Here is a 1,153,433-nt window from a genome sequence, read left to right as displayed (position 1 = left end):
AAATCATACTTGGCTGCATCCAGAGCTCCACTTATCTCTCCCTTTCTCAGACAGCTTCTTTCACTGTGATCATAACGATGACATCCCACAGCCCAAGACTCCCATCTTGCTGGTTTGGCAATCCCAGTGGAAAGAGGTTTCCTGCAGCTCTGGCAAAAAAAAAAAAAAAAAAAAAAGTACCAGGGAAGTTGCTGATTGGCCGCCCCCCCCCCCCAGGTTGTATCCCTGAACCAATCGCTGCAGGCCTGAGATGGGGGGGCGGGGCAAGGGGCAGAGTATTCAGTGGTGAGAGGCAGGGGTAGCCTATCCTAGCCACAAGGAAAAAGTCTCCCCCAGAAAAGAAGAATTCTACAAGCAGAAGGAGAAAAGGTGATGTTCGGTGGGGGGAAACCCAGCAGCTGTCCACGACCGCCCATTTGTTTTTCTAGCTTTTCTCCTTCTCCTGGTGGCCAGACCTTTAATTCTGAGAGGTGGGGAGATTTCACCCCTTCGTTCGCTCTCTTCCCTCTAGTTCGGGAGTACTATCAAACTGCCCTCACCATAGCTGCCGTCCTTAAGAAGCCAAGGGACCGACGTGAAATAATACTTGCGGCTCCACTTAGTTCATCTCAATTCTGCTCTGTGCACAGAAGTCTAGGGGGAACAGAGGGCTTGTGCAAGGTCAGACGAGAAGGGAAAATTTTCTTGACCCCGTGGTAAGACGATAAATTCTGCAGCTATGAGGTCTTGAATCAGGATGTTATGACCTTTTCATTCTTCAAGTTGTGTGGTCTGCCAACCTGGTTATTCGCACAAGTGGCAAGGAGCCCAGAGGCTTTCATGAAATATAGAAGATGCCATTCCAGAAAAGAACACACGGCTCACTTCTTCCACAGTGGATTATATTTTTCCCATTCACATGAATATTTCTCAGCTCAGAATCCCTAAGCTGCTTTTAGCAAAGGATCATTATTCCTTGTATTGCAATTAGATTCTGATTTAGACTTTAAACACTGAACCGGCGGGAAATCCTGCACCTCCAAACCTACCTCTATCTCAAGTCTGGACCTTAGGGGACATATAGGAAAACATAAAAAGTGAGTCTTAATAAAGTCTTGGAAGTTGTACGCTGGGGAAAGAGTTAATATTGAAAATCAAAATGACAGGGAAATCTCAGATGCAGAGAGATGACAGTTTCTAGCTGGGAAGGCAGGAAGCCCACCAAGGAGATTTGAACCATAGAAACACCAGTGTGAGCCTTTGACTACCTGCATCGGGGATCGCTGGGGAAGTTTATTAAAAAGGTAGAGGGGCACATGGGTGGCTCAGTCGGTTAAGCATCCGACTTCGGTTTGAGTCATGATGTCTCGGTCCCTGAGTTCGAGCCCCACGTGGGACTCTGTGCTGACAGCTGAGAACCTGGAGCCTGCTTGGGATTCTGTGTCTCCCTCTCTCTCTGTGCTCCTCCCCCACTCTCACTCTGTCTGTCTGTCTCTCTCTCTCTCTCAAAAATAAATAAGGATTAAAAACATTTTTTTTTAAAAGGTAGATGAGGAGGTCCCACCCAAACCTAATGTGAATCACAGTATCTGGGCATGGGGCCAGATATTTATTCATACATGTTTCAGAAGCCTCCTGGGTGATTCTGGTGCACATCAGTGCTTAAACTGCCACCCCAAACAGAAAGCCACTAGAGGTAGGACTCTGTCTCTGGCACTGACAGCACCTGGCACTTCAATTTTAAGGCTGCTCTGGAGAAGTAAACCTTTGTAAGGACAGATAAAGAAATTAACAATGCACTTGCAATGTTATTCTTCATTATACCACCACTTTGTAGAAAGAGGCCAAGAAATGCTTAGCATGAGATAGGTATTTTTAAAGAGAATGTACTATTTGATCGGGAAACCCCTACCTCATTTTTCAAAGGATAAAAGCAATGAAAGGATTGAGGGGACTTAAAAACGTATTGCTTTGAAAAGCATGTTTAAAGTATCACTTGAAGATTCCAACCTTCTGCTAGCCAGCATCACAAGATTTTGTGTATAACCCTGTTAGAGCTATTATGGGATAGCTCCATCTCAGAGTTGTGCCAAATCAAAGACACATTCACAAGGAAAATGCTACCCGTGGCCCCAGGGTTACCCTGTCAGGTCCTGCAGAGGTGAGCTCCTAGTGGTGAGGCCAGAGGCCAAGGCCAGGAGGACACAGGAGTAGGCAGTACGCCCCTGACCTCCAGCATGAGCGTCTGTGGGCTGTTGTAGAGGGAAGTGTGTTTTGTTTGCGTTTCACGCAGGTCTGTAGTTTCTAACTCCATCTTGCACACTTCTCCAGTCTGAGTTCCCTTTGGATAAATTCCAGCTAGCATGAAAAGAGAGCTTCTGTGGGGCGCCTGGGTGGCGCAGTCGGTTAAGCGTCCGACTTCAGCCAGGTCACGATCTCGCGGTCCGTGGGTTCGAGCCCCGCGTCAGGCTCTGTGCCGACGGCTCAGAGCCTGGAGCCTCTTTCAGACTCTGTGTCTCCCTCTCTCTCTGACCCTCCCCCATTCATTCTCTGTCTCTCTCTGTCTCAAAAATAAATAAACGTTAAAAAAAAAATTAAAGGGGCGCCTGGGTGGCGCAGTCGGTTAAGCGTCCGACTTCAGCCAGGTCACGATCTCGCGCTCCGTGAGTTCGAGCCCCGCGTCGGGCTCTGGGCTGATGGCTCAGAGCCTGGAGCCTGTTTCCGATTCTGTGTCTCCCTCTCTCTCTGCCCCTCGCCCGTTCATGCTCTCTCTCTGTCCCAAAAATAAATAAACGTTGAAAAAAAAAAATTAAAAAAAAAAATTAAAAAAAAAAAGAGAGCTTCTGGTCAACTTTATATTTCTTTTTTTTTTTAAGTTTATTTATTTATTTATTCATAGAGTGAGGGAGAGAGCACACATGAGTTAGGGAGGGGCAGAGAGAGAGAGAGAGAGAGAGAACCCCAAGCAGGCTCCGTGCTGTCAGCACGGAGCCCAACTTGGGGCTTGATCTCGTGAACTGTGAGATCATGACCTGAGCCGAAATCACGAGTCAGACGCTTAACTGACTGAGCCATCCAGGTGTCCCCACATATGTATTTATTGATATCTGTACTTTTTACGGAGCTTCTTGAGTTGAGGAAACAACCTGTATTTTCTAATTCTTTTTCTACTTCTGATGACACACATGAACAAGTATTTGAAAATTTGTCCACAAAAACTGGTGACTCTAAGTGCAAATTACATAGGACTTTCTAGAGAGGTTGCAGGGTTGTCAGTGACCAAAATGTGGCACATGGGAATATGTACAGCATTATCCAGCAATAAACCTTTTCAAAAAATTAGGTGGATCTTTTTAGAATTCTACATAAACCATGATAGGGTTTCAGCTATTCTAGCTGTTCCTGGTAAAGAGGAACAATTATATAGAAAGATATTATATTATTTTTAATAATTGTCTTATTAGTTGGGAAAAGAGGTGGCAAGAGAACATCTTTATTGTTCCTATTCTTTCAGAGAAAAGTACTTTTTGTCTCAAAGATACCAAAATATGATTTTGCACTTTGTTCTTTCTATTTTTTGAACTATCCAAATATTTTCCAGTGACCATGTTTTGCCTTTTCATTGTGTCGTGAGAGAAGGATCAAAGTATAAATTTCAGGCCCTCGGGGGCCTGAAATTCTACGCGAGGCAGAGTTCAGCTGGAGCCTGCACAGCCCCTAGGCCTCAGCGAGATTGCTCTGAATTCCCAGTTCCACCACCTCAGGGGGTTCCCCAGCCTCCTGCTGCCGTTTCCTCCAGGCTGACATTGACCTCTGTCTCCAGCTCTGGTGTCCTCCCTGTGGGCTTTCTCTGCCCCACCTCAGCCCTGATCCAAACTCCAGCATCATCCCTACTTTCCACAGCCAAGTAGTGTTTAGTCGGTGTGGGGGCACTTCTCGGAAGCTGTGCAGTTCACAGAGCAGGGGCACACGGAAGGCCTTGCGGCTTTCCTCCATCCCTGACAACACGCTGTCTCCACCCAGGTCCCACCCCCCCTTTTCTCTCTCCTTTCACTTCCTTCTCCCCTCTCCATTAGGGAGCGGAAAATGTCCGTCTTTGTCTTACACAAAATATGTTTTCAGCCTTCTCTGAAGCCTTGACACTGGCCAATGTTCTTGCCTGTATCGTGTGGTGGAATTTTTCCAATGACAGAGACTTTTTCCCTCAGAATACATTTGCTGCCAGCAACCGAGAGCATGTATTTTTATTTATTTTGTTAAATACAGATAGACTGCCAAATCCTAGGTAAGAATCAAAAGATTAGATAGCAACTTCCAACTTCTGTCCCTCCAAGAACTTTTGTTTTGATCAGAACTCCTAGAGTAATACCAGCTGTTGACCCACAATTACCCCAGATCACTCTCTGGTATTAAACCAGCGGTTATTGGGGTGCCTGGGTGGCTCAGTTGGTTAGGCAGCCGACTTCGGCTCAGGTCATGATCTCTCGGTCCATGAGTTCGAGCCCCGCGTTGGGCTCTGTGCTGACAGCTCAGAGCCTGGAGCCTGTTTCAGATTCTGTGTCTCCCTCTCTGACCCTCCCCTGTTCATGCTCTGTCTCTTCCTGTCTCAAAAATAAATAAAACGTTAAAAAAAATTAAAAAAAAAAACCCCAGCGGTTACTGAAGGATGAGCTACTTGAGATACCTGGTGCTGGAGAGGAGGAACCCCTGGGGACCTGGTAAGAGAATGTTCCTGTGCACTGGGAAGCTTGCCCATCTGCAAAGCCCATTCCTGAGGTATCACCACCTGGCAAGAAACATCCCTGGGTACGGCATGCCCGATCCTGTCCCAAGCAAGCCGGTCTTGCCAGGATTAGGGTCGGGGACCAGGGCTGCCATCACACACAAAGGGCTGGGGAAGGTGTATTAGGGTGACAGGGCTGGACTTGTAGAGGTGGGTCTCTATCCCACAGCAAACACGGACCAGAACAGAGCAGAGAAGCTCAGTTCCTGGGCCACCAGGCAGAATACAGGGCCAAACTGCCCTTCTGAGGGAGATGGGGTGACTGGACAAGGGAAGGGGTTAGAAGGGAGGAGGATGGAAGGGTGCGGGAGCCCAACCTTTTAGACTAAGCCCACATTAACAGTCACAGGGAGGCCACCTTAGGGAACCGAGGCATGGGATGGGCCTGGACGAGACTGACTCAGCAAGCGACGAGTCTGGTGGTCTTTCCAAGCCCTGGATTCCAGATCTAGAAGAGTAATTATTCCAGTTACTGTGGCTGTTGCAATAGAATTACCCTATAACTTTATGGCTTGAAACAATGCAATGCTCATTGTGCTTGCAGATCTGATTTGAACAGGGCTCAACAGTGACAGCTCGTCTCTGTTCACACAGCATAAGCTGGGATCATCTGAAGCCTTACTTCACTCCCATGTCTGGCGGTGATGCTAGCTGAAAGTGGGGACCTTAGCTGGTACCATCCGCTGGAACGCACGGCCTCTCCATGTGACCTGGGCTTCCTCACAGCATGGTGGCTGGTTTGCACAGGTCAGCATCTTGAAAAAGAGAGAGCCAAGCAGAAGCTAGAGTGCTTTTGATGACCTAGCCTCAGAAGTCATGCAGTGTCTGTGTGCCTCATTCTATTCATTGAGGCTGTCGCAAAGTCCCAACCAGGCTCAAGGGGGCGGGGTTGGGGTTGGGGGTGGGGGTGGGGGTGGGGGTGGGGAATAGACCCCACTTCTTCACAGGGAGTGGCAACGCTCTTGGAAAAAAGCACTTGGGATTAGAAAGATTGGAAATATCAGTGGCTATTTTTGGAAAATTCAGTTTGTCAGAGTCATAATATAAAATCAGGGCCGTGACATTGATACAAGTCCTCTCCCAGTCAGACGGGCTCTGGTACTGGGGCCCACTTCAGCCTGGGAGGGGGTGCTGCCTAGGGGGTGGCAGAGGGTGAGGCCTGAGTATGAGTACCCCATCCCATTTCTGAAAGGCTGGGGAAGTTGGAGCAGAAATGAACTGAAGGAGGAGAGAGGAGGTTGCTAGGAATTCTTCCTTCTGCTGTTCACAGCTCCATTAACCATTTAATATTCTGGTAGAAGGCTGGCATTTCTTGCAAGGATTTTGTTTATAATTGAATCGCTGTCTTGGAACACACAGGCAGTAGAGTCATGAAGACGGTGCCGATATGAGATTGATAAGGTTCATCGCAGCTCCAGATTAACTATAAATTCCTAATGTGTTTAGGTAAGACACATCTCTACCTCACAGCAGACAAAAAGGCAAACACAATGATCCATGAAAGAAAGAAACAGAGATGCTGCCCAAGTGAAATGAGCCTTTATATGTCACCTTCCTTACCTTGTGTTTTTGTAGCTGTACCTTCAGACTTCCAGATTGCTGCCTGAGGTTTACTGATGGTTTCTTTCAGGGATCATTAAAAGTGATTTGTGGGCTGGCAAGGCTCGCATTTTCCATGCTCAGGATTCGGTTTACAGCACGTAACTTGGGAAGGGGTATCTAGAGGACTGCTTTCCCATCCAGGAAATCTCCTACTCTGGGAAGTCAAAGAGGGCTTCAACAGTCCATTGGCGATTGATGATGCGGGGCTTGAGCCGGAGGAAATGGTTCCCTGGGACTCAGGGTGAGGGTGGGGTGAGGACACAGGAGGTTGCTGCCTCTCTTCCCTCCTGTCACGCTGCCCTGGTGAATGGGGCCTTGGGAGCACAGGGCTTTGAGCAGCCTCCATTCGGGGCCCTAGAGAACAGAGCTAATGCTCTGTGCAGGAGAGCTCACGTGACTAGGCTGTTCAAGAAGCCTTTTGCAGATTTTCCTTTGCTTGCTTCTCAGTGGCCCTCTGGCCCCCAATTTCTTCTCAGAGGTTGTTTCTATTTCCATGTGAATAGCACCTTTGGACTTTGCAGATGCACGCACTGGATAAGTTATGGTGGATGAGGATGTGCATGTCAGACATCAAGATGTTCTCTTCGAAGACTCTGTCCTTTCTCTGGGCCAGCTCTTCATCCTGGGATGTATGCATCCAGCTTGCTCGCCCTCAGAGGAAAGGCCCTTCCTCAGGAATTCTCCAAAGGCAGAGCCACAATGCCCACCTGTCCCATTATTTTCTCTTTCCCCCCATACCCCAATTTTAATCAGCAAAAATGCTTTGCACAGCACCCGCTTAGTCTGCAGACTGTCACTGGTCTTTGTGTCTGTGCATGTCTGATACTCTTTAACAGAAATAAATCCCATTGTACTGTATGGATGAGCCTCGGGTCAGGGTCTCACCCAAAGAAACTGTCCAATGACAAAAATGTAAAGCAGATCTAATCTATGCTGGTGTGAGGGTCAGTTTTCTGTGCCAACATGGCTAGCCTATGACTTGGGCAGTTATTCAGTCACACACTGATTGAGGTGTCACTTTATTTATTTATTTATTTATTTATTTATATTTTTGAGAGAAAGCATGAACGGGGTAGGGGTAGAGAGAAGGGGGCAGAGGATCTGAAGCGGACTCTGCCCTGACAGCAGAGAGCCTGATGCTGGCTCGAACTACAAACCATGAGCTCATGACCTGAGCCGAAGTTGGATGCTTCACTGACTGAGCCACCCAGGTGCCCCTCAAGGTGTTGCTTTGGATCTGGCTAACATCTAAAATCGGTTGGTTAAATAAGGGAAATTATTCTTGATTATGCGGGTGATAATTTCAACCAATCAGTTGAATGCCCTTAATCGTAAAACTGAGTTTTCCCCGAGGAAGAAGAAATTCTGCTCAAGGCTACCATATCAGCTTCTGCCCCGGGGTTTCCAGCTTGCTGGCCTGCCCTACAGATTGCAGACTTGCCAGCCTCCACATAAACAAATTCCTTGAAATATCTGTACCTATGAACCATCTATCTATCAATCATCCATAATGTCTATCTATCTATCTATCTATCTATCTATCTATCATCTATCATCACTATCTTCAATCTGGTATCAAATCTCCTACTATTTCTGTTTCTCTGGAGAGACAGCTGGCATCTACTGAGAGCCAATATAATGGAGCCAATTCTTTGTCCACTGAATTTCCCCGTCTCCCTCATCACTAGGATTTGCAATCCCTGACACCCTTGTGTTCTGCAGTCACCCCATGCCTCTGCCTCCACCATAGCCTCATCTGCCTAGGGCTGGAGATGGAGAAAAAGTAAAGGGGAACTGCTGAGTAGACGAGCCACATGTGTATCTTACTGGGCAAGAGCGAGACCATCTTAGTCGTTTTAAATTTAAATAATTAAAAAATTCTCCTGAAATCTTCATAATAACCAAACAGCTATTCTTTATGTTACTCATATTTAAAAAATATACATTTGTTTATTTTTGAGAGAGAGAGAGAACACGAGCAGGGGAGGGGCAGAGAGAGAGCCAGCCAGAGGATCCAAAGTGGCATCTGCACTGTCAGCACAGAGCCCGATGCGGGGCTTGAACTCATGAACTGCGAGATCATGACCTGAGCTGAAGTCAGATGCTTAACCGACTGAGCCACCCAGGTGCCCCTATGTTACTCATATCAGTTAGATGAGGTAGGTGTTATTTGTTTTTAGAAATGAGAAAACAAAAAGTTCGAGAAATTAAAAGTTATGTGCAGGTCCCATTCTAGATAGCAATTTACTGACCACAAAGTTTGGGTTACAACCTAAGAATTCTGACTCCACTGCATTACAATGCTGGCACTTTATAAACGAGAATGTGCTTGGTTCACATTAATTAATCATTTAACAGACATACATCAAAGACTAGGGACTCGAGATGGGCAGAATAGAAAGTTGAGTGGGACACAGTCCCCACAAGGGTACAAGGGAGGAGGGCGGTGTTGTGATACAGATGGGTGCTCCCTGGTTTCTCACCACGCTCAGGAGAAGGACGGTTTGTGTAGGAGCCCTCCTTGGGTGAGATCTCCTGCCTACCTTCTTCACTTTCCTCATGGAATGTGCGTAGCACAGCGTGTCCCAAATCTAGCTGCTGTAGTGTTTCAGGAATCCCATATACGAACTCGTAACCTCTGATGCAAGGTCCAGATGCAGAGTGGCCAGAGGTAATAGGGTTCCTACAGAAGCACACACAGGCTGTGTCTGCTGTGTCTGTCATAAGGAGACAGACCCACAAGGGGTAGGAACCCAGCCTGAGAAGGTAAGGAAGTCCAGGAGAAGAGTAACCTCAGGGCAGATGGGGAAAGATGTCTTGAATGTCAAGGACTCTCCCCGCCCAGAACCACTGCTGTCTCTGCTTCTCTTCCTATTAGTTTTGTAATTATTAAAAATGTAATTAAAAGCAGAGAAAATGATTTTCTAAAGAAATGAGGAGAGAATAAAAAGAAGATTATATAAGGCAAAAAATGGTTTGAAGAAAGAATTTAGAAAGACTCAGTAAGATGACATCAATTATAAAAAATTGGGAACAAATTTGAGAGATGGACAATTAAAAATAGATACAAAATAATTTAAAGTAAAAATCATAATTAATAATATAAAAACAAAATCATGATTAACATTATAAGGCAAAGTTAAGTTAATTATACTTTTAAAAGACTTATAATTAAAAAGCAGAGATAAATATTATTAAGTTAAAAACTCTAATTAGTTAACATAATATTTTAGAAATGATGAGTACACTAACAGGACAATGGACTAAGAACATGAATTCACATATGAAGAAATTCAAATAATAATATATACATGCCAAAATGTTCAATCTCACTAGTAATAAAATAAATGCAAATTAAAACTATGAGCAGTTGATTTTTTATTTATTAAGTTGGGAACGGCTTGAAAAAATGATGCTGCTCAGTGTAGTCAAGGATATAGAAAACAACCATTTCATGCCTGACAGGTGGAATTGTGAGTTGTTTCAGATACAGAGGTTGAGAAGACATACAAGAACCTTGAACCTTTTTTTCTTTCAATTTTCTTTATTGTGGCAAAGTATATATAAATTGTACTATCTTAATCATTTTAAATGTCCAGTTCAGTGGATGCAATTAAGTACATTCACATAGTTGTGCAAACATCCCCATTATGCATCTCCAGTAGTACTCTTTTTATCTTGCAAAACTGAAACCCTATACCCATTAAGTAATAACTCGCCATTTCCCCCTCCCTCCAGCCCCCAGTAACTGCTGTTCTCCTTCCTGTCTCTGTGGGTTTGACTACTCTGGGAACCTCCTCTAAATGGAATCAGACAGTATTTGTTTTTCAGGATATATATTCTTTTGCCCAATGATTTCGATGCTAGGGCTTTATGGTAGAGAGATAATCACAAATATGCACAATGAGTTACTTTCATCAAAGCATTGATGGTGGCGTTTTTGAAATTAAGAGGGAGAAAGTCCCTCTGGCCTGATAGTAGGAAATTTAATAAAGATTTATTACAAAAGAAATACTATACAATCATTAAAACATTGTTTAAAAGAGTATTTAATGACATGGAAAAGAGAATCTCATACATCAAGCAAAAACTCCAGCAGGCTAAATAACAATGCATACTATATGATTCCATTAGTTTTGGGGGGGAAATAGGTGTATATATGCTTAATATATTAGCCCAAGTTATTTATGGGTAATGAGTAGTTATGGGTGATTTAAATTTCAACTTATTGTTTATCTACTTTACTACAATAAACACATTATGTTTTCATAATGTGAAAGAGAGAGAGCAAGAGAGAGAGCACATGCGCATTTGCACAGACAAGCAGGGAAGAGGTAAAGAGAGCAAGAGAGAATCCCAAGTAGGCTCTGCACTGTCAGCTTGGAGCCCGATGCAGGGCTCGACTCATAAACCATGAGATCTTGAACTGAGCTGAAACCCCGAGTCAGTTGCTTAACCAGCTAAGCCACCCACGTGCCCCAACGTGTTGTTAATAAGTGAAAGTAACTCAAGGAAGATTAAGGAAAATAAGAAAGCAGGTTACAAATAAGAATTCTAAATTAAGAATTTAAAAATAGAGTCAATCTAAGTAATTTAAATATCTAAAACATATACAAACAAAATACAATATTAAGGGCTTGGAAATATAATTAATAAGAAATTTTATATCAGGCAGAATGAAATTAACCCCACCAGAACATAAAATCACCATTTATTGAGCTCTCAGTGGATGTCAGATGCTGTTTGTGCTAGGTGGTTTAAATACATTAGCTAAAATGAGGAGAAAGGGTAAAAAGTTCCTTTATTTAAACAAATCAATAGATAATAGAGGGAAAAGGTAGAAACATCTGAGAAGGGCCAGCTTCAGGCCTTAGAGCAGGCTCTAGCTGAGACATCCACTCCTCCTTGAGAAACTCCTTCCTCACAACCTAGTCTTGGGAGCAAATGACTCTTCCTTTCTGCCAGTCAGCAGGTGTCAAAAAACAATACGTTCAAATTGTTTCTCAGGCTCCGACCTACTCTAGGTAGTTTCTGCCCCTGGTCAGGGCCCCAAGAGATCTCCCTAGTTCCTGATCCAGTCCCTACCTTCTACCCTAGTGAACAAAAGGACTGTGTGAACTTGTGCGTGACCACTCGTGCTACCCTAAAAGTTGGTGGAATGAATGTAACTTGACATACAGAAGATGAAGCAATTTATCAGTTGGTGTGTTTTTTTGTGGCAACTTACAGAAAACAAGACTCAGATTTCTTTGCTCATTTAACTTACAAGTCCAGGAAGACCTCTGGCTTCAGGTAAGGCTTGATTCAGAGCCAGGAGATGTGACCAGGGCTCACTTTCTCTCTCTCCAGTTCTTCTTGGCTCTGTTCTTTCTGGGTTAGCTCCATTTTCAGGCAGCTTTCTCTCAGGGTGAAAAAAAGGACCCACTCTAGGCTATAGCCTCCTTCCCATATGGTGGAAGTCTATTCCAGAAGCTTCCTCAGAAGAACATTTTTTTCCCTCCTAGAATCACCAGATCTGCTGATAGGCTTAAGCCACTGAGGAACCTCATTCCTACCCCTTGCTGGAGCTGAGGTTGGGGGACAGTGTAATTCAAAACTGATGTCTGAGAAAGGCAAAGAGGGAGTTTGTGAATAGAAGACAACAATATTAATGGCAGGAGAGAAGAGAAGCAAGTGTCAGGGAAGAACCAACAAATGTCCATCCTGGCAATTCTTTGATTTTAGGCATCTCGGGAAGACTTTAGACTGTGAAGATGACATTTGAACTGGGGTTTTCAGGAAATTCACGATCTGAAGAAAAGGAAGAGTGTTTCTAGATTTAGGTAACAACTTGCTGAATGGTCTGGAGTTATGAAATGTACTGGACTACTTGGAAGTTTAGTGAGATGGTGACCACAGGTAGATAGTGAGAAAGATTGACTGGGATCAGATCCTCCCTGATTAGTAGCCAACAGAGCACAGACACATTTTACTTAGACATACTTACTCTCAGGTGTCTGGTTCTAACAGTAGATGCCAGTACACCATCCCATGGGGATTGCACCTTAAATCCATTTCAATAACCTGATGTGTAACAAACAGCTGGAAGAAAAAAATAAAAGAGCTCTGATTTGTAGTGTTTGCCTTCCATTGTGGTGGAAACTATTCCCACCCCAGCCAAATGCAAGCCACGGAGGTGATGTTACTGAAGAGAGAGTTGGGATGTCACCTAATGTGGCACAGCTCTCACGAGTCAGTGGAAGTTTACTTCAGCACATCACTGCTTTAAATTCCTCAATTTGGGACTGCCTTGGACACATTGGTTCCACTGCTTCCTCTTTTTTTCTGTCTTTCGATTTTCTCAATTTCACCGATGAAGGCTATACTAGATTCAGAATGTTCTTGTTAATTATGAAGTATTCTGGATCCCAGCTTCCCTGTAAAGGATTCACTCATCCCATAAGACATATTGTATCAAACAAATCTCTCTCTTTAAATTTACTTTCTAAAGTTTATTTATGTCCTACACAGAGTGGAGTGCAAAAATTGTAATCATCCATCTCTGTGAATTTTTATTTTTTAATTTTTAATTACTATTATTTCTTTTTGAGAGAGCGAGTGTGAGAGAGAGAGAGAGAGAGAGAGAGAGAGAGTGTGTGTGTGAGAGAGAGCATGAGTGCAAGCAGGGGAGGTGCAGAGGGAAAAGGAGGGAAAGAAAATCCCAAGCAGGCTCCACACTCAGCATGGAGGAGCTGAGTCAGGTCTCCATCTCACAACCATGAGGTCATGACCTGAGCCCAAACTGAGAGTTGGATGCTTACCCGACTAACCCATGCCGGCACCCCTCAGTGAATTTTCTAGACACCTATATAATAACTACACCATAAAACATTCCCAGCCTACCAGAAGACACCATCATGCCCCCTCCCAGTCAACCACACTCAAAAAGGTAACACCTATTCTGATATCTACCACCATACATTAGTTTTGCCTGTTCTTGGACACCATGTAAATCAAGCAGTATATATTCTTCTACATTAGGCTTCTTTTGCTCAATTTCATGTCTATGATATTCAGCCATGTTGTTGAATGTAGCAATAGTTTATTATTTTTCATGGCAGTACAGCATTCCATTGTGTAAATATACCACCATTGATTTCTCCATTCTAAAGTTGATGGACATTTGGGGCTCTTGGGAATAAAGCTGCAGTGAATATTCCTGTAGGTGTCTTTTGGTAGACACCAGCCTTCATTTCTGTTGCATATATTCACAGGCGTGGAATTTCTGGGTCATTAGCTAGTGGATGGTTAGCAAATGAATTGATGAAGCCTCTTATATTCCTATGGGGAAGGCATACTGATTCTTGCTACCTGAGCCACCTCTGTGCTGGATGCTTCTGTTGCCACCTCACAGCTGTGCACTGTCCCTCCCCATCTCTGCTTGATAATCTTGTTCGTCATGGTTCCAGTAGCCACTGCAGTATCTCAGATCAGGCTTCAAAGCCCTGACATATAGGGCTCACGAGGGCAGTTTCTCATGGTAGAGCAGCATGGGGGTGCTGATAAAGTCCTAGACTAAATTGCTAGAGATCCGGGATCTCCCCAGGTTCTGATAAAGTAAGACTGTGTGGTCTTGGGCAACTCATAGCCTTTCTGGTTGTCAGCTCCTTCATCTACGAAATAAAGAGAAGATTCAATAGTTGTCAAGGTCACCTCCATTTGGAAGTCTTGTGATTACTAATCAAAGAGTTGTATTGTCCAGATTCTTGTTGCAGGGTGAAGGTTGGGATTCACTGTGGTTTGGAACATCTGAGTAGAACAGAATCTCAGTGGAGTTTAGATTCTCATACAGTGCCCTCCTTGGTGCTTCTTTAAGCTGGGGCAAAAGTGGAACCAAGCAGGGAAACACACTTAGGTGAGGACCAGTTGTGTGGAATGTATACTTAGGGACATTTCTACTCTATTAGCATCAATAAACAGGCATTTCTCTGCCTGTCCAACACTGAAGCAGAAGTGCTCATATAACCTTGATGCATTTCAAGCATTTGTTATCTGGAAGTAAAGAAGCTAACAGCCTGTATTTCAGAAATCTCTCAAGATCCATGACAGGTCGATATTGTTAAAGGGTGAGGAGAATGTCCCTGTGCTCTCAGATAAAAATGGCTTGAAAATTCATCAAGGCCAGAGGAGCCATTCAGGAGAGATGACAGATGGAATGTTTGAGCCTATTTGAGGTTCAGAGAGGAGAAATGAGCCTCTTCTGACCTGGGCTCTGTTTGTCAGAGATGATCACTCCAGATCAGACACAGAGGAAATCCAAGGCCCTGAGACCTTTTCAGGGCTTGAGGGTGGATGAGACAGGAGCTGGGCTGGGTGGGCCTCTTACTCTCTGGGCAGACTTTCCCCTACTCTCTGGCATCCTTCCTTCCATGTCCTGATGCCAACACTCTGTATTTCGGCTACTGTATTCTGATGAATGTAGGATGAGGAGAAAAGAAATAAGATGTCAAGGAAAAAACATAAAAATGAAAAAAATATATATATCAGAAGGATGTCCAGGAAATGGCAGAGAATGGCCTTTTAGAAACTGGCTATAAATTTGTTGAAGCTTTACTCTATGATAATCTTTATGCCAGAGGTACCAGGAAATCTTCTTGGTGCTTTGCCAAGTGATAACCCATGTGTAAAATTTATTTTAGCTATGTGGTGTTAAGTGATGTCTGTTAAGCAGAATGGCCACCAGAGCCCATACTGTGATGACGATGTAGCACAGCTTATACAATTTATTGTGAACAAGAAATCAGTAGCAAAGGCTACTATGAGGTGAAAGTCAAAGATAGATGGAGAGGTCCTTGAAACATGGAGAACACTGCCTCATGATTTTACTAGATGCGTGGGCAGTGCAGGGGTCTGTTTTACTTGACCAGTGATGATATACTAAAGGGACACCATGTGATTTGTGCCATTACTGTGGATATTTTCCAAGACATAGAGAGATATTGTCCTACTGTACTTATGAATACCTTGTAATTATTGCTGACTTGTTTCATGCTATTTTGGCTTTCTAATCTCTTCAAGTATGCTGCTCAAAATTCTTGTATTTGAAATATGCCACATAAGCACACTTGTGCAGGCACACACACGCACACACGCACACACAGACACACACACACACACACACACACACACTTCATTGTTTTTATGATTCTACATACAGTAATTGGTGGGGAAAGCTTTAAGGCTGCTCTCCTGTTCTGGCTTGTTGAATAAGTCTCAGTCTATATTTCCAGAATGTTTTTATATTGATTGTCTGCACTACATAAGAAGCCCTTTTCAGTGATTTTAATTGGTTTGCTATAACTATGGCAACTATACGTCCTAGATTTTCTAGGATGATCCTGATTTCAAGGACTGATTTAATTGTCTCTATAAGTACACAAATAATAGTCAGAGCATGTGTTCCAATTTTTAGCTCAGAAAACATGATCGTTATATCTATCTTCTATTTCAGCACAGGTCATAGAATCTGCGTGATCTCCTGTGCAGCTGAAATGCTACTCAGAAATGCGGGGGAGAGGCTATGATGAACAACACATTCATTAGTGTTTCTGGTTCAGGACCAGGAACAGGTCTCTCTCCTTCCTGATATCTCATCATGCCAGATCATCTTCTTTCTTTCTTTTTACCTCTCCTTCTCACACACTTCTTCCTACATCCCAAGTAGTATATCAGGGACAGTCAAGTGATGTGTGAAGAAACGTGGTAGAAGAGGGATCACCAGGATTTTGCTTCTGCAACTTTGTGTTTAAAGTTGGAATTGAAAAATCAAGAGTATGTAGTGCAAACCTTCCTCACGTGAGACTTCTGGAATTTTATGTGAGTGATTTGGAAGTCTAGGTGTGTTTTTATTTTTCCAGGGGATAGAGGGAATTAGGGATGATTGGAATTTTGACACCAAAAGCATTTATTTATTTGTTTTCTTTATTTGGAGCATTAATTCTAAAGGTTTGAGATGGCGGGAAAGTAAGAAGTCACTCAGGAGGAAGGAATTGGAAGGTAATGTTGCTTGCTGGCCAAGCTAAGCATTGTGAACAATCAAAGTACTGCCCAGTTCTCTGTTTGGCATCAATGTAAACTGTTGACAGCCAATGATTTTACTTGGAGTGCTGGTCTCCTTGTGAAGACTGAAGAGAATGCTATGTTGTATTATTATTATTGTAGATATTTAGGTAGGCCTCCTAGGATTACAAAGATTCTTTGGTAAGGGCATGTGTACCCCAGAGCCTAGGAAACACGGAACAGCTGGGCATTAGGAAGAGTAGGAGCCTTCAAAGATCCAGTCCTTGTAAAAAACTGCAGTTTGAAGGCCTTTATGAATCCTAGGGAACTCCGGAAGCTTCTGGAGCTGTGGGTCTCCACCCCCAACACCCCCATGCTATGTGTAGGACTGAGCTAATTCTGAAAGGTCCAATTTATTCTAGTATCTCTTTTGACTGGCTTATTTTTCAGTACCTTGAAGCTTCTCAGAGTTTCTTTTTTTTTTTCTTTCCCTTTTTTCTTTAAAAATCCTATTTTAGACTTTAGTGAATGATAAATAAATTTCTGTCATATTGGTATGGAGCTTTCATACTGTATAGTTCACCCATTTGGGGTATACAATTCTATGAGAGTATATGCAAAGAGTTCTGCAAACATCACCATAATCTAATTTTAGGACATTTTTATCACTGCTCCTCCCTCCCCCCCAAAGAAACTTTGTTCCAACTAGAAGTCACTCTCCATCTTACCCCCTCCTAGCCCCTGGCAAGCCTAATCTACTTTTTTTTTCCCCCTATGAATTTGCCTATTTTGGACATTATATTCAAATGGATCATACAAGAAGTGGTCTTTAATGTCTGAATTCTTTCACTTGGCATAATGTTCTTGGGGTCCATCCACATTGTTGCAGATGTCAGCACTTTATTACTTTTTATTGCTGAATAATATTCCATTTTCTGGAAATGCTACATTTTGTTTACCAATTCATTAGCTCACAGCATGTGAATTGTTTTTTGCTGCTGTTATAAATGAAATTGTCTTCTTAGTTTCATTCCCAGCTTGTTAATTGCTAGTGTATAGAAATACAATTGGTTTTTGTATGTTGATCTTATATCCTGCAAACTTGCTGAATTTTTAAAATTATTTCTAATAGTTTTTTTAAGTGGATTTCTTAGGAGTTTTGTATTTATAAGATCATGTCATGTCATCTGTGAATAGAGATGGTTTTACTTTTTTTCCAGTCTGGATACCTTTTATTGTTCTTATAATTTCTGTTCCCCTATCTTTAGCTTACTGTGAAGCCTTATAGTTCTGCCTCAGAATTAGAGCTTTTCTCTGCTATCTTTTTGCATGCTCTGAAATTTCAAGTTTAAATTGGAGAAAGAAAAAGAGAGATAGAGAAAAGGGAAAAAGACATATAGAGTCTGAGTGGCTCAAGCGTTAGCTGTTATTTTTGTTTGGATAAAGCTTTGCATTCTAGCTCATAGGTGTCTGGGTAATTAAATGACACCTTTGGGTTAGATGATCACTAATAAGCTGTGGCCAGAGAGAAAGGGAGATCACAGGTCCTGGGTAGCTCAGGAAATTATCTTTAGAAGGGACTGTAGGCATGGCTTGGCCTTGAAATTGATACAGATAGACCAATGTTGTTACAGTAGGCATTTTTCGAAGAATGAGACGTATTTTTTTTCAAGTCAAGGTTTTTTTTTCCTTTGTAATGTTGGTTGGAATGGATTATGAATTCCAAAGTATTTTTAGATTCCTTAATAAGATCAGTTACATGTTTTTCTGTCATAAAATATATATTATGGCAATATATTACCTCTCATACTTCAGCCTCCTCATCTTTATTTTGCTGAAAGAACTCATTTAGTAGCTTAAGGGCATAGATTCAAGATAACTAGTGATTCCTTCGTATCTCTACTCTTTCCTTAAACTCCTGTAATTAGTTATTTTGATAAGAATTTACTTAACATCTGCTTTATGTAGAACTTCCAATAGGTAGTATATGTTGGGGTAATAAGTGAGGAGAGTGTGTATGTGGAGGGAAGGTGCCAATGAAAGGAAAGACATAATCCCTGGTATTTTTTAGCTCCCTGAAAAAGCAAAGTTTAAACACAGTATACAATTTGGGGAAAAGTACAAAGTAACATGTAGTCTCAAAACTGCAAAGTTGCATAATAGAATTTGGAAACATATATAGTGAAAATTAAAAAAAATGATGACATAGGATAAATTCACTACTCTGCTACAGGGATACAGAGATGAAAAAGACATAGTCTTGGTTCTAAAGATTCCTACAGTAATAAATCAGCACATAATTGAAACTCAAAAATGTTATTGCAGTTTAAGGGGTGCCTGGCTGGTTCAGTAGGAGAAGCATGCAACTCTTGACTTTGGGGCTGTGAATTTGAACCCCATGTTGGGTGTAGAGATGAGAAAAAAAGAAAGTGTTGCTGAAATTTTGTGAAGGCCTATGTAATAAGAGGATGCTGTGTTGTGGTTGGTTGTTTGTAATGTTGAAAGGGATCCCAGGATCGTACTGTCATTAGCCTTATTTCCAAATCGACCTCCGTAAGACTAAGGTCATATGACTAAACTTACATGTCACAGAGTAGCAAATAATAATTTTTAAGGGGGGCGGGACAGAGAGAGAAGGGGAGGGAGAATCTTAAGCAGGTTCCATGCTCAGTGCAAGCCCATCGCGAGCTCAATCCCATGAACCATGAGATCGTGACCTGAGCCAAAATCAAGAGTCCCACCCTCAGCCGACTGAGCCACGTAGGCACCACAAAAATAATACTTTTAAATGTGTGTGTACATTACTTAAAAATTATTTACTTGTCTTGTAGAGGTGAAAGTCTGAACTAGAAACTTTCCAAAATAGATTATCTCAACTTTGTCTGAAGTAGTTTCAATTCTTCCACTAATTCATGCCACTTTTAGAAATCACTTAACTTTTTCTTTGCCTCATTGTATTATGGCCTAACTAGCTTATATGACTGAAGTTGAAGGAGACACAAGAAAGTGAATGATCTGCATGTTTGGTGCAAATAATTTATGGTCTTTGTTTTCACATATGCAGATTTGAAAACCATTATATTTAAAGTTTTACTTTACAAAAGTAAACAAAACAGTACATAGTATATAGTCCTCATGAGGTAAGGCCATTGGCCAAGTTTTTAATTTTTATTTTTACTTTTTTATGGTTAAGACTAAACTAAATGTTAAATTTTGCCTCAGATTTTATAGTTAGGAATCTAGGAATGGCTTCATTTGCCGAGTGCATCTCCGTAATTAAACTGTGAGTTCCTTTAGGAGAGACATTGTATCTTTTAACGCACCTACCTAAATTTCTAGAATATTTTCAAAGTACGCTTTGTTAGATAAACGAACTTCCTTGAAAGTTGTCAGGCTAGAAGCCTTTCGGGCAGTCAGGACCACATCTCCCAGAATGCCATGCTCCCCTTGCGCCCCAGGTCTGAGGGCGGGAACGTCCCAGCGACCATCGCGCCTGATGGAGACTACAATTCCCAGTGCCACCCAGGGGCTCCGGAAACCTTGTCAAACAGAACCTGTTGCCATAGCATCCGGGTCTGGACCAACCAATCAAGGCGCCCCTACCGAGTAGAGGCGGGCCATTCGTATCTCCGACCAACCGGAGGCCTTTTTGTTGTGGAGCGTGACCGGAGGAGGCGGGAGTTCGGGACCGGCGCCTTCTCCTTGCTTCTCGGGGTCGTGGCCTTGCTCCCGCCGTGCAAGGGAAGAGTTCGGGCGTGTCCACGCGCGAGTGTGCGCGTGGGGCCTGAAGTGCTCGTGCGTCCAGCTAGGTCTCTGTGGGGGCAGAAGCAGGAGCCATGGGCGGGACCTCCAGCACCCGCCGGGTCACCTTCGAGGCGGACGAGAATGAGAACATCACCGTGGTGAAGGGCATCCGGGTGAGTGACAGTGGGCGGGCAGAGGGCCAGCACCCGGACTCGGACCCCAAACCTCCGATCTTCCCGGGACTCGCTCAGCCTGGTTTCCCCCGTCCCGGCCCCCAGTGTTGTCCGGCCCGAAGCCGAGTTCTCTGCAAAGAAGCTTGAAGTTTCAAGACTTGGGACATTCATTCAGAGATATTTCCTGGTTGTGTGCTAAGTGCTGAGCACTGTGCTGGAGGGGGTTGCGGGGGTGGGGGGGAATGCCACGTTGAATTAAACCGTCCAGGGGCTCACAGGCTAGATTTGACTCTTGCTCACGAGTAGTGGGACTTTATTTGAAACCCCTGTCTTCCCTTCTGTGAAATGGGGCTTGTCTTACACCCCGTGGGTTCAGGACCCCAACTGTCGTTTTGCACTGCCCCCGTTACCTTTCTCAAGCTGAATCGGCTTTGAGGAGACCTTTACCTGCTCTCGGTCGTTTGGTGCCCTCCCTGTGATACCACCCGTTGCCGCACGCTCGCACACCCCATAGACTTCTGACCTGCCTGGGGTGACTTCGCCCTTCTTCGCTTTCACTTGGTACCTCCTCTTTCCCTCTGTGGCCAGCCGCCTAAGTTTTGGGCTAGACCCAGTTGCTTCAGCACAAGTGTCTGCCAGCCTGACAGGGCCTGAGACAGGTTTGCAATTTTTCAGACCGCTGGGAGTCATACAATCAGTTCTCAACCAGACGTCGCAGAGGAATTTTTAATGTTCCCGCACGTGCTTGACACATAAACTGACAGCTTGAGTTTTCTCTAGGGTGTCAGCACACCAGCACTAACTTCATTAACACACTCGCTGCTGCACCTGAATTTGGAGCCTCTTTTTTTTTTTTTTTTTGAAACTATGCCTGAACCTAGTAAATAAAGCGATTTCACTTCTGAACGTTTTATAATATCTTTTATTTTTCTTCCTCTGTAATTACACCGCCAGCACAAGTAAATGAAATGTATCAATTATTTTTAGCATGTTATCAGGAAATAAAATTTCTTAAATATTTACAATGTTTACAAACTTTTTACTGTGAGACTGTTACCTTGAGAAGAATTTATTAAAGTTTTCTTTATAGAAACTCAGACTGTTGAACTCAGTTTTTGGTCTGTGACCACCATTTCTTTATATTAATTAATGATAGTGCCACATTTTGTAATAGAATGTCTGAGGCTGCCTTGCATTGTTGTGGTTTAGTTGGTAAAATAAAAACTACTATAAACTCTGAGTTTTATGCAGAGATTTGTTTAATCTTGCTTGAGGCTTTGATTGTTCCATACCAGAGAGTGAAAAAGAAGAGTAAGAGGAAACAAAATAAATTTTGGGTGAGAAAACATTGGCCAGAAGAATGTATAAATCATTATTCTCATGCTCTAGTACAGACACAGTGATGAGAGCAAACTAAATTAAAAGAAAATTTGGCCACAGCACAGAGGTTAATATCAAATATTAGGTAAGGTTAAATAGGGTAAGTATGATGATAGGGGTATATAATAGACTAAAATGGAGAGATTGTTTAAAAAACTTTTTCTAGACTTTTTAAATAAAAGAAGCTGTGTCTTTTGGCTGCTCAGCTTGACAGCTGTATTCTATTTTTTTTTTTCCTTTCTCACAGAGCGCACTTTATTTATAATAATCCAAGCACACACCATGCTCCTTTTGACCTCTACGCTTTACTTTTCTTCAGGATCTACCCTTCACCCGGAATGCCCTTGCAGTGTTCTCCCAGTTGCTTCAAATCCTTCTTTTTCAAGGCCAGTTTGCATCATTCCGAGCTTTGGTTTTCTCATCTGCAAAATGATGGGGCTTGAGTACATGTCTAAGATCTCTGAGCTTTTCGAGTTCTGAAATTCTGTGAGTCTAGTGGCACTATAAATTTCTTGTAGCCATAGTCAACCCATCGCATCTTCCTCTAAAAATGGCACGCTCTTGAATTGTTGAGCATTCGGGGGTCAGTCTGAGTTCTTTGAGGTCACGGTCAAAAGAGCATCAGTCAGAGTTAAACAGACCTCGGTTTTAAGTCTCAGACTAGGCATTTATTAGTCTGTGGCTTTGGACAAGTCACTTTTTTATATTTGGTAAGAAGTTGAGGTAAGGTATTTAAAATATGGGGCACATTGTAGATTTTCTAAAAGCAGCCATTTTTGTAAGGTTCCATCACATCTAATATTTGAAGATTCTTTGCAGGTGCTGTGTAGTATAGTGGAGAGATCACTCGCTTTGGAACCAGGCAGACCTGGGTTTAGTCCTAGCTCTGCCTCTCACTAGGCTCTGTGGCCCTGGACAAGTCACTTTTGACTGTGTTTCCTTGTTTAGTATGTCTGCATACTGTAGCCTGCTTGAAATACTTCTGTATCAAGCACTACTGGTGAGGAAGTTGACAATGTATATAGGCATTTAGTATTTTGACAGTGTTTACTACTTATATGAGTAATAGCTATTATTAGAGCTGTTCAAGGGAATGGATATATAAAGTTATATTGAACTTAAAAATTAGAGCATGTTGTGTTCTCACGGCATACCTAAAGATGTGGACGGGGAAATAGGAGTCCTGAGTTCTGCAGCTGATCGTCTATGTGATTTTTTTCTTTAGGCATTTTGTATATTTTTTCAGCTGATTTCTGTATTTTTCTTAGCTCGAAAGAGTCATCTTGTTTCCCTGTGAGGCACCGGGAAGGATAAGCAACAATCTCAGTATCATAAGTGAGTTACTGGTTTTAGCTCAGTTGATTCAAACGTGGTGCCGATGAGGTCCACGCTTCAGTGTTGAACTGCAGATAGGTAGTTCAACTTGGCTGAAGAAAACATTCCAAATTTGCCCAATGTCTAATATTTATGTCCTCACTCGTAAGAAATGAGAGCATAGGAGCGATTCATGGACTCAGTCACTGCTGGAAAACCAATTCTGCATTCCACTGATAAGGATAGTAATTTCATCTTCATTTATCTTAATATAGGAAGTGTTGCACTTAGCAAACAATATCAGGCTTTCAGTAACTAGGCTGTGTTTATTGATAATGTTTGTCTAGATTTTTCTTGCTGAGGTCCTCAGTGGCTAGCAATTAAAGGACCTACTTACAATTTTAAGTTTAAAGTTTATTCTCACCTACGACATGTTATTTTCATGGTATTTATAGGGTCTTGTTTATTTCCTTTATCCTTAGCAATTGATAGCTTTCCCCCCACTTGCATAAAATCACCCATAATCTTACACCTTATTTCAACTTCTAATCTGAAACAACTCATGGTTGGATGAAAGGCCACCTTCTTTCCTTGCCTTCCTCTCCAAGTCTAAAATAATTTCTAGGGATAGAAAGACCAAGCATTTTCATTACTCATATTACATGTGCTTAATAGGATTTTTCTGAGCACCTGCTGTGCCTGCTCGGAAGGCATGCTTACCACTCAGTCTTCCACTGGTTTATCTGAAACATCAAAGCTTTGAGTGAACTCTTCCAGAGCAAATGTCAACTTCAATGAGTATCATTTTCAAAGTAATATTTATCGTGCTTTCCAGGCATAAATGAGTCTCTGCAACTGGCCTTGAAGTTGCAAGCTGAAATTCATGGGAGCCATACATGTGGTAGTGTGGATACTCACATGGAACACAACTAATGCTTTGGGGAAGTATTGGCAGTTGGGAGCCTCTAACTGAAAAGATTATTTAACGTGAGATGTTGTTGAGGATTCCGGAGAGTGTATATTAGCAGAGGCAACAAGTCCAGTCAGTCATGGGGAGTGTGGAGGGATGTTGTCTAGGTAATTCAGCTAACTGGTGGATGATTGGTACCTTTGCAGTTTAGCATCTGTGACTCTCTTGGGCAGAGTACCCTGTTAAACTTTCTAGGACTTTTTTTTTTAAAGCTTTCTAAGATTTTATGCAGGTAGTAGAAGTTCATTTCCACTAGTGACAAATGCAAAGAAATGTTTGTGGCAAATTACAAACATAAGCTAAAAATTACTGTATTTATCTGTGTATCTCTCCCTCCCTTACCATGCCCTTAAGTGTTTAGGAGTAACAGCTTCTAAATAATAATGGCAGTTTTTGGAGCCCGTGTCTTAAAATGGTAATTTAACAAAAAGCAAACCAGTACTCTCACAGAAAATGACCTACGTGGAAGGAAGACCGAGCGAGAAAAATGGGTCTGGCTCCTTTAATCTTTTGGATAAGATGCATCTGGAAGAGATGAGAAAAACTATTATGGAGGTGAGGGTGTGATTTATTTGTCTCATGTGGTTGCAAACTTTACCTCTTGGAGAAAGTAACTTAGGAGCTCCCCTCCTTTTACTCTGTTCCTTGGAAGTGGAAATACTTTGTCCATCTCACGCAGCCTCCTGTTTCTGAAAATACTGGATTCTAGATTGGTGAGTGGTGTATTTGTGCTCATTTTATTTTATTATTATTACTTTTTAATGTTTATTTATTTTTGAGAGAGAGAGCCAGAGAGAGAGAGAGAGAGAGAGAGAGAGAGAGAGAGAGAGGCAGAGTGTGAGCAGGGGAGGGGCAGAGAGAGAGGGAGACACAGAATCTGAAGCAGGCTCCAGGCTCCAAGCTGTCAGCACAGAGCCCGATGCGGGGCTCGAACTCAGGAACCGTGAGGTCATGACCCGAACCGAAGTCGGATGCTTAGCTGTCTGAGCCACCGAGGAGCCCCTATCTGTGCTCATTTTAGATAAGACCAGTCAAGGTGGGTGGGAAGATTTGAGTTCCACAGCGAACCCTGTAGGATATGATACACCTCTTTTCCTCCTCTCTGGAGCACATGTTGGTGTGGTGAGTGGTTCAGAGCTTCGGAAGCCCCATTTACACAAATTTGTCTTTAGCATCAGTAGAGAATAGGGCAGATAATCAAAGTCAGTGGGTGGAATTCTGCGATGTTGGCAGGCCCTTCTCTAAGTCATCTGTCATGTTAGAACAGTGGTTCTTTTAGTTCACAGATTATTGTAAATCTGTGAGCTATAGATTCTGCCTAGAACACTGCAACAAGCAGAGAGTTGCATACAGCTGAGGAATTAATCCATGGGCCCCTGAGTCCAGGGACCTCCGGGCATGATTCCAGAGTGTGTGTGTGTGTGTGTGTGTGTGTGTGTGTGTGTGTGTGTGTGTCAGAGAGAGTTTGCCATTGTTTGCTGCAAATACTTTTTGTAGATTGCACATGGTATTTGCCTTGCTGGTGAGTAAGTACAGAGAGGTCTAGAAAGCAGGTATAGTAGCTATAGATCTTTAAATAGGACAGAAGCTTTTCTAAAAGAAGTACCCTGTTTAAGGGAAGATGTTTCCTGAAGTAGCTGCTTCTCTTACAGAGGGCTGCTTATCCAGCTCTTGCAGAAGCTTATTATGTTCTACCTCTGATCCCTTTTGGGTCTGTTCACATCACAAAGAAGAGTTGTTCTAAAGCTACAGATTGCGGGTGTAAGCCTGACGTGTCAACTGCTTCACGAGTACCCCGGTTCCCAGAGGAGATGAGGGGAGGGTGCAGGTATGAGCCCATTTCTGCACCTGGAAGGTCAGCTCAGCTTGTGTTCACTGGAAATACATAGGATAACACAGCACGGCAATTGCCTCGTATCAGCGTAGCTGAGAACGGCCTGGGGTAGGGTGAATCATGCTTGGAGTACGCAGAGTTGCAACCATAGGCTGCCGTGGATGTGCCTTTGGAAGGGCCTAAGGATCCACTGACAAAGATTTTAAGAACAAAACAGGGAGGTTGATGGCCAACACAACTTTACGATCAACTCAAAAGATGAATTGTGCTGCTTTGGACATGACATGGCTTATACACTTACTGAAATACAATCAAAGACCACATTGGGAAATGTTTGGGATTGAATTTGACATTAAGAATTTGACATTAAGTAGCAAGTTTTGAGGCATCAGATAAGCCACAAAAATAAATAAAAAGACTTAGTGATCAGGCTGAAAGAGACAGTACACTTTACCCAAAGACCATGCATGGATAGGGACAAATGAGAACTTTATGTAATCGTTTTAGGACTTAGCTGCCACTGGCAATAGCTGTAGCCCTGGTCTTCATGCACCGGGTAGCCGAGGAGCTCAGCCCAAGCTCTGATGAGCTGCTGGACGAACATGATGACAGGATCAGTCCAAGTCCCCATGGCTGGAGCCTTATTGCTGGTAAAGTTTTACCAAGTATGTGTGTAGGTAATCCTCCCTAAAACCCTGGGTGTAGGCCTTCTTCAGTTTCAGATGAGGAAAATGAGGCCCCTGGAGAGGACTTCCTTAGGATTGTATAGCCAGGAGGTGGCCCGTGCTTTTTCCTCTGTTTGGGTCAGCCTTTAGTTTTACTCTAAAGGGATAATACTTTTGAAGCTGCTTTAGTCACTGGAAGAACTTTCTGTCGTATTCATTTTGAAAGTAGCAATAGGTAATGGTAATGTATGAATTTGGGTGAGAAATGGACGAAGTGATATTTAGAAGAAAGGGTAGCCTGTGCCCAATACAGGTGCAGGTTTATAGCTAACACTTGGTTTTTAGCAAACACATTTACTTTCTGATTGTGTAGGATATATATTTAGTGTAGTTGCAGTTCTTTGACTGGCCTGAGCAATAGAAATATAAATTAACATATAAAATTACGTGTGTATATAATTTATGTCAAAATAACCTTAGGTGATTGGCTTTAAACACAAATTATGTTAAATATGTAACATACCATATATGATGTATAATAGTGTATGATATGTGATATATATGTAATATATTATGGCATACTACTTTAGTCTATAAATATACATGTGTAGTATATTACATTATATATTGAATGAGCTTTATATACATTATGTATCAGTTAAAATAGTTTTAAGATTCCAAAACTTAGGCTCATTTTACCTCCTTAAGAGGAAGTGAATTTATTTTGTCACATAGGATTGTAGGGGTGTATTGTTTAACAGAGAAAGCACTGGCCTAGAGATTGGGGGGTTACCGCTTATCCTGATGCTACCAGAAACTGGATGTTACTCAGGATTATAGTCAGTCAGTCTTAAAGGGTTTCTTCCTAAGATGTATCTCAGCTTTGCAGATGAGTTTCAACAGCAACGTCAGTGGCTGTCAGTTGTTACAAAAGATGCAAGTGGCCCTGACATCTTCAAATAGAAAGTCCCTTGACATTGTCCTTTCTAACTTCGATTTCTCTTCCAAGAGCCTTGGGATTTTCCTCCAAAGATGCCAGCTTTTGAGCTGTAGTCTTTCCCTTACCTGTCTCCTCCTGCATTCCGGTTTGGGTCCTGAGATACAAGTAACTGCTCAGGTACAAACTGTTTTGTTCACTGATGTCTTGCAGGGAACATTTGGTGAATGATTCAGTAGTATACGGGAGCACACAGTTTTGTTGAAAGGAAAATACTTGTTTTGTCTTTGGAGATTTGTGCAAGGTATTGTGGGGCACAAATAAGGGTAGCCCTTGGGTAAGCAGAGTTGGAATGGAGTGGGGAACTGATTTGGTCAGAGAAGGCTGTGGGATGTTTGAACTGGATTTTGAAAGGTGATTCCCTCCCCCAGGGCCAGGGGAGAAGGCAATAGAGCCATGTGTTTTAAAGGCGAAGCAATGGCATCAAATAAGTAGCCAGTATGGAGGTGGGGAAACAAGGCATGAAGTATTAAGGGAAAGGCTGTGGAAATTGAGGTTGGAGAGTTAGGCCATGACCAAATGATGAGGAAGTCTTGGGTGCTGTGCAGAAGAATTTGGACTTTTCTGTCAACAGAAGGTATGAAGGAGTTGAAGCAGGGAGTTACCATAATCAGATTTGTGTTTTAGGAAGGTTATTGATGGTGCCATGAATTAGGGCAGGGGAATTGGGACGGGAGAAGGAATGTTGCAATAAGTAGATATTTAGAGGTTGAAGAATTCATGGCTCAGAGGACGGAGGGAGAACGAAGAGTCAGGACAAGTCCTTTGTTCTGATTCAGAAAGTTGGATGGAGGTGGTGTCATTAATGAGATTCGGAAAGCAAGAAGATGGAGAGATTTTGGCAAATATGAATTCAATATAGGAGATGTTGGGTTTGAGGGGCTTGTGGTCTGTCCAAGAGGAGGTGTCCATTAGGCAGTTCAATGTATAGGTTTAGGTTTTGGGACATGAAGGATTTAGAATTTATTAATTCATCAACACAGTTATCAAGGGAGTGGATGAGATAGCCAACAAGAGCTTTGAGAGTGAGAAGTGAATAAAGGCAAGGGAGGGTATGTGGACCTCTGGCATCTAAGGGTAGACGAGAAGGGGAAGCCTGCCAAACAGATAAGATGTGGCCACAGCCCTAGGACTGTCAGGATGGTGGGTGGTCAGAAAGGCCACTGGAGACATTTCCAGAAGAGGAGAGTGACCGCAGGTGTTAGAAGCTAAAGGGAAGCCGTGTAAGTTAGTTGTATAAATATAAACAGAAAAGATTATTTGGTCATTGGTGAATTTTACAAGAGCACCACTGTACTGGGTTATAAGCTACATGGTGGTGAGTCAAGGACGTGGAAGTTGGAAGGAGGTCTTTGCGGATAGAGGAGGGGGATCACCCAGTTACACAACTCACAAACCTGGCTCTTCTGATGACTTCTGCTTCACTTCCATGGCTACTCAGACACCAGGTCTGGCAATAAAGCGGGGTACCTGAGTGGGACCTTGAGACTCAGACTTCCTGGGTTTGATTCTGGCTCCATTACTGATAAAATATAAAATGCAGGCAAGTTATTTAGTCTGGCTGGGCTTCACATTCTCACCTATACAGTGGAGAAGTGTCTGTCTCATATGATAGGTGAGGATTAAATGAGGAAAGTGTTTTTAGTGTAACGCCTGGCACATAGTAAGCACTCAGTGAATGTTAGCTATTTTAATCCTAAATATCTTTGAATGTGTTCCTTTTGGATGGCTAATAATTTTTTTTAAACAACTTTATTGTGTATTTCACGTATTATAAAATTCACCTGTTTTCTGTATACAGCACTTTCTAGTAAATTTACCAAGTTGTGCAACTATCAGCGCAAACCAGTTTTTTTTTTAATTTTTAATTTTTTAAAAATTTTATTTATTTTGAAAGAGAGGGAGAGAGAGAATCCCCAGCAGGCTCTGCAGTGCAGAGCCTGATGCGGGTCTTGATCTCCCAAACCGTGATATCATGACCTGAGTTGAAGTTGGATGTTTAACCGACTGAGCCACCCAAGTGCCCCAGCATGATCCAATTTAAAAGAATTTCTTTTTTGTTTTGTTTTTATTTATTTTTGAGACAGAGAGAAACAGAGCATGAGCAGGGGAGGGGCAGAGAGAGAGAGGGAGACACAGAATCCGAAGCAGGCTGCAGGCTCCAGGCTCCGAGCTGTCAGCACAGAGCCCGATGCGGGGCTTGAACTCACAGACTGTGAGACCATGACTTGAGCTGAAGTCGGACATTTAACCAACTGAGCCACCCGGGCGCCCCAGCACAATCCAGGTTTAAAACATTTTCATCACCCCAGTAAGATCCGTCGTGTTCATTTATAGTTAATCCCCATTCCTACTCTAGCCGTAAGCATCTATTTCTCTACTTTCTATCTATGCAGAGTTGCCTTTTTCTGGGCATTTCATATAAATGAAATTATATAATATGTGGCCTTTTGTATCTGGCTTTCTTCCCTTAGTTGTTGTTTTGATCTATCCATATTGTAGCATGTGGCAGAACTTCGCTTCTTTTTACTGCTGAATTGAATTCCATCGTATGGATACATAATGTTTTGTTTATCCGTTTGCCTGCAGACGGACATTTGCGTGGTTCCGCTCTTGCTATATTATGACTGATGCTGCTGTGAACATCCCTGCACAAATCTTTGTGTGGACATATGCTTAATAGCTTCTTAATTGGTCCTTTAGCTTCCTTCAGGGGACTTCCTGCTTCTGTTCTTGTCCCCCTCCAATCTGTTCTCTACGCAGTGGCTAGAGTGATCTTTCTAAAATGTAAGTCTGATCTTGTCATTATCCTGCTTAAAACCCTTCGATTGTGCCCAGTTGCCCTCAGGATCAAGTTCAAACTGTTTCACTTCATGGGTTTGCTAGGACTCTTCAGAATTCAAAATCTTATTTCCCTGTCCACCTTCTCTCACTGTGCCCTCTCCCCAGTTTCGTGCTTCAGCCATTCTTCATTCATTCACATATTGTTTCAGTCATTTCTTTAGCCATTCACTCAATTAACCAGGCTTATTGAGGCTCTGGGGATATAATAGGACATCCAAATGCTAGCTTTCATGGAACTTCCTTTCTAGTGTAAAAGGCAGGCAAACAATGCATCAGATAGTGGTAAGTGCAATAAAGAAAATACAAAGAATGGTACAATAGTAATTCAGGGACTGATGACTCTCAGACCTTCCAGGCCTGAGTGTTCCTCAGAGCCTCTGCCTTACTGCCAACTGTCTACTTGTTATCTGCACTTAACGTCTGATGGTGGCAAGCCCTGTTTCTCATCTATACCGCCATGTGTTTCCCTCTTCTTGGAGTACTGTTATCCCCTTCTCTTCCTAACACCTGCTTATCTTTCCCAGTCCCGGCCCCATGCCCAAAGCCTGGCTAGATGTCCTGTCCATTATGCCTTCTGTGTACTTCCATTCTAGGCCAGCTGACATAGGCAATGCTCTTCCTGTTATATTTAAATGCCTGATGATTGTTTCCTCTAACCCACTTTATGCAACTTGATGACTATTGAATACCCCAAGTCTAGCCTGGTTCCTGGCACAGGATAGCTGCATAATAGACTCTGTTGAAAGAGCAGTTGTTTGTGATTAGCCTGAACAGGAGGGATGGAGGGACACCATTTCCTTTGAGACTGGAAGGAAGGAAGGAACTAAGACCTGTTGCTTGCATAAATTAATTTGTAGGATTAGGGGAGGAAAGTCAAAGGCGTTTTCTCGGCTTACGTTTTCTCAGAGATGAATTTAGTGCACTGTATAAAATGAGGACAGGAGGTATTTATAATGCGCAATTAGCAGTGCATTAGAAGAAATAAAGTAGCGCTGTAGGGTGCATCTTGATATCTTAAAACTTTTCTTCCTTGCTTTCAGTTTTATAGCTATTAGCTTTCTTTAGGCCATTTGTTACACATATTGATATGGATGACTAAATTGCTTGGGTGCTATTGTACTGTTTTCTTTCTTTCCTTTTTTTTTTTATAATTGATTTTATTTTGATGTTGCCTTTTCAGCTTTCAGAAAATGTGATTGATCGTATGAAGGAAACCTCCCCATCTGGTTCGAAGTCTCAGCGGTATTCTGGCGCTTATGGTGCCTCAGGTATTTCAGAATTTTAATTTTAGAATTTTTAGTAGAAAAATCATAAGCGATAAAAGTTTACTTGGTAGTCAACTTCTTCTACACTCCTCTGTGTCTATTGTTATTTGGGTGTTCGGCTTTTTATATGCAATGTTAGAAATCAGTACCAGGGTTTCTTTTAAGACATTTTGCACTAAAAGGAGAATGAATCTACTTGCAAAACAGTCTTGGGAACAATTTTTTTTTCTCAGCCAGCTTCTGAACCCTTTATTAAGTTTTGGCAGGTTACTTCATAATATCTGTATAAAGTGAATTACTTGTAGGAATATTAGAGATTTAGGAATAAACATTTATAATAAAATATTGAACTTAGAACATATCGACTTACTGTTTCCAAATTGTGAATGTCCCTAATGCTTTCATTTTCCAGTAGACTTCTTCTAAGTTTATAAACAGTTTCTTTCTTCTCAGTCTTAATTATTGATGAAAACAAGATGTTAAATGAAATCTACAGATGATTATTAAGCCTCAATGTATTTGTGGATCCTGTGGAATAAGAGACTCTTTCTCTTTTCTTTGCTCTCCCCTATCCCATCCGTTTCTTCATCCAACAGATAGTTTATTGAGCACCTGCTATGTGTGTGGTACTGTTCTTGTGCTACTCAGTGTGATGGATGGACACTCTGTTTATTCGGAAAATGGCAATGGGAAAATAATCGAGATGGTTAATCTTGGACTAAGTAGTTTCTGTATTTATTAGAAAGGGTATCGTGTGGCAAATCTGCCTCCAGACTGAGATGCACTGAGAAAGATGAAATCCTGCCCAGATGCTATTCACTTGGGCATAGTCTTGACCTTCTTAGCAATCATTAGTTATACCATGAATTGAGCTTCTGATAACGTTTTTTAAAGCAGAGGGTAAGAGATGAGTAAGAAATAGTTGAGTAAGAAATAATGAATAAGTAATAGTTCTTGCTGTTAATGAATCTTCTTGTTTAGTGGGAGCATTAAGAGGGGTTCACAGTTCATTAACATTAGGAAGTGACCACTCCCTCCTTGCCAGAAACCCTTTCTTTGGCTTCTGGACCACGCACTCTCCTGGTTTTCTTCCCACCTCTTCAGCCTAGTTGTCTTTGCTGATTTCCGCTAAGTAATTTCCCCCAATTCAGTGGCTTTTGAATCATAATACAGGTGCCCGTGACTCCCATAATTGTATCACTAGCTCTGACTTCTCTCCTTGAAACAAAACTTAGACAATGCCTACTTGAAGTCTCTGCTTACAGATCTTCAACGTAACATATCCAAAGTAAGCCTCTTTGATCTTCCCCAGCCTTGCTTTTCTCCATCTTTCCCAGTAAATGGCACAGGTGGTCAAGCCCTAAACCTGGGCCCCATGCTATCCTTACTCCTTACTTTGGGCCATTAGCCAGTCTCGTCCCATCCATCTCTGCAACACATGGGAATGTGACCCTTTCACATCTGTCTCTTCTGCTGTAGCACCGACCTAGACAACCAGTGCCCCTCACCTTGCCATCTGAGAGCCTCTTAACTGGTTCCCTATTTCCTCTCTTGTCCCTTTACATTTTGCCATGCACACAGAAGCCTTAGCAATCTCAAAAAAAATTGATCAGTCCAGGTCACATCCCAGTGGTGGCTCTCCATGGTGCATGGAATATAAATGGAACTGCTTTCCTTGGCCTCTGAGGCACACCATGACTGGACCCTTTCTGTTTTTCATCTCATCATTTATCATTTCCTACCAACCTTCTTTTACTTGTGTCTGGTGACTGCCATCTCCTCCAGAAGGTAAGCTCCAGGGACATGGTCCCTTGTCTTTTCACAACTGAATTCCCAGCTTCTAGGATAGTTCCTAGTGCTTAAGCGTTGAATTAATTTAGGGTGATCCCATTATCCATTTTGAAAGTAGCTACTCGTGACCGTTTTGGAATATAATTCTATAAATTTAATTCAGGTGGCATTTACTTTATTGACTGTCCACTATTGTGCAAATAATTAAGCTAGTTGTTTTGAGAGGACACACACACACACACAAAACTCCTCTCCTTTCAAAAAGTTTTGGGTTTTTGGGCAGAAACAACGAAGTATATAAGAAGATGATAAGAAAGATAGAAGCATAGTATAAGAGAAACCTAGAAAGATACTAAAATTAAGTATATCAAATATTTTGGCTTAAGAATAACTTTTGACATGTGGATTTTTTTTTAAAGTTTATTTATTTTGAGAGAGCGAGAGAATCAGCAGGGGAAGGGCAGAGATGGATGGGGACAGAGGATCCGAAGTGGGCTACAGGCTGACAGCAGAGAGTCCTATGTGGGACTCACAAACCCGAGATCATGACCTGAGCTAAAGCTGATGTTTGACTGAGCCACCCAGGTGCCCCGATGTGTGGATATTTTTTAAATTGGAATTTGTTCTACAACATGATTTTTTTCTGGGTAGATTTCTTTCCTTCCTACAGTGTTAGGGAGAGAGGATGATAATGGTGATGATGAAGACAATGAAGTAATGATGGAATAGTGATAAATAATCCTTAAATGTCATTTGCATGCTTGATACTCTGCTAAATCCTTTCTATGTCTTATCTCATTTAATCCTTATAACCCTGTAAGGGAGGGACTGTTTTTAACCTGTTTTATATAGAAGGAAATGGAGACTTGACATGATTAGTTATCTTGCCCAGAGTCCCAAAGCTGGTAAGCAATGGAGGTGACAGTTGAATTCAAGTCTGTTTGACTCCAGAGCAGATGCTGTTAACCACCCTGTTTATTATAATTTGAATGGCACCTGGCTTCATTTGTAGACAGGATGTGACAGAAACTAGTTGGAGGGAAAGAGCTCCCTTTTAGTGATGTGCTGCTTGAGTTTAGGAAAGAACCTTCTATCTGTAAGTGATGGTTGCATCTTCTAGCTTTTCCCCACATTAGTTCTCATTCAGTAGTGCATTGGAGGAGAGAAAGTGTTTTCCTGCTTGGGTTGGTTTCTTGAACTGGTACTTTTGAGAGAGTGGATGTGGGTAGGGAGGCTTTCTGTGAATGCTCATGGTCTGACCTGCAGAGCATGACCTGACATCGTGATGCACCCTCGCTGTGCTGAGGCGTCTGTCCCTTCCCATTTCTGAGTTTGACATGACTGATGAACTCGGGTCCATGGCCAGCCTGGGCACTGAAAACTCTTTGAATGCCACCGTGTGTTTTGGTGGTCAGGCTAGAACTACACTCTGAATGGTAGCCCCCAGTCACACGTGGCTGTGAAGATTTAAATTAAAATTAATGAAAATGAGATAAAACTGATGTTTCAGCTCCTCAGTTGCGTGAGTCACATTTCAGTGCTCAGTAACCACATGCAGCTAGTGGCTATCTTATTGGACAGTGCAGATACAGGGCATTTTCATCACTGCAGAAAGTTCTGTTGCGTAGTCTAGAATATATCAGTGCTTGGCATTGTGAGCTCCATCAGATGATTTCAATGATGTGACTGAAGTTACTGAGCTCAGTGGTGCTGTGTGTTTGAATCTTGTTGCCTGCCTTTCCCACATCCCAGCTCCCCCAGGATTGTGGGTAAGTGGACACTTCCGGGAATATTTCCCTGGGGTATACTATCTTCACCTCAGTCTTTTTTTTTTTTTTTTTAATTTTTTTTTTTTTTAATGTTTATTTATTTTTGAGACAGAGAGAGACAGAGCATGAACGGGGGAGGGACAGAGAGAGAGGGAGACACAGAATCGGAAGCAGGCTCCAGGCTCTGAGCCATCAGCCCAGAGCCTGACGCGGGGCTCGAACTCACGGACCGCGAGATGGTGACCTGAGCTGAAGTCGGATGCTTAACCGACTGAACCACCCAGGCGCCCCACCTCAGTCTTTATAATAGCTTCCTGAACGGTGTGTTACAAGTGTCCTGGAGGTATTGATTCCTTAGATTCCGAGTAGCTGGGGAACACCTGTATCTTCACATTCTGCATAAATACTTGCTTTTTCTGTCTGTACCATGATGTGGTACAGGATGTGGCCCTCTGAGTAAGAATATTTCCCTAATCTATTCCAACCCATCTCAAGAAAAGAACTAAGATCTGACATGCTGTTTTGAAATGGTCTTGCCCTTAGGTTAAGAATGCAGTTAGACTATGACTGTGCCAATTAACAAAAATTTATTTTTCTTAAAAATAAGAAATGTTTATAAAAGGAGAAAGCCTCAAAGTTTATGTTCTTCTCTGAGTTTGTCTCATTTGGGGGTTTTAGTTAATACTCAGTAATCGAGTTTTTAAAGGTTTATCATATAGATGTATTACGAAATAATTTTTCAAGTCTACATATTGATAAAAATGTCACCAGCCTTTTCTACATTTTTCGGTGTCATGTAAGTTATATATTAAATGTGAGTTGAATTAAAAAAAAATTTGTTTTTAACGTTTATTTATTTTTGAGAGAGAGACAGAGCATGAACGGGGGAGGGTCAGAGAGAGGGAGACACAGAATCTGAAACAGGCTCCAGGCTCTGAGCTGTCAGCACAGAGCCCGACGCGGGGCTCGAACTCACGGACCGCGAGATCATGACCTGAGCCTAAGTCAGCCGCTTAACCGACTGAGCCATCCAGGCGCCCGAGTTGAATTTTTTAATATTCATTAAAATGCCTTCTTCCTCTGAGGAGTCTCATTCATACCAGCCCTAGACTATTCATATGTGTGAATATAGGACAGCGTATTTGGTGGACTGAGAGCCCTAGGGTTTCTGTATATAGGAGCTAAGTTTTGTCATATATATTGTTTGAGAATATAATTTATGCTATAAGAAAGTGAGTTCCTCTAAAGACTTTACTGAAACTTTTTTTTTTTGCCAAACCTTGAACCAGATCAATGACTCGTTGCAATAAGTATTTGCATGTAAAGCTGTTCAGGCAAAATAATATAATATGTGACACACAGCAGATTGTAATGCCACTTTAATAAATGAATGTGCTCTAAGGAACTTAACTGTGTCCTTGCTGCCTCAAATTCTTTGCTGTGTTATGTGTTATCCCAATTATGTTGGTTTGCTTTTACACCAGTTGATTTTTTTTTTTTTAGGCTGTTGTAAGGCGATATTAACATTGTGCATCTGTTTTGATTTTAAAACCACTGTTGGATATCGATTTTCTTCATTTCCACCCTGATCCTTTAGTTTTTCTGGCTTATAGTGAGGTCAGACCGCTCATGTTTGACCCTACCTGATGTTGAGGGAACTCCGTCCCCAAATCAATAGAAAAAAACAGGCAGGAAATGACATTAGGAGGCTATTTGTTGGTTTCCTAAGCCACTAGGAACCAGATGAAAATGATGAATCTGGGAAAAAAGACAAATAACTCACTTTAATTGTTATCCTCACTGGGCAAGTTTCTCTGTACATTTCTTGCCATTGTGAAAAATAAGAAAGATTTGCTGATTTGTGTTAAGTGTATCACTGAGATCACTAAGTATTTGGCAGCCTTAACAAATTGCAGGAAACCAATTTAAGCCGGAAATAGCACAGCCCAAACTCAACAGCCAATTTAGGGAAATAGATTCATCTATATGTTCTGTGTGTTTTTCTCCCCAAATCTAGCCCTCTTAAACAGCTCTTTAAGGCCTATTTAGACATAACACAGTAGCGAGAGCTCACAGTAAACACGTTGCACTTGTTCCTTTGACTTGAGTTACAAGAATGGAAGGGAAGTTATAGAATCTAGGTTTCCAACTTTTAATACACGAAACTTTGTTGATGTCAGTGTCTCAAGTGTGCACTTTTTGTGCTGTAATAGATAATTTGTCTGACGGTTCCTAAAAGGAAGTTATGTGTATGCTATTTATTTATTTATGAGGTAGGGCACAAGTGAGCGAGGGGCAAAGAGAGAAGGAGAGAGAGAATTCCACGAGGAGTAGAGAGAGAGAGACAGAGAGAATAGTAGGGCTTACCTGAAGTGGGGGGTCATGTTCACCTGAAGTGGGGCTTGAATTCACAAAACGTGAGATCATGACCTGAGCTGAAGTCAGATGTTTAACTGACTGAGCCACCCAGGCACCCTGCACACTATTGATTTAAAGGCTTTATTTATTTATTTATTTATTTACTTACTAATTTTAACTTTTTAAAAAAGTTTATCTCTTGGGGCGCCTGGGTGGCGCAGTCGGTTAAGCGTCCGACTTCAGCCAGGTCACAATCTCACGGTCCGTGAGTTCGAGCCCCGCGTCGGGCTCTGGGCTGATGGCTCAGAGCCTGGAGCCTGCTTCCGATTCTGTGTCTCCCTCTCTCTCTGCCCCTCCCCCGTTCATGCTCTGTCTCTCTCTGTCCCAAAAATAAATTAAAAAAAAAAAAATAAATAAAAATAAATAAAAAAGTTTATCTCTTTTGGGGGCACCTGGGTGGCTCAGTAGGTTAAGCTTCTGACTTCAGCTCAGATTACAGTCTCGCAGTTCATGAGTTCGAGCCCTGCAAGGGGCTGTGTGCTGACAGCCCAGAGCCTAGAGCCTGCCTCACATTCTGTGTCTCATTCTCTCTCTGCCTCTCACCCGGCACGTGCGAGTGCATGCGCACGCGCGCTCTCTCTCTCTCTCTCTCTCTCAAGAATAAACATGAAAAAAAAAAGTTTATTTTGAGAGAGAGCACACAAGAGTGAGAGCAGGGCGGGGCAGAGAGAGAGAGAGAGAGAGAGAGAGAGAGAGAGAGAGGTGGAGGGAGAGAGAATCCCAAGTAGGGTCCATGCCATTAGCATGGAGTCCCACATGATCCGAGCAGAAACCAAGAGTCGGAGGCTTAACTGACTGAGCCACACAGGCACCTCTCAAGGTTTTAAATCAAATTCTCTAGTTAGTACATGCTGTTCTTAAAATAGATCCACAGTCTATGTTTAATGGATGGTTGAACTCATATTGTTAATTCAGTCAACAAGTATTATTAGCATGGCAGTGGTTTTTGGCTTCAAGGAATTATTAGTTTGGTCAAAACCTATTTAACATTATAATGTAGTGGAGAAATACTAGTTTATTACCCTTTACCTGCTCAGTTAATATATTTTTTTTTTAAATTTTTTTTTTTTAACGTTTATTTTGTTTTTGGGACAGAGAGAGACAGAGCATGAACGGGGGAGGGGCAGAGAGAGAGAGGGAGACACAGAATCAGAAGCAGGCTCCAGGCTCTGAACCGTCAGCCCAGAGCCTGACGCAGGGCTCGAACTCACGGACCGCGAGATCGTGACCTGAGCTGAAGTCGGAGGCTTAACCGACTGAGCCACCCAGGCGCCCCTCAGTTAATATTTTTGAGTTGGTGAATGAATATGTAAGGAAGATAGAATATGCTAGAGGGATAGAAAGTGTTTTAGGAATTCAGAGAAAACAGTCAAGGGCTCGGGCAGGCAGGTAACCAGGGGAGGTGGAGGTGTTGGTGTGAAAGGTGTTCCATAGACTCAGTACACAGGGGTGAATACTTTAGATGAAGGGTACACGTAGGGGTCTCATGGGACAGAAGGTTGAGGAAGTTAAGGAATTGGCTTTTGTCCTATAGGGCCTAGTGGCTACTGAGCATTCCCATTTAATTTTAGGGTGCAAGTTTAGAGAGTTGCATTTGGTGCTACTGTTCAAATGTACTCAGATATTAATAACACTGTTATGGCTAAAAATGCAGTGCTGATTTTTCTCATTGATATTTTTACATTTAACAAATGTAAATGGTAAGAATATATGTTTTCCACTGGAGTACTAAATAAAACCATTTTCATTTTCATGAAAAGATAAGCAGCCCCATGAGCATTTTTATTTGTCCTTAACTGGCCCTATAGCAAAAAAGAAAAAGAATAAACAAAGTTGCCCTCAGCTTTTTGAGACAGTATAGGGCACAGCAGATGATTTCTGAGCACGGAGAATGAAATGATACAAAAGGGTGCCTGGAAAGATAATAGACAGGATGTGCTGGAAATCAGAGACAGGGACGGCCACTCTGCGTGGTGCGGATCCAAGAGGCGGTGGCAAAGAAGGACTTGGTGGACTTGGTGCCTCAGGCCACAGGGCTGGTTAGTGGCAGTCCCCCCTCATCTAGGGCACTTTCCTCCGTATCTGTTGATCCGTCACTGTTGTGTTTCATTTATTTTTGAGGAACCAGCACAAATTTAAAGTCACTTTGTTTTAAAATTGAGAGCAATAGTTCCCTCCTAAAAATGGAACAAAAAAAATCATTGACAATACAGCTTATATCCCATGGTATTTTGGGATGGTGAGAGGGGAGGCATGCAGAAAAGAACAACCTCCAGCAGTAGAGGCAAGGAATTACAGAGAGATGCTGAGTAGGTTCTGACCTGTCACTGAGTCACACCTTCCAGTCGTTTTCTGTGACTTAGAACTTCTGCCCTTTGATTTCTGAGTTAACTGACCACTGGCTGAGCTGCTTTTTATTCCGTCTTCGGAGGCCCCTGCCCTGTGATTGGTGCAGCATGGCTGCCTTAGCGCTTCGAGGGGTTTGACATCAAGTGGGCCAGAGATTCCTGACTTGTTCCTCAGTTCCTGGAAAGAAGAGGTGCTTTGTTAGGTGCATCACGTCCTGTAGATTCGCGGTGTAGTGGTGCCGTGGAGCCAGCGCTCAGGAGCTGAGCTGAAAGGCAGGAACGGCAGTGACCACGGGGGAAGAAAGAGAAGGGGAGTATTAGCGAAGTGCTCCACTTTTCACCGTGGTAGATTTTGACACTGAAGTGAATTGTGGGATAGTGGATTGTATTTTCTCATAGAACAAGTGTTGTTCTTGGGCATTAACAAGTAAATCATGGTCAGCGCCAATGATGGCTCGTAAACCACAAAGAGAAAACGACTCTAAAGTCAAAATGTTATAATCATGCTTCAGGATTTATAAAATAAAATATCCGACGTTGGTTATGGAGGCAGCTCTCCTGGCTTATAAAGTGTACACAAAAATACCATCTTTGATTTAAATTTAATATACCAGTTATAAAAATAAACACTTGATTAGCAATATTTTTGTCTTTCTTAGAATTTGATAGACTTGGAGGGCGTCATCTGGATGGCCCAGATCTCTGAAAATAAGTTGCCCAAGAGAGCGTTAAAGGTATATTTTTCCTTTAACTGAGGAATTCAAGCTGAGGTATTCAAAATCAATCCATTGACCCTTCCGGCTATTGACCAAATTGTGGGTTATTGTTGTCGATGATGATGTTTCCTTGTAAAAAAACATTGTAAAGAGTAAAGTCTGACCCAGCATTTCATTTCTTCTCTCTACCCTTTCCTGTCTCCCTGGTTTATTCAGAATCACAGGTACAGTGCTCTGTATTAGGCCAAATCAGTGCTACCGGGGGACACTAAGTGCTTTTAAGTCCCTTTTTAAACCTGTTCTGCCCCCAGGGCTACTTGACACTTTGTTGACAGCTGTCACTGGACTTGAGTGTTCCTTGAAAAGCGTTGGGCGCCCATGTGGGTCATTACAGTGAGGCTCTTCAAACTTTTTCACAGAATTGCCGTGGCATGCTTAAGACAGTGTTCTGGGTCTGCACGCCCTGGTCCCCCTGACTGAGCGGTTAATCGGAATATGGGTTTTAATTAACCAGACCGAATGATTGGAGCTTGGAATTGCTTTACAGGGTAATAATGGTAACTGTCTCCTCACTTCAAGGCTATGATATCTTGCAGATTATGTGGTGGGGAGGTAGAGGCCGCAGAAGGCCCTTGTGTATTGACTTTGGTGGCAGGACTCATTTACTTTGGCTGGTAAGCGAGTGCTGCCGCTCCATTCCTCACTTCATCCCCCGTACTCTTTTTTTAATTCATTTTGCTGGTCCGCCCCCCTTGTGCCTATAGTCCTACGGGGGACACAAGCCTCCCTGTGTGTTTGAGGAGTAGGGGCAGAGCCATGGTTTCACGTTTTACGGTTTCTCCCGCCCGTGGGGTCGTTGGCCCAGCAGCTTCCATCATCTCTCCCCTGCCGTGTTCCAACAGTGTCTTGCTCGGCTCCTGGCCTTCAGTCTTGCAGTTTCCAGTCTGTTTTCACTGCCAGAGTGTGAAACCAATCGTGCCTTTCCTCTGTTTAAGGAAGCCTGAGAGGCTTCTCTTCCCCTTACGATGATCTAGATTTTTCCTACGTTGCCAGCAGGTCCTGCACAATCCCTTTGCTGCTTTATCTCCTACCTCATCTCCCAGACCCACCTGTCTCATGGTGAACTCTAGTCATATTGACGTTCTAGAGTGTTCCTTTTGGGTTTTTGACCATGTGTGAACACTGTTCCCCCAGCTGTCTTCCCCAGCCCCAGCCCCACCCCCACCTCACTCCTGCTTGTCTTTTATCTGGCTGGCCCTTCCGGATTGTTCAGATGGCTGGAAATCATGTACCCCAGCAAGTTTTTCCTGACTCCAAGTCTGAGCTAGGTGCCCCTCCCAGCACCCTGTGTGTGCCTCCCCTTATCCCATAGTGCTGCAGGTGCCCATGTACTCAGCCCTGTCTCTCAGGTGCCACAACTTTTCTTCACTTGTGTGTCCTCTCAGGACACCTTATGTGGTGCGTCTTGCTGTGGTGCCGACCTGTCTTGGCTGAGGTGAAAAGCGGTTACAGGTCTGTCTTTGCTGTAGGTAAGCATTGGCCTGTTGAGGTGAGATGATTAGGCAAACTCACATTAAAAAAAAAAAAGTCTCAGAGGGCTGAGGAGATTTCTCTTTCTTCAGGAGCCATTTTCCCATAATCTGGGTACAGACTTTCCAAATTGATACCTTTTTGAAGACTCTCCTGTGCTTTCATCACTATGTCTATAGTACTGATCCTTGTTAGAGTATGGGCTTCATTGCATTGTAGTTGCTGGCTTAGTTGTCTGTCTCTCTTCCTAGATTATGAGCCTTTGGGGTCAGGGAATGTTTGTTTACTCCTCTTGTATACCCACAGCAGGCCCCAGTGACTATGTTATCATGTTAGGTGCCCAATACATATTTGTGGAATGAACGAGCTAAAGCCATTTGGGTCATGGAGCCTGATGTGTATACGTGCCTGTGTCAGCTAGACACAAGGTGGAAAAGGGATCTTTCTCTTATACTTGTTCCACTGGGCATGGGTATGAGGGTCTTCACCAGGCCCAGGATGGTGTCCATGTAATGCTTTGCCAGTTTTAGTTCTTAACCATAGCGAATCCCAGGAAACCCTGTTGCAAGAGATCCTTTCTTGAACACTATCTTGTGAAAAGCACAGTCTGTGGAGCTAGTGGCTAGGGAGTAGGGCCCTGATTGATTCAGAAATGCTGATGTGGCGATCCATGTCCCATTCCTAGTTACTAATTTAGTTTGGAGAGAAATAATGTGCCTAGATTTTGCCACGTTTTGGGGAGGGCTGAAGACAGTTGAGATTTTCCCTCTAGGACCCTCCACTCTTTTTTTTTTTTTTAATTTATTTTTGAGACAGAGAGAGACAGAGCATGGGCAGGGGAGGGGCAGAGAGAGGAGACACAGGATCCGAAGCAGGCCCCAGGCTCTGAGCTGTCAGCCCAGAGCCCGACGCGGGGCTCGAACTCACAGACTGTGAGATCATGACCTGAGCTGAGGTCGCGTGGGGCTCGAACTCACAGACTGTGAGATCATGACCTGAGCTGAGGTCGGACGCCGAACCGACTGAGCCATCCAGGCGCCCCAAGGACCCTCCACTCTTAATTCCTGGTACCATCCTCACTTTCCTTCTCTGTTGCATCAGAGTTAATCTGACATTAGTCCCTTTGTGCCCTGGAATTTGAGGAGTTTTAGGACGGTTAGATTCGGCCTCTGACCTTGAAAAGCAGCTCCTCAGCCCTGGCAGCCTCCTCCAGGAGGACCTTCTACTGTGTTCCTGATGTCAGTGCTCTGGAACCCTTGGGAGTAGAAGCCCTCTTCATCTCTTCTTCCTGGGCAGCTGTTCCCTTGCTGGATCTCCATTTCTGACGCAACTGTTATCACTCTTGTCTTCCAGAAAGGCTGGTCTCTGCTCTCATTGACTTCCTCAAGTGCCTGGGGCCAGCTCTGCGGTTTTGGTGTCTGGAAGCTCAGGAACTTAGAGGTGTTAGGGATTGGAAGGAAGATCCGCTGCTTGTGTCCTCTTATGCCGGTGTGGAGAAGACTGGGAGACCAGGGAGCTGGCTCCTCAGCGTGTTCAAACACACATAGATAGCTAAGCATTAACTAACAGTGATCAAAGAAAAACCTCTGGGGCACCTGGGTGGTCCAGTCCATTAAGTGTCCAGCTCTTGATTTCGGCTCAGGTCATGATGTTGGGATTCGAGAGTCGGAGCCCCGCCAGGCTCTGCTCTGGCAGTGTGGAGCCTGCGTGGGATTCTCTCTCTCTCCTTCTCTTCTCTGGCCCTCCTTCACTTGCGTGTATGTGCTTTCTCTCTCTCTCACTCAAAAATAAATACACTTAAACTTTTTAAGAATTTGGTTTAGCCCATATGGGAATTTAGCCAAGGCATCCCATTTTCACCTTATTGCTGTATACTGCAGTAGTGATAATGCATATAATTATATCAGATTGGCTTTGCCCTACCATTTTGTTTGGTAGTTAGGCTAAATTCTTCAGATGTAATTAGTCTTGCTATCGATGTAACGGGCATCTCATTGCTTTAAAAAATAAGATAAATATTGATTGCTGTATGTCATTTTTGAGGATTGACCTGAGGAATGATAAGAAAATCAATTACCATAATGAGGATAGATTTGATCTAAATAAAAAATATAAAGCCGCATTAAAGATTGACAACTCCCCCAACACATTTTTATTGTTTCATGAATTCAGCCAGCTAGGTTATGGATTCTGAATGTTGTCCTTGTAATTATGTAAACAAATTATTTTAACAAAACACTTCCAACAGCTCTCATTCATTTCCCTTCTTAAAACTTGTGCTTTTAGCGAGAAGAGACGGCTTCGATCCACAGTGTGCATGCACACTTGCAGACGTCATAGGGCCCATCATCTCTGTCTTGTTCTCTACTGGCAGGAGGAACGAGACTAGCTAAGCAGCTGTTGTTTAATGCTGTGGGGCATCCTGGACGCCCATTGGGCACAATGTGTTTCTTCAACTTTTTAAAGTGACGTGTTGACTTCTGGGAATCTCATGAGATTGAACCCATGAACTGCCTTTGTGACACCTTTATAAAACTTTTCTGAAAAGGTTGTTTTACTGTTTTTTCTCAGAAGCTTTTTAGAGTGATTATTACAAGAATATGGGAAATTCTAATCCTCTTTTCATGATTATTTGGCCTTTGGCAAATTTTATTAGTTTTTTAATAAAAAACTTTTGAGAAAACATGGATTGTATAATTAAAAAATAATTTTTTATCAAGCCTGATAAACATACAAATGATAAATTGCTCCCTCTAATTTTTTTTCTGTCCTATTAAACATTATAGCTCTACGGGCATAGGCATTGTTTCATAAACCCATGCTCACCTTTTTGCAAAATGATGATTGCAGAAATGACAATCAAATTTAAAACCAGTGATTTTTTAAAAAAATTGCTCATTTTTATTGCTCATTATTGCTTATAGGACTTGGAACTGAAACTTTTTAAGGCTATGTTATGTTTTGATTGAGAGTACCCTCTTCTCCATCCAAGTAAACTTCTTTTAGCTGAACTGTCATAGAGGCCTCTGTAGTACTCAGGTCTGCAGCATTATTTCTGATGTACTGCAGGAGGTAAGACTTGTACCAGGCTAACCAGACTCAGGATGGAGGCTGCAAAAGCTGACTGCAGTCACCACCTCTGTTTCCCTGGCAGTGGTACAGTGCGATGGTGTGGTTTTGGGAACAGGATTCCAGAGGAAACAAGCCCGTTTCTTCAAATAGGTAATGGGAAGGTTGTAGTTGAATTACCTTGGATAGAAGAGAGAGAGAGCGTGTGTGTGCGTGTGTTTGCGCGTGCACACACGTGCATGCACAGTGTACGTTTAGTGTTCAAAGAGCTTTTGCCATTTATTTTATTTATTTATTTATTTGTTTTTTTTTTTTAGAGCTTTTGCCATTTGATAGTTGTGTGATCTTGTGTTATCTCCGTTTTCTCCAGGATAAAATGGAGAGACTGATTTCACATGGTTGCCATGGAGACTAAATGAGATAATGTACGGGTGCTGACATATAGCAGGTGATCAATAAATGTCCCTTCGTTAACATAGCATCCAGGGCTCTGACTTCAATGCCACCTTTCACACACCAGGTTGGCTCTGCCAATCTTTCTGTCTCCCTCTCTGCCTTTGTCTTGTGTTCCCTAGTCTCAACAATCATTTATTTAGTCCTGGCTGTGTGCCAGACACTATTAAGTGCTGGGCTTTCATAGATGCATAAAGCAGAGCAATGCAGTGTATGCTGTAATGGAGATACACCTGTAGCATGAAGAATTAAGGACTAACTCTGCCTGGGGAGGTCAGGGCAGACATCATGAACGAGGTGGTGATATTTGAGCTGAATATTGGAGGATGAATAGAGTTTACCTATCACATACAATGGATTTGATGGTGGGGGATGATGAAGGAGGTGGGGCGCAATTCTTTCTTGGGAGAAGAAATGGTGGTTGCGGCATCAGAATCATAAAGGACTTAGTGCTGTCTGGGAATTACAACTGGTTATATTTATTTAGAATGCAGAAACTGAGTGGGAGATTAGAGTACGAGTAAATATGGATGGAATAACAGAGCTAAGGAGTGTGGATTTACTTCTGTAGCAAATGCCTCCATCCCCATGTTTCTGTACTTGATTTTAACTATTTGTGTGTGTATATATGATCAACTCAAAGGTCACCTTATCAGAACTTCTCTTGATTCTGTTTACTTTGCCTTTCTCTGAACATACATGATACTTTGTCTGTATTTTTCCCTTGGTGTTCACTATTTCTACCAATAAAATAAGTGGGTTATTGATAGCTGTGTTAGCATCTTTACTCTTCAGTAAGCTCCTGGAAGGCAGAATTCACACCTGAAAGCCCCCCCGGGCCCCACTGTGACCCATCTGGCATCTGCCTCACCTGTAGAGGATGCTTAAGAATGGAAGGGCCCATGAGCATCCCCAGCTTCTTCAAAATACTGTTGACCTCAAGAACATTGTGTTCAATGAGAGAAGCCAGTCACAGAAGACCATATCTTATATGATCCCGTTTTTATGAAAAATGTCCTGCACAAGCACAGAGAAACAAAGTAAATTAGTGGTTGCCTACTGTCGGGGCGGTGGGGTGCAGGTGGGTAGAGAGTGCCTGCTGATGGTTGCACGACTGTGTAAGTCACTAAAAACTGCCGAACCTGTACACTTTAGATGGGCAAATTTTATGGTATAGGAATTTTATCCCAATAAAGCTGTTAAAATACTTTTGAATCTTGTCAGATTTTTGAAAAGTATCATCAAATGCATCTTTTTGCCTGTTCTCATGTTGACAGTACCCACTTAGGGACTTGCATTATAATATTTATTATTCTGTTTTAAAATTGTGACTTGGAACTCAGTAGAATGTAGGTGAAGTAGAGCTTTGGGAATTCAGTACCCCCTCAGAGATGCCAGGGAGTGTGAGAGGGACCTTCTGACGAGGCCACGCAGTGACATCATTCTCTGTGTTAATTTTAGTATCAATGAAGTGGCATCGTTGGATATAGTTGAACAGTGTATTTTTACCTTTCAGGTTTTTGAAGAAGTTTGTCTTAGACAGTAAGGCATTGCTTTGTCTTAATAAAAAGCTATACGAGGTTCACAGAAGTAGAAGGAATGGTGTTATTTCTCTGTCACCTTCAGGATAAGAGAGGTAGATGTAGTTTGTTGATGTTGTGTTTCTCGTTAACAGGCACTTTATTTCTACAGTCTGTTTTATACTAGAGCTTTTATGAAGCCACACATATTAATAAAACATGTGCCCTTAGATAAGTTGTTTAATGTGGTTTTCTTTTTCCTCCCTTACTGTAGGAACTAGTAGTTTCTGTGTTGATGAAACAGTGGGGAGCCTCTATTCTGGTGTGCTCATTCATGCAAAATCTAGCCGTCTTGAAAAGTGAACAAGATCATTGCCAAAAGGTATTCATCATGCAATCTACCCACAAGAAATTTTGAATGGAATCGTTATCAACTGACTTAAATAAAACAGTTATTTTCTGACACTATATCACCCAATGCAATCACTTAGGACATTTACCATTATTATGCGTACAGTTTCGTTTTTCGTATGATTGCCAACTATCTAAAAAAATGGGATGTTTCAGATTAATGTTTTGGGGAGGCTGATATGATCTACTTAACCCTGATTTAACATGAACAGTGGCAGTGGGTGGTTCTTCACCATGGATCTGATTGTTATGAGGGCTTCTTCAGAGACTCTGTAATAGCAAAAGCATTGCATTTCATTTCTCTTCACTTACCCTGCATCTAGCTGAGTGTTATCCTGTTATTCAACCCAGGGCTGGATCAGTAGGTCTTTCCAAGGATGAGTAGGAGGACTTATTCAACCAGTAAGAGCCACAGTCCTCAGGTTTTGGTGGGAGATTTTCCCACTTGTTCCAGATAGGCCCCTCCGGCCCTCCTGTGTGTGACCCCAAGAAGTTGCTCAGACACCTATTGAATAAATGCCCAGCACCTGGGGTTTGGTGGAAGGAACACTGGATAATTGATAGATGTTAAAGTCCTGACGTGAGTGAACCTGGACTTCTGCTCTGCCCCCTCTTGTGTGTGTGACCTGGGGGCAGTGTGCTCAGCCTCTCTGAACCTCAGCTTTCTCTGATTTGTGAGGCCCATGAGTGGCAGGAGCTGCATCCTGAAGTCACTGTTTCTTGGGCGGTCCCCCATTATTGGGAAAGGAATGCATTTTCTTAAATAATGGATGACGTTGAAAATAATGTTCTTAGAGTAATTCTTCAGGCTTGTAATGGGTTTTGGGGTTAACTTGGAAACCCAGATGCCATTTCACTTTTTAGTGAAGAAATTACATTGAGCTTTGGCACCACTAAGGTGTGGGTACCTTCCTGTAGCTTGCAGTCAGGGTTGGCTCCTTTGTACAAGGTTTCTTCTGTCTTGTGAGAGGGCTTATAATGCTTCACTTTGGGGTCGGGTATTGTCTCTATGCAGTTCTGTTCAAATAAACACATATATATACACACAAACGTGTGTGTGTGTGTGTTCATCACCTATGGAAATGACGTGTCAACCACAGATGTGTTTGTGCGGACATTGAAACATTTTAATCAGTAGTTACTGAAGGAAGCTCTTGTCAAAGGCAAATGGTCTCCTGTTTGCTGTTGTGCCCAGGTCCAGTGTGACCAGACAGGGAAGCGAAGCGGTTGCAATAATTTATACTAGTTTAAATAATTTTGGTTGACTTTTGTTTATTCATTTTCCCAAGTGTGATAGTGGTGGCTTTTTGTTCTTGTTTTCCTCTATTTCAAGAGTATTAACTCTTGCATTTCTCCCCAATACACTTTAGAAGGGAGAATTTAGCACATGTACATGGAAATAATTTCATGACACATCAAGCCATTTTTCAGGGAGGGTCAGAGCCTGTTCAGATCTGTTGCTGCAACAACACTAGGGCTTTGGGATCAGTTCTGAATCTCTGTGGGCCAGTCACAGTGGTTTCCTCACCTAGAAAATTGGTACTGATTGGGGAGTCTGGGTGGCTCAGTTGGTTAAGCGTCCTACTTTGACTCAGGTCGTGATCTCGCGGTTTGTGAGTTGGAGCCCGTGTCTGGCTCTGTGCTGACAGGTCAGAACCTGGAGCCTGCTTCAGATTCTGTGTGTGTGTGTGTGTGTGTCTCTCTCTCTGTCCCTTCCCCGCACATGCTCTGTCTCTCTCTCTCTCTCAAAAATAAACAAACATTAAAAAAAAAAGAAAACCTAATACCTACAATATTGTTTAATAAATAGACTATTGAAATTAATGGGGCTATTGAAAGTGAGAAGAGCTGACTTTTATCTTGACCTTATTACCAACTAGTCTTTTTTACCTTGGATAAGTTTATTTCTCTGGGAGTTCTAATCTGTCAAATGTGGAATGGACTCTTCTCTCTGAGATTTCCTGGGATAAATAAGAACCATTTTCATTCATGTTTGTGTGTGTGTGTGTGTCGACAGTGTTACTCAAGCAAAACAGGTTTTCAGCAAATGATGGAGTCATCGTTATGTGATTAGATACTGTATAGTATAGTTATGAGCTTATTTGTTTATATCCGTGAACATTTATAAATGGAAATTGTCTTTCTTCGAAGTTTGTTCCCAAGTGGTCTGAAATATATGTTTACCTACAAATTCATTCATATTAAGGAGGACACTTGTTGGGATGAGCACTGGGCGTTATATGTAAGTGATGAATCACTAAATTCTACTCCTGAAACAAATATTACACTGGATGTTGACTAACTGGAATTTAAATAAAAACTTGAAACAAACAAACCCAAAACCCCAAAACAAAACACAATTCCTTCATGCATATATGTGTGTGTATGCCTAGATCTAATATATAAAATTTAAAAATTAGATAAAATACATCAAAATGATCAAGGCACAAGAACATGTATTTTGAAAGATCTCTTATTTTAAAATTATTTATTAATATACTTCATTATTTGGATATGATGCTCAGAATAACGTAGCCAATAACAGCAAAAATGCTGTTGGCAGCTTTTAGGTTTAAAGAAAGTCACTCTAGAGAATTGGGAAAAAATAGTAATTAGAAGGGTACTATCAAGGTTGGCATGTCTAAATTTAACACAGCAGCTGTGTTTTGGTTTGTGAGGGGTGTGTGTGCCCTGTTACGAGCTGGGAGCATGTTATAATGGAGGTAGAGATAACTGCCTTCTGAAATGCAGTCTCAAGAAGTAGCTGCTGCATGTTGCAGTGCCCTCCCTGCTGGCCCGCAAGAACCTCATCAGTTCCTGGAGAAGTTTATAACCGGTAGGTGGACTGTGGTTTGACTTTCCAGCTTGGCTTTGGTCTGTTTCTGAAGGAGGTCTCCAAGAACGTAGCAGACATAGCCTTTTTTCCTCCTCTGTGTTTGAGATACTGATTTCTTTTCTTCTTTTTAATTTTTTCTAATGTCTGTTTATTTTTGAGAGAAAGAGAGAGAACGAGAGCGAGAGAGTGAGTGGGGGAAGGGCAGAGAGAGAGAGGGGGAAGAGAATCCTTAGCAGGCTCAGGCTCAGGGCCGTCAGCACAGAGCCCAATGCGGGGCTTGAACTCCCTAGCCTTGAGATCATGACCTGAGCTGAAGTCAGCTTAACCGACTGAGCCACCCAGGCATCCCAAAATACTGTGATTTCTTGAATCTAAAGATGCCATTTTAATGATAAGAAACACCATTATTTTATGTTCCACAGAGAAATAACCTTGACACTTAAGCTTAATAAAATTCTTTTTTATCCATCAGGATGTTGATTTTCTATTTGTTGGAAGAACACAGATTAAAAAGGAAAACTGAAATGAATTGGGCATGATATTTTTGAAACTTATTCACTATCTAAGTCTGACTCACTTTCTGACTCTGAGTTCTCCATGTCTGCGTATTCCCCCACGCTCTTCTTACCTTCTGTGCCATTAAAATGTGGCATTTCTTACAACAGTGCTTTTCTTTCGATGCTGGAGTTTTCTCTCAAGCTGCCAGTACTCGTTCTGCGTGTTTCGATGGTATTGCTTTCTCTATTGTACATAGACAGTTTCATGAACTATGTTCTGTGAGCCACTCTGCTCACAGCTATAGTCAGATGCTGTTGCTGTCAGAGCAGTTAAAATGTGGACAAGTATGTGTCCTCAGAATCCACGGAATATGGCAGCAATGTACTAGCTTGTGAAAGAGACTTGCACCAAGGAGTCACTGTCCAGAGGCTAACAGAGGAGGAGTGGAAGGTGGAATAGTTTTCTTTGTTCTAAGTGGTTAATGCTGCAGTTAAGGATATTGTTTCATGTTCAGACACTGTTAATCTCTAATCATTTTAATGTACAATTTCCTTTTCTCTTTCATGGAGATTCTTAATGGAGAGTTTTACTTGAAAAGATAGCCCTGTTCTCTCTGTACTGTTGAAACACCTTCCAAACGTCAAAGTTATGTATCTAAGAGATACAAAGATGAGTGAGGCTTTTGTTCTCAAGGTACCGATGGTTAAATGAGAAATGGTAATAAATACAGCTAACAAGAGTACAACATAGTCTGTGGACCTCATTATGGGTGAGAAAGCAGTTACTGTACTTCATATGCTTAAATAGTATAGGTAAGCCTCTTCCTTTTTTTTTTTTTTTTTTTGTAAACGTGGAAGACCACCATAATAGTGTATGTAAGTAGAACTGAAAAATTAAGTAGGATAAGATTGCTGGGCACTCTTTCTCCTGGATTTATTAAGTTTAATTTAGTCTTCAATAAATTAACAAAATCATGTATCTAAGGAAATATGGTAACTGAAATGTGTATGATCCAGGATTGGATCTGAATCAGGTTTTTTTTTTTTTGGACATTTGTGGACAATTGGTGAAATAGAATAAGATTACAGTATTGTATGACTGTTAATTTCTTAATTTTGATCATTGTCCTGTGGTTATGTAACAGATTGTCCTTGCATTTCAGAAACCACTGGAATATTGAGGTGTGAGGGGCATTACGTCTGCAACTTACTGTCACGTGTTTCAGAAGGGTGTGTGGTGTGTGTGTTTATGTAGAGAGAGAAAATGATCAAATGTATCTAGTGAATATTTTTTTAAAGTTTTATTTATTTTGAGAGAGAGTGAGAACATGAACAGGGGAAGGGCAGAGAGAGAGGAAGAGAGAGAATACCAAACAGGCTCTGTGCTGGTGACAAAGAGCCCGATGTGGGGCTTGAACTCACGAACTGTGAGATCGTGGCCTGAATGAAACCAAGAGTCAGACGCTTAACTGACTGAGCCACCTATCTGGTAAATGTTAATTGGGAAATCTGGGTGAAGGGAACATGGGGATTTTTTGTAGAGTTGCTATTTTTCTGCAAGTTGAAATGATTTCAAAATAAAAAGTTACAAAATTGAAAAAATTTGCTAAAATACAGGGGTCTAGTACTTTAAATTAGCACATTCTATGTGGCTGTAGAGCAGATACATTACCCTGGTTCTTTGTCTTCAGAAATCTGAAACCTCTCGCTTTGTGAATGTATATGTATTTTGAGGCTTGCTTGGGGAGTATTTGCACATATGTTTTTATATTGTTTCCATTCTCTAAATATTATATCATTGTGTCTGAGAGGTTTTAAATTATTTTTGGGGGGACAATTCTTACCTTTACCTTTTGATAGTGAATGGAAAATGAGTAACTGTTTTGTTGATTTAATTCAGAAAGGAGGTCTCCTCTTGTTACTTTCTAAACTGGCCCTATGATCCCTGTTCCCACCCTGCCTCTTTGGCTTTACCTTCGCTGTCGTCCTCTCCCCATTAGGCCAGATTCGTCTTTAAAATCAGTAAAATCCTGCCTTTTTCAAAACGCCTTCCCTGATCATCCTTATGCGACTCTGATCTCTTCTTAACTCTTACCACACTAAGTTTCGCCTAGTTATTTTATTGTTTTAGGTTGTTTTCAGTGATGGATTAGAATTGTTGCTTTGTGGTCCTTTAAAGTTATGTGTGCATATTATTTTCCCAGCCTAGTGTTACAATACTGGCAGGTACAAATTGTTTTCTTTTCTTCCCTCCTGAATTTATACCCGCAACTCATGACTGCTGTGTCTGTAAGGTAGTTGTTCACTAATTGATTCTGACTGTATAACTCTTACTGGATCCAAAACTAAAGCAACTGTGTTTGACTTTTTGGATTATCTATATCTGTCTTCTTTTCCTTCTGTCCCCCAGTCTTTAAAGATTAAAGATTTCTTTTTTGGGCCTGCATTAGTTGAGATAATGTTTTCAAAACTTAGCTATTTTAAATTCAGGCATCATAGGTGGGTTTTTTTTCCACCTGTCATTAGATCTATGATTGTTAAAATGTATAAATCATATTTGAACAAAAAAGCATTGCACAGTAATTTATAAATATGTTGTACTCTGTGGTAAGGGTAAAGTGATGAGACTGATTTTTGCTTGAGACAAACCACATTTGCATCTTAAATATAACTTAATACTTCTCTTGTCGATTCAACTCAGGTAAGGTATCTTCTTGAGTGACGAAAATTTAGATGATTGTATAAAATAATGAGCTGTGGCTCTGAGTTTAGTTCATATCTTGTTTTGAATTTTCTGGATTATCTATTTATTTTAATATATTTTTTAATACTTATTTTTGAGAGAGGGAGCGAGTGAGAGAGAGAGAGAGAGAGAGCCAGAGCGCGAGTAGAGGAAGGGCAGAGAGAGAGGGAGATACAGAATCCGAAGCAGACTCCAGGCTCTGAGCTGTCAGCACAGAGCCCCATGTGGGGCTCAATCAAACTCACAAACCGTGAGATCACGACCTGAGCCAAAGTCAGACACTTAACTGACTGAGCCACACAGGTGCCCCCTGGATTACTTTTTTAAAATGACCTGAGGATAAGACATTTTATAGAGTTAGGATTATAAGACTGTAAAATACCCTCTTTCTGTCTTTAGTCTGAAACTTTTGGTTAAGTCTTTTCGAGAAGTCATATTGATGCTAATAACTCTGGTATCTCTACCATAATTTGGCATCATCTAAAATTTGATTCCTGTTCTTTCATACCTTATCACAATCCAGCAACTTCGAGAAATATTTGCAAATGAGGGAACTGAGGCTTTGAGAGGTGAAATGACTTGCTTAGGTCACAGGCAACAACATCCGGATTTGAGCTTGGTTGGGTCTTTACTGCAAACCTGTGCATTCTACTGGATTAGACAGTGTTAACTGTTTTGTGCCATGGTCTCCTTTGGCATTCCGGTGAAGCATATGGATCTATTTTCAGAATAATGTTTTTATTAATACATAAAATCTATAGCATTACAAAGGAAACCAATTATAACATTTTCGAGATACTAAAGGACCCAAATTTGTAATATTGAAGTATACTTACTAGTTATAAGCACACTAAATACAAAGATCTGATGTTTTACTGTTACTTCAAAGTAGTGATGAGCATGAATTATTGATGTTTTGAGATATCTGAAGCTATTATTATATGTTATGAGAATATGATTCCTTTTGGTGACAAAATCACAGGTACTGTGTCTAATACTAATTTATTTTAGGCTATCATTCAAAATTGAAGGAAATGTTCACTTTAATTTAGAAGTTAGCAAAAATAAAGATATATTCGTTTTTTCTACCCAAGTTTATGAACCTCAAAATCTCTAGGTTATGAGCTGCATTAGGGCCATATTGTCCATCATGCCGGTACACATTATGTTACCTGCTGGTCTTGGCACATACTAGGTACTTAATAAAGGTTGAATAAACAAATTGCAAAATCAAAATATATGCTAATGATATAAGGATTCATTAAAAAAGGAAAAATAATTAAGGTGCCCATATGTTGTTAGATTCTTGAGGGTAAACATTAAAGTTCACTTTAATTTAAAATGGTTGGAACCTATACTTGTAAATTATGTGTTTCCTCAGATTCTAGTCAGTTCTCTCCTCTCCTGTGCTCTAAAGGTATTATATTGGGGTTTGGTATTTTCGTTCTTAAAAAGCATTAGTCTTATGTGTTTTAGCTCCTTTTGGGCAGTTTGCTTTAATGAGGATGATTGACTGTCAGCATTTCAGGTCTCCATCAGTAATGACTGGTACGTGGGGCACAGACAGGACGTGAAGTGGAATGTTAGAGTGTTGAAATGGCTTTGTTTGCATTAGGTGAGCCTGAAAAGGTTTGTTGTAACGCTTTCTACCTGGTGAGTCTGAACCTCTTCATCACTTGTCAGACCGGACAGCTTGAGTGTATTGTACTTGCTTCTACGGGTACCTAAAGCCTAATTCTACCAGTTCTTTTGTGAGTTAAATAGGAGGTAACCACTCAAAAACCTTTTATTTCTTCCCTCAGGCAGGGAATAGGTAGGCTGTTTTCTTCTACGGCCCCTGTCTGACTTAGTTGTAGCTTCAGAGATACTAAATAACTTGGATGGTGTTGCAGGAAGAGCTTTAGGTAGAGGGAACAAACTCCCTTGGCTCATTTGCCACTCAACAGCCCCCCCCCCCCCCCCCCCCCCCCGCCCTCCCCGTACACAAGAAGTTTGTGTCTCCGCTTGACCCAGGCCAACTTCCTAGGTCCCAGCTGAGGAATGTGTGGGGCACGTGTGGGGCACCTGACATAGCCCTCCTCTTCAGCCTCGTCTTCCCTCCCATGAAGGGGGCTTGCAGACCTGCACACGCTTCCTTCCCCACGTCGGCCCTGCAGAAACATCTGGCAAACTTCTCTTCTGCCACACACGTTCTTTCCCTCTACTCTTTCTAACCTCTTTAATTTGTTATTTTTCTAGAGCAGCTTGCAACAGCTTTTGGCCCAAGTTTTTATAACAAGACTTTTGCTTAGGATAGGGCTGGAGGATGCTGTTAACTCCTTATCATCTGAGGACAAATCTTTAAATTTGGCATTGACAGTATACACTTTTTTTCTTTTAGTGCCTCTTTTTTTATAATGACGTGTGTGTGTGTGTAACTGTCCTGTGCCCCCATTAACTTTTATTTTTCTATTTGATTCCCATTAGGAAACTTCTGGAGCCCTAAAGCATGAGTATTTATACAATTCATAGGAAAGAACTTTGAAAGAATCCATGTCTGCTTAGGTTGGTATTTTGTACCATTTGAAAGCACTGTTTCCCATCTGGGGACTTGAATGGCAGTGTTCTGGAGAGCACGTTGCTGTTAAAAGCTCTAATGGAGGATATTTTAATTTCTGTGAACAAATCAACCAGTAAAACAGTTATTTAAATATTTTCTTTGCCTGTCTAATGAGTTTTGTGATTGTTAGTGGAGATCAGGCAAATAGGCTTTAGTCCCTTGTTTGCTTTCTCACATAGTTGGTTTATTACACATACTCCCACCTGCCTTGGCGAGTAGACATTTAAGTAGTTTAAAATTTTTATTCATAGTCATGTAGTATTTGATTTATGTCCATAATGGATTATTGGTTAAAGTCTGGAAACATATGGGACACTAAAGATGAAAAGCAGGTTAATGAACATCATAAAAATGATGATAGTTTTGAAAATTAACTTTAGGATGCTTTTCACTAGATTAGTAAGCTGTATTCATTTGATAAAAATTCTCATATAGCCCATTGAGGTGTGTCTAATATTTTAATACTAAATGTTAAAAAGAAAAATACAGTGATTATTATATTCAGTTTTGCTTTTAATTTATTGGGAATAAAAGCTATCCTCCATCAAATTTGTTTGCATTTACAAATAGCACCCTGAAATCGCTCGTATCTTGTCATTAAACATTTTTTAAAAAATGTTTATTTATTTTTGAGAGAGAGAGAGAGAGAGAGAGCGAGCGAGCATGAGCAGGGGAGGGTCAAAGAGAGAGGGAGACACAGAATCTGAAGCAGCCTCCAGGCTCTGAGCCATCATCAGCACAGAGCCCCACACAGGGCTCAAACTCATGAACCACAAGATCATGACCTGAGCCAAAGTCAGATGCTTAACTGACTGAGCCACCCAGGTACCTCTCTCTTATCTTGCCATTTAGAAATAAAACACAGAAGGGGCTAAAATGAAACCACTTAATTTACTTTAACCACTTTAGACAGTTGAAGTGCAAAATGTAAGAATTCTGAATATTAGGTCATGGAAGCACTTTTCGTCTGTTTTTGATACCATATTTAAAAATACTCTTGGCCCCCAACATATATATATGGTTTACTTTTTTTTTTTTTCAATGTTTATTTATTATTTTTGAGAGAGAGCACACGCAGGGAAGGGACAGAAAGAGAGGGGGAGACAGTATCCGAAGCGGGCTCTAGATACAGCTGATACAGTATCAGCACAGAGCCTGACGTGGGGCTTGAACTCACTAGTTGCAAGGTCATGACCTGAGCCGAGGTCGGATGCTTAACCGACTGAGGCACCCAGGTGCCCCTGGTTTTACTTTTGAAAATTTTTTTTTTGCATAAGTAAAGACTAGAACAAGTTTTATCACGGTATATTGTAAACACTATATAGAAAGGTTATATAATACACTTTGTCATGATCTCAATAATATTAGTAATTTAAAATCAAATGTTTTAAACTTATAATTACTTCATCATGTAACATATAAAGTACAGATTCTTTTAAAAATTACAGAACAGTTTCTTAAGATTGTATTAGTGAGAGGATTTGTACTTTTAGAAGCATTGAGCAAAGCATTTGGCTATTGGAATGTATAGCAGGGAGAAGAGCTTTGGGAAGGGAAATGAAACATCTCCGCAGTTTCTGCACCAGGGAGCGACTTTGTGGAAACGTGTACACATTGGCACAGACCGGAGCCAGTTTGGAATGACTTCAGCAGTGTATTGGCCCTGCTTGGTCCCTGTGTTATTGCAGAGTTGACTGTGGTGATGAGTGTCACCTGGCAAGGATGCCAAGCTCTCTACCTCTTTCGGGGGTAAGGATGGTTGGCAGGAGGTAGGAAGTCATTTATGACTCCTTCAGAGGCCGTTCTCTTGGTGTGCTATCTCCCGTGTGGCCATGAGGTTAAAAAACAGTCATTTAGGTGCTCAAAGGAAAGACCTAAGATAGTTCAAAAGGATCTTAGGGAAATGCAGAAATATTACTGCAGCGTGAGTAAGAGAAGCATTCTTAAGATGGCAAAAGTACAAGTATTGCTCATTAAAAAGGGAAAAAAACGATGTGTTTCAACAAAGCTTCCTGTTAAGCGAATATGTTTAAGTGGATTATGGTTCTCCATTTACATCTTTTATGAAATTGGACATGCTGTACTAGGAAAAAAAGGGCCTCTGGATATGATTTGCATTTCTTAAGAATGCAGCAAATCAGTCACCGCATGCTTAAAATAATTATTTTCTTACAGAATTTTAACATGAATGCTAAGAACATTACCAGCAGCTTTAATGTATTAATATTTTACCTAACTTATGCCCACGCAGGCTGTTTTAGACCTAAACTAATGTTTATTTTGTAGCTGATGGTTGAAGTTCTCTTAGGAACTGTTAGCATATCAAAGAGAGCATTGAAGTTGTGCTGTTGTTTGTTTTGGGCTTTAGGAATTCCTGAAAGTTAGTAGTGGAACAGAGAATAGTGGAAGTGGGGTTCCTAGATGGTACATCCAGAATGGAATGTGAGTTTTTTGTGGATGATGGCAGGGCAAGGGAGATGGGGAAAATGAACTTGTGACATCATCATTCTATTTGAAATTCTGCTCGGTGAATTTGCAATTAAAAAAAAATCTATAGAAAGGGAGGACATAGGATTTGTTTAAACCCTTGGCTGCTATATAGAATGCTGCATAAGAAGAGAGAAGGAAAAAAATTGAGAGCATTCCTTCCGGTAGTCAGATTCTGAACAAACTTTGGGATAGCCGGAACATTTTCTCACAAAGGTTTCACTTTCCAGAAAGGGGGTGGAAAGTTAGTGAATTACTGGTTTGCAGGCAGTATGATGATGTTAGGCTCTATTAAACAGGAAGTAGATGACAAGATGAAGCCTTGAAGAATTGCCAGGGTAGAAAAGGTAATTTGTGATTAAAAAAAAATTTATTTTTAATGTTTATTTTTGAAGGAGAGCGAGACAGAGTGTGAGCGGGGGAGGGGCAGAGAGCCAGGGAGGCACAGAATCCCAAGCAGGCTCCAGATTCTGAGCTATCTGCACAGAGCCCGATGCGGGGCTTGAACTCATGAGCTATGAGATCATGACCTGAGCCTAAGTCAGAATCTTAATTGACAGTCACTTGCTATTTATTTGAAATATGAGGACCGCATATATAGGTCTTTAGGTAAAGTAGGTTTATGAGTGCTAAAATGTAATCTGATGAGGTATGGACATCCATTAGGAGGAGATATAATTTCCACAAATTCTTGTGACATGGTTACTCTTTTTTTCTTTAAATTTAAAATTTTTTAAATTTTATTTTTTATGTTTTAAAATTTACATCCAAATTAGCATATAGTGAAACAGTGATTTCAGGAGTAGATTCCTTAATGCCCCTTCCCCATTTAGCCCATCCCCCCTCCCACAACCCCTCCAGTAACCCTCAGTTTGTTCTCCATATTTATGAGTCTCTTCTGTTTTGTCCCCCTCCCTGGTTTTATATTGTTTTTGTTTCCCTTCCCTTATGTTCATCTGTTTTGTCTCTTAAAGTCCTCATATGAGTGAAGTCATAAGATTTTTGTCTTTCTCTGACTGACTAATTTCACTTAGCATAATACCCTCCAGTTCCATCTATGCAGTTGCAAATGGTCAGATTTCATTCTTTTTGATTGCCAAGTAATACTCCATTGTGTGTGTGTGTGTGTGTGTGTGTGTGTGTGTGTGTGTGTGTGTGTATATATATATATATATATATATATATATATATATATATATATACCACATCTTCTTTATCCATTCATCCATCGATGGACATTTGGGCTCTTTCCATACTTTGGCTATTGTTGATAGTGCTGCTATAAACACAGGGGTGTGTGTGTCCCTTCAAAACAGCACACTGGTTCCCGTGGATAAATGCCTAGTAGTGCAACTGCTGGGTCGTAGGGTAGTTCTGTTTTTAGTTTTTTGAGGAATCTCCGTACTGTTTTCCTGGGTGGCTGCACCAGCTTGCATTCCCAATGGTTACTCTTATTATATTTATTTTACAGGTGAGGAAACTGAGTCACAGGGAAGCTAATGACCAAAGATTTACATATAACAATGGTAGAGCTGGGTTTTGGCACTAGGCAATCTGATTCCAGAGCTGACTTCTTAGCTGCTCTGAGCACAGGTTCAGAATTAGGTTAACTGAAAGGAACATTAAGGTGATCTGATCCATGCCCCTCATTTTAGAAATAATGAAACTGAGGCTCTTCTAAAGAAATTAAATAGCTTGCTTAAATTACTTACCCTGGAATGGACCAAACACCTGGGTTATCTCCCAGTTTCCTTTTCTCATGCACATCTGGAGGGAGGGGCTTTTCCCTAGGACAAACATAGGCCTCTGCCCTCAGAACTCTTCCGCTTCTTTTCAGGGATGCTCAACAGAGCTAGTTTTGAAGTGTCTTTTCCCTTCCCCACCCTTCCCCACCCTTCCCCACCCTTCCCCACCCTCCCCTCTCCTTCCCTCCCTGTCCTTTCTCAAGTGTGCATGTTTTTGAGATTGTCTTTGAGGTCTGAGAAAGGGTAGATTGGAACTTTGAATTTTTGCCATATTTTAGGAAGGTGTATAGGATAGAAGAGAGGTTCCGCTGTCGAATGGCGACCCCAAGTAACAGTGGCTTAAAAAGTTAGAATTTTATTTTTCTCTCCTATACATTTTGGGTAATTTGATGATTCCTTTTTATTGGGACCCAGACTCCTTCTGTCTTATTGCCCTTCATCTCTGGGGTGTTTCCTTTCTGTATATATGGTCCAAAGTGGCTCCCAGCTGTCCTCCAGCCTCTGCTGTGGGGAATGACTCAGAAGCTTCACCCACCTTGTCTGCTTACACATAATTAGCCAGAAGATGGCCATGAGGGTATGAAACTGCGAGTGAGGCTGGAAAAGGTAGTCTTTATTCTTTAAAAATTTTTTTTTAATGTTTATTTATTTTTGAAGGAGAGACACAGTGAATGGGGGAGGGGCAGAGAGAGAGGAAGAGAATCCGAAGCAGGTTTCAGGCTCTGAGCTGTCAGCACAGAGCCCGACGCAGGGCTCGAACTCAAACTGCGAGATCACGACCTGAGTCAGAGTCAGACGCATAACCAACTGAGCCACGCAGACACCCAAGGTAGTCTTTATTCTGATCGGCCATGTGCCCAACCAAAAATTACCCCTTGTGGTATCCTGTGCTGTGTTAGTTGAAGTTCGTAGTTCTCTTTGGATTCCTAGGTAAGGCTGGATGAGGATATAGCCAAGATTGTAAGTGCTGAAAATTTGGGCATCCCTGAGACACAGGTTCTTTTCAGAATAGAGCTGAGTAGCGCTGGAGTATTTTTGTTGCCAATACTTCACTTTGTCACATGTCTGAATTCCTGTTTGGATTTTAGTTATTCCTGATTTAGTAGCATGGGTGAAAAATTGAAAAGATTTGATATTTTCAGTTTGTATTCAAACTGCATAAACAGTATCTGAAGATTTCTCTGCTACTGTAAGGAATGAATAATTTAGTTTGATTTTCCTTTAAACTCAAATAAATAAGATGAAGATTAAACTCACGATAAAGCTATAGTATCTGTTACAGTATCCTGTCATTTGTCATTGCTAGTCTGTCCTGAAAGCTTTGTGAAAAGCGATGATTTTGATATTTGTTATTGAGATACAGTTCTTACAAATAGATATTTAAAACCTTTTTGTCTTAGCCAGTGATTGTAGTGTATACATGTACTAAGCAACTTTAAAAAAATGAGAGTTTGGTACATTGAATAATAGCTTTCACTAGAGATGCTTCAGGCCATGAAACCCCAGTGAGAAGTTGTCAGATTCCATTTTAAGGAAGCAAGGCTAAATTTTGATATGTATTTCCTACTAAGTATAAATCTAATCAGAAAGCAAAGAACATTAAATGTTTTATTTTGCTAGTGGCAGCAAAGAATATAATGATAGATATAATATAGTTTAAATTTATAGTTGAAGTTATATTTTCTTTTAGCCTGTGCCTCTGTGGAATAAAATAAATAGGACTCTATGTCTGTTTTGCAGCCAAAATGGACAATTTATAGATTTTCTAGAACATCCCCAAATGTAGTGACTCCGTAGCGTTGACTGCTGCATGTAGGAAATGGATCTCCATAGAGCCTTACTATCATTATGTTGCGGGTTATTTGTTGCGTGATGTAGAAAATCCTATCAGTGGTTATCTTTCATTCCTTTTATCTGACTTGCTTAACCTCAGTTGATTGCTTAAGTCAGTGACTAAGAATTTTTCATCAACTGTCCTTGATAACATATTATCATTCATCATACTAGGACCATTGGTATTATCAATTGAAAAATCTAAATGGAAGACAAAAAATTAAACGCTTCTTGAAACAATGAAGTGCAAAGAGAATATTTTGACTCTAAGGCTCCCCCTACCCCATTTTCTACCTGTATTTAATATGGCCATCAAGTATTATTTTTCTGACACTTTGAATCTCATCATTTTCACTACAAAAGAATTCTTTATCAAATAGCCATCATGTGGCATGCTTCTAGGTAGCACATAAGAAACCATGGTATAAATTCTGCTCCCGCAAACATTATTACAATAATGGTCTCTGATTATACTTTCTTTGAGTAATTTGCCTTTTAAGAATACATAGTCTATTATAATGATGTGTAGGCAGGATGGTTTGTGGGGTAAAAGGAAAAAAACAAACAAGTTTTGTTTTCTTGAATCTTGTGGTGGTACTCACTTTTAGACTCTTTAGTCCCATCTGGGTCCTTTTTGGTGTCAGTGGGGTTTTTTTTTTTTTTTTTTTTTTTTTTTTTTTTTTTTTTTTTTTTTTTTGGTGGTGTAAGTGAGGTTTGAATGTCTTGTCAGCTAATCTGATATATTTTGTGTATTTGATGTTCATGATTGACTTGTTAAAGGTGTTTTTTAAAAACTGGAATTCAAGCATTTTTAAAAAATAACCTTTTAAATGATTAGGGATGTAAAAGTATGTTTTTCGTAAAAAGTACCATTAAGTATTAAGAAAAAGAAAAATCCATTCCCCACCAAATTTAAAGATATCATTAATATCACTTTCTCTCTCTCTCTCTCTCTCTCTATATATATATCATTCTAGACCCTATGTATAGATATATGTATGTATTTCTTTGTGATGGTTTCCTATGCTCTTTTCAGTTCTAGATGTTTAACTTACAAAACAAAATGATCAAACAGTATGACCAAAAAATATGGTAAGTTTAGGTTCTTAGCTTTCTTGTGAGAATCCTTTCATGGATTAATATTCTTTAAAGCCCATTTCTTAATAATAGCACCATATTTCATAATCTGGCTCTCCTGTTTTACTATTTTGACGATTTTCCTGTTTCTGGATATTGAGTTTGCTTCCTATTTGTCATTGCTTTATATATACAATGTATGCTTTCTCCTTTGTTGTCTAAATCTTTCGCTTTGCTATCAGCCTTCATGTTTCTAATAGTCATTTAAATGGGCCATGAAAATGAATATTTAGACAATACTGGGTCAGCATCAGTTTTACTTTACCCTTCAGTCTCCTCATCATTCATCATCTATGACTTTAGCAGTATTCAAAGAAAAGGAAAGAGATTAAAATTAATTCTTGTTACTGTCAGATTAAATTCACTGATAATAAATATGTGAACCTTGGAGATCAGAAGCTAAAATACTTATGTAGTTGGACCCCGACATCAGGCAAAATCCTAAATTCTCATGAGAGGCACATCACAATTTTTTTTTCTTTTTCCTATTTTTCTTTTTTCTTTCTGTTTCAGGCTCCTGTTAAAACTCCAGTTAGTTAACATACAGTGTGATATTAGTTTCAGGAGTAGAATTCAGTGATTCACCACCTACATAGAACTCCCAGTGCTCATCACAACAAGTGAATTCCTTACTCCTTCCTTATCACCCATCTGGCCTACCCCCCACCCACCTTCCCTCCAGCAACCCTCAGTTCCAGGTTTGTTAAATTAAAAAAATTTTTCTTATTATATCTTTTCCGTCCATTGAAAAAAATTGTAAATCATAGCATGTTGACATTCTGAAGAATATATGGCTTAAAATAGTCTCTTGTGAAATACAGTATTGGCTCAAAGAAATGTTATACAATAGTCAAGATTTTAAAAGTCAAATGCTGGTGGTTCTTCAGTTGAGTAGAGCTTCATTCTGTTTTTGTAATGATGTTCATCATTGGCCTTAAAATACCTCCATAATTTACTTCATCTTCAAGAAAAACCTCCTTGGTAATTTATTGATAAGAATTTAAGTCACGGAGGGTAAAGCCAGAAAGAGAACACAGGTGTCTTTAAACATGATTCTTTAATTAAATTTTTTTTTTCAACGTTTTTTATTTATTTTTGGGATAGAGAGAGACAGAGCATGAACGGGGGAGGGGCAGAGAGAGAGGGAGACACAGAATCGGAAACAGGCTCCAGGCTCCCAGCCATCAGCCCAGAGCCTGACGCGGGGCTCGAACTCACGGACCGCGAGATCGTGACCTGGCTGAAGTCAGACGCTCAACCGACTGCGCCACCCAGGCGCCCCACATGATTCTTTAATTAAAATAGCGTTGCCTTGCTTCTCATTGAGCTCTGTTTTACTGTCCATTTCAGAGAAATTCAGTATGATATGCTTCTCTATTTCACAGTTGTATGTGATACACACACACACACACACACACAATGGTGACTGTACAATGAAAGTCTTTTTGTGTGTGGCACGTTATACTATTCCTGTTATCTTGCCATGTTTCAGGTGCATATAGATTTAAGTCTGAATGTTTCATACAATTCTCTTAAAGATATTTTTTTTAATTTTATTTTTTTTTTCAACGTTTATTTATTTTTGGGACAGAGAGAGACAGAGCATGAACGGGGGAGGGGCAGAGAGAGAGGGAGACACAGAATCGGAAACAGGCTCCAGGCTCTGAGCCATCAGCCCAGAGCCTGACGCGGGGCTCAAACTCACGGACCGCGAGATCGTGACCTGGCTGAAGTCGGACGCTTAACCGACTGCGCCACCCAGGTGCCCCTCTTAAAGATATTTTTATATTATGTGTGTATAATGTCTTATTTTTTACTGTGAAATCCTCTAGGAACTCTATTACAGATAAAATATGTTAAAGCCACTTAAAATGTTAAAACACAGTAAAATTAATTTGGATTCATTTAATTTACAATTTGTCATGAAATTAGAGAAGATTTATATTTACTTCACTAACAGGGTGGTGGGTGGGGTGAAAGAGAGGGAGAATTTGGTAAGAAAATTCCCTGCGAGGACATCTCCAATTACTCAGCAAATTATGTTATGAAACTGTCATGTACATTAGAAATTGCTATTTACAGAGAATAAGTTGATATTCTAATTATTGGTCTTATTAGAATATTTCTAGGGACCTTTACCTGATAACATTTTTTTAAAAGACTGGATCCAGTTGCTGAAGGTACTTAAAAATGACATAAATACATTTTTTAAAAGTATCGTGTGTGTTTAGATTATACTCATTCTTGCTGCCTTCCTATAATTTGTGCTAGTTTTTCTATTATATGCTATAGTGAAAGCTAATTTATTTTGGTGTTTATAGAGAAATTATTCCTTACTAAACCTTTCATTTCCTTAATTTCAAGAAAGACTCTCTGTGAATTGTTGTAAGTTAATTTAGACTGAGTAACTTGAAATACCTTCTCATTTTCCTGGAATATAAAAATGATATGGCCCGTTGAACTGTTTGTTCAGTGTTAATTCTGATATTGTCACTTATGAAACACATAGTTTTAATTGGCCAAGAACCATCAGATGTAGATAGTTTTGATGGGAAGTGTGTTATGTTTGGGAAATTGTTTTCTTAAAGGCATTAATTAACCTGAAAACGTCTGTGGGTTCTTAATGAAAACATTAGAATAGTTTGTGGGTAGATGGATATCACCCTGTATCTCCATGTATTCTTGAGGTATCATGACAGTGAGCTGGAGTCTTCAGGCTGTAATTTGAACCCACCTTTCCATTTTTACTAAATTCCTGATGGAATCCTCAACCTTGTAGAACTCATCTTGAGGCATCAGAGGAGAAAAAAATAGACAAGTTGATGATTAGCAGAAAGTGGTTTTGGAAACCTTAAGGAAAATGAAGATGATCTGTATGACTGGGACCTGGCAAATGTGATTTTGGTGAGTATGGGGAGAGAGGAAGCTAGTAATAGCTAGTAATAGCTTCCTGCTCTGGGCACCTGGGAGCAGAGATCACATTGGTGGAAGGCATTTTGCAGTTCTCACCAGATTTGTATCTGTGTTTGAAAAATCCATATTGTAGCACACCTGCATAGCTCAGTCAGGAAGTGTCTGACTCTTGATTTCAGCTCAGGTAATGATCTCATGGTTTGTGGGTTCGAGCCTCACATCTGGCTCCATGCTGACAGTGCTTGTGACTCTCAGTCTCTCTGTGCTCCTCCCCTGCTCGCTCGCTCGCTCGCTCTCTCTCTCTCTCTCTCTCTCTCAATAAATAAATAAATAAATAAACTAAAAAACCAAACAAAAAAAAACAAAAAAAGAAAAATCCATATTACTATCAGTGCATTATTTGCGACTATCATTGGTCATATGGACCATAAAGTAGCTAGGTTTCCCGTGTTTTTCTTGTTTCAGAGTGAATGTTTAATTTAGTCTAAAGCAGTGGTGGCCAGGGATGAGGCAGTACTGTTTCCAGGTGGGCATTTTAGACATTTGTAAGGGAATCCTGGTGTTCAGTGGTGTGGGCAAGGATCTAGATGTCTTGCAAGGCCTGGGATAGTTCTGTACCTTGAAGAATTGTCCTGTGCCCTCAATTTTCTGGATGACTCATCAGAAATTTATGCAGTTGAAAACCTGCCTACTCAGCCCAGAACTTGTTTAACATACAAGCAGAAAGTCTGTTTTGCATGGCTTTAAGATATACTGAATTTTCTAAGAATGCAGCTGCTGTGTAACAATAGTTATATCTATTGCATTTGTGGTGATTTAATATATAAGCTCAAGATTCAGACTATTTTGTTAAGTCTTTTATTTATTTATTTTGAGAGAGAGAGAGTGAGAGCAGGGGAGGAGCAAGAGCAGGAGAGAGAGAAAATCCCAAGCGGGCTCTGTGCTGACAGCTTGATCTCGTGAACTGTGAGATCGTGACCTGGTTGAAATCAAGAATCGGATGCTTAACCGACTGAGCCACCCAGATGCATCTTTTAGTGTGGTTAGGTTTGAGCATTGACTTAGCGAAAGGTCATTATTTTATTATAAAGTAGTGTCTTTTTATTCTTTTATAAATATAACACGTAGGGTATTATATTGATTACAACTTTTTTTTGTGTGTCAGATTATCATTTATTTTCAGGATAGTAAAGGGACCATTACAAAATGTTTGCTAAAAGAAAGTAGCATTGTTTCTGATAGGGAGAAAAACACTGGTTTGAAGGAAGCACCTGTTTTCATTACTATCTTGGATAGCCCCAGGTATTCCAAAGGGTTTACATCCTGAAACCTGGTGTTAAGCTAACAAAAATGACACGCTACTGAATGAGAAGAAAGGGTTCTACTGCCTTTCTCCGTATAGCACTGGTATTGAGGAAGTTTGTGGATCATTAGGAATATAATCATAATAAATGTTTTTACTATTCTGTTCGGCCTAACTTTACTGTGGGTAATTTATTTTACTTCTCGAAAAAAGGTTAAGTGCATTCTTGGATTTAAATTAAAGACAGGACAAGGGCTTTGGTCTTGAATTCCCTGTGCACGGTCTTGTGTTTTAAAGGTGGTGCAATCAACCTTGATCTGCCGATGTGCAGCTTCCGCAATGCCTCAGAGTATTATTTTTGCTTTACTAGAGATTATGACTACATTGAAATTCTTTTTTTCTGAATGATAAGTGGAAATTTGTTACTTTAGATGAAGGAAAAAAATAAACAGGGGTATTGATACAATTTTACTTCAAAAAAAGAGGCCGATCTAATTATCACAATGTGAATTAAATAAAAAAAAGCTCAGGATATTGCACTATAGCTTAATGAAAAATATAATACCAGTGTGTATTATGCTGTCTCACAGTTTTAATATATTTGAAGTACCATAAATAAAATATGAATTAAGCATGGGTGTTAAACCTGACTTGCTTTTTCAAAAACTTCCCAGAAGAGGCCATTGTTCTGTAGTGGTTAGCTAGTGTTAAATACGTCCTTTTTGGCATCTCACACTTAATGGGCTATAAATGAAGTCACTGAAGCCCAAAGGTCTATCTGTGATCCTCTTCTGTTTCTACTGTCTAATAGTGGGCCAGTGTCTAGAAATAGGACTCTGTAGTTTTCTTCCTTCTCAAAAGGGCCATAATTGGGTCACAATTTTTATTTTCATTCAAAAGAAGAAAAGTCTTCAGATTGGGGTCAGTTGACATTTCCCAGAGCTATAGAAAGTTAGGTGAATTAGAAGGTAGAATTTATTTTCAGACTTTTGAGACTTCTGCTTTTCTTGGGGTTTGATTTCATGCAAAGATAAATTAGAAAGTAATGTTGGTCACAGTTTAAAGAACTAAACATCCTATTTAGTAATTAATTTATTTGTGTATTATTTAATCACTTCTTTTATTAGTGATTAATGAATTTTTGGATAAAATACAGTCTTTATTGCCAAAAAGCACACACTTGTTTATAACAGTAGGAAGAGGGAAGATTGATTTATGACTCTAAGTGTCAGAGTGGTATTTGACTTTGTATTTACCAAAGCAAATTATTTAGGGAAGGACATTAGTCTTGGTTAAAGCTTTTTAGCACATGAAGTGGGCTTGTCCACTCTGTTTCACTGTTATAAATATACTTTAAAAATTGTGCTGTGAACGTTGCAACAGGGTGGTAATGAGAAAAGTGGACTGGAAGATCATATATAAATTTTAGTTGGTCTTCATTATGATACATTAAACAATCAGATCCTTATGAGTAATGTGTACATTGTATTCTCCAAATTACTTCTGAGAAACAACAAGCAGCATTCATCAGTCTTTTAACAATTTACAGATTATTCCTTATGGCTGCCCTTCAAACATGCACAGATTGCCACTTTTTGTGAAAATCGTCTTTTATTTATAAAATTTCTATCTCGTTCTTGTTTTATTCCTAAACTTTTGAAGAGAGGCCTGCACCTGCTGCCCACCATTGCTCTCTTCCCACTGATTCCCGATGCCGACACAATCTGAATTCCGTGCACTCCACGGAATGATAGGTAATTGTTAGCCATGCTTCCAGATCTTCCTCCAGTGCTCACGGTAGACTATAATTCACTGAACCTGGACTGGCCGTGGAGTCTTTCTACACACAGCACTCCAAGCGGCTGCTGCCAGTTGATTGAAATTGGTGCATGACATGAAGTCTCTTCCTCATTTGTGCACATGGTATCTTGGTTCATTTCTTCCTTTCCATTCCATTTCTTCTTTGTCTCTAACGGTATTCCTCTTTTATTCCCCTCCTTCCTCTGATGTATTTTTAAGGCCTGTTCCTTAGTCTTCTACTTTTTTCTCTCTACACAGTTTTTTCTAGAATTCACTGAGCTCAGATCTGTAATTGTCATTCCCAAATCAGCATTTCTAGCCAAGTTGCAAATCAAATCTGAATTCCATGTGGTGATTCTACCATTACTTTCAAATGAATTTGTCTGAAATGGAACTCATTATCTTTCTTGCCCAAACAGCTTCTCCTTAATTGACCATCATGGGTATTAGTTTCCTGGCATCTGGTTGCACCTTTGACTTCTTTCTTTCTTCTCTCAGTTACAGAGGATCAGTTTTTTCCGCAAAAGTTCTTGTATCTTCCAGCACATCGTTTCTGTCAGTATCCTGAGTTCAGGTCTTCATCACCTCCTGCCCCCCTCCCACCCCCCCCACCCCCAAATTTGAGGGACCATCAGGATCACGTGGAGGGCTTGTTAACACACGGATTGCTGGGCCCCACCCCCAGGGTTTTGTGATTTATAGGTCTGGGGTGGGGCTGAAATATTTGCATCTCTGTCTGGTGCTGCTGCTGCTTGGGAGGGGAAAGAATTGGGGATGAGGGGATGAAGCTATACTCTGAGAACTACTTATGGCCTTATGATTTTCCCATCCTGTTTATCTGCAAACCTTTGCCAGAATAAACTCCCTGTCACACTCTGTTTTGTTGTGTTATTCCCCTATTTTAACAACTGTTCATGGTGCCCTGTTTCTTAACATTTCGTAACATTTCTTATCCAAACTTCTGCTTGGTTTCCAAGCCTCCTCACAATTAAACATAATTTACCTTCTATTTTTTCTTCTTACAAATAAGCTTTATCGCGTTTCCTTTCCATCTCTAGTGTAGGTACTTGCTCCTGTCCCACCTGGTTCATGAACGTGGGACTCCACGAAGCACTCCATGACTACAGCCAACCTTGGTATGGTTCCTTAATATTAAACCTCAGTAGCACAATTTTACTAACTTAGACTATAATGTATAATAGTAGGGATCGTATGCCTTCATCTCTTCTAAGGCCTAGCATAGGATTAAGTCAATGAGAATTTTTTTTTTTAAAGATTTTTTTTCATGTTTATTTACTTTTTTTTTTTTTTTAATTTTTTTTTTTTCCGACGTTTATTTATTTTTGGGACAGAGAGAGACAGAGCATGAACGGGGGAGGGGCAGAGAGAGAGGGAGACACAGAATCGGAAACAGGCTCCAGGCTCTGAGCCATCAGCCCAGAGCCTGACGCGGGGCTCGAACTCACGGACCGCGAGATCGCGACCTGGCTGAAGTCGGACGCTTAACCAACTGCGCCACCCAGGAGCCCCCATGTTTATTTACTTTTGAGAGAGAGACAGAGAGACAGAGAGAGACAGAGCACAAGCAGGGGAGGGGCAGAGAGAGAGGGAGACGGAATCTGAAACAGGCTCCAGGCTCTGAGCTGTCAGCACAGAGCCCGATGTGGGGCTCAAACCCATGGACCGTGAGATCATGACCTGAGCTGAAGTCAGACCCCCAACCGACTGAGCCACCCAGGCGTGCCTAGTCAATGAGAATTTACTACTTAATGAATTGATTGATTCCCCTAGTTTGTGTTATTCCTACAGGTTGCTTGATTTGGAAGAAAATAATTAAACAAAAATAAGTTCATATGGTTAGCCATAGAATGGAATACTAAGGTTAAATATTGAAACTGAAATCCCCAGCCAGCACAGGAAGCTTCCTCTCCTTTATAAGTAATAGAGTGTCAGTAGTGGTGACTCCAGATTTCTGTAAAGGAGCGTCCAGGAGCAGAAACCTGGTGATGGTGGCAGTGCTGTGGGGAAGTGAGGGGGAAGGGTGGGGAGCTTGTCTTGAATTTCTCTTTTTGAGTAGCAGGTACACTTTTTACTTACATTGTATGTGATTTTACAGTGTGTCTGTTTCTTCTTCTTTTTTTTAATGTTTGTTTACTTTTGAGAAGGAGAGAGAGATCATGAGCAGAGGAGGGGCAGAGAGAGAGGGAGAGAGAGAGAATCCCAAGCAGGCTCTGTACTGTCAGCACAGAGCCCGATGTGGGGTTCGATCTCATGAACTGATTTTGAGCAAAATCTACAAAAACTAATTGTGGCAAAGCCTGGACTAAACGGGAACCCCCTTCATTTCCAGTTTGGCCCTCTTTGCATTTCACAGGACTCCCTGGAGAAATGTTTGAGTATGTCCATGCTCAGGACTACCAAAGTGAAATGGAAGCAGGTTTGGGAAGTTTGGGTACTTTATTTGGGGCTGGAGATTTAACGCTGTTTCATTTATAGTTTTATCCCCATGATAAAACACATCCATTTCTGAAACAGAAAAAAATTAAGCTATGCATCAAAAAGCAATACCCAGAGGTAATTATTATTTTTTAATTTAAATTATAGATCTTATTTTCCTTGAGGCTTTGTGAGGTCTTGCAACTATCATTCAGGATATTAAGACATGAAATACTAGATCTATCTGATTCTCAATACTGGTTTTATGAATTATCTACTTAAAAATGTGGAAACTGTAGACTATGACTGATGAGCTTGTCTGTTGCTATACAGCTTCTGTGGCCTGGTATTGATGTGTGTTTTCCCATAGAAAGGAACACGGAGCTGGTTTCCCTGAGTGCTGATTGTGAAGTGAACAATAAAGTGGACATTATTTACATATTATCCATTCAAATTAGAAATTCACAAAGGTATATATAAATCCTGATGGAGCAGTAATACTACGAAAGAAGCCATTAACTTGGTGCTCCTGACGTTTAGGCTGCCAAACTCTTTGTAGCACTGTGCTTTCTCATTCAGTATTTGTGGTTGTAAATGTGAATTAGAGATTTTTCATTCTAACATTGTCATTAACTTTAACATATAGGTAGCCTCAGTTACTCCGCCAGGTACTTCGACAGCATGTTTTTGAAGGCAGTCTTAAAGTACATTATCCTTGGGTGATAGTTAACATAACTGTCAGCTGAACATCATACTTAGTATACGTGTGTGCGCGCGCGCGTGTGTTTAAATCCGGTTTGTCTGCCAAGTAAATGGTGCTACAGAAGGATAATGGCAAACTGTTACATGTTTCTTTCTAACCTCAGAGATTTATCCTTGTCATCTTTTGACTCTTCTCCCAATCAAACCCTGTACTTTTTATAAGGAGTGGGACAGGATATATTCTGCAACCCATGCTGTGAGCCATTTAGTTCTAATGTACTGTGTGCTGTATTTCATTCATCACATGGATGCTTTCATTATTATATTTAAAACAATCGGTGCTCTTTTTTTGTTTATTAATGAATTTGTTGAAATTATAAGATTAGTGGATATTTCTCCAGAGCTGAAAATTTAATTTGGTTATGTCTTCTGGTGTAAACCGTGGCTCAACTATCTCAATCCTGGCAGAGTTTCATTGTTTCTGTAAAATCTGCTTGTGTTATGCGAATATATACATTTATTTCCTTCTGTCAGTAGATCTTCATAGTTTCTTTTCAGTGTTTTTAAACCAGCATATGAAAATAATAGGCTTTGTAAAATCGGACATGACGTGTGTGTGCAGATGGTAAAACTGGAAAGAGAAATAGAGGAAAGAAAGAGTCCCGAAGGACCTGACATTTTGCCAGGAGGCAAGCCATCATTTTCATTAAGTAACTTCTAGAGATTGTTTAAGAAATATGGTAACTGGGGAGGGAATTATAGTGTAAGGATGTTGCAAAGAAGATGAAGGGAAAAGGAAAGTCATAGGCGGAAAATGTTACGGGGGACATTGATACGTCCCTTGAGGTTCAGGGAATCCATGTAAATCTTGAATCATAGTAGTAGTTTCAAGTTTTTGTGTTTTCATAGATGTGTGAGGCATTCATAAAATTCTTCCATCTTTTGGAGTCATTTCTGTTTTCCACTCAAGGAACTGTCTTGAGTATAGTGAGTCTCTCTCTTCACCCCTTCCTTCCCGGTCTCCTAGTTTAACCAGTTTCTGAAAACAGGATTTAAAAATTTTTTTTTTCAACGTTTATTTATTTTTTTTGGGACAGAGAGAGACAGAGCATGAACGGGGGAGGGGCACAGAGAGAGGGAGACACAGAATCGGAAACAGGCTCCAGGCTCTGAGCCATCAGCCCAGAGCCCGACGCGGGGCTTGAACTCACAGACCTCGAGATCGTGACCTGGCTGAAGTCGGACGCTTAACCGACTGTGCCACCCAGGCGCCCCTGAAAACAGGATTTAGACACAAGTCATATCACATAGAAGCAAGTGAGGCATAATGAATTTATGCTACACTTCCTCTGAGTATTAAGACCATGGTATTCTATTCCTAAGGACACTAGGATCTAGAACAAGGTAGGAATCTTGGAGTTTCTTATTTGATCCTGAACCCAAATGAGAAACTTAGATTCTCAGAATTTCTTTAGACTTTAAATTCTCAGGGGTGCCTGGGTGGCTCCTCTGGTTAAGCGTCTGACTCTTGATTTTGACTCAGGTCATGATCTCACAGTTTGTGAGAATCAAGCCCCACATTGGGCTCTGCGCTGAGTGTGGAGCCTGCTTGGGATTCTCTGTCTTCTCTCTCTCTGCCCCTCCCTGCAACCCCTCAAAATAAATAAATAAGATTTAAGACAAAAAGAATTTAAATTCTTAGAAATTTAGAATGTGGCCAAGAGGAGTAAAAGATTGCTAGGCAGTCAGTAAAGAATTAGTGGACTAATGAAAACATGTGTTTAGAATGTTGTTTACTCAAAACAAGTACAGATTTGTTAGGAATTGTGAGCAGCTTTCAACCATACAAGTATTTATTATTTTCTTTTTCTTTTTTTTAATTTAAAGTCTTAAAAAATTTTTTTTAACATTTTTATTTATTTTTGAGAGAGAGAGACAGAGCATGAGTGGGGGAGGGACAGAGAGAGAGAGAGAGAGAGGGAGACACAGAATCCAAAGCAGGCTCCAGGTTCCGAGCTCTGAGCTGTCAGCACAGAGCCTGATGTGGGGCTCGAACCCACAAACTGTGAGATCATGACCTGAGCTGAAGTCAGATGCTCAACTAACTGAGCCACCCAGGCGCCCCTATTATTTTCAATAATAGTTTTAAATAAAGGATTTAGGGCCAGATTTGCTATATCCAAGCCATTGCAATACTTGACTTTTTCTCACATGTTCTTTGGTCAGTGTTGTATCATCTATAACTAATTGAGAAAATGCCAGTATTTGTGTTCATTAAGACACAATTTGCCACTGAGGAAGACATTAACATGTTTTTTTGAGAAGATTTTTTTTTTTTTTCAACGTTTATTTATTTTTGGGACAGAGAGAGACAGAGCATGAACGCGGGAGGGGCAGAGAGAGAGGGAGACACAGAATCGGAAACAGGCTCCAGGCTCTGAACCATCAGCCCAGAGCCTGACGCGGCGCTCGAACCCACGGACCGCGAGATCGTGACCTGGCTGAAGTCGGACGCTTAGCCGACTGCGCCACCCAGGCGCACCGAGAACATTTTTAAAAGCAAAGCATTCAAGTATGTGAAGAAAATACCCTTTTGTCTTAACACATTTTAAAAGGAAAGTGTCGTGTGTATGTAAAAGCTGTGGAACCCTACTTACTGAGCTTGAAATAGGTTTGCAGATTTCCATGGCAAATCTGATTTATATGGCTCGAGCATTTCTCTTTTTCACTTTTTCTCATTTCACAAACTTTTCCCGTCCCTGAAGATCTGCTTGGAAACTCACTGTGCTAATAGGCAAGGTTGGCCTTTCTTGTGCTTCTCTTAAAGTAGTCCATCCCGAAACTCTGACCTTTTAATTTAATAACAGTTTTATTTGAGAAAATGTTCAGATCCTGAGAGCTGAAAAGAGTGTTTTCAGAAAGGCCATTTTAAATAGTGGTCTCCAAATGGTATATCTTTTTCCCTTCTGTGCTTTGGACCAGACCCATCAGAAGAAATATATTGTTGCTTTCTGTATTCTATTGATTTAAAAACAAATAACATGAAACTTAGATTTGCTCAAAACCCATTACTACACTGGTTTATTTTCCTGCCTGGCTTAGATTTGCTATTTTAGATTTTAAACTCTTTATGCTAGGTCATGTTTTATCTTTTGTTATTTTAAATTCTCACTTGTAGCTAAGGTAATTACTTTTTCAGCTGTGACCTTGGATGTGAGACCCAACATTGCATTTTGTTGTTTTTTTTTTTTTAAGAACTGGCTGGGGCATTAGAAAGACAGCTGTGCGTTGGTGTCTTTACTGACCATAAGTGATGTCAGCTAGTTGGTCCCTTGGGCATGTCTTCTTCAGTGACCTCTAGGAGATCCTGGCCCTTTGCATTGCTGGTAATTTCTCACTCCCACCTCTTTCCCTTGTGGCCTGCCTGGATGACATCACCAGTTACCTCCATCTGTTTCTCACCTCACCCCTGGCCGGTGGTGGGGTTGACCTGATAGGCAGGATAGTATAGAGAAAGAGGACAAGCCTTGAGGCTACATTTCTTTCTCTGCAATCTCTTCTCATGGCTGCCTTCCCAGCCACCCAGCTCGTTGCCATTTGGTAATGGAGTCCTTACTGTTCCAGTTTAGGTTTATCACACGATTGTAAGAAGCTCTCTGCAGACTTTGGCTTTTCCCGTGGTAGGAAGCCCCTATATGTAAGAGGCATACAGCACACTGTGGAAGATATGGAGACTTAGGAAATAGATCCCATTGCTGTATCCTCAGACCTGGGATGCTGAGGTCTCACTGAAGCTTAGTTTTAATTGGTTGAATGAAATTCAGTTGAATTGTAGTTGAGAATTTGATTGCATTTTGCCTGAGAGAAACGTTGCTGTGGTAATTTGAAAAAATCCAGGGGAAGCGGTGTGACTACACATCAGCCTGTGTGTGGATTCTAACTGGTATGTGAAACTTAAGGGTATAGTCTGGGCAGCACTAATCGGATTAAATACTTGTTTCAATTTTTGCTACTAATTAGAGCTACCAGCTGTGAACAACTTGAAACAATGTAGTGTGATGTTGTTTTGCTTGTTTATGAGAAGTAGCTGACAATGTGAAAATCATCGCCTTGTGGAGTGCACAGCCTAGAACTTCATAGACAGACAGTTGACACCCGTGTAACCCAGCGGGTCCTGTTTTTGGTTGAGGAAGTCGAACCTCGGGTAGGTTATTTGACTGATACAAAGTCTAGCTAATGGAAAAACAGGGACTATTCTGTTTAGACTCTTCGTTGACCTATTATTGTCTAATTTCTCTTGTTGGTGTTTGTATTGTTTAAAACCTTTAATACTAAAAGAATTTTAAGATTTGCCTGAATATAGACAGAATTCTCTGTTCTAGTTCTTTTCTTGATTTTATGTGACCTTTTCAAAGTCTAGACTTGTATCTTTCTCATCTTATGGACGGTGAAGGAGAAGAGAAGCCAAAGGGCAGCATAGTATATAGTTCAAAGGGACCCTGGAGAACATCCATTTGAGAACAACCTTTTGAGGGAAACCATCCAGAGAGGCTGGTAACTTCCCCTAGGTCCTCCAGATTGTTGATGGCCAAGCTGGGATTAGACTCAACTAGTGTTTACCCTTTCCCTAATTCGTTGTCCATTCTTCTTTTTTTGTATTATATTCTTTTTTCTTTGTAAGGCTTTATTGAGATGGATATACATTTTATTTATACATTCATCAGTGGATAGGCATTTGGGTTGTTTTCACTTTTGGGATATTGTCAATAATACTGCCGTAAATTTCTTCATGTTCTCAGCAACACTTGTTAATGTTTGTCTTTTTGATTATACTGTGTTTGAATTGGTGTATCATTGTTTTGATTTGCCTTTCCCTGATGATGAATGCCCTTCAGTCACGTTTCATATGCTTATTGGCCATTTGTATGATCTGTTTTAGAGAAATGCCTATTTCTATCCCTTGCCCATTTTTAATTTTGTTGTCTTTTTGTTTGTGTATTCTGGATACAAGTCTCTTATCAGCTATATGATTTGTCAGTATTTTTTCTCATTCTGTCAGTTGTCTTTTCACCTTCTTGATGATGTCCTCTGATGCTCTTGTTGTTTCCTGATAATCTACAACTTAGAGAACACAGGGGCGCCTGGGTGGCTCAGTCAGTTAAGCGTCTGACTTCGGCTCAGGTCATGATCTCATGGCTCCTAGGTTCAAGCCCCACATCGGGCTCTGTGCTGACCGCTCAGATTCTGTGTCTCCCTTTCTCTCTGACTCTCCCCTGCTCACACTCTTATCTCCCTTTCAAAAAATAAATAAACATTAAAAAATTAAAAAAAAAAAGAACACATCCTTATGACCTTTCCCATATCTTCTTTGTTATTGTCCAGTGTCAGCTAAATTTTAAAAAGGCTTTCTATGTCCTGTTGTAATTCACTTTTTTGCATATACTCTGAGGCAAGGTGCTGATAAGCGTGGAGATCATCAAAGTGTTGTTGCACAGGAGAGACGGTCCCACCTCATTTCCCACCTAATAGCCTCTACCATTTGAAATACTTCTTAGCTCCTGTAGGTATCCCTAGATTCCCCCCAATTTTTGTGGTGCTTTCTTGATCATGATTTTGGGTAGTGGATTTCTAGTAAAGAGGAAATGCTCTCTACATATTTCTTATGAAGGCTCTTAAGAAGTATGTCAGATTTGTCTATTTGATTTGCTATCATAGCTGTAAGAATCTTTACAAAACATATCGTACAACATCTTCCAACTGGAAACACCAGATGTTCCAAATCAAGTCACCAGGTATTTAGAAAGCTCCAGCTGTATTCTCAGCATTTTTTTTTTTTTTTACATCTCTCTCCAATTGTTGGCGCTTGACGTGGATGACATAGTTTCCAAAAATACGGCTTTAACATTTTTGCTCTCTCCCCCCTTCCCTCAGAGGATGTCCTCCTTCCAGCTCAACCTCAACCTGCTCAAGCAGCTACTCAGCTTCATCAAGGTCCTCGAGTGGATTGCTTCTATCTTTGCTTTTGCCACCTGTGGAGATTTTAAGGGCAAAACAGAAATTCAAGTGACTTGTCCTAAAGTTAATGAAAATAAAACGATTACAGCTGCTTTTTTGCCTATCCATTCAGGTTGAATGAAGCATTCATTATTTGAGGCGATTCCAGATGCAAACGTGTGTGATGTAAATTGGAAAAATTATGTCCTTACTGGAGATTGCTCTTCTTCTGCACAATTCTACGTTACATTTGCAGTCTTTGTCTTCCTGTACTGCTCAGCTGCCCTTCTGCTCTATGTTGGTTATATGAACCTGTGTCGGGATAGTCGAAACCTTCCCATGATTGGCTTCATTGTTACTCTTGTTGCCACTTTTCTGTGGTTGGTGAGCACTTCGGCCTGGGCTAAAGCTCTTACAGATATTAAAGTAGCTACTGGTCACAGTATTGTCAAGGAACTTCAGCCTTGTGACCATCAAGAAGTGACATGTTATTTTGGCTCTGTGACTAGTAGCGGATCCCTGAATGTGTCTGTGATCTTTGGCTTTCTGAATATGATACTTTGGGGAGGAAATGCATGGTTTGTGTACAAGGAGACCAGTTCACACAATCCATCAAATACTTCTGCTTCCCACCCCAAGGAGGTATTCCTCCTCCTTCTGGAAAATAATAAAAGGGAGAAATACACTGTATGAAACATGTCTATACTTTGACCTGTTGCCACCATTTTGAGAAGCATTATTTGTTTCTAATAAAAGTAATAGCTTTTTCAATAAATTGGTGGGTTTAAAATGTTGCTGCTTTTTTATATAAAGCCTATGCTTTCCTAGAAATTTAAGATGTAAATGTATTCTCACATGTAAATTTGAAAATTCAGGGGCCTATTATGAGATGATACACATTTTTAGATGACTGGTTATTTCTTTACTCAGTTGTTTGCCTTCCAGAGTTGTTTACACCTTAAGCCTTAACATATGTCTTCACTCAGAAAAGAGTTACATTGTCATATCATAATAGGAGGAAAATCTCTATTTGGAATATACACTACTGTTAAGTTTGTACAGATCATACATCTAAGACCTATCTTTGTTTAAGAAAGCCTTGATTGCATAAATCATATTTAGAAAAAACATTTAGTTCAGAATTTGTATCCGAACATTGTTTATATGTTATGAAAAACTTTTAATTGCAAAGACTGGTTGTATGTTTTATTTCTGGTTTTCTAAGTGACCTACAGTACTTAATAGGTGTACTAAAATTGTTTTGGAAATGGGGTTTGGAAATTTCTGATAGATGTATAGTTAGTGATTCTGTCGCATGAGGCAGAAGCTTCTATTACGCTGGTTGTTTAATAGACTTGCTATAGAAGTAGAAAGAACGTGGTTCAAGTTGAGATTTTGATACGTCTGGGCATTACTCTCAGTGGTATTTGTCTGTTGTCCTTTGTTGCTCATGCCACTTAGTGCAGGCTGAGACCTACTCTCCTTGCAAGCAGAAAAATAAGCCACCTGTTGTCGCAGACCCTTTCATAGGGTTAAAAAATTTAAGATTGCCTTTCACTTTGAAACATTTAACCTTTAGATTCAATGAAGTTACTATTTTGAGTATAGCATTGATATTGTGAAAATAAATGCAATTTGGATTTCATGTTTCTTCATGTTCATTCTTCTTGCACAAGTGGATGATTAAGGAATTATGCATCATAAACAGGAATTTAAGTGAGCTGTATTATGGGTGCACTGTGTTTGTGCACACATTTGGGTATATTCTGAATGCAGGGGTTATTCACATTTTGCTTCCTAATCTTTTTGTTGTACAGGGCCAGATTTCTCATTCTTACCACATGACTGTTTATATGTGAAGCACATCTTGCTGTTGCCTTATTTGTGTTGCTTTTGTTCATGGCAAGACTTGTCAGTATGAGAATGTATATCTTTTATGCAACAAACTTAATAAAGAAGTTAAAAGAAAAATAAAATTTTCATAAATTGTACATGTCCTTTTTCACAAATCATGGAAAAATGGTTGTAAATACAAATGATTTTCTTCCTGTCGTAAGTGGTTCTTTAAAGTGATTAATTATCAAAGTGAGAATGTTTTGATGTCCTCTTCCTCTTCCTCTCTGAAGTCCCTTCCTTCCAGCCTCTCCTCCTCTTCTACGTGATGGTCACACTTTAATGATAGGACATCATCCTAAAGAATTTGTACTTAGTGGTTCGGTCCCCACTGGGCAGTAAGCAGCTACTTGAGTTTATTATACGTTTTGGCAGGTGTGGAAGTTTCTAGGTCACCAGGGAACTTTTGATTAAATTACTCCTGAAGTGCACTAATTGGTCTTTTCTACAGTGCTTAGGTAGTTCCAAGGAGATGCTGACCAGCTGGCAGAACTTTGCCCATTAAGATCTAGTCTTCGCTTTGTTTTTCTGGAGTATTGTCTTGCTTTTGTTTTTAAGAAATCATTGATTTTCTCTCCTTCCACTCTATTGATCCTAGTTTCTGATGAAGAATTGAAAAGAAGAGTGGCTGAGGAGCTGGCGTTGGAGCAAGCCAAGAAAGAGTCTGAAAATCAGAAACGGTGAGTTCTGCGATATCTGAGAGAGATTTTGGTGGACTCTTGTCATAATTATGAAATATTTTTGGAGAGGAGTGATTGTAATAAGACTCATATTTGTGTTTGAGCTGCAGAATGTGTTGAACATATGAACGTGGCCATTTTCAGTTTTGGATGGTGCTTGTTCAAACCCTCCCTTACTCTCTTCCCACACTTGATTGTGACAGCTGTATCTCTCGTGTGGTTCTTAGCTGCGTGATTATTGTACAGTTTCTCGGTATGTGAGAAGTATTTCTTGAGGATTCTCCAGGCATTTCTGAGGCTAGTTTCTCTCAACAAATGGTTTGTGATTGTAAATTGTGTAGTCTACGGTGGGTGTTAAGGTTTACGGTGTTGTAGCTACTAGTGAATGTTACATGTTTTACATAGTGCTCATATTAACAGATAGCACTAATTAGTAATGTGCTCACTTAAAAGAGCTGAGACATTGCAGAAATATATAAGGTTGAAGAATCAAAATCCTCCATAACTCTGTTCTATGGAGATAACCACTCTTGAACATTTTATTCTTTTGTACATCTGTACAATTATTGTCATTGTTACTACTGCTAACAGCTGAAAGAATGTTCACTGAAGTGTTTTTGTAATAGTAGAGAACAGGAAGCAATCCACATGCCCATTATGGGGACAGGATGAATGACTTAGGATACATGCCCACAATGGAGTACTAGACAGTCAAGTAGATCCTCCTGTGCTGATTCAGATAGATGTGGAAAAGCCATAAATTGATAAAAAGCAACGCTCAAGACAGCATAATTTTTTGTGGTAAAAAATACTACTTTTAAAGATTTAAAGTATGCACTTATTCATAAAAATATATGACTACATTTTAATCCAAAATAGAGTCAAGTGTTCCATCTGTGCTCCTTCTGAAATTTGCATGTAGCACAGTGTATTATATAATCATGTGAATATCTTTTTACTGTGAATACTAGGCACATGCCTACCATGTGTAGATGCCTAGTATGTATTTGTTCTTATTTTGGACTGCTTAACTATTTTGTTTGAGAGTGCTCAATGTAAAGAATCTTTGAATTGGATTCTAGTCCTCACTGACCACAGGACCTTCAACATATAATTTAACCTCACTGGGCCTTAAAGATTTTTATCTCTAAACTGAGGAGTTTGAAAAATGTTCCCTAATATTTCTTTCCCTTTGACAATGTGCTGAGCTACCTCTAAGTTACTTGAAATGTATGGAATAGGACATAAGTTTTAAGATTAAGACCACCATTTTCTCAGGAAATAGGGAAGGCTCAGGGCTTAGGGTTTAAAAAAAATCAAGATGTAATTAGTACTGCTAAAAGGGTTTTCTGTGTATTTCAATAGTTTCCTACGCAACACTTTATAATTACTTAATTGGGTTAGGTTGGTGGAGTATATAATTAGAGAGTGGAGTTTAAATATTCAAAAAATTTCAGACCATTTTCATTAAGAAGCAAAGAAAATCGATATGTTATGGTAGAATTTCTTGTCTTTGAAATTTTATTATTTTTAATTGAATTTTATTTTAATAAGGCTTTTTTTTTTGGTTAGACTCTCATATTTACTTTGCTTATTATATTTCACATAGGACTTTCGTCTTTTCTCCACATATGGTACAGGCTTTCAGTTACAATAACTCTCACTGTGGTGTCTTGTTTTTGTTTTTGTGTGTTTTTTCCCCCCCTTCCTTATTCAACTCCCATTTGCTCTGCCTTGGTCTGTGAAAGGGTAAAGGGCAAATGGGATGAGTAAAAGGTACCAGTGAGAGCCAACTTCTTATCTCTTGTGGACTGGGGTTGGCAGCTTTGCTGTAACTGGACAAATGACTATTGATAAAGAATTTATTTTCTGTCACCTTTAAGGAGAGCGGAGGGTAGTACAACCTTTTTATTATTTTTTCTTTACAAAAATATTTTGTCTGAAGCCTTCTTCAGAATGAAAATTTCCAGCTGTCAGATCTCGGCAAAAAGTGTGTGTTCATCTGTATGGTAGTTCTTGGAAGAATCAATAGCTATTTTTTTTTCTTTCTTTTTTCTACTGGAGAAGAAACTTTAGAAGAAGCATTAAGAAAGTTTTATGCATAGTCTTTTAAAAGCAACGTTTTGGAGTCACGAGGCATTTATACATTATTGTATCTGTTGCCTTAATTGAGTAAACCCTGGTAAGCAGTTCCAGAGAATGGTTCCTTGTGCCATTGTCCCGTCACTTGTAATGCTGCTTCATTGTTTTCCCTTGCTGTCCAGATGCACACATAACTGCAGGTGGTTTCCCAAGCACTTAAGGTTGGCACGTAGGTACACGTATGTGTAAGGAATCAAATTTGTGCAAAAAGGACTTTGGAAATCATTTAGATTTTGTTATTTTTCTCTATAGAGTATTTGTTATCCTTGTGTTACCTTCTTATTATGGACATTTTAAAGCACACTGAAAATCACAGATAAGTACAATGAATCCCTAAAGCCCATCACACTGTTCCAACAATTCTGGCTTCATCTGTAATCCATTCATGCTGCCTATGTGGCGAATGGTAAGGGAAGCAGTAGTATTTTTTTCTTTTTTAAATTTTTTTCTTAATGTTTCTTTTTGAGAGAGAGAGAGAGTGAGAGACAGAGTGCGAGCGGGGGGAGGGGCAGAGAGAGAGAGAGGGAGACACAGGATCCGAAGCAGGCTCCAGGCTCTGAGCTGTCAGCACAGAGCCTGACATGGAGCTTGAACTCAGGAACCGCGAGATCATGACCTGAGCCAAAGTTGGACATTCAACCCGTTGAGCCACCCAGGCGCCCCACCAGTAACATTTTTAATAAGCTGATGAACTTTGTGGCAGCGAGCTAATCCAAAATGTCTTCCATCAGGCTAGCTTGAAGAAGGACTTTTGTTTCAGTTAGGTTTTTTGGTTGAAAGACTGAAACTGAACTCTGGGTAACTTAGGAAGCGAGGAAATTTTTAGAAGCATATTGGATAGCTCAAGAGAATCAAAAGGAAGATGAGAGAACTACTAGGTAGGGAAGAACTGAGTACTACTGAAACTGTACACAGCAGGGTAGAAGTAATTCTCCCAAAGGAAATCAGGATGAAGGTTTCACAACAAAGGGGAAAGAATGGTGGGCGGCTAAATTTCATTGAATTGAAGATGTCATCGATTTAAGAAGCATTTGATGTACCACTAAGAAAAAAATTGCTGCAAATTATAGCACAGTAGTTTATCTCTTAGAAACTTTATTGAAAGAGCTCATTAAGATTTACTTTGAATTTTTAAAAAACCTATTACTTTGTGTATTCATGAAAAAGGAAAATGTAAGCAAAATAAATAGGTTAAGGTAGTGTTCTCAACTGAGGGAGGTTTTGGTCCCCAGGGGCCATAAGACAATGTCTGGAGACATTTTTGGCTGTCACAGCTTGTCATTATTGCCATCTAGCAGGTGAAGCCAGAGGTGCTGCTAAAAATCCTGTAATGCATAGGGTAACCCCCCCCCCCCCCCCCCCCCACACACACACACAAAGAATGATCTGGCCCAATATGTCCCTGTTCATGTTGGGTCTGATTCTTCTGACTCGCTCTTTGACTCAGGGTCTTGATGTTCTTGCTTTTCTATATGGGATCCCATATTCTGTGCTATCGACACCTTGGCAACGCAGCATTCCTTCCTTACAAGGTTGCTCCCTTGTTATTCCTGGGTTTTTTCTAGGCTGTTGCTGCCAGTTGTGCAAGTTTTGATGCTACGCACAGGCCGTGACAACCGTGCAGAACTGCCGTGTGGCAGACAGCAGTTGTGAGATGCTTTCAGGCGGGAGAAAACACGGCACATCACAGTCCTGGAGCTGTATTCTCCGGTACACTCCACACGCTCCAGGCCGTGACATCTGTCAGGTCCGAAAGGACTTCCTGAGGGTCTGCCTCCTGTCCCACCTGCTCAGAATGCCTTGGACGGCATCTCTGCCTGGCAGTGCCACACGCCGTTAGATCCGGTTCAGAAATGTTTGGACTGGCCATTGAAAATTCACCTGAACTCTTTTCCTTTAAATCTCCACTCTCTGAAATCTAACCATCAGACGTAGCCTAATTAAAAGTTGCTTTGTAGGAAAAGGTCTTCATTAAGACCAGTGACAATGCAGCTGATTGTAAGCCCCATGACTGTATGTGTTGTATTCTCATCGTATCTCAGAAAACATTTACATGTGGAAGCTCAATTCAGTTAATTTTAGGTCCGATTCTCTTTTATGAAAATCTTTAGTTATTTGCTTAGTTGACAAGATGACACCCCCCAAATCACTGACCTAGTAGTAGTACACTATAATTGATGGGTCTAATTTGGAATCCTAGTTTTGCTTACCACCACATCTCATGGATGGAACGGTTGTTTGGTGCATTGGGAGTCAAGAGTAAATTGAATGCCCGTGTCAGCAGTCTGCTTTTGCTGTTATTCTTTATTGCCTGTTTTGGATTATGGCCGACCGTACTGTGTTGTAACCGTAGCAGGCCAATGTAGCAGGGACACAATATGCCACAATATGTGGTCTTTTGCACCCCACCTCCAAGAGTCAGTCTCTGACAGCAAGAAAAATGGAACTACTTCTGACCTCTGACCTTTGGCATTTGAATTTCACCTCTTTACCTGTAAAGGCAAGCGCAGGTGTTTCAGTTTTAATAACCTTTCTTCAAGAAACCAGGAAGGGAATAGCTACGCGATGTTGTAACTAACCGAGCATTAACCAAGATGACTTACCTGCTGTTTTTGATGGACATCAGTTGAAATTTCACCTCATTTTTAATTACTTGGAAAATTACCTTAGATTTGTGAGACTTAAAATAATTAGTTTGGGTAATAAATTAGTCATCAATTTTATCAGTATCTGGGTAAGTTAGAGTAGAGCACAGTCCATCCAGTTTTCAATTTAGAGCATCAAGTAAGGGCTTATGTCAGCAAACAAGGGCTTAAATAAGCTTATTTGTGCATTTAGTTTCTTATCGTAAAAGTGAAATTCACAGTGATGGTATCTTCTGTTTAAACTCATTATGTATCATAATTCATTTCGGCTTTATTATTAGATGTTTTCTGCCCTTGCAGGAAAAAACTGGGAAAGGAAGGAGGAAAGAGTCCACTGGAGGAAAACAGGGTATTGTGAGTTAGCGTGCCGCTGAAAAGACCTGTCAGAACTTACGTAGCGTGATGCCTTTCAGGTAGTGAGCTCTCACAGAAATTGTTGAGTTGAATCACTGGGCCTGGAAAATCCTGACAGTCTTCTAGCAAGGACGGCCTATTCTATAACATAAAAACAAATTATGCCTTTAAAAACCAGACGTTGGGGCCCCTGGGTGGCTCAGTTGGTTAAGCATCTAACTCTTGACCATGAGTCAGGACGCCATGGTTCGTGGGTTTGGGCCCTGCATCAGGCTTTGGCGCGGACCCTGCTTGGGATTCTCTGTCTCCCTCCCTCTCTCTGCCTTTACCCCGCTCACTCTCGACCTCTCTCTCTCAAAATAAATAAATAAACATTAAAAAAATTAATAAAAAATAAAAATCAGACTTTAACTAGAGACTATAGATACTTGTCTTATAAATCTTTAAGTTAGTGCAGTGTGAGACACCATTTTCCAATTGTAGACACAAATCACACAGTTATGAAATTACATACCTTCAGCCTGTGTGTAATCTCTAGGTGTATAGTACTTAAAAAAAAAAAAACAGTTTTCAGGCAAGAAGTACCATGGATAACCGTACTCATCATAAAAGCGCAGTTTTTTATTTTGCTGTTTTTAATGTTTATTTTTGAGAGACAGAGAGTGAGCGAGAGCACATCCGCGAGTAGGTGAGGGACTGAGAGACAGGGAGATCCAGAATCTGAAGCAGGCTTCAGGCTCTGGGCTGTCAGCACAGAGCCCGAGGCGGGGCTCACACCCATGAACTGTGAGATCATGACCTGAGCCGAAGTCGGACCCTCAGCCGGCTGAGCCGTGCAGGCGCCCCTTAAAAGTGTAGTTTTTAAGTGACTTTAAAAGATCACTTAGCAGTCAGTATTTTCTCAAGGCACTCAACTGTCACAGGCAAATGAATTTTAACTTCTGATTTATAAATATTTGCAAATAAGGTGATTGATGAAATTTGAGTTATCATTCTTCAGTGACACTCCTCCGATATCCGGGTGTAATGTGTATCAGTCTGCTGTGATGCGAATGTATTTCTGTGTCTGGCTTGCTAATGGTAGTGGACAGTTTGTTGGCATTATCTGCAAACTACTCCTTTATACTCGCTGACATTTAAGAGCTCCTTCTGTGGTATTAAAAGCCCTAATATAATAGATTTATTTTCTTATTGAAGCCTTTTTTTTTTTAAATGCATACTGCATTGCTGTTGTTTTATACCCATCCCTTTTCTATTCCATTTGTTTAAAAGTAGATCAAGACCTAACCCGTTCTCAGTGCAGTAGGAAGATCACGTGTAGCCACCCAGTACTTTAACGGGGAACATGACTGGAAGTGCTTTGTATGCACTGGTTATTGGAATCTCTCACCATCTGCTGCTTTCATCTTTTTCTCTTCAAGTGACACTTTTCTCTTTTTAATAGAATCCACTCCATTCTATAACCAGTCATTATAGAAGGTTGGATTATTGAGTCTGTGTTTTATTTAAATCTCTTCTTTTTCCAAAGCCATTTTTCTTTCCTTTCAATGCTACGTTGTTGGAGAAGCCCACCCTGAATCCTGTTTAAGAAGCTCTTTCTACATGGTAGGAATATTAAGCCTGGAAAACCAGAATCAGTCAAGCATGCCGTAGAAATCTGTAACTTTTTCACTGGTTGTATTAACAGCAGTGATGTTCAACCACTTCTTGTTCACGTGTATCTTCTGATGGTAATTACAGAGTTTCCTCTCGTGAAGCATAGTGTTTGAAGTTATTTGTGCCAAAACTGGTTTCTGCATTTGGAAGTTTCTACGAATTGGTCTCTGTGTGTTCTGTGGTTGTAGTGGTTCTTGTTGCTGTTTCTGCATTGCCCAGTACAATCTGGGGACGGGAGGGGGTGGTAATGTGCTCTGTGAATCATTTATCATCCCTTCCATAACACTGACAGTAGCATTAATAGTTTATCACTGTTTCATAGAAACATATGACTGAAGTAGACATACGTGAGGCTTCTTAGTCAGCAGCCGAACCAGGACTTGAATTGGACAGCCCCTCAGCCCCACACTGCCGATTGCTGAGGTGATAGAATCATATTGACTCTCATCATCCTGTAAAACATTGATTCAAAGGAAGCTCGACACGGGACTCCAATATAAAGTGCCATCTGGTTAGGGCTAGGACTAGGGATGTAGAGCTCTGTCAGCCTTTTCCCCCCTCTTTTCCCTTCCTAGAGACCTGGGAATCCTCTTCATAGGCCCTGATACTAATTAGGGCTTAGTTTGAGAAACCTGGGGTCAGGATAATTTTCTCTCCAATTTGGACACTTTCTGTGTGAGGAGTGTACTTGTCTTGTCCAAACGGCATTTGTTGGATGGATGTGGTTTTGTTTCTGTTCTAGAAGGTGAGTGGGCAGTGGCCTGATGTCCATTTCCTTGAGTCCAGAAGTTAGTATTTATGGACGGTGGTCCACGTAGGCTGGGCCTTACCCTGGCTGAGCACGCAGTCCTGGCCCTTCTGGAAGACATCTGCTGATCCTGCTGGTAATGAATGCTGTGTTGGGAAGAGTGTAGAAGAATGTGAGATCCTTCTATGGCAGTTCCCTTTGGAAACTGGAAAAATACACAGACAGGGTCCCTTCTTTCTTCTTCTGACTTTTAACAGCTTTGCCAGTAGAGTCTCAAGCTGAAAAGGAGTGTGGGCAACACGGTTGTAAATCAGATGTAAAGTTTTTTCTCAGCATTATAATATTTCTAAACATTGACACATTTTGATGTTTAAGTAATAACCCCTCCCCCTTCCTTTCCTGGTTGGTGAAAACTGTTAAAAAGCTAGTGGCTCATGTTAAGTTTCTAGTAAGTATTTTGCTGAGAGAACCCATATTCTTTCATATCCCATTCTTATCCAGAAGTGGATATGGTTTGTCTTTGGAAACTTTCTTCACAGTTTATACGTGACAGACACACATAGGATATACACTCTGGGGTGACATATTATCTGTTATGAAAACCATTTCCAGTTCAGGACCCATTTGCCCAACTAAAATGAGAAAATTAAAAAAACAAAATTGTAGGTGGTGTTGCCTTGTATTTGTTGTGTGTTCAGTGCTGTTCTGAGCACTTTCTGTATTTTAAGTCATTCATCCTCTCAGCACCTCTGTTACCCCCACTTTATAAATAAGGAACATGAGAGGTAAAGGAGCTTGCCCAGGCTTGTGTCTAGTAAGCAGTGGGTCTGGGATTCAAACCCGAGTCGATGGAGTCCATGCACTTTACCGTCCCACAGTACTACCTTTCCGTGTGTACAGGGAGTCCTTCCCTTAAAGTTTTTCATTTATCATTGTGGGGAGGGGTAGCAAGCATTTACTTGGATTTTCACCTCTGAATCATAGTAGATAAAAGATCGCTTCAAAAAGGACCTCCGTAGTGTGCTCCTGGTTATTAGATCTGGGCAACTTTTTTTTTTTTTTTAACAACTTCCTTTATTTTAGGACCAAAATCTTTTGAGAATTTGTGTTTAAAGTTAATATTCTTTATTTATGTAGGCTGTAACTTAATTATTAAATGCTCATTTATGTACATGTTTTAAGTGATGGAGGCAATGTAAATTCCTTGTTAGCTTAAGATTGGGACATTTTTCTTAACTGCTCGGTGTGGTGGCTCCGCATGTGGCAGCAGGTGGGTCCTCTGCCTCCTGAACTTTAGAGATGAGTGTCAGCTTCTGGTCACTGAGGCACACGTGTGCTCAGCAGTGTTCTGTTGAGTTCAGTGGAGCCACCTGGGCCCTGCCATTGTTCGAGAAGTAATAAAGAGGTGTAGGATTTACTTAAGTAAATGACTGTGGAGTGGAAATCATTTTGCATTTCTACTTTTATATTCATTCTTGGGCTTTTTCTTTGTTTTTTTTTTTTAGGAGACTTACAGTCATTCTAGTATTTTTTATCGGTTGTGTTGCTTCATGTGTTGGATTTTTGGTTTGTAGCGTTTGTTATTATTTGTCTTTTCTGTAATAGTCAAAGTAATCTGATAAGGCATCACATTTAGTTGACAAACTAATGTGTTTTTAAATCAGTTAAGAAAATTAGCTGTTAGGGCAATGTGCCTTTGGAACTAGAATATAGAATTCCTGCATTGAATAATGTGCAGGTACGATGTGTGGAGCAATTTATCATATACTGTTTACAGCTGCTTCCCTACACATATACTGTGTAGGGAACTCAAACTATTTCACACTCAAACTATTTCACTTGTACTGGTTTTCGAAGTTATCCCATTAAAATGATTTTAGTGTGCTTTTTGACATCAAGTATAAAGTATAAAAATAGTTTATTAACCATTAATGTTTCAATTAATGATTTAAATTTAAGTTCCTTCACAGCTTCTTAGAATGGATTGCTTAAATTCCTTATCTCCCGGTGCCATTTGACGAATGGTGATTAGATTAGAACAAGAATTCCTTAAAAACCCATAAATTACAATTTTGCTATAAGTACAATAGGATGATGGATTAAAAGCAAACCAAATCAAAACAAAACCAAAAAAAAAAAGGCAACTGAGACCACTAATTTAATATGGGAAATGTCAATTAATTTAAAGACCATTGCCCATACTCTGGTTTCTCTTCATATAAATCTTTCGCCTTTTAAAAACCATTACCCAGCAGTGTCTGCAATCTTTATTATTGCTACAGAGCCTGGTAGGTTTGACTTAGAAAGGTCATTCCTCAAACTACTGAAAACACGGATGTTTATTTGTAAAAAAAAATACACACACACGCACACACACACACACACACACACATACACACACACACACAAGAAATACCTATTGAAGAAATTCAGATAATATAGAAGAACAAAAAGTTAATCATCTTTCCCCCTCTCTCCCTTACTCTGCTGTTTCCCCGTAGAAAACCATTCACACATTCATACCCCGGGGGGGAAATATATTCTTAACAGTGTTTTACATGGTTTGTGTTTGAAACAAAATGAGATTGAAGTAATAATGTTGTATAACTTGCTTTTTTTCCCTTCCCAATCTTATGTTGTGGGCCTCTTCCCATGTGTGCCATTTATACAGATCTTACAGGTAGACTTTAGATCTGATAATACACGCCATTTAAGAAGACTCTACCTAGGAAAAGTAATAGTCACAGTAATAATATGTAATAATAAGTAATAATAGTAACAGCGGATAGTTTTTGAACCCTTCCTTTGTGCCGAGCACTGGTGCAAGCACTTTGCACGGATTGATCATTTAATCCTTCACAGCAGTGCTGTGAAGGAAGTTCTCTTCTGCTGGTACACTCACTTTGCAGATGAAGTATCTGAACCACACAGAGATTCACTTGCTTACAGTCACATGCCCAGAAAATAGAGAAATTGGGATTTGAACACAAACAGTCTGGAATCTGAAATCATACTGATCACCACTCTACTTGACTGTGTCTCAGAGGCTAAATTATTTTCTGGTCCAACAGTGATGTTACCGATTATATTAGTCTGAATGTTCTCTCTGAGGCTCTTTTGGTGTGGTTTACTGAAGTTTTATGTTTTTCAGATTTCAGTACAATTTTTGCCTTGATTGTGGAGCTCAATAAATAAGGAATTTAGTTTTGAAAAGAATTCATAAGTAAAGGGATTTTTTTTTGTTTTTTTTTTTAATTCACATGACTGTATTTTGAAATAAAACTGTCAAAATACTGTCAAATAGTGGATGAAAATTAATATTTCAGTAAATTTTGCTATAAAATGTTGGGAATTATGTATTTCTTTATGAATATACCTGTCAACCATACAATTCGGTTTTTATAGACTTAAAGAAAAAGAGCCCAAACTATTGTCCAAGTGAGTTTCTGTAACATAAGTTATTTGTACAGCTCCAGGTAGGTTTGACATAGAAAGCACTTTCCTGAAACTACTGAAAACTTACATGTTAGCCTAACAAAAATTGAGGGTAATATTAGAATTTTGATTACTGATTATTCTTGCTCCCTTCTTCTTGCCTTTATGTCTCTCCTTTCCCCCTTCTAATTAATTAGCCCTGTTGTCCCTGCTTTTCAAATGTATTGCAAATCCATTGTCCCTCACCATTTCTATCCCTACTCAGTCTAAGCTAGCAATTTTCAGTTGGGGGATAGTTTCCTCTCGCCCCCACCCCTGGGGCATTTGGCCATGGCTGGAGACCTTTACAGTTGTCACAACAAAGAGGGTGGTCCTGGTGTCTAGGGAGTGGGTGGTGGCCAGGGATGCTGGTAAATATCCTATGATGCATAGAACAGCCTCCAACAACATAGAATTATTCAGTCCAAATGTCATCAGTGCTAAGGTTGAGAAACCCTGGTCTAAGCCTTTATCATTTCTCATTTGTACAATTACAAAGTCTCCTCCAGAGAGCCACCCTGGTCTCCATGTTCTCTTCACAAAGCAGTATTAGTGTGCTTTAAGAATTTATTTTTTTAAGTAATGTCTGTACCCATCGTGGGGCTTGAACTCATGACCTTGGATCAAGAGTCAGATGCTCTACTCACCCAGCTAGCCGAGTGCCCCTAAAGATGTATTTTGAATCATGGGAGTTTATTTCCTTAAAATTTTCGACTGGATTTTCATTAGATTTAGCATAAAGTCCGGATCTTTCCATGACCTTCTAGTCCTCTGATTCCTTTTGTATATGAATATGCTCATGCCTCATCTCTTCCCACCTTCTCATTGGACATTTCAGTGGCATCAACTGCAAACCTGTTTGTGCCTACAGCTCCTTGCCTACAATACTTGTATTCCATTTTTGCATGGCTGGCTTCCTCTTTACTGTTTGGTGTTCTTTCCAGCCCCACAGAGAGGCTTTCCCTGATTATTTTATCTAAATATTTTTTCTTTCCTGTCCTCTCACTCTGGTTATCTTTTTCTCTACTTTGTTTCTTCATTGCACTTTGGCTGTTGATTGACGGTCTCTTCCACTGGAATAGGAGGGCAGAACTCATATATATATAGTAAGTGTCAACAAGAATGCATTACCAAATTAAAATGATATTTTATGGTTATGGCTAAATAGGATTAGAATGGGATAGAATTTGTCCAGAAGGGAAAAGAGGCAGGAGAATTATCATGTGACAACAGCAGCTCTCACTTAATGATTGCTTCCTGTTTACCGGGTGCCGTGCTGCTGTATTTGTGCACCTTAGCTCTGCACTCCCGCAGGAGCCTTCTGACCACCCTTCCTTAGCCTGTATGGCAGCCTGTAGGATGATACCCCTCACAGTTCCTCAGGATTCAAGGCTGGGCGCTACCCCCCCCCCCCCCCCCCCCCCCCCCCCGTCAAACTGGGAGCAAATGGATGGGTAGCTCTGCCCCTCACAGGTTTGATTTACAGTTGGAACGCCACTCGGAGAGGCTGAGTCCCTTGCCCTAGGCTGTGTTACTGACAAAAGGCAGCGTCAGGATTCGAATCCAGCTCTCTTTCCCCTTACACCTCTTTCCCAGCTGTTCCTCTTCAGCTTTCTTGGGCCTCAGGAAACAACTATGGTTCATGTCTTCCCCTCTAGTAGGTGTAACTAGCTCGCAGGTTTAACTGCAGAGGCAGCATTTTTTTTGGTTTCATGTGACTTAGGCAAAAAATGATGTATTTTTCTATCCTGTCCTGAGACAGTTGCTTAGTCAGCATTGTCTAGAAGTGAAAGACTGACAGTTAGGAGACTATGGTTTGGACTCTGGACTATTTTTGTTGGCAACTAAAAACCTACAAAAAATTTGAACTACATCTAAAATACACACTGTGTCACACACTCATACTTTTATGACTGAGTGTGTTTTATCTCAGTCTGTGAACCTTGAATCTTGGGACAGAAATCAGGAAGTCTGTGGCTCCAGCCGCATGCCTCTCATTAGTCCCCTCGAATCCTGTTGAAGGTGTTCCAGTTTTCCTTTGAACGTTTGGTGCTTTAAGTTCAAGAGGAGCCTGGGGTCACATGGATTTGTATTTTGAAAATTTGTGTCCTTTACCTGGTTTTTTGAGATCGTTTTTTCTTCTTGTTCTTGTTGTTGAATCCCAAGAGACCAGGAAGGTTTCCTCAGCCTTCCTGGCTTCAAGGATTCGGTGTCCATGCAAGGCCCCCGGGGAGATAAAAGCCCAGGAGGGTCCACGAGGGCAAATTGTTCTGAGTTTCAGCATTTCTGTACTCTTTGCTATTTGAATGTTGTCTTGTGCTTCATGCTCTCTTGTCTATCCTCCCACTACCTTTAATTTTTTTTTTTTTTGGTTGACTTTTTAGTTTTTTGTTTTTTCATTTCCAGCAGCTTGTCATAGGAATGACACACACTCAGCAAACCCAGCTTTAGACAGCTTTTTGCAGACAAGAGCAACAAATTCACCAGTCAGGGAGCAAAGTGAGAGAAAAATGAAGAACAATATTAGAAAAGAACCCTTTGGGAAGCTGCACAAAAAATGTTATATTAAAATCGATACCAGGGCTTGACCTTTTGTGGTACTGTATATTTTAAAGCCTTCTATTGATTCTCTTTTAATAACATGTTTATTCTAGTTTACTGACATAAGCCTAGGGAGAATACAAAAAAAGAAAAGATCAAATTCTTTATTATGGTGGTCATTTAAATTTGTCTTAGGCATTTTTCATGACTGACCAGCATTATCTTGATGTATTTAACATACATCATTCTAACACAGTATAAAATTGAGAGGTTATAAAAGTGGCAAAGTGATTTTTTAATTTACTTTTATTGACAACATGCCTGGCCTTGCTGTTATATAATTACCCCCCCCCCCCCCCCCTCCCATAGAATTTCTTGCTTTTCTTCATGTGTGTATAGATAACAGAGAAGTATCGTTTTGAATTTTCCTCTCCTAAAAATCATTGGTAGTATGATCTGCTGTTTCTGGTACCATATGGTGACAATTCTGTGCACAGAGACATAACCCCTTTGACTGCATAACGAATGGCAAAATGCTGAAGAATAGGAAATTGTCCTAACTGACCCTTTTCATCACTCACTCTTCTCATTTCAGAGAAATACCCTTTGCTTTTCTCTGTGAGCAGCTGGCTATTCAGTCTTCAGTCAGGAAGGCAGCCCTCTTCAGGGTGTTGCCCAGTCTTGACTTGATTGCACTGTGTGCTCATCCTCTCCAGTTTTTCCCATTAGGAGAAAAACAGGATTAATTTTCTTACCTCATTCTGATGATTTTCCCCAACATACAGATATTAAGAGATATCCAGAACAGCAGGAAGGACTTGAAAGATACACCTGGAAAGGTTATCCTGTAAATGGCAAATTAAATGAGATTCAACCTGTAGAACATCAAGTTAATAGGCTTAGGGAGAAATAGGATGCTCGGATCTAATTCACGGTTTTAATATAATAGTCCTGTTGTTTATGGGACATCTGATATCACATGTTGAGAAGCCAGACAGCAATTCCAGGAAGGCTGTAATGAATTAGAGGACATTTTGAAAGGGCAAATAAATTAATCAAAAGCTAAGAGAATCAGAAGATTGGGAGACATGTATCGTAGCGTGGTGGGGAGAGGGCTCAGCAGTATGCAGCTTGGGGGTCCCTGAGGAGGTCCAGAGAGTTGCCAGTTTCCCCTACCCGTGAAACTTTAAATGCTGCAGGGATCTGGAGTCAGCAGCAGCCATGACACGGGCCACCTTCTCTGCCCACTTCTAGTGGCCCCTCAGGCCCTCGACAAGGGGAATGGGTTCCTGAGCACCAGCCTGTCCCTGAGCCTCTCTAGAGCCTGCCTCTGCTTGTTTCTCTTCCTTTGTCTGTAGTCGATTCTTTCTCGTAGCCTGCTCTGCTTTTCTATGTCCTATCATCCCCTCACCCGTACCGTCTTCCTACTATTTGACAATATCTGTGGATAAAAGGATAGTCAGAGGCACACAGTAGTAATAAATGTTTTACTCTAATTTCAAAAGTAATGTGCACTGTATGCAAAATTAGAGAAAAGCAGCTAAACAAAATGAAGAAGATGAAAATTGCCAAAATCCCACTGCTCCCAAAAAACCGTTGTAACTATTTTGGTACATGGGGGAAGGTAACAGAAGTGATGTCATATTGTAACTCCTGTTTTTCTAAGCTGCTTTACGTTTCTTCTTAAACGTATCATGGACGTTTTGTCATTGGATACTTTCATGGTAGTTCACCATCTGAGACTTTGCCTTCCAAATAAATAGCTCAGAATGTTTCACTACTGTGGACAATGCTTTGAATATCCTTGTTACCAAATTAACACATATCCAGTGTTATTTCCTTTCCGATTACAGTATTATCCAGCATTGCTTCCTTGGGGTAAATTTCTCTAAGTAGAATTGCTCAGGCAAAAATTATGCAAGATATTATTGCCAATATACCTTCAAGAAATTGTGTTGGTTAACTCACTACCCATGAGTCGCTGCTTTTGCCTCACTGTTGCAAATTTTGGGAATATAGTAGTAAAACTAGTGTTGTGTTACATTATGCCCGTGTGATCATACCTTATCAGATTTGTTTGGCTAGCATTTTCATTAATTTTAGATGGGTGGTTCTTTGTGGGATGGAGGTGTCTTTTTGTTGGTCTTATTACCGAAGGAGTGCTGTGAGAGTTTAAGCACCTGTTAAATACTTGCCAGATAATTTTGGGTTATTTAACAATAACCCAAATAGATTAAATAATGAATTAAATAATAGACAAAAAAAACCACTCCATCTAAACTGTTACTCAGTTCTGATCTTGTGTTAGCTGTCTCTAGATATAAAAACCTGTCAGTGAGATCTGTATGCACCTGAAGAGATATGATAGACTTAGAGCAGTGAGAGACAGTGTGTGGCTGGCGGGCTCCAGAACTTGATGTTCCTAAAATTGCCACCCTAGATCTGGCCTAAATGTGGTTTGGTTAACTGATCAGCACCTTGTCACATCTGTGAATGTATGATTGTGTTCTAAGATCAGTAGAAGAAATAAACCAGCTTTGAGATGTTTCCAGTTTTATAAACCACGCCTCGCACACAGTTTGTACTAAATAAATATTTGTTGAATGTTGAATTTGGCCTTACTTTCATCTTTTAAAGGATAACACAGTGTTTGCTTTTGGCTTGATACAAAAAATGAAATGAAAGGAAAATCAAATAAATTTGAAGATTGAAATGAAAAACCTGTGAAAGGGAAGTGGGTGACTGAAGTCTAGGCTTAAAAAAATTGCATGGCAGAGGGGCGCCTGGGTGGCTTAGTCAGTTGAACGTCTGACTCTTGATTTTGGTTCAGGTTGTGATCTCAGGGTTGTGGGATCAAGCCCTCAGCTGGGCTCTGCGTTGAATGTGGAGCCTGCTTAAGACTCTCTCCCTCTCTCTCTGCTCTTCTTCCTCACTTGCGTGTGCTCTCTGTCTCTCAAATTAAAAAAAAAAAAAAAAGCTGTGTAGTTTACACTTTTGTTTATTTTCTTGTTTCTTGATTTTCTATAATTACCTGATTTTAAATTTGTAATTAGCACAGTTATTTTCATCAATGTTCGTCTTATTCTAAAAAGTGTAAGTACATGCTTTTGCTGGAACGTCTCTTGATTCTGGACTACTAGCAGACGCAGACGACAAGTTAGACATTCACTTCACCCTGGTGTGAGGGATAGCCTGGGGATGTGCACGTGCTTCTCCCTGATGCCACGTGTGCTGACGAGTATAATAAACATAGAAGTGGCATTGTAGAGATGGAAGAGATTTGGGTGCGTATGCACGTGTGTTTTTAGACAAAAAGCACCCAGAATTGGGAGTCAGAAGACAGGGGGATCTAGTCCTTCCATATCCACTTATTAACTGTTTGAGGATGGGTGAATCACAGAATTTCTTTATCTCCGAAAACATGGAAACAGTTATGAGAGAGTGAGGTCCTACTGCTTTCCTAGTGTTTTGAAGATCAAATAATATATTGCAGTCACGTTGGCCCTATAAACTTTTATAGTAATACTATTTTAAATAATAAAAGTAATGACTGTTATTACCACAGCTACTTCTACTACAACTATTAATCTCTTGGTTAAACTCCCTTCTGTTTGCAAATATGGTGGTGGAGATAGAATGCAGATGTTTAACCAGTAGAACCCAGACTTTCTTCAGTTTGCTGTATCATGGGGATTATATTCCATAGATCACTGAACCAAAATAAAAAGTATCTGCATTTGGAAATTTTCCTGATTGCAAAGTGTTGTGCTCTTTTAAAGAAGTTTCTTTTGCCCTTTTCCCTTTCCTACCCCTGGCCTAGAAACTGTTCGCCCTTCACATCGCTTTTTCACTCATATGTATATATATTATATATATATAAAATTATATATTTTATTTTATTTTATTATTATTTTTTTTGTCTGCTACTTAATTATCCCAGTGTCTTAAATTGCTGCTTTCCTTCGCTTTTTGGACATATATCATAATTCGTGCTGTACTGAGAGGTACCTTAACCTGACCTCTATGCTGACAAGCATTATAAATCTTGGTTCCATTTGAGTTTTATCTTTATTTATAAGCTAGCTTTTCTGAAACTTTCGTTTTGCTTTCACGGCCCACCTTTGCAATGCAATCAGTCTTGTTTTCTAGAACTCTGAAGCTCCTCTGGTATTCTTTCTCAGGAGACGGCGTATTAGTTTGCTATGGCCACCATGACAGAATACCACCAACTGGGTAGCTGAAAACAACAGAAATTTATTCTCCCAGTTCTGGAGGCTGGAAGTCCAAATTAAAGTGTTGTTAGATTTGGTTCCTCCAGGGGCGCCTAGGTGGCTCGGTCAGTTGAGCGAGCATTCAGCTCTTGATTTTGGCTCAGGACATGATCTCATGGTCATGGGATTGAGCCCCATGTCAAACTCCATATTGGGCTCTGCTGAGTGTGGAGCCTGCTTAGGATTCTTTCTCTTCTCCTCTCTGCCTCCCCCCTGTTCCTATGTGCGCAATCTCTCTCTAAAATTCAAAAAAGAAAAAAAAAAAGCCAGAGATTTGGTTTCTCCTGAGACTTGTCTCCTTGTCTTGCTGATGGCTGACTTCTCTCTGTGTCTTTATCTGGCTCTGCCCTCCCTGCCCCATCCCCCATTTTGAGAGCATCCTTGGTATGTCTTCCTCTTCTTAGAAGGACAGGAGTCCTATTGGATTAGGGTCCATGTTTATTTATTTTTGAGAGAGACAGAGTGTGAGTGGGGGAGGGGCTGGAAGAGAGGGAGAGACAGAATCCGAAGCAAGCCCCAGGCTTCTAGCTGTCAGCACGGAGCCAGATGCAGGGCTCAAACCCAGGGACTGCGAGATCATGACCTGAGCTGAAGTTGGATGCTTAACTGACTTAGCCACCCAGATGCTCCACCTTGCATTTAAATAAATACATTAAAAAATCAGAAACAAACAGGAGACTATGTAAATTTGAACTTGACAGCTAACTATAAATGGTAGAGTATTGTCATAGTGAGGAAGGAAATACAATTGGTCTTTACAGCCATATTTTACTTTTTCACTGTCACATATGACGGACAGCAACAAAATTATCGTTTCTTCAATTATCACATTTTTGAGTCATTGAAGATATTTATAGCCAATTGTACGTATCTCACCCAGTTAAAAATAAAAGCTCAGTGGTTGTATTTGTTATTTTTAACTTTGCTTTAAAAAAATAATGGTTTATTCTGTCTTCCCATGGGACCTGACCTGAACCCAGAGAGGTTAATTTACCATTTCAAGCCCATGTTTAAAGCATACAAGTCCCCAGGCATTTTTAAGATCATGTTTGCCAATTCTGTACTTTTTTAGTCCTATAAACAGGTCTTAAGGAAATTTTTAAGAATTGGCCGTAGTGGGAGTTTCACGTTCTAGCAATCTTGCACAAATTTGGTTGAATGTTGTCTTTGAAACATTTATCTTACCTGATAAACTGTTTTCTGAGGTTCATCTTGATTCATTTTAATACATAGATAGATCCTTAATTATTTTATTTTATTTTATTTTATTTCATTTTATTTTATTTTATTTATTTTTTTTAAATTTTTTTTAACGTTTATTTATTTTTGAGACAGAGAGAGACAAAGCATGAACGGGGGAGGGTCAGAGAGAGGGAGACACAGAATCTGAAACAGGCTCCAGGCTCTGAGCTGTCAGCACAGGGCCCGACGCGGGGCTCGAACTCACGGACCGCGAGATCATGACCTGAGCCGAAGTTGGCCGCTTAACCGACTGAGCCACCCAGGCGCCCCGATCCTTAATAATTTTAGGATTTATTTTTTAAATATCCTAATAGACCTCATTAGTTACTTGCATCTTTTCACCCTATTTCCATACATATATAGATAGATAGATATACAGACACACACACACACACTAATACACTTATTTATTTATATAAAATATACGTAATATATAAAAATATATATAGATAACAAATATATAAATATATATAGCAACCCCTAGAAATTCAAATACACATTTTATTTTTCAATGTCTTAGCATTTTATTTCACCCTGGAATCTGTAATGAAACTGTACAATAATGCCCCTTAATTTCATTTTTATTCTTGTTTGATTTCTACTTAAATGAATGGTAGGTTAATATCATTGCAACATTTGCTGCCCATGTGAGTGTATTGTGTATGAAGATTTCAGGAGGCGTCATTATTGTGTGACATTAAATGGGAGAGCAATTTTAGTAAGGGTTCTGTAGATATTTGAAAAGAAAAAATTTGAAAATGTGTCCCTATTTAAATAGTACGCCCATTCTGAGTTAATTCTATTAAAGCAAGCTAAAAGTGAATTAGAAATTGAAACGGTGTTAGCCTCTAATAGTTTTGTAATGAGTGGTCTTTTTTGGTAGTGCTTAACTTCATGCAGGGTATCTCTCTGTATAACATGCTCGTTTTGAACTGTTAGGCATTACAAGTAAAATTATTTTAGTCATAGGAAAGCCTAATTACATGGATTTCTTCCATTATACTAATTACAAATCTACCTACATTGAGGGAGGGGCAGAGAATAGGCTGAAGGTTAAGAGATGGAGGTTTGATTTGACTGTTAGCTTTGTGTTTTAGTAATTTGTGATCTCGAGTAGCTGATTTACCTTCTCAGTTCCCTCAGTTGTGAAATTAGGTTAGTGAGAATACCTACCTGATAATCTTGTTTTTAAGTGAAGGTTAAATAAGATACTTTATATAAATTGCCTGGCACACATTAAACTTTCAATGCAAAATGCTCATTTTTTACAGAGAACTTTTGTCTCTTTGAAAAGCAGTAGCATGTGATGGGTAAGAGTGTGACCCCTCAGGGGTCAGACTGCTTGGGTTTGAATTCCATCTTTATGAGTTACTAGTTCAGAGACCACAGAGTAAATTACTCAATTTTAGGGGTCAGTTTCCCCCTATGTAAGATGGAACACAATAATAACACCCACATTGGCATATCCTCAGGGCTACTTTGAGAGCTAAGTGATATATTCCATATAAAGTTCTTAGAGCAGCACAGTGACTCACAGAATCATAGTACATGTTCTGTATATGTGATTGTCCATTTTGTCCATCGGTCCATCTACCCATGCGTTTCAGAGAATTATTCCCTAGTTGTATAGAGAGAACAACCTACCTGCCACCTTCTGCATGTGCCCTTTCTCATTTCCTCTTGCTGTCATCATTTCTAAGGAGTGTAGAAAATCTCTTTGTTGGTGAAAATGCACGAAAAACAAGCTAAGTGAAGCTAGGTGTACTTTTTTTCTTTTTCATGAGCCATTGACTTTGTTTCTTAAGGATAGGCCATGTCTAGTTTCAAAAGTGCTAAGTGGGAGAGGTGAGACAGGGCATTTTTTTCTTATCGGATTAACAAGTGATTGAAAAAAATCGACTTTTAGTTTGAAAAAATTATCCTTTTAGTTAATATAAGTGTTAAAATTGATAATGATGCTAAATGATTGATTCTTAAGTACTGGCACCTTCACTTTTTTTTTTTTTTTTGCTTGCTCAGAAAATAATTTTCAATCGCTGGGAGACCCTCTGTAAAGTCTGGAACTGTGTTCTTCAATTATGTTTGGCCTTAACAAAATTTTTTTTTTAATGTTTATTTATTTTTGAGAGAGGAGGGGCATAGAGAGAGACACACAGAATCTGAAGCAGGCTTCAGGCTCTGAGCTGTCAGCACGGAGCCTGATGCGGAACACGAACCCACGAACCCACGAACCCTGAGATCATGACCTGAGCTGAAGGTGCCTGACTTAACTGACTGGACCACCCAGGCACCCCTGTGTTTGGCTTTTAAAAAAAATTTTTTTTTCACTTTTATTTACTTTTGAGACAGAGAGAGAGACAGAGCATGAATGGGGGAGGGTCAGAGAGAGGGAGACACAGAATCTGAAACAGGCTCCAGGCTCTGAGCTGTCAGCCCAGAGCCCGACACGGGGCTCGAACTCACAGACCACGAGATCATGACCTGAGCCGAAGTTGGCCGCTCAACCAACTGAGCCACCCAGGCGCCCCTGTGTTTGGCTTTTTAAAGACCTTCTGAAAGGAGAGCCAGGTGATCAGCAGTAGCCAACTTTGCTTAGGTAGTTAAAGCCCTGAATGAAGATAGTGGCATTGCACACAAATAACATGATTTTTAAAATTCCAGTTAGTTAACATACAGTGTATTGTTAGTTTCACATGGACAATATAGTGATTCAACACTTCCATGCAATACCCAGTGCTCATCACAAGTGCTCTCCTTAATCCCTATTACCTACCTAACCGATACCCCCCACTCACCTCCCCTCTGGTAACCATCAGTTTGTTCTGTGTAGTTAAGAGTCTGTCTCTCGGGTTGCCTCCCTCTCGCTGTCTCTTTTTTTCTGTTTGCTGGTTTGTTTGTTTCTTAAATTCCACCTATGAGTGAAATCATATGGTATTTATCTTTGTCTGACTGACTTGTTTCGCTTAGCGTAATACTGTTTAGCCCCATCCATGACTTTGCAAATGCGCAGTGTAATTTTAAGAATTCTCATTTACATACCAAGGAGGTAAATGACATACACGGATTGAGGGCATTGACGGGTAGGCTAAATAAAGCCTTGCAGAAAGAAATTAAATCATTCCTTGTTGTGGAAGATGCCATCAGAAGCAAAATCTTGATAAAGATCTTCAAAATCAGTAGTGAAACAGTAGTATTACTGCCATTAGCTGAGAACTGATGAGAGAGAGAGGTTTGCACGGATACCTCCTTATTGCTTTGAAATCTAGGAAGAAAAATAACTTGTACCTAGATGTGTCTTTGAGACTTAATATAGGTCTGTGTTGTCCTATGGCTACAAGTAATTATTAAGCACTTGAAGTATGGTTGATCCAAATTGAGATCTACTCTAAGTATAAAATACAGATTTCAAAGACCCAGTGTGAAAAAGAATATAGAACATCTCCTTTACTTATAAAAGTCTCTCTCTAATTGTATTGATTATATGTGGAAATAATTATTTTGGATGTATTTGGCTAAATAAAATACATTGTCAAAATTAATTTAATGTCGCTCTTTTTACCTTTTTAATGTGGTTTTTAGAAAATTTAAATTTTTTTTAACGTTTATTTATTTTTGAGACAGAGACAGAGCATGAATGGGGGAGGGGCAGAGAGAGAGGGAGACACAGAATCTGAAACAGGCTCCAGGCTCTGAGCAGTCAGCACAGAGCCCGACGCGGGGCTCGAACTCACGGACCGTGAGATCATGACCTGAGCCAAAGTTGGATGCTCAACCTACTGAGCCACCCAGGCGCCCCGGAAATTTTAAATTACATTTGTAACTTGCATTATATTTCTTCTAGTCAGTGTTGCTCTAACATTTTATGTAAATAATACATTTGCATAAAAATGGTGATACCACAAAATTGAAAAAAACTCTGCCCAGTACCCTATCTCTTTCCCCAGTGGTAACCATTATTAACAAGTTCTTGTGTATTCTTCTGTTTTTCTGAGCATACTATTCTCCTAAATACGGTAAAAAAAATTTTTTTAAGTTTATTTATTTATTTTGAGAGCAAGAACTCAGGGAAGGGGCAGAGGGAGAGAGAGGGGGAGAGAATCCCAAGCAGGCTCCACACCATCAGCTTGGAGCCTGACGTGTTGCTTGAAGCCACAAACTGTGAGATCAGTATCTGAGCCAAAGCCAAGAGTCGGGCGCTTAACCCACTGAGCCACCTAGGTGCTCCATTTGCTTTTAAGTACATTTTAAAAGAGAATAGTTATAAAAGCTACTGTATCTTAATATAGATTTTTTGGGTTAGGGTGGGTAAAGAGTACCAAGTGAATTTCTGTCTGCCTTTTTGTCTCAGTTATTCACACTTGAGGGAAGTCTAATTACCGATTCTCTGTTCCCTTAAAGAGACACCATCATTACCTGCAGGACCATCAGGACCAGTGCTGAGGAGGAATTAATTAATTTTCATTGAATTTGTAGCATCAATTCTTTTAAATGGTTTAACCAAAAAAAATTGACTCTTACTGATTGTGCTAGTAATTAACATTTTGTAGTGAAAGAAGACTATTATTACTTGTTGGCAAACTTTTGAGATTTTCTACAGTAGACATTTTAAAGCGGTTTTGTTTCTGTTCGTCTCATTTTGAAATTAATGTTGATATAATTGCTGATCTGGTAAAAATGGGATAGAATTAACTTAATAGCATTATAGAAAAGTCATGATATAAAGGAAGGAATGATACTGTAGTTGATGATAGAGTCACTGATTTTTTTAAACATGTTTTGTACACTATTCTAAGCACATAATAAGTGCTCAATAAATAATGATTAAAACATGTATCAAATTGAATAGTAGAGCATTGATGATCACTTGATAATTTGTCTTTTTTCCAAATTGAGAAGATAACTTTGTCAACTATCAAAATATGATGTTGATGGAAATACAGATACTAGAAACTTTTTCACCCATATATTTGCGTTCCTTCTGTTGTTATTATTTTTTTTAATGGCTCAGTACATCACTATTTAGTATACACTTGAAAAGAATATGCATTCTCTATTTGTTGTGTGGAGGGTTCTATACATGTCCATTAGGTAAAAATTGTGTTCAAATCTATAGTCTTACTTTTTTTTTTTTTTTTTTACCTGCTGCATCATCTACTAGTTACTGTAAGAGCTGTGTACCTGTATTTTTGACAGTTTTTGCTTTATATAGTTTGTGGCTGTGTTATTAAATGCATACAGGTTGAACATTGTATCTATTCCCGTTGACTGAATCTTTTGTTATTATCATGTAGTTATCTTTAATGATACTCTTTAACATAAATTCTGTTTTGTCAATATTCATATAGCTGCACCAGCTTTCTTTTGGTAAGTGTTCGCTTAATTGCATTTTTTCCCATCTTTTTATTTTTGGTCTTTCTGTATTTTAGTGATTTTGCTGTATCTCCTGTAGACAGTATGTAGGTGGGATTTTAAAATTCTGTCTATCAATAATGTGACTTAAACTAGCAAGTTCAGTTCCAAATTACACATATTATGATCACTTCCATATTTAGAATTATTTCTGCCATTTTGCATTTTGTGCTTTTTGTCTCCCCCCACCATTCTCCTGTTATTTTCATTTTCCTCCTTTTTTTTTAGAACCTAAATGAAGTGGCCTAGACTTTGCCATTGTCTTCTCTTTTTATTCTGACAACTACAGTGGTAATGCAAATGAAGGGTTTTGTGCAGGCCCTTTGTCGCGCATTGTAGTTGCTCAGTAAATGTTACATCAGTTTTTCTGTGTTTACTCACATTGGTATAATGCCTTGAGTATGACCTAGTGCTTAACAGTGTTATTTAATTTGATTCTATAACAATCATTTGGCATAAGGTGTTACTATTTCCATCTGCCTGTGAGAAAAATCAACAGCTCAGCGAGGTTATATTGATAAATTCAGTATGCCAGAGTAGAGTTTTACACGCAGATGTTCTGATTCTAGGTAGTGTTGTAGTGGTTATTGACATGGCTGTTGTGAACTATTAAGTGCAGATAAATATTAGAGACTGGGCCTTATTTGCATCCTTTGAATAGTGTTTTATTTTAAGAGCACGAGAATATTAACATTCCAGTTAAGAGTACTTTACAGTGCTTTCTTCACAGTTTTATGGTTTTGGGTATTACTTTACTGATTTTGAGAAATCTCATTCTTATTGCTCTTCATGTGCTTAGTTTTAAGACATAGAAATGTTTGCAGGTAAGTCAAGTTCAGTAATGTGTGCATTAGACTAACAAACAGGTTGAACCAACATCACTGTGATCCTTTTGATTAGATCCTTCTTGTGTGATCCTTTAGGTTAGGTACTTGACCTTTACAGAAGATATGGAGATAAGTTATTTGATCTGAAGTTAATACTGTATTATAGTTTCACACATTTTTAAAAAGAGAAATAATCAAATTGACATATTAATGCAATTGGCGGGTTTGATTCTTAAATGTGTTTGAATGTAGAATACCCAGTGTTATTTTTACACTAACCCTCCTTTTCCCACCTCTTGGCATAGACATCTGAGCTCCTAGTAATTTAAAAATTCTGATAAATGACACTTGATAAATGTTGTGATGCTGTGAATACTGATAAGCACTAGAAATTCAGTTGGCGAAGCATCAATTTCACACCTGAGACCTCAGCTCAAAGTTTAGGTTAAAGGTTTGCCTCGAATCCGTAGTCTTTTTCTCAGGTCCCCTGAAAAATGCAGTGATTTCTAACCACATTTTTCTTCTGCATCAAATCCAGGCAGCACTCTGAATCATTAAATATTAAACCTTATATTCAAGAACATTATTCACTCATTAATATTGCATTGCGGCCTAAACTGCATTGTTCAAAACATTTTAGGATGTTATGCAAGTCTGTCAAAATATATTAACAAACTTAGTCATGTTGAACTAAGCAAAAAAATGACAAACTGTTTGCACCACAAACGTGTTGCAGTTAAATTTTTGTACAATGTAAGCATTTTGAGTTGGGATATTTGGAAATCACTGTAAAGATAAAATGAATTGCAGCGGAAGCCAGATGGAATGAATATTCATCTTCCATGTAACATCTGCTATATATCTTAATGAAATTTATAGTTATCCCTGAAATTTTTCTTTCTTGACAGTATTTATTTATCTTTAAAATTATTTTAACTAGGGGTTCAGTATGAGTTAGTACAATTCTAGCTGCTTATAAAACTGAAATATCTGATTCGGGGACCATTTTTCAAATCTCCATGATGGCTACCATTGCTGCAAAATCGGAGCTAGATGGGCCTCCTGTGAACTGTGGGGTAACTGGACACTTCTGATATTCGGCAGAGTGTAAGAGAGTGATCGAGTTCAAGCCTTGGTCTCTGTGACCAAATTTGTTCTGGATTGCTGTGAACGCATCTGGTTTCTTGCTGCTTTTCACAACCCTGTTAGTTACAGTGAGAAGCCATAAAATTCTTCCCATGAAGGAAAATGATAGAAGCGTTTTTGTGTCAAAAATCGTTCCTTCTTAAAAAAAAAAAAAAACAAAAAACCCTTTTTCTGGTACAGTAAAGAAAAGTAAAGTAGTAAAAGGTGTGAAAATTCACAATTGAGGAGATGCGTTGTTTTTTGTGCCAGTACCATAGCGTATCAGCTTTATCTGAAGTATGCTTACATTGATTATATGTTGGTGGTTATTGACATTTAATGGATTAGAATTTAATGAGGGAGATCAGTAAGAGCGTGTAGGTTGATTTTAAAACATCCTTGATTACTTAAATATTTTTGAACAGAGGATGAATTAATTTTCCTGTGATAGGTGGGTCCGAAACTATGTAAGTAGCCCATGGGCTCATCGCTAAGATGATGAACATCTATAGCTGTTATTTCAAAAAATGATAGAAATGGGCATTGTGAAGTAAATAATGAAGGTGGCGTAGCGAATTCCTGCTGGCTGAGAGTTAAATTATTCATTTTGTTGGTTTAGCTAACACGGTTCGTGCTGCGTGGGATTGAAGCACGGTGTCAGTGACTAATATTGCATAATTAAAAAGTCTTAGTTCCTCAGGCCTATAATAGAGTTGAAATTTAGAAATGGTTGTTAACATCGTGGAAATACAGTTTTATTTGTATAAGTAGATGCAGTTTACCTAATCATTTTGAAGTTTTTACGTTATTAAACATCTGTGTATCACGAAGGCAGTACGCCCAAGACGTTTTTAACTGTGGTTGATGTTGGAGTTCCTTGCCCCTGCTTTGCGTGCCGCCCGCTGTGTTGTTCTTCTGGACAGGCTGCCCGGGAGTCAATGGTGCTGTTCCAAAGCCCGAGGAGCACACTCCCTCCTCACTGCAACACTGCAGCCGCTTTTCTCACTTAGAATTATGTTGCAGATCACTGAAGGGGTTCAGGAGGATCCCCACCCCTATAACTACTAAATCTGAGGGACCGCATAGCTATTTGCATTAACTGAGACGTTAATGTTAAGTTATTACCTCTGCGGCCTTAGTAACTCTAAAGAGAAAAAGACCTAACGCAGAGCCCTTTGAATTTCTCTGTTCTTTTATCCATGGTATTTTGTAGTCCTAATCAATGCGCCTGTAATCTTTAGTTTATGCTTCTCTTAATGGAATTTTATATGCAGATTATACCTTTGGAATAGTGCCGTAGCAGTATTTCCCAACCTCAGGAGTCTGTGAGTGGGGGGAAAAAAGAGTGGAAGCACATTCTGGACCATCTGTTAACCACTTGTTGCCACGTGATATCACTACCCGTGTTTGCTTTTGCAGTTGCATTATGGCCGAATGACAAAAGATGGAGGGGTCTGATGGGGAGGGAAGAAAGACTAGCTGTGTATGTTAACATTTGAATCAGACACTGGGCATTTTGCTCAGAGGGGCTTTTTTAGCTAAGCATTTTGCTTCACACAATCAAGGTCACGTAGTGTAGTTGACTGGCATGTGGTTTTGAGAGTCAGAAATCTAGAATACAAATCTTGTATTTTCTTATGTGACTTTGAGCAGTGTATTTAACTTCTCTCAGCTTTGGTTTCTTTAGCTCTGAAAGGTGAATAACTACTACTCTGTGGGATTTTTGTGAGGATTAAATGAAATAATGTACGTAAAACACCTGTTAAAATACCTGGAACAAGGAGGTACTCCCTAAATGGCAGCTATTATAATATTATTAGTTGAAGATTATGCATATTTTTTCACTTAAAAGGCATAAGTTGTGCGTGAAACTCTTCAGTATTCAAAGTAACAAATGAAATGGAATAGAGAATGGAAGGAGCACATGGGTCTGAATGCCTTTTGTTAGAATGAATTGGAATTGTGTCGCCGTTGACTCCTTAAGTGCAAGGCCTAGATGTCATGCTCTGCCTCCTGTGGGTTGATTCCTTGTTCCTACACTATGGTCTACATATTAAATTTGCAAAAAAGCACTTTTTAATGCGTTTTCATTTCAGGCGATTCCATTTGTTTCTTTCATTTTTATCTCTGATGTGACTCCTGAATGGTAATAATTCTTATTCCTGAAGGTGCGTGTGTGATTTTACTTTCGCGTCAGAGATGGGAAATATCAAGTGAGGGAACGAACATGAATCCGAGAATGACAGTAGGTGAAACCATACAGAAATTCACAGTTTTGGATCTTGTGCTACATCTTTCTGCCATCTCATTTTCTGTTTAAGGTGAAAATTAAAATGAAATCCAGTATATGTACTGCTTAGTGTGGCTTTCAGATCAGTGTGTTTTTATTAGAGTTTGTTTTGTTCTTTAGCATGGTTTCTAGCGTGAATGCTAGAAATAGAACATCTGCCAGAGAATGAGTTTTTAGCTGATGAATAGTATCAGAGAGGCATGTAAAATAAAATGGTTGCTGTTACCTAGGGAGAGTGCATTGTGGAGCAGGCGTGGTGGGTGCTGAGGTTGTCTGTTGTACTTGCATAGACCAAGGTGATTTGTAACGGAAGACCAGCTTGGTCTAAGGGTCAAGACCCCTTCCACTCTTGGTATTTCTTTTGAGGTTACAGAGCAGTTGAGGTGAAAAAATATAGGGCCATCTTTATTCATCTGTGAGGCTGATGGATATTCTTTCCTTTTTTTTTAATTAAAAAATGTTTTTGAATGTTTATTTATTTTTGAGAGAGATAGAGACAGAACGCAAGTGGGGAGGGACATAGAGGGAAACACAGAATCCGAAACAGGCTCCAGGCTCTGAGCTGTCAGTACAGAGCCCGACGTGGGGCGTGAACCCACAATCCGTGAGATCATGACCTGAGCCGAAGTCAGTCATCAGACCGACTGAGCCACCTGGGTGCCCCATGGATATTTTTTCCTAAGGCCTGTATTTAACTAGCTCATAGTAAGAATGATGGCTGTGCTCAATGATGTAAAATTTTATTCGTTTTTTATTTTAGCTTGAAGTTTATTTATTTTGAGACTGAGAGAGGGAGAGAGAATGAGTGAGCTTGGGGGAGGGGAGGGGTAGAGAGAGGGGGAGAGAGAGAATTCCAAGCAGACTTTGCACTGTCAGTGAGGAGCCCCCATGTGGAGTTCAGACTGATGAACCATGAGATCATGACCTGAGCCAAAATGAAAAGTCGGACGCTTAACCAACTGAGCCATCCAGGTGCCCTGTAAAATTTGATTCTTTTTCTTTTTTAAAAATATTTTAATGTTAACCTATTTTTGTGAGAGAGAGAGAGAGAGAGAGAGAGAGAGAGAGAGAGAGAGAGAGAGAGAGAGAGAGAGAAAGAGTGTAGGCAGGGGAGGGGCAGAAAGAGAGAGGGAGACATAGAATTCAAAGCAGGCTCCAGGCTCTGAGGTGTCAACACGGAGCCCCAGGTGGGGCTCGTACCCACGAATTGTGAGCTCATGACCTGAGCCAAAGTTGGACGCTTAACTGAGCCACCCAGGTGCCCCTAAAATTTGATTCTTAAGAGTGTAGTAGATTTTCTTGTAGTGAATTTCCATAGTTTTTTGAGAACAGAATTTGTCTTTGCAGCATATACTTCTTTGGTCGAGGGGGAGTGGTTGTCTTGTACAACTTCATTAGACTCTTAAGCTTTCCAAAGAGGATGTCACTCTTCTCTCAGGCTGACCTTTGTGTCAATTGACTGTTTCACCAGGATTATGGAATAGGTGCTTGCCATGGAATTTAATCTTGAACTTACTACTGTGCAATATTTAATCAAAGCAGTGCTCTGCAAGATAGGCATTCTGCCTATTCTTTGATTCCCTAAGACCTGTCCTTCAATTGTGCTTGATTATTTTTAGCTGCAAAACTGGGCCACGCTATTCTGTCCTTAGGTGAAATTGCTCTTATTTGATTGTTTAGGTGTTAATGGTTTTCACCATGTATATATTACATATGTATGTATAAAGTATACGTAACGACTTCATGGTATTTATAGTGCGGGGAGCTATGTTCTACCTCAAGTTTTCTTTTTAGGAAAACGCAGCTTATAGTGAAGAGGTGATATAGGGAAATTTTTTCTATAAGACTTAATTTCCAGTGCCCTAGATTGCTTCATCCAGCACTTTTTAGTGTTTAAAGAGTGTTTAACACTCTTTAGTGTTAAAAAAGAATAAAAATACAAGAGAAATTTTAGAAGTGGAGAAGATTTTAAGGAGTTGGAGGCTTGATAGCATTGAAAGCGTCTCCACTGACCTCTCATTTCAAGTTCGGTCTCATTCCCTGCCGTCCCTGGTGAGAAGAGCATGTGATGGACAGATGTGAGCCAGTGGGCTAGCTTTGGCATAGCACAAGGATCACCAGGATTGTCCCCAGTCTCTCTGAATGCTTCTCAGAGAACCTTTTGGCTTCCATGTCCTGGTCAACTGGTCTGGGAGGGAGATGGGAACAGAGAGATTCTCACCCGGTTCCCTTGACAGGGGGCTGAAAACTTTTCGGCTGGTGATATACCACTAGGCCCCAGGGGTGGAGACTGCCTTGTCTCCTACCATTGAACGGGTACCTCCACTTAACGTAGTCCTGCAGCTGGGCCTGTACCCTGGTGAGCGGGCAGATGAGAAGGGGGCACTTGCTGGACACTGCAGCCAGGCAGACAAATGAAAGGAGCCCTCAGAAAAGGTGCTTCCATCAAGAACTGTTGCAATATTTCAGTGGAGCTTTTGCTGTTTGTAGCATTGGCAGCGATTGCCACTCGATTGTGGGACACGTCGGTCTTAAGGTGCATCTTGATTTTATACATATTGAAGGATGGGGAAGATAACCCATGCAGGTTATATTTGATGAAATAAACTAAATTGTAGATGGAGATAAATGGAAGAGACCGAGGAACAGTTGTAATTAAATGGTGTAACACATTTCACTGAGTTGAAGACAGCCTGGAGTCTGCACTTTGAAAGGCCTCTCTATTTAGGAGGGTTGATGAGAGCAGATGCACCCCTATTCATAGACGCTAACATTTCTCAACTCTAAGGATAAAGAGAAAATCCGATAAGCTTCCTAACAGAAAGAACCACTAATTTATAAAGGCAATGGAATCAGTCTGGTATAGCCTTTTCTTCTGCCAAACTGTAAGCTAGAAGGTAGAATAACTCTCGGGATTCCTGAGAAAAAGAACTGTAAGTCCAGAATTCTGTGTTGAGCTCTCATTTACCTGTCAGGTGAAAAAAAGGACCTATGGGCATGCAAGGGTTTCGAGCATTTATTAACGGTAACAGCTAGCAGCCAGAATCCATTAAGGAGACAGAACTCATCAGTTGCTTTTACAGAGAGAATTTAATAGAAGAATTGTTAATGAAGTATTTAAGAGCTGAAAAGGCAGGGAAAAAACAACTCACAACAAAAAAGAGCCCTAAGACAGTGCTGTAGACATAGATGGTTCACATTATATTTCTGTTAATTAGAATTTATCTAGTAGCCATGTCCAAAAAGTACAAAGCAATACGTGAAAATAATTCTAAGGTGTTTTATTCCCCCAGTATATCCCAAATATGATTTTAACATTTAAGTTATTAACGATATATACCACATTCTTGTTTTCATACTAACTATTAAAAATCCAATGTGTACTTTATACTGAAAGTGCATCTCAGTTTGTAACAGCCACATTTGTGTGGCTATTATTGACTGTATCAGACAGCACAGCTTGAAGGTGCCCCAGACTTACCCCTGGTGGGAAGCGGTGGCAGTTGTTAAACATGGAAGTTTGCAGGAGGGGTTCTTACTGCTGCTCAGCCTCCGAGGAGGAGGTGCCCCCTGGCTGGTGGTGATCCTATCTCTGAGCTTAGAGGAGAGGCCAGTGTTGCTGGGACTCAGATTTTGAGAAGTGCCCTGGTAGGCAGGGCTGGTGTCTCCAGACTGGGGTACAGTGAGGTTGATTTTGCAAGTGTGGGCAAACTGGATTAAATAGTGAGGCCTGAGTGGTGCTGAAAGGCATAGACAAGCAAACAGGAGAGTGCCTTTTTCTTCCCCTAGCTTTGCAGTCTCCCTCTGGCACCCTCTATTGGCAGAACCCAAGAGGGACCCAACCGCAGAGCAGTAATGTGGTGTAGAGACTTCCAGCTCTCAACATCACAAAAGTAGATAGAAGAGGGATGTGAAGCTAATAGTTGTAGAGAAATATCTGATGCAGTAGACTATCTTAGAAAAATACTTAAACAAAAGAAGTCTAACGAAATTTCAAATTACAACAGAGATCTCAATATAGGGAAAGGTGGAGAGGAGAAGTTCCCATGAGGAACATTTTTATAATGTGTACATGAATGATAGAAACGTCTAATAAGGATACTGTTAACACAGATGCTTGAAACTGGGGAGGATCCTTGAAGAGAAAACCCACAAATTGTATGAATTTGAAAACACTGAACCCTTAGCTAAGAGTTGGGTTGAGGGGAAAAGTCACTGTATTCAAATGATTTCATCTGACTGAGTTTGCAGAAGGTAGTGGTTGAGAAAATAGTAGGAGTTGTGTTTTTAAACTGTAGTAGGGGGAAAAAGTGTCTGAACAGGAAAAGGAATGGCCACTAATTGCATACAAAAATACTGTAGATCTTTTTGAGAGGGGAAGAGAATATATAGTATATAACTGGGAAAACAAGGAAGGGGGAAAAAAGGAGATAATGACAAGGTAAAAATAATAGTAAATAAAATGGAAGAAATAAAGGTAAGTGTATCACTTGTTATACTGTTAATAATTGTGGCTGGCCACATTGCCCATTTAAAGATCAAGGCTGCCAGATTGTGTTAACACACAGACACATTCACCTACCCAGATTGTGTTAACACACAGACACATTCACCTACCCAGAAGCTATGTATTATATGATGTATGCTTAAAACAAAGTAATTTGTTTTAACCTTAATAAGTTAAGGTTGAAAATTAATGGTTGGACAAAGTTGTCTCACACAAACAGAAATATGAGAAAGGTACAATTCAAGGTTGTAACCGCTAACCAGAATAAAGAAGCACGATTATGTGACGATAACAAGCACGGTGTACAAAAACAAGTCATTATTAACCTTTATGCATCAGTCAAATTAGCAGCTCAATATATGAATCAAAAACAATGGGAAATTCAAAGACTACTTGATTAAAAAAAATAAAAGACTTTGTGTAATCATTCTCTCCTTAAAAATGTTTACCCTGGGCTTGATGGAGGAATCCACTAAGCTTTAACATTAAAGCATCTCCCATAAAAGAGATGGATTGAGTCAGGTGGAGTGTGCATCTGTATGTTCCAGAGGCATAATGCCAGTGGAGGGTGAGAGGTTGTAGTTTGGTTCAAGCTTGAAAGTTCTTTGAAATAGAAAAGAAGTATTGATTATTTTCCTCTGCAAGTCTTAGAATGGAGAATGGTAATGTCTTCTCTCTCACTCTTATCTGGCCAAAATTTCCCCAGACTTCCCACCTTAACAAGGGCATTAATTTCAAAATATGTGTCCTGGCACAGTGTGTCTTTTATGAAGAAGAAATCTAAATGCCAATCACCGTAAAAGGCTTGATGTGTGTTCTGTATACTTGAGGATACGAAGATGCTGTCATTTCTTCATAGTTCAGAGACTTCTTTATACAGATACCCCTGTATCTTAGGTCACTGAATCAGGAGTGTTGTGGTTTTCTGTTTTCAGCAGGAAGCCATCTCACACTGCCATCTCTCCCTGGCTCAAGCTGCTCATGTGGGCTGATGAGAGGGATTTATTTGTCCCCGAGATACCTGCGTTTGTATCCAGCAGACTCTGTGGTTGCCCTCTTAGCATCTTAGTACGTAAACCCCTGCAGCACCCACAAAAACAGTGCTAGCAAGGGGAGAGGTGTAGACACTTTCTAGACAAGAAACTGGTCACGCAAGGTGATTTCTTCCTCCTACTTCTATGAAACAGTTGGTTTTCAAGCCCTACTGATAAGCCTAAATTTAATGGTGTCTCTACCTCCTTACTCTTACCACTGTTCATTTGTATTTTGAATATTGTGACAAGTGATGTAACCTTTAAAATAAATAGTTGATTTTGGTGTAAGATGTCTCTAAATATTCAGCCTAAGCCCATAAAGAAGTGGCCATAGGTCTTTCTGGGAGAGGGAAGACAGGGGTGCCTCAGGGTGTTGTGTAAGTTCCTCCCAGGGAGTTTAATTGTGAATTTCCAAGGGACAGAGACATTTATGAGCCATGGATATGGTGACATTAACTTGGGAATAAAATCAGAATTCTTTTCAAGTGTAAGTGTATTTTTCTGTGCAGTAGGAGAATGCATTTGGTAAGAAAATGGTATCAGAAAGCCACACAGGTAGAACTTGTTCCCAAGTAAGAACTGAAATAGGGACTCTAGGTACAAAATAATATATGATGTGTGACGGGAGGCAGTCATTGGGTGGGGGCAGGGGTGAAAACCGATTAGGATTATGGCTACAGGTAATCCCCAGTAAAAGTTGTGGGTTTCCAGTTATGGGCTGAGTTTCACCTCCATCATCATTTTGAAGTTATGCAGGAAAATGTCCAGACTACAAGTAAATTTGAGTGTATACTAAAATCACTTAAAAAAAATGTTCTTCTGCAAAGAAAGGAGACCTTGATTGTTAAATTCTGAATGGCATTTTAAATGATATTTATGTAGAAACATAGATGACAAAAATGAATGTCCTCTCAGTTATATTCAGAGCCAGGTCATAATGCTGGTTAAATAATACTAATTTACTATATGATTTGTGAGATTGCGGTCATTCAGCTTTCCAAGACGGTGCCATTTATTGCTAAATCACCATTATATAAAGAATACCTATGTTCTGTAATACTAAACTATGCTTATAATCTGTATTCATTCTTTCAAAAATATTTGTTGAATACCTGCCAAGAGCTAGGCACTATTTAACTTACATAAGCTTTGGTGTTACATAACTTCTCTCTGTCTCTGCTTCCTCATTCAAGATACAATAATCGATTCCATAAGGTTTGTTGTGAGTTATGCCTGACAAGTGCCTAGACCTGTGCCTGGCACAGAAGTCAGCATTATTCAATGCTAACTCTTTATCTGTTGCACATCTGTATATTACATATAGGTATATATAAATGTCACATAGGACACATAGCTATTATATAACACTATAACATGGTATATTAATGTGCGTTTACCTTCACGCGTGTATTTTGGAACCTCAGTGCACAGATATCTCTTCCAGTATTTGAAGTAATTTGAGCAGAGAAGTATTAAGCTTGCTCTGTACTTTTATAAAGTCTCACTAATAAAAAGTTGTATACTTGTTCCATCATTATTTTTAATAGTCTAATAATCAGTTCGTTGAATTACCAGCTCAGCTTTTCTGTTTAAAAAATGAATAGTAAACAGTCTTTTGAATGCTGGTTCAGCATGTTCTGACAAAGTATGATACATTAAAATAAAATTCATCATTAGCATTAGAAATGACCTTTGAGGTTGTAGTCGCTCATTTTTCTCTTGCAGTGTTTGAAACAGTCTGAGTCAAGTGCATTGCAATACTTTGCAGATATTGTCTGTGTATAATGGTCACAGTTCAGTTGTAGATCAATCATTTCATCAAGTTACTGTATCTCTAACAATCTTCATTTCCCGTTTATTGTTGCCCATTATCTGAGGGTCTTGTTATTGTTCCTCAGTAATATAATGGCCTTATACATTAAATTATAAAGTAATTTTCTAAGCTAGAATTGTATAGAATTACTTACGTGTCAGCCCAGATGAAGATAAATCTAAGTGTCGTGAATGGCCACATGAGCAGTGTGCAGGTTCAGAGAAACGTATAGGGCCACTGAAAGCCACACCACTTTGGGGAAAGGCTGGTAATAATTTTGACTTTGGCAGAATCTGACTTGATGTAGTGGAAACAAATAAAAAATGAGGTTTTAAAAAATAATTATGAATAGTACCAGATTTAAAAACTGTCCGTGTATGGCCACAAAGTGAGTGATGTAATAGAAACGAATTCCGGCAGAGGGGTTGACTCTTCAGGACATTTAAGAGCATAGCTTTGGAAATCCAATCAGGTTGTTCTCTGTCTCCCTCCCATGTGCTTTTCCACACCCCAGTCTTTCTCATGTAAAGAAGGGGGATGACAGTGCCTCCTTCATGGAGGATAATGAGGTTTACTGTACAAAAAATGGGTAGCCAAAGCTATCTTTAAAATGTCCTTCCCACTTTCTTGAAATCTTTAGGTTCTTTGGAATAAAATAATAAAGGCTGGTTTTTACATAGAAACTGAAATAGGTAGGACTAGATTATAGATAGCTATGAAAGCTGAATATATGAGTAGTTTATTTTTTTTCCACTTAAAAGGAAAAATATAATATTCATTATAGGAGATTTGGCTGGTTTTTAGAAATTCATTTTGCTGGTGTACTTAAGTCTCTCACCTGATGGAGAATATACTGAGAAAAAGAGCGAAGTTGCTAGGGCTTGAGGTATAAGGGCAGAGCTGACTGGTATTTGTTTCATTAAGCTTAGGCAAGCTATCCAATTACTTAATGCAAATAAGAAAAGTTTACACTAAACTCCTACTTCTTTGCTTAAAACTCTAGAGAATTTAAATGAGGAGAGATATGTATTTAAAAGAAGGAGATTTAAATGAAACTTAAATCAGGGGCTTAATGTAGAATAATATTAGACCAGGAGATCTGAAATAATAAGTGGGGAATGCCAGTAAATAAAAAGGGAATGTATTCTCCAAAATATTTGGTTTGGCTAGTTTTATCTTGAGATAATTCTTAAAGCTTTGGAAACCCAAGTTAATAATGCAAGACCTGTTTTATCTCATACCCTCTTTTCACCTAAGAGGGACCTTAAAAGTAAAGTGCTGCCTTCTGTGGTCCATGAGCACTTCACTCTTGTTTCCCTAGTGGAGTGTTTACCGAACCACCTGGCTTCTGGTGTGCAACTCCACCATTGGGCCCGTAGCATTCAGTGAGGTCCAGAAAACAGGCTCATCTCACTTGGTGCAAGATACGAGGAAAATCAGACGATCATACAGCCGTCTACCTTTCATAGACGGCCATTGAACAGAGTAGCTTGGTGGAATAATAATAATACAAGGGCCCCCGAGAGGAAGCTCAGAAAAGAATTGGGAGCTTCTGAGAATACAGGCAGTTTTTCTTTGCAAAGCAGTTGTAAAATGTTTTGAATGAATCAGTGAAAGAGGAAACTTAATTAGAAGAAAGTATTGGCTATAAATGAATTTCGTGGAGGAGAGATTTGGGGAAATTAGGAAGATTACAATATAGAAATTTTTAATCTGTTGCTTTTACTTCCGAAGTAAAAAGGAAACCTCATTTAGTGACACCATCTATCTGAAATCTGCCCTCCAAAAGAGTATGTCAGTAAGGAAAACTTGTAAAATTTTCTAAAATCCTTTTCTAAAATTGCAAAGGCCATTCATTTGAAATCCCCTTTCAAGCCTTGCACTGATTTTTATTGACAATTGTGTGTGTGTTTGTGTGTGTCTGTATGTTTTAAAAGCGTTCCCTCAGTGACCCTAAATATGCCAGCCATTGGTGTCTGAGACAGCAGTCACAGAGCTCTAAAGAAAATGCTTTCTCAGATGTTTCCTCTAAAACTCATTCTCCTTCCCGAGGTTCCTCAGTTAATATCCTTTAGATTTCAATTCACATTTTGGCTCCCATCCATATAGTTTCATAGCAACCTCACTTAAAAAAAAAACCAAAAAACCATCAGAGTTTAAGCTTCATGAGGATAAGGACTGTGTGTCTCTTGTGCTCACCATTTTGTTCTCAGTAATCACAATAGTGTCTGATACTCAGTAATTATGTATCGGATGAATTTGTGAATCCCATTTTTTCTTTTCTCTTTCTCTTTCTTTCTTTCTTTCTTTCTTTCTTTCTTTCTTTCTTTCTTTCTTTCTTTCTTTCTTTCTTTCTTTCTTTCTTTCTTTCTTTCTTTCTTTCTTTCTTTCTTTCTTTCTTTCTTTCTTTCTTTCTTTCTTTCTTTCTTTCTTAATTTTGAGAGAGAGGAAGAGAGAACCCATGCAAACAGGGGAGGAGGATGGGGGGGTAGAGAGAGAGACAAGGAAAATCCCAAGCAGGCTCCGAGCTGTTAGCTCTGAGCCTGACGTAGGGCCTGAACCCATGAACCATGAGACCATGACCTGAACTGCAGTCGAATTGGACTGAGCCACCCAGGCGCCCCTAGTACATGGTTTTTATTAAGTAGTGGGAAAGTCTAAGGATGACACAAGAAATAGAAGTGCCCACTGAGTGAAAATTTGGAAATGATACTTCTTAGTTTCATTTGTCCCCTACCACCACCTTTCTTAAGGGTTTGTACAGGATGAGGAATATTGTATTTAATGTATGATGTTTGTAAAACTTGTACCTGCAAGTGCCCTTAAGATGGTACAGTTCAACCTTCACATTTTAAAGCTGAGCCAACAGGTTTATTAGATTGTACAGATAGATTAGTTGCTGACAGGTAATAAGAATTTGTTCTGGCCCTACCACCAGACTTTCTGAAGATGCAGGTCTATTTGTAATGGTGAATAAAGGTGGCTAAGAATTTATTAAGAAGGGGAAATAATTTTCTTTTTAGTCACTTTGTGCCCATCTAGTCTCTCTGCAGCCAAGAGTCCAGCACAATTAGGTGCTGATATTCCAGAGGCTCTGAAGTATTGTGGAGTATAGAATTTCCATCTACAATAAAAGTATTGTAACGTCCTTCTGTTTTAGGGTATTTCGTGTAGTCTGGGATTATATCACACTTGTGACACTGGCAACCCGGTGGCTTGGCCCTTGTGGGTTCAGCTGGTCTCACCAGTTGTTTTGTAAATCCCTCAGTCTTCTATGTTCTGCAGCTGGTTTCTCTCCATCCCTCCCTCCCCCCGTTTCTTTCCTTCTTTTCTTTTCTTTCTCTTTCTTTCTTTCTTTCTTTCTTTCTTTCTTTCTTTCTTTCTTTTCTTTCTTTCTCTCTCTCTCTCTCTCTTTCTTTCTTTCTTTGTGGTTGGAAACATGCTACTCATTCATTCTTGCATGCATACATTCAACAAGTATTTGTTGAGCACTTACTCTGTGGCAGGCACTGGTAAAAGCACCGGGAATATAGCAGTGAACAAAAACAGACCACCTTCTTGGCCTTACAGAACTTATAGGCAAGTGGGGAGGAAACAAAGGAGCAGGTGAAGGGATAGGGCTGCAAGGGCATTGTCATTTTCAATTTTGGAAGTTCTTGAAGGTCGTAACAATAAAGCAGAACTTCTTATTGGTGAAAACTTGGAAACAAAGATGGAGAAGACCAAGCTATGTATAGTCATGGTATATTTAGTGAACTTGGAGATTTTCTTCTTCTTTTCAGAATACTATTGCTTTCTCTGTGTTCCTGACCCCATAGTGAGTACTGTTACTAATACTGCTACTTACCCTAATAGTGGTGAGTGCTTATTGTATTACAGGCATCATGCTAAGTGCTTTGTGTATGTAGAACCCTTTAAGGTAGGTATTACACCAGTTCATTTTACTCATGAGAATAACAAGACCCAGGGAGGTTGGCTCAAGCATTGACTCGGCTAGTAAATGCTAGAGCCTTGTTCTGGACCCAGGACTCCCAACTCCAAAGTCTGTGCCTCTGTACCAAATATTACAAACTGATAACCTTTATTTTTATTATAACATTGAAGTTGTGTATATGTTTTTGCTTTTTTTTTTTTTAAGTTTATTTTGAGAGAGACAGTGAGTGGGGGGAGAGACAGGAGAAGGAGAATCCCAAGTAGGTTCTGTGCTGTCAGCTCAGAGCCCAATGTGGGACTCGATCCCATGAACCATGAGATTCATGAACCAAAATCAACAGTTGGACACTTAACTGACTGAGCCACCTGGGCACCCCAAACATAGTAGTTTGCTTCTTTTTCATTACCTTGTCAAAACTTTTAAGCTTGAGCCCCTTTTAATTACATTTGTAGTTAAAATTGGTATATGTGAGTAAACTAAATTTTAAAAAGTAGGCAGTTATTATTAAATAAATACTACTTTAAAATATGATATATACCACATGTGGTAGAAGATAGAAAATCTAGTTGTACAGAATTCATTTTATGTTAATGAACTAATAATGTAATTTTTGTAATAGTTGTATATATGTATGTAAAGTCCCTAGCACAGTGCTCGGCATATAGTAAGTGATCTATACATGATGGTGATTTTTATTATTTTTAGTTTCCACCTGACTTGTAACATAGGTAATATCTTTTACATGCAGGTGCCATGCCATTAAATGCTTTATTTAACTGCACCATCTTGTTACTTTATATGGTAACCTCAGCAGTGACCAGCACACTAGCTTGATGAGGACCACTTCATTTTTGATGTTCTCCTTTTATATATAGGGCCTCCAGGATTTATGTGAGTAGAAGTATATTTTGCTAGTTGAGGGCTGTGGCTCTTGGTTTAGTAAGCATTAGAATCACCTGGAGGGCTTATTAAAAGGCAGTTTGGAGACACTACCCCCAGACTTTCTAATTCAGTAGATGTGAGTGGTGTCCAAGTATTTGCATTTCTCACAATTTCCCATGGATGCTGCCACTGCTGCTCATTTATGGATACTTTTGGAACTGCTGCTTGGAAGTGACAAGACTTCGCATTATTGGTGTTCTTTTTCGATTATGCAGGTCCACTGAGTTACTGTATTGGTATCATTGATGTTGCTGAACTCACTGTGAAATAGTATGGAGAAATTTGATTTGTGTCAGTGTAATTGTACTTACTGTTTCAGGAGAAGTTCCTAATTTTTTTTTAATGTTTATTTATTTATTTTTTAAGTGAGAGAGAGAGAGCACAAGTGGGGGAAGGAGCAGAGAGAGAGGGAGACACAGAATCCGAAGCAGGCTCCAGGCTCCAAGCTTTCAGCTCAGAGCCCGAGGTGAGGCTTGAACCCACAAATTGTGAGATCATGACCTGAGCCAAACTTGGACGCTTAACCAACTGAGCCACCCAGGCATCCCTTAAGGAAAAGTTTCTAGAGGCTACTTTTGCATTAGAGATTTTCAAAGTGTAGGTTTTAATGTGTTTCTGTTATTCGTCTTTATTCAAGACCTAAAAACACACAGGTTTAATTTTTTTGGAATATATTTTACAAGGTAATTTCTAATTATATTTTTAATTATAATTGATTATAATCAAGTTTGTTTATAATTGATTTCTGAGAATTTCAGAGTATCTGGATGATGTGGGAGTTTAAAAATAGTAGCAAAGATTTTTATTTTCTTTAGTTCTTTTCAAAAATCATTTTAAGACTAAATTTGATAGAGTAGTATTGAATTCAATTTGGTGCTCATCATTCCCACTCACAAAGTAGATTTCATTCAGAATTTCACTTATACCAACATAACAATTTTACCTTTTCTTTTTAAAGCAGTGCTTGTACCTTTAGGGATATGATGATATGCAGGGGTTATTCTCTCAAAGAAGAAAAGGCAATCAGAAAGTCTTTGTTCATGAGATTAGACTGAAATATCTTCTCATTCACTGATTACTGAATACCTTTATGTGCCAGGCATTATGGTGGAAATAGGTACCAAAGTAATTTATCTTTTTCATGCACAATGAGGGGTTTTAGTGGATGGTAACTGACTATGATGTAATTGTGTGATGAGGTTACTGATAAACCCAGTGTTGTCGGATGCTTCATTAACACAATCAGTATTCTGTACAGATCTTAGAGGGTGAAGTTCTGCTTTCTTATTTTGCTAGACTTATTTCTTATTTTGTGTCCATAGTGTTACATTTAGTTTGGAGCTAAGGGACAAATTGGAGTCCTTCCGGAAGTGAGGACCTCTGCTGTTGAAAGGTCTTGCCATTTTTGCATATGAGGATCCTTGGAAAATGGGAGTAATTCATCTGGAGGGAAGACATCTTAATTATGTTTTTAGTTCCCTGCTGTAATGTAAGATCCATGAGGACAGGGACCCATCCTTCTTGTTCAGCACTGTGTCATCATGCTTCTTTCCATGGCTGGTGTGTATTCAACAAACAGTTGAATGAGTCAGTTTTGAGGGGAAGATGATGGTTACTTTCAAATATTTGTCTTGTAGATGGCCTGTTAATTAGACTTACTGCCTATATTCCAGAGGACAAAGGAGGCAGGCACCAGGGATGGAATTTTTAGGTGGGCACATTTCAGTTTTACATAGGAAGAACTTTGTAAAACTAGTTTAATAGTCCTATCAATTAATTAACTTTTTCCGGGATTTGAATTCTGCTATTTTAAATGTTTGGGTAGGGGCTGCATGGGGGCTTAATAGAAAATATATGCACTTTTTTTTTTTAATATTTATTTTTGAGAGACAGATAGAGAGAGAGAGTGAGTGAGGGAGGGGCAGAGAGAGATGGAGACCTAGAATCCGAAGCAGGCTCCAGGCTCTGAGTTGTCAGCACAGAACCCGACGTGGGGCTCGAACCTACAAACCATGGGATCATGATCTGAGCCGAAGTCAGATGCTTATTAACTGAGCCACTCAGGCGCCCCAGAAAATATACGTGCTTTTAATAAATTATAGGCCAGAGTGATTTTTGGCTGCTTCTCTATTAAAGTATTTTGTTAACTAATAAGCAGTAAAATAGTTTTTCCTAAGTTAGTCCTTTCCTGTCTTTTCAGACTTAAGCAAAGCAAAGAACTGGACCGAGAGAGGGCTTTTGCCAATGAGCAGTTAACCAGAGCTATTCTTCGAGAAAGGATATCAAGTGAAGAAGAACGAGCCAAGGCAAAGCACCTGGTGAGTATTAAAGATTTAGTAGAAATGTCTTGTCTACAAGGAAATCTCTGATGTTCGGGAAAAGCTAAGTACTTCTGGCCAGCTTTCAGTGTTGACAAAATGCATGTTCTCTTTCCTTAGATTTTTTTTTTCTGTTTTTTTTTTTTGTTTGTTTGTTTTGTTTTTTTTCCTCTTACAAGTTGTTGACAATTTGCTAAGATTAACCTTGAAGGACTTTTTAAGGCAGGTAACTTGAGAATTATTGCAGTGATGATCAACACTGAGACACTGGCACATGCATCTTCCCTGAAGGGATATTGCTTGTTTGCTCTGCTTGCCTCCCTCCCCACCCCCACCCCTTCCCCTTGATTTTGATTTCATTGTCTTTGAAACCTCTGGGGCAAGCAGCCTATCTTGTTTCTATCCCTGCTTGCAACCACCAGATGTTAGTCTGGGAAGTCTCCAGCAAAGGTGAGTAAGTTTTGATCAATCACTTTCTGGGCTTTAGAAAGGGAAAGATGCATAGCCAAGGCTTTGGGGAACTATATTTTTAAAGAAAAGGGATACTTTTTTAAAAAGAAACATTTTGAAACAGTTTAAGAGGAAAGATTATATAAACGTTTAAAATTGATTATTAATAGGGGAAAATTTTAACGGCACCCATAAATCTGTCTGTCATTCTTACATAACTGTGATTTACACTGGGGTGTGTTTCCTCTAGACAATTTTTTTTTAAGAGAGGGGTTGGAGAGAGGGGCAGAGAGAGAGAGAGGAAGAGAATCTTAAGCAGGCTCCGTGCTCAGCACAGGGCCTGACCCGGGGCTCCATCTCACAACCCTGAGATCATGACCTGAGCTGAAATGAAGTCAGACACTTAAGCAATGGAGCCACCCAGGCACCTCTAGACAATGTTGATTCTTAGATCAATTACATACTTTAAGAATTTGTGTATACATAAGAATATATAAGAATTTGTAGGGGCGCCTGGGTGGCGCAGTCGGTTAAGCGTCCGACTTCAGCCAGGTCACCATCTTGCGGTCCGTGGGTTCGTGCCCCGCGTCAGGCTCTGGGCTGATGGCTCAGAGCCTGGAGCCTGTTTCCGATTCTGTGTCTCCCTCTCTCTCTGCCCCTCCCCCGTTCATGCTCTGTCTCTCTCTGTCCCACAAATAAATAAACGTTGAAAAAAAAAAATTAAAAAAAAAAAGAATTTGTATAATGCTGTATACAGCATTTACCATCATGAACGTTTTCTTATGTCAGTGAATGTTCTTGTGATATGTACTTTTGGATGGCTAAATAACATCCTGTCTTCTCTGTGCGACATAACTTATCAAAGGATTTTCCATTGTTAGGGAAAAATGGGGCTGCTCTGGTTGAAGTTTGGTGTCCCGACAGCTTACTGCCCACTTCAGTCTTCCTAGAAACCCACATGTAACTTCTCAGGACCACTAGTGTTCATTGGAGTACAGTTGGGAAATCAGTGGAGAAGTAAAATGAGACTATATATTGGAGAACTTTGATTGCAGAACTGAAGGGGATGTCCCTTGTTCAGCAGGCCATTGAGAATTGTTGAAAAATTGTTAAGAAAAGGGTCACTTTGTGTTCTCTCGTATTTTTTCCCTTGGTCCTTTCTTTGAGAGGCCAACTGCTATGACCACATGCCATTAGAGAAAATAAAAGGAAGCCGATGTGTAATGAATCCATTTCTCTAAAGACTAACCCAGGGTCCAGGCTAAATGGGTAGACAGTGAAGCCAGAACAGAAGTGATGGCCTAAGAAAGAAATGTCCAGGGTCAGACTGTTTTGTAGGTCTCTTCTTTCTTGATTCTGGGGTTATAGGGTATAGATAACTTCCAGATTTTGGCACCTATCATAATATTAGCCAAAACAGAGCCCTCACAGCACTTAGGGACTAAAAGTGGAATTTATGCAATAGGATTATAGTTGATCTGTCCTGGCTTGAGTGTTCTTAGAGATTTGAGTGGTAGTTCGTGGCCACAGCAACATGGCTGCCCATAGCAATTTAGCTACCTGATACGAGGTTAACCCCCCTGTATTGTTGTTATTCATTTTAGAAGGCATGCATATTCATTGGATAAAAGTCAGAAAGTAAATAGAAAAATATTGAGATCACTTGGATTAACACTATCCAGAGACAATTACTGTTAATATTCTGGTTTATTATTTTTGTATTCCTTTCCACATTCCACTAAGTCTGTATAAAACATTTATATTAATATATTTATATGTAGTTCCCCAAGCATAGGTGATGGCATACATAGTCTCATATAACTCTTACAGTAACCTGCACATTAAAACAATTTAGACTATATGTAAAGATCATTCTGTATTCATAAATATGTATTTGTGTGATCACTTTTAATGATTGATGACTGCATTTCACAGCATTTTCTTCTAATAAGATAATACAGGGACATTATAGAAAATTTGGAAAATGTACAAATTACTAAGGAACTGTCTGTCTCATACTCGTTAGGATGGCTGCTATCAAAAAAACCTACAATAACAAGTATTGGCAAGGATGTTGTGGGAATGTAAAATGATATAGCCACTATGGAAAACATTATGGCAGTTACTCAAAAAATTAAAAATAGAATTACCATATGATTCAGCCATCCCACATCTGGGTATTTATCTAAAAGATTTGAAAGCAGGGTCTCAAAGAGATATTTGTACATAGCAACATTATTCATAACAGGCAAAAAGTGAAACAACCCAAGTGTATATGAGTAGATGAATGCATAAACAAAATGTGGTATGGACTTACAGTGGCATGTTATTCAGCTTTAAAAAGGAAGGAAATTCTGACACAGTGCAACATAGATGAACCTTGAGGATATTATGGTGAGTGAAATAATCCAGTCACAAAAAGACAAATACTGTGCGACTCCACTTACATGAAGTGTCCAGAGGAGTCAGATCTATAGAGAGAAATTCTGGAAGGGTGGTTGTCCTGGGTTGTGGGGAGGGAGAAATGGAGCACTTTTTCATGGGTATGGAGTTTCCGTTTTGCAAGATGAAAACAGTTCTGGAGATTGGTTGAATAACAATGTTAATGTCCTTTTCCTGAACTCTTCACTTCTAAATGGTTAAGAGGGCAGATTTTATGTTATGTGTATATTACCACAAATAAAGATTTAAAAAGATTCTAAAGAAAATACACATCACTGCACGTGTAATATTTAGAGGGTATAAAGTTTATTCTTCCTTTTCCCCCATACGTCTACAGTCGAGGTTTCTAGATTCTACAATCTAGCAACTTATAAAACAGAATTTAAGTGATTTAAGTCTAATGTTGTCCTTTAGTACTTTGATTCTCAGCTGGAGAAGTAGGCATCCCCAACACCCGTTATTCCTGTGAGAGTCACTTCGAGAATGTTAGCATGTTTCTGCTGTGAGTGCTGGGCCCCAGTTGCGGCCATTCTTAACCCTAACATGTGAGACTCGTGGAATGGTGATCAAACAATGATTTTGTTTCTCTTTATTTAGAGCCCAGATGTTGCAGCCAGTAAGAAAGTAAAGGTTGGGTTTCACATGTTTGAAGGAATTGGAAAGCTGTCTTTCAGGAGAGCTAGGAAAAAAGAAACAAAACTGATGTGATATTGGTACTGTGAAATAAAACGAACGCCTTCCCCAGTCCCCGTTTTCCTCCACCCGCTGACAGTTGACATTTAGATTGCTGTCTCCGTCCAGGCTTCTCTTCCCACAGTTGTAGCAGCTGGCTTTACTGAAGCTCTTTGAAGGGCAAAGACGGTAGTCCTGTTGTTGAAGTTTTAAAATCGGATCAGATCAGACTTTGCCTTTAGGAAGAAATGCTTTAACTGGAGAAGCGGTTCAGTGCTGCTCTAGATCCGAGAAGTCCATACTAGCCCCTCACTCTCCTTCTCACTGACTGGTACTGATCTCTTAGCTGATTTTTACCCAGAAGTTTTAGAGAGGCAGTTCACTGATAGGAATGAGTGTTTCTTAAGTGCAGGGAAGCCCCTCCATAAAGAATGAAGATTAAATAAAAGGACAGCACCAGGCAACCTGTAAAGTTCAACTTGACATTCTGTGTATCTTTAAGACCTTGTACGTATATAAATCTAATATTTTCTGTGTCATTAGATTTTTTTAAAAAAATTAAAGAGTAGGGAGTTGTGTCTTTTTTAACTTTGGAATTACATTTAATTTCTTTTTAAAATGTGAATTAAAATTTTGGTTTACTCTTTTTTCTGTCTTATTAAATTTTGTTGACTTAACATTAGTCATTTTTTGTTACCACACAGAACTATGCAGTATTTTCTTTTTTCTTTTCTTAACCTAAACTTTAAAAGAGTCCACAGTTTACTTAAGGAAATAGTCAAATAAATATACCTCTAATTATGCAGTAGTGTTCTTCACCCATTGGATGGATGTTTTAGTGAGTGCTTACTGTGTGAAAAACACTGGGCTAGATACATACCAAGTGTATATAAATGAAAAAGACAAAATCTTATTCTTAAGAAATTCACAGTATAGTGAGGGAGACTGATACATTAAAAATAATGGTAAGAAGCACTAACTCTGTTAGCCATGCTACTTACATTCTTGAGAGAATTCTGACTTTTGTGAAAGCAGGGACTTTTAACTCATTGCCACATGTGCATTCGTTTGTTCAACACACATTGAGTGCCTAATATATAAGTGCCTAGCAAAGGGGAATTAGTCAATTAATACTTGTTGGTTGATTAAAGGAAGAATTGAATCTACTCAAGCCCTGAAAATGAGAGAGGGCGTGGGAAAGAATAGAAAAGACTTCTTAGGGAAGTGGTGCCTGAGCTGTGTGTTGAGGAATGAGCAGGGATCGTGCATATGGTTGAGGAGTAGGGATGCTTTCATGTTGCAGGTGAGAGCATGGAGGCGTGGGGCCAGTGATATACCGCAGGGAGTTGCCGAGCGGGAAGTCCAGGGCAGGGAGTGTTGAGTGATGAGACAAGAGGTTGGCGGGGCTAAGATCATGAGTTCTGTGTATGCGATCCAGGGAACCCTGCACCATATACACATAAGGGGAGAAATGAAATGGTAAGGTAGGCATTTTGATACCTTAACCTAGTGAAGTGGGCAGGACAGAGTAGAGGAGGAAGTAAGTGGAAAGAGACAAGTTCAAAGTCTTCATTAATCCTGTTTGAGGGCGGGTGGTGCTGGAATTTGGACAGTGCTAGTGGGGATGGAGAGAAAAGAGGACAAGTAAGAGATATTTAGATGATAGTACTTAGAAGATTTTAGATTTGAACAGTTGAAAGAAATGGCAGGGGTGACTCCAAGGTTTCTGTTATTAGAAATCTTATTTTAAATAGAAAAAGTAGCTATCAATGAAAAACATTCTTGGTTAAGTGCATATTGTGCAGTGTGACTTCTGTGTGGAATTGGGGAGGATTCTGGACTCAGATACTGCACTAATTATTTTGTTTGACTCTAGATGAGATCATTAGTCAGATTTGGTCCCTTTCTGCACTTCCCTCTTTCGCAAATTTATTGAACACCTACAATGTGTTACACACTGTTAGTTGCTGGGGATGCAAAGATGAATTATATATATCTGCTTACTTTTCTTTGAAGACTCTCCTACAAGGTGTAGGGTTTGTGGGAGGGTCATTCTTCAACTCTTCTACTTATGTCATATTTCTTTGAATCTGTAAAACCTTGTAGTGTTTAGAAAAAATAACACTAAAAAAATGGGGTAGGTGAATGCATAAATTTAGTTTTTCTAAATTTAAGTGACTGTTTCACCAAAATGTCACTTTTTATCCCCAGTTTCCTTTTTGTCTGAAATGCACCAGTGAAGCAATCAAGAAGAAGAATTGATTAATTTTGTGCTGTGTGCTTTTCAGTTCTATGTTTTGTTTGTGCTTCAAACTGTGACAGTTGAAATTTCATGGTCAAAGAGAAAAAGGTTTTGAAATTTGGGGTATGGAGGAAAATGACTAAATTAAAAGAAGTAGATAAGAATACCAACGCTGCCCAAATATAAGTGAGGTTCTGCCCAAGGCCAGAGGATGCAGCTGGGATTGTCATTTTGAAATGATCAAAATGATCAGCATGGCTCTTGCTCAAATTCTCTGTAGAAGAACAGTAAGGCTGATCACTCAGGGCTTTTAGTGTCGTTAAGATTAACCAGGTGAGCCACCTTGCCGTGTTGCAGCAGCTTTCCTGGGTTCTTGGGCTCTTAAATATACTTTAAAAAAAACTGTTGCAGTTTTTTGGGTGCAATTTAGCGCTTTGATTATAATCTCTATTGATGTGTTCCCTCTGGTTATATATACTGTGTGCTGGTTTTCTTGCAAAAGACGCCAAGCCCAAAATGTTTTGACATGCGTGGCGTATTAATTTGCTTTCAATGCCAAAAATGAAGTTAATGATTTTGAGCTTTTGCTTTTGAAGACGATTTAAATATAGAATTTCTACTTGATGTTTGAGGGATCTAAGCCATGTCGGTAGAAGATATTTTCCTCAGCCTTATTGGTAAGAATGGGACCAGGGATCCATCTACAAGTCTCAGTTACTCTCCTAACAGGAAGTTTAAAGGGCATTATCCCTCAAGACTGGTGGAGCCAAGGTGCACTGCACACATTTGCCTCCTGTGTGTTTGGAATCAGCAGGCCATTATCGTTGCCAGGACAAAGCATGCGGATGCCATCTCCCTTTGTTCTTTGTTACCATATGGTCCTTACTTTCTGTGTGTAAAGCAGCATTATTATTGTCAGCGGGAGTGCACAGAGCCCTGTGAAGAGATTGTTCGTGAAATATCCCATGGAAAGGTAGGGCAGCTTCAGGTGTGTTTATTTGCTCCTGCGGTGGAAAAGGAGAAAGACGTTTTGTCTCAGTTTGCCAGCCTAGCCTTATGTTAAGAGCCCAGAGAGAGAATAGGACCGTTATTACAGATTTCAGTGTTAACTTACGTACTGAAAGCTTAACCAGATGAATATACTTCTCAAATGTACATAGTCAAACCCTGTCCTCATCCAGCTTTACGGGAATACCTGGGATCTCAGCATTACCAAGTAGCCTTAGAGAGGCATGCATGCTCAGCAGATACCGTGGGGCCTGGAGCAGAGAATGGCTGAGTGTTCTTCGCACAGTGGAGATTAAATCTCACTGTCAGGGACGGCGAGGCTGTCCAGTGGACACATTGTACAGGTGACCACAGTTTGCTCGTGTTGCTTTTGTCCGAGGAACTACCTGTGTGACCTTGTTGACAAAGTGATTAGAGAAGAAATAGCACAGTTGAGAATAATGCTGTTGATGTTCTTGCTTACAACTAGTTGTATTAAAAGACCACCGTGAGGAGCAACTCTGCTTAGAATGTGCTGTCATATTTCCATTCGAAACGTCCTGAAAAAAGTGCGTCAAGTTGCTTGCAAGCTGGCTGGCTGAGGGCAGCTCGTGTCGAGTGGTATCCTATGTGGTGGCCCTGCTGTAAATAGCTTATTGACGTCCCATCAGGTGGGTCATTATGGGTGTCAAGGTGAGGTATGGAGAGCACTGAGTAAAAATCCATAGGTAACTAAGGTGCAAAGGGCTGGTTATGATTCCATCTCTTTATAATGATCTGGCATTTATGGTTAACTTATTTGCTTCACTGCCTGGTCTGAAATGAACTGTCATTAGGGCCTTGGAATTTTATCGAACTGACATCATAATCTCATTTCTTGCTGAAGAGGCTAAGAAATACGGCCCTCGGTGTGAGGTTTAACCTTTAACAAATTAAAAGTTTAACATTAAGTATAACGAAGTCTGTCAGTCCTTACAAATCCCAAGTAAGATTTTTGCACATTATGTTGTGAATGAGACTGTAAGACAAATGTGCTCCTTTTTGTTTACCAACAGTCTTTTCAGTTTGTCTTCATGGCAAGTCCCAAAGCTGCCAGTTCTGATGTCGGTTTTGGAGAATTGCTTTCAACCCATTGTGAGCAGACCTGTGACTTAGTGAATTCAACAGTGAATCGAATAGCAGTGATGCTTACTCTGTGACATACGGTGTGCAGTGAGATCTGCTTCATTTTTGGGTTTTGGACATTGAAATTTTCACAATGTTACGCATTCTCGAACCACTCTATATTTATTTCTTTTATGTATCCCTGATTTTATTGCTTAGATGTGATTCCTAAATGGGACTGAATTATGTTCTTTCTGAGTTTCTTGATGTTTTAAACTATGCCCTGCTTTTGGGTGTGGGAAGGTTTATTTCCACGTAGCCTGGGGTTATTCCGTTAACCAGAAAGACATTCAACATTTTGTTCCAATGTGACTCTCTCCACTCTTTTCTTTACTAACTATATTTTAAGGATGACTTCTCCTGAAAATACCGAGGGGCAGAATTACCAAATGAAGTAAGGCCTCCATTCTCCAGAGAGCGGGAATCTGTTTACAAACCTGCAGTATTTATTACATACCTCATTTAGCCCATTCATCATTTTAATAGAAAAATGAGTCATTTTAGATGATTCTGAAATAATTCGAGGTAAGCTACATAGCCCTGGGCAGAATATGATTTACTCAGACGGCACCAGGCTATTTTCAAGAAAATGTAATGGAATGATCAGCACCAATAATTCATGATTACTTGTGGCAAACTCATCAGATGTTTTCATTGTCATAGAAATTTGTTGATGAGATTAAAAGTTTAGAGGAGTTTTCTAGCTAACTTCTCATTTGCCCATCTTTTATGATAAATGACTACAAAGTTACATACTTAACTCTGTGTTTAAATATCTTCTGCCTGTTTAAAACACTGACTATAAATTTAATTCTAGATTGTGTTTGGTATTCTCTTGAGACACCGGTCAGTGTCTCAGGGCTAGTTTTATTGGCGATTACAGACCTATTTGTATACATTTTCTGCTTGCGCACTAAATATAATCCTTTAACGTTTCTTTAGGCTGATTCTCAGAAACGTAGCTAACTAAATGCCTGGAACTATAGCTCCAAACCCAAAACACTTGGAAACCCACAGAACGTTTCTAGGTAGTGCTGTATCCCTCATGAGTTTTGTTGATAACCAGCATCACAATGAAAATAGTTGATAACTTGTTTTTAGCGCTTTTCATTTAACCAAGAGTTTCCAAGTCCAGTGTCTTATTTGGTGTTGATAATTGGTTGAAATGGGCAGGACTTCTATCATTCCTGTTACAAATGATAAGAGAACTGTTCAAAGAGACTGTCAACTTAAAGGTTGCACAGGGAGTGAGCTGCAAATTAGGTCCCCACTGCCTGGGTGATCTTAGTTGGGGCACAATTGAGCAAATTTTGTTATTATCGAGTTTTTAACCTATAGTGCTTTTACCAACAATATTTGAAAGAGTAAGGGGACTTTTAGGGCTAGGTGAATGGACAAAGGAGAAATTACTGGAGGCATAAAAAAGACATGAAAACGTCATACATATGGTGAGTACATGCAGGAAGTAAAAATACCACAGCATGATGGGCATACTATACTCATGGAGAAGGAACATGAAGGCAGGCAGCCCTGGCCACTCTAGCAGGCCTTGTGTGGTATTGCTTAATGAAATAATGTATTCATTATTGCAACACTACCAGAGATTAAGAATAATCTATTTAAGGACAAGGAATGGGCGAATGCATATTAGAACTAAAGTTTCCTTCTAAGTTATTTTGAATTGAAAAGTTTCTGCCTGTCAGGTTATAAATTGCAGTATTCCAAAAAAATTTCTCACCTGTGAATGTCAACAGTGCAAAGGATACTGGTTAAATGAAATATTATTGTATATTTTCATAAAGTTATTTTCAAGTGTACTTGTTAAAAAATGTTTGCTCTATTATGTTGTATTTTGAGAGAGGTGATTGATATGGATAGAAAAGGACCAGGTTTGTAGCAATTATCCATTTCCTTGCCCTCAGAAGATCACCAATATATAAAGGAAGAAACTTTCTTTTTTTGTGTGCAAGGTAAACTATTTGCAGGGGAGGTAAGAGATGAATTGATTATTTTTCTACTTTGGACAATGAAGATGTGTTAATGTAGCAGGATTCTTGTTGAGAATAGAGATAGGCTTGCTGCAGATTTTTTTTAATGTTTATTTATTTATTTTGAGGGAGGGAGAGAGAGAGAGGGAGGGAGGGAGAGAGAGAGGGAAGGAGGGAGGGAGGAAGGAAGGGAGAAAGAATGAATCCCAAGCAGCGTCTGTGCTATCAGCACAGAGCCCGACGTGGGGCTTGTGCCCACGAACCATGAGTTCATGACCTGAGATGAAATCATGGGTTGGATGCCCAACTGACTGAGCCCCCCAGGTACCCCTAGATTATATTTAAGATTAAATGTAATATATTCACAATAATATATGTATGTATTCACAGTAATATATGTCCACTTTACTCCTGCAGTGGATTTAGTGAATTGCATGTTTTATGTTTTACTGAACTTTATGAGAAATTTAAAGTGAAGGTATTCCACAGGTTTTCCCTGTAAAAGTCAGACTCTGAATAGAGTTGAAAGAAACTATGTCATTGACCATTTTGGAGATTTGTAAAATTAAAAAACCAAAAAAGAAGGAAACAAATTGGGGATGTAGTTACATAACCATTAATGCAGTTTTCAACTTAATTAATGATCCCAAGAATATTTCTTGTTCACAGCAGGTTAATTAATGTAATAGAAAAATTAGTCTTTTTCCTAAAAGTAGGCTTTTCCCTCACAGCTATGGTAGAAGGACAGGAAAGAGCCAGTAACTGATTTTTACTGTGTGTTGTAAAATTAAAACTTGAACATAAGCAGAGCTAGATGATGTTCTTGCATGTAGGTGTGTATACTTTGTGTTGCACACGGTAAAGGTATTTTGTAGAGACTACAAGAAATTTTAATTTCAAAATTATTTTCTTAAATTTTTTATTTAAAATTTTTAAGTTTCAGAAATTTCCTAAGAACAAAGAACTTTACTCAGATCCATCTAGCACACATGGGTTACCATTCTGTCTCTTTCTATGCGTGCCCGCACACATACACATTCCTTCTCCGAACCATTTAGCATGGGTTGCATACGTCATGCCATTTTGCCCCTTAACACTTCCGCCCTTTAAAAATTAGCGTGTTTCTTTGGGTGCCTGGGTGGCTCAGCTGGTTAAGTGTCTGACTTTTGCTCCAGTCATTATCCCGCTGGTCATGGGTTCGAGCCCCACGTCGGGCTCTGTGCTGACAGCTCGGAGCCTGGAGCCTGCTTTGGATTCTGTGTTTCTCTCTCTGCCCCTCCCCTACTTGCACTGTCTCTCCTTCAAAAATAAATTATTTTTATGTATTGTTTCTTACATAACCAAGAACAGTTGTCAAAATCAGGACATCTAGCATTAATGCAGTAGTTTAATCTTAAAAAAAATTTTTTTTTAAACGTTTATTCATTTTTGAGAGACAAAGACAGAGCACAAATGGGGGTGGGGAGGAGAGAGAGGGAGACATAATCCACAGCAAGTTCCAGGCTCTGAGCTGTCAGCATGGAGCCTGAGGCAGTGCTCGAACTTAACAAACTGTTGAGATCATGACCTGAGCCAAAGTAGAACACTTAACTAACTGAACCACCTAGAGGCCCCTTCAGTAGTTTACTCTTTAATCCAGATGCCAATAGTGTTCATAGTAATGTTTCCTCCTGGAACAGGATACATCCCAGGATCATGTATTGCATTTTGTTGTCATATCTTAAGACATTTTAAGCATGATTTACGAACAACGGGATCTACATGAATACTGTGTTAATTTCAATTTATGAATTCTTGCTGTTATTGTTAGAGTTTTACAAAGATGGTGGTAGAATGGGCAGAAAATGATAGGCGAGGGGTTTTATTCAGACATATGGATTAATATTCTATGTTGTGGGTAAAGATTCAATTGTTTTCGGTATTTTCTTTTCATGAACCAACATGAAAACAACTTAAATGCTTTCACCAGCATCTGTATTGATTCTGTGTCTTTGAAATGTAGCAGGCATCCATGTTGTATCATTAAAAACTGTTAGAGAGTAAACTCTTATTCTTCTACAGAGTTTTTTGAACAATATTTTTGTCTGGAATAGACTTCTCTCTGTCCCCCCTTCCACTCCCTCAAGTACTGCTCCAGGTAGTTTTAGGCAAATTGCTTTGTTTCTTTGTGCCCTTTGTTTCTATCTGTTTAAAATGAGGACAAGGTCGTTAATGCACTTTTCTTTCAAGTCTTGTACCTTGATGAATAAATATATAAATACACGAGTTCTAAGAGAATGCAAAGTTCTGTAGGCTTATAAATTGACTTTTCATAAAGTAATTTTGCTTATGAATAGGTTACCAATTCCAAGAGTCACATCTATTTTAATTTTCTTTAGTTATTAAAAAAAAAACCCATTTTAAAAAAAGAAAAATAGTTAAAGTTGAAAGCCTCTATTTTCTTGGTTAAATTGGATTTTTGTTATTGAAAACTTAACTCTGATTAGTAGAAGTGGTTTAGTCATAGGCAGTGGTGTAAATGCTGTTAGCAGTCACTGTATTGTAAGGGTCAATGGGTGGCCAGGTGGCTCAGTCGGTTAAGTGTCAGACTCTTGATTTTGGCTCAGGTCATGATCTCAGGGTTGTGAGATTGAGCCCTGCATCTGGTCTGCGCTGACAGCGGAGAGCCTGATGTAGGGTTTGAACTCACCACCTGCGAGACCATGACTGGAGCCTAAGCAGGTGCTCATGCTCAACCCACTGAGCCACCCATGCACCCCTAAAGATTCATCTTTTTAAATGCTTACTGTATTTTCCATGTATTTCCCACTTATTTCTTCAGCTCACTAAAAATCATTTGTTAATTTTCTAGTATGAGCATTGTATCTCTGCCTTGCCCATTTGAGGCATAGTTTTTCTTTTCCAACTCCTCCCCGCCTTTCCATGTTATCTCTAGAATGTTCCCGTCATTCTCTGTTATACATAGGTGACAGGAGAATGTATGGATGCTTCAAATTTTTTTTTTTAACTCCTTGAGGAACTCAGTATATTGTAAAGAAATTTGCTGAGTTCCAACCCTGAAGGCATCCATCAAAAAGAACAAGATCTAAATACCATCCTCCTTTTGGGGCGCCTGGGTGGCTCAGGCGGTTAAGTGTCTGACTTCGGCTCAGGTCACGATCTCGCGGTCCGGTCCGTGAGTTCTAGCCCCGCGTCGGGCTCTGTGCTGACAGCTCGGAGCCTGGAGCCTGCTTCAGATTCTGTGTCTCCCACCCCTGCTCATGCTCTGTCTCCGTCTCAAAAATAAATAAACGTTAAAAAAAAAATTAAATTCCATCCTCCTTTAGAATGCAGCATATTTTAACCATGTATCTCCATCTTGTAGATCACCATTTCCAAGATGTATGTATAGCTGTACATATGCTCTGCATGTATATTACACTGTTGCTTCCCCCACCCTCTCTTCCCCTCTCCTCTCTTTATATATACTTCACACACACACACACACACACACACACACACACACACACATTTTTTTTTCTTCTGTGAGCCTTGGGAACGTGTACACCGGGCTTGTGGAGTGACACAACAAAGGCAGGCTCATGAAGTAGTCAGGTTTTGTCTTTGTAAATGACATGGCACAAATGCATGTGGTGGATTAAAATATGTTCACCCTGACAGAAGTCTTTTACTTGAAGTGAAAAAGCCTGCCGTCACTTCCAGTCGCAGCAAAGGTTGCGGCAGTAAGGGTAACTTGCCAAGCCGGCGAGTTTTCTCCAGCTCTATTCTGGAGGTATGTTTGTTACTTGATTCTCAGCTTTGAGTTGGTTATAATTTTGTCTTGGCATGCGCTCTTTCCAGAATACATCAGTTTTCATGTTTCTTTGTTTTTTTTCCTCAAGATTTATAAAGGGGTGGGGTTAGCTTTTTGTCTGGCAAGTAGCAAGGCCTCTTTGAGTTCCCCAGTCAATAATTGTAAAATAACTAGAAATTGATCCATGCCAGCTGTAAATCCATCCATGCATTTCTGTTAATGTCTGTCATCCTAGAGAAGCTGCACAAAAGACATTTCTGTCCCCATGTCCCTGAAAATGGGACACAAGCAAGTAACAGCCAACTGTGCACGAGGGAATGTTCTTATGGTGGCCACAGTTTGGGACAAGTCTCCTGGAGCTTTTCTTCTGCTTTGTATTGTGTAATTGCAGGAGGTTGAAAAGGTTTTGTCGTGTGAGCCTGACTTAATTGGGGCCTTCATTAAGCCTAACTTAATTAAGCCTAACTTAATTGGGGGCTTAGAGCTTCGTCCTGCATGTAGGTGGAGTAATGATGTCATTTGATGCTATTGCCAGCTTATATGTCTACAAAATATACTTTTCATTGACTTGGCATGGCCTTACCCTCTTCTCTGTTTCTCCGTCTTATTTCTCTCTCTCTCCAGATAGAAGCAAGGGAGGAAAGTGCGGGGGTGTTTACTTTGGCAAGACTACCGTTGATATGCACGTGTGATGCCTGGGAAAAAGGATGCTAGTTGATATCTGGGATAGGGGCACTCCTCCTCCTCTCCCAGCTGTCATGATGAGGTGTTTGTCATATCGCCACCTTGTCAGTCTGGAGATCTTATAAAGCTTAAAGTTTCTAAGGATGGGGTGCTTTCATGTTGGGAGGTCTTTTCTATAGTTAGGGACTGCAGTATAGTAGCTTAGAAATAAAGGAGGAATAGTTAGTTGTCTTATAATAAAGTTCAGAACATCTTTTGAGTGACTGTAGAGTAAAACTTGCTTGTCACTGATGGAATACATTAACATGTCTAAAGAAAGAATGTGTCAATTTTTATTTTTCAGTCTTCAAAATAAAGTTTCAAAAGATCTTTAATATCATGGGACATGTTTACAATATGATATTTAATACCATACAAGTCCTCATGCTCTTTCTAATCTGTATCTGCGCAGACAGATTGCTATAGGATATTTTCTTTTTGATTTTTTCTATTTTTAAAACACTTTTTGTGTTTATCTGATTCTCTGAATTGAATATGTGTTTATTATATACAGTTTTTTAAAAAAGATCTCTTCAGTCATTAATGAACTGCTTTTTTTTTTTAATGTTTGTTTATTTTTGAGACAGAGAGAGACAGAGCATGAACGGGGGAGGGGCAGAGAGAGCGGGAGACACAGAATCAGAAGCAGGTTCCAGGCTCCGAGCCGTCAGCACAGAGCCCGATGCGGGGCTCGAACTCAATGGACCGTGAGATCGTGACCTGAGCCAAAGTCAGATGCTTAACCGACTGAGCCACCCAGGCTCCCCTAACGAATTGCTTTTGAAAGAGTTCTATAAATGGAAGGAAAGAGAAGACTCAAAAAGACAAGAAAAGCTGTGTCCTTCCCACCCCAGCCCTGGTCTGCATTTGTCTGGTGCTGGTGGATGCCTGCCTTTTGTGGAGATACTTCGAGCAAGCTGTCGTAGCGTCATGCCAGCACACTTCCAGGTCATAAAGCTTTTCAGGTAACTTTCCAGTGTCCACATAGATGGCCTGCAGAAAGAGCATGCCTTGGCCAGAGGTCCCACATGTGTGTTCTTTTTGGCAGACGTAATTCTTACTTGAAAGCAATAATTTGGCCTTTTAGTTCATTTGTAAGTCTCTGTAAACTTCTGAGGAGGTCAGCAAACTGGATTTTGAAACGTGCAATAATAAGTTCACCCAGGTAATTAATTCCTCACCTGCGGCCTTTGACAGGTATCCTGATGCCGGTCCTGTTAATAGCCCTTGTGCCATGTCCCTGAAGAAAGGAAATTGAGAGATGTGCTCTGCAAGGCGTGCCCTGTGATGGGAGAGCCTCATCAATTCAGAGCTGCAGCCCACTGCACACTTTTGCCCAGAACCTGCTGTATGGCGCTCTGTCTCCTTCCTTCCCCTGGTCTTAGTGGCCAGTCAGCCTTGGTGCAGATAGAGGTGAAATTGTCTCGCACGATCACTGTACTTCTTGTTACAACTTAAAGAAACTATAGAAATCACCCTACCTAACCTCCTATTTGTGAAGAAAGAGGCCCAGGCCTCTTAGGGATAAAGTGACAGTGAGCTCAGTTTCCACTATCTCTAGTTTTCCTGTCTGGGATGTTTTTCATCATCTTCAGTGGTAATTTCCAGGTAGGCTGTGAAGATTGCAGGCCAGAGAATAAGGAGGCCAGGGTAGATCACTCTTCAACAGAGCTAGGGAATGCACGTTTATCTTTGTATCACCTCTTCTGTCTCTCCTTTATTTTATTTATTTTTTAAAAATTTTTATTTATTTTGAGAGAGAGAGAGCAAGTGAGCATGTGCATGCAAGTCAGGGAGGGATAGAGTAATAAAGAGAGAGAGAGAGAGAAAGAGAGAGAGAGAGAGTGAGAGAGAGAATCAGAATCCCTAGCATACTCCGAGCTGTCATTGCAGAGCTCGATTGGGGCTTGATCTCACGAACTGTGAGATCATGACCTAAGCCGAAATCAAGAGCTAGATGCTTAACCACCTGAGCCACCCAGGAACCTCTGTCTCTCCTCCTTATGTGGTGGTTTTCTAAGTGGCCCATTTGCCTACCTCCTCATTTAAGAGACGTAAGTAGCTGGACAAAGATGAATATAACTTCTTAGACTATGAAACTGGTACCTTATGCCCTAGTCACTCTTAAATAATGGGGGAAAGTTCCATATTATTTGTCAGTTATATAAGGCCACCGTTAGAATGACTTTGGTAGTGAATAAATGTCACTGGCTTCTGTTTTACCTTGAACGGAGGCAGATATATGGTAATTGAATAATGATCATTGATAGACCTCATTCCATGATTATAACGACATTTTATTGTACTCATGTGGAATTTTTATAAAGCTCTTATAATTTAAAACATAACTTGCCTATCACAACCAATGCTCATGGGTTGATCAAGAGTGAACGTTTTCTTTATCTCATATGTAGATCTGTCTGTAGGTATGTGTGTTCCATCTGCATTTCTCTTTATTCAAGAATTATTTATTGAGAGCATACTCTGTGCTCCGCACTGTAGTTTATATACTGGGGATATATCAAAACATACAAAAAGAGAAATCCCTTCCCTAATGGCCTTTACATGTTGGTAGGAATAATTGGTATATATCATGCTTAATGCTGAGGCCTGAAATACTTGCAGATTAGGGAAAGAGAGGAGTTAACCAAAAAGGAATAAAAATAGTGAACTCCGTATTTCATGCTGTAATTCAGCCTCTTGATCGTGTGTGCACGTGCGTGCCACCTTATATCTATGGAGTATTTTGTCATTATTCAGGGAATTTTTACTTTTATGTTTGAGTTTGAACAACTTTGATAATTGGGTCAGATGACATTGTTTTTGAAAACATGTTTAAAAACTGCACCACACTTAAAATACCTGGAAATAAATTTAACCAAAAGAGGTGAAAGACCTGTACTCTGGAAACTAAAACATGGATGAAAGAAATTGAAGATGGCATAAACGGAAAGACATTGCATGATCATGGATCGGAAGAACAAATATTGTTAAAATGTCTATACTACCCAAAGCAATCTACAGATTTAATGCAGTCCCTGTGAAAATAACACCACAATTTTTCACAGAACTAGAGAAAACAACGCTAAAATTTGTATGGAACCACAAAGGTTGCTGAATAGCCAAAACAATCCTGAAAAAGAACAACAAAGCTGGAGGCATCACAATTCTAGACTTCAAGTTGTATTACAAAGCTGTAGTCCTCAAAACAATATGGTACTGGCACAAAAATAGACACATAGATCAATGGAACAGAATAGAAAGCCCAGAAATCAAACCACGATTACGTGGTCAATTAATCTTTAACAGAGGAGGTGAGAATATGCAATGAGAGGAAGACAGGCTCTTCAACAAATGGTGCTGGGAGAACTGGACAGCCACAGACAAAATAATGAAACTGGACCACTTCCTTATAACCATACACAAAAATAAACTCAAAATGGATTACAGACCTAAATGTGAGACCTGAAACCATAAAATCCTGTATGAGAACACAGGCAGTAATTTCTCTGACATCATCTGTAACAACATCTGTCTAGATATATGTCTCCTGAGGCAAAGGGAAAATAAGCAAAAATAAAGTATTGGGACTACATCAAAAAGCTTCTGCACAGCAGAACCAACAAAACTAAAAGATAACTTACTGAATGGGGTAAGATATTTGCAAATGACTAATCTGATAAAGGGTGAGTATCCAAAATATATAATCAACTTATACCACTCAACACCAAAAAAAAAAAAAAAAAAAAAAAAAAATGCAAGTAAGAAATGGACTAAAGGCCTAAATAGACATTCTCCCAAGAAGGCATCCAGATGGCCAACAGACACATGAAAAGATGCTTAACATTACTCATCATCAGGGAAATGCAAATCAAAACCACAATGAGATATCCCCTCACACCCGTCAGAATGGCTAAATTTAAAAATTCAAGAAACAAGTGTTGTTAAGGATGTGGAGAAAAAGAACCCTCATGCACTGTTGGTGGGAATGCAAACTGGTGCAGCCATTGTGGAAAACAGTATGGAGGTCCCTCAAAAAATTAAAAATAGAACTACCTTATAGTCCAGTAATCTCACTTCTGTATTTATTTATATATATGGTGGAATATTATCCAGCCACAAAAAAGAATGATATTTTGCCATTTGTTATGACATGGATGGATCTAGAGAGTATAATGCTGGCAAAACAAGTTAGAGAAGACAAATACCATATGATTTCACTCATATGTGGAATTTAAGAAATAAAACAAAGGAAAAAGGTATAAACCAGAATCTTCAGGGCGGGGGAGGCAGACTGGAGACCAAGGGGAGTGTTGATGTGGCAGTCTGGAGGCAGAAATCCTTCTCCCCGGGGGATCTCATTCTTTGGTCTTAAGGGCTGCTGCTAGCCTTTTGGCCTTTCTGGGCAGGACTTCATGGACTGTTGAGAACTCTACCTGATATGCAGTTGGGCCTGCAGGTGAAGGCTCCTCTTGTTTCTGAGCATGGCAGAGTCCCTATTTTGCTGAGATGCAAAAGGTGGCACAAGGGAGGGCTAAGGTGACATCATGTTGGCACTGTCATTTGCTTTCACCTTTCAGCCATTTCTCAGTAATTTGTCCCTGGATGTTGCCTCACGATAACCTCTGACCCTGTCTCCACAGAGGTACGGGTTCTCTAGGCCCCGCAGTCTCCTGTATGTTCTCCTAAACTGCAGGGCCAGCCAAAAGTGCTAGGGTTGTAGCCAGAGCTGTGTAATATGGCAGGGTAACGTGATGGTGCGTGCCCCACTTCATTCAGTTGAATCGTAACATGTAATTATTAACCGGTAGGTTTTGTATACCTCCTCTGTGTAGGTGCTGTGTCCGGAGCTGGAGGAGCACAGATTGAGCAGGATCCTTGCTCTCAGGACACTTAGAGTAGCCATAATATGGACTGCCATTTACAAAATAAGGTAGTTCAACTAGTAAGTGGTTCAGAAGCAGCAGATGTGCCTTGCTTCTTGTATGGTACTCAGGCTGGTCCTTCTGCCTGCAATGTTGTCCTCTGCTCTTCCGCCTATCTCTGAGTCCCCTCGTTTAAATTTTGCCTTTCATTTCAAAGTACAGCATAAATACCTCTTTTATAAAGCCTTCCTGATTTCCTAATTCAGAAATGATTCACAGTCTTTCTGTATTTCTAAAACCTTTTGTTCATAGTTCTTTTATTAATAGGGCCACCCTATAATTTATCATCTAAACAGGGAAAGCGGAAGGAGGCACTATTAATTAATTATATGAGGACAGTACACTTGAACTGGGACATCCCAGGGAAACCAGAACATGTGGTCTCCCTACTCATAACCTTTACTCCCTGTTGGAGTAAAGTATGGGCTGGTCAAGTGTGTGTTCATCTCTCGTTTTAGAATGTCAGTTCCATTGTAGAGGTGGGAAGGGCCGATGAGAACCCTGCCCTTTATGCTTGCATTTTCACACAGAGTTTTACACTCAGTAGGAGCCCAGTTACGCTCACTGAATGGAGTTTCTCCTATCCACAATAGGTATCAGTAGCTGAGCAGCCCTGTTGCAACCTTCCAGCCGGGTAGCTAGCTATCAGAAGGAAATCAATCTGAATAGGCAGAGTTGGGCCAGGGAGAGTCAGCCGTGATGGGGCTCCTTTGGGTCGTTCAGTGGTCCAAATCTTGGTATAATGGCAATTCATGCCCATTCTGGGCTGCTATGGTCAGCAAAATGACTGTTCTGTTAGGTGGGGGATGACCATGGGTGATGCTCCTTGCTGCATTCATCTAAGAGGACATGGGAACCTAGCTGGGGGGGGGGGGGGCACTACCCCTGAGGCCAGTAGGTGACAGGGCCCTGTTCCTACATGCTGTGGTTGGTATCTTTAGAGTCTCCATTAAACTTGAACACCTCCTGGCAATATATTAAACTCAAAGCACTTGAGAAGGTTATAATCACTTAGTAAGTTTGCTAAAAGTTACATAGAGTAGAAGACTCTATAAGGTTCTTTTATAGACTAGGTGTCACTGACAGATGTCCTTGATGAACGGTCCAGATGACATTAATTCATGGGCTTTTACATATAAATGAAGCACTTGCTATTTAAACAGTCCTTTTCACTGGGTAGACTATGTAGCTATTGGTATTATTAATTCAGGTATTGAATAATATTGAATTTATTACCATGTGGTTCTAGAATAAGTAAATAATGGACACATTGACTTCTACTTTATAGATGACCGTAAGTTAAGACCTCTTTAGAACACTTCAAAGGTCTTTAGGTGCGGTATTTTATTGCCACCTCCCTGGTTATCATTATTCTTGAATGCCAGGGGGCAACTCCCATGAAAAGGGAGACACTTAGCATCTTTCTTCAGGTAATGAGCATTTGGTTTTACTACAGTCTATAATTTGGACTTCAATGGCAAATCGTTAATACAGACTTGAGCTTGGGGTGTCATAACACCTTTTGTCAAGCACCTTTGCTCAGCAAACACTATATGGTTTGAGCTTATTGTAGTCTGTCTCTGTTAAAGTGAACTTCTCATCCATCCATTTAGGGCTGTCTTGAGTGCTTTCCTTTTCTGTAGTTAAAAATCTCTCAGGCTTGGTATTACCTTCCTGGACAGGATTGTTTATTGTTTAATTCTTTACTACATTTCCTGCCCTTCACTTAACTCTTATAAAATCTGTAGCTTACTTTTAAAGCTGTGAATTTTGTTCCGACCTCTTTTTCTCTACCAAGTGTGTGTGGAGGTACAGTAGAAAGGGCTGTGACTCTAGGATTCCCAAGCCTGGCTGGTCACTCATGTCCCCTGTCAAGCTAGTAGAAAACATAAATGCCTGAGTGGACTGGTGGTTACAGGGTGGGACCTGGGCAAGTGCATTTTTAAAACACAGGATTTTATTTTATTTTATTTTATTTTATTTTATTTTATTTTATTTTATTTTATTTTATTTTATTTTATTTTATTTTATTTTATTTTATTTTTTAAAAAATAAATAAATTTTTAAAATATGAAATTAAATATGAAATTTATTGTCAAATTGGTTTCCATACAACACCCAGTGCTCATCCCAAAAGGTGCCCTCCTCAATACTCATCACCCACCCTCCCCTCCCTCCCACCCCCCATCAACCCTCAGTTCTCAGTTTTTTAAGAGTCTCTTATGTTTTGGCTCCCTCCCTAACTTTTTTTTTTTTCCTTCCCCTCCCCCATGGTCTTCTGTTAAGTTTCTCAGGATCCACATAAGAGTGAAAACATGGTATCTGTCTTTCTCTGTATGACTTATTTTGCTTAGCATAACACTCTCCAGTTCCAGCCACATTGCTACAAAAGGCCATATTTCATTCTTTCTCATTGCCACGTAGTACTCCATTGTGTATATAAACCACAATTTCTTTATCCATTCATTGATTGATAGACATTTAGGCTCTTTCCATAATTTGGCTAGTGTTGAAAGTGCTGCTATAAACATTGGGGTTCAAGTGCCCCTATGCATCAGTACTCCTGTATCCCTTGGATAAATTCCTAGCAGTGCTATTCCTGGGTCATAGGGTAGGTCTATTTTTAATTTTTTGAGGAACCTCCACACTTTTCCAGAGCAGTTGCACCAGTTTGCATTCCCACCAACAGTGCAAGCAGGTTCCCGTTTCTCCACATCCTCTCCAGCATCTATAGTCTCCTGATTTGTTCATTTTGGCCACTCCGACTGGCGTGAGGTGGTACCTGAGTGTGGTTTTGATTTGTATTTCCCTGATGAGGAGCGACGTTGAGCATCTTTTCATGTGCCTGTTGGCCATCCGGATGTCTTCTTTAGAGAAGTGTCTATTCCTGTGTTCTGCCCATTTCTTCATTGGATTATTTGTTTTTCGAGTGTGGAGTTTGGTGAGCTCTTTATAGATTTTGGGTACTAGCCCTTTGTCCGATATGTCATTTGCAATATCTTTTCCCATTCCGTTGGTTGCCTTTTAGTTTTGTTGATTGTTTCCTTGGCAGTGCAGAATCTTTTTATCTTCACGAGGTCTAAAACACAGTATTTTATATGTCCAGCCTTCATTGTGAACAACTGATGGAGGTGAGAGAAACGAGGCCCTCTCCTCCTCTTGTTGGTACCTGGCAGCCCTGTGGTCAGATAGCCTTTTGTGTAAGCTGAACAAGGCTGTTCGTTGGGTGCGCCAAGGCCTGGGTGCCCATATCCGTTTTCAAGCGTCTTCCATGTAATGTGACTGTAACAGCTATCTGAAACATGTTATACAGTAGTCATAGTCTTCATATTTTTGTAGAGATTTGAAGAAGCTATCCCCACCCTTCCTACCTCTCGTCCCTCCCCGCTTCACATCACTTCTTTCGTATTTGGTCTTTGAGAAAAGAGTACTGGCCTTAAAGACAGAAGACCTGACCTCTGGGCGCTTCAGCTAATGAGCCTGAGATATACTGAGTCAGTCCCCTCGCTTATAGCTGCGCTTCAGTTTCCTCTCTTCCAAAAGCAGGATGGTATTTTCTTTATAGCCTTCTTGGTAGGATCCAGTGAGCTAACATGCATGCATTCACTTTGTAAAAACGCACTGGTCTACTTCTTGATTCCCACAGTGGCTGGGTCAGTGTTTCTTCTCAAAATGGGTGATCAACAAATATTCTTAACAGGTTGTAATGGAAGGTTCTCTGAATAAGGATGTGTTGTTTCCACTCCTCCTCCTTAATTCTTGTCTTCTCCCCCGCCCCCGCACCTCCCTGTGAGGCTTGCAATTCCACACCTTGATTCACTTCTAGGAAATAGGATATGTTTTGCCGGCAGTGGGTGTTTAGTGTTGGAGACTCACCAGTTAGTAAGTACATGGAACTTTCTCCTTGGCCTTTTTAATGGTTTAATTCCAATCACGTTGTTAAAGCAATATTTCATTACTTCTGATTTTCCTAATTATCATGCAGACAAACAGTGGGGATCATGACATTAGAATAAGTGAGTGGCTTATGATTTTTGCCTCAGAAAGAGAAACTCTTGCTGTTTTTCTCCCCCCTTGAGCAACGCAGCAGTAATAAATGAGCAAGTCCAGAGTACTTTATGATAGATAGTTAATGGTGCTGTGCCTCAGCCAACAGGCCTGTTTCCACAGCATCTGTCACAATTCAGAGTCATTAGCATACCTTTAATGGTTTCTTTTCAAAATAATTTCTACTAGGGCATTTAGAATGCATCAAGGAAAAATATTGAGTTGTAGAGATGAGGAATTTTAAATGTAGACAAATGGTTTTCATTCTCTCAAATGTAATTTTGATAAAATGGAGAAACCACATAGCAACATATTATACAGTGTAACACAATTGACAGCATTTAATGTACTATCTGGGAATTATTTTTTCAGACATTGGAAAATAATTAACAAAACAAATTTTTAAATAAAAATCTAAACTTAAAAAATTGTGGGGTTTCTTAGCCCCCTTACTGCCACCCTAGGCTTTGTGATCTGTGTTTAGATGGTCCTTTGGTTGTCTTTCACATTCTGTTTTATGATCTATCATGGAATCAATGTTTTTCTCATCTTATAAGATGAGAAATGTTTTGTTGGTTGTATGTCATTTTTACATAATACTGGTAAGTATTAGCCTTGTTATTTATTTAGTTGTGAGGGGGAAATCTTCAGAGCAGCAAATTAAGCCATCTTTTTCCTAAAATGCCAAGTGCAGGTGAGAGGAGATCTTTATTAGATTTTTAAATATGAATGCATTTACAGTGACGTGTTTTTTTTTTTAAACAAATGACTTTCTTTACTTTTTAAAAATGAAACCCAGTGTGTATTTTAGCATGTACACATAGCTATTTGAATAATAGTTCCTTATATTTGCAAAGGATCGTTTTTTGGATCCATTTATAAAATGTTCTTTCCATACTTAATGTCTACAACAGCACTGTGAAGTAGACTGGGCACCTGTTACCTATTTCTCAAAGCAAAATTGAGACCCTCCAGGAGGAACTCAGATATGGCCATGTTTGTGCAGGTGCCAATTGGAAGGGCTGGGGCTTCTGAGTTGGATCTGTCTTTTAAGTCCTTTTATTGAATATTGTTTTAATTCTTCTCTGCCTCCTGGGGTGATTTTTGTAGTCTTACCTATACTGAAATCTTACACCTTTTTGGGGAGACCCTGTTGTTTCTGTATCCTTTTCTTGGTCCTTCAGAATCAAAGAATTTGATTTTCAAAGGTCTTAAGACTTATTTGAATTACTCTAAGATATGAGTTCTTAAAAATTTATTTGAAATATTGATACTTTTTGAGGTCATTTGTACATTGTTCTAGATTTTTTTTTTTTTTAAATGAGACTACTTAAAATTTAAAGCCATTTGACTGAATTGGGAAAAGGTATTATCCATTTCTGGAGGATATCACATACATTTTTACATTCTGCAACAATTACTGTTACACTACTTAGGCAAATAAGTATAGGCTCACTAAAATATGGAACTTGCAATTTTAAATTTTATATTAGTATATGTTTATGGTTAGTCTTCATCCATAGGGTCTAAGAAAGCACATTTTCACGTTCCATACAATGGGACAGTGTCAGGGGCAGAGGGGAAGTAGGGATATATCCCTTCTCGACTAGGATGAGTCCTGCAAGGTACAGATACTGCTTTGGTCAGAACTTACTTACTAGTCCCCATCCAGCATCAAAGGAAGCTAGGAAATACTCCCTCTCCCTATGTGCCAATCCCCCATGATAATGAGCCGAGCTAAACATCAGAGGCCCAACTATCGATAAAGGTGAGATGGATATTATGAGGAGTTATCAGTCTGCCAAAATTACAAGGTCTTCAAGACTGATACTTGCTTGAGCTTTCTGATGTGAAGCCAATTTAAAAAGTATTTAACATTCTTTGACAACTCCTTTGCGATTATAAATCACATTGACTTTTTGATTACATATATTCTTTTGAAAACACCAAATACTATTATTTTCCTAGATATTATAGTGATAAAAAGTTGTCAGTAAAATTTAGATTCTTTAAAGAAATTTTGAAAAGGGGTGATGGACGAAATGGAATTCTAATCACTTGATTTCAACTCATTTCTCTTTCATTTGAGTCTTTGAGGGGAAAAGTGAAAAGCAACATTATTCTTGAAAAATTCTCTCTCAGCATCTAAGCAGCCGTTTTTAATTACAGAAAATGTCTTCAAAATTTGTTTTGCCATTTTAAAGTTTTAGCTGTGAGAAAGTCAATTGTCAGTTGTGAAATGGAGGAAAAAAATCTTGAAGTAAAAAAGCCACTTATACATTATGTTGAGTAGACGTATGTTTTTTGAACGTTAGTGACTGATTTCCCATAGAAAATTTTTCTTCTTGAATTTGGTATCATTGTTGGTCATGTAAATACAGAAGAGTCTCCACTGTCAACCAATTCATGCCTGTAGAAGTATGACTGGCATGTAATGAGAATTGTTTAAAAATAAACTGAAATCACACAGTAAGTGTTCTTCCTTCTACAGAGCCTCCCTGAAGCTATTGTATTGATTCTGTTACAACTGCCCTGCTCAAAGTCTTGCCCCAACCTCCCCTGCCCTGCCCCGCCACCTTCTTTCTTTTCTTCCTTTTTTTCCCTTCTTCCAAGAATTGCCTTTAAAAGCACATCCTTTGAATATCCTCCAAAGTGATAAATCTTCATCAGCTGAGAATAGATTTGATATTTTGGGAACGGGCTGAAGTCATTTAGAATCAAGGCTTTTGGGTGATAGAACTGTAATAATATTTTCAATTTGATACAAGGAGTAACTGTAAAGTAATTAGACCAATTTTCTTGAGTTTTTGGAAGGCTAGGAAGGAAGTTCCAAAATAGGATCTCTCAGCCTGATGTGTATGTTGGTTTAAAATATTAGTTTTATTATTTGATAATGACATTACAAAATTTGTGTATTTATTTATCCTCTTACCTTTGGATTTGCCCCTAAGTCTTTTTCCTAAGGGCTGTGTTTTGTGACTGTTTGGGGGATCACTGTCACAGTTTTATTTTATGATGATAGTCCTTTTGGAGTTTTTACTGATAATCTGTATGTCATATTTGAAATATAGTAATTAAACTGACACACACCAGAAGAAATCAAACTTTACTCAATGTTTAATTATATAAATTGGGTACCTGATAGATTTTTTTCTTTTACAGTTTAACATTTGAAAATTGGCCGTCAGGTTTTGTGCTTATCTTAAACATAATCATCATGTCGTTCCATATTATCAAATGCAATGATATTATTTTAACACCGTCAAATAAATGATATACTTAGTGCACTATCAATTTACTTTGCTTGGAAAATACAAGTTTCAAAAATAAATTGAAGTGCTCAGCAGTTACACTAAACATTTGAGTCTTTCTATATCTATTAAATGTAAAACTTAATGGTCTTTATTTAAACTTAAAACTATGGTTCTCATTTCCCTATTTCTTTTGAACTTGATATCTCAAGTTTTTAAGGCTCTACTTTTGGAAACTTTTGCATTCTTTTAAACATTTTTTAATATTTATTTTTATTTTTGAGGGACTCAGAGTGCGAGTGGGGGAGGGGCAGAGAGAGAGGGAGACACAGAATCCGAAGCAGGCTCCAGGCTCTGAGCTGTAAGCACAGAGACTAACATGGGGCTCGAACTCCTCATGACCTGAGCTGAAGTTTAGATGCTCAACTGACTGAGCCACCCAGGCGCCCAAAACTATTTTGCATTCTTAATGCCATCAGAGATTTTTCGTTTGTTTTTCTTTTCTTTCCCCGAACTTCTTGTGTAAAGTTTTAAAATAAAGCGAAAATACTATTGAATTTGCTTTGGTAAGGAAGCAGGAAGGAAAATAAATTAGTACAAAAGCCAAATAGGCGTGCTTAGATATTGAGATAACAAACCCTTTGTTTCTGGTTATTTGTGCTACATGGTTTGTTTCATTTAATTTTTGATTAATAAAATTATGCCTTCAACTATGATACTACATAATAAATTTAAAGCACTAATAGTAGTGAAGTAAGAAAGTTATTTTATTAAGTTATTTTTTGTCAGCTTGTTTTAAAACATTAATTTTATATAAAAAGCAACAGTGTTCATTAGATTTTCTAGTATTTTAATAGAGTGGTCTATCTTACAAATACTCAGTAGCTCATGTCTCAAGAATGGGTAAAAGTGGTTCTTGTTTGGCAAAAAGAATGCTGATTCATGTACATTCTTTTGTAGAATAGACAACTGATACAACGTAGCTTGGTAAAAGTTTTAAGATGGTGGTATAAAGTTTATTGTGGGTTTGAACATTCAGAAACAAAAGAACATACAATTCAGACATTTCTTCTCATTAAAGACATTATCTAAACAGATTATAATGTTAATTTGTTCATTTATTCACTCATCCATTTATACAGTAAAATATATGTATCAGGCTATAAGCACACTAATAAGAGAGATAAGTTTGCACTGAAATAGAATCCTATCACTTTTATTTATTAAAAAAATTTTTTTAATGGTTATTTATTTTTGAGAGAGACAGAGACAGAAAGAGAGACAGAGTGCCAGCAGGGGAGGGGCACAGAGGGAGGGAGACACAGAATCCGAAGCAAGCTCCAGGCTCTGAGCTGTCAGCACAGAGACTGACGCGGGGCTTGAACTCCTGAGCAGTTAGATCATGACCTGAGCCAAAGTCAGATGCTCAACCAACTGAGTCACCCAGGCACCCCAGAATCCTCTCACTTTAGACCTTAGCTTGATATATACAAATTTTTACTCTGCCTGTATATTTATAAAATTAGAATATGGAATCAGTCATTAAATTTTTGGAGTTAATTCTGACCTGTTGGAATAAATTTAGCCTTTGGCATTTCCAAAAGAGTGAAGCCTTAAATGACATGAAAGTCCAGTATGAACTCAGCCTCTCAGCCAAACTGACCAAGGTCACAAGAAGAGTTTTAAGTGATGTTCCAATCATAAGGCTCTAAAATGGGCTGATTTTTATTCCAAAAAACATTTAATGAGTGGCTACCCTGTTCCAGGCCCTCTTTGGTGCTGATTTTCAGCAAATCAGGTACATTCCAAAAATATTGAGATACTCTTGAATTTCTCATTGTTTTCTTTCCCCAAAAGAGGCCAACCAAGGTTTTTAGTCAAATTATTCTCCTATGGGTAACTGAACATATCTTATCAAGACCAAATATAGTAATCATCAGTATAACTTATCAGTGTTGGATGTAATAACTATTTTTACCCATTTTATAATTCCTGGTGGCTCTTTGGATAGTGGGTGTATACAGATGGTTCTGTTTATCATTTTCCATAAAAATGTTTATGTGACCTTTGTAAGTCTGCCCTCTGAAGATTATGCATCATAGAATCTCCTGTGCTTAGTTATTAGTATAGTTGCTGACTGGTATAGACTGTGGTTTCAAATTTAATTCAGAAGATATTGTGAGCACTTTTTGTGTGCCTAGTGTCAGTGGTCTGCATTTTAGTGCATCTTCAGTAGTTATCTAAACAGCTTAATTTTTCTTTTTAAAAGTTCTTTTGAAACAAATTTTATTAATGCAGCTTGAATTTACATCTTTGAGTGTTAGACGAATGATTGCTTAGTCTTCATGTTAACAGTATGTGTCCAGCTTGCTCTTGCATGTTTTCTTTCAGTCGCTTCCCTTTTCTTCATTTACATCACTTTTAAAGAAAAGAAGTTTGAGGTCATTTACTAACATGTATTATTTTAACTTTCAGTAAAATACAGGAATTCATTTAGGGGCTTGACAACCCCTTTGGGGTGTGTGTGTGTGTGTGTGTGTGTGTCTGTGTGTGTGTGTCTGTGTGTGTGTTTGCGTTTGTGTAGAGACAGATGTGTATGTGTGTGTTAATATACACACAGTATTGAAGAAATTTAATCTACTGTGTTATATTCCTTTGACACAAAATACAGAGTTCTGGAATACCATGCCTTATTTGAAAAGTGTTATTTCAGGCTAATTTTACATTATTGTGCATATTTAATTAATTCCTTTTAGTTTGAGGCAACAGTGTATGCTCTTAAGATGAGCCTTTTTAAAAATTGATTTTGAAAGAAACCCCTAAAATCCAAGATGCCATTGTGATTCCTAATGGTGATTTAAAAGAAGCATTCCCATTAAAGTCAGGAGCAGCATAGGATGTCCATTATTTATTTTGTTCTGGAAGTACTAACCAGTACTGTTAGGTAAGAGCAAAAAATGGAAGAGAAAACATAGAAGAAATAAAATGTCCCTTTTTTGCAGGCTTTGTACTTAGAAAACCAAGGAAATCAACTGACAAATTTTCATAAGCTAAGAGAATTAAGTTACAGGAACTGTCTATAAAGTTAATGAAGAAATTCTCTGTCTTGATAAGGAGTGAGTTCAACAAAAGAATGTTTAGAGTAGGCTTCCATTTTGGAAGACAATTATGTAATATATAGATGATTACATCAACATAAAACAAAACCAAATGTTTATTGTAAAAAATTTGTACCGATGATATTGAAAAAGCAAGATATCCATACCCTACCACTCCTGAAGACTAACCACTGTTAATATTTTATGTATGGTTCCTGTTTTTTGCCATTATATATGTAGACATACATATGCATACATACACACACAAACTTTTGGGGAGTGTGCATGTGGGGCAGGAGGGTACAGGTTAGGGCTCATATTGTATTACTATTTTAAAATCTTTTTTAATGCAGAAATAGGTTGTGCATGTTTTTTCTACATTATTACTTTTCTGTGGGAGTCTTTTCATGGATGTATAGTTTGGATACTTGACTATTTCCTTATTTTCGGATGTTGTTCCTGTTTTATTAAATTTTATCAACAAAGATAGGAGAATGTACCCGTGGGCTAAATCTTTGCAGATATCCATGATGTATTTTCTGGTTTTTTTGATAAATTTCTAGAAGCAAATTTGTTGGGTCAAAGGGTATATTTGAATGTTTTTGTTTTTATACACACACTGCTAATTTGAATTGCCCGTTCATAACCTTTTTTACAGGATTTACAAATATTTTTATGTTTATGGGGTGCCTGGGTGGCTCAGTCGGTTAAGTGTCTGGTTCAGCTCAGGTCATGATCTCACAGTTTGGGAGTTTGAACCCCGCTTCCAGCTCTGTGCTGACAGCTCAGAGCCTGGAGCCTGCTTTGGATTCTGGGTCTCCCTCTCTCTGCTCCCCACCCTCCCTCAAAATAATAAACATTAAAAAAAATTTGTTTCAGTTTTTAGAAAGTCAAATCTATCACTTTTTATAGTGAGTATATGCTTAGAAAGGTTTGTCCGTCTGTAAGATTTAATTAGTTTTATTTTATTTTTTACTTTGTTCTGAGTTTTTTACAGTGAAGTTTTTATTCATTCTTGTATTTATTTTGGCATATGGTATGAAGTTTTTCTAGACAGTTTTGCCAGTAGCAGTTTTTAAAATAAATAATGTATCCATTCTCCTCAGAGATATCTTGGCTATTTCATACCCAAGTTCTAATGTAGAATTAAGGCTGTTTCTGGTGTTGAATTCTGTTTGTCTGCTATATTTGCCAATTCTTGAACTAATATCACATTATCTAAATTATTGTAGATTTACACTTTAAAAAATTTATCAAGGCAATTCCCTAGTCATGGCCATCATTTTTTAAAGTTTCTTTATTGATACAATTCATCTCTTCTTCACAATGAATATTAGTCTCTTTTCATTAAGTATTTTCATACTTGAGACCCTTGGTTATTCTTTGTGCCTTGAAATACCTTCATGTAGTATTTGGAATGTATATGTAAATAGAAATTTTTGTGCTCCTAATATTACTTTAGATATTTGGTAGTTTATTCTTTAAGGATCTATTCATGCTTATTCCTTATCCTTTCTCTTTTCTTCTCTTATCGTTTGCTAGAGTCTCTTCTCGCTATTTGCTACTAAACCGTTTATCACTCTTGCATGTCTGGAAGTTTTGTGACCCTTTCAGCCAATCAGATGCCTGGCAGTAGACATCATACGTAATGTGGGTTTTGTTATTAATAAATAACATCAGTTTGTTATTTATTGAGGTTCACCTGTGAACTTCATTTAGCTAACTCTTCCTGTTGTCATTATGAACAAAGAGAAGTACTTGTTTGCTTTTTCAGAGGACATTTGTGTGATGTGTTTTGCTCTCTTCATGTTTTATGGATGTTGTCGTACAGCACTTTCAAGTCTGTAATACTAGTCTGGATCCCATCATATCATTTTTAGCTCTTCAATGTATTTCATATAGATATCTTCTTTTAATATTAAAAGCACACAGGAGAAACTGTCTGAAAATTCTTCTGATGTATAAAGCCACAGGATTCAACGATGTGAAATTATAGTGGGTTCTTTAGTATCTTCAGAGAATTGCAATTATTAACACCGAGAGTGATTTTCTTTCTTGTAGTTGTTAGAGAACAATTTAGAAAATTGATGCTTCTGTCAAAAGTCTGGATGAGTAGGATACAGGCTCAGTCTGGATATGGCAACATTAAGAACCCCACTAACTGTAAAAAAGAGAGTCTACTTTATACTCCATTAAACTGTTATACATCATAAATAAATTATTTCAACACTTGTTCTCATCTTTATCAAGGACGATAAACAAGTCACTGTAAGGATTTTTTTAATGAATGTAATAGTGTTCCCCTCTTCTGCCTTGTGTGACTTTCTGCCTTCCCTTCTCCAAGCATCTCTTGACCTCATTAGAAACAAGTGTATGCCTCCTGGGTGGTCCCTGTCAACAAATATAGGCCTAGAATTGTTATGGGGGTGACACTGGAGGAGGTCAGATGACTCAGGGTGACTTGCTCCCGAGCTCTTCTCATTAAATAAATGATTTCGGCCACTATCCGGTGTCCCTGAATCTGTTTCCTCATCTTTCAAATGACCATAGTTACTTCAGAGGTTTGTTCTGGAAGTTCATAGAGATGAGACATGTGCTTTGTAACCTTTCGTCACTGTAGTCCTGTTACGTTTCTGTAGGTAACGATTCCCGTAGTTGTGTTTGGCAGTGTTAACAAGGATTGGGAGATCTATATTGAGATTCCACAGTTGGACATGGGAATCCATGTGCTGTTGTTAGTGCTTTCCCACATTGCCCTGTTGTCTTCATAAACACCTCATGCTCCCTGACTAGATCCCTGCCCTGTCTGACCATCCATCTATCCCAGTGGTTTGCCAGAAACGCAATCAGAAAAGCAGAGGAGATGATGCCATTAAGGAGAACAGGATTGAATTCCTAATTTTTGGTGTCTCCAGCAATGTGGAGAACCCGGCGTCCCTAGGAGGTGGGCAATTGGTTGGTGAAGGCGGAAGGTTTGAGAGAGTTTGTTAAGGAGGATAAAAAGAGAAACATGAGGCTGTGGTTGAAGAGATGGAATCTCCAGTTACAAATCTATGTAGACAAGCAGCGCACCTGTAGAAAGAACCCCAGTCTAGGAGTAGCTGTTCCAATGAGTGGCTGATGGTCTCAGAGGGGATGTTTTGAAGAGGACAAGGAAAGGCATTGATGTGAGCTGAAGTGTGGTTGTGCTGAGCAGCAGGGAGTCTTAGCAGAGGGAGCATAGCTGAGGATGGCCTCTGGAGTGGTGCATAGATAGGGATGCCTAAGCAGTAACTGCAGCTAGTCCCCCACCCTCACTCCCACCGTATGAAGTTGTAAGGAATCCAGTGCCTTCTTTTAAGTACTGTCGTCGAGGATGACTACAAAGGTAAGAACTGGTGTTGTAAGTAGTGACATTGGCCACTTCTTATGTTGGATATAGTCACAAATTTGAGGAAAGAATCCAAAGAATTGCTGCCCCATTATAATCTTTTCGGTTTGAACACACAGAGCATGATACCTTTAGCAGATGGAATCATGTAAGAATGGATGAAAATGGGCCCGCCTAAAAGTAAGGCCCACCTTTATGATTGGGAAGCATCAGCTTTAAATTATTTTGAGAGGATATTCGTCATTGAGAAATTGGCTTCTCTGGTTGTGTTTGAACTGGATCTTACCTGTGGAGTCTGGGGTCCTTAAGAGTTCCCCTGTTGTCTTCTCTAAAAATGGAAACTGACAGGGTAAATGCAAAATACTTTGCTCATTGAATTTGAGTACTAATAAGAATAATAAAACCGTATGTTTTTTTCCTTATGCCCCCATTTCTAGCCCTATTGATGCCTATTGAGTGTGTGTGTGTGTGTGTGTGTGTGTGTGTATTTTTTTTTTTTTTTTTGACCTAAATTGTTTCTTAGGTAAGAATTTTACAAGCATTACTTATATTAGTGGTAACGGCGGAGCTGGAGAGTATTGCTTCTTCTCCATGCCACTTGGCGAGAACCAGCAATAGTCTAGTGGAACTTGTGACCCTTTCCAAGGCCATGGCTTTTGTGGCTTGCAGGTGTCAGCCCTCACATCTCCCTGAGCTGATAGACTGGTTTGGTGATCTACTGGCTGTCAGGATTTCTTCTGATAGCTTTATGGAATGGATCAATGAGTATAACCTCAAAGAATTTGCATGTGGAATCTTCTTCAACACAGCAAGAATTCAAGACTCTCAGAACCCCACAGTGGTGTCCAGCTTACTCCTCTGCAACAGATAGAAGGCTTTGGGGAAACTTTAGCTGGTTAACACCATGATGGACAAACTGGCCATAGGTTGCACCCTTAGGCACTGAGCGTTTGCAGCCACCACATCGCACATGAATCTTGGCCTTGTACCCCAGTCTTCATTCTTTATTGGGCCAGGCTGGGCGGGGGGCCTCTGTGGGAGGCACCACACAGAGCCGATGGTATTAGCAGCTGAGCACTCTGAGAAGAAAATGCATTACACTGGATGGCTTCTTCCTCCATAGCTTCTGGATGTACATGTAGGTGCCCATCTTGGCTTTCGTATGAGCTGATGGCTCTGCCAGATGGAAAGGCTTGAATATATTTCTTAACATGTTTGGTTATTTGCTCCACCAGTCCATGGAAGATGCAACAAATCCCAAGACTGGAGTGAATAATGGAATCTGTAGATTGGAAGCCATCACTGTGATCCTGGGAGAAATGACTGCTAACTGCTTGATATTGAAGGAAAAGACACAATATAGAAAGTAAGAACTGTATGAAAGTGCTTCAGTGGTGAATATTCCTTAAAATTTTTTTTTATCGTTTATTTATTTTTGAGAGGCAGAGAGAGACAGAGCACAAGTCGAGAAGGGACAAAGAGAGAGGGAGACACAGAATCCAAAGCAGGTCCAGGTTCTGAGCTGTCAGCACAGAGCCTGACGCAGGGCTGGAACTCATGAACTGTTAGATCACGACCTGAGCTGAAGTCAGACGCTTAACTGACTGAACCACCCACATGCCCCTGGTGAATATTCCTAATGATGGCCTTGATTCATCCATAAAGCAAAACAACTTGGAAGCACTTCACTACTTTCTGTCCAATTGCCTGTAAGGAGACAGGGAAATGAAATACTCCGAGGAAAGATTTCCTTTACAGATGGCCACAGATTTAATCAGGGATTTAGGATGCATGAAGATAGAAGCTTCAGTTATATAGAAAATGCACTTAAATGGAGCACTTTATTTCCCAGGGATGCCAGATAATTGAGTTATACCTAAAATCTTGAACTGTCTGAATAACACACATTCATACACACATCTAGCTTCTGTGTGCCAAGAGGTGTTAAATGGTTTGAAAACTGTAATTAAATAGCTGAAATTCTGCTGCAAAACCACTGTAAGCATTGCCTCTTGTAGTATTTCAGTATTAAGTGCTAAAATTTAATCTGGGTAGCTGTGACTAATCTACTCTCTATTTGTAACACATTCAAATTAAGAGGTGTATGTTCTTGTTCATGTACTTTCTCATTAGCACTAATAATGCTAATGGGAGTGACAAATGTATTCTGTTTCTGCTTTCTATCACTCACACCTTTTAGATAGCTAGCTCCTTAGAGGAAGTAATTTTCCATGTGATACATTTGTGGAGCTGTGTGTTTACTTAATAGTTTACCTCAAAAGAGAATATGTCCATAGGGACTATTTATTAGTTGATGGGCTCCTGGGAAAAGAAATTTGAATTAATCAATTTGAACCGTGGAAGAAATTATGATGATAATTAATATAAATGAGAATACCACAAACTCATTTGTTCCAATACGTCTTTCAGGGTTATTTGTTTTGTTTTGTTTTGTTTTGTTTTGTTTTGTTTTTTAATTTATTACGAGACTTCAAGGGTTTTTTTTTTAATCCCCCAGACTCTTGACTTTGATGCTTGAGTATACCCTATTCATTTCTCCTCTCCAAACCTTCCTGTTTGTTCAAAAGACTCTTTAATGTTTAAGCGAGTGAGTGACAGTTCTCAGTATTTGAAACAGTGCAAAGCCCTCTTCTTTTTGTGAGTACTCATCTCATTAAGGGTTAGTATGCTTTGTTATTATATTCCCTCCACCATCTTAGCAAATCCTTTCTTTCTCTCTTTCTTTTTTTTTTTTTAATGTTTATTTTTGAGAGAGAGTGAGAGCGTGCACGCATGAGCAGGGGAGGGACGGGGTTGGGGGAGACAGAGGATCTGAAGCAGGCTTTGGGCTGACAGCAAGAGAGCCTGATGCGAGGCTCAGACTCACGAACCGCTAGATTGTGACCTGAGCTGAAGTCAGATGCTTAAACGACTGAGCCACCCAGGCGCCCCAAGTCCTTTCTTTTTTGAGAGATCCAGAATGGGATCTGTGCAGGGATAGCCTGCTGTTACCAGGTTTCCTCCTGCTTTCCCCAGCCCCCAACTCTCACACACTCATTCATGTTCACTGCACCCCATGCCTCATGGGAATGGTGGCTGTGCAATCCACAGCTCCGGCTCCTCTTTCAGAGGAGATTCATTGATCTTCCCAAACCAAATTCCAAGTGGAACAGCCCATTTTCAAGTTGTGTACAGTCTGTATTTCTGTCTTGTCTTGATGGGTGACTCAGATTGTTTTCTTAAGCTCTGGAAATAGACGTAACAAGTGTGCAATGTCACATGGGGGAAAGCGTGTGAATCCTTACCATTATTAACTTTATGTCCTTGGGCAAGTCATTTAACATCCACAAGCCTCAGTATTTCCATCTGTTAAGTAGAAATAATTAATAGCCATGATACCTACTTCACAGAATGATTGGAAACATCATAGGAGATAATGTACATGAAAGTGCCTTGTAAGTTTTTTAGAAAGGGATATAAACCAAAGATAATTATTTACTATTTAACAGTTAGAAAGAGAGAAGAACTGTGTTGGCGGGTCTCTAAAATGCTATGAATTTTCTTAACTTGTTGAAGGTATTTGCTAGGAATTCTTTTTTCTGTCATTTTATAAAACCACTGATATATTGTTTTTAAGTAACAGATTTTTAAGGAATTAATTTCCTTAATGGCAGTATGCTGTGTAAGTAAAACACTTGACAATAATAAGGTACTTCGAAAAGGCAATGCCCTTTGACAGATGAAAGATCAGCCAGTCTCTTTATGCAGTACAGTGAAGAAATACTAGCCACCAGATTAAATCTTAAAGACTAATAGTGTTTCACTAATTATAAGAGCTCGTTTATGTTTTGGATAAACTGCTGTTGGTAAACATTGGATTATATTATATTAGCTCACGGAGCTGATTGCCAGCCCCAGAATCAGCATAAGACTTACTAAAAGCTTTCATCAGTGGCTTGAAGTCGGTAGGCACCACCGCCTAATATTTCAGTTAAGCGTGGAAAGGCAGGTAATGACATTATGAATACATTTATAATGCAGGCCAATTTCTTCTAAAATGCATGTAAGTATTATTACTTTACCAGGAGTCTGTGAAATATGATTTATTTAATGCATTTCAGCCCCCATAATATTAAGATATAATTGAGATGCGAAGTAAAAAAAAAAAAAGCTGCATGCAGTTGGTATGGTACATGAATCATAGACTAAATTGCTTGTAATTTTAAAGGCACTTAGAGAAATTGTGAAATTCATATAATGCATTCTTATATTTGGAAAAGGTTATAAGAACAATAGTCTGGTTATTTTAGTATTTCAGTCCTAAAAATAGGACTTTTGAATTATTATTAAACCTGAGATAGCCATATTCGTGAACAAATTCAGAAGTCTTTGTGTCCACTTCTCATTAAATAATTTTTGTGAATTTTTCCTTTAAACATCTCCTATTTAGCAGAGTAGTTGAGCAGCACATGATTTCTATAAAGGCCACAATCTAGTTTTTATAAACTATACAACTGATGAATGACAACATAAACGTTGCCAGCATGTTTAGAAGGGAATCAGTTAAATGGTACTTGGAATTTCGATGATTATTGCTTTGAAAAGACTGAAAATCACAGGTCTTGGCTTATAGTTTAATTACTTGCTTAACAATTGCTAGTGATTCACTAAATCACAAGGCTTCCAAACAAATAACATCAGTAACTGCCGCCATGCCTGAGCAACTCCAATTTTCTTGACAATGGCTACCAAACTGTGTTTAGCCTAATAGAAACTGTTAGTTTAACAGCAAGCAATAGGAGTTTCAAGTGTACCATTGATGAGATGCCAGCGAATTGAGTGCTTTACCAGTGGTAACCCTTGTGTCAAGAATAACGTCAGCATGTTTCATCAAGACCAGTTGGAGAAGCGAATACAGTAATTATCCACCTACCTTTTTGATACTGGATTTAATAATTGCGAGCACTGTCCAGCTTTTCAGGGCTTCTAATTAATAACTGGTTCTTAAGAACGCAGCTTGCGGTTCCTCACCGTGTGAATAAGACTGGGCAACAGGGCGAGCTTAAGGTCCTTCGTACCTTTGTGGGCCAGGGTCAGAACTGGTGGCAGTTGAAAAGAAGAGCAAGATTCAGGTGTCCTGGTGAGAGAATTTAATTTGTGCCTTTATTGACCTGTGCTCTCTTTCTTTGCCGTGTCTTAACTTGGTGGCATTTCTGTGAGTTAGTGACTCTTCCGTCGTGCCCTTTTGCAGTGGCAAGCTCTTTATTTCAAGTAGATTCTCCCAGAATTGAAAGAGTTCCTCATTTTTCACTTATTTAGAGCCACAGTCTTGCTCGCATGAGTTACCTTAACCCCCGTTCCTTAGTTTTTTACCACTGAAATCATGGAAAAAAACATATCAGACCTACCTTTAAGCAGTGATGATAATGGTACTTTATCGAGCGCTCAGTCATACCAGGCTCTGTGCCAAGAACTCCACATATATTTTATATAATTGTTATAGCATGAGGTGATAGTATTCCTGCTCCTATAAGATTGGAGTAACTGAGGCTTAGAGAAGTGAAGTAATTTGCGCATAGTCACCAGGCAATCACTTTGGCCCTAGACCCATGCTTGGAGCTACTATGCCATACCATCCTTGTAGTATAAATGTGCCCTCTTAATTTGTGAACAGGACTTATTTAGGTGTGATGCTATGTAAAATATGACCCTCCTTGGTGTAGATGGGTTTTTAATTGTGTCCTACAATAATACATTTTATTTTTTTATTTTATTTTATTTTTTTAATTTTATTTTTTTTAACGCTTATTTATTTTTGAGACAGAGAGAGACAGAGTATGAACAGGGGAGGGGCAGAGAGAGAGGGAGACACAGAATCTGAAACAGGCTCGAGGCTCTGAGCTGTCAGCACAGAGCCCGACGCGGGGCTCGAACTCACGGACCGTGAGATCATGACCTGAGCCGAAGTCGGACGCTCAACCGACCAAGCCACCCAGGCGCCCCTACAATAACACATTTTAAATTATGACCCACCGCCCACAGATAAATTAATTGAAACACAAGAAAGAATACCATATTTTATTTATTCCCTTTTCTGCTTTCATCTTTTCTACTTTCTTCTGTTTCCATTTTCAAAAACAGTGGGTTTTGACCCACTAATACGATTTCACAGTCCACTAATGGGTAGCAACCTACAATTTGAAAATCATTGCAAATCAGTGCTGGCGTTTTGGGCTCATGCTAGTGAGTGAAATCTGGGTTTCACTGGTTTCACACTTGCTTATATGCTGCCTCAGGTACTTGCACTTCTAATTTTGTTAGTTTTCTAATTTTGTGAGACCTTCAGTAGTTTTGCTAGGAGGCATTTATGAGTGATTGAATTCTGAGGATGGATTAATACCTTTCCTGAGGCTCAGAGTTTCTCCTTTGCCATTTCATCATGGTCCTTTGGGGATCCTATGGAGTTTAGATTCAGGGTTATGCTTAGGTTGTACTTTCCAGAGGCTGCCTCCTTTTCTTTCTCAAGTTCTCTTATGCCAGGCAAGTTCATTATGGCAATTGAAGGAAACTGAAGAGGAAAAAAATGGTCTCCCTCCAGTTATACCTCTTCTGTTTTGTCTCCTGTTGTGCTGGACACTGTATACCCCCTGTGTTATTATAAATAGAAGTGAGAAGGTGCAGAAATTAATCATCTTGTACCCTTTGCCAGGCAGACCTACCTAAGTACTGGCCAGAATTCAAGACTAAGGTTATTGCCCCACTTGTCTTTGCCTGGAATGAACTGGTAGCACAGACTAGGGAAACCCAGCACTAGCGTGACACGTGGTGCTCCCATCCTCTCATCCAGTCCCTCCTTGAATCAGCAAATTTGGGTGCCTCCTCCGTGCCAGAAGGCTCCAGGGCTATGATGGGGAGTGTGACGCACATGGTGCTCCTTTCTTTGAGTTTACATTCTAGTGGGAGACAGACCATACATAAGACATGCAGTCAATATTGGAGGAGCTATAATAGGGAGTAAGATGATGGAGGCTTGCAGCCTGCAGCATTTCTCCACTTCTCTGTGCCCCATCCCCAGGATAGTCAGTTTTGCCAGTACCCACAGATCCTCGAAAGAGACGCAGAACATGTAAGTCAAAGGCCACCGTGGGCTTTTCATTTGTGAGAGGCCTATAACTCAAGGGGAGACTGTTGAGGGGAATGGGGCCAGAGTGGTCCCTGGAGCAGCAGCATCATTTTTTCTTGTTAAACGCAGACTCTCTGACCCAGCTGAGACCTACTGAGGCAGAATCTGCATTTTAACAAGATCCCCAGGTGAATATGCACATTAAAATTTGAGAAGTACTCTTAGAGTCGTGGTATTTCTCTACTTGGCTATGTAGAGAAATAAGAGTTGGGCACGAGAAGTCATGGCCAGCAGAATGATATTTTGTCACACCTTTAAGCATCAACAAGGATGTCAGATGCTGCTGCTTTTACTCACTTCTCTTACTCCCAGCAAGACCGAGCAGTGCACCCTATCCTGTCCTTTTGATATCTCCCTCCCCACAACTGGAATGGACTACCTGAAGTTAGTCCTCAGCCAGCATCATTCAGAAATCCCACTGGTATGCTGTAGTTCCATGTATATATGCCCAGCACCTGCCCTCTTTTGTCTCCTTGCACCCACAGGAGGGCCCTTTTGCCTGTGGCCCCCTTGCCCATAGACTCTCTTGCCATATGTATGCCTGTGTGCCATAAACCTTTGAAATACTTGTGATCTTTGGCTCAGCTGTGTGGTGTTTTGACCTCTGGTATCTTTTGAGGGAAGGAAATCCAGATGTGGACCAAGTTAGACTGGGCTTTACATTAAAAAAAAAAAAAAAAAAAAAAAAAGGAATCTTGATTCTCAGATATCACTCCAAACCAATGAAATCCATGTTTCTGCAGGATGGGACCTAGGATGTGGCAGTTTTTCAAAGCTTCCAGGTGATTCCAATGGGCAACCAAGGTTGACAACCTCCTCTCTAGAGGAAAAATATCTTTTATGTAGGGCCCTAGAACAATTTAGAAGCTACCTATGATAAATTCTGACTGATGCTTTCAGTGTCCATCATTGAAGTACACCCTTGTTGTGTAGATACAGATGTGTGTAGCATGCTGAGTGCACACCTGTAGAATTGCTTGGGCTCATTCTTGTAAAAACGTGGCAGAATTGATGGCAGCAGAACGGAAAGCTACCAGAGTTGAATTTGAGTCAGCACAATGAGACTGACATCAGATCCTGTGGAAAATATAACACTTGTGACTCAGTTGATAGATGAATAATAGCACTTTTGCATTTGAAAAATCACAGTTCTTTTGAACGTTTAGGATGTTCTTGCCTACCGTTGTTGTCTGTCTGTTTCACGCTTGTGAAACTCATCAAGGCCCAGGGTTATATCTGATTCTGAAAAGGACAGCTGTAAGTCCCAAACTTCCACATTCTGGAAGGTTTTCATGTCAGAAAACCTTGCTTTTGCCTTTTGCTTTTTCAGATGACACAGAGCAGAAAGGATCAGCTGGGAGTCCCTCAAAGCCAGAAGATTAAATGGAATTAAGAGAAGGTATTCTGAGGCAGGACACAGTGGCTAGATGAAGGGACTCCAGGGGGAAGATTTTGAGGTCCTTAGATTTTATGACGTTTTCATAAGCCAGGGTGATAAGCTGTGGCTTGGAAGAGAAACTCAGGTGGAAAAATTGAAAGGAGGTCCTTAAAATTTTGTAGGATGTAAAAAAGAGAAATTTTAGCGGGTAAGTTTTGCGTGCCAGTAATGAGCCTGATCTGAAATAGTGTCCTTCCAGCACTTTGATATGGGTCTATCAGTGGTCTGCCTTTGACGTTCAGACCCTGCATGAGCCGCCTTAACTTGTGAATCCTGACTAAAAGGGAACAGTTGGAGATGGCAGGTTCTGTGCTCATGTACGAGAGTGATGGGCTCCCGAGTTGTGCTGGCCAATAAGCAGTTCCTTCCAGGGTAGAGACCAAGGGAAGTGCCTTGCTTTTGCTTTGTCTTAGTGCCTGCATGTCTTTGACAAGTGAACAATAAAATGTACTGTTTGATTTCAGACTGTCTTGCTTCTTTCCTGTGTCCCTCCTGCAATCTTTCTTTTTCATGTCACATTACACAAGGTGCTTTTCACCTCTCTTTCTTGACCCTGGGTTCCAGCGTTCATTGGTCGCTCTCACCCAGGATGTGCTCTAATTGGCAAAACTGTAACCTGGTGGCAGCAGTTCGCTATTTCAGTTTCCTAATTGGTGTCAGGGGCTGCTGGTGGAGCCCAGCCATGTGGGATTGATTGATAGATCGGCCGCTGTGACCGCCAAGCTTCTGTCTGACCAACAGGTTTATTGCTTTTGAAACCAAAAATTAAAATGTTAAATATATCCTACAGTGTTCATAGTGGGTCTGAAATGAAATCAGCTATTCATCATTAAGGAACACTTTCAATGTTACCTAAAGGTCCCTTGGGTTTGCAACTCGAAATTTTGTTCTATTTCTAACTCACAGCTGGCTGTTTTCTTGCTTTCATAATGCAGTGTAAAGCTGCATTATATTTCACACTGCCTGCTGCACAGTGGGTTTCTTCTTTTCAGAAGTAAGGCAGACATGGTGTTAAATGTGTGTGTGTGTGTGTTGGGGGTTGGGGTGGCATTGAAGATACTCTTCTTATAAAACTTGAAATGTACAAGCTCGTTTACATTGGTCAGTGAGAATGTAGATTGTTAACTGTGAATCATAAGAAAAAATGAAAGCTGCTTTTTCAAAAGCTATTTCATGTAATTGACATTTACGTTGAAAGTATAACTGAGCATTTAGGTATAGGAGTGTAATATAATGACTGTTTACCCAAATTAATGCCTGAAGTTACAGAAGGCTACAAAATACTGCATTTAAAAAATTTTGTTTCTTAAATGTTTTACTTATTTTTGAGAGAGACAGACAGAATGAGAGTGGGTTAGGGGCAGAGAGAGAGGGAGACACAGAATCCAAAGCAGGTTCCAGGCTCTGAGCTGTCAGCACAGAGCCCGACGCAGGGCTCGAACCCGCAAGCTGTGAGATCATGACCCGAGCTGAAGTCAGATACTTAACCGGCTGAGCCACCCAGGTGCCCCTACAAAATACTGTATTTTAAAATCTAGTTTAATATTTTGTGATTAACGTGTTATATTTCAGCATGATAAAGCAATGCATAATCTTAAAGAGATAAAATATTACCAGTGAGCAGACCTCTTTGATGTTTTTGTCTCATCCAGTTTCTGTTGCCAGTACTTAATCATTTATAGCAGCATTTCTTTTGGAGAAAAAATTTAATCTTTATCAATATACATTGTGTTTTAAAACATTCTAGTAATGCTGTCTTATGTTTGTTTGCATAATACTGGTTTTCCAAAGAACTTTCATATATATTATCTCTGTCGGTCCTTTGGATACCCTCAAATTAAAGAATTCTTATTTTACATTTTATTGAGGAGGGGACTGATAATCAAAACATTAGGTGACTTGGTGGAAATCGCTACTACCACAGAAGTGACTGAGTCGTGGCTTGAACCAGCCCTTGACATTCCTTGTCTAGTGTTTTCCCACATTAATATAGTGCTTTCTATGTGCTGAGCGTTACATTAGTGCTCTTGGCATTACAAAGATGACTCACACTGTCTTGTTTTTTGAGGAGTCTCCATATTGTTTTCTAATGTGGCTGCACCACTTTGCATTGGGAGATTTTCTTTAAAGAGGTTGATGTATTTGGGAGTTAAGGGAAGGAGCCCCAATGGCAAGAGAAGGATCAAAAATGCAAGAAAAGTGGTGATAAATTGATAGAGCAAAATCTCAGAAATTTGGGAGCACATCCAAGTTTAGAGTTGAGGGTCTTCCTCTCCAGAGTGAGAGAAGGAGGAAAGGAAGGATCGTGTGAGGAAATGTAAGCTGAAGGGAGAGAAGTTTGCAGCCTGATGGCCTCCGTTTTCTCAGTTACAGGATTTACTGAGATTCTACATTCTTCTGTGTGAATGCCGAGTCGATTTATTCTTTAGAGTAGGGCTCTGAAGCAGCTAAGGTGAACATGGTCAGGTGAGAGGCGATGGAATTCCCAGTCCAGTGTCCTGAGCAGGTGCATCTTCATTGCTAAGCAGATGTTGATGCCTCTTACCTGACTCGCCTGCCCCCTTCCTGGTACCTCTGTCCCAACTTCAGCTTTCGCTCATGTCTCCCAAACTTCTTTCTGTTTTTCTTCCTTATCCTTGATTTATTTCTCTTCCATGTTCTAGTTCTTCCTTCTTGCCTGGGCCTGCCCTCCTCCCTTAGGATACCTTCCTCGTCAGGCCTCCAGCTAAAGATCCTAGTCTAGTCTTTCTGTGGGACTCTTCTGCAAGTTCTGTGCTTCTTAGAGATAAAAAGGCTGAAATGGCTTCATGGGTCCTTTTCTCAACTGTATCAATCAATAGATTTGCTATATGAATACTTAAATATGTTAGAAGATCCTTCAGGATATGGATATCGTTGACTTTAGGGGTACATTAAGATACTTCTTGTGAAGGATGAAACCTTTTAAAAAAGTTAAAATGAAGTCTAAAATGTATCTGACAGATTGGTTTTCTATCAGATGGACTGGGTTTTTCTTGCCAAAACATACTTTTGAGTCTTACTGAAGGGTGAGTTCTTCCAGTGCTTCTGAAATCTGTTCTGACATTGGAAATGGACATCCAATTCCAAGAAGAGCCTTACATTAAAGATTGCCAATTTCAAACAATTTAATAGATACATAAGTGATAGAGCTATTTTAACAGTGTCTTTCAGCCTTTGAAAAATACCACTTGTTTTAGAAATTCAAGCTGTTTTAAACCAGTTGCTTCCACGCAGCTTGGCGGTAGCTGTTAGACCCTATTATAAATGCTTCAGCAAGGTTCAGTGTTGTAATCTTGGAAGGGGCTGAAGTTGGTTACATATTTGATCAAATTACCAGGCACCTATCTGATTAGAAGCAGAGTTCGTTGATGGCTGGTGAGAGGTTAGAAATGAATAGAGAGTTTCCAGGGACTTGGTGTGTATCTTAAGAGTAAAGGAGATTTCCCATTTCACTTCATTGTGGCTAATAAAGGCAGCTGGGGAAGGGGCCAGAAGCATCAGCAGTTTGGAGAAAATTTATTATTTTCCATGAAACTACTGTTCATACTACATTTTGGGGAAACAGGCTAACATCTGTTTCATTGTTGTAGTGGGCTCTTTACTGTCTGAGGTTCTAATCTGGGGGTCGTGGGCTTCTGTGTAATCTGTGGGAATGTATGTTTTAATAAACTGTACTCCCTAAATTTCTGTCATACTTCAGATTCTAATCATTAAGTCCGTATCCCATAATACATAGAACTGTTCATAAAAAGACGAATCAGTAGAGATGATTGATAAAAGAGTACGGGCACTGACATTTTATTACCTGATGTTATTTATTATACTGATATTTTGTACCCGTGTCTCAAAGGCACAGCTTGCAATGCATTCACACACATCATCTCATTTGCTCGTCACAGCTTCCTGTGAGTACTTCCTGTTCAACCTCTGTACTCTCTCTTTACAGTCTCATCACACCCATGGCTCCAGCCATCAGCCATAGACCAATAACTTCAGAATGTATATTCTCAGGCTGTATTTTTCAACATGTAACATTTAACCAGTGTTCTCTTCTCACCTGCTAACTTCAGCAGAAACTGCTGTTCTCTTTCTCAGTGAGTGAGACCGCCATCTATATCCGAAATCTGGTTGTCCTCCTTGCCATTCCCGTCTCCTCTTCCACAGTCCACTGATTCCGCTTCCTTAAACCTCTGGAATCCAAACCTGCCGCCACAGACCTTGTCTGGGCCTTCATGACATTTAGCCTGTATCTCTGAAAGCATATCCCAGGTAGTCTGCCTCCGTGTTCCATGTGGCCTCTGGAGTGGTTTGGTTTGTCTCACATGAAACTCTGATGTGTTACTCCCATGCAAGAAGTCCTGCAGCAGCTCATCTTGGTCTCCAGGTAAAGCTGGAGGCTCAGCATGGTAGCAAGGCGTATCTTCATAGTCTGCCCCTGCACGGTTTTGCCACGTCATGTTGGCCATATTTCTGAGTGTGGCATAGACACCACTGCCCTGAACCATTGGTAGGTTGCTGACCCTGCTGTGTACTTTCATGCTACCACCCCTCCATGCTTTAATGCCTTTGCTTGCAAATACGCACGTACGTCTTTTCCATATTGACACTTTCTTGAGCCCCATCTTTTGGAACCATTTTTTGTTAATGTTTCTCCATCCACTGTGAAATTTATTATCCTTCTTCTGTGTTCCTACTCCACTTTCCCAGCAGATGTGAGCTTTTAGAGGACAGGGGCAATGAGGTGAACATCTGTTTCTCCAGCACCTTGTGTCATCTGGGACACTTAGGAATGTCATGGATGTTTGCAGAGCATTGCACAGGTCTGAGCCTACACACATATCATATCAACTAATTCCAAAAGTTCTTCTAGTCTAGAACTTCTATTCCACTTCTGTATACACCGATTCCTAAAAATGTAAGTTGTGATTCAACTGACAAAATCATTGACTTGGTTGAGTTATTCTCTTGGTTAAAAATAAAGTATCCTTTTGGCTAAAAAACATTTAGGGGTGCCCGGGTGGCTCAGTCGGTTGAGCATCCAACTTCAGCCCAGGTCATGATCTCACAGTTCGTGAGTTCGAGCCCCGCGTTGGACTCTGTGCTGACAGCTCAGAGCCTGGAGCCTGCTTCGGATTCTGTGTCTCCCTCTCACTCTACCCCATCCCCATTCATGCTCTGTGTCTCTCTCTGTCTTAAAAATAAAACATTAATAAAAAAATTTAGAATGAGAGGGCGCCTGGGTGCCTCATTTGGTTGAACGTCTGACTCTTGATTTCAGCTCAGGTCATGATCCCAGGGTTGTGGGATCGAGCCCCATGTCGGGCTCTGTGCTGAGCATGGAGCCTGCTTAAGACTGACTCTCTCTCTCTCTCTCTCTCTCTCTCTCTCTCTCTCTCTCTCCCCCCCCTCCCTCCCTCCCCCTCTCCTTCTGCCTCTCCCTCTCCCTATCTCTCCTTCTTCCCTTCCCCACTCATTCTCTCTTTCTCCCCTCTCCCTCTCCCTCTCCCTCTCCCTCTCCCTCTCCCTCTCCCTCTCCCTCTCCCTCTCCCTATCTCTCCTTCTTCCCTTCCCCACTCATTCTCTCTTTCTCTCTCTCAAAATATGAAAAAAGTATTGATGATAAAACAGTTTGTTAGTACGGCATTAGTATGGCTGGGTGCTGATAGGCTGTGCCATAGGTGAAAAATGTCAGCCACAGATGTTTTTAGAGATTTCTATAAATAACACAAACTCAGTAAAAAACTTCACTTTACTAAACTGAGGGGCTAGCTAGGGGAACTGTGTCCCCTGTGAATAATGCATTTAATTAAGTTCAATTTTAATGTTTAAAGGCAGCAACTAGACAAATTTATTACTCCCAATATTTATATCTTACAAAGTAGTGAATTGTAGCTGGAAAGCCGTAATAAAATGCAGTCATTTTGAAATGAATTCCAGAGTCACAGTGGTGCAGGGTTGATCCATGATGTGCCGTGGTTTCTGCTTGCACCTTTGCAGCATGATCGGCTTCTTTTAAAATTAATCTCACTTAAATGAGAAATTGTCTCCCACCCATTTGTTAGATTAGAATCTCTCCCCTTTCTAGTGGAGGCTGAAGTGATTTTCCTTACATCCTTTCTTTCTGCTTGGCTCCTCGCTCCACTCCATTATTGGTATTATTATCTCATAAGGGTTGTTTTGTGTTTTGAGAATTTATTTTTCCCCTCCAAAACTCCCCCACCCTGTTCCCTTCCGAACAGATAAATTCAAAGAAAGAATAGTCCTTCTTTCATCCATTATAAATGATTTTTCATTTGAGCATATGTCATCTTGCTTTTTTGTTACAATGAAGATCAAAGGGGTACAGGTTCACCACTAGTATTCAGCAGTTCTTTTCAGTTCTGGGCCTTAAAGAAATAGGATCTAGTTTAATTTGTTGCAGCCTTAGATCTCTGTCAAGGCATGTGGCACTCAGATGGCTGGGCATGACTGCATGCTGTGTGTGTGTATGTGTGTGTTAAAGTGAGCGAGCTGGACATTTGGTATTTCATATGCTTTGCAATGCATATCCCAGAGATAACACATCTCAAAGGAATGCATTTGTGTTGAAATATTACTTGCTTCTATCTAACCCAAGTTGGGAGTCCTTTAAAGATCCTCATTTAAAAATATCCACTCCACAGTTTGAAGTCTGGTGTCATAGGAATTTTGGATATTCGACACTTGCTTGGCCTTTTCTTTTTTTTTTTTCTTTTTCTTTTTTAAAGAGGTGAGAAAAACGAAAAAAAAAAACAAAATTCAATTCCTTACTCTGACCAAAGTCAGTATGTCCCTTTTACATGATGACCTCTCAGTTGTTTGTTGTCTCAATTTGGAGTATTGGTGGGTGAGATGAGAAGTTAATCATTACCTATATTTCAAACCAGGAATAATAAATTGCACTTAAATAACTGTGAGACAGTGACAGATTTATAAATTGAAAACAATTGAGCTGTTTTTAAAGTTTATTTATTTTCAAGAGAGAGTTTATTTATTTCAAAAGTTTATTTATTTTCACGTGCGAGCAGAGGAGGGGCAGAGAGAGAGGGAGGAGAATCCCAAGCAGGCTCTGGGCTGTCAGTGCAGTGGCCGATGTGGGGGTTGATGTCACGAACTGTGAAATCGTGACCCGAGTGGAGATCAAGAGTCAGACACTTAACCGATTGAGCCACCCAAGTGCTCCAACAACTGAGCTATTTTTAAACACTCTACTTTTTACTTCATTCTGCCTTTATGCCATGTATTGTGAGACTATAATTGGATAATATTAGAGTAAAACCTTCCCCCAAAGCCTATTGAGGCTTATTGTCTGATCATTCTTAGTTTTCGAAATTTCCACACAATGTATTCCATATTTCACTAAAACAAGGCCTCTTTTTCCAAGTCTCATTATTGTCACCTAATCTCACCCTTGTCAGTCATCTGAATGCTGATAGTACTTGGGGCACCTGGGTGGCTCAGTTGGTTAAGTGTCTGACTTCGGCCCACATCATGATCTCGTGGTTCATGGGTTTGAGTCCCACGTTGGGCTCTGTGCTGACAGCTCAGAGCCTGGAGCCTGCTTTGGATTCTGTGTCTCCCTCTCTGTCTCTGCACCTCGCCTGCTCATACTCTGTCTCTGTCTCTCAAAAATAAATAAACATTAAAAAAAATTTTCGTTTTTAAATGATGACAGTTCTTTTCTTCTCATCCCTTATTTCTCCATTTGTGGTCAAAGTTCCATTCTTCTAGTTACCTTGACTATTTACTCCAAGGTTTGTAAGCCAAATGTTATTCTTTTGGTTCTAATGAATTGCATAGTTTATCCGTGTTGTCTGCAAAGGATTACAGGATTCTTCAGAAGTCTGATACTCATTCATTTATTGCATACAACTAACAAATACTTCAACACTTCAGCTATGTACCTTGTGCTTAATTATTCCTGCTCATTCCCTAAGTCAAATTGAACTTTCCATGTATCTGTTTCTTTTTTGTCTTTGGGTGAAAAAAGTGTGTAAACACTTCTTCCAAAGTCTGAAGATCAAAAATTTTTCTGGTTGTTGAGGGAGGGCTATCTCCTGTTGACAAGTTATACTTGAAAAGGTGTGTTTATCTGGATGTAAAACTTGGGTTCTGATTTTTTATCTTATTTTACATGCGATTTTATGAATAAGGATCTGAAGGCACATAAAACTCATGTATAATCAGGTTTAGAGACCCTGACACCCCTGTTGCTAAGAATTAAAAAATAAATCTTGGGGCGCCTGGGTGGTGCAGTCGGTTGAGCGTCTGACTTCAGCTCAGGTCACGATCTCGCGGTCCGTGAGTTCGAGCCCCGCGTTGGGCTCTGGGCTGATGGCTCAGAGCCTGGAGCCTGTTTCCGATTCTGTGTCTCCCTCTCTCTCTGCCCCTCCCCCGTTCATGCTGTGTCTCTCTCTGTCCCAAAAATAAATAAACGTTACAAAAAAAATTTAAAAAATAAATCTTACTTGAAATCAATACTTTGTTTTAACTGGTTACATTTGCCAGAAATCTGGCCACTGCATAAATGGAATAATTAAAAAAATTTTCTCTCTGAATATTTTACATATTTATTTCTATCTATGTCTAGTCTTATCTATTCTATCCATATGGAAAAAGCAGGTTTGGAGTGTCCAGTCACATACAAATCTGCCTATAAATGGGTAACCACATTCCAACTGTGTTGAAACATAGACATTTAAAACCCACCAGAATATCAAATAAACTTTTGAAAAGGATTATTATAAGTTTTCTTGGTAACTGGAGAAAAGAAAATTATTAGAAGATTCTCTTGATGCATTTGAACTTTGAATGTCTGTTATGGCATGTGTTTGAAAGCTCTTTGTTTTGTTCTCCTTTAAGTGAGACATCATTCCGATTATTTTGAATTCACATTGTAAATGGCTCTTTGATTTTGGTTTTCCTTCTTGACCATTTTAGATTCTGCCTCATGTGGGAATAAATAAGTTTTCACATGAAGGTTTGTGTGTAAATTCTTTTTACGATATACCTTAATATGTTTATCCAACAACATTTAGCACGTTATGGGTGGCATGGGCTTGATACAGCATGACTATTTGAAATGATGTTTCCTCATTATCGGTTGAGGGATATGATTTTTAAAAACAGATAGTTGCTTTTCTGGTAGCTTCCCCATACTTAAAATACAGCGTAGCAGTTTATAAGGTTGAGAGTCTCAGTTGTGGCTAAAATCCTGAAAATGAACGAAACTCCCTGAAAATTGGTCAAGCGACTTAGATGCCAAACTCAAATAATTAGAATAATTTTAGGCCCGAGTGAAAAATGGGGGTTAGGCCTTTCAAATCAATAATGGACATTTGCTCAAAGTTCAAATGTATCATTAGTACCTGCTCGTACATTGGCCATTCCCCCCCCCCCCCTTTTTAGTATTGAGAGGAAAAGAAACAGTGATAGTATTGAAACTTCTTTCAGTGAGTAAGCAGAATATGGGGGACAGACCCGGCATGGGCTCACAGTCATTGAGTGGCACTGCAGTGGGGTATTGGACAGTTTTCTAAATCCTTGTGGCATTTTCTTTGGTTACGGGCTTTGGGGGACATGAACCAGTGACTGTTGATTAATTAGCAGAGGTGCTTAGTGGTGATGTTAGTAGTTTTGCTTGGAAGAGGTCACATTAAATGTCTGCAAACAGATTTTGAGTCAGGAGAGATTTGCTCAACCCCTTTCATCCTTCTTAGGGTATATTGGGTGCGCCCTATGAGCCCTTTTTGTACATCTCGAGCAGCTTCACTTACCTCCCTGCACTCCCCGTAAGCTGTTTCTTCTTTTCCCTCTGTCCTAACTCTTGCCCGCCACGTTGACAAAAGGTTTTTCCCTTTCCTTTCTGCGTCCTCTTTGTGAACTTATGAAAACCAATCTAGTCAACCTCAGTTGTATGCACCCAGAAAAAGATGCAGGAGTTGAGACGGTGCCTCTTCACCCTTCTGGCAACTCTTTCTAGCTGTGGGTCCTTGGGTGGTCATTTACTCTTGCTGAACCTTTGTTTCTCCTCTCAACAGAGATGTGGCTTGAAGGGATGGATTTCTCCACTCCATTGAAACTAAAATTCTGTGTCTCTGCAAGTTCCCTCTCTTCTGTAGGGAAAGGAGACTTCTCACTAACCATCAGCCTCTGAAACTTGGTACTAAGAAGTCCCCTTTAGGCTTTGCAGCTAGCTGCCTTTGGACCATTTTCTAATGGAAAAATACATTCGGAATTCCAAGCAATTGCCTTTGAATTTAGTCTTTGGAAGATGACTTATATAAGTGCTTTTTGTTGCTATGTGTCATATTTTTCTGTTTTGTATTTAGTAAAAGTCTTAAGCTCTTCTTAATTTCAGTTTGTTTATCTATAAATTGAGAGTTTTGACACCTCCTTCAAGCACGTTTTAGGTTTATTTACTGTTTACTTGTAGGGTGAGCTTAATATGCAGAGACTTGTAGATTATTAATCTCATTACTTTGCAAAGGAACTGTTTCAAGGGGTGAGTAGTGAAACTTGTGCTAGTACTTGGGATTTACTTGCTTTTATTACATTTCTTAAATGAAATTTCAAAGCCTGGAGGAAAGTAGTGGTGTAAGTGTATTTCAGGGATATATAATTGGCTTGAATTCTTTGGTAGAGAAGAATTTTATAAAATTAGAGTATCATTATGAGTAGTTTGGCTTTTTGCTTGTATGTATTTATACACTCTCAAATCTTCTCAAAATTGGAGTCATAATTTCCTCAAGTATTATAATATTAAAACTAAAATATTGTTCCCTTTACACAAGACCTTTTCCTTTCCCTTGTTCTGCATCTGATTATATTCTATGAGTTTTGTTTCTGCGTGGTGGTGATTTGTCATGAGGAAGCCATCAGTGATAGGTGGGAAACAGCCTCTTTCCGAGGAGCCCAGGGGAGGGTATGACACGTGGTTGCCATTGTAACCCAAGCAGTGTCTGTTACTGTGGTTCTTGCTCAGCCGGTAAGTGTTGGTAAGTGGGCAGAAAAGAAATGATGTTTGGAATTCTCTTTCTTATTCGCATTCAGCAAAGAACATGAGCTGTATTGGGATGTATAGTTTAAAAAGCTGCTTTCATGGTAAACTGCAGGGCCAGATTTAATCTGTAAATCACTTTTTAAAATGTCAAACCTGAGAACATTAAAAAAATATTGATGCCTAAAGTAAAAGAATTAAGTGAACAATGATTATATTCTTATTTTGGGACATAACAAGCCTGTAATTCTAAGTGAACTTGAACTTGGGTCAGATGAGCCACTTGTCAGGTAGCCATATTGACCATGAAACAACTTGCTTCTAAAATGTACAAGAGCATGCTGTCACCATCCTGGAACTCCATAACAATTTTTGGTTCTCTTTTTCATGGCAACAAGTAAACAAATAAACAACAAATAAAACACAAGTTAGGAAACTATCCTCTCTATGACTCAGTTTTCTGGTGCTTAAGAATAATAATTGGAGAGAACTTGTTGATCTTCACTGTATGTGTTTGGTCATTCAGAAAACTAGTTTTTTGTTTGTTTTTAAAAGAGAGTGTGAGAGAGGGGTAAGATGGAAGGGAGAGGGGGAGAGAGAGAGAGAATGAATGAATGAATCTTAAGCAGGCTCCACACTCAGCATGGAACATGACCGGGGGCTCGATTCCATGACCCTGGGATCATGACCTGAGCCAAAAGTCATACTCTCAACTGACTAAACCACCCATGCTACCCTCAGAAAACTAGGTCTGTATCTAAATCATATTTGTCTGCCTTTTGGGAGGACTTGCATGTCAGATAAACATCTTTTTTGTATATTTTCTTTTTCTGTCCCAGAGTGTCAAAGGACTGGGTTTTCTAGGTCTTTTGGTTAAGGTACCACATTTTCTGTTGGAGCAAGGATCAGCAAACTGTATCTGTAAAGGGCCAGATAGTAAATATTTTTTAAGCATTTCATGCCTTACAGTTTCTCTTGCAATGACTTAACTGTCATTGCAGCCTGAAAGCAGCATGAACAAGTACATAAATGAATGGATGGGGCTATGTTTCAGTAAGGCTTTATTTCCAAAACAAGTGGTGGGCAAGATTTGGCCCTTGGGCCACAGTTTACTGACCTCCGTGATAGAACGATTTTTGCTCTTTGTATATTCTTCTATACAACATTGCTGCATGGGTTACCTGTGTTATAAATAAAGGGATAGATAAAGGCATGATGATGAAATGCATTTACAGTGTGCTAGCTAAAGCTCTACCCCTTTCTCACTGAAAACACCCAGAAACCCAAGGAATGAGAGCAACTTATCACAGGGATAATCTTGAATCTTCTGTGATTTGTGTAAGAGGGAAACCAGTCACAACCTTTAGTACTTTTTTGGTAGGGTCAGATTACTTGTCATACTCCTCATAGATGTGTGACACATCAGCCTGTGGCTATACATCTGTGAGAAGTGCCAGTTTTAGAAGGCTAATTCTTTGGAGTTAATGGGTTGGGTTGCATTTAGAACACAACTTGTTAAAACTGGAGCAAGACATGTCTGCTCATCCAATAGTGTGCACGTGGGCCACAGAGATCTTAGGGTGCAAAAAGTGCTCTCATTATCAGTTGAGCCAAATAGTAATATGCCATGTGTTTAATATTACTGGATTGTTCCCTGTCTTTGCTTTCTGCAAGCTAGAATTACTGCAGACTAATCACGAAAACTTGTGACTGGATTTGGGCGACTTGAAAGTTGATTTTATTGCTTCCTGGGAGGGGGTTAGATCAGTTGTCTTAGGGGATCATTTGGTCAAAGAAGGGTAAACAGCTTATGTGGAATCTTCCAGGAACAAATGGAAATATATGGGATTAGAGTGAAAGCAAACGTGTTGGTGATGATTCAGCTATAGTATAACCCTTCTCTGACCTCTTCAGGTTTCACCTGGTAGGTGAAACAACTTCTATTCCCTCAGATACATACTCTGTGATGTCCATGGCTCATTGGTGCTCTTGTTACTAGTAGACTTTCTAACATTCCTGTGCATTTCTTACCTGATGCTTACCAAGTTGGATGCTTACCGAGGGTATGTAATGTTTGTTTGCAAGCCTATTTATGTTAGTTGTCACTTCTGCATAAATTAATTAAGTGTCGTGTCATCTGTTGCTATTATATGAAAAATAAGGTGAATGCTTTGGAAAGACTCATAAATGTGATTTACTGAAAATTTGCTGTTGAGTTAGGTATGGGTATGGGTGAGAGAACTGTGGGAAAGATTAGGGAAGAAATCCAAGAAGGATCCTGCATGCTGATTGCTCTATGAGGGTCTTTTAGTCCTCACTCACCATTAAGGAAACCAGTTGAGATTATTGATAATCCATTATGAAGATTATGGGGAACTCTCAGCAGAACCATACCCAAGGAAAAGGACTCATTCTTATTTCAGACAATTGGCAAGGAATTTGTATTTAGGTATTTTATTACAACTTAATGTATAAAGTACGTAGGTATTTTTTTGTTTTTCAGTCTGTGTTTTAGGCCTGTCATTTACTAGTCCTGATGGTATTGTTTCCCACATGTGTGCCGCACCGTGCCAGAACTTTATATATGGTCTTATTTAATCCTTACAGAGCCCATTTAAGGAGTGTCTGATTGTTGTCCTCATTTTGGTGATGGAGAATCTAAGGCTTAGATAGTCTGTGTAATTTTCCCAAGGTCAAAAACTAGTAAAGGCTAGATTTGGGATTTTCCCAAGGTCAAAAACTAGTAAAGGCTAGATTTGAGATTCAGTGTCTTGGTGTCCCTAACTATACCACCGCCATCCAGCAGCCAACTCAGCACTTTTGTAGTAGGTCTTTTTGAATATAGCAATAGGTAAGATCTTAATTTGTTGTCAGTTGCTAAGCTATTCCTTATTAGAATCAAAACTAGAAGTTGTCACAGAGTGAATTAGTTTCTGTAGTGAAACAGAAAATAAAGACCAAGCTTGAACTTAAATTTTAACTATGTTAAATTTCCTGTGTTTTCTTCATTCTGGTCATCATTTCTCATTTGTTTGCTCATATACCTACTTGTAATGAATATATTGTTTTTAAATTCTTAATGCTTTCACAGGTATGATTTAATTTGGTTCTTAAAAGAGAAGTAATAGGGCAGGTGTCACTAGCTTTGTTTTTTAGATGACGAAACCAAAGCTCACAGAATCTAAATAAACTGAGAGGGATGTTGAGTTTGAGTAACACACAGAAAAGGCCCACATTGCAGTTAAAGAGCTGGATAAAAAAACATTTAGCTGTATAGCCCAGATATTTAGTTAAAAGAGGAGACATTTGAGGGGATTACCTTCTGCTAGTATGTGTAGAAGTATGATATGGAGGATTACGACTGGCTCTTTTCTAGCTACATCTGAGTATGGGATTAATTTTTTTAAGGATTCAATTTCAGCAGGAGGGATTTAGTTTAAAGACAGGAACTAGTTCTGGTAGAAGGAAAGTCTATTGGTTAATCTTCTCTGTGGGATTGTGTATAGAACACTTTTAGATTCAGTCCAGATTCAGCATAATAAACTAGCCAACCCAGTGCAGAGTTCTACCGTTAGATATATTGATTTTACTTTTTTTTATTTTAAACAACAGCAGAATCATAAACGTGGGTGCAGCCCGTACCATTTGAATGCACTCATTATATACTTAGAGACTGTATTATAAATAATTTCCTACCACATTCTTTTCATTCTAGGGAAAATAAAGAATAGTGATATGAAGCTATCTATTTAGGGCAAAAGAGGCTGCTCAACAAAGTGTCACATTTATCAGTTTCTATCTTTTCCTGCTGAATGATTTAGTTATTATTTCTAATTCTCTGAAAGAGCACTTGAAGGGTAGTCCCAGACCACAATAAACTGGTGAGGATGAAGAGTAGAGGAAGAGAGAATGGATTTAAAAATGAGAAGTATGTGAAATCAAGGGATGAGAAGTATTATTTAACTAGATCACTGGGAAATATAGAAAAATAGGTCATGAGTAAGCAAGAGACATTGGGAGAGCTAGCTTCAGGCGGGGGCTCAAGAATTCACTGGCCTGTCCCCCATATGTGTTAATTCTGTAGTGTGAGATTCTACAACGACAGTGCTAATTTTGACTTACCAGAGAAAAACATTTTGCTTTCTGTGAAAAATTAGTTTTATATATATCTCACACAAAGCATCACAATTTTACGTGTGCCAGGGATAATTGTGGCTTAATACCCTTTGTTCCCCCTGCTCACAAAGTCAGAAATTAGAGAAGTAATGAAAAGATCGGTGAGGCATCAGTACGAGCAAAGATGCAGAGAACTAAGAATGTATTTGCTAAATCAGGAATAGGGAATTTTTTTTTCTCTGTAGTTCTACTAATTATCTGGAGGAAAGGAAGGAAGGAAGGAAGGAAGGAAGGAAGGAAGGAAGGAAGGAAGGAAGGAAGGAAGGAAGGAACCCAGCCACAAGTAAGGGGCTGAGGGTGGGACTAATGCTTCTGGGTTTTTAGAGTCAAAAGTACAACATATTCAACTTGATTTCCTTTGAACTTCAAAACAATAACAACAACTTAATGTGTTGCATACATTTTCACCCACTTAAGGGCAAGAACAAAAGTGAGGAAGAAAAATGAACAAAGAAAAGAGACCAGAATAGAAAGAAATTACTGATAAGTGGAAAAATGGATAAATAAGGGAGGGAAAGATGATGGCAAAGAGTCCAAAAGAAAACACCAGAGGAAAGAGAATGTGGGAACAATAGAGGTTGTCCACATCTGCCCTCAACAAGCCTGTTCCAGCACTTTCTCAGGCTTGCTGGCCTATGCTTTTGCCCTCTAAATGTGACTCACTCACAGTAAAGCTTTGTCAGAATTGTCCCTTTCCTCACCCCATGTTTCCCAGAAGCTCCATCGCTGCTCTCCACCTCTGTCTTGCCTGAATGCATTCCTGCTTACCTCAGCTTTGGTTCCTTGCTCCGCTCTCCCAGTGGATGTCCTCGAAGCTTGTGGTATCCATAGGACTCAGTGTGTCCTTGTTGGATTTATCTTCCTCTTCTCTATTTTAGCTTCATTAGTAAAGTTTTCCTCCTGTTGTTTCTAAGTTGATGTATTTAAGTAATCTGATTACATAGCATTTTAGGGTCCCTGTTCCCCTCACTGAGCACATTCTCAATGCTCACACATCTCTGTCAGGTAGGGGGTGCTGCTTTGGCATAGCTGCACCCCTTTTCCCCACTTTCAAGCTCAGCGGTTGAGAACATTTGAAAGCTGTTGCCTGGAAAAGAAAAGTGTGTTTGTATTTCATTGACATTTAGGATGTATCTATCACAACACATAGATAAACCAGACCATCTTTTTTTCCCATTCTGTGGTGAAATATATTTCTTATTGATTACATGCATAATGATACTAATTTAGATGAACACAATTGTATGCCCAGGCCTAGATGGTTGACATTATAATGTCATTTCTGCATGTTTGAGTCCTAAGTAGAGATCACTGTTCAAGAAAACTGATGTGCAGACCCCCTTTCTTTGGTTGGATTTTATATCCCAAATGAATCGGATGTTAGAGAGCTTTAGGTATTTATAGCCCTGATTTTCAGCCAGATGTCATTCTTAATACATTGTTCACCATCACCTTTTGGGCTTGGTTTGCTGCTCATCAGTGTGATCTCGCCTTGTAGTTGCTTCCAAGTAGGTTACAGTGATGTCACTTCATTTTCAGCTATCTTTCAGGCCATCTTTAAAGACTTTCTTCCCTTCCTGGTGCTGCTGGCCACAGCCCACTGTGCCAGTGATTCTTCACGTTTGTTCAGTCTGGGCATGACGTGGCAAGAAAGCATTGTGTTATAGATGTCCCTTGTTTTCAAGGTCTTGTGTGTTTGGGTTTTGTTGGTGTAGACAATGTAGAGGAAGCTGTTCAGGTTCTCACATGTGTTGCCAGTCCTTGAATGCAGCCTGCTTTCCCACCTTTAGGCATCATACATTCGTCTTTCTCATTATATTACGTTGTGATTTTTAAAAATCAACTGTCCCTCTTTAGATTTCTAGATCCTTGAAGCAGGGTTTTGTCATCATTGACGTGCCTATTACAGTTACCTGAGGTTGTTGAACTTGGGGAGAAGCCAAATCTCTGGTCTGCTTCAAACAGAGGAAATGCAGGGCTCATTTCCTTCACTTCGGTTGAAATCTCTACATTCTCTTTGGTCTCTCTTGGCATGTGTCGTTGACATACCTAGTGTCTTGATTTATTCATGTTCTTGAATGTTCATCATGATAGTGTTATTTGTTGTGACTTGTGAGTAGTTGCTGTGCCTGTGTGCTTTTCAGCAGAACCTAGTTTTGTCATTGTGGTGGTTATATTCTGTTTAACAAACCTGTAGTGAAGATTTAGTGTTTGCAAATGCTAATCTGTTTAACCTCATAACTACCACATGAGGGAGGTACTGTTAATAGTCCCATTTTAAAGATGAAGAAACTAATGCACAGAGGGGTTAAAATAACTTGCCTAATATCACATAGCTAGTAGGTGGAGGAATTAAAATTCCAACCCAGGCGTTCTGGCTATGGATTACATATCATTAACTCCTACAATTTACTGCCAACGTCATCGGTGATACTTTGTCTTTAAACGCTAGCATGGTTAATCTACCTTTTTAATAAAGAGAATGGGGCATGTCAGAGGGCAAGCTCAGAATCTTGGGTTGGGCAATAATTTCTAACCAGAAATTGTTTTCATTGTATTTTTCTCTATTGTCTTCTATTTGTGACAGTTGAATCTGGTTTTCTAATTATGGTAGTTATATAAAGTTTTATAATTATTCGGCTTTTAAAAATGAGTTACTTTAAAGAAAAATATCGAGCCAATAGCAGTAGGTCTTAATGGTGGTTAAATTAATATCATAAAAGTCCTAAGAGTGGTACATGAACTACTAATTGATAGGATATTGTGATAGTTGCATGGAGAAAGTGAAGAAGAGTTATGGGTATGACAGGTTCCTAGTTTGGCTGATATAATTGACTTTTATTCTGTTACCAAAGAAAATATTAGCACTAACTGAGGGAAGAAGAGGGAATAAAAAGGACGTGGGAGGACACATTAATGTTCAATTATTAGTTTACTCATATTGCATATATATTGAATTCTTTTGTCAGATTGGATTTATAAGTAAAAACTCACTCATGCCAAAAGTGTTCTCCTGCATAGTTTATGGCTTTAAATATTTAACCTGCTTGGGAAGTGGTTTAGAAAAGTTTATAAAAGAAGGGTATGGAAAACCAAACATCAGTCCTGTGAGGTCAGTTCAAAGGCACTAAATCAGGAGTCAGGAGAGCAAGGCAAGGAGCCAGTCGGCTGAGCCAAGATAAGTTTTGTATCCAGTAGTGCACCCGAGTTTTATTTTCCCGTATCACTTTCTGTGCACCTCTGCAACAAACTTTTGGTTTCTCACAGGATGTGTATGGGAAGAAGGAAAATGAAAATAATTTGAGCTGTCCACACCTTTGGGTTCTCTGGGCCCTTTTATGGGTCTCTTGTCAGTGTCTGCCATGACTCATTTGCATTCTGGTGGTTTCTGGGCACAATAGGGCGCCATATAAACAGCCCGTCCTTTCTACCCATGTGAGCTGAAAATAGGCTCTGGCTGCTCTCTGCCCGAAGGTGGTGTCACCCTGGTGATGCTCTGTGAAACAAAACTGGTGGCCCTAGTTTTGTTTGGGTAGGAGTGGTAAGTCATCTTTTGGTCACTTCCTGGCTGGAACCTCTTTCTATATTGTCCCCATCAGTCCCTGATTCCCAGAGTGTGGCCTGCTTTCTTTCTACCGGTTTCTACTTAGATGTGTGCATTTAGGGACTGGGCATGCTCCTGGGGCCACTGGGTCACTGTTTTGTATTTGTGCAACTCCCATCTCCTCCAGCTTTTCTGTCCACTGTCTTCGTGCCCTTTAACTCCTTTTATGGTTCAGCACGGTCTGTGCTTCTTTTGGGACCTGATCTATGATTGCACCTCCCGCACCCTAATTATTCTCTGTTACTCCTCTTAGTATTCTGTACATTTTTCTTCGCTCTTTCTTTGACCCAAAGCATGTCTGACAGCCAGGACAGTGCTCTGGCAAACTGTCAGCCAGCTCCAGTTGATTGGGACTGCCTGCCTGGAGCACTGAGTTGAGGAAGTTCTGCGGCCCCCTTTAGAGTCTGTGAGTAAAGGGCAGCGGTGGCCGAGTGCTGTCTGCCATGGGCGTGGGAGAAAGAGGTGTTGACATACTTGCTTCTGTCTGCCATCCTGGACGCGTGTCTTGGAAGCATGTAATTGCCAGCTCTTTACCGATCAGAATGCACTGCTATGTTCCGTGTGATAAAGTAGAGGGGGTCAGATTGGATCAAGGGAAATGGAAATCTTAAGCTGACTGCTTAGGCCTATCTCTTGGAAGAAGAGAGATGGAGGAAATGACACATGTAAAAATGCACAGTATCAAATTGGGCGAGAGATCTACAAAGGGCCATTTCAGAAATACACTTTTTCTTACTCATCTTCCTCTTTCAAAAATATACTCTTTGAAATGCCAATAGTCAATAAGAAAGTTGAGGAATAAAGAGTGTGCATTTAGTTAAACCACTCTGTGGCCGTCTGGAACCTGAGCAATGTAGGTAAGCGTATGAGGAAATCTCGTCATTCATCCTCCAAACTACATGGCGCTTCTCTTAGGTACCTGCTAGGCTCTGTTCATGCAGTGATCAAAAGGCATCCACCCTGCGCCTGAGGAGTTCACAGTCTACAAATTTTACTTTTGTTTTTATAGTTATTTGTATGCTTGTATCCTCCATTCCTCCCTTTCCCTCTTTCCCTCTTCCTTCCTTCCTTCCTTCCTTCCTTCCTTCCTTCCTTCCTTCCTTCCTTCCTTCCTTCTTCTCTCTCTCTCTCTCTCTCTCTGTCTCTCTGTCTCTCTCTGTCACTCTCTCTTTTGGTGATTTTATTAAAGCATGGAGAGTTTTTCAGAGGAAAACCCATACCTGATTAGTTTCTCATTCTTGTTGCAGCCTCTGTTGGTTAACTTTATGTGTCCTCCGCTTGTCTGGTCCAAAGGATACCCAGATAACTAACTGGTAACACATCATTTCTAAGTGTGTCTGTGAGGGTATTTCTGAAAGAGATGAACATATCTGATTCAGTACACTGAGTAAAGAGATCTGCCCTCACCGATGTGGGTAGGCGTCATCCATTCTGTTGGGGTCCTGAATGGAACAAAAAGGCAAAGGACGGGTGAATTCTGTCTCTTCTTCCGGGATGAAGTCCTTTTCTCTTGCCCTTGAACATTGAAGCTCCTGGTTCTTGGGCCTTTGGACTCCAGGAGTCAAACCAGTGGCCTCAGCTCCTCTGATTCTTAGGCCTTCAGATCCGGGCTGAATTAACCAACCAGCGTTCTGGTTCTCCAGTTTGCAGACAGCAGTTTGTAGGACTTCTCAGCTTCCGTAACTCTGCAAGCCAATTCCTATAATGAATGTCCTCTTATATATCTCTCCACATATCCTATTGGTTCTGTGTCTCTGGAGAAATCTGACTAATACACCCTTAAGCAGCAATCCTCTGTACGATGCCTCATACAAGAAGTTTTCTCATAACTTTTGCTGAATGCACTGGGTGCTGCAGGCTGCAAGTGCCATGGGAGTTCGTACCAGGGAATGGTTAGTGGAGCCTGGGCATGGCTTTGGGCAGAAGGTGAGAAAGGTACTGTACACATCTTGACTTTATTGGCTTTGTAACTTGACCATTTCTTTTCACTTCTGTGACCTTGGTGTGTTCTGGTATAAAATTGGGGTGATCATTTTCTCAGGGTTTATTTTACTATTTTTGTGCTATGCTGTCCTCTAGGCGTTGTGTAGAGAATTTAATTTAGTCCTAGCATTGTTTTGAGAATTAAATGATGTAATAAATATGAAAGAACTTTATAAACTCCTAAGTGCTGTACAACTATTAGTTTTTATTAATCTTTGTTATTAAGAGTGGTTTTCCTTTTGGTTCGTTTTCTGTTTTGTTGAAGTGTCCACGGATGCCTAAGGGATCCAGCCTGTTCTGGACCCAGCATGCAGGACAAGGGCTTTCACTTCTGACCTACTTCTTGGGGCATCTTAGCCATCTATTGAAATTCATTGGAGGAGGGTCTGGAGTTTAAAACTCTTTGACCATACCTTAGAAACCATTAAAAAATGGTTTTAAGATCAGAAAGCTGGTTAAATCACAAATTAATCATGGAATACAGGTTTCCTTGACTAACATTTTTAAAGTGGCATACAAAACAACATCTTGGTGAAATATCTGAGCAAATATTAAAATTAGGGTATTAAAAACTTTATCTAGAGCCATCATGATTTTTCTAAGGTAATGGATTTTATACAGTAATCTTTTGTTCAGGATAAAGGACTTGAAATTTAGCGTTAGACTGTAGTGAATTTGAACATCTTGATGGAAGGACATTGGTACTTGTGTGGAGCTGGATCTGGAGAATGCTGTCTGTTGTATTTTCCCAGATTTTTAACCTTCGACTGCCACTGGTGGTTAAAGAAAACAATGCCTGAGATCTCATGGTAACCTGTCCCAATTTTCGTCCTCTTTCATTAATTATATTTTCCTCGCTAGTGAATTTTATTTTAGAATGGTGTGCTTGACATCAAATATATCCATGGCCTATCTCCAAATCACATGGTTTCAATGGTCATTTCTGTCTGGAGATCCTCTGTGGCGTGGCTGACGGGACGCACTGTGTTCACGCTCGCACGTCTCCCCTGCATTTTGGAGAATGGTTTGTTCTTTCAGTTTTGCAGTCCCCTGTCCTCTCACTGGGATTTATACATTTACTTCAGATGGTATTTAGAAAGTGCTGGTGGAAACATAAATGCCGTTCAGCACACGTAGGCCGCTATTATCTCACACCTGGATCCTTTCAACAGCCCCCTTAATGGTTTCCCCACTGGCATTCTCCCCTCTTTCTAATCCATCCTATGCACCAAGATTAATCTTCCTAAAATACCGTTTTCATCCCACTCCAAAACCTTTAGAGGCCCCCCATGGCCTGCAGGATGAAGTCCGGACCTCTTAGCCAGGCAGTTATGTCTTCCTGCAGACTAGTTCCCACTTACTTTCTGACCCTCCTACTGTAAATTCCCTCTTAACTGCTGTATGCGCCGAGGCCTCTTGTCTTCTCTCCTGTGTACCTTTGATTACTGCCCCCTCTCTTGCAGTGGCCTTTGACTCTGCCTCTGCCCATCTAAATCCTACTCATGGAGCTTTCAAGTTCTGGTGCAGCTGATCGAATCCTTTATTTTTTGTGCACCATTCACTGTCCTTATCATATATTATCTTTTATTATGGTTGGTTGTTTATACAACCCATGCACTGCTCTTCACGCCAGTTTGTGAATTCTTGAAGAACACAGTTAGTAGACAAGAATGGATTGTTGCTGGTTTTATAGCTCTGTGCAAATCGGAGGTTGAGGGTTGTGGTTTATGGTCACTGAGATGTATTTGGCTATTGTGTTCTCCCATGTCTAGCACAGTGTTGGAGGATCTTCATGAAATAGGTTTCACTGAGTGCTTGTTGAATAAATGAATACATATGTTAGGTTGATTTTGTTGTCCAGAGGGGCAAATTATTTTAGCATTTAACTTAACATGTTTGCAGGTGTGTAGGGTCTGGTTTAGGAACAGACATGTTCACAGTGGCCCCAGAGTCATTTATGGGCTGTCGTGTGTTGTGTATTCTGCTTAGATAATGGTTGTATGCTTACTTAGAACTGAGTAAGTTGGTGGCCCATTTTTTCTACCAGCCAAATTGGAAGAGTTCTCCCAAGTGTTCCAGAAATCATTTGGAGAATACGTCAAGTAACTGCTTTATGTTACATTTCAGCTCTTGAGGACGCAGGCTGCCTCAGGAGCCAGAAAGCACGAGTAGGACAAAATACAGCTTGTTGCAAAGATCAGTTAAGCAGTCTTTTTTACAAATATTCCGCCAGTTGTCAACTCTTCCTTGATCATGTCATCATTACTGCTTGTATTCATTCATCTGACACCAGACAAAAAGAATAAAGGAAAAAGAGAGGGGGACTTGGGAGGGAATTCCTTCAGCGCTTAAACCAGGCTTGTCACACCACAGGGACACAGTATCTGGTTTTCATAATCTCATATATCATTTGCAGTTTATTATTAGTAAAATACAAATCCTATCTCAGAACTTTTTGCAAAATTTTTGAGATTATGAAATGTCACTTTTGCTCTTCTTTGAGGAAAGTAGGGGAGGGAGTGTTAACTTGCTAATGTCATTACACTGCTTGTTTTCGGGCTCAGATTAATAGCAGGTGGTAGCCATTTTTCAGAGCAAACAGGCTGCCTTTTTAGTTCAGTTAGAAAAAAGCACTAATTCTTTCCTGGAGTCTGGAATATTCTGTGCTAGGTGACATGGCAAGGATCACAAAACATCCAGCATTTTAAAATAGAAGAGCTGGCTAATATTGTTAAAATTTTAAAGAATCAAGCCAGAGCTTTCAGCAATAAATTTCTTTTGCTGTACTGAATGACTTACACATGTTGGTATTTATGCTTAACATATATACCTGTTACTTCCAGTGAATATGTTTTCATGCACCTCTTTTGATTTGTGGTCTGTAGTATCTTTGTCCACTTCTTCAGTGCTCATCCCAGATTGTGAACACCCTTAGCAGCTCTGTAGATGATCACCCATGCAAATGCATGCTTTTTTATTGTGTATGTGCCTGGTGGGCGGTCGAGGGGGGAAGCAGTGATGTTATGTTTGATATAGCAAGAATTTTTATTTTTGGGTTCTTTTTTCTTATTCACAGGCAGGTTTTTTTGAGATATTGTTTAGTATGTCAACTCTAAATGTGAGTCAAGATAACCTGTATTCTTTTTTTTAACTCATGACTAACTAGCTTTATGATCTTATGTGAGTAGAGCTGTCCCAGAATTAGTTCTTTAACATCTGAAGACCTTGGTTTCTAAGGCACATTCCTGCTTCAAATGTGTATGATCCTTTCTCTTTTTGCCTGAGTGTTTTTGATAGCTGATAAATATGGCATCACGTGTCACTCATGCTATGTCATTAAGATCATCTTTTTACTTGCATTGTACTTGCACTTGGTTTAAGAGGCTTGAGGGTGGGGGTCACTTTCTTTGGGGCTGGGATCTTATCACTTAGCTCCTCAGTCAGAACAGTTGCTAGGGGCTTTCTGGCATCTGATCAAATGATGGATGAATGAAAATCATACTCACAGGAGGATGATTTTTAAGCCAGAAAGATAACATATAATAAGATGGCCATAACTATGAGGCAGGCAGGATATCATGTCAAATAGTTAATAATATTCTGACTTCCCAGCAGGCAAAACCAAGTCAAAATCAAAAAAGTTGCTTTTCATTCTTGGATCCAAACCTATAGAAGTGTCTGCCTGGTGAGCTGTAGTAGTAGGGAGAGTTAGAAATTCTGTTTTCACGAGACAGTTCTTCCAGCTGTAGATTTCAGGCAAGTCTCTTGTCTGGAACCGTTTCCTTAACTATTAAAAAAAAGGGGGGGTTATAAAACTGTACTCTTTACTTCATATTGCTGTGGAGTGAGGCTTTCTAACATGATTATGTAGTTTTAGGTCTTAAAAAGTGATAAAGGTTGTTAAGAATTGTAAGTGGACATTTTGGTTATGTCCATTCCTGAGTTCCTTATTCAGCAAACCTTGGATGAAAAGCGCCCCTCCCTCCCCTCAGTGTACCAAGGGATTCTGGAATTTGAGAATCTCTGTACCATTATGGGGTTTCCACACCAGTGTGTAAACAGGGATGAGAACAGTGCTAAATCTAAGCTAGCCGAGCTCAGAGAATGAGAAGAGGTGTGATTCAGTGTGGTTCCACCATGGGCAGATAATGGCTGCCTTCTCATCCTTCTTCAACCAGCTTGATCCAGGAATAGAAGTGGCTTATTTACATTCTATCTGGTCTGCTCTCTTGCTTTCTGTTTGGATGATTGATGGTTTGGGTGCATTCTCTTCTTTCCATTCCTCCTCTCTAAGACTTCTTTCCATTTTTGCTTTGTTGAAGCTTGAGTTTATCATTTGTTGTTCCCATGGTCTCATATCTTAACCGCTTTTCCTTGGTCAGGTAAGCTGGAGGCCTTGTACAGAGGGCCAGGTACCCCTTCATAGTTTCATTACCAGTGGCCATTGCTGAGGAAAGTTTTAAAAATAACTTTTATCCTTGTAATACTTTCCCAATTCCAGTTTTTCTGGGAATACAGTGGAGTCACATCTTAAGGGTTTAGTTTTAAAATCAGCATGAGAATTTTATGTCAATTACATCTCAGTAAGACTAAAAACAAAAACAAAGAAACCTGAAGCCCAGAAACAAAACCCGTGTATGAGGCAAAGATTTCTTTTGTTCAAATTTATTCTTAAGAGCCCAGCCATGCTATTTTTCTTCTGTTATTGAGTCACTGTGTTTCTTTAGTTGAGCACTAGATAAAATATTGGCTTTTACTTAAGGATTTGTGAATGGAAACTCTATTATCTTAAAGCACTAGAATTCCATTCATTGGGCAGGAAACGAGGGAGGCCAAGAGTGCGGCAGGCCGTCTGTCCCAGGCTTCCCGATGGGGTAGTAGAATCCTGTGCGTTACTTAAAATTCCTCTGTCCAGGGGCGCCTGGGTGGCTCAGTCGGTTAAGCATCTGACTTCGGCTCAGGTCATGGCCTCGCGGTTTGTGAGTTCAAGCCCCGCGTCAGGCTCTGTGCTGATGGCTCCGAGCCTGGAGCCTGTTTCAGATTCTGTGTCTCCCTCTCTCTCTGACCCTCCCCCGTTCATGCTCTGTCTCTCTCTGTCTCAAAAATAAATAAACGTTAAAAAAAAAAAATTCCTCTGTCCCCTCCTTCAGGGACTAGTTTTGTATTTGCATAAATTAAATGTGCCTGTGACGTAATTCCACCGTGCCATCCTGTTTAAAGCATTATAAATGAGAGAAGAATGCCCAGTTATTTTCTGCACTTAGTCATTTTTTTTTGGTAGAAAATGAGAGCCAGTGTGATTTGGTTAGCAGCAGTGAGCTGAATTTGTTTTAGAAAGCGGCCCATTTTATAGTCAGTCTTACCTGTTTGAATCTGACAGGTAGCATTAGGTTCAAGAAGCAGGCCTGTGACTATTGCTGAGAGCCTGAGAGCCGGGAAAGGCCACATCACTTCTCCAGTAACTGGACACCCACCACCAGTGCCACGTCAGGCAGAGAGGGAGCATCACGGCTGCCATGCAGCGTCTGCCCCTGGCAACCAGGTGTCACATACACACTCCAAACGTTTAATGTGTACTTGTAGCATCCTAACAATTGGGCAGCAAAACATACGCATTCAGTGAATTTCTTCTGGCCTAGCTGGAGAGTAGATTCAAATTGAATAACAGCAGAATTGTTGTGGTAGATGTAATGCATAAAACGTGAATGTTAGAGGGATCTTAGGTATTATTTAGACCATCCCCTTAATTTAAAGGAAAGGAAACAAGCCCCAAGAGGTTAAGGAACTTATTACCAGGATCATGAGTTAGCAGCCAAACTGGAATTGAAACTTTAATTGTCTGATGACTGTTTTGTTGCTTTTCTTGCTACGCAGGACTTCTGGATCAAGTTGTGTTCCTTAGGTCCGATTGGAAATATGCAGCCTGGCCTGCATAACTGGGGCAGTTCCCAAGGAACTGATATGTACAAACAGATATGAACTCACTTGTGGTGGCTGGTTTATTTCGAACTGGAAGCTGAAGTTTAAGATCTGCTCAGAGTTGGTTTTTGTCATTTGCAAATCAGGTTATGTGGCAGCCATGGGGGTGTGCCTTTCGGCTCTCACTCTTGGAGAGAATGTGCTGCCAAGGGTGCACTTGGCCGTAAGCCTCAAGCTGCTGCAAGTCTGGAACCCACCGCAGGTGTTCGTCCCCAGGCCATGCCCCTGCCTGGCTGATAGTACACGGTAGAGGCTCTGGAGCTGTGCCATCTTGCCTGACACAGGATTCCTCTAATGGTCAGTCTTCGCCCTGGGGCTCCTCTTTGTCCTGGCCTTTTCGGAGCTTTTTTCAGGGATACGCGGTTGTCTCCTTCCAACCTCACCTCGCGCCACAGGTATCAGGCCTACAGCGTAGTCAGAGGCTCACTCTGCCGCTCCTGTTCCCTCTCTCCTTTATCCTTCCCCCCCAGTACATCCCTCCTACTTCTGATCTGCCTCCGCGTCTGCATCCGAGTGGGCCTGAGCTGACATGGCATATCGGTGGTTTTGAAGACATGTTTAGAATATTCTGCATTAGCTTCACAGCAAATTTTAAAAATCTCTTTATGTTGGGTAGGGTTGAAAATAACTACAAATCGTTGACTAGTCACTTTTACATTGTCTTCCCTTCATGTCGAGCCAAAATGGAAAGAAATCCAGTCAGTGAGTGATGTCTGCTGTCAAGAGCAAGGGTCCCAGAGCCAGCTTGCTCCCAGACCTTGGCAATTCCCTCCGTCAACAAGGAATAAGGTTATAAGAGGAGAGGTTGACTGCGGCCAATGGGTCCCAGTAATATACGCATTGAATCTAAATGTAAATTGAACAAACGCAAGTTAATACAAAGAAAAGGAAGTCAGAAGTTGGGCGGTAATTGCTTCCATGTTGTTGTCCAACTTAGGTGTCAGATCAGGGCCACCAAGTGTCTTGGCACAAATAGTGTGGCTCACGCAGCATCTCTGTGCTAGAGTGCTTCTGAGAGTTTTTAATCTCCGTGGTAAAACAGGATTATACATAAGTGCCTGGAAATGGAAGTACTATTCCCCACAATGTGGAACAAGGAGATCGAGACATTGTAGTGGAACTGCACTTTGCTCCTTTCTACTCTGGACCCCGTCAGATGTGGTCTGGAGTTAAGACCATGCTGCTCTTATATGCGATGGTAACACTCAGTGGTTTATAATGCCCATCTATTCTGCAGCTGGATTTGATAATAAAAGCCCCTTCCTGCTCTGAGCCCAGTAGTTTTCTTGAATATGGTCCCTTTCAAAAACTGCCTTTTCCTCTTTTGATGATCATTCTGATCCTTAAAGTTTCTAAGCTTACTAATGATTCTGTGACATGAGGTTCTTATTTATTCATAGAACTTGGTCTTCTGGAACATCGTTTTCTATTCCATTGCCAAATTTGATTCAGGTGGTCTTTTAGACTTGATGCATGTTTGCATTCACTTGTGTCTTTCGTAAACATGGGGTAGGTAAAGTTAGTGTCATTAGAAAAGATAAAGCTGCTTATTTAAGAATTTTGAAATCCTAACAGTTCATTTACTTTTGATTCAGCATTTAGTTAGTGTTTCTTACGTGCTGGGTATCGTGATGAATGTTCTTTTTTCAAATGGGTGTTCGGGACCAGCATGGAATATACAGAACTGAACTGAGCAGGTGATATATTTCAGTACTTTTCATGTTGAACTGTCATGTTGCTTTGTAACATTGAAAGTTGTAAATTATAATGGAATCATTATATACCTATTCTCAGGAATGATCTATAAAATATTTAACATCAGGTCTAGTGTTGTCATTGCCCAAGCGGAACACATGTTAAACAACTAGTACCAGTTCATGTCAACTGGATATCCATTCTGCCTGAACTGAACATCAGTTGCATGGATTCAAAAATTTTAGGTTATACGGGCATTGATTCTGTTTATATAGGGAGCTATAGAAAAGACAGAACTTACATACTTATTTTATAAATTGCATACTTCAGAAATAAAGAATTCATAAATAAAAAATTACATTCCCAGTTTCCTTTCTCACTGAGATATTATTCATTACATGCATGTGAGCCATTCTTGTTGCTTTTATACATTATACCTTTGTGGTGCAACCCTGCCACGTTATAATGGGAGCAAGTCTCCACCTCAGTTTTATAATACAAACAGGTGTTTATTGAAGAAAAATGTATTAGCAATAATTGATACAAGCCATTCAGTAAAACTCAGTGGTCCCAGTTGTCTATTCTTTTAAGTTGTTTTATTTTCAGGACAAGGGTTACCTGGGGCAGACTAGGCTGCTTATGGTTGACTTTAGGCAGCCAACAATCCTCTTAAACCAGCGGTTCTCAACTGGGGCAGTTTTGGCAATGTCTGCAAACGTGTTCGGTTGTCCCAGCTCAGAGTTGGAGTGGTACTGTTGGCACCATAGAGGGCAGGTATGCTACTAAACACATTCTGCGATGCATAGGGCAGCTCTCCACTACAAAGAAGGGTCTGGCCCAAAATGTCAGTAATGCCAAAGGTGAGAATCTCTGTCTTCAACCAATGCCTGGATACAAGACTGTTAAGCGATTAAGCCTAAGGCACCATCCTTAAAGTTAGAGCTGTGTGCTTTGTTCTCATAAGCTCTCACTGTCTGATAACTGGTTACACCGCAGATGTAGGAGTGTCCTTCCATTAGCTAACCCTTGTATCTTTTTGAGCGTTCATTTTACTAACTAAAAAGAACTTATATCTGACATCATGCTAGTTAATGAACCATTTTCACTAATAAAATCTCATTTGCACCAGTCATTGTGCCAATTAGCAAACCATCATTATTGATCAAGGCATGCATGAGTGAAGCCCTTGTAGTACCCACCTCTACTTTTTCAGCTTCCGATTTCACACTTCCAGTAAGAATACTTGCTAACTGCTCCTGCGTTGTGTGTTCTTGAGTAGCATACTGGCAGCACCTGGTTCAGAGCTTAACCTAAGGAACACAGACACATGATGTCATACTGCACATCTTGAAGTAAATCACAGATGCTGTGACAGAATTGCTCCCCAGAAGCTGTGTCTACTTACTTCCTCCAGTCTCTTCACCTCAGTGTACTTTTTTTCCATTTGAGCTACCATGTCCTGAGTGTTTCCTTTGTGGAAGCTCCAGACCTAGGTTGAGCCAGAGATCCAGAGAGGAGTAAATCTCTTCCTAGACAGGGAGGAGGGTTTACAGTTGAGAGAGGGACAGTGGCTAAGTAAACATACATGATCCAAGACAAACTCAAAAACAGGGGCTATAAGGGGCAGCTGGCTAGTTCAGTCAGTGGAACATGTGACTCTTAATCTCGGGGTTGTGAGTTCAAGCCCCACATTGGGTGTAGAGATTACTTAAAAGTAAAATCTTAAAAAAAAAAAAAAGGCAAACAGGTGCCGTAAGAGACCTGCTGAAAGTTTTATTAGGTGCAAAAGTAGCAGAGGCATCAGGGGGTGGGGAGGTGGGTATGACTTGGGAAAAGCTACATGAAGGAAGTAATATTAGAGAAGGATTTTAGAACATGGACGAGGCCTGAGGTGGCCATCGTGATTTAACAGAGTTGGAATGGGTATATGGATTTCCTGACTCCCCACCAGGTGGACTACCTACTATGTCATAGTGGTAGTAAGTTCTGAAACTAGAAACATGGAGAAGTAAGTGTATAAATAAAAAATTATTTTTCCTCTCTAAAGCTGTAGAAGAAAGCTTGTAAAATTGTTTCTGACTTCATCTAGCTCTTAATTTTGCTTCTTTTGTTAACTACCATGTTCTGCACAACTACTAGGAGAGAACTGGAAGAATTTAAAGCAAAGCAACACTAGGTTGTTTTCTATTCTAAATTTATGTACCTAATAACGTCCTCTCTTCACTCATTGTTGGCTTTACTTTTTAATTTCAAAAGCCACTTTGCCGGCATTTTGAAGAAAATAAGCAGATATGCCCAAAAGTGGAAGAGGACTTATTCATTAGGCTGTTTCCAGTATGTCCTTAGCATGAAAAAGCTGAAATGTAGACCAGAGTTCTTGAAACTCTTCTGGGGAAGGCAAAACAGAAACAAATGGACTGATCAAGTCCTGGGGCCTGGATATGAGTTCCAGATTTAGGATTAAGGAGTCTCTTGGAAGTCCTGGTCCGTATTCAGTTTATGTTAGCGGACATAAGTGTAGTTTAACATTTCAAGCTGGGGTTTGGTCATAGCTCGTGCCTCTAAGTAGTCATTGAAAAGTGCTAAAGTTGATAATAGGTTGGGCATCATTCAAGTTAACCTAGATGAGTTACCCTTTTTGAAGGTCATCTTCTAATGTGGTTCGGAAAACAGCACTTTGTGTAATTCTTTGTTTATTAATGCCACTTGATAAAAGCTCAGTGAACCCTATGTAATTTCTCATTTATAACGGAAGTCTAGTATTCAGCTAATTGAACACATGGCTACTTTAATTATTTTGTTACGGCCAATTGGTATTCTCAATGATCATGTTCCATAGCTTCTAAATGTATTATTACCTTACAGGTTTAGGTTCATCCCTGTTGGATATTTCAGTTCTCTCTTTGTTTTATGTCAGCATATAATTTTATTAGGTTCCTATATATTTTGTGTTCTGTGTAGGTTTGATGAGGAATAAAGCTCTTTTTTTCTGCTCTTATTTGCCTATGTGAGTTATTACATAGATGGAGATTGATCTATGCCACAGATGATCCATATCATTGTGAAAGACTAAATCTTTCTCCATCCATTATATGTGTGTTTCAGATTTGTTACAAGATTTAGAATGATAGGAAATATAATTATAGGGATATCCTGGGTGCATTGATTTACAGTTGTTGCCTTTTCTCAATCCTGGTAATCTCTGGCTTCTTAGTATCAAATTGAGCAGGTACCTGCTTTGTTTTCTCCCTTGAGCAATTAAAATTGAACACTAGCGTTTCCAAGTACTTTGTCATTCAAAATATACGAGCTTTCCCGTAGTCCCAAGCCTTTCCTTAACGTGCCTTGTCCTTGATGTCCAAAGAAGAAGTACAACCTCTGAGCTAAGTGATTGTGATGTCACTGGGTTCTCAATGCACCCACGTACCCTGTGTCACATCTCAGTCCTCAGCAGCAACCAGGCCTAAGAAGGCTCAACTACTATGCCCAAAAGTTTTCGGTACAAAGAGTTACCTAGGAATGTACGGGGGAAGGTAAAGTTCCCACCACCACAATATGTTGTATCCAAAATCCCAGTTTTTACTTCTGTTGATCTGATTATATTCTTAGTCATAGTACCTTCAAATCCTTTCTGAAAAGAATCAAGTCTTAAGGAAGATAATATATGGGTACTTTATTTTGAAACTAGCTACCACCGAGTTTAAAACATTGAAATATTTATGTGTTGGGTTTCTTAAAGGAAACTTGATTTCCTTATTTTCTTTGTTTCTCTTGCATATGGGGTGCTCTAGTTTTCCATAATGATCCACTTAAGTTCTGTCATGTTTTCCCAAGTTCTGATCATGTTGTCCCAAATCCAACAGGATCTGAAAACTAATCAGCGTACATTTCTTGTAGTGAGAGGAGTAATAGCAAACAAGAGATGAGGGGAAATTTTTTATATTCCTTTTTTTCTAAGAAATAATTCTGTAATAATGTTGTAATCCTCTTTGTTTTTATTTGTTCATTTACAATGATTCTCTGTTAGAGAGTTATACATAGAAGTTTTATTTCCTTGCACTTGGTTTACTGCTTTTTTTTTGTAAGTTGAGTGTGATTCTCCATCCTTGGCAGCTATTAGCTTAGTCAATGTATTCTAGGCTTGTTTGAGTTTCAGGATTCATATTGTGTGACTTTCCCTCCCAGCATCACATTAACTGTTTCAAAGCAATGTGTTGTTCAGGTGTTGCAGCCATGTTTCTTGCTTTGTTGTTCTCCCCAGTGGCTCGCAAACTATTGATTCTGTTGGCTGTCTAGGGAAAGATTTGTGATGTTAGACTATAGTTTGGTGTTTTCGGGTCTTTGGAGGTAGTTCCTTTTTAGTGTGCATATCTGACCTTTTCACATGTTGCTTTAAATTTTTTCAAAGATTACATCTTAGAAAAGTGAATGAGGATATTGCTATACATCCTTTATTTATGTTGCTTCTCAAAATTAAATTTGTTGGTGTATGTGGTCCTCAGTAGGTTCAAGCAATATATTTATAGTATTGAATTCTTTAGTGTTTTCTGAATAACCATAATGGAATAGCTATTACTTTTTTGTGTGTGTTTTTTAAAAAAGTCTCACCGTGCACTATATGTGAACAAAAGAAACATTTAGTGCAAGTGTTCTAAGAACCATGGTGGGTACTGTCAAAAATTGAATGGGAGAGAGAATCAAGTGCTAGTACATTACGGATTTTGTAGGTAAAATAATTTCCATGCTATAAATAATCGTTCCAGTTGTTAAAACAATTTGGTTGTTAATATAATTACTTAATACCTCACTCTTTGAGCTTCTCTATCATATTTTTCCATATCCTAGTCAGGGATACATTTATGTGATATTAATGTTTAAGAAGCATTTTTCTGATCACAGAAGTAATAATTGTTCATAACAGAAATTTTGGAAAGTATAGAACAGTCCAAATAAGAAAAAATATCCCACTATGCATATCATATTCACTGTTAACATCTTAGCATACTAAGATGGGTAGTTTTTTCCAAGTCTGTGTAACAAGGCACTCAACTTTCCCTGTTCCTTCCTTACCCAAAATTAGGAATTTCCCATATGTGCTATTTTATGACCTGCTTTTTCCCCCCACATAAAATTTTGAGTTAAAGAAAATTAACTATTCTACTAAAACATTGATTTTTAGTGGTCTCCATGTTTGGTCATTATAGCTGGACAAAATCTTTATAATCAATATCTTTGTGTTGGACCAAATCTTATTTACACAAACTTCTGTCGTTCCCAATTATTTGTTGCTTTAAATAATGTTGGCTGTATTTTCTTAGGTATAAATCCTTGTGTGCTTTTCTTAATATTTCCTGGGATTAAATATCTAGAATAAAATCAGCCAAGTGATAAACAGATTAATAATAGTAAAGACTTATGTATGCATCCATCCATCCATATGTTTATATGTAGCTATTTTCATAAGTTTTAGTGTACTTAATTTATGTACACTTTCTAATATTTATGTAGTTAAATTCATTCTTTGTGATATATAGTTCTATGAGTTTTGACGAACGCATGCAATTGTGTAACCACCACCATAAGCAAGAAGAGAAGTTCTCTCACCTCAGACAATTCTCTCGTATGTCCTTTGACTATAAAGTATGTTTTTTTTTTTAATTTGGAAAATATAAAAAAGCAAGAACAACTAGAAACCACTCATAAGTCTACCATATAAGTTTTGTTGACATTTTGTTGAGTATCCCAGTTTTTTTCTTCCCTACCAAAAAAGAGATTATACTGTCCTTTCTGTTTATTATCTGTTTCTTTTTTTACTTAGTATATTTTGAGGATATTTTTATTTAACCATTAAAATGTTGTGGGTTTTTTTTTTTTTTTGCTTTTTTGTAGTTCTATACAACCCTATCATGAACATCTTCATATATTGTCATAATTACTTAAATCCTAAAAATAGAGTTTAGATCTCAGTGAATATGTATATTTTAAAAACATTAGATTTTGTCAAATTGATTTATAAAGGGGTTATACCAGATTACATTCTGATCAGTAGTGTCTGGAAGAACCTATTTTCCTGTATCCTTGACATTTTTATTAGTACTTTATATTTTTGTCTGTTCAGTAGATGAATAATGGTATTTCATTATTTTAATTTTCATTGATTTCTCTTAGGCTTTGATTTTTACCCCATGTGTTTATTATTTGTATTTTTGTGTGTGAATTACCAGTGTAGGTCATTTGTTTGTGGTGGGAGGGGTGGGGAGGTACTTTTTAAACGTGTTCTGTGTTGTATTATCTTTAACTCTCAGTTACATGTTGAAATTTCTTTTCTTCTTTTTGTCATTTGCTTATTCATTTGGTTTAGTGATTTTTTTTTTTATGGTGGGTCTCATAAATCCATTCTTTTACATTTCCTGTATTCATTGTGTGTGTGTGTGTGTGTGTGTGTGTGTGTGTGTGTGTGTGTGTGTGTGTTGAATTTAGGAAGATCTTTTCTTTTTAGGTCATATAGTCATGCATGTTTTCTTCATACTTAGCTTTGTTAAAAATTCTTTTCCTTGTTTACCTTTTCTTTTATATTCCTGACAGACTAGTCAGCTTTTTACTATGTTGTAACAAGGAGCCATAGATTATATACTTTCATATTAGTATGTTGTGGCGCAATCTTAATGTTTGTTTTTATTTATTCATATGCTATCAAGTAGCAGGAACTTTTCATTGAAATCTTCTATTCAAACTGTAACAGCACAGTGACATTCAAATGCATTCCAAGTTAAGCAAGTCCTCTGATTTTTTCCCCCCATTGCTTTCTTTGGTTTGCATCTCAGATATTATCTATCAGATTTCTTTGTGACATTAGGAAAAAATACTACTTGTATTGTTAAAAAGCTGTTGTTTGTTTGTTTTAAACATGCTGCAGGACATTGAAGACAAGGTAAGTAGTGAAGCAATGACCTATAAATGTGCAAAATGGGTACACTGAATCTAAGCCTCTAGGGGAAGTCAGTCACCCTTACCCAGGCTGAGCTAGGGGACACTTGATCGCCCTGCAAAATAATGTGCTGCACGGCACAAGGATGGGAGTGCCAGAATACATACTTGCTTAATATCTTAAAATTCCTAGTCAAGTGTGTTTCAGCATTCTACTGAACAAAAATATTAAAAACTTTTATCATTTGGGGTGATTTAGGGAGGTCTGTTATCAGAGATAAAGATCACTTAAAATGTAATGATCAAGATACAAACAACAGTTTGAAAAATGCATTTCTTAACCTTGAAAAACATCCACAAGTAACTATCTTTATTTTTTCAAGTATCAAAAAATATTTTATTACATTTTTTTAATTTTGAAAAAAAATCTTGTAAATTAGAAATGGGACGACCAAGTTTTAAAATTACCTTCACTATTTTTTATTTATTACTTTTAATTTTCAGTTATTCAAATAAACATTTACAGTAGTTTTTGCCCCTCCCTCCAAAGACAGTTGCTTCATAAGAAAGAAGATAGACCAATACATGTATTTATGTGCAGGTCTCAGTGTGTAATTTAAGCGTTCTCAAACATAAGATTTATGTAGAAAATGTCATACAGGCATTTTTGTTGTTCAGAAAAAAAAAAGAAAAAAGGTTAATAACCATGTAGCTTATGATCGGAATAAAATCTAAGTTTTATTGTAGAAAATATTTAAGAAAAATTTATTTTGAAATTACTCTTCGAAAGAAGTTAAATAAAACTGTCTGCTGTATTCTGATACTTTTGGACAAAGTAGGACACAGCTGTCACAGTAAAAAAAAAAATACAATGTAGACTCCTTTACATTTAAATACAGCAATCATCATCTTATTAATATTGTTCTGTGGCAGAGACCTAATAGATTGCAAAAATCTTCAGCTTTGTGTACTTATTTCTAATGTAATTTATACTTGACTTTTGCTTTGCTGTTGCTGCTTTTTCTTGATATAGTATATTCTTCATTTCTTTTTTTAGGCTAAGCAGCTGGAAGAGAAAGATCGAGTGATAAAGAAGCAGGATGCATTCTACAAAGAGCAGCTGGCTAGACTGGAGGAGAGGGTATGACTATTTCTTGTCATTGATTCTCTTCTTGTACCACATCTGCAGCTTTCCCATATGATTTATTTAAACATCAATAATTACAAATATAACTGTTTTCCTAGTTAACAAGTGGCCAGGAAGTGAAGACGCCAAGCAGGTAGATCATTCCCACAGGAAATATCATTTCTTCTTTGGTTGCCTTGGGTGTGGCCATGTTATTGGCTCAATGAGGCATTTAGCACTCTGCAAACGCCCTCACCTTTTTTCCTTAAATGTTTAAAAAAAATTTTTTTTTTTATTTTTTTCAACGTTTTTATTTATTTTTTTGGGACAGAGAGAGACAGAGCATGAACGGGGGAGGGGCAGAGAGAGAGGGAGACACAGAATCGGAAACAGGCTCTAGGCTCTGAGCCATCAGCCCAGAGCCTGACGTGGGGCTTGAACTCATGGACCGCGAGATCGTGACCTGGCTGAAGTCGGACGCTTAACCGACTGCGCCACCCAGGCGCCCGAAAAAAAAAAATTTTTTTAACGTTTATTTATTTTTGAGACAGAGAAAGACAGATCATGAACGGGGGAGGGTCAGAGAGAGGGTGACACAGAATCTGAAACAGGCTCCAGGCTCCGAGCTGTCAGCACAGAGCCCGACGCGGGGCTTGAACTCACGGACTGTGAGATCATGACCTGAGCCGAAGTCGGCTGCTTAACCGACTGAGCCACCCAGGCGCCCCTTTCCTTAAATGTATAGAAATTGCACTGCCTCCAGGTCAGATAGTAAAGTGCTACTCTTGTCTTTCTCAAACATTGTGCAAAGTTGAGTAGGTTCTTAGAAATGGTAGTGTTTTAAGGGGATATTATTGTCTTTATGAAATCTCGGTTTCCCTGCGTTTGTGGCTAAGAAATGAATATCTCTTTTCAGAGTGGTGGCCAGGATGGGGCGCCTGGGTGGCTCAGTCAGTTGGGTGTTCCACTTGGGCTTGGGTCATGGTCTTGCAGTTCATGGGTTCGGGCCCCACATCAGGCTGTATGCTGACAGCTCAAAGCCTGGAGCCTGCTTCGGATTCTGTGTCTCCCTTTCCGCCCATTTCCCGCTCACACTCCATCCCTGGCTCTTTCTGAAAAATAGGTAAACATTTAGAGGAGAAAAAAAAAGTGGCGGGCAGGAGTTGAATAGTAGGACTTGGGGAGAAGAGTTAAGTGGAGTAGCTGAGGCAGTACCTCTAGTCAACATGGCCCCAGAGTTTGACAGAGATGTAGAGGAGGGAATTAAGGCTAAAACAGAATGAGACCGTGGGCTTAAGAATGAGAGTTTGAGTACCTTATGGGTGCCCTTGTTCAGGAGAGTAGATTTATCTAGAATAATTTCATACATAGGTCATACAAAGCTAGCTTTCTCTTCCCCTTGATTGAGACTTCTAAAATTTGATTTGTTAAGAAAGGTGTTTAATAAGAAAGTAGATAAAATAAGAAATCTACTATTAAGCCCCATTCAGTACAATTATTTACATGTTAAGTATGTTCACCCATCTCTGTGTGTCACTAATCTGAGTGCTGCTTGCACACAGGGTTCATTTCCTCATTCATTGAGCAGCTATCTTCTTAAGCACCTAATAAATGTCAGGCCCTGGTCCAGTGCCAGAGATATACTAGTAAAAAAAATGAACTAAACTTCTGCCTCAGGGAGCTTAAATTCAATTAGAATCCAATATATCTATTGAATGGCAGGTTGCAATAATACGGATGAGCAATAAAGCAGAGAAAAAAGGAGTCCCAGGGGCTAGGAGTGTTGGTGGGGATCTCGTGGAGAGGGAGGGCCTGTCTCATAGGTGGGTCTGCAGTAATGGGGAGCAAACCAGTACCAAGTAGGGGTATGCATGGCATGTTTGAAAAGCTAGAGGGTTTGTGAGTATGGGAGCCTTCTGGCTGCTGTCTTGGGCAAGAACTGATACAAGAGAGACCTAGTAAGATGTAATGACAATAATTCAGAAAAGGGATAGTGATGGCTTGGGCCAGGCCACTACCAGTAGAGGGAATGAAATGGGGTTGGATATTTCACAGGCAAATCTGGTCACGTTTGCTGATGGTTTTGAACATGAGTGAAAGAACTCAAGGATACTCTAGATCTATGGCTTTTATACCTAGAGGGATGGATTTTCCATAGGGGAAGACTAACCAAATATGGACCTGCATGTAGATGGTGGAGAAAATCAGGACTTTGATTTTAAATACTTAAAGTTTGGGGTATTTGTTAAGACATCCAAGTAGAGATGTGAAATAAGCATAGAGTGGAATGGCTTACAGCAGGAGGCAGCAGATTTTTCTCAGAAGGGCCAGGTAGGAAATATTTTAGGCTTTGCTGGCCATGTAATGGTTTCTGTCACGACTACCCCACTCTCGGTTCATTGCAGCGTGACAGCAGCCATAGCCAGTATGTCGCTGAACAAGTGTGATTGTATTCCACTTTATGGACACTGAAGTTTGAATTTCATGTAACTTTTGTATGTCATGAAATACTCTTTTTTTGATTGCGCCCACCCCCAATCATTTAAAAACCTAAAACCACTCTTAGGGCTATATAAAACAGAGAGCAGGCTGGATTTGACCCATGAGTTATAGTCTACGGAACCCTGGTTCAGAGCACAGCCTGTGATGTCAGATGGCTTGGATTGAATTCACTGAGCGGACATTTACCTGCTGAGTTTTTGGGGGCATGCTACTTAGGATTTCAGTTTCTTTAGCAGTGAAATGAGGATGTAACAGTACTTATCTCACTGATTTGCTAGGTGAGCTAATTCTCATAAAGCACCTATTGTAGTATCCAGCATAGAATACCTACTCAGCCAGTGGTAGTTCTTATTTTACTTCCATATTTCCAGAGCACCATACTTGATAGTCGATGTTATTAGCAGGGTAAAATGCACCAGTGGTAGTTTTTGAGGTGATTTATGTAGCATCTCCTTTTTCCCCACCCTGTGACAGTTGTCTTTGCCTTCAGGTTTTACTGTGCTAGGTACCTTTTGAATTTGTCATTGATCACTGTTGGGTACAAGAAAAGGCACTGAAAAATATTCACCCATTTCTCATAAGTCCACCAATTTGCTGAAGATAATTCAGTGATTAGTGTGAAGTACCAAGAGGATTTGCTCTTCGTGCGTGAAACTGATCTGCTTAGCATGTAACTGTTGTTTTTGGCCTCAGGTTAGAACAAGCAGTGGTGCATCAGATGGATATGGTACGGTGGGGTCAAATCATTGCGATCAGCATCTTCTTATATAGGAAAAAAATATGTATGTTTCCTTTTTGAAGATAAGGCTGGAAAGTAGTTATTTAGGAATTTTACCTGAAAACTGGGAAGTATTGGTGAGCTTAGAAAAATCCTGGGGTGGAATAATCACATTACTATTAGTTAATACCTAATAACTCCAGACTAGACCAGGAGCCAGAAGGCACGGTGCTGTCATCTTGTTATTTGACAAGTCACCTAATTCTTCGGGTCTCTGGTTCTTCATCGATGAAGTGGGGATAATACTCCGTTACTTGCTCACGTTTGTGAGTTATTGAGGGAACCAGATAAGATGATGTATATAAAAGCTCTTTGAAAACTGGAAAATGATTAGCAAAAGCTGTTGCCATTAAAGAAAGCTACTTACTTTCTGTTGTGTACAATACTAAAAATCATGAAATTACTTTAGTATTATTCAACTTTCTGCTGTCTTCTCCCATCTCTGTAAAATCCTGTTTACTATTGCCATTCCTCAAGTACCTACATTAATTTCATTCAACTAGATTTCTTCCAGGAATATTTGAGAGACATTTAGGTCTCCAATGATGAAGCATTTTCTAGGTTTAGTGCAGAAGACTGTGAAAAGAGTTCCCCTTGTATTGGGATGACAGTGAAAAGTGCAATGTCTAACCATTTCTTATTAGAAGGTCTACATACACTTCGGGTTAGAAGATATAAAAGTGCTGAATCCAATAATGCATAATGTCAGAAAAATGATTATGATATTATGATCACTTGCAGAATCATCTAACTTACTGTATGAAATCCAGACTGCCTGTGGTTTAAAAGTGGTTTAAGCACATGTCTTTATTCTAACCAAATGAGATGATGAAACCATAGACTAGATACTAGGTGGTGTATCATTACTGAAGAGGGAACATTGACCAGTCTTTCATAGAATCATTCCAAAAATGATCCCCTAACATCACTTTACCACCTACCCGTCAACTAGGTGAACACCATAACTGTCTACATTATCACTTTTTGATGACTCAGCATCTTATTACTTGAACTGTTCATTTTCATGGACTTGATACAAATTTCTTTTGAGAATATGAACCCAAGCCCCCTGAGCATGTGGAGCACATTTACTTCTATAATACGGCTTGCCTCTTTGATCTATTTCAATAAATTCTGTCAATTAGATAATTCCCAGGTGTGAATGGAGCTTTTTCCTCGCGCATGTCCATAGTGGTTAGTTCACTAGGAGTCTGAGATAACTTTCTCCTACCACTAACTCATGGGGAGGAATAAGTAAAAAAATAAAATAAGAATTTTTTAAAAATGTTTACTTTTTGAGCAGGGGGCAGAGAGAGAGGGAGAGGGAGAGAGAGAGAGAGAGAGAGAGAGAGAGAGAGAATGAGAATGAATCTCAAGCAGGCCCTACACTGTCAGTGCAGAGTCAGATGCCAGGCTCGATCCCAGGAACTGTGAGATCATGACCTGAGCTAAAATCAAGTCAGACACTTAACCACCTGAGCCACCCAGGAGCCTCAGAATAAGTATAATTTAACTGGACACCAGTTCACCCTTCTTAGAACCAGTATTCCAAAACCAGCAACTCTTTATTGAGAAAGAAACTCACAGCCATTTGAAAAGTCTTTCAAGTCCTTATTTCATTGGAAAGGTTGCTGGCTTTGTCAAACAACATTGAACATAGTGGTGAATTGAACTTCTATGTGTAAAGAACATGAAAGGGGTCACATTTAGGTATGTCACGTCATTGAAAGAGACTTGAACACTAACTCTGGTTGTTGATGCCAGAGACTTGAAGAATATTGATTCCTGATTGGTGATTTGATGAGAGGAAACCTAGGGCAGCTTTCAAAGTGAAGGTTCTTAAGTGTTTTTAGGAAGCTTTCAACAAATTGGTAAGGGAATTCTCCATAGTGTTTTATATACGTCTCTTCAAGGTGCCATGTTCATGATAACTGTGGTAAGTTATCTATTTTTATCTTGTACATTCCTTCAGAGCAGAGGTAATTTTCTTGTCCCTGTATGTTCCACAACTCACGTAGGAGTTGAGTGAATGAATCCTAGATTTACTAAGCTTATACCATAAAATTATCTCTAAGCAATTAATGTATACTTTTTAACTATCCACCAAGTAAGTGGTAATCTTCTTCATTAGTCATTTAAATTAATAGTATATATCTGTCCTCTGAGAATCATATTTAAGTTTGACTACCTTAATACTATTTGTAGCATCATCATCATTATAGTAACTCAGAATAATGTTTTTCGAGTATTTACGTGTGCCAGACCCATTGCATGGACTATGTCATTTTATTCACACACACAGCACTATGAGGCTATCAATCCTGTTGTTTAGATGAAGGCCCTAAGGCTTCAAGTAATTTGCTGAAGAACATACAGCCAAAGCTTCTCAATCTGGGGCAGGTCCAGCACCTTACCTTTTAGCTATTAGCCAGTATTAGCTTTAATATTTGTTAGTTCTACACTCATGAGTTAAATCCTGCTGGTTGGTTGTTCTTGGGGGGGTAAATTCATTCTTTTTGGCTTCTAATACAGTGCTTTTTGGTCCTGATGTTAAAATGTGGTTAATGCTGCCTTATAAACTGCAAGGGTATTAAGCATTCAAAATGCAGAATCTTCCCCCCAGGATTTGGTACTTCCCGGGGACATTTGGCCAAAAGGAAATACATAAAGTCAGTACTATTACCTACCAATTACAGCGTGATACCTCTAAGAGTTATTTTAATATGTAGTTGTGCTCCTTCTACTTCAGAGTAAGGAGTTCATAGTCATTCAAACAGTTTAAAAATGTTTTTGAACCATGCATCTGTATGTTCGTGTGTTGCTATAGGAGAGTCATCTCATTCCATCTCTAGAAAGAAAACAGACTCTGTTACTGTTGATAAGCCGCTTTGATGGCCATTTCATTAGAATCTGGATCGCTTGTCTTCATGTTCTTCAGGGAAATGTGTATTTTCCAGTAGTCTGTTACCCCTATGTGGGGAGGGAAGCGAGAAGCAAGGCCAGGCCATAGTATGAGAGGGCAGAGTCCAGATTCCCCCAGAGATCTTCCAGCATGAAGGACCCCCTTCTGCCCAAGACATCTTGGAGATGTGAGTTCTTTGATGATTAGTGTGTCTTGCGTGTCTAACTTCTCAATTATGAACTTGAATTGATTTGCTCTACTGAATCCACTTTGCTCCTGGCACTCGTAAGAATGGCGGGGTTTGGCACAGTGTGAAGAGAGCTATAAAAGCCCTGGTGAGCTGAGGAGCTGAGGGAGATCAGAGGGCTTAGTTAGCTACAGTTATAATGTTCAGAGCAACAGGGTAGGGGGATCTGTATTGCTCTCAGTTTATAGGCTCCTCCGGATTTCAGCAGCTATTTGCATACACACTGCAGTCAATCCCATACAATTAAGGAGAGGGAATTGTACAAGCTGGGCAAAAGAGAGCAATGCAAAGAGAATGGTGAAAAATAAATTGTCATTAAGAAGAAAAGTACTTCGCTAGTTTGTCACCTGTGGAGAGAGTTACTAATTAAATTCTAAGGTCGTGCTTACTTACATCAAATGAGCAATTTTTAAAAGCCTTTTACTTATAGTGGGTGGCATATCTTCCATTGCATCATAAAGAGTTGGGCTCATCTGTATGATTAATTGGATTTTTTGATTGCTTGACTTCTTTGTCAATTAGTACCTCGGTTTCTCTTTTCCTTTGTGCAAAGCTTGGGGGAGAATAATGCCAACAATGACATTAAAGAGAAACGACAACAGAGCGGATTATTGTCAGCCCAGTGTGCTCCTTATGGGAAGAAATTATTATGTGTTTTTATTACCAGATGAAGTCTGTCATTATAAAAATACTTCATTGAGTGAAACTTGGTCAGCCTTTTGAAGGGATTAATATAGGATAGAATCAGAGATCAGCGCCATCTGAAATACTAAAACATAAACATTCTTTTTGGGTAGGAAGATAATTTAATAAAGTCAATTTATGGGATAAAAAAATTCTTTGGTAATTTCACCCTCAAATGCTCTCTAAACAGTCATCATTACCCATTCTAGGTCATATGGGTAGCTCATTCACATATACTAAATTTTATTGTGTGGGCTGCTTTGGCCATACGGTGTGACATAGCAAATTTAACACAATAGTTAAAAGCGAGTACAACTTTGTGGTACATAACTAACTAGTTTGCGTTTGTCAACCTAGAGATCTATTATTCCCTTGGCACCCTGAATTGTTGTACTGCCTTCCTCATTCATCTTGAAATCAGGACAGATTCCCTGTCGTCTGAAGTTACCCAGCGTTGCAGAAACAGAGTTCTCTGGTCCGCGAGTTGGACACTGAAGGCAGTGGAAGCCAGTGAGTGACTCTTTTAATTGTAATGCCATCACACACGACAGAGGTTTTAGTAGTGGTTTACCTTGAGTTCCTCTTTTTTTTCTCATTAGCAAGTAATGATAATTCAACTAAATATACTTAGATTTTAATTATTAGGTAGAGAAATTAATAAGGGTCAGTATCATTACAACTTTTGCTAATATAATTGACATAGTTCTTTATAATGTGGGTTCAAAGACCAAACCCTTTTATACTCTAAACTACCTCCCTAAAGGAAGCTTGTTGTTGCAAATACTCCAAAAGCAGCAAGCAGGAATGGAGGTTTTTGTTTTTGTTTTTTTTTCCTTCTGTTTTGTTCTCCTTGGGGGGAAGAGAGTGATCCACGCAAGATAGTGGGTATGGGGGTCTTATCCTTAATTCATTATTCAACAAGTCCTTCAAACACTTTGGCTTTTCTGTTAACCTCTCTGAATTTCCTAATGGGAAATGTGATTTGGATAACCTTGAAATGCTTTTTAAATCTGGCTTTACGGTTATGCGACTTACATTCTTTTCTGGGGTGAGCCTGTTAAAAGTGCATCCCGTGAATATTATCCTTTTAACTGGAGCCAATTTTTCTGTGCCTAACTTTAGAGGAAAGATTTGCAAATCACAGGATCAGCACTTAATTTGGGGCTCTATTTACCATGTAGGCTGTCAAGAAGTATTAACCTGAAGGTAAGATGAGAGCATGGAGTACAAAGCTATGAGCTGATGGCACACAGTACACCAGGTATTAAATAGCATTATCCATCCTGCTTGCTACAGTAAATAGGATTTCACCATTATGATGTGTCAGGGCTTTCAGTGAAATCAAATTTACAAGACACTAAACTGCCATCCTCTCTGCTGAGCAGCTTTATTCTGGGATCTTGCTTTCATATTAATCCTGTTGGTAGGAAATACTTGTACCAATTGTGCATGGAAATTATAATTTAATGATCTCTTCCTTTTCTCTATTCAGAGCTTAGAATGGACCACTGTGCTTTGCAGTGATAGCCCCAGGGCTCTGAGAAAGAGATAATACAGAGTTCAGCTTTAAAGCCCAGTATTGCCTTTTTGTGAGTGCTTGTAATGATCATAAGTGCTACGACGCCAACCATATGGGATGCATACTTTCTCAACTCCTCACATTTCCTTTACCTTGTAAAAGACTATACCGTAAAATAATTAAATTCTATTTACCATAACAGTTTTTTTAAAACGATATGCCACTTGAACGTGTAAAGACAAGGTAAGAAGTAAAGTGTTAGGAAATCCAGGGAAAATTAATTTCACTTTTAAAGATTTCTGTTTTGTGTGAGGAGGCTCAGCCAGGCTGTTTTATTTGTCAAACAATGAATACCCCTTTTCCTTTCTTTGGGATCTTTTCTTGCTATTGGTGAGAACCCTGCAGCCAGGAAGTCATCTTGTGTTTCCGGTGTATGTGATTGAAAATGGGCTGGACCTCTGAATCTTCTTTGCATCCAATTTCATAATTAGTGATTGTTTTGTTCCTTGGTATCTTGTTTATTTATAAATTTCAAACATACTCCATTTAGTTATACATAGTTATACCAGCCAATGTTTATTTTCCTGTTTCACTGACTGAGGAATTGAAATACACGAATATTAATTTTTTTTTAAAAGAAAATTGCAGGGCTGGTGTTAGAAAATGCTCTTGAATCCCAGTTTTATGTTCAGACCATGAGACAGCTGTGCCTCTATGAGGGATTACATTTCAACACATTAGCTCCAGTTAGAAAGATCTATTTGGTCATTAAAACATTTGCAAATAATATTAGCTCATAACATCATCAATAAAGAAGTGCCCACATCTGAACTTGGCATATAAAGCAGGTTGGCACAGTAAGGGCAGCATTCAATAAAGGGAACCTAAATCCAATTTGGCCACAGAGACTAAGATAGGATTTTGATCTGGGTCATTCTTAGTCTGAATTTTCAGGGGCTAGAAGGAGTCCTTGTCATTTACCGTTGATTCAAAAACACCTTTGTTAAACCCCGCCAGTGAGCCAGGCAACGTATGTAGGTATAGTGAGGAATACAAATGGCACAAACACCCTTTGGCATCTGGTACAGAGCTTTTAATTGCCACAGCGGATCCAGGGAGACTATGCCAGACTATTATTTTCCAGAGCAGAGATGTTTTGTGAGGAGTAGCTGCCACTTTTGTCTCAGAGAGCTAAAGATCATGGGATTTAGAGGGGAATTTAGTGAGTTGGAGTGATCTATCAGGTTAAAGGCTCAGATAAAGACCCAGTGAACTGGTTACCTTCAATAGCTGTCTTTGAAAATAAATATTAAATATGTAAGTTACATGAAGACCAGAAATATTTCCCCTTTGATCACCATGGCACATAGTAGGCACTAGCGAACTCTTAAAAATTAATGTGTTTGTCAAGAAGTGGGCTGGGTTCCACGGCCAAATAATTTTGAAGAATGTTAAGTTTAACTAGCTGAACAGATTTCTTTACTGTAGGCCTTGTCAGAGTTTATATACATCCAGAGCTTCCAAGATGAGGATGCTGCATGCCATGTTTCAGCATTACACTCAAGCCAGGGAATCTTTTTTTCAGGAAACACTAGCTTATCCCAGCACACCATCTGAGATCTGCTGTGCCCTGCACAGTGCCGTTTCCTACAGTTTTGAGTCCTTCCTGATTTCCATCATAGGACCCCAAAGTCAAGAGCCATAGTTTCATTAGTAGAGTTTCTAATTTGAAGACTTCTGAGGGCCTGCAGCCATCCTAGAATGGTCTGCCATTGCACTGTTGCAAAAGAGGAGACAGACGAGAAAGAGGCTGGAGGATTCTTAAGGTCCTCTGGAGTGGGAGTTGTTCACACTTTTAGTTCTCTTTATAATCATTAGTCTTCCTAAGAATCTTTAGCAAACTGTGCCTATAATTCTCAGTGTTGTGTTTATATTCACATTCTTTATTCAGGCTTGCGTTATTCCAGTTCTGCAGACTTGGGAGTGAGGGGTAGTAGGGTTTCATTAGAGCGCTTCCATCTCTGGACCCAGAATTATGCCCATTAACCCAGGACTTGTATGTACATCCTTGAGTGACGAATCAGGCAGGGGGTGCTGATGCCACCAAGAATCAAGGACCAAATAGGAATTTTCTTCTCTTTCATAAAATGAAGTAGGATGGTAATCAAATTAGATAAATATTTAATTACCATTGCAGGCCTTTACAAATCTTCCCACAAGTGTTTACACAGTTCTAGAGCTAGAAGACTAAGGACAAGATGTGTTAACACCTTCCTTTCCTTCAGAGCCTTGAGTTTTCTGTGACCCTTCAGGAAGAGTTTATAGGACTGGCTAGTATTTGATGAGGAAGCTCTAGGTTTTGCTTGCCTAGGTTGGAAAATGTGGTCTTTGTATCCAGTGAGCTAAGCGGAATAAAGGTCAGTAGTCATGTGCTCTTAATTTCAGTTGCCTTCAGAGACAGTTGAAAACACGAGGTCCGGGGAGAATAATGTGGCCACGGTACTGTGCCCTTGTTATTTGTAAGTCTCACTTAAGATCTATAAGAGCAGGAACCTTGTCTGTTCACTGTTGTATCCCCAGTCCCTGGAACAGTGCCTAACACATAGTAAGTGCTTTGTAAATCTTTGTTGAATAAATGAATGAATGAGTTTTCAGGAGATAAAAGTCTTTAATATAAAAAACGATCATGTAGTTAAGATATTCATCTTCCAACTTACTTAGTGTCCACCTTACCTCAGGTTACACCTTATCCTGCATGTTTTCTTAGAGATTTGGGTGAGGGTCCTTCTGGTCCAGTCACACTAGCTACTGATATTAATACAACGGCACATCTTATTTGTATAAAATTAAACATTGGTGTAGATACTACTTTTTGAGCAAAGTTTTGAAGTAAATTAAATCATATTGCCTAAACAGTGTTCTTAGCCATTACTTTTTACATAGTTTTGAAGAGGAGGTAAACAATTTTATCTACAAGCCCTGTCTTAAATAGAATGCCCAGCTTCATGTATTATCCCCAGACTTGGCTTTGGGTGAAAATGCTCTTTGGCCTATTGCACTGTGGACAGTGTTGGCCAAGAAATATGGTATCCATGTTGGTATCATCAGCAGCGTCATTGAAACAGCTGCCATCTACTGAGGAGTTATTATTAGCCAGTCAGTGTATGAAAGGACTTAACACCATCCTTTTAATGCCAGCACAGACCCTTCGGGGAAGGTATTTTCTGTCTTCACCACCCGGTCTGTTGTTGATTTTGTTGTTGAGGCTCAGAGACCTCAAGTAACTTGCCTTGAGTTTCCCAGCTGTTGTAGCCAGGCCCTTCTCTTATCCTCATTAATAGTCTTTTCTCTTGTGTGACCTGTGCTTTCTGGCCTTATATTCGTTATGCAGTTCCAGTCCCCTGCCCCTTGTTTTGAGAAGATTTTTGGTGGAAGTGGGCATGACACTTTTAGAGCCATTAGAGTTAAGGAGCAGGTTCTCAGCTGAGTCTCCCCTAGCATCTTTTGTTCTTGGCTTCTTTTATAAACTCTGCACCAGTAGGCCTACTTAATAGTGGATCATGTTCCACAGTAAAGAGAGATTGCGCCAGTTTCTTTTATAGGGCCTGATCAGATGCTGGATACAATTCGTCTGACGAAGTACACAGACTAAATTGATAGGAGAGATGGCAAAAGGTCTGCAGATTGGGCCTTATTCCTCGGAGGATGGAGAGAAAGAAGGTGGTCTGAGAAATACTATGGGGAGAAGCATCCAGAAATCAAAGTTACATGCCAAGCTAGATCAGCCATGTAATGGCAAGTCTTAGTGTGCTGGCAGCAAGGAGAGAACGGGATGTGGTGTCCCCTTCCAGCTCGCACTGCTACTTGGACACATTTTCCCCCGCCGTCTTCCTTTGCCGCAGCTCATTTTGCAGAATCATTTCTTTCTAGTACATCTCTGGTGAAGTAGCCCTTGAACCCTGTCTCCACAACAGCCCGGCTTTGTTATTTGCCCGCTGGTTAGATTGTATACATGTAGAATCCTGGGGCATAAACTTCCTGTAGATTTGGATCATGGTCACACAAATAGAAGTTTACTATCAATTTCCTTTCTCTAATTTAAGGCCAGAAATAGTCCTCCTATTGTAGAGCTATCTGAACTTCCAACTCAGTGGCTTCCTTAGACTCTTCTTCAGAATTGATCTGAGTAATTTCAATATTATAAATCGTAGAAATACACCATTCAGTCAACTACCCAGAAGCCATTTCTCCATTTCATCTCTCGTGATGGTCTCCATCTGCCGCTCCAGCGTTGCTCACTAGAAAATCTCCAAGCTTGCTGTCTCTCTGTACATTCTTCTACCCTGTGTTAGACATCCCCCTTTTAGGGGATGTCGAGCACCTACTATGTGTCCAGGGGCCATGCATTGTAGGCACCTGAGATACACAGAGTGGCTGAATCCGACACAGTTCATCTCTTGTCTTTCCTCCTTGCCTGTTATCAGTGTTTCTAGAGCTTAATCTCAGTGTGCTTCTGCCTTGCCCAGATGGACAGTATGTGATGTGGCACAGAGAGTGCAGACACAGGCAGGAGAAGGGTAGTTTAAGGTGGAGAATTGAGATCCTCAGGTTATCTCCTCCGGTAGGTAATCTGCGTGTTGAGATCTGTTTTTCTGCTTATCTCAGTGTCATTCACATAAAAATGTAACTAGAACTACAGTGAGTGTTTCTGTAGTTCAAAAAAAATAATACATAATAAATTGTGAATGGTCTATTCTTTCATGATATATTTGCTGTAAATTGTAGAAGTTTGGCAGACATTCCTAGAACTCTTTGTCAAAATTAAATAGCATGCATTTAAAGACAGATTGGCATTTCTCTTTTGGGTACATTAAAAAATTATGTATCATTTGGATGTGACCCTGAACTCGGTGCCCAAAAGAATAGTGCCAGAAAGACAAAAGAGTGTTTTAGTCTAAATAAAGGCACAAGTTATATCGAGTAACTACATTTACAGAAATATCAGTTATACTCTAGCTACTTAAGAGTAATTACGCAAAAGATAGTTTTTTGAATGAATATTACTTTAGGAGTAGCCAAATGGAAACAGTGATTACGATGGAATCCTGGATTTCAAGCCTTGCCAGGCAACAAAACAAGATTGCCTGTATTTGAAGCCTATGCTCACTGACAGTTAAAACCATTATTGATACAGCAACCTGGATTCTGCATGAATGAAATGGAGTATTTTATAGACATGAAAGTTTACTGCTCCCTGGAACTTTAGCATTTGTCTAGTATGGAAGTATACTTTTTCAGACAAAGAAGCAGAAGCCTGGAGGTTTAAAAATTGGTTTTATATAGTTGGCAGAGTGCTGGCAGTATTTAGTCCTTATTATCTTTTCAAATAGGTTCTAAGTAAGTAAATGAATATTTATTTTGGCTCTTAGAACTGATTGGTGTTAGGGTGGTCATCCCAAGTACTGCAAAGGTGACTGAAATATATTGGATACTTGGATACCATTCCTTGTGTTTTATGAAACTCAAACAAAACTTCACTGGGTTTATTGATACCATGGCACAAAGCAGGCACAAGGTAGTTTTTTTAATTAATTGCTGTACTGAATGAAAGAAAGTTCCAGTAGAACTTGCCTGATTTGTTCTAACAGAGGAAAGGACAGCTAACTTGCTGATTTGTTCCATTTGCTAATTTTCACATACTCACTGTGTTGTAAAGCAGTAATTTCCAAATGCTTGTCTCTCAGTTATTTCATAATTACTTGAGATGTTTAATAACCCCAGGCCTCAGCAAGTTAGGGAGATGGGCTTAGACGATTCTAGTATTCCTCAAAGGCTTGAGACCTCTCCCTCACAGGACCACAAAGTAAACATAATGACATCAAAGATCAGTCATGTCAGACCTACTTTTTGACTCTTCGTCCTTAGAAACACCATGCAACCTGTTTCACCCCAAGAGCCTCATCAGTAAAGTGGTTTTCATAACGTCTTGAGGGTATAGAGATGAAACCAAATATTTTATGTGAATTTATATGGATATTAAATTCGGATAGCAGCTATTGCCAAGCCTCAGTCTCCAGCGTCTAGGAGGATGATAATTACGCACAATTTGAGGTAACTTGTTGGGGACAAAAACTCTAGGAAAAAAATATCCATTATTTCGTTATGTTGAAATGTTATATTGAATTTTGCCAGAAACAACGATTAGCTCAATTGTATAACCATTTTGTAATGCAGGAAAAAAGAAAACTGCAATTAGGTGTGCCTAATCTTTTAGGTTTTCAGAGCTCTGTAAATACCTTTTTATTTGATAAAATGAGATGTCTCTTTGTTTTTATTTAAAAAAAATTTTTTTAAATGTTTATTTTTGAGAGAGAGAGAGAGAGTGTGAGCAGGGGAGGAGCAGAGCAAGAGGGAGACGCATTCCAAAGCAGGCTCCAGGCTCTGAGCTGTCAGCACATAGCCCAACACAGGGCTCAAACCCACGAACCGTGAGATCATGACCTGAGCCGAAGTCGGACACTTAACCGACTGAGCCACCCAGGCACCTCAAATAAGATTTCTCTTGTATGTATATCCCTTCAAATTTGAATGACTCTGTGTGTGTGTGTGTGTGTGTGTGTGTGTGTGTGTGTGTGTGTATTACAGAGAGGGAGAGAGATCAAATCTGGACACTTCAGTGTATTTAAGCTGAGGTCTTTTCTTTCATTCTCCATTTTTTGAGGAGAGGCTGGTTAGAATCTTTGTTCATTTATGACTGTAAGGCCGGCCAGTAGGTGGGAGATTAAAAAGAACAACAACAAAATGGAGCTGGTCGAACTCACTTCTCCAGGTTAGGAATGGTTTGTTTATGAAACATTGAGATATTGTGATTCTGGAGGGTGGCTCCCCAAGCCCCGGGACTGACACATAAGGAGACTGGGTTCTAGAGACGTGTGGTTGCAAAGTTCAGGGGAAGCAGCTTTAAGGAGGTAGCTGGGGTGTGAGGAGCACAGGGATGGAGGAAACTGAAGAATCTGTAGAATTATTAAATGTGCTATGATTACATGTCTTTTACTTGAATATTTTTTATTTTAATCTTCCATCGGAAGTCTCTGATCTGGGATATCAGTGCAGAATAAGGATTGACTTTTCTTTGTGATTTTTTCGGTCAGTCTTGCAGAGTTTTTATTTAACAAGTAGTACAGAATGAGTTATGTTTTCATCTTCTGTATTATCCATTAAAGAAGGAGAAAGCATGAAAGCCTGGGTGAAAACAGGTCATAGGGTTGTGTTGGGGCAAGAGCAAGGAGATACGTGGTAAAACAAAACCCAAAAACAAAAGCACGGTAGGGTGATTCCTTGACACAGACTGTGCTTTAATGATGGATTTCATGGATCAGAATATTATTCCTGGTTACAAGGGTCTTTTTTTTTTTTTCTTTTAAATGAGGCTTTTATTTTGGATTGTATTCCTGAGAAGCAGAAAACATTTCTGGTGTGGTCATGACTTCGGGAAAATAACAGTGGGATGTTGATATCAAATCGTAAATTTCATTTCTACAGAAAAGTGTATTAGGTCAGACTTAATTCTGGCATGTCTCATCATTTTGTGCGGTTTATGCAAGAGTCTGTTAAAAGTGCCACCAAAGAGCAAAATCACTGAAGTCCTTTTAATTATAAAACTTACACCTCAGCATATTGCTGGCCTGCTCAGAAAAAAAAAAAAAAAAAAAAAAAAAATCACAGTAGGTTGTGTTAACTTTCTTAAGAAAATACCTTTTTTTTTTTTAATTTTATTTATTTTTGAGAGAGAGAAAGACAGAATGCAAGCGGGGGAGGCACAAAGAGAGAGGGAGACACACAATCCAAAGCAGCCTCCAGGCTCTTAGCTGTCAGCACAGAGCCCGACATGGGGCTCAAACTTATGAACTGCGAGATCATGACCTGAGCTGAAGTCTTAACCGACAGAGCCACCCAGGCGCCCCAAGAATATACCTCTTTTGACTAGAATTCTCCAGAGGCATTCTGAGATTAGAGAATTTGCATAGAAATAAATGACTAAATACTACATCTAAAAAAACAAAATCAGCAAACAGTAATATTTTCAAAAGATCTCTGTGAACCTCTGTGTTTCTCTCCTGTAATTTAAATTCATTTTTATGTCTCTCCCACAGCTTCCTGTTGTCTTTATTGCTTGGGCCTCAAAAAACCCAAATACAACGAATATTGGTTTGGCCCCTTAAATTATCTTTTATATATGCAGATCTTGTATTTTCAGTCCCTGGAAACCAAGTATATTTTAATGACTGAAGTATGCAGTTATTGTAGTATAAATTATGGGCATTATAAGGATTAAACCTAGTTTCTCAATCGTGGGTGAATGTCTTTTTTTTATTTGAATATGCTATAATTTAAAGATAAAAGCATAAGTAACTGTGATAAATTGTATTTTTCTTTCCCATTTTCTCTGTGGTACAAAATACGGCAACTTGCCACCTTGCACACCCACACTGCAGTTTAAAAAATTTCCCAGAGCTTATTTTATATAATGTACTTTCTGGATCTTCCCATTATCGGAAGAAAATCATTTTTCCTTTGAGAAAATTACTGCTGTTAAAGTTTATCCACATAGAAAAATGGGTATAGGTAGGTTCTCTCTTTGCTTTGTAGTTTTCATTATTCATTTATCCAAAAATCAGTAATGGCAATAAAATACTGTATGTTCTTGGTAAGTATTTTAAGGAACAGAAATATTGACTTTTACTTAACATACATCTACTCACTTTCTTTATCTGTGGACATTTTATGGGAGAAAGGAATGTGTGCTGATTTTACTTAACAAGTGAAATAAACTTTCTAAACTATACATTCTCATAAACCTACCTTGTGTGTTCCTCATTCATTTTTGTTGGATTCAAGAATGACTGTCCTCCAATTTCTTGGTCCCATCTGTGATTTAGAATGCTTTTTAGATAGTTTGCTGGGTTTGCATGAACATGAAAAGTCATTATTGCTTTAACTGGCAATATTAATATTTTTTAAACAAGCAGTTTAGTACCCCATTACAGTTTAGAAATTTTTATTTTCAGTGTCTTTTTCTTTTCTTTGTCACCGTGAGCTCTTCACCGGGCTGGATCATTCATTTAATATTTATTTAGCGCAAACTATATGGCAGACTCCATTTTAGGCTCCGGGAATATACCAGAGAGCAAAATTGACAAAAATTCCTGGTTTTGTAGAGTTAACACTCTGTCGATATTGACAGTATATAACAAATATATTTTATGTCAAGCAGTAATGAGTCCTGTGAAGAGAAATAACTCATGATAAGGGAAGAGAAAATGACAAGCTTGTGTGTGTTGGGGTGAGAATAGATAGGTGCAGATGTTGTTTTATACGGACAGGCCTCTGATTAGGTGCCACTTGAGCAGGGACCTGAGCGCCAGGCGTGAACCACGCATATGGGGGAAGAGCCTTCTGGCAGGCCCCGTTGCACACCAGTTGCCCACATCTCTTGCCTTGATTCCATGCCATTTATTGCTCTAGCGCATTCTTCACTATCTTTTCAGCAAGTGCCAGGTTTGCTTTTCAAGTACAGTATCTGTCTTGCCAAGCCTGGCAGACGTTGCTTATTTCGGTCTGTACTTTGTTAGCAGATCAGTTCTGTTGAGTTCAAATGGCACTCCGGTTTCAAGGGTGATTCTAATCCTCATTCTCCTAGAGGAATAGAAAATAGGTACTCGGGGTCTGGTAAGTGAATACTCCAGTATTTAAAAGAAAATTCCTCATCAATGGAAATGTGCCCACAGGTCTCCCTGCGACCTCACATTCCTTTCCTCAGGCCCCCATCACCCTCCCCCACATCCAAGTCAGCAGGAATAATCCTGCCTAGCTATTTGAAAGGAAGAACCACAGCATTTATTGTGAGCTTACCATTTGCCAGCACTGGGCTGCGTACGTCATATACATTCACGTGCAGGCCTGTATCCTCCTTTTACCTTGGAGCAGAGAGTGGCAGAGTAACAATGTTCTCAATTCTCGATGTCCACATTCTCAATCTCTGTGCTGCGTAGACTCTTGGGAGGCCAGAGTTGGGATGGGATTGGATTAGACGCAAAGAATCACGCAGGCCTCTTTCACTCGGTGTCCCTAACCAAAGCTGAACACTATGGGGATTACCCACATACGTTGCAATATTAGTCGCACAAAGATTTCTCCTCTAATCGTGTCCACAGATTGGACATGGTTAGCCTGTTTTCGTGATCCCTCTCTTCCCTTTCTGGCTTTCATTGATCCTATCAGAACAGAAAAGGCTTGGTAGCTACTCTTTGCACCTCCATTTTGTGCCCCCTTTTTGAGGGAATTCCCTTCCCTACTTTCAGGCTTATAATGCCCCTCCTGCCCTCTACCTCTTTTCCATCCTTAAAACAAACAAACAAAAAGAGATTAGACCCCTGCTGGTTTCTGTACTGTGGACGGTAAATGTTAGAGTGGCCGTGCTGGAGCCTGGGGACACGTATTTGTGCGTCATCCTTACCCCCCTCCCATTAATTTTTTTTCAAGGCACTCAGTTACAGGAGATTGCTTTACAATTTACATTTGGCACAATTTTATTAGATATTTAAAGGCATCTTCCTACCATAACCTTTTTTATCTGATAAATTAAAATTCATTTTAATGGTCTGTCTTACCATTTTTAACTATAGAAAATGCAGTTTTAATGACAGAGGTATATGGTTGGAGGTCAGTTTTGTATTTAATAGAGATATTGCTGACCTTGTCTTTGAAAATAGTGTTTGTTCTGAACAGGTTGACCTACAGGATAATAGGAGAGTTCTTAGAACTTTTTACATTTTTTTAAGGGTCTTTCAGTTAAAGTCATTATTGTAGTTTGGAATTGAGGTTTATTGTATGGCCACTCATCTTTTGAAATTGCTGTATTTCTCATCATGGCCAGATAGTACCAGAATCAAGAGAAAATAAGCGTTGTCTTTGTTTCAGAGTTGGGATACATTTCTGCAATTCTCTTCCTCCTTTCTTTCTTGCCTCTCTTGTGATAAGAAAACAAACAAACAAACAAAAAACATTAAGTATTTGGTGAGAAGATTCATAGACCTGGTTTCCTTTTCTTAAGGAACCAGTAGGCTAGTGGAAGGGTAACAGGTATGTGAATACAAGGATTATTCTACAGTGTAAATTCTTCAGTGGAAGTTAACACTGATCACCTAGACTACCATTTCCTCATTCTCCTTTCCTTGACACTAGATGTGTGAATTTTGGATAGACCAGGGGTCAGCAAACTGCGGCCCACAGGCTAAGAATGCTTATTACATTTTTAAATGGTTGAAAAGAAATCAAAAGAATAATTTCATGACACACAAAAATTGTATGAAATTCAAATTTCAGCCTCTATAAATATAGTTTTAGTGGAACACAGCCACACTCATTTGTTTGCATATTCTCTGTGGCTACTTTAATGCTCCAGCTGAGTTGAGTAGCTGCAAGAGACTGTGTAGCTCTCGAAACTTAAAAATATTTACTATCTGGCCCTTTTTGGAAACAGTTTGCTAAGCTGTCTTTTAGGCATGTTTTTTTCCCCTCTCCCTAGAAATTCCTGAGGATAATTGATTGAGCAAATGTTTATCCAGTAGCAGTTATGGGCCGGGACCTGTGCTTGGCACCCAGGAGTTAGGAATAGATGTGAAGGACATACTTGCCCTAATGGAGCTCATAATCTAGTGAGTGTGTGACCATTAAGAAGGCAAGAAAGCCAGAAAGTCAGATGATGAATAAAGTATGAATAAGGACACATGGATACTGTGAGAGAAAATAGATTGGAGAGGTGCTGTTTCAGATGTTGTGGTCTGACAATGAAGCAGTTAAGAGGAAGGGCACAGCAGTCTGTAGAGAAGGTTGAGCGTGGGGGCCACATAGAATCTCACGTGTGCGCACATATATGCACACCCTCCCTCACTCAGAATAGCAGACATAGAGGTTATGAGATGTTCTGGACACCAGACTTCCTCCAGCTTTCTTCCTTCCTCAGGAAGTGGTACCATTTTCTGTTCAAGGGTTGAAGCTAAAAAACTCACGACACAGTATTGATTCTTCTTTTTCCTCACATGCCCTCTTTTTTCCTTTTAAATATGAGAAAGTTCTTTTGAGACTTGTTCCAAAACACAGCTCAATTTTGTCTGCTTTCTAATTCTATTACCAACAAAGACCAGCAAGCCTCCATCATTTCTCACCTAAATTCTTGCAATCACTTGTCACCTTAACTCTGTTATCTGCCCCACCCACCACCAGCCTATTCCCCAACTAAGAGCTACAGTGATCTTTTAAGAGCTTGAGTTATATTACATCATTCTTTGCTTACAAAATTGTTCCTGCTTCCCCACTGCTCTTAAAATAAAACCCAAACCCGTTACCTGCCTGTTAAAGAAGAAGAAACAAGGCAGTCTGGCCTGAAAGTAGGGAGTGAGAACACATGATGTGGTGCACTGAATATAATATGAGGAAGGAGAAAAGAAAGAAGGGGGGATTCCTGTGTTGGAGCGTCATCATCTGGGTGAAAGGAAGAACCGTTTATTGAGACTGGGAAGACCAGGAGGATGAGTTGGCTCTTTGAAACAAGAAAATGTCTGTGGGGCACAAACCAGCAATTGTGTTTTTATCCATTTAATTTTGAGGTGTCTCGGTGATAGCCAGTTGAGATGTCAGCAAAATATTTGGACCGATGAGCATGTCGTCAGAGGCAAGATATGAGCTGGATATATAAATTTGTCAACTGAACTGGGGAAAATTTTAGAGCCACTAGACAGGAGGAGCTCCCTTAGAGACCCAGAAGGAGGGAGGACCATGAACCAAGCCTTGAGGCCTGAATTGGTGGTTAACTCTTTGGAGAGGACAAAGTCTGGCATAGGGAGTCTTCCACTGGGACTTGTTGATGCAGGACTATTTTGGATGGTGTGGGATAGTGTAAGACTTGTGCTGATTTGTACAGGGAAGTGGTTCTCTATCATCATGGAGGGAATGCGAATTTGGACTAGAAAAGAGCAAAAGATTATTAAGAGCATTTTCTATTAGAAAAGTCTGACTAGTCAAAATTTAATTCAAGGCCTTGTAATATACAGTTTAGCAGTTCATTTTAGTTTAATTTGTATAGAGTGAAAATAAGTTTTGACCTTTATAATTGCTATGTCAGAGAAAGCGCATGTTCATTGACTTGTTAACCAGTTTCCCTCTGATTATTTGTGTGTGTGTGTGTGTGTGTGTGTGTGTGTTTTGTTTTGTTTTGTTTTTTGGCTTCAGTTTGTGGTGTAGAGATTTAAAAACAAGTGTTTGGATATCCATAAAATCATCACAGCCTCTTAGCACCTGTATCTGCTTTTGTTTGTAATTACAATTGATTTATCACCCTTCCTCCCTTTTTAAAGCTAAGTGAAATACATAATTTTTTAATATAATAAATTAAATATCTAATAATAGATTGAGGCAAGGAATAGGATTTAATTAGAGGCTACCTGCTACCTTCTACGTGAAGCCTCCTGATCCTTCTGTACAGATGTGATTTCTTTTTTTTTTTTTTTTTTCAACGTTTATTTATTTTTGGGACAGAGAGAGACAGAGCATGAACGGGGGAGGGGCAGAGAGAGAGGGAGACACAGAATCGGAAACAGGCTCCAGGCTCTGAGCCGTCAGCCCAGAGCCCGACGCGGGGCTCGAACTCCTGGACCGCGAGATCGTGACCTGGCTGAAGTCGGACGCTTAACCGACTGCGCCACCCAGGCGCCCCCAGATGTGATTTCTTTACATAAGGCATTTAAGTTTTTATACGGCTATTTAGAAATCACTATAGCAGAGCTGTTAAGAATATCATCTCTGGAGCCAGCGGGCTTGGATTCTTTTCTGGTAGTGCCACTGACAAGCTCAAACAATCTGTTAACTATTCAACTTCTTTGGGCCTCAGTTTCCACCTCTGGAAAACAGAAATAATAATACCAACCTGATGGTAGTGTTGTATGGTTTAAATCAGATAACCATGTAAAGCACACTATAGTGCCTGGCACATAGGATTTTATCAGTGAATATTAAATATTAACATATATAAACTCTCTGGCAGATTGGTTAGTTGAGGACAGAGATGGTGTGGTGTTGATTTTTGTGTTCCTCCTATAGTTCCTTACATATAGTGAAGCATTTGGAAGAATTTAGTTTTATTTGATTTTGTTTTCATTCCAGTGTAGTTAACATAGTGTTGTATTAGTTTCAGGTCTACAGTATAGTGAATCAACAGTTCCATACATTACTCAGTGCTCATCAGGCTAAGTGTACTCTTTAATCTTATCCCCTGTTTCACCCATACCCCATCCACCTCCCCTCTGGTAACTATCAATTTGTTCTCTATAGTTAAGAGTCTGTTTTTTGGTTTGTCCTTTTTTTTTGTCCTTTGTTCGTTTGTTTCTTAAATTCCACATATGGGTGAAATCATACGGTATTTGTCTTTCTCTGACTGACTTATTTCAGTTAGCATAATACTCTCTAGTTCCATCCACGTCGTGGCAAATGGCAAGATTTCTTTCTTTTTTTGGCTTAGTAATATTCCACTTGTATATATACCACATCTTCTTTATCTATTCATCAGTCGACGGACACTTGGGTTACTTTCATATCTTGACTATTGTAAATAATAATGTAGGAAACATAGGAGTGCATGTATCCCTTTGAATTAGTGTTTTTGTAAGGAATTTAGGAGTTAAGGACTTCTTCAGGAATACTCTTACTTGGATAAAATAAATGCTGAAACTAAATTGAAAAATCTTAATCATCCTGTGTCACGTAATGGCATATGGACGTCTCATTAAACTGTGAACCCCCCTAAAGAACCTCTGTTGCTTTTTTATCCAAGCTGATCATATGAAAGATACCACAAGTGGGGGAGACTCTAGAAGCTAGGTCATTATCGCGCAGGTGTAATTTTGTCATTTTAATGAAGTATCCTCTAGCTTTATGTTGACGTTAACTCTTTTGGGAGGAAGGACACGAATCTTTGCAGCGTTATGTACTGCCGTGTTCCACAGGCTTCTAAGCCATGGTTGAACATGTAAGGGGGCTTTTAATGAAGTTATCATCAAGTACATGCTGCATCACTTCCTTCCAGGGAGTTCACGGACTGTAGCTAAGGCTTTCATAGTCATGAGTGGGAATCTCTTCCAGCCGGTAAACTGAGGCTGTGCGGCACGAGTGGAGCTGCTCATCAGTGCTGCAGTAGCACGCAGAGCAGTGTAGTTACCCAGGCTGCTCTTCTCATTGGATTTAAGAGCCGTGTAGGAAAAATGGCTATATGAACACCTGGCTAAAAGATGTTACTGATTTATGAAGTTAATATTCTTACTAGCATTTCTACTCTTTCTTATCCCCAAAATGATTCGGTGGGACTTGAGCAATATTTTGAGCTATACTGTGTAAGAAAGGTTGGTATTCTCTAATACGCAAACCCTTAACTGGGAAAAACCCTAAAAATCAATTTTTTGTGTATAATCAGTGCTGGCACAATACTAGACCATTCATGCTTTGTTCAGTGGAGAGCTAAACCCCAGAAAGTTGTTACCAGAGAAGCAGGAAGATCAGAGCACGGTTGGCATAGACCGGCTGCTTGCGGGGTTGTGTTAGTGATCGCCGGCCTCAACAGAACTTTCCATTGTGTTGTGGTTTCTGCTTTTTGTCAAGAATGAAAGGTGTATAACCAAGTTGGTTCAGGGGAAGTGAAGCCAAAAAGGAAGAAGGCAACAAGAATTGAAGAAGGAATTGACAAAGAGTTGAAGACAGCTGTACCCTAAATGAGCTCCCATGTCCTGGTTGAAATGGCCAGGACTCAGCACAGTTAGACACCAGCCTGGTGGCTCTGCTTATGCTGGGACACTGTCTCCCAGGACAGCGTGGTATCCCATGACCTGCTGAATTCAATAGTCTTGGCTGGGATGCAGCAGTTGCGTCTCTAAATGACTTCCCCTCCTCACCTCTGGTTCTTACAACATAAGGGTAACCTAATTTTTGAAGCAAGGACCCCGAGGCCAGGAGAGGTCAAATGACTTGCCCAAGGTCACACGCATTCATTCAGGCCACCTTTAGGAGGTGGCCTCCTGTCAACCAGAGGTCTTCAGCTCTAACATAAGCTGCCTTGTGGGGTATGACAGTCTCCCTCACACCACCAGTGTTTCAGGCAGAATGAGAACGATCACTTGTCAGGGATGGATGCCATAAAGAAGATTCTTGGGATAGGATTCCATACCTTGAAAGGTCCCTTACAGCTTTAAGTCCTGTGATTTTTGCTCTAGTTTCATTGGTTTGAGAAGTGCTCGCTCCCTAGCTCCTTATGGAAATGGATCTTTGAAAGCATTTTGCACATTTTCTGTTTAAAATACCAATTAGCTTTGCATCTCAGATACTTTACTGGGTACCATGTGTATCATTCATTCAGAGTATTAGTTTGCTAGCCAGTGGCCCACAGTTTTAGTTCCATATGAAGCAGTAGTTTGGAGAAATAACATGGCCGTTCCTCACTAAACCCAAAGCTCAAGAAAGCTGCTTATTGCAGAGAGACCCTCATTTTCCTAGCTGTCAACCTGACTGATATTTTAATTTTTCTGCCCTGTAGAAAACTTCAGTCTCTTATCCAATAGATAAATGAGTGAACCCCCCAGGAAATGCAGCAGAATGTTTCTGTTTGCCAATGCAATAAATGCAGAAGCTAATAAATGTCTCCTTACATCAGGAGGAGGCGTGTAATGAGTAAATGATGAGAAAAAGAATCCAGGGAAACAAATGATCTATCCAATCTAAGATGACAACCGGGTTCTTAATAACTTGTCCTCTAGTTGGAAGAGAGGGCTTTCAGCAGGCAGAGAATAAGCCTATAGGACATAGCCGTTTACATCTGGCTGCTGAGGGATTTAGTTACATTTAGGCCACACTCATGATGCCAGCGGAGCCAGCTTATTACAGACTTTCTTTGCTGTGTGATTTCTGTGAATGTGGGCCAAAAAGAGCAATGATTTCAGGGCCCCATTCACATTACTTACCCCAGATTACATTTATATTTCACATTTGTCTTTTTAATAAAGACCTTTTGTCAGAAGTAAAGAACCAGTCTCTTTCCCGTGAGATGTGTTCAGACCACAGGGGTTTCACAAGAAACTCTTTCCTATGGGTGAGTACGTTCTTCTTTAAAGTGCTTTTGTAGACCTCAACTCTAAATCCCCAGGGTCCGCCTTTGTGGAAACTAACGGAATACAGTATGCTTTGTCCCTGGTGGATGGCTGCATTCTTGCTTGCGGTGTTTGGAAGGACTTGCACTAGGCAGAAGGCACAGTGTGATTAAGACGGAGTGAATAGGATAGGCCCTGGAAGAAGCCGCAATCCACACAGAGGATGTGCGAGAGAGACTCCATGCCAGACCAAAAGATCATTTGATGACACGCATTTTGTTATCACCCCTCTCTGTGATCTTTCTAAGAACATTTCTCAGTAAAAGCATGTGGAAAAGATTGGCTACTAAATACTAGCAGTTTTCAAGAACAGATTTTCATGAATATTTCTAGAAGAAGACTTATCAAATTTGCTTACTGGGTCTTCCATAATTATCTTTTCTTCTCCGCCCCCCTCATCCCCCACCTCCCCCTGTACCGCTTGCTTTTTTTTTTTTCCTTCTTTTCTTTTCTTTTCTTTTCTTTTCTTTTCTTTTCTTTTCTTTTTTCCTTTTCTTTTCTTTTTTAACATTCTGGCATGTTTCAGTACCACACGAATGAATGCATTTCTGCAGTTGGGGAGTGAAACTTTTAAGTAGTAGTAGGATTTAGGCCTGTAATGAAGGGAAATGTTAATGAGTCATCAGATAAAAGCTGGACAGAAGCCACACTGCAGGGCCCTTGTGTACTCAGCAGCATGTGAAATGCGCCTTTGCCTTCCAGATGGAGGAATCTTGCACAGTGCTTTCTGAGGGAGAGCCATTATACCTGAAAGCTAAGATTTTTCAATGTGCTTCTATTCACATGCATATTTCTGTGCCAGATCTTTCAAAAGGCCTTTCCTTTGAAATACAAAAAGATAAACATGTCTTTGAAATGGATAGGTGATCCCTTTGCCACTTTCGAAATCTTTCTCCGTTTCATAGCCTAGAGTTTTAACCCTTAAAATTAAGTCTTGAGTTTTCTGTTCACCTGAGAAGCTTTATATGCGTTCTAGCACTTGAGAGAACCATGCCACTGTTATTAACAACTGAGTTGGGGCTCAAAATCGATGAAAGGCAATTAAAACTTGAGATAGGTGTTTCACCTGCACTGGATCTTATTTTGCTTGGGTATTGCAGTTCATTCTTACATGACTGTTAAATAAATATAATACCTTCTATGGGCAAAAAAAATCGTAAATCTGTCAAGTATTTATAGGATACCATCTACTGCTTTGTGTTGAAGAGGCTGTATTATTTTTAAATCTCAAGACCTAAGTTACAGCCCTGTACTTAGAGCATCAGACCTGGGCTGATTTGGTTATAGCGCATACTACCTATGGGATATCCAACAAGCGTGTAACTTTGGTTAAGCATACTACTCGTAGGTAAAATGAAGGCACAGCCTCTGACTTTGCTGATTCTTTAGCTGGTTTTTATCATAGAATCCATTGAGATAAATGATTGCTTCCTCACCGTATTTGCCTTTTGCGGGGGCAGGGGGTGGCGGGCAGGTCTCCACCAGCTTTCCGGCAGTTTCAGGTGTTGGTCTGATGGGATTGTGACAGTTGTAGAGATGGGATTCCCAGACCCTCTGCTCTTTTCAGGACTTCTTCATATGAATATCACATTCCTGTAGGTTATAAACATTGGAATCACATAACTACCTTTAAAAAAAAATTTTTTTAATGTTTGTTCATGAGAGAGAAAGAGACAGAGTATGAGTGGGGAAGGGGCAGGGAGAGACAGGGAGGGAGACACTGAATCTGAAACAGGCTCCAGGCTCTGAGCTGTTAGCACCGAGCCTGATGTGGGGCTTGAGCTCATGAACCGTGAGATCATGACCTGCGCCAAAGTAGGACACTTAACCAACTGAGCCACCCAGGCACCCCTCACATAACTACCTTTAAAAAAAAAAAAAAAAAAAAAAAGGAAGAAGAAGAAGGAGGAGGAGGAAGAAAGAAAAATATTTTCCTCAGCTTCTAGCACTTTGCTCTTAGGAGATGTTTGTCAGTAAATATTTGAGTGAATAAAAAATGGACATTTCACCCACTTAGCAAACAGGAGAAGAATTTCACAGACACCACGAATAAATAGGGTTTTGACCTTTGTAATTTAAAATTGGCTTCCCCCCTCTTTTAAAATTAATCTCTACTGTCTCATCTGTATTGGCGTCTTGGATGGATACGTACTTCGTAGCTTGTGAAAATGCCAGCTATTTGTTTTTATTTCTTCTCCTCTGGAGGAGAGCTGATACTGTCTGGGAACATGGTAAGAAATTGTAAAACTGTCCTTACTCTTCAGTATAATCACGAAAGGAACTTAAATATTTCTTCTCTCATTTTCCATCTTCAGGAGTGAAGCAGGCTGAAACAACTCTATCCTTCCATTGTTTGGGTGATCTCTTACTTACTTTAGCTGCCCTCTGTGCTTGAATGTTTAAGTTGCTTTTCATTTTCCCGTGTTGTAAACTCTATGATGAAAAATACTTTAGCTAAATTTTTATACACACCCATGATTTTTTCAGATATTTGTAGAAATGAAGCTGAGTCAAAGTCATTTGAGACCTGTTGCTCTAAATTGTACCAGTTTATACTTCCATTAGCAAATTAAGAGGGGAGCCCACTTCTTCATATACTCATCAATGTCATCCATCTGTATAAACAACAAAAAGCAAACAAAAAACCCAGCCGATTTGATAAGGATAAAGGGAAATGATTTTACCAATCTTTGACAAATTTTCCTGTAACCTATTGAATGCTACTTCTAGGGAAATGGATGTGGCAAATACTTGTACTCTGGACCTTTCTTTTTTTTAACCTGGAGATTTTGAAAAATGGCATTTTCTTTCAGGTGAAAAGTTTACTTAGAAAATAATAAAGTTATTTCTAAAATGTTGGCTTTGGTTGGGTTTTGCATAGTTTTTCTCTAACCCTCTGATCGTATAGAATGCCAGGGACAAAAGTAGATGCTCTAATGAGAAACTGCCGTGGATGATAGTTCCATACCCCTTACCCGCATCTCACCAAGACTACTGAACATGGGTGTGAAATGTATGCATTAGAGGGTGAGCACCCTAGCTCCTTAATGAGTAAATCTCAAGGTGACAAATAGCTTTCTAAGCAGATTGATGAAACTGTCTTTTAAGCTTTGGAGTGCTTTGCCATATCTGCATCTCGGGGGCACCCTCGTTAAGGGTTTTAGTCCTAATGGTGCTGAGGTCCGCCAGAATCCTAGCTTACTCACGTGAAGAGATGTGCTCAGTCTGGGATTCAGAGCTTGTCTGTGGCCCTCTCCCTTTTATGTGAGCTGCTCCTTTTCACGTAGTGTTGGAAAGGTATGACCTCTGAACAAATGCTTGATTCACTTTTCGGTTGCCGCTTAGCTGGTGCCAGAGAAGCAGAGAAACTGTTACGGAACCAGGCTGGAACGCTGGCGGAAAAGCCAGGCGGCACTCGGAGACCTCGGTGGGTCGGAGATTTATTTAACACCAGCGGGCTCAGAGGAGACCGTTTCTCCAAAGATCTGAGCGCCGAATGCAAGTGGGGAGGGTAATTTATAGTTGTCAGCTTCCATATCTGTGGGGGTTTTCGGGCGCGCAGCAAACAGGGCAAGAAGAACCCGGAAGACGGGTCTCCAAGCTAGAGACCAGAGCTTGTTGTGGTCCAGTCGGCCATCTTTGGCACGGTACTTTATTCATTTCTCCAACAAAACCAAGTGTCGTGTCTGTGAAAGCAAGCTCAAAGGTTTGCTCAATTTTCACGAAAGTTTTTCTTGGATAGATTTTTTGGATACGAATGAGTTATTGGTGTTGGCCTCCACCATAGTTTAAAAATTCTGGTTCTAGGCAAAAGTAGGAAGAAGACAGGCTCTGTGTTGACCTCTCCAACCTGCTGTCAGGACCCCTTTTTTTCCCCTGACACTTCTCCTTCCTCCCGGGGATGCAGTTTTTACTCTACACAATTCTCTTCTGCCTTGGGAAGCATTAGTCTTTCCCTACCTGTTTGGTTAGGAGGCCCTCTGAGGAAATCACCTTATTATAAGCTACAGGGCAGTAAATGGATTAGTTTAGAGTTTCTCAATCTGGATTCCAAGGAAATAATCTCAGAAGGTCTTCTAATCTCTGTGAGAGTCTTTAACATTTGTGTTTTCTGTTCTGTATTTATGTGATTAGTAGAATCATATTTGCTGTCAGTAGGATGGACCTTACAGGTTTGAGGAGCAGGGGTGGATGACAGTTTACCTCCGCTCAAGGCATTTTCAGTGTCAAAAGGGGCTCTTGGAGGCTGAAAGGCTATAAAACTGAAAGCAACTACCTGTGTTTCCTGTAATGGGTTAGTTTAGGTTTTTCTCCCCGTAAGCCTTTAAAGAGGCCCTCACCCTCCCATACAAGGGGTCACCCCTGTGGGTGTGGCCCTTTTAAATGCCTGAATCTCAGGTTGGCCTAAGGGCTAGACCTGAAGACTTGAAGGTAAATGGGACAGCCAGTAATGGTCAAGGGGAGCTTGTGTTATAGATTCTTCAGATTATTAGTATAAAATTGTGAACAAATGAAGAACTCAGCAGAGTTGATGATGAAGAAGCTAATGTTTGCCTCCTTCTTTACTGTAAGGATTATCGTTTCCAGCTTTCTTTTTGGCCCATGGTTTTCAAGAGGACACTGAGCATGTGTGGGCACCAGTGCATGTGCTGAGCAAGTATAAGAGAGTTAGAGTTCCCTTCTATGGGAGACGATAATGAGACCAGTTAGGGTAAAATGGAGTGCAGGCCTGAGATGTGTTGGCAATAGAAAAGTGACGCCTTCTGTGTGGAGCCATCCGGTGGGGGTGCTGTTAAATGTGCATGTAGCGTCACCCCAATGAGCCCTTCACAAGACTTATAACCTTGAGAATTGACGGTGTCATGTTACACAGTCCTCAAGAGAACTAGATTCCTGTGCAGTCATTTAAAAGGTTCTGTATAGGTCTTGCAAGATATCATGGTAAATTCTCATGATAACCCTTGTGATAACTGTGAAATTGCTTTGTCTCACCGTTGTTGAGGGAACAGTGAGACACACAAGCATGTCAAAAGTAGAAAGGTGTCAGGTGTATAATGTAGAAGTCTAAACGGTGAGTGTAGGAGGGGCGGGTGGTTTTATCTCAGAAGAGCTACAAGCAATATAACGACTGAAGACCTTTTATCGACATTATTATAGAAAAGGATAATAGAAAAGTTCATACCTTATACTTCGGGTAAATGAGAAGTCTTACTGTAAGCATGGTAAAAGGGAGCTGTGGGCAGGAAGGGGTCGGGGAGCCACTTGCCCAATAATATCTAGATAAGTTACTTTTCTGGCATGATACAAATATAGGTGTAATGCCTGTTAGAAATTGCAGCATGGGGGCGCCTGGGTGGCTCGGTCGCTTAAGCGTCCGACTTCAGCTCAGGTCATGATCTCACACAGTTCGTGAGTTCGAGCCCCGCATTGGGCTCTGTGCTGACAGCTTGGAGCCTGTTTCGGATTCTGTGTCTCCCTCTCTCTCTGCCCCTCCCCTGTTCATGCTCTGTCTCTCTCTGTCTCAAAAATAAATAAACGTTAAAAAAATTTTTTTTAAAGAAATTGCAGCATGGTTAATTTTCTTTTAAAAAATAATACGATCCCATGGTAAAAAACTTAAATTGTCACAGGCGGCTATAAAAAAAAAAAAAAGGAAAGTATTTCTTCCTCATGTCCCTTTTCCAGGGATGACAACTATTGCTTACAGGGTATTTCAGGGTGTACGTGTATGTGCACGCGGACCCAACAGTTTAGAAAATATACTCTTCATGATTTTACATCTTTCTGTTTTTCTTACTACTTGGACCTCTTTCCATCCATATGAGTTCAAGTAGATCCCCCTTATTTCTAACAGGATTAGAAGAGAGGTTTACAGTTGGAGAGGATTCTGCTATGAAGCTTGACTTATATGACAGAAACAGCTAGAGAAATTGAAAGGAAATAAAAGCATAAGTAACTTAAGAGCTGAATATGAAATATAGAAAATATAGGGCTTTAGAGACTCATTAGACAAACTACTTCCTAGAAATACAAAATTCTGTATAGTGATCCTGTGGCACTGTAACTCTTTGTTCATTATAATTTGTGTGGTTTTTGAATTTGTGTCTGTCTCCCCCTGTATGCCATGAGCTCTGTAGAAGTAGGGCCAAGCCTCTGTTTTCTCTCCATTTTATTCCAAGTTCCTGGCCTAGGGTCTGGCACAGACCTTCAGACCTCCAGTATCTGTAGAATGAAGAAATGAGCAGGTGAAGGAAACTTAGAATGCCAAGTGAATGTTTGGTACAGTTTATTTAAATTGCCCAGATGAAGAAACTGAGGCATGAGACAGTATAACTCATATATAATTAATATACCTCATGCAGTGGCGAGGCTGTCAATGAATCTATGATTTCTATTCTAATTAGAAAACTAAATCAAGAAAGGAAAAACCCGGGACTCTAATTAGTGAAGTTTCGAAAGTGCCTGGAATAAAACTAGAGATGCCAGAAGCAGCTCTGAATAGTTCTGTTGCTTTTTATGAGAAATAGTAGAGATGGAAGGAAAACGTAGGTACAAGAGCAGTTCATTACCTTTGCCAGAGTGCCTAGGAGACCCTGGTGTTTTCATGAAATGTGGTTTCTTATGACTGGTAAGACTGGATGCTAGAGTTAACCATGGCTCTAAAATTTTTCAATTCTTCCTGTCCTTTGTCAGGAAAGGAGAGAGGCAGATGGAAACAGATTTCTGACGAGTGGAAGCAAAGCATTACTGCAAAGGACACAAGTTTACTCCTAGTGCGTCATTTCATTTGATTTTATTAAAGTCATTCCTGAGGTGCACAAAAAGCAAACCTATCAGGCTTAAGGAAGAAGGTCTGTTCCGGATTATTGTGACTCAGTGTGTCATAAAGATGGAATGGCTTAAATTACAAGTTTATTTTTCTCTTATTTGATAAGAGTCTAGAGGTGGGCAATTCAGGGCTGGCATGTTGGCTTCAAGGTTGTTAGAGCCCCAGGCACCTACTGTTTCTCTCCAGCCTCCTGGCACAGGGTCTTCTCTCTTTAAGGTCAGCTTGTATTCAGGATGGCTGCTGGGGCTCAAACACTTGCAGACTGGAAAAATGAGGAAAAGACTGGAAAGATTTCTTTGCCAGTCGAGGTCAGCTGTCTTTAAGCAGCCTACCTGGAAGTCCCCATACAGTTCTGCTTACAGTGCAGCCTAACCTGAAACAAGCCGGAAATTTTAGTTTGGTTGACCATATATCTAGCTTAAAACTGGGATTTATCTAACTAGGAGAGAGAGATGTTGGAGTAATTTGCTGATAGGCTTTTTCCATAGGGAAATCTTCATTTGTCTTTATCACAGAACTTAATGGTCAGAACTTCTGATTTGTGAGAAGCTGCCAAATTAGTAATTTATTGTCCATCACTAGTGATATAAATTTGAAAAAAAATAAGGCTGAGCATAATTAAAATACACTTATATATGTACCCAAGTGGTTATTAGCAGAAATGTGGGGCTACTCAGGATAGCTACTTTGCATCTACTCGATTTGATGATAATGCTTCAGGTTGTGGAGACATGCAGGCAAATTAATGGAGACCCAGGCTCTGGTGGATCAGCTAGGGAGCTAGGGGTTGTTGGCGGGAGTGGTGTTCTGCTGGAGAACAAGGAGAAGCCAGGATCTGTGGCATTTGGTGAGCCTACAGTGGCCTATTGATAGAATCACTCTCAAAGATAAGGTCCTCGTATTTAGATGTTAAAAAGTGAGACTCAGCTTGAATAACCAAATCCATTCCTTGATGTGCATCTTAGAAACAGAATACTGAATCTGATACACCATGCATCTGAAGCAGTGTTGGCAGTTTGCAAACTACTTAAATAGGCAGTGTATTTATTTACACAGCTTTCTCTGGGGCAGGAGGTTAGAGGGAGGGAAAGAGATAAAAGGAGAGAGTAGAGAGACAATGGACTCAAGGCCGTGGGTTTAAGAAGTGCCAAAAATGAAAGAGTCTTTACTATGCCAACTACTTTATTCAAGGGCCACTTTTCTGACTGAATATGATCGAGTTCCTCCCATTGGCTCTTCTGCCCACCTGTTTCAGACTTGAGGATATACAGGAACACACAGAAGGCTGAATTCAAACCAGCCGTTAGATGTTCTGATGGAAGGTTTATCAGGAGAAATAACTGAAACCACTAGATAAACTAAACTGAGACCATTCGTGGTTTTTTTTTTTTTTTAATTTCTAAAAATTGTATAGTTCTTTTAAGATTCTTATGCAAAAAATTTAGTTATATTGCAGGGAGTCTCTTGATTCTGTGTAAGTCTACAAAAAGGTTGAGGAAGCATGAACTCTTTTCGGCCACCTGATGCCATTCAGTAAATGACTGTTTCAGGGATTCTGTGCCTGGAATTGTAACCATGCTGCATGTGCAGGATTAAATCAGGTCCTCATATGCCTAGCTCGCATCTTGGGGGAAACGTACTTACCTGCATCTAGCTGATTACATATTATAACATAGCTCCTGGGCAAGTGTTATAACAAGAAATAGAAGCCTGTTTTGAATCCAGCTACTTAACATTGGAATGCTCACATTGACATTGTCGATAGGAAGGCTTTCATTGGTACTTGTACACACTAGGCCTTTGTTTAAAAAAACAAGCCAGGAACAGTAACATTTACATTTGGGTGGGTTGTAGGAGGGATAGAGACCTGTAATTGTTAATGGTAATTATAGATCAGTTTGGAAAGAGGAGAGCCACACCTTCAAGCTAGACCGCTCACACTATGGTCCTTTTCCCATTCACTGTTGCTAAATGCCTGCTGAGCTGCCATAATCTTTGAATGGACAGTGAGCAGGAGTGTTACTCACCTCTGAGAAAAAGTGTAAGATTACCAGAATTTACATTATACTTCAGTATGATGTGTTAGGTAGTTGTGCCCAAATCACCATACGAAGCATTTGGTAAAAGAACTGACAAAAGCTCGTTAGCAAATTTTTCTTGTGACCTTTTTGTTTTGTTCGTTTCTTACATACTGGAGGTATGATCATATTAGTTAGAACAGAACAGAAATGAGATTCAGAACCTGAGAAAATACTGCAAGAATACTGTGTGTGCGTGTTTTCTTTTGATCTAATTTAGAATTGAAAACAGATACTTTTCAAATCTAGCAATAATGTGTGTCTGTGCATGTGCATTTAAAAATACACTTTTAAAGGGAAACTTTCTGAAAATGGAAAATGGCAGTGTCACACATTCAAACACATGGGCCGCGGCCAGCCCCAAAAGAGTGGGAATGATGCCCACTCTTGTTGATTCCCACTTCCTTCCTATACTGTCTAAAAACTTTGTTCTTGAGCATTAGGATACCAGATGTGTAAATCCATCCCCCCATACCCCAAATTTGAAGTTTAAGAGCAGCTGGAAGGAAATACTGGGAATACCCGCATCTAAAATCAGCCACACAGTTTTGTGCATGATTTTGTGCTGTCACTTCAGCTGTCTGTGGCAGGTATGATAAATTGGCTCAATAAATAGCAATTCCAAACTCCTGCCTTCTCTTTCTTACTGTAGAAGTGAGAAAACAAAAATTCTTGCAGCCAGGGTTGTGCATGATCTATAATTCTGGCCAGAGAGATGTAAGCACAGATCTCTGGAGAGGGCCTTTCTCCCCTTTTTTTCACTTCCCTCCTCTTCCTTCCTTAGACCATGGGCATGATAACTGGAGGTACACTAGCTATCTTGAGGCTATGGGAATAAAAGGCAAATGCTAAGCATGGCTGCAGAGGAATTGAGAGAAAAGGGCCTAGTCATTTGATAAAATCCTTGGCACCTACATCAGCTCTGGGTTTCCAGCATCCGGACTTGTTATTTCATGAGAAAAATAAACCCCTTACCTGTTCAAGCTGCTGTTTGTCCCTTGAACTGTTAATTGTACTGGGACGGTAATTGAACACAATCTCCGGCAATAGCCATTTCTTTTTTTCATTTCCACAGCAGACTGCAGTGTTGGTCGGTTTGTAAGAGATGTACGATAAACGTAGGGTTCCACTTTTCCATGTTACAGTATTTCAGTTACCTTAAACTTCTGTCTGTTCCAGCCTGTTGTAAATAAAAGTACACTTTGGAATGCAGCTTACAATTAATGGTGTCACTCTAACACTATTTCAGTAAGTTTTGTGTGTCACGTACTTTGCCGAACGCTTTACGGACGTTGATGAATGGGATGAAATACTCGCCTTTAGGGATCTTATGGACTAGTTGGAGAGACCACATGTAAAAACACGTGGTTGGTAAGTGCGTTAAGTGCTTTGCTAGAAGTGCCTGGTGCTGTGAGAACACAGACAGAGGTATAAATCAGTTAGCTTTTACTGTATAACCAACTACCCCAAACTTCGTGGATTAAAACAACCACCATTTATTTACTTCATGATTCTGCAGATCACCCATCTGGGCACTTCTTCTGGATTTGACCACCCTCACTTACACTGAGTTGGCTAAGGTTTGGCTGGTCTAAGACGACTTCAGCTGGGGTGACTTACAGTCTCTCCCTCTTCAGCCTGGACTTCCATATGTGGCACTAGGCCGGGATTCCAAGAGAGAGGCTTATGTTTGCAACTGGCCCATTGTCACTCCTGTCATTCTGTTGGACAGAGCAAGTCACAGGCATCGCCCAAATTGAAGGGGTGGAGAAACAGACTCCACCCTTTCTTGATGAGAGAAGCTTGCAAGGTCATGTCACCAAGAGCCCTATACACAGAAAAGAGGGAAAAACGTGGCCACAGGGCACTGAGGGAACAGCAGGGAGGTACAGCAACAGTTTTTTTTAAAGAATTCATCTCAACTTTTTAAAGTTCAAGATAATAGACTGCTCCTTTTTATTAGCACTTCATAAAGAGGGATGCCATCAGTCCTGGAATCATTTTCCAGTATTGCTGATTTCTACCCTTTGAACATGAGTTGTAAGAGTAACCCGTAAGAAAATGTTGCTCTGGGAAGAGAAAAGTTGCACGCAGAGAAGTGCAGGATTGAAATAGTGGTTGTGAACTTGTCTTTAACCCAGCGTTTCTCCTGGAACATTTGAGGAGTTCTGTTCTCTCAAGATGCTCCAGAATTAAAAGGTTCCATGGGAAATCAGTTTGGGGCTCATCACGGGCAATATTTCTCATCTTGGAGATTTATAATGCATACTAAGAATTAAGGCCCTGGGAATCCTGGCAGTAAAAAGTACTTTTACTGTGTAATTTGGTTCATTGGATTTCATTGATGATAAGGTCAAAAATTATTGGTTTATTTTTTATTTTTTGTAAATATGGTCTAGTGTCACTATCTATGTATTTATAGTTTTTTCATAGCCATTAACATTCTCAGTACAGCCCAGCCATTGTCTTCACATTTCCCATTTATCTTAAAGAACAGAAAAATAGAACAGATGAGCCATGTAAACAAAATTCAGTGATTGGTCCAACAGAAGAAAAGATATTTGTGTTTTAAAGATTTAAATGTTTATTAAAATGGCTTTTGCAAAAAGTTACCCAACACTCTATACTTTTTTTTTTTGTACTCTTCAAATGATTTGTAATAGTAATAGGTAATATTCCAAAATGCTTACCATATATAGTCCCAGGTATTGTTCAAAGAACTTTACATGAATTATCATATTTAATCTCCCAGAGATTTTTATTAGGCCATTTTTGTTACTGTCCCAGTTTTACAGAGGTGAGAGAACTGTTAGGGTACCGTGACATGTCCTGTTTTATAAGGAAGGAGCTGTATTGGCAGTATGGCTCCAAAGGAAAGTACGTTGCTCACCGGAGTACAGAGTGCTGTGGACAACATATTCTGTTTTAAATATATTAAACATTTTGTACAGTGGAGCATTCAGTCTCTCCAGCTCAGTCTGCTGCCTGTGTTTTTAGTAACTGGTACCTAGTGCCTTAGATTGGAAAATGTTTTAATACAGAAAACGAAAATGCCTGTCGTTTCCAGTGGTGCCTTGACCTCTACTATAGGGGACAGGCACATCTCCCATATCTAGTATTATGTTGTTATTTTGGAGATAGGTCACCTCCTAGGAACTTCGTTTCACTTAATCTTTGACAAAGACAAGCCTTTATCAGATTTTTGATAGCACTGAAACATCAAAAAGATACCATTATTCTAGTTTGAATTTACAAGATCTACCTTTCTCAAAGGAAATCTTGATAGAAAACATTGTTTTAATGCTCATGTCAAACAAGAAAATTTTGTTTTAAAGTAAGAAAATAACAGACTTAATATTTGATTTAAATAAGATTTACTTGCTACAAATTTATGCTTCCACTGGACAAATCATGTCAACTATTCTACCTCCGTTGATGGAGCAGGAAACTACAGAATGAATATGAATGAAAGAGAGTTTTAAATTTTAGGTTGTAAATATTTTTAAATTTTAAATTTAATTACAATTTAAATGTTTTTACATTTTTAGGTTGTAAATCTTCTTAAATTTTAGGTTGTAAAGGACCTTACAGTCATAAAAACAATATGACCATGCTCAAAGCAATGAATGGTCCTTTCGTTGAAAGACCACCATGTTAGATTATGGGCAGCCTTCTCTGCCTGTTCCTTTTGGTTCTTTTTTTAGGGTCATCTGACCAGATTATTTTCCCCTACCCCATATGGTGTGAGGACTTAGAAAGCATCTTAGCGGGGGCGCCTGGGTGGCTTAGTTGGTTAAGCATCCGACTTGAGCTCAGATCATGATCTCACGGTTTGTGGGTTCGAGTCCCACATCGGGCTCTGCGCTCACAGCTGAGAGCCTGGAGTCTACTTCGGATTCTGTGTCTCCCTCTCTCTCTGCCTCTCCTGCATGCACTCTTGACTCTCTCTCTCTCAAAAATAAATAAACATTAAAAAGCAATTTTTTTTTAAAGAAAGTATTTTAACAAAGTTTGGAGGGGAGAGATATAGACACATATAGATAGGTAGGTAGGTATATTTAGACAGGTATATATGGCCATTTTATATATGTACATATATAACATCTACCGTTTTTGAAAATTGGAATGTGGATATTACTTATTTGAAGCACAGACCATATTGTTCTCAAAATGTGGCTATTAAAAAAGGATCAGGGGTGCCCGGGTGGCTCAGTCAGTTAAGCATCCGACTTTGGCTCAGGTCATGATCTCACAGTTCGTGAGTTCAAGCCCCGCATCGAGCTTTGTGCTGACAGGTAGGATCCTAGAGCCTGGTTCAGATTCTGTATCTCCCCCTCTCTCTGCCCCTCCCCTGCTCAGTTTCTGTCTCTCTCTCCCTCAAAACTAAATAAACATTAAAACAAATTTTTTTAAAGGATCAGACAAAAACACAATTGATGTGTGTACTTACTACAAGCTGTAGGGTTGACCAAATAACAACAAACTTAGCTACCATAATAACATTAAAGTAACGGTGATTTATAATTGATAAGAAAAGAGGCATATACACACCTACTACCATCTCAAGACAACATAGATAATACAAACAGCCTTTCTGAAAATTAGGGTCCTTTTTAAAAAAAAAACTTTAATTTTATTTTTGAGAGAGAGAGAGAGCGCGCGTGCGCAAGCAGGGGAGGGGCAGAGAGAGGGAGACACAGAATCTGAAGCAGCTCCAGGCTGTCAGTACAGAGCCCGACATGGGGTTCAAACTCACAAACCATGAAATTATGACCTGAGCCGAAGTGGGACGCTTAAAGGACTGAGCCACCCAGGGACCCCAATTAGGGTATTTCTACCACCTGTGAGTACCTGTTCAGAGTAGAAGCATTGCAGGATCAGTAGGCAATTGTGAAGCTAGAATTTTGGGAGTAGTTTGGGGTCCAGTTTGGAGAAGAGCCGATTGCCACTATGATATTTGTCCCAGTGATGCATAATAACGTCAGTCTAATGAGAAAACATCGGACAAGTCCATATTGCCAGCCATTCTACAAAATATCCAACTGGTGTATTTCTCAGGAGTGTCAAGGGGTCTTAAGAGACAAGAGGATACTGAGAAGCCGTGACAATTAAATGCAAAATGACCTTTGGAATTGGGCCCTGACATAGAAAAAGAGCATTCGTAGAGAAAGTGTAGCAAAATAAAGTCTGCAATTTAGTTAATAGTAGTTACTAGTAATGTTGCATTGTTAACTTACTCGTTTTGATGATTGTGCTGGGATTATCTAAGACATTGACGTGAAAGGAAGGGGGGTGACAGTATATACAAACTTTCCACCATTTTTGCCCCTTTTCTATAAGTCCATACTTATTTGACAACAGAAATTGCTTTTATTTAGTAATTTGTGGACATTTGGCAATAGGTTAGCATTCAAGAAAATATACAAAATCTTGACTTAGCCAACCTGTTCAGCATGTATCCCTCTACCCCTATTTTTATGTTCTGGCTATATTATTAAATTATTTGTTGTTAATTAGTTCCTTTGAGGAGGGGGAGAGGAACACAATTTTTGTATATGTTCCTGGCATTTATAACCAGCATAACAATTAGCTATGTACACCTCATTTTAAGAAACATAACAAGTCAGTGAGGTCCCACTGTGTTTCCTTTCTTGATGGTGTTCTGCCCCTAACCCCCCGGCTACCACCACCAAACTGCTGCTACTTGGGGATAATCCGTGGAATTTGCTATTTACTAATCCTATTTGATTATTTTGCATTTCTTCCAAACTTGACATAAATTACACTCTACAATATTATATCTAGAACTTGCTTGTGTTTGCTCCACATGTATGTGTAATTCATTCTTTTTCATCATTGTGTAGATTTCCACTGTGTGAATACCTGGTATTTATTCATTCTCCTGCTGGCAAGCTTATTGGCAAGCTTTTTGTTTTTGTTTTTTAATGGTTTATTTTTAAAAATATTTTCTGCCACCAAAAGAGAAACTCTACTCTTTCTGTACTCCAGTAACACTATCCACAACTTTAACTCAATATTTATGACCTCTCATTTGACTCTTTTTCTTTTCTCTTATATCGGATGGAAAACTTCTCAGGAAGTTTTCAGATCATCAAGATCTATTTCCCCAAGTTGGACATTATTTGGATAATAAGTATCTAATTTGGTTGAATGAATAAGTATATACTTACATGAATTAAACGCTGTCTGCATACAGATCTTGGGCATATTTGTGTTTATTCCCTTAGTTGTTATATGGCATTGCCTCCTGGGGACTTTTCCTCATTATAAAGATTTATACAGTGTGGGAATCTGGCCACTGAGGTGGAAATACAGGACATAAATAAAGCCTAAAACTTTAACTTGGGAAGTTAAGAGCTAAGATTGCAGACAGCACAGGTACATGTCTTTTGTCTGTTTAACGTCCTAGGGAAACTTTGACAAAATCAGTAGTAATTTTACCTGTCTTTGGCATTATAAAGCAGAGGGGAGCTTGCTAACTTATGTTATGGCAGAAGTCACTTTTGTGCATCATTCTTGTTAGAAAGCTTAATATTTGCCTTTGATCATTTTGTACCCAGAATTAGTTTTGCCCAAATTAGCTTTTTCCTCCAAAATTATTTTATTTGTATGTTGACTTTACTCTGCAAAAATAGGTGGCACAGCTCCTGTGCCAATCTCATTTGATTTCTGTAACTGCTTTGGCAGAGATAAGCAAGGCTACTTCATCCGTATTTTACAGGTTACAAAAGAAAGCCAAGGGGACTTTGAAGGACTTGCTCAAGGTCACAGAGCAGAACCAGAAACCAAATCTGTCAGCCTCGTCCTGGCTCTGTCTGGACATTACTGTTTCAATGTTTAAATTAATTGAAAGTATTAATCAAGATGTTTAGCTTTGCCAGCATTTTGAAACTTTAGTATCATAACGCCCCCTTGACAGTTTATTATAGTAGTATGGGGCGTTTCTCATCAGTGTTAGTGGCAGGTTAGTAACTGCCTTTTTACTGCCCTCTTTGTTAGAAGGGTTCACACAAAAAAAGCTTAAGCCAAACATTGCAAAAGAGCATGTAGTGACCGGTGTGTATTTTAAAGGAAAGAAAAATCTTATAAAATAAAACTGAAAGGGAGGTGTGATACGACATAAGGTTATAATATCTGAGAAGACAAAAGGCCTTTTGGTAGCTTGCGACCTACAGATGAATTAAAACCTCTTGGCATATAGACCGATGAAGTTGGTCATTCGCAGTGTGATTTTAAAACATGCAGAAGCACTGCATGAATATTGTCTTCATGTCAGAAATGCACCTTCGTGCTTGAAAATGATAAAAAATTACAATCGATCCTTACAACTGTTCTGTTCATCTTTATTGATCAGGTGCAAGAAAGATAAATCGCAGCCCAAATAAGATTATAGTAAATGTTAGCATCGTAGGGGACTCTGGGTTGATAGAGAGCCATTCATCATCTCAAATGGTGACCTGTCCATTGCTCCAGCCACCCCGAGTCTGCTGTCTAATCACATATCTATTGATTTTATCTACATCCAACAAACCTGGATGTGACTGTCATTGGGCAACCCAGATTGTTAAATGCAGAGGGGTCACTGGTGTGAAGAGGATTTCATTTTCATTTTCTCACCAACCAACAATGATTTATTAAAAAATAAACTACCCCAAGTCATGTATGTGTAACCTGAGTGATTAGGGATTGAAGGTGCACAATAGACCACTGTATCATGTAGTATTCTTTTGTCCTGGGACAGGTTTTGCAGGGTATTTCATTGAGTCTGAAGGCTCTTGGGGTCATTTAGGCCACCCCCTGAAGTAAGATAGGTTTCAACGTAGCCAGCCAGAATGGATAGTTTAAAATTTTTCTGCCTCAGGAAAGGCATTCCTTTCCTATTGCAGCTTGATTTATGTTGCTTATGTGTTCATTTATGTAATACTGGAAACATTTTTTTTAGGGGGTAAAAAAATTACCTAAACCCATACCCTGTTCTTACTAATTAATTTGTTATAAATATTGATGCTCTTGTGGTCATGTGAAGGTAATAGAACACATTCTACTCTGTAAAGAATCCATCTTGAGGACAAAAATACTGTATAAAAAGAAGTGAACCTTTAATATCCCAGGTAGAACATTGGAATAGTAGGCAAATATGTGAAGAATTTTCTCACAAGGATCAAATAATGATGAATTATAACAATGAAGGTTTACTCTAATTACAACTTGTATACCAGCAGATGTGCTATTATTTAAATGGATACCTTTCTTTACGTGCACTTTTATAAGTATCTATGTCACTTATGCAAGAAATCTTTGTCCTACTGCTTGAATGGCTGAAAAAAAAGATTTTATGTATCATTTTGTAACTGTAAGTCTTACTCACATTTTGCCCTCTTGAGTAGTGAAAACTCTACTGTCAATCTCTGTCCACAGAGCTCAGAATTCTACAAAGTCACCACCGAACAATATCAGAAAGCAGCTGAAGAGGTGGAAGCAAAGTTCAAGTAAGTTTTTAACACATAATGTTACAGTATTTCCCGTCCTTGACAAGATCAAAGTACAATGTTCTTGCTTCTTGAATAGTGGATGGCTTGTTGTGGGCCCTCTGGAATACTTGGAAGTGTATTTGGGTATTTGGGTAGGGAGGTGCATCCATGTTCTCCAAATTCAAGGAAAGGGCATTTGATGAAAGCTTGTTGCAACTCAATTTCATGAAGTAAGGGGAAGTTGAAAGCAATGCTAATAGAGTTTTCGTTTGGAATAATATTATATAAGATGGGATGCCCTTGATTATGAAGGTGATGTGAAATTGCTATCTCTGTTAATAGAATCATAGAGACCATTCAGTTTTATAGAATAAAATGACAGGCATGTCCAAATTTGAGTAACCACTTTTCTCATGTTCAAGCTGTTTTCATTTCTTCCCATGTACCTTGAAAGCATTTAAATCACAGACTTTACCTTGCCCTTGATTATGAAGGTGATGTTAAATTGCTGCCTCTATTAATCCTTGGGATGTTTAAATGAATGTTCTAATTGATGGATCAAAGTGTCCGTGACCCGTAGCCCTGTACTTTCCCTTTGCTGCCAGTTCTCACATTAGGTAAGAAGACATCATTCAGAATTTTCCTGAGAGTATAAATAGTTTTATTGTGTAACCCCTGTTAGTAGCACATGTGCAAATCAGTGAAGCAAAAAAAGGTATTGTGACAGGTTTAGTTGAAAGATCGTATTGGGCTCTGACCTTCTTCCTGGTGCATGTTTATAAGCTTTTGATAAAATGATTAAACCCTAAAGTGTAACATTATTTATTACTTTCTGCTGTGGCACAATTTGTATGGTAAATGGATATTAGTGTGTTCTTTAATGTAATAAAAAAAAATCTTTTTTTTTTTTTTAAAGGTAGTTTGAGGTATATTTAGACAAACCTCTTTGTCTTTGTTAGTGAATTATCTTTTTAGGTCAGCAGGGAGAGACCTTCAAAGCATGGGCCACAAATCTCACTCTTAAAGGTTAATGTGCTTTCTTAAGTATTTAGATATAAAAATGGATCTGGACTTGATTTTAAAAGGTACTCTACATAATGTATTTTTCAAGTTATGGTTTATCTTTTCCCCTAATGATAATGTAACAATTGTTATCCTTTCTGTCTCTATGCCATGAGAATCTTTGACTTGGCACCCTGGGTATTCCTCTACTGTCAGAGGGTAGCTATTCAAATAAGTAAAATTTATGATAAATCAAAGGGGATCAATTCTGACTAGAGTGATCTATGACGTTATCATAAGGAAAACAGTTACTCAGTTGAGGCTTGAAGGGGAATATTGAACAGGTGGAAAGGAAAGGATTCAGAAGGAAAATCATGTTCTTGAGTTGGGTGACAAATCCCTTAAGATCAGTGGTTTGACTCAGGGGGACTCTCGTGCAAGATGAAGTTGGAAAAGCCAGTACGGTCCTTTGATAACTGCTGGGCTAAGAAGTTGGTCTTCATGTAGCAAGAAGTCTTTGGAAGGTCTTTGACCAGGTAAGCGCTTGATTTCCATGCTCCTTTGGTAATACTAACCAGACAGTGGATGCGAGGCTTGATCAGGGGGTGAGGAACAAGAAGCAGTGGTAGGAAACGGGGGGACTATGTAAGTGAAAGAGAAAAGACAGGGGGTGCAAGCAAGTCACTGAAAGATTAGACCTGGACTAGTGAGTGACTGGTGTATTCGTTTGCTAGGGCTGCCATAACAGAGAACCACAGACTGAGTGGTTCCACAGAAGTTGATTTGCTCACAGTCTGGAGGCTCCAAGTGTGAGATCGGGGTGCCCGCACGGTTGGCCTGTCTTCCCTCCCCACATCCGTGTCTCAGTCTCCTTTTCTTATAAATCACATTGCATTAGGGCTCACCGTAATGATTTCAGTTTAATTTAATTACCTCTTTGAAAACCCTTTGTCCAAATACACTTTCTGATACCGGTCATTAGATCTTCAACATACGAATTTGGTTGGGGAGGGGTCCCTTCAGCCCGTGACACCTGGATTTAGGCACTAGGGAAAACCAGAAATAGAGGTTTAGCAGATAGGAAAACTGGTGGAGGCTCGATTTTTATAGAGAGAGGTAAATCTGGTTTTAGAGGAACAGAATCACTCTCCTAAAAGCCCTGTGCAGCTGCCACGTCATTCAGCCTGGACTAGCCTGCTGGCAAATGAGAGGCTGCAGGGAACACAAAAATAAATGTCTTGCTGACTTATTTTCTCCAAGACAACATGGAGCTGTAGGTTAGGCTTAGTGTTTTTGTTTTTGTTTCTTTAAGTTTATTTATTTATTTTGAGAGAGACAGAAAGAGTACAAGTGGGGGAGGGACAGAGAGAGAAGGAGAGAGAGGATCCTAAGCAAGCTCCACACACACTCAGCATGCAGAGCCTGACACGGGGCTTGAACCCATGAAACCATGAGATCACGACCTGAGCCAAATTAAGAGTTGTCACTCAACCGACTGAGCCACCTGGGAGCCCCTAGACTTAGTTTTAATCAGAGCCTCAGCAGCTTCATTCTCTGTTACCTTTATAAGATATTATTCTTTATTAAATTCTACTCTCATTTGGCGTGGTAAAGAATTTGGCTTTTCCCAAAGAGAGGTCTGGCCTATATACTCATCTTCTGGGAGAGGGAATTTGGAATCCTTTGGAATTTCCCAAGTGATGGAAGCGTTTCATCAGTCTCAATGGGCCCTTTGGGCCATGTGTTGTCAAACCAATCTCTGGGGAAGTGGTGCTGGAGACTGAATTCAGCCACATGAGCAATCAGTCAAGCAAACCTATGCGATGAGGCCCCAGTGAAACTCTGGACACTGAAATTTGGGTGAGCTTCTCTGGTTGATTCTCTGTGCATATTGTCACAGGTTGATGCCAGGGGAGTAGAGCATCTTGAGGAGAGTGGAAACTTTGCATTTAGAACTCTCCCAGAGTCCATCCTGTGTATCTCTTCCTTTGGCTAACTCTCTGTGTCATTTCCCATGATAAGCCATAACTGTGAGTTTAATAGCTTTCTGTGAGTTCTGTGAATACTTTTAGTGAATTATTAAGGCTGGAGCAGTTTTGGGAACCCCTTGAACTTGCGGATGATGCCAGGGTGGGGACAGTCTTGGAGACTCTGCCCTTGGACTTGGCAGTTTGGCCAACTCTGGTGCAAACAAAACCCCAGGTTTTTACATACTGTGAAGGAATTTTAAGAGCTAGTTTTTCAGAGAGTGGCTTCCATTATATTAGTACCCCCCCCCCCCCCCGCCCCCTGCCCAATACTACCTGCTAGATGGAGCTTCTTAGAAAGTTTGTATTTTGATTTGTGGTGAGTTTGTTAGCTTCATGCGTAGGAAGTGATAGTGCCTTGGCTATAAGAGATGCTTACCATCTTTGAAGGCACGGAAGTTACTCAGTGGAACTTTGTTTCTCCTTAGAGACCCGAGCATCTCAGGTAATCCTGGCAGCTTCAGTCTTTTGCAAGGCAGTATACTGTATCCTTTTCATTGCATGACATTGTTGATTTCAGCATTGTTGATCTCAACAGGCTCTGAAGAACTTTGGGGAGGATTTAGTTAATTTTATTTGACGGGAGTGTTCATTTGGCTGCATCTTGGTTACAGGAGATGGAAGCTTTCTAAAGTGCAATTTCAAGGGTGTTATTACTCACCTGATAGAGGGGCACACAAAATCATTATAAAGTTGTTTTGTTTTGTTTTGTTTTGTTTTAACGGTTATTTATTTTTGAGAGACAGAGAGAGACAGAGAAGGAGCAGGGGAGGAACAGAGATAGAGGGAGACACAGAATCCGAAGCAGGCTCCAGGCCCTGGGCTGTCAGCACAGAGCCCAACGCGGGGCTCGAACCCACGAACTGTGAGATCATGACCTGAGCCGAAGTCAGTTGCTCAACCGACTGAGCCACCCGGGCGCCCCCACACAAAATCATTGTAAAGAGAAAGAAAGCTAAGAGCATTTGAGGTGGCACGTGATAAACACCAGTCACATCCATGCGTCCCACCAGGATAGCTAATGGAATTATTTAAGGATGCTTAAATATTAACTCGCCCTTCAGTCTTTCAGTTTATAGTTTTGGCAGGAACCCATTGAAACACTTTAGATTTAATGGGATTTTTCCTCCTATTTTATTGCCGCGTCATTCATTCAGAGAGCTCCTGTGTGACATGCCCTCCGAGTTCTGAGTACATAGCTCTGAGGAGACAGGTAGGACCTCGCCAGTGTGGAGCTCAGAGTCCACCAGAGAGAGCAGGAGGAAGACAGAACTTAACAATAGAGAGCATCTGAAAAACCCCAAATTAGTTCTACTGTAATGGAATAATTGTGTCCCTAATAAGTTATTAAAAATACTGTTTACCATTTTTTTTCAGTAAGAATCAATTTGGAGATTAAGAATGTGGGCTGTTTATTTTCCTGCAAGAACTCTTCCCGACCACAATCGCTTTAAGATTTTATCTGTAAAACCCAAATCACTTAGCAAACCCAGCAGTTTTTTTTTTCTTTTTTTTTTTTACATCTAGCTTTTATTCAAAAGGTAACCGTTACTCACCCAGTCCAACTAAAAAGTCACTGTTGGCAGTTCCAGTCACCTTTTATCACCCTTTGTTAATATGTGTTAAATAGAGCCATTTATGGTGCTAATTCTTAGTTACGTGCTGCTAGGACCCTAGTACTGTGTCACATAGCTCAGCATACCGAGAATTACGTTCCATATTAATCCTTATTTTCCACCTGATAGGTCATTAATTAAACAAACTAATACATCAAGTAATGTTACACTGACGGTGCTTTGCATTGGTCTAGCACAAGGTAAATGCCCAGGGCATATTTGATTTTACTAGTTTTCATTGTTAAATATATTGTGATGATATAATTTTATTATTATGTCCAGTTCAAGTTACGCAGCTGTGCACCACAGGAGAAGTTTCTGTATGCTTCCAGACAAAATCTACATGATGTTAAACAAAAAAGGTAACAGAAAGCGTTCTTATCCTCAGGAAGCCCCCAGCCCAGCGGGAGACCCGGTGACCTAGTGTGAAGCCCTGGGGACCTAGGGCGCCCTGAGGGGTGTGGCAGAGCAGTAGGGGAAGAGTGCTGCAGGGGCCCTGCTTCACGATCCCTGTCACAGTCAGACCTCTTTGGGGTTCAGTAGGGCCTGAATGCCACACCTGCAAAGCTGGACCATTGTTACCAGTGTATTTTGTACATATGCGGGTTTTTTTTTTAATGTTTCTTTATTTGAGAGAGAGAGAGCGAGAGAGAGCGCATGCCCAAGCAGGGGAGGGACAGATAGATAGAGGGAGAGAGAGTCTCAAGCAGGCTTCACACTGTTGGTGCAGAGCCGGACGTGGGGCTCCATCCCACAAACTGGAGATCATGACCTGAGCTGAAATCAAGAGTCAGATGCTTAACCGACTGAGCCACCCAGGCGCTCCACGCGTTTTTGTTTGTTTGTTTGTTTGTTTGTCTGTCTGTTTGTTTGTTTGTTTGTTCTTTAAATATAAAAGCTAATATCAAGCAAATGTAAAAGCACATATCAAAGAAATAGGAATATGTTGAAGGCAGTGGAAAACCTCGTGAAGACATGCGCTATCAACCAAATGAAAAGCATTTTAAAGACGACTGATGTTTCTTTCCCATCCTGTCTTAGATAATGAAGTGGCCCGTTTCTGCCTTCTGGAAAGGAGAAAATGTGTATGTGGGAAGTGATGTAGGTCTGTGGAAAACAGTTCTAGAATCCTTTTGTTAGAGGTGTAACTTTTCAGCGTGGCTTCTGTTTCTTTGAAAGATGAAGGAGTGTGATTCTGAGATTGGATGTGAGCACTACTAATACTCCTTTGTGTGCCTGACTTCAGAAGGGGTTTTCACTTTTATCCTTGAATGAAGTTGTGGAAGCCCGACTTATAAATTTAGGCTCGTGGAAGAAGCCTGGGCTATCCTTACAACGTATTAAAAGATTAGTCACCCTGTGGAAGAAGTTGAGGTGATTTTAGAGTATCTGAGGAGTGCTGTGCAAAACTCCTCGAGATAAAATGGGTTTTGTAAGTATTACCATATATTCAAAGTTTTCTTCAATGTAAAATCCTTTAACTTTAAACTGTTTTGCTTTTATTAGGTTTCACTTTGACTGATGTAGGGGTGGAAAAGTTTTCCCTTCCTCTGGGTTCTTTGGCTGGTTGAATAATTAAATTTGTGTAAAACCAATTAACAGGAGAACACAACTCAAAGAGTAGCGACATGTATATGTGAAAGAGACCTGGAAAAACTGAGTAACTCTCCAAAATGGCCCAAAGCATCAACTTAAATACCGTCCGTCTTCAGCTAAAGACAAAAGATGTTAGAGGTACAGAATCAGTTACAGGAGCACAGTCAACAAGGGTGAGGTGGTTATGCAGACTTAAGTCATTGTCTTCTCCATTGAGAGAGGACTTTCTACAGACTGAGTCATCCCCCCTCTTCCTGGTACAGCAAGGGAGACCTCCCCCCACCCATGGAGGTTTCCCTTATGCATGGATACGTCTCTTGCGAGAGGGTAATTTCTCCTTGGTTTCCAGAGCTTCTCGTGCGTTGGCGTGTGTTTTTTTCCGAATGATCAACCAAAACTAATCCTGTGCCAGAGGGACATATTTTGGGGTGGCAAGTTCTGCGCCTCTACACTGGCAGTACTGTTTTGTTTCTCTTTTGGGTGTATGATTTTAATAGCTATACTGCAAGTGAAATAGAGAAGCTGAGGATGACAGGCCAGTGGTATCGTATCAGCAGGTGTTTCTCGTGTTCTCTATAATTACACATGGGATCATGGACAGTTTTAAGCAACAGTGTTTAAAGATCCTGCTTAATTGGCCGTAAAATAATTAAATAAGGTTTTGACTGGCAAATTTATAATTCTGTTAGATGCGTAAGCCAGTGTGCCTGAACGTCAACTTGACTTCAACTTGGAAATATTAGATTAATAGAACTAATTGTACCGCAGGTACAAAGTTTGCTCTGATTAATAGTCTCAAAACTCGTCTAGAAGTTTAGCCAAGTAAATTTATGTTACTTACCTTTTACTTTTAATTAAAACTTATTTCAGAAAGTTTGAGCTGTTTACTTTCGCTGTGCTGCTCTTTGTGGTTTCTCCAAAGTTGAGCGCCAGTAATTTTTCAGTGACTCCAGCTGCCTTATTGAATAACTTGCCTTATCAAAAGGCTTAAAATTATATACTGTTGGACATGTATTTGTATCTGCAGCTGACAGGTCCCCTGCACATCGTCTCTAACACTTATTGATGTCTACTTATAACGTACTTTAGTGCTGCGTGAATGGCTCTGATAGACCAAATGTACATGATAAATGTTTTATCTCTGATTCTCATTGATCAATTTCTAAATGATCAAATGGTTTATCTCAGTGAGACACTAATTCACATTGATCAAATTCTAAATGACCAAGTTGACTTGGTTTCTGCTGAACACAAATTGTATTAAAACAACATTACTTGAACATGCTGTCTTTTCTAATGCAGGAGTTATGTTACCAGAAGTTACATTATAACTAGAGTTATTGTATTATAAAGATGTCTCCTTCATAATGAAAAGTTTACACAAGAAGAAAAGAATGCGATATTGCAGGAAGAACAGGGCTTTGAGCAAGGATTTGGGCTTTTACTAACTAATTAAATTCTGCATTTGTATTGGGCCCTCCTTTCCCTTTTTTTAATTTGAAAGGCTGTGAGCAGGAAATATAGCAGCTGCAGTGGTGACATTTTATTCCCTAAGGACCTTGAAGCCAAGTAACATCTTGATTATTCAGTAAGAGACTTAGTAATTGAAGAGGCAAAATTCTAGATAAAATAAATATACCTGTACCCTTTGTGTATAAACTTGGTTACAATAGCCTATTTAGAAGTTTAGGGTTATTTGTTGTTTTTTAAAAAACATCGGCTCACTTTTGTCAACTTGCACAGTATTTCACGTACCGTCTAGAGTTTGTCGATGTGTTACTGGTAGAGGATTTCAATTCGGAATTTGAAAAACAAGGTTTATGAGCTTAAGAATATACTTTGTATATGAAGCTAATGGCAAGTACACATTTGGCTGAAACATGGGCTTGGTTTTTTCCAACAACCAGTTCCCCAGGCAGGTTATTTATTACATCTTTGGCTTGTCTCTTGCATCTGTAAAATGGAAACTATAACCACCACTCTCTTGAGGGCATCCAAGCTGAGAAGGTTTAAAAGTTAAGAAAGAAGGAAAAGAATGTTGTCATTGAGCCTCATCTAAAGAGGGTTGTAAGTAGTTGTTGTATTCAGTTCTGAGACACTGGCTGCCATTTGAATTATCTTCTAGATGGTGCGGCTGCCCTTCTGTCCTTCATCAGGGGGTACGTACAAAGTAGTTTGCCACCTCTCCGGCTAGGAGTCTGTCTCCCTTTCCACCCCCCTCCCCCCAAAATCCCAACTGCGTCCAACCACAAATTAGTTCCAATTAAAGTGAGGTCTGCTTGGGAACACACCAGTTTTTGACAAACATTTCATGTCATAGGCATTTAGGATTGGTTAGATTTGCAAAGAAACCTTAGGTGATTAATGCTTTTTAAAATTCCTTTAAGATTGAGACCCTTCTAATCAGATCTAAGTTATTTAGTTTCCTTTTGTTCCTTGGTTCGGATCTCTGTAGTTAGTCTCTGCACTGTTTTTTAAGGGAACAGAAGTAAGTGGTAAGAAACATTAACACTACTTGGGGGTTAGGTTTTTAATCTGCATTTTTTTCCCTCTGCTTCCTAAACTGTCCCTCACAGCATTCCACTCAGTCCAGGGTGTCTGTATTTGAAAGGGGCAGGGCAGAGTGGCCAAGGCGATTGGGACGTAGGGCAGGTGCAGGGATGTAAACCATAGACAGGATAGTCTGTTTCACAAAAAAGAACCCAGACTGCAGCCATCACTTGAGCATCTGCAGTTGGTCACAAGGTCACGAGAGGGTCATTGCAGCAACTGCCTCATCATGTCAATGTGGGATGTACAGGAGCCTCAAGTGGTGACAGAAGCCACCAAAGGTCCAGTCACATTTGCCACATCCTATCCATGACCTGGAACTCTCTTCTGGGTCCCAGCTGTGGCAATCACGGTTGGTTTGGGTTGCTCTGGGCATCTTCTTGACTTTAATGGAACCTGTTTGTGTGTTAAATGTAAATGATCCTAACCAGTCTCGCTGTAGCCCTTAGGTTTGTGGCCATAAGCTCCTGAATCCATGATTTGTTCCACGCGAGATAACAAATGGTTTCTGTTTTCCCCTACAAGAACATTAGCATTGAGCTTTCTTCCTTAATCAATACAATCCATTTAGAATCTAGCATACCCTACATGGTTATATGAAATATTAATTGCACACTCAGATAAATGAAGATTCTGCCAAAATGATAGCTTGTTTCTTTCCTTGTATTGTAATATTTAAATGAGAACATTTTGAGTTCTAGAGTGCATGGTATTTTGGAATGTGTTCCTTGATCCTTGCGTTTTTGGGTAATTAGACAACCATACAGCTTACAGCTCCCAAAAGATATTTCTAACTGGGACTTGGAAGTTTGTTCCTCTTGTTGACTAGAGGTCCTTTATGTTTTAAAGGATCCAGTAGAAAATAATTTTTGATTTTCCTTTGATGTTTTCAAAGTAAGAAAAAGTTATTTTGCTTTTTGAGTGCCACTCAGCTCCAGGTAGAAAGGAGAGAAGCTTGTAGGAGGGCCAATTAGAGTTAATTATTGTCTTACTGACCTGCCATGTTTTAAAATGTCCGGGAAAGTTCTAGGATGTAGGTTTTCAATTCTCTCCTTTTGTCAAGGTTGCAGAGTTAACCATCTTATGTCTTGAGCATGGTTAAAAATTACATCAAAGCCGTTATCTACACATAAAAATGATAGCTCTCGGGACAATCTTTGAGAAGTTGTGTAGGTTCAGCCATATTGTGAGATCCAATTATGTTTTATCATCTCATAGTTTGGGAAGTCTGTTCCAAATACTGTCAGGCCTCCTTGCCTTCAACCAGATAATTATAGATGTCTGTGGTTGCCCTTTCACCATGCCTGGGGTTCAAACCCTGGTAGTAAAATCGAAACCAGAACTTCTAGGATAATTCTACTTAGGCATACATTTCTATAGGTCTTTTGAAATGATAATTTATAGTGAGATGTCTCATGGTTTCAGTCTATCAAGGATTCTCATTGTTGCCTCTTTTGACTTTTCTTAAGACATAAGCATACAAAATACAAAAGTTGATAATTTGGACCTTATCATGATTTAAAAGTTCTGTTCATCTTAAGACACCATTAAGAAAAAAAATTTTAATAGGCAAAAGATTTGAACAGACACTTCAAAGGAAGGTATAAGGATGGCCATTAGCACGTGAAAGGTGCTAATAACATCGTTAGTTATCGGACCCTGTGAGTTATAACATTGGAATGCTGCAAACCAAAAGGACTGATAATATTGTTTGTAAGGATGTGGAGAAACCAAAACTTTTATCCTTTGCTGGTGGAGGTATAAAATGGCAGCCACTTTTGAAAAAGTTTGGCAGTTTCTTATAAATTTAAATATACACTTGCTCTATGACCCTGCAATTCCAGTCCTAGGTATTTACCCAAGAGGAAAGAAAATATACATCCATGAAAAGATTTGTGCACATATGTTCGTATCAGGCTTATTCATAGTAGTCAAAAAATAGTAACAACCGAAATGGTCCTCTGTGAGAGAATGGATAAACAAATTGTGGTATATTCATACAGTAGAATAGAATACTATCAGCAGTTAAAAACACACACACACACACACACACACACACACACACACACACACAAAAACAGAAAGGCAAACTGTTGATGTATGGATAACATGGGTGAATCTGAGAAACATGTTAGGCAAAACAGAAGCCAAGAGCCAGGAACAATGATGTGTCTGTCCTTCCATTTGTGTGATTCCATATATATGAAATTCAAAAATAGGAAAAATTAGTCTATATTGACCGAAGTCACACTGGTTGATGGGGGTAGAGGGTATTTGCTTGGAAAGGGACACAAACTTTCCAAACCGCCGGGAGTATTCTTTTCTGGGTAATGGTTATACAGATACATATGATTTTTACTACAATATGAACACTTAAGATCAGTGCAGTTTTTTTGTAATGGTAATTATACTTAAAGCACCCTAAAGTCATTGTTAATTAATTTTAATGAGGGGAAAAAAATTGCCCCAAATATTAGGAGTGCCCAACTTCTAACTGTAATTTGCCCTAGGTAAAATAAGTTAAGTTTCTTGAATTTAGTCAGCCTTAAGAAACTTATGATTTCTAATTGTGTCCATAATCATATTGTTTTCATTAGAATTAGAGTCCCTTATCTCAGGACCGTTCATTCAGTATGTTTCAATGCTGTAGAAATAGGAGTAAACCGTGCTTTGCTTTATTTATTTATTTTCTTAACAATTAGTCTTCTCCCCATTATTAAATTACTTTTGCCTATTATACTTTCTTCCTCATTAGCTAAGAGTCTTGCTTGTAGATAGACCTGGTCGCATTTTGAAAGTTATTTTTGATAAAGGGATTTTGAAGGCACTATTTATAAATGAAACATTTATACAGTAACACTGGTACTTGGTAATATAATAACCCGAGGCAGCAAGTTGTTCATACTATGTATTGCATCCTGGCAAAATGCTTCAGAACTTGTAAAAGCCTGCATCTTGGCCCTTTTCTACATGTTGAAACGGAAGCACACATGTTCCCATGTTCAAGTGTCGCCAAGCATCCCCAACTTGCTCACATGGCTGCCTTAAGCTGTTTTATGTGTTTTCTCATTCAGTGGCCAACAGTTAAATTGCCGTGTTCCTTTTGTGAGCTTATACGTCTAAATGCTGGTAATCAACTGCGTCCCTTGAAAATTGATAGATGCGCTCATTAAGGGGCGTTTTTGCTCTTGGCTCCTCTCAAAAGTCACCTCAGCTACTGTTTCTGGATGAAGCTGGCAAGAAATACTGTGCAAGTGATACATCTGGCTTTGTACTCCTTTGTGAGGGCTCAAACCTCCGTTTTCAGTATGTTACACATGCTTTGTAGGGATCTTAAGTATAAAGAAGTCAGCTATTTGCCAATTACAGTATTAACACAACAAAGACTAAGGGCTGCTGTTGTGTGGTGGGATTTTACTTTTTTTAATTTGCTGCCATTTGCTCTTCGTTTTATTCTCTTATGCTTCTGGGATTACACACATACCTGTTTGTGAGACATCCACATCCCTGGAGACTCTGAAGTCCACCAGCCTGCCACTGGTAGAGAACTCAACAAAGCTGCCTGTGTGAGAGGCACATTCAGCGTGGTTTATGATTGGGATTTTGAAGGTAGCATACACCTGTTTCTGCCTTCAGGATGAAAAATGAATTGCCAATTACCGTAGACATGTTCAGACATGACACTTCATATGGCAGAAGCTTGCTCAGCCTGCTTTATGCTGGGCCCCCAACTATGAACCATCAGTTCTGAAAAAGGGGTGTGTTGGCAAGGAGCAGAAGAGAGAAGGGCCTCGATCCTTGATCCTTTCCTATTTTGTGTGCTCGTGCAAGCTGTGGGAAGGAGGTCAATGCCTCTCACCTTTGTTTCCCCAGCAGAGCTCTTGAGCAAGATGAAGCGCTCAAAGCCCGGTGCCAGCGCATCATCACAGTCTCATTACTTTGCAAGCTGCACGCCCAGATGCTGCTGTTTTCTGCACCAGGCTTCACTGCTACACATTCATAACACCTCCATCACAGCTCATTCGGTGCTACTCACAATTAACTGGCTCTTTTCACGATAGTGTTTCTCTGATACAAAAGACGCTGATGTAAAGAAGAAAATGACATCGTCGGGTGTCGAATCCATCTTTCAGACATCCTTCGTTAGTTGAGGGGAAGCAGGAATCAAGTGTTTTGTCACTACTTAAATAATATGTGGTTTTGGTTTGGTTAGTTGAGTGTTGGTTTGGGCGTATTTTTGAGGTCTTTGAAGTTGAGATAGTGGATTTCGCTGGCAGACCAATTTCATTGATGCCCCTGTCCTGGAGGTCCTTTCAATTGGTGGATTCTGCCACCAGAATCCAATTGGTGGATTCTTCCATCCTCATTTATTGGGATTCTTCCCCCAGTGAAGAGCTCAGTGACGTCTATTTATTTTGAAAGATTATTAATATGACATTTTTGCTTTAGAGAATTTAAATCATCATTAAAGTCAACAGATCCATCCATCAAAGGTCTTTGATGCTCCTCCAAACGCTGTTGGCACCGGAAATGCAGAAATGTAACTTTGAGTCCCTGTCCTCAGGGGTCTTGCACTTGTTGAGATCATTAGCTCTGCTACAGAGATGTTAAAACCTCACACAGAAACTATAACATTTGTTCAAGAAAAACTGTTGAGTATCTCATATCTCATACATTCCTGGTGGTTTTTATAAACGGGACATATAGATATGACGAGGTTATGATCCTTAACTTCAAAACACTTGTAGAATACATGGGGGAGGCAGATTAATACACAAGTGACTAAAGTGGGGTAAATGCTGATAGAAAGGTACAGGCAAAATGCTATAGGAGTAAGGAAGGGAATCTGGGTTGCAGGAGGAGGTGACTGGTGTAGGCTGGGTCTTTCCACTTTGAGATATTCAAAAGGTAGGAAGAGGGGGAATAGCTTTCCACGAAGAGGGAATCGGATGCTGGAAATGGTTATGGTGAATATGGAGGGAGATGTGATGGAATATGAAGCTATAAAGGAAATTAGAGTCAGACTTCACACACCATGTTGTGAAAAGCAGAGGGAGTAAGATGTGAGGATTCAGCCAAGAATCCTACCTACTTGAAAATATTTTTTAAAGTGTAGTTATTTATTTTGAGAAGGAGATTGAAAGAGCATGAGCAGGGGTTGCAGGGGGTGGGCAGAGAGAGACATAGAGAGATAGAGAGAGAGAGAGATAGAGAGAGAGAGAATCCCAAGCAGGCTCCATGCTGTCAGAGAGCCTGATTTGGCACTCGATCCCATGAACCGTAAGATCATGACCTGAACTGAAATCAAGAGTCCAGACACTCAACCAACTGAGCTACCCAGGTGCCCCCAAAATACATATATATTTTATATCTCCTATACCTCGTGCCCATAATTCTCACCATGGGATTATGCCTTCTGAGTTGGTCATTATTCTTAGACATCTTCTATCAAATATACAAGGGTAATGTTTGGTGCATATGTGTGTGTGTGTGTGTGTGTGTGTGTGTGTGTGTGCTTCTTATAATCACAAGTTATTATATACTATTAGTTACTGTTATTTTAACATTATTAATACCCATTCAAAAATAAGCACATATTAATTCATTAACTGTCTCTTTGCAAAGTTCAGGGCTTTAAGAGACTGGCCACAGGAAAGAGCAGTTTTGATTGAAAAGAAACAAAGGGAAGAGAGAGTTCAAGAAACGTTTGGTTCATAGGATGCTGTGTGGGGAAATCCTAGGGCATTTTAGCAGAGAAAGAACCTTTTCAGATAAAGGAACACCAAAAGCCAGTATGCCAGTTCCATATTTAGCACTGTCCCTGCAGACCAAGTTATGGGATCATCTTTTAACTGAAATGGTATAATGGTGAACTTTTAAAAATATTCCTAGGCGTGATCTCTTTGAATGGTATACTAAGAATTCACATGATACCAGATTCTGCATGTTGCAAAGAGTGTGTTAAAGGCAAATTTTATGTGGTTTATTCAGATACGGTCTGTCTGGGTATGTGGTTTTTGATTGATGTCTAACGGTGATTGCATGGACCCAAGACATATAAAATTAGCTCCTATGTTGCCATAAGATCCTAGTATTATTATTAAATAAATAAGAACTCTTTTTCCTTCCCATTGCATTTTGTAATCAACCTTTGCCTCTTGATATCCATCCTAGAGGCTTAGTGTGAAAAGAATATGAAATTAATAAATGCTGTTGGATTTTTAAAAATTATCAAGGTAGTACTTTTTTTTTATAACAAGGCAAATGTAATTTTTTTCTTCATTTTTCTTCCAGGTTAACCCCTTAAAAGCAAATCATGTGACATTGTAGTTTGATAGTAATCCTTCCACATTTATGTCTACCCATAGAAACAATAAATATAGATGTTCGTTTTATTTTTCACACACACACACACACACACACACACACACACACACACACACACAACCACATGAGATTGTGCCATATGTATTTTCTTTGACTTTAATTTATTATGGATATATCCTCCTTGGTCAACACCTGTAATTCCAACTCATTCTTTTAATATTATTCTATGCCATTGACCCATCAGAATTCATGGAGCCCATCCCCTACAGACAGGCACTCAGTTTTGTTTCAGATTATTTATTGTTTTTTTTTTTTTTTGAGTGGTGTAAACACCAAAACAAAACTACTGCAGTGAAACGAATTTGTACATAAATCTTTTGGAATTGGTACTTTTGTTCCTATAACATGGGTACAGTTTGAACCCTGACAGTCCTTACTATGTGGCATTGGGCTGCTCTTTGCTGATGTAGGAAATGTGTATCCTGTAATAACCCATGGGGTTTGTAATAAGGGGTGATGAATAACATAGGTAACATTCTGGGCATATAGTAGACACTCAGCCCTATACAGGATCAATTTCTGTACAGATCTAGTGGGGTTAGAGTTGGCAGAGCCTAGGTTACTTAACTTTAGAGGTTTTATTACAATGTGAATCTAAATCTGGCCTCCCAAGTGTGTGTGTCTCTCTCTCCTTTAAGAAAAGCAAAACCCATTTTGTGAAAATTTTCAGCTTTTTTGACTTGTGTAATTTAAAAATATTACATTTTGGCACAACCTTTAGAGTTTTTGCTGCTGGTTTATAATTCCCTAGAGGTGAATTGAAAAGATTAGTGGTAGAACTTTTTCCATTAACTCTGGGAAAAACTACAGAGCAAAAAATTGTCCTTTGGCAGAAATGTCAATCCATACCTCTTTTGGAGCATTTGGAGACTGAAGCACTGAGAAGCTGATTTAATAGGAGAATTGAAAACCAAAATGTATACACATCTTCACCTTTCCGAACTGATGACAAGACAAATGAAAAATACACTCTCGGAACTTGGTGATGCAAAGAAAATAGGATCATTGCTCCAGAGAGTGCATTAAGGCCAGATCTTTCAAAGATCCCAGAGCTAGGCTTTTGGCCATGTTCTTCAAAAAGCTGACCTGTTCTTATTAATGATACATCTATTTGTACCTCATGCCATAAAATTCCCCTTTTGTATGATGCAGTTTCTAGAGAGTAGATTTAAGAAAAAGAGAATGTTTAATATGCTACAGATTCTGCTATAGCAACTACCAAGAAAATAGGCTCATTTTCTCTTGTTTGTGGGTCTTGGTCTCCCTGGGTTTTTCCCCCCACTTAGGACGTCTCGTAATTGTTACATTCCATAATGTCAATATAGCTATAATGGAATAGTAAATATCCATGTCAGCAGAAATTTTACTGGGTATAATCTTTATCCTTCACATTTTGCAATTGAGTTGTTTTAGCAAGTTACCTCTCCTCCTCCCCCACCTCCAGGTATGTCTTCTGTATCTATGGAAGGTGAAAATCATAGAGATGCTAAATAGGAATTAACTGAAGGCCATTCTTGTTTTTGGCATACGCCATGATGGCTATCAATAGTTAGCAAATTGGGATGGTCATCAGTAGTTCAGGTTTCTGTTGAGTGAACTCCGTGTGTTTTTAAGTTGATGTCCATCATATAATTCAGTGTATGGTTTCTTTGGAGATAATCCCTGGACATATAAAATTGCAATTGAGAATGTACCATGCCTCTAAAAACATGTTTAAAGACACATGTTTTCTGTCAAATCATTAGCTAACAGCAACACTGCTCAAAATAATAATTGTATTTTAACATTCCAGGTTGTACACATAATTTAGTTAGGAACGCACATGGGAGGTTGTGCTTGGATAAATGCAGCTATTGTTTATGGTATAGTTTTCATCTAATAACTTGTTTTGCCTTTAGAATATTAATATTACCTTGAGATTGTGGGCAGTTATAGGTTGGTAGTCTATAATGCATTAACGAAATTCTTCCTGAAGTTTCTTCTGAAGTCATTTGCTTGGCATTTGGACTATAATTTTTCCAGAAATAAAAATGATACCTGTGATTATGTTAGTCCTCAAAAACCTATTTAACCCCTGTATGTTTGCAGTTAAGAATAAAAGACTGGAGATTAGGGGGTGTGGGAAGGAAAAGAAGCAAAAAGAAAAAAAAATTGTGTGTGTGTGCGCATGTGTGTGTTTAAATTACATTCTGGATTTTCGTGGTGCCTTGATGGCTCAGTTAGGCTCAGATCATGGCTCTGTGCTGGTAGTACAGAGCCTGCTTGGGATTCTCTCTCTCTTCTGTCTGCCCCTACCCTGCTCATGTGCTCTGTTTCTCTCTCTCCCAAATTAAATAAATAAACTTAAAAAAAATAAACTACATCCTGGATTTTAAAAGCTAAGCCAATCATGAGTATAACCTTGTTTCTGTGAAAAAATGTAGATCCACATAGTGACGTGGGAACACAGAAACCTTGGAAAGAACAGCTTCCTCCCAGGCCCTTTAGTAGCTTTCGCACTTCTGGGGACCAGTGAGTGGGATTGTTTTCAAATGAAATCCTGGGTGGAATCATCAGACTTACAAATGATAAAGGGTATTTTTAAAAATATAAATGTAGTTTCTAAGCTTATTTACCATCTTTGCTTATTATCAGGAAGACAGAGACACTTGTTTTCATGAACACAACATTTGAAAATAGGGGCTAAGGGTGGTGGCCTCAGTCTCCAGTCATCCTCAGCACCCAAATTTTATTTGGTTGCACAGTGTTGTGGTGATTTTGGTTTGCAGTGATAAGTAGCGGCAACTGATAATAGTTTTTTTTTTTTTTTAACAGCTTGCCCTGCAATCTCCAGATACTCATCCATCAGTCTGATCCATATGATTAAAAGTGAAATAAGTTTCTGCTTTAAAGCTGAATAATTGACAGTATCTAATAAATCATTATATAGAAGTTGGGACAAACACCCAAAACTTACAATATTAAAGCACAATATAAAAATAACTTTTGACATGACCTCAACCTCATCTTTTGCCGCAGTCTGTCATGGACCTCAGAGTTCTTCCTTAAAGAGAGAACATGCCTCACACCTTCCTGCTTCTGCAGGCGTGCTCACACTGCCCCCATAGCACAGCACACCTTCACCATCTGCTCCTGGTAAACTCCATTGTCAAGACCTGTCTTAGATGTTAGTGTCTCTGAAGCCCTTCCTTGACACTTCCTCCCCCATCCCCCCCTTCCCAAAAGAGAACACAATTAATTGCTCCCTCTGTGTTTGTACAACTCCAGCCCTTGTTACATTGCAGTCTGTATCGCGGTTGCCTGTGCCCGTCTCCCGCTTAAGGCATGAGCTGTGTCTTAGCCACCTTTATAGCCGTAGCACTCTTAACAGGTGTTCAATTAATATCAATATCGTTATTTACTAAATTGATTTTAAAGTCTTCTAAAACTTTTTCCTGCTTTTAGCTTCTACTCACAGGATGTTTTTGCTTGAGAAGGGACTTTGAATTTTCATTAAAGGAAACCCTTGTGGGGGCGCCTGGGTGGCTTGGTAGGTTAAGTGTCCGACTCTTGATTTTGGCTCAGGTCATGATCTCATGGTTCGTGGGTTTGAGCCCCACGTCAGGCTCTGCACTGACAACCTGGAGCCTGCTTGGAATTCTCTTTTTCTTGCTCTCTCTCTGCCTCTCCCCTACTCATGTTCTCTCTCTCTCTCTCTCTCTCTCTCTCTCTCTCTCTCTCTCTCTCTCTCTCACAAACAAACAAACTTTAAAGGAAACCCTTTAGTAAAAAGCTAAGTAAGAATTACAGACTCTTGGGAGTTTGAAGGTTCATACCAAGGTTGTATAATCTAGTTACAGTGTGTGAATCTCATCCCCAGTGGAAATGAAAGCTTCTTGAGGGCAAGAATTGTGTTTTATTCTGTTTATAGATCTCCCCCAGCACCTAGCACTTATACTGTACTTAGTAAATAACATGCTGAAATAAGTTCCTTCAGCAAATTAGAGGACTGTGGCTATGTGACATCTCTCTTGTCTAGCCTAATGGTTTGATTTCTCTGGTTGTTGGTGTTCTTTATTACAGGCTGTTAATATAGGGCTGATTTTTGTGGGACACTAGCTAATTGTCAGAATTCATCTCCAAGACGTGCCAGAGAGAAGATGAGCTTTCCTCTTGACAGTATCAGTAGGGTAGTTAAGATTATAGCCAAATCCAAAATACAGTGGAGTGTTATTTGTTAGTTTAAGGTTTGTCCTTAATTGGGAATTCCTTCAGTTTCGATTTCTGTACAGTGTGAGTTTTTGTTAAAGAAGATATTTGAAAACTTCCTGACCTTTGCTGTTTTTCAGGACTATTTTTCACCTCTGTGAATGTAGATAGATTTATATATTTTCCGTAACTAAAGTGTGCCTTATTAACATTTTCTAGTTGAACTTGGAAACATGACATCTTCAAGTCAGGTAGCTCTCTACCAAGAAAGCCAATTAAATACTTCATAAGAAGTTGTCTTATGCAAGCTGACTTACCTGCATTCCCCGTGAGGTCTCTATTGTCTGCCATACAAGTCTGTATCAAACTTGATTATAGGCATTTTATGATCAAGGCACTGATGGAACCAAGGCACAGTGGAGAAAACTCCTGTATACTTTAAGAAAAGGATAAAAGAGCCATTTCTTTTTCTGGCTCAATTAAAACCATACTGATTGTCAAGTCCCATTGACCTAGTGGGTTGCCACTTTGCACATATTACCATTACTGGCAGTCCCACTGTAATGTGGAACAGTCTTGCCACATCATCGACACATTTACTAAGATAGATAACAGCTAAGGTTCAGTGTTAACCTTTATTATCAGGCTGTATAAGAAACTGGCACCAAAATAGTATGGTATTGGCATAAAAACAGACAAATAGACCAATAGAATAGTATCAGTAGCCCAGAAATAAACCAAATCGTATATGGTCAGCTAATATTTGACAGGAGAGCCAAGAATATTCCATGAAGAAAAGACAGTCTCTTTAATAAATGGTGCTGGGATAATTGGATATTCATATGTAAAAGAAAAAACTAATATCTTACGCCACTCACAAAAATTGACCCAAAATGGATTAAAGACTTAAATGCAAGATGTGCATTCATGAAAATCCTAGAAGAAAACATGGGAGCAAATCTCTTTGACACGGGTCTTGATAATGACAGCACAAGCAACAAAATGAAAGCCAAGTGGACCTCCTTCAAACTCAGCTTCTGCACAGCAAAAGAAACCATCAACAAAGTGAAAAGACAATCTATGGAATGGGAAAAACACTTGCAAACCATATATCTGATAAGGGCTTAATATCCAAAATATATAAAGAACTCATACACTCAATAGCAAAAAAACAACCCAAATAAAAAAATTGGCAAAGGACCTGAATAGACATTATTTTCAAAGAAGATAGATGAGGCTCCACATCATCAGGGACATGCTAATTGAAAGCACAATGAAATACCATCTCATGCCTGTTTAAATGGTCATCACCAAAAAAGACAAGAGGTTACAGATGCAGGTGAGGATGTGGAGGAAAGAGACCTTGTGTCCCCTTGGTGGGATGGCAAATGGTGCAGCCACTGTGGAAAACAGTATGGAGGTTCCTTAAAAAATTAAATATAGAATAACCGTATGATCCAGCAACTCCACTTCTGGGAATACATACAAAGGAAATAAAAACACTATCTCAGAAAGATATATACATCCCCATGTTCATAGCAGCATTCTTTATGATAGCCAAGACATGGAAACAGCCTAAGTATTCATCAATGGATGAATGGATACAGAAGTTGTAATGTGATATGTATAGTATTCAGCCATAAAAAGAAGTCCTACCATTTGTGGCAACGTGGATAGGCCCTCTGAAGGCATAATGCCAGTAAGTGAGATAAGTCAGAGAAAGACAAATGCTGAAAGATCTTCCGTATATGTGAACTCTTTAAAAAACCCCAAATTTGTAGAAAAAGAGATCAGACTTGTGGTTACCAGGGGTAGGGGAAGGGGAAACTAGAGGAAGGTGGTCAAAGCTACAAACTTCTGGTTACAAGATAAATACAATGTGATGACTACAGCTAACACTGCTTTGTGATAGCTGTTAAGAGGGTGGATCCTAAGAGTCCTCATCACAAGGAGAAAACGTTTTTCCCCCTTCTTCTTTCCATTTATTGTATCAATACAAGAAGATGCATGTTGGCTGAAGCTATTGAACTAATTATTGCACAACATATGTAAATCAAACCATCATGCTGTATGCCTTAACCTTCTTCAGTGATATGTCAGTTATTTCTCAAGGAAACTGGGGGAATAAAAGAAACTGGTTTGGTTTTTGCTTTGATTTATGAAAAGGTTGCCACATGAAGAAGATGTCACAAAAAACAGCACCGTGGCGGCAGTGTTATTAGATGCAGTTGTCAGTATAGCAAATAATAACTAACTAATTAGGGTCATTATCTTCTTGCCACATTCTGTACTTTTGATGGGGGTGGGCCCTCTTAGCAGTACAGTATCTTCCCTGCTTTCACTTGGATTAGCATGTTTCTCCAAAGGTTTCCTGTTAACAGTAGTAGCAAGCAGTGTGATGCTGGTCGTCTGAGGGGATCATTAAGTAGTCGGCTTGATGGTTCAGTTATCCCACAGTGACAGCATCCAGTAATTACCTATTGGTTTTGCCTCAGGGTGCACGTGCGTGCATACTCTCCTACACAAATAGATGGAAGGACTCAAATTCTAGCTCCTGAATATTTGCAATAGCTCCAAGTAGTAGCAGGTGGCTCTTCTAGAAAATGGCACCTATAGCTTCTTGCTCAAAAGGACTTTTGTCCCCAAGGAGCATAGTCATTACTTTGCCTTGGTTTTTTAGATTCAATGCACTTTGGTATGGCGGAGTATCTTTTATGCTGTAAACTCTCCTTCCCTTTGAAATCTTTGGTCTTTCCAGTTCCAGTTGCGTCTTAATATGCAAGAAAGGCAGCTGTGTTTTCCTTTAAGCAAATATAATTGTGGGGGAAGGCGTCTCTGTTTATCCCATGGACAAATACATTATGGGTAATGCCAAATTAAAAAAAAAAAAAAAGCTTGGGACCCCAGAAAAAATACGTAAATCTTTTCAATTCTCTATAAAGCAGATAAGTGCTGCCCTTTATATGACTGCCTCCTGCAACTCACATTTTCTTTAGAGCCAGCAGCTGTGGGGGACTAGGGACAAACACACGCACAGGAGAAGTGGCCACCTTTCCTTCAGTTCCCACGTATAGACAGAGACGCACTGTGTCTCTTCTGGCTTCTGTCCATTTTTCAGGCAGCCACATTTCTAGTCATTGGAACCTACCTCCATTTGGGTATTCCAGATTATTTTCGAGGTCTTTATGTGCCATTTACCAAGTGAACTTTTGGCAAGGTTTTGCCATTCTCTGATCTTCTGTTGACTTCCTTATCCAGAGAGATCCTTCATGCAAGTGTGGGAGATGATCCTCTCTTAATCTGTGGAACGAAAGAATACAGGCAGAAGCATATATGAGTTACTCTTGGGAGCGGAATGTGGCCCTGGCCCAAGCAGGCTGCATCTAATAGCTTCTTGTTGCCTGGAAGGCTTCTGTTCCTGGATGGCCTGGAGCGATCGGGCAGGCCCCTGTCATAAAGCAGGAAGCACAGCAGCAGCTGGGGAGAATCACATTTGGCCCACAACGGCAGGCAGGAAGACTGTGCCCAGGAAGTCCTGCTCTCTGAGGTGGAGGGAGCCAAATTATGAAGGTTGGATGTGAGGTGGTGTCATTAAGGGCTTTCTGGAGAGAGAGAGACCAATTATATTAGAAGCCAAATGAACGAGTGTGTTAATGTATGGGGAAGGTATTCCTAAAATGATCGTGCAGGGTGATCTAGTGACTGTTAGGAAACTTTCTTTTAAATGCACACTTTTAAAAAGTGTAAATGCTGATTCTGAACCTCATATCAACCTTAAAAATAAGCACAGTTAAGATCCAGCTTAAACATTAATAGGGGCCTGCCAAGCCCAGGTGATTTTTCCTGGCTTTGCTCACCTTTTAGAGGGATGTGGAATGAGTCAGAAAGGGGTATTATCTGGTCTCTTGCTTACTTTCAGATGCCTTGGATTCTGTATGGCAAAGTGTTCACTGGAAGAAAGCTGGGGCTCTTGTGAATTTCAACATCACGAACTATTCAGCCTTAACTTCAGGTCCTAGGAGAGTGCAACACCAAGAGAGTCAAGCCCAGTGCTAGAGCTAGAGCGCTGGGGCAAACTTCCATGTCAGGGAACACAACTAAAGTTGGTTTCAGGCACCAGCCCCAGCTGATTGTAGTGAACTCCCTACAGCATTTTGTTGAGAAGGACTCTGAGGCTGCGACAAGGCTCAGCCTCGAGTGCTGTGATTGATTAGTGATGTCTGTCTTTGGCATAAGCATTGAGAGAGTTTTTCCTCACTCCCACCCCACCCCTTTAGAAGCATATATGTAAATCTGTTTGCTGCCTGATTGACAGCGCCTAAACTAGAAATAGGAAAAATGAGGGGAGGGAAAGGGGGAGGAAGGAGAAAAGACTGCAGTTTTAATATCTTTTCTCAAAAAAAAAAAATTGTTTCCCCCTTTGTTCTTTTTTCACCTTTTCTCCTACCAGCAGGTTTAGTGAAATGAAATACCACACGACAGGACTCTCTTTTGCTGTCTCTTGTCCTGATGTGGCTTCTAGTAGGAGAGCCCATTTCTTTTGCCCCACTTCAGCTACCTGAGCACCAGCGGAGCTGTGACAAGCATTTGCAGGGACCTAAGAAATAAGCAGGGTAGAAACAACTTTGGTAAAATGTCCGTCACGTGGAGTCGTATCAGCCGTTTTCTTCATAATGAATAAGATAATATGTTAACACTCCACTTTGATTAGCATTTGTAATGCATGCGAAGATATTAGCCTTCAGTGCATTTCTGAAAATAGTGTCTCATGGGCAAAAGCCTTAATTTTCAAGTAGGGAAATAAGACTTCAATCAAGTGACCTCTTTCCTAAATATTGGAAGTAGTGAAGCTCTATCTGTTAAATGATTCTTCCCTCAGTCTAAATATTGACACTTATTGCCAGTACTGGAGATCTCAAACTGGTAAAAATCTATGGTATTCGGTAGAAATTAATATTATACTTGATTTATCATCGTGTCAATAAAAGACCTCAGTGCTTTCTTTCACTGTGACTGTGAATAACTTATCTAATTGTTTTATCCAGTTTGGATAGCCAAACCAGCCATTCAGACCTGAAACTGAAGTTCTAATCCAGAGCAGTACTTAAGATTTTCCTCTTTCAGGACTCTTCAGTCCTAACTCCAGCTGGAGTTGCTGGCCACAGTCAGACGGCTTTTGACAGTTTACATTGACCAATTAGGCAGATATGTCCAAAATTTCTACTTCATGGCATGCTGTATCACCATAGCCATTATATTCTTACCATGATATGAAATGATATATATAGCATATCAGTTTTATAAGCTTTTAACATCCTAAGTTAGTCGTGTGCAATTAATTTCTGAGCGTTAATCAATCCACAGTTGTCTGTTGTGTTTTTTGTTTTTTGTTTTTTTTAACGTGTAGGGATCCAGGTGTCTCATTTATCCTTCACAAGGGCTACACATTCCGGCACGGGGAAGACCATTTCTGATTTCTGATCTGGGCTTTCTTTGCATCCAGTATTATAGAAAAGAGAACTTATCTGTCCATCCTTTCCCCTATCCCTGCTTATTGGACTGTGCTGTCACTGCCTGTCAATTTCAAAGCGTTTGAAAATGAAATCATCGTTAGTACCCTCCTATTTCTCCCTGTTCCCGAGTGCCCTTTGGTAGTTAAAGTTTTTGAGGGTGGGGTGGAGGAACAGATCTCACAGCATGAATAAACTGAAAAGTTATCCAACATTTTTAATTAACACTGGCACTTCTCAGCTTCCCGCTGAGGACTGCCAGCTTGACTTTACAAAATGACATTTATGACACTAAAGATACGGAAACTCACTGAAAGAGGCTGAAAACCAGTTTCTGGCCTCTTTGAATACTGGTTTCATGGTAATAGAACTGTAGCTGTGTGGCGTTGATTATTCTTGAAATGCCCCACTTGTTTTAGACACGCTTTTGCTACTATTAAAGCAAATTAAAGCAGTGTGCCATCGATTCCGTTGAGTTCCCCCTCACTGCCTAGTCACAAGTAGCAGCCCCACCACCAGCAGTGGGCAAATCTGTGCCAAGTGTAATTACTTCAAATACAATTCCATTTATTCAAAGGGAGGGCTGTTGCTCCCTGTGAGAACTTAGTTGAGAAAAGAAAAGATATATAGGTTTATGTTAATTATATACCCCATGCTGGAGGTTTGATTTTAACACAAGTGCAGCTTTTTAATCCCTTTATCAAAATACGTGCAGGAACCTTATTTTACCACCACCTGAACACTTTGTGCTCACCTTCAAGTTGTGTGAACAGTTAGCAGCTCTCCCATGGATTATATTCTAAAACTTGTTTTTAAGTTAGTCTTTTGAAAGTGGAAACTTGTTTTCCTTTGGAAATAAGGTGGCCACTAAGAGGTTCCCAGAATAACTTACCGATGTTTAAATGATTATACTTAATCATTTCGAAGTCAAATGATAATTTGACATTCATATTATTATGAGGTATCATAATGATACTTCATATTTACTAAAAGCGTACTATGTGCCAGGCTTTGCACTGAGTGCTTAAACATTATCTTACTCATCTCTACAGTAATCTTAAATAGGGGAAACAATGAAAAAGTCACATCTTAGAGAGATTAAGCACTTTACCCAAGCTTCATAGCAAGTAGAAGGTGGTGCCCGGATATGGACGTAATGTGTCTTAGATACCAGATCCTGTATTAACCATCACCACAAACAGCTAAAATCTAAGCAGTAACTGTAATATGGAACCTAACTTTGGGTATACTACTTTATTGGAAAGCTCATTCTTAATTCCAGTTTGGATGTTGGGAACATTGGTCTCCCCGGCACAGTTTGGCCACTCTTCCTCACATGTCCACCTTATCCCCCCCCACACACACATGGGCTAACACGGTGGCAGTGAGGAGCAGGGAGGGTGCCCAGTGGCTGCACGGTGGTTGGCAGTGCTGTGCTAGGCACGGGACCACGGTGGTAGACTAAACCGATGTGATCCCTGCTCTCTTGCAGCTTGTAGTCTAATGGGAGGAATCACTAGTCACTCAGATAACTTGATGACTGCCAAGCACTGAGAGAGCACATTGTGTGGGGATGGACTGTGAGAGATCAGGCTCAGACCTGAAAGCTAAAGTAGCAGGCTTTAGGGGGAACACAAAGGAAGGGCATTTAGGCAGCAAGACCAGCCTGTATTAAGACCCTGAGCAAGGAGCTTGGCTCACTGGGGTCCTGAAAGCATGTAGGAAAGCATAGTGGACAGAGTTGAGGCTGGAGATAGAGGCACCTACAAGGTCATAAGTAGTAGTTTAAAGTTTATCCCAAGAGCTGGAAGATGTATTTGAAGGATTAGAGTTGTAACCTGGAAGTCAAGAGTTTAAAAGGGGCACTCCGGTTGTGTTGTTGATAATGAACGGCAGTAGAGATGGGGGGGGGCGCAGAATGGAAACCAAGTGACTACTTAAGAGATTTTTGAGATTCATTATTCTTGAACTAGAATAATGACAGTGAAAATGGACAGAAAAGTAGGTCGATTCTAGATCCTATTTTAGAAGTTGAATTGACAAGACCTGGGGACAGATTGTATATCGGGAGACTCCTCCCTGAATTTGGACGGTCCATTTGCTGAGATGGGGAAGAAAGAACAAACTGGGTGTAGAGCAGGGAATTAAAAGTTCAACTTTAATCATGCAACGCTTGCAAAACCTTCAGTGTAGATAGTAGTAGGCAGTTGCCTGTAAGTAGGGAGGGCTAGAGTTACAAATTTGATTGCTGTCAGCACACAAGTGGCATTAAAGCCATGAGAATGGTTGAGATAATGGTGGAGAGAGTATAAAGAGAGAAGAGCAGAGAGAAACATCCAAAATATCCTGAGGAACTCCTATATTTTAGAGATTAGTTAGAAGAAAATGGCCAGTGAGCTAGGAGGAAAAGCAGGAAAGCACAGTGTTTCTAGAAGCCAAGAAACTCCTTTCAAGAAAAGGGAGTAATTCATATGAACAAGTCCGAGCGAGTGTTCTTATGTGATGTGTACAAAGAATCATTGGTTTGGCCATTTTGGTGTGAATCAGAAAGAATGAACAGAAGGTAGGGCAGTGGAGGTGGTTGTTGTAAGCATAGTATTTCCCAGAACTATGCTTTCAACAATAGGATAGTCATTAGCCACGTGTAACTGTTTAGATTTAAGTTTATTAAAATTAAGTAAAATTTAATGCATTACCTGTGCATTAGTCACATTTCAGGTACACATGAGCACCATGTAGCTGTGACCACTGTGTTGGACCGTATAGGTATAAGACATTTCCATCATCACAAAAAGTTCTGTTGGATAGCACTGTTGTAGAGACTGTTGGATTTCTAGTGACAATGATATAGTCAAGAAAGAGATTGAAGATAGGAGGTGGAAGAAATCCCACTAGAAAAGAGGGTAGGGGAAAAGTAAGAACTGGATCCATGTGTAGGAATTGCCTTTGTTTTTCTAGAAGAAGGATCTCTTCCTCCAAAGTAACACCTGAAAAGGTACAGATCCAACTTTTACCCTGGGAAGATAAAGGAGTTCTCCCTTGGTTTCAGTTTTTCACAGCAAAACAGAAAAATGGCCAAGTGTGAAAGAGGAAGGAAAGGGGTGAGATTTGGGGGAGAGGTTGGAGATGGGATGAAATGATCATTGTAAAGGGGACAAAAGTGAATTTACCTCAGAAGTGTGAAAACATGGCAGGCAGAATTTAGTGTCTGCTTATGAATTTATAATGACTCGAGTTTCCCTGGTTTGTGTGATTTTTCTCCAAAACACTCAACTGGAGAGCTGTATTAAGGGACATTCGTAAGGCAGACGTTCATAGATTGAGGCTGTGTGTAATGGCTTAGATTAATACTGCTGAATTGGAACCCTTAGGGAGATGTAAAACTAATGGAGCTCAGCATGGTGAATCCAATCCAGGACATGAATTGAGAAATGCATTGTTTAGTCCTGCAGTAATACATCATTATCCCTTTATATAGGAATCATTGAGATTCCACCTCTGAAATGCTCATGTATGAGGCTCATCAGAATCATTTGGAGAATTTGTATAGCAAGCTGTTGTTTTTCTGTACTTCATGGTTGGTCTTGTTAATTTAGGTCTCAGCAGCAGCCTAGAATGTTAAGCCAATTTGCTCAATCTTGCCTGCCCTCTGAAAAATGCTTAAATCCATTTATGTAACACAAGGAGTTGAGGTTATATGATGTATTAGAATTTAATGCCTTCTTATGGCATCAGAACTGAATATTTTAGTTAATCAGAACCAAAAAAAGAAACATGTTAGAATTTTTAAATTAAAGAGTAATTGTGTTGGTGTTTCATAGGTGTGCGTGTAGTTCAGTGTAATTATACGTACCATATAAACTTTTCACTTTCATTAGCTATAAAATGCTTTGGAGGTGTGTCCCTCATTTATGAACTATTAAGTAGGGAAATATTAGTTACTTGAATTTATAATGTATTTTTCTTCTAAAACTTGGAAGTCATGTTACCATGTGTGATTAGTTGTGCTTAATGCTAGAGATGAAATGGATTATCAGCAACTTGACTTGCAAGTTCTTTCTTTTCCCTACCAGTTACCTTAAATAATTCGTTTCCCAAATACCTATTTTTTTCTCATTTCTGGGACTTTCACAGAATTAAGAGGTTAATATTTATAGTACTGAGTTTCAGAGATGTAAGGCACTGTGTATAAAATCTTGAGCACTTGTTTTTGAGCCTCTGTGTTCCAACCCTTTGAAATGGATTTAGTTCCTATGGAAGCTTATCACTGTGGTAGATAGTGCCCTTACCCACAAGTGAGAAATTGAATCAAGTCAGAATAATTGTATAATTTTATAACATGGCTTGGAAAGTGCACATTAGGAACATGTATGTTTGTGCTCTTTAGCTGTTGTACTGGTTCCTATTCGATTGTGTTTGGAAACAACCTTGTATGTGTCACCATCTGTCCTTCACGTTGAGGCCAGAATAGGTAAATAGTGGTTTAGTAGAGGTTTCAGTGGGTTCTTTTTCTCCCAGTACCACAAGTAGTAGCTTATTGAGGAGGCAAGGAACATGAGAAGTATTTTCGAAGTAAAATTAGTTACGGGAGATGGAGAAGAAGGAAGAGTCCTGATTGTCTCCTCTGAAAGGTTTGTGTATGCAAGTATGCATGTGGTGGAATTCATGATGTTGAGCTTGAAGAGAAGGCAGCTGAGGGCAGAGAGACTATTCAGAGGATAGTGATCATAGTCTGTGCATGAACTGTTAGCCTAGGGTGCTGTTAGGGCGAACTAAGCAATGGTTGAAAGTGAAAGACTTTTCAAAGGAAGAACCAACAACCTCAGTGACTTCTTGACTATAAAATATTAAGAGCACAAAAGAGCAACAATTTAATGCCTACTAAAAAGTTAATGGTATTGCTATTGGTGAAAAAATGGAAGGAAAATCTCGTTTGGATGAGAAACTGGAAATTGAATAAATTGGACATACCCACTTCATGCTTCGTCTAAAGGTTTTCAAGTTGGAAGGACTGTAAGAGGACCACCAGATCTAGTCCCTGGCTTCAGGTGGGGAAGATTACTGTCTGTGTATTTTATAAAGAACTGATGCCCAAAGAAACCAAAGCTCACACAGCTACTAACTGAAGGAGAGCAACTAGAAAACCCTTTCTGTCACACACACAGCAGTAGCACTCCCAGAGGGGGAAGGGTAACTTGCCCTGGAATTAGAAGAACAACAGGGCAAAGACCTGAGCTTTGGGGATTATGCACAATTAAGAGAAGAAGGAGATGGGGAAAGAGCAGTGAAAAAGATAAAGAAGGGAGCAGCCTCCCTGACAAGGATTTCATGGATGGAGACAGCTTCCAGGCTTTCCAAACACTCATGTTACATTTTACTGCCAGCACTTTGCCCTGTGACTTAATTGGGCAGTTTCTCTGTCCTTTTTTCTCACAAAGTTGCTGAGATATTAAACCAGAAGGGCTGTGCTGCAGGCTGACATGTGTGAAGGCATTTTTGAATTATTTTCCAGTTTACATTTTTGTCTTTGTGTAGGGTTGGCATGTGCGGTTTCACATCCGATGTCTTGGTGTTGTCTTTAAGTTTCCAGTCACTTCTATGTTAAGTGCTACAGATCTCACAGAAACAGGTTTGGGTGCTTAGGCATCTGGAAGGAAAGCAACCTTCCTTTTAGCAATTTCCAGGGCATTCAAAGTATCTTTAGATAATATGGCATTGTAATCTTTTAAATCAATTATTTATTGATAAGCAACAACATATGCCTGTTGTAGAAGATTTAAATGTCAGATGCGAAAGTAGCCCTCTTCCTTAAGTCCATAACCTCCTATCCCAGTCCTCTCCTTTGAAGCAACTCCTGTTGCCAATTGTATGTATATTTTTTCATACACCTTATGCATATATCAGCATATACACGTTACGTGATTTTAAATTGAACCTGAGTACATCATGAGTTAATGGAGAATTATAGTTGACCAACATCCATAAACTCCTGTTTTTCAAATATATTTTATGCCAAGCTTTCTCCATCTTCCATTAATCATCCATTAACTTCAGTGTATGTCTATTCTGGAGAGCAAGAAGGGACTCATAATGAACATACTAGACACGGCGTGAGCGTGAAGACAAGACCAGTAAATGCACTAATATATCCCTGACTTCAATGCATTTACTTTATGCATAAAAGAATGAGCTGTGGTGGGAAGTACAGTGTGGAGTGGGGGTACAAGAGGGTCTCCGGCCTGTCCCTTGTTCTTGTCAGCGTCTCTTTGGATGGAATCCCTGGAGCTTCTAAGATAACACTGCATGCCTGGCAACTCGGTGCTCTCCAGGCTTGCAGTCCCATCTCCGCCCTTCTGCCACCAGCACTTAGTGACACTTTGAGGAGGAGAAGCCCTCTCATGTCCTGCTCTCTTTTGTACAAGATTTCCCGTTCCTGCCACATGATTCTGTTAGCTTTTGAGGTTTCTCAGCAAACAGATGATTGCTTTCTCCTCCTGCATCTCACCAACCTCATGTTTTGTATTCTTTACAGTGGACTTCATGCTTTAACCAGGAAATCTGTGTTTCTCCTTGATCATACCATGTCTGCGGGGACCATGCCCTCCATTCTTCCCTTCTTGCTTTTCTCTAAAGGACTGTTGAAAACCTCTTTCTTCACACTGCCTTCCCTATTTACTAACTTCTGAGCACACGTTCACTCATTACTGTACTTGGTGGGAATTCCTTCATCTGCTTACAGAACATGTTCCTGTTGAAAGTGCTGGGCTTTCTGATCTGTTTGTAAATTTCCGTATGACTCTTTGGAAGAAACAGTTGATTAGTGACATCACTGCCTTTCCTTCTTCCACTTTTCTGTCTGGAGTTCCTTTCCATTCCTTCTTCTACCTGCCTAAGGCTTCCCTACTGTTTAAGGCCCTACTGAAATCCTTTCATCTCATCTAAGACCTTCTCCAGATCTCCAGCCCGGTGGAATCCTCCCCTTTCATATTTTTCCCTTTTTCCTGTTGCCAATTGTACCCTATTGAAGTAGCTCCTGTGGGATGGATGTCTCTCCCCCCGCCATACACACACATAGTTTCTGCTGTGTATGTAACATGCACCCAGTAAGGGATATTGAACTGACCTAACCCCACTGCCTCCATTTCTCTAACTGCCTGTTAGCCTGTTACTGAAATTGTTTCTCCAAATTGCTAGGGATCAAATGCCATGACCTTTAATTGGTCTTATTCTTGTTGACTGCCTTCTCTCTCATGAAACTCTGTCCTCCCTGGCCTGGGACACTGAGCTCCACTGGCTCTTCCCTCTACTCTCAGCTTTGTGGCCAGCCCACCCCCTTCCCTGTCACTTCCCCAGGCCACTGCCCCGCAGCGCCCCCTGTGGGTTGCTCAGGGATTTCCCATCTGTGCATGCAGCCCTGCCCCGTGCTGAGCTCCAGCTCCACGCTGTAGATCATGGTGGCTCCTTTCCAGCTGTGTGGTTCCTGATGCCCTTGAGCAATTTCATTCTTTAAAGACTCAGGCCTAAACCCTGTGTGTGCCACTCCGTCTTTCCTCCTCTTAAATCCATGTCTGGTACGTTATCTCATCCTCCCATTCCTGCTTTCCAGGGCTGCTGTTCTTGCCTGTTTTATACCTGGGGACTGCTCTGCTGGCGTCCCAGCCTAGACTGCTCCCTCTGCTGCCCATGTGGTTTATTCAGATCGGTTCAGCCTCTCCACGATGGCACCTTTATAACTTCACTCTCTCATCTGGACAGGCTGGTGGCTTGCCGTCGCCTGTGGAGTAGACTGTAAGCATGCTGTCTTTTATAGGAAGTCTGTCCCAGCCCCTGCCCCTTCCTTTGCAGCATTGCCTCCAGCCTAAGTCCCCTGAACATGCCTGGTTCCGCTGAACCTGAGCCGGGACCCACACGCACCCTCTCAACTGGCCTCTGTCTTCTTGCAGTCCCAGCCTTCACTCAGGGGTCTTTTACCCCCTCTCCTTTTCTCTGGAAAAGGCACCCAGACTCTCCTCCTGCCTCCCTCAACTGGGAGCAATCACTGCCTCCTGAGGACAGTGTGGCACCTACCGCTGTACTGTTTCCTTGGCACCTTTATTGCCTTGTGCTGCCTATGACTTCTGCAAGTGTGTGTCTTTCATGTGTGTGTGTTTTTCTCTCTCCTTTTGTTTCTGCACAGCCTTTAGGACTCTCTTCACAATGTATACATGGTGGCCACCAGTATGATGCCCATGTGGCTTTTTTCTGCCTGGCTGCCTGGTGTCCCTGGAGATTTGCTGGCATGCCTGTTGCACCCATTTAGGGATTTCCTCCTTCTGGTGGCAGTGCTTAAGCATCCAGCCCTTCAAGTCTTCAAAGGAGTGGAGACCTAACAACAGGCTAATCTCTGCCTCCTTCATCCCTGCTATTCCCTCCACTCCTCATTTCTAGCACCCTGACACTTAGAGGACAAGTCAGTAGGGATGACTTTTTTCTTCACTTGTCACTAAAATAATAAACACATCTGCAATTCTTTCAGTTAAGAGAGCCAGACACATTCCTTCCTGGGTGTATCTGCCAGTTGGATCTTGCTTTCAAAACGGGGTGGAAGAAGGAGCATCACCTCAAGTAATGTGGTGCACCGTGTCACTACAGACCTCTTGGTCTTAACCTACTTGTCTTAGGATGTGCACAGTCCTCACTGAGCTGTGTGACAGTTGTGAAATTTTTAGAACGAAGCTGTTCCTGACTTATCTTAGTATTAAACGTTCACCTGTGATCACAGCTGGGAAGATGTGGGATAGTGGAACGTATTTTTATGCTTAGGTGACTCAAATGGGATTTCACCAAACTTCTCACTGCCTAAGCAGCTCCTCAGCTGAGGAGCCTAAGAAATCCATCCCAATGGGTAATTATTTTTGAAAACTTGTAAGTGCCTAAAAATAGGAGCTTAACATGAATATGTGTGCTCAACCATATTTCTGTATAGGCTCCTGGTACCATACTACTCAATTGGAAGATTCTGTGATTCTGTGCTATTATAATAGATTTCATTGATGAAAATGATATTATAAGGCCTCTGAAATCTATATTTCTCCAAATATGGAAGGATTATCTCTGGGAGGTTGTATGCAGTGTTTCATTACATTTGCTTGGAAAGGCCTAGGTTCATTGCAAGTATACTCTGTCTTGCCAGGACTGGTGCCCTGCTCCTTGGCTGTACTGGGGATGGCCACACTGGCTATATCCATTCCTTCCTCTTCTGGACTTGAGGACTCTCTACAGGAAGGATGGGTAATGAAGGGAAGTGTAATATTCCTTCCACAATTTGCAATGAAAGTTGTCTTGGAAAACAACTGCCACAGTTGGCTTCAGCCCCATGGCCTAGAATGTGCAGCCTTCCCTTTCCCATGGGCTGGTTGGGATGCTCAGTCAGACCCTCTGTTTTTTTCTCCACTGAAACTCATCTGGCCCATAATGTCTTCCCTTTCTCCTCCATGATTTCCCTGTAATTCTGGTGTGTTCTTTTGCTTCCTCATATCTTTTTACTTTCCCCATATTATCCCCGCCCCTCCTCTCTTACTCCTAACTCCAAATTTGGGGATTGATCCAGGACCCAGTTGTTCAGTTTGCTCCTCCTTGGCCCTATCAAGTAGTAAAGCAACAGAGTGATTACAAAAAGCATTCTCAAGTAGCGAAAACATTGAAGGCTGAAGAGTAATTTTGGCATCAGTTGAGAGTTACCACCAGAGCCCTCCTACTAAGACAGCAACTGGGAGCTTTTCTCAACATTTGTTTATTGTTGGTAGGTCTAAAACTCTGTCCTGGCCTCTGATTATTTCCTTGTGGATTCCTACTTGACTCAAAGAGTTTATAAGCTCTAACTATACACAACTACTCCCACCTCTCCAAACCAAGCCCGTGTTAGCAGATGTCATGAACGCAAGTATCAAGCTTTCCTCTCTGGAAAGCAGAGGAGTTCAAAAGGCTTGGAGTCACCAGGTTATGGGTGTATTCATATCCCCAAGTTCAGAGGAGGTCTCTCCTCTCCATTTCTGTCTCTATAGTCTACATACACTGTGCAGATCTTCCAGCAGGCTTGAAAGTTACTTTGAGGAAATCATAAAGTCTATTCTTGTTTCCTGTTCACTAGTGATAGATGTCCTCATGTCTCCAATACTGTATGTCCCATTTCTGTCATATCCAAAACTAAATCTCTGGATTTGCTTAGCACTAAGTTTATAAATGTATTATCTCTTGATCTCATTATAAGACCTTATACACACTTTTGTCTCTCCCCCCCCCCCCCATTCGAGCCATCTGAAGGCAAAGATCGTATCTTATTCAGCGCCTGTCATAGTGAATGGCATGTGATGAATGCTTAATAATATTTGTTGTTAGAGTAAAAGAATGGATGAAAGAATGAATGAATTAACCAGCCAACCTTCATATCTTCCATTCTTAGACCAATTTTAGTGAACATTTCAAAATAACAGGATAGGAGAAATACAAACCATTCACAAAGTCTGGGTCGGGTGGGGCAAAATAAGCTAACTTGTGTTGGCGTAAGTTCGATATATTATATATATATACACACACATATTTAAAGTAAAAGAAATGCAAGGGTGATGTATTGTGTATGCTCAAGATTGACATTTTGTAAGTTGTCTAATTAAACAGCTGTTTTATCAAGTCAGGTGAGAGTAAATGCCATGCTTTTCTTTAGTAGTACTCATAGTAGTATTGCTTATTAATACTAATACTTTCCTTCACCTTGACGCCTTATGAAAATATTTCAAATAAAAGTAATTTGGTGTATTAAGGTGGCCTTGGTCTCACTCACATTGATGTATCCTTGGGAGATTGAAATTTAATGTTGGGCCCTGGACAGCTCTGCATTCCATGGCTTGTAGGTCTTTTGAAGGGACTAAGAATGTTTCTGCAGATATTATAGTTCTTATAACCAAGGGCCACTTCTATGAGCTGGGATTCTGTTTTGTTAGTGCTGTGTGCATGCAGCCGGTGATGTTTCTACTCAGGATACTTGTATAAACTGCTGCTGTCTTGGGCATATTAAAGCACAGAGCTGCATGGTTAACCCACTAGAGTCCCTGTTTTTATTACCGCATTATTAGTGGGCATTTATTAAGCAATAACAATATACCAAGCATCGTTGAGAAAGAAAGGGAGAGAGGGAAGGGATGGCTTATAGGTCTTTAAATTAAGGGTCACTCAGACTAAAGTGCAGTATTTAGCTGTAGAATTTCACCTAATGAGAAGAACTGTGTGAGTATGAGAAAACAACATCTCCTGAGTACATGATTGTTCTAAAGAAAGTGTGACCGGAAGTTGATTTGGGGTCCTTCCAGGTTGAGTTAATGTTGGCATCATTTATGTTCTTTGTCCCTATAATTATTGTCTCATGTTTCAGGTATCTTTTATGTAAGTAAGAAGTGTTTTATCTTTTTAGAGATGTAAGCCTTGCTGCACATAGCCCAGATGTATCAAGGGTACCATGCTATGGTAGAAAATTCAAATTAGCCAACTGATTGTTTTTCTCTGCCTCATACCTGATACCTGACTTCACAAATCTCTTGAACTGAATAAATGACTATTTCTTGTCCAAGGCATTATTACCTGGAGAAATTTTCTGGAAAAGTTTTTTTTACTAACATTAAGTTGCCATTGGTCTCTCTAGATCACCAGATTTTAAGAAACTATTTATAAAACAAAAGGGTTCAGGCCCTTATTCTTTGGAGATGCAGCAGAAGATGGCCCCATTTTTCTAACTCCAGACCCTCGTGGGGTGAATCTCTGTAGTAGGATCTCACTCAGCGAATGGTGAAGTTGGCAAGATGCCATGTCGTTCTCCCTGCAGAGTAGAGTAGTAGCAACCTGCTCAGGAAAACAAAACCAGACATCTGGGAGTCCCATACTGTCAGAGTGGTTTTTGTCCACTGAGCACCATGAGAAGAGAGAGCAGCCAGCCCCCACCAGCTTTCATGTGGTCACATGGGAAGTTCCCACTCTCCTCCTCGGTTTGCCCTTGTGTCCCCATCATTTCCAAGTACTCAGTATTACTGGATGAGGAAGCAAAATATATTGCAAAATTGGAAACCTTTTCACTCACCTAATATTCTGCTGTGTTTGTGTCCATCTGCTTAGGGTTTGTGGGGCCTGTTGGTCAAAGAACAGTGAACCTGTGTATGTAGAACATTGTATTATCTTACCTCGGATAGGTGACCACAGGTCCTATCTGTGTATTTTTCCTAGCATTAGGCCTTTTACTTGGGATGCTGAAATCTGGGGGTAAGACCGGCAATATTTTGCCCTCTCTCCTTGCAGACAGGTCACCTTCCTCCTATGGATCCAGATTAGTGAGTTGTGATACTGGCATCTTTCCCCCAAATCAACCATAGATTAAAATTAAGAATTAAGTATTAAAATATTTTCAGATAGATGTTGCTCTTTCAAGCCTTTGGGTGTATAGGATGGAATTCTGTAAATTCTGTTGTAGCTCTAGCCATGCTGGGCTTTTCTTTCACAACACCCAGTTAAATCTGTTGGTTGAATGGTATGGCACTCATTGTGGGCAATGAGCACTGTCAGCTTGATTGGTTCATTGAACCTCTGGTTGAACACAGGTTGACCTGGGGTAGTCAAGGTCAGTGGTCCCTCCTCTGATAACAGAGGAGGCCTCTTGGCATTTTTTGTGTTGCGAGGATAGACAACATCATAGCTAATAACATTCATCATTTTAGAAACTAAATGTAAAAAAAGTTTTCTGCTTTTATTTCATTTTATTTTTCAAATTTTATAGCAAAGTGTATATGGAGACAAATTGAAACAAAGAAAACAGACAGCTTTGGGAGATGTTTGGCCTCTAAAGTGTAATTGTGGAAATTTGATTACAGCCCAGGTAGAAGCTTCATTAATAAAGATGGTTAGCAGCTAGTAAGAATGGAGAGCTTAGGGGCGCCTGGGTGGGCTCAGTTGGTTAAGCATCTGACTTTGGCTCAGGTCATGATCTCACAGTTTGTGGGTTTGAGCCCTGCGTCGGGCTCTGTGCTGACAGCTCGGAGCCTGGAGCCTGCTTCAGATTCTGTGTCTCCCTCTCTCTCTCTGCCCCTTCCCCGCTCATGCTGTGTCTCTCTCTGTCTCAAAAATAAATACAAACATTAAAAAAAAAAAAAGAATGGAAAGCTTGGAGTTGTCTTTCAGATTTTGCATAGTTAGAGGCTGTTTACATTTTATTCTAAAAACTATTATTAGGATATTGTAATTTAAGGTAAAATTAAAATGAAAAAGATCTATTTGATAACACATTTGAGTTAATACTTTCTTCTTTGCTGCTGCATTTTATGATAGCTTTATTATAAATGATAAGTGGATTATTTCATGTTTTAAACTATTGGCAATGTACTTGATAGCTTTAGTTTTGTGTCATAAAACCAGAAATCCTGACTCCTGGGCTTAACATCTAATGAAATGTTTAATACAGAATAAAATTACCATTTTTGCATTATGCCATAGGAATTAGAGCTAAAGATTTGATTCCATGGCTGTATTGTGTGCCTGCTTTTAATGTGGTAGATACTGTTTTATTAGACCACTAGATCCCTTGAAGGATGCAGTCACAACCTGTTAAAAAAAAAATCAGAATTCTTTTAGCACCATCCATTTCATACCCATCCATCTACCCATCCATTCCTTCCCTTCCTTCCTTCCTTCTCTCTCTCCGTTCCCTCTCTCTCTGTACTTACTGGTCCAGATACAGGGAAAGGATCCTTTTTCATGCACCTGCACTCATAACGAACAATTTCTGTGCTCCTGAGAGCTTTAGGAATTTGTGGCTGCTGATTGTCATGACATGACTCCTTTAGCCTTTGGTAGAGTGGTATGAGGAGAACTATCTCCATATTTTCCTCCGTCTCTGAAGTTACCTTCTTATCCTTGCCATTTATATTAGCAGAACTAAAAAGATGGGTAAGTAGTTTCCTCGAAATGTAAAGCTCAGACCCACATCAAAGAAGTTTCTCAGACATGAAAGTAGACACAGCAGCAGTGAAGTCTGCAGATAGCTCTAAAACAGGTGGCCAGGCGTCAGCGTGTCACAGACGAAGAGGAGAGCTGAGTACCGCTTATCTCAGCTTCATTTTTACCAAAATGTTTTTATTTGTCTTTGACCCTTAATGCAGCTTACAAGAAATTATGCCCAGGAAATAATCAGAGAGAAGAGTAACAACATATAACATATCCATCTCTGTTACTTTAAGCACTGAAAAATTAGGAACAGCCTTGATGTGTTTCTGTATTCTTCTCTGTTTTATTCCCCTCCACCCCTCACACAAAGTTTCTACAATGGCCTTGTTAGTGTAATGAGAAAATACTTAGATATATTTTCTTAGCTGCCTTTTAAGTGAATATTAGCATTAAACATTAACAAAAATGGTTTCATTGGCTACATAATGCCTACCAGGAGTGATTTTATTCTCTGTTCAAGCCTTTGGCTCTCCAGTTCTGTCGCTGAATATGGTCATCAACCCTCTTGGTCCTCAGTGCCACTGTGGGGTGGGGTTAGGAAGGGTGAGGGCAGCTGCTGATACTTGAAGAAGTGAGGGAGGTGGCAGGGAACAGACAATGAAGAGTCCAGGAAGGAAAAGGAAAGTGAAGAGGGAGGATGGATATGAGGTGGGACCCATCAAAATCCCCAGTCCTTTCAAGTGACCATGAAACTTTTTTTTTTTTTAACTTGTTTTTGATCAATATATGTTTTCAAGTATCAACTTTATTCCACCAACTCCTTTTTACTCAATGTTTCTGGGTTACTGTCCTCTCTTTTCTTTATTACTGTTTTGAGTTCTCCATATTTATATTTCATCTTTCTCTTAACATTTGTCGTTCACCATTTCCTTTTTAAAATCTTATTTCCCTACAAAGAAATTAAATTATTTAAATGTCCCTTGCAACCAAGATTTAATTTTCCTTCTTAGGTATCTTGAAATTCTGCCCTTTTGTTATTTTTGCCTAGTAGTGACTTTTTCCATCAGCAGGAAGGAAAGCAGTCAATAAAAATCAATTGCTGACTCAATGGCTATATGGAGGGTTGACCATAATGCATATTGGAAATGCCTTTAAACCTTTTCCTGAATGGAAGGTGCCATGGCTTGTGTTTTATGGCCTTCTAATGGTGGACGGTAATCTCATTTCACATTTTCCCAAAGTGAAAACAGTACATTAGGGCAGCATAACAAGCACTGCAGATCAATATGGAGGCAGAGCTTTGCCCTCACAGATTAATCCAGGAAAAATGTACCAGAGGCTCCTCCAGGAAGTGGGAGACAATTATGCTGATTTCCACCCCTCTTTCCCCCTTTCTACTATCTAATCATCAATAAACGTTGAAATGTATACAAAAAGGATTTCAGAAGGGGTGTGTGTGTGTGTGTGTGTGTGTGTGTGTGTGTGTGTGTGTGTTTGTATACACGCATGCGTGTGCATGCGCACGCATCCACACAGGCCTACTGGACTCCCAGACAGGAAATCACAGGCCCTGGAAGTGAACAGTATTGATTTGTGGTGATAAAAGTATGTTTTGACACATTTCAAATCATAAATAACTCATGGACATTAACTTGCATGACTAATAGCTCAGTTCACTAAACGTTTATATACAACTTAAATTACCTCTTTCTAAGGAGTTCATAGTATTGAATGAATTATTCCATCGCCAATAGTTTCTTAAAAGAAAAAAAAACACACACTATCTTCTTTATGATGTACAGTATGTGGAAGCTCATTCTTTACAATCTTTTCCTGTATGTTAATAAGGAAGAGCTGAATATATGATTAGGATTGTTCTAGGCTTCTTTCCCTATCCTGCTTCCCCTGCTTTTAAATCTAAGATATATTAGAAGAATGATGGTCCGCAACACTAAGACAGACTATAAGCCTGTTTTCCCTTGAACTGTTATAGGCATTAGTCATATATTTGCTAGGTTCAGCTGACCTAGTGCTTGATTATATTTTATTCAATATTTATCCAGATATGTCTTGCTGTAGTCAGTCAGTTCATGGTATCTTCTCTTCAAAGCACATCTTTTTAGATGCTGATGTTCATGGTAGGGGATTAGGGAAATCCACGTCCAAAAAAAATTCTCATAGACATGTGAACTTTGAAATCTTAAAGAGAATGGAAACTCCAGGGATTGGATTTAAATTCTGTTCTTAGGTATTTGGCAGAGTAGGAAGGTAATGAATGAAAAAGTAAAAGCAATGTTATGTAAAATTTGTGGGATTATTTTTTTCCTGTGTGTCTACTTTCTTTAGAAGGTAGTAAGAAGTAAATTCCCTCAGGGACCAGTAACGTGGTTTGCATGTCAGTTTTCTGTTCTAGCAAAATCTGTGTTAGCTTAGTGTCTTGGATAAAAGTAATGAGACAAATCGTCACCCAGGGGTTTCCTTATTGATGAAAAATATTCCCCCTCTATTCTGTAGGGTTTTTTTTTAGAACCCATTTAATTTAAAATAATGCTATTTCAAGATTACTAGAGAAATAAAAAATTTAAATTTCAAAAAAAGAACTGATACGAAAGACTGGAAGCCTTTTGTACTAAACAAAACTAATTTGAAAAAATATAAATTCCTAGATTAAAAGTGATAATATTATGTATTTTTTCTGCGTGTATTTAGCCCTTATAATTCAAGTTCCTCTATGATCTTAACAAGAGTATTTTATTTTCATTTGTATAATTCATTCGGTTTATTTTGTTACGGTTTTTCAAGTGTGTATTTTAAGATTTTTGGAGGCATTTGTGTTTAGTACTGCATATTCACTGAAAGCAAAGATTTGTAAGTATAATTAGTAAAATTTTAGCCCAGAATTTAAAAATGTTTTTTTTCTCTACCCATTTATATTCTAAGCAATTTATCGCATGACTGCTAAAAGAGGTATCCATATCAATAGCTTAGGTCACAAAGAAAATAAGACAGTCCTTACTTCTTGGGATTTGCCTCCTAGTAGATGTAGGCTAGTAAATTACACCAGGCTACAGTGTCATCGGTGTTAAGTGGAAGGTGAAAGAAGCAGTAGAAGCAGCCAGTATGGGGTCAGTGGGGTCACCAAAAAGGGAGTGGTAGATAGATTCCACCCTGAATGGAGCGTTAGTGAAGCTGTCTAGAGAAGGTTACACTTCAATACTTAGCTCAACTATTGAAAGATGAGTAAGTATTTTCCAGATATATAGGGATGGGTGGGACTTTGGGAACAGAGCATGTCCAAACTCAAGAGCAGCATGAGCAAAGACATGAAGGGGCGTGTCTGGATCAAACCCTGAAAGTGGCTTGGTCAGGCTGTGGCAATCTGAGGATTGAAGGCTAAACGGCAGGCAGAAACCTGACCCAGAAGGACTTGCCTGTTGACCTTGCATTTTATTCAGAAAGCAGGAGGGAGAAATATGGTCTCAGATTTATATATTAGAAAGAACCTTCTGGAAGGCAGTAGTAGAGGGGCAAAGGCTAAGAGACAGACTAGCTTGAATCCAGGATATGAGTGATTACAAATTAATGTGATGACAGTGAGTACAGAGAAAGAGGACTAGACTGCTGGGTCTCGAACTGTGAGACTGACTAGATATGGGCATGGAAGAGAGAAGTTAGGGCTCTCAGGTTTCTGATTCGGCCTACTGGGCTGAAGAGTATCGGTGCCATCCACCTGGTTTAGGTGTGGGTTTGGGTGGGAATGTTACAACGTCCAGAGAGGCTCGTGGTGGTACCAATCACTGCAGCTCATTTCATAGAAGTCATTTACGTTACGTGTATTTTTATCATGGGAACTATTTTGGTATCTTTTTTTAAGGGTTGAAGAAAATTCCTTCTCAAACTTCGCTTCTACATTTGCAACATTTACATCTTATTGAATGTTTTATCCACTCTTTAGCCTTGATCTTTATTCTGATTGAAGAGCATTTGTCTCACGGGTTCCTGTTTTTGTTTTCAGGCGGTATGAGTTTCATCCTGTCTGTGCTGATCTGCAAGCCAAAATTCTTCAGTGTTACCGCCAGAACACCCAGCAGACCCTCAGCTGCTCTGATCTGGCCAACCAGTACATGCGCTGTGTCAATGAGGCCAAACAGGTGGGTGTGCAGGCCAAGCTAACTGGGGCACCAGAAGGAAGCAAGCCCAGCATCGTGGGGCAGTGGTAAGGACTGAGTGGGCTAATGTGTGTGGAAAAGCTTTATAAACCAAACTAGTCCTCATCATCAAGATTTGCTCTAACACGTCCATTAGGTGCTAATTAACCTCCATCCAGGTGGTTGTGGGAAGAGTCCATATTCTCCTTATATTTAACTCATTTATTTGCAGGAAAGAAAAAGATTCTTACTAAAATAATACTTTCTCCAGTTGCTTTGAACTTTTGTCGTCCACTGTATGGTAATTGTGTCCACAAGGTCATTGCCCCATATTTCTGGGCCACTACTCAAAAACAACAAAGAGGAAAGATACAAGTTAAAGGGTCTGTAAGCAGCAAGTACTCATGCAGAGAAACACGAAACATAAAGGATCGACAAAAAAACCTAAAAACAGAAAGCCATCTTTCAAGCCCTGTTCAGTCTTCTACCAATTGGTAGAGCCCGCTGGATTGAGCAGGGAAAGGGAGGCCAGAGATAGGATTTAGGCAACACTTTCCATCTCTTTTATATTCCTGCAGTCATTCTCTTCTCTTGAGCCCTCATTCCAGAATAATACGATGTCCACAGGACATGTGTTTTCTCTAATTCATGTGCTTTACAGAGCTAATGATAAACACTGAAGCAAATGATCATTTCTGGCCGGTCACATAATTGCCCATCATTTAACTGGTATCATAGTTGGATATAGGTTGTTCTGACAGATAGAAATTGTTGGAAACCGTGATTCTTTGTGCTGACAAACTCCCTAGAGTTGACCTTCTGACCCAACTAAATCTAGTGTTTGAGTTACACAGCATGCCTTTCTCCAGTCTAATTTGCTGTAGTTATAATAATGCCACTTACTGTATATTTCTAACACTATAAATATCTGATATTTATGGGAGGGTTAGTATTATCTGGGTAGCTAGAAAATAACATCAACACTAGTGGAAGAAAATACAATCAAGACTTATTAAAAGCCTCCGTTTTCTTTAAAAGCCTAGTGGCTTGAGGCTTTTGCTGTTTCTTGCTTGAAGCACCACCTGTGTGGCTCCTAGTAGCATTGCCAGCGATTCTTTTCTTTAAAGGTCTTTGGTAGAAGCAACGTCACTAATGTTATGTTAGTACATTTCATTTGTCAAAAACAGCTTCCTGATATGCTCTTAACAAGCCCCAGCCTTCACTACCAATACTAACTGAAGCACCTGGGACCTGCAAGCTTGACTCATGGATTTTTCTAACTTGATATTAGTGCCATATCGAGGTGGGGGTGGCGGTCAGTGCAAAGAATGGCTGTGACAAAGTGTATGTCTCTACCCCGGCATCCAGCAAGCATGCCTGTGTGCGCAGTGTGATTTGTAACATTACTGAAGTGGCGACTGAAAGGGTGTATGCAGTTGCCACTCCATCATGCCCGTCTGCACCTGGTCCCATGCTGTCAATGGCATATATTTATAGAATAAAACACTTTGTGAAAACGTCACATATGCCACACAGTACAGTAGGGAGTTCACACTGGGCAGATCTGGGTGTGTATACAAGCTTTGTCTTTTACTAACCCTGTGACCTTGGGCATTGATTCTTCTCATCTGCGAACTGGGGTGATGTTATCCCCAGTGTTGTGAGGATTAGGTTTGTATGAAGTATCCAGTAAATCTTATTTTTTCCTTTCCTCAGTTGTATTATTGCACGTTGAAACCACTGAACAGATCATCTCAAAGCACCAAATTATTACTAGTGATTCCTAGAGACCCCCCCCTCCCCCAATCTGCAATATAATTTAATATCCTTTTCAGCAGGTGTGTTTTGAGGTACGTGTTGTTTTCACAGCTCTTATATTCAAATATTAGGGAGTGTATAGCAGGTAATAATAATGAAAAATAAAAATCTAATAAAAAGATAGCTGTTCACATGACATTTTTATCCTAAAATGGGCAACACTGTAATGGGCAAGAAACAAGAAGCAGTGGTACCTTGTATTTCTGTAGGACTTTAGGTTTCAAGGTGATTTCACATCTATTCTCTTACTTCTTTTTATGACAACCGGAGATGTAAATAGAGATGCTTTTATTTTCACTGTTTTACAGTTGAAAGAACCAAAACCCAGGGAAGTTGTGACCGTAAATGTAACAACTAGACCAAGATATGCCTTGCCATAAAAACAAAAAGTTTTAAAATGGCGTTTGGTTTTTGAGTTGGGTGTGAGAAAGGACCTCCGTTATCCACTAATACAGAAATAAGGCAGTGAGAGAAAATGTGAACGATAATCACGAAGGGAAGAGAAAAAACAGGAATAACAAATTAAGTAGTAATAGAGACTTAAGATAACAAATAAGGTGGGATTATAAAGGCCATGAGCAAAGGTATAGCTCAGCACCGCCCTAGCTTTAGAGCATGCTCAAATGGCCACAGGGCATTAATAATCAGTATTTCATGAGCACTTTTCCTCTAATACTACCTTTCCCTTTCTCTCAATGTGAAATTAGTCTAACCTTGTGACCCCGACTCTGCCCATTGGTAGAAGGGGCTTCAGCAGTATAGGGTCCTAAGTGTCAATTGTAGCAGATCCTGACTCGTTACCTCCCCTTCTTATGTTCCCTTGTTAAATCCAAAGAACAGGCTAGGCGTGCTAATGTGGAAAATGGTCAACATGACAGCAACCCATTAGGTTGTGCTGTCCATTTCCGGCACAGTGCAAGACTTTTCCCCTTGGAATAATTCCAATAGCCAAATCCACTCCATTTTTAAATGACTCATAAGATTGGGCTTTCACTGGTTCCCTCGAGACATTGTTCTATAGACTAATAGATTTTACTGATTGGAAAATTTCCGGATATTCCTTGGCCTTACTTTTCCTTTCTCCAGCCACTTATTCACATCAGTCTTTCTTCAGCTATTCTTAAACAATTCCTCATGGGTTCATATGAGACATTTAGATTCTTATTTCCAGTATATTAAGTTACATGTTCTTCATAAGGGTAGAGAGATAATAAATTGCTATAATTATTATTTCTAAGACTTAAAAGCTACGGGCCAGCTATATGAGGTATATCTTTTAAAAATGTAGGAGGACATTGATTGATAGACTATTGTATCTTTTATTTCTCATACCTGCTTAGCTTCAGAGCTTTCTAGAAACTCTCCAAGATTGTATGACCTGATCTTACCATTAAAACCTGATTCCTATTCAATCTTGGTTCACCTACCTTACAGGAGACTACAGAAGATGGGAGAGAGATGGGGAGCCAGTGATACTTGCCACTAGTGGACCAAAATGGACCCAAGTTCTCTTTATCAAAAGGCGAGGAAGGGTATAGAGAGGGCCCCTCTCAGATCTGCATTGCTGTGTTCCTTGGGATCCCCCACCACCTTGCTGTTTTCTTGCAACATCTGGCTGCTTGGGGGATAGCATTCTTAAGGGGCAATTCAGAAAGTGTTTTCCCACCCCTGCTGCTGACAGAATGGTACAGAAGCTGGCTAGCCTCAGGGTGAACATTCTGTATTCACTGGAAGGCAGGGTTTATGGGAAAGTCTAGCTAATCTAGTAGCTAAGTAGCTGATCTAGTCATGGTGACCTGGGTTTCAGTTTCTTCTTTGGTAAATTGTGGGTTTGAACCAGGTGACCCATGAGGACCTTCTAGCTGTGATACTGTGGCACTAATTCTACTTCCCTGCATGAGAACAAGAGGCCACGTGCCCAGGAGCACACGTTTATGAGCACATTTCAGTCAAGAGACCTGTTCTGTTTGGGCAGCACCGCTGCTTTGGGGACCTCCAGCACTTGTGCCTCTGCCTCTTAGATTTTTTTGTCAGCCTTAAACTTTCACTCTAGAAGAGCAGCTGCCCTTCTCATTGGCCTGCCTGTTGCCTGGCCTCCCACAGCCATATACCCTTTCCTTGAAGCTCATACTCCTGACAGCCCCAGGGAAGCCAGGGTGGCAGAATGAACTAGGAGGGGGTAAAAACAGTTTCTCTAAGGCAGTGTACTGAAAAACAGCTATCTCAGCACTGCCTGGCAGAATGTAGCCTTCCAGATAATAAACTGCATTAGAAAATGCAGGCTCTCTCCCTCTAGCTGGCCTAGGCTCCCATGTGCAATGGCTTTAACCTTGTCCACCATGGATCATGGGTGGTAAAGGGAGTGTGGAGACAGAGCCAGGAAGCCAGGTCAGAAGAGCCGAGGAAAGACGGGGACTAAAAGCAAGGGCTGGACCCAGGAGATGCCAAGGGACAGAGGTCAGTGTGGAGCCTGGAGTCAGATGATGGAGGCCAGTCAGAGGGTAAACCATAGCAGAAGTGTAAATCAATAAGTGGGCAGTGGGTCAATAGCCAAGTAAGCAACTTAGTTGAAGGAAGGATCAAAATGAGGACATCTTGTAAGTGAGGCGATCCCCACCTTAAGCCAGTGCTTCCTTCTGGCATCATTGGGAACGTCAGAGAGCCACCCAGCTGTAGGGGGGGAGCGTGAGGTCAAGACCCTGATAAATGAGGCTGGGTCTTAATATGAAGTTACTTAAGCCCAATGCTAATGCACCCAGTTCTTCATTTCTAAAATACAAATGACGCCTCCTATCCATGGTTAGCCTCCAAAATTAAAAACTTAAAGATCGGTGCATATGATGGAATTTTTCATGGCAGGAAGCATCAGCCTTCTTTTAATAATTTTCTTTCTTTCTTTCTTCCTTTTTTTTTTTTTTTACATAATTTTTTTTAACATTTATTCATTTTGAAAGGCAGAGAGAGACAGTGCGAACGGGGGAGGGGCAGAGAGAGAGGGAGACACAGAAACAGAAGCAGGCTCCAGACTCCAAGCTGTCAGTACAGAGCCCGGCACAGAGCTCAAACTCACAGACCACGAGATCACGACCTGAGCCGAAGTCGGCCACTTAACCGACTGAGCCACCCAGGCGCCCCTTTTTTTTTTTTTTACATAATTTGTAAGTTTATTTATTTTGAGAGAGAGCGCAAGCAGGGGAGAAGCAGAGAGACAGAGAATCCCAAGCAGGCTTCACAATGACAGCCTGGAGTCCAGTGAAGGACTTGAACTCACAAACTATGAGATCAAGACCTGAGCTGAAATCAAGAATCAGATGCTTAACTGACTGAGCCACCAGGTGCCCTGGAAGTGTCAGCCTTCTTAAGGACATCGTGTTTTATCTCCCCCCGTAGTGGGTTTATGTTAGACCAGGGCTCAAATACTTCCGTTATTGGAGTGTGAAGAAGGCCTGAAACCCAGTAGTCACTGTTGCTTTTGAAATCATAGTTCAAAAAAACCCAGCGCTAGAGTAAGCTGTATTCTCTCATTGTTTTCAGACAGACTGTAAATAACATCCGAATGACTTAATAGAGCTGGATAGAGCTTAGTGATCATGTGACCTAATCCCATCTTTTCACTTGGAAAAAATATGCACTCAGAGTTTCGGTGATCATCTGCACATGGGGCAGAGTTCAGACCAGCACAGCCCATTCCTGATGCCTAACCCAGGGTGCTGTTTTCTATAATACCAGGTCTCAGACATGGGGGAACATCAAAATCAGCTGGGGAGTATATTTGAATGCACTTGCCTGGCCCCATCCCTGGAGATGATGGTTCAGAAGGTCTGAGGTTGGACCTGGACATCTGAAGTTTGAACAAATTCCCCAAGTAACTCTGTGCACCACAGTTTGACAAACATAGCTCTAGAGCACATTGGCCTAAACTGCATTCGAGGCCTTTGGCCTTCAGAGGTCCTGCTAATAAGAATAAGTCTTTGTTTTCCCTCTTGAGAGTTGAGGGGCTGCCACTTCCCATCACTGCCTGTCGGGTCCGAGCCATGTGGTAGAGCTCTAATCAGACCAACCCTGGGAACTGGTTCCTGGTTCAGCCTCAGGAACAAATTGGAAGAGGTCTTGGACAGAGGGCAGGAGCCTCTTAAAATGAAGTTATTTTCTCCCCTCCTGTTTTCTCCTTTGAAACTGTAGGTAGCCCTGGGTGAGGAGCTGGCAGGAGGGAGGAAAGAGGCACTGAACCAAGGCAACACGGTCCCCTGACCAGCTCGGGGTTGTAGCTAGATCCTCTTTCGGCCCTGCTGCTCAGTCACCCTGCTCTCTCCTGACCCACAGCAGGGGCCCCTCGCCTGATGTGGTTCTTCTGATGTCCACACACACCCACCTTCAGGGAGCACAAAGATAAATCAAGAAGGTTCATTCCCTGGGAAGACCTATGGGAGCATGTTTTTATTGTGTTTGAAGGCTTCTTTATCATCATCACCTAATGACATGTATTAATTGCCGAGCTGGGTTGCTCATATTCAGGATGACACGTGGGTGTTCCACAATAGATTTCCCGTCCTTCGGTGGGGCGGCCCTTCGGATTTGGAGTCACATCAAAGCAAACTAAATTCCAAACTTTAAGTGTGTTAACCCAGTCTCTTCTATCATAGGAACCCTTCTATCCTAGGAAAGTGGTTTCAAAACCACTTTCTGAGACTAATAGACACTTTACGATGTTTTCTTTTTTTTTTAATCTGGGTTTAATAGAAGAAATATTACCATGGTAATAGACTCCTTCTTCCTAATAGGCATTTCTTTTCTAGTGCTTATCCTTCAAGAGCTAGAACCGCAGTATGTTAGTGTTTTGTCTATTATTACAGCAAGTTGTGTAAACAGTTAATTACCTGTAACTTAATTTGCATATTACACAGAACATTTGTCACGGAAGGAATGAAACCAGATCCATGCGTGAAGCAGGATAAAGAACAGCCCTTGCTGGTCAGGGACAGACAGAGAGTGAGAACACAGTAAGTTAGCTAATCAGATTTTCAGGTGGTCAGGAGTGTGTGCTCGGTGCACGGGCAAGGCTCTCTGTGCTCCTCATAAATTGAATTTATTGATTACTTTTGCTTCTATCTCAGAGTCTCCTCGCTGTGTCTTCACCACTCTCTTTCTTTTACTCCCACTTTTCATGTCCCTCCTTGGTAAAAACTCAGGCATACCCAGACACATTCCCATTTTAGTTCTCCCCTGTAAGCCTTCCCGCTTCCATATCCAGCTTCAGGGGGGCTGTTGAAATCTTGGCGAGATGTTGGGTGAGCTCAAGAGACAAGCACTCTGAATGGTATCTTTAAAACACACACACACACACACACACACACACACACACACACACACATTTTTATTCTCTTCATGGGTATTGTTCAGCAATCCAGGGTTGCCATAATTCTTCTTAAATATATTGAGACATCCAGTAGCTGACACACGGCTGTGATAGTCAGCCCCTTCAAGAAAGCTATGATTCAGAAAACAGTTGATGAGATGACTGTGTAACAAAAATATTTGAGGAAAACAGTTAAGATCATATTAATAAATGGAAATGACAAGCAATCTTTGGTCTCCAAGGGCACTGCTCTTGTCTGATGGTGCGAGCTGCCAGCTGTTCCTTCCTCGGTGGCTGGGATCAGGAAAAGACTTGGGGAGAGAGCAGTCTTGATGCCTGAGCCGTCCCCTCCTTTTGGTAGTTTACCCAGCTGTTTTTAAAAGGGGTTTCTGCAGGCCCATATACGTGAATGATGAGCAAATGCGAGGAATTTCTTTCTCCACATTAAGATGAAGTGTTAGCAGTTCCTTAAATGAAGGAAGCAATTTTTTTTATAACTTGCAGATCTTCTCCCTGATTCTTCGGGGAATTTCCTATGTTAATTTATGCAGTGTTAAATTTATGCAGCGTTGAAATTCAGCCCAACAGCAGCTACTTACAGAACCGATACAGAGATTGTGGGAGAACCTATAAGGTGACACTAAATGACACAGACCTTTCCAGGCCTTGGGATCCCTCCAGCCAGAGGTCCTCAGGCCTGGGTTTTGAGCAGGTTTTATTGCATAGTTACAATACAGTAATAACAGAGTGTTTTGCCAGTCTAGTTTTTAAAAAATTTCAACTTGACATTGTATTTATTGCTGTCTCTGACCAAAGTGAGCAGGTTTTGTACCGACCTCTGCCACCGTTTGGTGGCATCTGAGTGCCACTACAGTTTACAGCCTGTGTGTAGACCAGCCCTAGACCTTCCCTTGTTCTTGTGTCTTCAAGGAGCCACCCGTGAATTAGCTGAACTGCTGTGCTATCTTTGAAAATTAGAATTTTAATACATGTAGCAGGCCATTCTGTGAATGTGGTGATTTCTCTGTTTTGTACTTGCTCCAAAATGTTCCTGTTCGTATTTTTGTCAGACTGGCCCCACTGATCCTCAAACCAGCCATGGCCTCTCTTGTCTCTCTTAAATTTAAGAGAGTCCAGGGGCGCCTGGGTGGTTCAGTTAGTTGAGCATCCAGCTTCAGCTCAGTTCATGATCTCACAGTTCATGAATTCAAGCCCTGCGTCAGGGTCTGTGCTGATAGCTCGGAGCCTGGAACCTGCTTCGGATTCTGTGTCTCCCTCTCTCTCTGCTCCTCCCCTGCTCACACTGTGTGTGTCTCTCTCTCAAATATAAGTAAAGATTAAAAAATACATATTTAAAAAAAATTTTTTTTTTCAACGTTTTTATTTATTTTGGGGACAGAGAGAGACAGAGCATGAACGGGGGAGGGGCAGAGAGAGAGGGAGACACAGAATCGGAAACAGGCTCCAGGCTCCAAGCCATCAGCCCAGAGCCTGACGCGGGGCTCGGACTGCGAGACGTGACCTGGCTGAAGTCGGACGCTTAACCGACTGCGCTACCCAGGCGCCCCAAAAAATACATATTTTTAAAAAATTTTAAGAGAGTCTGAAATTCTTACATAATCTGGCTAAAAAATTACCCTTATGTGTTTGGATGGCGTTGCAGGAAGAATAGTAAGATTCCCTAGACTCTGGAAGAACTCTTTAGCTATTGCTTTAATTACATTGTGGTCAGTGCGGATTATTTTGCAACATTTGAAGAGAGTAACACGTTGTCATATAGTGATCGTAACCATAAGACCTAAACTGTAGTATGAGGCACAGCCATGTAATCTTGACCAGGAAGATAATTGCTTAAAGTTCCCATTGGTATGTTGAAGAAAGTAGTGAGTGTATAACTCCAAAGTGCAAAATGGCATCACTCATAAAGTGATCATTTTCTTCGGCAATTAAATGCCTTTCGATGGGCTCGGTATAAATCTGCTTCATACTGACTTCTACTTTATATTAACGTGTGATGTTGTGGTGAGGTCATCTATATATCTGGAATCCATGGTTTCCTGTCCAAGTAGTTGGACATGTGGTTGTTGTCTCATACAGATCAAGCCTCAAGTGGGTGAGGATAAATGAGATGCTGTGATACTGGGACATTGTCTGGTCTGACTCTTACATCGTAGGTGCTCAACTTTTAATTTTTCCAAAGGAAGCAGAGCTTATGTGAATGCTGGGTTTAAGAGAGAACTCATGGTTCAGTGCTTGTTTTCCAGACAGCTCTGCTGAGCAATCCTCTGCTTTATCTGTGTTGTCTTTCCTGTTTTCTCTAGATGCATCTGGCTTTTCTAATTTACTTCCTCCTTGAATGTATCATCTTTATGACCATTTCTATGTGTTCTCTCTAAACTCGTTTGCCTGCTTTCATATCTGTTCTTTTGTGCTCTGTGGCCATCGCCTTAGAAATGTGTAATCCAGGATGAGTTAGGATAATCCTTAGGATAATCTATCCATCCTGTGCTTTTGTGAGCCAACATGCTCTCTTATTTGTCCTTCCACTCTTTTTGTTCTGCTCCTCTATTTCAGTCATCATTCTTCATCTTTGGCCTTAAATCTTTATCTCTAAAGACTGTTGACATCTCTTTTCAAGTTTGCAACTTCCTTCTAGACATTTCCATCTGGGATTTTTTACAAACCCCAAATTTAAGTCACCTTCCTCATTCCCAAACTGGCTCCTCCTACTGTTTTCTCTTTCTGTTGGTGGCACCACCATTGTCTCTGTCACTGAGGATCACCATACCTTTGGTATCACCACCTCTCTTTTCCTTCCCCTGTCTTTTTATGAGTTCTCTCCATTTCTCATCCCCACCCTTGCTTGATTCCTAATCTGCCTCCACCCTGGTCTTCTTCACTCCAGACTCTTATCTCTTGGATCCATTAGGCCATGGACATCAGGGGAACCTTCCTAAATGGCATTTTCCTATTTAAAGACATGTTGGATTCTCAGGTTTTTTCCCAGAGGCCAATAGGAAGTATCTTTGCCAGGCTTTTCCTCTAGCTCTGCTCATCTGTCTCCTCTGCCCCCCACACATACTGGGCTTTCTCCTACCTCCGAATTGTTGCCGCTGCTTCCTGCCCTCACCCCTCCTCAACCTACTCCTGGACCTTCTGTCTAGCTTCTGAAAGACTCTGAAAGATGGTCTGAAAGGTCTCATAGAAGCCTCCTCTGACCACTCCAGCTCTAGAGAGTTCTCTTCTTCTGAATGAGGCAGAACCACTCACTCCTCTTTTAAACTGTTACCTTCTCTGGAAGGATACCCAAGAAACTGGGAAACAGGCGGGAGGCAAAAATTATTTTTTCTCTGTATTCTTTTATCTTGAATAAATACTTGAATCTTGAATTTTATACTGTGTGTATGTATTACTTATTCAATAAAATCAACTTTTAGCATGTATTTAGCAAGTAAGTTTTTTAAAATAGCCAATTATTACATTATATTACACCTTAATTTTCCATGGGCGTGTCTATTGGTTTCCCTGTAACACCTCACTCAGTCTAGTGATTACCTAGTGGGAACTCAGTTAAGAGCTAAGTGAGTAAATGGCTGGAAGCATGAGGGATCTGGGGAAGAAAGTGTGAACAGATGAGCTAGAGGCAACCTAGCCTCTTCTTCCTAAGTAATTTCAAAACTATATGGGAAAGCATCACTTTTGTCTTTTAAAGCTTCCTAAGAATGGAGAGAGTATATATCTTCTGTCCTGGCTAGTTAGAGAGTTTTAATCTGATACTTGAGAATTCTTCCCATTTACCACCCCGTACCCCCATTCACAAAAATAAATAAATAGAATATAGGGGCCATTTTTGCAATTTGGGAATAGATACTTATCTTTGTAGCTCCATCCAGCCTTATGGACTCAGGAACATCTGCATTCTGCCTGGAGTGAGCAGAGATTTCTGGGAGAGATTCTTACCCTCTCAGAACCTTTGGGGTTTAACCTCCACTCCACCCCAGTCCCTGTGGCCACCAGAAATACTCCCACACATTTCCAGATGTCCCTAGTAGTGAGAGAACACACATGTCTGGCACTCCCAACCCCCGACCCCGCAGTCCAGACCATGCTCACTCTTAAGGTTCAGCTTGGTATGGTGGTGCGGGTGGGGTCATTTGGAGATTATACATGATTAAGCAGTGGTGTTCTTTAAAGGTAATAATATTTTGAGACCATGGAGCATACACCTTGTTTTTTCTGTTTTTGAGTATATCTTTGTAAAGTAATACAAATAGTACTAAATAGTTACTGCCATTTTTCGGTCCCTCCTGCTAAAACCCATGTTTTCTCTTTCTCTTGCAGAGCATGCTTGAGAAGGGAGGATAAACTCAACTTTTAGAACAAGCAAAACTCCTCAACGTTAATTCCAGAGGCGGAACATTTTTTTTTTTTTCCTAGTGAGAAAGTAACCCATTTAAAGAGAAGACGATTAAAGAGAAGCACCAGAGAACAGATTCAGCTGAAGCACATCCCAGTTTGAGTAGCTGCAGTGTGAAAAGCCGAGGCCTAGATCAGGTATCTGCCAGCAAGGACACTGCAGTGTTAGTCAACCCATTTATGACCATTAAAAGAGAAAGGCACCCCCTCCACCTTTTTAACTTTCTATTCTTACCAGGCTCCGTGGTTTGGTGAACGTTCACCAAACAAAGCTGGGGTCTGGGATGGTGGGGGGCAGAAGGGGGGACAAAGGTAATTAGAGTGGGGAGGTGGGAGGGGCACCAAACCTCCCTCTCCGCCCAGCGGTGCTGGGTAGAATTGTCTAGGCTGTGGCACGTTGTTTTTCTCTTGTTCCTTTCTCCCCTTACTATATAAGAGCTACTTCATTTTAACTTATTATAGTGATCATGTAAGTAAGACAAAAAGGAGAGAAAAATGTACCTCTTTTACTGGAATGATGTTTATGATTACAAGTGAAATAAGGCATTTTTTATCCTCATAAAGGCAACCTTGGCTTATACAACCTCTTCTCGATCATGAATACTGACATCTTTACTTCACTCACTATCAATAATAAATATATTTTCCGACGAAGACTGGCATTGTAGCCTGGGGCCTCGCGTATTCCTTTCGTTGGGTTAGATGCTTATGCATAAGGGAATTGAGTTGATTTATATTGTTATTAATTTGCATTTGTGCTGTACCTTTCCTCTAAAAAGCTCCAAAGCACTTTGCAGAGCCTCAGTCAAGAGATTCCTCTAACTTGCCTCTCAGCTAGGTAGGATTCAGTAAGATCTTTACAAATTGCATGAACCTTCCTGTCTATGGGATGACTTAAGTCACCCCGCCTGGGGCAAGAACTAGATAAGCTCGGTTACTAATGTCTGACCCTGCAATACTATGAAAATGTTAAAACAAACAAACAAACAAAAAACCCCAAAAAACAACCTTGCAGTTTTTCCTCTTTCCAGTTTCATTGAAACTTCTTGATTATAACTCCTTTTTCTACCAGAGGATTGGTGCTTCCGTCGTGGATTTTGGTAAGTTGGAAGTTAGTGTTCACACAGAAGCATTCTAATGGAAAGGTCCTTGCGGGATACACATGGAAAAGAAACTGCCAGTGCTCCGCGGGGTCACCTAAGTATCTTTTGTCATGTAGAAGTTTTATTCCGTTTTTATTTTGGTACAGAAAGCGAATTTAGCAAAATGAGTAAGAATACAGGCTCTGGAATAAGGAGCATGTGCATTCGGATGGTGGCGCTGCTTCTTACGACCTTGGGACTAACAAGTCACATAAGCGTACAGATCCTCTGATTCTTCAACTGGAAGCAGATGGAAATTGAAGACCCTGCCTCGTAGGCTCCTGGTGAACAGTCCGAATGCTTGCCACATTCATTCAGTCCGGCCCAGTATATGCTGTCGTCGGTTTGTGTGATTACTTAGTAAACAGGTATTTGGAGTTGGGAGCGTGGAAAGAATATCCACATTCCCAGATTGCCTTTTACTTAGAGGCAGTCAGGATGAACTCGTGTTGGGAAATTTCAACCAACCCCCATATATGTAAGTGTGGCGTCTTCGTTCCTCTTAATTCCCGAGTTGGCTCCATTTGAATGGCATCTTCGTGTACCCTTATGGACACACACTGTGGACCTGATGTTGATTCTGAGTGATGTTGGTGACTCTCCTACCATAATCACTGAGAGGCTCTGTGATTACTGTTTAATGAAGGTTTGGGGGCTTTGTTTGTTTGTTTGTTTTTGTTTTGGTTTGGTTTTTTTTTTTTTTTTTGCTTTCTTAATGATGCAAAATAAGTTGAACTCACTTAAGTGTGAATGGAGGAAGCATGGGTAACTTGAGCAGCACATTTGGCCGCTGTCAGGATGGGATCCAGGTAACTGCCTGGGAAAAAGATAGGTACACAAAAACAAGTGTTTATGCAGTGACTTGCTGTCGTGTTTGCAAATCAGCTAACTCACAAACTCCCTCCTATACTGTTTTGTTTTGCAATTAAGAGCCAAGAACTTGGCACATCCCAGGCTGCCAGTATTGTCGCTGGCAGAGAAATGCAGCACTGAAGAATCCAGCATTTCAAGCTGGTTAAATACAATGAGAACGGGAGGGTGGTTTGTCAGATTATTAATTTATTATTCTGATAAACATGACAGTACAAGGGGGAAAGATACCACTTTGGGGGAGATAAAAGAGATGATGCCTTTTCTGCACCTTTGGAGAGCTCCCTGCTGACTGCATCACAGCTCTGTTCAGGTCACTGTTGACTTTAGGACAGGTGCCTGGGAAGAATGTTGTGATTTATGAGCATCACGGGAGTGACCTGCTCCAATCAGTTTCTCCATGAGGTAGAGCACACCTTGAATCACAGTAGATGAGCTCTCAAAATCAAGAAGAATAGAGTATCCTAAAAGTTGGTCACAGTAGCAAATGTCTTCTAGAAGACAGCTGGGTCAGACCAGTACAAAGTCCTCTCTTTGAAGAGTTGGTAATTTATTACAGAAAACTTGCCAACATGTGATAGCTAAAAAAAATTATTGGCTAATTGTCATTAATAGCAAATGTGGACTGCTAAAAGCCAGATGCTTGTGGCCTGCTGGTCAACCAATGAGACTCTGTAGCAGCTCTGAGTTGTATTCTGCTTAGAACTGAGCAAGCAGCCAGATGGCTTTAGTTTCTCTGGCTTAGGAGCTGGGAACCTGTGGTTCTTAGCTTGATGTCTTTTAACCCACGTATATAATTGCTTTTGCCAGAAACTCACAGGATAATTCTCTTTTCCCCATTTCGGTGAGCTGTTGGAGCTGACCCTTTCAAGATTTAAGAATTAGAGCAGGTGAAGAACAATCGAAAGGGTAGCAGTAACTTACTGTGATTCAGACCAAGTGAACTGAAAACCAGGAGTTTGTTTTGAGTTAATATTCTTGAAAAGCTAACACTTTTCTTTTAGAGAGAGAGCGTGTGAGTTGGGGAAAGGGGCAGAGGGAGAGGGAGAGAGAGACAGAGAGAGAGAGAGAGAGAGAGAGAGAGAGAGAGAGAGAATCTCAAGCAGGCTCTGCCCTCAGCATGTAGCCCGACGTGGGGCTCAATCCCACAACCCTGGGATCATGACCTGAGCCAAAACCAAGAATCGGACGCTCAACTGACTAAGCCACCCAGGCGCCCCAAAAAGCCAATACTTTGAATGAATGAATTCATAATCCATTCTGTCACTGAGCCCCTACTTGGGGCTTCATGCCCTTCTCATCCATTTCTCTGCTTGCCCCCTCTGTCTTTTCCATATGTGTTTCCTCTTCTAGCTTCTTCTGTCTCTTTAAACTTCTCTCACCCTACTTGGCCTTTCAGGTCCAGCTCCTGGGAGGTGTTATTATGAGAGTGCCGAGGGCATTATCTTGGCGGCAGAGTCTTGGGCTCTTACTCTGCTTCTGCTGCTCTTGCCATTTGGGGCAAGTCATTTCTCAGGTTTTTCACTGTACCGTCTCTCTGTCTCTCTCTCTCTCTCTCTCTAGACATAGACATAGATAGATATTTCTTGTTGTATTCTCTCTCTCTCTCTCTCTCTCTCTCTCTCTGTCTCTCTCCAGGTATTTCTAGCCTCAGTATTGCTGGAAGAACCACACCCCTCCTCCCCACTCCCCTCCCCCCCAAGTTGAATTACTTTAGGAAAGTTGTCATCTGAATCAAGTCTTCCACTTTTCCTATCAGTTGTCTTGAACCTTCCAAATAGACCTGCAGCCTTATTCTTGTTTTTAGCTAAGCTCCGTGCCCAATGTGGGGCTCAGACTCATGACTCTGAAGGTCAAGAGTTGCACGCTCTACTGTCTGAGCCAGCCAGGTGCCCTAGACCTGCAGCCTTCTTTGGACCATGATTATATGCCCTGTATTTATGGAATAATCCAGTATTAAGCCCAGTTTATTTATTTATTTTTAATGTTTGTTTATTTTGAGAGAGTGTGCATGCACGTGAATGGAGGAGGGGCAGAGAGAGAGAGAGAGAGAGAGAGAGAGAGAGAGAATCCCAAGCAGGCCCTGAGCTGTCAGTCCAGAGCACGACACGGGGCTCAAACTCACAAACTGTGAGATCATGACCTGAGCCAAAATCAAGACCCGGACATTTAACCAACTTAGCCACCCAGGTCACCCAAGCCCAGTTTAGATTCAAAACATATGGTCACCATATTTATGGCTTTTCATTTAAGTTAACTGAAACTGTTAAGTTCCCAAAACTCCCTCAAAGCAAGTCCACATTAATGGAATGCCTCAAACCTCTTGAAGTGAGTGTGATTGGGCAAGGCCTCCATACACCAGAGAGTTTCCAATGCAGACAAGCTGGACTTCCCTCACCTATTTATTCCTACATGATCTCCCGGCTCCCTCTCCTGGGAGGATCCCTACTGAGCTGTGGTCACTGTCCCTTGGCCGAGAAAGCAGTGTGCTTTGAATATAACTGTCTTCAAAGTAAGTTACCTTTCCATAATGGCTTTTAAATGCAAATGTGGGAACCAGAGGTCAGTGGCCAGTTGGCAGGGTTCCTACCGCTGCTCTGCTCTTGCTATGCCTCTCCTTCCTGGGCTTCGTCCTGGCATACAGAACAGCCTTCCCTGGGCCTAGAGCCTCCTGCAGTGCCCTTCCTGTCAGGCCTGCCCACTGACCAGGCTGCTGCTAGGCTCTCCTCAGTGGCCGCAGCACAGGTTGCTAGCCTGTGCTCACTCTGTCTGGCAAATATATGAAATCGGGGTTGAGGGCCAGGTGACTGGGGCCAGCTGCTCATTATCCGCCTGTGCAGCCCAAGGTAAAACCATTTTCTTCATTTCGTAGCCACAGGCTGCTTCCCTCAGTCAGCATCAAACCAGAAACCGAATGCCAGCCAGCCTGCAGATTTCAGCTTTGCTTTGTCTCTCTTCCTGAGGCAATGTACACCCTAGCCTCAGAAATTCGTCCACAGAGTCATTGAAAATACTCTTCAACATAGGGTCAAAGTGTCCGTGTCGTCTTATTTCCAGCTTGGAAGACAGGCTGCAGAGCAAGCACCCGTGACTCTGCTTTAGCTGAGGGTGAATGGGACGGCCGCTCACCTGCTGGTGAGAGTTTATTTTGAATTACCTTGGTGTTCTTAAAATGCCTTTGCAGCAGCCGCATGTTCAGTGTGAACCCCAAATAAAAGAGCCCACACTCATCACTCTCGGGTGTATAACACAGCACTTGGAAATCTCAGTAGCTAAGGCAAAAGGTGATTTTCTTCTATTAGAAATGAATTTACCAGTGAAGTTAGAGAGATGTTAGTGTGTAGAAGCAGAAGAGGAATTACGGATCCCCATTGCGTGATGCTCTTTCAGGAACATCAGAAGTTACTGTCCTGAGTTTGTATACCCACTTACAGCTTCCTCCTCAGTGTAGGAGTGGCTTGTTCATCACCTTGTGGATCTACCCGCACCACTCTGCTCACCACTGCTGCATTCTCTTCCACCCCGGGGGAGGTGGTTTTCAGCCACAGTGCCATGCCACACTGGCATTGACTAAATCATCCACACATTGATGCAGCAGAGCCTACCTTTGTGCCCTAGGCACTGTCCCCCGAGTCAGGGATACAGGGATCAACGTGATAGAGAGGGTCCTGGCCTCTCGGAGTTTACACTGGGTGGGGGGTAGGGGAACTGAACAATAAACCCAATGGCAGGGCAAGGACTAGAGAGTTCAGGGAGAGGGAAGAGGGCTTTGGAAGGCGGGGTGATTGGTACTATGTAAGCTTGAGTGGTGAAGATAGCTAGAAAGAGGTGACAGCTGAGCAGATTCTTGAATATAGTGAGTGGTGCATTCCAGGCTGGGGAGAATACTAAGCACAAAAGACCCGAGGTAAGAAAAAGTTTGGTGTGTTAGGGGAACAGAAAAGGGGTCCTTGTGGCTTGAGTGGAGTGAAAAAGGCAAATGGTATTGGGAGACGAGTTCAGGTAGGCAGGGTCCAAACAGGTGGGACTTCTTTGTCCATCGACAGAATTAAGTCTTACTCTTAGTGATTAAAAGCATTGGAAGATTTGGTGCAGGGCCATTAATTGATCTGATTTACATTTCTAAAGGATCACTCTGGCTGCTATGGGAAGAACTATCTGAAGTTTGGGTTAAGTGGAAGCTGAGAGAACATTAGGAGGTGATTGCACTAATGATGTGCTGACTTGGTGCTAGGGTGGTAGCAGTGGACAAAGTGAGAAGTCCTCAGATTTTGAACATCTATAGATAAAAGTAGACCCAGTAAGACTGACTGTGGCTTTAGATGGAGGGTGTGAAGGCAAGAGGAAAAGTGTAAGAACCCCGAGATTTGCCTGAGCAACAAGCTGAGTGGTGGTACCATTTACTGGGATGGAGACACAATACTAGCAAGATGGAGACAGGGGCAGGAATTGAGGGGTCGATTTTGATCATGTTACATTTAGTATGTAAATTACAATTCCTAGTAGAAATGCTGAGTAGGCTCTTTGGTAAGCGCTGGGACTAGATAGAAGATGGAGGAATCCGTGTGGACATGAGACAGAGCCTTGGCACTGATTATGCTCACCAAGGGGGTGAACAGAGGACTTAGCCCTATGGCTCTCAGGAGAGAAGTAAGCAGAGAGAAATATGTGATTGGCCACTGAGGAAGGGGACAAACCAAGGCCAACTTAAAGACCAAGGGAAGAAAGTGTTCAGAGGAGGAGGGAAGGCCCAGCTGTGTTAAAAGCTGCTGATGGGTTGAATTAGCCAATGGATTCAGCAATATGAAGGTTACTTGACAAGAGCCATTTTGGTGACTGTGGTAATGAAAGCCTGGTCCAGGGGGTTGAGGAAAGAACGGGTTTGGGAAGTGGAGGCAGGAGAGGCAGCACTTCTGAGAAGTTTTACTAAAAGGAGGAGAAGTAGGTGGAAGAGCTATGAGGCTCTAGGGAGCTTTCTTTTTAAGATGAGATATTTTAGCCCTTTTTGTATGCCAGTGGAAATAACCAGAAAGAGAAGAGAAATTCAGTGAAATGTTTCTGAGCAAGCAGGCCAAGAGGTGGGGATACAGTCTTGGATGGGCACAGTTTGTCCATTGTGATAGGAGGGAAGGTCGAGTTCATGAATATAGATGTAGACAGTCTATGGGTTTGGTCATGAGAGGATTAGGTCATTTCCTTCTGATGGCTTCTATTTTCTGATGAGCCACGAGGAGTGTCTCAAGTTAATGTTCACCAGTGCTAATTAAGGTAGCTGAGCACTTTCCTACTTGCTTCCTTTTCTTCCTTACTGAACAACTCAGTCCAAAATCCATTAGGTGGGATCTCTCAAGGAAGGCCTCCAGGCTAGAGGTTGCGGTGATGGTGGCCCACATCAGGATGCCTGAGCAGAGTGAGGAAGGACGTCCATTCCCGGTAGGGGAACTTTACAATGTTGTGTCAGAGCCTGAGTGATTGGAGGAGGGTGGCTGTATTGGTAGGGAAAGAATAGAGTCAGTAGCAACGAGAAAGTGGTTACATACAGTGGATACTGATCTAATAAATATATTGAATGAAGATGATGAGAGCCAACTTCTTGCTGTCAGATGAGGGAGTTACGAATATGGAAAAGGAAAAAAATTAAGATGAAGTCTGTGGTTATGGTTTGGAATTGGAGGTATGGGTGTGATTATGGTTTTAAATATATATGGGTACAGAAATAAGTGTAGATATAAATGTGTGTGCATATTTATATGTACATATACCACTGTATATACTAAGTACATATATGTGTATTTATATTTGTGTGTATATTCATACATATATTCTTTAGCTGTGTCACTGAGAGGACTGGGAAGCAACAGCATCCTAATAGCAATGAGCATCCCAGATGCCCAGATCTTGGTTTCTAAATACCATCCGCCATGAAAAGGAACCATATCTTCTTGAAGAAGTGACTAACTCCAGGGTTGGGGCAGGGAAAATACAAGATGGGAACATATCAAAAGGACAGAGCCAACTTGAAGGGGATATCATTGTTCATAACTGGAACACTTTAAGTATCAAATATTGAGGGTAATCCATGGAACAGGTACCTGCCATGGGTAGGTAGGGTTCATACTGATAAATAAATGGATGAATAGATAGGGAGAAGGGAATACTTCTTCCTTAAGATAGAATGTAAATATAGGAAAAGAAATAATTGCATTATAAAATCATCACTAGAAACCATTTCAGTAATAATTCACCCAAGAAACATCAATGGACATTAATACTAGGGGTGAAAGTTTTTTTAAGAAACATAGTTTCAAACTGATGTCCAACTTACGAACTATAAAAGTAAAAAGAGTAACCTTGCAGTAAAGAAACCTGACATAAACCTTAATCAAGTGAGCAACATTCCCATTCCAGTAATGTGTCAAATCAAGATCTGATGAGACGCAGTGAGAAGAACACAACAGCGTCACCTCTGTGATATTCCTACCAAAAAGTCCAAAAATGTACAGCCTGATCTAATCACGCAGAGACAGCAGACAGACCCAGAGTGAGGGACATTATACCAAAAGCCTCCAAAGTGTCAAAATTCCGAAAACCAAGAAAAAAAACTGAAGAACTATTCCAAATTGAAGGAAACAAAAGAGACACAATAATAACAGTACAGTATGTGATCCTAGACTGGATCTTTTGCTGTAAAAGCCATCTTTGGGATACTTGGCAGACCTTGAACAGGGACCGGACTATGGATTGGATGATAGTAAGGTGACTTTTTTTTTTTTTTTTTTGGATGATCATATGATGGTTATGTAGGAGATTATTCTTGTTTGAGGTACTTGGGGTGATGGGCCACATCTCAGCAACTCACTCTTAAATGGTTCAGGAAAAAAAAAGTTACTTGTACTATTGTTGAAACTTTTCTAGAAGTTTGAAATTTATTTCAGAATCAAAAAAGAATTATAAAGTAGCCATGGGTAAAGAGATTCACTTTAAAAAAATTTTTTAAAAAGGGATGGCTAAGAACTTTTTTGAAGAACTAGATGAGAGGACCTCCTGTTCTAGAGTCATTATCAAGTTACACTATTGAGGAGTGAATGACCTTGGACAGATAGTGGAATAGCATAGGGTGTCCACAAACGAAATGGTGCATAGGTGAAAGGTTGGTTTATATCCAAGGTGATACTGCAGGCCAGAGAGGAAGGACTGGTCTTTAAAACACATGTCACCTCACACCTATTTGAGTGGCTATTTAAAAAAAAAAAGACAACAAGTATTGGCGAGGATGTGGAGAAAAGAATACCCTTGTGCACCTTTGGTGGGGATGTAAGCTGGTGCGGCCACTATTGAAAATAGTATGGAAAGTCCTCAAAAAATTAAAAATAGAACTGCCATATGATCCAGAAATTCCACTTTTGGGTATTAACTGAAGAAAATGAAAACACTAACTCAAAAAAATATATACACCCATGTTCATTGCAGCATTATTTACTACGGTTATTAACCATAATGACCAAGATAGGGAAGCGACCTGTGTCCATCAACAGATGAATGGGTGAAGAAAGGATCTATGTATAGACACACATCTGGGATATTATTCAACCATAAAAAAGAAGGAAATCCTGCCATTTGGGACAACATGAATGGCCCTTGAGAGCATTATGCCAATCAGAGAAAGACAAATACTGTATGATCTCTCTTACATGTGGAATCTTAAATAAACCCAAGCTCATGGATACGGAGAACAGATTGGTGGTTGCAAGAGGTGTGGGAGGAGGGATGGGCAAAATGGGTGAAGGTCGTCAAGGTACGAACTTCCCAGCTATAAAATAAATCATGAGAATGTAACATACAGCATAGTGATTATAGTTAATAATACTGTATTGTCTATTTGAGAGTTACTAAGACAGTAGGTCTCAAAAGTTCTCATTACAAAAAAAATGTGTAACTGTGTGTGGTGATGGATATTAGACTTATTGTGGTGAATTCTTCACAATATATACAAATATTAAGTCATGTTATACACCTGAACTATTATAATTGTATATATCAGTCATATCTCAATAAAAGTATATATAGTGCTGTGTCGATTTGATATCTACATGGAACACGGAAGGGAAATTGGACCCTACTTCATTCCATACTCAGGGGTCAATTTTAATTGGAGCGCGTTTAAATGAGTAAGTAAAACACTAACACTTCCAGAATACAATGTAGAAGAACAGCTTCGTGACCTCAGCATAAGGGAATATTTCTTAAACAGGATATTGAAAAGACATCATAAGGGAAAAGGTTGATAAATTGGATCAATTCAGAATTAAGAATTTCTGTTCATCAAGACACCATGAAGAGAGTGAAAAGGCAGGCCTTAAGAGAGAAGATACTTGTGAAGCATAAGCCAACAGAGGGCTCATATCCAGAGTATATAAAGAACTACAAATCAGTAAGAAAAAGGCAACTGAACAGAAAAATGAGCAAGAGACCGAAATAAGCACTTCACCTAAAGTAAATATCTAAATGGCCCATAAGCATATGAAATGTACTCAACAGCATTACTAATTAGGGAAATGCAAATTAAATTCACAATGAGATGTCACCATTTACCACCAGAATGGCAGAATTTTAAAAACATGGAAACTATGGAGTGTTGACAAGGATGTGAAGCAACTAGCTTCTAATACATTGCTGGTAAGACTGCAAATTGGTGTAGCCAGTTTGAGGAATAAGTTGGCATTATCTGTTAAAGCTGAACATACTGCCTTAGTTATAGCAAAACTACTCTACAGGACTGGCTTTTAACATCAGAACAAAACAACAGAAATTTCTCTCTCACAGTTGCAGGGCTGTGAATTCCAAGATCAAGGTGCCTGTCTGGTGCAGATGTGCTCCTGGTTCTTAGATGGCCATTTTTCTCCCTGTACCCTCTGGTGGCGAAAGGGGCAAGGGGTCTCCATGAGGTCTCTTGTATAAGGGCACTAATCCCATGCATAGGTGATCCACCCCCATGACCTAATCACCTCCCCTAGGTCCCACTTACAAATACCATCACACTGGGGATTAGGTTTCAACACTTGATTTGGGGAGGACGCACACTCATTCTATAGCACATACCCAGAACTGATGACCCAGCAATACCATTCCTAAGTACAGCCCAGAGAACATCCAATAGCATTCATAATAGCTACAAAGTGGAAACAACCAAATGTGCCTTGTAGTAAAAATGTATATATGGAGGCATGTGGACTTCTGTACATTAATACAGATGAATGAATCACGGCTACATGTAAAAATGGGCGATTCTCACAAATGTGAGGAAAAGAAGCATTAAAAAATACATGTTGAATAATTCCATTCGTTAAAACTTCTCAAAAAGACAAAGTATGTGATAGCGTTTATGAATGGATACTTATGTGGTAAAACTATGCAGAAAAATGAAATATTATCATTTCATAAATGGATAGGAGTTAACTTTCTGGGGGTCACAGGGGGTATTGATGAGAAGGGACACAAATGGGTCTTCAAGCGTCCTGGTAGTATTCTTTCTTTGCCTGAGCGATTAATGGATCTATTTCTGATAATTCATTGGGCTGTACATTTATGTACTTACTGTGTCTTATACTTCACAATAAAAAGTGCTCAAAATGAATGTAAAGAGGTTTAAGGTTATCCCTATGACAAAGTCATTTCTGCTCCCTTGACAATACTTACTAATTAGCCCCTGATATTCAAGGGTATTTTGAGCCAAGCTCTGTATTAAGCATTTTATATACATCATCTTTTATTGCAGTAATCCTCTAAGTTAGGTGCTTTTATTATTCCCATTTTACAGAAAGGGAAACCAAGGCTCAGAGGGGTTAAGTAACTTGCTAGGGGTCACACAGCTAGGAAACTCAACCCAGTCGTGTTCTCCCCAGAAGTCTGCCTTTTAATTGCTACAGGTTCTCCTTTCTGTACATGCCCCATCCTGCTACCAAGACGTTTAGGGCATCCCTGTTTATTGTAAACTGCCATACCCCCCCGCCCCGGCCTCTAGCCCAGTGCATTGTACAATATAGGCCTTCAAGAAATGATGAGTTGAATGAATAATGACTGAAAGCTCCGTTCGTTTCATCCACTTCCTCCCACGTACTGGCTGCACTAGTGCAAGGTTTCCTTGACTGCAAAGTCACTGAGGTTTCAAGCAGAGGAAAAATCACGGAAAGCTTCCTGCCTGTGGCTGATGCTACTTTTGCTTGCTGGGGTTTGTCAGACGAATTCCCTACCTCCTTTTTTGCCTTCCCTGAGCTCCAAGACATCTGCCTCACTTCCTCGTGTTCCCTCCCTTGGCCTGCCACCCAGGAAGCGATAGATGGAGAAGCAGCCAGGCTGCGTGCATGCCTGCTGCTTCTGCCTTCGGAGGGTGTCCCAGGTGCCACCATTCCGCAGGCCTTAGGCGGGCCAGGAGGGTGCAGGGCAGAGAGCCCAGCCATTCTAAATAAAGCTCCTAGTTCCACGTTGCGACTGGTTTCGGAAGGTCGTCTGAGGCAAGACGACTTCCAAAGAAAAGTAACTTGGTTTGGAACTTTCAGGCCGTATTCGGTGGCGATTTGTCACTGCCTTTGAAGCCGTAGCTGCTCAGTAATGCAAGTACAGAGGCAGGTGCGTGGGACTCCATGAAATATCACCAGCTCAGTCTTTGCCATTTGCCTTCACTGTATGCCCTTTGCCTATTGATAGAAGATTACAGAAAATAAACGACGGAGGTGCCTGGGTGGCTCAGTTGGTCGAGGGTCCGACTCTTGACTTAGGCTCAGGTAATGATCCCAGGGTCATGGAATTGAGTCCCATGTGGGGCTCCACACTGAGCATGGAGCCTGCTTAAGATCCTCTGTGTGTGTGTGTGTGTGTGTGTGTGTGTGTGTGTGTGTGTGTCTCCCTCTGCCCCTCTCTCCCAGCTTGTGTACTCTAAGAAAATAAACAAAAAGAAGAAATCAAATCCTGAGAACTCTGCATATTTTCTTGGACCATTTTTACCACAATCTCAAGTTGTTCAAAGCAGCTAATTACTTACAGTTCCCTCACCTCCGCTGAACTGGCTCCTCCTCCTGATTTTGATCCCTCAGCCACCTACCTCAGGTGTCTGAAGTCCATAACACTCCCTCCATTCCCTCCCACTCACCTACTCTTGCCTGCCTTTAAGGTACCATCCATTTGGACCTGACAATCCTTTAGGTCCAGGAAAACTTGGGCCAATGCTTTGTTTTATAGACAGCTTCAAGTCACATGAATAATGTCCTTAGAGTGAGGATTACTAGGCACTAAAAAGGTTATGGGCGGTCTATAACATCCTTCAGGAAAATCTCTGTAAATCTGTGTAGGGTGATATAAAAGGGTCAGAGTCTCTTCAGTGCTTTTTTCCATAATCTCTCACACAGACTGTAATAAATGATGTTCACTGTGTCCTACCTAAGAGTATCCTTCCTTGAGTTTGTTCAAGTGTCAGGTGGCCAGGTCTTTCAACAGGAAACTTGCCTTCCCAGCTGCAGGGATGAATCTTGATTAATCTATGCCAATCATAGTAATTCATTTTCCTTGCCAGTGATTTGCTTAGGAGTGGACATGTGTAATCCTGGCCAATGAGGTGTGGGGAATTTTCTGGGTGCTTCTGGGAGGGTCAAATACGTACATTAGTGAGGCTGGGTTCTGTGTCCTCTGATGGCATTTATGTTGCTGTGTGAGTGCACAAGACTGGAGCTCTGGTGCCCACCTGTGACCATGGAACAACAGGCCTGAGGATGGAGACCAAGACAGGGGGGTAGCAGAGATAAAATGTGGGAAGAACCCAAGTGTCAGCCAAAACTGTTCTACCATTGGACATGGGGCTTATTGTTATGAGAGGTGATACATTGCTACTTGTCATTTATGTGATTGAACCGGGCTTACTGTTACTTGGGCTGAAACCTGATACATCTGCATTTAACAAAAATACAGCCTTCTCTCCCACCTCCCTCATTAGGGTACCAGCTTCAGGCTAGATTTTGTCCTAGCAGGGGGTTGGGTTTTTAATGATATCCTCATATTCAGTCATCTCAGCCTCTTACCAAATGCTTGCTCAAGGTTAGACTTTTATTTATTTGTTTAAAGTTCATTTATTTGGAGAGAGAGAGAGCATGCGCACATGTGAGTGGGGGAGGGGCAGAGAAAGAGAGAGAGAGAGAGAGAGAGAGAGAGAGAGAGAGAGAGAGAGAGAGGGAGTCCCAAGCAGGCTCCACACTGTCAGCACAGAGCCAGATGCAGGGCTCAATCCCACAAACCATGAGATCATGACCTGAGCCGAAATCAAGAGCCCAACGCTCAACCAACTGAACCACCCAGGCACCACCTCAAGGTTAGGATTTTAATCTCTAGAATACAACAGTATGAAATGAAGTCCCCCAAACAGGTACATCAGAGTCACATGGGAAATGGGCAGAAGATCCAGAGCAGTTAAAAAAAATAAGACTATGAGAAGACTTTCAGCATCACTTATCATTAGGAAATGCAAATCAAAACCACAGTGAGATATCTATCACTTTCCACCCACTAGGATGGCTGTGATCAAAAAGGACAACAGAAGTGTTGGTGAGTATGTGGAAAGATTAGAACTCTTCATATGCTGCTGGGAATATGAAATGGTGCAGCTGCTTTGGGAGAGTCTGGAAGTTTTCTCAAACGGTTAAACATAGAGTTATTATATGACCCAGCGTTTCCACCTCTAGAAACATACCTAAGAGAACTGAAAACATAGGCACACATGAACACTTGTGCCTGATTGCTCGTAGCAGCACTATTCATAATAGCCCAAAAGTGGAAACAGTCCAGATCTCCACCAGCTGAGGAATGGATAAACAAAATGTGGCATATCCGTACAGTGGAATATTATTTGATCCTTGTAAAAGAGAATGAAGTTCTGATACCTGCTACAGTACAGAAGAGCCTTGGAAACATGCGAAATGAAAGAAGCACATGTTGTGTGAATCCATTTACGTAAAGTGTCCCAAAGAGGCAAATCCACAGAGACAAAGTAGATAGTGGGTGCCGGGGTAGGTGTTAGGCGCGATGGGGAATGACTGCTAAAAGGTACAGGGTTTCTTTTTGGTGTGAAGAAAATATTCTAAAATTAGATTGTGGTAATGGTTGTACAACTCTGAATATACTAAAAACTGTTGGATTTGTACACATTAGATGGGTTATATGATAGGTAAATTATATCTTAAAGATGTTTAAGAAAGGTCCAATTCAACCATTTTTGCTTTCTGAATTTATAAGAATTGGAATCACTCCCATTCGTTTGTTAAGTAACAATATGGGCAAAAACATTTGCTATATAGAACAATAATTAATGGCCTTTATGCATCTAAAAAAATCTGGGAAGTTTTTTTGTTTTTTTGTTTTTTTGAGAGAGAGAATGAAGGAGGGAGAGAGAGAATCTTAAGCAGGCTCCATACTCAGCCTGGATCCTGACATGGAGCTCTATCTCATGACCCTGAGATCATGACCTGAGCCGAAATCAAGAGTCAGACACTCAACTGACTGAGCCACCCAGGTGCCCCACCCCAACTTGGGGAGCTTAAATTATAAATTCCTGGGCATCTCCTCATACCTACAGATCAGACCCTCTGGGAGTGAGGTCAGGGAATACACAGCTCTCCAGAGAACCTCATGCTAAGGTTTGCCAACTGAGAGATCAGAGAGAGTTCTGGCCTTCAGAATAATGGTTCCTGCCTAGTGGGAAGTGTTTATTTGCAGAAAGGATGCTGAGGGTTGCATACATAACCATAGCATGGTGTATCATGAATACACAGTTATGGCAGAGTTTTAGCGTCGCAGACCTTCCTTGAGTCCTGGTTCTGTTAACCCAAAAGCTGTGTGAAGTCTGGGAACTTACTTAAACTTCAAGTCTGTTTCATAATCTGTAAGTGAGGATAAGAACATTGCTCTCAGTGGCAACTGATGTAATAACAGTTAAAAATCTGAGGTGCTTCATACAGTGTCTGGTCCCCAATAAGCTTTCATCTGAGTGGCATGCCGAATTCAGTATATCCTAAAGTATATCCTTACATCAATTTAAGTCTTAGGAAGAGTCTATTTGAAGGGCATTAGCTCAAGAGCACACAGAAATGTCTTTATTGAATTGCTAGCCATGTGGTGAAGTCCATAGAATATAAACCCTGTGAGAGCAGGGCTCTGGTTTTGGCTCCATGCTGTGTTATCAGCACCTGGAGAGTAGTTGATTCTTAAATATTTGTTGAGAGCAGGAGGGATATGGGGTTTTTCTGCAGTTGTGAGTTAATGTTCCCTGAGTCCCTTGCCATAATGTGAGTAGCTCCATTTGCCTGATTGTGGACACCTGGTGTCTTAGTTGGTTTGGGGCTCCATGACAAAATACCACTGCCTGGGTGGCTTCAACAACAGACAGTTATTGCTCACAGTTCTGGAGACTTAGAAGTCCAAGATCATGGCGCTGATTTGTTGCCTAATGAGGAATCTCTTCCTGGCTTGAAGATAGCTTCTTTCTCTCTGTGTCCCCACAGCTGTGTCTCTTTTTCTTACAAAACCACTAACCCCGTCGTGAGGGCCCCACCTCCTATAACCCTCATTGCGTCTTAAAAGCCTTAAAAGCCTTCAGTTACCATCACGTTGGGGGTTAGGGCTTCAACGTATGAATTTGAGGGACAGAGTTCAGTCCATAGCACCTGGTTCCTCCTCCAGCCCCAACTCATCAGCTAATATCTGTGCTTCTTTCAGTACCCCCCAGCTAGGTCTGACAGAGATCTGCCCTTCTGCTTCTGCCCACTCCTGCACTCAGCTCCTGGCCAGCTTTTATTCACATTACGGGAACTGCTCACTGCCCTGCTCGGCTGACCCAGATCTAACCTATAAACTTGCAGTAGGCAACAATTTGTAGAGCCTTCTGTCCTGATAAATCTTTGTTCTCAAAAGTTCCTGTGAGTGCCACCTGCCATAGAAATATCTGAAAAGGTGTCATTCTATCATGGTAGGACCAAGATCTTTGCTACAAGAGTTGGCAGGTGCTGTTTGGACTGGCTGAGCTAATGACTCCACGTTGCATGGCTATTTCCATTGGCACATTCTCATCTCAGTTGCCGTAGATTATCATCAGGAACTGACATCAACAGTTGTGCCTCCTGGGCCTAAAGGAACCAGCTTCTGCTCCTCTCTGCCAGGAGTGTTGGTTGACAGACATTGTTTTCCAACACACCTCGCTTGGTGATCATTTGCCTTGGGTTTCTAACCTCTCCCTCCACAGATAGTTTGCTTTCTCTGTTCGGGTCGGTGTTTCCTGCACCTCCCAAAATAGTATCATCTGTGAATTTCATCACCCACTGTTTGCCCCCACTTCTCCCGGCTCATTAATAGGCATCAAAGTGTAAAACCCTCTCCATCATGGCAGGAGAGACCGCCAAGCTGCCATAAGCTCTGGGGGTGGTTGGGAATGTGACTGTCTCCAGTGCTAAGAGCTATATATAGGCCTCTGCTGAGGAGGTGACACCTGTCTAGAGAAAGGAAACCTTGGAGCATTCTAGAAGCCAGTTGGGAGCTTGGAGACTCAACAGTGGATCGATAAGAGAGGGCCCCTGCAGGCTCGGGTGGCCTGGCCCTTCCTCTCTACTTGAGAAGCTCTCCTGAGCCATGAGCTGGGGGCTCAGAGACATCATATCATCCCCTGCTCCTGTCAGTGGCTCCTGTCCTGGCTCTTGTCTTGGCTCAGAGGCTCCTACCCAGCAGACCCGTTGCTACCCACTGTGTCTTCATCCTGACCCTGGGTGTTAGCACAAGGTCTGGCAGAAGGTAAATAGCCCAATGTTTGAGTGAAAAGTATCTAGGTCTACTAATCAACCTATATTCCATCAGTATTGATGACCATCAGTATTGCCAAGCTGAGGAAATCCCAGTGAAAAGCAAAACTGTACATTTAAGTTGACCTACTTGGTTTCATAACAGGGTTACACCATATTCTTAGTGTTCAAGAACAGCTTGTTGAGATCTGTACACCATACAGTTCCCCCTTTTCAAGTATACACTTCAGTGTCTTTTAGCATAATCACAAGATTCTGCAACCATCGCCACAGTCTAATTTTGGAACATTTTCGTCATCCCAAAAAGAAACCCTACGGCCATCAGCCATCACTCCCCATTTCCCACACCAATCCTCAGTCCCCGGCAACCACAAATCTACTTTCTATCTATCTAGAGTTCCTTATTCTAGACGTTTCGTAAAAATGGAATCCTACAAAGTGGGGTCTTTTGTGACTGGCTTCTTTCACTCAGCACAATGTTTGCAAGGTTCACTCATGTTGTAGTCATGTGTCACAACTTCATTTCTTTTTATAATCAAATAATATGCCATTGCACGAATACAGGAGATTAGGATTTCCACTTTTTGACTATTATGAATAATACGCTGTGAACATTGGTGTACACACTTTTGTGTCAACTTTTGTTTTCATTGCTCTTGGGTATATACTTAGGAGTGGAATTGCTAGGTCATATGGTATGTATGCTTAAAATTTTGAGGAACTGACAAACTGTCTTCCAAAGTCTCTACCATTTTGCATATCCACCAACAGTACCTGGGGGTTGTAATTTGTCCATATCCTCATCAGTACTTACTGCCGTGTCTTTGATCATAGCCATCCTAGTTGGTGCGAAGTGATGTTACACTGGGATGCTGATTTACATTTCCTTGATGACAAATGATGCGTCTTGTGTGCTTATTAGTCATTTGTATATCTTCTTTAGAGAAATGTCTGTTCAGATTATTTGCCCATTTTTAAACTTGGGCTACTTTTTAGTATTGTAAGATTTCTTTACATATTCTGGAAACAAATTCCTTATCAGATATATGATTTACAAATATTTTTCCCATTCTGTGAGTTGTCTTTTCACTTACTTGATGGTACCTTTGCAGCAGAAAGATTTTACTTTTTAATGAAGTCTAGTGTATCCGTTTTTCTTCTGTTTCTTGTGGTTTTGGCATCCTATCTAAGAAACCATTGCCTAAATTAAGGTTATAGCAGTTTACTTCTATGTTTTCTTCTAAAAGTTTTATAGTTGCATTTTGAGTTGATTTTTGTATATGGAGTGAGGCAGGGGTCCAATTTCATTCTTTTACATGTACAGTCGTTTCAGAAGAGTGAAAATAACTCCACCCCCTTTTAGCATGTGCAGTCAGGTTGTAACCCACGCCCTGGCCCATACCATCTCCCAGGGCATATAGCAGTAAGTGTGGTGATGCCTGAGATGCCGTTTGGGGAAAGATTAGCATAGAGAGTATGCAGTAAAGAAACAACAGACCAAGGGACCAGCTTTGGATTTCAACTGGCAGCATCTCTTTTGCAGCTGCCCACTCCTCTCCTGGTTATTAAATTGGGAGCAGTGTTACACTGGAGGTCAACTTGGACTTTTAAAAAATACTGGATGTTAAGTGGTGCCTCGATGTTCATGCCCTTAGCAGAACACTGCCTGGGGGAAACCGCTAAGGCACAGTGTTTACTAAGTCTCAGACACCATTCTGGGCACTTTACCCGCTTTTACTTACTGATCAGGGTTCCTGTGAGCTCTGCTTTTCAGGCCTGTGTATCTCCCCTTGAGGGAGGAGGGTGGAAGTGGTGGCGGGGGCTGGAGGGGGAGGGAGGGAGAGCAGAGTGATGTTAGGGGAAGGAATCCAGTAGAGGAAGAAGGTGGCATGTGTGGAAGAGAATGTGGGGGTAAGGGAGGATCTTAGAGCAAGCCTACCAGAGCCACTTGAAGGTTGGATGCGAGTGCATACGTGTGGAGGGGCACCTCAGTGTCTTTGTCTTTCTCGTCTCTCTGCCTCCCCTTCCTCCCAGTGCCCCTGTGTCTCTGCTTCTCTGCACTGCTGCTGCTCAGGGTGGGCCTCACACCGTGGGCACCCACCCTGCTCTGCCCCTGTCCCTCGGGGAGCACCTCCCCAGACACAGTCACTTATTATCTTAGCGAATCATCTAAACCTCAGCTCTAGGTTAACCAAACCTGATGATTTATTTGCATTTTGGCTTATCAGGCTTTAAAATACTTTAGCTTTGAAGGGGCCAATGTCAGGGTCCAGTACCTCATTGGGTTGGGAAGGGAGAAGGAGAAGACCTGGGGGAGGAGAGGATTTTTTTCCTTGGTGCTCAAACCCACAGTGGCCTTTCTGTCTTAGCCCCTCACTCGTGACCCCGTGGTGGGCTAAAGCCAAGCTCCCTGACCCAGGGCAGTGAATCTTCCTGGTGTGCCCCCCCCCACACCCCAATCTCTGCCTGCCCTGGGCCAGCCCCAACCTACAGTTGACATGAGAGGTGAGAAATGGAAGGAGCTCTGAACAAGGGGCCAGCCTATGTGGGCTTCAGCCATGCTGAATCTCAAACTACTTGTGTGCCCCTGGGAATTAGGTCCTCACCTGGCCTCCTCTGGCCAGGCCCTCACCCCCCATTTCTGGTTTTCCATATCATCCTCCTAGGCACAGCTGGCCACTCTGGGTCCTGCACTGGGCTTCCATAGCCAGTCTCCTCCATTGGAAATAGATGCCTGTGCCTTTCTCTTCCTCCATTTTCAGGGCACGTGGGGCCTGCCCTCCCAGGCAGATACACCTTGTCTGTCTGTCAGGGGAAGCAGCCGTGGAACAGCCACTTACTAGCTCTGTGACCTTGGAGATTCTCTGTAGCCTCTTTTGCCACAGTTTCTATATATATATATATGTGTGTATATATGTGTATATATGTGTATATATATATACACATACAGGGATGGGTTGTGAGGATTGAGTGAGTCAATCATAAAGCTCTCAGAACAGTGCCTCTTGTAGAGGTTAACCGAGGGCTCCCGTTACCACAACCACCACTTTTCTGCCTGGTTCCAACTGATCCTGCACATCCGCTCACCCTGTCTACCCTGGAAAGGCTGCCGAGTGTCACCATGCTGCTGTCCTGGTCACCATTCCCCACTTTGTGAGCTGAGTCCTACTCCCTGTCACATCTCCCTTCAAGTTCCCCAGCCTCTGTTCTCCTTCCTTGTGGAGTCTAGGGCACATGGGGATACATGTAAGTCGGACTTGGGGCATCCGCAAGTCTCAGGTCCGGAAATCTGCGTATCTAGAACCTACGTTTTCATACCTACAGAATCAAGGTTTTCAATACCTTCTAGTATGTTCTATGTGTACCCTGTAGGCCACACATTGAGGTTTTTCCTTCTGTTTCCTTGGTCCTCCATGGTCTCCTCTTGGTCCTATATCTTTAGCTGTTGGGTGGCAGATTATTTTAAATTACTTGCTTTGTATTAGTTTATAAGTGATACCTATTTGTAAACTTGGGAAATTCAAGAAAGTGAGATAAAATAACAACAAAAGCAATTAATGTTTTCTTTATTAATCCTATAGGTAAAAATATACATGAACAATGACATGATTTAATCCTTTAAAGAGATTTAGCTGAAGTACTTTTAGTGACAAGTTTTAAGAGAGGAGTTAAACATGCTTACTTGACAATGATAATGGTTTTAATTCCTTTTAATTCAATAATCCTTTATTTCTGTCATGGTGAACAAATGCCCACTATAGTCTTAGCCACTGATGTTTCTACATCCTGCAGCACTTTCTCTCTGAACCAAGATGTTGATAGAAACATTACTTGTGTTGTCAAATGCTGAACTAAACAAATTTATAACCAGCTTCTTCATTGCAAGACTTTTCAGAGCCTTTAATTGCTAATTTCCCAGGAATGACAAGCTGTACATAGTATTGCCCAAACTTGACTACGAAACAATACCACACTAGTTTTAAAATGTACATTGTAACATCTTGCTAGGAGTTAGGATTCCCTGGAACTCCATTCGAGAAACACCACTTTATATTAAACCGTCCAAGTTTTCCCCTGGTTCACTTCACACCCCAAAACCAATAGCACAGGATTATGTGTAGGTGAGTGGAAGAGCAGCCTATAGCCATTACTGATTTCTAAGTGAAGCAAATCTTGGATGAAGTAGGACGTTGGACGTGGAATAGAACACAGGGCTTCATGTCTCGGCATTGTTGCTCAAAAACTAGGTGAATTTGGTTAATCACAGCTGAGGCTGTTTCCTTGCCGACACACTGGGAATAAGATCTGCCTCCCAGGGTTGTTGTAAAGAATAACTGACATTGTTTATGAAAGTGCTTAGTTAAATAAAAATGCTCTAGACAAGTAATTTTTAGGTGTTTATTAGTATAGGAACAAACCCAAAAATTGTAACCTTGTTGGTATTGTGTTTTATCAACTTGGCTCCTGCCTGGTGCTCCAGAATCCACAGGCCTTTCTAACCTGACAAACAGCATCCTCACTCTCTAGGACTTCCTGGAGAGAAACACAGAAGCACCTGCTCTGCTGTGCCAGCCCCACCCCAGCCTGCCATGGGACCCACTCCATCCACATCGGAAGCCCCTCTGTGCAAGGATGCCCAACTGCTGGGCCACGAGAACGGCTGCTCCGTCTGTCCTGGAGGGTAAGAAGTAGCCAGAGCACCAGGAAGCCCTCAGTTCCCTTCCCACTCACTCTGTCAACACGTCTTCACTGAGCTGAGGCCCCGAAGGGAAATAGCACAATAGCAAACACTCAGAAGTAGAAACCATCCTCTCTCCATGGGTGGGGCAGGGCAGGAACCACCAACTTCAGCGTCTCCATTTCTTCATCTACCCAAATGTCTGATAATGCAGACAAAAGAGAAAATGTCAAACTTCTAGCCCTCAAGGGGCTTCATTTTAGTGTGGGAGGAAAGTCTCGTACTCTAAGAGCAAGTGAGGGGTGCCTGGGTGGCTCAGTCGGTTAAGCGTCTGACTTCGGCTCAGGTCATGATCTCACAGTTCATGAGTTTGAGCCCCACATTGGGCTCTGTGTTGTCAGCTCAGAGCCTGGAGCCTGCTTCGGCTTCTGTGTCTCCCTCTCTCTCTTCCCCTTCCCCACAAGCACTCTCTCTCTCTCTCTCTTAAAAATAAACATTTAAAAAAAATTTAAAAAAGTCAATAAGTAAGAGCAAGTGACTTTTTATGATGAAGTAGCTGCCATAAGGCCCAATGTGGCATCCACGCATAGATGCATGGCTACCTCAGCTGACCGTGGCCGAAGAACCTAACATCACAGCGTGGTGGTGGCTCAGCTCGGGATGCCATGACACAATAACCATAGACTGGGTGGCATAAACAACAGACAGTTATTTACTCACAGTTCTAGAGGCTGGAAGTCTGAGATTAGGATGCCAGCATGATCAGGTTCTGGTGAGGGCTCCTTTCCTGGCTTACAGACAGCTGCATGCTCACTGGGTCCTCACATGGTCTTTCCTCAGTGCACATGTGAAGAGAGAGAGAGAGAGAGAGAGAGAGAGAGAGAGAGAGAGAGAGAGAGAGGGAGAGAGAGAACTCTCTGGTGTCCCTGCTTATAAGGCCACCAACCCAACCAGATGAGAACCCTACCCTTATGACTTCATCTAACCTTAATTCTTAGTACGGTCACATTGGGGTTAGGACTTCAAACATATGAAGGGAGGAAGGGGCCCACCTCAGTCCATAGCAGATGGTAGTGAGGTCAAGGCTGTGCCTCATGTTCCCAGGGGATCAACTGAATCACCTTGGTTCTAGCCACAGGTAGCATTCTACCTAGGTCTGCTCACAGCATGGTGGGGGGGGTGAGGGGGGGCGGCGGTATGGATTAGATGTAGACCATCCTAACCACTGGAATGGCAAAATGTTAGACCCCTAACTCTTTTAAATCCCTCACTTTGAAGGATGAGGAAATCAAAACTCCCAGAAATTAAGTGGCACTCTTGAGGTCCCACAATCCAAATCCTTGACCCCCCCACAGGGATTACCACTTTAAAAATACGATTTCTAAAATCCCATGCCCATTTAGGGCACTGCAAACTACTCCCAGGGCTGTGCATTTCAGGCATCCCAGGAAGATACTCCCAATTGATCTTGCTTAATGTCAGGCCATTGTAAATATATTTTTAGCAGCCCCCATGATTAACTCTTAAGGCGGGGAACACCAAGCCCAAACTATTCTCTTCCTACTCCCTTCCCCTTTGAAGCTTCTGGAACCTCCAAGGAAACCCTGGGGCTTCTAGGACATAAGCAGGAATTCACTTATTCAAGTCCAACATCCTTATTTGAGACATAGGCCCAGAAGAAAGTCACTTGCCCAGTGTTACATAGGAAATTAGTGCCATACCTGGAACAGAACCAAGGTCTCCATTCAAAATCATGAATTCTTCCAGTCCAGAAGACTCCAAACTTAAACAAGTGTCAGAATCACTTTAACATAGATGTCTTCAAAGAATTCAGTTCAGTAGGTCTAATGTGTGGCCCTAGTGTGGAGATGTTTAAGAAACACCAAGTTACTGATGTGGCTGCTCTCACTATAACCAGGTGTTTGTGTTCACGATGTGCAAGCAGCTTTATTGAAGGCAGGAATAGGAATCTCTGAGGCTTTCAGGCCAAGTTGTCATTGGCTTTTTATGTGCCTATAAGCACCATGGGCTCTATTCCTGCTTCCACCAACTGAAGGGTGATTCCTTGCAATAGTTTGTGTCTGATCCCTCAGCATCACTTGTTAGACTCATCCAGAAAGTTCCCAACACGTTCCTATAGGTGAAATGTGTACATAAACAACAACAGGTGCAGCCGGGCGATCCCACTAATTATCACCATCTGGATGAATACACTAAAAAAGAAATCCCCTAAAAATATGTGATGGAATTTTCCCCTTTTTGTTTTCTTATTTCTGGTGGCTTAAATGTTGTGTTTGGTTTAAATACAGGCATGATCCGACCACAAATATTATGGGCAGAAAAGCCAACACAGCAGACTCTGTGGAAAGACTTGCTTTCAGGTAGGATGTAAAAATAGTGCTCGCTGCGTCTGCAGGTGTTCCTGGCTCTTGTTGGAATGTGTCACTTTGCTCCTCCATAGGAGATCTCTGCAGTTAGTTTACTCCTGTTTTAGGGAGAAGTAATTGGGGAGGAAGAGGTTAGATGGCTTAAGGTCACAGAAAGTTGGTAATGGCATGTGAACATGTGGACGGCATGTCTTAGCTACAACCAGGTCTAGGCTTGGCATCTGGACCCCTGAGGTGGGGCTGACAGGGCTGAGTTGTTGGCCCCTGGAATAAAGGAGCCAGGAAAGGAACTCCAGTCAAGTGGGCTTGTTTTTGTTTTGATGATTAATAAGGAGCCTTTGAAAGGTAATCATCTGTGTAAAGTACAGTCCAGTCCTGTGCAACGTCCTCTCAGCCCCCAGATAGTTGTTGCTACCTGTACGGTAACGGGGTGGGGAGTGTTGAGCTCAGTTGCCAGGGAACCCCCAGGGAGAGGTGTCTCTGATCAGCTGGTGCCCTCACTATTTGGGAAATGAGATGTTAATCCTGAAGATTCAGTCTTGGCAGATCGTCACGGTTTACATTTTGTTTCTGGGGACTCTGCGCCTGACCTTTTCCTACGTCCCACTGTCCTTGCAGAGAGGAGAACTGGGACTGACGTAGTCAGGAAATGAGGACAAAGTTGCCCGCTTTCCTCTCTTCCTGTAGCTCGGGAATCAGAACCAGGGCTGGTGTAGCTGGGGCGGGGGGGGGGGGGGTTGGGGTTGCTGCAGATTCCATTTTGACCTGCTAAGCACCATGGGACTCAGAGATATAAAAGATGAGGTCCCTGCCCAGCCCCATCCCAAACGTCACAGGATAATGTCAGTCAATGGGACACGGGACTGGATCTGCTCAAGCACAGTTCTGTGGGACCGCCAGGGTAGGAAAGACCTTGTTGCAGAGGGATGAAGCTGGGGTAAGGCAGGGGTGAGCTGGCTTGTCCAGGTTTCTGGAATCAGACTCTGAAACATGGCAAACCCAGGTTACTTACAGAATCTCTTTATTTTATATCCATACAATATTGGTATGAAGACACTGAGCTTGCCTGTTTCTTTGAGTCTCCTTGCTTCTGCGGATGGGGTTCACGCCAGGCGAAGCCCATTACCTATGAAAGTGAAAACATCCCTTGGGCCACTGGTCTCTCTTGAATGAGGCATTAGAGCCCTTGTTAAAGGCAAAACATTATCTGACCACGTTATTAGTTGTAACACCTTAGTTCCATTCAGCGAAGCAGATTTGCTACTTCCCAGCCAGGGCCCTGGAAGGACAAGACTTGGGACAGTTCTTGTGTTAGTTGTGAGATAGAGGGAGGGAACCAGGAGGGTGAACTGACCCAAGTGCCCCGTTCCTGAGGTAGAAGGAAGTTTGCTGGAGGATGCTGGGCAGATGCTTAGCTGGGGTGGGAGGAGCCCTCCCACCTTGCCAGTGATGCCCAGAGTCTGCCCTTGGGATGCAGCGTTTGTACTGTTTATCCTCGCACCTGTGGTCTGTCTGGCTGAGCCCCCACACAGGTGGCCCACCTGTGTGCCTCCCTTGCATCCTCCCTCACCGCCCTTATCAGTCATCAGTACTGGCTTCTCTCATGTGACTCAAGTCCTGCCTGCTGCCGTGTTCTCTTCAGTCTGGATCCTCTGCCTTCCAGCATGGGAAAACCGGCTCATGGCTAGAGCCCGTAAGGAGTCTTCTTTTGTAAAGCTTAAGCAGTCTCACCACTTAATGCAAATCTGGTGAATTCTTTCTGACACAACTGTGGTAAGCTAGGCAGTTGAAAGCAGAGGCATTTTAAAATAAGCGAATATGCCACCGTCCGATGAGCTGAGGTTGCAATAAGCAGAAAGGAGTGCGTTGGCTAGTTCACTGGGGCTGGAAGGTTCGGGCTACCCCCAGAATTGGTGCTAACCCCTGTAAGAGTGTACCAAGGAAGAAGGCCAAGGGACAAACCACAGCACCCCCTTGTGGGCCTCACACTGACCTGCCATCTCATTAAATGTCAGCAGTGGGTCTGGGGAGCAAGGAGTCCTCCCCAGTCCCTCTCCTGGACCCCTGAGACAAGAAGCTTTCATTTTCAAAAGTACCAGTCAGAGTTAAGAACATGGCAGGTGGCTATAGAATACTGCAGAGTTGAGTTGCTCCCTCTGATACGCCATGGGGTGGGTCTACAGTAAAGAAACTGAGTTTACACATGGAAAGGTCTAGCCTTTGCTCTCAGCTACTGGGAGCTGATCTCTACTGGGAGGTGATCTCTAGGCCCTTGGAATATTCCCCTTGATAGGAGTGGAAGCCTTGAGCCACACTGGACAATGTGATTTCTGATAGGGGCTTTTGGCCATGTGGTATCCACTCTACTTCCAGAGGGGTCAGCCATGTTGGCAGTTCCACGGAGCCCCAGTGCAAACTCTACACACCGAAGCTCAGGCGGGCTTTCTCGGTTGGCAGTGCTCCGTGCATATGTCATACATCATTGCTGGGAGGAGTTAACGCGGTCCACGGCTCCATGGAAGCTCTGCACGTGGAAGCTTCCTGGACTCTGCCTTATGTGCCTTTTCCCTTGGCTGATTTTAAGCTACATCCTTTAGTTGTAATAAACTGTAACTGAATATAACAGCTTTCAGTGAGTTCTGTAGGTCCTAGTAAATTAGGCAACCTCAGGGGAGTCTCAAGAACACCCCCTCCCCCCAACACTAACCAATTGCAGTTGGTAATTATGGAGGGGAGTAAAATCCTTTACCATCTGAAGGTCTTTTTAATGCTGGCTTTGTGACTCAGCTAACTGACTGCAGACAGACAGACAGGTTGAACCTAAGAAAAATCCAAGAAAAAAGTGGTGGAGACACAGGCTCTTAGAGGCAGATGTCACAGCAGTGATACTGGGCTTTGGGCCAAGCTCACTGCATGACGGGCCGTGTGAGCTTCAAGTGCAAATACAAACTGAGCTAGCTGGGCTGTCACTGAAACACTTTCTGCTGCCAGGATGGAGAAATCCCAAGTAAATATGCAAGGTTAGAGTGTAATCATGGCCCAAATGACTATAGTGCCTCCTTGCTGGAGGGGAACTCTGATTCCTAGGGTTCAGCGGGCATAGCAGCTGGGTGGATTGGGGGTGGAAAGGTGGGTTGGTAACAGGAAGAAAAAGAATAAACAGGTGATGAGTCGGAAGCTGAGGATTTGGGTCCTAAGATTGTTATGGACTGGTCATGACCTTGGGCAGGTCATTGCTATTGCTGGATCTTTGCCCATTTGGCATCTTGCAAGCAGGTATTCACATGTTTTATAGGAAGATGAGATCGATCCAGGGAAGATAATGGAAGAGAATGAACATTTGGGTACTTTCTCTGTCAGGGGCCGTGTGGGGGCTGGACTTACTATCTTAATCAAGGTTCTTCATGGAAACAGAACCAATAGCACACACACACATACACAGAGAGATTGAGAGGCTTGTTGTAAGGAACTGGCTACGGAATCGTGGGGATTGGCAAATCTGAAATCTGTGGGGCAAGCCAGCAGGCTGGAAACTCAGGGAAGAGTCGATGCTGTAGTCTTGAATCTGAATTTCTCAGCAGGCTAAAAAACTCACATAAGTTTTCTATGTTGTAGTCTTGAGGAGAATCCTTCCTTTAGAAAAGGAATCTCAGTCTTTGTTCTTAAGGCCTTCAACTGATTGGATGAGGTCCACCCACATATGGAGAGTGATCTGCTCCATGCAAAGTCTACTGAGTTAAATGTTAATCACATCTTAAAAACAGCTTCACAGCAATACCTAGACTGATGTTTGACTAGACAACTGGGTGCAATAGCCTAGCCAAGTCAACACATACAAATAACCATCACACTTTTCCATTTAATGCTCACAGCAATAACACAATGTAGACAGAAGTAGTAAAGCATAGCAGTGAGGCTGTCTAAGGTGTTTCTGGCTCCATTTTCACATGATACCATGCTGTATCTTGTACATAATCCCTAAGATCTTCCAACTGGATCATTTAAACTCTTTGTAAATCCTAACAGACCATTTTTCTTTCTGTCCCCACCCCCAAAAGAATTGTAAGTATTACTATCCCCTTCCTTCCTTCCTTCCTTCCTTCCTTCCTTCCTTCCTTCCTTCCTTCCTTCCTTCCTTCCTTCTTCCTTCCTCCCTCCCTCTCTCTCCCTTCCTTCCTTCCTTCCTTCCTTCCTTTCTTTCTTTCTTTCTTTCTTTCTTTCTTTCTTTCTTTCCTTCCTTCCTTCCTTCCTTCCTTCCTTCCTTCCTTCCTTCCTTCCTTCTTTCCTTTTCTTTTCTTTTCTTTTCTTTTCTTTTCTTTTCTTTTCTTTTCTTTTCTTTCTTTTCTTTTTTCTTTCTATCCCCCACAAGGTAATGATTTAGTAGGATCCGGGAAAGCTTATTAGTAGCCAAAGGCTTGTCCTCGTGTCCAGCCTCTGATACTTACTAGCTTCCTTTAATCTCTAAATTTGAATCTCCACTGAATGGTTCAGGGAATGCATTTGTTCATTCAACAAAGTCTATTAAATATTTATGATGTTCCAGGCATTATGATGAAGCTTGGGGATGGAATATGGCTAAGACATATGGCTCAGTCTAGCCAGTCTTGAGAAGATTATGATAAGATGAGCAAATGTTTGGAAAGTACTTTTGCTATTGTAAAATGCCGGCTCTAAATTTCTACATGCTCATTGTAGCCACTGAATGCACAGGCTTCCACGATCCTGCAGTCAAATGATGTAGTTGTACCTGCAGTCAGCATGGTTGTGACTCAACACTGCATGTATTCTGAGCATTTATTTGCCTAAAAGTTTATCAATTGCTTAACCACCTGTAAAATCTCTGGAATCCCAGAAGAAATGCTAAAGAAAGATCTTAGCTGAAAGTCAACCATGAGCTTCACCAAAGAGAGGAGAGAGTGAATAGAAATGAAGAGTGTCATTATGCAGGACCAATTTCTTAAAATGCCGGATGTTAATAATCAAACTTTCCCTAATGGAGAAGAACACAGCAGAAGAGATGTTACATTTGTGAAGTTAAAAACTCTTCTCATGCCTAAATGACTCACATTCCATTTGGGAAAATGCCCCTTTCTAAGGAGATGAATTAACTAGGTAAATTGCCTCATGACTGGAGAGACACAGAGCACCCTTGTCATGTATTCACCTGTAATGTCATGGATGAGTCATTTTCTTCGCAGTGCAAACTTTGGGCTCAAGGGTTGTAACTGGAATGATATTTTTACCCTGAAACGTATGAATAAGTAAAATATATATTTTACCAGTGAAGACCAGTGCAGTTCCTTCATAAGTGATTTTGAAGATATTCCAATGGAGAGAAAAATCAGTTTTATCAGCTCATGTGGGCTCTGAAATAAAAGTGACCAGGAAGAGAGAAAGAACTCAGATGGGCCTGCAGAAGCCTAAGCTGTTTGTTTGTTTTTTTATATACCTGCAAAATTATAGGTTTTAAGAGGTGTGAATTTCATTGCTTCCTCTTCGCCCCAACTTCCTGAGACCCCAGGGTGCTCACACTGTGCTCTACTCCTGGTACTACTCCATTGTTCAGGTGATGGGAAACCGGGACAGTCATTGCTGAAGGATTATCTCCAGCTTGACCTGGAGCTGAAGCTTTGTGCCCACCCTCATCCTAGCAGGTCCTGGCCATGGCTGGACTGGTGAGGGCAGGGAAGGGAGGCAGTTTCCCTGGAGCTGGGCAAGGTCCAAGGGCTTACTACATCTCTCAGAAGCGTCTTGGGACAAACATTTGCTGAGGCTGCAGAGGGGGGCGTGAAAAGGGCATTGCCATGGCAACCCCCAAATGTGTGCACTCCAGATCTGTTGATGTCTCCCTCTCTGGCTTTGTGACTTTTCTGAAGGGAGGGGACAGATAATCGGGAATGACCTGGGGATATGAGTGAGTTTCCACAAGTCATCTCGTAGCCCACAGCCTAAACACAGTTCCCGGAGGAGGGTCTAGCACCAGGACACCATGCAGCACATGTAAGCAGTGCTGCATCCCAGAAACAGTTTCCTGGTGCCTCTCAGTCTGTCTTCAAGGCCTGACCCAAAGCCCACCTGCTCTGAGGGTCCCGTGGCAGTCAACCCCCCATGGTTCTGTCCCTTCTCTGAATTCACTCAGCATGTATGTTGGTACTGATGTGCATTATACCTGTGTGAGTAAGTATCCTTAAGGTTTCTCAGCTGTCAAAGGTTTCAAAGCTGTCAATATAATAGTTAGCCTTAGTCTAAACTGTTTCTACGGTAAATCATGTATGCAACCATGTACCGGTAGCATAGGAAGAAATGGGCGGAGTGAGCGGAGATCTGTGCTCAGGTGTAAGGAATAAATAAACAAGGAAAGGGAAGATCAGAGAGGGAGTCACCCGGAGAAGCCAGGTAGCTGAAGGAGAGGAGAAGGGGGTGGAGGAGGAGAGAGAGAGAAAAAGAGAGAGAGAAAGAGTGAGTGTCAAGGGATAATGGATCCCATGTGATTCTGGAAGGGAGGTAGGAAAATTAGAGGCAAGAATAGATACAATTTAATTAGGCAAGAGCTAAGTGTAAATAACATTGTTAGTTGCATCAAGGAACCGGTTTTGGTTTCGGTTCCCGAGCGTCAGGGCCTGCGGGGTGGGTGGCCACTGAGAGCCTGCTGTGTGGGCCGCAAGACACGAAGATCACTTCTGCTTTTCTTTCTCATGGCCCCCCTTCCAGCCCTGGAGCTGCTGCCCACCAGCCCCTTGCTGGTGCCCACGGAGGCTGGAGGGACTGACCACAGCGTTTCGGAGCCTCCGCTCCAGTCACCGCTGTTTTTAACTTAGAAGAAGTTGGCAACCAGACCCTCAGAATGGCCTCAGCTGCCCCCCACTTGTCCCCCACAAGCCTGTCCATGCTGAAAAGACTTCTGTTGTCCTGGCTGCTCCCGGGCCACTGAGTTGTCAAAGCAGGCAGCTGTTGGGCGGTGTATTCGTCACGCACGTGAGTTCACTGGAGTCTGGTGTGCGTGGCCGAGCTTCCACTCTGTTCTCTCAGCTTTTTCCTCAGACTCCGTGGCTTGGACGAGAGCTCTGGCTTTCATATCTGTATGATATGAAAACAAGATTCTGTGTGTGCTATATATAGTTGTGCACAGGTGTTAGATAAGAAGTGCATGTGTTATGAGTGTAAAATATGGTCTTAAGACACAGATGCATGTATCTATTTATTTCCAGCCAAGTGCATCTGTTTACAGATGACCCGGTGGTCCCTGCCCTGGTCCAGAGAATTAGTTAGGGCCATTCAAAATGAACCATACTTGTCAACATGTTCTTAAAGCCAGTTAATAAAAAAAGAAAATGTCAAGTTGCTTCCACATTGATCTAAGTAGGATTTTTTTTTTAAATGTACCCAATGAAAGTTATTTATGAGACAGTTTCTATCATTTTACACTCAAAGAATTCCAATGACATCTCATTGCCTACAGTGAACAACCCAGATTCTGGCTGGTCATCCAAGGCCTTCTACAGTCTAAACCTAGCATTATTTATCTTTTAAGATATGGCCTCCACTGCTCATACCCCAGAGATTATTTTTGGTTGTATCCTTTTGACCATGTGAAAAATTCAGTTTCTTGGACAAATAAATAATTGACACACACATCCATTTTGCAGATGGCTCAAAGCTAGAAGGGAGAGTGCATTCATTTATCAACTAATATTGACACCTAGGCTGGGCTGGGCTTGGTTCCAGCACTGGGGATGTAGCAGTGAACAAAACAAAGCCTCTGCTGTCATGGAGCTTACATGCTGGAGGGGGAGACAGACTGACATGTCAGGTGGGGTAAGAATGGATACCAAGCGGCTTGTGACGGGGGTTATTGCTGGCCTCAGAAAGACAGCTTCTCTGATAAGATGACCTTTGAGCGGAGACTTGTGTAATGTGAAGAAGAGGGCCATGTTCTTCTTCAGGAGAACGGTGTCTTTAGGTGGTGGGAAGAACAAATGCAGACTCTGAGGCAGGGGGATGCTTGGGAGGTTTGTGCCACAAGAAGACACAAGAAGGCCAGTTGTGGCTGTGATGCGGTGAGTGGAGGTGAGAATAGGAAGAGGTGAGATTGAGGGGCAGCTAAGGCCAGATCGTACAGAGCATTCTGGCCATGGTAATGACTTTGGATTTTACTCTGGGTGACATGGGAAGCCACTGAGATGAGAGGTACAGATGACTTATGTCTTAAATGATTACTTTGGCTGCCATATGCGGAAAGGGCTAATGTGGGCTTTAAGAGTAGAAGCTGGGAGACCAATTAGGAGAATATTCTAACAGTCTGGGTTTGGGACTAGGTGGTTTGGACTAGGGTGTGCATGGGAGTGGTGGTGAAAATGGTAAGACTCTGTAGATACTTTGAAGGCAGAGTTATAAGGATCTGCCGATAAGTCAGATGTGGAATGTGAGAAGGGAGTCGGTTTTTCCAAGGGTTTTGGACTGAGCAGTCAGGAAAATTGAGAATAGAGTCACCATGGAGATGGGGAGGAGAAGTTGGGGGGGAGAAGTAAGGGTGGAGAGTTAGGGGTTCTATTTTAGATAGATTACATTCTTTTCTTTTTCTATTATTTTTTATTTTTTTAAAGTGTTTATTTAAATTCAAGTTAGTTAACATACAATAGAATATTATTTTCAGGTGCACAGTATATTGATTCAACACTTCAGTACAACACACATTGTTCCTCACAAGTGTACTCCTTATCCCCATTACTTGTTTAACCCACCTCCCCACCTCCCTCCCCTCTGATTCCATCAGTATGTTCTCTATAGTTAAGAGTTCGCCTTGGTTTCTTGGTTTGCCTCTCTTTCTTATTTTCCCTTCATATGTTTTGTTTCTTAAATTTTACAAATGAGTGAAATCATATTTGTATTTTTCTGACTGACTTATTTCACTTATAATACTCTCTAACTGTATCCATGTTGCAAATGGCAAGGTTTCATTCTTTTTTATGGGTGAGTAATATATTATATATATTATATATATCACCTCTTCTTTTTCTTTTTTTTTTATTTCAAGTTTTTATTTCAATTCTAGTCAGTTAACATACATGGCAAAATTGGTTTCAGGTAGAATTTAGTGATTCATCACTTATGTATAATACCCAGTGCCCTTCCCAACAAGTACCCTCCTTAATGTGCATTACCCATTTAGCCCATCCCCCATCCACCTCCCTCCATCAACCCTCAGTTTGTTCTCTATGGTTAAGAATCTCTCATGGTTTGCTTTCCTTTTTTTCCCCCTTCCCCAATGTTAATGTGTTTTGTTTCACATATAAGTGAAGTCATATGATATTTGTCTTTGACTGACTTATTTTGCTTTGCATAATACTCTCTAGCTCCATCCATGTTATTCTAAATGGCAAGATTTAATTCTTTTTGATGGCTGAGTAATATTCTGTTGTGTATATATTCTACATCTTCTTTATCTGTTCATCAGTTGATGGACATTTGAGCTTTTTCCATTGTTTGACTTTTGTTGATAATGTTGTTATAAACATCGGGGTGCATGTGCCCTTTCAAATCAGTGTTATCCAATTATCCTTCGGATAAATACCTAGCAGTGCAATTACTAGGTTGTAGGATAGTTCTAGTTTTAATTTTTTGAGGAACATCCATACTGTTTTCCAGAGTGGCTGCATCAGTTTGCATTCCCACCAACAGAATAAGAAGGTTCCTCTTTCTCTGCAGGATAGGTTACATTTTAAGATGCCCATTCTGTAGTTAAAAATCTTCAGCAGACAATGGGATAATATGATTCTGAGATTCAGAGGAGATATTAGGATGGGAGAAATAGTGTTGGGAGTTGTTCAGTCTATAGATGGCTTTAGGGAGCTAGGTAGATAAAGAAGGAAGAGGTCCAAAGACCCAGCAAAGACCCAGAAGGAACAGCCAATGGGATAGGATGGAAACTGAGACAGATTTTTGTGAGTAAAGAAAGCATCCCCAAGAGGAGAGAGTGATCAGTCAACTAGGTCAGAGATTGCTGAAGACAGAGACTTCACCATTGAATTTAATGTTGTAGAGGTCCATTGCTATATAGAGTTTGGGTTTTGAAAGTCCCCTACAGGCCAAAACTGTTATGACCAATTTAATAGGTACCTACACATGGGTTCAAATGGTCAGGTTTTCATGTACAGGATTTGGAAGATGTGGCTTCACAGCTGTTCATGGGAAAGGGTCTATGATTTAAGATCCCAAGTGCCTTATGAACCACTATGTGATGGGGATGTCAAAAATGCCACACTAACACTGACTTTGCCACATGACCAGAAGCACAGTGTCTAGACCAATGCGATTTGCAGTCTCTCTGAGAGGTCCATGGCCAGAACACAGGTGCATGTGTTTCTTTACTGAGCCCCACACTTGTAAAAAAGAGGGACAAACCAGAGCACCTTTCGCCTACTGCGAAAATTTGTTGAAGAACTAAAGGTGTTCAGAAGAGTATTTAGCCATTTGAAGGCCTGACCTGTGGAAGAAGGATCATTCTTCCTTTTATAGATGGAAGGTAGAAGTTAAAGGGGGAAGTATTTCAGCTCTCTATTTCTGTATAATGAGCCATCCCCAAAATGTATTAATTTAATACACTGGTTTATTATTTCTCACAATGCTGTGAGTTGATTGGGTGGTTCTTCTGCTGGTTTTGCCAGGGCTGATACAACTATAGTCTGATTGTAGATTGGCAAGGCTCTGGGCTCACCTGGCTCCCTCAGACCACTTGGTCTTGAATCTTCAAGGAGGTAAAATTGGACTTCCTCCAATGGTGATGGCAGTGATCCAAGAGGGTGAGCCCAAGGCACAAAGACTTGCATCATGTGTATCCCGTTGACCAAAATGAATTGTAGGGGCAACCCCAAGGTCAAGGTGGGGAGACAATATCAGTATATGAATACCAGAGCTATGATTCACTGGGGGCCATTAGTGTAAGATCTCCACTGGCAGATTTTGACTTGATATGAGAAAGAAGCTTTAAATAACTATAACCATGCAGTTAGCTGCCTTATGAAATAGTTGGCTTAGTGATGGTAGAGATATTCCAATTCTAATTCATATGTTTGTTCTTGCACTCATAACATTTTATTAAATATCTATGATGTGCAAGATCATGGGTTAGATAGTATAGGGGATAAAAGATGGATAGAATGAAGTCTTTGGAATGACTTTTACAGACCACTGGGAGAAATGAAAAACAAAACAAAAAAAAGGAGAGACTTACAGATAAAGTACAGTAAGCAAGCAGAGAAGAGAGAGAAGTGGCTGAAGTCAGGATGTGGAGGGTAGAGGAGGCCTCTAGAGCCTTTACAGGAAAGGTAACATTTTAGTAGAGGGCTGGGAGCTAAGCTAATGACTATCAAGTTCTTTTTGCAAGGCAAAGCACTAGGTTCTGTGTGAATGTTTTACCCTTTAATCTTTATGGCAACTGCATCATTCTCATTCAACAAATGAGAACTGGATATCAGAGTGTTTGCAGATGAATTAACAGGCCAAGAATGTTGGTCTGGGTGGTTCAAAGTCTGTATTCTTTACAGGAAGCTAGGCTGCCTCTGTAAAATTATCATGGACATTACAATTCAAAGATTAAAAAATTTTTTTTTTCAATGATTATTTGTTTTTGAGAGACAGAGAGACAGAGCACGAGCAGGGAAGAGCAGAGAGAGAGGGAGACACAGAATCTGAAACAGGCTCCAGGCTCTGAGCCATCAGCACAGAGCCCGATGTGGGGCTCGAATCCACAAACCATGAGATCGTGACATGAGCTGAAGTCAGACACTTAACTGACTGAGCCACCCAGGCGCCCCACAATTCAAAGATTTTTAAAGTACTTCACATACAAAATTTCATTTGAACCTCACAACAAATTTGAGGAAAATACTATCCCCATTTTATAGATGAAAAAACTGAGGCTCAGAGAAGTTAGGTCAGACAGATATGGGAGTTTTGCATTAACTCTTCCCTATGTCTGCATTGCTGTTTTCCATGACTTTATGTACCTGGCTCCCTCTGTCATTCAGATTTCAGCTTAAATGGCACCTTCCCTCATCACCAAGTCTGATGTCGCTCCCAAGTCCTAGGCTCTCACATCATCCTATTAAATTCTTTATATAGCACATGTCATTTTTGGAATGATTTGTGTACAACATTTTTTTCCCCTCTTTTTTCAGTTCTGAACTTGACTTCTGTAGTTTCATTATGACGTGCCCTGCTTGGAATTGGTTGGGTTTCCTGAAACTAGGAAGTGTTGTCAACTCTGGAAAATTCTAACCCATTAACTTTCAAGTATTTTTTCTTTCTCTTTTTAGTTACATCCTTTGTAACCCCAATTATACTTAAGTTGTATCTTTTCATTCTTTCATTTATGTATCTTAATTTTATTTTTATCATTTTTTTTCTTTTTTCCTGATGCATTCTGGATAAGTTTTTAGCTATATCTTCCAATATAGGTATATATTTTTCCTGTGCCTAATCTGCACTTTAACCCACTCCAATGAGTTTTAAATTTCATGTTATAATTTTTGTTTCATGAAGTTATATTTGGTTTCTTTAAAGTAAGTTTGTTCAACTTTGATAATCTTTTGCTCCTTCATAATACTGTGAATTCCCTCTTATTTTTTAACCACGTTAAAAATCTTTCTCTGATAATTCAATACCTGTAGGTTCAGTGGGTCTGATTCTGCAATTTATTGTTTCTGTTGACTCTGACACGTATTGGCTTGTACTCCCCATGTGTTTTGTGATTTTGTTCTTCATTTGTGAAAATATCAAGATGTCTGAGTTGAGGGTCCATTATTTCAGAGAAAATTTGTATTTGGGATGACGATAACCCTCGCTATAGATCACTAGGAAGTACACAGTTTTCCACAAGGAAAATGTCTCTGTAGCTTACTCATTCCCATCAAATTGCACTTTTTTATTTTTATTGTGTCTGATTGGTTCCCTTATTTTGCTGCTAGCTAAGCCATACTTTGAAATGTGTTCTTTGTTTTACCCAGCATTTTTAGGTATTCTCTTTTTTTTTTTTTTTTATTTTTTTTTTCAACGTTTTTATTTATTTTTGGGACAGAGAGAGACAGAGCATGAACGGGGGAGGGGCAGAGAGAGAGGGAGACACAGAATCGGAAACAGGCTGCAGGCTCCGAGCCATCAGCCCAGAGCCTGACGCGGGGCTCGAACTCACAAGACTGCGAGATCGTGACCTGGCTGAAGTCGGACGCTTAACCGACTGCGCCACCCAGGCGCCCCTAGGTATTCTCTACTGGGAAGATATTCTCTCTTCATTTATTCTAACATATTGCCAGAAGCAAAAGCACCTCTCCTTTTCCCACAATACAGTGTGTGGCCTCCAAGCTTGACAAATACTTGCCAGAGATGTAGCAGAAAGTCATTTCTATTTTGAACAATGTTACCAGGATCCTATTCTCCTGATATTAAAAGTATCCCTCTTTCCTTCAGCTTCTCTTGCCATAAAAGAAACCAAAGGTCTTAATATAAAATGAAGGGATAATGCTGCTAGAACACAATAAGAAATGGGAAGAGAGGTACAAGAACAAGTTGGAGATAAAGATTGGAATCAGATCAGGAAGGGCTGTTGTGGGGAACTGGGTTTTATTCTAAGTCCGATGGGAAGTTATTGAAGGGTGTTAAATAGGGAAGGGATGTGAACTAATTTTATTTAAAGAATATAATTGAGAGTAACAAGTTGTTGGAGAGCAGAAGTGGGAAAACGGAAACTATCACAGTAGTCCAGATAAGAAACGGAGGTAGGTTGGAGGGGCATGATAGCCATGAAGTGGCTGAGGTGTCAGCCATGAGGTGACAAAAATGCAGATGAGTGTAGTATCTATTGTCGTATAACCAATTACCCCCAAATTTAGCAACTTAAAACAATAAATACTTGTATTATAGAGTTTCTGTGGGTTAGGGATCTAAGATCAAGTTACTTGGCTATTTCTGGCTTAGGGTCTCTCATGAGATAACAGTCAAACTGCTAGCTAGGGCTATAGTCATCTCAAAGCTTGACTGGGCTAGATACTCCACTTTAAATCTTATGTGGTTTTTGGGATGCTTAGTTCCTTTTTTGGCTATTGGCCAGAGGCTTCTGTTCCCTACCACTTGGGCCTCTCCAAGGGCTGTTTACAACATGGCAGCTTGCAGCTTGATTCCCCCAGAATAGGGGTGGTAATGGGGAGAACAAGATGGAAGTCACAGTCTTCATAACCTAATCTCTGAAGTAACATACTATCAATTCTGTCATCTACTATTGGTCATGGAGACCAACCAAGTACAATGTGGGAAGGGACTATACAAGGATGTGAATACCATGACAATGGAATCATTGGGACTCTTCCTGGAAGCTGCCTAGCTTAACAGTTATGAGGTCTACTTTGTAGAACAAACAGAACATTGCTGATGAATTTGGTGAGACATATGACAAAAAGAGAGAATATCAGGATGGTTCCTAGGCTTTTGGTTTGAGCTGCTTACTACAATGAGAACTATTGGAAGAGAAACATATTAAAGGTGAGGAGAAATTAAGAGTTGTACTTTCAACTTGTGAAGTTTGCAAAGCCTTTTAGATATCCAAGTGGACATGTCAAGTAGGCAGTTTGAATGAATGATTCTGGAACTCTGGGTAGAGCCCAAAACAAGAGATTAAATTTGCTAGTATAGCCTATGGCTAGGATTTAAAACCTAGGCACTAGATAAGATCGCTTAGTTGCAGTTCTTGACCTTAGTGGATTAGGATCATCTGAGAAGCTTCAAAAAAGTTTTTACACCAGGCTATTCTCCAAATCAACTAAATCCAGGGGTGCCACCCAGCCATTGGGATTTTTAAAACTCCCAAATGATCCCAATATGCAGCCATGGTTGAGAATCCTTGACAAGGGAGAAAATGCCAATGGAGGAAAGAAGGAAACCCAGGACTCTTGCATGTGTGTAAGGGTAGAGGATGATGTGGTGCTCCAGAGAGAATTATGGCAAAAGACACAGCTCATTTTGCCGTGCCTGAGAATTGGTTAATTTTGTGGTTACTGTGCCACTGAGCCAGTAACCAGCTGGGGACAATAGTTTGTGTACTTCACGTGCAAAGGGCTATCATCTGTGGCCAGTGGAGAGCCTAGGATCACTTTGGAATTTCAAAATGTAAAAAGTTGAATACACTTATTCCATTTCGTCATGCAATCAGACTTAATTAGACCCAAAGTATTTACCAAGTATTTCTCTGGCCTTCTTAATTAGGGATAAAAGTTAAGCAAATTTGAACCTGACACTCTTTAAAGGGTGGATGATTCTGTGCAGAGATGTGGCTTGATTCCAGCTGGAAGCTTCTGAAGCCAGGCTGCAAGGGAAAAGAATTAAGTGTCCAGCCCAGTTCAACTTCAAATTAACAATTATGCCACTCTTTGCATGCAGAAAGAATTTGGCACAATCCAGTGTTGAGTAGGTGTTTGGAGGTATTTTTCCATCTGTGGAGATTTGTGCATTGAGAGATCTCTTTTCTTTTTTTTTTAAATTTTTTAAAAATGTTTTTATTTATTTTTCAGACAGAGAGAGACAGAGCATGAACAGGGGAAGGGCAGAGAGAGAGGGAGACACAGAATCCGAAGCAGGCTCCAGGCTCTGAGCTGTCAGCACAGAGCCTGACGCGGGGCTCGAACTCACGAACCGTGAGATCATGACCTGAGCCGAAGTCGGATGCTTAACTGACTGAGCCACCCAGGCGCCCCGAGAGATCTCTTTTCTAAAATTGAGGGCTCTATGTGTTACTTGCCCCCTATGTGTTACTAGTATACCAGAGTGAGCTAAGAGAACAATGGCTTGCAGGTATGTTCTCAATCCTGCTCCCTGAGACACTGAAACTGTGACTTTGATATCATTAATTAAGATTCTAGGACCTTTTTTTGTTTTTGTTTTTAGTAGGCTCCACTCCAAGTCCAATGTGGGGCTTGAGCTCACAACCCTGAGATCATGATTGCCCCACGGTGGCCCAAGGACTCTTGACCAACAAATCAAACAGGTCAAGTTTATAACTGTTGAGTACTTTGGAAGTACATAGCATATTACCTTACCCTATACAAAGCTGTCACTTTGTCTATGTTCCTATTTTTATTAAGGTCATTAAGGGAGCCCTAAAAGACTCTATAGTTGGAGTACAAAATCCTTAGTTCAAGATTAGCTCTACCACTTGTTGGCTGTGACCCCTAGGGCAAGCCACTTAGTCTACAAATCCTTCTCCCCCTCTGTAAAATGGAGAGGATCCCTGCCTTACCTCTTTCCTGAAGTCATTGTGTAAAGAGAAGTGAACGAATATAAATAGTCTTATCGTCCTGATGTAAAGACTGGCTGCTCTTACCATAACCCCTCCTTCTGGGCACATGTAAAAGCCACTCATCTGCCTTGTACGTCTGCTTTGTCTTCTCACCGTCAAGCCTTTTTTTCCTTCCAAGTCTCAAGGCACAAACCTCACATTTCTTCATGAAGTCCTTGATTTACCCTATCTCACTTGGATCATTTTGTTTGTTTGTTCTTCTATAGATGTCTCTATAATTTGTCCCAAGTGTTCATTCCGAATCTCATTAGATCGTAAGTTTTGGGGGTGGTTAAGGACTGGAGATTTCTTCCAGCTTTGCATCAACTGATGTATATAAAAGTTCTGTCCATCACTGTGGACTTCTTCCTACATCTGATTTATATTTCTCACTGATCTTCACAAATCATGATCACCCAGAATGCAATCCAGTTTGAAATGTCTGTAGACATTTTCCTTCATCAGTCCTTCCTTTGTTAAAACAATTCTTGGTACCCGAGTCTTAGTGATAATTGGCTGTCAGCCAGTGAGGGAGGGGATGGAAACATTCCCTTTTGCCTTTTGTAAGCAGGAGCATGTCTTTATCAGCATACTCTGCTGAGATTTCAACATCACTCTCCTTCCTTCTCTTTCAAGTTGTTCCAAGCCCAGTGACATTCGAAATGATGAGTCATTGTCTAAATGTGGAGACCATCATTCTGCATGCACGTCCCAGGCTGTGATGGGAAGCATGACTCTGACCTCATGGGGGAGGGCATTCTGAAAATGATCCTCTGTGAACTTGAAAGTGGCATAAACCATGATCTGATATTTTTGGAACCTCCACAGGGACGAGAGGACTCAAGCTGATGTTTTATGGATTTTACATAATAAACCTATATCGTAGGCTTCTGTGGTATAGTAGAAACCACATCATCCTGGAAGACAGGAGACCTGAGTTGGGGTCTTGCCCTTTCACTAAGTAGTTGTGTGATCTTGGGTGTGCCATGTCACCTCTCTGGACCTCAGAGAGGAAGCAAGTGGAACTGGATCATCTTCATTTCCTTAAAGCTCTAAATTTCTACCAAGTGCTATGAGATCATGAGACCCAATCAACCAGGACTTTGCAATTTTTTTCCTGACTCATAATGTTTCTGTTGATATAGAGAGGTAGGAGGGGGACTATTCTGGGGTAGCTTTCTGGTTGTCTCACAGATACATATGCAACAGTGAAGGGATCAGATAGTGAAGGGATCAGAAACCAGAAGGTGGTAATGGGGAAAGAGAGGAAAGAAAAACAGAAAAGAGGATGTTCTGGTGTTTCCCTCCATAGTGCCATTTTTTCTGGTGTCTTAGTAGATTTCTGGCCATTTCCAAATGGTCAAGGGTGGTTGCTGATGGCACTGACTGCCTGTGCTCTCCCCAAATTCTTCTTTGTTTTTTAAGTTTATTTATTTATTTTGAGAGAGAGAGAGAGAGAGCGAGCACGAGCAAGGGAGGGGCAGAGACCGAGAGAGAGAGAGAGAGAGAGAGAGAGAGAGAGAGAGAGAGAGAATCCCAAGCAGGCTACAGAGCCATCCCCAAATTCTTATGTTGAAGTCCTACTGCGATGGTATTTGGAGGTGAGGACTTTGGGAGGTGATTAGGCCATGAGAGTCAAGCTCCCGCAATGGGATGAATGTCCTTACAGGAAAAGGAGGAGGCTAGCCCATTCTCTCTCTGCCACGTGAGGCCACAGTGAGAAGATGACTTGTGTCAGCCAGAAAGAGGAACTTTTACTAAGAACCCAACCGTTCTGGCACCCAGCCAGCCCCCAGAACCATAAGAAATAAATGTTTGCTATTGAAGCCACCCATTCAATGGTATTTGCTGTAGCAGTCTAAGACACTGATAACATCCAAAACATAGGGTGGGAACCTGTTTCAGCCCCAAATCAGGGCTGGAGTGACCCCCCCCCCCCCCGCCCCCACCACATCACTCTGTTTCAAGGAAAAATGTCTGCTTGGAGAGGCTGAATCTACTGCCCTTGGACCCCCATGTTGCACCCTATTCCTCACATGCTTTTAAAATTAAAACTTTATATAAAGGTACCATTCGGCATAGCTTTCTGCAGCTTGCTTTCTGTGTGTGTGCATGTGTTATGCATCCATGTTGGTTCAAGTGGCTCAAGCTAGTTCATTTTAACTACTACATACTTTTCCATTGTTAGAATGTGACTGTGTATACATTCTTTTGATGGACATATATGTTGTTTCCAGTCCCTTTCTATTAAAAGCAAAGCTATGGTACACATTTTTAGTCCTATCTCCTTGAGCACATGGAGTTACTGGATCAAAGAATATGTAGACCTTCAATTTTTTATTGCCAAAATGCTCTTAAAGGGGTCACACGAATTTATACTCTCACCGCCGCTACAGGAAAGTTCTTATTATTCCAATCCTTGTATCCATGCAGTATTTTCCAGACCTTTTAGGTTCTGCCAATCTCTGATATAAAGGGCATTTAATCTGCTTCCAGATTTTTAAGGGAATGATTTAAACATTTCAGCATTAAGTAGGATATTTACCATAGGTTCTCGACAGATGTTGTATATTAGATTGAGGAAGTTACTCGTCTTACTTTTCTATGATTTTTTTTAAAAACACAAATGGCTATTGAGTTTTATCAAGTATTTTTGTTCTGCGTATCTAGAGGTGATCATCTAACATTTTATATAATCTTCCTAATGATATTAGATCCAGGTGACTGGTTTGATGGGAAATTGAGATGAGGTAAAGATTCTTATTAAGACAGATTCCTTCCAGGTTTTCAAAGCATCAACCTGCCATAGAGCATCTCAAAAGTCACCTCCCACAGTCAGAAGGTTGGAAAGGAAGGCAGATATTGTCATGTACCACAAATAATCCATCATGTGGCAAAGTGGGGGATGTGCTAGGGTGTTGTTGTAACTGGAGACTATTACAGCATGCTTCACAATGGGTTGTTTGAACAATATACGATTATTATGGGCCGATGCCTCTGGCTTGGATATATTTTTGTTAAGGTGAAATTTTCTTTGTAATAGAGTTGGTTATAATAGGATTTGATCTCCATCCATCTCACTTACCCATTCTCCCTCTGGCGGCTGTGATAGCCTTGCTCCCTGTGCAGCAGCCAGCCCAGCTGTGTCTAAGGAGCCAAACGTGCCTCTAATTTGTGACCAAACGCTCTCCAATGGGGCTTTCCTCGTAAGCCCCAGATCTCTTTGATTTAGCAAATGTTCATCCATCATGGGTAACTCTCCTCAATCTGCTTTCCCAAGGTGTTTATGATCTCACTTAGCTCATCTCCCTCTGAACCCTCCCAGCCTATTTAGACACAATTCGAGCTTGTCACACATTGTGGATGATGAGCGGTTAGGTCCTGGAGGGTTCTGAGTTTTTGCCCCTGGCTGGGGTGAGCGCCCTGTCTGCCTGGGTGGAATAGTAGTCAGTTCTAGGATGATGCTAACAAGCTTCATGTCACAGGTTTTGAGTAGAGGCACCTCTGCCAGCTACCTCACGACAATATTTGGAGTTTAGTAAGTTTGGCCTAGAAGAAGGGTGTTCATGATGCTACAAGGCACCAAATCACCACTCCAGCCTGCAAGATTCACAGGACATCCCCCCATGGGCATTGGTTTGGTTGAACAATCTATACGCAAATTAGGAATTCCTCTTCTCCTGGAGTGCTGTATTTTTTTTTTATTTTTTTTTTTCAATGTTTATTTATTTTTGGGACAGAGAGAGACAGAGCATGAACGGGGGAGGGGCAGAGAGAGAGGGAGACACAGAATCGGAAACAGGCTCCAGGCTCTGAGCCATCAGCCCAGAGCCCGATGCGGGGCTCGAACTCACGGACCGCGAGATCGTGACCTGGCTGAAGTCGGACGCTTAACCGACTGCGCCACCCAGGCGCCCCTGGAGTGCTGTATTAAGTATATTAACCTCATCGTGCTTTTCTTTTTCTTATTCTGTACATGGACTGGTTCTGCAAGAAGTTACAGTATGGGCCATTGTTTATGGCATTCCACTGGAGGGGTGTTAAAAGGCCCCCTCACCAGATATATTTCCTCTGCCGAAGTGCCTGGGAAAATGTGACTGTCATGGTTGGGGGACATAAATCATTGTCACTCTCAGGCTATGATTACTTAACTAATAAGCTTAGCTAGAGAGTCGGGGCTCATAGGAAGTATAATGCAACGTTTATTCATTCATTCATTCATTCATTCAGGAAACTCTTAATAAATAGTGAGCATGTGCCCATGCTCTGTGAGGTTCCAGTGAGCCAAAGATGTGCTGGTGTCCTGCTGTTGCATCCTGCCCCAGAGGAGCACATGGCCCAGCATGTCTCTGAAAGAGCATGAAAAGAGTGAGGGCCTTGGAATCTTGTACCAATCCTCTACCAGATCTGAGAGCCGGGTGAACCAGGGAACCTCTTTGGGTCACGATTTCCACATTTAAAATTGTAAAGCGGAGAAAGAGTAGAACAGCTCCCTGAAGTCCCTCGCAGTCCTGGCCTGCTAAGTGTAGAACGGGACTTACATTCACCTGGTTCCCACATCAGCAAAAAATCTCCCTTTCCCCTTCCTTGTGTGTCGTCTGTCCGGTTCTGTCTTCCTATTCAAGGAGGTCACCATTGGTGTTAGTACTTGCTTATCCTTTCAGAGATTAAAAAAAAAAAAGGTATGTACTAGCCAGTTGAAATCTGTATTCTTTATCCCTTTTTCATGTAAGGCAAAATATAACATGCTGTCAACATGGTCTTGGCATTGCCTTTTTTTCCAGTTAACAACATATCTTGGATTTTTTTGTTTATGAAGAGATTCTTCAATCTTTTTTGTTTTTGTTTTTATCATTCGATAGAATTCCATTGTATGCATGCCAGCAGATGCAAACAGGGGAGGGGCAGAGAGAGAGAGGGAGAGGGAGAGGGAGAAGGAGAGAGAGAGAGAGAGAGAGAGAGAGAGAGAGAGAGAGAGAGAGAGAATCCCAAGCAGGCTCCACGACACAAGGCTTGAACTCACGAACTGTGAGATCATGACCTGAGCCAAAATCACGTGTCAGACACTTAGCCAACTGAGCCACCCAGGTGCCCCGTTCTTTTGCTATTTTAAACAAGGCCCAAATGTACAGGGTTGTATTTACGTCATTTTGCATGCTGGTGAGTGTATCAGCAAGGTAATTCCTAGAGGTGGAGTTTCTGGGTGGGTCAAAGATATACATACACATTGGTAATTTTGAAAATGTGATGTCTTTTTTCTGACACCAAATGTGTGGTATCTTTTCCAACACCAATTCCCTGATTTCTCTGACACCAACTGGGTATCCAACAATGCAATTCAAGTCTGACACTGTATTTGTGGAGTTAGCATCGTACTCCACAGTTCTACAACACTGAGCTCACTTTAGATGCACTGAGGTTGCAAATGGGGTGCCTGCCAACTACAAACCTGGGGGCTCTCGTGGCGACTGGCGCCCCCCTCCCCTGCTCAAGAATTCTCTAGAATGACTCATAGAACTCAGGAAAGCGCTTTAAACACTACTACCAGTTTATTATAAAGGATGCAACTCTGAAACAGTCCAATAGAAAGGCCAGGTATAAGGCGGGTGGTGGAAACTTGCGTGCCCTCTCCAGGGGCTACCTTCCCAGCAAGTGCATCAGGGTGGTCAGTGACCTGGAAGTTCTCTGGACCTCCTTCAGGGACCAGGGCTGATAGTTTCCACCCTTAAATCACCGCCAAGTTTGGTGCTTTTGCTGACCTGGCCCCATCCTGAGTCACCTCATTAGCATAAACTTAGGTGTGGTTTACAGGGCCTCCCTGTGAATCACAAAAGACACTCTTACCACTTAGGAAGTTCCAAGCTTTTCGGGAGCTCTGCGCCAGAAACTGGAGACAAAGACCAAACGTATTTTTTTATTACATTACAGAAAGATACAGTCAACATATCCTAATACATCAATTTACACTCCTGCTCCTGCCATTAGTGAATGAGCCTGCCTGTGTCCCCACGGCGTGGCCAGCACTGTGTGTTACTGAGCATTTGGCCTTCTGCCGCCTTGATGGCGGTAAATGGAATTTCTCAGTAGTTTTAATTTGTCTTTCTTTTATTCTGAATGAAGCTGAGCACCCTTTCATATATTAGAGAGCCATCTCTATTATGAGTGGATACGTTTTGAGGGGGTAGGTGAGAAAGGAGAAGTCCAGAACTTGGTTCTCTTTAGGAAAGGGGAGAGAAGGGGCTGAGGGGTCCTGTACATGGGGCACATGCAGGGTCAGAAATGGACTGAAGGTCACTGGCTTTTTTTCTTACCATTTTTGTTAGAGTCGTCAGCCCCCTTCCCTCATGTCACTGTTGATGCTGGAGGGTAGAGCAGTTGTGGAGGGCTGGAACCTGGAGAAAGGAAACAGTAGGAAGAAAAGAACAGAAAGGGAGAGAGAGTGGGTAATGCTGTTCCAGTGGCTGATAGTCACCGTCAGCTCTGGTTGGTCCAGACCCATGTATGTCCAGGGTCCCCTCATCCCAGGATGTGGGACGGCTGACAGCATCAGGGGAAGCATGCTGTGTGTGTTGGGGATCTTGGCGGGGGGCTTGCCGGTTTGGTCTCTCTCTGGCAGCCAGGGCTGGGAGAGTGAGCTGTCCGTTGGGGGGGGAACCCCACTTATCCACCTGGGGTGTCAACCCACGTGTTCCTGGAGGACAAGAGACTGGCCTCTTCAGCGGCATGGATGAAGGGTAGGAGCCAGTCCCTTTGAGGGAGTAAGATGCTGCTGGCAGGGTGATGGGCCTCGTGTGCAATTCCCATGTCCCTCCACCGAAGCTGTACCCAAAAGCAGCCTTAAGCATAGATGCTTGGCAAGTAAAAGGAGAAGCGCCTGTTGCTCAATGGTTGTTTCCACTGTGCCCATTTCAAAACACGGTTAAGATGCAGCTGGGGTTTATGTTGGTTTCTATCCCATGATGCACGACTCAGTTTCCACGTGTGTGAAATACTTGTGAGCGTTCCCAGAACATTCTCATTTCCAGCAACGTTAAGAGTCCCAAAGACCAGTTGCTCAGATCTCCTCCAAGGAGCAACGTGGGCAAGTGTGGAGTGTCGTCCCCCAGCAGCCGTGGCCTCTACCTGAGTTTTTGTGTACCTGAGGCAGAGCGTTCCTGGTGCTATGATGGATGGAGGTCCCGGGCAGCAGGATCTTTTGGCAGCCGCCTGCCTGGAGTCTGACGAGCAGCCAACTCAGAATGAAGATAAAGCACCAGTGAGCTTTGATGGACGATGGGCAAAGCTTGTCTTGAAATTGGTGTCTCAAAACAATATACAAACTAATACACAAATCAATGCAAAGTGTTTAAACCACCAGGAAAACTCGGCCCATCTATCACACTTAAGGGGAAGAGGGGGCCATGGAGTTTGGCAATTGCCTGAGTCCCCAAGGCCCTGGGGAAGGAAACTCTATCTGTGGGAACTGACAGCTTGATTCAGCATCTCCCTCCTGAGCATGGACCCCAATACGGCTTGAAGGGGTAAAAGGGAAAGAAATCCTGACCTCAGCCATGCACCTGTGCTTCATAGGAAGAACTGCGACTCTGGTCTCTTCAGTGCCCCCAGTGACCACTCACAGAGGGCCCACGGTTTGGGGGTGGCCATTGTATCAGGGGGCCTGAGGTAGGTGGTAGCTCCCAGGCCTGTGCTGGCGATGATACACAAGAATGGGTCTCAACTCGGGGTGATTGAGAGCCCAGCAGCACGGGCACCTGTGATCATGGGCACCTGTGATACACATGGACATATATTTTTATTTTTAATAAAAGTTATAAATATTTAAGGTGCAAAGCATAGTGTTTTGGTATACACACACAAAGTGAAATGCTGACTTCAATCAGGCTGTTTAACATAAACATCACCTCACATAGTTACTCTGTGTGTGTGTGTGTGTGTGTGTGTGTGTGTGTGTGTGTGTGTGAGTGAGATGAGAGTCCCTGAGATCTACTCTCTTAGCAAATGTCCAGTATTCAGTACAGAATTGTGGACAATAATCATCATGCTTGTACGTTAGATCTCAAGATTTACTCATCCTACATAACTGCAACTTTGCACCCTTGACCCTCTCCCTCCCCAATTTCCCTGCCCCAGGTGACCGCCCTTCTAATCTCTGCTTCTATGTATTTGATTTTTTTAGATTCCACATATAAGTGAGATCATGCAGTATTTTTCTTTCTGAAAGTGGCTTATTTCACTAAGTATAATGCCCTCCAGGTTCATAGATGTCTGTTGCAAATGTGGGATTTCCTTCTTTCCAAGGCAGAATAATATTTCACTGTGTATTGTGTGTCTCTATCTATCTATGGACACACACACACATACACTTAACAATTTCTTTATTCATTCATCCATCGGCAGACTCTTGGGCTGTTCCCATGTCTTGGCTATTGTGAGTAATGCCACAGTGGACATGGCTGACTGTTCTCCAGCTATGACTCCAGCCCCACTCCCCCTACCCTCTGCCCACATATGCGGTGACTCACTTCTTTCTTCGTTCACTGAATAATTACACTGTCTACCTTGGACTGTTTCTTTCATTGAAATTAAGGTCTCACAACTTTGTATCAGCCTTATTCATTCTAGATATTGCTTAGCTGGAATAGGAAGTGAATAAACATAGCCATTTACAGCACGCCTTGGAGTTCACAGTCTTTTCATGTATATGGCTGATAGCATTGGTTCCGTTTAATGGGAGAAGAGAGTGAAGCTCAAAGAGGTTTAATGCTGTGACCAGGCTGCTAGAAGAAAAAACCTTGTAGGAATATGGAGTTGCCTTAGTGTTGTATTTCTCAAACACTTGACCACAGTCTCTGGCAAGCACACTATTATCCCAGCTTCCGCAGAGGTTCTGGGGAAGGGTTAGCAACTTCCTCCTTTCCTTCTGTTGTTATGGTTTCTGACCTCATCTTGGTGGGTGCATGTGGGAGCAGAGCCAGCAGGCAGAGGCATCAAACCCCCTGTACCTTAGTAGCCTAGGCATTTGGCCAGAGTAAAGGATGGTTACATTTTAAGGATTTTGTTCCATGACCAAAAACTGAAAGAACAATCCCATGTTCAGCAATAAAAACAAAGGTTTGGAGAACGCCCAGCAAAGGGGCCATGTAAGTCATCAGGGCAGAAAAGCTCCTGGAGGCTTCTTGCTCATCTGCTTCCAGGCTGCAGCCAGGCCATCCCAGCCAGGTATGCTTCTGACTTACCTTCAGAGGGAAGGAGATGAGATGTCCTTCTTCTGGAACTTATCCTAGTGCTTTGCAAAGCCCATGCTTGGCAGTTCATCCTAAATCCCTCTTCTGTGATATTGATCCATGGTCCTGGGTTGGTCTGTGTCCTGTTATAATGTCTCAAAACTGCAAAATCATTCCTGTAGTCTACGGGTTATTCTCTGTGCCATTAGGATCACCCCTGAAACATGTGGTCAGTCGTGCATATCCTTCTCTCTAAAGGATGTGGACAAACTGGAGGCCTCCAGAAGAGAGTGAGCAGGACATGGAGTGGACAGGCCATGCTGCCACATTGAGAATAGTCCAAGAGTCTGAATTGTATGGAAAAAAGGCTTTGGCTTATTGGCTGGAATTTCAAAGGAGTACATTTGGGGAAGTGCAGGGATGCATGGGGGATTGGAAGGATGGAGATAGGGCGCTATGGGGAATGTGGCTAGAGAGATGGACAGGAATCAGGGCATGGGTGTGGAGTGTCATGATAGGGAATATTGTTCTGAGAGTGGTAGGGAGCCAGTGAAGGTTAGTGCATGGCAATGACCTACTTAGATGTATGTTCAGAGGTCTTTACAAGGCTGTGTGGAGGAGAGCTTGGAGGGGACAAGACTGGAGGCAAGAAGGGCCATAGGAGGCTGGCAGAGTGTCCGTCTGCCCGTACCTGAAGAAGGAACTTCTGGCTCTTTCATGGGGCTCGTGAATGGCCCTGGGGGTTGCACGGGCTTCCCTCCACCTCAGGAGCCCTGATCTCAGAGGACATGTGGGGCATGGATGTGGAATGTAGATGGCATTGCCCGTGGAAGGTACTCTGCTTCTGCAATGGATCACATGGGGGCTGGTCATCAGTCGAACTACTGTCCTGAGAACAGCAACCATGTAAGAACCCACATCTCCCACCTCCCAACTTGGGCTCTCTGGTTGCTCCTGTTGTTCCAGCATCTGGGCCCCAGAGGATTCTGGGAAGGCCAGCTGGAACAGTTCACAGAGGAACACACAGCAGGTTGTTTCTTGCTCCCTGGTTTCTGTTCGCAGGAAGAAAATAATCAAAACTCCTATTTTCATAGATACATACTTAGGAGAGGCTGAAATTCATCCCAGAAAGCTGTTGGGGCAGTGGCTGTAATCTGTACACTGTCTTTACCTGTTGGGGCCCATGAAGGCCCAGGCCTGTCCCACCACAGACCTTTTTTTTTTTTTTTTAATTGTAGTAAAGTACACATAAGATAAAGCCTGAGTGGCTCGGTCGGTTGAGTGCCCAACTCTTGATCTCAGCTCAGGTCACGATCTCATGGTTTGTGGGATCAAGCCCTGTGCTGGGCTCTGTGCTGACAGTACAGAGCCTGCTTGGGATTCTCTCTCTCCCTCTCTCTCTCTGTCCCTCTCCTGCTCATACTTTCTCAAAAATAGATAAATATTTTCTTAAAATTAAAAAAAATACAAAGATAAAATTTACCATCTTAACCATTTCTTTTTTTTTTTTTTAAGTTTTTATTTAAATTCCAGTTAGTTAACAAATAGTGTTATATTAGTTTCAGGTGTACCATATAGTGATTCAACACTTCCATACATCACCCGGTGCTCATCAAGACAAGTGCCCTCCTTAATCCCCATCATCTATTATACCCATTCCCCCCATACACCTCCCCTCTGGTAACCATCAGTTTGTTCTCTATAGTTAAGAGTCTATTTCTTGGTTTCTCTCTCCTGTCTCTCTCTCTCTCTCCCTTTGCTCATTTGTTTTGTTTCTTAAATTCCACACATGAGTGAAATCATATGGTATTTATCTTTCCCTCTTTTTTTTAGTTATTTATTTTTATTTTTATTATTTATTATTTTTTTAATATGAAACTTATTGTCAAATTGGTTTCCATACAGCACCCAGTGCTCATCCCAACAGGTGCCCTCCTCAATGCCCATCGCCCACTTTCCCCTCCCTCCCACTCCCCATCAACCCTCAGTTTATTCTCAGTTGTTAAGAGTCTCTTAATGATTTGCCTGCTTCCCTCTCTGTAACTTTTTTTTCCCCCTTCCCTTCTCCCATGGTCTTCTCTTAACCATTTCTAAGTGCACATCAGTGTTACGCACATTCGCATTGTTGTGCAACTAATCTCCAGAGCTCTTTTTATCTGGCAGAACTTAAACTATACCCATGAGCCACTCCCCGTTCCTCCTTTCCCTTGCTCCTGGCAACCACCATTCTACTTTCTGTCTCTATCAATTTGTCTACTCCAGGTGCCTTTTATAAGTGGCATAATACAGTATTTGTCTCTTCATGACTGGCTTATTTCACTTAGCAGAATGTCCTCCAGGTTCATCCATGTTGTAGCAATTGTCAGAATTTCCCCACTTTTCAAGGGTGAATAATAGTTTATTTACGTATGTACCGTATTTCATTTGTCTATTTTCATGGACACGGGTTACTTCCACACTTTGGCTATTGTGAATAATGCTGCTGTAAACATGGGTGTTCAAATGCCTTTTTGAGAACTGCTTTCAGTTCTTTAGGTCATATTCCCAAAAGTGAAATTGCTAGCTCATACGGTAATTCGACTTTTACATTTTTGAGGAACCGCCGTCCAGCTTTTCCACGGCAGCTACACCAAGCCACTGCAGACTTTTTATGACATGCCTGTAAACTACAGGGCTACCATGGGAGTCGAAGACACGGGCTGAGTTACAGCCACACTGGGCATATAATTCAGTCCTCAACCACACCACTACACATTCATGAGCCCTGGAGGTGAGGGGCAGGGAGCAGTGGAATCTCTAAGCCACCCAGCCTAAAATTACTCTTGTTCAATGTCAGAGCCTTGGGTTTAAATGCAAAAATTTTCTCTAAAAGACTATTTAAGAAACAAAAAAAAATTTTTTGAATAAGCTTTCTGAGTTACTGAACTATAGGTTGTTTAGGGGGCTAATTGCCTCACATCCCTTATTTCCTTTTTTTTTTTTTTTTTACTGTGGGAAACTTCAAAGTGTCTCATTCTAAATAGGACTTTGTTTCTGAGAACCTCAAGAGACTGCAAGAACTTTCTTGCTACTCAATTCCATGGGATTATCTTGAAGTCAGAAGACATAAGGGGTGATACTCCCAATTTATGGTTGCTGTAATGAGAAGCAACGTAGTGGACCCTTTGTGGGGTGGCTCCTCAGACTCTCTCCTCTGAGAAGCCTCACCTCCAGGTTTTGGCTCCCCACAGCTGTGCTTCTGCTGTGTGTCCCTGACTATCTGGTTACTGACTAATGGACTGACTACTTAACCCATGCTGAACCATTCAGATTCTTCTGAAAATTTGGAGTTGTGTCTAAGGCAGGGATCAGCAAATTGGCCAAACCTTGTTCACTGCCTGCCTGTTTTCGTAAATAAAGTTTTATTGGAACACAGTCATATGCCCATTTATTACATATTATCTGGGACTGCTTTTGCATGACAATGGTAGAGTTGAGCAGTTGCACAGGGACTGTGTGGCCCACAAAGCCGAAAGTATTTTCTATCTGGCCTTTACAGAAGAAGTTTGCCAACCATCAGTCTAAGGGAAAGTCAGTCTCTCTGAATGGTCAGACCAGTAGATGTGAATACCTAATCTGTGGAAGAGTCACATTCTGCCATGTAGACCGAGGAGAAGAGAAACTCAGTCTGCAGAAAGAGAGAAACAGGAGACAGAGAGGACGGGGGATGGGAGATAAGAGAAGGAGAGCAAATCCTTTTCAGGATAGCCCCCAAGGCCTTTGTTCTGCCCCTTTCTTAAGGCTACTGGTTTTCAGTAGTTACTCCCAGACCCTTATGGTAAAATCACCTTTTTTGATTTTTTGTTTTGCTTAAGTTAGCTCAAATCTGTTTCTGGTTTTGGCAATTAGACCCCTGAAAAATACTCTGGAGAAGCTCTGTGCCTCCTGTTACTCACAGATCAGTGGTGGACCAGCACATCAAAGCTAAGTCATGAGATCCAGCCTTCCCTCTGTCTTATCTTCTGAGCTGGTGAGTCTCTCCTGTCCCTGCTGGGGGAAGCAGGTATGCACAAAGGTTGGCAGCTAAGCTGACGCAGAGAAAAAGTTGCTGGTGAGGAGCCCAGGATCAGAGCTCCCGTGCATGGCCTCTTGCCCTCGACTGACAGCCACTGTATCCTCCTGGCAGGAGCTAGAGTGGCCTCCAAACCTTGTGCACTATAGCAGCTGCAACTGGGGGAAATGCCAGAAGCTGCCAACCCTGGCCTTTCTGCCCTTGAACCTTTGAAACATTTCTCTCAAGTCTACTTTGAATTTCCTTTGTAACTTTTTAGTAAAAATGGACTCAAATATAATCTATAGTCAAACACTGTTTTTTAAAGTAGGCTCCATCTGCAACAATGGGGCTTGAACTCATGACCCCAAGATTAAGAGTCACATGCTCTATGCCAGCCAGGTACCCCTCAAACACTTCTTATACCAGCAGCCTAGTAACATCAAACACAATGTTTGGCATGTAGCAGAACAGCATTCATGGTTTAAATTCATAGTGGAAGTCCAACAAATTTTTAATGAGAATTTCTGGTTCAAGACGGTGACTTGAGCTCATGCTTTCATCTTTGGCACTGAGATTTTACTGGAATAAAGCTATAATAATGTCTATTATGGCAAGGGATTGGAGATGAAGATTGCCACAGGATAAGAAAGCTCAGTACTTTTCTGGAAGATGGAATGAATGCAATTTGTGATGCATGCAACCATCAAAAAAAGGCACAACCTGGAATAGAAGGAGGCTGCAATGGATGTGGGAGCCTATAAACCTGTTAGAGTCCAAGAAGGGTTCTGGTCTCAGACTTAGCAGGTGCAGTGGAAGGTAGGAGTAAGAGATGGGGCTCATAGAGGAGGGATGGTTAAATTTGTATGTGTTTGCAGAGGTAACCTGGTGTCTGCTCCAAGACCACATACAAGAGGTGTATCTTTAAATTTAAACCAGCCCTCTGACCTTTTGGGATGAGCACTGGGTGTTGTATGGAAACCAATTTAACAATAAATTTCATATATTGCAAAAATAAATAAATAAATAAATAAATAAATAAATAAATAAATAAATAAACAAACAAACAAACCAGCCCTCTGGAGAAGGCTGAAGCATCTAGTGCAGATTTGGGTGCACATTCTGCCCTTCAGGGAGTCTATAGCTTGACTGTCAAGGAAGCTTCTTATCTACTCACCCTAACACCAAACCTACCAGCCAGCATGCCACCAGGCAGCAATCCACACCCCATGGAGAGCTAATCAGACTTCTAGGGTAGAGACCTGGTGGCAAAATAGATCTCTTACATTCCAACACAGTGCAGAAGAAAACCACATCAGCTGCCTAGTCCTTTTAAACTATGGAATGACAGGGGCATCTGGGTGGCTCAGTTGGTTAAGCAGCCAACTTCAACTCAGATCATGATCTCATGGTTCATGAGTTTGAGCCCTGCATCAGGCTCGTATCCTGGAGCCTGCCTTGGATTCTGTGTCTCCCTCTCTGCCTGTCCCTTGCTTGTGCTCTGTCTCTCTCTCTCTCAAAAATAAATGAACATTAAAAACAACAACTAGGGAATGACAAACAGAGGCCACAAGAATTGGAGAATAACCAGAATCTGAAAGAGACAGACCAAGATAAATACACTGACCCCAGTGGAAATTGAATTAATTCAGAAAAAAATCTTATTTATACACTCAGATTCAAGGATACATTTATACCCATTGAAGCAAGATAAGTCACAATAAAAAAGGAGCAGAAAGCAAATGAGACAGTTGTTAGAGATTATAAAATCTTGATTATCAAAATAAATTCAAAACAAGTTTGGGGTATAAAGTCAAGGGGATCTCTCAAAATGCAGAACAGAAATATTAAGAGAAGAGAAATATTGGAGCAAAGACAAGAAACATGAGAACTCATCCTGAGGTCAAACATAAAAGGAAAAAGAATTACAGAAAGAGAGAATAGAGAAGATAGAAGTTAGCAAAGAGATAGTAAAAGGAAATTTCTCAGGGCTGAAGAGGACTTTAATTTTAAAGGGCTCAGAATATCCAGCAAAATAAGTGCAAGCAACAATAGCATAACAACCCAACACTTAGATTCTTCTTTTGCAAAATCCTAAACCACCAAGGATAATTGGTAGATCCTAAAATCTCCCCAAGAGGTCAATAGGTCACCTCAATGGAATGCAACTGACTCTTCCTCTGTAACTCTCAGTGCTAGAAGACAATGATGCCTTCAAAGAAGGCAGAAGACCTAACCTTTTTTTTTTTTTTTTTTTTTTTTTTTTACCCAGCCCAAATTATCAAGTATCAGGGCAAAATAGGACATTTAGTTTTCATATGCCCTTTCTTAGGAAATTATTTGAGGATATATCCCAGCAGCATGGGGAAGTAAACAAAGGAAGAGAAAGACATGGGATCTAGGAGACAGGAGAACAGCCCAATCAAGGAGAATAATTACAGTTAAGAGAATCCCAAAGTAACAACTAGGCAGCAAGTCTTCAGGACAACCAATCTCGAGGATAACCATCCAGACGGGAGCAGAAGAATGGAGTGCTCTGCCAGGAAGAGTGTCTGACCAAAAAGGCAGCTCCTTGGATAGATGGTATGTATCCTTGGGAGAATGGAAAATGCTGAAGATCTGAAAAATGCCCATTGTTCGTGGAAAAAAAGAATGTATTTGGGAACTCCTAGAAAAACAAGAATCTGTACCAGAGAGTCATTATCCAGGTGGCAAGAAAAATATATCATGATTTTAAGGAGTTGATGGAATATCAGAAAAAAAATTCATTGAATTTTATGCTGAGCATTCTTCCTTCAGTGGCCTGGGGATTGTAATCTCAGATTTTTAGAAGAGGAATTGATTCAGGAGCCTTACTGAATTTGGGCAGTGAGCAATATGTCTATAGTGATACTAATGTAAACACTATTTAAAAAAAGAAAAAATTTGGAGTAACACTGTAGAAGCTTAGAAGGTGGGCTTGTGCTTGTGGAATGTAAATGTTAGCCTTTTCAATTCAATATAAAAATATATCTGAGAGGGGTGCCTAGGTGACTCAGTCAGTTGAGCCTCTGACCACTGATTTTGGCTCAGGTCATGATCTCACAGTCATGAGATCAAGCCCTGCATCATTTTCAGCACAGAGTGCAGAGCCTACTTGGGATTCTCTCTCTCTATCCCCCACTCTCTGCCCCATCCTACTCGTTCTCTCTCTCTCAAAATAAATAAATTAATTTAAAATATATGTATCTGAGAGTAGGTTAAAGATTGAAGGGAGAAGAAAGTGTAGGGGCACAAATGTTACCATCTTTACGTGAAAGAGAATAAAAATACTGATTCGAATTGATGGCATAATAAATGGAAACACAGTATACATGTGCCAAATATATTTGTAAAAAATAATAAGAAACCACAAACTTTGAGCTAGGTCTTAAAGGCAGGCAGTTTAAAAGGGTTTAAATCCTTACATTTTTACAGAGGGAAATCAATGGGTGTTGTTTAAAGTTGACAAACCAAGAGGTGGAGTTCTACGTGCCATTTTAGATACATACCATTTAGATGAAGACATACCATTTAGATTAAGATATATACCATTTAGATTGACTCCATTAGTGGAATTATACAAACAATTAAGATTAAGACCATTTAGATTAAGTGTACTGGTAGGGCATTACCTTGATTGTCTGGGTTTGCTGTGGGGCCACATGGGTAGCTGAGCTCGAGGCTAGCCTATGGCTGCTGTTGGCTCTTTCCATTTGCCCAGATGTACTGTGTAAGTAATATCACTTTATTTCTTTTTTTTTCATATTTTTAATATTTACTTTTGAGAGAGAGTCAGAGTGTGAGCAGGGGAGAGGCAGAGAGAAAGGCAGACACAGAATCTGAGGCAGGCTCCAGGCTCCCAACTGTCAGCACAGAGTCCCACGCAGGGCTCAAACCCACAAACTGCAAGATCATGACCTGAGCGGAAGTTGGACGCTTAACTTGACTGAGCCACCCAGATGCCCAGTAATATTGCTTTCTGTTTGTGCACTCAACAGAGCAAAGTTAGGGAGCCTTGTTTTATAGAAGCTGGGATGCCTTGCTCTTTCCCATCTCAACTGATGGTCTATCTTGGTTGCTGGCCCCGTTTGCATTACAGATGCAGCTCTCCACAGGTCATATGTGGTCAGTTGTGGCCTACAGGATTCTGGCAATCCGAGGCAGACCTGCACTGCCCTTGGGAGCCACGGAGGGCCTGCTGAGTGCCACAGAAATGTCCTCCCACCTAGTCCTGGAGCTGCCGTGCAGTGTTCCGGCGACATCTGTGTGCTCAAGACAGGCCCAGGGCTCTGTGGGTTTCTGAGATCCTAGTGTGTCCTACAATGGTGGTTTTCATAGTAAAGAGCCAGCATACTTTAAGGAGGGAAGAAGAGGAAAAGCTAGCCAAAGTGCTTTCTGCCCCTGTGAGAGTGTATCGAAGAGCCAGTGGGTAGACTGGGCTAATGACAAGCCTGTGAACCCTCCAGTTGCCTGTGGTGGGGCCAGTCCTTTGCAGCTACAGATGCTGTGTTTGGCAGCACTTAATAAAATGCAGAACTGGACTTCACTTGAGGACACAGTAGACTTTCTTGGAAAAGGACAGAAAAGAGAGGCCTCTAGCTGGTGTAGTGACTCACCCAGGCTAGCGGTGTGCTTGCAGTGTTCAGAGGGGCTCAGTGTGCTTCCAGAAGAAAGGGGAAAATAGCTGCTGGTGAGATAACAGAACCCGCTGCACAGTGTCACTTTCCTGAGAACAGAATTCAGAACTGATGGCTAAAAGGGAAGCCGCACCAGCCTCCCAACTAATGCAAGATTCTCTTCTACACTAACCTAGCTTCCACCTGCTTGCAGTTCAAGCTGGGAAACTCACTCCTCCCTCAGTCGACCCGTCGTGCGCTAATCATTTAAAAAATAAATTTGCTTCCCTGTTATCAAAAAGAAAAAAAAAGTGAGCCCTCTCAACCTGACTTCACGGACTGAGGACAACTCACCTTCAAAGATGGACGCGGCCACTCGAAGATGCACCCAAGTCCCTCCCAACCCCAAGTGGCTGAAGCAAAAACAAAAAGGAAAACACACCTTAAAAGCATCTCACAACAGTGCAGAAGAGCTTCCGAAGAACATAACGGATGGCTTGAATGAAAACACTAATCTTTGGGAGAGTCTAGAAACCGAGGGATGGAAGCAAAGGACATGAAGGAGCAGAAAGAAGGTTTGGAAACCCAAACGCACGGATGAAACAAGTCACGGGTGAAAAACTGAGCCGGCTGCAGTCTCGGGCTGACACCATGATGAGCATCAGAGGTTCGTCTGCTCTCTCTGTGGAGAACATCTCTACATGGATGGTGGCCACTTGCAATTAGAGGAAAGAGGGCAGGGGACAGTGGAGGCCACCCAGTGCCCCAGTCCAGATTGATTTGAAGGGAATCAGGGGCCTATTCGTTTAGATGTGGAGAAAACCAAAATAGATCCGAAAAATGATGTGAAGAAAATGGAACGAAGAGCTTACAAATAAAATAAAATAAAATAAAATAAAATAAAATAAAATAGCCTCCAAACTGAGCAAGTATCTCTGCAGCCTGAGGTTCCGGCTTGAACATGAGGTTGAAAGCGAGATTCGGAAGCCCCAGCCGAATCTTGAAGTCCATCAAGAACATGTAATGCAAATTCAGGGGCAACATGTTGAAAATGAACCAGCCTGCTCAGAAATAGAGATGAATGACTGGTCCCACAGACATGGACGCATGAACCACACACATCAGAAGAGCAACCTCTATGGGAAGGTGGCTGAAGACCCAGACAGAGAATTGGAAAGAACCATTTCCTTTTATCAAAAAACCAGATTCTCTTCTATGAGAAAGTGCTCCAGGAAGTTGGACGATAGCTCTGTCCATAGACAGAAAGCTGTGGGCTGGGAAGACACAATGCTCACAGCCAGTAGTGAATAACATCGAGTTTCAGTTCCAGCCTTTCCCAAATGGCCCTTTGCTCCTGTTTCTCCCCATGCAGCCCACAGGGTCCCCGGTGTCACAAGTTCCCCCCCGGGTCATCAGGTCCCAGAGGAGAAAGGAGATTCAAGTCATGGGGGCTAGGGGATCTGGGTCCTGAGGCAGATTTGCTTCAACTGACCACAGCATGACATTTGCCCGTGTTTCCTCTTTATAGAAGTAATTTTGATTGATCTCTTTTTAGTTTAACTGGTGTTATTTAATTGATGCCACACTTGCTCTTATTAAAGTTTGATAGCATTTAAAAAAAAAAGATAATGGTCATCAGAAGAGCTAGAAATGGATCCATTTTAGAAATTGTCTCTGGGAGGGGAGATGAGGATGAATGGAAGGTCAGGTCATCAAATGTGAATGGCCCTGGAGCTCATTCCCGCCCCAGGAGCGTAGAGTCTAGCCAGCCCCAGAGCTGACCACCTCTTTGTGGATGATGGGAACCCAGGGGACTGTGCACTCTGCTACTGCTCAGACTTGTGAATGTTCCCTCAGTAACCCCTATGTTATGGTCACAGCACCTAGCATTAGCTGTTCATGTCTTCACACCCCCTTTTCACATAAGAGCACTCCTGCAAGATTTGATTTGTTGTTGTCTGCATGTTATTTTGAGAAAAGTGAAAACTATAAAACCCTTTATTGAGAGCTCCATGAAGCTCTGTGTTTCATGGAGCTTAACTAACATGAAATCTGTGAATTTGACAGAAATAGCTGCCTGCCCCCTGCACTCGCACCCTTTGCCCTGCTGTGGAGAGAGTTCTTTGCTCAGGACACAGAGTGAGGGCTTCTAACATGACCAAACTTTCCATTTAGGCACATCTTTGATGAGCCTTAAGGAGGTCCTGAAAATGGCCATAGATTTGAGGCAATCTGAGGTTCAAGGTGACAGTTTGTAAGGGTTGAAGGAGGGGCATGCAAATTGGTACCTTTTGTATCTGAATGGCTTGCTGTCCCTGTAAGCTTGAACACCCTTTTCAAAACAAAACCAAAACCAAAATAAACAAATACAATCCCAACCATTTTTGTTCTGGAATGGTTGAGTTGGTTGGGGTCAGTGTGGCCAACATGATAAATTTGCCCCCTGTGTTCTGTGTCTGGACGTTAGTGTCCTAGAGGGCAAGGACTTGATGTTATTTATTCTTGAACCCTTTGTACTGAGGATAGTGCCAAACACATAGTAAGTGCTCAAAAAACTGTTAAATGAAAAGTAGTTTTTACTATATACTAAAACAAAAGTTGCCAACAAATCATTCCCTAATAAATTTATCTCTCAGTTATAAGATTTGGTCCTGAATCCATAAAACATGTGGCCCATCCCCTCCCCTCCCCCAAAAGCTGAGTGAATGAATGGATAGAAGAATGGATGCCCTTGTTCTGACGTGGAAGTTTGCTGTGACAGTGCACAGTTATAGCTCGAAGTCCTCTCTGCTGTGAGTAAAACTACAGAGGAGTTGAGACACCATATACATAGGAGAAAGACAGTATATTTTATTGTCAATACCGCTTCAACAGAATTTCTTTTGGGTTTTTTTTTTCTGTATTTTAATGGTCTAACGTAGTGCCTGGCACACCACATAAATAGTAGTTTTCTTCCTTCTCATTTTTTTCTTTTTGTTTTTTCAATAAGCCACTGATCAAATGTCTTACTCCATATTGCCCTTTATTTCTCCCCCACGCCTCCCCACCTCTCCATCTTAATTTTATTAGGCAGGGAGCTGGCATGAACCAAAGCAAAGAACACTCTCTCTCAGCCCCAGGCGCAGGGCAAAAGTGTTTCAGGGTCACTCATGGCCAGCTCCAAAGTATCTGCCACTGATAGGACCTGGTCCCGAGTTGTCAGAGAGAGGAGGGGGGAGAGTCAAGCAGCCCGTGCATCAGGGTGAGACTGCAGGCCCAGAAAGGGCTTTGGGTGGGAGAGAGAGCCCAGCTCTTGTCCTCCTGACTTGGGTGCAGCTGTCACCATGAAGTGATGCAGTTCTCTGCTCAGGGTCTCCTGCTCTGATCCTACCCACCAAGTTGTAGAGAGGCATGGGCAATATTTTATTATAGTTGAAGATGAAGAGTTTTTTTTTTTTCCCTCGTGGGCTGGAGGAAAAGATCTACCCTCTGGGTCCTCTGTTTTCTTTCCCATCTATAAAATGGAACTCCTAATATGTGCTTGCAGAGAAAGGCAAGAGGTGTTCTGGCAAACACCAGCCTAATGAAACTGATCTCATTATCCACTATGCAAAGAAACTAAAAGCCACAGGCAAGGCTGGCTTCCCTCCTGACAGAGATCTGAGCCCCTCGGGAAGGAGCTGCTTCCTGCTCAAAGGAGAGCCCTTCAGAGGGATGTTTTATGGGCATTGCTGAAAACATAGGGGATACAGTAAAACACAAAGACACAAGAGCATTGAGCGGGAGTTGTCATCCATTCTGCTTGACAGACATAAATTACTGACCAGACACAGGCATTTCCCCTCTTGGTCATCACCCGACGAAGGGGAGAGCTTTTATTTTCCAAATGATATATTGATCCGATAAAATTATTATTACATCATCTCTATTGCCCATCACCACGCACAATGGGAGAGCATTATAGGGAAAATGAATGCTCCCACTGGAATAGGATATAGAAATGTGTGTGTGTGTGTGTGTGTGTGTGTGTGTGTGTGTGTGTGAAAGAGAGAGAGAGAGAGAGGGAATGAAAGTGTGAGTGTCCATGTGTGTAAAGATTTCTGACAGAGGAAGATAGGGAGTTTCATTAATATTAGTTGATGGCATTCCAGCACTCACATGCCAAGCCAAGCATGTCTCCCCAGGCCTTCCTCAGGGGTCATGGTGGAAATTAGATGCTGTTAGGGAAAGGCCTTCAGGGCTTAAGAAGGGGACTAAAGGGCTTTTGTCAGACTCAATATGTCTTCCTTAAAGTAGGGAGGAAGGGAGGGAGGATCTACAAAGTAGAACTTCAGACATCTGGGTACGCCATGCAGGGGAAAGGGGTGGCTGAGGAATGGGGTGACTTAGTGCAGGCTCTCAGACTCTTAAAGCACCCTTTATGGCAATCTTGGGGGGAGAGCCTCCTTCACTTAAGAACTAAGGTAGCTCCAAAGATCATGGGAATCTATTTCCTCCTAGGAAAGTTGTTGGTTGGTGGGTTAATGACCTTAAGTCAAGTTGTCTGAGAGGAGCTTGGCCCTCTGTATTGACAGAGGTCTAGGAAGGGACAGAGTGGTGGTGTTGTGAGTGCAACCCCAAACCAGGACTAGCTTTAACCACCTGACCCCTGAAGGCTGAGCCCTCCATTACTTCTCTGGTCTTAGAAAGCTGAGGATATGATTTCTTCCTTAACTTCTGTGGGTCTCAGGCAACAGCTACATCTGGGGAATGTTTCTCTCTTGAGTAAATGGACTGGTTGCCAAAGAGTCACAACAATCTATAGGAAATACAGCCACAAAACCAAGCCTCAGCTTCGGGGGGACAGCTTTTGGTCCTGGGTAATCCCTAAGGCTAAGTATGTGCACAAATATGTGCATGGCCATGTACACACACACACACACACACACACACACACACACACAGACTCTTCCAAAAGATGTGGGTATTTGATAGTTTAAAGTGTCTATCCTGGAAAAATATCTGAACTGGGTTGGGCTTTCTTTTCCTTATGGTTTAGTTCTATTTTAATTTTGAGTTATATAAGAGGGGGTTCAGAGTGTTTTTATTGTTGGGAGCCTGGACCAATTTGGATGCTTTGTACCTGGAGTTCTCTGAGTGGGGGGTGGGAGTGGGGGTGGGACATCCTCTTAGGGGACCCTTGGGCCTGGTAGACTCGAGTGCAGCTTGATGAGTCATAGCCCTTATGGAGATTTTTGGGGTCTCTTGTCTCCTAAATTCTCATTAGCTGTATATTCAAGTTCATCCTTTTGGAATACAACTTGGTGGAGAAAGACATAGCAATACTAGTTGAGATGGGTAAACCAAGGGCACTCGACTCCTCCTGTAGGTCAGTTCAACTTTGTGAGACTTACACCACTATCAGGTCCACATGGCTTTTCCACTTCAGGACACTTCCTGCCCCTTAGAGGGGAGCCAACAAGCCAGGAACCCCTGACCTTCAAGGATGTGTTTCTCTAGGAAGAATGGGGGCCAACAGGCCCTGCTAGGAGGACTCTGTATAAAGACAGGATGGTGGGGGCACCTGGGAGCCTCAGTTGGTTAAGCGTTTGACTCTTGATTTCCACTCAGGTCATGATCTTGCAGTTTGTGAGTTCAAGCCCCGTGTTGGGCTCTGCACTGATAGCATGGAGTCTACTTGGGGTTCTTTCCTTCTCTCTCTGTTCTTCCCCTCTCCCTCAAAATAAACAAATAAACTAAAAAAAAAAAAAAAAGGGATGGTGGAGAGTTTGTCCCAGGGAGTATCAACTTTCCAAACTGGAGAGAATGTCTCTAGACCTCTGTCCATAGGTTATTAGCAAATATATCCTCCTCAATAGCAGAGTTGTCTTATCAACCTTGTTCCAGAAAACCTATGTTAATGCCCTCCTTCAGGCCACAGACATGGGAACTCAACTTTCGAGGTCTTATACCCTCTCAACACGTCTTACCCACTCAATGAGGTTGGTCTCTTTACCCCCTCCAACTCTAGCTCCGTTCCTTTAGAGACAGTCTCTTTAGGGTTCCTATATATGGTGGACTCAGTTCCAGAGTTGGAGCGTGTTCTACAGCAGTTCCACTGCTTATGGCTAGTCCTCCTTCAGCCTCAGCTTTCCTTCTGATAAAGTGGATACAATAATGGTACCCACGTCTTTAGCCTACACTTATGCACCTGGCCAATGTCCACAGCTATACTACATACACTATAACAAATGTCAGTCGGTTGAAGAATCCCATGCTGCAGGATGAGTCTAATGAGTTTTGATCATGATTCTGGAAAAGAGTGCAGGTTCTGGAGTCCACCACAAATGCCTAATGAAAGAAAACCTCTTTGAATATACAGGCAGACACAACCACCTGAATTTTGAGGGTGTTGTGCTGTACCAACAGTCTCAGTAACATTGCTAACATTGTATACCCTGGCTGTCTATTTCGTATTGACCTTAATCCATCTTATTTTCACAAACCCAAGCATGTTTCAAAAATGGTCTTTGTAGCTATCTTGAGAAAGAGCGATGTGGTTATCTGTTAGCCGAACAGTGCAGTGGCCTTTACTGACATTGCTTTGTCTTTTTAGAGTTATCTTAAAAGCTTTCCAGAGATGGTAGGGAAGGATGGGACCCCCCCCAAAAAAAGGGAAACCAAGAGGGGACTGAAGACCATCAAAGCAAGAGCTCTAGAGACCCATTATCTATGAACATTATCTTGGAAGTCAAGACTTGGAGATCAGATGATAAGTTGTTCCCCTCCACAATGGATGATTACTTTATAGTTGATTTGTGTGATTGTAGGAGTTTATTTGAAAGAAAAAATGGAAAAAAAGAGCTGTAGCTCTAAACATTGGATGTCACTGGATGAATTCTGTCCTTTGATGTTATTTGTAGCACATCAGTTTCACAGAAAGCAGATCAGACACTTCCAGATTAGACTACCCAACCCTTCGTGTGACCCCGTCCTCACATGTGAGGGTACCATCAGGGCTGATCTTGTCAAGTCTAGAAAACTCTAGCACCCTCCTGCCAGGATGCCAGAGCCCTTGTGTTCTTTTTCACTTCCCCTATTAACAACTGTGGTCAGGCTGGTTCTAAAGAGTCTGTTAAGCCCATTCACATTTAGGAGTCTGTGATTATCAGTAATTTAAGACTACCCTCTTCCAGCTATGGGTGCTCCTAAAAGTTCAGGCAGTGCCTTCACCTGAAGGAATGCGTCTGTAATGGCAGAATTCCAGGCCTCAGGTGCATGCTGTGATTGTGAAAAGGCCCTGAGGAATGGGTGATTTAGGGCGAGGCCCTTCTCACAGTCTCTCCAAAATTACACCCCACAAATGCCCTTTGCTCTATCAGTGGTTTAGGATATAGCAGCAATTATGGTCTGTAGAAAGCCTGGTACCTAAAGGAAAAAGGAGGTTTGGAAAATATGGTGGAATCCTGTTTGTTGCTGTATATGTAATGTATATGTAATGTTGCTGTAATGTATATGAGGACCCCTGACATTCTTCAAGGAGATGCCCTCTCACCTTAGTGAACTACCAAGTTTGAGAGTGATACTGAGTTCTGTGACTCCTACCCCTGCAAGGCAGTACAGTATAACTGAAAAATCTCCTGCCTCTTTTAGGTCCATGATGATTCTATAAAAATGGAACTTGGCTAATTTATAAAGCTACTTTCTGGCCTAGACCATCACATGATGAGACCCCTTTCCTCCCCCATTCTAGCAACCACCTTCCTCTTCAGACACACTTTCCCACAAAGCAGCATAGGCTTTATCACCTCCTACGTGTTCCTGCCTATGGATGACAAATGGAGGAGAACAAAGCCACAGCCAAGTGCTCTGTCCATGCACCAGGCTCAGAGTGCATGATTCAAGTTTGTGCCTTGGCAAAATGACTAATGGCTACACATCACATGTCATAAATTATGGGATCATTCATGAATAGTTAAAACCATGAAGGCTAAGTCCTTGAATGCCAAGGGCCTCCTGGGTTGATATCATGGAAATGACTTTAACACGTGAGCCTGAGGCTGAGAAACATGATGCCCTGTCCCAGGGCAGCCCAAGGGAAAGACATTCTGCCCTTTGTATTGTCCACAGTCACCTTGGTCTAGTGACCTTTGTATTAGTTTCTTAGGGCTGTCCTAACAAAGTACTACAAACTGGGTGGCTTAGAACAACTGAAATATATTGTCTCATGGTTCTGGAGGCCAGTATGACATCAAAGTATCAGCATCCGGGATGTGTTCTCTCTGAAGGGGCCAGGGAAACACCTCTGGTCCAGGCCTCTCCTAGTTTCTGGTACCCTTGGAGACTTCCTGTTTTATAGATGATTGTTTGCTCCCTCTGTGTCTTCTCTCTGTGTGTCTCCTCACATGGCATTCTTTTTTATAAGGACACCAGTCATATCGGATTAGGGCCCAGCTCACTACAGTCTGACCTCATCTTAACTGATTACATCTATAATGACCCTATTTCCAGATAAGGTCAGGTTCTGAGGTGCTGGCAGTGAAGACATGAACGTATGAATTTGGGGAGGACATTTTGGTTTAATCCATAACAATCTCATAAACTTCTTTTAAACCTCTGCTAATGTTTGTGAGGAGGCCACTTTCAATTTTTTTTTTTTTTTAATGTTTATTTTTGTGAGAGAGAGAGAGAGAGGGTGAGCATGAGCGGGGCAGGGGCAGAGGAAGAGGGACACACAGAATCCAAAACAGGTTCCAGGCTCTGAGCTGTGAGCACAGAGCCCTACATGGGGCTTGAACTCATGAACCGTGAGATCATGATCTGAGCCGAAGTCAGATGCTTAACTGACTGAGCCACCCTGATGCCCCTGGGAGGCCACTTTCAGAGGGTGACAAACACCTGGGCATTTTAACATTCAAAAGAGTGATAAACACCACTCTACCTTGTTCTTACCTATCTCTTCACACATGTACACACACATTCTCACACCCACATTCACACATATCACACCTGGCTGCTTTTAAAGAAGACTTAGCATCTCACACCCATCAGGGTGGCAGAAAGCTGTTTTGGAGAACATGTGGGAGCCCCAAGCTGGGCGCTGAGGGGTTAAATGTGGAGGCTGGAATCTCCCTTCAAAGACCAGTATTCACAGCCTGAGGCCTTTGGGGAGATCAGAGACAAGTCCTTTTGCCCTCTTTACCTCTGCTGGGGCTTGTTGTGAGGCTGTGTCCCTTGAGAGGAGGAACCTGATCACCCCCAAAGAATGACTAAGTGCCACAGACCACGGGGAAACAGGAAACCTCTGCAGTGCAGACAGCCCCTCCCACCTCTGCATTCTGGTGGGAGGAGTGAGCAAGCTTCTAGGTAAGTCTATCCCTGGTCTTTTTTTTTGTCTCTGAGGCCGAGAGGACATGAGTGCTTCTCAGGGCATCCCGTCTAGAGCTGTTCTCCAGAGCTGCAGGGCTGGGCCCTCCTCCAAGGCGCTGAAGCTTAGCCCTGCTCTGGGTCCCGAAAAGGTAGATGAGAGATTGCTGGGCGTAGTCAATCTACGTGTGCGCTTGGTGGTTCATGTTCCTCCTTGGCCTCAACACTCCATCTGCCCAGACTCCTTGGTCTGTCCCTCTGAACCCTTTTCCTTTCATTTCTGTTTTCCTACTATTCACAGACCTGCTACCAACAAGCTAGGAACCAAAACGGCCCCCAAGCCTGAGACCAGCACCTTCTTCAAAGGGAGTCAGGGTCACTGAAGACTCTTTTCTTTAGAGGAGCCCTTGTCAGGGAGGACTATAAGCCAAGCTGGAGCCCGTCATGAACCCAGGGCCAGTTAACAGGTACTCCCCAAAGACTTTGGCTGAGGATGCCATTTCCCCATGCAAAGCCAGTATGACTGTTGAAAGGCCATCAGTGCTCACTGAGCTACCTATCTAGTCGAGAGGCTGGCAACAGGGATGGGTCTGCACGCTTGCCCCACCCCGCCTGTCTAGAAGGCAGGGAGCCATGGACAGGAGCCAATCTAATGTGCTAGGTGGGGGGTGGGGTGTCAGACCCAGTGTCAAGAGCTGCCTTGATGATACAGTCACAGACTTCAGAGCAGGAAGGAGGGCTCCTTTGATGGCGCACCCCTATGTGCAACGATGACATCAGGTGTGGTCACAGATGCAGTCTCACTTACTCCTCACAACAGTCCTGTGCAGCAGGTCTGGTCAGCCGTCATGTTTACAGAGGAGGTAAACAAGGCACAAGAATCACTCAGGGGAGCCTTAAAATGTTCACTGCACAAGACAATGTTAAATTTTATTTTTATTTTATTTTATTTTATTTTATTTTATTTTATTTTATTTTATTTTATTTTATTAATGTGTATTTATTCTTGAGACAGAGACAGAGCATGAACCGGGGAGGGGCAGAGAGAGAGGGAGACACAGAATCTGAAACAGGCTCCAGGCTCTGAGCTGTCAGCATAGAGCCCGACGCGGTGCTCGAACCCACGAACTGTGAGATCATGACCTGAGCCGAAGTTGGACGCTTAACCAACTGAGCCACCCACACACCCCAACAATGTTAAACTTTAAACAACAACAACAACAACAACAACAACAACAACACTATTTTGGGAATCACCATAACAGAGAATTTCTCCTGAAACAAACTCTAATCAGGCTTCTCTGAGCTCTCTTTTCAACTAGACCCTGACTTTTAAGCTTCCGTGTCTGTCCCTGCATTGTCCAAATTTTAGAAAGAATCCAGTTAAGTCAGTTTAGCCAGAACCACCACCCCAATGTCTGATCACCCTAAAATCTGAACAGATTTCTCATCTCCCACCATCTCCCCCACGTTTTCAACAACATCCTATGTTCACTTTGGCCAGAAGCACTCCTTAGCCTCTGATGTTTCCTCTCAGTAATTTTCCATCCACTGACCCCACTCTGTTCCTGGCTATGAATTCCCACTTTTCCGTATTGTATTTGGAGTTGAACCCAACCTTTCTCCTCCACTGCAACACCCCCCCTCCCCAACTTTCAGTGGTCCCTATGCATATCACATTGTGATAGTTGACCTTATTATTTGTTAAGTAGTGTCATAAACAATTCTTTCTTGAACAACCCCAAGGGAATTACATACCAGTACCTTTAAGGATAGGAGAGGGGGAGGCACCTATAGTCCGGGAAGCCAATTCCAGCATTTATGATCTCCTTGGCCAGTAGGACCTTCCATAAATCTTCAGCCAGCAGGCCCATCACTGCCATTAGGACCACAGAGAGAAGGGAAGCATTTTCTGACCAATTCAAAGCAGCAGTAGCGTTTGTGGACAAATGGAAGGGTAGGTATAAAGCCACAAGGAGACTCCTGGGTGTTTTTTGTGAGGGTGACCTAGGGCCACAAAGAGAGGAAGGATGAAACAGAACAGTTAGATGACACACTGCTCACCTCTCTTCTTCTACACATCCTTGAATACCCAGTTGGAAAAAGAGATCTAATATTATTTAGACAAGCAAAGAAAAGCAATCTGGGCTTTCGTTACTATTTTTCTCCTTTCCTGAGAGCTTGTGGAGTGGCTGCTGGGGGAAAAAAATCACCCAAAGCTCTAAAAAAAAAACAAAAAACAAAAAAACAAAAAACAAAAACAAAGCACCAAAAAAACCAATGATCCAATGATTGCTCTGGTACCTGCTCCAAGTCTGTCAGGCCAGGGTCTCTTGTAATAAGTCACCTCCGCGGCAACACCAATAGCCAAGGGTGTGTACCAAAACTCTGGTGAAATGTGGTAGTGGTGACCCCTGTTTCCTGGTCCTCTTGGATCTGGGTACCAAGGTGCAGGAGTCAAAGAGCAGAATGGAAAGGCATAAGCCAAAGAAGTGTGAGGCAAGCAGAGGGCAAGGAGGAACACATACATTAAAACCTCCATACGCTTAGAATCCAAAATGTTTACAAGGCTGGCGAACAGCAGGAATTGGCAAACTATAGCCCCATGGGCTAAGCATGGTTTTTATATTTTTAAATAGTTGAGAAAAAAAGAGTATTTTGTGACAAGTGAAAATGATATGAAATTCTAATTTTAGTGTCCATAAATAAAGTTTTATTGGAATGCGGCTGGTTGGTCTACATACTGGCTATGGGTGCTTTTGCACTGTAATAGCAGAGTTGAGTGCTGGAAACAGACTGTATGACCCACAAACCCTAAAATATTTATTATCTGGCCCTTCACAGAAAGGTTTTGTTGGCTCCTGGCTAAGCAGGGTTTAAATCCCAGCTATAACACTTACAGATTGTTTCACCTCGGGCTGGTTCTCTAGCCTTTGTAAGCCACAGGTTTCTCATCTATAAAATGGAAATAACTAGTAACACCTGCACCTTGGGATTCCTAGGAGGATTTCCCAAGACAGCAGAGGTAAAGAAAGCACTTAGCAAAAGACCTGGTGCAGAATAAATGCTTAGTAAAGGTTTGCTATTGTTATTCTGTTTGTTAACCTTCTCAATGAAAAGGGTTTGGACCCTGCGATGGAGATTGCTGGTTTGCCAACCCTACGGATCCTCCCAGTATGCTTCTTCAGGAGCTACAGAGGCTAAATGTTTGCTTTTTCAGGCTCCTTTCCATCCAGGAATGGCCACATGATACAATTTGGCCAAAAAGACATAAATGGAAATTTGTTCTGAGTATTCCGGGAAAGCTTTTGCTTTCCTAATAAAAGGGAAGGCATGGTTGAACACTGTCACGTCTCCATCTTCTTGCTTAGACTATAGATGTGATATCTGGAGCTGCGGCAGTCATTTTGGGCCCATGGAAGCAATAGTCAATAGAATTACAGAGACCACTTGTCCTGGATCTTAAGCTGCTGAGTCAACTTTCTGTTGTTTGAGAAACATAGACCCTGATTTGTTTAAACCATTGTGGGTCAGGTTTTCCATGACATGTAATTGAAGATATCTCTAATTGTTCTATCCTTTTGAAACTTGAGTGGAATGCAGAAGAACCATTTATCAGAAGGGAGAGCTTCTGAGTAAGGAAATCTGAATTAACCAGTAGATACAGGGATATAAGCATGTACCTTTTGAGAAATCCGGTTTAGAGACAAAAGACCCAGAAAAGAGAGACAGGATTTCAGATCTCTGATCGAGTTCAGCTTTGGTAAAGAGAAATGTCATTGCCAAGGGATAGCAAGGATGTTAAGGAAGATTGTTGCTTTTTTTCAGTAGAGCTGATATGGAAGAACAGGGCCTGTGAGCATTCTTGAAACTAAGAGGGCAAGGAAACTAATTAAAATATATGCAATACATTTAATTAAAATTTATAAACTTCTAGAAAACACAAATATATTATATTCCTCCTTAGAGTAAGTTATCAGTCTGAAGAAAGTCTACACATTGTATCTAAGGAACTCAAAATCAGGACAGCCCCTGGAGGCACATGGGTTAGAGGTATAGACTAGTGCAGGGAGGGGCAGTCCTTCTCTGAGCTGGCCTTCACCCCCTTAGATTTCTTTCTTTTTTTGGGGGGTGGTATATATGCATATATTCTTTTAATTTAAATTTTAACTAGTTAGTAGACAGTGCAATACTGGTTTCAGAAGTAGAATTCAGTGATTCATCATTTACATATAACACCCATTGCTCATCACAAGTGGCCTCCTTAAATACCCATCACCCATCCACCAAAAACAATAAGATACCTAGGAATAAACCCAACTAAAGAGGTAAAAGATTTGTGCTCTGACAACTATAGAAGACTTAAGAAAGAAATTGAAGAAGACACAAAGAAATGGAAAGACATTCCATGCTCAAATGTATATACTACCCACAGCAATCTACACATTTAATGCAATCCCTATCAAAATACCACCAGAATTCTTCACAGAGCTAGATCAAATAATCCTAAACTTTGTGTGGAACCGGGAAAGACCCATAATTGCCAAAACAATCCTGAAAAAGAAAAACGAAACTGGAGGCATCATGATTCTGGACTTCAAGCTGTGTCACGAAGCTGTAACCACCAAGGCAGTGTGGTACTGGCACAAAAACAGACACATAGATCAATGGAACAGAATAGAAAACCCAGAAATGGACCCACATCTATATGGTCAACTCATCTTTGACAAAGCAGGAAAGAACATCCAATGGGAAAAAGACAGTCTCTTTGACAAATGGTGCTGGGAAAATTGGACGTCGACATGCAGAAGAATGAAACTGGACCGCTCTCTAACACCACACACAGAAATAAATTCGAAACGGATGAAACACCCTCTTAGATTTCTAAGAGTGTAAATTGTTTGTGGGAGGGGAGTGTAAGAGAAATGCCTTGATGGAAAGGGAAATAACAAATTCCAGCAATCTTTGCAAGTTGTTGGTTCTCCCTGGGCCAGTCTAGGAAGGCTTTGCCAAGGAGAGGTAATGTGTGTTTGTTATAGAACATTCAAATGATACAGAGAAGTATAAAAAAAGGAAAATCACTCTGAAATCCCCACCTCCATCCCAGGCTGCCACATTTTCCACGCCTCCCTCTGGGCACATATAGACTTGTAATTACAAGTGTTACGTAAATGAAGTCCCATTATGCTGAACATGCTTTCTTTGTGTTTTCTCCTCTCCCTCCCCACCCCCTCTCTTTTGCATTCTGTTTTTTATGTGTTGAATTTTTCTTGTTGTCGACTGCAGACATGCATCATCCTTTGTGTTGTCCACATCATATTTATTTGAATGGCTCCCTTGGGGATGGAATTATTTGAATAGTGGGAAGGAGTGATCTGGAAGTTGCATGGCTGGAGTTGAAGCATCAGGATGGTGTAGATTAAGTTCTCAATGGGGTTTCCAGTGAAGATGGAGGTTAAGTTGGAGACAAAGAGGCAGGTAAGAAAAAGGTAGAAGTAGTTGATCTGGAGAGAACTGTATAATCTCCCCATCCCCTGTCCCCTCCTTCCCTAGCATAGAGAATCAAAGCCATCTCATTTCTCTCCTCTGTGAGCTATTAAGGTACCCACTGGCTGGCTGCGTGCCCACCTGCACCTTGGGACAGTCTGGTTCCTGTTCTGTTGGTCCGGTGCCCTGATGGTTATCTGGTTCTATCTGGTCAGAAGTGGGGCACATGCTTCAGTCCCCTGAAAGCCCCAGGAGGCTGCACTGCCAACCAGGAAATGAAGTGGATAAATGATCCTAGCTGGAGAACCAGCTAAGTGGTTTGCTCCAGGAATACCTCCCCAAGTAAATAGGTCCTTTCAGAAAACCAAATGGTAGCTTAGAAGCTTATTTTATGGACACAGAACCAGAGCCAAAGGTATTATAAAATAATTTCTAGATTCTGTGCTGATTTGACACTTGGATATTCCACCTGACTAGTCTTTGAATTTGTTTTAATTGTTCTTTCTTACTTGTCCTTCAGTCACCTTTTACTCCTTACTGTAATGGTCATCAAAATGGCAGAATGTATTACTCTGCAAGAGTGTGGGGTCCGGAGTCTGCCTGGCTACACATCCTGGCTCCATTACCTACCAGCTGTGTGACCTTGGAACAGTTATTCGACTTCTCTGAGCATCCACTTCTTTATCTGTAAAATGAGGCTATCAGTGTTAGTGTACCACACAGGTGCTTTGAGCATGCCTTTATTTTCATGGCCCCCATTCATACTCAAAGGGAGTGTGCATCAGCCTGGTTTCCTACCATCCTCCCCATCAGCATCACTTTTCAGACTCAGGCAATGTGCAATCATGGCTCGGCCTTCCTCTGTGTAACTGTGCTTCTGGTACTTCTGGTTTAAGGAGCTCAACACAGTGCTTTGGTTTAAATGCTGCCCTACAGGCATCATAGGGGGCAGAAGCGAACACAACGTAGTGATTCAGGTCACTTCAGGACTTCATCCCTAGCTCTGCTTAAATATGTTAATGAGAACCAGGAATAAAATTTCAAAACTGGAAGGAGGAGATAGCAAGCAATAGTTAGGGCCAATGAGAGATGGGACCGCAAGCAGATGGGGGTGGGAAAAGAGAGAGACGTCTCCGGAGCACCAGGGGTGGGGGGACGGGGAAGGCGCCGTCCTCCGTCTCTCCAGGTGCCCCACAGAGGCCATGCCAAGCATCAGTCCAGCTGAAAAAGTGAATTCCCAGCCTCGCTGGGTGGGTGATTGAGCTGCTTCCTCCTTTCAAAACTGAATGCTGCAGGAAAATGCCCCAGCACCACAGCTCAGGTCCCAGGACCCCGGGGCTGGCTGAGGCCTTGGGTTCTGTAGCTCTTTCTCTTCCCCTCGCATGTTCTGGTGGCCTGACCCAGAGAGCCAAAGGGACTCCGTGTGCGCACGCAGAAAGAACAGGCAGAGAATCAAAGCTGGCAGACCCTCTGCCACTCAGCAGCCAGATTTTGACCAAGCGTGGCTTCCTGCCACCCCCGGATGCTCGTTATGCTCCTAGCTGCCTTCCTTCACTGACTTCCTCTCTCTCTCTCCTCTTTCCTAAACTGTTTCCTACCCTTGGAGGGAAAAAGGAAAAGCTTCACTTGGAAAAAGAAAAAAAAAAAAGCCCCAGTGAATAGGAGTTTTAAGGGACAGATTCAGCTCCTGTAAACTTTGAGAAGGAAGGACTCTACCAAATTCGGAGGCTGGGAGAAGATCCCCCTGCCCCTCCACTCTGTGGCTTCAGCTCATGCTTTGCCTGGTGGCTTGGGGGAGGGGGAGCACGGAGGTGCCCTTCTTTCCCCTCTTGCTCCCCACTTCTCCATGCCACCCACAGCCAGACCTCAGGTGAGGCCTGGGCTGGGCCTGAGAGCTGGGCAGTCTGAACCTCCGGCAGAGCTCACAAAACAGTCTGGCAAAAAAGGAACACGAGAGATGCTTCTGCCGAGACTCCTCTCCCATGATCTCATGAGAAACACACTCAGCCGATTTCTGTGCCAAGAACACCATTCAGACATCATGGATGCTGCAAAGATCTGGCATATTTTAGGGACAGGGTCCCAAGCACGGTGATGGGGGATGAATGGGGCCGAGCCGCTCTTTTCCCAGGTGACAGGAACAGCCTGGCCATTCACCACCAGTAGCTTGTCTTGTTTTACAAAATGAACTTAATCCACCTCAGAATAGAAAACAAGCATTAAACACAACACTTTATATCCCTCCACACTCTTGTCCATGATTTGTCAATAATTGTATACTTTCTTATACAGTTGTAATCAGTGTGTACACAGTATTTTATGATGCTTTTCCATTTAACATGATTCAGAATGCGCGTTTTCCATGCATCGACGGCCATTTAGGTAGCTGTATGACATCCCATTAAACGGATACCCTTTCGTTTATTTAGCCAAGCTATGTTGCTGGACATTTGGGTTGTTTCCAGTTTGCCACCATTGTAAGTAGAACCCGCAGCAATGTTTTGCGTTGGAACAATGATGATAGAGAGCTGAAACGTTGCTGACTTTATTTTCACTGGCAACCAAATTTAGAGAGAGCCTCAATATTGCTCCTCTCAAATGTGGGAGTAATTAAACAGCTGCCTTGAAGGATGGCTGGATGATTTATAGGCAGCTAGATGTGTTCAGTGGGTTTGTCAGTATCCTGCGGCATTAAGGATACGCTTGTTAATTATCTGTGGTTAATATGATAATTTAGGAAAAACAACACCTATTAAGAGTTCTTCATTAGGCAAAAGGCTTCTCATTTTTGAACAAACAAAGCCTCCAAAATTAATGATCTTCACCTCTGATCTGTCACCGGGCAGGGACAGCAAAGAGTCCCATTTCTTTTTAACATTCCCACAGTGCCCTCGGTAAATGAGGCTCCCTCTTGGAAAATCCTTCTAGGCCCTGCCCGTCTTTATGGTTACCTCTTCTTAGAAGCACCAAATTAACCATCTTGGGACTAATTAGTTTTTTCCAGGTGTCTCAATAAACTTTTGCTCTTATCAGCTCAATTGAGAAACTTTTGCCTGCTAATTCCCTGGGACTTAAATGGAGTAAGAAGTAATACTCTTATTTTGTAGATGAGGACACTGAGATCCGGGGATGGTGAGTGGCTTGCCTGGAGTCCCAGAGCCAGGTAGAAGATGGGCAAGGGGACCCGGGGCTCCCGCCTCCCCACCGAAGTCCTACCCCAGCCTCTACCCTTTCCCTGTGGTGTGCTCTCACTCAGCCGGTTCCATCAGATCAGGGCTAAGGAGCTTCTTATTTGTAGGGAAGCATCAAACTTGCTTCAGTCCCCGAGGGTGGGGGGAGTGAGCAGAGAAAAAGGGCATCGCATAATGTGATGCCGGAGATAATATCTGGAAGACCCGAGGAGAAATAACCCATCGGCGCATAACCTCATCTTTATACTTCAATAAGTATTGAATGTAACTCATGGGCGGTATTCAATCACCGCTCCCTGGTGTTACCCAGTCACCCTCCGCTGCCCCATCTTCATATTTCATTTTGGCCCGGACAGTGCAAACTCCATTGTAGCCATCAAGAATAATTTTTATATATGGGGCCTCTGCTGAGCCAGCATCTTGCTGCATACACATTCCCCGTTATCCTATTTGGTGGTGGTGGCAGGGGGGTCAGAAGCCATGGGGTGAATGGGGAGAAAACTTTTCTGAGCAAGAGGCCCCTGTGCAAATCAGCATGGTCCAGCATAGAGGCTCCCTGGCTCTTTCCTTCAGGGTAACACCAGCCCCGGTTTTAGGCAAACACCAAGACAGCTCCCATTGTGTTTCTCTGGAAGAGTCAGGAGGGAAGGGGCATAACACTAATCTCTAGGTATGGGATTTTCATTCGTTAGCACATTCACTCTTCAGGATAAACTCAAGAGGCCTATGTTCTAATACTTGTCTAACGGATGGAGTAAGTGATCCTGGAAGAAGTTCAATCCTTGGTTGAGGTCATACCGGGATTAAGTTGCAGACTGGTGGATTTATACTTAGATGCCACTTTCCCGTGGGAGTCTTCCCTCACCCCACACCCTTGCTGACCCTGACATTGTTTGGGATCTCAAGCAGGGGGCGGCGGACAGGACAGGGCAGGTGTCACAGCAGAAGCCACCATGCAGTTAGGCAACTCAGGGTGTATGGAGAGGCGTCGGTACCCCACCAGCACTCGGGGGCTGAGCCCACGGGCTGTCAGGAACAGTGCTAGTTGTGGCCTCTGAGGACAAACAGGATACTCTTTATAAAATTGCCTCCATCTGTGTGTGAGTGCCCACTTCGCCACCTGGGGAGGTCCCTGGGGAAGTCAGAAGAGAGACAGACTGGTTCTGGGTTCAAGTCCCCATTGCTATTTAGCTAAACACGTGGCCCCAGGCAACTGCTTAACTTCTTCCAGAGCCTGCTTCCTCTTTGCAGGACTGAGATGATGATGAACATGTTTGGGCTACCGTCTTTGGGTGGCTGGCAAGATCAAGTCAGATGAGCCAGAAAGTGACTTGGAAACAGAAGCATCATCATTATTACAATCAAATAATGCGAGTGCTGAGACAAATGATTAAATATTGTCTTGCACTCCCTTTTTCTTCCTGACAAGTTTGCCTTCTGCGATTGCAGTAAATAATACTCTTGCTAGGGTTTTCCAAAGTGCAGCCCAGAGATGACCACAGGGAGAGTTGGCCGGAAATGCAGATGGCTGGAGCTACCCCCACACCTGCTGACCCGAAACCTGGGGAGCCAGGAGCCTGGGGAACCTGTGTTTCCAGCTTGCTCCCTGGATGGGATGGTTCTTACACCCAGGTTTTTGCCGTTCTTTTGACTGTACTTGCAGAGCTTTGTTCCTCTTCTTTGGAACTTGGGGAAGAAAGAGGGAAAGGAGCATATGGGCGTTTGTATTCATCTGTCTGGTTGTGCAGGTGGCTAGCCAATGTCGAAGGCTTAATTCTGGCCTGGCTCCCTGTTCTATGGAGGTAACAATCCCTTAACCTCTGACTTTTCAGTTTGACAAATCAAAAATGTCAGCCCCAGCTTGGTTCCCCTTTTTAAGTCTGCTAAGCCTCTTCCGGGGGTTGGAACGCTGACTTGGGAAAGGCTGATGGGGCCCAGAGGCTTGCTGTGTGATGTTGCCCAGTCCCCTGAGCTCTCTGTTCCTTGGGGCCTTGCCTGCCCCCAGTCAGGAGAGGGATGTGATCCATCAAGTGAGGCTCGGCTGGTTTTGTCTTTAGGGCCTCCTCTCCTGGGCTGCAATGTTAGTTTTCATCACATTTGTACCTTTCTCCTAAAGGTAAAGCTGTATTGCTTGAGGGAGCCCTGTCGTGGGTCAGAAGGCCCTCTCCCAGAATGCGGGGATGGATGAGACTTGCCACTTTCTGAATAGTGTCTGCCCCAAAGTGGACAGTTTGCTGCATCTGGCTTCCTTGCAGTAGGATTCTGCATGACAGAGGGCCTGTTCTCAGATGCGGGCAGTGAGGGTGCAGGGGAGGGCAGGAGGGGCGAGGGTGGAGGTTTGCATTACTAAAGAATCAGCAGGACCTCATTCCAAGGCCAGAGTGATGTGTATATGTGTATACTTCTGTGTGGGCATAGACCACAGGGAAGCAACTGGTTGTGCACTGGGTTTTTGATCTAGTGCTTGAACCCAGGACTCAAGGAGGCAAGTACTATGTCAGAGGAAGGAAACAGTGTGGCTGAGAGAGGCCTAGCAGAGGATGAAGGCTGACCCTGCCCCATCCTGGCTGGTGGAGAAAAGACTGGCTCATCCACCCAGCTAAGTTTAAGCCCTTAGTCTCCAGGCGCCCCCCACTCCTTCCAGAAAGTCCTCATCCCCTGCAGACCGTACTCTGTGTGCTGGCTGCACACAGGCAGCCGTCCCCACTGCCACCCACCCCTCTGCCACGCATCCTCCCCTCCATCTGCAGGCGTTGGGCATGTTTCAAGGCTGCCCTGCAAACTGTGGTCAAAGGAGGGTTGATTTCAGACCTTGCTTCTTTCATCTTCCTCCATGGTTCCATGCCTGTTTCGTCACTCACAATTCTCTTTTCACCCTTGACTGATCAGGCCCTCTCTCTTAATTCTAAAATCTATTTTTTCCTCTCTCCATCCCCCCAGTCTGCCACTGAACTGCATCAGCGTTACTGTCTATTTCTAGATTTCTTTTGCAATTGAGCCTTTTCCTGTCACAGCCTTTCAGGCCTGGTGCCTGGGCCTGTGAATGGTGGCGATTGTCCGTGCCATTCCTTCTCTTGCTTAGACACACCCAGATGGAAGTCCACCTCTAAGAGGCAATGTGGCCTGAGACCCTTGATTTCTTGAGTCTTGGGTTCATCATATGTAAAATTAGATGACCTGATCATCTCTAAGCTCCCCTGTTGCTTTAATATTGGTCAGTTCAGTGGTTCAGGGGACCAGGCTGATGATCAGGCTGATGGTGAATATTCACTCTATCTTGACACGTAGGAAGATGTATGTTGTGGTGGCTCCCTCAGGCATTTAACCACCATCCAGTCAATGTGGGCTTAGGAGGTATAAAATATTGGTCTAAACCTGAGAGAAGGCCAAGACAGCAATGACCAAAGACCCAACTGCTGAGGGCGTTAAGTGATTCTTTGATTTATGATCCAAGTGTGTGCTCCCCTACCCTTTGGGGCACTCTTGAATCTCAGAAGTAGACCAGCTTGCCCAAGGTGATGTAGCTTGTTCACTGCGGAGTGGGGACTGGAACTCAGGCCTCAGGTCTGCGAGAATGCTAGTGAGGCACAGCTGGGCCCTGTGCTGTTGGCAGGCTGGACCCACTCGGGGGTTCTTGCTGGCCAATTTGATGGTTTTGAGCAAATTAGAAGAAGCTGTCCCCTTTGAATTGCCCTACCCGTTGTTCACGGCTTGACAAGTCTACATGATGGCCTTGTACAGGATGTCTGCCCAGACCCAGGGCCATCTGCCATTTTATCACTGCCTGAGACAGTCGAGTTCTCTTAATTCCCAGACACCCAGTAGGCCTGAGCTTGCTGTTACCCATGGGATTGTCAGATGGCTCTATGTATCGTAGAAAGTCTCCCTTCCATGAAGACTTCCAGGTGCTCTTTTTCTGGAGCTCAGCCTTTTATATTCCTTTTTGGAAATTGGTGGGGGTATAAAAACGTACATTTGTCAAACGTGCTCTGGATTCCACCAGTGCTCACATGCAGAACCCATACCAGCCGTTATGCTAGTTGACACATGACTTAGGGTTGCAGGCTTGTTTCTTCCTTGAGTCTTAACTCTCCTGTTAGTGAAGTGCCTCGAGGGACAATATTTCCCACTTAAAAAAAAACAACTTCTCAAAATGGTTAGCCCAGAGCTCAACTTCCCAAATGTATTTAACAAATGCTGTTGAATTTGGTTGAGTTCAAGATGATCACCCTCAGAGGAAAGGAGGAAGGATGGCCCATACTTGGCTCTAACTCAAACATCCAAGACCCCACCATTGCCAGGAGAAGATATCTTCCTTCTCCTGTGGGTAATCCTGTGTCTCCCCTTCCTCCTCCCCCCACCCTGGCTCCAACAGTGGTTCTGAATGTCTTCTGGGGAAACAGTTCTTGGTCTTACTGTCAGTGAAAGCAGATAATGTGCTAAAAATTAACGTCTCCAATGTCTGGCCCACTGCTTTCAGGTTTGAAGACATTTTCCTGACAGAAAAGAAGGGAGGTGAACAATGAGGTGGTTTTTCCCTGAAAGTGCTTCAGACAGCAATTGGAAACCACTGGGACTTTCTTTCCTTCTTTGTCCTTTATCTCTACAAACCACTGCAGAATGCTTTTGGTGGGGAGAAGGGGATGAGCGGATGGCCTCCAGGGCTAGTGGAGAAAGGTGGGGTGGGTCGAGGTGTCTCTGTGTGAGTTATGACCAGACCCTTCCTCCTCACCCCTGCTCCGAGGATGTGGGGCACCCTGGTCCCAGGCGGCTCATGGGCTGGCTATAGCGGTACTCCACTTTAGCTGCAGCTTGGAATCCCTGGGAGACGGTGGTGGGCTGGAGCCAGTCCTTACGCTATTGTTTGCCTGATCTAGGCCCCAGCGAGAGTATTTACACCATGGAAATTGGCAGATGCTACAAATGAGAACTTCTCCATTTGGAGAGCTGGCTTACCGGCACACCACTGGGTAGAGAAATGGAAATAATTGCATGTCCAGACCGCACACCCAGAACAATTCAACTACAGTCTTTGTGTACAGAGCTGAGACATGGAGCTTTCTAAAGCCTCCCAGGTGATTCCAATGTGAAGCCAAAGTTGGAACCACTATCCCAATCTAACATTCCTCTTTTACACAGGACTCAGGATCAAAGAGGTAGCAACTCCTTGCTCTATCCCAACAGCTTACAGGACTCAGTAGCAATTCCTGGACGTTAGAAAAAGCAACTGTTCCTGTGGCGAGAAAAAGGAACTCCAGGTGGCAGAGACTCACCTCTGTGTCATTTGCCCTCTCTTTTGCTGTTCTTTCTTTCACATTGCCCTTTTTCTGCCCCTTCCTGCCAGGGACTGAGATATGCTCCCGAGAAACTGACACTTAAGGTTGTCCTCAGAGTTAGGTCTCTCCGAGGAGACAAGGCCCCTAGAACAGGTAGGAGATGGTAGAGAGAGTCTATGATTGTGTCCCCCCCCCATGTGAGAGGTGCAGAATTTCCCATAGGAGCAGAGTGGCCCAGGACTGAGCAGAGCTGTCACTAGAGAAAGACGGGATCTTCACTGCAGAGGATCTCAATATCATTTCCATTCTGCAAAGTCAGAAAAAACACTGGCCTGGGATTTCTCAAGGTTAGGCCTGGGGCCTGCCCTTGAAGACTTGCTGTTCCCTCTGTTGCTGGGCAGCCCCCTGACCACTGGAGAAGACATGGGGGTCCCGCCCCCAAGAGGGAATGAGTAATAAAAATAGTTTGGGAAGTGCTTTCACATGCATGATCTCATTTGAGTTGATGACCTGGGGCTCTTGAATGGAGAGGGAAGTGGGAGACTTGGGAATTCAAATTGCAGCCCCATTGTCTTGGGAAACCCTTTCCGGCAAATAGGAGCCAGCAAATCCCCACCTTGCCGTCCCTCCTTCTCAGGCCAGGAGCATTTAGAACTAATTGAATCACTAGATTAGCTAATGCAGCCTCCATTAAGGCAGGAAGATCCCAGAGGAGAGGCCATTGAAGAGAAGCAGAAAGATCCACACCCAGCCTGACCATTCTCCCAGCCCCCAACACCACCGCCTGAGTCTCAGTAGTCTGAGGAGAGCCCCGTGGACTCCATGGCTGACCCCTTTAGACTTCCTGCGGCTCTAGGTTTTATGCCCTCCACTGATGCCTGTTCTTTATCCTAAGGAGCAAAAAGTTTGTAATAGATGATGATGTGTTATTTCATCCCTGGGTTTTCCTTTAGGGTAAACTCTTCTGGTTTGGGGAAATTGAATCCCAAGGTAAATAGCTGGCCTCCCAAAGTCATGAGGTGGATTGCGGGACGCTCAGGGCCAAACACTCAGGTCTACTAAGTTTCTTTCCACCCAGCGCAGCAACCTGTTCTGGTACAAGGTGGGATGGTGGTGGGAGTTGCTCAGTGATTCATTGCATTTACCGGATGTCTACCAGTCCCCGTGCTAACAGCTGGTGGGGAGAAAAGAGTAAAAGAGGCCTTCCTTCAAGGTCCCCGAAGTTGAGGGTTTACTGCGCGCTGACTGCAAAAGGGATACTCGATTCAAACTTGTGGAATTAACGAACAAAGACAAATAGTTCTTTTCTCAATGCTCAAAGTGAACGGCAATCTCCCCAAAACGGGATGGCGATGGATGTTGTTTAATGCTGTGTGTGAACACTAAGATCTTGCCTATTCCCTCTAGGGCCCTTCAGCCGCTTCTTATTCAAACCTGCAGCCTTTCTGCCCTCAAGGCCTCATGTCACACAGCTGGTGCACACGCCCCTGCCACATACAATAAGTAGGCCCCCATCTCTTCTCCCAGCCCCTCCCCCGCTCCAGTGCATCTGTGTGTCCAAGCACTCGGTCTGGCTTTTCAGTCTTCTCTTCCTCCGTTTTCACCTTTCCTGTCTCCTCTGCCCTGGCTCCCCTGCGCTGCTGGGTTTCCAGGAAGAGACAAGCTTGCGGGCAGGAATGGAGTTTTTCCGGGTTTCAGCTCACGATGAATTCCTCTAAAGAGGCCTGATCTTTCTTTTTAAAAGAATAATGCTTTTGTCTCTTTCCACAATAACATTTCGTTATGGAAAAAAATTGCAAAACACGGAAAGTGCACACAAAATGGAAATATTATCTGCTGTTGTCCAAGAATGCTGTTAACATTTGGTGAATTTCTCTCCAAACTTCTCAACACACACACACGCACACACACGCACACACACACAACACGTGTTTGTTAATATATATCTATATACATACATCTATGTATGTGTTTGTGTATATGTTGTATATATTAACAAAAGCAAAACAAAAAGGAGGTCGAACACTGAGAGGTTTTGCTTTCGAAGAAAAGGGTTCAAGAGACAACCACTGCCCAGCGGGTGTTCTCTGTGGTCAGGGTGCCTCTTCCTGAGCCAGATGATATTCCAGCTCCCAGGCATGGGGCAGGTCTGTCCCGGCCAACTCAGTGAAGGCCTGCAGCACCAAGGACCATCGTCCTGATGGGCAGCCTGGATGGGTGACCCGTCTAGCCCAAGTTAGGCAGATGTAGCCTCAGTTTCCTCATCTGTAAAATGGGGGCATTAATAGCTCTCACCTCAAAAGGTTTGTGTTTATATCTGAAAACAGTGCCTGAGACAAACAGCTGGGTGCTTGTAGTTTCTTTGGGATCCCAGGAAGAAGGAGGAGGCAGCAGAGAGACGGCAGGCCATGGGGTTGGTTCTATGCTGCTGGGGCCTCCTGAGCAGCTTAGTGAAGACTCCCAGAATTGGGAGATTGGGGCCTTTCCTGCCAGCTCCTGTCCCACTGTTTGAGACTTGCCCCCGGGGTGCATAAGCTGCCCTGGGCTCTAGGCTGCTTCCCCTTATTTGCAGATCAAACCCTGTGTGTTCCTGATAGGATGCTGTCAGTAGTGGGGTGGGAGAGTCGGAGCTGAATCTGATTGTTCCTCGGCAGCTGAGGCTGAAGTCAGGGGGCCAAGCTGAGGCTGAAGTCAGGGGGCCAAGCGTGTGACACGGGCATCCCTTCAGGGCCTAGCATGAGGGGAGGAGAGAAGAGACACAGGCTCCGAGAGACTCACACAAAGCCTCAGGAGACAGGTTTGAAGGCAGGGATTTTCTGAGGCCTCTGACTAGGAGAAAAGAGCCAGGTGGGGAGGAGAAGGAGAAAGTCTTCACAGGCCGTTCAGCCTCCAGAACTAAAATCAGAGTGCACTGGAAAGAAGAGCTCTCCTTCCCCGCTGCCTGCAGAAGCAGCTGGCCCGCCCCCACCCCACACCTCTCTCCCCAGCCTCTCCAAGGAGAAGGCTCACATCAAACATGGCGTGTGGGCCACGGGTGGAGAAGAGGCCCCAGCTCTGGCCTGTGCTCCACTCCTGGCTTTCAGGCAGCAGGTCTTTCCACATAAGGGAGACCCGGCATTCTTGGCATTCCATGGCTTATTGTTGGGGGCAAAGGCATGATTAGTCTCAGACCTATTCAGGGCCTCCGTTTGTTCAGTTCTAAAATGGGCACAAATTCAGAACAAGACCATGACTTGCTGGCCCCGGTGTGGTTGAGCCTGCTCACAGCCTCAGAGCACATCTGCGTTTGGTGACATCTTGAACTTGGCACAGTGGGAGTATTCATACCAGGTAAACGGGCAAATGCTACAAATCAGGGCTGTTTTATTTGGAGCACCAGAGGTTCCGGAGTCCCCAGCACGTCACTGTGCTCCGGGTACTTTGTCCATCCCTCGAGGAACTGGTGGCACTTGACCTCCGCATCCAGCCCCTGAGGAAGGAAATGGGTAAAGCCCCCGCTCCCCCAACCTTTGTGTTAAGGGGCAGAGGTGAAGCTTGGTGAGTCACTGAGGAATCAGGAAATGGAGTCAAGCTGGGGCCCACTCTTGGGGTTTTATGGTAATTTTCACTGTATCTTGAGTCCTGCACTCTCTCAGCCACCAGGACCTCTGCACCCATTTCAGGCATCCGCACGGGAGCCTCAGTTTTGCGTCTGTGAGACAGGGTAATGACATCCTCAGTTGTCAGTCTGACAGTTTGCTGGGGCTCAACATAAAAGTGAGACAACGTAGGAAAGCATGTTGTGGATGGTGACATCCACTCATGGGCGTGGGGCGATGAGTATTTTGACTGCGGAGCGCTGCCCATCACGGACACAGAAGACACCACGGGCACATCTCTCTGGATGGAGCCCCTCAGACACTCCGGCGGTTCTGTCTGTTCTCTCTGCACTTTAAATGTATGATTCCCAAACACTTAGCTGCCTTTTACAGACACAGGCTGAAATGCCCCCTTGGTCCTTCCCCATCCCTGCAGCCCCCCACCCTCCCTGCCAGGAGCCTGCCTGCCACCAAACTGCCATGCCAGCAATTTTCTCAGCCGCTTAAAAGGCCATCAAGACGGCATCAAACTGCCTGTACATGCTAAACCCAAATGCTTATGGAGCAGAGCCCAGAGTGGGATGCTAAATTGGATTCTATCAAATCAACATCAGCTGCGTGCGAGCCGCTGCTAATGAAAGGCTTCTAATGATGGCGTTCATCGCTGTAAGGAGATGACTAAGCTGGGCATGGGTGGCTGCTGGCCCGGGCCTGGGTGGGAGAGGCCATGGTGTGGGACTGCCCCTGGGTGGATGCTGGCTGGAGGAAGGAGGCAAGGAGCCATGTCCTCCATTCCTAGAATGGGGATGGATGTAGGGAAGGCATTCATAGTCTCCTGCCTATTGTACACACAAAAACCTCAGAAACACTGATATCGTGAAGGTAGGTCCAGCCTAGAAATGGAAATAAATTGTACATTCTGATCTGGGAACTACTTTCCCATTGCTCCCTGCCCCCACACTTTTTTGAGCTCCTCAAGCCTGGTGGGGATTAAAGAAGAGAGGAGGGGAGAAGAGCTAGTCTAGGAAGTTGGGGCCTATCATTTTCTATTCATGCCCCTACCTTCACTGCAGGTCACACGAGCTGCTTCTTCCATATTCTTCTTGGCATGAGTACGAGATCCCTAGTGCTGCTCTAACAGATCACTGCACACTTAGCAGCTTCCAATGACACAAATGTGTTGCCTTATGTTTTTTAAGTGACAAGTCTGACATGGGTCTTGCCAGGCTGAGATCACGGTGTAGGCAGGGCTGCATTCATAACTGGAGACTCTAGAGGAAGATCTGCTCCTTTGCCTTTTCCTACTTCTAGAGGCAGCTTTCCTGCTTTGCTCGGCTCTCGGCCCTTCTTCCATCTTCCAAGCCAACATTCTCGCTTTCTCTGACTATAGCCAGGAATGGTTCTCTACCTTTAAGGCCTCAGTGGTTAGATCAGGTCCACCTGGGTGATCTAGGATAATCTCCTCATCTCAAGGACTTTTAACCTGAATCACATCTACAAAGTCTCTTTCTCCATGTAAGGTGATATATTCACAGGCTCTGGTGGCTAGCACATGGGCATCATTGGGAGAAGGGCATCATTTTTGCCTACCCTAGCAGGCGTAAATTGAAGCCTTGTTCCCCAAATTCCTTTCATTTGGCTGGAATGCCTGTTGACCAGGATGGAGCCAGATGCAATCTGCATTCACAGCCTTAGGCGCTGTGGCCATGAGCAGACAACGCTGTAGAACCCCCGTCTGTGAGCATCACTGCCAAGGTCTGTACCAGATGGGATGGGGGAGAGAGAGGCCTGTGCAATGGGGGCTGCCTTGAGTCTCTGTCCTCAAAATAGTAAGCCAGCGATAGTGCTGCACATTTGTATAGTACTCAGTGGTTTTCAAAATTCTCTCAAAGATATGTCGAAACTGGGTGGTGTGCAGCTGGTTGGACTGGTGGAAATTAGACCCATGTTGCAGAATGAAACACTGGGATTCAAGATGAGTCAGTGATTCCCCCAACGTCATTGATGACTTCATGACCAGGATCCAGGACTTTCCATTTGTAGTTCAGGGCTCTGTTCCGCTGGAGGGAGCGGAACCAAGAGATGGTGATGATGACTCAGCTTGGACAAGAGCTTAGTAGGACAGCCAAAGGGCTGCGTGAAAGAGCAGGGAATAGGGAACAGCATTAGCCTCAAGCTTCCATTACACTTCTCTGTGTTCTGTGCTTCTGGGCACTACCCCAAGATGGGTTTCCATTGCTCCCTTATAGAGAAGGTTCACATACCCCAGTCACATTGTCTTGCTGGGTCCTGTATACTGAAATGACCCACATGTGTTTTCAGGCCACTGGGTAGCTGAGTTTCTAAGGGCTTGTGTTTTGACTGGCCTGGGAGCTGAATCTGGGATCTCAGGCTCATCTTCACTCTCCCCTAAGCAGCTGACTCTTGACCAGCGCTCAAAGGACAGCGTCCTGCACATGGCAGAGAGGACTTTTGTGAACAGGCCCAACCTTGCCACTGAGAACCTTCCTGGTTGGGTCACACTGACCCAGACTGCTTCTGGTAATCATGGAAGTGTGCGTGATCACCGGGAAGAAAAGCGTTACTCTTGGCATCTCCTCCAGTGAGGAACCAGCTCCAGCTCTGGTATCACATCTGCAGGAATTTTTTCACAGGTGCACTTGTATTTTAGTTTGTAAGTGTGTACGAGCGCACGTGACTTGCTCACATTTTGGGCACCCTGCCTGCATATATCCCGGCTTCTAGCTATCTTGTACCCCAGACTTACCCTCTATCCTCACCTCTGCCCAGAGAGTGCAGCTGCTCATAACTAAGTGGTCCCAAGGAGCTGTCGGGAGAAGCGGAGAGGAAATTGGCTCTGGAGTCTGGCTGCAGTGGTCTTGAACAAGTTACTTTACTTGTTTGAGTCCTCATTATTTCAACTGTAAAATGGGGCAATAATAGTTGCAACTATTTACTGACTGCTTATTATATATCATGAACTGGTTTAACTGAAGTTGTATGTAGCTTTTAGACATGGCTTATTTAACTCTTACAATGTCATTGTGATGGTCAATTTTATGTGTCAACTTGGCTAGGCTATGGTGCCCAGTTGTTTGTGAAGGCCGGTCCTACTATTGTCAGTGAAGGTATTTTTAGATGAGATTAACATGTAAATCAGTAGACTGTGAGAAAAGCAGATTATCCTCCATAATATGGGTGGGCCTCATCCATTCAGTTGAAGGCTTAACCTTAGACAAAAGACAGAGATCCACAAAGAGGAGGGTATTCTGCCCCTAGAAAGCCCTGGGACTCAAGTATGTGACGTCAGTTCCTGACAGAATTTCCAGCCTGCCAGCCTGCCCAGCAGATTTCAGATTTGCCAATCCCGTAGTCACATGAGCAGTTCTTTAAAGTATCTCTGTCTACATATCTCTATCTATCTGTATCTGTATCTGAGAACTTTGACTAATACGGACATAATGAAGCAGGAAATATTGTCATGTCAATGACATAGATGAGTAAATAGGTGAGACTCTTTGCTACCTGTAACATGCTCCTTGACATTTCCCAGCCTCCTGTACATTGAGATTGGTCATGTGACTAGTTATGGCCAATAGTATGTGGGCAGAAGGAAGAATGTCAGAACTGTAACTGCTTTGGAATTCCCCACCCTGTCTTTGCACTTTGGTTGGCCAAATGGAGAAGATCCATTAGATCTTAGAGCCCTCTGAAGAAGAACCACAAGATGTCAGGAGCCTGGTCAGGAGCCTCCAAACCATCCTGTGGAAGACTACCCATGAGACCGGATGGGGCATGAGCAAAAAATAAACTTTTTTGGTATTAAACCACTGAGATTTTGGAGGAATTCATTGTAACAGATGGCCCCATGCTGACTAATCCACTGTCCAAGATCGCCTGGCCAGCAGGGGCAAAGTCAGGACTCAAAGCCAGGCAGCCTGGCTCGCTTAGCCACTACCCTGCCCTGCACAGAAGGTACCTTGTGGCATTGTTGTGAGGGTAAAACGAGGTGGTGTGCTGTAGGCTCAGAACTGGGTAGGCCCTGCATACGACGGTTCTAAATATAGCAGGAGTTTTATTTGAGTTGGGGATTTGACGGTGCCTCTGGTAGTTTCATTGTGAACAAAACGGAGTAATGTGGTAAATGGTGGTTTTCTTACTGGTTGAACAATTGTCCACAAGACGTGTCGACTAATGAACCGATGTCAACCGGAAAGTCCTCAGTGCTGAGTCATGGTAGGCTCATCTGCTTCCTTAAAGAACCATACAACGTGTCTGTCTTCTTTGACATTTTATCCTCAGATACATGAAGACATAGGAGGCATGTTTAACAAATTGATAGATGGAGCGCAGCTAGATGGGAGAGCTAATATGTTAGATGACAGAGTGAAGATTCAGGAAAAGATCTGGGCAGGCCAGAACAATGGACTGAATCTAACAAGCCAAAAAACGTAGGAGGGATAAATCAAGTCTTGCCTTTAGTTCAAAAAGGAACTGAAAGGGGCACGTGGGTGACGCAGTCAGTTAAGCATCCGACTTCTGCTCAAGTCATGATCTCATTGTCCGTGAGTTTGAGCCCCATGTCGGGCTCTGTGCTGATGGCTTAGAGTCTGGAGCCTGCTTTGGATTCTGTGTCTTCCTCTTTCTCGGCCCCTCCCCCGCTCATGCTCTCTCTCTCTCTCTCTCTCTCTCTCTCTCTCTCTGTCTCTCTGTCTCTCTCTCTCTCTCTCTCATAAGTAAATAAACATTAACAAGAATAAAAAATGAACAGATGGGAGACAGGATGAAGGAGGCTTGACAAAGAAGTGGCTCATGTGGTCCTGGGGTTCGCATTGTCTGTTAGCCTGACATGAGTCAAAGGAATGATACAGACTCTTTAAAATGGAGAACACATTAGGCTGCATTACTAGATGCATCCTGCCCAGACTTCAGTCACTCATGCAACCAGCATATATAGAGTGCTTACTGTATGCTGGGCGTTGTGCTGGGTGCTGGAGATTGAGGGGTGAACCAGACAGATGGATGCTGCCCTCCTGCAGCGGACATTTAGGGATGTAGTTATCCTGAGCTCTCTGCTAATTGCCTTTGACACCTTCCTTCACTTCCTGTATGCAACCACATGGCATAGGGCTTAGAAACCATGCCATGTGAGGAATGGTCCCAAGGAACTAGGCATGATGAGATTGAGGGAAGCTTAATTAAATAGTATTAAGGGTTGTCCTTGCGAATGAATGCTTCGCGTTTCAGAGGGAGAGAGGACCAATGGCTGAGAAAAGATGTGTGGTGTTTGTTGAGCTCTGGGCAAGGCACTGCATGCTCCTTTCATTTCATCCTCCCAGCAGCTCTGTAAGGTAAATAGTATCTCCTCATTTCATAGACGAGGAAACAAAGGCTCAGAGGGGTTCATGAGACCTGGATGTGCTCATAATGCTGGCAAGTGGTTAAGATAGGATCTGAACCCCTCTGAATTCAAAACCCTGCGCTGTTTCCCGTTCAGCACCCAGAGGCAGATTGCACCTTAATTTAAGGTGGATAATTTTGGCAATTATTTTGAAGCCCTGGGAATAGCCCACACCCACTGGGTTTTCCATCATGCCTCTGTTTCAGCATGAAGCCGGGCCTGGGACTGGGCTGGGTGTGTTCAGCACAGGTGGTACTGTGTGGCAACAGGGCAGAAGGGAGCACAAGTGGCCACTGGCCCCAGCCCTGCAGCCTTCCCTACGGCAAGCTGATGGCCATGGAACTAGACCTGGCTGAGCAGAGCTGGTGAGAGGCCCAGGGATCTCACAAGTATCTGGGCCCCTTTGTAGGTTCTGGGCTATCCAGCACGTTTCCCTTTTCTCACAGCATCCCCCAGGCCCTGGCCCTTTGGATGTGAGGGTGCAGCTCATTCCTCTGTATGTCCTTGGCTTGACTTTCTGCGCAGCGGGCAGCTGGGAGAGAAGGGGGTTAACCATGGGGCTGGGATGCTGGGGAACGGAGAGTGATGTCAGCCAAGCTGCCCAGCAGAGACAAAAGCCTCTAATTGCTCTTTTCCTTCTTGTGAGAAGGCTGACTCCATAGTTACTGTAATAAAGGCTTGTGGACAGGGAGGAGGCCAACTAATAAGGGAGCCATTGTCCAGTGATGAGGAGAAGTGGGAGATGAGGAACAGCCCAGGGGCCAGGAGAAAGTCCACCAGGTCACCTGACCTGGGCTGGTAAGGAACGGTCAGCAGGGCACCTGTGGTCAAATTGCATGTGAAATGCCTTCAGTGTGGGAGCGGCTGGTCCCCCCACCCTGCCAGTGAGGTGACACTTTCACAGAGGATGCTCTGAGGAACGAAACTGGGCATTGATGGTTTTGTTAATAAGCCGGGATGACTTCCTTCAGGAGACAGGTTTTGAGAAGCAATTTGGTTTGCAGGGAATTGCTCTGGATGCTCGGTCACTGTCTTCTCTTTGAATGTGTCATAATTGCTTTTAATTCAGCAGTTCTTCCTGAAACTGCCTTAGAATCAGCGACTCCCAAGAGCAGGAAGATTTGTTCCTCTATCCATAAGAGTTGGGTGTTTTTGTTTTGGCATAATTCACAGAAATGGTTGTCTTTGCCAGGCTGCCGTTCCCGAGGCAAGGGGACTTCCACCACCCCCTCACTCCCCAGTGGGCCCAAGATCTTGTGGACACAATTACACACCTGTGCACAAGCAACCCTCTCAACCAGCTCACCTGCACACACTCCACATGGAACCCCCACTGAGCCATCTGGCTTCCCCACCCTCACCTTTACCTCCACATCCATTGTTACACCCTCTCTTCTGCCCCTTTAAACCTCACCTCTCGCCCTCTGCAAGAAGGCTTCTTCACCATTCTCTCTGCCCTGAGCCCCCTTCTTCTGGCCCCCAGACCCCCGATTTTAGTGCCTACTCAAACACTGCTTTGACATCAGAGCTACCAGTTTTGGTTTGGAGCCTGGTCCTGTTTCCTCTGGATTACAGTCAAGCCAGTGACTCTGCTTCTGTGATTGTCTTACATCTACCACAGTGTTATGGACTTGGACTTCAGAAAGGACTTGCTACCTTGAAGGAAATTGGGTTCTGGTTGGAATCCTCACCAGAAAACTACACTTTTCACTTGGAGTCCTTGAGTGTGTGACAAAACAGGTCGAAACGACTTTATTAAGGCCCCTGGCACTCCAGGACTCAGAGCCATCATAGCAGAGGCAAATGGGGTGTCGGTTCAGGAGAGGAAGCCACCTGAAGACAGAGGAGAGGAGTGTCAGGACATGGGTTCCGGCTGTGTCTCCCGGGGTGAGGTCTGTGAGACAGGGTTCTGTGGCCAGGTGGCTTTGGGCAATAGTGTAAGCCCAGGTCAACAGGTTTGTCCACAATGGGGCTTCTCAGATCCTTTAAAATATGAGTGTGCCTATGGATCTGCAAGAGGCCCATGTAGTACATGCTGCTTTCCACCCTTATGTCACCCTGCAGTCTCTTTTGGGGGAATCATCTCCTGGGAGCTGGCTCACTGTTGGGGAGCCCCTTATGTGGCTCCACTTAGGGGAAGGAAGGGTCCACACTCTCACATTAGGTCCAGGCCCTGGAAGACTGAGTGTCTTGGGTACACCCTGTCCCTCCACTGGCCTCCCTGGGTCTCCTCTGGTCATCCTGTCCTGGCTCACACTGGGGTGGACTGTGGGCTCTGCTCCCTTTTGGGTCTGCCTTGTATTCCTGCTCCCCCAGCCTGAAGCCCCTTCCACCTGAAATCTCTTTATCATGTCTCTGGGCTTCTCCAGGCCCTTTTGCCCCCCACTCTGGCCTGGGTGCTTTAATTTATTCAAACCTCCACATCTCCACATGCTCCTCTCTATTGCTGGTTCCATCCATGTCAGTCTTGCATTATATAAATCTACAAAATGTCTTGGGCTTGAAACAAAGAGGGAGACACCCATTGCTCCCTCTGAGTGCACACATTACTATAGGCCTTATGTATTTTTTTCTAACTCTTTGGAACTACAGAGAGCATTGCAACCATTATCCCAATGGCTCTTTCTTCATTTGGAAGAAGAGAGACCCACAGAAGGCCCAATGGGCTGAGGTAGGGAGGCCTTGGCTGTGATGTTACCAAAGATACCGCCCATGCTGTCATTTCAGAAGATGCCAGCGAAGGTCAGATGATGTGGGTGCTGATCCTAGCTTTGCTGCCAACTACCTGTGTTCTTCCAGTGAGTCCCTTTCTCTCTCTGGCTGTGGCCTCCTCATCTGTGAAGTGAAGGCATTAGACCACGTGGCTCTGAGGTCCCTCTCAGTGCACATGTGCTGTGATATGCCTCCTTATCCCTCCATGACACCAAAAGGGAAAAGAGTTAAAGGCAAGCCAACACACTTGTCAATTTGCATAGCTTTCAAACATATTTTAAAAGTCATGAGGAGCAAATCTATTATACAATGAGTTCATTGTTTGAAATTGTTTTGCCATAATAGGAAACCTTAGGATGCCCAACGCAGAGACTGTTTAAATTCCTTACATTTATATAACAGCTTTATTTCTAATGTGCTGAGGTACCTTTTCATGTTTGGTCTTCACAGTCTATTTCCAGAAGGTGAGTTGAGGAAAGGGAGAATTCCAGTTTACAAAAAGGGAAATGGAGGCACAGAGAGGCTAACTTCTTTCCCCTAAGTGACCAGTCTGCAAGGTGACAGAGAACGGGAACTTAGACATTATGTTTGCTGAGAATTTCTCTACTAGGATACCCCCCGCCCCCGCCAAGCCATTAGGCCTCACATGGTCAAATGGAACCCATCCTGTTCTCTCCCCAGTCTTTTCTTCCTGTTGGCCACTCCCCCGACTCCAGTGTCATCCAGGCCAGAAGTCTGATAACCATCCTTGTTTCTGTACTGCATCATGACCTGCATCCAGACAAACACCAGCTTACTCCTCTGGGAATTTTCCAAATCTTTCTCCTCTCCCCCTTAAAGGCTGCTGCCCTGGGTCAGACCTCTACCATGTCTCATCCAGACTGGACTTTCCCCGTAGCTTCCTAACTGGTGTCTTTGCCCCTGGTCTTCCTCAAATTAATTCTGCAAAAGTTTAAACCTGGCTACACCCCACCTTCCTCCCCCCACCCCCATACAGAGTTTGAAACCCTTTAGTGGCACTGATTATTTATTAGGTAAAATCTATGTTTCCTAGCATACTGTCTGAGAGCTGCTGACTTCACCTTGGACATTTATCTGCACCATACCTTATGTTTTAATAATACTGGGTCAATGGTAATTCTCCAATTGAGCCACACAATTTTTTACCTCAATGATTTTGCTCATGCTGTTTTCTCTGCCTAGAGCAATGAATGCAGTCCTGTTCTTTTCTTGGCTATTTCCTGCCCCTTGTCTTTCAAGACTTAGTTGACATGACACAATGACACCGTTACACACCCCATGGCTGGATTAGGTGCCACTCTTCTTTGTTCACATAATATCCCCTACCTTCCTCCAACATGATGTTTGCGCACCTATCTCCATTAGAAGATTTTAAATTTTTTGAGAGCAGGGACCATGTCTTTTTCACTTTTATAGCTTCAGTCCTGCTACTACAAAGCAGAAAAGAGTGTGTGTGGTGGGGGTTTTAGAGAAAACACGATGTTTGCTTTTATTCTCAGAAATTGATGGGAAGCAAAATGCTTAAAGAGGTAGGGTAACCTCATGAAGATGGAATGCTTCTTTGTGCTGATCCCAGGGGTCTTTCCCTAAATGCTTTACTGAGATGCAGATGCTCTGTCAAGGTCAACCAGGTCTGCGCAAGAGTTTCTCTGGTTCTGAGTTCAAGGTTGTGGACTCCACTCCCCAAAGGAGATGTTTACTTGGCTTAGTAAAAATGTCTTTCCCAAAGCCACAAATATTTCCATGACACTGGACAGCCATCTTGGAAATCTGTGTCCTTGACCATGAGAAAAAGCTGGTGAAGGATGATGGAGACATCAAACCCATCCTTTCTACAGTGGAGGACACATATAAAATTCAGTGTCACTGTCTGTTTCCCAGTAATGGTGATGGAGGAAGGGAGACAGAGAGTAAGTACCATTTCAGGGAAGTGTGTGTGTGTGTGTGTGTGTGTGTGTGTGTGTGTGTGTGACACACTTGTTTTCCCTGCTGCTCAGGGAGAATGAATCAGTGTTGGGACAGAGTCCAACAGCAGACAAGGTCTACCAGGAGCAGCAATTGGCTTTCCCTCCCCCGAGGATACTTCATCTCTGTATATCCATGGGCCTAACAAAGCAATCACTGCCTCCCACTGTTTCAATCTTTTACTCAATCACTTAATTATTTCTCAGGTCTGGGTGGCATGGCCACCACCCCAGTATTAACCCAGAGTATAATTACCCATCCTATTCCTCACCACTGCACCTCCTGTTTAGAGCTCTTAACTGGGCCCAATTTCACCCGTCGTCTTGCTGTGGGCATAAAAAGGACCATGGGCCTCTAATCACTGCCTGGGGCCTTGGAGCAGCCAGCCATAAACTGCAATATCTGCTCATTTATTCCTCTTCATTCAATTGGCTCCAAATTGCTCTGAATGAATTCTTGGGCTGTAGAAGAAGCTGTGCAGGCTTATTTTCATTAGTGTGGACACTGAGCAGGGAGCGAGGGAGAGAAGAGGAAAAAGGAGAGAAGACTCTTGCTAGAGTTTTCTACACCCCTGCTCCCATCTCCACCCCACCCCCCACCCCCCGCCAGCTCCTCCGCACACAAATCCTCCCTTCTGTGTAGGAAACAGGCTGCTCTGCAGTGCCTGACCTTCTGCTGAGGCCCTGGATCTTATTGGCATAGACCCCTCACTCCCATTACATTTGTGACTTAAGTCTGTGATGGGAAGGATATCCTATACCTGTGCTCCTTTCCAGCAAAGTCATGCGTGAAGGAGGAGATGCTTTATCTGTGTTTTTATCTCTCTCAGAGAAGAGATAGAGGACTTGGTCAGGGGAGACATGGCCCCAGTGTGGTCATCTGAGCAGGACTGCAGGGTCAACTGCATGATGAGCCTAAAACAGTAATCATTTACTTCCCTCCTACCATCGACACTGTCCCCATAAGACCAACTCATCTCGGTACCCTTGGGCTGAAAGAAAGTCTCTGAGGCCAAGGCAACTGGTATCTCTGTCCTGTGTTCTTTCTTGACTTCCTGACTTAACTCTTTTTACAGTCTGGAAGTTCTCAGCAATGTCTGATCAGGATCTTCCTTATATAAGAGAACCCTGTTTCTCTTTTGTTCATCCTTGCCTGGTTGTCTCTGTCTGTAATTCTTTAAACTTGAAGGCAGTTGTGAAAGTCTTATTTCACTTTCCTTGGTCTTCTGTTATCTAGGCCAAATTGTCCTAATCCCAAGAGTCATAGCATCATGTAACTGAAGAGCCAGACAGATTTCCTTTACTCAGCTCTCCTCAGCTTGACTTTACTGCCCTTTATTTATGCATTTGAGGGACTTCCTTTAGATGCTGTCCAATTTCTGTGTAAGACTTTTAAAATGTGGATGGTCAACCTTCTATTTATAATAGCCCACGCAGCTGAATACTTAAAGAGTGGTTCTTGTTCTCTAAAGCTTTACTTCTAGAGTTGGAGGATGGGCAAACATTCTTTATGGTTTATTTATTTTTTTCTTTTCTTAAGGGCAGGGCAGAGGGATATAGCCTTGGTGGCTCTACAGATTTTCAGAAGCCAGTTCTCCCATCTTAGCTTCATGAAAGAGGGCTTTCCAGAGGAGGTGGGGCTGTGGAAAAGAATACTGGGTTTGTATTCAGGATGCTTGGGTTCTAGGTCCAGTTCTCTTAGGTCTAGCTGGGACAAGTCACTCTACCCTCTAGATCACATGTTTCTGTCTAAGGACTTGGCTCATCTTGCAGATAATAAAAACTAGCCAGCTCCAAGCCAGCCTTCCCTAACCAAATGATCCAACAACCGATATTTTCTACTGCCTTTTCTCTCCTAATGTTATGTAGATGGTGCATGTAGATACAGGAGCTGGAGTGATTTGAAAAAGGACCAAGACCCTATTTTCTGTGTCTGTAAAAACACTTTCCCATCACCTTCTTTGACATGGTTGGTTGGATGCTTTAATATCTTGGACCTTGATGAGCAGAGTGTCCACTGTGGTAGGCTCATCTCTCTGCCTCCTATCTCTCCTGGGCTCAGCCCAAAGCCTTCAACTCACAGAGAAAATGCAGTTTTTTTTTTCCTAGTGATGGAGGCTGAAGCAGGCTTGGAGCCCTGCAGCTTGCCAGATAGCACCAGACAGTGCTGCAAATCTGAAACCTACTCTAGGGGCAAAGGCAGAAGAGACAACACGTTGACTCATGGCTGTTTCCCAGAGCTGTAGATTTCCTAGCAGCTGAGCCAAATCTGTGGTAAGTCAGGAGAAAGGGCTGGCCAGAGAGCTGAGGGTGACATTCCTGTTCTTCACTCCAGTGGAATGTTCTGGGCATAATGGTTCAGGATTCTTAGGGCAAACTTCTTTGTCTGTGTCACCAATTTGATTTGCCTTCCTTTTCCTTTTCCCTTGGAACTTGCTGCCATCTGCCAGCTCCCCACCTCATGGTTGATATTACTAGTGCCAACTTACTTATTGCTTTATGTACCTGATTGCTTCTCTATTAAATGGTCATTATTATTATCCCATCTAACCGAAGAGGATACTGAAGATCAGGAAATGTTAAGTCATTTGACCCAGGTTTCAAAGAGAGCAAATAGCAGAGATAGGACTCAAACTCTAGTTGGTCTGATGCCAACACCACACCTTTGCCACCACAGTGTAGCAAAGATGGGAACCTACATTGCAAGAGACCAAGGATAAATATCCATCCGTCTGTAGGTTCCTGGTGTCTAGACTTTGGGCACTCATTGCTTAGCTCAGCCACATACTCAGCCTCTCAAAGATGGCTTTCCTTTTAAAGATGTATCCCCATCCTTTCTAGCAAGGCCAAGTGGTCACTGGGAAAGAATTGGAACCACAGATTCTAGAGACCTTGTGTCTAGTTCTGGTTTCAGTGCAACTCACACAATTTGTGACCTTTGACAAGTCAGCTGATCCTTGTCTTTCTACAAAATGGGAATAACATCTCTCCTCTGGCTATAGACTGCATCCCCTTTCTGCATGACATAGCATAAAGGATCATGGACCTGGAATCAGGCAGGGGGGTTCCAGGTTCAGCTCTGCCACATAACCACCTTGTGACCCTGGGCATCATTTTTAACATTGATAAGATTCAATGTATTCATCTGTAAGATGGGTTTAATAATATTTGCCATGACAATAGGGTTTTGTTTGAATCAAATGAGATAATAGTGCTTTGGAAGAGGAAAAGTCCCACACAAAGGCAAAGTAGGGCTAATGGCCTAGACATGCATAGGAAATTTCATGTGAAAGGCTTTGGGTTCTTTATCATAAAGGATGTATATAAGGTTGTCATCAGAAGCTCCGTGTTTAGCAAGGAAGTGAACATTTTAGGCCTTCCATGGTGCTCAGGGCTCTGTGCTATCATTATCATCCCCTTCAATGTCTACTGGCATCTGGGAATCAGTGAATCATTAGGACTACCCAAACCCTTATCTAGTTCTTCACTAAGCCATCGTGATAGAGGACTTTTGGGGCAGGACAGAAGAGAGGAGAATAAGGTGAAGAGGATAGGAGCCCTCCAAGTTACTCGTTCTTGGAGATCATGTCCCCACCCTGGTGATCTTCTGAATTCACCAGAAGCAGGCCAAAAACTACAGTGGGAGGACATACTTTATAAAAGGCTTGTTTCAGGGCTGGGTCCTGAATACTGGCTCATGGGTCCTAACTGAGTCATGGGAATCATGGAGACTTTGCACTAGGGTTGACTAACTCTGAGCTAATTCACTGAAGAAAATTTACATGTTGTGGATATTTTATATGGACAAAGAACCAGGCTGAGGACCTGTGCATGGACAGAGTTGCTTTTTAGGCCATTACTAGCATTATGAAGGCCGTGTTGGTACTTGCCTCTGCCTTTGCATTCAGGTGTGTCTAGGCCTGACATATGTCACATGGATAGATATCTAGGCTATCCTTTAAAATCTTCTGGGAGGAGAGAGTCCAAAATTGCCATAGGCAAGACATACAAGTATTAGCAAATCTAAATCCTGGATTCTTTCTCATATTTAAGAGATATTCTTGGGTGTGCCTGGGTGGCTCAGTTGGTTAAGCATCTGACTCTTGATTTAAACTCAGGTCATGATCTCACAGTTCCTGAGATCGAACCCTGTGTTAGGCTCTGTGCTGATAGCATAGAGCCTGCTTGGGATTCTCTTTCTCCCTCTCTCTGTGCTGCCCCTCTCCCACTCACATGCATGTGCATGCTCTCTCTCTCTCTCTCTCTCTCTCTCTCTCTCTCTCAATAAATAAATAAACATTTTTTTTAAAAGGTATTCTTGGATTCTCAAGAAGGGGAAAATAGTTTGTTGACCTCTCCTTGAAGATACACTATTCTTGGATTGAAACTTGTTCTCAAGCCTATTAATGTGGAATTTGAGAAACACAACAGATAACATAGGGGAAAGGAAGGAACAATAAAGATAAAATCAGAAAGGGGGACAAACCATAAGAGACTCTTAAATACAGAGAACAAACTGAGGGTTGCTGGAGGGGAGGTGGGGGAGATGGGGTAAATGGGTAATGGGCATTAAGGAGGGCACTTTTGGGGATGAGCACTGGTTGTCATATGTAAGAGATGAATCACTGGGTTTTACTCCTGAAGCCAAAACTACACTGTATGTTAACTGATTTGAATAAAAAAACAGAAACAAAGCAAAAATGGTGGAGAGACTGTAGAGATTTTACCCTACTTGCAACCTAGTAAATTAACCTGTTATTGTTTCAAGTTGGCAGAAGACATGAGATTCCTAGATGAAAGATGAAAGATGTTATTACAGCAAAAGCAGTAGCTGCTTTGTCAACATATTTTTGTTGGCCCTGAGCCCCGTTTCCCACAGGGTGGGAATGAAGGTGTCCAGATGACACCTGTACACACAGGAAGTTCCATGGTAGGGGAGGAACCATGAGTTTAGAGAACCCAAATCTTTTATAACAGATAGTAAACATGCCTGCCCTTTGCTCTGGAGTGAGACCCTATCTCTATCTTCTAGGGCTGTTTGCTATGTAAATATTCTTGAAAAGGTGGTCTGGAACAAAGGGCACTCTTCACTCTGCTTTTAAGACATGCAAAAATATGAGAGTCCAATGGAGAATTGTCTTCCCAAATTTATCAGTTTTGTTTAGGTGAGCAAATTCCAGTTTCTTTAACCTTTTGGCTTGGGTTCTGTCTCCCAACCCCTTCATTTGTCACACATTCATTCCTACTCAGGCTCTTACTATCTTTGAATTCTGTGGTTTTCTACCCTCCCGGACAGCCCCGTCTAGACAGACCTGTTACTCTGCTGTAGGGGACTCCCTGGGGACTTCCATGAAGGAAATGTACCTCCTTGTTTAGGGGGGCCCAAGGAAACTGCACCTGGAAGACACATTGCCATCATCTCTTTAGTTCTTCAGTTCCAGAAAGATGAAGACAAATTGCAGGCAATTTAGAGACAAGTAACTTAGGTGATTAGGGGTGATGTCAGGGCAAAAGATGAAAAGAAGTGCATATGCAAGCGTCTGCTCAGAGTGTGCTGAAGAAATTAGAGGAAAGTGTGGGAGAAACATCCAGTGCCCCGCTCTGCAAGGCTAAGCATGTCTTTCTAGATACAGACCTCTAAGTCTGTTCCTCCCTAGCCTGACCTCTCTATGTACCAGTCTCCTCTTTTTATAAGGCTAGAATGAAAATGGTATATTCTTGTTGGGGATTAAGGGGCACAGTTCATGTTAATCACCTAGAGAAGTGCCTGTCACATGGAAGGAGTTTGAGCAATATATACCATTAAAAGAAAGTTATTTATTTACTTTGAGAGATAGAGCATGTGTGAGTGAGTGGGGGAGGGGAAGAGAGAGAGGGAGAGAGAGAATCCCCAGCAGGCTCCATGCTTTCATTGTGGGGCTTCATCCACAAACTGTGAGATCATGACCTGAGCCGAAATCAAGAGTTGGACGCTTAACTGACTGAGCCACCCAGGCGGCCCTGTGTGCCATTTTAATAACAGAAAACTTGAGCAGGAATCTTAGAGAACCTCATACTGAGCATCACAGTCTACAGAGGAGGAAGCTGAAGCTCAGAGGGAAAGGTGACTGATCCATGGGTACAAATCTAGTCACCGGAAGAATAGGGCTAACTATAAGCCAGGTCTCCTGACATCCAACTTGGTGCTATGGGGAGATCAGCTAGTTTTTTGTTGTTTAGTTTCTCAAGCAAAGGTGTGATTTTCTAGACAAAAATTCACCAGAATATTTAAGGTTACTTGTTACATTAGGGTTACTTGCTATTTTAATGTGTTTTAATTGTTAATGTCCACACACTGAGAAAAAGTAATCGCAAGTCTATTTGGTTTCAAGTTTTCCTCTGGAGTTCCTTAAAAGAAGGTAAATGCTTTTATGACAGCTTTTCTGAGACACCACATGACGTCTTCTTTCAAAGGCCTCCTGGTGAGTTTGTCTTTTTTCTCACTTTGGATGTTGACATCGATAGCTAAGTGTATATGGGCTTTTCTTGTGTGGGCCAACTAGGGGCAGCCACAAGTTCCTTATTTTACAAAGTTCTCTTTTAGGGAGGGGTGAGAAAATTTATCCCAACTTCCCCAAAATAAATTAAGCTTCCTCTGACAACATAGGTTAAGAGTGCCCATGCTGTTGGTTTCTAAGGAATCACATAGTTTTTTTCTTTTTTTCAACCAAGTTACATTGATGAAGGAATGATTATTTACCTATCTTACAGTTATCAGTATTAACTGCCAACCAGAGCTTCTGACCTATATAAGACCATGGCTGTCCCACTGTGTTAAAATAATTCTAGGTCATAAGTTGAAACATGTTTTTTTTGTTGTTTTTTTTTTTAGTGTGTCTGGCGAGGCTTATCTTCAAAAAAAATTTCTGTTGCATTCTTGCAAACACTGAAAATAGTCTAAAGATGTCTGATACAAGCAACACGAAGGCCCACCACCACTAACTATAGGATAAAGAAGCAGAAGAGCTCTTAGGAATAATAGAGTCCAACTTCTAACTTTATAGAAGGAACTGAGGCCCAAAGGTTTGATCACTTGTCCAAAGACCCTGGCAGAGACCTGTGGTGGTGGCTCCCAGCCCCATTGATGTCCCTCTTCTCTGGGAATGGCTGAAGTCTAGAGGGAAGCCCCAGGGCCATGTCTGAGCTGTTGTTCTATTCTGGTGGATCCCTCCTGTTAGACCTCAGAGACAGGTGGCTCTCAATCCTGGCTTAACACTGGGCTTATCTGTCTCTTTTTAAGAGTATGGCTTTCAAAACAAGGTCTAAAAGGTTTTTGAGGTCAAGTCCATGAAGGGAAGCATGGGTGGAAGGAATTCCGTATTCTCCTGATGCTGCATGACTGTAGCCACTCTTGTGCCTTCTCTTTATGTGCCTTGTTCAGCTTTTTCTTCTGTTTCATGAGATACCCCAATGCCCTTCCAGTGACTTCTTCCTAAAAAAAAAAAAAAAAGATTATTTAAAATTGATTTCTGTTGCTGGCAACCAAAAGAACCTTAATTACAAGAGACACAGGATTAGTAGATAACAACATTGGTGTTAGAACCCAGATCTCAGGGCTTTTATTCTAATGCTCTTTCTTGTGTAGCATGTTGCCACTCAATAGTCTATAAATCCTTGGTATAACTCCTGCTTTGTCCAATAATACTTATTGGACAGTGGAAGTTCTAGGAAAAAAAGAGACTTTTCTGGGAATCCTTACTGAAAGCTCGTTTGGGGAAAAAAATTATGAGTTAGAGAAAACCAAAATCACACATATACCTAAATACTCTATTGCATTAAACTAGAATAATGGATTCAGTTTACTTTAAAATGAGATATAATTATAACACAATCTCTAGATTTACCAAAGCATTAATATACAAAATAGAGAGACATTCTCTGAATTTTGAAATATCTTTCACTGGCATGTTTAATAATACCACTTTGTTTTCTGAGTTCCTGGAGGGATGCAAATCAATGCTCTATAGACAAATGAAGATGCTTCTCTTCAAGGTTGCAAGGAAAAAAAAATTTCTATTTTACTACTGTCCCTGTTTTATCAATAGAGAAACCAAAGCACTGAGCACAGTTAATTGCTCGAGATCTGCTGAGGGGAGGCAGAGGCGGGGTCAAGGGATGCAGCAGAATGGAAAGTCATGTGTTTTCTGGTCTCAAAGCTTGGGCTTAGCTTGTGAAATGTATTTTGAACGAGAGGAGAAAGGAGGTTTAGTTTGTGTATTATTTATCTTTATTCTCCCAGGGCCTAGCACATAAACAGGTGCCTAATAAGTATCAAAGGGAAGGAAAGAAGAATGGAGGGAGTGAAGGAGGGGAAGATAGGGGGAGGGAGGAGGGAAGAAAGTCTGCATGCTGCCTCATTGGGAGCCATGAAAGGAGTGCTCTGTTGCAAACTGTCCTATGAAGTCCTTCGGATACATGCACAGGTGTATTGATGAGCACAAGCTGACAACCCTGTCACCACTGTGGCTGAAATGGGGTCTAATCTGCAGGGAGTGGAGAAGAGATACAGGGCGGGACACACAAAGAGGGAAAAGAGAAATCAAACTAAACCCAAAGAAAAGTAAAGAGATTGATCTTTACTCTGGAGAAATAGTGGTGCAGCATGGGGAGCAAGTGTTGTGGCGCTGCTGGGCTCCTTCCATCCGACTTGCCTTTCAGCCTCCCTCCTTGTCCAGGGCGCCGAGTACTCTCCTGTTCTAGATCAAAACCAGCCTCCTGGCGGAGACACTTCCAAAACCGAATAAAACACCAATGCCTTTTTAAAGGGTTACCAAACCCTTTGTGTCTTAACAGTTTTAAACCTTGGCCTACAGGACTGACTTTGTAGTGATGGAACTAAGATCGTCAGCCAGAGGATTGGCGAGGTTTTGTTTGGCGCCTTGAAATGAATCTCACAGAATGACTCTCACTGGCTTCTTCCTGCTTTTCCCCCAGACATCCGTCCCCTTCCTACTTCTTGACTCAGCCCTCCTCCAGACACCTGGGCGTGCCTTGTCATCCATCTGTCCAGTTTCCTGCTGCTTACCACCTGACTGCTGAGCCAGGCTTGAAGGAGTTTTAGAAGCAAGCACACACACACACACACACACACACACACACACACACACGGGATTGTTTGCTCCATTCAAAGGGGGTGTGTACTGTTCATGCAGTGTATAAGGGGCTCCTCTCAGAGTCAGCTGGGTCTGCTCTTGGGATAAGTGGATGGTGCTTAGGGCCCAGTGGGGCATGGCCTCCTTTCTTGAGACATGACTAGTATTTATCAGTGTCAGAGACTCACGGCACAATAGAAAACTTTAGGGAAAAAGAGTTAAGAAGAGCAGCCTGGGTATGGACTGAGGTGGACAGAAGAAGAAGAAAGAGAGGAAAGTGAACAGGATCAGGATGGGGCCATCTGGCCAAAGTGGTTAGATGTCAACAGACACTTGCAGGTGTCCACAAGGGGCGAGGCCACCTAGAAAGGTTCCTATTTTGGTGTTCCAGGAGCAGGCAATTGGGACCCAATGGGAAAACTTGGAATTCCACCGAATATGATGATGGTTGAGGGCAAGCAGTGTAGTTTAAGAGTATGAATAAACCGTGTGTGTGTGTGTGTGTGTGTGTGTGTGTGTGTGTGTTTTCCAAACTGATGGGAGGCTAGCCATTGAGACTTTGTTAAAGAGCCCACTATATCAAGAAACTATTATGTTTTTAATAAATCCGTATCAACTTTTGTTCCAGCCATGCCAAATGCTCCTGTAGGACTCTGAAATCAGACACTTTAAAGGCATGTCAGACCAATACTTTCATCTCTTAGTACCTTAGTTTCTCTTCCAGATGAGTATTTTATGGTGGCACCCTCAAGTTTGCTTAGCCATATCATCTATATAGCACAAACAATTCAAACTCCTGCCTCAATAAAATTGTACATCACATTGGATGATGGACTTCCTGGTCAAAATAGTGAAGGTTAAACCTGTAAATGCCAAGGTTCTGTCTACAGTATAGAAGTAGGCTCCCGTGTGAAGTGCTTTGGTGGTGGTAGTGTGGGGGGTGGTGGTTCCCACTAGACTCGGATCCATTTAAAGCTCTGAGCTAATCTGTTCTGAGATGAAGCGAAGGAGGTTCTTCACAGAGTCGTGAATCTATCTGAAAATTCTCCTTTCTTTAGGCTCTGGGGTGCACGATCCAGGCTGGCGAGCCAGCTGCTGTGTAGTTCCCTGTCCTTCTGGGACAGGGTAGTTTGGCTGGAGCGTGAGTCTCCCTGGCTCTGAGAGGGATCCTGGCATGGGGACCTGAGCAGGGGGGAAGCAGCAGACAGGGGGAGCCCAGCAGGCGAGCCAAGCCTGGAAAAGGCAGTAGCATCTGCCAAGTTGATAAAGAGCACTGTCACTGATCTTGAAATCTAGTGTGGAAGGAGGGAGGGAGCAGAGGGGGAGGGGAGGGCTGGGGTCCCAACAGGGGAGTCAGAGCACTTCCTTTCTGCTGTGATTCCAGGTCTGCCTAGCAGACAGAATCATTCAGAGAAAGGAATTGGGGAGGAGGGAAGAAAATCAATTGTTTTTCATTTGTATTGATTGCCTTCAATGAATCTCTGTGGTAATGTAGTGGGAGGGGAACGGAGGAGGAAGGGTCAGCCTCCAAGGGTGAGTGTGTGGCCATCCAGTGTGGCAGCGGGAGGGGCCATGAGGCCACAGAGGTCCCTAGGACTGCAACCTGCCCACAGTGTCGCCCAGAGGATGCAGAGGGGACTTCACTGAAGTCTATATATCAGGGGTTAGGAGAAAAACCAGAAGATGCTTGTCTCAATGTTTGGGGTTGGAGTCCTTTCCAGGTGGATTAGATTTTTACCCCCTATTGTAGAAAATGATACACATTAAAACAAAGACAAAAACGGCTACAGGAATGAGTAATACGGTAGAAAAATGCCTAATTGCACCAGAGTATTGTAACCATTTCAGTCCTATCTCTGTACATGGTTTATACAGTTGTGGTAGAACTACATGTACTTTAATGTATTTTGCTTTTTTTTTTTTCTTTGCTTCTCTGTAAAGTGCATTTTCCACATTATTAAAAGCTCTTTTTTTTTTTAAATTAAGTCTATTAATTTATTTTGAGAGGGACAGTGCTCAGGGGGGAGATGCAGAGAGAGGGAAAGAGAGAATCCCAAGAAGGGTTGGTGCTGTCAGTGCAGAGCAGGATGACATAGGGCTTGATCCCACAAATCGTGAGATCCTGACCTGAGCCGAAATCAAGGGTCCGGTGCTTAACCTACTGAGCCACCCAGGTGCCCCTAAAAGCTCTTTCTTTTTAAAATGTTTATTTTTGAGAGAGAGGATGCACATGTGTGCACAGGCATGGGTGTACGTGTGGGGGGGCAGAGACAGAGGGGGACGGAAGATCCCAAGTGGGCTCTACGCTGATAGTGACAAGGGGCTCGAACTCATGAACTGTGAGATCATGACTTGAGCCGAAGTCAGCCACTTAATTGACTGAGCCACCCAGGTGCCCCTTAAAAGCTCTTTAAAGGATGCTTTGAGAAAGACTTTTTTGAGCATAAAATAACAAATGGCCATTATAGAAATTTGGAAACATTTTTAAAAATATGAAAAAGAAAGTAATGGCACTCATAATTTCACTGCCCAGAAATGATTCCTCTTGATATTTTAGTATATTTCATTTTAAGCTTTTTTTTCCATGCATATAAAGTGTATTTTCCTCCACGATCTTTTGATCATGAAGTATGTGCAGTTTTTTATGTTCTGCTTTTTCATTTATGTTATTACAATTTTTTGAATCATGATTTTTAATGTTTGCATAATATTCCGTGGTATATGTGTGCACCAGTCTTTGTTCAACAGATCTGCTACTATTTCCAACGTTTTGAACGTGGTGATCGCTATCTTTACATCTGTCCTTAATCTGTCTCTTGGTACCTAGAAAAGAAGATTATTTCTTCTTAGGTGGGCCTGGATTTTTCCCTCAGCTTCAGGTAGGAGCTCCCATTCTCAACCCAGTGAGGCTCTGCCTGTACAAACCTCCTGACCTGGGTTCAGAACCTGGTGGAAACCTCCTATGGCAGTGGTGGGTCTCCTTCCAACAATCCTCATCTTTTTAAATTAAAAAAAAATTTTTTAATGTTATTTATTCTTGACACAGAGAGAGAGAGAGAGAAACAGAGAGCATGAGTGTGGGAGGGGCAGAGAGAGAGGGAGACACAGAATCCGAAGCAGGCTCCAGGCTCTGAGCTGTCAACACAGAGCCCGACATGGGGCTCGAACTCACGAACCATGAGATCCTGACCTGAACCAAAGTTAATCGGCTGACACTTAATCGACTGAGCCACCCAGCCCCCCCCCCCGCAAATTTTTTTAATTTAAGTGTTTTTCTAGAGCTTTGCTGTCTAATGTATTAATACATAGCCACTAGCTATATGTGGCTCTTCAAATTTAAATTAATTAAAATCAAATAAAACTATAAATTCTGTTTCTTGGCCACATCAGCTACATTCCAAGTGCTCAAGAGACACATGGGATGCATGGCTACCATATTGAATAGTAAAGATATAGAACACTGCCATGGAAAGTTCTATAGGACAGCACCAGGGAAACCATTATCCTGAGACTCTGGCAGCAAGTGGCAAAGCAGGGGCTGCAAGGCTGATGCATCCGGGGAGACCAGGTATTTAGGGGTGAGTGGCTTAAACACACCAGGTAATTGGGAAGGAAAGGGCTTGGAACACAAGATACACACCAACACTCGTGGGAAAAAAAAAAAAAAAAGCTACAGCTCCAAGCCATTTACACTCACATTTCAACTGCAGTGCCAGCATCCAAATTCAAACTGCTGCCTTCCCAGCCCATGGCGTCCGTCAGCTTTATAGAAAGGCCTCCAGGCTTTCATTACTTTGGAGACAGGCTGGTGGCCACAGAAAATCTTGTTTCAAGCTATGAGTTGTTTGGGAGGCAGATGCTGGACCCCACAGGAGATAGTGTTTAAAGATCCTTCCCAAGTCAGGTCCTTATTTCTTGTCCACCGTAAGACATTAGCTCTGTGGGGAAGACAATGGAGGCATCTCCACACTCTAGGCTGCAAACTGGCCACCAGACTGTAAGTTTCAGAAGGGCAAGAGCAAGGAACAAGCTTGTCTTGTTCAGTGTAGGCGCTCTCTAACGTTTGTTGAAGGAGTGAACAAGCAGCGATTTGACAGCTCCAATTCATCTGATCTTGATCGGTCTCAACATGTTCCCAAAGGACAAATGAATGTATTTTAGGGGAGATTATGAGATTTGGGACTGTTGATGTTTTTCCTCATATTCTTTCCTAATATTAATTTTTTTATTATATAGTATTGAATACATACAGAAATATATGTGGTGTCCATATAATAAAGTAATACATATAGCATGGTAATAAAACACATAATGGTGAATTTACCACCCAAATTATGAAGCAGAGTTTTACTGACACCCTGGATAGTACCTGCATTCTCTCCCCATCCCCACCCCCGGATTGCTCAGCCCTGGGGCCCCACAAAGGTAACACTGTTTTCAATGTTATGTTTACCATTCCCTGGACATTTCTTTCTTTTTTAAAATTTATTTATTTGGGGGGCAAAAAGGGACAGAGAGAGAGGGTGAGAGGGAATCCCAAGCAGTGGGGCATGGGGCTCGGTCCCACAAACTGTGAGATCATGACCTGAACTGAAACCCGGAGTCAGACACTTAACCAGCTGAGCCTCCCGGTTGCCCCTGGACTTTTCAAACATAGTCACACCTCCTCATTTGTGTGAATCATTGGACAATATGTTTCATTTTGCTTGCTTTTGAATTTAAAAGACATATTGATTTTAGTCCTTGGAGACTTGCTTTTTATGCTACATTTTGTTTTTAAGATTAACCTTGTGGCTATGGGTAGATGTATGACCTTCATTTTTCACTGCTACTTAATATTCCATGTATTCACTCTCTTGCTAATGGACATTTAGGCTATTTCAGGCTTTTGATTTTAACATCATACTTCCAAACATGTTGTCCTTTCCCGACACGTGTATGAAAGAATTTCTCTAGGTTGTATACAATCCCCTGCTGATGGGAAGTGCGCTTTTAACTTTCAAGATGTTTTCATATCGTGTCCCCAAAATGAATGCTTTGACTTTTCCTCCCCCAAACAGAATTCCCCTTGCTTCACATCCTCACCATCACTTGCTGTTCTCAGGTTTTTTATTTTTTGCCAGTCTGGTTTTATATGGTATTTATCATGCGCCTAATTTGTATTCTCCTGATGACTAATGAGGTTGATCATCTTTTCATACGTGCTTGTTTTTTCGTGTTTCCTCTTTGGTGACATTTTTATTCCTTTCTTTCTCTGTTGGGTTATTGTCTTTTCCTAAATTGACTTGTAAGTATTATATCTGTGTTCTGAATACTAATCCTTTGCTGATTAAATATATTTCAAATGTTTTCTCCCACTTGCCATTTACTTATTTAATGGTATCTTTTGATAACTAAAACTTCTTTTGTATTTATGAACTGAAGTCCTTGATTTTAGAGTAGTCAGTATTTATCAATCTCTTCTTTTTGTTTAAGAAACTTTTTTATCTTGACTTTATAAAAAGACTCACCTATATTATCTTCTTTTTTTAAGTTTATTTGTTTTTGAGAGAGAGAGGAAAGGAGGAGGAGGAGGAGGAGCAGAGAGAGGGAGAGAGAGAGGATCCCAAGTAAGATGTGTACTGTCAGCACAGAGCCCGATGTGGGGCTTGAACTCATGAACTATGAGATCATGACCTGAGGCGAAATCAAGAGTCAGGTACTTAACTGAGCCACCCGGAGGCCCCTCTACCTATATTATCTTCTAAATGTTTTAATGTTTGCCCTTTGTATGTAAATTTTCAGCCCACCCAGAATTGATTTTTATGTGAGATGAGAGTAGGAATTTATATATTTACCTTCTTTGCTTCCTTCCCTTGGATATCCACTTGTCTTGGTACCTTTTATTGTACGTCCCTCCTCTCCCCAGTGACCTGAAATGCCAGTTCTATATCAAGGGCATGGATCTGTATGAGAAATCTTGAAAGCTGGTGAGGTGAGTCCCTCTACTTCACTAGTCTTCCCAGGGAGTGCCTTTCTCTCATTCTCAATGATCTGAGGAAAGGTGGTGCCTGTGCCCTAGGTCATAAACACCAGGGACTTGGAATGCAGACAATTTACGTGTGAAACTTGCTTGTGAGGGCTGCACCAAGTAGACGAAACCAAAAACGTGTGTCTGTGAGGTCCTCTTTTCAAGGTAGGACATTTTGAAAGTCTTTTAGCCTTGGGCTGTACTTTCAAGATCCTTCTAAGTCTTCAATTCCTAAGACAGATGAGCCATCTGAGTGTTAGAGTTTACTCAAGGACAGGAAAAATATCATCGTTTGGCTTGTAAACCAGATGCACTGGATGTGAATGTCTCAGGAGGGGAGCAGCATGGTCTTAGGATGGCTCGTAGACCGTGATGCTGTGCTGTCATGCATTGGGAGGAGAAAATGAAGCAGAAATACCCTGCCTGAGATACTCTGAGCAAAGCCTTTTCCTCCATGCCTCTGTTTCTTGGCAAACAGATTCTAAGATGTATCTCCGGACTGTCCCTGATGTAGAAAAATCCAAGGTCAGAGACACATCAAGGGAGGGAAGAATCTATTCCCTTATCCATGCAATAACTATTTCTTGAGATTGATAACTATTGAGAACCTACTGTGTTCCAGGCACTATTCTAGGCACTGGAGATAGGGGCCTGAACAAGACAGCCAAGGTGGGGGGAGGCAGGCAGTAAATGAAAAACAAAGAAGATAGATGCGGATAACATGTATTTAGAAATGAAGATTGCATGACGCTCAGGGAATTTTTCTTTGAGAAAATATGAATGGCAGGAAGGGGCAGCCATGGGAAGGTCAGGGGGCCCATGCTCTAGTCCTGGACCAGCTGGTGATGTGGTGCTGTTTGGGGGATGTGGAGAGAGACTGGAGAGTGAATAGAAGGAGGACGTGGTATAAGATGAAGGCAAAAGACAGAGAGTGGCCAGATCCTATGAGGACTTGCTTGCCATGGTCAGGAGTTTGGATTTTATTTTAACTGAATGGGAAGCCACTGGAGGGTTTTAAACAGAGAGTGTATGTTTAAGGCTATGGCTTAGAATCACTTAGAAAGTGATTACCTTCCTCAAAAGATGAGGAAACAGATTTGGGGGACCTCAGGAGACTAAACTGAGACCACTCAGCTAAAAAGCAGCAGAAGCTGTGGAGTGGGGGTCCTAGGCGACGCCATCTTGAAACATGGCACTGCCTCCAGCATCATTCCCTGCCTGTAGGTCCGTCTCCCTGTGAGGCTGGATGCTCATAGCAGGAAGCCCTGAGGGGTTGCTGACCTGTCTGCCAGGAGGGGCTCAAGGCCACAGGAACAGAGCGATTCAAGCTTCAGTGGGTATGGGTTTTGAATGCCTGTATATATTACACCATTCCTGTCTTTGAGGGTCTGTTTGGATCAGTTGGAATATTGATCAGGAAATTATTCAGTTTTCTGTAGAATTTGGAGTGTGGTTCTCCCAGGTCTGCCTGTCTCTGATTCTCCTATTAGAGCATGCGGGTCGTCCTCCCACGGCCTCTGATTTTCCCTGAAAATCCAGCCATCGATGTTTTCCCTTTTCTCTTTGCTGAGATAATACCATAGCCAATAACTTGGTGCCTTAACAGAAGCCTATCAGTGCAGCAGCTGGGCTGAACTGCCAGCACCTCTGCTCCCTTGTCCTGGGGAGGCTAGCATGGGCTCCCATGCTCACAGGCGGGCCTTCACTCACCAGGGGCCTCGCCATCAGATACCCTGCTGCTGACTATGAGGACCTCCTCAGGAAGCCGTCTGCCCAACTTTCCCTCTTCAGAGCTGTCCATTCTGTTCTTCCGGATGCCCCATCTGTATGAGCCATGGAACCATATGCTCTTGGCCACCTCACTCAGCTTGGCCTTCCTGTTTTGCTGTCATGCTCTGGGCTCTCTGTGGATTCAGGGTTCTGTCACTGGGCCTATTAACCTCGTCCAGGACAGGAAGCCAGGAGACCTGGGTTCTCATTCCAACTTGCTGTGTGACCCTGCGAAAGCCTGTCGGGATGCGCATCCATAAAATCCAAGGATTGTCCCAGTGATTCTCAAACTCTTCTTTGAGAGGGAGGAGCGTCTCCCTGTCTGTAGAAGCAATTTGAATTTTATTAAAAAACTATGTTTATAGCTGTAATAGAAAAACACAATGCCAAAATGCATTATATGCCAAATATAACATGTTAATTCGACCAACCAACATGTTAATTCATTTTTGCACATGAATTAACATATAAGTCTCACAGATTTGTTTAAAATGCAGGCCTGGGCATGGCCACACTCAGGAAACAGGACCAGTGGGTACACTACTGCAGCACATACCCTCCATCCGTCCAGGAGGAGCTCACCAGGCAAGGCTCAGACACGTGTGTTCTAGAAATGCCCCTTATCATACGTAACCTTGTCAGTTATGTGTGGCCGAGTGAACACGTAACACAATGCTTTGTGGTAATGTAGGCTGGGACCGTGTTTTCCTTACTAAACGTTTTGTTTTAGAATGATTTTAGATTTGCAGAGAAGTTGCCAAGATAACACAGAGAGTTCCCGTGTACCTCTCACCCAGCTTCTTGTCATGTTACCCTCCTACATACCCATAGTGCATCGCCAGAACGGGGAAATGAACATTGCTACAAGACTGGTAACCAAATTAGCCTTTATGCAGATTGTACTGGTTCTTCCTCTATAGTCCTTTTTTGTTCTCGGAGCTGGTCCAGGATTCCACATTACATTTGGTTGTCGTGTCTCCTTAGTCTCCAATCTGTGGTAAATTTTCAGTCTTATTTTTCATGCTCTTGACACTTTAGAAGAGTATTACAAGTCTTTTTTTTTTCTTTTAAAGAATCTTCCTCAGTTTGGGTCTGTCTGATGTTTTCTCATGATTAGACCGAGGATTTGGGAAGCAAAACCATTTTAATGCACAGGAGTCTTATCCACTAGTAGCCAGATTATTATTTCCTCTTCTTGAGCAGGATTGAGGAAGGACGGACATAGAGGCTGAGAGCGTGAGTGATTCTGCTTCAATTCCCCAAAAGATAGGAAAAGGATTGTGTGGAGGAGGCCCCTCATTAGGAATCTGTGGGAGTATTGTGCAATGTCACTGTGGAGAGTGTGAAGGCAGAGGCAAGGCTGAGAAACAGCTCTTGGTAATGTCCCTGGGACCTTGGCCGTGGCCCCATGGGAAACTGCCAAGTTCTATATTTTATGTCACTGAAAACTTGGTGATAGTTGGATACGGGGAAGGATCTCTGTATCACTCATCTCAATAATTAGGAATTATTTGATATTGTTGGAAATGGAAAGCAAGTCTGATCAGAAGGACGGTCATGATATGTGTGTGTGAAAGTACGTGAGAGCATGTGTATGTGTGTGTGTCGGCAGGTTTATGTGTGAGACAGTGAGAGTGTGAGAGAGTGTGAGTACCTGTGAGTGTGTGTACATGAGTGTAAATGTGTATGTATGATTGTAGGGCTGGCAGTAGGTTGGAAATTGGGGTTGGGAATTGGGTTCTTGTCCTATTTTCATTTTATTTGGTAACTACGTCTCACTGTCCTCTATCTGTAAGATGAGGGTAGAAATACCTGCCCCCAGCAACCATTCAGAGTTACTACAGGAGGAAGTAAGTGCGAACCATGGGGAAATAAGTAGTTGGGGGTGGGGGAATGTAGCATACTGTGCACCTGTAGGGATGGTATTATCATCAGAGGAGTAAAGGAGTAGGACCTGCCATTATTAGTCAGAGAGGTGAGAACAGGAAGTGAAAGGAGAGTGAGTCTCTAGAAACACAGGCTTGGTTAGACAGTCAAGTCTTAGGTTTTGTACTTGAGTCAGTGTGGTGAATTCCGAGGTCAGGAAAGCATTCTGTGTAGACCTGAGGGGCCACGGACTTTTGCATTCTTGCTCCTTGTATTCGCAATTGCTGGCCAGATTTCCATTTCTAACTGGCACTTGCTGCTGAGGTACAGTATATTATAGACTAATTAAGGCTGTTAATGATAATGGCAATCCAGTAAGTAATCTGTGGTATTACTCTGATCTATCTCTGTCACCCTCCTTTCATCAGGCCATTAAGGTGACAAGCTTCATAGAACACAGTAATCGCCCCTCTGTCAGTCCCGTCTGTACTTTTCTCCGTGGAAGAGCCATGGACTGACTCTCTGGGGCTGGAGCATGTGAAGATATCACTAATGGGCCAGACTAACCAGGCTCCTTCTCCATCCAGTGTGTTCCATTCATGAGACTTGGGCCCAAGGGAAATCTCTTTTTTATGTTCCCCTCTCCTCCCCTAGTAGTCTTGCAGAGACTGGGACAATGAAATGAGTGCAAAGGAAGCAGATAGCTAAGATCTAGTGCCTGCTCATGGTGTGGACCCTTCATGGCATCCTTGCCAACAGGCAGGTGACACTCAGCTCTGCAAGCTAAGAAACACATAACCGAGAGGGCATCCCAGTCCTCACTGGCCCACAGGCATCAGGGGTGGCCCTAACTCAACAGATGCATCTACTGGCTTCCCTGCATCCTCAGGCTCTTAGCTGCTCTGCCCACCTGTTCTTACTTGTGCCTCAGGTGAGCACACTCGGTTGGAAGCTGGTTTGGGAAGTGTGAGAGAGGGAAGCAGGCTTTGGGATTTTACCAGAGGAGGTGACTCAGAACAAACCCTCCCCATTGTTCAAAGGCTGAAACTGGGAGCCACAGAAAGGAAGCCTTATCATTAAAAGCCCTAGTATAAAGCACTTCCTTTCATTTTTGGACATTGATTCACTGACAGCTAATTTTGGATGGGGACATGTGTATCATATATTCTTTCAAACCACAAATCACTGCTATCTTTTTCTTCATCATCTTCCTCTTTAAATCTACCATGAAGGAATCACAGTGACTGGGGACCATCTATTTCCCTGGCACTGAGGCTGAAAGGGGGCCAGGATAACAAATGACCTCTTGGAGCCAAGTAACGTTCTCCGCTGAATTGAGACGCGCTTTTCCAGTGACCCAACCCTTTGATGGTTCAGAGGCAGGAAGCTGCCTGGGTGGCTGAGGGTGGAAGCTGAGGAGGAGCTGCTAGTCTGGAGCATTTTCAGGTGACCAGGAAGGTGGTGCTTCCTCAGAACGCAGGCCACCTCACACTCCCATCTCAGCCCAGATCACAGCCAAGTCTGTGGTCTGCTGGTGGGCCAGGAAGGCTCGACAAGATGAAAAGAGTATATCTTGGTGGCAATAATAACATTCTTAAATGATAATAATTTCTGAATTTTGACCATTGCACTAAGAAGCTTATAGTAATCTCACGATACTAATGGATTGTGTATCCTTAGTTTGTAGACCCTTCCTCTCGGTGCCCGTGAGAGTATTTAAAAAAAATTTTTTTTAATGTTTATTTTTGAGAGAGAGAGCGTGAGTTGGAGACAGGCAGAGAGAGAGGGAGACACAGAATCCAAAGCAGGCTCCAGGCTCTGAGCTGTCAGCACAGAGCCCGATGCGGGGCTGGAACTTGTGAACTGTGAGATCATGACCTGAGCTGAAGTTGGACGCTTAACCGACTGAAGCCCCCCCGGGCGCCCCACCCATGAGAGCATTTTTAACCACAAAAGAATAATTCCAATAAGGGCACGTTTTTTCCCTGACCCTGAGACCAGGCAGCCGTGAGGAGAAGAGAAACTTCTCAACTTGTTTACACTGCATTTGGGTCGGGGTAGACTCTTAGCTAAGGCCATTTTGTGGGGTGAGAGAGGAGCCAGCAAATCCGGCAACTGGAGTCGAAACACCCTTGGCTGTGTCTAGCATGGTGTTAGGCACTGTGGGGATGCTAAATCTGCACATTAGAGTTCCTGCCTTTGAGGAGTTTTTACTCTTTTCTCAGAGAACATTGCCATGTGAAATGACTGCAAAACAATACCAGACTGATAGAATCCTGGAGAAACCTGAAGGAACCTGAAGGACTTTCGTCATTGTTTGTTCATGCAAAAGCCTTCCCAAAACAGAGTCCCTAATGAACTGCCCTGATACTTAGAACATCTTTCTTCTTCCTCATCGTCTTCCTCTTCTAGTCTCCTCCTCTTCATCCCTAATAGCTGCTACATTTGTTGAGATTCAAGACTTAAAGGATCCCAAAGGGTAGACCACTATAATTCTACGTCCCATCTCTATCCTCGGACACCTAATGCCCTTCTCTGGAGGTAACCAACATTTCTAGCTTCTTGTGTATCTTCCCCAGAATAGTCTAGCCCCTATAAGCAAGTGTAAATTACTTTTTCTTTTTTAAAACACAAATTATACTCACTGTTTTGCATCTAGCACCTAATATGTCTTGGAGATCATGGCATATCGATGGATAAAGAGTTACATCTTTTTTTTTTTTTGTAACTCTAGCAATTTTTGTTTGGGTGGACCATAATTTATTTCACCCCTCGTTGATGAAACATTGAGATTATTTCTAATTATTGCCATGATAAAAATTGAAGCAGGTGTATACTCAGTTATGTGTCCACGAGACCCAGTGGGCGTCTGCCTACATCTCCATCCTGTGGTCCCGTGTGCCGTCCCTTCCCTGGGCTCTCAGCTCCGAGTCTGTCAGCCAGCTTTGCAGTCCCTCTCTCCAGCCCTGAGGCTTCTGTATAATCTGCTCCTCCTTCTTGGAATACACCCTTCTCTCCTGCGGACACCGGCTCACCTGCCAGGGCTCAACTTAGGAAGTATTTTCTCAGGGAAGCTCTGTTTATCATCAGAACACTCTGTAATCAATCACTTGATACTGTACAAGGTAGCTCTAAAGTCCTTACATAGTTTGGGAATTTTAATAAATTTACTCCTGTATGTGATATAAACAATCTCTGCACGATGAACCAAGGAGGGAATTTAATCATAATTTACTATATTTAATTACAAAAATGTTGGCTTTCAACATATCTAACATCATTTTAGATACATTTGGATGTAACCATTCCATATAGCGTAGGCTTTATTACCTAGAAAATTAAAGAAGGAAATTAGAACAAATGACTCATTAAAAATTTTATTGAAATCTGAAGTAAATTCCTTCTTGGTTGCATTTTGCAGCTTATTTATATAGTATATAGAAGTTACTTTATTAAAAACTCAAGCTGCACAAGAACTTTATGGATATCCTAATTAAATTTGTTTTACCATATTTCATCTAACATATACACACTTTTGTCCATATTTAACATTTCTGAAATTGGGATATGTCTTACTATGAATACTGTCTCGCAGTGACGTGGGTCAGGCAACAGTCCTGATGCTGTTATTGTCTGAGCAAGCACAGGCTAGGTCATGGTTGTTTATAACGTCATCACTTCAATTGAGCTAGGAGCATTATTGACATTACATGGTTTGAGTTTAATTTACATTTAAAATATCTTCAAAAAGATCACACTCTGATTTGGCTCCGAAACAAACCGTGTATGTATAAAGGCAAGGAAACAGAACTGCAGGTTGTCAATTTGATATTAGCAAAGCAAGTTTTTATCAATGGGAAGGTCGTATTCATTTAATATATGTTTGCGATGTAACAATCAAATGCTTTACAAGACCGTTATGGGCTTAATTGTGTCCCTCCAATATTCGTATGTTGAAGCTTTACTCCAATAAGACTGCTGTCCTTATGAGAAAAGGAAGAGATACCAGCAGTGTGTACATAGAGGAAAGGCCGTGTGAGGACACAGCAAGAAGATGGTTATCTGCAAGCCAAGGAGAGAGGGCTCAGTAGAAACCCACTTTGCTATATAGACCTTGATCTTGGACCCGTAGTCTCCAGAATTGTGAGGAAAATAAATTTCTGTTGCTTAAGCCCTTCCGTCCATGGTATTTTGTTAAGGCAGCCCTAGCAAACTAATACAAGGCCCTAAGAAAGACTCTCATTAGTAGATGAAACTATGTTACATTGTTACTGACGTTAGTGTTGAAGAATTGTCTATCACGGGGCAAGCACGAAAGCTCAACATCCATCTTGCATAATGGGTGTCAATGGCTTGGAAAAGTCTTGGAGACATTAGTGGAGCCTACTTTTAAGAAATGCTGCCTCATCCATCATCTATCCATGGTGCCGTTTTCTACTCTGAGATGAAAAGTGATTCAGGGGAGTTACTCGGAATAATAAGTTTTAGGAATTCTGTAACCACTTTCTTTTGCTTGTATTTCCCTTTTTGGCTGCCTTAAGCACCAATAAAATGTGTCTAAATGATTCTAAGAGAGTCTTACGTTAAGTATAAATGTTTCAAGTGATAATAAAGTATTATGCTTAATTGGCAGGGTTTCTTTTTCTTTTCTTTCTTTTTTTAGTAGTACATTAAATAATGGCCTGTCACAAAGTCAGTGATACCCTGGATTTGATGTGATATGTTGTATGTCTCTATGGGCCGCCATAACAAAATATCACAGACTGGGTGGCTTCAACAACAGAGATTTGTTTTTTCACAGCTCTGGAGGCTAGAAGTTCATGATCTAGGTTTTAGAAAATTCATTTTCCGGTGAGGCCCCTTTTCCAGGCTTGCAGATGGCTACCTTCTTGCTGTGTCCTCATGTGCCCTTTCCTCTATGCATGAGCAGAGAGAGAAAGCTCTATCTCTCTTCCTCTTCTTTAAGGCTTCAACATATGAATTTGTGGGGAGGTGGGCACAATTTGTCTACTACAAATGGTGATATATATTTATTTTTGTGTAAGTCTTCCCTATCAATTGAAAGATCTCTGAGGCCCAAAGCTTCTTTGACTCGTTAGTTCTATAGTGACCACGTCTTCTTTGATCATCATTGTTCTCCAACACCTAGCATGTCGTCTGGCCCTCAGCAAACACTCCACAGAAGTTTGTTATCTCACTGACAACTTTTTACGATTCTCTCTAAGAACTGAGCATGTTTCCACTTTGGGAAAGAGTGCCAGAGATCTGCCATAGATGCTTCAGACACTGCATCGAGACCCCTGTCGGTCGTAATCACTGATCATGAAAGAAAGACAGTGAAGTGCTGGCTCATCAGAGCTTGGCAATCCTTAGAAATTCAGCCAAATCCTTTTAAATCACAGATGAGGAAACTGAGCAAAATCCTTACCCAAAGCTAATTAGAGGTAGAGTGGGGGCTAGAGCCATGTCTCCTCCGTAGTACCCTTTTCACTCCACGACTCCGGTCATCAGTCTGGAAATTCACAAATGTCATACAAAACTGGGTGCCCTGGCCCTAAGGCTTTTGCAATGTGATGCACGGAAATTTGTCATTTGAAAAATTGCATGCAGTTTTTGTTTTTGTTTTTTTCTAGCTGGAGATGAAAACTTTAATAGTGTTTTTGAGAAGATTAGTCCTTTGTTCTGCAAGACCTCCTGAATGATTCCTCCCCTAGTGTGGTGTAGCCTATCCGTGCTGGGAAACTAGCAGGGGTGGGGGAGCATTGACTCAGTGTCAATGTAAAGCCTGAAAAGATAAACATTCATTTAAGGAACATTTTACTGTTGGTGATTGGGGTAGGGGATTTGGGGAACAGTAGGGATTAAGGAAGAGGCTGAAGGGTGAGCCTTTTATTTTGTTTTCCCTAAGTCTTGCTTTTTCTTATACAAGTAAATGAGGTTATTGTACACGTGTGGTCATGATGAGGAGGTGGGGGAGGCTGGGAGTTGTTTTCAAGAAAATGGGACTGGAGAGGCAAAGACCCAAGAGCATGAGGCTTGATCTTCACTTGGGGGTGGAAATGGAAACTGAGGCACAGGCTACCCTGCCACAGGAAGCAAGCACAAAAGGCCTAAGAATAGGAGGAAGCATCACTGCCCTTTCAGAAGCGGAGTCCTGCTCTGGGTGCCCAGCATTGGAGGTTGGATCTCAGCACAGAGGTGCGTTGCTGGTTTCACCATTCCTGGGATAATGTGCAGGGTCCCTAGGACTGGGCTGTGTGCTGCATTCAGTTCTGACCTCATCATCCCCAGAGTGAACTTTGATAAGGACCATATGCAGCAAAGTTGCTGCCTGGGGACGCCAACCCCGTAGAACACAGAGGAAGGGCGCCTACCAGAACTGGAAAGTGCAGGACACGTAGACTCCATTCCAGAGACCTTAGGAATACTTGCCGACTTGGTAAAGATGAGATGTCTTGCTAGTCAAGCAGGCAGATGTAGAGCTATTGCTATTTGCGGGCTGAATGTCAATGAGCATTAGTCCCCGGGGCTGAGACATTCCAGGAACACACACACCAGAGCATCCCTTGTTCCCTTTTAGCTCACAATGCTTCCCTAACATCATTCCTTTATTTATTTCCCTTTCACATTCTCAGGGCAAAAGAGAGAGGAGCCGTGATTGCTCAGTAACCATGGGTACTAATGCCCAGTGTAATCTTTTGTATGAGCTTTATCCAGATAGTCTTATTTAGTCCTAGGCCTAGGCTTGCCATGACCAATGTGATCTGCTCATGACACCTTGGGGCAGGCAGGGAGGTGACTGGGCTGTGCCTGGCCTGATGCAAGGGCCTGAAAGGCGGGGGGGGGGGGGGGGGGGGGGGCGGGACTCAGATGCAGTCTAGGTCCAGGTTAGGCCCTGGCCACTCAGGAAGTGTTGCTGTGGATGACAGTTGAGTCCAGCTGACTGTGGGGCTCCTGGCAGACTTCAGGACTGAAGGAGGCCAAGGGAACCCCTGCTCTGTATCCTTTTTTGGATTTAGGAGCAGAGATCAAAGTGGAAAACATTATGGGTAGGGCGCAAAGAGACTGAGCCACCTGTCAGCTTCCCATCCCCATTGGGATTGGTTCAGGATCTGAGCAGAGGCTGGGGCAGGGTCAGCAGGTGGGAAGCCCCAGTACTCAGTTTATAGCAGAGGGGAAAGCAGGGCCAGAGGATATGCAGGAAGGTCTGGAACTCATGGTTTTGGGAAGTCCTTTCACTATTTCTGTTTATTTGCTTGTTTATGTATTTGCTGCCAGAGTAACTACAATAGAGTGGAGGTGAGGAAACGGAGGCACAAGACAAACCAATGGCCATCCTGCCAACGGTTTCTTACAGATTGGGAAGACAAGCCGGGCCTCTGTCAGCCTTCCAGAATCTTCTTGGGCAGAAGCAGGGGCAGAGGACGAGGGGAAGCTGAAAGTAAATCTGGGGGCATCCGTACTAATTTTTTACTCCCGGTTAAAGGGCCCTTCCAGTGTCTCAGAACTTGGTGCAGCCTTCCCCTTGTGCAGAGGGTGGAAAATTGCTTCTTGTGCGCCCAAGGCAGCCGAGGAGAGCCTGGTTTGCGTGCAGGGGCCCTGTTCGTGTCCCTTTGTCAATTCCTCCGTGACAGCTGCAGACTCAGAGACCACACTTCAATTATGTACCCAGCAGGTGAGGGGTGCTTGGACAGGGGCCATCACGTTGAGATCAAGGAGGTAATTCATCCGTTTTACACTCAAGGGACCAGAGGAAGGATTGTGCATACAGATTGTAGCCTTGGCCTGAGAGCAGGGGAGAGGAGAGGGAAACAGGGGAGGGAGAGAGAGGAATGGAGAGAGAGGAGGAAGGGAGGAAGGGAGGGGGAGGGAGATGAGGGCAAGGGGAGCTACGAGCTGAGAGACTGAAGAATGATCAGAAGGCTCTCTGGGAATGAACTTGTAGAACCATCTATCTCTGCATTCTCTCTCACCCATCCCTGTCATTCTGCGCATTTCTGCAAAGGACTGTTTCTGGGTCACACAATACCAAGAAGACTTGAGGCAGAGGCTGCCTGGGAGGGAGTTGGTGTGTGCCTGCGGGCTGCTGGATGGGGCAGAATTTTTCTCACCTCACCACCTCCTGTACCCTTTGGGTTCAGCCAGCCGTGCTTCTGGCAACCTTATTCAAATACGAAAGGTGAGGGCAGGCCTGAATGATTGGGTGCTGGAGGTCAGTTGCTTTTGGGAACGGAATGCATCCAAAGCAGCTGCTTAGCCGAGAAGACTCTGCTCTGTTCAAAGAAGGCCGCCTTCCTGGGGTGCAGGAGAGGGAGGATAGGGTGGCCTTCACGTAGAGCCTGACCTGCTCAGGCTTTAAGTGAGCCCAGGAGCGCAGCAGCCAGAGCAGGATTTTTGGCAGGTGAGCTGCTGCCCCTGAGCCTGGAATGGCCTTGCTTGAAGCCCAGGTGCACCAGGGGCTTGGGCACTTGCACAGTGACCGTGGGTTGGAGGTGAGGGTGTGGGACAAAAGCCACTGGCTGCAAATTTCTATCTCCCTGAGTGACCCCTTGGGAGGATCTCTAAAGTGCACACATTCCTGGAAAACCCATTCCCCAGAAGCCCCATGCCTAGAACATTGGACTGTAAGGGGATCTTTTCCACCCCATGGACCTGGGATTCCTGGTTGCCCAGCTCCTCAGCTCCCCTCCTGGACTTTGAGAGACCCCTTTTCTCCTCTGCAGTGGCCCTGTTTCTCCTGGTCCCCCAACTCCTTGGCCCCTGCACTCACAGAACCCTCTTGGCTCCCAGTTTTAGGAGAATGTTTCTGAAGGGCTGTCCCAGCTTTATGGCTGTGAAGCCCCAGTTTGCTTGGGGTTCTCATGCAAAGTTGAGCCAACCTGGGTCTTAGATCTGAGGCTTTGCACAGTAGAGGTTTGCAGCTTCCATTCTCTGTCCTTATTGCAAGAGATGGTGGCTGCCCTTCCTCACACCCCAGTGCACGTCAGGGCTCTTTAAAGGGGATGCCTACTCCCCAAGCTCAGTACTCTGAGTTCCGGTGAAGGACTGCTCCTAACAGAACCTTGGAGACCTCTCCTTTATCCCCCAGCCTCCTGGTGGAGTTGCATCCCATCCTTGATGCCTGCAGATAAATACATGCCATTCTTCTCTTTAAAAGTTGCCAGAAACAGTCATTCAAAGATACTCATTTTCCTATCTCAAGTTCAATAACCTGGCACTCAGAACATTCTTGTGCTGTCAGATGCTGGAGGCTTCTAATGCTGCTGCTGTTCGGAATTCTCCTGAGCTGGTGGAGTATTTGGGGCCAGCCTGGCAGAGACCTGGGACAAGGTGCAGCACAGTGGGTACAAAGAGCCAGTCCAGGGGGCTGAGGAATTGTCTGGGTAGTCCTTCTCTGTTGTCCATGGAAGCTTTCTTAGCGATGACAGCTCACACTGTTTTCTTCTTTTTCCATTGCTGGGAACACATTGTGCCATGTGTTCTAGCTCTTAGTTATCTTGAATCCAGCACTCTGTCTTGTCTTCATACCTGAGGGCATATCATCTCTCCAGCTAACTTACCAGCTCCTGGGACAGGGACCATCTGGCTCTCTGCACACAAATGTACAGTTCAAAGAGCCTATTTGAAGTTCCTCCTCCTCATCATGCACTGTGTTGGCATTGAAAATGCAAAGACCAGTGTGATATGACCTTAGCCCCTAAGGGACAAGCAATGGAAAACATAATTTCAGTGTAGTGCAGTGACCACCATGATCAATGCACGAACGCATATCCACGCGACCCAGCCTGGGTGTGAGGGCAGTGGCCAGGGGAGGATCCCAGCGTGGCTCCCTGAGAAGCTGAGACCTCCATGAGCCCTTAAATGGTAAAGAGGATTACATGGAAAAGCGGGAGGACCATGTAGAAAGAACAGCCTGTGCAAAGTCCCAGAGTTACTTGTCCTGTGATGTAGAGAGAAGTCTACATTTCTGGAGGATTGAGTATAAGGTAGGTTGTGCTGTGGGATGGCATGGATAAGTGGGTTCTGTGTGTGTGTGTGTGTGTGTGTGTGTGTGTGTGTGTGTGTCTGTGTGTCTGTGCCTCTCTGTGTCTGTCTGTTGCCATGGTCAACTAAAGAGATGACAAGGCTTGAGCCAGGGCAGACTGGGGAAACATGAAAAATATCTAGGAGGTAAAATTCTCAGGACCCGAAGTTCCCCTTTACCAGTACAGTTGCTGAACAAATACTTGATGGCAGTCTCAAATGGAGGAAGAAATAATAAGTACAAGACTGAGAATACCAAGCTCCACTGTTTCTGAATCATCTTGAGCAAATCGTGCTTGTTCCCCTCTGTCCTAGGCAATTAACTGCCTGTTTCATTTTTATACTTTTCATGTCCACAGGCCCCTCAGAACACCAGCCTCACTGATTTGGTTTCTTGCCATCTCCTCACCCGCCTGCCCCACATACTGGCTGCTTTTGGCCCAGGAGTACTTTGGGTTGAAGGGAGCATGGCAGGTCTGGTTAGGATGGAGGGACCCTTGAATAGGACCAGACACAGGCCTTCCTTCCTTGTAATGTCCCCAGGATTGAAGCTGAGAGTCTGTGTCTGTCCGCAATCAACCACACCAAGACGACTAGAGACCCTGCTCTGAGTCCCAAGAAAATGCACCAGATGAGCTGATCCCTGGCTCCAAATGCTGTAATAGGGACACTGAGGTCCCCATCAGTTTTGACTTGTCTTCAGCAAAATGGAGAAAACAGGGCAGATGTACTGTTTTGCACAAATCTAAATTTATTTAGTTTACATGTCTGCTTTTATCCTGAGATTATCTACTTCCCATTTTGTGGTGCTAACAAGTCATTTTAAAAATGATCTGATAGTGATCATAGGAGTTATTTTTAATGTGCTTATTTGGCAAAACATAAAGTTGGCAACCCTGTGTCGATCTACCCTTCCCCATATTATCTTGAATTTTCTTGGCACGTGAAAAGTCAGAGCCTGGGAGCTCTTGACATAGATGTACATTTCTACTTTAGGAGGTAGTGTGATGGGTAAGAGCCTTATGGGGTTTAGGACACACCACCCCGAAATGTGGTGCCTTGGCATCCTGAGTACTCATTTCAAACTAAAGAAATTTGAGGAATGGCAGGAAGGACTCTGGCCTTCCCCTGAAGCAGGTCATGGACCTTCATGTGAGAAATGCCCTCCTTATATCTGGAGGAAAAGGAGCATCTTTATCTCCAAAGACCAAGGGACACTGAGAAGAATTTGAAGGGACAGGCCTTGTTAACTTCTCTCCAGTTTACTACCCATAGCTCTTAGCCCTTTTGTCCTATCACGTTTTCCTGCGACTTCCCACTCTTCATTGAACCTAGTGTAAAAGCCCTCAGCTATGATGCTTCTTTGGGTCTCCACTTCCTTATGAAGGCCGCTGTGTCACATAAAATTTATATAAAGTAAACTCGTATGCTTTTCTCTTGTTAATCTGTCTTGTTACAGAGACAGCTGTGGTCCTAAGACGGGTAGAGGCACAAAAGATATATTTTTTCCCGCCCACCAGCCTAACTGTGGAACCAGACAGTCTAGGTTCACACGTGGCTCCAGCATTTACTAGCTGCGTGACTTCTGAGTTTCAGCTTCCTGATCTGTGAAATGGGAAAAATGGAGCACCAACCTTCCAGGGTTGTAAGGATGGAATGAGCTAATATGTGTTCTCTATTATTATTATTACTTCCAAAGATTTCCATTAAATGTGACTTCCTTCACTACCAAGGGCTTTCATTCCAGAAATTCTACCCAAGAAACTTGGGATGTTTTCCCCCAGCAGATTAGTCTTATTCCTTTGCCAGTTAGGGCTTTGATGAGAGGCAGGAGTAGAAAGGAGAAGGTGAGAAGATGCTCTGGAGCTTTTTGCATTTAAAATTACAAGGCCAAAATAGAAGGCTCAGAGAAGAGAACCGAAAGGACTGCAAATAGCTGCCTTATCTTCCTAGAAGCTGGTTAACTTTTTTTGTTTTCTTTTTTTTGTTCCACTAGACCTGCCTTTGGCCTTTGGCTACATTGGAAAGTTGAAAAGGTCTGTACTTACCCCAGTAGGAATTTCTCTCTCCTTGTGGTCCTCTTACTCCTAAGAGATAGGCAACTGCTTTTCTACCTATTCACTCTGGGATATTAAAGACTTTCCGTGGCACCCCTCCAGGGCCCTTTGCACAGTGAGAGGACAGTGATTCGAGGGAAGAATTTCTGACTTCAGGGAGATTTGCTTAGATGAGGGGATTGTCCCTGCAGTGCTCAGAGTTGAAGCCTCTGTGTTTCTCCATGTAAGGCCAGCCTTGCTTCCGAGATGGCGCTTCTGGGATTGGCTTGGACACGTAACACAGATTTGATCTTGTCAGGAGCTCTAATGAGGGGTGAGTGAGAAGCAGGTCAGAGCATGGCCAGGGGGAGGTTCAACGGTTAAATGCAGAGTAAAGAAACCTCAGTAACAATGCTTATCCAGGGACACAGATACCCTTGGATCTCAGGGAAAATATCAAACATAAGAACATTTGGAAAAGCTCACAGCCTGTGGTACCACCCAGAACATACTCAGTATGTTCATTCCTCCCTCTAGAACTTGGCTTAGCTAAATGGTCTACTTGATCTGCGATATGCCCCCCTCCCCACTCCCCATCCAAACAAGACCCACCCTTCAAGATCATCCAGTTCAGTTCATTCATCAAACACATGTTAAGTATCTTCTAAGAGCCAAATATTGTGCTCAGTATTGGGGACACAATAAGAATAAGGGCTGGACCTCTTAAACTGAGATATATGTCTTATGGAAACTCAAAGCAGTGAGATAAGCATGAAGTCTTTCCCAAAGCATCAGTTTTACTTGAAGATTGGGGAAGGAAAGTAAAGGAAAGCAATTTAAGTGCCAATAATTAAAAATAATACTCATATATTAAAATAAACAGATCTATTATGGAAGAGAGATAAAATTTGAATATATTTAAAAAATAAAACATGAGATTTCAAAGAAATTGCATGCAAGTGGTTGACTTCTTTGGACTGTAGCCCAGAAGTTTGGTAGTACACATGTTAATTCTCTTCTTCTGCTATGAGAAAATCCTGACTGCATGTCATGAGGAGAAATTGAAGGGGTTTAGTTAGGGAAGAGTCATAATAAAGGTTGCAGTTCAGATATATCACTCTCAAGGAATACCTGGTAAGCTTACAGACCAAACACTTGCATTTCCTTCTACTCCCTCTCTAAAACCCACTACAATAACTATGAAGAGTTAGGGAAAAAAAAGGACAAAGTACAGGAGAGGGGGTGACAAAAGGCAGAAGTCTACAAAGTTGTGGAAGCTGAAAAGCAGTGGCAAATGACTTACCAGCACGGAGAAAGCAAAGTGCTATGGGAAAAAACAAAGAAGAAGCAAACTGGTTTGCAGAAAGAACCAGGAATCTGACATAATGGTTTCCTTTGAGGCCCTCTGGTATCGACTGGGACTGCGTGCTATCGAATTGTGTCCCCACCCCTCACCCCCAGATTCACAGGTTGAAGCCCAACCCCCAGTGTGAATGTATTTGGACACAGGGCCTTTAGCAGGTAATTAAAGTTAAGTGAGGTCAGAAGGATGAGGCCCTACTCTGATAAGACTAGAATCCTTATAAGAAGAGACACTGAAGAGAGCTCAGACTCTCCCCACCACCCCTAACCTCACAGCTCTCATGCACACAGAAGGAAGGACATGTGAGGACACAGTAAGAAGGTGGCCGTCCACAAGCCAGGAAGAAAGGTCTCACCAGGAACCTTGATCTTGGACTTCCAGCCTTCAGAACTATAAGAAGATATTTTTATTGTGAGAAAATATTTTTGTTGTTTTTTAAAATGTTTATTTTTGAGAGAGAGAGAGAGAGAGAGCTGGGGAGGGTCAGAGAAAGAAGGAGACAGAATCTGAAGTAGGCTCCAGGCTTCAAGCTTTCAGCACAGAGCCCAACAGGGGGCTCGAACTCATGTACCATGAGATTGTGACCTGAGCTAAAGTCGGATGCTTAACCAACTGAGCCACCCAGGTGCCCCACATTTTTAGTGTTTAAGCCACCAAGTCTATGGTACTTTTTATGGCAACTTGAACTAAGATACCCTGTGGTACATCATGAATTTTCAAAATGCTATAGACAAAGAGCTTAAAAGCTGAGAGACACAGAGGGAGAGAAAGGAGGGATGAGGGAGGATGGTATATAAAACAGCAGGAGTCAACATGGTATGGGTCTTCTCATCAACATTAGAAGTTAGAGGACTACAGAGCCATGACTTCAGAATTTTAAGGGAAATTGTTTTTGAACCTAGAATTCCATACCCTGCCAAACTACCTCTATGTATGAGGTATAAAGTATGAGGATACATGATGGTTCATTTTATGTGTCAACTTGAGTGGGCTAAGGGATGCCCAGATAGCTGGCAAGGCATTGTTTCTGGGTGTGTCTGTGAAGGTGTTTCAGATGAGATTAACATTTGAATCCATAGACTGAGTATAGAAGATCTCCCTCACTAATGCTGGTGGGCATTATTCAATCTATTGAGGGCCTGAACAGAACAAAAAGTGGAAGAAGGCTGAATTGTCTCTCTTGAGCTGAGACATCCATATTATGCACTAGGACATCTGCACTCTTAGTTCTTGGGCCTTCTGGTCTGGACTGGAATTATGTTATCAGCTTCGCTGGACTTCCTGCTTGCTGATGGCAGATCATGGGATTTCTCAACCTTCCTTTTATGAGCCAATCTCGCATAATTAACAACCAAACAAACTCCTATTGACTCTATTTTCATAGGGGACACTCACATAAGATAGAATAAATTTTCAGAAATACAAGACTTAAAAAAATCATCTCCTATATACACTTTATTGGGAAGCTACTAGAAAATGTATTCCACAAGGATGAGGATAATTGAGCAGGATTAGAGAGCTTCAGTCCATGTTGGAAAAAGGAGGAGGAGTTTCATTAGGGAAGTCTCCAAGAAGAAAAATATTGAGTGGATTGATTACCAGATGTGTTTAAACGTATTGAAAAGAGATATTCTGGTGGAAAGTTTGGAGAGGAAATAGTGTGGGGTACATAAAAAACAAGCAAATAAGAAAACATGGCAATTATTTATTCCAGGGAAAACAAAAATCTGTACAGGGAAAGAAATGTAATCAGTACACTGCATGGATCATCTGTGAAAGATACTATAAAGTCAAAACAACAAAAACAATGAAAATTGTGATATTACAATCTTGGGAAAATGAGGAGGGGGAAGTGTGTGTGTGTGTGTGTGTGTGTGTGTGTGTGTGTGTGTAAAAGACCTAACCCTTATCTTCCATGGTAGGATGTCAATACATATCTAACAATCAAAAGCATCAACAAATAGAAACATAAGTAGGTTATTCAGAAATATAAAAGTAAATGCCAGAAGATGATCTGTGATGGGTGGGGAAGGGAATGCCATTCTTCATTGTAAGTCTTAAGTAACATTTGATTTCATAAACTTTGTAGGACTTTGATAAAAGTACAAGTTAAATTTTAAAAAATCATAAATGTCACTTTTGTAGATATTCAGAGATGGAATTGGTGAAGCAATAAATGAAAGCAGAGAAGGAAGTAGAAGCCACTGCAATTATCTGGGTATCACAGGTTGGGTTCCAGCATGCAGGCTGTTTATCAAAGAGGGTCCTTGGTATTGACACCTGTGGAAGGGAAGGGACAGAAGTGGGAGTGGGCAGAGAAATATGCCATGCTGCAACAACAGCCTCTGTGGTTCCATGGGGAGCTCTGGGACTAGAACAGCCCTTCAGAGTTATTCTGGGTTAGGCTGAGATAGATGAGCCTTAGATAAGACAGCTCTCTGCAGCTGAAGCAACTCCTGAGGGGGTTAATAGCTGAAGCCTGAGCACCCGCAGTATTCCGAGGCAACAAGGCCTTCCTGGAAGGCGAATCTGGACTTTGCATGACAGTGTCCACTACTTACCTTCCTACCGAAGGTAAGACATGATGAAGTCTCGAACTAGGTTGCAGCAGGGGGAATATGAAGGAGGGAACAGATTTTGTAGGCAATTAGATAATATCTCTCTGACATGCTGATTGATTGCCTACAGTGAGTGAAAGGAAGAAGTGCATTAGGACCATCTGGTATGTCTCCAGGTTTCTTGCTCGTAAGCCTGGGTGGATAGGGATGGTGACTGGGTTCACAGAAAGAGAGTCACTGATACTGGAAAAGGGGTGATGAATTCAGTTTGGGGTAAGCTGAATAGAGTCCTGTGGGGAAGGAGGCCTACAAGAAGCTTCTACCTCAGATCTCTTAATTACAGATGACTTTTATTTTCTGACCTCCACAGTCAAACCCAGAATTATATTTCCTACTATAAGGTAAACTCCATGAGAGCGGGGATTTTTGTCTATATCCCAATACCTAGAGCAAACCCTGGTGGTACTGAGTATATAACACATGTATATATTTGCTATTGATCCAATGTACTGTTCCTATTATTTTGGTATCTGGCCTCTTCATTGAGAGTGCAAGCTTTTTGCTGCCTGATATGACGAATCATTTTACATTCCACAGCACCTAGCATAGTGCTGAGCATAAAGCACACACATACCGATTGCAACTGATTTATGAGTAGCCAGGGGATCTCAGGTCTCTAACTGACAAGACTTCGCACACCCCACTCTGCCTCCAACCTGTTTCTACCTTCCGTGATGTTCTTTATGGTGCTTGGATGCAGTAGATGCTTTTCCAGATCCATGAAAATAGAATGAAAAGATGGTGCCCAGAGAAAGGGGAAAAACACTGAAATATTGCAGAATTAGCCAGTTTTATTGGAGATCAGCTCAGATTATGTGCATTAGCAGGGATATGGTTTGATTTAAGGCCACAAAAGCCAGAAAAGAAGAATTAGGTATTCCCTGACCACCACACTCTGCTCCTTCAAGCACTGTGCTGGGATAGGGGGTGTTTCTTATTATGTGGTTGTGTAATCCTCAATCTAGGGAGGCTTAATTCAGCACACCCCCTCCACCTGTCCTGGGCTTAAATCATTGGTCTTTACCCCATCAGGGGTGTTTAAGTTCTTGCAAATTACCTAGCAGTCATTTTTGAGATGGAAAAGCAAGTAGAGGAGGAATTTGAAGAAGGAAAGAAAAGGAAAGACCTTGAAGACCAAATATACTGCTTTATTGTTAGGGTTCAGTTTTCTGCATTTGAAAATGCACTCATAGCATTGGCTATTCATGGAAAGGAGTTATTTTACCTATATTATACAAGGAGAATAAATTGGGCAACATAGAAGTAGAGTCCCCTGACTTGGGTTCTTTGTTCTCTTTTACAATGGCTTCTCTATACACATGCTCATTTCTTATGGTTGCTCATGGACTGACTTAGAGGTAGGTGAATTTCTAAGGGTTTATGGTGAAGGTGACTCTAAGACAAGGTGGTAGGTTATGGTGAACCTAAATAGGGTAGCCCTTGACAATTTGCTAAAGGGGACTGGTGTTTAACTTTTAGGTCACTAAACACCGAACAAGCCACCTGTGAGTTGTGGACCAAATTCATGACCTATACCAGGACCGAGGAATTTTAGTTTCCAGACTCATGCTTCCTTACCAAGGCTGAATAATTCCTGGATGTAACTTCCCATGTGAAATAGGACTTGGAGTTTGAGTTGGTTTCCAGATCATGAAACTAACTTTTCATCCCATACTTTTCATGCCCCTGGAGTTCCCTGGCATGAATATTTAGGATGACTGTTTGATGTGGAGTATAATCTGTCCTCATAGAGCAACGATTGTCCTCCTCAGTGTAAAGAGATAGAATCTGCAGCCACGAGAGCTAATCAGAAGGGTTGTGCTTATGGTCAGAGACTGTAGTCTTTATATGCTTTGCATATTGCTGTGATCCTGCTAAATATTATACTACCATCCCCACCAATGGTTACGGCCATTAAGGTAGGAGAATCTAAGAATGTCAGTGGTGAGGACAGTAGAAGCATCATGGGCAGTTGGAGCCAAAGATATGGTTCCAGTCCTGCAACTTCCCTTGACTGGTTGTGTGACATTAAACATGTTACCTAACCTCTCTGAAATTGTTTCCATCAAAAGCATGATAATCACTGTCTTGACTATATCACAGTGGGTTCTGAAAGTGCTTTGTAAACTGTAAAATGCTATGTGGCTAATATGCTGTAACTGCTGCTGATTGCAATGTGAAGACCAAACTTCCTTTCTTCTCTCATTTCTTGGATAGTAAATGCCTACTATGTGCTCCATGCTAAGCCAGGTACTGGGAATACACCAGGCAAAATGCAGCCAAGTCTCTGCCCTCATGTCTTTATGGACCATTAAGATTCCTACCTCCAAGAAATGCCATCACCTTTGGAGGGCTGCTGCATGCTTTGGGGGTTGCTTCCCATTAGACCTTTGGATGGTCCACCTGGAGGGCCCTGTAGAGAAGTGCTTTTCAAACTGTGCTCTGGGAGCCCAAGGGTCCCAGAGAGAAATTCACATGGCTGAGGGGCAGAGCAAGGAGGAAGGACCCTAGGTCTCCCTCCCTGCCTTCATCCAGTTTTGCTTCTCTTTTCCTGCTTTATTTGATTGTTTGAACACTGCTGCTTTGGTGGAAGGAGATGGACAGTCCAGTTTCTTGACCTTTTCTAACTTTTACATTTGACTCATGAGTGAACCTCTTTCTTTTTTTTTTTTTTTCAACATTTATTTATTTTTGAGACAGAGAGAGACAGAGCATGAACAGGGGAGGGGCAGAGAGAGGGAGACACAGAATCTGAAACAGGCTGCAGGCTCTGAGCAGTCATCAGAGAGCCTGACGCGGGGCTCGAACTCACGGGCCGTGAGATCATGACCTGAGCCGAAGTCAGACGCTTAACCGACCAAGCCACCCAGGCGCCCCAAGTGAGCCTCTTTCTGAGTCTCTTTCCTTCCCTCCCAGTACTGCCTTTATTAAATGTAACCAGGATATGAATACTTTAATCTCAGTTCTTATGTAGAATGGGGGAGGGGCTGGATGGGTGACAAGTTGCCTGGAGGGATGGGTCAATTTCCTTTCATAGCCTTAGGACAACAACCTGCTCAAATAGCTTTGACAGCCACCCTGTTGAGATGGCTTTGCTTCACAGGAAATGCCTAGTGGGACTCTATGTAAGGCAATTTCTCTTTTCTCAGTAGACTGTCAACCTCAACAGGGAACCTGGTAAGCCATGTGGTAGCCTCACCCCTGTCCCCAATCACATGGATATCATTCTGATAGCAAATGGCATTCTGGGTAGTCTTTGACCACAGATGAAATTATTCTAGACTAGTGTCTAGTGTCTAGACTCTAGTAATTGACCCTGGTAGCTGACAGAGAATTTCCAAGTGAACAGAGTTCCCCAGGCCAAGTGCTGACCAACACCCAGAGTCTCTCCAGTAAGTGGTACTTCAGGCCACCGCGGGAACCAGAAAATGGATGAAATCCCTTTGCTAGCCAAATTGGGAAACATTCAGGATTTGCTGTCTTCAGCTAGCTCCTAATTATTTCGAGATTTTCCAAGATGGAGTATTCCACCCTGGGAGATATCCCTAAATATCTGCGAGGGAACTGTTCTCTGATTTTTTTTAACACCCGGCGGTCATTTTAATGAGTTAATCCTCACTGCATCGTATTAGCATACTTGATGGCTGTTGTAATAAACCCCAAAATGCTCAATCATACTAGAAGTTTATTTCTTGTTCACACTAAATCTGAACCAAGTCTTTGGATTGGTGGATATCTCTTTTCCAAGTAGTTATTAAGGACCCAGGCATCTTTCCTCTTGCAGTTCTGGCATCTTCAACGTGTAGCTTCTAGGCTCACCATGCTTATCTGCATCAAGCCGGTGTAGAGGAAAAGAGCATGGAAGGTAGCAAGTGGAAAAGTTTTATAGGCCAGCTGGGAAGTGGGACACATCACCACACTTAGGTTTTCATGTCTAGAACACGGTAACAAGACTGTATCTAACTGCAGAGAGGTCTGGAAATGTAGTCTGACTGTATGTCTTGAAGAAGAGAGTTGGTGGATAGCTAGCCATGTCCGCCACTGCCATCTGCTTAGGTTGTGTCTCCCTCGTTAGCAGGGGGCAAGACATAAAGCAAAGTGAAGACAACTGTAGCAGCCACGAAGCTGACCTCCTACATTCAAAACACGGTGGGGCAAAATAAGGCAACGGTGGGAAACTGTTTTCACTCATCCGGTAGGCCATCATCTTAAAGTTTGATGATGGTGGCAGGCATTTAGGGAGGGGGGTTCTCTCATATAGTGCTTATGGGAAAGTAATCTGATGCAGTCATTTTGGAGAGTTATTTGTGAGTGTTTATGCCCCGTGACCCAGCAATACCATTTCTCACTATCTTTCCGGAGTAACCCTCTCGTATGTATACAGTAAAGCATAAATAAGATGCCAATTGCAGGCAATGTACATAAACTGAAAGATTACAGACCATCTAAATGTCCAGGAGTAAGGAACTAGATAAGTAAGCTATGGTACACTTGTATTGTGGAATATACCATGAATGGTGAAAAAAATAAGGTAGATTTATGTGGACAAACCTGGTAAAGACTTTTTAAGACCTATTCCAAAAGAAAAAAGCAAGTCATAGAGCAAAAGATCCCATAGTATACCATTTGTAGAAATAAAAACAAGAACAAGATAAAACTATAAATGTCACTGTGTACATATACATTTATATGTTAAAGTATAAAGAAAAATCTGGAAGGATGCAAACCAGGGAAAAGTTTCCTTGCAGGAGAGGACTGGGTGTGAGGCGCTAATCAAGGGGACTTTAGTTTTTATTGTTTGGATTTTAATCTTCATAAAGCATTATTAATGTGCTACTTCTGTAATTAAAAATAAATTAATTAAAATAAAGAAAGTAAAATAAAATAAGAAAAATAAAAAAACCCAAGTATATTGGATTTTGCAAATACAAATAGCAATGTTATTTGTTATGTTTTATTGTTATCTCGGTGTTTTAAGATCATAAACAAAGAAACAAAAACTAAACAAAACAACAAGGACCCCCTGGAGGACCCAAATTCTACTCAGAAGCAGGCTACTTATTCAGGGTCACTTCCAAAATCACAGGAGTTCTTGGGATTAGGACGTCATGCATGCTGAGTGTGTCACTCAATCTTTCAGGACCCCCGCGAGCTAATGTGCCTTTGAGCATGTTTACCAAGAGAAAGAGAATCTCAAGAAAAACCACAAGGGGTGTTGCTGTTGTCCAATAATTTTCTTTTTTTTTTTTAAATGTTTAAAATTAAGTTTATTTATTTATTTTGAGAGAGAGAGTATAAGCAGGGGAGGGGCAGAGAGGGAAAGACAGAATCCCAAGCAGGCTCCGCACCATCAGTGCAGAGCCCAGTGCAGGGCTTGAACTCATGAACTGTGAAATCATGACTTGGGCTGAGATCAAGAGTCGGACGCTTAACCAACTATGCCACCCAGGCACCCCTGTTGTCCAGTAATTTTCAAATTATGTGCCCGTTGCAGCAACAGGTTCCATAGCTAAAATGCCAGAGTTGCTCACACATACCCCTAGAATGTCAGACGCTGGTGGTGCCTGGGTGGCTCAGTCGGTTAAGCATCAGACTTCGACTTAGGTCATGATCTCACGGTTTGTGGGTTCGAGCCCAGGGTCGGGCTCTGTGCTGGTAGCCCAGAGCCTGGAGCCTGCTTCGGATTCTATGTCTCCCTTTCTCTCCCTATCCCTCATCTGCTTACTCTCTGTCTCTCAGAAATGAATAAATGTTAAAAAAAAAAAAAAAGAATGTCAGACACTGGATAAAAACTGAAACAGAGCAGTGAGTAAGACAGACAGTCATTGCCACTTCCTATGTGGAACTTACAGTCTAGAGGTACTCTCTTCACTTACAGAAACTATGTAGTTAATGCATAGAATTTGCTCCATTTTCAGTTTTTTCCCATATGCTTTTCCTTTAATTTTTGATATTGCTTGTATATCAGCAAGCACGGACAATGGCCATAAAGATAAACCAGTGGCAAATGGGGATGAACAGAAAAATTCTGTGAATGTTTCACTTGTCAACTAATCTTTTAGGACATGTGTGCCCGGTTGTAATATCATATGACAGTATACATGGTATATTATACTGCATATACTGTCTACCAAAATTGTTGTTTTATGAAATGGAATTAAAAATAAACACATAAATATCTCATGGAGCTCTACAGAGGACATCATGATTTCGAGGCTGGGAAAGTACCTGAAAACATTTGAAAACCACTGCCATATTCTTCAGGCTTTTGTAGGGCCGTTTATTTTTGCCAGGATTCAAAGCAGAATCCTTGTTAAGAAGGTGTTCTGGGATGTACGCTTCCCTGACATTTTCCCGGTGTTCTGAGTCATCCTCACGCTGAGCCACAGCTTGCCTAGTCACAAGGCAGAGTCTGGGTCACAGAAACATCGCCTAACAAATTTCATTTTCCAAATAATTTGTGTCCTCTTCCCTGCATTTCTTATGCTGCCATGATGTCTGCAGTGATGCTTCTAAAATCTACTTTTCTTTCCTCGCCGCTTCTCTCACGCATGCGGTTACTCCAACACTGTCCCTCCGACTTCAGCCTTCTGCTCCTTTTCTCTCCTCCTCCTCTTTTCCTCACCACTGTGCATCACAGAAAGCCCAAAGCAGCAAAGAGTGAGCCTAGCCTAGAGAGGACTGAAAGAGAGAGACCGGGAAGACCGCGGGGCAGGCAAAGGTAGGCAAAGCCAGAGGGCAGTAGGGAGGGACAGACAGAGGAGGGTTAATAATCACTGTCCTTTCGCATAATTGGCGGTTCGTCCACTTAGTCAATAAATATTTACTAAGCACCTACTAAGTGCCAGAGCGTGGGGGTACCAGTGTAAACAGAAGGAAGTCAACCTGTGTGTTTGTAAGCTTCAACTGGTGGGACACAGAGAAGAGAAAGTAGGCATTTACGGTGCCCTGGACGAGCGCTGTGACCAGCAGTGCAGGACCAATATGGGAGCCCATGGGCCAGGGTGGGGATAGGAGGAGAGGCTTCCAGAAGATGGCTGCATCACACACTAGGGAACCAGAGGTGCTGGTTGTCTGCTCGTACCTTTCCTCCTTGTCTGCCTTTAATAATAGCGTGTTCAAAATACAGCCGGCACCGTGGCTGCCCAGGTAGAGACTGTATTTTTCCAGCCTTCCTGGCAGCTAAGTTCAGCCATGTGTGTGTCTGGTCATACAATTGGAGCACAAGTAATGTGTGTATCTTCTGGTAATGCCCCTGAGATGAAGGGTGTGCTCTCCTTCTCCTATTCCTATTGTGTGGAAAGTGGGCCTGACGGTGGTACCTGGAGCAGCCAGCTTAGACCATGGAGTAGAAGCCCAATGGGAACAGTAGCAGAGGAGAAAGGCAGAATGAACGGGAAACAGTACTGTGCGGCAGTTGCCTGGCCAGCCCAAGGCCTGCAGAAAAAGAAACATTCTGTCCAGTATAAGTTACTGTTACTTCGTCTCAGTTAGGGTAGCTGGACCAATCTATTAAGCCATATGTCCGGTTTAAAAAAGAATTCCGAGTTCCTAATCTCCTCTCCTTAACCACTTGAGATCCCAGGCTGTGATTCAGTAGTGGTCCTTGCATCAGCCAATGCGGGAGGCATGGGGGAAATGGGCTGTAAATGTTTTAGATTCGATGGGGAGGTAGCTTCAGTGAAATAGGTACTCTTCCAATTCAATTCCCCTGAAAATTTCTTAAAAGACTGAGATCCACTGCCTTAGGAGCCGAAAGAGTAGCCTAAAGGAGGAGGATTTATGTATTTGGTCTGAAATCGAACTCTTTTCTATTAGGAAGATACAGGGCATGCAGAAACCAGGGCTACAGAGTCATTTTTTACTCTCTGGCGTGGAGGTCTTCAGCCCAGAGTTCAGGGATGGCTTTTGGATGAGGGTGGAAAGCGCCTGTCAACTCCTGCCCAGGGCTGGCCAGGTGGTGCCTACCTGGTCCCCCTACCTGGTCCCCCTTGTTCCCTGCTTTTCCCACCCGCCCTGGCCCACGGCACTCTGGCTACTGTCAGTGCCAAGGAGTGCCCTTTTGGCAGTGTGAGTTGGGAGAGACCAGCCCTCGGAGACAAACCCATGACCGTGATGGCATCTGGTTCTTCACAAAAGGTGTCAGTCAAGATAAATCAGTTTGTGCCGTAGTAAGAAACAATTGCCAGACCTCAAATCCAACATGGCTCGGCAGTGTCTCCTCATCGTAGCCACTTGAGGGACCCTGGATGACCATCTTATGACACCACATTTGAACATGAGGCTTCAGGCTTGGTTGTGGAAGAGAGGGGAGGACATGGAGAATCACGGTTCTTCGTGCTCCCAAGCGGAAGTGACCATTTATTGGACACGCAGGTCACATCGCCACTCTTACCTTCAAGGACTGGGCCGTGCGATCCTCTTGTGCATCTGGAAGGGAAAGGGGCCTGGAACGTTGCCGAGCAGCAGCAATGCTGGCCACAGAGATCACACTGTGAGAACACTGATGGGTGAGCTCAGTGAGTCTTCAAAGCGGTGTGTGCCCAGGGGGAGCACAAGAGGAGCCACGGGGTGTGGGAAGGATATGGTGGAACTTCCAGCTATATTTACTCTTATCTTCCGCTTTGTAAATTTCTATTTTTTGAGTATGTCTATTATATCTATTATAATGAGTATGTCTATTTATAAGGTGCATAATGTATATGTAGTTTTACATGATTATAATTTATAAGTAAATAAATATGCATATGCTGGGGGTGGATGCTCAAAAAAATTTTATAAATGGGACGAGCAATCAAAAATGTTTGAGGACCACTGAACCAGAGAATAGGACCCAGAGATCCTTAGGTTGTGGGTGTTGAAGGCTCTTTGAAAATAGGGCCTAGAGCCCTTAAGCCTGAGGTGACTCAGTTTCCTTGGCTGTGAAATTTCTACCGTGATTCCCTTTTCAGAAGCTTCCAGGATTGATCCGCCAAAGATCCGTGAAGAGCAGAGGCCCAGACAGGGTAGGGTCAGGTCGAATGCTTTTTTCCCTCTCTTTCCAGTAGCCAGCAAACGCAAGAGCAGTCATGGCGCTTTGCAGGACTGCCAAGAGGCCATGTGCATTCATGACTGGGGTGCACGGTGTGCAGTGTGGGTACCCTGGGTGTGCAGTGGCAGTCCGTAGCAGTCGAGAATGCTGCCTCAGTCTGGAGAACCAAGGGAACCTCTCTGTTATCTGCCATTGCTTTCCCTGGAATGGCTGAAAACCCGTGAAAGTTTCACTCCGGGGGAAGAATGTTCCAAAATCCACCTGGGGTAGAGAGAAAAAGAGTGAGAAAGAGAGAGAGAATAAATGCATGTGCATATGTGTATGTGCATGTGCGTGCATATCTGCACGCATCGCTAGAAGCTGATATGGACGGAACGTGTCAGTTTTTCTTCCTGTGGCTAAAATAGGGTCTCCTGTCTGTGGGACATGAAAAGAAGGGAAGAAAAACCACAGAGGGGGAGACTGGCCCAGGGAGTAAGGGCGCAGGTACCAGTGGGAGAGGTGTGGAGAGAAAGTGTCCGAAGACAGACCTGAAAGTCAACACCAGAAACGACTGTTGTATCCCAAACTATTAGCAGACGAGGAGATGAAAGTCTGTAATCCGGAGTCCTTGTGGGACTGTCCAGACCGGAGAACTCTGAGGATGGGCAGGAGCAGCCCCAGCCACCGTGTTTCACACTCAGCCACGGGCATCGGCGGCCCCATGTCTCCACAGTCCCAGCTAGGGCAGAGAGGCCAGGAACTCATGTCTATACATAATGCAGCATCATTTTCCCTTAGAGACCTGCCCCGCTTCCCCCTCCCTCCCATCTGTGTGAAGGACACCATCAGTTTCCCAGTCATCCAGGCTCAAACCCTCAGCCATCTCCCTAACACCCGCTTCCCATTCAAACAGTTGTCAGATCGTGGCAAGCTCACCTCTCGCGTGGATCCCTTTCACTCCCTCCCTGTGCTTCTCCGCAGGTTAGGAGGAAAAACAAACAAACAAAAACCCAACAACAACAACACAACACTACACTGCATGTTATAAAGCTCTGTACTAATAATATTTCTTAGGACTTCTAAATCTTTAGTTGCATGGAACAGAAACCAGCATTCTAGAAGAGAAGAAAGGGAGGGAGGGAGGGAGGGAGGGAGAGAGAGAGAGAGAGAGAGAGAGAGAGAGAGAGAGAGAGATTTTAGTTTAAAAGTAAAGGATGTCCCAAGGGCAGTATTTCAGGGGAGGCTCAGAAGAGTCTGGAAAGCTGGAACTTGGAAGCCAGAGGACCATAGGCACCTTCTCGTAGCCACTAGAACTTGGTCTCTCTCTGCACACCTGCTTCCTTTCTCTGCAGCTCCTCAGTGGGTGGGTGGATGTCTCTCTCTAGTACCTTAGCACTGCATCTCCCTAGTATTGGTGTCTCCTCCATCGAGGAGACTCGAATAAACTGAACTAGTCTCACGTCCCTCGGAATTTACTTCTTTAGCCAATTTGGTGTGGCCAGGCATACAGGTCATTATGTGCAGTCGTGGCTTCTGGAGACACGTACCTGTGTCCTCCAGCCTTGCCTCGGTGCTGTCCTTGTGGGGCTCACAGTCATAATCTGTGCTTTTGACCACGCTCCTGCAGTCTTCTGCCTTTGAGCTTTGTTTCGGTAACTTACGGTATGAGAACAGTACTACGCGTGCCTCTTCGAACTTCACCCTCTGTCTACCACGTTCTGTTATTTTCCCAGGGTAAGCCTGCCAAGTCCACAGTGCCTAAGTGCACTGGGCCTGTGGCCACATGTGACGACTGAGCACTTGAAGTGTGACCAGTGCAAATTGAGATGAGCAGAGTTAAATACACACCTGATTCTTAACACCCAGGAAAAAAGAATGTAAATGGCTCCTTAATAATTGTTTATATTGATCATATGTCGGAATGGTAGTATTTGGATATATCAAATTAGATAATGTATATATTAAAGTTAATTTCCCCTGCTTCTTTTCACTTTTTTAAATGTGGTTATCAGAAAATTTAACATTACCTGTGTGACCCACATTTCATTTCTGCTGGACAGTGCTGGACTGAACTACCTCTCAGGAAAAACCTGGAAGTTCTTACTCACTGCCTTTATTCAAGCTGTTTCTCCCTCCAGGAAGATTTCTCCATCTCCCCCCCCCCAACTCCTACCCATCCTGCAAAACCCCCCTTCAATGCTGTCCTATGAAGCTCCATGCCCACAGACAGAAGTCTGTCCACCTTCAGAACTGTTGAAATCTTTTTTTCTTTTGCTTTTTTACTTTTTTTTTTTGTATTTTAAAATATACTTTTGGCACATTGTATCTTTACTGTAATTATTAGTATGTGTGTGTGTTCTGTATTATATTGTAGGTCCTGTGGCCGTGCTTTATTTATTTGTCTCCTCCAGGTTTAGATACTTAATAAGTGCTGATAATGGGCTGGAAATACTAAGTATGTGAAAGAAAATCCTTCCTTGGCTGTGGCGTGCTCCAGTGAGGCTTTTGTTCTGATCTGTGTTCCAGTTCTCTCCATTATTCCTTTACCCACTCCCTCACACCCCCTGCACATACACGCTCTCTCACCTCCATTACCATATTCATTCATTCATTCATTCATTCATCAAATATTTAATGGCACTTTATCGTGCTAGGTACTGGTGAATACAGGTGAATGAAGAGATACGGTCCCTGCCTCCATTTAGGTTACAGTGTAATGGGGAGAGTGATAACAAAAGTGAATAGATTAGTATATGCTTAAGGAACCGTGAGATGGAGAATTCAGAAGAGGAACCCGTCAGTGGGAGGGCAGGGTGACTTAGATTCTTGGTCAAGTTGAGGCAGTGCCATTTAAGCAAAGCCTCAGCAGAGAGCTGAGGAGTCAGCTGTGTGCTGAGTGGGAGGAGGGCCCAGGCAGATGCAATCTGGTGTGGAAAGATCCCTGCAGGGGGAAGAGGAGAGATACCTGAGGCCAGAGGATATTATCTCTGGCCTCAAGAGATATTATCTCTGGCCTCCAAGCTCTGGATGGGCGAGAGGAATCTCTAGGAGGGCAGTTTCTTCTCTGTGTTGTGAGTTTACTCTTTGGAACCTCGTGAGCATCAGAGGGTACACATTGGCTCTTCAAATCTCTCCAGATGCTTTTCAATAAAGCATAAATACTAATTCCATTTCTTATCATAATGTCACCCTTAGGTGAACATGTGTAAAATTCATACTCTTTCTGTATGAAAATCATGTGTATAATCTCATTGTAATGCCCTTTTGATATACATCAGTGGTTCTCAGCCGGGCGTGATTTCTGTCCCCCGGGGGACATTTGGCAATGTATGGAGATATTTTTGGATGTCTCAACTTTAGGGGGCTGATGGTGGTGCTTTTGGCGTCTAGTCGAGAGAGGTCAGAGAGGCTGCAGAACACCTTATAATACACAGGGCAGCAACCCCCCCCACCCCCCAAAAAAGAATTATCTGGTTCAAAATATCAATAGTGCCAAGGCTGAGATATCTTGATATATAGTCAGGGTAGACATTCTTTTGATGGATGGAAAGCTGAATCTCTGTGACAGAGACTGCTAGTTGTCCCCTCATATCCAGTGTTTCCTCTGTCCTTAGTGGATGATTCCCAGGGTTTCTGAAGACCACAGTGCACCCAGCCAAAGGGCACTATTTCCCAGTGTCCCATGCAGTTGGGTTTGGCCATGTGACTAAATCCTGGCCACTAAGGTGTCAGCAGAAATGCCTTTGGGGAAAGTTGCTATGAAATGGGGCTGCCATTTCCGTGGCCTGCAATGGTGTCATGGGGACATTTTGCTCTTCTCTTCCTCCTTGCTACCTAGCATGCAGTATGATGGCAGGAGCTCAAACAGCCATTTAGAATACCAATGATCTAGGGACGCCTGGGTGGCTCAGTCGGTTGAGTGTCCGACTTCGGCTCAGGTCATGATCTCGCGGTCCATGAGTTCGAGCCCCGCGTCGGGCTCTGGTGTTGACAGCTCGGAGCCTGGAGCCTGTTTCAGATTCTGTGTCCCCCTTTCTCTCCGCCCCACCCCTGCTTGTGCTCTCTCTCTCTCTGCCTTTCAAAAATGAATAAACATAAAATTTTTAGAATACTAATGATCTTGAAGATAGAAGTCACAAAGTGACCTTGAGGTGACCTTGAAGATGATAGCGCACAAAGACAGGAGCCTTGGTCTTGGCTTCATGGAGCCCCTGACTGCCTTCCTGCAGACATCTTTTACATGAACAAGTGAACCTGTGTGTTAAAGTCTCTGCTAGTTTGGGTTACCCGTAATATACCTCTGAATTTACTTTAGGCTGAGAGACCGTCACTGAGGAGCCTAAGGTCCACGGCTCTTTCAACCGGGTCTTGGGGACCTCTTTCTCACCCCAGGCACCTGCACTTCTCTCTTGGTACTGGTCTCCTCGCATGCTACATTGTCAGCCAGTGTCAGATGCAATTTCACAATTTTTCAAGTTCTGGACCAGGCTCTGCATAAGGGGGGGATGAGCATGTGGCTCGTGTTTCAGGATTGTGCCCTGAGATAATGAATTCCCCACCTTCGGGTGTATGTTACCATGTGGATTTAGTACAGTAGCCTCCCTGCCCTGGGGTCGTTCAAGGAGCCCTTCAGAAGTTGCGAGCAAGTGGGTGCTTAGGCCTGTGCGTGTGCTGTCACTTTAGAAGCCTGAATTCAGTTCTGTGCCGGAGCTTGGATTTGGAAGCACGAAGACATGTTTGCCAAAGGCTGGAGTTTTGATGTGGAGTGGAGGAATAGCTGTTACTTTGTGGGGGAGAAAAACACCTTTCGTTTCTTTAGGGAAAGATAAGTACTGCAACTTTGTGGTTTCTCACTTCTGATCTTCTGGAGAGCAGATGTTCCTTGAGGAATGGCTGGTCCAGAGGCGACATATTTAAGTTCGCAAACACCACACATTTAGATGTTAGACATTTCAGTGTTGCTAAAGAAAACCACCAGATTAAACAGCCAACTTTCCCTCTTGGTTTTTGTCAAAGAGATTTTTTTAAAATTAACTTGGCTGCCGGCAGTGGGATTGGCTCATTTGCCAGTCTCGGGGATAGGGAACAGGGTAGATGCGTGATTGGGGTCGGGGGAGAGGAGTCACGGGAGGAGGTGGGCTGTGGGGTGCCTCGCCTGGAGGGAGAGGGACACTCCTGTGGGCCACGCATACTCAGTCTCCCCCGCCTCCCAAGAGGCAAACCTCTGCTCCTCCAGGAGGCCGTGTCATCATACTGAAGGGGAAAAACACCCCTTTGCCATAAGGGCAGTTGCCTCCTGAGAGATGTGCCCTCCGGGGGGGGGGGGGGGGGGGACCCGGCAGGAGAAGACAGCCTTAGGTAAATGAGCGGAAAGTATTTCTTTGGATCAGAATGAAAGCTGCCCAGGGTTTAAATGGTGCGCTGTGGGCTGGGTAAATTGCTTCTCTTAGCCTCGTGACCCTCTTATCACTTGTGCAGGCTTTAGTTTTTACAACGTGGGAGGGGCTGGATGTTGGGGGAGGTTGTTGCAGAGAGCCAGGAAGTGGAACTTCACGCAGCTGTATCCTAGCTGTGGTATGGATACAATGAAATACAGCTTTTTATTTTTAGCAGGGGTGGGGAAGCAGGGAGAGTCTTCAGTGTGGGGTTTAAAGAGCTTCTTCCGGAGGATGAGGATGTCAAGGTTAGGGACATTCCCTCCAAACGCCCACCGAAAGCACCACAGGAATCACCAGCAGCAGGGGCGGGCCTGCCACGCGGATAGAAAAGTGCCATCTCCTCTTCTTGGGAGCTCCAAACATCAGTGCCCTGGTGGAGAAACTGAGGCCCTGAGAGTTGCAGTGATTTGTCTGTCATCTCCCAGCAATTCCCTGGGCGGAGCGAGGCCGGCCCGGGTCCTCTGGCACCTAGTTTAAGGGTTTTGTCTGTGTGATTGCTTTGGCTTCATAATATCACTTTCTACTCTGGTACTTGGACATGTTCCATAAGTGCCCTGCTATGTGAAGCTCTTTCTTAAAATAGGAAAAGGATAAACTCATCGGAAGGGCTGGAAGGACCTTGTGAAGAGAGCCGGGCATGATTACAATTCACCCTGGTTCCACTAGTTCAAGCAGACAGATGGTGGATAGAACTGAAGCCAGACAATTTGCACTTACCGAATTAGCACCCGTCTGTTAGTCTGCAGAAATGGGGGAAAAATGGGCATCTTTCTTCTCGCCATATAAGGTAAATAACAACCAGTGCTCATGGAGCGTTGCCCCTAGGATTGCAGAGGCAGTGTTATCCAAGCTGCCCCCCTGTGGGCCACTCACGGGAGGCAGCTCAGAGTGATAGAAAGAACCCAGACTGTGGACCCAGGGAGTCACAGGTTCAAATCCAAGCTGTGGTACTTACTTAGCACGGCTAGCGTGGCCTTGGGCAACTTAACCCCAGAGAGGCTGTTTGCTGACCTATCAAATAGGAATAATAGCTACTAATCTGATCAAGTAAATAAATAAAAGTAATAAGTAAATGAAGTAAATAAATAAAAGTAAATGGACAGTACCCAGTAGGTCTGCTACAGTGAGAACTCATCAGTGGTGGCTGTCAGCCATACTCCGACCCTGTCTAGCCTTCACCTGCATGGGACAGTGGCCACTGTGGTAGAAGGGACCAAGGAGTGTGGCTGGCCTAGAGCAAATTCCCGCTTGCTCCAGGACATGCGTCGCAAACCACGTGTTTGTATTCAGCCTCGAGTAAAGGAAGGATGGGGGTTTTATGCTGCAGGGCTTACAGTCGCGTAATGGAATCTCACGTACGTACTTTGAGGGGAGCCACTGGCTTTGGAACAGGCAGTTTGTCACTCACCGCGTCTTTTGCCAACCATTGCTGAGTCCATCCAAGCCATGTCAGTCCTGACCCGGCGCTCGGGAGACTGGCCCTGCCCTCGAGGAAGTCAGAGTCTGGGAGGGAAGATAGTTACTCAAACAAACAATTACGACAAACTTTAACAACGCTCTAATCATTGTGGTGAATCCTACCTGGCATGAGAAGGAAGGTGTTGGGAGATCCCTCATGTGGACTCTGAGCTGGACCTTTCGGGAGGACGGGGATTTCTGCAGATTGCCAATGGGGCCGAAGGACAACGTGTGAGCAGGGCCTCCGGGTGTGGCAGTGCCAGGCTTCCCCGGGAGCAATGAGCACCACGGGGGTGACGAGTGTCAGGCCCACCTGAGTGTCAGGTGTGGGCTGCTGAGCACGGCCGGGTCCCACCCTGACCCAGAGGGGCTTTAGTCAGGGGAGTGAGTGGCTCCTTCAGGTTTGCATTTTGGGAGGATCCGTTTGGCTGCACTGGGCATAAAGGATCATGAGAGGCAAGAGTGGGGGCAGGAAGACTGGTTTTGGCTATTATAGGAGGGCCTGAACCAAGGCAGTGGCCGAGGGACAGATTTGCATCACTGTGAGAAGGGAGACGGGGCAGGCCTGGTGATGAACTGGATGTGAGGGATGGACGACAGAAGGCTGCAGATGATTACCTTATTGCTCTCTGGGGCAATTAGAATCTCAGGCCAACTTTCTCTCACGGCACTTTATGTTCTAATACTTACGGTTAGTTTCTCCTTTGCTGTTAGGCTGAGTGTTCCTTGAGTGTGGGGACTTAGGTTTTATTCATTCCACCTGTACCCTTCATGGTACTACAGAATAGGGACCAATTAATGCTATTAATATGAGCATTAACATTTTGATAAAAGAATGAATGAATATTCTTTCTGCCTTGTACTGCACGTCTCTGGGACCAGAGCTGGGGAGAGTGTCTGTCCGACTTGTTACAGCTCCCAGCATGAGGTGTCATAGATGCCTGTCAAACCCCATGGGATGATGATGGTGGTGGTGGTGGTGGTGGTGATAATAATGATGGATAGTGATGATGGTGATAAAGCCATACCGCTCACCTTCCCCTTTCCAGAACACAGTGCTTCTGAGCTTCCTCGGGGAGTGCAGGAGGCCACTTTCATTAACGGGAGCAAAGTCTCCTGATTGGAACTTCTTGGCCAGAAGAAGGCGTGGGCTCAGAGAACATTTCCATTCCAGTGATCGCTGCTCTCACAGCGTGTGAGGGGGCCCGTTAAGGCTCTTCTGTCAAAGGAAGATAAAACTGCAGTCCCCTTAGCCTGGTTACTACACTTCAGAACTATCCATCTCTCCATCTAGAAAATTTCCCCTTGATTCCTCATCTGCTCAGTGCAGATTTCCAGCTGCTATTCTGCTGTGCTTGCTGTTATTCCTGGGAAGGTGAGGGGAGCCCCCAGGGGAAGCAGGAGGAGGTCAAGAACTGCTGGAGGGGGGCAGAGAGGCAGTTTCACCCTAGACGATTTGAACCATCAGAGCAACGTCTCCAGAATTTTGAACTGTGATATCTCTTACATGCTCAGAGGGCATGTATCCTGTGGGCGTATGCGGGCAGCCTCTGGGAATTGGAAAGCTTGGGGCATAGGAGTTTTTGGCAAACTGAGAATTACCAAAATTCTTGTTTGGGTTAGCCTTGTTAAACTTCTTTTTCAAAGGCCTTGGTCCATTTCCCTTCCTTAAGCTATCTGAACACTAACTACCATTTATTCTTGATTTCCTGATTCAGAAAGCATTTAGGATCATGATTCAGAATCCCATTCTGAAATGTCAATTTTTATTACACGTATGCACAGGTGTGGAAGGCTAGGGGAACTGGGTGAATCTCTTTCCAGGATGCATTCTTGATTTTATTTGGCTAATTTCCACATATCAGCTTGTTTCTTGTGATTTGCTTCTTCTAAAAATTGAAGACAGATAATTCCAAATATACGAGGATTCAAGTTACTTACTGCTTAATGAAAGTTTTTACTACCTATCAGATGCTCCCTCCTCCCTATCTTTTCTCAGGCTAAAAGTGAAAAGTGTCCATGTGAAAAAGGAGTTGGTAGCATAAACTATGCCTAGCTGGGTTGCTAACTCCCTATGTGAATTTGGATATACAGTCAGTTCTGCTATTAACGCTTGTTTTGGAAATGCAAATTTTTTCCAGTGCAATTCAATTGATGCCTTAGGGAACAATTTAACCATAACACGAATTTCACATTTATTTATGTGCCATTTACCATGTGAGAAGCACTAGGTGAGTGCAGAAAGCTGCACACGGCTGAACCAGGAAACCTAACAATGTATAGAACACACACGCCTATGCCTTAGACATCTCCCGGCTCCCGCAGTTCACCAAGTGTGCTGGGAGCCATGCCCATCCACACCTGTGTTTCCAACTCTCTGTTGACTCCATGTCCCAAAAACACAGCTGTAACCTTTCCAGTGCCCATTTCCACAAGCAAACACCAAGAGTTTTTCAGGGTAAAGTGCCATTTTTATTGTAGTATTTATTAACTATTTTACATGTATAAAATTGTGCTACTATTTTTATCAGATTCTTCTTTTTAAAAAAAATGTGTCATTGATGGAGTTTTTGAGTGTTGTGCTTCTAACCCCATTTTCCCCCATAAGCTCTGTGGGTTTTATCATGTGATTTTGCACATGATGGTGATTTTTAGGAACATATATGTTGTGTTACAGCAAAACTGGCCATAACTTGGGGGGGCGGGGGTCTCTGAGCTTCACTGTAACCTGCTAGGAAAGGAAGATGGTATTTATGTTGAAGAGAAGGGACTTTACCAGTTATACAAGTAATATTTGATCTCTTTATTACTTTGATTACTCACCAAAGATACATAACTTATAAAGAACATTTTTAGAAGACTGAGTATATCTTCCAGTTAAAAGAAATGGAAAACCGAACAAAAGTTTAAAATAGATATGTAAGGTGGTATCACTTCAACTTTACTTATGGGGCACCCAAAGCATAGAACACATGTCCTCTCTGATATGCATAAGCTTTCTTTGTGAAATATAGGGAGTGTTCAGGGACATACAAGGGGCAGCTTTGGCACCTACTAAGTCCTTCCTATGGAGAATAAATGTATTATATTCACCATCTCACATAATCTTAATATCACATCGTTCCCATATTCTTCAAGTACTTGTTGAACCCTCTCATGTATCAGGTGCTGATCTGCACGTGGGGTTATATCAGTGAAGAGAATACGTTGCTTATTCCAGGAGCTGAACTTCCAGTGGAGTGAGGTAGGCAGTAAGCCAACAAACCAACGTACTCTTGGCTATAATGTGATAAGTGGAGGCTTACCATGTGTGGCTATGGAGAAAGATAGGACAGAGAAAGGAGTGTTTGGGGCAGAAGGAACAGAAAGGACAACGGAGGGGGCACCGAGCAGGGAACAGACAGCACTGTCATCCTCATTTCTATGGATGAAGCAACTGAGGTAAAGAAGGAAGGGTCAAGTTGCTCAGAGCTTTCAGTGGGCCAATTGGGAGGAAGGGGGAGGGAAGGAAGAAAAGGTGGAATTTGTACCTTGGTCTGTAGGGAGAGATAGAAAGTAGAGTGAGGACTGTGCTAAATCTAATTTTACTTCAAAGTCTGTTTTCTTTCTATGCCTTTGAGCAGTTTCTACTTTTTGAGCTTGATCTTCCAAAAATATGGCTTCCCTCTCATTACCTCAGTCTTGCTCAAGGACCTGGGAGGTTTCTCTGATGATGACTATATTAGTTTTCTAGAGCTGTGTCTAGCAAACGCTCAATGTGCTTTCCTTTACTCTCACACTACCCTTTTCGTCTGACACTGGATGTGTGGATTTTCTACACATGTGTGTGCTTCTCTCTTGGCCTCCAGTGGTGGTCACCAATCCTTGGTGTTCCTTGGCTTGTAATTGTATCACTCCCATCTGCCTCCCTTTCTTTACATGGTGTTCTTTCTGTGTGTCTCTCTGTGCCAAATTTCCCTTTTCTTGTAAGGATACCAGTCATGTTGGAATAGGGCCCACCCTCATCTTAACTTGATTCCATCTGAAAACACCTTATTTCCAAATAAGGTCACATTCACAAGTGAGTGCTAGGGTGTTAGGACTTCAACATATCTTTTGGGGTAGACACAATTCAACCTATTGGCCAAACTAAGTCCCAACTCTCTGCCTGGCTTCCTCTGTCTCCAGAACGTGCTCGGATCTACCAATGTCACCTGCCTACTTCCCAAAAAGCCCTCCACACGTGGTCACACCTCTGGGCCTTTGGCCTTTCCACCATCTGTCATGTCCCCTATCTATTCTTCAGGGCCAAGGGCCAAGGGCCAGGGCCAAGGTCCTGTTCACAAATCCTCTCTGATGATACTGTCACTCCATACTGATACTTAGTCATCTAAGCATCATCTGTGTAGCACACACACACACACACACACACACACACACACACACACAAAATCAAAGCCTAGCTTGAAGGGTCCTCTTTTAGTGCAGTTAAGAGGTAAAGCACATGGACCTTGGCATGTCACAGCACAGATTTGGGTTTAGCTCTGCCACTTCCTGCGTGACCTTCAATAAATGTTATCCTCTCTGTGCCTCAGCTTTTTCATCAGTAAGATGTGGATAATAATGGTGCCAATCTCATAGATTGTTATGGGAATTAAATGAGATGATTCCTGTGGAGTGCTCAGCGTGGGGACCGCACATTAGCTATTTTTATTGTGAGTACCTGGGGAGCTTGCCTTTTAAAAGCACCCCTTTCTTGGTTGGTGCTGAGGCTGGGCTGCTCTACACCACCAGCTAATGAAGGAAAGGCCATCAAGGGCTGGGATAGGAGGAAAGTCCAGGACCATGTAGGCCTGGTCCCAAGAAGTGGCTGCAGCCACTCTGGAAAACAGTGTGGAGGCTCCTCAGAAAATTAAAAATAGACCTACCCTATGACCCAGCAATAGCACTGCTAGGAATTTACCCAAGGGATACAGGAGTACTGATGCATAGGGGCACTTGTACCCCAATGTTTATAGCAGCACTCTCAACAATAGCCAAATTATGGAAAGAGCCTAAATGTCCATCAACTGATGAATGGATAAAGAAATTGTGGTTTATATACACAATGGAGTACTAAATGGCAATGAGAAAGAACGAAATATGGCCCTTTGTAGCAACGTGGATGGAACTGGAGAGTGTGATGCTAAGTGAAATAAGCCATACAGAGAAAGACAGATACCATATGGTTTCACTCTTATGTGGATCCTGAGAAACTTAACAGAAACCCATGGGGGAGGGGAAGGAAAAAAAAGAGGTTAGAGTGGGAGAGAGCCAAAGCATAGGAGACTCTTAAAAACTGAGAACAAACTGAGGGTTGATGGGGGGTGGGAGGGAGGGGAGGGTGGGGGATGGGTATCGAGGAGGGCACCTTTTGGGATGAGCACTGGGTGTTGTATGGAAACCAATTTGACAATAAATTTCATATATTGAAAAAAAAAAAAAAAAGAAGTGGCTGCAGCCAGGCGCAGAGTCTGGTGTAAGCAAGTCATGTCCAGGGGACATGGATGAGAGATGTGGACATCTGCACATGGAAATAGAGGTCTATCATGGTCCCTGCCCTTTGTCCTTGCCATTTGTTCAAATGAACAAATTACTGAATAATGATAAGTTTGGATCAGAATTGTAGGAGGAGACATGTATATGGTGGGGCTCCCAGTAAATAAATATTTCACATAGGGACTGGGAGAGTGGGCGCAGAATCTGACATCACTCGGCCAGTTCTGTCATTTTATATAACGGTGTAAACTTTTTAGTGTGTAATGATATAAACGGTTTGCTGTCTATTGAATAAGCAACTGTTTGCTAGATTATTAAGACTCTTCTCTATCATATGTGAGAACCAGCCTGAGCTGACTTTGACAAAAAGAAACCAACCGCCAAAAAACCCAAACACCTTATTTTGAAGCACAGGGGTGTGAGTTTCATGTAACCCAAGGGCAGAGATGATCTAGGGGTTTGCAATGTCATCTGCATTGTCTCTTTCCTCCTCTTCTGTCTTTCCATTTGAACACTAGTCTCTCCAGCTGCTCTGCCTGGCAGAACACAGAGTCCCCATCAGCTCCTGGACTCATGGGAATGCAGGGTCCTCTATCCAGAGGGAGGCCCATCTCTCTCAGCACACATCCAATGCCAGGTACTCGGGGAAGGGACTCATATTGGCCTGCCTTGGGTTAGGGACCCACCCTGGACCACAGAGAGGTAGGGGAGTCTGTATGCTGGGACTGACCACTGGGATCATGCAGACTGGAGACAAAAGGGGGACTTCTCATAAGAGGCTGGTACACAGTGATGGGCACAGCTGGGCAGATGACCCAATCAGAGCCTAATAGAACCAGATAGTCCGCTATGTACTTTATATGTATAATCTTTTAAATCCTCATTACCACCTTGCAAAGTATGCATTAACCTTCCCAGTACTGGTGTAGAAACTGAGGCTCAGAGTGATCATGTAATTTGCTCAGGGTCATCATTAATATGTAGTGGATTCAGAGTTTTAATTTAGATCTGTGTGAAACCAAGCCTCACAGTTAAGTGATTTGCCCAAGGCCAGAATTAATTGATAGCCAGAGATGGACTAATCTGTGTGATACATTCTAAAAAACACAAAACCACACCCAAGGAAAATGTATCAACAGACAGCAGCCTCATAGCTGGTGGTCTAGTATATTTGATGCCAGTTAGAGATCCCATCTCCCAAGTCCTAATGTAGGCCCTGCCCTCCTACATGCTGAATGAGTTGGGCCCTGGGACACGGGGTCTCTCTCCCTAGCAGAGACTATACTTTCAGCAGTGCTTCCCGAGCTAAGATGTTTACCTGCAAAGCTGAATCCTGTCCTGAAGGTGGTCACAGAATTGGCACATACTGGGGCTGGGCTCCCCAGTTTCTTCCTGCAGCCAAAGCTGGTACCAGAATCCTCTTAGGGAAGGTCAGTGAAGCTTCTACTTGGAAACCCAGACACAATCACCGTCTGGATTATCTGCAACACAAGGCTGCAGAGTAGCTGGGCAGAAGTGTTTTATGGGGGAATAATTCCCAACAAGGGATTCTGGTGACCTTATAAACCAAGAGACTGAAGCAGCTTGGCTTCTGTCTTCCCAGGATGGGATTAATTCCACCGAACTCTCTAGAATCCATTTGGTGTTTTTATTTTTCAAGAAAAAGAATACAGATCCCAGGGGTCTGTGCTGTTTCTTTGAGACATTTAAACTACCAATCACATCAGTGTGGGAGCTACTTGAAGGAAGATTGAAACCAGCAAATTCAGTACGTGAAGAATAAAAACATGGCGTAGAAAGGAATGAAAAAAATAATTAATACATTCATTTCAAGGCTAAGAGCTCTTTTCTGGGCCCTTGTGGGGTTTCTTTTATTTTTTTATTGATTCATTATAAGTGGTTGATGGGATACACACTGGGAATTTTTGGTTATGGTGGGAGAGATTCTCTTGCTCCATGTTTCTTCTGGTTCATAGAATTGTACCAACACTTCTTGATAAGTTCCGGAAGAAGCTTCTTTCTACTTCTCACTGGCTCCTCCAAGGGTGGAGGGGGATTCCACTGACAGGGGAGATGGTGAGAGTCTGACATTCTTTGTCCATATGTCCCCATGAGGCAGGATCTGCATCAGAGAATGATTTTTTTTTTTTTTTTTGTCTCTGGTCTCTTTTGTACTTTCTTCCCTGGCTACGATGGGAGACAGGTCCTTGTTCTGTAGATCCAAACCTCCCCTATGTGTGAGCATGAGGATTGGGACTTGGGAAGAAAGAGTTGGAAGTTTGTCTTGGTCTTGCTTCTAAACCGTGTCCTCTGCTCTTACCAGTAAAAATAACTCTTAATATTTTTATTCCTGTTTAACTTTATATCTCAGCTGATTTTGTCATCAGAGAGGGGACGGCTATCATCAACGGTCCATTTTCATTGAGTGCCACAACCACTAGCCATATTAGTGACCCTGATATTAAGTACTTTTTGTTATAAGGAGTACTAAATTGTGTTTGGAACAATCATCCAGGGAAAGGTTGGCTTTCTGGAAAATGGCTGGAGCAAAGATCAAGGAGGCTGGAGTTAGATGAACTTGGGTTTGAATCCACCTTCCTCCACTTATTAGCAGTTGACCTTGGAAAGTTATTTTAAGTCTCTTACTCTTATATCCCATAGCTTCAAAAGGGGCATAATAAAACCCATTTCAAGGTGTCATTGTGATGATTAATGATAATAGCCAGCAAGCAGTTATTGAGATCTTATGATGTGACCTGCACTGTTCTAAATACCTTGATCATATCAACCTTATGAGGTAAGAACTACTTTACCTCTTTTTTACGTGAATCTCAGAGAAATTAGTAATTCACCCAAGATCATATAGTTAGCAACTGTGCCTAACCTTTGCATTATACTGCCTTTTAACCGAACAAGAGATTCAATAATGTATGTGAATATGCCTGCTACAGCTCATGGCACATATAAAGCTCCTAGTAAATATCATTTTTTTTCTTTTCTTCTCTACTGGTGAGATGACTGGGTCAGAGTCCACTCACTTTTAAGAGCACAAGGCCATTCATACTCCTTTGAACTCCCCTCTTCCGTACCAATCCCCAAAGGCAGAGTTTAGCTGGGACTTTGGATTCTTTGCATTATATATCCTGGCCCTGGTATCCAGGAGACATAAACCCTTTTATTGGACCTAGAAGTGCCTATTTCTTTCCTGTAGGATTCTGGGGTCAATCCAGAGCTGATGTTGATGGTGCCCATTGATAATGATGCCACATAAGAAAAAACACTCCTAGAAGCCTTCAGTAATAGCAAAGAGACTGTAAGGACATAGAGAAGCTGATAGCAAGACAGAGGAAACATGGCCATTTGATTTTATAGATTATAGAGCATGTAGGTGTTATCTATGAAGTTTGCTCTAAAGTGTGGAAAGCCATGCTGAGTGTGGACCCTAAACCACAACTCATGTGGGAACAGGTGGAGCAGTACTTTGAGAGTCAAGGTCATCAGCTATGTAGTGGAAAAAGTTTTCATCATTTAATTTAAAAAGTTTTTTTTAATGTCTATTTATCCTTGAGAGGCAGGAAGGGGCAGAGAGAGAGAGGGAGATAGAGGATACGAAACAAGCTGGGCACTGACAGCAGCGAGCCCAGTGCGGGGCTCGAACCCATGAACCATATCATGACCTGAGCGAGCCAAAGGCAGACACTCAACTAACTGAGCCACCCAGATACCCCTTTCATAGTTTAATGTAATTGTGTTTGATCTTCTTGAAAAGAACTGGGAACCTGATTACCTAGTTAGCCAGAGTCAAGCCTGAGAAAAATCATACCAGAGTCTAAAAATTTGAGGTTTACCTGGAATATTCCCAGACAATCACTGAGGCTGCATATTACTGGGAGTTCACATGGGAAAACTTAAGATTTTCCTGTGTTAAGAACCTTTGGGAGCAGCCTTTTTCTAAAGAGGTAAATTTGGTCAGCAAATTGGGATCTGAGTGAGAATGAGAGATGAGTCTTAGTCTCGGCTACCTCACTGATTTTCCCATGTGTGAAATGAGGACTTTATCATCACCTTCTTTCTTAGGTCTTTGTTGTGTGAGGAAGGACATACTTTAGAAAAGGATCAACATGTGACCAGTGAATCAGTTACTAATTTGATGATATTATCATCAGTTAATATGTTCAGCTACATATGGTAGAAGTTCCATCCACCCCAAGAAAAGACCCCAAATAAATTATTGAACAAGATGAGAATTTGTTTTCTTGTCCAAAAGCATTCATCTGGGGCTGCCATAGAGGCTTCCTGGTGCAAGAAACCCAGACTTTTTATCTTATTCCTTTGTCATGTGGGTTCCATTTCCAAGGTCATTTCCTGATCAATTATAACTAACTGAAACTCCAACCATTGTATCCACATTCCAGAAAGCAAGATGAAAAAAGGGGAAGAAGAAAGGCACATCTCCTCCCTTGAAGTACACTTTCTCAAGTTGACCCCACCATTTTCACTTGTATCCCATTGGCTAGAACTTAATCACTTGGTCTTTATTCCAAATGGTTTTGTGCCTAGCTAAATTCAATCACAGGAGAAGAAGAAAAGAATAAGGGATCACTAGGATTACCAATGGTTTATACAACACTATCAGAAATGTCTTTTTTTTTTTTTTAATCACAAGTGTCAATTAGATGAGTTCTGGAAGTTCCTTTAGGACGGAGTATGTATATTTCTTTATATTAACTATTCCCTCAGTAAATATTCTCTCAGTCATTACTGAGGCCTCTTATTTATTAGGTAGTATAGTAAGTTCTTTAAGGACTATGAAGTTGGATAAGACATATTATCTGATCTCAAGGTGTTTATAGTTGATTCATTTATTCAATAGACATTTGAGAAAAAGCTTCTGTGTACTAAGCATGTGCTCAGCTCTGGAGATAGAAAGTAAAAAAAAGAAGTATGGATCTAACCCAAAGAAAGAAGAATGGATGAAATAATAAGTATAATAAAAAAGTTTTTAAAAATTGAGTACAAAAAAACATAATAGAAAAGATTAACAAAACCACAAGCTGATTCTTTGATATCATTAGTAAAACAGCTATACCTCTGAAAACACTGATCAAAACAAGAGAGAAGACAAAATAAATAAAATGGAATGAAAAAAAGAAGTAACTATAAACAAAGCAGAGATAAGAATAATAATCATATTATGAATAGTACTAGATGTAATAATAGATGCAATGGATACATTTTTAGGAAATATAAAATTCCAAAATTAGTGTAAGAAAAAAATTTGAGAATAGAATTAGAGCAGTAAGTATTAAAGAAATTGGAATGGTAACCAAAGACCCCTTACCCCCGCCCCCCCAAAATCCAAGCTCGGTTAGTTTTAAGGTTTCACTCTACTGCATTTATAAGGAACAGCATATTTCTACATATATATATATATATATATATATATATATATATATATATACAATTCTAGAAACATATATATAATTCTAGAAATATATACAATTATATATATGCTAGAAAACATCATGAACATGTGACATTATCTATTTATGTAAATAAAAATTCCATGTGCATAAAGATATATATATACACACACTTTATGAGAATACATATAGACAAAAGAGCCTCATTAACTTCATTATAATGGTAGCCAATGATCAAGGTAACAAGATTGGGACAGGGGAACAAAGGGAATAAATGAATACAAGAATGAGTGAATGAATGGAGAGAGATCATGCAGGGATAAATGTGTCATGAACTAGGAGTGTGGCTGACTCAATTCTCTGACCTGCGGTCTAGTAGTATAGAAAAGAAGTGATCGAATTGCTGTCATTAGGGCTTACAATTTGGTAAAAGTAGATAGACCTATGTCATTTAAAAAGTGGAATAAAATGATTTAGGTATTTTGGAATAATTCTGGTCATGGTAGGGTGGGGACACAAATCATGGTATAGTGACTTCTCTCTGGATGAGCTTGTAGAGACCACACACCAGTAGAAGAGACCAATGTGGAATAAAGAATGTGATTCAAAGGGGGATAGAGAAAAAAAAATAAAAGTGAATACTAAAAATAAGTCCAATGGGAATGCAAAGGCAAGGAATGATAACCCAGTCTAGGGCGTAGAAAATGGCCTCTTAATACCTCAGCTGAGCCCACAGAACTGGGCAAATGACCCAGACAGCCAGCCCACCAGGGCCGCGTCTAGGTGCAGAATTGGATGCTGATTTGGGCTCCAGACTATCCGCGGAGCCCATGTTAAAACTCTACACAATCATGCACCACACAGAGTGTGGCCTGTGAGCCAATCAAATGATTAGTAATAAAACATAAACTTGTATCCTGTTTCTTCAACTAGGAGGTGAATTCCTTTAAACCACTTCCCAGTGCTGATTGTTTGTTGTTGTTTTTTTTTCCCATGACCATGGCATTTAGATTTTGCCTTCGAATTGCAGATATAATGAGATGATTTATCATGGAAAATTATTGCATGATCATCAAAAAGTAATGAAAACTGTCACAGCCTCTCTTCTTAATGGTATTTCTCACTGACCTCCTTCCCCCTACCCTGAAAATGAGCTCTAGGAGTCTCACATGGAGCCAACCCAGGGCTCTGACACTGTTTAATTCACTCAGGCAGTCAACCATAAACACAGTTTTCCGAAGTAAAGACAACTTCTGTAACTTTCTAATTAAATCATAAAAGCCTGTAATTAAAGAGACATAAATCACCTTTACATCTTCGGACTCTTTTGCGGCGTTGCACGCATGTTTCCAGCTGTGTTCACTCGGACCTCAGAGGCAATCTGGTCCAGAGAGGGAGGGGACAGCGCTGCTTTCCGGTGGTCCTGGAGCAGTGGCTCGCCAGGACCAAACATTTAGTGGCAGTGCCCTGGTGGAGATGCTGGCATGGAGCCTGCACTTGATGGAGAGGACATGAGAGGACCTCAAACAGGAGCATTCAGTACTGTTTCTCCCTTAACTAAGTCCACTTTCAGTGTTTGGTGGGTCAGGATGGCAGCTGCCTCCAGAGAATAGAGGGACAAGTCAACACCACGAGGGGAAACAATCACTTGGTTTGAGACTATAAAACATTCTATGAAACCATCAGCCTGGTTCCTCAAAAAGTCAGTGTCATGGCAGAAAGGAGTTGGAGGACTAGAGTGGATTAAAGGAGTTCAAACAGACGCCAAAACCAAATGCAGCATGTGAACTGTGATTGCATCCTGATTAGAAATAAACACCCAAACTATGAAAAACCTTCCTTCCTTGGGATGATGGATAAAACTGAGTGTAAACTTGATGTTAGATGATATTATGGAGTTATTAATTAATTTTAGGTTGTGTGATCATGGTACTGCAGTTAAGTAAGCTAATGTTTTATTCTCAGGTGTGCTGAAGGATCTAGAAGTGAAATTTCATGATGTCTCCAAATGTGTTGGAATGGCAAATATTGGGCATAGGTGGAGGGCATCCATTGGTTCGTGTTAGTAGTTTTAAAACTGTTTATGCATGTATGAAACAATTTTGTACAAAACTTGGGGAAAGAAAGAATGGGTCTCTTAGAGACCTCCCCCCACACGTGGGTCATACATCTGACATGGGAGCAGAACCAGGTTGGACAAGTATAACTGGACAGGTCTTCCTCTCTGCTGTCTGGATGTTGTGAATGCGTTTCTTTACAGCTTTCAAAATAACATAGCCAAAACAAAAACAAAAGCAAACACATGAGCTTTGGGAAGGAAGTAGCTCTAGGAGGTAGGTAACAGAATCTTTCGACTGGCTGGATCCACTGGGGAACTCAAGGTGATGATGAAGGTCTGGAATGGGACTGAGTCTGCAGGACCCAAGCCCAGCAAAAATACAAGTATCTGAGTGGAAATGCCACTGGGCTAGACCAAGAAATCTGCAGACTTTCTAGCCACTGGTAAAGTGGCCTCATCCTCCTGGGGCTCAGTGGCTGATGAAGCATGGCAGATGTGTGTGGTATGGAGATGTGTATGGGGCCAGTTAAGGGACTGGCCTGTCCTCATAGCTAGACAAGTAAATGTCCCTGGAATGTCCTTTTCAAAAATCTCAAACATTCCTCTGTGAAAACTGAAAAGGGCTTTAATTTAGAGAGGGGTAGACCTTGGAGATCACCTGGCCTCATGGTTTTCAATTTGTGCTGCCAAGAACTTCTAGGACTCCGGGGACTTTCCAATGTAAGTCAAGACTCAGTCTGAAAGTCACAAACCTGGTCCAGAGCACTTCAGAAGCAGAAGCAATGTGTCAGCTTCCTCTGAAGGTGCTAGAGGAAGGTCTGCTCCAGGCCTCTTTCTTAGCTTTGGTGGTTCCTTGACTTGTGGCAGCATGGCTCCGACTGTGGAGCATTTTCCCTGTGTGTGTGTGTCTATGCCCAAATTTCTCCCGTAAGGTCACCAGTAATTCTGGAAGAGGGAACCACCCTATTCCAGTGTAACTTCGCCTTAACGAATGACATCTGCAATGGCCCTCTTTCCAATTAAGTTTACATTCAGAGGTATTGGTGGTCAGAACTTTAACATGAATTTTAGAGGGGCACAACTCGACCCATCACAGTGAGCTAGAGGCTCAATAGTCTTGCCTGGTGTGGGCACCCACTAGGTCTGGGACTCCTGATTCATTCCTCGAGACCTCTTTTCATTATTGTAAACCATCTCCTACGGGGTACCCAGACTAAACAAGGCATCCCCAGCATGCTTTGCTTAGCCCTATTGTGTGAGTCATTTGCCACTTTTGGGGTGCCCATCATTCAACCTCTTTTTATTAGCACCTGATCTTCCTCGTGGGAAGTTTCCTATAGTGTGACACGTTCTGGACAGAGAGTGCTTGTTTCTCACTCCCAGAACTGAAAGGGCAGAGGCTCTTCCTATCTGCAGTGAGCCCGGATGGATGCACGTCTTGGGTTCAATCTGTCAGTCCCATTCTCCTGGGCCTCATCCCTGGAATGAGCGATACCATGAGGTGGGGGCAACACCCAGACTACCCTGTTCCAGTAGAGTGGCCTTACTGGGCTTCCTCCTGGTCATCTCCAGAACACCCTGGCATCCCATTCCTGTGAGTCCCTGATGCTTTTCTAGGAAGTCCCATTTTTGTTTAAGAGAGGCAGAATCCATGTCTGTTATGTACAGACATAAGCTGACCAATACACGTGTCGTCACCGGTTACCTGGAGAGGTGTCACTAAATTCATTTTATTTAAAAAAAAATTTTTTTTTTAACGTTTATTTATTTTTGAGACAGAGAGAGACAGAGCATGAACGGGGGAGGGGCAGAGAGAGAGGGAGACACAGAATCTGAAACAGGCTCCAGGCTCTGAGCCATCAGCACAGAGCCCGACGTGGGGCTTGAACTCACGAACCACGGGATCATGACCTGAGCCGAAGTCGGACACAACCGACTGAGCCACCCAGGCGCCCCAATTCATTTTAATTTAAAATGAATCGAAGCACATCCTGAGACCCAGAAGATGACAAAGTATCATTATGTGGATTTGGTTTGGGATCCAGGTCTGAGCTAGGACCTCCAGCATGTGCTCCGTGGGCCTCACTAACCCAACCTGGGTGGAGCTGGGGTGAGCAGGGCAAGGAGGTGACCGCCAGCCAGCCGCCACATGCTAATCCATATTCCGTGACAGCCCGCTTTGCATGTCAAGTGTGTGGAAAACAGCTTCGCCAGTAGCAGATCACAGGGCCTGACGATTTTATCTTGTTAAAATCGAGCCTACACAAAATAGATAAGCGCTCTATCATCTTCCAGAATTAATCCACATACAGTTTATCTTCTGAGAGGTTTGCCATGGTGGCCATGGTGCCACTGTAAACATAGGTTGGGTGGGTCACTTATTTATTTAATTTGCTTTCAGATGTGTGTGTGTGGGACCTCCCTACACCAAATAGTTTGGGATAATAGCAGCATAAAAGCGAGTGAAATAATATATGTGGTAAACCAAGATCTAAAGTTTTTGTGTTTTTTTTTTCTTTTTTCCTGAGGGAAAAAAAAAGGACATGTATGGCATATATATATATATATATATATATTTTTATTAAATGCCTTAGCCTTGCTTTGGTATTTATCTTCCTGTGGCAGCCCCTGATCCGGTCACAATGTGTAATTCCATTAGCATTATCTCTCAATTCATTGGAGGGGGCTTCAGCCCGGACAAGAGCGGCAGAAAAGGCCGCACTGTTCAGGAGGCTTCTTTCTTGTTTCTTCTGCAAGTTTATGCCTTTATCGGCAGCTCGTTTAAAGGGAACTAAAGGGGAGCCGGTCAAATCATTAAGTGAGAATTTAACATGGGTTTTTAAAGGCAAACGCAGAAGCTTTTTGAGGGGTGAAAAATGGTTAAAGTAAATAAATGAACGATGCCCTCACTGCTAGCGTAACTGTTGGCAAAGGATGCTATTGAAAGGCCTTGTATTTGTAAAGAAGGTTTTATCTTTGTACGTTTAATGAGAAAAGTGATTTTGATCAGATGTCAGGGCTCCTGGGTGTATTCCCGCTGAGCCACTGAGTGACTCTGTGACTGTGTCCCCACTTGCACCCCACTCCCATCTTTGTCTCTTGCCCACCACAGAGGGAAAGCTGGGAAGAAGAAAGAGATGATCTTCCCGAAGCTCCTCGAGCACCTGTAGAGAAGGATGCGGGCAGATGGGAAGGAGATACGGGTACTTCCTGTTTGTCCGTGTGAACGGCAGGTGGGGTTCACAGGGAGAAATGAATTGCACAGAAAATCCCCACACCCCATTGGTGTTTTAACCCTCCCCTCTCAGGGGGACCTTTCACTTCATGTGCCAGCCATGTCCCCTCCCTGGCTTTGCTTCCCCTCTTCCCCTTGTTCACCGTTCACAGAAGTGCCCACCAGCTCTATTCAAAAGATAGACAGCAGGTGGAAAGGGAAGAAGATGCCAGGGGTTGGGGAAGCTACATAATAGCGACTCCTGGGAGCTGCTTGTACAGCATGGTGCTTGTAATCCTGTTTTCTGGGAGAGGGATTTGAGGTGCCAAAAAAGCACATGGTGTGCGGCATTTTGACAGTGGAGTTGGGAGCCCTTGGGACAGATGCCTGTCCTTGCCATTAAAAATTGCAAACCTAAAACATCTGAAAGGCAGCCCAGGAGTGAGCCTTTTTCGAGGGTTCAAAGTACATCCAATCTTGTGCTAAGGGCTTCATATACGTTATGTTCTTTAAAAAGTGTTTCCAAGCTGTTTTTTTTCCTTAAAAACTGAAACCCTTATCTGTAAATGTTTTGAGCAATCCCAATATCTGTACATTTATTTATTTATAAGTTATATATATATATATATACACACACATATATGCAATTGTTGTGATGTATTATGCATATTATGATACATGAACAACTGTGTGTATTTTTGAAGAATGAGAAAAAGAAATAGAAATAAAAGTTACAATACTTTCTCCTTGAATCTCCACAGAGTCTTGGGGATACACTGGGTACTCGCAACCCACTCTGACAATTTCTGCTCCTCACAGCCTGCCTGACACGTAGGTGTTGTCACTTCTGTTTTATAGATGAAGAAACCGCGGCTGAGACTGTTTTAGTAATTTGCTCAGGGCTGGGATTGTAACTCATGTCTTCTGATTCCAGATGCAAGATCTTTCCATGACACCGCATCCCTCCCTTCTCTCCTCCTGTCTTCTTGCGGGCCCTAATGAATAGCCCTGCATTCCTATCGCCCACTATTCCCTCCTTTTTCTGTTCCAAGGCTCTCCATGTTGATTGAATCTGCAGGGGATGACTCTGAATCTTGACCTGTCCAAATCAGTGCCAGTGATCCCATTCCCCTTTGCCAGACACTCATTTTCCCAGCTTCCCTTGCAGCTTGGAGTGGCCATGTGACCCAGTTCTGGCCAATCAGACATGCGCAAGTGTTCTGAGAGATTTCACCTGCTGTTAAAAGGGAGAGCCACTATAGAAGAGTGCCCTCCACCCCCCAGCACTTCTTTTCTTCTCTTGGGTCTTAAATATGATTACGTGAAGGGATGCTTGGAGCTGATTTGGGCCATGGGGAAATGAGTCTCAGGGCAAAAAGCCAGCTTGCTAAGGATGAGACACAGACAAGACAGAAAGAGACTGGCTCCCTGATAACCTGAGTCCCTGCACTATACCAGGAACCACTTACCTCCAGGCTGCTCATGTGAGATATTAAATGTCTTCACTGCTTAAACAGCTAGATGGATATTTTGTTACTTGCAGACAAAGCCTTGATAACCGATGTAGTCTCTGTTCTACAATTTTGGTTAGCATTTTCCATCCTCAATTCACCATTTTGTCAGTTTCTTCTGCTCCTCAGTCTACATGTTAACCTTTATGGAGCCAGGCTTGATTCATATGGTCCAAGAAGTCACATGACCTAAAGATCTTCAAAGACTAAGCACTATTTTCCTGACTCTTCACTGTTTTGTTTTCCCAATTGTATTACTACGTGTGTGTTTGTGTGTTTATAATGGCTTATTCTAGTTCTTTGCCTGGGACAGTTCTGCCCACATTGGCCCTTTCATGGGTCGCAGAGCTTGCCTTCTTTGGAAGTATTATTCTTTTGCTATGACCCACTCCAGGGCCCTTGTACTGGCTGCTTCCACTCCCCACATCTTCACTTACTTGGTTTCTTCTTGTCCTTCCATCCCCAGCTCAGATATTAACACCTCAGAGAAGTCTTTCCTAACCTGTGTGCCTTCACCCCTTACAATACTATGTTCCTTAATCTTCTTCATAAAACTAACCACTACCTTAGATTATCTTGTTCATTCATTCAACTGGTTCATTCTTGCCTCCGTCCTCAGTGCATACTGCCCAAGAGCAGAGACCTCGTGTCTGGAGTTCCGCTTTATCCCTAGATCCTAGAAGTTGGCACATAGTAGGAGATCAGAATATATTCGTATCACAAATGAATAAAAGGAAGTATGAATGGGAAGCTCCTTTTTATCTATTAGATTGGATGCTGCTTAATTTATGAATCGCTGAACAAAGCCAGTAAGATCTTTAAAATTAAAAAAAAGAAAAGAAAAAAGGAAAGAATGAATGGGTATGAGGTACCTGCTCATCTCAATTCTTGGTTTTGTTCCCCAGGGGAATATTTCAGTATTTATGAAACAGGGGTATTTGAAGCGCTCAGTCACTCTATGCAAGTGCTATATAAATACTGTACCGTCGTGAACTTTCTACAGCTTAAAATCCTAACTTAGAAGACCATATATTAGTGTTGTTATTATTTCCCATTTAGATGAGCCTTATTTTAAAAATGTTGAACCAGCAGAGACACTTCCAATAAAAGAAGGAATAGTTGTAATTATAATGTGGTGCTATGATCAGAATTAAGAATAATTGCTTTCTGAATTGAGTGACGCTCTCTCCCTTACAATTCCACACTACCTGGTGAACACTTTTATCTTAGCATTAATAACATATTAGTGCACTTATTTGTTGATGGTGTTGTTCTCCATTCACCCGAAAACCCCTAAGGGTAGGGACTGTGCCTGAAACAGCTTTGATCCACAGCGCAGTGACATATGGTAGGCATAAATGCTTTTTGAATGGATAATTTTAAACATGATATGAGTTACACAAAGTATCCCCTTGGCACATTTCACTCTCCAATTACAGTGAAATTAAAAAAAAAAAAACCTTTATAGTTCCACAAAAATCTGTAATATCTGTTTTGATCTTTGGAAGATATCCTTATCATTGTTACCATTATCATTTCACCCTTTTTCTCTTAAGATGTATTCTCTCTTTCTGTAGTATTTATGCCTGAATAAGCGTGAAGAGTCAGGAAGGGACGTTATGACCACACCCAAAAGGTGTTGATGAAATCACTGGAGGGAAAAAGATAGGACGCTTTCATTTTCTTTGCGGAAGAAAATGATGTGAGTATCAATGATACTGATCATAATATGGGAGGAAGCATATTAGGAAAGGCAAAGGGACATTTAGGTTGGAAGTTTGGAAGTCCTGCAGAAGGAGCAAACACAATTCCTTCACAGAGAGGTGCATTTGATGATGGAATAATTTCCCCCAAGAGAGAGAGAAGAATGCCGTTGTTCAGGTCATTTAAGACAAACAAGAGGATAAAAGAACAGTCATTATTTATAGTTTGTCCAGTATCCACAGTATAGGTGGATGTAGGACAAAAGCCTGTTTGGCCCCCAGGTGTACAGTCTATGGGACAAGATGCCATGAATTGACATGGAGCCTGTTACCTGCAGTGTCTCTGAGACACAGGGACCCCTGGCCTGGTTTTTAGGCCTGTAATGGCTGTAGGAAGTTCTTGAGGCTAAGAGGTAGGGATAGAACAAAGGACAGAACCCCCCCTCAGAGAAGTAGAGGCTGTCTAGTTGAGGAAGGACGAAAGCAATCCGAGCACACAAAAGGAATGACTGAGGACTCAGGGGAGTAAGGATTTGGGGGAAAAAGAGAAAGGGAAAGAATGAAAATTCAGAAAGGTCAATCATATGAGCCTCCACTGGACAGATGATATGGTTTCATATAGGCCTGCACTGGGCAAAGGACAGTATATCTGGTGAATGAGGTACGCAGTACAGAGCAGGGAAGAGGCAGTGTTTAATGTAGCTCTGCGTCTGCTCATTCCCTCCATCCCACTCACTGACTTGACCATATTCCTGACTCCATCCTTGACTTCTCTCCCTGGTGTTGGTCTTGAGTGGGACATAAGTTGGCTTCCCTAGATATTTCTCCCAAAGCATTGAAGTTCAATTCAGTAAACATTGACTGAGTCCATGCAAAGCACATGGTGTGGAGGATACAACAACAAACACGTGACAATTAAAATATCAGACCCTTGAAGACGTCAGAGATCACTTCATCCAAACTCCTGTCTTCACCTAAGGATCACCTAGTTCTCCAAGTGACAGAGAACTTACTACTATCCAAGGAAATCTATTCTGTCTTTAGAGAGTTCTATTAGAAAGGTATTCTTTATATTGGACCAAAATATCTCTACATAAGATAAATTTTACTAATTGATTCCACTTTGCTATCTTGAAGTTATATAGAGCTAACGCAGCAACTCTTCCCCTTGACAACCCTTCAAATATTTGGAAGTGTCCTATTTCTTTGAGTTTTACTTTCCTGAAGCTGAACATCACCAGTTTCTTTGAATGTTCCAAATATAATAGGGTTTTAAGTCCCTTTGGGGCTTGGCCACTCCGTCTTAAATGTGGTTCAATTTTTCTTAAAGCATAGGGCCTGGAACTGTGTACAAAAGTCTGGGTATGGTTGGCTATCGCAAAGCAGAGCAGGGCTATCATTGCGTTCTTTGGGACTCTGTTCTTTATTAATAAATACAGCTTGTAATTTCATTGACTTCGGCAGCATCTTACACTGGTAACTTATTGCCAACTTTAGCTCATACTTAAAAAAAATGTGGTCACATTTCCTTGATCCGGTATTTACAAAGTTATTTCTATACCCATATATAGGACCTTGTTTGTATTCATATTACATTTCATTTTGTTGAAATTTCCCCATAATTTTAGCACAAAAAATTACTTTTGAATACAGACCGTATATTCTATGTTGCTAAGCTTTGATCATATACTTGTAGCTTGAATAAAACAGGTTCTTCTTGATTCTGCGTTAAGATCCATGGCACCTTGATAATATATCCAAAATAAATGCAAAATCGACCCTTTCAAAGCATAGAAAAATTACAAAGTTCTATACTGATGGTCTTTTGAGGAGGCATCAAAAGAAGGAATTATGTCATACCCTCTGAAAGCCTTTCTAGAAACCCCTCTTTTTGTGACTGATGCTCACGTACCTCAGTCTTCACCATCATCATAGCCTTCCTCGTACCTGGCAGCTCTCGTCCTGGCCCCCCACTTCCCTCCCAGGCTGCTGCTTTACTTTTCTCTCATTACCACATCCTTTTTCTTTCTGGAGTATTCCACACATTTTCTTTTTTTCTTTCTCCCTCTGTCCTTCCCTCTTTCCTTCCTTCCTTCCTTCCTTCCTTCCTTCCTTCCTTCCTCCCTCCCTCCCTCCCTCCCTCCCTCCCTCTTTCTTTCTTTCTTTCTTTCTTTCTTTCTTTCTTTCTTTCTTTCTTTCTTTCTTTCTTTCAATTTTATTTTAAGTAATCTCCACACTCAACGTAGGGCTTGAACTCACAACCCTGAGATCAAGAGTCGCATGCTCCACTGACTGAGCCAGGCAGGCACCCCTTGTTCCATGTATTTTCAAATGTTCATCAGCTAAACTTTCCTCACCTCTTCCATTCCTCAGCGTAGTGCCCCAAGTCAACACCAAAATGCCTTACTAAAGCACCAAAACTGCCCAATAGAAAGCAAAAGTATCTTTCTCCTTTAGAAAGGAGGAAGATTGTAAATGTATATTTATATTTAATATTCTTCTTTTATTGCAGTCATAGACAAATTTGATGGCCATGTCTCCTATGTCTTTACCCGAGTTGTTAGTAAATCTGTTAAACAGGTTAGTTTGAGGACAGAGCTCTGAGACAGATCCCAAGAAAATCTTCCTGCAGATTGTCTTGATGCATTAATGAGCATCTTTGGGGGTTAACCATTCAGTCAGCTAATCCATTCAGCCTGCATTGCCCCGTGTTATAAGGATTTTATTAAAGAGTCTACTGAGCTCCTTGGAACGATTCAGATATTTTCTTGTGTTTCCTCGATCTAAAAACCTTACTATCTGCTGATTTAGGGAGCAAGAATAGCCTGACAGAGTTTGTTCTTCGAGATCGCAGACTGATTCCTAGTGATCATTGTATCACATTCTAAATAATCACGTCTACCTTTTACTGAACGAGTGGTCAACATCTGGGCCAAGCTCATTTGTTTATATTTTTCAGAACTTAACATTATTTTCGCCTTTCACAAAACTGGAATGTTATTTGCCTGTTAACCCTTCTTTGTCTCCCCCTGCATAGTTCCTGAGAAGATTAATAACTCACTAGGGAACGTTTACCTGTTAATACCTAAATCACGGCATCGTGGTAACTTTAGCCTGGACCGTCTCTGTGTGTTAGCTTCCAGGAGTTTACTGATCCCACTGTAGAAGAATATGGCCTTTGACTTGACCTAAAGCTGCGTGTTTTATCCCAGAAAGGATGTCCTGGATCATTCCTGGAATCTCTCTGATCAATTAGGGCCAAATAGAAGTCCCTAGGCCAAGAAGGGCACTGGGTGGTCTTAAAAAATGAGAGCGGAGGACTCAACCTGTGGGATGTTTACCCCATCGTGCCTGGCAGACAGGATGCCGTGTGACCTTCAAGGCGGCCCACAAAAGAGGAGCAAGATGGCACCGATAGTCGGAAACTGGAACAAAGGCAAGCTTGACTGTGATACAGATGGGGTGGAGGAGTGGCTGGCTGGATTCAAGAAGAGAGAGCGTAGAGGACTAGAGGCGTGATGAAGATGCTTTTAGCAGCAGTGTTTTTTGTTCCTTTTAAAGTAGCTTTTCTAAAAAATGGGGAATGAAATACTTGCACATGGTAAAATGTCAAAAAGAACAAAGGATGTACAGTAAAACAATGAAATATATATCGCTCTAGCTCCCGCTCTGAGGTTTCTGCTGGTAACTTACAAAATGTTCTATGCATATTTAAGCCTATATAGATATATGCATACTATTCTGTAGGTTAACAAATATGCAAATATGTATACAAATACTCTGCGCTTGTTTTTTCAGAGCATAGATAACATAGATTAACTTCATTTGTTTAAGGTTAACACTGGTTCTACTGCATGACTGTACCCTGATTTTAACAGCAGTGCTTTGAGGGGACGAAAATAGAATTGTTGCCAAACACAGAGTGTTAATCTTAAATTTGAAGCCGAGGCAGTAAATGACAGGTGTGAACAAGTTTACAGTTTGGATACCTATGTAATCTGAGATATATCACTTCAATGACCCTTGCCTCAGTTTACCTAGCAGGGAAGGGAAATCACTTTCCTTCTTGATTCTGGTGTTAGAAAATATGAGTCAAATCCCCTTAAATATAGGACTTGGGAAAAACAGCTACTGGAAAGGATATATATTAATTTTTTCTTATTATCGAGAGGTGGGGTATGGGCAGAAGGCAGCCCTTACTCTGATTACAGCTACACTAAATTGAGCTGACATTGGTGGTGCGTTTTCTGGGTGTCTGTGAATAGTCAGCTGAGTAATGAAGCAGGACTGATCTGGGCTGACCCAGCTTATTCTTGGTGTATTGCTGGTCCTGGGGTGCACTGGGAAATGTTTAACAACTGGCTGTCCACAAAAACAAAAGCCCCGGTGTGTGGTTTGATTCCCATGGTGTAAATGTTTCCAGCTGATTGCTGGCTATCGGTACACCGTCACTGAATGCACACTTGGGGAGAGAGGCACACAGTTGGCTCTCCCCCCAGCTCTTCAGCACCTGTATACCACGGTGGCCTTGGGGCTCACAAGAACCTCACAAGGACCTCACAAGGGACACTCAGCATTTGTAAAGACTTCAGTCAGCGGAGGTGCACTGGGAGGAAGCCCTTTAAAAACGGGAAAGAGAATGGGGCCAGAGGGAGAATGGAGTCAGGTTTCAGAGTCCTGGAGGGAGATGTTAAAGAGGAAAGAGGTCATGACAGGCCCTTGCACCATCTCTGGAAACTCCCAGAGGCCGTCCACGGCTCTCTTTCTACTCTGAGTTAGTATGGTCACCTCTGTCCTTCTTATTCTTCTCTATTGCTACTTTCTTCCTTCCCCCTTTCTTCCTCGTGCATGCCTTGGCCTCACTGCCAACCCATAGGCTCTGCTTAGTTTTCCAGAAGCTGCTCAGGGTTGAGGAGATCCTCTGAAGCCCGAGAGAAGATGATGTGACCCAGTCCTCATGGGGCCCTGTGTGGACGGAAAACTGCAGTGTCAGCTTCCAGCCACTTCTTATTTCCAGTCTCTTCTTGCTGTGACAAGAAGAGTCCCTGGACTTCCCTCCTCCCCTGCAGTACAGTAAAGGTCAGGGTCAGGGCTAGGGAACTCTCTTAGCACCATAGGGACTGGTGCTCACACTGAAGTCCCAAACAGTCTGACCTCCGAGAGGATCCTGGGAAGGTAGGTGCCAGACAGCCGGTTCAAGAGAGCAGGATCCAGTACCACTTCACTGCTGTGTGTCCCCGAGGCTGACTCTCTGGAACTGACTCCCCGCTGGGACTTCAGGTGAGTGCTTGACTTGAGCGTTCCGTGGGCTGACAATTTCCAGTGCCCTGGCTGGGTTTTCTCATTTTTACTTAACACGTTGGGATATTCTAAGATGCTTGATGCGAAGAGCTCTGAAGGGAGTCCCTGGCAGGGCACATTTTGGTGCCCAGTCCTGCCCAGTATGGTCACTACCATGCACCAAGCATGGCCTCCTCTGCCCTTCTTCTTCTAAAGCCAAGTGGGCTCAAATAATAAGAGTAAGAGGCTAACGAGGCCAAGGTCAGGGGAAGGATTCCCTCTCTGTAAGTCAATGTATTAGTTATAGTTATCTATTGCTTCAAAACAGAGCACCTCCAATAACATCTAGTCGCTGCTCCACAATGTCCAGGACCTCAGTCGGAAGACTGAAAGCTGGGATCATCTGAAGACTTGAACAGGGCTAGAGAATCCTCTTCCAAGGGCTCACTCATGGGATGTCAAGTTTTGCCAGGAGTTGGCTGGGAACCTCAGTTCCTTTATACAAGGCTGCTCAAGGGTCCTCACCACAGGGCAGCTCCCTTGCCCCAATGTGAGTGATGCAAAAGCCCAGGCTGGAAGCTGCCATGTCTCTTGTGACCTAGCTTGGAAATCACATGTGGTCACTCCTGCAGTAAAGTCTTCTTGGTCACCTAAGTGAGCTCCAATTCAGTGTGGGAGGGGACTGCGTGAGGGCATGAGTACCAGATGGCAAGGATCTTTAGGGCCATTTTGGAGGCTGGCGTCACAGTTATTTAGGAGGTTATACTCAGGCCACCTGGCAATCATCTTGGAAATGTATGTTACCAGACAAGACTATTCAACCTATCAGCACAAACCCATCTTCACTGCAAAGGAAAGTGACTTCAGGCCTTTCTGTTCTTTGTATCCTAGTCAGAGGGGCCAAGTGACTCACTTAAGCTACTTGGCAAGTGCTGGGAAGAGGCAAGATGGAGCCTTCATGTGGGAGCCATGAATTGCATTCGGTTCGTGAATTCAGGCACACTGTAGGACCTCATGCCTTCTGGGACTGAAGTGTTTACCTTTTCTTGTTGAGCAAGATAAAGAACTGGCCAGAGCTGGGACTCTGCTATTTTCTGGCAAACGAGGTTAGGTCACATCCCCTCCCCGGCCACCTCACCCTCCATCCTGCTTCTGCGTCCTGTAATTTCTGGTTCCTGCAGTTGAAAATACAAGTTTGTGTGTTAGCCGAGAGAGAAGGAAGAATTGTGGAGAGGGTGTGGTGGATGAAGGGGTCTGGGGAGGTAGGGGAGGAAGAGTTGGACCACGGGATCTGCTTCAGGGCCCGGATCACCAATACCTGCACAATGTGTGAGTGGGGGTGGGGGAGGCACCCTCCCTACCCTGGTACCAGCTCCTCCCCCCCCCCCCGCCCCTGCCGTGTAGCCTGGGAAACCACAACAGAGCAGCATGGCCAGTTGTGTCCAGCAGTATAGGTGGGCAGGGGCGATGGGAGTGATGTCCTTCCATCAAATGGCTTATGTAGACGGTAGACTTTTGTGATGGACCCTATGGAGAAAAACATGATCAGACTGGTTCCTAAGCACAAACACCATGGTTGTGCATGGCGGGGGGGGGGGGTCCTGTGACATAATGAGGGGAGACAGGGAGGGAGTTATCAGCAGAGGCCAGGTCTGTGTGAGCAGGGGCAGGCTGGGAGCTGCGATTCAGGTGTTAACATCTCTGTATCTTTGCTAGCACCCACAGGCTAGAGAAGCCTGGGACAGTGTGGGTCTACTGACCGTACATTCAAGCCCCAATTCGGGACTGTGGTGACCCACGGAGACTTCTCCCTCAGTTCCAAGGGCAGCCATTTCTCTGTCCTTTTTTACTGTTCTATGGCCTGGAGTGTCAAAAATAGAACCGTTGGGTTAGAAGCTTAACCCCTTAGGCATCAGAGGAAAGAATAAGTTTGTTTCAATGGACTGAGAATCTTGAGAACAGCTGTCCTACATCGAAGTGTCAGCTTTCAAGGACGCAGAATTGAAGGTCGCTGGAATGTACAGTGGACATCTGGTGACACATCCAGGAAGCAGGGAGCAGTGGGGAGTTGGGGGCCCTTCCTACTGTCTGCATCGCATCCAGGGAGGTGTCACCTGGGAAGGCTCTCCCTTCCCTCCCAGTCTCTGTGCAGTTCGGATAATGTTGATATTTCTACTCTCCTGCAGGTGGCGCCACAATTTAGGTTTTTAAGCTGCTGCCTTCCTGTGGTTTTCATCTAGTGCACTGGGTGCTGTATAAAACCCAGCCATGGGGCCAGCTCTTGGGGGAAAAAATTTCTCTATAGCACCACCAGGCTCTGGTGATTTATTTAACAAGCAAATCTGGCTTTTATCAACTTAAATAGCGGTTCTGTTCCTAGGCTAATAAAATGGTGGTAGCTAAGTGAAGGAAAACTTAAGGATTTCTTCTCCTCTCTCCTATTAAATCTGGCCCTTTTACTCAGCTGTGAGTGATGGGCCAATACTTTTCTCCTCAAGCCCCTCAATAAACCACAACCAAATTGCCACAAAAAATCACCTCCTTGGAAGATAGGACGTTATGAAGCAATATGACATTTCACTTCTCCCTCTTGTGGCCATGGGGCCAGGCAATGACGACTGGGTTTCCTCACTGGCCTGGGGTAGAAGGGGTGACTTACAGATCCGATGTCAGTTGGAGAAAGTTTGGGTTCCTCTTTGCCCCTCACCAGCTGGCAGGGGCTGCAGGAGGTATGAGAGGGAGAAGGGTTTGTAACTCATGCAGAAACCCATTTTGAGCTGTTCTAGAGCTTGCCCTTCCCAGTGTGTCTATTCATAGAGAAGGGTCAAGACAACAGAGGACTTAACTGCCCCCCTGTACTGTGCCATTAAAAAAAGGGGGGATATGTCCTTCTGCAAAGCAGTGCTAATTCCTTGGATGTGTATTGCACGTATTTGAGAGCTTCCAAGTGCATGAATAGGTAGCATTTCCTTTGAATGTCACTATCTTTAAGGGGTAAGTGGGGCAGATGAGAACGTGAGATCTCCAGATCGTAGCATTCGTGGGTGGCGGTGCCTAGGTCTAGGACCAAGTCTTCTTGCTTCCAGTGTAGAGTCCTACCCATCCTACCCCATCTCACTCTCCAGCTTTGAAAGAAGAAATCCAAGAGGCCATAATAATAATAATAATATCAAGCCCCACACTGCTGCTAATTTGACCCTTCCTGTTCTCCCTTACAATGGCATTATATAACCACCCATGCAACATAGCTTCCTTCGTGTTACTAACTGGAGGGGAAGGAGGGAGAACATGGTTAGCCATATGGCCCTGTTAATGATGAGAGACTCAGCTGGGGCCACTCACCGTCCCGTGGTTGGGCCAACTTTTTGCCTCCCTTCTTTTCTGTCATTTGGTTCTGTTATTACTCTTCAGGCACCACATGACATCCGTTTTTCTGAATGAAAATAAGTGACACCACACACTAGGCAGAAGATAAAGAATAATAAATATGTTTTATTTGCCACCTCTAAAAAAGGTGTTTGACTTACCATCCATCCATCCATCAGAAATTGACCCTGGGGCTCACCAGCAATATTCACACACACACACACACACACACACACACACACACACACAGTGCACAAAGAGGCTACAGGAGGGAAAATCAGTTATATTAAAAATACATGTTAGGGGTGCCTGGGTGGCTCAGTCGGTTGAGTGTCTGACTTCGGATCAGGTCATGATCTCATGGTTCGTGGGTTCGAACCCCGCGTTGGGCTCCGTGCTTATAGCTCAGAGCCTGGAGCCTGCTTCAGATTCTGTGTCTCCCTCTCCCTCTGCCCCTCCCCTGCTTGCACTCTGTCTCTGTCTCTTTCTCAAAATAAATAAACATAATTAAAAAATACGTGTTAGAATGGCTGAGAATGGAGGCAAAGATGTTTTCTTGCTTCCTCTTGCTTTCAGCATTTTTATGACATACCCTGAAAGCTGAGTGGCAAACACATTTGAAAGGCTCGCCTCCTCCCCCACAACCCCACTCTGCCTTTATTGAGCCATATTCCTTAAGTAACCCATTATGGTTTTCCATGGGGTTATCTATCTGTGCTGTCACCTCTGGGAAAGGCTTGTGATGATCCTGTGCAGAAATTTTAGAGCAGAAACCTTAGAGTGGGACCAGGGCTGGTGCGAGGCCAGCCTTACAGGACCCTGAGCCTGAGCACCTCCTTAAATTTTGCATCCTGGGTGCCTCACCCTAGTCTCAGTCCTTCCTAGAGAGACATTTGGCCCTGGGCTTCCTCAGCCTGGATGGAGGTCCAAGGAACAGTGGCATTGAGTTATTTTGTGATGTGTTTCTCCGGACTTCCTAAACTAACCTGATATTGCGGGCTTTATCTAGAGTCTGGGATCCAGGGTTTCTGAGAGGACAGGAGCCAGATCAATGTATTAAGGCACGCTAATGAGATAACTCCTTGCTGCTTTCTGGGCCATGCAGTGCTCAGCAGAGAACCAGAGGCCACAAGGGCTCCACGCTGTCTCCTGGAACAACCTCTAACCAAACAAGCAAATGTCTGGTGTCCTCCTCTTCCCGGCTCTGGCTTGGCTTATCTTTTCATTGAGGCCCCCACCTTTGAGAGCAAAGCTTCAACAAGGTGCTGTCTGGACGGACCTGCCTGACCTGACTATGTTGCCTTGGGGCTGGTAGAGCTGGTCAGCTCCCAGCGCCTTTCAAAGACTCGCCAGTTTACAACTTGGATTTCTGTGAAAATATAACCCCTACAGGAAGGTGTCAGGATTTATGCTGTCGTCCATCACGTCCACCTAATGGGAAGATTCTCAAGAGATGTTTTGATGGGAGGGACAGTAAGGGGCAGGAAGTTGGGCGCTATAGGAAAAGGAAAGTTGAGGAGTCCTGAGAGAGGAGGCCAACAACTCTGGCTCCTTTGGATGGTCCTCAGCGACTGCTGCCCACGTGAGGAGGCACTTAGTGACACAACTGATGGTTCCCTGGGACTATGTTGGGGGTGGGGAGCAGGGCCTTATGCAGAGCTGGTACCTGAGTGTGGGAATCTTTTAGGCTTCTCCTGGTGGGAGGGGGGCACACTCCCAGGAGGATCTAGGCAGAGGTTTCAGAGGTGGTGCTACCCACTTCCTTTCCGCATATTTCCTCTCTGCCAGATGGCTGTCAAAACCACAGCAACGTGATTTCTTTCTTCGGACTTCCGAAACTGCCCTGATGTCGGCATTGTCTGTTCTGTGGTCGATGTTTCTGAGAACAGGAGCCAGGTCAGCCCCTCAATATAAACATGAATAGACGCGTCAGGTTACTGAGTAAGCTCCAGGGCACTCGGCCATTCATGCTCTCTCGCCCGGGCCTCCGTCCTTGGGTGCCGCGGAGGGGTGCTGGGGTTCTGATTAGGGATAGGTGCGTGCGCCTGTGTCAGCTCTGCGCACCTGAGGGTCCCTCCGACCGGCAGCGCCCGCATCCCGAGGAGGCTGAGCGTGCCTCCTTCCGAGTGGGCGCCCCGCGCCCGTGACACCGCGTACCCGTCCCTCTCTGCCCCACATCGCCACCGGCAGGGTCGTTGGGCGCGGGCCGAGGGGACAGGGGGGTGTCCGCCATCGTCCGTGCGGGGGGGAGCGCCGGCGGGGCGGGCGGCCGCGGGCGCGGAGTGGGGGAGGCGCCCCCTGCCCCCTCTGCCGGCCGCCCTCCGTCGGTCTAGATGTCAGCCGCGAGCTCCGAGCCAGCCCGAGCGAGCCAGAGAGGGAGCGGCGGCGGGCGGCGGGCGGCAGGGGAGGGGAGGAGGCGAGGCGAGGGAGGGAGGCAGGGAAGCAGGGAGGGCGGGAGGGAGGAGAGGAGGACCCAGAGAGCGCCAGGCAGCTGGAGTTTTTGCAGCGCTTGGCCGGGCTTCAATGCACAGCAGCAGCGAGCCGCGGCGGCAGCAGGCAGCCCGGGAGCTCCGGCGGCGGCCGAGCCAGCGGCGGCCCCGCTCCCTGCCCCCTGCAAACTTTGCGAGCAGCCCGCCCGGGGGGCCGGGGGCGCGCCCGGGAGGCCCGGCTCCGCCCGCGGCCGCGCTCTCCGCCGCCGCAGCGCCAGGCGCCGCCGCCGCCACCGCCGCAGCCCCGCGCCTCCCCGGGGAGCAGCCGGCGGCTCCCGCGGCCCCCCAGCCCCGGGCCCTCTGCACCGCCCGGCCGGTCCCCCGGCGGGGGCGGGGGCGGGGGCGGGGGCGGCAGCGGCGCGGCCGGTCGCGGACTGCCGGGGGGCGGCCGCCGCTGCCCAGGGAGGCGCGCAGAGGCGCCGAGAGCGCTCCCCGGCGGGTCCCCCGCGCACTCGCCGCGCCCGGGCAGCGGCCCGACCGGGCGAGCATGGGCGGCGCGGAGTGACGCCGCCGTGCCCGCTTGGCATCAAGGACATTCAGCCCGCGGGGGTGGGGACGAAGGGGGGCAGCCCCGCGTCGCCACCGCAGCCCCAGAGAGCCGCCGCCGCAGCCGCCGCCGCCGCCGCTCCGGCTCCGGGCTAGGTGGAGGAAAGGGGTGCTTGGATTCGATCCACATTCTCCGACCTTTTTGTTGGACATTCCGCCCACCTCGGACGCCGCCGGAGGAGCTGTCAAGCCCCGCAGGCTGTGATTTCGCCCTCCGTTTCCCTTGCCTCCTCCCGGGTTCCCGGTGCCTCGGCGGAGTATTTGCGTTCGGGGCTGGGGCTGGAGGAGGCAGCCACACGCGCGCACACGCACACGTTCAGAGGAGGACGAGAGGCAGCGGCACAGGCACCATCTGCAGTGTCAATGCGGCGCTCCCGCTGAAGGAGGCAAGAGCGGCGCTTCCAGGTAAGGAGCCGGCGGGAGGGCGAGGGCAGCGCGGGCGGAGGTACCCGGCTCGGTCCGGGAGTCCTCGGCTGCCCTGGAGCCAGCCCGCTGCACGCACGCACACACACACACACACACACACACACACACTCGCGCGCGCGCGCATACACACACACACACACACACACACACACACACACACACACACACTGGCACACGCCGCGCACACGCACCTGCCCACGTCCCACCTGGACACCCGCGTAGGTGCGGCGCGGCCAGAGCAGGTATTTCCCCCTGTTCTTTCTCCTCTGACGATCCGGACTCACACTTCTCTTACCTAGGACTTTCAGGGTGGGATTCTGCGTATGCCTGCCTCTCCCTCCCACCGGGGTAGGCTGAGGGAGCGATTTTTCAGTTCCCGGCCCCTGGTATTTCTCGCTGGTTTTCAAAACGGGAGAAGTAATGGGAGGTTTGGGGAGACCCGCCCAGCGTCATCTCCGCTCCGTGGCCTTTGGACACCCTGGGATTTTGAAGGGAGACAGACCCACAGATAGATATTCTGACAGATATTTGGAGAGCGTGGTGGCCCAGCGTGCAGGGAGGAGGCCACATAGGCAGATGGGGCTGCAGTTCTGTAGGGCGGTGCATATGGAACAGGCACTGCGTTTCCCCAGTAAGAGGCAGCACAAACGCCTTTCTGAAGCATTGCACTGCTTCCCCGGGAATGCGCCGGGATTCCAGGCAGGAAGGGGCTTCCGCATGGCATTGGGTGTGTGGCTGGTCTAGGGAGAGCATATGGGGGTCAGATCCTCCATAAGAGGTACGACCTATTCACATCTCCAATCTCTCGGCAACAGCAAGCCGCCAGGGCTTAGGGACACAGGTCTTGGGTATCCCTTTCACCTCTCTACTCTTCCCTCTACGCTGTGTGGGAAAGCATGGGGCTGTTTTGCTGTGCCTCTGGCTAACACCTGTCACATGCCTTTGGAGGTGTGTGTCTGAGAAATAGAACTGAAAGGGGGCGGAGGAGGGTGTTGTAGGGAAGGGAGGAAGGTCCCCTCTCTCACGACCACCTCAGCAGTGTCCCCCTGTAAGGAGGCCAGGCATTCTTGGGTTTGCCAGTGTTCCCCAAAGCCAGGTTGCTTTTGACTGTGCAGAACGACTCTCCAAAAGCCTGTGGTTCAAGGTTCTATTTCCCTAAAGCCTTTCCTTTCCTTTTCTGCCCAGCTGGAGTTTCACAGGCTGCTCATTTTCAAACTTTTTCTGGAGGAGGTAGGAGGTGGTTGGGGCTCCAAAAGGGCTTTTTTTGCAGTTTCCATCGGGGGTCAAAGAGCAATTCATTCGGACTCGGTTGTTGTAGGGAGAAGAATGTGAGGTCCAAGTAAAACATGATTTTGGAGTGGCACGTAAATATAGCAGGGCCCCGAGTTTCTCTAGCTGTCCCTTTTGGGGTAGCTTGTGGGGCAGCCTGGCAAGAAATGGGGTGAACTTGTACCCTTTATATAAGATCATGTGTTCAGAGTGTCCTACAAACTCACCAGTGGGAAAAATATGTTGGGAGTCTTCCAGAGTGCTAGGGGAAAGGAGTCAACATTCTTTGGAACAAGGGGCCTCAGTGTTGGGCACAGGATTCGGTTGATTCTGTAAATCCTGAAGATGGGTGCTGAAATAAAGGGCCCTCTGCGCACCCCCATCTCTGCTATGTTCAAACTTTTCTCGGCTCCTGCAAAGGTCTCTCAGCTAGGCTGGGGAGGAGAGGAGCAGACGCCCCTGGGGGGGGAGATTGTATTCCTGCCGTGTGCTGTGTGTAACCGCCCTTTGACTGATTGGAAAGGGTAGATGGACTAAAGCAAAGCTCTCACAATGGGGAGAACCCAGTAGGGGGAAGAAACATTATTTTCTTTTTGAGTGGACACCCAGATACATGCGTGCTTTCTCAAAGGGTCAGTTCAACGCGATCCGCTCGTCCAGAGTGTGATGGCGGGACCCACCTCTGTCCTCCAGGCTGTGGAAGAACTGGAACGTTTCCACACGCATACCCTATGAGTGCGTGGACAGGGAGGTCCCATGTATGCGTAGAGGAACACATGGTTTTCAGAAGAAATAGCCCCAGCAACAGTGGATGGCTCCCGGATAAACATTCTCTCACTGGACCTTGATGGGGCTGAAGCATGGTGTACCGAGCTTCCGGAAATGTCTGTGTGTCTTCCACACAGACTTCTGCTCCCTTCCCCGCTTCCCTCTCTATCTTTCCTTCCTCCTGTATTTGCAGCCTTAGGATCCATCACGTTCATGCAAAGCCAGCAGTCATGCTAGTTATAAGCTAAACATTTTTAAACATGGGTTCAAAAAATCCCCACACTTTTTGCACTTAGAATTAGGTACCGATTTGGTTTCTAGGGCAAAGCAGGCATTAATTAACATCTGTGTAAAGCTGAGTGTACATCATCTAATTTTTTCCTGGCTCTCTCGCTGAGCCCTGGAGCATGGCACGTTGCCTCTCTCAATCTCTCTCTCTCTCTCTCTCTCTCTCTCTCTCTCTCTCTCTCTCTCCCACCCCTCTGTGGACTTCCTTCTAAGTTCTCTAGGGTCTTTGCACTCGCAAGGGAGTCATACTAGAAAAACCCCAATCACGAGTGCTTCTTTTCAGCGGACCCTGGCTGCTGCTAGGCTGTGCCCTAGGGGCTCCTCCGTGAGCGTGGGTTGCCCGCGAGTGCTGTTCCTTCTTGCCCAATCTGGGACTCCCTTGTGGGCTCTCCTCTGTCCTCCCAAGACTTCATCCTGGATGCCCACTGATGCCTGCAAACATTTCCAGAGGCATCTGAGGCCACCAACTTGTTTCCTTTCTCCTCTGCTCCTCTCCATGGCTTCTGCTGCTGCTGTGCCCTGCAGACAGGGAGATCTGCGCGGCACAGTCTGCCTGCACTTGGCCTCCGCATCCTTTTAATCACAATGAGGGCTGCTGGGAATTGAGGGGGGGTGCCTTCTAGGGAGGCAGTGGTCCTGAGGTGGGGAGAGAGCTGAGGGGGTGGGGAGATTAACCGCTCTTAGCTCCTAGTTATCACTAGGCTTTGATGCAAAGAAACTGCAGCCAATCTCTCTCCTCCTAGCCAGCTAGGGGGCATTTCTTAGCCGCTTCTCCCCATCCTCACTAGGAGAAGGCACTACACAGACAATGCCACCTCAGAGACCTGTTGGAGTGGCTCCGTGATGGGCGGGGATGGGCGGCAGCCCTACGGAAAACCGGCTCGAGATCCACGCTGGGATTAGTCTGTGTGACAGATGTACCATTCTTTTTTAGGCTCTCCCCTCCTCTTCTCATTTGTGTCGATGTGAAGCTCGGTGGACCCTGGGGTAGTAGAAGAGCTCTCATTTCCTTCCCCTGACACCCCGTTCCTCCTTCTGCATCACTCCCTTCCCCGCCCCCCCCAACTTGCTAATTCACCTCTTAGCTTTGTGCGCACATCCGACAGCCCATGCGCCCTCAAATTTGTGGCACTCCAAGAAATCAATATGACATGAATTTAACGACAGCTGGATGATTAAGTGTTATTTATATTTAAGAGCGGCATTTTAAAAAGACGTCGCGCTAATAAATCAAACGGCTGTTTGGGAGATGCACATGATTAGGGTAATTGCCCTGCAGGCCCCATTGTGCAACGCCTGGCCCGTGCAGAGCCCTGCGGACAGTATCTCTTTGGAAGCTACCGGCCCTGCTGCTGCCTACCCTGACCTCCCACATGATCCCCTCCATCCAGACTTACTCTCTCTCGCGCCTCTCTCCTCACTGCGGGCCCGCAGCCTTCCTTGGCAGGAAGGTGGAGTCAGTGGGAACACCGAAGGGGGCTCTGCTGCTAAGTGGTAGGAGATGGGTCTTAAAAGCGAAGGCAGGCAGGAGGTCCTCATTGGCAGAGCAGAGGCCTTGTTCTGCAAGGAGGAGGCTGCTTCTCTGCTTCCTATGAAGCAGCTTGGGAGAAAGGCTGCCTGAGTCCCCGCGAGAGTATGGGCCGGCTCCCAGACCCTTGTCCTGACGATCACGCGGCATCAGCCTCCCCAGGGAAGAGGCTGTGTGGACATGAGTATTTGCCCTTGTGAAAGCTAGCAGAATGGAAAGGAATAATAATCAATGGTGATGGTGGTGGCTAATATCTATTCAGCGCGGACTTGGATGGGGCATCATTTTGGTGGTTTACGCAGGTTGGCCCTTATCCTCCACGTAACTACCCAGAGAGCCAGTTGCTGTTATTATTCCCATTTCCTGCACGAGGAAGTTGAAAGGCCTGAGGCCAAAGCCTTTGTCCAGGATCATACAGTTGGTGGGTGGTGGGGCCACATCTCAAGCCTGAGCAAACTGACCTCCTTCCTTATCACTGCGCTGTCTGCCTCCTTAGGTCTGTAAGGAGCGTGTTGTCACCTGGGGAGGTTTGTGGGAGAGTGTGCAGAGGGAGCAGAGGGCATGTAGCTCCTCCCTCGGACATGTCTGTGACCCCAGGTGAATCTGTTTGTTCTTGGAGGCTCGAGTTCCCCATGCATCAAGTGGGGCTGCTTTGTCCTTGACTGTTGGTGGGCTGTGAAATTGCACGGGTCGTTGTAACAGAGTGCTCAGTTCCTGAGGGTGACTCTTGCCTCTTTTGGCAGCTCCCATCTCTCCCTGGGAGAAAGTAAGGAGGAGTGAATGAGTGCAGATCTCATCTCTTCTTTTGATTCTGTGAGGCCCTGAGTCTTGTGCTGGTCGCAATCTAGCTCTGTCCAGCAACGGCTTCAAATTTGCTGGCATTGTGGAAATACCACTCTCTCATTTAATCCTTCAAACCATCCAGCAAGGGAGGGGGGCACTGTTTATTCCCATCTTGATGCTGTAGGGACTGAGGCCCAATGCCCAAGGCTCTAGGACACTACATAGCGGATGGTCTTTTCACTCTTGGGGAAGGATGCTTACAATAGGGACTTGTTGGTTCATTCATTCATTAGCCCTCGGGTTCATCAGCCCCAAAGATTCCCCAGGGAATCTTTGAAAGCCAGGAAAGGAGTCTTTGCCTGTGGGTGTCATGCAACGCTGGACGCCTGGCACATATAATTGTGGGAGCAGAGGTTCACTGGAGGTTGGTGCCAATGGCTGCGTGTGTGGAAGGTCATCCTGTGCACTCAGTGTGAGTGGAGCACTTGATTAGGAATGACATCCGGATCCTGAGCGGTGGACGCTTGGAAGTCCTGAAGGAACCTGTAGACCTGGCCAGGGGGTGCTGTCCCATCCCAGAGCCAGCCTCAGCTGCCTGACTTGGTGTCTCTGGGCTCAGCATTTTAGGGAATAGCCACAGGTGATACTCTTGTGGTTAGTGGTTTTTTCTTTTTTTCCCTCCAAAGACAAACTTTTATTCTGCACGTCCTTTGGCTTCTCTGTGCTGTAAGGTGAGCAGAAGTTTCTGCCAAACTCGAGGTGGCTCCCAGGGGTGCATTTCATCACCTCCCCTCTGGCGCAACAGTGGGAGTGGCCGAAACTGGTGGATGCGGGGTCCTGCTCAGACGTGCAGCAACAGGTGCATGCGAGGTGTTCGGCGCCCTCTCTTTGCCGGCCAAGCTTGGCTAGCCCCTCCCGCTCCACAGTGCCTTCTCCATGAACCAGGATTCGCAGCAGCAAATTGGATTTTGGAATGTTTTGTCACTCCAGCACAAAACAGATCACTAGCTAAGAGGATATCACCTCTGCAGTCGATGCACTGAACGTAGACTAGCGGAATCAATTCCGAGGTCTTACGGGGAAGAGTATTTTCATTAGGAAGCATGAGGAGAGGAGCAGTGGAGGAAGAGGGCCCTGGGACTGTAGGAAAGGAAAACCATAGCATTTCAAGGGCTTTCCTGGTCTTCGCTCAAGATCAGCTTTACATCTGACATACTCATTGAACTTGCCTTTTACGAGCACAGCTGGATTTCCCTCATGGTGAGTGGGGTCTAGAGCTAAAGGCTGAACAAACCATTCCTTGGCTTTGGCCCAGAGGGCGAGGAGAAGGAGAGTAAGCAAAGCAGACTTGGCTGATTGTTTCCTTCTCATGGCAGGAGTAGACAGTGAGAGGAGGGCATGTCAGGTCAGCAGCCATCGGGACGTATAATTGAACGAGCCTACGTAGAACGTCTGCTAACCTTGCAGACATAGTTAGGGTTTATTTCCTCCCTCTCCATCTCAGGCTTGCTTCCTGAAGGCAAATTTAAAATAGAGCAGAATTTCCCCAAGTTCATTCTGTGGGAGTGAATGGGTGTTACATACACAAAATGTTCTCATGGCCACAGTTGGAGAAACCCTTAGTGTAAAGAAAAGCTAGGGTTCCTTGTTGCAGAACTTCTCAGAGCCTTCAAACACAACTAACTTGGATTGTGAAACCACAATAAGGAGGTGTACTGTGTGGTGGCCCTGGGAATCCACTGCGAAAGGCTGGCCCAAGACAAGCACTTCATTTTTCTATTCTTGACTGAATAAAGGATGGATTCTACGAGGACAGTTTCAGCAGAGCATTCATTCTATATACACAAAGTACAGGGTTCTAGTGATTAAGTAGATATGAGGGTTTCAAGCAGAATTTTGCCAGATGGGCAGGCAGTCTGACTCCAGGCTCGGTGTTTGCCCCTTGTCCTTCCTAGGCAACAGGGAGGTTCTCAGGCAGGAGTGAGGTCCAGGCAGGTGTATATTTTCTCAGGTTCCTAGACAATTCTGGTGTGTTCCCCCTGGTTAAAAAGCAGTGGTGTTGTGGGGAAAGCTGTGTTTTGGGGAAAAATATGTGTAGACTGTCCCAGATCTGTCACTTACAGCCAAGGGGGCTTGGGAAAAATCCCCTTATGTTTCAGTATTACCACTGATAAAATGAAAGGGTTGGTCTAGCTCAGTGATTTTAAACATTTTAATTTTTTTTAATGTTTATTTATTTTTAAGAGAGAGAGAGAGAGAGAGCGTGTTCAAGTGCACAAGCAGGGGATGGGCAGAGAGAGAGGGGGACACATAATCTGAAGCAGGCTCCGTGCTGTAAGCTGTCAGCACACAGCCCAATGTGGGCCTCGAACTCATGAACCTCAAGACCATGATCTGAGCCGAAGTGGGATGCTTAACCGGCTGAGCCACCCGGGCACCCCAAAACACATTTTAATATGGATGGGGTGGAGCTCTTTATTCAAATGAAGTTCTCTATGGGATTCTGACCCACAGCACAGATGGGAGAAGGACTGTTCTGGTCAGAGCTGTGGAGGAGCCCAAAGCCTTGTACTTTCCGTCTGCCCCTCACCCGCAGTTTTGGCCTGGGCTCTCTAGCAAGCAGAGCCTGAGGCAAAAGCTGACGTGGGAACACTTTCTTGAGAGGTGGAAGCCCAGAGCAGCAAGAGTGAAGGAAAAAGGGGGAGAAGTAGGGAAGGAACAGAAACACCAAATGTACAAAGAATCCAAAGAATGTGTTGCCCAGCCAGCCAGAGCTTCCTGAGGAAGCACAGCTGGTGGTTCATTACCTAGACAAGGCTGATGGGAGCATAGCCTCAGAAGAGTCTGGAGGGCAGGCACAGCCAGCATCTGTGCTGGGACCTTGTTGTGAGCTGTGGTTCCTTGGGCACCATTCGCCCCAGGAGGCAGGAACTCCCCCTCACTTTGAGGTTGTGAAATTAGCTCAAACCAGAGCCTCTGTGGTCAGGCCCCTTGGCTGGGGCTTCAGTGGCTCCCCCCACAGTGGACCTGCTGGAGCTTGGCCTTTGCCCTGAAGGAAGAAAGTCTTCGAGAACTTTAAGAATAATGCGAGGCATTCCAGGGGCCAGTGGCAAGTGGCTGAAGGCCAGAATTGGGGGTGAGAGTGGGACTTCAGGAAAGATCTGAGCAGGTACAGAAATTGGGGGTCTGGGATAATGGGTTCTGCATAAGACGCATGGTTCTTCAGAATAGAATCAGATAGTGAGCCAGAGCAAGCTGCTCCAAGAAGGTATCATTCAGCCCCCAAAATTCTTGACTCCATGGCCACAATGGCCAACCACGCTGTGGGTTACCTAGTTAAGCCACATTAAGAATGGGTTCCAGTTAGGGAGTCTAGGTGGCTCAGTGGGTTAAGCGTCCAACTCTTGGTTTCCACTCATGTCATGATCGCACGGCTTCGTGGGTTCAAGTTCCACATCAGGCTCTGTGCTGGGAATGAAGAGCCTGCTTGGGATTCTCTCCCTCCCTCTCTTGCTGCCCCTCCCCCACTCGTGCTCTCTCTCTCTCTCTCTCTCTCTCAAAATAAATACATAAATTGAAAAACATTAAAATAAAGAGAATGGGTTCCAGTTAGGCTTCAAGAGGCTTTTCCTTATTTTTAGGCTTTTTAAGCCAAAGGAGTGCCTGCCTTCCACATGATGGTGTATGGATATCTCAGACACTTCTGTCTGCAACGGCTGAGGGGCATGGCTGCTTGGAAGCTGGAGTCAGGGGCAAATGCTCTCTGCCTTTCTCCTGGTTTTAAGAAATATTGTAAGCACTGAAATATAAAACAAAAGGGGGCATTTTTGCATAAAATACTTCCCATAAGTCATGCCTCCAGCCAGCGTCCCTTCCATTTTACATCTCTTGGGCATTGAAGCCCCTCCCCGGTCAGGCGGAGCAAAGGAGTGATGCTTGCCCTATGCTTGTGACCCCTTTCCCCGCTCTCTTCACCATTAGATACTGACCCCCGCCTTTCTTCCCGAAATGCACTTGCCTTTAACTGCTGATTGATGTGAGCAACTCGCTGACTTGGAGACATGTGTCTGCATTAGCATGTCTGCCTGAGATTTCCGGCTCCTGCGGGTCAGGACCAGCCGCTGGTTGAAGTGTGTCTTGTGTGATCAGAACTTAATTCATACTTTGTAATAAAGGTGAGGAAGCTGATGCTGGTGGTAGCGATGATGACCATAGCATTTTATTTTCTTATGTCGGTAGATGAGAGAGACCATTTCTTACTTCTCTTGTGTACTTGGTGCCCAGATTAGGGCCTATCATACTGGAAGCAGTCAATAAATATTTGCTGAGTAAATAGAATTAATAAATGGAGCAGGAGAAGGTGGAGATGAATGGCCTGTAAAGGACAGAAGTAGGGGCATGCGTATCAGCTGCCATGGCAAGCGCTTGCTCTCCGGCAGGGGCAGGGCTGGAGCCACATCAAGGAAGGTAGCTCTTTGAGAGGATAAGATGAACAAAGATGAGTGCAGGCTGAACCCAGCCATCACCTTAGAGTGTCCTGGGTGATGATGGTTTGGGGGCAGGTGGTCTGTTGACCCTGACCCACATGGAGTTGAGCTCCTGCTTTCCATATAAAACTAAGTGTGGGTTTGGGTGCTGGGAGATCGGGTGGAATAACCAGATTGCATTTCCCAAAGCATTCCAAAGACAAGTCCCTTCATGGAAGAAGCATCCATGGCCAAGTAAGCCTTGCAAACACCTTATGCTCTGTCTTCCTCTTGGAGATTCAAGACTTACGTTAAAGGCATAGGACGGGCACCTGGGTGGCTCAGTTGGTTAAGTATCCGACTCTTGATTTCGGCTCAGGTCGCGATCTCACAGTTGTGAGATGGAACCCGGCACTGGGCTCTGCACTGTCAATCTGGAACCTGCTTGGGATTCTCTCTCTCCCTCTCTCTATGTCCGCCCCAGCTCGTGCACACCCTGTCTGTCTCTCTTACTCTCTCTCTCTCTCTCTCAAATAAATAAATATTAAAAAAGGCATAGGAATCCCACTGTAGAGACACCTGTTTAATTATTCTTAGCCAGCCATTTTTCAGCTTGCTTGGTGGTGTGTGTTTAAGCCAATCAACAACTCCTGAAACAAGTGTTGGACAGAAGACATTTTGGTGAAATCGTTTCAAGTGAAAGCTTTCAGGTTTGAGTTTGGTCCGGAGGAGAAGAAACAGGAGAATGAATGTACTGAACTGTTACACAGGGGAACATGTGGGCTCCAACTGCCTTCTTCTGGTCCTTGTCATTTGCCTTTGAGACTCTCAGAAATGGCTGTGAATTGTTATGAGATATTGACAACCATGGTGTCTTCCCATGTACCTTCTCTAAAGGGGCCGTTTTAAGGAGTGTGATTGTGGCTCCAACAGGTTTGTGGAAATGTCTCCAACACGTAGCACCTTTTGGTTGCATGTAATAGATCAGGATGAATGTTTGTAAAGTATGTAATGACATTCACCTTCTCGATATTGTTTTTTTCAGCTACATTTATCCAATAAGAGGTTTCAATAGAACTGGCAAACATACACATTCTCATTAACAAAGAGGGCTTGAGTTATTAAGACATACCTTCCTAGATTTTGGGTAGTTGAAACAAAGGATTTTCTCTTGGGGAGGAAACTTTGCTACCCCAGAGAGGCTAAAGTTTTATAATTAGACAAGAAACCCATGGTTTCCATCATTGGGTACTGACCCGGAGAGTGGAGTTAGACATTTCCCATGGGCAGCATTTCAGTGCCCAGTACTCATCTTACATAGGTAATGATGTGTGTGTGTGTGTGTGTGTGTGTGTGTGTGTGTGAGAGAGAGAGAGAGAGAGAGAGAGAGAGAGAGAGAGAGAGAGAGTGAGTTGGGGTGGGAGTGGGCTAACACCCCAGTGGTATTTGGATTTGGTTCACGTGGGGACACAGGCTAGTGACCCACATGCCCAATTATAAGCCCTCGGCCATGCTTTGCCCAAGCACCATGCTCCTTTCCAAAGTGAATAACAGTTGCTAACACACACTTACTAACAAAATTCCCCTGATGCCCATTCATGAAGCATTGCACTGGTGATTCTATCAGCATTAAACTGTTTGGTGACGGAGTTTAGAATTATAGGAATCGGAGAAATGAATTAGCAGTAAATCAAGTCCCAGCTGAGTTCGAACCCAACTGCAGTGAATTTTAAATTAAAAATATCTTGCTATGATGAAGCAGTTGTAAGTCAAGAACCGGAGCTCTGTCACTCTTGACTTTGGAGAACTGTAGCAGTCACCCTTTGAAAGAAAAACCCTGGCAATGGCTTGTATTGATTCCCAGCCATGCTGGGAAATTGCCACTTCATTTCTTCTTCATAAACTGTTGGCTTTCATTTTTTTTTTTGAAAAGGAATCCTATTTGCAGGGACCTGGCAGAGCTCTGGGAACAGGGCAGGTGGGAGAGGGCTCCGGCCCAGGGGGCTCATTCATTGCATTCTCTTTGGTCCTTCTCAGGAGGAGCCATGCAGAAGGGGAATCTAGGTCTGCGGGTGTTGTGCGATTTGTTTTCCTGCTCGGACCATATTTGATTCTTCTTTCTGGGGGATCTGTACAGAAAAACAACAAAGAGAACACTTCAAGGAGGCTGCAAGACTGTCATGTTGCAGTGACAATTGCGGTGTAATAGGAAATCATTTATGTAAGTTACGGTGCCCTCTGAATGGAGCTTGTCAGAAATGTGGCTACAGCTTCTCAAGGCCTATTTTTTTTTCTCCTGCAAAATAATCCCAAGATTTTCATTTTCAGAGCAATTGAAGAAGTATTATGTGCCGACCAGGGAATAGGGAGACCCAGCTTCTAATCCTAGGCCTGCTGAATGTCTTTCAGCAAGTTCCCTCTCTGGGATAGGCCTCAATTTCTCTTCCTTTAAAGCTGGAATAAGCCCTTGCTGTTCCTGACCTGAAGCCCAGGAGGTGAGGATGAACGTGGCCATGCATATTAAAGGACCAGGTGAGCAGCAGAAGATTCTATTTACATGCAAGGTCAGAGAAAATCAAGAAGGAGAGAATGAAGTCTAAGCTCAGGCCTCTCGCCGTTACACTTGTACAAGTTCCTGTGTGCTTGCGGATCTGGTGAAGAGCTGTAATGATGAAAGCAACCTGCAGGGTTCGAAAGGAGAGTGTATGTGGGAGAGCAGGAGACCAGGGGAGGGGATGGTGAGTACGGGAAGACGGAGGCCTAGGTAAGAGGGGAGACCTGATCCTGGCACTGGTAGGTTAGTTCAGGACTTCAGAGAAAGGAAAGGGGTCATGATTTCCCTGGAGTCCTACCTTTCACTTTGCTCCATACAGATATATTTACATATTATAGTTACAGAAGTAGAGGTGAAGTTAAAAAATATTTAACCAACAAATTGATTGGTCAGTTAGTCAATTCAGTCAATATTTATCGAGTGCTTACTATGTGCTAGGCACCATGTAAGAGCTTGGTTGTACCGAGATGAGATGGTTCCTGCCATTAGGGAGCTCACAGCTTGGTGTGGTCACAGCACCCACATCTATAGATAATTTAAACCCAACATGGTAAGAAGTGAGATCTGTGTGCACAAAGCCATCCTGAGAATACGTAAGAAGGGGCATCCGTCCACAAAGAAAGGCAGGACGTGGAGAAGGTCTTCTGGAGAAAGATGAGGGTGTTTTGAGGGGTGTGTGGGATTGGAACCTATGAGGAAGAGGTACCCGGTGGGGGAAGCAGCACAGACCAGGCAGGGAGGCGAGCTCACTAGCACCAGCTGCCTGCCGTAGTGCAAGTCAGGCTGGGAAATAGCACAAGATGGAAACGCAGGTGGATGCCGGGTCAGGACCAGTGTGCTGCAGGCGGTGGCCAGGCCTTGGGGATTTCCAAGTAAGAGATCAAGATTTGCCTTGTAGAAAGATCACTATGTTGGCAGTGTGAGAAAGGGTTGGAAGTGGGGGGCTATGATAGTAATTCAGAAGGCGTGAGAGAGGGCTAATCAAAGGTAGTGGCAGAGGAGGAAAGGACAGATCTGAGAGGCACATAAGAGTTTGAGTTGACAGGTAGGCTTATGGCCGTGAAGGAGGTAGGGAGCAAGCAGAGGGGGTGTTGGGAGGCCTCATAGGTGGAAGGTGACACATTCACTGAGCTAGAAATTTCTAGACTGAGACTTGGTTGAGGGGAAGTAGTGAGGAAGGGGGATGTGTTTGTTCTGGACATGATGAATTGGGGTGCATATGGGATTTCAGGTTGAAGGGAGCAGGAGGCCAGCAGACATATGGCCCTGTGTCCCTGGCAGTTTCACCTAAGTGCTCACCATGCTGAGCCCTTCTCATCTCAGGTGTACACTTAGTTCACACGTGTGCACTTAGTTCCCATGTGGGCACTTAATTCCCAGGTGTGCACTTAGGTTCCATGTGTGCACTTAGTTCCCATGTGTGCACTTAGTTCCCACGTGTGCACTTAGTTCTCACGTGTGCACTTAGTTCCCAGGTGTGCACTTAGATCCCACGTGTGCGTGCAGTTCCAAGGTGCGCACATAGTTCCCAGGTGTGCACATAGTTCCTAGGTGTGAACTTAGTTCCAGGTGTGCACATAGTTCCCATGTGTGCACTTGGTTCCCAGGTGCACACTTAGTTCCTACGTGTGCATGTGATTCCATGGTGTGCACATAGTGTCCAGGTGTGCATGTTGTTCCCAGGTGTACATTTAGTTCGCATGTGTGCACTTAGTTCCCATGTGGGCACTTAATTCCCAGGTGTGCACTTAGTTTCCATGTATGCACTTAGTTTCCACATGTGCATTTAGTTCCCAGGTGTGCACTTAGTTTCCACGTGTGCACTTAGTTCCCACATGTGCACTTAGTTCCCAGGTATGCACTTAGTTCCCACGTGTGCACTTAGTTCCCACATGTGCACATAGTTCCGAGGTGTGCACGTAGTTCCGAGGTGTGCACTTAGATCCCACGTGTGCACTTAGTTCCCATGTATGCACTTAGTTTCCACATGTGCACTTAGTTCCCACATGTGCACTTAGTTCCCAGGTATGCACTTAGTTCCCACGTGTGCACTTAGTTCCCACATGTGCACATAGTTCCCAGGTGTGCACGTAGTTCCGAGGTGTGCACTTAGATCCCACGTGTGCACTTAGTTCCCATGTATGCACTTAGTTCCCACATGTGCATGTAGTTCCATGGTGCACACGTACTTCCCAGGTGTGCACTTAGTTCCCAGGTGCGCACATAGTTCCCAGGTGTGCACATAGTTCCCAGGTGTGCACTTAGTTCCCACGTGTGCACTTAATTCCCAGGTGTGTACTTAGTTCCCAGGTGTGCACATAGTTCCCAGGTGTGCACTTAGGTCCCACATGTGCACTTAGTTCCTAGGTTTGCACATAGTTCCCAGGTGTGTACTTAGTTCCCAGGTACGCACTTAGTTCCCATGTGTGCACATAGTTCCCAGATGTCCACTTAGGTCCCACGTGTGCACTTAGTTCCCACGTGTGCACTTAGTTCCTAGGGGCACTCAGTTCCCAGGTGCACACTTAGTTCTTACATGTGCACATAGTTCCCAGGTGTGCACATAGTTCCCAGGTGTGCACTTAGTTCCCAGGTGCGCACGTAGTTCCCAGGTGTACACTTAGTTCACATGTGTGCACTTAGTTCCCAGGTGTGCACTTAGTTTCCATGTATGCACTTAGTTCCCACATGTGCACTTAGTTCCCAGGTGTGCACTTAGTTTCCACGTGTGCACTTAGTTCCCAGGTATGCACTTAGTTCCCACGTGTGCACTTAGTTCCCAGGTGTGCATGTAGTTCCATGGTGCACACGTACTTCCCAGGTGTGCACATAGTTCCTAGGTGTGCACTTAGTTCCTAGGTTTGCACATAGTTCCCAGGTGTGTACTTAGTTCCCAGGTGCACACTTAGTTCCCACGTGTGCACATAGTTCCCAGATGTGCACTTAGGTCCCACGTGTGCACTTAGTTCCCAGGTGTGCACTTAGGTCCCACATGTGCACTCAGTTCCCAGGTGTACACTTAAATCACTTTGGGATCTGGTAGAAGTTTGGTAAGGAAGCAAGAAGACCCACATAGATAGACAGTTTGGCATTCTTCAAGTGGTTTACTTTTCAAATTAAACATACTATCTTGAACCTTTTGCTTGAGAGTGTTCTGAAAACACCCAGATATCTACTTCTCCATGGGAGATCCCCACTATTTTCCAATGGGAAAACAGTGGTACCTGGAGGTTGAGTACTACACAGAAGATGACTGAGCCAGCTCAGGATAAAGGCAGAGTTTCCATAATAGAGAAACATCAGGCCTTTGTCCTGGACATGAGCTGGTTCCCTTTTTTGGCATGTGCACCCCATTTTCAATGTGCACACACTCAAAGCAGCATGGTCTGCCGAAATGCGCTCTACCAGGAGCAGAGAGGTAGTGATGAAAATTTTGACCCTGCCCTTTCAAAGTCATGTCTTGTTTTCTAGGTGTAGGAGCCAGTCTGCACATGTCTGGCCTGCAGGTGGGATCTGGCCACTACATAGGTTTTGCTTGGCTTAAAGAATGTTCAAGAAACATTTGTCTTATTTGAATGCTGTTAGGTGTGGCCATCCCTCTCTGGGGAGCCATGGTTTCTACTCCCTGTAGTCACACCTTTGCTTCACACATTTGTGGAGAAGGTAGTTGGATTAAAATACCAGCAGCCTAGTACCTGGTAGATACTCCAGCAGTGTCCCTTGCCCCTCCTTCCAATACGTGGGGGAGAAATGAGTTAACATATTAGCGTGGAGCGCTTTGCATTCTGCAGGGAAGCTTTGTAATTTAGTAACCCTTATTAATCCCAGCAGATGTAGAAGTGGCTGGTGGCAAATCTTGTAGTCTCCCCATGCTAGTGTGTTCATACTATGGAAACTTTAGAAAACGGGCCATTGAGTGTGAGCAGTGAGTGGAGAGAGAAGTATGGAACTCCTTCAAGTCTATGCAGACCTTTCAATCCCTGGTTCCTCTGTGCTGCTGTGGAAAGTCTCCAGGCTTGTGGGGAAGCGGGGGTAGAAGTCCTTAGACAGGGTGAGGTGTCCAACTAGCATGGGCACAGTTTCAATAGGTCCTCCAGAATGAGGAACTCTGAGCGTCCAGCCCCAAAGAGTGTCTTAAACTGCAAATTTGCAGTGCATTTTCAAGTGACGCAAGGCGTCTTACTCTCTCCTCTGGATTGCTCCTGGGTATCACGGAGCTAATAAAAATGGCTTGTGGACTCTCTTATGGAGTGGGAGCAGGGACCCCGAGTTGGTATTTTGGAGTTCTAGCCTTTCAAGAACCCCAAAGAGGTGGTAGGGTTTCTGTACTTCCCTCTGTGATGTCTGTGCACCCAGCCCTCATGCATTTGGTCAGCTGCACTCAGTATATAATATTTTTACGTGGCTACACTTTCTGTCTCGGGGAACTCAGCAGTTTTTCCCAGTTTATCTGGTGGCAACTTGTTTCCCCAGGAGGGGGCAGAGAGCAGGGCCTGGGGTCCTAAGAAGGGAAGTGATCTAACCGCAGCGATCTGTGGTTAGGACCAAAATAGTGTTGTTGACACTACTCTGTGGCGTGCCCCGTGCATGACTCTGCTGGGGTGATGTCCAGGACTGGGGAGCTGAGTCCTCTCAAAGGCTGCCTCAGAGTCTGGCACAAAGGTAGGGAACCCATGCTGTTTTCTGATGCACTGCCCTCTTGTATTTCATTGTAGAGACTTCCCACTGACCCACAGGTTATCAGATGTCCTCCAAGGGGCTTCTGGTTCTGTGCTCAGATGAGAAGATCTAAGACAGGTACAGATACTCAAGGTGCTGACCATGTGCATAGTGTCTAATTGGCTGTTGATGGCCTGGGGCTGGGTGGTGGGGGTGGTAGGAGAGAGCAAGCTTTGCTAAACCCAGGACTGACTTCATGAAGAAGTAGCTGTGACTCATTCTCACCTCTGTTCCTTCTTCTAGGAGTTGAGGCTAGCAAGATTCAATGCTTCTCGACAAATACTCAAAGATTAAATATTCTGTAAAAACCCGTCTTTGTATTTATGGTTGTTGTTATTGAGTAAAATGGTATGTTCTTTGCCTGTAGGATTTGAGATGCGGCAGAAGCCCTCTGGCTTTACTTTGGTGATGGCCATGCTTGGCTTGTTTATGAGAGCTCGCGTCAAAAGCTTGAGGGATACTGCATGCCAAATAGAGAAACGTAACTTCTAAAAGTGTCAAGCAACATCTCCTCAGCTCATATTGTTTTGAAAGAATGGCATTTTCATCCCCAGCTTTGTATTTGCAAGTTAAAAAAAAATCTTTAGGCCTGGAAGAGTTTTTACCAGCTGACACATTTTGCAAGCAGCCTTGTTCACCTTCCAGATGTTAGCTAGATCTGAGTATTTTTGTATCAAGACAGTGGCATACCTAGAGACTCTGCAAATTCAGGCTGCCAAGAATTTATTTGTAATATGCGATTTATTGACTTCTATTTGAAGCATTTATATCTCATGTTCCCACTTAATTGCAAGCACCTTGAAAGCAGACACCTGTCTTAGACACATATGCAGTTCCCTTTGGACCCAATATTAGGGTGGTTTGATTTTCTTCTCATGATCCCCACATTAAACTTGGTTTTCTAGGGGCATCTGGGTGGCTCAGTCGGTTGAGTGTCCGACTTCGGCTCAGGTCATGGTCTCGCGGTCTGTGAGTTTGAGCCCCACGTCAGGCTCTGTGCTGAGAGCTCAGGGCCTGGAGCCTGCTTCAGATTCTGTGTTTCCCTCTCTCTCCGACCCTCCCCCATTCATGTTCTGTCTCTCTCTGTCTCAAAAACAAATAAACATTAAAAATAATTTTTAAAAAACTTGGTTTTCTAAGCTTAAAACAGAAGTGTTCTAGAATGGCCAGACAGTAGAGGGTATCACACATACTGAAACCACTGAAAATCCACAGGAAGCAGGAAGTAGCTTCATGGGAAAGTCTGCACGCAGTGATGGCTGCATGCAGGCATATAGTCTTTTATTTAATTGTCATTGCCTATGATTGCAAATGAGCATCTAGTAAGTTGGAGTCTTGACCACAGACTTACCATATCGCCTGGGAGGCACATAGGAGCAGCTCTCACTTCCTTTCCAAAATGGAAACTTGGCTGACTTCTTGTTGATCTTTGGCCAGAAGGTTCTGAGGTTTTGTAAAGGTGAAAAAATAAAAGTGATAACATCAAAGTGCAATTCAAGGAAAGAAAGATTTTTATTGAGAAGCACAAATGGTTGTCCCTTGGTAGTTGATTGACTGCTTTTAAGTCTCCTGTCCCCCTGGACCCCCACTCCTTTCATCTTCTATGAAGAAAATCTTACCATTTCAGGCTTTTTATCAATTCTCCTTCCACCTCTTGTCTCTGAGCCACACATCTGGGCTTTCCTGGCAAGTTGGGCATCTTTAGAAGGCATGGGAACCACCTCGTTTGGGGAGCAATGATGGAGGGCTTTCTCTCTTCATTATTTTCCACATCGATTGAAAGCTCATTGCTGCTCATGGCACATCTAGACCTGCCTCCACATCTGGCTTTGGGGTGGTGTGTGGAGAAGGTCAGAGTCTGGAGGAGGTGGGGCAATGAAGCTCAGGGTCGGTTCCTGTGTGTGTCAAGGTTATTGGGCACAGGCCCCCTTAAGCACTCGGGCCAGCCCTGTCCCACGGCGGGTTCATCACTGTTGGGTTTCGACACTCCCAGGCTCACTTCATGTGTATTTTACATGAACTTCTGCCATCTGGAATTTTATTCATTATTACCTTTTCAAAACTTATATTTTGAACATGTTTACCACATTAAATTTCATTTTGGGGTCCAGTTTGGACCCTCTTCTAGTCTGCTCAGATAATTTTGAACTATCATCAATGGATAAAGACTTACAATAATACAGCATGGCTTCTCTCATACTATCTCATTTGACCTTCACAAATCTTGGAATTTGTCATCTGCTAATTTGATAAGTGTGACTCTAATCTTTACTCAAATTACTGATAAAAATGTGAAACAACATATCACCAAGGACAGAACCCTTTAGCATGGCATTTCCTGGAGAGCTTCCCTCATTGGTTTCACACACACACACACACACACACACACACACACACACACACACAAAATTTGATTAATCTACTTTGGGCCCAAGAAGCAGTGGGGCATCCAGGACCCAGCATAGACACTGGAGGCACACAGACCTGGCATCGTAACCTGGCCTACACCAACTTGGCCATTCCCAGTGATCAGATTATTTGGGGCTCAGTTTCTAGTGATTACAGGTAGTGAGAGCTATAGGCCTCTCCTCCACAGGCTTCCAAACAAATCAGGTGTCAGACTCAGTTCTACCATATATCAACCTTTGCTCATAAGCAGACACAGGAGCAGTCACACTACCTGTTCTTGAAGTTCAGTGAAGACCCCACCTTCTGTTTTGGCTAATGTGTCAGGGCTAGTGAGTGCCCTCACACCTGAGGGTAGAGCCCCTGGGCCAGCCCTCTCTGGCCCCAGGGTATAGTACAAATATCATCTTCTGCATGTTCCAGGGAGTAAGAAAGTTTGGGAAGCTCTGACATGATGACTGTCTTAGTCAGTTTAGGCTGCTGTAACAGAATACATTAGACAGGGCAGCTTAAACAACAAACATTATTTCTCCCAGTTATGGAGACTGGGAGTCCAAGATCAGGGTGCAGCATGGTTAGGTTCTTGGTAAAGACCCACTTCCTGGGGTGCCTGGGTGGCTTAAGCCTCTGATTCTCGATTTGGGCTCAGGTCATGGTCTCACGGTTGGTGAGTTAGAACCCCATGTCAGACTCCATGCTGCACGGAGCCTGCTTGGGATTCTGTCTCTCTCCCCCCACCCCTCTCGAAATGTAGAAATAAACTTAAAAAAAATAGACCCTCTTCCTTGTTTACAAACAACTGACTGTCTTCTCGTATCTGAGAGAGAGAGAGAGAGGAAGAGAGGGATACTTAGTCTCTGTCTCTTTATAAGGACACCAATCCCTTTTTCAAGAAGGCTCCACCTGCCTGACCTGATTCCTTTCCAAGGGCCCCATCTCCTAATACCATTATACTGGGCGTGAATTCGGTTGGACACAAACCTTCAGTCCATTTCAATTACTCTGAAATCACTTGTGTTTATTTGCAAGAAGGTTTATTTGAAGCAGCTGCAACAATAATTTGGTTTTAGGTTTCAGTTCACCTTCTAGTGGTATTGGAGTTCAGAATCTTTGGAAAGATGAAACATAGACCCAATGGGAGCCCTAGACCAAGAACAGAGCCAAAAATGCTCTGGGCTTGCCAGATTTTTGTGCCCACAGGGCAGAGATTCCTGGACAGTATTTCTAGCCAATAATTCTATCTTTGACACCACTTAATTTCCCACTGAAAAATTATTTCTAACATCTCTTATGCTCTTTAATAAACCCAGGAGTGCTGATGAAGATAGTAGTGTTGAAACACTGGGGTGAACTCTAATGTGAGTCTATCAAAAGCCAGCTCACCAACCCTGGAGTATACCTTTTTGATGACAGCACTTCAGGTGTTGACTAACCATCCTTGGGTGCAAATTAAAACTAACTTACACGCATTCTACCACAAGTATTTTTGGTAAATTACAGACATCATCAAACCCTGGCTTCTTAGCTGCATGACCTTGAGCATGACCTACCTTCTCTGATGTTCCATTTCCTTATCATTAAAAAGGTAAGAGAATACATGACGGGGTTACTCTCACAATTAAGTGACATAATGCACCCTGCTTGGCACATACTAAATGCTCAATAAATGGAGGCATAATATCATTTAAAATTATGGTCTACTCTTCAGATACCTAAAACTTGGTAGTTATGCTTCTTACCACTGTGCATTAGATTAAAGCTCTTCAATTTTCTTGGTTTATAAATAGTCACATCTGTTTCTAACACTGGGCTTCTGTGGGACTATTGCTTTGAGGTTCTACAAGCAAATGGCAAGGCAAGAAGGGAAGGGGCTGGCTTTTTCTCTAAGGATGACTTTTTAAAAAAGATTTAAAAATATATATGGCGGGTGCCTGGATGGCTCAGTTGGTTAAGCATCTGACTCTTGATTTCAGCTCAGGTCACGATCTCACGGTTCGTGAGATTGTGCCCCACATTGGGCTCTGCGCTCTGATAAGACAAGCTGAGCCTGCTTGGGATTCTCATTCTCCTTCTCTCTGCCCCTCCCCTGCTCACACTCTCTCTCACTCTCAAAATAAATAAACTTCGGGAAAAAAAAGAATTGCTTAACTTCTGCCACAAAACCACATACACACACCCCCACACACACATACACACACCCACACCCACACACCATTAAAATATAGACACATATGTATTGGGATTCCTTCATTTCTGGAAGATCCAGCACTTGCCTGGAGTTTAGACTTAACAGCTGTATTTATATATCTAATCTGTGCATAATACGGCCATCCTTTTTACCAGTGCACACATGTAAACATACATTGTTTTTATAGGACCTCCACCTATAGCTTAGATAATGTCTTTTTCTTGCCAGGCAATGGTGCTAGTTGTTGGTTTTTTTTTTTTTTTTTTTTTTTTTTTTTTCTGGTTTACTACCCAGGACCCTGGATTTGTTTTAAGAGGGGAGCAAGTAGAAGGTTCTTGGCTTTAACTCAAGGCAATGACTAACCATTAGCTGGTAGTTATTGCCTGATACCTACTTGATTATCATGTCAAGCTTTGCCGGATGAAGCATTTGCTAATGTTTGCCTGTGACAAAGTCATAAAGCTGACATGGTGTCCACTGGACAACAGAAGAAGGGGTCATGTATGCGTGGTATCGACCACCTGGATATGCTCACCTGCTTCCAGTGGGATATTTATGAAGACAGCCCATCTCGCCTGTCTTCAGTCCCAGGCCTCTGTTTCCTGGCAAGATAGACTTAAATGAGATGGTAAGGGCCTCTGGGATTTTCTCGTAGTTTACACTGTGTGTGTCCCACAATCCAATCAGAGTCCTTTGCCCTGAGGCACTGTGGTTATCAGAACCGGCCCAATTCTTCGAGGCCCTGAACTCAGTAAAATCTCTGCATGCATGATGACCAACTCTTAAGCTTGAGACATTGCATTATTCCCAACAGCACTCTGGCTGAGAAAGGAAGGAACCAGTGGTTGGCTGTGGAGAAAGGTGATTAGCTACCATAGAGGGGACTGGATGCTTGGGGAGTCTGGGAACTTCCGGTGCGTCGGTGTATTTTGGTGATGATGGGGCCTCGGTGAACAGACTTCAGGCCAGCTCTGAATGAGATGGTCCTTCTGCTGCAGGCACAACCACGGAAAGACTTGCTGCTTCTCCCTGGTCTCCTGAAGGAAGGGAGGCTTCTCGCTGCCACACTGTCACCCAAGATCCTTGTCATGGCCATCCTCTGTTCTTCAGCCCATCTGCAGTGACCGTAGGCTCTGGAGTTAGAATAGCCTTCACTTCAGATATTCCATGCCATTGACAGACCATGTGTCCTGATATTTTTGGTTGGAAAATGGTTGTTTTATATATATAATAACATAGGGGCGCCTGGGTGGCGCAGTCAGTTAAGCGTCCGACTTCAGCCAGGTCACGATCTCGCGGTCCGTGAGTTCGAGCCCCGCGTCGGGCTCTGGGCTGATGGCTCGGAGCCTGGAGCCTGTTTCCGATTCTGTGTCTGCCTCTCTCTCTGCCCCTCCCCCGTTCATGCTCTGTCTCTTTCTGTCCCCAAAATAAATAAAAAACGTTGAAAAAAAAATTTATATATATAATAACATATAAATATGTAATATAATAATATAGGAATACATAATTTTATATATAATATAAATGTGTATTCATATATGTATACATAGATATACATATATACATCTATCTATCTACCCAATTTCCAAAGGGCATCCTTGGACAAAATTGGAAAGTAGTTGGGTTTTTCCTAAACACTCCATTCAGAATGAAGGTACCTCCTTTCTGTCTTTCCTTTTCCTTCCTGAGGTAGGGTCTCCAGTTCTATCCACTGTGGTTTGTGTGCCCATGACCCAGGGGCGAGTGAGAACTGGCATTCAGCCCATGCTCTGTTGGCCAAGCCCTGCTGCATCTTTTGCTGAGGACAGGGTTGCCTTTTCTTCCACCAAGATACCTTCTGCCCACCAAGCTTGGCAGGCAAGAGATAACGGCTTCCCCTAATTTTCACCAAGTAGCCTTCTAGACCAGTGGGGACCCTGCTGTTTGTCCCCTCTTGCTTCTTCTGCTTACTACTGTCCTCAGCGTCCCCTTGGCCACAGGGAAGGGGAGGTGATGGAGCAGTTGCACTAAGAAGGGGGTTGGTGGAGGAGAGAGTGTAATGCTTGACCCAGAGAAACAAGATCCAGTGGTAGGATTTCAGGCATTCGGCGGAGGTGGTGAGATGTTGATTGGCACAGGGAGACTTTTCTAGAACCTCTCAAAGCAGACAGAGAGGCCCCTGAATACCAGCTCTATGTGTCTGTGGTTTGGATTAGGACTGGGGACAGGTATCTCTGGCCCTGCCTTCTGCATTCCGTTTTGTGGATCTGTCAGGAAGCCCTCCCCAAGCCAATGGCTGTCACCCTTTGGCTTTTCTGATGGGTCTGGGGAGGTCTGGGGGAACATGGAGATCCTTCCAGCAGTGTTATGGGTCCCCCGGGGCAAAACATCATCAGTATTAATGTGGAAAATAGCTCAAAGGTGGTGGGAGCCGCTGTTCCCCCTGTCCCCACACTTCCTTTCATCTGCCTCCTCTCTGTCATTCCAGGAAACGCTGACCTCAGGGTGAACAGATCACAGGCCACACCTGGGGCTGGCAGAAACAGACCTCAGGATGCAAACTCTGCTTCTAGATCATCCGGGTGTGGATGTAGGTGCCAGAGATAGGTATTCAGAGTAGCAGGGTTTCTGTCTGTGAAGTCTACCCAGAGACACTTGCTTGTCCAGGAATTACAATTAAAGAGAACCTCGTTTCCATGGCGTGGGGGCCCTAACGTGCCCCAGAGCACAGGCAGAGCACTCCATCCAGGGCTAACAAGCCAGTCCCCTCACTCCTGGCAAGACCACCCTCAGGCAGCTTATGGTAGGCTGTGCCAGACCCAGGGCAAGATTTCTGGCTTCCGCTGGTGTCTTAGCTGGCATTGGGGAAGGCACTCAGGCTGTTACTCCGGATGTTAATCTCCAGGGAAATGGAGCCACAGGTTCCCTTAGTTCTGAGTTTCTGGGCCCAGGGCTGTGTGTCTCCAGGTGGGGGTATATTGGTATATGGGTGCTGACCTGAGCTCCTGCAGCTGGGCTGGTAGGGGGTGGGGGAGGGGTGGGGTGGGGGTTGCAAGTAATCAGATCACCACTTCAGCTGGAAACCTCATACCTGCAAAAGAATTTCTTCTCACCTTCCAGAGCCTTTCTGCTCTGAGATGTGCCACAGGAAATGGGGAGCTGATGGAGGAGTGGGCCCGCCCCCTTCCCATCCCCACGGTGGTCTCTAGAGCATCCAGGCCCTTGGCTCCCCAGCGCCCCATCTCCTGGGGCAAAGGTGCTTGTAGCTACTCTTGATGGACCGGGATTTCTGAAGGGGAGTGAACCTCAAACAGACAACTCCCCTTGTGGCTTCTCTCTTAGAGCAAGTATTTGCTGAGAACTACAACAACCCCCCTGGCTTGTTCTTTTCCAGGATTTTAAATAAAGGTCTAGGAGTTAGATCTCCAGCACCAAGGTCCTGGGTAAGTTTGCCAGCTGTGATCTGGACACACAGTCTCTGAATGTTTTTTTCCAGCCCCAATATATATTGTCTCTGCTTGTCACATCAACCCTCACAGGGAGCTTTCCTGTCCAAGACTGGGAGGCGGGACCAGCACTCAGCTTTACCTGCTCTGTCAACGCATCTTGGTTGCATGTGGGGCATTGATTTTACATGTCCCTCGTCAGCAGACCCGCTAATAAGATTCTTTTCCCTCTCTCTCCTCCCCCCCACCCCCTTCAACCTGGCTCGACTCCTGGTCAGACCTTGATTACATGTCTCATTGATTCCATTCAGCTATTTATTAATACGCTAATTAGTATGTTCATTTAAAGGAGAGTGACACCGCTTTTTAAAAATAAACGTACAGAGGTGCAGGTTAATGGAAATTTCTGTTTATTTAACATTGATGTCTGGTGTGAGAGGATTAGTTTTGGATGTTAAAAGGACATAAGGGTTTTTCCAGGGTTTAAATCACTTTCGCTGACAGTCACTAACACTCTTTGAAAGGTGACGCCTAGAATCGTATTGCACTTTCCTTCAGTGATCACAGGCACTCAGCTTTTGGGGAAGGGAAACTGTGGGGGAGGAGGGGTCGGCCGAGGGGGTGTGGGGCTGGCTGTACACAGTCTTTCACAGACGGCTTGGATCCATGCGAGGATGGCTGACTGTCATGGTCGAAACGAGTCAGGCACACTCACTATTCTGCCTGTAGGACTGTCTGGAGTTTTGTAATTAAAAGTCTATGATTGGATGAATGTTACTTTTCTATTATAGCCTCGTTCTTTTTGTTCTTGAGTTGCTTGGGAGTGGTGTTTTAATCAGAGTAGGCGAATTCTATCATGGACAACCCCCAAATGTCAGTGGGTTCACACATTGCAGAGTAATATCAGTTAGTATGTGGGGGGAGTTTTTTCCATGCAGTCATCTAGGAAACTCAGTTTCCTACTGGCACTTCCGCATCTGGTCAGGAGAGGAAGAAAGAGAAAGTTATGTAGCTGGTGTGGGGATCAAGATGCACCCGGGCCCACTGCCTTCCAGCCCAGCAGTACTGGGACTGGTCACTGAGTCTCTCTTTATGTACAGGAGCCAAGGGCACCTGCAGACCAGCTCAGAGGCAAAACGGCCCTGAGAAAGCCCACAGGGCACTGCCAATCCAGGGGAGAGAGCATGTAATGCTACCTACCTTAAATCAAGGAAGACTTTCCTTAACAGGTAATTTCTAAACTTTGTGGACGACAAAAAAGATCTGTAAATTGAAAAGGAAAAAAAAAATAAAGCAAGTAGAAGAGAAATTCGTAAGATCCCAAAGGGAATAGATTTGTGTTTCAGAAGTCTCTAGGGGAACATTTTCCCTTTAGTTGGCTAGGTGCTGGGCTCCTTGCATCGGGACTGAATGGTATCTTTGTTACAGAGAGGAAGACAGTGTAATGTGTCTGGGATGCTGGGAGCTGCTGGGGAATCATGTTATTATGGGATGCATTGGTTTGGAAAGAGGAGTTTTGAGAAGATTCAGCATTATCTATCTCTCATTGCCCCCAATGTTACAAGAGCGAGTCTCAGCCAAGGGCACCGTCATGGTACCTTCTGCTTTTCTCCATTGACCTTGCCCTTCTACCTTTTCCCCAAAGCCCATGGCAGCTTAGTGTATAGTTCTGGCATCCTTCATCTCACTTCTGGGTCAGACCACACACACACACTCTGGCATCCCAGTGATATCCTCTCTTAGTAAGAGGAGGTGCCTACGAGACTACCTTATGGGTTAAGTCCACTTGGAAGGTGGCACTGATTGTGAGTTAACTGGGCCCACATGAAGAAGGCAACAAAAATGCACATAGCAGTTTGGCAACGTCTAATAAAATAGTAATTCCTGTTCCCAAGGATATAGTTCAATGAAATAGCAGTACTAATATGCGAGGATGTATGTGCAAGGATGTTTATATGGAATCAATTTTTGCACCAAAAAGAGGAGGGGGCAGGCTAAAGAGAATGCTCATTGACAGGGGAATGGCTGAATAAATTAGGGTACATCCATGCCATGGATTATTATATAGCCATCCCCAAATAAAGTCATAGCTAAACCAGGTGATTTGGAGGGTTTCCATGAGGTATTGTTGAGGGAGAAAAGCATGTGTAATATGACTTTATGTGTGTGTTTGATTCTATGAGTGTGGAGAAACTCGTGGAAAATACTCAGATGTCAACAGTCTCCTGGAGAAGGGAGGTGAATGGGGGACGGATGGGAGAAAGGCAAAATAAAATATGAGTTTAGATTTCTTTTATGCTGTAGGATGTGGGTACCTATAGAAGGGGGTTGGCAAGTGAAGTAACCTACCTTCATTTACTTTTTAGAAAGATCCCAGTCTTGGGGGTGTGGTGGGTGGTGTGGCAGAGGATGACCCTGACTGAGTCGGAGTCCGTAAGGAGGCTAACACTGCAGTCTGCGAGGAGGTGAAGACATTGAAGTGAAGGAAGGAGAGGAAGGGTCCAGAAGTGGGTCAGATGGTGATGAACAGGTCTCGATGGTAATTAGATGAGGGGCTTGAAGACCCTGTGGGTGATGCTACACCAACAAAAGGAGGGAGCACAGAAGGAGCAGGTATAGAAGCGGAGAGGCTGGGTTTTGATGAGTTGAGTTTGAAGTGCCTGCGGGATGTTGACCAGACACGTGCAGGATGTGGTGTGTGAGTGGCTGGAGGCCAGGGGAGAGGGGACTGAGGGCTAAACTAGAGATGGGATGAGGGGCTTTAGGCAGAGATGTGGTCATTGTAGCCTGATGGGAGTGTGTGATTTATCCGAGCCCTGGGCCAAGGTGGGTTTTGGGGGTTGTGGTGGGCAGAGGAACTGGACTGTCTCCCCCCTCTTCCCAGTAGGTCTCTCAGACAGAAACCTTGGGGGCAAAAGGAGGTGATTGTGTACAGCAGGCCTCAGTGCCTTGTGAATACAAAACAAAATCATATTTTGGTTAAAATCTAAATTATGATGATTTTTTTAAACCAGCAAGCTGTACTCAGAACTGCTTTAAGTGTTCAGTAATTGCCTCCTGCAGCTCAAGAAGTGCTGACTGACTCCCTGATGTTGTGCTCCCCATGAATCTAAGCTCCCACATCCCTCTCAGCAAGAGGGCAGGCTGTAACTCTGAATTAACTTTACCAATGGGTCCAGGTTAAGGAAGGGAACAGGAGAGTGACATAGAGGGTTACTTACCCTGATTCACAATGCAAGGGCAAGCCCCTGACTTAAGAGGTGACTCATTCCTCATTTCTGGGCATCTGGAAAGGGGGGTGCTCATTCTCATGCTCTGGGCTGGGGGTACTGTAAACTCCAGTTGAACCCCCACATTCCAGCCCTGACTTTCATCTCAGGGAATGTCTGCTCCTTCAGGGGATGCCTCCCTATTGGATACAGGGGTGGAGTATGGCCTTAAGGCACCAACAGAGAAACAAGAGAAGAGCAAGATTGTCTAGCACTAGTGTGATTCCCCAAGTCTGGGTCATTGCCCCAAGCTATACCTGGATCTGGGTTCAGCCTCTCCTCCTGGTAACGGGAGGACCCACTCACCTGTTCTGTCTTCTCCTCCTCCTTTTTCTACCTCATGCTCAAACTGTAACTCACATGTCCCTCCTCAAAAATGAGGGAAGCATTTGAAAATCATTTTAGGAAAAAAATAAATCCCAGCCCCCTCCCCCCACTGCTCAATAAACAATCAAACAAACCTCAAACCAGGGAATATTAAATATGTGGTGGTAACTTAACCCAAATAGCAGTTTGCATAACTGCTGAGGACATCTCTCTGCAGTCAACGTACTTTACCATTTTCTAGAACACCAAAGTGCGTAGTGGTTCAGGCAAATGGCTCTCCCAGAATCAAGAAGTCTACCCGCTGGGGTATTTAGTGTCCACTCACTTTTAAAATTTTTCCAGCATCTGTGGTTCCAGGTTTCAAAAATCTTAGGAGAGACCAAGTATAATGAAGTCACTGGGGCTGGGGCCCAGGCATCACGTTTTATAAAGCTCCTCAGGTAATTCTCATGTCCAACCAAGTTCAGAGCCATTTCTAGTGGTTGAACTACACAGCTGTCTGTCTCTGCCTGAGACATCTAGAAGGGAGGGAGTCATTAATACATGGTTTGTGCATGGGGTGATTAGGTTGCATGGGATTCTCCTTTCCTTGGATGTGATGGAGATAGGAGTGAAATTTTATATCAGTTAGGAAAAACACATTATTGATTCGGGCCCCACTTCTAGCTTTGGAAAGAGCTAGGTTGGGTATTTATTGGAAAGCACGATAGAATGTTTGGTCTTCGTCTTTGGCGAGAACATGCCCAACTCTGAGTCAGAAGAGGTTTTTCTGGGATAAGAGGTGGGAACAGAACCCAGACTGCCTGGTGTCCATCCAGCTGCAGGCTCTCTCACTGTTCTCAGTATCTCCAGATCGGCGCCCCTTTTCCTGGACGCTCCCTGCCAAGCAAAACCCCCAAAGGCATACAAAATGATGGGACATTAAATAAATAAATAAATAAATAAATAAATAAATAAATAAATAAATAAATAATAAAACCTTACATGTGCTTGATATTGCCCTGGGCTCATCGGCTTATCATAAAAATCCTTTCTCAGTCATCTCGAAGTTAGAATTAAACCCTACTCTGAATTAATTTTGCATTAGGATTTAATTTGATTAAAGACAGGGCTGGGTGAGTCTAGAGCTCCACTTCCTACTATGACAACTAAGGGCTGTTCAATGTGCAGGGCTCTCCAAACCCCTCACAAACCCCACCGGATTTGGGACGTGGCATTCCTAGAAACTCTTTGAGTCTTTCCAAAGCGAGGCTTTGTCTCTCTTCACTCTGTCCCCATCCGCGGCCCTGGAGTGAAGCCACCAATTCAAAGGGCTCTGTTTGGCTGTGTGTTTTCTTCGGTTTCACGTTTTGTTCGACAGCATTAGATGTGCTCACGCTCAGACTCCCCGGGGCCCGTGTGTGCGTCAATGATGTCTTTCCATCCTAATTTGGTCATGGTGATCTTGGGATCTGTAGTTGTGGCTACAAAGAGAGGTGCTCTCTGGTTTCTTGCCATCCCAGGGCTCATTTGCAAGCTGCTGCCTAAGCCTGAAATAGAGATCAGTCCAAAGAATAGAAATCCAGGCTACCAACAAACTCTCTTGTTATCTGCACCCCTGATCTGATACTCTTGGCAGGTGTCTGTGGGGTCCTGATGGCTTTTACTCCTTCCCTGTCTTCTCTGTGGATCTGGAATGCCTGCCCTTTGGCTCTTGTGCACGGTAGACAAATGAGTCAGAATCTCTGGAACAGCTCTGTCCTTACCAGCTGATTCCAGGAGGAGCCCTATGTAGCTCCCAGGCTCTTCTCTTGACTTCTATCCCCCGCTGCATCCTCAACCATTCATGGAAACCCTGGCAAAGGTACAGAAGGAACTACATCGGCATGGAGGAGATGTTTGTTAAGTGACCTTCAAAGACCTAGAAACTTAAACAGAGATGTAGACATCGGAAGGTTTAAGGAAGCAACATGCTGCAGGCTTAAAGGTAAAGGCTCTGGGATCAGATCTAGAGGCAATTCACATCCTAGGATGTCCTACTTAGGCAAGTTACTGAACCCTCCCCGAGGCTACTTCTTTATCTATAGAATGGGATGATGATATTTTCCTTACAGGGTTAAGTGAGATGACATATGTCGAGTGCTCAGCACAAATTCCTGGCCCACGACAAACACTGTTAAAGAACAGGCCCTACTACGTCTTCCTTTTGGGAAGAATTTCAGCTTCAAATTATCTCTGCGAGCAGGAATCAGGGAAAATATCAGTGTGGAGCTAGCCTCTTATAATTCAGTTTAATATGTCAGGAAAGGAAGTATTTGAAAAATAAATGTATTTTTCAGGCCACTTGTAACAGATTGGCATACTTTTGGCCTTCCTTTCCTTGAATAGTGAAACCAGATGGGCTAGTTTGGCATTTGACTTACATATTTTCATTTTGTGGATCTCATGGGTTGAACTCATGGTTCCCAAGCCCTGCTTATCCTAGGATTCAACGAAGGAGTTTCTGAGAAAGTACAGATTCTCTGGCCTGATCCCAGGCTGCTTGAATCAGAATCTCCAAGAGTGTTGGGAGTGGAGGTGGAGATGGAGAACCTTCTGGAAAAGGTTTCAAGGGAGATCTGGTGATCAGTCAGTTTAGGAAGTCCAAGGAAAGATCACTGTTACTGGTGTCGGTTCACAGGTGGGGGATGAGCTGCAGCCATTCGCACTGATGGTGTTTCTTCCCCGCTCAGATCTCCAGTGTATCATTAAAAAATCTCAGTACTTGAGGGATTATCAACACCTGACCCCTTCTGTTCCTGAATCTAAATGACTGTGTCTGGTCCTGAATTAACGGTGGCCCTTTCTGGCCACAGTGACACTACATTGTGGAGATCTTCTCACAAACAGCTTTCGTTGAAATTCTCCTTTCATTTAGGCTTTTACATTTGATACATCCATTGGATTCCTTCTCTTTTACTTCCTCCACCCTGCAGTGCAACATGCTGAACCCACTAGGATGGGCAAAGGAGAATTTAAAGTCAAAACCACCTTATGCAAATCCATGTCAGTGTGGCACCCTCTCTCTCTTCCCTTCCCCTTTCTTGTCTTCGAACCTTCTTGTGAGGACTCTCCCCTGCTGTGACCTGGGGCTGTGTGTTTTCTTCGGTTTCACGTTTTGTTCGACAGGGGAGGTGTGATGGAAGAGAAGGGAAGCATGAGACTGTGTGCTTATGGGTGTCCTTCCTTGACCCTTTCTTGCTGCTTGGGTGGAAAGTAGTAACACTCAGGACATGATGCTCAGTGGCTCCTGCTAAAGTTTGAGCAATGGCTCTCTGCTGATCCTATCAGCATGCTTCTGTGCGTGTTCTATGCATGTTCCTATGCAGAACATGCTTCTGGAGGGTTTCACTGATGTCTGTTAGATCCACTGCAGAGAGAATAGACTTTAGGAGATACAGAGTTATTTCTTCCTCTTTTTTTTTCTTCTCAAGGACAAGTTTTAGATGTTGTGAATGATCATGTTTTAGAATCATCTCAGTTTTGTTTCTTCTATAGATTATGGGCAAGGGAGGCTCAAGTCTATGAGTTTCTAAGGATCTTCAAGGACTTTGACATATGAATTAGGATATCAGTGAGGCATATCCCCTTCTCAACAGCAAATACCCTGAGCCAGCAGTGGGTGCTCTTGTGATAGGGGTTGTGGAGTCCACCCCTGGCCTGACAGTGGGCTAGTGAGACTGGATCACCTTGAATGATGATCTTAAGAATGGGATCTTCCTCCCCTTCCCTTGGAGGAGCCAGAGGGCTACCTTAGAGCAGACGACAAGGCCACTGGCTCCTTTTGCATCAGAGGGTTGTCCAATGTTATCCGAGGAGAGGAAGGAGAGAGTCTTTCTAGGCATGGTTGAGAAGCATCCTCCCAAAATTTAGTGATTCTCAAATTGGCCCTAAACCAGTGGTTCTCAAGTATGACTATTAACTGGAAACCCACAGGCCAAATCACAATTGTGTTTCATTTAGGCCCATGGAATGTTTTGCTGTTTGACAGATGAAAATAGAGTGGATTCTGACTTCAGGGCTCAGAGATTGGAGGAGCAAGAGAATAAGCCCCACCAAGGGGATGTCTAATACTTGTCCCCTCCTGGATACTAGATTTCATGTGGTCCTGGAAACATCCATTTCCACGTATCCACGTTCAAAACTTTTCTGTAAGCGCCACCATTGTTTTTCATTCCAAAAATTAGCTTTGGGAGTAGGCATGGTCCTGTTCCTGAAGCTGTCACTAGAGGACAAGGCCCCAGGTCTGGGGGTGCGGGGTGACCAGAACATCACAGAGGGAAACTAGACATATGTCTGGCTCAGACAGGTGCACCCTTCTGGAGCACCTTGTCCATTGGGGCAGTTGTTAAAGCAACTGTTGGACTAGCTAGTTAGCAAAGATGACTGACCATTCAGTACTATTCAGTTTCCAGGGTCAGTGGGTTACTGGTGGTCCCCTCCCCTGCTCTGACCTCAGTTCTAAATATGTAACATTGTTTCATCAGTCAACAGGAATAGTCTGCGAGGTCCAGACCCACAGGTGTTGGGGAGCTTTGTGGCAGATGATGTCAGCCAATCAGCCAGACCTTTCTCTACCCTGTTATACTTCTTACACCTTCACCCCAATGGATCTTATCCTCATCTTCCTTCTTTGCTTACATAAAACACGGCAAAGTCATATAATATAGCCCTCCCTTTCTGAGGAGTCTGGAAAGGTACCCTCCTTGGGACTGTGTAATGAAAGAGTGAGAAAAACATCAGGTCAATCCATTGCCCTGCTCCCAGGTGGCAAAACGTTTAAGAATTATTTGAAGAGAAGTGATGCCTGGCTTGCTTTCCTCATCCCAGCATCTCAGTTCAACAGCTGCAGTATTGATGCTGGATGATGTCTTCTTTATGCCGGGGACAGTGCCAGGAGCTGGGGTTTGGTGGTGAACTGGCAAACACTGCCATACCCTCCGGGGGCTTGTGGACTATCCCTGGGCCATTGTTGTTTTGGTGGCCTCACTCTGCATCAGTACCCATACCTACTGTCTAGCTTTCATTGGGTTAAACTAAAGCCGCCCACAGGAGCCTAAGAAGGGATGGCAGGAGGTGGAGTTCTTTTGGGAGAACTACTAGGAACTTTTTGACCCCAGAGGATACTGGGAGAGTGGCTGGCCCACTCTTGAATTCAGGTCTGAACTGGGAGAGAGTGGAGTCCTAGGATAGGACAGGAAGAAGAAAGTGCATTTGTTTTCTGCAGATCTTATTGATTCCGTACAGACAATTAATAAAAAAGGCAGGAGCAGACAGGTTATGCATGTGTGGTGAGCCTTGCTCGATGTGGCTTGCTGCTCTCCATCTGTAGCACACGTTCAGCTCAGATCAATGCCAAGGGCGGTAATTTATTTATGAAATTATATAGCCCTTCCTCAAGTAACATTTTACTTTATTTTATTTCATCTCCCAGATCCCCACAGTGAGAGCAGAAGTTATTTCCTCACAGGTAGCTACCTTTTGACACTCATTCATATAAATGGAAGGGAGGATGGGGAAAAATATCTGTAGTACGTGGCAGACATCTGGGCTGAGAAAGACGTGATTATAGTTTAAAGGTTTACATTTCCATTGGATTCAGTCTTTACCTAGAAACCTGGGAAGTTAACCCTAGTGGGCACCTTCTCATCACTCAATGGAACCGATAATGACAGACCTAGGAGTCCCCCAGGATCATCTGTCACATAGTGATGGGATGTGCACCTCTCACCCTCTGCACACTTGAGTCTGTGTCTGTGAGCTGTTTATTTTCATGAAACCTCCTGGCTGTGTTCTGATGCCCCAGGATCTCTAGTTATTAACAAGGGGACCTGGGAGCTTTCCTCTTGCCCCAAGCAAGAATTGTGCTGTCAGCCAATGTCACTTATGGGATCTCTGATATCACAAAATGGGGTGACCTCCTTACCCCCCAAGAGGCTGTTCCACCTGCTTGTCCACGTGCCACTGAGAGTGGATGTGTTCCAGGGGCAGGCTCTTCAGTCTCACATGCCGTTCTCTCTCCTCTGGGACGTTTCTGGGCTGCAGACTGACCACTGTCACTAACTTCCAACTGAAATCTTGTCTTGGAGCTATTTCATGACTAAAAGGAGGATGGGTGTGGTGTGGTGTGGTGTAGACTCCTTCTTCTCTTTCCCCAAACCCAAACTTTAATTCCCATCTTTGAGTTTTTCCTGTTCAAAACCTCAGTGTCATCTTTGGCTCTTCCCTCTCCTTCCCTCCACCCCCCACTGTCACTCTCCATAACTGACTAATCGAATCATTCTACTTTTCTCCTAATTCTGTTCATCGGGTTTTGTCCCCTGGGCCAATTCCTGTCGCTGGCCCCTGGTTTGTGTCCTCACTCACATGATGCCCCTGTGTTTCCCATCTGCCTCTCTTTCGGGTCTCACCGCTATACCCCCAGTTCCTGTGTATTTACCTTTTCTCTAAAAGCTTGATAAAGCCTGATAGCTCTCCTTCCTGATTTTGATCTCGTGCCCCTCCAATATATTAAGCATGTGCAGCCCAATTCATTTTCCTCAAGGCTAGCTCTCAGGTAACCCCTCCCTTGCTCAAGAATCTTCAATGGCTCCCAATAGATGATTGAACACCGTTCCTTTTTTAGCCTAGGTTATGAAGTTAGAAATATTTTAGAATCAGCCTATATTTGGCTTTATCTTTTACTTCCTCCCTAATATAAATCCAATGTTCGAGTCATGTTATGTATTATTTGTGGGACATTTGTTTCGGAGAATGGCAGACTAGCTAATCCAGACTGACCCACCTATTGAGAAACATTCAGCGAGTGGGAAAGATATTTTCAGAAGTGTGCTTGAAAACATGTAAAAGCTAGCAAGGTGGTAGGGATTTACAGGGCCAGATTTTGGAAGAAGATGGAAATCAAGAAATAAGTTACCAGAGGAGTGAGACTTTTTTGCTGGTTTCTAAAGAGGCAGATGAAGGTCTAAGAATTGCATTTCACAGCTTTCTGGTGGGTAGGGGACAAAAAAGCTGCAATTCAGAGCCTATCAAGGTTATAGCATTTGGGGCTGAAACTATAAGTAAATCAGTTCTTGCAAGTTTTGAAGTCCAACTTTGAGCCATCGGAGCAGCTGAGAGAAATCTCTGTCCCTGAAGTATAATTAATGTTATGCCATATTGTAAGTCAGTCACCTGGCAGAAGCATTAGAACACTTTCTGGAAGAATGTAGTAACATTATCTTAGTCATCAGATTATTCCCACAAACAAATCTTTGAATACAATGTCAAAGCACACGAGCAAACAACTAAACATGAATAAGAACCAAAAATAGACCTGCAAGTTTTTTGGATACTGCAGGGATCAGGCACTGGCTTTAAAATAACTATGTTCACCATTTTCAAGTAGAAATAACACAAGATTACAAAACCCGGCAGCAAACTAGAAAGTATAAACATGACATAGCAGATTTGAAATGTGGACCAAAAAGAAACTCTAGAACTTAAAATATAGCAACTGAAATTAAGAACTCACTGGAGGTATTTTGCAAGAATTTATACACAGCTGAAGAGATAATTAATGAAGTGGGGGACAGGGCAAAACAATCCATGTGAAATGAAGGATAAAAAATACAAAAAAAGGGGAGGTGAGAGACATAGAGGATATCATGAGAAGGTCTTCACCTATTTAATTGGATTTCTACAAAGAAGGAGGGAGAATGGGGAAGAAATATTATTTGAGGAAGTAATGGCCGTGAATTTTCTAAAACTGAAGAAAAATATCAATACATGGATTCAAGGAGGCCTACAAACTCTAAGCAGGATAGATAAAAAGAAATCTACATCCAGACATGTTGTAATACAAATGCAGAAAGTCAAGGAAGTCCCCAATTTCTTTGCATCTGTACCTTCGTGTATACACATTCCCTACTTCTTCAGCTTCACCTGAATAGATGTTACCTATCATCTATCACGCTTTATCCAATAATCTTCCTGTTTTTACCTTCAACCAGATTTATGATTAAAATTATCAATAATAATTTAATGTCAACAATATTAATCTTACTTTTTGGACTCCTGCTACCATTATGGAACACGTATTTAGTTCTGGCCATTGTTCTTGGCATTCATCATACATGATTTCATTTCATCCTCATAAAACTCAGCAGGAGTTTTTACACAAGAAAAAAAAAAAAAAACTGAGGCCACCCGCCTCTCCTATGAACTTAAATAGGAGCACTTTACCTATTTTGTGCCATTTATACCATTTTTTCTTGAACTACTGTATTTTATATACAAAGCCCATCTCATCTAGAAGATGAACTTCATTTTCCTTTTGTGTCTCCTGCTGTGCCTAGGACCTTAGCTTTGCACGTGCATAGGAGGTGTCCCTTCATTTGTTGAGTAAGTCTTGCACGTGACATGTCCCTGAGATGCCTTAAATGCCTGTGGATCTGTTAAAAGTCTGAGCAGACGCACCAACGGAAGTTGTGAGCCTGTCCCCACACCTTATCATTTCTGCCTGCCTCAGCGGCTCCCATTCACACGTTAAATTGAAAGCAGCGACCGATGCTCTATTTAAAGTGTCCTCGAAAATGGTACTCAAGTGTGGAACACAGCTATTTCACTGACGTGGGCAAGGTATTTATGGAGAGGTTGTTTTTCCTTTGGATAGAGGGGTTTGGAACCAGGAGCCATTATATGACACCTGTGTGGATGTCAAAAGGAAAACAATGAAAAAAAAAAAAAAACCCAAAAATCTCCTCTACCAGTTACCTCCATCTCTATCAAGACATAATCTCCCCGGTTATTTTCTACATCAAGCCATGTCTCTTCCATCAGCATCCAAAGATCACAGAGTATGACCTCGGGGCAGCAAAGTCGAAGCAGGAATTGTCCAGAGCAGAGAAAATAATCACAGTGGTCGCCATTAGCATTCCAGCAACAGCTCTCTCTGGATTTGTTCTCTACCTCAGCTTGACAGCTTAATGGTTTGTGGAGAAGGAAGATTTTAGCATGGGCAGTCTCTACCTGTTGTGGGGAGGGGGTACCTGGTGAAAGTACTAGGTGAAATCTCTAGAGGAAGGGGGCTGCTATGGGAAAAGAGGTGTTAAGTTAGGGGAAATGGCCAATTTCATCATAGCTGCATGCCACCCCTGCCTCCAGCAAACCCATGATTTGAGTGTGCTTCCATGTCCCGTGGCTAATCTTTCCCTCCCCAGCTCTCTGTCTGGGCACCTTTTCACTTGGGCATCCTTCCAAATAAATCTTTATTGATTTTACTGATTAAATCCACTGCTTGCATTTTTGACAGCCAGGATTTTTTACTTTCTGAACAGCACCTCCCTCACCTGCCCTTAGCAACAAATAATGAATAGCACAAAGTTTTTAAGGCAAGTTCACACTTCTCCTTCTACTGTCTGGACCCAATGTCCATTTCCTGTAAGAGCTTTTGGAGAATATGGGGGAATCCCTAATACCAAAGTGCTGGAAAATGTTTGCCTGGGTCATGGAGGTGCAGACCTAGTGTAGGTTTGTTAGGGAGTGGTTGAAGCTACAGGCTTTAGGCAATTGCATTTGAAGGTGAGGACAGAATGTCTAGACTAATAACTAGCCCTCAAAATATCTAAAGTAGGAGTTCTGGGGACTCTGGCAACAAATATGCCCCATGAAACTTCCGGTACTGCAATGCAATTGCTGTGATTTGCTTGATGGACTCTCCAGGCAGCCTCTGACATGGTATCCTACTGGGTATCTCTGTGCCTCTGGGGCAGTGTTTTTCAATGACATTTTGGGCAGGACAGTTCTTCTGTATGAGGACCATCTTGCACAATGCAAGATGAGCATCCATGACCCTCTGGGTGTTGAACACCAGGAGCACTCAATCAAAAAAAAAAAAAAAAAAAAGGCTCTAGAGAGTTCTAGATCCCCATGGGAAGAAACTGCCCAGATGAGAGCTTCTGCAGGTCTGAGAAGAAGTTTATGGTTGATACCTGTACTTCTTCCTGAGGAGGGGCACTGTTGAGATACCTTTGACAGCTGAGTGGCCTTGGACAAGTCACTTCACAAGCTCTCTCAGCCTTCAAGTTTCTTTCGCGTTGAATGGTGATAGTAGTAGAACCCATCCCTGAGGTTTGGTGGGAGGATTGATATTAGTGAAACTTTATGAGTGTATACAATGTCCTAGGCAATTTGCTAAGCACATTATATGTGTGATCTCATCCTTATCTTTGCAGCCAACCACCCAATGAAGTAGGATCCATTATTATTCCCATTTTACAGATGATGAAACTGTTTTTATCCCCATCTCATGGATGCAAAGACTTGAGGTTATGCAGGTAGTTGAACTATAACTTTGGTCAGTTGTTCTCAAACTTCAGCATGTTTCAGAATCTCCTGGAGGGCTTGTTAGAAACCACACATTGCTGAGATCCACTTCCAGAGTTTCTGTTTCAGTAATTATGGGACAGGCCTGAGGATTTGCATTTCTATAAGTTCCTGGGAGCTCTGGTGCTACAATTCTGGGGACCTCATGTTGAGAGCCACTGACCTAAGTCTTCCAATTTATAACTCCTAATAATGTGCAGTATGTTATAAGTTGTAAGTAGGCAGGTGGAAAGTATGTCCCCTTCCTCCATGCACACACAGTGCACATCAAGGGATTTTTGTATGTCCTGTGTGGCCTTGGACAGTGCTCAGTCCCTGGGGCAGGGGACAGAGTATTACTTGGATTCTACCTTCGCTGTCAATCTGTGGAGGTTTCATGTGTCCCTTAGCCCTGTATGAAGAGGCAGGTCCTAAGTAGGCACTAATGATGTCCTTGAGCCTTGTAGAATGGAGAGAGAAGGGCAGAATGGGTGACAGGGTGGCAGCCGCCACAGGGAGACAGACAGGGGCAAGGAGCTTGGGAAGTGCTGTAAGATGTGAATTATAATAGGGTCAGAGACCTGTACACAGAAAATGTGAATTTTTTTTATTGTGCCTGTGTTTTCTGTGACTATCAGATTTTTATTCTCATCTGACAATGTCAACTTGTGCAAAGAGGAAATAAGGAAAGAGATTTTTCTTTCCTCCATACTTGGGCCAGGGTGTTGGGTGGCGGGAGCAATGGCTCTCTGTGGTTGGTCATGGTAGTAACCAAGTGTGAGAATCCCAAAGAGACGTAGACATGGGGTGAGGCAGCCACCAAGAGCATCCAGGCTTGCTTGGTCCAGCTGCCCTCCCCATCTGGAGAGCCTTCCAATAACAGTATTGTAACCACCACCCTGTTTATTGATTGATTACTTTGTGCCAGGGCTTATGCTGAGCACTTTAAAATAGTTGCGGGGATGAATCCTATTTCCAACGCCATTTTCTAGATAAAGAAAGTAATTTTGGGGATTCAGAAATTTGCTCAGGTTCATGCTGTGAGCAAATGACAGAGTAAGACCTGGAGCCCAGGGCCGCCTGGAGTAAAGCCCATCCCCTTAACCACTTTGCACCAATGCTCAGTTCCAATGTTGGCTCTTGGGTTGTCAGAATTTGGAAAGAATCTTCCCTCACTGCACAGAGACCATAGTTCCACTCTTCCTGCCTGGAAGGAGGTACCCCCTAAGACTTATGGAGCTGCTCATGTCCCAGGCGTCAGACCAGCCTCTGTCTACAACCCTGCCCATGAACATGAGTTGGTCAGACAACCTCACAGAGTCTGAGTGTCGCCTCTTTGTGAGCACCAAGGCCCCTCTCCTCTCCTGCGGGATTGCCGTGTGGATGGCCAAGTCCAGGCTCCTGGGAGTAGGTGGTAGTGGTGTCCTCCACCACAAGGGCTGTCACAAGGAGCCTTGGCTCTAGCTGCCACCCCTGGTGTTTGTGAGCCTGTCCACGTGCCTCCTCTTCTGCGTAGGTGGCCGCACTGGGAGTGCTGAGGAAGGGGAAAGTAGGGGATGGGGCTGTCTTGATGTCTTTTCTAGGAGGAATTGAAATGCAAGCAGGTCCAGGGTCAGAGCAGGATCAGTGATGCTCAGCATGCTGTAGGGGAGTTGCTGTGTGCTGGGGATTTTCCCCTCTGCTGGTTTGAGAAATGATCCAGGGCTAGGTGTCCAGGCCCAGCATGTGGGTCATGGTGGCCCCCACTGCCCATGCACTTCCCTGTGAAATTGACAGCTGAAGCTCCTGGCTTGAAGGGCTTGATCCAGATAATGACCCAATTTTTCAACTTTTTAAAATTATTATTTATTACTACTTTTTTAAAATTTCATTTCTATTCTTACCAGAGGTTTCATGCCATTGTGGATTTGACACCTCACTCTCAGAGGGATTTTGGCTTCTGTTTCTCTCTTCCTTTCTGTGCCCCCTCCTCCCCATCCCTGTTTCCTGTGCAGCACTAGCTGTAGATGGTGCTGGGTGAAGGGCTCTGCCCTCTGTGGAGGCACATGACCCTCGGTCCTGGGATACCCTGAAGTCCTGTCTCAGGATGCCTGTCCCAAGCTGGGAAGTCCCAGCGAAAGCCCTTTAAACAGGTTTTAACTTTTTTTGGAATAGTACTTTGGATGCTGAAAATGATCTCATTCAGGCAGTGAGTAGACCTAGAAGATTAAGACCCCTTCCCAAAAGGCTGGCTTTATTACTTTTGGCTACAAAAGAACCACAAAAGTCTCATCACTAGATCAATAATGACCATAAAAGCGCTCAGGTGTTGAGTTGTGAGTAGGTGATTCATGCTGCTAAGTGCTTCTGTAGGCATCACCTGGTCCAACTTCCTGCCCCACATGGGACTCTATGCATAGCATCGCTGCCAGACGGATGCTTGACCTTGGACTGGGCAGCCTCTCCCACAGCTGGGCTGGCCCCATGGACTCAGGCAGGATGGGAATCTCTGCCCTATGATCTCCACTCACAGGCCCTATTTCTGCCCTTTGGAGTGCTCTAGAAAGGTCACTCTCTCCTCCAGGTGGCAGCCCCCAAGTTTAGTTTAGACATCTCGTCCCTTCAAGATGACCTGGCCCTCCATAGTTGTTTCTTTTCATCTTTTTAATCAGCTTGATGCCTCTGCAGGTAAGGCCAAGGTGGTAGCCTTCCTTTGCAGAAAGCAGAGTCTGAGACACAGAGTGGAGACTCAGTAGTTCATTCTCAAAAGATATGTTTTTCTTCTGAAATACCCCTCTCATGAATATCTCTTTTCCCCCTAACTTCTTGGAAGTAGGACTTTCGACTAGGCCAAGCCAGCCGTCTGTATAAGGCTGCTTCTCCACATTTCGGGTAATGGTCTAGGAGTCCTGGCTGGAAGAGGCAGCTCCTTGCGCTGGCTCTGAGATTACAGCCCCCAGCCTCTCTCAGCAGCTGCCTCCTGCTGGGGTCCTCTGGGCTGATTTTCCCAAGGACTGGATGCCTAATTAGTCTCCAGGCATCTGCAGCCCCAGTGGAGCAGGCTATATTGGGCAGGCCTACTTGGAGCCATAGGCTGCCTGTGCCAGGTGGGGGCCCCACAGGGGCTGTGGGAGGCCTTGTCTGGGAGCCTTCTCCATCTTTCTTCAGCTCTATTCACGTCCTGGGCTATTTGCTGAGCCCTGGCGTGGCAGTGGGGTGTGTGCCGCAGCAAAGGTGGGGGCAGGGAGGGTAGTTTAGTCTCTCCCTTCTGAGATCTGCAGCTTCTCCCCCGGCCTGGAGCAAGAGTCAGGATTGGGATAAAACGATAAGGATTAGTCTCTCATAGGGAACAAAAGGAGGAGACACTGAGCTTACCGGAGAGAGCAATATAACATGAGAAGGACTGCGGCAATGATGGCTAACACTGATAGAACAGCTATTTGTGCCCAGCACTGTTGGAAGCATTTACACCTATTAACTCACTTAATCCTCACAAAATCCCCATGGGATATGTGCTATTTAACTCCATTTTATACACAGGGAGCCTGGGGTTCAGAGAGTAACTTGTCCAAGGTCATAATACAGATGCATGCTTTTCTCCAAGTTCGGCACTCCCAATCTCAATGAGGAGCAGAAGAGAGGTGGGGAGCAAAGGTTCTGACCCTGGAATAGAGTCTGGGCTCTGGCCCTGAAAATTGCCTACCCTCTGTGAACTCCAGTTTCCTCCTCTGTCAAAGGGTAGTAGTAAGAGCTCCCTTGTGGTGTTGTGGTGAGGGGTGGTGGTGTAGTAAGATGATGGGGTCAAGTGTACAACCCAGTGCTGGGCATGTGGCAAGGTCTCAGTAATGTGAGAAGGGGAGGAGCCTCGATTCTCAATCACAGAGAAAATATCCTGATGGTGGGGCCTGTGGAGAGGGTCTTGGTCAAGGAATAAAGTAGAGTCTGGGAATGAAGAGACCTGGGTGCTCATTCTCTATGGTATATTTTCCTCTTGACTCCCTTGGGTGAATTGGTGGGACAGTGGGTCATGGCCTACAGGGTGGCTGCCACGGAGGCAAATGAGATGAATAAAGTGCTTGGATAGGAAGGAACCCCTTCCCCTTCCCTCTGGGGCCCCAAGTCTGCAGCTGACGTGAGGTACGGGGTAGGAGGAATGGTGAGTCCCATTAGATGGGCTCAGCCATAAGCGCCTTTACTAGAAGCTGGGTCTTGAGATTCCTGAGAGTGTAATGCCACTTCTTATTCTCCTAGCCAGACCACCGTCCCTCCCCTGCACAGTGAGCCCAGCACAACCCTTGACAAAGAGAGGCAATGGGTATAGTCTGCCATGTTGTTGGTATGCATTGCCATCCATTGGGCAATATCTCATAGTAAATCAGTGCTTAAGAGAAGGTTCATTATTAATGATGGTGACAATAATAAATCAAGATATGAAAACAGTCTTCCTAATAATTTTGTTTTGGAGAAGAAAGTGATGAGTTGGTGTGGTTGGTTAGTTGGTCCTGTAGCTTCTAATGTAGATGATGAAGAGTTTGTGCTGGCAGGATCACCTCTTCATTTTCATATTGACCACTGGTTCCTGCATTATCTGTATTATTTTCTATCCATACTCTCCTTAGGTATCCTTTTTCAGTTTATTTATTTATTTATTTTTAAGACAGACAGCATGATTAGGGGAGGGGCAGAGAGAGAGGAAGGGAGAGAAAGACCCAAGCAGGCTCCATGCTGCCAACTGTGGAGCCCAATGCGGAGCTTGAACCCATGAACCAAGAGACCATGACCTGAGCTGAAACCAAGAGTCAATTGCCCAACCAACTGAGCCACCTAGGAGCCCCTATCCTTACAGGTATCTTTTAAGGTCACTTACTAATTTTTAAACACACTGGATTATTAAAGTGAAATAATGCAATAAATAATAAATTCCCTTGGTTGGCACAGGTATGCAATAATACCTTGCAAATGCTGATGGGAAGCTAAGGTATGAGGGGACCACGTCAGCCTTTCAGCATCATGAGAACCCTTTGCTGCCCTCAGGACACCGCTGTGCCCTGTCGGACATAGGCCTGTCAATAGAGCAACCTGTGGGCAGGCCAGTTCTACATACAGGATATTAGTAGAGCTGTTTTCTTTTTGATATATATATATATATATATATATATATATATATATATATATATGTGTGTGTGTGTGTGTGTGTGTGTGTGTGTGTGTGTATGTGTGTGTGTGTGTGTGTGTATGTTTTTTCTATGTTTTTCTAGTATTTTCTTCCCATATCTCCTGAGATTGGAGACCACAAGGTAAAAGACCTTCTGTGCCAGCCAACCCAGTATCTGTCCACTTGCTCTAAGTCCTAGCTGTTCTTACTCTGGAGACTCTATCCTCCTCCCTTTGCTCTCTCCATGTCCCCTTCCCCCACTGCTGTATCTCCACACACTTGCACACTTGTGTGTGTCTCCATTAGTCCCTAGTAGCCAGGCTTTTGTCTGTGCACTAGGTGTAAACATGTGGACACTAGGTTAGGGAAGTCTGAGACAGGAGGATCCCCAGGCCATGCTTCTTTCTCCTGGAAGATGAGATGCTCCTCTTTCACTGAGACTCCTACAGCAAGGAGTGAGTCCAATGATAGAAAGAGTTAGGAAGACAGGTGGCCCTATAGTAAGTTAGTTGGAGACCCTGGATTAGGATCAGGGAAGAACTGGAATTGCTGGGGGATCTTACTAGGTATCCCTGTTATAGCCAAGAAGCAGAGAGAAGAAGTATTATATCCTTTCTTCATCTATGCTGATCCATTTTCCATTTCTGTATGAGCTCCTTCTTCCCACTCCTCTTTACCCCTACACGCACGCATCAAGCTGTGGCTTCCTCTTTACTGGCTTTCTCTTGGGGAGCTTGGGTGGCTCAGTTGGTTGGTGGCTGACTTCGGCTTAGGTCATGATCTCACGGTTCATGAGTTCAAGCCCTGTGTCAGGGTCTGTGCTGACAGCTCGGAGCCTGGAACGTGCTTCAGATTCTGTGTCTCCCTCTCTGTCTTCCCCTCCCCTGCTTGTGCTCTGTCTCTCTGTCTCTCAAGAATAAATAAACGTTAAAAAAATTTATTGGCCTTTTCTTCTAAATAGTGTTAGCCCTGGGAGTCATCACAGAATGGCCATTTTGTTTCCCAGCCTCCCTTCAACCTTCTCTCCTATCAAAGGAATGTCTCCAGTCTCAATGCATTGCCTGGTGAGTTGCCAAAACAACAAACAAACAAACAAACAAACACTCTTCTCTTTGGAACAACTCCATAGGGGTCTAGTTCTGTAGGCCATGGGCTCAAACCAGACTTCTGGGCCCCCAAGATGAGGACGTGTCCAAGGAGATGGGTTGGTATGGGGTGATGGCACTGAGGCACGCGGGAGCAGAGGAAAGGCGAGATGATGAGGGCAGGTGAGGAAGGGAGCGCAGAGCCTGCTGGGCCTGCACCCTGTGTGTGGGAGAAGCCCGAGGACTCCACTGAGTCAGAACTCCCCAACGTGGGTAGGCAGCTGCAGCCTCACAGACTAGCAGAGCAAAAGGAGAACAGAGGCCCACAAGCATCAAATGAGAGAAAAATGGTTTTCTTGTGGAGCCAAGGTTTTTTGTTTTAAGTATGCACAAGGGACTCCTGATGTGGAAGGGAATCTTTGAATTATTGGAAAATGCTTTGGGGATGGAAAACTGGGCTGAGGCTGGTCTCTGTGGATTTGGGGGAACTCTTTGAACAGGGGGTATCTGGAGACCCTTCTCCAAAGCTCAGCGGCTGGTTCACAGGACAACTTAAATCTTTTCATGTTGGAGGCCTTGCACCCATCCAATTCCTGAACTAATATCCTACTCAAGGATTTGGCTAACTTTGATGGGGACTTAGAGCAGTGTGAGGGATGCTGTAGGGTCTGTTTAGGGTCATATGAGACTGATCGTTTCTTCTTCCAAGTCCTATTGGGCACTTACGCTGTGCAGAGTACTGTGCACTGAACTATAAATAAGGAGCATATTTTCAAGTCAGGAGGGTTTATTTAGCAGCAAAGTGAATACAGATGTAAACATTATGGCAAATGCAAAGTAGAAAGTGATCCACTCTGACATTTGCACACATTGTTTTGGAAAGTTAGGGAAGGAGAGAGATTCCTTTGGCTTGGAGGTTAGGAGGGGTTTGTGATGGTGGTTAAAATGGATTTCCTCATTTATTCCTTACCACCACCTAGAAGGCAGGTCCTATTGTCATTCCCATTTTATAGTTGAGCAAACTGAAGCCTAAAGGGAATAGGTCATTTGTCCAAGGTCAAATTTTCAAGTGTAGAGATAGGGAAGCAAGAAGGAGGAGGGAATCTCAAGCAAATGGAACAACTAGGTGAAGCCATGAAAGCAGGAAAGCACAGGACATGTATGGGCAGTGAAGAGTAGTTCTACTTGAGTGGAAATGATGAAAGCTAGGTGGAGGAGGTCTTTGAGTATAAGGCTAAGTCTGTCCTCCATTCTGTAGGCAATAGTGGGAGAGTGTCATGATCAGATCAGACAAGTGGTTTGGAAAGAGGAGAATCAGAGATGTATAAAGCATTAAGTGGTGACTGTAACAGAACGTGTAGGAAGTAATGCACTGTGCCCAGAGGACATTATAAAGAACTATTATCTTGGACAATGCAGGGGAGAAAATTTCTCTTCATTTTGGTAAGAGGCAGCTGATTTCATAGGAATGATGAAAAGTAGTTCATATTCCAATTCCTTCCAACTCCATCTACCCATTTATACATATTCTCCTAACCACTAAACTAGAGCCTACTCATTACTGCTCCACCCTTTTTCTTTCTGCTTACTGGATTTCTTTACAGAAATGCAGTCACTCTAACACCAGTTCATTGGAATGAATTAAACATCCTTTTTTAAAAATGTTTATTTATTTTTTGAGAGAGAGACAGAGTGTGAGCGGGTGAGGGGCAGAGAGAGAGAGGGAGACACAGAATCTGAAATAGGCTCCAGATACTGAACTGTCAGCACAGAGCCCAATGTGGGGCTCGAACTCACGCACCGCAAGATCATGACCTGAGCCCAGGCTGATGGGCTCTGTAAGATCATAGTTTAATCAACTGAGCCACCCAGGCACTCCTAAACATTTTTTTTTTTAAGTTTGTTTGTTTGTTTGTTTATTGAGAGAGCAATCACGAGTGGGGGAGGGACAGAGAGAGAGAGGAGAGAAAGAATCCCAAGCAGGTTCCACATTGTCAGCATGGAGCCCAATGTGGGGCTCGATCCCATGAACCATGAGATCATGACCTGAGTAGAAACCAAGAGTCGAACACTTAACCAACTGAGTCACCCAGGTGCCTCTGAATTAAACATCTTTATGTCTTCAGACATTTATTGGCTTTGAGCCACCCAGATACCCCTGAATTAAACATCTCTTATGGCTTTGGACATTTGTTGGCCTTGAAGGAGGTGGTATGTGAGTGCAAAGTTGGAATATGGAAGCATCTAGATCACTGGGGTACAGGTATTGTACTGTAATGAAGAGCACTGAACTCAGGTTCTACATAGAGATGACAACTCCTTTGGTGGTGCTAGGATGTGTGATCTTGGATTTTGAGTTCTATACCTGCAAGATGGGGATAAGAATACCTATACTAGTGATGGACATTTGGGCTCTTTCCATACTTTGGCTATTGTTGATAGTGCTCCTATAAATATGGAGGTGCATGTGTCCCTTCAAAACAGCACACCTGTATCCCATGGATAAATGCCTAGTAGTGCAATTTCTGGGTCGTAGGGTAGTTCTATTTTTAGTTTTTTGAGGAATGTCCATACTATTTTCCAGAGTGGCTGCACCAGCTTGCATTGCCACCAACAATGCAAAAGAGATCCTCTTTCTCCTTGCCAACATCTGTTGTCGCCTGAGTTGTTCATATTAGCCATTCTGATAGGTGTAAGGTGATATCTCATTGTGGTTTTGATTTGTATTTCCCTGATGATGAGTGATGTTGAGCATTTTTTCATGTGTTGGTTGGGCATCTGGATGTCTTCTTTGGAGAAGTGTCTATTCATGTCTTTTGCCCGTTTCTTCACTGGATTATGGATGAATGGATAAAAAAGATGTGGTACATATATACAATAGAGTATTACTCAGCAATCAAAAAGAATGAAATCTTGCCATTTGCATCTACGTGGATGGAACTGGAGGGTATTCTGCTAAGTGAAATTAGTCAGTCATAGAAAGACAAAAATCATATGACTTCACTCATATGAGGACTTTAAGAGACAAAACAGATGAACATAAGGGAAGGGAAACAAAAATAATATAAAAACAGGGAGGGGGACAAAACAGAAGAGACTCACAAATATGGAGAACAAACTGAGGATTGCTGGAAGGGGTGTGGGAGGGGGGATGGGCTAAATGGGTAAGGGGCACTAAGGAATCTACTCCTGAAATCATTGTTGCACTATTTGCTAACTAATTTGGATGTAAATTGAAAAAAATAAAAAATAAGACAAGTTAAAAAAAATACCTATGCTAGTGAGAAGAATGAGATGGTGGTAAGATAAATGAATGTGTATGTCAGTAGTGCTCCCAAGTGTGGTCAGGCCAGCATCATCAGTGTTACCTGAGAACTTGTTAGAAATGAAAGTGACCAAGTCATGCTCTAGAACCACTGAGCCAGAAACTCAGGGTGGGCTTTCCAGGTGCTTCAGTGCTGCATGGTCAAGTTTGGGACCCAGCATTCAGGCTCATATGTGAACTCTACCTTGGTCTGTAACAGGAGTTCTCAAACCTGATTTTTCTCACAAGCACCTGGAGGCTTTTTTTAAACACAGGTCCCTTAGGTCTGGTGTGGGGCTTGAGAATTTGCATTCTAGAAGTTTCCTAGGTGAAAACCCCTGCTCTGTTACATGCTGACTTCTGTGGCTTTGAACATAAATCTGGCTGTAACTCAGTTTCCTCACCTGTAAAATAAGGATCATAATAGTTTCTACCTAATAGGCTGTTATGAAAAATAAATGAGGTAATTCATATAGAGTGCTTAGCCATTGTACCTCCCTAAACATTCTCCTCGTTATTAATGAATTTATACTTGCTTTACAGACAGAGAGGATCATTGTGAAAGCTGGATCAGAGGACTACAGTGGGTCTACTTAAAAATTTCTTTGTTGTAGTAAAATATATAAAACATAAAATTTGCCATTTTAAGTGTACAATTCAGTGGTATTAATTACATTCACAGTGTTGTGCAACCATCACCATCATTCATCTCCAGAACTTTGTCATCTTCCCAAACTGAAACTCTACCCATTAAGCAATAACTGGCCCCTTCTCCCTCCTACCAGCCCTTGGTAACTGCCTAATCTACCTTCTGTTTCTCTGAATTTGCATATTCTAGATATTTCACGGGAGTGGAATCATAGAACATTTGTCCTTTGATGTCTGGCTTCCTTCACTTAGCCTAATATTTTGAGGTTCATCCATATTGTAGCATGTATCAAAACTTTCTTTTTTTAAATCAATGAGTCATATTCCGTTGTATTGATACACCACATTTTGTTCATCCATACATCTGTTAATGGATACTTGGGTTGTTTTCACCCATTGGCTCTTGACCACTGGCTAAATGAACATTGGTATACACATATGTGTTTAAGTCCCTGTTTTCAATTCTTTTGGGTATATACCTAGGAGTGTAATTTCCAGATTGTATGGGAATTCTATTTTTAGCTTTTTGAGGAACCACTGAACTGTTTTCCACAGCAACTGCACCATTTTACATTTTCACCAGCAATATTCAGGGGTTCCAATTTCTCCACATCCTTGAAATCATTTGTTATTTTTCATTTAACTATAGCCATCATGGTAAACGTGAAGTGGTATCTCATTGTAGTTTTGATTTGCATTTCCATAATGACATCTTGTCGTGTGCTTATTGGTCATTTGTCATTGGTCATCTTCTTCAGAGAAATGTCATTGACCATTGGTCATTGGTCATCTACTTTGGAGAAATATCTCATCAAGTCATTTGCCCAATTTTATATTGGGTTCTTTGTTTTTTTGTTGTTGGATTGCAGGACTTCTTTCTGTATTCTAGATACTAGACCCATACTAGATGTGTGATTTGCAAATATTTTATTCCATTCTATAGGTTGTGTTTTTTAGTCTGTTTTTTAAAATACAGGTTCATTGAGATATAATTGATACGCCATATATTACATCTTTAAAGTGTATAATTTAATGAGGTTTGACATATGGAAACAGCTGTGAGATCATCGCCACAATCAAGATAATGAACAAACCTATAACCCCCCAAATTTCCTCATAACCCTTTGTAATTCCTCCTTCCTGCCCTTCCTCTATATGCCTGTTAATAATAATGCTCTAAATACCCTGCAGTTGAAACTGAAGTATGATGGGAAGATACCTAATCTGGGACTCGGGAGACCAGACTCCTGGTGCTCTTTCTCTGTTGTTGGTGGATGCAGATTTTCAAACAACCTGTCCACTTCCCTGGGCTTGCTGTCTGACCTGCACATGACAGGATCCTGCTATCAGTGGTTCTCATCCACCCTGGCTGCATATTAGAATAATCAATTGGGAGACAAATAACCATTGCTTTTTTTTAAAAGCAATGTTTTAATAATTATGTTATAGTTGATTTTTAAAAATTACTGATTTTTGAAAAATACTGATGTCTATCACCCATCTTTTGAGTGAGAGTTTTTGGGGGTGGGATCTTGGTGTCTATGCTTTTTTTTCCCCCAGTTTATTTATTTCTTTTGAGTGTGTGTGTGTGTGTGTGTGCAAGCAGGGTGGGGCAGAGAGAGAGAGAGAGAGAGAGAGAGAGAGAGAGAGAGAGAGAGAAGAGAGAGAATCCCAAGTAGGCTCCATGCTGTAAGCGGGAGCCCAGCGTGGGGCTCAGATCCCTTGACTGTGAGATCATGACCTGAGCACAAATCAAGAGTCATACATTTAACTGACTGAGCCACCCAGCTCCCCCTCTGTACTTTTTAAAAACCTCCCCTGGTGATTCTGATGTACAATAAGTTGAGATGATTTTCTTCTTATTCAAAATTCCATGGTTTGTATAGCACTTTGTATTTTTCATATTGATTTCCTTTCATGCTCCCCAAAACACCATAAGGTAGGTAAGCAAGATATGGCATTTTTAGAGACAAGGACACATATCTAGACAGTGGGTAATGGACTCGAGTAGATAGATGTAAGGTAAAGACTGCAAGATAGCACGTGTTTTCTGTTATTCCCCTCAATTGCTGTTAAATGAGATTATACCAGCATGCAAGTGTTTGACTTTGCCATTGTATCCAGAGATGACCAGATTCTCAGGACTAAATCTCTCTAATTCCTTAGGACATTGATATTTAAGATAAAATGTCACCTTATTCTTTGCAATCGAGTCTGTTTTTATTTGGTTGATGAAAGAATGGTGATTGCTCTCCTAGACACCCTTCATGGCCTTCACAGTAGCAAGGTATCCAGAGAACACACCTGTAACCTGAAGGTGTACTGGGTGAGTCAGTGAGATATGTTCAGATGCTTTCAGCTGTTGGTACTTTCTTCTCTGCTCAGCCATGGTGGGCATATCGGCAATGTCTCCCCTCTTTGTCAGGAGAAGTCTGCAACAGTTGACGTCACTGTGAGTGGTGGGCAAGTAAGGACAAGGGGTGCTCTCCTTAACATGAAGTCCCCAGCAGGCTTCTGGTCCAGTGGCCAGGTTTGAGTCTTGTGAACGGTCAAAAATGTATTACTGGCAGAAGGGAAGGAGACCATGACGACTGGTTTAATCCAGTCTCGATTAACCACTGGGGCTGGTAATCACTGCCTGATTCTAATCGTGACTGACCCCCTTCTGAGGTAGGGCCCCAGGTGGAGGATGAAACCCTGAATAAATTGGGGAATATACCAGTAGGAAAGAATCAGTGGGGTCAGTTGCCTCACTGGGGGAGCATATAATGGGGACCAGGAGGCTGGTGTTTTTGAGAACCATGTCATCTGTTTCTTGGAGAATTTTGATGGCCAGCTGTCATCTCTTCTTGGAGTGCACTTCCTGTGGAGCCACATATATGTCTGGAGGCTATAACAGCTCTCTCTCTCTCTCTCTCTCTCTGGTTGGTATGAGATTAAAAGCCAACAGTTCTTTGCTGTTTTGCTTTGTACTCCAGGCTGACCACCCCGAGTTGGTTAACACCTTCTTTATTCAGACTCTTTAGATTACAGCCTTCTTGAGTTACATTTTTGTCAGAGGAAGAAACTGTGTCACCTGAGTGGGCTTCAATTCCCTGTTCTTTCAGCAGTGATTTAGGGACAACTTGCCCCTGTAAGGTGGCTTCTGCAGATATCTAGCGCTTTGTGCAGATGTCTTGTTACTAAATTAACTCTCAGAAGGTCACCTTATCTCCTTGTTCCAGGGACTTCTTTCTATAGCCTCTGTGTTCAGACTCCATCAGCTACCTCTCAGCTCTGTTTGAAGATGTTGATTAGGTCAGGTGGGTGCCTGGATGGAGGTTGAATCTGGCACCTGGGCAGTGTGCTGGCAGGTGGCATGGGGAGTCGGTTTGGGCATATACAAACATGACTGTGATGTGGTCGGGTGTCAATTCAGGTGGGAATGCGGGTCATTGGTTGGTTGCTGCATCGATCTTTCCAGGCTCAGCATTCTGCCTCATTGATTTTCACTGCCTACTGACTCTTGTTCATCTGTTCACTTGGAGATTACTTCATTTCTTTTCAGTTCATTTTTCTGTGCCCATTTGACATTTGGCCACATTGTATTGCCCTTACTTGCTGTAGGTGCTGATCACCCCTTTCCTAGGACAATCTCTGTGACCTTGGCAAAGGCCTCAGTTTCCTTATCTAGATAACTCCTGCCTAAAGAATCTAGAAGCTGGGGAGGAAACTGGGTATCTGAGAGAGTAACCCCTGAGAGGTGGTGGTAAGACTCGTTTGTTAGGGAACTATGGCCTTGCTCAGACTTGGCATGGAGGGAGAATCCCCACTTGAGGAGGGTCACAGAGATCCCATGGCCCCAACTCTTTAATTCTGCTGCCACTGCCTATAGCTCCAGCCATGCTGGCTCCCAAGAATGGGCTGTATCTTCCTTGTAACCTCAGCCCAAGTATGGATTTATAACTGTCCATTAATATCTAATAGCACAGCTGACATAAGGCTGGACATTTTAACAGGACTTTACTAAGGGTCTGGGGGTAATAAAAGGGAAATAAATAGAGTTACTATAACAAGTCAATAGAGTTACTATAACAATAACAAGTTATGGTTTATTTTGCTTCATCAGTGGATGAAACCCCAGTTTAACACCTATTGTGCCGCCATGGAGCACTGTCCATTTTTGACCCTTAGCTAGAGCTAATAGATCCCTTAATGTTTAGGCATAAAGACTGAGGCCCAAAGGATGGGCGTTCCCTCCCCTACCTGCAAAAAATGTGCCATCAGACCTAGTGACCATCTTACCTGGATGACTTACATCATGAATGTTCACTCTTCATGAGCCTAGCCTTACATGACAGATCAGGACAGAAGAGTCATTGTCCCTAAATAAAACAGCAGCCCCACACGGGCACCAAGAACACCTGCATTATAGCAGTAAAGAAGTGAGGCATCCAGACAAAGTGCTTAGAATTGAACCAGCCCTTTGTGTGCGAGGGTGACAGGGCCTTTGGGTCTGGGAATAAGTTAGGAATGGATGAAGCAGAAAACCATACTTTGTTTGGATAGACTCATTTTATGCTTCTTCCTTTCTCTGTGTTTATTTTGTTTTCCCGTCGATTTCATGTAATCACAGAGAAAATTATGGCCGGCCTCTCTCAGCTGTACTAAGAGGAACCAGGGGGAGAGGGTTGTAACAGGTGTGCAGTGTTCTGCCAGGAGGTTAAAGGGAGGAGTGCAATGTACCCATGGGGCTCTGGTGATGGTGAACACAGTATGTTTGACAGTGGACCTTCAACAGAAAAGGGAAATCAGGGGACAGGGTCTCAATCACTTGTTCTAGCTGCTTCTCCTAACCTAGAGATTTTCTTAGCAGACCTACATCTTGAAAGCATTTTTTCCTTTTTCACTAAGTGAAGCAAATTAACTTAAATTTCTCAATCTACTTGACAGAAGTTTTATAAAGACTAAGTGAGAAAATAGATGTAAAAGTGTTTTCAGGCAGAGAAGCCAGCATACCAGCATTTCTCAAAGTATGTACCATGGAACAGTATTCCTAGGGATAGTAATAGGGGTTAAGCAATAAAGGATTCCTTAGTCAAACACATTTGAGAAATCCTGGTTAACAATCCTACAACAGGTATCTTTATCAAAGGACTTCTTGGGATATGTATGTATGTACGTACGTATTTATTTATTTATTTATTTATTTATTTATTTATTTATTTATTTATAATTTTTACTTGTTTTTGAGACAGCAAGCATGGGGGAGGGCCAGAGAGAGATATTTGAAATCCATAAAAGTATTTTTTGAAGGGGGAATCCTTTTTTTTTTAAGTTAAAAACTGTCTTACCACACATGCTAGAGTGTGGGTGAAACTTGAAGACATTTTACTAAGTGAGCTAAGCCAGACACACGAAGACAAGTACTGTATGACTCTACTTAGATGAGGTCCCTAAAGTAGTCCAATTCATAGAGACAGAAAGCAGAAGGGTGGTTTTCAGGGGCTGCAGGGAGGGAGGCTTGGGAAGTTTGCAATTGATGGGGACAGGGTTTCAGCTGGGGAAGATGAAAAGTTCTGGAGATGGATGATGGGGATGGTTGCACAATAATGTGAATGTAATTAATGCCACTGAAGTATACACTTACAATGGTTAAAATAGTAAATTTTATGTAGCATACTTATTACCGAATTTTTTTTTAAAGTTGATATTACAAAAAATCTTGTCCTCAGTCTGAGTTCTTTTTTTATTTTTTGTTTTTTAATTTATTTTTTTAAATTTACATCCAAGTTAGTTAACATATAGTGTCATAGTAATTTCAGGAATAGAATTTAGTGATTCATCACTTACGTATAACACCCAGTGCTCATCCCAACAGGTGTCCACCTTAATGCCCCTTACCCATTTAGCCTATACCCCCACACAAAACCCCTCCAGCAATCCTTAGTTTATTCTCTGTATTTAAGAGTCTCTTATGGTTTGTCTCCCTCCCTGTTTTTATATTATTTTTTTCTTCCCTTCCTTTATGTTCATCTGTTTTATGTCTTAAATTCCACACATGAGTGAAGTCAGATACTTGTCTTTCTCTTATTTCGCTTACATTAATACGCTCTAGTATTGATGCAACATCCATGTTGTTGCAAATGGCAAAATTTCATTCTTTTTGATCACCGAGCAATACATTGTTTATATATACCACATCTTCTTTATCCATTCATCAGTCGATGGACATTTGGGCTCTTTCCATGCTTTGACTATTGCTGATAGCGCTGCTATAAACATCCGGGTGCATGTGCCGCTTCAAAACAGCACACCTGTGTCCTTTGGATAAATACCTAGTAGCACGATTGCTGGGTCATAGGGTAGTTCTATTTATTTTTTGAGGAATCTCCATACTGTTTTCCAGAGTGGCTTCACCAGTTTGCATTCCCACCCGCAATGCAAAAAGATTCCTCTTTCTCTGCATCCTCGCCAACATCTGTTGTTGCTTGAGTTGTTAATTTTAGCCATTCTCACAGGTATGAGGTGGTATCTCATTGTAGTTTTAATTTGTATTTCCCCAATGATGAGTGATGTTGGGCATTCTTTCATGTGTCTGTTAGTCATCTGGATGTCTTTTCTTAGAAAAGTGTCTGTTCATATCTTTTGCCCATTTCTTCACTGGATTTTTTTGGGGGGGGGGGTGTTGAGTTTGCTAAATTCTTGATAGATTTTGGATAGTAACCCTTTATCTGATATGTCATTTGCAAATATATCCTCCCATTCCACTGGTTGCCTTTTAGTTTTGTTGATTGTTTCCTTTGCTATGCAGAAGCTTTTTATCTTGTTGAGATCCCAATAGTTCATTTTTGCTTTTGTTTCCCTTGCCTCTGGAGACAAGTCAAGTAAGAAGTTGCTGCAGCCAAGGTCAAAGAGGTTGTTGCCTGTTTTCTTCTCTGTTGCCTGTTTTCTTCTTTCTGTCTTATGTTTAGGTCTTTCATCCATGTTGAATTTATTTTTATTTATTATTTTTGTTTTATTTTGTTAGAAAGTGGTCCAGATTCATTCTTCTGCATATCCCTGTCCAGTTTTGCCAACACCATTTGCTAAAGAGACTGTAGAATCTATAGATCTGTAGAATCTTCAGAATTTTCCATTGGATATTCTTTCCTGCTTTGTCAAAGATTAGTTGTCCATACATTTGTGGGTCCATTTCTGGGTTCTCTGTTCTGTTCCATTGATCTATATGTATGTTTTTGTGCCAGTACCATACTATCTTGATTACAGCTTTGTAATACAGCTTGAAGTCTGGAATTGTGATGCCTCTGGCTTTGGTTTTCTTTTTCAGGATTGCTTTGACTATTTAGGGTCTTTTCTGGTTCCATACAAATTTTAGGATTGTTTTTTCTAGCTCTGTGAAGAATGCCAGTCTGAGTTCTTTTGATTCAGACTCTGGCCTTTAGACCTTCGCTCGTTTGCGTAACTGAGTGCCCAGGATGATCTTTATAACTTGAGTGAAGAGAGAGCTCTTTGCTAAGAAATATGTGACTGATGCCAATTATCCCTTGCGAGTTTTACTCTTTTCATATTATTAATTTTCATTGGAAATTTATGAAGTTTACAAATTAGCATGTACTTCATAAACATTTGTAAGTTTCCTTCAGTAAAAGAGAAAGTTTGATGTGACAGTTCTATCACAAAAAGTAACTGTAAAATGCCAGCCCCTTAAGTGAAATATGTTTTATTTTTTATTGGCATCAACTACTTCCAGTTGAGGTCGTTGATACACCATCTGCATCACCAGGGAACTGTCAGAGCAGAGGGTCCTGATGACTAAGGGCCTTTCTGTAGGTCTAGGTTCAGGTCTTAGCCTCATTTTATATTTCATTATGAAGAATCAGTTTCTCATCTAGGAAATAAGGATACCATTACCATCTTTTTGGGAGTGTTTAAATAAGGTGCCTTGTGCAGACCACACAGCTGGGTTCTGTGTCAACCACTCCTCTCCATGATTCCCTTTCACATCAACCTGGGCAGGACTGGCTTTGCAGATGATCTTGCCCTTGATGTCCCAAACAGAACTCTTGATTTCTTTGCTCCCCTGCAAAGTTTTCCCATAAAAGTAACATGGCACTACTACCCACCCAGTTCAGTTGCTCAAGCCCAAATCAAGGAGGTGTTATGCATTTCCCTTCCTCCCTCCCCTCTCATTTCCATACTCACCATCAATGCTGTTGGAGCAGGTTCTCTGTTTTCAACACTGGCACCTGAGCCTGGCCACTATCACCCCTCAGTGAACTACAGGTCTTCTGTTCCACCCACAAACCATTCTCCATCTAGCAGCCAGACTGAGTTTGTCAATGATAAACCTGACCTTGCTTAAAACCTTTTCATGTGAAATTCACGTTTCTTCCCATAGCTTTTACTTTTTTAATGTTTATTTATTTTGAGAGAGAGATTGAGTGCAAGCAGGGGAGGGACAGCGAGAGAGAGGAAGAGAGAGAATTCCAAGCAGGCTTCGCACTGTCAGCACAGAGCTCAACATGGGGCTGAAACTCACAAACCAGGAGATCATGACCTGAGCTGAAACCAAGAGTCAGTCACTTAACCGACTGAGTCACCCAGCTGCCCCTCCCAGAGTTTTAGATGTCCTCTGCCATTTACCCCCTGCCTTCCTCTCTGACCCCATTACTCACACTTCTCTGCTCATCAGTGCCTTCCAGACCCTCAGTCTTCTGCCTTTTTCTTGCTAAGCCTGCCCCTCCTCAGAATTTTTCCCTTCACTTTCCTTTGGCCTAGAATGCCCCTTCCCCAAATCTTGGCATAGCTGACTCCTCTTTGTTATTTATTTAGCTCCTTTGTAAGCATCACCTCAGAGAGACCTCCACTGGTCACTCCAGTTGGGGACTCTGCCCCCTACCCCACAGCTACTCTGTATCAAATGGCCATGCCTTCTATTTTTTCAAGTCTTAACACTATCTGAAAATGATTATGTTTTCTTATTCATTGTCTGTATTCTCCCTATTAAGTGTAAGCTCTGAGATCAAAGACTTTTGTCTTACTCATTGTGTACTCTTAGTACCTGGGTTCCTGGTAGGAGCCAAGTAAGTGTTGTTGAACCAATGCATAAATGGACTTGGGTCATCTTCCCTGCTTGGCCATTTCATAACATCCTTTGGCCACCCAGGCCTTGTCCACTTGTGTCATTTCCCTGGGATGAAGGAAAGGGGTCTCGTCTCTCCTTCACATGCAAGATATCAAGGCCTATCAAGATGATGGCACTCCAAAACAGTTCCATTTTTATATTCCAATAGGCTAGAAGGACTTCCTTCCCTCCCATTTAACAACCACACATGGGTCAGCGGCCTCCTAGACTCACCTGCCCTGCTACTTTTGATATAGAAACGTCAGTGATGACCTCTATTGGGTGACTTTGTGATTTACAGAGAAGTATTGGATCTGTCAGAAGACTTGAGTTGTAGACATAGGAAGAGCATGGCTTTGGGCAAATTAATGATATTCTCTGAGTCTCTGTGTCCCCATCTGGACATTAACAATCATTGGATAGGGATGGATATATATTTTTGGAGTCATGAGTGTTTATTTCATATGAAGGAGCTTATGGAAGGCAAGGTTTACACACAAATGAGAGGTAGTGGGGGTGGAATCTCAGGCCATGTAAGAGGAGGAGGTGGGTGGAGCTGGCAGGCATTTTCCTCTCTGTGGAGCACTTCATGTTTCCATCCACTGGGCAATGTGCAGAACAGACTCATAAAAGCTATGAGTCTACTTAAAGGCCTCCTGGGTTTTGCAGTGGATTCAACCCTGTATCACACCTTGGATCCATCTCCTGGCCTCTTGTGCTACCAGTGATACAGCTTCTGAGCAGGTCCTGAAAGTGGGTGTCAGCAGTATCCAACATGAATTTTCCTCTGCCTGGCCTTGCCGTGGGCCCTCCACCAATATGCCCCACCTGTATTCTTTCACCTGGAGGAGAAGGGCACAACTAATTCACAGGGGTGCTCTGGGAGGGAACCAGTCCTGTCAGGGGTGAGGGCAAGAGAGCCTGGCATTGATGTTGGGGCAGAGGTTGACTTGTTGAGGACCATGTTCTGTTGCTACTTTATGGTGATGGACACCTTGGAGAATGACATCTGAGGGTCTTCACCATTCTGTGACTTGCTTGTGAAAGGGTGGTGGGATGGGGGTAAAGATTTCCTACTCCTTGCCTCATATGTTTCTGGTATAAATACAGAAGTAGGGTGAGGTCTCAGCAGAGTGGGGCAGGCAGGGGAGAAGGAGTTGGGAGATGGGAATGTGTTCATTACTTTAGAATTGTTGCCAGAAAGCACACATGTCTCCTTAGTCATTTGATTCATAGGTGTGTTCCCAGCAGGTAGGAGGAACAGTATGACTTGGTGGCACAAATCCCCACTGTTGGGGACCCAATACCGTAAAGCACACAGGAATAAGCAGTAGGTGAGCCAAGAACAAGCATCTTAATAGGAATAGCATACTATACTAACATTACTTGATCAATACTAAATACTTCAAAAATTCAGTGTTGTCATGGTGATGGGAATTATTTCCAAACTTGAAGATACAAGACCTATTCTGCTACCTCCTTGCTTACTTCCAGGTAGCGGTGTCTGGCCCCAGAACTTTGTTGCAATCATTCTGAACACTTTTTTTTTTTAAGGAGCGAATATAGCTCTGTTCAGCTTCCGGCTGCAAGGGAGATTTCTGCCAAGATTTGCGGCACGCAGCTGAAATATGTTTTGTATTTTATGAGCTTTGGCTCATCGTGGAATTAAATAGCACTAATTACATGAATATAGACCAGCAAGGGAGACAACTGTTCACTTCCTGATTTTTCCTGGAATTGAAAAAGAAAGGGAGGAGGTAGAAGGACAATGATGGGACTGGGAAGAGAACCCTCCTACTAGACATTAGATGACAACAGAAGTACTGTCATTTGGCCCAAATGTGCCCCAAATAGGCTGCTCCTTTACAGTGCCACTCTTTGGTGGAAATACTGGCTTCCTTATATGAAGATTGTGTGGGCGGGAAGGGCGGTGGCCCTGATGCGGGCAGCAGTCACAGGGCCTGGGGTCGGTGGGGGGACATTTGGGGAGCCAGGTGCTAACTGGGGGAAATGCTGAGGCCCAAGGATCTGAGAGCAATGGGCTCCCAGCTGGGATCCCCCAGCACCCTGTATTTAGCATCCTTTCCAAACCTCTTAACCTTTTTCAGCTAGAAAAGTCGAGTTAGAGAGTTCACACTTGTCTAAGGAAGGGAATTTTCATTCCTTGTTAACACTTATTTTCTTACTAGTGAAAGGGAAGGAAATGGGCAAAATCACTCTATCACGGATGTAAGTTGAACCCTTGGGTTGGGGTTGGGGGGGTGCTTCAGAGTCTAGAGGACTCCTGCTGACTTTTCACTCAACTGTTGTGGGTGGGGATCCCCAGAGGCCAGAAGAAGTGAAGGGCCCTCCCTGAAGGGCTAGTTTGCTCACTTGGACCTGGCTCTGTGAGATGGGCCAGAACCTGAGCTGACAAAGTATGCCCCGCTCCAGCCTTCCTTATTACAAGAGAGAAAATGGCTCAAGGCGGGTGATTTAGGGCCACTTGACAGATGAGTGCTCCGCGTTCTCGAAGGGCAGGCAGTACAATCCGACCGTGGCAGGCTCTCCCAAAGCGCTCCACAATTTAGATTTAGGCCGCTAGAAAGCCAGTTTAAGCAAAGACGCAAAGAGCCTCAAGAGAGAAACTTCAATGCCAGCCTTTTGTTTTCCAGTCAACACCCTCCCACCCCCTACCCTGGGTGTTGTAATCGTCACCATTCTGTGGTTCTGTGGCACGTGCCATCTGTGGAACCTTCCCAACACAAGTGATGGCCTGTATCCCAGGAGGCCTAAATGCCTTACTCTCACTTCGAAATTTAGCCCAAGAAGGAACTTAGTGATCTCTCTTGCCTTATCACCCTATTTCCCGAAACACTATTTTACAGATGGAGAAACTAAGGCATTAAGAAAGAAGGGCAGCCACTGAGCAGGACTGTGACCAGTTGGGATTACCATTCCTGACTTCTGTAGCATCCTTGCCATGGTGACTCAGAGAAAGGAGGCTTTTGTGGGTGACTTTGGGTGACACATTAACCATGACCCACTGTGGGCTAAGAAGATCCTGCTTCTTCCCTTGACCATGAGAGGAGAGGAGGGTATGGAAAGGAGGAGCTCATCGGGGTGAAGCCATGTGATATGGTTTTGCTTGCTGCTGCCACACTGGGAGTCCAGGCAGAGGGGATGTCAGGGCTGAGGGAAATGTGGCTGGAAGAGCTGTAGTGAGCCTTGTCTCCAGATGAAAATCAGTCAGCTAAGCAAGCCTTCAATCTGCTTCCCCCCAGGCCACATGTATGTGAATGGCTGCATGGAGCATTGACTGTCCCCAGTCTGTGATGGACCCCCAGCCCCATCTCTGTGATCTGAGTGTCCACCCAGATCTTGGAACGGCAAAAGTGACAGCAAATGCCCTTTTGCTATAGCTTTCGGGTGTCATGAGCACCTTTGCATGATGTCCCTCCATTTCTATACATCCAGAGGGAATAGGCACCCTCAGAATACTGGGAGCCAGCCCCCTGGGCAGGGCATTCCTCATGGGCTGGGCCCAGGGTTGGGGTGGGAGAGAGTGACCACATTGATGCCAAGTCCAGCTGGGGCATCTGACCCTGAATTCCTGGCAAGCCTGTTTCTTTAAATGAGGCACTGGAAAGTTTATGATTCTGTCCTCCCAGCCCAGACTGCTATTGAGAATGTTGTGTTTTTAAAGCCTCACGGCCAGACTTGGAGTAAAGAGAGTCATTGCTTAGTGACTCCCCCACCCGGAGCACAGTGCCTGGAATATAAAAGGCTGCTGCGATGTAATAATAAGAGTTCCATCTTGAGCTGCCTGGGCTCGCTGAAGCTCCCACTCAGCTCTGCTGGGAACGGCAGACTTGGCCAGAGAAAGGTGGTTTTGTCCCTGGGGGGCTCCCTCAAGGCCAAGGACAAGGAGGCCTGGGGGAGGGGAAACCATAGATGGGGACCTCAGGGGTCCAGAGACGACCTAATCTCTGAATGGGGGCGGCTCACAGACTCACCCTCCTGCAGAGGCTTCTTCCAGGCTGGTTCCAAAGGCTCTGTCCATGGTAATCACATTTCGCCAGCCCCCTTCAATAAACTGGGAAGTAAGGATTAAGAGAGCCCTGAGCAGCTTGAGCTTGGTGCTGAATTTCCTGGGGACCCGGGCTGGTTGCCTGGAGGCACAGGGACTCTAGGTCTGTGCCTGGCTCCCCATTCCTCTCTCTTCCCCGCCTCTGATGGGGCCTCCAGCCCTTCCCCCAACCACCAATGTCACATTTCTCCTTGTTCAAAAGAACAGAAGCAGAGCAGAGGGAAAACAGACTGGAGGGATTGACTCCTGGGCTCCTGACCTGCCCTAGCTGTTGTTGCATTCTGGTTTTTGCTGGGTTATGGCCACGCTGAACTTTCAGAGTCCTGCATGCACATATGACTGTCCGATGACAGTGTTGTGACCTTCTCTTGGAACGACAGTTGCTTTGACTTGATTTTTCCCCCTAGCGGTAGTAATGGATTGCACTGCAACATTCACACCCTCAGGCACTCTTCCATTTATGAATGTGGCACTCATTTCTGAGATGGCGATGGGGAGGGGGGCAATGAACACATGCTGCACGCACATCACAGGCTTTGGGGACAGCCATTGCATGACTAGACTACAGATGTCACATGTAAATGATTCTTGAGAAAAATAAAATAACAATTCATGGCTCCCACTTAGAGAAACTAAGAGTTTAATGTGAGAAAAGCAGACACACACAAAAATACTTACTGAGGATGTTCTTCTGAGCACATAGATTATAAACTAGAGTAGGAATCTAATAAAGGCATTTGTCCATTTTGCTAATTTGGATCAATGGATGTCTAGTGTTTCTTGAATTAAATAGAAAGGAGACCTGTGCTGTGTCCCCAGCCCTCTCTCTGCCCTCAGCTGCACACACATAATGCCTCCCTAGTTCCCAAACTTTGGGAGGGCCACTGAGGAACATGAAGATTTTTCTTCCTTGTAGGCATTGGCATGGTCATCTTGTACCCATCTAGGCACAGATACTTGAAATCTGGCTTTAGGAACAAGGAGGGGGCTGCTGGCATTTAAAGGGGTCCCCCCCCCACCAGGGGCAGCCTTATGTGCTACAAAAATCAGAGCCCCTACAGCACCCAGGCTGGGGTTTGAATCATGGCTCTGATATGCTGGCTCTTTCTGCCTGTGTTAGTCAGGGTTGTGCCTACAGCTGTCATACAGAAATCCACCATTTCAGAGCCTTATTCCAGTAAAGGTTTCTTTCCTGCCTTGGTGGATGGGTCCTTCCACCTCTAGGTTCCATAATCCTGTAGAGCCTTAGAATCCTCTTTTTCCAACTGGTGAAAGGCTCTGTAGGGAAGACATATCTATTTCTTAATTGCTTTGGTGCAGAGGTGGAACCGTGACAATTCTTCACTATTCACAGGGTCACACCTGGATACTGTGTGAAAATGTAGAGGCTGGGAGAGGTGGCTGGTGGCCCCCTCTTACCAACAACTTCACACAGTCAGCCACATGGATGGAGAAGCACACATTTTTGGTGGATCATTAGCTTTCTGTCCTCCAGCCTTGTCTCGACAAGAGATGAATTACATAAAGTGGGGCACTGTAGAGGAGGCTAAGGGAAATGAGTTTCCTGGTTCCTAGCAGGGCTGGTCAATGGAGCTCTGCAGAACTTACTAGTGACTGGAGATGACCTCAAAGGGGGACAGCTAGAGGGTCCTGTAGGAGACCCTCAGCCACCTGAGGACAGGGGTACTGTCTTCTGCTTTGGAGTGTCTGTACCCCTTGCAGCCAGCTCAGAACGCCTCGCATGGTACATGTTCAATCAACATTCGTTGGCTGAATGAAAGAATGGGTGCTGATTCTAGCAACTATGTCTCCTGCCTCGTCTAAGTTTTCCTCGATGCAAGTTTGTCTTAAGGCCCAGCTCCTTCTCCTCAACAGGGTCTGTGCTAATTTTCTCAGCTGAATAAGTGGTGGTTCTCAAAGTCTAGTTCGTGGACACAGGGCAACTTGTTATGATATTCCAGCTGGTGGACTGACAGTTCTCGTTGTAAATCATGTACGAAAGATGTAGTTTTCCTGATGCATTTGAAGTCATGCTTTAAGCAGATAAAACTGAGTATTATAAGTGGTTCTAAGCCCTAGATTAGAGCAAGGGAAACCCAACATTTTGCGTTTGGTCACTGTTTGAGCTAAGTGGCCCAGCACCAAGATTCATTTTGAACTTCAGCTGTAGGTGATCCCAGCTGCCACTTCATACATACTGCTGTGGAGTAGTCATTCATTCATTCATTCATTCACTCAGCATTCATTTATTTATCCATTCGTTCATGTGTTCTCAAACATGGATTACATACCTACCATGTATTAGGCTCTAGTCTTGGACCTGGAGAGGATAGTGGTGAAAAATACATAATTTCTGACTTCTAGGAGCTCATATTTTTGGAGAGGGGACAGCATATATGGGCAAATACAACGTAATTTGTAAAGTGTGAGCCTCTGGTGGGAACTGATTCCTGTTTTAACATATCACAGGGGCATCCTATGCATTGCCAGGGTCAGAGCTAGCTTCTTTGAAGATGAGATCCTAGGTGAGGGGGGTTGAAGGGTGGGGATTCAGGGGGTATAAACCACCTATGAAGAAGACACAGAGGCATGGCCAGGTGGAGAACACCCCAAGAGACCTGCCAGCACAGCCCTCTAAGCAAACACCCAGCAGAGAGAGGAGCATTGTGTTTGAATACAAAAGTCAGCACACACATACATGCACACAAACCTTCCCACACCCAAATCTTACCTGAGATAAAGCCCCACTACTTGCAAAATTCTAGATTATCTCTGTGGCCAGTGGGACATGGAGATATCTTTGGCATGCTTTCCTTTTCCTGTGAAAGAATAGTCTATTAGAGAGGATGTGGTAAGAGACACTGTCGTCTTTTGGCTAGAAGGCTGGATTTTTCTGTATATGGGTTAGGATTCTTTCATTAACAAATTCCAGAACCCACACTGGCTTGTGCAAAAGGGAAATTTTGGCTCGTGCAACTGGAAAGTGTAAGCATAGAGCTGGCTTCAGCATGCTTGATCTAGACATCTGTGTGATGTCACCAGGCCCCGAGATCCAGTAGTTTCCAGTGGCTCAGCTCTGCTCTTCTCCGTGCTTTGGCTTCATTCTCTTCAGGCTCCCCTTCCCATCTTTCACCCCCATGGTTATAAGATGGTGCCTGCAGTTCTCAGGCTCACACCTCTCCAAGGTCACATCCATGGAGACCTAGAACTTTTCCCTCAGGCCGTGATCTCTCAGAGATTCTGATCAGACCAGGTAGCCATGCCTGAACCAATCACTGAGACTCCCTGCCCTGCCCTGCCCTGCCCCCTGCCAGCAGCTCTGTGCTGATTGGCTTGGCCCAAGTCATGTGTTCCCCCTTGAACCAGGGGTGGTGACCACTCCCCCAGAAGCTTTTGGGCTGAAAGAGGGTGAAGAGGTGGGTCCCTAGGGGGTAAGTGAATAGGAGCAAAATAACAGATATCCACTATCTCTAACGGTGTCTTTCAAAACTCTTTTTGATCATGACTGCATTAGTCAGGGTTCTTCAAAGAAACAGAATCTGTGTGTGCGTGTGTGTGTGTGTGTGTGTGTGTGTGTGTGTGTGTGTGTGTAGAGAGAGAGAGAGAGATTTTAAGGAATCCTACAATTATAGAGTCTCCAAGTCTAAAATCTACAGGGGTAGGCCTGCAAACTGGAGACACAGAGGAGAGCCACATAAGCCCACAGACTAGAGACTCAGCAGAAAGCCAAACGCTATCTGCTGGCAGAATTCCCTCTTGCTCAGAGAGGCCAGTCTTCAACTAAATAGATGCCCACTTTATAGGGGGGAGTGTGTATCACCCCAAGTCCCCTGATTTAAATACTAATTTCATCAACAAGGACGCCTGGGTGGCTCAGTCGGTTAGGCGTCTGGCTTCAGCTCAGGTCATGATCTCACAGTTCGTGAGTTTCAAGCCTGGAGTTGGGCTCTGTGATGACAGCTGGAGCCTGGAGTCTGCTTTGGATTCTGTGTCTCCCTCTCTCTGCCCCTCCCCCATTTGCTCTCTGTCTGTCTCTCAAAAATAAATAAACATTAAAAATTTTTTAAATATTAATTTCATTTGAAAACATCCTCACAGAGACATCCAGAATAATGTTTTCCTGTGTACCTGGGTACCGTAGCCCAGCCACGTTGACCTATAAAATTAACCATCTCAGTGACTAACAGGAAGAAATACATTCACATCACATTCAATGCATACATATATATGGCTGAAACAAGAGTCTCACTAAATAGTGGTTACCCTTCCTAAAAGTGGCATAGTCTTATTTTTCTCTTCTACTTGATTTCATAAAAAAGCTCGTGTGACTCACTCAATTGGTTTCTGGGTTCACGGTATGTTGTAGAGATGGTCTTTTGAAACATCATCCTAGAATATGTCTTCAGAATGTTCTGTTATCCCATTGCAAAGGTCCTGTGGACAACTGAAGAACTTTCCAAACCCCAGCATGACTTTGTGTTGCCTCAGCCCAGACCTGACTTGTATCTGCTCATGCCTCAGTTTCCTTATTTATAAAGGAGGCAGACTTACAAATACTTCTTCTACCTAACAGTGAACAATAAATCCAGAACAAGGTAATGTATATGAAAACATTTTGTAAACTCTAAAGTAATTTCGTGAAGTAATTGCTATTTTAAACTAGTCTGTAATAACTTTCCTCTCTTCTACTCAGGAATCTGAGAGGAGGGTGCTATTTCGTGAAAATTAGTTTGAGCTCTTCAACACTTGCCACATAAAACAAAGACAGCCCCAATTTCTTTAATCAAAATGATGATCAGCTTCTAAAAATGAGTCCCATCTCCCCTGAGATCATTCAGAATTAAAATCTGATTTCAAAGAAGGGAAATGTGCAGTGTGTTTGGGTTTGATCCAGAGCCTTTTTGTTCCCCACCTTTCCACTCATTACCCATTCTGCTGGTTCAGTGAGGTCTTTGGGGTGATCTTGGGGTGACCCAGTCACCTCACTTGCCTTTAAGAATCAGAGTTGGGATGAATGCTCCCTCCAATACTTTGAAAAGCAGCTAATTGATGACCGAGAGAGAAATGATGTGGGTAGGACGTGCCACTGGGGGCAGGGGTTCCTAGGTTGGGTCACCACTTATCAGGACAGATGTCCTGGAATGGAGTCACCCTGGAGACAGAGCAGTCTCAGGCAGTCCTAGGGAGCAGGGGACTGGCAGCTCTGCCCACTTGTGGGTCTGGAGCTTGGGGGGTGCCCTGTGTTTGGGTCACCCCTGCAGTGGTGGTGCCCAGCAGGGTCTCCAGTGAGGCAAGCCAGAGCCCTCACCCTTGCTTGTTCCTTCTCTCTTCCACTTCCCTGTTACTTGTTTTCTAATCAGTCCTTTCGTGGTGTGTAAAAAGGGAGGCTGGTTATTCCCATCATATGTTATTGTTTTCTGTGGGTTCCCCTCTCTCCAGGCACAGTAATTTCACTATCCCTAGATGAGGGTGATAAGTGTTTGAGATGCATAACTGTGTCTCATTTCAGTGTCTAATAGAAGATGGAGAGAGAGCCCTGGCACCTTTCTGCTCAGTAAATTCATAATTACAGGCTTCCTTGCCTCGCTTCTCGCAAACTAGAGAACTGTTGATTGGCGTGTGGGCCCATGAGTGTGTACAGTAAGGCAGGGGGTGTGGCAGGCACACTTCCCTGGTTCCTGGCAGGTTCCAATATGGGAACTGCTGAAAGTTCCCTCCAGAGAGTTGGTGGCTGAGTCCTGACTGGCACCTGCCTGTCTGGAGTGAGGATTACCAGCCTTGCTGGAATTTCATTGTTGCCAGTAATGTTCTGAGAGCTGTGTTAGCCGGGCATATGGCACCCAAGACAAAGGCCAGGGAGCAGGTGCTGAGGTGGGTTCAGACAAAGCTGGAAGACAGACTGCAGGTGGTAGAAAGAGCACTGGGCTGGGAGTCTGGAGACCTGAGCTCAATGCCATCCCCACCTTCAACTCACTACGTGACCTTCTACAAATCACCTCACCTCTCTGGATCGCAGCTTCCTTGTCTTTAAAATCGGGGATCGGAAATCATTAAACTGGATTATCTCTTTCAGATGAAAAGCTTCTAGATTCTTCTCTGATGTTTGGATTTGCACAGGCAGTTCAAGATGAACCATCCTGAGTCCTCATCACTCTAACTGAGATGGTGCCATCACGTACTGTCTCGTTATCATAATCCTAACCCTTTTCATCTCATTTCATCTTGTCGACAAGAAGAACAACTATCATTTAATAAGTAAAATGCCGTGTGCCAGGCCAAAGGCCCTGTGCCAGGCACTTTCTGTCATTATCACTTTTTAGAGGTGAATAGTGGTGCCCGCCTGATGGATGTTATCTGCCAGGTTATGCCCTGTGGGTCCCAGGGGCTAGGCTTCCTCCTACAGAGCAGGTGGGGAGGTGTTCCTGGGTGATGTCCTGGGGCTTTTCTGTCTAGGGACTTACATGGATTAGAAAGGGCTTCCAAGTGCTCTATATTCTGGACTCTGGAATTGTGTGTCTCTAGGAACAGTATGGGTTTTGTAGGGGTGCAAACCTGGGTTTCAGCCCCAACTCTGCCATTTATTAGCCCCATGCCCTTGCAGACCCTAAGTTTCCTCATCTGAAAAGCAGATGGAACAACCCCAAGCAGAGCAGACAGCTGTACTGATTGGGTGAGGTAGTCAGTGTGCAAGCATGTGCATGGGGCCCGGGTGCGGCATATGACCCACACATGCTGACATTCCTCCTGGCTTCCAGCCCCTCTCTCTGCCGGTCAGAAAGTAAGTCTTGAGTTTCCGCTGGACGTCGGGCATGAGCCCGGCACTCTGGACTCACCAGTGAACTCGGTGGGCCTCCTTGCCCCCACGGAGCCCACAGCCCTCAACCCCAAAGTCAAGTCCTTCTGCAAAGGCTAAATTGAAGCATGGGCCCCTTCTCTGGGAGCATGTGCTCTCTTCCTTTAAGTTTCTCTCCTCAATACCATGAAGTTTTGTCTCCCCCTCGCAGGGATGTCCTGACAAGGCTGGGGGCTCCTCTTTTAGCCCTGTCTCCTACCTGACCCTGTTCTCCAGACAAACATTCCCTGGTGAATATGCCATTTGATATGTTCAGACTTTTGCTACACTGACCCCTCCTCTTCTCTTCTGGCCCCACGTGTCCTCCCTTAGTTCATGGCCAGGCCCAGATGCCATCCCACAGCCTTGTCCTTGCTCTCTTACCCTAAGGTAGAAGTCAGCGTTCCTCATGGGAGCTGCCGTCACATAACCTTTCACTATCTGAATAAGTTAGATTCTGGTGGCATCCACTGGGACCTGACCCCAGCCTCGGCTGTCCTTGGATCCTGCAGCATTTTGCAAATTCTGTGTGTGCCCTGAGCAGACATTTCCCACATGGGGGTGTGAATGAAGGTACTGGACTCACAGGACTGTTCTGGGCTGTGGGTGTGCAAACCATTCTCCTCTCTGATGTTCACTCGAGAAGACGTGTGGCTTTGGTTGGGATCTTAGCTGACGACGTCCTGTCTTTGCTTTCTTCTTTCTTCTCTTGATCTTTGTGTAACCTTGCACTCTCCCTGTGGGGTGTTCTCTTGCTTCCTGGTCTACCTCTTCCCACTGCTCCATTACTGAGGATTTGGGTGACAGAAATTCCACAAAGCTGAGATGCCCCCAAGTAAGATGCAGGCCATTCCTGCCCTGCTTTCTCTCAAACTGGAAGAAATATGAAGCCGTCCTCTTGAATAGAAATGAATAAGACCATTAGGACCAAGAGCTATTTTGTTCCATGGGGAGTTATTTATTTATTTATTGGGCCACTTCTTGAACCATTTGTTCTCTCCTTTTAATGAAAACCTCTCAGAGGAGGCCCCAATATGGGAGGCAGCCAAGATCTGCCTCATTAAAATGACATCAGGGCTCAGAGCCGGGCAGTGTACCCGGAGGACCTGGTTGCTGTCGTGGTGCAAAGGGATCCAGGATGTGGTTTTAAAGTTTTGACCTCATGCGCTATCTGGCAGTGGGGAGGTGCGAAGGAGAAGTGTCCGCTGCATAGGTGTAGACCTAGAAGACTGGGGCTGTGACCAATGGACCCCAATAAAGGGTTGTTTGGACTATTCTGCTGCATATAAACAGTAGCTGGTGCATATCCCCATCTGTTCCAGGCTGGGGTAAACTGAGATGGGTTAGCAGTTAAGAATGAGAATCCACTGGGGGTGCCTGGGTGGCTCAGTCGGTTAAGCGTCTGACTTCAGCTCAGCTCACGATCTCACGATTTTGTGAGTTTGAGCTCCGTGTCAGGCTCTGTGCTGACACTGCAGAGTCTGCTTGGGATTTTCTCTCTCTCCCTCTCTCTCTGCCCCTCCCCGGCTCATGCTGTCTCTGTCTCTCTCAAAATAAATAAACTTAAAAAAAATTAAAAATGAGAACCCACTGTAGACTTGCACACCCAGGTTTGAATCCACTTCTGCTTATAGCTATGCAAGTTGTATAACTTCCCTAAGCTGCAACACGGGGATAAAAGTATTACTTACTTTAAGGGGACTATGAATCAGGGTCCCAGCAGGAGATAGTGCGTGCAAATTCAGTTGTTTGTGCAAAGGTCAATATGGGAGCTCTTCACAAAGGTATGGCTCCCTAAGAGCAGAGCAGTATTTGGGGGTAGGAAGAGTGAGGCCCGTTACCTCCTCTAGGACTAAGTGGGGTCAAGCAGGAGGTGGTTCACAGCACCTGGAGACAGAGAGGCAGTGTGGAGAGGCACATCTGGAACCACTGAGACCTGTGGGTGAGCGTGGAGGCCCAGCCCCATCCCCTGTCCCCTCCCCCTCCTGCCAGCCTTCTGCTGATGCTCCCATCTGGCTGTACCTAACCAGGCCTGAAGGCAGGCAGCCCACAGATATAGCATCCATACAGGCTAGCCTCTGAGGCACAGAGAAGGGTGGGAAATGGATCTGGAGGGGAAGGTAGAAGATACCCAACTCTGAAGGGTTTGTAAGATGAAATGAGATAGTCTCTGGAAGGTGCTGGACAGTGACTGCTATGAAGCCAGGCGCTAGATAGCCAATGGCCATGCTTCATCGTCATCATCAGCGCTATTATCATTATTAATAGCATTGTTGTTATTGTTGAAGTTGCCCTCCCGGCCCTGCTGTCACCCAGACCTGGGTGACCCACACATGCATGGGGGCCGAGTCCCAGAGCCTCCAGCTTTTCCAGTGCAGTTCTTGATCTCAGCATGTGCAGAGGGCTTTGAGGGGCCAGCCACACAAGCCCTGTACCATTATTACCCAGTATCACATCCTTCCTTTCCCCCACAGGGAGCCTCCACTCCTGAGTCCTGGCCCTCCGAGGAGGCCCCTGTGCCAAGTGCTACCGTGCCGCGAGGACCCGTTTCTGAAATGAAAGCCATGCCGTGGAATTGGACTTGCCTGCTCTCCCATCTCCTGATGGTGGGGATGGGCTCCTCCACTCTGCTCCCCCGGCAGCCACCCCCAGTGTCCCAGAAGCGGTCTTTTGTTACATTCCGCGGGGAGCCAGCTGAGGGTTTTAATCACTTGGTGGTGGACGAGAGGACAGGGCACATTTATTTGGGGGCCGTCAACCGGATCTACAAGCTCTCCAGTGACCTGAAGGTCTTGGTGACCCACCAGACAGGGCCGGACGAGGACAACCCCAAGTGTTACCCACCCCGCATCGTCCAGACATGCAATGAGCCCCTGACCACCACCAACAATGTCAACAAGATGCTCCTGATAGACTACAAGGAGAATAGGCTGATTGCCTGTGGGAGCCTGTATCAAGGCATCTGCAAGCTTCTCAGGCTGGAGGACCTCTTCAAGCTGGGGGAGCCTTTTCACAAAAAGGAACACTACCTGTCTGGAGTCAACGAGAGCGGCTCTGTCTTTGGAGTGATCGTCTCCTACAGCAACCTAGATGACAAGCTCTTCATCGCCACAGCAGTGGATGGGAAGCCAGAGTACTTCCCTACCATCTCCAGCCGGAAGCTGACCAAGAACTCAGAGGCGGACGGCATGTTCGCTTACGTCTTCCACGATGAGTTTGTGGCCTCGATGATTAAGATCCCTTCAGACACCTTCACTGTCATCCCTGACTTTGACATCTACTATGTCTATGGCTTCAGCAGTGGCAATTTTGTCTACTTTTTGACGCTTCAGCCTGAGATGGTGTCTCCACCAGGCTCCACCACAAAGGAGCAGGTCTATACATCCAAGCTTGTGAGGCTTTGCAAAGAGGACACCGCCTTCAACTCCTACGTGGAGGTGCCCATTGGCTGTGAGCGTGGCGGGGTGGAGTACCGCTTGCTGCAGGCCGCCTACCTGTCCAAAGCCGGGGCTGTGCTCGCCCGGACCCTCGGAGTCCGTCCAGAGGACGACCTCCTGTTCACTGTCTTCTCCAAGGGCCAGAAACGGAAAATGAAATCCCTGGATGAGTCGGCCCTGTGCATCTTCATCTTGAAGCAGATCAACGATCGCATTAAGGAGCGACTGCAGTCCTGCTACCGGGGCGAGGGCACGCTGGACCTGGCCTGGCTTAAGGTGAAGGACATTCCCTGCAGCAGTGCGGTGAGTCAGGGGAGAGCCTGTGGGCTGGGATGGCGTGGCGTGGCAGGGGGACACTAGCCTGTGGTTTCCATGGGATGTGAATCACCCATCCCGTTTTGCCAATGGGACATCTCTGGGTCTCACTGGACTCAGATCAGCACCAGCTCAAACATGCTATGGCTATGGCGCTGAGCTTATGAGAGCTGGAGCTAGAGCTGCAAGGTAGATTTCCTATTTGATGCTTTTCTCTATTCTGTATTAGCTCATGGCTCTAGGAGGGCATGCTCGAAATAGGTGGGGATTGTGTCATCCAGATGTCACATACACCGGGCATTGTTAAGACAAGATTATTGTGTCCTGTGGTATAAGACACATATCCATCTTTCTTACTGACCATGCCAAAAATCACTTTCCTGGGAACTTAGAATAAAACCATTACTGGGAGTAATGGAGCCAGTCATTCTATACTTGGGATAGATCTAGGGCTTCAGGAGCATCACGTTTTTGTCCCTTGAGGATCCTTAGGAAATGGCTAAATGAGAGCAGTGGTATGGTGGGAGTCCAGGGAACACAGAGGTGAAAACAGAGCTTGCTGAGAAAACTGCATTTATGGGGCACCTGGATGGCTCAGTCGATTAAGTCTCTGACTCTTGGTTTTGGCTCGGGCCATGATCTCATGGTTTGTGAGATCGAGCCCCATGTCAGGCTCCATGCTGACAGTGCAGAGCCTGTTTGGGATTGTCTCTCTCTCTGCCTTTCCCCTGCTCACTCTCTCTCTCAAAATAAATACACTTAAAAAAAACTGCATGTATTAAGCATCTTCTGTGTGCACTGTTCCGTGGAAGAGGTATGGCAAGCAGCCTCGGAACCCTACTGAGTGACAGAAGTGCTGAAGGAAACCAGAGAAAGGGGAGAATGAAAGGTTAGTTTAGAAGACCTTTCCAGGGACACATGCAACAGGTGACCCATCCTCCTGCCTCTCCCAACCTAACTCACTCGTGATCCAGCTTGCTATGGCTTGACATCTGTTCATCTTTAAAATGGTCCAGTTTTTTCTCATTGTTCCAGTGACTTAGAAGTCTGATTTATGAGCATCTTCTATGCCCTGTGTCCCTCTCCTTCTCCCTCCTTTTTTTTTTCATTCACTTAAAAACCTAGTTTGAGAAAAGTCTATCCTAGAGAGAAGAAAGGAGAATTCACACACAAGTGGAACATGTGTTTGCACGGATGTGATTCTTGACTGCTAGCCCAACTTTGGTGGGATTCCACATTAGTGAAATGTATTTTGATTGATTTAAAAAGTCTAAGTTTCCCTTCATGAAATATGGCTACTTGCCAAACCCATCTCAGAGGGTGCTGGCACCCAGGCAGCTTGTGGGGGGAGGGGCTGTTCTTGCAGGCTCTGGGACTTTGAGGTAGGGGTTGGGGAGACAGAGAAGAAGGAAGGGACTTGGCAAGGTTTGCCTTTGGTGCCCTAACATTTAGGCTCATGCTGTTTTCCACTGGTGAGTTTTCTAGGTAGTTGGGCTGAAACTAAAAGATGCCATTTATTTTAGATATCCTGAGAAGCCTAGTGTCACAAAGGAAATGAGAGAGGCCAGAGAAGGAAGCAACAAGTTGACAATCTTAGCCAGGCCAGAGAGTGGAGGGGACTCCACTGTACCTGCTGAGCCTTAGTGGGTGGCATATCTTTGGGAGCCTTTGGTTTAAGGCAATGGCGGATTCACTCAATAGAGTCAATGAAACAAGACAGGTTTATGACCTGGGGGCCATGGACTTCTCCCAAATGCAGGCTATAAAGGCCAGGTGCTGTACTGTATGTACATATATTACAGCCTCAAGCACAGCTCCCTGGGGAGACGCAGTAGAGAGCCGGCATGGAGAAGGAAGGCCCTTAGAGACCCTCTGATCTGTACCTTCATTCCGAGGCCCAGCAAGGTGAATGAATTGCCCAAAGTCACATAGTTTGGGAAGGAATGGCAGACACAGCACTCGAGGAAAATTTCCTTTGCCTCTTGAGGAAAATCACACTTGCACACATGCATGCACACACATGCACACCTACACATGCATGTGTGCACACGTACAATAAATACCCCCACGAGCATGCACACAGGTATGCACACCCTATGTTTGAAAGTGCAAGTCTATGTGGTGTGCTTACCAAACAGCTAGTTCTTTTGAGATCAGATGGGTTGGCTATTTTTTCCATAGATGCTTTTCTGTAGAAAACTGGCTCAGATTCTGTCTTTTCGGGTGATGCTTTTGGGAGTAGACTCAGCTGCAGGGATCAGCCTGGCTGCCCATGGGCAGGTGTTTGCCCCGCCCTTGCTCCCTGCCACAATACAAAAAGCAAAGTTCATCATGGAAGTCTGCAGAGCTGCGGGTCCTGAGACCGCATGGTGGCCTTGGAGAGAACAGAGGGACGACAGCTTTGCAAGACAAGCTAATGCCAGGGCTGGGAGTCATGGAGCCAGATAACAAGCTTTTGATTTTTCTTTGGGCTTTAATTAGCCCTTTCAAGTTCGAGGCAAGTTCAGGGCTGAGAGCAGAAAGGAGGAGGCCAGAAACTCCACACCAGGCTGGGCTGTCTCCCCAGCCAGTATAAAAGGCCACACCAGCTTGTAATGTCAAGTATCAGTTTCCTTTGATTCGGCCGACGCTCGGATTACTTTGCTCCAGTCCTCAGGTGCTCGGCTACAATTCATTTGGCCCCAGCTCAGACCACACATGCGCCCCGTGCCATCAGCCAGGCCAGGCTCCTGGGCCTCCCCAGGGAGGAGTCCTCGTGGGCACACCACTTGCAAACCCAGCTTGTCCTCCACCCATTCATGTGGCTGTTGGGTTCCTTTCCTCTCTCCCTTTCCTGCCTTGAGGCAATGATGGACTAGATGAATCTAGAGTTCTCTTTTGCCTGTGAGTCCAAGATTCCCTTGAGGCCTGTGAGGTGGGATGGAATCTCGGATGGCCTCTGTCCTGCAGCCTGCCCTTTGTAAGACCACGGTGGAGGGAAGCGTAGGCCCAAGAGATTGACTTTTAAGACTTGTGGTTTGTAGGCTAAGGGATTCCCTTAGCTTCATCATAATTACAATCCATAGAGCTTGAAAAGGTATGATTAGTGGTTCATTTTTTCAATTGAGACATAATTGACATACAACATCATGTTGGTTTCAGATGTACAACATGACAATTGAGTATTTGTATGTATTGCAAAGTGATTGCCACATGACGTCCAGTTATCTACACACAGTTACATGTTTTTTTTTTTTCTTGTGGTGCCACCTTTTAAGATCTATTCTCTCAGCCACTTTCAAATATACAATGCAGCATATCAACTATAGTCAATCATGCAGTACATTACATCCCCAGGACTTATTTATTTTATAGCTGGAAGTTTGTACCTCTTGACCAGTGACTCGTTTTTATTATGTTCCTGTTTTCCTAATTCCCTAAGGTAGACCACTCATCTCATGGTATTCTTCAGGGTTTTCCGGCCCTTCCCATTTCTTGGGATCCACATTCCTTCCCCTGAACTCAGGCCTCCTGAACTCAGAGCAGGAAGCAATATAAGCCCTGGGGCCTCTGGCCCCCTTATTATGTCCCAGCTGGTATTTTGCCTGTGTGCAGGGAAGACCAGGTGGAGTGGGAAGAAGACATCTGTGTGACTCAGCCTGCCATTCCATGGGGCATTCGTGGTGGGCCACAGCCTGGTGAGCAGAGGGGGAAGGGTTGTATGTGAGGAGGGTTCTCAGTCTGCAGGTCCCCAGAGAGCTCCCCATTGTTTTGATTTTATTCCAGGTGAATCAGGGAAGGGTGGCGGAGTCCACATCAGAGATAAGGGCTGGCAGGCTCAGAGTGGCCTCCTCACGGGGATGTAAATGCATGTCGCAAACACGAATCTCTGAGTGGGTGTTGGGTGTAGAGGCTGGTGAAGCAGCCCAGGTGTTTTCTGGTGCTTGTGGGAGATGGAAGCAGCTTCCCCCTTTGCCTTCTAGGCCATTCTTTTCCTGTGTCCTGGCTTTCCCAGCCTGAATGGGAAGAGGTATCCAAGAACAAATGGTCTGTTGTCTGAAAATTGCTTTACAGGTCTCAGGAGGGCACAGGCAGAAGGAGGGTCCTAGAGGCATCAGCTGGGGGTCCCATTCTATCTTGGGACTCAGCAGACTGAAGACCGACCTGAGTCCCTTTGCTTCTGAGCGTTCAGGAGGGTTAATGCTAATGATGTAATCTCTGTTTCTGCTACTCAGCACGGGATGGTCTCTGTCTTTCCCTTTTGAAGGCTGTCATGTCACCCAGGCTCCCCAAACCCTCTGTCTACAGAGCACAAGATGACTGGCATGAGAAGCCCATTGTCTCTGGCTTCTGTCATGTGCCATGACCCTAAGCAGGCCAAGGTGACAGTTCCCAGCCCTTTCCTGGGAGCCCTGACACTCCTGACCCAGAGTGGGGCAATGAGGCTGGGGAGTGTGCTGTTGTGGGCCAGAGCTCTTGTGTTCACATGGGCCGAGTGGCCTGGCCTCCCAGATCCCCCAAACAAGCTATCTATGCCTCCTCAACCTTTCTTCAGCCTTCTAGGGTAAACTCATGGAACACTAGCCCTTCCACCTTCGAATTAATTAATGAATCGATGAAACATTTGTCAGGCCCTTGGCTACGTGCTCCCTCCTGGTGGGTGCCAATCATGAAATGACATCGGTCTCCAGGGACCCAGGATCCCAGGAGGCAGCTGCGCCCCAGCAGGTGATTATGACCTGTGTGATGGGAACAATGGCTGTGGTCATGGGACAGGTCATTACTCATGCCACTAAGTCTTCCCTGAGTTTGGATCCAATTGAGAAGTGGACATAGGAGTCAGGCAATGTCAGCTTTAGTACTGATAAGGCCATATGGGGCAAAAATCAGCTTTTTAATCTTCCCCTTAAAACTTGAACTTCAGGTGACCTTCCAATACAAAAATGTAGGTGCTCAGGGCAGAAACTGTTATCCAGAATCATTGCCTCCCACCGGTCACGTCTCAGTAGTGGGAACAGAGAGTGGTGGCCTCTGGGCTGCCTCAGGAGTTCATATTGTCCCTGACAGTTTACAGAGGGGTTCATCACCTCCTTTTCTTCTCCCAACAGTGCAGTAGGATAATAGAAAAGGCAGGCATCCCCTCCAGTTGAGGAGCTGGAGGAACAGAAGAGTCAAGTAGATCCCTCAAGGTCTTATGATTGGTGGACTAGAACCTACAACCTAATTCTCAGCCCAGTGCTTTCCCCACTTGTGCTCATTGGTGTGCCAGTGGCATCCAGTGTGGGGCAATATGGTGCAGGCACTGTCTGGGCATTGCAGGTCATTTATGATCCTGGGATCTCAGGCTCTAGAACACTGAGTGCCAACGGGACCCTCATTCACTGCAAGAACTAGAAAAGCCTCTCACATTTCCAGAAGTCCCTGGTTGAGAACCATTGCTACACCACACCTCTCTATGACTCGGGGTTTACCCGCCAGTCCTGCTCCATCCCACAACATTCACAGAGGCACAGGGACTGAGCTTTTGATTTTTAACCCCAAGCTTCGCTTCATGTCTGACAGTGAGGAATAGTGAAGGAGAATCCCGTTCACAGGTGCCCTTGCTTTGACTTGTGTATGCACTGGTTTAGCAGGCACAGCAGCCCTGGGAGGAGACAGGGTCGCCCCCTGCCCCTGGACATGGGCTGGCCTCCCATCCCAGCCTGGATGGTTACTCAGGTTCGTCTGGCGCCTAGGATCCTGAAAGTCCATGAGAGTGAGCATCCGGCATGGTCAGGAGGCCGTCCCAGGCTCCGGGTGCTGGTTTCTGCTAGTCTGCTTAGGGTGTTTTCTTTTCCCAGTCAGCAGGAAGTGCCGCTCTGGCTGGATGGGGTGTATCCTGTTGTTCATGGTGCTAGGCAGCTTTCTCTTGCTGCTCAGACATAGTCCCTGCTCAGACCAGGAACTCCTCCTCTTGCCTGCCCCATGCCTCCTTCCTCAGCTCCACTCTATCTCTCTCTCTCTCTCTCTCTCTCACACACACACACACACACACACACACACACACTGGGCCCATCAGACATGCTCACCGCACACCACACTCTCACCCAGTGAGAGCTCACATCACACTACTTTCTCATTGGTCCAGGTACCCACCCCTCATGGCCCTTTGACCCAGTACTCCAGACTTCAAATTTGGGATTTGGGAATCTGCCATATTGCAACTGCCACATTGCAAACTTTATAGAATCAAGTTTTCCCTCCCTCCCCTTGACATGGCTTCTGTTCCAGGTATGCAGGTGAGAAGGCCACCCACCTTCCTCTTTTTGGCCAACGGGGTTTGCAGTCAAAGTCATATCCCAGCTAAGTACACACGGTCCTTTGGGATACAGGATGGTGGCTGAGCCTTGGGTGGTGTGCTGGGCCAGGTGAAGGGACATGTCCTTCCAGAATGGTCTGGAACCTCTCGAGTCGACAGGGAGAGTGGCAGGACCCAGGAGTCCCACACACAGAATTTTAACAAAGACAGCTGCCAGGAGACCTGAGGAGGCCTTCATCCCTGTCTCTGCTGCTCTCTCTGCTGTGTCCTGCTATCTCACTTGCGCTCATCCCCCGGGGCCCTCTTCCCCCTCCTTCTGTGACACATTCTCCCTCCACCCACACACTACGCGGAGCAGCTAATGCGGCAAGATCTCTCTCCCGTGCACACACATGCACACACATGTGCCCCATACGGTGTGTTAGTAGCCCAGCCGAAATGGGCATCCGGGTCTCTTGTTCAGTGAGCACGCAGACCAGCCAGGCTCCACGGTCCGCATCTGCATTCTGGGCCTTTCCTTCAACTCCTGTCATCCTCACAGGGTGGTGTCTTGGCTGGGATTCTGAGAATTTGGACCTCTGGGTCTCAGCCAGTCCTCGCTCGTGAGATACCACTGGGCTGGTGATGAAGCTTCCTTTTTGCTTTGAACTATGTGTCTCATCTTCACAAAGGAGGTGAGAAAAATAATATCCCTTTCATAAAGTGTGTTGAGACTCCTAAGGAAAGAGAAATACGTAGACATTAATAAATAATGAGAGTCGTAGAACACTTTGTGTTTGTAAGACGCTTAAAACCTCCACGGCCCCACCTGTATATTCTCCTTTGGTTATTATAATAACCACCCGATGGGACAGGAAGTAACTTAGTGACATTACTAGGATTTCATACTTGTATTTTTTCTTCACCAGGATCTGCTTTTGAGAGATTTGGGCTCTGCCTAACCCAGATGTCATGTTCCATATCCCAGGCCTGGTGTGTACCCTGTTCGTCTTCCCCTGCATCTGGCACATGTTATGAATGCTCAGTTAAGGCATTTGAAAGAGAGGCTACATTCCAAGCCAGACTCTCCCTGCTGTTCCCTTCAGGTGTCCCTCAGCTTTTGCAAGGCAGAGGGGAATGGCCACACCTCCGTGCGGGGCGCTTGCTTCTTTTCATTAACAAACTTAGTGGAGAGAAGGGGAAAAGACAACTAAGAGAGTTTTTCACTCAGCCTCTCCATTTACATTCTTTTTTCCCCTGTGGATTGGGCCCCCCATGCTGTCCACGTAGATGGAACGGGATCAGCGGGAGAAGAAAGCCCACATCTTTTCCCGGTCTCGGTGTCATTACTGTGTCTCTGTCAGTGTTCCAAAATATAATGGGATTTGTTTGGCTGATTTATCCCGCATGCAGGCAACATTATCCAGACTCACTCACGAGCCCGAGGAGCAAGAGGGGAAGATGCACGGCAACAAGGGTGGGGCTAATAGAATTTATTCCCACTAACAAGGGAATGACCTACCCCATAATTCAGCCTGGCCAGCGGGGCCGCTGCTTCCCGGCGCCCGCCAGAAAACACACAAACTTAATCATTGTGGCGTGCCCCGCTCCAATTACAGCCCTCGTGGCGCGGGGGCTGTCTGCTGCGTTCTGGAAGGGGGTGGGAAGGTGGGAGTGATGAGCTTCTTTGCCCTTGACAGGTAGCTACCGGGGACCTCTGAAGTTAAGGTACAAATGGAGAGAAGTGGCACCCAACAAGGCTGTGCTTGGTACCATTCCCAATGCTAGGAAGCCTTCCCTGGTATTTCCCACAGGTCCAGTTTGGCCTACTGGGCTAGCCCCAGCATGGTGGCCATCTGCAGAGCTGGGCCAGTGGGGTCCTGATTCTCTTGCTTGGCTGGACTGTAGCTCTGGCCAGGGTATCACGAGCCTGTCTGCTTATCAGGGGATGGAACCCAGGGCTCTCAGCAGCTGAGCTAATGAGGAGAAGGTCATGGGTTCAACCCCCGGGATCCGATCCCTTGTTGGAGCTACTCTTTGCTGGCTGTGCTCAGCAATTCCTAGGAGGGGTATGTTGCTACAGCTCACTGTTGGTTACAGCGAGGCCTACAGAGAGTGTGCTTGGCTTAATGCCTCTCTCCTGGGAAAACAGCTCAAGATACTGGCATTAGTTTCCTATCAGAAGGATAGCTTATTATGATGATGAGGGAAAGACCACTCAGATACCTGGTGCGATTGGGCACAGACGATCTCAAGCACATGCAGAAATATTAAAATGAGTACGAAAATGAGCATTGCTTTTAGCAAACCATTCCCATTGATCCATAGATAGTTAAGTGCTTTCATGATTGTTTGCATTGGAAGCCACAAATACACACATAACTCCTAAAACACAATGACCTCTGTCCTCTATTTTAGTACCCACCCTTTTTATTAATTTTTTTTTTCAACGTTTTTTATTTATTTTTGGGACAGAGAGAGACAGAGCATGAACGGGGGAGGGGCAGAGAGAGAGGGAAACATAGAACCGGAAACAGGCTCCAGGCTCTGAGCCATCAGCCCAGAGCCTGACGCGGGGCTCGAACTCACGGACCGCGAGATCGTGACCTGGCTGAAGTCGGACGCTTAACCGACTGCGCCACCCAGGCGCCCCGGTACCCACCCTTTTTAGATGCTTAGAAATCTGGCACTTGACTCTTGGGATCCTTGGTGTGATTTGTTGGGTTGTCCTTCCAAGCCTGAGATACTTCTCATGAAGCCCCTTCAGTAACAGTCTTGTCTAACCAGGTTGTTGTGACTGTAGTTTTCTGGCTTCCCCTCTCTCGGTCTCCATATACATTCATTGTCCCTACAATCTCATTGGAAAAGACAATACAGGAATCATTCTGAGATAGCACTTAGTAACGAGGTGGATGGGGCCTCATTCCCTCTTTCCGCTTCCGATGCCTGTGCTCACAGCCAGGGTGAGAGGGCCGGCCTTCACTTGCTGCAAGGCTTTCTCTGGCTCTCAAGAGAGTTCAACCCATGGGGTCAGCATGGGCCACAGGCAGACTTTCAGGGGAGGAGAGGTTAGGACAAAAAGAGAAAGGAAATTTTATGCAGAACTGTAAAGGAATCGGTGGGTCAGGGTCCAACTTGGGGGATTTTTCCTTGTCACAGAAATGAGCACTCGGGCACATAGGACTATTTTATGGAGTAAGAAGCTTTCTGATAAGTAAATCTAAAACCTACCAGAGCCACCTCAAGATGTTTCCACCTCCCTGAGGATTCTCTTTGCCTACCTTCTCCCCCTGCCGTCAAAGTCAGAGTCATCTCAAGGGATAGATGCACTGTGGGCATCAGACGCTATTGCATTTATTAACCCCTTAGGGGTCAGTGGTCATATTTGAGCTATGGCCCCCAATAAGTGGGTGATTATTACCTTCCTATACTGCAGGGCTTTACAACTGGAGTCTGTATTTAGACATGAGCTACTTCAGCTTATCTGATCAATATCTCCCTTTAAAAAGAAATCCCACATGCGTAATTCACTGATTCCCCATTTCCAGTGGAAGTCTGCTATGGTCAGCTTTCAGGACGTGTGTGTGTGTGTGTGTGTGTGTGTGTGTGTGTGTGTGTGTGTGTAATTAACAGGAAGAATTTAGGGCTGCTGAGCATGAGGAATCTAAAGACCTTTTCTTTTCCACATTAGCAAGGACCTCATGGGCCTTTGATCCTCTTTTTTTCCTAACTTCTGTTTCTTTTCAGAACTTCAGCCCTCACTTTCTTTGGGACCAATAGACCCAGGAAAGGAGGAAGCCCTTTTCTGATGACTGGCCAAGGGCCTCCTTCATAGGGGAGAGTTAGTTGCTTCCACAGGTCCCAGAAAGGCAGAGCACGTATCCTGCATGACAGGAGAAGTGGAGGCAGGGGCTCTTCCCTGAGTAGTCTTTGGCCCTGGAATAAGTTCCTTTGGGGTCACCCTATAGCAACCCTGCAGGAAACCCCTACGTAAGATCAGTTTTTGTCCCTCTGGACTGAGGATTTGGAGTTCTGGTACCATTTTCCCATCAACTTACTAGGTCACCGGTGGTGGGGGCATTGTCATTGGACGCTATAAGCCTCAATTTCCCCTTCTGCAAAATGAGGCTGTTGGATTCTAAAATCTTGAGTTATTTTCCTTTTCTGAAATAGCTGATATGTGGAAGAGTGGCCATGCCCTGTGCTGGATGGAGCTCTCTGAACTGAGCCCAGATGTCAGCCATCCTGCACAACCCTGCTGCTGCCCCAGGTCATTGGTCACCATGCCCTCTGTACCCCCAGCGCTGGGTACAAAACTGAGGCAGGGCATGTGTTGCCTTGTCTAGTTGTAGCCCAGGTCTGTCTGTCTCCACTGGGAAAGGGGCAGGGACAGATGAAATGTTTCCATCTTTATATAGTTGGGTCCTTACCTAGGCTTTTATTTAATTGTTCCTTCCTACACGTTCTTAAGCATATTAATAAGTGAAGATCAGTAAGTAGTGTTGTCCTCACTCACCGCCTCAGTTTCCCCTAACAGAAACAGGAGCTCCAATAGCCTACGATACCAAAAGTTTGACGGAAAATGGCCCAACACAAGGCTCTTCAGAGGGTGAGCCTGGGCAAGTCTCTGGCACCTTCTCTCCCTGTGTGATGGTCTGGCCTTCCAGCTCTGTGGCGGGGATTCCGGGGTGCTCAGAACTCCTCTGCATGAGGTTGAGTGCTACTTTTGCATTCAGGAAGGGCAGGAGAGCTGGTGTGCTCCCACATGGAAGGACTCCTCTCTTTGCTGGACCAGGAGCTGCCCACGGAGCAAGGGAGGACCAGGTCTGACTTTGTATTTCCACGCCGACCCAGAGCAACTGGGTCCCTGTTTGGGAGACTTGGCTGTATCTGTCCCTCCCTGCTGGCTTACCTGGTCGGCCTCTTTTGGATCAATTTGGGATATTTGTAAACAGTCGATGCCCGGGGTAAGGGGGGCAGCCTGTGGCTATGGAACAGGCTGTGTCCTAGAGCTGAGCTAATTGGCCCACAGGGGGATGGACCTGGTGACCTTTACCTCATTAGCACCACATTTGGATCACTGAGCTCTGGCCTAGTTCTGACCTTTCCATAATAAGGACTCAATGTGGGGTTTCTGCAAAGGCGGGGCAACCGAGGGCGGGGCCACGACTGTTCCACTTGACTGGGGAGCTGCCAGCAGGAACCAGACTAAGGGCCACGCTAGCCGGGGTGAGAAGTGGTTTCAGGACCAGATCGTGTCCCACCTCATCACCCATGGCCTTCAAAGTGGATTGGCACACGTATCGGGTGACAGTGGTTCTTTATGAATGTGTCACCAGGGCGTGGGGCTTGGGGGCAATGCCAAGGAACTCCTGAGGAGATGCCCCCACTGTGTCCCAGCCCTGACGTCTTCCTCAGCCCTCCTCAGAGTCTCCTCAGAGTCTCCCCACTGGGGTTCGCCAGCGACCGCTTTGGAGCTCCGGCCCCCGGAGCCTGGGGAGGCTGTTGCAGGAAGGATGCCGGCAGAATAACACCCCCTTTCCACGGAGATGATAGAGCTTTTCAGAGTGCCAGTCTCTCTACAGAGTGGGAGCAATTTCCCTGTAATTGGTAAAGTAACCGTAACTGCTCTGTCATTTGTATGTAGCGACACATAATTGCACGGTAACCTTTGCCGCTGTGCGCGAGGGAAGCGCAGGAAGCTATTAGATTGTAATTTGGAGTGTCAGCTCTGGCTCTCCACACCACCTCCGCCACCACCGCTGGGGAGGCTGCCGTGGGGCCTCTGCGTCCCGGGGCCAGTAGGGCCTGCTCAGAGTGGCTGTGCTTTCTCTCCCCGGGCCTGGTCTGTGGCGCCCCTGGCAAGGAAGGGGACCTCCATGGCGATGATGCAGGTCTCTGAGTCTCACTTCCAGGGGTCCCGATCCAATAGATCCGGAGGCCATGCAAGAATTTGTGTTTCTTTCTTTCCTTTTTTTTTTGTTAAAGACACAGAGAGAGTACGTGCACATGTGCAAACAAGGGAGGGGCGGAGGGAGGGAGAGAGGGAGAGAACCCCAAGCAGATTCCACACCTGGCTGGGAGCTGATCTGGGGCTACATCTCACCAGCCATGAGATCATGACCTGAGATGAAATCAAGAGTCAGACGCTCAACCAACTGAGCCGCCCCGGTGCCCCAAGAATTTGCATTTCTGATGAATAACGCTAAATGTTATGGATCTTACACTATTCCTCTGTTCCTTCCTACAGCCTCATAGGCCTCGTAGATCTTTAGGAAGTACCACTTTTGAAATTTCATCTTGATAACATTAGTCTCCTTAGTTGTGATAACACCTCTCTGAGGTAGATACCATGAATTTCCCTAAAAACATGAGCCTCCCAAAGCTTGTCTGAATTGTCTAAGGATGACAAACGATATGAGCTAACATTCCCATAGCACTTAGGAAGCGTCAGACAGTGTTCTATGTGCATTAAATCATGTAATCCTTACCACAGCACTAGGAAGTATATACTCATATTATTATCCCCATTATACCAATGATAAGCTGAGACACAGAGAGGGTAAGTGACTTGCCCAAGGTCACACAGCGCTAAGTAGTGGAGCTGGGATTCAAATCTAGACATTCTGATTCTAGTTCCTCAGTGTTAACCACTGTGAAACTCAGGCTTTTATTTGCTCATCCATCCATCCATCCATCCATCCATCCATCCATCCATCAATTTAACATCCGTCTTAACCTTCTATGAAGCTAAGGCCACAAAGACACATAAAACATGGTCCTGTGTTTGAGCTCATGGGCCCTGGAGTCCTGTGGATCACAGGTCTTAATTTATAAGCCATGTACCCATGAGAACATTTGTGGAAAGCGAATTTGAGATCTTCCTGATTGGGGCAGAAGCGTGTGGGCCCTGGCCTGTTCACAGGGTTGTCCAAAGAGTCACCACATATATTTTCATGGAACAGATCCTTATTTTTGCCTTGGTAAGAATGAAGCTGCTCTCTAATAAATAAGCATTATACCAATGGCCAAAGCTCATTTGTGGGCATTTGTGGAGCAGCTGAGGGAGAGGTGTGGCTCGGCTTCTGATTACAGTGGGGTCCAGTCCACTCCTGGCTCCTCTGGCTGCCACTCTAATCTTGCTGTTAATGGGGCCCAGGGGAGGCTCGGCCAGGGCAAGAGCAGACACTCTCCTCCCCCACTGCCCAGGGTGTTCTGGAATCCACACCAGCCCTCCTCACCTGTCGAAGGCTTTCACCAATTAGCCTTTTCTTCCAAGGCCCACACGGCCCTGGCATCTGCTCCTTACTCCTCAGCCTCCCGGGTCTGTGGGCCCTGTGGGGTCCTCCCTCCTCCTCCCCCTGGTGCTCTAATTACCCTGTGGTTGCTCAGACCCAGCATGGTGGTGTCCTTAGGGAGCCTGCTCTGGTCAGGAGCCATGCTAGGGGCACTCCCTGCAGCCATTCTGTCCCTGTTCTGGGCCGGATTTCCATTAAAAAAAAACTAATATGAAATATCACCTTGAATTGACAAAGTGCTTTCCAGTTTACCCAGTGTCTTCGCTCCCGTTTTCTCACCTGGCCCTCATGACAGTCCTGTCTTGCTGTATTACAGTCAAGGGGAAGTGAGGCTCAGAGAACAGGAATGCTAAGTTGTATAGTTAGGAAGCAAGCTGCCGTGTGAACCCAAGTCATGTGTTTTTTTTTTTTTTCTGTTATTTTAGTGTTAAAAACCCCCTTCCCGTTGCCCCTGCTTTGAGGAAACAAAGAGCAAGGACCCCTTGTGTCATAGCATCCATGCAGACCTGGGCTGCACCTGGTCAAAGGCCTTGCTCACATCTCTATCACCTGGGGCCCTATGTAGAGGGAGAAACCCATGCAAGGTGGGGGCGTGGGAGAAAGCCATCATTGTCCCTGGAATCCCAATGTCACATTGGGAACTCCAGCTGCAGCCTTGACCTTCTTGGAGCCTGATGACGACACCCTGAGGTAGGCAGTGTCAGGCACAGGTGAGCTGACCAGCTGCCTCCCTCTCAGGGAGCTGTCACGAGCCGAAGACAGGCAGAGCCCTGGCCACCAGGCTTCCAGGCTGGGCTGTCCTTGCTTCTTCCCAATGAAAACATGTCTCCCTGGACCCCTTGCTGCTCAAGGTGCCAGAGTGGCAGAGACTTGCTACCTCTGAGCAAGCAATGATTTAGTGCTGCAATTGGCCAACTCTTTGTGTAGGTGGTTGTTTATTTATTTGCTTGTGTTTTGCTCAGCCAAGAGGAAGAATGGTATTCAGTTACTGACCACTCAGAAATGTAATTCTGGGGGCTGAGGAGCCTAAGTCTCCCAGGTCAGTGAGGCACGCGTTTGTGCCAAGGGTGGCGGGAGACTGTCAGACATGGCCTGCCTTGCTCCCTGCCTTAGTTTCTCCTTGTGTGGCGTGGCCAACCATTTAGCCTTATCTACTTGGTAAATGGTTCAAAATAGGCAAGATATGTTTGCTAATGGCAGAAGTCTCTGTGGCACAGCTTAGAGCCAAGAAACTTGGGGACAAGGGCTCCTTATGAAGCGGAGGCAGGAACATGCAAGGCCATGAGGATTCCCAGCATGCCTTAAGCCTCCCCTGACATGCCTTTCTGTCAGGTCACCCTACCATTATGTCCGGCAGGGAGAAGACACCATCCTTCCTCTATCTGGATTTTTCTTTCTTTGTTTCTTTCTATCCCTTTTACCCTCCACCACCTGTCTCCTCCCCCATTTTCTCATTTTAGGAAAGAACCATAAAGATGAGACTAGACCTTGAAAGCTTGCTCCTAACTTTGATTCTTATATTGTTTTTTAGCGGGGAGGAGCTGAGGGTCGTGTTTGGCCTGGGCTATTTGACCAGACCAAGCAAGAAAGGCCAGGGGGGATCAAAGGCGTGGAGCAGACATCTGCTCTGCACGTGGCTTGCCCGGGCCTTCCCCTGCTCTCTCCAGCCCTACCCTGACTGCCCCCATGATAAGAAGTAGGGGAGAGGTCAGGGAGAGGTTTTAGATGCTCAGCGTGTTGTCTTTCCTGAGATGGACAATCTTGCTCCCTCCATTCTAGGAGGGAGCCAAGGGGTCCCCCAAGTCTCCAGAAAGCTCAGAGTTGGCCACTTTCACATAGCTTTGCTGGCAAGAGCCTGCCTGCTGGTTCTCCAGATGCCTTTTCCTTTGGCTGGATTGAAGCCTTTAAAAAAGTGACACCTTGTATTTTATTTCACTCCTTTTTCTGCAAAGTCCAAAGACGTTTACAGGCATGAGCTCTATAGGCTTTATGGAAACCCATCAAAAAGCAGGGTTGTTTCCTTCATCTTTATAGAGTGGAAAATAAAAGCACAGGAAGACACAATAGCTCTTCTAAGGCCACACAGTTCTTCTTAGAAGGAGAGAAAAATCGGCGTAGGTTCCTAGAGCCTTGGAGAGGTCTGTGCCAGACCAGAGCTGTTCGGTGGTGGTGCTGGGGGCCCCTTGCCAGCCACGGCAAGGTCTTCTCCACTTCCCAGTAGGACAGAACCCAACTGTGACCCTGTGCTCATGTGGGGATCTGGGAGCCTGGAATAAAACAGGGCGAGATTCAGCCAAAATGGGCCAAAGGTTTTTCCTGTTGGTTCCCTGGCTCCTGAAACTGGGATTCAGGAGCAAGAATTGGATCCATGAGTCTCACAGAGTATCTAGGGGATATTCTCTTTAAGGAATGCTATAACAGGTGTCCCAGTCATTTTTAGGGAATATAATGTTTGGGAAAGGCTAAAGGAATGTTAAACATATTTCTTCTTAAAAAGACTTTTCAGACCTTTCCTATAATTGTTATGAGCCTCCTACATAGTGTTAGAATGTACTATGTTTCAGTACAAAATAATTTGCCCAAGGAGCCCTGTTTTCGTAGAGCATCTTGGGGGGCTTGGCTTCCACAGAAGACACTTTGGCAAATGCTGGTGTAAGTATGACAAGGCCAGGGTTGTCCACCTTCACTGTGGTTTTGAAAAAGGCAGGGCACTTGAGATGGGGCATCATGAGGTACCACTGTGGTTTGTTGAGTTGTTTGTGAGTCTTCCACCTCTACTATTTCTCTTTCCCCAACTGATTTTCTACACATGCTTCTGTCATGATATTGTCATTCACATGTTAATGTTTCTAGTTCTCTATTCTACACTCTTGAGTCTTCCTCTGTGGTCTGTTCAATAGGAAGGGTAGATGTGGAGGCCATGTTCCCTCTTATTCCTAAGCAGAGCTGCCTGGAACCCATGCTCATGGATGCTGGCTTAGTGCTTTCCGATGTGACAGTGATGATGGGCCATCTAAGTTACCAAGATGGTGCCCGGAGGGGTTGGAGGGGGTGCAGAGAGACCATGGAGGCCAAGAGAGGAAAGAGACTCTAGGGATCTGTATTTTTTTGCCATGGTCCTACCACCTACTTAGGTTGACTGTTAACAGGTCACCTAGTTTCCCTGGAGCTGAGTTTTTCTTGTGTAAAAGGGTTCTTCTAGCCCTGTAGTTCCCTGACTCAGTATTTCTGCTTATTGCCCTGATGTTTCCTCCTAATTTTTCATTTCTTTCTTTTTTTTCTTTTTTAATTTTCAGCTCTTAACCATTGATGATAATTTCTGTGGCCTGGATATGAATGCCCCCCTGGGCGTGTCTGAGATGGTGCGTGGCATTCCCGTCTTCACGGAGGACAGGGACCGCATGACTTCTGTCATTGCCTACGTCTACAAGAATCACTCTCTGGCCTTCGTGGGCACCAAAAGTGGCAAGCTGAAGAAGGTAGGAATGAGATGCCGTCGTTTTGGTTATTGTGAAGGCAATCTATCCCCGCCGGGATAGACATTATCTCATGCTTTCTTACTGCTTTGGGCCTGGTGGGCAAGTGATACAAGTTTGAGCTAAGGAGATATGTTGCTCTTGAAGTCATGAATGACAACCTGCCCCTTCTCTGCCTCAAGGTGGAGGGTTATCATGGGCATCACAGTGGGTGAATGTGCAGACTTACTTCTTCCCTAGGGCTGGTATGCACGTGGAGGAGTTACCCCAGCCTCACTAGGCCATCCTAAATGGTGTGCTCTGTCCGCCTTGGGTTCGTGCGCTAATGCAAAGGCTTTCTAAGGGCTGGGTGACTGGGGAAGGTGGGCAGGGGCGAGGAAGGTACCTTTTCCTCTCACCTCAGCCCTTTTGACTGGTGCATCCGTCTGGAATCCATGTAGGGAAACAGATGGGGGGAAATTCAGGACCTGCTAGAGTTGGCGACAAGGCTAAGAGCCAGATCATGGGGTGAGGAAACCGTGGATATTATTGGAGCATAGAAATTGTTTGAGGTGGAGTAGAATGGTGTGATCTGAGACATGAGACTTCCCTCCTCGTCCTCTGGAAGCTTGCTCGCCTCAGGTGCTGGCTGATGTTGGCCCATCAGCAGTTTGGGGGCACCTTTCTATCCAGGACTCTTCTCTCACCTGTTCTCCTTCTCAGGCTTCTCATCTCAACGAGTTAGAGCTGGTGCCCTCAAGAGCCCCCTTGATTGGATCAAAAGCCTTCCTAAGACTAAGCAGTATGTCCTGTTTTATGTTGACTGGTAGTCTTGTCCCAGGGAAATATTGGTGAACCCACGTGGAGCTCCTGCTTGTTTTATTTAATAGGCTTCCCTTGGAATTCTCTGGATATTGTGTGATTTACATCGAGAGAGTGGCACTGCCAGACCTGAGACAGCCTTGAGCTCTGCTTTCTCTTTGCCGGGTTCCTGGGTATTAGCTGGACACAGTCAAGGGGAAGTGCTTTTGGCAAATCTAGAAGACTTTGCCGACTCTCCCATCCTACTGTGTAATGGCCTGGCAATAATTTCTTTCTTTAAATTCTACAACTCTTGGAACAGGCAGCGGGGCTGGTGTGTGAGAGTATGGAGGGGGAGAGCCAGAGGGAGGTGTGTGTGCGTTGGGAGATGTGTGGGGAGTAGTTGCATGGGTAGTATCTGGAAGAGGAAGCTTGTGTTGGTGAAATGCCATAATGCTCCACAAGGATGATGCAGGCGGTGTGCTACCGTCTGGTACTGCCCAAAGAGGTAACCAGGAAATTGTAGTGTATGGCCTTACACGTCTAAACAATGACTAATTCAACCATCATCTACATAGCTTTAAGAACTATATTTCATAGTTCCCTGCCTCTCTGTGAAGAATGTATTAAACACAGTTGAACGTTTTGTTGCTACCTTGGCCTCCTTGTTGTGATTACTGCTCACGCATCGAAATGAAGCTGGTGGACGCCCAAGAAGATGCCGCGTGCAAGGCGTAGATGCGTTGTCCTGGCACGACTCCCGTGTCTTGTTGTCGCTGCCTCCTGCCTCTTCCTTTAGTGCACATCGTCGCTCGTCACCTCCAGCTGCTGTCAGGAACCCTGGGCGACTCCGGTCTTTCTTCTTCCCTTCATCTGTGGCTTCCAGCTTTCTGTGAGCTGAGTGTCCAATATCCAAACTTGCTGAAATTGTGTTCACTAAGCCTCAGTATAAACCGAGGAGGGAAGCACCCGAGCTTTGGAGCAGGGGCCTCGAGGGTGTTTCTGTTGGATGCTCAGATGGTTTCATTCTTTATTATGATTCAGTGAGTTTGGTTTGCTAGAAAAGTGAGTTCTAAATACCAAAGGCATTCCCATATGCGGTTCATACAATGAAATGTCTGTTGACCTGCTCCGCCTGGCCTGATGGGTGAATAAGCACTATTGAGAGTAAAAAATAAGCAAGACCATTTGGGCTGCCTTAACTCTTCTCTCTAGTGAGCCCTGTCTCTGTGCAATGGAGAAGTAACTTACCTCAGTATGCTAAAAGGTTCCTGTCCGTTGACCTTCCTACTCGGTGCAGCAAGATCATTTACTTGCTGGCAAGACTGAATAGATCCTGGAGGAGGCTTTTTTTTTTTTTTTTGGTCATTGAGCTGGTCGGAATATGGTGTCCATGAAATAAACACTGATTGAGAGTTCAGTGCACATAACAGAACAGTTATTCTCTCTCGGGGGAGAAAAAGAGACATGCTCCCTGGCCATGGCTGCATTGTAAACCCAAGACAGTCAACTTGCAAATATGTGCTGTTGGTCAGCGGGTGGATGGAGGTCAGTGGGGGCTGGCTCTCCGGTGCCCGTGGAAGCCTGGCCCCTGATGGGGAGGTCAGAGTGCAGCAGATCCCCATGACGGTGGCTGAGGATGCCTCTAGGAGTCTGGGCACACAGAGCACACAGGGACAATCCTTGTGGGGTAGGCTGTAGGCAGATCCTTGCCTTCAGGTGTCCCGGGAGGTTGGCCCAGCCAGCAACGACAGGCACCTGACCAGGAGGCTCGAGGCCTTATAAACCTCCGCCGGCATTTCCCATTTTTTACTTTGGGGAGTTTATATAAGAACAGTTCTGTTTCAGCCACCTGGGATGTTCCATTTAATTTCCCGAGCAGTGGTGGGATTGGTGAAGCATAAACATTTGAGAGGTAAAGAGCAGAGAGGGTCATGTGGGGGGAATGAGCCAGCGGTCCTCCTGGGGAAAGCTGGGCCATCGGGGCAGCCAAACTTTCTGCTCCATGAGCTCAGAGTGGCAGACTTTTTAATAGTTTTGCTGGAGCTCAGCTACTGCCGCTGCAGACTCAGCACAGCCGGCCCAGGGGACAGTCGGAGTTGGGAAAGGAAGGCTGGGCCGCCGAGTCTGTTGTTTGAAATAACAAAAAGCAAAACTGGCCAGTTTATTTATTTTTTCTGAACAATAGAATTTCCCACCACCCCTGCTCGCTGAGCACTAACCACTCCCCTTTCCTTGCCATGACTCTGTATTGCTTTTCCCAGAGGTTATCAGACCACATTCACCTTTTGGGCAGAGGCCCAGCCATGAAATGCTTTGGGGCTACAGGAGGATTTTGCGGGAAGTTTTGTGAGCTACTACAACCAGGGGGTGAGAATAATGGAGATCACACTGTAGCCATAATTACAGAGTTGTCTTCTCCGAGCCCTGTAATAATCTCCTGTGTGTATCAAGGGCTTCACAGGGTTCTTTGCAATATGACAAGGGACTCGAGGTGGGGAGGGTGGGTGGGAGGGCTTGGGGGTTTGCTGTGGGTTTCAGGGTCTGGGAGCTAGACTGTAGCTATCCATAGGCTGCCCTCAAAATTACTGACTTTTCCTTTTGTTTGAAAGGTGTGGGTCCCCATCATTTGCAACCTTGCCTCTGATGACCATAATTTCACTCTTTTAGCGCACACATCACATGAGGCAGAGGGAAAGGAGGTGAGGAAAGTGCCAATTTGGATGTCTTTTATGTTTTCCGGTATGTGAGTGTGTGTGTGTGCGCACGTGTGTGTGTGTATGTTATGGCTAGTATTGGCAGCTTTTTCATGGTGAACATTACAGGCAAGTGCTGGTAAGCAATGTGACATATAAATGCTGACATATAAATAGACACCAGGAGGTACCTAGGAACTTAGAAATAACCCACAGACTGTTAAAATTTCACGTGCAGGTAAAAAATCTTAAGGCAAACACCATCCCGATCTGCTTTCGGGTGTCTGTATAAACCTGACAATCTTTGTCCCAAGATGGGGTAATGAGGTCAGTGTGACAAAAATCTCTTTGCTTAAATAGTTGGGCTGGAACCCTCTTTCCTTGCCTCTTGCATTCCTACCACTAAGTGATCCTATTTTATGGCTGCTGTTCAGCAGTGAATTACTGCCTGACATTAGTGGGAGAGACTAGTGTTCATTGTGAGCCAAAACATCGTAAACTTCCACTTGACGTGTGATTGCTCCTTTCATTTGGTGAATGCATCGTTCCTGAGTGTTTCGCTAGGTTAAACTATTCACACCTAAGGGGCGGAGTACTTTGTGGATACTGGTTAAGCAGAAGTCTGGCTGGCCCAGCCACTGGCTTGTAGTATGATATGTACCCAGGTGTGTGACATACCAAGCCTTACCAGCCTCTCGTGATAGGAATTGAGTGTGTGTCTGCATGGAACGTCAATAGGAGTCGATGTCACAAAAGAATCATTCTCATTGGGAATTATTATGCACATTAATTTAATCTGCCGAATTTTTTTTTTCTTGACCCTGTTTTGAAATCAGTTTGCTTGTGTTCCATATCCCCTGATCATGGATCAAGAAGGGCAAATAAACAGAAGTAGAGTGGGGTAGAGGGAGACCCACCTGGGTCTGTGTCATTCTGACCATAAGTTCTCAGCAATGGATGCTGTGTGTGTGTGTGTGTGTGTGTGTGTGTGTGCATGCACGTGATGCTCACATCAAAGAGCAATATCAGATTAGAGATGTATAGCCCCTGCTTTGCAACTTCCTGAATGTGTCTGAGAATTCTTAACATTCACCTGGAAATCTGAATCAACTTTAAAAATAAATTCATGCCATAGAAAGGACTCCCAAGTGGGTGAAGACATCACGAAATCAGATGGAGAGGTAGTGTTGGAACTCAAACTTGCCTGGGGACCCTGAGATTAGAGCACAGGTGCAGGTATCTGGTAAAGGACTTGGTCAGTGAGCTCTGCAGAGCTGCTGGCTAGTTTGCATGTGCCTAGGCACTCAAGCAGAAGGGAAAAGAAATATGGAAGAATCAATGCTGGACAATTTCCATTATGGAAGAAGACCATCAAAGCATTTTTGTCTGATTGTTTTGTCATGTTGTTTTTGCACTTCCCACTGCTGGCTTTGCAAGTACGAAGCCTGTATAGATCTTAAGCCATGGGTTAAGTGGAGAGGAGCTGAGGTTGAAGGAGCTGCAGACAGAAGAGCACCACAGATATTCCAGGAACATCATGCTCCTTCCACTGATGTCAGTCACGTCTAAGAGATGGCTGTTCTGTCATTAGTTCTTTAAGCCTGGGGACCAACCTCACCTCATGTCATCTGCCCACCTCTAATCCACCTCTCACCTGTTGCAGTCTCCCCTGCTGCGTTTTAAGTCTTTTTGTGCATGCTGTACCCAGTAGATGTGGACAGCAGCTGAGCTGGTCGATGTCCTCTTGGGCGTGTCTTACATTCTTGAGCAATATTAAGTTTTCGCCCAACCATCCATTCTACATAAGTGTATCCCACTGGCACTCATTTCTTACTCCTTCTTACTTTACACTAGTCTGCCCTTGGGCCCACCCACTGTCTCTGCATGGCCTGGTTGGGGCGGGGGGTTGGGTCTCAAGTGATCGCCCAGAGCAGACCTGAGCAGGCATGGGGGAGGTGTCCTCGTGACGGAGTTTCGGTCTCACCCACTCTCAGAGCAGCTTGACATCTTAAGCTGGGGAAAAGCCTCCCTCTTCTCCTGGCATCCCCTTGAAACACACTTTGAGATCCCCAGAAAATACTACCTCAGGAACATTTGTCATTTTATTTTCCAAATGATCATTAGTAGTGCACATGATTTAAGGAGATAGTCTCAAATGAGCTTTGCCAATTCAAGATTTATTGATACACGTGTGCCACTTTTTTGAATCATATGTGTGTGTATATATATACATTTGTGTAGAATGATCCTGATCATAAATTAAAATGCAAGCACGTTAAAATTGAAGAGAGTGCTACAGAAACACCCCAAATCATAGAGCACACTCAGTCAGCTGATGCTCAAATGCCAGACACGCTGGAGGAATTTATCCAGTGACACATGCAATTGAAGTAAAATATTGTGCTTTACAAGAACATATCATTAAAATGAAAACTAGCAGCATATCAGGAGTCTGGCCATGTAACCAAGACAACAAAAATGGAAGAGTATGAAGGACACGGTGTACCAGAGCGAGAGGGGGGAGCAGGGGCGAGAAGAGGAAGGGGCCCCCAGCTGGAAAGTGCCCCTTACTGCTGGGCTCGCATCGGACAGATTCTGCACCAGAGGAGAATAGAACCTTTCTGTCAATACCGATGAGGGCTCTCAGTGAGGGGCAGGACCAGGGAAGGTCTTCGTCACCTGAAATCACTGCACTTCCTCAGCCACTTCGATGGGTGGACCGACTCAGGACCCACCAGTCGGAGCTCTGACTGGGAGGTCTGCCTAGAGTCCCTACTTGTTCACAAGTGACTTCTGTGAATGTGGCCATGTGCCTGGCCTCTTGGAAGTGTCACGGTGTTTTTCCCAGCAGCTTTGGCTTCTCGTACAGGCATTCATGGGACTTTTAAAATAGTTCCCTCAAGCCTGCTGTATTCACTCCACACCTTCTACCCTGCCCCAGGTGACCAAGGGGTATTAGTTAATTGCGGTGTTAACAGATGACCCCAAAACATAGAGGCTTAAACAAAACACGTGTTGTCTCAGTGTCTGTGGTCAGGACACTGTGGTCACGGCGTAGCCGGATGGTTCTGGTTCGGGGTTACTGACAGACGACAGTCAAGGTGTCGGCTGGGGCTGGACGGGGGGAGGATCCACTTCTCAGGTCATTCATGTGGCTGTGGGCAGGTCTCAGGTCCTCACTGGACACAGCACACACCACGTGGGCCTCTCCATGAAGGCTACTAACCCAACATGGCAGCTGAGAGAGAGACAGGAGAGGGTGAGCAACATGAAAGCCCAGGTCTCTTTGAAACCTAATTTCAGAAGCAGCATCCTGTCACCTTTGCTATATTCTATTCCTTAGAGCTACCAGTCATGTGGTCCAGCCCACCCTCAAAAGGAAGGGCTTCCAGCTTCCACAAGGACATGGATATCAGGAGGCAGGGGCCACGGGGATCCTTTTCGAGGCCGCTTACCACACGAGGGCTCTGTGTCAGAGCCTTGGGGGGCACCTGAGCCAATACTTTTAAACTGTGAGTGATGTGAGAAGGGACACAGCCTGGCTCAGGGACAGCTGTGGCCCGGGCCCTGAATCCTGCTTCTGGCTCCCTAGGGTTTGATTGTACAGATGTGTTCAAGAGTCCGGAGGATGAACAGGAAGAGGCCATGTGGCCTGCCGTGCCCAGGGCCAGAGGGTGAGGGACTGTCCTCAGCAGGAGGCCTGGGAGCTCAGAGAGACAGTCCCAGGCACTCTACTAATCTTAGGGCAACACCGATGGTTTAGGATGGTGGGTGAGTGATGTGTCACGTCTGAGAGCTCTGCATGGCCTTAGAGAATCTGTGCCTCCTGGCTTTGCTAGGAATCACCTACTTCCTTTTTCTTTTTTAAAGTTTTACATATGTATGTATATATGTATGTATGTATGTATGTATGTATGTATGTATATATGTATTTAGAGCATGCACAAGCAGGAGAGGGGTAGAGAGAAGAAGAGACAGAATCCCAAGCAGGCCCCTCACCATCAGCGCAGAGCCAGACTCACGAACTGAGAGATCGCGACCTGAGCTGAGATCAAGAGTTGGATGCTTAACCAACTGTGTCGTGCCCCCCCCCCAGGCAACCTGGGAACCACCTTTCTTTAGGAAAGGAGTCACTTTTGAGGGATGGAGCTGGCAGGAAAGGGGATGGGAAGGGAACCTGAGTGCTTTGCACGGGGGCAAAAGTCCCAGGCACTGTTCTAGGTGATCCACATGCACAATCCTCAGCATTTCCTTTGGGGTACATTCTATGACCTCTGTTTTACACAGGATGCAAGAGATTGAAGAATGCCCCAGAGGTCACGTGTTTTGATCTAAGATCTGCCCTTTGATCCATTTATATAGTAATATCATGGGCTCTACTGGGGTTGTGCTGTCCTGGGTAAACCTCGCCTCCACAACCATTGAGCGGAAGTGGTCACCTGGCCTCCTGCACCCGGCCAGCGTGCCTGGTGGCCAGAACCTTCTTTCATTCCCTCTGCCACTACCCTGGCTCAGGGCCCTGTGCTCAAGCCTGAGTGGCTGTAACTGATTTCCCATCTCTAGGTCCCTCCCCTCTGTTAATTCTCCTAGAAACGGTGCCAGATTCATCTATCCAAAACAACTCCAATCCCGTCTGTTTCCTAGTTAAAAAAAAAAGAAAAAGAAAAAGAAGAATCACCTCATCCAAGCTTCTGTGGCCCCCGTGCCTGTTGCCCTGCATGTAAATGGCCTGACCGCACTGTCCTGCAGTTCAGCCCTTCAGCCTTGGCCCCTCATGTTGTGAGTCCTCGAACGCCCTGGCTAAATTTAAATACCAAGGAAGAGGCTCCCACCTGAGAAACAATGGGGCTCCCACCTACATGGAAGCTCTCTCTCCTCCATGACTTCCCTCTGGAGGAGCAGTTATGCTGGGCCCCGTCCTGCAGCAGAGTCGGCGGTGGCCTTGGGGAGGGCCGGAGCTTTCTGGGAAGCAGACGGGCTGTGCTTTTCCACTTGCGCTGACCTGCCGCCCAGGACACACTCGGCTGTTCCTTTGTCTTTCTTTAGCTTCCCACCAGAATGCTCTCTCCCAACAGCCTGGAGGACAGGGTGTAGTGGTTCTAGAGGATTTTTCCCATTATGTACGGGTCATCCAGGGTCCCTGTCTTTACTCATTTGGAGATTGGCTGCTTCTACATAGATCCCAGAACTGCTTTGCAAGCCCTGTGGAGCTGAGGACCTAATTACACCGTCTCCTTACCACTGCTGGTCATTTGACCACCTCCCCCAACCAGTCCATCCCAGGCTTCTTTTTCTCCCTAAATGCCCATCCCCCCAACCCAGAATTCCTGGCTGTGCCCTCAGCCCTCTCTCCACTGCCCCCTCTCAGCTCTTGCCCATTTCTCCCTGTCGTTACGTAGTATTGTACTTCTGCCAAACAAACATCCACTCGCAAACATTTTCTTGTCCAATTCACCCAGGACAACTAGTGAGGCCTGGGATAGCTCAGCCTCCACAGTTCCTTTCTAGATTTGGTGACCTGGAGGACAGTGACTTGAGGGGCACCCTTTACCCCCAAGCCACCCCTTGATGCTCATCACCAGGTGGCATTATCTCCATTGTTCATTGGAGAACCCAAGGTTCAGGACGGTGAGGAGTGGGAGCCAATCTTCATCACATCCTGTGTTGCTGGCATAGCTGGATGGGGACCCATGTCTACTCTGTTGACCTGCTTTGCTCCCGTTCAGAAAACAGGGCCAAGGAGTGGGTCTGAGAGCAGTGAGTGTTGGCTCAGGGGTCTCCCCCACCCCATAGGCTCTCCTTTCCTTGAGGCCACTCTCCGGCTACTGAAACACTGGCATCCCCAGTGCCTCCCCTGGTCCCGGTTTGTCTGCTTTCCAGAAGACTCTTGCAGAAGCCCCCTCCCCTCCCCTCCACCCAAGGCTCCTGAAGCCTTGGAGGCAAGGAGGGTGGAAGGGAAAGAGAACAGGAAGGAGAAGACTCTCCCTCCTGCTCTTGCCAGGAGGATGGATTGTCTTTCTGCTCAACTACTCCCATCTCCCCACCAAGATGTGAGCATGCTGGGGTGGGGGCAGCTGAATCAGAGTGCGCCCCCGTGGTTGGACTTGAGAGGCCAGATGATGCTGAAGCCACTGTACGACTTGCTCTCATCACAGCATCTGGAATTTCACCCAAGTGCTACTGCTTTTCAAGTCTTCCCAGTGGGAGGCCCCGATGCCAGTGGGTTTTCAGGTAGAATTATACCCAAGATCCTATGTTTTTGATAGTACGTCTCATGTACTTTATGTTTTCGATAACAGTGAAGATGGTTAGAGAGCTTTGGTTTATTCTTTAAGATCTGTGAGTTTATAAATTCTTTAACTCAGTCTCTCTGCCGGCTCACCAGCATTTCCTCCAGTGATCATTCAGCTCTTTCCATTTTCTTCAGCCTACTCCAAAAGATCATAAACATGATTTTCTACCAGAAACAGGACTCCTCTATGGGGACTTCTCACAATGCGTGAGTAGGTTTTTTGAAAACTTGTGTGTAATTATATTTTAAATGCTTCAGATTAGCATACATAGACGATCTTTGTTAATCTTTATGTTCACAGTTGTTTTGGGGCCTTCCCTCAGACATACTGGATGTGGAAGAAGAAAAGACATTTTATACCTCACTTCCAGGGTGAATTTCTTTTAGATCCTATGAGGTTGTTCAGGCAGAATCAGCTTCGGCCTTGGGTAAACCAGAACTTGCACATCGTTGACCTTAAGTGCCACCATGGCAGCTGGGGACACTAGATCCCACCATGATCTGGGCAGCATCAGGCCGCATGGATTCCAGCAGTACTATTTCATTGCATCCAATGGAAAGATCGTGGGCTTTGGAGGAAGAGATATGAGCTCATTGAAGGAAACCAATGAGTACTTTTCCAAACGAAAGATCCTTTTCCAAAATGGATACATAATATATCCATTTTATCAATTTGAGCTGTTATTCAGTGCTGTTTTGATGATGTAGAAATTGCAGGCAATCAGAGATTTCAAAATCTGTTGTCGAGAACGTCTTCTGAAGGCAGTTTGCTTATTTTCTTCACGTAAAAGAACAGATTATTAATATCACTGGATCTTTGTCTTGGTGTGTCTAAACCTTCCCACTTAGACTTCAGGTGCCCCATGCAGTGCTGTCTGAAGGTAACAAATGTATCTGAAGACCGACTGTTGAGGCTTACAGCACATGGATGTGTGAGGAAGTGTATCAGCTAGCTTAGGCTAAGTTATGCTGTGGTAACAAATGGCCCCCGAATTTAAGTAGCTTACCACAGTAAAGGTTATTTCCAGCTCACGTTCACGTGCACCCTGGTTGGGTGGCAGCTGTACTTCACGTGATTTATTTGGGACAGAGACTGAAGAGCATCCCTTCTGTCTGGAACATGCCAATCTTCCATCAGAAGGAAAACAGAGATGGTAGAGCTACCTGATGCCTATTCAAGCTGTCTCTTGGAAATAGTACTCATTATTGTCACTCATATTTTATTTTATAAAACCAAAATGAGTGGTGTGGGAAATATAACCGTGCCACAGGAAGAGACCTGGTGTGTACATGTGTAGGGAGGAGGCGGGGAGGGGCAGAGAATATTTTGTCAATAACACAGTTTACCATAAAGACTATTCATGTGAATGTCAACATTGAGTCAGAGGAAATATCAGCTTGGTCATCTGTAATGCGCAGGATGTTTCTTGACTTACAGAGTCATGGTCTCTTCTGGCTTAATATTGGAGAAAATGTGTGAGAAATATAGGATATGGCTGATTTCATATCATCACCCCCAGACATGGTGTTGGAGATTTTTTAAAAACTAAATTGTCCATAAGCTGGTTTTTTTTTTTTTTTTTTTTTTTTTTTTGTGATTTGCTTTTTCTCCAAAAACCAAAACTAGAGTTGTTCAGTTCCTTCTGTTAGGCTCTGCATGCTTATATTTCCCTGGATTCAGTTTTCCATAAGACTGAGGGCACTTTTCTACTTAAATACAAAGATCAGATTGTGCTCAACAGTTATCTCTGGGAGGCAATTAAATTGTCCACATTTATTAGATCATTTCTCTTACCTACTATTAAATGGAGCCTCCCAAATTAATTTTCCCTGAGTAACTTAACCCCCAAAGATCCCCCCACTTTCCCCTCTAAACTCTGCTTTTCTGATTGTGAATTCTGAAATTCATTCTGGATACAGGCAGGACCGCTGGCCCCTAAATTTCATTCCTCTGTGCAGTGAATCCCATCTGGGCATTCTGGTTCCAAAGCTAGCTCCCTACTCACAGCTACCTCATGGACCTCCTTATCAGGGCTCCCTACCATCCACTGCCCTCTGGAAAAGGCAGAAGAAGTGCAGAGCTGGAATCCTGAGGGGAGGAAGCCATCCTGAAGACTGGTTTGAAAAACATTGATTTTTAGTTCTCAAACTTATTTTGTAGCCTGCCAATTTTTTGGCTGACATGTCTTAAACTTGCATCATATTGATGATGCATGAGAGTCATTGAGCATCCATAACTGAGGAAAATGATATGTATTTTCATGGCTGAGCTGGTGGCAGTGATTGTGAGGGCCTTAGCAATCACAGAAAGCTGATGGAGGAGTTGCCTTTTTGCAAATATACTGGGAGGGGGGTCCTCATATCCTTTCTAAGCTGTCCACCTTCTATTTCCAGGTAGGTAAGACATATACCCACATATGCATGTTTCTGCACGCCCTCCCATATATATACACACATTCATGTCATAACCATGTGCATATACCTAATCCCCATGTGTACCTGTGCGCACCGTGCATGCTCACTTAGGAGCCAGACCCTTCTCTTTGTACTGAAGCCCGGGGCTGGTCTTCCCGTGTGCCGCCCTCTCTGACTGGGCCCCACCTCCCTCGTGTTCTCTCTGGGAAATTAGCAGCACAGCATCTAATCAGTTTACCTCTGACTCTCCCACTTTGGCTTCAAGATGATGACAGAGTGGAGCTATTTAGCTGTCAAATGTGCTGACTATTGCCCAGATGGACAGCGTCTCAAACATCAGAGTGGGTTCTTTCTCCTCTGTGTGTGTGTGTGTGTGTGTGTGTGTGTGTGTGGTGGGGGTGGGGTGGGGTGGGGTAATGAGTCTCCCAGTTGCTTTTTTAAGTGCTTCTTGCATCTGCCTTTCATTTTAATGCCTCCTGCCTGCTGACCTCGCTTCCCAGCAGCCAGCCTAAGTGTGATTCCCATAATTAGCTTAGTGATAATTTAATCTCTCTGCTTTAAATTTGATTGTTTTTGAGAAGCTCGGGTCTGGGGACAGAGGAAAGGGGACCTTTGTGCCTCCCTGGACCTTTGCTTTTGTCTGCACTTTCTCTGTCAGGGGGCAGGAGCCGAGAGGAGTCACTGGGTTGGGGTGGGGGTGGGGATAGTGAGAGAGAGGCCCATGGCATTGTGGGTAGATACTGAACAGGAAGCCAAAAGTTCTCCTTTCACTCCTCCTCTTGTAAAGGGGTTCCCTTTATTTGTCCCCAAACCCCTTCGGAGTATGAAGGCATGTGGGTGTGGATATACAAAGCCCTTTAAGATGCTTAGGTGAGGAGCAGCTCAAAAATGGGAAAACAGTATACTTCTTCCATGGTCATGGCAGCCATTTTCTTAAGCCAGAGAAAGGCAAGGAACAAAAGGAGCCACCGAATGCCACCCTGTTGCTTCCCACACTCATTCCTCAGCATCACCACAGTCTTCATGCCCAAGAGTCTGTATCTGTGGGTTGCCCGTGCCTCTCCATGGTTAGGAACCAGACCTGCATGTTACATGAAGAGTTGGAACTGACATCCAGGAAGGCTCAACTTTGTTGCTGGCAGCACATTTTGGACAAATTGTTTATCCATATTAAATTTCACCTTCTGAGCATTGAGCATATTGATATATGCACTCTCCATCTCTCTTATGAAGAGCTGAGGATAATAGGACTTCACATCTGGAGAGCACTCTTTGATTCACCAGGAGGAAAAAAAATAATAAAAATTAAGAAGATGGTGAGGATCATATGACTTTCTGTGCTTAGTAAACTTCTAAGAACAGTCTTCAAAATCCATGGATGTAAACACCCCCGTGAACCCAGGCAAGGAGTGTGAAAGGTCTCCAGAGATGGGAGTCTCTAGGGGAAACCTCAGAATGCTCCAAATAGATGCACTAACCAGTCCTTGTGGGGTTTCACTGTGTGTATGTGTGTGTACCTACACACTCAAGATCTCTTTGGCAGAAGTTCAGATGCCCAATGAGGAAGGTGAAAGATAAAACTCAGCTGAGTCACCCTTAGCTACTCACTGAGCTGCTATGACATGTGAGATGCTGTAATGGGTGAATAACCTGGGCAAAGAGGGGGCACAGGCAGGGTACCACTCAGCTCTGAAAAGCTTGGGTTCCCTCCTACCATCTCCTGCAGCCTGGAAACAAGGTCTTTGATTTATGAGCTGACTTTTAATTAAAAGAACAGCAGAAAAGAAATCTCATTTTGCCGCGACAGGATAAATTGTTCACAATCTGAACTAATTTTGTTTCTTCTCCAGATGTCCCAGCACTGCAAGTGTGTGTGTGTGTGTGTGTGTGTGTGTGTGTGTGTGTGTGTGTGATGGGACGCTGGCCCAGTGCTCTGAGTCTGACCCCTCTAATGCTTCTTTGCTCTCAGCACTGACCTTGCCTCCACATTTTGGGTCCTGCTCTGCAGCCCTAACGCCCACTTCCAGGTGTACATCCTTTCCCTGAGTCACGATTTCTCTTTGCAGCTTTCCCCAGCATCTCTCCTTGAAGAGGCGCTGTCAGTTCTGTTTGAAGTTGCTTGTAGAACTTTCTTTCCTTCCTTCTTTCAACCATGTTGATGCTTATGTGCTCTTTGTCAGAAGAGATGTTATTTTGGTGGTCACCCCAAATTCTCAGGATGTTTTTATTTCACTGACAGCCCCTCATGATGCACTTCCCAGGGTGGAATTTACCAGACTCGCAGCCCCTGTTCTCCGGGACTCAATCTGCACTAATATGACTGAATCTGACATGGGAGTAACCCCCACCCCCACCTCATGTGTTTGGATGCAAACTTGGCCTTTCTTATGTGACAACATTTATTTACCATCACTATCCATCACCTTTAGCAATATGACATGGGCTGCTCTTTTCTGCAGTCCCTATGTTCTAGAAATATCGATATTTGCTATTTAGAAGTGTATTTCCTTCTATCTGAGAAGGTATCATGTCTATTCTTAGTATCTTCATCCTTCCCTCTACCAGCGAGGTTTGTCAGGCCCTGTCCACTGGCTGAGGAAGCAGAAACCAAGGGTCCTTATCCCAACCAAAGCACCCTCCTGGTACTACCCTGCTGTGACTTTTGGGCACTATTAGAGAAGCCACTGTGGACGCTTTGTTCAAGAGAATAAGAGAAAATCTGCTCACAGAACATACCGAAAAACCTCAGGGGACCTGGGCAGCAAAAACCACCAGCTAAGATAAGCCAGAAAAACAACTGCAGAGCCATGGAGAGAGGTCTTGAGCCAATGGCAAGAATTTGGGTTTGCACTTGGTGACAGACTCTCATCCTTCTCTGCTGCTGACTCACTGTGAGGGACAAGGGACAATCACCCCCCACCCCCCCGCCTTTGCAGGGTCTCAGTCTTATTTGCAGTAAACAACAGAGGGAATGAGCTCTAGTCCTCCCCCACCTTCTGTCTGCTGTTGCATTTATAAATACTCAGTCACATAATGTCCTGGTGTCAGCACGGGGGAGGTTCACAGGGACATAAGCCACCACTTCACAGTTAGAATGTTTGCCTGCCACTCACATCAGACAAAGTATGGGTATCTGTGGACTCCCTTAAAGCACCAGCTCATGCAGCCTGATACCCGCTACCAAGCCCGGCCATCACCTGCACCTGCTTCTTTTTCGTGCGTGGAGGGAAGGACCCCTATGCCCTCCACCTATGTTATGGGACCAGTAGTGACGTCCACTTTCCCACCTGTCGAAGTGATGCTTCCCAGAGCCCTGTGAGGCCCTGGGGGCTGTTCTGCCTGATGAGATCACTGGTGTTAAACTTGTCTTTGCTGACAGCCCGGAACCGGGTTCCAGGGTTCCTGGCAGGCTTGGGAGGTAGTCAGCTCAGTGGGGGGTAGTCCCACAGGTGCCCCAGCTCCTGCCACCACGGCTGTCTGTTGAGAGGGACTTCCTTCTCCTCTGACAGTTCTCTCCTCCCCTTTTGGCTTGCCAGCTTCTCTGTTCTGAAGATGTGGTTCTGGGGCACCTCCGTGGCTCAATTGGCTAAGCATCCAACTCTTGATTTCTGCTCAGGTCAGGATCTCATGGTTTGTGGGTTTGAGCCCCACATCAGGCTCTGTGCTGATGGCATGGAGCCTGCTTGGGATTCTCTCTCTCTCTGCCCTCCCCTGCTCATCCTCTCTCTGTCTTTCAAAATAAATAAATAAAACTCAAAATCAAAACAAATGAATAAAGTGTTTCTGTACCCGCCACCCTGCCCTGATCCTGGTGGCCTAAAGTGCTAGTATAAAGCAAGGTTGGAGAATGCACACGGCATCGGTGAGAAGTGACATGTCACTTCCCTGTTTCTGCGTGTGGACGGTTGTCTTGCATCACAAGAACTGGGGTTTTGTGTTGTGCAACTCTGCCCCCAGGTAGGGGCTGAAGGTGGGTACTGGAGCCTGAAAGAGCTCCTCTCCTCCTCACGCTCCTGCATGTCTGTGGTCTGGCATTCTGACAAATGAGTTTGGGACTCGAAGGGTCCCAGAAATTTAGAACAAGACTTGGGAATCCATCATCAGGAACCAGGGCCATTTGAAATGGAAAGAGAGGGCTCTCCTGGCAAGAGAGCTGGGCCAGGGAGCCCCCACAGAAGCAACAGGTGAGGTAGATGAGCTTCCCTGCTGGGAGGACTCCACCGGGAGCACCATCAGGGAAGTCAGCTGTGGAGGGGTGAGGGGAGGGAGCACCAGGCACCTTGCCAGAGACCAGTAGTGGGTGTATTAGTCTCCTATTGCTGACGTAACAGATTATCACAAACTGACCGACTTAAAACAGCACCGATGATTCTCTTATAGTTCAGTAGGTCAGAAGTCTGAGATGGGTCTCACTGGGCTAAAATCAAGGTATCCAGCAGCTGTATTCCTTTCTGGAGGTTCTCAGGGGGAATCTGTTTCCTTGCCTTTCCAGCTTCCAGAGGTTCATTCCTGGTTCAGGGCCCTCTCCCTCCATTTGCAAAGCTAGCTATGCTGCATCTCTGGAGACTTTCTTCTGTAGCCTCTGCTCCTTCTAACCACAGCTGGGAGAGGATTTCTGCTCTAAGGACCCATATGATTAGATTGGGCTCACCTGTGTAATCATCAGCGAAAGCTGAGTCCACTGCGAAGGTCAAAATCACTACTTCATCAGTCAAGGCTGGGGAAGGGAAGAGAGGAAGGTGAGAGAAAAGTGAGCAGCTACTATGTGCTGGGCCCTTTGCTACCCAGCCCTTACATGTGAAAGTCTAGGGCTCTCACGGCAGCCCCATGTGGTAAATGTGTTTGCTACAGTTTTTCCCCACAAGGACACTGAGATCCAGACCCCAGAACCCACATCCTTGTATTATATTATGTTCCCTCTCCTTTTATGGACATAAAAGATTTTGTATGTGTGTGCCCGTGTGCATTTTAGAGTTAGATTTCGTTTCTTCACCCAAAATCCAGCTTTGTGTAGGGGTGAGGCTGGGCATGTGGAGAGTTTGAGGCTCCAGAGAGGAAACCCTTGGTACTAGCATCTTGGGCAGCTTCTGAGCATTCCAGGGCCCGTGTTCTGACCTCAGAGAGCGTGGGCCTTTTCTCTTGCTGCTTGTTGAAATCCCAAATCCCTGGACCCTCACCACAAGCTTCTACACTTACAGGACTGATCTCAATTGGGCTTGTGAAAAGGAACAGCTGATGTGTTATATAATTCCCTTTCAAATGTGTGTGTAACAGTATGTGCATAAATATAGTGTGTGTATGTGTGTGTGTGTGGGGGGGGGGTTGTTCCTGGTAAAGCTGGGGAGGACCTGTTTGCCATTTTTGATGACTTCTTCTAAAGCATTCCTTTGCCTGTCTTCTCATTCCGTTCTCCGTCTCCGACTTTTGAGGGAAGAGGCAGAGAAGTCACAGTGCACAACAGCCATAGAAAGGGACGTTGGGAACATTGTATGGGGTTCTGACCGCCTCTTCCACTTTGTCACCATAAGGCAAAGTCCTCTCCATCTGACCTCGGCTCTTTGGATTGTTGAGATGAGCAATTTTGCCCTCAGGCTTCACTGGGATAGAGTGTGCAAACAAATAATACGATTAGGAAAAGTTATTTGTGTAGAATATGTGTGGTGTGTGTATAAACATCAGTTTACAAATAATAAATGGGGACAACTTCCAAATAGAGTCTTCTAAAGATAAATTATATTTTAAATTTTCAACAATCCCGTGTGTGTGTGTGTGTGTGTGTGTGTGTGTGAGTTAAAACGTTGACGGTGTGAATGTTCCTATGTCCATTGTAATTACTTTAAACTTAACTTAGGCCCATTTGATTCCAGACTAGAGTTTTGTGTGACAGTTTTCCAGAGAATTGAAAACTGGGAGGAGCGCTTGCAGCTGATTGTCACCAGGATTGATCAGGGAGCACACCCAGGTCTATACCCAGGGAACCAGCCAATGGGCCAGCTGGAGTCTGGGTGTGTAAGTGTGTGTGTGAATATGTGAAAGCTGTGTGTAATTACTTCTGATGGTACCTTCTGCATTAGGGGGACAGGTGTTTCATTAAGTTTGAGAGATTTGGAACATGTCAACCATGCCGTGGTGGGATCTTGGCATTCCAAAGTGAGCAAGCAAGGATCCCACTGCCAAGAAGCTGGTTTTCTCAGCAGTGCGGTTATCCAAGGATAGCATATTTCACCACTTGGACACCACTGTCCTGAATGACGAGGTTATTTAAAGTATTAGAAAAACTGAAACAGTGTGCTGCCACACCGCCTGTGGGCATGCTCTTTTGGGCATGGTTCGCTGGTCCCTGGTTCACTGCTTTTTCATTCTGTGATCTTGGGCAGTTACCTTGCCCTCCCTGTGTGTTAATTTCCCCACTGTCTACTGCAGACCAGAAAATGTGCCAAGGAGCAGCCTTGGCGAGAGCAGCCTGGGAGTGGCTTTCAGAGCCTAGGATCGGTGGCCAAGTTGGCTGAAGTAAGACTGTAACAAGGCCAAGGTCTCTCACGTGCCTTCCCCCCTCCCCAGCAGGGGCACAGCGAGTGACTCTGGCCACTGGCCTCAGGCAGAACCCTGAGCTCTTGCCTCATGGGTCACCTTGGCCTCAAGAGTGTGTGACTGATTCAGCTCTGGAAAAATAATGCAAACTCCATGCGCTCCCCATTATAGGTCAGTGAGCCTCACACCTCTTTTGGCCCCAAGACAAGCCACTCTGCAAAGCTGTGGGGGTGACTCCAGGCGGGGGGCGGCGGGGGGTGGGGGTGGTGAGAACTCCTTCTCTTGTTTGGTTGCTTGATGAATCTCAAGGAGAAGAGCGGGCAGGCAGGAAAATCAGGGCCCGTGGGACCTCAACCCCCTTCCCCACCAATAACTTCTCAGCCTGTCTTCCAGCTTCTCCATGTGTGAAACGAGTCGTGGGCAGGTTTACCTGACAGAGCTGCTTAGAGAATTGCTAATGATTCTGATGGCCAGCTAAGAGGCGGTGACAAGGCATATTTCTCTAAGAAGCTAAGAAGCTAAGAAGCCAGGTGACTTCCCCCAACAGAAGTCTCCCGCTAGCTGCCCAGAAAGCCAAGAATCTGTGAACAGGCACCTACATCTATGGTCATACTTATTTGGACTTCCTGATAAATGGTTTGGCAACTCAACTTTACTAAAAGAGCACACAGGTAAACTTAGAGATGTTTTAACAATTTAAAGAGGAGGGAAATGGAGGGATCAGGGAAAGGGAAAGATGGGGATTCCGAGGTGGAGCAAATGCCCCCAGGGGAGGGGCTACACCTAGAGAAGATGGCATTTGGGGAGCTGTTCACGTCCTGCTGCTACTTTGACCCACACCCACGCGGTTGGAGGGGCTGAACCTGGTGGGGTGCACTGCGAGGGGGGCTTAACCATGCCCTCTCTGGCCAACATTTATCTCATGCTTGCTGAGTGCAGGCACTGCTTGGGTGATAGGCCTCTATTAATTCAGTCCTCCGAACTGCCCTGCAAAGTAGCTATGCTTGTGATTGCCAAGAACAGTTGAGGAAACTGAGGCCCAGAGGAGTTAAATAGCTGGTTCAAGACTATGTGATTAAAGCCAGTACAGGGTCTGGGTCTAAGCCCATGCTTGTTGATCTCAGGCTGACTGTGGTCCCCTGCAATGCCCAAGGGAGGCCTGCAACCTCCCAGAGATGTCAGACCCCAGCCTCTCTTTCGTATCTGTCCCTTGGACTAAAGCAGGTCCCCCAACTTGCATTCTCCTTGCCTTAAGATCTTTGGTGGCCAGGCAGTGATGGATGGCTCTTCCCTGCCTGTCGGGCTGATGGCTTCTTTCTCCCAGGGGGAGACCTGGGTTGCTTACCTCCTGAGTTTCCTGGGTTGACACCAGGCCCCCTGGTCCATGTGGATACCTAGATTGGCCTGGTGTTGCTCATGTGCTTTCTACTCCCTTAGAAGGGGATACTGTCTGCCTCTAAACTGGTATCTTTGCTTCCCTAGCCTTCTCCTCTTTTTCCAAAAATGTGCATTTCAAAAGAAGCAGATGGGCTTATGGGTGCTCTTCTGGCCCCTCGCTCCTCCCTCTCCACAGGGAGAGGTTTTCTTCTCTTGGTCTTTTTGTTTTCCTTCCTTCCCCTCAAACCTTCTGCCCAACAGCGCTGCCAAATATGTGGTCACACTTTGCTCATTTGGGCCCATGTAGCCTGGGCTGACATGCCTGGTCCCCATGGCCTTGAGAGGAAGAAGGGCTTTTCTGTGCAATAGGACAACCCCTGGTCTGCAGGGACAGCAGCCACAAGTCCAGAGAAATTCTGGGTGGTGTTACTGTTGAACTGCATTTTCCCCGTAATGAAAACATTACCATTATTTAGGTGGGGAAGAGACCTTTAGATGGCTTCACTCCAGTCCAGGGACCAAGGTCCTCTCTCCCTAGACTTCAGTCGTGGTTCTTCAGAGCCTCTAGGGCAAAGATTTTGAAGCTTTTTAGACAGAGAAGTCATTCTCAAATAAAATCCTTACATGGGAGCCAGACATAAAACTGATACAAATCAAGTCAGATTGACGTTGATGGATGGGGCGGGTGGGGGGGTGGGGGGGAGTGTGGGGTGGGGAAGTGGTTTCAGAGCTTCCCTTTCTATCTTCCTAATGTCTCCCCAAGACCCTGGGGTACCCCATGGAGCTCAGGGAGCCCTATGGAGCACAACTGCTACACATTTGCCTTGTGGGTGGTCTAGACTTAGTCATGACATCATCCCAGTGTATGGACTGTGTGTCCTGTGTTGCTGGGGTGAGGTCTGGGGAATGCGGCGTAGTGTGTATGTAAAGGAATGGAAAGAGGGAGGGGACCTTCCACTGCTTCTCCTTTGCACTCTTACCATAGATGGCCCCTGGGCCTCCTGGGACCGCTTCAGGCCTGGCATGATGGTCCTTTTTTCTTTCTTTCTTTCTTTCTTTTTCTTTCTTTCTTTCTTTCTTTCTTGCTTGCTTCTGTCTTTCTTTGTCTTTCTTTCTGTCTTTCTTTCTGTCTTTCTTCTTTTTTTAGGGAGAGAAAGACAGAGAGAGCATGTGAGCAGGGGAAAGGGGCAGAGGGAGAGAAAGAGAATCTTAAGCAGGCTCCATGCTCAGTGCAGGACCTGACGCGGGGCTTGATCCCACAAACCTGGGATCATGACCTGAGCTGAAATCAAGAGTCGGACGCTCAACCAACTGAACCAGCCAGGTGCCCCTGGCGCGATTGTCCTTAGAGGGAAGCCAGCCCTCAGGGAATGTGCTGAGTATGATTGTGCATCTTCTCTCTTAGCCAAAAAGCTCAGAGCTATGAAGAAAACAGCTTCTGGCCAGGCCACCTGTGTCTTTAGGACGAGATGTTTCCATCGGAGAAATATCCGTGAAGGTAGCTTCCAGCCTGTGTGCCTGGGTTAGGAACGGTGTCTCCTGGGCTCGTGCAGGAGAACACCTGTGGGACCGGTGTGTTCCTTTAACCGGCTGAACAGGGTGGGGGCCGACTCGGGGCGATTTTCATTTCGGTAATCCGTGATGGCTGTGTTGGCAAAGGTCACCTGCATCACCACCGCCACCAGATACTCAGAGATCTCCTCTAACATTTGAATCACACGTTGCAAATTTGCAAAGCCCTTTCACAGGCTGCCACATTTACATGGCACACCCGCCTGCCAGGTAGGGGCCTTGATCCTCAATGATTCTCCGTTTTATAGATAAGGAATCAGCTTGGAGGGGTTATCTGACTCAAGCAAGGTCACAAAACTAGTTCGTGGCAGGGTGGGCACCTTCCCACCTGACAATCAAGTCTCTGATTCTGAGTCTGATGCCAGCTTCGCTTTCCCACAGGTGCTTTCAGCTGTCAGACGTAGCAACTCCGGCTGGGAGAGGAGCAAGGTGCAGGAAGGCCCTTAATTCTAGCGGGTTCTCTGCAGCCCCTTCTAAATCTCCCACGATGCTGCCTGCCTACCCCTCCCTCCTTCCCAGGCTAGGTAGATTGGGGCTCTTCCAGAGTACATTCCCATTGTTATTTTTTGCGCTTCAGCTCCACGTGTACAGCTATTTTTATCCTGTACTAGAAACTATTAAGAGGGGGAGAAATGTTCATTGGTATTATTACAGCGAACTGGGTCCTAGTAACATTGCAATTCAGAGGTAAGCTCTCCGCTCCCCTCCCCTGCCTTTTAGGCGAAGGTAGGGATTTTATTCATTTGGCTGCCGGCCAGCACAGGTTTCCTTGGCTGGTGCGGGGCCCGTGGGGAGAAGTATTCAGGACTCTGACATATATTGGACAGGCCGCTGGGCCTGCACTCCACGGTTAGTTTATGAGGGAAGGATGTGGGGGCGGGTGAGCTGTGATGAAATTGGTTCTGTTTGATCCACCGAAGCTAGACTGGAAGGGATAGTGTGTCTGCTCAGGAAGCTCTCCTGGGGTGCAGCTTGCAGGGTCTTTGTGAGAGAATCTGGGGCATTTGTATTCATGGCCCAGCTGAAAGCAAGAGATAGCAGCGCTCACAGTTGTGTCCTCCTAAGCCAGAGTGAAGAATGAACAGATTAGAAAATCATAGCAATGAAGTCGGACAAGTTTCGCTTAACTTCCAGAAGGAGGAAAAGAAATGGGATTCAACGAGCAGGCTGTCTGCTGGCTATCTGGGTTCGCATCCTGACAGTTTCCCTTCCCCACCATGTGACCTCAAGCACATCTCTCATCCTCTCTGACCTCAGTTTGCTCATCTGTAAAATGGGGCTGGTATATTTGCCTCTTGGGGGTGTCGTGAGGATTCAAGCATGTTGCACACAGCATATAGTAAGGATTCTGAGAAGTGAAGCTTTTCTGGTGAGATTTTCTTGTGTGTCTGGAAACCCCGGAGGAAGGCAGCAGGAGATGGAAAATCCAGATTCCAGCCCAGTGGGGTCTGCTGACCGCTTGGACCCAACCCACGGCCCATGATATCTTCCAAAGCCTCTCAGTGCCCTCTTCTCTCCCTTTTCTCAGTTTGATTTTGTGGGACCCTAAAACTTTTATTTTTTTTGTAATGCTTATCGCTTTTTAAAAAATTATTGTAGCGATATATATTGTGTGGGGGAAACATAGAGAAAGAATAAATAAGAAAATGACAATCACCTGAAGTCCTATCCCTTTCAGAAAATTATGATTGATACTTGAGTGTATTCCATTTCTCTTTTTTTCTATAGACATGTACTTTAAATATATACAAAGTGAGATAATATAACATATAACATATATATATATATTATATCATGTCTTCTTCTTTTTATTGCGAACATATTCCCATGTGATTAAATATCCTTCAGGCTCGATTTCTAAAGACAGCCTAGTGTTTCGTAATGTAATCTTTGCTCTTCTGTTCTTTAAGGTTTCTGGTTTTCTTTCTCAATGCTTTTTCCTTCCTGTTTCCTTTTTACCTGTTAATTTTTACTTTATGGATTGGATTTGCTCTGCTTTCCCTCCTTCTGGTGATTTGGGGAGTGTTCATCCTACTTAAACTTAATAACGATTACCCTTAAGTTTTTGAAAGCATATTTAAACCCATAAGCATCAAAGTTAAGAATTAAACAGTATGGTTTTATGTCCTTCCCTTCCCCATTTGCCCACTTTTGCTACTATGCTTTAGGTTTTAAGACCCCTGCTAATAATTTTTACATTCTGGTCACTTCAATTTCCCTTCATTCCTTTCAAAGATTGTTTGACGTTTCTACCCTTCTACCACTGAAATTATTCTAAGTAGTTAGACACCTTAACCAGCTTATCATTGTTCATGTATCTCTTACCCTGCACATTACCCACTGCCGGGTACCCATTACCCATTACCGGGTTCTTGATTTTGCTTTGTCTCTTGGTGGATCAGCATTCGCCTTTAAAACTTTTTTTTTTTTCTTGGCCAAGAAGGAAATATTTGTAATGTAATTTATTTAGCTCTTGAGTCTCTGAGAGTGTTATTCTGTTGACTTTACATGTAAATGACAACCTGGGTGAGTATTTTTCTTTCCTCAAAGTTCTTGAAATTTCTCCATTGTCTCTGAGCAATGAATGTAGGAGAAAAGCCTGAGACCCATTGGATTTTGATTACTTTTTTTTAAGAGAGACTGAGAGAGAGAGGGAGAGAGAGCTAGGGAGAGGGGCAGAGGGAGGGAGAGAGAATCTTAAGCAGGTTCCACGACTAAGCGGGGCTCGATCCCATGACCCGGGGTTCATGACCTGAGCCGAAATCAAGAGTTCGCCCTCAACTGACTGAGCCACCCAGGCGCCCCTGGATTTTGATTCTTTTACAGGTTTTCTTTTCTTTTTACCTGTTTGAAGGTCCTAGTATTTTCTCTAGATATTAAAAAAGTTTATCAGGATATGTGTCCATGTTGATTTAATTTCTTTTGCATTGCATTTAAATATGCTCTTTTAATCTGCAGCCTCAAGTTTTCAACTCTGAAAGGATGGTGATGATGATGATGGTGACTATGACCATGATGGTCTCTGCTCTGGGCTGTTCTCTTCTTGAAGGATTCCTTCTATGCATGGATCAGTCCCCTGGTTTTGTTGTCTAGGCCTCTCTCTTTTCCTCACTGTCACGCAAGTCTTGGGAAAGCTCTCCAAGTGTATCTTTCCATCTTGAACTTAATTTTTTGCAGGACGCTTTTGCTGCTGACTGCTTTCCGTGAGGTTTTAACTTCAACCTTTCACGTAAAGTTCCATGACTCCACATCCTTCCTTTTAGATGAGCTGTGGCGGGCAAGCTAGGGCTGAAGTCTGTGTCTGGTCCCAGCCATTCTTTACATATTGTCTACTGCTTTGGGGAGCCCAGCTGAGGAGTTGCAGAAGAGACCATGTGGCCATCAAAGCAGTTAATATTTACTATCTGGTCTTTCTTTCTTTTTTGTTTACTTTATTTTTGTTTTATTAATGTTTATTTATTTTTGAAAGAGAGAGACAGAATGGGGGAGGGGCAGAGAGAGAGGGAGACACAGAGTCTGAAGCAGGCTCCAGGCTCTGAGCTGTCAGCACAGAGCCTGATGCGGGGCTTGAACTCATGAACTGCTAGATCGTGACCTGAGCCGAAGTCAGACGTTTAGCCCACTGAGCCACCCATGTGCCCCACTAACTGGTCTTTTAAAGGAAAAGTTCATTGACTCTTGCTGTAGATACTATTTAGTCTGATTTTTTTCCCCTGCAAAAGTCCTCTTGAATCTTACTGAAAAACGAGTAAGAAAAATTTCCAAATATTCCCTTTCTCTTTTTCATTATGTTAAATCTATCTCATAGGATGATATTTCTTGTGATTCTTTCATCTTTTTATTTTCTGGACCTGTAATGTCCCTTTTGCATATTTTTTTTCTGTTTGTTCAGCCCTCTGTGGAGAGGTTGTATGGGGAGGTGAGATGGGTCTACCAGAAATCAGTGTGGGCTCCATTCTGAAACATTTAGATTTCCAATACCTTTCTCTCTCTGTCTCTTTTTGTATGTGCGTTTGTGTTTCACTGAAAAGTCAAAGTCACCCTCATAGTGAGTGATATGTGAGATTAGCAGAAGGTGAGATTCATTCTTCCCACTTTATTCAGTAAAAGAAGGAAAGAGAGACACAGAAAGGCTGTGATGAAAGGATCAGAGTTTTGAGTTTAAACCCCGCCTTCTTGCTTTGAAGTCCCCAGTCCCACTTCCCAGCTGATAGCCCCACCTCCAGCTGTCCTGACCTGTCCTGACCTGGTTTCCGTGTGGCAAAACCTTCCCCAGAGTTCTTTGGCAGCTGAGGCTCGGGGAAGGCTGCAACTCTGTCGTTCCAGGGATGAACTGGATGGACCCGCAGGAGGGAGGGGGAGCCACGCAGCCAATGTTTTCCATGCAGCTATTTTTGAAAACATTTGGAGAATTTATGATTTGAATTCTTGTTATGTTGTACCTGAATACACCCGTGACCATAAGCGTTCTTGCCATTGGCTTCCATCTGGTAATTCCCACACCTGGACTTTCAGAAGCAGAAGGTGAGAATGTCTACCTGCACGAAGCCCGGTATATTTGCTGCGCTTCTGAGGAAACATAAAATATTGTTTGGATGTGGTTCCCCTTCACTACATATGTTCTCACAGGCTAGCAGGGTGCGTGTGTGTTAAGTGTGCTTGTCCAAGGGGAGAAGGGAAGAGAAGGGGCAGGGCGTGGGCGTGCTTCTTTGCACAAAGGTGAATTTGAAAATCAGGCATTTTCACAGTTTGGTCAACCCCAATTGTCTGCACTTCTGGAAAGGAGATGTGAGGCAGATCATTGAAACCAGCAGATAACTTAACGAATTATTTCTACTTTGTTTTGGGATACTTGGTATTACATCCAGAGGAGACTGTCAATTCACACTGGCCTGCCAGCCCTCGCCCCTCACAGATTTCCCCTCTGGTCTGGTGTTAAAACAAGCCCAGATTCTCTGACATGCTGACCGTAGGTCCGAATGTCATTGGGGCAGGGGGTGTGGGAATATGAATTGAAAATGCCCAAGGGGGTGACGCCTGGGTGGCTCAGTTGGTTAAGCGTCTAACTTCAGCTCAGGTCATGATCTCACCGTTCGTGAGTTCCAGTCCCGCTGACAGCTCAGAGCCTGGAGCCTGCTTCAGATTCTGTCTCCCTCTCTCCCTGACCCTCCCCCGCTCACACTCTGTCTCTCTCTCTCTCTCTCTCTCAAAAATAAATAAACAAAAAAATACCCGAGGAGGATAAGCTCCGCATAAAACCTCAGGACTGGACCCCCACCCATCTTCTCAGGGCGTCGCTAACACCGTTTTGTGCTTCCCCTGAAAGAATCTCACAAAATCAATTTCCTCCAGCCCACTTACTGCTTTTCAGCCTGTCCCAGGTTCTTCTCTGTACGGCCAAGGATATATGATCATCCCATTTCACATTTACTGCCATTCAATTTGCTCCCAGCTTCTCTTGAAGGATAGATTATGACCACAGAGGTTGAATTTCAAATAATAAAGGAAGGTGGGAAAATCTCTTCCCAAACAAAAAATCTTATTGGTGTTGAAAACAACGCCAACGTTATTTAAGTTCTCACCCTGTGCTTCTTCATGCAGTTTTTAAATTATGGGCTCTGTCCCAGAAAACTGTCTGCTCAGGAGAACTTGTCCTCCGAGTCGCTGTCTTTGTTCAGACAGGCAGCCCAGAGGGTCCGAAAGCTTCATGGCCGCGTGGCAGGAGGTAGGCGGCAGCTGTGACGAGCTCTCTGATTTGGTCACGCCGTGTAAATTACATGCCTCACCTGGGCTCACGTAGATGTGTGTATTGACACTTACTAAGTTGCATATTTCAGGGTTGTAATTGCATCCCGCGTCCCCACATTAGAGACGTGAAGGGAAAATGAGGGCTTCACATGTCCCTAGAGATGTGATTATGGTAACAGGCGGGCCCTGTTTGCTGTGCTTGTCCCGTTCGACATTTAGCCCGGCTCTCTGCTGCGGGCAGCGTCATGAGTGGATGCGATTGGCGGTGGCATTGCTTCCCACCTTGGGTTCCTTGGGTAACTTTGAGCTGGACTTTCATATTCACATGGGATAGCGTGTTCACCGTTAAGTGTGCACCTTAGTGACTTTTCACCTGCAACCTGTACCCAAGTCAAGAAATGGAACGTTGCCCGTTCCCAGAATACCCCCCAGTGCCCGCTTCGAGTTTCTACTGCCGCCTTCCCAAGGACGGCCACCCTCCTGACTTCTCACGGCGTAGATGAGGTTCTCCAGTTTTTCCATAAGTGGGATCATGCAGCACACACCCTCTTGTGTCTCATTTCTTTTGCTCTGCTTTATGTTTAGGAGATGGATCCCTCTCACCGAAGTAGGTATCGTTTGTTCATTCTTATGGTTGTATAGCATTCCGTTGTGTGACTCTAGTAAAATTTGTTCTCCTGTTTTATTGTTGATGAGCATTTGAATGGTTTCCAATCTGTGCCTTTTATGAATGGCGCTATTCTTAATACTCTTGTGTATGTCTTCTGGAGACCACAGATTCATATTGCTACTGCGAACATACCTAGGAGTGAAATTGCGAGGCCGTTGCGTGCTTTCAGCTTTAGGAGATACTGCCAAATATAGACTATAGATGTTTTTAAAGTGCTTTTTAGTTGTGGGAGGCTGGCTGATATCCTCAGCAGAAAATAACAGAAAGAGGGGGAGCTTTTCTTTTTTCAGACAGGCCAGTGTTGTGGATTTCAGAGGGAGATAGACCTGGCATACTAGTTCAGCAAGTGTTTGTTGAGTGTCCACTGTTTTAAGTGGCGGCTATAACAGATTACCACATAGTTGGTGGCTTAAGACAGCACGAACCTATTCTCCTGCAGCTCTGGAGGTCCACAGGCTCTGGAGGGACATCCATTTCCTTTCCTTTTCCACCTTCTAGAGCTGCACTGGCTCACGCCTCCTCCCTCCATCTTTAAGGCCAGTAATGTAGCATCTTTCAAACCCTCTCTGCCCTGTCTCTGCCTTGCTCTCTCCTCTGTGTAGTAAAGTCTCCCTCCACCACCCTCATACAAGGACACTTGTGATTGCATCTAGGACCCACCCACATTATCCAGGATAATTATCCCATCTCAGCATCCTTAACTTAATCACATCTGTGAAGTCTCTCTTGCTATGTAAGGTAACACACTGGCTCCAGGGATTAGGGCCCGGATCTCTTTCGGAGCCATTACGCAGTCTACTGTACGGGGAGATACCATCCTCTCTTGATTTGTACCATGTCATCTACAGAACCTGTCTTCATGGAACGTCAGCTTCCTACGTCACAAAATGGCCCAACTGTTCTGCTATTCCTGATGATTTTTATTGCATCGTGGGGAAAGGTTGATGGAAGGGACCAGAGTAGTGTATTTAAAGGATAGAAGACAAGATTTGTTTCATCAAATTGTAATTTATTTCCAGTGATAATAAAGACTCTTAAGCAGGTAAGAAGAAAACATACCAAAATACAAGACACACCGTAAGTGCAATGTGGGATCTCAGATTGGATCCTGGAACAGAAAATGGACATGAGTGGAAAAATTGGTGAAGTCCAAATGTAAGTTTATAGTCTAATTAATTTTGTTTTCAGAATTGTACCGTGGTTAGGCAGGATATTGCCGTTAGGGGAAACTTGGTAAAGGATATGTAGGAGCTCTCTGTATTATCTTTGCAATTATTCGATAAAACTAAAATTACTCCAAAATAGAAAGTTTTAAAAAATTCAAGGCATCCACTCAGGTATAGTAGAAAAGCTCAAATTCTACTTGTCCATGTGGTTTAGGAGACAGGGTCCAATGTTGGCAGAATGAATTTCGAAGATCCAAATGGTAAGGATGAGGCTTACCAAATATATAACCACTGAAGTATAAATGGAGATGGGTGGGTGTGAGGCCAATAAGATGATGCATGTTATCTTGGCGGGAACATATGGGTCCTCAGTACCACCCAAGCCCCCCTCCCCACCTCCACCCCACCCCCCCTGCAGGGAAGCTGGAGCTGGGGGCTAAGGGTGCTGCTTGGGTGTGAATGGAGAGAGGCTGGCCTTCAGTCTCTGATTGATTCATCAACTCCTCCTGCCCTCCCCCTCCTCCCTTCCTGGCCCATTGAAGGGCTCAGTGTGTTAAGGGCTCCCCGGTGGCCAGCCAGCTCACAGCTGAGTTGTTATCTTCCCGCACACACTTATCTGGGCACGGTTAGAGCTTCCTAATAAAATTTGTCACTGAATTTAATCCCATCACTGTCCAGACCCGGTGATTAGTCCCTCTGGTTGTTTTGGCTTTTGCTGTGTACCTGCAGCCTCTACCGAGGAAATTGGTAGAGATAGGAGCTCACAGAAAGCTCCTGGCCCTATAGAAAGAGAACACAGAAGAAGCAAGGAAGGACCACGAATCATGCTAATTAATAATCTAATTATTATTAGATACAAATGGCTTCGTCTCCCTCCTGCCCTCTAGTCAGCCCCATTTCAGGCCCATGAGGCACAGAAGCAGGAGAGGGGGGCTGTCTTCTCTGGTCTGTGCTGTGAGCTGCAGAGGCTGGTCTGTTCCCCACACTCTGGGCAACTCCACGTGCCCCCCGTGTTCCTCCTTGGTCTCCTGAGATGGGGAGGGGGTGATGGACGGGTCTGGGCAGGGGAGAGGAGGCTTTTAGTCAGCTCACCTGGAGCCGTGCACCCACACCCCGAAACTGGGTGTGGAATTTCTGGGCCTCATTTCCCCTCCCCTCTGCCAGGCCCTGTGGAATGTCCTGGCAGGCTTCTGTGGTTGTATAACTCTCCGTGCAGCTGCATACTCGATGCACAATTTTGAAGCCCAGAAAGAGAGTGAGTGTGGAGAATGCAAACAGGAATTCTCTAAGGGGTGCGTTTACTCAGCAGATATACTATGGGTGCTCCCCACCAGACACGTAGACTGTATCTGGTGTGTGTGTGCATTAGTGCACTGAGAATCGCCGTGTCTCCAGGTGTGAATGCAAATATCCCCCCGCTGTGTGTGTGTGTGTGGGGGGGTATGTACAAGGGCACACTTTTCCCTGTGCTGATTCTGCTGTGCCACACAGCTGCTACCTGCCTCCCTCTCGTTCCCTCTGCGCCATCCTGAGAGTCAGATGCCCCTCCCACTTCCTGAAGGTAAACCTGTTCTCTGTAAATCTGCGTGTTGTCTCAGCTCTGTAGTTCTCCTTTCTCAGCCATTGGGGCTTCATGCTCTGTCTTTGGGCACCTGCCAGAAAGGAGGCAAACACCGGAACGGCAGGAGCAGCGGGTACCTGCCATGCGTGTGCAGACAGAGCCCATGTGAGACTGGAGGCAGCCGGCCCCAAGGCAAACAGCCAGGACTGCCTCTCAGAACTGCCTGTCTCTGAGGTCCTGCTCTCAGTGCAGCTAGGAGGTGGCATCTTTGTCATCTCCAGCCCCTGCCCGGGGCCAAGAGGCACAGAATCTCTGCTGCCGGCTAGAATGAGACCCTGTGGGGGCACCACAGGAGCTGTGGGAGGGTGGACAGCTCACACTGGGGACAGGAAGAGGTCAGTCATAAGAAAGCATCACAGACCAGGTGGTTCAAACAACAGAAATGTATCCATTGTCTCATAGTTCTGGAGGCTGTAGGAGATCAAGGTGTAGGCAGGGTCGGTTCCTTCCAAGGCCTCTCTCGTTGACTTGCAGGTGGCTTTCTTCTCCCTGTGTCTTCACGTGGCCTTCCCTCTGTGTGTTTCTGGGTCCAAATTACCTCTTCTTATAAAGACATCAGCCATATTGGATTAGGGCCACCTCAATGACCTCATTTTAACTTAATTACCTCTTTAAAGATCCTATTTCCAAATACAGTCACATTCTGAGCTGGGGTTAGGATTTCAACACATGAATTTTAGGGACACAGTTCAATGCATAACAAGGATGTCTCTGACTCCTCTCTGTAGGGGCCATTTCCTAGCTGGCTTCGGGTTAGAGCCAGTGAGCCCCCTCCCCAACCCACAGAACCCTAGCTCTTTCTCCTTCATGAGTGATAAGCCAGTTTTTGGTGTGGTGGCTTACAAATTAACTGCAAAGAAAATGGAGTGGTTTGGGGGGCTATTCTTTGAATAATTTTGGATTATTCAAAATGTAGTGGCACATACAGGAACTTTGTAATCCAAGACAGTAGTTGTGTGGCCTTGACCAAATTACTTCACCTCCCTGAACCAGTCTTTTTTTTTTTTAATTTATTTTAAATGTTTTATTTATTTTTGGGAGAGAAAGAGACAGAGTGTGAGCAAGGGTGGGGCAGAGAGGGAGGGAGACACAGAATCCAAAGCATGATCCAGGCTCTGAGCTGTCAGCACAGAGCCTGATACGGGGTTCGAACCCACGAACTGTGAGGTCATGACCTGAGCTGCAGTCGGGCACTCAACCGACTGAGCCACTCAGGCGCCCCTGAACCAGGCGCCCCTGAATTTTATTTTTTTTAATTTACATCCAAATTAGTTAGCATATAGTGAAACAATGATTTCAGGAGTAGATCCAGTCATTTAAATCTGTGCAATGAGGCTATTGTTGAGGCTTGAGATAATGTGTATGAAATGCTCAAAACTTCTTTGCTTCCTTTACTGTAAGTTATGTTACTGGTGCTCCCACCATTTCTGCATATAGGAAAGTGTGACAGACACTGAACCCAATGGGCTACTGGCAAATACCTGCTGTCCACACAAAGGAGCTGAAACAACGGATGCTGAGTACGTGGTGCAGACCTAATTCTGCTGTTTCCGAGTGAACCACACTCAAATGTCGTTTCTGCTGATGGTGGGTCAAAGACAAAACCTCTGTGCAGAAATGGTTATTTTTCATTGAAAGCAATGCCTGGTCTCAAGGGGGAACTTTGAACACAAAATTTGAAAAAACTCATGCGGGCAAAGGCTGGAAACAAAAAAGGATGGAGTCCCTTTTCCCTACAGGGGTGGCTCTCAGACTTGAACGTGAACCAGACCCAGCTGGGAGGGCTTGTTAAAACACAGATTGCCGGGCACCACCCCCCGGGTTTCTGATTCAGCGGACTCAGGGTGGGGCCTGAGAAGTTGCATTTCTAGAAGGTTCTCAGGAGATGCTGATGCTGCTGGTCCAGGTACCACACTTGGAGAAGCCCTCCTGCACAGGATTAGTCCTGGTTTAGGGTCCGCAGTCTGTTCCTCCAGTCTGTTCTGTCTCTGCTATTGTCCTGGCTGCCTGATCTGATTTCCCAGCCTTCATTGGGGGGTGGGGGGCAGGTTTGTTGTAACTTCTCCATCCTTTCCCTGATTTACACAGGATTTTCACCTGTTAAGAGGCAACTGTTCCTTTGGCCCCTATTCTTCTCTCCTTTTCTTTTTTTTTTACCCCTTTTTCCTATTTGGGCCTCCATATATGAAGAGTAGGCCACGGTGTAAAGCTTCCTCACTGATGCCAGCACTGACCCCAATTAGGAGGAGGCAGATGCAAAAACAGCATCTTTCCCATCACTACCCTCATCTTCTGTGCTCCATGTGCCTCTACCCCAACACATCAATTCCCTGGCCCCAATTCCCTAATCACTTTGCCAGAGTAAATAATTGCTGGTGTGTGATGACCCAAGGTCATCGCCAATGGAGGAATGTAATTAGGGCCTTCATTTCCGACCATTTTGGGAGCTGTCTTCCAGCTGACACTTGTTCCTCTGATCCCTTGTGCTAATGTTCATGTCTTCCCTCATCCCCGGCTTTGGAGACCGGAGAGCTTGGGCTGGAATGGAACTGCTCGTGCGCAGAGTCTTTCCCCACAGAAGGGAGAGGGCAGAACATCATGTTCCAGGGACTGGGAGCTTGGGCCTCCCACCTTTCACGCACACCTCATAGCGTGTGAGTGCTCTCTCATGACTATTTCCGGGAGGGACGTGGGACTAGAAACTTGCCCCGTGCCACATCTTTTTGGACTGTCCAGCACCTCATGGCCACCACTGCTTTTTTCATTGTTAGACCATCTTCCTTTCTCCTTGCCTTTGGAGCCCTGCTTGACTTGTGCTTGGGAGAGATGGGCACGCTCTAAGCTTTCTGGGCTGGGAAGGCCCGAGTACCTCGAAATGTGTTACAGTGGGTGGGGTCCTTCAGTGGGAGGCAGAAGCCTTGCCTTTTATTCCTGCCTATTCCATCTCTTGCTGCTGGTGCCACAATGCCTTGCTGGGAGAGATGATGAAAGATAACTGCATTCCGGGTTCTTCTGGAGATGCTTCTCCTGGTCAAAGCAAGGGAGGAAAACATCTTCTTGCCTTTAACTCCCAGAGCTAAGGCAAGACTTGAGACAAACTCCATGAGAAGAAAGGGCCAAGACTCTCTTGTGTGTCCTTCCAGCATGCCTTTTGGAATGGGAGGGGGCTGTCCAGAAAGGAAGAGGGCAGTGAGTGATGCCATGTTTTGGTATCTGGCTCTTTCAGCCTCATTTTGGAAGAATGTCAATTTGAAGACTGAGAGAAACAGATTTAAGAAAAGGAGGCCCATTGGCTGTCATCTCTAGGAAGATCATTGCTACAATAAATTTGCAGGGCCCCACATCCCTGTGTCCGGGTGCAGATCCCAGCCTGGTGTGCTCGGTCAGTTCTGCTAAGGCAGCTAAAGGCTGTGAGCCTATTCTTGCTCTCTCTTAAAAGGGCCTGGCCTGGCCTCCCCTTCCTGGAGCCCCCTGGGTCCAGGAACCATACTGTCCCTTACCTTCTTCTCTTAGAAAACTTTCCACAGACAAGGATGTGTCCTTGATTGCTTGCCCCACTGTTCCCTCCCCACTGGGCACCTCAAGCACAGAAAACAAACAAAATATAAGCCTTTTTTCAGGGGTGCCTGGGTGTCTCAGTCAGTTAAGTGTCTGACTCTTGATTTCAGCTTAGGTCATGATCTTGCGGTTCGTGGGATTGAGCCCCACATCAGGCTCTGTGCTGATAGCGCAGAAACTACTTGGGATTCTCTCTCTTCCCTCTTCTGATCTTTGTTTCTCTCAAAATAAATGAATAAACTGTAAAAAAAAAAAAAAAGTAAATAAAAAGGTTTTTTGTTTTTTTTTTTCCTTGCTGGAGATCAGTGCAAGAGAGCCCTCTTTGAAACTTTGATTTGGGAATAGGCTTCTATGTTGCTTAATATTTGTTCTCTCCATGTGTATTCCCACATGTTCTAAATTTCCCCAACTGTCTGAGGGCTGGAACTGTCAGTCCTTTTAGACTTTCTGCCACAAACACCTCCTAAGCTGCTCAGCACATCAGTTATTGTTGGGGGATATGATGCGGACTGGGAAAACAATGGCCGCTGCCTCCAGCTCCATTCCCATGGTAACCCCCAGAGACCTCAAGGAAGGACAGTGAAAAGGGAGCCCAGAGTAACAGCTGAGCCTGAAGGACCTGAAAGTGGAATCGAGCTGTCCCCTGACTGCTCACTGGGTAAAGACTTCCAGATCTGCATCGATAGGCCTCAGCCGTGAAGAGTGAGCCCTCATCCACCTGCTCTCACTTGCTTTTCTTGCCCATGGTCTCCTGAAGGTTTAGACATTCACCATTGAAAAAGACAAGGGGGGCGCCTGGGTCGCGCAGTCAGTTAAGCGTCCAACTTCAGCCAGGTCACGATCTCGCGGTCCATGAGTTCGAGCCCCGCGTCAGGCTCTGGGCTGATGGCTCAGAGCCTGGAGTCTGTTTCCGATTCTGTCTCCCTCTCTCTCTGCCCCTCCCCCGTTCATGCTCTGTCTCTCTCTGTCCCAAAAATAAATAAACGTTGAAAAAAAATTTTTTAAAAATTAAAAAAATAAAAAGACAAGAGGCGGGTGGGTGTTGGTGAGTCGGGACCTACCCTGAGTTAGCAATGAGGACCTTTAGGTGTGTACCACCCATACCTGAAGCATGTGGACACAGAAGGGAATGTAACCTGAGAATTTTCTTCAGGCTTGAGTCATCTCATTTCTGAGGCCTCTAAGCCTGGGGTGGTAGAGTGCCCAAAGATGGGGTCCCTGCCTGGCTTCCTGAGCCATGAAGTGAGAGACCTAGGATCAGACTTACTCACCTGGGCCTCTCTGGTTTCCCAGCTTTCCCAGAGAAGCCCCAGGCCAGAGTGGAACAGAGTCCTTACTCACAGACATGCAGAGATCATCCTGGAATCTCAGAGAGAGAGCTGAGAGGCTGAGAGGTCATGAGTCCAAGGGGACAGCACATCTGCCTCCTTGGCTGTTGGCTCTGGGGCAGGCTGAGCCAGTACCTTCAGCTCCATCAGTGCTGCACTGAGGGGAGAACTGGCCTCTCTGGTCCCCCAATTATCCCTGGTCCCTGCAGCCACCTTGTGAGGACAACTCCTCAGCAACCAGGTGATGGAAGAGTCGGGGAGGGGGAGTGAAGTGAACATGATCACTTGCTGCTGATAGAACAGTAATGAAATTACCGGGCAGTTAGAGCTGCCCCATTAACAGTGGAGTCAGTGTGTCAGAGACACTTAGGGTATCAGCGCTCCAGATGTCATCCTGGGACAGACGTAGAGCTGCTCACGTGTCCTACCTGCCTTTGTGGGAAGACCCACCTGCTCTGCAGGAGGAGCACTCCCTTCCCTTTAGAAACCTTGCTGTGTACCCCTAGCTGAGGAGACATAGAAGGCCAGGGTTTTGCTCGGGTGCTTTCTGAGGCCTATGAAAGCTGATGATGTAGAAGCATTATGTAGAAGCTTCTTTGAGTGCCAGAGAGAACCACAGCCTCCTGGACCTGCACACGGCCTCTATGGATGCCAATTTGTTCATCTGTAATGTGGAGGGATCCTATGGAACAGTCCTCTTCCTTCCAGGAGGAGGGAAGGGATTCGAGATGCAAAATAGGAGCGAGTGTCCAGGAAGGAAATGGACAATGATGTGACTGAGAAGCATTTCATCTGGTGTCCTTAATCTGGAGTCATTCGGCCTGCACCCGCCCTCCCCCCCCCCCCCCACTGGGCTTTTGGAGAATGATGAACTCTGTGAAATTGTTCATAAAAACAATGGATGAAGGAGCATTTTCCAGAACTTTTGAGAAGATTCTCAGAGAGGTCTTGGCCCTTACAAGATGAACACCCACTGGCATCTTTTTGTGGGAGCAGCCTGGACCTCAGCCACTAGATTGGGAAAAGAGGCTTCCCCTTAGAAGTGGCACCCCACTCAGCAAACTTGGCCTTTCATCCAGCAGATGGAGAGAGGCTTGCTTCTGATTCTAAATGAAGCTGTCAGGGAAGATGGAGAAGCATGACAAGTGGAGGCAGTCACATGTGACAGGGGAGACAGAGAAGGAGAGATTTCTGAAGGAGCTGTGTTTGCCTCCTCACCCCTTTATAGGAGCAGAGCTGGGACCATGAAGAACAGGATGTAATTTCCCTGGGCGCTGGTTTCCCTGAAGTGGATCAACTGTGGATTGAAGTGGATCCGAAACACTGATCAGGCACAAGTTTCGGAGAGATGGCTCCTCCTAGCTTCTAAACCCCATTGAATATGAACCTGGCAACAATTCTTGGCCTGGATGGACTTTGGGTTGCCCTTATTTGTGGGTGCTCCAGGTGCAAGATTGAACATTGTTAGGGATCAAGTTGCCAGGTTAACTAAGACTCGCAGTATCAAACCATATGGCTCCAAATAAGGGGCCAGAAGCCTGGGAAACTGTGGAGAAGGAAAACAGTCAACTGGACAAAGTGGGAATGAGGTAGAGAGCCATAAGCATAAGCCCAGGTGAAGTTCTAAGGTCAAGCTTATGCCTGAGTATCTATCCATCTGGCAGCTGATTTTCAGCTCATTGGAAAAAAGGGATTTGTAAAGCTTGACCTCTGGTAATAAGCCAGTGGTCTGCCACCAATTCGATTCCATTTAAAGCAATTCAATGAGCAAACCAAATATTTGTGAATTACCTTTTGTGTCTTCAGTACCTTACCAGGTACTATCAAAGATGTCTAAGAAATAAAAGGCATTATCTCTGCTTTGATGAGCTCATCAGTTAGCTGGAGAGAATAAATGTGTATAGAAGGAATAGCTAGAGAGAACCATGGCTGGGCTATGTGTAAATGTGCATCAAGAATTCAGTGTCTGGTTAAGAGTTCTTTGCTATTCTTATACCTCCAGTTCACGGCTTCTAAGAAATGATAGAATCCAGAGTCCCTTGTGTCTCTTCACCTTTTTCCATTCCAGGCCTGAAAACATGACCAGTGATTGTTTTCCTCAGGGGATAAATAACATATAGGTGCTGAGGGAATGAGGTTGTGCCTGATTAGGAGATGAGGAGGTGTGGCTGTTCGATTAGAGGTTGCTCTTTCCAAGAGATCAAAGAATGTGGTTTCCTTGACTTCCCTCCATCTCTTCCACCTTGCCCATCCTTCCTATGCCTTCTGCCTCTGTCTAAGCTGACCATATGACTGGCCACCCTCTTCAGTAAAGCCCTCGTTCTCCAGAGGGGGAAAAAAAGCCCTGACTTATAGCATATGCCAATCTCTGTGGTGTAAATAGTCCCATTGTGGTGAGCTCACGCTGATTTAACAACCAGATCACAAAATTCCTAAAAATGTAATAATTAGCTGTCCTGAGCTGGCAACAAGCTGGCTGCAGCCCACCACTATTGGCTCCAGATCACCCTGTTGATCTGAACATCACTGACCACTTCATGGAGCACTGGGTCCAGATCTTACTGGAAGAGTAGTGGCTTCCATAAAATATGAGCTTAAGCACTCACTGGGCAGTATCCAGTGGGAATATGAAGTTCAGGGAAGAAAATGTAGCTCCATTTGGTACCTCATAATCCAACATAATTATCAGAGACATAAACTGAACATTGAGAGAGAGGGATGGTGGGGGGGGGGTGGTCTGTGTGCTTGTTTGGGTTCTTAAACTTAGGAGAAAAGCCTATCTTTTTGAAATATGCTGTGTGACCTGGACAGAAAAACTGGTTTAGATGACCTCTGAAGATTATTAGAAAACTTTTTTATTAGAAAACTTTCCATTTTTAGAAAACTTATAATTACGTGAAGTCTTCTGACGAATTAAGGGATTAGGACCCCTCTGTTTGCAAGATGGTAGCCTGGTCACCTTCCAGTCTCTTTCACTGAGCCCATCTTCCTCATACCTTCCAGTCTATTTTGCTCCAGGGTAATCCCCTTCCTCGTCCACAAGAAGTCAAATTACCCCTAGTCCCACTTCACAGGGCTACCTATTTCCTCCAGTTTCCCCTTCCCTCCCCTCCAAGTTGAGAGCCCTGAAGGATTGAGGAGAGCCTACCCATCAACTGGATAACAGGGACTGAGTCTAGGGGGTTATGAGCACCTGCAAACAGGGAAAGAGGGGAAGAGTCCAGTTCAGCTTCTCCAGGTGATGAGCTATCCCATCCTGGGCCCCAGTGGGAGCCTGGCCAGCCAGCCGAAGGTCTCTGAGGGGAAATCAACCAGAAATGTCAGTCAGGCAGTGGAGCGGGACCAGAAAAATCAATGCTGAATTCCAGATGCCAGGAGGGCAGGGGAGGGAGGATGGAAGGATGAAATGAGAGCATTTGTTTGCAATTCTAATATAACAAATCAACAGATCACCAGGCAAAGATGCCTAATGAAAATGCACATGATGGACGCGGGTGGGTGGAGAGAGGAAGGGAGGGAGGGAAAGCCCAGGCACAGGCCTACTGAGGAACTCAGAGGCGGCTGTGTCCACTGTGACCCTGCTACCAAGAGCAAGGGCACCAGGACCAGCTAGCCTGAGGCGGGAGGCCCAGATCTGCCCCTGACCATCATGTGGCCTTGCCCCAGTTACCTTACCTTCCTGCTCCTTCATTTCCTTCTCTGCAAAGGGGGGCCATTAGGAACACCCACCAGATAGGGTTTTCAGGGGGATAAAATGAGGTAACTGGGATAGCCAATGCCTGTTGTATGGGAACAGCTATTATTTATTTTCTTATTTAAAACCCTCATCAGGGTGCCTGGTGCATAAAGTTAATGCCCTTCCCCTCCTCAGGGCAAATTGAAGGCTAAAGAAGATGGAGAGGTTGGAGCCCAGATATCACCATCCAGGCCACGTCAAGGCCTTCACCAGGTTTCCTCTCTGGGCCCCTCAAATAAAACCAACAGATCCAGTCTTCTCTAATTCTGCTTTCAAATCACCTTCTATACAACATGGGATAGGTATTTAATAGCACAGGGTCTGGATTTCCTCGTGTGTGACGTCATGGTAACGGTGCCTAGCTTAGCAGGCTATTGCAGGGGTGAAACGCAAGGTATTCTGGGAAGGTTTTTTGTTCTTAGCTCACCTTTACTGGTGTGTATGAAGTGTAGTCTCTGGTGTGAGTGGGCTATGTGCGCTATCTCATTTAACCGTTAACAACCGCAAGGAGTTTGTACTGTTGTTCATTTATGACTCGGGGAGAGTTAGTCTGACTAGTTATGCCCAAGGCCATACCTGCCCGTCTTAGCCTCAGCCTGGTGGTCGCCCTGCCCTGAGGCCTTCTCTTCCTCCAGCTGAGCTGGTGTGCTTTTCTCAACAGGGCACAGAGCTGAGTTGGACCTATTCGGGGGATAGCTCAGTTTTCAGAGCTGGGCGAACAATCCCCTTCATCGAGAAGTACCTGTGAGTTTTTCCCCTGTAATTGTGGCCTTGATTTTTACCAGCTTATCATGTGAGCGTGAGAGACTGTGTCAACCACATCAGAAGGCAGAATCTCTGAGGGAGGACATAAGGAGAGCCCAGCAGGGTTCCCAGTGACAAGGAGAACTTCCTGACATTCTTCGGTACCACCCAGAGCACTCCATCCCGCTGGAGGGGGTGAACAGAATCTCTGAGGAGATCCACAGAATTTTGTTTTCATGCTTCTCTCTTTCTTTCCTTATAGACAGAAAAGTGAGGTACTTAAATGGTCTGACCATGAAATTGGGCAAGATTTTCCAAACCGTATACTTGCCCTCTTTTCACAACCGGGCACATTTCAGAGCATTTTGGGTGTGAAAGATACCATTATCTACCCAGGAGTGAGTATCACAGTTTTGTAGGGGTGATGTGTGCTATAGAATAAAAGTTTGTGTCCCCCCTCAAAATTCATAAGTTGAAAACCAATCCCTAATGTGATGGTATGTGGACAAGGAGATTTGGGGGAGGTGATTAGGTCATGAGAGTAGAGTGCCCTTATAGAACAGGCCCCACTGAGCTCTCTGGCCCCTTCTGCCTTATGAGGACGCAGCACGGAGAGGGCTGTCTATGACCCAGGAGGTGGGCTGTCACCAGTGAATCTGCCGACACCTTGACCTTGGACTTCTCAGCCTCCAGAACTGTGAGAGGGAAAGTTCTATTGTTTATGAGCCATTCATTCTATGGTATTTTGTTATAGTAGCCCAAATGGACTAAGGATGCAATAATTGCTGATTCATCCCCTGGAGATAGGTCATTTGTATACTCTCACCCATGGCAATAGGCAACTAGACGTGTCTGTGTATCTGTGACGTGTGTTCCTTGGACATGCCCCACAGGGGCTCTGTTGAGGGCACATGAGTGGATACTGAGGCAGGCATGCCCACTCAACTATTGTGAAGAGAGGGCTCCAAAAGCTTAAGACAGAAAAATCAGATGGTTTGGGATGTGAGTTACTCCAGAAAAAAAAAAAAAAAAAAACTCTTCTCATCTGCTTCAGAAACAACAGAAGGAGCAGGGGGCAGATTTGGAATAATCCAAATTAGATGTGGCGAGGTGATTTGGTTGGCCAGATCGGGGATTTAATGAGAACCGAGCTTAAGGAGAAGCCCTTTAATGGGCCTGATGGCGCCAGTGTTCGCTGTGTGGGAGCAGGGATGGTGACTGTCAGGTTCTTCTGCACTTCTAGAAAAATGGACTCACATGAACACTCTACAGGTGGTGGGTAGCACAGCCCTCAAATGTGGGGAAGGCGGAGAACGTGTGTGGGTTAGTGGACTTGGTGCCTACCCACTGGTAGTCATACCCTCACTCAAACCTGACCATCCCTCCCACCCCACACCAGCACGAACCTTCACAAGATGTGCACCAGGCTGCCTGGGGTTCCTAGAACGTGTACCCCTTGCCACCTGCCGCTCAGGGTGCTCAAAATGCAGCATATGGTCCTCGTTGTCCACAAGGGAGTTAATTCCTGAAAATATATCTGAGTAAAAGGGCATTGCTAAGGAGGGTGAGGTAAGTGTTTGGTTCAATTTCCAAATTGAAGAAGTAAAGTATGTGTGGGAGAGAATTTCAAAATAAAAGTTTCAGGTTCTAGACAAAAAAATAGTAACGAGGGCTAAAATTGAGCAAGAGAATGCTCTTAAGTTCACCGAAATGTTTTGGATCTGGCTCAGTTTGTAACCCGTGCTTTTGGGGAGAAGGGACCGTGTAAGGGGGGTCCCCTGGAATTCACAGAGGGAATGTGTGGCCAGTCGATGCCGGCTTGAGTACACAGAACGATGATAATTGAATGGGTTCATGGTCCTCTCTGCTCATTGATAGGATCAGCCTATTATTGTGTTTCCTGGAATGGAAGCACACATTTTTAAAAAGAAGTGATGCCAGATTCGTTTTAATTTGAGAGAAGTGCCAATTTAGAAAATGAAGGGGAACCCTGGAGATGCTACATGTTGGTCTTCGGAAATTTTCTCTGCTGAATCTTCCAGTGACAATATTTTCCCTTCAATGTAATGAAGAAAAGATACAGACGTGAGGTTAATTAAGAGGGATGTATCTAAAGGAAGGCTGAGTAGGGAGCAATCCAGGGGGACGTGGCCATGACCACCAGCAGCAGCATCGTCACCACCCTTGATTCCTATCGACTGAGCACGTGCAGGGAAACAGATCATGGGCCCACTGGCAGCTAGAAATCGACACTAGAAACATCGGGCTGAGAGGGCATGGAAGTCACAGTCATGAAGCCATCAGTCTGTCTGACCATTCAGAGGGAAAAAAATAATATACAGAGTGTCAGTAGAATTGGGTTCTGGGAAGAAAATTGCCCAGTTGATTTGAACTTCAGGTAGCAAGTCTCCTCTTTCTGAAGGCTTGGGACTTGACGATGTGCTCACAAGCAGCCCAGGAGATGGGAATGCTCCCCCAAAGAGAATAAGGTGTAAAACAGAGGATGCCACTGATTGGATTTGCCTTTGCTGCAGAAAAACAACCACGAGGGGAGGGCTGGCTCTGAGCACCAGTGAAGGAATATCTTCCAGTGAGGTAAAGCTTCCTGCTCCTCCACAGAACTTGGGGGTGCTGAGCCCTGAGAGACACCAAAGGTGTGAAAAGCATCAGAGAGGTCTGCTGTCCTGGTGGTTCTCCTCGGTGACGAAGCCTGGGGTGGGGGCAGGCGGGTAGCCTGTTGCACAGCTGGAACATCACAGGCTCAGCCGGTTAGAACTAACACTGTTAACAGCCTCTAGGACCCTACTAGCACCACCCTGCCAACATCGGTCAGCCTCGGGCGTAATGTAGGGGTTTGACCTCTCAGGGCCATACCAGACCCAACAATCTAGAAGCTCAAGTCCACCAGATCAGGGCGAGATAAGTCAGAGAGACTCCAAGAAGAAGCCACCCAGAAGAATCCAGAGCATCGCTTCTGGTGCCCTGTTGAATGCCCGTCTTTCATACTAATTTCTAAGCTCCGGATGCCTGGGATTGTTTTTGTTCCACACGTGGCTGGTGCTTAGCCCAGTGCCTGGAACACAGTGGGTACTTGGTAAGTGCTTATTAAATGCATAAGATGAGTTTGTAGAGGGAGACTTCTCTGAGCAACAACATTTGGGAGGGCAAAGGTCAGAATCTAAAATAAAAATGCAAAACAACAGGAATGATCCCATGGAGAAGCAGCAGATTGGAATCCAGAAAGAAAACGTAGGTGGTGGGGAAGTTGCCCGTTCGCGAAAAGTAAAAATCTTGAGGCATTCCCAAGAAGCAAGGGGGTGGAAAGGACATCTGTTAAAACTTCTGAAAATGGACTGGGTGCTGGGCGGGGGAGTGCTTCATTCGATCTTTCCAGGTTTTTAAGCCCCTTGTTTTCTGTTTCTCTGTTTACTTACACGCAGTCGTACGCACAACTGGCAGGCTCACCTCTCCTGCCGTCATCTGGGACCCCTGTGGTCCTGGGCCCTGAGATCCAGGCTGGTGACTCTGAACGTATTCCTTTCATCTCCAACTCTTTGCTCCTGACTGATAACTTCCTCTGCATTCCTCAGACCTAGATTTGTCCTCACTTTTGTCCCTGGGTCTCCCAGGACAGCCCTGAAGGTCAAGTGTAACCATTTGGGGTCTGGGAGCCTCCTTTCACCTCTGACTCTGACAGAGTGGTGACTTGAGGGCAGGAATGTCACCCTTGATGCTACTTTGTAAAGCAGTTGGCACTCCTCACCCTGAGGGGCCCTCCAAGCGCAGCCTGGTAAGACCTCCGGCCTCATTAAGCCGGGTCTACCTTTGGGAACACCATTCTCTGACATTCAGCCTTTATTGGCCTTGGGCAAGTCATTTGTTGAGAGACCTTTGTTCCCCTGACTGGTGGCCAAGCAATAGGATTATTATTTGACTGAATAGGTATTTTAAATGTGGTACAGTCAGGATATGCATATACGTATATATTTATAATCAGGATAATATAGGCAGGATATATATCTGTATATCTACATAGACATGCTACTGCTCTACAAGCTTGGGATCCCTAGGCCGTGTCCAGTGCTTCTAAGCCTGGGTTCCTCACTTGGGGCTGTCCATGGGAGGTGAGAGATTTCTGTTATTATCCTCAGTTCAGTTCAGTGAGCACATATGGAGGACACACACTAGACCAGGCACTTTGCTGGCCCTGCAAACCCAGAAAGGTTTAACTGTGGCCTGAGAAACTCCCAGCCCCACTTACAGATCAGTCTTCTAAACCAGTGTAAAGGGAAGCATCTTGTCTAGGACCTCGTAGCAAGCTCAGCGACAAAGCCATGTTTAGATATCCCTTTCAGAATTTGTATGTTGTGCGAGGCAGGTGAGATGCAGTCCCATGGGGCAAAAGCCAGCTTGGGGGATTGTCTGTGACTGATTTGCAAGACATAGGTTCTAGCTCTGTCTCTGATGAAAACCCACCACGTGAATGTGGATGGGCCATAATGTTGTTTACCCTGGAAGGAACCGTGGGGCCCCTATTGCTGTGATAGGATTGAAGAAGGTGAGGTTTTGGTACTCCAAGCCTTAGGTTGCTCCATATATAAAATAGAAATAATAATGCTTACCTCCTTTACCTTACATGGATTTTAAGAAATAAAACGTGAGAACAGCTGTCAGAACGTTTTGGAAGAATCAGCATATAGCCATCTTGATTCTGCCTCCGGAGGCAAGCGTTGCCCTGCTCACCAGCCTTCTTCGTTCCTCATTCCCTTCTCTACTGAGTGCCCAGTGAAACCCTATAGAGCCCAGCAGGGCTGCCTAAAAAGAGAGTCAGATACAATTTTTAAAACATTCTACTTACGGGCAAAAATCCCATAGCAGCAGTGAGGCCCTGACCCCTGTATAGTTGACTCTTTCCACAAACAAGCGCCTGATAATCACCCTTCATGGTGAAATATTTGATTTATTCTATGGAGGTTCATTGAAGGGCCTTTAAAAAAGGAAGCTGTGTAAAAACATTTGCTAGCAGCTTTAGGGAAAGGGAGGAAGGAGCAGAAAGAATTACGACCACACATCCTTGGAATTGTTATCATATTAAGCCTGTTTCCATGAGTGGATGGATTTTCTGATGCAGTCGGGTATCTTGCCTCTGGACAGTGAAATTGCTATCCTCTGCCACAGAATAAATTACCTGTCAGGCTCTTTTAAGCGGTTTCAGGATGGTTAGTTTGAAGACAGCAGCACACGCTGGGGAAGGCAGGCGGGTCCAGGGTGGGGAGAGTGTACTTTCAAAAGTTACCGTTTGTGTGTCATAGTGTTATTTGCTGTGTCGTGTTGATCTGGTGTGATTTGACAGCTGCGTGTGAGAGGCAGCAGCCTCAAAGAATTGTGAACTGCCCTCCATGTGTTTATCTGTGCAACACATGTCTGTGCAAGGCAGTGGGGAAGGGAAACCGAGCCTCCCTTTTTAGACACAGGAGTCCTGGCATTTTCCTGCACGATGAAACTCAGAACTTTCATGGTTGCCTCACTGTGGGGAGATGGGAGGATGTAACTGATTCCTAAGAAGTGGCAGCAATGCACAACCCACACGGACCCATGCACATGCACGCACACACACATGCACACACACAGAGTAAGGTTTTCCAATTAGCTAGCCAGAAGCATATTATCCTAATCCCATAAAGCTTCAGAAAGCACCACACTACTCATTCAGCTTTAGGACATTTTCTGAGGCCAGGAACCAGATGCTTCTCACCCTGGTAATCTCCCACTTGGCAGGGCCTGGAGGACCACAGGTAAAAAGGCATCAGTATTAAAACACTTGCTAGTGGCTTTAGGGAAAGGGAAGAGAGAGCAGAAAGAATTACTGCCACGAATTTTGGTTGATCACCTACTGAGTTCAGGGCTTGCCCCTTTCACCAGCGGTTTGCCAGTGTTTGGGTTCCAGAAGCTGAGCAGAAAAGGACCCCCTGTCTCCCACAAACACCTCTACCCAACGTGTCACCTAAGGTGAATAAGGAGTGTAGTCATGCATTGGATATATGCATAAGCATAGGCTGATGCATATGTATGTGTATGTGTATAGATATGTATGTGTATAGATGTGCGTGTGTATGTGTGCGTGTGTGTGTGTGTGTGTGTGTGTGTGTGTGTTATGTAGCTAGCCGAGTAAATTACTTATTCATGTGTTCTAAAGCCTGGATGGTCACACATTCTGAGAGACCTATCTGTAGACAGCCTATATGATCTTCAGAGGCTTCCAGAGATGACTTCTTTCTAAAGGGCTGGCCTTCAAGATCGCCGAGCCCGAGCAAGGTGGTCCTGCATCTGTGGGCCATGTGTCTGAAGCTCCGGCACCTGCCAGCTGAGCTTCAAGTCACAGGGCAGCTGGATCTGGCAGAGACTATTTTCTGCTTCTCAATTCCCTCCAGGCCAAAGATAAAACGAAAACTGCAGTTTTGAATGATACCTGGGCTGCTGAATGAACCAGAGACGGTTAACATTCTTGCCGATAGTAAAGCATGTTATACGTGGTAATAATTGCAGGTTATAGCTTGCTGCCTGGGATGAAGGGTTTAGAATGGACATTCCAGTTCATCTCAACGCCGGTTGAAGAATTAATATGTCCACGTGTTTCAGAGCGTCATGGCACGTTAAACCTTAGACACCATCCTGTAAAAGCCTTTCAACGACTTGCTGTCCAGCGGTGGCCAGTTGATTTGGAACACAGTTTTTGTTTTGATATGCTGACAATCAGTCATCAGGGAGATTGGGGAAAAAAACCCATTAAACCCAGAATAGAATTGTCGATATTAAGCACATCTAAACCTATACAGAATTGTATTTCTTTAAAGCATCTATTAGATAGATTGTTAGCCAATGCTGGGCATTGGGCTAAGGCAGGCTGATGGTTGGCAAGTGAAAACTATGGGTTACTGCCATGGCTTGACATCAGAGTTTTTGCTTTACCATGACACTATATGACACTTCGAAATATATGTTGGACTAATGTTGAGGTTGTCTGACTACAGGTATCATTCTATGCTAATACTCATTGTGTGGTCATGAAGTGGGCATTTGCATGTTTGCCTGGGAAACATGAACCATAGCTGAGCTGCAGGTAATAACATCTATCTGACACTCCCCTACTTTTACTGCCTCATTTTAGACCTTTGATGGGGGCTCGAAAATAATAAAATGAACATGTATTGAGCACCTAGTACATGCAAGGCACTGTAGCCAGTGTTTATCTATGCGTTACATCATAAAAGAAACCCTCTGAAAGAGTTGCTTAATATGACCTACATCTCCTAGATGAGGAAATCAAAGCTCCAAGGGGTCACAATTTAACCAGAATCTGTGGTCTTAACCACTTTTAACCTCAAGTTATTAGGGCATGCTTTTGGCACTGTTTGTATGTTGTGCTGAGACCTTCCCATAGAGTGCACCAAAGCCGTAGCCTCCCCCATGGAAGGTCCGAGGCCAAGAGTGACCCCTTTTCAGGAGGCGAGCATCATGCCCCTACAACCGCGAACACACACGCAGTGTGGCTCCTGCCACCAACCTTTGCCTCACCCCCAGCCTTCCTCTCGCTGAACCCGTGGCTTTGTCTTGGCTCTTGCCTGCTCCCGCTCATGCTCCTCCCCCCCCCATCTTCACCTCCCTTTCTCCAGGGGACAATGGTCTCCACCTGCGGTGACTGAGTGACCACCAGCATCAGGCTGCTCTCCCCCCTCATCTGGACACCACACAGGGCGGTGGGAGAGACTCTGTTGGTGTGTGTGCATCATCCTGGCTGCAGCCTCTGGGTTCTTCTGTACTTTCAGGTTGTGTGTACTTGGTGGCATGGGCCAGCCCAGGGAGGGAGAGATGGGGGAGGTCTCTGTCTGCTTTGCACTGAGTGAGGTGAGAACAGGAGGAGTGGGAAGAGACCAACCAGGGCATGGCGGGCTAAGGATCTCTTGGAGTAAGTATAGATCCGGCAGGGTTTTTCGTTTTTGTTTATTTCCACTCAGATGTAAGCTCTCTTCCCATTCTAAACTGTTGCATACAGTCACGTGCAGCACCCGCCCCCCCCCCCAACTTTCACACATACACCCACACTCCACCAATGATTGCGGTTTCCTTTGTGAGAATGTGTGCGTGTGCACGCACATACCTGCACACACTGTGATCGCATTCCCCCCTGCTAGATTCTGCCCCTCAGAAGTCAACGTCATTAAGCCCTCTAATGATGTGAGCTGGGGACCATGAAGGGGAGAGGCAGCTACTTTCCGGCTGTAGGCAAAGATCTGTACTTTTTCAGGGTTTGGCTTTTTATGCTCCATATCCTGACCATTGCGCTTCTGGAGAGTCTCTTTGAAGAGCAAAACAGACATGCCATAGGGACGCCTGGCTGGCTCAGTGGGTAGAGCATGTGACTCTTGATCTCAGGGTTGTGAGTTCAAACCAGAGCTTATGAAAAAAAAAACCTAACCCCCCCCTACCGCAAAATAGTCATGCGGTACTAGTTGGTGGGTCACGTGACCCGGGTTCTCTTTTCCACAGGGACAGCTAGTAGCTGTTTCGTCTGAGGACTCAGGGAAGTGGGAGGAAGGAACTTGGAAGGAATGCTCTTCTGCATCCATGATGTTGGGTCCAAAGTCTAGATGGGCGTCATCTCTAAACAAGTAACGCTTGCATAAGATGGAGCGCTGAGGGGCACTGCGGCCAGGAAGCCCAGTAACATCCAAGCCATGTGGCTCCACATGGTCTTGCAGTGATGGCGTCTGAGTGGCCAACAGTCCAAGTGTCCTCAAGCCCTGAAACTCCCCACTTTTATCTGTGGAGCATGGCAGCTGTGACCTTTTCAGTGACCTATTTATTTATTTTGATTAATTTCTGTCCTTTGCTGGTTTTAGGCCTCCCCATGTCTCCTGGGTGGTCAGCCATCAACTGAAATTCAGGACCCCGATTTCTCCATGAAGCAACTTCGGTGGGGGGTTGAATTGAAACGTTTCTCTGAGACTCTCCAAGGGCTGGAAATTGGGGGAAAGATCACCTTGTTGGATTGGGCCCTTCTACCCCACTGGCGACTTTTCCTGTGCCTCCAACAGTGGCCGTGATACTTGCAGCTAGGGTACAGGTGGAGAGCTGGAATTCCTGAAGCCGACTGGCTCGGTCCCCACACCCATAATCTATGGGGCAAGCCTTCCCCTGTGCCCCACTGCCCCGGCTCCAGGATGGCTAAGGCCAAGTGATTATCCCAGACAGCTGCGCGGTGTTCACTGCCACGGCCCTTACCTCATCAGCCCCCCGTTTGTGACTCTAGCTGCTTAAAATATAAACCAGATCCCTCGTCCCCCTGGACGGACTCCCTTCAGAGCAGGACGGAGTGCGGCGTGTCATATGTCATCTGATTTGCAGCGTGTTTGGGTGATTGCCAGATGGGCATAGGAGGAGGGAGAGGGTGGCTCTGAGCAAGCAGAGGGGAGCTCAGTTTTCTGGGGACAGAGTCTCCAGGCCAATACCAGACCCAGTGGGTGACTTTGACAAGTTGTTTGCTCCTGAGGCCCCACCTGTGGGTTGCTGGAAAACCTGTAAGTCACCAATCATTTTCTGGGCACTTGAAGAGTCTGGAGTCTGGGTAGGGAGTTGCTGAGCCATAAACCCTCCACTTCAGCGGAACTCTGGAGAACGTCAGTGCAAGTCTTCGCTCCATCCCGGCTCATTGAGAGATGGTCAGAAGCTGCCAGGGCCTGCTCCCGGCTGGGCACTGACCCTGGCCTTTTGCCTTACAGGGGTTAGCCTTTGGCCTGCAGCCTAGAGCTTTTTACAGGAGACCAGAGAGAAGAGAACGTTCCATGGTGTCAGAAAGGAGGAAGAGAGATGTAGACAGTCTCAGGTGACGTGCCCACAGACAGCCACACTGGCATGATGGCCAGGAGCTGTGACATGTCACCCACATGGCCAGGGGCTCCCCTGCAAAGATAAGCATGCCCTGACGTGCCTGCATGTGCACGCATACACACACACGCACCCCATTCCCACACTTCTGTTTTCTTCCACTTCCCACACACTTCACCCCCATCTTCCTCTCCCCAGCAGACCTCACCCTTCCTGCCCAGGCATATGGGGGCATTCACGGACTGGGGCCGAAGGCTCCATCGGCAGCGCTGATTAGAACAGGCTGCAGTTTGAGCAACTGTAATAAGGAATGGTTGTCATGGAAACCGGCTCTTGATGTTGTCCAGATTTCAGAATCTCTCCCCTCTCCCCACCTTGGTTATTTTCCTTCCTTCCTTGTTTTTCCCCCGAGGCTACAGCTACACGTTTGGCAGGAGTTTATGGGTCCACAACCGAGGATAAGGACTGTGGATCTCGGCCAGGCTCCGCCATGCGGCCGCCCTTCTAAATGAGGATATGGCCCTGTGTGGCCAGGAAGCCGGAGGCAGGGTACATGCGCTTCGTGCTACAATCCTAGAGATACAGGCCGGTGTGTTGGATGCCAGAAGTGTAGACGGGTCCTGAGAAGTGCCCTTCACACATGGGTGGGTCGGGAAGCTGAACCTCAGCTCTGCATACTCCCCAGAGCAGAGCAGCTGGGAGGAGGAAGTGGACTTGAACTGTCCATCCTGGGTGAAAAATGAGAGTGGGACCTTGGTCATAGCTGTCTTTAGGGCCGGAAAGGCAGGTGTGCCCAATGTTCCACCTGCACGGGGGACTCATCCTCTAACTACCCCACACCTGCACTAGTCGGGGTCGTGCTCATGCAGCTGAAGGCGGTCAGAGCCCAGCATAGCCTGCCAGTCCGATTCACGGGGCTGTGTGCCTCAGCATCCCTGAATGCAGCAAAGTGGGCATCATGTTCCTTGATCTGCCTGCATCCATCTCCAGGATATTGGGAGGCTAAGAGGAGACAATAGGTGGCAAGCTGTTTGGAAAGGAGCAAGTCTTATACAAAGGGAAGAAACTGTTGTTGCTGGGAATCTCCCGCAAGACAGAGTTGGAAACGGCAGGACATAAGGAGAACCCCAAACTTACCCTTGTTGTAGAGAACCTGAATTTCTAAGTTGGAGGGTTTTGTTTTCGGTTTTTTGTTTGTTTGTTTGTTTTTCACTTTCTGGGAGAGAGACCGCAAAGCGCCTACCACATGTTCGCCCACCTGTCCTCCCTCTTTGCCTCCCGCTGTGACAAGCGGGTACAGGTGTGGCAGAAGATGCCAGCCAGACTGGTCGATGTGGGCTGGGCCCCAGGGACAAACCATGTGACCACCCTCAGTGGCCAGAATATCATGGGACTGGGGGTTGAATGCAAACTGTGACCAAAAAGGAGCACCGAAACTCAATGCTGGGAGCACCAAATCGGACGCCAGTGTGGGAACTGGGGATGGGGGATGGGAGGTAAAAGGAAAATGTCAGGAGCTAAGGAGACATAGGACCAGAAGGGGGGGGGGAGGCCACAGGTGGCCGGTGTCCCTGGAGTCAGGTCAGGCTGTGTGGTGGTGGGCGGGCCAGCCCGGGTTAAAGGTCCAGGTTGGAGCCATCACATAGTAATTGCACTAGAAGGTTCTGAACAAGACTTTGCCCATTGAGTGACACTGGTCATCATCCCTAGGGCCTAGATCTTCAACTTTTCCTTCTGCGTGTCCTTAGACTGGATTCTATCATTGTCAGACACTTTTATTTCTCATTTTCCTTCCCTGCCCACTCAATGGTGTATAGCAAGGGTATGCAGGGAACTTCCCAATATGGTGGTTCTTTCTAGAAAGTGGGGAGTGGTAGATGAGATGTTGAGAAGGCAAGGGACGGCCCGACTCCTTTCACCGCCTTCTCAGGTTTGGGGTACCACAGGCGGGCACCCCTATCTGGGGGCCTCTCCTTCCAAGCAGTAAAATGCCTTGCTGTTTGTTAGGAAAATGGTAAAAGATAAGGTGGTGGCCAGCTGATTCTCTGTTCCGAGAACAGAGAGGAGGCTTCAGAGGCAAGCCAGCCGCTCTCTTATTACAGTGCTGTTTGTGCTGTGTCCAAAGGGAAATGAATGCTAGGCATAAAACGCACAAAAACATCCCACTTAGAACGGTTCTGCCCATGGTCACGTGTTTCCTGTTTCAGGTGTATTCTACTTGTTGTCCTTTACCTCCGGCCACCCGTGTTTAGCACTAACTAGCAAGGTGGGCACCAAAGCCTTTGCTGGTGTTTAGGATGGAACGTGTTGAGGATGGGCCTCGTCTCCTTCAGGGACCCCAAAGGCGTGTCTCTGGCATCACTTTGGTTGTTACAATAAAAGGGTGACGTCAAGCCAGTTGCTGCAGGAACAGATAACATCACAGAGTTGTCAAAGTGATCCATGATTTCACACTCAAAAAAGACTGATTTTTTTTTTCTCAAACTTTTTACTCTGGTGAGGGGACATCCATAGAAATTTGGGAACTTAAATAAAGCCCCCAAGTTTGCGAAGCCAGCCCGAAGCTTTAATCTTGTCATTATTGTTCCTGTTGCCCATTTAATACCAGCATCAACCAGGATCCGAGAGAATTACATATGTCAGAGTGACTGGCAGAATGATGTGGTGTGACAGCAGCACCTAGAAGAGGCAGGCTAGCTCTCGTGCATTAGAATTCTTTGCAGAGATACCGTGGGGAAAACACAGGAAACAAGACTCAGAAGGGTTCGAGTTTCAGCAATGCGATTTCTAGGTGTGTGACCTTGGACAATCGCTTCGTCTTTTGGGTTTCATCTGTAGGAGAAGTGAAATGAGCCTACTTCTCAAGGAGAAGGAATTGAGAGAGTATTTGTAAAAAACAAAACCACGTTTCACATGCTAATTACTATTAACCATACTCGTGTCATGAAGCAATTCTTCACGGCTCCCTTTCTTACCCCTTCCCTCAGTTTTTCCATCTGTTAAATAGAGGCAGTGGCTCGGCACTTCCCCACCCAACCCCCAACATGCACACTTCCTCCCTGTGTCTCCCCCTTGTTCGTGAAGAAAGAAATAATAGATGTGAAAAGCTTCGAGTTCCTTGAAACCAAGAAGTGGGATAAATACCCTATATTGATTATGATGATTATATCTGGGACTAGAAAAATATGATTGCCTGGTTGCCAATAGCAACCAGATGGAAATGCAGGAGTAAGGGGCTGCGCTGGGAACAGAAGCACATTCCTTTTCTTCTTCTTTTTAAAGTCCCCATTCCTGCTCCCCTGGTCTGGCTTTGCTGCTCTTGGGAGATGTGGTCAATTGTAAAATGGGATTTTGGAGGGAGTTGTGGAGTAGGAAGGCCAAGGGTTTCTTTGGGAATGCCACGAGGGGCTGCGGGGCTGGTGGGTCCTCCTTCAGAGATGTTTCCTCTTCAGATACGGAGGTGAGAGAGCCAGCTGGTTGGCAGTGAGGTGGGCAGGCGCCCCCTGGACCAGGGAAGAGAAGAGAAGCACAGGACTCACAAAGGAGAGTGGGGGCCACCTCAGGGTAGGTGAGTAGAGCCCCCCCACAGAGGCCCTCTGGGGAGTGTGGGGATGCTCTGGGCTTGGTTCGAGCCACTTCCCCTCCCAGGTCTGAGGAGGGTGTTGATTAAGAGGAGAGGCCCTAACCTCATCTCAGATGGTGAGCCAAACCTGTCACGTCCTGAATTCCAGATTCCTGTGCCTTTACGCCAGAAGTCCCAGGTCCTGGGCTACAGTATGTGCTGAACACAGATTATCTCACGTACCCTCATGTAACTGCGGTCCTTGTTTACGGTCACATGGCCAAGGAGTGGCGACATCAAGATTGGAACTCATGGCTGCCTGTATCCAAAGCCCGTGCTGATCATTTTCCTAGCTGGTCAGAGGATTGACAAGTATCTGATCACTAGCCTTGAGCATGATCCCCGAAGAGAGCCTCTGAGTATTAGAGAGCCCCTGTGCTTGCCACTGGTTGTAAGCTTTGGCTTGAATCCCTCTGCCTTGCCCCTGTGTTCTAAGAAAGAAGGCATCTGACCTCTGGGTCAGGACTTCCTCCCTCCCTCCCACAGTGTTGGGGGCTGTGAGTATTCTGTAGAGCACATTGACTCTCTTGACAAAGGCCCCATGTGGAGCCATACATTTCTTGCTGCTGGCTGCCACTGGCTGACTCTGGGAAGTGACGGGGGAGAGTGTATGTCAGCTTCCAAGGATGTGGCGAGGGCCCCACCATCCAGGGTTTGGAGGGTGAGAAAGGGGGCAAGTGGGAATTGTAGAATTCCCACCCTCTCCAAAGAGAAGCTACTTTGGCTCAAATGTGACCTCTGACCAGGGGACACAATTTGACCGCTGGTTATACAGAAATACCTAGTATTTATCACGGCACTCAAAGAGCAGTTTAACTGATTATGAATTTACCTAGTATAGTAAAGCTCTTCTGGTCTAAAAGTAACAATAATAGCTAATGTTTATTGAGCACGCATAAGCACTTCGCATGTATAACCTCAGCTGAATTTCCCCACGGAGTTTGTTGTGAAATTTACTCCATTTTACAGATGGGGAAGTTTGGTCCCAGGGAGGATCGACCGTTTCCAGTAAGTGCTTTAGCTGGACACAGCCTCCAGGCTCAACAGTCATAGCCACTAACCTTTTACAGGTCACCCCAGGCCACTCTTGGGCTCCCCCCGCCCACCCAGTGGAGTAGCTCAGTCTGCCTGCTCCTGTCCTGCTTGAGGGTTTCTTTAAATGGACTCCTTTCTTACTCCAGTCCTGATGCCAGATTAATCTTCCTAACCTCATCAGCACCCAACCACCTCTGTTCAGAAAACCCAACCCCTCCCTCCACCCACAGAAGTTTAAACTCCTTTGTCTGACATTCTGGGCCCAGACAGACAGAAGTCAACTCTGAGCTCTAAGCACCCATTGTTATTCCTCTAGCTGCATGCATGGATCAGCAAAGCTAAACGACCGATGTTCTCAGTGTTCTCTTATCCTTCTGGCTGGAATGTCTCCTCTCTCTCTCTCTCTCTGCCCCAACTACACATGCCCAAACCCCACCCATTTTGTCAGGCTTGGCTCATCTGGGTCCACTGTCATGGGGCCTTCCTTGGTGTCCCTCACTGGGCACAAATTCTCGTTCCTCTCAACTTCCATAGGATTTGACCTATCTTCCGTATGCCCCTAATCATTTCCCTCTTGCACATACGTTCACTTACTCATTTATCCACCATTTACTGAGCCTCTCCTTGTGTCCCATGCAGTGCTGGGTGCTGGGGGTGAAAGAGGAATAATAGGGCCCAGTCCTCAAGGTAAGAAGGGAATGGAGACTTGGTATCGGTACATATCTGATAGCCTGTGCCCACCTGGCATCTGGCACAGTGCCATAGGAGGCAGTCCACACAATACGTTTGCTTTAAATGAATGTAATTGTAGCCCCTGATGCTAAAAGGAGAGGATGTGGGGGAACACGGTGGTAAGCTGGGTTGTGCTGAGGGGAAAGCCTAGGGGTTGGTCCTTTATTGCCTTATATGCCAGGAGACCCACTGTCTCGGCGAGAGAGGGCGAATTGGAACCCAATCCCTCTTCCGTTGATTTCTGAAGAGGGATTACTTCCTCGGCTAGGGAGGTCTCTCCTCTACTTGTCCAGTTCACTCATATTTGGCATTGATGTCAAATCACTCTCACAGGGAGACTTCCTGAGGTTTTCGCATGATTGGTGGGGCCTGGCCCACCATGCCAGTGTGGCCCAGCGAAGACTGACCGTTAGGACTCTAATGCCAGGCTGAGTCCATGAGTCATGTCTAAGCGGTGTGTGTGAATCAATCAGAGAACCACAGTCTTCTAGCAGCGTGTAGAGTAGGTGTTGGCGAACTCTGGTCCACAGCCCAGTTTTGGGCCACCTGTTTTTGTACAGCCTGCAAGCAAACAATGGTTCTGACATTTTTAAATGGTTGGAGGAAAATGTTTTCAAAAGAATAATATTTTGGGGCGCCTGGTTGGTTCAGCCCATTAAACATCCTACTCTTGATTTCGGCTCAAGTCATGATCTCACGGTTAGTGGGATTGAGCCCTGCATCAGGCTCTGTGCTGACAGCGCAGAGCCTCCTTGGGATTTTCTCTTTCTACACCTCTCTGCACCCCTCCCCATGCATGTACTCTTTCTCTCTCAAAATAAATACACATTAAAAAAGAATAACATTCTGTGGCATATGAAAATGATACGAAATTCAAACTCCACTGTCCATAAATAAAGTTTTGCTGGAACAGAGCCATGCCCATTTGCTTACATTTGTCTGTGGTTGCTGCATGCTACAACAGCAGCAGTGAGTAGTTGCAACAGAGAGCACATAGCCCACGGGCCTCAATATTTGCTCTCTGGCCCTTTACAGGACAAGTTTGTGAGCCTTGTTGCAGACGACAAAGTTCTTCCTATACTCGTCCTTTCTGATCAAGAATAAAGGACTTCCCAGCCCTCTCCCAGTACATAGGGCCGATCAGCTGCTGGGATCAAAGGCTGGTGTTAAGGAGCCTACAAGTGGACAAAGCTGGGGTGGGGGTTTGGAATCCCGAGTTCTATGTGGTTTGGGGCGAGACCTCTCCCATAAGTTTGGGAGGCGTGGTCTCTAAGGCCTTACTTCCCTGCAGGTGAGCACAGTTCTCTGGTCTACCTGGTCTGTTCTATAGAATAGTCTGTGCAGCATGAGGATGGCCCTGGGCCCCTTGCAGATTTGTCCTCTGAGGCTTTGGCCTGGGCAGCAGTCTGGACCCAGCCCACTGGACTCAGGAGCACCCCTCACTGCGGGATCCCAGCCCTTGCACCCCGCTGCTCACCAGGAACACCATCGTTTTCTTCGCGTTGATTCCTGTTTGGACTCAGCTCAGCCATTTTTTTTTTGAAGCGCCAGAGATCTAGACGGACTGTAATTATGTAATTCTTTCTCGTTATCTTTTCTAATTGTTCTCAGAGCTGTTTCCTAAACTGATTGGAAACAATTGCAGACAGGGAATGGAGCGGGAGGTAGGTGAGGACCTGGAGGCTGGCCAGAGCCAGCCTGTCTGCTGGAGGCCGCGTCTGAGCAGGGTAGGTCCAGGGTGGGGACCGAGAAGAAGCCACCGCTCATAGTTCCTTGTGTCTGGGTGCTGGGGTAGCAAGGAGAAGGACTCATTGAGGTGTTGGGAGCTTTGGTTTAATCATTCACAAATAAATCTCCCTCCTGCTCCAGGCCCCACAGGCCTGGCTGTTTTCCCTTTCTCTGCTGCCTCTGTGACGTGGGTAGGGCTCCCTGGGGATTCTGCCAGTGGCCAATGGGGAGCAGGGCCCTTTCCTCCTGGCATTGAATTGTTTGTGCGTTCCTGACAGAAAAAAAATAAAATGCAACCTTGAGCCCTGTATCACCCCCAGGAAGCCAGGGAGGGGCCAGTGGAGGGAGAATGTGGGGACGTCCTGCTGATTTGGGCCCGAGTGGGTAAAATGCGGCTGCTGGTATGTGGTCCTTGGGAGAGCAGGAGAGGTGCCACCTTCCTTGGGCCGAGACCAGGCAGGACAACGCACACAGAGCATGTGAGGGGCACCCGCGGCCATCGCTGTCACCTCGGGCCTTCTTTGTACCTCAGTTTCTCTCTGTGATGACGACGCTCTCCCCTCCCCCATCCCCTGCTCTGCAGAAACGATGTGAGTCGGCTTCGAATAAAAGCGCTGAGGTTCTTAGAGAAGAGAAGGTGGGACAGGGCAGGGCCGCCTGCCTCCCCTCCCCCTCGCACTTGGTGAGATTCCCCCCCAGGCCCACCATCCACATCATCTCTTTTACCATTCAGAGCCCCACTCACATGGGGGAGAGTATTGTTCCCATTCTCCTTTTGAGAAAACGTTTGAGAAAGAATTAAATTCAACTCCACCGCTGGTGTGTGACAGGTGCTAGAGAAGGTATTGGGCACAGAGAGCCCTTCTCCAGGGACTTGACTTTGTAAGCTCCGGTGGATGTTCGTTCACAGCAGGCTGGGAGCTGGCATGTGGAGCCCAGAGCTCTTCCCACCAGACCCAGAGCTGCCCGTCGAGGCCGACCCTGGTCAGGCGGGAAGCCGCACTGCTTGCTTGGAGGATTCGGCCCAGGGTCGCTTGCAGTGGGGGTGGGAGGCAGCGGCTGTCCTTCTGGGTATTTCTCTCTCTCTCTCTCCTCCTTTCCAGCCCCTGTTCAGAGTGGGGAGTGAAGGGGGAGGATGAGGGGTGCCCATGGAGTGCTAGGGACCCAAAGGTCTCTTGCCGTCCCTCAGTCCTCCACCCAGAGCACCCAGGCTCCACGGGCCCTGAGTCCTCTCAGCCCCAGACTTTGTTCCTGCCTCAGGTTGTCTGGGGCATGTCCATTGGGTATCCCGTTTCTTTCTGGGCTTAAGGTCTGGGCTGAGGGGTGGGAAGAGGCTCTTGAGGTGGTTTGTGTTCTGGAAGCTCTTTCCTCTGACCTGACGGAACATACAGGGTGGCAGCTTTCACCAATGGTTGCCCTGCTGTCGGGCTACTTCAGTCACTAGGACGGGCTCTCTTACCACTTTTGTTTTTTTCTTTTTGAGACAGAGAGAGAGAGAGATAGAAGGGAGCGCACAAGTCGGGGAGGGGCAGAGAGGAGAGACAGAATCTAGGGCAGGCTCTGTGCCATCAGTGCAGAGCCCGAGGCGGGGCTTGAACTCACGAAACCACTAGATCATGACCTGAGCCGAGATGAAGAGTCAGGTGCTTAACTGACTGAGCCACCCAGGCATCCCTCTCTTGTCATTGCCTTCATGGGGACATCTAGAGGTCACTGACCATCTCGGGGCAGAGTCCACTCCCATGTCCAATTTCTTGTTCATTCCAAGGGGATGAACGTGAGTGGCTTCATGTCTGGCCTGTGTGGTCATGGAGTGTATCACCCTGGGGCCACTGCCCTGGGCCAGCATTTCTCAAACTTTCTTTATTATTATTATTATCATCACCTCTCATTAGCAGAAAAATAAACTAAATGTAAATTCTTCCCAACAAGAAGTGTTAACAATTCGTCGGGTAGGGTTGAGCTTTGGAGGGCCACATCCAGACGGTAATATGTAAGATTTTTGTTTGCCCTCTATTTTTCACCCTCTTGGGGATACCATTGCCCACGTTGATGCTGTAGGCTTTCCAGAACGTGTTTCCAAACTGTGCATGATTTCTGTTGTCTCTGGTAACATATAGAAACAAGGATCTGGTTGAAGAGCACGGTTTCAGACATACAAATTTGGTACTAAATCCTCTACTGGAGTGGATGGCTTCCCATTTCTGGGCCTCACTTTTTCCACTTGTAGAACTCAGGCACCTGCTTCTTGCCCCCTCAACCAACTAGGAGGCCAAGCTAGGGTCAGGCGAGCAGGACCCAGGCCACACATGTGTGCCTCGCATAGGGACACGGGTCAGGGCAAGACAATAGCGTCCTGCTCTTCCCTCAGCCTCTACCCCGCCACCCAGCCAGACACGTGGTCCTCCAGACGGTGGGGGGGGAGCCCCATGCTTACCCTCTTGGTAGCTCTTCTTGTGTGTCACTGTGGGGCATTGAAGGGCTGGTGACTGGCTGGTGGCTGGGGTCTTCAGGAAGACTGGGGGATGCTGCAATCTTCCCCTCCTTGGCCTCCTTTTAAGTATCCCTGTCCGCACACAGATGTTCCTCCGGAGGACATCCCTCCGCGCTGCCTTCATCCTAAACGAGGCCCCTCAGAGCCTCATGCCTGCACTTTATGACATTTCTGTCTCAGGACCCGGGAAATTTGAGGCCGCCAAGCAGGGTGAGCCTGGGCAGGAAGCCGACGGGCCGCCCTGTCAGCCTCAGTGTGAAACGGGCTGAGCAAGTACAGCCCAGAGCCCCAGCCCAGTCGCACACACGATGCACAGTTTAATAGGAGGCACAAATGAGACGCAGGCTTCTGGAGTTTGGCTTCGGTTCCTCGCTCTTAGTTTCCTCAACTGTTTCTTTCTTCTCTACTTTCCCTCCTGTTCTTCTCTCTTTTGGTTCTTTTTCTGCCTCCTTGCATCTTTGCCTGGCTACACGTCTGCCTGCTGCCTGCTTCCCATTCAACCCCTGACCCACCAGGTACAACCTGAGGTGGGACGGAGGGAGGAAAGGTGGGGGAGGAGTGAGCGGAGGCCCACTGATTCCAGTAAATAGAAATTAACCCTTTCCTGGCCTGAGGAGGTCAGCCAGTCATTTCCTTCCCCTTCCCACCAAGGTCATAAAATCCGTTTCTAACTTTTACCAATTCCCCTGTTAGTACCAGAAACACACAATTAGCTTTAAAAAGTGTCTCCAAGCTGTGGCCAGTTAGAAATTTATGACTTTTTTTTTTTAAAGCTTTCCTTTAAAGTGGCTAATTAGGTGTATTTCTCCAATGGTAATTTTTAAAATGCTAATTGGTCTACACTCTGGAAGGAGGAGAAAAAAACTTCCCCCTTTTATTGTCCTGGCGCTAGGGAGACATAAAAGAGACTGACAAAGCCTGAACAGTGAGAGCAGCCTCCAAGGACAGGGGCCAGGTGCCGGCCCTTTTATGGGTTTGGCAGCCAGGAGGAGGCCAGGGAGCGTGGCTTGCTGGGTTCCAGACAGTTTCCTTGGGGAGGGGATACAGTGCATCTGAAGAGGGCAGCGAGGGTAGGGCAGGGCCAGGCACCGCCCTTGGGGGCAGTGGCGCTCTGACACCAAACCCCTAGGGTGGGCCGGAGAGAATCCTTCACTGTGGCTTCCAAGGAGGATGGGTGGTTGGGAGGGGAGGGTGCACGGAGGGCTCGCCCCAGCCAGGACCCTGCTCTAGCACAGAGCCCGACAGTTGCCAAAGCACATGCTGGCAGAACGTGCCATTTGGGGGAGGCTGTTTATTCTAAGGACAATTCCAAATTGAGCCTATGGGGACAGAGTCCGTGGTTCTCACACTGGAGGTGGGATGTTGCAAGGAACCCCAGGACAGGAACTCTGCCAGCAGAAGCTCTGGCCTGGGTGGGTGCCACCCACCTCCTGACTTGCCAGGCAGGGTGGGGGCTACCCGGGACTTGTGGTCCCCACGGATGGATGGAAAAGGCCTCAGCCTGACTGGGCGTCCTCTAGAGGTGCTGCCTCCCACCCTCTCCCGGCTGAGCAGTCCGCAGCTCCCCAGCTGAGCTCTCTTTTCTGCTCCCTCAATCACAGCCTGCCTCAGGACTTGGGAGTTGGCAGTGGGTTTCCTCGAACTGCCTTTTCTCCAAAAGGAGCTCAGAGACCGGACAAAACACAGCCAAGGAACGCCAAGGCAGCCCAGCAGAAGCAGCGTGTGAATCCATAACTCTTGCATTTCCGAGGCGTGAAGTTGGAAGACGGGGGTCAAGTTTACCTCCTTCTTGCAGCTGGGAAGTCCAGAGACCCTGCTGAAGAGGAAGCTTGGGTTCCTTCCCTTCCATTTGTTGCTTGTTCTCCTTGGGACAGCTAAAGTGGAGCAAGCCTCCAAGGGCAGGCTCAGGAGATGGTGCAGGGGCAGTGCAGACCTGGGACGGGTGTAGGGGGTGACCTGGGTGCTTCCCAGCCCAGCATGGAGGGGCGGGATGGGGGTGAGCGGTACGTTCTCTTGGAGAGCAGTCACGTTTTCCTCTTGGCCCAGACGCTGGTGGCTCTAGTCCTGCAATCTCCGTGCGTTGCTATGAGAATAATACAATTACGAAGACATAGGACAGGGATAAACAGAAAACATTCTGCAGCAGGGAGAGCGAGGGGGAGGGCCAGTGACAATCAGATATTTTGTTATCGGATCATTTCAGGGAGGAGTAGAATTCTTTAAAACCCTGTGCTATTGCGGAAAGGAGGAGTGATGAGCAATTAAACAAATTACTCCATTTATTTTTCAACATTAGCTTTTATCAGGCATCTCTCACAGTTCACCTCCTCTCTTTGGCTCCATTACCATCTCTAGGAAAGCCAAATGGAAGTGGGACTAGAGTGCAGCCCCAATTCTCTGCAGCCAGTGCCCTGCTCTGCTCATGGACTCAGTGTATCCATCAGTAAATTGGGAGGGGGAAGCCTCCGCATTGTCTCCGTAGCAGCGGGATGGAGCTGTTAGGGTGGGTGGAGCAGGGCCCAAATCTGGGCTCTGCACTTCCTCGCTGGTGAGCCAGGGAGGATCACTTTACCTTGCAAGCTTCGGTCACTTGGGAAAAATCAAATGAAATGTACAAATGGTGCAAAATGGAAATATAGGCTTGATGCAATTGTTACAAAAATGAAAAGAGAGGGTGGATGCGAAGAATCTAACACAGCGCTGGGAGGGTGGAGCCCTCCCTAGTGTAGCTTTTACCTTATTACTGACTCTTCTTAGATAATTCCACTGTGTTCACGTGGGAAGCTGAGGAGGATAAACAAAGCTGAGGAGTTAGGTAAAGAATTCTGAGCCACCCCGAGGGGCTGGAGGGGCAGGGATGATAAATGTTCTTAATCTGAACCTACCACATGATCTGTTTTATTCTCCCTGCCTCTCCAAGGCTGATGAGGCCAAGAGGCTTGGCTCCTTTGGCTAAGGGAGGGTCTGCTTGAGGGTTCCACCTTTAGTGGTTCCCCGAGTTGCGGGGCCACTTGGTTCATCCATCTTCTGGGACGTCCAGAATAATTTAACCTTTTGGACCCTGTGTCTGATGGGGTGATAATAGCCACTTTACAGTGTTATTATGAGGATTAAGAGGGCTAATGTATGGCCAAAAGCTCCTGGAACAGGGCTGGGGTTTGGAAAGCACTCAGTGAATGCTACTTCCCTTCCCTCCGCAAACCCAATAACCAATTAATCAGCAACTGGACATTGGACTGTGCACATCACTAATTAGCTTGAGCCATAAAGGAGATGGAAAGGAACAAGAACCAGGCCATTAGATAGGACCAATGTGAATCCATCTCTGAATGGGTTTCTGATGGACAATTAGGACGGCTCCTTACTAATAAGGCTGCCTGGAAGCATGGACACTTCATAGATTCTGGAGGGAGACAAACCTGTTTTTGATCAGCTTTATGATATATCAGCTGTGTGCCTTTGGGCTGAACACATACTCTCTCTGTGCTTCTATTTGTCCACATATGAGGAGGATTAAGTATCATTGTGGATGGAGAATACCACAGGTCCCCAATAAATATGAATTTTCTCCCCTTCCTCCTCTCTCAGTTGGGATCAGTTTGGTCTGCGTAAGGTCCCTGTCGCTCTGCAGTAAAGTCAAAGTCTTTGGATCACATATGTGCCCCGCCACACGCGGCATTGAGTGCAGGGGTTACTAGTTTATCGTTGTTCCCTAGCCCCTCAGATGAGGCTTGGCATACGGTGGGGACTCAAAGCATTCAGTGACCAACTGAGTGAATTGGTTCCCAAGGTATCAGCATTTGTCTGTAACCACAGGTGTATGTTGAACAATGACTTCCCTGTGAAAGGCTCAGAGCCCTTTGAAGACATTGCCTCGTTGTGGGGAAGATTTTAGAGGCATTATTTGATCTACTTCACAGAAGAGGAGGTCGAGGAACAGAGAAAGACAACGGCTTGCCCAGGTCACGGGGAAGCAGTGGTGTGTATATAACACCTGAGTCCCAGGCCCGACTGTGGGACTTTTTGTAGTAAATCAGTTGGTGTCTCAAAAAAAAGAGGTTCTGGGATTCTCCTGGGGGAATTTCCAGGACTCATTCTAGGAATCAGACTATGACCCTGACACTAATTGCGCTAATAATAATATTTATTATTATTGTTATTGTTATCATTTTGAGCACTATATTCTAAGCTTTGTATTAGACATGTTGTGCCTTTCAGTTCATTTTTACCACGAGTGTTATACTATAAGGCCGATATTTCCATTTTATAGATGAAGCTCTGGTTAAAACCTTTAGCTAATGAAGTGAAAAAGCAGCTAAGATTTAAATTCAGGGGTGCCGTAAATAAAGCCTGCCCCCTCTCCCTGACACCCCACTAACCGAGAGCCAGAGGGCGAGCAGGACTGGGGTGGGGGGTGTTCTGAGGACACAGAGTGGACGAGGAAGTGGATATTGCTAGGGAGAAAGATGAAGAGTTTGCCTTGAACTTTTCATGTGTTAAAACTTGAGAAAGGCCCAGTTATGCCCTCACTTCCTAGGAAATTGGGGGACTCATCTTTTGAAAGTCAACATTCACTTATTCGTCCGTAAGAAGGAAGGTAATTCGGGCACACGCTGCAACATGGATGCACCTGGAGGTACATCATGCTAAGTGAAATAAGCCAGACACAAAACGACAAATACCGTCTAGTTCCACTCCTGTGATACCTAGAGTCGTCAATCCATAGAAACCGAAGCTAGAATGGCGGTTTCCAGGGGCTGCGGGGAAGGAGGAGGGGGAGCTGTTATTTAATGGGTACAGAGTTTCTGTTCTTCAAGGTGAAGAGAGTTCTGGAGATTGGTTGCACAACAATGTGAATGTGCTTAACGCTACCACTTAAAAATGGTGACGGTATAGGTTTGATGTTATGTATGTTTTACTACAATTGTTTAAAAAGTGAGGGTTTTCATTCCTATTCATATACTCAGAAGTGAGGGGCCTTTTGTTGTGCGGGAGCATCTGGGGGGCCACCCAGGACCACGTGGTTTGAGGTTAGGTGATGGAGCTGTGATCCGCTAAAGCCCAAGGGTAGTCACGAAGGAGCACTTGGGGATGAGCTCCTGGAGTAGACCGTGTACAAAAAGCCAAGAAAACGCTTGGAAAGAGCACAGTCTCTCTCCCTTTTCACTGGACTAGCAGCTTCTGGAAACTACTGGCTCACAGTCTCATGGAGAAGATAAGCGACACAGATAAGTAACACAGAAAACGTATTTTCTCTGAAGAAACCATTCAGGGAAAACAGGGGCCAGTAACGAAATATGTTATAACTCAGACTAACGCAGAGGCTGTAGGTCAACGTGCGCCTGTCCTTGACTTGTGGGTAGCTATGGAGAGCTTGTTGGGACCTGTTGCTAGAACACTTGAAGAAAAGAATTGGCAGCATGCCATAAATATCGGCGACACTGTCTGGGCTGCGGGTTGGCAGACAATGACCTGTAGGCTAAATCTAGGTCACCCCCTGATTTTGTATAGCCTGTGAGCTGAGAATAGTTTTAACATTATTTAATGGTTTAAAAAAATCAAAAGGAGAGTATTTCATGACACATGAAAATTAAATAAAATGTGTCTTTTAGTGTATGTAAGTAAAGTTTTATTGGAACATGGTCACACTGGTTTATGTATTGTCTGTGGCTGCTTTCATGCAGGAATGGCAGAGTTGAATGGTTGTGACAGATAATATGGCCTGCGAAGCTGAAAATATTTCTCATCCGCCCCTTACAGGAAAGTTCATTGACCCCAGTCTAGTCTAGTATTTTTTTCAAACTGTGGGTCACAACCCATAAGTCAGTCGTGAATCAACTTAGTGGAACATGATCAGTATTAAAAATAAGTTAAAAAAAAAGAACAATGGACAGAAAATACAAGCGTACAATCACTTATTGTAAGGTTAATTTCTCCTTACACATTTTGTTTTCTTTCCTTAAGCTTTTATTTCAGTTAAATGTGAATGTATATACTCACTCATGATGAGCCCTGTCTTTCTTATTTATGGGTCTTGGTGAAAATGTTGGAGAGCTATCGGTCTAGGTGAACCTACGAAATTTACTATTGTTCACTTGGATATCTGGGATAAGATTTGGAGGCAGGCCTCTCAGTGACCTCCGCTCAGGGGTGCAGTATTCTGTTCCTATAGCCAAGCTCAAGCTAGGTTGATGGGTTCAGGATTCTGTACTATATCCCCCCACCCCTGCCCCAGAGCACAGTTGTCAACAGTGGCCATGATGTGACCCCAGGTAAAGCTGTTCCCTTGTTTCCACCCAGTTTTCCCCCCTTGAAGAGGAAGGTTTCCTTTACCCCAGAGGGCAAAGAATGAGGAGTGCTCACTCTTGGACAGGAAAAAAAAAAAAAACAAAAAAAAACAAGCAAGGCCAGGGCCAAGGGTATGTAGCTCCCTTACTGACTCCTTCGATTGACAGCTGATACGCAGTGATGAAGGACAGCTCTTGTGCAAGGTGACAGGAGGCAAGATCTGAGAAGGCTTTGTGTTTACAAACATATTGCCAAAAGTGTCACGGATATAATTGAAAAACATCAATAGTGATCAATGGGAACAAATCACTGGCCCAGCCATTAGAAAGGAACAGAGATTCAGGCATGGAGGAAGTGAAGGGGAAGAATCTATTACTACCCTCCCCCTCCCTCCTTCCTCTTCCCCTCCTTCATTCCCCTCCCCCTCCTGACCTCACCCTGTCCCTTTTCCTTTCCTTCTGCTCCTCTGCCCCCTCATCACTGCCCATTTTTCTTTATGCAGTGGAAGGAAAACCATTGATTTGTGCGAGAGAATTTGCCTTGGTCTTAGAGGCAGAATGAGAATAGGGCTACCTGCTTTCCCCTTCCTCTCTCCCAGCTGTGCCCAGTGTGTCTGTTGAATTTCAAATAGTGAGTCTGTGAACAAGTACATAGCCAAACTTCATATTCTCAAAGCCATTAACTCTAGGCATCCTCCATTAAGGGCTTAAACGACCAAGTAAGAACGGTTGCTGTAACACAATATGCTTTGTCTGAAGCATACTATTCCAGGTCTTAAAAGCTAAGCTGGGTTGGGTCCATCCTGATCCTGAAACTTTTGGAAGGCCAAAGAGGCATCTTCATCAGGAGGCTTCCAACCCTCACATCATGATGGAAAACAGACTGTGGTCTCCTTTAAGTTAGGAGCAACCAATAGGGGAGGATTCCAAGAATTTGTGGTGAATATTATTGTAGTCTGAGAGACCGGTGTAGACATCTGGGAAGGTGAATCTTGTAGGTAGGATGAATGAACCCGGATGGACAGTAAGGAGAAACTTTCTTAAAGTTCAAGTCATTTTAGGACCTTGACACAGGATATGATCTTTCTTTAATAAAATATAATAAAACTGGTAGCAGTAGCAAGAGGGTGGCTAGGTGCCACCTACAGGGCTACAGGGGAGTTGGAGAGCCCAGGCGTCTGAGGGAAGGGTTGGCTGGGTGCTTTGACTATGGGTGATCACTAAGAGTCCTTCAATGCCCGGAATCTCCCATGCTAAATTCGCTCAAGAAGTATCAAACACGAAGAACAATGGGTTCAGAGAATTTTATCCAAATAAAACAAATGACCAAGGAAGACAGACTTTCAGAGGATGAATACCAGGCAATTACAGAGAAAGCAGTGTCCCCATAGAACTGAAGGAGATAGATTGGGGACCACAAGAAAGAAAACAGAGACCCAAGGACCAAGAAGCAAGTAAATTATCCTTCCTTGGGATGAAACAATAGCAGACTGGGTATGAGCCAGAGTAACAGGTTTAGTGCCAATGGGCTCCCTCCTTCCCTCCCCTCTCACTCTCTGTGTCTCTCTCTGTGTCTCTCTCTCTTTATGTCTCTCACTGTCTCCATCCCTCTGTCTCTGTTTCTCTCTGTCTCTCTATTTATTCTTCCATTATATTGGTTGTTTATTATATATGCCTGGCATTTTCCTGAACATCAGGAGAAAGATTTAAAAGATACAGAATTAAAATCTCTACCCTCGAGGAATTTGTGAGCTAAAGCATTACCTCATTCCTTATCTACCGCACAAAGTCTATATTCTGTCATTTCTCATTCTGTCTCCAAACAGTTTTATCATTTAAATGGCTAAATATGGAATTTGAGGGAACACGATGGAGCAAGGATCTAGAGACAGGTGAAGGAGGAGCCCCAAACCCAAGTGCAGGCCCTCTGTGGAGGGGAGGGAACCAGCTGTTTTAGGTAGCAGAGAAAATAATGCCCAATAATGCCTTCAGACGAGGGGTACCTTCTGCCATCTCACCTCCGGCTGTCAGAGGCTCCCCGACAGCCCCGGTCAGTAAGTGAGATGTCAGGAGGATGGATTGGCCACACACAAGGAGATAGGTAATGATCTTTGAGGCCAGAAGGGAAGAAGGGGTCCTTGTAGAGTGGTCATAAACTTAGCCTAAGAGAGAGTCTGTGGCTTTCTAGTGCAGGCAAAACAGCCATCTGGCAACTTGCCCTTGCAGAGACACAAACCCTTTCTTTGTCCTGATTATCATCTTTAATGTTGGGCTCTGAACTGCACTTGAATTTGTTCCATATTCTGAGACATTTTCCCCTTTGGGTGGTTTGTGGAGAGGCACCTGTGCATGCATGAATAGCAGTGTGTGGGAGGTGGGGATGTGGCACTAGTCTATAAAGTGGTTAAAGGACTCTTTGACAGATGTCATCCATCCAACCAACCAGTCATGGGTTTACTTGAGAAGTATTTACTGACTGCCCACAATATGCCCTAAGCCATACCCTGGGGACAGTAGAGAACAGAATCCTACTTGGCTGCTTTCCAAGCTCCAGGTTTGCCGCCGATCTTTCCAACGGCTGCTCTTTTACAAAGGCCCAACTTCTCATTCTTGGACAGCCTTGTGTCATCACAAGAAGGGAAGACACAGCATTAGGGGTAATGACGTTATTGCTCTCGAGCAAAACCTACCTGTTAGGAAGCAGAATAGTATGAGGTTAATGATGGAAATAGCCTCTGGGTACACATCTCAAGAGCAATCAAGAATAAGGACAAATGGGAAGGGCCCAGGGGGGCAGGCTGGGTGGGAAGGGAAGAGCCCTGGACTTAACTGACTGTGTGACCCAGGACAAGTGGCTTCCCTAGTGGTCACTGACCTCAATTGTAATGAGAAGGGGTTGGGCATTCACATCCTCAGGTCTCTTTCTTCTGTGACATTGGGTGAAGTCTCACTTGCTAATGACGCCAACCGATTGACCTTTGTCTTGCTGCCCTCACTTCCTTCTTGTTGCCCCATTTCTTTTCCTTTCTAGATGTGATCCGCTCACCTGTCATTGCAGTCCTTCTCCTGAAGGGCATTCCCTCTTGCCAATGTCTTGCACGGTCCTCTCACCCAGTGCTATCCAGTAAAACTCTCAGGGATGATGGCAATATTCACACCTGCTCTGGCGGACGCTATGGCAGCCGTGAGCCACATGTGACTATGAAGCCCTTGAAATGGTGGCTAGTGTGACTGAGGCACTGAATCTTAAATTTTATTTAATTTTCACTTGACACCTTTGTCTAGTAACTACCTTACTGCATACCACTAACCTCTGTTCCCAACACTCGTGGGCCATTATTGTGTTTGTCTATTTGTTTCTTCTTATGTCCCCGATTAAGAGCTTGCTGTCTGTAGTCTCCCTTCCTTAGCTTGAATCTTCGTGGCTACTCACTAGTGCGGGACCTTGAGCAATTTACTTCACTGTTCCAAGCCTCAGTTTCCTTGCCTGTAAACTGAGGGCACTTAATAGTCTTACTTGCTGGGATGGTTGTGAGCATTAACCTGATAATGAAGGTAGAGCATTTAGCACAGTGGCTGGCACTCTGTAAATGTTACCTGAGAAGGAGGGGGAAGAGGAGGAGAGGAAGAGAGGGGGATATATGTCCTTCCTTTCTCTTCCGTTAGAGTGAAGTCTTGAGGACTCAGACTATCTAACTTTGAGTTAGAACTACTTAGCATATGGAGACAATCCAGTGTCTCCGTGGGCTGACATGGGTGTCCTTTTTATCGGAGTCCTATTCTCCCTGCCCAGCTGCCAACTCTCCCCACACCTCTGTGCTCTGTACCGGGCCAGTAACAGCGCCTGCCCACCCTCACACACGTATGTGTGCACACTCCTTCCCAAGCAGTTGGACGTGGGATTTCATTCCTTCAGACACATCTGTGTCTCCTGTCTCTGGCTCTTCCTCTTCTGGGCGATGGGGAGCAGGGTGATGACCCCATTAATTCTAGGCAGGCCCTTGTTACTCTGCAGGCCCCACTCCCTTCAGACCTTGCCTCTGGCCCACCCTATCTCCCAAGTGACACCTCTCAATCCTGCCCCAGGAATCAGGTGTCTAAATAGCAAATGAAAGATTAATGCCAGTGGCCAAGATTGGGGTGTGAATAATTTAAAGGGGAGAATAACAGCCAGCTCTGCTTACCACCGGGGCCGCCTGGGCAGAGGTCAGGGAGGGGATAAGGGCCAACTTCGGGCCAAGGATACAGGTTGTGGATACTAATGAATGGACTGGGAAAGGATTTGCTGTCATTGGCGTTTGGAAGAATTTGTAGTTACAACCAGAAAATGGGTTCTTTGGCATTCTTACTGATACACACCTTACGGTTTTCGTGAGGAGTGTGGGAAGTTTTCCAAGTGGGTGCCATGTTTCCACAGACGTTGCAGCACCAGGAACCACCCATCGGATGAATATCCTGAGCCCCCCACGATGAGGACTCCTCACACGAGGGTCTCTGTTCTTATCACCACCTTGAACCTGTTGGGCTATGGGATTCCACATGGCTGGGATATTTGGCGGAATGCTTTGTGGGGATATGGGCTTTGAGGTGAGGAGGGAAAAGCGGCCTAGTGTTTGTGAAACAAGCAGTGTTTTTACAGACAGTGTGGCTCTTGTCCAAGCAGAAAACCTCTGGGTGGATATTTTCCTCTCTTCTCTCTCGCACCTCGGTCACCTCTCTGCTACCCCAGCCTCCTGTTAGGTTTACCGCAGTCTCTCCTTTGATGGTTTGGGGTTTGATAAATATTTTCCCCTCCGGAAGTCTTTAGCAGTGCAGCAAGAAGGTTACATGATGGATTCTCCCCATCACTTAATTGAAGCCATAAAAAATGGAAAGAGAGTTTCCAATAAACCAGACCATTACTCACTGGTGGATAGAGAGGGGATCCCAGAACCAGGCCCTGGGAGGCACAGCTGGGAAGCCCTCCAGCTGACTGTCTATTATGATTATTAATCACAACGGCAACAGGGTTCATCTGCACAGAGCTTCTTAATGAACTTGGACTCATGTCCTTACAAGGTTGTAGCCATTAGAGCAGCCAGGGCCTTTCTATTTTAAATCCCTGAAGGCTTGGTTGACTGGGATGGATGTCCAAGGGGGAGCATTTGTCTGGGTGCTCCCCAAATTATGAGATATGTGTGGTTGTGTGTAGGCCTGAACAATGAAGGGGAAAAAGCCACATCCGCTGTGCCTGGGAGGCTCAAGTGTTATTAGGAGTATGAAAATATGGCTTGTGGCTGGGCGCATGCTGTTGATGCGTGCCAAATTAATGGTTACATGCTGTGTATGGCGCAGTGAGAGTTTTGGCTGGTGGGTGGTTGATAGAGGCGTGGGAGTGAGGCGTGCTCATGGTAATGGGTGTATACACTTTAAAATAGCATCATCTCTATGGGGATTCCATAACATTTGCTTTTCCAGGTAGGTGCTTTATAAGTAGGAAGACCCTGGAATTTGTTGTCCAGACTAGACGAGTCTTGAAGGTAAAAGGGGACACTCCTACCATTTTGCCGGGACCACTCACATAAACCAGGACTATTACAGGCAACAATAGACAGATGTGTGCTAACTCCACATACAAGCTACCACTGAATTGCTTAGGTGTGTTTTCCATTGAGTTTGACCTCTAGTTGGGTTTATGTTGAGAGAGAGTCTGTCAAGAGTTTGAACTTAGAGGCTTGGGCAGAGGGTTGCCTCTGAGGTGGCATGATAATCACTGGCACCTTCCCTGATGGCTGCCACAGGGTGGGAAAAGCAGCCCCTGGACTCTTCCCCGGGCCCATTGCTCTAGCTTCAGAGATGCCCTGGTTGTGTGCTCAGGTCTCCATACCTAAGGGACTCTGACTCCCACTCCAGGAACCCTGTGCGCTCAAGATGGAAAGGGTGGCCAGCAAACCCGTGGGCTGCATACAACCTCACTGTGCTGAGAACGACTGAACTGACCCGACCCAGGGAATCTTAGTTTAGACCACAGGTTTGCTGTGTATGCCTCCTGGGTCACAGTGCAGGGAGCTAGGAGCCAGACTTTGTTCCACTGTGGTTGGGTCTGACTTTGACTTGACCTGGGCCTCAGTTTACCCCTATGTGAAACTCAGGGAAGAGCAGTATCTCCTAACAAGAGTATTAATGTTTGAGACAGCATTTGGGATGAGCTGTGTAAGACAAACACACCTTCTTTTCCTGCTTCCTTCCCTCCTTCTTTTCCAGCCCCTCAACTCTGCAGCTCTATTGTGTATCAGGTGACTTTGCCTCGAAAGACCCCAGACCTCTGTTCCCCAGAGTTCCTCCGTATCAGCAACAATTTGCCACCCTGCTGGCAAATCCCTGAGGTTTGGGAAGAAAAGAAAGGGGAGCCTTACTGGAATCTTGGCTGGTGCTTCCCACATGGAGGTCCCTCCCCAATGCCCTGGTTTTCTTTCCAGCTTGCTCTGTGACCCACAGCGGGCAGTGGCTCCCCAGAATAACACCCAGAAGAATTCTGCCCAGGCTGCTTTCTGCAGACGCTCTCTTTCCCACCTTCTCCCTGAAAACCAAGAACTCCCCATGCCACAAGCAACTAGATGTAAACAGACGTTAATCCATCTGCAAAACCTCAACATGTCACCTGATCCTTATCAGGGCCTCATAATCGCCTCCAAGGAAGATCTTCTTCTATTAAAAAGCAGTTGCCCTCTCTGCTGGTAACACTAATAGATTTTGTGTGATATTTATATCAGACTTTGCTTTCAGCACGTGAGAGGCTGTCCCCTTCCTTCCGCCTGGGTCTCGGCCCTTAGCCTTTGCAGATGTCTCTCACGATTTCAGTTTCCTGCAGGGCCTCTGCTGGCAAGATGCTGAGCTCCATGAGGGCCTCTGTCTTGTTGAATGTTGTATCACCAGCACAGAAAGAGTGGCTAGTGTACAGGAGGCGTGTGATTTCCTCCATCTGTCCAGTTCATTCATTCATTCATTCATTCAACAAGTGGAGCCAAGGTCTAGAGGGGGAGACAAGACCAAAAAAAGTAATAAAAATAATAATAATGACAAGCAGTTACAAGGACTTTGAAAGAACAAGTAGGGGTTTGAAACAGAGAGTAATCAGGTTTGGGTTCTACCTCAAGTGAAAGGCAGGAATATTCCTCTCTGAGACCTAAAGAATGACAGGGTGTGGTCATGAGAGAGAGCGGAAAGAGAGGGGTCTTTCTAAGGAGAGAGCTCCACCCGGGGTCTGGGAAGTGGGGAGAGAGCTGAGCTCCCTTGACAGCCTAGGAAAAATTGTGGATAGAACTTCTTGAAAGGGAGCATTTGTTGGGTTCGGAAAGGTAGGGAGAAGTGAGGACATTTCAGAAATGTCTGGGTGATCAAGGCACTGGGGTATGTGATTGGTGGGTGGAACTTGAGATCTATCCTACTCCAAGCAGAAAGATCTAGAGGATCCAGAGATGAGGCCCCTGGAAAGTCTGTGTATGGAAGCGAAGAGTGAAGGTGATGAAGAACGTAATCTGAATAAGGGATGTTGGGCAGTGGGTCGGATGCCAGAACTTCTGGGTCTCCTTCTCTGCTCACACTTTGATTGACACGCTGTTTGCTTACGTCTTCTCTTCCTCCACGTTTATCAAGATGATGTAGCTCCAAATAGGGCATCTGGACTCATAGAGCTCTTGCTCAGACTGGGGCAGAAGTTGAAATCAGGGCCCACCTAAAACCTCGCAGTAAGTCGACAAGACCCAGATTTCAAAACAGCCGTGATTGTAACCATGTCAGAAATGGCCCCTTCTTACCTTCTGGGCTCTTTGGTGTCAGTAAACGGAAACCAGTTTAACTTGAGACAGATTTGGTGGTGAGAGCCAAGCCCATAAAATGCCCTGCAAAGGCTATGGCCTTGTCAATTAAGCATCAGAACAAGTTGTTGATGAGAAATTTCAGGGCTGAGGCCCAAGCAGGGTGGCGATGTGGCAGCACACAGTCAGATGGGTGGGAGTTGCTTCACGGAACCCAGGGAAGTGTAGCCTTTGTGGAGAGTCACCCAGCTCCAGGAGAACTTGGGCCCCCATCTACAGAGAGGGACATGGGGGAATTGTCCGGACAAGAGGAGCAACTCATTAATTAGAAGTTAAACGTCCTCCTCTCTCTGCCAGATCTGAATACATTCAAGTGAAACCATATGAGCACAACCCCCTTTCTTTCATCCTCTCTCCGTTTCTAAACATTTCCTTGCCTTAAACCCCCCTGTGTTCCTTTTTTAATTCATGACAGCTAAATCATAGCACGCACAAACATAATTGGGGTGACAGACGAGGCACCAGAACTTTTTCTACAAGACACTGCTGAGGACTGGGCTGTTTTCTCCTGGGGCTCATGTCTGAGGTTTTGGCTATCGGTGGAGTCCCTGTCCACTGGGACAGGGAAGGATGCTAGCCCACAGGGACAGGCTAGACAGATGGATGGATGGACGGACAGAAAGAGAAAGACCAGGAGTCCAGGAAGTCCCATCCTCTGGCCCTCCTAATGGTGGTTAGTGAGAGTAGAAAATGGGGGTGGACCTGGGGGTGGGGTGAGTGCTTGGTGGAAGGCAACCCAGTCCCCCTCTCCGTACCTATTTGCCCATCACTGTTGCCATCCCCCAGGCAGTAGAGACAGCTTGGTGATCCAACCCAACACTTGTCCTTATTACTTTTAAAACAACTCTCCCTGCAAGGATTTACTGTCCTAGCTTCTGTCAACCCAGTGGGCTCAGTTCAGGAAGAGGGGGCAGGAGAGGTGAAATTCAACACATTTTACCACCAAAGGCATGAAGCCTACTGCTGGGTGAAGATCTTGAAGGCTACCTGCTGGGCCAGGCATTAGCCCTTTAGGTGATGGAGCTTAGGGAGGTCCTTGGGGAATCCCCTCCAGGAGAGGGGCTGGGGCAACTGGGAGGTGTTGGAAAGCAGTGGCTTCTTACTAACCAGTGTGGACATATTTCACTATGTAAACTTCCTGGTGTATAACTGGCTGAATATTAAGTCTAGGAGCAAGACGTTTTTCCTCCAATTTGTGGGAAAGGTGGTGCAGGTCCAAAGGAGAGATACAATTACATGTAAATATACATGTAAATATTCCATCTCAGAAGAGAGCTGAGAGATTCATTCATCCTCTCCTCCTGGGTGGGAAGCTAGTTCAGTATGTAGATTCTCCTCATTTCCCCTCCCTGTGAACTCTGCAGGTGCTGTGGGCTCATCAAGACAGGGACAGACTTAAGGGAACGGCAGGTAATGCTACCGAGGAACTGGAACTCGGAAGCATGACATACAGCTTGTGAGGAGGTGCCCTCATGCCCAAAACAGACAAAAAAAATCCGTGGAGTTCGGTCAAAGGGAGATGTCTGGGGGCCAGAGCTGTCAGAGGGAGTGTAGGCTGTGAGAACTGTCCTACTCCCAGCGTGGCTCATCCTGCCGCCTGGTCCCAGCCCTGGAGATCAGCGTCGGTGGGGCTGTCAGACGGGGAGACCCAGTGCTGAGGACCCGCCTCCCCCAACAGCGATTCCCGGCTTCACAGCACAGCTGCCGGCAACCCCCTTCATCTGGGTGTTTGGCTCCAGATGTCTAAGCCCAAGGACACCATGTCAGCACGTTTCTCTGCCGGCTGTGAGAGAGCAGCTGTATCTTCTCGCAGACCCTTCCAAGTCCATCGCTGATCACGATGATTACAGTATTTCATTTGTAAGATGGTTACGCCTCTTGGGCCCCTTTCTGAGATCCCATTCTCAAACACAGGAAGAGGGTATTTCAAGGCACCGAGGGTTAAAGCAGAGTGGGTTTTAGAGGTCATGTGGCCCCACACACTCATTGTGGAGGTGAAGAAGAGGAGTGCAGGGGCGAGTGAGGCCGGCAGAATGGTCACATAATGTCCCTGAGGTCACCTGTAGAGGTGGTGGCAGAGATGTGACTGGCCTTCCTGTCTATAACACACCTTTTGGTTGAAGTTTTAAAAAAAGTTAAAAGAAAAATTATTCTTTTTTAACCTGGAAAATACAGAAACATATACAAGAGAACACATACCCAGAGTGCTACCACCCACACCATTGTTAATATTTCCTTTTAATTTTTTATGTTAATTATTTCCCATAGTTAAGATTATCATATATTTTTTTTCACTGACTAGGCCAGAAAGAAAATCATGTGTGTGTGTGTGTGTGTGTGTGTGTGTGTGTGTATATATATGATTTTATATGTATATAATTATATGTGTGTGTACATATATGCATACACAGACATATATGATTTTCTTTCTGGCCTATTTAGTGAAACATTATAACTCAAGTAATTTCTCCACTTGTTATAAACTCTTCATAAACATAATTTTCAGCATGTGCTTAATATTCTATTACGTGAATGTATCATAATTTACTTACCTACTCCCATATTGTTTTATGTTTAAGTAACTTCTATTTCTGAAATTATAAATAATGCTAATATGAAAATGATTATGTGGAAAGGTTTGCTTTTCTTTTTTAAAAAAATCCCTGTATTTCAGACTCTATTTCCTTTGGCTGGAGTCCCAGAAGTGGTGTTTCTAGGTCAGAGAGTATAAACACGTTAAGGATTGGCAATCTATTACTAAATTGTTCTCCAAAAGTATTGTTCCAATTTATGTTTCCACTAGAAAGCTATGAAATTTTATTAAATCTTTGTTAATGCAGCAGACAGTCCTCATTTCTGATGTGAAAAATCTCAGTGTTCTAAGTTCAAGTGCGGCTGTGTGAACAGAGATTTTGATGTGAATCAAACATTGATTTGTTGAAAATTCAACAAAACCCTGGATCTACTCTAGAAAGCAAAGAATTGGCCCCATTTAGCCCAGTTGGCCAGGACCAGGCCCTAAAAGTGATGCCTACACCCCAGACCAGGATAGATGCGCTGACATAGCCCAAGGAATACAGATAAAGCAGAGTAGATTGAACTCCGAGGGACCTGCTAGAATGAGGACCTGAGCAATCCTTGTGCTCATGTGTGTGTGTGTGTGTGTGTGTGTGTGTGTGTGTACACGGTTATGTGTTATGTGCATGCGTAGACATGTGCACATGTCCATCTTTCTCAGCCCTGCCGTTCAGAGGTTGTCCGGGTCCTGGGGTGGGTCTCCCAGCAAGGGTCAGGCCATTTCAGCCAGGCTAGGGGAAAAGGCTGGCTGAGCTAATGAGCCCCTGCTCATGCCAGGGCGGTCTGGCAGGCAGGGACCTCAGAACAAATGAGAATGTTAATATCTGTCTCTCCACACCCACAGATGAAGGGCTGTCAGTGTAGATGTTTCTAGAGCCCCCGTTGCCCCTGCAACTCTGGAAGGAACATGAAGATGCTAGACGTGGAGATCCCACCTGGGCTTGTTTTTTTTGTTTGTTTTTTGTTTTTTTTGGGGGGGGGTTTGTCTTTAGAGAAGGGGACAATGAGAAGGTTGGGTTTTCCCCTCAAAATGATCACCCACTCCATTTTAGTTCCCCTGGGATACCCTCAGCCTCTCCTGCTCATACACTGTGGGTGACCCTTCTCGTTCTTGTTCATGGGGAAGTTGCGGGGGAGGTAGGGACCTGGGAGACAGAGCCGCTGAATCCTGGCCCTGACTCTGGTAATCTGTGTGGCTCCGGGCAAGGAAGCAGCCTCCCTGCATCAGGCTCTTCTCCGTGCAAAGTAGGAATCGGGGTTAGCTGAACACTAGGCCTTGGCCTGAAGTTTTATATATTAGTAATATGATTTTAAAAAATCAAGTATGCCTAAATGAGTGACATTTTGGCCAGAAGGGAGCAGCTGCTCTGAATCCAAGAGGCCAGAGGAGTGGCCCCTCCTATAAGTCATGTGTTCAGGAAGCTCCCAAGGGTCATCAAAGAGTGGGAGGGAGAGCTGAGGGTGAAAAATTGGTAGATTAGAAAGGATCTGGGTCCCTGTAAGTCCTAAAACTCTCAGAAGTGAGGGGGAAAAGTACCAGGTGAGTGACTGCCTGTGCTCTTGGACAGCATCAGTGACTTACCTAAGGCTGCTTCATTCGTGTCCCACGAAGAAGGTACATGAAACACTGTGTGGCAGGCGTGTGCCACCCCTTTCAAGTGAGGCCGCTTATGCGTGTGCTGAGAATTAGTCCGGAGTGACAGAGGGAGTGTGGTCTGTGCTGTGGCCCAGGCAGTGGGGAAGACTCTCTCCCTCTGCCCTTTAGTCCTAGGCCCATGTGGTGTGTGCATTTGTCAGGCTATCTGTCCCTCTGCAAAATGGAGTCATTGCGTTGTAGCCTTGGGAAGTCCTTGTCACGTCCCCGCCTCTCAAACAGTGCTTCCCAAACTTAGGGTGCTGCTGAGGCCAGTTAGTGGACTGTGACCAACATGTTAAATAATGGACAAGAGTCAGAAAATAGAGTGCATTGCAGGTAGCAAGGGTAAGTCTTGTCTACCTGAACATTTTTTGTTTTATCCTGGGTTGCAATGAGAGTAGGATCTCCTGGGTAGGTCTCGATCAAAGCAGTTAAAACTACTCCACAGGAGATAGGATCTGAGGGAGAAGGACGCCGGAGGCCCCGCATCTATCTTCACAGTGTATATTTCGTGCCACCACGGGAGGTGTGGTGACAGCCAGAAATACCGCCTGGCTGGGGGCCTGGGGGTGGCCACCCAGCCCCCTGCATCCTGGCTTTGTGGCCCGGGCTCCTGACTCAGTCGTCTTGCTGTGCCATTGCCCACCCCACCCCCACCCCGCCAGGGGATGACAGATACCTGTTACCAATCCTTTCCAGGCCAGCAGGCAGCTGGGACCCTCCATTTCCCTTTGTCCCTGCTCCTCTGGCCGTTTTCAAGCCCAAGGAGGTTGAATCAAGGAGGAATAAAGTCAGAGAGAAGCGGCTGCTCAGCACCTCCTGGTGAGTCCATGCGGCAGGGATAGAGCCCCAGGAGCTGGAGCTTAATAACTAGAAGGGGCTGTACGAACAGCCTCGTCCTGCCCCATCGTTTTGCAAGGAATCTGATACTCCGTGACGTGATGGGCAAGCAGCGAGTAGTGGTCAGTTTAAAACCCAGGTTCTCTAGCAGCAAATCTCATGCGCTATTCCTGTGTGCTGCCCCCGTCCTGCTGAAAGCATCATACTTTAGCAAATAGCTTCTGAGAGCTTTGGGGTGAAAACATACATCCCTGAGAAGGGAATGTGAATAACACCCCCGCCTGCCCCCCACATGCACCCACCCCCAGCTGCCCCTTCTGTCTTCCCTGGAAACAATCCATCCCCGGATGTTCTCTCAGAGCAGGATGGTAACAGCAGGTCTCAGCTCAAAAAGCAGGACCAGCACTAGGGTAGCCAGAGGGGATGTTGGGGGGGTGACAGCGAGGCCCCTAGTATCCCTCCCTCTGCACTGCTCACACATGGTGCACCCTGCACCCCCATCGTCTTTCCATACCTCTGGTCTCAGCCATGAGAGAGTGAGAGAGAGAGAGGAGAAGGACAATGAGGAGGAAGAAGGGGAAGAGGAAGGACAGGAAGGAGAAGAGACGAGGAGGAGGAGGAGGAGGAGGAAGAGAAGGAGGAGGGACAGCAAGAACAACAACCATGGTAATCAGAGTAGCGATCAGAGCCTACACGATCCAGGCACTGATCCAGGCTTGGCGTCATTCCAAGCCCTTTACATGAATTATCTCAATTAATCTTTATGCCCCTGGGAGGTAGCACCATTGCTATCACCCCCTTTAACAGTAGACAGCACCAGGCACAGGAAAGTTAAATAATTCATTGTCACACAGCTCGTTAGCATCCCAACCAAGCAGTCTGGCTTGGCGGCCCCACTGTTAACCACTGCCCTGTATTCGTGGCCGTCCTGTTGCCCGGTTCGTGGCCAGGTGCTGCCAACAGGGTCTGAGCAGCCTCACTGGCCCTGCAGTGTCCCAGTTCTGTCACGGGTGATGCCTGCTTGGCCCCTCCCAGGCTCAGGGCCTGTAAGCGCTGGATTGCGACAAAGGGTGAATGGAGGCAGGTCCTGCTGCTGTCTTGCTCCGGCCCCTCCTCCAGCCCATGAGAGCCAGGGGCAGGCACCTTGTCCCCCATGAGGTTCGATGGTGAAGTTACTGGGGTGAGTCTCCCATAGCTCAGTGGAGAGGAGTCTTTCGAAAGATTTCGGGGGGTGTTTCCCGGAGTTGTGCAGGGCAGAGCCCTGCGGAGATGTAGTATCATGTACAGCATCAGGTCAGCCCGCTGGAGGGTTATATAAGGTGCAGGTTTCTCGTGGAGCTATTTAGGGTCAGGCCTCCAGGTGAATTCCTCAAGGGGATCTGACTTGTACTGCATCACGGAGGTGTTTAGGGACCCGTGGAAACAAAAGAAGTGAAACAAATCCTTCTCTGCCCACCGCCCACAGAGTCTCGGGTGATTCTCGCTGCTCAGAATTGACAGAGTCAAGTACAGAGCCCTCCTCCAGCCCCACTGTGTGAGCCCCGAGCCTCCCCAAGGCTTCCTGAGTCCAGCCCACAGGGAGGAGAGCGTATCTGCTGCGAACTTACCTGGCTGCCCTGGGAACCATGAAGGCCTCTGCCGGGAAGGGGCAGTGGCCACTGAAAGTCTGCAGGGTGGGTCCAGGTGGCCACCCTCCCCCTCACTCGCTAGCGTCCTGCCCCCCAACGTGGGTGCCTAAACACTCCCTTCCTTCTCTCTCCCATCCCCTGCCTTCCCTTCCCACAAAGTGACCTACCTTTTAAACTTTGTATTCCTCTGTCATCACTTTCAGTGGGGATGGCAGTGGAGAAGGAGGTTGAAGAGAAAGAAGAAAAAAAAGCTGGGAGAGAACAGAAGTCCCCATTTAAACCCAGGCCAGTGTGGGAATCCAGCTGACGCAGCAAGAAAGCAAGATTAGTAAAAAGTGAGAGAGAGATGATTTATGTTTTATGCCTGAGGATACACAGAAGACTTCCTGGTGTCACCCAGGCTGCCCTGAAGTCTGTAGCAGCAATTAGACTGTCCCAAAGCCCCTGGCCCCTACCTGCCTTCTTGGTCTTAGGCTGATGCTTTCGTTTACTCCCATGTGCACGGGGGCTTCCAGAAGCCTCCCTTCCCTGCCTAATTTGTCTTTCTCAACTCTCCGCTTTGGGTGAAAACAGGACATGGCTTCCCCGATGGGGTGTCAGGCTAGTGGAAGACGGTGCATGGCCACACCTCAGGATGCCTGGGTCTGGAGCCTCCATTCCCTTCCTCGGGGCCATATCCACGTGTTCAGGCCTCCAAGCCCAGGGCAGGGACCAGGAAAGACCAACCAGTCTTCCCTCATCTCCCGGCTGAGCACTGTTTCCTGCGGTGTGGGTGTGGAAAGGGAAGCGGGGAGGCTCTTTCTCTCTGGCTTTAGCCACACAGAGAGCAAGGGCCATGTAGCTGACCAAGGAGGGGCTCAGGGCCAATACTGAGGGGAGAAGACTTCCAGTTTTTGCACATGGACATAATGGCATCGGGTCAGCTGAGTGGTTTGTGTTTTGTCAATGAGCTCTTCCACACTAGCTCCTTGGATGATGGGTCAGTGGGTAGGGGTGCTCAGCACGGGAGATGAAGCACCCGGGTCAAGGACACACAGCACGTTGACCAAGCTGGCTGCAGGAGTTCACAGCCAGACCCATCGCAGGCAAGGCGACGGTGCCTTCCTTGGGCATCTGGTTGACCCAACAGACTGAGCAGTTTGAGCGCAGCCTGCCCTTTGCTCTGCATGCCAGGGGAGGGCCGTGGTGGGTGCTACAAGGGAAGAAAGCAAGCTTTGAGAGGGGCACTGGTGTTTCTGGCAGAGGGCATTCTCTGGAATTAGAAAGGCTAGCCAGCTGCCCCATACCTGCCAGCAGCTGGCATCAGGACACAGACACTCACCTTTGCACATACGTTGGACCAATTAGTAACGGGCACAAGAAAAAGCAAGGAGAGGCTCTGTAAGCCTTTTAGAACTTGGGCTTGGGCATCCAAACGTTTTTTCCCCACCTTCACAATGGAGCCCCTCCACCTTGCTACAGTGGCCTCTTCTGCCAGATGAGCGCCCCACATTGCTTTCTGTAGATTTATGTGTACCCCTCTACTGTGGGGGTGTCTGTCGTCTATCACTTGTCACTGTCGTCGGCAATGCTGTCTGATGCATCACCTGTTTAATTTTTCCTTTTTAATTTTCTGTGAGCTTAGAAACAGATAATCAAGCTTATTAGAGTAGTGTGTAAAGCAAGAAGAATGAGGTGTTGAGCGAGTACTCAAGAGGCCTGCTGAGCCAAGTGCATTAGCTATGGTGTGTAGGTGCTGAGATTTCTATTTTGACCCTTTCCAGATCATTTCTGGCATTTTCTAGTGTTTGGCTGGATTCTAGATGGGGATACCTACGGCCAGATGAGTGCAGGTTGGCCAGAGCTTAGGAGCCACGAGGAGGACAACTTACTTTCGTATTCATCCATGCTATATTCTGAAGCTTCTCCAAGTTCTCCACGTTCTGGTCACCTGAGAGATACTAAATGTCTTCTGGAAAATTGTCTTTTTGCTGACAATTGCTCTGGGCAATTTGCAAGGATTTAAAGCTGTTTCAGGCAGTTGAAGGCAGGGATGGAACCAGTTTATTATTAACCGTTTTGTCCACCCTCACTCCTCAGCCATGTCCAAGTTCAATCCTCCTCCTTCTCCCTGGTATGACCACACCTTCTCCAAGCCTTTCATCCTTGACCTGCACTGCCCTTTGCCTGCTCCTGCATCGGAGATCCCCCCACTCTGCTGAGTCCTGGCTTGATCCCACTTCTACATGATGCCTTCCTCCTCCTCCTTTCTTTGATTGCCTGTAACAGTTCAGGTAGCAGTTCATTTATTTATTCAACAGGTACTAATGAAGCCTTTGGTGCCGAAGCATATGCAGATTGCTGCCGGATTTCACATGTTTGTAACTTCTCGGCCAGCATCTAGGCTCCTGGGGCCGCACTTCTCAACCTTGCCCGCACATAGGATCACCCAGGTGGCTGTTAGAACTTTGATGGAGAAGGTGCACCCTCCACTCATTAAGCCAGACACCAGCATCCTTTTTTATTTTATTTTTTTTTTACTTTCTATGTTGAAATTATTAGGGATGTGCATGCAGTTGCAAGAGGTTGCACAGAGAGGTCCCTTGTACCCTCCACTCAAGTTTCCCCCCCCATGGTCACCTTTTTACATAGCTAGAGTGGAATAGCACAAGTGGAAAGTGGGCACTGGCATAATCCACCAAATTTACCCATTCACATTGTACCAGTTTTATGGGCACTTGCGTGTGCACGCACATACGTATTTAGTTCTGCACAATTTTATCACACGCATAGATGCATGGAATTACCACGTGATCACATTGTCTTTCAAAACTCTCGGGTGATCTCAGTGTCTGACGGAGGTTGAGAACCGTCGCTCTGTGAGCCACACCCCGTTGGTAGCCAGCATACCCCCCCCCCCCCGCCCCAGTCGATTTTCTCTGCTTCCTTTCTGGTTCGGGAGTTCCTTCTCCACACCTGGCGCACCTGACCCTCTGTGACCTGGCTGGCTCCGCCCACCCTCTCGGCTGCTACCGTTCTCTCTCTCCCTCAGCGCCCGACCCTGACTTGGGACCCATGTGTCAGGTTGCTGGAGTCCTGCTCTGTCCTGCTTGCACAGATAGCTGTTTCCAGGGCTTGAGAATGAAATTGAAAATAGACCAAACAATGTGACAGTTTTCTGCTGCTATTTTTTCTTCCATGAACAGAATGTTCAGCATTATTTTTTTTCTCTTTGTGCAGTACTGCAAGTGAGAAATAATCTGATTGGAATGCTGGCTTATGCTGTTTATAAGCTGCACTCACCAGCAAGCTGTGCAGAGGGGACTTTCTCAGGGACTCGGTGGGGGGGAAGGTGTTGGCGAGTCATGGTTTATGGCCACAGCGGGTGCTGATTAGGCTAGGAAGTAAATGCCCACATGCAGTTGGATGCTCCTTCTTGGAGCCTCTCTTTTCCTGGAAGCTTTATGATGCTTTTTCCTGGGAGTGATCAAGGGGTGGCCGGGTCCATGAACAGTGGGGAAGGGGCTGGGAAGGAAGAGCGAGGATGTCTGAGGTTGGGGCACATTTGGCCTCAGACGTTGTCACTGAATAACCTAGGGATAAGATGGGTATCCCTAATCCCCTAAATTTGCTTTCCCAGAGAACCTGGAATTTGAGGCCTGTGGCGGACTGTCTGTAGAAAGCACAGTAGAGTTCGGGGGTTGAGGGCAGTAACTGGAAAATGCTCTCTGGCATCCTGTTGGAGACTCCTTTCCAATCACAAGAGAAGGTACAGGAGAGTTTCATGACTGTCAGTGTCACATGGGACCCTAGAGAAAGTGGAGTCTATTATTTCCTAGGAGACTTGAATCTGAGGACATTCATTCCTTCCCTTATTTAAGCAACATAGGGGTCAGCCCCTCTATGCCACATGTCGAGCTTGGTTCTGGGGACACTAGGCATTTATCTCTGTAGATATGGGTTAATTTAATTTAATTTTTTCTCCTGGGATGGGAGGGTGACCAGGGATGGGCAAGAGAGGAAGTTGATTATTTTGATTTATACCAATCCACAAATGCCTAGAAGATGTAGGGACAGAACAATCAGATTCTAAAAGTCACCTTCCTTATTCTTGAGGCACATGGAAGTGTTCTAGATCTCGACCGGGGTGAATGGGTGTGTTTGCTAAAAGCTCATCAAAGTGTACACATCAGATCGATACATTTCACTGTGTGTAAATTTTTCCTTAAAAGAAAAAAATCACTTTCCCGACAGAAATGGAAAAGAAGCACAGTTAAGCGAAGAAAACTTTAATCAAGAATAAAACCCTGACTTTGAAATTTCATATCCTAGCTGCATTTTCGTAAACTACACGTTGTGGCCCCAAAGCACAGGCATGCGCCCGTCAGGAGACTTGCTCTATCCCTGGCCTCGATGTGCCTGCTTCTGCTTCTGGAACATTCCTCCCACACTCCAGTTAGGGCCAAGGTGGTCCTGCTTCCCCCGTGAACGCTGTCTCAATCTCTCCAGTCAGTGTAAATGACAGTTCCCTTTCCTGTCTCTCCTGCATTGACTGTCTTAATGTAATTTGACCCTTTGTTAATCAGTATCTTTCATTTTTATTTACTGAGTAAGTTAGTATGTTGAAAGGGCTTGAAACAGTTCCTGGCACAAAATAAAGGTCAATAAATGGTCATTGTCATTGTTCTAGTTATATTTTACGCTTCGGGACAGTCCCCCGAGGGCCTGTGTCCCGGACTGATGTTCAAACGCGGTGGGGGCTGAATCGTGCTTACTGAATTCTGCACAGATGTGTGTAAACTCCAGGTAACTCGAAATCCATGAATTTGGTGAATCTGACCACACCAGAGGTGACTGAGGAAAATTCTAGAAGAGTCTTCTGCACTGAGATGCAGCACCAACCAGGTGGCATGGGGTAGGAGGGCATGTGAGGATTCTAAAACCTCGTTGGGCCCCACGCTTGAGAGAGAAAAGCCTGGTCTCCAACAGAGCCAAGGGGCAGAAGGTTGTGACCGCAGAGTACCTGGTCTTTGTGGATGGTCTTGTGAGTCTCCCATGGCACCCTGGGGTGGGGTAATGAGATGCCACATGATGACAGCAGCCCTGCTTTTCAAAGTGACACTCAGCAAAAGGGCAGCGTGACAATGACACCTGCTCACGGGCCCCGCCCACCTCAAGACTGTGAGGGCTGGGCCACCCCGCTCATTAGGTCGGCATCTGTCCCCACCAGCCTGCCTACAGCTGATGCTCATTAATCCCAAAGCCCTGAGCCTGATGGGCCGAAAGAGGCTGAGCTTTTAGAGCCATTTATGGCAATAGGCTTAGCGAGAGCTGCTAGATTGATTTATAATTGGGCTGAAGGGCCCGCCCTGTGTCCCTGGAGCCCAGGCTCCCAAACTAGGCCAGCCCAGGAGGGTGGTTTTGGCTCACTGGCTTCATGAAGAGTCCCATTGCAGGGATGAGTTTCCTGCCAGATCAGCATGGTGGCCGTGCCACAGAGACACGCACCCTGGGGCCTCCTGGCTTGGCCCTCCTGGGTTGGGAGACTTAACAGAACCTGCCCTGGTGAGGACACGGTCCCCTTGGGAGGGCAGGGCGCTCGTCAGGGTCTTCACTGGCCAACTCTGGGATTGGCCTTCTGAACTCAGAGCAGTTTCGCGGGAGAATAACAATAATGAAAACAGCAGCTGATATGTATTGACTCCTTACTATCTCCCTGACATTGAGCAAAGGCTTCAAATGCAGTATCTCCTTCAGTGAAGCTCAAGAACTATTATCAAGCCCATTTTGCAGATGAGGAAACTGAGGTACAGAAGGTAAATAACCTGCTTAAAGATACACCTTCCTAGAGGCAGAGCTCAGCTTTGTACTGGGTGGCTGGGCTCAGGGTTTTCGTGCCTTTGCTTTCTGCTGTCCCAGGCATAGGACTTGGAGTTACCAGCCTGAGCAATGAGTCCAATGTGTGTCAGAGATGCTAGGATTCTCCGCAGTGAGATAGGAAGCCCTGGCTGGTGGAAGAGAGCCTGGAAGTCAGGAGACTGAGACCCCGGTTTTATTCCAGCCACCTAGCAGCCATGGGATGCTAGATGCATTACCTCCCTGCTTTGTGCCCTCAGGCCAACAGGCATGCTGGTTTTTTTTTTTTTAATGTTTATTTATTTTTGAGAGAGAGGGAGAGAGAGAGAGAGAGAGAGAGAGAGAGAGCATGTGATCAGGGGAGGGGCAGAGAGAGAGGGAGACACAGAATCCGAAGCAGGCTCCAGGCTCTGAACTGTCTACACGGAGCCCGGCGCAGGGCTCGAACTCATGAGCTGTGAGATCATGACCTGAACCGAAGTCAGACGCTTAACCAACTGAGCCACCCAGGAGCCCCAGATGCTGTTTTCAAAATAAGGATACCAGCCTGCAAGAAATGTGCAAACACTTAGCAAAAAGTTAACAGTGACAGCGGTAACGGCCCCTGGCCCAGCAGGAAGGCCCCACCGCTGGAGCACCCACCTGGAGGTGTGACACATTTTAGGTGGTAGAGATGATGGGTGATGCGTCGTTCGCCACCAGGGTGAATTCCCAGCCGTCTTCCTTCCTTTCTGGGTGCTGTGGATGTGGCTGGACCTCCAGGAAGCTCATATGCGCTCACCTTGTCTCGGGGTCTTGTCTCGCGCCCGGCATGGGCTCTCACGAGTGTGTGGTGAGGAGTGAGCTCATCTCACTCCTTTCCCCAGGTCTCCCCGTCGGCTTCTCTCCACTTCTCCGCGCCTCTCTTTTTCTGCGGGTTCGCGATCATCAAAGACAGCTCTCAGTCTCCAAACTGTGAACCCAACTGTCTCCATTGCTGCAGGTTTCAGAGCAGCCGTGTGACAGTGGCGCTTTTTATGGCAGCAGAAGCTGCTGATGCATAATTCAACAAACAATCCAGAAATGCATCAGAATCCAAATTACTCACATCAGAGGGATCTTGATGTTAAACACGGTCTCTGAAAAACCCACTCCATTCATGCCGGCCCCTGTGCTCTCATCTTCCAGCATTTGTACAAGTTTGGGGAAGGCTGGGCTGCGGTGGGAAGTTGTAGCCTAAAACGGATGGCTGGGCGTCCCTGTGGAGCACGTGGGTGCTGCGAGGTCCCCAGCCCTTAGCCCCAGGCCAGCTGCGAGAGTGGCCGGTGCCTGGGGCTAGGTTTGGGGGCTGGATTCCCCCAAGTCCCAGGCAGGTGTGGGCCCGGGCTAGCCCTGGAGTCTCCAGTCCTTCTGGCAGATCACCCCCACACAGAGGCAGGGTCCTCCCTAAAGGAGGCAGCATCCCGATTCACCGTGGAGAGGCTGTGCTGCATAGTGGTTAAGAGCACAGGCTTTGGAAGAAGACTCTGGGGTTCGAAGTCTGGCTCTGGCATTAATCATCTATTTAACCTTGGGCCTGTTTCTTAACCTCTCTGTGCCTTTGTAAAATAGGGAAAATAGGGGCGCCTGGGTGGCGCAGTCGGTTAAGCGTCCGACTTCAGCCAGGTCACGATCTCGCGGTCCGTGAGTTCGAGCCCCGCGTCAGGCTCTGGGCTGATGGCTCAGAGCTTGGAGCCTGTTTCCGATTCTGTGTCTCCCTCTCTCTCTGCCCCTCCCCCGTTCATGCCCTGTCTCTCTCTGTCCCAAAAATAAATAAACGTTGAAAAAAAAATTAAAAAAAAATTAAAAAAAATATGGAAAATAATTGTGCTTATCTTACAGTGCTGTTGTGATAACCAGAGTTAACTTATGTGAGTGCTACATAAACGTGAGCTATTGCTGTTATTCTAGAAACTTCCATGAATGTCTAGGGAACCCTTGGGTCTCCCCATCCCTTCCATGGGATCCGCAAATTTCAAAGCACTCAGGTTCTGCCCCAGCAGCACATCAGCTGACACATGACCAGATTTGAACTCTGTAGGCTAGAAGGGCCTGCCTGCCGGCAAGACTGTGAAAACAACTCCTTGTCCCCAGCCCACAGTTGCATTCCTCAAATTTATCCTGGTTGGCACTCTTCATAAGGAGGACTCCCTCTGGGGTCTTCTCTCTCATGCTTTTTGTTTATCTTTATTTGTTTAATGTTTTTATTTAGTTTTTTGAGAGAGAGAGACAGAGCAAGCAGGGAAGGGGACAGAGAGGGAGGGAGACATAGAATCTGAAGCAGGCTTCAGGCTCTGAGCTGTCAACACAAAGCCTGATGCGGGGCTCGAACTCACGAGCCATGAGATCGTGACCTGAGCCGAAGTCAGACGCTCAACCGACTGAGCCACCCAGGCGCCCCTCTCTCTCAAGGCTTTAAAATTTTATCTCCTCCCTCATGGGCTTCAGGGTCTAGAGAAGCTTTCAATCTGTCTTGCCCCGCCCCCACACTCTCCTCTGTCCCCGGACGGCCACCAAGCAGCCCCTTATCCTTAGCCATGCCAACTAGCCTCCCTGTCGATTTGTAGCAGACACACCAGTACATTTTCTGAGAGGCTGGAGGGGCTGCTGTGGCTCGTCTGTGCTCAAGTCCAGACCCGAATGCCTAACTGGGCGTTTCTATCTATTACTTCCAGGAGTGGAAAGTGCGGTTATTTGATCAATAGCCCTCGTGGCTATTTATCAGTGGCTCTGGTCTTTACCCATTTGCTGTGGGGCTGCAGACAGGCACAGCATCGCTTCACTGAGTATGCAGCTGGCCCCACCTGCCCCTGCAAGGCAAGACCAGGTTTACACAAGGTGAGGACCCAGCTCCCTAAAGGCTGAGAATCCCCACAGCTGATCGCAGACTCACTGAGCTGGCAAATCTGAGCCACGGATGACAGCAGAGGGCTCTGGCTAAGCAGAGGAAGATTTGTAAGTGAGGAGGAAGGGCAGGAGTCCAGAGGAGAACGGAAATTGTAACAGGTGGACCAGGAGCTTCCTTGCGGCTGGGATCCCAGCATAGAGGCAGCGGGAGCATGTGGAGAAAAGTGTTTCGTGGATCCTCGGGATTTCTTCCTGAGTTGTGTGACCCTTATTTTACACCAACTCGGTTTTTTTTAAAAAAATATTTTTGGACGTTTATTCATGTTTGAGAGACAGACAGAGCACGAGCAGGGAAGGGGCAGAGAGAGGGAGACACAGAATCTGAAACAGGCTCCAGGCTCTGAGCCGTCAGCACAGAGCCCGACGCGGGGCTCGACCTCACGGACCGCGAGATCGTGACCTGAGCTGAAGTCGGACGCTCAACCGACTGAGCCACCCAGGTGCCTTACGCCAACTCAGGTTTAACCCCATGCTGTATGCGATGTGACCTGTAAACTTGTGCTAACTTTAGCACAGAGAGGTGAGGGAATTTACCTAATGTCACACAGCAGGTTAATGGTGGAATAAAAGAGCCAGGTGCTTTTCTTTCAAAGCAGTGTATGCTGTCCCGACGGCTAGAATCTCAGACTCAGACAATAGGGACACTTAGGTTCGGAGAGGTGAAGTCACTTGCCCGATGCCACATAGCTCATTCATGGCAGAGTTGGGACTGGAACCCAGTTTTCCTACTTCTTCATCTAGTGTTTGTTCCACTTCCCACCCCTGATCGCTTTTGCTGGTTTGTTCACCTGCTCCCCTCATTAGCTAGGGAGGAGGGGTCCTTCTAGGGACTGGCATCTGCTGGTGCCATCTGCACTGAGATTGGCCTGGGTATCTCCAGGGGGTAGGAGAGAAGCAGCCCTACCGGCTGGGCATCACTTCAGAGGGAAGCCGGCCCATCCCGGGGCTGGGCTGAATGGAAGGGAGGCTTTGCATCAGCACAAACTGATCCCACCCCCTCTGCCCCCCTCCCATGTGTCCTGGGTCTCAGCCAGGGCTTGGAAAAAAAAAAAATTCTGGATGGCTGCTAGCCAGGCAGACACCCAGGTTGTCAGGGGATTGGGGAAGGTCAGACAGGGATGCCAGTTAGCATGAAGAAAAAAAACAGAGGATGGGTGTAAATTCGTGGCCTGTGTCTCAAGAGCTCTGTGCCTGGAATCTGTAATGGGCCTCAGCACAAGTTGGCTGGGGATTCTAGATGATGACACAACCCTCCCTCTGAGTCAAGCCCTGGCTTTACTGACACACGGAAGATGACATGGGTCAGTGTCCTGGTAGCGCCCTGCCCTCCCAGCTTCTTCCCTGCGGAACTGAACTGACTCTGATCTCCCTGGGCGCCCTCTGTTCCCAAGTGTCGTCAAGCACCTCGTCTGTGGATCAGACAGGCCGCTCTGCTTCCCCTACCAAGTCTGTTCCCTTTTCTGTCTCTCCTTCGACTCTAAGGGTTGCTAGGACTTCAGGGCTGTGTCTTTCCCCCCTCTGAATCCCCAGCACATAGCAGGTGCTCAATAAATATTTCTCAGACGAATGAATGGCTGAATCGACGAATTAACAATGAAGGACTGCTTAGCTAACAAAATGAGGACCTGAGAGATAAAATGACTGGGGCTTCCAGCAATAGTCAGCCCTGTCCAAAGCTGATACGTGGTATAGTTTGGTCTCCACATGTTGGTCTGATATCTAGGCCAGAGGCTCTGATTTCTGGCCCCTTGAGGCTGAAGCCCATCCAATAAAGTACTAAGTGCCAGGTCCTGTCTTAGGTGCTAGGCTGATAATAAGATGAAAGAGATGGCTTCCCTGGCCTCGAGGGGCTCACAGTCTGGTGGGGGAGGACAACACAGAAACCACCCATTATACGGGTATAATCCAGGGTTCACCACCTGCTGTGGGAGCCTGGAAGGGGAGTAAAGAGCCTCCTTAAGAGGGTGGGGCTGGGTTAGGCTCTGGCTGCAGTGGTGTGGAAAGTATGCTGGCAGAGAAGAGCATGAGCTGGGTCTGGAGGGATAAATGAAACTTTCCAAATGAAAAGTGGGGGGAAGGAGGGGAACACACTTGCAGGAGCATACTGACAGCCTATATGAGGGATTACGATAGCTTTGTTTGGCTGGAGAGGAGTTGGGGGGTGCTCCCGTGCAAGAAAAACGCCTTCCACAGACCTGACCATGGGACGTGGGTGCTCAGAGAGTGGCAGAGAGACAGCACATCCCAGGGATGTAGGGTTTTGCAGTTGGTCATGTCTTACCTGCGGACTGGCCCCAAGCTCAGCCGGATGCTAGTCTACACGCACACCTTGGTTTGAGGCCCCCAGATTGCCACAACCTCCAATGGCAGGGCTCCTCGGACAGTCTAGAGGAGGCTGAATGCTGACAGTTAACATAAGTACTGCCGAGCAAGGCAAAACACGACACTTGGCTTCCCACCTCGCTGTGAAGGGCGCTGAGTTCGACGGTAGCTTCCAGGACCTCTGGGGCACCCAGCCACCCGGCCAGACCATCGGCTCCCCCAGATGAGGCTCTTTCCAGCTTGGAGTATCAAGACTCTGGTCAGCGAGAGACCTGGGAAAGTCGGGGAGTGGTTGCCATGGAAAGATTCAGAGGACGGGTGGGGAATGACAGCTTCCTCTGCACACTGGAGAGTGAACAAGTTATAGGTAATAATAACCAGGTTCATGATTAGATACTGGATGAGGGCTAGTTTGCACTCTTGGTGGCATTCCTTCCTTCTTTCATACTTTCCCTTGTTCGTGGAACAAATATTTATTGAGTGTCCTTTGAGCACAGGGCACATGGTCCCTCAAGGAACTCGTAGTCTAGAAGGAGGACAGAAATATAAGTGATTCCCACATGCCGTGGTGCATGTCTGTCTCTGTCTGTTGTTTGGGCCCCAGACCCTCTGCATCCTCCATACATTGTAAAGGCCACCTCAGTGGACTCCCTTGCCTCTGACTTCCAGTTGATTTGAACAATAAGGAGTTTGGCAGGAGATTGGGGTGGAAAACAGAGAGTCTGGGAGTTTTATTCCCTCCCATGCTGTCCTGGGTAGCCTCGGGCTGGTTGCATCCTTTACCTACGAGTATTTCTCTCAAGCTGGTCATGTGATCCTTTCTCCTTTCAATTTCTGGTAACCATTCCCATCCGTTTCTCCCTCAAGTCCAAGGGCAGGAAGGGTCCCCCCACTTTCCCAATCCTGAGATACTGCACTGTCCCATAAGGTTTCCCTTTAGTTCATATTGGGAGTCGGGAAAATAATTGAAACCTATCAGCACGTCATTGCCACTAGCAGAAGATAGACTCGCGAAGGTTCCATGGTTCTCTTCCACATTCCTTGCAAGTCTCATTTGCACCAATACGGAAATGAGAATGGGGAAGCTCAAGTAAGAGAAGAGGAGCGGATTCCCCAGCCCGGATTTTCCCCATCCTCGCCCTGCTGAGGGACATCCCGCCTTGCATTTCCCACGTGTGATCTATCTACCTGATGCCACGCTGGTGCACGGCCACGCACACCTGCTCCTACCAGCATCTGGTGCTCTTCATGCTCCTGGATTAGGACATAATCACCCTTCTGGGTTGATGCTGGGTTTTGGAGAGGAGCAGAAACGACTAGGACATGCTGTCATTGCTTTGCTTCGTTCAGAAGGAGAAGGGTGGGGCAAAAGGGAAACACCCTAAGACCGGTGGTTCTTGGGAGAAATTACTTGAGCTCACTCTCCACGAGCCTTCCTGCTCCACGGTCTTCTCTTTCACTGACTTTTAAGTCTCCAGAAAAGCATTTTCCTTTTTACTGTAGGTATCCTTTCCCGAGATTAAAAGCACAAAGGGAGAAAAGGAAAGCCTTTGCTCCTCTCATACCCAACGAATGAGAGGAAGTAAAAACTAAGTTGAACTGGCGAGGAATCTCAAAAGTATGCTGAAATGCAGAGGGGCACGGGCATTGCTTAGGAAACACCGAGTGGGGTGTTGCTGGGGAAAAAGGGGGTGAGGACGCACGGGGCAGAGAATTTGGGGTCATGCTATGGCATGTGTTGGAGCTCACAGTGTCAAAAGGAAAAGTTAGTGAGAGATGTATTTGTACCTGGGTCTTTTCTTTTGAGAATGCTGTCATGTCCAGCCAGAGTTCTGAGAAGGCCATCACCTCTGCTCGGAGATGCTTGTCACTGCTTATGTGATTCCAGTTCCTTTCATAAGTTATAGAACTTGACAAAAAGAAGCCCCACTTTGAAGCATAGAATAATGCAGGCCAGTGCTCCCTAGAATCTCCCTGAACTAGAAGGGATGAGAGAAGGGGATTGATCTGATGAGCCCCAAGCTTGAATGGGTCCTGAATCCCACAACCCAAGGTCGACATAATTCCTGTCTTGACCCACCGTTGAAGCCAGTGGGGTCCCAACATGGGCCCTGGGGCCTTTAGAGAAGTAGTTGAGTGAAACTTCTTTTATTCTCCAAAGGGCTGGATGGCAGGACCCTTTCATTGGTTAGATGAAAATACATGGATGGTCAGGACCAGAGGAAGTAGGAGGAGACCATTTTTTCTGAGCCAAAATTGAGAATCGGGGGTAAATTCTTATGACAAAATATTGGGTGAGGAAACTGTCACTGGGATGGACTATCTGGGGCCTGGGGTCAGTACAGGTATGTGACCCCCAAATCCTGTATCTTTCTGTGTTATCTTAGGCAGCAACACAAACCAGCTGGGTAACTTTGAGCAAGACATGTGGCCACTGGGGACCTCAGTTCTATGAATTGATATTCTATGAATTGATGATTTTGGGTGAACGAGGAGAGGAGTCCTGTGAGGGTCAGACTGAGGTGACGGTAACAGTCCAGGGGGGCCATGAAGGCACAGGGTGCAACTGGGAAAGGGAGCCCAGGAGCGGCTGCCACCCACTCTGCCCCCAGAGATAGGGGCCTCTCATGAGTCAGTGCCCCTCCCTCATGATTTCCTGGGGCTGGACTAATGGGGCTGTGGCTTCTCTCCTCCCCTGTGTGCAGGTTCAATGTTTAATTAAGGACCGGGGCTGCTCCTCAGTGGGAATTGATTGAAGTAGGTCTGCAGCCCCAGACACAGGCATAGACATGCTGGAGGAGGGGTGCAGAAAGCGGGCCCCAGGGGCTGCCAGCCTCTTTGGCACACTGCCGGAGACAGAGCAGGGCGCAGAGAGCCCTTAATGGCCAAGCACATTAGGAACATGGTTCCGGCTGAGGGCGCAGAGCCCCGGAGAATGATAATCAAACTCCTTGCAGCCAGTCAAGCAGCTAAGCAGACAAGATCTAAATAAACACGCTTCTGTCTCCAGTCGGGCGCCCCCCTCCCTCCTCGGTTGTGGAATCAGGTTGTCTCCTCCAACATCCTGACCTTGGACTCCCCACTGGACCCTGGTGAAGTGCCAGATTTTCCAGTGTCAGATTCACCAACATCCCTCAGCCCTGTGCTCAGTCTTCTGCTCATTTTAGATCTGGCAAGCAGATGCAGTCATTCTCTACTGGTTTCTGACCCCTAGCTCTGTCCAGCCACAGACGGGCTACGTAGAACCCTTGGCTTTTTTCCTCCACCCGTGCCCAGTTACCTAAGTCCCATGAAATATCTTAGCCTGCAGACTCCACTGAGTTTTCCACCCACTCTCCAACTTAGTCAAGATGCTTCAACATTAAGAATCTCAAGTGTCTTATTCAAAGAGACTTGTAAGGGTAGTAAGGCTTGGATGTGAGGAAAACATTTGTAACCTATCAACGCATGAGTCTGGTCTGCCCCAGTGCTTCTCAAATTCTAATGTGCACTTACACCAGCTGAGGATTTTACGCAAGTGCGGATTCCGATTCAGTAGTTCTGGGGTGGGGCACTAGGATCCTGCACTTCTAAAGAGCTCCTAGGTGATGCAGATGATATTGGCCCTTAAGCCACACTTTGAGGAGCAAAGGTCTTGGCCAGTGTCATTCAGAATATGGTCTGTGAACTGTTTATTAATGGTCTGCCGTGTGGTGGGTACAGACACTGAGAGCGAGCACTTGGGAATTTATATAGTAATTCGACATGGCTGCAATATCCTACGGTGTGGTCAGTGAATTTGCATTTTGCATTTTTAAATTTCATTTTTTCTAGTGATTTCTTTTTGTGGTTTTTGACAAAAGCATCCATCCACAGTGGGTTGGAAATGTGAGAGAATAGCTCTTCAGCACAGATAACAGGAGAAGCAACAGACTGGGTGACTTCTGGCGTGCTTCGCCGTCTCTGAGGCTCTCCTGTTCTCGGCAGCTCATGAACAAAAGTGTCTGTCGGGGGGCGACAGCCCCTGGTAGCACGTGATCCCTGCAGAGGACCCCCGGCCAGGTCTTTGGCATGTTCTCACCTCGCCTGTTTTCCACGGGCAGTGTTTTCTTTCCCAGGCAGAATTCTGGGTATTTCGGACAAAGGTTGAACGTGTCAGGGGAGTTCAGCCTCTGATGATGCCAGGAAGTGCCAACTAACGAGAGAGACGGGCAGCCCGAGAGCCTCTGAACACACAGGCTCGTGGGCATCCACACTGGCACCGAGCAGCTCACTACCCTTGTCCCTAAGCAGGATCTCACTCCACCTTGGCAACCAGCTGCCCCACTTCTGAGAAAGAAAAAGCCAAGCTGTGAAACGGGCCAGTGACAAGGCTTCCAGCCTCACATGCCCACAAGGGAGGGCTGGGTGTTAATGAACCTAAGTGCAGTCACAACAGGAATATGGGGCCAGCTGGAGCCCGCCCATGTTTGACCTGCGGTCATTTGGCAGGCCTGGGACTGCTGGGGGAGTGGTCAGAGACGAAAACACAGTCCGGTCTGCTTCCTGCAGCGGCAGCCTCTGTTGTACTTGGCCCACTGTGGGCTATCACAAATGCTGGCCAGGACGGCGGGGATGACCCTGCGGGGGCAGGGCAGGCAAGACTCATTTCAGATCTCACCTTCTTTCTCCCATCCCCCAGCCTTGGTGCCTGGTCCAATGTTGGGCAGCTTCCGGGTCCCCTCCATCAGTGCCTTTTCACGGATTGATTTCATATGCTCCCCTATTCTGAGCTAGAGGTAATCCCCTCGGTGATAGAAGCTCTATAGAACATCTCGCCATCTTTACTAAATGCTAATTAGGTTTGAAAATCACAGAGAAAAGGGGTTGATATTGAATAACCATGTGTTGAATGATCTTCTTACATCCTTTGGAAATCAGCCACTCCAGTGTTCAAAAAGGATATGATTTCAGCTAAGCCGGATTTAATTGAGTGGTTAGATTTTTATTTGTGCCTGCGATTTATTAGATGACCCAAAGCTGCTTTACCTTTCAATTTGTATAATTTGTTAATGATGTTCTAGGTTGACCACAGGAGGACTTGTGATTGAGAATGTATGTGTGTGCACACACGTGAGACTTCGTAGAAAAGGCGGTGCTTGCTAAGGTGGGGATTTTGAGTTGTTCTCTTAGGGATGGGGATGAGCTGACCTAGCCTCGTTTTTCCCCGTTGTTGTCTAAGTCAGATACCACCATACATCTTCCTGAGACCGGTGCCTGGGGCTGGGGCTGGCGTCCATGGTCAAGGAACAAAAGCAAAGCTATTTGGTTGGTCCAGGGCTTGGACCCATGACCATGGCCTCGTTACGACTCTGGCCACTGAGGCTCTTAACGTATTTTGTGAAACTGAACTTTTGTACACATATTTACTACAAATGAGAAGGGGAAGGGGAAGAAGGGCCTTTATGGCAACATCTGTGTACCACAGTCCAAGTCTGTTAAGACACTAAAAGGATTCATCTTATTTAGCCTCTTCCCTACAGCGGCCCCCTGGCCCCCTACTACAGATGGATCCCGGATTCCTCAGAGTAACAATGGCTCTGGAGGTCCTGCTCTCTAGCTATAACCCAACTGAGAAAAACTTCAGAGCTTGCCTAGCATATTGTCTGCTTTGAATGTTGCAAAATGGAAACAGAGAGCCAGCACCTACACAGTATGACAACATTGATTGTATCCTGCCACCTCATGTCTCTAGGGAAAAAAAGTCTTCTGAGAACACCTCCCTGCCGAGCTCAAGGCTAGAGAGTTTGTCTCTCTTCCCTGCCCCAGACACCCGGACACTGGGTGCTCCCGGACACTGGAGCTCAGGAATGGGCCATGTGCTCACACTTGTATGTTCCAGCCAAATGATGCTCCCATCAGAATACAGTTGTCTATTAGACCTGGTTTCTATCTTTCGTAGTGTGATAGGATAATCTCATGCTCAGTTCCCCACTTCTGCAGCCAGTCACCCGGACACATGTGTATGTGTGTGTGTGTGTGTGTGTGTGTGTGTGTGCACAGGGCAGGGCACATGGAGCCCACCTTGTTGTAGCATTAAGTCATTACCTCAGTGCTCAGAACCACAGCATCCCTGCAGTAGGAAAGAAAGAGGAAACCGGAAGCACATACTAAGGCTGATCAGATGTGCTAAAGCTCTGTTAGCATCTGGAGCAGGAGAGCACCAGCAGAAATGCTAGGTTGTCTAGTCTCTTTTCTCTAATACTGGGGCCGCAGCTGGGCATGGCCGCATCTCTGGCATGACCAGTAACCAGTATAATTCTGTAATGCTTGGTCAGGAAAACTGGGGAGCAAGGATGTGGCCCGGAAGGTGAGAATACTTGGTGTCATAAGCTCCCATAATTTCTACTAGTTCACTAGGAAAAAAGTGGGGTGAAGAATGCATGAAGGCAAAATGCAAAAGTTAGAGACGGATGCGGTAACCTGATTACTTGGAAACAGTTGAAAATGTTGCGGTTATTCTTCTGCTAAGCACCACCTTTCTTCCCTCCAGCGGATCCCTGTGGGATGCACCACGGCCTGGTGGTCCAGAGCCCCCTGGCCTGCCGGAGGGGATGGGGTGGCAGGGTCCTTGAGAAGCCCCTTCTGGGTGGTTGCTCCAGAGCTGGGGCTGGAAATGAGTCCCCAGACTAGAGAGTTCATGGAGGGGGGGATCCCCCTCTGTGTCACGCTGTCCGTCTCTGGGGGGCAGAGGCTGTGACAGGCCATCTGAGCCTACAGGAGGACAGGTGGACAGAGACTCTGAAGGAGTCAAAAGCAGTATAAGCAGTTCTTCAGAAACAAGTCCCAGGAGTTAGATATGAAGCTGACTGTTTGCATTTGAAGTGTGGCTCTTGGGAATTCTAACTAGTACAACACTGTTGGAAAACAATTTGTAAATATTTAACAAGAATATTAAAAACATTCAGGTCCTTTGAACTAGCAATAATTTTTTATAGGAATCAATTTTATGTTTGAAAAAATGGTCCTAATCACCAAGATACATGTTTCAGCATTATTTGGCTAAGTTGGAATTGTTCTGAAGACCTGTTTATAGGGGAATGGCTAGGTAGACTTGAAATATTATGCAACCACTAAAAGTTTAGTTTATAAAGGCCAGTATTATAATCAGTTCTTGTGCAGTAAAAATAAGTAAAAATGCACAATTAAAACCTTTTATAATGCATAAAGTAAAAACTAGAAGGAAATCTACCCAAATGCTAACAATAGTCACGCTTGGAAAATGGGATACGATGTGACTCATTTTTTTGATGTATCTACATTTCCCCCAAATTTTCTTTAATGAGTATTTATTGCTTTTATAAGGGAAAAAAATAAAATTAAAAAAAAAAAAACATTAAATCCTGGAGAGTTTTTAGGTAACATAGAGGTCTGAGAAAAGATACCAACATTCAACCCAAAGATCTGCAGTCAGCCAACCAGTTGACTCCATGGTGAGGAGATCTTTTTCTGAGTAGGTCAATGGTGGCTGGGCCATCGCATGACATGTGCCCTGAGTGGGCCTCAGACAGAGGGCGTGTGAGTGGAGAAATCAGCATAAAGCTACCCCACTGTTAGGATAAATCCACCAGCCAACTAGAGTTTCTTAAGGGCTTCCTGTGAAGGATGCACCCTGTTTTGAATGAAGGATGGTATAGAAAAAGCAGAAAGGAAAATCGTTGCCCATAAGAACTTGCCTTCTTATCTAGGGAAAAAAACACCACTCAGACACACACAGAAACAGTTCGTGAACACGATATTCTATAAGTATGTTGTGTGTATATGTATTTGTGTGTGTGTATGTATATATAAATACACGCATACATACATAGGCACACACACACATACATGCACACCGCAAACACTCTCTCAAATATATTGGTTGCTCGGACAATACATGATAATTGTGCAATGGAAAATAAGCACTTATTGTACTATGTTAGCAGCATTGTCTTTGAATACAAAGGACAGCATATCATTGCAGATAATTTCGATAGCAATAACAATGATTGCAGACCATGCCAATATTCTCTCTGTTATTAATGAGCTGATGCCTTAGCAATCTCCATTTGCAAAATGCCACACATAGCAATTTAAAATCTTGATCACTTTGACCAAATTGGTGAGGCATGCTTAGGACGAAAGGCTTGTGGAGGCTCTGGAGGCCCTGCCACAGAGATCTCACAATTGGTTCTCCCCTGCGTCTCTCCAGGTGAGTTGAACGGCCCTCTTGGTTTTCCAGAGGAAGACCCGGAAACTGGAGCAGGCTGGTGCCGGGCGGGAGCCAGCAACAGCATGATTCTTGCTTCAGGGCCGCACTCTTCAGCTGGCCAAATATTACCCAGACAGGCACAGCAAACAACCTCGAGAGAATCTCACTGGAGCCTGGGACGGCATTGTCCCGACCCCTGAGATTGGCTTTGGTCTCAACTCTCTCTCTCTCTGCTTCTTCTTCTCGTGGCTTCGGGGAACGAAGGAACCTCTCCCATTTGCTTAGTCAGAGACAGCAAATGCAGACAACTTAGAAAGCTCCTGACAGGTCTAGCCTTACATCCTGCAGAGAAAAAAGACCCCTGGCCTCCTCTTCCCCCTTCTCCCGCATATTTTCTCATCACTGTGACTTTTTTCTTTTTTTCCCCCCCTCAATACAAGCAAACAGATAGAAGTGTGGATAATTGATTGAGAGAAGCTGCAATGACTAACAGTTCTAGTTGGAATCTCTAGCCCGGGAAGCCTGGGGAGGTGCAGAGGGGAGGTTATCTAAATGACAGCCAGGCCCCCCTGCATCCTACCCTGGAGGGTCTACAGGCTGCAAGGGGCTCCACAGAGCCATGTGGCCACCAGGCTGTGTCTGGGCCCTCCATTAGAGGTCTGTGCCCTGGGCGAAAGGTGCAGGATTCTGGAAAGTTCTCCTCTGTTCTTCTCCGACTTGGATCACATCAGACATGGTCTGCATGTTTACCCCAAATGTGTGTGTGTGTGTGTGTGTGTGTGTGTGTGTGTGTGTGTGTATTTGCGTGTGGAGTAGAATATGGGCTGGCAGTGTAAATTCTTTGCCTTATTAATATTGATGCCAGATGTTACCAGACTGGGTTCTACATAACAGTCATGTCACTTGAAACTTAAATAGTTGCTTTTGAATAAGCATTATCAGATCAAATTTGGGAAATGCTATCTAGCCTCCTCTTTGAGATTCGCTCTTCACTTAAGTTTATTAAAATACCCAAAAGGTCTCGCGGTAAATTCTTGGTTTCCATTTGTCTTCCCCAAACCTATTTGACCATGGGATCACATTTTGGGTCACTTTTTTTTTAAACCTCTTGTAGGACACTGTCGCCCCGTATAGGAAAATATTGGCGTGTGTAGCTCTACAGACCTAAATACCTAGAAGAAGACACAGTGAGATTAGAGATGTGCGTTTGAATCCTTTTCTACCTCCCAGCAGCTGAGGGACTTCGTAGGAGTCTCTGAGCCTCAGTTTCCTCATCTATAACATAGGAATAAAAACCAACAGTGAACCCCCAGATTGCATGTGCGATTGCATATAATAGCAACTATCATGGTGCTTGGAACGTAGGAGACTCTGTAATCTTGTAAAGAAACTGAATATAACTATAACCCGTGGTAAATAAAAGTGTGCCATAGCTGAGCAGAACTGATTCAGATCCTTTGCAGAAACGTGAGCATCCTGCCCAGGAGACTTCCCCACTGTCTTTGGTAACCTGATCTCCTGCCTCGTGCCTAACGCTCTCTGTAGGAAATTCTTCCTGGTATCTCTATTGCCTAGTACCCTGTAGTTCAAACTAACCCCATTCTCCTCTAAGGCCATGACTCCTGGACGTCAGCTTCAGCATCACCTGGGAACTTGTTAGACATTCACATTCTGGTCCCAGCCTTACAGAGGCAGGCACTCTGGAGTTGGGGACCAGCCATCAGAATTTCAGCAAGTTCTCCAGGTGATGCGGATGCTCGCCAAGGTATGAAAACCACTGCCCTGAAGCACTGTCTACACTGACTTTGCCAAAACCCGTCAAAGCTCACTCCCATGTGGCCCGTCCCCTGAAACTTAAACCTGACCTATGTCCTTTGTAGCCTCCACACAGAGGACGGCTGCCTATTTCTGGGGTTCTTGGAATGTTGGCAGATTTCTTGAAATCAGGGTTATGAAATTCGAGGCTGGCTGTTCTCTGTGCTTAGACAACGGACTAAGGGATGCAGGGCCCCATCACCTCAATTGCTCCCTCCAAGCCTCACTCTGCATCCTGGGCAGGTTCTTGGCTCCACTTATCTGCTCCCAGACACCAGGGCAGTTAAACCAACAGCGGAGGAAGAGCAAGCTCTCCAGGGAGAGGGTGGGCTGGGCAGGTCTCCTGGTTGTTACCATGGAGGTTGTTACCGTGCCGCCCTTTCCATGTGACCGCAACGCTGCAAATTCCACAGGCTTCTCTCTTGGGGAAGTTGAGCAATAGGTAACGACTGTCCAGAGGGTTATTTCTTAGGTATTTTGGTTCATTAAAAAGTTGTCTGCAGTTCCCAGAAGCCCCCAGGGGGAAGGACTGCTTCTACTCCTGGAATCCCATATGGGGCCAGTTTCAGCAACGTGCAGTCAATTCTCAAGCCATAAGTGAGTCAGCACCTTTATATTATGTGGTGAGTCGTACTTCAGGGTGCATATGTTGTGGAGGGGGGAGCTGCCTCCAAGATCCTGTGTGCAAGTAGTAAAGGTCGGTCAAGAACTGAAGGACTTGTCCCGACCTCAAAGGCCTTGAAATCTAAAGATCGATTTTAGCTTGCATTGCTTGTAAAATTTGTAGAATTAGCATGAAGAACCATACCCCAGATTTCAGGAATCCTGGGATCTAATATTGACTTTGTCACCGATGGTTTGTGATATAAACAACAATGTTTCCTCACTTATTCTTTTATTCTTTCCTCCAGCATTGGATTAATGGTGATTATGTTTCTTGGCACTATGCTGGTCACCTGGGGAAACATCAAAGGGTGAAGCACAGCCCTGTTCTCCAGTAGCCCACAGTCTAAGTAGGGTCCATGGATGTACTCTCGAAGTCCAGTAGGAAGTGGAAGAACAGAGCCATGGATGCTTTGGAGAGAGGAGTGCTTCTCAGACAAAACTTTGAGATGTTGTCTCCATTTCTTCCTCTCCCGCAGTGGTTTTATAAAAGACAGGTTGTATCCATTGAGTCCTAGCTCTCTCTTCCACATCACAGGCTCCCAGAGTGAGAAGGGAGAGAAAAAGTTGCCTAGTTGAACCACTCCTTAGATGCTCACACACACCCCCTCCCGCAATATACACCCACCCTTGCCCACATGCAAGAACCCAGCCAAGTTTCTGGATTACAAGCCAACCTATCCTTGAACATCTCCAGTCTTGGGGAACTTTTACCTCACATTTTATGGACATCTGTTACAAATAAGAGAACTAATGGCCACTTCAGAAGTTTTAATATATGTGCTGCTGAAGCGAGTACCATTTCAGAAGTTTTACACAAGAGGAAAGACAGCCATTTCAGAATGGGGTTGGCCGCCATTTTGGTTTAAAGTTGACTAACTCTCTACTAGAGATTTCAGTGGTTCAAAGAAAATTAGACATGGGAGGGGATTTTGAATATTCTGAACCATTCTCATTCTCTCTTTCCCTAAACCCAATTTTACAAATGAAGATCTGAGATCTAGAGAGGTAAAATGACTGACCCAAGTTAGTAATTTACCAAGAAACTTCTTGGAATATCTGGTAATTTTTCAGGGAATGCAGAGCTTGTAAGGGTACTGCTCTGGCCTCCTGAAGTCAGGGAAGGTCAGAGTCTGCAGAAATATGCCACTGAAGGGGAGCAGGGATGGCTCACAGCACACGCTGCGTGCCTCCTCCTCAAACCATCCTGATCTTCAGTGGTTGCTCCATTTGACATTGACCAAACACTTGAGGAATAATCACCCAGAACATACCATGTGCCAGCCATGGACCAGAGGTGGTGAGAACTCTGGATTAAATACTCTTCCTCTTCACGCTAAAGCAGGTTTTCTTTCTTTCTTTCTTTCTTTTTTTTAATGTTTATTTATTTATTTTGAGGGCGGGAGGGGCAGAGAGAGAGAGAGAGAGAGAGAGAGAATCCCAAGCAGGCTCCGCATTGCCAGCACAGAGCCTGACATGGGGCTCCATCTCATGAACCGCGAGATATAACCTGAGCCAAAATCAAGAACTGACGCTTCACCGACCGAGTGACCCAGGTGCCCCCTAAAGTGGGTTTTCGATCCTCAGTGGGAAGAAGAACTAGTTTTTATGGCTGGAGAACACTAGACCTTCAGCACACGAGAGAAAAATCACTTGTGTGTTGTAAGACACCGAGCCATAACAATTAGCGCCCACTTATAGGTAGCGTCGTGACTCGAGAATAACTTAGGCGTTTCTGACAGAAACAAGATAATTGGAGAACTCTGGTGACAGCATAGATGATTTTACCAGAAGCAGGTGATGGTGGGGGCAAGAGATGGAGTCCCCAGGGTGTCCCTCCTGCCTCCTCCCCTCATCGTCAGGAGAATACGGTGCCTCAAGCGGGGTGGTTGCTCCAAAGGCCATGGGCCCTCTCGTGGCCTTCCTCCCTCCTCTTCACGCCCGGCAGTACAGCCCTGAAGCCCCAAAGCCACAGGTGAGGTGTGGTGAGCCACAGGCGTGGGTGCCACAGGTGAGGAGCAAGCCACATCTTCCACCCCAGGTCCCTTCTCCACGTGGAGATGATCATCCCAGCTCTCTGTCTTCTTTTCCTTTTATTCTGAGCCGGAAGAAGCCTGGGTCTGTAAAAGCTCTGTGCTTATCGGAGAAACACATTCTGTAAGTGCCATCCTACGAGAGTCTATAAACAGGAGGCAGAGAGGGCATTCGGCTTGGAAGGATGATCTTTAGGATTGAAATCGCTTGAAACGATTTTGGTACGAAGAGGAGAGAACTTATTTATTTTCGGACCTGGCTTTTTTCCAACTGGGTCCCAGTAAACAAGGCTACTGGGCTGCTGTTTTATAACAAAAGCATTTCATATTCACCGGCTCTTCCTCAATAGCTCTTCCTATAGCCGCGAAAGACAGAGAGAGAGAGAGAGAGAGAGAGAGAGAGAGAGAGAGAGAGATCCTCCCATTGTCTCGTAGAGAACATCTGGGGAATACCATGTAGGGTTTTTTTTCCCTGTGTTTTGTTTTTTACAAAATTCATGAGGCCAAGAGAGGAGTTTTTGCTGGCATTCATGTTTGATGAGGAGAGAGCAAGGCAGGCAAGAGAAGTTTCTCCGTAAGCAAACATAGCCCACGGCGGATTCGGTGCTTCCCGCTGAAAGCAGGAAGGTGATTAACCCTGCTTCCCACCCAAAAGCCAAAGGTTGACCTAGAGGGGGAGAGGCACAAGGAAGCCTAGGTGTGGGTGAGGCCCTGTCGGGTGACAGTCATTTATGTCCTTTCTAGGACATTCACACAGAGACCGTATCTTCTGATCCCAAGCCCAGACCGAAGTCGAGGGCAGGGCCTGCATGATGAAATTAGCGGCGATGGGCTGCCTCCATTGTGGGATGGAGATGTTAGGAGGCTGGGAGGCTTCTCCTGTCTGAACAGTGATTGATCAGGGCTCCTGAGAAATGGTTATCACTGAGCAAATCACTTCCTGCAAGCAGGATTTCACAGCAGCGATTTTGTTTCCTTACGGTTGCTTCTCACTGAAGGCGCCTTGCCTGACATCACTGTCTCTAGTTACAGAGCTTGAAGGGCCTTCAGAAAAGAAAAGAAGAACCGTTTAAAAATGAAGGTATTTGGGAGAACCAAGATGAGTCCGCCTGATTGGGAGGCAGTGGACTAGGGGACCCCAGCCTCGCGCCCCTGCTTGGAGCAGATGCGGGGTCTGGAATGCCTTCCTCCCTCCCCTGTGTCCACACCGGCTTGTGCTCTGCCTCACTGAGCACAGCATCATTCTCCCTCTGGCATGTAAACTCGAGGACTTCTCAGCAAACTTTGTATAGCCCCCCGGGTCAATACCGACATGCCCAGTGATGAGTACTAAAGCCCCGCAGATTTAAAGCCCCCAGAGATTTTCGTTCTCTGCCGCCATATCTACATTTCATTCTCATGCATGCAAACACTGGGAGGCAGGTAGCCCTTCCTGTGTTACCAGTGAGGAAACTGAGGCACTGGATGATTCAGGCGTTAGTCTGAGGTCACGTCCATGGAACTGGGATGCGAACCCTACTGTCCACCCTTTTCTATCACATGAGCTGGCAAGAAATAATTGCTCTCAGCCCCTCTTGGTTCCTGTGAATCTTCTTCCTTTCTAAGTTCTATGCAAGGCCCCCCCTACTGTCCACTTTTACTCCAGTGATTTTTAGATTGTGTTTTGTCTCCCCAATAGGCCACTCTGTTTCCCACCCCTCTGATCGAGCCTACCTTGCTTTTCCTGTCTACAGCACCTTTTTTGCCCTTTGACTGTTCTAGGAGCTCCTTCTCAGATTAGATGTGACCTCCTCTGGGAAGTCTTCTCTTATCCATTCTCTCTCCTCCTCACCCTCAAGCAGAACCAGTCACCCCAATTCTGGGACTATTGATACATCCCTTAACGTTTCCATATTTGTGTAGATCACTCTGAATTATGGTTATTTAACCATCTATCTGTTTTTCTTAGGGAGCTTTTTGTGAGATCCTGTGGGGCAGGGATTGACATATGACTTTAGGTCCCCAGTGCCACACACTGAAGAATGCACATAGAATTTGTTTTTGATGAAGGGAGTTGAGGGCTGGGGAACCATGCCTACATGGCATGTCCTTGAGCCTACAAAGACTTTTCCACTTCTTGGGGGACAGCCAGACTTCTAGACCCCTCAGAAAGTTGTCTCTGTGAGTTTAGTGACACTGTCCTGAATCCTTCCGGAGGCTGGGCTGGGACAAAGCTGGGAGTGGTTTGAGTCTCTGGAGAATGCTCAAAGGCAAAGACTAAGATGACATGGAAGATGAGTAAGCACCAGTCAACACATTCCAGAAGACTCTCCAGCCTCGCTCTGACCAGGTACCTATGCTACCACAATCCCTCCTGGGCCTCCACCAGGACTCAAGACCCCGGCCAAACCCTCTGCTGTGTAGTGAGGAACACAGACAGGTGGGCCATCAACATTAGAGCCCTGGCCTAAGTGAGTTTGTGACATCCAGCATGGAAATGGAGGAGGGCAGGAAGGCAGCCCTGCCTCTGTTGGTCTTTACCACACACACTCAGCACACCGTTTATCGGGGCATCTCTCTGGCACCTTGAAAAGGATGGAGAGCTCATCCCAGGGGAGAAATTAACTTGCCATGGCCAGAACTAACTCTTGGCGCTCTACTTACCCCTTCACATATCTTTTTTGTTCCCCTGGAGAAGGTTGTGGATTTAAGAGTAAGCATGCCTGTTTGAAATGACACAAAAAATGCGAGACGAAAATGATATGCTCTCTGTCGGTGCAAGCGCTGCCCACAGATTTGCCTAGAAGTGAAGACTGTGTTGCTAGTCACGGCCTTTCTGCTTGTCTTGGGTTCAGGACTCAAGTGCTCAACAACTTGTGTGCCTTTTGCAATAGTGGAAGAAGAGCCCAGAACCAACACTAGTGCCTGTCGAAAACCCTGGGCATGTTCATCTCTACAGGTTTCCGATGGATGCGCTCTGATACCCGCCAGTGACTTCTACTTACGAGCTGTCCTTATTCACTTTCCCCTCAGCCTCCATTGGCTCGGGCCTAGCGTTTCCCAACAGCTTTGCCTTTGACGTCCCGCTTGTCTGGGGAAGGAGTCTGTCATGTGGTATTAGGTGTGGAGGATCAGCCTCTCCGAACTGAGAGTGAGACCCCCAGATAGAACTGCCTGCGACAGGAGAGATGAGTTGGTTACAATCCGCAGCTCCTAATGAACGTAGCCATCCAATGCTGATGGGAACATTAAGGACTCAGACATGGATTAAAGCCACAGAGCCTTTCAAATGCGCATGCCCTCTAATAAACCACACGTTGAAACTGGTCAACTTACTCTTTGGTCCTCTCTTAATAAAGACCAGGACAAGCTTCCTGTTTCTCAAAGCAGGAATGCATGGGAGCCAGGCTGCCATCTTCGCCTGGCCCAGGTCAGGGTGAAATGGTTCGAGGTTCTTCTCTGATGTGCCACGTCTGGCGTGTTGCTGGACCGGCTGCTTTGCAATCGATCCCAGCTGCTGGGCAGGAGGGGTGGGGGTGGGGGCCCAGCCACCTGAGCCTCAGGTTGGAATCATCTCTTATATCCCCATTAAACTCTGAGCCCCTACCACATGGGAGAGTTTAAGGGGAAAATGAGATTTTATTAAAGCCAGGGGACCTCCCTGACTGAGCAGAAAGCCTAATAAGAGCCGTAAGGGTTTCTTATCTCGGATGAAAGTTTCCCATTTTCCCAGATTCCTCCCTTTTGTTGCTGCTGTATCGCCCCTCCTCCACCTCCTCACTTCCATGGGTGCCTCATTATTTAAAGCCACCGCTAAAAAGTCAAAAAGCAGTTAGTAGCCAAACCATCCAACAGCTTTTTCTCCCCCTAATGAAGGCCAGAGGTTTTGTGTGTATGTGTTTTATAGTGTGAACACAATGACTTCAAAAGGCTCCTGAGTTTCAGAGCAATAATGTAATATGGATTTCAGGGGGGAAATAAGACAAGCCAGAAAGGTGGATGTGCGTCTGTATCTCCTGCTCTAGGAGGTGTCCGTGACCCAAACAAGCCACACTGCCAGCTGGTCTCAGCGGCTCACATCAGTGCATCTAGAACTCAACAGCCTACCCCCAGTCATAGCATCCCAGCATGTAAGGAATGGTCACTTTCCCCCCTCCCTGCCTCTTAACTTGTCCCACAGACCCTGGGGAGGACGTCGCAAGACTGGGCTTGGCCAATGACTGGGTCACCGGTCAGCCGGGACTGGGGATTAGCTCAGCCATGAAGTTCAGCGAGGACAGGGCTTGTCTGCCTGCCTTATAGGCTTCCTCATTACGTCTTCTCTCATGCCCTGGCCACTTTCAAAACTCGGGATTGTTGCCCGTGCAAAATGGGGATCATGATATTTATCAGCCACATAGCATTGTGAAGATTAAAAAGGATCATGGATTCTAAGCTCTCATTAAAGTGCCTAGTAATAGTAAGTACTCACTAAGTGTTTAGTATTTTATCATTGGCATCGCATTCAAGTGTTTTGTGATTTTGCTGGCAGACACTTGAGAAATCCCAGTTGCCTTAGTGCTTCCCTCTTTCCATGCCAAGCCCTCTACTGAACCCACAGACATAGACGATTTTCTTTAAGCCTCCCAACCTTCCCTGTTCATAGGTGAGAAAGTTGAGGCCTTGAGAATCAGCTCAAATCACACCATTGATGAAGGCAGAGCCAAAATTTCATTCGTCAGGTATTTATCCAGTGCCTACTATGTGTCAGGCACTATTCTTTGTAACTTTGATTCTAAGCCTTTGTCTTTCCTACGCATCATGCTGGTTTCCAGTGTGCGAAATGCGGGAAATGGTGAACAACATCTCCTGACCCGGGATGGGCTTAAAGATAGAGAAGACAATGGCTTAGCATAGAGCTTCTGCCCCTGCCTGAGGAAGGGATGGAATAGCTGAGCAGATGTCATTCAGAGGAGCGATCTGCCGTGGGCCTGTGTCACCTCTGTTAGAATACCAGCACCCCCCCCCCCCCAGAAAAGGAGCCACTTAGGTATCCAAGACGTCCTCAATGAGGAAGACACTGCTTGAGGAAATATGCACAAACCACATCGTGTGTGTGCAGAGTATGGTGATACAGAACGCTATGCAATTTATTCAGGTGAAATTTAAAAATCAAAATGGCAGAACCACTTAGGGTTATCATCTCCGGCTTAGCTTAGCCATTCCTTTCTGCTTCTTTTTTTATGATTGAAGTATAATTGACATATGATATCCTATTAGTTAAGGTGTACATCATGGTGATTGGATATTTTTATACATTTGGAAATGATCCCCCACAGTAAGCCGAGTTACTATCACTGTACAAAGTTATCACAATACTATTGATTATATCACCTATGCTGTGCATTACATCCCCATGCCTTATTTATTTTTAACTGGAAGTTTGTACATCTTAATCCCCTTCACCTATTTCTGCATCTTTTGGATTGGAAAATTTAAGCTCTTTGCTGTCAGGAACTTAAATATTTGCTCAATATCTGGCCCCACATGGTATGCCACGTGAATATAAGGCTTTTTTCCCAAAGCATACTTGTTTGTCTGGTCACTGGAACACTGTGAGTTGATGAATATGAGATAAGAGCAAGGCTGGAGCACAAATAAGACGGGTCTCAATCTAGAGGCAGTCATCAACAATAATTAAACAGAGTAGTGACACAGATAATGAAAAGACTGTATGGTTTTGCAGTTTCTTTTTTTTTCTTTTCTTTCTTTTAGAGAGAGAGAGAGAGAGAGAGCATGAGAGGGGGGGAGGGGGCAAATAGAGAGGGAGAGAGAATCTCAAGCAGGCTCCACACTCAGTGCAAAATCTGACCCAGGGCTTGATCCCACAACCCTGGGATCATGACCTGAGCCAAAACCAAGAGTTGGACCCTCAACCGACTGAGCCATCCAGGCACCCCAGACTGTGTGGTTTTGATCTGGGAATGCTCAGTAGCAGGCTTTCATACCAGGTTGAATTTCTTACCTTCACAATTAAGTTTCCCCAGGGTTATTTCTCAGCCTGTTTTTGTGGACTAAAGCACTCTTCAGAGGCTGGGTGTGTCCTTGACTTTGTGTATGTATTGAGGGTGGGGACAGACTGGGGAGGCCCCAACCTTGGGCTGTGATAAGGGAGCACTGTCCCTGTGCCTGGACCTCTGGCACAGTCTCGCAGCCCCCACCCCATGCCACCCTGCTCTGGGGCTCCCGCCCGAGGCTCACTGCCACTATGGTTTTCCTCATTCGTTCCCTCAGTGCCTTGGCTTTATGAAGCCCTCCAGGTGGGTGAATTCCCCACCCCAGCACTTCCTTCTCAGAACTACGTCCAGAAATAGGCTTTTGTCTGAGAGGTACTGAGCTCTTTGGAGAGAAATTTTCATAAGAAGTGATTCAAGATCCTAGAGGCTATGAAACAGGCAACTGAAAATGGTGGGAACACTCTTTCTTTGAGGGTCCTAGGCAATCCCTGAGGGGCTCCTGGGGTAGTTCTTGGTAAACTTCTTTCTTGTCCACCCAAATGCCTCTGGTCTTCATTTTCCATATCCTTTCCTTCTGTTGTCTTCCCTGCCTCCCTTCTTCCCTCATCTTTGTGCCTATTGCATATGTAACATGGAGCCAACTTAAAACTCAGTTCATCATTTCCTTTTTTGCTCCTGTCCCCGTCCCCACCCCCAACTCCTTCTCTGTTCTCACCTGCCTCCTCTCCCCCAAGTCCAGAGGCACATTCATTAGCAGTCAACTCCACCCTTCCCCAACTGCCCCCCCAACCCCCGCCATGTTCTTCTCCTCCAGGATTTCCTTTCCACTCTCCTGTCCTCTCTCCAACTCTGCCTCTGCCCACCAGTGAGGCTATCCACACACAGCCCACACTGCCCACACATTCAGGTGCTCCCACAAACCCAGTACCAGTTCCCACTACCTGTCAGGACATAGCCCCTCCTCACTGGGGACCCTTGGGGCCAAAATTGGCTTTCACATTGGCTGAGACACATTATGCCCTTTGGGGAATATAGTTGTATCTACAGACAGGGGCTGGCCTAGCTTAGTCATAGCACCCAGAGGCTGGAGCAGGCTGGGGAGAAAGGACTCGAACAATGAGTCAACAGAACCCAAGAAAGAAATCTGCTTCCGGCTCCATTGAGTGAATTTGCTACTCACTGACATTTAGTTAGGTTCTCTTATGTTAGTGGTAGGAGAGGAATAGAAATAGGTAATACACGCCGAGCCCAGGAGAGTTGGCATTGTTAAGTATAGGCAGAGCGAGGCAATTTTACCAGCTAAGTAGAGACGTTTTTTTAAAAACCTAAATGGACGATTTTATAGAAGTTATTTTCAAGAGTTAAGAATTCTAAATAGGGCCAGGGGAGGGGTGGGGTCATCACCAAAGGCCGAGAGCTGATGTCCTCCAGCGTTGGTTACATCCAAGCTAAGAAACCACGGCCACTCTGTCATGGAGGCCTGTGGGCTCTCGGGGAACCCCACTCCCACTGGCTGCCTTTTACATCCTGGGGTCTTGCGCCAGCATCTACACCGTCCGGGACAACATCGCAAGGTGTAGACTCTCCGAATCCCAGCAGAACGGCATTTGGGCAGAATGGGTCTGGATTTTTCTCTGCTCAGATTCCCAAACAGGGTTAAGATGGGGAAGGAAGGACACCCAGGTTGACTCTGTCACTTCAACACTAAACGCTTGGGTTCTCTTGCTGGGGGATCGGTGCTTCAAACTTGCTGTTCCAGGCCACGCTGCCTCTACCTCTTTGTACTTACTTCCTGGGGGGCCATAATGGGTAGATTAGGCATCAAAATCACTCCTCTGCAGAGAGTCTACAAAATTCTCTCTCTTTGATGAGCTCATTGTTCAAAGCAATGGTTTCAGGGCAGACATGAAGTGCCTGCTTGTCAGCGGAAACTCTGGTGGAGTTTTTCTCTGTCAACAGGGTAGGTGCTTGCTCTTTTTGGTGAATGTTGCATCCACCTGGGGCTCTTCCATCCTTTGCACACAGCCCCCTGGCTTCTCCCATCAGCAGAGCCACGGGGATCGCTGGCCTATGCCCCCTGCAAGGCTCCTCTGGACAGTGGCTGAGGAGTAGGGGTCAGGGACATGTGCTCCTGTTCTCACCAGGCTCCGGGAGTTCTCTGCTCACCCTGCTCCTGGAAGCTGCTCCTGTCATTTTCGCTGAGAAAGAGAAAGTGCACACAGTACCAGCAAGTGGTCTGGTGCTTTGTCTTAGCAGGTTGCTAGCGCCTGGGTGGCTCTGGGGGCCTGGGAATCAAAGGAGGGGCTTAGGCCACTCAGCTTAGTGCTGTCTTTGCTGCTGATTTTGCCGGAGGGGAAGACAGAAGTTGAAAGGAGCTGCCTTGGTTGAATGGCAGAGAGCTGGGATGCTCTCATCTCCTGTTAAGGGGCCAGGAGAAGCTCTGTGCCTCTCTGAGCAGCTGGGCTCAATCAGGCCCACAGACCCAGGAAGGTAACCCAGATGAGAGGCAGAAATGGAGAGGAAGAGTCGGGGCACGGGGTGGAAATGAGCATTGCCAGGAGAGGCCCTCAGGTCGCACTGAGAGCTGCAGACATTTATAGAGTGGCGTGTGAGGTGAATGCAGATGCCAGTTACAGTGGGATGTGGGTCCCAAGGTCAGTGCTTGAAATCCAATGTCACCACGTGACTCGGGGCTGGCGACTGCAGGTTTCACTCTGGCAACCTTGCTGTTTGGGGGACTGGGCCACAGTCCTTCAGGGCTACACCTGGCTCCTCAGCAGATGTGTGTGTGTGTGTGTGTGTGTGTGTGTGTGTGTGTGTGAACCCCCCTCAGCCCAGGCCTTGTCTGCAACCGTTGGCTGAGATGGGCACAGTGCCCAGAGCAGAGCAAGGTGTCCTTGAGCGAGGCAGGACAAGCCTCACCTGTGCACAGGTGCTCTGAGCCCACATGGCTGGGTGGGGGCCATGCTGTCATCCCCTTGCCGCTGAGGTTCCAGCCCTGGACCCTTCCATGTGCCAGCTGGAGCAGGGGCAGGGGTGGTAGGAGGGAGCAGGGCCCTGGCTCCTCCTCTGGTCCCCAGGTCAGTGAGGCATTACGCCAGCTGGACCCGGGTTCACACAGCTGCTCCTCTAGATTCAGGACAGGCCCACGGAGCCACTGGCAGGAAGGAGAGTGACAGGATTGATCAGATACTTTTTGTACATTAACTTAAAAAAACAACTAACTGGAATAGAGTAGGCACAAATGCTCTCATTCTAACTCCTCCTTATTCTGTGTCATCACAGAAGACTCCTTGCTGTGAGCTCTGCCCCTTCCATGATCTCTTTCTTCCGTGGGGTCTGGAACATTTGGAGAAGGGTGTCACAGGGGAGGAGGGCTCTGGCCAGCAGACCTGGGTGGGTTCCAGTTCCACTACTCCCTGCCAGGGGACCGAGGGCCAGCCCTTTAGCCTCTGGTTCTTGGCTTTCTTCTGGAACACAAGCCTGAACTGCGGGTCTACTGTGAGCACTCAAATCAGTTGAAGGACGTGGCTCCCAGTGGCCATTCCGTCCCTGCTTATCCCCTTTGTTCACTTCTTCCTCCCCTCTCTGTGCCAGTCCCCAGGGATGCTCATTCTCCAGGGACATGCTGCCTCCATATGTGGTCATGGGTCCCAGCCAGATGGGTCCTCCCTCTAGACCGAGCCATCTGTGATATTCCCTGCACATGGGGGGGTGGGGGGGGGAGGGGTGGGTCATTGCCGGTGTCCTCCTTCCCCCACAATTTCTTTCCTGTTTCTCCAGCTTCTCTCTGCTTCCCTTCATCCCTCTCCCCTTATTCCCGGCAGGCCCCATCTCTCTCCAGTCCACCCTCCATCCTCTCTTCCTGGGACCGCCACCCCTCTTTCTTCTTCCGCATTTCCTTCCTCCCCGCCAACTTGTGCTTGAATCCTTCTTGAGGGCAGTATGGTTCACACCAAAGCCGGCAGCCTGCAGTACCTCTTTGATCATCGTCTGTGGCAGAACCACCAGCCCGGCCTCCTGTGCAATGTCTGGTCCCAGGCAAGGGAGTCTGTGCAGTGTCCAGGGCCTGGCCCCCTGCCACTGACCACACCCGTACGTTTCCACCCCTAAACATAGCCAACCGAGTTCCCGACTTGCTCTCTGTCCACGGGTAGAGTGCTATCTTTAGCAAGGGTTTCATTTCTAGGTAAGTTTAGCTGTCTCTTCCTTGGCTTATTTAAAGCTCTCCTTTCCGTATCCAGTCAACAAGTCTCAACTGTTTTCCAGTGAATTTTTCCAAGGTGAATGCAAGTGGCCCTTTGTTGGAGTCTCTTTTCTGGAATACCAGCTGTCCATCTCCTTCCCAGATGGTGGCTCCTGATTTCCTGGAAAGCTGGAGGCTGGCTGGAGAAAGAGATACTTCTTCTTTAATCCTCTCTCTTTTAGAAGGTTGGAAAACCCGAGGCCTAGGAGGCATAGGGCCTATTTCCCTAAAACACCGGCCTTCTTCATCCAGAAAATGAGAAAAGAAGCGAGGACTCCTTCTCCAGGTACTGAACCACATCTTGTAGGGCGCTGAGCACAACGAGCAAGGGGTGAAACACACCATTTCCTCCGGGGTCATCCTTGGATTACAGATTTCTTCCAATTTCTCTCAGTGTGAAGCTCCCTGTAACCAGACAGTCATCTTTGAGACAGGTTCACGGCTTCTAACTAATGGAGCTGTTCCTCTTCAGGAGTCGCCAAGCTCCCTGAGAGGTAGGGAGGCACCCAGGGGACTGGGAAGCTGAAGGAAGCTACCTCCTGTGATTAGTGATATGAAAGGAAAGGTGGCAGGACACCCGGCTTTCTTCCTTGCAGAGTGTTCTGCTAACTCATATTTTAAGTTCTCAGAGGAATAGAGTTTCGACAATGTCCTTAGTGATACAGGTTTCTATTTAAGAGGACTTGGCAGAAGAAATATTTCCTTGCTGCCGCCTGTCTCCTCCCTCTGAATCTCCTTCTCCTCTACAGCCTGGGTATCAGCAGTCCTGGCTTTGGGCTCCATTTTTACCCTCTGCCTCATGGAAATGCTCTTTTTTCCTTTCCTGTTACTTGTATCCCATCAGCTATAGTCCCAGAATTGTGGATCCATGAAACTATGGAGCATTCTAGAAATTAATTTATGCAGACCTTCATTTTAGAGATGAGGAAACGGAGTCCCCAAAGGGGGTGTGTGAGGAAGGATAGCCACATAGGTGGGCGTCCGTCAAAAGGGACTCTGGATATGTTCCCCAAGGGGGAGGCTCCACTGGAAAAGATCTAACCTTTGTCACTTACATTGAGCTCTTGTGTGCCAGGCCCCTCACATCGCTCAGTGAGGTAAGGCTGGCGTTCTTATTTATCTCCAGTTTACAGATGAGGAAGGTGAGGATTAAGCAATGTAGTAATTGTAGTAACTCCCTAAATTTACAAACTAGTAAATGTCAGTCCTGAGAGTCAACCTGAGTTGGTCAAATCCCAGAGCCTGCCTGCTTAACCACAGCGTTTAACTATGAAGACAGTGAGGAAAAGAAGCCATCTTTCTCCACATCCCCAGAGCAAGAGCACAGAATGGGAATTTTTGGTAGTAAGAAAAATTCCTGCTGGTCTGTGATGATTTTGCTAAGGTCTGTTCTAGGCAGGAGTGTGGACTAAACCCTTAGTGGGTCCTGGTAAGTCCAGTGACTTCTAGACAATTTTACGGAGATGGAAAGAGACCCTCAAGCTAATCGTCACTCCCAGATGCCAATGGCACCCTGGGATGGGACGTGTCCAGGAAGCTCAGCCTCTTAATGGCTATGAGCTGGCATTAAATCGCTGGCCCATCACAGGAGGACAAGAACTCCAAAGCTTTGTACTCTGGCAGGCTGGCTCTGATCTCGCCAGCTGCAAGGCCTTTGTGGAACAAAGAAAGGCAGTAGCATTTCTTTCTTTTTAGCCCATTATTTGAGAGCTGAGTCTCTCTATCAGAATATCCTGTTATTTGCTCCACATGACAAGATCTGAACATAAATATGTCGCAACCAAAATGCTAATGGCTTCCTCCCACCATGGCTGCCCATCCTTCCCCAACCTTCCCTCCCCCTTACCCTTCCCATGCCTGGGTCTGTGTTCCAAGAGGCAGTATGTGAGCATTCCCCCCTGCCAAGGGAAACATTACTGCCAATGAGTGGAATGTTCTTTCCCACTAGTGCGCTGGTCCTGGCCCAGGGACCACATGCCCTCCACATACCAGCGGGTGGCAGGGCGGATGGGATCAAGCTGTTGCTTCTCCGACCTGGTACTCTGCTGGAGCAAGACAGCCTGCCAGCCAAAGCCTGGGCAGCGGCAGCAAGGGAGGGGAATTTGCCGCATGCTCTTGGCCAGGCCTGGGCCATACCTGGCCAGCTTCAGCTGGAGTTTCATCAGCCTTTGTTTCCTTGTGATCTTTCAACCTCTCCATAAAGTATTCCACGAAGTATTGAAATGTTAAAAGAGGTAGTGACAATACGATGGTTCCTCAAAAAATTAAATATAGAATTTCCATATGACCCAGCAATTCTACTTCTGGGTATTACCCAAAAGAATTGCAAGCAGGGACTTAAACAGATCATTTGTATGCCCATGTTCGTAGAAGCATTATTCACAATGGCCAAAAGGTGGAAACAACCCAAGTGTCCATTAACAGTTGAACAGATACACAAAGTATGGTATATGCAGGTAATGGAGTAGTATTCAGCCTTTAAAAGGAAGGAATTTGGGGTACCTGCTACAACATGGATGTATTAGGGACACATGTTAGGGATATTATATTCAGTGAAATAAGCCAGACACAAAAGGACAAATACCGTGTGATTCCACTTTTATAAGATACCCAGAGTAGTCAGATTCATATGGATGGAAAGTAAAATGGTGGCAGGAGGGTGGGGAGAATGGGAGGTTAGTTCTTAATGTGTACGGAGTTTCAGGTTGGAAGGATGAAAATGTTCTGGAGATGGATGGTGAGGATTGCAGAGCAGTGTGAATGCACTTAATGCCACTGAACTGTACACTTACAAATTTGTTAAAATGGTCAATTTTATGCTATATAATTTGCCATAATAAAAAAGAAATAACATACTTGAACACGTTTCACAAATTGTAAAGTCAATATACAAATGCCAATTTTCATGCCATTCATATTATTTCCAATGACAGGGCACCTGTGGCTCAGAAAGTTGTCTTTCCTAAGGTCATGGATCACGAGCCTTGGACTCAATATCTGGTGCTGTCTTCAACGTACCAGGGATGGCACATCCATGGCACGTGTACCAGTGCTTTCTTCCACCCCTATGGCAGACACCAGTTAATAGATCACCACGCTGTTTCCGATGAAATTCACACTGGACCTCAGAATCATTCTTAACATAGCCCTCCAGGCAGTTACTACCAGTCAGTCAGAGTTATCCAGGCAAGTGGCAGCTTACTTCTCATCCCTGTACTTCTGGCATTTGTATTCGTTTCTTAGTCCAGGTGCCCCATTCCCCTAGGAAGTTTTGAAGATGCAACAGACTGGTGTAGAAGGGCAGGAGGCTTCTGCAGAGAGCAGGGGGGCTAGTTACACAGGTTCCCAGCCCAGAAATGAGTCAAGTGCTTGCAGCTTTGTCTTATATGAATACTGCCTCCAGCCACCTCGTCAAGATCAGTGTAGCAGCCCTACCACATAGGGGGCACCCCTTCCTACAGGTGGCTCAGCAGAGAGTCCATTCAAGATGGAGATATGAATTGAAGGCCTCTCAATCACCTGTCCCTCCCACCGTGGTCTGACTTGACCATGCGACCAAGACCTCTGTCTCATGCTTTATGTGGGGACCGGGGGGGGGGGGACAGGATCTGTGACTGAGAGAGGATCTTTGGTGACCTACTGGCCTTTTGAACTCCCTTTTGTTATAAGCTCCTGGTTTCTATTTGTGGGAAGCCTGGACTCAATAGCTGTTCAGACCCTACTTCATTTCCAGTTGAGTTATTGACACAAGTGAAGAAAAGAAAGGAAACAAGATTGGTGTCAATTTCCCTTCTTCTTTTTCTTTCTCTAATGTTCTTCTTTACTTTGAAAGATCAAAAGAGGGCCAAATAGGATTCTTTTTTTTATTTTTTTACACCCTCCCCATCATAATAGAATACAGGAGGGAAAACTCCAGCAAACCAAATTGTTCTCAGACATCTTTTTATTTTTCCTTTCAATAGCTTTGATTTAGGTCCCATGGCTTTAATCAAAGTGTTCAGGGGGCACAGGACTGATTCTGTAAAACGAAGTCCTTGCTGCGTTCACTCTTCCTACCCTAACCCTTTCTGCTCCTGTCCCGCTCGCCACATTTGTTATTATTGGTTTTTATTAATGTGGTTGGAAAAAAATATTCTCCCAACAAAGGAGAGAGGACTGGAGAGAAATTTTATTTTCAGAGCTAATAACTGGAAGCTGGCTCAGCCACTCTGCAGCTGACAGACTGTTATCCAAACCCAAGTCCCTTCTCTCCTCCTCTCTCTACTAAATTCATCCGACACTCTGGGCAAAATAAATAAAAGGCCCCAAAACAAATCAATCCATCCATCATTTTCTGTGAACTCACCAGGCATCTAAGGTGGGCACACGAATGGGTTTCTGTGCTCGAGGCAGTGAGTGCCCACACCAGGCATTGAGGGCCCACGGGGGCCTTTGAAGACGCTGGCTTCCATCATTGGATGGCACAGTGAATGGCCTCCGTGGTTGCCATCTCTGCCTTCTGCCTGCTTGAGACACTTCCCTCTCTGCCAGCTCCTCCCAGTTTTCCCTGGAAGGTACCCTTTGAGTTTACCTCTAGAGTACAGCAGCAACACGCCCCCTGGGGCTCATTATGGCTGACTCTTTGGGCAAGGGGATGGCATCGGCGACCATCCATATAAAGGCCAGTTCCCGGGACAGGCCATCAGGCAGCTCACAGTAATACATTTACTCACCTCTTTGCCCTCTTTAGCATTCGTCCTGCGAACACTTAATGAGCAACTGGGCACGGTTAAGAACAGGGCCAGCCACCGGGGGTACAGGTGAATATGGCAGGTGTGGCTCCTGTCCTCAAGCCACATGCACTCAGTAGACTGACTTAGAGGGGTAGGGGCTAGACAAGGGTGAGTGTGCAGGGCTCTGCATGCTAAAGTCAGCAAAACACTAGGGGCAACACCCACCATCTCCCTCTTCTGGCATACCTCCCTGCCATGTTCTAAGCCGCAGTGTGGACTGAGGCACTGGCCACTCTGCAACACTTCTATAGCAGGTTTGGCTTTCCTCTTCCAAAGCTGCTCATTTTTATATTTTTATTTTTTGGTTGAGAGAGGCCTCATTTAATTCTGAGGGCCATTGCTAAGCCTGTCAAGAGTATTCAATGTTCCTACGAAAGAAAGAAATCAGGATTCCCTCCCTGCTCCCCACCACCACTTTTTAGTCCCAACGTCCTGGGAAGTAACTGAGTATCACTGGTCTCCATTTTTAGGATGAATCCTACCTCTGATTTGATATGCACAGTCTTTTACCTTGGAGTTGCAGGGAAGGGGTGATGCCTGGTACCTGGCGGACAGAGCATATTCTCCCAAGCCTTCTTGGAGTTCATTAGGAAGGCCTGAGGGATAGCAGGAAGGCTCGTATCTATTTATAGATGAGGGGCAGGTGCACCTGGAGGTCCTGACCTTGATTTCTCCCATGCCCTCTGAAACCGTGTGGTCCTGAGCAGCCGGCCCGGCAGAAAGGCAAGCTAAGGAGGAAAAGGCACCCATGGTTTGGGGACGTATGTAGCAATGGTCCTGAGAGTTGTAATTTGGCAGGATGAGGGAAGGGATGTTGTGTCTTTAACATCAGGTCCCTAAAGGGAGTATATTTGTTAAACATTATAATTACCCTTCAGCTGCTGAACTCCATGGCAAATGAGAACTCCATAGCAATTGAGAACGATATAGCAATTGAAGCCACACCGAGGCCCATTACTGTTCTCAAATGATGCTTTCATTTAGATAAGGCAGATAATTATACATCTTGATTAGGTCACTGCTCCCAAGGGGATACAGCGGTTTGTTATTTTTTTTCCAGGAGTGCCCCCCTCCCTGTAAATAATGCCATAGAGCTGCAGCCAATCTTCCAACTCTCTTTCCTCTTTTCTCTCCAGATCTAGATAATGAGATCAAGAGACACAGACACAGATGTATATACATACATATGTATACGCAGGCATGGCTCCTTTTTTCTCTCTGGTCTTAGTCCTTAGGGACACTGAGATGTGTGAGTCTGTGGCCAGGATGGAAGAAGTCAGAAATAATCATAATAATAGTCATAATATCATCTTAGGTGTATATATTATCCTTTATTTTACGAAATGTATTTGCATGCATTATTTCTTTTGATCACTGCTGCAATCAAAGCAGACAGAATGGGTATTAGAAGCCTTGATTTTTTTCTTCAGACCTAGGAGGGAGCTGGACTCAACAACAACAACAACAACAACAACAACAATAACAACCTTCTGAGTGCCCTCCAGTCCCAAGTTTGAGTCTATTTGTGTTACTGTTTTATAAATGAGAGGACAGAGATTGGAGAGGCCCAGTGGCTTTCTCAGGGCCACTGGCGGGTTAAGATGTTGAGCTGGGTCTAGAGCCCAGACCTTCTGATTCTGATGTTTCTTCCTTTCTCTGATTCTAAACCCTTCAGTAGATTCTTACTGCATTCACAGTAAAACCAAGAGCCCCTTGTGTGACCAGCAAGATCCTGGCTACTCCAGGCCATGCCTTGTTCGACCCCTCCTCCCCTTCACTCTTCAAGCCTCAGCTCACCTGCTCTGTCCCAGAGTGATGCCACCCAGGTGTGCCGACAAGAGCATGCCCACCCGAACTCATTCGAAGTCGTGGTTCCTTTCAGCTTGACATCACAGAATTTACACAATTGTAATTATTTGTAAAAGTAAAAAAGAGGGGCCCCTGAGTGGCTCGGTCAGTTAAGTGGTTCGGCATCCAACTTCAGCTCAGCTTGTGATCTCACGGTTTGTGAGTTCGAGCCCCATGTTAGGATCTCCACTGTCAGCACGGAGCCTGCTTCAGATCCTCTGTCCCCTCTCTGAACCCCCAACTCACTCTCGCTCTCTCTCTCGCTCTCTCTAAAATAAACATAAAAAATTTTTAATTAAAAAAGTAAATATTAAAAAAAGAAGGAAAGTATGTTTTCATCCCTTTATCTCTAGCACCTACCAGAGCTCCAGTCATATAGTAAGCATCAAGTCCATAGTTGTTGAATGAATGCATGTGTTAAGAAATTAGCTGTGAATAAATAATGGTCTGGATGCTCTGAAATCAGCACACCTGAAGATCCTGTAAGGCTAATTGCTTCCAGAGAATTTAATAAAACACAATCATTCCCTTGCTTAGTTTTGTTCTCCACCAACTCTCCCCCAAATTATTTGGCCAATTGCTACTATATTTAGAGACCCCGCTGCTGTCTCCTTGTATGGGAAAGACGTATTCTTCCCAGAGCGTGCAGGCTGGGGCTTCAGGGCCACTTGTTAATATAAAGGGCATCCCTGTGAGATAATTGAGCTCGAATCCTCCCTGGTTTTCAAATGAGAAACCTGAGTGGCAGATACTCTCTACAGATGACAAACATCTGGGTTAAATTGGAAATGGGGGAAAAAAAGGATTCCTAGATTTCAAAATATCTGGATAATTAAATAAACCTCTCAATCCCCTTCCAGATGGCTGATGCCACATAGATGCAAAAAGACTTTGTTTTGGAATCTAAAACACAAGTTCATGGTGGCAATGGGGTTTGAATCTTGGTCATAAATCGTCATCATCCCTGAGGTAGCTGTCCTTCCCTCTCTGTGGAGTACCCTTTGTCCAGCAACCTCCTGCTCTCTGGTGTGGGTTTCTCCATAATTCCTTTCCCTGACTCTGGCCTAAGAAAAGCCTGTACTTAACTCCGCCCGGCGCTCAGCCGAGCACTGTTATTTATTTATTAGAGTTGCCTGCAGAGTTCCAAGACCACCAGGCCTACGCGCAAATCTATAAAAACACACAATGCAATTTCCAAACACTGCAGTAAACTCCCCCTGAAGAGTCTGCTGTCATCGAGGATCCCAGACTGAGAAGGTTTGTGTAAAGGCAAAGAGAAGGCCGGCTCTCTACGAATTGAATGCTCAGGGAGATGTGAAGCCCTTAATTCTTTCTTGGGAAACGTTCTGGACCCCCCCACGTGCCTGAGATGAGATGAAATGTCAGAAGCTCTGGCTGATCCCCCCACATGCCTGAGATGAAATGTTGAAGGATTCCTGGCAACCTGGGTGGAGAGACAACACAGTGGAGGGCACGTAGTTTGGAGTCTTGTTATCTTAAGACTCCAAACTGGACGTGGACTCGGGACCAGGCTACTGCACAACTCCAAGGGGGCGTCATTTCCAAATTGTGTCCTCAAGAGTTATATGACACAGTGGTTCTGGGGTTACTCCCATTGGACTGGGACCCTGGGTAAGAGCCACTTTGCTTGAGTCATATACACCTGACCACCAGGGGAAGGTGAAAACAGCCCTTTGTGAAGGGGATTACAAAGGTGAGAAGAGGGGTGAAGAAGAGAGGGAGGACAGGGGACAGGCAGGACACAGAACCCTGCACTCAGTACACCATGACAGGTCACAGGCACACCAACAGCATTCTTGGCTGGGCAGATCTGGCTCACAAGCAGCCTCCTCTGTTGACCCGTGTGTCTTCTGCAGAGATCATCATTCCCTGGAGCTGCATTAAACACAGGCTAGGGAGTTCTGTTTTTAGATGGAGATGTCTCTGGACAAAAGTAAATTTTGAGGCTTCTAGGTGACCAAAATCCCTTCCCTACCATCCCTGTCCATGTAGACAGTGCATCTCCTGTAAGCAAGGATGATGCCTATTGGGTGAGCACCCTTGGAAACAGGTGGATTCACAAACTCTCCTCGATAATCTTCCCCCATGTTCCTGTCTTCTTTCTTCTCTAATGTGAGTCCCTCATGGAGCACTTTTGACTCTCTAACATGTGTTAGATTAAAAAAAAGAAAAGAAAAGAAAAGGCTGGCCACCAACATTCCTATGAGAGCCCCACATAGAGATAAGCAGTTCTAATTCAGTCCTGCCCCTGATGTTTTGTTTGGTTTAGAGCTTTGAAAAGTTCTCTTTGACCTTTAAAAATCCTCATTGCTTGCCTCTGGACTTCTTAGGACTTGCTGAGGATATAGAACCAATATTTCCTGGGCCAGAATAATTATCCAGTCTTTGCTTCTGGGTGATCACTTCCATAATGCTCTCGCCCGGGTCTTACTTCCGTTATGGTCTCGGGCAGCAGTGGACTTAGATCTGTCTTTGCAAAGCAGCCAAAACAGCTATGGGTGATAAAGAAAAGAACGGGGCTACTCCCTTGCAAGGGTTTGCCCTTATGCGGTTTTCTTGGTTCAGAGTAGGAATGAGAATATGAGACTATTTAAAATATGAACCTTCTACTTTTGTTTTTTAAAAACAGCATTGACCGAACGCAGGAAGTTCATCTTTAATATCACTGTTTATAAGCTGCTCAGCAATGTTTACCGTGGTTATAATTGGTATCATTAAGCTTAGGTGACATTATTAATGCTGCTGATTAAATTGCTATAAACCCCACTTCACGATTTATACAAACAGCCGAGTCTGAGCTCCCAGCGTTCACACTTGAGTACTGGGAGAGGGAAACAAGCCCATTGGGGGGCACAGTTGGGAAGGAAAATGGAACACCTATCCATCAGGTAGAACTTCTAAGAAGCTCCACCTCAAAATATCTTCACCCACTATTAGTAAAGTGTGTTCCCTTTGTAAAGTGATTCTTTGCAGCATTGGACTTCTTGATTCTGTTTGTGCACGTCAATAAGGGACATCAAATATCTCCCTTCTTGCTCTCCTATCTCTGGATCTCTCCCTGCTCCTCCCTTCAAACCCTGCATCCATCATCTGCTGCCGTGCTGGGGTCTTTGTCTGTACCCCAGTCTACCTTTCTACTACTCTACCACTTAACAAGATGAGTACCCCCTCCTTTTAAAATTTGATTTTGTTTTTTTATTGTGGTAAAAAAACACATAACATGAAATCTACCCTATTAACAAATTTATAAGCGTGCAGTACAATGTGAGTAACTAGAAGCACAACGTTGCACAGCAGATCCCTAGAGCATTTTCATCTTGCATGACTGGAACCTCAATACAGCAGCCACCCTCCCCCCAACTTTCCTCCTGCTTCTGGCCCCTGGTGAGCACCCTTCTACTTCCTGCTTCTGCTTTACATATCTCATATAAGAAGAATCATACAGTCTCCGTCCTATGGCTGGTTTATTTTGCTTAGCATAATGTCCTCAGGGTTCACCCATGTTAAAGCATATGACAGGATTTCCTTCTTTTTAATATTCCATATTATGTAAATCCCACCTTTTCTTTTTTTGCCAATATCGAAGTATTTTTATTGAGTTATAATTGACATACAACATTATATTGTTTTCAGGTTTACAAAATAATGGTTCATGGGGGGCCTGGGTGGCTCAGTAGGTTAAGTGGCTTGACTCCATTTTGGCTCAGGCCATGATCTCATCATTCATGAGTTCAAGCCCTGTGTCGGGTTCCACATTGACAGTGCAGAGCCTGCTTGAGATTCTCTCTCTCTCCTTCTCTCTCTGCCCCTCCCCTGCTCATTCCCTCTCTTAAAATAAATAAATAAACTTAAAAAAATGATAATGGCTCAAATTTGTGTATATTGTGAAATAATCACCGTGATAGGTCTGGTTATCTTTCTTTTTTTTTTTTTTAATTTCTTTTTTTTCAATGTTTATTTATTTTTGGGACAGAGAGAGACAGAGCATGAACGGGGGAGGGTCAGAGAGAGAGGGAGAAACAGAATCGGAAACAGGCTCCAGGCTCTGAGCCATCAGCCCAGAGCCTGACGTGGGGCTCGAACTCACGGACCGCGAGATCGTGGTCTGGTTATCTTTCATCACCAAACATAGTTACAGCATTTTTTCCCCTTGTGATGAGATCTTTGAAGATTTACTCTATTAGCAAGTTTCCAATATACAATGAATATTATTTAGTTGCCATGTTGTACCTTACCATCCCCATGACTTTTTTATTTTCAACTGGAAGTTTGTACCGTTTGTCTCTCTTCACCCATTCTACACCTGACTCTCTTCTCTGTATCTACGAGCGTGTTTTTCTTTAGATTTCACGCGAGTGAGATTGTACAATATTTGTCTTTCTCTGACTTCTTTCACTTAGCATAATGCCCTCGCCATGCATCCGTGTATATAATACACACACACACAAGTCTTTTGCCTCCTTGGCTAAGTTTATTCCTAAGTATTTTATTCTTTTTGATGTTATTATAAGTGGGATTGTTTTCTTATTTGTTTTCCAGATAGATTGCTGCTCGTGTATAGAAATGCAACTGAATTTTTTATGTTGATTTGTTGTTGATTCTGCAACTTTGCTAAATTCATTTATTAGTTCTAACCCTTTTGGGGGAGTCTTCAGGGGTTTTCTACATAAGAAATCATGTCATCCGCAAATAGAGATAGTTTTACTTCTTCCTTTCTAATTTGAATGCCTTTATTTCTTTCTCTTGCTGAGTTGATCTAGCTGGGACTTCTAGTACTGTGTTGAATAGAAGTGGTGAGAGTAGGTATCCTTGCTTCGTTCTTGATCTTAGAAGAAAAGCTTTCTGTTTTTTCCGTATGACATGAGCGGTGGCTTTGTCATATATCAGCCTTTGTTATGTTGAGATAGTTTCCTTCTATTCCTTGTGTGTTGAGTGTTTTTATCATGACAGGGCATTGAATTGTGCCAAATGCTCTTTCTGCATCTTTTGAGATGATTATGGGATTCTTAACCTTCATTCCGCTAATGTGATATATCACAGTGATACCACACTTGTATCCCAAGGACTAAATCCCACTGGGTCATGGTGTGTGATCTTTTTAATGTGCCGTTGAATTCAGTTTGCTAGTATTTTCTTGAGGATTTTTGCATCTTTACTCATCCAAAGATATTGGTCTCTAGTTTTCTTATAATGTCTTTGTCTGGCGTTGGCATCAGAGTAATGCTGGCTTCAAAAAAAGAGTTTGGAAGTGTTCCCTCCTCTTCGATAGTTTGGAAGAATTTGAGAAGGGTTGACATTAAGTCTTCTTTAAATGTTTGGTAGGATTCTCTGGTGAAGCCATCTGTTCCTGGGCTTTTCTTTATTGGGAGGTTTTTGATGACTGATTCAGTCTCCACACTAGTTCTAGGTCTTTTCAGATTTTCTGTCTTCATGATTGAGTCATAGTAGGTTCTATGTTTCTAGCAATTTATCTTTATCTTCTAGGTGATCCAATTTGTTGATATACAATCATTCCTGGTAGTCTCTTATGATCCTATGTATTTCTGCGACATCAGTTGTAATGTCTCCTCTTTCATTTTTTATTTTATTTAGTTGAGGTTATTTTCTTAGTCAGGCTAAGGGTTTGCCAATTTTGTTGATCTTTTCAAAAAACTATTTCTTAGTTTCATTGATTTTTGTTCTATTCTTTATTTTGTTTATTTCTGTTCTAATTTTTATTATTTCCTACCTTCTGCTAACTTTGGGCTTGGTTCTAGTTTTTTGGGGTGTAAATTTAGGTGTTTATTTGAAAGCTTACCCCCTCCTTCAGACACTTTTTTCTCTTGGCCTCAGGGGGTCTCTCTCTCTCTCTCCCCTTCCTCTCTCTCACTTTCCCCTCCTCCTCTCCCTTTTTCTCTCCTTTCCTCTCTCTCCCCCTCCCTCTCCTCCTCCTTCCCTTTCGCTCTATCTGATTTTGCCTTCTTAGACCTGTCTGCTAGAGTGCCAGGCTCCTTATCCTTGGATCTCTTCTTTTCTCTAACTCACTACCTAGCAAGCCTCATTTACTTCCCTGTCTACAAACACCACGTAGACATTGGTGGCTCCCCAAATCACGTCTCCGGCCTCAAATCTTTTCCTTGAATTCCACGCTGACACCCATATGCTTGTTCAGCATCTCTGCTTGGGAGTCCAATAAACATTTCAGACTTAACATGCCTAACGTCACACCCTTGATTTCTCTGTAAAACCTGACCCTGCTTCCAGTCTCCTGCAGCTAAGTTAAGAGCAACCCCATCGCTTAGACCTGTGGCAATAACCTCCTCACTGGTTTCCTTGCTTCTTCCCCTTCCCCACCCCAAAGTCTATTCTCAGTACGGCACCTGGTGGAGACCCACCAGTGGGGTCATGTTGCTCCAGTGTTCAGCATCTTCCGGTGGCTTCCCAACCCGCTTTGTGGAAAACCCAGGGTTCTTCCAGTGGCTCTGGAGGTCCTTCCCCCGGCGACTTCCTGCTCTCTCCAAGCTCACCTGCCACCATGTTCCCCCCTGGCCCATAGTCTCCAGCTTGGCCTCCTGGCTATTTCTTCAGCACACTTCAGACTCCCATAGAGTCCCTGCATCTTTGGTTGCCTGTTCTAGGGACTGTCTCTCCCCCATGTCTGCCTAACCAGCTCCCTTCCTCTCTGGAAGTCCCAAAGCCATTTCATCAGAGAAGCCTTCTCTAGCCCCACTTTATTAAGCAACCACACTGTATCTCCAGCGCTGTCTATCCCTCTTTCCTGGGTTTCTTCTCCTTCACAGCACTTACGAACACCTGACACAGGAGTTATTTATCTGCCTGTTTGTGATTGTTTGTCTCCCCAACCTCAACCAGGACATAAACTACATGAAAACAAAGATGTTCTCTTATTTGTTGCTGTATCTCTTGTACCTAGAACGGTGCCAGGCACCTAGTTAGTGCCAGGTAGATGCTAATTGAATGAAGGAAGGAAGGAAGAAAAGAGTCTGCCAAGCACTTGATGGTCTCATTTATCTGAATGTTATATGGAAACGGAGACGATTGGGTGCATTTCTTGCTCATAGCCAGTAATGAAATCTGACGTCAGCTGTCTTGGGGATTTATCAGTTAGGATGTTTCAGTTGCAACTAACAGAGACTGACTCGGGTTATCTTAATCAAAAGGAGAATTTATGGGGAAGGATATCAGGGCCTCCCAGAATGGATGAGTAGCTTGAGGAACAGGTTCGGACGAAGTACAAGAATCAGGGCACTCGGGCATCTGGAAGTGTGACGGGCATCTTTTAGCAGGAACAGTCTGCAGGATGTGCTGTCCCCACTGTGACTCACCACGGCCATCCTGAACAATTTCTAACCATTCTTCCATGTGTGTCATTGCTGGAGATCCAAAGTCTTAGAAGCAAGACTTCATTGACGAACCCAGGGCTCTTATGGCCAGAGGCAGGAAGAGGGAGCATCCAGCCCTTTCTGCCTCCAAAGTGAGGGCACTGGGTCCTGGCTGCCACCAAGACCTCCCTTTAATGGTGGGGGGGTGGTACTCCAAAGGAGGGGATGCTTGGGTCCTGGACTACCCCCGCAGTAAGTCCAGTAGAGGAAGGCATGCATTTGCCTGATCTTTTGCGATCATTTTGTTTCAAAGCCACTCAGAGAAGCACCCTAGAAAGGCACCAGTGCTGACAAGGAACTCAGGCGCCTTCTCCACGCTTTCCTGGGGCTGTCAGCAAGTTGCCTCCCGGGAGGCCTTTGTGGAGCTTCAGACCACTTCTCTGGTTCTCTGCATTTGCTGCATCTGTACGTGCTGGTTGCTAAGCAGAGGGAGGAGCTAGATTGTCTTCCCTTTTGAAGGCAAAGAATCCCTCTCCAAGAGCTTTCCTTGCCCAGACTAATTAGAGCCATCTGCAGAGAAGGGGTGCATTAGGGACACACACATATGTATACAAACAAACACACCCACGGAGCCATGCACTAAGCAGCCTGCCCCTGCGTCCGTAACCTACACATGTTAGTGCTAAACAATGCTGACAATGTATTCTGATAAAAGTTATTTTTATTAAAGACTCTAGCCTACCACCTTCCACCATCTGAATATCCTATTCCTCGATGGGAAAAGCAAAGCTGTAATGGTAGAGCAGCAAAAATGTGAACATAAAGCACTTCAATTCCAGATAACTGAGCCCTAGAAAGATCTTAGACCCCAGTGGGTTTCAAATGAAAACTTGTCCTGCCTTAATTATGAAGTCCATGAGTCCATGATGATACAATACATGTTTGTGGATTTGCGCTCATTCCTGATTTAAACCCCTTGCTATGCATGTATTCAGCACATGCACATGTGCACACACACACACACATACACACGCACACGCACACACATTCTGCCAGTGCCCCCAGCTTGCAGGCGTGCACAGTTCTGGCTGTAATGATTCAGATGCCATTAATCCAATCCCAGCAGGACAGTTGCTCCTTTGATGTTCCCTTGGGGGAACATTCCAGGAGGTCCCCCTCTTACTGATGTGGATCTCTCTGGGGGTCAGTGAGCAATGAGGACATGTGTTGGGGGTAGGGAAGAGAAAACCCCTGGGGCTCAGGCTCCATGAGGGAGACAGATCTGACATGAAAAGAGCACAGACACCAAGGAGGTGCAAAGCGCCCAAGAAGCACAGCAGTCTTGGCGAATGCCTAAGTAAGAGGGCCTTCCCTGCAGAGAACAGAGCAGCAGGTACCCACCCGCGAGGTCAACCAAGGTACTCTCTGTCCTTCTGCCTCAGTTTCTCCCCTTGATTAATGGGGGGGGGAGGCGGTGCAGAACACATGCTTTCTCTGCCTCTGAGATAGAGCCAAGTCATTCATATACTTATTGGCTCAAGTAAGACAGGTGGAGGAAGCTACAAATTGCAGAGCTGAGATCACGCTTGTCTATTTGTCTTTGTTCTTTAATAAGGTTTCTCCTCAGTTTCGGGACATTCAATATCCCAAATACACTGCACTTGCCAAACAGATATTTTAAGGTGCGACAATACGTATTGGGGGGGAAAGCTTCCTAGCGAATATAAAAAAAAAAAGATTCCGTTTGTAAATATCAGATCGACAAGTGACTTTCCCGACATCTATCCATTACATGGAACTAAGTGCACACACCTGTAATTAAGTAATAATGATAAGATTATAGCAATTGGCATCACACTGATGCTAAGTTTATACTATACAATTAGCCCTTAAACGTGAGTTAATAAGGGCATAAACACATATTTAAGAGTGGATCTAAGAACAACTTAGAAAGTAATCACAAAAAGTATTCTGGGATGGAGCCATAAAATCTAGGCCAATAAATCTCTGCCAACCAACCAGACATTCTGTTATTTGATAAAACTAATAATGCAAAACTTATTGCTATAGCAGAAACGTCATAAAAATGTAGTAAAAATAAACAAGCACATGGCTCTGGCAGAAGAGCTAAAAACAAGTGTGGAAATTGAAGACATCAAAGGAAAGCCAAGAAGCATCTTGGCAAGTGGGAGCAGGCGATGTTCACATATATTAGTGGAAAATCTTAAGGAATTTGGGATTTTTTTTTCATGTTTGAGCAATATTTTGGGAAGTGGTATTTCATACATACTTGTCTGTGTACCAAGATATTTCTCTTCCCAACATTATTTTGTAATGTACTTGACTGGTGAGGTCTGTTACTGTTATGATGCCTTTTGGTAGAAATATTTGAAATTTTTCAAGCAAAGGAGAGGCACTAATGTTCTTAAGACGTACACTCACAGTTACCTGCATTGTCTCAATTCTCAAATCAACCCTGGAAGTGGAAGGAAGGGGTGTTGCCATTTTACAAAGGAGTTACAAGGAAGTTGATCACATGGCCCAATGGTAGGCAGGGGTCTGTCTGACTCCAGAAGCCATAGGCTTGGCCACGGGACTAGCTGCTTCATACTCCTAGTCCTCGGCAGAGATTGCAAAGGATAAAAGAAGGAGGTTCCTGTAGAGCACCATTCTGGGTGTTCAGAGCCCAGTGTCTGCTCAGTGAACATTCATGAATGCTCATCTCCCCATTCCGTGTGTGAACTCCTTTCCACCTTTCTCCCACCTCAGACTCAACCACCTGCCCCTGGGGTGCAGCCAAGGACTGACCGGAGGGAGTTATTTCCCAAAGTCTAGCAGTTGTGTTTGGGGCAGGCGATGAGAGGGGATTTGAAGGCCAAGGCCAACAAATCCCCCTCTTCGTCAGCTCCCTGTGAAAAAACCCCATCTTCCACTGTGGCTCAGCCTTTACATCCACAGCTGCCTGGAACCAGAATAGGTGAAGCTGCCTCTCTCTCTCACTCTCTCTCTGGGACTCTACTCCTGCATCAGACAGATGTCTGCTGCCCAGCCTTGGGGGTGCCCATAGCTCTGAGAACGGGAGAGTCAGTGATGGGTGCTCATATTTGTGGGAGGGGCCTGCTGGGCCTCTGGGCAGTTTATCAAAGGAGGAAGAGAGAGAGGAGGAAGAGGAGGAGGACAGCTGTGTTTTGGATCTGAATGGGTCACAGGCCCCGTTTGGCTCTCGGAGGGCCGCCAGCAGGGGAAGCGGGAAAGCCGTGAGGAGAACGCCAAGTCTCCCCTGCAGGGGCCTATGCAGCTGAGAGCAGCCTCCTCACCCTCAAATCCAATTAAAGGCCAGTACTATGTCAGTGGAAATGTATGCCAATCCTAATACAGTCTAATAAGCCTTAAAATAGCACTCTGTAAGTGGAAAGCCCTGTGGTTTAATTTGATTCACAGCCTAATAACAGGCTTAATAAGAGGGAATTGGCCCCCTTTTATTTTCCAACTGGTCTCGGCATGCTCTTTTCTTCCCTTCTTTTTTTGCCTCCTCTTTCTCTGGAGCTCTGATGAGTGACAGAACGATGAAGGAGTGAAAGGCAGATGGACACTCCTTTCTTTTCAGAACTTCTGGCTGAAAAGCCCATGGCTCCTGCCTCTTGAGGGAAGGTGGTTCTGGCAAGGGGCCAGGACTCTACGTCCTTGGTCCTATGCTTGCCTCACTTCATGCCTGGACAGCCCTGGCTGTTTGCGTTGCTGCCTTCCATTGGCAATGGGGCAGATGGACGTGGGGCTCCTCCAGACACATCCTACACACCTGCCTTCTTCCTGGGCCCAGGGTCCTCCCTCCCAGGACAGTAGAGCCAATGGCCATTCTCACATCCACTGCCGGCGGTGATGGGATGGCCAACTATGGGCAAGTCTTAAGAACTTGGATCCAGAAATTGATCCAAGGACCTGTTTTATGGAACCTTGGTCCAATTCTCAAGAGAATAAAGGATTCCCAAACATTTATTAAGCAGAGTTCAAGGATTTAGTATAGTGTTTCTTTTTTAAACAGGTTTAATGAGCTATAATTCACATTTTACACAATTCACCCATGTAAAGAATACATTTCAATGGCTTTTAGCGTAATTACGGAGATGTGCAACCATCACGGCAGTCGATTTTGCAACATTTTCATTACTCCATAAAGAAACGCCTAACCTTACCCATCACCCTCCCCGGTCCCCATGCCTCCCATCCCTAGAAAATCACCAGTGTGCCTTCCATCTCTATAGATTCTCCTGTTCCAGGTATTTCATAAAAACAGAATCATACACTACGTGGTCCCTTGTGATTGGCTTCTTTCATTCAACATAGTGTTTCCAAGGTTCAGACATGTGGTAGTATGTGTCCACACTTCATTCTTTTTTATGGCTGAGTAATATTCCTTTATATGATTATGGCACATTTTATTTATCCAGCCCTCATGTGATGGTCTTTTGGGATATTTTCACTTTTGGGCTATTATGAATAATGCTGCTTTCAACATTTGTGTGTAAGTTTTTACATCAACATATGTTTTCATTTCTCTTGGATATATAGCTAGCCCTGAAATCTGGGGATGATACCCTCAATCTATATTGACATTCCCACTGGAAACGTGTGAGAATTGCAGTTTTCCCAGCTCCTCGCCAACACTTGTTATTGTCTGTCTTTCTTCATAGCCATCCTGGCGAACGTGGAGTGATATCTCAGTGTGGTCTTGATTCACATTTGTCTGGATGGATTTAATACAGTCTTGGTCTGAACGGGTCTGTGAGCTAATCAGCAGTGAGTGACCACTGCAGATCTGAGCTATGGTGATTATGAACCGGATAACCTTGAACAGGTGACTTACTCTTTCTGAACCTCAGCTTCCACCTCTGTGATTTGAGGCTGAGATACCTCCTCAGGCTGCGAAGAAGGAGAGGATCTAGGGGGAGCAGCCAGCTTGCAGGGGGTAGGCGCACAACACAGGCTCCTTCCCTTCCCCCACTGCCAATACTTCAACCTCTACTTTGATGCTGGTGCAGTGGGAATGATAGTTATATGTGCTCCACCGATCTTACAACAAGGCTGGGAGAAAGACTGTAACTTTAAAAAGAAAAGGAGGATGATGATGGATTGGGATGAGTTGGGACAAAGAAAAAAGGCGTTTGCCACTACAAAGAAATTGGAGTGTTTTGGTTTTGTGGGTTTTTTTTTTTAACAAGGAGATGCAAAGGGTTAGGGGTGACATAATAACCATCGTCAATATAAGAGGGGTTATTAAGTGGAGGAGGGTGACCAGCTGTTCCCCATCTCCACGAAGGACATCAGAAGGCAGAATGCATTTAAGCTGTGGGAAGCAGCCTGTAGCCTAGTTATTAGGAAGAGCTCCTTCGCGGTCAGGGTCGTGAAGCGTTGGAATGGGAATTTATCAAATTTCCTGTCCCTGAAGGTCCTTCCCAAGTATGATGAACTGCATCCGGGAGCATGAATGAGATGCCCTGAGGGGATTCCTTCCATCACAAAAGTGCTACAGTTCCTGCCAGTGCCCGCCCTTGGCGCGTGCCCCATGTAAGACCCCCCTCTGCCCACGAGGGAGTGTCGTGGTGACCTCTCTCCCCCTCCCCCATTTGGGCTGGACCTGGTCGCTCTCCCTGCTCTCCCGAAATGGTGCCGGGGAGTTGTACAATCTCTATTTTAGTAGTGAGTGATGTGCTTTCTATACATAGCCCTGGCTCAGAACTTCTTTGGCAGCTCCCGGGTTGAAAGGTGCCGTGAAGAGAGAGGGAGAAAAAGAACTAAATAACCCTTTTATTTTGGAAAAAAAAAAAAGTCTTTCAAGAAAAGCTCAAATGTTTGGTCCTTTAATAGAAGGCTCACCGCAGCCATTGTTGTCCGTGGCAGATCTCTCGGGGCTGGAAACCTGGCTAGCTACCCCTGTTTTACAGATGAGCAGACCGGAGTGTGTATTGGGGAAAGCATCACAGGGGGAGTGTCTCAGCCATGGAATGCCGTTCCTGTGAGGATTCCTGTCCTGATCCGTCTGTGGTGGGCGCTGTGGGAGGTTCCCCACCAGTCATTCATTGCACTTTCCTCCCATAGCACGGTGACCAGAAATGTAAGGAGGGTGGCCTCTACCCCCAAGACTGCAGGTGGGTCCCCTAGGCCTGAGCTAAACAGGGGAATCCTATCTGCCTTGTCTGGCAGGGTTTGATGCAAATAATCCTAAACGAGAAGTGCCCAGAATTTCCCTGGCCCCAGGGTCTGGGGTCTCCCTAACCTGCTTTACCCCACCCTTACCCTTATTTGGGGGTTTGTGCTTTCTTGCCCCTTGCCTTGGTTGCAGTGTGCCTAGCTATTGATCCCTACAGCCCTGGGAGCCACCAGGAAGGGCCTGGGTAGCCAGAACCCCTGGAGCCATCCGCCTGCCTCTACGAGCAACCCTCCAGGTTACCTCGGCACACACTGGAAATATGCAGGACTTTGCTGTGTGTGTCATGATGGGGAAATATTTGGGAAACACCGAAGCAGAAGAGAACAGGTTTGGAAAGAGAAGGATAGATGGGCAGTCTCCCATCTACTTGCTCACATGCTGGGATGTGTCTGCTGTGTCCTCAGACTGGACTGCCCTCAAGGCTGTAGGAGAATTGCTAGCGACAGCACTGGCCTACGTGGGTAATGTTATTACCCCATATTAGCGATTAGGGAACTGAGGCAAAGAGGTTGTGTGGGCGAGGTTATACAGTTAGCAAGTGGTAGGGCCAGAACCCAGGCAATCTGGCCCGTCCACCTCCGTCTTTCCAGCTGACTAGTGGAAGGGTGGAGGAGGGGGGCAGGTGTGCGTCTGACACCTCCTACCCCATAAATCACCCCTCCAGCACCAACCTCAGGAAAAACTGCGAGGCAAATGAAATTTGTCCCTCCTTCCCTTTTAGGGTTCTCCCATGTCTGTCCCAGAAGAGCTGTGTCTGGGAAGGTACCCAAATCATGGTGTCCAACCGTCCCCTCTCCGTGCTTCCTTGCAGGGGAAATCTGGCTAAAACTAACATGCCAGGAGCACTGAAAAGCAAAGGCTGCCTGGACAAGCTGTGAAAGGGGGAGAAGGAGAAAGTGAAGCCAACTGAAGAAACAAGGAGAGCCCTGGGCCAAGGGTTAGAAGCCTGGGATGAGGTCCAGGCTCTGCCTCTATCTGTGTGATCCTCATTGACTGCCTTCCCCTCATCCCCCAGACCTCAGGTGTGGTTTTCAGACTCTTCTAGGAGCACACAAGTGCCTGTCCTCCTGGGCAGCCGGCTCAGCACTGGACTCTCAGCCTGCCTCTCCTTCTGTGACCGCCCCATCTCCTCCTGCTTGGCCATCTTGGACAGCTCTTTCTGTGGGCACCAAAATCTCTTCACTGAGCTGGCATTGATTTTGTCATTTCCCAGTCCGTTTCTCAATTTGTTTCTTCCCCTTCCCTCACCCCACTCAGACACTCATCGACAAACACACACATGCACATACAAACAGGCTCATCTTAGGAGAATCCAAACTCCCCAACAGCTACTCCCTCCGTCTGTCCGTGTCTTATTTAGTTTCCAGGTGATGAAACTGGCCTTGGGCCTGGGTGGTTGTCATGGAGATGCATCCCAGCTTCCCACCCCACAGTGGCCCTTGAGCTCTTCCCAGCAACCTTTCTGGGCTAGAAAAGAAAGATCTGACCTTGCCCTCTGTTTCTCCTTTGTGGGGAGGGGCTTCAGCTGTGAGGGCCCGGATGCTGCCTGTCCCGGGTCATGCCACCAGGGAGGGGCAAAGGGCAGGTGAAAAATCCGAAAGCTTTCTATTGGCCTTGTTTGTATTAGCTAATTGTCCCAAGTGACAACCAGAAAAAAAGAAAACGTGGTAACATCCATGATATTTATATTTTATCATCTTTGCCAAGGTCATCAGAGGAATGTAGTTTATTTCTCTCTGACCCTTCACTTAATGTCATCTTCTTGCTGCTGAGCAAATCTCACCACCTACTGAGAGCACCATCAAAAATACCTCACCTTTTCATTCAAGGCTCTGAATAATAGACAGCTCATCAATAGTATCTACCTGAGCCTTTGCAAAGGCACGTCCTTCAGGAGCTTAGACTGGTCTGAGTTTCTAGGAAAGTGTGTGTGTGTGTGTGTGTGTGTGTGTGTGTGTGTGTGTGTGTGTGTGATTTATCCAGAATTAATCTCTAAGTATCTCAGAGGACTTTGGCCAGTGCTCTCCATAATCCTGACCATTTTCAGTAGGAGAGCGGCATCTGCTCCCGCTGTGGTGGGCAGACAGAGGGAAGCTGAAACACAACGTATAAATGAAGAATGGCATGTCCTTTCATGGACTCCAACAGGTTGAAATCTAGTGGCCGCAAGGGGAAAACAAAGGTTTCCTGATTGTTCTGTGGTCTTTCCATCATGTTAGGAAAATAGGCCTACCACAAAAATTGTAGCCACAGGACTTACTTTTACAGAGAGAGGGGTGGAATTAGCCCTGGAGGGGGAATCTGGTAACCTGGGTCTTAGTCCTGCCTCCTCCATTATTGAGTTGGTCAAGTCACATAATATTTCTAAACTGGGGGTTTTTTTAAAAAATTTTTTCCTTAAAAGTTGAGTTAAAATACCCACCTTCCTCCCTCTAGGTGATCCAAAGTTGTGAAGATACTTTGAACCTTTCAAGGCATGCTAGAAATGCTAAGTTTAATTAAAGCTATGAGATATCTCATTTGGTGCTTACAACCCGCCTGTGAGGTTTGCATTATTTTGCAAGGCTCAGAGAGATCAAACATCTTACCCGAAGTCACCCAGGTAGCGAGCGGCAGTGTCTGGGTCAGGATCCGCTGACTTCAACTTGAAAGCTTTTCATCTGCCCACAGCTGTCTGTCTGTCTAAACCAGCGCAGAGACTCGGATCCAGAGAGAGGGTCATTTCAAGGTCATCCCAACAAACAGCCTGCTGTACCAGCTCTGGAATGATATGCAGCTCCAGTGACCAGGAATTATAGGAGCCTTATGGCTCGTGCAGCAGATGGGGAAAGAGGAGAAAGGGATAGAGTGGGGAGTGGAGGAAAAGTGGAGGAAAGAGGAAGCCATGTGAATTCCCATGCTGGCCTGGAAGAGGGGAGGGTAATGTGCCACGCTGACGTCTTTGAGCCAAGAGAACATGTGTGTCTTTATCTCTGTCCGTACAATTTATGATCCAGCTGGGCCCTTCCGCGAGGCACTGCCAGGAGAGTTACTCTTGGGGCCAAACACTGGAGCCCCTGGGGCCCTGCCAGGAGCGTACTGTAGTCATGGTTATTGGAAGGAAGCTCCCGAATGGGGTGGGCTAGTAGCGCCCAGATTTAGAGGGCACCACTCTGTGGAGTTCCCAGAGCAATTGACTGGCTTGAAGTCATGTTAGAACCACGGATTGTATCATTTCCTTCCCTGTGAGTTGTGACAGATGCTCTTGTTGACCCATCCATTCATTCATTCAACAGAGATTCATGGCAAGCTACATGGTTATTATCATTGTAGTTGAGATATGACATGTCTTTCTGTAGGAGAGCTCAATATACAGGGTACATCTGAGTTTTTCTGCCCTCAAGAGGTAGGCAAGAGACAAATGTTAATGTGGCGAGCACCCATGGATGTACAAATTATTATAGTTCACCATTATCCAAATGGCTCTTTGGAGTTGTTCATTTACTGAGATTAATGATGATCTTGTGGAGTGTCGGGTTAGTGGAATAGGTAACCAATGCTGTATATTTATATGTGTTCTGAGAACTCGAATATTAGAGTAACCAGGCCTAATGTGCTGTGAATCTGGACTTTAATGCCTGTGTCTTGTAGATTATTAAACACTCTGCCCATCAATGAATTTCCTACTTTCATACCTACAGCCTTCCCGAAAGCAATTATTTTGAAGATCTAAGATCTAGCCAAATATATGTGTGCATTCATCCATTTGTTCACTTTACCAACATTTGTCAGTGGTCAGTACCTATTCTGTTAAGGAAATATTTATTATGTACAAATTTCCAATGAGAAAGCTGAGATAAGATGCTTCCGAGGACACACTGGATCCACGATGATCCTCATTTCTCTTATTAGAGGAGATTTTCTCCTTGCTATGGCATGCATTGCTGTGGCTTTAGTTACAGGATCCCTGCGTGCCTTGGAGATATTATTAGCCCCTTGTTCCACTGAAAAGTGAGTTCCTCTCAGCTCTCTCCATCCTTGACACATAATTAAATTGTAATACAGACAGTGACATGACAGTACTTTGAGGGCAGAGGTAGAAATATAAGATGTTTTGATGAACAGCTGTTGGGAATCTGCATCAAACCAGTCACATAGATAATGAAACAACATAAAGGAGAGCAAAGGAAGGAGGAAGCTGAAGAATAACACAGAGAGAAGGGGTGAGGGTGTGGACACCAGCCCTGATTTGCAGGGGTGAGCACACTATTCTGAGTGCAGAAAGTAGGCAAGGCTCATGGTCCTTGCTCTACAGGAGTTGAGGCTCTAAATGATCCTTTGTTGCACTAGTCTCCCCTCCCCACAGAAAGACTCGGTATTCTGAGTGTTTTGTCTTGTGGGATGGGAAGATTCATACTTCACCAGTAGTATTATCAACAGTCCTTTATCATATCATGGCACACACAGGAAATGATCATCTCTGGAGGGCACACTGTGTCTTAGACACTGTTGGGATGCGCTCATTCAGGTGACTTGTCTCATGTGTACAAGAGCAGGTGATTTCGAGGAGGCCATCTATTCCCCTTCCTCCAGGCAGGAACTGCACTTATGTCATCCTGGTAAGGCACAGTAGTCAAGCTGACAGTGGGTGTTACGGGAGCTATGGGTGGGAGCGAGGGAGGGTGACAGCTGTGGATCCAGACTAAGTACTTCTTATCAGAGAGGTGGTACCTGCCTGTGCACTTAACCTATTCACTGCTCCCAGGCAAGCCTCAGTTTCCCACTTGCTCTCTTACCAGTGTTTCTCTAAGCCAAGGACTCTGGAAGGATGACCCTTCCCTCTCAAAGGGTGAAAGTTTCAGAAGGACTTTAGGCTCCCTGAAAGAGCAGTGCAATAATGATTATGAAATGGTCCATTTAAAAGGGACTTTCCAGACAGAAAGAAGGGTGGTTGTCAGGGGGGTGGGGCCAGAGAGGACTGGGAGGCTCATATTTCATGGACACGGAATTTCAGTTCTACAAGACAGATGGCTCTGTGGATGGACAGTGGCGATGGGTATAGAACAATGCCGGCATATTTAACACTGTTGAACTATGCACTTAAAAAATGGTTAAGATGGTATGTGTTACATTATGTAGGTTTTACAATTAATTTTTTTAAAAGGACTTTCCATCAAAAGCATATACCCTATCTACTCTTTGTCATTTCGAAGTAGCTTCCTTTCTTTTTATAGTATTTCTAACCTTAAAAAAAATCTTACTCTGTCAATTGATCCTTAACACTATAACATTGAGTGCTATTTCTCTTACCCTTTTTCCCAAGAGACATCTGCCAGACCCAGTCACCCTCAGTCCTTACAAACCTCCTAGGGAGGCTCAGCCAGGGTACCTTCTCTTGAAACCAACATGCAAAAGTCAGAGATCAGGGGCAGTGCCTGGGTGGTTCAGTCGTTTGAGCATCCGACTCTTGATTTCAACTTATGTCATGATCTCATGGTTTGTGGGATTGAACCCTGGATCGGGCTCTAAGTCCGGCTCTGCTTGGGATTCTCTCTCTTCCTCTCTCTGCCCCTCCCCCACTAGTATGTGCACACTCCTGTGCTCTCTCTCTCAAAAATAAAGCATTAAAAAAAAGTCAGAGATCACCCCTACTCTGGCCTGTGAGGGGACCAGTGGGAAATGCTGGCCTCTCATCTGTACCCACAAACACACCTAAGTCAGTGAAGCAGGAGACAGGACTCTTGCTTTGGGTTGTGCTTTTCAAGTTTTCTATAGCATGATACCTTAAAGCCCAGCTTAACTTATAATAACAACAGCAACAATCACAGAAGCTTCTTATCTTATAGCTAAGATTAATCTGTCTGTAACTCATTATATTCACAGAACCCTTATTTGCCTAAGTATATTACGATGGCTCCTGAATTCTATTGTTATGATCAGCATTGTTATTCATACGTTTATCCAGTGTTACTATTTTTATTGAGTTGCCTTTTCCCCTCCTTTTCAGTAACGCCTTCAAAGTCCGTGTTTTACTTCCAATCATAAATTCCCCAACAGCAGGAATGATTTTCCCGATGTTACAGGGCGGAGGAAGAGGGAGCCACAGAACAAGAGTAAACAGTCTCCTCGAGCTCTATCGATGCCACAGGGAAATCCCATGATGGATTGATCGTTCCTGTCCCATGCATTTACTGAGTATTCACTTTATGCCACTTGCGATGCTGGTGCTTAGGCCGCTCAGATCCAAAAAGATCAAAAATGGGGCGGCGGAGTCACCCAGACCTGGGTTTGAATCCCATTTAGATGAGGTACTCTACTTCGTCAATAGCTTGTGTGAATGTGGCACAGCTGCCTTCTGTTATCTGTTTCCCTCATTGCATAACAATAGCACCCGCTTGCAGACAGAATGCATGTAGCCGTATACACTTCTATTACCTGGCATGTAGTGAATACTCAGTAAACATGAACTATCATTCTGTCTTCCTTGAGGCACTCATGACCTACAAAAAGAACCTAACCCTGAAATACTCACAACTGTGCTGTGAAGGAATGGGGTAAGGGCCACAGGAGGATGAACCAAAGGGTCAGACGGGCCCAGAGGAGACGGGGAAGCTGGGGCCCAGGGCGGCCTTGCATGCAGAAGGTGAAACATTGACCCAGGCCCAGAACTGAGAAGGTGTGAGGGTGCCGATGAAGGAGAATCAGGTCTGGCTGAAGTGCAGTCCACACAGCGTGGGGCCTGGGCATGAAGCTAGACGTGTTGATGAGACCATTGGGAAGGGCTTCAATGCCAAGGGATTTAGATTTTCCTGTATTTTAATACCTCTAAGACACACATTTTCCCACACATCTTAACATCTCCAAACTGAACGTATCTTATAATCAATGTGTTGTCCTAGTTAATTGCCATCATTTTTTTCTTTTTCTTTTCTTTTTTTTTTTTAGTAGTACACAAAATTATAGTGTGCTTTGCAATTGGTACCTCAGATTAGATGAAATATGGTGTGTTAAAGGCCACAGGACCCAAGGTCTGATTGGAGCAAGTTTCATGTGCTATCATTTCCTTTCCATTCCGGTAACTTGTTCAGTGCCCCATTGTGCTCACCTGTAATTCAATGCTGGTACAGGACGCAGTCCTCCCAGCTCTTAGCAGTGGTCGCCTCGGTGGAGCAGCCCTGGCCAGGGTCGAGTCTCCACCCGATGTGAACTCTGAGCCACATGTGGAAAATAACAAGTGCAGGCAAAGAGACAAAACGACCAAGAAAAGGCGCGGTATGTTCCGAAGACAATTTACAAACAACACTCAGAAACCTGCTCTCTTGTCCTCCACACGCACTCACCCACGTGCCCCTTGAAATGTCCTACAACCTCCTCCCAGACTGCTTCTCGCCGCCTGCACACCACTGCCAGTGGGGTCCGCAGGATGAGTTAAGAGCCCAGGCAGAAAACTGGGCTCCAGGGGTGATGCTAGAGAAGAGATCTTTTGCTGTTTTCAATTTCTTGGTTCTTTCGTATGCTTCCTCATCTCTTTTGTTCCCCCATTCTTTATGCCTCTCTTTTCTGCTTCTCTGCACTGAGTAGAGCTGTTCTTGGGGCACAGTAAATCCATGGCTCACCCGTTGTGGGGACAGGGGCAGGGGCAGGGGCAGCAGGCAGACACTGGAGAAGAACTGGGAGGTCCTACCAAGTGATGCTGAACTAGCGGAGGCTTATCTACATCCGGTCCACACAGAAGCGCCACCCCCTCTTTGGTGGGGGGGAGGGGCTGATTGCCTAGCAACAGTTCCCTCTGCTCTTTGCTCTTTACCCTCCTTCTTCTAGACATCAGGCATCATTCCTTCTCCTTGCTTCCCATCAGACCAGCCTATGAAACTCATTTTTATCCAGCTTTAACTTGAGTAAATAATTGAGAAGTGTTTGATGTGATATTCCTTAGACACTCAGCCTTCAAGTTCAACCAGGCCACTGAGGGCTGTGCATGGAATCCCCCGAGTCCTGAAACTTAGCTGTGCCACAGACTCACTGTGGGACTGGTCAAAAGCAAAGGTTATGGACAAGACCTAGAGAGTGCAGAAAGCCACTTGGGATCGGTCAGGTCCAGAATCCCACTGTCACCCTTTCCCTGTTATAGCCAGGCAGGGAAGCTGAGTGAGTGTCTAGTCCAGATCTGTATTATCTGTTGTATATAATGTGTATGTTCATTACAGGATCTTTAGTGAAAAACAAGTCTTCATTATTAGGTTCAGCGTCTCTGCTAGGTTCTTTCAGTTAAGAATCATTGGAAGATCTGGGACACCTCGATGGCTCCATCGGTTAGGCGTCTGACTCTTGATTTCAGCTCAGGTCATGATTTCATGGTTCGTGAATTAAAGTCCTGCGTCAGGCTCTGCGCTGATAGCCCCTCTCTCTCTCAAAAATAAACTCAAAACAATCATTGGAAGTTCTTTTCAGAGCTTTCAAAGGAACTTTCAGTGAGAACCTAGTCTTCCACAGTCTCATCACAATAAATCCTGAATGCAACGTGGTATATAATTCAGCACTTAGACCGAGTGTGGGGGCCTTTTGAGTATTCTTTCCTAACCTAAAATGATGGAAAACTCAGGTCTAATCAGTTCCAATTTCTGTATCCCAGGAGACAGAGAGAGAAAAGTTATATTTTTAAAGTTTATTTATTTATACATGAGCAATACATTCCTAATTGCTACTTTTCATGAAGTGGACTGCTTTTTCCTTTTTTATCAGTGGCTTGCATAGGGTAGACACACAATAAATATGTGTGAATGGAAGGAATCTCTTGTCCCATGACTTTATTAAAACACTTCTGATGGGATAAAATATGGGAAATTGATCTGTGGGGTACATGATCAAAACCTGAGATTAAGTTGTGGGATTATGTCGTTAGATAAGTTTCATATATGTTTTACCGGAGTTGTGTGGGTGGGAACAAGTCACATTATCTGGTCAGAGTTTTCACTTTCAACATGAGGGGTGGGTTGCAGATCTCTGACTTGTTGACCAGCTCTAACGTTCATGATTCCAGGTGTCGATCACTTCCTTTCACTGGTTTCTTTCCCAGTTTGTCTTCTGGTCCGTAAAATGACACGGATGCCACTTTCCCTATAGTTACTAGCTGAATAATTTCCTGAACCAGAGTGGAGTCCATGTGAGGTCCTTCTCCTCCCTGGGATTCTTGACATTCCGGGAGAACCTGTGTCTCATCACAGAAGGATCTGTGGGCTTCCATTTCTTCTCATCAACCATCACATTCCCTGACAGGTGCCTGGCATAGAAAACAGAGATGGGTGGGGGTGACTATGTCATCTTACTATCAGTGATGTGAGCCATCCTTCCTCCTCCATTTGGCACAGGGGCAGCCGAGTACCCAAATGTCTCTTTAGGATGCTGCTAGGGCCCAGAAATTTATCTTCTTGGGGAAGAAAAGGACTATTTTCTTGTCCAGAGGACAGGAGCTAAATGCCAGATGAAGGAAGTGGGCGGTTGGGGTCATCAGTTTCCAGTTATTTTTTGAGAGCGGATCCTGTGTCTTGTGTTCAGTACTGAGTCCCCAGAGCCAGACCACCCCCATGCCCCAATATTTACAATGTGGTCACTAAGTAATTATTTGTTGAACGCTGAGTGTTATAAAAACATTCCACGGCTAGACTCCAAAGATATCTAGCTGTCTATAGAACATCCTCCTGTGATTTGGAGGGTGAGGATGTTAATCACTGTGTAAATATCTGGGTAATTACTGCACTAGCCGCATTTTTAAGACAATTTGTCCCCAACCTGGGGTGGAGCAACCCATTCTTCCCAGTTACACTTCATCCAGACTTAATAGTTGGCTGGCTCTGACAACTTCAGGGGTATTCTTTTTTGTGGGCTCTGTTCTCCATAAAAGCAAGGCTAGCATTTGCTGGTGGATTTCAAAACATTCAGGGGTCACAGAGTTTGGGGGTGGGGGGCTCTGATGCGCTAGAGTGACCCTGAGGGATTTGAGTTTGCAAGATTCCTGTGCTGGTGGCAAAAGCCAGCTCTCCTTACTCCAAGCCCAGTGCTCCTTCTTCACAAGGCATCCAGAGCCAACCATCCCACAGTCCTTGCAGAAACTCGAAGTGGTAGGAACCTGACCTCACCACAGTCTGCAGCTGGAAATCTGCGAAGAGGAGACAAAGTCTTAGTGACTTTCAGAGAGGAGCTCACCATCTGAGAGGTGAATGAATAAATACATTTCTACAGTGTACGCATAACGAGTGTGACGAGCAGCTGTTTTCTCTGACCGCAAGAGGAAGTGGACTTAAATCGCTCCAGGAAGGACTTAGGGCAGACAGTCAGGGGAACTTCCTGGCTCTGTGATCTCTGCAAAGACAGACCCGTCAGCTACTGACTCACTCACTGCCGAGGGTGGTTTTCTGTTCTTGCACACCCGTGTTCTTCCAAAGTGCAAAGGAAGCCCCTTTCGTGAACAGGGCTGCCTGGAAGTATGTTAACAAGCAGAGCCTCATTCCCCCTCGGGCTCGTGGGTCTCAGGTTGTGAACTGGGGTGGGCTGCGTCATTCTGCGTCCAGCTAAGCCAGCTGAAGCCACTGGAACTACCTTGGCGGAGTCTTCTTAGCAAGAAGTCAGGAAGACAGTGTTCCAGCCTTTCAGCCTTATTCCTCACAAATGGTCTGAACTCACTACTACTGGGGTGCAGTTGACTACACATTTCCATGGTGATATTTATGCGAAAAGGGAGTTAAGCACATTCTCTCCATATGACCGTCCATTTACACACGTGTGTTGTGCAAGTGTGAATATGTGCATTGCAGGGATATGTGCATGGGTCCAGCTGTGTGTTTTTGCACATGCACCTGAGTATTTGTGTATATAATTGTGTGGGCTTCTATAGCCAGGGCACATGTGTGGACACGGGAAATGTGTATGTGCATATGTGTGTGCAAACGTGCACATGTGACCCTAGTCCGTTTTTTATTTTCACGTCACCCATAGCTTCTTATATGTACAGGTATCTGCAGCACATTTTCAGATGTCCATGCTATTTTTTGCTCATTTATTCTCCCTGCCTTTATGGGGGAGAAATTGTTAAATGTTGGCAATGCAATAAAGAGAAACTGATTTCAGTGGAATGTTCCCTTGCCCTGCAGACACATTGCCACTGCTTTTATGCTGCACATTACACCGTGGTGAAATTTAGTTAATTTTATGGTTTGTTATTACAACAGCAGAGTGGATTGAGAGAGGCAGCTTCTGTTGACTCCATGTCCCAAATTTCCTGGGTGTGATGGGAGTGAGAGCAGGAAACAAAGTCAACCCAGAAGCAAAGTGGCTGCCCTAATTGGCTTTCAACTTCCCTAACAAGAGGAATTAATTGGTCAGCAGAGGCTTGGCTGCTGCCCTCATGGAGTGTATATTTTGATCAGGGAATCAAGACGCATGCTCACGGAAACTGTGAGAAAACAACCAGGGGCTCGATTATTTTGCTGAAAAGCAACACGTTTTGGGGAAAAGAGCTTTGCAGTCTGAATATCCCACACTCAATGTCCAGCTTTGCCAGCTATTGGCTCCCTCTTCTCTAACCCCAACATCTTCCTCTGGAAAGTGGGGATAGTGATGAACTCCCTCTGAGGTTCCTGGGAGGCAAGCGCCTAGAACGTAATGGGTGTTCAGGTGGAACACTTCCTCACTTCCTTCCTCACGTCCTGCCTGGGAAAACCCCTGTGCTCCAGAATATCTCTGGAGTCAAGAGAAAGCTAGAGCAGCGAGGTTTTGAAATCAGACCAAGTACCAAGTGGGAAAGGAATAAGGATACACAAGCGATTGTGCCCATAATGTCTGAACCCGCAAATTAGGACACACGGTCTGAAAACTTTGCAAGGTCCATTCTGGAAGATCCGCAACAAAAATCGGTATTGCCTGCATCAGATGCTGATCATTCTGAGTGTGAATGTGACTGAAACCCATTAGCTCATTGAGATATATGCCATCAGTCACTCTGAATGAGGCAAAGCTATTAACATTCTTATTTATACTACTAATGAAGCTAATTAAATCTTACATCCGAAACAGAGTTGGTGTGGACTAGAATACTTGGAGAGCAGAAGCTGTTTCCACGAGAACATGGCTTTTCTTGTTATTCTTCTCAGCTGGGTCCTTGGATCCCACCACCAATGATAGGACAAGCAGATGACAAAGAATATGTCAGCCCTACTATCATTCCCCCGAGGTCTGGCAGCTTCTTCCCCAGGCTGGAAGACGGTTCATCTCTCTACTAGTCGCTCCTTGGTTCCGAGCGTCAGGATCCCAGCAACTTCTATCGGTCCTCCCAAGCGTCATGTGCTAGCTGGGGTAGACCCCACTTCCGTCCCAGCATGGGGAGAAAGTTTCAATGGGAGGCGAGTAAACAAAGACTTACAGATTCAGGTGCTTGGGTTAGCTTTTCTTCCTCCACTGATTCAGCCTCTCATCTTTGGGAAGTTTCTTCTTTGGGAAGTTTCCTTGCCTGTCCTGTCTTAGAACTCCGGGCACATGGAAATACCATAAATTTATAGTCTCTGCCGGTTTGGATGAGAGAACAAACAACGATACCTTTGTTTCCTGAGCTGAAATGCATCATTTCATGGATAATGTCAGAGCTCATCATTTTAATATAGAGTGGCCTTGAGCTTTAATGCTCAAAAAAAAAAAAAAAAAGGTTTCTATTTTGGCCCAGGAAGCCCCAGAATGAAAGTATTCGAAAACCACCAAACAAGGCTGACTCATTTAAAGACCGTTAACTCACGTGCTGTGGGGCAGTGGGCAGAGGAGGGCAGGGCTTGGGGATGAACACTAAACATCCTCTGGAGGAGAACGCAGGCTTCTGAGTCATAGCACCACAGAATAATTTGATTTGGGTGATTTTAGCTATCACTAAACCAACCCCCTTATGGTAGAAAAGAGAACACTATTCATTTATTGTTCTCCCTCCAGATTCAAAATATTCTTACTGTACATCGTCCCCAGTCCTAACTTGTTTTAAATGTTTATTTATTTTCAGAGAGAGCACGAGCAGGGGAGGGGCAGAAAGAGAGTCCCAAGCAGGGTCCATGTGGTCAGTGCAGAGCCCAGCACAGGGTTTGATCCCACGGACTGTGAGATCATGACCTGAGCCGAGATCAAAAGTCAGACATTTACCTGGCTGCGCCACCCAGGTGCTCCTCCCCAGTCCTAACTTTTCAATAAAGCTTGTGGAAGGTGCTAAAGAGAACTGGTCATTTTTGAAGAACAGGCTTAGGGAATAAGGTATCGTGAATCACTGAACTACAGATTTGGGGTAAGCGGTGACGACTTTTCAACAGATTAAAAAGCAACACATTGGCCTTCACGATAGCACTAGCTGAATACAACGTATTTTTAAAAATTATTTGGAAGCCGTCAAGATGTTCACAGTGCTTAGAGCAAATGTTAACCTGTCAATGTAAACGTGCAGACGTGTGGCTCATAGAAAGATCTGGTAAATAGAACAGCAAACATAATGTACGATATTGAATGTTTTTCCGAGGTGTTTTGTAATCTGGCTTATTTTACAATCAGAAAACTAGACTCCAGTGAGAATCCCCTGTTATATTCCCATGCAATCCTGATGGCCCAGGCACTGGGGAGTGGGGTCTCTGAGGGTGGGTTTGAAGAAATGTCAGAAAGAGCATTTCTCCGGCAGTCCACAATACACATGGATGCGAGAAGGGCTTGAGGACACTCCCTTTCCCTCTTGCTTAGCCCACAAAGTCCAGTTCTGATTCTGGCCCTAAGATAACGAGTGGTTTCTAAGTCTTGACTTCCTCACTGCTTGCATTCAGGCCACAGAATCTGAAGTGCCATTTTCTAAAATACCATAAAACTCCAGAGGACAATTCTTAGCAAAAGATCTACCTCTTTTTAAGCATAATCACTGTGGGGCCCCTGGGTGGCTCAGTCTATTAAGCGTCTGACTTCAGCTCAGGGTGTGATCTCCCCGTCTGTGAGTTCGAGCCCCCCGTCGGGCTCTGTGCTGACAGCTCAGAGCCTGGAGTCTGCCTCGGATTCTGTGTCTCCCTCTCTCTCTCTGCCCCTCCCATATTCTTGCTCTCTCTCTCTCAAATATCAAAAATAAATAATTTTTTTTCAAAAAATAAATGTAATCACTGAGACGTCTCTGGGAAAATAATAATAATAAAGACAGAAAGAAAGAAGAAAAAGAAAAAAGACTGCTTTCCACTTTCTGCCACTTAAGTATTTTACACCCAGCCACAAGAATGCCATTAAAGGTATGCTACCTAGTGTAAAAAAAAAAGTTACAGATGTTATAAAATCATCACAATTATCAAATGCAATTTAATTAGTGTACCAACAGTAGCTAAATATGTGTACAAAACACTGCTATGCTCAGAGCACCTTATAAACAGGGAAGAATTAGGTCTTACAGGACCCTGGGGAGGGACTGGAGTTCTTTCCCTGTAGAAGAGAGGAAGAAACAGAGAGGCTGGCCGTGGGAGTGAGTCCTGCGCCGTGCCAACATCTGGCCCTCCTGCAGAGTGCTGCTGTCAGTGCTTATGAGACAAGGCAGGACGGGTGGCATCGCCTTGGACAGTTTCTCAGCAGCAAGTCCCCACAGGACTCCTGGGAAGTGGGTAACTGTGCTGATTCTCTTCACTGAAGGGGAGACACGCTTCCTTCTGAGTGCTTTGTTCTTCTCTGGGGACCCCAAGCCTGGACTCTCACCCCTCCAAGCCCAGACACCTCCTTGAGGACACCCCACAGTGGCCATGTCCCTCCAGCAGCTGAGGGCCAGGCACAATTAGGCAGCCCGGTGAGCTCCAGCCCACCTGCTCCCCCCATGGGGCTGTTAGCAGCAGGAACCAGCGACGAGTTGGGGGGGATGCTGGTGCCTTACCTTCCACAGCCTCCCCGGGTGCTCACCCTTGCCTAGGTCACAGTTTCTTGGTGCTCGCTGCTACCTTCCCACCTCTCCGTTTTCCCTCCTCTTCCTCCTTGCTGGGATCCAGGGGAGCACCAGCTCTGGGCTGGGAGCAGGTGCAAGATAGGCAGGAGCTGGGGGAGCCCATTATCACTCTGCACGCACGTTGTCTAATTGGCATCAGGCGGGAATCCTGGCAACAAGATGGTGCTGGAGACTCCCACCCCACAACCCCCCCCCCCACCAGCCACATCCGGGGAAGACTGCTACAGGGGAACAAGTAGACGAGGAAGATATCTGCCCATCCTGATTTCAAACCACAAAACTGGAAACTGGTAATGCCCTTTGAGGTCATCAAACGCGATGACTTTTAAATTGTGGCATGAGACCCATTAATGTGTCATGAAAGCAATTTAGTGGGTCGTAACCATCATTTTTTAAAAAGAGAAAATATCATAATACATGTCACATATAAATGAGATTTTCCTTCCGTTGTCTGTGAGCATGTGTGTCCTGAGTTGAGATGTACTGGTGATGGCAAGTCTCAGAGAAAAAGCTGGAGAAAGGCATGGTAGCCCAGTCCCACCTCCTTCTGCACCGACTTCTCTCCAAACTCCCTGAGCCATTGAGAACCATCCCGTCTGCAAAGATCTCTGTTCAAGTACCTCGGCTCCATTGGCAAGCCTGTCCTGGTTTCATGAACACTCCTCACTTCCACCAAGTTTCCCCTGCTGTCCTGTCTGAATACCAGTCGACACCACCTCTCTTCCTTGGTTATAGAAATCTGACCACCCTTCACGTAATAATCCTGGATTAAATTCTCCCTGTGAGGAGTTTAGAAATCCCAGCTCCTCAGGTTAAGAATTGGGCACACTTTCAATAGATGATGTCTCCCCTTGCCACTGTTGTTTGTTTTGTTTTTTTTTTTTTTTACCCAATCTCAGCCACCCTTGAGTGAGGCTCTTGCTACAGTTAAATAAGAACTGGGGTGAAGATGTTCTTGCTCCCAAACACAGACGTAAAGACCAGGGGCCACAGAGGACAGTAGCAAGGAGAGAAGCCTCCTGATTTCAGAGCGGACCGGGTCCCAGGAACGGAATGGGAAAAGGCTACGTCCAGGAACGGAATGGGAAAAGGCTACGTCCAGGAACGGAATGGGAAAAGGCTACGTCCAGGAACGGAATGGGAAAAGGCTACGTCCAGGAATGGAATGGGAAAAGGCTACGTCCAGGAACGGAATGGGAAAAGGCTACGTCCAGGAATGGAATGGGAAAAGGCTACGTCCAGGAACGGAATGGGAAAAGGCTACGTCCAGGAATGGAATGGGGAACGGAATGGGAAAAGGCTACGTCCAGGAATGGAATGGGAAAAGGCTACGTCCAGGAACGGAATGGGAAAAGGCTACGTCCAGGAACGGAATGGGAAAAGGCTATGTCCAGGAACGGAATGGGAAAAGCCTACTTCCCAGGCACAGTACATCAGCCAAAATCTCAACTTAAATGGCAAGAACGTGCATTCTCTGGCCTGAGGGTCTCAGTTGTTATGGCAAAGAATGGTGATGTCTTTTTACACCTGAGGTGGACACAATGCTTCCATCCGCTCCCTTCATGGGTAGAGAGAGAGAAGAGTCAGGGATTCCAGAGGCTTTCAGAATGCTCCCTTAATGAACAAGTAACTTGTTAGTAAAATGTGAGTGCTTGAAGGAAATTCAGAAAAAAATCTGTGCATATTTCATAAAGGATACACATACAGCCTGTTGACGTTCAGTGCTTTGCCCAGGGTCACCCAGAATGCCGTGGCTGAGCAGAGTCTGGAGTCCAGCTCTCAATGCCCAAGCGCCCCTTCTACTCTCCCCGGATCCTCAACTGTCACTACTGGGTCTTGTGGCACTCACCGCCCCATCTCCTGCAGGACAAGGAGAACAGGACCAATGGTTGTCTCTCCACAGGACCCAACTGCACACCGTTTGAAGCACATGGCTGACTTCAGGCTTGGTCATCAGTGGTGCTTTGGCCAGTGGGATGGAGAGCTGGTGGCTTGGGACCCCTGAAGGGGAGACGTGGGAAGAGGAAGCCTGAGAGCAATGGCCGTGCATTATTATGATGAGAGAAATACTGTAAACTTGAGGTTATTACCTTTATCATTGTTATTATTAGATTTAATGGCTGAGTGAGCAGTTTGCTTGGCCCCAATAGAAAATTGCTCCTGACAACTCTCCGTAACCACGTGATCTGGGGAAAGGCAATGGCAAGAAGTGTTCTCACCTTTGCTGGGGAGTGACATGTGCAGGGCTCAGACACGGATGGCCTGGGTCCCCGAGCAACAGAGCAGAGCATCTAGCTCCTTCTCTGGCCGGCGACTCTAAGCAGGAAGGGGTGGGGTCAGGGAGCAGGGAGGCTGCAGGCCCCAGTGACCCTTGGCAGAGGCGAGCATTCTGTCCTTGACAAAGGTGAGGTGTGTGTGCAGGGGTCGGTAAGGTTCAGTGGCCAGGGCCGGGAGAGACTCCCATATATATCTTCTTTCCACTCTCAGCTGAGCCCATTAGGAATGTATCTCTGCCTCCCGACTGCTCTTCTGTGCTATTAATTTGCGGTTGTATTAATTCCTGCTGTTATTATACAGCTAGGTGATGCAGAACAAAGCTTCTCATTAACGTGGCCAAGGAGCTGTTGCTGCTGCCAGGGTTGATGCCCCCTCCCCCACTCTGCCCCATCGCAATCTCCACTCTGTCTTGACACGAGCGGAGGCTTGAACCTTGGGAAATGACTGGTGGATCCTGAGACCCAGGCTGCAATTCAGACGCCAAAGGTGACTGGGGAATCTCAGTAAAAGGAGCAGCTTTGCTCCGTCACTGCCCTTGGCTGACCTACCCCTTTATTCAAAAAAATTGGATTATACTCTTAAGCACCGCCTGTAACCCCTTATGACAGGCGTCTTGGACCGCTTTGGTGATGAACAGAGAAGCGTGGCACACCAGGTCATATCCACAAGGTGACTGCCTGGGCCGCTGGACACATCCCTCTGTTTGAGCCCAGTTGACCCATGACCCAGATCGAATCCAAGCCCAGCTCAGGCGCTCAGCCCCCAACCCACCGTACCATTCACCGAGGGGTCTCTGTGGGGACCACTCACCTCCGCACAGCCAAACACAGGCACAATTTGGAACCGGGGAGGTTCCCTCGTGGGACTCCCTGGCGTGTCAACTTCTTTACATTTGTACATTTTAAAGCGTGCCTTGAAGAAATACTCAGGACTGCTACTGGGCAGAAGGCAGGTTTTATTTCTAAGAACTGAGGACATTTTCCACCCTTTCTCGTTCCTGTCCCCTCTGCATCATTCACTGGTAAGTGGGTTATATTTCACTCTGAGTGGTGATTCCTGGAAAGCGTGAAAGCTTCGTTCTGATGGTTACTCTGCCACTGCGAGGCAATCGATTAAATCCCTGTGGCTGTCTCTGACGCCCCAATGGGAGGTGGCCAGCACCGCTATGGCCTCCCCTCCTGCATTCACTTTCTCTCCGTCACCCCCCTCAAGCGTCCTCTGTTCAGCCGCACTGAATGCCTCGCTACCACCCAAACACCCCAAACAAGGCGCGTCCTTCCCGCCTCCAGTCTTTGCACATGCTGTTCCTTAAACTGGATTTTTCTCCTTCTTTACTATGGGCAGAATACTCACTCATTCCCTAAGAATCAACCCAGGGCGGGGCCGCCTGGGTGGCTCAGTCGGTTAAGCGTCTGACTTTTGATTTCTGCTCAGGTCATGATCTCATGGTCATGGGATTGAGTCCCACATGGGGGCTGGAGCCTGCTTGGATTCTCTCTCTCTCCCTCTGTCTCCCTCTCTCTCTCTCTGCTCCTCCCCCATTCTCTCTCCCTTTCTCTCTCTCTCTCAAAATAAATAAAAATAGTAAATTTTTTAAAAAGAATCAACTGAGGCAAATCTGCTCTGTGACACCCCCCCCTTACCTCCCAGCGCCCACAGCACCTCCTCGATTGCAGCTATAACCCTGAACACACAATACACAGCTCCCCTTAAAAGAGTCTGGTGTCGTGGATGCTGTGTGTCCCCAGTGCCTGGCACAGCACCTGGCCTCTTGTAAGCTCAAAGAGTATCTGTTGAATGAATGAGGGAATCTTCCCTATTTTGTAAATAGAAAATTTTTATCACAGGACTCAGAGCGACTGGGTCTAGGTCACCAAATATAGATATAGGGGCGGTGGGACTAGAACTTGGGGACCCTCCCTCCACTCCAGGCAGGTGGCGCCTCCATTCATCTGTCAGTATCCTCGAATTTCCAGAGTGCGTCCAGAGGCCAAGAGCCAACCCATTTTTATCTCCGTGTCCTGTGATCCCTTGAGAATGGCTTGGTGCACAGGGATTCGGATTGTCATTATTTCGGTAATTAAAAACAACCCGTGAAGCTGGAGGCCCATGATGCAAACAAGGAAAAGCAGCTGGAATTGGCTCCGGACTCTGTGGCGATGCTGCCACAATTAAGGGTTGTGCTTAACTGATTTTCTCTGGTTTCCATCAAGGCAGGGTGTGACAGACACGGGATCCTGGGGACGTGGGGCCATAGCAGGAGGACAGGCAGGCGGAGGGATGAGCACCCTTGAGCAGAATCTTGTGGGGACGCAAACTGGAGGAGCTCACCAACCATCTCCTTGTGACAAAGGGAAACACAAACAAAAAGACAGAAAAATACACTGAGAGTCAGGGGCGCCTGGGGGGCTCAGTCGGTTAATCATCTGACTCTTGATTTCCGTTCAGGTCATGATCTCATAGTTCGTGAGTTCGAGCCCACATGGAGCTCCACGCTGACAGTGCAGAGCCCGCTTGGGATTCTCTCTCTCTCTACCCCTCCCCTGCTGCACTCCCTCTCCCTCTCTGTCTCTGTCTCTCTCTCAACATAAACCAATAAACTTAGAAAAATACACTGAGAGTCAGAGAGTCAGGCATGGGGTGAAGGAATAATGATGGTTGTTCCCAAAGAGCAAGGGAGACTCCAGAGTGGGTCTGGGGTAAGTGCTGGAAGGGTAAGGTTGGAGCTGGATTCCAGGGACAGACTCAATTTTTAGGGCATTTCGACTTTGCCTAGAGGTTTCCTGAATGGGTTGACAGTAGGGTATGCTTTGAGCAGAAGTTCTCAGACTTGGGTGTGCATCAGAATCGCCTGGGGGGCTTGTTAGAACACACATGGCTGGATCCACCCCTAGAGTTTCTGATTCTGGTCTGGAGTGGGTCTGCAAACTTGCCTTTTGAACAAAGCAAGGGACGCCGATGCTGCTGGCCCCAGGACCAGCCCCTGAGAACTACAGCGAGCCACCCCTGGAAACGGGACCGTGCGAATCTCTTGGCCGGCTGTGGCATTCTGCACAGTTGGGTTCTGAGTAAAGACAGCCTGTCCTCATCTGCCACAGTTTCCCCCCCTTAGAGGTGCCACGAGCATGACCTGAAACAACACACGTAGTGGTGCTGATGACTCTTGTCTGCGTCAGATAGCAGGGTCAGCTCGAGATGGTCAGCGAGGTGTCCCTAGCGAAGCCCGGTTCTGATTCATGCTCTCCTCCCCGCCCCCCCCACCTGAGAATGATTCTCATAAGAATGGGCAGTTGAGGGGCGCCTGGGTGGCTCAGTCGGTTGAGCATCCGACTTCGGCTCGGGTCATGATCTCACGGCTCGTGGGTTCGAGCCCCGCCTCGGGCTCTGTGCTGACGGCTCAGAGCCTGGAGCCTGCTTTGGATTCCGTGTCTCCCTCTCTCTCTGCTCCTAACCCACTCGCATTCTGTCTCTGTCTCTCTCAAAAATAAATAAACATCAAAAAAATTAAATAAAAAGAACGGGCAGTTGGTGGCCCAGAAGAGAGTGTGAGCACCTCTCCACAGGCCATTCCTGGGTGGAAACTGCACCCAGTGGAGGGGCACCCCCTCCATGAAAAGCCACCCCCCATTCAGGGCTGTGCCCTCCACCCCCAGGCATCAGGAACCCTCCTTCTCAGTGGGATGCAGAAGCGAAGGGGTTGATTTTCCTAAAAGCAGGCTCACGGCCGCCCCTCCCAACAACAGGTGCTGCCGGCAGCTGATCGGAGGGTAGAATGCTGTATTTATCCCACACGCCAGGCAGTTGGTTCAGCGCTGAGGCCGCTGCCCAGTAACACAGCCTGTAGTGCTGACTCCAGCATCCACTTCCTGTTTTTTAATTTCTTAAATGTTTTTATTTCGTTTTGAGAGAGGGAGGCAAGCAGAGGAGGGGCAGAGAGAGAGGGAGACACAGAATCCGAAGCGGGCTCCAGGCTCCGAGCTGTCAGCACAGAGCCTGATGCGGGGCTCGAACCCATGAACCGTGAGATCATGACCCGAGCCGAAGTCGGACGTTTAACCGACTGAGCCACCCAGGCGCCCCTCCAGCACACACTTCTTAACGCCTGCTCTCTCTGCTTCGCGAGCTGTCTCCCCCGACCCCCAGCCCTCCTCTACCCAGCCCAGCCTCAGGGAACCACTCACTTATGTCCTGCTTGCCCAGAGAATGCCAGGAGTACAAAGCGAGGGGCCTTTTTATGGGGCCCGGATGGTCCACACTGGGTGAGCCGTGGAGGCTCAGGTTGGTGGTGCGTGTGAAGTGACGTGGGTGACAGGGCAGGGACCAGTGCTTGTGAGGCACGCGTGGCAGATATCTGGGAACATGGAGGCCGTCCCCTACAAGTGGACTCATAAGGTCTTCCCGAGAGCACCTTCCCCTGAGGGCTGTGGAGGGGAGCTCTTCCTTTCTGGTATGTTCTTCCTGCTGCTGTGGCGCTGGGGACTCCTGGGTGGTGCGCAGTGTTCTGGATTCTGCCAGCCTCCCCCAGTCCCTGGGAATTCCTTGGGGCCGATCCAGGCCGATCCAGGCAGAGGGCACAACCTCTCTTGTTCTTCATCCCCGTTTGCCTCCCATCACATCCTAAGGAATTTTTACCCTTCACGTGCTCTGAGGCCAGGGCTCTGTTGAACTTTATGGCTTCTGGTAATAATCTCTCCAAGAGTCGAGACCCCCTGCCCTCTGGTCCTTTCACACCACCCACTGGACCAGAGGTAGGAGGTGTGGGGCAGGGTGAGGCGGCTGCCCCCCGTGTTGCCCGTGCTCAAGCATCTTGCACAAAATGCTCCTTTTGTCCAGCCCTCCCCCAAACCTAGAAGCCTCAGTGACGTCGTGATGGAGACTCGGTGGGGAGGAAGGGGTGGGGGGAGGGTGTCATGGGCCAAGAGGATCAGAAATGCAGCTGAGGAGGTGGCTCAAAATAGCTCGTGGAGAACAGGCTTCTGCTTGACAGGCTGACAAGGATGTGCCTGGAGCCAAACACTCCTCTTTGAATGCTCTGTCTCCTTCTAATTATGGATCTGTCAGGAGGAAGGGAAGCCAGCGACCGCCCGACCCCAGTGACCCTTCACTTAACTTGGAGACGGAGAAGAGAAGCTCAACCCCCATTAGCAAGGCCAGACACCTCACTGGGAAGACATCTGCCCACCCCCATCCCTTCCGTGGGGACCAGAAGTTCTTTTTGCCCAATCCACTGGCTTCCTTCCAGATGGATAAGAGAGGTCACCTGTGTCCCCAAGCAGGGACAGGTCTCTCTGATCTTAGAGCCTAATAGGAAGAGTGAGGACCACCTCATCCAACAGGTGGATGAGGAGTCTGGTCCACAGAGGACTTGCTCGAAAGTTGTCTGCCATCAGGGACTGACTTCGCATCCCTTCTTTATAAGGTGTTGACTTTTATATGAAAGTCCTTTTTAATTTAATACAATTTGATGAGTAAGTCATACACAGTTAAGACTGTATCTTCTTCACACAGAGCATTCACTCCTGTGTCCTGAGGATTTAGAGAATAGCAAGCCTTCAGTGCATGTTCTTGAACGAGTGGCCAACGCTGATGTTACCAGGATGACCAGCGGAATACATTCAGAGAGGGCCCTACTTTCTAGGCCAGCAGGCTGTATATTGATCTTTTTCTGGAATAATTTACCACTTCAGAAGGTTTAGAGGTAGAGGTGGGGCTGAGGGTGGTCAATAGAATTTGATAATTAGCAATTATAATCTTCCTTGGATCTCTCTCTCTCTCTCTCTCTCTCTCTGTGTGTGTGTGTGTGTGTGTGTGTGTGTATTTATACAACTGACTTATCTCTTGACACTCCCAACCCTAGACTGCAGCCTTGTCTTGGAGTGACAAACTATGGGATGCTCTAGGCATGAGCAGACCCCGGGGGCCACCCTTGGGTGGTGGATGGTGTGGGGTCAGGGTTTGGGCCCGCAAGGCTGTTCCCCTCCCTCCCTCCTTCCTTCTTTCACTCTGTCCTCACTCCCTTCCAGCCACAAAACTTATCAAGTCCCCACTTTGTACCAAGCACCGGGCACAGATGCTGGAGGAACAGTAGGGAATAAGACCAACATGGTCCCTGCCTTCAGTAAGTTTATATTCTAGCAGGGGAAGTGAGCAGCTTTAGTTTCAGGTTGCATTGTAAAGAAAAATTAAACTGGGCAAGAGAATGGTGACCTGTTAGAGGGATGGGAGCCATTAGAATCGGAAGTATGAAGGAAGACCTCTCCGAGGAGAGATGACGTGTGAGTAAAGGAGTTGCAAGAAGTCAGGGAGCAGCTGCCTGTGCATCCCAAGAGGATAGAATGGTCCTGAGGCCAAGGCCGAGTTGGGGGGGGGCATAGTAGGAAGGTGAGAAAGATGAAAATGAAGAGAAGGGGTAGGTGGAACGTAGGCCATGGGAATGCCTGGGACTCATTAGTCGAGGGCTTCCAGGCATCTGACTCCAGGATTTACTGTCTGGGTTCTGCACAGAAACAGAACCAATAAGAGATACAGATAGATGATGGATAGATGGGTGGATAGATCGATAGATAGAGATTTATGATAAGGAATTAGCTGACATAATTACGGAGGCTGAAAAGTCCCAAGGTCTGTGGGCAGCAACCTGGAAACCCAAAAGAGCCAATGGTGTAGATTTCCATCCATATCTGAGTCTGAAGGTGGAAGAGTGATGTCCCAGCTTGAACACAGGCAGAGAGAATTCTCTTATTTGGCCTTTTTGTTCACCAGATCAGGGGTGGCCCACCCACGCTGGAGAAGGCAATCTGCTTTACTCAGTCTACCCATTCAATGTTAATCTCACCCAGAAGTACCCTCACAATGTTTAACCAAATATCTGGGCACCCCGTGGCCCAGTCAAGTTGACACATAAAACTAACCATCACATAAGGTGACTCGATTCAAGGTCTGTGGAAGAAAAGAGAGACTGGGTGGGGTCAGGGAGGGCTGCTGTGTCCGAGAAGCCAGCTTCTGTGGCACCCACTGCTTTTCTGGCCCTGAGGGCTCTGCACACCCATGCCCACCCCTCCCCTTTTACAAGACCGTCCCTAACTTCCGCAATGCCCTGCTAGGCTCCCTTGCACTCATCTCCTAGGTCTGCTGTAACAAAGTGCCACAAGGTGGTTGGCTCAAAAGAGCAAACACGTATTGTCTCGCAGCGTTGGGGGCTAGAAGTCAAAAACCAAGGTGTCCACAGGGTCCTGCTCCCTCTGAGACTGGGTAGCGCCCTCCTTGCCTCTTCTGAGCTCCTCATGGCAGCCATCCGTCCTTGGTGCCCCATGGCTTGCCTCTGCATCACTCTGATCTATATCACATGGCGTCTTCCTCTTTTATAAGGACCTAGTAATACTGGAGTAAGGCCCGCATGAATAACGTCATCTTCTCATGATCACATCTGCACAGCCCATACTTCCAAATAAAGCCACCTTCATCGGTACTAAGGGTTTCAACTAAGGATTTCAACATAGCTTTGGGACAGGGACACAATTCAACCCATGACACTTGTTTTCCTGAGCTTCCCACAGGAGCCAGAGACACATCCAGAGCAGTCTTGAGGATTAAAATTTCGAAAGTTCCCCTGCCATTGTTCAGTTACCCACAAACCCACTGACTATCGCTGGCCAGGTACTCCAAAGGTTCCTTGGAAGCTCTGAGGCATCCTTGCTCATACCTCAAATCCAGGAGAAGTTTTAGGCACTCTGGAAACTAACTCTAAGAAATTGGGTGGTTAAACTGGAAACGCAGAGTGAGTGTCTCTTTCTTCTCCCGCGCTGAGCTAAGAGTTACCCCGAAGAACGACCCATCTGAGGAACCACAGAAGTGAAAGTGGCTGGGGGCGGGTGTCTCAGCTTCTGTGAGAGTATTGTGGGCAGTTTGCCAGTCAGGGGACCCCGTCCAAATTCCAGCTGGGGAAGAGAAGGCTGCTGTCCTGTTTTGTTCTCTATGAAGGACTTCCGATTCTTGATTTTAATCTTCCCCAAGGGCACGGGAAAGGCTCGTGAGTTTGAATCTGATTCCTGTCACCCATCACCCAACACTCATTCACCTTTCCAGGAATCTGTAATGCTTATGTTTGGGTAGAATTCGGTTCTCATCCATTTTCCAGTGCCCCTGCCACCCTGCAGCATCCAGACAAAAATCCTGCCGGAATGAATGCTGGGCTTAGGCGTCTCTTCCATTAGCCCTAGGGAAAGGCAGTTTAATCTGCAAAATTACTTTAAAGTTATCAGGAGGCCTCTCCAATTCTGAACATTTTTAATAGCCAACACTCATTCCTTTCCCAATGCAAAGAAGAGATTTATTCTGGCCAGCTTATCCCAAGTAAATCTTGGGTATCTCAGCTTTACATTTTAACGAGAAACAAGCACTTTATAATAACCGCTCAGATTAAACTCCAACGTACTTTCAAACCATTAACCTGGAAGGAATTGTAACGATAAATTAAACATATTAATGAAGCTGTACTACAAGCTCGGAATTTGTTAGGTAAATTGTAGCATTATTAACAACCAACTTGACTTATCACAATCTATCATTGGAGGGAAATGAACTAAAACAGTGATTACATGACACAAAACCCCGCCAGAATAAATGGAAACAGAAATGATTGTTAACAGCAAATGAAAATCTGCCGGGACATTTTCATGTGAGTGTCAAACCCGGCAGATCTTTAAAATTTCTCTTTTTCTCCTTTCCCCTCCTCTCCCATCGCCTCCGTCCCTCTCACTCTCCTCTTGGGAGGATCTGAGAGCCTGGTTTGGGGTTTACCGGTTGACATACTTCTCTTCAGTTCTGTGTGCACTTTGCAGAGAGAGCCTGGTTTCTGCACACAGCGTAAATCTCTCCGGGCACTTGTCACCTGTTGTTTGCCTGTCTCTGTCCCTGCGTGGCTCTTGGCTGGCTACAGCCCCACTGCATCTCAGTCTTCAGGCAGATGTTGTGATTATTTGTGTCTGAATCAGTTTGCACCCTCGTAGGGGCGCAGAATCTTCTGCTTGGAGGAACCTCAGAGATACAGAGGGCCTCACTTCCATGTGAGGGAGCGAAGGCACAGAAGGTGACCTGTCTTTCTTAACAGCCACCCAGATAATGAAGTGGCAAAAAATGGAAGTTACAAGTCTCCCAAAAGTGACATGCCCATACATGAGACCTCAAGTTTCTCAATCCTGGGCTCAGAGCTTTTGACAGAACTTGGTCCCAGTTCTGAGGGTGGTCTATGCTCTAGGGGGCTCAGCCTGGCCACCACCACCCATGGCCCAGGGGAGTCCCTGGTGCACTGAGCCCCCCTGCACAGCAGAGCACCTGCCTTGACCGAGGATCTGGCAGACCTTCTTTGGAGGGTCTGCCTAGAACTGTCCTGGGAGATTGCAAGAGGACCAGGTCAGGCCTCTGGGTTGGGGGGTTTGGTGTTGACAGTTTTGCTTTTACTGCCTCATCATAGTCCTTGGGGATCCTAATGCCTAACTCCTCAGATCGCTGTGAGGACCGGATGGTACACTTCACAAAACCACAACGTAAGCAAACGGCACGGTGTCATGGTCACGGTTGTTGGCATGTCAACACACCCTGTCGTCACATTGTCTGAGGAAATAAGCACAAAGCAGTTATTCCCACCATCAGCCCCTCCCCCACCACCACCATAGGTAAACTAAGGCCGTTCCCCAATGAGGAGGGAAAATGTTGAGATGTAGGGCAGGGGGGAGAGGGGAAGAGCGGGTCATCTGGGGAAGGAAAGCAGGTGTAAGGGGAGGAGACTCTTGTGTTGTCTCGCTGCAGCGAGTCTCAGCCAACTTAACCAGGCTGGCAGGAGCCTGCAAAGCCAGTGGGTAAAGAAGACAGGTCCTGGACTCTTGAGCCAGGAGGGTGGAGGCACCCAGAGAGGGTTGTGGAAACCACAGTGCTGGAATCCTGGAACCTCCTGATGATACGCCTTGACCCTTCAGCCTCATGTTCCCACCAGGGCATCTGTCTGTTGGGTTTCATGAATCAGTCACTAGCTCTCAGCAATGTACACATACAGATGATTTACAGCCAGGTTGGGGGGAGGCGGGAGGGAAGACAGGCTGGACAAGGTGAACTCACGGGATCACAGCTCAGTGGCCACCTGAGTTATGAGTGTCTCCTTCCATAGATCTCTTCCCTCCATGAATTTCCATTATGTCACCCAGCGTACTCCATTGATGCCAGAGGAGAATTCACTGATATAAATGTGCCCCCCCTTCCCAACCTTTGTGTTTCCGATCTTAAGGCCCCTCCGGACTACACTGTCTAGTGGATCAATTGTCCTGTTTAAAGTCTGAACAGATCTGTAAGTCACAGGAAGTTGAACCCCAGGATAGTGATATCTATACCTGGGTTTGTGACATTTCTTCTTCCTGAGGGTCTCTGGCCATTTGGAAGAGTGACCCAATGATCTAAATCCCTAAAGAAAATAAGTCACCATAGTTTTGGCAATGCATATGGTGCGTGATGGGCTTAAGAAGGGAGGAGTATTTTAAACCGAATGAACAATAGTGGCAGAGTGGTCAACTCCTAAGTGGCCAGCCACTGTTCGGGGTTGGAGGCTGGGGAGGTTGAGATCAGATCAGAGCTGTGTCTGGTTTGATGCTCAGCCATGCCACCTTTTTTGTTGTGTCACAGAATTTGGCAACAGCCTCTTGCATTCTGACGCTCCATCTTGGAGAATCGAATTGAATAAGGCAGCCCTCTTAGGGAATTGGAACTCAAGCCTTTGTCTATTTGGTTTCCAGACTCAATGCAAATTGTGTCTTAGACCAGAGTGCCTGCATGCAAAGATTTCCAGATTTCTCTGCCATCTTCCTTTTGCAAACCCTTTTCCTCACCATATTCATTTTGATTGCATTTTTTCTCACTATGACTCTACTATAATTGTGCCCAATTTAGCAATTGGGAGAAAGAGGCGTGGAAACTGGAGGGTAATTTGCCCAGACATCAAAACAGTTGGCTAGATAGACAAATATGCCAGCTTCTGCTTGTTGCCTCCTTCTCCTGGGTGTGGAGCTGTAGCGTTCTCTACACTTCCTCCTTCCCGTATTTGGCTTCCCTTCCTTCCCCGTGCTCAGCTGGGGAGTCCCTCCAGGGGCTTGCAACTGGGCTAGGAGGTAGATCACCTGCACACAGGCCTTTCCAATACCCACGCCTTCGCTCTCTCCCAAGTGCTTTCTGCTCCTCCCCACCCCCAACCCACAAAAATATCTTTAAAATTTTGTCTTGAACGTTCACCAGACTCCAACACATGTCCCCCAGGGCTCCCTCCTGCCAGTCTATCTGCCTTCCTGCAGGTCTGTCTGCCAGTGCATGCCGGCTAGCAAACACACATGGTGCACCAAAACTTCAGCGTTGCTTTGAACAAGCCCTACCAGGGGATCAGAAATGTGGAGAGCAGATGTCAGAGGTGACCCACCGTCTGCCGTTTATGGGAGTTGCTCATTCTCCGGGTCGGGCAATGTGTACGGAGACTGTCACAGCCAGTGCAGTGAGCATCCAAGAGGTTGTCACTGGTACCTCTCTGGGAATTGGACCGTGATTTTGAAAAACTAAAATAAAAAAGCTTGCCTAGAACACAGACATGCTAGGGTAAACTAGATTTTACGTTCATGCAGATCCTGGGTCTGACATCCTTGCCTTCAGCAGCCTGGCAGATAGAAAAATAACAGTGTGTTTTGCGTGTGATCAAAGTTAAGTAAACCAACCCCTGCCAAGCTCTTCTCTTTGTCAAACGAAAGAGAGGGACGGAGGTGAGGGCATCATAAGTGTGTGTGAGGGGGCGGCAGGAGAGCCAGGTGAGGAGAGAAAAATGCTGGCTAGTGAGTGTGCAATGAGTTGATGTGCTGGCATCTGACACCCTCTCCAGGCTAGAGATGGGGCAGGGTGGCTGGGGGCTGGCATTGCCAGGGACGGGAGGGCAGAACAAGGGCATTTCGGGCAACACGTGGTATCAGCCAGTGGCTCCTCTCCCTGGGGCCACCCTTGTGCCCCCTCTACTGAAGCAATCATTCCCAGCCTTCAGTGAATTTCATGATTGCCTCGAGGGCTTCTTCTATCCAGATTGCTGGCCGCACCCTCAGAGTTTCTCAGCCAGTAGGTCTGCCGTGAGGCTGGAGAAATGTACATTTCTAACAAGTTCCCAGATGCCGCTGGTCAGAGGCCCACGCTCTCAGAACCACGGTGCCAGGGAAGTCAAGAAGCCGACTTGCTTTAGACGCTTCTAATCCAGGAAGTCACAGGGGGCTATGTATTAACTGGGCTTTCATACTGTGTCCACCAGAAGAAATGTTTTTATTCATATGAAGTGTGTAGAGAGGCACTAACCCCCTAAAGCTGCTCTCTTTTTTCGATCATAAGGTAAAACATGACAGCAGTGCCTTTAGCGTATGGGTGTGATAGGCTGAATTGTATGTTTCCTTCCCCGCCCCTCACCCAAAGAAATGTTGAAGTCCCAACCTCTGGTGCAGGTGACTGTGACCTTATTTGGAAACAGAGTCTTTGCAGAGGTAATGAAGTTATTTAGATGTAATCCAAGTCATGCTGGATTAGGGTGGGTTCTCAATCCGACATCTGGTGGCTTTATAAGAGAACAGAGTGAGAGATTTGGACTTAGACACAGGGAAGAATGCCCTGTGAAGACAGAGGCAGAGGTTGGCTTTATTCTGCCACAGCCAAGGAAAGCCAAGGATTGCCAGCAACCATCGGAAGCTCGGACAAAGCAATGAGAAATTCTTCCCTAGAGCCTTCAGAGAGAACATGACCCTGCCAGCACCTTGGTCTCAGGCTTCTAACCTCCAGAACTATGAGAGAATAAATGTGTTGTTTTAGGCCACTCAGCTTGTGGTATTTTGTTATGGCGGCCCTGGCAACCTTATGCATGGGAGCTTCAGAGTTTGACTGTGTTATCTTAGGAGCAGCCAGCACGACCGCTTTGGGTGGGTTTTGTGTCTGTTGACTTTCAGGGAGATACCCTATACCAAGGACATCCACGTTCGGCTTTGGGCAGCTTGACTGTGGAGCCTTGCCTGGAGGACATCCAGGAGTGGAAGCTTTTCCCAGGCAATTGGATGGGATAGCAGGGAAATGGGAGAAGGAAGGGGTGCGCCCTCCCCGACCCTGCACAATCCCTGTAGAACCCCATAACCACTGAGGTGGGGGAGGCTGCTAGGCGTTTCAGGGGTTCACACAGAATGAAAGAAAGGCTAGGGTGACAGCAAGTTGGAGAAAACCTCCTGGAAGAGTGGGAAGTCAATGATCTTAGAGCACCAGGAGATTAGCATGAGGAAAAAGACGTGGTCTCTGAGGAATGCAAAGCTTGAACAACGTCATGGCAGAGGAGTACGGCGATGACGTGTTTGAAGAGCAGGAACCAGGTGGCGAGAAGGAGAAGTTGCACAAGGCCTGAGAGCAGATGGTCGTATGAAGGCCTCCTCGCCATACCCGGGATGTCATAGTTCCCTGTTTCTCAATTTGGGGCTCCCTGGCCACTGCATGGGAATCACCAGTGGTGCTTATTGGGAATGCAAGTTCCTGGGCTCCACCTCGGCCATGCTGAGAGAATCCCAGTGAAAGGGCCTGGGAAGCTGTGTTCTCACCAACTCCGAAGGTAGATGGTCTACCCATGAAGTCTGAAAACCACTGCTGCAGATGCTTCATCAACGCTAATAGGCTTACCCCTTGCTAGATAAAATTAGGGGAAATTCAGAAGAACAGAAGAGAGAGGGAAAGGAGAAGAGGGGGTTTCTGGAGAGTTTTAGGATAGCCCTTCCCCAGTCGTCTTGCTCAGGACCTCTGTGTGGGCCACGCCGGCTTCCCAGTGGACACACCTTCCCTCCCACAGTTGGACCACAGCCGACCGGTGCGTTTCAGGGCTAGTAGACTGTAATCACCGGCCCGTCGCAGCTCTGCCACCTACTGGTGGTAGGGGGAGATGCAGAACTCAACGCGGAGTTCCCGCTGATGAAAGAGCAGTTTCAGAACACACACACACACACACACACACACACACTCACACACTCACTCACGCACGCAAGCGCGTGCACACGGACACCACCCACCAGGGCCCACTGGCCCTGCGAAGCCGCAGCAGCAGCTGTTGGTTCACCTGTTGCCACAAGTACAGATGCATTAGATTTCTCAGTTCAGGGACTGATGAGATCGGAGGCGGGGGAGGGGGGGAGGAAAAAGGAAAGCAAAGCGCAGAATGGTCACCAGAGGCTCTGAAAAGATCTCTTCCTCCTCCCTTCCTGTTTTCCATGAAGAACACAGGAGGTAAGGATGATAGTGAGAGTTGTGAAAAGTGCCCTCTGTGGGGGAGGGGTGGGGGGGAGGCAAATGTAAGCCGCTGAGGTCCTCCTGGCTCCCAGCCCTAGGGGCGGGGAGCAGGGAGAGGGGGTGTGAGCAGCCCGCCCCCCCTCAGCTGGGCTCTCCTGCACCCAGGGCACATGAGCACAGACTGATCTTATGTCCTTCCCCTGAAGCATACTGCTGGCCAGTATTGTGGTCTCGTCTGCCTCAGTTTCCCCGTCGTAGCCTCTGCCTCGTGACTACCTGCACTGCAGGCCCACTTGTTTGGGGTGAACTTCTGTCCTTGCCTTGTCTCATGCGGTGATCTTACATCAAAACTGCTGGGGGTTGAGTTTCATTGACCAGGTTACCTTCAGTCTTTGGAAAAACAGTCAACAGATCACAGCCATTCTCAGGAGTCACAGATACTTAATACTTGTGGAGAATGCTCTCTGGCCTGCAAACTCTGCCTGCCGTCCCCTCTGTTTCTTGTTCTCCCTCCCTGCCCTTGGCTCTCTTCCTTCCCCTCTCTGAAGCTGCTTGGCTGGCTGTAACCTGAGCCAGCTGAGGGAGGGAGCAGGCTGGGAGGGTCTCTGAAGTGGGTGTCCAGGCAATGAGCTCTGGCCTTTGCTGGTGGTGCCCTACTTTGCTCTTGCCGTGCATGACTTGGTCATTGTGAAACCACTGTGGCTTGGCAAGGGCAAGCAAGTGGACACTGAATGCCACAAAGCATACACAATCAGGACAAGCTTTGTCTCAGGCCAGTAAATCAAATCCAGCCCGACCCAACACATTCCAACGCAACACGACACAACACAACACGATGCAATCCAATCTAACCAATGCAACCCAATCCAGCCCAACCCATCCCAACCCAATATAACACAACACACCAAAATAAAATAAGCCCAACCAGCAGGCAGTCTTATAGCATCTTATTTACTCACCTCACTCTGCACCGATAGAACTGGGGAGGTAGGAGACTGGGGAGTGGATTTTCCTGGTCATATTCCATCCCTTATTTATAGGATGGTTAACAACAAGGGAATGTCGAGGCGGTATGGTGACAGCAGCAGGTTCAGGAGTGAAGAGAGCGGTGCCATGAATTTGGGTATTCACTTAACATCTAGGATTTTGTTCTGCATCTGTTGGTGTGCTGGGGCCTAAAGACATGTTACTAACCTGGCTCACCACACTGTGAGGATACACTGAAACAATGGACCCAAAAACTCTTTCAAAGTTTAAAGGTTTAAGCTATTGTTAGCTGAGTAACTGCTTTATAGACAAGTTAAACCTATGTTTTCAAATCTTAGCCTAGAGGCCTTTAAGAGCTGGGGTTTCTACCCCACAGTGACTCAGTCGAGGAAGGCTAAAATAAAAAGCTGTCACTTACTCCACCATTTTTTCCCATGACTCCAAATTGGTTGATTCCATTTATTCTTTTTAATTAAAAAAATTTTTTTAACGTTTATTTATTTTTGAGACAGAGAGAGACAGAGCATGAACAGGGGAGGGGCAGAGAGAGAGGGAGACACAGAATCTGAAACAGGCTCCAGGCTCTGAGCTGTCAGCACAGAGCCCGATGCAGGGCTCGAACTCACGGACCGTGAGATCATGACCTGAGCCAAAGTCGGACGTTTAACCGACTGAGCCACCCAGGTGCCCCGGTTGATTCCATTTATTAAAGAACATATCAAGGATTTCCAAAACTCCAGTTAGAAAGCTTGCCTTGAAGAAATGTGTTATTCCCTTAACGCTCACACAGAGGACCCAAACACAAGAAGTTGGCTACGACAGAACTGAGAGAATGTGGATTATTCTACATAATCCACCTCTGACACAAGGTAGGGAGCCTCTTGGTGGTGTAGTATTTTGTGTTTTTGGTGCTTGAGACAGTAAGTAGATTCTCACCTTTGTTGAAGGGATAAAAATGCTCACCTTCAAGGGTCTTCTTGTAGGTTCTCCAAATTGGGAAAGTAGAGTATGGGTGATTATCCCCTCTTATAAAAGTCAGATTCCACCAGTTCCCGCCTCTGAAACATACACTTCTGCCTTGGCTTGCGGCATCAAGCCCAGTGCTTGGAAGAGCATTCAGGGGTCTCTTGTACCTGCCTCCAAACTACCACCCCAGGCTTCCTGCTCACCTGTCCCTCTGAAGTCATCTGTCCTGGCCATAGCTGGCCAGTCCCCACTGCACACACATGACACCGTCTTCCATCCCCACCTGCTCATGCCAGCCAGTCCCAGGACACGTTCCTCCTTATAGTTCCTTCCGTGTGAATCATATACCTCCTTTAAAAGTCAGCTCAAAGCACCACAATTCTGCACAGTGCTAACCATTCTTTCCTTCTCGTGGCCACACACAGCCTGTTATCTCTGTACTTCACTCAGGAGGAGCTGGGTGTGGGCGATAGGACATGTTGGCAGAGATCTGGTAGAAAATTCTCAACTTACCACCTGTTGGCTGTATCTGACTTCAGGTATGTCATTCAACCCCTCAAGTCTTGGTTTATTTACACCTACGATGTGAATAAAAATAACTCTCTCCCTTATTTCATCAGAATTGTAGCTCATTTATTAAATCAACAAGTGTTTATTGCAGACCTACTAAGTGTGGTGTGGATTAAATTAGGTAATAGATATGAAACTGCTTTCTAAATTGTGTTTTGTATCTGAGTTGTTTTAGACAAGAAACCTTTGAGGGTAGAAAGTAGCCAAATTCCCTTTGAATCCTTTGATTCAAAGATTGTATCTTCTGTGGCAACAGTTTACTGTGTAAACAGTAGGTGCTCAGTTAGTGTCCAACCATGGCACAAACTAGAGAAAACACAATCTGTGAGACAGATTGCGCACAGTGGCCGATGGAAGAGCCCACAGGGTCCTCTGTCTCCTTGGCCTCAGTCACAGAAATATCTCCCCTGCTCCCAGATCCTCCAACCAGCTCATCTCAGTCGCCAAATGGAAAAGGCAGGGAGAGAAAGCCATAGAGGAAGAGCATAGGTTTCCATTGGATAAACAAAATGCTTGGGAGAGTGAAGAATAGATTATTGTTAATTATCTGACGCCCTTATTTATGTAGTGTCTGTGATAATAATAATAATAAAAACTCTCTGGAGTACTTGCAGCCCATTGGAGGCTGAGGAAATAATTACCTGCTTAGAAATCTGGGAGGAAATTAAGTGACGTGAGACAGTTTTGTTGCTGGCTTCTTTTTGTCTACCTTTCACTAGCGCAACACGACAAGCTGACATGAGCAGAGTCCTCTGGGCTGAAGAGGAACAAAGAAGTGTTTCCATCCTGCTTTTCCCTGGTCTACCTTGAGGGACAGGAAATAAAGCTCGCTGCCTAATGAATGCAGCTACAGGTCAAGCCAGTGGACTTCATGCTACAGACCAGGGATGTAGGGACATTCTGATCTAGCACCCAGGGTCTTGTGAGGAGGGGGGGGGGGGGGTCAGTGGGGCTTGTCTTGGAACCTGGAGAGTAATGGCTTGTATAATCTCCTTCTCCCTTCCCGAGATTTCTTGACGCTCAGTTCTTCAATCTTTCCCCTCCCCTCAAGCCATTGCCTCCATGTCCCCTCCTTGCTAACTGGGGCGAAAGTTGGAAGGCCCCAAGAAACAGAAGGGAACAGTGACCCCTGGTGGTTGGTGCTGGCATGAGGCCCACCAAAGGTAACCAAGAGAAAAGGTCTGTGAGGAGGAAGGGCCCAAACTCAGGTTCCATGCTTAGAGTCAGCCCTCAGAGTATACTTCACTTTGTTTTAAGTCTTAGGTCAGTAAGGCACATAAGCGCTGAGTTGTTGGTGGTTTTTTGTTTTTGTTTGTTTGTTTGTTTGTTTTCATAATGATACATAAATTAGGGTTTTGAAAATGACATAGGATTTGGAGAGGAGTTCCAGAACCAGCCCCTAAGCAAAATTTTGGTGGAAAAGGAGACTTCTCTTTAGTTCTTCAAAAATGCCGCCACTTCTCCAACCTGAACCATCCTGGTTTCTGTTGTTCCCTCCATTAATCTTTCGCCAGGCACCCCCATTCTCTTCTGTCGTGGAAGAACTGTAGCTAACGAAAGCCCATATCTAGCCTATATAATCGTGTAACCTGGACCAGAGAGTGCACCTAAACCCGCCATTTTGTTGATGGTACCTAGAGAGACAGGCAACCTCTTCTAGATCAGGGCCTTTCTCTTTACCCCACTCCACCCCACCCCAAAGGTCAGCTTCCTCTCCCTCATCAGAATATTTGTATCTTAAAAGAAGCTTAACCCAAACAAAAGTGCCTCAAATGCTGGAATTCGAAGATGGCAATGACTGTGTGGAGAAGATATCTTTTGTGCATTCCTCAAAGTGACTCCCTATTCATTTGTAAGTTTATGTAAGTTAAGGCACGGAGCCTACTTAAGCTGCTGGGCTGGGAAACGGGAGAATGTTCTCATTTCTCAACTGAGTGAGCCCTCTGTGGTTGTTCAGAGGCAACCTGAAGGGAAGTGGAAAAATGTGACTTTGTGTCCTTTTCTTTCACCACTGACTTGCCAAGCTGTGTTCGTAACCCATGAACTGTGCCAGACCTGATCTCAGAGAGAAGGTGAGAGGTACAGCGGTCTAAATTCTGGCTCTGGAAAATGTCATTGTGTCGCGATTTCACAGTCCACCTCTAGCATGGCAGTGGCCAATGGCAAGTCCTTAGCAACCACTTTCTACCTAAGCACCAGTCCTGAGTCTCCAAAGGCAATCAGACACCATCAACTGGCCGTGCCATCATTATCTCACATTCAGCAGATCTCAGACTCCCTTTCATCTTGCTACCCACACCAGTTCTCCAACCCAACTTGCCCTTGGTCCCATCAGTCCCTTGGTCATCCAGACATGACAATTCAGAGTTGTCACTGATCTTCAAGCTCCATCACCTTCTACCTTCCTTCTTTTCCTCAATTCCCACTGCCTGGAGGCTAGGCCACAGTCTTTTACTGTCACTCCATTTCTGGTCTCTCCCATTCACACCACCTAATATAAAACCTATGTTCCAGGAACACGCAGTTTCCTACAGCAAAAAAGGCTTGTAAAGGAGAGTTATTTCTGTATGATCCCAGACTGCCACCATTCATCACATTTGATCCCTTAAGATATCTTCAGAATACATTAAATAATACTTCAACTAATTTCATCCATAAGACTTTGAGTAACCATTATTAACTTAATAGTGACTCTGGACTTGAAGAAAAATGATAGGGATACAAGGGCATATTCCTGGAGTGGAATGTGATAGGCAGAGGGGGTGCATGGAGTTCAAGGACCATCCCCACCCATATTCAGGAGGCCAGCTCCACCTTCAGACCATCAAAAAAGAATGAGTGTTACTCATCCTATTATGAATCTCAGTGTCAATATGGACAGGAGACCAAGCCTCTCTCCCTTACCCGTGATGCAACCATGAAACATGAGTGACAAGAGAAGGGTCTTGGAGTACCCTATGGACCTCCTGTGATAATAACTGAAAAATTTAGATGAGCAATGATGATGACGGTGTGCTAAATGCTTTTCATCTACTGACTCGTTAATTCTTCCTGTCAGCCAAATGTGGTCGGTGCAGTTATTCCTCGTATTTTACGAATGAGGACACTAGGGGTTGGAGAAGTTGACTCATTTCCCAGGAGTCTCATAGCTAGGTCATGGCAGAGCTGGGTTTGGAGCCCACGTTAATGGCCTGGGGAACCCATGTGCTTACTCACTGCATAATTTCTTGGCCAAGCCTGGAAAGCAACGTCCTGACAGAGTAAGTGTTGGCCAAATAAAGAAAGGAACATAATATTATTAATACGTTACTGTAACATTAATATATTATACTAACATATTGATTCTTAATGCTAATATTCCAACCAGTGGCTTTCCTGCTCTAGTGGTTACCTCCCACTAGGTCTAGGTTTCCACATCTGAGCATGAGGAGAGACGGTTCCCACAAGAGCAAGGATGGTTGCTGTGGGTTTTGCGCAGCGCCTCAGAGTTGTGAGATCAATAGTTTAATTGCTGTGAAACATGGGCCTTGGTGATGCTGTATAAATAATTGTAATAACTGTGGCCAGTGACGGAGAGGATGGTTTTCCAATATCTTATTTTAAAATGCATTTCTCTGCAATTAACTCCACAAGCTTCTGGCAGAATGAGTATCCCGTATAGGCACTGTTTTTCTTTTTTCTTCAAGACCCTTCAGCTCTGATACCTCATGCTTTTTCCAGACTCTCCCTCACTGGGATCAAAGTTCACCCATCTGACTCGAGGAGAGTGTCTTTAGGCCCCTCAGCGGAGGGTGGGGGCGGCTTAAAGCAGAGTCTCTGTGGTTTTCCTAGGATGAAGGGTGGTCAAAAGACCCTTTGTGATAATCACAGCCAAACTCCCCCTGGCCCTGGGGCCCCTCAGCTTTCTGCATCTGTGAATTCCAGCGCTGTCTGGTGATGTCATCCCCGGACAGGGACGCCCTTCTCCACTCCAGAATTCTAAGCCCCAGGAAGGCTGTTCCCCACAGTGTCTTTGGGAGCGGATTTTCTGACTGCAAACCATTCACATGCCTCACCCAGGCCTCATGAATTCCTGGGTTCTCATTTGAAATAGTTCCAAGTGTTTCTTTCTCAGAGTAGCTGCTAGAAAGAAAGAAAGAAAGAAAGAAAGAAAGAAAGAAAGAAAGAAAGGAAGGAAAAGAAAAGAAAAGAAAATGTGGGCAGTGGCTGCAGGGGAGATGTGTGGGAATAGAGACAGGGCGAAATAAGTAACACTTGGTGATCAGTGAGACAGTACTGAGCAAAGTCCTTTCCTCAGAAAAGATCCAGATAGTTTTTGCTGGACAATAATGAACCCTGTCACTATGGTGCACGACAATACCTACTTTTTTGTCAGTTAAGCAAACTTAAACTCCAGTATAGGGCTCTACTCCCTGGCTTTGTGACCTTGGGTTAGATGAGTAACACACAGCCCTGCTCTCAAGAAGCACACAGGCAAGTAGAAAGACGGGGACACACACAAGACCCCGTGTTGTGATGTGTCACAAGTGCCCTGATCAAGGCACGCGGGTAAGTGCTTCTAAGGTACCTGCAGGAGATATCAAGTCTATCCTGGGAGACAGTGGGGGAAATTTTTGGAGAGAGCAAAGCTGAGCTGGGTCTTGAGTAAACACCAAATGTATCCCACACTTACTTCTGACCCTTATTTTGTCCATACAAAAAAAAATTCCTAGATAACCCAGGAGCTGGGGTTACTTCAAAATTTTGGTATAGATCCCGAGTGAGCAAAATTTGACTCTCTGCCTAGTTCAGGACTTTGTAAGTTTACTGACATTTGAAAGGAACCCTTAGCCATTCAGCCAGAAGCCAGATGGTGTCACTGTGACCAAGGTCCTTCCCGAGGTGGGGGGTAGGGGGGTGCCATGTGGTCTGCATGGTGAGCGGCTGATGCCCCATCCTTGACTGAGGAATTGTGTTCACCTTCTGGGAAACCAGCACCTTGGTACTTTGCACTAGTAAACATAGGCTGTTCCCAGCCTCACAAAAATACACACAGGTGTCCTTGGATGGTGCCCCTCGAAAGGGCTGATGCCCCAACAGCTTGATGAGGCTGCAGGGAAAGAACCCAGTGCAGAGCTCATCAGAGAGAGCAGATGTCGAGGTGATAAGCACTTGTCTGACGCTCCCTGGGTTATTTATTTGTCAAGGAAATTGCCAAACTGTGCCTAGGGGCTAAGCTGCAGTCCCGTGGCTTCATGCAGACAGCTCTGAACAGTCTGACAAGTGGGAACCAGAGAGGGCTGGCTGCTGCCACCGCCCTTAGCATTAGAAACGGCACTGATGGTCCTTGTAAGGGCAGGACATCAAAGAGATGTACGCTTGGGAGAGTCTCTGAGGAGCTGGGGCGCTGGATCTTTTTTCCATTGTGAATAGAACTCATGCGTCCTTTTGTTAATTTGCCAAACTTCTATTAAGCAACTCTGGTGTTCACAAAGCTCTTGGGGTCCTTTCTAGAGGTCTGTGCTCTGCTGCATTAGCATCATCTTCATCTGCCTCCTAACGGACCGTGCACAACTCCATGCTGCCTAGACTACTTTCTATGTACTGGACACTTGAGTCAGAGCACTTCACAATCCGCCTGATGAAGTCCTGGCGGCAGCCTTGAGCTTGGAATTCTGAGCCCAATCTTTCAGATGAGGACACTAACTCAATCCTCAAGTTCTGCCTGACGTCACAAACGTTAATAAGAGGCAGAATCAGGAGGCTGGCCCGGCTGGCTACGCAGCCGCGTGCGTAAGCCCGATGCCGCAGACCTGCCCTCAAGGTGCCGACTCTTGTGGCTAAAGCCAACATCCTGGAAGCGTGGGAGCAAATCGGGAGAGACTTCCACGTGGGCGAGGCACAAGGCAGCTTCAGTGGCTGCACGGGCACCTTGGGTGACGTGACACGAGACAATCAGAGCGGGGCGGGCATTAATGAGAGAGCTTTTTGGCCGAGTGTCTCGCGCCAGGTTCCAAGGGGCACCTGGGGTGGTTGAAAGGCAGCAGGGAGGAAACCGGAGGAAGAAAGCAGGTGAGGGAAATGGTGTGAACAGGAGTGTGAGTGGACTGATCCCGTTCCTGGAGGGAACCTGCCTGGCAGGAGGCTCAAGGCTGTACTGAGGAGTGAGGGGATGCTGCACCTACACCTGCTTTGCCTGGGCAGTGCCACGTGGTTGCTGGGTGAGGAGGAGGATGGACGGGGTGGTCCCTGGAGTGAGCGAGGGGTATGGGGGAGGCCTGGGGCACAGACCTGGGCTCTGCTCTAGGGTGCCCATGGCAGAATATAGAGGATGGTCTGAAGACGGAAATGGCTGGCTAAGGATGAGAAAAATAACTAGGAGACCCGAAGGGTGGGGGGCTGCCTCCGAGCTGGGAGACAACTGGACAAAGCCTACAGCCTTCACTCAGCCACCACTTGATTCTTGAGTCTCTACTCTGTGCCAGGCCCTGTGCTGGAAGCTTCTGTCCTCCGAGCCAGGAGCCAGCTGGTTAGGACCCCTGAAGATCCTGGAGGCCCTGCCACAGCTCATGCAAGAGTCCATCCATCTCCAGGCTCCGCTCTACTTCCGTTCTCCCTGGGTGCTCCAGCTGGACAGGGGTTTCTTCTCGTTCCAGCACAGCTGCGTGGAGCACCTGCTGGGTCCCACTCCAGAGGAGCTAGGTTTCCAGCAGGAGAGAATTGCTGACTGCACACCAGCCTCTTGCTGTCATGATGCACCTCTGTGCATTAACCCCTTTGTGACTGCAACCGTTGGGGGAGTGCAGAAGAGAGGGGATGGCCCCTACTTGGCAGGGGACACATGGAGCTCAGAGACTGTGTGGGAGGACAGGGTGAAGAGTGATTTGTCTCTCATAAAAGAGGCAGGAGGGGAGTGTGGATGAAGAATCAAGAGCACTGATTCTGGGTCCAGGACTCTGTCCCTGACACTGTATGCGGCATGGCTTCATCTCTGGGAAACTGGATGCTTCTCAGCATCCTGCCAGCTCTGACTCTGCCTCCTGCCTGCGATGGGTCCTCAGAGATGCCTCTCCTGTCTGTGAGGCCAGGCTGTGGTACTCCACTTCCCCTCCTGTGGCTTGCCCAAACCATAGGCATGAAGCTGCTTTCTTCTTTCTCCATAAAGTCGCTGGCTTTCTGAATCACACCAAAGTGGAGACAGGCTCAGGGTTTCCTGGACAATCCCCCAGCTTCAGGACAGCCATGTGAAGGTGTGTGCCTCCATGTTGGCAGAATGCCTGTCTGAACATTCCATCTATGTGCACAGACCCTTCTCCACCCAGTTTCCTATCTTCTGTCCAGCAATGCCTCCTTTCTCATCTGCCTCAGGTGGCCCAGAGTGGAGCCATAGGTCCCCTTCTCTTTCTAGCGCCTAGGTGACCTTGTCGGATGCTGGAGTCTGATCTGTGGGCCACATCTGATCTCTCTACAGCGCACACGATCGCTACTCCCACTGGGGATGAGTGGGAGTCACGGGATCAATTCATTTGACTTGCCTCCATAGTGATCATGGCTAACTTTTATGGAAACTTAACTGTTACCCCTTTCTCTGTGCTAAGTGTTCTACACACTTGCGACATGATCAGACTCCCACAATACGAATAACGATATCTGTTTGACATCTGAGGGAAGTGATACTCAAAGTTTGGCAGATTTATCTACGGCCACAGAGTACCTGAGTGGCAGAGGTGGGGTTCCCGTTGTCTGCTCCTGGGCTTACCCCATGCTCTTCTGCCTGCAGTCCCATCTCAGGAGCCAGAGGACTCGGGTCTTTTGTAATGTGGATGAGACCACGGTGCACCTGCCGATGTGTGTAAAGCACATGGCGTGGCTCGTGGCAGACGGTGAATCAACTCTCTATTCATCCTGTTTTTCCAGGAGTGGGTGCGGTCTGTCCAGGCTCCTTTGTGGCCAGAGGCATGCGGGAAGTGGCCAACCAGGCTTTAGGGTACAGGCTACTCAAACGAGTGGTGACTCTGGGGTTACACTCTGCATGACCCACCCAGGCTTCAAACCTGTAACTTGCCCCATGCTCTTTGGAAGAGTGGGTCTCTGGAGGGGTGCAGCAAGAGAGGCTGGTTTTAAATATTTTACATTTGAGATGTGCTGGTTTGAGCCTTTTTCTGGCACTTCCTTGATATCCGCCCTGCTGACCTTCCTTTTTATTCCCTCTCTCCTAGACTTGTTCTTTGTGTCAGCACCCAAACAGGTCGGGGGAGGGACGGAGGCCACTGTTCCCAATTTTCTCTGTTTGGGGCAATGCAAGGCAACACGTCCTAATGGCAGCCTAGAAATCATCATTCAGTTTCAGGAGTGTGTGTTGACAGACCCAAAGGGACCCATTTTCCCGACAGCGTTCGATAACACGGCACAGGATTCACGCACGCACGGGGCCTAATTAATTACTGTTTACACTCCTGCAGTTCCCTTTACATCCTTTTCCTCCTGGCTGGAATCAGGAAATCAAACCAAAGCGCCCTCATTGTACTCTTCTGGGGCAGCTGAAGCTGTGTGAACACGGAAGCAGGGTCTAAGCCCACATTCCGAGCCCTGGGAATGGAGGCAGGAGGGTGGCTACAGCAAGAGTCCACTCTGTGGCGAGCCAGGGCACTGCCGGCCCGCTGGGGTCTGGGCTGCACAGCTCCGGCTTCTCTCCCATGGCTGAATCTCCCAGTGGGAACACCCCCGCCTGTCTGGGTTCCTTGCTGTACAATAAGGGAGCTCTGCATGGTGAGGACAACTTGAGGTGTTGATGAGTAGTCGGAGCATTTCCATCCATTCATTTATTCAACCAGAATTTATCGAGCGCCTACTACGTGGTGGGGCTCAAGGGTTTGGGATGAGTCCACCAACCACAAAAGATAAAGACCTTTCCTTTTTGGAGTTTACATTCTAGCAAGGGAGACCAATGATAACGCAATAGATGAGGAAGTCTCAGAGTAGGCGAGAAGCTCGCAAGTGCCGTGGGAAAAAGAAAAGTGAATCCGGGAAAGGGGGTGGAAGCTCCAGAGAGGGAGGGGGAGGTTTTAGAGTGAGAGCCCTGGGGGCCCCGGGATGTTAGGAGTCAAGTTCTGTCTGCAGGTGGCCCGGGTTTGGGGCCAGAGGAATATTGACAGTGAGTGCCTGGGTCCCGAGGGAGCTGCCCTTGGCAGAGGGTAGACTTACGGCCCTTGAGTGTGGCTGGAATCTGGAGGTCACGGTGTTCACCGCCCTACAAGCCAGGGAGCTCTTCCATGGGCACAGGGAGACATGGTAGGGGCCCCTTTCCAGCTTTACCCCTGGACAGCTTTACCCCTGCAACCAGCAAGTCACCGTGATGCTTAGACCTGATGTGGGTGTCTGTCTTCCTGCAGGCCCCACACACCCTTCCCAGGCCCTCCCCATCCATGCAGGGGCTGAATCACCTGCCTTCCGTCCCTTTGTCGTACACTTATAAAGGGGAAGTTCTCGAGGCTGTGTGGGAGTTGAGACGGGAGACAGAGAGATCATGTGTGTGTTGGAGTGTGGGTGTATGCCCAATGGTTGCAACTGTAGCAATTGAGACCCAGAGTTAGTTTCTCAAGTCATCCATTCATTCATTCCATCATTCATTCATTCATTCATTCATTCAACAAAGGAATGCTTACTGTGCCTGATGCTGGCACTCTAGGGCTCCTCAGCCTGTGTGGCAAAATGCCGAGTGACAGTGACCAGGTGACATCACTCGGAGCTTTGGGGGGCCAACTGAATTAACTGTATGAATAAGATCCAAAAGGCTCGTTGTTTTCCTCCTGAGAGACACCGTGGCCCTTCAGTGTCCCAGGAAAGTGGATCCTGGTCACTTATTCCCCACTAAGTGTTCTTCCTGCTGTTTCTGCCTCAGTGGGAGACAGGTCGAGGCCAGCACAGGGAGCCAGGACACCTACAAGAGCCAAAGCTGTGTGCTTTAGGCTCTTGAGGGGAGCAGAGCCTGAATCCCTCACCTCTTCCTTGGCCACGCCACCTGCCCCCTCTGGTTTACAGCCCGCCTGCCCCGACACAGGCTCCATTTTGCAAACTGACTCCTCTATGGGTACTTGTACAGGAGTCCCTTGAGATCCTGGGTACTTCGGAGACTTGCCTGAAAGGGACACAGGCCTAACTCCGGCTCTGGCATTGCCTGAATGTGGGGCGTACCTCTCTATAAGCCCTGCCCCACTAAGTCTGTGAAGGAGGCCTGGCCATGCGGCCACCCACATCACTGGGTTTCCCACTTACCTTCGTGTTTAGGTCTGAGCGTCTAGGTGGAAATTCAGTGTCCTGGGGACGGCTGTCCTAAGCTTTCCTCAGCCCCAACCCCACCTCTCTAGTTCCAGTTCCAATTGCAGGCCTGCCAGAGGAGACCCCACCCTCTCCTTCTTGGAGCTGGGCCCAGCCCGGAAATCTGGCAGTATAGACCTTGACCAGGAAGTTTAGGGCAAGTGAGAATGGAAAGAGGGGATCCAGGGGGTGGCCTGCATCTTTAAAGACGAATAGCACTGTTTGCTCATTAGGGAGATTATTCCAAGCAAGAAGGCAGCCAGAACGGTCTAGTGCAAGCATCTGCCTGCTACTGGGAGACGGTATTTATTGTTCAATCCTTCAATGGATGTAAATAAACAGCCCGGCCCAGATAATGTTCCAATAAACAAACAAGCAGCTGCCAGGAGCTCCCCGGATGGCTGACCTTTGCAGAGGCCACCCTGCTGATGTTTTAATAGCGCTCTGCCTGGCAATGCAGACACTCACCGTGCCAGGGAGGAAGAGAGGTGGCAGCGGACTGGCAGAAGGGCTGGAGGGAAAGAGGGCCTCGCCTAGGAATATCCCTGGGCTGCAGATAGAGCGGGAAGGGCAGGCTGGGGACGCCTGTGCACCTAGAGTAGGTGTGCCCGTGCATGCTTTCCGGCTGTGTGGGCCTGTCCCTGGTCGGCCACACGGAAGGGACGGTGCAGGGCGTCCTAGACGCTGTGATGGAGGTTCCTGTGTGGTCCAGGCAGGACCGGTGTTCAATCATTTGGTCCTAGTGTGGCCCCACCCATCGTTGCTTCTCTCATCTTTATTGAAGAATATTTGACAAATGAAAATTGTATACATCTAAAGTGTATGGCTTGACGTTGTGATATATATACATACATTGTGAAATAGTGGGTACAATTGAGCTAATTACTATATCTATCACCTCACACAGTTGCCCTTTCTTTCTTTGTGTGTATGGTGTGTGAGGAAAACACCTGGCAAATTTCAAGTATACCCTATGGTCCCATTGCTGCATATTAGATCTTTAGAGTTTATTCATCCTGTATAACTGAAACTTTGTATTCCTTGACCAACATCTCCCCATTCACCTGCTCCCCAGCCTCTGGCAACCACCCCTCTACTCTCTGCTTCTGAGTTTGACTATTTTAGATTCCACATATAAGTGAGATGATCGCGAAATATTTCTCTTTCTGTATCTGGCTTATCTCACTTAGCATGATGCCCTCCAGGTTTCTCTATGTTGTTACAAATGGCAGGATATGCATGTATGTATGTGTATATGTATGTATCCATCATGTGTATGTATGTATGTGTATATTATATATATAATACATACACACTGTATCTATGTGATATATAGATCACATTTTCTTTATTCAGTTGTCAACAGACATTGCGATTACTCGAATGTTTGGCTATTGTGAATAACCCACAGTTGTTAAATATTGAAAGTCTTCCCTGTGATTGATAGCTAGCTGTGCCCCCAGGACCCTGAGCGCCCACACCATCTCAACCGCCCTTTGCCCCCAACAGTATTGCCTGGTGCAGCTGGGAGCTTCTGAGATCCTGCCCCTGCAAGCATGTCTTCTGACTGCTTGGTTTTCCCTCAGCAGTTCTTAAATGTTTTGACCGTCACCCAGGGTACAGGGGGTTCCTGACATGCAAGAGGTGTGCCCAGAGCACCTGTTGCCTGAATGTGGGAAGAGGCATGGCTGTATCAAACGAGCTTGCTGAGCGCTAGACTGGACCAGAACCGAGCACCCACGGCTGCATGTTGTAACTTGCTTGGGCTGATGGGGCCCACACAGTTCGTTGGAGCTTACAACTCGTGAGCTCCAGAAAAGCGAAGACAGTTAGGCACATGCATCTTGCTATAAATTGAAGGTCTCGGGAGACACAAGGGCATTGTAGCAGGGGAAGGAAGTGAGCAAGATCTCAACTGAAGGCACCTCCAGAAGGATGGTCAGCAGCCAAATTATTAACAACACTGCTTGGAGAGTGTAGATCAGAACACAGGGGTGACAGTAATCTAGAGGTGTGCCATCCAATATGATAGTCACTGGTCACATGTAGCTATAAAGTACCTGAAATATGGCTGGTCCATTCTAAGGTTTGCTTGTAAGTATAAAATATATACACATCAGGTTTTCAAAGATTTAGCACAAGGAAACAAATGTCAATTTTTCACTTACAATTTTTTATACTGTATACACGTGAAAATAATAATATTTGGGGCACATTGGGTCAGATAAAGTAGATTATTAAAACTAATTATAATTCATTAATTAATTTTACCTGTTTCTTTTTTTTATGTTTATGTACTTTTCAGAGAGAGAGCAGGGAGAGGCAGAGAGAGAGGCAGAAAGAGAATCCCAAGCAGGTTCTATGCTTGTCAGCACAGAGTCCAATGCAGGGATCAAACCCATGGACTGTGAGATCATGACCTGAACCCAAATCAAGAGTCTGATGCTCAACTGACTGAGCCACCCAGATGCCCCTACCCGTTTCTTTTTTAATGTACCCACTAGTAGAAAATTTAAAATCGCTCATGTGACCCACACTTATGACTGGCATTATATTTCTTTGGGGCAGCACTGGTCAGAAGAACGTTCTGTTGGGTCTTTGGTGAGACCTGAAGGGACACCACACCCTACCACAGAGAACACACTTACACACTCAGCCTCCTCAGGACAGTGCTGTGTGAAGACAACCACATTTTCCCCCTCCGACCCCCTTTTTCGTATTTTTACTCTGACTTCCCTTGGCCAACATGGATATATCTTTATAAAATCTGTTAGTACCACTAATTGTGCTACTCCAGGTCAATCTTCCTATGGACCTACGAGACTTTGTCTCCTAGGGTGGCTTTTAAATAAATCTGGTATTACCCACTATGTGTTTTATTAGTCAAACTTTCGAGAGTTGGGGGTGCCATGTTGGTAGCCCACATGCTCCCTTGAGCCTCTCTTGGGGCTGGGCTGATAATTCCTGGTTACACTCTAGTCAGTGGCTAGGTCTCCTGGGAAGAAGGAACAGAGGCCTATGAACACCCTCTGTTGTAGCATTTGCCACTTGGCCTTATTTGTGTGATAGCTGAGCACTTCAGGAGGCCTCCTGGAGGGCAGGACGAAGACACCCCTTTCTTCTCCAAACGCTAGCTCAGAACCTAGAACACAGTGGCATTCCATAAAGGCACTTTGGATGATGATGAATGAATGTGGAATGTCGCTCTGTCAAGGGACGTGTAGGGTTAGGATGTGATTTTCTCTTCGGTGTTAGCCTCAAAGAATAACATCTTCTAAACACCCAAATTTACATTAGCAGCGTCTTTACATTTTGTACCTTAAAAAAAAAAAATCTACTTTCTCACTGCTTAGGTGATCCACAAGTATCATCTGCGTTGTGTAAAATAATAAATCTTATTTGTCCTGATGTGTACAATAATAAATCCTGTTTGTTCTTAGCTGTCACCTCACAAACTTCAGGTGGCCCTTGAATTGCTGACTGAACCACAGCCACTGGCCAACACATCTCCTTTGATCTCAGCTATGTCTTTGTGGCCTGAGGCATCTTTCCAAGGCTGTTCTCGCAGGCATCTGGATTATGTTTCTACCTCATCAGGAGTGAAATGGACGTGATATTCTGTATTCAAGTGAACTTGGCCAGGAGAATGGCTTCTGTTTGTCTGTTTTCCCCTGAAATCCTATTTGAATGCTCCTTGAATGTTGCTGGCCATTGGACTGTCACAGAGGATCTAGAACAGTGAATGATGACACTAAGCTCTCCTTTCTTGGTCCTGCCTCTCACTTTGAGTATTCCTTGGTCTCATTCTGATCAGTCCACGGTCCCATTGGTAGAATGTAGCTTGTTTTTCCCATAGGGAGTTAATCATTTATGTAGTAACTACTTATTTTTTTCCCATCTTTTATAATTACCAAATACAAGTTGTATGTATTTAAGATATACAACTTGATATACGGATGTATTGTGAAATACTTGGCACAATCAAGTTAATTAACATATCTATCGTTTCACATAGTTACTGTGTCCTTGTGTGTGTGTGTGTGTGTGTGTGTGTGTGTGTGATCAGAACACTTAAGATCTACCTTCTTAGCAAATTTCAAATATACAATTCAGTGTTATTAACTATAGTCAATTGCTGTATTAGATTTTCAGAACTTATTCATCTTATAACTGAAACATTGTGCCACTTGACCAAGATCTCCCCATCTTCCCCAACCCCCAGTCCCCTGGCAACTGCCATTCCATTCCAGTCTTTGCTTCTATGAGTTTGACTATTTTAAATTCCACATGGAAATGAGATCATGCGGTATTTGTCTTTTTGTGTCTGACATATTTCATATAGCATAATGTTCTCCAGGTTCATCCATCTTACTGCAAATGGCAGGATTTTCTTTCTTTTTTAAGGCTTTACATATATGTACATATACATATATATATAATATGATAATATATACACATATATATACATATATAGCAAATATATATGTATATGCATATGTATATGTGTATATGTGTGTGTATATGTGTGTGTAGATATAGATATAGATGCATATGATCTTTCCTTATCCTTTCATCCATCTATGGATATTTAGATTGTTCTCACATCTTGGCTATTGTAAATAATGCTACATTGAGCATAGGAGTGCAGTTATCTCTTTAAGATACTGATTTTGTTTCCTTTGGATAAATACCCAGGAGTAGGACTGCTTGATTATAAAGTAGTTCTATTTTTTATTTTTGAGGACCCTCATACTGTTTTCCATAGTGACTGCACCAATTTACATTTTTAAGTGTTTATTTATTTATTTTTGAGAAAGAGAGAATGCATCAGGGAGGGGCAGAGATAGGGAGAGAGAATCCCAACCTGGCTCCACACTGTTAGCACAGAGCTGGATTTCATGAACCATGAGATCATGACCTGAAATGAAATCAAGAATTGGATGCTCAACCACTGACTAAACCATCCAGGGCCCCGCCCAATCTACATTTTCATCAACAACGAGCAAGAGTATTCTTTCTCCACGCTCTCGCTGACACTCATCAGGAACTACTTGTTAGTACCAGCCATGTCCTGGGTGCTGTGCTGGGTGGGGGCTACAATGCTGAGTCTCTGTGCCCATGAGACACGCAATCCCAGGCCTTTTGCACATGTGCAGCTCCCCTCCCCAGACTTTGCTGAGGATGCCCCATCTTTCTGTAGTCGCTCTCCATCATTGGCCTTCTTGCTATCCCAAAGGGCTTAGAATCATCTCCCTAGTTTCCTGCTCCCTCCTTGAGACCACTTATACAAAATATTAAATAAAACAAGTCATAACACCAGTGCTTGAAAAGTCCCCCAGTGCCTACTTCTCCATGCAGAAACGGGTCTTTTTTCTGTCTCTAAGTCACTTCTCTCTCCTTGGTCAAACTGCCCAAAGTCCCACAGAGACTCATTATTTTTAAATACCTTTTCATGTGGAACCTTGTCAAAGGCTTTTGGAAAAATCTAAATCGCTAAGAGGCAAGCACTGAGCTAGGAATCAGGAGACCTGAGTTCTAGACCCAACTGTCACTGGTTTTATCACTGAACTTTGGGCAATGCATAAGACAGCTCCAACCTCAGTTTCTTCATCAATAAAATGAGGATTATTATGCTAGTGGTCAGCATCATAAAAATCTTACAACCATCCAGTGAGACAATGTTATTTAAGAATGCTGTGCAAGGTATAAAACACAAATGTAAAGGATCATTATTTGAAAATTCATGACAGCGTCTTCTTCACTCATGTGCATGATTCGCTCCCAAAAGAACTGTAGTGGATACAGAGATGGTTTCTCCAGCACTCTAAGGGTGCTGTTTGTTTAATACCAACTGCTTTCATTTCTTGAAGGGATGCAGGTTTATATAGCTGAAAGAACCTGGTTCAACATGCACTGGTGTGGTATGTAAACACAAGGAGGCACGGACAGAATCAGTCAGACCTTGGTATGGGTCAAGGCCATGCTGTTCGCTAGATGTGTGACCATGAACAACTTGCTAAACCTCTCTGTACCTCACCTGTAATTGGGACAGTATCAATGCACAGAGTTCTGTGGTTTAAATGAGAAGCTAATATATGTAGAAAGGCTGGCATGAGCCCTGGCACACACTAGCCACCCAGTTATTAGCAGTTCTTGTTGCTATTGTTTGTGGGAGACCAAGGGAGCCCACAACTGGGTCATCCTACCTCAATTTTATGATTGTCCATCACTCAGCAAATCCTACCACAAACTCCTTTTATCCAAGATCTGTGTGAGATTCTTTCAGCAGGGAGATGAACGAATGCTTTCCTTTCTGTTTTCTGAGATAAGTAGTGGACTGGGGAGGTGTATGAGAGGGAGCCCTGCCTTTCCAATTACTGATTTCCCACCCAGGTGGAGTGTGGAAGGGGGTATCATAACCCCATCCTCCCTCCCTGGGGAAGGCTCATGAAAACTTGCCCTAGGTGCTCCCTGGTCCACCCCCTCTGTCCCTGCCCCAGCTCACCTGGCTTCCTCTGATGTCTACCTATATCCAGACTGTCACCTTGCTCTAAAGAGCAGGGAGTGGGGGACCAATGATAAAGAAGATTGATCAGACACTGAATCCAATTTCCCTTGGGGATTAGACCATGGGCACTGGATGGGACTCATATCTAGCAGCATTCCCTAGGGGAGCCTACTCCTGCCGGCAGCCTGAGGGGGCTGGAGACAAGCCAGGGTGCTCAGTATCACTCTTGTCATTCTTGTGCTGCTGCACCAGAGTTGACTCACAGCTGGGGATGAAGCCTGGCTGGGCTGGGGGCCAAGGCCATCGCCACGCGGTCAGACTTGGGTGGTAATCCCAATTGGTTTTGCATGAACTCTCATTGCATTCAGATTAAGGAAAGACCTGGCCAGGATGGACATCTGGTGGTGTGGGGGTGGGTACAGAAGCAGGAGGGCTATTGGAATCTGAGGCATTTTGATTTTCAGAGCTAAAAGTATTTTCTTTAACTCCTTTATCAGTTTTGGTTTTATTTTTGTTCTCATGAACTTAATGGGAAATCTGCAAAGAGGAGGTTTAACTTCATTGATTTATTTCTCCATTTTTAAAATAAATATTTGTCAAGCTCAAGTATTTCAGCATCAAAATTAGGAACGACTAGTGAAAACCGCTGGAATTGTGTAGACCAGAGACAGACGCTGACCTCAGCGCCCTGCCTTTATTTGGGTGGCACCCCCCAGGGAGTAAACATGAGAGCCATCAAGGAACAAGGTCTCATGTAATCGATGATAGGAAAAGCATGGACTTCAGAGTGGAACTGGATTCTCATTCTGTCTCCAGATTTTAGATCTCAGGCTAATTGTTTCATGTACCTCTGCCTCATTTTCCTCATCTCTTATATCCGTATATCACGTAGGACTTTCGACGTTGCAGAAAGCCCTTTTGTTCCTTTAACGATAAGGAAATAACTTGAGTAACTAGAAAGTCCTGACATAGGGCAGGCTTTGGGGTCATTTTGTGCCTCGGGGATGTCACCAAAGACCAATTTTTTCCCATCTCTGTACCTTCCCTGGTTTCAACTCCTCCCTTTATTACAAGACGGCTGCCCACAGTTCTGGGAGCTAGCTGTTTCTTTGACCCTTTTGAGGATGAGGAGAAATTCTCTGTTCTCTGATCACAAAACACTGTCTTGCCCTGCTTTGCTCTGAGTGCACATGTTGATTGGCTTGGGCCGTTTTCTTTCAATCACTGTGGCAACAGAATGAGATTAAACTGATTTGCTTGTGCCCATCAGGGAGCACCCCCAGGAAGCAGGGGGTGGGTCCAATCTTGCCCCAAAGGTGAGAGAGGGTGGAATGGATGCTAGAGGGGCCATGCAAGTCAGGACAAATGACCACTAAGCCCACAGGATTGAGAGGATTACACCAATAAGGAATTATGTGCAAAACCATTTCTCAGTGCCTGATGTGTAGGAAGGGCTTAAAAATAGTGCTTAAGAGGAAAGCAAACAAACAGAGCCTGGAACGAACCTAAAATCAAACACATAAATCACAAAATAACCTAGTGTCAAAATTCAGTGAATTCAAAAGAAACGAGAAGCAGCAGACTTTCAGATGAATTGATGTCATCAGCTGACATTGCTGTGGTTTTTCCCTTCTGTAATTTGGTTCCTCTGAATAACTTCTCTTCTCCTTGATCTCATGAAAGGTTAAAAATTAAAAGTAAGAGGACATTATGGGAATATATGGAATATAATTGTTCTTTAGTTTTGTTATTGAAATCTCTAAAATTACATTGCGGGTACCTTACAGAGTCATATACAAATGGTATCTAATCAAGTTTGGTGACCCCATAGCTACTGCCTCTCCCTGTCTCCCTCCACTGTTCCCCTCCCCTTCCCATGTTCCCTTGGTCCCAACTTAGGTGAGTAAGTAGCATTATTAGGGCTGGGCAGTGATTGTGTTGAATCCACGAGCCCAGACTTTTGACGATTCTGATGCTGGAGACCTGGGCCAGCACCCAGGGTCGGATGAGCATCATGTGGGATTGGGAAGTCCCTGTCTTTCTAGATTTGTCCTCCACTATGGGGGATGTGGGCAAAAGTCTCTCCTGGTTGTCTCCACATTGTCTAAGCAATTCTAGGAAGTCCTGTGGATGGCCCAGGGGTAATCTACTATGCTAAGTGTTCTCGGAAGTTTGGAGATGACTCATGCCCAATACGCATTTTCCTGGAATACTCATGTCCCCTTCTTTGGGGACATAAATAGAACCTCTAGGGCCTACATCTACTCTAAAGCTTGAAGCATAAGCCAATGGTTTAATCGCCAGAAGTAGCCCACTCAATGTGAAACTGCTGGGGTTGGCTCCTTGCCTGGTTCCCCTCAACAGTATGGCAATGATAGCTGGGTAGCAGTTTCAAAGAATCAGCCCACATCCTTACACCCAATTTATTTCCTGAGCACAAATGTAGCAAATAATATTGCCTTTCTATTACATGATGGCACTGATCTGTGGCAGTTTCAGTTACCCATTATTCGCCCAATCCCCAGCTCCCACTCCCTAATACCAACCCCATCCTCTTCTCCAAAGATGTACAAGCCAGGCCTCAAAGACTTAAGTCTGAGGCAGAGGTAGCCAGAGAGGATAACACTGGAGAGGTAGCCAGAGAGGGTAACATGCTTTGTGGAGCCCAGTTTGGTCTCCCTGCCTTCCCTTCTCTTTGCCATTCCCAGCAGGAAGCCCATGGGGGGCTTCTATCACTCAGGCTCCTCAAAGCCTGGCCTCTGGGCACTGTGGAGGCAGAGCTCACTGCCTCTCCCTTAGCTGTTGGGAGGGTCTCTGGACTGTAGCTTGACTTATAGGATCTGAACTCATATCATCTCTCCTTTTCCTCTTCTCCACAGATCCGGGTAGATGGGCCCAGGGGCAGTGCCCTCCAGTATGAGACTGTGCAGGTGGTAGACCCTGGCCCAGTCCTCCGGGATATGGCCTTCTCCAAGGACCACGAGCAACTCTACATCATGTCAGAAAGGCAGGTAAGACTCTTGGGCTCTGTTAGACATTAGTCTTGCAGCTAAATGCTAGCCTGTGGCTCAGTAGAAACCTATAGGAGGCCAGCTGCAGAGGGGATTTGATTTATTTGGCTCAGTGTGTATCCTTTTGGTTAGCTGCCTGGGGACTGAGGCTGAGTACACTGAAACAGGGGATGAAACATTTAAAATATCAAAATATCTGGGAGTCTAGAACAAATCCACTAACTTCAAAGTGATGGTGAGTATAGATTCAGAGCCAGCATTTACTCTCTTTTGAAGAAACATGGTACAGGTACCCAAGTTTTTTGTCTAGATTTCCTTACACAAAGTACAATGTACTACCAAAGTCAGCTTCCTGGACCCTGGAGGTCTATGGTGGGCAAGGATTTGCTGTCCAAAAATCTTGGTTGAGAGAGCATCATAGAACAATCAAATGGATGGAGATTCAAAAAACAGGGTCTGTGTGTATGAGGTGAGATGATATAGCTGGTGTCCTGAGCCTTCCTGTGTATACCTATAACTCTAACATGAAGTTCCAGCAAATTCCATGAGGCCATGCCAGGAAGAACAGAGGGTGCAGACATTACTGTTAACTGACATTGAGTAGCAAGTAGCAAAGCTGGGATTGTTTCTGGAATTCAGCTGAGTACTATGTAAGTTCTTCAAGGGTCCTTGAGCTTATACAAGGACTGATACGTCTGCAGCAGGCAGAAGTATAAATATCACCTTGAAAATTCCATGTATTTAAGAGTATATCCGGGAGTGCACAGCCCAGAGTGTTCCACCCTGCAAGACACACCCACCTCAAGAGTGGATTAGCACTGCCATACCTTGTCTCTCTCATCTCTATGTAGGATGGGTCATTCCCAGGAGCTGTCCCTCCAGTCCATGAATATGTATGTGACAAAGGCAGCAGCCATGAGGGGCAGATCCCATCTCTTTATTCATCTTCATTAGCAAGGCCTGAACTCCCCAGAGGACCTTGCCGACAGAGTCTGGATTGTTCTGCCTGTCCCCTCTCTGCACAGTGCAGGAGATGAATACTACATTATGCCACCCACAGGGCTTGTGCATTATGCCTTGGCAGCCCACAGCAGCTCCACCCTCCCCAAGAGCTTGATGACATCTTCTCTTGGTGTGGGACTCCCCACTCAACCACACTGGGACCCATTGTGGTGCCCTCATCGAGACTGCCATGGCTTGGGAACTGTCTGGTGTGGGGCTCACAGAAGAACATTTTACCCCAGGAGCCAGGACGGGGTATGAGGCTGCTCCTTTGCCTTCATTCCTTACTCTTTTCCGATGGGGCCCACACTCCCTACTCCCTGCCTACCTTTGAGGCCCTAGACGCTGATGGGAAGCAGCTTTCCTTGAGTCCCTCAGAAAAGACTCAATACCTCTACAAGGCATTAAGCATTTCAGGATTTCTTGCCTTAATGTAAAAACCAGGATTCCTGAACCTAGAACTTTGAGAACTTCCAAAGATGGAAAATATATGCTGTGTGGAGCCTCCTCTGATAACTGAGTTGGGATTCTGAGCTCCTTCTCCTCTCCCATTCTGCTTCCCTGAGAGCACAATCAGTGGTTAGTACCTACCCAAGCATGGAGAATAAGGTGCACGGAGAGCTCTGGATTATAGAAAAGAAAGGAAACAAGAATGGATGGGGCCAGGGCATTCATCCATTCTGGGACTGCTCCTCACAGAGATGGAGGGCAGCCTGCCATCAAAATAAAATCCCAGATGGCTCGACACTGGTATCCAGTGGGTTTGTACATTCTTTGTGGACAGTGGTAGCATAGCATAGTTAAGCGCGTAGGCTTTGGTGTCAGAAATTCTGAGCATGAACCTTAGCTCCACCATTTACTAAGTATGATCTCAGGTAAGTTCCTTAACCTCCGTAAGACTCAGTGTTGTCAACCATTGTATGGAAGTAATAATAACATCCAATAGTGTTCCAAGAATCAAATGATGTAACATGTATAACAAACATGAACCAAGCCTGGCGTGGAGTAAGGGCTTGATAAATGGAGGCTCTTATTTTTATGACATTGCAACAGAAGCGTCTGAACATTGTGGCTGTGTTTGAAGTCAGGCATGGGGTGGCATCAAGATCCTGGGTGATCTATCAGGTATAGAACATAGGAGCTCAGGTCAAGGCCAAGGTGGGTAGGGAACAGGGATTCAGTCCCAGTGGAAAGCCCGTCAAGGACCCAGAGCCTGCTTTGAGGGCATGTACCAAGTAGAGTTCGGGGCGAGAGCAGCCTGGTAAATACACTGGGGACCCTCCAGCCTCTGTCTGCTGGCGGGTTGGTCTCAGCCACATTGTGTCAGGACACCTGAGTCTACAGGTTAGTCTGCATACGCTCAGCAATGATGTCTGCTCTGCCTGGAGGGCACTTCCCTTTCTCATCTGGGTAATTCTGACTCGTTTCTCAAAACCTGGCTCTGCTGTCATGCTCCACAATCGTTGATTGCTCACTTGTGGTTAGACACCTCTTTGGTAGCTCTTCTCATACTGGGCTTTCTCTCCTTGTCTTTCTCTCTTACCAGACTTTCAGCAGCTTGAGGGCAGCCCTGTGTCTTCTTTGTGTGTCTAAACCTCACCGAATAGGCCCTTGATAATTATTTGATGAGTTAATTAACTAATTAATTATTGATTGAATCCCCACTGTCATCATTGACCCGGAACTGGAAAAGAGAAGGACTGGAGTGCCTGGGTAGCTCAGTGGATGAAGTGCCTGACTTCGGCTCAGGTCATGATTTCATGGTTCATGGGTTCATGCCCCACATTGGGCTCTGTGCTGACAGCTCAGAGCCTGGAGCCTGCTTTGGATTCTGCTTTGGATTCTGTGTCTCCCTCTCTCTCTGACCCTCCCCCGTTCATGCTCTGTCTCTCTCTGTCTCAAAAATAAATAAACATTTAAAAAAATTAAAAAAAACTTTTAGAGAAGGACTGATACAAATTATTTATTAATTATTTATTGCTTAATTCCCAAGTTCAAACTTACATATATAATTAAAAGACTACACTTCGGCCAAAGAAAGTATCTCCCAAATTTCCACCATCTGTTTATCACTGCCATAACTCCTGCCCTGTCCTGAACTAATTTTTACCTTATGTTTTTATTTAAGTAAACATACTGTTTAAACCTAAAAGCCTAGGGCACCTGGGTGGCACATCCCATTCTTGACTTTGGTTCTCATTATGATCTCACATTTCATGGGTTCGAACCCCACATCAGTCTCTGTGCTGACAGTGCAGAATCTGCTTGGGATTCTCTCTCTCTCCCTGTCTCTCTGCTCCTCCCCTACTCATGTGCGTGCTCTCTCTCTCAAAATAAATAAATAAAAAGCTTTTAAAAAAAAGATTATGAAAACCTAAGTAACCTACTTTAGCCATCTCTTAAATAGTAGTATTGTAGATCTGATGTGCTAGACATATATAATATACTGAATTGCAATATTGTGACTTATAATAAGAAACATATATTTGGTCTTCATCCCTATTTCTGGCACTGAGTTCCAGGACCCTTGGAGTATCCTGAGTGAATAGAGCAATGGGAGAATCTTTTGTTGTAATATTTGGTCTCTTGTCCTCAGTTTCTGAAATCTTTGGGATCCGTAAAAGTGGAAGGGGTGTCTTGTTATTCACAATAAGCCCCTTTCAACCACAACTGAATTTATGTTAATTGAGTGACTTTTGGAAATCTCCTAAAGATGGAGGGGGTGGCTGGTTGTCAGGGGAGCCAGTCATCATGTGATTAGAGGGTTGGAAAAGGTAAGGATGGTATAAGAGTAGAAGTAGAGAATGGAGTGTGTGTGTGTGTGTGTGTGTGTGTGTGTGTGTGTGTGTGTGCATACAAATACTATATAAGTCCTGGCTCTGAGACTATAGACAAGTTACTAACTCTCTCACTACCTCATTTATTCATTCAATATTAAATATTGAGCACCTACTATGAGTCAGCACTTTCTAGATACTAGAGATTCAGTGGGGAACAGGATAGACAAAATCCCTGCCCTGATAGTGCTTATATTTTAGGTAGAGAGACAGACAATGAATGAGTAAATGAATAAATGATGTATGTTAGGTAATGGCGAATACAATGAAAAATTTAACAGACTCGGTGGGAAGGCAGTGGTTTCCAGGAACATGATGGGGAATGCTCCTTTAAGGAAGGTTGTCAGGGAGGTGCCAAGAAGGGAACTTTCGAGCAGAGAGAAGGATAAAGTGAAGGGCAGGAGGCGACTGGGGATCAGTCGTCATCCAGGCAGAAGGAACAGCTGGCACAAAGGTTGTGAGATGGGAACACGACTTGGTGTTTCTGGGGATGCAGACGGGCTTCTCTGGAATGGGATGCCCTGGGAGAGCGGCTGCACCTCAATTTGTGACCTGTGAAATGGGGAATGTAATAAAGGGCATTGATCTCCTAGGGCGCCGATGAAGACTAAATGAGATAACGCCTGTAGGAAGAGCTTGGCTCAGCATCTAGAAGTGAGCGCATACCCAACCTATTATGATTATTTGCAAGTTGAATAATTCTAAGTGAGGATATTGCTTCTGCTGTTGGGAATATGTGACTTCCTCTTTATTTCTCACCTCGAATGGCTTTCACTTTCCATATAAATTTCTCCTTGGAGTGTGGCAGTGAGTGTCCGCTGGGTGTGTTCACAGGGTGTGCGTGTGCGTGTGTGTGTGCACACACATGCACGTCTGCTCCCATGTCTGTCCCCATCTGCATGTCTCCCATCAATCTCCTTCTTGCTTTGTACATGTCTGTGTGTGTATATGGTGTGTATTTACACGACTCTAGTACCCCCGAGGGAATGTCTATGCACACTGAAACTGTTGTGATAAAAACCTGCCAAAGCTATGGCAGGGATGTGAGAAAAAATGTCAGCGAGGCAGATCGATGAAGAGATGTGGTGGCAGAGCTGGGCTGTCCTCAGGTACCCTGGAACAGCCCCCCGCCAGGAAAGAAGCAGCTGTCCCCCACGCAAGGCAAGTCTCTTCTTTGAAAGGCTCCAGAACAAGTGGCAGATTCAGCGTCCCAGCCATTTCACACACCAGCTCTTCCCTGCCTGAAAGCCAGAGGCCTGAAACGTGTGTTTCTGCATGGGAGATACACTTTGGTTGTGTCTGGGCCAAAGCCATCTTTCATGGCGTCCTTTGTTTTACCGACTCCTGTTGATAGTGGGTCTGCTTCCAGGTGCCTGGGGACACTCACATGACTTGGTGACACTCACAGTGCTGGCTGTGATCCAGGATAGGATGCCTGTGGGGGCCAAGGAGGTGGGTCATGCAGGTGAGTCCACCTGCTACTTGGAGTTACTAGGAAGGCGGGACCAGGTGGGGTAGCTCTACTTGGTTGCTTCCAGCATAATCCAGGGGTCAAGTAGTGAGCGCCATCTTGTTTTATAACGTATTACCTAGGCCTGAGTCATCCATTCACTCAGCGAATATTCACTAAGCATCTGCCGTGAGCCGGGTGCTAGCCTTGGCATTGGGGCTACAGCAGTAAAGAAACAGGTAAACCACCTTGACTGCAGGGGCTTGCAGTTTTAGCAAGAGGACAGAGCAAAGAAGCAATCAACATACCAGATAAATCACACAGTAGGTTAGGGGGAAAAGGAGAGGGGTAAATGGGATCTGGAGACTTAGTCAAAGCAAAAGAGTTGCCATTTTAATTTTTTTTTTTTAATGTTTATCGATTTTTGAGAGAATGAGAGGCAGAGAGTGCAAGAGCAGGGAAGGAGCAGAGAGAGGGGGAGACACAGAATCTGAAGCAGGCTTCAGGCTCTGAGCCGTCAGGACAGAGCCTGATGTGGGGTTTGAACCCATGAACCACGAGCTCATGACCTGAGCCAAAGTTGGATGCTTAACTGACTGAGCCATCCAGGTGCCCCAAGAGTTGCCATTTTAAACAGAGTGGTCAGAGAAGTCTTCCCACAGAGGCATAGGTGTAAAAGGGGGTGAACGGGGACCTGTTGACCTATCCCCTTCCCTGTTCTTCATGTTTCTTTACAAGCTCTTCACTCAGGGTTGTGAAATAGAGCTGGTCAAGTATGCCTGTTGGGAGGAAATTGGTGAGAGGGTCCCTTTGTGGTTGGGATGTTTACCATGTTGAGTCTTTCACGGGCAAGTTTGGTTCAAAGGGAAGGCGATAACTGTGCTCCCAGACAGGCTCAAGCCACTTGGGGCCAGAACCTCTAACTGGATGGTGCCTCTGCTGGTACCCCTTGTGTGATGAGGGGCCACTACTGCTTCTCTGTGCCTCAGTGTCCCTCCCATCTCCAGCCTGCCTCCCAGGGGTGTTCAGAGGACAGCCAATGAGAAATCTGACAATCTTGGATGTCTGCAGACACCCATCTCATATAAGGTGAAGCTGCGAAGATAGTTTCTGCCCCCACTAGGCTCCCGTAAGAGAGATTCTGACTCTCGGCACCAGGTGCAGGGCCCGTCTCTCGTGAGGTGCGTTTGCGGTGGGTGACACGGCCATCTGGCGTCATTCCTCCGGCCCTCGCAGGGGATTGAGCTGATGCTGCAGCTCGTGTCTGGATGGCTGACACTGTAACAAGCCCATTTGGACGTTTGCTCCTGGCATCCAGACCAGGCTGTTCTGATGGCTCCTGGGAGAGAGAACTTGAAGCACCGACCTGAGAGTGAGTGACAGGAAACGGAGCCACCTCAGACACTCGGAAAAAGAGGAAGCCTGTTGCAGTGTTTTACCCAATTTCACTCAGAAGGAAGCCTTCCCGCTCGTCTGGAGCTGATCCCGAAGGTCCCAGCGTGTCATTACTGAGATGCTCCCACCTCTCACCTCCTTCTCAATGAAGGCAGAACATCTCCATTTTACTGTCGTGGAACCGGGGGGACGACTTCCTGCCCCAGCTTCCCACACTCACTAGGTGCCGAGAGCCTGGCTTCTCCCTCGCATCACAAAACCTCAGAACTGGAAAAGCCCTCGAGGCTTATTGGGTCCTCCCCCTCCTACTGCCTTATCCCAGTGCAGCTGAGGAGCCCACTGACACCCAGAGAAGTTAATGGCTTGTCCAGTGTCACATAGCAGGTTGGCCAAGGAGCCAAGTTAGAATCCAACTCCATTTCTCTCGCGGTGTCTTCTCCAGCCCCTCCTTGAGGGACATGGGGCTCTCTGTGGGGGCCAGGGACACGCTTCCCCTTCTGCCCTTGCCAGCCGAAAGTTATATACCCGACTCCTCAGGTGTCAAAACAAGCCTAAGAGGGCAAAAGAGCTTACTGAGGGTGGAGGGCTTAATGGGGCAGCGGGGGCGATGACAGGAAGTCAGAGGTGCCTTGGCTTATTCGTCCTTGCTCCCAGCCTGATACAGGTTGGGACAAGAGCTTCCTTGCAACATTTATTCTAGAGCATCTTGGGGCACAAGGGACCCCAGACACAGTCAGCCCATCCCATAGAGGGGGTAGGCAGGGGAGTCCCCTCCTCTTCCAACAGACATGCTTCTAAGTGTTCACTCGTGTAGGCACAAAGTCTTGAACTCCTGAATATGATTGAGTTTAGTAACCTCCCCAAGAGGAAACATGCCAGTGGCCTGACGTTTCCCAGACGGGGTGAGTGGAAGGCAGTGCAGGATGGAGACCACAGGGTGGTCACAAATAGGCCATGAACTCGGGCTTTCGTCCTGGTCCTTTGCTCTCACCAGGTCTGCCACTGGAGCAAATCACTCATGCACTTTGTGCTTTAATTCCTTCATGTGTAGAATGCAAATGATAATAACTACCTTTCAGGGCTTTTAGGATTAAAGGTAATAATGTGAAGTGGCTAGCATGCAGTAGGCTTTCAGCAAGTTGTGGGAGTTATCTCCACCGTTATCATCATTATTATTAGCAATACTCTTAGAGAACGTATTGTCGCCAGGGAAAGGGACGCCTGGACAAACCACTTTGGTCATTAAAGGCCAGTTCAGCTCTGGGCACCAGCTCCCCAGGATGCCCTGGCACAGCCGCCCCTGTCCATTTTGAAGTCCCCCGGACGATACTAAAGCTGACCGTTCCCTTTACACCTGCTGGTGCTGCCCTCCAGGAGACTGAAGGGCCAGGAGACCATGGTCCCCCACCCCAGTCAACAGAGCTGTGCAGCCTCTCTGGGGAGCTGGGTGGGTTTTCCTCTGTACTCTACTTCTGCTCGGGGGAAGGAACTTTAGTGTGTTTGAGTCCAGTCCACTGGACTTGAGGTTATCACTCACTGGGCACCTGGAATCGCTTCCGGCCCCTCATCTGTCCGGACTTGCAGGGCAGATGGAGAATGGCCTGTTCCCCTTCTCTCTGCCCAGAACAGCAGAAGAGCTAGTATGTAAGGGTAGGGAAGCAGGGAGAGGGTGGAGTGGGAGGAAAGACTAGGCAATCCAAGGAGCAGGTGATTAGGGAAAAGCTTTGGCAGCTCCTAATTCTGAGCTCCATTAAGCATCTGTCTCCGGCAATTGCCCTGACAGTCCTATCTCCTCTCCACTCGGTGCCTGCGTCCCAAGACTTTTGGGGCACTCCAAGTGCCATTTTAAAGACAACCACCTGTAATATTCCACTTAGCAGCGTATGTGAGGAGACTCTAACAGTGTGGGCAAACAGGGCCAGGGGCTCCATCTCTGCCACTCCAGTTCCTTCCTCCCACCATGTGTGTTTATCGAGTACCCACTACGTGCCCACCCAGCGCAGGCGTAGATGCTGTGCAGAATAGAAAAGAGCAGAAGGAAGTCGTTGTTCTGGGAGCCTCTGTTAGGGCTGAGGTGGGAGCAAACTCCAGCTTGCAGGACATTGGAACAAAAGTGGTTCTACTGCGAGGATTGCCCTGGAAACCCAGCTTTCTTGTATAGTCAGGGCTTGGGTGGGGTAGAAGACAGGATGTCAGCCTGAAGGGCACATTCTCCTGGTGCATTTGGGTAGGTATCATGAGGACTCTGGTCTAGAGGCCAGAGATCTTGGGTTGTTTCCCAAGACAGTTCTCAATTCTTCAGGCACCAGTCAGCTGCCATCTCCTCTTACATAGGGTGGGTGTGGACGGAAGCTGACTCCTACCATCGTAGCCCTCTGCTCTGTCCTCTAGGGATGGCATCTGAATGGAAGTGGTTCAGGTCGGTGAGACTGATGGACTTGTGCTTGAGTCCCACAGAAAGAGAGGCTGGGAATATCGGATACTTAAGTGAACTGTGTACTCACTTTGAATATTGATGGGACATTTTCAAAAGTAAATAGATGCATGTTAATTTGTGCCATTGTTCAAGATGACTAGTTGGCATTCGTGATGCCACGTGACTTTACCAAATGCAGTATAGGTATGAAAGGAAAAATTACAAATGGCAGAATTCTATCCAATCTGAGTCTCTTAAGTGCATTTCAAATATTTTGCATAGACAATGGAGACATGAATTTGAAACTGACTCAAAGGTGATGCCATTGTTCTAAGGAAATGCATCATAGTTAAGGGGGAGACTATCTGGATATTTATTTAAAGTTATGCACAATAGCAAAGGGGTGGAGAAGCAAGTGTGAAAATTGGTGTGTCCTCTTTAGAAAGGATTTCGAGGGGCGCCTGGGTGGCTCAGTCGGTTAAGCTTCCACTCAGGTCATGATCTCACGGTCTGTGAGTTCGAGCCCCGCGTTGGGCTCCGTGCTTCGGATTCTGTGTCTCCCTCTCTCTCTGCCCCTCCCCCACTCACACTCTGTCTCTGTCTCTCAAAAATGAATAAATATTAAGAAAGAAAGAAAGAAAGAAAGAAAGAAAGAAAGAAAGAAAGAAAGAAAAAGAAAAATGATCTCGAGCTCGTGCTAATATTTCTCTAGTTTATCTGCTGAATGACTTGAACGTGGTTCAGAGCAGCAGCTGGAACCACCCTTGTTTTGGGTCCTAGCTCTGCCACTTGCTACCTAGAGGGCGTGGGCAAGTTATTTAATCTCTGGATACTTCCGGTTTCTTAACAGTAACATTTGCTAGTGCCCACTGCCTGGGTGGTTGAGAGTAAATGAGAAAGCATATATAAAATTTTTAGTGCAGTGCCTGGCACATAACGAGGGCTCAATAAATCTTAGCTTTCATCTTTACTATTTTCAGTATGCTGGTCTAGTAGGATGGTGTCTCCATTTTATTTTTTAAAATCCCACCCATAATATTTTTACTTCCAATCCTTCATAAACTCACATCTGTCTCCTCCGATGCATATCAGGACCCTGGTTTTTGGTGCCCAGAGCAGTCCGCCTCCCTTGACCATGCTTCCCAGTCCACTGAATCCCCAGGTTCCAAGGGTCTCTCACATGTAGCTGTGGTTATTGACTGTGCCCAGTTCACTTCTTGAGACACTGCCTCCGGCAGGGGTCACTGCTCACACCAGCGTGTACCTGCTGGATAAGAGGAAAGGCCCCTCAAGGGAAAGTCCTACTGCCCTGAAGCCACATTAGTCTGCAAGGCTTGCAGAGACATGCTACTCTCATTAAGATGAGGGCATCTCAGGACACGAGCAATACACACATGAAGCGTGACATGTAAACGACGCCTCCCACCTGTCCCTCTGCCTTGTTACCGCTTTAAGCATCAATTAGTCCAGGATTTCCCAAATTTTCTTCTCAGAACCAAAGTTTTGCAGGATTTTTTTTTTTTTTTGGTCAAACACGTTTGGAGAAATCTGAGTTAAGCAGATATCTTAGAACATTTGGTGTGCTAATGAGTATTGTGACTCTCCAAGCTGGGGGGGAGGGTGGCGAATTTAGGAGGTAGTGTCGCCCAATCTCACGTGATCACAGAACTCACTTTACCAGGAGCACCCAGAGCTGTTAGCGGAGTTCTGGATCCTTCACTGGAAAGACTTCATTTTGATCTTTCCCAGGGTTTTCTCTCCCTTCTCACTGGTGATCTCGCTGGCTCTAGGCCTGGCTCTGGTCTCCCTTCTTTTGTGCTCCTCTCTCTCCAGGCACAAGCTGAATTCTCTGTCTCAATTCTCCTGAGTTTAGGAAAGGAAGTTTCTTTGGATCCGAGTCTCAAGTTTACATCTAGATGTCGGGCTGTTCTTTTTCCCTTTCAGCTCACTGACCTCTGGCTTCCTGGTGCTCACTTGAATTCCCAAGACTGTCCCTCCTCTGTCCTAGGTGCCTGGAGCCCTCTTCAGCTCTGAGCTTAGCCTCAACTTTAATCTACATAACTCATTGTCCTTCTCTGAAAGCCACCAATTTTGTTAAAATTATTAAACTCCTGCCTCTTACCTACTGTTGCCAAAGTTATACATTTGAGATTAATGGAATTAATGTATTACATCATTTCACATCTGCTCAGATGGTTCTTAATTTAGGGGCCACTGTTCATGCTCAGGTATTTATTACTCTGTCTTCAACAATTAAATAAATGTTAATAACCCAATATACCCTCAACTCACATGACTTAGAGAAGACAATTCATTTACTTGTTTATTATTGTTTTGCTCCAGAATACTACAGACCAAACTCTAAAACATTGAGTGCCCTTTTTGCTTCTCTAGCGTAGGGGTGTTTAAGCACACTTTGATGCTGAGTTCCCACTGAAGGCAATGAATGAGCCAATGGAGTATAGGAAGAAACTATTAGAACTTCTTTTTTTTTTTCTATTTAAAACAAGAAATTAGGCTTTACTCATGTTTACTATACAGTCGATACTGGATATTGTTTCCCTGCCTTGGTCTGTATGTCAGGCATTCACATGTCAGGAAGTCGTGGAGGTACGTGGGAGTCCCACATCTCCCAGTGGTAATACTAGTGTTCTTACTGGATGGTTCAGATTCAGTATATTACAATAAGTTTGTAATTTATGTCCAACTGATATTATCAATATTGTAAAAACAATCCTCGAAATAGAATCTTTACAATAACTTTGCAATGAGACGGAAATGACCATGAAGATGTTTTTGTACCACCCAGAGGTTTGCTGGTTATGGAAATATAATTAAACATTTTTCCTTTAAAAGAACCAATATGTCCCACAGTTGCTGATCTTTCAGTTCTGACAAGCAGCTGTCAGGAGTATGTCACTTTGCCGGTAACTTCAAATAAATTACACACATCATCTGCCCCCTCAAGATAATGGTAATACGTTAACAAAGAGAAAGTAATCACTTTTAGGAAGAATTTACAGCATGGGGAGACCATTTTGAAAGAAAAAAAAAAGAATGTTTGGAAATATTTTCATCTTTATGTGATTTTGTTGTTGGTAATGAGTAGGTGTGACACTTTAAAAACTTTTATCTAAAAACTTTTAAAACTTGGAAACAGAATCTTCTACTCGCCTAAAACTCTTCAAGGAAGAGTTTTAGAGAGTTTTGACCTGTTTTTAAAAAATACATAAAAATTCAGCACCTTTCGATTAGTTGAAAGAATAGCTGATTGACATCAGAGAAGATGGAAATCTACCAGGTGAATTTCAACAACAGTCTTTGCATAATTGGTGCATGAGACCCAAGAAAAGTATCTTGATTTAGTCAGCATAGCCAACAATGCTCTTTTTGCATTTCTGTGTCTATGAGGTGTCTTTTTCCATTATGACAGCTACGAAAGCAAAGTTTCAAAATAAATTGAACTCTAGACCTCAGAATCCCACATCACTAAGTGCTCAAAAAGATTTTCACAAATAATAAAGCCAATCCCAACACACCAGTCCCATCATTTTTAATAATAATTTTCTTGATGAGAGTAGAATGTTTCATATCATTCATTAATAAAATAAAATAAAAATTAAGATGCTATTTTGTCTTTATCTCATATCTTTATTTCTTAACCTTGTGTATAGTTGATAATGCATTAACATCAGTAAGTAGAACATGTATATTCTTTATAAATAAATATGTGTATTATTGGTGCATGCTCAAAAAAACTTTACTATTGGGTATGCAATCAATACTCTTTAGTATGTAAATTTGCAGATGCGTCATAAATTAATCTCATTCGATCTCTGATCTTCACTTTCATGTTACCTTTAAAACTACCTCCTCTGTACCCAAGAGTTTGTTGTTCAGACCCAGCTCAGAAATCCTTAGGGCCCCTGTACATTGGCACATCGGTGTGGGTGGTGCCAGTATGGGCAGCTTCTTTATCCTTGGGTAATTTACCCGGTGTCTTCTAGATTTTTCTAAAGCCCAGATCCCTGAACAGCAGACAGAACATTCTCTCTGGAAGGGATGGTAAGGAATTTGAGATGGTACTGAGAGATAAGACAATCTCTAGACAAGCAGATAGCAAGATTGTGGCCATGGCCATACAAGCTGGCAGGGAATATTTTTGTAGTAAATATGGCCAAAACGACTGTGGGTTTTGAGAACAGTTTGGATAGGCATAAATCTGTCAGCCTAGAGTTAGCCTTTGCTCATTATATCTCCCATTTTCCATTCATTTTTCCTTTGTCCCATTCTCTTCTTTCTCCCATTTTCTGGTATTACTCTCACCTTCCTCCTTATTTTTATCTCAGTCTCTTGTCTTACTCTTCTCTGTACCCACCTTCCATTTTCCCAGTCTCTCAGGTGGGAGGGAGATCTGGAATGGGGTCAGGCCTGTGTTTTTTAAACTGCCGGTCATGACACATTAGTGGGTCGAGAAATCAATTTAGTGGGTCACAAAATCAATTTAAAGGGTCATGACCAGAATTTTTTTTTAAATGGAACAGAATAAAATCGAACAGAACAGTGTCCATCAAGCATAGTAAGGATAAGTACTATTTGTGAAACTATATATGTGCATTTATGTGTGCCCAGGGTTGCAATGTAAGATATCTCTTGCAGTGAGTCATGGTCAAAGTGAAAGCCACTGGTCTAGGGAATAACATTTTGCATGTACCGGCAATAAGTTTACTTAAGCTTTGGGCATCCAACTCACATTTCAAGCAGTACTGATGACATCATCTGACCCAATGCTGGTTTTTATTCAAGTGATTTCTCAATTTCAACAATTTGGCCTCAACAGTTATTTGTTGACAGTTTAGTGTGGCAGCTGTGGAGTAGTGGATAAGGCATTGGATGCAGAGTAAGGTCAGCTGGAATCAAGTTCTTGGCTCGCAAGATCTTGAATTCTGAGTCTTAGTTTTCCCACTTGTGGACCATCAATGCATTCCAACCTGTTATTTCATTAAGTACCCATGAAAATAAATGTATTTCCACAGCTCACTGGGATGATGGAGGTCCCCTCATAACTAGAGGGGACCAGGCTCTTGGGGTGCAGTCCTCTCCAGGTATTTCCCAGCTACTCCAAAGGCTAACAAGACCAAGATGGTAGCACACCTATGGCTAATCCATGGCGACACAGCACATGTACCAGTAGGGAAGCACCGTCCAGATGACCGTAATGTACGATGTTGGCCTAGAAATTGTGCCCGCAGCTCTGTGTGTACTCCCCATGCTGGGAACATACAAAGATGACAAGACACCTGTGCCCTCATGGAGCTTACTATTTAGTGGTTGTGTTGACCACTTGCAGTTTGCAAAGACACACTGGGTGGTACAGGGCCGGCTCAGTCATGATTAGCTTTTCTTTGCAGTGGCCTCTCCCTGTCTAAAGCCCTGGCACTCAAAGTTTCTTTTCTCTCTGTGGGGACTGAACACAGCCCCTAAACTGCCTTCCAATCCTGATACTTCTTAGTTATAGATGTAAACCTGAGTCAGGTCAAGATGAGAGGGGCAGACTCCAGTGGCTCTCCAAATGCCAAACTCTGTTGCATTCACCATGTGCACCGAAGGGAATAAAACTAATTACTACCTTCCTAAAGAGCTGAGCATGGGTGGATACACCCTTGAAAATGGCCAGCAGAAATGCTTCTTGCAAACTGTTCTCCCCATGCAGCCGCCTGCAAGTCTCTTTGCTACAGCCTTTGCTGCCCAAGGACCCCTTCCTCGGGCCATTAGCGAAGAGGCTGGTCGTTATTAACTAGCTGGCATTGACTGATGACACTAAGCTTTTTTTTTGGCCTTGTGTGGGCTGGTGGCAGGCGCTTAGTTGACCCCTGGAATTTGGAGTTTATTCTGCCATGAAAACAAAGAAATAAATTAGAGGAATGAACAGAAGCCCGTGTGGTTAGACAGTAGTTAGAGATAGCTCAACAGCCTCAGCTGGTCCCCTCCCCAAGTGTCACCAGAAGACTCCTTCCGCCGTGGCTCTCCCTCCCAGATTCCTGGTCTAGTGCTCCTGTCGAGGCTAATGAAATGAGGGAGAGATTCCTGTTGTCGTTGTTGGTGTGTGTGTGTGTGTGTGTGTGTGTGTGTGTGTGTGTGTGTGTGTTTTCCCCTGGAGTCTGGTACCATGGAAAGAGAAGGTGTCTGCACAACAACTTGCATACTGAAGAAGATTTAGAACTCCCAGTTTCATGTAAAGGACTCATTCTTTAAAATATGCTTCTATAATAGATTGTATGTTGCGAGTACCACACAAATCTTTCTGCACAGAAAATAACTCTTGAGGTGCCCAGCTGGCTCCTGTTAGAGCGTGCAACTCTTGATCTCAGGGTTGTGAGTTTGAGCCCCATGTTGGGTAGAGAGATTATTTACAAATAAAATCTTTTGTTAAAAAAGAAAATAACTCAACATGTTCTGCAGTTTTTTACTTTGTTGGTCATAGTTGATGTATTTTTTAAAGTGAGATGCACTTGTTATTAAATGGTCTCCTTTCAATTTAATTCAACAAACACTTATTGTTGACCTACTCAAGGGGTTGGCCAACTATAATACAAATCTGATGGACCCACAGTTTTTGTAAACAAAGTTTTATTGGAACCCAGTCACACCCATTCATTTACATATGGTCTATGGCTGATTTTGACCACAACGGTGAAGTGGAGTAGTAGAGACAGGCAATATGGCCTTTGCAAAGTCTGAAATAGAAACTATCCAGCCTTGTATAGAAAACAAGGTGGTTTCTCTTGGTGTATGTATTAAACCTCAAGGTCAGGAAACAAAGGGATGGGTACAAAAGAAGGTTCGGGAAGGATCCTTGTCCTTAGGGAGGTTACACGTTCATGAGGGGAGAAGGATCTTTTTTTATTATTATTTTTAATGTTTATTTGTTTCTGAGAGAGAGAGAGATACAGAATGTAAGTGGGGGAGGGGCAGAGAGAGAGGGAGACACAGAATCCGAAGCAGGCAACAGGCTCTGAGCTGTCAGCACAGAGCCCAACACAGGGCTCGAACCTGAGAACTGCAAGATCATGACCTGAGCCGAAGTTGGACGCTTAACTGACTGAGTCACCCAGGCCCACCGAGGGGAGAAGGATCTTTAAAGCTTAAACAGCCATCAGCTGCCAGTTTTCTGCTCAGTCACACATGTGTGTCCCAACTCTTGGGTCTCTGCTTCTGTCCTACTATCTGTCCAGGATGCCCTATGACTCATGTCACCAGGGTTATCGTGTGCATCCTTCAAGAATCCTCACTCACAACCACTGGAGTGTGAGCTCCTCCTTAGGTTTGTCTTGGCAACCTCAGGAGGGCAGCATGGTGATTTGGACTATGCAGACGCTCGATAAACATTTGGTGTAATTAAATGAATCCTCCCACTATTTGGGGGAAGATGGAAGACACATGAAATGACTTTCTCTTCACCAATTTTTTTTAAATCACAAATAGAGGTCAGACCCATGAGATCAGTCTCCCTACATATTCCCTCAGGTGAAGACCTTGGCTTTGGCTTTAAGCCAAGTGCCAAGGGTCCCCCAACTAATTAAACCATTTTGGTAATTGTCTTCTAAGCCAGTCACTGTTTTTGGAGGACATTTGTACATTTTTATCTCATAGATAAAAAGGGGGCCAAATAACTCATCCATCTCCTGCTTTCCCACTAAAATCTCCTAAATCCCACTACACAAAAGGACATTTTTTAAAAATCAAAATGAGAACAATAATTTTATGTGACAGGATTATTTATATGGCTGTTCTCCCCATGATGAATCCATCTAGGGGCGCAGCACCTACCCCAGATGCCAATTCATAAATCAGGAAATGCTATTACCCACTGGCCATAAAAACAGAGCCCACCCCAATGCAGAGTACTCATTTCAGAAGTGGCCGCCCCATTTCAGGATAGAAATGAGTTCAGAAAATCCACCTGGCTGTCCAGAGAGTGAAGAAATGTCTTTTACTTGATAAATAATCAGTCTTTCTTTCCTCTCAATCCCTTTTCCCCTAGAAATACGTAGAATTAATGGCACAGATGTATGCCATTCCACAGAAGAAAATAATAACAGGGCTAACTAGATTGAAATGAGGCAAAGGGCAAGAGTGAGAATGGCAGGAAGCCTGCAGATTTCCTGAGAAACCTTTCTTATTAGCTTCAATGCAGCTCAGGAATAAACAGCTTAGAGAAAATTTAGTGGGAGTCCTCCTTTCTGGGCAGTCCTCCTGCAGGCACCCATTAAGGACAGGCAGAGAGCCAAGGAAAAGTGTCGGGAAGGGGAGAGTCGTTGCCAAAAAAAGCCGAGAGTAAAACAGGGTAAGCTGAAGTCTTTGGAATTGTCTGTGGTTCCTCCAATGTGGTTGTGTACTTCGTTTTTATCTCAGCAGATATAGGTTGGAATGCGGAGAGGACATAAAGAGAGTTAAAGGAAAGAGAAGAAGGGAAGGGGGACAATGAGAAGTAAGGTGGCAGGAAAAAGTCTTCTGTGGGGGGGGGGGCGGGGTATGGTCACAGTCACTTGGCAATAGCGAAGATCCAGCTGTAGACAAAACAGATGACACCCATGCATTTATGTAGCTTTGTGCTAGGGGGATGGACAAGAAACAAGCCAGCGAATAAATAACCAAGATAATTTCTTCTGGGGCTAAGTGCTGTAAGAGATGGACAGAGTCACACAGCAGAAGGGGCAGGTTTGGTCTATAAGGCTTGGGAAGCTCTTTCTGAATAATGACAATAATGAGCTGCCTACTGAATATCTATGAGGTAGACATTCTAGACAGAGGAAGCAGCAAGCAGCAAGACCCTGAGGTAGGAAGCAATTGGCATATTCAAATAACAGAAGGATAGTCACCATGAGAGAGAAGACAGGAGCAAATGTGGACCCACACTGGGGCACCTGGGTGGCTCAGTTGGTGAAGTGTCTGACTTGGGCGCAGGTCATGATCTCACGGTTCCTGAGTTCAAGGCCACATCCAGCTCCACACTGACTGTGCAGAGCCTGCTTGGGATTTTCTCTCTCTCCCTCTCCCTCTCTGTCCCCCACCCCCACTTGCTCGCTCTCTCCCTCTCGCTCTCAAACATACATACATACATACATACATACATACAAACAAAATAAACTTTTAAAAAGTTTTAGAAAAATGTGGGCCCACACTGATGTGCAGGAGATAATTTGGGGAGTCTCCAACAGTGCTAGAGTAGTGCTAGGTCGAGATATTGGTGATTCATGTTTTGTCTAATTTATCCAGTATAATAACAGTCAGGGAGCCATGGGGAAAAAAAAAAGGTGAGGCCCCTGTGCTTTTATTTTATTTTATTTTATTTTATTTTATTTTATTTTATTTTATTGCCTGTACTGGGCTTTATTTTGAACATCTCAGTCTACAAGTACCCCCTAGTACAGGAGAGAGATGCTCCTTGAGAAAACAGCAACAATGAAAGCTAAGTTACATACTACTTACTGTTACCTTGGCAGAGTTTGAGGGTTTTTTGTGTTCCTACACATACTTTACGCCAATGTCAATGTCTTGGTTTTGATTTATAGTTTTGTAAGGTGTAGCCATTGGGGGAAACTGGCCAAAGAGTACATGGGACCCTCTCTGTACTATCCTTTCAATTTCCCATGAATTTATAATTATTTCAAAATAAAATGATTTTTAAAAATAAAAAAAAAATTTGATGTAGAAAGAGGAAAAGCCTTTTAAATTGCACTACAATAATAATTGTTCCAGAGAATTATCTGCCATTGGATATAAAAATCAGTGGGCAAAGGTTTGAGGAAAAATGGGATATTTTCAGTCTCAAAGTATTTCCTCCAAGATATTTATTAACTACAAAGGGAAAAATAGTAACTTTACAGTGGAGAAACCACCTTAGCCAAATGATTGAGGTTAACATCATCCATAACAAGACATATCATTAACATGAACCCCTTGATAAGATGCACTGAGAAGGAGACAATGTTACTTCTATGATATTCTTGCCAAAAATGCACAACCTCATTCTAATTATGTGAGAATCTCAGACAAACCCCAGATGAAAGACATTCTACAAAGTGACTGGTATTCATGAAAAGTGTCAAAATCAAGAAGACAAGGGAAGATTGTTACAAATTAGAGGTGACAAAGGAGATATAATAACTAGGTGGAATGCAGGATCCTGGAACAGATAGGAAATTAAGTAGAACTGGGGACATTAGAATAAAGCCTAGACTTTAGCAAACTGCATTGTACCAATGTTAATTTCTCAGTTTCCATAATTGTAACATAGTTACCTATGCTTTTAACATGATGGAACCCTGGGGGAGGGCGCTATGGGACTCTCTACTATTTGTGCAACTTTTTCGTAAGTCTAAAGTTAGTTCAAAATAAACCCTTCTTAAAGTTGCAAACAAAAACCTACACAACGATGCAATCGCTCTTACAGTCCTGACATAATTTCCATCACCCCAAAAAGTTCTTTCATGTTCCTTTGCACTGGATATTCCCCCACTTCTCCAGCTCCTGGAAGTCACTGACCTTCCTTCTGTCACAATAGTCCTTCCTTTTCTAGAATTTCAGATGAATGGAATCATATAATATGTAGTCTTTGTATCTGGCTTCTTTTACTCAGCACAGTGCTTTTAAATTACAGCCATGTTTAGCTCCTTTTTATTTGCTGAGTAGTATTCTATGACATAATTGTACCTCACTTTGCTCATTCACCATTGAACAATATTTGAGATGCTTCTGGTGATTATAAATAAAGCTCCTATAAACTCCTATTAAATCTTTTGCCCTTAAAAAAACAGATTGTTTGTTTCCTTATTGTTGAGTTTCGAGAATGATTTGTAGATTCTGAAACCCCTTTGTCAGATATATGATTTGTAAATATTTTCTCCTGGTCCATGGCGAGTTTGGGGCCCATCTTACAGAATAGGAAATGGAGACACAGACAGGTTAAACACCCTCCCCAAGATCACACAGTTTATGAGGGTGAAGACAAGATTAAACCTCGAGTCTATGCTCCTAGCCACTCCCCAGTGCTGCCTCTACAGACAGTCACTGTTCCAGGTAGACACATGGATAATCAGCATTCCACCTGAGGAAGATTCACGTAACCCTGGAATAGCTACTGGGAATCTTATAAGTGGGACCAGCTAGAGGCCCTGACATTTTTACGTGGGGAACTCTGCTACAGAACATTTATTTATAAACGGAGGACATGTTTTGGCAGCCTTCTGGATTCCATAAAAATGGTCGATCATTGATTAAATTACTTTTAACTACATATAACAATCACTTCTTCAGAAAATAAAATATCAACTCTTGATTTCTAATGATAGCCATGCCCTGGGTTTATTTTAGCCTCCTCTACCTAACTTCTTTGGAGTTTGGTTTGACAGGCCCAGTTAGATAGTTCTTCCAGTGTTCAGAAAGGCAGAGCCCATCACACACATCTGCAGAGGATGCAGAAGACTAAGGATTTTTCTGTAACTGGAGTTTCCTCAGGTGGGACTTTTGGACTCCAATTTCTGCTTAAAATCCCTTTCTTCTTCTTAGATCTAGAACCTGTCTCTTCTTGTTTTGAACCCTTGTGGCTAGGTGCTATCTAGAACTATAAAATTCTCCCAATTTTATATTTAGAAAAACTATACTAGGGTGTCATAGTAAGGCATGGCCATAAAGAGGAAACATATCCACGAGGTCCTGGGCTCCTGGTCAGGGCCACAGTCATCAGCTTCCCTGGAGGCAGGGGCCTCTAAATCTGCATTACTATGCAGCATGAGAGTACCCTTAGTGGGTACCTGTGCTTAGTGGAAAACGAAGTGTAGATTCTGTTACTCATCAATATAACTTTCTGCACATCTCAGAATCAAGACCTCAGGTGGAAGGAAACGTTAAAAATTAAACATTTGAGTTGAGTCATCAAAGCTGCATATAATTCTCAAGACTGGAATATGGTGTTAAGATTCTGGAGCAAAGTGACAGGAGGTGTGTGTGTGTGTGTGTGTGTGTGTGTGTGTGTGCACGCGCACGTGTATGTTCAAAAACAACAAGGCACGAATTAAAGAATTTCGGGTATGACCTTAGTGTATTGTATTTTCCACTAACTTTGAGTTCCAATGCTGCTCGTTTCAATAATTCCAGAAACACACACATCACTTAGAGCAGATGATGTCTGCTTCATGAAGATGTAGACTATATGGGATGATCTTACACCCTTCTATTGGTTGTACAACTTGTCTACTTTATTATCACTCCGTGTAGGCAAATTCATTCATTTGATCATTTACTTGCCAAGAATTTGATGAGTACCTACCCAGTATTGGGTACTGTCCTAGGCAAGACAGTTATAGAATTAAAGAAATCATATCCCTTTCTTCAAGGAGTTCAAGTGATCTTGAAAGCCAGCATGTAAATACATGAATGCAATCCAATGAGATAAGTGTGACAACAGAAGTGACTAGATTGTAGAGAGGTAGCACAGAGAAGGAAGTAATAGAAGAAGCACCTGAAGGAGGCCACATATGAGTCGGGTTTCAAAGATGAATAGGAGTTTACTGAGAGAACCAGAGAGGAAAGGAACATTCCAGGCAGAAGGGACAGCATTGCAAAGTCGAAGCAAACTTGAACATTATGCTGTCTTAAAGGAAGCTATAAGCAAGTTAATGTCATTGGAACATAAATTGAGATGGGGTATTGGACAGGGGTGAGATCATACAGCTTGCTAAGTGCCAGACCAAAAAAAGAAATAAAAAGCTTGGATTTTAATCCATAAACAATGGATTCATTGACATGATTTAAGCAGGGGCAAGACAATGACAGACTTGAATGTCAAACAGATCATTCTGGTAGCAATATGGTGAACAAATTAAAAAATGGGAAATCCATTTTTTGGGGACTAGGGATAGCCAAGTGAGAAGTTTTTGCTATCACTGTGTCAGGTACTTATTTAATTTAATCTTCACAGCAGTGCTACAAAGTAGGTATTTTTATTTCCATTTTACAGATGGGAAATTGAGAGGTGTGTAATTTACCTGAGGTCACCCAGCTGGTAAGGGGTAAAACTGTGATTATGATAGTTCCATCAGAATTTAAAGTTTCACAAAGGTGTAGATTTAAGGGATATTTAGGAGGTTAAATAGCCTTTGCGATACAGTGTGTAGGGAAATGTAGAGGAGATAAAGAGGTTCAACATGATTCTGGAGTTCTCAGTCAGTAGAAGTTAGTTGCATGATGATGTCATGGACTCAGATAAGAAATAAGAAATGCAAAGGGAAGCCTTTCCAAACTCTTATATGTTCCCCCTCCTTGTAAAAAGTGCCATCCACCAGTGCTCTGAATCCTACCCTCTTCAAACATACAAAGGGTTTTCCATCCACAGTTTTTCATCTTCTATTTCTTCCTGGTATTTGTTGTTGTACCTCCATCTTCACTCAAACTCAAGTTTTGTTTTTCTCTTTTTAACGGCAGCCCCATTTCCTTCCTTCACCACCAATACTTTGAGTTTGTGGTTTACAGTTTCTACTTTCACTTTTTCACCTCTAAATCTTTCCTCAACCCTCTGGAATATGATTTCTCCAATGAAACTACTCTATTAAAAAGGTAGCCTGTGACTCCCCATGGTCTCTGTTCAGTTCTCACCCTTTTTAACCTCTGCTTGATGGTTGCATCCATCATTTCATGGCAATGATGTTGACCTTTAACTTGGCTTCTTTATGCATTGTAGAACTCTGATCATCAGAAATTAAAATATATTCTTTCGCCATTTAAAAAAGGAAGTTCAGAAATATAATTTTATGCCAAATAGAAACTTCAGTCTCTGAAAGCATTTCTATCATAGCTTCCCTAAATAAACCAACATCCAAGATGTCATTGTGGGGACATTGTGAGATAGACTTCTCTTTCTTTTTCCCCTAAGTGAACAAACTTCCCCTTCTTCCTTTTTTATTTCTTTGATGTCTTTGGTAGAAGTGTAAAATTTTATTGTGATGGTCTTGATTTTAGACACCAAAATGAGTAACCAAGTGTATCAATGAAGATGGGATAGAAGTGTTAATTCATATCATGGCAGACTTCAAATGATGAAAGTAGTTCAATGTTTCAGCACCAGAATTTGAGGACAGCTCCCCCCACACTGTAAATGATCCTGCCTGGATATCAGGTTTCTTAACAGTACCAATTTCCTGAATTTTTATATAGGTTTGGACATATTCAGAGTCAAATATTGCAGTTAAAACCCTCTCTACTTTCATCCCTCTATCCTAAAAATTGGAGCAACTTCTTTGGTGAGCAGGAGCAGACCATCAAAATGCCATTCTCTAAGTGTTTGGTTGACAAGTCCATCTAAATTTTAAGTGACAACCTCCACTCTGCATTTATGAGGATGCACTGCCTTTCACCCTAATGAAACTGCCAAGTAATTTTGGAACCATGAGGGAAAGTCTGGCTCTAGCCCCCAGGGGATATATTGAATAACTTGGTTCTTGCTGACCTCAATCGGTCTATAATTTCTAGACGTTAGTAGCTATCATCTGAATCTGTCCTTCTCTCCCAGTTCTATTTGGAAACCATCCCCATGGTACATTTAACTTAAGGAGTCACAGGCACAGCAATTACTGATGAAAGAAATTCACGTGTGGCAGCTCCCTCCATACATGGTATGGAAATTAACAAGCATTTATTTTATGGCAAGATGATAACAAAACTGTAGGTAGAGATAAGTCCTCATTTCTCTGTATGTATGTATCTCTTTACATGTAGTATTTTTTTCTCCAAATAAGCATTTAGGAAGATGAGTCCAGCTCTTAGAAAACCTAAGGGTGAACAGAATGGATTTCTGAGCCATGCTGGTATTCTCAATTATTCCTGTCAACCCCTCAAGCACGTTTCTTTGTCATTCCCATTAAAGGTGTGGGCCTCAGCACTGACTTTCCGTAATGTGCTAAGGGCAGCTTCTGCTACCCTCTGCAGGTCCCCCTATTTGCCTTATTCCTTTCTCTTTCTAGTGATAGAAATATCAGACGTCCCAGTATTGTGTCCCTGTGTGTCCAAACCTGGCAGCATCTCAGGGGAGAGGACAACAAGATAAAGCCAACTCTCAGGAAAAAATAAAAATAAAATAAAACCATTAAAGAGACATGTTGTTTTTGGAAAGGCAGCAGTTGGCAGAAAAATGCCCTTGGGAGGGGGCAAAAAAATTGTCAGAGTCACATCACTGGGTCACCTTTTTGCTGTTTCTACATCAGGACTGTATCTGTACCTTTGGATCTCACTGGCTTTTCCAGACACGTTATAACCTGTCACCAGAACACCATCCAGTTCTGAAGCAGAGCTGATGTGGTGTTCCACTCTGCTCTGGGCCTCAGCAGCAGAGTCTCTGCACTCCTTCCCCATCTCTAATGTTTGTTCACCAGTGAGCACATCTGGAAACATTCCAAAAATTAAGAACATAAGCTAATAGAATAATAATACCCTGTTTTTATGTAGCACCTTGCTTGGAGGTATGCCAAATCCTCTACCAACTGCATGTCGTCCAGATCCACCCCCACCCCCACCGCCACTGCCAGCTCTTAGTGCAGAGCTACTGCCCCTTGCTGTAAACACAGACAGCTTAGAATCAATAGGGCAACTCAGGAAAGGGGACATGACACTCCTCTATCCCACATCACATACTTACCAGCCAGGCCAGCAATTAATGTACCAGAAACCTGCCTCAGTTGACCAAGAAAGCAACAGACAACATCCAAGTGAAGAATGCTGACATCTGTGTTTCCACCACGTCTGGCAACCTGCTTCCTCCTGGAGGTACCCACTGTCTGACCTGTCCAGTGGGAGTGGCTTATACCTTGGGCACCTGCACTTTGCATACGAGGCAAAAGCATGAACTTTTAGCTACTTCTCTTAGCAGACTATGAGGTGTTCCCCTCAGCCACCAAGTAAATAAGTCCTGTGCCCCTCCCACTAGTCACACTTGCTTTGCTTACAGTAATTTTTCATAAGTATTTAATGACCATATCAGTAATCCATACATAGTTTCAAACTCATGATGAATCTGATGAGGATAAAAGAACAGAGAACAGAGAGTGAGCTAGGAGCCAGTATTGTATTTGGGATTGAAGGAAGTGAAGCAAAGGGGTAAATGGTCATGATGGTCTCCTGATTAGTGCTCTGGGTATCTCTCTCTCACACTTGTGAGGAGCTTGTGACAAGCATGGAGTAGCTCTACCTGCAAAAAGAGACTATCCTGTATATTTCCCTTTGTAATATATTCTTTTGCCAAAAGACCAGGGCAACCATCAACAGGTTAGGAAGTTCTGTGCCAGCCATATTATATCTCAAGACCCCGCAAACCATGGAATGGCACTAGAGGCTGGCAAGTTCATAAATTATCCTCCCACTGGATTGCATTTTTAATCAGGGTGTGCACCATGATCACTAATGGCCCTTGCTTACAGGATGAAGCCCCAGTATTTATCTTGTTTTAATTATATTAGAAAGCAGTGATATTCAATTAACCAACTAATCAAGTAAGCCAATCAATACTGGTCCTGGCAGGATCCTCCATAGCCCAGCTCCTTGTTCTGGGTGGTAGTCCATGCTTTAGAGTCAGATGGAGTTAACTCTTGATGGCCAGGGTCATGCTGCCAAGAAGTAGGCAGGAGCAAGGAAACCAGGATTCAGCTTTCAGACATGGGCAGAACCCCTACAGATTCTTTCCTTTGCCTGATTATAATGGAGATTTGCAGCAGCCTCCTTTAGGTTAAGGTGTTATTTGTTCTACAGTGTATGTATTGTTTTCCAAGTACATGTAGGAGACATTTTTCCCATCATGTGGATTGGAGATATGAAATCCCCATATCCTATAAAAATCCAATGGCAGAGCTCTAAATATTGAGTGGATCTGATCATGGGATGACAGTATGAAGTAACCTGTGATGTTCCAAAGTCCCAAAGACTGTCCAATGGTTACTAACTATGTGAAGTAGTCTTAACAGCAGGTGCACCAACCTGGAAAGCCTCCACCAGGACCACTTTAGGTATGTGTGTCTATATTTGTGAACAGCTGGGAGACACAGTGAGTCAAGAGCAGAGCTGGTCCCAGGGTGAAGGCTCAGTGAGCAGGCACACCCTTTTCTCCATTCACATTTCCAGGGACACATGGCTTTGTGACTGTGTGGTTGTCCAAGGCTAGGGAGTGATTGCTGCCCAGAGAGGAAAGTGCATCCCTTTGGCTATACTCATGCTCCTTTAACTTTCACCCAGCTCCTCCTACAGACACACACGGACCTAAATGTTCACATACCAAGCCCGCTTCTCAAGGTCAACCAATGACTGAAATTCGAGGAGCAGTGCCCAGTCATCCCATTATTTTTTCTTGTGGGGCAAGAACCAGGGTGGAATTTTCCTGGATGCTCCTTACTTGGGTGGTTTTGTTATTCTTGGACCCCAAGCTCCATGATGGTTTCAGGAATCCCCACCCTTTGCAAAGCTGAGGCTCTCAACTGGAACCTCTGAAAATGGTCTACACCTAGTTGAGAATGGCGTTGGAAAAGGAGAAATGTCCAGAGAAGACGAGACAGTGGGTTCCAGGATACTCATCTCATTAGCTCACAACTGCCCACACACAAGTTTAATCACTTTGCGGACCAGTCAGATCATCCTAAAAAGGGAAATAAGTCTGTTTGATGACTGCAGACCCTAGTAATGCCTTTTCAAATGCATCAAAGTTCCTAAGGCAGCCTTGGAAGGAAAGTAGGAATCATTTGGTACAATCAGAAAGCCAATGCTTATGCAGAAGAACACCACATTGCCAGTTGGAGGAATCATCCAAGTACTCAGGTTCTCGCACCTCTGTGGACTGTTGACTCCCTGCTGCTTCAGGTGGGCTAAGAATTAAAACCTGATTCCCTGTATGTGGCTGTCTGAGCCTAAATGAGTGTAAGGGAAGGTGAGACATTTCACACAGAGATACATTAAAAAGGAAAGAATCTTAAGACTGCTGTTCATTTCCAAACATTTGATGAGTTTCCATTCATTAAGAGTTTTGTAGGCTTGTTAATTTAATAAGAGCAAACGGGGCCCTAATGTCAGACAACAATCAGTAATTTGAAGGGGGTGAAAAAAGAATAAGAAGTAAAACAGTCATTACCTAGCACAATGTTTAATCAAAAGACACCAGGAACTTTCAACTTCACAGTAATGTTTTCAAAGGTTGGAGATTTTCAAATGTACAGTCTTTGACTCTGGCAGGCAGGCTGGAAAAATGGACATAGTTGTGATAATTGGCTGTGATGAAATTTAAACGTTCAACCCCAACCCTCTCCCCACATGTGTACAAATGCCCACACTAAACCTTCTCTCTTTCCCTTGAGCTATTCAGTTCGAGTTTCAGCCCAGTACTTCAGGAAGCAGGGCTTTATCATCGCATGTGAGGCCTGCTGAGCCCTGCACTCATATTAAGTGACGATGTTCTTGACTTTGAACCATTCAAGACCTCCTCTTCTTCTAATGAATTTTTCTGTATTTTCACTTCATCATTTCCATGCTATAGTTAGAACCTCTGTGCTTTTCCATTTAGCCTGCTCGTCACTTTTCACAGGTGTGAGTATGTGATATGTGGGTTTCCTGCTCTGGCTGCCTGCCTTTTGATGGTTGCCTGGGATATTAGAGCCTGTGTGAGTGGCCTGGCAGGGTCACAGTGCACAACACTTGCAGCTGTGCCCTATCCTCTTCTTTGAGGGACGTCCAGTTCACATTTTTTATCTGCTAGGGCCTGGGCCTGAGTACCCTTGCGTCATCTATACAGGACCTCTAGGTTGGGAGTCAGAGATCTGTATCTGCCTAGGGAGGACAGCATGGATCTCATCTGCCCTATTCTTCTTTGCCCAAGACTGAAAGTGACCCTAATCCTAGCTTATTGCTCTTTTCCTGCCATCTGATCCTTTCTACATAGCACCCTGCATATTGCCACCCAATCCTTTTTTTTTTTATTTTTTTAATATTTATTTATTTTTGAGAGAGAGACAGCGTGCGAGCATGGGAGGAGCAGAGAGGAAGACACAGAATCTGAAGCAGGTTCCAGGCTCCAAGCTGTCAGCACAGAGCCCGATGTGGAGCTCAAACTCACAAACCATGAGATTATGACCTCAGCCGAAGCTGGATGCTTAACCGATTCAGCTACCCAGGCACCCCTGCTGCCCAATTCTTTTTCTTTTTTTTAAGAGAGTTCAGCTCTCATAATTTTTTTTAATGTTTATTTATTTTTGAAAGAGAGAGACAGAGCACAAGCAGGGGAGGGGCAGAGAGAGAGGAAGACACAGAATCCGAGGCAGGCTCTGGACACTGAGCCGTCAGCACAGAGCCCGATATGAGGCTTGAACCCATGAACCGGGAGATCATGACCTGAGCTGCAGTTGGACACTTAACTGACTGAGCCACCCAGGTGCCCCCCCCCCAACTACACAATTCTTAATTGTTTAATTCATCATGCCATTTGACCATCCAAGAATGAATAATGTTTCAAAGGCCTCTCTTTGACTTTTAAGATTTCTTCTTGCCTGACCTGACTGATTATAGAACAGTACATAGCCTGGGGTAGAAACCCCACAAGTGCTTGGTAATTGATAAGCAGAGTATTATTTTAAGTATATGGAATCAACTCATCTACTTGACCCAGATGCTTTAGAATGGTTTTGAACCCTGGAGAGTCAGGCCAGACTGAATCAGGCAGGACTTAGCTGAGACCAAGGCGCAATTCAGAATTACCACCCAGGACTTCCAGGATTTATGAACCTGATACATAACCTAAGTTCCTCCAGGGCTCTTTCCACTATACCAAACTATCTCCTGCTGCCCCTGCTGGTTGCCTTTTGTATCCATTGTTTTAAGCATGATGAAAAGCTTGCTATTATATCTACTTCTGGGATCTAGTTGCTCTAGGGGCATCAAAAAGGGACAGACTAGAGGCACCTGGGTGGCTCAGTTGGTTAAGCATCCGACTCTTGATTTCAGCTCAGGTCATGATCTCATGGCTTGTGAGATCAAGCCCCACGTCGGGTGGAGCCTGCTTGGGATTCTCTCTCTCCCTCTCTCTCTGCCTCTCTCAATCTCTCTCTCTCTCTCTCTCTCTCTCTCTCTCTCTCTCTCTCTCTCTTTCCCTCAAAATAAATAAATCAACTTAAGAAACTGGACAGACTAGGTATTTTTTTCTGCAGCCAATTGGTGCCCAAGGAGCAGATGGCAGTAGCTCAGGGGCATCAGGAACCTGGTGGTGTGGGTGACATTAGAAACCTTCCTCCTTATGTACAGAGAAGCAGTAGAAGGACTCCAAAAGTGAGCATTGCGTATGTTATGTGTCCCTGATAACCAGCCCTGAGAGAGGGCATATGTTGCCCTTTGGCAGAAGAAATGAATGAGCTCCAAGTCAAGGAGGAGGTCAGGATCAAGTTATTTTGCTGCTGCCCCCAAAGCTTCATACCAGACAGTCACCCCACAATAATCTCTGGGCTCTGTGGCTGCATCTGCCTAAAGATAGAAGCAATTTTAGTACCCAAAGCGGAGAAAGCAGAGGGAGCAAACTCCAGGGGACAGGGTTCTGATGGGATATAGATTCCTTAATAACAATTACCACGAGCACCAGAGCTTTCAATTTAATTAAACCAATTCTTCAGCGTGGGGATCCATGCCTGGGCTTAGTTGCTTTTTCTTCCTCTTTCTTTTTTGTTCTTTCTTTTTTATAATGTGCTTGCCTCCTCGGTGTTGTATCTCAGTGTACCAGGATATCTGAAATGATGAGTGGATGAAAAAAGAAAAATGATTTCTCTTCTGGAGCCTTAATGGAAGGTAGCAAAAGAACTGAATCGAGAAGTTAATAGTTTCTATCATTTATGCTCCCTGGAAAGCCTGATCCAGGAGAACTCTAAATTATCTTTGCTAATGGGACAGGGGAAGCAAATGAAATGATGTCATGGTTCTGTTTAGCACCTGACATCTCCAGCGTCCTTCCCACAGGATATCTCACTGAACATGCCCAGCAGCTCTCAGAGTCCCTATTATCTTACATAACAGATGATAAAGGTCAAATGGCTTCTCAAAAGTCACACAACCAATGGCATGGTGGCACAGTTGGTCCCAAGCCCATGTCTTTTGATTTTAATTTTTTAAATGTTTATTTATTTTTGAAAGAGAGACAAAGTTCGAGCAGGGGAGGGGCAGAGAGAGAGGGAGACACAGAATCGCAAGCAGGCTCCAGGCTCTGAACTGTCAGCACAGAGCCCAACGTGGGGCTCGAACCCACGAACCGCGAAATCAGGACCTGAGCCGAAGTCGGACATTTAACCGACTGAGCCACCCAAGCGCCCCAAAGGTCTTTTGATGTTAAATCCAATGCGTCTGCAATGAGTCCATAAACATTTCTCATTTGGTGTGTCACTTTTAATTGTCCCTCCCACAAAATCAATGCAAGCAAATGGCCAATTTGATAGGTCGTGTTATCTCCTTTCTGTCTTCAAGGAAGGGATGCTGATGAGTCATAAAATGTTCCAAAGCAGACCTACTGCATGAAGTGCTGTCATAACAACCAAGGCAGGGATTACTATCCCCGTTTTACAGTGGAGAAACAGGCTCAGAGATATTGAGGAACTTGCACACATCTAGTGAGTAGTACGTAGAGCTGGCCAACCTGCTCACTGACGATGTGCTGCCTGGCTGCTGGCTTGGCCAGTTCAAAATGCTGTCCATGCCCACTTGCTGGTAACCCTGTGCCAGGATGGCATTGAATTTACATGACTGGAACACATTCTAAAAGCCGCTTGTGGCCCCTGCCCCACCGATGGTGGGTCAGCCATATCAGCTTCCCTTCCACACAAGCTTCCCTGTTTTCCATCTCTGCTAACTAGATTTTGGGGACAGAGGGCAGGGGAGAAGTTCAGCCTCTCTCTCCCATCTGGACGTACCATCTTCACCCATGCTCTTGTGCAGGCTGTGCGAACAGAAGTCTCAGGGTTTAGTTCTGTGCTTTACCAGAAGCACACTGAGGGATTTCCATGAGCTGCTCCCCAGGAAGGAAGTGAGGCTTTGGTCTCACTGCTGCAAGGAATTGGTTCCAAGAGCAAATTGCTACTTGTTAGCTGCCTACCCCACTCCGTCCAAGCCCCGGGCTGTAGTGCCACACGGATGTGTATGAACTTGAACCCTTGACTTTAGCCAGGGGTTCACGGATGACAAGTGACCTCTAGGGCCGAGCAGCACCCTGATGCTTTAAGCCCCCTTACACCCAGTACCTTTTATCTTCCTCTCTAGGTATGTCATTGAGCTCATGCCAGGATGGGGTCTCTCCCTTGCCCCTAGATGCCCATCTGAAACTGATGCTTCCAGTCTCCTAGAGCACATAAGGAATAACTCTAACAGCAATAATAATTGATCAGTTAATTAATTTAAAAGACTCATGGCCCTGGGAACCTTATTTATGTATAACACTGTGCTGTCTCTCCCTGTTTGTGTCAGTGGCTCTTTTAGACCCCCAGACAAGGAGCCATTTCAAAGGACAGTTCTACTCCCCATTATGCAGCCTCCCCTCATCCCTGGGAAGAGGGGGGGAAGGCCCATCAGGGTCTCCTGTCAAGGGGTCAGCTAGAAATCAAGTTACAACCAGCACGACGTGTTTTAGAGCATCTTGGTTCCCATGCATCAGCTCAAGGAATCATTAATAATCCACAGCCTAATGACGGAGATGAATATTGGAGCAGGGGGGGCAGCCTCGGTGCAGTGAGGCAGAGGGAGAGAGTGACTTATTAGCCCTGCTCCAGGTGTAACCTTCTCCCCACAACCAAGCCAGGGCCAGGATGATTTATTAGTACAGTAAACGGATTTTTATAATTAAAATTGATTTTCAGTTTCAGCCTGGTCTGAAAGGACCTGGTCAAGTTCAAGAGGGGAGAGGGGGGCAATCTAGGGAAAGAAAGGGAAATGTGCTCTCAATTTCCCATATGTCTTAGATTATTAGAGCAGGAAGAACCTCTCATTTTACAGGTGAGGAAACAGCAGCCCTGGGAGGTTGACATCTTTGGCCAGCCTCACATGGTGAGATAAGGCACAGCTGGGATTCAACCTGGGTCCCCTGAGTCTCCTGGATCCCTGATACACTCATTTCCCTAGGACTATGTGTGTACATGTTCATAGAACCACAGTATGCTGTGATGTAGGTTGTTCACTGCACAAGGACAGCTAACCAAGGGGATTCTTGGGGCTGAAATCCAGCCATGTCTTGTGTGCTAGAGCAGGGCTGATGCTACTCAGAGGATGTGTTGAGGGGCCATTTGAGACTGTTTCCTTTAGTGGTCAGCTCTTGGCCAGCCAGCCGCTGCCTCGGTCATCTGGGGCTGTGCCCACTTGATCCTCACCTCACAGCCCAGTGCCTGGAGGCTACATTGGGCTATTTATTTTAAAACCCGAGGGCTCTGCCGTAGATGGTGGAGACACCCGGGGCTACTGTGCGTCCAGTCCAGGGCAGGTCACCACACAGGACACTGGGAGCGGCAGAAGCTAACCTCGAGGTGGTGTTAGTGTGTCCGCATACTCAGGAACACGCAAACTGGGCACATCTAGAAGACATGACTGCTGTTGCTGGCATTACCGCGTGTGCATGCTGCTCTTGACCACGCCCTCCGGGGAAGGCCCAGTTGAGAGAAAGAAGGTGAATCCCATGTCCACATCAAAGTCCATGCAGCAGACTTCTGTTCCAGCCCATCCCAGGGCAGTACAGGCCCAGGACTCTGCGTCCTTGCCCATCGCTGGCTCTCCACGCCAGGTCCCTCATCCTGTGCTGCTTCCCAGTGACTCTGGTGGCTGATCATTTTTTACTGTCTCCATAGTTCTGCCTTTTCGAGAATGCCGTGTGGTTTTAACAATTATGTAGCCTTTTCAGATTGGCTCCTTTCACTTAGTAAAACTACATTTAAGCTTCCTCCCTGTCTTTTCATGGCTTGATAACTCATTTCCTTTTAGCGTTAAATAACATCTTCTTGTCTGGTTCTATCACATTTTATTTATCCATTCACCTCCTGAAGGACATCTTGCTTGCTTCCAAGCGTTGACGATTATGAATAGGGCTGCTATATTCATCCATGTGCAAGAATAGTTTGTTTCTCATCCACCTAGCTGGATACTGCCCACCATAGGGAAAAGACCCAAGACTCAGATGCACAAAGACTTCAGGGAGTCCAGACTGGCAGAAAGACACCTCATCACACAGGTGTCCAATCCACACCTTGCGCTCAGAAAGGGCTCGGTGTCTGTCTGCTAGTGATAGAGGAGGGGCCTCTTTAGAAGGCTAAGTGACTAAGAAATGTAAAGAATGCCCTCGGTCCTTTGTTTCTGTAATTATGAGTAGATTACCATGGTGCACGAGCAGTAAACTAGGGCACCAGTACAGATAAGCACAGTTTACTTCTGCATCAAACTATTTCCTAAGTCACAACGGATTACATTTAATGGTGTGCGTAATCCTTATCATTTGTCCTTCGCATTGGGTGTAACTGGCAAACATGTTGCATAAATGGCTGTGGTGAGTACTCGTAGCCAATAAAAGCCTGGATTCAGAGGCCTGAAGGTCTCATCCAATGCGGGGATTCTTTGCTCCTTGTGTTAGGTTTGAGCAGCCAAGTCAGGCTTTCACAGCAACCTGTCTCTCCTCCCCATGTATTCCTGGAGCTGTGGTCTTGCGTGGGTGTGGCTACTCTTTCCAAGCATCACGAAAAGTCTAAGCTTTAGACACATGCTGTCACGTATGTGAGGGGAGACTGGTCACAGGGGACAAGGAAGAGGAGATGGGAGAATGAGGGGAAAAGCCTATTTGGAAGGTGGAGGCAGTGGTGGAGAAGGGACCCTCTCCTGGGGTCGTGGGGACCGGGAGACTCTCACTCCCATCCCCTGTTTCCCAGGAAGGAGCCTTCAGCCGCTACCAGGAGGGACAGCTCATTCAGGCTGAAGTGTGAATCTGTGACCCTGCCAGGCCATTTCTGATAAAAAGTAAAAGGGAGAAGACAAGGGAAGATCCAACTGCAGGGAGGGAGGCACTGCCCAGGCAGGAAGAGGGACCCCCCACCCCCCATGTATCTGCACCTGTTTCGTTCTGCCTCCAGCCCTCCCTTTTCAGACACAGGATGCCCTTTGATTTGCACCATCCCTAAACTCCCTTTGCTCCTTGAAGGACCAGAGGACAGAGAAGCCCTGGTGTTGGGGAGACCCTGTCGAGGTTTTGCTGAGTCTAAGTGAATAGGACGCCAGGCCAGGCCTCTTGCAGAGACTCCATGGGACCTCTGTCAGGAAGCTTTCTCATCATCTTTTCTGCCTTAAATGCTCACCTCTCCAACTGCACCCTCCATCCCCAAGTTGTGGACTTACTGAGGCTTGTCCTGGCAAGGAAGCCTTTGGGTGTCTATGGTTTTGCTGGGTCCTCCCTATATTTAGGAAGCTGAGTTGACAGGAGGAATTGAACAGCACAGAAGGGCAGGGTGGACCCTCCCAGACTTCCCCTTCCTCAGAGAGGCTGCAGGGTCAGCACAGGTGGCAAGATCACCCAGGCCAACGAAAACCCGTCCACGGTACCCCTCAGGTCCAAGGCCACAGCCGAGCAACTGAGAGCAAATCTGGGTCAAAACAAGCCACGCACAGGAGCGCCTGGGTGGCTCAGTCAGACTCTTGGTTTTGGCTCAGGTCATGATCTCGCAGTTTTGTGACTTCAAGCCCCGCCTCAGGCTCCACGCTGGTGGTGCAAAGCCTGCTTGGAGTTCTCTGTCTCTCTCTGTCTCTCTCTGTCTCTCTCTCTGTCTCTCTCTCTGTCTCTCTCTCTGTCTCTCCCTCTCTCCCTGCCCCTCTCCCACACACACAGTCTCTGTCTCTCTCAAAGTAAAATAAATAAAAACTTTAAAAAATTATTTAAAAAAAACCAAGTCACCCACCCACTTCCGGCATGCGAGCGCTGTGAAATTCAAGTTAGCCCAGGCTTCTGGCCAACCTATGGGCCCAGGCTGCTCCTTGTCTTGAGACCAGACCCCTGAGCCCCAAGACAGGATGTGGATTCACTACTGAGCTCTAGGTAGCAGCGCCCCAGGACATAGGCAGGCTCTGAAGTCTGCAGCCCCCAGAGCCAGTGAAACAATTCCATAATTGGTAAAGTCTCTGGAGGTTAGGTATACCATCCCCTTCCTGCTCCTCCCAGGGTGACACTGTGCCATGCCGAGTGATGGTCTTGGGTCCTGCCCTGCGTGAGATGATAAAGCCATATTTGGAGATGAGAATCATGGGTGTTGAGATAGACCTTGCCATGGAAACATACTGGCCAAGGAGCAATTCTAAGGGATGTTTAAATGGGACCTCTCCAACCCAATTCTGCCTTCATCAATTTCCGTGATGTTTGGATCCGGCTCAGGCAGCTACTGCTCTTTGCTGGGGACTTTTAGGTTCTTGGCCCCAGGCAAGAGAGGGGATTCCAGTGGAGAAAGGAGGCTACGCCAGCCGTGGAGCAGTCATAGGTCATAGGTTCTGAGTCCTGTGTCAGAGTCCTGGCTCTGCCCCTCACTGGCCGTGTGCCCGTGAGTAAGTCACTTAACCTCCTCCAGCCGATGACCTCATCTGTAAAATGGAGGCTGTCCTTCCCGGCCTGGCTTCCTCACAGGGTTGGGGGGGGGGTGCGGGGGAGGTCACACGTAATCATGCCTGTGAAATTGCTTTGTAAATTGCGAAGCCAAGTACGGCAGCCAGTATCATTGTTATGCCTGCTCTGCCTGTCTCTGTCCTCAGAGCCTCTGACCTTCTGCATCTCTCAGACTCCAAGGCAGAAATACATCAGCCTTAGACCCCAACTCCTCTGCCACTGTGCCTAAGGCCAGCCTATCATCAGGGTCATCAGTGGGGGCCGAGGGGAGAAGCACTGTGCTTTAAGAAAATATAGATGCCTGGCTCCTGGAAATTCTGATTTTGCTGGTCTGAGATTTGGCCTGGACATCAGCGTTTCCTAAAAACATTACAGTTAGGTTTTAGTTAAAAGCTCCACTAGGTTTAGGGGCGCCTGGGTGGCTCAGTCTGCTAAGCGTCCAACTTCAGCTCAGGTCACGATCTTGCTGTTCATGAGTTCGAGCCCCGCGTCAGGCTGTGTGCTGACAGCTCAGAGCCTGGAGCCTGCTTCAGATTCTGTGTCTCCTTCTCTCTCCGCCCCTCCCCACTCACACTCTGTGTCTCTCTCTCACTCTCAAAACTAAATAAACATTTAAAATTTTTTTTAAAAAGACAGCTCCGCTAGGTTTGGAACCCCTTAGCCTAGACCCCACTTCCCTGCCTTTCCCCTCCTCCCTGGCACCTCCCATGTACCCTGATTCTCCCCTTGGCTTGCAGAGGCTCCCTGAGGGTGGTCCACACTCAGCAAGTCGTGGCACGGGGAGCCGGAGAGGGGAGTCCTACACCCCACCCCACCCCCTCACGTGCCCCAGACTCTGGTCCAGCTCAAGCTCTGTTTACGGCAGCATCCCAGGCAGGCTTAATGGAGTAGAAAAGCTTCTTCAAATGAATGCCACTTAAGGCACGCTACCTGCCCTAAATTGTCACAATTTGTTTCCTTGCTGCTGCCTCAGTCCTGCATCCCGCAGGTTTGTTTGCAAACTCAGCAAACGCCCCGTGTTTAATCGTGTCTGGAGGCTGCCTCCTCACGTCCCTGTCACAGCAGGGTCTGCTGGACTCTGTGCCAACGCCACCACGCTGAGCCTCGCTGCCCGACCCTGGCCTGCCAGACATGCCGTGCCAACCAACGTACCCACGTGCCGGCACACAGCGTGGCCTCTTGTGTTTGGCCGGGAGCCAGCATGATTTCCTGTCCCGGACCCACAGCCAACTTTTGATTATGCCTGTTCACAGAGGTCAGGGGAGAAGCGGAATAAATTAAGGCTGCAGATAACCCTGACCTCATTTCATCTAATAGCTGGAGCGGCTCCCTAGCTTCACCTAACTTTCCCCGGTGCTGTGGGCAATAAAACAAATTCACTGGGGTTTCCTCCTCTTCCTGGCCTCCGCTTGCTGTTCAAAAGCCCAGGAAAGGCTATCAGAAAAGCTGGAGGAGGGGAAGGGGAAGCAGGGAAGTGGCTGGAAAGTTCTGAGCTGGCTGTGGGGCCAAGCCCCCCTTCCTAGGGCCAGGAATGTGGGTCTGGGGACCAGAGGGGTTCACTGGGTGGGGTTGGCCGGTCAGGAAGAAGATCATGAGGTCCCACTGAGAGTCCCCTCAAGCCCTAACTCCTTGTCCAGCACCACTTATAAGGTAAACAAATGGTGGAAACGTTCAGCTGTCCCAGGGACATACCTGGAAACCTTCAAGGTTGAACTTTTCATTTAGGGGAATGCTATCTGCCCCCGAGGAGAAACAAACCAAAAACGTGGACCAGCCATGGTTGTCATCCCTGTAGTGACAGCTGCCACGTGTTTGGTGAGGATGTCCAGGAGCCGTGTGCAGTATTTTACAGGTATTATAGTATTTAGTTTGCATAACCTTTTGGAGGCTGGGGAATGTTAAATGCCTGCACAAGCTAATAAGTGGCAGAGCTGGAGTCTGAATGGCAACCCCTGAGATCACCAAGCCCAGGCCCCAACAGCCGCACCGCCTGGCTCCCCAGTGAACTTCCCTCCCCCCTGTGGGTTCTACACACCCAGATCCTTCTCCCAGGCCCTCCGTCTGCCGAGCGTACCTGTCATATGTAACGAAATTTTGGTATTAGGGGCTGTCTGTTGCTGTAACAGAGACTTGAGTGGACAGAGAAGGAGTGGCTGAGGCTCCTAGCCTCCCCCACCCCAGGCCATCCCACACACGTCCATGGAGAATGGGTACACGCTAGCCAACGGTGGACGCCTCCTCCCCCCGACCCGCACCCCAGGGCCAGCAATCCTTTCTCCCTGAGTCCCCATCTAAAGATAGCCCTGAGCCGCTTTCATCTGTTTCAACCCTTAGCCCGATGTCGATCGGATTCCCCAGCTGATGTGCAGTGGATGAGTTACCACTACCACACCCCTCACCCCTCAATGATGAACCTCCTAATGGAAACCAAGTGACCCACAGCTACAGTGCTATGGGGTCAGCTCCTGGCAGATGGATGCGGGAGGCCCCACCTTACCTCCTCAGCTTTGCTGCCTGGACACATGAATGCTGGTGTGGCGTGGCTGGGCTGCCCAGTATAGCGTGGTCCCACTTAGAGAAAGGCAAGAATGGGCATTGTCCTCTCACATCTGCAGAGCTAGTGCAGAATGCCCTCGGGGCATCATCTCTTAATGAGGAAAACACATTTGCCCGTGCGGACCCATGTCCAAGGACACTCAGACATTAGAGGACTATCTTCCTCTTTCCCCAGCAGTAGGCAGGGCCCCTGACCCCACAGGGGGTCTCTCATAGGTCCGGGAGAGTTCTTTGGCTGCCTTGAGGCAGGAGGTGAGGGCAGAGGAAGAGGATCTAGGCTCCTTTGGGGCACCTGTGGCCTCTGTCGCCTCCTTCTTAAGCCAGCAGCACCTGACTGCCTGAGATGCTGGGGCCTAGAAGGCCCCTGAGGTATATCAATTTCCTTTCATTTGGGCCCCATGATTTTTCCCAGGGTCAGACTCCTTTTTGAAGGAAGATGGCCCACTATCCAAAGGAGCCTCCTGCCCAGACAGGAAGGTCTGCAAGGAAAGTTGTGTTTATTTGCAAACATGCTCCCATGGCCCTGAACACCCCCGCCCACCGCCGTGTGCAAATGCCGCACCTGTTACCAGGCACACACGTGTAGGCACACACCCTCAGGCTGCCGTGCGCCCATTCACACCAGTGTACCATTCACACACAACCACTCTTTAGTTTGAGCAGTCAGATCATTGCTGGGGACGCTGGCCAGCAGTGCCCTTGACAGAAGGCAGTTGGAGGGAAGGGTTGGGTGCTGGGTGGAGAAGGGAGTGCCTGCCCGGTCTGCCCTGCCGCTTCCCACAAAGAGTCATGCCAGAGAGCCAGAGGGTCTCGGCATATGTCTCAGAACTCACTTGGCTCAGCTGCAGGGGCCTGGATAGAGGTGTCGCCGTGCCAGCCCCTCCCCCTCCCTCTTCTTGGCTGCTGAAACAGAGGCCTCCGTTGAGCAGGCTGGGCTTAGGAAACTCACACCAGCAGGTCCCCAGTCCCAGCTCAGATGGGACCGTGGCCTCTGTAGCCTCCGTCAGCAGCGCCTGGTGAAAGATGGCTGGAATGGGAGCGCTTTGATCCCCAGGAAAAAGGCTCCTTCCCACCTGTTGGGCTTGGGGGTAGGGAGGGAGGCTCCCAGTCCCCAGTGGTATGGGTCCCAGAGGCTCTGCCTCTTCCTTCAGCCCTGACCTTGAAGCTAGGTCAAGAGCAGACATCTTGGGCAAGAGTCTGTATCAGAATAGGGTCTCAACAGAATAGTGTTGGTAGCCATGTGGCTTTGGACAGACCCTACAACAACTGAGCTTCATCTGAAAAATGAGGGGACTGGCAGCTGGATTGTTCCCAGGGTCCCTTCCAGCTTATTAACTCTGTGAATGCCAGAGCATTCCTCCCATCCTGGGTACCTTCTCTCCAGCATGGTGACGGGGCGGCTCTCAGGGTAACATGTGGGTGCAGCCACCAGTCTCCTCTGTCAAATGCACTGAACTGACCTGCCTGGGAAAACTCATGCCTTGCAATACCGCAGCTCTAGAAGTCCTGCCTCCCGGGGCACCTGGGTGGCTCAGTCGGTTAAACATCCAACTCTTGATTCCGGCACAGGTCATGATCTCACAGTTTTGTGATTTCAAGCCCTGCATCAGGCTCTGTGCTGACAGTGCAGATCCTGCTTGGGATTCTCGCTCTTACTCTCTCTCTCTCTGCCCCTCCCCTACTCTCTCTCTCTCTCTCTCTATATATATATATATATATATGTATATATATATATATAAACTAAAAAAAAAATAGAGCGTTGTGTGAATGTGAGCATAATAGTCCAGAGAGGGGAGAGAAGCTGACCTTTAGGAGATGAACTTGTGGCAATACTCCAGAAATTATGGGTTTTGGGGTAGAGCCATGATGGTCAGATCAGTTAATTCCATAGGGTTCTTGGAACATGAGCTCAACAGGAACCAAATTCATTCATTCATGTGACCCTTTACCCTCTTGCTTACGGATTCTCGTTTGCCGTGCCTGAGCTGGGCACGAGGTGTGGAAAGATGAAGAGAGAGGACTTCACAACACCCCTCAGGGGAGCCTTTTATCTGGGAGAGATGCTGGAACAACAGACTAAGTTGTTACTGGCATTGGACTAACACATTCCTATGTATCCTCCCAATTAATCCTTGCAGCAGCCCTTCAGGGTGCTTCGTTGTCCTCAGATGAGGAAAGGGATGCTCGGAGAAGATGAGCTGTTCAAGTCACACAGGAAGGGGCAGATCCAGGATTCACACCCCTATCTATCTTTCCTCCAAATCTCTGCTTCTCACGCAGCACTGAGATAAAACTATTCCAAACTCCCTTTTTTCTCTCCAACCACATTGGAAGGAGCCAGGAAGTCTCCCTGGAGGAGGAAGGCTGCACTAAGATCTACTACAGGTCTCCCTAGGGCTGCTACTCCATGATGGGCCTCTTTGCCCTCCGGAGGGGCCCTCAGCCCCTCGACTTAGCCAACCTTTCCTGGCTTCCAGCAAGAAGCCTGCTATACTGGGAAACTTTCAACCTGAGAACCGGGGTTCAGTGGAGGTACCGGAGGTTTTTCAATCCCCAGGGCCGGCAGCAGGGGAGTCGGTGTGTTGGAGCCTGATGGCAGGCTGCTGACCCTGCTTCATTTCAATGTCTGCCTTTGCCACTGCCCTGCTGTGTGACCTTGGCCAAGCTGCTCAGCCTCTCTGGGTTGTGGCTCTTCCATCTGTGCACCTGAGACGGGGATGGCTCTCTCGCTTGGTGAGGGGTCTGGTTAATAACAAACACTGGCCACTGCGGTGTGGCCCACACGGGGAGGTGGAGGACAGGGTGATTTCTGGAGGCTCTGCAGAAATCACGCTGAGAGCTCCTCGCCCAGCTACTGCCGTTTGCTAATGAGGAACAGCATATGTTGATGATTCCGGCGTCAACACTCGCTCCTTGGCTGTCCGAGTTCCCAGAGCAAACTGGCTTCCTATTAGGCATTTATACTTATTAATAGCAGCAAATTGCAGCCCTCCACAACATCTGCTACTTTTCATTTGCAAAGAGCTTCCCAGACCATTTGTATTAGTAGTGTTTTGCGACCGGTTCTCCTAGGCAGAGTAGGCCTGGGTCCCCCTATCTAGAAATCAGTCAGGGGAGGTGTAACAAGGGAAAGGATTTGTTCAGGGTTATCCAGACACCCGGAATGGATTAGAGCTCGGGCCTTCAGCTCCCAAGCCTCGTGTTCTGAGGCTGTTGCCCTTGTTCTTGACGTTGCCCTCGACGACCTTGACCCCAGAACTCCTGCCTACAGGCAGGTGGGGACAATGCTGACAGCCAGGGCTGCTGCCCTTGACCCTGTGCATGAGTCTGCTATCGGGGGAGACCCCTGCTAGATTAACCCCATGGCAAGAGCATTACGCAGGAGAACCTGCAAAGTTCAAGGCAGCCCATTCCTGAGGGGCTTTTATTGCTGCTGAGCGGATAAAACCATCTCCTGGCACTAGGGCAGCCAGGAGGCCAGCATGGGGGGTCCTTTGAGCATCTGTGCTCTGGGCTGGCTGTCCACACGTGAAGAACCACATTCTCTTTCCAGAGCCTTTTCTGGTACTTTGCCCAGGGGCTGGGCCTCCCTGAGATCTATAGATCTATGGTCCTAGAATTAGGAGAGCTTGGTCAGCATGGAATATACTGGGAAGATTCATTTATGATGTTAGACCCAGCTTTTAATTTTTTTTAACATTTATTTATTTTTGAGACAGAGAGAGACAGAGCATGAACGGGGGAGGGTCAGAGAGAGGGAGACACAGAATCTGAAACAGGCTTCAGGCTCCAAGCTGTCAGCACAGAGCCTGACGTGGGACTCAAACTCATGGACCGTGAGATCATGACCTGAGCCGAAGTCGGCCACTTAACCGACTGAGCCACCCAGGTGCCCCTAGACCCAGCTTTTAAAAGAAAGTAGAGTGGCACCTGGATGGCTCAGTCAGTTAGGTGTCTGACTTTGGCTCAGGTCATGATCTCACAGTTCATGGGTTCAAGCCCTGTGTCGGGCTCTGTGCTGACAGCTCAGAGCCTGGAGCCTGCTTCAGATTCTGTGCCTCCCTCTCTCTCTGCCCCTCCCCTGCTTGCACTCTGTCTCTTTCTCAACAATAAATAAACAATTAAAAAAATAAAAAGAGAAGAAAGTAGAAACTACCACACTGCAACCTTTCCCTCCTCCATTTACCCTCTCCCCTCTACCTGTCACAGGACCTTTATACCCTAATGTGACTTTATGGCCAGCATCTGTGTATCAGTTAGCTATTTCCATAAAAGAGCTGTGTAACAAACCACCTCCAAAGTCAGTAGCAGATAATAATAAGCATTAACTCCCATAACCTGCACATCCATTGCATGTCAACTGATCTGGGCTAAGCTCAGCTGGGTGGTTCTGGCTCAAGCTTCTGCACCAGCTGGGCTTGTCTTCTGTCTGTGGGTTGGGCTCAGGTCTGCTCCACACAGGTTCATTTGGCTGAAGGAGAAGCAGCTACATGGGAATCTCTTTTCATGGCCATGACAGAAACGCAAGAGGGCAAGGCCAACCACAGAGGCACATCTCAAGCCTTTGCCTTGTGCTTGTTGTCATCCCATTGACCAAAGCAGTTCCTGAGACCAAGCCCAAGGACAAGGGCCTAGAAATACACTCTATCTCTCCATTCACTGTGAGGCCAGGTAGGTAGGGCCCCGGGGACATAGGAGGCTACTTCAGGGCAGTGAAGAGTTGGGACTCATGACATGATCTGCCATAGCCTGTGACCAGCCTCCTGGCCTCAGCCTCTCTGACCAGCCTGCCAAGGTCAGACATAACTGCCATCTCTGAGCAAAGAGGATGTGAGTGACTGTGTTCCGGGCACCTGGCATGACCTGAAATAAACACAGCTTCCTGAGCCAGCGTTCAGCCACCACAGGTTCGAGCCTTGGCAGTGAGGGGGTCAGAGGTCATCACGGGAGACAAGAGCTCTTATGCAGCCCTGGCATGGCCCCAAGTCAGTAGAAGTGAGGTGTAGAAAGGCAGCCAGAGGCCACTAAAGGAAAGAAAGGGCCCTGGAGAGGTTTGGAGGGGTGCCCCAAGACCACGATGCTGAGATCCATATAGATTACCGAGTTACTAATGTTCTGGAAAAGGACCGGCTTTTCCCAGCTCTACTTCCTTTGCTCAGAGACAGGAGGACAGGACGGGGATGGATGGGACAGCACCAGGGACGACAGGCACCAGGCACAGTCCCTGCACAGCTTGATAGCTCTGCAGCAGCCCTTCAGAGTTTCTTAATGGGTCCTCTTGCATCTTTTTTCCCCTTTTTTGACAATTTTGAAGGAAACTGGGTACTTAAGGAGCCTCTCGGACATTTAAATTAACCCCCACCATCAGACTCAGCATAGGCACGGCAGCACTGGCATCCAATTATAAGAGGAGAGACGGAGGAATAACTCACATTTCGACGAGAGTGTCAAATATTTAAAGAAAGGAGAGCTATGCACAGAGATGGTAGGCTGTGTCTATGGAACGTGTCTGAATGCAATCCACAGAGCAGCAGGCTCCCTTTGGGACGCTCACAGCAACAGGCGGAGTGGGACTCGACTGCCAGAAGAAAGCATCTTCCCGATATCAGGGAAACCAAGCAGAGTCTAGACAGTCGGGGGCCAGGACTCAAGAAAACTCCCCCAGCTGCCTTGAGCACACCCAGGGCCTGGCCGCTCCAGGCGGTGGGCTCTCTTGATCAGAGTACAGAAGCTTGTCAAGGTCAAGGCCATGAGCTGAAGTCCTGTGTGGGCTCCTTCACTCTGTCTCAGTCAGTCCTTATCTTTCTATCCCAGGCCACTGTTTTAATACATGCACGGCTTTGTTCGTGGGGCCGGACAGGTGAGAGAATAGAGATGATGATTCTATTTACAGTATTTAAAACCCAGACGAAGCTACGCTCTATGATTTAGGGAAGTTTACCTTGGTGCAAAAGGGCAAAGAAAACCAATGTGAGTGTCAGAAAGGTAATGGGCGGGGGGGGAGGGGTGGAGAGGAATAGAGGTAGACAGAGATAGATACCAGCACACAGGTTTCCTGCTCATAATGGCGACTAAAAAGTGCCAAAGTAGAGGCAAAGCAGTAACCGAAGCATCTTATAAAATCAGAGACCATTTGACCTCACAAGACCAATTTGAATTCCGAGACCCTGCCCCGTGCCTCTTGGATGAGGTGGGAGGTGAGAAAGGGTTCTGGGTAGAACAAAGCTATGACATTATTTTTTCCAAATCAGGAAATGGAGGCCCAGAGCTTGCGAATGACAGATCAAAGTTACATCACAGTCCATGATAAGAGATACTCATCCAAAACCCTTTTGTCCATGTGAGATTAAATTGAAAAGGGTAATATGCCAATCTTTTCACGCAAGGATCTCAGAATATTTTATACACATGAATTTATTAGTCTAACCAGAAATAGTTGTCTTTTTGCGTCTGGCGTATTTCACTTAACACGATGTTTTCAAGGTTCATCCGTGTTGTGGCATGTGTCAGAATTGCCTTTTTTTGAAAAGCTGAATATTATAATAGTCCCTCCTTATCCACAGGGGATATGTTCCAAGACCCCTTGGTGGATGACTGACACCATGGATCATACAAAACCCTAGATATCCTGTTTTTTCCTACATATACATACCTATGATAAACTTTAATTTATAAGTTAGGCACAGTGAGAGATTAACAACCATAATGAATAATAAAATAGGACAATTATAATAATATAGCATAATAAAATTTATGCAAATGTGGTCTGTCTGTCCCCCAAATTTCTTATTGTACTGTACGTCTTGTGATGATGTGACATGATAAAATGCCTACATGATGAGATGCAGTGAGGTGAATGACGTAGCTGTGACATAGCTGTTGACCTTCTGGTCATACATCAGAAAAGGAGATCATCTGCCTCCAGACTGCGGTTGACTGTGGGTCACTGAAACCGCGGATGGGGGGGTGGTGGCAGGGGGCCGACTGTATTCCTTTGTCGATCTGTACCACACTCATTTATCCATTCGTCTGTTGGCTTGCTTTGGCTATGGGTTGCTCTGGGTTGCTTTCCCCCTTTTGGCTATTGTGAATAATGTTGTTATGAACATGGGTCGATAAATATCTGTTTGAGTCACTGCCTCCAGTTTTCTGGGGTGTGTACCCAAAAGGGCAACGACTAGATCGTATGGCAATTTTATGTTTAGATTTTTGAGGAACCACTACTATGCTGCCCCATAGGACTTTGCACAAACCCAGTGGCATATGCAAAGACGACCCTGTGCCGGCCCTGTCCGAACCCCTCTGCCTGAGGAGCCCCCCGCTCTCCCCCAGCACTGCATAGGCACACACAGAGGTTCTGCAAGGTGGTGGGGCTCCTGTCTTTAGAAGCAGCGAGGGAGCTCATGCAGACACATCAATCAACACCTCTCCTGGAGTCCAGTGACCAGGGGACAAACCTCAATCTTTTGTGGTGTCTGAGACCATCCATCACTAGGATGGCTTGGGTCACATCGCCATCTGATTTGTTCTCCAAGCGGAAGCCCCCCTCCATGACTTTCTTTTCTCACCTCTTCCTGTGGTCTGAATTCCCTCACTCAGTTAATTAGCATGCCTGGCACTGTAGCTTAAGACTTTAATCAGCGTGGGGTGGTTTTAATTAATCGTGTGGCTCTGCATCTGGAGTGGTTTGTATTCCAGGGTCAGAAGAGGAGCCGACGATGGGGGAAGGGAGAGGCGGCTTTGTTTGGTGTAAGGTGTGGGCGGAGAATCTGGGGACTTGGGGGGAAAGAATCGCAATGCCACGGTGCTCGGAAGCCACCTGGGCACCCGTACGGCTTCCTAGCAAGGTGCGGAAGGTAACCTGAGCCATGAGGGTATAGAATCGCACCAAGATAAATGATGGATAATCCGTCTAGTTTTCAGAAGTGACCTCAAGTGTCAGAAAGTTTTCTGATGCTTTCCAGAATTACCCATGGGGTGGGGAGTGAGGCAAAGCCGTCGTATAGATGGGGAGATGTAGAGTCAGTCTGGAAGGGGTTGGCCATTCTGGGGAATGCTGCCGAAAAATGGGCCTTTGAAGGTTTCCCAGGACCGACCTTCCTTGGGAAAGGCGAGGTGAGTGACACCTACCTCTCAGGTAATGGTAACCTTTTTGCCTGGTCTATAGCATCCGCACTTTAGAAAGAATGGGGGGAAAAAAAACGAGATACAGCTCAGGAGAGTAATCAAAAATGACTGAGTGTATACATAGAAAGATCCTAAAAGAAAAGGTCGAGAGAAGCTGGGTCTCATAATAACTGCCTAGGAAGGACTTATGCCCCTGTCCCACAGGGATCTATCTAGATGAAAAGCAGAGAAAAAGACAAGTCTGTTACAGTATCTGGTAAAAGCACTGAATAAGTCCAGGAAGCAGGGCTGCCCCGGAGTTTCATCCCAGATGAAGCGATGGCTGCTGGTTAGGGGCAGACAGCACAGTTCAAGGAGGAAACGGTAATATCAAGGTGCTACAGAAGAAAAATTCCTCCCGGCCTACTATGCTCCTGGTGGAGTCCGTGGGTCCAGGGAAACCTGCCGGAGCAGTTTCCCGTGGTGTGGCAGAGAGGTAATGTGTCAGTGCAACGAAGAACGAGACATTAAGGACAAAGATGACAATAATAACCGTCACTTATAATGTCCTTGTGTGTTTACAAAGCAACTTCACACCTATCAGGTGATCTGTGCTCTGGGAAATCCCGTGAATTCGGGAGGTGCAGGGAGACTTTTATCTCCGTGTTTAAAGACGAGGGAAAATGAGACCCAGAGGGAGAGGAGGACCTCATTGCTGGTAAATGGTGGAGTCAGGATTTGAATCTCACTCTGTGGGCTCCTACACTCTTTCCAACCAAACTAAAATCACTCTCATTTAGAATGGGGAGAGGAAGGAGTTTATAATTCTAGGTATTGGCGTTATTAAACACCAGTTGCAAGATATTTTTAGAAATCTGAATGCAAAGCCTTTTGAGAACATCAGGTTCGCCAAGCAGCTGGCATACCCCCAGAGCCCCATGGCCCATCCATCTAAGACAGATTATAGAACATGTCAATGGGAGAAACTGGGGAGGATATTAATTAAGTTTAGACCAAGAAAATGCTTTTGATTGAACAAGCCATGATTTTCTCCTTAAGCCCATGCAAAATATGGAGTGCTAGACAAGCATCTGGAACACATGAAAACATTATTATGTACTTGTGTTACCAACTTTCACCATCTATGGCCCCTTTTATTACTTTTTCCCCTCTAGGCATCATGTTTTCAAAGATTTTTGCCTGCTAAACAAGCTGCATTTATTAAGTAATAATATATTTCCTATTCTTAATGTGGGACATACATCACTGAGTATGCACACAAAGAACAAAACAGCAACAATCCAATTTCCATTACGCTTTGGGAAATATTGAAAATAGCGTGAGGACCTTATTACCACTCATGGATTCCGGGGAGTCCAGGTACTCTGGGCTGGGAACCCCTACTTATATGCTTACATGAACAGCATGTCTGTGCCCACTTAAGGGATGAGGAGAGACATTAAAGAGGCAATAGGAATAGGGTAAGTTCCTGGCTAGGTGTAGAGCCCGCAGGGTAATTTGTACGAAATTGATTGTCAGAATTAATTGCCAGAATGGGAAGGCTGCATGTAGGCAGAGCTCAGGCGTGGCCCCTGCAGCTTACATAAGCAGTAATAACGGGAAAGATAAAATCCCACGAGTGCCAAAAGATGTCTGAGAGGGCCACAAAGGCCAAGGGCAAAGCTAGAAGAATGGGAGGAGGAGCCCAACAGGTAAGTAGGAAGAAGTAAAAATGTAGCACACGGTCAGTAAGATGGCTCAGCGGGCACCTGAGGAAACAAAACAAGAAGGTATATAAAGGGAGTAAGTAAATGAAGGTGGAAAGGGAAGAGCGATCATATGGGGTTTGGTTTAATTATTAATTAATTCCAAAAGACAGTCTTGAGACTAATTGAGCAGACCCTGGTGCCAATTGGCCTGTGCGTGAGCTACAAGTAGCCCCTGCCAAGTGTACATCATTTTAGGGAGTCAGATGCCCGTGCAGCAGCAGGGGACGCAGCCTGTGCATTTGCCTACAAAACACGGAGGCTCGGTCAGGTCGGTGTGGTTTGTACTTCTTGGTGCCTGTTGTCTGATGGCGAAAAATTAAAAAGGGGCGGCCACATCAAATTCTCTTAGCACAAGCTGAAAAATTAGGTAAGAAGTCTTCCGCTGAGATAAAAAGGTGCCCCAAATAGAAAAGGATGATTAAAAAAAAACTTTTTGTGAGGAAGAAACTGGCAAACTAGAGAATAAAGACCAAGGCTATTGAAAGGAAATTAAAATTCATTTGATCCTGGGTATCGTGATTAAGTACCTCCTATGTACCAGGCCCTGAGAAGTCATGTAAAAAGACATCCAGGCGAAGCTACATTGGAGAACAAAGAAATGCAAAAGATCTTTCCGAGCGTGCAGGCAATGGAAGCAATTGGGCTAGGCGGAAACGTCACGTGGAGCATTTTACATTAATAAGTGGCTGGCAAAAGCGAGTGGAAGGTTCTGGGGTTGGAGAGGAAGCCTCCAGTCATGAAAAGGGTGTGAGCAGGAGGAGAGGTAGCAAAGGCTGTTCTATGAAGGCGCCAGAATGAAACACCTTTAGAGCCAGTTGGGCAACAGCATGAGAAAGAGAGAGGGCAGGTTAACAGCTACAAGGTGAGGTCAAAGGCATGGAGAACAAGAAAGAGAAGAGTCTTGGATTTGGCTTGTGTGCTCTCTGGGACTGCACAGATGATGAAACAAAAGGAGGGGAACCAAGAAGAAGGCAGAACACTGTATGGAAAGAAAGAAAGAAAGAAAGAAAGAAAGAAAGAAAGAAAGAAAGAAAGAAAGAAAGAAAGAAAGAGGAAGGAAGGAAGGAAGGAAGGAAGGAAGGAAGGAAGAAAGGAAGAAAGAAAAGAGGGAGGGAGGGAGGGAGGGAGGAAGGAAGGAAGGAAGGAAGGAAGGAAGGAAGGAAGGAAGGAAGAAAAGAGGGAGGGAGGGAGGAAGGAAGGAAGGAAGGAAGGAAGGAAGGAAGGAGGGAAGGAAGGAAGGAAAGGGAAAAAGAAAAAGAAAGAAAGAAAGAGAAAAAGAAAAAGAAAGAGAGAAAGAAAAAGAGAGAGAGAGAAAGAAAGAAAGAAAGAAAGAAAGAAAGAAAGAAAGAAAGAAAGAAAGAAAGAGAGAAAAAGGAAGGAAGGAAGGAAAACAAGAATGAAGAAAGAATAAACATTTGGGTTTATTATATTAATAATAATATTAATATTATAAGTCAGTAGGTCATGGATTGGATGTTTGTAGAGATATTTTGGGGTTTTGACAGTGGGAAAGTTTAAATACGTCTATATAAATATCTTTCATAACAATTTATGTGAACTCTAAGGAGGTTGTTTTCAAAGACTCCCAAGAGAATCACAGGTGGCTGTCTCCCCTGGATGCTTATGTGGCCACCTGCTCAAATACTATTTGGGGGTGCCTGGGTGGCTCAGTAAGTTAAGCATCTGACTTTAGCTCAGGTCATGATCTGGCAGTTTGTGAGTTCAAGCCCCACATCAGGCTCTACACTGACAGTGAGGACCCTGCTTGGGATTCTCTCTCTCTCTCTCTCTCTCTCTCTCTCTCTCTCTCTCTCTCTCCACCTCTCCCACTTGTGTGTCCTCTTTCTCTCTCTCTCTCAAAATAAATAAACTTTCTTTTTTTTTTTTAAGATCCCTTCTGGTTCTGAAGCTCTGGACCTCTTCACATTCCTGCAATGATTTAGGTGATATATCTCATAAAATAGTGTCTCTTCCTGGTGAACGCTGGGTGTTCTACAAAATCCTAATCACCCTTTTCTTGTCCTCCTGTCCTAGCTCACTAGAGTCCCTGTGGAGTCCTGTGGTCAGTATCGGAGCTGCAGTGAGTGCCTTGGCTCTGGTGATCCCCACTGCGGCTGGTGTGTGCTCCACAACACGTGAGTACCTGAGTACCACTGGGCAGCTTCCTCCTGCCTCCTACTTCCCCACCCCACCCCCCACCCTTGCCCTCCCATAATTCTCTTCCTCCTCGCCTTCCCTGTCACCAATCTCCTTCCCTTTGATCTCTCTTCTCTCCCTGCCTTTTCTTACTCTGCCTTTTTTGTATCCTTTGCAAATCCTATCCCCTTCTTTTGTTCTGACTTCACTTTAAATTGCCAAATTCCCATAAGAAATATACGCAAATATCAGCTTGGGAATGATGATGAGTTAGGATATGGAATCACAAGGGTAGTAACATTCTAGAGGGCTGGAGGGAGGTCCCTGGATATTTCTGACTATGGTTGTGGACTGATGTTCCAGGACTGAACACCAGGAAAAAGGCACTGATTGGACTTTTTTCTCAAGGCTCACGTAAGCCACAAAATCATGTGCGAGATACACACTCTCCATTTAGTGATTCAACGTCCACATAACACTCTTCAATATCCACCCCCCAAAAAAACTTCTGGTATCTGAGGGGTATATTTTGAGTGTGTAGCACCCAAAGACCCTCCCTCTGCTGTCCATGCACTCATCTGGCTGTCAGGGGACCCTGGGCCTGGGGTCACTAGGCCAGTGAAGCCCCGTCCCAAGTGCCGGGTGTTCTCCCTATGTTCCCCTTAGTGCTGGTTCCACGGTATTCTCTAGAAGCTGGGAGAAGGCAGTAGTATATACAATGGAGGTAAATGGTGGTCTGATAAGTGATCTGAGGACTGGGATACAGGGTATAGACAACCAACCCAGACACATGGAGGGAACTAAAGGCACTTCTTTGGAGATCCAAAGACCCTTAGCATTGCTGACCGGAGAAGCCAAAAATAGTTGGGCCCCACTCGGAGGGAATTTGATCCCAGTTAAACTACTGTTGCTGGAACCCCAGACTTCTAGTCAACACTTGAAACAGACATGTTGCGTGTTGGACACAAGTGTCATACGTTAAGGAGAAAGGCTTTAGTCTTCCTGCGAAGACTCTGAACTATGTGTGACCAACGACCATTTCTGGTCATTTTCAACTGTGAGAAGGTGGGGGGTGGGCAGGATCTTGTTTGCAGGAATGCTGGCTCAGAATTTAGGAATGCTTCTGAAAGTGAGAAATGTCCTCTTAGGTGTACATCCTCTCCAAGGGAGTGGTCACCCTCCCATCCCTGGGGAACAGGCTCATGCATAATGAGTCCTTGTGCTCTTTGAGGGAAGGTCTGAAATCCCTCATGTGTATTATGGTGGGAAAAACAGAGACCCACTGACCCACATAACTGAGAGATGACTGGAAACTGGGGGTGGGAACGTACTCAAATGTGTGTATGGTAACAGAGAGTAGCAGAGTCCAAGAGGGGCCGGCATAACAGAACGGGGGAGATTGCATTCAGAATTCAGATCAGCTCTGATCAGCACAGAGGAGTTGCCCAAATGTACTTTGCAAGGCAGAAGGGAAGTCATTTCCTTTTTCCCCCACAATGAGTCCTCTCAGAAAGGGACCGTGTTCCAGACCCATTGCTTCCTTTGGGGCCTAGGCCAGCTGGCTTTCTTCTCAGCCAAGGGTGGCTCAGCTGCTCCTGGCGTGGGGTGCTCACACCAGGCTTCCTTCAAGGACACATCAGGAAAGCCAGCCCCTCTTGGACACTCTATGCCTGGGGGAGCCAAAGACAGGTCTCCATGTCAGCTTTGATCCTACCTAGAGAGACTGACCCACCCCACATAGCGCTAAGCCCTATGAGGAAGAGGGACCCGGAGGCTCTGAGAAGGAAGCAGAGAGACTGTGAGTACCCCTGTATCCCATCCCCAGAGCTGAGCCAAACAGGAAGAAGAAGAGGAGGGACCAGAAATTACTTCCTGTATGGCCTCAGTTTCTCCTTCAGAAACATAGTACCTGCCTCCTGTCAAGTGGCAGAAAACAGGGGTGAACTGGGGCCCAGGAGAAATCTGGACAGTTCATGAAGGAGCCCATCAGTCTGCACTGGGAAGCCAGCGGCTCTATGCTCAGTGAATGTGGCCTAAACAAAACAGCCATGGGCATGAACTTTGGGAATCTGCCACCAAGGCCAAATTCCACATCGCCCAGCTGTGCAGCAATCTGGGGCAGCCCAGCTCGTCTGTGAATTAGCGATGGCAGTGCCGGTCTCACCCACCTCACCAGGTCACCGGAGAATGAGATGAGATCCCGTTGGCGAAAGCATGCCATGCGCTGTGGAATGCTATGCAATGTAAGGCGGGGGTTGGGGCAGGAATCGTGACGCAGCTGGGAAAGGACTGAGAGCCCCTGGGTGTGGGCGCCCTGCCGCTTATGATTTCGGTCAGCCCCCATTGATTGTCCAGATGGCTCCACTTAAATTGCATCCTTCCCTTCCCATGGGCATCCCAGCCTCAAACCGCCTTCCTCTGAGTGCTAGATGCTCCTGCTGGATCCCCCTCACCTCTGTTAACCTGGCATCCCGTCTTCCTTTGAAGTTTACATATCTTATTCGTATGTGTCGTGTGGAACAGCCCTTACTAGGCACACGTTCTCAGAAAGCAGGGGAAGGGCTTTCTCTGTGCTGCTCAGCACTGAGCGGCGGCGGCGGCTGCTGCTGCTGGAGCTGCTGGCAGCTCTTCCTTTTGCCCAAAATGCCACGGTGAGAACAGGCGTGGGAGAGCCAGGAGGGACCTAGAAGGACGACGGGGATGGAAATCACTGAAGTCTACTTCTCACTCTTTGCAAAAGTGCTATGGGGGGTTGGAAAGTATAGGCAGCTCCCATTATTCATGGTGGTTCTGTTCTGTAAGTCACCACAAACACCAAATCAGAGAATACCGATCCATAGCTCCTGGGGTGGTTCCCGGGTCTGGGTTCCTATGAGCCTCTGGTCACAGCATGTCTGTCAACCAGTCAGTACATAACTGCGTTCTGTTTTAAAAACATTTGCGGTGGGGGCGGTGGGGGGGAGCGCCTGGGTGGCTCAGTGGGTTAAGCATCTGACTCTTGGTTTCAGCTCAGGTCACGATCTCACGGTTCATGGGTTCGAGCCCCGCATGGGGCTCTGTGCTGACGGCACGGAACGTGCTTGGGATTCTGTTTCCCTCTCTCTCTGCTCCTCCCCCGTCTGTACTCTGTATAAACAATGTTTATTTATTTATTTTTGAGAGAGAGAGAGAGAGACAGAGACAGAGTATGAGTGGGGGAGGAGCAGAGAGAGAGGGAGACACAGAATCCAACACAGAATCATGGGGCTTGAACTCGTGAACCACGAGATCATGACCTAAGCCAAAGTTGGATGCTTAGCCGACTGAGCCACCCAGGTGCCCCAGTGCGTCTCTGTGTAAAGCCACCTTACTTAATAGAAATTGTTTCATTAACACAGAATTCACGGCCAACAGCACCACATCTCTTGCCTGAACACAGCTTATCTAGCACACGTGTTTTCCCCATAAGGCATATCATGGTCTTCTCATGCTCAAGAGCCCTAGACAGCACTTCAGCACAACACTTGGGGGCCATTTTAAAGGGTGAAGTCACCAAGAAAATGCACAAAAATGCGAAACAAAATGTGGCACTAAATAGACCATGAAAAGGACATTTGTTTATAGTGTGAGCTGAAACAAGAAGGCAGAGTATCACTACCTTGTCCGGCCTCTGATGGAAATGGGTGCATGTGACCACTCCAGTTTTTCTCCACTCTGCTCATGTCCAGGAATGACCACAAAGGTGCCATAAGTATCAGTGTGGGGATTTTAAAGAAATGTCAGCAAGTAGGTGAAGTTACAAAAATGGAATCCACAACCAATGAGGCTCAGTCGTAACTCTGTACATCAGAAATTTGGCATCCTTGTTTACGAAGAAGAAACAATACCTTCTCGTGGTCGTGGCAAGTGGATGAAATTAGGTAATAAAGGACGTTGTAGGTCAAGGTGATGTTCTCTGAAATCTTGAGCCTCCTGATGCTGGGGTCTATGCCAGTGCATGGTCAATCTCAACTCCTCTGGGAGGATACAGCTCATGAGCACCCCCAGGCCAAGACTGCCTTCCAGCCTGCCCACCATGACACTCCCTCCCAGGGTTAATGACCAAGGAGAAGCTCTGGTCCACATGGCTGGATGAAGAAGAGAAGGTTCCTGGATCTTCTAAGATGCTATAAATCAGAATATAATGTTAAATAGAGAGAGAGTGAGATAGGCAGATCGTAAGCGTACAGTTTGAACGGGTTTGACAAATGGGAAGGCCCAGGTAATCCACACTCCCATCAAGATACACAAAATGTCCTTCATCCAGAAAGTTCTCTCATGCTCCTTCCCATTCTTTCCAGTGGACTTTTCTTCCGAGTTGCTTAAGTTCAGGTTGAAGCCAGACACTATTTCTTCTGATACACTCTCCATTTCATTTTATTTTTATGTATTTAATTTAATTTTAATTGTATTTCTATTTTATTTTTATTTTTATTTTTTATTTTATTTCCTTCCTTTCATTTTAAATAGATGCCAGCCAGACATTCATGGTTGGGAGAGATGCATGAGGACGCGGCCAGAGAAAGCTGGAGCAGGCAGATCAGAGCAGAAAGTGGCAGAGGACCAGAGGGAGCCCGCAGATGCTTCCCCTGGGGCCCCTCTGTTTGCCAGGCAGGGAGTGTGGTGACAAATGCAGGGGGTTTTGTCATGCATGGGGGTGCCATGCCCCCGTAGCCCTTGTCCATACACCTTTCACACTGGCCCTGCTCCCTTGGTGCCAGGCACTGTGCTAGGCTCAGGAGATCCAGGGGGACTACGTTAGACTGGCTCTGCCCTGAAGCTTCATGGGAACTGGGGCCCTTGGGCCAGGGAAGGGGTGGGGGCTGCAGACTGCACTGGAATCAGTGCATTTGGTAGGGGCGCATCATGGGCAAGCCCCTGTGCTAAGTGCTCCAGGGCCCAGCAAGACTGACCCTAAGGAAACCAGGGCAAAAGAGCATCAGGAAGAGGGTTCCTTTGAGTATCAAGACATGCCATTTTTCTGTCACTTTTGCCAACTTTTTATGGTTGTAAGAAGTGGGAGGGTGGGAACTTGGTAGCAAGCGAGCAGCAGAAGCTGTGTGTGTGTGTGTGTGTGTGTGTGTGTGTGTGTGTGTGACAGAGAGAGAGAGAGAGAGAGAGAGAGAGAGAGAGAGAGAGAGAGAAATGGAGGGGAAGAAACAAGGAACAGAAGGGAGAGAGTGAATAGTCTAAGGGCAGGGCCCCTACTAACAGGTGGCTCAGGTGGCTGAAAGGGTCCTTTCTACCAGCAAGGGCACAGGTGGGGTGCAGACTGAACAGGCTTAAGAAACGCTTGTGTAATTGAAGCCTCCCTCCTGTTACTCACTCTTGATTGTCTCAAAGCACGGGCCTGCCAACCCAGTAGCACAGAGCATCGCCCCTTTGTCCTCTCGTACGGTCCCTGACCCAGCCTGCAGGCTTGCTGGTTTCCAATGGCAACGACAGTTTCAACAAGCTGGGTTTTTGTTTGTCTGTGAATCTTGAGCTTGTATTCCCAGGGCATTTACCTTGGGCCTGACCCTACCTATTCCGACTTGGGGGAAGGTAAAGGAAAGCCTCCAGCCCAGCCTCACCTGTCTTGGGCCTAGAACATTCCCTCCAGCTAGGCTTGGCATGTCCCCAGGCCTCCCTCCCATCTTCCCCCGACCAGGCCCAGGCTGAGAAGCCTATCTCAGTCTCAGCGGGTAACGGGATCCCATGGCAGACCCAGCCACATCGATTGGCCCAGACGTTACCTTTCTGAAGAAGGTTCATCAGCGTCACTCCTGGGAGGCTCATGTAACCCAAGACATCAACAGGGGAAAGATAAGACCAGCAAGTCTCTCTTGCCCCCTGGTGTCCCCACGTCTTTGCAGATTTCTTCTGTTGGAAGAATGCCCACCCTTCGATGCTTGGCCCAGATTACTGCTCAGTATCCACTCCTTTTCTTCTCTATATCATTTCTGCCTAGATGGAGAAAGGGAAAGGGAAGGAGAGGAGAAGTACTGGCACCCAGAGCAGAAGGGAGGGGTCTCACTCCCTCACTGTGCCCTCACTGTGCCTGGAGGTCACCCTGATTGCACTGACTGCGGAAGCAGAGGCAGTGGGTCAGACCCCACGGCCTCCTCCATGGTCCCCGGCCCTTCCTGTCCTCTCCAAGACCAGAAAGCTCTGGCTGAGCAGCCAGAACAAACCCACCACTGGAAAGTTTCCCTGCCTTGAGCAACTCCAACCAGCTACACCATGTAGGCAGTGATCAGGGACCTCGGTCTTCACTGGTCCCTGAGAAAATGCACAGTTTGTCCCATAGCCATGGCCAAGTGTCCCCTTAATGGAGCATAAATGGATTCTAAACATGTAAGTCCTTCCTTGCTGCCTTTTGGTATATCCCATAGCCTGGTTTCATTTTCTCCTTAAGCTGTATCAAAGGACTACCTAATACCAACCTGCTAAGGCACCGGTGTCTCTGAGAGCCGTTTGCAGGATGCCCACCCACTCGTGAGGAATTGTTAGAATCACTTCTGCCCAGCAACCTTTGCAGTCTATACTCTGGTCTTCCCTCTTTGCCAAAAAGTTTTCAGCCCCTGGTCCAGAGGGAAGAATCCCAGACTAGATATTGGTACAGTCGAGTTTTTCCATTTGTGTCCCAGCAGATACATAGTATGAGTTAAGGAATCTTGCTTTTTCTTCTCCCAACTACCGCCTCCCCACCCCCGCCCACATACATGTGTATAACACATGCTTTCATGACCAAAGGATGTTCAGTCAGCACTGCCATCAGCTCACAGGAATTAGGAAAGTCCTGTGGTCCATATGATCTCGGCGTGTCCCTCCCAGTCTAATGACTTGACTTTCTGGGGACAGCCTGAGGGGCTGGGCTGCCTCGGAGGTTGAAGTGCAGATGTGCACAGCCATATACCAGCATTCACACATTCTAGCCACGTGTGTCCAGCCATGCCACCCTGGCCTCATGGTGTGGAGAGTGGCCCAGCTCACACAGAGCAGAGTGCTGCCCAGCACCTGACTTGGTGACATTAAAGAAAGTTCCAGGCTGTTGGGTAATGTGTGGTGTGCAAGCTGATCAAATCAACCAGAGTAACTGGTCAGTGTGTCTCAAGTAACATACAGCAGCCCCCTTGTTACTGACTGAATTGAGGGGACAGTGGACCAGGCTGCTACACCTTGCCTTTGCTTTTTCCTCCTCCTCCTCTTCCTCCTCCTCCTTCTCCTCCTCCTCCTCCTTCTTCTCCTCCTTCTCCTCTTCCTCCCCCTCCTCCTCCTTCTCCTCTTCCTCCTCCTCCTTCTCCTCCTTCTCCTCCTCCTCCTCCTCCTTCTCTTCCTCCCCCTCCTCCTCCTTCTCCTCTTCCTCCTCCTCCTTCTCCTCTTCCTCCTCCTCCTTCTCCTCCTTCTCCTCCTTCTCCTCCTCCTCTTCCTCCCCCTCCTCCTCCTCCTCCTCCTCCTCCTCCTCTTCCTCCTCCTCCTCCTCCTTCTCCTCCTTCTCCTCCTCCTCCTCCTTCTCCTCCTCCTCCTTCTCCTCTTCCTCCTCCTCCTTCTTCTTCTCTCTCTCTCTCCTTCTCCTGACCTCTGTCCCTTTCCCTCCCTCCAATCCTACTCTTCTCTCCACCTCAACTTTCCTAACCTCCCCTCACCCTCAATAGAAATAAATAGGTCCCGACAGTACCAATGAAGAGAGAGACCATTCCTGCTTCCCCCTCCAGTTGGGCACCTGCTAAATATAATTCTCTTCTCAGAAACATAAATTCTCTTCTCAGAAAAGGGACATCCCCTTTTTTGTGTGTTCAATATATCATTTGTTTGAAGACAGGCTGAAAGGAAGGCGAGATAAGACTCCCAACTGGGACCCAGGGCAGAGCTCAGCCCCTCTGTGCAGCCTATGGTGGTGGGCCAGGACCATGTGGACCACATAAGCCCACAACGGCTCTTGGGCCTCCTCTGGGCTCTGAACCTGCTGGTGCCATTAAGTCCTGTGCCTTCCTCCTGTTTTGGAGAGTGAGACCCAGGAGGCATGGTACCCCACATCTGCTGCTTAGGTTGGCTTTGGAGCCTTAGAGAAGGCAAAGGGCGGTGAGTACAGTTGCCAGTTCAGCAGCTGATGGCAAAGGGGACATCTCTAAGAACAGCCTAAATCCTTAGGTTGAGACCATGGTGTTAGTCACCAGATCCTAGAATTGTGACACTGCAGGGATCACCTGATCCACACCCTTTGTGTAAGAAACCTCTTGCACACTCATCTCCCTGGAAAGGGTCCCTTCATTCTGTAACTCACCTTCCTCTAGGCTGCACAGATGTGTCTTCCCACTTCTGTGGGCTTTCCTAAAGAGGGCAAGGCCAACGGTATTGGCAAACCCAGTTTCTTCCCTCATCAGGGTTCCCAGATGTGGATACAGTGACCTAAGAGCCCCTGCTAGTAAGCATTCCTCTTAACTTTTCTGGAAAGCTCATTTGGGAAACCCTAACCCCATCTCATTTTTTTCAACTTCCTCATGTTCTAAACCCAGGTCCCCTCAAGGGTGCACTTAAGCCCAAGCCATGACCAATGCGAGATGTTTAAGGATGGGGGAGGGAGTCAGCTGTGGAGAGAAGTCAGGAGACATTCTGTGAGGCAAAGCGGGTGGGCCCCTGCTGGAGGGCCAGGGGACAGACCAGCACCTACCCCCCAAACTGGAGACTCACCCAGACCCCACCTCACCCAGACCCCACCAGCCCCAGTTCCAAATTGAAATTTGTTCACCCAGTTGGTGGCACTGGACGTTAATATTTCTATCGCTGTCCTTAGGAATTAATTTCTAAAGAACTTAATCACCACCTCTTCCCTCTCCCTCACCCCCTTCCTTTCTCTGTTCTTCTCTTTTCCAATTTTCCACTTGGCTGGGAATTCTCCAGCAGCGAAAGTTCAGGCTTAGGGGAGGGCGGAGGTGGCTGCTTCATTAGAGAGGATAATCTCATTGGAACCACTGGCTTGAATAATAACCCCTCCAAGGGCCAGGCCTCTGTCCCCATGGCCTTTCAGCACCTCTGAACTGGGGCTGGAGGGCCCAACTGCAGAGAAAGTGGAATGCGGAAGGGGTGCAAGACGAAGTTAGTAGAGCCAGACTCCAATTCTGGGGGCCTGAGCTGTCTTCTTGGGGGCCCGCTTCCTGCTGGCCACATGCAGATCTGTGTTGTGAAAGGGCGTGGTGATGGCAGCCCCATGGATGACTGTCTGAAGACTCCAAGTCACCTAGCATGCGCTTTTTGAGTCCTGCCTGGCAAACGGATGAAGCAGGTCCTTCCTCCAGCTCCAGGGTCCTCCCACAGTGGAGTTGAAGGAAATGCCATAGGAAGTACCTGGAGCCCTTTTGAAAGAAACAAGCCACCACCCCGTGACCCCCAAAAGTCATGACTTAATCCTTTGCACACTTCCCAACTCTTGCCTGGGCTAATGAGAAATCACAGTCCTGGAAGAGTAGGAGGCCATTACCCTGACATTCCCCATAAGGACTCCGAAGGAATCCATCCTTCCCCCTCCATTACCCTCTCACATCTAAGGTCAGCTGTCTGTGTTTTGGGGCATTTGCAGCCTCAGCTCTCATGGGCCCTGAGGGGTAGTAGAAATGTCAAAACATCCCTGACACTGACCTTAAACTTGACTTTCCACTAACAGAGCTGAGTACTCAATACCCTTTGACAGCTACTGAGAAAGCAGAACTCCAAGCGAGCCAGACCACTCTTTCCCTCTTTCCTCCCTCCTGGTCTCTGGGGCTCCCCATCCCTCATTAGGAGGAAAACTGCTGGAGCCATCTCTGTCTTTTTGTCTCTGGTTTGCCCCATGGGCCAGTCTGGAAAATCTGTGCTTCTGTGTCAGCTGTGGTTTAGAGAGCTTGCATGAGGAAGGCGGAGCATTGATGCGGTCACAGTGCTAGTGGACGTGTACTGATGGCTTATCGCGTACGAGCTATGCCCTGTTCTAAATGTTTTACATGCATAACTTCATTGAATTCTCCATAATAACCCTATTTGTTAGATACTGTTTTGTCCCCATTTTGTAGAAGAGAACATTGAGGCACGAAGAGGTTAAGTTATTTCCCCAAGATTACACAGTTAGATGGGATGTTTGAAATTATAAGCTACAGGTGGCTTCCCTGGTAAGACCTAAATTGGAGGTCAGGGGGATAACGAGTATGTGGTTTTGGGGCTCTCAAATTTGGGGAGCCATGACAGGATGCAGCCACACCAACTTTGGAAGCAGCAAACCGTGCAGGTGTGCCTCATCTTGAGACCCCCCCCCAACCAAGTACCTTTGTACACCTGCAAGAGAAGTAGAGTCCTCTCTTCTCCATCTGAGTCTGTATTTAGTAACTCCAGGTAAGGTTTGGCCTGGGTGCAGGTTCATTTTTCTCCCTTCATAATTTGATCAAAGACATTTTTCAGACCTACTGATTGCTGTTGGAAATACGAACTTCAAAGTTGGGGAGTCAGTGAATAATTTAAGCCTGTACCAGCTCTCTGGGTCTGCTGTTAATGGGAGTAATAACACTATTAATAGCGATGTCAGTGCAGACACCCTGGAAAAGTCCATAACATTAGCTTAATGGCTGGAGGTAATGAAGTCCTCACAGAGGAGCTAGCCTGGTAAATTAACTTCCAAGACTTTTAGGCAGACGCCCTTGTTGCCATGGTCGGCTAGAGCAGGCAGGGAGTGCCAGGGAGGTGACCACATTCATGTCTGACCCTTCACTCTTGGGTTTCCTAGAAGGATCCTGGAGAATTCACAAGTTGCAATAATATTCAAAGTGCTTCCCAGTGGCAGGCAAGAAGAAAAAAAAAAAGTGATTAGCTTAGAGACAAAGCTTGAAGGGAAATTTTGAAATTGCCTTAAGCAACATGAATCGAACATCAAGATGGCAGGGAAATGGGTTTAGTCTGCAGCAAGAGGGGTCTGTCCTTCCCTCCTCAGTCTCAAAGCTTCAGGGAGGTACAGCACAGCAGAGGCTCCAGGGTTCATCTGTGTTCAAATACTGGCTCTCTCTGTTGAGCTGGTGACCTCGGGCAAGTTACCTACCCTTCCTGCAGTTTCCTGGTCTACAAAATGGGTTTTTAAATGGTACCTGCCTTGCAGCATTGTTGGGAGACTTTGACATAAACCGCAAGCCTCTTACCAGGGAGCCCAAGAAACGCTCAGTGACTAGTAGCCATGATTGTATTACTTAGAATTGTTTTTCACTTTCACGTTACATGTCCAATTTACTCTGCACTCATCATTTTTGTCCCTGCATCTCCGCTTCTTCCTTTAGTCCATACCTTCAGTGACTTCTTCATTTGCTAAGTTCTCCCCCCAGACTCGCCACTGTTAGGCCGTCCCTCCCACAGAAGCCAAAGCTGTCTTCCTTCCCTGTGGCATTCTTCCTGATGACTCAGGCACCATCTCCCTGCTGCCCCAGCTTCCCTCAGCTTGTCCCTCTAAGGACCCTGCTTTCCCTTACCCCGCAGCAGAATCAGGAATCCACAGCTTCCAGATCACGGCCGCCCAGCAAAGGTCCACATTCACATGGTTTATTGGATTTGCATTAAAAGCCTGTTCCCCAAAGCTCAGATACCTCCATGCCGTGAACTCCCACTGTAAGGCAAGGATGCCCTGGCCCTGGCGGAGAGTTTAAGCACCTTCCCCCATGTGTGGTGTGCACATTTGGGTGAAGGTACATGATTCTTATGTGCATGTTTCACAAGCTCCATCAGTGAAGACTGTAAGATCCCAGATCACCCTGGATGTAGTCTACCCGTGACGCAGTGTACTTTGAACAACACAGGACGCTAAGCAATAATAGCAAACCTTCTCTAACGGTAACCCTGGGCCAGGGAGCTGGGATTCCCATCCAAGGCGGTCTGGCTCCAAAGCATGCTTTGAACTGCTACACTCGGCTCTTTTGATCCTTCCTTCCCTCCCTCCCACCCACCTACATTTGTCCTCTGGCTGCTGGACATGAGGTATACAGGGGATTCCAAAATAAGTCAGGCATCATTTCTTCTTTTGAGCTCACACCTGGTAGGAGAGGCTGCACTTAACCCAATAATTATAATATAATCAAAGACTTTCTAGACTATAGGAAACCCCCAAATGCTCTGAACTCTGCCTCAGGTGGTAGCAGGGAGAGATTGCAGATGCACAATGGTTGAACCACATCTGGAGGGTAGGTGGAAGCTGGACAGGGGGAGTGTGGGAAGAAGGTGGTCCAGAGAGAAGTGGCCAGCACAAGGCAAGGAAATCGGAAAGAGTATCTTGTATATGGGGTGAGAATAAGTCTCAGTTTGCCTAAGAGGGGAGGAGAGTTACAGGGCTGAGGACGGATGGGGAGGTAGAATAGCAGGACTTTGCAGCTCTTTATGTTAATGAGGAGTAGGTGAGGGGTCTTTAGGATGACCCCCAAGTTTCTGCATTTGGCAACAAGTGATTAGAATAACCGTCTTTTTCACATTCAGGCACAGTGGGGGAGGAACAGGCTGGAGGAAGGAGGCAAAGAGGGCAGTTCTGGACACATCGAGTTTGAACATGTCCTGGGAGCCACTGGCAGTGCCTGACCTCCGTGCCAGGCCCTCACTGGAGCAAGTGGCCTTCTCCTAAGTCACTCATTGTTCGTCCCTCCCAGGTGCACCCGGAAGGAGCGCTGTGAGAGGTCCAGAGAGCCCCGCAGGTTTGCGTCTGAGATGAAGCAGTGTGTCCGGCTGACTGTCCATCCCAGCAACATCTCTGTGTCCCAGTACAATGTCCTGGTAAGGGCAGTGGGATCCGGGTCCAGGGTCCTGGGAGAACCCTCTCCCCACCAAAGCCCCCCAATGTCCTTAAGAACTGGGCCAAGCCTGACCAGCAAAGCTGCTCGGGAGCAGCTTTAAAGAATGTGTCCCTAGAGATGGAAGAGGGGGACACGCACAGCGATACTGGGGCAAGGCCCTCTGCATAACGGATGGAAAGATAGGGGAAAGTGTGACAGCAAAAATGATTGAATGGGTGACCAAGGGAGGGAGGATGATGAGAACTATATCTTTGTCTGCAAGATGGGAAGGATTCATGTGCAGAGGAAGAAAGGGGTAGGATATCGCTCATGTTCACGCACTGGGCACTTGGCGGTTGGTTTGCCGTTTTTCCAAAACAGGGGATGATGGAAGAGAAGCTTGGCCAGCAGTACCTCAGTCCTGCCCGCCTTTCTTTCTACAAACAAATCCCCTAAGCCCTCCCATTTGCTGGGCCAAATCCATTCATATGTAACGAAGTCTCCTCTGTGTCTGTCTCTTTACCTCCCACCACCTCTGGCCTTGTGATCAATCGCGGCTTTCTTTATGTTAATATCACCTCCAGTTTTCTCTCTTTTCTTTCTCTCTGATCTCTCTTGCTATCCCTCTTTCTCCTTTTATTACATACCCTTCCGTGCCCCACTTCACTCTCTTCCTCTCTCTCCCCTTGCCGGGGCTGTTCGCAGCTGGTCCTAGAGACATACAATGTCCCGGAGCTGTCAGCTGGAGTCAACTGCACCTTTGAGGACCTGTCAGAGATGGATGGGCTGGTGGTAGGCAATCAGATCCAGTGCTACTCCCCAGCAGCCAAGGAGGTGCCCCGAATAATCACAGAGAATGGTGAGTGTTCCCCAGAGGCAAAGCTGGGTGGCATGTCTTTCCTCCTGGCCTGATGAGAACTCAAGACAGGCGTTGGGGGGGGGGGGGTCGCGGAGGAAGCCCACTGGCAGGGGAGAGTCAGAGGAAGGGGGTGCTTTGGTGGGTATGATACAGAACAGGAGGATGAAGTGTCTTTTTGCTGCTCTCAGAAATGACTGTTGAAACCAGGTGAGCATCCTGGAGTCGGCCTCATCCTAGGTAGGAGCAGCTGCAGAGAGCACAGAGAGAGGCAAGGCCACAGCATCAGAAAGTGCCAGCTGAGTTTAGAGATTGTCCTGGAGCAGGAGAGGGTGGTGTGGAGGGGCGATGCGGGAGGGGCAGCTGGTCAGGAGCATGGCGGGGGTGGGGGGGTGCCTATGTCAGGGCTCTTATGGCTCTGTCCCCTGCCTGAACTGCTGGGTCACTGATCTCAAACCACTGCCTCCCATCCCCACCCTGGCCTGCCTTCCCAGAGCTGCACGTTCATGGCCAGCTGCCCTGGGAGGAACAGGGGTGGACAGAGGCCCAACGCCGGTGAGGGACAGGCCCAGCCTGGGCAGATTGATTCCATGTTGGCCCTCCCATTTGGGCTTGTCACATTTGTTCCGAGCTGATTGATTAATGAGGCTCTCGGGGAAGGCACAGAACAAGGCTGGAAGTGGGGGCCTGGGGTCAGGGCTGTGAATTAAACATGGGCTTCCAGCTCCTCCCTGGCGCCAGCTGAGGGTTCCAGGGACACCCGCCTGAACGGAGCCCTGAGCCCACCAGAGGAGGGGGTGTAAGACCAGGGTGTCTCCTTACCGAGATGGGGAAGGAAGTCGTGTGTGCACATACATGCACATACATGCAAAATCTCTTGCGTGGCTTGTGGCAATGTTACAAAGCGTCTACATGTTTGTCCTGGTAGCTAATCAATGTGTATGTTTATAATTCTGTGAGTCTGGTGTAGACACCATGCATGCAAGCCTGTCAGGGTATGTGCACATGAGAGCTGGTGAGCAGATGAGGGGTGGGTGCCAGGAACACAGTGTGGAAGGAAGAATAGACCAGAAGCACCCTCTGCAGATGTTCTCAGGGCTGTCCTGGGACTGGGCTCCCCTGAGTCAGAGTCCTGTTAGGGGAGCGGCTCCCCTTTCCCAGTGCACATCACTCTCAGTAGGACCCTCACATGGGATCCTGGCCTTTTCCCTGACCTCGTGGTTGGCTCTGCCCCCCAGGGGACCACCATGTCGTCCAGCTGCAGCTCAAGTCGAAGGAGACGGGCATGACCTTTGCCAGCACCAGCTTTGTCTTCTACAACTGCAGCGTCCACAATTCGTAAGTGCCTCCCAGCCTCACTCAACTCCCTGTTCCTGGGGTCCGTGATCATCCATCGACAGAAGATGCTGGCACTGTTTGCAAGAAGCCCTATAAGGAGGAGGATGAAACAGACCCCTTCCGTGGCACCCACAGGGTTAATAGGAAAAGCAGAGCTGGAATGGGAAGAGTAAGAACTTGTAGGGTGGGGATCTCCAAATCCCTGACCTATACATCTCTGGCATCAATCTGCCTCACCTGATTCAGTTCCCACCATCTGTTGAGGAGGAGGGTGTCCCTCACCTGAGCAACAGAGCAGCTAGCACCCTGGGTGAGAGGAGGGGTGTCAGGAGGGAGAGAAGCCCCACGTATGTCCAGGCCAGGGCAGGTGGTCCAACAAAACCTTGAATGCTCAGCTCTCCCCAGTGCCCTGAGGGCTGCTGGGTCAGGACTCAGGCTGTGGAGAGTCAGAGCAGGGCAGAAAGGTCCATGCTGGCGGGCTCTGGCCTGGGAAGTCTTACTCCGGCTCTAGCTCTGGCCCTGGCCCTGTTTGACTGAATCGTCCATTTCCCAAGGGACGGCACAGAGGACAGAGTCTTGGGCTCTCGAGTCAGACCAGCCGGAAACTTAACGATTCTGTGTCCCAGTGTCCTCTGTCAGTGGGGAAATAATAGTCCTCCTTCCAGGACTGTCACCCACATATTCCACCTCTGACATGGCAAGGACACTTCCAGGCAGAGCTGTGGTTGGCTGGGACACCCCTGGTTGCTGTCTCTGCACATCAACCCAGCTTGGCCCACAAGACACCTGTGAAGACTAGAAGAGCCATTACAAGCACAGCAGTTAAAGCCACTGTCCAGGCGCTGCTCATGTTTTTGCTGTTATTTTATTATTATTTCCTCTGTAAAATGATGGAGTTGGACCAGACTGAGAAGGTACAAGCCTTCTTTTTTTTTTTATCATAGAAACCTTTCTCCAGCCAGAATTAGATGTGGAAGCCCAATATTCAAGACAGATGAAAGTAGGAGCTACTCTGGTTGAGGGTTGAGGGCTTCTGGAACCCCTCTGTCTTGGAATCCCATACATCTCCTCATCTCCAAAGAAGCTCCATGGAACCCCCAGGGTTCCATAGAGCACAGTTTGAAAACCATAAAGCCCTGCTTGTTTTAAAAGGCTATCCTGTTTTCCTCTCCCTGTAGGACAAGCTAGTTAACATAACCCAAGACATTTTGGGACTTGAGGCCGGTGGAATGTTAGTCTACCTATCTGGTTATGGCAGCTGTGAATCCAGAGCTTGGCTCTCTATGGGGCTCCCAACAAGAGGTAGTCAGGCCTCCCAGCCAAAAACAAGTTGCCTCAATGCCAGAATTCTCCTCCCGCTTCTTGTCATGGAGCTGCCCGTGGCTTTACCACTTGGTGGCCTGATCCCTCGCTCCCCTTTGGCCCCTCTAGGAAAGCAGAGTGTAGACAGATGAAATCATGTGTGAAGTTCCCATGCAGTCCACAAAGTAATTTTAAGCATCTACTTTGTGCAGGGCAATGTGTCACTCATTAGACAGGAAGGATCAACAATTAATAAGACTCAAAGACTCAGTCTCTGCTTCCCAGAGTCGTGGCCTTGTGGACTAGTGAATGAACTGGACAGTGAATAAGTAAAATATGGTACAACAAGGCCAGTACTGCCCCAGAGACATAAACAAAGTGATTAATGGGAAAAGGGCCCAGTGTGACCAACCCTCTGTTGGTCAAAGAAGGAAGAGGAGATGGCCAGGTGAACGAAGGGAAAGCGGTACTCCAGGTAGGAGGACAGCGTGGGGAGAGCATAGCCTGTTCGTGGCAGAAATGCCAAATACATGTGGAGACAGTGGACCTGGACATCCTGAGGGGCTTAGACTGCATGGCAAGGCATTTGGGTTTCGCCCTCTGGAAGATGGGAACCATGCTGCGTTTTTAGACAGGAAGGAGCTCTTCTAAAGTTGTCTTTGTGTCTTGGGGGTGAAGTGTAGAAGCGGGGTCGCCAACTGTACAGGGACCCACTGCACTGAGAGAGAAGCCTCAGGACCTTCCTCTGCCCAGGTGGGACCATGTGAGTCCCTGACAGTGAGACCCTAGAGTCAATTTGAATTAAAAGTCAGTTTCTTTCTTTTCACTAACATATATGGGCCCTCTGAATGAAACCCCCTACTTCAGACCTCATTGCCCCCCAATTCAACAGAAGAGGTCAGCATCCTGTGGAGATGGAGAGTGGTTGATTAGGCCCTTAAAGATTAAGGTTTTCAACCACCTGAGTTGGGGGTGGGGGGAGGCCACAAATTCTGGTCATCCTGAGAAATTGATGCAAAAAGGGTCAGATTTGTATCAGATTTGCCCTTCATGAGGGTTTGAAGGTGATTTCTCTTAGCATTGAAAGATATTTTACTAGACCCAGGAGTCATAGGCCCTCTGCTTTGGGTTCACCCAGGTTCTGTGATTTGTGCCTCTTCCTCCTCTGTGCCCAGGTGCCGGTCCTGTGTTGAGAGCCCATACCGCTGCCACTGGTGTAAATACCGGCACGTCTGTACCCATGACCCCAAGACTTGTTCCTTCCAGGAAGGCCGAGTGAAGCTGCCTGAGGTAGGTCCTGGCAGCTAGAGTGGTGAGTGCTGCTTGCTCTGAGCATGGGGCACAGAGGGCAGGCCTTCCCTTAAGAAGAGAAAACAGGCAAATCCCACGGGACGCCTGCTTCTGCCCCAACCGCAACTCTTAAGGGACCACTTCATGAAAGCAGGAAACAAGCAAAGCTCTGTGCTGGGGCCGGTGGGCTCTGCGTCAGTCCTGGAGGCTGAGCTACAGGCAAAGGTACATTCCAGGTCACTCCAACCATGAAGACCCTCCACATGCCAGGTGAGTTCTAGAACAGTTCCAGACAGATGTGTGTATGTGATTGAAATAATTGTAAGTCCACAGCAAGACTCTCTATAGACTCCTTGGCTGTCCCTCAGAGCACTGTCCACAGACATATCTGAGATCAGATAGGACAAGTTGGGTCAAAGGGAGAGAGAAACAAGAAAGAAAGAATGGTCAACTTACCAACCAGAGTCGTGGTTCTCAAAGTGTGATGCCCAAACTAGGGCATCAGCATCACCTGTGAATTTGTTGGAAACTCAGAGTCAAGCACTCCACCCCAGACCAACTGGACGAGAAAGTCTGGGGGTCGGCTCAGTACTTGGTGATTCTGCTGCACGGTCCCATTTGGGCATCACTAAAGTTGGCTTCATGGTGAAGAAGCTGTGTTTTTATTCTCTCCTAATCTTTATTCTCATCCTTGAACATTATTCATCACTCTAATAGAAATACTCTATGCCTCTGCTGTTGCCTTTCTTAGGCTGTAAGTTTGTGGGCAAGCACCTTAAAGATAATGGGTGTAAAATTACTTTGGAAAAGTCCTGCTGTTGTCCAACCATTATGGTGCTTGTGTGACTCCAACTTTCAGGCCAGTAGGACTGAACAGAGTGATTGCCTTAGAATGTTGTTATTTAGACTAGAAAGATATTTATGTATATACAGTGTTGGTTAGACCCCACTCAATGTAGAGCTGCCAGCCTGGCCCATGCTCTCTTGGCCAACACTGGACTCGGACAGTTTCCAACATCTTCACCCCCTTCTCCAGCCTTGGGTGTACCTTCCAGCCCCCTTTGCATACCCACACATGTGCCATGACCATGTGGCAAACCCCACGGCTTTGAGAGCATTGTCCTGGGACAGGAAGCAGAAAAGCTGTTTAGGGTACAGGAGGGGAATGGTGAGCACAGAGGCTCATCCCAGTGCCCCTGTCCCAGACTTCTACCCCCAGGGGTTTGGCCAAACCTTTAATGGCAGGAGGGAAGCTGTCTTGTCTCTGAGACTGACAGGTCAGGGTGATGTACGCTCTACTATCAACACCTGTGGCACGGGGCTCTGCTAAAGGGAAAATGACTGGACTCTGCCTGGCATTGAGAAAGTCCGAGCTCCAAATCCTATTTTCCCAGGCCCTGATGACTGAGCAGGAGTTCTACAGGTAGAGAGTGAACAGACCAATTCATTTTAGAGGTACAGGCAAGGAATGGTGAGGTTGTCAGGGGGAGGGGATGATCCCAGTTGAGAGGGAAGACACGAAGAGCAAACAAGAAAGAAACAAGAGAGGAACAAAGAAGAGAAAGAAGAGGCTGTGGCAGCCTCCGAACATAAAGCTCTCTCCCTCTATGATGGGGTCTGTCTCTGGCTAGCAATGGCTACTCTGGATCATAATCGAGAAGAGACCCACACTTAGATTGCCCTTTTATGGGGAGAAGGAGGAAAGAGAATACATGTTGGCTTTCAAAAGGAACGTGAAGCTAATGTGTATGTGTCAGTTCTGTTCTTTAAGAGAAAATGGATCTAAAGCTCGTAGGACAGACATGGGTTTGACAGCCGAGGGGCGCCCCACTGACATGAAGACCCTGATAAAAGGTTATACAGTTTCCTCAACCCTGAGCCTTTATCTTGGGGCATGCAGTCAGGAGAAGAAGGTCTGCTTCACCCACCAAGACCAGGGGCTGAGGGCACAGGAAGAAACCTCTTTCTTTGTTCGGGAACCTGCAAATGACTTGATGGGAACAGAAACGAAGAGGTTTTCAGCATCTCTCCGGCTTCCCGGACCGGTGTATCTGGCAGAGGTTTCATGTGGGGAGAGGCCCAAGGATAAAATAGATGAAAGCAGAAACAATTGAGCGATCTGGTGGATTTCAAAGGCGCCTAATCATTTAATTACCTTGAAGGAGGTTTTCAAATTTCTGCTTTTTCTTTCTTGTTTGCTCCTCTTGTCCCAAGTTTCTGTCTTTAAATACATAAAAGCAGCTTGCATCTGCCGCTCAGAAGGAGGAAAAAAGAACTAGAAGAGAATTAAACAAGAGCCCACCATGTTTCCCAGTGCAGTTCAGAGATCCCTACAGAAGAACGCTGTCTTTAAGCGCCCAGATTGCCAGCCAGGCACAACCCCCCATCTACCTCTGGGGCTGCGAAGCCTGCCAGAGAGTCACAGCACCTCATAGGACGTGGTTCCGGAGCCCCTAAGAAAGGAAAAGGCCTGAAGGAGCTTGGCCAATGGAGCATGGTGATGAAGTAACCTACCACAGCCACCCTCAGACTCTCCATTTCACCCAAGCTGTGTTATGGTGAGCCTGGCAGACCACTGCAGCCAAAGGCCCCCATGCCTCCCTTATTACATCACCAAGTGGAAGCAACTTTTGCTCCTCTTTTGGATGTTTCTTTATCCTAAGAAAAGGAAGCTCTGAGGCCGTGTTTCTGGTCCAAGTTTGGAGGCTGCCTTCTACCCACCTCAATATGAGGGCCATTTGGAGTATAATGTAGTGGAGAAGCTGGATGGGCGTTGTAGCAGCAGTATCCTGGGAAATGTACCGAAGGGAAAAGAAGCGATAAATATTTGTGGACTATTGACTGATCCAGCTATTTGGGTCAGTGGAAGGAGGTCATTGTGCTCAGAGCTTAAAAGGAAAGCCCCTGGCTTCTAATGGAAATAAGGTGATTTTTTTTTTTTTATGTCGTTGTTTTGTTTTCTATGTTTTAGTCCCTGGGAAGAGCTATAGCAAGAATAAGAGGTAACAAAGAAAATTACACATTTGAAAGGTGATGTTATAGAAGCTTCCAGACACAAGTGTCCCCTCTCCCTGCCAGGGGAAGAGCTAATTCATAGCATGGTACCTGAAGCTTCGCTGCGGGTCAACGTTTGTCCTACATTACCCAGTTCCTGAGCATTTCCCATATGCAGGGCATTGTGAGAGGTTTCGAGGTGTGTTAGAGATCTGTAATCTACATTGGGAGATTAGTAAAATGGGACCATTGGTCTACATGATCTTTTAGATTCTTTAATTGTAAGTGGAAATAAGCCGGAAAGCACCAAGGAGGAGTCCATGCGTAAGAAGTGGTCTTACAGGATGAAGTTAAGTCCAGACTGTGGTCTCCTTGCTGTACCTACCAGGAGACTCCCCCTCAGCCTCAGGGGACACCCAGGCCCAGATCCATCCCCACAGGATGAGAGTGAGGCTCAGGCCCAGAGATTCTTCTGGAAGTCCCTGGGTTTTCATTTCCTTTCAACCTTTGAGTGTGGGGACACAGACAGGGCCTTTTTGTTAGCCAAGAGGGAGTCTGCCAGGTGGCTCTTCGGCTCTCCAGCACCATCTTTTATCCCCAGGAAGGCTTTCATCCATGCGTCTTCCAGTTTCAACACTGGCTTTGTTGACTGTCACCAGGGATGTTGAATTACCTCTTTTTTTTCCCCCTGAACAAAGAGTGCATTCAGGTGAAGTTATTGGTCTGGAACAGAGAACTGGTCGATCATTGTTGTTATTATATTAATGGCAAGTATTCTAGCATAATTACAATTATTAGAAACAGAATGCCCAATAAACGTATGTTGTTTACAGTAACTATATTCCGGTTACAAGGAATGATTTTGTTTCAACTAATGATGGCATTGGGATAACAAGGCTGGGTCTTTAGATCAACTGCCAGATCCTACATACCAAAAAGAAAAGAGACAGGAAGTCAAGGAAAGCAGAAGTAGGGTGAGTCTTCCTGTGCTCAGCCCTTCTCCCAAAGTCAGGACAGACTTCTTGCTTCCCAGTGGAATGGCCTTTCCCAAGGGCAGCCATTAACCTGGCCGTGACCCCATGTCTACTAGGCGGGAAGGGCCTCTGGTCCCTGAGTGGCTCTGGAATCCCCAGGCTCTGCCATAGCCTCCCCTGAACCCCCATCAGGCCCACACACTTAATAACAGTGATCCATAGGAAACAAAGGTGAACTTCCATGGAAAAACAAATCCACTGACAAGAATTTATCCTCCATAGACTATTGTACTGTTATTTCTCATCTAAACTGGGATGCAAAGTCAGCTGCAGCTGAAGCTGTTCCCTAGGAGCCAGACCAGATGGGCTTTGCTAGGAAGGCCCACGGTGCACAGGCTCAGAGAGAAAGTTCCTGTAGGCCCTCCCTCTTCTTGAAGTTCAACCAGCATGTACTCCAGAGAGCAGGTGTAAGATCAGAAGAGGCAAAATGAATTCTGTCTGATTTCTGAAGCAGTGCTCATAAGGTTCTCCTAACATCCCCTACCGACACCCCGAACATGAAGCTGTGGACAGATGGGTATTGTAAAATCTGCTGAACCCAATTGTCAGTCCTCTCCAAGACCGAAGTGTTGGCAGGGTGAGGACGGTCCTAGCCCCTGGACTGCTGTTTGCCCCTCGTGCTGAAATAAACCCCATGTCCTGAGATAGGACAGGCCAAGGGCATTTACCTGCTGTTGGACTCTGGAGAGAAATCGGGCCATCTACCTTATAAGTGATTCTGGCAAGAGGAGCCATTCCTGGGGCCCAACCCAAGGGATCAAAACCATCCTTGCCATGCCCTTCACCTTCCTTTGAGAAAACAAAGCCAAAGCCAGCTAAAGAACTTGCTTCCAATCCATGCACCACCCCCACCCCAGGTATTCCATTACTGGGTTGCCGTTTCTCCAGACAATTGCACTTTCCATCAATCTCGTCTGCCCCACCACCCCCCTTGAGGTTATGGGTATTTCCTTTCTGTATTATTACTTTGCTCTCTCCATAAACCAGCCCATCGTAGATCACGCTAATGGCATTATAAACTTGGGGAACAGCAAGAAAATATATGGTGCGTTACATTTTTGTATTGGGCATCATGGGTCTGAGAAGGTGAGTGTAAATTTGGGGGTTGGCTGGGGCTAGGGCTGGCTTCTTTGGAATTGATGGGGGCTGAGGCGACAGTTGTGGCGAGTGATGCCCCGCAAATCACTTATTCCTTAGCTGCCCCTGCCCTGCACTCCCCCCAGAGCTTCACATTTCCCCAATCTTGCTGTAACAACTAGGAGAATTAGAGCCCTCATCTTGTACACACACGGGGGGCTGTAAATCCACAAGCCTACCACCTGCCTCCCCAGGCAGCACCAGCCCTAAGGGCAGTCTTTCTTTTCTCTCTCAGCTCAGCAGCGTGCTTTATGTCCTTGTTCAATTATTTAAATATGCAATGAAACCTCTGTATAAAGCAGCCACTGACATGCTGGACATGGTAGATAGAAAGGCATCTTTGTGCTTTCATACTTTGGCTTGATGTTCCTGCTCCCTGCCATTAGCATTGCTATCTTTACTTCCGTGTGCATTTCCCCGAAAACCAAAACATGCGTGGGGCTGGACAGTCGACCTGGAGCCCACCGGAGCCACCTCCTAAAAGCCAAGACACTGAAGGTTTTCTTTCACTTCACGCCACGGCCACTCTCAGCCCTCAGTTCTTACAACTGCAGAATGTAGCCACAAGCAAAACAGCCTCCAGGGGAATCTGGTTCTTGAATGTATGCATTTGTCTCCAAATAATCTTGTTAAATGCAGGTGCTCTCCACCTCCAAGAGCTCGCCCTTTCCATTTATAGTTCAGAGAAATCTCTTCCTTGAAAAAAGAAGAAGAGGAAGAAGAAGAAGAAGAAGAAGAAGAAGAAGAAGAAGAAAAATATTATGTTTTTGAGGAATTCTGTATGGGGGCTAGATAATCATCTGGGGACAAAAATCAGTAAGATGATCTGGTGAAAATATTTTGTTCCTTGTCATTGTGGGAACTGAACGAGGTCATGGGTGTCCTTGGTTCTTTTACCATGAATGTGGCCGTGACTGTATGTGTTGGCTGTGAAACAAGATAGCAAACAGGAAAGTGCGTGGAAGGTGATGGAGGTGGCGAAATGTGCACTGGATTGAATCCTTGAATCCCTTGTACCGTGTTGAATCATAACAGCATCACACACTGCCTACCAGAGCCACACCGCCTGTATGACTGTACCAGGTTGCAATGCGCCAGTTATTAAAATATTAAAATACTTCCCTACTGATAGGTAAATGGCCACTTCCAGAAGGCTCCCCTTCCGGCCCCTCCAGTGTTCATTCAGTTGTTCGATACTTTGAATACCACACTTCCACCTGGTTGAGCAGGCATTGTTATCCCAGTCTAGAGATGGGAAAACTGAGCTTCAGCAAGGCTGTAAAATGACATGTCATAGTTCATCTATTGGCTTAATAATAGAACTAGGACCATAAAATTCACTGGATCCAAACCAGCTTCTCTATTCCGTGGCCAAGGAGACCCAGAGGGTTTGAGGGGGACTTGTCCAAGGCCACGTAATTGGTTGGCAGAGGTCCCATCACGGAGCATATGGAACACGCAGCTATAGGATGTCACCTTCCAGAAGAGGGAACTGCTGTTAGAGAGCAGTGGTTGGACCCGGGGCCTCTGTACCTGTCCCCCTGTGTTGGGGGCACTTAGAGCTGTTGGAGTTGCCAGGCTCTGAAGCTCATAAGGGGTGTGAAGAGCTGGACAGTGGGAGCTGATGGGGTGTTTATGGAAAAGCACACAGAGGTAGTAGCAGGGGAGATGGATCCTTTGGAAGTGAGGTAGGAAAAGGGAGTAGATGAGGGACAAGGTGCGACCTGAGCTGGTCAGGCAGTAGATGAGGAAAGAACAAACATTTGTGGAATGTTTGCTGTCTCTGTGTCAGGCACTTTATATGTGGTAGTTCATGGAACACCTCCCCACCAAAAACCCTTTGGAGGAGGAGCTTTTAATCCCCACTTCCAGTTAAGCCAAGCAATGACTAGAGCCCTTGCAAGATTCTGAAACTAGCAGGAAGAAGATAGCCTTGCATTCAGAGATCAGTGGCTCCCCAGCCAGGTTCTTCCGGTTAAGGACTCTCAGAGGTGATTGTCTGAGCCCCAGGCTGCCGTGGGGGTGCTGGGAAGTCAGGTATGGAGACACGGTCAGAGAAACAGGGAGGTTTCCCTGCACCTTCCCACGAGCAAGAGGTGGTTTTGTACCTGAGATCGCAGCGTGAGGCAGGTCAGGATCTGAGGAGCTGGGATGGGAGGAAGGGGCAGTGTGGTGGCAATGGTCCCTTCATGCCTTGCTGCCTAGGGAAAAATTGCCATTTTACATCTCAATTAGGAGGGACACTGGGGTCAATCGGCAGTACCACCAGAGGAAAATGGGCCCAGCCCAGCCCTGGGCCTCTCCAATTATTATTAATGAACTTACTCTCAGACCTGCCAACCTTTTTATATGCAAACTAGGCCTTTATGGGGCCACTGGCAATCAGGACTCGTTAAAGAACGTGTGCCAAGCCTCAGAGAGAATCTTCCAGAGGAAGAGAGGCTTATGCTTCTACCCACATCCTATCACACCCACTAGAAGCAGCCCAGCCGGAGGCCAAGTCCCAGCCCCCACAGGAGGGTGTTGCAGCTCCCCTGTCCTGCTATGCTCGGGGAGATCCTTCCAGACCCGCCAGCCCATCCTGAGGGGGTCCCGGCCCACCAGTAGGAACTTGCCTCTTTCATTAAGGGTAGGAAAGATAGTGGGTTGGCATTCAACTTCAGCTGCCAGCATGTCTGCTGATACTGAGCCATTATTTGTCCTCTCCCTGCCTTGATTTCCCCTTTGCAAAGTAGAAGGGATCCATTAGGTTGGTCCAGAGGACTCTCAGATTCGAAACACTTTCTGAACATCATTCAAGGGCAGCAACATTTTGCTGTAGGAGATGGAAGTGAGAGATCCAGGACTTGTCTTACTCCAAATGCAACCATATGCAGACATGGATGCAGCAGGAGGGAAGGTCAGGCTTGTGCTTGCTTTAGGGAGAGGAGAGCTGCCCAGGGCCTCAGGTAAAGGGAGGAGCGGAGTCAGGACCCTCTGGCTAGAAACTCCCTGCTTTTCGTGGATCTTCTCTTTTGATCCTCTGCCATCACACACCTCCTGCCCCAGTCCTGAGCTTCATCCAAGTCACTATATCATTCCTGTCTTCTACGTGTCCTGTGTTCTCATCTTGCTGGGGCGGGGGACACAGAATGGAGCTTCTAAGACTCTCTCCATGTGGGACCTCCAGGTCCCTGGAGACCGTGCACTTTAGAGCCTTAGGACCACATGCCAGGTTCACTGCCCTGCTCCTTCTCCCCTCCTGCTGGCCTGCCTCCTGCTGCTCCCCTGTGTTTTCACTGATTTTTAATCATGGAAAAATACACACATAAAACTTACCATCTTAGCTAGTTTTAAGTGCAGATCTGTGGCATTAAGTACATTCACACTGTTGTGCAACCATCCCCACCATGCGTCTCTGGAACATTTTCACCTTCCCCAACCGAACGAAACTCTGTCCCCCTGAAACACTAACTCCCCATTTCCCCTCCCCCAGAAAGCACCATTCTGTCCTTATGACTTTGATAATTCTAGGTGCTTCATATGAGTGGAATCACGTGATATCTGTCCTATTGTGACTGGTTTATTTCACTTAGTATAACATTTTCAAGATTCACACCTGTTGTGTGTTAAAATTTGCTTCCTTTTGGGGGGACCTGGGTGGCTCAGTTCGGTGAGCATCTGACTCTTGATTTCGACTCAGGTCATGATCCCAGGGTCATGGGATCGAGTCCCGTGTCGGGCTCCACGCTGATTGTGGAACCTGCTTAAGATTCTCTTTCTCCCTCTGCCCCTCTCCCCTCCTAGCAAGTGCGCTCTCTCTCTCTCTCTCTCTCTCTCTCCCAAATAATAATAATTTTTTTCTTCCTTTTAAGATGGAATCCTATTCCATTGTAAGTATATATCACATGTTGTTTATCCATTCATCCACTCATGGACACTTGAGCTACTTCCACCTTTTGGCTGTTGTGAATAATGTTACTACAAACATGAGTGAGCAAGCATCTGTTCTAGTCTCTGCTCTCAACTCTTTTGGGTATATATCCAGAAGTGGGCTTGCCTGATCTGCTGCTCCTCTCCTACCTGCCTTTTAAAATAAAGGTATGGGCAGCCTGAAGGAGAGAGGGGGTTAGTTTCATGGGCCTGGGACTCTTGCTCCTCTCTGGTCAGGCTCCATGGTAATCAAGAAGGACAGAGGTGAGACCACCCCAAATCATGGAATCAGGACTGGTAAGAGCTGAATGGGTAGTTGGAGCCCATCGGATCGAGAGATAAGGAAGTTGAGTCTCCAAGTGGGGATGTGATGTATTCAGGGTTCCATAGCTGTCCAGAAGCTCAGGAGACACTAGAGTGTGGGTCTTCTCCCTCCTAGCTTTCAGTGACAGAAGGGGTTCATGTTTGCCTTCAGACCCAGGAGGGACAGCTGCCAGTTGCCTGATTGCCTGCAACCCCTCCAGTCTGCTGTTCTGCCTCAACCTCCTTTCTGCCTCAGTCTGCTGAGGAGGAGTGCTGGGGTCAAGAGCCAGCAGCTTCTGCTGAGGGCAGCATCCTCAGGAGGGATGTGTATACCGTGCTTTGAAGCCATCTGTCTCAGCATGCCCCGAACAGTGCCACAGCAGTAGTCTGGGGGATGGTCTGTCTGGGGGACCCAGGCCCTGCTTGTGTCCTCACTCCTGCCCATGCCGATCAGGCCTGGCATACTGACTCTCTTGTACTCGGCTCCTCAGAATCCAGCCACACGCCAGCCCCCACCTCTGCAAAGAGGACAGAACACCCACACTCCGTATTTGACCCATTCCCCGCCTCCCAGCCCTTCCTGGACAGAGCTGATTGTCTCAGGGAAAAGGGCGCAGTCATTTCCTCCCTCCCCCAAGGCCCAACGGACCCCACTCAGCCTGAGGAATGAGTGTGTTCATTGCTAGCATCCCAGGGGTTCTCCCTGTGTATCTTCTCTGAGGGGCATTTCCTTGGGGTCAGGCCAACCTCAGAGGGCAGTCAGAAGCTTCTGGATCTTAAAAGGCCTCTGGGCCTCATGCCAGAACATTCCCAATTGCCAGACTCAGCCACGTATGGAAGACCCTCCTGGCCCCCCCACTGCTGTGGTCCAGACTCACATTCCAGAGCTGGGGCCCACAGCTCACTTGTGGAGGGTCTCTCTGTCCCAACTCTTGGCAGCCTAGGACTGAAGCCCGAAGTACGACCCGGGACACCCAGCAGCTGAGTGTGTCTCCGCTAGGGTCGGAGGGGTGCTGGGAAGAGACAACCAGGAGTGTCAGAGTCTGGAGGGCATTAAATTGAAAACTGAAGAGGGCAGGAGACAACCTCAGTGAGAAGTGGCCTCCAGGAGGTGACTGTAGAGTCTGGGATTTCTCGGACCATTCCCTCCCACACAAAGGCTGAGGATGGGCCCCAGTGTCTTGAACCTTCTGTGGGTGTGTCCGAGGGAGGGTGGAGCAGGGTAAACATCGGGGCTGTGTCCGGAGAGACCCCTGCACCTTTGGCTTCCCGCTCCCCAGCCTGAGCTGTGCTGTCTGTTCCAGGACTGCCCCCAGCTGCTGCGAGTGGACAAGATCCTGGTACCCGTGGAGGTGATCAAGCCAATCACTCTCAAGGCCAAGAACCTTCCCCAGCCACAGTCTGGGCAGCGCGGGTATGAATGCATCCTCAACATCCAGGGCAGCGAGCAGAGGGTGCCCGCCCTACGCTTCAACAGCTCCAGCGTGCAGTGCCAGAACACCTCTGTGAGTGCCCCTAGCCCTGCCACTCCCGGGCCGCCTGAGCCCCCCTCGTGCACCCCCAAATCAGCTCAGCTCTGCAGGGCTTCCCCAAACACCCACAAAATGAGCTCCCTGCCTCACTGCTTCCCCCACCCTTGCTTGCCCGGCCCAGCCTCTTACGCCCACCCCGGCAGAGTGCTAGGCTCTGAGGTCTGTCTGCCCATGGTTATGGTAAAGAGGGTCCTCTGTCAAAGGCAGGGGCTGCGGTGGCAGGGGATTATGGACCAGCCATGGGGCTGCTGAGTGCTGTCCATGGGCAGAGAGAGGTGTTTGCACGGTGTGTTCGGCTCCGGGAACATCCGTGTCCATCCTCCTTCCAGAGACCAGCTCTGGAGTCCCTGGGCCCTGTCCTCCCACTGGGGCTGACCCGGGGGCCTCATCTGACCCGGCAGAGGCCCCCTGCTCCCTTCGTATCTGCACAGAGGCCATTTCCCAGCAAGACAGACCCAACACCTGCAAAGGGAGCAGTGGAACAGGATGGAGCTAGCCAGGGGGGTGCTGCTTGGATCAGCACAAACCTGCCCGGGGCTTAGAACATCCACATCAAGCCCGTGCCCGACCAAAGACAGGTCAGCAGCCCCGGCATCACCTTTCCTGCGTGGCTGCTCCCCTGCCGACCGTGTGGTCTCCCCAGCCACTGCTCTGTTCTCTCTCTCATCCTCTTTCTGGGCCACCTCTATGCACCCAGACCGCTCAGAGACAAACATTAGGCTTATAGACTCACAACATGTTCAAGCTGTAGGAAACCTTAATATTCTTCCTCACTGTGCGAATGAAAACCTGGAGGCCCAGAAGCAGGGGCAGGTTTAGATTCGTGGGGCTGAAACTTACACAATCTGGGGGACCCTCTTTTATGAATAAAATGTAATAAATACAAAATTTGATATATAGGCAGGCCTGAGAAGGGGCTGAAGTTCCATGCGCCTCAGGGTAACCCACCCCGGCCCAGAAAAAGTTCGAAATGTCTAAGGTCACATGGCTAGGGAGGGGCGGGGCTGGGCCTGGATTCAGGGTCTCCTATGTCACACTGCCTCCCATTCATCCTTCATGTTGCTGCGGGGTGCTTATATGTGGTGACTGTATGTAGGGATGTGATATGGGACCAGGAGAGTCCTGAACAAAGCAGCTCACGGAAAAACTCTAAGCGTAAGTGGAGGTCAGAGAGGCCCACGCTTGCCCAAGGTCGCTCAGCATTACACGGATTGAACTGGCAATTAATGTCCCAACCCCTAAAACCCCAGATGCGTCCCCACAGCTCCCACAGGTACATCTCCCTCCTGTCCTGGTGGCCAGGCTGTTTGGCAGATTTCTGCAGCATTCCAGATTAAACCCACAAGCAAATGGGATATTAAACACCTCCTGTTTCCTCATAAATCCTGAAGCCAACCAGACCAGCCCCAAGGGTTTGGCTCAAGTGATTCTCCCCTAAATAAGCAAGTTCCTGTGGGAAGAAAAAGCCTGAGTTCCACATGTGAGTCAGCAGAAGGCAGATAGGGGTTTAAACGACGTAGAAAAGTCTGTTTCATCAGAGACACTGCCCCAGGGAACCTGGCCCAAGAGGGAGAACAGAGTCTGTGGCCTCTGATGATGGAGAGCCCTTGTTCCCCAGACACAAGACTGGGCCTCATGGCCCCGGGCTTCATCTGGCTCAGTTAAACAGACGAGGGCACCCCATATAGCAGCCTGAGTTCATCCTATAAACTCCTTGGTCAGAACTCAGTGCCTTGGGACCCACTGCCTTTCTACGAATGGCCCTCAGCACTCCTGAGCCAGACCTGACTCAATGAACGAGCCCCCTAGGGGTCACATTGCCCTGACTGTGGGGGCAAAGTTGGAGCCTCCTGAGAACACAGAATGGAGCCCAGCATCCCTGACAGGTGGGGTGGGTCCCTCGTCTGGGGTGCCTCCGCAGGGTGCCTCTCCCGACATCCTGGTCAGTACCATAGGGGCAAGGGGGAGGTGCTGCTGGACATCTGCTTGTCTGACGTTGAATCCTAGGGATTGACAAAATCTGCCGGTCACACACAGCTCCTTACTTGGGGATTTCACGATTTGGAAGCCTGATGCCCCAGGACACAACGGTCAAATCTGCTTTCAGCCCTGAGAGGCCCCAGGCCCCCCATAGGGGTCTTGCCCAGCTGGCTGGCTTCCTGAGTGCAGGGGCTCAGGCAAGTTCAGATCCACTTCCAGGAGACTTCTCGTATCAGCAGGACCACAGTAGAAACATGACATTGGGGCTGGAGGCCTGCGGCCCCAGGCTCTGACCACCAACGAGAGGACATGATTCCCAGGCTCCCTGCACATCCCCCTGCCGTCCCTGCAGGACCCTGAACTCTGGCCCTTGGAGCTAGGAATCTGTCTGAGGTCTCCCACTTGCCATGGGCTGGTTTACAGTATCTTACTAAGGTTGCTGCTCCCAAAACAGCTCAGCCTCTCTTATTTCAACACGCTCATGAGGAAGGTGATGGGGAAGTTTGTTTCTGTACCATTTTAAAGTCTTAGAATGTGAGGAGACAGGAGGTATACCTCACAAAGGGTAGATTCCAGGAAAAGTTCCCTGTATCTACCAGAACCTGCTGGAATATCATGCACTTCAGGAGGGCTCAGCCCTGGCTCTTCCCAGGAGCCTCTCTTTTTCAAGGATCTCAGTTTAAATGCAGTTCTTGGCCAGGATACCACTTGCCATCAAGTGACGTCCTTAAAAAACTTTGGGGTCATAATCAGCCGCAAGCCTCTGTTACCATAGTTATAGAGGACAACATATTACCAGAGCAGGAATAGACTTGAGAGGGTGTCTGCTTGTGATCTGTAACAGAGGGGAATCTCTGCAGCCCAGAGAGGGCATGTGACCAGCCCCAGGTTACACAGCAAGTAAATAGCAAATTCAGAAGTTCAACCCAGCTTCATAACACACACCCCCACCAATCAAAGGTTGGGCAAAAAATAGCAACTGAGTGCTTTATACCCAGCCTTGGTGCTATCCTTGGGAACAAGGTCTGATGTGCCTCAGACAGGACTGTGGGAGGAGTTTTGTTGTTTCACTTCTTCAATCCCTGAGCTTTCTGGAATGGAGGGGGGCCACTGGAGAAATCCACAAAACCCCCGAGTTTGTGATGACAGAGGAAGAGGGGTGACAGAGATCTCAGAGGAAAGCAGAGAAGGAAAAGAGACACAGGAAAACTCCACATGGGTGGGATACTAGGCTGAGTGGGCAGGCAGTTCGTCTCCAGGCCACATTTTGGGGACAGGCCCTGGGCCATCGCTGGAGCCCTCGGTGCGGGGGAGGGGGGCAGCAGTGGCTGTAGGAGGAAAACAGGGCAGCTCACAGGCAGCAATTGGAGGGAGGAACAACTGTGGGTATTCTTGGCCTCCTTTAGACCAAGGCTCCAGGGAAATGACAAGTGCTTCTAATAATAGTGCCCAGTCCCCGCCTCTCAGGCACCAGCAATCACAGGAGCAAGAGGGCCGCAGGGGGCAGCCAGCTCCATCCCCTCCCAGCCTCCACCAACCCACAGCAGCGGCCCATCTCCTCTCCGTGTCCCAGTTTACTAGGTGCAGAACAAGGATGGGGAGGTAACTTGGCCCCCTCCCTGCTTTACTGGAACACAGCTGGGAAGGGGTCTGCTGAGCCATCGGGGGTCCTGGGGATGGTCTCGGAGGATACACAAGCTTCTTCCGTTGTTCAGATCTGTCCGCCTGAATGGTAGAATTTTCCAGCACAACATCTCAGAGCTCAGAACAGGGAATGGTTAGTGGAAAGAATGTCCAAATTAAATAGGTCTTGTCTTTGCTTGACAAGGTAGAGGCTCACCCTTTCCCGAGGTAATGAACAACATCATCCCCTAGCTGGGCTGTGACGTGCCAGACCTTGATTGAGACACTTAACCTCCTGGCCCCTGAGAGCCTGAAACATTCTCCCCTTAGTTCTGGGTTTTGTGCAGATTAACTGCCCGCTGATTGCAGAGAGCTATATAAATGCTAAATGAAGCAGAGGTGGGGGTTCCTGGGGGATGGGAGCCAGTGGTCCAGGCTCCCCAGCTGTCGGCCCCCTCCTGCTGCAGGACGCAGGTCATGGGGGAAAAAACTTCCAGGAATGACAGTGACCTCCCTAGAGAGGGAGGAGGTGGTGGGGAGCACCAGGGGTTAATGGCTTCTATAATATTTCATAGTCAAGATCCCAGGAATGGGCGATAAAAAGATAAAGCAATGCCAAGCATATTTGATCCTTGAAGTCTTTTATTTTCAATTTTCCTTGAAAATTAAATGCGTGCAAACACACACATGCACTCCAAAACACATAAGCATGCTCGTGTGCGTTCATCCCATATGTACCAAGAGTCTGGTGCATAAACACTCAATAAATGCCTGCTATTATTACTTCACATAAACACAAACACAGGGAACACAAGCATATTTTTGGACGGCATCCCCAAATGTATATGCGTAGACTAAACACACAGTCATATTTGAGTGCTCATTCCTTGTGACAGGCACTGTGCTCAGCGCATTGGATGGTTATCTTGAACCCTCAAAAGAGTCCTGTTGGGTCTGCACTGTTCATAATTCCCACGTCACAGATGGGGAAACTGAGACTTACATCATTTGCTCACATTCACACAGGCGGTCACTGCAGAACCCCTCTGTTGCGGTATGTGCCCGTATGTGTGTGCATGCGTGTGTGAACACACAGGTAACAGATTTGTGCTGTGAGTTCTTCTCAAGTCAGCCGCATGTGAATACGTCTGTGCACACAAACACACGTGCATACATATGCAGAATCTCTGGGGGATTTCTGGGCCTTTCTGAGAGAGGCCTGAAGGTTCTATTGATCTTTGGTTGACGGGACCCCTGGTCACCACCTGCTGCTTCCACATTGAATCCTGGCCAGACCCAGGCCTGAGAAGCAGGAGCCAGGCTTGGATCCTGACTTAGGCACCACCAGCATCCCTCCTAGGGGTAGAGGCAGAACAGCCTCAAGCCAGCCCTTAGCACCTTCCCTTAGCAGTCTTCCTGCACTGGGGCCTTGGAGGAGGGAGATGGAAACAGGGATGGGAAGGAGAGGAAGTGGAGCTTGGCTAGGGGAGGGAGTGGGAGGGAGATCTGGAAAAGTCTGTCCCTCTCCCCTTCCCTCCCTCCTCTCCCCCACCCTGTCTCTTGCTCCTTCAACATCTCTCCACCCTCAGGCCGCTGTCCCCTGCTTCTAGCAGACCACAGGGAGTGTGAGTGGTGAGTCTCTAACTCCCCGAAGTACTGGAGTCACAGAGTTGCCTGTTTGAAATGCATTCCCATCTTCCAATCCAGCAGGTGTAGGGAGAGGCCCTGGGATCCGTGGTTAGGCCCTCTGAGTGATTCTGAAGACTGTGGCCCACAGACCACCCTGAGAACCACCAGTCTAGAGAGGAAGAGGTTTTGTGAGAAAGCTCGGGATGCCTTAGAAGGACTCAGTCTGACCCAGAAGCAAAGAACATCATCTCTGGGGAGTTGATCAACTGCACTACAGGGCAAAGGGCTTATGAGTCACCAGCTGAGCTGAGCGATCATGAAAGTCCCTGTGGTTGTTTCTTCAGGGCTGGGGAGCTTTGCTTTATTCTATGGCTTGAGCCCAGACCCTGGTGTCGCGGGTCACAAGGGAGATTCTATGAGAGAGTGGATGGTACAGAGCAAACCACCACCACTGTGGGGCAAACACTGAATGTGGCTCCCTGGTCTGGGCACGTGTCTCCAGGGAGTTAGTGAAAAATTTGGGAATGCTAGGGTAGAGCCTGAAGAAGGCTAGACAACCATCCCACTGATGTTGTGTATGAGGATAGTGTCATGACGTATTCACACTGGAGCACGTTCTCAGCAATAACTCAGGAATTTAGGGCGATTACCCAGGTTAGGATTGTAACATCTCCTCTAGAAGTCTCTATGGATAGGCTCCAGAGGCAGAGGCACCATCTCAAGCCCTGAGACCCTCCACAGGCTGTGCGTTCCCAAGGTTCTGTAGCCTCTTAGTGAGAAGCCAGCAGCTCGCTTGCTCTGGGGAGGGGGCACCAGCTACCTCCATAATATCCATCAACACCCCCACGCTCCAGCCCCTCCAAACTTCAACTGAGTTGAAAGAGCCTTTGGCTCTGCAAACATCACTTCCAGCCAGGTCTCTTGGACTGAACCCCTCTAGCAAATTGCCAGCCCCCAGCCCCTCCTCTGCAGAAAACCTGTCTCTGTTCCATTCCTCCATTCACCCCCTGTGGAGGGCAGAGTCTGGTGGAATGATGAGAAAATCACCAGGTACAGATTGGAAATGCTGCCCTGAGCAGGGTCTGATTCCCTGCCACCTACCTCCTTCTCTGGGGATTGAGAAGTGTCTGCTGTCAGAAGGCAGATGTGGGGGGGGCCGGCACTCCCTGTTCCCTCCCTGCCCTGCCCTAGCACTCAGTCCCAAGGATGAGACCCTGCCAGGTGGGGCACTGACTCCGAAGAGAGCTGGGCAGGGACCCTGTCCAGGTCTAGAGGTAGCTCCCGCATGGGCAGCCACAGAGCTGGGGCCTGGCCTCTCTGAGCCAGTGCATGCCTTTGGAGTCTTGACCCAAATTCCCAGGTTTGGTCCCTAGGGTGTCCACAGGATTCCCCACCTCACCTCTAAGCCACATCCAGCTCTCCTGACTCCTAACTTCCATCAGCTCAGCCCCTGAAGAGTACGGCCCCTTCATTTCTAGTGCCTGCACCCACTACCCCTGCCTGGAAATTGATCAGCCCTCTCTAGGTCTTTGATAAAGCACCCACCTCCTCTGACCTTGTCCTAGGAATTAACATTCCCAAGTTGAATCAAGGGCCTGGTGGGGCCTAATGACAAGGTTCCCCTGGACAGTGAGGGAGGAAGATGGGAAGCGACAGCTGGTGTGAGCCAGCGTCCATGGAAGGGGGTTGGGTAGCTCCGCTCTAATCTGCTCTGTGAATCCATATTCCAAATGGGCCCCATCCAGGCCTGGCCCCTCCCCTGCCTTAGTATCCTGCCCCCCTCCGCCCTACCCTGTTCCCCAAACCATGCTTCCCCACACATGCCCTCAAACACAGACACAGTCTCAGTAGGTCCTTAGCCCCAAGCACCTCGCAGGCTCCAGGCCAAAGAGCTAGCTCTCCCTAGAAATTTCTGTAACCCAACTTTTTTCTTTCCTACCCCCAACCTGCCTGCAGTATTCCTATGAAGGGATGGAGATCAACAATCTGCCTGTGGAGTTGACAGTTGTGTGGAACGGGCACTTCAACATCGACAACCCAGCTCAGAACAAAGGTGTGGAAGGTGGACCCCGGCGGCAGGGAGATAGGGCAGAGGGAGGGGGAGGCCCTGCATTCGAGGGCACACATTATTCCATCCCTGCCCCAGTGGTGACCCTCTCCCTCTGTCTCGGAGCCTGCCCTCTATGCCTGTGCACTGCTCCGTGACCTCTCGGGTGCAGGGCCACCATGGGCAGGGGTCCTGGGTGTGGCAGAGTGAGCAGGACTGGCCACAAGAGCCCTGATGATTCTGGAGGGGGACCCACTTCTGATTAAGTTTTGCTGCCTGGGGCCCAAGTTCTCTTTTGCTCTTCTCTGTGTCAGAATGGCTAAAGGGACACGGCTGCTTGGGTCTCATCATCCGAGGCTGGGACTGCACTCCTTGTCCACAGTCCCATCCCCTCCCGCTTCCCCTCTGCCCTTTGCCCGCAGTTCACCTCTATAAGTGTGGAGCCATGCGGGAGAGCTGTGGGCTGTGCCTGAAGGCGGACCCGGACTTCCAGTGCGGCTGGTGCCAGAGTCAGGGCCAGTGCACCCTGAGGCAGCACTGCCCCGTTCACGAGAGCCCGTGGTTGGAGCTGTCGGGCGCAAACAGCAGGTGCACCAACCCCCGCATCACAGAGGTAAGCCATGGTCCTCTGGGCCGCTCCGGGTGGCCGAGCCGTGCCCTGCCATGGCCTGGGGCCTCACCAGCCATGCCCCGCCCTCGTGTCAGCCACCCCAGTGATTACCAGGGCAGGCTGGGGGCATCCTCGTTTTCCTGCCCGGCTTCTGCAGAAGCTGTGGGTTTGGTCCAGGGGTGTCTCCCTTATCAAGGAAGGTTGAAAACAGAGAAGGGCTCCACTGTCCTGTTGGAGTCTCCATGTTAACAGTGTCAAAAATGACTCTAAGTCCTGGCCACTCTCCCTTTGTCTCTCAGAATCTGGGTGATGAGGCTGTTAAGCTCCATCGGGGACAACCTCACCGATCATTCAGCCATGAGCAGAGGGTGCACGGGGTTCCAGGGCACAGAGCCCAGCCCTCGGGAGGTGGAGAAGGTGGAAACGGTGAGACCTTGGGACTCACTCAAAGCAAGACCTAAGCCGGTAGATGGCAGAAATGGATTTGGAGCACAGTTCAGGGGACATAGGCCATGGAGCAAAGACCAGTGAGAGGCAGGGAAGAGCTAAACGTGCCGAGAACAGGGCTTGAATCCCAGCTCTGCCAGCCAGTTGCTGGGTATCCCGGGGCTAATTTATCACTACCTTCGTGCCTCAGCTTCCTCACGTGTGCAAGGGGTCTAAGGTTCCATCTCACAGAGGAGTCACAAGGATTGTCTGAGATCCGCACCATGCAAAATGCTGGCTCTGTGCCCAGCCCACAGGGGTCTCACCATCCTCCTCCTCGTCCATCATCAACGTTGTTAAAGCTGTTGTCATCCATGTCTACACCGAGGGGTTCACTGCCCCTGGGGTTTCTTTAGGCCACTGGTGTCTTCATCTCCCTACTCTCCACTCCTGGCAGAGAGACCCCTCAGGCATCACCTCCCACCATGTTCCCCTGGTACAATAAAGAAGGGGCGTGCATGTCTCAACAGCTCGACCCTCTGGGCCTCTAGCACAGCGTTTGTACATTATAGGTACTCAATGCCCCCTTGCTCTAGTGGCTGCTGATTTTAATAACAAAGCAGAGAGGGGCAGAGAAAAACACAGGAAAGGGAGTTCTGTCTCGCCTCCATACATAGTAAGGATAGACAGGTATGTGGCTCTGTGCAGAGTTTCACAAACACACACGTATCCAATAGCCTGACCGTGGCAGTTACCATAATAGGCCGGATGTTGGTGTGGTCCTTCACAGTTTGCGAAGCAGTTTCCTGTCCCTTGCTTTGTCCGTGCTCACAGCGACCCCCCCCACATGGTTCCTGGGGCTACCACCACACAGTACCGCAGACGGAGGGGCTTCAGAGACAGAAATTTGCTATCTCTCAGTTCTGGAGGCTGGAAGTTGAGACCCAGATGTGGGCAGGACCGGTCCTTCAGAGGGCTGTGCGGGAGGACCTGCCCCAGCCTCTCTCCTGGCTTTTCTCCCTGAATTTTTCTCATTGTCTTTCTGCGTGTCTCTGTCCAATTCCCTCTTCATATGGGGACACCCACCAGTCATGCTGGATTAGAACCCACCCTAATGACCTCATTTCAACTTGATTACCTCTAGAAAGACCTTTTCTCCGAATAAGGCCACGTTTGGAGGTACTGAGCATTTGGACTTCCACAGGTGGATTTGGAGAGGACACATTTCAAGTTATAATGCTTGGCAAAGCCAGGGTTATCAGCCCCCTTTCCCAGATGCAAAGAGTAATGCCCAGAGATGCTAATGTCCTCACACCAAAGCATAAATCAAATGGTCCCTGAATCCCTGGTCTCTGGATTCCTAGATTAGCGCTCTCTATCACCACAAAGGCATGACTCCCATAGAGATACTCCCTCACCCCTCCGCTCACAAGCTGTGCACACTTTCAAGTGATGGAGAAAGGCAGGTAGGGAGCTTGACCTTTGCGAGTGCGCAACCTCCTCCAGCATAGTGGCCCCACGGTGGTGGCCCTCTGTATGTGCCCCCCCCTTCAGTCCCTTTGTCCTCCGCATTCCTGGTTTTCCAGACACGGGGAGTCTCCCTCAGACTCTACTTCAGTCTCCTGCATGGGTAGGAATCTCAACAGCAGTTCTCTAGTTGGGGCAAAACACATGCATTTAACCTGGGGAAGGAGGGCACCTGAGCCCTACGTGCCCCAGTCCCCCTCCTTTACAACTTCCCCCACCCGCAGAGCCTTTAACGCAGAACCACCCCCGGGGGCCGCCACACGTGACTGCTAACCGTGTGTCTGCAGCAAACAGTACGACTTGCTTCCTTCTTGGCCTGAGACCAAGAAAATCACAGGGAGGAGATGGCAAATTAAACAAATCTCCCTGTGACGGAGGCTATTTACTGGCTCCATACTGGCGTCAGCCCTCCGGGGAGCCCGGGGAACCAAGGACTGGGCCAGAGATAAAGCTCCTTTTTCAGGACAACACGCCAGGGCTGGAATATCATGAAGCCACTCCTGCCAGGTGCCAGTGGGGCTTTGGGGACTGGCTGGACAGGCATTTGAGAACATACCCTCCGCCTTCCAGCCCTCCCTATATCTGCCCGCCTCCCTCTCACAGAAACGGCCCCTGCCTCCGAGGGATCTGTCTTTCCACTACAGTGGGAACATGCATTTGAAAACCCTCGCACTCACATGCACGCTCACTCATGCACATGTGCACGCATGGGTAAGAAGCAGGAACTATCTTAACTCGTAGGTGAACAGACTTGCCCAGCAAAGCCGCCCCTCCAGCCTGGTTTCTCTCACCCTCCTCCAGGGTGGAGCCCCCAGTTGTGGCCCTTGGGGGTGGAGAGAGTAGGAAACATTAAGAGGTGGGCCGTCTGGGCTCCTTCAGTTGCGATCCCATTGGTGTTGGCCAATATCCAGTTGCTGGTGTTCAGAGACACCAGGAATGGGAAATGTGCCTTTCTCTGGTCTTTCAAATGCCAGGAGAGGCTGGCACAGAATGTCTTCTGCCACTAGGGTCACTGCTGCGGGATGTCATAATTAGATCGCATGAACTGTATGGGGCACCTACCTCAAAGCAGGCCCTTGGTTGTTGGTTCCCAGCGTCTCAATCATGGGTTTTTAACACCAATGGTGACATCTTGGAAGGAAAAGCCAGTCATTTTGGCCAGTATATGAGGGTAAAGTCTAAATTAATCCCATCTCTGGTAGAAACGAAGCCAGACAATGAAGGCAAAGGGCTTGTGACAAATGCTCTTCTAAATCCAGGAAGATGCTTGGGTAGTTGTGGTTTTCAGCCCAATGACAACTTGAGAGATAAATATAGTGCCATCACTGAGAAGTCCATGGGAAGTAAGACACCATCCCTGAGCTCAGAGACACAGGATCTGAAGGATGAGGAATCAGACACCAGTGACTGTTACCATGACAGTGGTACATGTCAGTGGAGAGAGAGGGGACAACTGCTTATGGGGAAGTGACATTTGAGAAGGATCTTGAAAACTTGGTGGTTTGCCATAGCGTGGAGGGCGGTGGGCATCAAGAGGGTTGTTCATTTTCCTTCAGAATGAAACAACACAAGCAAATGCCAGGAGGCTTTATTCCGTGATTTTCTATGAATCACCCGAGAACGGTGTATATCATGTTCCATCCCCTCATCTCTTCCACAAAATAGGAAGGTGAATGAGGGGATTTGAACACCGTTCCTAATACCACACCCAAACACGGACTTCTCTACCCGAAGTTCCTGCCATTAAGCGTCCCAGACCTGGGTGCCCTTGTGGACAGGGGCCCAACTCGGGGAATGGGGCAGAGATGGGGAAGAGCCAGAAGCCTCTCCTTGCCCCACCAGCAAGTGGGTAATGGCTCTCTCTCGGTGCCTGTCAAATTACCGCGCTTCCTCCCTCCAGATAATCCCAGTCACGGGTCCTCGGGAAGGGGGCACCAAGGTCACCATCCGAGGGGAGAACCTGGGTCTGGAATTCCGGGACATCGCCTCCCATGTGAAGGTGGCCGGTGTGGAGTGCAGCCCTTTAGTGGATGGCTACATCCCTGCAGAACAGTAAGTGGAAGCCACACGAGACGGCTCTCTCTTATTGTTGACCCCCCTTCCCTGGCCAACAATTGACAGCCAATGGCAAAAGTTGCTAGAGACCCTTGGGGTGGGGGGAGTAGAATGCCCCTAATATTCTAGTGTACTCCCCACCCCTGAACTAGTTAGCTACCATATTGGCAAGTGTAGAAAGGGGAGGGGGACATGGGGCTGGGAGGGAAGAGAAAAGTGATCACTACCTCCTTGGGGTGTGACTGTGGGTAGTGGTGAGACAAAGCAAAATGAAACTCTGCAAGAGAAGTGTGAGTTCAGTTCCCGACCCCCTGCAGTCCCTAACTCCCCGCTCATGTCCTCCAATTATGAAAGAAGCTAAACCTCTGGTCCTTTCTGTGGAGACTGAAAATGAAACCCCACACCCACTCTCTGGCCTGTGGGCATTTTGGATTGTTTTTGTCTCCATGCAGTTTGCTGGTGCCTGGAGTGGGTCATTCCATGATTGACCTTTACCTCCCAATCCACCTGTTAGAGGACGTTTGTGAGTCATGTATCATTGCCTTGGGAATAAGTAAGCACAGTTCTCCAGTCCAACAGATTCTCCCCTGAAATGTTTACCAGCACGATAGAATCTATCTTCTATGCCATCTTGCTGCCCCTCCCAGAGTGACACCTTACCACCTGTCCTGTGTGCGTGAGTTACTGACCCTTTGCAGGTCTCCCCTGGGTATGTCAGTGCGGTTTACCTGTCAGCCTGCTGGTCTTGCGCAGGTTTCGTGATTCTGGAACCATCAGTACCACCATCGTCACTTCCTCCTGATTTCCCTCCAGATCTTCCGAAAGCGCTCTTAGTAGATGCTATGATAGAAGGATCTATTCTTAATAGAACTCACCTCATGGCCCGTCACTGCTTATTTGCCCAAAGATCTTTCTGTGGCTCTTTCAACTTTCTGAGTCCTTCCTAGAACAAAACCAAAAGCAAGCTGCTACTGATATATTGTGATTTGGGGAACTTTAAAGTGCCCTACTCTGGACCTGCAAAGCCAGACAGAAAATATATTACTATAAAGTCACATGATTGAAATCTTGTGGTACTAGTTAGATCAGTGGAATAAGACAGAACACCCAGGAAAAGAATCCTGATACATAAAAAGTCAGCGATGTGATAAAGGTGACATTTCAAATCAGCAAGGGAAGCAAAGATCATTCAATAGGTGGTCCTCATTAACTCCCTGAAAAAAATATACGCCAGACTCTTATTTCACATTATACGCCAAAATAAATTCCAGACGGATTAATGAATTAAGTGACAAAAATAAATCTGTGGAATGACTAGAAGAAAATGCAGGTGAGAATTTATTTGATTTCAAATAAGGGAAGTATAACTGTGCTAAGCATAACAGCAAAAGAAAAAAATTATAAAGAAAAAGATCAGGGGATTGGAGTATATAAAACTTAAAATTTGTTCATCAAAAATCAAAGAAAAATATGAATGATAAACTGGGACTATTGTTATAACCAATTAGAGTTAATACATGCTTTTTCTTAACATACAAAGAGGTTCCATTAAAAAAAAAAAAAGTAAATATCAGAAAATGAGCAAAGAGCATGACTGTGCAATTCACAAAGTAGACAAAGAACCAAAAGCCATATAAAAAAGTTAAAATCATTAGTAATCAATGCAATGAAAATTAAAATAATGGGGAACAATTTTTAAAAATCAATGTCCAGTGCAGATGAGAAGCAGGAGAAATAACATATTCATACATTCATATTGAGAATGTAAATTGGGACAAATTTTGTGGAAAGAAATTTAGAAGTGTGGATTGAAAGTCTTTAGTCTGGTGATAATATTTCTAGAACTTTACTTAAATAACCAGAATGCACAAATATTTATTTGCAAGAATACTTGTTTTGGCCTTATTTTTAACAGTGGAAATTTGGAAGCAATTTGTGTATTTTAAAATAGGGAATTAATCAATCCCATCAATTATTGTACATGCACAGGCAGGTAACTATATAGCCATGAAATCTGATATTACAGAAGAATCGTGACCAGGTGTATACTCAAGGTGTATTAGTGAGAACATCATTTACCAAGCAGACTCGAGTTTCTAATTAATTCTATAAAAGATAAAGAAGACTGAAAACATGTACATCAAAATGCTGACAGCAGATACTTCTGGATGGTTGAAATGGGGTGGGAGGAGGTATATGTACGGCAAGTGTTTTCATATACTTTCTATCTTTTCTTTACACTGGACGTGTGCCAGGTATGCTGTCTGGACAGAAAGGCTTATCTTTTTACTGGACTCTCACCCAGAAGTTCTTTCTAAGACAGACACAGAACCTGGAAGCCACAAAGTAAAAGAAGGAGCAGTTTTTACCACAGATACTTTTAAATGTTAGTGGAGCAAAAGACATTACAAACAAAGTTGAAAGACAGATGACAGGCTAAGAGAGAATAATTGCAATACTTACTACAGACAAAAGTTAATACTGCTCATTCAGAAGCTCCCACAAAAAGACAATCCATTAGCAATATAAGGAGACAGCTTCAGACAAATCAAAGGAAAGGCTATCTAAGATTTTTTACAGCCACACACACATGCTTGAAACTGTCTACATGACTGGTAATCAGGGAAATAACAATGAAAACAAAAAAGGAGATCTTTTTTCCCTATTACATTGGAAAAACTGTCAAAGGATTGATAATATCTAGCTTTGGAAAAAGAGTGAAAGAATCTCCCTCTGTTGCTTTTGACAGAAGCGCAAATTGGTAACAACCCTTTTGGACCATTATTTTCTTTTACCTATCAAACATTAAATGCCTAAACAACGACCCCGCAAGCTCCCTCCTCAGAGATTTATTCTAATAAATGTGCAATGCTTCGGGACGTATGTGTAAAAAGTTGGTTCATTTTGCAGGGTTCTGTGGAGTAGGAGAAAAATCAGGATAAGTTAAATGTACATCAGGAGGAGGATAGTTAAATAAATAATGGTGCAGCCATAGTATAAAGTACAATGAAGCTGTCAGGAAGAATACAGGAGGGCTGTGCCTGACACGAGGCAAATCCACGCTGTGTCTCTGAGTAGAACGAGACGAGTTTGGAACAGTGGAGAGCCATGTTTCACTTTTATTTTAAAAATCCTGTGTGTGTTTATACATGTATGTTTGTATATAATTGTTCATGTGTATGTACGTAACACTTATGTTTATGTGTGTGTGATATCACACATTATACACACACACACACACACACACACGTGTGTGTGTATATTTGCAAATATATATATTCGGGCAAGTTGCCTTTTTCTGTGCCTCAGTTTCTTCATTTGTAAAATAGAGATCCTAATTATATATTGATCTTGTGTGTGTGTGTGTGTGTGTGTGTGTGTATGCACACACACACTATATGTGTTTGCATAGGTCTAGAGAAAGGTCTATGAGGATATATACATATACACCAAGCTTTTATGAGAGATTAGGAGTGAAAAAGGGACACTTAATTTTACTGTCGCACTTCTGTTTTTGAGGGGTATGAACAAATTTTGTAATTAAAACAATGAGCATTTTTAAAAGGGACAAATGTGTGACCCTCCTCCATCCTTCCCCCTCCCCCCAAACACGAGTCTCTCTATCCAGCCAAGTGGCCAGCTGGCACCGGGGGGGGGGGGGGGGCAGAAAATACTCCACTGAGGCAGTCCATGCAGTGGGAATGAAGTGCCCCTGAGTGAGGGTCTGAAAATTTTAATTAAGTCTGCTCCAGGGTCCCTGTCTGACATGCTGTGGGCCCTTGGGAAGGTCACTACCTCTCTGGGCCACGCCAGCGGTATTCCCTGTGCTATTTGGCTGAAACATTTCCCACCCTCTGATTCACAATTCAGTGGACAATTCCTGAACGAGGGAGTGGGTGTTTAGGGTCAGGACACAGGGACCCTCCCCTAGGCTCCTCACTTTCCTAGGGTCTCCAAGGAGACCCCTGTAGGTTGTATTTCCTCATTTCCTGAGAACCAAAGGGGAGCCTTGCAGGGAAGAATCGGGTGTCTTTCCCCTCCTCCTCCCCTGCCAACCCCTGAGATCCTACTGCAGAGAAAAGGCCTGGGTAGGTATGGGGCCCAGGGGTCACATCTGGGAGTCCTGTGACCACAGGGTCTGTCCTCTCCTCTCTGCAGGATCGTGTGTGAGATGGGGGAGGCCAAGCCGAGCCAGCACGCAGGCTTCGTGGAGATCTGTGTGGCCGTGTGTCGGCCCGAGTTCATGGCCCGGTCCTCACAACTCTATTACTTCATGGTGAGTCCCATCCGTCGGTGACCTGACCAACACAGGCTACAGACCTCGTGACCATGGTTGTTGCCCGGCTAGACCTCTGTGGGCAGACTCCAGGCCGCTTGTGGGAGTCTGTCTGGCAGTGTGAGAGCACAGCCCTCTAAATCTGAAAGGCTGGGTCCCAATCCAAACCTGCGGTGGCTGGCCCGGCCCCAGGGAAGCTGCTGTGGCTCCCAGGCCCAGGGCCCCCAGCTGGCCCAGTGGCAGCGTGGCCAGCCTGGGGTTTGAGCCCTGGCTCTGCTGCCTACTCGCTGGGCAAACTTGGGTGAGTTCTTTAACCTTCCTGTGCCTCAGTGTCTTCATTTCTAAAACGGGATGATAGTACTTACATCTACCCCATGGTATTGTTGTGAAAATTACACAAAATGGCTGTGTCACCTCTCTCATTTCTTGTACGGGTTCTGTGGCAGCCGGTGTTTCTACTATGGCCTGCCCTCTCCTTGTACACAGGCACCCTGTCATTTCTATCCCAGAACCCACATTCATTCTGCCTTCCCCCCTCACCAGCACCCCTTCCCATGACCTCCTTAACCCCACCCCAACCCCCACCTCACCAGCACCCCTTCCCATGACCTCCTTAATCCCACCCCAACCCCCACCTCACCAGCACCCCATCTCATGACCTTCTTAACCCAACCCCCACCTCACCAGCACCCCATCTCATGACCTTCCTTACCCAACCCCCACCTCACCAGCACCCCTTCCCATGACCTCCTTAACCCAACCCCCACCTCACCAGCACCCCATCTCATGACCTCCTTAACCCAACCTCCACCTCACCAGCACCCCATCTCATGACCTTCTTAACCCAACCCCCACCTCACCAGCACCCCATCTCATGACCTTCTTTACCCAACCCCCACCTCACCAGCACCCTGTCCCATGACCTCCTTAACTCCACCTCAACTCCCACCTCACCAGCACCCCATCTCATGACCTTCTTTACCCAACCCCCACCTCACCAGCACCCCATCTCATGACCTCCTTAACCCAACCCCCACCTCACCAGCACCCCATCTCATGACCTTCTTTACCCAACCCCCACCTCACCAGCACCCCATCTCATGACCTTCTTTACCCAACCCCCACTTCACCAACACCCCGTCCCATGACCTCCTTAACCCCACCCCAATCCCCACCTCACCTGCACCCCTACCCCACCTTCCTTTCCCAGGGCTTGTCTCCAGACCTCACCCTGACCTCCACATCCCCTCCAGCCAGGACCCTCCCTGGCCCTGCAGAGGCGGCCCCTGGTGAGGGGCTCTGCGGGCTTGGGGCTCTCGGGATCTCTCAGCCTTGTCATGTCCGGCAGGTGTGCGGGAGGCATGGGCGTCTCTGTTGCCTCTCACGCTGCCTCATTTTCAAAGTTTTGCCATCCAGTTGATTCTCGGGTTAATGACGGCCGTGATGAGGTAGTTTCCTCATGATTCTAAGCTGCTTTTGGAAGCTGAAGCCTGAAGTGATGGATGGGCATCAAATGCTCCAGAACAGTCCAGGGGAGCCCACTTTCCACCCTCCGCCCCTTCCTCCCTCCACTTTCATCTGCCTCCCTCCCCCTCCTCCTTCTTTCTCCCTTCAGCTGACAACTCTTTAGCACCACCTGGCAGGATCCTTCTCATGAAATTGTTTGATAAATATTTGCTTAATTGGTTGAATTTCATAATTTAATTCGGTGGCCCCGGCTTGTGGGGGTTACAGTGATGACCCAGACCGGGCACAGCCCATCCCTCGGGGGCCTGAGGTCTAGAAGGAGAGGTATGGCGTACGTGCAGATGGGAATGGAGACGTGTGCATCAGACGCCCCTCCAGCCGGCGCCCGCGCTCTCTGCTCCCCCTCTACTCCTGAAAACCTCCCCTCCTTCTAGACACAGTTGGCTCTCACTGCACACGCAGGAGCTCACGTAGAAGAACACGCATGTGTAATGGATGGGTTTAATGGATGCGTAGGTTTACCTGGCTCTTTAGGATCTGTACCCCCACCTTCTTCTGAAAGGATTTGAGGAAGTTGCCAAGGGAAACCCAACACACGTGAAGGCAATCAGTGATAAATGTATGTGTGTGTGTGTGTGTGTGTGTGCGCGCGCATGGAGAGAGGGCATCTATACCGTACGTTATCTGTATGTATATACCCAGAAGTTGTTAATCCAGCAGAGTCGAGATACTGAGAGGGAGACTCAGACAACTGAGGCAGAGACGGAGACAGCGCTCCCCAAGTGTTTAGAGGTGTGGCATGGATGCCAAACTTGGGCACAAAATCCAGCTCGAAAATTACCTGGCCAAAGCAAGCGCTGGTCAGCCAGTCACCTGCCCTGCAGTTTGTTTTATGTATTGTTTATCTTTTAGAGGGAGAGAGAAAGAGAGGGCGCAAGTGAGCGAGGGGCAGAGAGAGAGAAGGAGAGAGAGAGACAGAGAGGGGGAGAGAATCCTCAATCCTCCAAGCCCTGCTTGTGAGCCACTCCACACCTCCTCCGAATACCCAGCCCACAGCACCCATGGAACCTGGCTTACTGGGGATTCCATGGCATCTGTCTGCATGACACTCCGTGTTGCCTCTTGGAGCCCCTGCTCCCTCTGTCAGACCAGTAAGTCTTTGGAGATGAAGCCCCGACTGTTTATTTCTTTGTTAGCCCCCATGGTGCTTAGACAGTTCTAAACCTTCCTACATGTTGGACTCTCCCAAGGAGCTTCAAACAAAATGCTCCAGAGCCCCCCCTGAGCTAAATCACATACTACAGGTGGGGCACAAAACTCTCCGGGAGATTCCAACTCAGCCCAGCCTGAGGGCCACTGGCCTAGGAGAAACAATGTTTGTAGAACAGCTGCTGTGTGCCCGTTGATATCCGGTTCCAGGCTTAATTCTTACAAGGAGCCTATGTTGTAAACATTCAAAAGACCCTTTGGCTCTCAGGTAAGGTCAGTCTTGCCTGCATGACAGTTTCTGCCCCAGAGCAGGATGTGGTTAGATGCAGGGCATCAAGGTGAGGCTTCATGGAAGAAACTGGATGGAAAGGCAGGATAGGATGTTCCGTGTGGATCTCGAGTAGTGGGAAGCTGTTCCTGGCATAAGATAGGAGTGCACTTAAAGATGGGAAAAGAAGGGAGGGAGAAGGAAGGGGTTGATGGCAAGGGAGGTTGGGACAGAAAGAGAAGTCAGTAAACAAAAGAGCTGTGGCCACAAGGCAAGAATGCACCGGCCCAGTGGGGCCCTGGGACTTGGCGGTTTGTGAGGGACTGTGCTGATGCCACGTGTCCACTGGGGAAGATGTTCAGGGAGGGGAATGATGCTGGGGAGCTCGGTCTCCTCCCCCGTCCCTCCTGTGCATTTAAGGGCCCAGTCATTGAGGCTACCCCCAGAACTCCTCAGGGTCCAGGGAGGGAATGAGGGGCAGAGGTTCCCATGAGTCTCAACTGAGAGGTGGGAAGAGACAGAGTGACCCTCTCTCCAGCATCTCGGAGCCCTCATAGCCTCCCCACGCAGCTAGGCAGCTTGCAGGTGGCCCTACTTGGGCCCCACAGAGAAGCCCGTGACTCCTCTGGGGTCCTGGGACAGCTCGGGAACCCCTTCCCAGGGGTCCTCTGGAGACATGGGGCACGCGGGGGAGCCTCTTCTTCAGGGATGCCTCTCAGGACCTGGGGCATGCTGGGGAGCCCCCCTTCCCTGTGCTGAGATTGGGAGTAAGGTTTGAGTCTGATTCAGTTTCCCTCCACAAATCAGGCCAGACTCTGATGTGTGGGTTTATTCACCCAAAAGCCAAAACCCGACCGCCAAGGCCAAGGGATCAGCATCCTTGGTCTCGTCACCCGTTCTGTCCCTAGAGATCTCCACGGAGGGAATCTTTCCCTTCCCTACCTCCATCCAGGAGCCAAGTGAAGGGGTGGCAAGTAATACAGAATTTGATTTCCCGTGCAAACCCGCTGTGAAATATTTATGAAGCATGGCTTGAATAATTAATAGTTTCTCACAACTTTAAAACATGTCTCAGTATCATCCACTCCTCACCCCCGCCCCCAGCCCGCCACTGCAGAGCCAACAAGGATTACTCCCTTCCACCCCTTCTAGAACCCCACCCACAGGCTGCCAGAGAGCCTCTTCTTCCCACATTGCTGCCACCCCCATCTGTCTTAACCTGCCTGTTTTTTTACTTTATCTCCAGGCCCCCCCTTGCCTCGCACAGACAGCGCCCTCTTTCCCTTCCAGACAGTGGGACAAAGGCACCATGTGGGGGAGGTGACTGCAAGTTACAGAACCGGAAAACCGGCAGGCCCCTTTGAGATAACTATGTTTTGTTCCAGCTCCCTGATTTTGTGATCAGAGAGGTTACATGGTTTGTCCAGGGTCCCACAGCATGATCTGGGCAGAGCTGTTCTCCACTCTTTCCACAGCCTCACCCCACCTGTGTCCCAGTGTCCATTTGAGCCCGCAGCAGCTCCAGAATGAGGGGTTCCTTAGCATCGTGGGTGCCAGGGGCTCGGGATCTGCAGGGACCCGGTGGGCAGATGGGCCCCACGTGTGGGGCGGACACTGGGCGGTGGGCAAGTGTCCCCGCGGGCCCCCCATCCCCCGCATACCTGCCAGCCTCACTGGGGCTTCTCCCCTCCTCCCGAGGTGTTAGTGAGGCCTCTCCTGGGGAGGTCGCCTGCGGGCTGGGAGCCCAGTAGGTTCAACTTTTGGTGCAGAATTCTTTAAGGGGCAGGGGAGAGCGAAATCTTCATTTAAATGCAGATACGGGCTTCTCACCTGGGACTGAGGAAAGTTTTTTTCCATTAAAATGCTAATGAAAGAGCAGAGCACAACTCCACATCCTCAGCTCACAGGTGCCCCCTCCCCATCCTCACTCCATCCCTGACCCTTCTTCACTCCTCCCCCTGGGTTTCCCTGGGGCCCTCACCACCCATCGCTTAGGCCTCTGAGCGTTTGGACAGCCCTCTTAACAGGCCCGTGGAAGGAACAGGTCACCTTCCCAGAAGCACCAGAGACTGGAGAGGTGGTGGAGAACCAGAGCTCTGGAGTCAGATCTCAGATGTGCCACTTTTTAGCTGTGTGACCTCGGGAACTTTACTTAACATCTCTGGTTTTTTTCTGTAAAATAGGTAATAATACCCACCTTGTAGAATTGACTGAGCAAATAAATTATATAGAGATGGATGAAGATATAAAGCGTGCCAGTAAAAACCTCAGCACATAGCAGCTGTTACTACTGTTATGAATATAGAGGTGTAAGCTCTCAGGGTCCAGAACGTCGCTTTCCCACACAAGCTCAATAAAATCTTCATGGGCTCTTTGGGAGGCCACCGTTACTGAGGATTCCAGAAGGCAGCTCCGGGGAGCGGGGTGCTGCCTCTCTTCAGACCCTGCCCCAGTTGTGTCTCAGGCCAGATCCTTTCCTGTACAGACGCTGACTCTCTCGGACCTGAAGCCCAAACGGGGGCCCATGTCGGGGGGCACCCAAGTGACCATCACGGGCACCAACCTGAACGCGGGCAGCAATGTGGTGGTGATGTTCGGGAAGCAGCCTTGCCTCTTCCACAGGTAACTCAGCTCAAGGCAGGCCTCAGGGGCCCACAGCCCAGTGGGTGGGGCCGGTGGGGCAGCCTCAGGGCAGCAGACGACCAGGGCTAACCTCCTAGAAGTGCCTTCTCTTCCCTGAGAAAGTGGCCTTTCTCTTTGAGGGAGGATTTGATGGGCCGAACTGGCTGTGGATGTTATTGCCTCAGTCTGGAGAACTGCCAGGCACCCCATTCATGCTGCTGCCCACCATTTAGCCTTTGTGCCCCTATACCAACCGCTGTACAGAACCCTCGGGTTCCGCAGGACTCCCTGGGGAATCTAGAGCCCCTGCCTGCAGGCTAGCCTCTCTCCAGCTGCTGCAGAGCCAGCCAGGCCTGCTGAAATCTGCTAGGGGCCCCTACCCCAGCTGGCTGAGGTTCAACCTCCAAGGGCAGCCGACTTTCTCCCCCACTGATTCCACCATCCAGGCCCAAAAGGGCACACCTTCTGTAAGCCAGGAGCCTGGGGTATAGGAGGGAGGTGGGAGGTTCGTCTGATGCAGGACTCAGATTTGGTGGGGACGTGACATTCTGCAGGAGAGGTTTTCCTGGGACAGAACTCTGCTGAGGGCTGTGACAGATCTGAAGTCAGGCCAGTGATCAAGAAAAAACTGTTCTGACACTTGCTAAAATGGTAAGGAAGAGTTCACTCAGGATTATTGCAATAGGCGCCAAGAGTATCACAAGGGGGAAGGAAAGAAATCAGGTTTGACTCCAAATACGGCAAAGACGTGGGGGGATTTATAGCCAAGCAGCATAGTGAGGGGGTCAGTGATGGCAAATTACTAAGATGAATAGGAATAGGGAGATTCTTGCTAAACGGACTTAACAGGATTCTTGCCCAAGGCAGCCCAGGGTACTCAGGTATCAACTGGAGGGGGGTCGGGAGTTTTGACTTAGCAGGATTCTTGCTAAAAATGGGGCTTGACAGGCCCAGGACAGGGCCCAAGGATAAGGCCTTGTTGAAAAGAGGGCTCAGAGGAACCTGTCTACCGTTGGGTCAAGTCTTTGCAGTAGTGCCTGGAGCTTTATATCTGAGGCAGCGCTGACTTATTACCTCTGAGGAACCTGATGAACAGGGAGGGGTGGGAGGGCCCTGACCGGGACCCCTGTCCCCATCAACACCCGGAGCCCAGCTCCATGTCTGCCCTCCCTGCAGACGCTCTCCGTCCTACATCGTCTGCAACACCACATCCTCAGAGGAGGTGCTAGAAATGAAGGTGATGGTGCAAGTGGACAAGGCCAGCATCCACCAGGACCTGTTCTTCCAGTATGTGGAGGACCCCACCATCGTGCGGATCGAGCCAGAGTGGAGCATAGTCAGGTAGGGGCAGCCCTGACCTCAATTTTCCTTCCTCAACTCTCAAGAGCCAAGGACAGTTCTGGGGCCCAGTTCTGCTTTGAGGACTGATGAGTCGGGGTTGACTCAGAGCACCCCCCAAATCAGACCTTCCTCCCAGGGGCCCTCCTTCCACTGAGAACACCTCTGAATGGGACCCGGCCCCTGAGGCCAAGCTCTGACCGGCAAGAGCCCGTGACCCCTAATCTGAGCATTGGTGGGTACACCCGGAGGAAATGATCCCGTCATAGTGACTGCTGAGGGGGTGCCAGTCCTCTTCCCCGGAACCTCCCTTCTGGCAAATATGGGCGATAATTCCAATCCTGCTGAGGGATGCAGGAGAAAGAGATCAGATCCAACTTCTTCTTGGCCTGCTCTTGAACAAAAACGTGCCCCGACCACCAGGGTGCAATTCAGATGTCTGTCCTCTGGGCTTCTGTAGCATCCTGCCATTCCTCTGTCCTGCTCTGTCATGACCCCGAGTTGTCTGCTTGCTTCGACCTTCCCTCTATTGCAAACTCCTCAAGGGCAGGGAGTAGATCTTGTTCCCTGCTCTTTTCCCGGGGGCGCAAAACAAGTATAGAGAGCGCATGTCCTAGGAGGGAGCCAGGTATGTGCTGTTACAGCAACACCCTCTAAGGCCACCTCTCACTCAGCCATTCGCAAGCTGACTTGTACCAGCTGTGTAACTTCCCGGCCTCCCCTCTGGAGAGATTCCCAGGGGGCTTTGGAAACTCCAGGATCCCTAGGGACCCTCCCAGTCCCCGCTTGGTGGGGCTGTGGAGTGTGGCATCTCCCTTCAGGGAGGGAGCGCTGTTCCAGTCCCTGGGGGATACATTGTAATGGGAAGGCGATGCTAAGGGCATCCTGACACCAAAGGCCCTGCTGACCATTGGGAAACTGCTGGATCAGGGGCTGAGGTGGAATGGAACAGGCCTTGGGGTCAGAAGGAGTGGGCTCAGCCCACTAACCAGCCAAAATAACCAATCACCTTAAAGGTTACTTGACTTCTCTGGGCTCATGGTTTCTCCTCCATCAGCTCCCTCCTGGGGCACTGGGAGGGGTAAGCAGAACGCATACACACAGTGCAGTGCCTGGCCCAGCTCTCTCCCACTGCCCCTCACCCAGTCCTTAGCCCTCCGCACCGTGGGCTTCAGTTCTAGAGGACATCTGGCATCAGGGAAAGGGGGAACGCATAGAGATGTGGTCTCCCTGGCTGAAGCGGGGGTCAAGGACAAGTCCAGTACAGAGAACAATCTTTTAAACTGGGGTTGAGCAAACTCCAACCTGGGGGCCAGATCTGGCCATCTGCCTCCTTTTATAAATAAAGTTTTATTGGAACACAGCCATGCTCATTCATATATGTTTTGTCTGTAGCTGCTTTCTCAACACAACAGCAGAGATGAGTAATTGCAACAGACCATATGGCCTGGGAAGCCTAAAATATTTACTCTCTGGCCCTTTCCAGAAAAGTTTGCCACCCCCCGCCTTACAGCCACGAAAGGCAGCCTTTGCTGAGATCAGATGTGGTTGTCCTCAGCAGTTACCTCCTAAGACCCAAACTTTATAAGCTTTAGCCGTGATTTTAAAGTCGATGAATATGAGGCACAAAGAGGGGGGAAATTGTAGAAAGCTATTCTGGGATTTGCCCCCCGAGGCCCCGGGAATCTAGGAAGTTGGTGTAGCCCTTTGCCTAGACAAACTCTACAGCTCCCTAAGGAATTCACAGTCTGGGTTAATTCAGCTCTTCCTCATGTCATTGTCACAGAAGTAGAGGTGTTGTCCTTCCTGGCGCTCAGTAGTGGACCCTGAGTCACGTTCATAACAAGAGGGAGGTTGGAGGTTTGGTGCCTGCCAGCCGGCCCTAGAGTTTTTGCTGCAGTGAACAAATTCTCCGATGGGGTGGGGCTCTGCAGAGTGAGGCTTCAGACTGCTCCCAAGAGTCTGGGCTACTAAGGATCAGTGATGGGGGGGCGGGTCCGTTGGTAAACGCGTGTTGAATTGGTGATGGAGAAGATTGGGAGATGGCCAGATAGCAGAATCCCGTTGTGGAACACCGCCATGGGCAGAAGAGCCTGTCTGGGTTTTACAGGAATCTCCCAGCATGCATGTGCACGTGTGTGGAGTCGCATGCTTGTGTGTGTGTGCACGTGTTGGGGGGGGAGGGAGAGGGAGTGGGGGGGGGGCAGGTGGAGGGTGAGAGGAAGCCAGGGAATAACTGGGAGTGCAGAGATGAGCAGATGCATAGAGAGGTAGAAATGAATGTGGGTGACAGAGATTTTTTATTCGCCAAGCTTGTAACTGTTGCGGATGAAATTGTAGTAATTTCTGGGGAGGAGACAGTGCTCAGACCCTGGAGGGTCTGGTGGGGGGCCTCTTGGAGCAAGGCTCTCATTAGGCCAAGGCTAGTGTGAAAATCTCCCTGAGATCGGTGAGGGCTGGGGCAGACACACCAGGGGCTGCGGAGAAACATCTGGCTCCAGTCAGGAGGCTTCAGAGCCTCCACGGGTGTCCAAGCTCTCGATGAGCCCAGTGCTGGACAGCCGCAGACATCTGGTTATCACTGTCGTCCCCTTGGCTGCTGAGAGCTCATCCTTATCATTATTCAGTCAGTTTGTCATCATTGTCCCTGTGAACATTATCACGCCTCCTGGCTATCATTGTCTTTAATGTCAGAGCTCAGCCTGATTGATCATCATCATCATCTTCAAGTGCCTTTGCTATTCCTATCCCCGTGTTGACACGCCTCCTCCTTTCTTCCCCGGGCAGTGGAAACACACCCATCGCCGTATGGGGGACTCACCTGGACCTCATACAGAATCCCCAGATCCGTGCCAAGCATGGAGGGAAGGAGCACATCAATGTGAGTCCAGGGTGGGCAGGGAACATGGGCAGGGAGCATGAGCACCACTCAACATGTCCTGACGGGACCCAGACACCCTGGAGCACTGGGACGATGGGATGAGGGAGCAGACATGAGGGCATTTTCATACCTTGGGGTACAGGCACGGAAGAGCAGTCACTTCTGGGGGTTCTGGGGTTTCATATCCTCATTCCTCCACCTTTCAGACCTCCGGTGCTACCCCTTAGCTTAGAGATCCCCTAGTCACTGCCACACCCACTGTGGACAAAGCAGATCTAGATGTCACTGCAGAGTCTACTGCTTGAGTGCCCAGGTTGTCTGGTCGTGGCTGCGGAGGGGTGGCGGCCCAGGTCAGCACCATGCTGTTTGATGGCACTGGGGGGACCCTGGTGGGTGTGTTGGGGCTCTATGGGTTCAGGCACTGCATAAGTCCCCCTTTCTGGCTCCTCCAGCTCTGTGAGGTCCTGAACGCCACTGAGATGACCTGCCAGGCTCCGGCCCTCGCTCTGGGGCCCGACCACCAGTCTGACCTGACCGAGAGGCCTGAGGAGTTTGGCTTCATCCTGGACAACGTCCAGTCCCTGCTAATCCTCAACAAGACCAACTTCACCTACTATCCCAACCCCGTGTTTGAGGCCTTCGGGCCCTCAGGAGTCCTGGAGCTCAAGCCTGGCACTCCCATCATCCTGAAGGTAGAGTGAGGTGGTGGGCGGGAGGTGGGAAGCCGGGAGGCTGCTGCATGGAATGGGGATGCTTTTCAAGTGCCAGAGAAAGGCCAGAAGTCATGGGCTCTGGCCCAATTTCATGACTGCCGTCCCTAGCAGAGGTTGTGTTATAGTCCAGAGCGTGGAAAACACTGCCTCCGAGTTTGTATTGGGAGGCGAACTCTCTTTACAGGCTGTAGAGACCTGATCGGGGCAGCTGGACCCATCCTGGCCATCTGCCTCCCAGGCTTCCTGTGTCCCCCGAGTCCAGGACCTGGGAGGTCAAAGGCGCACACTGCTTCCTCCCGTGTAGCCCTTTGCAAACCACAGCATAGGGTTTCTTTGGAGCATGGGTAGCAAATTAATTTTAACTCCTGTGACAATTTCAATCAATTGGTACCGATTGACTGTAGCTCTGTGTTGAGAGGGATTCTGAGGCTGCACTCGGATGAGCTCAAAAGAGTGCCCCGATCACTGACTCCCCACCGAGGAAAGGGGAATGGCAGTGTATGTGTCACAGAGCTTTTGGACTTGTTGTGGAAGGTGGCCTCTCCACCAGCTCGCCAGCAGGATGGGACCTCTGGGTGGGAGACGTGGCAGCCAGCCAGGAGCTATGATGCTGACTCTGGGGTGGGAACCGAGGCTCTCCTGTCCCTCCAGGGCAAGAACCTGATCCCACCGGTGGCTGGGGGTAATGTGAAGCTGAACTACACCGTGCTGGTTGGGGAGAAGCCGTGCACGGTGACGGTGTCGGATGTGCAGCTGCTCTGCGAGTCCCCCAACCTCATCGGCAGGCACAAAGTGATGGTGAGGCCGGCAGGGCCCCGGTCTGGATGGGGCGGGCACTTAGGGATGCGAGAGTGTGAGCGGACTAGCTCCGTGCTGGGCTGCCAGGGCTTTCCGGGAGGCGATTCTGGCCCGCTCGGGACTTCCTTCGTGGCCACCCATCACCCCTTGTTCCTTCTCTCTGTCATGCTTCCCACCCCCTTCTTGTGCATTGTCATCCTTTCCTGACGCTGGTGCTACAATAAAGGCCATGCAAAACAGCTCTAGGGATGTGCTGCATGGCCTGTTACAGGCTAGAGACCCTTCCCGGAGAGCACCGTTGTTGGCCCCAGGAGGGCCATAATATGCTCTGCCTCAGTCTTCCAATCCTTATGATGGGATGAATCTCAGGGAGCGGTCGTTGAAGACGTGTCAGACTTCTTTAGGTCCCAGTCGTGGGCTGTTTCCTTATGAAGATGGACAACATGAGTCCCGGCTGAGGGAATTTGCAGCTTCCCGTCTGCGGGGGTGGCCTGCTCTGAGCCATCCGGACCCATCCCCAGGCCCCCACACACCCTCTCCTCTGTTCCAACCCGCGGCAGTTTTCCTCCCTCGAGCCCCTTCCTTCATCCTGCCCCGGGGCTGCTCCCCCAGGGTGCTCTGTGCCCGCTCCCAGCTTCCTCTCGCGTGCTGTGCCCCCAGGCCCGAGTCGGTGGCATGGAGTACTCCCCGGGGATGGTGTACGTGGCCCCGGACAGCCCGCTCAGCCTGCCCGCCATCGTCAGCATCGCCGTGGCAGGCGGCCTCCTGGTCATCTTCATCGTAGCCGTCCTCATCGCCTACAAACGCAAGTCCCGCGAAAGTGACCTCACGCTGAAGCGGCTGCAGATGCAAATGGACAACCTGGAGTCACGTGTGGCCCTGGAGTGCAAAGAAGGTACTGGAGGACCGGGGACCATCCCCCCGCCCCGAGTCTGTGCGCGTGCGCCTCACACAGGGCAGCGGGCTGGGCGCCTGCAGGCCGCACTGGGGGCCGGGTGTCTAACTCTGCTCTCCGAGCCTGTATCCAGACAGATCCCTTATCCCAGCAGACCCACCCCTTCCCGGGCGAGGCCGCCCTCCCCTCCCTCCAGGTGCCCCCTTCCCCTCTTTCCCCAGGTCAGGCTGGGATCATCCTAAACTCCGTGAGAGCAGTTTCCAGCTCAGAATCCTGGCCGCCGGGGTTTTATGCTCTCCTCTTGGGGACACCTTGGGGTGTCTTGACATGACACATTCAGCAACCTGCAGCTCCCTTCCTTGAGGAGGAAGGTACGGCTGTAGGGCTGATTTGAGATGGAGAAGGAAGAGGGTTTCCCAGCCTGTATGTTTAAAAATTACCAACACCGCCATGATGTGAAATCAGCTGCGCTAAATCCAAGAAGGAAATTTAGGAGTCAGGCTCTTGTCGCCTGCCAGATATCATGATATCATTCCGTGAGTCACCCTGGGAGGGTCTGAGTGGATTCTTTGCCGTGGATTTATTCTCCGAGCCAATCCGGCCTGTACCTGGGGCTCTCCCGTCCCCACTAGGGAAGCCGCAGCTCCCTCTGATGGGGAAGTGGGCCCATCCCGTCCCCTCAGTACATCCTTAGCTGTCAACACTGGCATCTGCCTTGTGGGACTGTTAATTACTGCCTTTTATTATATTTACGCTGCTTAATTTTTTTCTCCGCAATGTACTCTTCCCTCTAATTAGGTGTAGTGATTAGAATCTCTTTTATGTGTGGCAGGCACGAGGCTTTGAATGTTGGAGGCGCTTAGTGACTTGAAGGAAAGCTGCAGACAGAGTAAAAAACCACCCCCCTCCTTCTCCTCTCCGCCAGCTGAGCACCCCCAACGGGGAGCGGGCAATGTGAAGCCAGGTTCCTCTCAGAAAGTTCTGGAGAAGGAGGAATTAGCAGTCAGGGAGTCCAGCCGAAGGGGGTCAGCGGAGGCGCCAGGAGAGGGCCTTGGCTTCTGGCTCAGGAGAGAGCTCTCCTACGTGAGTGAGACGAGAGAGGTGTAGAGCAAAGTACATGGAGATTCGCCACGGAAGTATTCGTCGGGGTGCCCAGAGCTGGCTCTGGAACATGTAAGGGGCAGCTTGGGTTCGGGGAAGGTGACTCCCCAAAGACTTGAGAGTAAGCCGGGACGTCACCCACACGCAAACCCAGGCCCTGCGCTGGCCTGGCCTCTTGACACATAAACAAACACACACACGCGTGCTTACACGGCCACAGCAACTCACTGACACGCACACACACCCAGACGGTCACTCACGCACTCACACACACACACTCACTAATGCCCACGCACACATTGCACACATTCCCACAAACACACACGCGTTCCTCACTCAGGACATACATGAATGTTCACCAGTGCTTTCGGTGACAGCACGTGCCAGACGTCTTACCGAGTCCTCCTCCTGCACACGTGTGCACACACACTGGTGTGAGTTCTACTTGGAGGCGTTACAGTTGCTCTGCCTTCGGAGTCGTTCACCTTGGCAGCCCCCCCCCCCCCCCCGGTGTCAGTGTGACCAGGGGTGCGGACGGAGAGCAGTGCAGGGGAGGTCTGGAGCAGCCTCTCCAGGGGCCCGGGTGGGGTCCTCACGATTCTGTCAAATGAGAAGCAAATGAGAAGCCTGGAGGCCTGGAGACCCAAGGTCCGTGGGCCCAAGTTGGCACTGTGGGGTGCAGTGGGGCCCCCGTCCACAGTGCCTGGGGCAGCCGTGTTGTGTTTGTGTCGTGTGATCAGTAGAGCCCACAGAATACTGTTTTCCCATTCTTGTGTTTATGGAAATCGTAAGAAGTATCGTTTCATCGGTGCCCACTGGCTGTGTTAATCCACGCTGGTTGTGTGTGAACGTGCATGTGTCTCACGCATGCATGCACGCGAGTACGTGTGCGTGTGCTCTGGAGGAAGACGGAGCAGGGGAACATTTCTGACGGCCATCCCGGGGCAGAGGGTGGCCTGGGAGGAGGGCTGTGCTCAGGACAGAGTGTGGCCGCAGCTTTGGCGCTGTGTGACCACCTGGGCCGTGTGCTAGACTTCCTTGGGGGCCGGAAGGAAGGGCGTCTTGCAGCTCCATGACCATCTGGAGGCCTGAGCTGCCTCCACAGACAGCAGTGCCCACATGCAGACCATAATTCACCGTGGAGTGGCATCACCTTGAGGAAGGAAAGACAAAGATACACCCTGCATATCTATCCAGAAGGAATACAGTAATGTGGCAGAGCCTTCGTCTTGGCCCCATTGGATGGTTTGTGGTTTGAAGGCTCCAGTGAGCTGTGTGGCCCAGAACTAGGACTGCAGAAGAAATTGTTTTTCACTTTTATAAGAAAGCCCACTATAAAACGCAGAATTAGGAATAGACCCTCCACCACTGGAACCTCTCCCCTCCCTCCCCCATCCTTTGACGTCCCCCCTACCCCCCCAGCATATTCTGTAAACCAAAACCATTCAGGCCCCAGCAGCAGGACAAATCTATGGACAGCCACCCCCACCCATGCTTTGGAAGGGATTTGGCCCAAGACAAGCCTCCTTGTGACACATTCTATCTCTCCTTCCTATAGCATTCTCCCCAGCTACTTAAAACATCCCATGTTATTCCTGCACACCTGCAGCCTATTGCCCGTGTGGGCCTAGGTGAGGGTTCCTAAAGGCCTGGGTGAGGGTTCTGAGCCTCAGACTCGGGGCCCACCCCAGCCAGCAGTCTCACGGGCTTCCCTTTGTACCAGCTTTTGCTGAGCTGCAGACAGACATCCATGAGCTGACCAGTGATCTGGACGGAGCTGGGATCCCCTTCCTGGATTACAGAACGTACACCATGCGGGTGCTCTTCCCAGGGATTGAAGACCATCCTGTGCTCCGAGACCTCGAGGTGAGAAGTAGGACCCGTAACCAAGCCTTCCCCATCAAGGTGCTAGTGCAGAGAAAGGTGTCGGTGACCTGCAAATGCAGCCACCTCATCGGGAGGTGAGAAAGCTGAGGCCAGGGAGGGGATGTGACTTGCCCAAGGCTTCCCCCTACCCCCTCGCTTGTCAACGGCAGCCAGCCCGCCCCTCGGGAGGAAATGGGGCCGAGCCAGGGAGCCATCTGAGCAGAGATGGGAGTAGATTTGGGTTCTAGGGGTCATGGAGCCCTTGAGAATTGAATGGAAGTTGAAGAAAAACTGTACATATACACAAAAACAACACATCTGGCAGCTAATGTAACGAGCTCACGGACTCCTGTTTAGGAAACTCCCATGATGTAAGGGGCTTCACCACATAGTTGGTGCTCAATAAATACATGTGGAAAAAATAAGTGATGTGCTGGGAAGGGGGGGGTGGAAGCGTGAATGATAAGAATATAACTGTCTTTTGTACCAGCAGGACCTCATCTTTTGAACACTTTATCACTTCCTGTCTAGCATAGTATCTGGCTTATGCATATATTCATACTGTGCTTTGTTCCGAAAGGGATTTCGGATGACTTATCAAGATAAATACCAGAGAAAAGTGAAAAATATAAATGAGGAAACCAGGGCAAAATAATAATCGTAAGGCATAATCGCTGTTAGCGGGCTGCCGACTGAGCTCCCGGTCCAGTTGTAAGTACTTCATACGTGTGTGCGGATTTACTATCTCACAAGCAGTCGGAAGAAGTCGCGCTTCTTTGAGAGGCAGCAAAACTAAAGGCACAGAGAACTCCGGGGCCACGCAGCTGGGAGGGGGTGGCACCAGGATTTGAGTCGTGCAGTTAGACTTCAGGGTCTGTGCTCCCAATGATGAGTCTTTGCACGTCACTGTCGTGCCTTCGGGCTCTGGATACTTATTAGGACGGATCAAAACTCTCCAGGCAAAGCAACAGTAGAGATTAAGGCTAATTCCAAGACTTATGTCGTGCATAACATAACAACAGACGCCTCGCTCGGGGGTTGCACGGGTTTGCAGGTACCGACCCCTGCGGGAACATCTACACAGTTGTTCAAGGGGGTGGAGACGCTGTGCGTCTCTACAGAAAACACAGCAAGTCCCCAGAGACTTTGGGGCCCATATGCATTTCTCCATAATTGTTGAATAAATTGTGTGCCTGTGTGTGTGTGTGTGTGTGCACGTGTGCACACTTCTATAATGAGGGCACAGTCACTTCTGTCTGGAGGAGGGTCCGCTCGGCTCCTCAGTGGATAGATACCAAGAGGCACTTCCAAAGGCCGTAGGTGGTAGGCTCTGTGTCCTCACTGATAACGCACCTCTGCTCCGTGTGCACGTCTGCTCTTGTGTGGACACATAAAAGGTATACAGGTGTGTCGTATAAACAAATGAAAACATCGGTTATATCATGATACGCTCTTTTCTTGGTCTCACCCTTTTTTCTAAATGAATATTATCTTGTTTATTAATGTGTTTACTTGTTTACAGTTCATATCTCTGTAATCCCCTTCCCCCACACAGGCTGCATTCGAGCAATAACCGTGTTTATTTTATAGACGTTAATACCAGAACACCAGGTGGCACCAATTTGGTGAATGAAAGAAGTCACTCTATAGCCTAAGACACATAAAATCCACAATTGTTTATGAAATTAAAGCACCATGCCTATGAGTTGACATTTTAAAAGGATGTAGGTCTTAGATCTAGCAAAATAAAGTATTATAGTTGACATATGGCTCTGGTGAGTTAACAAATAATTGTTTAAAAATATCATTTGGGGGCGCCTGGGTGGCTTAGTTGGTTGAGCATCTGATTCTTTTTTTTTTTTTAATCCAAGTTAGTTAACATGTAGTGTAATGATGATTTCAGGAATAGAATTTAGTGATTCATTACTTATATTCAACACTCAGTGCTCATCCCAACAAGCGCCCTCCTTAATGCCCATCGCCATTGAGCCCTCCCCCCACCCAACACCCCACCAGCCGCCCTCAGTGTGTTCTCTGTATTTCTTATTGTTTGTCTCCCTCTCTGTGTTTATCTTATTTTTGCTTCCCTTCCCTTATGTTCATCTATTGTGTTTCTTAAATTCTGCATATGAGTGACAACATACGATATCTGTCCTTCTCTGCCTTGGTCTCACTCTTCACGCCTATGCCCCTCTCTCATTCTCATTCACTTTTCTCTTACATTTATACTTTTTCCAGCCTCATTTTTCACTACTTCAAACGACTAGGGTGTCGGTCCATGGAAGAGTACGCACTTTCCACATGCATTTGCATCTCCAGGGATTCTCAGACTCTCAAGCCTGGCTTGGCACGAATTTAACACACAGACTAGGGCAGTACGTTCCCAAGGACTGCCCGAGGTGGTGGCAGGAGAGTTATAGGGCTCCTTCTCCTACAGGAACGCATGGGCAGTTGTGCAGGTTGAACACTGCAGTGCTCCAGATGGCATCATTCATATGCAGCACCTTTGGGGTTGTTCAGTGCACAACCTGCTTCACTGTCTACAGCAGCCCTGTGTACCTAGGACCCGAATACAAATGATTCCCTCTCATTGCCCTTCCTAACTGTACCAAGCCTCTCGCTGAAAGCTGTTGGAGTCCCTAGCTGCCCTGCCGGGCTGTAACCACCTGAGATGCTCTCTGGGTACATACCCCGCCCCCGGCCTGGGCGGTTCCAACGGCCCCAGTTTAAATCACATCACACCCTACCACGGCCTTATTCCTCATCTGGCACGTTAAAGTCTCCCCTCCAACCTGAGTCTTCTCTCTTCTTTGCCTTTATCATGAGGACAGACTCGCAGCTCCCACCCTCCTGCTCACGAAGGAGTTACAGCCACCTGCACCAACTTCCTGAGTGGGAGCCCACACAGGACGGCTCACTGTCACGTACACTCTGCTTCACACAGGGCACGTGGCTCTTCTTTGTTTGAGTGGTGGTAAAATAAGCATAACATGAAGTTTACTATTTCAACCATTTTTTACATGTTCGGGGCCATTAAGTACGTTCCCACTGTGGTCCAGCCATCCCCACCATCCATCTCCAGGATGTTTTCATCTTCCCCACTAAACACTAACTTCCCATTTGCCCTCCCTCAGAAACCCCCATTCGATTTTCTGTCTCTATGAACTTGACTGCTCAGCGTCCCTCGTGTAAGTGGAAACACACAGGATTTGTCCTTTGGGGACCGGTTTATTTCATTTAGCAGAATGTTTTCAAGGTTCATCCATATTGTAGCATGTGGTAGAATTTCTTTTCTTTTTAAGGCTGAACAATAGTCCGTTGTGTGTGTAGACCACATTTTGTTTATCCGTCCATCTGTCAGTAGACACAAGGGTCACTTCCACCTTTTGTCTGTTGTGAATGATGCAGCTAAGAACGTGGGTATACAAGTACCTGCTGGAGCTCCCGCCCCTGGTCTTTTGGGTATATGCTCAGAACGTGTGACTCTTCGTTTCTGTTAAACTCACTAATTACTTGACAGAAGTCAACTTTTACCATCCCACATTAGCCTAGGGCCATATGAGATCCAGCATCCTAGGCAAGACCCTGGGATCTTGCCCGGATTATTCTGATTTGCTTCCAGCCCCGCCTTGCCACCGAAATAGTTTCTCCCTGTTGGCTTTCCTAGTATGGAAATATTCCCAGGGAAGCCACTGATAATCTAAAGCGATGTTTCCTGACCTTTCCAGCCACTGGAATCGGTGCCCACTGATTGGGCATGAGCGGTAGATGTGTGTGAAGGAGGAGTTATCCTCCAGCTCTATCTGTCCTGGACTTAGCCCTGGGTGAAGGGATGGCATGTGGTTAGGGGGCTGCCCAGGCACTGGGGACACACCAATCCTTTAAAGACAGAGAGCAAACAGTAACCACACACCCCGTTTTCAACCTATCCTTGTCTCCTAAACTCTAACCTGTTGGGTTACAATTAAAATTTACTATCCGGTTTTTAACTCACAAGCTTCAACTCAACTGTCGAACCATCTGGTGAATAAAGAAAGTCTTGTTTCAGAGTGACATTTGCTTAGGGAGCTGGTTGGGGGGAGGTGGCAAGTTACAAAGGGGAATTGTGCTGAATACTCTTCTTCACCGAGACACTTCACCTCTATCGCCCCCTTCATCAAGTGGGGAGAAAATTCCTACCTTCTCCACCCCCCAGACACTGGGCTGATGTATTCGATGTCTTAGAAACTCCTGGGCAAGAGGGATGGGTGAAAAGCAGCCAGTGGAAGAGGAGAGGCAGGTAATAAAACTGCCGTTAAGTGCACCCTGTGTGTGCCAAGCACTTTACATACATTATCTTATTTAATGCTCATAAAACATTATGACATGGGCGCTCATATTCTCATTTTACAGACGAGGCAATAGAGCCCAGAGGTGACAGGGCTTTCCTCCATGTGCGAGTCAGTGAGTCTTTCTGATTCCAAAACCCATGCTGCTGACGGGGTTCACCCCACAGCTGGCTTTGCTAACCCTTCCTCCCCAAGGGCCTCAGTCCTTGGTGCCCCGGAGGCGTGTGCAGCCAAGGCAAGAAGTCCAGAGCACGCCCTCTCCCCAGACCTGCCCTCTGGCCAGCCCTGTGCCCTCTTCCTCCTGGTGCCAGACCCGGACGTGGCTCCCCTGCCCTCGATGGCCAACCTGAGTTGCCAGGAGGCCCTGCGTGGGAGGCTGCAGGGGAGACTCAGGGCTGTCTCTCGGTCACCTCCTAGGCCCAGGGGGAGGACTAGGTGTGGTGAAGGACGGGCAGATGGATGGGGACTCGGGAGCCAAACAAGCTTGGGTTTGGAAGTCCAGCACCATCCCGCACCAGCTGGCTGGCCTTAGGAAGCCCGCGGTACCTTCTCTGAGAGGCGGTTAAGAGGACACCCTCACCCTTGCGAGGTCCTTAGAGGCTTAGATGGAGCCATGATCACAGTGTGCCAGCACCGTGCACTGCACGTGCTGGGTGCCTCGGAAGTGGCATTATCTATCAGCAGTAGAACGAGTTGTGGGCATGTTGCTCCGGCGGGGCGGGACGGGGGAGCGGTGGGTAGGGATTGAAGGACAGAGGAGGTAAAACGTGCACACGTGTGTTGGAGGCCGTCCCAGGGCGAGGAGGGAGGTCGGCGGGACACAGACGGCTGGGTAGATTGAGGCCAGGCTGACGGCAAGGTGAGGCTGTCTCATACCCTTGTCTTTTTCCCTTGTCAGCCCCTGTGGAGAGGGGAACCGGGGATCCGGGCAGGATGCCAGCTGAGATCGGGCCTGCCTTGGGGAATGAGGAGTTTGCCAAGGGCAGCTGGGCCGAGAGCCGGGACAAGCGGGGCCCCGGCTCTGGCGAGTTCCCATCTCTCTCCTGAGTACCGCCTTTCCACATGGCCTTCCGGAGGGGCCTCCTGCTGACCATCCAAGGGCAGGCAGGGGCCTGCCCCGTCTCTGCCTCCTCCAGGGCCTCGCCTCGAGCCTGGGACACAGGGGAGCTCAGGCAGTGAGCGGCGTGAACATTCCAGCTCTGTGCCTGCCACCTCCTTGGACCTTGGGCACACGGGGTTTCTCCGCTGCCTGCATCTTCCCCAGTTTAAAACTTCTGGACTAGAGTGGGATGCAGTTGCTACCATCCGGGAAAGGTGACTGTGTGTCAGGCCCTGCACTGCCAAGGTTTGCACGCACCTTCTTCTTCAGGGCTCACGCCAGCCCCCCCGAGATGGCAGGATGCAGTGTTGGCTGCCTGGGTGCCGTCCCGGCTCTGACACTCCTGTGTCTTGGGATCCCGGGAAAGTTCCTCACTGTCACGAGGCCCTGGGATATTAACGGTACCCAGCTCATAGGGGGTCATGTGGAATAAATGGGTCAACATTTCTCAAGCATGTAGAGCCGTGCTCAGCAAAGTACGGTCTACAGACGCATTAGCTGGAGTACCTTCGTTTCGCTGTTGGAGGAATGGAGCCTTCTCAGGGTCCCCGACTAGTCTATGGCTGTGACAGTGAACCCAAGCTTGACCCTCCCCGAAACTACTGGCTTCACTGCTGCCCACAGGACGCTCCTTCTCCAAGACCCCTGCGGGGGGACGGGGGCACAACCCTCCACACGGCACCTCGTTTGAATGTCCCTGCTCCTCCCGCGCCCCACTCCACGACACGGGTGCCCTGCTCTGTTCTCCGAGGGCTTCACCTTGAGGGCAGAGGCTGCGCTTTATTTGTTAAGCAACCTTCTTGCTATAATGAAAGAACACCTACAGAGCAAGGCACACGTTGTCGGGACACAGCCCAGTGCATTTTCCCTGAGTGAACACAGCCAGCAGGCCAGCACGCAGATCAGGAAGCTGAACCCTACCGGCCCTCCACAAACGTCCCCGGGTGCCCCCTTCCAGTCACCGCCACCCCCGAGAATAACCATTTTCCTGCCACCGTTGTTTTCTTATGAATCTTTATGTAAACGGTACGCCCTCTTCTTCCTGACTTTTTTTCATTCCATTGTCTGCAAGATGCATCCGTGCTACCGTGAGTGGTAGAAAGCCCTTCACTGCTGTGGCCGTGTGGCTTCCCGCTGGGCGAATGCCCGCACTTCCTGGAGCCCCTCGCTGTTGCCGGGCACCCGGCTGATTCCAGTCTGGGGCCCTGACACGCAGAGCTGTGGGGCCCGCCTGGTGCATCTCAGAGATGCGTTCTCCATGCCTCCTCCCCCAGTGGCTGGCTGGTGTGAGCTGGGTAGACCCTGCCCACCCCTGCCGGCCTCTGCCAGTGGACAGAGGACGCGGGCAGGAAGATGAAATCTCCTTCCCCGTCTTCCTCCCGTTTCCCTGGGTGCGGCAGGGTCTCAGAGGAGTCTCTGAGAAAACATCAGATGCTAGGGTCTATGGGGCTTAATCTTCTTGCTTTAGGTGAATCACCTTGGGGCCCCAGAGAAGTTGCGGGACCTGCCAGAGGTCCCACGGGGTGGCGGAGTCAGAGCCTGTGTGGACCCTGGAAGTCCTGACTCTGAGGCCACTGGTCTGTCAACGGGATCCCCGTGGCCAGAGAAGGGTCAGCATGAGGTCAGGTGGAGGCTCAGGTGTGACGACCCCTCCGGGAGGCCCCCGGGGGCTGTCCGTAATGCTCATGCGCCCTGGCGCAGGGCCCCCCACCCGCCCTGTGCTGCCGTCAGGGACGAGCTCGCGCTCAGCAGCGGACTCAGATCCCAGCGTGGCCATTATCACTCAGGGTGCCTTCTCTCTGTGCCTCACTGATTCACCTCCAAACAAGAGGCAGTGAGCCGCACGTGGGTTAAGGAAATAGCTGGCACGGTGCCCGGGGCCAGACGAGGGCAGGGTCCACAGCGTGCGGCACCCACCCCGTGGGGAGGCCCCTGGGCCCGGCTGGCCTCCGCCTCACGTTGGCGGTCGGCAGTCAGGACTCCCCCGGGGGCTCCTCCGCAGGTCCCGGGCTACCGGCAGGAGCGCGTGGAGAAGGGCCTGAAGCTCTTTGCCCAGCTCATCAACAACAAGGTGTTCCTGCTGTCCTTCATCCGCACCCTGGAGTCCCAGCGAAGCTTTTCCATGCGCGACCGCGGCAACGTGGCCTCGCTCATCATGACGGTGCTGCAGAGCAAGCTGGAGTACGCGACCGACGTGCTGAAGCAGCTGCTGGCCGACCTCATCGACAAGAACCTGGAGAGCAAGAACCACCCCAAGCTGCTGCTCAGGAGGTGAGGGCCGGGCCGGGCGGGCGGCAGGGGGCGGAGGTCGGAGAGGGCCCCTGCCCAGCCCAGCCCGCTTGGCCTGGATCTCGTGCCTTCTGGGGAGACGGGGGCAGAGCTCCCAGGAGGAGCAGCCAAGTCCCGCCAAGTTAGGAACCAACCTGCCCAGAGACCAGGGCGCACCCCATGCCCTTTTGGAAGAACCCGTCCACCCCGGCCCGTCCACTTGCCCTGCTGCTTCTCTTTCACCCTCTAATTCCGCTCTGCCTTCTTCTCTCTCCGTCCTTACCCTTCCCTGGTTACAGCCCTTTCTGCCGGAGTTCTTCTCTCGTGGAATCTTCAGAGGTCACTTGCCCAGCCCCCGGCCTTATCTAAATCAGAACATGAGTTAGGAGAGATACCCCAGGGCCTCTCTGGGGACCATCCTCACCATCTTAAGACTGGAAACTTCAGGGGCGCCTGGGTGGCTCAGTCGGCCAAGTGTCCGACTCTTGATTTTGGTTCAGGTCATGAGCTCACGGCTCACGAGTTGGAGCCCTGCGTCGGGCTCAGCGAGAGCAGTGCGGAGCCTGCTTGGGATCTTCTCTCCTTCTCTCTCTGTGTCTCCCCTGCTCGCTCTCTCTCTCTCTCTGTCTCTCTCAAAATAAATAAGTAGACGTTAAAAAAGATTGGAAACTTTGGCCCTGGCCCCTCTCACTGCTGTGAGCACCACAGCAGCAAAGCCACTGGGAGCTTCTCGCTAACACAGAATCTCAGGGCCCAGCCCACAGCCTCCTGGATCAAAATCTGTATTCTAACGAGAACCCTAGGTGATCTGAAGGCACAGCGAAACCCGAGAAGCACCGGTCAGGCCTGTGTTCGAATGAAAGCCCTTCAGTGGCCCCTTGCCTGATGCAATGCACCAGGCGTTTCCTGGCACCGGCTGGGGACTCTGCACGGGTCCAGGTGCACCACGGCACACTGCTGGACGCCTCATCCTTGACACTGTGGAGACCTGAATGGTCACATGTGACCGCAGAAGCCATATCCTGTGGCTTCGGCTTTATGGCAAATAGAGGTTCTCTGACTCCATCCATGCGGCGTTTCACGTTTTCCTCCTGCTGGAAGGCCATTTCCCCTCTAGGCTGTTAGCGCGGTGTCTTTAGCCTTTCTGTGGACAAAGCTGGGAAACTCCCACATCAGGCCTTTGTGTCCAGCCCTCTGCCTGGACCGCCCCAGGGGCCGTCTGCCTCTGCCTGTCCTCTGCCTCCGTCCTGGGTGTCTGGGTCTGAGGCAGGGCCCCCTGCTTGGTCCAGTGGCTACATTTGGCTTCCAGAAGTGTCTCCTTCAGGCTTTTTCCTGGGGCCGTGGGCATTCGCCTGCACAGCTGCAAAAGGTTGCTACATTTCGAGCAATCAGACAGCTTTGGAAACAGCAAGGTAGATCATTTTGATTTTTGTTTTACTTCCACCACGCAGCCACCCACCGGCATAATTCTAGGGTTGCCACTGCCTGCCAGAGCTCCCACCGACAATTTCCCCGCGTGGCCTCGCTCTGTATCCGTGCGTCTCCACCTCTTGTTTTCCACTCGCTCCCCCCCCAGATGCCCTCTCTCCTTCTGCCCTCCTCCGTCTCCCTTTCTTTTCCTTGCCCTTGGCTGGGCCCCTCATTTCAACAGTCTTGCGCTTCTCTTCTTAGTTTCATTTGCGTGCTGGCAGCTGCCTCAGGATCGTACTCATCCGTATCTTCTGCCAAGTGCAACTTTCAAAGCCTATCCACACATACCCGAACGGGCCCGTGTCTCCATGGAGGAGGCCACAAGCTTAGCGCAAGTTCGAATGGCGTTTGTTTCCTCCAAACGGGTGCAACCGGAAGTGTCTTGGGGCCATAACAAGGCCGCAGCGTCCTTCCCTTCCAAAGTAAAAGAAGAGGGGCGCCTGGGTGGCTTGGTTGGTTAAGCGTCCGACTTCAGCTCAGGTCACGATCTCGCGGTCGGTCCGTGAGTTCGAGCCCCGTGTCGGGCTCTGTGCTGACAGCTCAGAGCCTGGAGCCTGTTTCAGATTCTGTGTCTCCCTCTCTCTCTGCCCCTCCCCTGTTCATTCTCTGTCTCTCTCTGTCTCAAAAATAAATAAATGTTAAAAAAAAATTTTTTTTTTAAATAAAAAAAAAAGAAGGGGGCTTGGGTAGCAGCACAAAGGGTGCGAGTTAGACTCAAGAAGGCACTTCCTGCCGTTGCAAATGAAACACTAGCGAGGTTCCAGGGGAAGTTCCAAAGTAATGTGAAACAGGACAATTTTGGCATCTCTTGGGATGAGCTAGGTATTAGCTCTAGGAGTCTTTAGCTTTAGGGGATGGGGTCCGTGTAATCCATCTGGTTTTTGTCCCACGACCCGCTTCTCCCGCTGCCTTCCTTTCTGTCCCCTGCCAAATTAGTATCTCCCCGGGTTTCTTATTCTTCTCTTCCCCACCCATAGGAAATTATAAAGTTCTCTACGCTTGCGCTGTCTGAGGTTACAGCTACAAGCTACACGTGACCATCCAAATGTAAATTGATCACAGGTCAAGAAAATGTAAAATTCGGCTCTTCAGATGCACTAGCTGCATTTCGAGTGCTCAGTGGACACGTGTGGCAGGGGCAGGGGGCTACCACGCCGGACAGGACAGTGTTTTCCTCCTCGCGGAAAGTGCCGACGGGCAGCTGGTCTAGCGCGTTCCCTCCAAACGTGCACCAGGGAGCCTGGCACCAGAATGTCATCTCCTGGCTTCGCGGGCAAAGCTTGTCCTATCATTACGGGGTGTCTAGGAGGCTATGGCCTCCAAACGTTCTTTAGCACCTCAAGATGGGGCCCAAAAGCCGCAAGCAGCAGAATCAGTGTGGAGTTGTTCCCTTGCCTTCCCAGTCCTTGGGGGTCTGACCAGCTGCTTCTGTCTTTGTCTCGCTCCATCGGTTCCCTTGGTGACTGGTGACAGGACTGAGTCGGTGGCTGAGAAGATGTTGACCAATTGGTTCACTTTCCTGCTCTACAAGTTCCTCAAGGTATGATTGGATGTGGGGGTATCTCTGGGGGTACCCCCCTACCAGAGCCTGCATGCCCCCAAGCCCACATTCCCCACGGCCTGGCTCGTAGAACCCCACCAAGAAATGCGGTCCCCCTCAGCACTGTCACTGGCCCCGAGGCGGCAGACTCCTGACCATCTCAGGAGACAGAGCATCTGTCAGCCCTTGCGTGAGAGATACCATCCCCTGTCCCCCAGGCCGCTTTCTCCAGAGCCGTGAGAGCATCCTGTGTGAGCCCTAAAGCCAAGTTCCCCTTGTGAGCCCAAAACATTTCACCCCTTATTTCCTTGCTTTCCCTCTTCCTCCCGTCCTACCTCTCCCAGCCCTCAGGCCCATAAGGGTTCCAGGCTGGTACCTTGCAAGGCACGCTGCCCGTGTGGCTGGGAGGTAGAAAATCCATTCCCCTCCAATCATTACCTGTTTTCTAAGGCTTTGGCACCACCAGGGACTGACCTCTGTCTGTCTCATGATGGGCAGGGGTGGGGTGGGGTGGGGAGGAGGAAGAGAGAAGGGACAGGAGGCAGGGGAGGTGAAGAGGAGGGGGCGGACAGGAGAAGACAGGTGGTCGAGAGAGCTGAGAGAAACACCCATCTGAAGGGGGAGTTGGCACCAGAGAGGAGGGCAGGGAGCAGGAGAGAAACGAGACGGAGGAGTGGAGAGCGGCCCTGTCCAGAGAAACGGGCTCTGGGGGGCTGGTCCGGCGTCCGCCCAGCACGGCTCTTCTCTGTGTCCAGGAGTGCGCCGGGGAGCCCCTCTTCTCGCTGTTCTGTGCCATCAAGCAGCAGATGGAGAAGGGGCCCATCGATGCCATCACAGGAGAGGCCCGCTACTCCCTGAGTGAGGACAAGCTCATCCGCCAACAGATCGACTACAAAACCCTGGTAAGCCGGCCTCATGGCGCTGCCCATGCCCCTGGACAAGGGGCTCTGGTCCTGCGCAGCCCCTGCCCAGCAAAGGGGATGGCTGAGGTGCTGGCGAGCCATCTGTCCTTACCTGCCGCACGGGTCCAGCCAAGCGTCCCACCTGTGCCCGTCACCCCCAGACTCCCTCAGTTACCGCCACACCAGGGCAGCTGGATTTGGGGGCCAGTCGCTCAGGCACAGCTCAGCCACACTTCAGCAAAGACTAGTGTGGTCCCGGGCCAGTGCACTGAACGTGGGGTCCCAAGCCCTTGCCAACAGCTGGCTGGCTGATTCCCCAGAACAAACTCCTCATCAGGAATCCCAGCGTGGAGAGCGAAGGTTTCATGCAGAGCAGGTGGAGGCCAAAGGAGAGGAAACCGGAAAGAGTTCCTTATGTTCCAGAAGCCCAGCTCTGCCTACAGTCTAAGTGCAAATACGCCCATGACCCAAGCTATAGACCACAAGGCCGGGATAGACTAGTGGTTAAGGCGCTTGTCCAGGGAATGTAGGGATTCCCTCTGTCAAGGTTAGACCCCCTCTTCTAATAGCAGCTGTCACCCTAGGAGGCAGCCGAGCTCAGCATGTAGGAGCATGAGGTCTGGATTAGAGCCCTGACTCTGCTTCTGACCAGCTGGCTGATTTGGGGCAGATCCCTCAATCTCTCTGAGTTTGGGTTTCTTTATCTGGAAAAAAAAAAATGGAGGATAACACTAGAACTGATTTACCCAGGGATAACAACCGTGCATACCTCCCAAAGTTGTCCAGAGGATGGGGTGTGGTGAGGAGCACAGGGCAGGGAGCCCACTCTTTCCCGCCATGTCTGTCCAGCAGGCTGCCACTGTCCCTCCCAGCAGGGCGGGCACTCACACAGCTCTGGGCTCTTGTGTATGGAGGTGTGATCTCCCACCCGGCCTCCTCTAGGAAAGGGGGGTGGGGTGTGAAAGGAAGGAGGTAGAACGTAAGATCACAGATAAGCACTGCAGGTGAAGCATGGGTGGCCTCAAGACCAGTGGACAGACAAAAGGATTTAAATGCACTTACGGGGAGATGAGACCCATGCAGGCTGGGCCGGCACAGGGCAGAGTCGGGCAGGAGCAGTGAGCCCAGGGCGAATCCCAGACCCCATGGCCAGTGGGGAGACAGTCCCTTCTGGATGGGAATGATGCACCTGTCCCCCTCCATCTTCAGAGGGCCGGCGAGGCGGGGAGGCACCCAGTGGGCATCTTGACAGACCTGCTGGGATGGGCTCCACTGGGGAAACTTCAGAGGAGCAGCGTGTGACCGAAGGCTTGGCTTCCTTGAGTCACATTCTGCTTCAGAGGAGAGAGTTAGAGGCTCTGATTAAAATGAGAAGGGGCAGGGGGGGAAACCTTCCCAAAATAGAGACCCCAATAGATTTTTTAATGAGCTAGAAGTACCATTGAAATGTCTCCTGCCTGATCTCTCCCGACCCCTTCCTTTCCCGTCCCATCCGTGGTTCCCCAATACTGAACCCAGCACCGTGAGCTGCAGTGATGCTCTGTCCCCAGATCGCGGCATCCTTCCTTCCAAAGGCCCCGGCTACTGTTCACACGCCAGCCTGGTTTCAGACGATGTCAGGAGCTAGGAGTGGGTCAGGGGAGCGCAGCCATCAAGTGGAGAGACCTGGGGAGGAGGTGCCTTGTGGAAAGGGGGAGGAAATTGCAATTGTTTTGCCGGGGGAAGAAAGGGCTGCAGGGAGACAGGCTGCTACCGCAGGCCTATGAAAGGAACTCCCAGCAGGCAGAAGGGGAACAGCCCCTGGCTGGCAAGAAGGAAAAGGAAGCAAGCCTAGAGACAAGACAAGACAGCCGCAGACAGGGCTGCCCCGGGCCGGAGCCACCGAGATGAAGGGGTCAGATAAAAAGAGGGGAAGTCGTGGGATTCAGCAGTGCCGGAAGAGCCCTGGGCAGTTTGGGCCAACTGCTGCTGTCCTTGTCCTGGGCAGGAGGGGTACCACAAAGGAGACAGGTGCTGAGAGGCTCAGGGCTGCATCACGTTCTAGTTAGGTGCCCTCAGAGGTATTGAGTGATTAATTAGCTGCATACTAGAACTTGGGCTTGCGTGTTCTAGGGCCCTGCTGCTGGGAGTGGCTATTGCATCACCCAGGAGACTGCTAGGTGCTGGGTGCTCACCCGGGAGCTTGCTAGGTGCTAGACCACTGGATGCTTCCCTGCCACAGTGCAGAATCGCAGGCCCCACCCCAGACCTCCAGAGTCAGAATCTGCATTCTAACAAAACCCCTGAGTGATCCTATTCACATTAAAACGCCAGAAGTACTGAGTTAGCAGGGAAAAAACCTCAGGCAGTTTGCTCAGAAACTAGCCAAGGGGCATAAGGAATCGGTGTTCTGGGTGGAGCTGTGGCTTGGCCGGTGGCCAGGCAGCCCTGTCCCTCAGTACTTCCTCTTCTTCTCCAGATGCCCCATGCATCCCACGGGGTTCTCCTAGGGCCACCATGAACCCCTGGGGCAAGTAGAAACGTCAGAAGGGCATACTCTGGGGGTGGGGCAGCCTCTGCCTCGAGGGTCTAGTGGGAGGAAACCCAGAAAAGGCTGCGTTGCTCCTGGAGGAGGAGGCTGAGTCCAGAGCACAGGACGGCAGGGGCAGCCAGGGCAGCACCAGGTGGCAGGCTGTGCCCAGCCACGGAGGGGACAGTGAGGGTCCGGGAAAGCTTTAGAGCGAAGGGCTGGGAGAGGGCTCAGAAGGGACCCATGGTCCAGAATTCCTTCCACCATTGTTTTCATTTTAGGACACGTTGAGGGTGAGAATCTGGATTTATAGATTTAGGAGGGGTTTTTTTTCCTTCTTAATGGAAGAAGCATGTTCCTGTTTGAGCTCACAGCAGTCTGGCTGCTAATAAAAGGCAGGCGTCCAGGGGCCAGGGTTCTGATTGCAGCCACATGGAGCAGAAGGGGGTGGGGGAGGAAGCTGTCGTCTGAGTCTGCAGACATGTGACATCTGAGATCCGAGGTGGCAGGGGTGCAGGGAAACGTCAGGGAGGGGGCATAGGGGGCTCAGGCGGCAGGGGCAGAGGGAGGGTATGGGAGCCCGGCGTGCCAGGCCGCCTAGTCCACCCGCGCCCCATGGCACCCACCCCACCCCACTGTGGCCGTCCCCCCCCCCCCCCCCCCGCCAGCATCCTGCACAGCCCCATCCACGTAGACAGAGTCCTCTCTGAGAACAGCAAGGAACGAGAAGCCTTGGGAAAGAGCCCAGAACTTTTTAAAGGAAAAAAATACAGCTTGCTGCTTTAAGAAGAGCCTGAATTTTTCTGACTAGTTCCAGAAGGAGACTTTGAGGCCCTGGGCCAGGGTGACCACTTTCCCTTAACACAAGTTTGTGGGTTCAGAGCCAGGAAGGGATCTCAAGTGGTTTGAACCTGCACCTTTTTATTTTTAAAGAGCCCATTAAGCTTCTTATAGATTCTCCAACCTCCAGTCAGCCCGAGACCGTCACAAAAATCGAAGCTTATGAAATCTCTTGAGCAAGGAGCCAGATTCGCATGAGTGCGTGTACATGGAGAGGGAGTGACCGGGAGGATGGACCCACACACGTGGAAGGGGAGAGTTCAGAGGGCAACGGGCTGGGTGTGCTGCCGACACAGTGCCGTGTACATGGGAGAGAGAGCGAGTGGGGGGGTGTGTGGTGGTCTGAGGATGCCCCTGGGACTCAGCTCTTCCTGCTGCCCTCCCCCACGCACCTCTGCTCCCCCTTCACCAGGTGCTGAGCTGTGTCAACCCAGACAATGCCAACAGCCCCGAGGTCCCAGTAAAGATCCTCAACTGCGACACCATTACTCAGGTCAAGGAGAAGATTCTGGATGCCATCTTCAAGAATGTGCCCTGCTCCCACCGGCCCAAGGCTGCAGACATGGACCTGGGTGAGTAGGCTGCCCACCCAGGACTGTCCTGGGACTGGTCAGAAGCACCTCCTACAGACCAGGGGGGCCAGGAGGCAGGGGGCAGGCACCCCTCCGTGTCTGCTCAGTGAGTAATAGGCACACAGGGGACTGCCACCTGCTGGCAGCCCCACTGCCTCTGGTGTCCCATCGGCAGTGAAGGGGGACGCAAGCTGAGTCTGTGTGGTCCAAGCTCCTGCCACCACCGTCATTAGCCCCCCCCGGGCCCTTCCCTTCCCCTCTGTTCTGTGCGTGTTGTTTTTGCTGACTACCTAAGGCAGGAGGGATCTGGGTCAGTGATGGAGGATGGAGAAAAAGAAGAGAGGAAAATGAGAGGTGACAGCCTGCTGGGGAGCCGGATGACATTTTATTTGAATGTTCCATGAATAGATCGCATAGCCTACATAAACAAGGGCATGCCAGTTAGGGCCAGCTGTACTGAGATCCAGTTACGGCTCGCCTGGGTGTTGAATGAGATATTGTCCTGGGGAGACCCTAGTGGGGAGCTCCAGGCTCCAAAGGGGCCAGGACTGAAGAGAGGCAGTTTGGCCTCGTGGCTCATTCTCACACCCGGATTGGAGTCCTGACGCTGCTAAGTTGTAGCTGTGTGACCTTGGTCAAGTCACTTAACCTTTCTGTATCTTAGTGTCTTTACCTGTAAAATGAAGATAATAACAGTGCCCGCCTCACTGTAAGAAAGAAATTAGATGGTGCTTGTAAAAGCCTCTTAATGGAGTGCCTGGCCCGTAGAACCCACTCAGTTAGTACTGGCTGTTGTTACTGCGGATCATGAGAATAACACCAGTAAGGAAGTGCCGTGTGTCTGTTGATCCCGGGCATGGAGAGAAAGGCGTTTATGTGTATGTGCTTATGTCTGGAGATTTGTGGCAACGTGGGGGTAGGAGGGCCTCCAGGGGCCCCTATTCCATCCATCTGGCCTCTAAGCTGCCTTCAGTTAAGCCATCCAACACAGATGGGCATCTATGCTATTTTCTAAAATCCAAAGGGACTTTTCATCTCCTCCTGCTGTGCCTGAAGACAGGGTCAGGAAGTTCCGCTCACTCATCTCAACCCTTTCTGCTTCGTTTAACCCCACCTCCTCTTGCTTGGCTCTCGGCGGGATGTGTTCTGCCCCATGCCCAGGGCTCTGACACCCAGGGAGAGACATTGGGCGAGCTTGTGGTCCCCTTCCCTTGAGAGGTGTCTCTGTGCATGCTGCTCTCACGGGAGAGAGTCGGTGGTGGTGACGTGTGTGCAAGCGTGTCCACGCGTGCGTCCCAGGGCACTGGGCACTCCAGTCGGAGTGGACACGTGTGTCTGTGTGCGGGTGACTCTGTTGCCGTGAAGATCCCACAGCCTGACGTAGGGAAGGGGCTGCTACGGGACCAGTGGGAGGGAAACCGACTCCCGTGTTCCCCACCCCCAAACACCTAAGTGGGTGGCTCCATAATGGGTTTCTTGGGGAGAGTTGCGTTCACCCGGGATGCCAGGTAGCACCCACCACTCCTTTTGTTGATTTACGGAAGCCGCGTCAGAGAGCTTATCTGTGCTTCTCGGTGTCCTTATCTGCACAGTGGGCGGGAGGGTGACCCTGACATCATGGGGCCAAGAGCAGGAGCTGTTGTAAGAACCTTCACGCCAGAAGGTGAGTTCGGAAAGGTGGTGTTAGAACACAGGAAGAGCTCCTGTGAGCAGGTGCATATAGGACTGTTGCTTCTCACGCTTGGGAAGGGGTGACTCCCCGGGAGGGAGAGCAGCAGGTGGCTTCGTAAGCCTCCACCTGAAGCACCGAGACAGAGTTTTTGCTCCGGAACTCCTCTCTTCCTTACCAGAACAGGGCAGATGGGTGGTAAAGAACACTACCTCCTGTGGTGGTTCAAACACTTAGTAGATTTCAGGAAGGGCGGGAGCCAACGTTCTCCAGGGTCCTCTCCACCCCAAGCTCAGGGGGCAGCGGCTGGAAGCAGATTCAGGGGCCACACCTTCTGCACCTGCTTGATTTCCTGGAGGGAGAAATCCAGTCTCACAGTTCAGGATCTCTCTCCCTCCCTGGAATCTGCACTGCCCCCCGCCCCAGCTTGGGAGGGGAAGGGGCCGCTTCTTAGCCTTAGAATATTGCTCCCCTAAAAGGCCCGGAGATGCAAATGCCAGGCAAAGCAGAGCATTAATGAAAAGATATAAAGCATCCGGCAGCCATCGAGGTGAACCATTTGGAGCGAAAGTGGCAGCCTCAGAGCACCTGTGGCTCCTCCCACCCCCCCAAGGCGAAAGGACCTTGCAGCAAAGCAGCCAAGACTGCCCCCCGGGGTGCACATTCTCAAGCAACAGGCTGCTTCCCAGCAGGGGCGGGGTCTCCTGTGACTCACCGCCCACCACGGCTGCCCACGTTTCAGGTCCCAAGACAACAAAGAGGGCACCCCTCCCATGGGAGCTGCTGCTGGGAAGGACCCAGGAGCTACCCTGGAGGGATGAGGCCTCCGACAGCAGGGACAGACAAGGGGGAAAGCCAAAGAAGTGGGGACCTCAGGCGGTTCGAGCCTCAGGGTCCCATCTCCCTGGGGGAGGAGCCTCTTGCTGGACTCCTCATAAAGGCCCCCTGTGGTGGGTGCTTTTCTGAGGAAGGTCCTTTTTTCTACGAGATCCAGGGCTTGGAGCCGCCCCCAAAGCTCTGGCCTTCTTTCTCCCAAAGCCACATTGCATAACAAGGAAATGGGGCCTCCTCAGAGATCCAGATGCTTTTTCCACATGATTCACCTCAGCCTCGTGCCCCCAAGGAGAGTTTTTCCGCATCATGTAGGTGATGGTGCTTGAAACGCCTAAAAGCAATTTACAAATGTAAGGTGTGATTACTATCAAAAATTAATTTATGCCAAAGGGACATAACACATAGGCACGGAGAGGACTCAGACCCATGCTCTGGACAGAGGCAAGATAGCCAAGCATTCTCCTTTCATCCCCCTCCCCAGCCCCCGCCCCCGCAACCCCCATAGGAGGGCATTGGGCCAAGACTTCCTTCCCCCTCCCGATGCCAGCCAGCCCCTGGCAAAGCAGGGACACCTGTCTAAGAACAGCTCAGAAGGGGACAAAGACATTTTAAGCCCCCCCCCCCCCCCGTCACTGTCCTAAGTAAATCCAGCCCCAAACACATCCTCCTGCCTTTCATCATCACCCCTGGCCTGGCCCCTCATTCCAGACACTTCCATCCACTGCTCCTCAGACTGAAGTTCTCTCACCTCCCCACCCCACCCCCATCCACCCTTTCCCTAGACCTTTCCAGGTGTTAAGCAACCAAGATGGGGAATGTATTAGTCAGGGTTCTCCAGAGAAAGAGAACCAATAGAATGTGCACAGAGAGGTTTGTTTTAAGGAATGGCTCGCGTGATTATGGAGTCTTAGTCCGTTTGGCCTGCTATAACGTGATACCATGGACTGCATGGCTTATGAAGAGCAGAGATTTCTTTCTCACAGCTCTGGAGTCTGGGAAGTCCAAGATCAAAGTGCTGACAGGTTTGGGTCTGGTGAAGATCGCTTCCTGGTTCATCGGTGATGCCTTCTTAGTGTGTCCTCACAAGGCAGAAGGAACAAGAGAGCTCTCTGGGGTCTCTTTGACAAGGGCACTGATTCCATTCATGGGTCTCCACCTTCATGGCCTTTTATTTGACATAGAACCCACCTCCAAATCCCATCGCATTGGGGGCTGGGATTTCAACATGGTAATTTTGGTGGGACTCAACCATTCAGTCTATAGCAAGGGGGCTGGCAAGTCCAACGTCTGCAAGGCCGGCTGGCAGGCCGGAGACGCGGCGAAGAACCCACCCTGCAGTTCAAGTCCAAAGGCCTTCTGCTGGCAGCATTCCTTCTTGCTCACAGGAGGTCAGTCCTTTCTTGTCTTCAGGCCTTCAGCCCAGTGGATGAGGCCCACCTACCTTATGGAGGGCAATTCACCTTACTCAAAGCCCACCGATTCAAGTGTTAATCTCATCTAAAACAATTCACAGAAACTTCCAGAATAACGTCTGACCACATAACTGGATGCCTAGGCCCAGCCAGCTTGACACATGAAATTAACCATCACAGGAGCCAAAATGAAGGACAGGAAGGCCTGCTTTCATTTCCGTCTGTTGGAATCTAGGGAAGGAAGGAAGGAAAGATACCACAGGGCAGGGGTCTGGGGCCGTGCTGGGGCAGCTATAACTTCCGGAGCTCTCAAAGCACAGTGGCAACGGTACCCCACTCTGTTACACACGAGGCTGTCCTCACCACGTTTATGTCCCTTTCCACCCCTGGGGCACTAAACTCTTCCACAAATGTATCAGAAGAGCCTAACTTGGGGCACGCTCTGTGCCAGGCATGGGATGTAGCCGTGTGAGCAGGATGATTTCCTCATTTCTTCACACAGGACACCCCTCCCTCTGAGCCGTGGGACTTTGTCTCAGTAAAACGGAAATCGTTGGTGCCGTTCTGTTCCACGGCACGGGACAACCCGCCACTCAGAGGCACAATGCCTGGGCCCTGGTCACACAGCAGGAAGGTGGAGAGAACACCCATTTCCTCCCCGTACACTCACCCCGTGGACCTTGACCTCCAGAGATTCCTCTGGCTTCATGCAAATGCTCTCTCATAGCCCCCCTCCCCCCCGAACTCTGGAATGCTCTGCCACCCCCTCTGTCTTGCCGTTCAAGGTTCAAGTCATGCTGTAAGGATATATATATTTTTTCAAACGAGTAATTCCTGCATGCAATAAAAAGATACACTATCTTCTGAATGAAATATAAAGAGTTCACAGCAGCTGTCTCCCCAGTTTGCATTTTCCGCTGCAGCTGATAGGAAGGACAGATAAAGATAATGGGATTTTTTTTTTCCTTTCTTCTTTCACCTCCCTCTCTCCCTGGAAGGTGGAAGTGTAACAAATTGGATTGTGAGTGTGTCTGTCCTTTGTGCTTGGAGCCGGGACCAGGGCACCGGGCTGCCAGGCAGGAGCTGCGAGGGAGAGGTCAGAGCCACCAGCTCTGTCTTGGTGCCGTGCGCCGTGCATGTGAACCCCGGGCCCCTTCTCGTCCTCCCCAGTGCCCACCACCTGCCTTCTCCACTCTTCTCTGACCTTGCACACCACAGCCCCGCTGGACGGCCACCGGAGCCTCTGTGTCCCATAGTCAAGAATGTCCATTAAGCCCTAGCTCCTGTGTCCTAAACTGAGTAGCAGAGCACAGCCTCCTTCTGCCTTCAGCTCTCCAGACTTCCCCCAGATAGCAACAACTCGCCAGTGCAGGGCACTTTACAGTTTGCAGAGACCTAGTACCTTAAATGCAGACGGCAAGTTCTACCTGAGAATTTCGTCTACTTCTTCTTTTTTTTTTTTTTAGGTTTATTTATTTTGAGACAGAGAGAGAGCACGCGCACGCCAGCAGGGTAGGGGCAGAGAGAAAGGGAGAGAGAGAATCCCAAGCAGGCTCCATGCTATCAGCGCAGAGCCCAAAACGAGACCCGATCTCACAAACCGTGAGATCAGGATCTGAGTTGAAATCAAGAGTGGGGTGCTCAACCGACTGAGCCACCAAGGCGCCCTGGGAATTTCTTCTTTTAAGCACCTCTTGTTGTTCTTCGTTATTTTATATTTTAGAACTTGCTCTCACAATAAATAAAATGCTTCCTTTTTTTCTTTTTTTAAACAAAACATAGTTAGACAGTACCCCCTCCTGTGCCTGGGTCAATTTCCCAAACTTGTTTGCAGTGACACTCTGATCCTGTCATGGCCCCTCCCCGTTCTGCTTTGACGCACATTCCCTACCCTGCTGAGTTGCTGGGAGTTGAGGGTCCCAGGGTCCCCTGCCAGGTGTCTCCTTGGGGTTCACCGGTCAACAGGTGTGCAGCAGAACCCACGTCTCCTCCAGCCCTCTGCTCAGGGTCCTGTCTTTGGGGGCAGAGCAGGCGCTGTGCAGGTTGGCTGTGCTCCTGGTGAGAGCCTGCTCCCCGTGCCCCCAAGGTGAGACAAGGTGGCCTGGGGTGGCAGCTCAGGCATCCACCGGGAAGGTCCCCTGTGGATCAGGAGGGCTGGCTCAGCCAGTTCTGATGAGTCTGCCTCTTCCCCTGCCCATCTGGGTCAGCCTTTCTCAAAGCTTCTGTGATAGATCTGAGGAGAGGTGCTGATAGGAAGAATGGAAAGGGGGGGGGTTGCAAGCCTTGAGCCCCCACCCTAAAGTAAAATGAAGTGCATGCATGAATGTGTGTGTGCATACATCTATCAGTGTGTGAGTGTGTGCACACATGTGTATGTGTGCCCGTGCACACACGTGCACACACACACACAAGGGAAACAGCTTGTACAGGTTTATGCCCTACGTAGGGTGTGTCCCTCAACATAGCACCTGCTGGGAGGCAGGGGAACCTCCAGGAGCCAGGCCAATGATGTGCTTGGGGCCAGTGCCTCCTTCCAGGGATTTCCTGCACCAGAATCCCTCCCTCATCTATGCCCCAGCTTCCAGCTATTCCCTCAGCCACCTTCTCAAAACTTGGGGGACATGCCGTGGTGCTCCCATCTCCTCTTCCCTGAGAATTTCCAAGCACTGTGTGGTCTATCTCCTGAACACCCCCTACGTCTGTACCCAGTCCCTACTGCTTAGCTCGGGCCCTCACCATCCGCCTTGGCCAAGGGCAGCCATCCTTGGTGGGGCTTCCTACCTCCGTGTCCTTCAAGAGCTCCCCCCTTCTCATCCACCCCGTCTCCCTGCCCTGGAGCTCACCCCCAGATGCCTTAGCCTGGCTTGCCCCACTTTCTTACCCCACTTCTGCCTTGCACATGGCTCTCCAGCCTCCCAGCCTCTCCTTTCCACTGCCTCCCACACTGACACACATCTACGGGTCCCCAGAAGCATCACATAAGTGGCATCTTTGGACCAGAGCACCCGTCCTCCTGGCCGCCCAGCCCTCAGCCCAACAGCCATCCCTGGACCCCCCCCCAGACGCTGCTCATTCTCCCCCCTACCCTCCACCCTGATCCCAGGGCCCCCGATTCGTCCTGCTTCCTCACAGCCTTCCCCTAGAGAGCCCTTCAGGAGCCAGGGCTTCAGTCTGATGAAGCGTCATGTTGTGCTAGCACAGGACCTGGCACGCTGTGGGCACTGAGCAGACGGTGCTGGAGTGGGTGAGTGTGAATGGGGCTCTGAGGTTTCCTGGATCTGGATTTTCAGCACGGGGGCCGCAGGAGATGCGTCTTCCTAGATGTGCTGGTCCAGAGCGTGCCCTGTCTCAAGATTCTCTGGGGCCATCTCTGAGCTCAGTGTCTCCCATCATTTGGTGTCTGGAGGTATTTTCTGGTCCCTCCCTGTGCCCCAAGGGCAGGCAAAGCTATGTGGAGGCTACGCACTCACCCGGAGGATGCTGGCCATCGGCCCAGCTGTCCCATCACCCCTCAGCTATTCTAACAGGGCCACCTCATACATACATAGCAAGGTGTGGACACAAAAGAGAGATATTTTTAGCACTGTTTTTATAGGCAAGACAGAAGGAGCCTATCTGGTGAAGAGAGTGCTGGACTTGGGATTGAGAGGCCTGGTTCTATTGATTTGCATTACCATCATTAACACGGAGCGTGTGTCGAATATACAACAATACACAGGGCGCAAAATGAGATACGTCCTCGCTCAGGGGCCTCCTGAGGATGACCTAGCCAGCCACACGCTGCCAAGGGCACGAGGCCGCTGTCCTTCAGATCTGAAGGTGGCAGGCCTGCCTTACCCTCAACCGGTGCAGCCGGCCCTTGGGTTCCTCGCTGCTGGGCGAGGACGGTATTTCCGGAAGCCAGCTATGGCCTGCGAAGGGTGGACACTCTGAGATGGGGAGAAGCCAGCCGCTTTGGCCTTTGACCTTGTCCCTTCCTGGTTCTGGCATGACTCCGTAGAGCTCCAGTTCCTGCCTCTGTTGAGACAAGGTCACGAAGCTATGCAAGAGCACTCCAGAAAGCCGAGCCCATGTCTGCTCTCCTGATTTTCTGGAGACATTCCGTGATGAGTCTGGGAAGAAAAGAGAGACCATGGCTGATGTGGATGAGGGGTTTCAGGAAAGGAAGGAAAGTGTAACACAGAAGCAGAAATGTGTTCAGGCCAGCAGGTAAAACTAAGGACTCCGGCCAAGAAGAGTGAGTTTCAGGAATGAGTTCCCAGGTTAGCCCAGGTTAAATTACTCGGCACCCACCGGGCAATCCCCTGCCTTCCTGCTGCACTCCGAGTCCCCGCCTCCGCTGGGGGTCAGCTTGGCCGGCTCCCCATGGCCTGGGTCTTTCTTGTAGCCCAGGGCTGGAGATGCCAAAACCAGGCTCCCTCCTCCCTGGGTTTCCATCCATTAGGACTGATTTGGGGGCGGGACAGAGAAGTTCACTGTTTTACCTTCCTTCTATTTCAGCGGGATGGAAAGCAAATCCAAGTTTTCTCTCTCTTTTTTTTTAAGTTTATTTTTATGTATCTTTGAGAGAGAAATGGAGAGTGAGTGGGGGAGGGGCAGAGAGCGAGGAGACAGAATCCCGAGCAGGCTCTGTGCTGTCAGCACAGAGCCCGATGCGGGGTTCGGACTCACAAACCGTGAGATCACAACCTGAGTTGGACGCTTAACCGATTGAGCCACTCAGGTGGCCCACCTCCCCCGGTTTTTCTGTGTGAGAGGTAATGAGAAGAAACAGGTTCAAGAGATCTAAAAAGCAGGGCTAAGTGCTCCCCTTGATTCCAGCTCACCATCCTCATGTTGGTACTTGGGGGGATATCCATAACTTTTTGAGATAACTGCTCAAAGACTTGGTTTTATGGACAGAAAGCTGCTGGGGCCTGAGGGACACTGCCTTCTCGGGTTCGTAGAGCTCCCACGTCTCGAGAACACGCAGGGCACGCACGAGGGCTCCTCTCATGTCACTGTGTCCAGATGACCTAGGCCAGTGTCCTGCCCAGAGGAGGAGCCCAGTTAGTGCCCGTGGAAGAGAACTCAGCTGGTTATCAGAAGGAGCAGCGGCCTGGGGATAAGGACTTCTGCATCTGTCTTCCCAACCTGTTTCTCTAATTTCCTGGTCATAACACTGGAAGAATGAGTGACAATAATTTGAGACAACTTTCCCTCTGGCACTGGCTATGCCTGGCTGTGTTTCTGAAGAGCTCAGATCAACCTTTGACCCAGGGTGCTAAGAGAGTAGTTCACGGTTCCCCTTTAACTGCAACTCACTGCCCACTGTGAGCACCAACACAGAGGCAGAAAATTCTTTTGTACTGCCTAGAAAATAGGCCATCATCACTCACTCGCTCATTCTTCTCCTTCCTTCCTTCCTTCATTCACTTATTCATTATTCTTTTAATAAATACTCATCAAGTACGTACTGTGTCCCTGGTGCTGGGCCAGCACGGCTGGTAGACATTTAGCAACATCAAATTTTTGTACTCCCAAGGACAAGCCATCATTCCTTGACTGCCCTGGGGGAAGCATAGCCATACTCTGCCCTACTTTTTTTCAGTTGGGGACACAGATACAGACGGATTTTCACTTGCTTACATAATTATTGGACATGACTCAGAAACAAGGCTGCTGAGTACAGCTGCACAGGCTGCGCACTGCACAATTTCAAGGGGAGTTGTGCAACCGGGAAGCGTTCCATCGGGCTCCAGAATCAGTCACCAGCTCTCATGGCTTAGTCCACCAGGCTGTGTGGCTTGTTCAGATCCTACTGAGATGTGCTACAACTCCATCAGCAAACAATGCCAGGGTAGCTGCTAAACCAGAAAGCTGGTCCCCATCTAGTCCTGGCAAGCCCACAGCCACTTCAGTGGAGGAGACCTTCCTCTCCCTTAGGAGAAGCCAGTGGACCTAATATCCCAACCAGTGGACCTAATATCCAGAGTCCTCCCCTCCTTCTCCCCCAATCCCTGTGTGGGAGAATGCAGAACACTGTCTTCCGTGCCCCCAAGCTGTCTCTGTACTGTTCCCGCCATGCAGCCTCTGACTTAATAGCCCTGGAGCTATTCACCAGGCAAGCAGGAGAGACCCCAGAGGCTTTGTCTTTTGGGACTGGGGTAGAGCATGCCACTGCCATATTCCTTAGCCCCAGGCTGGGCTTCACCAAGAGTCAGACTGCACCACGTATCAACTGGCTGACCAGCTGCCAGATACTCTACTTCGTGTTCCCCACCACTCAAAAATGCGTGCATCCGCACATACCCACATAAAATGAAAAACAAAAACAAAAACAAAACACAACCAACAACACACTGCCCTCGAGGTGCCTCAGTGGGGCATTTCCCCTTTAGTCTATTACCCTACCTGCCCCGAGGCTCTAATCCTTGCGCTCAACTCCAGCCATGCCTTCCACAGCACTAAGTGATAGGCAGTGCCCAGGGACCTTCACTCCAGTGAACAGGCACGATTATCCTCCTGCTCTCATTCCTCGGGCGGCCTGATGCTACATGAAGCTTTAAACCAGGCAGCAGACAAGCCCACGACCTCGAGCAGGGACTGGGGTATTACGAGCATCTCTGCTGCCCCTCAGGGCAGGCAGCTCTCTTTCTGGGCCTGTCTTTCATCCACAGCACTGGTCATGCCAAGTGCACAAGGCAGGGAGGAATCGGTGCCCTCTGCACCGCAGATGCGGCCAGTCATGGGCCCACAGCTCAGCCTTGACCGGAGGGGACAGCGGGGCTGGGGGTGGGGTCTGAATCGGGTCTCTGTAAGCCATAGAAGAATCCACAGCGGGGTCAGGCAGGGATGTCAGGTGACTCCAGCACCCGACTGTGCTCCGTGAATCCCAGGGCTCTTGCACGTTTCAGAAGTACTGGCGTCTGTGCGGCGTTGAGCGGGGTCGTGATTGCCTGGAAGCCAGATTCGTGGCTTCCTGGCTGGAACACATGTTGCATTTGAATTTAAAAGGCCGTTTTTTCCTCTCTGGTGTGTGTATGTGAACATACGTGCGTGTGTGGGTGTGCACGTGCCCCTGCACTCGAGAGCTGGCGTGCGCCTGGGTCTCCGTGCGCACACATTTCAAGACTGGAATGTGCACTCCTTCATCTGCATGTGATTTGTACCATGGGTGGTGATGGCAGTTTGGTTGATGGGAAACAGTCCCCTGCTTCCCTGTGCGGGAGCCATCAGAGAACCTGTGTGTCGGTGGTGTCTGGGCCCCTGAGGAGAACGTATGGATAGAAGTATATACCTAAAGCATCAAATAATGAGGTGTTGGATAGATCACCAAGACGCAGGTATCTACATTAAGTCCGTGGGGATGGGGCTGGTCCCGGGCACGAGAATGGGTTTTGCTGATCCCTCCACGTGCATTTACCCGGCCTCCCTGCCAAGGGTGCGACTTACCTCCCAGCTTTTGGGTGCAGGACACAGCCCTGCAACAGGACCAGGTGTACAGAGACTGAACCTGCAGCCTCTCCTTAGCTCTGAGACCTTGCAATCGAGCAAATGAGCCTGTGGCGGTGATGATGCCACCTGGCATTTACTTAGCGTTCTTAAATGCTTTGACTTGCCTCATTCACTCAGCCAGTTTTTATAAGCACTGCTCACGGATGTGGCCGCTCGCAGTGGACAGGTGAGCAGGGGAGGACAGGGGATGTTATCCCACTTGTGGCACACAGTGCGTTGGGATGAGAACTGGGGCTGGGACCCAGGGCGCCTCTGCACTGAGAGCTTCTGCACCCCTCCTCAGGGAGTGTCTCGTAACACCTGTTGGTCCACGGATGCACCCTGGAGATCATGCACTGTAGTTGCCCACACAGGGGTCCTTGGGAGCACCGCAGGGAGCTGTCCTTGGGAGCACAGGGGCCCGAGGGCCTCTCTGAGATGCATCTGCTCTCCCTACAGAGTGGCGACAAGGAAGCGGGGCGAGGATGATCCTACAGGATGAAGACATCACCACCAAGATTGAGAATGACTGGAAGAGACTGAACACACTGGCCCATTACCAGGTGGGGTGACTGCACAGGAGGGATGGGGCTGGTAACCTGCCGTTCCCTCAGAGTCTCAGTCCTTGAAGGATAGGGTCACCTTGAGGCCGGACACCAAGACCTGCAGCCACCTCTCCACCGGCACTTCTGATCCCTTAGCGACCCAGGGAAACTTGGTGTCCGTCAGCCAGGAAACCCTGACCTCTTTGGAGATGGGATGCCAACATGCGTGCTTCTGGCGGGGTGTGCTTCCGGCGGGGTGTGGGCAAGTCCCCAAGAAAAGGCCTTTCTTGGATGATCCCTGGGGCGTAAGGCCGGGTGCTCTCCCAGGGAAGCATCGGGATGGAGGGTGCTGGTGAGACGCTCTTGCCAGAGTTGCTCTAAGAGTTAGCCACGGCGTAGGATGCTATTCAGCGTTCAGGTCTGTCTTGTTTCATCGAAGAAAGCCGACCGCCTCCAAAGCCCCCCCCTGCTCTTGGTGAGGCACTGATTGCCCCTGAGATCCAAGTAAATTCCTGTTGTCCTTATTTCCTCAGGTGGCAGAGTTTCTGTGCCCAGTCTCTTGTAAGCCTTTTTCCTTGTAGGTGCCAGATGGCTCTGTGGTGGCTTTAGTGTCCAAGCAGGTGACAGCCTACAATGCCGTGAACAACTCCACAGTCTCCAGGACCTCGGCAAGTAAATATGGTGAGTTCTGCCAATCGTCCTGGGGAGGAGAGGATGCCCGAGCTTGTTGGGGTGATCGTCACATTAACAGCACCGCTGAACAGCACTGGACCCCCGGACAGGGAGGGGGAGAGGGAGGCGGGCAGGCGGACCACGGCTGGGGAGAGCCCGAATGGGGAGGAGTCTCCTTGTTCTGGAACTCTGGTGCAGGAACAGGACCTTCAGCCTTGAAAGCAAGAAGAAAATCTAACCTTCACGAGCACCTCACAGTCTACGACACACGGTGCTTTCACTTTTGCGGTCTTCATTATCGCACGTCATGTTCGTGACAATCAGCGAATTAAATAATTATTATTTCCCCCTATTATGCAGATTAGCAAATTATAACTCAGATGCTCAGAAGCTACACAACACGTAAAGGTCACACGGTTATGAAGCGGCTGAGGGAAGGTGCAGACCCAGGGCTCCAGCTCCGGGATGCGGGGTGGGGAGAAGATGCTGGGTCCGGGCGGGGGGCCCCCGGTGCAGCCCTGTTCTGCCTCCACCTGTGTGCTTTGGGGCCAGCTGCCTGACCGCCGTAAGACCTGGTTCTCTTACCAGCAAAACTGGAGAGGAAAAAATGACCAATTCCCCAGGATCACTGTGAAAAATCGGTAGTAAACATACAGTGGTGCCCGCACACAGTAGGACCTTTTCTGCTCCACACTCATTCCGCCACAGCCCACAGCAAGCCAGTGGGAAGATCTGGCCCGGGCCAGAGGGGAGGATGCAGGTAAGCAGGTGACAAGGTGATCACTCAGCTGCTCCACGGCATTAAGGGAAGCACAGCACACGTCCTGAGACATCATCTCAGAACCCTTACCAGGAAAAGTGTAACGACGGACAGGCTGATAGTCTTACAAATTGAATAATTAAGGGCTGGAGAGATGCAGGTACAGGAGGGGGAGGAATCTCAGCGGGGCAAAGTAGCCGCGGAGGGTTTCCCGGACGTGGCGGGAAAAGCATCCCACTCACGGGGAATGGACCGACGCAAGGCAGGCAGCCAGCAGCACCCGCAGACTGCAGGCAGGATCAGACGGTATTGGCCACGGCCGGAATGGGGGGCGTGTGATGGGTCATGGAAGGGCCTCCCACACGCGGGGTCATTGCCTTGGCAGAAAACATGATCCGATACACCGGCAGTCCTGACAGCCTCCGCTCGCGCACACCCATGATCACCCCCGACCTGGAGAGCGGAGTCAAGATGTGGCATCTGGTGAAGAACCACGAGCACGGGGACCAGAAGGAGGGCGACCGGGGGAGCAAGATGGTGTCTGAAATCTATCTGACGCGTCTGCTGGCCACGAAGGTATGGGGCTTCCGACGGGCTTCGGGGCACGTGTGGGGTGTGGGAAGGAGCGTCATCAGCCCACAGAAATGCCAAGCTGGCGGATGCCTAGCATCTGTGCTCGCCCCACCCGTTATCCACTCAGCCCCAGTGCTCTTTCCCAGCACCGAAACTCAGAATCCTCAACCTCGCGCTTCAGGCAAGCCCCGCGCGTGCATCGGTGTGCAGCCCGAAGCACTGCTTCCATCCTGCTCTGTGCCCCGTTCCCAAATATGGAGACACTAGCCACATCTGTTCATGTTCTTCTGTCATGCCTGTGAGAGAATGCCTCCTTCCCAAGGGTGTCACATACAACCCCTAGTGAGGCGAAGTGGGGCTCCATCAGTGACTTTCCAGGCACCATTTCTTCTTTTTTTTAATGTTTTTATTTACTTTTGAGACAGAGAGAGACAGAGCGTGAGCGGGGGAGGGGCAGAGAGAGAGGGAGACACAGAATCTGAAGCAGGCTCCAGACTCCGAGCCGTCAGCCCAGAGCCCGACGCGGGGCTCGAACTCACGGACCGTGAGATCGTGACCTGAGCCGAAGTCGGACGCTCAACCGACCGAGCCACCCAGGCGCCTTTCCAGGCACCATTTCTGATCCCGGTTCTGGGAACATTGTGTGCCTGCGCTCAGCCCTTCAACTTGTGAGGCTGGCCTCCGCTCTGAGCTCTGCAGAGCTGACTGTGTAACTGCTCATCAGCCAGCGTGAATGATGCCCAAACAAAACCAGCAGATTGTGTTTGTCTGCTCCGACCGAGTGAGTTGTTCGTTAGCATTTGTGAAAAGTGCTAAAATAACACCACCAAAGGGTGTTAAACCAACCCATGTTGTTGGCAGAGGAAGGCTCGCTTAGGTCCAGTCATCAGCATTATATCTATTTTCCACGTGCACGGGAAATTTAAAGCCGTTGGAGGAAGGTGAAGACTGTAGGAGACTTGATGCAGGCACTTGCCCGGCCTCCGCTCTCCCCCTCCCCAGCAGGCCACGCACCCTGCCCTCCCTGCCCCTCTCCTGGTCTGCCGGGCAGATCTGAGACCCTGTCCTGAGGGCTCCCTGAGTGGAGCTGCGTTCTGAACCAGTCCCCCTCCACAGGGCACGCTGCAGAAGTTTGTGGACGACCTGTTCGAGACCATCTTCAGCACGGCGCACCGGGGCTCGGCCCTGCCCCTGGCCATCAAGTACATGTTCGACTTCCTGGACGAACAGGCCGACAAACACGGCATCCACGACCCGCACGTCCGCCACACCTGGAAGAGCAACTGGTGAGGGAGGCCGCCGCCCCCGCTTCCTCCGCAGGGACCCGGAGCAGGCCCTGCGTCTGGGCCTCCCTGCCCTCTCCTACTGCGTCCGCGCTGGCTTCCTCTCTCACTTCCCTCCACCCAAAGCATCCTTGTTTCCTATCCATCAGTCGAGCAGGTTGCAGACACTTATTGAACCAAGTAAGTGAGCGAAAGCTTAACACGCCAAATGTTGCCACCAGACCCCTGTCACACCCAGAGTATGCCCGACACTGTGCCTGATGTGTGCACACACGGTCAGGCATGGCCACCACCCTCGGTGGGCTGACAGGCGTGGGTAAGAGACAGGCAGGTGGCTGTTGGGACAGGGAGGCCGAAGATGCACGCATGCAACCAATTCTAGAGCCGGCACCTCAAGCACGGTTGTGACCTGAGAGTCATCTAGGTGAACAAAAGGTGTTTCCGTTCTATTCGAGAAGCAAGTGTCTTCCCTTCTGCCAGACTCGTCTTCCCAACTCCCTTTGGGGAAGAGACCTTCCCGTACCTGCTTTGTCCTTCTTTGAGGAAGCAGGACTCTCTGAGCCCTGACACCCTAGATGTATCCACTATGGTTCCTGTGTCCTTGAACATAGGCCCTCCTTTCCCTTCGTCGGTGTATACTCTGTGTTTCCATTTGCGGCTGCAAGGTCAGACATCAGTATTCAGCACTTGGTGTGGAACCTCGCACAAAGCCGTGGCTCGATAAATATTGATGAAGATGTAGGACCAAGGTGGTCTCTATCTGAGGGCTCTGTCTCAGGCCAGGCCGGCTTGTATTTGGTCCCATCAGTTCCAGAATTGCCTCCCTGGAGCTTTTCGACAGTCCTTGTCCCAGGTTGTTCTTCCCCAGAACATTCTTCCAAGGCAGCACAAGCCTGCTGCCCAGCACCTGCGGCCGACAGCCGGGACGGGCCCGGCTCTAGGGCTCGGCCAGGCACCCCGCAGCCAGCCTGGAGCCCCAGACCAAACACGGATCACGGCAGGAGTCAGAAGTGGCACTAAAACCCCATTTAACATCATCTGCTCTGGCTTCTCCTCTCTTTCGATCTCTGCTGAAACTGGAAATGCGGGCAGGAACAGAGGTTTGGACCATAGCACTAAAGAGTTGGGTTTACGCCCCCATTAATTCTGGGTGAGAGATCTTGCACTGCCGAGTTCCTGCACCCTTTCTGAAATAAGACGGTTAGACTCTGGATTCCTCAGGGGCACGGGGTGAAGGCTCTTCCCTGCTGAAGGCCTGCCAGCCCGGTCTGGGTAAGAGTGCTTTGAATTCTGCCCATCCTCTTAGCGCGGCTCTGCAGAGCCGTTCCGTGGGCCATGTCCCTGACCTACCCAGTCTGCTTCTCTCTGCCAGTCAGTCTTCCTACTCCCCACCTCATCCGAATGTTAGCAGACTCCACAACACAAAGAATGCTCTGCCCAGCCCAGCTCTTGGGCCTGGCTGTGGAGGGCTGGTATTTCCAAAACACTCAAACACCCCTCCATGCCCTCGTAGCCCTTTACCAGCAGACCACCTGAAATGGTATCTAAATCATTCGTCTTCAGCCCATACTTTGGCTGGGGTGAGCACCCCCCCCCCCCCCCCCGCTCTCCGCCGCCCTCCAAGGATGCCATAATGCCCTTGGCGTGGGGCCAACCTTCCCTTCACACCAGCTCCTCCCAGTACTCTGGTGTCATCACAAGGAACCCCAGGGCGGTCGTCCGCCGTACCCGGCTCGAGTTGTCTCACCCAAGGACATGTGCCCCCTGACCCTGGTCACTGCCCAGGCAAGAAGCACTTCGTCTGGGAATTATGAGATCTGCATCATGACTTAGAGTTCATCGTCCCTCAGTAAAAAAAAAAGATGATTTCTTGATTCCTGGCCAGAGTTGCAACTCACCTTCTCCCCACCCGCTTCCTCCACATTCCCCTACCTTTTCTCTTTGAAATAAACCTCCTGCTCATTTAGCCTGAGTGGCTGCAATCAACCAGAGATTAGTGCCACCACCAATGTTAATAATATGCTAATATTTCATTAGGCAGGAGCCTCGGTGTGGTGCCCCGGTGCCCCCGTTTGATTTGCCTGTCAGCACGAGTGGTGTAAGCAAGGGAAACGACTGGGTAGCAGATATTAGACTCCCCGAGACCGTCTTCTGGATGAGACGCCCAGAAACAGGGAGGTGTGGACAGACCCCATGGGCGGAGCAGCCTGGAGTCCATGCAGGGCTCTGACCCCAGCTGTCACGGTCTCCCCTGGGCAGCTATGATGACCCTGACTTTCACCGTGTGTTGCAACTTTCTGTGTCACCCCCTTATTTCCTAGTCCCTATTTCAAAGGACGAAACAAGTGCCACTTAACGTTGTCAGATCTCAGTACTGCCCGAGATCTGACAGTCCTGTGCTGCACATTTTGTAGGAACGTAATACTTGCTGGTCGATCGGCAGTCTTGAATATGAGGTCTTACTGTAGTTTAGCATCTGTTGTATGGAGGTACCGGCCACTGGGAGATGCAACAAATAGAAATGTATTGTACTCGCCAGATTGAAGTAAGTAATTCAAAGCGCTGAAGTTTCAAGAGGCGAGTCAAACACATAGGAACGCTGTAACTATTACCAACAGTGAGAACAGCTACCAAAGCAATAAAACTTCAGGGCAGAAGGCAGGAGGTGAGGAGGAGGTGGGGGGCAGAGGGAGGGAAGCAAGCGATCCCTTGCTTGGTGCCATCCCGCTTCCTCACCCGCATCTCAGTAGGCCGGATGGAAGCCACAGGATGCGAGAGCCGGCAGAGTGTGGCCAAAGGGGACAGGGGACAGGTCTCTCCCAACCTCCCTTTCTGGCAACAGAGAGTGTGACTTGTGTTTATCAGACCACACTGCAGTTTTTCTCCTCTTTGGCTTGGGTTAGGTGACTCCTCTCCTGCTTCCTCCAGGTTACTCCAGCTAAGGAATGCATCTGTGTCTTTAAAACGCAGACCATCTAGTGTCTTTCCCTCCGTGAAGACTTTCTGAACACTTCCCTCTGCATAGACTCGGTGACGCCTCCCTGTGTCCCACATCAGACCCTGCCTGTCCTTGGGTTCCAGCACTGATAGCTCTCAGAGCACATGCTTGGTGGCAGGCCTGACTCCCCCACGAACCCACCAGAAAGCTGGCTTCTTGAGGGCAGAGGATGTATCCCCAGTTGTTAGCGTAGTGCCTGGTATGCAGTAGGCGCTCGGTGCAAGAAAGAGGGAGGGGAACACAAGGGGACAGATGAAGGGCTGTGAATGTGGGTTTCTAAGCATGCCGGCTCAGAGAGGAGAAATTAGCTACACTTCAACTGCTCAGCCCCAGTGCCTTCACCGCGTAGGGTCAAACTGTACTGTCAGGCAGGGAGGAAGGATGTGCTCTCTTCCGGGTCATACCGTGGATGGCAGAGAATAAGATACCAAGCCTGTATTCCAGGCTATTCTTTAAGGTTTGCCGATTGGATGTGCATTATATCCGGCATAGGGGGTGGACAGTGGAATAGAGTCAGAAACTCCACTTTATAGCACCCACACTGGCCGCCTCTGAGCCCAAGCCTTGTGCTGCCAGGGAAGGTTGTAGTCCTGCAGTCTTCAGGCTGGGCATCAAGCCCTCCCCAGTGCCCATCAACATTTTAGTCGTGGGTGGAGTAGTCAGCCTTGCTGGTCCTCAGTTTCCTGGCAGGTATGTTAGTGGGATAGGCTTTGCTTTTAAGAACAATCGGTTCTCAGCCTTTTCTCTTTCCCCAGAGAACTCTCCAGGCCACGCCACACCCCCTGCCCTCTCTTCCTGACCATCTGCCTCTTCCTTCCACACAGCCTACCCCTGCGGTTTTGGGTCAACATGATCAAGAACCCTCAGTTTGTGTTCGACATCCATAAGAACAGCATCACGGACGCCTGCCTCTCCGTGGTGGCCCAGACCTTCATGGACTCCTGCTCCACATCAGAGCACCGACTGGGCAAGGACTCCCCTTCCAACAAGCTGCTCTATGCCAAGGACATCCCCAGCTACAAGAACTGGGTGGAGAGGTGAGTGCTGGGCCCGGGAGCCAAGGTAGGACCCCTTGCTGAGCAGGCAACTGCCCTTGATTTGGGGTCCCCTCCCCTCCAAAATGGGCTGGTGCTCACAGACGGGTCATTCACAGAGCCCGATCCTGCAATTGGCAATACCCACACCCCCACGTCCCCAGTGGTATTGTCAGCTGAAACAAGACCCCGGGGAACCTGGCTGGACATAGCCTCTGTGCTCGGCTTCCCTGCATGGAGGGCCCCAGATCTTAATGGCCGAAACGCCTTCAGGCCCAGGAAGGAAATCCAGTTCCTGCTCTAACCCCCACCAAAAGAAAACAGAACAAACAAACAAACAAACAAACGCTCAAGGAACCAAATAACATCTTGGCACAGGAAGTCTGGAGTCCTCTACCCATCTGTCGCCGTCTATCCAGTAATCCTCTCTCCACATTCTGTGGGGATGTCGTTCTCATTCCGACACTTCTGACTGCCCCAGACCCTTGACCTTCACAAGATGAGCTCTTGATGCCCTGTGCCCTGCAGTGCTTTCTCAGCCATTGTAGCCGTGACCTTAACCATGGTCTCACACATTGTCCTGTGACTGGAGGGCCAGTTGTAAGCTGGGGAGCCCGTCTTCACGCAAAGCTAACTCATGGTAAAGAACGTTAATGGTGTGTTTGGGCCAATTGGCTCCAGGTAGCAAACACCTGAGCTAGGCAACCAGCCAAAGCCTTATTTATTTATTCATCACCGTAGTCCTGTGTCCAAGAGGATAGGATTAGAACCTCATTTTCTGCCCATGGAAGCGAAGAAATATACATTCAGAAAGGCCAAGATGAGAGGTGATCCCCAAACTCAACTAACTCCTACTTTTGTACCATCAGTGATGCTTCTAGTCGGGGCCTCTGCCAACCTCTGTGGTGCCTCTTTGTGAATTCAACAAGGTGCCCTTTCCTACCAGAGGATGTAACTCCAAGCCAGGGTGCATGGTTTGTTGAATGATGGACTGGTTGTCAGCCCAAGCTCCTTTGTGCAGTGAACAGCCTGCACAACTCCGCAGGGCAGTCCTGATTTTAGAGTCCCTTTCTCTCGTTACCATGAAGCTCAGATTTGGTGCCTTTATTAAGAGTAAAAGATGCCAGAAATTGTTCTTGACTTAGTAACTGAAGACAAAATGAACAGTATCATTTCACCCATGGGAAAGAGTCTCCATCTTCATACTTGAAAATTGCCTTCCCTTGTAAAGAGGGACTAAGAGAGAGTGGAGTCTTGGCCACCTCAGCAACATAGTTCTGCTAGAAAGCATTGAGTTTTGTTTTTCCTCTCCCCTCTGTTCTTTGATATCCTCCCTACCCCTTCCTGCTGATGCATGGGCTGGGCATCAGTCTTGGCCGTCAAAGAGAGAGAGCTCTCGTGTCCTTGTATCTCTTGATGTCTGAGTCACTAGGAGAGGCTCTCAGCTCCCTCCACATAGATGGTGGCCCATTCTTCTGACGACAGAGCTGCCAGGAACAAGCCCTCCTCTATGGTCACCGGCCCCTCAGCAAAGATAGAGGGGAGAGAGGCAACAGCGGGGCTCTGGTTATCTCAACACGGGTCACGGCGCTAGGACCTCAGGCGGGGAGCGAGGAAGCAGGGGTGTGGAGGGCTGGAGGCGTTTATGAAACACCTGCAGAGAGGACCCTCCCCAGGACACGGCTAGCTAGTCAGAGGTGAGAATAACGCATGCGCGGGGCTAACGGTCTTCCTTCCGCCTGGTGCTAAATGAAATTTGTGCCACGCAGCTGCTACAGGTCATGAGTAACCCCAGTCCATTTGGTTATTTTTAGGAGTGGCTTGATGGTTTCCATTCCTTATCCCGCCAGTTTCTTAGCAACCGGTGGTACTCTAGGGAGAGTCATCTCTCACTAGCTTGAGATCCCACCCAACCCCTTTCTCCTCTCATTCTGGGATGAAGTACAGGGACGGAGGGATCGGGAGACACAGCGTGAGCAGGTCTGGAGATCAAGTCTAGAGTGCTTCTTCACTTGGTGACGGATGGATGAACTCCACTGTCACTCGCGAGGAGCCTGGCCTCCGAGGTTGTCTGCCTGCCGGAAGGTGAAGTCGAGCAGCACAGAACTCACTCGGGGTGCGCAGCAAGCCTGGTCTCCCACCTTGGCCCACCACAGGCACCGGCAGCATGCAGTTCAGAGGAACGACGGTAGAACCCAGCCTCTCATGGCCGGCGCTTACCCACAATGCTATTGGCTGGCAGCTCCCACTGCACACTCCCAGTCTTTGCCGCCTCCGTCCAAGTATGCGGGCTTTTGCTTATGGCCACATCTAGAGAAAGGGCAAAGGACCTCCTGGCCCCCGGTAGCCATCTTAAAGATGCTACACTCCTTAAAGAGCTACACTCTTTAGATGGCCCCCGTTGGCATCTTAAACCGCTACACTCCTCTTAAAGAGTCACCGTGAACAGTGTGTCGTGACCAGTTATGTTTCCTATTTCATTAGCAGTAGCAGTAAAATTTGCATGTCGGGGGGGGGGGGTGATTTCCTCTCTGCTTAAATTGGAGGAGGCTCAAGGTTATTCCTGTGGCCGCGTTAGCCTTTCTCGCCTGCCCTCAAGGCTTTGCAGGTAGGGCTGAGCGGAGCGGAATCGCAGCCGACCTGCTCAGAACCGGACTGGGGTGTGCCACACATTTCAGGGCCATCTGTCACATGTGTCACAGTGTGAAAAAGGTTAAGAATTTTGAATATTTAAAAATGCCTCTTAGGAAGCCATCCATTCAAAACATAAAACGGTGACAGTTCACCCTGGGAGCAATACCAGAGGTGAAGTATAGACATTTCATTAACTTATTCATCAGTCCATGGGTCAAACATTTACGGTCTCCATCAGAAGCGTATGGGGCACTCGGGATATATTACACTTGATCCTTCCCTTGTGGCTCTCGTGGTCAAGGAGGACACACAGACAGGCCCTCGGCAAACCCCGTGGAGCTGTGATCATGCGGCTGGGGGAGTGAGAGCCTGATTCTGCTGGGCCTGGAGAGGTCCGTGAGAGGTTCTCAGAGATGAAGATTTCTGTGCGGGGCCTTCAGGCTCTAGATGTTTCTCATATCTACACCTTCATCCTCGAGGTGTTTGGAGGGATGACAAAACTTTGTTCTTCTAAGAGTTCAGGGCATTAGAGACCACCTTCTTGATCACTGGAACCATCCAAAGGCAGAGATGAGACACCCACCATCACTCACTGGGCCCATCCCCTAGAAACCAACAGATAGACCGCTACAGATGGGCTGACAGCGAGACATTCAACATTCCAGGGCCCTGTCCTTTTTGACAGCTCCCCAACGACCCATAAGGGTACTGGCATCCCATCTGATGTGAACAAACTCAGCAAAGAAAGCTGAGTAGGGCCAGTGGTGGGACCCAGACCTCGTCAGCAGGCCGGGCCTTGGCCAGCTGGGAGCGGGGGTGGTCTTGGGGGACTTTCCAAGCGTCAGTCCCTTTTGAAGGGGCTCACCTGCAGGCAGAAATCCCATGGGAGGAAGTTCAAGTACAGGAGCCCAGGCTGACCTCTCCCTTCCTCACTGCAAACCTGCTGATAAGAATACTTGTTTGAAGCTCATGACTATGGGGCATAATTGCATTCTTCACAATCAATAAGCCTTCTCAGTGGCGGAGCCCGGCGCAAAGGCCAGCCCAGCGGGAGCTGAGAAGGAAGCAATTGCCCACACAGCTGGGGAATCCAGGGCAAGGTCATTACTGGGCTCAAGGGGTGCTGGCAAGGCCAGGGAGAGAGGTGGGGCACAGCCCTGGATGGAAGCGAAGAGAGGTCAAGGCAGGGTCACATGCCTTGTTGGGTGGATGGTCCCGGCTAGCACCAGGCAAGGCTGGGGTCAAGACCCAGGCACAGTGTTAGCTGGACCACAAACGCCACACTCATCTGGGAAATCGAGCTGTCCGGGGCCACTCAGCTCAGCTGTTCAGTACTTGCTGAAGATGAAGACATGTGGTTGGTCCATTCAGGGGCTAGTGTGTGGCCTCAGATGTGCACTGGTCCAATCCAGTGCCCTCCGCATGTAGGCAACAGAGGAGAGACTGGGCCACTCTGTGCAGAAAGGACCTCACTGTTAGAATAACACAAAGCCATCCGGGTGGCTCACCACCCATTTCTTCAGGTGAGAAGGTTGGAGCCCCTGCCCTCGCCCCACTCCGCTCCCAACCCCTCCCTCCCTCTCTTTCTCACACACAGACACATTTGTAAATATTCTCTTTGGAGAAATGGACTGGGCTTCTGGCACACACCAAGGCAAGCCATGTTAAAGGGACAGAGTGTTGGGCGTCTGCTGTTTGCGGTGGAGACAGTGGTCCCTAACTTGGACCCACAGGAGGCATCTCAGGGTGCAGGGTGCAGGACAGACCATCCATCTACCTGTGAGAAGTATCAGAAATGGCAGGAGTCTTTGCTTCTGAAGACAGTCATGTCCTGTCAGTGAGGACCTGGGTTTTTCATCCCGGTCAGTCTCTCTGACCATCTACTGGTGACAGAGTATAACTGTCGGGAGGAAGCTCTGGACCCAGGCAGGTTAGCAGAGATGCGCCTGGTTGCTGGCCGTGGAGAAGCCAGGGAGGTCCTCTGTTCATGGTTTTCCCCAAAATGACCTGATGACATAGCCCTTGACCCCACAAACACATGTACCTCGGCAAGTGTGAAGAGACAATGGTGCATAGCTCCTTAGGAGGGGCGGGGGTGGGAACCGTCACTGAAACCCCTAGGTCTCCACCATAAAATGGAGCATTGGCATTTATTGCCTTCCAGAAATAGTGTCAATGAGTCGAGTCTCTCGCTGGAACGTTTATACCTGGAATGTCATTAAATCACCCAGAACCCTGAGGAATCTGAGGATGTTTATGGGGTGGACCGCAGGTCTGGAAGAGAGTGGGCTCATCTGGGATGGAGTGAAGGAACCAAATTGCACCAGGACAGGGAACGGAGGGCACTGAATGTGAGAAGCGGTGGGGGGGGGGGGGGTTGGGAGCCACCCACACTAGACGAAGGTTGTGAAGGATGAAGTCCAGGTAAGGCAGGGGGCAGGCCGGCCTCCTCTGAGGCCGCAGGCTCCTCTGAGAAAGGTCATTCCATTACACTCTTGTCCCCAGGCCCAGACCTCCCGCCAAAATGCAATCAGCTCAACAAAGCAGTTGGCGAGCGTGTCTGTGTGTGGCTGGCTTTCTGAGGTCAGAGGAGGCCCCCTCCGACCGGCTCCCTCCCTTGCCAGCGTGCTCTGCTTTCATCTCCCTCCCTCTGCCTCCCTCGGAAGGTTTCCAGAATGAACGACGGGTCTGCGGTCACAGCAAGGCCGTGGCTTGGGGCAGGGTGGCCATCACCGCCCTCACTGGCCCGGGAATGCTCTGGCAGGAGATTGAACTGTCATCCCACTGCGAGCCTCTGAGCGTGATGGCTTGAGGAACACAAGAGTGCCACGTGTGCTGGGCTGTCCCCGAACTCCTCGGCCTGGACTGGGGGAGGTGGAGGTGTGGGCATGGCAGAGGATCTATGGATTCATGGTCTCGGTGCACTGAGGGATTCGGGCCAGGGTGAGACTGTACCAGAGCCCCCGAAGATGCCACTACACTTGCCTGGTCAAGCCCAGTTCTGGGACTGCCCAGGGCCTGTCATTGGTACCTGCACCGACACAGCTCGCCAGTGCCCCACGTGCCTCAGCCTGGTCCCTGCAACCCCCCCCCCCACCAGTGGTCCCATCACCCTCCTCTGTTCTAGATGCTCAGGCTTGCTTTCACTGGCTCCGAAGCCGTAAGCATTCAGCTGCAGGCCGAGCTGGGATGACCAAGACTCCTGGGTGCTCCCCCGCTGCCCTGATGGCTCCCTGCTTTTGTAGGTCCCTGGCCCCTTTTATGTGGCCCACAGTGAGCAGGCAGCTGGGGAGGGGGGTATAGCTGTCTCTGGGGGGCACCGGGGCCCTTCTCTTCCTCATTAGGAAGCCGCACCACTCCCCTCTGGCGGAGAGGTTGGGGTTTGCCGCATAAAATGTCAAATTGCAGAAATTAAAAATGTAAATGCTGGCATCTAATTAGCCCGTTGACAGCAGCACACAGCTGCAAGTGACAGTGACTGATTGCCTTCTGCCAGCCTCTCTCCCCAAGCAGCCCCCGGCCCCGCCCTTCTCCCGGGTAACCCCCCAGAGAGGGGAGGGCATCGAGGCAGAGCAACTGCTTCGAAGAGCCTTTGGGCACTGGGGGGGGGGGGGGGGCAGCCCTTGTGTCTGTGGGAGGAGGTGTCAGAAGGACACCAGAGACACACTGGACCACACTTTGGTGGCCGGGAGCAAGGCCCATGCAGGAGACGGCTCCTCCGTAGTCCTGTTCCACCCCAGTTCACCCTCTGCCCAGGTCTGGGCCACATCCCTTCCCTCTGCGCCCCCCGCACCCAGAGCTGTAGAGGGGCTCTCCGGGGCCAGCCCCTGAAGCACACGCGGGAGAGAGCCCACCAGGTCCCCAGGGGATCACGCACAGGCATCCACTGGCCCCAGTGCTGGGAGGATCCATCTGTCCTCGACTCTTGCATGCACGGCTCCAGCTCCTTTCTTCCGCACTCCCTTCCCTGGTAGGTATTACTCGGACATCGGGAAGATGCCGGCCATCAGCGACCAGGACATGAACGCATACCTGGCCGAGCAGTCCCGGATGCACATGAATGAGTTCAACGCCATGAGCGCACTCTCGGAGATCTTCTCCTACGTGGGCAAGTACAGCGAGGAGGTGAGCCCACCCTGCCCGGCGCCTGCCGGGAAGGACAGGGAAGCTACGGAAAAATCCCCGCCTGTGGCAATCTCTATGCACAAGAGCACAGGAACCCCAGGCCACGCTCTGTGTCTGCTGGGGAAGCTGTCTGTCGCCCTGGATTTGGGGGCTCTGTGCCACAGATGGGGATCGTAGGAATGCCCCATTCTGTAAATTCCGCATCAATCCTGTTCTCAGATACTTAAAGCGTCTGTTTCTTTCCTTTTCTTTTTAAAATTCTTATTTCTCCCCTGCTTGTCCCTCCTTTTATTTTTCCCTTTTCGCTCTCTGATCTAATCCTCTTTAAACAAGCAGTTTCCACTCTCGTGGCAGGCTGAATGGTATGGTATGGTGGGATAGGACAGGACAGGACGGGACAGGACGGGACAGGATCAGAACAGACCAGATACAGAGCAGAGTGGAATGGCGTCTATTTTACTTGCTGTGTTCCCCAGGTGGAAAACCTCACCTAGGGTCATTGCCACTGCAGACACGGCCTTCCTGGCCAGTACAGAGGTGCTTCCAGATTTCTTAGTCATGCAGGCTTGGCCCAAGTGGGTTCAGAATCCAGGCTCCCTCTGTCTGAGCAGCAGCATAACCACCTTCTCCTTGAGCAGAAGGTAGTAACAGGAGGTAAAGCCAGTGCCCCCCTTCTCTGCCTCCTCTCTATCTCGTCACTGAGAGAGGGTCTAGGAACCCCAGGCTAAGGAGGGAGCCCCAGCAGGCCACGGGCAGCATAGTGCTGTGAACGCCAAGTGCAGGGGAAGCCAGCCGTGAGTCCCTTAGGGGAGGGACCGAGACTGCAGGCCATTGCTGGTCTGTGGCAAAGTTTTCACCTGTCCGTGGCCACGTGAGAGAAGTAAGGACAATGCGGAGTGTGTTAGGGTGGGAGTGTAACGGCCTCATCTTGGAAGGACTGCTCTTTAGTCTACAAGGACACTCATCTGCTCGTGGTATGAAAATGTCCCATCCTCGTGAAATGCTGGTGCCAGTAACTGGCAGTTCTTGGCCAGCTAAGAAGTTGGCAATTCCATCTTGGTCTCCCCCATTAAAACTGCATTAAGTGGGCCAAGAAATCCAAGGCTCTAGGAGCCTCCCTTCGAGCCTTCACCCTCCTCCGCCTCCCTGCCCCTCAGCCCCAGCACCGGCACAAGCATGCCTGTTTGTCTCACGCACCCCTTGTGGAGCAGACTTTGTGGGAAGGGCACACGCGTGTGTTCTGTGACTCTGTCCTCTGCACTGGGGCAGCCCACGCAGGGACCAATAGTTCCCCCATTTTACAGATGAGGCAGTGAGGGTTCAGAGAGGTGACATGTTTTGCCCCAGATCACCTCGCTAGAAACTCGTTATTCAATCCCGTATCTCCTGAGTCTGAGTCATATTCTAACACATTTTCCATCGTGTTCCACAGTTGCTCACCGTCACTGTCCTCAACCAACCATCTGATCTCAGAAAAGGCTTTGGCAGACTTTGTCATGAGGTGCTGATGACCAGGAAAGCTTGAGATAGGGCTCTTTGAAGGATATTTGTTTGATAATGCACAGTAAAGCCAAACGACTTTCTAAATGTGGGACGTGGGGCTTCGTGATGCTGATAAGGAAGATGTTACTTTTTTTGGATGAAGGGTGGGATTTCTTAATATCTGTGAGGTCCCATTCCCCAGAGACACAGGGCACCGGACTTTACAGGGGTCACTTGTTAACCTGCAGGTCACTGGCGCATCTTTGCACAGGTGTCTTCGGCCCACTGCCAGCTGTCTTCCGTGGACAGTGAAGTGCACACATTTATTCAGACATGCTGATGTAGGTGCTGACACCCTGAGCTCACTGACACAGGGCTACCCACACACTGCACCCCGCACCCGCGTTAGCCAGGCTGCCTGCTGACCCAGCAACGTTCCGTGTGCATCTGCACATACACATGGCTTCCCAAGCCTGACCACACCCGCCCTAAGAATGGGAACGTGAACGCACAGACTCGTAACCCCCCTGTTCTTGGCCCTTCAACAGATCCTCGGACCTCTGGACCATGACGACCAGTGTGGGAAGCAGAAACTGGCCTACAAACTAGAACAAGTCATAACCCTCATGAGCTTAGACAGCTGAGAACCGTCCTTCCAGGGCCCCTGGGGGGAGGGACACACCAAGCCGTGCCTCAGTCTAGATTATCATCTTTACCAAGTGCAAGTTCCGACTGGCGTCAGCAGCATCCCCTGAGCAGCGCTGTCTCTCTCTCCGCCTCTTTGCGTCTCTCCCTTCTCCCTGCATCCCTTCTCTCTCAGTTGCTCTGCCAACACGACCGAACCACACCGCCACCCCTCAGTTAGTCCAGGATGGCCAGGCTCAGGCGAGGGGCCCAGCCAGAAGATACCAGAGGGGCTCTCTTTACCGGGTGAGCCCAGGCATCAGCAGCGGGGCCCGAAAGATGGCCGAGGAGCCGCGGAGAGAGGACGTTCCTGTGCTGCTGCTCCCCGCCCCGCACGCTGGGCCGGACCTTGGTCTAGGGAAGAGGCAATGAGCTCAGTATTATCTTCACTGGGAAGACATCACCTGGCTCTCTCCCTTCTCACATTTCCACCTCCAGGGGGTCCGTCCGTGTGTGGCTCTGTTGTAACTGTGAGAAAGGCCACAGCTCCTGCATGGCCAGAGTGGGGGCAGGGGTGAGGAGCTGGGAGGTGCTTTTCAAGCTGCCTCTCACTTGTGTTGGTGTCCCGAGGCTTCCTTGTCCCCTTCCGGTCTTCTTGGAGCCCTTCCCAGTGCTCCTAGGGACCTGCCTGTCCCATCTCCTCCCCTGTCTGTGGAAAGCCAGACAGGAGAAACAGCAGTTACCTTCCACGATGGAGAGCCTCCAGACCTTCTGGTCTGGCTCAAAGGGGCAGAAGCGTAACATGGAGGGGGAGAAAGGGAAAGAGAGTTGCATCCACCCTGGAAGCAGAATTTGTTGTTTTTCATTCACCCCCCCCCCCAAGTGCAAGTGAAGCACGCCCGTGGTCATGGGTCTAATCGATTGCCAGGTCTTCGATGCTGTCCAGAGAAAGCACCTGCATCCTCCTCGGTTGGCGCTCATCAAGGGTCAATGTAAAATGCAGAGTACATCCAGGAGATTCTACCTCCAGCCGCCTTTATGGCTCCATCCTCACCACCCTTCCTGAGAACTCTAGAGAATGCTGGGGCAGAGAGCCGAGCCCCCGCCCCCCTGCAGAGCCTGGTGCCATTGCTATGCAGATGACTTTGTCATTCCACTATCCAGACCTCCTTGGCAATGACTCCTTCAACATCCTCTGTCTCCTCAGTCACTGCCCTTCCTCACCTCCTCCCTATTCATTATGGAAAGAATCACACTCAAGCACAGCCTCATGGAGACAAACCAAAATGCCAGCCAAACTCAGCCCCCAGCTTGCCATGTCCGGGACGGACCGAGAACTCTAGCTGAAGGACGTGGCCAGCAGCGACAGAAGAGATATACAGTGGACCTCAGCCCTGGCGTCTGTTTCTCCATCTGTCCCTCCATCTCTGGATGGATCATTTCAGCTTGTCAGGCAAATGTGTGCTGAGACATGGGTGAGCAGGGGCTGTGGTAAGAGACGGTCTAATAGAGGGTCATGGAAACCTTAATCCTGAAGGGACCTTAGATGCCATCTGACCCAGTTTCCCACCATAAACAAGATTCTCTCCTGGCAGCCTTGGTGGCTAGTTGTACACCACTCTGGGAGACAAGAAGCATCATCTAAGGTGTTATGGGTGAGGGTTCCAGTCTTGCCTTCACTCCCCGAGCATCAGACGTTATTCCCTGCAATCCACTCAAAATGAGCCCCCATTGGAAAGAGGAAGGAACCGCTCCATTTCTGGCAAAGTCTATGGAGCACCCTGTACTTTTAAGAACGCTAGCCCCTTTGGGTCTGAATATGTGTGCATGTGTGAGTGTGTGTGGGCACGCGTGGGTGTGTCTGCCCCAGAGGTAGGCAGAGAGCTCAGAAGGATTCCTTGTCCTATGTAGGGGACTGTGAAGTGTTTCCCTTCTCCACCCTTGCTCATTCATCACAGCTTCAGGACATTTCAACGCTAGCTTTCCATGCTGAGCACGGGTGGATGGAAGGAGAGCCACCTGTCTGTAGGAAACCAGGGCGGTCACTGGCCGAAAGCGGCCTGGACTTGACTAGAGGCTGGGTGGAGGTGACCCACAGCAGGGCATTATGTGGCGTCAAGGAGGACAAATGGGAACAAAACACAAGTAGCCTAACAACAGGAAGGGGAGGATGGGGATGAGACACACGCCAAGGGGGGAAAATAACCAAAGGTTTGACAGATAAAGTGCCAGGTGAGGAGCGTGGGATTTCTACCCTTGACCATTTTATTTCCTCCCAAGAAGCCACGGGCCCTGGCCGGAAAGCAAGCACGTGGGAGGCAGGCAGAGGAGGCTCCACGGCCACTGAGATGTATTTGCACACATGAGGGGTTGGGGAGGTGAGAGACACAAACCTATTTAACAGATTTGCTGAATGCGAGCGAGTGTATGTGTGAGCGCATGTATGAGTGTGTTTGATTTATTTTTTAAGTTTTGCACAGTTAGAAAAAAATGAACAGGCAGACAAGAAGACTGTTATCATGGTTCTGCTGAAGCTTTTATTTTTTACCGGATTATTATTATTGTTGTTATCGTTCCTTTGTCGGTACAGAACTTCCCCCCTGACCCCCGCCATGTTTTGTCACAAGAGAAACTTCAAAACCCTCAGAGAAACCTCAATGTCAGGGAAGAAAGAGGAGAGGACAGTCTCCTGGCTCTCCTCCTTTCTCCCAGAAGAGGGTTTGAGGACAGATTTTACCTTAATTGTTGGCGGGGGGCAGGTGTGGGTCGCTGCTGGTGTTTTGTTTGCCGAAGCCTCTGCAGCCTGCTCGGGCTGGAGAGAGAGGCTAGACTCACCCAGAGCTGCAACCTGTCTTGCCCACAAAAATTCTCTTTCCTTTCGCTGTTTGTTTTCCATTTCTTCCGTTTGGATTCATGGTGCATGTGTGATACGTTTCAAAGTACAGACAAGGCAGCATTGTCAAAAAGCTGTCCTTGCCTCCCCCATGTTCTTTCCGGAACTCCCCTTGGGATCCCCGATCTCCTCCTGGCAGGCCAGAGACCCCGAGAGCTGCCCGGTGGGACATGTGGGCCAGCACACCGCAGAGAAGGGAGCTGGGCAGACTGGTCCGGTGGAAGGGAGCCCCCTCGAGGCCTCCCCCCCCCCTCCCCGTGACAGTGAATTTCCAGGGTCATAACTCTGTTTAAGGTGGAATCTTTATCTAACTCCTTGAGTCCCAGGCAGAGAGGAAGAGAGACAAGGCCCATCTCCTCTCACCTCTCCCTTCAACCACCTCCTGCACCCTCCACCCCTGAGATGGTGCTGGGAGATCCCACAGTCAGAATAACTGACATGGGTTAGGTGGGGATTTTGAATGTAGAAGGGAGATGGGCTGAAGGCTGGTAGTGGTAGGAGGTGGGAGCTTGGTGGGGTCCCGAACTGAAAAGGACGGATGGATAGAAGCTGAGAAAGACAGCTGCAGGCAGGTCACTCCTCTCGCGGGGCATGAGTCTCCCCACGTGTGGGCTTTGCCATCCTTTGTCCTTCCACAGAAGGAGAGACCCCCACATCTCTCGGTAACTGCAGGCGGTACCACTAAGTGAAGTTGGCTATGGTGTCAGTTAATTCCTCAGGAAAATATTTTTTTCTTGCCTTCTTTCAATGTGGTCTGAATTTGGGGACCGAGGACAACCTGAGTGTGTTCACAGGCCAAAGTAGGCTCACACCCCCAGGGCGCCCTAGACCCTCCCTCTCGGGAGCCGGTGGGCTGGCGGGTCAGGCCCCGGATGCTTGAGCAGGGCTACGGTCGAGAGAGAAGTCATTTTCAGTAATCCCAAAGTGAAGCAGACTGTCCAGGACTGTGCCAGGCAGAAGCGGGAGTCGCCGACAGGTAAGGTCGCTGACCTGCTCCGCTCGGGCCCCCGTCTCACCCCGCCCCCTGCCAGCCCTGGGCTAATGTCAAGGTACTGTCCCAGCACCCCACTTCCCCCTGCCCGAGGTCCTTGTGCTCATGTCCCTCTTGCATGTCTGGCTTCTGAGGGTGTCCCTCCCCTGCAGAGGGGAGTGTGTCCCCTCATCCCCCTCACCTGCAGTCTCTGCCCCAAGGCCATGCATCCACTCTTACCCGGAGCCTCCGACCTCACAGCCCAGCACCCCTTCCCCTGCACCACCCTGGGGAGGCCCTAGGCCCCTCACACCCTTTTGACAATGCCTCCATGAGTAGTTGGGGGTCTGGCCCTGGGGACCCCCAGCAGAGGAGCCACAAGCAATGATTTCCCAAGCACCCTCCAGTCCAAGAGGCAAGTCCTGCTGATGTTTCCAGAGCCCTTAACAACCTGTTAAGATGGGGCTCGCTTTGACCTAATAGGTAAAACCCTATTTTCCATCTGTCTCCGTTCTTAGGAATAAGGGGACACTGCCTTTGGCTTCATGGGATGTAAAGTCAAATACTTAACCTAGCGAAGGTTAAGCTTAATTATTCATCAAGAACAAACTTTCCCACCTCTCACAGAGCAAGGAGGAAGGGGAAGAGGCAGGGAGGCCCAGAGACACCCCTTCAGGGATGTCCCAACAGGCAGTCCCAGCGAGAGTCTGAAAGGCCTCCGAAAGGCATTCCTGGGAAGGACTAACCCCCAGGCACCAGAGCCCCCAAGAGAAGACCCTACCCTGGGCGGATCCTGGCTCCTTCGTGGCCTTTCTCCTTGCTCCTAGTTCACATCAAGGCCCTCCCGTCAGCCCCCCATGCCTCCAGTCAGCTCCCAGGACAGGTGACAGAGGGCCCTTGACCCCTCAGCCCCTCCTTGTTTCTTTATTCTGTATGTGGGCTGTTTATTTGGGGTTTGAGGTTGGTAATTTTGTCTGTATATGTTTGAGATTAAGGAGGGAGCCCAGGTGTGGGTGAAAAGTCCAAATTGCTGGAAGGAAGAAACAAGACTCTTCACCTGTGACTTGCAGGGATGAAGAGAGCCACAGGGCTGGGGGTGGGAGGGGCTCCCTGTTGTTAGAAAATGGATCCAAATAGTTCCCAGATGTGGACACGCCAGTCCTGGGGAAGCTGATACTCTTGGTGCTTCCCCTGCACCTCTGATAGCTGGGGCCTGCAATGCTACCCCTCCTCCACCTGCCTCCTGCCACCTCACCCCTACAGGTGTGGCAAACGAGAGCCTTTAAGGAGCAGGAAGCTGAGGTATGGCCACAGGTGACATTGGAGAGGCAGCTCCAGAGGCTGGGACACCATGAGCCTCTGAGAGTAGGGGGCCCTCCGCTGGAAAACTTATAAAGAACATTTCTCCCATTCAGAAAGGAGTCTCTGTAGTAAAAATTTCAGACTTTCAAAAGCGACCTTTTTTTTTAACTACAAATCTTTGCTCCCCGATAAAAATTGTGGGGTTTGTGTTTAGTAGGGGGGAGTATCCAACTTTATAAAATAGGATTTTTTTGGTTGTAGAAGTAATCATACTCATTAGAGTCTCAAATTCCTTGAGTAGACTGGTGACAACCCCCAAAGCAAAGCTAAATGAAACAAAAGCCCTAATAAATGAAAAGAGGTGTCTGTCTGTATTGGCAGAGATAGTGAGGTGGGTGGGGGGCTCTGTGCCCTCAGCTGGGTGCACCCCACCTTCCCTTCTCCTCACCCCCTTTCGCTTTGTCCAATCTTGGCTCTCTGGGCTGCCCCTGGTGTGGCTGAGTCCCGTGCGGGTCCCATCAGCTTCCCTCAAACCGTAGGGACACCCTGTTAAGGATCGGTCATGGAGGGATGAAGTCCCTTCCCCTGAGAATGCAAATGCCCATGGCAGATAGGCACGGTCTATGAAGCTCATCTTCCACCATTTTTTTTTTAAATCTGGAATTAGAACATCTTTTGTTAGTATCTTTGATCTTATGACTCAAGCACATTTTGGAAGGGCTCCCTTCCAAGAGTGGAATTCAAAACAGAGGATATGGCTAAAGAGCAACACAAAGGACGCTTAATAAAGTGAGACCGTGTACCAAACAGGACTGCTGGATGCAAGTCAGGCCCACGACCAAGATGGGATACGTGTCTCGTGTGTTCTCCTTCCTTCTCCCTTCCCTGATGTTCTCCCCAGCTGTTGGCTCGTTCAACCTTCCGTTCTTTAAGAAGAAAAGCTAGTTTACCTCAAAGAATCTTGTTTCCATTTGGAAACCAATGACTTTGTGTTCTAGAGTAGATGACCCTCCCCTCCATCACTCCTTGCCTGGGTCTGGTGTGCTTGAGGCCTGAGGTCCTTGCTTAGTCGTGTGATGGCTACGTTGACCAAGAACAAGAGCCCCAGGCCCTGAGATAGACAGGAAGGGTTGGGTGCTGCTGGCCTTCTCCCCACCTTAGCTGGTAAGGACCAGCCTATCTCTGCCAGCAGGGTCCTGCCAAGTCACCATTGTAACCAGCAACTCCAGGGTACCACCAACAGAGAACGGCTCCATGAGCCGAGGTGCAGGGGAAGCGGAGTCTGGCCTGGTCACACAACCCAGAGTCAAGTCAAATACTAGAGGGAAGAGGAGAACAGGAAAGAATGAATGGGTGGTTTGAGGAACAGGCAGAGGCCTTTGAGTCTCAGAGAGAGGCTGCTGAAGGAGGTAGGGCGGGCCATTCCTGCTCCAGTCACCCCCTTCCAGCCCCGCCCCACCTCTGTTTCCATAAAGCTCCCACCTTGAACACTGACCCTTTGTTAGAACAAAGCAAAACATATCTTTAGACAACAGTGTTACAATGAGCCTCAAAGATAGGTGGATGAAATCTTTTAGAGGAAGAGGGTCTTCTGGTTTTGATTTAAAAAAAAAAAAAAGAGTATCCTAGCAAGATTTAAAAAAAAAAAGATTTAAAAAGTAAAGTTTTTAAAAAGGAAACCTATGCTATTTAAATTGGAGCCCAGTTGTAACTTGGTAAAGGCAAGCTTCTGTACCTTTGTTATAATTAATTGTATACCTGTGTATGTAAATATAAGGCATTCCTATTTTGCAGTTCAGAACAAAAAAAAAACCTATTTGTAATATAGAATAAAGTTTATTAAAAAATAATAAAAATGCAGTTTGGGATTTGGGTCTTTCTTCATGTGTCTGGCTGGAAGGGGGGAGAGGGGAAAGCTGGCCATAAATAGGCCTCCATGGTGCACAGATATGGAAGCGTCCCTCTCCAGCTCCATGATGTCTAAACTCAACCACCAGAGGTCAATTCTTCCACTTAAGGCTCTGGCTTCGGTTACAAAGCAGCTGTCTCTGGAGGTGATAGTCCTCCCAGCAAAGGAGAGCAAGCATACTTCCAGCCAGTGCTGTCCGCACACATCACTTCCACACGAAGCCGGATCAGCCTCTGAATCCTTCCCAACACAGCCCTCCAGGCACGCACGACTGACCCGCTCGATAGAGTTGGTGCCGGAGAGAACACGAGTTGCCATCCCTGCTTTAAGTCTTCTTAGGCCAGCTACACCTTAGCATACGTGATTGTATCAGTCTCTCTGTCCCCGAGCGTTCTGATAGAGGGTAGAAATCCTGACCCCAGTGGTGCCCCTAGTGTAGAAGTAGGACAGGGGGAGAAAGAGAATGGGAGGCGTGGCGGTGGGGGCAGGGAGCAGGGAAGAGGCGGCCGTCTGCCCCCCACCCACGTCCCTCTGTGGTCCAGGCTGGCGTCCAGGCGGCAGCGCGAGGGGGAAAGGGAAGCGCAAGCAGACGGGGCGGTGTGGGCCCCAGTCTGGGCCCGGGGACTCTGTGTCCTCTGCTGTATGTTCAACTGGCCGCCCTCGGGCAGATGCTTTTGCCTCTCTGAGCCTCACCCAGGTCAGCAGACAGAGAAGGTTGAGCTCCACGTCTCCACCATTCTTACCATTCAAGGTGAAAACCAGAGAAGAGAACAGGAAGAGGATGAGGAAGGAAAGGAAACATGGAAGGGGGGAGAGTAAGTGAGGAGGAGAGGTGGGAGAAGTAAGACCCTAAGCACTCAACAGCAAATCCTGCCTTCCCCCGTCTCCCTGCTGCCCCTGCGCCCCCGCCCCTGCAGCCCCTCAGCTCCTCCAGCCTTCCAAGCAGAGCCCCCAGAGTGTGAGGGCGGGAAGTTCACCAACATGGGACCTCTGACTTGGTGCCAAGTCCGCAAGTCCTGGCTTGCCTCACAGAACTCTCCCACCTTCCAGAAGAGACCCCCTCCTGAGGTAAGAGGGAGCTGCTAAGGGGCCGGCACAGCTCCACAGTGGGACCAAAACACTATCACCTCTGGGAGACACCTCCTATAGCCGGCGACCAATGACGGGCACCTTCAACCTGGGGACCGTGAGGGAACAGATGACAGCTAGGAGGGAGAGCGGGAATTAGCGGCCCCAAGACCAGCCCAGACTGCACGGATTGAGATCGGAGTGGTGGTTTTTGTCTTTCAGTAGGTCCAACTGACGAGGAAAGTGTATTTCTCCCTTTTCCTACATCATGAGGCAGGCTGTGGCAGGGACGATGGTTTAGTGTGAAAGTTCCAATCAGATTCCACACACGATCAAGTTCCTGCCACGTCCGCAGACTCCTTTACCTGTATGACCTCATACTTTATCACAAGCAACCACCATGACCTTGAGCAGACCGCTTCTCCGTGATTTGGTTTCCTTATCCATGACCTGAAGACACTTCTAGCTGTTCTACGAAACCCAGGAGATGGGGCGGGGGGGGGGGGGGGGGGGGAAGGCCGATTTAGATAACAAAAGTGAAAAAAGACCCTGAGCGCCACGAAGGGTCACATGTGCGTGCATGCGGTATTGTTATTAGCCATAAAAATGATACTGTACAAACAAAAGAGTGGATCCAGCCTGGGGCCTCAATAACAAATTGAGAATAGATGCCGTATTTCTCGGCTCAGGCTGCTGTCACAGAATACCAGACTGGGGGGCTTAAACCACAGGCATTTATTTTCTCACAGTTCCGAAGGCTGGAAGTCCAAGATTAACGTGCCGGGATTGGTTTCTAGTGAGACCTCTCTCTCAGGCTTGCACAGAACTACCCTCTGTGTCCTCACATATAGCCTTTCGTCGTGTGTGCATGGAGAGAGATCTCAGCTGTCTCTTTTCATCAGGTTAGGGCCCCACTCTGTGGCCTCCCTTAACCTTAATTACCTCCCTAGAGGCCCTACCCCCAAAATTCAGTCACATTGAAGGTTAGGGCTGAATTGGGGGCGGGGGGGACACAATTCATTCTGTAACAGTGCCTTATTGATTCATTGCCAAAAAGTAAGTAACATCTTATGAAAAGGGACATGTGTGTACTTTGATTGTTAGACTGTAAGACTGTTGAAGGCAGAGACCATATCAGCCGAATGTATGTTACCCAAGCTTAGCAAGCGTCCAGCACAGAGCGAGTGCTCAGTAAATCACGAATGGGTGGCGGGAGGAACGCGGGCAGTGGGACTGGCAGAAAGCAGTCGGCCACAAAGCTGGTCACTTGGTCGTCTCCCCACCCAACTACTATGCCACTATTATTTTCCGCATCAGGCCACATCCTCTTCCATGAATATTTTCTCTCTAGGAAACGAATTCCTTGCCTCGCAGCCAGCGGCTTATCTTTTGCAGGTGTAGAGAGCCAGGCGCTGTGGTCAAGCACTCTCCCGGGGTTGGTAGGGCTGCTGTTGGCCCGAGCAGAATAAGTGGAGGCAGGGGCAGGTCACTTGCACACCAATCACTTTCTCCAAACCTGTCCTGCTTTCCTTACAACAAAACTCATACCCTGAACACTGCCCCCAAGCCTGCAGGGCTACAGGGAGTATGTGCTAAAGGTGAGGCAGGTGTACGAGGCTGGGCCGTGCATAGGTGATAGGATTGTGTCACTGTTCAGCAATAGCCGCCCTCCCTCCCTGAGTGAGCATGACGGCTTCCCACCCCCTTGACGGCAGGCTGGCCAAGTCACTTGCTCTGGGCCATGGCACATGAGCACTCGTGATATGCTACCTGCGGTGCTCCATCAGCCTGGACCGTGAGGACGATGACAACATAGAGCCGAAATACTCGATGACTGTGCTGGCCATGTAGCACGAGTGGAAAATACACCTTTGCTGTTTTAAGTCGTTGAGGTGGGAAGGATATTTGTTACCGCAGCATGACAGACGATCCTGACTGCCACAGGGTACCAGAAATTTCATCTGACCAGTAGGTAGCCCCTTAGTTAATAGCTGATATATGAAATCTCACCATCCACCTATAGAGAATTATTCTTTTGACCTAAGTCTGTGTTTTTTTTTTTTTTTCAAGACGTTGTTAGCTATTTATACTCAATGTGACTTACTGTGTGGAAATTCCTAATTTTCCTGAGCTGGATTTTTGGGCAGGCGGGGGAAGAAGGGGAAGACTCAGAAAATGAAAGAGCAAATCTATAGAGAACAGCAGAAAAGGCAGTGGAGGGGAAGGAGGCTATCGGGAGAGAGAAATGAGGAGGATTAAGACGATCCGGAAGGACAGCCTTCGGCCAGCTCTGTGCCAGAAACTGCCTGGTGCTCACCCAGCCGCCTGCAGTGGTGAAGGGTTTTCAGCCTCAGGTAGAGGTCACAGCACTCACACCCCACACTGCCCTACGAAGCTGTATTTGCCATCTAGGGATGAATCCAACCAAGGTCGTTTTAAAGCATAACGTACAGTTTTCTATATACGGTAAAACCTTGTACCGCAAGTAACTTGTTCTGCGAGTGTCCCGCAACAGAGCAAGCCTTTCTGATCAATTTTAACTTGATGAACAAGTGAAGTCTTGCCATAGGAGTAGTACATGACGTCAAACGCCACATGATCACAACTGAGCCAATGGTTCTGGAAATTCGCTTTGAAATACAAGTGCTTTGGATCACAAGCATGTTTCCGGAATGAATTATGCTCAGAAACCAAGGTTTTACTGTACTTGGATTTTCAACAATGGTCCACTTCCAGGAAAGCAGGGAACTTGTCCTCACTACGAGGCACAGGCCATGTTCTCAACACAAGTCCCACTCAAGATGGCAAGCCACCCTTAGGAGGCCACAAAGAACAATGTCTCACGATGCCTAGAAAGGCCCATCCACACACAGATGCTGGCTTTCCTCAGCAGCACCTACCGCTGCCTGGTACTAAGGCCTGGTGGCCCCTCTAAAATGCAGGCAGGGGAGCAACTCGTGCCCCCAACCGAAGAGGGCCATTCTTGCCCTTGCTCCACATTGGAGCACATACCTGGACCACTGCTTCCCCATCTTCTCCCAAGTCCCCAGCCATTTCCTGACTAAGCCTGCCTAACTCTAATGGGCAAGGGCAGGACCTGGGGGGACAGGAAGCAGGGGGATCATGGAGGGGAAGCTGGCCAGTCACCAGGGATGCCTCCACCCCATTCACCTGGAGCACATCCTGTTGCCTGCACTAAAAGGACCAGAACCCCCACCCCCCACCCCCAGCCCCGACCTTGAGTGCCAGCCTCCATTGCCCCTAACTCCACACTAATTCTCATTCTTTCTTCTTCTGTAGTTTGCCTCTGCGGGTGACACAGGCTAATATGCCACGAACTCAGAACTGGATGAGCACACCCGTCCACACTGCTGTGACGTCAATCCCCTTCCTAATCCCCCCTTTTGCAGCCTGCACACCGTCTCTACCTAGAGTAATAGTGAGACACTGCCCACCCGTGTCCAGCCGTGTTACCCTGCGTGAATTCCTAACCGGCTCCACATCCTGGTCTCATCTGTAAGGACGAGAAACAAATAACACTTTCCTCCCAGAAGATCAAGTGAGGCAAGGATTACAAAGCTCTCAGAGCAAGCCCTGACATCTCACAAGTTTTTAGTGGATGGTAGTTTTTCCGGTACCGAGTGACAGCCTTCTTGAGGAAAAGCCCACATGTTCTCCCTCTGGCCCCAGCTTCTGGGACAGCATATGGTGGTCACTCTAAAAACGTTTGTGAAATAAATGAACAGAGAGGGTCGAGTCAGCGCCAGGATGTTGCAAATGCCCAAATCCTGAAATGCAAGCCGAGATAAAAGCTTCGCAATAAAGTATAGACATGAATAATTAAAAATGGTAAGTGCCTGTGGTTCCCACAAAAGCAGAGCTTGAGACAGGGGCTTGCGAGCAGGTGGCTTATTTGGGGAAAGTGGTCCTGAGAAACAGAAGTGGAGGTCGGGGGAGGAGGACAAGCCAGTGCAACGCTGTGTCACCAAGCCAGTCCCCGCCGTGGGCAGCAAGACTCTGTCTCGCTGGGCGCCCTCAGAACAGAACGTGTCCACTGGCTGTCCATTCCCCGCTGCTCAGAGGCCGCCAGAGGGGCCGTTTATCCCCGCGGACTCCTAGATCTGCATCTGGAAGAATGGCTACGCGGGTCCCCCCAGTGACTCCAGGGACGGGAGCAGAGGGGCGCTCACGAAGGATGCTGGGTGGATGCAGCGTCCGTCCCTAACGCAGGTGTGGTCTGGCTACCGTGCAAGCCACCTCGTTGCTGTGGCAACAGCTGGGGTTGAAAGGTGGGTCAAGAGCGTACAAGGTGGAGCACGAGGAAGTCTCCAGCACCATACAGAGCCCTTTAAAGCCCTTAATAATTCTACAAAGGCAAGATTAAAGTCATTTCGAGAAGTATTTTCTCCGTAAGGGCCCTCGCTTTTCTTCTACCTCTTCGCTTTTCTATTGCTTCCATCACCAGCTACAGGCCTTGCCTTTGTGCCTCCTTTCCATTATTCACCACAAAACCAAGTTTTATTCCACCTCGAAAGCTGTCACATGTGTGAGACAGGGAAAAAGCCTCCAAGCAACAGGAGACCCGATGGGATGTCGGATGTGAGGGCTGGACTCGCCCGCTGGCTCTGTGACTCATCAAACTCGCAGGTGACTTTTCAGAGGGACTTGTTGCTAATTTAACCTTCCCGGCACCTTCCGCCTTGCTCCTGTGCGTTACACAATTAGCACCTTATCCCCGATGGCTGCAGCTCTAATTGCCTGTAATGTGACACTCAGCACCTTATTTTCACAGATCAATGCTGATACGGACCTGATAATTTTATTCCCTAAAAATTTTTATTCCCTAAAAAAAAATAGGGAACCCAGAAGGTGGTTCCCTACCTTCTTTTCTACTTCCTCATCTCAATGCATAGACCAGGTGTTACATTTCTTTTATTCTGAGTTGAACACTGGATACATAGTAATAAGATAAGTGCCCACTGTTTTCTCTAAAAAAAAAAAAAAAAAAAAAAAAGCCGCAAGATTGAGTACGTCAAGAAGCACATGTGATGAAACCAAACTGATCCTGAAGATGAGGGTTCAAAATGACCAAAGCCTTCTGTATTCTATAAAAAAAAAAAATTGACTTGGGGTGCCTGTGTGGCTCAGTGGTTAAGCGTCCAACTTGGGCTCAGGTCATGATCTCATGGTTCGTGAGTTCGAGCCCCGTGTTGGGCTCTGTGCTGACAGCTCAGAGCCTGTAACCTGCTTCCAATTCTGTGTCTTCCTCTCTCTCTGCCCCTCCCTCCCTCCCTCATGCTCTGTCTCTCTCTCTCCAAAATAAATGAACATTAAAAATAATAAAATAAAATATAACGACTTTAAGAAAGGTAGTGCTAAGGGGTGCCTGGGTGGCTCAGTTGGATGACAACTTTGGCTCAGGTCATGGTCTCGTAGTTCGTGGGTTCAAGCCCCACCTCAGGCTCTCTGCTGTCAGCACTGAGCCTACCTCAGATCCTCTCTCCCCTCTTTCCGTCCCTCCCCCACTTGTGCGCACGTGCTCTCTCTCTCTCAAAAATAAAATATTTTATGGGAATGCAAGCTGGTGCAGCCACTCTGGAAAACAGTATGGAGGTTCCTCAAAAAACTAAAAATAGAACTACCCTGCGACCCAGCAATTGCACTACTAGGTATTTATCCAAGAGATACAGGTATGCTGTTTTGAAGGGGCACATGCACCCCCATGTTAATAGCAGCACTATCAACAATAGCCAAAGTATTGAAAGAGCCCAAATGTCCATCGATTGATGAATGGATAAAGAAGATGTGGTACACACACACACACACACACACACACACACACACACAATGGAGTATTACTCAGCAATCAAAAAGAATGAAATCTTGCCATTTGCAACTACGTGGATGGAACTGGAGGGTGTTATGCTAAGTGAAATTAGAGAAAGACAAAAATCATATGACTTCCCTCATACGAGGACTTTGAGAGACAAAACAGATGAACATAAGGGAAGGGAAACAAAAATAATATAAAACCAGGGAGGGGGACAAGACACAAGAGACTCTTAAATATGGAGAACAAACTGAGGGTTATTGGAGGGGTTGGGGGAGGGGGGATGGGCTAAATGGGTAAGGGGCACTAAGGAATCTACTCCTGAAATCATTGTTCCACTATATGCTAACTAATTTGGATGTAAATTGAAAAAAAATAAAAAATAAAACAAGTTAAAAAAATAAAATATTTTAAAAACAGAAAGAAAGGTAGTACTGATAAGATGCTTGGAGTAGAGAAGAGAATACAAGAGTTGGTTGGGGCTGTAACCCTGATTCAATGCCCGATGACAAAGGGTCACCCCTTTCCAGGCCACAAAGACCTACTCAGATGATTTCATAAAATGAAATGATTTTTTAAAAAGTGAAATTATTCACTCAATTCTCAGGATCCAGCCATATGTAGTAGCTGCCATTACTATGCCCATTTTATAGATGAGTACACTGAGGCTCACAGCAGTAGCCACTTCAGTCCCTAAAACAGTGAGTAACAGAGCTGACATGTGAGCCTAGGTTTCTCTGCCTCTAAAGCTTATGCTTTTAGCTGTTGTGCTGTGTTATAGCAAACATTAAAGTCTCTCTCCCATCAATGGGTTGACTGATTTTCACCACAGCACCGGAAATACAGAGGACGTTGTGAGAAAATGAGCAAAGATGGGTATTGGATTGCAATTGTGAAATAAAGCAGGGCGGGAAGAATAGAACTTGAATGGGAATTTAACTGACAGATTTAGGGACTGCCATTCACAGGGATGAGACACCGGCAGGCCTCCTGGCAGGATGCACAATAATTACAGAGGAATCGGGCCTAACTCTCCAACACCATACTCAACCGTGTGTGTGTGTGTGTGTGTGTGTGTGTGTGTGTGTGACTTTCGACAAGTTGATTTACATCTCTCCCTATGCCTTACTCCCTTCATCGGTGAAATGGAAGTCATTTGTGAGAAAGTTGTGAGAATTAAGAGTGATTATGTGCACAGCGTCTGACGCGAAGTAACCCCACCTCAGGAAAAGTAGCTGTTGTTTAACATGCATCACAGGCTTGCCATTGAAGCCTGCTTCCGGAACTCTCTCAACCTTTTTGTTTTACCCTGATTGTGACAGAGGCTGCAGCTAAAGCCAGGGCAGGGTAGACATATTGACAGCCACCCCCTCCTCCTCCCGCGGCACATCTTCTCAGCTGGAGGAGGGTCACTGCCGCCTCCCTCGGCAAATGATCTGCTCTCGTCTGTGAGCTCTTCAGCAGCCCTGCTGTGTGTTTGCTCCCTGATGAGAGGCTGGTGGTCGCCATCTTGTAAAAGGGCCAACTGCAGACGTGGCCCAGACAAAGGGAGAAGCGGGGCACCCTCATGCCGCTCCACCTCATCCCGTGAGAGATCCAGAGTCCTTGCTCTGTGGTCCCTAAGCCCCTTGCGGAATGTCACTGCCCACCCCCCAGAACCCCTTCCATCTGGTGTTGGGCCTTGTAGTGCTGCAGCTGGCCTCTTTGGTCTCTGTTCCCTGGAACTCACTTTGACAGCATCTCGAACACTGAGGCCCGGCCGCCAGCACCCAGTGCAGCCAGCCCCTCATATTCCTCAGGGGGCCTAAGGGGCCTGCGTGAGGCCTCCGCCAAGGGAATCTCCCATCGCTGACACCCTGATTGGGGCCCGGAGTAAGAGCTCGGGCCGGGCTGGACGAAAGCACAGGCCCCAGTGAGTTATGAGGCTGTAATTCCACCAAGGGCTTCTGGAGAAATCGTAAACTCACGTCCTACGTCTCCCGTCCCCCTGGCCCCTTTTCTCCCCCAGAGTGATTTATGACCCTATAATTATGAGGCAGGACTGCTTCTTATTTCATATAATCCAAATATTGTCCTAAGGCAATACAGGTCCTTCCTTCTCTTGGCTTTGAACTTCCTACCTCAGTGCTCAAGAGTGGCAACAGCGCCGTCTAGTGGCCGGAGACCTTGGGTGGGGGGGGCTCCTGGGTGGAATCCCAAGCCGCACCCTTTCTGCCACTTTGTGTAAGTGCTGCTTTGAGCTGGCATGCTCTGAGATGGCATGTGGAAACCCACATCACACCTGAAACCCCGAATGGGTGTAAAGGGCCTCACCAGGGGGTTCAGAGACGTGCAGATGTGGCCCGGAGGGACTTACCAAGCGTTAATTTCCATGGTTCCACAGACTCAGTTGACAAGCATCTAGTGAGCCCTAGTTTATGTGGCGCTTGCTAGCGATCCAGTGATCGCCAAGTCCGGCCTTCTCTCTGTGGCTGGGTCCTGGCCCTTCAGATGCCTTCAAGTACTAAAGACTGTGTGTCAATTTTCTACCCTGGCCCCAGGCCTTCCTGGCCCGGTGCACACGCTCGGGCCAATGGAAGGTACCGTTACCTGACGTCATAGTTTATGCTTGTGCCTTTATCGTCTGCCTCTCCCATTAGAATACTAGCTTCATGAAGGCAAGCACTTTCTCGGGTTGGCTTCTGCTCTATCTCCAGCATCTGGAACAGTGCCTGGCCCCGAGCAAGCACTCGGAACATGTCTGTCGAGTGAATGAATGAAGGCATGAGCAAGTGAACGAATCCGCGAGGTGGCTGTCTGGTCGGCAGCACTGACCCCGATCAGCGATGGTGAAACTGAGGCTTGCCTCAAGTCTTAACCCCAAGCCTGAGCAGTAGCTGGTACAGGAACCTTCCTGCCATCTTTCCCTTATTGCCAGTTCTGCTTGGGGTGTGGAGCCCCACAGTGGGTGGCATCGTAGAGGGCAGAGGGTGACTCTCCTGGAGCTGGCACAGGTGCAGGGCCAGAGTGGGACACCTGAAGGGTAGCAATCCATCCTGCCAGCTGTGTTGAACGCCTCTTAGCTGCCTCAGTGTCCTTCACAGAAAGCTGCAGTGGGTGATGTGCTGTCACCGGATCCCCAGGTATCTGGCCCTGGGATGGAGACAAGAGCTAACAGCTGCAGCTGTGCCGAACGGTGGCCACGCTCTCCGGCCCAGACCCCTCCCCACCCACCTTCTGACTTCCTTCTGCCTGTGCCTGCTTTTCCCCTTTAAGATCTGCTCGTGTTCTCCACGGTGGTGGCTGGTAACTATGGAAACTTCAATTAGGCTGTTTTGCTCAGTGTCTCTAAAAATTGCCAAGTGCAGGCAGCAGCAGCCCCTGACTTACCAGGGACCCAACCTGAGCTCTTCCATATGTTTTGTTAGGACCCGCCCTCTGAGCATTTAAGAAAATACTCCTCAAGCCACCTGTGACGGAAGGCCAGTTTCTCTTTGTAAACACTTCCAATTCATCACCGTCCTATGCTTCTCTAAAATACGACGAGAACAAATCAGAAAAATGAACTTTAAACCCAAAAAAGACATACAACAAACAAGCCCCAATAATATAACATAAATTCAATAGGCCCGAGAGTACTAGAATAGCTATAGAAGCTTCTCCGTGCCTGCTCTCAATTTCCATGCTATATTACCACGGGTGAGTATCAGTTTGTGGCGAGACTCAGTAACAGACCACACTTCGAATAGCCCTGGCCTGGAACCCCAGGGAGACGCAGGATGCCACCCAGGGTCTCCCCTAATCCAAGGGCATCTCTGACCGAGCCTGCTGACCCAGTCCTGCTTTGGCCTGCCCTCAGGCATGCCTCAGGCCGGAGGGTGGAGGGTGGGGCTTCGCAGGGGAACACCATGGAAACCTCTGCACCTGAACTTGAACAAACGCAAGACGGAAGCAGCTGCCATGCCAGGAAGTGCCCAGAATCCTGGGCTTGATCATCCCGTCACCCTGAATCCCTGGATTCCAGCAGGGGATCTGATGGCACAGGCCAGGGGTCACTCAGAGGGGCTCTGACCGAGTTTGCACTGCCCTGGGATACACCAGATACGCCACCACTTTCCCCACGCCTTCTATAGGTACAGTGATTGCTGTTTGCATGACCTGGGTGAGCATCCAACATTTTTCCGCCTGGCCCCTGAGCCCCTTTCCTCTTTTAAAAAATTAAGGTGCACTCTTTGTAAGTAATTACACAAATATTGAGTATAGCTCTATGAATTTTTGCACACGTATACCAACGAGATGAAGATATAGAACACATCCAGAACGTGCCCTCATGCTTATTCCTAGTAGATACTAACTTTCTCCATCCCCTAATTAATTACTATTCTGATCTTTATCATCATAAACTAGTTTTACATTAACTTCATATAAATGAGGTCAAACAGTGTATACTCTTTTTTTTTTTTTTTTAACTTCTTTCACTCAGTATAACGTCTGTGAATTCATCCATGCTGTGGCCTGGTATCTGGTTCTTTCTTATTGCAGTATTGTATTCCATCGCTGCTATGAATGTTCTTGTATGACTTTTGGGGGGCACACACATTTCATTGCTTTCAGATGAATATCTACATTGCTGGACCACAGAACAGGCCATGTTTAGGTGTTAAGCAGATACCGCCAAATTGTTTTCCAAAGTAATTGAGGAAATTCATACTTCCGTCAGAAGTGTCTGAGAATCCAGGTCCCTCTACCCGTTCACAAGACTTGATTCTGCTGTTCTTTTCATGTTTGCCATCCTGGTGGGTAATAATGGTGTCTCAATGTGGTTCTAACTGCACTCCCCGGACGAATAATAATGTTGATGACCTTTTCATGTGATCATTGGCCATCAGGATATCCTCTTTTGTAAAGTAGCTGTTAATTCTTTTGCCCTTAAAAAAAAATCAGATTCTTGGGGCACGTGGGTGGTTCAGTCGGTTGAGTGTCTGACTTTGGCTCAGGTCATAATCTCAGGGTTCGTGAGTTCAAACCCCACATCCAGCTCGCGGTTATCAGCACAGAGCCTGCCTTGGATCCTTTTCCCCCCTCTCTCTCTGCCGTTCCCCTGCTTCCGCTCTCTTTCAAAAATAAATCAACATTAAAAAAAATCAGATTCATTTTTTGTAATGTTTATTTATTTTGAAAGAGAGTGTTAGCAGAGGAGGGGCAGAGAGAGAGAGAGAGAGAGAGAGAGAGAGAGAACACCAAGCAGGCTCCTCACTGTCAGCAAAAAGCCCAACTCAGGGCTCAGTCCCATGAACCATGAGATCATGACCTGAGCCGAAACCAAGAATCGGATGCTTAACCAACTGAGCCACCCAGACCCCAAAACCAGATTCTTTATTGGAGGTACTCTGAGTATCTTCTTTCAGTCCGTGGCTTCATGGCTTACCTATTCACTTTCTAAGAGATTTTTTTTGATGGCAAAAAACAAGGTCTTATTTTAATGTAGTCCACTGTATCACTCTGCTCTTTAATGGTTAGGATTCCCGTGTGCTGTTTGAGAAAGTTTTGCACATCCCCCAAGGTCATGAACAGTTGTTTGTTGCCCTTTGTTTTCTCCTAGAAACTTTGCTGTTTTATTTTTCACATTTCGATCTATGATCTACCAACTATTAATTTTTGTGTATGGTGCTAAGGCAGAGGACAAAGCTCATTTTTTTTCTACAGATATCTAATTGTTCGTACCACTTAGTGAGAAAAGGCGTCTTTTCCCCACTGATTTTCAGTGGAGCCTTTGTTGTAAATCTTGTGACTGAATATGTGTGGGTCTATTTCTGGATTCTCTATTCTGTCCCATTGATCTATTTGTCTCTCCTGCACCAAGAGCACACTGTCTTAATTGTTACAGCGCTATGGTAACTCTCAAAAGCTCTTCTTCCACCTCTCCGTCAGGGTTTTACAATCTCTAGTGTAGCAGTCTCACACGTCTTTTGTTGAGTTTATTACTTGCTATTTGATATTTTTGATGCTACTGTAAATAGCTTTTTGTGTGTGTGGTAAGAAACACGTAACAAAATCTAGTACCTTAAACATTTTCAAGGGTACAGGACATACCCTTGTATGTTAACTCCGTGCAGGTCGTGCAACAGATTTCTAGGACTTTTTCATCTCACACAACTGAACCTGTAAACTCATTGAACAGCACCCGTTTCCCCCTCTCCCCAGCGCCCCCCACTTTCTACTTTCTGTTTCTATATATTTGACTACCCTGGGTTCCTCACCAGTGGAATCATACAGTATTTGTCCTTTTGTGACTGGCTTATTTTGCTTAGTATAATGCCCCCAAGTTCATCCATACTGTGGTGTATAACATTACAATAATATTAACAATATATATAATTGTATAACAATACAATAATATTCAAATGCATGTATATACCTCATTTTCTTTACCCATTCATCCATCAATAGACATTTAGGTACTTCCACATCTTGCCTATTGTGAACACTGCCGCAATGAACTTGGGTGTGAAAATATCTCTGATATCCTGTTTCCAGTTCTTTTGGATATATATACCGAGAAGTGGGATTGCTGGATCACATGGCAATTCTATTTTTAATTTTTTGAGGAACCTCCATACTGACTTCCATAACAGCTGTACCGTTTTACATTCCTTGTAAGTAGCATTGAAAAAATCTTATTGTCCAATTGTCTGTTGCTATAGCATCAAGAAATGCAACTGATATTTTTGTATACTGACCTTGTATACGCTGATCCTTGCTAAATCCAGTTGCTAATTTCAATAGTTTGTAGGTTCTTTTGGATTGTTTATGCATACAATTATTACATCTGTGAATGAAGAGTTTTGCTTGCTCATTTTCAACATTTACGTCTTTTGTTTCTTTGCCTTGCCTTATGGAGCTAATGAAAACCTCCTGCACAGTATTGAGCAGGTGATAGTGTACATCATTATCCCTCCCTAAGTTTAAGGAGTCTCCCACCTCATGAGCCTTGCTGGGAAGCAGAGTCCCCCTCCCCTCTAGAAGCCACAATGCCAGATGCTTCCTCTCTCAGCTTCTTTTGCAACCAGGGCATAAGGAACGGAAGGCGCACTCAGATAGGGTTCAGGAGAGAGGCTACCAAACGGACAGCCTGTAGTAATGTGGGCGGAGCTAAGGAGCCCATAAAGGGTCCAGGCAATCAGAGACCCACAACAGTAGGAAACTGGCCTGGAAGGGGCAAGGTGAGGAGGTGGTGGAATGCTGCCTGAGGCTGCCACGCGGGCAGAGCTAAATCCGAAAGAGATGCGCCTACAGCCACAACTGCTGTGCTCAAGTCAGAGGGAGTAACTAGGGGTAGAAATGCCCAGACTTCTCTTTCTGCTCATCCTTCAGTCTCCTACTGGCGGCTGCCATTGGTCTAACCAAATGGAAACCTGATAGCAAGGGAGTCTATCAGGAGCAGTGGAGCAGTCCCTGGATATTCAACCCTGGGACAAGAAACTGCCAGAAAAGGGTGGAGCCTAAATGGGGTGGGAAGAAAGGTGATGACAAGAGCTGACACAGGCAGGAACGCATGGCCTAAGCTGACCCAATCAGATGCATCCTTCCCAGGCCATGAATCAGAAGCTGGTGATGCTAAGAAACACAGGATAACAAGAGGGATAGCAGCAGAGTCCAGAAGCAGGGATGCAGTGTCACTGGGGCAAGCAGAGACATCTGCCGCGACAATTCTGTGAGCTGCCTAATATCTGTTCAACAACTTCCCCTTCTGTCTAAGCTAGCCAGAATTAACTTAGTGGCAGCTAAGAACCTCGCTGAAGCACGTCCCAGTGATGGCAACTTATCTCCACGCCTAAAAGATCTTAAAAGCGTCACATCCTAGCACCTGATTCAGTCAACAAATATTTCCTGAGTACTCCTCATGATCCCAGCCTAGGCTGGACATGCGCTGAGATACCTCCAGTAGAACTCAGTGCAGTAAGCACACGTGGGGTGAGAAGCAGAAGCTGCATTCTAGGGACAGGGAAGGCCACAGGCTAAAAATGGAAATCTCGAACAGAAATGTCACTTAACACTTTTTTTTGAGATAGATTACATAATTTTACTAACGAATACATAAAATGTTTTTATATTGAAACAATCATGCATCTTACGGAGTTGAACACAAAATTCACTGGGTCTCTCAAAACAAAGCATATGCCTTCAAAGAAATTCCAAGCATACAGTGGTCTGCTCTTTGATATAAAATGTCAGGAAAACCCATACTGGGGTCTCTGATTCCCGTGCCCATGATGTGGAACATCAGATTGCTTTGGGGGCCTGGGGTCACTTTCAAAGTACTCTTGATATAAAGAAAAGTTGATTATAATCTAGGCATTAGGATTTAGATACGAGTGCTATGTCTGAAATGGAAGAGCATGACCGACTTTTATTAATATATTTTTTAATGTTTGTTTATTTTTGAGAGAGAGAGAGAGAGAGCGCGCGCGCTAGTGGGGGAGGGGCAGAGAGAGGAAGACAGAGGACTAGAGCGGTATCTGTGCTGACAGCAGAGAGCCTGACGCAGGGCTCAAACCCATGAGCTGTGAGATCATGACCTGAGCCAAAGTTGGACGTTTAACCAACTGAGCCTCCAAGGGGCCCCTATTAATGTATTTTAAAAGGTTTTGTGAGGGTCTCATGCCCTTAAATGCTGGTAGATGCTACCAGTTTGACAGTCCCCTTTGGTTGTTGCCTATGAGACAACCCTCACTTGGCCCCTGTATTAGTCGGGGTTCTCCAAACAGAATAGGATATATGAAGACTGATTACAAGGAAATGACTCACATGAGTATAGAGGCTAAGAAGTTCCAAGAACATAGTGGGCAAGCTGGAGACCCAGGAGAACTGATGGTGTAAGTTCAAGTCCAAAAGCCAGCAGGCTTGAGACCCAAGAAAGACAGTGTTCCATGTAATTCTGAAGGCAGGAAAAGACCAGTGTCTTAGCTCAATCAGTCAGACAAGCAAGAGTTCCTTCTTACTCAGCCTTTATGTTCTATTCAGGTCTTCAGGTGATTGGGTGGGGCCCCCCACCAGGAGGGAGGGCAGTCTGCTTGACTCAGCCAATGGATTCCAAAGTCAGTCTCACTCAGAAATACCCTCATCCTCACAAACACACCTGGCATAAGGCTTGACCAAATGTCTGGGCACCCTGTGGCCCAGTCAAGGTGACACATAAACTTAGCCAAGACAGCACCATCCAGAAGTCCCAGTGGTCCCCTGGAGAGGCAGCAGGACCCACAGCTAGTGTAGGTTCCCTTCGATGCACTCACCAAGACCCCTCATGGGAGTGCTGTTTCTCCCCTGGTCACATGAGGCCAAAGCTTCCATGAGGACTGTGGACTTCTATGACGGACTACCTTTCCACCATCAAGGTGCAGCCTAGGGGACCAACCTGTCCTGGTCTGCCTGTGGCTTTCCGGGTGATAGCACTGAAAGTCTCATGTCCTGGATTTCTTAGGGGACCAGGAGGCCTGGCCACACTAATCCAGCCTCCCCTTGGAGTGGTGAGAAGCTTCAAACCTTCACACCCCATCTGGGCTAAGACTCTTCATTGTCTTCCTCCTTGGTCTAGGGAGGATGGGTGGGAACATTAAAGCTTGCTGTCATTTGACTCGCACCAGGTTAATCACACGGTCTAAAGCCCAGCCATATACAGAACAGAGAAGATGCTTTTAGGCCCACGTTTAGATCTAAGAAATTAGTTCTTAATCAAATGAGCACTATCAATGAGGCAATGTGCTCCCCAGCCCCTGCCCGTCCTCCCCAAGGACAGAGCTGGTTCAGGGCTTGCTGGGTTGGAAGTCACCTGGTCACTGTTCCCCAGGATCCTCTTGAGGGCTACTGATTCTTGGGGTCTCTTTTGTGCTTCTGAAAACGCTCTCACACTGGCATCTGCTTTATGGATTCTTTCCAACCAAATGCAGCCCTGAACAGGAGTTGAGTTTTGATATCCTCATCAAAGAGTACTTAGTCTGTGCAAAGGAGCTTCAGGGCCATGCAGTGTGAATCAGAAAAAAACTTGCCCCCTGACCTCCCTGGGAGTTCCCCCCAACCCCCAAGCCAATAATACTACCACCAGAAACACACAGACAGGGCTCGGAACAAAGAAGGGAAACAAGAGTGAGAGAGAGTGAGAGTGAGAGAGAGTGAGAGACAGAGCAAGGTGATGGGGTTTTGTTTCCCTTTCTCTCCTTGGACAATCCGGGGCCATTATGTTATTGCTGTTGGTTTTCATGTTTTCACAAATGGGATATTGCCTGCTTGCACTCAGAGGCTCTGTCAGCAATGGGAAAACAGAACCTCTGTTTCTGGCAGAAATGACCCGGCCTCACATAGGTCTGGTAAGCCCACAGGGATGAGCTTAGGGGAGCTGGGGTAGGACCTGAGAGGAGATCCCCATGTTCTGCTGAGATAGGACAGCACCTCCCTCCTGCCCCTGACCTTTGCCACACTTCGGGGGTGATATAACTGATTATTAATTATTGTTATTGCTGTCACAGGGAAGACATGTACATGACACTCAAGTCAAGAAGCACAAAAGGGCGTCCACCCTATTCACGTTCCCCGGCCATCAGCTCCCTTCCCCGGAGGCAGACACTGCCCCTGTCTCTCTCATCCTTGTCCAGGAACAGCCCACACGTACTTTGTGCTGCACTTACACAGTTTGATGTTTGTAGGAGACACTGGCTCGAACTCAGGAAACAGGGCTGCAAGGATCCAAAGCTGGTTTGGGTACGTGTCAGAGCTCCAGAAGCAGGGGTTTTGAGGGCAATGGGGGGTATTTTCTCAAAGGAAAGACAGTGCCACGTGAGAAGAGAGATAAGCAAGAGCAGGAAGGAAAGGAAGAGAGGCTGTCCTGTATCAGAGTGCACATCTCCCCACTCTTCCAAGTCCGAGGTCCAAGTTATAAGCACTCTGCTGCTCCTCGGGGATCCGCCTCGACTTGGCTAGTGGTTCCTGGAAGCCATCCTTCCATGGGCTCAGACCGGGACCTCCTCTCCCGCATCCAGGGCTCTCCCACCACGGGGCCGGAGCGCTCACTAGTTTCCACCACGCTCCTGGAAACCTTGGGATTGCCTGCAAGTTACTTCTTTTTCTTTAAAAAAATAATTATTGTATAGACTAGACTCTCTTCCCACACAATTACATTGAAAGGCTCACTCTGCCTTCTGGAACCAACATGACAGCGTGCATGGGCGGGCCGGAGGTGGCAGGGAGATACAAAATGAAGCCAACTTTCCAATCATGGATTTGTGAGAGCAAGGGGACATTTGGGGGACAAGGTCAGTGGGAGCGGCAGCTGCCTGGCCCTTGTCACGGGAAGGTTGGGCTTGCAAGACGGGGCACGAGAGGCGCACGTGGTGGGTGGGCTGCTTCAGACCAGCCCTGCCCTGCTGTCAGCCCCGGGTAGCCTCCTAGCAAACACCTAGAGGCAGCCACAAAAGGCAGTCTTGCTCCCAACTCTACTTCCCAAGGGCTCCCCAGGGAGGAACGAGAGTTTTAGGAGGAGGCCATGCCACAGAGTCCGGGTCTCCTGGGCCTTCACACTAAATGCAAGAGCTTCACCGTTCTGGGCACAGAGCAGGAGTCCAGACCATAGGAGGCCGGTCCCTGCCCTTCAGAGGTCCCAGTATAACTTGACCAGACCACAAACGGGGTGAGAGTCCAACAGATGACTTACCCACACTTTGATGGCAGCAGAAAGAAATGCTACAAGACAGTCCATGATTCATTGCTAAATGGGGCAGTAAAAGTGTAATTGCCACAGGGGCTCCATGGACGGAGCAAAGAACAAAGGGTTTCCAGAGGAGTTGGGACTTGAGCTGCGCCTCGGAGGGTGGTAAGTTGCAAACAGGAGAGAGAAAGTGATTCAGCCCCGTCAGAGAGAGTCAGAAGTCACCCCTGAGCTCAGGGGACCTGTTCCCTGTCCACCCACGGACACTCAGGCCCTGATACCTGGGAGAAGTCAAGACCCTGCCCAAGGTCAACAGCCGAGGCAAGTCAGGTTGTACGACTTCAAGTTCTTGTGTTGGCCCCAATTACGCCTCCCAGAGCCTTTCTCCCTTTCACATGTTACGCCCCGTCACGTACGCTCTGCAGGAGCCCGAGAAACAGTGGCAGGCAGGCCGCCATCCTGGAGGCGGTGGCAGGAGAGAGTGTCAGCAAAGCCCTACTATGAGTGTCTACTCCTCTCTGCCTTCTGCTGGCACCTCAGCCCCGCATCTTCTCACTTGCCTGCAGCTAAGTGGCATAAACTGCTTTTGCTGCTCCTTTTTTCCCCCTTCTTGTGTCCCCTCACTTTCAGGGAGAAAGAAAGAGCTAAAGACAGAAGAAAATTGCCACTAATGTTCCCTCCTCTCCCTCCATTAGAGTTAGCGCTGATAAATATTGAAGAGCTAAGCTCCGCCAACCCCTGTGAGTACCATTGTCTGGTGGCTCTTCCCTCCCCCTCCTCGTCTCCCAGGGCAACCCTCCCGGGAGGTGGAGGAGGGACCGGAGGGACCCACTCTGGGAAAGCCAGGGAGGCCTGCTGGAGCTGCCCTGCCCCGTGAGCTGGGCCACACATGGGGGCCCGAAGGTCTCCTCGTACTGGGGCAGCTGCGAGCCTGGGGGAGGAGTGGTGGAGAAAGGCTGCAGAGAAGACGAGGACAGGGTCAGGGAGCTGGGGTTCTCCAGAGGACACTGGGAAACAGGTTACTAAAATCAAAAGGCCCCGGTAGAAAGAAAAAAAACAAAACTCACACAAAGGCACCCACTCCTCCAACGGGCTCCTGGGCGAGATCCTGAGCTGAGAGGCAGGACTCAGGAGGTTCTGGTGAGCTCTGGAACACCCAGTAATGGGGGCTCCCACCTGCCTTACTCATAGACCCCGACAGGGAGGCCAGAGAAGGAGGGACCCTGCTAGCAGAGAAGGGATGGGGGTGAGCAGGCTCCTGGAAGCGAGACCCAGGCAGCCCCCACATGCCTCTCTCCAGTTGACAGAACTTCCCAGTCCTTCATTCTTGCAGTCAGGATTTCCTGCTCCAAACACACGATACCCTTCCCAGGCCCTCTCCTGGGGTGCTCCCAAGCCTGGCTGTGGGCCCTCCGGACGGTAGCACATCCTTTGAGGGCAGGTGTGGGGCTGTCAGGAGATGTTCCGTACACTAATAAATCAGGGGGCCCGGCCAAGGCTTGTGCCCACATTAGCTTAGCATGGATTACCATATAAATTGGATTTTACTGCCATTTCCAGTTTCCCCTTCCTAATTTACCTTTTCTACTTCCTTCTGCCCTAGTGAACCTCTCTCTGGAAAGTCTTCTGTTTCCACGGGGAGAGAAACCCTTGCTGTCTGGACTCCAGGCCCTCTGGGTCTGCCCCAGCCAGCCAGAAATCTGCTTTTCCCACCCATCTGATCCAATATGGTGCCGTCTCTGGATTGTGCCTACAGACTGGCTCTGAGTTAGCCTGATCTGTCATTCTCGAGGCCTTTGTATTTTCTAAAGTACCCTTGCAGCCTGTTTTGGCATTGCCCAGCTTTCCAGCTCGGAGAGTGTTCTGGAAGCAAACCACAGGGGTTCGGGTGCTTTGCCCTACACAGACTCAGGTTTCCTTGACTCAGGAACGATCAGTGGGCAGAAGGATTTTTGCCACCCTTATCACCTCAGCCTCTCCAGCACCAAGCTGTCTCACTGCAGCAACCAGCTACAGACCATCTCTGCTCCGAGTGGCAAATCGCGAGTGGAGACTGGCCCCAAAAGAAAAATGAACAACAAATGCAATATAATGAACGCAGGGCTCTGATGATTCCCGTTCAATGCCTTGTCTTTTCCAGGCTGCCAGGGACTTTTGTCTTCTCACCAAAAGATTGAAAACTGTCACTCCGACTAAGGCCCACAGTTCGACTCATAGAAGAAGCAAGGAGAGGCCTGGCCCATCGCCCACCATCTATCTACCCCTTTCCGATTCCATCAGCTATAAGATGCTGAACGGGAGTCGGGGGGATTCCCACGGAGGGAACTTCAGCCCCGATCAAAAGAACGTCGGGCTCCCAAACCAGTAGCTTTTTATCTTGCTCACTATTTGACAGCCAAATCAATCCTCCTTTTTTTTTTCTTTTTTTTTTTTTTTTTGCAACAGTTTTTGTTCTCACTCTGATCAGCTCACAGCTGGTGGAGAGAGATGCTTTTCTCCTAAGGCCACTTCCACACTCTTAATTTGTGTTTCTTAGGAAAAGGAGGAGAGGACCCTAACTGCTTGTGGTCATTCTGTCTTGGCTTCAGGATTTCCGCTGGTCTGGTCCCAGGGAAGCCACTAACAAAAAGATCTCTAGAAACTGAACAGTTAACATGCTCCGTGAGAGATTCACCTTAAAACAATGCAGGCAAAGAAAGGAACTGGAGAGAAGAAACGTTAACTAAGCATGTAGCGTGTGCAAAGTATTGGGGGAGGCAATTAACATATAATAGGAATATCATTTATTAACATGTCAGTTTACCACCTCTTGCCCCACCACCCCTGGCCATCCAGACTTGCTTCTGCTTATGCCCCCAGCCCTAGCCCTCTGCATACTCATAAGCGGAGACATTTCCAGCAAGATTCGGGGGTCTTCTGATGTAATTGGGAGAGTGGGTAAGTAGAAAAAAAAGAGGCTAGAGGCAGGGAGTAACAGGAGGGTTTGGCCAGAAAGGCTAAGACCATATACATAACTTTAAAAACAACAACAACAACAACAACAACAACAACAACTAAAACAGACTAAGAAAGCCAGAGCGAAAAAAGTCAAAAGTACATGGCTCAAGAGAAGGTTTGGGGGGGTGCCTGGGCGGCTCAGCCAGTTAAGTGTCTGATGTCAGCTCAGGTCATGATCCTGTGGTTCACGAGTTCAAGCCCCGCATCAGGCTTCGGATTCTGTGTCTCCCTCTCTCTCTACCCCTCCTCTGGCTCCCACTCTGTCTTTCTCTCACTCTCAAAAATAAATAAACACTAAAAAAAATTTTAAAGAAAAGAAGATTTGGGAGATTAGCATGTAGCCTCTGGAGAAGTACAGATAGAAGAGAAGAGGCAAATGAGGAAGAGCTCTCAAGAGTTACTATGGGCTTGGGCTTGTATTCTCTTTAACGTTCCTCAAGGGGTGCCTGTGAAGTTTGGGATTCCTTTTAAACTGCCCTTTGGCTAACATTTGTCTATACTTCTTTAAATGCAATTCTATACAAAGACTGGGCTCTGAGGGTTCACAAGATTTATTCAGGTTACATATCAAGACCCCTTTTGAACCTACGGCACAAAATTTCACTGCACCTCAAATTACAAACTGTATCTGAGACTCAAAACAAGAGCGGCGAGGACAACTTCTCCCAGGCTACTCAGTTACTGGAGTCACCCTGAAAAGGGAGGGAGCGGGTCGAGTATTAGAGCGGCAGAGTATTGCCTTGAATGGGTCTAGACTGATCGGGCATTGACATTCTCTCACTGCTCAAAAATGATTTGAGTATCTTAGGAAAGTCGGTTTATTAGGGTTGGGATAAAGAGGAATGTCTCAGCTTTGTAAGACTTTTTTTTCTCTCTCTTTCTTTCTTCCCCCCACTTTTTTTTTTTTGGCATTTTGATTCAGTGATCTCACATAATGCCACATGAAACATCCTTTTCCAAATCCTCCATTCTCCTGCAAATTGCAATGCTGGCTTGCTCATCACCTCCCTGATTTCTCTGACTTTGAGGTTGCAGTGAATGAGCCATATGGGGCCTTAGGATTTATTTTGGGTGCGGATACCGTTATCCCTTAAGGAGATGAAGACGCAGTATTGTCTTTCGAGTCTACTCTTGGTACCGAATTCTTTAAAATAAAATTGTAGCGTCTGACTCCTTTGAATCCAGGAAAGCCAAGATAATTGTGAATTTAAAACAATTCTAGCTATTTTATACAAAATGAAAGAAAAGAACTTCTCTTTTACCTCAGGTTGCCCCATCTTATTTTGTCCCACCATTTTTTATGGAAAATAGTCACCCATAATGCAAAGATGATACATTTTTACAGTGAACACAATATACCCACTAACTAAATTCATCCATTAACGTTTTACTAGACTTGCACTGTCGTGTTTCTGTCCATCTATCCATGCATCAACGCATCTTATTTTTTTATTTTACCATTTATCTTTATTTTTTATTGAAGTGTAATTGACATATAAGAATGTGTAAGTTTAAGGTGTAGAACATATTGATGCATCTATATATTACAACCTGATTACCCCACTGGCATTAGCTAGCCACTGCTATCACTTCACATAATTATCATTTCTTTTTTGTGGTGAGAACAGTTAAGGCCTATCTCTTAGCAACTTTGAAGTTTATAACACAGTATCGTTGACGGTCATCACATTAAATCTCCAGGACTGGTTTATCTACCGGTTCCCAGTGTACCCCTTCGAACAACAGATGCCCAACTCCTCCTTGCCCAGCCTCTGGTAGCCATCATTCCACTTGCTGTTTCTATGACTTCAGCTTTTTCATATTCCACGTATAAGTGACATCCTATAGTATTGGTCTTTGCATTATCTCAACATAATGTCCTCAAGAATTTCCTTCCTTCCCATGGTTGAATAATATTCTGTTGCATGTACACATCACATCCTCTTTATCCATCCAGTGATAGGCAGTTGGCTTCTTTCCATATCTTGACTGTTGTGAATAATGTTACATTGAACACGGGAATACAGATATCAGTTTGATATCCCGGTTTCATTTCCTTTGGATAAATACCCACTGGTAGAATTGTTGGATCATATACTAATTCCATTTTTTAATTTTTTGAGGAAATTCCATACTGTTTTCCATAGTGGCTAAACTAACGTACCTTCCCACTAACGGAGATCCAAGGAGCCAAGAATGCCCAAGGGAGAAAGGAGGGTCTGACGGGAAAACTGGAGAGCCACATGCAGAAAGATGAAGTTGGACCCCTAGCTCAGACCACTCCCAAAAATTAACTTGAAATCGATTAAAAACTTAAACATAAGACCTGATGCTATAAATCTTATTTTGCACGAGGAACCACAGAATAAATTCTCTAAGTTATCTTATTTGTGGTGCATTACACATGTCAGTGCAATTCTCCCTAAATACTTCAACATGGGTGTCATTAACTAGATGTAAGGATTTGTTACAGCTTTCTTTTATTTTTAGATAAAATTTATACACAATGAAATGCACAAATCTTAGGTGTACTTCTGCTAAGCTGGGATAAGTGAGTGCATTATTTGTTGTAACTTAAATCCTAATCAATACATAGTAGAATTTTGCCATCACCCCAGAAAATTTTCCAATGCCCTTGCTCATCAATTCCATCACTCCTTCTCTCCAGAGCAACAGCCATTATGAATTTTTGCTGCCATAGATCAACTTAGTTAGTCTATTCTAGAACTTCATAGAAATGGAACCATACAGTATACTCCATCCCATTTTACTTGCAAAATAAAGTAACCTCTAGCCCCCTGCAGTAGAGCAAATACTGGGGCATTTTCTCCTCGCATGGTTTTAGAAAACAGGGAGTCTGCTTGTTCCCCATAAAGACCAGAGTTCTGTGGGTCATCAGTCCTCATGTTGGATGCATGCTACCTATAGGCTCGAGTGGGTTAGCTGAACCGTCCAGAACAGGCAAAGCCAGTGAAAACATAGGATATCTGTGGTTTTAACGGGCTCTGTGATGGGTTCCTGTAGCCTTCCACTCATTTGTAGGAAATATTTCAGGAAGCTTCATTAGCATCGAGATCTTCCTGAGCTTCAAGGGACTACGTGGTCTTGCTCAAGGTTGGAAGTCAGCGTGCACAAAACACTTGGCATCATATAAACCTAGCCTGGGTCCTCATTTGCTTCATCCCTTTGACCCAGAGGGTTGCAGGCATCACATCTTGGGTTCTTGGTCCTGGAATCAGCACTGCGAGGGCCCTGCGGACCTTGCCATAGGGGAGAAACGTCTTGTTTTCCTCGTGCTCTCTACAGGAGGGAGCAGCCAAAGGAAGGAGCTGTCTGCATTGCCTGTGGTGTAAGACCACCCGCCAGCACAGAATAGGAAGCCGAGGGAAGTAAACAAACCAAATTCTGAAATGCGTTCATCAGTGCAATCTGTCCTCTGAACGCTTTTGCATCGAGGGATGGTTGAGACGCAACCAAGCGGAAGGACCTAATCAGCTGGCCTCAATGACAGCATTAAGGAGGGGAGGAGAAGCATCCAGACAGCAGTATCAGCCCCTCCCCCAGACTCAGCAGGGCAGGATGCTGTGCCTCCAGTGCAGTGGGCTATCTGCTTTAGACAGTCACATTGCTTCCCTGCACATGGGAGATTTTCCCTCATCACTACTGCCCTGAGTGTAGGCACTGTGCTCCTATGTGCCTAGTACTGAACCCAGGGGTGGCACAAATGGGAATCACAGTGGTGGTGGTGGTGGTGGTGGTGGTGATGTAAAGGGAGGATTCTTTGGAAGCTCCTATGCCCATATCTCAGGGGTGGGTGAGACTGGGCACTAACAGAATTCTGCAGAGCCGACCGAGAGAACAGTCAATGTTAGTCCACATGGTCAAGGGAATGGGGGAGGAAGAGGGGTTGCCTCTCCTTCGCAAGGCTAATTGAAACTAGCCTGATGTTCATAAACGTTAAGACCCAGATCCTGCCTTGATAGGGCCGCAGCTGCAGAGACTGCTAAAGAGAGGAGTCCACAGGTTCAGAGTTTCTGGTTTGGACCTAATAAGAATGATAATGGTGGTAATTAGAGACCAATCGATTATCAAGGATGAATTGAGAAGTGGCATAGGTTGGTACGCATTAAAGCTTGAGGACCATGTGTTCTGGAAGCATGAGCCAGATTGTGCAATCCCCAGCTTCTCAGGATGGGGTGGTGAGGCTCGGAGCTCTGCACACCCAGCCAGCAAGGGAAACCAATCTGCAGCAGGTGGCCATTGAGGAAGGACCAACAACTTCACCGGGAAGCCGAGGGCCAGCCAGTGGGAAAGCATGAAAGAGTTTTTTCCTATGTCCTCCTGACTATAAATTCCCAATGTCGAGCCTTAGTTCTCCTTGGATGCTTCATTCAAAAACTATGTAATGGCCCTGTACCTTGTACCAGAAAGGACCCTGTCCTTGGAGCTCATAATCTAACTCAGGGACAATTCTTTACCCCCTTTCTGCTTCCCTGTCAGCTTTACTTCTCCTCCCTTTTTTGATACCAGTGCAGGAGAGAGAAGGGGCCTGAGTATTTAAAAACTGAAGCAAAGGCGGGGCCCCCGGGTGGCTCAGTCGGGTGAGCGTCCGACTCTTGGTTTTGGCTCAGGTCATGATCTCACAGTTCGTGAGTTCGAGCCCTGCATCGGGCTCTGCGCCAACAGCCCAAAGCCTGCTTGAGATTTCTCTCTCCCTCTCTCTGCCCTCTCCGGCTTGCTCTCTCTCTCTCTCTCTCTAAAACAATAAATAAATAAACATAAAAACTAAGGCAAAGGAAGGAGAGAAGTGAGTGAGCATTACCCTGCCTCCTACTGTCGAGATGTATAATAAAAGCACACACATGGTTACTATCCTCAGGACCTTCTTATCAAGTGGCAGGCTAAGAGACAAACTGGATGACTCAAAAGTTGCAGATGAGGCATCTGACGCGGGGACTAAGGGACAGTTCCAAGTTCCAGTGCCAAATACCACAGCCAAGAACTGATTCCAGCATTCCACAGTCTACACTGAAATTAAAAACCCTCTAGAAGAAACTGCCTTGAGGACTGCCCACTATTACCCCACCTGTTTACTTACACCTTTGTTCTCCTGAGACCCAGTCTGGGTCCACCTGCCCCTATCGCACACTCTTTCCCTTCCCCAGGCTTGGCCAGGCTCTCCTCCCTCCCAGGCGACCTCTTCACCAGGACCGGGGAGAGCGTGGAGAACTCCCCACACTTGTGCTTCCAGATGGTTCTATTTATATAGCTCCTGACTTCTGGCCTTCCCAGCCCTGGGCCAGCTGTCTGATTATCCTGGTGGTGTCCTGACCATCCATGCTTGGGTCACCAGGGGGCACAGCCACATGACTCAAGGGCAGAGTCATGGGCCAGGGGCCAAGGCAGGGCTCGGCCGCACTGTGCCCACAGAGGGTCTGCTGCATCAGCTCGCGAGTGCCGGTCCCAGATGGCGCAGCCAGGCCTGCCTTCTCGGGAGCCTCACGGCCTGACCATTAAATGGCCTGTTGTGCTTATATTGTCACCCACCCCGTCTACCTGTTTGTCTCCCTGTCGCTATTTCATGCTCCCTGAGCATTCACAGAGGCAGGGGCGACTCTAAGCAAGGTCCCCCTGCCCTCCCGGCAGCTGCAGTTCAAAGCACCTTTTCTTCTTTGACAATTTAAAGAGCAAGAACTGTCATATCCCAAGTTTCTGTGCTCAGTGAAGCATTGCCAATTAAGTCTCCAGGGAGACTGCATCTTTGGGGAGCCACTCACGAGAGGGCTGAGTCTCTAGGGCTGGAAACAAGGGGCCCCCACGGGGGGTGCTGAGGGGCCAGCTCCAAAGAAGGGGTGCCGAAGAAGCTGTTGCTTCCTCTTGGAAGCCTGGGCTTCCTTTCTAGAAGCCTGGGCTAATGGAAAACTTCCCCTTCTTCCAGACATTTGAACGCCTAACCAACCACCTCCTTCCTAACCATACACACGTACACACACCCAAGCACATATATGCACACAAATGCAAGGTGGCTTGCACCTACACACACACACACACACACACACACCACACACAAACGAGTCTCCACTATCCAAGCAGGCGCGATTACCCTCGGTCATGCTTTCCTACCTGAGACAGTTCAAAATGAAACAATTGCCTGATAAAAAAAAAAAAAAAAAACTACAAAAATAACAATTTTGCAGTGTGTGACCATGTCTGAGTTATACGGACTATGTCTATTAGCTCATGCACGTCACTGTCATCGGTCTGACAGAGGGTGCACCTGAAGGGCCCTGACAGTGCTTGTCACTGGGGAACTCAGTGCCTGTGCAAGCCACCTCGCAATTATTCTAATAAAACAAACATGAATCCAATTCTAAAAAGAGTATCCCCTAAATCACACTAATTGGAGTTTAAGGGAGCGATTGGATTTTGTGGAGAATGCTTTACTTCATATAAGAGCAGTTTCAAACCCCTGAGTACACATTGGCTCTGGGATATGGTGGGAGGGAGCGAGTGTGCTGGGAGGTGTGGGGGGAAGCCGTCCTGGGACAGGAAGATGCTCTAGGAGGTCGCTAAGGGCTTTTCTTCCTGCAGGTGAAGACAGGATTTCTGGGGGGGCCAACAGTTTGGGGAACCACAGCAGCAGACCCAGAGGGACCCTCAGAAATAAGTTCTTCCAACCAACCCACATACAGAGGAGGACGCCCAAGCCTGAGAGGCGAGAATCTGAGGAAGGATATGAGTCACCTAGTATAAGGGATGGGACCAGGACCGGCCTCAGACTCCCTACTGGTCCTGCGTCCCCCGCAGCACACAGGTACGGCATGGTACAGCTCTGCCCCAGCGAAACACATGTGACAGAAGCCTCCCTCAGCTTGACAAGTGGAAAAGGCAGATTAGTTGTATCTCCAACCCCAGGACAATGGACAGGCTCCTCTGCTCCCCTCTGGACACAGGGTCCTAGCGGTCCCTTCTGCGCATCCTGTGGGTCGCCGGGAAATCTATCTCCATAGCCAGGACAGCCAGTGGGAGTGACCCATAAGAAAGCAGGGAGACAGAGTCCCTGACTACCTGGAACCCAGTCCTCTGCACACGGGCCTCCCCCGCCCCCACACACCGCTGCTGCCACTATCCACTCCCTGCCCGACCGTGTGCTCCTCAAGGGCAGGGACCGTGCAAACTCAGTGCTAACTCCAGCGCCCAACTGGAGAATTCTACGCGCAGGTGTGGGGCATAAATTAAATCAAACTGGATTGGATTAGCCGGTCAACGGTAGCTGGCTTTGTGGTGACTTGGACACATCAGGGACAGCAGCGGGACCTGGAAGAGGAGGGGCAGGCCCCTCGCCAGGCTGCAAGGACCGAGAAACAGGTCAGAGAGCTGACTTAACGGTGGGGCCGTGGCCTCACTTGAGGAACAGTGTCAGTTCAGGGGAAATGCCCTTTAAATTGAGGACAGGAATTTACAGGACGCCTCTTTGCCCACATGTAGTTTAGAAGCGGGATTTCCAAAACGAGATGAAAGCCTTTGTTGGAGAGTGACGTGGCCTAAGCCAACTAAATGCAAGGCCAACAATGCAGGTCTTGAGGAAGCACAAAAACTGAGAAATACTGGGGTCACAGGGACCTGGGGAGTCATGCGGTCGGGCCGGGCCCCTTCAGATGAGGAGGCCGTTGGCTGGAGAAGGGAGGCAGGCATGGAGTGAGTCACCCATGGGCGGGAGCCCCGTCTCTTGCCTCCGGCCTCGGCGGCTGCTTCCCCACTCTACTCTGCTGCAGCGGGAGGACACCACTGACCTCCAGAACCCAGGGCTCGGGGACAGAGCTGCGGAGACTCCCCGGGGCCAGAGCCGAATGGCCCTTCACAACCCCACAGAACTTGAGTAGTTAAACAACAGAATCCAAGCCAGACCTCAGAAGACACCAGAGGGCACCCGAAAGGCCCAGATCCTTCTTTTCTCCCCACTGCCTCCTCCTGGATTCCTCCAACTCATGGCCATGCTCCCCACTCATCGAGCCAGAGGAAGAGCAGAGAGGAAAACACACAAGCACAGGGACAGACTGAGCAAGCAGGTGGCACGGGACAAAGCAAGAGCTCCTTCCAAAGAGGCTATTCCAGCAGCAAGGGTTGCCAGCGCTGTGCCAAGGACTGAGGGTACAGTGGGGAGAACAAGACAGAGGCCTTACACTGGAAACTTGGCCGTCAGGGCACCTCACTCCTGCTCCCTCCTCCTGTCCCACCTCAAGAGGGAGACGGGTGTTCTTCCACAGGGTATGGCCCCCAGGGGCAAGGTGGCGGGTCAGGGGACATGCAGCACCACCTTCCTTCAGATACGGCCACCGACCCCCACTCTGGTCCATGTGGCTCTGTCCACACCCGCTGGACTCTGGGATCACAGTGGGCAACAAGAGTCTCCACCGAGGGCCGAAGGGCCCGACCAGCTGCACATTCCCCAGAGCTTCCCAGACAAGGGAGCAGATGGCACTCCAAGTGGAGGGGCCCGTGAGGCGGGTTAGACATTGTCAGGACACCTCACCTGTCCGTGATCACAGGATCAGCAGGGGCTAAGGGTGGCGGCGGCTTTCTCGCCCTTCCACCTCCCCTCCTGCTCTCACGGGATGCAGCTAAGTGTGGTAGACACATCGCAGAACTTGAAAGTCTCTGGATGCGACTTCCAATTCCAGCTCTACCCCCTACCAGCTGGGTGGCCTTGGGCAAGGACCCTAAACTCCTTACACCTCCCGGTATCTATCTATGTCTATCTGTGCAAGGAAGATAACACCTCGTCTCTCGGCTCCTTGTGGGGATGAAGGGAACCAGGAGAACACAGGTGCAGGTGAGCTCTGGCCCCTGAAAAGTGCTCAGTGAGGGCTTCCTTGCCTTTCTGCTTCCTTCCATGACCCCTGGAGGGCTTGGTACTCCTCTCAGGAGCCCCTTTCCCAGCCTCAGATGTAGTGAGGAAGGGGGGAGGCAGCAAATAATAACATTTATGTAAAGTTTACAACAAGCGAGACACCATGCTCAGTGGTTTGTAAGGATCTCCCACAACTCTGTGGACACAGCTTGTAAATGGCGGAGCTGTCTCTGTGGTCAACCATTAGTAAGAGGAGGACCGTGGTGAAGAAACCGTGCACAAGGAGAGAGCGGAGCATTTGGAAGGGTTTTCGGGGTGCTTGGTGCATCTAGTCCTGCGTGTGAGGTGGGGGACAGTGAGGCTCGCTCTGGTCACCTCTGTCCCTCCAGGAGCCGGGCTATGATTAAGCATGTTTGATGAGGGCTGTTTGTTCTGGAAATCACCTAATGAGCTACAAGACCATTATCTAGCACCAAAACAGTATTATCATAAATATTACAAATTAGATTAGGCCACCTTTGCGAAATCAAACACATAATAAGAGTAACTGAAAAAATGAGAATAAATCAGCCCACTCGGTTCCTCAAGATGCTCTTGTTGATTTGTGTATCCGCTTTGGACCATGTGGGCTGAAGACAAAAATTGATCCAGTCATCTGTCAGGGCTGTTGTCTGAATGAAATTCTCCCAGGAACGAAGTGAATCTACATGTATAATGTGCACAAGCATGTACACAGGAGAAGCTGTCCCACCGTGCCACACTGCCAAGTGACTTCAGGCCTTCGTTCTCTGGCAAGATTACACCATTCTCTACTTTCAATTTGCAGATGGAAACGGATTTCATTTTTGACATTTTTATCCATAGTTTGAGAGAACAACGTTTTCTGTTGGGATTGGCTGGAGTGAACGAGACGATTTTATTTATCCTCATGAAAATGTTGAAGCCCTACTTCGAGTAGTTTCTTACAGAAGAAATCGGTCTCTCTTTCCATTACTGGGAGATCACCCTCTCTCTCCTTGGTCTTTTCAATTCAACCACTACTTGAAGTAATCGATGTTTGATTTTTACACAAAAGCACGTGGACAGTTCCATTTTCACCAGCGCAGAATTGGATGGCATTGGAAAAATTATTTCTGAACCCACAAACTTTTGTTAAGATGACTGTTCAGAGACTATGCTCTGTGCTCACCTCTCTGCTTCCTCTTTGTAAACAGCAGGAAGGCTGTCTCTCCCAGGCTCCCCTGCAATCAGGCAGCGGCTACGTGAATGAGTCCCGGCCAAGTGGATGTGAATGGAGATGATGTAAGCCACTTCTAGGTCTGATCCTCTACTACGGCAACCTTGGAGGTCATGTGTCCTGGGTGTTGTATCTGCAAGACGAAGACTTAAGTGAAAATCTTTGCTGCAGTAAATGCTCATGACTGACTAACACAATGAGGATGCAGTATTTCAGTTCCAGCTCACACGTACAGACAGCTTCCTCCATGGTGTGGGTGATAACGTATCTGAGTATGAGAAGTCCTTTGTGTCTATCCTCATCACCAAATAATCTGATCTAATTCTGATCACTTTTTGATCAAGAAAGCAAGAAGGTTTTTGTTTTTATAAAGAACGTATGCCTCTGGCAGATTACTTGGCAATAAAGAAAGCTCTTACCTCATACAGTAATGAGATAGCAACTGCTGGTTTATTCTAATACAACAACCTGGCGGATAAATATCATTATCCCCATTCTACAGATAAGGACATTGAGGCTCAAAAACCTAAATAACTTGTCCAAGTAACATCGCCACGTCAAAAGAGGAGCCAAGGGGCACCCAGGTGGCTCAGTTAGTTGATTAAGCGTCCAACTCTTGATCTCAGCTCAGGTCATGATCTCAGGGTCATGAGTTCAAGCCCTGAGGTGGGTTCCATACTGGGCATGAAGCCTACTTAAAAGAGAGAGAGAGAAAGAGAGAGACAGAGAGAGAGAGACAGAGAGAGAGAGAGGATCCAGGATATAAACTTAGATCTTCCTTGTTTCATGAACTTGTTTTTCTTAAGTCACATTGTCTCTTGACTCTATTATATTCAAATAAGGTAGAAGAATTGCCAACATGGTATGATGAAGGGTCCCCTTTGTGTATCTTTAAGCCAGAGAAACCTGAGGCTGAAGATAAAGGAATGAGCCTTGAAGGAATTCACACACATGCAGATAGGTCAGATTTTTTTTTAATTAATAGGCTTTATTTTTTAGCAGGGAAAGTCAATGGAAAGCACACAAAGTTTCCATATACCCCCTCTTTCCCACCCTATTATTGCTATCTTCTATAATTGTGGCATATTTGTTACAATTGATGAGCCAATATTGATATATTATTATTATCTGAAGTCCATAGTTCACATCAGGGTTCACACTTTGTGTTGTACAGTCTATGGGTTTTGACAAATGTATAATGATTTGTACCCACCATAACAGTCTCACACAGAAGAGTTTCACGGGAGCGAAAATCAGGGAAGGATTTCATGGAAAATGTGAATACAGGTTGGACTTTCAAAAATGGATAAGGGCACCTGGGTGGCTCAGTCGGTTAAGCATCTGACGTTAGCTTAGGTCATGATCTCACAGTTCATGAGTTTGAGCCCCACGTTGGGCTCTGTGCTGACAGCTCACAGCCTGGAGCCTCTTTAGATTCTGTGTCTCCCTCACTCTCTGCCCCTCCCTAGCTTTCTCTCTCTCTCTCTCTCTCAAAAACAAATAAACATTAAAAAATTTTTTTAAATAAAAAATAAAAGAATGGATAGGATTTGGGGCACCCGGGTGGTTCAGTTGGTTAAGTGTCCAACTTCGGCTCGGGTCATGATCTCATGGTTCATGGGTCTGAGCCCCACATCGGACTCTGCTGACAGCTCAGAGCCTGGAGCCTGCCTCGGATTCTGTATCTCCCTCGCTCTCTGCCCCTTCCCCTCTCACCATCTGTCTCTCAAAAAATGAATAAATGTTAAATAAATAAATAAATAAATAAAGGATAGGTTTGTTAGATGGATCAAGAACCATGAACAAAGCCAAAGAAAAGGAAATGCACAAGGCGTTATTCAAGAGGTAGTGGGTTTCAGTTTGTCTTAAGCACAGGGCTCACACTTGGGAGATAAGAATGAATGCTTATTTGACACAATTATTTGACACCAGGCAATTGCTAAACATTTTACATGAATTAAGTGATCCACAAAACGATTTATAATAGAGATGCACTGTTACCATATTTAATGAAAGGTGTGCAAGTTAAAGCTTAGAAGCATTTTTTTTAACATTTATTCATTTTTGAGAGTGAGAGAGGCAGAGTGTGAGCAGGGGAGGGGCAGAGAGAGAGGAAGGCACAGAATCCGAAGCAGGCTCCAGGCTCTGAGCTGTCAGCACAGAGTCCGATGCGGGGCTCAAACCCACGTGCCATGAGATCGTGACCTGAGCCGAAGTTGGACACTTAACCAACTGAGCCACCCGGGTGCCCCAAAGCTTAGAAGCATTTTTAAAAACTTCTCTGAAGCGACACAGTCGATATCTGGAGCATCTGAAGTACAAACTTAGGCTGAATGAGTCCAGGGCCCTTTGACTCAGTCACTGCACCATAATGCCTCCCGAACAAAACAGAACAGAGCAGATAAAATGGAAAAGGTAAAATTGGGAACCATTTGAGATGGACTTGGAAGTCAGGCTGAAAAGTTGTTTTCTTTCAGCAATATAATTTTCAAGAAAAGTATATACTAGTATTTCCTTTTGGTAGTTGAAACCACGGGGGAAAAGGATAAGTATGAATCTACAGAATCTTGTCTGCTTTACAACAGCTTATATAGGCTTTAAAAAAACCTCTATTTAGGAGAATGACAAGATAAAGTCATATTTGGGGATGTTATTTATCCTGAAGATGGAATGTCAAGTAGATTGGGGAGAAAGAAAGCTGAAGGAGAATCAGTTAAAAGTTTACTGAACATCATTCAGGTGGTGAGCCAGAAAGGTTTGGACATGAAGCGGTGGTTGTATGAATCAAAATAAAAGGATGGTTATGGCAAAAAAGAATGTCAAGAGAATTGACCAGTCTGGGGGATGAGGGAAATGTCCGAAAGAGTTAATGCTGGAACTATTTTCAAAAACACTAAAGGTTAGAGAAGGGGAGCTTGGATCACAGCCATGGTTATGATTCCCTCATGATGGAACTGTCCAGCAGAGACATGGAAATCCAGTCTGGAGTTGAGTGAAAGGGTCAGGTGCAGAGTCACAGATTTGAAAGTCGCCTTTGTAACAGTGATTAGAGTGAAGGGTGGAGAGAGGGAGGGAAGAGGAAATGATTGGACCATGCACGGAGGAAGGAGGACAATTCAGCAGACGCAGGAGAGTGAGAAGATCATCGCTATGGCAGGGAAGCTGGAGTCCAGGACCAAGTGGGCTTCGACAAGAAGATCGAGATAAGACTGTCAGATGCTACCCCACCGAGAGACCAGAGGCAACACGACCAGGAAAGGGCCTCTGGAGTCCTTTAGTATGACCTGGAAAACATCCAGAAGGGAGAGAACGGAGATGTGGATGGCTTGGGAGCGGTGAGCGGTGTCTGGGGATGCTCGAAGCACAGGAAGAACATGACTTTTCTCTGGCATCGAAGACCCAGGAGGATAGATTTCCTCAAAGCTGTTGTTGAGACGCCAAGGGAATAAGCAGCAGTACCAAAGCTCAAGTGACTTCGAGGAGAGCCGTTTCTGAGTAGGTGAGTCAAGAAGAGACACCTGAGGCACGTTAGGCGGTAAGCACTGCAGGGGAGACAGGCCACCTCTGGAGAGAAGGGGTGGGAACGTAGTGGGAGGGAGACTCAGCTGCCACCGTACTGCATATGTTGAGTTTCATACCATGTACAATTATTGCTCATCTGAACTGGGCAAACAGGTGAGACCATCACCCTTCCCCGCGATGCTGCATCAAGCTGGAATCAGGGGCTCTGAAGTTATATATGGGAAAGCAGATCTTTCCCCTGAGCAGAAAATGTGCAGTGGGCTTAGGTTCTGAGAACTGACTCCACTTTGCATTCCCTCACTAGTTGTGGCAAGAAAAATCAATCAGAGGCAAAGACGAGGCTCCTCCTCCACCACCTTCTTCTTTTGTCTTTTAGCCCTTTTTCTCTCCTGTGCGTTTTCTCCCCAGGTATTTGCATCACACGCAGTGGATTCAGTGCTGTATTGAGAACTGGTTTTATTTTTCATTGGAAAGAAATGTTGGTTTTAACATTAGTCCAAGAAGAGCATGATTAGGAAGGCAAATCAGCTCCGGCGAATGATCAAATGGTACATTTCAAAACCAGATGGTAATGATTTAAAGATTATCCACTGGCTTTGGATTACCCGTGCTATTGCTCACCTCCATCAGCACTGCTAACCATGAGGTGACTGGGATCCACAAAAGCCTTTAAAGCAAATGCAAAACTCCCATCTATTGCCTAGTTTCGCTTTTCCCCCACAGCACTGATTTAGACTGCAATCAATTGTATATGAACTCAAAGCAGAGAATGTTCAAATTAGCACTTGCCAACAAGTAATCAGAATCCCAGAATATTCTGTTTTGAAACTCATTTTCTTCCCTCTACACACACACACACACACACACACGCACACACGCACACACGCACACACACATATACATACACGCACTACAAGTGTGGAGAAACCCACATTAATCTGCTTGCTGGGTACTGCTGTTAATGATGGAATTACTCTCTCGAAATCCAAATCTATGTGTTAGAGTATCATGAAAGGGAAGCCACTTTGCTTGGTAATGATTGAATGCTGCTCTTTGCTCCTTTAGACATTTCTATTTTGGGTGTCCAGACTCTTTTGAGCTCTAGACGCAAGTCCTTAAAACAGGAGAAAAGGTCAGTGACAGAGAAGGCAATCTATGCATCGGTTCTGCCAGGAGCTCAGAGCTGGGAACCAAGAGCTAAACTGGAGCCAGCATGTAAGTCATCAGCTCCATTTTCTAATTCCATCATGGCGGCCTCACAAGGCAAGTGAGCTGGCCCTGGTCCTGGGCCAGCTGGGGCCAGAGAAGGAGAAGGCAGAAAGCTGATGCCCAGCTGCCCTTTGCTGTCTTTCCAGGCACCAGGACCAGACTCCAACAAGTCAAGTACATAGCTTGTGGTCAGGCAAAATTTCATGCATTCTGAGTGTGAAAGACAGCCTTTGAGATACAGTTCGTAAGCCAGAAATTCCAGCACTTGAGGGACATTCTGAAATTTGTGGAAACAAGCAGCCCGTGTGACACAGCCAGCCTGCCTGGACACTTCAGAATGTTTATTCATCCTATACACCAAATTCACTTCTCACTCACCAGATTTGTCTTTTACCTCATGGTTCCCAGAGGAGTTCCTGGTAGCAGGGACCAGCATCTGCCAATTACCTTCAGAAGTGAGCTCAGAAGCCCAGAAGGAGCCTTCCTCTTGCGAATGATGCCTTCTTTGGGCATAATTGGGTTCCTGTGTTTGGACTTGCAGGGCTGGATGTGGGACAATCTGCTTCTTTGGATGACTATACCAACTGGAGAGAAACCAAGTACCCTTCCTGACCCCAGGCAGCAGGATTGGGATATAAGATGTTTTGCACATCCCCAGAGCCCTTTTGGCATAAGAACACTAGAGAGGGAGAATTACTAGAATTAAAGTTTAAGATTCTGACATCCAGACAGGATCTTGCACTCAGAAGGTTCTGGCCCACCATGAAAGTGGCCCACCATGAAAGACAGCAAGGAAGAAGTATGAGAGTGCTTTATCTCCCTCCCCAAGAAGCCTGCAAAGCATCACAATGCTTATCTCTTCTAGGTGGACCTGGGACACTAAGAGTTCCAGATTCCAAGATGGTCCCATGCCTCTGGCCCAGGAGAAAGGGGCTGTGCCAGAAGCCTGGGGTTTGAACATCAACTGTCCTGCTAAAGCCTGCCAGCCATGTGCTCTCCGTGCTCCCCAAGGACTATTTTACTCTTTGCAAGGGGAAAGAATTAAAGACTCCCTTTTCCACAAAAATACCACGGAAGTGTTTAGCCCATACACTTCCCCGGCTATCCGTGCCACTGAGGCAGTCCCACCCCCCTGTCAGAGGGTGCCTGGCAAGAAGTCAGCAACAAATGAGCCAGACCAGGATTATCAGGATCCAGATGTAGGCGTGAAGGCCAAGAAAGGCAATCCAGCAGGGCGGGAAGCATCTGGAAGATCCATGCCTCCCTCAAGGCTTCAGGGGATGGAGGTCATCCTGTCTGGTCTCAGACAACAAAGCTCCAGCCATGAGCTCCAAGGACCTGATGAAGAACTGTCAACCACAGCAGCACAAAGAAGAGCAAGACAGGACTTCAGCCGACTGAGAGCAGAGAAATACACCCGGGGGTGGAGAAACGGGAAGGTCCATCCCAGGAGTAAGGTACAAATTCAGGGCTTGAATGGATCAGTACTAGGAGGCCAGTAATGGGACCAGGGAATAAAGTCAGCGTGAGAGCAGAAAGAGTTACTTGGTGCTGAGTTGGGTTGGGGAACTCTCGGCATAAGATCGAGATTATAACTTAATAGCCAAATACAGCACCAATGGTGAAAATAGGGGTTCATTCTTCTAACATCCAATAATCTGGTTATGCTTGTGGGGAGACAGATAAATGAGACCATTCTCTGCCCACCAAGGAGCTCACAGCAGGGTGGAGAAAGACACCTCTGTGAACTGGTAATCATAACAGAGTAGCTGGAGTGTGGGGCACATCCACAGAGTATGAACATCGGAACTTAAGAGGGAAGTGGAGGGTGGGTAGGCTCTCAAGGTGAGCCAGGACCAGGTCAGGGGGGGTCCCTATAGTCCATCTCACCCTAGACCTGACCTACAGATGGCCATGGGTGGCGTTGGCATCCATTCAGGTCATATGTAACAGAAACCAGCTCTCACTTAAGAAAACCCACGTTGGGGGTGCCTGGGGGGGCTCAGTCGGTTAAGCGTCCGACTTCGGCTCGGGTCACGATCTCACAGTTCATTAGTTCGAGCCCTGCGTTGGGCTCTATGCTGACAGCTCGGAGCCTGGAGCCTGCTTCAGATTACGTGTCTCCCTCTCTCTCTGCCCCACTTGAGCTCTGTCTCTCTCTCTCTCTCTCTCTTTCTCTCTCTCTTTCTCTCATTCTCAAAGATATATAAACATTAAACAAAATTTTGTTTTAAAGAAAGAAAACCCATGTGGAAGGATAAAGGTGGCTCACTTACCTGAAGCCCAACCAGGAGTCTAGGAGACAGATTCAATCCAGGGCATCTCTGGGACTCCAGAGATTTAGGGAGCTACCAACAGGACAAATCAGCCACACCCCCACTCGACTGGCAAGTCACAGTCCCAGGGAGAAAGTCCACTGCCAACCTGTGGCCACATGCCCGCCCCTTGGTTGGCGGTCCCACTAAACACCAGGTACTGTGAGTGGTACTTTCCCCCAAAGACGATCAGGGTTCTAGAGTCAAAAGGAGGAGATTGACTCTTGGGTGGCCAAAAATTAATTGAGAGCATGCCTTAAGTGTTTAGGCTGCAGAGTGACATAAACACATGTACGGTTTAGAGCAGAGGGTCAGCAAACGTTCTCTGGAGAGGGCCAGAGAGTAAATATTTTCCGCCTCGTGGGCCATATGGTCTCTGTTGCATCTACTCAATGCTGCTGCTATAGCACAAGAGGAGACAGACAGTATATATACGAATGGGCGTGGCTGGGTTCCAGTAAAGCTGTATTTATAAAAAGAAGCAGTGGGCCAGACTGGGGTGCTCTCTGTGTATGATTCATGCCACACTGGGGTAGAAGCGAGGTACAGGAGGGGAGAGAAAGAAAGCAAAGAGAACAAATACAAAACCATTCTCTCCATGAAAATATGCCCTGTGGGTTTTTTAGCAGAGTACAGCCTCTTGGGGAAAATTCCCTGTTTCTCTCTCTTTGGGATAAAACTACCCCTCGGTAAAGAGTCCCTTTATACATTTTATTTTCATGAACATTAAGTTCGGTTTCCTCTTGCATTTAACTTGCTTCTTAATTGTTTGTTCCTGTAGGGGGTTCTATTTGTTTGCTATCTTTCGTAGGCTTTTCAATTCCCGCAAAGGCAGCAGCAACCTTCCTCAGCAGGATGCCAGCGTATTGACTACTCCCCCCCCCCCACCCTTCTTATTGTACGGAACTGTGGGTTTCCCAGTGTGGGACACCTGTATTTATTTGAGGCCAATCTCAAAAACACAACACAACCACATCCACACTTTCCGGGTTGCCATCTTGCTCACGGCTGGCAAGCCCGAGAATCTTCCTCCGAATCGCATCTCAGCCATTCCGGCTCAGCCAAAGAGAAGGCACTGGGGACTTGGAGACAGCGTGTAGAGTCACGGCAAGGCAAAAACCTAGCCCCTCTTTTGTAATCACCTCTTCGGTATGAGGCAATATGCTGTGAATTAGTGTGTTCCAGGCCTGGAGTGGTAACATATGGTGTATCTCTGCTCCTTCTACATTAAATCCTGACATTTTGCAGCTGTCAAGATAAAGCTGTTTATATGAGTAACATTGTAGTTTGTTTATAGGGAAATAATGTGTAGCAAGTTATGATTAATCAAGGTGTCTAAAATCTGCTGGAGGCTTCTAAATAGATTTGTTTTCACTGCCGTGCTTTCTGTCTCCTAAATCAGGGGGTTAGTGGCCCTCCGCCCCCTTGGTACCCCATGGACATTTTGGCCCTGTCCCCTGTGGGGCAGGTGGAGAGGGAGGCCGGGCCTTCCTGCAGAGGCAGGAAGAGCGGGGGTGTTGCATGGAGTGAGGAGGCGGGGGGTACTCACCTTAACTTCCAAACTTCAGGAAGCCCCTCAAAGAGCTTCTGTATCTTCATTCTTGTGTTTAGGCTCCACGTCTCCAATTGGATTGTCCCCCGAAGAGCAGCCAGTAGGTGACTGAGTCTCCAAGGAAATAGTGCACCTAGCTTTGGTTTTCTGGGGTCCCAGAGGTCATGGGCCTGGAGGCAGTGCAGATCTGAGGAGTCTCGCCTTCTAGAGGTTATCTCAACTCCTTGTGTCTGTGGTTGGGGGTTTCAATTTCCTCTTTGGAGGATAATTGGTTAGAACCCAAAGCTCCTGAAAGAATCTAATGTGTCGCCTTGCTGAGCTACTGTCCCAAGGCAAGAATCTTTCAACCTCAATGACAGCCGGTGTCAGGCCATCAAGTGATCTGTCTCAGCAGAAGGAATGAAGCCACCTGTACCACCGTGGGGAGGGTCAAACGCTGGGAGGAAACTGCCTTCTGACCCTGAGCTGTATCTGCCCTGTCTTGCCCTGGGGAACAACTTGGGGCTGGCTAGCCACTTTTCCAAATGAAAAACTTTCTGATCTTGTCAACAGCCACCATCTCGTCCACAGGCCAAACTTCACGGTCCCCGAGCACTGCTTGCAGTGCCTAGCCCCCCTCCGTCCTGGCCACGCTCCCCCAGCGCTTGCCGGCTGGTCGTGATGCACCTGGAAATGTCTGCTCCAGGATGGACCCATCTCAGTGTCCAAGGTGGCTGGAAGCCTCAACTGAGCTCTCTTGCCCTTTGTCCTCCTTTCCGAGGCCATGCAGTAGTCCCTGCCCCACTGCTGGCCGGGTGGAGAGGTGGGCAGTGAGCCCCCACCAAAAGGGCACAAAGAAATCCAGGACCCTGTGGAGGTGGCTTCATCCACGGATCGGAAGATGCACAAGCAGAGACGCGTTCCCCCAGCAACGCCTGTAGTGCAGCGGCAGGGACCAGCTGCCTTTTGGCCACAGAGACAGAGCCAGCAGTAGTGGCAAGAAGAGAAAGCAAGTTGCCGCAGCATCATGGGCCTGCGCCCCATGCCTTCCTGGGCACGCGGAAGGCAGCTGGCAGGAAGGCAGGCAGGAGGAGAGGCAAAGGATTTGCTGCCTGAGAGAGCAGGGCGATTCCACAGCTGCGGATGGGACTTTGAGTCATCACCCAACCCGTTTTCAGCAGGCAGCCTGCCCTCCCCCAAACCACTTGCACCTTGGATGTGCTTCTAGAAGTGTCCACGGTGAAGGCTCACAGAAAACAGCAGATGGCTCACGCTGGAGTCTTAGGAGATGCCCCGGTTCAGGATGGAGGGGAGGAAATGAAGCCATTGGTGGAGCCTGGGCAGGACCGGGCCCGGGGGCAGAAGGAGAACTGTTTTGAGGTGTTGAGGAGTAGTCAGCCCAGAGATGTAAGTTAACTGACCTGGCCAGGGTGGAGCGGTTGAGCTCGCCTTGGAAGATACTGAGTTTAGCAACACGGAACCCTCCCTCCTGGGGTTAGGAGGGTCCCCTCAACAGTTCAGAGGTTATTTCTTCTCCTTAACTGGACATCTCAGAGACTGTCTTCAGTGTCGCCATGCGGCAGAGAGAGAGAGGCACTGAGGCCCCCGTTTGATGGGTGAGAGAACACAGGGAAGACCAAGGAAAGGGCAGAGGGCACGGAGCCAGGGACGAATGGTGCAGGAAGAAAGGATTACAGCAGAAGGTGGTGCCTTCTGAACGCGACCAGAACAGACAAAGAACTGAATCCAACCAGGAACCTTGGACCCTCGGTCTACCCCCGCCACCCCCCACGCCCCCTTTTCCTGTAGGGACAGCAGAGTGAGTGAGCCTCTTGTCAGAAATGAATATCGCACGGGCCAGTTAATCAAAGCTGAACTGCCCCCTGCCCCTGTGAGCGAGCAGTGCTCGGAGGGGAGTGGGCAGCCCGGCAGATGGAGGGGAGGCAGTGCCTCCCCCAGCCGCATCCACCTGCAAGGGGTGGGGGGGGTGGCGCTGTAGGGGAAGCACAAAGCCTATTTCTTCCCATAAAAAATGATATGAGGTGAAAAACCGTTTACTGCACATTAGGATCCACGGTTGGGCCATTTGTATGTTTTACTGGGATGGTTATGTCACTAAACGAAGCCTGAAAAATCCATCATGGGCAGGGAGCCTGACAGTGGCCTGGTCACGGGAGGGGAGTTGGGGGATGGGGGGGGCTGGGCAGAAGAGGAAATGGGAAGGGATAGATACTGGTGTCTGGGGGGACTCGGGTCCATGCACTGTCCCAAATCACTGGGGTTCACGTCGGAGGGCCCGGTGAAGCCCCCACCAACTCTGTAGTTACTATTCTTCCTAAACAGGAAGCCCAGAGGTTCCCTCTACCCCAGTCCCTCTCGGCTGTTTCTGGGGATGCACTCATGTGCCACTTCCAATTCAATGAGTGACTTTTAATTAAACTCCTATGTGCTAGGCGGGGGACCCTGTCACCCGCGTCACCCATCAGGACCCTTCCCCTCCATCCTTTGAGCCATGACCAACTCACCACACTTGTGGTTAGAGAAAGAAGTGACTGAGAAGGCCCTCGCAAGTTGGGGAGCAGATATCCCGGGAGCGGAACTCGGCAGGAGGGGAGGGCAGAAATGTCATTCGCGTGGCTGCATTTAATCAGGAGCTCTGTTAATGAATGCCAAGGCCGGCCGCCTGAAACGTCAATTCTGACTTTAATCATCCACCTGTACCTCTCTCCCCTTGCCTCTGAGCAGTGTCTAGCTTTAGCAAAAGGGTCAGGAATTGGGGGCCTTCCTGGCCTCCCCAGCATACCACTGACCCTCCGTTATGTGTGACCCTCGGATCCCAGAGCTAGACAGGCCAAGAGAATGTCTGAGTGGAGCCTCTTGTTATCCAGGTAAGAAACCCAGGCTAGTACTAGAACTCTGTTCTCCTAATTCCCAGCACCTCCCCACCCCCATTCCCACACCCTGCTGTGGCCCCCGGGCCAAGCTTGCAAACGCAAGGGAGCCCCAAATCACTAATAGCCATCTTCCCTGACCGCCCAAGGTACAACCCACGACACAAGCAGCCAGGGCATTTGCCAGAATGCAAGACGTTCTCATCCCAGCCTCCTGATCTACCATTTCACTTTCCCTTGTCATAATGCATCGTCCCCGGGCACCACCACACTGAGAAATAAGGACACAAGCTGTAGGCAACGGACAAGCAGTTCCCGGGGCCTGAAGGAGAAGGGCAGGATGTCACTAGATGCCAAGTGAGGAGACACGCTGTTGGGACGGCTGCCCGGACCCAGAACCTCCAACAGCCACAAGGCAGACAGAGCACAAGATGGAGAAAACAGCCACCGATGGTCCTTGACCACACCTGGAGACAGCGTGCGGCCGCCAAGTGGACTGGCAGGATGCTGGTTTTCGCTACAAGTTCATCTGAGGACAAATCAGATGCCGCATTTTCACAGAATCGACTCGGCTGTTCAATTCATCCTTCGAGGTGAAGGAAATGGATGCCAGAAGAAAAAACAATCCCACATGGCAGGTGGGTAGCAAAGAAGTTGTGTGTCCAGTCCTGACACATGCAATTTCCTGCAGCGCGAGAGTGAGCCAGGACTCTCCCAAGGCCCTGAGACCAAGAGTGGATGGTTCAGAGAAGAGGTACGGGATCCCAGTGTCTGGGAGGCAGCCCAGGCTAGCGGCAGGCACGCAAAGTCTGGCACCAGGAGGCCTGGGTTCTAATCCCAATTCTGCCACTTACCGGATGTGTGGCCTGGTGCAATTTCATTAACCTCTCTCTGCCTCAACTCTCCCATCTGTGAAATGGGCAGAATAATAGCACTTGCCTTTTAAGGCTATCTAAGGATTTAACAGATTCCTACTTGCAAGTGGCTGGCATGTGATCAGTGCTAGAGAAGTCTTAGGTGGTATAAATGAGTCTGCTGTGAACCGAGAACACCGAGCCCTGAAACAAAAGGCAGGAATGGTTCTCAGTCAAGAACTTCTCTGCAGGTAAAACTGGGAGTGACTGAAGGGGACACTGCAACCACACACACAATGACTGACATGATGTCCTCATTTGCCTTGGCTCCTGTCATGTGTTGCCTGTGAAATGACATGCATCTTATTTTCTTATTCAATTTCAAGATAAAATTAGGGTTGTGTCCCTTAGGGAGAAGATGTGCTCCCCCCAAAACAAGAGGCTCCCTAGAGAAAGCCTGTTTAAATCACATATTTAAAGAGACATCAATATTTTTCTGACAGAGTATTAGTAACAATAAATAAATTGCCAAATAGGGCTGCAAACTAGCAGGACTGCTCAATATTTGAGTGACAGTTAACATCTCATGGGAAATAGCAGTGACAGCTGAACATGTCACCAATGGCACGGCCTCAATTGCACAGTATATGAGGGACTCCTTCCGGGAGACAGGGGAAAGCCAGGGCCAATGACAGCCAAGGCGAGGGAAAGCCAGGAAGTAAAGGTGGGCTGTCCACTGTGGGACAGCCTCTAGTCCAGAGCTCTGTGGCCAGGAGGGGACAGAGGGCAAGGTCCAGGGCTGAGAGTCATGGGGACAGATCTAGGCCTTCCTAGCCTTGTGTCAATGTGCTAGAAGCTGATCTGAGTAGGGAGGCAGGCAGGGCATAATTTAACACTCATAGGGTTGACGTTGTTTGCATCAGGGAGACATTCAGGCCACTTAGTGGGGCTGATGTGGGAAAGACCCAGAAACTAGGGCTGGGCCCTGGGAAAACAACTAGCCAAGGTCAGGAGGCTGGGGCATGGGGGTAGAGCCCAATCTCTGCCATGGAGACAGGGAAGGGAGAAAAAGGAATAGAGGGGGAGGCTGGGCACAAGAGACCCAAATGGGAGACCAATGGGGCTTGGGTAAGGAGGCTGCCATTTTCAAGGGTCTACATCCAGCCCGAGGGACATGGCAGAGGTGGGAGGGGAGGGAAAGGCAGGGGCAGGGAACAGCAGGAGGATTCCAAACCCCTTCAGGCAGTGGAGCAGGGGCAGAATGAACAGGGCTGGGGTGGTTGGGGACAGAGAAAGACTGTCTACTACAGTGATGGAACCCTTGACTCTTGGAGCTTCTACCAAATTTTCATAGTAAGCTGATATAGAGTCATGGTCATAGCTTAAAGCCCGTCTTCAGCTATGAAAAAGGATGCCCCAGAAGCATCTGTGTGTTAGAAATGAGTCGGTAACCCGGAGATGCAGAAAGCCAGCCTAAGGCAAACATTCCTGACATGACAGGAAGGAAACGGGTAGAGGTGCACAGATACTGGGACTTGCTGGGAGAACAAAACTAAGCAGGTATGCAGTGCCCAACCCGGACGGATGGCCCAGAGCACCTGGAAACGGCTTGTCTGTATCTCACTGACTTAGCAAGAGGGCACGACTAATCAGCAGAACCCTTGGTCAGTAAATCTTGTTTATACAAACTGTTTAAAAATGTTCTGTGGACACAAAACTTGTTAATGGGCTTTTGGCTGGAGGAGAGACAAGGGACATTGATTACAGACTGCAGGGGACCATCACCTGGTATATATTTCTTTCATGTTCTAATTTTTCACAATAACCATGTTTCTTTCATAATAAAAGGCGATATTAAAACAGAATGTGTTATGGGAAGACATATAGGACTTTTTGGAATAATTGGAATAACTTCTGGAAAGCCTGTGTAAGAGTCAGTTCATAAGGGTTTCTGGTGGCTTCACATCAATGCAGTAGCTGTGGGGTGCAGAAACAAGGGAATTTTTTTTTTAAGTTCTTTATTTTTGAGAGAGAGAGTGCACACAAGAGTTGGGGAGGGGCAGAGAGAAGGGGACAAAGGGTCCGAAGCAGGCTCTGTGCTGACAGCAGAGAGCCTGATGCAGAGCTCAGACTCACAAACCATGAAATCATGACCCGAGCCAAAGTCAGCTGCTCAACCGAGTAAGCCACACAGGCACCCCATTATTTTTATTTTTATTTTTATTTTTTTAGAGAAAGAAAGAGAAAGAGAGAGGGAGAGCATGAGCTGGGGAGAGGAGCAGAGAGAAAGAGAGAGAATCTTAAGAAGGTTCCATGCTCAGCGCAGAGCTCGATGTAGGACTCAATCCCACCACCCTGGGATCATGACCTGAGTTGAAATTAAGAGTGGAATGTTCAACCGACTGAACCACCCAGCCACCCCCAGAAACGAGGAAATTCTTACTAGGAGGTCAGAGTGGGGACCACACTCTCCCTGTCCCTGGCTTCTCATCTTACCTCAGGAATTAGGAATTTGCACCTTTGCTGAGGAAAGGAAGGAAGGAACCTTTTGCCCATTCCATTCTGCCCCTAGAGTCAGCCTCTCCCACTCTGAAAGAAGAATCTATGATCAGATTAGCAGGCTTCAAACCCCAGGGAGCTGGTTTTCTGCACCCAGCAGAGCTCATGTGTCAAAAATGGCATGCACCTTGACCTTGACCTCTCTAACTTGTGCAGTATCTTTGCCCTTGCCTACTGGACTCCCCCCAGAGCAACTCCTGGCCCAGAGTTGGGGGAAATATTTGAAGAGGGGTTTTTTGAGGTCCCCTTGTCTTTCCTTAACCCAGCTTTACCAGCAATGAGGCTGGAGTTTTTAAAATTTTTATCTGACCTCTCGTCTATTTCTGAAAGGATTCAGAACTCACGGAGGGATGTGATTAAACGTCATATTTCTAGTCCCTCAAAAACAAAAACAAAAAACCCACAATTATCATTAAAGCAGATTGGCAGAGAAAGCTTCTGATTGGAGGAAAAATGTCAGAAGGATTTTACCACAAATAACATCAATGTAACAACTAACTGTGATATTGTGATAAGTAATATATATTTTGGTCTTCATACACTGTCTTTGGCACAGAGCTCCTAAAACCCTTGGAATTTCCTAAGTGATGAGAGAGATCATGATATCTTTTGTTATGTTAATGAGGTGACTTTTGGAAAGCCTCTAGATAACCAAAGGATGGGAGCTGGTTGCCAGGGGAACCAAACACGTGATGAGAGCCCTGGAACTTTCTGTCCTACCCACCCTCCAGGGAGGGCTGAGGGGCTGAAGATTGAGTTCAAGGATTTAATCGATCATGCCTAAGTAATTAAGTCTCCATAAAAAGCCAAAAGGAGGGGTCTGGAGAGCTTCTGGACTGGTGACCACCTGGAGACCTGGGGAAAGGGGTGTGTCTGGGGAGGGCATGGAAGCCCTGAGCCCCTTCCTACACCCTACCCTATGTATCTCTTCCGCCTGGCTGTCCCTGAATTATATCCTTTCATAATAAACCAGTAATCTCGTAAATAAAATGTTATGAGTTCTGTGAGCTATTCTAGCAAATTAATCAAAGCCAAGGAAGGACTCTTGGGAACCTCTGATTTATAGCCAGGGGGTAAGAAGCACAGGTGACAACCTGGACCTTCAATGGACATCTCAGTCTTGGGGGACTGAGACCTTTCCCTGTGGGATCTGATGCTGTCTCCAGGTAGTATCAGAATTGAGTCGAACTGTCGGATGCTCAACTGGTGTCAGAGAATTGTTTGGTATGAGCAAAAACCCACACACATCAGAATCGGTGATCAGAACATTTGTTTATTGAGTGTTTACCAGAAGCCAGACACTGTGCTAAGTACTTTACATGGTGTGTGTGTGTGTGTGTGTGTGTGTGTGTGTGTGTGTGTTGTGTGTGTGTGTGTTTTAAACTGTTATCACAACTTTCCAAAAGAGGAAATGGAGACTGATAGATACCAGGGTGGGGATTTTTATGGCAGAGCAGATATTCACACCTAAGCTGACTTCTCAGGCCACCTTCTTCTTCTTTTTAATTTTAGAGAGTGCACACATGCATGCACGAGCATGGGGGAGGGGCAGAGGGAGAGGGAAAGAGAATCTCATGCAGCCTCTACACGCAGCACAGAGTGCAACTTGGGGCTGGATCCTGAGACCCTGGGATCATGACCTGAGCCAAAATCAAGAGTCAGATGCTCAACCAACTGAGCCACCCAGATGCTCTACAGGCCACCTTCTTAAGCATCACCCATGATAGTGGGTGATTTCACCTTTTCCTTATGAGAGGGAAGTCAGTCTGCTTCCCAGGCTGGTGGGACAGACAACTAGTACAGGTGGAGATTTGCTGCTCAAATAAGCAGTAAAAGGTGCAAAGGGCCAAGGGCAGGATAAATAAGGGCCAGGACACGTGTGCACCAGCCAAATGACTGGGGGTGACGACTGAGGCAGTCTGGGGAGCAAGACAGGCCTGGGCCATGATCCCCAAGAGAGCTACACAGAAGCAGCCCCTGGAGAGGAAGGTCTGCAGAAATCCCTCAGGCTTGAAGTTTAGGCTCACCTGTTGGCCCAACACCACAGTTATTAAAATACCCTCGTTCCTTTTTTTTGCAGGCTTGGCCACAAGATCATGGACACTGGAACTTCAGGGAACCTTAGAGAGTCCTTCAGCTCTCTGGTTCTAGGGATCAGTAAATGGGCCTAGGAAGGCTGAATGAATTGCCAGAGGTCACAACACGAACTAGGGAGGGAAACCCAGGAGTTCTGACTCCCCTTCCAGTGCTCTTTCCATGGTACCACCTCAAGGCTTGGGATTCTGCCACATGTCTGGTCCTACTATTATGAAACATCTACTTTAGGTGGGGCACTGTGATAAACCTGAACTTGGGAAAAGCCCAGCTCTAGACTTCCAGTGTGATTCATGAGATTGTAGCCATGTCGTGGGATACCCCAAGCGTACGTTCAGCTCTTTGGACTGGCCCTTAAACCTTGTCAGTTGTAAAGAGGACAACAAATGTGACAGAGAAACACAAGATTGATTTTCTATGTTGAGAGCTACTCCTAATTTATCCACTCTATAACTGCCAATATTCCATACCTTGAAAGACATCTATTCTAGCAGCTAAAAGTATGATCTTAACTCCCTCTTCCCCCCCCACTCACCTCTCCCTAACACACAGCCCTTGGACTGCAAGAGTTCAATAGTCTTCCCAAGGTCACAGAGCGAGCCAAGGGCAGGACAGATAGAGATCATCACGTCTTGACTTTCCAGGTCTCCAGTGCTGAACCTCCTCTCAACACTACCTCACCTTGCACAGATGTCTGTCAGCAGAGGAGAAAAGGTCATGCAAGCAGAAACTTCATAAGCCACCAGCATAAAGCACACACGTGGGTCTCGTCCTTGGGGAGGCCCATTGCAGGCAGATGGAGGTGCAAGAAGAGAGGTTCACGAAGCTAAGAGTGTCTCCAGGCCAGATGGTACTGATTTAACAAAGGGTCTGTTTGCAGTGACAGAGGAAGACCCCAAACTCTGCCCCTCCCATCATGCAAGCCTCCCTGCTCTTCTTTTAATAGAAGCATTTTCCCTGCCTTTCTCCCTTCCCTCCAAAAAACCTCACAAATATGTTGTGTGAAATATCAGAACTAATTAGACCAAATGGTGTTCGTATCTGTCACTGGTTTTTCTGGGGGAGAGCAGGCTGTGTCGTGGAGGGAAATTTTGTTAACTAATTAAGGACAGTTTTTAGGGGAGAGTGTCATGTCCCTGTGGGAAAGAGGGATGGGACGACTGGAGAGGGTTCTTGGATGGGCCAAGAATGGAGATAAAGGGCACAGTGACAGCTGGGTGACCGGGAAGGTGGTGTGGGAGAGACAAACAGGACTGAGTTAGCCTTGGGGGCAGCCCGTTTCATAGTTCTTTGTACAGTCAAAAGAGGACACCGCTTGCACAGAAGTGTAAGCACACTCACCGCACCAATGAAAAATATCCATAGGAAGGAGGAGGTAGTTTATCCAGGTTAGTACTTAGCAGTCGTCACTGCTGCTCTGACACAACCAAGACAAGGAAACTGATCTTAGTTTCTTTATATCATACAACTCTCAACACAATATATGACATCCGTAGTTACCCCAAATTTTTGACTGGAATACAATAGAGGAAGAAGAGGAAATGTTTGTATGGGCCTAGTTTGTGCTGGAGACAAACTAAGATCCTTTGATATCTTTTCTCATAGAGGAATATCTAAATAGAAGTAACAGAAAAGAGAACGTGAGGCTGTCGAGTCAGAAGAAGACAGGAGGAACTTCTAGCTGCCGTCATAAATTCAAAATAGTATCATGTGATAAAGGGAATGGATTAATTCCAGGAGATCAAACTAGGACTCACTGGTAGAAGATACCAGGAGGAAGACTTTGATCCTAAGTAATGATTAGGACTGTTCCAGAAATGGAGCAGTTCGCTGTGGGCCGGAGGCAGCTCCCGAGCTCCTCGGCATTTGAGCCGAGCTGCCCAGCATTGATCAGAGCTGTTCAGGGGGGGCGCCTGGGTGGCTCAGTCGGTTAAGCATCTGACTCCAGCTCAGGCCATGATCTCACGGTTCATGGGTTCAAGCTCCGCGTCAGGCTTTGCTGACAGCTCAGAGCCTGGAGTCTGCTCTGGATTCTGTGTCTCCCTCTCTTTCTCTGCCCCTCCCATGCTCACACTCTGTCTCTGTCAAAAGTAAGTAAACATTAAAAAAAAAAAAAAAGAGCCGTTCGGGAGAGATTCCTGCAGGAGGGCTTTGACGCTAAAGTTCCCTAAATGTGAGCTTCCATGAGTCTGTTGTGCGTCCACAATAGGCTGGGTGTCAGCTCCATGCCACCAAGATGATTTTCCCTGAGAAAGTCTTTGAAACCCTCTTCACTGGGAAGCCTTTAACAATTTGAGGGGGAGAAACAGGAATCCTTCTGGAAATGTCAGGGTGTGGCCGTGGTCCAGGCAGAAGGTAGGGGAACAGGTGCATAGGGACACGGCTAGAAGAAGCACCCCGCAGCACCCAGACTTACAAGGCCAGGCCGGGAGGAGGAGGGGGGAGCCGAGGACCAGGAAGACACATTTCGTTCAGCAGGTGTTCAGTCCCCCAGTCGTGCCAACAGCGTCCTTTCCACACTTCTACCACAGGGCCGCCTCGCCTGGCCTGCGGCCTCAGCCCCACAGTGACTTCCAATGAGGTCCGCACTGAGCAGCACAGAGAACTGACCTTGCTTCAGGCGAAGGCACCAGACAAAAGGTGGGCCCCACCCTAAACTGCCTTCAAATTCTGCCTCTGCCACTCATCAGTTACATGGGCAAATTTCTTGACCTTTCTGGCCCCTTCTTGCTCTTAAAGAGGGGTGATCGCATTACTTAGTTCATGGGATCGTTGTGGGGATTGTGAATCTGCGTGGCGGATGAATGCCAAGAACGCACGTGACACCCAGGAAGCGCTACGTGAGCGGCCGGGTTTGCAGGGGCACTTGGCACTCTGCCCTCCAAACTGTCAGCACTGTCCTTGGAGAGATCAAAGAGAGAGGCCACAGTGGTCTTGGGTTACAGGAAGGCCTCCCTCAAGCGGCCAAGAGGGCGTGTGTAAAGAGCTGTGCCAAGAGTGGAGATGGTTCCAACAGCAAATTTCAAAGGAAAACAAAACAAACCAGGGAATGATAGAAGAAAGCCCAGAGCGGAATGTTCCCCGGGGACTGGGGGACTGTCTGCATACCATGTCTTTGACTGCTGTCCTTGCTCTGGAGGCCACGTGGCCATTCTGCCAGGGGCTACCCGGGAGGCCTCCTCCAGCAGCCAGACTCCTCCCGGCCCCCCGTGCCGTCATCCCCGGGGCTTCTCGCCAGCAGTGGTTTTTCTCCTAAGAACTTTTAAGCGCCTCCACGATAGACTTTGGGGGAACTGAGACGGGTGGCTTCGGCTTGCCTGGAGTCACAGCATGAGCGTGTGTCGGGCCCGGGGCCAGCATCCCCTGCTCCCCCTCTGCTGTCGCCAGGTCTCGCGGCCATGGCTCCTCTCTCTGCCTGCCTGTCTGCTCTATATCCTTCACAAACGTTCCTTTTGCTGGACTAACACCGCTGCCCCTGCTCTTTGGCTCTGCTTACTTTAATACACACATAGATTACAGCTACATTAAAGAGGCCTGAAAATACCAAAGCAGAACTAAAGCAATTATTATAATGCAGCCCTAACAGCAGCCGTAATGAGACAGAATTAAAAATGTGCCAGTATAATCACAATTCACTGTTCCCAACGACCTTCCAGAACTGCTTTCATTTGGAAAGTAACATCCAGTCCTGAACTGTCAGATGGAAAGGAAAAATTCAATTGTGCCTCCCAGCGTGGCCTGGTCCCTGGCCACCAGGAGCTCTGGCTCTTCCACATGAAGACATCTGTCCCCTGGCTAATGCTACACGCTATTATCCATTTGCTTAGTAGGGGGCAAGGGGAAGGGACGCAGGGGCTGGGTGTTCCTTCAACAGCACGCAGGCTGGCTTATGCCGCTCCCCTGCGTGTGTCACCAGGCCTGCCCGTTCCACAATGGAGCAAATTCAAGTCTGAGCAGCACCGTGCCCTGCACATTGCGGGCACCACTGTTACAATGACAACTCACATTATTTCAGTTGATTCCCACAGTCACCCTGCGAGGCAGATTCTATCATTCCCCCATTTGATGACCAAGGAAGCAGAGGCTTGGAAAAGTTAAGTGATGGCTCAAAACCACGCCCAGGGGGTCCCAGAGCCATGACTCAAATCCTTGTCTTCAGACCCCAGAGCACAAAATCTCACCCTGACTTTATGAAGCTGGTATCCTAACAGAAGCAAAGGAGAAGTCTGTTTAGACGGCCTTACGTTCCTTTATTCCGGTGGCGGGGGATGGTTGGGGTGAACCAAGGGGAAGAGCCAGAAGCCACACCCAGCAGGAAAGGCTTCCTCAAGGAGTCAATTCTGACGGAAGTGTCGCAGGGCGTCCGTGGAACAGAACCATTTATTCATCCCTCCTCCCCAGGTTCTGCGCGGGAGGACAGAAATAAGAAGGCAGAGCGACAGGAGATAGAGCGGCCGGTGAGGGCGGATGCAGAGAAGGTATGGGCTCCTCTCCTCTAGGACGCCCAGGAGAAAACACTAAAGCTCCATGACTTTGCCGAGCTGGTCTCTGCAGCTGAACTGAGCTTTCTGGAGCCTCACGCAAAGGCAAACCTGACCACGTCCTGCAGGGCATGCTCAGTTTACTCAGGAGTCCCAGATGGGGATATTAAGACAGAGATGGGGAAGTTCCCTGGCTCTTCGTTTGTGTTTGGTTTTCACAGACCTGCCTTCCCATCTACGAGTGGGAGACGGCTTGCATCATGTCACAGTGGACAGGAGCGGGCACAGCGGGCGGAAGGAGGGTCAGGAGCCAGCCCCTTATCTTCCTTCCTTCAGGGGGCAGTCAGCCTTTCTTCTTTCCCCCAGTTCCGGGCAGTGGGAGCCCTGCCTGATGCTGGGGAAGATGGCCTGAGCACTCTGGGTCTGGAAACTCTACAGCCTGGAATGCCTTCTGACGCGCCTCGAGGGCGTTGAGAGTTCAGAATGACTCTGTCCAGCCTGCCAGGGCCTCTGGAGAGGGTCTGGAGCCCCAAGCTGCAAGCTCTCCATGGGCCCCCTCACCACTCCACTTGAATTGGCTTTGGGAACTGTGATCCCCCCACCTGGGGTTAGCAACGGTAACAAAGCACCTTACAGTTTGACAACAGTTGCATGTGGGTTCACAGTCACCTCCAGGAACCTAGGTCTAAAAGGTCATCATAAAAGTGAACTATTTGCCGTACCGAGGTTGCTGATCGGCTCACCCTGCATCCCAGGTGAAGAGGCGGAAGAATCAGGCCGAAAATGCTGGCCTCTCCACTTGTCTCTCTGCTGGGAAAAAAGAGCCATTGAGAGAAGCCACCCCCAGCTCTTTCCGGTGCGCTGGCAGTCCCTCTCTGTGAAAGTCCTCCTTCCCCATCCCTATTTTATAGAGAGAGCACTGCTTGAGAGTAATCTGACTCAAACCGAATAGAACCATGTGCCTCTCACTACTAGCCTAGAACAACCTGGGCAGGAAAATCCGGGGAATGTGAGAAGGTAGTAACCCCCAGTACTGGGGGCTAGAGGGGCTATCTCGTCACCGGCCCCTGCTCCTCCTGAGTGACAGATCCCCTCCCAACTGCCAGGCCCAGCTGCGCTTTCTCAGAAGCTGGGAACTTGGGAGGACAGGCGCGAAGGAATGAGGAAGTAAGAGCTGGGGAGAAATGGGGAAACTGCTGAGGAGTTGGGCTAGTTTCCAGCATGGAAAACGGGGCGCCTTCTAGGGGTGAGAGGCTCCTGACTTTGGCGCTGCGTGGAGGTGACTGTGGAGAGCGCCCTGACGTCCAGCCGGCAGTGAGGTCAACTGAAGATACACCATGACTCTGTGGCGACCCACCTTTCTTCATGGAAATCGTATTACAACCCCCAAGGTCGGTACATGTGAAAGAGATTTTCAAGCACTGGCTGCTTTGAGGAACGTGAGACAAAAATGTGTCCGACACAATAGGATTTAGGTACCCGATACGTTCCGTGAAGATGCACAAGGGAACAGATGAACAAGCACAGCATCTGAAAGGCCTTTCGTAAGCAGGGAGGGGGGCGCCTCCCGTCCCACGTCCCACCCACCTCTGCTGGCCCGCACTGGCTTAGGGGAGTAGGTGGAAGCCGCCAGCCCCCCTCCCCCAACCCCTCCGGGGCGCTAATGAGATGCACGGAGGGGTCTGCAGGCCTGGTGGAGTGGCTCGCAATTTTTGTTGCTGTTGTTTTGAATATGTCTTTCCCTAGCGCTCTGCCAACAGCTTGTTAGCACATGGCTCTGGTGAGTGAGAAGACTTTAGATGATGTGACGCCCTGCCCCAGCCCGTGCGGGGGTATTCAGGACATTTGTCTGCACTGTCCCCAGACAGATGCTCCAGAGCCTCCCCAGCAGCCACGGCCACATGGACACCAGGAAACCCCAGGCCTCACGTCCAGGAGCCACATCTTAAAGCCCATCCCCCACCAAAGTTTCTTTTCCCATCTGTCTTGCAAAGGTGTGAATGCGTTTGACAAAGGATGAGGAAGGAGAGGAAAAAGGGAGAAATTAACCATACCCCCCTGTTAGCACATCACCATCACCACACACACACACACACACACACACACACACACACTCCTACAAAGGCAGCCAGACATCTGCGAAAGTAGGCGCTGGCCAAAGCGCTAAGTCCCAAAGGGCAAGTGGACAAAGATTTCCCACCATGCAGTGTAGTGTCCACAGAGGGTAAGGAGATTTGGATTCACGTCCCAGCTCTGTCATGAGGTAGCTGACCTTAGGCCAGTCACTTCTTCTCTCTGGACCTCAGTGTCCTTCTCCCCACTGTTAGTCATCTCTACTCTTCTAGAAAGCACCAGGATCGTACCATGCCACCTGTAAGTTAACAGCCAGGCACACCCAGAACCGCCTCTATCCACAGAAGGCACAACAGCATCAGAATCTGTCACAGATTTGAGGAGCAGAGGAAAACACACAGGCCTTTATAGCGATAGGACGGCTGACCTTAGCCCGCCAGCACCAAGACCTCCAGCTGCCCAAACCCTGGGGTCCATGCTGTGTGTATTTCCTCCCTTTGTGTATAAAGTCCCTGAATATGTATTTCTGTGTCTCAAACAAGCTGCGGTTCACTTTTTACATGCTTCATCAGCCACCCTTAGGTGGGACCGATCTAAAGCCATATGTTCCTTATCCAGAACCCATTTCTGGATCAGTTCACCCAGATCCATCTCTCCTTCGTCTGGATTCCAAATGTTTGCTGTTTGGACTTCTCACCCATCTTACTCTGCCTTATATGGGATTTGACTTCGAATGTTTCCTCTCAGCTAGATTGCTCTGTCTGTCGCAAGGTAATGATGTGTGTGGTTCTGAATTGGTTTGAAGGCGTTTTTTTCCCCTTAAATATAGTTTATCCGCTATTTATTTTAATGCTATTAACTTTGTTTTGGTTAGTATTTTCACAGTATGCCCTTCTTCGTTCCTACTACTTTCAAACTTTCTGTATCTGTGTTGCAGAGGTGTGAGTGGATTTGACAAAGGATGAGGAAGGAGAGGAGAAGGAGAGAAATTACCTGCACTCCTCCCACTAACACATCACCGTCACCACCAACACACACGTGCATGCACAGGCACACACACAAATTCTTGTATTACACAGGCAGCCAGATATCTACCAAAATAGAATATGGCCAAACCACCAAGGCAAAAAGAGCAAATTGCGTTTTAGGTGTTTCTTATAAATTGTATAGTTTTAGACCCAAAGGTAGAAATTCTGTCTTTAAAAAGGCAAAGTTAATTGATTTCTATTTATTGTAATTGCTAATGTGTTTTAATTCATTTCTATCACCTTGTTTTGGGTTTGATCATCGTTTGAAGAGAAGCTCAATGAGTCACTCACGCTTCTCCACGTCTACTGCGTATGCCACGAATGTAAGGCTCTGAGCTCGTTACCTGGTTCACTTCTCACAGTTGTGTTCACATAAAGAAATCTTACAGGTAATCTCTCCCTTTTGAACATAGCACATGCTCACTGCCTGCTCAGAGATGGATTCTCCAAGCACAGTGCTCTTCAGCTGCACACACACTCATTGCACATGCAATGGTCCCTCTGCTTCATCTTCCAGGGGACGTGGGGGCAAAGATGAGATGAAGCCCACAGGATACTCATGGTGGTTGCTGCGTGTCAGTCTTAAAGTCCTTTGTCTCTGACCCAGGAGTCTCATGTCTTCCAACAGCATCCATAAAACAGTAACAGACTAGCTTAGTTGCTTGAAGTTGAATAAATCAAATCCCAGACTCTTCACAGACCTGGTAATAATTAGCACAGTTATTGTCTCCTTACTTCCTCATATCATGCCTCCTATGGGAGTGATTCTTCTTTCTTTCTTTTTTAGCTTCTATTGCTTTGAAAGTTGTGCATTGTATTTGTCTTCTTTTAGTGGCTAATCCTAAGTAACTCCTTTTTTAAAAAATTATGTGTAACAATGTTTAAAGTCAATCACTGTCTCCATCTCCCTTCAGGACAATAAGACGCTTTCCCACCATGCTGCCACTCCTGTCTTCCATGCTCTTTATTGTTACCCAAGATTTCACTGTCACCTTGTTTATAACCACTTTTTCTTATTGTTGCTCTTGTAGTCAGCACTTACATTTACCAAAAAGTTTATTTTTTCGTTGTTGTTGTTGTTGTTGTTGTTGTTTTTCTCACCTTTGCTTCTGCCTTCCTACTCCTCCCACCTGGTTTGGTTTCCATTTCACTGAGTTACATTCTTCAGTTGTTCTTTCCACTGAAATCTGTGAGTAAAAAATTCTCTTGGGCTTTGTTTGTGTTAAAAACTCCTTTTCTTCATCTTTAAAGGATGGTTTGGTTAGGACCCGAATTTTAGGGTGCTAGTTGCTGTCCAACAGCAGTGCAAAGGTCCTTCTCCTATTTTTATCTATTTTTGCTGGTGATAAGTCTGCTTTTACTTAAATCGTCATTCTTTTCTGTTGTCTGACTTTTGGCTGGAAGGTTTTTTTTTAATTTTTCTACTTCTTATTTCTGTAGCGTATCTACAATGTGTCTAGATATGCACTTGTTTTTACTTATTATTCATGGGACCTAATATTCTTCCATTTTAAAATTTAAATGTTTCTTTCATTCTGGAAAATTCTCTTATGATACCTTTTCAAATATTACCTCCCTCAAATATTCTCTGTTTTCTCCTTCTGACTCTCCTTCTGACTCGATGCATTTCGACTACGTATCTATTAACTCCCTTTCATATTTTCCATTTCAAATTCTAGGTGATAGTCTCAATGTATCTTCCAGATCACTAATTCTCTCTTTGGCCAAATATATACTACTATACCCCCCCCCCCACACACACACACTACTAATGTCTAATACACTAATTGACACATCTAATAATTTTTTATTGTAATGTTATAGTTTTTATTGCTAGGAACCATCTGTCTCCTTTTTAAAACTGTTTCTGTATTGCTCTGTCCTGTTCTTATAATTTTTATTCCTCCTTTTTAAATAATTTAAATATATTCAAGTCACAGTCTATTTAAGATTATTTCCCCCTAGATCTTGGAACGCTAATTATTCAGGCTGCTGCTGCTCCTAAGTGTCCCTCTTCATAGCTTGTAGCTTTTCACAGATCCTACTTTTTATTGTGAGTTCCTCACAAATGGCATTTGCTTACTTAGGTAATCTCATGTCTGTGGTACATAAATGGTAGCATCATCTGTCTATATAATACTATATATTTACCTTTGCTAGCACCCCACTGGTTTTAGCAGTTCTGAACCTGAATTTGTGTTAGTTCCTAGGCATTACTTATGTGGCGTAAATTTGTACACATAGTGAGGGCTTAGGTTTCCAACTGACTCTCTTCCACCCAAGACATTGAGAGATGACAAACTTTCTTGAAACTTTCCCAAAAAGGTCTGCTTAGTTTTCCAACTACCTTCAGAAGTTCTAAATTTATGCCTGAAGTCCTCCATCACTTTCTCCCAACTCACTGAGATTTGAGACTTTAACTCCTATCCTTGGATGGATATTAAAACCCAATCTGAACCCCTAAGGTTTATGTCCAGGTCTTAAACTCCCTTTGGACTATCGTGGTCCCAGCTCACACCCAACACTTGGGCTTTGAGTTCCTGCCTCATAAATGACACCAGGAAGTTCTGTGATTGAATTTATTTTTGTTATATGCAAATTTATATATGGGTGGGTGGATGGAACACCTTTCCATGTCCACTAAGTCTGCCACATTGATTGGAAGGCCTCAGTTAAATTGTAACTAACAGCAGGAGCCATGTCTCTTCTTTCTGCGTATGCCTCAACCACAGAGCAGGCCCCGAATCACACACAAAGTCAGAACTCAAAGAAGGTTTGTAACAATCTCGGGGTCCGACCCAGGGGCTTTGTCAACTGGACTATCGTACAACCGTGCGATGGGTGTGGTGCTGCCATTTTAAAAGATAAGGAAAATTTGTAAGTGATATGGGAAGATATTTTCCACATCATTTTTAAGTGTAAAAGGTAGGTTAGATAATAATATGCACTGTTCTATTGTATAAAAAATAGACTGGAAGAAAATACACCAAAATGCTAGCACCAGTTTGGGCCCTAGGCAGTGAGAGTATGGACCATCTGGGTTTTATTCTTTTGATTTGTATTTCCTATAGTTAACATTTATTTCTTAAATAATAAGTGCAATGAATATGAATTTAGGGTAAAACCTGGTAAAACCACAAATGCCAAAGAAATAGAAAATAGATGCTCTCTTGGGTTCCTCCCTCTCCAGAACATTTGTGGGCTTACAATGTCTCAAAGGAGTGTCCATTTGACACCCACACCCAGGTGTTGTTTCTTTCTGAGCTGTTCACAACTGCCTTACTTCTCCCTGACTCTGGAGGGGTTTTTTGAGCATTGAGCACTGGGCCTCCCCAGACTGGCAGTTGCCCATTGGTCCTTTTCATGATGCCTCTTTGGCCCATGTTCCCATGGTAGCCCTTAAGGGAGAATGGGCCAAGGACACTCCATGCCCAGCACCCCTCTTCAGTTCCTACTCTTACCCTGATTGTACCCCTGACGAGTGCTGTCCTAGGCTGGTGGGTCTGGTGGGGCTTCTGACAGCGTCCCATGCTGTACACAAACCTGCCCTCCTTCACCACCCTGGGCTCTTCCTCATTAACCCACGTTCTTTCCTTCTTCAAGTTTTGTTCTGGACCTCCCTGCCCTCCCCTTCCACTAGACTTTGATGGGAAGCTCTCTATTCTATTCTTAACAGATCTCCATGGCTTTGAACTATAGGAAGCAGGGACTGGAGTATCTGTCCTCCTTATCCACAAGGCCCTCTGGGCTCCTTTGGAAAACTAAGTCAACTTCTCCAGTGACCAGCTTTTTCAATTCCAGTAGAGGTATCCTTGCTTGGGTCACAAGAGTGTTTTTATACCGTGACTGCAGAAAGGGGGCTTCCTACCATCCATACAATTGCCCAATTAGAAGGCAACTCGGGTAACCCTAGGCTGGATAAACGCCAGCGTTTCTTGTATATATAATGTTAATTAAAACAATAAAGTATTGTAACTTGACTAACCAGCGTAAGGATTTGTACCGTGTCTTGCAGATGAGGGTGGGGTTGCAGAATGTACTACCCATGACCCATGACCCGTGACCCAGGAGAGAAGCCAGGTGGTGCTGAGGTTCCACCTTGGGATCTCAACCCGGCCCAGTCATCCGTATCACCCACCTATTTAGTGGAGGCTAACGAGCTATGTAGATATTAGCGGTTTAGATTCTCCCTGTGGCAAGGTCCTTCTTTTCCTAGCTCCATTTTGGGCTGTTTTTGTTCCCTGAAGCATCCTCCAGGCAGAGATCAATTAAAAGTAGGGGTAAGGACCACAGGAAGGACCGAGAAAAGAGGTCTATGGGAAGCCCTGGAGTTCCTTTGTCTGAGGAATCATTTTTTCCCCCTACCTCTCTCCATTTCACTCTCCCTCCACTCCTCACTCTTGCCTCTGGAAGTCAGGGAGGGGCAGACACTGAGCAGGTGGCCTTGGCTGGTGTCTGAGTCAATGGCAGGTTGGGCAGGAAGATGCTTGTCAGCATACGGGCCAAGGGAACACATGGCCCCGACTTCCTGGGGACAGGAGGGGAACAGGCAGGAGCAGATGAACTGCTAAGCAACAGGGTTGGTAATTTCAGCCAGGGAACTTTCCAGCGATAAGAAATAAGGGAAGGCAGCCAGTGGGGGAGCATGGGAAGGGAGGCTGAGGGACTCGGTAGCCCATCTCTGCACAGTGATATCTCTGTTTATGTTCTTTTAAAAATAAAATGCTATTCTCTGTAGGAAGCTTTTGCTTTTCCCAACTCACAAAGCCGAAGACAATAGAAAACCATCAACACATGTCTTCGCCCTCTGCAGAGGACAAAGTTCCTCACACTCACATTTAAATTATTTCTGAGCTTTAGGTAGGACTATGGCTGAACTTAAACACAGATCAACATACAGGAAATGGAGGTGTTTGGGGGTTTTAAAAGAAGCTCAGAAGGAAGTATACCAGAGTGTTAATAACAGTTGCCTCTGGGTAATGGATTATGGGTGATTTTTTCCTCCTTCTTGTTCTCTTCCATAATTTTCATGTTTTTATGATGTGCATGTGTTGTTTTACGACTTTTAAGAAGCTATTTTAAAACATAGACAAAAGCAACACCAATTACTGAAAAGAAGAACACCGATGGACTGCTGTTTCCAGAACCTACCATGTGGCAGAATCTGGGCCTGGTTTTTAAGTCTGTTATTTGACTTGACCATCACAAGCATCCTGTGATACTGACTGTAGCCTTCATACAGATGAGGAAACTGAGACTGGGGACGTTAAGTAGATTGTCCAAAGTGACATAGTGGCAATTAGCAAAGTGAGATTTCAACCCAGGTCTGTCTGACCACTTGCTGTTTATGGGAGTGGTGGACAGAGTACTGCATGCCTTCCTGCCAAGTGCTTCTTCAGGTACACATATCTTCATGTTAAAAAGGCCAGGGTAAAGAATCAAAGTGCCCAGGCTCTGAGTGGGAATATGCCTGATGTGTTCGAAAAAGAGCCTCAGGCCAGCTGGAACAGAGAGAGCAAAGAGTGAGGTGGGGAGCGTAAACAGAGGTGGGGAGTGGTGGGGCTGGATCCTACAGGGCGGAATGGGCCTCAGAAAGAGTTCTGGAAAAACTCATAGTTTACGCTCCTGCAAATATGCCCATGGCTGAGCATGGTTGCCTGAGCCCCTGGGTTTTCATGACCTTTCAACACAAATAGCCAACAACTAGAAATTTCTTCTGCTTCTTTTAGTTCAAATTCCCAAGAGTGGGAATCTAGTTGGCTGAGCCCAGCCTGGGTGGGCTTCATTAGGTGAGGATTTTGTGCCCTTAACCAGGGGGTTGCAGTAGGCCAGCTGCCCTGACCTTGGCTAGGATCTGGGCAGTCAGACAGTGACAGACATCCTATGAAGAGAAACTCTGAATGGGACTTGGGTTGTTAATGGGAGCCAGCCAGTCAATTCAGACACAGAATCAAGTCAAGGGGAGAAAGCACCTCCTTCGTCCCTCATTCTGCTGTTGTCCCTTGACATTACTCACTTGGTGAGACACGAGAAAGGGGCAGAAAGTCTTCTGTACACATGGGTAGTTAGATCCTAATGACGGATAGGAATAGGCAAGGAGAAAATATCTGCATTTTTGGATCTACTTAAAATTACAATAAGGAGGAAAACACACCTTTCTGGAAGTGAAAGATTCAGAATCAAGGTTCGCTAAGTCTCTCCAAAAAAGAAATTTTTCTGCTTCTCATCACCTGCTGTCTTGACAACTCTGTGTCTAAGTTTCCTCACGTAGCACACAATGACTTTCTAAGCATCAGGAAAAGCTTTCATGAACTCTGGCACTGAGTTCCCATCTGAATCTTCTCAGCTGGGACATGGCATAGCCACCTGTCTCTCAGGCCAACTGAGCCTCAGAAGCCTCCACAGGCTGAAAACAACACACAGGCTCCAAGCCTTGAGCAAGGGGCCAGTGAAGGTTGTGGCCCAGACTAAGTCGTTTCAGCCATTCCTGGCCCCAGGCCCTGGATAAGGCATCCCTATCCTGAGCCCCACAGAGACCACAGAAAGTAGAGTAGGTCTGCAGCAGGGTAGTCACTCTGTCTGTTTTCTCCCCTCCCTGGAGCCCCCACACTGGGCTGTCCTGGTCCTCCCTCCAGCACACTGAAAATCTACCACTTGCCACTCTGGGCTTTACCAGATCTTAGTTTCCTAGTATCAGGAAGATCAAGTTCATGTTGCAAATCTCAGAAGCAGTATTCCTCTTTCTTATACAAGAGCCAATGTCTCTGTTGCTGCTTTCTCCCTTTCCCCACTTCCCTACTTTCTCCCTCCCTTAGACCTGAGGCTAATAATCACAGGGATGCGAAGCAATATGAAGTGACCCCAGCTCAGTCCCACATCTGTTTGCATACTACTTGTGGTGCACAGCTCATTCCCCCTTCACCGTGGCCCTATACCTAACCCACTGCACAGCCAACCCACTGCTCTCTCCTCATTGGCCTCTTAGAATCAAGCCCAGAATTCAAATTCCCAGCTGCTGAATGAGGAACAGTTATAGAATAAGGAGAGGGAGGGGGCAGCTTCCCACAAGATAGGACAGACCTTTGAGTGCAGTGCACTGGTGGGATAACATGAAATGATACTGGAATACAGAAACCCTTTCACTGAGGATGGGGAGGGGGGTGCCTAGTTGTTGGGTAGTAGGAGTCTGATTTCTTGTTTTGCCAATCCATTGGGGTTTTGATCATGAGGAGGTGTTGTCAAGAACTGTGGAGGGTGTGAGGCGTTACCCCACTCACAGCTAACGAGTCAGCCTGTCAGAGTTTCATGGATTCTGTCAGAAGACAGGAGACTCCTGGGTCAGAGACAAAGGACTGTTGCTCGCAGCAATAACAGTAGCCAGAGAGTTGGCATTTATACCAAGTCCTCAGGCCATAGTTTTCACAGGGCAACCTAAAGAGGACTATGTGATTGATACCTGCAACTCAGTGGCTTGAGTTACAGGAGAAGAACTTGGAAGCTTAGGGAACTCAAATCTGTTATAACAAGTGGTAAGCCTGCTGGCTCTTCATCCCAGAGAGAGAAGTACTCTTTATTGACTGGAGGGTAAACAGAACTGCCTTCTGCCATAGAAGGAAAAATTATCTCTATCTTCCAAAGAAGTTTGCTATACAAATATCATTAAACAGCCCAGAACAAAAGCAGTCAGTGCTTCTACTCACAAGATGTTCAGAAACACAAGAGACCTGTTGAGAACTCTCTCTGAATAATGGTTACACAGTGCCCAGTTTCAGAGAAAATGGTTACCAGTGATGTCAATAAATAATATGGGGGACCTGACAGAACAGATAGAAGCTAAAGTGTAATCCAGGTATGTGAATATAAAACAATAAAACATTGACCTACAGGTGTAGTATTTACCATTTGTGTCTGATAATCAGGCAACACATAACAATTATGAACATCAGTAAGGATGGGTCAGATAAACCTTTCAAGGCTTACATTTGACGAAAAGGTTGAATACCCTAGATCACTTGATGTGGTCCCACAGTGAGGCTTTATTCATTTCTCTCTCTCTATTCTTCAGATTACATTATTTCTGTTGATTTCTCTTCAAGTTCAATAACCCTTTCTTCTCTAACTCCAATCTAAATTACACATTATACTTTGTAGTTCTAATGTTTCTATTTAGTTGGTTTTCTTCTTTTCTTCTTCATTTCTCTTCTAAGACCCACCCATCTGTTCATTTTAACCATATTTTACTTCAAGTTCTTACACGTATTCGTAATAGCAATGTTAAAAATCTTGTGGCTAATTCCAGGATCTGGGCCATCTTTGGTTATATTTCTTTGGACTGCTTTTTCTCTTGACTGTGGGCCATATTTTCCTGCTTCTTCCACATCTAATAATTTTTTGTTCTACACTGGGCATTGTAAATGATGTGTTGTAGAGACTCTGGATTCTCTTTCTTCCTTGGAGGAGTGCTGATTTTCATTCTAGCAGGCAGTTAAATTTGACTGGACTCAAACTCCAAAGTCTGTCTCTCCTTGTGGCAGGAAGCACCTGAAATCTCTCCTCAGTTCATCAATCTTCCAGCTTTGCTTTCTTTTTGCTGACTCCCTGGAGTCTCCCTACACATGCCTAATTGTCCTCTAAGGCTTTGGTCAAAGCTTACATGTAGACTTGAGACTACTTTCTTGCTGGCCCCTTTCTTTCTGAGATTTCCACCCTCATTCAGTTATTGTGGCTACCCTAAACTTGTCTCCCTTCTCTGCCAGCCAGTGGTTCCCCAGCTTTCTGCTGGAGTTTCAGCCATCCCAGGTGGAGTGCTTGGGAGTGCCCCTGAAACAAAAATACAGGAATATGAATCTCTACCAAGTGCAGTTCCCTACTTTCAAGGATCAGCCTCCCTCTAGCAATGTCTGCCTCTTTGGTCACTCTCTAGTGCCTTCAAATTATTGTGTTTTATACTTGGTTCAGAATTTATAATAATAATCTCTGGGAAAGTTGGTCTACTATAAGCTACTTTACCATTAAGGGGAAGTAGAGCCACACACAAACTGTTTCAATAACCTGCTTATTCTGCACTGTTATTTAAAATGCTGTACATTCTTCCACCTTATTGACCATCGTGTTAAACAAAATTTATGTACACTTAACTACTGGTAGACACTTAGGATATTTCCAACTTTTGATGTAATAAAGCCAGAGGCTCCCACCACAGAGCTGCACACGGTCATTAATTTCACAGGGAGAAATATGTCTTAGTACTTCCTTTTGTTTCCATTTACCTAATCTTTTAATATATCTATCTCATATGTTTTATATTGTATATAATATATTATTACAGTAGTATAAGAAGGTAATTTATAAAAGATGTATAGATCTTTGAGGTATCTCCTCAATTTTACTTAATTCTGTTTTACAGATGGAGTATATGATTTAAAAGTTTAGAGGGTACAATTATAAATGATGCTTTACTGAATGTATATGTACCTACATTCATAATATATGCATATATCCATATATATGTATATATATGTGTGTATATGTATACATACACAGATACATACATACACTTTGGGCATAATACTTACATAAGACAGTTACCCAGAAGGGGAATTGCTGAGTCAAATGTTGTGCACATACATTTTTTTTTTAATTTTTGACTCATTCTGTCAGTATCACCCAGTAGTCCTCTAAAAGGATTGTATCAATTCACCCTGAAGCTGAAGAATATGAAAGTATACTTTCTCCTATAGCCTGCTAACACTGACTACAGTTGGTGGTCTTTTTCCATCTTTAAAAAGGTTTTATTGATGAATAACAATATTTAGGTTTAATGAGCATATCTTCCTTTACTCATAGAGATGAACATTTTTCATACATTTACCATATTAAATGTCTTTTTAAATTGCCTGTTTATTTCCTTTGCTTTTTCTATTAAGATGATTCATCTTTTATTTAAAAATGAATTTTAAGGGATCTTTTTATAGTATCTCCATCCTTTGTTTGATACGAATGTTACAAAAATGTTTTTCAGTTTATCATTTCCCTCGTTATCTGTTGATGACATTTTCCCATGCACAATACTTTTATGTCACCAGATTTATCAGTCATTTTCTTCATGGTTTCTGTCTTTAGAATTATACTTACAAAGTCATTCTACACCCTTCGAGTATATAATCATATCAATATTTTCTCTTAGGACATTCAGTTTACACTGAAATCTTTAATCCATCTGGAATTTATTATGAGAAATTATGCAAGGCAAAAATCTTATCATACCCTAAAGTCTTGTACATATATTTGGGGCTGTTTCTGGATTTTTTTCTTGAAATCCAACAATCCATTGAACTACTAATATGTTGGTATTATAATCCTCTAATTTTTTTTTTTTTTTGGCTAAATGATGCATTTTTAACATGGGGCATTACATTCCAAGAATGACATGCAGAGTTTGAAAACTACTTCGTGTAATAAATATTTTAAAAACTAGGAATGTTTTACTTTGAGAAGAGAGGATTCAATGCCTGTCAAAAAGTTGGAATTCAGTAAGTAACCTAAGGCGGTTACGGCGTAGTTATTTTTCAGATAGGTAAAGATCTGTTATATGGATTGGAACACATATGGATGACTCTAGCGGAAGGAACCAAGGCAAATGGGTGGACATTAAGAGAGGAAAATTCTGGTTCAACAAGGGCCTTTCCTGACAACTGGGCTGTTCAGCAAGAGAACAGGCTGTCTCGGAGTGGGGTGGGGTCAGAGGTCCTGTTCACAGAAAAAGTTAAAAAAAACAGGTAACTAATTTTTCCAGGATGCAATAAAAGCAGCATTTACAACAAATAAGGGTCTGGGTTACTTGAAGGACATTCATACTCTAAAGCCCTGGTGTCTATGATCTTATTTCCTAAAAAGACCAGTGTCATAACTTCAACTGACATCAAGCCTCAACAACTGAGAAACCAGCAGCGAGTGACCCCTAAGGCAATAGGGCTGAGCCACTGTTTTCCAAAACTTGAGAAGCTCTGCTTTGTTACTTCTTTGTCTAGGAGGTGGTGGGTGCAGGGCTGGGGCTGGGCTGCAGGATATAAAACACATAGAAATTTAATAGGTCCCCACAGAGCCCTCTGTTTTGTTTACAGTTGTAGGCGTGACTCTGGGCGCCCAGGTTACAAAGGGGTAGTTCCCCAAACCAGAAGAAGAAAAGTGGCCCCAGAATCTTCGGATCTCATTTCCATCTTCTGTAGACACCAAAGCACTGAGCAAGGTAGATTCTGTCCCCTCTTCACCTCCATGAGGTCTGAAGAAGAGAACTCTCCTTTTAATTCCTCAGTGAAATATTCCGAGGTCCCGAGAGCTGTCCTATTCAAATACAGTGATTTCATCTATTATTTAATCCACAGCTTGGGGAGAGGAGGTGTCTCAGCCATGCTGAGAGACGGAGCTTTGAAGCCGCCTTCTTTGCGCTGGTTTCCTTGGGAAGAAAGCGGTAGCCCAGAACAGGAGGGCAGAAGTGTCATCCCTCTGGGGCTGGCGTCCCTGTGTAGGACATCTCATAGAGAGGACACTGGCTCAGCAAGTGTCCAGTCACCTGAGCACTCTGGTTATAGTCTTCTGAAGACCCACGCTTCTGACTTCATTAAAGGCACTGGTAGAGGATAAAGCACCATATGCCATCAGCTGTCCAGCCTGCAGGGTAAAGATAAACACTTCCTGGGCACAAGGCATGAGGCAGAAAGTGGGCAGTAAAAGGTGCCACAGACTATTAAGATGGACACGATTAAGCATTAGAACAAAAAGAGAAAAACTTATGGGCTTTATAAACATAATGTTGAGTAGGGGAAAAAAAGCCAAACACAGAAGTTTTGTATTAATCCATTTATGTAACATTTAAAACAAACACATGGTGTCGAAGTCAAGGTAACAGTTATCTTGGGAGGGGTGCTGACAGGTGTCTGGAAGGGGGTACATGGGGGCTTCTGGGCTGCTGGTCACGTTCTGTTGCTGAAACCAACTCAGTTTGTGAAACTTCATTGAGCTGTGCCTTTATGATTTATGCACTCTTCTTTATATGTTACACTTCAATAAAACATTCCAACCAAGAGGAAGGTGGTAACTTGGCCCTTCTCGGCCCTGTTCCGAGGGCTCCCACGGGTTTATGCCATTTAATTCCCCCAGCATCTGTGTGTGAAGGAGGTGATGCTTTCTTCCTCTCTCCGGTGAAGGGTGCGGAAGCACGGAGGATGGGTCGGAGTGGACTCACCTGGCTGGCAAGTCAGATCAAATCTCGGTCTTCCAGACCTGAATCCTAGGCTCAAGTTCTCACTAAATATTTACCATATAGAGAGCAAAGTAATACCCCAAAAAACCAAGGAGGGGAGGAGAACTAAGATTTAGACCCTCTTCAGACTTAGAAACTGGAATCCATGACCCCAAGGAGACCTTGCAAATCGGGGAAGAGTCCGAATGCTCCCAGGGGCCCAGTGAGGCCCGCGTTATTCAGAGACTGATCCCTCGTAGGCTCTGTGCAACACTGGAAACTCGTTTTGGGGGTTCCCTATCACCAGACCGTAGGGATCCCTCCACTTAAGGGCTGGAGCTACTTCACAGACTCCTCCCAGGTCAGAGTAGTGGGGGGAAGGGGAAAGACATACAGAAAACGCAGGTGGCCTGCCCCGATTCAGACGCTTAATCAGATCAGTTAAGCAGAAACATGGCCTCAGACAAAATTAAATTATGGCTTCTTCATGCCCTAGTGGAAAGTTCATTGCCCCAGGCTTCAGGAAACTGTTCCAGTTACTGGCTCTGCCATTAAGTATCTGCTCTAACCTCTCTGGGCTCCGTTTTCTTCATCTGTAAAATAAGAAATTTAAAAGATATTTTCCTTACATCCCTTTCAGCCCAGACGTAGGATCTAAATTACCGGGATTTAAATTTCTACCAGGAAAAAAATATTCTAACCCCAGATTTGAGCACAGGACTATGAGATTGAGTTTAAGTCTGGACTCAAAATGCAGTACTTTGCAATTTCTTGGGGTCTCAGGTTCCTGTTCTGTAATAAGGGAAGATGAACACTCCTAGAGATTGTTGCTAAGACTCAATGAGTTAATGGGTGATTCTCAAACTTGACCTTGCTACAGAATCACACTGTGGGGGCAGGCGGCTTATTAAAACCCCCTGCTGGGCCTTCCTCCCAGTACCTTTGACTTATCAGGCCTGGAGTGGAGGCCAGGAAGTTGCATTTCTGTCATGTTTCCAGGTGATGCTGATGCTTCTGGTCCCAGGGTCATCCTTTGAAGACCCCTGAGTTAGTATGTTGAGAAGCTCCTAACAGCATATGAATCTAACATGTTTTGACTCAATCCAAATAGGAACTGGTTCCTCAGTGCTAAAATACAACCGTATGGATGACTCATGTTCTGATCCGACAGGCAGTTGGGGTGTAAACCAAGTGTCCCCCGGCTCCATCAGCCTGTAGATTCTATTGGGACATTACTAGCATTGATAACCAAACTTACGGTCTCCTAGCTCTGGACTACAAGTTCAGGACCAGATATCTGGGGGACTCTTCATAAGTTTATGCATGGTCTCATGTTCTTCTACAAGGTTCTCTCCTTATTGATGTTGCTCCTCCACTGCCCTCCAAACCACTCAGCAGCGGTCCTTTGTCACAGCTATTCCTGCTGGTATATTCTGGGAGATGTTGCTTTCCTGGCCAGGAGCTGTCTCCCCACAATGCTGCAGCTTCAAAACCCTGAAGGTGCCAAACACGGCTACCTTCCCTTCAGCACCCCCAGAGATGTCATTTCCTCACAGAAAAGCAAGAATGGCTCTCTTCCACCCGACCACCCTTAGCACTGAGCCCTAACGTAGCACATTTGTGCCCTTCATGGATATATTCCACTGCAGAGAACATGCCTCTTTCATTTCACATGACTGGAATGCCAAGCCTCTCCTCCAGCGAAGTCGGAGCCATGCGACCAGTCTGCCATTGGTTTATAGGGGGGAAATGTGTGTGTAACTTCTGGGTCAAACCACCGAAGAGGGGCTGTGAGTTCCCCATACCCCACGTTCCTTTCCCAGGGATGTGGGTGCCACATGTTCCAGAGGCATAGAACATGCAACTGTCCTGGGTTCCCAAGTCATTTTATAGAGGCAGCAGCCTTGGAGACATGCTGCCAACACCGACTTAGTGAGAAATACACCTTTATGTGTAAAGCCACTAAGGTTTTCCCCCATAGCACAATTTAGCCCAACCTAACACAAAGTTCCTTTAGCCTTGCTGGGACCTCTAAGACTTGGCCAAAAAGTTGGAGAGAGGCCAGAGAAGAGATACCGTAAAGCCCTTCCCATCTCCAAATCTTTCCCTTTTTCCCCCCTAATATGTTTCCCTCTTACTCTACATAAACAGCATTTGCACATAGTCCCAGGGGAGCCACGCCAGAAGCTCACCGCTCAGGAGATCAACCAGGTGTTAGGTTCCAGTTGGAGCTGCTACTTGTCAAGTATGAAGATAAATCGTGTTGGAATTTTTATTATATGTGTGTTGAATTTATAGCCTAATTTTGGGAGAATCGGTATCTCTATAATCAAGACTTCCCATCTACAAACATACTGTATCTCAATTTATTCAATTCCTCCTACATTACTTGAACTTTCATATTACTTACCTTATTATAAGTATTCACATGTACTTTCTAGTGTTTTTTTTTACTATTATAAATTGCATCTTTTTCGAATTAAATGTTCTAATTTGGTCATTACTGTTGTGCAGAACGCAACAAATCTAGATAAGCTTATCCTTTTTTTAAAAAAAAACTTTTTATTATTAAAATTGTTTTTCAGAGAGAGAGAGAGAGTGCGTGCACCCATACACAAGCAGGCACAAGCTGGAGAGGAGCAGAGGGAGAGAGAGAGAGAGAGAGAGAGAGAGAATCCCAAGCAGGACGTGCACTGTCAGCTGGGAGCCCGATGTGGGGCTCGATCCCACGAACCATGAGATCACGACCTGAGCTGAAATCGCGAGTCAGACACTTAACCGACTGAGCCACCCAGGCCCCCCTGGATAAGCTGATCCTCTACCCAGCAGATCTGACTTAAAAAAAATATTGATACCTCTTCCATCAGCCATTTGGGTTCTTTGTAGAAACTATCAAATAATGTGTAAATAACAATTACATCTTTAACTTTCCAGTTCTTATTCTCTCATTTTATTTTTGTGTTTAATTGCATTTGTTACAAACTTAAGCGCAATGTTCACACTAGCGATGATGGATAGTGGACATTCTTGCCTTCTTGCTTTAAATAGGAATGTTTCTGGGGCAGCTGGGTGGCTCAGTCGGTTAAGCGTCCGACTTCGGCTCGGGTCATGATCTCACGGTTCATGGGTTCGAGCCCCGCATCAGGCTCTGTGCTGACAGCTCAGAGCCTGGAGCCTGCTTCGGATTCTGTGTCTCCCTCTCTCTCTGCCCCTCCCCAGTTTGCCCTTTGTCTCTCTGTCTCTCAAAACTGAATAAACGTTAACAAATTTTTTTCAAGTAAAATAAAAATAAATGGGAATGTTTCTAATCTTTTGTGATTAATTATAGTATTTTCTATAAGCAGTAGACACTATTATTAGATTAAGACACTACTCTTAATTTGCTAAGGGATCATATTTTAATCACAAATGAGTATTGAGTTTTATCAAATCCTTTTTCTGCATCTATTAAGATGATCGATTTTTCCCCCTCATTTCATCTTTGCAGAAAACAAACTGATAGCTGCAGCCAGAATAGAATCAGAGTATCAGATTATCAGAACTGGAAGCTTCCTGAGATATCATCCAGTGTTCTCAGTGGGACCGTGGCACGCAGGGCTGGGGAAACTCGTGCTGTTCGGGATTGTACTACATATTACAGGAGGGCTAGCAAACCTGGCCTTCACTCATTAGAAGCGGGATGCACCCTCTAAGTCATATGGAAATCAAACACTGTCCCTACATATTTACAAAGGTCAGCAGAGGTGCCAACATGTAACTTGGACACCGCAAGGACCCAGAGTTGTCCAGACCTGCAGGGCTCATCCTAACCCTGAGTTACCAAGTTCTTCCTTCTGATTCACTTTAGAGCGGGTTTTGACTCCTCCCTGCTGTGAAAGTTCCACTCCCGTGCCCCCAACCCTTGCTAAAGAGGTGTTGAATTGTTTGGATTCCTTCTAATTTACTTTTTGCTCCTGCCCTAAGCAATCCTTCTGGGGATCCCTATTTTCTCTCACTGTAAATAATTCTAAAGACCCATCTCTTCTCTCACTCGCTTTTCTCTAGAGAGTCATGCCTGACCTGATACCAACCAGTCCTGCCAGTCACACTTCTCAGATGCAGTGGATCTCAGCAGTAAGAGAGCAAACAAAGTGACTTCTCAAGGTTGAAGACACAGGGGTGCCCCCTTGCATTCCGTGCCCCCCCTCACTTAGCCACGAGCCCTCCAGTAAGAGCAGAGCATCCAACTGCCCCACGCTCTCTCCCTACCTCAGCACACACACCGAGTGCCAACTCGGTGCTACTCAAAGAGGGCTCTGCCCAGGCTTCCTCAAGCCTGACCTTTTGTGGGTATCGAGGGATCAACCTGCAGCCCCTTGGGAAGAATTGGTGCGAAGGTGAGTCCTTACCATACATCCTTACTTCCCAAACCACTGCATTTGGGGACATGGAGGCTCTGGGCCAAGGACGGGGTGAGAGGAGGGGGACAGCGGTCATGGCAGGGGTACGTGGACAAAGTTCTGTCCAGAGGACCGACTTCATTGCCTTCCCCTTGGAAAGGAAAGCCAAAGCAGCCAGCTCCACCTTGGGACCTGGGAATTCACCGGGAGCCTCGTGAAGTCATTTTGTCCAGTCTGCCCAACCTAAGCAGTACACATGTTTACATAAACCAGGAGCCTTCCTAGTCTCAGGGCACTTAAGCTCCCTCACTCGTGCTGTTATTCACACATTCAAACATTTCTTGAGTATCCACTTTGTGTTCAAAGGTTAATAATCCAGTTCCCATGCTCGAGTGCTTCCCAGTCAGCTGGGGAGAAATACAGGAACATGATTCCAGGAGAGGGTTCCCGGGGCCCCAGCGGCAGTACATGGAACATCAACAGAAGGGAATGACCATCACCAAGGGGCGGGGGGGCTGGGAAGGCTTCACAGAGAGGGTTGCTGCTCCCTCTGTCTGAGGCTTGTCTGGGGAGTGGGCGGGCAGGTACAGTCCATCCCGGCAGACACTGTGTGTGAGGAGCACCCACTCCACAGCTCACCCATTCCCACTTTTTCCTGCTTCTCAGGAAGACTTCTGCCCCAATCAGACTGAGGATCTGGACTCCACCCTTCAGTCAGTAAGCATCTGAGGAACCAGGGGGAGGGAACATTAAGATACTACCAAAGATGCCTGCGCTAGGGGAAAAGGGGGTATGTGCAAAGCTGGCTGGCTGGCTCAGCAATGGAGAACTGGCTGCAGGTGGATTCGGAGTCCAATATGGGCTCCTTTTGGTTGCCAAAGGATAAACACTCGAATCACAGTTGCAAGCAACTGGAAGACATTTTAGAAAGCATTATTCCAATACTTTGATATAAAATCTGCCATAATAATTTCCTCAGTTTAAATTGTCCAATTTTTTGATAGTCATGAAACAAATAAAGATTGTCAATGATGAAGAGAGAAAAAATAGAATGCCTAAACCCTTTAATAATTTACCCCAATGGACAGCATGATACAAAGGGCATTCTTCTCCTGTCACTTGCTAGCTGTGTGACCTGGTACAAGCCACCTAACCTCCCTGAGCCCTCTACTCATTTGTAAAATGAGGACAAGGATATATACCATGCATGATTGTGGTAAGAATGAAAACAATGTGCATTTGGCAGGTGCTTGATAAATGGTAGCTAGTACTATTATCCCTACGAGCTCAGGAGCAGGAAGATAGCTCCTGTGTCTACCATTTCTAAGAATAATTTCTAAGCCAGAGCTGTAGCCCAGACCATACCTAGTAAGGATGACATTCCAGAGAAAATGAAAATGGAATTCAGTTAACGGAAGACTTGCCAGGTCAATAAGGCAGAGTGAGGAACTTAGCATCGGTTTCCATATTAAAGGACTCTAAGGGGAAATTCCAGGAAATGCAGCTTATGCATCCATCCACCATCCATCCATCCACTCATCTATGCATCTATCATCCATCGATCCACCATTCATCTATCCATCCATCCATCCACCATTCACCTATCCATCCATCCACCCATCCATCCACCCACCATCCATCCATCCATCCACCCATCCACCATTCACCTATCCATCCATCCATCCATCCATCCACCCACCATCCATCCATCCATCTATCCATCCACCCACCATCCACCCACCATCCATCCATCCATCCACCATTCACCTATCCATCCATCCATCCATCCATCCACCCACCATCCATCCATCCATCTATCCATCCACCCACCATCCACCCACCATCCATCCATCCATCCACCATTCACCTATCCATCCATCCATCCATCCATCCACCCACCATCCATCCATCCATCTATCCATCCACCCACCATCCACCCACCATCCATCCATCCATCCATCCATCCACCATTCATCTAACCATCCATCCACCATTCACCCATCCATCCATCCATCCATCCACCCACCATCCATCCATCCATCCATCCACCCACCATCCATCCATCCATCTATCCATCCACCCACCATCCACCCACCATCCATCCATCTATCCATCCATCCACCATTCATCTAACCATCCATCCACCATTCACCCATCCATCCATCCATCCATCCACCCACCATCCATCCATCCATCCATCCACCCACCATCCATCCATCCATCTATCCATCCACCCACCATCCACCCACCATCCATCCATCCATCCATCCACCATTCATCTAACCATCCATCCACCATTCACCCATCCATCCATCCATCCACCCACCATCCATCCATCCATCCATCCATCCATCCCAGGAAGGAAATGGGAGCAAGAACACTCAAATGCCACGAGTCCCTGGATGTCAAAAACATGTCCCACCCCAAAGGATATGGACAGGGAAGTCAACAAAGACGAAATGCAGATGGCCTGGTAACAAACTTTAAAGGCTTAAAATTTATAAATAAAAATCATACCATTCTTTCCATCTAACCTGTGGCAATGGTTTTAAAACGTGAAATCCTCATGTTTATAAGGGTGCAAGAAACGGTCACTCTCAAGAGTGGTTCTGGGAATCCAATTTGAGGTAACCTTCCCATCGGACAGGAAGAGAGGTAGGGGGTGAGGCAGCTGTAGAGCAGGTGCCCCCCCCCCGCCACAACACCTCCAGATGGGATCCGTCTGTGTGCGGTGCTGCCCCAAACATGGGCTCTAACTCCAGGAAAATGTGTATTTCCTTTGACCTCTCTGCCTCATTTCTAGAAACGTATCCTTGCACGTAACAACGGCATATACAAAACGTACAGCTATAAAGATGTTCCTCACAGCTTTGTGAGTAATATTTAAAAGCTAGAAATCTCTAAGTGGTGGCAATGGGCACTCAGCCAAGGTGGCAGTGCAGCCTGCTAGCTCCTAGACTCGGGAGCCAGGAGGAATGCACTGGGGTTCAAACTCCAGCTCTTCTGCTCACTCCCTATGCAACCTTGGGCAAAATATTGCCTAAAAACTTGTTTTCTCATTGATGAAAGGTGCATAGTAATGGGATTTACCTCGTAGATCTCAGTAAGGAATGAATTAGATGATGCCTGTAAAGCACAGCCCATAGGAAGCACTTTATAAATATTTGCTATCATTAAATAAATTACACTATAACCATATGATGAAATTCACTGCACCCATAAAAAAGATGTTGTAGAAAACTATCCAATGATGCTAGGAAATGTTTATGGATATTGTTACGTGTAAGAAGCAGGTTATTTACTGTGGGATATCTGGTTTTGCTAAAAATATTTTTTTTGCAGAAGGAAAAGAGCAAAACAATTTACAGCAAAATGCTAACCGTAGTTACTTCTGAGTGATGGAAGGATAGGAGATTTTTGTTTTCTTATTCGGGCTTTCCTATATTTGCCAACTTTTCCTCAAAAGGGAGGTAGAAAGAGGGCACCATCAGCAATGTGACACTGCCTCCTATTTATTTTTTATGGTGGTGATGGACAATAATTGATTTTACCTGTAAAGACATTCTAGAAAATAGGGGTAGAGGATGGCGTCCTACCAAATTCCTAACAATCTGTTCCTGTCCCAGCCTTTTTGGGGACGAAATAGCCTAAGAAATCCCCTCACCCAGAGGACGGCAGGTTCCCCAGCCTGTAGGACCCGAGGGGCCTCACCTGAGTCTGTGATGCTACTGAGCACCCACCCTTAGTCCCCTGACCGAAAACAGGTGAGGCAGAGGGGAGGTATCTTCCTTCAGTCTGCACACCCCTCCCTCCCCCTTCACCCTGGAACTTGCCATCTTCTTTGTTGCTCTTTGATTCAGCCTGCCCAGGGGCCACTATTTTCCCACTATGTAAAGCTTTTATGTGTTTTTCTTGACCACTGGATCTTTCAGGGCAAAGCAAAGACTCCAGAATTCCCCCCATTATCTAACTCGGCCCCAGTATACAGTCCAGGGCAGGACTGGCTATTTCCTGGCCATGTTCCCTCCAGGTCAGGCCAGAGCCAGGAGGAGAGGAAGAAAGAACAAAAGGCAAGGAGTGACGAGCACATCCTTTCCTTTGGGCAAAGGAGGGAGAAGGTGAGTTTGAGGCCTGAGAAGAGTCACCTTCACACCTCCCCCCAGATTCACCCCAAACCCCCAAGTTAACAATGTTCTCCCAAGAGCACAGAGAGGTGGAGGCCAGTGGATATGGGTGGCACACAGAAGTAGCTTTTGGGGTTTTGTTTTTTCAGGCTGGAAGCCATGGGTGGGCGGAGGGTCCTGCCCATTTCCAGGGGCTCCATCATCCTTACTTAGCATTTATACTGCACGGCTCCACCCACAGAGCGCCCCCTCCCGTCACCTTTAGAAGGTATTCATGGAGCCACAGTGACTTCCAAGCTACCTGCAATTACTCTCCAGCTCTCTCCTGGGTACTTGCACACTTTGGAATGGCTTTCTGAGGAGGTTTGTTTTTTAGATCGTTAACTCCTGATTGGCTGCACCTAAACAGACGTTTAGGGTAAGAGAAAGCTTTTCTCCCCTGTCTATAAAGTAAAAACGACGGGAGCGTCTGCTGACTTGCCACAACCACAGGACTATTGGTGGCGAACGAATGGGATTGTCCCAGAGAGACTAGAAAGTCCCCTGGAGAAGAGGCATTTTAACAGAGAGAGAGGTCTGAGGCCCAGTTCTGTCTGACTGCAAAGCCCTGTTCTTAACTCCTACATTCCACCACCTTGAGAATAAACGTGGCTTGCAGACTGAGCTGGCTGCTACGTTCCAGGGAACCCTGATTGGAACGACCACGTTACAGCAGCAGCCTTAACCTCTCAGCCTTCAGTACCTTCAAAGGCCAAAGTGTCCCTTTCTGGACTGTCCCTATCTGAGAACTTTGACTCTCACCTGCCTCATCCTTGTCATTTTTTAATTTCAGGAGGAAAGTGGCAAGGGATGCCATCTGGGGATAAAGGCGGAAAAGAGAGAAGGCACGGTGAGCACAGCCAGGCGGAGGCAAGTGGCAGCCATTCCCTTGGTGTCAAAAGCCCTTGTTCTCTCCTGCTGGCCCCACCTCCCTGTGGCATTGGCTGCAGGGCAGGGCAGACGGGATTTCGTCCCACCGTTGACTTATTAAAGACCCCTCCGTTTGGGCAGGAGCTGTGTCTTTTGTCTCTGAGAGCGTATGGCATCTTGGAATGCCAAATGGTAAGAGCTGGACTCTGAGGGACCCCACCTGGGGCCCCTCAGGACCGGGTCAGAAGCTGTGTTTGCCTAATTGAGTTAGGATCTGTCAGGCACCAGTTAGGCTAGAAATACACAGGAAGCTGGAGGAAACTTGTCAGAGAGGAAAACAGAAGAGAGGCTGCAGGCAGAGTGGCAGGTGTCTGTGGGACCTCCAGAAGGCAAACACACCCACCCATCGCCGCAAGAGTCCTTCTCTCTCCTTGCGGGAGATGTTTTCACACATCAGACCGCACTACTGTAAACACTGCGATAAGGCAATACGGTGCACATGAGCCGATGCAGCTTGGGGTGAGGGCAGGACGGGTAGATGGGTGGGGACCTGTTCTTGGGCATGTTTGCTTCAAGGTTTTGGCAACTAGGATTCTAGAGCAAGCTCCCCTCCCTCTGGGACCCCGTAACAGGCTCCCTGCTGCCAGGAGTGGAATTTCCCATCATGCTCCCTTCCTCTTGTCAACTGCTGGCACGGCGAGCGCCGGAAGGCGGGCTGACAAGGTTAAGGGGAGAGAAGATCTGATATGCTATCATGCTTCTCCGGTCCATGACAGGCAGGCTTGTGTGGAGTGGGCCCATGGCTTTCCTCTGCTCCCCTCCCCAAATAACCCTCCGGTGTGCCAATCAGAGAAGAAGATAAGAAGCTGACTCTGAGTCCTGCTCCCAGAGCCTAAACCTTGAGGCAATTATTTATGGGAGCTCCGCGGTGTCGATCAGCCTCAAGCCTGGGGCCTCCTTTCCACGTGGCGCTGTGGCAGCACCACGTGGCAGCTGTCACAGCAGCGGGGACGGCATTCAGCAGGGACAGGAGGGAGCTCTCCCGCATCCCCTGTGCGTCACGCCGGTCCCCATAACTCGACAATGACAACCACTGGGAGGGCATGCCCGCCGCTGAAAATCGGGCTGTGGGGCAGACCCGCCCCTGTGCGTGGGGGCCAGTAAGCCCCCAAGCAAAAGTCCACACTGACGCCCCAGGTCACCTAGGGCAACTCGAAGTGCCTATCAGGGTCACGCTGAAAATTATTTATGGCTGGTCCACAGTGAGGTAAGCACAGAAACTGAGCTAGCATTTTGAGACTGTTACAGCAATCCAGAAGAGTAAGTTAGTAGGTTTATTCTAGTAACACAAAGGGGACTTGTAGTTTCCTATCTTTTTATTTCACTTTCCCAGAAACGTATTCTAAAAAATACATTTTTAAGAAAAATATAGACTTTATAAAAATACCATTCTGCAAGAAATTGTCAAAGAAAAACCCTGTTCCTTCATCCCAGATGGTTCGAGAAGCACGAGTCTAGATATAGTCCACTGCTCCAAGTATATGGCACCGAAGCCTCCAGGCCACTGCCTACTTGTCCTCTTTCTTAGGAATTCTGAGAGAGTTGCGAGAGCGGAGAACGAGAGAAGAGGAAAGAGACAGGCAGGACGGGAAATATTTGTCCGACGGGAAATATTTCCTTCCAGTAGAGCAGGCTCCACCTGAAACCAGAGAGCCCGTATTCCAATGAAGAGGCACAGCAAATCCAGTCCTTTCTGGAACCCTTTGCTGAGATGAGGACTATGGGGCAAATCAAAACCAAAGCAACTCTGCTGAAACACTGCAGGCGAGGCCCCTCTGGGCGGCTACCCGGAAAGCCCAAAGCAAGGCCGTCAGCGCACCAGCCCTGAAAACATTCACCCTCGGCCGCGGCCACTCTCCTCGCACGGCCTGGCTGCCTCGAGGCCCCTCAACGCTTCCTTTCCAGTCGGGAGGTTCTCGCCTTTTGAAGAATACAGGCAGATCAGGACCCGCGCCCCCGCCTATTGCTTCGGCTGAGGAAGGCTTCCAGAGAACATTTTCCAGCTCGAGCAGAATACCCAGTGACTAGAAAACGAAAGCACTGTGGTCACACATACTTGTGCTTGGGTTCCGACTCCTCCACCCCCTACCCGTGTGACTTGGGCCCTCCGCTTCCTCGACTGGGGCCTCAGTGTCTGCATCTACGGAATGGACATAACAATACCTAATACCTACTGAATGAATGGCTGTACTATATGCTACATACATTCCAGATTTAGCTGGAAAATCTCAACCGTATGAGATAAGCACGTCTATTCCTGCAGGTGAGGAGACAGGTTTAGAGCAGCTGAGAACTTGCCACGTTCCCACAGCGAGTGAAAGTCAGGACTCCGCGTCCTGTGACCCTCTTCCCAGAGTTCTTGTGTTTGATTATTGTGGGATGTTGTCGTAGCTTCACTCCCTGCCTCACGGGACTGCGGTAAAGATGAAGTGATGCACTTATCACAGTACCTTTCCACGTACGAGTTGCTATTGCTTCTGACATGGTTTTCCGAAGGTTCCTCCGGGCCTCTGAATGTCCCCTGGCTTCAAGGCTACCACCTAGGGCAGCAAAAGCTTGGTGAGTTCCAGAAGGAACTAAGCCAGGGTTTCCCTGGCAGGTGGCCCAGCCTGCACATCCTTTCACAGTCCAGGGTCTCCTAGAAATATGCCAACAGCAAATCAAAGGCTCCGAAGCAAATCTCAATAGTTACTCAATTTCAGGCTCTAAAGCGTTTCCAGCCCTGCACCTCACATCCAAGCTCTCCCATGTTCCCAGCTCCTGGATCCGTCCACTACATCTTTCTAAATGCTGAGCCCCTCTCTGCAGAAGACCAGAGATACCGACTATAAAAAAGGGGAGTAGGACCAAAGGGTATGGAAGACACTTGGGGAGGTTGCCTGAGTGTCCATAAATATTCATGCCCTTTTGACGAGAGCCAGGACTCTCGCTGGGGCTTTCCGTGGAGGATTTTTAGTGCACGATTAGGGAAAGCTGAATACCAGCTCCTTTCCCTGCTGTGCCCTTGAAAACCTCAGACCCATGCTACTGGCGCATCCTGTTGAGGGTCAACTCTGTGTCAGGCAAGGTGTCCCTGGCATCTCTAACTCGTACAACACACTGCGGCATAGGTGTTAGTATTCCCACTTTACAGATCAGGAAACTGAGGTTAGAGAAGATACGTAGCTGGCCTAAGGCGAAGCAGCCAACAGATAGAGGAGCCAGAATACGACCCAGCTCTGATGAGTACTTGTGTCCGAACCTGTCTCCCTCCCAGAGGCTCTCTGTGCCCCCCTCCTGGGACAGGATCCTGGATCCCTACTAGGTTCTAGTTTCCTCCCCCTTCTTCCCCCTTCCCTGAGCTCCTGGAAGGACTTCACTGCCCCATCAACATCCCAAATGATCCCTCATGAATTCTAGCTTCCACATCACCCTGCCAGGAGGTGGATGTGTGGGCTCTTCACCTGTCCCTCTTCGAGTCTCATTTGTTTTATTTCCAAGGTTGTGCTACCGAGAGGAAAAGATAGTCTCATTTATTGGGTTGATGCAGAGTGTCTGCAGCCCTTGCTCATTGGTGCTTAACCGCCTCCCAATTTACAGGAGGGACTCATGTCAAAGCCTCTATTGGAGATACCCTCAGCACAGCTTTGTTCCAGGCTTATGGGTTTCTGGAAACACAGAGCAGGAAAATGTCATATCCCTTGTCCCCCAAAGGGCAGTGATGAGTATGTCAGAGACACAGGCTAAGCCTCTGAGTGACTACGTCCCATGTCAGTGATGGCATAGTGCCCACAGTGCCACCAATACCAGAATCCTCTTGGGTGCTGGCTTGTTAAAACATAAATTCTTGCATAATAATGCCATCTGCAATGCAGTCCAGGAATATTCCCAGGCTTCTAGGTGATCCTGACATTTACAGAAGCTGTACAATCTTTGGGTTTTTTTTTTTTTTTAAGTTTATTTATTTATTTTGAGAGAGAGAGAGAGAGGGTGCAAGAGAGAGCGTGAGCAGGGGCGGGGAGGAGAGAAAGAGAGGGAGAGAGAGAATCCCAGGCAGGCCCTTCACTGTCAGCACAGAGCCTGATGGAGGCCTTGCTCCCCACGAACCACAACCTGAGCCAACATCAAGAGTCAGATGCTTAACCAACTGAGCCACCCAGGCGCTCCCAGAAATTGTATGATCTTTGACTTAGAGCCGGGTTTCCGCAGCAGAACCATCTGGATTCAGGTCCTGACTTGGGGCAAGTTGCCTAACCTCCTTAAGCTTCAGTTCTCTCCTATTGTAAAGCAAGAAAAGCTGTAATGTCTGCCTCCTCAGGCATCGGGACGAGACGGAGAGAAAGGGCTTCGTTCGTGACAGGTACGGAGCCCCTCTAAGGTTGTCCGCTTCAGTCCCACCACCCCACCTTGAACACAGTGCCCAGACATGGTAAGTATTCACACGGCAAAGGTCAGACACCCGTTGGATTTTGCTCTCACAAACCAGGGGAAATTGAGGAAACTCACCAAAGAGATCATTACAGGTGAAGGACAGTGGCTAGAGGGCCAAACTCTTTCTAACTCTAAGCAGTCAACCCACAAATACATGGTGAACACCTGCTGTGAGTCTAACAGTGCAGGGCAACCACTGTTCTTAGCCACCACAACTCAGATTTTACTCGAGGAGATGAGGTAAAAACATAGAGGCACAAGTAAACTAAGAATGAACTAAAAGAACAAGACAGTCATCGAAAGATGCCCCCTGTTGGTTTATTCATTCAGTGTATGTATTCGTGAATTGCTGATCACATGCCGTAGACTATACTAGAAACCGTAGAAAGAAGGCTGAATAATACAGTCCCTGCCTCAAGATATTTAAAGGCCACAAAAGGAGACAGATCAGCAAATACAATGAGCAAATCAATGTTCGTGATTAATTTACTTTCTTCTGGCTACACGTACTCAAAAAGTTTCACAATATTCAAAATACTTCATTCAGAGACTAGGAGATCAGCCCTAATATGTATGGAAGGCATCTGAGGTCTGGTTTCCTGTCTCAGAGGGTGCAGCGCTTCGGACTCAGAGTCTAGAGACAGATATGCCAAGTAGACCACGATCAAAGTAGCAACGGCAGAAAGTTTTGAAACTCTTTAATCTAAACTTGTATCTTATTTCTGTGGAGTGTGAAAGCACACGTAAATCTGTTCTCAACAGTTAACCACAAGGCAAGACAAGGGGAAACAGAGAGAATGCCAACCCACCTTTAATAACCTCAATAGTGGGAGGAGGCAGAGGCTTGGAGGGAATCCAATCACATCCACACTCTGCAGACTCACAGCTTGGTTCCTTGAGGCGCGGATTAGCATCTGCTCGCTGCTATCTAGCCAGCGCCTAGCAGAGCGTCTCTGCACAGTCACTGGTGTCTAATCAACGCTCATTGAATGACTGAATGATGCATCTGTCCAGAGGAGAGAATGCAAAGTGCCCAGGAGGCAGCTCACCATCAGGCCAGTGGGTTGGTAGCAAACAGACCTTTTTAAAGTCCGAACGTCTCTGAGTTCTGGACCTGTGTGTCCATCCAACTGTCCTTCTGTCATCTCATCTGAGATGTCTCGAAGTCACCTCACACGGGGGATGAACCTGTCATCCTTCCTTGCACGTACTTCCCTACGGCTCCGTATCTCAGCGCATGTTACCACTCTGTCTCGTCACATACGCCAGAAACTAAGGACACAGCATTGCCCAGCGCTCTCCTCGCGCCTTATCACCCATCCATCCCCCAGCGCATTCTAGTTACTTCCTTAAATTCCCTCAAATTCATCCCCTGCCATTCCTCTAATCCAAGCCAGCATCCTTCTCTGGAACTTATAGTTGCCCCCTGGCTCATCCGTCCACATCTGCTGTCCCTAGCACCCCTCCATCTCGCTCCCCCTCTACCTGCAACACCCTCTCTTCCCATCTGCACCTGGTTACCTCCTTCTCATCCGTCAGACCTCAGACCTGTCCTCTCCTGGACTAGGACAAAGCCCTCTTGCATTGATCTCTAACACACTCCTCTCTCATAATATTTGTCACAGTTGCAATTCTCTTTATTCTCACTGTCCACAGGCCAACTATATTCATGCACCCGGTACCAGGCGGAACGGTAGAAGAAAGACAGTTCCCATAGTAGGGGTTCAGTTTAAGCAAAAGCCTTATGAAGACAGGGAGGGAGAAGACAGTCATTTTGTGCTGCAAAAGCTTTTAGGGCTAAGAAGGGAGTGAGCCCCTGGCCCCTGGCCCGCTTGGGAAGTGACTCTGACTCAGCAGTTGCAAATTTAAATGCTCACAGCACCCAGCCAGGTCCCATCAATGAGCCAAGCCGGCTGGGGTGACAAGAGAAGGGTGGGGTGGCTACAGACCAGAAAGCATGACCCCTCAGAGAGCAGCTCCAGCCCCAGTGCTCGAGCCTTGTCTTTCGAGAAAAGTCCAAAATCAAAATTTTCTATGCAGCCTCCTGCCTTTCGAATGCTGGCAACTAATTCAGAAATTACAAAAACAATTTAGGAGCCAAATAAAACATATCTGTGCTCAGGTTTCTGCAGGCCGACTCCAGATTGCCACCTCTGCACCAGAGATTTCTCTGTGTTCCCAGCCCCAGCCCGACACGGCCTCGTAATGAATTCCTCCTGCACCCCTCCAAGGACTTGGCATAAAACAGACCTGCTCTGCCGTCTGGTTAGCACTGCGCTAAGCTCCTTACCTCAGTCCTCAGCGGATGCTCCCTGATTTGGCCCTCCCCCCCCCCCCACTAAATTTCATTCAAGCCTCCTCCCCAGAGCATGAACATCTCTGGACCTAGGCCAACCATTTACCCACAAATGTCTTTGTCTTCAAGACAACTTTTTAAAAGAGCCTTTCTTTGTGGGGGTGCTCAGAAGGGCCGAGCCCACCCTGGATCTCCACTTGGCCTCGCCCCCTCTCCTCCTTTCTCCTCCACCTCCACCCTGTCCTCCTCTTAGCAGCTCCCGAGGCCAGAAACCGAGGGCTTGAAGGAACACAGTTTGAAAACTGTTGTCCAGTTCACCCCCCAAAGATTAACAGTGAAAATTAGCTCGCAGAGACCAAGCTGGTAGAATTGAGAGCACTCACACCACGAAACTGGATAGCCTCAAATGCCACCACCAGTCATCCTCCAAACCCACTACTGGGGGACTACTGCCGGGAATGGGGGCGGGAGAGAGCCTCGGATGGAAGGCTCGGGCAGGACCCAGACACTACCCACTTCAGGAGGCAGGAGTTTGCAGCAAAGGGGTTGCGGGGAGCCCCTGGGTGGCTCAGTCGGTTAAGCACCCGACTTTGGCTCAGGTCATGATCTCACAGTTTGTGACTTTGAGCCCCGCGTCAGGGCTCAGAGCCTGGAGACTGCTTGGGATTCTGTGTCTCCCTCTCTTTCTGCCCCTCCCCCCATTCGTGCTCTGTCTCTCAAAAGAAAAAGAAGAAAGAGCAAGAAAGAGCAAGAGGGAAAGGGGTGAGGCTCCAAACTGCCTGATATCCAGACGTCCTCCGGTTACCCAAAGCCCTGCAGGTCCTCATTTGTCCCCTTTGAGCATCCAAAGTCCCCCCTTTTCTCCTCTCCTTCCCATCTCCGAGGATGGCACCCCGCCTAGTCACCAAGGCTGACTCTTAACAAGATGCATTGAAATAGTCACCCAGTCCCCAAGACGACAAATTCCACCCCTCAAGACTTCCCAAATCCATCTCCTTTTCTCCATCCTCACGCCCAGAGCCTTAGTTCAGGCCACGGTCCCTTTCCCCAGATGACTGCCCTCACTGTTCAGATGACCCCTCTTCCTCCTTTCTCGCCCCAGATCTAACCCCACCATGCTGCCAGAGCAAAGGGCTGAATCAGATCTGGCCAAGGTGCACCCCATGCCGCAGCCTTACGGGACTGCCTGGGGATGCCCGGGCTCCCTCGCGCGTCCACATCGCCACACCTGCTATTCCAACCGCCTCCAGGGTCCCTTCCCGACCTCCTCATCAGCATGATAGGGCCTGTTATATATAGTCTGTTGGTCCTGGGGCTCCGGTGAGGCATCTGATCCTACAGAAAGTCTTTCCTCATTCCCCACTCCCTCTTCACTTTCCCTGCTTCCTTCTTTTACCCTCTTTGGATACTGTCATAGAATTACTTCTGCTGTAATGTTTGTCCTGCAACGCTCTCTTTAGGCATCTCCCTCCTTAGACCGGGAGCCGCTCTAAGGCAGTGCCCATGTTTCAGACACACACTGGAAGCCCAGTGCCTAGCACAAAGGACAGAATGAACGGCTGGAACATTCTAGCCTCTGCCTTGTGCCCAGGGTCGGCCGTTTGCAGTCTGAGGCTCAGCACACACGGCTGCTTTTTAGCATTTGTAGTTTATCTCCCTGTGAAATTTGGTGCCAGCTGTGGTCACCTGTTTGATTGCTCTTTGAGCTCTGCCTTTAACTAGAAATTAATTTGGATTACTTAAGCCTTTCTTGCCCACCGGAGAAACTCTGGCTGGGTAAATCCAAAGCTGCCGGCGATATTTCTTTTTCCATTTAATCTCTTTCTCTCATGTGCCAACTCTAATCTTGTGCTTTCTGGATTCCTACCCCCCGCCCCCCAGGGCTTATTTTTAATCTGCCATCTCTGACCCTTCACCAAACGTTGATTCACCATGGATCTCCACCTTCCCACCTGCTCATCTCAGGGAAACTCAGGCCAGCCTTGCCCAGAGGCTCGGCTGCATCATGAGGGAAGTCTGGAGCAACTGTGAGAACAGAGACCAGACGGGAGAAGTCCTGAACCCCAGTCTGCCAACCCTCCACCCCAGACGACACCTCATGGCTCAGGAGCATCAGAGATTTTTAAAAGCCAATTCTTCGGCGAGGAGTTCTGACCACCAGCAACGAGGGCGCAGAGCACAGTAAAGAGGTCAGGATGGGCAGAGAACCTGGCACTCACCCATCCTATGTTTGGCAAGATCGTGTCCCCTTCCACCGGGGGTCGCCCCACAGTCTGTGCCTGACAGGGAGTACTTCCGCTTCCGGGCTGATCCGAGAACCCCGTTTCATCATCAATACCTCCTTCTCCCCAGTCCTGGTCCCCGTCAATCTCCTGCCCTGCTCTCTTGGCAAGAGTCCATTCACACCTCACACAAGCTCCAAAAAGCAAGACTGGCATGTGTCTGTTGAGAAAGAAAAACCACCTACTGCTCCTGCATGGGACTCAGAACCTCCCAGGAATTTCAGGGGAATCAAGAAAAAACGCCTGATAAGCTGTTCAAGGGATTCTGGCCCAAAGGCACACGGGAACTGTGCAGAGGAGCCACCAGGCCCAGGTTTTGCGCAGACAGCAAATGGTTTTATACACACAGTCCACGGCCTCTGCTGCATCACCCTGCAGACAGTTCCTGCAAAATGTACGTTCTTATTTGGGGGAGAGGACGCTGCCATGTCAGTCCAGATCAGAACTCCTGCTTTGGGGAACTGGCGCCTATAAGAATTCCAGAGGAAACCTCGTGTGGCTCCCCCTAGCGATCTGAAAAGTCCTCGGCACCTGTCTGGGCAGCGCACCATGCGCGTGCTCACTCACAAGGCAAGCCTACTCTCAAGAAGCTTACGGTCCCGTGGGGGAGATGGCAGAGGCATAAACAGAAGTGTGAACCTTAACATTAATGTAGAAGATTGATCAGTTAAACCAAATTTCTAGGTATGAGATTATATAACCCTCTGGAGTCCATAAAAAGAAACCATCAGACAAATCGGCCACCTTGCCATTTTCACTCAAGTGCCTAAACAAGTTTCAGTTCTGAAAATAGAGAAATTCAGGCAGCACCTGGGTGGCTGGGTCAGTTAAGCGTCCGACTTCGTCTCAGGTCACGATCTCACAGTGGGTGGGTTCGAGCCCCGCATCTGGCTTTGTGCTGACTGCTCAGAGCCTGGAGCCTGCTTGGGATTCTGTGTCTCCCTCTCTCTCGGCCTCCTCCCTTTCTCGTGCTGTCTCTCTCTGTGTATCAAAAAATGAATAAAGTTAAAAAAAGAAAGAAAATAGAGAAATTCTAGCTTCATGCTTTTCGAGGAGTATGCGAGGCAGTGTGCAATTCACCTTTGGTGGAATTAGCAGAAATGGTTGGGATTTGTGAATTCTCCTTTCATTTATATTTAAGAGAGAGAAATCCAACTTATTCCATATTCATTATCCACAAATAGACAGGATTTGCCCCTTGCTCCAATCTAGTTTTAAAGGTTATAGGAAATCATAGAGGAGATATGTAAACTATCCTGACCATGAGATCACATGTTGCAGATAACTGTAGAGAAAAGGGTCCCTCCTTGCCTGCTGATACAAAAGTCACCATCACTGTGTACAAACCCAACTACAAGGCAAGGTTCTAATTAGTCCTCGTTCTCACCCCAAAACTACAAGAATGGCAGATCAACCTCTCCAGCAAACTGTCAGGAGCAGAAACTAAGAGATAACGGTGCTAACTGGGATGTGCACCTGTGATGTCGTCCCTTACATATTCTTAAAATGCGCTTCTCTCCTGCCTGCCACCCCCCTCCCCATCTTTCTGCTCCTCGTTCCTTCTCCTCTCCAGCATCTAACTTTTCTGAGCAAAAAGAGGCATTCTTACTGAGAGGATAGATCAATGGATCCAGAAGGGGGTGAAAATCAGTGGCCTTGATCTGGCAGGACTTAATCAATGTTTAGGAACTAACAGGAAATAGTCAACAATGAGTATAAATTTGTATCTGCAAATATTGTTTAAAATAATTTAAAAATGAAAAGCAACTTAAATCTTCATAAATGTTGGCTTTGGGGTGCCTGGGTGGCTCAGTCAGTTAAGCGCCAGGCTTCGGCTCAGGAATGATCTCACGCTTCATGGGTTCAAGCCCCGCATCAGGCTCTGGACTGGAGCCTGGAGCCTGCCTCAGATTCTGTGTCTCCCTCTCTCTCCCTGCCCCTTCTCGGCTCACACTCTGTCTCTCTCTCTCAAAAATAAATAAATGTTAAAAAAAATTTTTTTTAATAAAAAGATAATAAATATTGGCATTAAGTAAACTATGATATGCCTATACATAGAATTGAAAGTAACATAGAAGCTATAGAAGAAAAGATGAACAGTTTTGACTATATAAAAATATGAACATTTTCTATGGCGAAAATAACATTTACAATGTCAAAGACAAAAGGGTAAATTATTTGCAGCATATAGGACAAGAAAGCTAATTTATCTGATATAAAAATAATTCTTTAAAATCAATAAGGATGGCACAAAAACAGACACTCAGATCAATGGAACAGAATAGAGAACCCAGAAATGGACCCACAAACGTACGGCCAACTCATCTTTGACAAAGCAGGAAAGAATATCCAATTGAATAGACAGTCTCTTCAGCAAGTGGTGCTGGGAAAACTGGACAGCGACATGCAGAAGAATGAACCTGGACCACTTTCTTACGCCATACACAAAAATAAACTCAAAATGGAAGAAAGACCTAAATGTAAGACAGGAAGCCATCAAAATCCTTGAGGAGAAAGCAGGCAAAAACCTCTTTGACCTTGGCCGCAGCAACTTCTTACTCAACACGTCTCCGGAGGCAAGGGAAACAAAAGCAAAAATGAACTATTGGGACCTCATCAAAATAAAAAGCTTCTTTCTACACAGCAAAGGAAACAATCAGCAAAACTAAAAGGCAACCGATGGAATGGGAGAAGACATTTGTAAATGACATATCAGATAAAGGGTTAGTATCCAAAATCTGTAAAGAACTTATCAAACTCAACACCCGAAAAACAAATAATCCAGTGAAGAAATGGGCAGAAGACACGAATAGACACTTTTCCAAAGAAGACATCCAGATGGCCAACCGACACATGAAGAAATGCTCCACATCACTCATCATCAGGGAAATACAAATCAAAACCACAATGAGATACCACCTCACACCTGTCAGAATGGCTAACATGAACAACTCAGGCAACAACAGATGTTGGCGAGGATGAGAAAGAGGATCTCTTTTGCATTGTTGGTGGGAATACAAGCTGGTCCAGCCACTCTGGAAAACAGTATGGAGGTTCCTCAAAAAACTAAAAATAGAACTACCCTATGACCCAGCAATTGGACTATTGGGTATTTATTCAAGGGATACGGGTATACTGTTTTGAAGGGGCACATGCACCACAATGTTTACAGCAGCACTATCGACAATAGCCAAAGTATGGAAAGAGCCCAAATGTCCATCGATGGATGAATGGATAAAGAAGATGTGATACACACACACACACACACACACACACACACACACACACACACACACAATGGAGTATTACTTGGCAGTCAAAAAGAGTGAAATCTTGCCATTTGCAACTACGTGAATGGAACTAGAGAGTATTATGCTAAGCAAAATTAGTCAGAGAAAGACAAGTATCATATGATTTCACTCATATGGGGACTTTTAAGATACAAAACAGATGAACATAAGGGAAGGGAAACAAAAATAATATAAAAACAGGGAGGGGGACAAAACAGAAGAGACTTAAATATGTAGAACAAACAGAGGGTTACTGGAGGGGTTGTGGGAGGGGGGATGGGCTAAATGGGGAAGGGGCATCAAGGAATGTACTCCTGAAATCACTGTTGCACTATATGCTAATTTGGATGTAAATTTTAAAAAAATAACATAAAAAAAGAAATTATTAAAATCAATAAGGAAAGAACAACCCAGTTTAAAAAAAAAAAAAAAGGCCAGGGGCACCTGGATGATTCAGTTGGGTGAGCATCCAACTTCGGCTCAGGTCATGATCTCACTGTTCGTGGGTTTGAGCCCCACGTCTGGTTCTGCACTGACAGCTCAGAGCCCAGGGCCTGCTTCGGATTCTGTGTCTCCCTCTCTCTCTGCCCCTCCCCAGCTGATGCTCTGTCTCTCTTTGTCTCTCAAACAAACAAATAAAAAAAAAGTTAAAAAAAATTTTTTTAATAAAATTTTTTTTAAAAAGGCCTATAACCATGTGAAAAGATGTTCAATCTCACACAAAGAAATGTAAACTGTACCAGTATCTAGATTCAATTTTTCATCTATAATATAGGCAAAGTCCAATGATAACCAGAATTTTTAAAAATTGTTTTCATTCATCTTTGGTGTTGAACACCTGGGTGCGTCAGTCGGTTGAGTGTCCGACTCCCGATTCCTGCTCAGGTCATGATCTCACAGTTCACGAGTTCAAGCCCTGCGTGGGGCTCCGTGCTAACAGTGCAGAGCCTCCTTGGGATTCTCTCTCTCTCTTTCTCTCCCTCTCTCTGCACCTCCCGTGCACACGTGCTCTCTCTCTTGCACAAAATAAATAAACTTAAAAAAAATAGAAAAAACAGAAAATGTCTTGAAAGATATGAAAGAAATATAAATGGTGGCAAAGGCTAGCACTTGAGGGGAAGGGGGATTTTATACTTTATTTTACATCATTCTGAAACATTTGATTTTTTTCTTTCAAGGATTATGTATTATTCTTATAATAAAAAACAACTTGAACCATTATTAAGAAGCCACTCTGTTACTGGAATTGTTTGGAGACTGGGATACAGTGGTGAATGGATAGACATGACTTCTCAAGTCGGAAATAATACCGTGAGATGAAATAGACTATTGCCATAGGGGGAGGGAGACGACAGCACTAGAAAGAGTGCTCCCACCTGAATTCAAGCAGAATTTTTATTTTGTTGTTGTTGTTTTTCTTATTTAAAAAATTTTTAACATCCATTCATTTTTGAGAGAGAGAGAGAGAGAGAGAGAGCGAGCGAGCATGAGCAGGAAAGGGGCAGAAAGAGACAGAGACAGAGAATCCAAAGCAGGTTCCATGCTGTCAGCGCAAAGCCCGATGTGGGGCTCGAACCCACAAACCATTGAGATCATGACCTGAGCTAAAGTCAGACACCCAACTGTTTGAGCCACCCAGGTGCCCCTCAGGCAGAATTTCTAGAGAGAGGAGTAAACCAGAATTGGGGGTGGGGGACAGAATGTGCAAGGAGTGTGATCAGATAGTTGAGGAGGGACTGTTTTTCTTTGTGGTCAGCCTATTTTCAGGAGGGGTTGTGAAGGAGAGACTCCATATTCCATTAATGGCTCAGCCTGAGCATGGGTCAAAATTCAAGGTTCAGGGTTGCGGAGGGTGGGGTGGAGAAAAACCCTAACTAAAGTTTGGCCAAGGCAACTGAATGGGTATCTTGTCCACATTCATCAGAAACAAAGAGTGGAACTAAACATTTATGAGACAAAGAATGGGAATTTGGAGGGTCTGTGTCTGGCCTTGTCTTAAGTTAATAGGAGTTTACCCCTGAGTCTTAGACAGCTCACACTGGACAGTCTGCTGCTTTGCAATCAGCATTTCCAGGAACACAAAGGAGCAGGGGACTTCTTGACCATTGCTGTTTTCCAGGAGAACAGGGCTCAGGTGGTATTTAACCTTGTCAAAGACAATCACAGCCTTTAAAGAGCTTTAATTCTCGGGAATTTAATAATTAAGCAATGAAATAAGTAAATAAATACAAGTTATATAATTGTCATCAGACGCTTTCAGAGAGAATTGGCTCTCCCAGCCCCTGAGGAAGCTATATCAAGACCACAGTTAGCTCCTTAGCTAGGCAGATTCAAAAACTCATCTGGATTTGCCCAAGACCAGACTGAGAGATCACTGTAATAGAACAGATGGCACTGAAATGGACCCGATTATGTACAAAGATGTAAGATTCATTACAGCTCAATGATGGAAAGAAAGGATTACCCAATAAATGGTGTCGGGACAATTAACTAGCAATTTGGAGAAACAGTAATTTCAGAATCTCGCTTTATATTATGCACTAAAATAAATTCCAGTTGAGTGGAAGAGTCAAATGTGGGTTTTTTTAAACATCAAAATCTCAGAAAAATAGAATTGAATATTTTCCAAATGTCTATAGGAAAGATAACTTTATAGGCTCACAAGCAATACAAGGAATAAAAAAGAAAAAAGAGGAAGATCTATAAATTTGACTACGAAATAGAACGTAACCCATAAAAGCAAATGGCAGACAAAACATACTGCAACAAATGTAACAAAGAGGCACTATATTTAGTATTTAAGACCTCTGTATATGGGTCAGAAACAAATTAAGACACTACAAGGGCAAAAGACACTCACAAAAGAAGTGATATAACAAGCAAGCAAGGATTTGAGATGTTCAGTTGCCAGAGAATAAAAAATATAAATTAAAGCACTGAGTTCCCATTTCCCTCTCTTAAATTATCTCGAACTGAAAAATAATCCCTCTGGGGCTTCTGTTTCTGGTTAGGACGTGGAAAGCCTGAAGTGACTGTTGAACCTGCCCTAGCACTGAGAACCAGCCAAGCAAGCCTCATAGTCGTGGTTGTAAAAATCATCAGAGTGCTCAGGATGCAAACAAACAAAAAACAAAAAACAAAAAACTAAATAAACCAGATTCCAGAAATGACAAGCTCTTCCTAAGATAGAAGAGACGCATGGCTGCTTCTATCTATGAAGTGACAGGTAGGAGAGAAATCGGTCGTAAACTCGGGTAAAGAAGTATCAGCCCCACTTGTAACAACATTTAACGGGCACGTGTGAGCTCGTGTGACAGATCAGCATTCCAACAGCCCCGGTCATAGAGCAAGTGTATGCCCACCTGCATGCCAAAGCTTTCACAGACGTCTTCATCAAGTACACAGGTAATAGACCAAAGGCAAAGGGCAAGATAGAACCGAGAGAATTCCCTTTGAGGCATGCAGGATCTTCCCCAACTACACGACCTGCTGTAGACTGGGGGTAAGACAGAAGGCTGAGAAATCCCTTCAAGGGAGACAGGGTCTCCACCAAGTGCAGCATGGTGACCTTCCCAAGACATGGAGCAGGCAGGGCAGAGGATGAAGAGAGGTCTCTCAAGTTGCAGAAATCTGGGGGAAGGCCCTAAAACTCAAGCCCACAGCTGGCTGCAAAGTGGAAAGACAGAAAGCTTTCCACGGTTCAGAGAGCTCCAACAGAACTGGGCAGCATAGAAAGATCTCTTGAGTCTCACTGGTGCTCAGAGCCCAAGCCCTAACGAAGAGAGCCTTGGTACCATCCTCAAAATGTCGGAAGCCAGTGGTGAACTAGATCAAACTAAAGCTGCAACCAATCCATACCCTGTTCAGACAGAGCCTTCATATGTCTCCTTCTCTCACATTAGCAGTCTAATGGAAGGCACACAACCTTTCCTGTGGGTAAATATTCTTTACTTCAGTCTCTAGTGATTTCTTACACACAGTGCCCAACATACACAAGGAATTAAGAGACCATAAGACACAAGCAAACGTGATAGGGTCAAGGGAGGAAGAGTAAATAGAATGAGACCCGGAGATGGCTCAGATGTTAGAATTGTCTAGACAGTGACAGTGAAACAGAGTAAGTACATACAAACAAATGGGGAATTTGGAGAGAGAGAAACACTATAAAAAAAGAACCAAATGGGCATGTAATTAATTCTTTGAAAGACCACTAATTCTGGTTAATATAAAAAATTGTAACAGCAGATTAATAGAGTTTAGAGCATATATAATTCTTTGTTATCATTTTTGTTTTTATGAAGCCCAAAATAGGCAAGAGAATTTTCTTGAGTAATGAAAACATTCTATAACTGGGCAGAGGTGGTTTTAAAAGTGCCTATAATTGTCAAAACTCATCAAACTGATCTATTAAAATATGGACATTTCATACAACTTACACCTCAATAAAAAAATTTTTTTAATAATATCTTAGGCTGCTGAGGGAGCAATGAAAGCAATACTCCTGTAAATTGGACGATCATTTTCGACAGCAAATTCTGAAATATTAATCAAGAACTATTAAAAGTCCAAATGTTTTAAACTTTTTTTTATTTTTTTAATTTTATTATTATTATTTTTTTTTTTTGGGACAGAGAGAGACAGAGCATGAACGGGGGAGGGGCAGAGAGAGAGGGAGACACAGAATCAGAAACAGGCTCCAGGCTCTGAGCCATCAGCCCAGAGCCTGACGCGGGGCTCGAACTCACGGACCGCGAGATCGTGACCTGGCTGAAGTCGGACGCTTAACCGACTGCGCCACCCAGGCGCCCCTAAACTTTTTTTTAATGTTTATTTATTTTTGAGAGAGAGAGAGAGAGACAGAGTGCGAGTGGGGGAGGGGTGAAGGAGAGGGAGACACAGAATCCGAAGCAGGCTCCAGGCTCTGAGCTGTCAGCACAAAGCCCAACGTGGGACTCGAACTCACGAACTGTGAGATCAGGACCTGAGCCGAAGTCAGATGCTTAACCAACTGAGCCACCCAGGTGCCCCAAAGGTCCAAACGTCTTAACTCAACAATTTCATTTAGGCAAATACTCTTAAGAAAATTCAAAATAACAAAAAGTAACATGCACAAAAATGTAATAGGGTAATCTGAAGTGCTTCAAAATCCAAAGCTGGATAATAATTAAACAATGTGCAATAAATATACTTAATAGAATGTATTTTAGCCATTAAAGTTATATTATTATGACTACATAACAGGCTGAAGACATGTTTATGCTATAAGCCTTCACATCCTTGAAAAAACACATATGAGACAAGCACTAGAAAGAAAAAAACTATAATGATAAGTCATTCTTATGTTGGGCCTGTAGAAGTATTTTTTCTTTTCAGCTTGGTCATCTGCATCTTGATATTTTTCTTTCCTTTAAAATGTTTGCATGGATGAGCTACTTGGGTGGCTCAGTTGGTTGAGCATCTGACTTTGGCTCAGGTCATGATCTCATGGCTTGTAGATTCAAGACCCACATCATACTCTGCACTGACATTGTGGAGCCTGTTTTGGATTCTCTGTCTCCCTGTCTCTCTCTGCTCCTCCTGCACACATGCTCTCTGTCTCTCTCTCACTCAAAAATAAACATCAAAAAATTTGTCTTGAGTAAAAAACTAAAATGTTTGCATGGGGTGCCTGGGTGGCTCAGTTGGTTAAACATCCAACTCTTGATTTCAGCTTTTCATGATCTCACGGTCATGAGATCGAACCCCATGTTGGGCTCCGAACTAGGCGTGGAGCCTGCTTAAAATTCTCTCTCTCTCCCTCTACCCCTCCCTTGTCCCCTCTCTCTCCCTCAAAAAAAATGTTTTCAATTTTTTAGCTTTCATTTCTTTCTTGATATTTTTGCAATATTGCATTTTTCTAAAAACAAGTTTTCTCCAGTTATTCTCTTATCATTTACATCTTTCCACCATTTTCTTTGTTTAAATTTTTTTTATTGCACAACAAACCCATGACTACATTTTCATAATTTTTCCTGTATATAAAAGGACCTCACTCTTACCTGATAGTTTTTGATTTCTAGAAAGCAAATGTGACTGGATTTTGATTTGTGAAAAGAACAAATGGGATAGGCCTTTCCAATGACCTAAATATTTATGCCTGCCAGACAGAATCATGATATACAGCTAAACATTATGTCAATTAATGTAAAACATTAAATACATTTACTCGGAAAACATCTGAAAAGATAGCAGTGGTTAGTCTCTGGGTAGTGAGACAAGGTCAAACTTCTTTTTCCTTGTCTGCTGCCCCTACGGTAAACATGTATTATTTTCTGGGCCCACTCCTGGCCCAAGTCAAGATCAGGGAAATGCAGTGGTGCCCCAGGCCAGAAGCTTCCCCCACAGCATTTCATCTACCTATTCATGCTCCATTTCCTGTCCCTTGACCTTGCACTACCTGTCACACTGTCCACATGCCCCAGATCAGTAAACCTGTTGAGTAAGTGCAGGAAGCAGAGACCCTCAGTCTGGTCTCTCTGTTGGTCCCCAGGCTCGTTAGTGTCACCTAGGCAGCCGGAAAAATAGCTACACCTACTTTCCCTCCCCGAGTCCCCAACACCAGAGCCTGCAAAGCCATCCTAGCTCTGGTTCCTGCCAGACCTTTATTAACCATGACAAGGGTTTGGAACGCCTGTGCAACATCATAATCTCCCCGTCTCCCTGTAGAAGCAAATAGAGTTGAAGGAGGCTGTGGAGGGTGGACTGGTGGCAGATGTCTCCCTGGAGAGCCCAGCTCCAGCCTTCCTGGCCTACCCGTGTCTCCCGCTCTCGGCTCAGATCTCCTCTCAGGAGTCTGGCCAAGCCTGATGAAGGGGAGCTGAAGGGGTAAACTGCAAATCAAAATGAACATCCTGCTGAAAAGAATTCAGGGTGGTGACAGACGTCTGTATAGGGCCCTGGCATATTGCAGACAGCACAGAACTCTCTCCCCATGCACCCCGGAGTGTAAATTAGAGAGACACCCCTCATCCCTCCCTCTTCCTGACCCCCAAAGTACTCAGAAAAAGGAAGCATGACCACGCCTAATGAGGAGGGGTTAAGGAACAGCTCAAATTAGAGGGAACCTCATTAAAATCTGTCTCCTCATAGCTATTCAATCACTAATTGACTTTTCCTCCTCACTTTAATTTTGACATTGGTGTCTTGATTAATTAACTCTGTCACCAAAGCCCTAGGGTGTCACAGAAGGACTCACCAGGAGTTTACCTTGCCACGTTCCAGCCAATTTGACAGGTAGGCTCTCCCTGGCCAGTTCCATGGGTAATGGCCTGAGCCTGTCGTGGTCCCTTGAGCCCTAGAAGAAGCAGAGACACGTTGTCATTCTCTAACCGTTGGCCACAGGGCCCAGCCAGCAGAAAGAGAATCAGAAGGCCTAGATTGTTGCTTTCCCTCTCTGGCAGCATAATAAATTTCCTTCTCTCCATCTGCATTCTCATATGGGCACGAAGTTCATCACCGACACCGTGGCCAGTGGGAGAGACGGATCACAAGGGTTGTTTCTGGGTAAGCCTTCTGGGAAATCATTCAGTCACTCCCTCGTTTATTCATAGAAGTATTTAACTTGCTTCTGAATGGCCTGTGCTGGAAGGGTGGAGGTCCAAAGAAGTATAAATTATGGGCTCTACCCATGAGACGTTTATAATTTTAGTTGAAGAGCTGTGACATTCTCTTATAAAAACAGAAGCCAAGATTTGATGTTCAAAGAAAACCCCCAGGCAGCAAAGTCAATTGTCCTGGATATTTTGGCCATGTGTCTCCGGCCACCCCCACCCCCACCCGCCACTTCTGCGACCTCCTGGCATGTTTCAAACATGGGCTGAGTGACTGCAATGGAGCCACCAGCAGGGGGAGCTTTGGCAGGAGAACTTGAAAACTCAAAGTTGTCTTGTTCAGAATGGCTTTCTCCATTCTCCCTCCTGGAGTGGAGGGATTAGGGAGCAGGCAAGAGACAGCATGTGAGGGAAGGGAAGCTCCCCATTCACTCCCTCCTCAGCCCGCCCCGCAGAAGAGGAAGGTTGATCCAAACTCACCACTTTGGTAGTTTGGACTGGACTACCTGTGGACGGAGCTGTTCCGCCCTACAGATGGGCTGGACTCCGCTCCTGGTCTACACTGTACTGGGAGCTCTTTGTCATCTTATGTTTTCTTTCTCTTTTCTCCCCAGTGGCAGAAGTGGCATCCCGCCCCGGGGGCCCACCGTCCTGGAGCACCCCACCCATCCTGCCCTCTTCTTCTCTCTCCTTTCCATATAGAAAAAAGATTCATGACCAGGGATTGAATCTTTTCCTGTGGCATGTGGCGTGGGGAGGAGGAGAGAACAAAAGCCGTCATTGTAGGTTTCCTCCAGCCTAATTTATAAAGCCCTCTCTATTATGGTTCAGGGTCCACTCTCACTAGCATTTAGGTGCTATTTTCCTTTTACTGTTTCCTTCATCTACATCTTTCTCTAGGAGACTCCTAGAGAGGAATGCTGTGATCGTGGGCAGAATACGGCTATTCCAGGGTGCCTTGTCCAAAGACCATCCACGAGCGCCTGATATGCATGGAGAGCCTACAAGGCCAAGTCACAGGGTCCTGTCCTGATAGTCTTTTCAGGGCTCTACCCTAAAGGAGCTCCCTTGCCATGTGCTCGTAGCTGACACACACTTTCCCAGATTGCCCTGCTTCTCGTATCTCCTATTTTCATCCTTGATCTACTTTTTAGCCTACCTTGGCAACCTACAATACCCTCTGTTTAAAAAAAAAAACAAAAACCTACTGGCTTTCTATAGTCCTTGGAATAAAATCTAATCTCCTTACCATAGCCTACATGGTAGGCTGCATTGTTGATCTCAACTCCTGCTGTTCCTCTTGTGGAAGGATTATGCATCCCCAACCCCCGACGACATCACTTTTAACCATGTAACTTTCTTGGGCCAATAGAAGTGGCACATCCACTTCCATGCAGAAGCTGGAAGGCCATCACACCTCCACCTTCTCTTTTCCCTCTGCTAGGAAACCGGCGGTGTCCCAGGTAGGAGCTGTCATATCTACCTGGGTCCTCGAGTGAAGAAAATTTGCAGCCAATCCACAATGGACATATAGTGTGAGTGATAAGTCAGCTTCTCTATTATATACTATTGAGATTTGAGGGTGATCTGTTACCATGCAGATTAGTCTCATCTGACCGACACATTCATTCTATGGTGCGATCTGACCCCCGACCACTTCTCCAAACTCGTGCCTTACCTTCCATTCCCTCACCCACTACATTCCAAACACCGTGGACTTCTTTCTCTTCCTTGAACATGCCATGTTTGTTCTCACCTCAAAGCCTTTGCAGGTGCTGTTCCCTCTGCCTGGACTACTTTTCCTCCAAGGTCTTCACACAGATGGCCCTTCTTCATTATTCAGATCTTGGTTCAAATACTAACCTCTTAAGAAATGCCTGCCCTGAACCCCATCTGATGTACCCCCCCTCCAGGCATTCTTTGTCACGTTACCCTGTCTTATTTTGCGTCTGCCCACTAGTTTCTGATTTGTTTTCCCTCCTTGGGAATGAATGCTCCATGAAAGTAGAGATCTTGCCTGTCACAATCACTGCTGTATCCCCAGACACTGGAAGGCCACCTGACACATAAAAGACACTTGTAAGTATCTGTGTCATGAAAAATACACGTCTCTCCTCTCCTAAACTTTAAACCCATTTTCAACTGCCAACTGCACACCTCTTCCCTGAGTTCCTGACTCAACAGACCCAAAGCAGGATTCATGATGCTGTCCCCTCTTCACGCACTCCAATCTCCTCCTCATCCTAGTTCCCAATTAATGACCCCATCGTTCACCCTGCCGCCAAATTACACACCTCGGGTGCTTTCCTGCCCCTCCCCCTCACTCCCTTCCCCCTGACTCCCAATCAGTCACCAGGCTGACTCTCTTTTTTCAACCTCTCTCTAATCCACTTCATCCTCATTCCGACGCACCTGCCCTCACTCGGGCCCTCATCATCCGTTGCCTGGATTATCACAGTCTCTGCAGAACAGGGTTCCCTGTTTCCAATTCTCCCCCCTCCCATCTGTGCCGCACACTGCCACCAGAATTATCTTTCTAAAATCTGATAATGTCACTCCCCTGTTTAGAAGGATTTAAAAGGAGCTCCGGGAGAAAGTTTAACCCCTTAGAGGCCATGAGATACCTCTGCGTTCTGGCACCTGCCAACTTCCCAGTGTGTCTGCCACCCACGGCCGGAGCCCTCACCCCATCCAGCCACGCTGACCAGGGCAGCAGATCCCATGTACGTTTGCGCTCACCGCTCCCCTGGGATGCCCTTCCCTCCTTTGCCCCTTGCCTCCCCAAACACACATACGCACGAACACACACGTGTGCACACACTCCCATCAGCGCCCACCTACTGAGAGCCATCGCTCTCGGCTATCATCACTCCCTCCCTTCACTCCCCCCATGTAGCCCCTCCCAACTCCTCCGTACCCTCCTCCCGAAAACAAGAAAATAGCTCTCATGATGAGCTGGATGCGAACCTCTCTTGTAAGATCGCATGGCACCGTGTGCGCTTCCGGAACAGGTGTGTGAGTTGCTCAAGGGCTGAACAAGCAGCCTTTCTTGTTTGACTCCCCAGTGCTTCACACTCCTGACAGACACATAGCATGTGCTCAGTAAATCTTGTTCCGGTGACTAGACGGATGCATAGAGAGAGAATGATAGATGGACTAATTACACTACGGAGCACTCGTCTGCGTGACATGACCAGGAAGAGAATGCAAATGACAGTTGAGTCAACTCTTCGTGTCAGTTCTGTCCTGAGAAAGCTATCCCACAAAATGGATACTTGCTTAGTATAACAGGAAGAGGGCCCCAGGCTTTTAGGAGCCCTCAGCTCCCGGCCTCACCAGCACGCTGACCGGCGGTATGGCTCTTAAGCTCTCTGTCCTGGGTGTCCTCGTTTACAGCTGCTATAGCTTTCTCCCACGTGTGGATTGCAAGAAAGGGCTTTCCTAACATTGCTCCTGTTTTACAGATTCTAAAAGGGGAATACAGTGATGTCCCCAAACCACACAATTGGAAAGCAGCCAAGTTAGAACTTGAACTAGGGGTCTCTGTCAGCTGTGTGTCCTCCTCACCCACCTGGGCCACCTTCTCCTCCAAGAACACCAGTAAGTGGATTATCTCTCTTGCCGTCACCTCTAAGAAGCCTTAATGCCAATACTTTCTTCCCTGAGGCTGTCTTGAATTGCTTTCCCCACCTAACCTCTCACTGTCCCAAGCGCCTATTAGGGCCCAGCCTCTGGGGAGTGGGCCAGGACCCCTGGCTCCTCACCCAGGAAACAGAGGCTCCCCGCCAACGGAGAGCAGCAAGATCCTCAGCACGGCCGCTCAGAAGTCAGGCTGTCATTTCAGAAGCTTCAGGTTCCAACTTAATACTATTTGAGGCTCGAAATAACCCCTCCAGTCTTCCTGCTTATTTCTAAATGCAGTTCTTAACAGTAATGATGGCACCTGTGGGGGAGGAAAAAGAAGGGATTTAGGCTGAGAGTTGGTTTCATGTCACCTAAAAGGATTATCTTATACCATCAGAAAGATAATTCCCCTCCTACTGGGGAGGACGGATTAGGTCTCTACTTGAGATGGTACTTTATGAAAAGATTACTTAAAGATTATAGGACAAAATGGATACATTTGACAACATCTGCTAGGGCTGGGTTTTTTGGCCGAGAAACCATTGTTATTTATGCAATTAATAGATTGCTTGCATTGATCGATGCTCATCTCGAGGCTGTCAACTAGGAGTGTCTACACAATCCTTTGGTGGAGTTTCCTTCCCCACCCCCACCCCCCGATTTTTGACGAAGAATGACACAAAATGACACCGCCTCCATGAAGTCATCCCTGGTCTCTCCACTTAGAAGTGGACACTCTTTTAGGGGCGCCTGGGTGGCGCAGTCGGTTAAGCGTCCCACTTCAGCCAGGTCACGATCTCACGGTCCGCGAGTTCGAGCCCCGAGTCAGGCTCTGGGCTGATGGCTCAGAGCCTAGAGCCTGTTTCCGATTCTGTGTCTCCCTCTCTCTCTGCCCCTCCCCCGTTCATGCTCTGTCTCTCTCTGTCCCAAAAATAAATAAACGTTGAAAAAAAAAAAAGAAAAGAAATAGAGTTTAGAAGTGGACACTCTTGGGGCACCTGGGTGGCTCAGGTGGTTGAGCACCGACTCTTGATTTCAGCTCAGGGCACGATCCCAGGGTCATGGGATCAAGCCCCATGTACGCTTGGGATTCTCTCTCTCTCTCTCTCTCTCTCTCTCTCTCTCTCTCTCCCTCCCCCCCCCCCATCTCTGAAGGTGTTATCACCATGCTGTTTTGTGTGGGAACTCCACTTGCCTGTGCCTTCTCCTCCTGGACCTGAAGCTTCTTACACACATCGTTACTTGGGGCCCATAAGGCTGTGCATACACCAGACAGTGAAAAATGTAAAGGCTCCTCTGTGCCCCCCAGGTCTCAGGTATCCCCCCAGGCAGCATAGGGAAGGAAGGTCTTGGAGGCTGGCAGGGTCAGGAGGGCACTGGTGTTGCTGTGGTGGGGCTCTGCCAATCTGAATCCTGCCAATGGCTACACAGTCTTTCAGCCCCTCCCCTGTCACTGCCCTCCAGCCCACGCCAAACTAATGCCAGCCCTAACCCGCATGCCTCAAACTCTTCCCTGCATGGAACAGTTTCTTCAGCCTGGACTGCCCTTCCCTTAGTCCTTCTCCATCCCATGAATTCCTCCTCTGCTCCTTTAGACTCAGCACAGATTACAGGTCCCCTGTGAAGCCTTCCCTGATGCCTCTAATAGATTCAGGGCATCCTTGTTTTCCTAGTATACGTTATCTGAGACCTAGAAATGCAAAAATCACCATATGTGAAAACATTCACTAATAAACGGCTACTCATAATAAATACTACTTAACAACTATTTACTGAGAGCCCATTACGCGCCAGGCACTGATCCCCACACTTGGAATACAGCAGTGAAGGAAACAAATACCCCCACCCTTGTGGGCTCACACTCCCACAAGGGGCAGAGGGACAGGATATCCGTGCAAAATAAACACAATGACAAATAAACTAAGTAACATGTTAGAGGTTGATAAGTGTGTGCAAAAAGGAAAAAGAAGAGAAGGATAAAGGGGCTGGAGAGAGTTGAAGGCGGCAGGAGAGAGGCTAGGGCAGGGCTGAATCAGGTTTTCTGGACAGGCCATCTTCAAGAACTCAGAGAAGGTGGGCACCTGTGTGGCTCAGTCAGTTAAGTGTCCGACTTCAGCTCAGGTCATGGTTTTGCAGTTTGTGAGTTCGAGCCCCATGTCGGGCTCTGTGCTGACAGCTCACAGGCTGGATGGAACCTGCTTTGGATTCCGTGTCTCCCTTCCTCTCTGCCCCTCCCCTGCTCTCTCTCTCTCTCTCTCTCTCTCTCTCTCAAAAATAAATAAACATTAAAATTTTTTTAAAAAAAGAACTCAGAGAAGGAAAGAGGGAAGCAGCAGAGGACAGCACACTACAAGGAGTGTCCAATAAGCAGCTAGAAACGAAGCCAAAGTGGAAACCACATGCAGAGCCTGGTCGAGGAGGAAGGAGAGATCGTCCCCGTCTAACACTGCCACCATGGAAACAGAATGGACACTAGGAGTCACTGATTCAGCAACACAGAGGGCATAGGAGGGCTTTGCAAGAGCAGGTTTGGTGGGGGACCGGAGTGAGAGCTGACCGAAGTGAACTTGACAGAGAGTGGGGAAATGAGAATTTGGAGACAGTGGGTGTAGACAACTTTTGAGGTTGCTGCAAAAGGGAGCAAAGCAAAGGGACATGAACTGGAGAGGAAAGGCATGCCAATGAAAATAATCTAATAGAATGCAAAGCGCCGATGCCACAGGACAGGGGGGACTTTTGCTAGAGCAGAGGAGGCTGACAGAACACGTGCACGTGTGCACAGGCCATGGAGAGTCCTCACTCCCCATGGAACCATAGCTCCGTCCATATTCACCATGTTAGGGACTTGGTTCATTCATTCATTCATTCATTCATTCATTCCCCTCTACCTGCCAGGTCTGGTGCTAGGCACTAGGGAGGCACTGCACAGACAGGGGCAATGGTCTCTGCTCTCCTGTAGGTTACCTGCTAGCGGGGGATGCTTGGATGCAAAAGACAAGGACATTTAGTATCTCCTATAATAAAAGTCCTGATAAATGTTCACATTATGTCATTATTATAGCTTCAATCAAAATGTATCACCATTCTCTGTCCCCCACACTGACAGCAGTTTTCTTTAAAGGCGTAATATTTATCACTCCAGCACCTAACACAGTTTCCGACACAGGCAAGGAACTTGTGAAATGCTTGTTGAATGAATACGTGAAAAACCTGAGAGATGAGGGGAAATCCTCTTTTAAAACTCCTCCGTAACAGTCACCTATGTGAGATACTAAGCTACACTTTTCAAAAACAAAACATCCCTGTGACATCTAACACCTCTGTGCAAGCAGTTCCTCACGCTGAAGTATGGAGCAGTTTCCTTGGACACTTTTTTTTTTTTTTAATTTTTTTTTTCAACGTTTATTTATTTTTGGGACAGAGAGAGACAGAGCATGAACGGGGGAGGGGCAGAGAGAGAGGGAGACACAGAATCGGAAACAGGCTCCAGGCTCTGAGCCATCAGCCCAGAGCCTGACGCGGGGCTCGAACTCACGGACCGCGAGATCGTGACCTGGCTGAAGTCGGACGCTTAACCGACTGCGCCACCCAGGCGCCCCTCCTTGGACACTTTTGACAACCAGCTAAGATGGACTGTCCCTTATCAATTGGATTTTTCCATGGAGTGGGATGAAGTGGAGAGCTGGGAGGGACAACTTGGAAACTGAGGCACCACCAGGTAACAGAAGACTAGACGTCCCAGTCCAGTGGTTGGTCCTGCTTCAGCATGACGACATCAAATACCACTGGAGGGGGCGTGGGCGGTGGCGCACGAAGGGCGGTCAGAGAGAGAAGAGTTTGAGGACACTTAGAATCCCCTTGGCTGATAGTCCTAAGCTGCATCCCAAACCATCTCCAGGTGGCAGGAAACAAAGCTTCTAATTCTAAATTGGTGTTTCTGATTGTTTTAATTAGTAGGCAGTCTGTGTCTGATTAATTTTTTTGCCCTTCCCGGCTTCCCATCCGTATATATATTTGGCATCATGCAAAAGCTGCTGGCCTTTCGTGATGTGCTCTGTGTGTCTGGAGATGGGCCATCAAGGAAGAACAAGCAAGACAGCGATTTTTTGAAGAAGTGATGGGGAAGCTGGGGCTTGATCTTATTTCTGACCAATTTCCTGCTTTCTCTTTAAAAATACGAGTTCTGGGGGCGCCTGGGTGGCGCAGTCGGTTAAGCGTCCGACTTCAGCCAGGTCACGATCTCGCGGTCCGTGAGTTCGAGCCCCGCGTCGGGCTCTGGGCTGATGGCTCGGAGCCTGGAGCTTGTTTCTGATTCTGTGTCTCCCTCTCTCTCTGCCCCTCCCCCGTTCATGCTCTGTTTCTCTCTGTCCCAAAAATAAATAAACGTTGAAAAAAAAAATTAAAAAAAAAATAAAAATACGAGTTCTGGATCATTGAAAGTTAGGTGGACTCATTTTTAAACTGCACCTTCTGTGACTGTAAGGAGAATTAACTTATAAACCGAAATCTCATCATGACACGAGTTTCAATATGAGATCCTGTCATCCTGGATCCATCCGACCAGGGACTTAACTGCTGAGGCCACCAAGGGAACTCATTACTGAGACTTCCACTCTTTGTGGTCACACGGTTTGGATACCAGGGAGGGTCTCTTCAAGCTGATGAGGTACAGTACATTGTGCAGACGGCTGGCCTCTACAAAAGACCCACCGCGTGGCTGGTGGAGGCCAGCCTCCACCGTTACTACTCCTGTGACTTTCAGCCCATACTTAACTCTCAGAGTGTGGGGCTTTTTCTTGATTTTTTTTAATTGAGTAAAATACACATAATATTTATTAATTTAACCAATCATAAGTGGGTCATTCAGTGGCATTCCATACATGCACAATGTTGTATAGCCAACACCATTGTCTATACCCAAAACATTTGCATCACGAACAAAACCTTTGTGCCCGTGAAACAGGAACTCTCCCTTCCTCTCTCCCCAGCCCCTGGTAACATCTATTTAATTTCCTGTCTCTGTGAATTTGCCTACGCCAGGTACCCCATATAAATAGAATCGTACAATATTTGTCCTTCTATGTCTGGACTGTTTCACTTAGCATAATGTCTTTCCAAGCCCATCCATGTTGTAGCAAGTATTACGATTTTATTGCTTTTTACGGCTGAATGTTATTCCATTATGTGTGTATGCCTCACTCTGTTTATCCATTCATCTGTTGATGGACACATGGACTGTTTCCACGTTTTGGCTGCTACGAATATGGATGTACAAGGATCTGTGTGAGTCCCTGCTTTCAATTCCTTTGGAGACATACCTAGAGGTGGAAATACTGAATCATACAGTAGTTGTAGTGACCTTTTGAGAAAGTGCCAGAACGTTTCACAAAGTGGCTGCACAATTGGATGCCCCACCACCGATGCGTAAGGGATCCAATTTACCCCACATTCTCACCAACACTTGTTATTTGCTGCTGCAGCTGCTGCTGTTTTTATAGCCAGCCCAGTGGGTGTGAGCGGGATCTCACTGTGGTTTTGATTTGCAGTTCCCTGATGACTAATGATATTGGGCATCTTTGCAAAGCCCTAGATTTCATCTACAAAACAATAACAAATATCTGTTCTGCTTACTTCAGGATTTGGTGACAGCGGCACACGACACCAGGGAGGTGAATGCACTTTGCAACACTCCATGCAAGTTACTAATAAGATGACGCTGCCACACGAGGCACTGATGTGTGACTTTTCCTCGAGGTTTGGGTGCTTTGGAACAAAAGCAGAACTGTGCAGTGCGTGAGGGCAGTAAGAGAGGACAGGTGTCTCATTCTCACTGGGCAGCCCGAGCCACTCCCACATCTTCAACTGCTGAAGGCTAAGTTCTGATAACACCCTCTGGCACGTGTTTCCAGATGTTTACAGGGGCTCCCGGCCTGAATGTCAACCCTCTCCCTTAGCTGCTGTTCTGGTGCTACGGAATGGAATAGGGTCTGAGAAAGATTTTGAAAATTTTTCCCAGGCACACTTATGTGTGGATTTGACCTTGCAGTTTTACATGATCTTATATACCACCAATACCAACCCGACACTGTGACCATGTGACCTGAGAAGACTTTTATATTCTGGCTTGTGAGGTCATACAAACACCAATGATTCAAATGTCACTGGCTAGAGCTTAATCAGGAGCTCAGAACACCATCAGATGCCCCTAGGCAAAGTGTTTCTAGAAATTCAGGCCCACAAGAACCATCCCACCGGGCATCCCATGCCCCAGAGCCCTCATGGTGCTCTGACTGAAGTCAAAAATGGGGAGAATGTCTCTCTCCTCCACTCTGGATACCTGGGGAAGTGCCCCAACCTCACACACCCCTTGGAAAGAATGACCCCAAGGACTTCCGTCCACACCACAGGCTGCAGACCCCAGTCTGTGAGTCATGAGGAGCAGACCCCAAGCTGTCTATACCCCATCTCCCTCCTTCTCTCGCTTCTCACCCCATGCCCATTCTCCTATCCCTGGTGTGGCTCCTGCCTCATCTCCATTCTGTACGGACCAGTCAGGGATAGCACAGTGCAGTACAGAAGCCAAGGTCACGTGTTCTGCAGTCAAGACAACCAGGGTTTCAGTGACAATTGCACTAGTTAACACACTGAGCCTTGGCCTTGGGGCTTACCTCCATAAGCCTCTGTTTCCCCAGACGCTAACCAGGAACAAGGAGACCTTCCTTCAGAGTTGGTATGAGAATTAAGGGTTTAGGGTAGCAGCCGGCACGTGGCATGGCTCGGTCAACATTAAGTAACTTTATTTTTATATATATTTTTTCTTGCAGTTGCTCCATGACTAAATCCAACCAATTCTCACCCTTCCGCCATTAATATCTCGGACTAAGTCCCCACCATCTCTTGCCGGATGGCTCTAAGAGCCTGCTTACGTTTGCTCCTGCTTCTCCACGGTGAGCTTGCACACCGCAGATGGAATGCACCTTTCCAAATTAAGTCAGGTTACGTGCACCCTCCACATAAAACTCCCGTCACCTTAGGATAAAGCCAACCCACCCTCTCTGCCCTGCCTGTTCCTCCTCCCTCCCCTCCCCACTCTCTGCCCAGCCTCCGAGGCCACCTTACTTTTTGCAGGCCCACCGTCTTGTGGCCTATTCCTTGCTGTTCCCGCTGCTGGGACTGGTCCCCCATGTCCCTTAAGTCTCCGCTCGAATGTTCCACTTTGTCCTTCCTCGTCCACCTTATCTACACTACGTGCCCCTCCCCCAGAGGCACTCTCCGTTCCCTTGCCCTGCTTTAAGTTCTTCACTGTACTGGTTACGGTCTGAATGTTTGTCTCCCCAACAGACTCTTAACGCTGAAATCCCAATGCCCAATGTGATAGTATCAGAAAGTGGGGCCTTTGGGGGGCTGCTTGGTCATGAGGATGGAACCCTCACAGATGGAATTAGTGTTCTTCCAAGAGAGACCCCCAAGAGTCCCTCGTGCTTTCCGTCACGTGAGGACGCAGCAAGAAGTCAGCAGTCCACAACCCAGAAGAAGGCCTTCGCCAGAACCCTACCACGCTGGTACCGTGATCTTGGACGTGCAGCCTCTTGAACGGTGAGAAACGCGTTTCTGTTGTTTATGTGCCATCCAGTCTATGGCATTTTGTTATGGCAGCTCGAACAGACTAAGAAAGTACTTATCACTATATAAAATCATACCAACTGTGCATTTATTTAATGCATAGTATTTATTTTGTGCAATATCAATTTAACGCATAGACTAACACCCTCCTAACGGTTCCTGTCTCTTTATGGTGCTTTATTCATCTGAAGAGCACTGATCACCATCCATGTGTTACTCATTTCTGCCTTTTTCTTACTTACAGTCTGTCTCATTAGAACGCAGTCTCCCTAAGGACAGGACTCTTGCCCAGTGCCTATCCATGCTCAATATGGAGCAGGCCTTCAGTAAATATGTGTTGAATTAGTGAAGAAACGTGCACCCACTTCCTGTCTCCTTTCTAAAACACAAGTTGCCTCTCTGGATCCATACCCCTATCCTCCACATCCCAGTTCTCCCCGTGTGGGAGGCTGGCTCATCGCTGGTTTGGAAGGCCTCTCTAATCTCTGGGCACCAGCAATGCAGATTTATTTCAAGTCGACACAGGCCATGTTGGAGCAGCTGGTGAGAAAATTCACCGCTTGTTCAGTGCTCTGGGTTCATGGTCATCAGACACAGGGCCAGCCGTGTGGACACGCAGTGTCTCAGAGGGGCCTCTGAGGAGATGGCAGCCACAGGCCAGCATCTCTTCCCTGGCGTCAAGGTTGTAGACTGCCATAAAAAGAGTGGAGCCTTGACAAAATGGCCTGGTACCTCTCTGGGCTCAAGAGTAGCGTGCCCAGGGGCCCCTCCGCCCTGCACCTGTGCAGACTTGCGGGAGGTTCTCTTCAAATGCCCGGGAATGTGGCCTTAACTCCTGGCCCATTCGGGCCCTTCATCTTTTCCATTTTGAGCTACTAACACAACACGCTCTCAGCCAGCATACACAAATTGCTACCTCTGCGTGTGCGTGTGGGTGGTAAAATATACATAAGGTTTATCACGTTAGCCATTTTAAGTGTACAGGTAAGTGGCATTAAGTACATTTGAGAACTTGATCCTTCGGCCTCATTTGGCTCAGGTATAACACCTTCCTTATTGACACAAGTCTGCCTTCCCCTGAGGGTCCTTCTTCCACCCTGGTCACTTCCCCATCTTCTTTGCAAGCATCTCCTCATTACCTGCCCGCCAGATGTTAGCCTTTCCCGGGGCTTAGCCTACTGATCTTTTCTACACCCTCTCTTGGATGATTATACACATTCTCGCTGCTCTAAGTACCGTCCGTAATTTGATGGCCCGCAAATTTAGATCTGCAACTCACATCCCTCCTCTTGAGTTCCAGACTCATACACACAACTACCTCCTTGAAATGCCCACTTGGATGCCTCATGGGCATCTCCTAGTTAACAAAGCCAACACTCAATCCTCAATTTGTCCCCCTCAAATCTTCATGCTCCTCCAACTCTATAAAGGGCACCACTATCCACATAATTGCTTAACTAAGGAAACGAGGCCACCTCCTGAATTATAATCTGTCTCTCTGCCTTCAGTTCAATCCACTACCAAGTCCTGTTGCTTTTGTTTCTCCCTCCAAAGTATTTCTTGACTCCATCCACCTCTCTTCCAGTCGCTTCCAAATACGTGATTCAACCCATCACCAGCTTTCACCTGGATGGCCTCCTCCCCAGATGTTCTCACTTCTGGTCTTGCACATCCACAACCTATTATCTCTGCAGAAATTAGGTCATGGGACATGCCTCCTCCCTAAAACCTTTAATGGTTTCTCATTATACTGCAAATAAACACAAATCTCTCATCATGGCCAATAAATCCTAAGTGATCTGGGCCTTGCCCAATGCTCTAAGCTCATTCTGTAGCTGTCTCCTCTCCCCCTACACTCCAGCCACCTGGAGTGGCTCCAGCCACTCCAGCCTCCTTTTTCCCTTGAACATACAGGACTCTCCACTTCGTGGACTCTTGCCCAGTGCCTGTCCGTGTTCAGTATGGAGCAGGCCTTCAGTAAATGTGTGCAGAATTAGTGAAGAAGCTTGTACCCACTTCCTGTCTCCTTTCTAAAACACAAGTTGCCTCTCTGGATCCATACCCCTATCTGGGTTTGCATATACTCATCTGTTTCCCGAGAGATACATTCACCTGCTCTCCCCCTGGTTGCCGCTTTCTCCTCCTTCAGAACTCAGTTGCATGTTATGGCTTGAGAGAGGTTTCCCTGACCACCCTAATTAGCTACATCTTCTACCTCTGCATTCTGGTCATTTCTTTGCTGGCATGTATTACAATTTATGTTCAGTTGATCATTTGAATATATTTTTTACACCTCCTTAGTGTCAGACACTAAGGTAGGCCCAGGGGATACAACTGTAAACAAAATCTGATATAGCCCATACTCTAATAGAGCTTTAACTGTAGTAAAGAAGAAACATACTAATTTCTGTAAAAAATCACCACTGTGAGTATGTAATACAAAGGGCCTTAGCACTACAAAGAAATTTCTACTTCAGAACATAATTAAGAAGCTAGCCATGGACTATGATGTGGGTAGGCTTCCCCAGAGAAGTGACAGGCTTCAGCCGGCATCTGAAGGATTAGCAGGGGTTAACCAGGCAAGAGGGAGGAGAGTGGCTTTCCAGGCAGAAGGAAGAACTTATGCAAAGATCTTTCAGGAAGATGGAGCAAAATGCTAGGAAGGTCAGGGTGGCAGCTGTGGAGAATGAAGCAGAGAAAGGTGTGTGACATAACTGGGGAGCTAGCCCGGAAACACCACGCTGGGATTCGTACGCCCCAGCGAGGAACATGGGTCAATCTCAGGAAGCAAAAGGGAGCTGTTCAAGGGTTGTAGGTATGAGGTAGGTTAGAGGTCTGGACTCACATGATGGCATCTGCTTTTGCGGAAGATCACTCTAGCTACAGTGTGGGAAGCAGCTTGGGGAGGCTGTAGGAGAGCTGAGACACCAAAGGGTAGCTTTCGGGCTGGCTTGGGGAGCCATGATGGTGGCAGGCATCCTGGTGGCAGGATGGTGGCAGCAGAGGCAGGGAGAAGAGGACAGACACAGTGGGAGGATATTCAGAGATCAAATCAATAGGGATTGAAGGTAGACTCGATAGACTTGACAGAAAGAGAAGAAAGGTTCAAGGAAAACTTGTAGATTTCTGACTTAATGGATTGCACGACCACTCACTGAAAGAGGGAACACTGAAAATGAGAAACAGAAAATTAGACATGAACTGGGCAGGGGTTCTCAGAGGGAGGTGATCATGAGTTGAGCCTGAGGTACCTTTGGGAAATGCAAATGGAGATAACGTAGGATTGAGAAGCAGTGGTACAGCAGACTTGAGTCAGCAGCCCCGCACAGAGGTGTGAGCTGAAGCTCTAACTTAGGGGTTCACTGATGTATATGCAAGGGACTGAAAATCTGTGCCTCCCCCCCCCCCCCCGCCTCCGCCAAAAGTCATATTTGAAATCTTAAATCCCAGTGGGGCCCTTGGGAGGCGATTAGTTCGTAGCATGGAGTCCTCGTGAATACGATTAGTGCCCTTATAATCAAGGTGAACCCCATGGTTTTGAGTCAGAGGAGCTGAGAAGGTGGAGTTTATCTTTAGCTGAGATGAGAGAGTCTGTAGGAGGGGAAAAGTTTTGAGTGAAGATCACTAGCTCGGTTCTAGCCTGTTAAATTGGAGGCGCCTAAGAGAGCTGTCGCGTGGCTATTGAGGTAAGGAGTTCCAAAGAGTCGAGGTGACCTCATCCGATCCCATTGGTTTTAAATACCATCTATGTAAGTGCCATCTATGTGCTGATGGCTCAACATTTTCTACCTCCAGCCCTGAGAGTAAGGGTGAAAAAGAGAAGAGGTCTGAGCATGAGGCCCTGGGACATCCCCAGGTTTAGAGGGCAGGAAGATGAGCGAACCCAGCAAGGAGACTGAGGAGGAGAGACCAGAGAGGAGGAGAGCCAGAAGAAAGGGGTTGTCTCAGAAGCCAAGAGAAGAAAACCCTTCAAGATGAGGAGATGGAACCACTGAATTAAGTACAGCTGATAAGTCCAAATAGATGAGAACCAAGGAATATGGTCACTTGAATAGCAGTGTGGACATCACTGTTGACCTTGAAAAGATGTGTTTCCACAGTAACCCCCAGAGGAGAAAGACTGGGGCCAGTGGGTCCAGACATCTTTTCTAGGAGTTTCACCGTGAAGCAAAGGAGATGAATGGAGTGGTAGCTGGAAGGGAGAGTGAGGCTCAAAATAGACTAGAGGTTTTTTTAAATGGAAGAAATAACAACATATACGCACGCTGATGGGAATGGTTGGCATAATACAGGAGTAAAGTGAATCGTGAATACAAATGAATAATTCAGGACAGAATGGTGGGAACTGCTGTCGCAATGCTCTTGAGTAGGAGAGGGGAAGGGAGCAAGTCCTCAGGTGGAGGGGCCGGTGGAAGGCTAGAGCAGAGCCCTACTTCAGCGCTACTGGCAGGAAACAGGACAGCAATGTGGGCAGGTGGATCCATATGCGGGTGGGAGCTTTTGCAAGTTCTCTGCCAGTGGTGTTAATTTTCTCAGTAAATTGGGGGAAAAGAGCATCAGTGGAAAGTGAAGGGAGGGATGGAGAGAAGGGGGGCTGAGAAGAGAGAGGGAGACACAAGGGTCATCTAGGAGAGGGAAGGACAAACAGAGCAGGAGGTACAGGATAATTGCTGGGCAATGTTATGGCTGCACATAAGGTTAGTGATCAAATATTTACCGTGACCTTGAAGATTAGGGGGGTTATTTATTTATTTATTTATTTATAATATGAAATTTATTGTCAAATTGGTTTCCATACAACACCCAGTGCTCGAAGATTAGGGGTTTTAAATTATTGATCTTGAAGGTGGAACAGATTCAGGTGATGCCAGGTTATACTTGCAGACATGAGTGATTGAGATGGAACGAAAGAGGGTATTTGGTATTATGGTTCTGCTCATTGGCTCATCTCCGGGCAGGAACTATGCCCCTCCTTTACCACTCAGTGCCCACTACCCTGAGTACCTGTCTCAAAGGAGGTGCTCAATAAACACTGGATAAAATACAAACATTTTACAAATTACAAAACATTTCCCATATTACATTCTGCTCTCTCCTCCTCCCCACATCCCTGTTCTTCATCTTCCACACTGACTCTTAAAGGTTACTTACGAATTCAACATCACATTTAAAACACATCCATATTGGGGCGCCTGGGTGGCTCAGTCGGTTGAGCGTCCGACTTCGGCTCAGGTCACGATCTCACGGTTTGTGAGTTCGAGCCCCGCATCGGGCTCTATGCTGACAGCTCAGAGCCTGGAGCCTGCTTCTGCTTCTGTGTCTCCCTCTCTCTCTGCCCCTAACCCACTTGCATTCTGTCTCTGTCTCTCTCAAAAGAAAATAAACATTAAAAAAAATTTTTTTAAACACATCCGTATTTATGGATGATTACAGCAGTTTCTTGGAGAAGAAACCCAAGGACCGAGCTTATGTGTAAGCTTATGTGTAAGCTTAGGAAAGAGGCCATTTATTCACACCGGTCACTTATTTTATGATAACACAAAACTTTTTATAGGACCTTCTGGATTAAAGCATGTTCACAACTATCGTTACCTCTCATCTTCAGAAAAATCCCAAGAGGCAGGTGCAGGGACGGCATCATCCCCATTTGACAGGCAAGAGAATGGAGGAAAATGCTTTTCCTGGACACATGGCCAGTTAGGGGCAGAGCAGGAGGAAAATCTGCTCAACCCCCACCCCGGCGCTGCACGGGCTGTTCACCTTGAAAGTTCTCGCGATTTTGCTGCTTCATGTGACCCCACTGCCCTCTGAATTTCTGATCTCTTTCGAGTACCTGCCCTCACAATCTCTTTTTCTCCTGTTTCCAGCCTCCCTCCCGGGATATATCTCAGATTTGGGAATGCGGGTTGGAAAGTCCAGATCTCAGGGGCACAGCTGAAGACAAACTGGCAGGGTATGTGTCCATACGACGATTCAGCAGCTCCAAATCCAGTCCGTCACAACTAAGGTTCTTTACAAGAAGTGGAGCTCCTGGGCTTGCACCCTTTGTCGCTTTGCCCCAACACCCCATCCCTACCAAGGGTCTGGGTGGTTGCTGACATCTATTTCTCTCCTGGAATCCCATGCTAAATACTTCTTACCACTTACTGTGTGATCACTGTGTGGGGGTGCTCTGTTAAATACCATGCGTATTACAACGTTTATTCTTTTACACTGAAAACACTGCAAAAAAAAAAGTATTCTTGCCCCACTTTCACACATAAGGAAACTAATGCAGAAGGAGGTCATAACTTGCCAAGGTCCCACAGCAATTAATTGGCAGGGCTGAGACTGGAACTCAAGTCTGAACCCAATGTCCTTGCTTTAATTGCCATTATACCGTCTCTCCATTTCTTGCTGAAGAGCAAGAAACAGAAGCAACTCCAGTTAAATTTTTCATGTTAATTACTGCCTCCTCCCCTACCCTTACTGCAGAGCCAGTTTTCTCTAAGGTGACATCTCACCACAGGCTTGACTGGGGAACAGATCTACATATGAATGGCAGGTCCTGGCTGGAGATAAACAGTTAAACGGCTACTTCCTGCCACTGGGGGGAAGTAGGAAGAGAGAGAGAGAGAGAGAGAGAGAGAGAGAGAGAGAGAGAGAAGAGAGAGAGAGAGGAAGTTAGGGACCACCACAGTAGTCCAGGTGCTTTGTCCAGGACCCTGGTGAGGGAGGTGAGGCGCTGGGAGGGATGGACACTCCCACCGTCTTTCTCTAAAGAGTTCCCCATCGCTGTACTTCCCCAAATGTATAGTATTTGCTACCCATTCTAGTACCGTACCTACAGCTTGCCATCCCAGCCGAGACCTTAGTCGTGAGCATTATGACAAAGTATTCTGCTTTCTCCAACGGTCTTACCCTGACATGGTGGCCACCTGGGGCATTCTTTTCACAATATGCCACAATCCAAAACTGAACTGCCAAAGAGCGGAGTGCTGAGAGAATGAGGAAACAGAGGTAAGCCTCACAGGCTTACCTGGAGATTCCCTGCGGGGTCCATGAGGCAGTTCTAGGCTCTCCCAGGCACCAAGGCAGGGAGCAAAGGGCTATGGACATCACATTTTCCTTACTGCTCCTCAAGATATACATTTCCGTGGGCAGCGGGGAGGAGATTACATCATCTTCTGAGTAAATACAGACATGTGATTCCTTTTCCTATTAAACTTAAGCCACATGACCTCAAATTGCATTTTACTTCCCACGACGTGCTATATTTCTGAAGATTTCTGCAATAACCCTGGCATTACGCTTATAATGGAGACAGGTATGAAGCTTTCATTTGTTTTGCAGGGACAAGCTGGAAATAAGATGCCCGAGAAGGTAATGAAGTGGTGGGTGTGCAGTAGGAAAGATGTCGGCTCTAGCAGAAATGCCTCTCCCAGGTTGGAATCCCTCTAGCTGGTGTGTCTAAAAGCCATAAGCACAGATGCCGTAGTAGCAATTTGGATCATTAGTGGGATGTGCTGGGGGACCGCACTATGCTCAAAGCTGGCAGGAAAGATATTGGGCTGGTCTTAGGGAGCCGGGAAGAGCAATTCCACTCATCTCAGGCTACTTAGTAAGGAGAGAATTAACCCACACAGGGAGCCCGCCTAGCAATGAGTGAACCAGTCCTTTTCCTCGCCCTCAAAGCCCCGCTAAGTTGCTTTTCCTTTCAAGGGGAGTGATGGATTTCCAGGCATCACAAGGCAATCTCACTGTATTTAAAGAACATACGTGTTCTCAAAAATTTGCTTTCTGCAAATTAAATTTTCATATACCAAATCCTACCTTCCCATACCTTTTTTTATTATCAAATCAAGTAACGTTCTTGAGAGAATACAGTCAACCCACTCTTGGGAATACAGCACAAGGCGAACGGCAGCACATTAAAAAAAAAACAAAAAAAACAAAAAAACAGGAGTATTTTTTAAATAAAGCTCTCAAAATAAGTTACATGTGGTAAGTTTCTCAAAATAAGTTATAAACTATGAATGTAAGTAGCCAGAAATATCTGTCTCCTTGGCCAACAGCTTCATGGTCCAAAGGAAAACCCGTAACAATAGCCGAGCTAAATAAAAGAGACTATTTTCTAGTCTTTTAGTCTCTAGAACAGTCTTTAAAAAAAAAAAAAAAAGAACCAGGGTGTTTGGATATTAAGCTATTGTCTCTGAGCTTTGTGATAGGGGTGCTTGCAGCTCCAAAAGCCACGTTCCCTGCTTAGCCAGCTGGATTCCCCACAGACTAGGTGATAGGGGCACTAGAGGGACATGGGGCGGCTGCCAGAGGAAGAAAGGATGTGACCCTCCATGTTTGCCTCACCAGCAGTGCCTCCGAATTCTGGAAGCAGCAGCTTGGTTCCAATTTCCAGTTTTCTCCATGCTCCCAGAACGAGCCTCATTGTGCTCCCTTACTTGCAATGATGTGTTGGAACAAGCGTGCTCAAGAGAATTTCAGGGATTTTGTAAGCTAATTTTAAGCAAAATTGCTATTAAAAATTAAATCACATAAACTCAGTGTATTAGTTAGAGCTGTACTGTCAGAGCTGTGGTAACAAAGCACTCCAAATCAGGTGGCTTAAATAGCGGAAGTTTATGTTCTCACAGTTCTGGAGCCCAGAAATCCAAGATCAAGGTGTCTTCAGGACTGGTTCTTTCTGAGGCCTAGGAAGAAGAATCTGTTCCGTGCCTCTCCCCTAGCTGCTGGTGGTTTGTTGGCGATCTTTGGCCTCTGTTGGCTCATGGAAGAATCACTCCTATCTCTGCCCTTATGTTCATGTGGTGTTTTCCCCGTTGTCCCGTATGTCTCCAAACCTCCCTCTAGAAGGACACTAGTCATGTGTCCTAGGGCCCATCCTACTGACCTCGTTTTGACTTGATTACCTCTGTAGAGATCCTGCCTCCAAATAAGGTCACATTCTGAGATCCTGGAGGTAAGAACTCCAACATGACTTTTGGGGGGACATGATTGACTCCATAACCCAAACAAATTACAGAGAGGAAGAACGATTGCCAGGGTTACAGAAGGGGAATGAAGGTGTGTCTATTAAGAGGCAGCAAAAGGGAGTTTCTTTGTGGTGATGGGACGGTTTTATATCTAGATTGTGGTGGTTGTGGTTATACAAATCTCTCTAGGTGATAAAATGTCCTAAAATTGAACACAAAGACACAAAAAAATGAGTAAATGCAAAAACTGGCCCAGGTCTGTACTCAAACTAATCATATTTTGCCAACGTATTTCCTGGTTTTAATGATGTACAGATGTCACTATTGGGGAAAGCTGGAGGATATCGCAATTGGTACAGGGGTACTGTTTTTGAAACTCCTGTAAGTCTATAATTATTTCAAAATGAAAAAGCCTTTTTGAAGAAATAACAGACCCCCCCCAAACACACACACACACACACACACACACACACACACACACACACACACATAATCCAATTAAAAATGAGCAGAAGACCTGCGTAGACATGTCTCCAAAGCAGACATACAGATGGCCAACAGACACATGAAAAGATGCTCAACATCACTAATCATCAGGGAAATGCAAATCAAAACCACAATGAGATATCCCCTCATACCTGTCAGAATGGCTAGTGTCAAAAAGACAAGAAATAACAAGTGTTAGTGAGAATGTGGAGAAAAATGAATCCTCATGCACTGTTGGTGAGAATGAGAACTGGGGCAGCCGCTGTGGAAAACAGAATGGAGGTTCCACAAAAAGAGAGAGAGAGAGAGAGAGAGAGAGAGAGAGAGAGAGAGAGAGACTGAAATACCATATGATCCATTAATTCCAGGACTGGGTATTTACCCAAAGAAAACAAAAAACACTAATTCAAAAAGATATACGCACTCCTATGTTTATTTATCCCAGCATTATTTACATTAGCAAGATATAAAGGCAATCTAAATGTCCATCAAAAGATGATATATATCTTCTTTATCTGTTCACATACACAACGGAGTACTACTCAGCCATAAAAAGAGTGAGCCCATGCCACTTGAGACAACATGGATGGACACAGAGGGTATTCTGCTAATGTGAAAGAAGTCAGACAGTGAAGGACAAATATATGATTTCATCTATATGTGGAATCTAAAAAAAAAAAAACAAAACAAATGAACAAAGCAGAAACAGACCAATAAATACAGACCAAAAAAACCCCAAAATCCCAAACTGGTGATTGCCAGAGGGGGTAGAGGGATGAGAAAAATGGGTGAAGGGGGAGAGAGAGATACAGGCTTCCAGTCATGGAATGAATATGTTATGAGAATAAAAGGAACAGCATAGGGAATACAGTCAATGATACTGTGACACTATACCGTTGTATAGTGACAGACAGTAGCTACGCTTGTGAACGTAGCATAATTTACAGAGTTGCTGAATCACTACGTCGTGCACCTGAAACTACAACAACATTGTGTGTTAACTATACTTCAATAAACAATAAGTAAAATCTTAAAAAAAAACCAACAAAGGTAACTGATATCCCAAACTCATTACTTCCTAAATATTTGCATTTTGCTGTCGTCTGTGCTCTGAGGTCCCAGTTCTGCAGATGCCTTCTTCCCAGCTTCCAACTTCTTCCCTTGTTGCCCCCAGCCACAGAGATGACAGCTGTTTCCCACAGTCGTCTATCTCTGTGCTGCCTCAGTGTTCCCTTTTGCCTTCTGTTCCCTAATACCTGCATTAAGTAAATCCTTATATTAAATTCTCTGTTAATTATGTCTGTTGTTCTGACTGATAAACCAGTCAACACAAATGTTCTCCAAATGATGCAAATGGCTCCTATGATGGTAGAAGATAAAGCATTTTCATTTCCCAAAACTACCAGAGGCCCAGTCTACGTGCCTCTTCTGATTATACTAGGATTTCATTCTGGAAAATTGGCATTCCCAAAGGATGCTGGGAACAGAGCTTGCATGACCTCAAAAGCACCACAGCAATAGCTGTCCCAATAGCCCAGATACATAAGATTATAAAGCAATTGGAGAATACTACTTTGTTTTAAAAATTAATAACGATTTTCTTTCTGATTATAAAGGTAACCCATGCTGCCTTGTACAGTAGAGTATAAAGACACAATACCAACATCCAGAGAGAGATAACCTTTAGTATTTTATGTGCTTTCTTCCATAATTCTTGTGATACGTAATATAAACAATTTGTATCTGTCTAAATGTGTAGCTTTTATTTATTTTTATTTTTTTAACGTTTTATTTTTGAGAGAAAGAGCACGAGCAGGGGAGGGGCAGAGAGAGAGGCAGACACAGAACCTGAAGCAGGCTCCAGGCTCTGAGCTATCATCACAGAATCTGATGCGGGGTTTGAACCCACGAACCATGAAATCATGACCTGAGCCAAAGTTGGACGCTTAACCCACTGAGCCACCCAGATGCCCCTATTTTTTTTAATTTGTTTATTTTGAGAGACAGAGAGACAGAGAGAGAGAGAGAGAGAGAGAGAGAATGCACGTGCGAGAGGGGGGCTGTGGACCAGAGAGAGAGGAAAAGAGAGAATCCCAAGCAGGCTCCATGCTCACAGCTCAGAGCCCAGTGCAAGGCTTGATCTCACTGTGAGATCATGACCTGAACCAAAAGCAAGAGTTGGATGCTTAACCAACTGAGCTACCCAGGAGCCCCTAAATATGGAGCTTTTAAATATGTAAAATGAGATTGGGTTCATTTATAGATACTGCTACATTTTGAAGATAATTATCAACCACTCTCTTCACTTTGATGAATAAATACAGGCTTTAGGCTTTCAGGGCAAGCTGAGAGAACACGGCTGGAGTTGGCAGATGGACTTATAATTCTCATCCCATGCCCAGCCCAGTCTTCAGAATGGGGTTCTCAAGGCAGACCCTTCCCTGGTCAGCTGCACATGGGATGATTTTGCTGCTTTGGACTCTCCGATCCCCAGAGCAGGGGCAGAGCCAACCTCAGAGGGCAGGCCTGGCCCCACCTTCTGCACACACACTGGGAGGCAGGAACAGCGCACCTGCCACCAGGGGGGGCAGACTTCTCCCCAGCATCCAGGTCTGTCCCCTAGGGAGCACTCAACCCCCCCCCCCCCCCCCCCCCGCCAAAGGAGGAATTAGGAGCAGTGGAGTCTGACAGCATTTATCTCACCTGCTAAGTAAATCATCCTTTCTCTCCACAGAGAAGCAAAGCGAGTGAGGACAAACACAGAGAGAAAAGCTGAATGTATTTTCTTGCCAAAGCTCCCTCTTGGCAACACAAGGTCCAAGGCATAGGAAACCCCTCACAGACAGTATTTGAATCACATTTTTTTTCAGGTAGTGCTATATTGTGAGCTTATCTGTCATCAAAATATCTTCAAAAACATGACTTTATACTTTTGGAATTTTTCTTATTATAAAACAATACAAAGTCATTGTAGAAGTTTGAGAAATAAGGCAAGCTCCAAGAAGAAAATGAGAAGCATAGTTAATCCCATGATCCCGCATAACTACTGCTTGCATTCTGGCATAAATCATTCCTTGTACCAGGCAAAGAATTACACGGCATATAGCGTTTGGTAACATGTTTTTCATTTACTGTACCTACAACACCTTTACATATTTTCTCATTCATCTGTTGCCGTGTAACAAAGTACATCAAAACTTCGTGATTTAAAAGGATAATTTAATTCTGCTCATGGTTTTGTGGATCAGGGCCCAACCACATTCCAGGAGACAGAGAAATAGTCTTCATCCTTCCAAGGTCATTCAGCAGAAGAGCAGGTAGGATGGGAGGTAGCCATCTTTGGAAAATACAACACGCTGCGTGTTGTTAAAGATTCTTCTTTGTAACTGGAATAGCAGAATAGTATGTATTTTTAAATGTGTTCCTCATTGATTTAATGAATTTCAATCTTTGCAAAATTTAGAAACAGTATGGTAAACACCTCCATGATGAACATTCCTGTACATAAAACTTTATCTGCATCTCTGAAATTTTTATTAGGATAAATTATTCAAGGTGGAGTTACTGAGTGATAGAGTTAAAGCTGCTTGATATAAATGGCCAAATTAATTTCCAGAAAAACCCTAATTTAGATACACTTCACTTGAGGGGCGCCTGGGTGGCGCAGTCGGTTAAGCATCCGACTTCAGCCAGGTCACGATCTCGCGGTCCGGGAGTTCGAGCCCCGCATCGGGCTCTGGGCTGATGGCTCAGAGCCTGGAGCCTGTTTCCGATTCTGTGTCTCCCTCTCTCTCTGCCCCTCCCCCGTTCATGCTCTGTCTCTCTCTGTCCCAAAAATAAATACACGTTAAAAAAAATTAATAAAAAAAAATAGATACACTTCACTTGAAAATACTTTGCTCTCTGAAAGAAAAATAGTCCCATCAATACTTTTCTTTGGAAATACAGTTGACTATTTTCATCTGTTATTTTACTAGATACCTGAAATTTTTACTGAAGATTAATTAAACCTATAAATGAACCTGGGATAAACTGGTCTTTCTTCAGTATTCAGTCTTCTGGAAGTTTCGTGTTCTGCTCTTCCTTTGTATTCATCAGTGGAAACTTACTCGTTATTGAATCGTCCCTAGCACATTACACCTTTGTCATTGTTTTAGGTAGGATAAAACTGGAGACGCCTGGCGGCTCGATCGGTTAAGTGTCCGACTCTTGGTTTCGGCTCAGGTCATGATCTCACGGTTGGTGAATTCGAGCCCCATGTCAGGCTCTGTGCTGACAGCAGAGAGACTGCTTGGGATTCTCTCTCTCCCTCTCTCTCTGCCCCTCCCTTGCTCACTCGCATGCGTGCGCACTCTCTCTCTCAAAATGGCAATAAAATAAACTTAAAAAGAAAAGTTTAAACTGATTATCAATGTTAAATTGGGACAGCGATTATTTTGAATATTTATTCATAGTCATCCGTCTTTCTAATTTGTTATTAGTTCCAATAACTGGTGAACTGCTTTGCTTAGGTTTTCTGGGTAGATAACTGTATTAACTACAAGTAGGGGCACCTTTGATCTCCTTTGCAGCCACCCAGCTTGTTTCCTATCTTTTTGTGTTAGCTAACATATCCAGGACAGTATTAATTAATACACTGACACATTTTTATCTTATTCTTGATTTTAAATAGACTACATCTGGTGTTTTCCCCTTAAATATGGTATATGCTATTGTTTAATATAAATAGTCTTTATCATTTAAAAACACCTCTATTTCTAGTTTACTATATCTGTTTATTCACAATTGGTACAGAAGTTTCTGAAATGCCTTCTAGACATCTACTGTGATGATGGAGATTTTCTCTTTAGACTTACTGATATACTCTTCTGTTTCCTAATATTAAATGATTTTTGTATTCCCAGAATAACCCAACGGACTCATCATAGATTGCTCTCCTTATATATTCTTGAAATTGACTGGTGAGCGCTTTAGAAATTCTGTGTCTATATACAATGAGAATGGTTTGTAACTTTCTCTTTTATGATATCTTTCTCAAGGTCTGTTGGACAAATATATTTCTTTTGTGAAGGAATGGGAAGATTTTTAATATTTTCTCTACTCTGGAACAGTTTAAATGGCATTGGAATTATTTGACCCTTTAAAAATTAAAAGCAAAACAATGGGGTACCTAGGTGGCAAAGTCAGTTGAGCCTCCAACTCTTGATTTTGGCTCAGGTCGTGATCCCAGGGTTGTGAGATCAAGCCCTGCTTTGGGCTCTGTGCTGACCATGGAGCATGCTTAAGATTTTTCTCTCTCTTCCTCTGCCCCTCTCCCCTACTCATGTTCTCTTTCTAAAATTAAAAAAAAAATTGGGGCGCCTGGGTGGCTCAGTCAGTTGAGCGTCTGACTTCAGCTCAGGTCATGATCTCATGGTTCGTGGGTTCAAGCCCCACGTCAGGCTCTGTGCTGACAGCTCAGAGCCTGGAGCCTGCTTTGGATTCTGTGTCTCCCTCTCTCTCTGCCCCCCCACCCCGCACTCATGCTCTGTCTCGCTCTGTCTCTCAAAAATAAGTGTTAAAAAAATTAATTAAAAAAAATTAAAAGCAAAATCAACTAAAAGTGGAATGTGTTTAGGGGTCAATTCTTTCTCTTATTGTTAATCTAATCAGTTATGTGCTGTTTTTTTTTTAATTGGATCAGACTTATTCATTTCAGGTAGATTAATATATTAGCATAAAGCTGTTTTTAATTATCATTTGAAATTATTGTATCTGTTAACACATTTCCTTTCTCATATGTTTTTATCTATGCATTTTCTCTTGCCATCATAGTATCAGCCATAAATTGTCTATTCTGTGACTTATTTATATTTGTTCTTTGTCTACTATTCATTTATTTGTCTACTATTATTGTTTAAAAAAGAATTGATTTTTAAAATATTTTCTAAATATTGAGTTCCTTATGTTTGATGGATTATTTTTCCAGTTTCTTGAGATTATTACTTAATTAATTTATTTTATTTTTTGTTTAATTTTTTAAAAGCATTTCAAAGCTATGCATATGCCTTGAATTAACAGCATTGGTTGTATCCCACAAATTTAAGATACTGTTTTTATTTTTGAATTGTTGAATACTGAAAATGTCCTCTCTTAGTAATTTTTAGGGGAATATTTTAAATTTTCAGGTGCTTGAACTATTTATGTGCCCTCTGAGATGATTTCATTATGGTATGAAAATGTCTGCCTTTATTATTTATTGATGTTTATTCTATGAACTAATATATATATATATTATGTTGTCAGCACAGCCCCAGAGAAGAGGAAAAGGCTAGGAAGGCCACCTCCCACCAAAGTATGGTATCATTTAAGTCCGTCCATATTCCTCCACTTCGGTGCCCATCCTAGAAAGGAAGGCAGAATGACAGGAATAAATGTGAGAGAGCAAGTGTCCCAAGAATCTTAGGTAAAGTTATTAACTAATATTATTCTAACATTATTCTAACTAATGGATGGATGGTCTCAGCTCTGAGGAAATGACAAGGACAGAGAGAGCAATGGACTGCTAGATCAATAAGAACCCTTGAACAGAGCATCGGGGGAGTAAGCATATGGTTTTTCCTTGTCCTGGGTTCCTGAGTACCCAGGGCTTCCTTCTGAGCAGTAGCCCTCAGAGATACAATAAGGATATATGCTTTTTACACATTAACAACAATAGTCAAATTCAGAAGAAACAGGTTAACACTGCTCAAAACACTGTATAGATTATGTGGATTTTATATGACATTTTAAAATATTTATTTTGAGAAAAAGAGAGAGAGTGTGTTAGCAGGAGAGGGGCAGAGAGAGAAAGAGGGAGAGAGAGAATCTCAAGCAGGCTCCACGCTGTCAGCACAGAGTCCAATGAGGAGGCTCAATCCCACGAACCGTGAGATCATGACCAGAGCTGAAAGCAAGAGGCGGACACTTAACTGAGCCACCCAGGTACTCTAACGTGACATTTTTACACCCGAGCCATATTCTTCCTCTTCGTGACATTTTGTTGGCAGCGGTGTCTCACAGACTCTTCACTAGACCATTCCCCAAGATGGAGCTAAGGAGACACGTAGAATTTACCCTCTTTAGTGGTAAATTCATTTACCTGTAGGTTTTCTTATCACATCATTTCTTAAAGGCCAGAGCAACCATGCATGGATATGCACAGGACAGTGTGAAGAGGGTACAGACTTCTTTCTAATCAGACAGCACATGCTTCCTTCAGGATTTGCACCCGGTATCCCTTCTGGCCCCCAGACCAATGTCTAGAGACAAGGTACAACACAGCCCTTCCAGTAAAGTGTTGGTTGACTTAAGAAAGGAACTATATCTCACAAGAGCCGCAAGATGTCATAGAAGGATGGTCTGTTTAGTGTTTGGCTGAGACCCGGCCTGAAGATGTTACCTGCAAGGATGGTGTATCATCCCACCCTTCAGGGCACAACATATGCCTCATCGCTATGTGGGGCTCTGAGGTGCTATGGGGTGCTGTGGGGGCTATGGCCCTCAACAGGTACAATTCCTGACAGTTTTTGCCAGCGTTCTTATCGCTTTTCAGCAGAAACAGGTTTTTGGAGTTTCTTCCTCTGCCATTTTAGAAGTCAACATTTTCTTCATCCTCTCCCCTGCTTTGTTCCATCGAGATAACTTGAGGTTTCTGCTAATGCGTTTCCTTCGGACAGAATTTACATTTGCCTCTGGCAGGAGACACGGGGCACCATCAATCCCCGATCGTATCAATGCCAACAGGGATTGAGGTGACTCGAAGCTGGCTTCAGTCCCTGCCAGGGACAGACTATTCCTGCTTCATGTTATTCCAGTGATGTGACCACTCATGGTCTTAACCCAGCTCGTGGGGTTTTATCAGAGCCTCCCACCCCTGACAGGCTCCTAATTCCCTAAGTCTGCCAAAAGTTCTGCTCAGCATCTTGGCCCCTAAGCCATGTCAAATGGACTTTGCCAGACATTCTTAGGAGAAAGGAGAAAACTGGCCAGAAGATCCAGGCTCACCTTACTGGGCTTCTCTCTTCTCAAAGAACTCGGCCCAAGAAATCTTCAGTGCCTTGTGATTTCCCAGATTCTTACAGATTTCCAAAGATCTAGTTTGCCTAGCTTTTCTAGTAATTCTCAACAGGAGAATGGGGCTGAACTGCCAATCCAGCTACTAGGGGAAACAGCACAGTGTTGGCTGTCATTGCTGCAGGAAGTGTATAAAGCAGGAGAGATGACAGGAAGGGTGCCCCTCCCAGCTGAGTCAGATACATTAAGTGACACTTCTCAGATGGTCCACACACAGTCCTGCCTCTATCCCATCAGCCAGAAGTTAGTCACGGGCTGCATCTGGCTTCAACGGGAGGGCCGAAACTATAGGCCATTCACATCACTTATATTGCGACCCTAAACGAAATCTGGGTTTTGTTATAATGGAGAAAAAAAAGCAAAGAATGGATTTTGGGTGAGCAACATGGTCTCTGCCACATTCCTCATCCATAAAATGGGAATAATATTTATACCTAACTTATAAAATTGATTAAAGGATACATATAAAATGCAGGTAAATGTCTTCACACAGAGCCTGGTAAATGGTGAAGAGTGAGTAAGTGTTAGCAACAGTACTATTTATATAGTATAGTAGCTTGAATACAAGTATAGATTATCTCATGATAAACACGGAAAGGAACAATCCTTCGAACTTCCTTTCTCTACTTTCCCACAGTCACCTGAAGCCAATTATAAACTCAGTCAGACAAACTTACGGATAAAAATCCCCGTTACCATTGCTTTGTTTCAGATTATGAGAACTTGCTTGGTTTCTAACCGCCGATTACACATTTAGCCCATATTAGGTATTAAAAGGCATGTAAGTTTCCCTTATAATTACACTCCGAACTTTCTCAGACTGCCCACATTTTTATACAGTTTCATCCTTTTCAATCTAACAAATATATAAACAAATGTGGGTTTTTTTGGTACCTTCATAAGACCAGTAGTTCAGGACAAAATCTTTTGTCACAGGAAGGTCCTGGTTTTTAGCTGCTCACCACACTCCTTAATAATTTCTGTAGGATATTTGGAGATATTCTGAAAGTTCTCTGCTCTTATTTCTACTTCCTATGAAAACCACATTCAGAGTGTCTTACACATATGGTAATGAGTAAATTATAGGGATCACAGAATTTTCACTCCAACAACCACAACAAAACAACAATACAAACTCTCACTTCCACCTTGTTCCAGGGATTGGATACAAGTGAGTGAGTGTGTGTGTGTGTATCAGTGTGTGTGTGTGTGTGTATCAGTGTGTGTGTGTGTGTGTGTGTGTGTGTGTGTGTGTATCTATGTACTGGAACCCCAGCATGGCAACAGTATCACTGTTGGTGATTATAAGAAGGAGAAAAATTACCGGAGTGACACAAATTACTAATTACTTTATTATGCAGTGAGAAGAATAAGAAGCTGTAAGTTGTTTCAGCAAATTCTATTTTTAAGCAAATAATTGTTGGGTTTCCAATGCTCTAAATTAAGTAATTCTCCTCAAGACCTTCCTTAAGTCTCCCTCTTTGAACTCCAATGGCTGGCAGAGAATTGCAGCTGGCTCTGGGATGGGCTTTGGATTTCGTTTGTAATTATTTTTTTTTTCCAAACATGCTATCCTCAAAATGAGATATATTCAGAGGCATTTTTCTTCCCCAGCAATTAGGAGTGGTCTTACTGAGTCATTCCCAGCTTTCCCTCTCATTCAATAGGAGGTGGCATTGAATAATATAAAGATATTTGAAAAAAAAAACTTGGAACCAAGGTTAAGACGAGGCACTGCCACCTCCCTGATTTTGTGACCTTGGCCATTGCCCATAACCTTCACCCATGTTGAAAAAGTGAGATAGCACATTAGCACTTTTTAAACTGAGATAAATTATACATACTCTATGTTGTTATTAAGATGGCCAAGAATGGGAATAGCAAGATAGCAGCATAATCAGAATTATAACAGTAGCTCTCATTTTTCTGGACACTTTGAGGATTTATCATGTGCTTTGCATGGGTCTAAGTGCTTTATAAGCATTAACTTATTCAACCCTCTGACACAGGTACTAGTGTGCCCACATTTTACTCATCAGCTAAAGACAGCGTGAGTAATTTGCCCAACATCACAGAGCTAGGGAGTGGCAGAGCCGAGTTCAAACCCAGACACCTGGATCTAGAGTCCACACCACTGCCTGTCTGGGCTGTAAGTGACAACTGGCCCACAGGCCTGAACACACTGGCCCAGTTCGCTAGCCCTATGCTTTTCAACCACAGGGTCAGGCATCCCCTTGGGGCATCACAAAGATGTTCTTACGCAGTGACAGTTACAAGAATGGCCAGCTTTCACTAGGAGTAACCAAGATGGCGAGAGAGCAGGAGGGACTTGTGCGAATAAACTGTTGGGGTGCAGGACAGAAATAGGTATTGGGTTGGCAAGTATATACGGGAGCCCAGGGCTGCTCACTACCCCCAGTCCACCATCAGCCCTGGAAGAGGGACGGTCTTCGGGACAATTTATGTCTCATTCTTAGATCCTTTTTTCTGGTCACCAACAGAATCTGAGAGGATGGATGGGTCTGTAAGAGTTGATCAGGGTGGGCAGGCAAAGAAAAGACAGTCTACTGAGAGGCCCACGCCACCATCCTTGTAAGAACAGGCATGTCGGTGGGCAGCTTTGGAGACAGCCTGTGTGAAATAAGATGACTTCAGGGGACAGCAGTGGACAGAGCAAGAGGCTGAGACAACCTGTGTCCCTGTCGGGGTCCTGTCTCTGTCATATCTACAGGATTCCCCTAACAAGAGGTGGTAGAGAGCACAGAGAACCCCTAACAAGAGTGGTTGCATGTGTACTTGGGGTTGTGGAAGGCTCTGTGGAAAGCACAAAGGGGAGAGCCTCAGTCATGGGCAGAAGGCCTGGGTTGGTGTCTGTGGATGGCCTTGGTATGTCGGGTGCATCACTGAACTACAAACTAGAGATAACAATCCCCAGACTGGCTCGCCAGGCACAGTGGCCATGAGCAACCACCATGACAACGTACTTTGTAAACAGCATCAGAGAGCCCCAGCGAAGACGCCAACCACGAGAGAGGCACTGGGCCCCAGTGGCTGGACCCTGGCACACAGCATTTCTGCCAGGTCAGACTTCAAGTTAGCTAGCAACGTTTAAGCTTGAAAAGACAGACTAAAGGAGGACCACATAAGCGAAGCATGGTATGCGCAGAAGATCACCTTGCCTGGACTCCAAAGTCAAAGGAGCTGAAACACATAATGGAGTCTCTGCAGCCTCTGGCAATTTGATCTCATTCAAGGACAACATTAAATAGAAGAGGTGTTCCCGGGCCCCAGGCAGTTCAGAATCTTGGCCAGATTGGCAAATATTTCAGCAGGAAGCTAAGCAAAATTGATGCCAACTTCAATGAATCTCCTTTGTGGCTCTGCAGGGGTCCATGTTTGCTCTGCAATATTTCCCATTACTATGCATAGAAAAGAGAATGTTCCAGTGCCTCATCAGTGCAGGCTTAAGTCAGCAAGCACCTGCAAGGGAGGTGGACAGAAGGAGGTGTTCTGAGGCATGGTAAGGTAGGTGAAGCTAGTGAACCCTGGCAGAGCTGTGGGAGCATCCCCAGCCTTGCAGGGCATCAGGAGCCTGTGTTGCTGCAGGAATGTGGGTGCCCTCAGCAGAGCAAGGTGGGTGCCCTCAGACCGCCAAGATCTATGAGAACACAGCAAAGGAGCTTCCCCTCTCTGAGCCTTCATTGCCTCGTGTGTGAAATTAATATAATAAACCTAGTCCTGACCCTAACCCAGATTCCAAGCCGGTTCCTCTGGGCTGGATAAGGAACAGATAACCGGGTTACACGGTCGTTCAGTGGGGTGATGCGTGTGCTACAGCCTAGATCGTAGGATATGCTCAGTCCTCCTTGGTACCTGTGTCTGTCTCTGCCCAGACTAACCAGTTCTACCAGAGACAGTTTCCAACCAGTAACTGACAGGCTGAGTCTAAGGAGGTCGAGACACCCTGGAGGGAGGCGGGCGTCCTTCAACCCTAGCTTCTTTGGAGGGTCTCAACCTCAAGGGAGTGTTGCGGGTGGGTGGGCATGTAGGCAACTGAGCCCAGGAATCCCTCAGCATCTTTCTCTATGCCTGACTCCCTTAGTCTCAGGAATGAGGCCTGAAGGACAAATGAAGAAGGACACGGAGGGTAAGGAGTAGGTGTGCTCTGGGAGCAATAGAGATTAGCGTCAAGCCTATGGGGGCTGAGATCTCAAGGGCCTCTCAGCAGAGTCTGCCCTGAGGCCCTAAGTGTGCAGACATCCCCAGCTGGGGGTAGTGGCGGGGAGTTAGTGGGCAAGCACCCAAGGGAGACAGCATTTCAAGGATCCTCCCCACCACATCTCAGACCACCTCCTATTCCCACAGCCCTGTGTACACTGTTTAGAAGGTAGCCCCTTCAAGAAAACGCAAATCAATGGGAGTGGGGAGCCCAGAGAGTGCGGGGTGGGGTGGGGTGGGGTGGGGGGCAGAGCTCTAGAGCTTATATGCATAACACAATGATTTCCTTAAATGACAGAGCACAGATGAAAGAGGTCATCAGGTGGATGTGTGATGTGTGTTTACGTGATGTCTGTTCTCGGCCATAGGGTGTTTGGAGACGGGCACAAGCATCTACAATCCCAGCACAGTTCCCAGCACATGGGAACTGGAGCATAGTAGGTGGCAACAGGAAATGTTTTGCTTGGGTTTTTTTTAATGTTTATTTATTTATGGAGAGAGAGAGAGAGAAAGAGAGGGAGGGAGAGAGAGAAAGTGTGCATGGGGAAGAGGCAGAGGGAGAGGGGGAGAGAGAAACCCAAGCAGGCTCCACGCTGTCAGTGCAGAGTCCAACGCGGGGCTTGAACCCATAAACTGCAAGACCATGACTGGAGCAGAAATCAAGTGTTGGATGCTTGACCAACTGAGCCTCCCACGTGTCCCCAGAAAACGTTCCGAAAGAATGAGTGAACATGGAAGCAGCTTCTCCAGCCCACGTAGGGTTGGGTCCAGTCAACACCCACATGGAAGAGGCCTGAAGCAGAGCAAACGTGGGGGAGGTCAGATGGCAGCAGCCCTTCTCGCCTCTTCCCCTCCTCCCAGACTCTTCTCCTTAGCACTTGTCAGCACTCACCGGCCTAAAACACAACTTCATCCTGTTTCTCCCTGCTGGAGAACCTTCCATGGCTCGCTATTTCTCATGACATCAAAATCCCGTTCTGGCTTTTAGGCCTTTGCACTCTCCCACCCCGTGGCGCCATCCCACTGGCCACTCATCTCAGCCAGCCCTCCCCCTGGCCACCATCACTCCTGTGCCTCCCCCATCACCTCGGACCCAACCCAAACTGTCTCCAAGAACTCTGCTTGTCTGATGGCTCCAGCTGCCGGGAACCGGCCTCGCCTCAAAAACCTCCAGGTGTCTGCGCCACACGAGGGGCAGGTTGCGGGCCCTGTTCTCTGAGTCAGTCCCACCTCAGAGACTAGATTCCCAGAGAAAGGGAAAACTTATCACACATTTTCTGTATCCCTCCCCACAGTATTCAGTCTGCAAATGACTGACAATAATGTCTAAGATTGCAACATAATCCATTAAATTCAATGTAAGCACCTACTGGTCTCCAGGTTCTGGGGATTTGCAGATGGGCTCCCTGGGGAAGGACAAAGGACACCGACAGCCAATTCTGACACAGTGGTCAGGGCTCAGGTGGAGGTGTGCACGAAGATGAGGCACCAGCCCACTCAACAGGGCTGAAAGAGTCTGCTGTCCCTAAGTAGGTGAAGGGCAGAGGGACTGAGCGGGAGTTACAGGGCAGGATGTCTGTCTACACGCAGAGGTCACTGCTCATATAAAGGATGGGAATGGGGTCAGAGACTGCAAACGGAGCAGGTGGTCAGTTGATGAAGTAGTCAGGAGCCTCATGGGTCCCACCTCAGGGTTCTGAAGCTTGCGGGATATTAATAAGGGAAATGAACCCATTGGCGGATGCTTGACTTACCCACCCCTTTAATGGGAATATACCATCTCTTAGGGTTAGCAGAGTAAGTAACGGACTTGTGGAAGAATATTCAGGAAAGTGTCTCGGAGCATTATGTGCTCAAAGAAAGGATTTCCCCTCTCTACTTAAGACTGACTTTTGGGGTGCATGGGCGGCTCAGTCAGTTAAGCATCTGACTTCAGCTCAGGTCATGATCTCATGGTTGGTGAGTTCGAGCCCCGTGTCAGGCTCTGTGCTGACAGCTCAGAGCCTGGAACCTGCTTCGGATTCTGTGTCTCCCTCTCTCCCGGCCCCTCCCCTCCTCCTCAAAAAATAAACATTAAAAAAAAATTTTTTTTAAAGACTAACTTTTAATCTCAAGAAACAAGCTTTATGAAAGACAATTCGTTTTTACAGATTACTAAGAATACTAAGACTAAATACTAAGAGTGGCCCCTACCAGAGTGGGAAATGGCCACCTGCCCTTTCATGGAACCTCTGGACCCCCTCACCACACACACCCCCATCTCACCCCCCATCTCACCCTCCCTCCCAAAGCCACGTCAAAACTCCTCTTTCGGGGCGCCTGGGTGGCGCAGTCAGTTAAGCGTCCGACTTCAGCCTGGTCACGATCTCGCGGTCCGTGAGTTCGAGCCCCGCGTCGGGCTCTGGGCTGATGGCTCGGAGCCTGGAGCCTGTTTCCGATTCTGTGTCTCCCTCTCTCTCTGGCCCTCCCCCGTTCATGCTCTGTCTCTCTCTGTCCCAAAAATAAATAATAATTAAAAAAAAACTCCTCTTTCTTGGTCCCACTCAGCCATGCCCTAGGTGCCCACAGATCTCACCCCCCAAAAACCTGTGGGCAAGTTGCTTATGTCTCCAGGCCTTTATGACCTCATTTGTGACAGAGTGATGCATGATCATCAGAATTATGTGATGAGTAAGCCATATACAGCACCTGCCACACTCAGGGCATAGACGTCTCAATCATTACTGGTTCCTTTGTCCTCCCCCACTCAGATCACAGCCCTAAAGTTCAGTTTATCTGGGGTGTGTATTCAACGTTTGTTCAGTTGCAGGGTCCTCAGAGAAACTGCCCAGCTAAGCAGATGTTCAAGTAAACTGAGATACGTCTGCTTAGGGACTATCATGCCTAAGAATCCACTTAAATACATATCTCCAGAAAAGAGGGAACATTTCTGGAACATTTTGCACATCTGCAAAAGTGTCAAGGACTTTTTGGACATTTTTTTGGCTAATCCTCCTAAGAATTGTGAACGTGGTTTTTAATCCCATCTAACAGATGAGGGAACTGAGGTTTACAGAGGTCAAGTGTAGCTCATTTTAGTAACTACTTGCAGCCAGGTTCATTTAGGATAAAGAGAGAGAGTACACACACGTGTATATGTGTATACTGGGTCACAAACAGGAAGTCACCTCCAAGCCTGTCCTATCACTGGTTGGTTGGAAGACTTTAATTATCTCCCCTCTCTGTGGATCTCAGAGTTATTTTTTGCTTGTGCGTTTGTTCGTTTTTCAAAGCAGCAAAATGGAGGTGGAAGTAAGTAGGGGAGGAGCTTGGAGCAAGGAGGGGCAACATCAGATAAATGAGCCCCCCACCAGCAACCACCTTACAGGGTTCTCTGCAAGACTTCCCCTAATTTTTACACAAATCACATTTTTCATTTCCAGAACCAGTTTCTCAAAAGCCATCAACCAAATCAGGCCCCGGGCTGTATTTCCCAGCTTTGCAGTCCACACCTTCATTTATAACCACTGCTGTCAAGCTCACCTGGTAGTTAGCTGGTCAGGACTCACTGCCTTCTCACCCCGAGGATGGTCATAAATGTCAGGAAAGGAAACGAAAAAGAGCACCGTGGCATGTTAGAGCCGGGAGGCGCCTCAGGGACCATCTACAATCCCCTCATTTTACAGGCGAGGAGTCGGGGCCCCAGAGAAGTTGAGGGACTCACCACGGCTCCACCAGTAAAAACCGTGCCTAAACACCGGCTCCTAGGCATTTGAAGACTAACCGCGGATCATGATTTCACAAAAATTAGCCAGACCAATAGGCAGCGGGAATTGAAGGTAGTAAGCTACAGGCATGGGGGCTGTCGGGAAAGAAATGCTCAAGGTGATCAAGGTATTTCTTCCTGAAACACACATGTTGTGAAGCAGGCCGTTGAAGGGTGTAACAAACACGGGAAAGAACTTGCCTGAAGACTCTGAAACAGAAATATGTCTCAAAGGCTACAGCACAGACCTTCATTTGTAGCTAGTCATCTCTGCCAATATCTAATCTCCACTTCCTCAGAAATAGATTTCCTGATATTTTTCCATGGGGCACATGAACACCCACAAGAAAAACTACATTTCCCAGGCTCCCTTGTAGGCAGTTATGGCCAAGTGACTAAGTTTTGGCCAATGAGAGATAAGACGGAAGTGCTGTGTACAACTTCCAGGAAGTGTCTGTCAGGGAATGACCGTGCCTTTCTCTCTTCTCTTTCGGCCGTCTTTCAGACGTGATGCTTGCTGGATCCTGAGCAGACGTCCTGGACCATGAGTGGCATGAGCAACCAGTTTTGGACTGCCTATCTGCATGGTATGTGCTGGATAGCTAGTTTGTACAACCATACCCTAAACACCCCTGCTAATAACTACCTTGAGAAGGTAGGGATCCCGTCCTCCCTTATATTCCCATCAAGCATAATGTGCAGAAGAATGTGTCGTTCAGCATTCAAGGTCAGGAGCTCTGGATATGGCCAACCCACAGCGTCTCCCTTGTAACGAAGAATGTCAAGTTGGCATGCCTTGATCTCCTTGGAACGTTGGCCGTGCACAGAGGGGAGGGCTAAGTTGCTAAGCTACAAAAGCTTGCTGCATGTAGACCCCAGCAGTGGATGCTTTATCCAGGCAGCCACTCCTGGACTCCCCGCACAAAAGTTGCCCCAATAAACCCGTATCTTGATTCCTGTCTCTGGACCTTTTCTTTGGTTTCACTAGACCATCACCCACCCTCGGCTTAGAGTCCACTGTGGTCAGCTACAACTATCCTCAACTTCCTTACATTAGAACTTCTAACTTGGTTAAGTCACTTATATTTGTCTCTTTTTTTTCTCCCCAATTGAATCTAATTCTAACTAAAACAGAAGTGGAAGAGGGATAAATTCAAAAGGCCCCAATAAAATCCAGAGTTCTAGAAAAAGGAAGCTGGCCCTGTAGAGAGTTAAAGTGAATTGAGAATTCTGGTGCAGACATTCTGGTGGACCTAGAGAATGTTCTAGATAGACCAGTGCTTCTCAAATTTGTGCATCAGAATCATTTGGAGAACTTCTTAAACCACAGACTGCTGGGCCCCACTCCCAGTTTCTGATTCCATTTTTTCGGGAGATAGAGTCTGAAACTTGCATGTCTAATGAGTTACTAGGATGCTGATGTTGCTGGCTCAGTGGACCACACTTTGAGAACCATTGTTCTAGACTTTTCAAAAACACAAACCCAAATTCAGTTTGGGTAGGTCTCAGCTTTGCATCTCGAACATGGAAGCGTAATGATTTTCAGCTGCTCTCAAATATCTAGGAATGTGGGGAGCCAGGAGAGGGTCTGAGCAACAGCTTGGCCAAGCTGAGCATCCAGCAAAGAGATTTGTGATGCAAATGATTTACTGGTGTTCAGCTGGGAGCAGAAGGGATTTCAATATGGTGAGCCAAATCGAATTCATTACCTGACAATTAGCTCTAAATTAATGCAAGACTGTGCCGCCCAAATGTGCTCTAAGGAAGAGGGTCCCTGACAGCCTGAGATGGGCAGGAAGAGACATCGATCTTAGCTGGATGCAGAGATGGCATTTTCCCAGGATGCCAGCATACCCGGAGCTCAGAGAAGGGCCAGTGCCCACTTGGAGGCCCTCTCCAATCGCACTCCCTCCAGATTCAGTGCTGAGTGACCCAACTCAACCCCATCCAGAGTGGACCTGGTCTCCCAATGCCCTTGCACCTCCAGGTTTGTTCTTCAAAAGACTGCCTCGGGCTTGCTCAAGGGCTGGCTGTGGATTCCTCCGCAATGAGATGCTGCAGGATGAAGCTCATTAGGTTTTAGAGGAGCAAACTGTTAGCACTGTATGAGTATATTTGACTTCCTCAATGGAAGTTGCAAATCCCTGAAGGATGGGATTTATTTTCTTATTTCTTTAATTACCTCCCCATTCTTTCCCTCCCCTCCCGGTCCCTCTCTTCCTCTATTGCAGGGCCCCTGAAACGATGCATACAGGAATATAACCAGAGTAAATGATGGCCAATGGATTGGGCATCTTTAGGACTTCGTTTATTTATTCATAAACATTATGTGCCAGGATACAGATCATGATGGCCTCTGACCACACAAAACTCATAGCCTAGTCCAAGAGACAGGCAAGTAAGCAGTTAAAAAACAGGAAGGTATGTCATACAGTCCTAAAGGCCTGCATATAAGGGAGTTAAGGCCCAGGGCACTCAACAGAGCACTCTGTTTGCCAACTGAAACATCCTACATAAGCATTCCAGCTCACGATGTGGACCCTTCCCCTTCCTCCCAGTATAATCCTCAGCCCTGCCTACAGCTCCCACCCCCTACTTAGCATGCAAACAGGTCCCTGTCCAAGGGCATTCTCCTGAGTCCCACCATGACTCCAAATCAGGATCACTGACTCTACAAAGTCAAGGTGAGGAAGCAAGCAGAGACAGGAACACCACTAAGCTAGCTCTGCCCCTCCTCCCTGTAACTCGCCCAGCCTGAATGGCTGACCAAAGCCCCTCCCCACTGTTCTTCCCAGTGTTGCCTGGGACAAGTTCAGTAGCCTCACATTTGCATCCCTGCTAGACCTCATTGAAAGTATTTAACTGGTTTTGACGAACAGCCCCCATTTGTTTCTCCTCTGGTTTGAGCTGTGTTGCGCTGTCATTCAGAGGAAGGAGAAACAAGCCCATCTCCACCCTTGATCGTACTCTCTCCGAACAATAATTACCTTAGACAATTTGTGGACTGCATCTGGATTTTAAAAAACTAAGAGATACCAGATTACATGCGTCTCGTTTTACAAAATCCCTTTCACTCCATTCCCTGTTTTCTTTTTCTTTTTAAAAATGTTTTAACTAGAAAATGTGGTATATGCACAATGGAGTATTACTCAGCAATAAAAAGGAATGAAATCTTGTCATTTGCAACTAGGTGGATGGAACTGGAGGGTATTATGCTAAATTAAATTGGTCAGAGAAAGACAAATATCATATGATTTCACTCATATGAGGACTTTAAGAGACAAAACAGATGAACATGAGGGAAGGGAAACAAAAATAATATAAAAACAGGGAGGGGGACAAAGCATAAGAGACTCAAATATGGAGAACAAACTGAGGGTTATTGGAGGGGTTGTGGGAGGGGGGATGGGCTAAATGGGTAAAGGGACACTAAGGAATCTACTCCTGAAATCATTGTTGCACTATATGCTAATTTGGATGTAAATTTAAAAAAATAAAAAAAACTTTTAACTTTATTAAGGAGTAACTGACAAATATATCTATTCAAAACATACAATGTGATGATTTGATATACATATGCACTGGGGAATGATTACCAAGGTCAAGATCATTATAACACATCCATCACCTCACAGAGCTAATGTGTGTGTGCACGTGTGTGGTGACAGCACTGAAGATCTACCCTCAGCAACTTTCAAGTCTATGACACCACGCTATTCACTATTGCCACCACGCTCTACATTTGCCCACAGAACTTCTACTTTGAACTGAAAGTTTGTACCCTTTGACCGACATCACCCATGTCCCCTCCCACCGGCCCTTGGCAATCACCATTCCATTCTCTGTTTCACGAAATTGGCTTTTTTTGTGTTTTAAAGATTCCACATACAGGCGGCATCATACAGGATTTGTCTTTCTCTCTCCGTGACCTTATTTGACTACCTGAATCCTTCTCGGAGTTCTGTTCATGTTCCAGAAGAGCAGTGGTCAGTCATTGAACCAAGGCCTCAACACTGGCCCAACTCTCTGCCAGGTGCTCTTTCCACAGACCACGCCCTCCTGCTCACCCACAGGAGACACAGTGCACACACAACTTGGCGCATAGAACGTGCACGTGGTTCTGCGTGTCAAGCCTCACCTTCCACCCACTCTGCCACCATGGTCATCACACCTGCTTGAATCCGCGCATCAAAATTGTTGTCACGGAGAATAAAAAACATTGGGACAACATGATGCAGTCAGGACAGCATCTGTATCAGGCAGTGTTCTCCAGAGAAAGAGAACCAATAGAAGAGGGGTGTGTGTGTGTGTGTGTGTGTGTGTGTGTGTGTGTGTGTGCATGTGCGTGCACGTGTGCATGTTTAAGGAATTGGCCTGTGTCATCGTGGGCCAAGTAAGCAGAAACATCAATAAAGCAAGCTGCAAACTCAGGCGGAATATGATGTTGCCATCTTGAGGCATAATTTCTTCTTCTGGGGGAAACCTGTTTTTACTCTTAATGTCTTCAACTGATTGCACGAGGCCCACCCACATTATTGAGGGTAATCTATTTAGTTGAGTGCAGACAGTAAACGCATTTACAAAATGCCTTCGCAGCAACGCCCTGGTTAGTATTTTGTTGAAGAACTGGGCACTACAGCCTCATCAAGGTGAGCCATACGACTCTCATGTGACCTACAATGCTGTCTCTGACATCTGGAAGGTCTGAGCTAGAAGAGTTTTGGGAAGACAAAAGTGCCTCTTCTCACCAGAAACCGAGATGGAATACAAAAGAAGAATCTCCCTTTCTGTGGCTCAAGGGGAGGGGGACTACTTCCGTCCCATCCTGTCAGGCAGGGCGGTCTGGATAAAACTCTCCTCTTGTGGCACCGCCACCATACCCTCCCTTGGCAGCTGCTTGCCTTGGGGCAGGTACAGAGAAGATGGGAAAAAACACCTGCTGCAAATAGGCTCCCAGACCCCTAGATCTGCTCACTGTCTCATTTCCTTCAAATCCTGGAGCACCAGTGAGCTAGAGCTCCACACTTTCACTCCCCCTCCTGTAAAAATCCCACCCAGGATCGATTTTCTCGATTCACTTATTCCTCACATTTGACAAATAACACCTGCCCTGTTCTAGTGCTTTCCTCTGACTCTGTTTATTAAGAACATTCAAGATTTTTTTTCTCCCGTGATGGGTACTCAAGGCACAAAAATTCAAAACTGATCGCACAGAGGAGAGGTCCCCAGCCACCCATGGCTTTGCGCCAGGCAGAGACATTTTTATTTGTCAAGGGCTGACTGAGGCAGTACAACTTTCATGGAAAGAGTTCTAGCTCTAGAGTCGGATCCAAGGGTCATCTTGGAGCTGCCTTGAACTCTATGTGGTCTTGAGCAAGTATATAACCTCCATGAGCTCTGACCTGAACAGCATCTGAAATCAGGGGTTTCCTACCTATAAAATGAGAATTGTTGAGAAGTCAATAGAATGGAAGAGCAGCTTTACAGTGTCGAGTGCTGCATGGACCCACTTTGCCACTGTCCCCAATCCCTCTGAGTCTTGTTACCCACCTGGCCTCAGGCAGCCCCTACTTGGGGGCCTGTTCTGGCCACTGTTGCTGTGTAGATGCCATCACGAATGCACCCGTGTGAAAAAACAACCACTTTCTGGGGCACCTGGGTGGCCCAGTCGGTTAAGCGTCCAACTCTGAGTGATTTCTGCTCAGGTCATGATCTCACAGTTTGTGAGTTTGAGCCCCACATTGGGCTCTGCACTGACATCACAGAGCCTGCTTGGGATTCTCTCTCTCTTCCCTTCCTTCCCTCTCTTTCCAAATAAATAAATAAACTTAAAAAAAAAATAAAAAAACAACCACTTTCTCATGTTCAAAGATTCTGTTGGTCAAGGAATTCGAAAAGGGTGCAGGAAGAATGTCGAGGCCTCAGCCAGAAAGCGTCTAAGACTGGAGGGGCTCAGCGTCCGGTCACTGAGGACCTGTTCACTCACACGTCTGGCTATTGGCTGGGCCTCGCTTGCAATGGCCAGAACACCCCCCCATGGCCTCTCCACGGGACTGCTTGGACCCCTTACAGTATGGCGGCTGACTTCCCACAGCAAGTGTCCCAAGGGAGCCAGATGGAAGACGTGTTGCCTTTTATGTCTGGCCTCAAGAGTCACAGAGCATCACCTCATCTGTGATCACACATCGGCTCAGATTCCCAGGGAAGGAATACAAGCCTCCACCTCTAGCCGGCAAGTCCCACTGCAGGAATAGCATGTGGGATGGGAGATATTGCTGCAGCCATTTTTGGAAAAGTCCATGTAGTAGAAGGTCTAAGTCACTAGATGAATGAACAAGCTGGCAAGTTAGAATTTGGGACCAGAAGTGAAACCTGACAGATGTTGTACCCTCCTGACTCCAGGTGTTCATTGTGACAAACACAGCTTGTACCCATATCAGGGAACCTGGCCCGCACAAAGTTCAAAGCAGGATGTGTCCGGGGTGGGCGGGGGAGACTGCACGCCTGCCCTTTCCTCCCACCCTTGACCCCTCTGCTTCCTCCAAGGCCTGAGCTAGTCTGGTATTTACATCTCCCTATTTTCCACCATATTCTCAGCCTCCCAATCTATAGGCGCTGCTCCCCAGGGTCAGCCCCTTTGACATATTTGCAGAGTATCCTTGCTGCTACAAGTGTGTTCCAAGGAGAGCAGCACTGCCGTTACCTGGGAACTTACTAGAATCTCTCACCACACCCTACACGTATGGAAACAGAACCTGTGTTTTAACAAGATCCCTAAGTGATTCTAAGGCTTCTTACAGTTGGAACAGCACCAACAGCACCAGAATAGGGGAAAGAACTCGATTTTAAAAACGCAGGCAAGTAGGTTTCAGTTCTGGCTTTGTCCATTTATGAGCTGGGCAAACTCTGGCAAATTATTTAGCTCTCCAACCTTCAGTTTTCCTAATAACTGGGTATCATAGCTACCTCAGACGGGGAGTTCTGTGTGTGTGTGTGCGTATCTGTGTGTGTGTGTGTGCGTATGTGTGTGTGTGTGTGCGTATCTGTGTGTGTGCGTATCTGTGTGTGTGTGTGCGTATGTGTGTGTGTATCTGTGTGTGTGTGCGTATCTGTGTGTGTGTGTGCGTATCTGTATGTGTGTGTGTGTGCGTATCTGTGTGTGTGTGTGTGCGTATCTGTGTGTGTGTGTGTGTGCGCGTATCTGTGTGTGTGTGTGTGTGTGTGTGTGTGTGTGTGTGTGTGTGTGGCTGTGGCTGTGACTCCCACGGCTGGCAGCCCTTAAAAGTTCAACTCTGAGGGGCGCCTGGGTGGCGCAGTCGGTTAAGCGTCCGACTTCAGCCAGGTCACGATCTCGCGGTCCGTGAGTTCGAGCCCCGCGTCGGGCTCTGGGCTGATGGCTCAGAGCCTGGAGCCTGTTTCCGATTCTGTGTCTCCCTCTCTCTCTGCCCCTTCCCCGTTCATGCTCTGTCTCTCTCTGTCCCAAAAATAAATAAATGTTGAAAAAAAAATTTAAAAAAAAAAAAAAAGTTCAACTCTGAGGGCCACGCACAGCCTTCAGCCCTCCCGGACCCTGGCTTGGCCCAGACTTCCCCCCAAGTCTCCCTTGTGCCATGAGGTCCGTCAGGAGACAGCAGGAGTCCAGTTACACAGTCAGAACTGCAGGGAGATGGAAAGACAGACATCCCCTCAGGAGTCCCCCTCCTGGGAGAGATCTGTCTCCTGGATCGGTGGGAGGGGCTCAGGGAGCCTGCTCTCCAAGGGAGATGTTATTTATTTTCCCTAATAGACACTGTTTATTACCCACTTACAGGAGTTCTGGCTGGGGCCTCTGTCGCCCTTCAGATTCCGGAAATTAGGTCAATCCCTCTAGAATTTACTTGCACTGGGAAACAAACCTGCCTTGTCATGGCAGCAAGAGGGCCCTGCCAGGGACAGGGTCTCAGTGAGGATTCACAGAATCTCAGTCCCTGCACCCAGGGGCAGTCCCAAGGTCACCAAGGTCACCAAGCTCTTCCCACTGCCAATGCCCAGGTCTACCAGGCTCCAGGTGTGTGTGGTGGGAAGCGTGGGGAGTGTGTGCAGTGGGAGCTTTACATAGAAATCATACATCAGTACCATTCTGGAAAGCAGAAGAAGGGCTGCTAAAAAATGTTAACAGGACAATAAAATATTCAGCAACTCTAAGCCTTTATTTAAAATATGCACCAAAATGGTTTCATGCTTCCCTCACACGACAAGCATTCAAGTGAAGTTTTAAAAACAGTTATAAGTTGGGGGTGCCTGGGTGGCTCAGTGGGTTGAGTGTCTCTTGATTTTGGCTCAGGTCATGATCCCAGGGTCATGAGACTGAGCCCTATGTCAGTCTCCGCACTGAGCATGGAGTTTGCTTGGGATTCTCTCTGTCTCTCGCTGAGGGCCAAGCACAGCCTTCAGCCCTCCTGGGCCCTGGCTGTCCCTCTGTCCCTGTCCCCCCACTCATGCACACTCTCTTTCTCTAAAATACAGTAGTAATAATAATAATAATAACAAGATGATGATGATGATGAAAAGAAAGCTCAGTTCTTACTCTATCAGTACTGAGAGATGTAAGTCCTTCCTTAGATCTAACTTAAGTCTTCCTGCTGTGTGTAACCCGAAGCTAACTGTCCAGCACAATAACTACACAGCAAGAACACAGCACACTGTAGTTCTGGAAGACTATCCCCTGAGGGGGCAGAAAAACCTCTCTACATCTTTTGATTGTCATTCTGTAGGGTCAGGTCCAGGCGTGGTAAGGGTCTTGCTAAGCCCAGCCAGCCTCCTCCCCAACCTAGAGTCCAGACAATCAGCAACGTGGAAACTGACCTTCAGAGGTGGGCACAACGCTGTGGGGACGTTTGATATTTCTTTTTCCTAAAGGAAATTGGCATCGAGGCTACCTAGTGAAGTAGATATAAAAACTAGGGAAGTACTAAACCACAGAGATCAGGGACTTTCTAGAAGGCATATGTTATAGAAAATGACTCGACTGTTAATTGGCAGGATGACCAAGCTTCAATTTCACTTCCGGACCTTGGCCTTTATGTCAACATCTAACGGGTCTCTCGGTTAGCTGTCCTCTATAGTTGGGAGGGTCAAATCTTTGCAATTCTACAGACACTGTCCTCCACAGTCATTTATTAGAATCTTTGAGAACATTCAAACCGAGTGTGCAAGCACTATGTAAATGTTAACAATAATTCACAGCAGCCACTGGAACTGAGCATCCCGGGAGGTCACCCGAGGGTCCTTGGAGTGGGGACACAGAGGTCCAAGCTTGGCCTTCTCTGACTCACCATGGGGCTGTGGGCCAAGTCTTGTCCCCAGCCCAGGCCCATGAGAGGAACCCATCATCCCCACCTCCCCCCTGATGGAGACACGCCAGAGACCAACTGATGAAGTGAGCTCTGGGTGCCTGGAGTGGGAGACGCTGGTGGCAGGCGCCCCGTGGGGGGCCAGGCCTCCTCCACTCCTTCTGGCTGATCCACAGTCACATAATCTGGTTAACTCAGATGAGTTCTGAGGAGTGGGTCCCCACAAGCTGTGGAAGGGCCAGACCCCCATCTTAACAGAAAGGGCTTGCTCTGGTCCTTGCAGAGGTGGACCTGGCTTTGGCTTCTTAAAGGCAGAGGTGAAAGGGGTCTCCCCTAGGGAGGTGGGAGCTCTCAGGTCCCATCTGTCTCTAGGCGATTTGGAAGACTTGCTAAACTTCCATCCCAGACCGAGGGCTGATTATTGGCTACAGTATTAACAGGCCACACTGACTGGCCGAGGGGGTCAGTGTCCATGGCCCATGGCTGATCAGGTTCCCCTCCTGCCTTACCCAGATCTATCTCCACCTGCCCGCAAGTTCTTCCCTACTCTCTGTCCTACCTTCACTGCTGAGTAGCGGTTGCTCTGGAGAGTGCTTTCTAAGCTTCCAACATGCCAGTCACCCGTCCATTTTTATGGATGTGCCAACAGGAGAGCCTCCTCTTCCTTCCGGAAGCTTCCATCGGAGGCAGAGCAGCACAAGGAGAGAACAGGAGGGGAAGCTTGCATGACCAGGCAGCCAGCACTGGGGTGGTTGGGAGAAGAGAGGAGAGGAATTCCTGGCAGACCAGGGGAGGTGGTGCTTGCGACAGATGGGGACCTTTGCAAGGTGATACCTGTTCTTCATAGATGCCGAGTCAGACGGTTCGGGTATCTGCCCAAGAACCTAGCTCCTGAGAGCCTTCCTAAGAGATGATATTAAGCCCTTGTGTGTCATTTCACACGATGACATATATGCGGCTATGTGTGATGCAAAAAGAAGAAAGTTCGCATGGACCACTACAAGAGTTCCTATATACAGGATATGCCCATAGAAGTTTCCAGAACCCCAACCTTTCCACCTGGCCTGCCTCACACTCCCAGGTACACCCCCACTCTGTGTTCTCCCCACCCTCACCCTCCATCAAAACGTCCAGGCCTAAGCTCTCCAGCTCACTTTTCATCTGTAGCCCCTGCTGGGGACTTCCTTCCAGGGGCTCTGGGGACTTCTTTCCAGGGGCTCTGTTAGAGCAAGCTCATGTATACAATAAACGGAGTCACTCAGCAGCAGCTGGCGAATGTTTTCAATGAGTTGGAAAATCAGGTTGAATGTATCATGAAATATGGTGCTTACACCGAAGCCCAGACGGGTGGGCTAAGTGCTTTGTGATTAGGGCTGCCTTTACCCATTCCCCGACAGCCCCTTCGCTTCCCCCGCCACCTCCCCTTCTCCAGAGTTTCTAAAGTTAAAATCTGCCTAAGTATTTTATTAATATCTTGTCAGAGACGCTTCTTCAAGTAAATGGTTCTTTGCCTTTAGGGGCCAGTGTGATCTTTTGCTTACAGCGGGTGTGTTGGCTCGTGCTTGTGCACGACTCTATGAGTGTGTCCTTGTGTGCGCAGGTGCTGAACGAATGTTCATTGATCTTGCGCAAGTCACCGTGCTTGTGTTTTTGTTGGGTGAATTTTTGCGCATCACACACAACTTGGCCTCCGAGGCTACATATGCTCTATTTTCAGTTTCTGAGTGTCTCGAGACACGCTATTCTGTCCAAATAGATGCACAGAGAGGACACTCGGATTGCTACCAAGATGTACTTTCTTAAAAGTAAAGAACCTCCTCCCACCCCCTCCCACAGCCACAGGGCTTGCAGCACGGGGAAGTCAAGTCTTTAAAGGCCAGCCCCCCACTTCCAAGCGGGGGCAAGGAAGGAAACATACCCTTCCTTCTTTCCTTTCACCTCACTCTTCTGCCCTCTTCCTAAACTGTCTCTTCCTTCCCAGCCTCCTCCTTCCTTCTTGGTTCTCCCTTCTCCAAAGAGCCAGATGTTAGACATGCTTGACAAGGATCCACACAGCACAGACATGAACGTACAAGAGGGCCACAGAAACTGTCTCCAGCCTTTCATTTCATGGATGAGCAGACTGAGGCTCGGAGATGCTGACAGATTTCTCCCATGTGCCCAAAGAGGTAATAGAGAGCCACAACCAGAGCCTGGGCTTTCCCACCTTCTTCACCACTCTGCCCTGGGGGGTGAGGGAGAGGAAAACCATTTCACAGGCTCTTCCTCACCCCCAACTCAAGCCCCACCCATGTCAGAGCGTCTGGATAACATCTGGATAACGGGAGTGTGGCCCATGAGTGTCACCAATGAGTAAAATGAGTCCAGCATCTGACCTCGGCTAACAGCCCATCAGCTGCTTTCCAGGATGTAAGGACTTCGTAGGATTCTTTCTCCAGTGAGCAGGAAGGAGTGGGAGCTAAAATACAGGAACAATGATCCTGCTGCCATCAGACCTCTTATGCGACTTAACAGAGGCCAACCTTGGTCCCCACATGCCCCCAGCTCTGGCAGAGTGCCAGTGCCAGCAAAACCCACAGAAAGAAATGAGGAGAAAATGCAAGCACAGAATCCCAGCTTTTAGCCCGAAAAAGGACTAAAGACATGACCTTCTAATTCAATTCCTCATGTTGGGCAGGAACTCAGCACAAAGAGGCTCAACGACTTGCCCAGGGTCCCACACTGAACACAGGTTCAGTGTGCATTTCTAGAACATCCTTCTGTTTGCAGACCCTTCCCATCCCTTCTCCCATTTAGAACTGGTCCTTATGACACTTCCATGAGAGCAATGCTGGGCAAGGCCACAGGTTGGACCTGCCTGCAGATAAAGACACTATTCGAGATCACTCACCTACGTGGCCGATAGTGTCCCCACAAGCCTAGCTCAGTTGTCTTTCCTCTTTCTACCACACCCTACCATTCCTCTGCTTCACTGGAGATACAGCACATGTCAGAGACACACAGAGGGAAGAAGCAGGGACACACGGGTGTGCCCAGGATTTTCCGTATGCCTGGGACTCCGCCCCACGAAGCACTGATCTCCCCTGCCTCCTGCACCCAGCCTGTAAAAAGCCAGACTGACCAAGGGGCTGCTGTGAGAATAGGATTCTTCTCCAAAGTCAGGAGCGCCCTCTGCTGTTGGCACGGAGAATTGCATGGCCCCACTTGGGGTTCAGAGACTGTCCTTTGAAAATTAAGCACCTGGCCTACATCTTGCCAGAGAAAGGAGAAAAGGGTCAATAGACATGGAACCAGAAGCCCTTCCTTTTCCTAGGTGTCTAAGCTGAGTCTATTCTCTGAGGACTCAGGGAGGGTGTAGGAATCTGGAAGGAGAAAGAATAGGGCCTACCTTAAGTCTTTGGGGGGAAATCCTTTCGTTTGGGATTTAGGGCAAAGGTCAAAGCTCTAGCTCCCTCTCCCCTCTGTCCATGTATTTCCAGAAGCTCCTCTCAATTCAAAGACTGAACTGCACCAATGGAGAGAATGGCCCAATAAGGAGGCCCAAGGAGCCACGGCATCTGTGAAAATTTTACTATCACCTTATCAGCCTAAAAGTTCGAAAAATGTTCACTTTGGCAACTCTGAGCCTAGGTCACAGCAGAATGTATCAGCAGAAAGAGTAGAGGACTAGGGAACATGAGATCTGTTATGTGCTACTTATTACGCCCCTTTATGCCTCAGTTTCCTCACTTGTCAAATGGCCCTTATAATCCCTGCCTCACAAGTCAGAGCTATGTTCTGCAAAATTCAGTTACATAACAGGTATGGTGCAGCATTAACTAATGGGTATTGTGTCACCCTGTGCATTTTTCCTTCCCAAGAATGGGTAGCCATGGCAGGAAGGTGTGGACAGAGCCACGGCCATCTACCCTGTGCTTCTTCCCTGCCTGGATTCTGAAATGTCAATGGATGAATCCATCTTAGCTCCTGACAACATCACCAGTTTCCCACCTTAAGGCAAGGCATTCTCAAGGTTGGATAAATAAAAATGCTTTTGCGGGGTGGAGAGCAACACTTTCAGTGAAAATCAGATGATCCCCTTAGGCACTGGCCTCCTGGCAAGCAGGGCTGGGAGCCAGGGACACTGTCCCGAGCTGGTCCAGAGAATCTAGAAGGACTGGGGGAGGGGGATGCTGCTCAAGAAAGGCAGGAAGGAGCAGGGCTGAAGTCCTGGGGACAGCACAAGGGCCACAGAACAGGGACACGGGGGGAGGAAGGAGGGAAAAGACAGATTTTTCTAAGTTTAGAATTTTCCTGGGGCCAGACCCGAGTTGACTTCACCTGGCACAGAGGTCAAGAGCATGGGCTTCGGCAAGAACTAGTTGCAAGGTGGCATTTCTTCTCTCTTATGCCTAGAACGGTTGCTGAACCTTCACTGACCTCATCCATACACTAGAGCCATTACACCTGCCTTGACACCCGGAAACTGTTTCATCAGTAGGCAGCATCTAGTAAGTGCACACAAATTATTACTGTCATCATTATTGGTGTGACCATCACTGTCATATCTTATTATGACATATCTTATTTTCTGCATGATTTTCCTTTATTTGAATTTCTGTTTTCTCATCAACAAAAGCGAGAATGATCTTTGTCCCTTCTTAGCACCCAGGGTTGTGGTGGGGAGAGGGAGAGAGGCATCCCAGGTGCATCTGCGGAGGAAGGTTCCAGAGGGACCCAAAATGCTATTATTGAAGGCTAAATGTTCCGTGGCGAAAAGCTGCTGTAGCAATCTTTGCATCCACTTGATTTGAATGGGCACATTACTGTAATGTCCCAGTGCTGCAGTCAGCACGGGAAGGTTGAGCTATTTGTAACCACGAGACACATGAGCAGCATGAAGATCAAATGGTGGAGGGAAGCTCATCTGGCTCACCTGAGAAAACAGGGCTATTTGCTTTGAACACGACTAGAATTGATCCATGGCCACCTGCCTCCGACAGCACTGCCCAGGGCTGCCCGTAGGGAGGGCAAGAGAGACAAGGCGGGGGCAGGGAGAGAGGACAAAGGCAAGCAGACATGCCTCTTGGTCAGACACCAGGAGGGGGAGAGAGAGAGAGAGAGAGACAGAGAGAGACAGAGAGAGACAGAGAGAATCCAGTTATAATTCCAACTCCAGTGCCATAATGGATACTGAAAGTCCTGTCTTACACCTGTTGCTCTGAGAACACCATCTGCCCTCCACAAAGCTTCCCAGACCCCCTCAGATCTGCACTGAGCGCCTCATCCTTGGATTCAAGCTGTTCAGTGAGCAGCCCCAGGCTATTTTACTCCCTGCTCTCTCATCCAGAGGACAGAAAACCCCCAGGAAGCCGGTCTCCAAGGTTCAGCCAGGGTGGGATGGTAGTGGGGGTGATGCCCTGCACAGGAGGTGGAAACAAGATAGGCAGGATAGAAACATGTCGAGACCCTCCCAAATGTCCCCTGAAGGTTAAGGCTGCCTTGTAGTTACACTGAGCCCTCTCCCACCAGCTAGTCCCTTCGTGGTCTGCTGGGTCCTCCAGCTTTCCCTATCAACACCTCCCTTGATGTTCACCTGAAACTGTCTCCACTATTGAGAGGGGGCTGGGAGGGACATCATCTCGCCTAAATCTAAGTCCCCACAGGATGACCAGACTCACCTTAGTTTTGTCATCTGTAAAACGAGAACAGCTGTCAATGTGCTCCAAGGACCCCACTCACCCCTGATGTTCTAACCTTCTCAGCCACGCCCTCTCTTCCAACCCCATGCGCGGTGCCCAATCCCAATCGCGCTCAGGGCACTGGGCTTCATTTCCCAACCTTCTCTCTCAACTTAGTGTCCCTTTGCCCTCCAGGCTAGCAAGGCCCTTCAGTGATGACAATCTGATGGTCACCTCCTTCTCCTCTCCCTCACACCCTATCACACTATGAACTGCCTCCTCACCCATCCCCACCATACTTGCTGCTTCATTTCACTCCCTTCTTTTCTTGTGGCAAAACATACAGGACGTGATACTTATCATTTTAACTATTTGTAGGCATATAATTTGGTGCCATTAGGTACATTCACAGTGGGGCGCCTGGATGGCTAAGTTGGTTAAGCATCTAACTCTAGAATTCCTCAGGTCATGACCTCATGGTTCACGAATTCGAGCCCCACGTTGGGCTCCATGCTGGCGGTGCACAGCCTGCTTAAGATTCTCTCTCCCTCCCTTGGGGCGCCTGGGTGGCTCAGTTAGTTAAGCATCTGACTTCAGCTCAGGTTATGATCTTGAAGTTCGTGGGTGCGAACCCCGCATCGGGCTGTATGCTGAGAGCTTGGAGCCTGCTTCTGATTCTGTGTCTCCCTCTCTGCTCCTCCCCTGTTCTCTCTCTCTCTCAAAAATAAACATTAAAAATTTTTTTTTAAAAAGATTCTCTCTCCCTCTATCTCTGCCCCTCCCCCCTCTCTCTGAATAAATAAACATTAAAAAAATTAAGTACATTCACAGTGTTTTATATGAGAACTGCTACCTATATTCAAAAGTTTGTCATCCCCAACATAAACTCTGTACCCACTCCCCTTATCCCCATCTACTGTAACCACTGTTATACTTTCCATTTCTATGAATTTTCTATTCTCGATGTGTCATATAAGTGGAATCATACAATATCTGTCCTTCTGTAGCAGGCTTGTTCCACTTAGCATAATATTTTCAAGGTCCACCCATGTTATGGTATGTATCAAAATTTCATTCCTTTTTATGGCTGAATAATATTCCATTATATGTATACACCACACTTTCCTTATCCATTTGTCTGTCAGTGGATGTTGGGTCGTTTCTATCTCTTGGCCTTTGTGAGCAGTGCTGCTGCAAACATGGGTATACAAATATCTGTTTCCCATTCTCTGGAGTATCTAGGCGCAGAGGTGCTGGGTCATATGGTGATTCTCTGGTCAACTTTTTGAAAAGCTGCCAAACTGTTTTTCCCAGGAGCTGAACCATCTTACATTCCCAGCAGCAATGCACGAGGGTTCCAATTTCTCCACATCCTCACCAACACTTGCTATTTTCATCTTTTTATTCTAACTATCGCAGTAGGCATTCAGCTATTTCATTTCACTCTTAACTCCCCTCAACACCCAAGATATTGTAATTTTGTAAACAGTTTTGTAGGACCTGATAAGCAGCCTAATCTTATAGCACATTAATATAAATAATGCAGTTTGACGGGAAGCTCCCAGCAGGCAGGAACTGCGTATGATTCGCCCAAGGCCGCCATCTTGGTTTCCACACACTAGGCAGCGTCCAAGGGTGGCATGCAGTGGGCATGACTGTTTTCCTTATGGCTGACGGCCTTAGGTCCCAGAGTCCAGATGTCTCAGCCCTTCCCACCGACAGAGGCTGGAATGCCACGAGACTCAAAAACAGTTTTCCATGAATAGAGAGGAAAAGGACTAAAAGAGGATTTTAAAAAAAGTTGGGCAACATTGAGGCTGAAAGGGCAGGCCCCCAGAGTGCAAATGGGGAGAGAAGAGAGATTGACGGAGGGAACTAGTCACACAATCAATTCTCCAGAGAGGCAGATTCTGTAGGCTCCTTTTGAGCACCTGATTCTTATGCCTCACAGATCTGAGCTGGAAAATTGCAGAGATGCTGCTGCTGGACCCCCTACCACCCTAGCCCCAAACCAGCTACCGTAAATTGAGGGGGGTGAAGTAGCCCCTGGGCTCCTCCTCAGGTGCCCCCAAGAGCTCCAGCTCAGGCCCCAGCAAACTGGAGAATACAGCTGTTGTCAGTGTCACTGCGGGCCCTTCGGGGGTGCAGACTGCTCCGGAGTGGGGGGGCCTAGAAACACGGCTGCAGAGGGACCTGTGCGGTCCGGTTAAGTAGTCAATGGCTATGCCCCTGCTTCTTCTTGTCTGGACAGCCATGCAAAAGGCCGAAGAGATGCTCAGAAGCTCACTCACCCCAGGGCGGGATAAGGGAGATGCACGGAGACAGACATGATGAACACCAGCAAGACAAGAGAGGGGACTGACAGCAAGCACGCATGGGGGCAGAGGCAGGAACGGCACACTGGTCAAAGGCAAATCAACTGTGTAGGTCTACATGACCAAGCTTTCTCTCTCCCCGTCTCTCTTCCAGTTACTATCAAAGCAAAATTTATGAAGGGCTCGAGGCATTGGATATTCCTTGTATTTCAATCTAACTTTTTGCAATCTCAAGTGAACAGCTTGGCTGCTTCTGCCTGTCAGGGAATTTAAATTGCAGATGGGACGGTGAGCCAGCCGCCTTGTACAGGAGCAGCCCCGCTGGTGCGCACCATCATTGCCTAGCAACCAGGCTGGGGAGAACTTTATGAAGCAGCAGAAAGTTCCACTCTGGAAAGTGCCCTTGACCCAAGGCACCTCATGGGAAAAGAGGGAGTTTCCAGAGAGGGGACACAACCAGGTAAGAGGTCTGCTCATGTCACAACGGGGTCAAGGAATGCAACCAGGGAACCAACCAGCATGGCTCCCCCCAGCCACCATCATTAGTGTATCCATCGTTGGCACAGAATTCCCACTGGTCTCCGCATGGTTTTTGACATTCCATTGTTCGAGAGATTGTTTTAAAACCAAAGATGACTCCCTTCTTCTCTAGGTGGTCTTCACCCCTCGCACACCAACAGTGAGTGGAGAGAGATGGGAACGGATAATGCCAAGACACTAACCCTCACACAACACACATACATACACACAGTCACACACGTAGATAGGCAGGTGCTTACGCTGCTGAAGAACAAACCGCCAGCAAGTACCCAGAGCAGGCTAAAAGGAGGAGCAAACCTATTAAATTTGCTTCCATTTGGATCTCACTTCTCCAGGATGGAATGTGTGTGATTATGGCTTTTGACCGTGATCAGAGTCAGTGTTGACTCAGTAAAGCGTTAGCTGAACTTTAGCATCCTAGTCTGAAAGGAAAGGACACACCAATGTGCTTAAGATTGTCATCAAGGCATATGCTTTTACTTAAACAACCAGCTTGGAGAATAAAATGTAAAGAGTAGCCCAATGTGTCTGTTTGGCCAAGTGTGCACATACCGGTGTTCCACCAGCTTTGAGGCATAACGTACCCTCTGCACATACTCATGGAAAGACAATGTCACATCGGTCACCCCCCTCTAGCCTGTGTCCAGGAGACAGCTAACGTATTTACTGGCTTCCTATCATGGGTTGAATTTGCACCCCCTCAAAAAAAGAGAGAGAGATGCTGAAGTCCTAACCCTCCAGTACCTCAGAACACGACTTTACTTAGAAAGAGGGTCATCACAGATGTAATTAGTTAAAATGAGATCATATTGGGATAGGGCATCCAATATGACTGGTGTACTTCTAAAAAGAAAGGATGGCTACACGAAGACACAGAGACACAGGGACAAGGCCACGAGAAGATAAAGGCAGAGACTGGAGTGATGTAGCTGTAAGCCAAGGAATGTCAAGGATGGATGGCCACCATCAGGAGACAGGAAGAGGAAGGAAGGATTCTCCCCTACAGGTTTCAGAGGGAGCATGACCCTGCCAATACCTTGATTTTGGACTTCTAGTCTCCAGAACTGTGAGACGACACAGTTCTATTATTTTCAGCCACCTCGTTTACAGCAAATAATACAATTTGCATTGCATTATTCTGTTGAAAGGGACCAGAAAGACCCTGACAGTGACAGCATAGTGTGAAACAGGAATGAGTCTGCACACAGGACAGAGCTCAGGCCTTCTGAATGCAGATGCTGGCATGGAGCTTGAGGGCTTGAAAATCTCTGTGACATCAGCCAGAGACATGGATGATGACTTTTTGGCTAAATTGTTATTTTTTCATTAAACGTCCATTCCGTAGATGATCTGTGGACTTTGAGCATACTGTCAGGGGGCAGTGCTTTCCAGAGTGCTAAGGCTGGTGGAGGGCCAGGAGCCCTTGCCCTTGTCTTCCTCAGACCTGTCTGTCCCCCTCACTGAGCACTCCTCAGATGTTGGCCAGTCCTGTCATTTAGCTTGTCTTGCTTCTCCAGGACAGTGAGCATCTTCCAGGGCTGACACCACGCTGTATCCTTCACTGGATCCCACAGAGTAATGTGCATGGCAAACTGACGCATGGAGCATACAAACATAAAAATCACGATCGGCACAAAGACTCCTAGTCAGTCACCAATGTAATTAGTCCCTGAACCGTTCATTTCTGAACTCTTATTACTGCTTTATTATCAGTACCCCCATTCGATGTGAAAATAATTGTATTTTTTTTTCTTTTAACTAATTCAAGGTATGTTCACACTGGATGGAATTCAGTGAGGCAGGTCTAGTGGGTGTGATCAGCCCTGAGGTCAGAGACAGAGACAAACATGGGATCCAAGCACCAGACCACTGAAGAAGCTGACGTGCACGCAATCAAGCATGGGGAAAAGATGGTTCTAGACCCTTTCACTTCCCCTGCCTGAGTATACGTGTCACCAGCCTGGTAAATGAAGGCATTTGCACCTTTAGCATTGTTTTTTTTTTTAAGTAAAATTTATTGTCAAATTGATTTCCATACAACACCCAGTGCTCATCCCAACAAGTGCCCTCTGCATATGAGTCTTTGGCCTTCAATCTCTCAGCTGTCGTAGACACAGGAAAGCATCACCCAGCCCCTTCTTCTGTGGTCAGCAGAAGTCCCTGTAACCAACAGCTCCTCCAAGGTCAGCCTCAGCTAAGGGGGTCGAGCGAGGCATGGGCATTGAAGGATGGGTCATTGTCTCCCTTACTGTCGTTTCTCGCTTCAGAGCCTCCAGGTGTTTGGGGACCCACCTCGCAGATTTAGTTCAACTTGCACCTCTTCCCAGCCCTAATTCCTCCCCCTTCCTCCACAGGCGCTAATCCCTAAAAATCATCTTGCCGCCCAAACTCCACCCCAGCATCTGTGTCCAGATGGCCCACACTGTAAACCAACTTGCTCCTTTTTTAAAATTGTGGCAAAATACGCATAACATACAATTTACCATTTTAATCAGTTTTAAGTGCACAGTTCAGGGGCAGCAAGTACATTCATAACGTGTAACTATCACCGCCATCCGTCTCCAGGACGTTTTCATCCTCTGCAACTGAAACTCTGTACCCATTAAACACCAACTCCCCACTTCTCCTCCCCCAGAAACCACCATTCTACTTTGTCTCTATGAATTTGACTATACTAGGTGACTCTTGTTAAGTGGAATCATATAGTATTTGTCATCTTGTGTCTGGCTTATGGCACTTAGTGCAATGGAGGAGTCTCCAACATTCATCCATGCCATAGCGTGTGTTAGAAAACCCTTGCTTTTTAAGGCTGGATGATATTCCATTGTATGGACGCACCACATTTTGTTCATCCGTTCATCTGTCGACGGATACTTGGGTGGCTTCCACTTTTAGCTACTGTGAACAATTCTGTGCATATATGCTTTTATCTCACACCAGCTCACCCATATACAAATGGGTCTGCCTAGCCCCTTTGAGGGTGACCGAGAGGTAAGAGGAATGGCAGGCATCTTCACAATGTCCTAATCACGAGGCAAAAAGGGGTGAATGCTCCAGTCCCCCACCACCTCAAGGATGGTTAGCTGGCAGTTCTTGGGAACTGTGGACAAATGGACAACACAATATTTGTTCTCCAAGGTGCAAAAAGTACACAAGGTGTAGACGTGAGGGATGACAGAAAAGCAGCAGCTCAGAAAGGAAGGGCTCACGTCCCCAGTCCTTTCTGGGCCATCCTCCCCGCTAAAACACTGCCTGTGACATTCCCTGCAGAGGTGACAGGAGGTGGACAAGGGGCTCCCCACTCTGCAGTTTGCCTTGCCCAGCATCCCCATCCACACAGCCCAGGGGAGACCAAGGAAGATTGATATATTCAACATAATAATCCCTGACCTAAGGGGAAAAAATGACTGAATGCCTTAATCCAAAAACAGTTTGGAATGCCTGATGGGCTCCAGGCACAGTGCCAGGCATATGCCACGTTGCCACTGAGACCACCGTTCCACGAGCTGGGGAACCCACTACCTAGGTCTCCACATAGAATAGGGTGAATAACCCAACCGGGCACAGGATAAATGCCCTAGTATGTGTCCTCTCTGGGGGGATAGACTATCCCTGCACCACGGACCTATGTTCCTTGACTTCAGGGCACTCCCCGATTCCTTGCCCCATCTAGTCATCTATGCAGTCATTTCATAGTTGTGTTTTCATCTGCCAGGCACCGGGTGGAGGAGGCAAAGGTGAGAATGCCTGCCCAAGTGGGTGAGAGGAACCCCACACACATGATGAGAAATGTGGCTCAGTGATGAAGATCTGTTCTCATCTCAAAACTCAATCAGAGCCTCTGGCCCGAGTCCAGAAACATAAGCACATATTGCCCCCTGCACACGTGGCGTCAGCAGTCAGCGGGTTTGGGAGCGCCACCTCCGGCTGCTCTCAGTCAGAGACCTTGGGCTGATCAGCATTGTTCAACCATCAAGAGAGGAGCACACCAGCCCCGACCTTCGGAGGCTCCCCCACTACATCCTAATGCCCGCCTCTGCACCGCATGGCCCCTGGTGAAGCCTCAAGGACCACCCATCCAAGGAGGGAGTTAGCCGACAGTTGTCATCCCCCAAAGGAAGGCATGCGAGCTTCCCCTCGGTCCCAGAAATCCCACTGCCTGTCGCAAGCCAGACATGATGTATAGGAATAATAAGGCCCCTTGAATTCCGCATTAAGTGCTGTCAGCAAATCACATGATTTCTTTTTTAATATTGTACATATCTGGTCCCTGGAAAATGATGAGGATGCCAACTCCCCCCAGTTGTATGATAAGCAGGGAGGCACGACCCCTCCCCCAGAGCCAACTCTGAGCAAATGCAAGGAAAGGAAGAGGGAGAGACTGCCTATATGTGTGTTCCCGCATCTCACACTTGGTGCCTGCCCGCTTCTGACTGCCTTGCAGAGAAGAGAGGGTTCACAAACTTCCCTATCTGGTACCTCCTTCCAGCCAACTTTCCATGGCTTCCATGAGAGCATGGCTGCTACATAAATGTCACGTGCTCAGAGTCGCCTTCCCAACCTCCCCATCTAAACCAGGTCCCCTCCACGATTCTCCCTCCGAGCCCCTGCATTTCCATTCCTGGCTTCCCACCTGTTTGCTCGCTCAGTGCATTGCTCATGAGGCACCATGCCCAGTGAGGGTGGGAACCATGCTGTCTTGTTCACAATTCAACTTGCAGGGCCCACTACATTGCCTGGCACACAGGTAGGCGCTCAGGAACCATTTGCGGAGTAACCTCATAGTAAATGCTCAGAAAAACCCTGCTCTGGTGAGTTGAGCCACATTTCCTAGAGTCATCCGCACGTCTAAAACTTCAGCATGCATCAGAACTACCTGGAAGGTTGGTTCAACCAGTGACCACTGGTCCTGCCCCCAGGTTCCAATTCAGTAGGTCTAGGTAGGGTGGGAGGGTCTGTGTTCATGTTTCCAACCAGCTCCCAGGTGGATGCGGTGCTGCTTGTCCAGGGGCCCCACTTCAAGGATCACACCCTGAGAGAACTGGCCATAAATGCAGACACTCTTCTCCTGACCCTCTGTCTTCTAGTCGGAGCTGTCTGTGTGAATACAAGTGACAGAAGCAGACAACTGGGTTCTTCAGGACCAATCTGTGCAATCAGGATGATATTATGCCTATCCCCAATAGTGGGAAGGTAAATTGAGGCCAATGGATGCAAAGTGAGGTGAGCTGTTCAGGAAGTCGTGGCAGAAAAGGCATAGAACCCTGTGTACCAGATACACAGCTTCCTATTCCAATCAGTGAGCTGCACTTTTCTGACACCAACTGTAGAAATGAGTTGGCTTCCAAGTGGCTTATTAGAGAACAAATTATTCCCTGTTTTGCCACTCTTTCCATTTGAGTTAATCTGCAAGTCTAAAGTCCAAGCAGGTGCCAGAGTTATTCCTGCAACTGGCACCAAATTGCATTCAGAAAGCACAATTAGCACTTCGTTAATGTGCCTCAAAATGGGATAATCTACATATTACCCAAAGGCGGCCTCGGTCCCCACTGCACTTTACCTTAATGTGCCAACGTACAGGTTGCCCTGCTAACAGGCCTTTGCAGACCCTAGCATTTGCCAGGCAGCAGTCCCGGCCTCCTCAATTGCACAGAGCAAGAAGGACGCCCTGGCGATTGAGATGAAGAACGCTAGATGCATTCTCTCTGCTTCTTCTTCCTGTTCCTTCTCTTCTTGAACTATTCAGGCCACGCACCCATGGGGATGGGGAGAAACGTAGGCACCTGGGCCGGGGCGGAGGGGAGGTGCAGAGGCCCAGAATGGGACGTTGGAGGCCAAGTGGAGAGAGGAAGGCCCCGCCGAAGGGCAGCTCAGTTCAGGGTTTGGAGCCTGAGCACCGTGAGGGGTTTCTCACGAGATGCTGGGCTGCCAGGGGAAGCCTGGCCTGGGCTGTTGGAGCTTCAGCAGGGTGATGAGCTTGAGGAGGTGAGAAGAGAGTCCCTGCAGGGGCAGCGGGCATGGGGTGTGGGAACAGCTGAGCACTGGGAAGGGCTTCGAACCAGGCTGAGGCAACAGCACAGCAGAGTCTGGGAGGCCAAGCCGGATGAGGAGAGCATCCGTGCCACGAAAGGGTGTCAGGAGCAATGGAAGATTGATTACATACAGGGCTGCCAATCAAGTAAGAAAATATGTTAGAAATCACAGGAGCCAGATTTCCCACTATTAGAGAAGGAAGCCACAAATGCAAAAAGGAAGAAAACTACAGTGAATTCTGAGGTGCTAGATTAGAATTTGGGAATTGTACGCGAATGCATGGTTTTTAGTCTATCAATAGAAAAATACATAAATACAGACACAACTGTGTAAGTACACGTATCTGCATATAAACACACGTGCAGGTACTTCTTTGCTCTGTCCACCAAGAGGGTCTGGGAGCCATGCCAATACCAATGAGCACACTTAGCCCCCAGATCTTGGTTTCTTGGTATCATTGTCCACTGAAAGGACCCAGGGTCCTTGGACAACGGGTGATTCCGGCCAGGAGCAGGGAGAGTGCAAGATGAACCTGGGCATCCCACTACACCAGAAGTAAGGAAGTACTCAGAGAATGGTAGGGACATCTGAGAAGGATACCAAAGCCAACTTGGAAGGACTCCCACTGGGCAGCTCTAAGACTATGGGAGTATCAAAATAAACACCAACAATAAGTTACCATCCACTGATGAAAATATGAAACCATGAGTTCATACTACTATAGATAAATGAACAAATTGAAGTTTGGTAAAAAAAAAAAATGGGCTATTTACCTAATCACAAAATATCTCCACACACTGCTATTACAAAGGGGAAGAGAGTCACTTTGCATTGGTGAAGGGAGGCACACACCACCTTAAGCAAGAAATAGAAGTTAGTATCAATAGGATGGAGACAAATCAGAATTTTGCACCACCCGCAAAGATGCAATGCGTCCCATAGGCTCTCCCACTCTGAGGCACATTAACGAAGTGCTAATTGAGCTTTCTGAATACACAGCAAAAACTGACTCACAGCATCACTTCATGAAACTCCTGCCAAAGATGCATAGTCTGAATCTAATCATGAGAAAACATCAGACAAACCCAACGTGAGGTACATTAATCAAAATAGTTGGCCTGGAGTCTTCCAAAGTGTCAAGGTCTTGAGAGTTAAGAAAAGACTGGGAGTCTGTTCCAGATTCCAGGAGACTGGGGGGACGTCCCAGTGAAATGCAGTGTATGAGCCTAGACTGGATCCTTTTGCTATAAAGATTATCGCTGGAGCAGCTGACCAGGGTCTGAGGATCAGAGGTTAGTGATGTATCCATCTATTTCCTGCATTTGATGATTGTTTATGGCCATATAAGGGCATGTCCTTATTTGTAAGATATATAAACTAAAGGGTTCATGGGTCACGGCCATTATGTCGGCAACAAACTTGGAAATCATTCAGGAAAAAGAAAGTTTTTTTGCACTGTACTTGGAGCTTTTCTATATGATTATTTCCAACAAAAAAAAAAAATTCAAGAAGCTCTAGCAATGATGACAGCAAAAGATCACAGTCTCCTTCAGCCAACATTGTCTGGCCATGCTCTCGATGAGCTCAGTCTGCCTGGGGACTGAGTGAGTCAGCCTCATGCCACTGCAGGGAGGTCATCACAGCCATGCCCACTGTTAACTGTATCCTGAGGCTGAGGGGACGCTGGTGGACTCTGTGCCTTCCAGGAGACCTGCACTGATTTTGGGAAGGATTCAGACTACCCAAACTGGGAAGACGGAAGCCTCTATCACTGACACGAGCACTGGGTCTTGGGAAGGAGAACACGATCCTGGCGTCCAGTCCCGTGTCTGGTGCTCATGGATGTTCTACCCTCCACGGCTCCACGCTGAGGAGCTCTGTGCCCTCCTCCTTCTCCTGAGGAAGACTGGCAGGGCAGGACTGTCTACGCTGGAGCATATACTGGAAACCAATGTGCTCCTCTCAGGGCTCTGACCTCCTCCCTGCCAAGGATGAGAAGCCTCCTTCAGTGTAGACTTGAGTTCACACCTGTGTGCCACAGTGTGAACACAGCAACCACTGACTGACTCACACCCAGGACAGAGTAACCAGGTGGCGAGGGGTCTGAAAACCATTGGTGGGAAAACCATTGGTGGCAGGCGAGATGAGGCATCTGCCTTTCAATATTTCAGGACACAGCCCAGGGAAGAGGTTGGATTTTCCTTGTATGATTCCAGATTAAGAACTAGAGCGGGGGGCACCTGAGTGGCTCAGTTGGTTGAGCACCCAACTTTTGATTTCGGTTCAGGTCATGATCCCAGGGTTGTGGGAGCCAGTGTCTTGTCGGGCTCCCCAGTGCTGTGTGTGGAACCTGCCTGGGATTCTCTCTCTCTCTTTCCCTCTGATCCTCTCTCCTGCTCACACTCTCTCTCTCTAAAATTAAGTAAGTAAGTAAATAAATAAATAAATAAAGAGAGCCAATGGAGGAAGCTGAAAGGGGGTGGAATTGAGCTCCACATAAGGAAGGAATTTTCTAGTACTGGCTCTCTCTGCGGGCTGAGACCCCGGCAGTGGGCCACCCATGACGGGAGCCGCAGCTATGACCTCTCCAAAGTCAGGATTCCAGGGAAGACCACCTCACCCCGGCAGGGCGCAGAGTAGGAAAAGGAGCCACGGGCTTCGTGAGCAGAGTGAAGGTGGACATTCCTGGGCTTTGCTCAGGCCAGTAGGACAGTCCCGTGAAGTCAGAGCACCCCTCTCTCACCAGCAGCACACTCTCTGCCACCCCCACCCCCGCTTCTCCAGCGTCTAAGGCGAGTAGACGCAGCATAAATGCTGAGGTCGGCATTTCGGAGAAAGAATTGGGACTTCATAGCACATCAATGCACCATGTCTGGGACTCGGTGACCTCCCAGATGTGTCGCTTCCCCCTCCCACCACCACCACCGTGGAGGCTACCCTGAATCCCAGCTTGGCCCATAGTCCAGCCTGTTCCCGAATACCTCTGGCAGCTCCAAAACATAAGGCGGGTCACCTACCTAATAAACCTTGGCCCCAACCCTCCGTTACCAGTTTCTCCTACTCCAACCCTTGACTCACTGTCCCTTAGGCATCATACAGGTGAACAAGGTTCAGGCTGCAAGTTACAGCTCCTAAGTGGGGCAGGAGACTGTGCTCTGCCTCCCACGTCACCAAGAGCTGGGGAAAACAATAAAAGGACACGTGAGTCCCTGGAAAGAAAGAGTAGCTGCTGCAAGTCTTGTCATCACCATGGTTCACTTGGAGACCAAGTTTAGGCCAGCGTGGAAAGTTTTCCATGGACCTGTCATCCACTGACAAGTCCGGCAGATACATATATAAAGTATGGTCTCCAATTTGCATTCACTGCTTCAGTTGGATTGATTAAAAGAAGCAGACGCCATGATTTAAAGAAGGCAGAGGAAGGGGCTTTTCAATAGCACGTGGTGGAGATGATGTTAGAGTTTATTGGATTGTCACATTGGATACATTATTCCCCAGGGGCCTGAATAAAGAATTAGAGCAGCAGCGAGATCTTATTTGACATTTGATGTTTCAATTTCCCAGGCAACATTATGCCTGTTGAATTTTCAGCTTGGATGCGGTACTAAGCCGACTCGCATGGCCAGCCCCTCCCTCCTCAACACGCCCACTACCAGTTTTAAGGAAGGGCCAGTTCAGACTTATTAGACATTGTTATTATTCAACTTATACCCCACCCCGATCCACTGGCACAAATCACTTTTACATAACTCATGGATTCACGTCACATATAGTTAGCAGATTTGTGTCTCGGAGTTTATCTAGCGGCAAAGCCCAAAGTTGAGAACAACTGACAGCCAGACATTTTTTTTTTCCTGGAAACGATGCTTAATTTACTTATATACTATTTCCGCCACACTGTGTGTTGCATGAGACTGCTAACTGATAACCCCTCTCTGTGGCATCATGTGCCCAAGGTGGAAACACCAGCGAACGTGCCCCTGGCAAGAGAGGACAATGGGCTGAACTGGCAGACCCGAGCCCTGGCCTCCGCCTTGGCTCTGCCTCTAACTTGCTCAAAACCTCTAGAAAATTCCCTTGACCTTCCCTGCCTCTGTGATCATACCTGTTCTATTCACTTCATAGAGGAATGGAGAAGAGGTAATGAGATCGTGGATATGAAAGTGCTCAGAAAAACAGGCGGTGCCTGAAATCCATCAGGTTAGGTATCATGTAGGTAGGATCAGGTTTAGAAAATGGGGTTTGAACACCGGGCTATAAAACAAATGTATCTGAGCCACGCTCTGACCTCACTCCTCATTTCACAGGCAAGAATGTGGGTACCAAGGGGTGTCAGGTGGGGCCAGTCAGGTTTGCATGAAACACTAAAGGCTCACGTTATACCTGAATGTCCACCCAATGACCATCGAGCTTCTGCTTGATTATCCGATTTGACAGGGATCTCACTTCCTCAAAGGTAACACCTTCCACCTTTGAAAGGTTTAGGCGCCTTTTCAGAAACACGAGGAAGGGGAAGGAATTTGTGTGGCCTTTTTTCTTCCAACCACTGGTCCCAGCGATAGTTAACAGTGCCCCGCAGACTGCATCTGCTCCCTCTTCTGTGCGGTACTCGGTCGGCTAGTTGTTCTCTGTCACACTCCTCCCGTCTGGGTATCCCTACGTTCTTTGTTCACCCCTCACGTGAGTCCCTCTGTCATCCCAGTTACCCTGCAATCAACATGCTCTAATTTGTCCAGAACTGACTCCAGGCTCATCTTTGCCGTGGCCACCTTGTCCTTGGCAGTTGACAGGACATTCAGGACCTGTTCGGTCACCTTCAGTCTGAGCAGCTACCGTCAGCGGCTCTTTAAATTCAGCAGTAAGCCGGGGGGTCAGGCATGGACAAGTAGAGCCTCACGAGTTCCTAGTCTACTGCTGATACCTGGCAAAAAATTAAGGCCTTGAAACAACCCAGAGAGGCAGATACAGAGTCTTCAGCTTGGCTGGGCGCTGGTCAGGGGCCCGCCCTCCTCCAAAGAGACACCCTGCACTTGTAGAAGATGGAAGGAGAGACCCGTTGCCATGGAGACCATCGGGCAACCTAGACCGCCTGCAGCCTGTGAGGAAAAGGCACTGGGAAGGATCACAGTGAGATGCAGGAATTCACCCACAACCACCACCCACCCCGCCATGAGCAGTTACCTAAAGCAAGCAGCACCTGGGCAGTCTCCACCATGGCCCAGGAGGGGGCACAGCTGACGTGAGACATTCTGTAGGAGGTGGGAGGCCTGCAGGGGTGTGCCTGTGATAGGTGTGTGATGTGTGTGTGTGATGACACAGCAGCAACGCCTCCTTGGACAAAGCTTCTTTTTCGGGGGCACAACAGTGATATTAACCCTCTTGGAGCAGCTGGAGGGTGGTGACTTGAGGCTTAGCTGGTCACTTGTTTGTGCCCCAGAGCACTCTGCACACGCCTCCCATTAGCACTAATTACACAGTGCTCTAATTATTTGTTTAGACATCTGGCTCCCCCACTGGAGCAGCTCCAGCCCAGGGGCTCCATCTTGTGTTTCTGTCCCTGATTCCCAGCACTACTACGTGTCCCCGGCACATAGTAGGGGCACAGTGGGTGTTGCCTGACTTACTGAACCTCTGCCAAGGGCAAGATCAGAGTAGTCTGGATTTAAAACAGCAGCACGCAAGATCAAGGCTCAGTTCAAGCGGCATCCGTGGGGCTCCTGTTACATTGGGGCACGGAGCTGTAATGCAGCCAACCGTCGCGGGGCACACGCCGAGCTAGAGGAACACACAGACTGCAACCCTCCCTCCCTTGTGACAGGGACACAGCCGCAGAGGCAAGCATGATGTGCTCTTGTCACAGCACTCGCTAGGAGAGAAACCCAGAAGACCTCACCACTGGGGCGTCCATTTTGCAGGTTACCAAGGGAAGGATTGGTCTCATTTCACATTCATCTAGTTGTTTCAGTTTACATACAGTGCAACCACTCTTTTTGGTTGTACGGGTTCATGATAGATTTTGAGTTAACTACGGGAGATACAGAAACGGTCCATCACGGGTCTATTTTATTTTGCTCTGTTAAGTAACTCCCGTATTTTATCTGGTCCCATTTTTGTGTCCTATCTGCTCTTAGAGACCTGTAACTGCAAACTCAGTCAGTTCTGTCCAGTAGCCTAGTCAGATGTGCCCCTAACTCTGAGTTCTATTTGACATTTCAAAGCAAAAGAGGACAGTGCAGGAAAAAGAAGCAAGGTGGGGTGTACCCACTTACCCTGAGAAAGGACTTTTCCTCTAGAATCGTTGGAGCCAGAGCAGGAATCCCATGAGGATGAACTTTGCCCTACACCACTGGTGAGCTCCTGAAAAGTTACACCTGATTCCAATTTTATCAAACTATCTACCAGTCTGTGTTTCTGCTGGTCACCAATCCTCAGCCCCATTTCCCTCGTCCTCCCACCCCCTCTCCCCATGCACTCCTCAGGGTTTCAGGTAAGCAGAAAATTGATAAAATTGCTTGCAAATAAACTTGAATGTGGTGGAGAAATTGCTATTATTTACAGGGAACCTTTAAAAATCATTTCTTATGGGAATAAATATTTCCCCAGGAGAATAAGCATATGTGAGCATTTTTTTTTTAAGCCACAAAAGGTTGGAACTTGGACGTTCACATTATGTTGCTCCTCAAAGCAGTTCTGTGGGATGCTGTTGACTCCTTCCAAGTTTACTGCTATTATCCCGAACACAGTTGGAACTTTGCCTCAGAAACTGCCTCCACAGTCAATATATGAGCCCACACAAGAAAACCAGCCTCATTTTTTTTTAAGTCACATATGTTGTTGTCAAATATATTTTCTCCTCCCCAATACTTGAGGGCCGGTCTCCATTGATTTTCATTAACCTAATGTCCAACCTCAAGGTCAGGAATAGAGCAGTCAAGCATCATTAATTTGGAATACACTATTTTAGAATAAGAAATCATTCAGCCGGTAAACTTCAGCCCATACACTTGCTGGTCTTGAAGGAAGGATTTGGTAAGCAAACTAATCATATATTGTAAATCTGGAGGAAACTACTTAAAGCTACTTTAAAAAACAAACTTCTCAAGAATTCTCAAGTACACCTTAGATTAAAGCACCCTTTACAAAACCTACTTGTGGATTCATTACAAATTGCCTTTATTAACCAAAGAAATCCCCTCCACGGACTTGTAGAGGACCTTATTTTGTTGACCTATTTCCTGTTCAGTGCAATAAAGCTGCATCTGTCTAAAATGGTCTCATAATTCAGACTTTTTGCCACACTCCAGCAAATTCTGACAAAGCTTCTTCAAATTAGTCTGAACTAATGAGGTTTGATTTTACTAGACTGAACCATATGAAATCAGCGATATTTAACCATTTTTGACCTATAAAAATGACAACTTTATATGGCGCAATCTAATATATTTCTTCCCTGGTGCTCCCTTCCAGGGAACAAAAAGCACTCTACGTTTCTAAGCTTTCTTCATATATTTTAAAGATAAAGTAGGAGAATAGGATTGCCTCAGGCCCCGACCCCCGCCCTTCAGTTCATAAGTACAGAAACTGGAAGATCTTGCAGCAAAATGTCATTCAAAACAACCACTGCAAAGTGGGACACAAAGAATACTAAAACAAAAATAAACAGAACTTAAAACAAATGACCACTTCTGCTTTGCTATCATGCCAACGCACACCCTCTCCTTTATGCCAGCGTGCCCTGAGCAGATGGGTGGGCAATCTAAAAATCACTTCAGAGACAAAATGCATCTTGCCTGCCCATGAGTGTAACCCATTAAAGCCCAGAGACTCTACTCTGTCTGCATGAACAAAATCTCCAATATAAGACTCTGAAAGGCTTGGGATAAGAGGGGAGCAAATTAAAGTTTAATAGAATGGAACCTCAGGAAATGGACAAATGTAAATTAGGATAGAGAGACAGAAATTATTCTCATTTTTACAAGGCTCCTCATTAATGTATTTGATAGCATTCTCAGAATTTGTATAAGAAATGCAGGGATGTGTAAACTCAAGAGTTTGAGAACGACTCATCTCTGCTTGGGGCAAGGAAATGGATTTGCACTGCAGCAATAAGGGTTTCTGATGTGTATTGGGAACTTCGTGGATTGTGAAAATTAGGAGAAAATGAGTGGGGGTCAGGTAGCAGCAGACCATGAAATGTCTTTGTCTGGAGGTATCATAGAGGAGAAGCCCTACTTTGGGAGATCAAGAGTTGATTCTGTCTTCATCTGACACCACCCACCTTCTGCCAGAGTCCACGGTGGCTGGTGAAAGACTAGTCCACATGGCACCTCTTCAAGTAGCTGCGACCACTGGGAAGCAGGCAGACAGGCATCAGACAGTGGTTTCTTCTGCAGGGCCAGGGAGTTCATCCAGCCCTGAGGACAGCTCCTGCAAAATTACCCTTCTCAATCCTGTTGTAGGAGCCACTCAGGGTTTACCACCATCAAAGCATATACTTCCTGAAAGAGAAAAGGAGAAACAGCTGAAGGGGCATCTCTTTTGCACTGTGAGGCAAGGGAGTAGGGGGCGTGATTTGTGTTTAGTTTATTTTTAACTAAGTAACATACAGACATGGAAGATGACAATTTCAGGTAGATCTGAAGCTACAACCTTGCTCCACGAAGCTGCTACAAAAGGCACTTTCCAGGGGCCAGCCCGGTTCACATGCCCTGCATCACAGAAATGAAGTTCTTCCCACTCTTGTAAAGCCAAACAAACCTGCCACTTGAGTCCCCATTTCCCAGTGACTTGGGTACAGAGTGGTAGTTTATGGCAACAGAATTAATGTGGCTCTATAGGTAATTTGAAAATGCCAAGAGTGGCGAATTATCACATGAAAATGCAAATTGTTCCTTATCTAGCCTGTTCCACAGATGCTATGATTCATCATTGACTGTTCAGCTGTATTTCCAAGTAAGATCTCAGTGAGAAGGGTAGAAAGGCAGGGCCCAGTCATTCTGCCTGGAGAGATTTATAGCTCCTTTTATCCAGATGTAAAAGCACAGGGTGTTGGGTGGGAATATTAAACCTATAAAATCTCGATCTATCATGCAGTCCTTATTTGAAGAGGGCCAAAGGACCCATAAGCATATACTTAAACCCTCCAAAATTTCCTCTCTTCAGCCATGTACACACCTGTCACACAATTCACCCTTCCCTTTGCCTTCTTACCTGAGTAATGGCAAACTCTTCCATCTATCCACCCATCCATCCACTCACCCATACACCCATCCATCCATCCATCCACCCATCCACCCATCCACCCATCCACCCATCCATCCACTCACCCACCCACCCATCCAGTTTTCTTTCATATCTTAACTCATTTTTAGTGGTGTTTTGAGGAATCCATCAAGACTTTACTGCTGGCCACATACACAGTTTCTGATTAAGAAAAGGAATCCAAGTGGGTTTTCCTGTTTTCTCTTTTCTTAGCATTTCCAAAGGATGCTTGTTAAAAGAGGAAACACCAAACTTGAGAAGTGGACCAGGACTCAGTGTGTAAAAAGAAAGAAATCATCTAAGTGCTGGAATGCAAGGGAAGCCATCCTTTACTTAGATAGGTCAGGAGGTAACACATAGCACTCTCTCCGTGCCAGCCTGGTTCTAGGGGCTCTATGAATATTAAGTCATCTACAGAACCTGGCGGATGGGTGTCACCCTGAAAGTCACCAACATACCACACCCCACTTCTGGAAACTATCATGGAGAATAATCACTTAAGCTCAGGGTGCTCCCTGAGGGGGCCACACTCTGCGTCTTATGTGAGCCTCTGCACACCCTAGTATAGGACAAACCAGGATCCAGGTGACTGAGCAGCTAAATGGTTGGTTTTCTAGCTTCCCCTTGTCCCCTTGTAATTCCTTGTGTTTCCTTGTAATTCTCTGTGTGTCTCTTTGCCTCACAATCAGAGAAGCCTGACTAGTAAACAGTTATGCAAAAGTTATTCCACAAATAACTTCCTGGACACCAGGGTTTCGGGCAAAGAATTCCTACAGGGGAAGGGTGGGTGGTCACAGTGGAAAGGGAAGCTGCAGCCAGTACCAAACTACAATGGTTTTCGATGGCTGCTGTTAATAAACTGGGTGACTCAGAACAGCAACACATTAAATGCAGCTGGCAGAGTTACATCGTGCATCCAAACTGCGATCCCGACCCTCTGTCCCTTTCATACTCGGTTTTAAGAAAAGCAGAGTTTCTCCTTTCCTTAAACACGCTGGATGTCCTCCCAGGGTGAAGGTGCACCGAGGATGAGTTTGTGGTCATCCTCATGCAGTAATACCACCCCTCCCTCCTAGATCTCTACATGCTCCACCCCATCCCCTCCCTGCAAATCCCTCTACCCCGCCAGATACCAGTAATCTACACCATAACAAGTGACATCTGGTTGAACCACTTCTGGAAGGTCATCTAGTACTTGCCTCAACTCTCCGAATCTAAATCAGGCCAAGTAGGTATCTTACTTTTAAATCAGCTTGAATCAAGTATAATTTACACACAATAAAACTGTGAAATTTTAATGTCTAATTCAGTGAGTTGTAGCAAACATACATATATGTGCAACTACTACCACAATCATGATATAGAATACTTCTGTCACAATAGAAATATTGTGCCTGTTGGCCACCTCTCCTTCCCCTACCTCTCTGGCAACCATTGATCTGCTTTCAGTCTCCACAGCTTTGCCTTTTGCAGAAAGTGATATAAATGAGATGATAAACTATGTAGTCTTTGCGCCTGGATTTCTTCACATATCACAATGTTTTTGACATTCTTCATATTGTTGCTCAGACCAGTAATTCATTCCTTTTCATTGCTGAATAGGATTCCATCATGCGCATTTACTACAATTTGTGAATCTGCTTACTTGTCAATGGATATCTGGGTTGTGTCCAATTTGGATCCAGTAAGAATTAAAACCACTATGGCCACGTTTGTTGGTATTGGGACAAAGACTTCAGAGTATGGTGTAACGTGGCATGGGCTGTGTGTTGTGAATTGTCACAGTCTCTGAACCTCTGCCACTGCACAATCGCGGGAACATTTTCTGGGGGTACCAGCCATTCCTCAGTGAAACCTCACCCAGAGAGTAGAGCGGGCCCAAGACACAGGTCTCTAAAGTGAGGGGATTTGAAACACAGCCCCATCTGTGATAAAAGTCTGGATGGAGGTGCCACCTGGCAGGAAGATGGCTTGGGCACAGACAGGATATAGACTGGGTGTGGAGGAAGGCCTGAGACAAAGGAGGGGTGCTTGATTTCAGGTGAAAGTGCAAAGTTCCTGTGCCAAAGACTAGGAAGCTGGGTGAAACTATTTCCACGCCTCCCATATGTGCACATATGCACCCACATGCATTCAGACCACACTGATCCACCCCAGTAAGCTAAGCAGCACCACCTAATTGAGAAAAGAGCCATTACACCAAGTCCCACTCAACTGCACCCTCCAACCACATCTCATAGAAGAACAGCACAAGTCTCTTCATCTGCTTGGTGTATGGACTATAGAGTGCTACATAGTTTGAGTTCTACAGGAAACTGGATGCAACTTCACTTGGGTTTCATTCTGTTTGTTAGTTCATTTATTTCAGATTTTTCTCTTCTATTCTTATTCAAATTGTTTTTTATGAATTTGTTTTGTTTTGTTTTCTCCTTTCTTTTCTTTTTCTGGGATACAGAAAGAGAAAATTATAGTTTTATTTTCTCTTTTCTTAAATTAAAAAAATTTTTAAACATTTTTTGGTTTTTATTCTTTTGTAAATTTTTATTCTATTTAACTTTATTTCATTTTATTCTACTTTATTCTATATATGTTTTAATTTTTTTCTTATCTTCTTTTTTAAATTTTCTCTTTTTTCTTTCCCTTTTTTCTCTATTCTATCAAGCTTCTTTCAACAAGCAGAACAAAACACACCTAGGATATAGCTTCCTTTATTTTATTTTTTGTTTTATTTTTAATTTTTTAATTTTTGCTTTTTGTTTTAATTTTTGTCTTCCTCAAAAATGACAAAATGAAAGAATTCACCCCAAAAGGAACAGCAGGAAGAAATGACAGCCAGGGGCTTAATCAACAGAGATACAAGCAAGATGTCTGAACTAGAATTTAGAGCCACGACAATAAGAATACTAACTGGGGTTGAAAAATGCATAGAATCCCTTTCTGTGGAGATAAAAGAATTAAAATCTAGTCAGGACGAAATTAAAAATGCTATAACTGAGATGCAATAGCGAATGGACGCCACAGCAGCAAGGATAAATGAAGCAGAGTAGTAAATCAGCGATACAGAAGACAAAATCATGGAGAATAAAAGAAATGATAAGAGGGGCACCTGGGTGGCTCAGTCAGTTGAGTGTCCGACTTCGGCTCAGGTCATGATCTCATGGTTCGTGAGTTCGAGCCCCGCATCGGGCTTTGTGCTGATAGCTCATAGCCTGAAGCCTGCTTCAAATTCTGTCTCCAGCTCTCTCTGCACCCCCCCCCCCACTTGTGGTCTCTCTGTCTCTAAAATAAATAAACATTAAAAAAAATTTTTTAAAGAACCATATGATCCTCTCAATAGATGCAGAGAAAGCATGTGACAAAATACAGCATCCTTTCTTCATAAAAACCCTCAAAAAGGTAGGGATAAAAGGATTATAACTCGAGATCATAAAAGCCATATATGAAAAACCCACTGCTAATATCATCCTCAATGGGGAAAAACTGAGAGCTTTCCTCCTAAGGTCAGGAACATGACAAGGATGTCCACTCTCACACTGGTACTCAACATAGTGTTGGAATTCCTAGCCTCAGCAATGAGACAACACAAAGAAATAAAAGGCATCCAAATTGGCAAGAAGGAAGTCAATCTTTCACTCTTCACAGACGACATGATACTCTATGTAGAAAACGCAAAAGACCACTAGAAAATGGCTAGAACTGATCCATGAATTCAGCAAAGTCACAGGATATAAAATCAATGCACAGAAATCGGTTGCATTTCTCTACACCAATAATGAAGCAGCAGAAAGAGAAATCAAGGAATTGATCCCATTTACAATTGCACCAAAAACTGTAAAAATAGCAAGGAATAAACCTAACCAAAGACATGAAAAATCTATACACTGAAAACTATAGAAAGCTTATGAAAGAAATTGAAGAAAACACAAAAATAATGGAAAAACATTCCATGCGCACAGATTAGAAGAACAAACATTGTTAAAATGTTGATACTACCCAAAGCAATCTACATATTCCATACAATCCCTATCAAAATAACACCAGCACTCTTCACACAGCTAGAACAAACAATCCTAAAATGTGTATGGAAACAGAAAAGACCCCAAATAGCCAAAACAATCTTGAAAAAGAAAACCGAAGCTGGAGGCATCACAATCCCGGACTTCAAGATGTATTACAAAGCTGTAGTCATCAAGACGGTATGGTACTGGCACAAAAACAGACACTCAGATCAATGGAACAGAATAGAGAACCCAGAAATGGACCCACAAACGTATGGCCAACTAATCTTTGACAAAACAGGAAAGAATATCCACTGGAATAAAGACAGTCTCTTCAGCAAATGGTGTTGGGAAAACTGGACAGCGACATGCAGAAAAATGAACCTGGACCACTTCCTTACACCATACACAAAAATAAACTCAAAATGGATGAAAGACCTAAACGTAAGACAGGAAGCCATCAAAATCCTCGAGGAGAAAGCAGACAAAAACCACTTTGACCTTGGCCGCAGCAACTTCTTACTCAACACGTCTCCGGAGGCAAGGGAAACAAAAGCAAAAATGAACTATGGGGACCCCATCAAAATAAAAAGCTTCTGCACAGCGAAGGAAACAATCAGCAAAACTAAAAGGCAACTGACAGAATGGGAGAAGATATTTGCAAATGACATATCAGGTCAAGGGTTAGTATCCAAAATCTATAAGAACTTACCAAACTCAACACCCAAAAAACAAATAATCCAGTGAAGAAATGGGCAAAGACATGAGTAGACACTTTCCCAAGGAAGACATCCAGTTGGCTAATAGACACATGAAAAAATGCTCAGCATCACTCATAATCAGGGAAATACAAGTCAAAACCACAATGAAATACCACCCCACACCTGTCAGAATGGCTAAAATTAACAACTCGGGAAACCACAGATGTTGGAGAGGATGCAGAGGAAGAGGACCCCTTTTGCACTGCTGGTGGGAATGCAAACTGGTGCAGAAACTCTGGAAAACAGTATGGAGATTCCTCAAAAAATTAGAAATAGAACTACCCTGTGACCCAGTAACTGCACTACTAGGTATTTATCCAAGGGATACAGGTGTGCTCTTTCAAAGGGGCACATGTACCCCAGTGTTTATAGCAGCACTGTCAACAATAGCCAAAGTATGGAAAGAGCCCAAATGCCCATCAGCGGATGAATGGATAAAGATGTGGTATGTGTACGCGCACGCCCGCGTGTGCACGCACGCACACACACATACACACATTGGAGTATTACTCAGCAATCAAAAGGAATGAAATCTTGCTATTTGCTACCACATGGATAGAACTAGAGGGTACTATGCTAAGCGAAATAAGTCAATCAGAGAAAGACAAATATCATATGATTTCACTTATATGAGGAATTTAAGATACAAAACAGATGAACATAAGGGGAGGGAAGCAAAAGTAATATAAAAACAGGGAGGGGAACAAAACATAAGAGACTCTTAAATATAGAGAACAAATAGAGGGTTGCTGAAGGAGTTGTGAGAGGGGGGATGGGCTAAATGGGTAAGGGACATTAAGGAATCTACTCCTGAAATCATTGTTGCACTATATGCTAACTAACTTGGATGTAAATTAGAAAAAATATAAAAAAGAAGTATGAAAACAGTTGACAATTTAGATCTACACAGAGGAACAAGGAGTTCTGTAAGTGGTAAATATATGAATAGTTATAAAGTGTTTCTCATTTTTATATGCATTACATAATAATTGACTGTTTTAAGCAAAATAATAACAGTGTAATTTTGGGGCAGTAGCATCACTTAAAATAAATATGACAATAGCCAAAGAGAAGGTGGGGAGAAATGGAAGTATACTCTTGTGAAGTTCTTACTGGCTCTGTGAAGAGGCATAATGTTATGGGAAGCAGGCTGCAACTAACTGATTCCAAGGCAACTGTTAAAAATATAAAACAAAGAGCTATAGCTAATATTGGCAATAAAATGGTTTCATAAAAAGTACAATTAATAAAAAAGACAAACGCAAGAAAAAGAGAACAAATGGCACAAATAGAAAGCAAATAATAGGATGGTACATTGAAATTCAATCATATAAGTAATTATATTAAATGTAAATAGTCTAAATATTCCAATTAAAAGGATTGTCATGGTGGATAAAAAAGCAAAACCCAACTATATGCACCTACAAGAAACCCACATTAAATATAAAGAGCAGGAGATTAAAAGTAAAAGGGTGGAAGGAAATGTACTATGCTAACACTAACTGAAAGGAAGCTGGAGACACATAAGACTTGAGGTTATGGAAAACTGCCAGTGATAAAGAGGGGCATTACATAATGATAAAAAAGTCAATTCACCAAGAAAACACAAAAATCCTCAGTGCTCAGGCATCTAAAAATATTGCTTCAAAATATGTGAAGCAAAACTGATAGAACTGGAAGGAAAAATAGAAAATCCCACAGTTACAGTTGGAGACTTCAGTAGTCCTTTCTCAAAAATTTATGGAACTATTAGACAAAAAGTCTGTAAGGTCAAGGGGTTTTGAGCACTATGAACAAACTTTACCTAGTTGATATTTATAAAACATTCTGCCCAGCAAGAGCAGACTACATATTGCTTTCAGATGCATGCAGAACATTCACCAATGTTCACCAGATTGTATTTTGGAACATAAAACCAGTCTCAATAAATTTTAGAAGATCAAATTTCTGGAAAAAATATTTTCTGGTCAATAGAATTAAAGTAGAAATTCACAAAAGAAATATATTTGTAAAATCCCCAAATATTTGGAAGTCAATAATATAGCTTTAAATACTCCATTGTTCAAATTATGTGGAAAATCACAAGGAACATCAGAAAATATCTTAAATAAGATGTAATTACCAGTAACAGGAATGAAAAATGGGACATTCCTGCAAGTCTTGCAAACATTAAAAGAATAGTGAGAAAAAACCCAACTTTATACCAATTTGATAACTTAGACAAAACAGACCAATTCTTGGAAAGACGCAAACTACCAAAGGTCACCTGAAAATGAAGCAGTAACCTGAGTAGCCCAATATTTATTAAGGAAATTTATTCATAGTCAAAAATCTTTCAAAATGAAACAAAAATCTCTTTCCACAGAGAAAACTCCTGGCTTGGATGGTCTTACTGATTAATTCTATCAAATATTTAAAGAAAAATAGTATCAAGTCTACACAAACTCTTCCAGAAAATAGAAGAGGTGGAAATACTTCCAAACACATTTTTATGTGGCCAGTATTACCTGGATACCAAACCAAAGACATTACAAGAAAAAGAAACTATATTCCACAGGAACACAGGCACCATCTCCTTAGCAAAACCTTAACAAATTAAGAAACTTCAACATATAAAAACTATATCCTGACCAAGTGAGGTTATCCCAGGAATACCAGGTTGGTTTAACATTTGAAAGTTAATTGGTCTAAAAAGGAAAAGCTGTAGGATCATCACAATTAATGCAGAAAAATATGAAATAGTTATGGACAGCTTAACAAAATCTGTGCATGACCTTCACACTTAAAATTACAAAATATTGCTGAAAGAAATTAAATACTTAAATAAATGGAGATATATACCATCTTCATGAATCAGAATTCCTAAAACTTAAGAGGACAAACACCTTGGTGGAAAATGGGCAAAATATTTAAACAGACACTTCACCAAAGTAGATGTATTGAGTAGCAGATAAGCACATGAAGAGATGATCAGCATTATTAGTTATTGGGGAAATGCAAATTAATACCATAGTGAGCTACTAGTATCACTGAAATTTAAAGGGCTGACAATATTATTGGGTGTTGACTAAGATGTAGAGCAACATGAACTCTCACATCTTGCTGCTGAGAATGCCAAAGGGCATGGCCACTTCAAGAGGCAGTTTAGTAGTTTCTTACAAAGTTAAACATTCTTTTACTCTTCCTTCCAGAAATCCCACTCCTAGGTATTTACCCAAGAGAAATGAAAGCATGTATTCACACAAAGACTTAACACTCAGATGTTCATAGCAGTTTTTTAAATTATTTTTTAAAATTTCATCCAGGTTAACATATAGTGTAATAATGATTTCAGGAATAGAGTTTAGCGATTCATTACTTGTGTATTACACCCAGTGCTCATCCCAACAAGTGTCCTCCTTAATACACATCACCCATTTAGTCCATCCCCCTACCCCACCACTCCAGCAACCCTCATTTGTTCTCTGTATTTAAATCTCTTAGTTTGTCTCCCTCTCTGTTTTTATATTATTTTTGCTTCCCTTCCCTTATGTTCACCTGTTTTTTATCTTAAATTCCACATATGAGTGAAATCATATATTTGTTCACGTTGTTGCAAATGGCAACATTTCATTCTTTTTGATCACTGAATCACTTAGTATTCCATTGCATAATACACACACACACACACACACACACACACACACACACACGCACACACACACACACACACCACATCTTCCTTATCCATTCATCCGCTGATGGGCATTTGGGCTCTTTCCATACTCACTTGGTGAGTATGTGAAGAGGACTTCACATTAGCCTAGAAACTACCTTCAGAAGTAAGCTGGGGCAAGCCCAGGGTTCACCTCTTTTGTTTCCCTTCTCTCAGAGATCACACTCCTGTGCTACCTGTGGTCCAATCTCTGAAAACCAATCTCTGAAAACCATTGTTTCATACATTTTGCTTTGTTTTTCAGTTGTTTAAAGTCAGAGCATAAATCTGGTCCCAGTTATTCTGCTATGGCTGACCATGGAACTCAGCACCTATCTTTGAAGAATTTTGAATATTAGATTCCCATATTTTCTGCACTGATCCATCCTGTGTCCTCACTTAACCTCACTATTTTCTCTGGACTCTCTTCTTAACTGCTATATTTTAGATCTACTGGAAAGGATTCAACATAAGTAAAGTGTCCAGGACACTGGTTGGGCTCTACAAACCTCAAGTATGTACTCTCCAGACTGCAGGAAAACAAAAATAACTTAGTATGATGATCCCATGATCTCTTTTTTTTTTTTAATTTTTTTTTCAACGTTTTTATTTATTTTTGGGACAGAGAGAGACAGCATGAACGGGGGAGGGGCAGAGAGAGAGGGAGACACAGAATCGGAAACAGGCTCCAGGCTCCGAGCCATCAGCCCAGACCCTGACGCGGGACTCGAACTCACGGACCGCGAGATCGTGACCTGGCTGAAGTCGGACGCTTAACCGACTGCGCCACCCAGGCGCCCCATTGATCCCATGATCTCTTATTAGAGACAAAGGGCACTTGGTCAAATGACCTGACCCTAATCAGTGAAAGTGCTGAAAGTCACCCTGGACTGGAAGTTGAGCAAACCTGGGTTCTAGTTCCATTCTGTAGCTTAGTAGCCATGTTCATTTGGGCATTTCACCGAGCTCAGTTTTCTCACCTGAACACTGCAGGGGTGGAACTAGATAACCTTTAAGTATCCTTCTAATTTTAATTAATTATCTTAGAATCTATCTGCAAAGTAATCCTGACTGTGGTCCCTTTCTGTCCCCTTTTCCACATGGGCAAGTTATGCAAGAACCAGCTTTGCCCTGGTTGTGAGCCACTACTGCCCATCAGTTTTCTAGAAGGCTGAAGAGGATCTTCTGGGTTGGAGGAACCTCAGTGGGACTATCCTGTCTCCATGCTCTAATATGAGCTGAACGCAGAGTCCTCCTCTTACTGGGCCCACCCTTTATTTTGTTTACTCAGAAAGACATCTCCATCATTTCATTTGCCAGCTTCTCCTTTCCCTTCAACAATTTGCCACCATATAAACACAAATTCCATATCTCTGCTAACTCCAACCCTGACAAATCCAATTTCTACTCCCTTCTGCAACAGACACAGGGTGAAGGATCTTTCCTTCCTCACTCCATCTGTCCCTACCTTGAAAACCACCCACTGGGCGCTCCAACCACCACTGAACAACAGCTCTGGGCCCAGCACAGGGAACAGAGGCAAAGAGTGGGAACCAGCAGGACGCTGCTAAAATCACTTACATTAATAACCCCAGTATCAAATGCTCCCGAGGTTCAGCAATCAAGCCCTGAGAACACATTACATTCCCAGTGGAAATCTAGAGTAGGAAGCCTAAGGAAGCAAACAGCCATCTTCTGGCTCTGGCCACTCCATCTGGGTGACCTTGAGCAGGCACCTTCTTTCCTGGAACCTTGGTTCCCTCCCATCTAAAATGCGGTACACCTTTTCTGGACCCTCATAACTCAGGGCTTTTGATAGAACAAATAAGATGATAACTAAAAGGGCAGAGTTTGCTGAATGAAAAGTGGTGGTGACAATGCTGAGAAACTAGCTTTCCTGAGCTGATGAGCTGCAAAGACATGCACACACACATGCACGAGAACTTTCTTTTCAGGCTTTCAGGCTGTTAAAAGGCACTGTGATTTCCCAATTCACCCGTAGAGTTTCTTTGTGTTGTCCTGAAGAAAAAGAGAAGGAAGGAGGTGGGGATGGGGGCAGATTTACTCCACAGTTGCTGTTTTAGTATCCAGAGGAGCCAGGCTTGTTGATTGCAGAGAGACTGTTATCTCTCTTAGGGCTCAATGGAGGTCACCTTCAAATCTGTTGCTACACCAGATGCTCCTTTTCTCATGGTGCTCAGTCCAAGTGGAACCTGGAACCATATGGGGTTAAGAGCAGGTGGGATGTGTGTGTGCAAAAGATGTCCTGAGAGCTAAAAGAAGAACCCAGTTGGGGGGACAGGTTTGAAATAGGGTGCGGAGGATTTTCAGTGCCCTTTCCTCCAGTAGCTATAACAGAGATCTGTGAGGGTGTGAGAAGTTGCTTTTAATAATAATACCCTGCCTGCACTGGATCCCCCCAGGGAGACAGTGGCCTAAGGGGAGGGAAGAGTTACACATGGAAGTCATAGATCTTCCACTGGACACAGTCACTGCCTCAGAGGCAGGAGCTAAGGAGAGAAACAGAGCCAACAGAAGATTCCCAAAGATGTGATATTAGTTGCAGGAACAGAGGAGAAAGAGGCCATTCAAACACTGATCCAGGCACCCCTCAGCTTTAGGAGGAAGAAACAGTGAGTGTAACCCATGAGGTAATGTACAGAGAAAAGGCCCCTTGGGATAAGATTCATCATCACCCAACCTGGAATCCAGACCCTCATGCCAGCACTGCTGTGAAGGATCCCTGAACTGTAGTCTAAGCAGAACAGCTCCTCATTATCCAGCTGTGTCTCTGTCAGTCTCTCCCTACCATGTGTCTGTCCTGTCCCCCCGTACCACTCCACCAAGGCAGATCCCAGAGTGCTGGGCTCTTGGGAGCAGACCTTTGTTGCTGCCTCTGTGCACCCCTAGCAAGCTCTGCATCTCTGAATACAGCCATCCAGCCCGCGCTGAGTCCCTGAGGAAAGGGCTTTGAAATGGAAGGGCTTTCTTACTGGAAGCAGTGGGGCGTTTTCTCAAGATCCGATTTCTACCTTAAAGTCTGAGGAACTCCATCTCTACAGCTCCCAGTGGGTCTGGGGATCAATCGGGTTGGGGTGGGAAGAGGGTATTATTAAGAATCAAATCTAGCACATTGTGCTTTAGTTCTCTCCCATTTCACCCTGTGTCTCTGGGCCTGGCCTCTGGGACTAAGAGAGCAGCTCAGGTTTTACTTGGGGTGTGTGTGTGTGTGTGTGTGTGTGTGTGCGTGTGTGTGTGTGTGTGCGTGTGTTGGCAAGTATCCATGTGTAAGCTCAAATTTATGTGCTTACCTTGCCCCTGGGGGTATCTCTAGTCTTCAAGTTGGATGCCTTTGATGGCTGAGTCCTCTCCTGACCTCTCAATCAAACTCTACCCTTGGTGCAGTAATCTGTCTTTAACAACTCCCACTGCAAGTCAATAAAATGTCAATTTAGATCTTCTTTTGTTAAATCTTAAATCTGTGTAATACCTCTCCTTTCCCTGGCTTGTTAAATCAAGCTTATGTTTACCTGCCTCCACCCCCACCTCGTCCCCACCCCCTCAGCAGGACCATCTGCATTTGAGCAAAGGAATGAGATGCTCCAGAGGGGAATTGATAGAAGAGTCTTTTGAGAATTGGGAGACCAAAATGGTGGAATCCCTGAACGTCTCTAGTTTCCTTCTGCTCTTGGAAACCCTGAGCAAACCAGCTTTCTTTTGTACTACTCAATTCCCTGATTTTCCCCAAGTTGCTTTTCAAGTGAACAGTAGTAATGTGGACAGTAGTCCATAGGCATTAAGAACCAAACTCTGACTCAAATCCCAGCCCTAGCACTTGTTTACTATATGATTTAACTTCCTGGGATCTCAGTTTCTTATCTGTCCAATGGGCATGATAACAATATCCTCATTGCCCATAGAGGAAGATTAAAGGAGTTAACATACGTAATGCACTTAGAACAGTGGCTAGCTTATTCTAAATGGTATATGCCTATATGCTATTGCCATGATTTGTATTATCTGGCTTCCTACTAACTATTTTCTCTTCAGCTCAGTTCCTGAATCGGAATTGCTTCCTGTCCACTAGGTACAACCTGGGGGCTAGGTAATTAGAAGCTCCACTCTTTCCAGGCAACAAAAGAGCATATGATGGAAACTATGCCATCGGATACCCCTCTCTGGAATTTGTATCTTGAGCAACAGAACAAAGAGACTGAAAAGAACTGGTTGTAGTTGCGTTGTGACCATATGGTGGCTGCTTTCAGGCAGGCCTCGGAGCACTGCCTTGGTGCTTGTCCATCCTTGAGCCCCTTCTCCAGCCTCCTTTCCATGCTGGGGGCACCCCTTAGGTGAATTAACTAGTTTGTTTCCTTTGCTTACAAGCAAAGAATCATGACCCCCTACAAGAGGAATTCAGGGTTCAGATGCCTCTTCATGACACGAACTTCTAACCTGTCACCTCCTGCAGCCATTACCTTTGCCTTCTGACTCCATGTGCCACCTGGCCCCTTCTCTTTTGTTTGGCAGCGAAAAGAACAGTTAGAGGAGGAGATGAGAGAGTCTCCAGGGGCCTGGGGAGAAACACCAATAACATCAGTCTTCCCTTCCTGGAGGCTCGGCTTCCCCTTCAGCAGCCTCCCTCCTCTCCAACAAGAACTTCTTCATGGTGATGACCACAGTGGTGGCTGACGCAGAAGCAGAAATCGGGAGAGGCAGCTCTGACATCGGCCACAAACTGCAGGGCTCAGCTTTCAACATATCGCACACTGCTTCCTACTCCTGAGCAGAGCATTTACTAAACTTGCATTTGGATCAGCCCAGTCCACCCAGAGAATTCCTCTAGGAGGCAGGCTCACTTGCCAAAACTAATTTTCCCAACGCTCAATGGATGGGAAGCCAAATCGCCAGTTGGCAAAATAAAAGTGATGAATTGACTTTCCATGACTTGATTTTTGATGAATTCTCTCAGGCCCCTTGTGCCCAGAAGCACACATAGAGAACCACCATCCTACACAATAAAGTTTGCAAGAAGTCCCAAAGTGTGTTCTAAGGGGGAAGGCTGGGAAGGTGGGTAGGGATTCACCTCACATTTAGAGATCAGCTACTGTGTTCCAGAAGCCTTATGTACCCTGTTTTTCATTTTACACTCCACAATGAGCCCAAGGGCTAGGACACATTGCTTTTATGTGAGAGAAAACTGAAGCTTGAGAGGTAAGTAACTTGCCCACAGTTTCTGACTCCAGAAACCCAGACTGCTCCTTTATGTCATGCAAGCTCCTTGTTAATCCACCTCCTTCCCAGCTCTGGCCAGGGCGAAGGGAAAGCAGTCCAGCTGGAGAGAAACAGTGCCAGTGGGCCACATAGGCATGCAGGAGCCATGTTAGAATGGTAATCCTGCATATATCCATACCCAGCCCGGACCACCACTTCTACTATCTGGAAACCAAAAGCCAAGAGGGAAAAAAAATGATGTTCTAGGAGAGTCCTCCATGGGCTAGACATTGTCACACATGCTTATTTACATAATCCCCCATCTATGAGGCCATTAGAGACCAGGAGACGAGGGCTCCCCGCATAACTCAGCTGGGGTCACGTAACTCCCCAGTGGGGGATGGGCTGCTCAACAGCAGTGTCACTTGGTTTCTTCACAGCAGCAGGTTCACCCCCACCTTAAGACTCATTTAGTTGTATACCACCATGTTATAGGTCAGTAAGTGAAGGCCCAGGAAGGGGGAGCACATAGGCAGGCAGTTGACTTGGTGCCCCAACGAGGCAAGCCTTTGTTTTCCCTGAGGTGGCATGTGACCTCCTTCTAGCCCAAAATACTTTAAGCCTTTGTCTCTGTGGCCTAATACATGGTCTTCTTTCCCAAAATCCAAGGATTGAGAACTTGCCTGTTGCCAAATTACCCTCACGGACTGTGGTTCCTCTAAGCCCTCTCTATAATCCATCTGAAGCTCTCAATTAAAAATCAGCTGTGGAAGCATCCAAGGCCATTGACTGACGGGCTGCTGTCAGAGGAAACAGAAAAGTCCAAACTCAGGGATCTGAGAGGCAGCTCTATCACACTTTCCTGAAAGTCAAACCTCACCCTCAGGAGCGCCAGGCTGGCTCAGTCAGTAGAGCATGTGACTTTTGATCTCAGGGTTGCAGGTTCACACCCCACATTGGGTGTAGAGATTACTTAAAAATAAAATCTAAAAACAAAACAAACAAACAAAAACCCTCACCCTCAAGCCATACTATCCTCCAGATTTCAGTTTCCATCATGGGCTGCTGGATTTCCCTTCAACATCTGAAGGTGGTCAGCACTACCAATTAGTCCTTCAGTGAGTGAGAACCAGACTTAAGGCCGTAATTGCCCTGGGACCCACATAAAAGTGTCAACATTCTATAGGGATTCTATAAGAAGGTAACAGGCCCAATAGTTTGGAGCAAACAGAGATTCTGGCTGTAAGAGAATGGTAGTCGCTAGTGGAGAATAATACATATACAGTTCTTTTAGCTCCTGGGTGTTCTACTCTGAAGGAAACTAAGCCCCGAGAAGTCCTTCTCTTACAGACTTCTCAGATTCCTTGCTTCCTTCTCTTTCCCAAGAGCACTCTGTAGGCTCTTGTCCCTTCTGACTGGGAGTGAGTGTATTGATAGCCTCCTAAATGCTCTTGAGAGAATTTGATTTTCCCATGCCAACTGAGTGATTCATCTAAAATGCCAATTCATCTTCCCCATGCCAACTGGGTGATCCATCTAAAATGAAAGTTGGCTTAAAATTCCAATTGCTTAGGGCAGAGGCATGTATATACCCCAAGGAATACACAAGATACATTGGGGTGCAGGAAGAAAAAAATAAAACTTCTATTTTACTTTATTTTTCTAAAAACAAACTTAGAAGCAATAAAGCTCTACTAATAAGTAATAGGCATCTTGACATCGGTACCTCTCCTCAGTCCATGAAATGTCTTGGTAGACCGGGGGGCCTCACAACAAAGCGACTGACAGTGGTATCTTCATGTAATCCTTTGTTTTCAGCCCTTTTTTGTATAATTGACCTAAACTGCATTAAGTCCAGATTAATCATAATCCTCAATCCACATAACATTTCATCATTAGTCATTTATTCATTTGAGTATTTATATGTATTTTTACAATGCGGGGCACCTGGGTGGCTGAGTGAATTGAGCATCTGACTCTTGATTTCTGCTCAGGTCATGATCTCCGGGTTCATCGGATTGAGACCTGTGTTGGGCTCTACAATGATATCATGGAGCCTGCTTGGTATCATCCTCTCTCTCTCTCTTTCTCTCTCTCTCTCTCTCTCTGCCCCTCCCCCACTCATGTATGCTCGCTCTCTTTCAAAAATAAATACATATTTTTAACAATGCAATAAGCACTCATAAATCCACCACCCAATGAGAAATCTAGACCTCCACAGTAACTACCACCTAGCTGTGCAGCCATTCCCCATCTCATCCTCCTGCTATCCCCACCTAAGGTAGCCATCATCCTGAATCACAAGTCTGATGTTTCTTACTTCCTTTTAATATGGTGCTCTCTATAGATTTCTTAAAGCAAAGATTTTTATTTTAGTTGTTTTTTGCATTGTGAAAAAGAGCATTATGCTGTATGTACTCTTCTGAACTTTTTCTTCCCCAACTTAATATTAATTACTTTGCTAAGATTTACCCATATTGCTTCATGTTACAGAAAGAGATTCATTCATCTAGGCTGCTGTGTAATATTCCTTTGTGTGATTATATCATAGTTTATGCATCTGCTGCTCTCCTGTTCATGGACATTAGGGTTTTTTCATTAATAAATAAAATCTAAGTCTATTTTAAAATTTAAATGGAAATGCAAAGATCCAAGAATAGCCAGGACAATCTTGAATATATATATATATATTCTCCCAAATACACATATCTTGAATATACAAATCCTCCAAAGGTCTCATATTCAGAATATATAAAGAGTATCAAAATTCAGAAGGAACATAAATGACACAAGAAAAGTGAGCAAAAGACTCAAATACTTCATAAGAAGAAATATCCAAGTGACCAATAAATATATGAAAAGATGCTCAACCTCATTAATGTCCAAAGGAACACAAAATCAAACCATAGTGAGATATGATCTCACACCCAACACAATGATGAACACTTCAATGGCTGACAATACCAAGTGTTGGCAAGGATGTGGGGCAAGTAGAATCTGAAATGTGTTGGTGAGAGTGCAGATTGGTACAATCACTTCAGAATACTAGCAATATCTACCAAAGTTGAACATACATGTAGTGTATGGCCCAGTGATTTCACCACAGACATACAGCCACAGGAAATGTATGCATATGTACACCAAAAGACATACAGAAGAATGTTTACAGAAGCACCATTTGTCATAGTTCAGTACTAGTTATAGAGGGAAGTTCTGTCCAATAGTATATATACTTTATGCATCCTTCACACACCTACACCAGGATGTAAGAGAGACCGGAACATGCCTCTCCCCAGAAGGATGTAAGATGCTACTATCCTCTGGGCCTAGTATGCTACAGAGGCATCCCCAACACCCTTAGAAAAAACTTACTGACTTTCTAGAATATCAACATGGGGAACTAGTGCCAAATACCCATTCAACATCACGCTTTTCTTTAAATGAAAAAAAAAAAACACTTCACTTTGGATTCTAGGTACTCAACTTGGACTAGTCGTCATCCTTGCTTATGATCCTCTACCAGCATTATTTCGTGCACGGCCTGCATGTTTGCTCATTCATTCATTCATTACATATTCATTCATCTTTGCTCACCATCCAATTCCAAATCTAGAACAATATGAATAACACGTCTGTGTATTCCTCACCTAGCCTGGCCCCTGCCCCCACTGCTCTCCACCTGTGCCACAGGTAATCATTATAGCGATGCTTGTGTTTCTCATTCCTTTGCTTTATTTTCCAGTTGTATCACCTATATGTGTAGGCTTTGTATTACATTGTTTTGTTTTAATTTTGAAGTTTAGAAAAGGATGCCGTACCGTATACGGATTTCTAGGACTTGCTTTTTTCCCCACTCGTTATGTTACTAAGATTCACCCATGCAGTTACTTGTGAGTCATTTCCACTGCTATAAAATATTCCACTCTGTAAAGATATCATAATTTATTTACCCATTTTTTATTCTGCGGGCTTCTGGGTTGTTTCCAAACAGTGCTTCTGTAAGCATTCTTATTCATGTCCTAACACCCATCACTTCTCACAGCTATCATTAAGACTGTGTTCTTTCTGGACATGTATTTCTGGGAATGTGATAATGATTATAATAATAATAATAACAATGTGATGGTGACAGCAGACATTTGTCTAACGTGTTACCTGTGACAAAGCACTTTCATCAACCTGATCCAATTCGACAACTCTAGGCACAGGCCAACCTATCACAGGGTTGGGAAGTAGCCAAATCCATGGTTTCCGGATCTCATTGAATGCATTACTCGGACCCACTTCAGGGCCTCGGGATTTAATTATCATTTCTGCCACTGTAAAAGCTAGTTTCATCACAATATATCATTCAAAATTGGTGGGACATTTTATGTCAGTGGGCATTTGAGGAAACAGGAATCCATCCACAAAGCTCATCGGAGAGAGGCCAGGCCTGGTGCCATCTCCAAAGTTCCTATTCCCCTTCTCTAGCCACAGGCTAGAGGTCCCGGGGCTGCCAGGGAGGTAGGACTCCCCCTAGTACCGTCACCAAGCATCCTTTCTCCCAGGATGTGAACAAGTCGCCCTTGACCCTTTGCCGGCTGCCTGTCTCTGCCAGTCCCCACGTCATCTCCTCCCCTGGGAGGCCAGGTTCGTCGGCAGAGTGCCAGCCCTTCTCTGTTCTCCATCCCCATCACTGAATAATGAATACCAGCTAAGTGATGGGCTGGTGCCAGCGAACTCCTAGCAAATCTTCCCGCTGGAGCTTGGATCAATAACACTTAGCTGCTCCTTTTCAACTTAGAAGGCAAGCAGCTGGAAACCCAGCCTGGGCCCTTCCCCTCAGGGAGATGCTGTTCTGATAGCCCCCAAGCCCACCCTCACAGATTCTTGCTGGTCCCCAACCTGCCATGGAGTGTGGGTGCAGGAGTGAAACAGTGTATCTACAAAGGACTGACCGCCCCTCTGTCTGCAGCCCAAGCCCCCCATCTCCCACTAGAATGTGACTGTTAAGCTCCATCTCCAGGAAAGGGCTCTTGTCCTGGGAGCTCAGACTTGGGCAGCCCACAATGGCTAAGGGGAGACTGTTCTGGAACCGTTGGGAGCCATTAACTGTCCCATAACCTTGAACTTCTTGGTTTGGAATCAGGGAGGAGAAGTGGGAAAGGGGAGGTGTTTACACACAGGTGGTTGATTCAACAGCCTTGGTTGTGCTCCGTGTCTAGTCTAGGCACTATCAGGTCCAGGCTGGTTCTGAGAATCACATCCTTTTGTCCTTGAAAGGTCAGGTTGCAGAGTTGAAGGAACAGCAACAGCCAACACTCACAAAGTGCTTCCTTTGTGCTAGGCTCTGCTCCAAGCACTCTTACAACTCTGAATCCTCACAATAACCCAGGGACATGCTATGGTCTCTACCTCAGAGATGAGGAAACTGAAGCACTGAAGAGAGGTTAAGGGACTTGCCCAGGGTCACAAGGCTAGTAAGCAGGGGAGCCAGAGGTTGAACGCAGGTAGTCTAGTTCTAAAATCTGTGGTCTACACCACCATATCAAGCCACCTTCCAAGGTATTTCACCACCTGGGAAAAAAACAGAACCTCTGGAAGTAGGTGTTCTTGACTGAATCTAGCTGCTACTCACCAGTGATGTGATGGCCAAGGTTCTCAACCTATTTCTCTGAGTCTCCTCTTTCCTTATGTGAAAAGTAGAGATAATACTATCTCAAAGTTGTTGCAAAAATAAAATGAAATAAAGTACAGTGCGGATTTTCAATAGGTATTAGTTTCCATATTGAGGGACTAGTAGTGTCCCTTAATCCTCACTGCAAAGGGAGGCCTTCTGATCTGGGGCAGGAAAGCCCAGGCCACATTCTGGGATCTGGTATCACCTCCCTGGCTTGGCATCCCAGCCTCTCTCTCTTCTGTGGTCTCTGTTCCCAGGTTCCTCTTGCTGATCCTTTCCCAATATCCTGGCTCTCTTCAACAGCTGGGGCTTAAACCGCTCTCCTCCCCTGGCCCTGATATCCCACCAACCACCCTGGCCACAGACCACATCAGCCTGTGTACACATGTGAGACCACTCTCCAGGGCGGGCAGGGCCTGTGCCCCTCCCAAGGAAGGCTTGGCCATGTAACTGGGGACACACTTCTCTGCTGGTGCACAGCTTAGCTCAGTGGCCAAATGAGCTCCTCAAAATGGCATTCCTCCTTTACCTTGACTTAACTGCCTCAGCAGACCTTATATAGGCTATCTAATGCCACACAACAAATCGTCCCAAATGTAAAGCCTTAATAAAACAGTAATCATGTATTATCTCATGGTTTGGGTCAGTTAGGGATTCATATACACAGAAGGGAAATCTTCACTCTGCCCCATGACACCAGGAGCCTCAATTGGAGAACTTGAAGGCTAAGAGGCTGGAACCATCTGATGGCTTTATTGGAGCAAGAAGATCCATGTTCAAGGTGGTTCATGCACATGACTACCAACGAGGTTCCTCTCCACATGGAGAGCTTTGCAGGGCTGGCTGAGTGGTATATTAGTTTTCTTGAGCTTCCACAGCAAAATACCTCAGATCAGGACCTTAAACAATAGAAACGAATTTTCTTCACAATTCTGGAAGCTAGAAATCCAGCATCAAGGTACCAGCATGGTTACTTTCTTCTGAGGCCTCTGTCCTTGGCTGTAAATGTGCTCTCTCTCTGTGGCTGCACATGATCTTTCCTCTGCTTATGTGTCCTCATCTCCTCCTCTTAAAAGGACAGTACTCGTATCAGATTAGGGCCCACTCCAAAGACCCCCTTCCACCTTAATTACCTTGGTAAAGGCCCTATGACCAAATGCAGCCACATTCTGGGGTATTGCAAGTTAGGACTTCAACATATGAATGGGGGGCGGGAGGGGACACAATTCAGCCCATAACAGGTGTCTGTGGGAATGGTGGCTGGCTTCCCCCAGAAGGGGTGATCCCAGAGACCAGCTGAAGCTGCAATGTCTTCTAGGGCCTAGGCTCAGAAGCCACACCACATCACTTCTGGACCCTCCTGCCGCTGACACAGGTCGGCCCTATTCAGTGTGAAAGATGCCATGTAAAGACATGAACTCCAGGAGGCCAGGATGCGTGGGCGCCCGCCTAGAGGCCAGCCACCACAGCTGCACAAATAAAGGCCTTGTCCCACATTATCACACGCAGAGGAGGGGATCCCGTGCATGAGAAGAACAACCTCCTCAGGAAGAGGGACCCCAGGGGCACCAAGTCCCACTGCCCAGGCTTCTCTCACCCTCACCCGGCAGACAAGGTGGGTCCAGAGAGGGAGCAAGGAGAAAGGGCTGGAAGTGCCTCTCATACTATTACCTCCTGGGGAATAAAACTTCCATTCCCTCAATGGCAACCTGAGGCTAACATCCCCACTGTGAAGAGAGGCTCGGTTCTGGCCCCTGGCTCCCCCATCTGCTCTTCTGTGTGTCTGCCATGAGCAGCATCGGCCAAGGCTCAGGCAGAGTGGACATTGCCAAGTGGACGCAGATAAATGAGATACACAATGTCTTCGAGGAGCCATAACGTAGCCACGGCATAGAACAAGTGACGAAATAACAACAGCTCACCAGTTAGATCCGGACTGTTCACTCCCAGAGCACACTGACCTTTATCGTGGCCAGAAGGAGGGGGCTCTATTCCTTCGTCCTGAATGGATGTGACTTAAAAGCAGAATCATGCTATTCTTTCTCTCTTAGCTGGTTAATCTGCAGAGAGACAGAATCACTGCCATCTAACATCTGCTAGGTAACCTACTGGCATGGAGGTCAAAGATCTGTGTCTGGGAGCCGGGATGATATGTAATTCATTTACGGAGTCCTCGCTGGGTAGGTGTCTGTAGAAATGTACAGTAAGCTCGAGATTAGTCCCAGCACAAGCCTGACTTAGAAAGAGCTACTCAGCTCTGGTGGAGGCTGGCCTTCTCTAGGTGGATATGGGCGTGTTAATGACCTGGCACTGACGTCAGGAAGCACAGCTCTCTGTCCTGCCTTGGAGTCAGTCCCCCATGGGGCTGCCAGTCTCTCCCTCTTCCCTCGCCATGTATTGCCGCAGCTTCACACCAAAAGGGCCAATTCTCCCCACCTACCACCCTCCTTCTAAGCTAAAATCAACTGGGCCAAGTATTAGGGGACAAGAGGGGAGAAGAGCTCATTCTGCAACGGTCCCTTCCCGTCCTCTGAATCTTTGAGCTTGATTTAAAGTTCCCACACACACACTCCCACCACCCCCTTGGAGAGCAAGGGAGGATTCCTCAGCCCCAGCTGGCCACCTCTCTCATTCACCTCATCCATCATCCAGACAGGTGAGCCCTAGAGAGAAGCCACAAGCAGGACAGGGGTAATTAGGATCCATTAAGGATTGAGGCTGAGCTGCAGGGGTGGGGGACCATTCATTCCCCAGTCTCGTCTTCTAAATGAAGCCCATCAGCCACGCTGAGCCTGCTTTCTACCTGCTGTTCCCGCCCCCCTCCCCGTTCCTGGGGAGGCTGAGGCAGCAGCAGGGTAAATAAGCATCTTGAGGACAGAGACCCCGATTTGAGGTGAGGAACCACAGGTCACATTCCAGCAGAGAAGGGAGAAGGCAGGGAGCAGAGGAGGAGAAGCATGACCCCCCCCCCAACAAGATGCAACTTAGGGGCTTGTTCCTAAGTCAAGACCTCAGCATGAGAATCCACATGCTGCCACTGAAGCTACTTTCGGCACCTCCTACGTGGCCCTGTCCAGGGCCGGCCTCTGCAGCAGCGGAGGGGACAGCTCCGTGGTGCCTGAGCTCTCGTGGCGCTGTCTGCAGAAGGCTCCTGCCAGAAAGCGAATGTGCTCCTTGAGAAGGGTTACAAATTAACCTCTCAGCAGTCTCCTCAAGCACCTTCTTCCTGATTAATTTGTCAGACTGGCTGCCTCCCTGAGAAAATGGCAATGCTCAATAGCCAGACTCGATTTTTTTTTTATCAGATCAGAAAATTTGGTGGTGGGCACGTGGGTGGACGGCGATGGGGTGGAATGCAGACAAAGGGCTGAAGTGTGAGAAGCACCACCTGGAGGAAGACCAGGGTCCATGTTCCCCTTTCTCCTAAAGCCAGGCCTGCCTCAGTTGGAGGAAGAGCAGAAGCACTTGTCCCAGATATTGGGACAACCCTGGAGAGGACCAGTGTCCTGCATACGCTCACGTGCCCTCTATGCACAGGGTCATGACTGATCTTCCACAGCTCTCAATCTTTAGGCAGGACTGACTACCAGAAGCCCTCAGAAGCCTCTGCAATAGACTCTGATTGTCTTGTCCCGGCAGCCCCTCCCCCTGGGGCAGTGAAAAGGGACATGTGCATAGCCACAGCCCAGATGCAGGTGTATGGAGAAGAGAACAATGACTCCTAAACTGAGGTGCAGTGCCCTGCTATCCATGACCGGCTCCCTCCTTGTGGTGGTGGCAGAACATTCATTTCCATCCTGCCTCCAGCAGACAGGTTAAGAGATGCCCAAAGTCATGTGCCATGTGACATGTGACATGTGACATGCCCAAAGTCACAAAGTCAGTAAGTAGCAGAGTCTGGAATGCTTCTTTAATCGTAAGACCTGTTCCAGCATCTGAACCCCAGCAAATCATCTAAACATTCATAATCCAGTCCCTCCCTCTGAGTCTGAGCCCTTCACTCATTCATTCATATTCATTCGTAAAATATTTCAAAGCTGATAAGAAATGGATCCCACCTTCTTGACATCAACATGCCACACCCTCAGTGATGGCATTCACCCAGTGGTGGGACAGCCAGCTGGCTGAGCCCTGATTTAAGCCAGACCATGGAGACACATGAGCAAGGAGTTACTAAAGTGAAGTCTAGTGGATGAGGGCCCCAGACCAACACATTCTGTGGTTTGAACTCTCTTAAGAGGCCAGAAACACAACTTTTCTCCTTTGGTCATTTAGTTGAGCCCCGTGTTTCTTATGTTAAAAAGCAGGAAGATGTATTTTGAATATAATGCAGTGTTTTTTAATGTAGGCATAAATGCGGTCTGAAATGTGTTGGTTGGGTCTTTAGCAGTAAGGGCCAAGGTCACCCAGTTCCATAATCTCTGGCTAGGTCACGTCTGAAAGGAGCAGGCACACATCATGATTCAGGACCACAGACAGCAGCATAACCCACTAGCAGGCACTACCCTGAATCCTGCTGCCCAGGACCCTCTGGAAGGTACTTCTCAGCTTCCTCTTTCCCAAAGCCCTTACGGAACAAAACGGAGTCAGATTTGAATCGTGGGTGCCTCTGTCTGGGGGAGCCTCCTGCAGGATCCAAGCTACCTTTGCCATTCTTTGCTGCTTTTAGTCAAGATAGCAGTTAAGCCCACATGAGACCAGGATATGGAAGAGGCCAATTGCCAATTGCTAATGTGCTAAGGGGAGGAAAAACATAAATAATTGTACAGAGGCATGATATTAAGTATAGAGGGACTAATACTTCAGACAGGCAGAAACTTCTGAATATACCGTGAGGCTCCCCAAGGCTGAATGGCAGTGAATGGACGCACATTTGCATAATAGCTTTCTTGTTCCCTTTGTTCTTTTGTTGCTGCAACTAATTGCTTTTAAGCACCCTGTTATTTCTCTCCTCATTCCTCTGAAAAGAAGGAGCCCTCGCAGTCTGTAAAATACGGACTTTCACCAACACGATGCGGTTATACATTTATGAATTTGGAGACAAATTCATAAATAAATTTACGAAAGGAGACAAAGCTCTTGATCGAGACAGCGCCAGTAACCTCTCCTTCTGCCCCTTTAGGAAATGGGTTGTGGGGGCTTCCTCCCTACCCCCGTCCTGGCTTCACAGCTGTCCCATGCTGAGAAGGTTCCCATGGTCAGAAAGGCCCTCCACTTGCTTTAAGTCTCCGTAGTCACTCTCTAGAACTTCCCAATAGCTTTTTAACAAGGGGCCCCATTTTCATTTTTGCACTTGGCCCTGGAAATTTTATCTGTTTCCCTAAGTCAGGTTTGGTCAGGATGTCAACTGACTCGGTGGCAAAGGAGACATAGCGAGGCAAATCCACCCAGTAGTTAATCCATCACACCATCTCTGCCTCCTCTGGTATTCACACAGGTCCCCAGCACTCTCCATGGCCCTGACTCATAGAAGAGGGGTAAATCCTGTTAGTCAGGACACAACCTGATGCCAACCTTCCTGACCTCAGTAGACAACCTAGCCTGGCCCATTCACAAAGTGATGGAACAAACAGAAGCACAAAGATTTTTGTCTGGATGGGGCTCTTAATAGTTGAAGTCACTTCCTTTGTGCAGAAGCCCTGAGTGAGTTGAGAGTGATTTATTTCCCTGGTCCTAGACCTCTAATGTACCCATTAAAGGAGCATGGGACTGCACTGGTTTGCTGCTCATTCCTGCTTCCTCCCTACTTCTCCACTCTTCCAGATAATCATCATTAATCCATTTCAACAAGCATTAACAGATTACTCCAGGCTGTGCTGGGCAATGGGGACCCAGTGGGAAGAGATCAGTCTATACGTTCATGGATCTTATGGTCTCATCACAAGTGAGACCCAAATGCCACCTACATTCACATGCACAATCATGAGGAGAGGTCAAATTCCCACATTCCTGCCTTGGAACCTGTTGCTATCCCATCTCGAATGTCTACTCCTCTTTTCTGCCGGCCCATGCCTAGTTAACTTGTTCTCCAGAATCAAGCTCAAAATAGATTTCTACCAGGAGTCCTTTCCGATCTAACTCCATATGGATCACTCCTCTGTGCCGCCCCACTGAGCTGCCTCCATGCCACATCCACCTGGGGACTCAGGTGTTTCTGTGGCTATTTGTGTTCTTCAGTTATTCCAAGGATTATAGGTTTCTTGGCTTGATTGGAAGTTGACACAGAGACCTGGGGTCTGTTTTCTCTTGCACCCTCGTCACTGCTGGATGCAGCAGGTACAGTTTGCCGACCACACAAACCCATCACCCTCTTTTTCCGGGCCAGCAGATCCTAATTTTGCTTCCATATTCACACTGTTCTCTGGGTCCATGTCCTTGAGAAAGGTAACCTTACGTCTATCCTCCTTACCCAGGAGGGGAAGACATGGATCTTGGTCTGTGGTAAGCCCATTCTTCTTCCACCATAGGGTTAAAAGGGTCATGTGACCTAGTCTTGGCCAATGAGACGTGACAGGAATGATGGGGTAGTTGCCACAAAAAACATTTTTTTTTTCAATTGATAAAAAAAGAGACTCCTGTGAACAAATGGTCCCTGATCACATGGTTAAATAGACATTAACCAACCTGGAACCACCTTACCTACTTACAGGATTCTTGGTATGTAACTGAACAAATTTATCACTTAATACATCATTTACTTAAGTTTTCTGTTTCTTTGTAGCCAAAAACATCCTAAATGATTAACAGGGTTGTGCCTATCAGATTTGCTTTATAAGTTTTCTCTGAATAAATGTTGGGCACTGGGCAGGCAAGCAATAGACACTGCTGGAACTGAGCTAACGGGACTGTTTATAAGGAATATGAGTGGCCCCACAGAAAATAATAGAGGTGTCCAGATATTTCTGAGGTCCCGTTCTCATTCTGTCCCTGACTGTGACTGACAGGATGGAATATGAGAAACTAAGGCATTAAGGAGGAAAATCTTGATCTCTGTTGCATTATGAATGAAAGAAACTCAATCTAGACCACCTAGTTGGAACAAATACCAAATAAAATCAAGACATAAGAAAAGTTTGTCTTTGGTGAACCACGATTATTCTGTATATAAATTTGCTCAACTCTTCGATGACAAGTTCATCCCAGGTAAATTGTTCTCTGCCCCATTTTCTATAACCTATTTCATGCTCAAGAAAGGGGCCTACCTGTGAATAGGGATACTTGCATTTTAATTATTTTTGAAGACAATATATATAGCCAAAAGAGTGAATTCGTAATGGTAGAATTTCAGACCTTATCAAATTCTAGATGGTGCACTTTTAGACAGAGTGATGTTGCTAAAATCCCACCATATTCAACCAATTTCTCCCGCGTGAAAGCAGGCCTCACTCCTGCCTTACTCTGCTGTGACAGCTAGGCTTATGCTAGCTGTCAGGACTCTTTGCCTACAACTCTGCCCTTAGGCAGATTTTAGCTGACCCCACTGGTCAGTGAACGTTTGTGTTTGCCCCAATTAAAAAGGTCTTAGCTAGTGAAGGGGAAAGGAAGGGGGGAAAGAAGGCCTGCAGGCATGGGTCTGGGTCTGGCAGTGACCCATGCCCTCATCCCCTCCAGGAAGCAGGAAGAAACAGGAACTAGTCCCTTCAGCTAATGCAGTGGAGTGGCCACAACACTCTGGCCTGCCCTCAGCAGAGTCAGGAAGCTCACAAGCATAACAGCCCTCCTTCAGCATCCCCCTGGCTTCAAGGAAAGGAGGAGGCCGTTGGCCGCAGGTCCTGTGTGTCCTGCATTTCTACATCTCCCTTGCGGCCCTGCTGTGAAAGTCCAGCCTCAAAAAGACCCAGGAGAGGGGTTCGCTGAAGACGCATAACTGTTGCCAGGGAGACAAGATAATGGTGAGGAAGCGACACGGGCTCCTCTGCCTACTATTAAGCTTTCACAGCAGAAGGGAGGGGGAAAAGCTCAGGCAAGAGGGGAAGGTCATCACCTTCTAAGCACGAGTCCCAGTGTAGAGGCTTCTCCTGTAAGTGTCTACCCAGTTCATCTCGGCGGCCCTTCCCCAAAGCGGTGCTCTGCTCTTCATCCCACATCTAGACTCAGTTCAGCTTATGAAGTATCTTTAAAGAAAGGGCAACGACAACTTCAGGCAGTGCTTCTCCTGGAGCAAGTCAGAGCTTCAGAGAGGAGCTGGGATTCCCGATGGGCTGGCAGACTGCCCTGATGGCTCTAAAAGGTGGCTGTTAGAGAGCATGGAGCAGATGGGAAGGGCTCGGAGAGCAGATGCCTGATGCTAGAAGACCAGACAACATCAGCAGCCACCTTGTCCACACATAGATGAGAGAAAGACAGCATAAGAACCAACCCTGTTCCAAGTGCAGGCCACAGGTCTGATGACCCTACGGAAAAGGTACAGGAAGGTGAAGGCAGGTGGACTGATTTTTCTGCAGTGAGCCAGAGGGCCATGCCATGACCAAACCCACCCACATGCTCCCCAAATGCAGTGGCACCTCTTGCCCTGGAGGTAAAGCTGCCAGAATGCAACCAACCCTTTGCATGGCTAGCTCAGGGAGTCACATTCCCTATTTTGGTTCCACTAGACTGAATCCATTTGGCTCCTGGAACGCTCCCTCTCATATCCATGAGGGCTCTGAAGAGCTGTGGGCTACCTGTCCTCCCCTAACTTAAGGTGCCTGGTATTTCCCAGTGTCTAAGAAGCATCATTTTAAAGTGGAAAGATCTAGGGTACCTGGGTGGCTCGGTCAGTTAAGTGTCCAACTTTGGCTCAGGTCATAATCTCACGGGTCGTGAGTTCGAGCCCCACGCTGGGTCCTGTGCTGACAGCTCAGAGCCTGGAGCCTGCTTTGGATTCTGTGTCTCCCTCTCTCTGCCCCTCCCCTGTGTGCTCTCGCTCTCTCTCGCTCTCGCTCTCTCAAATAAATAAGCATGAAAGGAAGAAAGAAAGAAAGAAAGAAAGAAAGAAAGAAAGAAAGAAAGAAAGAAAGAAAGAAAGAAAGAAAGAAAAAGGAAGGAAGGAAGGAAGGAAGGAAGGAAGGAAGGAAGGAAGGAAGGAAGGAAGGAAGGAAGTGAAAAGATCCTAGCTCACACACCTCTGGTCCTATAGCTTTCAAGAAACACCTGGGCACATTGGAATAAAACTGTGCTGTCCAATAAAACTTTCTGTGATGATGGAAATGTTCCGCCTGCGTGCTGTTCAATACATAGCCACCAGCCACCTAGGGAGCTAGAACAACTAAAGAACTGAATTTTTAGCTTTATTTAATCTTAATAAGTCAAAATTTAAATTTAAACAGCCGCATGTGCCCAGTGGCCTACGGGACAAGGCAGGAAAACGTAAGTCCTCCCACAGCCAGTACCAGTGGGCACCAAGTAATAGGGGAATGACGTGCGACCCCCACCCCAAGAGGAAAACACCAAGGGAAGACAGCTTATCAAGGGAATTCAAAGTCCCTTTTGATCAAAATGGACAGCTTCCCAAGGGTATCTAAAGTCTCCACTCAGTGCCCTTTTCCTGTTAAAACTTCCAGGCGTCAGTGACATGACACAAGAAAAACATAGGGAAAGAAATGCCTGCACTTCCAGGCCAGCTCAACAAGCAGGAAGAGTGGGCACAGGGCTGGGGAAATGTACTCAGCAGGCTTGCAGAACAGAGAGCCTGGAACCCTGTCATTTTCCACTTAAGTCCTGCAGGGATTTGATGCTGTGAAAAAGAACAAGATAACAATTAAACCCCAGTGTGCACAGACGTTGGGGTGTAGGATAAATTGAAACCTTGCCAGGCCTCTGTTTTGGGGACCCCTGCCGTGGGGCCATCTCACAGGTCAAAACTTCCCTGTAATAAGATCCTTCTGGTTTTTGCGAAGTGCCTGCCTGGGCCCTACTCAGGCTTTCCTTCTATCACAGCAAGTCAAGGTAAAACAGGGCCCCAGCACATTCACATTGGGCAGTTCCAGGGTCGTGCGAGGGGAAACAGCTATCAGTCACTTGCACTTAGCTCAGGTCACCTACATGATTTCTAGAGGCTGTCCCAGGAAGAAAGGCTGGGTATTTGGCAGACAATTAATGTGAGGCATGCATTCCAGGCAAATGGAGCTGAGAGAAGATGCCACGATTATGGGGGGAGCCAGAGAGCACCATAGGACTCATCATCACCCCACCCCACCCCCCACCCCACCCCACCGCCACTTAAACCTGGTTCTTTGTCCTGAGTTCCCATCTCAAGAAGACAACTACCATCTACTCACACCTTGCAGAGAGAAATCTGGCAGGGATCATCTCCAATGCCTCCTGGATGCCTCCTTTTCCCTCACCTCCACATCAGATTGGTCACCAAGCCCTGTTGGTCCTACCTCAGAAATGCCCTTGAATGCCCCATCATCCACACCCTCACTGCCTCACGGGGCCCTGGCCATTTCCCACTCAGGAGTCCACCTTTGTGATCACCCCGAATCAGTCCATCCTCCCTCACTTGCCAGAGGAACCAGACTAAAAATCAAACCATGTGGTATCTATCACTCACCTGCTAAACTGAGGTTCCATTTAACCTAAAGGACAATACCATCACTCCTCCATGTGGCAATCAAGGCCTCTAAGGAGCTGGCCACAGTTTTCTCTCCAATGTCACCTCACACAGGTCAGCCTGCATGGACCCACACTCCAGCACACTGCACTTCTCACCAACCGCTCCACATGCCTGTGTGTTTGCACAAGCAGTCCCCCTTGCATAGACGTTCTTCCCTTCCCAACAAACTCCTATGCATCCTTCAATAACCAGCTCTAATATCCCCTCCTCTGTGAAATACTTTTGGATGCAGGTATAATTGTATGCTTCTCTCCTCTGTGCTCCCACAGACCTCCAGTACAGATTATGTTTATTTTGTTCCCAAAGTCTGTCTTCCCTTTAGATGGGGAGCTCTGAGCTTCTCACTGCCTGGGACTATGGTTTCTTGGTCATTTCTGTTTTCCTCTTCTCCTGCATGGGCCTGGGGTATAATGACTACACGATGAATGAATGAATGAATGAATGAATGAATGAATGTTCATCAGACTAAGACCACAAGACTGGACCCAAGCTTTTCAAGCCTTATAATGCAGGTGAATTACCTCGGAATTGTATTAAAATGCACATTCTGACTCAGTGTACATTCTGCATTTCTATCAAGCTCCCAGGTGATGTTGATGCATTAACCATGCATCCTGTTGACCACACTTTCAGCTGTGAAGACACAGAGATTCCACAGGTGAGGAATAAATAAACAAAAGAACTGTGTCCATTGTTCAATCATATAACAACATATTTCAGCTATTTTAAATGATATTCTATTTAATGATATGGACGTATGCTAAGTGAACAGGTATAGAAAAGATGTAGAATAGAATCTCTATTGTTTAAATATAACTAGATAGATAGAATGACAGAACTTATCAGATAGATGAGGGAGAGAAGGAAGAAAGGAAGGAAGGAAGGAAGGAAGGAAGGAAGGGAAGTAGAATCCCATATTGTTTAAATATAACTAGATAGAATGAGAGAACTTATCAGATGAGGGAGAGAAGGAAGGAAGGAAGGAAGGAAGGAAGGAAGGAAGGAAGGAAGGAAGGAAGGAAGGAAGGAAAGGAGGGAGGGAGGGGAAAAGGGAGGAAGGAGGGAAGGAAGGGGGATGAGAGGAAGGAGGGAAGGAAGGGGGGAGGTGGAAAGGAAGGGAGGAAGGGAGGTAAGAAGAGGACAAAGAAAAAAAGCATATATCAAAGTGTTGATAGTGGTTATCTCTGAAGGATGGAATTGCAGGCATTTAAATTTTTTTCTTTGTAAGTATGTGAATTTTCCCATTCTCTTCAGTAACCATGCATTCTTTTATAATATTAAAGTTATTTTAATCTTTAAATGCACTCTCCCATTTGCCGAGAGTAGGTCTACTCATTTATTACATTCCCTAAAAACAAAATGGCAGCTGGAGGTCCTGCCTGGGTCCCTCTTCAGGGGTTGGTCCTTAGCCCTTTGAGAAAGGATATTATGAGGTCAGGCAACAGCTGTGAAATGTCTCTGCCCAGGCCACTGCCACCTCCAAAAAAAAAAAAAGATGTTTTGAGCATCCTGGACCATGTGAGTCGTCCATCCCCACCACTGACTGTGGTACCCTACCACTTATGGGGTACCAGTGACAAGACAAAAAGTGACCCTGGGCCCTGGGATGGGGCCAAACACTGTAACTAAAATAAGTGTGTGGCTTTACAGAGGGAACAGTGTCTTTCTGCATCCCTGACTGACAGGCCCATTATATTAGCATTCCTGTCATGTCCTCTGGATTCTCCCCAGGGCTCTTTCTTTCTGCACCACATTGTTTCATTCTCTCCCCCTTTAAACAGTTTATTTTAAGTCCCTAAGATGCTGTCCTTAATAAGCCCTTCCTTCTTATACCACAGGGACACCCATCACCCTGATTATTTTAGTTTTTCAAATGGGAAAACAGGCAGAGCAGTGTAAGGACCCAGGGAGAGAGATACCAGGGGTCATGTTGCAGCTGTAAATCTGGGAGATCTGCTTTCCATGAGAAAACTCCCTGACCTTATTCCTCTCTCCGTCTTTCCCTTATTCCTTTGGGAACCAGAACCTAGAGCCTGCTATACAGGTCTTGAAAGCAGAGGTCTAAAGGGCGGGAGGATGTATATCTAAGAGCAAACGGGCTCTCCTGCCTAATCTAGCACCATGGGCTCCGTAAGCACACAACTTTTCCTTGGGTGCTGGGACCAACGTGCTGACTAAACAAGGCCCACAGTCCCATGGTGTTAGTTATGGTAACAGACCGAAAGCATTCAGTGACTTGAAGAATAAGCAGTCTATTTCTCCCTCATGTAATAGTCCAGGGTGAGTTTTCAGGTTGAATTCCAGCTCTATGCCACATCACCATTCAGGACCCTGGCCAGCAGCTGTCCTACTGTCTTCAGTGCCTGACTTTCAAGGTTTCCTTGGGCCATTGTCATTCTAGTCAGCCAGAAGGGAGAAAGGGCACAGAGCAAGCACTGTGGGAGGTTTTGATGGGCCAGGTCCAGAAGGGGCACTCATGATTTCTGCTCACGTTCTGTTACTAGATCTCAGTCCCATGTCCAAACCTAACAGCAGGAGAGGGAATTTATTCTAGCTGCATGCCCAGGAAGAAGACGGACAGATAGCAGTCTCCACTGCATTTATTACCTAGAGTCAGATTCCAAACTTCAGGTTCACAAGCAATTATTGAGCACCTACCATGTGCCAGGCACCGTACTAGGAATTAGAGATTCAGAGACAAGTAAGACAGAGTCCCTGCCCTTGAGGGTCCCTACTCAGGGGAGGTACTCACTGTAGAGAGCAACTGAGACCCACATCATAGGGTTTGGGTATGAGGAAACCCAGCCCCTGTGTACTCATCAGTTGCAACACAGATAATAAGAAAAGGGATTCATGCACACAGGGACTGGTGGAAACCTGCGGGTGACATATGGGGGCACCTATCAGTGAGCAGAGTGCCCCACAACATGGATGTGTGTGTGTGTGTGTGTGTGTGTGTTTGAAGGTGTGTGTGCACACACATGCAGATATGCACATGCTTGAGTATGTGGCCAGGTAAGAGAGAAAGAGAGGATAATAAAGGATACTTGGGACTACTAAACATTCTCAACTAACATGAGCATTTCCTCTCTATCTTGAAGTCCAAAGCGCTGGACTATCTTGATCTACAGGTCTAACTTTCTCTCTTCCTTTAATATTTTCTCTTACCCTTAGAGTCCTACCCAGAATAACTCAGCTGCTTGTTAGAGTCTGTAAAACTCACCCCCATAATCCTCTAACCCAGTGTCTTAGTATCTCATCGTTTCATACTTCTCCATCCAACAGGGAGAAAATGGCAGACATGACTGGGTGGGGCACAGTGCCCAGTAGTCCAGGCCCCACAAGGAGCTGAAAGGAAAGCTTTCTGTTTCAGTGCTTCCTCAAAGACCTACACACATGGGCCTCAAAGCCTACAGCATAACTGGTGTGGACTGAGCCATTTCCCATAGAACAGACCAGCAAATAGCACTGGGGTACAGGGAAAATAGGAAAGAAAGTCCCAAGCAGATAGAAGATCTTGCACACCTTTATAAGCTCAGGGTGAGTGGGATGTCCTCACAGGAGGCTGGAAAAGAAAAGGAGGAATGAACCGCAGACAAGCAACCAAGCAGTAGTTACAAGCTCAGGGGTCCATGAGTTTTCAGTATTTTTAGGCAAAGAACAGGATCCAAGGTGTTTGGTTCCAAGGCTAGAAGGAACCTACTGCAAGGCATGATGAACTCTTGCCAACTGCAGACCCCTCAGAGAGATGCTAAGGTTACTTCTAGGCGACCCCACTCTGTCCCCAGATGAAGAGGAGCATTGGGTAGGCTCCAGCTTGCAAAGTTGAAGGTGTTATCACTTTCCCTTCTGCAGGGGAAAAAAACCCCACTAGCCAGCCTCTCACCAGCACGCAGGCCTCCTCCTGCTTCTAGACTGAGGGCTAGAGAAGGGATGAGCCTGGGGCACAGTCAGATGGGGCCAGTGTCACCTTGAGTCCGGTTGCTGCTGGGAAAGCTGATAACTCACAGTCATATTAACTATAATAACAAAAGGAATCACAATGATTCTTCCTACCTGCGCAGAGCCTTTTACCTAGCAAGATCCTTTCATTTCTACCGTCAACCCCACGTTCCCGGGTGGTGGGCCGGGTAACAGAGGAAAGTCCCTCTGACTCATCCCTCATCTGCCCAGACCCAGGCATCTCCACTGACAGAGGAAGATGGGCCACACAGGGTCGGGCCCCTATCTCCACGCTTGCACTGTGGCCCTTGGTTGGCTGTGCCCTTCCCACGTGCTGGTGTGCCGTGTGCTCCCGTGACAGCCCCTGCCCTGGAAGGAGGCACAGTCAAAGCTCCCTGAGGCTAGAGGGATCCTCGGAGGACATTCAACAACTGCTCCTGCCTCTGGGAAGGACAGGCAGCTCCTGAGTCACTGCGGGCAGATGGGAAACTGTCCTATTTTTTCAAAATATCCACGAGAAATGCCACCATCTGCTTAGGTAGTCAAATGTGTCTGATGATCTGACAAGGCCAAATAAGAAACTGCGATCGCACCATTTACTGCTGGGAGCAGCAACTTCTGGCAAAACAGCACTTTCCAGTTTGCAAGGCACTTTCTGGGGAGCTTTACAGTTTCCAAGAGACCTGGCTGTGGAACTTTTAAAAGAAGCACTACTTTTAAATGTGGATCCCATCCTCAAGACTCTGAATGAGTAGCTCTGGGGTGTGACCTGGGCTTTTCGTCGTTTTAAGAAGGTCCACACATGATTCTAAAGAACTGAGACAGAATTGAGAGCACCGTCTCATTACTTCCTTGAAGAAAGAAAGACTTCCCTGAAAGATAGAGGACACGTACTGTTATTCCCAATTTGTAGATGAGAAAACTGAGGCTCAGGACACCTACATGGCTTATCTAGGGCAGCCCATGTAGCTTAGCCTAGACCTAAGAGCAAAATCCAGGTCTACAGTCGACTGGTTCACACTCCCCCAAGCTGACACACTGCCCACACTTCCCATCAGAAGGAGTATGAGGAGGACACTGGGAAGTACCAAAATGTACCTCCTAGGAGGGTGGAGACTTTGAGTCATTCACACCTTACATAACTTAACACGCTCTTACAGTGTTCAGTCATGTCAAGCTTCTACATCACTGTGGGAGAGAAGGCAATCAATGAAACGAAGGTTATCTTTCCAAACCACGAGCAGTGTCAGTGGAAGACCAGCCCCGCCCAAGAGAGGTGCATGATCACTGAAGCTGTATCAGGACATTTCCAAACTTCTGATGACACTTACTCAAACTGCAAATTCTTTTTATTGTTTTTAAATGTTTCCTTATTTATTTTGAAAGAGAGTCGGCGGGGGGGGGGGGGGGGGGGGTGGGCAGAGAGAGGAAGAGAAAAAGAATCCCAAGCAGACGTGGGGATCAATCTCACGACCGTGGGATCACGACCTGAATCAAAATCAAGAGTCAGACACTTAACCGACTGAGCCACCCAGGTGTCCCCACAAATTCATTATAAAATTTTTTAAGAAAAAGAAAAAACCTGAATCAGAATCTCCAGGAGAGGGGATGGAGAAACAACAGCTTCAACCAGGGCCTCCATGATTCTCATCATCACAGAAGTTCTGGGGAAATTGCTCAAGGCAGTGGTTCTCCACAGGGCAGGGTGGTTACTCAGGCATGACCGGACTCCACCTCAGCACTTCCTCCTTTAAAGCTATCCTTGAGCCTCTCCAGGTGACAAGAAGTTCCATCTTAGAGCAGGATTTCTCACCCTTGGCATTATTGACCTTTGAGGGCAGATAATTCTTTGCCGTGGGGGCTGTCCCGTGCACGGCAAGATGTTTAGCAGCATCCCTGGCTTCTAACTGCTCAATGCCAGGAGCACCCCCAACCCAGCTATAGCAACCAAAAATGTCTCCAGACATTGCCAGAGGCCCTAGGGGACAAAGTCTCCCCAGTGGAGAACCACTGGTCTAGTGGAAAGGGTGGAAGCCTGGATGCGGAAGGCCCCGCTGGCCTCGGGCCAGCTCTGCTGCTGACCCACTATGCACACTGAGGCCATACTTACAGCTTCCTGGAGCCTTAGCTGTTCTATCCACGAAGCAGGGATGATGTATGTCTTACAGCAATGATGTGAAGATAGATTATGAGCCAGAATATAAGGGTTCCGGTTTACTTAGTAAAAGCCATTGGAAGGTGGAGGGAATTAGCCATGGGTCAAAGCAGCTAGGATTAATCCAATGATAAACACCATAAAGGCCTGGTTGTAGACCGAACTATGTCTCCCCGCCCCCCGCTAAAAATTCATATGTTGAAGCCTGAACCCCCTGTCCCAGTACCTCAGAAGGTGACTTTTGTGGAGATAGGGCCTTTCAAGAGGTAATTAAGTTAAAATGAGGCCAGTAGGTTGGCCCTAATCCAATCTGATGGTGTCCTCCTAAGAAGAGAACAAGGGGACAAAGAGACACTTTGTGCGTGTGCACAGGGGAAGGACCACGTGAGATCCCAATGAAAAGGTGGCCATCTGTGAGCCAACGGGAGGCCTCAGAAGAAACCAACCCCACTGGCACCTCCGTCATGGGCTCCTAGCTTCCATCGCCGTGAGACAGTACCTTTCTGTTGTTTAAGCCAGCAGCTCTGTGGCATTTTGTTATGGCAGCCGTAGCAAACCAACACAGGCTTCTTCCTTGATTCTGCCACCACAAGTGCAACGATTCCAGAGCCTGCTTCTGGCATTGACCATCTCCACCACTGCTCCACTGGACTTCAGTTCCCCCTACTCTTCCCTGGGCAGGAGGAAATGGCACAGCCCCTCACAAGCAGGTCGGGGGGTGGGGGTGGGCAGGTAATCCTCTGTGGCCAGTGCATTCACTCTCTCTCTCCTCCCCAAAGCCCATTCAGGGCAGCTTAACAACAGCACGCAGGGCTGAACCTCCAGCACAAACACTTAGCTAAACACGGGTTTTCAGCTAAGGTAATAATACCCTACCTGCCTGTGCTACGGTGATAAAAAGCAATCTAGGTGAAGGTGTGCTTTCCCAGTGCTTAATAATCAGCATTTCAGTAGAACCTGGTCAGAAATTTAATTTTCTGGAGAGGGCACATGGGGACCAGACTTTTCTTGATAGGTGAAGAGCCATATACCATACAGTGACCCTCGACTGACACAGACCTACAAAATATAAAGCATGTCCTAGTAATACCGCTAACCTAGGGCGGTCATGCTGGGGACCAGGCACGGCCATACGTGCTGCACCCACGTCCTCCTCACAACAACCTATGCAATCGGTACCATTGCTATCTCATTGCAGGTGAGGACACTGAGGCACAGAGAGGTCACACAAGTTGTCCAAGGGTCACATCTAGTGAGGGGCCAGACCAGGAGTCAAAGCCAAAGCGCGTGAGGTCTTGAGGAGAACTGAGTCCAGCTCATTCAAATTGCTGCCCTCCTCCTGCCATACACGGCTGAGCCCACAGACGTGCCCACTCCCGCTACGCGAGCGCTCCCAAGACGAGGAGCGCTACGGAGTCATGGAAAGAGCGTGAGCGCTGGCCTCAGTTGTACTTAGCTGCGAATCCTGGCTCCTTCTGCCAACACGCTATATGATCATAGGTAAGTCACTTACTCCCCTAATCCTTTGTTTCTTCTACTGTGAAAGTGTGAACACACCTCACACGACCTATTTTAAGGGAAAAATGAGAACACATTTGTGATAAAATGCCTAGCATGGCGCCAGGCATGTTGATTCTCTTCCCTTTTCCCCACTTCCTGTCAAAATCCTCATCACTAACGCCTCAACAGGAAAGAATCTCCCTGCCCTGTCAGAAATCATCCCCCAAGCCAGCGGCTTCGTAAGAGGCAACTGGTATCTCCAGGCGCTCGGGCGACTGGCGCACCTAGCAAGGGGCTTACTATTCTCTGCACTGAACCTGGTTCCACAAGTTCCCTTCAACCCATGGAGCACCCACCATGTGCTGCCCCAAACTGCTGGACTCATCAGTGAGCAAGACAAAGGCAGATTTGCCCTCCTGCAAAGTGTGCATTCTAACCCAACAGCAAACTGGGTCTGCTTAACTACTGATTATTCTCCAGGGTCGTGTTCACCTATCCCCAGGTCTTTTCTGAGCCTACGGAACATTCCAGGGGGCTGGATAACCACCCTCCACATCTTCCACCCTGGAGTCGTTCTCCTGCTCTAGGAGAACATCCATCCCACTGCACAGCCTCGAGTTATGCCCTTACCCGTCATGAACACCTGGAGTGAAAGAACTTACCCAAGGAACACAACACCACACCCTATCTCACCAACCCCCAGCAAGCCCTACAATGTGGATTCTGAGCCACAGAGAGCCAGTTTTACCATCTCTGCCACATGGGGGGGAAGACACCAGAGCCTTCTGGGTCTCTACTCTGAAAGGGGTCTGCGACCATCACTCTGGTGCCTCTGTTTCCCTCCCCCTCCCCAGACTGTGTGAGAGCCTGGGGAAAGAAGCCCTTTTATTGCCAGGAAGCAGACACTTAAGTTTTAGAAACCAGCCTTCTCTGGAAAATGCAACGCCTCACCCTGCTGTCTCCGGATGTCATGGATACAGAGAGGAGTCATTCCTAGCCTTGGGGAGAGAGAGAAATTGAATCTAGAGACATCACATGGATCATCTTAGCAGCATCTCCGATATTAAAAAAAGAGAAAGGAAAAAAAAAAAAAAAAACACCGAAGAGGCAGTGGCCAAATTAATTGTTTTCCTGATTAACAAAATACAATTAAGCCCCAAATGCTGCTGCTCAGGGGAAGGTTATTCACAGATTTTTCTAGGGGCCATTCTGGCCACAGAGCAATGACAGCTTCATTCTGATGCCTGCAAGACGGTCCAAGGGAGAAATTACGCCACAGACTCATTACGGCCACACTGTCTAATCCTCTCCAGGGAAGCCAGATCCATCCCAGGCCAGAGCAACACCAGAGCAGAGGGGAGGGCTGCCACTGGGCGGCCAGGAGCCGCATCCCTGGGAGTGGGTGAGCGGAGAGGGGTGCATGGTGGTTGGTGGACAGGGACCCTGAAAGTCTAAAAGCCTGGGACTGCTCTTTATGGAGACTAGCCTCTCAATGAATATTTGTTCAACTGGGAAGGAAAGAAGGAAGGAAGAGAAGGAGGAAGAGAGGAAGGGAGGAAGAGACTGATGTGCCTTCATAAAACTGCACAGTGGGGACACAGAAGCACATTTCCCAGTTTTGAAGGCAGTGATGATAATGATATGATGATGATATGATGATGACATCTTTCACTTATTGAGTACCTACTAGGTACCAGACCCTCTGCTAAAGGCATCTACGACCTCATTTTACCTTCCTGACAATCCTGCTCATTTTATTTTTTTTAATTACTCATTACTGAGGCAGAGTGGGAGTGGGAGAGGAACAGAGAGACAGGGAGACAGAGAATATGAAGCGGGCTCTGCACTGTCAGCACAGAGCCTGATGTGGGGCTCAAACCCATGAACCGTGAGATCAGGACCTGAGCCAAAGTCGGAGGCTCAACCAACTGAGCCACCCAGGCATCCCGATCCTGTTCATTTTTTATGTAAGCAGACCTAAGCTCAGAGAAGTTGAATAATTTGTCCAGGGTCACATCTAGTAAGGAGATGTGCCCCCAAGTCTCTTGGACTCAACTTCCCATGTCATTGGACACAATCTCAGTGGCCATTTCTCAGAGACCACCAGCCTAGGGTAGCACCAACACTCACAGGGACAGGGCTGAGCCACCCTATTCTGCTTCACCAGCCCCTTTTTCTCCTGGCCATGGGTTTCCATGGAGCTAAATCTCTGTGGCTGTAGAAAAGCTTTGGGGACATGTCCTGAAGACAATCTCCACCCTCATGCTGGTCTTTAGTGCTGAAGGCGCCTTTTTACCCATTGATATGGAGCTAGTGGGAGGAAAGGCAGGATGAAAGAAGGAGGGACAGCCAAGGGCAGAGGAGGCTGAAGAACGAGGGTGAGCAGAGCAAGCAGACACAGGTTGGGGTTTTTAATCAAGTGGGGCCCAAAACATGCCACCAGACCCTGCCGCACTACATCCCCACCAGCCTGGGCTCCAATCCCTTTCGTGAGAAGACCAGTGGACATTCCTGTCCCCATGGGCTCCCCACTTATCCGGGGCTCACTATCCAAATTCTTCAGTCATACAGAGACACCCTGAGAGCCAGATCTGGAGCAGGCAAAGCCTCCCACGGAGGAAACTGTGAGAGTTTAAACAGGCGATGACATAGAGCTAAGAACTCCAATTCTCAGCTGGAGCTGCGTCTCAACAGTGAAAAAGCATCTTAAACCACTTGACTTCATCTTAGCTCTTCAGATATTTTATGCATTAAATAACAGCTAGATCTTAATGAAAGCTAGTTACATAAATTTGGGGAAAACAGCAACAAAAGCACTTCTAATAACACAAGACATCAGCTTCTTTATTGTTTCATTGCTCTTGGCGTGAAAGCGAGTTACTGAGAGCAAGCACTTCAGAGGGATACATAATTTTAGTTTTTTCACCTTACCATCAGAGGTACTGACTCCAGAGATTATTTACCATCAGCAAAGAACAATCCATTTCCAATATCCAATATTTTTTCCCCTGATCTCCTTTTTGACTGATTCAACACTCATCAGCTAATAGGGCACGTTGCTTGCCTTCTTCCACAGCTCAGGAAACCCCATGTGCCACAACAATTGCTTGGGCCACTAGACTCTAGACTCATAAAAGAACCACTTAGGAAGTCATACAAAGCTTTGTACAAATTCCATCACGATGCAGTCCAAGGGGATGGACTAATGAGGGGGGGTGTGGGGAACAATACAGTGTTGTGACTAAAACCCATGAGCTGGGACCCAAACCCTGCTTCCACCACCTCCTGTTTGGGTCTGAAGAGTCTAAAAGCATCTTAAGCCAACTGACTTCATCCCAGATCTTCAGATATTTTATGCATCAGAGAGCAGCCAGATCACAATGAAAGCTGTGAACCTGGAGCAAGCATCTAACCCAAGCCTCAATTTCCTCATCCACAAAATGGGGCAATGATGGTATCTACCATAAAGAAGTGTAGGGATGTTAAACGCACCAATCACTGTAAAGCACCTGGCACAGAAGCCACTCAACAGAAGTATGGTTATTAGATTTTTGTCACAATTTAAAAACACCTGAAAACAATTGGGCCAACTGGTTAGGATTGTGCATGTTCACTGTTATGATGAAATCCATGTTGTCACAGGTCAGCGGAGTGGCACCGAAATGAATGCTATAAAATTGGCTTTTGCACCTAAGCCTCCTGTGATACCACTTCATGAGAGCTGCCTCCATGACTGTGTCTGCCTGGGCCCAGCCCACTTCCTTCTCCATGATGTGGGTTAGACTACACACTCTCAGAAGTCCCTTCCAGCTCTGACACGGTGTCCATGCACTGGAGGAGGAAGACACAGGGAAGATCCACATCATCTGCACTTCCTTGGGAGAGGAGGAAACTCTGCTTGGAACAGACTGTCGTAATCCTGCCCAGCCAATCTTCCTCTAGTTCACATTCTTCCCTCCTGCATGAGGCCGCCCCAACTTGCATGGGATGGGAGGCACTGGAATGATGAGAGAGTGCCCCATTGTCCACACACACACACACACACACACACACACACACACACACACACACACACACATATACACACACACACGTGCCTCCTCTTGGAGCCTGATGACTCCAATGCACAGGACAGGATGATTTAAGCCTCCTCTGGGGGCAATGTCTGCACCAGCTGGTGAAAGATGCTGTTAACCCTCCCACAAATTGTCTGGAAATGGAAAACAGCTGGATTTCTGGCAGGAAGAAGAAGAAGAGAGAGAAAGTAGATCTACTCCAGTTGTCTTGCTCAGCTTTCTCTAACCCAAACATTTAGGTCAAATTCAGGCTGACACCCAGGCTGAGCTGGAATGGAGGCAGAGGGTGGGAGGCACAAGGGGCCCTGACCTGGGAAGCCCATGTTTGGCCTTGTCTCCCCAGTGCAGAAGGAAGTCCAACGGTGAGATGCTCACTGAGGAAGGTGGAAACAGGAGACTGTGTTCGAAGTGAGCCTAAACTCTGGCTCACTGTCATTCAACCAGCCTCCTTGGGCCTCAGTTCCCTGGATAGGCTTTACACTGGTTGTTCAGGCCCTCCCACGGGGTGCTCAAAATTGAGATAACATACACATAGTATAAAGATGGTTTAGAGAGCCAATCCCAAACCTCAAGATGAGGCCATCAGGACCTACAAACTTATTTCAAGGCAGTAGCGCCAGGGCTAATCTGCCACATTCATTGCAGGATTTGAACACAGAGGCCTCCCCCAGGGCCATCCGTCTGCCCATCACTCCTAGGCAGCACCTCACATGGAACTTCAGATCTCCTCCGCGAAGCAGGTGAAGCAACTCACTGGTATCTCTTTCCATTCCAGACCTCCCATCCTAGGCCTGCATGTGCTGAATCTCCTGCTCTCCTAGGCTCTGTCTCCCCAGGCCTCCCATGGAGACCAAGGCAAGGGGGCTCTCCTACTCACCTGGCTCTGTTCCCTTGCCTGATGAACAAGCACTCTTGGTTCCCCGTGTCCACTGCGGCCTCTGGGAGCCCAGGGCCATCTGAGTTTCCCCTCCAGAAAGCAGGGAGTGTCGGGAGCCTAGATTCCCAACTCTGGGGCCACCCAGATCTGGGGTAAATCAGTTCCCTCTCTGCTTCAGTTTCTGCATCTGTGAAATATGGACAATAATCTCTGTCTTGCTTAATTCCAAGGGACATTGTGAGAAGCAAAACGAAGGGACCTCTGGTGAAAAAGTGTTATTTAAATGTATGCTATTTGCAAAGATTTTTTAACTCCTTTCTCTTTTATTACTTTGGGTATGATCACTTTGAAGTGAGGAGAAGATCTCTTTAGGAGTCCCACTGTCCTACCAAAAGTTAGGGAAAAATAGTAGTAGCAGTAGTAGTAAGACTTGTGGGGGGGGGCAAAACAAAACAAACAAAAAACCCCTCCAGAATCTAGGGACCTAGAACGTTCCCACATCCTCTGGATGGTTCCTCTCTCAAATGTTACCTTCATCAAAGGGGAGGTGAAGGTATGTCAGGATCAACATGCTGCCCAGACATCCCTGTAGGATTTGACCCTCCTTCTTGTCATGGAACTCTACCCACAGGTCTAGAATTCGGATAAACAGCCAAGAAAATAAGAATGTATAAAACCAAATCTGTCTCCCCAGGTCATGAGCGCTCGCAGAGAAAGCATAGTCCAGGTGGTCATTCAAGCCCTATACTCTTCGGAGTTGTGAGCCATATGTCTCTCAAGCTCAAAGGAGCTCAAGAGAAGACACGATGAGGGTCCTGGTGATGAGCGACTCTAATGACCATTGCTTACTGAATAGCTCACGTGTGCTATAAACTTGACCTGTTCAAATGATAAGCTCTACAACACCCTTAGAAGGCTGACGGTACTATTAGTTAGAGCATTACTTCTCACACTTGAGCATGTTCCAGAAGCACCTGCAGGGCTTTTGAAACCCAGATTGCAGGGCCCCACCCCCTGAGTTTATAATTCAGTCTACAATAGGCCTCAAGAATTTGTATTTCTAACAATTTACCAGCTGCCACTGAAAAAACACACACAGACAGCTCCTAAGTGAGGTGTTCAGAAGAGATTCCATTCAAATGAAGTCATCTACCAAGGGTCATCTACCCACAGCGACACAATTTTAAAACACCTGTGCTGAGATTCAAACCTAAGTCTGCTGATTCCAAATCCTGCACCAGTTCCTTGCTGTCTCATGGTCCCCTGGGGACCGAACCCAATGTGGGTGAAGTGCTCAGAGCTGGCCCTGAAGTTACCCAATATCAAAAGCTTTTCAAAGAAAAGGAAGGGAAGCAGGGCCAGATGTGTGAAATTGGAAGAAGCCTGGTAGCCACTTAGGCCAAATTCTGTAGGCAGGAAAGGTTTACAAGTCATCCTGGCTGCTTTATTTCTATGCCCAGTTCCACCACTAGCTGGATGTGGTCTTCATGGAAGCTGTGTCTATGATCCCAGGTCTGGATGTGTCTTCATGGAAGCTGTGTCTACGATCCCAGGTCAAGTGGTCAACCCATAAACTTGCATGGAGGTCGACCTCTAAAACCCACACCAATACCATGAGACAGAATCCAAGCTTTAATGAAGTCGGTCTGACTGGTTACCGTGACTCAGTTTCCCTGTTTATTAAAAAGGAGAATGATTCCTGTCACCTCAAGGTCCCAGGACAACTGTGTCAACGAGTAACACTGAAAAATAAATACCCAGTAATAACAGCTCTTTCTCAATGGATGTTCTATAAATACCAGCCAATATCACCACATTAGCGATGTGGAGCACTCTGTGAACGGGGAGGTTTGCAAAGCGCTTTCCAAATGTGCTCCTCATTGTTGAGGTTGACATGAGCTTTAAAAGATCCCTGGATGGGAACATTTCCTGTAGATTTTAACTTGATCCTCTCCCTTAAAAATTTGATTAAAAGAAAATAAAATAACAATTTTGCCTCGTGGTTCTCCCATTTCAATAGCTCCGTCTCCTGGCCCCAACACCCCTGTGCTTGCCACCACTAAATGCCATGTCAAGCATTCATTAAAAGCACACTGGGTTTTTAAAAATAGTGAGACATCTGCATAAATGTTGTTTTAGCGTTACCATTAGGCAAATTGGCTTCTAAAGCAAATGTAAAATCATTTCAGGAGGATTTACATTCAGCATAAGATAAACAGGGCAAAGCAGGCCTTGGACAGGTCAGCTGCAACCTTGTACATCATCCAGCAGAGCGATGGGAAAGGGAGGAGTGGGAGGGAGAATATGGCGGCAGAGCTTCTGGCTTGTCCTCAGGGCATTCACAGTCCCTGTGATGCTGAGTGGGGGGGATTCCTGGCTCTTAGAATCCTGGAAGAGGTGGAATCCTTTCATGTGTCCTTCTGGGGACCTCCTCAAATCTCACCCAATGGGGAGGCATCTATTTACTTATGAAAGGCACCAGCCTACTGCTATGTAGTCCTGAGAGCAGGTGTCTCTCTTCATCCTGCCCCAGATAAGCTTTCAAAACCCCAAAGGCAGTTTTCAGAGGCAATTACACAGAGAAAAGGGGTACGACCACTATGCCCCTCAGCAATTCTTGTCTAATAAGCTCCTGGTGATTTTTTTACACTTATCATTCCCATAAACAGTTAGGACACCCTTACCATAGACCTGCTATCTTAAATTAGATAATGAGATGTATGTCATCCGTTCTATTACCCTTTTTTGCTGTGGCTGCCAGACATCTCAAAACTAAGTTTGATATTCCATTAGAGTCACTTAGGTAGCCTTAACTTCTAGTACAATTATCTCTGCTCCCACTAGGTGGTTTTGAGCTTCTATCTTATGTCTTACTGAACACGCGCCAGGCTCAGAGCTAACATTTACCCTCCATTTCAGCAGGGATGGAAAGTATCTTACTATGTTTTAGGGTGCTAGAAGTGGCCCAAATTATTAAGGAGCTGAACCACAGACCAATATTCCTAGTCAGAGTTCTTACAGAGTTAGAATGATCCCAAAAGGGAATTGAAAAGAGAACTCCAATATTACTTATCGCGTGCCTTCTCTGTCCCAGTCACCTTAAATATCTTATTTCATTTAATCCCCACAAGCCTATGAAATCAGTTCAATCAGTCCCTATAACCCTCAGTCGCCTCATCTGTAATCTGGGAACAGGTTTCTTATTTCAGTTCTCATGGTTAATTAGTGGAAGTGAAATTAGATACAAGATATATCTGACTTCAGGTCATGTATCAAGCCACTGTTAGCCTATACAGTGCTTTTGTGGAAAACAGAGTAAGGCCCCCTGGGAAGACACAATCTTGCAGGGACAGGGGCAGTGTCTTCGTGTGAGTAGAGCATAAGCTATTGGAAGGGCAAGGCTAGAAACCCTTCTACTTCATTCTTAGAGACAGCCCTGAGATAGGAGAGACTGCTAATCTCACCATGATCCTTGTTGTGCCTCTCTTTCTGGGCCACAGCACCGGACCGTATCTCCCGGTGCCCACACATGTAGGTGGGGCATGGGACCGCTCCTGCTGAAGGAATGGGGCAAGCATCGTGTATGTCCAACGTAAACTCTGTGCAGTTCTCGACTCTCTCCCCACCCACCGCCTGCAAAGGACACTCTGAGGGTGAGGGAAGGATGGAATCGTGAATTGGAAGGAGTCTTGAGTCCCTGAAAGACAGTGGCGCTGAAGGCACTCCATCTCCTTCAGACTGCGTGGGACTGTGATAGGAATAAAAAATATAATTCTACTGTATTTAGGCCCCTGACATTTTGGGGTTATGTGTTATGCTACGTATTGACTTACCCTAATGCAAGCCCAAACTACCTTGTTTCCTTTTAATAGGCCTGGCTGAAAAAATTCAAATGACCTATGGTTAAAAGCAATAAGGTTCTGATTCAAGTGGATGAAGGCTGGGGATTGGGGGGGGAGGGGAGGAGATAATGCCATTTCCTTGTTCCCCTAAGTAAAATTCTCCACAAATCATCCCTACTTGAAGCCCAACCTTCAAGAACATTTCAAGTTAATCTCACTTTCCGTTCAGAGCTTCAGTCATACTTATGAGTCACAGAACTGCAGGGTGTTCAAGCTGAAAGGCACCTCTGAGATCATTATTACAAATTTTGAAGATAAGAAAACTAAGGCCAAGATGTATGGCTTTCCTGGGGTCTCAGAGCCAAGGCTAAAACCCAAGGCTGGGCCACGGCTCTTTGCCGTGAATGGATGGAAGCCATGCCCAAGCCGCTCAACAGACGAAGGCAGCCCAGCCCCTGCCGGTAAACCCTCACCGGGAAAGCCAGCAGTGTTCACATGGAGGCTGCTCTGTGGGTGGAGGCCGCTGGCGCCCTCCACTGGACAAACTTGCCACGTCGTCCGCAGCTAGCCCTGTGCAAATTGCAGAACTCCAAAGAAAGAGCAATGGAGCTATGGCAACGCTCTCTAGGTGTCCCCGGCCACAATCAGCGCCTGTGTTAAAACCGCTTTGAGACGGTGAGCTATTCCCTGGCACGTCCCCACGTTTTCCAGTCAATGGATCCTGCCGCCTGTACAAATGTAATGTCACTTCAGGCGGGGACAGTCAAGTCTACTTCTCTTCCACGCCAAGAGCAGGGGGCACAGCTCCCAGAATCACTGCATCCCCTCCTCCTTCTTCTGGTTCACTGATGCTGCAAAAAGAAAAAAAAATGTCCTCCCTCTGTGGACCCTACCCCATTTTTTAAAAATTTGGTCTCCAGGTCTCGATGAAATTAGTATTTTTTTTTTCTAGCTGTGTTTGCAGCAACATCAGAGTAGGACAGGAAGGAATCCGAGGGGAAAAAGAGATCATAAAAGCTTCCATCTAAATGACACTGGAGTGGGAACGGAGCAGCAGGACGGAGGGGCCATGGGCTTATTCCAGCCTCTCTGCATGCTGCTGGGAACAAAAGCTTGCTGGGGACGAAGCGTGGTCAGGCAGCAGCCAGTGGGCTGAGTGGGAAACCGGAGAGCGATTGTAGTTCCGCTCTGTATTCCAATGGCAATTTTCTCAGAGGTCGTAAGAAGCCTCTGTCTGACACTGAACCTCAATTTACCCGGCTCTGTAAAGCCAGTGACTAAATAATCATGGAAAGTCAGAAATGAGTTTCACCTCGCCAGTTCACTTTGCACAGGGGCAAACCCAGGCCCAGAGAGGGAAAGGATTTGCCTAAAATCACACAGCTAGTAAGTGGCAAAGGTAGGCTGGGGCTCACGTCTCCGGAGCTCAGTCCTTGTACAAGAAATGTAGCTCTCCACCTGCCTACGTGCAATCTTGTCCATCAACAGAGGGACAGAACAAGAAACATTGGGGGTTGGTGAACTTCACCCACAAGATTTTAGGAATCAGGAGTTTTGGTATGCACTGAACATGGAGTAAGGGGCTGATTCTGGATGTCTCAGATGAGCCTGGAGCTGTGGGCCAGGGGACTCCAGATTCTAGACGACTCCATCATTAATGCCCTTTGTGGACCACAAGCCTGGCCTACCTGCTTTCTAAGACGATCATGAAGATTTGGTGAAATAACAGAACCCAAAGTTGCATTTTACTTTCTTTCTAGAGAGGAGACTCTCAGAGTAAATTTCATCCCACTCCTTTATGTGAGGACCACTTTAGAAAAGCAGAACTCAGAGAAGATAAGCGCTATAAACTTCAGAACTCTACTCCCTAAGCCAGGGGGGCCCCTGTGGTGCACGCCCCAGGTATGGGGGCTGCACAGAAAGCGGGAGACCTACAGAACCCTGCAAGACTTTGTCACAGAACAAGAGAAGTCTCAGCGCGAAGCCAGTGGAGAGCTGGGATCCAAGGTGCTGCTGAGAGCCACAGTTCTCCGGCCTAGAGTTCAGCCACGTACTAGACCCAAACCCCCTCCTCCATGCTGATTTCTACTCTAAACGGCAGGCATGTGGCTAAAAGTTTTAGTAGTTTTTCTAAAATCCACCACCAAGAACTGTTCACAGACGTCCTACTCCAGAACCACCTGGGGAGTGTTTTGCAGATTCCAAGGCTTTATACCAGATTCACTAACAGAAACATCTTCAAGAGGGAGGCCCAAAAAATTATGTAGATTTATTCGTCCTAAACCAACAGCTTCCCATGTACTTTAAGTAAATAAAATAAAACAAGTCGCTTCCCATGCGCTTAAAGTAAATGAAATGAAATGAAATAAAATCCAAATGACTTCGCACCACCTTGAGGGCCCTACAGGAGCTCCCCGGGCTCACTTCTTATCACTCCTCTGACCCCCACTGCAGACACACTAATCCCTCCTGCAAAACTCATTCCTGCCTCAGGGCCTTTGCACTTATTCCTCCCTCTGCCTGAAGCAATTCTTTTCCTGATCTATTCATGGCTGGTTCCTCTTCTTTATTTACAAAATAATTGTTTATTCAAGTATCCTCCTCATGAGGTCCCAAGCAACCCATTTATGGATGCCAGCCGGCCCATCCCATCTAATACTGCATCCTACCCACCAGGTCCTTTTCTGTCATCAGAATGTCCTTGAAGACAGAATCTTTGTTTTGTATCCCCAGCAACAGAGCAAAGGTCTAACATGCCATAGGTACGCAGTAAGTATTTGTTGGAGGAATGGGTAACATTACCCTGTTTTGTTCAAAGATTCTCTCATTTATCGGTTTACTACCTATCTTCCCCCATGAGAGTGAGAATTCCCTGAGAGCAGACATTTGTCTGTCTTGTTCCCACCATGTCCTTAGTGCCTAGAATAAATAGCATCTGACCCATAGCAGGTGCTTAGTAACGAGCTATTGCACGAATGGACACACGAATGAATGTTTGAGAATCCTGGAGCTGGGGCCTCTGTTTGGGCTGGGGACAAGGTAACTGTTTCAATCAACAAACATTTCCAGTCACGTGCAAAAGTCTGGGAAAATTTTTAAAAGGCATAAAGCATGCACCTTCCCCCAAAACTGCCCACAGATTCAAGGGAGACAGAAGCACAAACAAATTACTGTGATAGCACACAACAAGATGCAGGCAAGATGTTTTAGACATACAAAGCAGGAAGCTGGAAGTCTTTGGAGAGGATGTCAAGTCTGGATCTGGTCTTGAAATAAAGATGGAAGTAAAACTAGAAGGTGGAGAAGTGGGGAAAGACCATCAGACAAGGAATAGTTTGCAGGCAGATGGCATTTTCAGGGAAGAGCTCAACAAGTAGAAGGGTGGGGTGATGTGACTGGAACAGCTGCTTGAGGCCAGGTCATGCTTGGAAGCTTCATTTTGTTCTACAGGCCGACAGTTCCCGAGCTATTCAAGTGGCAACAATCTCTCCCCATCTTAAAGACTCCTCATAAACAAGCTGCGTGAAGATCAAATATTCACACAGAATGCATAAAACGGTGAAGTCCAAAAAAAAATGTGAAATCCCATATTTTTACTCCAGAAACATGAAACAGAGAAAGAGCAGCAACCACAATTTGAGAAACAAATCACTTCTCTGTGTCCCACTGGCCGGGATTTGGTAAGTATACTTTTTAAGTTGGTTAATTAGAAAACATGAGAGAAGTGTAACTTTATCACATACACAATGCTCTTTAGGAGAATCTGTTTTGTGCTGCACTGATGATAAGAGCGTAAACCTGTGTTAAAAAATGACATGCTGTCTGCTGGCTGTATGGACAGTGCAGGGACCACCTGGGGGTTACGGAGACCCAGCTCTCCCAGGCGTCCTCTGCGGATGGCACCAAAGGTAGTAAGAAGCCACAGAAGCGGGGTGAGCAGCGGCTGATTTTGACGGGATTTGGGTGTTAGGGAGTTCACCACCAGCTAATGTGCAGACTGGACAAAGGTGGACTGAAAGGGGTCAGCAAGAAGGCCAAGTTGTGTATGGGTGTCCACGGTGCAGGGACAGAGGTGTCCTCGGTCATGGGAGATGCGATCTTATGAACAGAGGCACTGATCTCAGCCCCTGCTGTCTGCACATCCTACCCCAGCTCTGCAAAACAAGTAAGTCATGCCCCATGGGTAAAGGTGGTCCAAACTTCACTTCCATGCTGATTTTCAATCACCGAGTCCTGACCATCAGAGGCAGAAATTATTTTTTTAATTCTTTTTAATGTTGATTTATTTTTGAGAGACAGAGCACCGGCAGGGGAGGGAAGAGAGAGGGAGACAGAGAATGCGAAGCAGGCTCCAGGCTCTGAGCTGTCAGCTCAGAGCCCAACACAGGACTCGAACCCGTGAAGCACGAGATCGTGACTTGAGCGAAGTCAGACACTTAACCGACTGAGCCACCCAGGCACCCCAGAGAGGGAGAAATTCTTAAGCGAATTCCATGCAGCCCTGCAGGTGGGGTCCCACACTCTTCCAAGCACCTAACATTTGGGTGGCTTTCCTTCTAGACTTTTCCCTGTGGGCATTAGGACCACACTGCCATGTATCTCCCCCGCCCCCGCCCCCGCTCTCTGTATTGTGCATACTGCTGTGTCATAAAACATTTTTCTATAAACACGATTTTTAGTTGTCACATAATATTCCGCTCTAAGAATGTCCCATAATTTACCATTCTCCTTTTGTTGGACACTTAGGGAGTTGCCAATATTTCACTATTATAAATAGCACTGTAATGCACATCCTTGCACATAAATCTCTGTGTACATCTCTGATTATTTCCTTGGGGCAGATTCCTAGAAGTGTGATTGCTGGGATGTTTGCCATTTTGATGGATTTTGTGTTGCACTGCTCCCCCCTGCCCGGTGTCCTAGTGGCAAAAGATAAATGCCCATGAAAGGACGCGTGTGGGGGGGAAAAAGGAGCTCTAAGTGAACACTGACTTACAGATCTGAGCAGAGAGGAGACACTTCCCATGGGCTAATCTGGGTGACAGGCAAGACTATTTATTTATTCCTGGCATTTACCTGACCCCTTCTTCCAAAGGGGACTGACCTAGAACAAGAAGAACTAATACATCATATGAAAATGTCAGAGGGGGTGGGGAAGAGGAGGTTGCCAATAGTGGAGTGACTTAGCTGCTCAAGACCCAAGGAGAATAAAAACCAGAAGAGGAAGGGGGCTTTTCATGATCAGTTCCTCTGCCTCTGGGATCGCCAGATAAGACACAAGATGCCCAGTTAAATCTGAATTTCCAGTAAACAACAAATAATTAGTTCAGTATAAAAAAGTGTGTCCCGTGAGATATTTGGGACACATTTGCACCGAACACATTGTCGCTCTGCAATTCTGATTGAACGCGCATCGTGGATTCGAATTTGCTCAGGCTGGCGACCCTGCGTGCAGCAGTCATTGCAGAGCAGCTCTTAAGAGAAGGGCAGCAGCCGTACCGTTTGGAGGGCAAAGATGGATTGAGGGGCACAGACTTGATGTGCAGGAAACTGAGGGCACCAGTGGAAGGAGGCAGGGCTACAGCTCCTACCAACCAGATCCCCACCCTCGAGAAAGCCACAGAGAGATGCAGAGACACCGAGGTCGCTCTGACAGAGGCCACGTTGGGGCACAGGGCTCTGGGCATGCGCTGGGATCACCAGCAAAGAGATGGACAGAGCCACACAACTCTGGTGAGGGACGGCGGCTCCCTGTGCAGTCCGTCCAGGTGGGACGTGAAGGGAGCAGCTGAGGACAGGCTGATGCCACAGACCCTGAAAAATCGTTCTCTCCCTGACCTCATCTCTGCCGGAAAACTGCTGTATTTAGAGGAGGAGAAAAAGAAGGCGCTCTCTTTACACACACACACACACACACACACACACACACAGCACCTTCCTGTGGTCGTGCCTCAGCAGTCCCTCACACAATATGCTCTAAATTAATAGCTTCAGGGAGATAATGGTTTATAAAGCAGGAGTTTGTATGCAACCAAGGAAAATGTTCTGCTCCTTATTATACAGCTATATTTTGTTTGGAGGCAGATTATGAGCAAACAAGGTTAAATGCACACGCAAACACACACACACACACAGGCAAATAGGCCTCAATTTTCTACTCCACGACCTGCTGCCTCAAATTTCCTCCTTTGCCTTTGTTTTGACTATTTCTCTTGCTTCCATTTTTTTTCTCCTTGTCCTTTCTTTCCTCCTGCTCATTATGCTTTATCCTGTTTATTTTCTTTTCCCTTTTATTTTCTATTTCTGTCCTGTCTTGGTTTTCTTATTATTCCTTCTTTTGTCTTTCTCTATGAGGCAGAAAAACAACTCAATCAAAAATAAATTTTAAAATCACGGAATGTCTGAACGGGGAGGTGCCTCAGAAATCGCTTTGCAAACAAAGAAACTGAGGCACATAAAAGCGAAGGGACTCGGTCAGGATAACACGGTTTCTAGCACTTAGGCTGGTGTCCAATCTCCTCTCTCTCTCCAAATTCGGTCCCCTTTCCACTGTATCAAACGCCTTCTCATTAGGTATGGCATAATTTCATAAGGTGAGTGGCTTTCTGTTGTGAGGTGAATTGTGTCCCCCCAAATAATTTATCCACCTCTTAACCGACCTCCCTCCTCTTCCCTGTGGATGTGACCTTATTTGGAAATAGGGGTTTAGCAGATGTAATTAAGTTAAGATGAGGTCATCCTGGAGTAGGGCAGGCCCTAAATCCCGCCACCGGTATCTGTAAAGAAGGCTATGTGGAGACACAGACACATGGACACACACAATAAGAAGGCCACGTGACAGTGCAAGCAGAGACAGGGCAATGCAGCTGCAAGCAAGAAGCCAAGGGCACCAGCCACCGGAAGCCGGGAGGGCAGGAGGGAACAAGTTCTCTTTCAGAGCCTCCGGAAGGAACCAATCCTATCAACCCCTCGACTTCTAGCCTCCAGAAGTGTGAGAGAAGAAATCTCTGGGGTTTTAAGTCACCCACTACATGGCACCTCGTTACAGCACCTTCTCACGCTCACACGCTGCAAACCGTGGAGCGGCCCGGAGCCTACAGGGCAGGTCTGCAGCTGGCCAGCCCCGGGCTCCCCACTATATCGCACTGCCTTGGTCACCTAGAGAAAAAGTATCACGTGGACATTTTGCGCAGGGAAGAGGCCAGACCTGGGGTTTCTGAGATATAAAGCAATACAAGACACGGTCCCTGCCCTCAAGAGGACTCTGTAAGACTAAAATAAAGAAGGCCATGCTAAGACAGGACTATCGGGGCTTCAAAGGCGGGCCAGGCTGCCAATGCCCCCAAATCAAAGGACCTCCTGAACTGCAGCTCCATCCAGAGGAAGACAGGGCAGCCCTATTCTCCAGAGCAGGGACACCCCTCAGGTTCCGAAGAGAAGCCGACTCTCCAGGGGGTGGCAGACACACTCCCAGTATCCTACCAGATGGACATTTCTTCGGGCCAGTAGCTGCCTAAGGCCTGGAAATGCAGGTTTCAAGGCTGTGTGTCCAAAGGCTGAAGGCCTGCCCCACCACCCAGCCCTTAGTGCCCCTGAGGAAACTCAACACTCCTCAGAGCTGGCTTTTGCTTGATCCTGAGCCAGGGAGGAAGGGTGGGAGGGCCTTTCGGAGTTGTGAGGAGGGGGTCTCCAGGCTGGGTATGACCCCCACTTTGAACTTGACATACCCCAGGCCTGCATTTTGGCCTGGCCTCTGAGCCCTTCGGAGGTTGGTAGCGCTGCCAGAATTACCACGCGGAGGTCTGCCTGGCCTGCCCGGGGCCAAGTGGTGTCTGTAGGCCCAGAGGGGAGTGCTTCTTCCTGTGGATGTGGGGAGAGGGGTGAAGGGTTTGGGGGAGGGCAGGAGAGGAGAGGGGAGGCTCTTCCAAAGCCACCATTGTGCCCTTTCCCAGAGCTGCGGAAAACAGGTGGCAGGGCCTGGAAGAGCCCCTGTTCAATCCTGACTCTGGGTGATTTGCTTGTTCTTGGCTCCCAGCAAATTAAAATGTCCTTTATGTTTATAACAGGGGCAATAATCCGCCTTCGGTTTTGAAACCAAGGTGGAATAGTCAATCCTACTCTCTTGTCAGATGCTAATCTGACCCACTGATAATGAAAAAGGGAGAGGAGAATCTGCTTGGTCTGCAGAGTCAGAGGATTTGCAAGGGCGGGGGGGGCGGGGGGGGGGGCTTTGGATTAAAATTAAATATTAGGAGGTAGAGAAATCACATTGGGAAAGACTGGCCGGGAAGTAACATAGGAGTTGGTGTAGAGGGGGTGATGGTGACAGCTGGGCCGGCTTGGGCAAGAAAGGATTGGCAGAAACACAATAATCATGCCTCAGACTACATGTGACATTAGCTCATGGCTTCCTCTCCTGAATTAACCTGGGGAGTGACCGGGGCAGGTGGGGGGGTGCTGGTGACCATGGGGTTTTCCAGGAGTGTTTCTTTTTTATTTTAGTTTCTCCTAGTTTAGCTTTGGGCTTGTTGGCAAAGCATGAAAAGTTAAAGGGGGAAAAGCAGAGGGAAAAAGGGAAAAAGGAAAAAGGAAAAAGGAATCTCTCATGTGTGGCTCGAGAGAAAGTTGAGAATCGGATTAGGGCTGTTCTGCCCCATTTCCCGAACTAAAAGATTAAACAAAAGCCAAGTACTTTGGTTTGGGGGTTTTTGTTTTGGTTGGGTTTCCATCTAGGAAACGAGGAGGGCATGAGAACAGTCTCTTCCCAAAGTTTCAATTTACATGTGTTAATGCCACGGGTGTCCTTTGTTCCTCCCTGTTGGGGGCAGTACACGCTCTTTGGGATGTTCTGGAGACCCCTCAAAGTGAGATTTGAGTATATCCCGTAGCACCTATTTGAAGGCACAACATCCCAAACATGCCCTCCAAATTCAGTGAGAACTCACCTTGCTGTTTCCTCATGATGTGGTAAGGGGCTAGGGGAGAAGTCATTTTATGTATGTATGTAAGACCTGTCCCATTGTCAAATCACTCTAAGTGCAAGACAATGATTCCTTCTCGATGTTGAGCTCCAGCCAGGATCCCCATAATTGCCACCCACTGGATGTCCACTCCACCTTCTAGACGACAGCTGCTCCCATACATACTGGAAGGTGGGTGTATTGCCCTATATGCTTCTACATACAAATAAAGCTGGGTACCTTGACTCTTTGCCACTGTCTTAGCTCAGGCTGCTATAACAAAGTACCATAGACTGAGTGGCTTACAAACAACAGAAATCTATTTCTAATAGTTCCGGAAGCTGTAAGTCCCAAATCAGGGTCAGCACCTTCTTCTAAGTTGCAAACTGACATCTTCTTGCTGTGTCCTGACGTGGTGGAAAGGGGAGTGACAGCTCTCTGGGTCACTAATAAGGTCACTAATCCCATTCATGAAAGCTCCACCCTCATGCCCTAATGTCCTCCCAAAGGCCCCACCTCTTACTATCATTACATTGGGAGTTAGGATTTCAACCTATGGATTTGGGGAGGACACAAACATTTAGCCAACTGGACTCATATACCATGTTTTCCTGATTTCTGGCCACCTTGGTCAACTACAGTTTATGTTCCCTTTAAAGTATGGTTCCTATAACTTAATGAGAAATTTGGTGTTTCTTCCTCCCTCTCCAATCCACCCTCCACACTGCCACCACAGCAGTCATTAAAAAATACATATGCCCCACCAAGTTATTCCCCTGCTGGTCAAAACCCTTCACTGGTACCCCACTGCCTATGAAAAAAGACTCCTCAGCATCCCCCCATAAACCCACCAACTCCGATTACTCCAGCAGCTTCCTAACTGGAGTCCCTGGTCCCATCTTGACCTGTCCACCCCATGAGCCATTCCCTAGAGCTAGGACAAAAACTGTGTACCCTCCATATACCAAGTAGCATATATCACATTGTGTCCCCTGCTTACCCCTCATTAATGGATCTCTATTATACTTGGAATAAAATTCAAATTCCTCCCCAGACCCTACTGGTCCTCATCACCTGCCTCTCAGTCTTATGCGTCCCTCCTCCCTGTCAATACCCAAACCACAGGTCTTCTCTCATGTCTTCACACAGGTCAACCTCTTTCCTGATGCAAACTCTTCTCACATACTGTTCCCTGTCTGGAATGCCCTTCCCTCCTTCCTCACAGGGCAGCTCCTTCTCACTGCTCAAGAGTGAGCTTTATGCCACCTCCTCCAAGAGGCCTTCCCTAATCCCTAGGTCATGCTCGTACTGGCACACACACTCACTGTCCTCCTTCAACCCACTGTCATCTTGCATCGTAACACTGTTTTGAATTTGTAATACAGGGGGTTGGCTTATTTCTTTGTCTATTTATTGGCTGTCTGACTCTCCCACTAGAATATAACCTCCACAAGAACAGAAAGCATGACAGTTTGTTGATCCCTGTATACCCTGTATCTAGTTAGTGTCTTACACACAGAAGATGCCTAGTAAATATTTATTGGATCAGTGAAGCTCTCAGATACCTTATCTGCCATCCTCCTCCTCCTCCTACTCATTCCCTAAGATCCAGGTCAAGAATCCAGTACAAAATCATCCCTGACTTCGATGAACAGAGGTTATCATTGCCCCCCCCCCCCCGCACTTAGCATGCAGGAAACAATGACTGGAGACCCACTCTGTGCCCAGCATGATGATGCCTGCTGAGAACACAGGATTCATCTACGCACATCCCTTGGCCTCCAGGAATCCCCAGCCTAGTGGAAGGTATGCACACAGAACAAAACCTTAAAACAAAACATTGAATACTTGTGGATGACACAGGAGCATAGGGGATATCTGAGCAGGGCAGGGTGGCCAAGCAGCAGGGTTTAGATTAATGATAGCACAGGACCAGGTAACAGGTACTTTCTGCCCACTCTGCACTTAAGCAGCTAACACATAGCATTACCATTTATTCACGCGCCTCTTGCTGTTCCCTGCCAGAGCCCTTCAGGACAGGGCGGCTGTCAAACATAGCCTAGGGTCCCCAGAACATCCAAACACGGCCACTGCGAAAGGCAAGAGTGCCATGGCAACAAACTCCGGGGACTTGCACTTGGCCTAAGCCTGCTCTGGGCCCTGCTGCTAGGGCATCTGCATCCACACAAAAGAATCCCCTCACTCAAAAAAAAAAAAAAAAAAAGAAAAAAAGAAAAAGAAAGAAAAGTCTTCCCTGGAGAAAGCCCAGCTACTTATTGAGTGCCACCTGCCACATGGGTTAATCCAGCCCTGGATTTCTCCTTTACGGCCAACCCCATTTCAACCACAGCTGATCTCCCATCTGACCCTCGGCACTGTTGAGAGATGAGGGGCAATAAATCGGCATCCACGTGCCCGGCCCTGGACCACTGCCACCGCCACTGCCTCTGCCCCCACACCTCAGAAGAAAGACTGACGGGAGCCGCAGATGACGCTGAACTTCAATTAGGCCCTGCTGGCAAATTAGTCACGCAGGGTGACATTTTCCAATCAGGGAACATTAGCATCCTCCCTAATTACACAATCGTGGGGCCGACAAGCTTGGGGGCAAACAAGACCAAGGCGCTCAGCAACTTGGGTGGGGGCACGCACACGCGCGCACACGCATGCGCACACACGATGCCACCGGACAACGGCATCCACCTCTCCTCCGACGTGGCTAAAAAGCTGACTGTGCACGTTGCTCAGAAGGAGAGAGGAAAACCACATGAAGGAAATCCCTGTATCTCGGGAGCATTTCTAAGAATTTCACAGATGAGGAGAATTTCATTTCACGGAAAACAAGGGCTGTAATCCTAACAGCACTAAACCAGCCTCAGATAAAAACTGTCCGCTCTTTGGATCCAGGCCTGGTAGCCAATGGTATTCACCAGGGACGCGATGCAGTAGGTTCAGTTGGCCACACACCTACTCTGTGACCTTGTAGAATTTGTTGAACCTGCACTCCCGTCCCTCACCTGTAATACAGAAACACCCACTTCTCCTCATTCATTCAATCAACCAACATTTATTGTCTACTCCATGCCAGGCATTGCTTGAAGCCTTGGAGACGGTGGTGAACAAGGAAGTAGAAATGCATCTGAACACATCTGAGCCACAGCGGATGCTGTTGCAACTTTAACACAAGAGATGCCAGGCATCATGGCAGGAACGTCAGTGACCACCAGTCCATGGGGGCTGCCTCATGAGGTTGGCTTAGGGTTCCCCCTAGTTGAATAGGCAGCTCTTCCAGGTCAAGAGACTGTTCTTGGGGTGCCTAAGTGGCTCAGTCGGTTAAGCACCAGACCTCAGGTCATGACCTCACAGTTCGTGGCTTCAAGCCCCGCATCGGGCTCTGCACTGACAGCTCAGAGCCTGGAGCCTGATTCAGATTCTGTGTCTCCCTCTCTCTCTCTGCCCCTCCCCCACCTGCTCGCTCGCTCGCTCTCTCTCTCTCAAAAATAAACATTAAAAAACATTTTTTAAAGAGTCTGTTCTTCACAGCTTCTCCCTGCTCCAGATAGTTTAGTATTGGATACATTTTGTGTCATTAGAAAGGAAGGAAGGTTTACAGGGCATTACAAAAAATTAAGTATATAAATGAGTAGAAACAGGCATTTCCAAATTTTAAAAAAGAGAGATAAAGAGAGGATAAGTGATTTGCAATTACAAAAATGTGTGTGTGTGTGTGTGTGTGTATTCATCTAAACATGTGTAAGGGCGCCTGGGTGGCTCAGTCGGTTAAGTGTCCACCTTTAGCTCAGGTCATGATCTTGGTTTGTAAGTTCAAGCCCTCCATCAGGCTCTGCACTGATAGTACAGAGCCTGCTTGGGATTCTCTCTCTCTCTCTCTCTCTCTCTCTCTCTGTCCTTCCCAGACTTGCATGTGCATACACACTTGCTCTCTCAAAATAAATTAAAAACTTTAAAAAAAATAATAAATATGTATATGTGTGTTTATATGTGTGTATGCATGTATACGTATGTGTGTTTGTGTTTATATGTGTGTGTGTATATGTGCATGTGTTCCTATATCCACTGCCATGTTTTGTTTATCCCAGGGTTACTTCAAGGGCTAAATATGTAAATTCCCTAGCAAAGGATCTAGCACGCAGTGGGCACTCAGTAAGTATTGTGTCATTACTCTTGCTGCCTTCATTATGACAATCTGAGTTGATGGCGAGCCTGGCTCCTCCGTGCTGCATCGTCCGCTATTGCATTTCTGCAGGACACATCTTCACCCGCAGTTATACAAAAATAAAGCTTCCCAATCACTTCTCCGTAGCATCACGTCCTGCTGCAGCCTGGAGCTGCCACCTGCCTCTTTCACAGCAAGATCCACCATATCCTGGGGAGGCCACGACCAAGTCTCCACTGGAACCGAAGACGGCCACCATCTTGCCAGCAAACCCAGCACTGCCTCCCATCAAGCATGTAAAACACGGTTAGTCATCTGGATTTACTCTTTGTCATTCCTCATTCCTCCCATCTGACATCACCCCTCCACGCATGCTCCACCAGGGCAGGAACAATGACAGGAGCTCTGCGCGCTACGGAGCTGGCTCAGGCTCTAGAGCTGCATGGCGTTAATCTCCCGCCTGCCCATTCTCCAGTGCTCCGAGCGTGCTGGCTCCAATTATCAGCCAGAGGCAGGACTTCTAGGCCAGTGTTTGTTTACCTCACCCCTGTCTCCCTTTCTGAGCCGCAACAGAACAAAATATCCTAGACGGAGCCCGGCCGCCTCCCCATGGCGTGCTGCCAGTCATAAAGACGTCGTTGGAATGTCTCGTCTTTTTTTTTTCTAATGCTGCTCCTTGTCGCCACAGATTGATCTGCCAGTTAAATATTTAGACATGCTCATCTGCCTTTGTCATGAAACACCACTTGACTTTGAGCGATGAGAAAGGAGGTACTGAGGCTGAGCTACTCCCTGCCTGGGACAGGAGGAGAGATGGAGGCAGTGAGAAGACAACTCCCCACCCCAGGGGTCTGCACATCTCCATCAAAACCCACCCGATCCAACATCAGCAAGGTCAGCACCCCCAACCTCCAGAGCCTGAGAAGGGCCGAGAAGGGGGAGCCAGGTCCTGTCCTTGGATCACCAGGTGCATGAGTTTGCTCGGTCAGCCCCGTCCTGCCCTAGCCTTCCTGATCATCAAATGGCTTTCATGTCAGTAGCTCACGCAGTCTTCACAGGATCCCTACGACAGCTACAAGTGCCAGCAACATAGCACAAACACATATTATCTCATTTAATCGTCACGACAACCCCCCCCCCCGCCGCCCCATGGAATGGGAATTATTGCTCCAGTTTACAAACAAGGAAGCAGAGATGCAGAGTCTAACTTTCTTTTTTAAGTTTATGTATTTATTTTGAGAAAGAGTGTGCAAGCAGGGGAGGGGCAGAGGGGAGGGAGGGAGGGAGGGAGGGAGAGAGAGAGAGAGAGAGAGAGAGAGAATCCCAAGCAGGCTCCAAGCTGTCAACACAAAGCCCAATGCGGGGCTCAAACTCACAAACCGCACACAAGATCATGAGCCGAAATCAAGAGTCGGATGCTTTTTACTGACTGAGCCGCCCAGGAGCCTCTCACAGAGTTTAAATGAATGGTTGGCCCGGGGGTGCACCTGGGTGGCGCAGTCGGTTAAGCATCCGACTTCAGCTCAGGTCACAATCTCGCGGTCCGTGAGTTCGAGCCCCGCGTCGGGCTCTGGGCTGATGGCTCAGAGCCTGGAGCCTGTTTCCGATTCTGTGTCTCCCTCTCTCTCTCTGCCCCTCCCCCGTTCATGCTCTGTTAAAAAAAAATTTTTAAATAAATAAATAAATAAATGGTTGGCCCAACGTCACTCAGAAGGGAAAACGCGGTCTGTGACTGTGGCCCGGCTCCCAAGGATGTGTTCATTTCGCCAGATGTCCACAGAAGGTCACCACCAACATGGACCCTCTAAGCTCATGCTTGATCACCTCGGCCAGAAAAACCCCTTTATTCCTTTGCAACTTCTGCAGAGGCTCAAGATCTTTCCTGGGAAATCTGGCTTGCTTCCTGATCACAGAAGAGGTCAGGGGCCAAAGAGACCAAACCACTCAGCTCCCGGCTTATGTGTTTAAACTATAAGGTACTTTTCAGAACAGTGGCCATCAAAGCCTGGGACCCTGCTCTATGCTGACTGCAAGAAAGTGAATTTCAGTAGATGGAGGGTCATTAGAACTCTTCAAGGGCAGCCTGGAAAGGCCCTGGGCAAATTGAGGGCGAGGTGGTCCCACAGTGGGCACAGAGGACGGCATGGTACAGAAGCTAACAAATGCTCTCAGGCCCACGGTGCCTCAAGCCTGGCGTTTGTTCTGACAGCAAAAATAGTTTGCGGAGAAACCCCTTTTTCTTTTCATTCCCCTGTTTCAGAAACACACAGGTGCTCTTTCATCTAAGCAGCTGGCAGAGGAAGGGAGAGGAGAGGCAATGAGGTTGGAAGTGTCTGAGAAGAAGGGACCAAAGACTCCAAGAGAAGCAGCCAATGCTGAGGGTGGTGACAGGTGCTGCGGTGACCAGCCAGAGGGAAGGGGATAGTTACTGAATCCCACTTTCTCACTCCCCACATGGGAAAACTGACGCTTCGGGAAAATTTTTTTTTTTTAATTTTTTTTAACGTTTATTTATTTTTGAGATAGAGAGACAGAGCATGAACAGGGGAGGGTCAGAGAGAGAGGGAGACACAGAATCTGAAACAGGCTCCAGGCTCCGAGCTGTCAGCACAGAGCTTGACGCGGGGCTCGAACTCATGGACCGTGAGATCATGACCTGAGCCGAAGTCGGCCGCTTAACCGACTGAGCCACCCAGGCGCCCCTTCGGGAAAATTTTAAGTGCCTTACAGAGAGTCACACGCTGGTCAGTAGCAAGAATTCAGATTTTCTAACACCCAGTCCAGCTTCCCTCTCTTCCTCCCTCCTTCCCTCCCTCCCTCTCTCTCTCTCTCTCTCTCTCTCGCTCTCGCTCTCGCTCTCTCGCTCCAGCCCTTCCATCTATCAGCTCTGCTTCTATGTGCTGTCTTCAACCTCTTTCCTACTGTATATGGTCTTCTCCCATGAAATGGTTAGTGGCTCTAACTCACACAGCTTCCAGAGTGACGTGCAAAGAGGAAGAAGACTCCCCTCTCCCAGTCCGTAGATGAGCCTTGTTTGAGCCACGTCCACACTCCTTGCCCAGTCAACGCGTCTATGGTGGGAGACGGATGCAGATACTGGAATCCACCAGAATGACCAGAAATGAAAGAGACCCGTTTCCCAAAAGAAATGGCAGTGCCATTGCCAGAAAACAACAGAGACAAATGCAATAGATGTACACACACAAAGACAACCTAGCAATTCTCGCTTCATGAATTGGTTAAAAACAAACCCAAAAAAAACCACACACCAGATTCAGAATTTTCTACCCAATGTTTTATGTTCTAGGTTCAAGGAATAGGAGGTAGGAAGCCAAACTTGGGCCTCCTGGCCCAATTCATACTTTCAAAACCAGATTTTTCTTTCTTTTTTTTTTAATTTTTTTTTAACGTTTATTTATTTTTGAGAGAGACAGAGACAGAATGCGAGTGGGTTAGGGGCAGAGAGAGAGGGAGACACAGAAGCAGAAGCAGGCTCCAGGCTCTGAGCGGTCAGCACAGAGCCCAACGCGGGGCTTGAACTCACGGACCGCGAGATCATGACCTGAGCCGAAGTCGGACACCCAACCGACTGAGCCACCCAGGCGCCCCAAAACCAGGTTTTTCTAAAGAAGGCCTGCCTTTGGAGTAATCAGTGGCTTACCAAGCCACTAAGAAAGTGATATGCTTTCCCAACTGACTCTGCGTGCCTTGCAAATACCCTTCCTCCATCAGGAGCCTTGAAAGGGAAGCATGGTGAAGAACATGACTCCATCCAAACAGTCCATCCAAATCCCTGACACTCCTTCAACTCTCCGCACCCCGCCACGCGACTATGACCAGTCAGCTCACTCTCTCCTGAACCTGTACTTGTAAAAGCCAAACAGAAGAGACAAAGGGAGAAGGCAGGGGAGAAGAGAATAAAGCGGGAGGTGCCATCAACAGAGGTTGGCGCCTGCTCCCACCTGGGAGGCAGACTTCGAAAGCAGCTAAACAGAGCATGTGAGCTCTTCCCCACCACCCCCACCTCCACATTAGCTGGTTGGAAAGCTCTGCACTGGGAGAGTCTCACAGATCACAGCTGATCAAGGCACAATAACGGATAACAGTGCTAAACAACTCAGGAACGAGCATTCATTCCATCCCTTACCAGCTGAATGATCATTAGCAGTCACTTAACATCTGTGATCTTCAGTTTCCTCACCTATAAAATGGGAAGAGTGATTGTTACTGATCTCACAGAGTTGTCATGAGGAGTAAGTAAGATAGTGTCTTTAAAATGCTGGGGTGCCTGGGTAGCTCAGTCGGTTGGGCGTCCGACTTCGGCTCAGGTCATGATCTCATAGTCCGTGTGTCTGAGCCCCGCATCGGGCTCTGGGCTGACAGCTCAGAGCCTGGAGCCTGCTTCGGATTCTGTGTCTCCCTCTCTCTCTGCCCCTCCCCCGCTCATGCTCTGTCTCTCTCACTCTCAAAAATGAATAAATGTTAAAGAAAAAAAAAATTTTTTAATGCTTAGAATGGTGCTCGGGACATAGTAGTGCTCAGAAAGTATTAGGTGTGTTATTGTCATCAGGAGCCACATACATATGATACCCATAAACTATAGAAAAAGTATATTTCAAACATATATGCACCATTTTCAAGTGTGTTTTAATGGATTAACTCCAAATTCATTGAAAACTAGTAGTGAACACAGTGTACTTTATATTTTTTATATATTTTCCCAGTGAGCATTCAGACTATGGCTATTCCCATGATGAGTTTCCTTTTTTTTTTTTTTTCAATTAAAGGACTCCACATCCTCAAAAAAGGTGGAAAAGCACCAATACACATCAGTGTTGTCTTTACCGTAACTGAGATGCTGTAGAAGTTATAACTCAAGTGTGACATTTAGTACTTGACCTCTAACATTTTCAAAGAATGATGCTCTTTCTCTATTGCCCTTTGCTACTGTTGCTTACAAAGAAATTAGGTAGAATTCATGGCATCAGCAAGCATTAAATATCCCCATCTGTCCTGCTTACCCTAGAAGTTTTGCTCACCTGGATTTTTCTCTCCTACCCATGATGGATGAGCAGGAGCCACACTGTCAGATTGACTGCCAATCCATAAATAGCTCTGCCACTTAGATGCCATGGGGATAACATTAATACCAAACACAAAGACTAAATAGAAAGCCTTTAGCAACTGAATGGCCCTTAGATTTCAGAGGTATCGATCCAGTGGAGCCTGCTAAGTTATTATGGCTACAGTTGTGCTCAGAGAAATCTGTGATCTTGAGGAAAGTTAGAAGTCGCAATCGCCCTTCACTACAAAGTACAGCAAAGGGGCTGTGGGGCAGCTCGTTGCCTCCTCTGTCCTCTGCTTGTCCCAGGGCCGCATCCATTCCTCCCATTCAGAGCTAGCCACGGAAACATCATCCGTGGCTCAGTTCCCCCAGACCAACAATAGCTCAAATTTCACAACACTCCTAGCTTCTGTTTTCTTTCTCTCACACAACTTCTCCAAAATGGCATGGATATTATTACACTTCTGTATAATAATGAAGAAATTAGGGTCAAGGGATTTGCCCCAGATCGAGCACTAAGCAGCTGGCAGAGCGAGGGCAAGAATGGCAGTCTGCTCCGGCCATGGAAGCCCCCAAACTGGCTCCTGAGCCCTGTACCCATCCCTTTGCAATGTCTCCTAAATTCCTCCCCGACTGACGGCTCGAACTCTGCCGTCAGAGAGTTGCTGAGGGTTGCTGTCACCTAGAGTTATCTATGCCCCTTTCGTTTAATAATCCCCCCATACTCCAGGCTTACACCAAGTTTATCACACTACTTCAGACTTGGGGGTTCGGCAAAAGGCTTGGGGTGAACACCAGGTGGTGTGGCTTGGGGCTGGCTGAAGCTCATGGGCAGAAGGTGCTGGATTTGCATGGGTCCTCCATGCTCTAGGCGTCTTGAACAGAGGCATGTGGGGGCTGGGTTGTAGATTAACACAGGACAGGGCTGTGTAATAGCAGAGGGACCCCCACACCCTGGGGTTCTCCTTTTATGAGGCAAGTATGACAGTGGCTTGAAGGTAAGGCAAAACCTGTCTGAGTTTGGGTAGCAAATGCTCTCAACTTGGGTACCAGCTATTTACAGGAGTCTCTAGGAATACTGGCTGTCTGGCACCTGGAGCTTATGGAGACTGAGGAGGCTGAGTGCATGGGAGAAGGGAGACCCTGGCCCCAGTTAGCTTGTTGCCAAACTATCTGAAGAGACTCTGGGGACATTCAGCGGCCAATACTACTTGCTCTCCACACTTGGGTTTTTGAACTGTCCACCTGTATAACAGGTTGTATAAGGGAGAAAGAAGGCATGAAAGAGTTTCTAGGGCCCCAATGAGTTTCTCTCTCTCTCCTCCAATAGGTTGTGTGTCCTGGGCCATGTAATTCCTCATCGAGGCAATGTAAAGAAACCACACTGGAGTAAAACACAAAGGAGTGGTGATTCACGGTTGTCCCCTGCATGGAAGCACTCCTGAAACATGGAGATTTGACCCATGGCGCCTGGCCATGGCTGATGGATCCATCCGGAGACCCCGGAGTACATCTGTGCAATCACATTTTTCTTCCAACTGGGGATTTACCTTATGGGGTAGGGTAGTCAGAGCCCAGGCTGGGAAATTCAAGAACTGAGTCACATGATGGCAGTGACCAACCAGGGGAGGATGTTCAGGTCCTTCTAATGTGGGGTATCCAGATGCCCCAGTTTTTTCCCCTTTATGGGTCTTAATTGTTTAACATGCTTCTTTGAGCCATGGGATTCCCCATTATCCCTGCAAAAAAAATTCCCTTTTGCTTAAACCCGCCAGAATTGGTTTGTGCTATTTGAAAACAAACAAATCTCTTAATTAGTGTTCACGGAATAACTGTCTTCAAACACTTCTGTATTGTTCTCATATGCAAACTATTCTGCAGATAAATAAATGGTTCCTTTCATGAGTCTCTGGGACCAAACATCTTTTACAAAAAGATTAGCAGAAACCCATGATTTTCCAAAATTTCCATTAATGTAAAAGATATGTTGGTAAAGACAGAAAAGAAAAGTTGCTTGGGGACTTCTATCATAAGCTCAAAGACTCAGCCTCCAAGGGTTTTTTCTCTCTCTTTGCATGAGAGTGGGAGCAACCCAGGGAAATAGAAGAATAGAGCTCAGGAACACAGCTCATGATTATAGATTGGGAAGAGCTGGATTTGAATCCAACATCTCCTACCTCACTTGCCCTTTGGGAGGCAGTTAGGGGCATGGGCTTGATTGCCATTTCTCAACTCCAAGGTCTTGGGCATCCTTGCTGGCAGCCTATAACACATTCTGTATTTGTGCCCACAGGCATGCACAGCGCCTGACAGCGCCACCTGGTGGAAAGGACAGGTTCTGAGTGACACTGCCCACATTTGAATTCTGGTTCTATAGGGGCACCTGGCCGGTTCTTGGCTAGATCAATCCACACAGCATACAATTCCTGATCTCAGGGTCCTAAGTTCAAGGCCACACTAGGCATAGAGCTTACTTAAAACAATAAAATAAAATAAAGGAAAAATGTCTAAAGACTTTGAACAGATACTTAAAGATACTCAATATCCCCATCTTTAAAAAGGGGGTAATAGCAACCTACCTCTCAGGGGTTTTGTGATAATTAAGTAACAGTTAACATGTAAAGCACTTAAAAAGGCCCCTACCAATAAACTAAGCACTCACAAAAACACTGGCTGCTACAGCTATTCCATTATACTCCAGCACAAATTTGCATTAGATAGTTTGCTCGAGAGAAAGAAAGATAGGAAAGGCCTTATAGGAGCAAAACCTAGAGAAATTTTTTGAAAAGTGGTTTATTTTTGTGAAGAAGCTATTATTAGCCTCTAGAACTAATTTACAGAAGTGGTGAAACACTTAACACTTTGCCTCCTCCAGTAAATCCTAAGTAGGGTTATTAGAGGGATCCACAGAAGAAGAGTTAAACGTGATTTTCTAAAAAAAAAAAAAAGAAAGAAAAAGAAAAAGAAAAACTACACACCAGGCTAAGGGCCTTTTTGACACTTGAACCACCAAAAGGAAGTTAAGTGTTCTCCTTGAGGGTGCGTAAGGAGAGCAAGAAGAGGGGAAAGTGGCAATTAAGGGCATAAGAGGATGTGATGAAAAGGTACTTAATTTGAAGACAGACATTTTAATTTCTCTTAATATTGTTCTATATTGTTTCCCCTTGTTTTAGCTCATAATTAAGAACTGGTAATTATATTGACAAAGAGTTATGTTTCTGGAGGAAAATGTGGAAGAGGCTTGATCAAATGGTGCATTTCTCTTCCATTCCGATAATTCCCACGCTGGGTCATGCCAACTCTTTTAGGCAAGCTGCACCATTCACCTGGGGAAGGCTGATGCCTGAGATATTTTATCATTTATTTCACGTCATGCCTTATTTCACTTCATTAGTTCTTTTAATACAAACAACTCAATAAGGGAGGCCCTGCTATCCTCATTTCACAAGTAGAGATACAACAA

At 45.7% G+C, this 1,153,433-nt stretch overlaps 2 protein-coding genes, 6 long non-coding RNA genes, 2 other non-coding genes and 2 pseudogenes across 22 annotated transcripts; 7 read left to right on the top strand and 5 right to left on the bottom strand.

Moving 5' to 3' along the window:
- The first annotated feature begins 20,063 nt into the window (after positions 1 to 20,063).
- CHCHD3 (coiled-coil-helix-coiled-coil-helix domain containing 3) lies at positions 20,064 to 301,296 on the top strand. 5 transcript variants are annotated; one of them, XM_023250578.2, is made up of 10 exons: positions 20,064 to 20,319; positions 31,504 to 31,591; positions 81,130 to 81,211; positions 124,366 to 124,483; positions 201,648 to 201,662; positions 202,716 to 202,799; positions 246,009 to 246,079; positions 250,989 to 251,068; positions 288,912 to 289,047; positions 300,560 to 301,296. In XM_023250578.2, exons 1-10 carry the CDS (start codon positions 20,239 to 20,241, stop codon positions 300,594 to 300,596), a joined length of 792 nt encoding a protein of 263 aa, XP_023106346.1. In that variant the 5' UTR covers positions 20,064 to 20,238; the 3' UTR covers positions 300,597 to 301,296. The 5 variants fall into 5 exon arrangements, with proteins under 5 accessions (XP_023106346.1, XP_023106348.1, XP_023106347.1 ...); XM_023250580.2 differs by lacking the exons at positions 288,912 to 289,047; positions 300,560 to 301,296 and adding an exon at positions 264,054 to 264,470; XM_023250579.2 differs by lacking the exon at positions 201,648 to 201,662 and having other exon boundaries at positions 20,065 to 20,319.
- On the top strand, positions 75,121 to 81,123 carry LOC123384036 (annotated as a pseudogene).
- LOC102902030 lies at positions 158,186 to 158,785 on the bottom strand (annotated as a pseudogene).
- LOC109497623 lies at positions 178,155 to 198,119 on the bottom strand. Its single transcript, XR_002740608.2, has 5 exons — positions 197,965 to 198,119; positions 196,137 to 196,260; positions 195,931 to 196,041; positions 182,239 to 182,557; positions 178,155 to 178,475 (listed from the first exon to the last, which is right to left on the bottom strand). It is a non-coding gene; the product is annotated as an uncharacterized LOC109497623 (long non-coding RNA).
- On the bottom strand, positions 229,583 to 232,001 carry LOC123384037. Its single transcript, XR_006594588.1, has 3 exons — positions 231,869 to 232,001; positions 231,135 to 231,277; positions 229,583 to 230,255 (listed from the first exon to the last, which is right to left on the bottom strand). It is a non-coding gene; the product is annotated as an uncharacterized LOC123384037 (long non-coding RNA).
- A 21,685-nt stretch (positions 301,297 to 322,981) lies between the features above and the next one.
- Positions 322,982 to 917,710, top strand: PLXNA4 (plexin A4). 6 transcript variants are annotated; one of them, XM_045052764.1, is made up of 33 exons: positions 322,982 to 323,154; positions 325,461 to 325,532; positions 549,969 to 551,234; positions 568,097 to 568,279; positions 756,777 to 756,908; positions 807,142 to 807,242; positions 819,885 to 820,008; positions 820,713 to 820,866; positions 822,102 to 822,201; positions 824,679 to 824,793; positions 835,478 to 835,678; positions 842,894 to 842,990; positions 843,407 to 843,597; positions 847,448 to 847,599; positions 851,761 to 851,878; positions 857,308 to 857,444; positions 858,621 to 858,785; positions 861,570 to 861,663; positions 862,116 to 862,355; positions 863,028 to 863,174; positions 863,835 to 864,069; positions 866,894 to 867,036; positions 874,466 to 874,734; positions 877,675 to 877,741; positions 878,497 to 878,643; positions 882,405 to 882,564; positions 894,415 to 894,518; positions 895,082 to 895,181; positions 896,318 to 896,508; positions 897,622 to 897,791; positions 901,611 to 901,823; positions 908,429 to 908,579; positions 910,610 to 917,710. In XM_045052764.1, the coding sequence occupies exons 3-33, from the start codon at positions 550,050 to 550,052 to the stop codon at positions 910,703 to 910,705; spliced, it is 5,682 nt and encodes a 1,893-aa protein (XP_044908699.1). In that variant the 5' UTR covers positions 322,982 to 323,154; positions 325,461 to 325,532; positions 549,969 to 550,049; the 3' UTR covers positions 910,706 to 917,710. The 6 variants fall into 6 exon arrangements, with proteins under 6 accessions (XP_044908699.1, XP_044908701.1, XP_044908702.1 ...); XM_045052766.1 differs by lacking the exons at positions 322,982 to 323,154; positions 325,461 to 325,532 and adding an exon at positions 471,052 to 472,137; XM_045052767.1 differs by lacking the exons at positions 322,982 to 323,154; positions 325,461 to 325,532 and adding an exon at positions 476,007 to 477,399.
- On the top strand, positions 475,811 to 475,895 carry TRNAR-UCG. Its single transcript has one exon. It is a non-coding gene; the product is annotated as a tRNA-Arg (tRNA).
- TRNAR-UCG lies at positions 723,557 to 723,641 on the top strand. The gene has a single exon. It is a non-coding gene; the product is annotated as a tRNA-Arg (tRNA).
- Positions 828,041 to 838,496, bottom strand: LOC123384035. 3 transcript variants are annotated; one of them, XR_006594585.1, is made up of 3 exons: positions 838,117 to 838,496; positions 832,067 to 832,159; positions 828,041 to 831,203 (listed from the first exon to the last, which is right to left on the bottom strand). It is a non-coding gene; the product is annotated as an uncharacterized LOC123384035 (long non-coding RNA). The 3 variants fall into 3 exon arrangements; XR_006594587.1 differs by having other exon boundaries at positions 828,041 to 828,475; positions 838,117 to 838,486; XR_006594586.1 differs by having other exon boundaries at positions 828,041 to 832,159.
- A 37,332-nt stretch (positions 917,711 to 955,042) lies between the features above and the next one.
- On the top strand, positions 955,043 to 966,664 carry LOC109497620. The gene is made up of 2 exons (XR_002153935.3): positions 955,043 to 955,607; positions 966,381 to 966,664. It is a non-coding gene; the product is annotated as an uncharacterized LOC109497620 (long non-coding RNA).
- A 38,935-nt stretch (positions 966,665 to 1,005,599) lies between these two features.
- LOC109497618 lies at positions 1,005,600 to 1,149,123 on the bottom strand. Of its 2 annotated transcripts, XR_006594584.1 has the most exons (7): positions 1,098,382 to 1,099,173; positions 1,097,218 to 1,097,334; positions 1,084,471 to 1,084,690; positions 1,019,321 to 1,019,499; positions 1,018,524 to 1,018,677; positions 1,015,202 to 1,015,300; positions 1,005,600 to 1,005,658 (listed from the first exon to the last, which is right to left on the bottom strand). It is a non-coding gene; the product is annotated as an uncharacterized LOC109497618 (long non-coding RNA). The 2 variants fall into 2 exon arrangements; XR_002737263.2 differs by lacking the exons at positions 1,097,218 to 1,097,334; positions 1,098,382 to 1,099,173 and adding an exon at positions 1,149,053 to 1,149,123.
- LOC109497619 lies at positions 1,051,052 to 1,053,265 on the top strand. The gene is made up of 2 exons (XR_002740607.2): positions 1,051,052 to 1,051,347; positions 1,052,233 to 1,053,265. It is a non-coding gene; the product is annotated as an uncharacterized LOC109497619 (long non-coding RNA).
- Positions 1,149,124 to 1,153,433: the final 4,310 nt, after the last annotated feature.

The sequence above is a fragment of the Felis catus genome, chromosome A2, assembly GCF_018350175.1.
Source record: "Felis catus isolate Fca126 chromosome A2, F.catus_Fca126_mat1.0, whole genome shotgun sequence".
Classification (NCBI taxonomy): domain Eukaryota; kingdom Metazoa; phylum Chordata; class Mammalia; order Carnivora; family Felidae; genus Felis; species Felis catus.
Note: the sequence above shows the minus strand (reverse complement) of the source record. Positions and strands in the feature narration are given on the sequence as shown.

Bases quoted from the DNA above. Each gene is read 5' to 3' on its own strand.
- CHCHD3 (XM_023250578.2), top strand. From the start codon at position 20,239: ATGGGCGGGACCTCCAGCACCCGCCGGGTCACCTTCGAGGCGGACGAG. The intron at 20,320-31,503 runs GTGAGTGACAGT...TTGCCTTTTCAG, and splicing joins CCGTGGTGAAGGGCATCCGG to CTTTCAGAAAATGTGATTGA. The intron at 202,800-246,008 runs GTATGACTATTT...CTCTGTCCACAG, and splicing joins TGGCTAGACTGGAGGAGAGG to AGCTCAGAATTCTACAAAGT.
- PLXNA4 (XM_045052763.1), top strand. From the start codon at position 499,304: ATGTTCCATTTCCTTATCATTAAAAAG. The intron at 851,879-857,307 runs GTGAGTCCCATC...TTTCCTGTACAG, and splicing joins CACAACTCTATTACTTCATG to ACGCTGACTCTCTCGGACCT. The intron at 861,664-862,115 runs GTGAGTCCAGGG...TGGCTCCTCCAG, and splicing joins GAGGGAAGGAGCACATCAAT to CTCTGTGAGGTCCTGAACGC.